The sequence below is a fragment of the Natator depressus genome, chromosome 4 (assembly GCF_965152275.1).
Source record: "Natator depressus isolate rNatDep1 chromosome 4, rNatDep2.hap1, whole genome shotgun sequence".
In the NCBI taxonomy this organism is placed as follows: Eukaryota; Metazoa; Chordata; order Testudines; family Cheloniidae; genus Natator; species Natator depressus.
The window spans coordinates 106,146,220-107,299,652 of record NC_134237.1 but is presented as its reverse complement, the minus strand read 5'-3'; the positions used below and the strand labels follow the sequence as shown (position 1 = coordinate 107,299,652).

The 1,153,433-nt window shown below is 41.0% G+C and overlaps 4 protein-coding genes across 6 annotated transcripts; 1 reads left to right on the top strand and 3 right to left on the bottom strand.

Annotated features, from left to right (window-relative positions):
• Positions 1 to 12,287: 12,287 nt before the first annotated feature.
• Positions 12,288 to 142,495, bottom strand: ADGRA3 (adhesion G protein-coupled receptor A3). The gene is made up of 19 exons (XM_074951601.1): positions 142,246 to 142,495; positions 117,047 to 117,118; positions 90,293 to 90,364; positions 87,141 to 87,212; positions 86,044 to 86,115; positions 82,327 to 82,487; positions 80,367 to 80,580; positions 78,101 to 78,265; positions 61,514 to 61,715; positions 55,910 to 56,059; positions 53,177 to 53,338; positions 52,689 to 52,892; positions 49,267 to 49,480; positions 48,837 to 49,045; positions 32,717 to 32,841; positions 31,549 to 31,672; positions 29,095 to 29,240; positions 15,804 to 15,899; positions 12,288 to 15,624 (listed from the first exon to the last, which is right to left on the bottom strand). The coding sequence occupies exons 1-19, from the start codon at positions 142,452 to 142,454 to the stop codon at positions 14,382 to 14,384; spliced, it is 3,912 nt and encodes a 1,303-aa protein (XP_074807702.1). The 5' UTR covers positions 142,455 to 142,495; the 3' UTR covers positions 12,288 to 14,381.
• LOC141986744 (cytosolic beta-glucosidase-like) lies at positions 141,669 to 225,206 on the top strand. Its single transcript, XM_074951602.1, has 6 exons — positions 141,669 to 141,727; positions 183,270 to 183,469; positions 190,461 to 190,688; positions 196,931 to 197,736; positions 198,414 to 198,537; positions 224,993 to 225,206. The coding sequence occupies exons 2-6, from the start codon at positions 183,352 to 183,354 to the stop codon at positions 225,202 to 225,204; spliced, it is 1,488 nt and encodes a 495-aa protein (XP_074807703.1). The 5' UTR covers positions 141,669 to 141,727; positions 183,270 to 183,351; the 3' UTR covers positions 225,205 to 225,206.
• Positions 225,207 to 575,110: 349,904 nt separating this feature from the next.
• PPARGC1A (PPARG coactivator 1 alpha) lies at positions 575,111 to 1,054,715 on the bottom strand. Of its 3 annotated transcripts, none has more exons than XM_074951595.1 (13): positions 1,054,491 to 1,054,715; positions 647,133 to 647,312; positions 611,356 to 611,550; positions 609,840 to 609,962; positions 608,765 to 608,969; positions 604,516 to 604,561; positions 604,334 to 604,407; positions 594,002 to 594,914; positions 593,364 to 593,468; positions 593,107 to 593,227; positions 584,015 to 584,136; positions 583,505 to 583,656; positions 575,111 to 578,715 (listed from the first exon to the last, which is right to left on the bottom strand). In XM_074951595.1, exons 1-13 carry the CDS (start codon positions 1,054,575 to 1,054,577, stop codon positions 578,612 to 578,614), a joined length of 2,427 nt encoding a protein of 808 aa, XP_074807696.1. In that variant the 5' UTR covers positions 1,054,578 to 1,054,715; the 3' UTR covers positions 575,111 to 578,611. The 3 variants fall into 3 exon arrangements, with proteins under 3 accessions (XP_074807696.1, XP_074807697.1, XP_074807698.1); XM_074951596.1 differs by lacking the exon at positions 1,054,491 to 1,054,715 and adding an exon at positions 653,107 to 653,293; XM_074951597.1 differs by lacking the exon at positions 1,054,491 to 1,054,715 and adding an exon at positions 651,349 to 651,384.
• A 20,264-nt stretch (positions 1,054,716 to 1,074,979) lies between these two features.
• Positions 1,074,980 to 1,143,341, bottom strand: DHX15 (DEAH-box helicase 15). The gene is made up of 14 exons (XM_074951594.1): positions 1,143,102 to 1,143,341; positions 1,137,175 to 1,137,523; positions 1,126,435 to 1,126,628; positions 1,123,426 to 1,123,585; positions 1,122,781 to 1,122,999; positions 1,101,530 to 1,101,697; positions 1,095,352 to 1,095,438; positions 1,093,275 to 1,093,424; positions 1,092,824 to 1,092,932; positions 1,090,487 to 1,090,678; positions 1,086,787 to 1,086,909; positions 1,082,241 to 1,082,431; positions 1,076,706 to 1,076,875; positions 1,074,980 to 1,075,520 (listed from the first exon to the last, which is right to left on the bottom strand). Exons 1-14 carry the CDS (start codon positions 1,143,170 to 1,143,172, stop codon positions 1,075,403 to 1,075,405), a joined length of 2,301 nt encoding a protein of 766 aa, XP_074807695.1. The 5' UTR covers positions 1,143,173 to 1,143,341; the 3' UTR covers positions 1,074,980 to 1,075,402.
• Positions 1,143,342 to 1,153,433: the final 10,092 nt, after the last annotated feature.

Below are 1,153,433 nucleotides of genomic sequence, written 5' to 3'. Positions count from 1 at the left end.
AACAAACAGCCCTTCCATTGGATACATTACTAAATGCTAAAAAACCAAAACCCTGGGGGGGGGGGGGGACACAAAACCCACCATCACAGGTGATTTTCCAAACAGCTTTGTTCCAGAAAGGTAAAAGGACATAGCTCTAAGAACATTTTAGCCTCTGTAGGAGAGTCACAAAGCTTGGGAATAGACACTGGTAAGTGTATAAATTGATTTAAATGAAACAACGTGAAACGATTTTCAGTAAAAGTTTCAGGTGTGGCCTAGGGTAACTGTCCTTATGGAATACTGCATATGGAAAGCCCACTCTCAAAGCCTGCGTTTCACTCATTCTGCAAGCTGAAGTCATAGCCAATTGAAAGTGCTGTCTTTGGAGAGATATAATGAACATGACAACATAGGTTCAAAGGGATGGCCCACGAACAACAGCAGCACCAGGTAGGAAAAGGCTCTTATACTAGTAGAAATATGAGCCACTTTTATAGAAATCTGGATAGTGTGTTTGTGTGGGGTGGTGGTAGAGAACAGAATGGCCCCCACCTTGCAGATGGTATGCAGAAAGTGGCCAAATAAGCTCTAATAGAGACTCCCGAGTGTTTCAGAATTTAAGATAGGTGAGATAAAAGTCTCCAGAGACTGAATGTGCCTTTGAATAGCCTCGAGTGAAAAGTGCTTCCATTTAGCTTTATATATCAGTCTTGCAAAAAGACTTTCAGCTCTGCGTCAAAACCTCTTCAACCACCACCAAACAGCTTCTATGAACCAATCTCCATGACATCAAACCGTATAAGCATTAGGTTCAGATATAACACTAGGCCTTGATTCTGTTAAATGATGTGCAGAAGGTAAGTGGAACAGGTGAGTGGACTGACACATGAGTCAGGTTAGAGAGCTGGAGTTATCACCTGGGCTTTGTCTCCTCATATGTTTCCAAGGACTTTGGGGTGGACAGGGAAGCATATAGCAGCTCCTTGTCACATTGAATCAGATGCACATCTGTCAAAGGTGGCAAGCAGATCTATTGCAGTGACTCCTTCTCTCCCTCCCCACATCTCCTGAACACTTGATCTAGAAGGGAACAGAAGTCAGTCACTTGTGGATCACAGAACTCTACCTGCCAAGCTGATCTGCAAAATTGTCCCTGGGAGGACTATTAGGTTGATTTGATGAAGAATGTACCAGTCCCACAAAAGAACGGCTTCCTAACAAAGGGGGAAGATTTTGCATGCTCACACACATACACTCGTCTCTTTCCATAGTGGATTGTTACTGTTAGAGTCTAGGCAATGATGCCTCAAAGGAGGGGTAGGAAAGTCTTGCAGGATAAACACACTGATCTGAGTTCTATGTTTATGTGCAACTGAGACTCTGAGACCACAGGCCCTGAAATCTGGAGGAAGTCTAACAGCGCCCCAGCCCTTCTTGGATGTGTCTGATACAAAAGACTTTGATGGGGGGTGAATGAAATAAGACATCCTGACAGGTCTGAAGGTGGTCCATCCACCAATGTAGAGATGTCAGCACCCTTAGAGAAACTTCTAGTGGTAAGTTTATGCTGTCTGGTTGGATGCTAAACAGGTCTCAGCTACCCCTGACTGATACCAGAGAAACTCTCATTTTGAAGTCCCTAGATTCCTGGCTTCCATTTTGAATAAGCAAGAGCCACTCTGCCACTGGCTGACAGCTGCAGGTCATGTAGCACTAGGAATTAGTGGGAAAAACAAATGGGGGGCAAAAAGAAGGTGGTAAACAACAATTGACCGATCCTAACACTGAGGTAAATAACAGAAACAACAGTAAAATGGTCAATCGACATGTGACCATTAAAGCAGGGTATAAAAGACAGGAGCAGCTGACAGTTAAGAGATTGAGAAGGCAGCTGAGTAGAGAACTAATAAGGCAGAGGAAGGCGCATAAGAGGCAAGGGTGAGATGAAGGAGAAGCAGCAAGTAAGCAGAGGAAGAAGAGAAGGATGCAGCAGAGGAGTGAGAAAGAAAGGGAGAGAAAACAGAAAAAGATATTGAGCGGTCAGTTGAGTAAATTTGTCAGACAGAGTAAGTTAATTAAGTCATAGGCATAGTTTGACTTCTATATTTGCGGGGTGCGTGGCTCCAGTCGGGCCAACAGGGCCGTGGTGCATGGGGGGTAAGGGGAATGCTGTGCCTGCCCCCAGGGGTGCCATTTCAGATTTGGGGGGGGGACAACTTTAACTATGATGCCAATGGCTACCTAGGCAACTGATTTTTTGGGGGGCAGATAACTTAGAAATTATCTGACAGGGGCATTGTATCTAATTCCTTGATCAAGAAAGAAAATTTAATATTAGACCCACTCAGCTCTAATACTACCATGTTCTGACATCTCATGGCAAGTTACTTAAGGGGCACAGGTTAGGCTTAAAATTGTAATGTATAGTCTTACTGAGATACGCTTACTGAAGTCAGAAGTGACCATCATGATCATCTAGTCTGACCTCCTGCACTTTGAAGGCCACAGAACCTCACCCACTCACTCCTGTAATAGACCCCTACGCTCAGGCTGAATTACTGAAGTCCTCAAATCATGGTTTAAAGACTGCAAGTTACAGAGAATTCATCGTTTACACTAGTTTAAACCTGCAAGTTACCCATGTTCAATGCTGCAGAGGAAGGCAACTCCCCCAACCCCCAAGGTCTCTGTCAATCTGACCTGGGGAAAAATTCCTTCCCGACCCCAAATATGGCGATCAGTTAGACCCTGAGCAAGTGGGCACAATCCACCAGGAAGATACCTGGGAAATAATTCTCTGTAGTAACTCAGAGCCCTCTCCATCTATGTCCTGTCTCTAGCCCCTGCGGATTTTTGCTATAGGCAGTAAATGATGGACCACACTACTTTGTAGGCAGTCCTGTCATACCGTCCCCTCTATAAATTTATCAAGCTCAGTTTTGAAGCCAGTTAGGTTTTTTGCCCCCGCTGCTCTTCTGGGGAAGCTGCTCCAGTTCTTCACTCCTCTGATGGTTAGAAACTGTCGCCTAATTTCAAGCCTAAACTTGTTGATGGCCAGTTTATAGCCATTTGTTCTGGGGTCCATACTGATGTGTAACTTAAATAACTCCTCTCCCTCTCCCTGATATTTATCCCTCTGATGTATGTATAGGAGGTAATCATATCTCCCCTCAGCCTTCTTTTGGTTAGGCTAAACAAGCCAAGCTCTTTGAGTCTCCTCTCATAAGGTAGGTTTTCCGTTCCTCAGATCATCCTAGTAGTCCTTCTCTGCACCTGTTCCAGTTTGAATTAATCTTTCTTAAATATGGGAGACCAAAATTGCACAAAATATTCCAAATATGGGAGGTATCACTAGTGCCTTGTAAAATGGTACTAACACTTCCCTATGTCTACTGGAAATACCTCGCCTGATGCACCCCAGGACCATGTTAGCCTTTTTCACGGCCACATCACATTGATAGTTCATAGACATTCCCGTGATCAACCGATACACCCAGGTTTTTCTCCTGCTCTGTCACTTCCAACTGATACGTCCCAAGCTTATAGTAAAAATTCTTGTTAGTCCCTAAATGCATGACCTTGCACTTTGCACTATTAAATGTCATTCAGTTTCTATTATTCCAGTTTACAAGGTCATCCAGATCTTCTTGTATGATATTGCAGTTCTCCTCCATATTGGTAATACCTCCCAACTTTGTGTCATCTGCAAATTTTATTAGCACACTCCCACTTTTTGTGCCAAGGTCAGTAATAAAAATGTTAAATAAGATTGGTCCCAAGACTGATCCCTGAGGAACTCCACTAGTAACTGTAGTAGAAAGAGAGCCTGAGACATAAGCCCTTGTATCAGAGGCCTGGTCTGAGGCAGGACCTGCTCACAGAACCTGGCAAGAACAGGGCTGATATTGCAGAAATACACATTCCTAAGAAGTGCTAGTTACAGAGTGCTCATGCAAACACATCCCGATATCAAGTGGTACCAGAACATCCAGATATCAAGGATGGCACAAAAATATTCCCCAAGGATAACAGGAACACACTGATCCCTCCTGAAAGATAAAGTCAGGATGACAGTATGTAATAGAGATGTTTTGATCGAACCAACACGTACAAGGAGATGGGTGATAACTAGCCACGTCAGGGGGGCAGTAATGACAGTAACTATGTCAGGGGGCAGTACTAACTTGTTTGTATTGGGGTATAAAGATGTATCTCAGAGGGAGTCTGTCAGGCCTAGGGAGGAACTGAAAGTCCTGCCAGTCACTGAACTGGTCCATTGTTATGGGCATACATGTATTAGTGGTCTGATAGAATCTGTGGGATACTAGTACTGTGCTTCGTTGACAAGAAACCCGGCTGGGTGTCTTCGTCCCTTAACGGATCTTGGGTCATTAGGTAGCGTGCTCGAGGTCTGCCATACCAGCTATCTGCGCTGGGCTGTGGCAGCACACAGAAGTAACACACACACACAGCCAAACATCTATCAAAATCTAACCACAGTAACCTCCCTCCAGCCTGACAGATCATCTTTCAGTATGACCTGTTACAGTCTCCACTTTAATCAGTTCCTTGTCCACCTTTCATTACTCATATTATTCCCCATCTTCTCCAGTTTAACTAGTAATTTCTCATGCGGAACTGTATCAAATGCCTTAATGACATCCAGGTAGATTAGATCTACTGCATTTCTTTTGTCTAAAAAATATCAGTTATCTTCTCAAAGAAAGATGTTAGTAACTTAGTTAGTACCTCTTGAATACAACAATTGAAATATTTATAGAAAAATGTATAATTACTTTCTATCATTTAGGCTGCTTACTTTTTGCAGTTCACCAAGCTCAGAACAGATCATTTAATTTTAGGAAACATCCTAACAGCCTTTTCTTATCTTAATCACCTGTTAATCACTCTGTTTATAAACAAAATTCTGACTCCCTGTCTCAGGGATGCAAGCTGGGAGAAATCTCCTGTCTCCGCTGCAGAACTCCTCATATTGCACACTAAGGCTGCCAAAATCCACCCAGGATTATAGTTATAGATACCATTGTATAGTGTTAGTATATATGTGCATGTGTGGGTTGTTAAAAATTGTGAAAGGGATTTATAAATGTAAAATCTAATGAACATCTAACAATTGCTGTCACCTACCTGTGACAGACTGGCCATCTGAAGCAGGAAGCATCCCTTAGTATAATTTCAAACTATAGGGCAATGTGGCTTGAGGTGCTCTTTAACTTGTTATAAGGGATTTGTGTTCAGATTGTTGTGTCAAGAAATTGTTCAATAAAAGGTACCTTGTTTTGAAACACTGCTTGTGTCAATCATTTATCAGAAGGCTGTATTTGTCCCCTACAAGTATTTCCTTAGCCACCCTGGACACCCACACTTAATGAGAATGGATTGGTTATAACAAGTAAACAGGTTAGATATTCTGGGGGTACCCAAATTATGTTTTTGGGGTAACATGAGGATGAAGATGCAGTCTTGCACGTGGATTCTCATATGTATAACTACCATGTGACCTAGAAAGCTGAGTCAGACTCTCACCTATCTAAATAATGACTGTAGGACAGTCCTGTCAAACTGAATATCTGCCCTCAAGCCTGCCACAATGGAGTAGTGACTGATAAACATATGAACTGAACTCTAAGTAGCTGCCCTACAAATTACAAAAACAAGGAGTCCCTCTAAGTCAAGCTACAGATGTTTCCTGAGCAGTTGTAGAATGCACCCTTATCTGAGACAGAAGGGGTAGTTTGATGCATAAGAGACCCTAATACAGTCTGAAACCCACTTTTAGAATCTTTTTGAAGCCTGTCCCTAAGATTTATCACCAAAAGCCACAAAACCCCCAGAACAATAACATAACCGCAAAACCAAACCAAACCCCTAAACCAACAAAACCTTGGGTGATTTATGAAATGGCTTCATACTAGAAAGGTAAAAGGACATAGCTCTAAGAACAAGTGAATGAAGCTTAGCCTCCCTTGGAGAGTCATGAGGCTTGGGAAAAAATATAAAGTTGATTTATGTCAAAATCCAAAACCACTTTCATTAAAAATTTTACGTGTGGTCCAAGAGTAACTGTCCTTGTGGACTAGTGCATGAGGGCTGCGCTATCAAGGTCTGAATATCACTCGCTCTACAATCCAAGGAAATGCTTTTTTAACAGAGAGGTGATTGAATAAGTATAACTTCATAGATTTAAAAGGAGGATTCACCAAAGAGAGAACTACCACATTCAAGTCCCAGGTAGGAAAGGGCTCCTTAGCCAATGGAAATGCATGAGCCAGTTTTCAGAAATTTAGATACAATGGGATGGGTGAGGGCATGGTCTTCAACTGACAATATGCAGATACTGTCTAGAACTGATTGAAAGTCCTGAGTGTTCAAAGGCAATAAATAGTCCAAGATAATTGGAACAGAAGATTCCAATGCCTGAAGGTGCCTTTGAATGGGTCACAAAAAAATTGCTTCCGCTTGACTTTATGTGTCAGTCTTGTACAAGCTGTTGTAATTTGAATGAAAACCTCTTGTCAACATAACTAGCTAGCCACCTCATCAGTAGATGTAAATACATCAGGCCTGGATGCAATACTAGGCCTTGGTTCTGAGAAATGTCTGGAAGTGGAAGAGATGGTCAGGCTGATGTGTGCATGAGGCTGGAATACAAAAATTGACATGTCCAGGCTGGTACCATCATCATCATCTGGTCCTCGTTCTGACATCTAAGAACTTGGGGAATTAGTGGAATGGGCAGGAGGGAAGCATATAGCAGATCCTTTCCCCACCAGATGAGAAAAACATCCGTAAGACAGTGTGACCTCACTTCTCCTCTGAAGCAAACCATGGGACACAGTGTTCACATTGGCAGCGAACAGGTCCATGGCAGGGACCTCTTATTTTAGAAATATCTTATCTAGCCTGAGTTCTTCATGAGTGAAGCCCTTCCTGATAAGCTGATCTGCCAAGATATTCTAGGAACCCAGCAAGTGAAAGACTAGGAAGTTGATTTGATAAACGAAGCACCTGTCCTATAGATATATTGCTTCCTGACATAAAGGGAAAGATCTCTCTCCCTCGTCTGTGTATACAGTGCATTGTTGTAGTATTGGGAGGAAATGCCCAGGAGAGGGAGTAGAAACAACCTGGAGGTGTGACATGCAGCAGACTCTGCCTAGGACCACAGGCCCTGAATGTGAAGATTGTCTAAATGGACATCCTAGCTTGGTTTGGATTCATCAGCCACAAGACTTTTTAAATCATAGAATCACAGAATATGAGAGTTGGAAGAGACCTTAGGAGGTCATCTAGTCCAATCTCCTGCTCAAAGCAGGACCAACACCCACTAAACCATCCCAGCCAAGGCTCTGCGAAGCCGGGCCTTAAAAACCTCTAAGGATGGAGATTCCACCACCTCCCTAAGTAAGCCATTCCAGTGCTTCAACACCCTCCTAGTGAATAGGGTGGCAAGTGAAACAATACCTTGGCAGATGTTTCAAGGGTGTGTGTACACCAAACCAGGGAAGTCAGTACTTTGAAAGGAACTTCTACAGGTAGGTCCATGCTGTGTAAACTGATCTCAACCATTCCTGAATAGGACAAAAACATGTAAGTACAACCTGTCATGTGACCCAGCAAGCTGAGGCAGATTTTCCACAGAGGTTCTTCTTTCTGAAAGATCTCAAATGTGATGATTCACCATACAAAGCCTTCCTTGAGGAAGATATGCTCTTGTTGACCGAGAGTCCAACATCACTCCTATAAGCTCTATCAGTAAAGTAGAGGTGAGAGTGTATTTGTTGCAACTGATTCTGAGGCTTAGTCAGGAAAACTGCCGGAGAATTATGTGAACGTCTTTGAAGACCTGCTGTGATAAGTGACCTTGAATCAACCAATCATGAATTTAAAGTTAAATATATATGTGTAGTCCTTGTATCCTCAGGTTAGCTGTTACCACAAATAAGCATTTAGTAAATACTTGTGATGCCATGGACGCACCAAATGGTAGGACTGAGTTGGTAATGAAGGCATTGACAATAAAACATAGGTGCTTCCTGTAACCTGGATGGATTGACACATGGTAGTAAGCATCCTGCAAGTAGAGAGCTATGAAACAATCCATGGTATCTAAAGGGACTTTTGCATAAACAACTAATTTCAGTTTCAATGCTCTTTATCTCATTTTGATTCTTTTCCTTTTGTGTGTTTCAATCAATACATTTCTAACCTTTGGCATTAATTTTATAGTGTGTTTGCCATGCTACTACATAGGTTAAGGTCTCTCTATACCAGCCCCAGACCTTGCTTAACACTGCTCAATATTGGACAATGACTAAGTTATGTTAATACTGTGAACCAATACATTCCATCTAAATCCATACAACAGTGGTACTGACAAAGACAATCCAGTGCATGATGATAATGATCCAGATTTCTCAGCAGAAAAAAGCTTCCTATCAAGATGCGGTCTGTGAAGCAGACAGTATCAAGGTCACTGGTAGTGATGTAATCACCAATGGCCAAGGAGTAACCATGCGGTACTGTACCAGGGGAATGTGACTCTGCAGCCTCTGAAGACTCTTCATGCCGGTCAGATTTCAGAGGAACAGGCTTGGACAAGTCAGAAGAGTAGACTTCTTGTCTGGTACTGAGGACGGTGACCAATTCTGAGCCCCATCTGAAGGTCTCTGCTGCTTCCAACCTTGCACAATAAGTGTCAATTACTAACCCAAAGAGATCTGAAGTGAAGGCTTGGAACATTTCTCAGACGCATGTCTTGGTGTCAGAAGACCACAGAGCTCCCAGAGTAGCATCTCCTGTAGCTAGAGTACTGAAAGGAGATAGGCTTTGAGGTGGCAGCGGTAGATTGTTTTGGAAGAGTCAGAGATGCTTTTTCATTGATCTTGCCATTAAAAAAAACATTTTTCCAATGGATGTCACAAAGTTTTACATGTACTTAGAAAAGAATACACACATTGAATATTTGACTGGGATGAGATTTCCCTAGACAAGAGATATTTAGTATGCCCCCTATTTACATGCATAGCTGTCTCACAGGCATGGCAGGTTTTAAAGTCCATCAGACTTGCACCTCAGAACCAAGCGAACCTTTTTTTGTTACTAAGTCTATATTCCTATTTCTATTTCTTCCCCAGTGGGCTTAAAGAGAAACCTAACTAAGAAATAATAAGAAAACTAACTCGAAAAACCCAAACCTCATCTAAGCATCTATGGGGATGCAGAAGTACATTGTGTAACTCCATCTCATTGCCACAGACAGTAAGAAGGAACTGCTTGGCAACTGGGGCTGCTCTGCATTTTATACCCTTGTGGGAGGGAAGGAATGCAAGGTCATTCAGGGGCATGTGCGGGTCCAACAGATACAGAAGGGAGGAAGTTGGGTGTGTGCACAAGGGAATTACTCCTGGGGGAATTCTGCGCCCCCATGGGGGCGCAGAATTCATACCTTCTGCAGACTTCTTGGCTCCCTCACAGAAAAATGGGGGAGCAAAGAAATCTGTGGGGAACACATGCCCCTTCCCCAGCAGCTCAGGCATGTCTGCTGGGAGCAGCGGGCAGCAGAGAGCAGATCACCGAGGGGGGCAGGAAGGACGTTGGGCATACGTGGAGAGATGTTAAGGGGGTGGGGCTGAATGCCTGCCTGTGTGCGAACAAGTGAGAAAGACTCACTTTGTCCCTCTCCCAGCATTGCTGTTGCTGCATCCCAGGCTTGGAGGCATAGGGGTGTGTGAAGCAGGCTCTGTCCCAGAGGCAGAGCAGAAATGTAACAACTGAGGCAGGCTACTAATGCTCTCATTGTTACTTAATTGTTCCCATTCTTAGTCAATTAAGGCTCCTTTACCTTGCCAGAGAGGTGTAAAGGAGCCTTCTTGTAAATGACAGTAATGGAATCCTCAGCTAGGAAGGTCTATGTGCTTTCTCGCTTTTTTTCCTGTGCCAGAGAGGCATAATGGGGTTAGATTATAGCTCAGGATCTATTTTACTTACCCATTAAAAAAATGCAGGACAATGATTAGCAAAACTGTATGACTTTCATGTGTGAAAGTCTGAGCCATTTAAAACATTCTACTTTACAGAACACCAAAATAAAAGTACTGTAATTTAAATGAAAATCCAGGATTATAACTGGAATGCAGGGTATTGGTTACCAAGTATTTGTAACTTAATTTTCATGTGTTTAGGAAATGCTGAACAGTTATTGTAATATTTTTTTCAGTATGGTAGTTTAAATAAATTACCAAAATAAGTGAAACTGGTATGATTATATTGCATTATTTTGACAAATAAAACATGCAGAATTTTGGATTTTTTGGTGCAGAATTCCCCCAGGAGTAGGGAATGTTGTATGCAAAGGAATGTAGGGGGTGCAAAAAGCAGGAGAAAGCTGGAGTTTACACTCTTGCTGCCTTGCATTGCTCTGGTGAAACAAAGCAGCTGTAAATCCCGCTGAATTGACCATTATGCTTTGGATGGTGTGTGCTGCTCAGGAGTCGGGTGGCCATCACAGTATACCAGTGAATCTGGCTATAAAAAGTTAAAATAAAAATAAAACAAGGTTTATATTTCTAATAACTCAAAAATATTAAATATCACATAGTAACATTTTCTTTCCATTTCTTATTTAGTGTTCATGTATCCATTTTGCAATTTAAAAAAAACCCCAAAACCTATAGGAATTCTCAGACAAAAACTACATTAAGAATGAGTTACGGCTGAAGTACACATCATAAAATACATTACAAAGATGTTATAATTATGGCCAAGTCAATTGTTATAACCCACACAATTCAGAGTTTAAGTTACTTAAAAGAAATCCTAACACACTGAAGTTTGAGAATGCAGTTAGGGAGCCCACATAATTTTAATGCTGCCTTGTTGTGAGAGTATAGTGGGGTAAAAAACAAAACAGACCAACCTAATCTGGGACCACAATCACTAAAATCATGGTTCAGAATTATAATAATGGGTTATCATCTGGGGTCACTACAGTGCAAAGTTAATATTGTTTGGAGGCACTAGCCATGAACTTCTATATGTAACAGGTTTAGAGTTCTTTTAAGATTAACTCCAACTCTGAATTTCCTGGGTTGAAAATTCTTGCTTTTGGGATAATTTTAATATTTCCAAAATATATTTTGCACTAAATTACTAACATATATTCTCAACTATAATTCCATCTTAATATTGCTATTGTCTCAGGATATTAATGGAGATGCATACAGGATATTAATGGAGAAACATGTATAATACCTTAGAAATTTCAGACCAATTAATTTGTCACTCCTCCAGATACAACTTTGAAATGTTAAAAATAAATAAATAAATCAAGGGATTCTGACAAGTTATGAATTGCAGTTCACCACTCATGGAGCATATTTACATTGCAACTTGAAAGGAGTAGTTATGACGTTATATGACTGAGGGTTTGTCTACACTATCAAGTTTTGTTGACAAAACTTATGTCGACACCCAAAAGTCGACAAATCAAAAGTTGCCAAAGGGTGTTCACACTTGCTCCCTCTGTCAACAGATCATGTCCATATTGGGGACACCATCATCGACAGGGTGAGCAATGTACCATGGGTATGTATCCCACAGTGCAATGTTGTGGGAAGGAAGAGCTGATCGCTGTGCATCTTGGGATTCTCTCCGAGTTCTCCCACAGCCCTTTCAGCTGCCGAGATCAGCATCATGAGGAGCTTTGGGAGCTCTCGGGGTTGAGGAATGGCAAAACAGCACAGCAGTCTGTCCCCCTCCCCGTGCAGCAGCTGTCTGCCTGCTGCTGTGTTCCTAGTGCCATTGTAGTGTATACGTTCATGCTGTTTTGTGCTGTGTTCCTAGTCCCATTGTAGTGTATACGTTCATGCTGTTTTGTCACCAAAAGGCAGTTTTTGGCGACAAAACTTGCCAGTGTAGACAAGCCCTAAGTGTACCAGGCCCTTTGTGTTTCCCTGCTGGAGGCCCCACGGTCCTACTACACCCTGCCCCCGGAAAGGAGCTGTGAAGGTGGGTCCTCCAGGCCTGCCGAGAAAGGCTGCACTGAAGCAACCAAGCAGGCTTAGATAAAAGTAGATGCAAGGCCTTAGCAGGTCAGTTCCTGGATTGGGCCAGAGGAGCAAGGAAGGGTGCTCCTCTCTGGCCAAAGGAGCTCAAGGGACAACCAGAGTTTAGCTGGGAGAGCAAGAACACGAGATCTTTAACCTTAAGGTAAGGGATTAAGATAAAGGGGGCAGGTGGGAAGAGGCCCAGTAACAAATGAATTCAAGTGAGTGGCTGCTATTTACAGGGTCCTGGGGTTGGAACGCATAGTAGCAAGAGAGCCCGGGCTCCCCCACTGGTCAAAGGTGAAGTAGTGTAAATCCCGAGAGGGGACAGGCTTGTTTGGAAGCCTGAGTGAAGGGTTGAATTTAAATGGCCCACAGCAGGACCAAAGACCCTAGTGAGGGCAGAGAGACTTCATTTATTGGCTTCTTTACTACCTCAGAAGGGGTTCTTTTGGACTTTGCGACTTGGCCGGAGTGCTGAAGACCCGCCAAGAGAGGCTGACAACAGTCAGGTGGCACCAGAAGCAGGAAGAGGCCTGCAGTACCACATGCAGCAGCAGAAGGTGCTCAAGAGGTGAGTGCTTTCCCCAATTATATGCTAGTACTGTACAACATCCAAAAAAATCTGCTAACGTATGAATACAAAAAGCTTTAGATACTAGATCAACAACCAACAAGTAATAAATCACAAATGACACTTTGCATATACAGCTACAAAATCTTCAAAGCAGCAAAGGAATAAGCTTCACAGACTGAAACATTATACTGTCTTCCAGTCCCCACAAACTACCAAAATATAGAATGATTGTTGAGATATACTCCATATAAACAGAGTGAAATACAGGAAACTAAATATATACCTATTAGTTCTAAAACTAACACTAATTAACTAATTAACACTATTTGGCCTCTCTTTCATATTCCACTTTGCACCATATTCTGAAAAATAAGCAGTTTAACTTTTTCAAATTAACTGTGCATCATTGTGGTGATTCAAATATTTTTGAAATTGCTGCCCAGATGAGTATAATTGAATTAAAAATGGCATTTTCATCCAGCTGTCATTTCTCCCCACTTTGTTCTTAGTTCCTGTCAATTTGATGACACTATAAAGGCCACTTCATGGTTTACTAACTTTCATGTAAGTTAGTAATGTCAAATAAAGAAGAAGCAACTATTTTGTTACACAGCTGCTTCTTAATATTAAATTAAAATGCTCTGAAAGGAAACTAGTGACTGGAGATTTCAGTGACATCAACTAAATTGCAGGGGACTACCAGTCAACATTTGAGGGACAGGTGAACTCAAAGGCCCTGATTCTGCTCTCCCACTGGTGTAAAAATCAAAATTGGAGCATCTAAGTGGTAACTGTTTACTGAGATATTGCTATCACTCTTTCACAAGATGGCAATAGAATGTGTTTTCAACAGGAGATGCTGAGCTCTTTTGAAATCTAGCCCTAGTCGTGGGTGATGAGCACTCCTGGTTCAGATTATAGAAATGATAACATCTAGAATTACTACAATTTACAAATGAACATAATAGCTTGAGGAGATGGAAGGCCAATGAATTAGGGACTGTGCTATGTACAGATATCAGCTGGCCAATATCAGCTAGAAACATTAAGGAAACATAATTATACATTTACTACATAATTCATTTTTACTACATGAAAACATGACTAATTTATATATCACTTACAAAAGTGAGCTTGGAATTTCAACAGAATTGTCTTTAAGTCACAAATCTTTTATTTTTAAAAATTTCGTTTCTCTGTTTCATTCAAACTTCAGGATTAATGCAACCAGCTGCATTACATGTGAAATATCGGCACTTTTAGAAACCGTTTTTTTTGTTTTGGTTTTTTTAAGCAACTAAAAGCTGTGGTAAAATTCCCAGACATTGAAATTAAGTAGTAAATCCAAAAAGACACACTATATCTAGTAATCTTGACAAAACAAATTTGCACATTACATAATGCTTGCTGGGAAAATACTCTTTAATACACATTTTAATACACACTTGAAATGTGCTGTGGACACATCTGGGGGGCTATCTGTAAGAATTTCTTAAAAAGTTCTGGTCTGCATCTCAACACTGGACCTGATGCTTAAAAAAAAAAATATATTCACAAAAGAGAAAAAGTTTCTTTGTAAAAAACACCAAAGATACTCCCAAAATGTATAAAAAACTTTGCACGGCAGATTCTCTTTTCTCCTCCTTGCATGAAGTACCAATTGTTTGTAAACAGTTTTTAAAAGCGTTAATAGCTTTAGGGAATGTGTGAATCACAGTTCACATGAATTTCTCTCATGAAGTAGTACAATATTGCTACACAGTAGTTTCATGTTTCCATAACCCAGTCCTAATATTGCCAGTGCTATCTGCAGTGAGCAAGGGTCCATCCTGTCCACTGCCTTTAAGTTGTCCATTCTGAATGGCTAAATTTAAGCCATATGATTTTTGCTGGCTTTCAAGTTCAACTACTATTGGTTTCCTCAGAACATCCTTTTTGTTGTTTGTAGCAATGGGTTTTTCACTATTTTTATTGCTTTTTGGAAGTGTACTGCAAGCATCGCTGCTATCTTGTTGCGACTGGTTATATTGGCGTTCTCTGTATGCTAAATAGGCTCTTCGACTCCTTGAATGTCCTTCACTGTTGCTTTGTCGATTTTTAGATAAGCTATTTTGTACACTTCCTTCCACACTGGTGGGGACATCGTATGCATACTCCCTCAACACTGTAAGCCTACTTGCGCGATGTCCCTTACTTCTGTTTTTATGATGCCGGCTTTGGTGTCCATTTGTTCGAAACTGAATCTCTAATGGAGCCACATGCATTTTGATGTCATTGTCTACTGAATGCTCAGTCAGACTGTTATCAAGCTGAGGACCTGTGTTCAGTGGTAAAGAATTAGGATGGCATTGAGCTGCTGCAGCCTGTATGTTGGTTAGTTTACAACCTTGAGAAGAATTTTTTAGGCTTGATGCACTCTTATTAGTGCACGAAGATTCCGCACTGCTGTTGGTACACTTAGGAGTCTCTCCATTAGTCCCACTGGAATTGGAGGGCTGAACATTAACTTGCACTGAGTATGTGCTCCTTCCAGGACAGCAGGCTGTTATCCAAGCATGCCTGACATCTTCCCTATTAACACAATGATGCATCATAAGAAAGGCACTAAGGCTTAAACATGTGATCCCAAAAAAGCAACTAACAATCAAGTCCATGGGATAATACAGAGAAACTGCCAAGGCCCCGAAAATCCACAAAGCAACATACAAAAACAAAGCGAGGCTTGCTCCCAGAAGCTGAGCTTGAAAACTGTGCTCATTCTCCAAAGCTGATGTGGAAACCAGTGAGACTGACACTGAATCCTGATGATTCAGGTCCCCATGTTCACTGGTTGCTAAACGCTGCTGTTCCTCAGCTGGCTCTTTAAGTTCAAATTTGCGTTCAGGGTGTCGTTTCAATTGTATAAAGATGCTGAGAAAATACATGCAGTTTATGAAAATTATGAAGCTAGCTGGTCCATAAAAGGCTCCTAAGCTAGGTTCCCATGTCATCCAGCAACTGGAAAAAAACACAAAAAAAGATAGCACATCAAGACAGATGACCTCTCAGAAGTCACAATATTTAAGTATCATTTTGAACTGTTGAAATAAGTCTTGGCTATGTGGCATATCTTCCAAAAAATGACAACCAAAAATCATAACAATTTATTACAAAGCTGTCAAATATCCAATACTCACTATGGTGCATTAGGCCTGCTGCCGTAGTTCCTGATGTTAGCTGCTGCTGTTATCCCACAAACTATGATAGGGATTCCTCCGCCAATAAGGTAGAATCTAAAAATAGGGCAAAGTTATTAATGGTTCTTCCAACAGTTTAAAGAGACTTTATTTAGCCACCATGAGCTAAAAAGGCCCTTAAGAAAAGGCTAATCATAGAATCATAGATTTTAAGGTCAGAAGGGACCATTATGACTGTCTAGTCTGACCTCCTGCACAATGCAGGCCACAGAATCTCACCCACCCACTCCTGTAACAAACCTCTAACCTATGTCTGAGCTATTGAAGTCCTCAAATTGTGCTTTAAAGACTTCAAGATCCACAGAATCTTCCAGCAAGTGACCCATGCCCCACGCTGCAGAGAAAGGCAAAAAACCCACAGGGCCTCTGCCAATCTGCCTTGGAGGAAAATTCCTTCCTGACCCCAAATATGGCGATCAGCTAAACCCTGAGCATGTGGGCAAGACTCACCAGCCAGACACCCAGGAAAGAATTCTCTGTAGTAACTCAGATCCCACCCCATCTGACATCCCATCACAGGCCATTGGGCTTATCTACCGCTAATAGTCAAAGATCAATTAATTGCCAAAATTAGGCTATCCCATTATACCACCCCCTCCATAAACTTATCAAGCTTAGTCTTGAAGCTAGATATGTCTTTTATCCCACTGCTCCGCTTGGAAGGCTGTTCCAGAACATCACTCCTCTCATGGTTAGAAACCTTCATCTAATTTCAAGGCTAAACTTCCTGATGGCCAGTTTATATCCATTTGTTCTTGTGTCCACATAGGTACCAAGCTTAAATAATTCTTCTCCCTCCGTGGTATTTATCCATCTGATATTTATAGAGAGCAATCATATCTCCTCTCAGCCTTCTTTTGGTTAGGCTAAACAAGCCAAGCTCCTTGAGTCTCCTTTCATAAGACAGGTTTTCCATTCCTCGGATCATCCTAGTAGCCCCTGTCTGTACCTGTTCCAGTTTGAATTCACCTTTCTTAAACATGGGAGACCAGAACTACACACAATATTCCAGATGAGGTCTCACCAGTGCCGTGTATAACGGTACTAAACACCTCCTTATCTCTACTGGAAATACCTCGCCTGATGCATCCCAAGACTGCATTAGATTTTTTCACAGCCCTATCACATTGGTGGCTCCTGGTCATCCTGTGATCAACCAATATTCCGAGGTCCTTCGCCTCCTCTGTTACTTCCAAGTGATGCGTCCCCAATTTATAACAAAAATTTTTGTTATTAATCCCTAAATACATGACCTTGCACTTTTCACTATTAAATTTTATCCTATTACTCCATTTTACAAGGTTATCCAGATCTTCCTGTATGATATCCCAGTCCTTCTCTGTATTGGCAATACCTCCCAGCTTTGTGTCATCCGCAAACTTTATTAGCATATTCCCGCTTTTTGTGCCAAGGTCAGTAATAAAAAGATTAAATAAGATTGGTCCCAAAACCGATCCCTGAGGAACTCCACTAGTAACCTCCTTCCAGCCTGACAGTTCACCTTTCAGTGTGACCCATTGTAATCTCCCCTTTAACCAGTTCCTTATTCACCTTTCAATTTTCATATTGATCCCCATCTTTTCCAATTTAGCTAATAATTTCCCATGTGGAACTGTATCAAATGCCTTACTGAAATAGAGGTAAATTAGATTAATTGCATTTCCTTTGTCTAAAAAATCTGTTACTTTCTCAAAGAAGGAGACCAGGTTGGTTTGACACGATATACCTTTTGTAAAACCACGTTGTATTTTGTCCCAATTACCATTGGCCTCAATGTCCTTAGCTACTTTCTCCTTCAAGATTTTTTCCAAGACCTTGCATGCTACAGATGTCAAACTAGCAGGCCTGTAGTTACTCGGATCACTCCCCCCCCCCCTTAAAAATAGGAACTATGTTAGCAATCCTCCAGGCATATGGTACAACCCCTGAGGTTACAGATTCATTAAAAATTTTTGCTAATGGGCTTGCAATTTCATGTGCCAGTTCCTTTAATATTCTTGGATGAAGATTATCTGGGCCCCCCCCCCGATTTAGTCCCATTAAACTGTTCAAGTTTGGCTTCTACCTCGGATGTGGTAATATCTACCTCCACATCCTCATTCCCATTTGTTGTCCTACCATTATCCCTAAACTCCTCATTAGCCTCATTAAAGACTGAGGCAAAGTATTTCTTTAGATATTGACCATGCCTAGATTATCCTTAACCTCCACTCCATTCTCAGTGTTTAGTTGTCCCACTTCTTCTTTCTTTGTTTTCTTCTTATTTATATGGCTATAGAACCTTTTACTATTGGTTTTAATTCCCTTCGCAAGGTCCAACTCTACATGGCTTTTGGCGTTTCCCACTTTATCCCTACACGTTCTGACCTCAATAAGGTAGCTTTCCTTGCTAATCCCTCCCATCTTCCACTCCTTGTAGGCTTTCTGCTTTTTCTTAATCACCTCTCTAATATCCAGGTATCATCCACCTGAAAACCAGATACATTCCCGGGTTTTGGAAACTTTAGATGGTGCTTTACTGAGAAAAGTAAGGTCAGTCACAGGTAGCTAGCTGGCAGATTGGGGCTTTGGTGAAATCATTACCCTCAATCTCAAGGTTTCCCTCGTGATATAACCTGCCTTCACCTGCTAACAATTGATGGCTTCTCCCTCAGACTGGGAAGAGAAAGGGTAAGTCATGTCAGTGAGTCAGGCCCAGGAGGAGTTGTCACAGAAGCCAGCAGCAGAGTGCAGAGAGCCAAGGCAGTAAGCTATCAACCTGGGGAAGGTTGTTAATCTTTCATCCTTTTGCTTAGGTGCTGTGTTAAGTTTGTTACTGGCAGATCACCCATATCGGACAAGGAAAGAGATATTATTGTATATGAATTCTCAAGCATTTGCAGTTTTGGAGAAGTCCTGTTCTTCAGAAAAGGAGGAGGATCTCAGACACAGCAGCAGCTTATTTCACAAAACAAAATTTTGGTGAAAGTGTTCAGGGAGCTCTGGGGATAGCACGCATGTATGTGTGTGCAGGGGGGACTTGGAGGAGCTCTCTGGGAAGGAGGAAGGAGTTGGAGGGGCTCAAAGAAGCAGGATGGAACAGAGGATGGGGGGGGGAACTAGGGCAGCTGACAAGAGAACAGGCATAGACAAGGGGCTCATAGCCTGTATTAACACCAACTCTTAAGCAACAAAGGGCAACTCTGTTGCTAAGTGTAATCCACTGGCTCCCTGTTTGAATTTGGCCCAAAGCAAAGTCCTGTTTCTACATTACATGACCGTAAATGGGTTGGTGTTCCTTGTTATTTCAGTGACTGCCTCACCACCTGTAGCCCTCTAAGGCAGATGCATGACAAAAGGGATCTTACTGACTGACTTGCTGGGGACAGAGCGTCCATAACAGTGGGTCATTGACTAGCTTGCCAGAGGACATCAGAACGAACCCAACTCTGAGTATATTCAGCTCAAAAAGTGAGCTGAGTATATTCACCTCTTCCAACACACCCTAAAACACCACCATAGTAAGAATCTCACAGGGACACAGAGTAAAAGGAAGGAGGAGTCATCAGAGGATAATAAAAAAAAAAGATAGAAAGGAGAGGAGGAGGTGATAAAAGGGAAAAAGTGTGAAAATTCCTGAGCCAGGCGACCAATTAGATCAAATGAGGATATTCTGAGTGCTAAGTAAGTTGATAAGCACAGCTTTTAGATATTATGGTGCTAGAGGCTTCACAAACATTAGCTAATTGCTCCTCACAACGTTCCTGGTAGTTCGGTATTATTCCCAATTTATAGACAGGGAAACTGAAAAGACATTATGGCTAAAATTATCAAAATTAGCTCCTTAAGTTTGTTTTTCAGGATGTAAATTAGCAACCTGATTTTCAAAGGTGCTGAATGCCTCCTCTGACTGAAGTCAACAGAAGTTTAGGGTGCTCAGCATTTCTAAAAATCAAGCCACTTATTTAGTTGCCTAAGTATGGATTTAAGTACCTAACTTCAGATATCCAAACACTAGTCTTTAAGTGATGAGGACTCTTGGTGGTATGGACAGAGAGGTTAAGTCACCTCATGTCATACTAAGCCAGCAGCAGCAGAGGAAGGATTATATTTGAGACTGACTCCCAATCCCATGCCACACTAGTTGCACCTTAAATATGTTTAAAAAAAAAAAAAATCAGAAAAGGCAGCATAGTTCCTAACCTGAAGAGCCTGCAATCTAAAACAGAAAGATGGCGTGATATGGAAAAGGAACAAACAAGAAGTAAGGTGGCCAGATGGTTATTGGTACATATAGTATCACATAAATGTAGGGCTGAAAGGAAACTCAAGAGGTCATCTAGTCCAGCCCCCCTGATCTGAGGCAGGACCAAGTAAATCTAGACCATCCCTGACAGGTGTTTGTCTTACCTGTTCTTAAAAACCTCCAGTGATGGGGATTCCACAACCTCCTTTGGAAGCTTATTCCAGTGCTCAGCTATCCTTATAGTTAGAAAGTTTTCCCTAACAGCTAACCTAGAGCTCTCTTGCTGAAGATCAAACCGATTTACTTCTTGTCCTACCTTTGTGGACATGAAGAATAACTGATCACCGTCCTCTTTTTAACAGCTTTTAACATGACCCACCACCCCCTCTTTTCTCAAGACGTAACATGCCCCATTTTTAACCTTTCAACATATATCATATTTTCTAAACCTTTAATCATTTGTGTAGCTTTCCTCTGGACTCTCTCCAATTCGTCCTCATCTTCTTAAAGTGTGGTACCCAGAACTTAACACAGTACTCCAGATGAGGCCTCATTAGGCAATTAGTTCCTGTGTCTTGTATACTGCTCTCGTGTTAATATACCTCAGAATATAAGGTTTTCTTCACAACTTCACCAATTGCTGACTCACATTCAAGCTGTGATCCACTACAACCCCGAGATCCTTTTCAGCAGTACTAATGCCCAGCCAGTTATTCTGCATTTTGTAATGTGCATTTGATTTTTCCTTGTGCTATTCTTTTGCACTCATCTTTAGCAATTTGTTCATGTTTCCACTTTTCATAGCTTTGATTTTCAGGTAATTAAAGAATTCCTGATGGAGCCATATTGGCCTCTTACTATTCTTCCTATCTTTCCCTCACATCAGGATAGTTTCCTGTTGTACCTTTAATAATGTCTCTGAGAAACTACCAGCTCTCCTTTTTCTCTTATATTTTCTTCTCATGGGATTTGACCTACCAGTTCTCTGAATCCATTTAAGTTGGCTTTTTTTCAATACCATTGTCATTTTGCTACTCTCACTCATTTCCTTCCTTTCCTAAGAATCATGAAGTCTATCATGATCAGTCTATCTATTCATGATCACTTTTTTAGAGTCACTACCAATTCCTCTGTTAGTCTTGATAATGCAATTTTAACCATGAGACCTTCTTTGCTTTCCATTGTGATAACCATAAAATATAAGCTCCACTTTCTGTTGGAGGAATAAATTTATTTTTAAACTCTTTTGCCATTCTTGTACTGAAGACTGACAATCTCCATAACAACTGTAATTGCACTTTTTCCGAAAAAAATTAGTAATATAATAATCTGTATGAAATTATTTGGTATTAGGGTGCATAACAGATAGAAATAAATGAAAGGTAAAGTAGTTTTTGAGGTCCTGCAACAGATGAAGAGAGGGATGGAAACAAGCACAAAACGGGAGAAAAAATGGAAGACAGATACAGACAAGATGAAACAACAAATTCCTCCAAGCCTATGCTAGGGCTGTATCATACAGGCCAAGAGAACCTACCTTTCTATCAGCCTCCACAGAAGCTTTCAAATCGCACCCCAAGGAGTAAATTGAATGAATCCTGAAGGTATGTCTAAACTGGAGCTAGGTGAGAATTCCAGTTCAGGTAGACAGACATACCCACACTAGCTCTAATCAAGCTAGCATGCACGTATAGCAGTGGTTGCATGAGCAGTAGGATGGACTGGCCATGCAGCATACAATTCTATGTGAAACCCTAGGTACAACCTTGGACAGCTAGTCCCTCCTATCACTTGTGCCACCAATGTTACACTTTCCATTTTTAACTATAACAGGACCGCTTGGAAATAGTGACCATAATATAACAACATTTAACATTCCTGTGGTGGGAAGAACACCTCAACAGCCCAACACTGTGGCATTTAATTTCAGAAAGGGGAACTATGCAAAAATGAGGAGATTAGTTAAACAGAAATTAAAAGGTACAGTGACTAGAGTGAAATCCCTGCAAGCTGCATGAACAATTTTCAAAGACACCATAATAGAGGCTCAACTTAAATGTATACCCCAAATTAAAAAAACAGTGAAAGAACTAAAGAAGAGCCACCGTGACTTAACAACCATGTAAAAGAAGCAGTGAGAGATTAAAAAGCATCTTTTAAAAAGTGGAAGTCAAATCCTAGTGAGGTAAATAGAAAGGAGCATAAACACTACCAAATTAAATGTAATAAGAAAAGCCAAAAAGGAGTTTGAAGAACAACTAGCCAAAAACTCAAAAGGTAATAACAAAATGTTTTTTAGTACATCAGAAGCAGGAAGTCTGCTAAACAACCAGTGGGGCCCCTGGACGATCGAGATACAAAAGGAGCACTTAAAGACGAGAAATTAAATGAATTCTTTGCTTCAGTCTTCACAGCTAAGGATGTTAGGGAGATTCCCAAACTTTGTCTTTTGTAGGTGACAAATCTAAGGAATTGTCACAGATTGAAGTGTCACAAGAGGTGGTTTAGAATTAATTGAGAAACTTAACAGTAACAAGTCACTGGGACCAGATGGCATTCACCCAAGAGTTCTAAAAGAACTCAAATGTGAAATTGCGGAACTATTAACTATGGTTTGTAACCTGTCCTTTAAATCAGCTACTGTATCCAATGACTGGAAGATAGCTAATGTAACACCAATATTTAAGAAGGGCTCTAGAGGTGATCCTGGCAATTACAGACCGGTAAGTCTAACGTCAGTACCGGGCAAATTAGTTGAAACAATCGTAAAGAATAAAATTGTCAGAAGAACATAAATAGAAGAACATAAATTGTTGCGCAAAAGTCAACATGGTTTCTGTAAAGGGAGATCACGTCTTACTAATCTATTAGAGTTCTTTGAGGGGGTCAAACAAACATGTGGACAAGGGGGATCCAGTGGACATAGTGTACTTAGATTTCCAGAAAGCCTTTGACAAGGTCCCTCACCAAAAGCTCTTACGTAAATTAAGTTGTCATGGGGTAAGAGGGAAGATCCTTTCATGGATTGAGAACTGGTTAAAAGACACAGAACAAAGGGTAGGAATAAATGGCAAATTTTCAGAATGGAGAGGGGTAACTAGTGGTTTTCCCCAAGGGTCAGTTCAAGGATCAATTCTATTCAACTTATTCATAAATGATCTGGAGAAAGGGATAAACAGTGAGGTGGCAAAGTTTGCAGATGATACTAAACTGCTCAAGATAGTTAAGATCAAAGCAGACTGTGAAGAACTTCAAAAAGATCTCACAAAATTAAGTGACCGGGCAACAAAATGACAAATGAAATTTAATGTAGATAAATGTAAAGTGATGCACACTGGAAAAAAATAACCCCTACTATACATACAATATGATGGGGGCTAATTTAGCTACAACTAATCAGGAGAAAGATCTTGGAGTCATCGTGGATAGTTCTCTGAAGACGTCCACGCAATGTGTAGAGACAGTCCAAAAAGCAAACGGGATGTTAGGAATCATTAAAAAAGGGACAGAAAATAAGATGGAGAATATCTTATTGCCCTTATGTAAATCCATGGTATGCCCACATCTCGAATACTGCATACAGATGTGGTCCCCTCATCTCAAAAAAGATATACTGGCATTGGAAAAGGTTCAGAAAAGGGCAACTAAAATGATTAAGGGTTTGGAACAGGTCCATATGAGGAGAGATTAAAGAGGCTAGGACTTTTCAGCTTGGAAAAGAGGAGACTAAGGGAGAATACGATAGAGGTATATAAAATCATGAGTGGTGTGGAGAAAGTGTATAAGGAAAAGTTATTTACTTGTTCCCATAATATAAGAACTAGGGGCCACCAAATTAAATTAATGGGCAGCAGGTTTAAAACAAACAAAAGGAAGTTCTTCTTCACTCAGCACACAGTCAACCTGTGGAACTCCTTGCCTGAGGAGGTTGCGAAGGCTAGAACTACAACAGGGTTTAAAAGAGAACTAGATAAATTCATGGAGGGAAGTCCATTAATGGCTATTAGCCAGGACGGGTAAGGAATGCTGTCCCTAGCTTCTGTTTGTCAGAGGGTGGAGATGGATGGCAGGAGAGAGATCACTTGATCATTATCTGTTAGGTTCACTCACTCTGGGGCACCTGGCATTGGCCACTGTCGGTAGACAGGATACTGGGCTGGATAGAACTTTGGTCTGACTCAGTTTGGCCATTCTTATGTTAACAAGCTGGTTCAATCAGAGCTAGTACAGGTATGTCTATCTGAGCTGGAAATTACACTTTTCAGCTCCTGCATAGACATACGCTGACTCTCTACAGATTGCTTCAGAACCAACGGCTGCGAAAAACTATCATTGTACTCTGCTGATGGGAACACACATTTGGAAAGTCTTCCCAAGCAACCTATATCCAACCTGCCTGCACCCACCAACCAATAGACTGTCTCCCAAAGTTCAGTATATTCACGCATCAAGATGTTCTGGACATCCTAAAGAAATCGTGACCCAAGCCCTGTGAATCCAACTCTTGCTTTTCCTGGCTTCTGAAAGAGTCATGAACTGGTATCACTCCTGACCAAAGTAGCTAACAACTCATTCAGGGAAGGAATCTTTCTTTCCTCCTTCAAATACGCAACAGTCTGACCAACACTGGAAAAAATCTACCCACCCTGGATACATTGACTCTAGCCAACTAGCACCCTGTGTCAAATGACCTATTCCTGAATAGTCTCAGAGAAGCTAGCCCAAGGCCAACCACAAGCTCATCTAACTGAAGTGAATATCCTAGATCTGATGCTATCTGGATTCAGGCCAGCGCATGGGATGGAAACAACTTTAGTGGCACTGATGGATGATCTCCTGTCAGTCCATTGTTTAGACTTGATCCTGAATTCTTCACTAACACTATGCTCTCACCTAGCAGCACCCAAGATTAATGCTTTCTACCAAATCTGGTTGGCGACTGTCTCATCCTCATGGACGGTGACCTGGACTCAGTTATGCATACCTTTGTCACCTCTTGGCTAGATCACAGTAATGCAGTAAACATGGGCATGAGCCTTCAGGCCTTAGGAAACACCAACTGATACAGAACTCTGAAGCACATCTCCCCAGCAAGATAGGCTACCACGACTATATCAAACCTGCCCTCCACTTTCTACACTGGCTTTCCACAGAATGTCAAATCAAGTTCAGGATCTCAGTCCTTGTCTTCAAAGTGTTCAATGGTCTGGGCCAGGATATCTAAAACATCACCTAAAGCTCCAGAATGGAGACCATGATTGACAATTTTGCTCCTCAGGTACAATCTAACTCTCCACAATAAGGGTAAAAGTTCACCTGTGTGGGACACAAAACTTTCTCAGGGGCCAACCCGAGACCGTGGAATGAAATCCCCCAGGAATTAAGGACCACCACAAACCTCCACTTTCTGGTCTACATTCAACATGCATTTCTTTGGTCTTGCCTTCTCAAATACAGAATCATAGAAGATTAGGGTTGGAAGAGACCTCAGGAGGTCATCTAGTACACCCCCTGCTCAAAGCAGGACCAACCCCAACTAAATCATCCCAGCCAGGGCTTTGTCAAGCCAGGCCTTAAAAACCTTTAAGGGTGGAGATTCCACCACCTCCCTAGGTAACCCATTCCTGTGCTTCACCACACTCCTAGTGAAATAGTTTTTCCTAATATCCAACCTAGACCTCACCCACTGCAACTTGAGACCCTTGTTCCTTGTTCTGTCATCTGCCACCACTGAGAACAGCCTAGCTTCATCCTCTTTGGAACCCCTCTTCATGTAGTTGATAGCTGCTATCAAATCCACCCTCAGTCTTCCCTTCTGCAGACTAAATAAGCCCAGTTCCCTCAGCCTCTCCTCATAAATCATGTGTCCCAGCCCCCTAATCATTTTCATTGCCCTCCGCTGGACTCTCTCCAATTGGTCCACATCCTTTCTGTATGGGGGGCCCAAAACTGGATGCAATACTCCAGATGTGGCCTCACCAGTGCCGAATAGAGGGGGATAATCACTTCCCTCAATCTGCTGGCAATGCTCATACTAATGCAGCCCAATATGCTGTTAACCTTCTTGGCAACAAGGGCACACTGCTGACTCATATCCAGCTTCTCGTCCACTGTAATCCCCAGGTCCTTTTCTGCAAGAACTGCTGCTTAGCCAGTTAGTCCCCAGCCTGTGGCAGTACATGGGATTCTTCTGTCCTATGTGCAGGACTCTGCACTTGTCCTTGTTGAACCTCATCAGATTTATTTTGGCCTAATCCTTCAATTTGTCTAGGTCACTCTGGACCCTATCCCTACCCTCCAGCATATTTACCTCTCCCCCCAGCTTAGTGTCATTCACAAACTTGCTGAGGGTGCAATCCATCCCATCATCCAGATCATTAATGAAGAAGATGTTGAACTAAACCCGCCCGAGGACTGACCCCTGGGGCACTCTGCTTGATACCTGCTGCCAACTAGACACTGAGCCATTGATCACTACCTGTTGAACCGGACTATCTAGCCAGCTTTCTATCCATCTTATGGTCCATTCATCCAATCCACACTACTTTAACTTGCTGGCAAGAATACTGTGGGAGACCGTATCAAAAGGTTTGCTAAAGTCAAGGTATATCACATCCACCACTTTCCCCATATCCACAGAGCCAATTATCTCATCATAGAAGGCAATCAGGTTGGTCAGGCATGACTTGCCCTTGGTGAATCCATGTTGACAGTTCCTGATCACCTTCGTCTCCTCCAAGTGCTTCAAAATGGATTCCTTGAGGTCCTGCTCCATGATTTTTTCAGGGACTGAGGTGATGCTGACCAGTCTGTCATTCCCCGGATTCTCCTCTTTCCCTTTTTTAAAGATGGGCACTATTATTTGCCTTTTTCCAATCGTCCGGGACATCCCCCGATCGCCACGAGTTTTCAAAGATAATGGCCAATGGCTCTGCAATCACATCAGCCAACTCCCTCAGCACAGTCGGATGCATTGCATCCAGCCCCATAGACTTGTGCATATCCAGCTTTTCTAAATAGTCCTTAACTTGTTCTTTCACCACTGAGGGCTGCTCACCTGCTCCCCATTCTGTGCTGCTCAGTGCCTCATTCTGGGAGCTGACCTTGTCTGTGAAGACCGAGGCAAAAAAAGCATTGAGTACTTCAGCTTTTTCCACATCATCTGTCACTAGGTTTCCTCCCCAATTCAGTAAGGGTCCCACACTTTCCCTGACCACCTTCTTGTTGCTAATATACCTCTAGAAACCCTTCTTGTTACCCTTCACATTCCTTGCTAGCTGCAACTCCAATTGTGCTTTGGCCTTCCTGATTACACCCCTGCATGCTCAAGCAATATTTTTATACTCCTCCCTAGTTATCTGTCCAAGTTTCCACTTCTTGTAAGCTTCTTTTTTCTGTTTAAGCTCACCGAAGAATTCTCTGATAAGCCAAGCAGGGCACCTGCCATATTTACTATTCTTTCTGCACATCAAGATGGCTTGTTTGTGCTCCCTCAATAAGGTTTCTTTAAAATACAGCCAGCTCTTCTGGACTCCTTTCCCCCTCATATCAGCCTCCCAGGGGATCCTGCCCATCAATTCCCTGAGGGAGTCAAAGTGTGATTTTTTGAAGTCCAGGGGCCATATTCTGCTGCTCTCCTTTCTTCCTTTTGTCAGGATCCTGACCAGAACCATCTCATGGTCACTGCTGCCCAGGTTGCCACCCACTTCTACTTCCCCCACCAATTCCTCCCTGTTTGTGAACAGAAGTGTGTGTGTGTGTGTATTTAAAAAGCTTCCAAAAAGAGATACTCTACTGTACACACTTCTTCCCTTGGTGAGAGGATGAGTGAAGAAACATGACAGATGTTAGTCACATTGCTTAATGATGTACTGGAAGGTGCTCACATACTATAATGATGAGCATGGTATAAAAACCTATTTAGAATAGTTTTATTTATTTATTTAAGGAAAATTTGCTTAAAAGTTACTCAAGGAAAGCAAAACGAACACTTGCTAACTCTTGCATTAGTTATTTAGTAATTACCTCCTACTTTCTCTGATTAAATGGATAAACTAGGTATTTCTGCCCTCAACTGTTAAACATAATATAATTCAATTTTATCCAATGTTCTCAATAAGAAAAGCACTTTCATATTAGCTGCTGATTTATCAAATTTCTGAAATAAGTGTTCCATTTGGCTTTAAATGGAAACGAAGCCAATCAACTTCTGCCACCTTGTGGAGAATTCTGGGTTAGCAAGGTTTAATTAATATTGATATGAGTTCAGCACAGCTCTGGAATAAAACTTTTTAATGCTAGATTAAAATCATAATTTTCAAGTAAAGAAGACACTACAATTTACTTGAAGAAAAAATAATTATATTTCAGTAATTTTAGAAGACATGAAGAAAATCTTAACTGAAATGCATTTTTGTAATTTTCTTATTTACCAAGTACTAGTAGCATGTCTAACACATTTTTCTTCTCTAATCACAGAGAATTTGCTGAACAGTTTCGTCTGGAATTGAAGCAATTTTTTTTTTTTTGAAGTTCCAGTGTTTTTAAAACACAGGACTAGGAGTCAGTAGATGTATGGTGAGATTTTCAAATTAAATGGGAACAGTGTGAGACCAAAGCTGAGCACTTTTGATAATTCCACCCCAAAATCCCAATCCAAAAATTCTGCTACTGCTATCACGTAGGATCTTGGGTAAAAAATTTCATGACTCTGTGCCTCAGTTTCTTAATCTGTGAAACAGGAATACCACCCTCCTCTAATAAGAATGATCCTATTCCTCAACTTCATGATTGTTTTGGGGCCTATATTAATAATTTGGAAACAGCTTTGAAAGCCTTGCAACAAAGCTATTGTAAGAGTGCCAAATATTATAGCACTGTGTTACTGGATGTTTCCCATGATAGTATTTCCCACTTCATTCAAAGCACCCAAAATTATGTTTAGTTCAGAAATTCTAACTGAAAGACATACGATAAAGCAGACATTAAACAAAACGGTGCTCTCACCTGAGCATTGGTCTAGGTGGAGGAGGTGGCTCATCAGGATCTTGACACCTCTTCGCTTTTTTAGTAACTTGTTTGTAGATGTTACGAGATGTCACTCCCAGCCACAGTAGTGTGGCAAGAGTAGAATAATGCAGAATTATCCCAACCTTGAAAATAAAGGTTAAAAACACAAGCTTTACTAGTTCAGACAAAAGAATCTTTTTATAATTATTTATACAACACCTAATGCACCTGAATTTTTTTAAAAGTTCAGCTCTTCTACAGAATATTTTTGTTTTATTTTGGCTTAGTTTTAAATGACAAACCACCTAAAATGATGGTTTCTTACATGAATGGATTAGGCATTTAAAAATAAACTGAAAAACAGGTACAACATTCACAAATGTAATAACATTTGTTATAAACCAAATATATTTATAACTTATGTAACACATACGTTTTAAAAAATGTCAATATAATGTTACGGCTAGACATTTAAATACAAAAAAGTGATGGAACAGCAAAAGTAAGGTTCTTATGGTAACTATCTTGTACACGCTGCATGTAGTGGGCCAGAAAGTGGTTGGCTAACAAGATAACCCACTGACTTTAATGTAAGGCAACCAGGAGCCACAGTACATATATTTGGATACAAATTTAACAGTCTTAGTCATTCAAATTAATAGATTCATGGAATTAGTATGAATTATTATTAGGAAAACAGTAGCTTAATTCAGACTTTTTGTGATTACATATGTAACGTTAAAGGTGCATTGACTGTTTACTTTTCTAAAATTAAATTTTCTTGGGTGGTGTTTAAGAAAAAGAAAAAACTGCCTGTGCCCACTGAAACTTTGAATTTCACACTTTTATTGAAATGAATGAAGGGGAGCAGAGTTCACACATCACTTTAGTGACAGCAACAAAAAAGGTAGAAATGACATGTATTGTTTCCTGGAAGATGAGTGCGAGTGCGTGCATGCACCTACACTGCACCTTTTTTTGTGTACGTGTAGTTCCCCTAGCACAGGTATAAATAGCAGTGCAGACAGTGAGGCATGGCTTAGCTGAGTAAAGACACACATAGGATGTGGGTGTGAACCTGAGTATATACCCTACATGGCTCTCTACTTGTCTAGGATGTGCCTCCTCCTCCTACAGTGCTCTTTTTAAAAAACAAACAAACAAACAAAAAAAACAGGAGTAGCGTCACACTGCCTCCCTACCGCTGGAGCCTTTCCCTATCACAGGAAAAGACTCTGGAAGTAGGGAGGCAGTGGGAAAAGACTTCAGCAGTTCCCTGCTGCTAGAGGCCTTCCCCTTCCAGAGAGAGAGAGAGAAATTCTAGCAGCAGGGCAAAGCTCCAGCAGTGGGACAGCAGCAGGAAAAGGCTGAGGATTTTTGTTATTGAACCTACGCTGCCCTTTTGAATGGTCAGCCTTATATATAGGAAATTAAAAGGAAAATGAATGTGTCGTGAAAAGTAAGTATTTTCTTTAGCCACTCCAGGAGTCACCCTAATATTCAGAGTGAGTTTTAAACTGGATGTAAGAAACAGAAATGATAAAAATTCAAGAAACATTTCACTGACATTGATACAAGATGGCACCTGCTATTACAGCTGAAACCCTGAAACTGGCTTAGACATGACTTTCTGAGCTCAAACATCAGCCTCAGTAGAGCTACAAACACTCAAACCCTATATAAAACGAACACTCTGAAATTACAAAAGATCACAGAACAGATGAAACTGGTGGCTTTTATTTATAAAAACCACTGGTCTTTGAAGTGGAAACAAATCCTAAAAAGGGAAGGAATGAGAAGTCACTTTCTCATTCTGAGTAGAATAATAGAACTGTAGGGCTGGAAGGAACCTGAAGAGATCATGTAGTAGGAAAAAGTAAATAGTCTACTACTTTTTCCCGCATATGGCATACAAAACCATGCACAGTTCTTGAAACAACTGATTTTAGAATTGATAGCCTTTAGAAATAAAACCACTACATAAAGGAACTTGAGATACTACCTCCAAAACTCTAAAAAACCACACATGTATTCTCTTTCCCAACACCCAGTCCTATTAATCTTCCAGTTTTCAGATTGGCTCCAATTCTTTCCCTCATGAGTGGATGAAGATATATGAAACCTCTATCTGAAGCCAAGATTTACTGCTGTTTTGCAAATCATATAGAGGAGTGATGAAGCTGGTAACTTCTTTCCTCAAATGGAATCAGGTATGATTGTTAAAAAATCCATGCTCTGTTTACATAGCAAATTTAAATAATTTCCATATAGTGTTGCTAAGCAAATTTTGGCTTTGCCTTATCTTTCTCTGAAGAAATTAGGGTAAAATAATTGAGAGAATATTTGCTAAAATATGACCATAATTCAATATTTTAAAAATAGCCATGGGTCATGTATGTATATTTGATTACGATTTCTTACATTTCTAATCTTACTTCTGTGTTTACTTACTGCTTGGCAGATGCTGGTGATTTTGGTCTGAGTTATACCTCCAATAAACATCACACATGTCAGGAAAATATGGAAGCTCAGGTTAACTAACATATGCCAGCTTTTAACGCTGATCCTGATCACACTGTTAAATAAAAATATGTTAGTCTATATAACATATAATTACATGCTTCTCTTTCAGAAACACAGTTTTGGCTCCTAAGTACCTAATCCTTTTTGAACATGAGACTTAGGCATTGCTGTGCTCAGCGCTGCAATGCTTAAATACCTTTAAAAACTGGTCCTCAATTCTAAAGAGGGGTTTCTTACTTCATGTACAAGGAGGAAAGAAATGTAGGCATACATAGTATTAAGGCTTAGTTGTCAAATCCAATTCCATTTAATCATGGATATTTGCACCAACAATTTGTTTGCAGAAGCAAAATATTCTGATACAATTCTGTGATACAAAATGTACCAGTCAAAAAGGAGGTCTGACTGAACATTTGGGCTTTAGTATATAAAACACTATTTGTGATATGGTATGTATGAGAGGCATGTATGAGACTTTTCTGTAGGATTTCTAAACCTAAAGGATAATACGTGACAACATTCTGAAGTGTGTACGAGTCTGAAGCTGGCCTTTTAAAACTTAGATTTTGACAGGGCTCTGTACCATATATGCCTAAGCTAGTAATTCATTTATGTACATTTATGCTTCACAGAATTCAATTGTTTTTAATACTGATGTTTATTTTTAAGCATTTTTTCAATTTTCTTCGATTTTCACGTTCACATTGGGGAAATTATGGTGGTTGTCAGACTATTATTCAGTGACAAGAGACGTTGAGATTCAATTAGTTAAAGCTTTATAACCATTAAAACAAATTGTCAACAGCACATGTCAAAATATACAGAGTAAATATTTAAAGACAGCCTTAAATCAAATTCTGAACTTCTCAAGCAGTATTTTTCTTACTTTGCCTATATGTAAATTTGATCATCATTAATGGAAATATTTTTTGTTCATTTGCATGTGTACGATAAAACTGACATTTACTGGGGAAAAAAAACTGAATCCTTCCAAGCCTCTTTATATTAATGTTTGCTTGATTTCATCCAATAAGTCTAAGTGTAAGTGTAACTTGGGATCTGCATTAGCTGAATCTCCATTGTTTTTATTTCTTACCTATGGTGGTATATATAGCTGACTATGATCATCAAGAGGCACATTAGCAGAACTATAGAAGTAGCATAAATAACTGGATGCAAGAGAGCAGCTGGCTGGGTATACAATTCACCTCCTGCCAAATCCTGACAGAAAAAAAAAAAAAAGAAGTGGCATTAGTCAGCTTTTTTCTCCCACTTTGGTGATAGGCAAAATAAGTAACTGGGACTTTCATTTAAAAATCCAAAAGAACATACAGGGAATATATTTCAAGTCATACAGTAAACACATAGTCAAGTTTGCAAGTCACGGCAGTTCAGTGTGAATGAAATCATAAAAGCTTTAACACAACATTTTAACTTCATGTATTCAAGTTTAATTAAGTAAGCAATTTACAATGGAGCTATTAGGAATTTACCTACTTTATTGTTAAAATACATTCAACCAGGGCCGCCTCTAGGATTTTTGCCGCCCCAAGCAAAAAATTTTTTGGCTGCCCCAGCTTTTTTTTCCATGGCTCGCCCCACTCTGCACCAACTCCACCCCTTTCCCAAATCCCCAGCCCTGCCTCCTCCCCTGGGCATGCCACATTTCCCCCCGGCATTGCTTCCTGCAGCTTCCCCCCTGCAACTCCCCGCTCTAGCTCACTTCTGCTCCGCCTGCTCCCCTGAACATGCTGTCGCTCCACTTCTCGCCCTTCCCCCTCAGGCAAGGGAAAGGCAGCGCATTCAGGGGAGCAGGCGGAGCAGAGGTGAGTGGGGGGGGGAGCGCAGGAAGTAACGGGGGGGGGGGAATAGAGGAACTGCTCCCCGCCCCAGCTCGCCTCCGCTCCACCACCGCCGCCTCCCCCGAGTGCGCTGCTGCTCGGCTTCTCCTCCCTCCCAGGCTTGCCTCCCAGCGCCGGAATGCCGCCCCTAGATATGTGCCACCCCAAGCACCTGCTTGTTTTGCTGGTGCCTAGAGCTGGCCCTGCATTCAACACACATAGTACTTATATCTGTTTGGTTAGCACAAGCAGTAAAAAAGTCATTTGAATTACTATTACATTTCTGTAACTGATATTAATACTATACATATATTTTTTGTAAAATGGCGAAGATTACTAAAAACAACTCTTCAGGGTACAGATATGGAGACCTGAAATTTAAGTATGAAAATATTCCAAAAACCCACTAAATTGTTGTATATATGTCCTTTTTTTTAGTACTGATAGTGACAAAACGGCTAGATGAGTTTGTGTATAATAATAAATAATAAAAGTTACATTAAAAGGATGTTGAGATTGCACAGATAAGCATTCAAAACTTTTCAGGAACTGTTAGAATTAAAGTTGCTTATTGTGAGAAATAATGTATATGAGAATACAGATCTAGTATAAACTTAAAGGTAAACTACACTAAAGGGTAGTTGTGCACTTTTACCCAGTTAAGGCTCAATGGTCAGTTCCCCAGTTCTCTTGTTGCTGTCAACAGCTGTCCAGACATATCTAAATTTATAATAAAGAAATGCTCAGGAGTGCATGATGAAATGGTTGTTTCCATTAGACAATTTTTTAATGGACCTTTTGAGGCCTTCTTTGGGATGCTGTTACCACGTGTCACTGAACTAGGGCAACTCCCTCAAAGCTGGCTTCATGTTTTTCATTTTTGATATTTTGGGATTCACACAGAATATGGTTGCAAAATGGCTATTTTAAGGAAACTGCTGTCTTATGTGTGACGTTCCCAAACTCACATTTGACCAAAACTTGCCACTTCGATGTGAAGGGACCATGTTTTAGGGCTTCAAGCGTATTTCACACCTGAGGCCCAGAGACCTTGTGGAAGGTACTATATGGGGCAGCAAGCTAGAACCACAATGATATACAGCAGGGGTCTGCAACCTTTCAGAAGTGGTGTGAAGAGTCTTCATTTATACACTCTAATTTAAGGTTTTGCGTGCCAGTAATACAGTTTAACGTTTTTAGAAGGTCTCTTTCTATAAGTCTATAATATATAACTAAACTATTGTTGTATGTAAAGTAAATAATGTTTTAAAAAGCTTCATTTAAAATTAAATTAAAATCCAGAGCTCCCCGGACCAGTGGCCAGGACCCGGGCAGTGAGAGTGCCACTGAAAATCAGCTCGCGTGCTGCCTTTGGCACGCATGCCATAGGTTGCCTACCCCTGATATACAGCAAGGTAAATGCAAAAGGACTCGTAGTCTTTCAGACCAGTAAGACACCTGATCAGAGACTGACATTCTTAGCTCCCTGGAAGTCAAAACCATGGCTACACCAGCCTGACCAGTCTCCCAGTACCCAAAGACCCTGGAAACATGAAGTACCATGACATCTACTTCATTGCCTGATCCCCTTGACTGCATTTACAACTTCTATGTCATATGACAGGTTTCAGAGTAGCAGCTGTGTTAGTCTGTATCCACAAAAAGAACAGGAGTACTTGTGGCACCTTAGAGGTTAACAAATTTATTTGAGCATAAGCTTTCGTGGACTACAGCCCACTTCATCAGATGCACAGAATGGAACATATAGTACGAAGATATACATACATACATACACAGAACACGAAAAGGTGGAAGTTGCCACACGAACTCTAAGAGGCTAATTAATTAAGATGAGCTATTATCAGCAGGAGAAAAAAAAACTTTTGTAGTGATAATCAAGATGGCCCATTTCAGACAGTCGACAAGAACGTGTGAGGATACTTAACATGGGGAAATGGATTCAATTTGTGTAATGACCCAGCCACTCCCAGTCTCTGTTCAAGCCCAAGTTAATGGTATCTAGTTTGCAAATTAACTCCAGTTCAGCAGTTTCTCGTTGGAGTCTGATTTTGATGCTTTTCTGTTGCAAAACTGCTACCTTTAAGTCTGTTACTGAGTGACCAGAGAAGTTGAAGTGTTCTCCGACTGGTTTTTGAATGTTATGATTCCTGATGTCAAATTTGTGTCCATTTATTCTTTTGTGTAGAGACTGTCCAGTTTGGCCAATGTACATGGCAGAGGGGCACTGTTGGCAAATGATGGCATGTATCACATTGGTAGATGTGCAGGTGAATGAGCCCCTGATGGCATGGCTGATGTGATTAGGTGTTATAATGGTGTCACTTGAATAGATATGTGGACAAAGTTGGCATCGGACTTTGTTGCAAGGATAGGTTCCTGGGTTAGTGTTTTTGGTGTGTGGTTGCTGGTGAGTATTTGCTTCAGGTTGGGGGGCTGTCTGTATGCGAGGACTGGTCTGTCTCCCAAGATCTGTGAGAGTGACGGATCGTCTTTCAGGATAGGTTGTAGATCTTTGATGATGCACTGGAGAGGTTTTAGTTGGGGTTTTAGGTGATGGCTAGTGGTGTTCTGTTACTTTCTTTGCTGGGCCTGTCCTGTAGTAGGTGACTTCTGGGTACTCTTCTGGCTCTGTCAATCTGTTTCTTCACTTCAGCAGGTGGGTACTGTAGTTTTAAGAATGCTTGACAGAGATCTTGATGTCATATGAGTTTCACAGCCATGAGAGCTGAAGGGTTCTAACTCCTTTTTTCTCTTATTTTCCCTCTTTTTATTTTGTCGTTTTGTATTTATTAGTTGGGAGATGGCCCAGCCTTTTTATTATTTTAGGGTGCGAATGTGTGGCTGAGTGCATACATGTATTATTGCATGCAAAGATCTCAAGAGGAAGCACCAGAAAGAACAGTCCCCAAATTTAAATAGCCCTAAAACGCTGTGTTGTAAAATCTGTGAATATAGTGTTGCGTGAAAATGTCCAGAGAAGGCAAGCTGTTCGCTATAATTTGAGTGAGAGCTGCTAAACATCCACTTTTCAGAGTATTTTGTTAAAGTCTGTATTTGTGGGTTTTGTTTTTGTTTTTTGGGGTGGGGAGAATAGATTAGCCATTATAAATGAGAGAAAGCTACTTACCTTATGTAACTGGAGGTTCGAGATGTGTGGTCCCCTATCTGTATTCCAGTGTTGGTATGCATGCATGCCATGTGCCCAGAGCTGGAGAGTTCTGAGAGCAGTATCTGTTGGTCCGCACATGGGCCCTGGCTCACCTCATGCCACTGACTGAGGAGATAAAAGGCTGGGTGGACCAACCTCCTCTCCAGTTCCTTCTTTATCTCAAATAAGAGAAGATCAAAAGCAGAGGGGAAGGAAAGTGGGTAGGGGAATACAGATAAGGACTCCACATCTCAAAGAGCCTCCAGTTACTATAAGGTAAGTAACTTTCTCTTCTTCTTTGAGTGCTGGTTCCTATGCCTACTATACTGTGGGTGACTGACAAGCAGTACTCAAAAAGGAGGAGGGTAAGAGATTGTAGATGGCAGAGCCGAATGAAGGACTGACATTCCAAAATATGCATTAGCCAAGGAGTCCTGTACCAAGGCATAGTGTCTCGCAAATGTGTAGATGGAAATCTCAAGCAGAGGCACCTGTGACTCTGGCAGACCAGGTGTCAGCTCATGTCAAGCCTCTTAGGCCTCAACTGAGCACTGACAAACTCATAGCTGGAAAACAGTCTATCTCAGCTCTGTGTTAGCACTGTTAAAATAGGTGTTAGGTTTATAAGAATATGTTTAAACTTTATGAAATGCTTTAAGTTGCCATGTGCATTAGTCTCACTTATGGTAGTTGCACCCATGTTATAAGGTAATATTTCAGTGTTTGCTCTGTAACTAAAAGTATTTGCTCTGAAACTGTAAATCAGGGGTTCTCAAACTGGATGTCGGGACCCCTCATGGGGTCACGAGGTGATTACATGGGGGGTCGCGAGCTGTCAACCCCCACCCCAAACCCTGCTCTGCCTCCAGCATTTATAATAGTGTTAAATATATTAAAAAGTGTTTTTAATTTTTAAGGGGGGTCGCCTCAGAGGCTTTCTATGTGAAAGGGATCACCAGTAAAAAAGTTTCAGAGCCACTGCTATAAACCATTTGTCAGGAGACAAGCACTACCAAATATGAAATACCAGTTTTACCACAGGTATCTCTTGCCCAACAAAGAAGACCCACAGAGAGACAAACCATTGTGGAATATCAGAGAACAAAAGACAGACTTTCTTGAGTACTTCCTGCCACACCCATGAGGAGATGTGCATATTGACTCACCCATCAGCTTGAACTCTGGTGGAAGGGAATAAAAATCCCTGACAAGAAGAAACTATATCTTTATACTGTTTGGACTCTGAAGGGCAAGGATTACTAAGCCTAAACAAGAGATACCCCATGCTTGGCCTGTGTTAGCCCCGAAGGACATATACAGCTTGCTTATTATAGAAGTTGCTATTACCTTTTGAAATTTAAGACTGTCACTCATTTGTGGGTTTATGTTTATCTGATTTAAACTTGTAAACAACCCATTTCTTCTTCATAGTTAAGAAATCTTTAGTTAATTATAGGATTGTCTACAAGTGTTATCTTTGGTGTAAAATCTACAGTGCAATTGACCTGGGGTAAGTGACTGGTCTTTTGGGACTGGGATTGGGATTAATCTGATTATTATTGTGATTATGGGTGTAAAGGACCATCTATCACAAAGGCAAGCTTGCCTAGGTGACAAACAGACTTGAGTACCCAAGGGGACTGCCTGTGACTCCATGGTTAGCCTGTTATAGTGCCTGAGGAGTTTACACTTGATACTTGGTTGGTGAAATCTAAGTATAGAATTCACAACCCGTTTGGGGTTTGTGCTCTGCTTCTGAACAATCTGGCCCAAGTTGGTACTCATGCTTGAGTCACTCCAGACAGCTTGACAGCACCTCTTGAAGCAATGCCATAGATGTTGCTGGCATTTTTGAGGAATGAGCTCTTACCTCAGGAGGAGGGAGGAAAGATTAGACAGCTGATAGCAAAACAAAAAACAGTCCAAGATCTATTTTGAGATTCTTTGAGAGGATATAGCCTGACCCCAGACCCTTTCCATTAAGGCAACAAATAGTCTAGAAGGCTTCCTAGCTAGTTTTGTTCTCTGCAGGTAAATGGTTCAGGCTCGCTGAACGTTGAGGGAATGGAATGTCCTTTCTTCTGACCACGAGCGTGGTTTTAGTAAGTGGATAGACTGGTTCAGGTGAAATTCAAGACAACTTTGGGGTGAATTTAGGATGTAAACATAATGAAACTTTGTCCTTATGGAATGTAGTGTAAGGAGGATCTGTCATCAGCTCTCCAAGCTGACCAACCCTCCCGGCTGAGATGATGGCTACGAGGAATGCAACCTTCATGGATAGGAGAGACATGGAGTGAGAAGTTAATGGTTCAAAAGGAGGCGTACTGAGTACTTAGATAATAAAGTTCAAGTCCCATTGAGGAGTAAGCTTTAAAAACAAACACGGAAAAGGTTCTGATTAGGCTTTTTCAGAATCTGCTAATCACTGTGTGCATGAAGATCAAGTAGCCCTGTGAAGGGGGATGGTATGCAGTGACTGCTGCCAAATGGACCCGTAAGGAGCTGATGGATGAATCTGCTGTCTTTAAGAATACAGTATGAGAGAAATATCTGCAACTTCTGAAGGTATATGTCTTTGATGCGCTTAGATGGCTAGGAATCATTTTCTAGTAGAATTCTTCCTACTATTAGAAAGGATGTTCTATATAGCTTCAGAACACGGTTGTTCTAAGGAGAATGCCAATCCTAAACCAAGGCTCTGAGATGAAGTGGATGTGGGACGTAGGAATGCTTGACCTTGCTGGTCTCCTGAGTGAAGAGATTAGGAAATGTTTGAATAATGATCAGTGCCTGAGATGACAAGTGTAGGAGATTCGGGAACCAAAACTGTATGGGTCAGTAAGGGGTAATGAGAATGACTTGTGCCCTGTCCTTCTGAATCTTGCACAGGAGTGATCATAGAGGGAAGGCACAGTTTAGATGATCTGCCCTTGGAGGGAGTAAAGCATCACCCTGTGAGTGGTGACTTAGGGCTCCTCTGGAAAAGTATATGTTGCATTTCCTGTTTGTTTGGAAGGCAGACAGATCCCTGGTAGGAGTCCCACATAGAGCAAAAATATTGTTCACCAGAGTCATGTAGCTCCCACTTGTAATTGACAGCAAAGTGTCTCCTGAGAGTCCACTATCACATTCTGGTTTCCTGGGAGGTAGACTGCCAACAGCATAATGGGATTACTAATGCACTAGTTCCACAATCTGCTTCTGCACACAGGGGGATGGATCTCGCTCCTGTTTGTTGATGTAAAAGACGGTTGTGATGTTGTCTAATGTTACGAGGGCATGGTGACTTTGAATCATCAGGAGACAGGCTTTGCAAGCCCTTCAAACTGCTCGCAGCTCTAGAACACTGATGTACTTCCTGGACTCTCGAGAAGTCCAAGTGCATTGTGCTATATGGCTGTCCATGTGGGCTCCCCAACCTAAAATGGATATGTCAGTAATGGTCGGCCTGTCCAGTGCAGAGGCAAGGAAGGGAACACCGACACATACCTGGCAGGGATTTTTCCAACATAACAGGGACAATATTGCTTTTGTGCAAACAGTCACTATGGTGCTCATGAACTGTCAGTCTGCTGAGTACACAGTTTGGTGCCACGCTTGTGGACAATGAAGGTGGAGTCTTACAAATGGCATGACAAGTGCATGAAGCCATATGGCCTAGGAAAGAGAGATAGATATTGACAGGCACTCAGGAGTTACTTATGATGTGGTCTATATTGCTCATAGCTTGAAACCTCTCCCTTGGCAGGTAAGCCCTTGGTGTGATTGAATTTAATGATGCCCCAATGAAGTCTAAAGTCTGCGGCGAGGAAAGATTTTTCAGCGTTTACACTGACCCCCAAAAAAGAGAGGAGTTGCAGCAGTGTTGAAGTCAATGCATGGGCCTCCTGGAGTGACCTGGTGGCAAGCAGCCAAATAGTCAAGGTAGAGGAAGACCATGAAACCACAGCATCTGATATCGGCTGCTACTACAGAGAAAACCTTGGTAAAGACTGTGGGGGCAGTAGCAATGCTGAAAGGGAGTACTCTGTATTGAAAGTGGAGCCCACCATGAACATGAGAAAGCATCTATGAGAGGGGTGGATGTCCATGTGAAAGTAGGCGTCCTTTATGGAGTGAGCTGTAAACCACATGTCCTTTTCCAGGGGATGGAATTATAGATGACAACATGACCACACAAAACTTGAGTTTGCAAATAAAGCAATTGAGATGGCAGAGATCAAAAATGGCTCTCCAAATGCCCTTCTTTTTGGGTACTAGGAAGTATGTTGAGTAAAAAACACTCCCTTGATATTGAAGAGGAACCCACTCTATCACTACTCACTGTAAGAGAGATTCCACTTCTTGTCTGAGAATGTTCTCATGAGAATGGTCCCCAAGAGGAGGTGGGGAAGAGGGTTTTGGAGGGACGCAGGGATGTAAACTATTGTATAGCTAGAATGAATGATGTTCATCACCCATTTTTGTCCATTGTAATTGCACTCCAGATACTGAGAAAGTGTGCTAGACTAGTGATTCTCAATCGGTGGTACATGTACCCTTGGAGGTACATGGAGATCTTCTAGGGAGTATATCAATTCATCTAGATATTTGCTTAGTTTTAGAACAGGTTACATTACAAAAAAAGCATTAGCGAAGTCAGTAAAAACTAAGATTTCACAGACAAAATGAGAAAGCAAGCAATTTTTCAGTAATAGTGTGCTGTGACACACTTGTATTTTTATATCTGATTCTGTAAGCAAGTAGTTTTTAAGTGAGGTGAAACTTGGGGGGGGGTAGTACATAAGACAAATCTGACTTCTGAAAGGGGTACAGTAGTCTGGAAAGGTTGAGAACCCATTGATTCAATCCATTATCACTGTTGACCTGACCTTAATATAATTATATTAACAGTTTAGTGGCATTTGTAGTAGCTTTGTGTTAGCAATATGCTGTCTTGATTTGATCTTTATTAACTTAAATACATTTATAAAACAGATACTGGATCATATAGTTTTCAATAAATAACTTGGGACATGCCCACCAGAGATTCCCAGTGGTTATCAGCTGACCCGCCTAGGAACCTGATCCACTCCCTCTAAATGAACCCTCTGGTTCATGCATTATACAATCTTAATTTGGTCCTTCTGTGCATATGCACTATGACAGTCTTTCCAACCATTAAATACAAAGTTTGGGGCAGAGCCATGAACAGGATTCAGCTTTCCTGGGATTGAATCCAACACCCTATTAACAGGAGATATTCTCTCCCCTCTTGTAATCCTCTGCCTCTTCCACTGTCCACCCGTCCAGTAACTGAGGCAGGGATCCTATAGTATAAATAGTTTATGATCATGTAATTAAAGACTATCATACACACAAAGGGACATAATTAAGGTTGTTTGAGCTATGTTAATTCTGGCATTTTCTAATTTTGAATTGCTTGAATTTGCAACCAAAATGTTATTTTAATATGGCATTACATATAAAGTATTTTTTAAATAAAAAAATATAGTAGAAATTCCATCAGATGGAATGAGACCACTTGGAAAAACTCAAGATAGTATAGCTGAAGAAAATATGACTGAAATGGGAGGTACAAATCTGGGAAGCAACAACACTAAGAGTCTTGCCAGAAAAAAATAAGACAGGAATTTACAGTGCAGTAAGGCACCAAAAAAAAACAAACAAAACCAACCAACCAAGCAAGCAACAAAAAACATCCATTTTTTAATTTAGCATCTGGAATGAACACATTATTAGAAAGACAGTGACATGTTAGGGGAACTCAGAGGAGGAGAACAACATTTATCAGAGGCAGCAAGAATGGTCTTCTGAGGAAATATTCTAAGTATGCATATTGCAACAGGATACAGGCATGATCCAGAACCCACTGAAGTCAATGTAAAGATTCCCATTGACTTCAATGAGGTGTGGATCAGACCTTAAGAAAGAATCTTTGCTGGAATTCCATAGCATCTCAGGATCTTCCAGATGGCTTCTCTGGAAGCTGCTATCAAATGCTTTTGTAAAATCAAGGATGTAAAAACCATCTTCTGCTAGTATTTAAAACCTTTTTCTGTAAGTCTTCTCAAGGTGTAAATCTGGTCTGAACACTACCTACAAGATCAAAATCTAGTCTGTTTTTTCTGGAGTACTTCACTAATAGCTGTTTTCATCCTACTCAAAATAATAATGCAAAACACTTTTCCAGCTACAAATAGAAGTGTCACCCCAATGTACACAAATTAGCACAAATTAGCTGGTCATCCTTTTTAGGGATTTCTACAGATGACACGTTCTCCAGTCTTTAGGAGAGCTCTCTTTTTCCCAAACATTCTGTACAACTTGCACATAATAATTTACCATCACTGCCTCTCCAGCTTTTAACATTTCAGCATCTATCTTATCATACCCTGGTGTCTTACCACTTACCACTCTTCAGTTACTTCCTCAAACGCAATTACTTCTAGTGATATAGGTAAGTCTGCTATTTCTTCGGGTCCCTCAATGTGTTAAAGATTACCAGGCTGTACTCAAGCAGCTAGAATGTTCCATCCAATGGGCTCTCTGTCCTTCCTCTCTGGTTAAAATTGTAACATCTTGGGCCTTCACAATGCCACAACAGTTTAGGAGTTGTGATGACAGTTGTCTGGAGACTAGAAAAAGCTTTTAAGAATCTCTTCTCTTGTATCAGAGTAGCAGCCGTGTTAGTCTGTATTCGCAGAAAGAAAAGGAGTACTAGTGGCACCTTAGAGACTAACCAATTTATTTGAGCATAAGCTTTTGTGAGCTACAGCTCACTTCATCGGATGCATTCAGTGGAAAATACAGTGAGGAGATTTATATACACACAGAACGTGAAAAAATGGGTGTTATCATACACACTGTAAGGAGAGTGATCACTTAAGATGAGCTATTACCAGCAGGAGAGCCGGGGGGAGAAAACCTTTTGTAGTGATAATCAAGGTGGGCCATTTCCAGCAGTTAACAGGAATGTCCGAGGAGCAGTGGGGGGTGGGGGAAATAAACATGGGGAACTACAATACCCATCTGCTGAAGTGAAGAAACAAATTGACAGAGCCAGAAGAGTACCCAGAAGTCACCTACTACAGGACAGGCCCAACAAAGATAATAACAGAACGCCACTAGCCATCACCTTCAGCCCCCAACTAAAACCTCTCCAACGCATCATCAAGGATCTACAACCTATCCTGAAGGACGACCCATCACTCCCACAAATCTTGGGAGACAGGCCAGTCCTTGCCTACAGACAGCCCCCCAACCTGAAGCAAATACTCACCAGCAACCACACAACAGAACCACTAACCCAGGAAACTATCCTTGCAACTAAGCCCGTTGCCAACTGTGCCCACATATCTATTCAGGGGACACCATCACAGGGCCTAATCACATCAGCCACACGATCAGAGGCTCGTTCACCTGCACATCTACCAATGGGATACATGCCATCATGTGCCAGCAATGCCCCTCTGCCATGTACATTGGTCAAACTGGACAGTCTCTACGTAAAAGAATAAATGGACACAAATCAGATGTCAAGAATTATAACATTCATAAACGAGTCGGAGAACACTTCAATCTCTCTGGTCACTTGATTTCAGACCTAAAGGTTGCCATATTAGAACAAAAAGATTTCAAAAACAGACTCCAACGAGAGACTGCTGAATTGGAATTAATTTGCAAACTGGATACAATTAACTTAGGCTTGAACAGAGACTGGGAGTGGATGTGTCATTACACAAAGTAAAACTATTTCCCCATGTTTATTTCCCCCACCCCTCACTGCTCCTCGGACGTTCCTGTTAACTGCTGGAAATGGCCCGCCTTGATTATCACTACAAAAGGTTTTCTCTCCCCCGCTCTCCTGCTGGTAATAGCTCATCTTAAGTGATCACTCTCCTTACAGTGTGTATGAAACACCCATTTTTTCATGTTCTGCATGTATATAAATCTCCTCACTGTATTTTCCACTGAATGCATCCGATGAAGTGACCTGTAGCTCACAAAAGCTTATGCTCAAATAAATTGGTTAGTCTCTAAGGTGCCACTAGTACTCCTTTTCTTTCTTCTCTTGTATGGCTCTTTGGCTTCTATTGCTTTATTTTCCATCCATTCTCTCACTTCTTCTGGCTGATTTTTTAGCTTCCGTCTTTGTCCGCATATACTTGTTGCAGAATAGCTCTTTTGCTGCTGTCTCATTCTTACTGAATTCTCTTAATTCTTTCCTCTCTTCAACAAGCTTCCATGTATTTGGTTGGAGCCATTCTTTTCTTAGATCTTCTTACCTCTACTGTGATCCTGGTAGCATTCACAATTACTTCTTTGAAAAACTGTCACTGTTCTTCTATGACCATCCATGTTTTTAGCTATTCAGATCTATTGCTAAGCTGCAGCTTGAAATGTATCTTCACTTCTGGATCCACTAACTTTCTCGTATCGTACATATCCTCTACCTCACACGGTGTTACCTTCTTTAGTTTTCATTATTCCAATAAAAATAACTCAGCACTCGTGTATACCCTGGCACCCAACATTTATCTCCAGTGCATATTAATGGCAATATGATCAAGCTGTTTCTGGGTGAAGCCATAATTTGATCTCCATGTCAGTTTGTCTCTTTCCTCACATGGAAACAGTGTAACCCCAATACAAAGACCATTTAGGCTGCAGAGCAGAACAAAACATTCTCCATTGTCAATCTGCCCTGGGATGCCATGTCTGCCCATAATGCGCTCATATCCAATATTATTGCCATCAACCTGTGCATTTAGCTCTCCCATGAGGTTAACAACGTCATAAGTATGCATCCGATGAAGTGAGCTGTAGCTCATGAAAGCTCATGCTCAAATAAATTGGTTAGTCTCTAAGGTGCCACAAGTACTCCTTTTCTTTTTGCGAATACAGACTAACACGGCTGTTACTCTGAAACATCATAAGTGTTGATCTTGCCAAGGATGCTCTGCAAGCTTACATAGAAACAGCCTGATCCGTTCATCGGTATAATTTGTTGGTGCATAACACAACCTCTGACTTTTTGCATGGTTCATCAAAGCATGCAGTCAATATTCTAGAGTTACAGATTCCCATTCTTCAGTACTTTAGCAGCTTCCTTGATTTGTAATAAGGCTGTGCCTTCCTGGTGTGTCATCTTCTCTTCCAGATTATAAAACCATCATACCTTCCTCTGATAATTTGCCTCATCTAGTCCATCTCATCTCACTCAGTCCAAGTACACTTAGGCCAAAGATTTACATTTCTGTTATAATCTTTATCAGCCTCCCTGTGCTCCAAAGTATTCTAATATTCCAGAATCCAACTCTTGTCTTAAATTTAGCTGTAAAAATACCTCATTTCAGACTAAGAACTTCATTGCAACTTTGATTCTCCATCATTACAGCATAGGCAGGATTTACTGCTTGGCCAGTACTATCTTGTCTTAAGTCCAACAGACCGTGATTCTCAGCAGTTTTGTTTCTATTGGCAAATCTGTGACAGACTCTTCTTGTTTCTGGACACGTACAACTAGAATTAACTAGATGAAACTGAAGGATACTTGTAACTGGCCAGTGGTTATGGGCTCCTCCCACTGCAAGCACTTCATAGCCCACAGAACTCACCAAGCCACATGAAGCTTCCTGTACTATTAGTTCAGATTAATGAATTGACTGAACATTTGTTCGACACATTACTTCTATAAAAATCATACTTATGCTCCAGCTCATTAAACAGCTAGAATTGGGTATGCACTATGTCTCTCCTCATAATTAGTGTAGATGTAGAGAAGATATAGTGTAATGTTCTGAAATACATACAGAGAGGTAGATTACAGGAGAAAATAGAAATAATATTTCCCTATACATCTCTAGCACAGTGGTCTCACCACATCCCATAATCTTGCACGTAGAAATGCAAAGTACTGGGATTCAGATAACGGCACGAATATTACTTGCGTGCCTTACAGTCTTCACAACTAAAAAGTAGCTAAACAAAAAACATTAATTGAAAAACAGAAAGTAAACTGTCTACAATTTCTAAAGGTTGTAAAATGGAGCAATTGTATCAAAAGGTTAAGCGAGATTCATGTCTGCTTGGGGAAGGTAATTGCTCAAATGGTGTGGCAGTTCTGAAAAACTATCATAAGTTCTGATGCTTATCTAAATCAAATCTTTTGATATTTGTCCAATGTTAAAGCCTTAAATAACGGCACTGTAATAAACAATTAATTTAAGAGAAAAAAACTACACAATCACCCTTCCTATAAGGGAAAGTTAGAGCTGAAGGAGAAGTCTCTGAACAAGCAAGTTCATTAATGAGAAACACCACTTTCTTCCAGCTCTGCTGTCAAAATACAAAATTACAACAAAGCTCACTGTAATTTTTCTTCATTAAGTTGTGTTCAGGCACTGAGGCTCAAATCCTTAAGTGTCATTTTCTAGCTTTGTCACCTTAAACCAAAATATTTTTTTTCCTGTGGAAACTTAAATTTGTGTATGCAACTCATAGCAACAATGTTCCATGTAATCTTTACGTGCAAATACAGAAATCTAGTAAGATTAATGGTCTATGCAAACGTATAGATTGTGCATCTCCTTAATTTTCTTTCCTCCAGGTGGCAGAATTATATTTAACTTCAAGTAAAATCCCTCCTTGAACGTAAGTTGAACAAGCATAGATAACATATTTCAGGTTTTAAAAAGTCTATTACATTTTAGATGATTAAACGTAAAAAAGTAAGATAAAAGAATAGAGTATCCAATTCTAGGATTGTAATGATGAAAGTACCTTCAACTGTTCAAAAATAGCAACTTTTCATTTAAGAGATCTTCCATTTAAAAGGCTTCATACACTATGGCATCATGCCAAATCTTACAAAGTCTCCCCCCTTTAAAAAAACTGCTTTTTGGTATTCTACCATTTAATCTTCTCTTTTATTAATTTTTTTTTTAAGTTTAACAGTTTGTTCTGCTAAATAATAATAAAAAGCCACCACATTTTTCATGCATTACTTATCCTAAATTATTCTTTTTCCTTCAAAACATGATTTGGAGAGAATGTTTGACTTATTTTTAAGACCATATGTAGCTTCTCAAATGTAATAAATACTGATAATATTACCTCTATGAAATTTAATTTTGCACGTGTAACTTATAAATGTTATTTATTATTAGCATTTCACCTGATTTCCTCTTATACTGATGTTCTCAATATTATATCCCAATCTATACTTTCGTTTGTTAGAGGTCTGCTCTTATAACTCTGTGATAGGAACCATCAGAGCAGCACAAGAAAGCAGACAAGCAGAGTCCCTGTCACTTTACCTGTCAGAAACAAAATGTTTCTTTGCCTTTTCCCCAAAAGCCGATATCTTGGGAGACGTTCATTTAGGAAGAATACCAACTGTTTGCTAAGTTAGGGAGAAGGGGTCTTCTGGGAACAAGCAGTGACAAAAAGTTAACCTACGATGAGGAAAGCACTTCCCTCAATTCACTATTTCATTCCTGCCACTGTATTTCAGAACTGGTGTAATTTTACTGAGCTCAATACGTGGGAGACATTCAAATCAAAATACTTGTAGGAATGTCTTTAACAAATACTGTACTTTGACTTGTGTAGTAACTAAACACCATAATCTTTTTTCTTATATTCATATATTCATCCACTTTTCTAGGAAGTATGATCATGAATAGGCATTTTATACCAATATTCATTCAGTGGCTCTAAGCCAGGGTGTGGAAATGGACAAAAACCTCATATCCATAGACACTAAAACTAACCTGACACGTTCTATTGTTGCCTAGAAGTTATTCCTATTATTTTCTCTGCTGCCTACTATTCTTCATTTGAGGCGGTCACTGTTAGACCTGGAATCTAAAGTTCACAAAAGCAGACTGACAATTATTAGGTCATTAGAATAGATTTATATATCATAGTACCATACTGAAAGGTTTCATAAGAAAAACCTATTGTGTCTTTAAAATATTCTGCAGTAAAATTTACAGTGTTGCCATTTTCAACCATATTTTATGCCAACATCTAAACCAATACAAACAAGTGAAAATTGTTCTGAAGTTGGTTTGTGTGAGGATACCCCCCACTCCCACAATATTTTATTATACTAAACGCAAAACATTTACCCTCTATATTTTTCCTGAACATTTTTTATTTCTGATTAAATTAAAAAACCTTAATAAATACCATACCATCAAGACTGCATAGTTACTGAGGGAGTAGCACTGAATGGTGGTAATGTTTTCATCTGAAGAGATAATGTGACATCCATCAGACTTCCATCCTCCCTGTCCATTGAGCAGATTGAAGTCCCATTGTGCCGCAACAGCATCTGCTCCATGAGCAATACGTCGCAGCGTCACGTTAATAGCAATGTGGTGATTGGCTAGGCTTAAACCATCTATTTGGAAAAAAAAATATGGAATTGATTTTATATAAAAATGTTTAAATGTTTAATTTTCAACACACACTGTAAATATTAATGCCGGATAATATCTGATTCTTAGAGGTGTGCTAACTGAAACATTAGTACACCTCTTGAATATAATGTCAAGGATCAGGTTTCTAAAGCTTTGGCATTCTTCTAAGGTCATACAAATGTAATAATAACCAAAAACAAACCTATCTTGGTGAGAATAACTGGTGTTACTACTGTACGTCGTTTCCCATCATCTGCCAGATTTGTTGAATTTCCTGTTGCTGGGAAAAGTTTTCCGTTGCGAAATGCAATAAGTTGAAGCTTGTAGATGGACTCATTTGTTGGCCTAATTTCTCTTTTCTGCTTTTGTGTAAAAAGGGAGGGTGGCAGCTGAATAGAAGCCTCTACAATTGTGTTCTATAAACAAACAGATTTTAAGAAGTATTAATCTCTGAACAAAAAAGGGATTTTTTGGTCTTATTTAGAAGCTCCTCCAGTTCATCAGTGTTGGGCTTTCTTCCTTTCAACAGGTTTCAGAGTAGCAGCCGTGTTAGTCTGTATCCGTAAAAAGAAAAGGAGTACTTGTGGCACCTTAGAGACTAACTGTTAGTCTCTAAGGTGCCACAAGTACTCCTTTTCCTTTCAACAGTGTCTGAAGGAAACAAAGTTTATACAGAGCTCAGGACTGTAGTGCTTCCAATAATCCACCAAAACATGCTTTAACTAAAAACCTTAAAACACCCTTTAACATGGAATTATTTGTTAATCATTGCCAGAAGCTGGGAATGAGCGACAGGGAATGGATCACTTGAGGATTACCTGTTCTGTTCATTCCCTCTGGGGCACCTGGCTTTGGCCTCTGTCGGAAGACAGGATACTGGGCTAGATGGACCTTTGGTCTGACCCAGTATGGCCGTTCTTACGTTCTTAAGATGGTGGGAGATTTAGTATATAGTTACCTTTCTGGTAGCCAGTAAAGCTCAAATTGTTAATAACAAGTTCCTACAGTCATAGTCTCTCTACATGGTGGGGTAGGTCTGTTCGACCCAGGCCCCCGCCCCCACTCCACCCCTTCCCCCAAACCCCTGCCCCTTCCCCACCCAGTTCTGTCCCCTCCCCCAAGTATACCTTGTCCCTTCTCCTCTGCCCCCCCCCCCCCCAGTGCCTCCTGCAAAGCTGAACCACGGCTGGTGGGAGGCACCGGGAGGGAGGTGGAGGAGTTGATCAGCAGGGCCACTGGTGGGCGAGGCACTGAGGGGAGGGGTCGGGAGCTTGGCTGCCGGTGGGTGCTAAGCACTCACTAATTTTTTTTCTTTGGGTGCTCTGCCCTGGAGCACCCACAGAGTCAGTGCCTATGCCTAATGTTTTGGAAGATCTCTTGGGAGCTAGACATGACAGGCAAGGCCAAATGCCAGACATGCACACAGGCAGATGTAAAGGTAAATGCTGTAATTGTTTCATTTGGAGTGGTATTATCAGTGCTTGAATTACAGGAGGGACTTAAGGGGGCCAGGCCCCCCTTACTACTTTTAGGAGCTACCCCACTTCTGACTTATTCAAAGGCACCAGAGGGGCATGTTTTGGCCCCCTTACTTCTTCCCTGTATGGCCAGCAGCAGGGCCAGGAGCTTCAGAGAGAGCAGCATCAACAAGTGCCAAAAACCTATGGTGGGGAGACACAGAGAGGGAAAGGTCTGCAAAGGGAGTAGAAAGCTGCTGAACCAATCAGCAGCCCTGGCACCACCACTGCAGGAGCAAGGGGTCCCATGACCAGAGGAAGCAGGTCCCACTGAGCATGCTTGGCATTTATTGGTGGATACCAGGCTCCAATGCCTGTGTTGGAGAAGCCCCTTCATCCCATCAGCAAGAGAGAGGTGCTGTCCAGTGCCCTAGCCAGCTGCTCAGCAGAGATTGGTTCATGCCTGCCATGCCTGGTCCCGACCACTCCACTTCCAGAGATGGGCGGGGCAGGGGGGAGGACCTGGGGGACCTACAAGAGGGGAATGAGGACAGAGAACTGAACTGTCATGGCAGGAGGACCTGGGGGGATGAGGGGAGCAAAAATCCAGCCTTACCCCTTCCAGGAATTCCACACCGGGGAGAGGGCTCTGTGGGGTGAGGGAGAGTCAGAGTGGATGTAGGGCAAGATGGTGTGCAAGCGCAGGACTAGCGGAGGCAGGATGGTGTCAGGTGCAGCTGGAGGCAGGACTAGAGCAGGGAAGATGGGGTTGTTTGTTGAGTGCAGAAGACTGGGGGGGAGGCAGGGGCAAAAGGCAGACAGCTGTAAGTGGTAGTGGGGCAGAAGAAGTGCTGTGATGGGTGCAACAGGGGGAGCTTGAGAGGGGGAAAAGGCAGGTGCAGAAGATGGTGGGGTAACAGGTAAGGGAAATCAGGGAGTTTGGGGCAGGGCAGGAGGGATAGGTAGGGAGAGTTAGGGGTCGGAGCAGAAGGCAGGATTTAATTGGTAAGGGAGGAGGAGGCAGTTGGGCTAGGGAAAGAGGGAGGGCAGAAGTGGCGGTGGAAGGCTAGGGCAGAGGGGAGAAGACTCAGCTTGGCAGAGAAGAGAATAGAATAGAATAGAAGCACAAGGGCCAGCCAGAGGATTACCTGGCACCGTGCTCCATATTGCCTGCAGGACTGCTCATATTCATTAAGGGGTCCTCCTACTTTTTTCCCCCATAATTCAAGCACTGGGCATTATCTACAATTTTGTACACAAGTTATTGGTACAGTACATATCTGCAGTGAAGCTCCAATATATGAAGCAATAATGGCAAATTGATAAGCTACACTGGCATTTAATCACAAATGGATTTTCCATGGAGTCAGAGTTAAGTACTTCCCCCTATATACAGGCAAATGAATCTGTCAGACTTGTTTTCTAGTTTGTACTCCTTCACACTGTCAGTATTTATCTAGATATCTATATGTCCTCAATCACCATGAGAGACACTTGTTTAGACGTGTGTCAAAGTAAAAAATTTGAGTTAAGTCAACGTATCTTAAAGGTTACTTTTTTTTAACTTGAAAGTTAAGTGTAACATGCAGACAGCATACCAAAATAAATGTACTGAACATTAAAAAGAGGTCAGGAGGTAATTCACTTTCCATGCTGCTGAAATACTGTGTGTGTCTAATGCCTTGTCTACACTTCACAGTTCTGTCGGCAAAAGAGACATGAGGCATTGCAAACCCTTCTCAAAGCACCCTGCGGCCAGCTGCATAGGGGGATAGTTACCCACAGTGCACTGCTCTCTGTGTTGGTACAAGAGCTTTCAGTGTGGATGCACTCTGCCGACACAAAGAACATAGTGTGGACATGCAACAGCATAACTTTTGTCAACAAAACTCTGTAGTGTAGATATAGCCTAAGAGTATGGTGTTGGTGGTGTTTTTTTTAATGTAGACACCGGTCCATTAAGAATTGTTTTGAGTAATTTAGCCAAAAGCAACACAAAACCAACTTCTTTATTCCTCTCATAGCTTCTCTACTCTTGTTCTTAAATAACTGTTCTGTATTACAATGCAGTAAGAATATTTTAACATTGGAAACTTAATTTAAGCCACTTTCCAACCAATTAATCTCTAAGTCTTATAAGCCAATACAGAAACAATGAGCATCAGACCTTTAGTGCCAAACTTGACAGTGTATTTGAAACATTGCACTTAAAGCTTAATTGCTTATCTAGGTTTCCATCTGGATCTCTTCTCCCATAGTCAGAAAGTCCTGTACGGTCTGATGCAGCCACTTTCTGAAATACAGTGCATGTCATCCCAGTGAAGCCAGTTGCCTTTATTACATAAGCCTCCAGAGCAATATTTGGAGAGTACTGTGACAAGAAAAATCATATAGACAATAAATAACTTTATACCACATAAAAACAATCTTCAAAGGATTCTTCACATTAATTTTATACAAAGACCAGAAAAGCATTCTGTATAACTGTCAGATTAATTTGGTCAGAATAATTTTTTTTCCTTTTAGGAATCTCAAATATTCTAGACCTCGAAGCACAAATCAGACAATGTCAAAATCTATTAACTATGAAAAAAAATTCACTTTTCAAAACAAACCAGAAATGTTTACTTTAAATTAATGGAACTTTATGCTTACTGTTGAGTAAACTTGAGCCCCATTTGCTAGTCGATACATAGCAATTCTCTGTAAACATTGTACAATTCTAGTGCAAGCTTTGGCCTCTCTCTGTGACATCCACAAAACACGTTCATCAGCTAGCATAATGTTACTTGCAATGTCCACCATCACATCACCAAGCTAGTATGGGACAGAAATAAGAAAACACCATGTCAGCTTCGGTCATTCATCTTTTGGCACATCAATAAGAAACATAAGATTATTTTCAAGCCAGAATTATTGGAAACCTAATACCACTGTCAGCATCTTAAAAAAAAAAAAAACAAAAACCAAAAAAACAGTTGTTCCCACATCAACCATTATTTGTCAGGTATGTTACTGGAGTGGCTTTTAAGAGTCAGATATTTACCTCACTGTAGTATTACTATTAAGACAATATATTTTGTTTTCCCCTTCTGTCAGTTAAATTTACTATACTCCAAAAGCAAAAGAGCACGAGACATTTAAGAGGGCTACCATCAACTTCAACGTTAATCTATTCAATAATTAAAAGTAATTTTTGGTGGTATTTCTGATAACCAGACACTGTCAATTCTGGAAATTTAAGTTTTTCTTTTTTTCCCTCTTTTGCCACAACCTTCCTCTCGCCTCTACCCCCGGCCCTGGAAATTTCCTAAGTTAGACCCCAAGCCTGCAAACATTTATGCACATTCTTAACTGTGAGCACTGCCAAGTGCTCTATGAAGTGAAGGACATCTGTAAGATTTTACAGGATCAGTGCCTCATACAGAGGAAACAGTGACACAGACTATATACGAATGCTGTCAGATGAACAAAACAAAAAAACCTGACCTCATTCAGTTACTGTAATCTGGGGTGTTACTTTTTAACAATAGCAGGTAAGAAGACAGCAGTGAGATTTTTAAGCTTTTCAAACAAGAAAGTCCATACCTGGAAGTGAAGATTTGACACATCTTTTCCACTGCTCTGCTAGGGACTGATCCTGCAAGGTGCTGAGCACCCTCAACTGTCAGTGAAGTTAACAGAGACAGGGCGGCACTCAATACTTTGCAGGATCAGGCCCTTATTTAATAAATATTTCTGAAATAAATCAAAACTAAGGCAAATGGATAAAATGCTTATTAATTTAATTACAAAACATACAACTTCTTATAAGTCTGTTGGTTAAACTGATAATTTATTGTAAAAGTCAACAAGAAATTCCTAAAATTATAGGAATCAAACGTAATTGATTCTCTCTGCATAAATCATGAACTTATTATCAAGTCACACTCGCCCACTCTTTCGTCAATGTCATCAAGAATTTTCTTAAAATGTTTCTAAGCCGTGATGATACCTTATAGTTTTTTTCATTTTCTAATGTGGAATAGTCTGACATAGACCCCCCCAACCCCCGAATGTTTGTTTTTTTCTAGTGGACACCTGACACTGAGGAAGCTATTAAGGTTACAATTCATGTATTCTACATCTTTCAGACTATTCAAACTGCACAATGAAAAGCCACTTGAAAACATATTTCATATATTTACCAGCTCTAAATTTTAATTAATTCCAGGAAAGCAATGTGTAGTGATTAATTTAAAACTTTATTTTTATTTAGACTAAAGGAAGATTATTAAATGTATTGGCTATTCATGCTAGAGAATGGGCTAACACTTGCAACTTTCTAGCATACCAACAAATCAAACAGGTTTCACTAAATATGGTTAAAAAAACAAAAAGAACAATACATCATCTACAGAGAAACTGAGGAACTTCAGCTACTATTAAAAACACTATGTATGAATTTAACATTGGACAGTTTTATCGCTTTTATTACCTTCAAGTAGTGGCAGAGTGACAACAGATTGACAAATCATTGCTGAGAAAACAATACCCTTATAATATATTAAATCACGCAGCAATCCATATTTTAGGTTAGGTACTAAAAACAATCATTTAATAAATTATTTTTTAAATTATTTCACAAACATATAGAAACATTAAATTTAGGACAAATTAACTGAGCTATGTATTTAAAAGGGAACTGTAATGTGAAAATCCTCCAAAGAGTTTTATTGTGAATTTTTATACTACATTATTTGTTCGTGTTTGCATGGGGTGGGCATGTTTTTTTGGCCAAGTTCCAAATTACTGCACTATGATCTCCAACTTTCCAATATGCACTGAATAGTGAGATCAAAACCACTGTTAAGCAGTGAAAAGGAGTTTCTATCCACTCCCCCTCAACAATAAACACTCTCTAAGATATTATTTTAATGTCTTATATCCCATAAGATATAAGATGACTGAAAAACCTTAGAGATACACCTCAATATTGAATAAAGCCAGGCTATCATGGGGGGAAAAAGATAAGTCTTGTTTTATTCATTACTGAGAGGATCTCTGAGGTTTTCATTATTCAGCTTTTTATATAAAATCATTCTAATGAAAACCTGGGTGACCCACTCTATACTAAATAAAACCAGACGTACTGTACCTATCTCCCTGCTCCATTGCTGACCAGAGACATTACAGGTCCAGTGAATGCTGGAGGATCTCAGCATGAATACAAAGTCTTTGACCATGGGTCAGCAACTTCAGGAACCTACTAAACAAAGAAAAAAATGGAACAGAACCTGAAATTTGAGCTCCTCAACCTAAGGTTTAGAAGGCTTTAAAACAGGTATTTTTAATAAGGCAAATATTTCATCCAGTTATCTTGAAAATGGTATCAAATATTAGAGGTACCTCTTTGTACTTTTCAGCAAATCTTCCAAATTTTTCTATCATTTCAGCCACAAAAATAACATCCATCTTATCAGAAAAATTTGCTGCTTCAACAGTGTAAGCCAAAAGCTGTCTTGCTGTTGCAACTGCATTAGTAAGGTTGAGTGGCATCTATATAAAGAACAAATATGAGCACCAAAAAAAGGAACATTTAAATCTAAATACAATTTAGGAGAATGCCTAAGTATTTCAAATTTGAGACTATTGTAAAACAAAAACAAAACCTTAATTTTTTAAATAAAGTACAATTAATAAATTTCTCTTCCTTTGCACATCTATTTCCTGTGTATATAGACAAAATTGTTTTCCAAAATTCCTAGAGCATGAAAAGTATGTTTCATAGCTAGACAAGCTAAGAGAAAGCTACACACACCACAGCCACAATATCTATTGACATATTTAAAATAGAAAATGTACTTGAAATTAATGAGAGGCTCTCCCTAAAATATAAGAAAAGTTCAGTGTCCCACTCCTGCAACAAAAACCAGGCAGGCAGACTCCTGCATCCTCCCAGAGTCCTATGGACTTCCTGTGGCACTGCACAGGGTCTCACCTGCATGGTTCTCTTTGCAGCATCGGTGCCTGCACCAGTAGATTTGAAAGCATGGTTTTAGAAAACAATGATTGATATCCCTAGCGTATATTAGTTCAGCAGCCATAATGCATCATTAACAAAAATCAAGTTTCAGAGTTCAAATATTGCATATAATCTCTCTGCACTTTTCTTTTTTTAAACCAGTGAATTCATTTTTACATTAAAAGGTCACATTCATGATATGCAAGTCACAGTACAATGTATATCCATCTGTCTGGATTAAGCAATATTTCCGTAATTTTTTCTTAAGGTAATGAAGAATTCCCTTTAACACAAAATTAACCGTAGCAGTCACATCTGAACGTTCCATTTTATTCAGGGTTTCCTTCCATTTCGGATACAGACCAATATTTGATTTAAACTACCAGGTATTAAAAAGATAATATATCTAGTCTCTAAATAAAGACAAAAACAGTCTAGCAAAACAAATCTTTGGGCCTGGATTTACCATGTTAGGGGGGCCCCCCAACCAACTGATTTCTGTGGGTGGTGTTGGGAAAGGCCAAACCTGAGTTCCTGCAATGCCACTCAGATTTGGTTTGGCTGTCCCTCCATCATGATGGCAGGGGGTAAGGGAGGAATGATGACGGGGCCAAATTTGAGCGGTTTTGCAACCTGGCATTTTGGGTGGCCAAAATCAGGAGGAGCTGCCCTACCATGGGGTGGGAGTGGAGTGAAGATGCTGGTGAGTGGCCAGGATGTTGGGAGGCACTCGGGGCTGTGGTGAGTGGGATATATGTCAGGTCTCCTGGGATGTGTCTGGGGAATCTCAGTGTAAGTGGGAGCTGGTGGAGGATTGCTGGGATACATGTGGGATGAGAGGCATTTGTTTCTGAATAGTGAATGTCTGGAGAGAGGGTGCTTTGCTAAGTGGCCCCTCTTAATGCTGTGCAGGGTGGACAGCAGTTGCAGAAGAATTAGACTGGGGTCACAGTGATGCACAGGTGTGCCCCATTCTCCCCTCTGTCATGGTGGGGGCAGCCGGGCCAAATTTGAGTGAAGGTGTGGGGGAGGCCCAATTTCCATAGTGCACAGGGCCCCAGAACTATTTAATCTAGCACTGAAAATTTTTGGGAGATCCAAATGTTTTCTGTGCAAAAAATTACTAAAGTTTTGCTGACCTACCTAAAATTTTGTTACACAGAAAAAGATGATAATTTTCAGATTACTTCTTCTAAAGGAATAATTAAATCACAGAGCTCAATATTAAGGTAACATTTTTGAACATTCCTTACAATTTTGACAGAGCAGAGAAATAATTATACATTTAAATATGGAAAAATCAGACCAGTAATCCTGCTTCTCTTAAAATATTCCTGACTGGATTTTCACCTTGGGTTTCAGTTTTCTAACATGAGACTCACAGAACTCTCCCTAACTATGAAAAAAATATTGCCCCCCAAAGAGCAGTAGGATGGAATATAAGTGAAACTCCCTAATCACAGACATGTTCCACCCACTTAATTTAGTTGCTGTCCTGGGAACTTCTAGTCAATTCCTTCTTGACCTATGTCTGCCAAAAAAATAAAAGGGTCAACTTGTTAGGTCCATTATTTTATTATTTGTTTCTATAATGGTAGCTCCCTAAAGACCCATCTACCAGAACTGGTGCCCCAGTATTCTAGGCATTGTAAAAACATAGTCTGAGACAGTCTAAACCCTTACAGCTTACAATCTAAACAGGTAACACAAAGAGTGAGAGAAAGGAGCATTATCATCCCATGTTACAGATGGGGAATGAAGGCATACAGCTATTAAGTCATTTTTTCCAAAGTTATACACCAAAAGTCTGAGGTAGAACAAGGACTTGAACCCAGATGTTCTGAATTCCAGGTGGTGTTTTGGTGCTAGTTTTCTAATACCATGTCGTATTGGCAACACCACTGAATTATGGTTACTGATTCTGCACGTGTATCACATAGTAATATTTGTAGAAGATTACGGTTAAGGCTCTCTCTCTTTGCTGTTTGCTTTTAATGGTTAATGGAAATTTATTCAGAATTTTCAGGAAAGTGTTTCATTTATAAACACCCACATAAGAGACCCATGTCTGACTGCAACTCCCAGGTCAATTCAGTAATTTATTTGGATGAGGTTTCAATTATGAGTGATTCTGGGTTTGAGAAACATGCAAAGAAATGAACCTTGTAGGTTTATTTACTTGTTAAAAGTAAATGCACATTTAGACTAGAGAGGATCCAGTGCTATGTGCGTGTAATTCTTTCATCCAGCATTAATTTGCAAGTTGTTTCAAAATTAAAGTTTCCTTCTATATTTTTAGGAAGGCTTTTTCTTCTTTTCTTTTTCACTTTTTGTTCATTTTCTTTAATGGAATATTTCTGGGACAAAGAATAAACAGGATTAAGTGAAATAAGATTTAAGGCTGACCACATCCTGGATCATTTTCATATTACTTAACGTTCAATTTCCAGTGGACTACTGAAACTTAAGTCTATACTTATGTCAGATTTCCAGCTTTTCCATCTGTAAATGTTCATAATTCACGAAAAGAAGTATTAGTCCATTTCAATATTCTATGCAGTGATGTTTTGAAATTCTTTTCAAGTATTAGGCATAATCTGTTACAACATTCTTACAAAACATTGGTGAGTGAGAGTGGGCATAAAGAGAACCATATTAGGCCCTGATTAGAGGTTGCAAATTCCTGATTGCTGTAGCTACTCACCACTGTTTTTCAAACCCAGAGCCCCAGTTTTTGGGTGAATGATTGTCATTTAACTAATGTGAGTGACACTTCACAAACATTTATGGTTCATCATGCAGAGCACCTACAATTACATTTACAATGGTGTTAGTTAACTCAAAGTAATTGTCAAATCAACTCAAATAGCAAAGAACAAAGCACTACAATCTAGACAGGGCCTGAAAGGGTCTCAAAACACAAAAACTTTAGGGTAAAAAAATGTATGGTATATTTTTAAGTATGATTAATATCTCTATTTTTAAAGTGTGTATCTGCATTTGTAAATAAATATTAATGATTTACAGAATCAATAAACTGTGTCTATAACAAAGTGATGTTCCAAGAGTCTGTGTGATTAAATTGGAGACAAGAACAGCTCAGAATTCAGTAAGTCTGACCCAGTGCTACACTAGACAGCTAGAGTAACCTTTTACATTTTGGGGAGGGTGTTTGAGGTTGAGACGGGGTGGACTAGGCCCAGAGGCCTCAGGTTCCTTCAACACCCATCCCAGGAAAGGATCAGTAGAGAGGTCCTCCAAGTGGGCTAGAGTGGCTGCAGGGGAGGCAGCCAATGAGAGAGGCTGCAGGGAGCAGCCAATTAGGACTCAGCAGGCCCCTATAAAAGGAGGTGCAGGGCCAGCATAAGTTCAGTCTGCTGGTAGGGACTGGGGGAGCAAGAGATGCTCCTTGGCTGGCTGCAGGGGCTGAAAGGGATGGACAGATCAGTTGCTGGCAGGGACTGGGGGAGCAAGAGATGCTCCTTGGCTGGCTGCAGGGGCTGAAAGGGATGGACAGATCAGTTGCTGGCAGGGACTGGGGGAGCCCAAGAATAGTTCCTGGCTGGCTGTCGGGACTAGTTATTGGCGGGGAGCGAGGAAGGAGCTTCTGGCTTGTTGCTGGGACTCAACTAAAATGGGCTATGGGAAGTGGGCCAGGGAAATGTAAAGTAGCCATTAGTAAAAGGACATAGTGCAAGGCTGCTATACTTAAAGGGTCCCTGGGTTGGGATGCGGCGCAGTGCATGGGACCAGTTCCACCCCACCAGCCACTGGGAGGAAGTGGCTATGCCCCTAAGGAAGAGAATTAGAACTTTGGCACCCCAGAGAAGGGGGCTGCACTGAGACTGACTCAGTGGGGAGCTGTGGTCAGCGAACTGCGGGCTCAGCAAGAAGGCTGGGGTCACTGAGGACTCTAGGAGAGGTAATGAATCCCTAGGTAAGATGCCCTCAGGCTGCTGCTCAAGTCTCGAGTAGGAGCCTTGCAACCTACCCAGACCAAGCCAGGGTACCATGACAGGCACTGTTGGACTAGTTAAAAACTGAACCCAGGGAGGGCTGCAGAGGAGGACACACCAACCAAGGGTACCAGGATAGGCCCTTTCGAACTGGGTAAAGACTGAGCCCAGGGAGGGCTGCAGGACATTGGGGACATTTTGGATTATGTACCCTGGAAGAAGTTTGTTTAATTTGGCATATGGACTGTCCATAACTCAAGACGGAGGACTGAGTCACCGAAGACCCGCCTGAGGAGTGCAGCGGCCGACGGGGCAACTAGTGGAGGAATTTGAGGAAAAAACTGCAGCATGCACACACTTGATGACCGGGGCGCCCGTGAGAGGTGAGTGCACCCCATTACAGAGGTTGTCAGAATTCTCCAATTCACTAAAATATCCGATGGCCTCTGAAAGGAAAGCTAAACCAAATTCTTGTGTAATCCCGCAGGTTCCAGTGTTAGGTTCTGAGCTGTGAAATGCTAATAAAGAGACATGATCAGATAACAAATGGTGTATACATTGATCCAGTGAACACTAGATACTTTGTAACGAAGGCTAAGACTTTGTCATGCATATTTTTAATAAGTCATGGACAGGTCACGGGCAATAAAGAGAAAATTCACGGAAGCTCATGACCTATCCATGACTTTTACTAAAAATACACATGACAAAATGGGGAGCTGCAGGCTCCCCACGCCACCCGGGGTGGCAGGCTCTGAGTTGGAGGGTCCCCCAACCACCGCTGCGGCTGGGACTGCAGGGCGGCCCCGCTGCGGCTGGGCACTCAGGCTCCTGCAGTTCCCAGACACCAAGGGTGGTGGGGCCCTACAACTCCCAGGCGCCGGAGGCTCAAGTCACGGATTCTGTGACTTCCGTGACAGTCGTAGCTCTACTGCAGTGGAGAGGCAAATTTTCGAAATCTTATTTTCATTGAAGATCTTGATTTAAGTTATTTTAAAATAGTTTCACAAAAGATAGAGAAGTACAAATTACCTGATTAAACATATACAGGACTCGAGTAACATCATTTGCATATTGGCACCGCGAATAGTCCTCTTCTGCCCAGAATCCTCCTCTGTCACATCTGCGCCAAGCTCTTCTCTCATCCTGAGAGTTGCCAGGATATATCCCACTGCCAGCAGAGTAACGAGTACACAGTAGGTATGCAGTAATGCCTGCCAATGTTCTAGGCCACCTACAGAGTTGAACCCAAAAGATTAAACAAATTTACATGACAAGTGTAAAAAATTGAGTAAATAAAAAGAATTAAACACTATGGCACCAAATAAAAGACACTTCAGAACAAAATATCTGCCAACTATTTAAAAGGCCACATTGGCAAGCCTTCAGTATTTTCAGGCAATTTGTATCTGGATTTATTAACAAAAATGAGTTCTAATGTCAGTATTCTATTGTTTCTATTCTTTCATCAGTCTGCACACTGGAGAGAAAGAAACGTTGTATAAAAACTCATTAGAAAAGATTGCAATTTTGTTCCAAATGGGAATGTACTCAATTTTTGTGGCAAGATTTCCAGATTAAGTGTTCTATAATTGGATGTTACATTCACTATGAGATGCTCTGCAGCTTTTCTACTTGCTCTGCTCACATGTGTCAGTGTAACTTTCAGATTTACTCCATCTGTCTGCTGATTCTCAGCTGCAGATATCAACAGAAGACAGTTCAAAGTGAGCAGAAAGCAACTGGACCAGCATCATATCTACAACACAATTTTGATATTCTCTTATCACACCAATTTCTGCTGTCATAGTGAATAGAAATTAATTTTCATGTGAGGACAACCTCTCATCTACATTGACAAGGAAAAGGAAGAAAAAAGGTTTCCTTGGAAGGAAACTGATGTTCTACACCCATATTTGGTTTGACCATGCACCCCCCAAACAAAATTCTGTATCTCTAACCTTTACTTTCTTTTTTAAAGCATAAAACCAATCAGATAATACAGAAAAAATGAAATGGCAACATTTTATTGAGCTGATTATTCACTCAGCATGTCAAAAAAGGAGTCCAAATGATGTATTAAAACACACAGTTAAGCTGTCAGGCTAATTAACATATTTCCATCAATACTAACAATGGAAAATTTAAAAACCATGAAAAATATCTGGCATGTCAAATACTTCAAGGCCATTAACCCAACTCATAAACTTAATTAAAACGTGGTCCCCTTCTTGAGAATGAGCAATTTAAGTTTCTCTTGCCACCTACACTTTTCTACCTACTAAGGCCTGGTCTACACTATGAGTTTGTCGGATTTAGCAGCATTAAATCCGAATTAACCCTGCACCCATCCACACAACGAAGCCATTTTTTTTGACATAAAGGGCTCTTAAAACCGATCCCAAAGAGGGGATTAGCACTGAAATTGACATCGCCGTTTCGAATTAGGGTTAGCGTGGATGCAATTTGAAGGTATTGGCCTCCGGGAGCTATCCCACAGTGCACCATTGTGACCGCTCTGAACAGCACTCTGAACTCAGATGCACTGGCCAGGTGTACAGGAAAAGCCCCGGGAACTTTTGAATCTCATTTCCTGTTTGGCCAGGCGAACTCATCAGCACAGGTGATCATGCAGATCTCGTCAGCACAGGTGACCATGCAGTCCCAGAATCGAAAAAGAGCTCCAGCATGGACCGAACGGGAGGTACTGGATCTGATAGCACAGATTCCTCTCCCCATACAGCGATCAGAACCACGTTCCAAAAGACGAAATGCCAAAACATTTCAAAAAAATCTCAGAGGCCATGAGGGACAGAGGCTACATCAGGGACGCAACACAGTGCCGTGTGAAACTTAAGGAGCTCAGACAAGCGTACCAGAAAACCAAAGAATGAAACGGACGCTCTGGGACAGAGCCCCAGACATGGCGCTTCTACGCTGAGCTGCATGCAATTCTAGGGGGGGCCACCACCACTACCCCACCCCTGTCCGTGGACTCAGAGGATGGGATACTCTCCGCCATGGCTGAAGATTTTGCACATTGGGAAGTTGAGGACGACGACGAGCTTAGGGAGAGCACACAGCACACCGTTTTCCCCAACAGTCAGGATCTTTTTATCACCCTTACTGAAATACCCTCCCAACCCAATGAAGCCGGAGAAGGGACCTCTGGTGAGTGTACCCTTTTAAATATAATACATGTTATAAAAGCAAGCGTTTTTTAATGATTAAGTAGCCTTGAGGACTTGGAATGCATTCGTGGCCAGTACTGCTACTGGAAAAGTCTGTTAATGTGTCTGGGGATGGAGCGGAAATCTTCCAGGGACATCTCCATGAAGCTCTCCTGGAGGTACTCTAAAAGCCTTTACAGAAGGTTTCTGGGGAGAGCAGCCTTATTCCGTCCTCCATGGTAGGACACTTTACCACGCCATGCTAGTAGCAAGTAATCTGGTATCATTGCATGACAAAGACTGGCAGCAGATGGTCCCGGTGTTTGTTGGCATTCAAACAACATCTGTTCTTTATCTCTCCGTGTTATCCTTAGGAGAGTGATATTGTTCATGGTAACCTGGTTGAAATAGGGGAATTTCATTAAGGGGACATTCAGAGGTGCCCGTTCCTACTGGGCTGTTTGCCTGTGGCTGAAAAGAAATCCTCCCCACAGTTAGCCACGCGGTGGGGGAGGGAGGGCCACTGGCACTGAGCTGTTTGCGTTTGGCTAGCAGGGATCTTCCCTGATACCAGCCACGCGGTGGGGGGAGAGGAAAAGTGATCATCCCAGAGAATTGGATGGGGGGAGGGGGTTAGTTTGGTTTCTGCTGCTGCACGTTAACAGGAAAACTGCAGCAGTAAATGGGCTCAACAGGCTTTGCTTGGTATGGGAAAGGAGGGGGCTGCTGTTATGAAGGTTGCAGAAGCTGAAAGACTATGGCTTACCATGGCCCCCTGCAAGCCGAATTCTGTTGCCCGGCCCTGCGTGTGTGATCTCTAACACCAAAGCCGCAGGCACTCAATATAAGATGCAAAATGCGACCTTGTACCAAAATCTCATGTGCTATGTAACGTGAATAGTGTTGTTCACCGTGAAAGAGTACAGCCACTGTTCTGTAAAATGTATCTTTTTAAATACTTCATTCCCTTTTTTTCCTCCAGCAGCTGCAAATGTTTCAAGCCTCCCTCCTCCATCCCAGAGGCTATCTAGATAAGGCGGCGAAAAAAACACACGTGCAATTACATGTTCTCTGACCTCATGCAGTCGTCCAGCACTGACAGAGCTGTGTGGAGGGACACAATAGCAGAGTACAGGATGGTGGCCGATGAACGTGAGGAGAGGTGGCGGCAGGAAGATCAGAGGAGGCATGAGGAAATGCTGGGGATATTGTGGGATCAAACGGACATGCTCCGGCATCTGGTGGAGGTTCATGAACGGCAGCAGGATCAGACTGCCGCTGCAGCCCCTGCTTAACCGCCCTCCCTCCTCCCCAAGTTCCAAAGTCTCCCCACCCAGACGCCCAAGAATACGGGGTGGGAGACTCCGGGCACCCAACCACTCCACCCCAGTGGACAGCCCAAGCAACAGAAGGCTGTCATTCAACAAGTTTTCAAGTGGCCTTTTGCTTCCCTCCTACCCTCCTCCCGCACCCCACCTGGGCTACCTTGTGAGTTATCTCCCTATTTTTATAATCAATTAATAAAGAATACATGTTTGTTAAATGATAGTGACTTTATTTCCTTTGCAAGCAAGCTGTGATTGAAGGTGAGAGGGTGGGTGGCTTACAGGGAATTAGAGTCAACCAAGGGGGCGGGTTTTCATCAAGGAGAAACAAAACAGAAGTGTCACACAGTACCCTGGCCAGTCATGAAACTGGTTTTCAAAGCTTCGCTGATGCGCACCGCTTCCTGCTGTGCTCTCTTCAGACGCCCTAGTGTCTGGCTGTGCGTATTCAGTGGCCAGGCAATTTGCATCAACCTCCCACCCCGCCATAAACATCTCCTCCTTACTCTCACAAAGATTGTGGAGCACACAACAAGCAGCAATAAAAATGGGAATGTTGGTTTCGCTGAGGTCTGACATCACAAACCTTTCCCGGCCATCTCATGTTGATGTTGGTGAAACGTCCCTTGTGATCCACCAGTGCTTGCAGAACCATTGAAAAGTACCCCTTGCGGTTTATGTACTGGCTGTCCTGGTGCTCTGGTCCCAAGATAGGGATATGCATTCCGTCTATAGCCCCACCACAGCTAGGGAATCCCATTGCAGCAAAGCCATCTAGTATGACCTGCACATTTCCCAGAGTCACTACCTTTGATAGCAGCAGCTCAGGGATTGTGCTAGCTACTTGCATCACAGCAACCCCCACAGTAGATTTGCCCACTCCAAATTGATTCCCGACTGACCGGTAGCTGTCTGGTGTTGCAAGCTTCCACAGGGCTATTGTCACTCGCTTGTGAACTGTGAGGGCTGCTCTCATCTTGGTATTCTTGCACTTCAGGGCAGGGGAAAGCAAGTCACAAAGTTCCATGAAAGTGCCCTTACGCATACGAAAGTTTTGGAGCCACTGGGAATTCATCCCAGACCTGCAACACTATGCAGTCCCACCAGTCTGTGCTTGTTTCCCGGGCCCAGAATCAGCGTTCCATGGCATGAGCCTGCCCCATTAACACCATGATCTCCAAATTGCGGGGGAAAGCGGTTTTAGAGAAAAGTGTGTTCAGGGCCTCATCACCGCACTGCCGTCGCCTCCTTGCCTGGTTTTTCAGGTGCTGGTTCTGCATACACTGCACGATAATGCGCGAGGTGTTTACAATGGTCATAACTGCTGGGCTGAGCTGAACGGGCTCCATGCTTGCTGTGCTATGGCATCTGCTCCTGCTCGGGCAATCCAGGGAAAAGGGGGCGAAACGATTGTTTGCCGTTGCTCTGGCGGAGGGAGGGGTGACTGACAACATGGCTTACGGGGTTGGCTTACAGGGAATTAAAATCAACAAAAGGGGTAGCTTTGCAAGAAACAAAATGCCCCCCTCAAGGATAGAACTCAAAACTGGGTTTAGCAGGCTGTTGATTTCACGGAGGGAGGGAGGAGAAAATGAATACAAAACAAATCTGGTCTATTTCTTGTTTTGATCCACTTCCTCTATCTTTATACATCTTGCTGGCAGCAGACTGTGCAGTACGACCGCTAGCCATTGTCATCACCTGAGTGCTCGGCAGAAGACGGTGCAGTATGACTGCTGGCCCTCGTCTTCTGCTGGCTGCAGATTAAAAGACAGTGCACTGCCGGTAGGCCTGAATCGCCACGAGACGAAACTTAAAAGGCAAATGACCTGGCTGAGTCACTCCCATGTTTGCCCAGGCGCCCTTGACCTCATCAAGGTCGGTTAAAAGAGCACCCTGGACTACATTGATGACGGCTACCAATCATACTGCACTGTCTGCTGCCAAAAGGCAATAAACTGTTGCTGTGTAGCAATGCAGTACTGCGTCTGCCAGCACCCAGGAGACATACAGTGACGGTGAGCTGAGCGGGCTCCATGCTTGCCGTGGTATGGCGTCTGCACAGGTAAGAAAAAAGGTGCAAAACGATTGTCTGCCCTTGCTTTCACAGAGGGAGGGAGGGAAGGCGGGCCTGATAATATGTACCCAGAACCACCCGTGACAATGTTTTAGCCCCATTAGGCACTGGGATTTCTGCCCAGAATTCAAATGAGTGGCGGAGACTGCAGGAACTCCGGAAGTCAACCGTTGCCTCGGTACTGTGGACACACTCCACCGACTACATACACTTAGAGCATTTGTGTGGACACACACACAATCGACTGTATAAAAACGCTTTCTACAAAACCAACTTCTATAAATTCGACCTAATTTCGTAGTGTAGACAAGGCCTAAGCAATTAGGAATTAGCAGATTGATAAACAGGGAACATTTTGGTTTTCAAACAGTTTGAAACCCAGCCATTTTCCCCTAAAGCAGGTAAAAAAAATTTAGACCTGAACTTAATAGTTCAGTAAATGATTACATATTTAATTACAACTATGTCTAGTTTAAAATCATCTCCAAATGTGTCTAAATTTCAAAGGTACATTTCTGTGTCTGAAGAAGGGATAGAATGAACACACTAGAGGGGGTTCCACAAAAAGAAGAGGAGGTGGAATTTGAGGATCATTACAGCTGTAGTTTTCATTTTCACTGGTAACACAGAGTAACATTAGCTTCTGTTGCACATTGAAGGTCTTCTGTATCATCAAATTCCTACTTCTCTTCAAAGGTCACCTTCCAGGCTCTTCAGTGGTGGGTAAGATGATTTAAGAGCTGAAAAGAAAGTGTCTACCCTCACACATTTTGAAGAAGATATAGCAGGTTTAGGTGGAAACCTCTGACTGGAGCAATCCATAAATGGATGGGGATTTGATAGTTGGTATCTCAGGGCCACATTGGCTATAGTATCATAAAAGAATCCCAAAGCGAGTAAGTCCTCCAAAGGGGAAGACTGTATCAGTTGTCAGAGTACATCAAAATAGGAGAGGGAGCTCTTCAATTTCAGTGGCAGTCAGAGGTCTCAACATTATGTGGTAATGAAGTGTTGTGTCATTTTATGGTGACATGATGCAGTGTGGGAAAGAGAACAAGACGATATTTGTATATTGGGGTCATTGCTACAGTAGCCGAGAGCCAATAGGGAGAAGAAAATAAATTTATCTTAAAGAAATTCATGCCCCTAACAGCAGGCCTGTAACCAGCCACACAAATGTGTGCATCCATCAATATTTACGCAGTGTGTGGAGCTGTTTAGAGTTGTTTATCATTCCCACCTCCATTTCTATAAATGCCACCATTTAGACTTAATCAGGATGGAAAACATGTATTGATGTCAAAACAAATCACTTTAATGGTTCTCCAAGCGCAGGGTGAACTTCCCAACGGGGCAAGGAGGAACATTCAAGGGGGCGGGGAGGAAGCACCACACTTCCAGTCCCGCTCTGCCCCCCACCTAGCTCCGTCTCCAACCCCACTTTAGCCTCATTCCTTCTTTGTCTCCAGCCCAGCTCCACTCTCTCTCCAGCCCCAGCCCCAGCCCAGCTCTGCCTTCATTCCCTCTCCACCCACAGACCAGCTCTACCTCTAGCCCCAGCTCTGACCCCATCCCCAGGTTCCGTCCCCAGCTCTGCCTTCAGCCCAAGCTCTGCTGCTAAGGAAGCCTTAGCTATGCAGTAATGGAGTGGGGATGGGGGTATGGACAGATTCTGCTACTGGTTAGACTGCAAAAAGTTGGAGCAACACTGCTTTAAAGAGATTGAGTAATGGGTAAATGATCTTTCCCAGCACAGTTTTAAAATCCTGATGTACTTGCCCACATTCGGGAAAATGTTATGACATTCCAAAAAAGATATTTTATGCAAGAAGTGCATATTATTTCTCCTTTCCTTCTGTAGACGAGTGGAAGCCAACAAGGAGACAAACATCTTTCTTTAGACAGGGCAGATTCCCATCTGGGACATCTGTACTTCTTCCATCAGGTGGACCTAATGGGCAAGGAGGCTAGGAACTCCAGGAGTTCCTTAGCCAAGCACTAAGATCCTCCTTATGCTCTCTATTTCAGAATCTACTGTCTAGTAAATCTGTATCAAACTAGGTAAGGAGAAGGGGGAACTCCTCTAAAACCTTTTAGCAGAGCAAACCTTTACTTGGAGTGTAACCCCAGAATTTGACAGTATTGCAGTCCAGCCATTTGTGTGCGTCCAGCCATTGCTATCTGAAAATCAAATACCACATAACTAGGAATAATCTTAGGTCCTGAAAGGCAAGGTTAAACAGCTGCATGTTTTCAGTTCTGCTAAACAGAATGGGAGGATGGGACATAGTTAACGGACCATAAGAATGGAAGGAATGTTTGGATAGTCAACCTTGGTTAAGTGCCCCTAACATATACGTTTTATTGTTATGAATAGAAATGCTAGAATGATAAGAGATAATGAGTAGAGTGCTGAAATTAGGAGAATTGGTGACCCACCAGAGGTTACTATGGTGACCCATTAGAAGTCACTATGAGTTGTGTGTTCTGTTAGCTATAAAAGATTAGGCAAAAGGATACGCTTTGGAGCTGTCTGAGGAAGCTTTTCTTTGGGCAAGGATCTGGCACCTAAACTCCCCAGCAGCTGAACGGAAGGAGGGCTCACGGAAGGGTGGTTGCTGATTCCTCGAAGCCATCTCAGACTTTGGGTAAATATAAATGTCTGGAATGCTCTGAACCTACTGTGAAAGCATATATGTATGTGTGTGCTTGAGACTTAATAAAAAAGTAGTTTTAAATAAAAGCACTGGTTTGTACTTCCATTTATCAGATGGAAGAGCTGTGTCCCCATTAATTTATTCCTGACATCGCCTTGAGAGAAACAGTTAAATTACCACTGCTTTGGGTTCTGAGAACCTTGGGTAACAGAAAAGTGGTCCAGTTGTGTGTGTGTGAACTGGAAGCCTCACAAGAGGGAGAATAGGATCTCCCAGCCGTCTTAGATCTACACTTGCAGTTTGAGTTATATGAGAGCCAACAGACTGAGCTTGATTCTCTCGCTGATGAAACCAAGGCAGAACATGCAGGACCTCTGATCTGAACCTCTTTTGTGGAAAATGTGCTACTAGTCATGGAGGACTCGCCTGCAGCAAAGCCAGCAAGGCCATTAAGTGGAAATGAAGGTTTTAGTGCACCTTTAATTTTCTAGTGACCCTGAAGGCGTATCTTTCTCTACTTATCCAATAGCTAATAAGCATATTTGAACAACCACACTGTTTGTTTTTAAAAAGATTCCAAAAAAATCATTTATTGCTAAAAAGAGATGACCGTGTAAAGGTTGAAATTATGATTTTAAAAAAAATGAACTGTCACGAAACAGAATTTAAAATAGGAAAAGCAGATTCTGTTTTATGAGCTTGTGTCTTCTTTCCCCCAAAATGAAATTAAAATATTTACAAATGTAAACTACAATCCTCACACAGAACCCAATGTAAACAACTCAAAATTTGTTTAATAATAATAAATTCTGATTTAATGATCTAACATTTAGGTACTTTTTAAAAAAGTTATATTTAGGTTACCATCTTATAAATCCAGTGGGTCAGTCATTCTTCAGATTTATCATCTTTGGCAGGTAATAATTTTCAAACCAAGTTATCTTTTATATTCAAGATATATGAATGCTGTCAGCTTAAAACTATTTTAAACATAAACAGCTGAAGGATTTATTGAAACAAAAAAGCTAGTATATATTTTGATATACATATGATTTACATTTAATAGTCATGAGTAATAACTTAATTCAAGGTTTCAGAGTAGCAGCTGTGTTAGTCTGTATCCGCAAAAAAACTTCAAAAACAGACTCCAACGAGAGACTGCTGAATTGGAATTAATTTGAAAACTGGATACAATTAACTTAGGTTTGAATAAAGACTGGGAGTGGATGGGTCATTACACAAAGTAAAACTATTTCCCCATGTTTATTCCCCCCCCACACTCTGCTCTTTAGATGTTCTTGTAAACTGCTGGAAATGGACTACCTTGATTATCAGTACAAAAGGTTTCCCCTGCTCTCCTGCTCGTAATAGCTCACCTTACCTGATCACTCTCGTTACAGTGTGTACGGTAACACCCATTGTTTCATGTTCTCTATGTATATAACTCTCCCCACCGTATTTTCCACCGAATGCATCCGATGAAGTGAGCTGCAGCTCACGAAAGTTTATGCTCAAATAAATTTGTTAGTCTCTAAGGTGCCACAAGTACTCCTTAATTTAATTCAAGGTTATTTGAATAAGACATATTAAACAACACCTACTCATGTAAAAGTTGTATTTATGAAAACAATGTTGAACTGGTCTTTATAAATTCACACATCAACCAAACTACCACTAAATGAACCAAATATAAATATTTCTCTACCCTATCCCGCATATGCTACTTTTTTGACTGGGCAAGAGCTGCATTTCAGATCTACTACTTCAGTGTTGAAACAAATTCTAAGCAGAAACAACCAGCCACTTCCAACAGTACCCTATCCATCTAAACTAAAAACTATAAAAGTAAATTCACCTAGGAACATTTACAGCCATCTGCTCACAATAATTTCCTCTTTGAGTCAAAGCCTGATTTCCATATAGTCTCAAAGGTAAAAAATTCCTCTTTATTATTACTGTTTCAGTACTACAAATGGAAGTCTGCTATAGTAAGCCCAGCTATAGTGAACCCCCTGATAGAAAGAGAATTTTCTGAAACCTTATTTCCTTCCAGTGAATTCCAGAGGGGCAAAATCCTATTACAGTGAACAATCACTGAGCAGCACAGGTTAATTTAATGGAGTACACTTTAAAATAAGCCTTTACCATCTGTTTCTACCTCTAATGGCAAATCAGAAAAGAAAAATTCACAATTGTATCATAAAAAAAACATAAGTGATTTAAATGACTGTGTATGTTTTTTAATGAACACAGCTTGCATCTGTTCAATTTTCTTCACCTTTCAGACTCAAGACAGGAAGTAAACTCCTATTCCCCAATACAATACATTTCCTCTAACAAATAGCAATCACTCTAAGAGGAAGATTTTTATTGTGTTCCTTTATTTTCACATTACACCATTATAATTGAATTAATCAGTAATTCCAGTAGGGAGCTTGACCATACAAAGTATCCTTTAGACCAATACTTATGTCTCAAACCGAATTTTAGCTCAGTGAAAGTACTTTTAGACATTAAAAAAATGCATTAGAAGTTTTGGTTTGAGAAATACAAATAAATCCCTTTCCCCTAGTCAAAACATAAGCTAGTTTAAAAAAAAAAATCTTAAAATTGTCTGGTATGTAGTCTTTTATATGTATCTCTACTTTCTAATTTTTTTTAATTGACAAATACAACAAAAGAGTTTCCTATATGCTTGCATGACTGTAGCTATTTTGGGAGTCAGTGTAAACCCTTAACTAGCAAACATTAACAATGAAATAAACAGGCTTATTGACTGAGTCTTGCAGGACTTCAGCACAGAACAGGGAGGCAAAGTAAGATTGAGTGACTCAACTGAAGGGAGTAGTGTGGAAGAAGAGGGGCCAAGGAATATTAAAGTAAAGTAACAGTCCCCTCCCCCAAATATAAAAGTTAAAAAAGCTCCCAGATCTTAAATTTCATTATGTATTTCATCAAGAAGGATGAAGACAAGGGAAAGAGGATGTCAGGCGAAAGTGAGCTAATGGCAGAGCAACATGCAACAAAAAGGGTGTGATGCACCCAAACAATCCTGCAAAAAATGTGAGAAAGGGGAAGTTACTTACTTGTAACTTTGAGATGTGTGGTCCCTATCTGTATTCCAAAGAGGGTTATGAGCATGCACCTGGAGCTTTTCAAAGTAGTAGCGTCCCTCAGTCTGTGCATGCGCTCTTGCATTGCCTCATGGTTTCACCCCAGGCGATAAAGGGTGGGGCAGATTGACATCATCTTCAGTTCCTTCTCCACCACAGATCTACCAGCAGAGGGGAAGGAAAGTGGGATTGGAATACAGATAGGGACCACACATCTTGAAGAACCCCCAGTTACAGGTAAGTAACCTCCCCTTTTCCTTTGAGTGATGGTCCCTCTTGTATTACACCAAGTGTGATTAACAAGCAGTATCCTAGTGGAGTGCAGCAGTAGTTGATGCTCACGCTCTCGTGGAATGGGACCATCTCAATAACTGATAGAGCGTAATGCACCCTAAAACCCGCTTTGAGATTCTCTGTGTGGAGATGGCCTGCCCTTTAATTCTCTCTGTTATGGCAAGAAATATTCTAGGAGACTTCCAGAAAGGCTTTGTCCTTTGTAGGTAAAAGCCCAGAGTCCTACGGACATCAAGGGTATGAAGCCACCATTCCTCATTTGAGGCATGTAGTTTGGGAAAGAAGGTTGGCAAATGTATGGGTTGGTTGAGGTGGAAGTGGGAAACCACTTTTGGCAGAAGTTTGGGATGCAAGCGCAGCGAAACTTTGTCCTTATGAAACATGGTGAAAAGGGGGTTTGCTATCATGGCTCCTAGTTTGCCAATCCTTCTTGCAGAGGTGAAAGCAACCAGGAAAGCAACCTTCATGGGAAAAAAAGAGAGGGGGGGCAGGAGGCCAGGGGTTCAAAGGGAGAGTTCATTAATGATGTAAGCACTAGGATGAGGTCCCACTGAGAAATGATAGGCTGAATGGGTGGGTATTTACGTACAAGGCCCTTCCAGAATCGGGTAGTCAAAAGGTGGGTAAAAACTGAATGTCCCTCCACCAGAGGATGGAAAATGCTAAAAGCCACTGCATGAACCCTGATGGAGCTGACAGCGAGTCCCAAGGCCTTCAGATACAGGAAATAGTTTAAGAGCATCAGGATGCCAACAGCTTTGAGGGCAAGACTGTTCCGTGAAATGCACCCATTTAGCTTGGTAGGATCATCTCGTGGAGTCCTTCCTGCTACTGAAGAGGACATCTTGTACTACCGATGAACATTCTCGTGCTAGCACAAGTGTCCATCCAAAAACCAAGCTGTCAGATAAAGTGTCCATGGAGCTGTGTGTCTGAGTCTACCATTGTGTTGTGTGAGAAGTTCCGGAAATGTCGGGAGTGGAAGTGGAGGATGTTTCGACATGCAGAGGAAACCAGAACTGGTGAGGCCAGAATGGAGTGATCAGGATAACCACTGCCCTCTCCTAGAGTTTGTGAAGGATGCCTGGTAAAAGTGGTAGGGGAGGGAAGGCATAGTTGATCCAGTCCAACCAATCAACAACAAGGGTGTCGCTCTGCAAGTGGACATCGAGTCCTCCCCTTGAGCAGTACTGAATGCACTTGGTGTTGGTGTGAGATGCAAAGAGGTCCCCGACAGGAGCTTCCCACTGACCAAAAATGTCCACCATTACCATGCCGTACAATTCACATTCATGGTCAATTGCAAAGTTCCTGCGGAGATCAGCAGCAATCATGTTCTGGGTCCCTGGTAGGTAGGCCAGCCACCAACAAGAAGCTACTGTGGGCAATGCACCATTTCCAGAGGCACACTGCTTCCAAGCACAGCACAGGAACCTTGTGCCTTCTTACTCATTTACATAGTAAATCGTAGTTGTCAGACATGACGAGAACATGATGAGAATGGATGGATGGTAAAATATATGGCATGCCTTGCATACTGCCCAAAGTTCCAGGATCTTGATATGCATCCTGCCTTCTCCAGTGATCCAAGTTCTTTGTAGCATGTGTGATACAGCATGGCCAGAGGGCAGCAGGAGAGTGTTAGAAGGGACCCTTATTCCCTGTAGAGGGAAGAAAGTTTGCTATAGATTAATTAAAGCACCTGAAGCCAATTAGAGCACCTGATAAAACCCCCCTGCTTCAATCAGACAGGAGAAGGAGTTGAAGCAGAGAGCAGTTTGGAGGGAAGCAGAGGAGAGTTTGGAGAAGTGCTGCGGTGGGCTAAGACCAAGACCGTAGGTAAAGGGACACCTGGTTTATGCAGAGGGAGGGCAGGAAGCCCCACAAGCTGAAGGGCAGGAGAGAGAAGTAGCCCAGGGGAAGGAACCGCGAGTTCAAGCGGTTTACCGCTATCCTTAGGGCCTCTGGGCTGGGACCTGGAGTAGAGGGCGGGCCTGAGTCCCTCCTTCTCCACTCCCCTCCTCTAGGACACTAGTGGGGCAGTTAATACCATAGTTCATGGGCGAGAAACGGTGCCCTGAACCCTCCCCAAGAAGAGAAAGCGCGAAACCCCTCAAAGTAGTGCCGGCAATTTGTCACACATGCAATCTCCCATGTGGGCTCCCCAGCTGTCGAGCAATGCATCTGTTATGATTGTCACACTCAGTGAGGACTGGAGGAAGGGCTGACTGCATCAAACTTGGAGCGGGACTGTCCACCATCAGAGGAAGGAGAGGACTTCTGGTGGGATGGTGAGAACGGTGTCCATGGGTTGGTGCATGGAGGAGTAGACTGTCCTGCACCTCCTCCAATGGGATCTGAAGAGCATTAGTTATTCTCCTGAGCAGCTCCTGAAATTGACGGTAGTCATCTGGGGGAGAGGAGGGCATCGATGACACAGCTGCATCTGGGGACAACAAGGGGACTCTCTCCAGATCCAATGGTACTGTAGGAGCCGGGCTGACTGGTGTATTGTCCAGCCCTGGTTCTGGACGTCTGCTTGATGAAGGACGGGGCAGTGAGACAGTGGATTCCTTCCAGGTTGAGTGAGATGGTTCTGAAGGCGAATATTAGGGCCACAACTCCAATCTGGCCAACCTGGTTGATCCTGCAGTTGTTGCGGCAACACTCCCATCCCCAGACACGGGGGGGAAGGAGAGTTGGCGGGAAACTGCTGAAACAGCATCACAAAGTCCTTAATCCTATAAAAATGACTATGAACACTAAAATTACTACAAAATCAGTAAAATCCTAACTATGTACAAGAATAAAAATAGTTTTCCTAGAAAGTTTCAAAAGTGCGTCACCAACAATGAGAGAAAAGCAGAAACTCCGGCTCCGATCTTGCGGTGGTGAGAAGGAACTCAAGACGTGGTCAGTGTAACCCACCCTTTAGCACCTTGGGCGAAACCATGAGGCAATGCAAGGGTGCATGCGTGGAACATCAGACACTACTACTTTGAAAAGCTCCGGCTCTGGGTGCACGTGCATAAGCCTCAATGGAATATAATAGGGACCATCACTTGAAGGAGAACCTGAGAAGACCCTTTCTACAAGCTTACACAGGGGTAGTTGCAGCATCACCAGAGTGCAAGTGTATTAGAGTAAGCCTTTCAACTACAAAATAATTTAATTTTAAAAAGGGAAGGTTGAGATTTAAAATCCATCCAAAAGATAGAAAGTCACAGATACATTAGACATCATGGGTGAAATCTGGTTCCACTGAAGTCATGGCAAAACTCCCACTGTCTTCAACAGAATCCAAGATTTCATCCCAAAATGGATTAATGAGGCTAACTAAAAGTATTTCCTCATGCTTATGTATTGGCGGTTTGATTTCTATTAGCATTCACATCGCACTCTCTGTCAGTAGCCAGTCCCAAGCCGGGGAAGCTAATGATCCAACCAGCGGATCAAATTTGGTGATGAATCCTGGTGAAAAATGTAAGGTCTTTTAGATCAGAGGTTCTCTAACTGGGAGGTGTGCCCTCAGGGATGCTGAATATATTGGGGGGGGGGGGAGGGGAGGAAAAACAAAAAAACCATACTGTGCACATTTTACTCACAGCAACGAATAACCAGCAAAGCAGATTCCTCCAGGCATATCAGGTCCTGGTGCATTTGACTCTAGATGGCGCCAAGCATTTTGATGGATTTCTGTTAAGCTTGCATAGCATTATACAAAATCATTGCCATCTATACGTTAATCAGTTTGCTACAATGTGGTGTGCACATTTAATACAAGATAGAAGGGGATTGATAGCTGTCTCAAGCATCCAACCCAGGATGGAATTGCTCTCCTCCAAAAAGCACTATTACACTAGTAACAACAGAGTGATGCAAGTAAGCAGTATCTCACTTAAAATTTACAGAACTGTATAACTGAATGGCTCTGTTTGAGTCAATGCTTTACTGTTTTTAATATTTAAGGATTGCACTGGCGGAGTGCAATATTTATTTTCATCTGTATACATACTTGTGTGGTGGGAGCATAAACTAACACAGACACAAAGAAGGGGGACATGATCAAATAAGTTTGAGAACCACAGTTTTTGATTGCCTATAAAGAAGTTAGATACGAGCTACAAAGAGCTCCAACTTAGGGATGGGGGGTGGAATGATAGGAGAGGGGTTTACAAAAGAAAAATACCAGGAAGTACCTTTTAAGCCAGCACAAGTAAATGAATCATAAGAAAAATGGCTATAAATGTAAGAAAACTAGCACCAATAGAAGACACACATGCTAACAACATTTTGTTTCTCACTGGGAACTACTGCAGTAAGGTGCAAAAGAGAAGTTAGAAAAAGAATTACCTTACATATAGGGAATCTAATTGTGATAGCTGGCACCTCCAGAAGTAATGTGTTAGAGTGACCAGCAGCAAAAAGATCAGAAAAGGGAAAACAGGTGAAAAGATAAATAAAGAATAAAAACAAGATAGACTGCGATAACCAACACAATGGAAAACTAGAGCAGCCACGGGCAGTACGAACTATTATAAAAAGGAGATGGCACTCATTACAATTATTGTACTATTTAAAAGGACGAGATATTTCATAGTACTGTTGTAGTGATTTCATATATGGGAGACAATGAAAAACTTGGAAGTAGAATACTAATATTGAAGAAAAACCCTGTATTAGCCTGTGTTCCAACTTTAAGTTACAAGCCACTTCAAAAACTCTGTTCATTAGAACAGCTATATTTCATATTTAGAATATCATACTTTACTGTTAATTTCTTTTCTAAAGGATTCGTGCAATATGGGTTAAAAGGCATTTCTTTCAGCCATATTCTAATTTACTATAATTAGAAATGTGAGAACTCATTACATCTTATGCAAGAGTACACACCAGTAAGGTGCCTTTCAGCATAACCTCCTAATTGAAAAGCAGAATCAAACAGACAACACTTCTTCATGAAACAAATTTGCTGTCACCAACCTGAAATCTCCTTTATTGTTGACAACCCTCTCTGGAAGGCAATACTGTGCAGAGCTCTCTAACACCACAATGTCTACAGTTCTTGTATTATTCCCACGTCTGGTTTGCACATGACAACCCCAGTTGCCGGTGGATCCAGCTTGAATATTTGAGATAGTCAAGATGCTATTAAGACAAAAAAAATTATTGAACTTCAGCAAAATGTATGAAAAGCATTTATTAAAGGATGAATAGTGCTCAGAAAGACCATAGAAGCAGCTCAGTAACATGTCTGTGAATGGCCTTACAAAAACTGGGAACCAACTATCCATGAGCCCAAGAACTAGTAATTAACTGTGGCAGAGATCTAGTAGGTCATGTAATCCATCACCCTACAAAAGCAGATCTGTTTGCTATAGTTACAGACAGGCAAAACTGATTTTTAAGTTAGTTGGAAGACATAAAAAAATTCAAAATGAAAATTTTGGCTTGAGTCAATCTGCATAGAAAAATTGCAAAAACATTTTAGTGAGTTGAAAATATCTGTTTTGGGTCTAACAAATTGACTGAGGAGGCGGGGAGGTGGTAGTCTCACAAAAGACTGTTACTTACCTGTATAACTGTTGTTCCTCAAGATGGGGGTGCAGATGTGTTTTCCACTCAGATATGTGTTCACTCAGTGCACCAAAGCCAGAGAACTTTGCCTAATGTTACTTATGGGGTAGTGCTCACTATTTAAGAGCAGAGCTACCCTGCCCCCACACCCCCACCAGTTCCTTTGTACCGAATGTCAAGAATAGAGACTCTGATGCAGAAGATAGAAGGTGGGTCATGGAATACACATCTGCACTCACATCTTGAAGAAGAACAGTTACAATACAGTACGTAAGCATCTTTTCTTCTTCAAGGGTTTGCAGAAGTATATTCCACACAGGTGACTCACAAGCAGCACTCCTAAGAGCTGGGAATCAAAGTCTACTTAAAAATGACTGCAGGACCGCCTTCTCAAACTTTGCATCTGACCTAGTCACAGCAGAAATTGCATAGTGACTGGTAAAAAGTACATAGAGAGACCAGGTAGCAGCCCTGCAAATGTCCAAAACTGAAATATCACTGAGGAATGCTATCAACGTTGCTCAGGCCCTAATCGAATGTGCCCACAATCTCTGTGGAGGCATGATCTGAGCTACTCCATATGCTGATGTAACACAGGAAGTTTACTAGGAGTCCCTCTGAGACCTTTTCCACTCTGCTTATCCAGAACACTTCATCCAGTTCTCTGGGATCCAAAAAATACAATTCAACTCCAGATTTTGTCACCCGAGTTCCTTTATTTGGCATACAGCAAAGCTATGCTTAGTTGATCAGACTCAAGTATATGGGGTGGGTTGTGGGCATACTAAACACCAAAAGTTACACAAAAAAACCTCTTCCTTTATATACATCTACACATTATATTGCATCAGACATTTTGGGATTGGTTTGGTTACTCTGAAGGAACCAATTCCTGTGTAGCATGCCCTGTTCATACATTGTTCACGGTCAACCTACAATTTACCTCATCTCTACATTCCTAACTTATCTTGTCCATTGTTAATAAATGGTTCCATGGGTGTTCTCTCAGCCCGTAAATAGCTAGGGGAAGGGCTGGAGGCACAGAGCATGAGCACTGCTCTGAGGGATACTCCTAGGTAGAGTTCTCTGGCTTTGATGCCCTAGGTATGCACATATCTGAGTGGAATATACATCAGCAACTCAAAGAAAAAAAATTAAGCCCAGTGGTTAGGGCACTCACCTGAGTTGTTGGAGACCCAGGTTCAATTCCCCCCATCCCATGAGCGTAGAAGGGATTTCAACTTGCATTTTCCTTACTACAGAAGAGAGTGCCATAGGCACTAGTATATGGGATATTCTGGTGTGGGTCTCAATCTCTCCTACTGAAGCTGTTCCAATTTGTATAAATAATTAAATAGTCATTGGAGCAGAGACTTGAACTTCAGTGTCCTACTTCTTACAAGAGTGCCCTAACCACCAGGTTATATAGGATCATTCACATTCTCTCTGGCCCAATGATTATTCACTGTCATAATGACTATGAATTGCCATTATGTAATACTGTCTGACAGGGGTCATTTCTTCCAAACCCTCACTGTTGCAGTTTATATATTCACATCAATAAGAACTGAGAAGAGGCTATTTGCCACCAACCACTTCACTAAGCAATATGAACCGGGGAGAGGGGGTTTCGACCACCACTCTACGCAGATGTTTTTCACAAGGAATTTACCTTGCAATCAACGAGCAATTATGAATTATGTTCTTTTCAACAAAAATACCCTGAGATTCATCAGTTTCAACAATCTTCCCATCCTGATACCACAACACTTGCATGTCTTGATCAATATATGAAGCCATGCATTGGAAGGGCAGACTGTCTCCTTCAAAGACAACCTGACGATGAGATGGAGTCATGTAGAAAGATGGTAATTCAAGAGGAGGTTCTAGAATCCAAGAGACCAAAAAAAAAAAAAAAAAAAAAAAATCAACAAAACTTCAAATTTAAAAATATAGTTAGATACTATGCTTTATAGATCCACTCTGAAAAAAAACCCTTAATTTTAGTATTCATCAAAATAAGAAATTTTTTTCCTTTGGAATATAGTTTGATATAATCAGATCTCTGTCTTAGCTGGCTTTTTTAAAAAAAAGAGCTGGGAAGGATTTAAATAAACTGTATTTCATAACGACTCACATCTTCAATTGACCTCCAATGGGCTAATTGTATCTTTCAAAAACTGTATTCAGTCAGTTTAATGAATTACAGAAGCTGTTTGCCAATCTAGTTCCAGAAAAAAAAAAAAAAAGCAATACAAATAAAACAAATCTGTGCATTTATATATTTTTTACAAATATTAAGCAACCTTCAAAATTTCAAGTGATATATGTTAATATGTTTAAGATTTACAGATAGGTAAATTTAGGCAATTTTATCATGATCTCAGAGTGAACTACTCTTACAGCTACAAACAGAAACCCACACTCCCAGTCCCATGCTGCATGAACTTTACAATCACCAATTGATATGAAAGTAGTATACTTGTTTATACTGAGAGCTTAATATTCTTGATAACTCCCAGTTTTGACAACAGAATGAGAAGTAATCCTCATAATAGGACATTTGTACACAGTTCTCAACGTATCATTCAGAGAAGTTAGTCCTGAATTAGGATAGTGAACTGTACAAAAGTAGGTGGGATTTACCACAATTTTAATACTTAAAGAGAGCATAAAGAACGTGACTTATGTAGCCCTCTAAAGACTCACAGAACCACTGGACCTATCTAGGTTAGGAAAATAGGTAGTGTTGGAAAACATGCCACCTAAACGTGTCTTTTAAACTTGACTTTACAACTAGTGTAGACACAATCCAAAACCTTTAAAGTGTCTTAGCTGGTCAGCTTTGAGTGGGCCTACATAGCTATGTTAGGAGAATGTAAGGGTCTTTTCTGAGCCTGATGGGCAATACTTCTAGAGGTTTCAGTGACCCATCCACTTGATTCTTCTTGTTCTTCCTCTTTAAGGATCATCTTGGGGAAGACCTAGGAATGCTAACAAACTCCTCAGTATTCTTTGAAAAAAACTGCTAAAGAAAGTTTCTCCTGAGTTTCACTCTCTGTGCATCTAGCTTTGAACCGACAACTGGCCCAGCAAAGCAACAGGTTCCTTCTGATTCTCTTCTCTTGGATTTTACCGTTTCATTTGAGGACACCTCAAATTTCTTATTTGGCTCTTTTATGGATTGACTGGTCTCCAAGAAAGATAAGGAGGGAGAGAGGTGAATAGGACAATCTCTTTCTCCTTTTAACTATTAGGGCTTTAGACTTGGAGGGTTTTACATAACTCAGATCTAAGCAGTCTGACAGAAGAACGTGAGAAATGGAGGACAAACCCACCAGTTCTCTATTTTTCATGTAAGAAGTCAAGTTTAACTGCTGTTTTTGAGAGGATTGCTCCTCCAAGGGTAAGATCAGGGGCCTAGACAACAACTCTCCCTCTGATACCAGAAGCAGCAAGGCAGTCTGAAGACTACTGTCAATCTGTGGACCAGCTTAGTAGAAGGAATCACTATAAACACTACATAGAAGTACCAATTTGAAGGAAAGCAGAAAAAATAAAGGATTAGCTACTCACACTAAATAAACCCAGTATGCATTAATTATTAAGTGTCATTTATCTAGAATTCTTACCACACGTTAGAAGCTCCTGCTTAACTGATGTTACTAGTTGTGCTTGCAATGACTTGGGGTAAGCACATTTAGTTTCACGTACTGTTATATTTCTTTCCTTTAACCACTGATGCAGCCACAAAATGTTACAGTCACATAGAAGATAATCAGTCTGAAATTCTCTGTAACATGCAAAAGACAGATAATCACAATAATAAATGTAATATTCAGTTTTTTATGTTTACTCTCCTATTAGTTTTAGAATGCCTATCACAATTTACTACAAATTTCCTATAGAATCACAGAAATGTAGAACTGGAAGGGACCTCACGTAGTCATCTAATCCCCTCCCCTTCATGCTGAAGCAGGATTAAGTATGCCTAAACTACAAAAGTGAAAAAGTGTCAATAATAGCAAAAGTTAAGAATATTGCACTATACTGTACTGTGTGTTTAAAAAACAGTTTCTAGATTATTATTCAGCAGCGATTTAAACTAAAGTCATTTATTTGTGCTGTAGTTCATCAAATGTGAGGACTTCATGCCATGAATTGGATCCATGCCAATACTGCCTGCGCACAAACTCTTAACTAGAAGAGTTTTCCTGCTTTTCTTCCTCCTATGGTTCCTGTTCTGAAACTAAGGAGGACACTGAGCAGGATCTGGGTTTGTATTTCCTTCTCTTAAATCTGCTCCTCCCTAAAGAATTGGCATCAGGAGACTCTGAAGAGACAAGAGGAAGGACTCCTGTGCCTGCACACAAGTTTAGCCTTCTGGCATACCACAGCCTTCTTTAGGGATGCGCTTTTTTTCCCCCCCCTCCTATGAGGACCTGGGAAAAGGAAGGTGTCCAATGACCACGGAGACTAGTCCCTGTATGTCCTTCCCATTTTCCTTTTCTTGTTTGTCTGAATGAATGCCCATCAGATTCTGAGAGTGAATGGGACAATTCTGCTGGGAGAGCTCTAGGGATCTGCTAACTGATGGGCAGCAATCTTTCTTATGCCCAGAATTGAATGCTTTTCCTGCATCTCCTGAGAGGGAAGCTTTACTGAATCTGTAGAGAGGTGGCCAACCCTGGAGAAAAATTACTATGCCAGATCTGGGTCAGCCAAATCCTGAGATTTACCAGATCTCTTCTGACCTCAGTGCTCTATTGAGGCTGGCAGTAACTCAAAACCTGCTGGAGGAATCACACTCCTGCCCTAGAAGGGCAAGGAATACCCTGGAGCTATCCTGGGGTCCTGTGCTTCTACTGGTCTGGGTCTAGATATGCCACTCCTGGCTTGAGAGAGGGACTCCATGAAGGACCCTGCCCGAGCTGGCTTCACTGAGATGTGCATGGCTCCTAACTCACAGAAGACACAGTAATCCCCACACAGGCATTCCACAAGTGGGGTAGAGAAAACAACACGTCTGTGCTTTCCCCTTCTTCTTGCCCTTCTCCGTGCTGCACTCTGTGATGGTGTGTGGGGGGGGGGGGGGGGCACTGATGGTGCCTCAGCAGTAGAAAAGAACTACACACTTACATCCCCAGGACCAGAAACAGCTACAGAATGCAAATTTATGTCCAAAATACTTTTTATTTATATATAGATATAAAAATAATATATATATATATATATAAAATAAATGAATTATTTTGGCCATATATTTACATTCTGTAGCTGTGTTTCTGGTCATGGGGATATAAGTGTGTAACACACACACACACACACACACTCACTCAAAAACAAAAGTTCTCACAGAAGGTCTGAAGCTATGAAAGCAATGAACAACTGTCAGATATAGCTGACCATGCCCACCCCTATCAGGGACTGATGGGTTTGGTTCTGCCTAAGTAGTTGCACACTGCTTGAGCCAAAGCCAGAGCCAGGTTTAACGGATCTATGGACCTTGAAGACAAAAAAGAATTTGTAATAACTTCTTTGGCAGAGGGAGTACAGTAACTTTGGTGCTTACATGAGCAAATTCATGGGCACAATAACAGTTTATTTGAATAATACTCTCCACTTGACTGAGGTTTATTTATTTATTTATTTAGTAGAGAAGCAAGAGTAAAAAAAAAAAAATCTATAATGGTATAAGGTTAAGATACAGATTAAAAACAAGTTCTATGCAGTGGTCACTCAGATGTGTTGCCTGTTTCTCTCATTACAGGCTATACTACACTCACTAATACCGTGTGTGTTTTTTTCCCATTAAATGAAACCCCAGTAACTTCGCTATGATTAAAATAGGCCTTTTCCACATCATTTCTGATTTTCATTGATTCATAAAATCCTCTCATTGTACGTATAATATAACACGTCCTGGTACAAAGACATCCAAATCCCCATTAAAAAGTCTGCTATAGTCAGGAAACAATAATTTATATATCTAAATATTGTCTAAAAAACAAAGGGCCCCTCAGTCTGAACTGATTTGTTTTTCATCTTTGTTAAAAATCTCTACTTCATGTGTATTTTATTATTTCACAGCAACAGCGAACAGTGCCCTAAAGATTTATACAAGCCAAAGCACAAACACTTAACACTGAAACAATATACATTCCTAACTGGGGAGTTCTGATACAAGCCTTTTGGTCTTTATTAACAGGAATTCCTAAAGACACATTTTAAATACTAACATTGATATCCAGGATGTTGTAGCACGCTCATTAAGTTCTTAAACAGACTCATGCTCTTCAGGACAGGGACCATTTTTATTAGTACAGTGCTGAGAGTATTAGAGCTCAAGAAATAAACCACAAATAATAATCAGACTTGAGAGGAGGCATTATCTGCCTTGGAATAAGGAGAGAGTTCACTTTATGACCAGTGCCAGCAGCTAGAGACTCTGTAAGACTCCTGATATGGCAGCCCAACCTACATAGCTGTCACAGAATATACAAACTTTTAACAGTCAGATTGTCATGAAGTAATTCATCCACTTTCTACATACACAGTATCACAATAAAGGAACTAAGGGCTGCTAAAGGAGCAAAGAGAAAAACAGAATGAGATGGAGACACGAATTTTTATATCCAACAGTCACACTTTTTGTTCTTGGAGAACTGTAAACTTTTGGAGAGTACCTTTCTTCATTTGCAAAAAACAGGAGTACCTGTGGCACCTTAAGGACTAACAAATTTAAATAATAAATAATAAATTTGTTAGTCTCTAAGGTGCCACAGGTACTCCTGTTCTTTTTGCGGATACAGACTAACACGGCTGCTACTCTGAAACCTTTCTTCATTTGTAAAATAAGACAAAAAGGCCAAAACTTTATTTAATACAAAATAATAATTGGCATCTGTAGGGTGGGATTTTCAAAAGTTCTCAGTGATGGCCTAACTCTGATCCTACTGACTTCAAAACAGAGATGAGTTAGACAAAGATTGAGTACTTCTGAAAATTACATCCAGAGTACTTTTCATCTTCAAACTATGACTAACCCTTGTACCATTTTCTCGTGCAAAATTCTGCACCCATGTCAATCCAAGCCTACTCAGAAATATATTGTTATAATATGTTTAAAAAACAAAACAAAATCTAAATTGCCAATGTCTAATTGGGATAGCATTGAATGTGTAGATCTGTCAGAATCAAAAATATTGTTTGCTTTAATTTAGTTGCTTTGCACTCAAAAAAATGTCTACTGAAGCTCACCATGTTTACCCTTTTAAACTGGTTTTTAAAATCGCTGAAAAACTTATCTAAGATCATACAAATTAAAACCAAAATTAATATATACTTACAAAGACTTTAGTGAGTTAAGATGATCAAGGGTTCCTTGTGTTAGTGCAGAAAACAAATTCCCTGAAAGATTTCTAGGACATAAAATGGCAATAATTAAATTGTTTTATACTTAAGCAATATATTTGACACTAAGTTATGTAATTAAACATAAATTTCCTCTTTCAAAATGTATTTTTATTTTTTAAAAGTAACTTATGAAATACAGTCATCAAAAGAGGACATGGGAGCAGTCTTTAAAACATTAGACATCACAATGTAAGCCTGATGGCTCAGCTAGAGAACCCTAACACCAAAGATGTTCCCCCATTCTTCTCTTTTATTTGGAAGTATTATGAGTTTGAGAATAAACTATTCAACTCAAATATCTCATTTTTGTTTAAAATGACACTTATGTTGAAATATACACCAGAAAAAAAAGCATATTTAAATTTTATTTCAAAGTTGGAAAATAATCAGTGTTACCAGAAAGGTAGTGCAAGAAAACAACCTGCTTAGATATACCATTTACCAAAAAAAAAAAAAAGAAAAAGAAAAAGAAAAAAAAAGGGGGGGTCACATCATAGATTTTCTCTTATGTGGCTCATCTGGAAGTGCTGCAGAGACATCAAGCAACACATGGGGCAAAGGGAGTGTTCTGTGTCTGTGGAATACAACCTTTTTTGCCAACTAGAAAAACCCCAAACCTTCTGTGTGTCCAAAGGACATCTCATCAAGTTCTCTACAAGGAGGATAGTCACCTTGATGCTCTGGCATAAAGGACAAAAGTTAAAAGATAATGTAATGCTGAAATAGTCTTCTAGGGAAAATATGTATTACAGACAAGTACCCCTTTTTCTTCTTTCCTATATTTTCCAAGAATGCAAAACTAGGGGAGGCAACAGCAGACAGGGCATGGGACTGGTTCTATTCTTTATTCTCCCATTGACGAGCCGACTGTAGGCAACGCAATGTAACCATTATGGCCTTGATCTAGTGAAGCATTTAAGCTTGTGCTCAACTTTAAGCATTAGTAGTCCCACTGAAATAAAAAAGAAAGGTTGAATTAAATGAGAACTATAAATTCTCTCTCAAACATGTACAACAGAATTATACTTACAATCTAACAAGATTTATGAGTCCTCTAAATATATCTGCATTCAGGCAGCCTATTTTGTTGTTACTTAAATCTCTACAAGGAGAAAAAGCAAAACAAATATTAATTGCTTCATTTCATCATTTTATATATATATATATATATATATATATATATATATATATATATATATATATATATATATTACACACACACACCACAAAAAAGGTACTTTAACTGGGTTACCTGAATAATGGGTCATGCTAAACATAGTCTTCATGAACAGAAAACAGAAGATGTTGGCCTATTCGACTACGTGCTGAACTCTTTCAAAATGCTTTTGTTACTTAGGCCAGGTCAGCACAGGAAAGGCTTGCTGTCATAACTATACCAGCATACACTCGTAGCACAGACACAGCTTATACCAATAAGAAGGTGCTTTTGCCAGTATAGTTTATACAAGATCCCAGAGCAAAATATGTGACATTGTGAAAAGCAATTTTATGTGGTAATAAAATTTTGTCCACACTAAGGCTTTTGCCAGTACAGAAATGTCAAAAATATCACACCCGTAACCAACACTATTATACCAGCAAGTTTCTAGTGTAGATTATTCAAATTGCAAAATGGCCCCACTAAAGAAAATTCAGCCCTCTAGGCCCAAATTTCATTGGAATATTTGTACATGTAAATACTACTTAATGTAAGGAACACAGATTTGGTCCCTCAACTGCTTATTTTTTAAGTCTTCAAAAGATGATTACCTAATTTAATTTCCCTTTAGGCATAACAGATTTTTTTTTTTTCAATGACAGATAAACTGCTAGAATCCATGTGAGGACTTTCCACCATCGAAAGTCATGGAAGGCACATGCATTTTACAATCACTATAGTTTTGAGGAGTTCAAAAATTAATTACTACCAACCAGTTTCTTTCAAGATCCTACAAATTTTATGGAGTTGGAAGAGGCCTTTTGGCTCTTAGCACGTTATCTATCTATCGTAAGGTTTTATGGTGGCACCCATCACTGAAGTATCACAACACCTTCCATATAAAATCCCTAATGAACCTCATGGATCCTCTGGCTCTTCCCTGTTTTGGAGTATAAAAGGTTACGTTTTTGATTGGTTGATTGATTTGTTTGCATTTTTACGTAGGAGGCAGGGCAAACAGATGAGCTTTTAGTACTGTGGGCATTCTTTTTTAATTGGTGGAAACACTTTGCCAAAAAAGAAGGTTTTACATCATTTCCTAAAGATGATCTCTAGATTTGCCTGAACTCCTCTGGATATTCATTCCATAGTCAGAGCCCCGCAAACATGCTCTCTCTCTAGTTCTCAGGTGCTTCATTATGGTCTTTGCAATCCACACCTCCCCAGAGCAGCACAACCGTCTCAGTGGTTAATAGATTTAATATAGCTGTGGCTTGGTCCATTTGTTGGTTTGAAGATAGTACCAAGGTCTTAAACTGGCAACAGCTGATGGGCTTGATGAGTTCACAGCAGCCCAAACCATAGAGGTTTTCAATCAGCAGCAGCCCGTGCATTGTTTTCACATTAAGCTTCAAATACAGCATCTCCCACTAATCCAATCTGGAGAAGAACACTGTGGGAAGGTGCTCATTGCACAATGGAGGTAAAAATAGTATTTTTAGATGTTACATGAACATCCAAGCCTTATGAGGACTCAAACAGGACCCAGAGGCTTCACACCACTTCTAACAAGCTCTTCCAAACATTTCTCCCTTCCAGACAGCATTATTTCAGTCTTGCCTGAGCTGAATTTCAGCCAGCTGCTTTTCTTCCAGGACCTGATGTCTTCACAGTATTTGGACAACTCAGGCCTTGTCTACACTGGCACTTTACAGCACTGCAACTTTCTCGCTTAAGGGTGTGAAAAAACACCCCCCTGAGCGCAGCAAGTTTCAGCTCTGTAAAGCACCAGTGTAGACAGTGCACCAGCGCTGGGAGCCATGCTTAACTGGCTCCTTGTGGAGGTGGTTCTTCTGGAGTGCTGGGATACCTCTCTCCCAGTGCTCTGCTGCAACTACACAAGCCACGTTAAGGTACTGCCACAGCAACGCTTTAACATTGTCAGTGTAGACTAGCCCTTAGTGGTGGTGGTTGCATTAATGGAGAACAAGACATACAACTGAATCATCAGCATACTGTTGACAGTTTTATAACTCTTCACAGCACTCCACGGGTGAGGACCTTTAGGGAAGAGGAGCAGTTACCAGTCACCACTCTCAGAGTTCTGTTAGAGATGAATGATTTGGCGCCATTGTAGTATTATGCTGTCTACTCCCACTATTGCACATGAGCAGGTTAGAGGTACCAAAGAAACGAGCTGTGAGATGAGCCAGTTAAGCATTTAATTTTTTTAAAATGCTTAAATTTTAAGCACATGCTTAAGTTCTTTTCTGAGCTGAGATCTGACTGACTGATTTATATAGTGCCTATAACATGAGCTAATTAGGAGCGACTAAGATATTTCTAGAGCATTGGTCACCACAGTATATGAATACTAAACATCGCTAAAAATTCTATAACTTAAAAGCTGCCCCACAGATTTTTGAAAATCTTTCAGAGAAAGGAATAAAAACGGATGGTTCTCATGCTGGGATCTTGTTTTCCAAGTTTCAGCCTGGGGCAAGTTTTTATAGCCCAGACCGAAATCCAAGAAATATGTATAATAGGGAGAGTTGGCACAACCTTAATAAAGTGGCATTAACAGCACTGTAACTTTCACTAAGATATTAATAACTAGGGACTTGGTATTCTTCTATGACCTTTTAAAGGAAGTCACTGTGAAGTAGTTCTCTGTACTTCAGAGGGTTATTCCTGATGACATCAAAGCTTTAGATGAATATGAAGCCACTTGTGGCTCAAGACATAATACACAGGAAGAATGATAGCGCAATTACTGACAGAAAATATCCAATAAATCTGGTTATGAAAGACTGGCAAGCCACACGTAGCTCTCCAAAGCATGGCTCCACTCAGAAAAGCAGCTCTGAAAATGGCAACAAAGTTTCATGTGTGGTCTTTCAATGATTTCTACATTAAATGTGCTCAATTACAGGAGATGGTGATTGTGTTTGCTTTTAAACTGCCAACCCCTCAAACTTAATCTGGAATCTGAAAAAAATCATAAAACTAAATAAGATACTTACAGTCTTTTTAGAGATGGAAGCCCCATAAAAGCACCTGGATCTATAATATTAATAAGATTGTTCTTTAGGTCCCTGTTAAAAAAATGTGTAAAAGAGAAAGGTCAAATATTAAAATTTATGGCAGAGAAACTGACTTTTTATATATAGAACTTAACACCTTTAAATTGCAAATGAGCCTCCTTCTGACTTGTCAGAAAGCACAGAATACATACTTATTTTTCTAACGTTTTTCAAATTTTACTCATTATCTTTGATATTTTCCACAATAAGGGATATAAACATTTCTTATTTTCATTTAAATATGCTATCAACTGTATCTCTTACCATATTGTAAGGGTGGGAATCTGTCAAAGATGTAATATATTGCATCATGCTCATTAGACTACATTGAGCAGTATGTAATGTGATTTTTCTTTTCTGCTGAGTTTTACTGCTCTGTGTTCATGAACCGTTGAGCAAAGAAAGTGAGGCAACATCCTGTGCCCACTGAATTCAATGTTTAAGCTCCCACTGACTTCAATGGTGTAGGATCAGGGACTTGGATCAGCACACCAGCTGGAGTTACGATGGCTGTAGACAATGGATCATGTGATTTGTCCTGATTTGGGGACAACTTATACCTTCAAGTCAGTGGCACTGCTATGAGTACCTGCATGGTCCCACAGTATGCCAACATTTTAATGGCTGACCTAGAACAACGCTTCCTCAGCTCTCATCCCCTAGCTCCCCTGCTCTACTTGCGCTACACTGATGACATCTTCATCATATGGACCCATGGAAAAGAAGGCCTTGAAGAATTCCACCATGATTGCAATTATTTCCATCCCACCATCAACCTCAGCCTGGACCAGTTAACACAAGAGATCCACTTCCTGGACACTACAGTGCAAATAAGTGATGGTCACATGAACACCACCTTATACCGGAAACCTACTGACCGATATACTTACCGACATGCCTCCAGCTTCCATCCAGGACACATCACACGATCCATTGTCTACAGCCAAGCCCTAAGATACAACCAAATTTGCTCCAATCCCTCAGAGACAAACACGTACAAGATCTTTATCAAGCATTTTTAAAACTACAATACACCTGGGGAAGTGAGGAAACAGACTGACAGTGTGAGACAGGCACCCAGAAGTCACCTACTACAGGCCAGGCCCAACAAGGAAAATAACAGAACACCACTGGCTATCACGTACAGCCCCCAGCTGAAACCTCTCCAGCACATCATTGACTATTTACAACATATCCTGGAAAACAATCCCTCACTCTCACAGACCTTGGGAGGCAGGCCAGTCCTCGCTTGTAGACAGCCCCCCAACCTGAAGCAAATACTCAACAGCAACCACACACCACTCCACAGAAACACCAACCCAGGAACCAATCCCTGTAACAAACCCCGTTGCCTACTCTGTCTCCATATCTACTCTAGCGACACCATCAGAGGACCCAACCACATGAGCCACATCATCCGGGACTCATTCACCTGCACATCTACTAATGTGATATATGCCATGTACCAGCAATGCCCCTCTGCCATGTACATTGGCCAAACCAGACAGTCTCTACGTAAAAGAATAAATGGACACAATCAGACATCAGGAATGGTAACATACAAAAGCCAGTAGGAGAACACTTCAATGTCCCTGGACATTCTATAACAGACTTAAAAATAGCTATACTTCAACAAAAAAACTTCAGAAACAGACTTCAAAGAGAAACTTCAGAATTAAAATTCATTCGCAAGTTTAACACCATTAATTTGGGCTTGAATAAGGACTGAGAGTGGCTGGCTCACTACAAAAGCAACTTTCCCTCTCTTGGTATAGACACCTCAGCAGTTATTGGGAGTGGACCACATCCAACCTGATTGAACTGGCCCTGTCAACACGGGTTCTCCACTTGTAAGGTAATTTCCTTTTCTTCATGTGCAGCATATTTATGCCTGCATCTCTAATTTTCACTCCATGTACCTGAAGAAGTGGGTTTTTTACCCACGAAAGCTTATGTCCAAATAAATCTGTTAGTCTTTTAGGTGCCACCGGACTCCTCGTTATTTTATGAACTCTAAGATTGATTTGTACTTTTGGTTCTTACCTTGATACACATCACAGTTTAATTTGAGACAGAGAAATAATCTGTCTGGCCAGTATTTATATAGTTTTAGAACAAACAACCATAGCAGATGAACTCTAAAAACATGTTCCCAACTCCTTACTCGTTCAAACTCTTGGTTGCTTACCAATTTAATCTCAAACGTCTCTTATGTTATTTCTCTGGGGTAAAATTCTGGCAACACTAACATCAATCGGAGTTTTCTCATTGACTCTGGGGGTGTGTGTGTGTGTGTGTGTCAGGATTTCATCCTTGAAGTCTAAATACATATCTGTATTTATTTTGATTAGTCACGGATTTGATGCATTTATTTCTAAATGTTTGCTCATCACACAAGGGCCACCAAACGGCTGCTGCAATCCAAAAAAATTATAAACCTGGGGAGAGGGGGAAATCTAAAATCCCCAGTTAAAGGTAAAGGTGGGGAGGGGGAGAATAGAAATATCTTCTGAATCTACTACATTGGTGAATATTCTGCCACCAGATAAAGGTACACATCACTCAAACAAGGGGATAAAGTCTCTACTGTCACACATGTATGCCTACATCAAGTGTAAATTTCACTCCTAAAGGATTCTCTGGTATTCGGAGGGGACCTTTTTAGGCAAGGAGAGCTTTGGTGCTGTGAATCTAAGGTCTCATGGAAGTGCTCCTTCTCATCTCACTTATTTGGACTATCTTTTCCAGTGCAATGACTTGGAGTCCATCTTCTCTCTGAACAATGGTGGGAAGAGACAATAACCCAGGTGTCTGGAGGACTATACAGCCAGCTTCCCTCAAGGGTGCTGCTGACTTAGCTACTGATGCTATGACAGATAGGAGAAGACTACACACCCTCTTCCCATTACCCATATCTTGAGCATGGAGAACAGGAGACATTTATTTTTTGGATTATTTCTTATTTATTTGAAAACCACCTCTACATTGCTTTAGGTACATTCACAAATGCACAAAATACAAATAACTAAAACTGTAGATATGGACCATATTACCTTTTCTTCACTGTCCTGTATCCACATAAACTGAAACTCTCCCCCATGGAAAAACCTATGAAAACAAATCTTGGCAACATGCTCTGGCAGTCTATTAATCCAGGTTATTACAGACTATCGTGGGGAAAGTGAATTCCAGAATCAAGGACTCCTAAGATACTTCCTGCCACCCTTTCTTGTTTAAGCCCGGGAAGTGAGGGTTACTCACCCTGTGCAGTAACTGAGGTTCTTTGAGATGTGTTCCCCTCTAGGTGCTCCACTTTAGGTGTGCTTGTGTCTGTGTCTAGGATTGAAGCTCTTCGGTAGCAGTGCCTGTTGAACCATACTTGCACTCCTCCCCCTCTCGCCTTGCGAGCAGCGGGCACACAGCGCTTAGCAGTCCAACCGCCCGCACACAGTTCCTTCTCTACCGCAGAGTCCATGTTTGAACTCCTAAACACAGGGGAGGAGGGCTGGTAGTGGAACACCTACAGGGGGACACATCTTGAAGAACTTCAATTACTACACAGGGTGAATAACCTTCCCTTCTTCTAGTAGTCTCCCTATGGGTGCTCCAATTTAGGTGACTGTAGAGCAGTGCCCTTAGTTAGTAGGCTGGGGCTTCGGAGTTGGATTTGTTGAAGAGGATAGGACAGTGTGTCCTAGTACAGTATCTGATGCCAAGTCCTGGGTGATGAGTAATGATGTATGAATGTGTATGTTGACATCCAGGTAGCTGCTTTACAAAATGTCCATAACTGGCACACTTTTCAGGAAGGCTATCTAAGTGGAAAGCAATTGAGTAGAATGAGTTTGAGCTCCTAGCGGTGGTTGTAGGTTATGTTGCCCATAGCAAAGATGAATGCATTCTGAAATCCATACTGAGAGTATTTGCTTAGATATGGCAGATCCTCTTGATCCTTCTGTAAAAGACAGGCATAATCATGGTGATTTTCTGAACAGTTTAGTTCTGTCGCGATAAAAGGCAAGCTCCCTTCTAACACCTAAGATGTGCAATGTGGCTTCTTGCTTTTTTCCCATGTGGTTTAGGGAAGAAGGATTGAAGGTGACTATGTTAGTTCAGATAAAACAATGACGATACTTTGGGTCGCCACTTTGGGTGTGATCATACCGTGACCTTATCCTGGAAGAAAACTGTGTACGGGGGTTCGCCACGAGAGCCGTATTTCCCCCATGGAGCGTATGTGATGGCTATGAGAAAGGGTGTCTTCATGGATACGTGTATGTAGTAACAGGTCGCCATGGATTCAAATGGGGAGCTGGTGAGGCAGTATAAGACTAGGCTGAGATCCCAATGTGGGATGGGATCTCAGACTTCTGGGCATAGGTTTTGAAGGCCCTTGAGGAATCTTTGTATCATCAAATGGGTAAATACCAAATGATCATCAGTCTTATGATTAAATGCTATAATGGTAGCAAGATGTACTCTAATGGAGCTTGTGGATAGTCCTGACTTTTTGAGCTCTAGGATGTAATCCAGTATGAGTGGTAAAAGAGAGCTCAGTGCTGAGGCATGTTTGTTGTCGCACCAAGCCTGGAACCTTTTCCATTTGTGATGGTAAATCTAGCACGTGGTGAAGTATCTGCTATTTAAAAGGATCTCCTTTACCTCTGCACAACAGGTCACCTCATGAGCCTAGAACCATGCCTTCAGACAGACGCTCCAGATTCGGATGGTGAATTCGGTGTGCGTTCTAAGAGAGGAGGCGTGGAGCCAGTTGAAGGGTTATCAGTGGACAAACCACCATGCTCAATAGGTAAGGATACCACATTTTCGGGGCCATGTTGAGGCTATTAGGATTATTCTGGCTCCTTCTACCTTACCTTGACTAGTAAGGGAAAAGGTGGAAAAGCATAGAGGAGAGGTGCATTCCATTTGAAAAGGAAGGCATCTCCCAGAGATTGGTGACCCAGCTCATAGTGGGCATTTGGTGTTTTCTGGTATGGCGAATAGATCTATGTTCAGGAATTCCCACCAGTTGAAGATTGCTAGTAGGGTTGTTGTATCTATCTTCCATTCATTATCTTGTGAGAATTTCCTGCTTAAAAAGAGTCCATTGGGGTGTTTTGGTGACCCGGTATGCATGTGGCCAAGATACTGATGCCATGCTGGATGCACCAGTTCCACAATTTTTAGCACTTCAGTGCACAGGGATTGACACTTCTCTCCCTCGTCTGTTGATATCCTTATGTTTTTGTTCTTGAGTATTGGTAGAAGCATAGGCATGCATTGTGAACTGCATGTTGACTCTGATGGGGACTGCTTGCCCTGTACCGTGTGGTTCTGTAGGTGAGTAGGGAGATGTCGTCTGTCTGTATCAGAGATGGTGATAGCTGCAGGAACGGTACAGACATCGTGGGGTTTTGTCCATCAGTCTAACAAGTCCCTGACTTTCAGTGGTATCGACAGAGATTTGTTGAGGCTGTGTCTGTGCGGCACAAACTGTTTGGAGCCAGTCCTGGAGGCAGCATATATGTAATCTAGCATGTTTTACCATGAATGCAGCCCGCCATATGATGGACCAACTGTAAATAAATTCTGACCAAGACCTGTGGACTGATTCGAACGCGGGTAATTAGACTATCGTGGCAAACCTGTGGGTTGGTAGGAAGCCTTTGGTCTCTAATGCTCCGATAAATTCCAGTTGTTGTACCATTGTCTATGTTGATTTTAGCGTGTTTATTTTGAGGCCTAGTTTTGAAAAGAGGTCCATCATCTTTCATATGGCTATAAGTGCATCGGCTCGAGAAGGAGCTTTGATCAGACTATCGTCTAGCTTTGGGTGCTCTGGAAAGGGTAATAACTTGTAAAGATAATGCTCCAACCCCAAGACAAATCTGAGGCATCTCCCATGAGAAGAGTGTATGGTAATGTGGAAATATGCATCTTGGAGATCGAGGGCAGAGAACCAGCCTCCGCTATTCCAGTGCTGGGATTATTGTTGATAACATGACCATCTTGAACTGTTGTAGTTTCACAAACGTGTTGAGGTTTCTCAAATCTAGGATCAGCCTCTAACCACTGTTTTTCTTGTGGATTATGAAGCAGTTGGAATAAAATCCTTTCCCTCTGTGTTGGAATGGGACTGGTTCTACGGCACCCAATTGTAGGAGGTGATTTATTTCACCTCGCAGAAGGTGCTCATGAGAAGGATCCTTGAAGAGGGACGGGAGAGGGGGTGGGTAGCTGGGAGGGAGAGAAATGGAATCAAGAACCTCATTGCTGGTGATTCCCAGTACCCACCTGTTGGAGGTGATCTTCCATCACACTGGGTGGAACGGGATCAAATGGTTGCCAAACTGAAGAAGTATTTTTGATGGTTGCACCACATGGTCCAGGGGAGGCATCTCGAGGCTTCAACCACATTCTCAAAACATGTTTTGAGGTAGGTGGGCGGGGCACAGACAACTGTGTTGAGGTCTGTCTACGCATGGGAGGAGGCCTCTGTTGTCGGCATTGCATTGCGTTTTGTAGTGTCATTATGGAAGGAAAGATGGAGGTCGAGATCTCAGGGTAGGTTGGTACCTACCCCGTCTTCTCTTCAGTGTTGGTGTATAGAAGTTGAGTGATGTAATGTCCCTCCTGAATCCTTTAATGAATGGAGGGATTCATCAGTTTGCTCAGGAAACAGTTTGGAGCCTTCAAATGGAAGCTCTTCCAGGTGGGCTGGACTTCTTTCAGAAATCCCAAGAGGTGTAGCCAGGAAGCCAGTCTCAAGAACAAATCGTATCAAACCAACCTGATAGCTTTCTTTGACAGGGTAAAAAGCTTTGTGGATGGGGGGAAGCGGTTGACGTAGTATATCTGCACTTTGGTAAAGCTTTTGATACGGTCTCGCATGACCTTCTCATAAACAAACTAGGGAAATGCAACCTAGATGGAGCTACTATAAGGTGGGTGCAAAACTGGTTGGAAAACGGTTCCCAGAGAGTAGTTATCAGTGGTTCACAGTCATGCTGGCAGGGCATGAAGAGTGGAGTCTTGCAGGGATTAGTTCTGGATCCGGTTAGGTTCAATATCTTCATCAATGATTTAGATAATGGCATACAGAGAGAACACTTATAAAGTTTGCGGGTGATACCAAACTGGGAGGGGTTGCAAGTGCTTTGGAGGCTAGGATTAAAATTAAAAATGATCTGGACAAGCTGGAGAAATGGTCTGAAGTAAACAGGATGAAATTCAATAAGGACAAGTGCAAAGTACTCCATTTAGGAAGGAACAATCAGTTGCACACATACAAAATGGGAAATGACTGCCTAGGAAGGAGTACTGCGGAAAAGGATCTGGGGATGATAGTGGACCATAAGCTAAATATGAGTCAACAGTGTAACACTGTTGCAAAAAAAGCAAACATCATCCTGGGATGTATTAGCAGGAGCGTTGTAAGCAAGACAGGAGAAGTAATTCTTCCGCTCTACTCTGCACTATTAGGCCTCAACTGGAGTTCTGGGCGCCACATTTCAGGAACGATGTGGACAAATTGGAGAAAGTCCAGAGAAGAGCAACAAAAATTATTAAAGATCTAGAAAACATGACCTATGAGGGAAGACTGAAAAAATTGTTTAGTCTGGAAAAGAGAAGACTGAGAGGGGACATTATAACAGTTTTCAAGTACATGAAAGGTTGTTACAAGGAGGAGGGAGAAAAATTGCTGTTCTTAACCTCTGAGGATAGGACAAGAAACAATGGTCTTAAATTGCAGCAAGGGAGGTTTAGATTGGACATTAGGAAAAAATTCTTAACTGCCAGGGTAGTTGAGGGAGGTTGAGGAATCTCCATCACTGGAGATTTTTAAGAGCAGGTTAGACAAATACCTGCCAGGAATGGTCTAGATAATTCTTAGTCCTGCCATGAGTGCTTGGGACTGGACTAGATGACCTCTTGAGGTCCCTTCCAGTCCTATGATTCTATGACTATCAATGTTGCTATGGACCAGGCTGCTATGTCAGCAGCATCTATGGAGGCTTGCAACGCTGTTTGTGCCAATAATTGGCCTTCAGCTACAAGTGCCTGGAATTGTTGTTCTTTAGTCTTCCAGGATGTGTTCAATAAATCCATTTAGTTTGGAACAGTTTATGCCGTTGTACTTTGACAAAAGTGCCTCATAGTTGGCAATTCTATAATGGAGGTTAGCTGACAAGTACACCTTATGTCCAAAGAGATCTAGCCTCTTCCAATACTTATATTGTCCTGGAGCGATGCTGTCTTCCCTTCTCATATACTGCATAACCACGAGGGAATTCGGAGTCAGGTGTGAGAATAAAAAGTCCATATCTTTTGCAGTGACATAGTATTTCTTGTCAGCCCACTTACATATAGAAGGTATCGAGGCTGGGGTCTGCCAGACTACCTTGGCGGGGCCCAATAAGTAAGGCTGCAATTTTGTCACGGAAGTTACAGATTCTGTGACTTTCCACAATCTTCGTGACTTCCGCAGCTGCAGCGACCCCAGGTGCCAGCCGCACCAATCACTGCTCGGGCGGCCCAGGCACCTGGCCGCACAAGGAGCGCCCAAGCAGTGGCTGGTACAGCACCAGCCGCTGCTATAGTGGCCCCAGTGACAGCCGCACCAATCACTGCTTGGGCAGCCCAGGCAGCTGGCCCCACAGGGAGCGCCCAAGCAGTAGCCGGTACAGCTGGCCCTGGACAGCTCCAAGCAGTGGCTGGTGCAGCTGGCCCTTGGGGCGGCCCAAACAACAGTGGTCCCAGGGGTGGTCATGGGACCACCCGAGCAGCAGCAGTTCCAGGGGAGGTTGGAGCAGCAACCCTGAGAAGCGCCCAAGCATAGGTCACAGGGGCGGTCGCAGGGATGGCTGGAGCACCAGCCCTGGAGGCTGTCATGAGCACAGTTCCCAGGGGCCTCCAGAGCAGAGGGGCCCCAGGAGCAGAGATTTAGTCATTAGTATTTATAGTAAAAGTCATGGACAGGCCATGGGCCGTTAATTTTTGGTCTTTGCCTATGACCTGTCCGTGACTTTTACTAAAAATAACCCATTACTAAATCTTAGCCTTACTAATAAGGCCTCATTGACTGGGAGTGCGATTTTAGAGGATATGGAGGTCTGCACTATGTCCAGCAGATTGTGTTGTGGTTCCCACACTTCCCTCAACAGGATCTGAAGAAAGACTGCTATCCTTCAAAACGTGTCTCAAAACTGTTTAAAGTCATCAGCAGATGTGGGGAGTTGTGGCATGATCGCCTCATCTGGTAAGGACGAGGAGATGTTGGCTGGTGATGTGACCTGCTTCTCCAGTCCTTCCTCATGCTCCTCGAAAGATTCTACCTGAGTTTTGGGAGGCCTGAATACAGAGAAGATCGCAGAGTGTCTGTGTTGGTTCCTCTGATTAATGGGCAGTTTGGGAAACTATTGCCCGCACACAGCTCAAGGATCCCAATAGCGCTAGTGTGGGGGCAAGACATATGAGGTGGCATCCATGGATGCTTGTATCAAGGTCCTGGGTCAGTTCTGGTCTCCTGGTACCGAGGATGTGTGTATTCGCGTTGTGTAGCCCCCAGATATTAGAGAGTGGTGCACAGTGTAACTGCATAAGGCTCTTCATCCGCCTTTCTAGAAAAGGGGGGCAGTTCTAGATGGTGATGGGGAGTGGTGGGATATCAGTTGCATCTCTAGGGGGAGGTGTGTACCCACTGGGAGGTCGGTACAGAGGAGAGGTGACTCCAGGGCTTCAGAGACAAGCATGTCTTTCTGAACTCCTGTGGTACCGGCATCATCATCATCAGTACTGTGGGCTGTACTTGCATCAGTTCCGTGAAAGGTCTAGCACGGGTGCAGATGTTGTCGGTCTGACGGTGCCAAGCTCAGTCTGCATTCTCCTGAATGGCAGTAGACGGTGCCGAAGGCTTCATCAGTGCTGAAGCACTTGGTGCCATATGGTTAGTTGGAGGCTTTGGGCCTCTTTGCCAGTACTGTGTGACGCTACCGTCTTACGTGGTCCTGCTGTCTTAGGGTCCTTGGAATTATTAGTAGTGCCAGTACTGGAGGTCCCTGGATAAGCTATGGAACTAAGTCTAGTTGCGGAAGATGTCGAGGCTACCAACTTTGTGGGGGACTCTTTTCTCCGGGATGGCTCCTTGATAGGCCAGCTCAGGGTCCGTTTCTTGCCATCTTTATGAGAGTCCAGCTTTTCTCTTTTCAGTGTGTGAGTGCAGTGTGGCAAATGGTGACAAAAGTGACCACTGCCCAGGACAGGCATTCTCCATCATTAAAAGTTTTAACTTCAGGTCATGGTTCTTTGGGGTCCACACTTTTAAGTTGGGCAATCGGTGCATTTCTGAGATATGTGCCCCTCCCCCATGCAATGAATGGGCCATGAGTGCCCATCACTTATGAAGAGGCACCTCTTAAACCCGGGGGATCCAGGCATAACCTCTATAGGTAAGTTCTCCCTGCACGGGAAGAATGTAGAAAAAAATACTATTCTAACCTAAGGAGTAACAGGGAGGAGAGAAAAAAAATTTTTTTTTTACCTCAGGAGGGAAGGGAAGAAAATAAAGAAATAAAAGCGACTATTATCTATACACTCTCAACAGAAACACTGACAGGTTTCAGAGTAACAGCCGTGTTAGTCTGTATTCGCAAAAAGAAAAGGAGTACTTGTGGCACCTTAGAGACTAACCAATTTATTTGAGCATAAACTTTCGTGAGCTACAGCTCACTTCATCGGATGCATACCGTGGAAAGTGTAGAAGATCTTTTTACACACAAAGCATGAAAAAATGGGTGTTTACCACTACAAAAGGTTTTCTCTCCCCCCACTCCACTCTCCTGCTGGTAGTAGCTTATTTAAAGTGATCACTCTCCTTACAATGAGTATGATCACTTTAGATAAGCTATTACCAGCAGGAGAGTGGGGTGGGGGGAGAGAAAACCTTTTGTAGTGGTAAACACCCATTTTTTCATGCTTTGTGTGTATAAAAAGATCTTCTACACTTTCCACGGTATGCATCCGATGAAGTGAGCTGTAGCTCACGAAAGTTTATGCTCAAATAAATTGGTTAGTCTCTAAGGTAACAGAAACACTAACACTACTAAAGGCATTAAAGACTTTTCTATAAAGGGCTGTGCTATAAATTCTGTCCTGGACTAAGGGCTGTTGAGAAGGAACAGAGGGCAGTTGGACTTCACAGAGCTATATAGCTGCCACTCACAGCACAAAATGGGGAAGAGTGCATATGCAGCCCAATAGGCACTACTACTAAAGATCTCCAATCCTAAATGCAGGGACGCAAGCACACCTAAAGTGGAGTGCCCATAGGGATACTACTTGAAAAATAACTGCTAGTTCAAGAACCTCACCAGATCTCAACTGCTACAGAACCATATGAAAAGAGAGAGGTAGATGTTTAGAGTTTTATCACTTAAAACTTATCCATACATGATGGTGGCAAGGAACAAGAATTAAGTTTAAAAATTCTTGAAGCCAGTGGATATGGGACTTGGGGTTGGAAGAGAAAATGAGCTGGTTTTACTTATAAATAACCATAAATAATGTGCCAAACTTAAAACTATCTTCTCAAAGAAAGTGCCAAAAGCTCTTAAAAATAAACATAACACTTGCCAGACCCTTCACAGAAGCTAGACAAAACATTCACGCTTAGACTCGGGAAAGCATTTCCTCAAGTATCCACTTAAGAACAAGCTTAACTTTAAATATTTGCTTAAATGTGATTGACAGACTAAAAATACCTACAATTACTAGAGCTTAAATAATTTAAAAAACTACTTCACTTATTTTTCATATTTATGCTACTTGGTTTTGCATTACACACAGTTTAGGCAACAGACTAGCCTAACTTTAGTTTATACTCAGCTTTACTTTGTGATTCTGATGCAATTACAATGCTAAAATGTTTAGGCTGCAAACACTGCAGAGGAATGCTTAAATCCCCCTGAAAAATCAGAACACCTCCAGATTTTTAAATTCATGCATATTGACTAGAATTCTGTTGATTAGGTATATACTTAAAAAAAGCAAAACCTTAACTTTGGATTTAAACTACCTGAGTGTCTTAAAATAAACAATTTAAAACCTCTTCTGCATCAACATAGCAGTTAATTATGTCTCACTAAAAAAAATTACTCATAAATTAGCTGTCAGTACTAAGTTAATTTTGTGCTCTTGAAAAGTGAGAAATACAGAAGTTATCTTTGGCAGCTCTTCAGCATTCTTGAAAGATACTGAATGTACCCACAGTTGGTGAAACTGTCACTGCCTCCAGGTTCAAGAGCAGGTTCTAAATAAAGATATAACAGTGGCGAGCAAATGGAGAAACCACATTAGAACCATTCTCAGGACAAAGAGTCTTGTCGGAAGGTGTTGCTTTTTTCCCCATTAGCCATTTACAATCTTAGCAACAACAAACAAGGCAACTTATCACCACTTCATAAATATTTCTCTTGAACAAAGTTCAGCCAGCATGATGAAGTTATCTTTATATAAACTGTTTACTAATCTAAGTACATTTTGAAATAAATCCAAACACTCCTGCAGCAATCTATTAAAAACAGTTCATATGATAAAGCAATATTGCCAGTACCTCAGCTTTGGTCCATCAACTTATCTGGTCTCCCTGTCACAACAGGGAGATTGTTTTTGGCTCACAGTCCTTCTCTTAGCAGTCTTGTGGGAGTGGCTCATCTCTCTGGGCTCACCTCCCTAAGACGTAAAAAGTTGCAGTGAGAGTTCTCACCATGATTCTGGGGGTTGAAGGGCCGACTCCATGGGCAGGAGTTTGACCCTTAACTCTCTGTCTTTCCTGGACCTGGGCTTCAATTTTTGGCGTAAGCCACATTTTGTAGAATGTGCTTTTCCCCCAGCACCAAACACACTGCGAGTATCTGTCAGTTGCTGGGTTAGATTCCTTGCAATTGAGGCACTTTTTGAACACTGGGGAGCCAGGCATGCCCTTGAGCAAAGGGGTTGTCGTCCCCCCACCTTCCAAGGTTGGCGGGAGGAAAATACTTTCTTTTTCGGTTTTAGTTGCTTTTCTTTTTTAAGGCACTGCCAAATAAAATGTAAACAAAGTAACAAAAGAAAAAGGCTTAAGTGGAAGCTAAAATTAGCAAATTTAAAGGGAGTTAATGATCTGTGAACGGATATCTTTAGCTCAGTCTCTAGCCATGGGCGGTTAAGAAGGAACTGAGGAGGATTGCCTGCACACGCTGGCTGCTCCTCTTGGCAGGTGAGGAGCAGCGCATGCAAGGGTGGGATGGACTGCTACCAGAGTTCTTACATCTGCAGTGCAGGGGTGCAGACACAACTACAATATAGCATCCATAGGGTCAATACTCAAAGAAGAAACAATGTTATAAAGGAAAAAGCATTTAAAATGTAACCTACAAAGAACTGATAGACATCCATTGGAATTATGTCTGTTGTGAATGGACTTGAGATAGGAAATGACAACCACACTAGAAACTGAATCATACAGTGATGTGAAGTGCTGGTATTAGTCAGGGAACCTGGTGGAGATCAAGTGCTGTGGAAGTTGGTCCACCACCACCTTAAAGCTATGTCTACACTAGAGAGCTTGCAGTGGCACAGCTGTATTGATGCAGCTGCGCTGCTGTGAGACCTTTTATGTAGCCACTCCATGCCGATGGGAGAGAACTCTTCCGTTGACATAGCACTGTGCACACTGCCAGTTATGTGGGCAAAAGTCATGTCACTCAGGGACGTGATTTTTTCACTCCTCCAAGCAATGTAAGTTTTGCTGACATGAGTGGTAGTGTAAACATGGTCAAGGAAACCTTGTCCAGGAATGGAAAATTTAAGGGAGGACTTTACTTAGCAAGACTGGCAGCATCTAACAGCAGTTCCTTGAATACAGACTATTGCATGCTTGAAGGAAATAGAGTGGTTGTCTCGTGAGAGGCTAAAGCTGGGGGTCAATTAAAAAGAAATGACTTTACAGTGGTCAGCCTTCAGTTTTCCCTAAGATACAGATACAGTAACCTCAGTATTTCTAGCATACACTACAATTAGTGGACAAAAAAAATTTAGAATTTTGCAAAACAAAGTCATTTAGCTATTTAAAAACAATGACTGAAGCCATCACTGACTCTAGTGACCTTGTCAGCAGAAAAGAGCAGAACAGGAGGAGAAGTCTTTGAAGCAGACAGCACCTGGGCAAACAGCCAGGTACGATTAGTCAGCTCGCAACCCTGGACAGCTCTGCAGAGAGAGATTTAGCAATGCTAAAGTCAAAATGGCTCTCTTGGCCTTTCACAATACCACTGTATAGTCTTTCTTGAACTCCTTGTACCTGAAGCAATCAAGTGTGACTTAGGTCACTTGCTTTCCGGTCTCCTACTCCTTACCCCTATACTTCATCTGACAAAAATTCATTAGTGATTCAAGTTATTCCATGGGTGAGATTGCAATCAAAGTATCTTGAAAAATCTAATCCAAGAAACAACAAGAATAACTAAAGGTAGGTTCAGACAATCACATAGAACACTTCTGTGGATATGCACTTCAGAGAAACCATGATAAAGGAAGAGAAAAGCCTCTTTGCCTCTTTCAGTCGCAGTATATGATTTCAAGAAGTTATTTTATGGTCAAAACTATTTCAGTTCAGAGCATGTTGTCTGCCAGCACACTCCAGGCTAGTCTCTATTTATGGTTCATCTATTGCAGGTCATCTACATATTAAAGTGACCTATAAGTATATTGGAAACAGAAAGGTTATTTAGGAGTCACCATATCAACAACAGACAAATACAGTAGAACCCCGTTTATTTGACTCTCCATTAACACGGAAAGCCAGATAACCAGACAACCACCGCACACAGGTCCAGAAGTGGGAGATCTCTTTGGTGGCCACAAGATGGTGCTGCAGCATTGTACTTTCCCATTCTCCAGTTTATCCAGATTTTTGATTATCTGATCTGGCCCCAGTCCCAGTTAGAGCAAATAAACAGGGTTCTGGTGTATTAACTATTAACCCATTGATGTACTGCATTCTCCCTGAAAAAGGTCAAACTCAAGAGTCAAATAATTTGAGGGTATGTCTACATTGCACACTCCTTACGACATTGTGTAGAGTACATACATTATGTGCCTCCCTAGCACAGGTATAAACCTTACAGAAACAACTGATACACCAGGAAATGCACACATGACAGAATACTTACAAGAAGTAGCAGTAAAAGCTATAAGAAGATGTGAAAAAAAATTCAAATGTTTAGTACACAGCTTGGTCACAGACAATGCTGCAAATTTATCTAAGATGAGAAGAAATTTAGAAGAGAGTCCCAAGGTAACATACGGTTGCAGTGCTCATTTGATGCACCTCCTAGCCAAAGACTTCAGTGTTCCAGAAATAAAGGCTAATATTGAAATTGCAAAATACTTCCGTAACGACAAGTTTGCAGCAGCTGCTCTGAAGAAAGTGGGAGGAACCAAGCTAACTCTCCCACATGAGTGCGATGGAACTCCGTAGTGGACTGTTTTGAGCACTATATCAAGGACTGGCCTGATCTGATGACAGTTTGTGAACAAAATTGTGAAAAAATAGATGGCACTGTCACAGCCAAAGTTCTCAACATTGGGCTTAAGAGAAATGTTGAACACATGCTGATTAGCCTGAAGCCTATATCTATAGCCTTGAACAAAATGCAGGGAAATAGCTGTTTTATTGCAGATGCTCTCGAAATTTGGAAGGAACTCAGTGAGCTCCTAAAAAGAGAAATATGCAGTGACAGAGTTAAATTACAAGCATTAAAGAAACAAATGGGACAAGCACTAAGCTCATTTTCTTGCAAATATTCTCAATACTCGGTACCAGGGTCAAACCTTAACTGCTGAAGAAGAGGAGTTGGCTATGACATGGACATTCAGCAATCATGCCTCCATAATGCCAACTATAATAAACTTCAGAGCTAAGGGTGAACCATTCAAGAAATATATGTTTACTGATGATGATTTAAAGAAAGTCACACCAGTGAACTTGTGAAAGTCACTTAAGCACTTAAATTTATTTGAGCATTAAGTGCTTAATTGTTATTCTCTAAGGTGCCACAAGTACTCCTTTTCTTTTTGTGAATACAGACTAACACGGCTGCTACTCTGAAACTTAAGCACTTGGATTCAGAGATTGTTGAAGTGATAATCTCACTTTTAACAGCAGTAACTGCTTCCGCCGGTGTAGAAAGAATATTTTCTTCCTTTGGATAAATTCATTCCAAATTGAGAAATCATTTGGGACCTGAAAAAAAAAAAAAAAGCAGAAAAGCTTGCTTTTCTTTTCCAGATTATGAACGAACAGGAAAGTGAAGGTGAAGGTGAAGACGACTGAGTTAGCTGCAGAGGCCAATATTTTAAGTTTCTCATGTTGACCTGCCTGACATAGTCAATTTAATTTTTGTTTTTTTCTTTTAAATATTTCATTTAACTATTTTAGTTAAAAACAATTTTAACAAAAACAAATGATTTTAAAAAATGTGAATGTTTCACTAAATTCAAAAATTCTAATGCTTGTTTTGTTAAAATATTATATATTTGCTGTTGAAGAAAAAAAATCCAGAATACGTAACGTTGTTTTAAATGTCTCTCTGGTTATGTTCTCCTCCTAATACAGCATGGCAAGAAAATTCTCCATATATTAATGATTAATCTGTTGAATTGGAGACAGTTCACCTCCCTACGACTTCATAAATATCTGCTTCAGTTAACTTTGGTAAATGAAATAACCAAACAATCATTCATTTTCTGATATAGCTGTAAAACTAATCTGAAAATTTTAAAAATAAATCACTTTAAAAATGTACGTGTACCTTCTAAAAATGAAACCTAGATCTATCTCTGAGTTGTGAAGAATACATATTAAGGTTATAACAACCAACAAGAATGCACTTTTATGTAGAAATTCACGATTAAATCCAGTCTTCCTGTCTAGTGATTTAAATCACAATTTAAATCAAATCCACCCTGGTCTTTATTTATCCTTAAATGGAGAAGGGGATGTGTGCCTTTAAGCCCCATGGGCTACAGCGGGGTGGGCAAAGTTTTTGGCCCAAGGGCCACATCAGGGTGCGAAACTGTATGGAGGGCTGGATAGGGAATGCTGTGCCCCCCAAACAGCCTGGCTCCCTGTCAAGGTTCCTTCCGCACTCTGAACTCTATGGTACAGATGTGGGGACCTGCATGAAAACCCCCTAAGTTTAGGTTAAAACTTCCTCAAGGTACAAACTATTTTACCTTTTGCCCTTGGACTTTATTGCTGCCACCACCAAGCGTCTAACAAATATATATATCAGGGAAAGAGCCTGCTTGGAAACGTCTTTCCCCATAAAATCCTCCCAAACCCTACACCCCCCTTCCTGGGGAAGGTTTGATAAAAATCCTCACCAATTTGCATAGGTGAACACAGACCCAAACCCTTGGATCTTAAGAACAATGAAAAAGCAATCAGATTCTTAAAAGAAGAATTTTAATAGAAGTAAAAGTAAAAAGAATCACCTCTGTAAAATCAGGATGGTAAATACCTTACAGGGTAATCAGATTCAAAACATAGAGAATCCCTCTAGGCAAAACCTTAAGTTACAAAAAGACACAAAAACAAGAATATACATTCCATTCAGCACAGCTTATTTTATCAACCATTTAAACAAAACAGAATCTAACACATATCTAGCTAGATTACTTACTAAGTTCTAAGACTCCATTCCTTTTCTGTTCCCGGGAAAAGCATCACACAGCCAGAGAGAGCCTTTGTTTCTCCCCCCTCCAGCTTTGAAAGTTTCTTGTCTCCTCATTGGTCATTTTGGTCAGGTGCCAGCGAGGTTATCCTAGCTTCTTAACCCTTTACAGGTGAAAGGGTTTTTCCTCTGGCCAGGAGGGATTTTAAAGGTGTTTACCCTTCCCTTTATATTTGTGACACCCCCGCCCCCCTCAGAATCCCCAACTTGCTCCTTGTCCCCTGACCGCCCCCTCCCAGCACCCCATGCCCCTAACCGCCCCCCCGGGACCCCACCCCCATCTAACTCCTCCCACTCCCTGTCCGCTGACTACCCGACCCCTATCCACACCCCTACCCACTGACAGGCCCCCCGGGTCTCCCACACCTATCCAATGAATCAAATAATCTGCTGGGTTTTTTTGTAATAAAGATGAGGCACTGTCACAGACTGAGGTATCAAGAGATGATTCTGGAACAAACGGATAAATTAATATAAAAATGCAATACAACTTGGTTGATTTCCCTCCCCCCAAGTTTTGTAAGAGTAATTCACCCCCAAACTGGAAACCTGTATTCCACATTTCAACCAAGATAAAATTGTTATAGCCAAATTACAAGCCTCCAAAATGTAGTTTGCGCAGTTTATAGTAGAACTGCTGACCCATCCTTTACTATTGTGGTACTAGTGAGCACAGCAATACAGCGAAATAGCACATACCCTTTCTTACCCAGAAGGTGAAAAAGAGCTAATGTCTTAGGAGTCAATAGAAAAGATAATGGTGAAATGCTACCATTACAGTTTTCCAGATCTATGGCTAAAGGAGGACGGGGTCTCTAATCTGAAATGTGGAAGAAAAATTCACAAGGAAATTGAAGATCAAATCATGAAAATACAGAACTTTACAAAAATGCATCCAATTATTTTAAGTCAGTATTACTTTTACTCTAATGAAGTGCGTGTGTAGCCAATAGAAGGGAAAACATCCACAGCAGCTTATCCTCAAACACATTATTTCTATCAGAATGCATGAACAGACAGTGCTGTACAATATATGAATATGAGCCAGATAAATAACTGCCTTGCCCTAAACTTTAATAGTGGAATAACTACAATCACAGAATGATGTATGGTCACAGCTAGAATGGTCCACAGAAACAGAAATATTCTGTTTCACATAAATATTTTACTGCCAAAACAAACTTTGTTAATGCAGAGTTAAGGTTGCATGGTTACGTTTTACACCATTCCAGAACATGGAAGATGACTAAACTTAAACCTCTAAAAACAAGAAATTCAGAGTTAAGGTGTAACTTCCCACACAAACTTTCTCTGCCCTGTTTCATCCCTGCTCCCTTTCAGGAAGATTGTAGTACTTCACCCTTTTCTCAGCGTCCGTCAACCATGAGCAAGTACTCCCCAGATCAACAATGATGAACAGAAAAACAGAGAGAAAATGTCAGGTTTGGTTAGGCAGGGGTAAGGTACTGTTATAGTGCCAGCTCCTATCACCATCCCCAGAGAGACAGAGAGCAGCTTTAAGTACAAAGGTGCAAATTACAAATTTAAACTTGCTAAACAAAATTGTTTTCATTTCATTTATATGGCTGTAACTTCTGTATTGAGTTCATATCACAGATTGCAGGAATATACAACAGGTTTCTGGTGCGATGATCCAAAAAATAAGCATTTTTAGACAGAAATATTTCTAGAGGTTACTCTGGATTCATATAGCTGGGGGTTAATGAAAAGTGTATAATATATTAATGAGCTTTATTGTAAAGGAAAGATTAAGTCTTGATAAACTAATACGTGAATAAATGATTATCTAACAAACACGTTTCATCTTTTGGGAATGTTGCTAACAAAACAAAAATCAATCACCAAAAAAACTCCTACCAACACAAAAACACTCCACTACACACACAATTACCAGCCCCAGGAAGAGGATAAGAGAAAGAACAAGCCACATATATGTTAATTATGACACTTAATCAATGAGTGGAAGGTACTCAGATACTACGGTGATGAGTGTCGTATGAAAACCTACATACAGAAGAAGTGTGATCTTTTTTCCCCTTTCTACAAACTGACAAGTTGCCATAACATAGCAATTCTGTTTCTGTACTCACCACTTCATCATTATTATAATGTATGTTAGGGTAGCACTCAAAGGCTGCAATCAGGACCCAGAGCTGTACTACCAAGTATTGTACAAATTCCATGGGGAAGACCAACTTGCCTGCAGGCTCTTGAAGGCAGAGACTAAGAAAATATTTAACAAGTGAGCATAACAAATAATAGGAGGGACGTGAGAAGGAGTATGAGCTAACAGTAATATGACTACAAATTTACATAATCTACCAAATTCATACTTGGTTATTTCAAATCTTTTAAAAATATTTAATAACTTACTGCCTATTTCTAGTTTAACTCTTTTCCTGCTTCTGCATTTTTTATAACCACTGCCTATTTCTATTTTGTATACATGTATTTTTTTAATTCATTTTAATACAACACTCTTCATTTAAGCTAACAGGCATCGGCACTAGTGTTCTGGCAGACAAAATATCTGGGGAGAAATCCCAGCCCCATTGAAATCAATGGGAGTTCTGCCACTGACTTCAGTGGAACCAAGCTTTCACCTTGCTTCCGGATCTCTTAGCCAAGTACTCAAGTACTTGTTCTGTTTCATTACAGTTAGGCAGTTACAGATGCTTTGTCCTTTGAAGTAAACCTTCACTTTTCCAGATATTCTTTTGTTCTCTGCTCTCTCCGCCCCAAAGACAACACTATGAGTCTCTATTTGGACATTCTTGTCTACAGCGAAGTTATATGCATCAGCTGCCAATACATTTTCAACTACATTCCTTTTTTTTTTTTTTTTTTTTTTTTTTGGTATTGATAAGCTACCACTTACTGCCCAGTTAATAGAACGGCTTCTCTGGTACATTTCTAAAATTTAATCTAGGGAAATTTTGCAAAAAAGTGTCCACGGTCCTGTGGTATTACAAACGTAGGGAGTCCTAATGTAGATAGTGTTTAAAACCTTGGCAGCTGATGACCTGTTAATCAAACAGTGAGCAGAGTTATAGGATATGATGCTTACAACACTGTCAGCAGCCATTGGCCTGTCTACATCAGAGCTCCTAATATTGCTCTTGCCATTGGAGCTGAACCAGAGTTAGCATGACTGGAATTTTTTTTTCTTTTGAAAGATTTCTCTAGCTTACACAAGGCTCTAGGCAACTCCATAGACTATTTTTGATAAACTACACTTCCCACAATTCTTGGTTTCTGGGCATGTTTACTCATATCTCATCAACTAGCAAGCTATAAAGAATGTTAAACTCATGTGCTTGCTGTCAGTGATACCACAAGTTTAATCTTCCATCTGCTCACTCACTAATATTTTCATTGTCTGTATTTTTAAAGTTTGGAGGATGAACTGGATATTTTAAAGTTGACTTGAAACTAAAATAACTTTGATGCTAGGATAAGGAGGTGGGACCGGCTACTTTCCTAATCAGTCAGCACAGCTTAGAGATCCATACACTTCCAACATTTCTTCCGTTGCTCTTCATCAAAAAATATTCAGCCAACCCGGAACATCCACCAACTACACTTTCTGTGTTGAATTCATCAACATCAGCATCATCCATAAAAGAAAAAGGAAACACTGTCCTGAAACAGGAGCTGAAGTGCTTCCTCTTAACCTGTAGGTGACACAGCAACATCTAGATCAGTGGTGGGCAACCTGTGGCCCGTCAGGGTAATCCACTGGCGGGCCATGAGACAGTTCGTTTACATTGACCATCCACAGGAACGGCTGGCCACAGCTCCCAGCAGCCGCAGTTCGCCGTTCCCAGTCAATGGGAGCTGCGGGAAGTGGTGGCCAGCACGTCCATGTGGCCCGCGCCGCTTCCCACAGCTCCTGTTGGCTGGGAACGGCAAACCGTGGCCACCGGGAGCTGCAGGCAGCCGTGCCTGAGTACGGTCAATCTAAACAAACTGTCTCGTGGCCTGCCAGTGGATTACCCTGGTGGGCTGCAGGTTGCCCACCACTGATCTAGAAGGAAGAAAGGCAATGGGAATCGGAGAAGAGGGGACCCAAAGGAGAGCGGGAGGACAAAGAAAAAGAGGCACAACCACTTTGGGTGCTACATCCTGATTTTCTTTCCATGAAGTTGAATTTGTAAGGCAATGAACCCTCACAAAGTACATGCTGCTACTAAACCTATAGGGGAGAGGGAAATTTCAAGCTGAAGAGAAGTGTACACTCCCCTTCAAAAAGAACTTGATTTCTCCTCCCGTTTTATGTTCTGAAGTGCCCAAAAAAGTACATGCACACATTATTCTTAGCCTGCCCTTAGCCATACTTGCCTTTTTGCCCTTTCAGATGAGTACTGCCAGCAAGAGGAACGGTAAGGCAATCTCAATGTCACATCACTGTAATCTAAGGTTACGTCTACTGTACGAAATTATTTCAAAATTATTCTATTCGAATTTTCGGAAGTGATTTTATACATTCTGTCTTCTGTGTCCCCACTAAAGCATGTGAATTCGGTGGAATGCGTCCACAGTACCGAGGCTAGCATCAAATTTCAGAGCGGTGCACCATAAGTAGCTATCCCACAGTTCCCACAGTCCCCGCTGCCCATTGGAATTCTGGGTTAAGTTCCCAGTGTATGATGGGGCAAAAACATTCTTGGGGGTGTTTCTAGGTGTGTCTCGTCAGTCGCTCCTCCCTTCGTGAAAGCTACGGTAGACAATCATTTCGCGCCTTTTTGGTGTGCAGGTGCCATACTGATTTCAGCAGACTGTGCACCGCTGCTCTCCTGCTACTATGAATCCACCTGGCATTTCCTCTCGTCTTCCTATGTAATCCCTAGTATCTACTCCTTCTCTTCCTCATCGAACGCTTCCGCTGCCAACTCTGCTCAGCCATCGTGAACCGAGCAGCACAGCTTCCACCGCCAACTCTGTCTCCTGCTCTTGCCGCGCTACCGAGCTTCTCCGTGTTGTCCATCCTAGGCCCCTGCCTCCGTGAAAGCTACAGAAGACAACCATTTCCTGCCTTTTTTCGGCTATCGTAAACCGAACAGTACCTCTTCCACTGCCACTCTACTCTCCTACGTTTCACGCCCCTTTTCCAGGATTACCCGTGCAGGCGCCATAGCCATGGAGCCCTCTCAGATCTCCGCTGCAGTTTTGACCGTTGTAAATACCTCGCGCATTATCCAGCCGTATGTGCAGTATCTGTAAAACCGGATGAGGAAGCGACGACAGCGTGATTACTATACGGATGAGGACATTGACACAACGTTCCTAGAAGTACGGCATGTGGTGATTGGGAGATCATGGTGGTGTTGGGCCAGGTTCATGCTGTGGAATGATGATTCTGGGCCCAGGAAACAAGCACAGACTTGGGACCGCATAGTGTTGCGGGTATGGGATGATTCCCAGTGGCTGCGAAACTTTCGTATGCGTAGAGCCACTTTCATGGAACTTTGTGACTTGCTTTCCCCTGCCCTGAAGTGCAAAGACACCAAAATGAGAGCAGCCCTCACAGTTGAGAAGAGAGTGGCCATAGCCCTGTGGAAGCTTGCAACGCCCAACAGCTACCAGTCAGTCGGGAATCAGTTTGGAGTTGGCAAATCTACTATGGGGGCAGCTGTACTGCAAGCAGCCAACACAATCATTGACCAGCTGCTATCAAGGGTAGTGACTTTGAGAAATGTGCAGACCATTGTGGATGCCTTTAATGTGCTGGGGTGTCCTAAACTGCGGCAGGGCGACAGACGAACGCATATCCCGATCTTGGCCCTGGAACACAGGGGCGGCCAGTACATAAACCGCAAGGGGTACTTTTCCATGGTGCTGCAAGCACTGGTGTATCACAAGGGACATTTCACCAACATCAACGTGGGATGGCCGGGAAAGGTGCATGATGCTCGCATCTTCAGGAACTCTGGTCTGTTTGAACAGCTGCAGGAAGGGACTTACTTCCCAGATCAGAAAATTACTGTTGGGGATGTTGAAATGCCTATAGTTATACTCAGGAACCCAGCCTACTCCTTAATGCCCTGGCTCATAAAGCCGTACACAGGCACCCTGGACAGTAGTCAGGAGTTGTTCAACTATAGGCTGAGCAAGTGCAGAATGGTGGAAGAATGTGCATTTTGGACATTTACAAGCACGCTGGCGCAGTTTACTGACTGTTAGGCCTCAGCGAAACTAATATTTGCATTGTTATTACTGCTTGCTGCGTGCTCCACAATATCTGGGAGAGTAAGAGGGAGACGTTTATGGCGGGGTGGGAGGTTGAGGCAACTCGCCTGGTGGCCACTTTCGCACAGCCAGACAACAGGGAGATTAGAAGAGCACAGCAGGGTGCACTGCACATCAGAGAAGCTTTGAAAGCCAGTTTCATGACTGGCCAGGGTACGGTGTGACAGTTGTGTTTGTTTCTCTTAAAGTTACCCACCCCCTATACATATGAAAGGAAATAAAGCACAGTTGTTTAAAATACTTTCTTTGTTTGTTGCACAAAACATTGAGAAAAATCAGAAGCTAGACGGGGGTGGGGGGTATTGGGTTAGAGGAGGAGGTTATTGGGTATTGGGGTGGAGGAGGAGGAGGGAAGGACAAGTCCAGAAACCAAACCAAAATTTCGGATATGCCAGCTTTCTGCTGCTTGTGCAATCCTCTGGGGTTGACTGTGTGGGTTCCCGTAGCCTCCCCACCCCTCCATGTTCTTGGGCATCTGGGTGAGGAGGCTATGGAACTTGCGGAGGAGGGAGGGCAGTTATACAGGGGCTTCAGCGGCAGTCTGTGGTCTTGCTGCCTTTCCCGCATTAGGTCCACCATAGAGCAGAGCATGTGAGTTTGCTCCCCATGAGCTTGACCATAGCATCCTGCCTGCTCTTATCGCGCACACATCCCTCCTCTCTTCGTTTCATGTAACGCTTTATGCGACTCTGCAATTGTTGGCCTCCACGCATTCAGCTGGGCCCTGTCAGTGCGGGAGGACTGCATGAGCTTGACAAACATATCGTCCTGAGTTCGTTTTTTCCGCCTTCTAATCTGGACCAACCTCTGGGATGGAGTAGATAGGGGCTGCGTTGAAACATTTGTACCTGCAGGAGAAGAAAAAGTGAGGGTAGTATATTAAAAGATACATGTTAGAGAACAAAGGGGACACTGTTTCTCAGTGAAACAGGCAATTCATAGTACACAGCCCATGTTCTTTCTGTACAAGGTCACATTTTGCCTCTTTTACTGGAGTGCCTGCCACTTTGGTGTGAGTAAGCGATCACATGCGGCTGGGCAACAGAATTCAGCTTGCAGACAGCCATGGTAAGCCCTATGGGCATGCGGCGTTCTCCTTCTTCCGCATTCATTTCAATGCTTTCCAACTGCTGGGCCTCCTTTCCCATAGCAAGCAATGCCTGGTGGGTTTGCCACATAAAAGGAGGCCCTGTGGGCTCTCTGGGATGATCACTTCACACAACACCCTCCCCCCACCCCGCGTGGCTCCAATGAGGCTCTGAGCAGGGATGAGCCCTTTAAACCAAACGTGAACAGCCCAGCGCAGCTGGATTCCCACCCCCCCCGCACCGCGTGGCTCCCATCAAGCTCTCACTCACCAGAAGTGCCTTCTCCAGGGTCATGGTCCGGGAGCATGCCTTGGGAGTGGGGGGAAGCTTTTGGCTCCAGCGTTAAGAATAGTTCCTGGCTAGGGGGGAAAACGGATTCCCCACTTGCCACCTGTGCACTGTCCTCCTCCTCTTCTTCGTCCTCCAAAAACTCATCCTCCTAGCCCCGTGCTACTCCCCCTTGCAGGTGTCCACGGACAGTGGTGGGGTAAGTGGTGGCGTCACCCCCCATAATTGCATGCAGCTCATGGCAGAAGCGGCATGTATGAGGCTGTGACCCAGAGTGCCCATTCGCCTCCCTGGATTTTTGGTACGCTTGCCTGAGCTGCTTAATTTTTGTACGACACTGCTCTGTGTCCCTGGAGTAGCCTCTTTTCGTCATGGCCCTGGAGACTTTAGTGTACGTATTTGCGTGGTTTTTTTGGAACGTAGTTCTGCCACAACAGATTCGTCTCCCCAACATGCGATGAGATCCAGTACCTCCCATTCGGACCATGCTGAAGCTCGTCTGCGAATCCAGGACTGCGTGGTCGCCTGTGATGGTGGACTGTGCTGATGGTGACCAAACAGGAAATGAAATTCAGAAGTTCCCAGGGCTTTTACTGCCTACCTGGCTAGTGCATTGGGGTTGACAGTGTTGTCCAGAGCGGTCACAAGGGAGCATTCTGGGATAGCTCCCGGAGGCCAATAACGTTGAATTCCGTCCACAGTACTTGTAACCCGGAACTGCGATCTCGATCTTAGCGCTACTCCACTTGCCGAGGTGGAGTACAGAAATCGGATTAAAGAGCCCTTTAAATCGAAAAAACTGGTTTGGTTGTGTGGACAGAATCAGTTTTATTTCGAAGTAACTCGGCTACTTCCGCGTACTGTAGACCAGGCCTAAATAATTTCCCAGAGAGTTTGTCCCAGCACCACTCAGAATGAAATTATAGCTAGTAGTCAGTCTCTATAAAGTACATGCTGTGGTACTGTAGAGATCATTTTTTGCACTTTCTTATTGTTCCCCTTCCCCCAACAAAATCTCAGAAAATGGCTTTTGCAAAACTCCCTCTGTAGTAACTGTTACTGTAGTTTAACCTTCATAAAGACTATTAAGTACATAGATCGCTCAGTTATCAAATAATTCTTATGCTGAAGCAGACATGGCTACATACTTCCCACTACAAAAGATCCTATTTAAAGGAGATATATCGTTTTGTACATTTATTTGATATTTAAAATATGCAAACAAAAGATTTAGTGGTGAATAATAATTATTTTCTTAAATAAGTACTTACAATCTTTCAAGAAAACTTAATCCAGAAAAGGAACCATTCTTCAACTCTGATATTTTATTGTTGCTCAGAATCCTGCATACAGAATCAAAAACAAAAGATGTCAGAAGAACAAACCTAACGACATTTGCTGAATTTTATTCTTTGTTCTAAGTACTATGAAAATAATTATTTCTTTTAAAAAGATTGTCTTTTCATCAAGATACAGAAAGAAACTTATTGTATAATACCTTTACAGCAAGTATGAAATATATTATAATAGTACCCATAAGCCCCAAGAAACAGGGGGCTCCCCCAGTGCTAGGTACTCTGACGTGAAGCACTTACAAGTTGAGAAGAGTGAAATATGAAGTACTGGGGAAGAGCACACTATCAAAGATTGTAAACATGGACATGTTAAGCCCTTCTGATAGTAGGCTGTATGATTAAGAATTTATAAAGTATGTCTTCCTGTGAACGGCTATGAAATAGGGGAGCATTTGCTCAACAAATATATGATTAATAGTAAGACACTTCAGTGTCTGTGGTCTCTGATGAGACTAAAGTGTTTCTTGTGGATGGATAAGGTTGTTACAGAGCTTAGTTTGTCTGGGTATCACTATAGGACAGAGATGCGTCATTTGAGTATTGCTAAAACAGAAAATTCCAATCTTAACGCACACCCACAAACTGGTGTCAGAACTATATAGTAAACTTTACTGGGTTATTTCCATTTTTAAAAGAGAAATGTAATGTATGTTCCTTGGGCTAGTACCTCGCAACCTTAATTGTTAGCTAACTACATTTTTCATGTGGCTATATAAATGCAGTCAGGGCTTAGATATCACATTAATAAGTGTTTATACATATACACACAACCCATACACAACTGACAAAAATAAAGGGGGGGGGAACTGGTCCCACCATTGCCGACTATTACTCGTACACCAAAACAGAGATTTGCTAGATGGTTACATTTCTACTCCACCCCCCCCCCATGTTATAGGACAATAAGATGTTAGACAATGAACTCTTGTGCTTACTTTTCAGAAGGAAATTTAGAATAATATTTTTACATTTGTTCAATATCTGAAATTGGACAAGTGTTTTATTACCCTATGGGGAAAACACATTTTACATATTCCACCTAAAGCATTCCCTTCAATTCAAGAATCTCTTTCCTCAAAAGGAATAATAAACAAGCTCTCTGTCTGAATTATTTTCCGCAGGAGTTTTAGTGTTTAAAGCCAGGGATAGGCAACCTATGGCACGCGTGCCGAATGCGGCACGTGAGCTGATTTTCAGTGGCAATTGATAGCCTGCTGGGTGGCTGCTGCACAGGGAACTTACGGGAGCGGGGAGCTGATAGGGGGGCTGCCGGTCCACCCTGGTTCCAAGCCCCCACCAGCTAGCTGCAACGGGCTGCCCTTCCTGCCAGCAGTGGACAAAGCAGGCGTTATAAGGGAGCATTGCGCAACTTTAAACGAGCATGTTCCTATTGATCAGCAATGTAACCACGAAACAATATTAACCGGGACGACTAAGTGAGGAGTTACCGTACTGCAGCGGAGGAGAAATAGCTCAGTGGTTTGAGCATTGGCCTGCTAAACGCAGGGTTGTAAATTCAATCCTTGAGGGGGCCATTTAGGGATCTGGGGCAAAAATTGGGGATTGTGGTCCTGCTTTGAGCAGGGGCTTGGACTAGATGACCTCCTGAGGTCCCTTCCAACCCTGATATTCTATTCTATGATTACACCCAGTAGGGAAAGCCATTGAAACTAACATTGGGAAGGAGGGTTAAGGAAGTGCCTTTTAAAGTACATTACTGCATGCACCTGCAAAGATTTTACTTTATGAAAGTATTTTAGACTGAGAATAAAAAGGGCACTTTTCTATATCTGTATTAACAATTTTATTTTATATTAAATATATACAGATCTGATATGCTATATAATGTTTTCAATATAGATTTAGAAATATCTTAACAAGTAATAATTTACAGCATGCCTATATGGGTAGAAACACATCTTGCTTGTCAGTGTGAAAGGGCAATCGTAGTATTAGCTATCGAACTACAAGTGTTAGGAAGTCATTTTAACTTAATTTGTAGTTCTGCAACAAAATTCTTGTTTTTCCAAATAAATGGTTTTCAAAACAGTTCTTGCAGTTCTTGAGTATTTGTAATTTATCAGAATCATGATTATGCCTGATATGTATATTTTCTTTTCCTAGTTTAATTTTAAACATGTTTATCTTTAACCTACAATATTTACTTTCAAAAGTTAAGTTATTTCCACAAATTTTGACATAAAGCAAGCTTAAATAATGTTAGTAAATATTTCTGCCAGGTCAAACTGGAAGTCTCATCAATACAGAGATTGGAAAATCCACTCAACCACAGCAAGTGGATGAGTGCCATCTCATCCTTCAAAAGAATCTAAGCTTTAGTTAAATAATTTCTACCTCTTGTGGTTGCAAAGCTAACTTTCCAAAGGTGAACAGAATGTAAAGTAATGCAGGTCTATCTTCCAAAGTCTGCAGAGCTTCAACAGTACTTCTCAGAACTATCCCAACTGAAGCAGAGTGAAAACTGACCAGTCTTGTCCAGTTTCACTGCTGCTCTTTAGAACACTGGGCTTGTAGCAAAACTGGAAAAAAAAAATCAGATCAGTTTCACTTTGATGCTGGTTGGAACAGATCTGACTGACACTGGAGGCAAGATCTGGACCTATTCACTGGGAAGAGAATCCAAAAATGCAGGCTAGGGGAGGAGTAAAGTAGCATAAAACTTCTACTGCAGCAGCTAGAAAGCTGAAACAGAGAGTGACTGAAGCGCCCCCAATCACATTGCAGCAACCAAGATGACTGAAAGGTAGAATAGCAGAAAACCCCATCCCTTGCAATTTGGCAGGGTGAAGCAGAGTGAAGAAATGTTATCAGTCCAATAGCTGGGAAAGAGGATTTGAGGTGCAGAAGCAAAGAGAGATGCACCAAACACCAATTGGCTTTTGCATATCAAACAGCAAATGTGTATATGACTCTAGGGACATGGAAGGGTAAGAAAACTACCACTTGAGCATGTTTTTTAATCCAGATCTTTGAGATTAAATTTTGGTGCTGCCAGAAGCTAGGCTAAAGCCCACTTTGGGATTTTAACTGTACAATGGCACAGAAAGATCCAAGCCTACCTAAACTACAAAAAATAAACAAGAGAATTTGTTTTATGGGAGAACAAAATCTTCTGGCCTCGTTTTTCTGTGACTGAGCAAGTTGGAAATACTAGTACGGATATTTGACCAACATGCTATTATGAACACAGGACACTCAAGCAAAGTGAGCAAGTTATTACAGAGCAGATTAACGTCTTGACGTTTAGTTTTCAAAGTTCCTAGCTGGGAAACCAGCTGAAATGAAGCTGAGGAGGAGAACTTTACATTGGAATTGGCTACCACCCAAGACTGTTAGATGAGAAAAAAGCAAGGAATGTTCTGATGCTCTGTATCAATGTTGCCAAATTATGGGGAAAAAATTAACATGCATGAGTGTGGTTTTATCAAAGTGGAGCATAGAACGCAACTCATGTTTTGAGCTCCCATGTATAAATAGTCTTATCTGAAAACACAATATAAAAATAATTCCCCTTAAGAAATAATTGCCACTTACCTATATGTCAGACTAAAATAATCACACATGCAGAGGTTGTTTTTCCTAAAACCTGTATGCTAAAGCAAGGCTCTGAAACTGATATTTTCAGAAAGTCAGTAGACATATGAAGGACAAAACCAAAGGTAGGTGCTCTACTCTTATTGAAAATCGATACATAATACACTGACTTTCACGGACTGTAGGGCACCTACTTAAAAAACTTCCCCCTTGACCTCATATTCATCTTATATGTTTGAAATAGATAGTAAGCTCCTTAAGGCAGAGACCTTGTCTTTGTTTTCTGTAAGAACTGTCACAGATACTTATGGCATGCTATAACAATGTTATAAAAAAAAAAATCAGTCCATCTAACAAGTACTTACAACAACTTCAGAAAACTATTGAATTTGGACCTTTAATTTAGTAACTCCTCAAAATGCCATGTATGAAGCAGTATTACATTTACAAGAGGTTCCAATGTACATACTGAGAGCCTTTCATTGCATTTACAAAAGTGGTGGCCCAGGGTTTCATCTTGCCTATCCAAAAATATTCAGAGCAAGTACCCTCTGGTACTCTAATTCTGTCTTGACTAGAATGTGCACAAATCAGGACGATGAAGGGTTTGGGAGTGGAAAATTCATCAACTTTAATCAGATGAGTTAATAGCCAACACAGCTGGAAGACAGACAAGCACCAACAAAAAAAGGCCAACCAAACACAGGTTTTTAATCAAAAGTAAACAAACGGAAAAATATTCAAGTCAAGACTAACAAAAACAAAAAAATATTATGATTTGGCTCAGTGGTGAAAAAACCATTTGTACATAATTTGTAACTTTCAGATTATCATCTCAAACCTTAGTGAATTAATTTGTCTCTCTTCCAGAAAGACGAGCCACTCAACATAGAGCAGAAGACACCATGAAACTACTTACTAGAGTTTGAATTAAACTAAATAAAAATTACAAATCCTTTTGTTTGCTGACATTACCTATGAAACAAGAGCCCAAATGTAGAAGCACCTGAATACCTGTTACAGGATAAGCATCTCTCTGGAGTGTGATGAACGAATTACAATCAATCTGATTTAGTATTTTCTCTGCACGGTCTGTTAGTTGCTCAGCCATAAAGGTTTTAGTACAATCAAAAAGCTAAGGCATTTCATCAGACTTAAAAATGTAATCTTAAAAAATGCAGTTTACAACTTGGTATTAATATATTCAGTCCATACATTATTTGAAGCGTTTAGAGATGTGGCATAAGATGACAGAATACCATAAAGACTTCAGCTCAAAGTAAACGGAAGTTATATTTGCTTTTAGAATTCAGAACTATAAATGCACAATGAAATGTATCATTTGGACAACTATTTGTGATCAATAATTCTGCTAAATTATTAACTTCAAATATTAATGCTTTTAGAATAAAAGTAATGTTTAAAATATGCTAACTCACAAAATTATTTTTAGAAATATTATTGGTAAAGTGGGCATCAGCTCTCTTTATGTACCAAATCTCATTTGTCCTTCTTTTAAGCACAGTTCTATTCTAAAAAGTGACTATAAAAATCAACATTTTGTATTGTATGTGGATGTCAAGGATTTCCATAACACATTTACTCAGTTTACAAAAAAAAAAAAAAAAAAAAGCATAAGCACCAGGCTTGCAAACTCAGCCAGGCTTTGTTCTTTCTTTTTAATGTGCCTTGTCACTAATAATAAAGTATCTGCCCACATTTATAACTGGGTAACTCCACTGGGCCTGCAATTACAACTTGGATAACAATAAATTTTCAACAGAATTAGCAAGAACAGAATCCAACTCATTCTCCCATCCTTGTGCTGACTTGGTAGTACTAGCAAGAGTAGAAGAGGCTGTTTCCACAATGCAAGATAAAAGTGGTACAACTATCATTTTTTTCATGACAAAGCAATAAAAATTAAACTATTTTTCGCTTTAGGAAACTACAATAAAATGTCTGGCACCAGAAAAAAAAAGTTATTCATACTGTACAACTAATCTTCGCCATACAAGTATGTTTTAAATAATTAATATAATTAATAATATAATTAAATAATTAAGTAACAAAAATAGGAATTTAAAGTTAAATTTTAACTCTGTTAATATAACTCTTATAGTACAAGTGAGATACACAAGTATCTTAAAAGCCTACATAAAAATAAACACCTCAATACTGCTGCAAAAAGTTTCTGAACACGTTTGTTTAAAAAACATGCAAATAATTGAGGTTATTGAGCTCAATAATGAATGATCCACTAAAACAACTCAAGCCAGGAAGGTATACTCTGGGGGCTAGGAAGTCTGCTACCAGCAAAAAAAAAAAAAATCAGAGTAAAATCACTATTTGATCTGTACAACCAAGAAAAATGTTTTCTGCTGAAAACAGTAAACATGCAAAAAGACAAATACTCTTTCTAAAGCTTATTTTGGAAAAGTTGTGATTTACACAAGGATATAAACCCAATATTTTCAGACTCCTAGCATTTTGTCTTGTAATGAATTACTGTCAAAGGCAAAAAAGAGTAAACTAGTTACTGTGCAGAACATGTATAGTACTTGGTTAACCGTGGACCTTTTTTCATATGAAAGAAAACCACCACAAGAGCTGTTATTACTGAATCTTTGCAACAACTCTCCAAAGGTAGGCGGTATTTTTTTCCTATCTTTTTTACAAATGGGGAAATGAGAAGTGGCCTTTTCTATACTGGAAGTTTGCAGCAGATAAACTGAATTGATTTTGAAATCCATCTAGTCAAAAAAAGTCCAAACTCTTCATGTACACAAATTTAAGCAGCCCAAAACCTTGCTGATACTGATTTAGCTTGAATTAAACAAAATCAATAATACATACAAAAAAACTACCTTAAAAGAACATCATTCATGTTGCAAAGTAAAGTATTCAGAAGTTAAGAAATACCAGAATCATGTACAGAAGGGGACCTAATTTAAAGTTGCACAGAAAACCTTTTCTGTGCAACTTTAAATTAGGTCCCCTTGTGTACATGCATTATGATAATCTTTAATTACATGATCACATATCTTTTTCCACAGGCCGCCTGATTTAGTCAGTGTACAGGATTGACACTTAATGAGCAACTATTCAATATTTTGTTTTCTCCTCGCTGTTCAGTATGTGTCCCCATGCCTTATTTACTACACACTATTCAAACCACTCTCTGAAGAATGAATTAATTTACTATATGATCTCAAAAGCCCACAAGGAAAGTACAGACATACTACAAATGTGTGAAGTAAGAACAGTGGAGATACACAAGCTAATTTATTTTTTTGTTTTTGTTACTCCTTAAAACTAGAGCTTGGAGTTCAGGAGACTATTACATCAAACTATTTAGTCAGACGACCAAAGTACAATATGAAAAAGCCTTTTCTGTGGTTAATATTATTAAATCACCTCATAACAAACTAAGGGTCTGATCCTGTAAATCCTCACTCATCCGGGTAGAACCCTGGACTTCAGTGGAACTAAATTAAATCCTGATTAAGGAATATTAAAGTGTGTAAAGGTTTGCAGGATCTTAATGTTTGCACACCTTAATCAGTAAAACATATTGTTATGCTCATTTTAAGTTTAAAGTTATATATTTATTTCTTCAGTTGTTTGTGAAACAAAATTCCTGTGCCAAAAACAGACCACTGGTCTACCTAGTTCAGTATCTTGTCTTCGGCAATGACCCTATCCCCATTTTTTCAGAAAAATGCAAAAAAGCACCCTGTTTGCTGTTAAATACCATTTTATGGGTAGGGTAGAAAATGCTCCTCTCTGATCCCAGTTGCCCAAAATCCTACTTATGCCTTGAAGTAGTAGTACTGATATGCACTGTAACTTTTTAATCCACACCTAGTTTCGCTGCTTTCTTCATGTAAGTACCTAATACATTAAAAAAACAACAACAGTAAAGTTCTTTTTCATTGTTTGCCATACTCTTTAAATGTTAAACTACTGGAAAAAGATTAACTCGGTCATGTCTTCACAAGCAAAAAAAAAAAAGTGTGTTTTTTTTTTTTTAACACCAGATAACTAACGTGCATTAGCTATCCCCACTGTAAAGTCCTATCAGAGACAAGCACTGTAGTTTTTATGGAAATTAGCTAGGTGAAGTCAACCACAGGTGGGGATATAGCATTAACCTTGCCTAACTAGCTCACAGTAAAATCTACAGGTGGTCTGATACCATTAGGATTTTACAATGGGATAGCTAATATTCTTTAGTCATCCTGTGGTAAAAATAGTGCGCGCACACACACACACACACACACAGCCCCTACCCCTACCTTTTTTGGCACAGTGAAAACAAAACAGCAGATTTGATCTAGCCCATTTGATGCATTTGAGTGGCCCATCTGACAAATTTAGATCTTACAGAATCTAAGCTTTCATTATATTAAAAAAGTCTAGCCCTTGTGACTGCAAAGATAACCTTTCAAATGTGAACAAAGGGCAGACAGCCTGAAAAGAGAGGTATGAACTTCTCTGTCCTTTATTAATGGGGCATGAAATCTAGTTACACTTTTAAAATGTTGGCTTTAACTATTTAATTGCTTATTTTAGTGTATGGAATGGCAGCGTAGTACAAATTGGGAATTACTATAGGGAAGCAATTACACAGGGAGAACAGACAGTACAATGAAAGAGAAGCAAAGCTTTGTTATTTAACAAAGCACAGAAATTCAAGTAGTAACAAGTACAAGTATTTGAAACAATTACATACAAAATAAAATCATAACACGCATTCTAGATCTTATACTTAATTAACAAAATACTCTCATGTCTTCTAGAGTATCGCTCACCCAAAATCCTTGCAGCACTTTACAGCCAGGTTGCCTGTGACCTTCATTCATGAGACAAGCATACTGTCAGTTTGCCTCCTTGGTGAAGGATCCCATGTGTTTCTTTGCACCCCAGCATATACCATAACAATCCTTTGTCTCTATTCATAGAGGAGGACATCTCCCTTCCCCCGTCTGTTTCCTCTCGTGCAGATTTCATTCCGCTCCTACCTCCCTATACAAATACGGAGACATTGGGGGGCATATGATACACAGTACACAAATTACCAGACAGGGAGATAAGCATCTGTTACATCCTGAGTGAAAGAAATATTTCCAAGGTATGTCATCTCCCGGTGACCTGTCTTAACTCCAAGACCTCAAGAACCTAATTTTCAGTATAAAAACATACCGGTAACTCCTTAAATGTAAGAACATAAGAATAGCCATACTGGGTCAGACCAAAGATCCATCCAGCCCAGTATCCTGTCTACCGACAGTGGCCAATGCCAGGTGCCCCAGAGGGAGTCAACCCAACAGGTAATGATCAAAGTGATCTCTCTCCTGCCATCCATCTCCACCCTCTGACAAACAGAGGCTAGGGACACCATTCCTCACCCATCCTGGCTAATAGCCATTAATGGACTTAACCTCAATGAATTTATCCAGTTCTCTTTTAAACCCTGTTATAGTCCTAGCCTTCACAACCTCCTCAGGCAAGGAGTTCCACAGGTTGACTGTGTGCTGAGTGAATAACAACTTCCTTTTATTTGTTTTAAACCTACAGCCCATTAATTTCATTTGGTGGCCCCTAGTTCTTATATTATGGGAACAAGTAAACAACACTTCCTTATTCACTTTCTCCACACCACTCATGATTTTATATACCTCTATCGTATTCCCCTTTAGTCTCCTCTTTTCCAAGCTGAGAAGTCCTAGCCTCTTTAATCTCTCCTCATATGGGACCTGTTCCAAACCCCTAATCATTTTAGTTGCCCTTTCCTGAACCTTTTCTAATGCCAATATATCTTTTTTGAGTTGAGGGGACCACATCTGTCTCCATATTCATCCAAATATAATCCATACCCACATTTTGCAATACTTACAACGTCCAGTGGGCTACTGGTTCTTGGTAAAGACTTCACATGACAGCCTTCAGTGAACACTTAGGCACATATCTGACCCAGGGGATCTCTGTGAAAACCCTATGCACTCACTGTGCCCTCTGCCAGTTGGCACCAAGAGTTCCAACAGGTTCCTTAGTGGAACAAAGGCAGTATATATACACCTAAATTTTACACACTGTTTCAGACAAGTATAAAAGTTTGACATTTTTGTTGTAAGTGAAAATATTTTTCAGCATTGACTCCCCTCCTCAATTTTTAATTAAGCTGAAATCAACATGGCTCATTTGTTTAAAATCCTTGCCCTATATATAATAGAATATGTAGTTGTGTCTATGAAGTACAAACCATATGTTCAAGTAACTTCACTACTGATAACAAAGAAAACTTTAAAGTTCTACTGAAAATAAATTTTAAAAGGTTATAATAACCACAAGAATTCAGCCATCAATTACACAGATAGCTAAGAAGTTGAAGAAAGACAATATTGTATGTACTGATTTAACTACAATTTTTTTTTGAGAGCACGCGCAAACACACAAAAACTAAAAGAATACTAAGTTTGCAAAGTTAAGCATTCCAAGTAAGAAATGCCAGAATTAAGACTGCCTGTGCAAACTTAATTTTGGCCCCTTGTGTATATGCGTTCTGACACAGTGTCTTCAGAACTATGGGTAGTCACATAAATGAGCCCATCTAATCAAAATGCCCAAACTTCATTTTAGAAAGCAATAGTGGTGAATAGTTCTTAGGCCCTTTGAATTTTTATGACGTTTTGGTATATTATTTTCCATAGGAAAGTTCTGAAATTTAATTCTGGTTTAAATTTTTCCTTGGCAGTCATCCACCCATTGTTGATATTCATCTCTTCAACAAAATTGTGCACCTGCACAAAATGTCAAAGAGTATCTCCTGAGTATATCCTGCAAGATACATAGTTTGGTAGGGAAAACATTTATTTCAGGTAACTTTTGCCAGTTAACTATTATAGGTGAAAATTCATGCATAAACAACTGCAAATGGAGGAACTTTGTCGCACCTCCTCTTGCATAAGAGGAAAGGTTTTTGATAAGGGTGAGATTTGTTCCTTTTTCTCATTATCTTATTTTAGTATGGAATTGTCATAAAAATAAAGGGAAGGGTAACAACCTTTAAGTATGCAGTAACATCAAATCCCTCCTGGCCAGAGGTACAGAATCACTTACCTGTAAGGGGTTAATCAGTTCAATTAACCTAGTTGGCACCTGACCAGAAGGACCAATAGGGAAAGAAGATACTTTCAAATCGGGGGGGGGGGGGTAGGCCTCCACGTGGCCCCTCCCTGAATGTTTGTTTAAATTACTTGGTGGTGGCAGCAATACCGTCCAAGGACAAGGGAAGGAATTTGTGCCTTGGGAAAGTTTTTAATCTAAGCTGGTGGAATATAAGATTAGGGGTCTTTCATGCGGGTCCGCACATCTGTACCCCAGATTTCAGAGTGGGGAGGGAACCCTGACAGGAATAGTGTGCCATATGGTAGTACCCACTTCCTATATGTAGTTCGCAATTCCTTACTCACAGGCCAACATTATTTTAAAATATTTCAATGCAAGATTAAATTTGTAGAAATGTCATCACATTTATGTGATAAGTAATTAGAAATCTATATTTTTATTTATTAATTAAATCAAGTAAGGAACTGGGGGTGGACTTCACATGATGAAATAAGCCTCAGGTCACGCAAAGCGACATCTCCACAACGGTTAGCCTGTTTTTAAGGAGCTGGGATATGCCACTCATGACTCAAAGATTTGTTCCTACATAATATGCTGCCACATGCCACTCACACTTTGTATTTAGAGTTTGAATAAGGAGCTGGGTTTTGACTGACTGTGTGATAAAATGAGTCTTGGGTCAACACAACGGTTATGACCCCACGAGCATCAGACTGTTCTGAAGGAAACAGAAAATGCCACTTTGCCACCCGGTTTGCTCTTGACCAAAATGCCACATCCCTACCCCCTTCCATATGGTACACAGAATATGAATAAGGAAATGGGTTTTGACTAGCTATATGTGAAAAAAATAAGTCTTGGTCACCTCAAGTGACAAATCCCTGTGACCATCAGACTGTTCTGAAGGGAGGGGGACATGCTACTTGCTAACCCAAAGTGGGTGGGGATGCACTAGATGGCAGCATATTGCTCAAAAACAAAGCTTCGGGTCTGCAAGTGGCACATCCCAGCTCCTTCAGAACATCAAGCTTAGTAAGCAATCAGATGATGCCCCAAGGGGAGAAGAGTATTAAAAATCAAATCTAAAACATGGAATTATAACCATTTGCTCTATTTATAAAGCTCAAGAGCCCTATCTTATGATAAAAATTACCTTTTACTTTGGAAATAGGAGGAACTCATATTACAGAGATGGGAGGGCCACTCAAATGTTCAGATGGATCGATTAGTTAGGTGTCTGCCAGCTCTTTAATGGATCAGATATAGTTAGCATGATTATATTTAGGAGTTAGACAAAATTACAGTTGTGATATTAAACGCAATGAAGTCTCTATTTGTGCATGTGTAACTTTGTGAAAATTCAAACAAGAGTTCTGTGCTTCAAGCTCTAACATTTGCACATGTACATATCAGTACTCAAAAGTTCACACCCAAATATTTAAATATGCAAAGTTGTGAGCAGACCAGTGAAGAAACTTTCTGAAAATATGGTTCTTTTTTTAAAGGAATTACATGCACATCTCTTTGTTTAGATCCTTTCTGGTAAACTTACTAACGTAAAACCAACGAACTCTAGTCTGCAGGTGGACAAACAATACCATGGGAGTTTCACAGACTCATCTTAATTAGGCTGTGAAATTAACTCCCTGTTAACCAGATATACATTAATATCCCACAAACTAAGCATGCTCATTTGAGTTTTGAATTTAAGGAACTCTAAAACATACAAGCCAAGCCAACCATGGGATCAGTCTTCAGATATATTATTGAGCTCCAGTGTACTGACTACTATTTAAACATAAAAGTAATGGTCCCTGCCCCCCTCATATCTTACAGTCTAAACCCCAACCCTTTTTCTGATTATAATGTGGGACTTCAATGGGGCTTTGGGTCCAAGAAGTCAATTACAGGACCAGGGCTTAACTCAAACACTACTTCTTTATTATAGGTGGAGTAGACTTCCTTAACTATGGGGAAAACCACCATTTTCCATCATAAGACCACGTATTCAGTTACTTAACTTCCAAACTAACTGGTCTGACTGAAGTTTTCTATGCCAGGCTGATTTTTTATGTTTAAGGTAGAATTATGCAGCAGTTTCTGAGAACATTCTGAGGAAAACCCATTATTTTGCCTTTGTTAAAGTCTTATAAATATTTCACTGAAAGGCCCCCATGCTTGAGCTTGACTTGATATCTGACAGAGGTCAGGGGGATGGAGATGCTAATTGCCCTTGTTTCAAGGATGTGCCTTTTACCATCCCAGTTAAAAAAATCATCCAGATTGGACCAACCTATAAGCCTTTGAAAATCAGAAGTCACGCATGTTCAGTGGAGGTTTGTGAGAGGCTAGAAGCATTATCCGAATATTCCATCTACACTGTGCATGTTTCATCCCTGTAACTGTTGCTCTCAACAGCCACTGTGGCATGGGGCACCAGAAATGAGAGCCCAGAGACTGCCTCTCCTGTGCTCCTACTGCATTTTTCGCCTCCCCAAATGCTGGTGCTCAGGCAGCATGGAGGAAGAGGGAGATAAGAGGCAGAAGAGGAGACATGAGCAGGAACTGGTAATAGAAGGGAGGGTCAGGAGCATGAGTTTATAACCACTCAAGCTGAACCCTCTCCAGAACCTGGAATTGAACCCAGTATTCCTGAGCCTCAACATTCCTCTACTGTCATCAGTAGGACCAGCCAGGAAACCCACTGGCAAAGAATGCCTAATCCCTCTCTAGTGGCTAGTCCACACACGGTATGCCTACATAGCAATTTAAGCCTGTCTGAGCCTGGGCTCAAGCCAAACCCCCTTTGCTTCCACACAGAAAATGTGTTGTTTCAGAGTAACAGCCGTGTTAGTCTGTATTCGCAAAAAGAAAAGGAGTGCTTGTGGCACCATAGAGACTAACCAATTTATTTGAGCATGAGCTTTCGTGAGCTACAGCTCACTTCATCGGATGCATACTGTGGAAGCTGCAGAAGACATTATATACACACAGAGACCATGAAACAATACCTCCTCCCACCCCACTCTCCTGCTGGTAATAGCTTATCTAAAGTGATCATCAAGTTGGGCCATTTCCAGCACAAATCCAGGTTTTCTCACCCTCCGCCCCCCCCCACATACAAACTCACTCTCCTGCTGGTAATAGCCCATCCAAAGTGACCACTCTCTTCACAATGTGTATGATAATCAAGGTGGGCCATTTCCAGCACAAATCCAGGTTTTCTCACCCCCCCCCCCAAACACACACAGAAACTCACTCTCCTGCTGGCAATAGCTCATCCAAACTGACCACTCTCCCCACAAAGTGCATGACAATCAAGGTGGACCATTTCCAGCATGAGTCCCAGGACCCTGCAGGGTCCGAGCCCATGTTAATCTGGGACCTAGCGTCTGAGCCCTATTGCTTTCCTGTGTGCATGCAGCCCCAGGTTGACTCAGGTCCCAGAAATCCTCCAGATTTATCCCAGAGTTCCTGCTCCCAGAGGAGCAGCACTGCAGGCAGACAGCACAGTGGACAGAAGTGCCATTACTGCCTGGTCAAGTGGGCTCCCTGTTCCTGTTGCTTTCACGGCTATGGCTCCTCCTCACTGCTGAGTGAAGCTTGCCCAGAGCATAGGGTGGATATAAATCAATGATTTTTTGAAAAAAATCAAAAATCGGATTTTATTTAAATCAGATTTTTTTGATAAAATGCTTTTTGAGGGAAGAAACCTATCTAAGGATAGTTGTAATTAAGATACATTATAGCTCAAAGATATCTCATCATGGAATAGGGATTATAAATTCTATAGTGTGAGAGACTATATATATAGCTGTAAAACTAATCTGAAAAGTTTTCAAAATAAATCACTTTAAAATGTATGTGTACCTTCTAAAAATGAAACCTACATCTATCTCTGAGTTGTGAAGAATATGTATTAAGGTTATAACAATCAACAAGAATGCACATTTATGTAGAAATCTATGATTAACTCAAGTCTTCCTGACTAGAATCAATTTGATTTAAATCAAATCCACCCTGCTAGAGCATGGAGTAAAGTTGCCAAGTGGGAGGTGGCTCCCAGCCACCGGGATGTTGGGGGTCATCCCTCCACCATCTGGGCTGAGCTGGGAGCTCTGCCGCTCCCCCTACCTGCAGGGCAGCTGCTTGGTCCTCGCTCCACTCTCTGGCCCCTGCTACCAGGCACCCTCTGCCATTCCTGGGGCTATGTGTGCAGGGATGCCCAGGCAGAGTGGACTGTCAGGGTGGTGAGCGGGAGCCATCCCCAAAACTTCCCTGCAGCCTCCTGCGGCAGTGCCTCTGGCTCCTCCTTGCTGTGGCGAAGTTTTGGTGCTGGCTCCCATTCGCTACCCTGATGATGCACGGAACCCCTGTGCACACAGCCCCAGGGAGGCCCTGGGAGCAAGGGCCAGAGAGCAGAGCAGGGTGGATTTTATTTAAATCAAATTGATATAAATCACTAGTCAGGAAGACTGGATTTAATCATGGATTTCTACACAAAAGTGCATTCTTGGTGGTTGTTATAACATTAATACATATTCTTCACAACTCAGAGATAGATGTAGGTTTCATTTTTAGAAGATACACATTATACATTTTTAAAGGGATTTATTTTGAAAACTTTTCAGATTAGTTTTACAGCTATATCACAAAATGAATGATTGGTTATTTCATTTACCGAAGGTAAATGAAGCAGATATTTATTAAGTCATTGGGAGGTGAACTATCATTAATATTTGGAGGATTTTCTTGCCGTGCTGTATTAGGAGGACAAAACCACCAGACAAATATTTAAATTGTTTTATTTAACAAAAACAACAATGTTATGTATTCTGGATTTTTTTTTTCCAACAGGAAACATAATATTTTAACAAAACAAGCATCTGAATTTTTGAATTTAGTGAAACATTCACGTTTTTTAAAATCATTTGTTTTTGTTAAAATTGTTTTTAACTAATAGTTGAATTAAATATTTAAAACAAAAAACCAAAAATTAAACTGACAAGGTCAGCCAGGTCAACATGAGAAACTTAAAATATTGGCTTCTGCAGCTAACAAGTCGTCTTCACCTTCATTTTCCAGTTTGTTCATAATCTGGAAAAGAAAAGCAAGCTTTCCTGCTTTTTCGGGTCCCAAACGATTTCTCAATTTGGAATGAACTTATCCAAAGGAAGAAAATATTCTTTCTACACCGGCAGAAGCAGTTACTGCTGTTAAAAGAGAGATTATCATTTCAACAGTCTCTGAATCCAAATGCTTAAGTGACTTCCATGAGTTCACTGGTGTGACTCTCTTTAAAACATCATCAGCAAACATATATTTCTTGAATGATTCACCCTTAGCTCTGAAGTTTATTATAGTTGGCATTATGGAGGCATGATCGCTGGATGTCCATGTCATAGCCAACTCCTCTTCTTCAGCAGTTAAGGTTTGACCCTGGTACCGAGTATTGAGAATATTTGCAAGAAAATGAGCTTAGTGCTTGTCCCATTTGTTTCTTTAATGCTTGTAATTTAACTCTGTCACTGCATATTTCTCTTTTTAGGAGCTCGCTGAGTTCCTTCCAAATTTCAACAGTGTCTGCAATAAAACAGCTATTTCCCTGCATTTTGTTCAAGGCTACAGATATAGGCTTCAGGCTAATCAGCATGTGTTCAACATTTCTCTTAAGCCCAATGTTGAGAACTTTGGCTGTGACAGTGCCATCTATTTTTTCACAATTTTGTTCACAAACTGTCATCAGATCAGGCCAGTCCTTGATACAGTGCTCAAAACAGTCCACTACGGAGTTCCATCGCACTCATGTGGGAGAGTTAGCTTGGTTCCTCACACTTTTTTCAGAGCAGCTGTTGCAAAGTGGCTGCTATGGAAGTCAACTGTGTGTGTTTAGTGGCTGTGTAGACATATCCATAGACACTAAAGCTCAGGGTTCCTTGACACAGGTCAGTTGATGCAAGTCCCACTAACCCTAGGCTTACATTGCTCTGTAATCACAGCGACAGAGAACAAACCAGCCTACTACTGCTACAAGTTATTAGCTCAAGCAGTCAAGCACCATACTGTGGATTTAAAGGTTCCAACTGTGCTAATGATGAGATGGAATTTATTTTTTCAATCTTAATAAAAGTTTAGGAAGTTGCATTAAAAAAATCCTTCACTGAAAGAATGTTAAGGGTGCAAAGTCAAGCATGGGAAACCTTAATTCTGGTATTTCTTAACTTTTGAGTACTAGTGGACTTTGCAAGAGTAATGTTCTTGTTCTTTTAATGTAGCCCTCTGTTTATATTTACATGCAAACAATATAAATAAATTTAATTTCAATTTTCACTAAAAGCAGATTGAAATGGCTGCATTTTACACACATACAAAGACTTCAGTTCTAATTTACGTGCAAATCAACAACATTACCTATAGTGCAACAAGTCTTCATAATACAGAAAACTGAAAAAAAAAATCAAAGACATTTAACTGCCCTTTGGAAATTGACGAGGTAGCATGTATAAATTCATACACAATTTTGGCAACCTGCATCAAATACATCAAGTTTATAAATAAAGGATTGGAGGCAGGTAGGAGAGGGTTGACAAACGTGAACTACAATCATTCAAGCCCCTGGGCATCTCAAAGGAGTTTACCTATTTCAGAAGAGATCTTAATATTCTCCTGAACAATTCATCTGTTCCAAGGAGTAAGTTCAGTCAGGTAATTCAAGTTCCAGTGCTGACGTGAGGTAAAAGAACCCCACAGCTGATAGTCCAACAGCTATGAATTTACTTCAGTGCTGATGAAGAGAAATTCTGTCAGCAGATACATATTTTTACAATATGCATGGGACTTAAAACTGCAAATTTTATTTAAAGACTGTTTTCAATATGACCCTAACATTACTGATTATCATCTTTTGTACCAAAACTAAGGCCCAACCATGAGATCAGCTCACTGAACGATCAGTGCCTCAATTTGTATCATACCTTGACTGTGTAAACAATTCCATTTCAAGTCTATACAATTTGTCTTTTTGTTTTTTTATAGAAGCGGTCTCTCTGGTATATCTAGATCAGTGTTTTTCAAACCATGGGTAGCGGCATGTAAGGCACTGGGTTGCCTTCCTCCGGTCAGCACCGCCAACCGGGACATTAAAAGTCCCGTCGGCAGTGCTGCCCAGCTAAGGCAGGCTAGTGTCTACTTTTTCTGACACTGTGCTGCGTCCTGGAAGCGGCCAGCAGCGGGTCCAGCTTCTAGGCAGGGGGCCAAGTGGCTCCGCGCGCTGCCCCCACCCTGAGCACCAGCTCCACACCCCCATTGGCCAGAAACTATTGAATTGGAGCTGGGGGGGAGGGAAGGGGGACCTGTGGGCAAGAGTCACGCAAAGCCGCTTGCGCGCCTCTGCCTAGGAGCCGGATCTGTTGCTGGCTGCTTCCAGGGTGCAGCGTGATCTGCAGCACCAGGACAGGCGGGAAGCCTGCCTCTGCACCCTGGCTGCACCGCTGACCGGAAGCCGCCGGAGGTAAGTCCGTGCCCCAACCCACATGCCCCAATCCCGTGCGCCAGCCCAGAGCCTCCCCAAACCTGGAACCCCTTCCTGTACCCCAAACCCCTTATCCCTGGCCCCACCCCAGAGCCTGCACCCCCAGCCCAAAGCCCTGACCACCTCCTGCACCCCACCCCTTGCCCCAGCCCTGAGCCCCCTCCCACAACCTGAACCCCTCATTTCCGGCCCCACCCTGCAGCCCTCACCCCTGCACCCCAACCCTCTGCCCCAGCCCTGAGCCCACCCGCCCTCCAAACCCCTCAACCTCAGCTCCGTTGGGTCGCAGGAATCAACAATTTTCTTCAACTGGGTCCCCAGAAAAAAAGTTTGAAAACCACTGATCTAGATTACAATTTGTGTAATCTGAGTTAACTGGTAACCAACTGAAGTTAACCGGTAACCAACTGAAGTTAACCAGCACCTTTGTAAACGCTAATCCAGACACTCAACTCAAGTTACAATAAGGCCATAAACTAGTCTAGACATACCCTTTCTTCTCTCCTGGACTTTTTCTGTTTCAGATTATCTTTTTAAGGGGGAAATGCAAAATTGAAAAAAAGAGAAAACAGGTTTGTTTTACAGGACATCAGTTTAAAACATCTAGCTAGGCAGTTAGAAAGAACAGGAGTACTTGTGGCACCTTAGAGGCTAACAAATTTATTAGAGCATAAGCTTTCATGGGCTACAGCCCACTTCATCGGATGCACAGAATGGAACATATAGTAAGAAGTTACATATATACATACAGAGAAGTTGGAAGTTGCCATACAAACTGTGAGAGGCTAATTAGTTAAGATGAGCTATTATCAGCAGGAGAAAAAAAAACTTAGACAGTTGTCTTTCTAGACTCCAACTAAAAAATTAAACTCAAATTAATATTCCTGAAACATTATGAAGAATGACTGTACAATTGTTTACTACCCTTTGGAATTGTCACAGGAGAAAGAAAGGAGTTCAGTGCACCTGATTAGTTGAATGAATTTGCCAACCCTGCCAACATCTGCAACAGCTACTACCAAACTAAGGAGAAGGAAGAAATATGAAAGAGCCTGATCAATAGCCACAAATGGACTTCATCTAAAGGTTCTTGGATTTTTCCTTCCTTCATTCTCCCCTCCATTTTTTGCCTGCCTTGTACCCAAGTCAACTGTAGTAAATGGTTTCAAGAGAAATGTTTATTAATTGAATTGTGACAAGTTACACACTATGGGCTGCACTGAAGTCAATGGAAGTTTTGCCATTAACTTCAATGAGGTCAGGGTTTCATTCAGTGCTTTTAATCTCCCTTAGTGAGTCCTTCCCCATCCCTGAGAAAAACAAAAAACAAAACAGCAACTTAGCATTACCGTAAAAAGAATTTAGAGTAAAATAAAAGCTACTATGCAGCTTTTTTCATCTAGTTAAAATGAAGCCCATCTACATCAGAGTGACCAATTTTCAATCATTTATCTCTCTGGCAATCCCCTAATCCAGGGGTTTTCAACCTTTTTCTTTTTGAGCCCCCCCACAACATGTTATAAAAATTCTCCGGCCCACCTGTGCCACAACAACTGTTTTTCTCCATATTCAGTAGATTAAAAGCCAGGGTTGGCATTCGGGGATAGCAAGCAGGGCAAGGGCTTGGGGCCTGACACCACAGGTGGCTCTGCTAAGTTAAATTGCTCAGGCTTTGATTTCAACCCTGAGTGGCTGGGCTCGGGCTTCAGCTTTCTTCCCTGGGCCCCAGTGAGTCTAACAGGCACCCCTGCTCTCTGGTTTGTTTTGGCAGACCCCCTGAAACCTGCTTGCGGGTCCCCAGGGGGCTCTACACCTGCCCTTGAGCCCCCAGGCCAGTTTTTGTGGTTTTAAAACCCTTTAACTTTTTTTAAAAAATCCTTCGTCCTCTCTTGTCATGTGAAAGACCAACACAAACAGCAAGGAAAAGCAATTGACTATACAGAGAAAACGGTGAAACTGCTAAAAAAACAAACAGTTCTCAAATGCACAAAGCACAGAAACTGAAAAGAAAGAATGAAATAAAACTTCTCTAATCTGTTAGTGATCTTACTTCTCTTCAAAACAAGTATAAAATTTCAAAGGTAACTATTATTTTTAAATGTACTGTTTCCCCCTTTAAGTTAATCTTGAAAACAGCAAGGAAGAGGTTATTTACTCTAATTTACCATTGCTTTTTATGACAAAAAGTTAAATTATATAACACCTGCAAACACACTTTCACAGGTTTTGCTGAGTTGACATGCTTCTTATTCTAAGCCCATTTGGACGTGATGCCTTAGCCCTGTTGCATGATAACTGAAGATAAGAATTATAAACCCAGTAAATTCTGAACATATGTAAGAGAGCGGGAAACAAATAAAACAAAAACAGCTGATCTTATGGTTCTTACCCAACCCATAACAAAGAAAAATATATGGGGTGCACTCCACCTTTTCTCTTATTTTTGGCCTTTATGTTTCTACAAAGAAAGATTTTTTTTTCTGCTGTATTTTATTTTGAAGATATCAGGAATGTAAAGTTATATTTTCTGGTTCTGCTGTAGAACTTGAAGATTTTTAAGGATGTGGTATATAATGAATTGTATAGAGAAGGTAGAATTACTACAAATATTTGATCTTTCTCATAACAGGAGTAAGGGAAAATTCAGTGAAAATGAAAAGCAGCAAGTGTAGCACACGGTTAGCCTGTGGAATGCCATACATCATGGAGGCAAAGAGCTTAACATGATTCAAAGAAGGATTGGCTATACAGATAAGAACAGAGATAGAATAGCAAAGATTTAAAAAAAACAAGCAAAATTAATAAATCAAGGGTCTGGAAGAGATAAATCCACATGCTTCAAGACATAAACCAGCTCCTAACTAGTGGGGTTGGGAAGAAACTTTCTTTGTGGGTAGGTCACTCCATAACTCTCTACTTGAGTACTTTCCTCTGATAGTGGCTAAAACAGAATACTGAACTAGATGGACCACTGATCGAGACCATTCTGGCAAATTCTATGTTCTTAAAATATTGCTTCCTCTCTCACTGGCTTGGTGCATCTGATGTCATAATCCTACTAGGTTCCCTGTCATAATCCTGCTTTTCCTGGAAGACTTGACAGACTAGACTTCAATTTCTAATAAAAAAATGTACAGGCCTTTTCGGGCCTTATATTAAACATGATTAGGCTTGGAAGTGTTAGATTTTATCAGTAAATGATGGTGAACACCAGTTTCATCATATGCACCCAATCTGATGAAAAAATATTTCCATCAATAATAAAAATTTACAGATAGGCAAAGTAAAAAAAGGTTCCTTGAGAACTTATTTGATGTGGTCATTAACACTCCCATAATTTCCTGCTACTGTGAAAATTTAAATTGATACAAATAAAAGTATATTTTAAACATTTATATTATCCATCAAAATAATAAAAAAATAAAAACTGATTTCTGACAAGCCTATACATAATAAAGAAGTGAAAAAGGACACAAACCTTCCTCCTCCCTTTTTGTAAGTCTCTCATAAGTAGAATTAAAGTTTACAGAATAATACAAAGTTTCTCTTTCATCTAGATTCCTGTTGGATTTTTTCAGTACAAAGAATCAATGAGCAGTTTTGTCCCAAATCACAAGGAGGAACCTTCCATTAAGTTTTCCCCTATCAACCCAGACGATGAACTATTAAGTGATATGTTAGCTTTAAAATATGCTACTTGCCAGCAAAATATGTTCAAATCCTAAGCAATTACTAATCCAACCTGATAACGTTGCAGGTGAGAGTTCTATGGTACAATTTCCAGCATCCATGGTCCTTAACAATGTACTTCAGAAGCCTTCAGTATCTTTATTATCTAAAACATTCTTCATGTATGCCATTGGTAAACTCAATAAAGGAACAGACCTCTCAAAAAATAGGGGGGGTCATAAATGACAACACAAGGTTCTAAATCTTTCAAAAAGTATATTCCATAACAGAATATGGTGTCAACTGTCTTATAGAAAATGTGCTGAATTCAAAAACAAGTCAAAGATTTTTAAATATTTATCTTTTCCAGCTTCAGAGCACTGTTATACATTAGTCCTCACAACATATTTGTGTAGTAGATATTATCTTAATTTTAGAAATAGACAAGCTATGGAAAGCCAAGTTTTTTCCTTACACTGTATCTATTTAAAGACATGTGATAAAAATGCAATCTACAAAGACTAGCGTATACATGAAATAGAGGGAAAATATGATGAGAGAGAAAAAGCAACTTTCAACAGGAATTATAAACCTCAATCCAACTAAAAACAAAAGTAATTTACAATGTTTTCTATTTACATACATTGACTAATGAAGAAATTCTGCACGACAAAATAAATCAAGTAATTCTTCTCAACTGTGTGTGTGTGTATGTAGTGTGTCAGTTCGACGATGACATTATCATGCTCTCTTCTTTTTCTCTCTTCTGAACTACTTAAGGCCCTAAAACTGTGATAGTAGTAAACCGTACCTGAAAATGTACCTGACATCTAGTTGCCAGAGGTAGATATGAAAGAAATAAATATGTCCACCCTCAAGACCTGGAGTAGCACCTTGGCGAGAAGCCCAACCCCTTCTCAATGCAAGCAGATGGATCTGAGGATCTCTGCCATGGTGCTATACCTGGATCCTGCTTCGGAACTATTTTTCACATCTGTCTCTGGTTAGTAGGTGCTAGATGAACGTGTAGCTCCAGTAGCCTCTAGCTGCTGGAAAGGAGAAGGACTGTTTTGTTTCTTCTCTCCCTCCCACCCCAGAGCTTCTTGGTGGTTTCCAATACTTTACACCTCCCCATCCTCCTATTTTGTTTGTTTGTTTCCTTCCTTCCCCCTTTTCCCATAGTTGTACTTCATGCCTCTGCTGCTGATAGCTTTCCAGAAGCAGTAACACTGTGACATTGACAGCATACTTAAAAATATCACTGCTGTCCATGTCCTTCTGAATAACAGAGGTGAAACTGACCAGATTCCTGTTAGTTTCATGCTGCTACTACTGGGCAAAGCTATAAGTGTTGGTACTGAAGTGGTCTATCTGCATTCAGAGGAAAATATATCATTACATTCATTTTTTTAAATTAAAAGTTAAATTCTGCAGAAACTGATGGCTTAGGACTCCATGTTTGCCATGAAAGATTTCCACTTGCTATCGGAGAGTGGATTTTTCAACGTTCTAACAGAAGATGTAACTATATCAATTTCCAACTATATTTTCATGGACTTCTTGATATCACATCCATTTTGAGCTCACTCACATAATGCAACATGATGCTTGCATCCCTTTTGCTACAGTAAATCTGACTTGCCTTGGAATGAGAACATTTCCCTATTCTCCAAGGGCTATACTTCAAACCCAAGAACCATCTACGCCCTAATGCTACAGACACTTATAAATGTGAGTTGTCCACCTGACTTCAGTGGGACTAGTTCACATGCATAGAGCATATGTAAGTATATGCTGAGCCTTACATTCTAATAATTCCAAAACCGTGTTATTCTATCCAAGCTACAACAGCTGCGGATTCATTGCTTCCAGACAACAGTATCTGGTGTAGATGGATTTTATACAAATATCAAACTAAGACCTCAAGAAAATCAGAATGATAAAAATGGCTCTCTCTCTCTTTTTTTTTTTTAAACTGGCTTAATATTAGGCCATCCATTTTCATTTAATTTCTACTATTAAAAAATGTAAGCATGTAGTGCCATCTACTTGTTAAACTTCTAGCAGACTTGTTTATATTTAGGATAAATCTGAAAGTTGTGGGCCTTCAAGTTTTGATTTTGTTTTTTGTTCAAAGTTGAATAAAATACTTAGCACTCAGTGCTTTTTCTCCAACAATCTCAAATATAATAACTGACATTTTTAGGCTATGCTTTTTCTTTGGTTGTAAGTCTCGGTTAAATTAAAAAATCAAGCCAAGTATGAAAAGAAAACACACTAATAGTATTAAACATGTTTTCTTTAGCATGCATACTACAACTTAAAAAAAACATGTTCAATGACTCGATACTAGCAGTAATCTTTAAACTAACACCTAAATCAAATATCAAATTCTTGTTCTAGAAAAAAAGACAAAACAAAGAAATTTTTTTCCGGACATTAAACTCTAGCACTGAAAACATTAGGAAGTCTTTTCCACACATCTTCCACAACAGAAACAAGTTCTCAACTAGAACTACCGGAATGGGGATTAATAAGTACCCAAGTGTGGGTTCACCCTTTTTCCAGGAAGTCTTCCCAGCATATTTGTCTAGTTAGTAGCTAGCCCTTTAAATTTGTGAGGGCGGGATACCCAACTGCAGCCCAGCCCTAAGTGCTAGTTCACATCCAGTTGCTCTAGTCTAGACTGTCTCCACACTCCCTCCTAGCTGGTGAGTAACCTTAGCCTCTGTTTTCTTTTTGATTTATTCCTGAGATGATGATACATCCCGAGAGAGATGCTCTACTCTTGTAAACTGCACAACCTACATTAGCTCTAGGTTTCTCTTTTCCTTAAGAACCACCACCAGCGCCAGGAAACTAAACAAGAGCATAAATATTAGAAATAAAACTAGATAATAAACAGCCTGGAGGGATCCCAAAACAAAAGGTACCCCTCTGCACCACCTCCCAAGTGGGCGTGTTTTCCTGGCCGCAGTCACCATCAGCTACATGCTCGGTGGGGCTGGGGGCAATGGCTGGGCAGGAGTAGACTCGCCTTTGGTCGCTTCTCCCCGCACACGTTGCGCTAAGGCCGGTGGCAGGCGCTTAACGCGGTACTTGGCAGGGCAGCCCCCTGGCCCAGCGCAGCCCTGCAGACGGGGGCGGGCCCGCGTCCCGCAGGCAGGAACTGCCTGGAGCGGGGTGCGCCTACCCGGAGGGGACCCGTCCCGTCCCCCCTCGTACTTACAGGGTGACCGTCCTGTTGGGCAGCGCGTCGGGCGGCAGGACTCGGGCGAGCTCCAGGCTGCTGCAGACCACCTTCCCCTCGGCCGGGGACCTGCCGGGGCTCCTGGGGCGGCCGTCCTGTTTGCATCCCGGGGGCAGCGAGGCGCCGCCGCCGAGCAAGAGCAGCGCGGGCAGCAGCCAGGACGAGGGGCAGCGGCCCGGGCGCGGCATGGCGGGGAGCGCAGCGCCCGTTCGGGGGGACTCCGAAGGCGCCGCGGGAGGAGGAGGAGTCTCCGGGCCGGGAGTCGCTGTTCCCCGCGGCCTAGAGCGGCCGTGAGCGCCCCGGGGGCGGGGCCGGCGGCGGCGTTTGTGTTGCTAGCGCCGCCGCCATGTGGTGCTGGAAGGCGGCGGGCTGGAGCCGCGGCCGCCGCTTCTCCCCTCGCTTTACGGGGCGTCGAGTAGCTCCCACCGCGCCCGCTCCAGGGCCCGAGCCGGGAATGACAGCGCCGCCCTCAGCCGACGCCGCGGCAGCCCAACGGTCCAGCAGCGCTGCTCCTCGGGGGGGGAGGGTCTCGCGCTCGCGGCCAACGCGCAGGCGCCTGGTAGTTGCTGCGCAGGCGCGCTTGCTCGTCGGAAGCCCCGAGCGCTCCCTGTGTTGGGAGCCGGGGCCGTGGCGCTGCGGCGCTGGCGGGGTGGCCGGGGTAGGGGCTGTGGGGACGCTGGCAGCTGGGGGCGCTCGCGTTCCCCCGGCGGATCTGTAGTTCGGAGCGGCACCCAGGGCATCATGCCTACGTCTTCCTGGTATATGCTGCCTCCCTGCCCTTGCTGACCAGCGCAGCTCCTCAGGGCCCTCTGCGGGGGAGCGCTATTGCCCGAGAGCAGAGGGAGGGGGTTCTGCCGGAGCTCAACTGCGCACAGTGTGGGGCAGAGTTAAGGGGGGAGGAAATCGCAACGTTGTGACTCCCAATCCTGTGTTCCAACGCAAAAACTTTCCTTCCTCCCCAGGCCTGGCATCACCCCCTGCACTTGTCAGTTCCTTACTGCTTTAGATTAAGATGAACTGTCTCTGGGGTCCTAAAGTAACCTTGAACAATTAAACCCTTCCACGTGCTCAGGGCAGTGAGAGAGAATCAGCTCACTTCTCTTTTCAGGGGGATTGCAGAGATTGGTTTTCATTCTCAGCCCTATCTGTGCTTCCAGCAGTGTAGCTGCGCCATTGTTTGTACAAGCGCTAACCTTGTCGGCCTAGGTACTCCACCTCCCTGAGAGGTGGTAAGTATGTCAATGGGAGAAACCTTCCTGTCAACATAGCACAGTGTACATGCGCAGTGTACACCTGCATCACTCTGGGCAGGTCTACACTTAAAATGCTACAACGGTGAAGCTCCACCAATTGGACGCTTCAGTGAAGACACTACTACACTGACAGGGAGAGTAGTTAAACCACCTCTGTGAGAAGCCATAGCTTTGTTAGCTGGAGAAGCCCTCTCATCAACATAGCACTGTCTACAACCAGGTTAAGATCAGTATAACTATGTCTCTCAGGTGTGTGGATTTTTCACATCTCTGAACAACGTGGTTATACCCATGTAAGTTTATGGTGTAGACCTGGCTTCAGGGGTCCAAACCCCAGATCAACGCAGTTATACCAACATATTATTTGTAGCGTAGACCAGGGCTGTATGTCATTCTGTTGGTTTCTCTTTGCTCCAGACCTTTCATCTGCTCAGCTTGATTTGTGTCACTGGGCCATTGTCAGCGTTCCCCCCCCCCCACTCTGAACTCTGGGGCACAGATGTGGGGACCCACGTGAAAGACCCCCTAAGCTTATTTCTACCAGTTTAGGTTAAAACTTCCCCAAGGCACAAATCCTTTTCTTCTCCTTGGACGGTATTGCTGCCTCCACCAAGTGATTTAGACCAGAATTCAGGAAAGGGGCCACTTGGAGTCCCTATTTCCCCAAAATATTCCCCCAAGCTCCTTCACCCCCTTTCCTAGGGAGGCTTGAGAATAATATCCTAACCAATTGGTACAACGTGAGCACAGACCAAACCCCTGGGTTTTTAGGACACTGAAAATCAATCAGGTTCTTAAAAGAAGAACTTTATTTTTTAAAAAAAGTAAAAGAATCACACCTGCAAAATCAGGATGGAAGGTAACTTTACAGGGTAAATAAAAAGATTTAAAACACAGAGGATTCCCCTCTAGGCTCAGCTTCAAAGTTAAAAAAACAGGAATAAAACTCCCTCTTAGCATAGAGAAAATTCACAAGCTAAACCAAAAGGTCATCTAACGCATTTCCTTGCCTTTACTTACAATTTCTGTAATTTTAGATGTATCTTTTCAGGAGATCGTTTGCCTGCTTGGTCTCTCTGTCCAGAGAGAGAACAACCAAAGAGAGCACAAACAAAACCTCTCCCCCACAGATTTGAAAGTATCTTCTTTCCTTATTGGTCCTTTTGGTCAGGTGCCAACCAAGTTATCTGAGTTTCTTCACCTCTTGCAGGTAAAGTGATTCTGTACCTCTGGTGAGGAAGGATTTTATGTTACTGCATACATAAAGCTGAAAGAAAAGGAGTACTTGTGGCACCTTAGAGACTAACCAATTTATTTGAGCATGAGCGTTCGTGAGCTACAGCTCACTTCATCGGTGAGCTGTAGCTCACGAAAGCTCATGCTCAAATAAATTGGTTAGTTTCTAAGGTGCCACAAGTACTCCTTTTTGCGAATACAGACTAACACGGCTGTTACTCTGATACACAAAGCTGGTTACCCTTCCCTTTATATTTATGACAGTCATATTGTGCAATCAAATTTTAAGCAGGTCCCCTCACTGAAATCACTAATGAGTCCTACTGATGGTGTGATCAGGACCTGTTCTTCCTCTTACCTACTCTTTCAGCTGCTTCCTTTTTTACCACACTGCCTTTCCACACTTCCATCACTTCCTCTCATGCTGGTACTGATCTTCCATCCTCTCTTGTTGAAGGGGTATCATCCACAACACTGTGCTTGTTGTTTGAATGGCAGGAGAGACAAAGTGTATTATCTATGTTAGATACTTATGTAGTCTCTGTTACCATAGTAACTGATTACCTCAGAAGCCTCAATGTATTTATGCTCACAACATCCTTGTGAAGCACTATTATCCCTAATCTACAGATAGGGGAATTGAGGCACAGAGAGTCAGTATTGCTAACCCCAGGCATTAAAAAAAAACAGGATCCAAAAAATCAGTGGGCTTTCAAAAAATGCATTTTTGTTTCTTGTTATGTCTTCTGGGCCTTTTGGGTGTACTCAGGTTATGTTTTAAAATTTTTCTGTGCAACCATGAGAACTAGAAATGTACTTTCATTCTAAATGAAAATTGAGATTTTCACCTAAGCACTTTCCTTCAGCAGCTGGTACTTTAAGAAAAACATCAACTACCAGGGCACTTTTAAAAAATGATGAGAGTTGGCAACACTTATTTGTGCACCCCCCTACCCCCCAAGTGTGGCAGGTGTTTACATAACAAATACAAAGATATCGTCCATAACCAAGAGGTCTTATGGAGCAGCTGCTATTCTTAAGAGTGCTGGATGCGGCTGGAGAGTTCAAAATCTCCTGTTGCACACAGCAATGCAGAGCTGTGAATGCTGACAAGAACAAAAAGAGCTGCAGGCTCTGATTTGTGTTCTATTGGGGTGATGTAAAGTTAAAGTAAAATAAAACAAAAAGATTCTTTAATAAAAGCTTTCTTTGAATTAATAAAGACACAGAGTTTGCAGACTAATTTTAGATATGACTCAGTGTATGAGAGTAACAAACAGGAGATGTGGATTCGGGCAAGGTAGGATAAATAAGATTATAATTATTCAGTTATGGTATGTACCCAGTGTACACATATATGTAAGCACACTATTACATTCCCCCTCAGTTAACAGTACTGTATCTTACTGTTAAAAGTGGAACCTATCAGATATTTTGTATTACTCTTAACTTCTCTTTCTACTTTTCTTATTTGTTCTATACTCTTTCTTTGAATGCTCTTATTCATGCAAATGGGTTCAACTACTGTCTCTTGCAAATTTACCTTTTCATTCCCCTATGGGATACTAGTTTAGGAAAGCACTTAAGCACATGTTTAAGTCCCATGGAAGTTAATGTTACTTAAGTACTTACTTAAAATTAAGAATATGCTTAAGTGCTTTCCTGAACCATAGTGTGTATAGGTATGTCTGACAGTAAACTTAATATGGCCCAAACTGAACTCCTTATTTTTCCTTCCACATAATCCCCACTTCCCTCATTCTTTGTCACTGTTAGCAAATCACCATTATCCTTGTCACTCAGGCCTCTATCCTAATGAGTCATCTATGACTCCTAGTCTCTCTAGGTTGCAGACCGTTGTATCTAGTTTGTCCTTTTTTCACTCTTATTTTAAATGGCTATTGGCAATTTTTCTTAATTATTTTTGCACCATTCTTTCAACTCTTCTAAATATTAAATTCTTGTCTCCAAGACATCAAGAAGGCAGCAGACCCTATTTGAAATAAATAGTTTCAGTGTTTAAACAAAAGAGAGGTCTGGCAACGCTTCACATCCTTCATATGTCCTCACCATAGAGAGAGATAAACAAATGCTCACTTATCATCACTGGTGATTTCTGTCTGTTTTGCATTCTCACTGATTCTTTACTTTGCTGACTCCTCTCCTTTTCTTTCATCAGCTCAGGGTCTCACATCCCTGCACATTTTTCCTGAGCTTCTATCCCCTTCTCCTTAATGATTGTTCTCTCCTTCTCTCCTCAAGGGAGTCCCTGTGCTGTCACTACCCTCAATTTTTCTCCTTTTTACTCTTGACTGCCATAGAATCTTCCATCTACAGCATTCCACCCCCTCTATTAATGGAACATCACCCACTATGTTTCTGCTTACTACAGCAGTTGCTGTTAAAAAGTAAGCATATAGCAATAGCTAAAACTCAGCAATACTATAGCTATTTGTTATTAGTTCAGGGAAAATAACTGTCAACTGGTGGCACATCCTAACCTTTTAATGGCAATCACTATGTCTGAATAGGAGTGGAGAGGAAAAAGTCACTTAGATATAGCAACCAAAGCCCTGAAGCTTCTTTTTACATTAGTATAGGGTTGCAGGACTCCACCCCCAACTCTGTAGATGGTCCAATCTAAGGAACAGATTCAAACTCTGCAACTGCTTTTTTCCAAATGCAGGTTCCTTTCAGCAGTGGACATCTCAAATCCTCCAGCTGTCCCTTAGACCCAGAGAGACAAGATTGGGCAAGGGATAGCTCAGTGGTTTGAGCGTTGGCCTCCTAAACCCAGGGTTGTGAGTTCAATTCTTGAGGGGGCCATTTGGGGATTGGTCCTGCTTTGAGCAGGGGGTTGGATTAGATGACCTCCTGAGGTCCCTTCCAACCCTGATATTCTATGAGTATCTTTTATTATTGAACCAATTTCTCTTGATGAAAGAGACAAGTTTTTGAGCTGCACAGAGCTCTTCTTCGCGTTCAGCAGAAGTTAGTAGTCCAATAAAAGTTACTACCTCAACCACTTATCTCTATAATATCCTAGAACCAACACAGCTGCCAACCTTAGACCCAGAGCCATTTTCCCTGGTCCCACATCTGTCCCACTCAAGAGGCAAAGAGCTCCTGGAATGCCAACTGCATCACTAGATGAAGTATTGCTTTGACTGTCAGTTGTAAATCCACATTAAATATTGTAGAAAAAATGTTTCAGCTAATTTCTTGTTTATCAACCTGTATCTGTATCTGTGTCAAAATACAGGTAGATAAAACAAGTGTTATGCAGAACAGTTCTGCAGAACTGAGACTATTGTGCATGGACATATCCTTATCCTGCAATCCTTATCCTTGATTCTCAGTGGTTAGTGATTCAGTTTTGTAAAACATTTTGAGTTTTCTTAAGGAAAACATTTTGGAAATCTTTTAAAGGAAAGTGATGATGTCAGTCACACACTTAGAATTCTCAGGTTTTGGTTATTATCAATAAAAACTCACTGAAGCAAGAATTGGAAATAGAAATTTTATAAAATGAAAATTGAAAATCTCCCAAAGCACAATTCTTATGGAAGAGCCAGGTTCTGAAGATTTCCATGTTTGCCAGATGTCCATCAGCATGAGTAAGGGGCTACAGCAGAAAAAGCTGTATACATATACATGCAGAGAGTCCATCCTCCCAGTGGGGATTCTAGATCAAAATTTTAGCTGGGACACTGCAATTTGCCTTAGTTTGCATGTGCTCATTGTTTATGACACTTTTAAAAGTTCCCCTCAGTAAAGAATCCCCTCATCCACTGGCTGCCAAAACTGTGATAGCTTCTTCTAGCATGGGGGACAGGCTGGGATGGACCCATCACCTGAGGGTGAGATGCGCCAGCAGGGAGGGATAAGGTAAGGAGCAGGCTGGCAGTGGCACCTGAGGGGGGGTGATATGGGGGCTCTCTCAAGTATTGAAGCTTCTAGGAGAGGTTGGGAGAAGGGGTTCATGGGCCAAGGGCATCAGGCTACTGGTGGTGGGGGGGCACCTGAGAGAGGAAGAGAAGGATCAGGCCAGTGGGGCAGGTGGTGGCATGGCACTATGTCTCCCCCCTCCTCCCCCACCCACACAATTTAGATATGTTCTGCAGCCCAATAAAAAGTCAGTTCACAAAACTGAAATTTTTTCACCTAAAAGATCACAAAACTCTAATTTACCAAATGCATGTCTACACATTCAGATGGACTCCACCCCAGATCCCTGCCAAATAGATGGGCTTTGGAATATGACCTAAATGTCGTCAAAATCAGGTTATTTCAGACTAATCGCTCCCAATCTGCCAAAGATGTCCTCCTGCTGCTTTTGAAACCTGTCCTTGAATTTGCTTAAAACAGTCTGGGGCAGTGCAGTTGCTGCCCAAATTGACCGTTAATCTTAAAGAATTATTCCATTATCTTAACAGTTGTGAATGGGGTATAGAACTGGGCTGAAGATAAACTTACTTTACTTTAATTATATATTTTCATTTTTCGGAGTGGTGGGTTGAGTACTCAGATGCTCCAATACTAGAATTTAGTGGTTGCTGGGACAAAGGATCTTCCACAAAAGGGGGTCACGTGGACCTTAAAAATACCTATGAATGCCAGGATTGTGCATCCCAAAGATTGCAGGCTGCATACCTCTCATATCCTTCATTTAGAGGGACATCATTTATTTTACTCCCAAAGTTAACTATGTTTGACAATTTTGAAATCCTCCCACTTTTATTATTTAAAATTATTGACCTCAAAAATAAAGAATCATGAAACTGAGGGTTTAGAAAGTCTTATTTACACTAAAGGAATACTTTCACATTCATAATTTTGACTCATTTTGGGTCTTTTCCTCTCATTGCACTCCATATTTGAGAGTTGGCAAGCTGAGAAACATGCAAGGCTATGGAGGAGGGGGCTGGAGAGCTGAGCCTGAAGAAAATGGTTGAATTACATATATAAAAGTTGACTACACTGAGAAAATCCAGTTATTTATCCTAAAAGTCATAATTAGTCTACAACAAACCATACAAATGATAAAAATAAGAGAATCCTACCCTATCTCTGCCTTAGTTTTAAAATAAATTTATTTAGAAAGATAGATACTCAAAAATACTATAATTTGAAATTTTACCAGAATTGCGTAAACTGTTATCTCTACAAAATGCAGAATAATACATCCAACATGAAAAGAGCTAGAGATGTCCTTTATAGAATCTTACATTTACATTCACTCAGCTAAAATATGATGTAATATGCATTATAATAAAGTGTTTTACATATTACAACTGTCATTTTGAGGTGTTTTGGAAACAATTGTTCCATTTAACAGTAAAAGCAGTACATGGTCTGTACGCTTATCACACATCTGCTCAAATAAATTTGTTAGTCTCTAAGGTGCCACAAGTACTCCTTTTCTTTTTGCGGATACAGACTAATACGGCTGTTACTCTGAAACCTATCAAACACTGTTTGTAAACTAATAAACAGTTGATGAAAGTGGAAACAAAGTATTTATTCGTTCTACCCAAAGTTACCTTTAGCTGAATACTTTAGACACTAATGCAAGCAATAGCCACAATATGTACAATTGTTTATAAAAAGAAAAAGTGTAATTGAAGAAAACAAAGGCTAACTACTTTATTATTAACACATCAATGCTTATAATTGAAAAGAAAGGAAGGAAATGGTATTCATAGATGGTGGTGATTAGATTTTGTGGGATGGGAATTTGCATTGTTATGTGAAAAGTTCATTTGAAAGAAAAGGTGTCTAATACTTAACAATTCAAATGGTTCAGAAGTTAACTTTCTCAAAGTTCTTCTTTGAAGAATGCTTCTCATTCCCTAATCCTGTCACCTTAGATTTTACAGGTTTTCAGAGTAGCAGCCATGTTAGTCTGTATCTGCAAAAAGAAAAAGAGGACTTGTGGCATCTTAGAGACTAACAAATTTATTTGAGCATAAGCTTTTGTGAGCTACATCCGAATGCATCCAATGAAGTGAGCTGTAGCTCACGAAAGCTTATGCTCAAATAAATTTGTTAGTCTCTAAGGTGCCACAAGTCCTCCTTTAGATTTTACAGACCATTACCTCTAGAAAAGTCCAAATTTTACTGCTGAATAATGACCCCCAAAACTAGAGATTTCTTTTTTTTTTTTCTTCATTCTCTCTGGCTCAAACAGAAAATTCTGAATGAACAGATTTTTGGTTTAGATTTTTCCTGTATTCGTTAAAGAATGTGAAAATGGAACATTTGACTAGCAATGGCAAGAGGCAACTTACACCCAGAGTGTAGGCGGACAACAGCTATGCCCAGACACATGCTATTGGAGCTCATCCTCAAGAGTAGGCAGAGAGAGAAAGCTGAGAAGAAAAACCCTGTGCTCTGACAGTAGGCAGAGAAAGGCAGGCAGAGTAACTGCCAACAGGCCTTGGGCAGGGGGAAGTAGACAAGTGATGAGGGATTTATGAGGACATCAGATGTGGGGAGAAGAAGAGAAACGCTTGGAGAAAGGGAGGGACAGGGGGAGAGAGACTGAGGGGTAAGAAAAATGGAGTTAAACACAGTAATAGAAATGCACAATGTTTATTTATCAGGTAAATGTTTATTAGGTAAATTTCACTTGCCATAAAGGAGAGTCGAAGAGAGAATTTTGTCGTAAACTAGTGAAAATCAGTTGTCTGTCAACAACTTGGGCAGTTCTTATTTTAGTCCATTTTAAGTGCTTATTTTAGTGTGGATATTTCCTATCTGGATGGGATCTGAACTGTGGCAAAAACTGGTGAATTTCGCAATGTATGTCTGTCATTTCTGGACTCTTGTAGGACAGTGGTTGCCAAACCATGGTCAATCCCCACCACTGTCATCTGTTGACCATTAATAGTCTACCGAGAATTGGCTGGTCACATGGTGCTGGCTCTGTTCCCTTATTATAACTGCTAAACTGCATTAACAGATGCAAAAAATACACTGAATACTTCCCTAATTATTTTCCATGCAGTGTTATTGATTTTCCAATGGGAGGTTGTCTGTTCATGAATATGAGGGGAGGTAGTCCAGGAGACTGGCTCTGTAAGCTATGGTCGACACTATGGCAAAAATGTAAGCTTTGTTCTAAAAACTTCTGGAAAGGAAGAGCTTATGCCAGCTTCATAATAGACAGCATTTAAATTGGCATTACAAGTGTGTCTTTCTCAAAAAAAACAAAAAACCCAACTAAAATAGCACATTTTAAAATCAGAATTATCAACATTGTGTCTTCTGCACTGTGGAAGATTATTCTAACTGATATAAAGTCATTTTTGTTGGAACTTCTGCATGCGTGCTGTGCAGTAGCCAATGAGACCTTTTTGCAATATTGGGCTCCTAGATAATTCACTTTTCCTCTTTTTCCAAGAAAGTAGGATTATAGGACACTGGCATGCATGATAAACACGTGTTCTACTTTTTGTCTTTTGTTCCCAGAAACCCCTTTCAATTAAAAGTCCCAAGTATTTAATTTGGACTTCATAAAACAGTTAATGCATATTAAATAAATAAAAACTACACGTTAAAGGATATTTGCAGAGTATTAAAAACTGTACAATAGGTCCATATCAATTTCACAGTTACAAATCTATTACATAGTTTTTAGTCCTTGGTGAATGTTTAATAATCAGTATTCAAATAACATAGATTAACTGTCCTATTAAATCTAAATTAATTGTGGTTTTGGGAACATTAATTTAAAAGGTTACCTATTTTCCCTGCAGATCTGATCTTTCTGTATCACATTTTTTCATTAAAATTAGTATTAAAGACTTTGTGTAAATTTGTTTCATGTTTCATTTAGAATATAGTTACCAGGCACTCTGAATACCTGTGAAATCACATTCTCCCAAGCTTCACTGCTAATAGAGATATTAAGATTCTCTCCTATTGTCTTCTAGTGTAATTAGCATTACCTGGTGGTAATAAAGACTTCACACATTTGTTTAAAAAAAGGTAATCCCTGTTGATTCAGGAACTGACATTCAGCAGTTCATCAGGACCAGTGAGTGAAGATCTACCTCTGGGGTATGCACATTTTGAATTTACAAAATGGCTAATTTTCAGCAAAAGATCAAAAATTGGTAATGTAGTGAATATATTAATTTTAGTTTTGCTGAAAGAATTAGCATCACCACAAAACAGCTCTACCAAAGTATCCCTTGCAGTTCTTTGCCTAATAAGCAGCATTTGAAACTCTAGGATAATGCTGATTACATTATTTTGACTCAATTACACTTGCTAAAGACTACACATTAATGTCAGTGATGACTGTCACAGCAGTTCTTTTGAACTGTGAAGCGAGTTGTTTCTTTTGCGGCAAGAAGCGAGATTCATAGAGTTTAAGACCTGAGGTGACTGTTACATCTAGTCTGACCTCAAGCATAACACAAGCCATTACAGTTCATCCAGTTACCCTTGTATTGAGTCCAATAACTTGTTGGACTAACTAAAGCATGGATATCTTCCAGAAAGACACCCAGATTTGATTTGAAGACATCAACTCATGGAGAATCCTCCACCTTCTTTGGTAGTTTGTTCTAATAGTCAAGCATCCTTACTATTAAATTGTGTCTACATTGAATTTGTCTGGCTTCAGCTTCCAGCCATTGGTTCTTGCTATGCTTTTCTCCACTAAATTAAAGAGCTCCTCACACCTTCTTGTCTAAATGGGCCATCTTGATTATCACTACAAAAGTTTTTTTCTCCTGCTGATAATAGCTCATCTTAACTAATTAGCCACTCACAGTTTGTATGGCAACTTCCAACTTATCTGTATATATATATATATATATATATCTTCTTACTATATGTTCCATTCTATGCATCCAATGAAGTGGGCTGTAGCCCACGAAAGCTTATGCTCTAATACATTTCAGAGTAGCAGCCGTGTTAGTCTGTATTCACAAAAAGAAAAGGAGTACTTGTGGCACCTTAGAGACTAACAAATTTATACATTTGTTAGTCTCTAAGGTGCCACAAGTACTCCTGTTCTTTTTGCGGATACAGACTAACATGGCTGCTACTCTGAAACCTTACTATCCAGTATTTTCTCTTTGTGAATGTACTTATACACTATAGCAAACTCATCTCTCAATCTTTGGACGTGTCTACACTTGGAGCTGATGGTGTTATTCCCAGCTCAAGGAGACATATTCATGCTAGAGCTTATTGAGCTAGCATGCTAAAAACAGAGTGTAGCCATGGCAGAGTGACCTGCAGGATGGGCTAACTGCTTTGAGTATCCAAGACCCTAGGCATGTACTTGAGGAAGCTAGTTCATCCCACAGTTCCTGCTGCTACAGCTAAACACTCTATTTGTAGCATATTAACTTGATGAGAGCTAGTGCGAGTCCATCTCCTCAAGCTGGAAATCATCCCCTCACCCCACAGCTCCGGGGACAGATATACCCTTTTTAATAAGCTACACAGTTTGAGCTCTTTTGGTCTCTTACTGAAAGGCACTTTCTCCAGCCCTTGAATCATTTTTGTGGCTCTTTTTGTGGTCTCGCCAAGCTTTCAGTATCCTTTAAAAATATGGTAACTAGAAGTGGATGCAGTATTTCAACATCAGTATCACAAATCAGCCACCTACAGAGGTAAAATTATCTCCCTGCTCCTACTTGCTATTTCCCTGCTTATACAACAAAGGATCATATTAGCCCTTTTTGTCACAGCATTGTACTGGGAGTTGATGTTGACTTGCTTGCTCTACTATGACCCGGAATCCTTTTCAGGATCACTGCTTTCCAGGATATAGTTCCCGTCTCAGAGGTGAAAGTAAGCTGGTCCAGTCTGGTCCAGTGTACCGGCAAGAGCCAGTGTGCCGTGCTGGACCAGAGCAGCTTCCCCAGTCTGGTGCTTTAAAGAGCCCTGAGCTCTCCGCAGCGGTTGGAGCCCCAGGCCCTTTAAAGCGCCCCCTGAGCCCCGCTGCCATAGCCCCCGGGTAGCGGCGATAGGGGTCCGGCGGTGATTTAAAGGGTCCGGAGCTCTGCTGAGCCCTGGGGCTCCCAGCTGCCTCTGCAGCTGGTAGCTCTGGGGGTGATTTAAAGGCCCCGGAGCTCCCAGCCACAGCCGGAGCCCCGGATTTAAAAGGCCCAGGTATTTAAAGGCCCCACCTCTTCCGGTTGAGGCCACACCTTTTCCGGTCGAGGCCATGCCCTCCTGCTCAGGACTCCGGAGTACCAGTAAGTCCTTTAAGTTACTTTCACCCCTGCCCATTCTGTAAGTATGGCCAGCATTGATTGTTCCTAAACGTATAACTTTGCATTTGTTTGTAGTAAAAATGCATTTTGTTTGAATGAGTCCAGTATAAAAAGTGCTGGGTAATAACATAAGACTTGCTTTTGCTCTTTATTAAAAGAACAATGTACAGAAATGTCTCAGTTACAGCTAGCATTAAACCATGTGCATACAGACTGCCCTCCTGGTGCCTCATCCAAACTCTTCCCTCCTGTAATTTATGTTCCTCTCTCTAAGTGCCGTGTAGATTGCTACACAAGTGATCCTGATCACTTTGTATGACTGCTTTGTCTTCACCATTTTTTACCATTCCACTAATTTTTGTGTCATCTGCAAATTTTGTCCACAGCAATTTCATATATTCTTCCAGATCATTGATGAAAATGTTGAATTGTGTTGGGCAGGGGCCAAGTGCCAATCCCTGCAAAATCCTACAAGAAACACCCCATACAGTGATAGTTCCCCGTTGATTTCTACTACTTGAGATCTGTCAGTCAGCCAGTTCTTAATCTGTTTAACTTGTACTCTATTGATACTCTATAATGCTAATTTTTTAATCAGAATGTCTTGAGGTTCTAAATTAAATGCCTTGTAAAAGTCTAAGTATATTTCCTTTTCACAATTGCCTTTATCAACCAAAATTGTAATCTCAAACAATGAATTCAGGTTTACTTGACAAGATGTATTTTCCATAAATCCATGTTAATTTGTATTAATTATATTCCTATCCTTTAATTCTTGATAAACTGAATTCTATATCAGATTTTCCATTGTTTTGTCGAGGATTGATGTCAGTCCACCTAGCTTATATTAGTTACTTGAGTCATCCCATTTGCCCTTCCTGATTATTGGCATAACATTGGCGTTCTTCCAGTCTTCTAGAATTTCCTCATTATGCTAAGATTTATTAAAAATTAACATCAGCAGGCCAGATATCCCCTTTTAAGACACTTGGTCCTCCTGATTTAAAAATGTTTATTCCTAGTAGATGATGTCTAACATCCTTCTTATTTACTAATGGTTTGGAAAGTACGCCACATCCTTGTGTGATAGAAGTACATCATCCTGCTTCTTTCCAAGTCCAAAACAGAAATATTTATTGAACACGTCTGCCTTTTCTGCATCATTAGTAATTTTACCATCTCCATCTAGTAATGGACCTGTATTGCTAGAATTTCTTTTGTTGCTAACATACTTTAAAAATCTCCTTCTTATAGTCCTTAGCTCTGCTAGCCATGGATTTTTCCCTGGTGAGTTTAGTTTCCCTTATCAATTTTCTCCACTTCATAAATTTATGTTGGGTGTAAAGCCCCAAATTCTTTTAGAACTTTATACCAATTACTGGAATGGAGAGGACCTGGTATAGTGTTGGAGTCAGTCCTTCTGAAGAACCGTTTGGACCCATTTCTGTGAGGTAGTAAAGTTGGTAAGAGTTGAGAGCACTCTACACCTGGCAGGATCAGCCCTAAAGTACTCTCTAAACTAGAAAAATAGGCAGTGTTCAATGTTAGCTAACATATTTTAATTGCTTAAACCGTCGGGTCAACCTCAGACTTGCAGAAGATGTTAAACCTTATCTGCACTAATGTTTTAAAACCTGTTAGTTAAAATATGCTAGCTAACACTTGTTAAACACTAACTATTTTCCTAGTCTAGACGAATTCTAAGTCATCTTTTCTTCTGTTGCTCATCTGATGCTAGTTACTACATCCTCTCTGGCTCCATTCCTCACTATAGTGTTATATTGCTGCTCTTCATCCCCCCAAGCCACAGTGTGATCTAAGGTGTTTTTAATGCAGCTCTTTCCCTTCCTTCCTCTACTTCCCCACCCCATCTTCACTCCTTTCTCCATTAAAATTAACTGTCGATCAAAATCTGATTTTGCTAGCAAAATACTATTACTAGCATTTACTGCTATTAAAAATCTAACTGCACTGCTTTGCCTTTGACAGCCAAGGGGAAATTGGAATTATGTACCCATTTAAAAGTAGAGGAAAAATGCGGGAGGTAGAGGGAGAGAGACAAATTATAGGCCACTAAATTTAACTTCAATACCTGATAAATTACTAAAACAATTAGTAAAGCAGCTGCAATCAGTGTGTAAACAGCTAGAAGAAAATACAGCAATAAATAAATTGTTAACATGTTTGTAAAAAACACAAATCAAGTGAAACCAAAGTAATTGGTTTCTTTGATGCAATAATGAGCTTAGTGTGTAAAGTAAAAGTAGTAGACGTAGACTATCCTGACATTAGTAAAACACTAATATTGGTTCCACATGACATTCTCAGAAGGAAACTAAATAAATGTGGATTAGATGGAACCATTGTAAAATGAATACACAGGTAAAATAAATCAAACCTTGAGAATGATTATGAATTGTTCAGCTGCTAGTTCAGAGGAGGTCAAAAGCATTTTAGATGATCAAACACCATACAAAACTCAATTTAGTCCAGGAGTAATTTTTACAGCATTTAATATAAGAAACACCTAAATAAAGAAACTCAGCAGACCAGCAAAAATTGACAGCCATTTTGGCTCTAAGCCATCACTAGAGTTTTTGCTACTCTACTGCATTTCTTTATTTAGGTATTTGATTTATTAAATGTTATAAAACATAACCTAAAATAAGCTTTGATTAGTATATGATAATCTAAAATGTCTTTCAACTGCTGACTTTGATTTTTATTTATTTGCATCCACTTATATAAAAAAATAATTTTGCTTGAGTTAAGGTTCGTGACTTTTTGTTGTGACTAGGTAGGGACAAGGTGTCTCGTGGAATCAGATTCATTGGGATCAATTGTTATATTTTCATTAATAGGTTAGCAGAAGGAATATTATTTATTTGTATTACTATAGCACTTAGTCATGAACCAGGACTCCATTGTGCTAGGAGCTATAAAATCACAGAACACGATTACTTTCCCTGCCCCAAAGAGCTTAATAGATAATACAGATAATAGATGAGTACAGACAGATGGGGAAGTACAAGTAAACAATGAGACAATATGGGTCAGCATTCTCGGCAATGATCTCAGTGTACCAGCCGCCTAACTATTGTCAAGTTTTTTTGTAGACATCATGGAAAAGGGCAGTTTTGAGTAGGATAGTGAATTAATTTTGCAAATGTTTACAAGGAGCTCCTCTCATGTGTGAGGGGCAGAATTGGATAAAGCACCAAGGTGGAGAAAAGAACACTAGTCCAATCTGAGGATTATAAGAAAATATTATAAAGATTAGAATTAAATATTGTATGGGGAGCATAAAAATTGGAGAAAAAAGTTTAAATCCATAGGAGAGTGAATGAACAAATATGACTAACAAAGTGGCTTACAGAAGAGTAATCAAATACCTTCCATGCTAAACATTTGCAGGCACAGGAGCTAATAATATAATTAGGCTTGAAAGGATTCGATTTTTTATCAGTCAATGTCAGTAAAAGTGGATTTCATCGTACACACACAAACAGTAGGAAAAAAAATTCCATCAATAATAAAAATGTACCGATAGGCAAAATAGGAAAAATGTTGCTTGAGAAATATTAGGGGTTGATTTAATTATATTTATTGTGTATATTTTGATGTGTGATGTTGACAATTTGTTTCCTGGTTATAAAGCTTTAACTTATTGGGCGTCAGCTCCAAAGTTTGTCTCTCTCACCAACAGAAGTTGGTCCAATAAAATATATTACCTCCCCTACCTTGTCTCTCAGAGGGAAGAATGACACCCACTGTACTGCTAACAGTATTTCCTGCAGTATTCTGGGATTCCCCTACAGATTTCCTGTCCAGTTACTGACCTTGCCTAATTTTTCTTAGCTTGAGGTGATTTGGTTACAGGCAACTTTTTAAGCTTCATGCTTGAAGGCTTAAGCCAATGTCCAACTATTGGCTTTTAGGATGAGACCTAAAGTAGGGGCAGATTATCCAAGATCTGCATACTACAGTGTTCTTATCTTTCCTCTGAGCATCTGCTACTGGCCGCTGTCAGAGACAGAATACTGGATTAGATGGATGTTGAGTCTGATCCAGTCTGGTAATTCCCATATTCGTAACTGATCACAAGTGTTCATTACAATAAAAATTAGTGGGGAAAATCTTAAAGATCTTTAAGGTCTGATTTGCTTGGATGATTTTCTAAAGCGTTATCCTAACTTTGCAAAGCTCTCCACAAAGTTTCCAGCAGCCATCCAAAAATCCACACTATTAAAAAAACAATTGGGAAGCACGACTAAGTGGTGACCATATGCCTGGCATTGTGCAAGGCACAAATGTAAAGAAAGTGCCCACTTCAAGGTGCTCACAATCTTTTTTTTTAAAAAAAAAAAAAGCTCAATTCAACCAAAACTGCCTCCATTTCCCACGTAACCACCCTCGTCTGAGCCAGGATATTTTATTCAAATTTTTTTTGGCTGTCATCACACAGACAGCCGTTTAGTTTTAACATTTGGAGCATCACATTTGTCTGAAAACGTATCTGTGTTTAATCTACCACAGATTGAATTCATGTTGTTCTATACAGTTGAACTACCAAATCCTTTGTGGCATGGGAGCTGCGTAACTGAGATAAAAATCCTTTGTGTTATCCTACCAGTTGATATAACCTGGGACACTTGAGGTGACAGTGCTTAGGCTATGTATACACTACAGCTTAGGTCAGTATGGTCCCTGAGCAACATAAATTACACCGACCTAACCGCAGTGTGGACAGTGCTCTGTCAGCAGGAGAGCTTCTCCAGCCAACATAGCTACCACTGTTCACTGTGGCTGGAGTAATTAAGAGCTCTGTTCTGTTGCCTTAGAGCATCTGCACTAGCAGCAACTGTGCCATTCTAAACTCTGTAGTGTACGCACAGGCCTAGATCTGTTTGGCTAGGGACAGAAGCTTCTCAGTGAAAGGCTCTCATTTCTGGCATTTTCTCCCCCAGTTGTCTGACATAGCCAACATAACTTGATCTTCAGAGCATGCTGTAAGGCCCTTCAGCTTCCCAGGCTTTCTCTGGTGGGGTTGATTAGTATTTCAGGGAATAACTTTGGCATCATAAACCAAGTCCGCTGTTAATGACACTATTGTTACTAACGATACTATTGTTTATTTATTAACCTCACCTACTTTATATAACGTACCTCTTGAACACAAATGTGAAAAATGGAATGCTTATTTTAGTGTCTTGAGAAGATGCAAGGCTGAAGAACGCCTTGCTTCTCTAAATGCAAATGCTATTAAAATCACGTTTTCAGCAATTAAAGAGCATTAGGTAGAGTCTCAGTTAAGATATATTTACCTCTAAAAATGTATTCATCACTCTCTTCAAAAGTAAAGCCCTAGAGCAAAATGCATGTAGTTGCCAGCAGCTTTAGTTAAAGCTAAAATTAGCCATGCTGATTAAATGGATTTTGCATAACCTTAACCATTAATCCTTCACATTGGTCTTTTGCTTTGAAAAATCTTGAAGCACCAATAACCTAAAGGTGGCTTACTGAGTCACTTTTTAATGCTATTTAGTTAAGATTTAAACCTTTATATAGTAGTTAATATTGACACCTTCTTTTAACAACAGCCAACCACTTCTTACATGTGCTTGACTGACAAAACAGACCTATTAATTTCAAGAAAAGACTAGCAGCACATGCAGAGCAGATAACTTTAATTTAAAGAGTAAAAAGCATACTAATGAGAAGAAATTAGAGGCCACAATAATGTATTCTTCCATTTTTGCCATTCTCAATGTACAGCATTCCCTTAAAACTTGCAAATAATATTTCCTTTCATGCTAAGTTTTCATTTGTTTTCATTTGGTGAACATAGTCCTTATTTTCTAATGGCTAGATTGTCTCCTTATCTGTCTTGGCCCAGCAGGGGAGTAAACCCCATCTGCAGACTTTCCTGGAACTGGAACTGGAGGCTAGGTCTGTTGTGGAGCATAGCTTCTGCTATCCAGGTACTTCCCATGAGCAAGCAGGCAGTGGGGAGGATGTTGAGCTTTAGATCTCCCTCCATCTTCCAGCCAGACATCAGAGGGGAATTAAGTCACTCCCATTAAGGCCTGCAGTAACTTTATCTCATCCTAAGCCAGAGCAGGAGAGGAACTGTACCTCTGAAGGACATCAGAGGGGTAGCCGTGTTAGTCTGGATCTGTAAAAGTGGCAAAGAGTCCTGTGGCACCTTATAGACTAACAGACATATTGGAACATAAGCTTTCGTGGTTGAATACCCACTTCGTCGGATGCCTCTTGGGGTGGTGCAACTTGCGCATCTGCTCCTTGCTCAAGCTATGCCTAATAGAACAGTCTAGCTCTATCTGAGCTCCACAGCTCTCTTGGTAAGGGAGCATTATCAGTAATGGCATCACATGTCAAGGAACAGCTGCACATGTCAAGGAACAACTGTCACAGACAGCCTCACTTGGGAGTTTCCATATTCCTGATAGTTATTTTTTCATCCTTGGAATAACTGCAAGTGAGGCTGCGAAACTAACTGATTCTTCTTCTCCTTAGACACCTTTAGAAAATGTCTAAAAGTGAGCTATTGCAGTGCGGTAATGATTATAGATCCCAAGTTGGTTTTGCCAGTCAGGCAACTTGAAGAAGTCAATTAGCAAGCAAATTATTAATTAATTGAGCACTTGATGTTCTTAGTTTTTTATATCAATTAGGTTTTTCTCCTCCATGTTCAAGCATTACTTCATTAATTTTTTAAAATATCACTTAATCAGCAATGAACTCAAATCAGCTGACAGTTGCATTTTGTTTATATATTTAATTAATCAATACAACCAGATGAAAACCTCCAGCATCATTTATCATGTTATGTTTTGCTGAGTAACTGGCCAGTAAAATTGTTTTCTTGGAAACTAATGATTCAGTGGTTCAAGGGTCAATTCAATAAGAAACTGAAGTTAGCTGAAATAGAGGATTTTCTAACTTTTTTCCCTCTTCTTTTCAGTGTGTGGCCTTGTGGATGATTCATGGTCATATCACTGGCCATCATAATACTTTTCCTTTTTCATCAATGTCAGTCCACTCCTTCGTAGATCACCTTTATCCTGGTAATTCTTCTGCTTAGTGGATCTACCAACAATGATAGTACAGCTGGCCTGCACAGTGACCTCTAAAATTAAGGATACCTAAATATTTCCATCCCATCCTTTTTCAATTGCTTATAACTGTATCAGACTTTCAGCTTCTAAGGAGCATGCTCCAATGGATAGGGCACTAGACTTGGACTCGGCAAATCAGGGTTTTGCTCGCAAGGTCAGCTGCTGATCTTCTGTGTGACCTTTGACAAATCACTTCACCTTTGTGTGGGGAATCTGTCCCTCTGTGCTATGCCCATTTGGAGGGTGGGCAGGGCTTCTGCTAGTATAGCTCCAATGAAGGGACTGTGTTGGGCAGTAGCTGATACTGAGGCACAGAGCCTGTGTGTGGATGGTTCAGCTTCCATTGGATACTGGAGATGCAAGCTGATCTTGGGGAATCTGAGGGCAACACTCCCTGCTTGTTGCAGTGTTTTCTTCCCCTCTGGTCCCCTCCTGGGCTTTTCTACAGGACAACTTAATCTGGACCCTCATTCTTATTTAATGCAAAACACATAATAATCTAAGATACCATTAATATGCTGTTACATGTTTTAAAAAATTCTGTATTAAGGGGGAAATAAACAAATGGCTAGAAAATTAATGGCCATAAAGTATTCAATGAAAATATCAAGATCTTGCCAGAAACAAAGGAAGTTGGAATAACATTAACCAGACCTTCTCATGAAATGTATTCCCAACCTGCTTGACTGTACTGATATTCATAACTTTCCTAGGAGAACAATAGTTTTGTTTTATTTAAATTCTCTCCTTATATAGACATTTACGAAGGTATGCCGAATGCAGTAATCCAGCAATATAACAATCACAGGCTTTATAAGCAATATCACATGATGGAGCATGCTGAAAGACACACTATCTTCAGTCTGTTCTAGGCATTACGCCAGGACTGAGTGCTGTAACTACTAGAGAAACATAGATCTCTTAGAGTGTGCACACACATCCTGAAGCCTTCAAAAAAACCTTTTGAAATAATCTGCATTATATGAAGCTGCCTTGAATAGTTAGTAGACTATGTCCTGAGAATGTGTGTTAAAAAAAAAGTTTAGGAAAACTTGTACGCCAGCTATCCTGGCAGTATAACCATGCTAAATCAAACCATTTCAAAAATTATTTTTTAAAACATCAGCTTCAGTTGTGCAGAGGGGAACAAGTTAATAAAATTCAGGTGTTTTAACATGCTCGGACTCTGCTTCACTCAATGCTTCATTTTGCTCTTACATGGGGCCTGAGTCAATTTCCATTTAAAAACCAATGGAAAAGCTACTGTTGACTTCACTGAGGGGGGTTTGGTCAGATTCCTATCCCATCCTTATTCCAGACTAGAACATGGTCTTCTATTTGCATGAAGTTTATTATTAAGGAAGCTGATGCCCTTTCTGGAAATGTGACAGTTATATAGAAGAATAGGAACCATATGTGCTTAAAAAAGAGATTATCAAATACAGGAAGAGGTGGTTTAAAAGAGCAACATGACTGTAGTTTTCTTATATACATGATAGAAAATTTTGATGAGATTCAGTGCAGATAGTAAAGATTCTTCAGGGCCAGACAAAGAAGCATTTACACAAGAGGTCATCACAGATCTGACTGCCCTGATGGTATTCTTCAGTCCACATATTCAAAGAATGAAGTCTTCTTGAACAACTTCTTTAGTGTAATAGACATAAACATGTTTTTCTGTTGCCATGTTGGCAGGGGTGAAAGTGGGCCATTACGGGCCAGTATGGCGTATTGGATAGAAGCCGGTACTGGCCTGTATGCAGCCAACGTTAAAGTGCTTTAACATCGCTGCCCCTTTTGCCCCCCACATCGGCAACCCTGCTACTAGGGACCCTACTGGTAGGTCTGCTGACAGGGTGGGGTGGAGGGGGACTAAAGGGGCAGTGACGTTAAAGCGCTGCTGCGGTAAAGGACCCACCTTAAAGCATTTTTATTTGGGGTGGGGAGGGGGCAAGTTTCAGCTAAAATGTTCAGCCATTTCTGAAAGCAAGGATAGGGAAAAAATACAGTTGTTTTGCCCATGTTAAAATCAAAGTGCTACAAACATTTTGCTGAGGAGCTTTAGTGCCTCCATGATTATGAGCAGAGACTTGAAATTTGGTCCCTGGCCACCCTGATATCAGAAGTATCTTTTGCCATCCCTGTGAAAATTCACCCAAATTTGGTGAAAATATAACCCTTTGAAAAATCGCAGTTGACACATGTTCAGTTAATGCTAGAGTTTAGCAGCTAAATTCTCCAAAGATCCGGTCTGCACTGAGCATGCTCCATCCCTTCACAGCTGCTATGTGTCAACTGGATTGTTCATGAACTATCCCCATAGAGAGATTGCTCCAGCCCCAGATGCAGGGGGTAAGCAGGACTTTTCCTGTGACTACCCCTCTTGCTGGTGCTCAATAAGCATGTAGGAGAAGGAGGAAGCAGCCTGAGTGGAAGTAGGAAGTGTGGGGCTGGGACAGGGAAGAGATGTAAGATAGGGGCACCAGGAGCAGGAGCTTTGGAGAGAGAGAGAGAGCTTAGGGCCTAGAGCTAGGAAGGTGGTGTGAAGGATAGGAGTAGAGGCAGGAAAAAAAGAATGGGAGCCAGGGGGACTGTTTGTCTTTGTTTAGACTGCTCACAGGATTGGGCTCCATACAGCGGTAGTTTTATTGACAAGGTTTTCAAATACACACTCTGCTCTCAACAACCCAACCTAGCTCAACACATACACATGCATGCTTGTGCAAGCAGACCCAGTATACAAGAGTCCCTTCCTGTGCCTCTTGAAGGGACAATTCACCAGTTCGCTAACAGTGCATGAATACATTAATTTCCCGTGTCAACAAAAGAAGTCTGGGGATGCCATTATTAATGCTCCTGCTTAATAATGGTGTTAGGATGGGTCATAGTTCTCCCACTCTTTGGTTTTAAATCTTCTCATATGTCTGGAGTGAGTGTTGCTTCCTGTATTTGTAGGCACAGCCATAGTGCTATCTGGTAATTGTGCTTCCATTGGTTGTAACTACGTCGTCTCTTCTCTGTGCCCGATGGGCAGTTCTAAGGGCTTGTTTGTATTGCAGTTAGTATTCTTTTCACCTGCCATTTCAGCATCAGGGGCTGTGTTTTCTCATCAGGTGTGGTTGCACTAATAGGAACACACCACAGGGTCTGCGATTTCTCCAAAACCGACTGTCCATTCTTGGTTTGTATTACGTATGACCTGGGTTGTTCCACCAATTCAATTACTGTGGCGGTGTCACTGACCCCTTGAACTTTGCACGTTATGCAGTTAGGTTTTTGTCATGCTCCTCTCTGGTACTGCCATAGACCAGAATGTCATCAATGATGATTTCAACCCCTTTCTGACCCTCTAGTGTTTTATGCACCTTTTCCTGGAATATCTTTTATGTAGATGATATACCAAAGGGCATTATTTTGAAGCTCCATCTTCTGAATGGAGTGTTGAAAGTAGGTAACTTGCTACTCTCTTCATCCAGTCTGATCTGCCAGTATCCGGACTGAACATCTAGTACACTTCATACAATGGATGTGGATAGCTTGTGAGTGATGTCACCTAGGGCAGGTAATGCTTTCTTGCGGTCTTAAGGGTCTATGCATAGCTGGATCACACGACTCCAGTGTTTTTCCTTTCTTCTGCAATCATCGAGATAACCCATTCTGATGGTCTGTCCACCTTTTCAGTTATACCTGAGTGTTTCATATGCTGGAGTTCCTTATCCACTTTGGGCCTCATTGTTAATGGCAGTCGTCATGATGTGTATACTACCGGCTCTGCATTTGTTGACAGCTTGATTTTGCGATATCCCAGTAGACATCCCATGCCTTCAAACAAAGCAGGAAATCTTTTCTTAATTTCCTCTGCTGTGAAAGCTCCTTTTATGGATTCTACTACCCTGAGGATTTTTATTGAGTTTATTGATTTTAAAGCTGTCAGTCCCAGCACTGGTTTTGCTGGTGTGTTTATGACACAGAAATTTAGATTTTAGACTATTTTCCTTATACCTGCATTTAACGTCGCCTTTCCCCAGAATATGGAGCGGATGCTCTGTATATCCTGATAGTCTTGATGACACAGGATATTAGTGTCCTGGTATGGGCTAGATTTTTCTGATATTCTATATCAGGGATGCAGTTTACTTGTGCCCCAGTGTCAATTTTCAAATTTAATAGGTATTTTTTCTGGATCCATTAAGATAGTTACACATGCTTCATCAGTGTCCTCTTCCTTATTCTGTATTGGAGCCAAAAATAACGTTGTCTTTGTTATGAAACTCGTCTCCATGGAACTGTTCTTCAATTGCATGAATTGTGTGCCCCATGTTTTTCTGTTGGCCTGACCAGCATGCTCATGCAAAATGATTTGCTTTGTGGCACTTCATGTATGTGTTTTCCTACTTTTGGATATTCCTCTTGCTTTGCATGCTGCAGTCCACATCGCTTGCGAAGCTGCTGTGCTGTGCTTTTGCTACATGCTTCTCTTTTCATGCTGTGTGAGATTGGACTATCATGATCAGTGGAAGTGTTGTCAGAGCATAGGCTCCGACTGTGTGGTGCTCCAGGGCTGGAGCACACCTGGGGAAAAAATAGTGGGTGCTCAGCACCCAGCAGCTATTGATCAACTATTCGGTGGCCCCCTCCGATCAGCTGTTCAGCGGTGGGAGGAGGCGCTCGGGGGAGAGGGTGGAGCGTGGGCAGGAAGAGGCAGAACGAGGGCAGGGCACTGGTGGGAGAGGGCAGAGGAGGGGGCAGAGCATTCACCCAGAAAAATGAAAGTTGGCACCTGTGAGTCAGAGGGCCCATGTTCCCTCGAAGGACTGTTATTGATGAGAACACAGGGAACACGGGGAGTTAGGCTGGAAGCTATGCAGCCACATGGACAGAGCAATGTACAGGGTTTAATAGAGTCCCACCTGTTCAGCTTAACTGCATTCAGCTTCACTCTTTGCTACCAAAACATGGTAGCAGCAGCTGAGCTGTGTATTCTCTGCAGTGCAGTCGCTGGCAGCGTGAGCCATAGAACTCGGTCTGAAGCCCCCCGGAGCTCTGGATTTTGCAGACACAAACCTAGCCTGATGGACCAGGTGAGAGGAGTTTGAGCTGTACATGGACCTGGCTATTCAGGAGGACAATAGCAGGAAAGCAAAACCTTTAACCTTACTGGGGAACAAAGCAGAGAGAGCTGCACCACCGTGAAGCTCACCACTGCCTGAAACCTCACAGCAGTCCTAGGAGTGGGTAAATGAGAAGTAGCCCATGCTTGGACAACGTTGCAGGGAATGTGGCATGTTCAACCATTTTAGTCGTGCGTGCAACAGGAGAAGTAGATCTCAGAATGATTCAGTCAGACTTATACAAGAGGGGAATGGCACATCAGCTAGTGATGACCACATTACGACTCCTCTTGGGTCAGAGAATCTAAGAGATCATTACAGAGCATAGAGACAGAGAACCATCAGGAGGCCAACCCCATAGGGAGAGAGGAGATTCCACAGAGAGATGGTTTCCTGGAGTCAGAGACAGGGGACAGGGAGACAGAGATACGACATTCACAATGTGGTTACCTGTTGAGGAGACCAAACTATCTCAAAGACTACGTAACCTAACCAGCTGAGTTTGTGGTAAAGACGTGATTCCAACGTAGCTGTGTGCTAGCAATAGGGCTATCACCTTTGAAATGCAAAAAACCTGCCCCCCACCCCCGCACAAGGCAAGCCCGTTGCATTCTCACCTCCAACCACAAGGCAACTCCGCAACCCATCACTTATCTAGAGACATAAAACAAACAGACATTTGTTATCAATGATGTTATCAGCACATTTTACCAGCCAATCTTTAGTCTGTTTCGTTTAGCCAATTGTCATTGAATGTGCAGTTTCTGATGCAAGCTTTTTGGGGGGGGGGGGTGTAGTAGGATCACTTGCACCATCGCCCTGATCTTCCATTATTAAATATGCCTCACACGTCTACTCACTCTTGTGTGACTCAGATCCTATCTCTCACATGCACACACTTGGGTATTGATGGGCAGACAGCTCACCAGCCAGGGATCTTAACTCTGGTTTGGGGTGGCAGGGAGGGATCAATAAGGCCTCCCTGCTCCTCCAGGCCTTTAGTAAATTGATGTGCTATGTACATGTCTCGTGGCGCCGGCCTGGTAGCTGGACCTCATAATCGACTGGCCCGATCCGCTGCGTGACTTCAAAGGGGCCCTGCGACTTAGCCAAGGGTTTGGATTCTGTTGAGGGCAGCAGGATTAGGACCCGGTCTACATGTTCAAAGCTCTGTAGCCGGGCTCCCTTGTTATACTGTTGTGCCTGTATCTGCTGCGCCTGCCTCAGGTTTTCTCTGGCGAAGGTCTCTAGCATCTGAAGCCTCTCTCGTAGCTATAGCACATGCTGGATAGCCACCTTCGCCTGTGTCTCTTGCCCTTCCCAGCCTTCCTTCAGAAGTTTCGAGGATGCCATGGGGTTCTCTTCCATGCAGGAATTCGAAGGGGGAGAACCCCATTGACGCTTGGGGTACCTCCCATCTGGCAAACAATGAGGTTGGGAGTAGCATATCCCAATGCACAGGTCCTCTTCCACAAATTTGCGTAGCAGGTTCTTCAAGGTCTTGTTAAAACATTCCACCAATCCATCTGTCTGGGGATGGTATAGGGAAGTTCTGAGGGCTCATATAGCTAAGAGATGGCAGAGGTCAGCCATCAATCGGGAGGTCACATTTGTCCCCTGGTCCATTAAGATTTCACAGGGTCTCCCCACCCGGATGAAGACCTTGATGAATTTGGCGGCTATCTCGGGGCAGTGGCAGTCTGTATTGAGACTGCTTCTGGGTACCTGGTTGCATAATCCACAATCACGAGGATATACTGGTGGCCGGAGGCACTCTTTTTTAGTGGCCCACCAAGTCAGTCCTATTTGCTCAAAGGGGACCCCGACCATGGGGAGGAGGATGAGGGATGCTTTTGGCACTTCTTTCGGGCCCGTGTGTTGGCATTCTGGGCATGAGGCACAAATAATTCTTCACCTCCTGGTGGATACCGAGCCAGAAGAACTGCCGGGCCACCTTTTGGAGGGTCTTTTCTCTTCTGAGGTGCCCTGCCCAGGACACCAAATGAACAAGGTATAAAAGGCCCTGGGGCAACTTCCAAGGAACCAGCAGCTGACAGAGTAATTCTCTAGTCTCTGCCTCTTCCACCAGCCGATAGAGGCAGTCTTGCCATATTTCAAACAGTGGGCCTTGGGGAAATGTCCTCTCCCTCCCCTTGATATCTAGCGGTGGCCTGCTCTCAGGCATGACTAAGCGTAGGGTCCTCTCTTTGTTTCTGGATAAAGTCACCATTGCGTTTGAGCTCCAGCTGCGCATCACTGATGGAGGAATCCATTTGGGTAGGTGAGGGAACCGGAGTCTCAGCAGACTCCGAGGGCCTTCCCCCCGGGTCATCATCCCAGTCCCTCCTGAGTAGCCCCTTTTTTGTTGGCCCTTTTCCCTCTCCTGTCGGAGGGTACTGAGCAGACTCTTGCAGTAGTTCTAGGAACCACTGCCCCCAGTTCCGCCCCAGAATCACTGGATAGGCCAGCCTGGGTGTCACACTGACCGAGAGGTCTGCACTTCAATGGTATATCCAGGCAGTAGGATAAGAATGTAGGTCTCCATGGACCCATTGTACATGGATGGGGGTTGCATCTGGCTCGAGAGCTGGTACCAGGTCGCCTCAGATGAGAGTTTGGCTACAGCCAGAGTCAATCAGCACTGTCGTAGGAATCCCTTCTATGAGCACCAGGACCCTGAGCTTCCCTAGACCCCTCTTCCGAGCCTGGGGACAGGCTACACAGACCTGCCTGTAATTGCAGTCCCTACAGAGGCAACCATGTCAAAAATGCCCCTCTTGAACACATTCATAACAGAGGTCCCTTGCCCCTCCAGGCGGCAAGTCTGTTCTGGTCAGGTCAGCTCTGTTGTAGTTCTTCCAGTGGGGTCTGGTGGGGTTTCCCCCTGTGTTCCTCAGGATTGCAGAGTTGGGGTTCCATCGTTTCAGCCTCCAAGTAATCCTCCATCAGTCCCACCATTTCTGTAAGCATCATGGGGCAGTGTCTATGCACCCACTCCTTACCCCCGGCCAGGAGGAATTGGATGAACTGGTACAGAATTGCCGCTTCCACCACTTGAGTGCCAAACTGCTTGTCGGGCTCCAGCCATTGCCAAGCATAGTCCTGGAGATGCTGAGCCACCGCTTGTGATCTAGCCGCTAAAAGGGACCCTTCATGAAGGAAGTGCTGACAGTACATCTCGGGGCTGATATCGGTCTGGTCTAGTATGGCCACCTTCACTTTCATAGTCCAGGGCATCCTGGTGGTCAAGGTAGTGGTAAGCCATCCGGGCTGGCCTCATTAAGTAAGGGGCTAAGAGGGTGGCCCAGTGTCCTGCGGGCTATCGCGCAGTGGTGGCCACCCTCTCAAAAGTCATGAGAAAGGCCTCGGGATTGTCCCCGGGCCCCATCGCCGAGAGCTGTAGTGGGAGGCCCAGTGGTAGAGATCCTGGGTCAGGGTCTGCTAAAGGGGTGACTAAAGGCCTGCCTGGCCGTAGTAACACCACCATTTGTTGGACCAGCCTTTCCTGTTGGGCTTGATGCTGGATGACCAACTCCCGCATTATCTGCTGTTGTTGGCTAGTAACCTGCTGCAACAGCTACAAGTGTTGCTGTCCTGCTTGTTGCTGGCGTTCCAGAAGCCATTTCAAGACCTTGTCTGATTCCATGCTGGCGTCCACTAATTTCTGGTCGCTAAAGCACTATGGTAGTGGAGTGAGGATGAGACCGAGGATGATCAGGAAATGATCCCGAAGATTTTGGACGTTCACCCAGTAGTAGTGTTCTCACATCTTCATGGCAGTGCCTCTTTCTGGGTGTTTGTCGGTTACTAGTCAAGAGCAAGTCAAAAGGGTGGCTGCAGCATCTATTACTAGGTGTAGTCACCAGCACAAATTGCAAAAATAGCAATTGAGGGAGAGAGAGAGAGAGAAAGAGAAAGAGAGCGAGAGAGAGAAATGGATGCAAAGAAAAGCCCAGTTTAACTATAAACTCCACTTTTCATTCCATTATATGTTTATAAATGTCTTTAGTACTTTATCAGAAGAGGAGAAATGTGTATGATTTCATCTTTACTATGCAACCATTCAATTTTCTCTGAACTGAACTAAAACATGAGGAAAGATCTAAAGAGCTGAAATTGAATGAGATATTGTATTCATCCAAGTGACTTTTTTGTTAAGTAGACAACCTCTGTGATGATAAAAAGGTCAGTGCTACACCATTATACATACCATATCCTTTCATCTTTTTTCATTTATGTGTTTAAATCAAGCAAGAGACAGCCCATGTCAAAGATTGGATGTATTGAATTTTTTTCTTTTGATTCTATTTGTTTAGCTTCAGGGTCAGGTATGTGTTTTGTGATATTTCCAGAACACCGTCATCATCCCCAGACATCACTGCATGTCTGTAGTAGCGCTTGGAACAACAACAAAAATATATAGCATAAGTTATTTGAAAAATAACCTGTATTTACTGGATTCCAAATAGGTATTTAGATTACTTTGTCAAATTAAAGTACTGCTGTGCTACTTATCTCACATTCCAGGTGCTTGCGATAGTGTTTGCTAATATTTTGCAGGATAAAAATGAAGAGTACAATAAACAAGTATTTCTTGCCAAAGCAAAAAAAAAAATATTTACAATATAATGGCATAAAGTAATATCAACTACTCTCTCTCACAGAGTGCTGCTGCTTAATAGTTGGTAGCATCATCTTGCTGATATATGGAAGTGAATTTTATGTAAATACAGTACATAAATCTACTTATATAATGGGATTGCTTAAATCTGACTGGTTTTTCAAGTATGTTCTCTGAAGTGATAGTCAGCGTCATGAGTCATTGTCAGTGTAATTAGAAATAACATTTATATGAGAAAAGAAAACAAAAGATACAGGTTCACTGCTATGAAAGCAAGTGTCACTGTTTATATCTACTTCTGAAAACAAATGTAGTGACTTTGCCATAAATGTAAAAAATGCTGGGCTCATGCTTATTGGTTATAGTCAGAGTTGGCTCATTGCTGAATCAATCTTAGCAGGTTCCTTTGACTAATATAGCTAAATATGTATGACTTGCAATTGAAAAATATATATGTGAAAGCATAGAAATGAAATTATTGAAAATAGAAGGGAAGATCAGTTTTGTCCTAGGCTGCTAAACTTTGGCGAGGGAAGCTAACATTTCAATAGTGCTCATTGCATATCTCTAGTTTGGGGAATAATTTTATATTAATTTAACATTTATTTTGCTTTTATATTGCAGCAGTTCCTAGCTAGCTGAGATTGGGGTGCCATTCTGTTAGGTCAGGAGTCGGCAACCTTCGGCACGCAGCCCATCAGGGTAATCTGCTGACGGGCCACGAGACATTTTGTTTACGTTGACCGTCTGCAGGCACAGCCCCCCACAGCTCCCAGTGGCTGTGGTTTGCCATTCCCAGCCAATGGGAGCTGCAGGAAGTGGCCGCTAGCACATCCCTGCTCTTCCTCACAGCCCATGCCTCTTCCTGCAGCTCCCATTGGCTGGGAACGGTGAACTGTGGCCACTGGGAGCTCCTGGGGACCTTGCCTGCAGATGGTCAACGTAAAACAAAATGTCTTGTGGTCCACCAGTGGATTACGCTGCTGGGCTGTGTGCCGAAGGTTGCCAACCCCTGTGCTAGGTCCTGTAAGACAGTCCCTGGTTTGAAGAGTTTACAATGTAAAAAGATAAGGTGGACAAAGACTGGGAGGAGGAACAGAGGCACAGAGTTCATACAGCAAGTCAGTGGCAGAGCTGGGAAAGGAGCCTAGATTTCCTGAGTCTCAGTCCAGTGTCCCATTCACTAGAGCATATTACCTTCTCATTCAAGTGATCTGCTTAAATCAATGTCTGTATACTCTAAATCTACCAAGGGAATGTGAGGGCACTACATAGAACTAAAACAGAACAAGGTTTCATAGGAGGAAAAAACTTGCCCTAAACACAGGCTACTACTTACCTGTCAACAGAAGGGAAGCTACCCTTCCAAAATGACCAGCATGTTAAATAGTGACAGATACTAACTCACATTCCAACAAGTATGTATGTTGTCAAAGTAAAACACTTCAGCCTTTTTCTCAGTCACCAGACCTAAATATTTTTTAAAATGTTTTTATCATAAAACACAAACAAAGCATCCTACATATCTATACATTTGACATGTAGGATTAAATTTTCAATAAAGCCCAAACCTGGCCTCCAGTTCTGTGCAGATATTTGAGCCTATGCTCAGAAGTGATGGACTCTATCACTTGCATGGATAGGAGACAGCTTTCTGAACTGTAAATGTGATGGTGCTCAAAAATGAGAATGCAAATTACAAATCATAAACAATTTGTATGTGTGGTATGCCTGCATATCAATGGAGGTCAGGTTTTGAAAATATGGACCATATGTCAAATACATAGACATTTTTGATGTTTAATTCCTCATTCTTTCCAAGCAAAGAATTAATATCACAACCTACATGATAAACCAAAATCACTGACCTTGATTTTCAAAAGTGCTAAGCACCCAACAGATCCCAACTGGTGAAAATCCTAGTAGAGGGAAGAATGAGCTACGGGTGCTTTTAGGCACTGTCCAGTGTTAATTGTAAAAACATACTATATTCACATCTTTTTTCCTCTTCCAAAAAGGAAAGAGGATTCAATCAAATCCACTTAAGGCTTTTAGGTTTCCTTGTACACTTACACATGGAAATATGCTGGGTGTAACAGGTTTCTAACAAAAAGAACGAGGAGTACTTGTGGCACCATAGAGACTAACAAATTTATTTGGGCATAAGCTTTCATGGGCTAAAACCCACTTCATCAGATGCATGCAGTGGAAAATACAGTAGGAGGAGATATATATATATATATATATATATATATATATACACACACAGAGAACATGAAAAAATTGGGGTTGCCATACCAACTCTAATGAGACTAATCAACTAAGGTGGGCTATTATCAGCAGGAGAAAAAAAACTTTTGTAATGATAATCAGGATGGCCCATTTCAAACAGTTGACAAGAAGGTGTGAGTAACAGTAGGGGAAAAATTAGCATGGGGAAATAGTTTTTAGTTTGTGTCAATATTCATCCACTCCCAGTCTTTATTCAAGCCTAAGTTAATTGTGTCCAGTTTGCAAATTAATTCCAGTTCTGCAGTTTCTCGTTGGAGTCTGGTTTTGAAGTTTTTTTGTTGAAGAATTGCCACTTTTAGGTCTGTAATCAAGTGTCCAGGGAGGTTGAAGTGTTCTCCGACTGGTTTTTGAATGTTATAATTCTTGACGTCTGATTTGTGTCCATTTATTCTTTTGAGTAGACACTGTCCGGTTTGACCAATGTACATGGCAGAGGGGCATTGGTGGCACATGATGGCATATATCACATTGATAGAAGTGCAGGTGAACGAGCCCCTGGTGGTGTGACTGATTTGATTAGGTCCTATGATGGTGTCCCTTGAATAGATATGTGGACAGAGTTGGCAATGGGCTTTGTTGCAAGGATAGGTTCCTGGGTTAGTGTTTTTGTTGTGCTGTATGGTGTGTGGTTGCTGGTGAGTATTTGCTTCAGGTCGGGGGGCTTTCTGTAAGCGAGGACTGGTCTGTCTCCCAAGATCTGTGAGAGTGAGAGATCATCCTTCAGGATAGGTTGTAGATCCTTGATGATGCGCTGGAGAGGTTTTAGTTGGGGGCTGAAGGTGATGGCTCGTGGTAGTCTGTTACTTTCTTTGTTGGGCCTGTCCTGTAGTAGGTGACTTCTGGGTACTCTTCTGGTTCTGTCGATCCGTTTCTTCACTTCAGCAGGTGGATATTGTAGTTTTAAGAATGCTTGATAGAGATCTTGTAGGTGTTTGTCTCTGTCTGAGGGATTGGAGCAAATGCAGTTGTATCGTAGAGCTTGGCTGTAGACAATGGATCGTGTGATGTGGTCTTGATGAAAGCTGGAGGCATGTAGGTAAGTATAGCAGTCAGTAGGTTTCCGATATAGGGTGGTGTTTATGTGACCATCGCTTATTAGCACTGTAGTGTCCAGGAAGTGGATCTCTTGTGTGGACTGGTCCAGGCTGAGGTTGATGGTGGGATGGAAATTGTTGAAATCATGGTGGAATTCCTCAAGGGCTTCTTTTCCATGGGTCCAGATGATGAAGATGTCATCAGTGTAGCGCAAGTAGAGTAGGGGCATTAGGGGATGAGAGCTGAGGAAGCGTTGTTCTAAGTCAGCCATAAAAATGTTGGCATACTGTGGGGCCATGCGCGTACCCATAGCAGTGCCGCTGACTTGAAGGTATACATTGTCCCCAAATGTGAAATAGTTATGGGTAAGGACAAAGTCACAAAGTTCAGCCACCAGGTTTGTAGCTGGTTACTGCAGCACACATGATTAAACACAGCAAATATTTTCCTTTAAAAGTCATATCAAGCTAGTTTGCCCATGCACTTCTACCAACTGCCTGTGAATGCTTGGAAAATCTAGGCAGCTATCTCATCCAGCCTTAGCAAATAGGTGTTGGCCCAGAGAACAGTGTTTTTGTGTTTTTGTTGTTTTTTTTTTTTCAAAAGAGGACCCTTCCCCTGGCCATTAAGTATTCTGGGTTGTTTTGCATTGATTCTCAAATCCATCAGCTGTGCTGTACATTGTTGACACTTTTAACATGACAATTTATTGTTGGTTTTGTGCTTGATCACTTAGAAGGCGAACAATCCAGAAATGCTAGAAAACAGGACAATCTGAAGCGGTATATAAAAAAAGCATGGGTCTCCACATGCAAGGCTTTGTGTTTGATCTATGCATATGCAAGAGTCTGGACCAAAACCCAGTCCGACCTACTAGTGGAATATTATTGTGGCAGTAGCAACGAGCAGCTTTTGAATGGCCAGTTCCATTTTAAACTTCATACAGAGGAAGGTAGCCCAAACATTAATGGCACAGGACCACTCATTTGGCAGTATCAGTCCAAGAACTACCATGGCTTGTGAAGGCTCACTACTAACATGGAATACCACTTTGTGGCTCCTACATTTAGCATTTGAAAGTCCATGCTAGAACATAAGTACAGTTTGTCTAGTGGTACTGAAAATTGTACTGCACGTTGTGATCATGGGTGCTGACTCTACGAGTGCTCCGGGGCTGGAGCACCCAGGGGGAAAAAAGGGTGGGTGCTGTGCACCCACCGGCAGCCCCTCCTATCAACTCCCCCCAGCCCCCTAGTGCATCCTGCCTGCCTGCGGGCCCAGCTGATCAGCGCCTTCCCCTTCCTCCCAGTGCCTCCCGGCCGCCACAATCAGCTGTTTCGTGGCATGCAGGAGGCTCTGGGGTGTAAGGGGAAAGGAGTGAGGGCATGGCACACTCGGGGAAGGGAGCAGACTGGAGCAGGAAGATGTGGGACAGGAATGGAGTGGGGTCGGGAAGAGGCAGGGTAGGGGGGAAGAGGCGGGTGAGGGTGGGGCTTTGGGGGAAGGGGTGGAATGGGGGCAGGGTCCTGGGGCAGAGCCGGGGACCCCCCAGCACATTGGAAAGTCGGCGCCTGTGGTTGTCATTACCATTAGGATAACCTTCTTCAGCTTTTCCTATCACCCCACCACCTTCATGATCCTCTCCTTCATTGGCAGGTGGTCTTGCAGCTATGTCTCCCAGCTTTCTGAAGTACTTTCTGCCAGCTAAACATGCTTCACTCTTTTAACTTTTCTTCATAAACAGATTCCTCCAGCTGCATAACAATTTGTTGCTGTTCTCTGGATATCCTCCTGGTAGTCTGTTTTTCTGGTTATAAACTGCCCAGAGCTAAATTCAGTATTCCACAGGTGGTGGCACAGAGCTGCATTAAGATGGGCATGTGACATGACTCTGATTAGTCAGCCTAAAGTTTCACTGACCTTTTTGCTGCCATATTGGATTGCAAATTCGTGTCTAATTTCTCAATATTTTTATCTCTACATCTCTTTTGGCATTATTGTTCTCCAGATTTCTACCTCTCTAAATATTTTTCAGTTTTTTTACTCAGATATCATTTTGCCATTTTCCAAGTTGAATCTCATTGTTACATTCCGTCCATGTTTCTAATCTAACTCTGCCCCTTTGTATTTTCTCCATCTTCAGTTGTGTGCTCAGCTCCTCCCATTTTAATATATCTGCAGATTTCATTAATGTACCATTTACTCCCTCTTCTAGCTCATTATTGAAGCTATTAAACAGGATTAGAAGTAATTCCAATCTGCATACTGCACTGAACAACTCCCCTCAAAGTTATTGTTTATCATTACTCTTCACTGCAGTCCACATGACTTATCTTCAAACCAATTTGAATTAAGTTTTGAGAACAGGATTTTCAAACACTATTGTGACACTGATGCCAGCTTTTGCCCAGGCTGCAGACATTAGCTAAGAACTAACAAACTCATAGCTGAAGACCAGACCAGCTCATCTGTATTTTATTTTTGCTTAAAGTAGGTATTAGTCATATAAGAATGTATTTAGTGCTTAGACTCTAGCAAGTGCTTGTAAATTGCTGCATGCATTAAACTCACTTGTAATGTCAGTATTTCATGCAATAAAAAATATATAAGTTTTGCTTTATAACTTTGAAAATGTTTGCTCTGAACTTGTGACCCCAGGCACTGGAATTGTCCCCCTGCCCATTCACAAGGATTATCAAAATCAAAAGGGGCCATCAAGGAACATCGCAATACAAAGGATTGATTAATGGCCCTATCACATGTTGGAAATGTTACATGCAAGGAAGCTCATCCTGTGAATTTAAAAGCTTAATGAAGGAAATAAAACAAAGACACAGGAAAACTTTCTATCTCTCTTTGCTGTTTTGAACTCTGATAGAACTAGAGACTCTAAACTGAGGCAGAGATCCCCAGGAGTTAAGCCTGGGTCTGCCCTGAAAAACAACTTTGAATTGACCAATCATTACAACTCTAAAACAAAACAAAACAAAACAAAACAGGAGTACTTGTGGCACCTTAGAGACTAACAAATTTATTAGAGCATAAGCTTTCGTGGGCTACAGCCCACTTCATCGGATGCATTGAATGGAACATATAGTAAGACGATTATATATATACACATACAGAGAAGGTGGAATTTGCCATACAAACTGTAAAAGGCTAATTAATTAAGATGAGCTATTATCAGCAGGAGAAAAAAAACTTTTGTAGTGATAATCAAGATGGCCCACTTAGACAGTTGACAAGAAAGTGTGAGGATACTTAACATGTGGAAATAGATTCAATATGTGCAATGACCCAGCCACTCTGTCACTCTTAGGATTTAGGTAATAACTTATTTGTGTGTATATGTTTGCTTGCTTTAACCTGTAAATAACTTTCTTTCTTTTTACTAGTTAATACACCTTTCAATAGTTTATTACAGAATTGGCTACAGGTGTTATCTTTGGTGTAAGATCAAGGGTACCAATTTATCTGGGGTAAGTGACTAGTGTCTTGGGACTGGAAACAACCTGAATATTGTGTGATTTTTGGTGTAAGTGACCATTTATCACTAAGTCCAGTTTGTCTGGGTAGCAAGATAGACTGGGGAGCCTAAGGGGACTGTCTGAGACTCCATGGTAAGACAAAAAGAAAAGGAGTACTTGTGGCACCTTAGAGACTAACCAATTTATTTGAGCATAAGCTTTCGTGAGCTACAGCTCACTTCATCGGATGCATACTGTGGAAAGTATAGAAGATCTTTTATACACACAAAGCATGAAAAAAATGGGTGTTTACCATTACAAAAGGTTTTCTCTCCCCCCACCCCACTCTCCTGCTGGTAATAGTTTATCTAAAGTGATCACTGTAAGGAGAGTACTCCTTTTCTTTTTGCGAATACAGACTAACACGGCTGTTACTCTGAAACATGGGAAGACAGGTATAATGATCCAGGAGTGCACATCTGTTACTGGTTTGGTGAAATCTAATTATAGAACACATCACCAGTTTGGGGTGTCTGTCCTGTTTTTGACAGTCTGCCCTGAGGCTGGCACTCACAGTCGTGGGCCTCTACAGACTGCGTGACAACTATATCATAAGATTTACTAAAATTCGGATACATGACAGTTTAGCTCCTGCTTGCCATTCATTAATTTATGCAAAAAACAATTGTTTGTCTGGAAGTCCTGAAGATATTTAGTACCTTTATTTTCTCAATATCTGTTCCATTGTTTTACCCGGGATAGTAATTCAACTTGAATGGCAATTTCCACTTTTCAGACAAGCCTCAGGATCTGTGAATGTCCATATTTAGCAGTTTTAGTAATACAGTCTTGCTTCATAAGCAACTCTGGGTCTGTTCTGTCTTTGGACTGGAGAGTTGAGGAGAAGAAACTTGCATTTCCATACCACCATACTGAAGTGTCTGTCGAATTGTGTCATGATGAGAATTAATTTTTTTAAATAACAATAATCTGGGATTAGAAAAGGCAGATCCAGTCAGGGATAGTTCATTTTAAGGATACATCTTTGTTTATAATAACCGGTTCAGCCCAACCATACAGACAAAATACCAAAGCAAAACTCTGCTGCCTTCATCACAGAGCTTGTGTACATTTACACAGCTTCAGCTGCACCTATGCAGGCGCACCACTGTAGCACTTGAATGAAGACTCGACCTATGCCAAAGGGAGGACTTCTCCCATTGTTGTAGGTACTCCACCTCCCTGACAGGCGGTAGCTATGTTGACAGGAGAAGCCCTCCTGCTGACATAGCACTATCTACACTGGGATTTAGGTCTGTATAACTCAGAGGTGGGGAAACTACGGCCCATGAGCCACTTCCGGCTCACGGGGCCATCCTGCCCAGCTCCTGAGCTCCTGGCCTGGGAGGCTGTCCCCCCTCCCCTGAAACCACACTGCCACGTGGCGCAATATTCTGGACAGCGGGGCTGCAGAGCCCGGCCTGACCCGCTGCTCTGTGCTGCGCTGCGCGGCACGGATGCCTGTCCTGGTGCAGCCACGCCGCCAACCACCAGTGCTCCAGGCAGCGTGGTGAGGGGGCAGGGTGTGGGGGAGGGGGGGTTGGATAGAGGACAGGGGAGTTCAGGGGGTGGTCAGGGGCATGGATAGGGGTCAGGGTGGTCAGAGGGCAGGGAATGGGGGTTGAATGGGGGAAGGGCTTCTGGGGGGGCTGTCACGAAGGAGAGGAGGGGTTGGATGGGGCGGCGGGGGGCGGTCAGGGGACAGGGAGCAGGGAGGGTGGATGGGGTAGGAGTCCCAAAGGGGGCCTCAGAGGGCAAGAAGCGGGGCGGGGGGTCGGATAGGGGGCCAGGGCTGGGCCATGCCTGTCTGTTTGGGGAGGCACAGCCTCCCCTAACCGGCCTTCCATATAATTTCAGAAACCGGATGCGGCCCTCAGGGCAAAAAGTTTGCCTGCCCCTGGTATAACTGCATTGCTGAGGGCTGTATATTTTCCACACCCCTGAGCAAAGTAGTTATACAGACATAAATTGCAAGTGTAGGCCAAGCCCTAGTGAGATACATACTTACTTGATTGGGTTGGTGACTAGCCCTTGAACCAATTGCTTTCAGGCCTAACTGACTCAGTAAAAAAAATCCCTATCTGGGTACATCAAAGTAAGGAGCAGCTCAGTCTTGTTCTGGGAAAGCCTGGTTCAAGTCCATCCAGCTGAGCTGTGGTCTGTGCCACTGCAGGTTTAAAAACAAAAATGAGTCTGGTCTGGAACCAATGTGAATTGGGGTCTGGATTTGAATAATTAAATTCAGCTCTGGATTTGTATGAGGCTGCAGACAAAACACTGGAATACTGGATTTCGCATTGGATTGGGTTTGCTAGAGTGGGGAAAGAAAAAGCTGGGAGTGAGGCTGGAACAGTTTGCTACTAAATAGCACGGGAGCAAGAAGAGACTGTCTCCAAGCCCTGCATCTTTCTGTCTCTGCCTACTTTTCTGACCTAGTCGGTTATCTCATCACCCCACACCCACTCTGATTGAATAATGATGGCAGCTTTAGTCCACTTCTACCACAACTGTGTCCAGGCCCCTTTTCACCTAGGATATTCTCCTTGAACTGGTTCCCCATATCACTGCCCTCTGTGGGTTCAGATCCTTCCTTAAGACCCACCTCTTTCACAACACCTACAAGAGTCAATAATGATTCTTTCTTAAATAACCTATTTTGTATGTTTTACAGAGCTGCACATTCTTACTCCAGTGACAACTGTCTGCCACTCCCATTGTTTAATTCCCCACGTATTATGTCACATATGAAATTGAACTGTGTGTTCTACTGAGCAGGGACTTTGTGCAATTTACAGTCTTTGTGAAGCACCTAGTGTAATGTTGACTGTTGTAAAATTATACATAGTTATTCTGATTCATGCACACCCATTAATCAAGATTTAGTATGTCCCAGGGTGAGTTTCATAGTTAACACATAATGCTCACCTTCTTGGATATTGCAAGGTGCTATTTGGTATTAACTGCTGTGAACTTAAATTAACACTTTAACAATTTTATCGGTACATTTCTGAGAAGGCTGCTTCCATGGGAAGAGTTACTAATACATCGCATCATTTCCCCCACCACCACCATTTATAAAAAATGTGTAAAGGAGAATGGATGTTTGACACTACCATACATCAGCACATGCTTTTGGAACATGTTTGTATGAACTGCCTCATTCCCCTTTAGTTCCTCCATGATTTGAGGACTTCAGTAGCTCAGACATAGGTGAGAGGTTTATTGCAGGAGTGGGTGGGTGAAATTCAGTGGCCTGCATTGTGTAGGAGGTCAGACTAGATGATCATAATGGTCCCTTCTGACCTTAATATCTATGAAGGGATATTACCTCTAAGGAGTGAGCAAACTTTGAGAGATATTTGAGGAAATGCACTCCTGTTGTGAAACGATTTATTTTATATTGCATCAGCACAGTCTGGCTCTATAATGTGCACCTTTGGAATTAATTCAACTGTTCTACAACTTTAAACTGACCTTTTTTCTGATAAAAGTTGCTTGTTTCATTAAGAAAAAACGACAACAAAAAACTAGTTTTGGTAAGAGATTGTACATAACTGCATACACGATTTTCAGGCAATGTCAATTTTTTATCTGACTTACAAGGCCATATAAATTATTATTAATGTGCATGATGCATTGCAGTGGTAGGTGTGTTTGTAACAGATCCCCACCTGGAAAGGTTTATAAATCAAAGGGTACAAGCAAAGGCAAATAATGCAACACAAGACAGAAATACAAAGAGTTGGGTGTCATGGCTAGCATCTGAATTTCTCAGGAGGCTTATGTAGCCCATTGGTCCAATAAACGGGGATACTGACCTTAGCATAAATCAATATGTGTTTACTGTAATCCAGAGAGGGAAAACAGCTCTTGCAGTGTCTGAAAAAGAAGTTGCAATAGTGCCATCTAGCGTCCCATGTTTGAAGTTTCACACATATCAGTTAGCTAGGGCCTTTATAGTTTTGAGTGTCTGTTTACAAAGGGCCTCCTCAGACTCTCCTTGACCAGGTGCAGTGAATACCTAACCATAGATAAGTAGAGGAAACATGCAGCAGTCACAAGCTTGAATGTTACAATCCCACACACTGGGGGCAACGGCCTTTACTATGTGCTGTAATGTGAGAAAACCAGACCAGATCTGGGCCATGTACGGAGTGGGGACGTGGGGGGCGAGGGGGAGACTCAGTGCCAGAAAAAGAGTGGGGTCCAGGTTTGAGTGACTTACAGGAAAGTGGGAGGAGCTTCTGTCTGGGTGGCTCAGCACCTTATTCAGAGTAAGTAGCTCTAGGTATGGGTAGTCTGGCAGCTTACATGAGCAGGGAAGGACAGAGGCCTGATCTGGACAGTCCAGTACCTTGCACAGGAAGGAGCTACTTGTACACAAGGCCCTTGTAGCCTGCTGCACTGCTGTCCCTCCCCTTTTAGTGTGCGTGGGAGGCTGAGCTAAGCCTCTGTGTTCAGATCATGAGACATGTAAGATATGGTTGCAACAATTTGTCCTTCAGAGAGTGAAGCTGCTCAGGGTTTATTTTTCTGTGTTTGATACAGAATCTGCTTATTGCAAGTGGAAGAGCAGTCCACCCAGGAAGCACGGTGTCAGCCCCACAGGAGGCCCAGATCCACCAGCCACATGGCTTCAGCTACTACTGCCTCCTTTGCTCCTGCCCCTCGTGGCTGGCACCCAGAAGACATTTCTTTCCCCAGTGGATTTGCTTGGGGTGCTGCTACAGCAGCTTATCAAGTTGAAGGTATCAGATTTCCACATGCCAAAGGAAGGGAGGAGGGTGTTAAATAGTTTTGAAGCAAAGATGGGACCCAAGTCATGAAGTCTGGATCCAAAAGTCTCCAATATTGAGAGGACAGGTGGAGGGGATGGGATTCCACGTTCCATTTTGGCCCATTGCATAGTTTTTAACTCTTGTGCAGCTCCACGTGACATTTCTCACTTAACTGCTCCTTGCCCTGAACAGTTGGGGTGGGAAAACCTATCCCCAAATCCCAGAAACAAGACCAGATGGCAGGTAGGGAAGGTAAGTATGCATCCCTCCTCCTAGTGATCAAGGTGGGAGAAGGAAGCAGGAGCAGGTTACATTCCCACTAGGCCTTCACTCTCGCCTTTCTGTTGGGGTAGACATGAGCAGATTGCTTGGCTTGCAAGGGCCTCCTCATGCCCAAAGAAGTGAGAACAGGTGTTCATGTAAGTTACAATCATAATTAATTCCCCAGAAGCAGGTGTTGGTGGGAGAGGCACAAGTAAGAACCCATCTCCTGGAAGTATGAAGGACAGCAGACTGGGAGGTCAGTGCTAGGCCTTTGGGATCCCCTTCCACAGTGGGCAGGATTTTCCTGTGCTCAGAAGAAGCCCTGCCTACATTTTCTTGGACTTCCATGATAGGGAAACTCACCCACTGGTGCCAAACTTCTTCTGCGACCTGCCTTTAGAAAGCAGAGCTCAGCCATCTTCCGTTTGTGAGCATGTCCTTCACATAAACATCCACAGTACCTGTTCAGAGGACTGAAGGACAGTGATCCTCTCTGATGAATCCCCATGAACAGATGGACGGTAGCTCACTTACCATTCCAGAGATTGTGAGAGGGGATGGGATAAGGCTCCCAGACCTCCCACATGTGTGTGGGGGTAGCTAGGGCTTGAGAGACCAGAAGGGTAGGGACACCAGACCCAAAGCAGTTGTTGGCTTATGGATGAGGGGGCAATGTAAAGTGGAAGCAAGTATTTGTTGGCTGGCACTATGGGGAAGTTGGGGGCACATGGAATCAGGTGTTAGTGAGAATGATGTGGACAGAGGAGGCTAGGGGAGCAGGTTTGGAATATATGAGGTGGGTGTTGGAGGCTGTGGGGTTTGGAGGGAGACAGGATCCCTGTAGGAGAGGTAGGTGGAAGGAGACAGTAGAAAGCAGGTTGATGAGAAGATGGCAACACTTCAGGGATTTGGAGGAGCCTCAAGCAAGTGGTCTGACTGGGGCAACTGGAAGAAAGGTCGCAGGGGAACCCTTGAAGACCAGAGAGTGATAATCAAAGCTTGGAGTAATGGAGGGAAGGAGATTGGGGCACTACGACCTCTTCACTCTCTAAAACTGAAGAAATACAATATCAGGTTTAAAACGCCATCCTTGGGGCCTAATTCTAAATCCTTTTCATATCCCTCAAGAGGGGCAAGTCTCACTGAGTCTACCTCTTCTGCCAGCATGGGCCCCCTTTAACTTGTCTTGCTGAGCTAGGCTCTTAAAACTCCTCTAACACACACACAGGCAGGGCCACACCCAGCTGAAGATCAGCTCTGGGAAGACTCAGCTTAAGGACTTGCTCCAGCACTCAGATATTCACCTCCCTTGGAGTGCAGACCCAAAGATATAGTATGAAATTCGCCCCCTCCCTCAATGTGGAGGGAGGTGTACACACTTCTTGCCCCCCCAGTTAGAAATTACAGAAACTGGGTTTAATACTAAACAAAACAAATGTTACTAACTATAAAAGGCAGAGTTTAAGTGGTAAAAGGGGTAACAAACAGAACAAAGCAGATTACTAAGCAAATGAAATCAAACATGCAAACTAAGCTAATTTCACTAAAGAAATTGGTTATAAATAGTATTTCTCACCCTAGATATTGTTGCAGGCAGTTTGCAAACTTTCTGTGGTTCAGAGTTCCAGTTATATTCCGTTTCAGACTGGACCCCTGTCTCATCTGGCACCCCTCCTTGCCTTCCCCTTTGCAGTCTTTCTTCTTGGGCAGACAGACCATGGAGAGGAGGAGTCCTGTTTGCCTTCCTCTCCACCCTGAAATAGGATTTACATAAGGCGGGAATCCTTTGTTTCCCAAACTTGACACCCCCCCCCTTCCCCTACAGTGGAAAGTTACAAGAAGTCCCAGATAACCTTTTAGTATCAGGTAACAAGACCACCTGACTCTGTAGGGCCCATGTAGCCATTCTTCACAGGCTGACCCACATGTTCACAGGAAGACTAAGCTCTTTTACAGTCCATTGTCCTTGTTGATGGGCCATCCAGCTTGTCTGGCTTTTCCATTTTTGTACCTGAAGTGTTAGCAGTGGGCATCACCCAGAGTAGCATATTGAAATACAGATACATAGTCTATATTCCTAACTTCAGATACAGAAATAATACAGGCATACAAATTGGATAATCGCATCCAGTAAAATTATAATCTTTCCAATGATCTCTCACAGGAGCCATCTTGCATGAAGTATATCTATCTGTTATGTCATATTCATATCATAGGCATATTTTCATAAAGAATATGGAATGACACGTCACACATGAAATTTAGTCAGTTCACACTCATCAACAACATGCGCCATAGACTAATGAAGGCCACATTGACAAAGTGGGTCATTGCACATACCCCAGGTGTAGATGTTGGCTGCGAATATTCCTTCACCAGTTCAGAACCTGTCCTGTGGCAGGTCAAATCCCAGTTGTCGAATGGTCAGATCAGCAACAAGGAAACCATTCCAAACTTCTTCAGCTGACCACTCACTGCGCCATAGGGTTGCTGTTGACAGATTCTGATCTGGCAGTTGAGACAACAATGGACACCTCAACTTAAGTTGGCCTCTGGGGTGACTAAAAATGTCTGTGTACAGTCGGAGCCCTGGGTTGGCACGTAGCTTCTCCACTAGTCTGGCTATAGACTCTCTGCGATGAATGTGTGGAGGGGCTATATGGCTCAGAACTGGGAGCCATGGAATACGAGTGGGGTGCACGGTGCCTGTGATGGTACGCATGGTCGAGTTCAATTTGACATTAACCAATTTAGTGTGAGGCCAACAACACCACACAGTATTCTGCTGAGAAATAGCACAGTGCCAGAGCCGATGTGTGAAGTGTCTGTGTGCCTGTGTCCCATGTCAAACTGGCTAATTTGCTGATTCGATTATTCTCAGTCCTGATTTTGGCAGCAGTATTTTTTAGATGGTCTTGAAAAGTCAAAATGCAGTCCAATGTGACACCAAGGTAGACAGGTTTTGCCTCATGTTTCAGTTGTTTGCCCTTAAGAAAGATGTCTAACTCACCATTAGTGCTTGCATTGTGGAGTTGGAAGATGCTCAAAACTGTCATGGTCATACTTGGTTGGAGGCACCAACTGCTCCAGTAGGCTGCCATCTTGGCTAGGTCGGTGTTCAAGATGTTCTCCAATTTGGTGAAGGAGAATGACTGGGTCACACAGTAGATGTCATCTGCAAAGATAAACTCGTATGACTGAATCAGTGGCAGGTCATTTGTGTACAGACTGAAAAGGGTGGGTTCAAGCACAAAGCATCGGGGTAAACCACTGGATTATCTTCTCCATGCATTTGTTCTGTCTCCCATATGTCCCGGAAAATGACTGTCATGAAGTAGAAGTTCAACAATGTCCACCACCCATTCTGGAAGAACTCTTAATAGTTTTACCAGAAGTCCAGTGTGACATACTGTATCGTAGACCGCTGTCAGGTCCAAGAAAACAGCTCCTGTCTTCAAGTTCTGTTGAAACCCGTTTTCTGTATATGTAGCGAGGCCCAGGATTTGGTCACATATGCTTTGACTCTTCTGGAAGCCAGCTTGGTTGAAGCTGAGAGTTATCTCCACCTCTGGAGACATACGCTGGAGGACAAGCTGCTCCAGGACTTTAAAGATGACAGATAGCAGAAAGATTGGTTGGTAGCTTGCCGCATTGTGTGGGTCCTTTTCGGGTTTTAGAAAAGTGATCACTTTGGACATCCTCCAGATCCAGGCTGGCTGCCCATGACCCAGCCTTGACAATGAGCAACTTTAATGTTCTCAGGGTTTTATTAAAAAAATATTTTTTAAAACAATCTATAATGTGAAAATATTCAGCTAGACACTATTGGAAATACCCTGTCCCCACAAAACCGAGGAGGTCCATAGAGGTTAACTCACTCTTCAAAGCCTAGGAGCTATACAGCTTTTACCTGACAAGGCAGTGTGACTGAGTCGAGAGTTGTTGTGGAGCCCAACTCAACTGTTGCACATATCACAAGTTGCACAGTGAATGAGGCTAGGTCTCAGAGTGTACTTTATTTTTCACTATCAGCTATGTATTTATGCACAGTTCAGCCTACTTCACTCAATGTATTTCAAAGGGCTAAAAAAATCACACCAATTGTACTCTGCATGCTCAAAGTGCTGCTTTCAAAGCTGCATGACTCAGTCAAATCAAAATCAATTTTCACCAGAACACTCCAAGGCACTTCTCCTTACTGAGGGCCATTTCTATGCTAAATTTCAACTCTGTACTAGAGCTCTTTAAAAAAAGAGAAAAAGAAAAATTGCAAGAATTTTTAGTAATGGTAAAAACATATTTTCTTCACTCACTCTATATGAGCAAGCTGAGCTATACTAAGCAAATATTCACCTTTGGCTGGAGACCAAGTCTAGAAAACTTCAACCCAAAAGGTGAGGGTTTTGGAAAGGTACAACTGAGTGCAAAGAGATTAGTTTGGAAAAGCACATAAAACCTTAAAAATAGTGGGCACTGCTATTCCTGCTGTAACTTAATTTTTAAAGGAGAACTACTCCAATGCATTCCATTTTAATAATTGTAAAGACTGAGGTATGTGCATTGAAATATAAATGGTCTATAATCATTATTTTAAATATCTAAGGGCATATTAATATAGTCTAGAGTGATTTGGCCAATCAACTGTGTGTACAATAGCTGAAATGTATGACTAGATCCTGACCTTTGCTCTTCCTCAGTCCTGAAGCTGGTCTGGAGGCCAGTTTAGCTCCAATGTATCTTATAGTGGCCTCAAACAGCTACTTTGCATCAGCCACTCTGGGGTGCTAACACTGCTGAGAACCACCAAGGTGCTTCTGTCCTATCCCATCCAATCCCTGGCACTCTCCCCACTTGCTGAGTAGACTGGATAAAGAAGGTGGAAGAGTTTGTGCCAGTTGGGGATTCCTACATGCCTGGGGAATTCTTAGCTGCCCAAGAAGAGCACTGCAAGGGGCCATGTTATGACCCAGAACTGGGCATCTTGTATCTAGTTTTGGGCAAACAGAATCTGCCTTTTAAATACTCTAAAACCCTTAGATAATACAAAATAATTACTCTTTACTTTACTTTGAGTGTTCTCCTGAGAGAATAATTTGAATCTTTACTTAAAATGCAACTACTAAAGTCAAATACTACCCGTGGAAAACTTTCAGCGCTGTATATATCTGAGAATACTGCAGCACTGTGTTGTGGGAAAACTTGAACCTTAAGGGACACTCAGAGTTGTTAGATCTAAAAATGGACCTAGTTTGAAGGCCGTCCCAAAGAAGAGCTCAATTTACTGAATAACCTTAGGTAGCTGTATTGGTGCTTGTGTACTGTTACAAAATTCTGTAAAGAATATGAAATATGACAATGATCTTTCAGAAACTAGGCTATCGAAATATTACAGATTCTAGTAACGCTTTAAATTAAGTGTCTGCAATATGCTTAACCTTGCATTAAACTTAAATTTAACAAGACAGATGTGCAGTAAGTACTGAATATACTTTAGGGAGCAATCTCACATTGGCAGGGGATGGACTGGATGACCTCCTAATAGGGCTCTTCCATCTCTAATTTCTATGATACTAATTGATTATTAAAACACTTTTACTGAGGATTGATATGTAGCTATTATATAGGTATTAATCTTACAGCCAACTGATATTTAATTTATACATGATTTTAACCTACAATGTCATTTTAGTTTTTAGACAGTAACCCAGGAAACATGCATTAACTGGAGCTTTGAAAAATTTTGCTTGTAAAGGAAACTGGAGAATTTTGGCATATTCTGAGTTTTGTGATTTAACTTTACTTTGCAGGGATGGGGATTTCTAGGGCTTTTCACATTAAACATTTGCACATATTACAACATGGTTTTGCAAAGACTGCAATGATTGTCATAAAGAAATCTGCATTTACTCAGTTTATACACTGTGGTATCTCAGATCTCAATACTAAATACTGAATACTAAATACTCAGGGCTAAATACTGAATTTTTAATGGTGATTTCTCTACCTCAGTTTTCAAAAACACTACAAAATATTCCAGCATAATCAGAATGCAGAAAATGGTGCAGAGATTGTGACCATGTAGTGTAAAATTTAATTTAGTGGAAATCTTTGCAGTTTTTCCATGAACGTTTGTCTAAGCAAAAGGCAGAAGTTTCACAGAGCTTTGTTATTAATTCATGTTATACATGCCTAGGGCCATGGCTCATAATGGCATTCCTTTCTTCTTAACAGACTGTCAGGACTTTCAAAGGACATCCAGAAAGCCATAAGTGCCTATTTGTTGGATGTATTTTTCATATCCTAAAGGCTTTCTTTGATATGGACAGATCTTTTACGTTCATGGGTGGAAGTTGCATTAGCAAATACTTTTTGTTAATATCTCAGAAGATTCACAAGCATCTGATCTTTGGCTAACAATAATATGCAGTGTGTCAGAACCTCTGTAAGTGCTGTTTGAAACAGATTTTTCAAATAGTGAGCAGTGACAAAACCATGAATAAATGCAGAACTTAATACAAATGTTCTATAGCTTGAAAAAAAAACTATTCATTTTAAGTGAAAGAACTGGAGAAAGCCCTGTTTGATTTGCTTACAAGGTACTGAGATTCTTGTGTCCACTTTATGTGATAAATATTTACATTCAACATATGTCTTTTGATGTCAAAAGTCTAATGATTCAGTTTTGTTTTTTAATCAGGAGGCTGGAATGCAGATGGAAAGGGCCCTAATGTTTGGGACACATTCACCCATCAGGGAGGAGATCGAGTTTTCAAGAACCAGACTGGTGATGTAGCTTGTGGCAGCTACACTCTGTGGGAGGAAGATTTGAAATGTATCAAACAGCTTGGATTGACTCATTATCGCTTTTCTCTTTCCTGGTCACGTCTGTTACCTGATGGGACGACAGGTTTCATCAACCAGAAAGGCAATTGTTTCTTAAAAATAGAAGGTTGCAGCTTTAATTCAAGGTTATTGCTGCAGTCTGGCATAATTAATCCAGTATGCTATTCTGCAGTGTAGCTTTGAAATTGCAAGTTTTTTTCAGAGTAATTATGGGATGATTTTTTATAGGTTTGCAACAACTTCCTAATTAATACTCTAGATCCCCTTGGATATCGTGATCTTTTGGGATGGGATGAGTATTATGTTCCCTACCAGGTATTTTTTGCCTGTTCTAAATTTTTTAAAAAGTGATGATAAATTGTTCTATTTCATGGGATTGTGTAAAGTTACAATGAACCTCTGCAGAACTTGCGAAGCAAATAAGAGGAAAGCATATAAACAAATCAATCAATCAATCCCATATTTGACAGTATTGGCAAATGCATGTGGATAGTGTATCAGCATAATCTACTGGCATACTGAATAGCATACATTGTCTAAGTGGGACAGACTTTTCTGCAGGTACTCAAGCAATATACTCCTTGGCTGGCCAATGAGAGGGGATCTCACAGTTCATTTTTATTATTTGTTTTCCACTAGTGGCTGTAGGTTCATTCCAGACTGGGTAGGCATTGTGCTAGGTGCTGTACAAACACACACAAGAAAAAAAAAGAGACTACAAAGAGCTCCAAGGAGACTACATAGTGTAAGATGGCAAGACAGGAATAGGGTGGGAGAAAAGAGCTGCAATGTATGCAAAGAATTGACGGTTGGCAAATATGTTGGTTCCACATTTGTTCTGCTTTTTCATTTCAGAGAGAATCGGCAAGAGGAAAGGGTCTTGGCTGAGTTAATAAGCAAAGGAAGGGAAAGGCAATATTGAGTGCAGAGGAAAGGGAAACAGGGTGAGGAGGATTGGAGGAGAATGTGAAGACTAGGGGGAGTGAAACTGCATCAGGAACAGAGTAAGAGGAGGGGTCTGAACAAACAGCCATCAGCAGAAGGAAAATGTCCCTAACAAAACAAAAAGGAAATAGAATTGGATGGTAGCTGTGTCTGAAGAGTTCCTCACCCTTTCCTTGTTGCTACCTGGACTACTCCTCCTGGGGAGATGTCAATCTTTGTGCTCTTGGGGCAGTCTTCACCCTGGGTGTTCTTTCCTCCCCCCATTCAAGAAAGGGAAGGGCTGGAAAGAGAATGAGGGGGAAGATTTATTAGCAAATTCCCCACTCCAGGGCTGTGCAGATCCATACACACAGAACCAATAAGGTTGTGCTAAGAGTGTTCAGGTTTCAGAATTTGGGTTGCCCGTGCAGACCTCTATTCACCTCCTGCATTCTGCAAATCACAGCTTCTGCCATAAGGAGATGGTGGATATGTAGGAGCCATGAGAGTGGGTTGATCCATAGACAGCAGACCATCCAGCCATATCCTTCTGAACAGCATGGGTGCAGGAGTGACTCCAGCCTTCCGAGGAGAGACCACATCTTTGAGGTGTTCTAATAAGGACCAATTTGGCAGCAGGAGGTGGGGAGGAAAATGCACTTCATGTCACCAGCTGAATGGAAAAGGGATGGGAAGATTCCATCGCACCACCACCAGAATTTCTAAGCATGAAGGCTAGGCCCTGGGGCAGGATTTGCCCTTTAGTTTGGATGCTTTTTGTGGCATATGGAAATTAAATTTGGCTGAGTATCCTTAGTTTTATTTCTGAGGAACACAATTTCCTTCAGGTAGCACCACAGGTGCTATTCATATGCCACAGAGCTGCCTGTTGAACAGGCTTTGTTATTTAGAAGAGAGGGTGGGAGATAGTGAACAGCCATAGACTTGGTAAGAAAAAAAGCTAACAACATTTTGACCAAACTCAACTAACATTTTTGAAAATGTTCACTTGATCCCTCTTTTAAACAGCTGCCTGATTAATTTTATGAACTTTACATTTAGCGAAAGGGCATTGGAAGGGCGTTTCATTAGGCAGGAGCTCACTTGTCCTGTGCAGTGATCTGTTGAAGCAATTGTAGCTGCATATCATGGAAAGGCCACTATCTTCTGTATAAACATTGCTACAAAGAATTAAGAAGAATTAGAAACCTTAAAGCAATGTCCTTTCAAATAAAAAACATTCACGTGAACTGATTCACTACCAATTTCACACCTAAAACACAGGACATTTGGAAAAAGCTTTAACATTTGTTTTCAGGTGTAAGGGGGTTTTCTTCTAAAGGAGCAATGTTGTAGAGGTTTTACTCCTATAAAATGTCAAGTTTAAACCTACTGTGAGTTTATTTTTTGTTTATTATGTAGTGGCTAGTTTTTGTTTTGTTTTCAATTCTCTATGCCCTGTGTCCCCCAAGGAAGGTTGTGTATTAGCTGCAGAATGGCAGATTGCAGTGAGGAGGGAGCCAGAACTTGCAGACAGTATGTGTGATTTATTGGACCCAGCACATAATTCTCTTCTCTGCCTGACTTCAACATTAGGGTAGGACCAGGAGAGAGGGAGGCAGAAAAGAAGAGAGAAATGGGTCCTGTATCCCTGGCAGAATGAGTACCACCCCCAACCTCAAAATCACATGGCAGTCCACACTGACTCACTCTGACTCTCCTCCGGGCTTTACCCTATCCCTTTCCCATCCAGCTGTGATATGAAGTGCATTTTCCTCTCCACCTCCTACTGCCAATTGGGCCTTACTAGAACACCCCAGCGAGATGGTCTCCCCTCGGAACACAGACACACACATTGCCAGAACTCTATATGCTGCCCTTCTTTGCTCTTTTAACTGATCCATAGGGGAACCAACGTAAAAATGGCGTCATCCCAGTTTTAGCATTATCAGGTCACCAGATGATGCTGATGATTTCCAGTGATATAGCTGCATTTCTCTTTCCAGATCACACAAGATTATAAGCCTTTTTCGATAATTAATTGAAATCTGGAAAATGGATATTTGATCGCTTTTAAATTTCCCAAATTCTACTGAGTAATCTGTAACATTACACAGGCCACCTCTTATCAGCGTTGTCAAGGTTCCTTCTGCACTCTGAACTCTAGGGTACAGATGTGGGGACCTGCATGAAAACCTCCTAAACTTATTTTTACCAGCTTAGGTTAAACTTCCCCAAGGTACAAACTATTTTACCTTTTGCCCTTGGACTTTATCGCTGCCACCACCAAACGTCTAACAGATATATAACAGGGAAAGAGCCCGCTTGGAAACATCTTTCCCCCCAAAAATCCTTCCAAACCCTACACCCCCTTTCCTGGGGAAGGTTGATAAAAATCCTCACCAATTTGCATAGGTGAACACAGACCCAAACCCTTGGATCTTAAGAACAATGAAAAAGCAATCAGATTCTTAAAAGAAGAATTTTAATAGAAGAAAAAGTAAAAGAATCATCTCTGTAAAATCAGGATGGTAAATACCTTACAGGGTAATCAGATTCAAAACATAGAGAATCCCTCTAGGCAAAACCTTAAGTTACAAAAAGACACAAAAACAGGAATCTACATTCCATTCAGCACAGCTATTTTATCAGCCATTTAAAACAGAATCTAACGCATATCTAGCTAGATTACTTACTAAGTTCTAAGACTCCATTCCTTTTCTGTTCCCGGCAAAAGCATCACAAAGACAGAGAGAGAAAGGCTTTGTTTCTCCTTCCCCCCCAGCTTTTGAAAGTATCTTGTCTCCTCATTGATCATTTTGGTCAGGTGCCAGCGAGGTTATCCTAGCTTCTTAACCCTTTACAGGTGAAAGGGTTTTTCCTCTGGCCAGGAGGGATTTTAAAGGTGTTTACCCTTCCCTTTATATTTATGACAAGTGTCTAGGGAGTTTTCCTGCCCGTGTTAAAAAAGAGGATGCTGAACCAGCAAAGGGCCCTTCTGTTTTGCCAGCTAAGAGCTAGATGGAGAAAACTCTTACTGCCACCAGAAAGAGTTACTCACATGAATAGCCACGTTGAAGGCATGGGAGCCCCTGTCCACCAAGGGGAGTAAAGGATTCACAATCTGGCCCTAATTGATTGTAAATTTGAACTTTGAAATTAATTTTTCAAGAATTAAAGGAACATTTTGATGAATTCTGCCCCCAGACATACACATGCATCTCCCCATATTCTTGTGGGGTTGCAGTTAGAGAGGAAAAACAAACTGCCTGCCAGGCTTATTGTAAACAAGCCCATCAAATCTTGCTGTGATAGTGGATGTGTAGGCACTGGTCTGCTTGCAAGAAGATGCACACTAAGTCTGATGTTCTCAGTTTGTTGCTGCATCAGATGTTGGATTAAAAAACAGTATGAGTAGAATCCTTGAGAAAAGACCAACCATATGGTACAACTGTGAAAGCAAGCTAATTTTAAGGCCTAACATTGACAATTACAATGTAGACCAGGGCATCTTTGTCTGCATTTTTTTTTAACGTTAGCACACACTGAATCCAAAAACCAGTGCAAATAATTAGTTAGCATAGGACTAACACATTCACTCACTAATACAGGTGGCTTGTTTATGATTCATTAACATATATTGTTACTATATTAAAAACAAAACAAAAAACTCTATGAAGTCTCCAAATCATATACTCAGCTAATATATGCAACCTTATTGTTGTCCGCTCCTTTCTTCCATTGTGTTCAAGTCTTCAAACTGTCAAGTCTTGTCCCAGGGCCTAAGTCCCATTTTCAAAAGAGATTTAGGAGCTTATGTCTTAATGACTCACAAGTGCATAAATCACTTTTGAAAATGGGGCCTGGGTTCCTAAGTCACTAAGGCTATTTTCAAAAGTGAATCCAAGTCTCTGAGGCAAGCTCTACCTTTTGTCTGTATGGCACCTGCATAAGGCACCCTCTGTCCTGTCTGGACCCTTTGAATTTAACTGTACTATAAATAATAATTCAGAGTTAATATTATTAGTAGGAATGCAATTGGAAAAATCCAAAGTCAGATGGTTTTTGTGAAGGAGCAAGCTAACTGTTAGCCCACGTCTGAAAAAGTAACACCATATTTTACATATGATGCAAGACCCATCATTCTAAGGAGGCTTGAAAAAAATCTATTTACTTTTATTTATATTTAAACAAAACTAAAAAAATGCCCATACAAAAGCACCAAGTGCCCAGGCAGCAACTTTAATTTACAATGACCACCCAGCTGCATAAAAATAATCATACAGGAGACACGTTAACTTAGCTAGCTGATAAAGCCCAGTAACTGAATATCCCCATTGGCCCTCCAGGAATATCCTCTCAAGCTTTGCCCCCCAAAGCCTATCAAATACATGGCTTTTGTTGCTTTCCCAGGTGATCGAGTTCAGGCTATTTCAGACCAAAGTGGTGGGGGAAAGATTCAGAGTGCCAGGATCCTCATGGCGAATGACCAACTGTCTGTCCCCTCTCTTTTATAACCAGAGGGATCTAGCTTGAGTGCCTCTGCTGTCTCCAACTGTGGCAGTGTCACAAGGAGGGAGTTAGTCTCTCGGGTGGGCTTGTCCCAAGACACTTAAGTATTGTAGCTCAAGACCAATACCATCTAGAGACCAATAGCAACCAATGAAGAGCCCCAAATGTCAGATAGACCTGACAAGATGCCCAAGCTAGAGAGGGAACTGCTGCATGCTGCCCCAGCTTCAGCCTCCAGATACTTCTAAATTGTAGAATTCATGGCAATTAGTTAATCTGGAGTTGAGAAAGTCAGGGATAGCAATAGCAAGGCCCACATCCAAAAGGAAATGGCTCACCCTACTGACCAGGTGCAAATCAAAAAAGTCCAAACGGTTACAACGTGCCTTGATCTTGGTGAATATTGCACTCTTTGCTTTTTAGTGTCTGTGTAGTTCTCCAGGAGGAAAATCCCTCCATTAGACCTAGCTTTGGTATTGATCAAACTATACAATGAGGGTACAGTTTTCAAAAGAGCTCAGCTCCTACATTTAGGGCCAGATTCTTGAGAGCTTAGCTCCCATTTGGCCACTACATGAAGAGACCAAATTTTCAAAAGTGTTAAGTATCCAGCAACTCTCACTGTTCTCAGTGGAAGCTCCTGTGCACTGATTACTTCTGAAAATGCGGTCCCTTTTGGTGCCTAAATAGCAGCTGCTGGGTGAAGACAACTTCTGAAAATCTTTCCCTCCTGGTTTAAAATAGATTTAGCATACACCTGTGAGATGACACGCAATACTGAGGAGACAGAGAAAAATAACGCTGTGGTAATATTATTTGTAAGTGAGGTTTCTGCATTTTTAAGGTAATAAAATATGAAGCCAACCTTTTTTCTTTTAACTTTTTCAGGAGTTGATTACTATGACAAGATCATTGATGACCTGTTGGCAAATGGCATTGTGCCCATGGTGACATTATATCACTTTGATTTACCTCAACATTTAGAAGATCAAGGTGGCTGGAGCTCTGATGCAATCACTGAGGTCTTTGACAGCTATGCACAGTTTTGCTTCAGAACATTTGGAGACCGAGTGAAACTGTGGGTCACTATTAATGAGCCTTATGTTGTTGCTAAAGATGGCTATGAAAAAGGCATTGTGGCTCCAGGAATAATGGAACCTGGTATTGGAGCGTATCGGACAGCTCATAACATGATAAAGGCTCATGCTAAAGCCTGGCACAGTTATGATTTGTTATTTAGAAAAAAGCAACATGGGCTTGTGTCTATAGCTCTAAACTCAGATTGGGCAGAACCTTTAGATCCAACTTGTCTTGCAGATCAAGAAGCTACTAAAAGGTATATGGCATTTTGCTTAGACTGGTTTGCTGAACCCATATTTATTAGTGGTGACTATCCGGCCATCATGAAATCCCAGATCTCTGTAATGAGTACAAAGCAAGGCTACCTATCATCAAGGCTTCCAGAATTTACTGAGGAAGAAAAGATGACGATCAAGGGAACTGCTGACTTTTTTGCCCTAAATTATTATACTACTCGCAAAGTAAAGTGCCAAAAAAATACACACAGTGAACCAAGTGTTTCTGGGGACAGAGAAGCTGAACAAATAATGGACCATTCCTGGCCTTTTGCTGCTGGCAGCTCATGGCTGGCTGTAGTTCCCTGGGGTTTACGTAGGCTACTGAAATATATCAAGGTATGGTGTGACACTCACTTGATCATCCAGATTTTTAGTTAGCTAACCACCACTGAGGAAAAGGATTTGTGCAGTGCAATATGGGTGACTCAGTTATTGGGAGGCACCCACATGCTGTAGCAAAGGCACGGTGCAAGAGTGTAAACAAGTTGACTTGGGATTCTTTGTTTCATTTTTGCATCATAACTACTGAGAGAGGTGAAGACTTTGCGGTTTTTTTGTTGCTATTACTTGACAACTCATACTGAGCAGGAGTTACAATTTGAAATGATATGTGAGTGTTCGATCATCTGTTGAACTTCAGAAATGATCTTTTGGATGCTAGCAGTCAGGTTTTCCTGGCATGCAAACCATTGCTGACAGTGGGACATGCTGTGACTGCTAGTATCAAAGGGTTAAGGAGCGGTGACAAGACGCAGATGCTATGCAGGAAAGATATTTTTGTATTCTTATTAAAATAAGTCATTTCACTGTCTTCATGGATGTTTGCACAGTTTTGCTTTTCCACTGTTAGTCATGAAAGGTCAGCACATGGAAAATTACAAGTTAATAGGGTCAGTGCAATTTGATGAAAATGAGTTAGGGGTTGTAGCTTAGAGAAGATAGAAGCGAATGCATGTGATTTTATGGGTTTTCTTACATCTGTTCTGAAAAAAACTTCTGCTCTCTTGTTCTAGGATACATATAATAATCCTATAATTTACATCACTGAGAATGGGTTTTCCCAGAGTGACCCTGCTCCACTTGATGACACTCAGCGCTGGAAGTATTTCAGGCTGACATTACAAGAAATTTTAAAAGGTACATTTTTAAATGATGAAAGATCAATTGTGCAAACTTAATATAATTTTCCTGTGTGCCTATTTGCATTCAGCAATGGCCATTGATTCCTGAAGCTAAAACTTGTGTAAATCAGAGTAAAGTAATGTGATTAGAAAAAAATGTTTGGCAGAAAGGAAGGAAGAATATTTAGCAGAAAGGTAGATTTAATCCTACTTCATAATCTTGGAATGGAATCAAATGGAAATGTTCAGCACTGGGTATTTTGGAATTGTACTCTTTTGCTATCTTCATAAAGCAAAAATGGTAGATTTTCTATTTTTTTATGGCCTGCCTGGTTTAAAAAAAAAGAAAAAAAGCACTTTCAAAACTGCACATTTTAGGGCCAGCTTTGCTCAATATCCATAGCACCCACAACTGGGGGCCAGATCTTTAAAACTGCTCAGCAGCCAGCAGCTCTCATTGCAAAGAACGGGAATTGCTGCACACTGGATACTTTTGAAAATCTGGCCCTTAGATCTAATATATATTCTTTGTTATAGAATGTGAGCCTGTTGCATATAGCTTAAGGAAGACTGCATGCAATTAGCTCCGTGCAGTGTTTGGAATGATCACACAGTGAAATTCACTCCAGTGCAGAACTAATGCATCATATCAGTTCCACTTCAGCCCTTAGGAGGGGATTTTCAAAAGTGCTCAATATTGGCATAGCTCTGCTGGTATAGAAGTCAATGGATGCTTCACCACTGGCTTTGATAGGAGCAGAATTAGGCCTATGGTGAGGTCTTTTGAAAAAATCACACCTCTACCTTCCTTGAGCATGCTCTATACACCAGGGTGACTCATAGGGAGTAGAGCTTCCCAAGACATATCAAGTTAGAATTGCATTTGAAAATGCTAAATTCCTTCACATGACTGCTCTTCTCCCGAGCATGTTTGTCATAAGTGATCACAAGCATGAACAAAATATTATTTAATGTTAGTAATTTTGCAGCAGTTCCTTCTTCTTCATTTTACTTGCCTTTTGTCTTGCCATTTTTACAGTCTCTTCCTTGAACCAGCTCTCAGTGAAACATTAACTTAAGAAATTGTACTATTATTCTCCTCCCCACTCCAAATCCCAATTTGGTGTGACCACTCTGACTCAGCAGGACAGGGCTTGGCTTTTGCTGAGACTTCTGGAGAGGTTGTAAAGAGATACACCTTAATAACACTTAGGTCTCTTACACTGTAAGCTGTTTGGGATAGGGATGGTATTTCACTGTGGGCCCAATCCAGCAAAGCACTTCGGCCCAGATCCCCAGATGTATGTAGGCACCTTACTCCCATTGAGATCAGTGGAAGTTAGACACCTAAATACGTTGAGGATTTGGGTCTAAGCACGTGTGTAGTCCAACTGAAATGAATGGGATTACTCTTAAGAGCATAAGAACAGCCATACTAGGTCAGACCAAAGGTCCATCTAGCCCAGTATCCTGTCTTCCGACAGTGGCCAATGCCAAGGGCCCCAGAGGGAATCAGCAAAACAGGTAATCATCAAGTGATCCATCCCCTGTTGCCCACTCCCAGCTTCTGGCAAACAGAGGCTAGGGACACCATCCCTGCCCATCCTGGTTAATAGCTATTGACGGACCTATCCTGCATGATTTTATCTAGTTCTTTTGTTTGAACCCAGTTGTAGTTTTGGTGTAGTGGGGTGGTTACCTGCTCCGGCCCTGACAGGGCTGAGGCCAGCCCGGGGAGAGGGCTGGGGATGTGGGGAAAAGCCCAGCCGGATTAAGGGAGCTGCCGCAGCTGTGGCCAGCTTAATCAGGTCCAGCTGGCCCCTATAAGAGGCTGTGAGCCAGGAGCCCAGTCACTCCTCCCTCTACCTGTAGAGGGAAAAGGGCACCCCACCCCACCCAGACTGGGGCCGGGGCCGGGGCCGGGGCCGGGGCCGGGGCCGGGGCCGGGGCCAGGGCCAGGGCCAGGGCCAGGGCCAGAGGAGCTGGGAGTTCCTCCCTGGAAAGCCTTAGGCTACAGGCTGAATAGGTGCAGGGTTGCAGAGGGGCAGCCCACGGGTAGGCGGAGGCAGCAGGTCCAAAACCCCCTTGCCGGTGATGAGTGGCGTATACACTGCAGTCTGCCCCTGATATAAGGAGCTAAGTGGGGACTGGCAGTAGCCCAAACTGAGGTGAGGTGGGGTGAGGGTTCCCCTGGGTGGGGAGACCTAGAACCTGAGAGTGTGGGGGTTCTGCCAGGGGGGCAGCACCCCAAAGAAAGGGACACTGGGTCCTGGGAGGGACACAGGAGGGCTGGCAGTAAGGTGGATCACCGGCCTGCAGAGGGTGCTCTGGGGCTGGATGAGCTAATTCCCAATGACTACCAGCAGGAGGTGCCGCAGGGGTGAGTCCAAACCTTTACACTTGGCCTTCACAACATCCTCTGGCAAGGAGTTCCACATGTTGACTGTGTGTTGTGTGGAAAAAATACTTCCTTTTGTTTATTTTAAACTTGCTGCCTATTCATTTCATTTGGTGATCCCTAGTTCTTGTGTTATGAGAAGGAGTAAACAACACTTTATTTACTTTCTCCCACCAGTCATGATTTTATAGACCTCTAGCATATCCCCCCTTAGTTGTCTCTTTTCCAAACTGAAAAGTCCCAGTCTTATTATTCTCTCCTCATATGGCAGCCATTGCATATCCCTAATCATTTTTGTTGCCCTTTTCTGAACCTTTTCCAATTCAAATATATCTCTTTTGAGATGGGGTGACCAAATCTGCATGCAGTATTCAAGATGTGGGCGTACCATGGATTTATATAGCGGCAATATGATATTTATCTTATTACCTATCCCTTTCTTAATGATTCCCAACATTCTGTTCACGTTTTTGACTACCGCTGCACATTGAGTGGATTTTTCCAGAGAACTACTCACAAGGACTCCAAGATCTCTTTCTTGAGTGTAACAGCTAATTTAGATCCCATCATTTTATATGTATAGTTGGGATTATGTTTTCCAGTGTGCATTACTTTGCATTCATCAACATTTAATTTCATCTGCCACTTTGTTGCCCAATCACCCAGTTTTGAGAGATCCTTTTGTAGCTCTTTGCAGTCTGCCTGCAACTTAACTATCTTGAGTAGTTTTGTATCATCTGCAAATTTTGCCACCTCACTGTTTACCCCTTTTTGCAGATCATTTATGAATGTTAAATAGGACTGGTCCCAGAACAGACCCCTGGGGGACACCACTATTTACCTCTCTCCATTCTGAAAACTGACCATTTATTCCTAGCCTTTGTTTCCTATCTTTTAACCAGTTACCAATCCCATGACTGCTTATTTTGCTTAAGAGCTTTTGATGAGGGACCTTGTCAAAGGCTTTCTAAAAATCTACTTACACTAAATCCACTGGATCCCCCTTGGTCCACATGCTTGTTGACCCCCTCAAAGAATTCTAGTAAATTGGTTAGGCATTATTTCCCTTTTAGAAAAACCATGTTGGCTATTCCCCAACAAATTATGTTCATCTATGTGTCTGACAATTTTGTTCTTTACTATAGTTTCAACCAGTTTGGCTGGTACTGAAGTCAGGCTTACCGGTCTGCAAATGCTGGGGTCAACTTTGGAGCCATTTATAAAAATTGGTGTCACATTAGCTATCCTCCAGTCATTTGATACAGAAGCTGATTTAAATGATAGGTTACTGACTATAGTTAGTCCTGCAATTTCACATTGGAGTTCCTTCAGAACTCTTGGGCGAATACCATCGGGTCCTGGTGACTTATTACTGTTTCGTTTATCAATTTGTTCCAAAACCTCCTCTAACGACTCCTCAGATTTGGCTCAGGTTTGGGAACCTCCCTCACATCCTCAGCCATGAAGACTGATGCAAATAATTCATTTAGTTTCTCTGCAATGACCTTATCATCCTTGAGTGCTCCTTTAGCATCTCGATCATCCAGTGGCCCCACTGGTTTAGCAGGCTTCCTGCTTCTGTTGTGTTTTTTTTTTTAAAAAAAATCCTATTACTTTTTGAGTCTTTGGCTAGCTGTATTTCAAAAAAAAATTTTTGCCTCCTGATTATATTTTTTACACTTCATTTGCCAGAGTTTGTTCCTTTCTATTTTCCTCAGTAGGATTTAAATTCCACTTTTTAAAAGATGCCTTTTTGCCTCTCACTGCTTCTTTTACTTTGTTTAGCCACAGTGGCTTTTTTTATTTTCTTACTATATTTTTTTAATTTGGGGTATACATTTAAGTTGAGCCTCTATTTTGGTGTCTTTTAAAAGTTTCTATGCAACTTGCAGGGATTTTACTTTTGGTGCTGTACCTTTTAATTTCTGTTTAACTAACCTCCTCATTTTTGTGTAGTTCCCCTTTCTGAAATTAAATGCTACAGTGCTGGGCTGCTTTGGTGTTTTCCCCACCACAGGGATGTTAAATTTAATTATATTGTGGTGACTATTACCAAGCAGTGCAGCTATATTCACCTCATGAACCTGATCCAGTGATCCACTTAGGACTAAATCAAAAATTGCCTCTCCTCTTGTGGGTTCCAGGACTAGCTGCTCCAAGAAGCAGTCATCTAAGGAGTCAAGAAACTTTATCTCTGTGTCCCGTCCTGAGGTGATATGTATCCAGTCAATATGGGGATAGTTGAAAATCCCTCATTATTATTTGTTGAGTTTTTTATTTTAATAGCCTCTCTAATCTCCCGGAGCATTTCACAGTCACTATCGCCATCCTGGTCAGGTGGCCGGTAATATATCCCCACTGCTATATTATTATTAAATCATGGAATTACTGTCTATAGTACTATCCACAGAGATTCTGTGGTACAATTTGCTTCATTTACGATTTTTACTTCATTTGATTCTATGCTTTCTTTCACATATAGTGCCACTCCCCCACCAGCATGACCTGTTCTGTCCTTCAGATATATTTTGTATCCTGGTGTTACTGTGTCCCATTGATTATTCTCATTCCACCAAGTTTCTGTGATGCCTATTATATCAATATTCTCATTTAATATGAGGCACTGTAGTTCACCCATCTTATTATTTAGACTTCTAGCATTGGTATATAAGCACTTTAAAAACTTTTTAGCTGTCTCCCATTACATGATGTAATTGAATAAGACTTTTTTCATTTGACTGTTTATCATATCCTACCTGTATTTTATCTTCCATACTCTCCTCCTTACTAGGATATAGAGACTTTCCATGAGTAGATCCTTCCCTAAGGGATGTCTCTGTCCAAACCACATGCTCCTCCGCACCTGTCTGCTTTCCCCCAGCCCCTAGTTTAAAAACTGCTCTACAACCCTTTTAATGTTAAGTGCCAGCTATCTGGTTCCATTTTGGTTTAGGTGGAGCCCATCCTTCCTGTATAGGCTCCCCTTTCCCCAAAGAGACCCTGCAGTTCTGCCTGCCTAACTGGCCCTGCGTGTGGAACTGGAAGCATTTCAGAGAATGCCACCATGGAGGTCCTGAACTTCAATCTCTTACCTAGCAGCCTAAATTTGGCCTCCGGGAGCTCTCTCCTATCCTTCCCTATGTCATTGGTACCTGCATGTACCACAACCACTGGCTCCTCCCCAGCACTACACATGAACCTATCTAGATGTCTCAAGAGATCCACAACCTTCACACCAGGCAGGCAAGTCACCATGCGGTTCTCCCAATCATTGCAAACCCAGCTATCTGTTTCTAATCAACTCACCCATTACTAATACCTGTCTCTTCCTAATAACTGGTGTTCCTACCCTGGAGAGGTCTCCTCAGTGTGAGAGGATACCACAACATCATCTGGAAGGAGGGTCCCAACTATGGGATCATTTCCCTTTGCTCCAGTTGGATGTTTTCTTTCTCTGAGGCTTTCATCCTCCTCAACAGCACAGAGGCTGTCAGACTGGGGGTGGAACCATTCTACTATGTCCCAGAAAGTCTCATCTCTGTACCTCTCTGGCTCCCTTAGCTCTTCCAGCTGAGCCAGCCTGGTCTCTAAAGCTTGTATACAGTCTCTGAGGGCCAGGAGCTCCTTGCACCGAATGCACAGATGTTGCTGGACTTCTGCTTGCATTCTCTTTTTACTCCTGCAGCTAATTCCTTTGCTGTTTTGTTTTTAATCAGAGGGTGGTTTTTGGCTTAAGTTTAAAGAAGTTTAAGGAATGTTAAGTGTATCTAGCCTTCAACTCCCTCGCAAAACTCCCCTGCTAGCTGCTACTGTTTGCTAGCTCTTCTGGTCGCTTAGGAGTGGGCTTTTTAAAGCCTTGATCTTCCTGAGTAGCCCCACCTCCTGGTTAAGGGTTGATGGGTGCTTAAGGATTAAAGCCTTATTAAGAAGCTGTCAGCTCTTGGCCTTCCCTAGCAGATGGCTAGGCTCAGCACGCTGTCACCCAAACAGACCAAACGGTATATTTCAGTCCAGCAGTAAGCACACCACAACAAGCGTGTGCACGCGTGTGCACACCCCCCCCCCCCAAACTTACCCGAAGGGTCACATAACCGCTCCTCCTTCACCTGGAGAAGTCCCTCACAAAACTCCACTCTTAGCTGCTCCTGTTCACTAGCTCCTCCTATATGCTTAAAGTTATTGTGGTGGGGTTTTGTAGCCAAGGGCAGCAATACTGCCTAGTGGTGATACTCCAGGCTATGTCACCCAGTAGCGAGAGTCAGTGGCCACCTTGCCTAGTGGCTAGCATCAGCAGCAGTCTTATCCAAAGGTAAGAGTCTGTGGCCATTTTGCCTAGTGTCTAGAATCAGTGGCAAGATCACTCCACAACGAGAGTCTGACCACCTTACCTAGCATCAGGATCAGTGGCAAAGTCACCCAAAGGCAAAAGTCTGTGGGTGCCTCGCCTAGCACCGAGAGTCAGTGGTAATGTCACCCCACAGTGACAGTCTGTGGCTGCGTTGCCACTGATCCTAGCCAGTAGGCAGTCCCCCAATGGTCAGAGTCTGTGACTGGGGTTGAGGAACCCAGGCCCACCCTGCTCCACTGGGTTCCAAACCAGAGCCCTTCAAAATAATGGTTCCAATACATGGCCTAGGGGCAGATGCCCTTACACCGGTTCCCTGGGTCACTTCCTACCCCCTGCTTCTGTTCCTCCATCTGTGCCACGCCTCTGTCTTCGTGTCCCCGTTGGAGTCCTCTTGGGTCATTCTCCAGAGTGTCTTCCCCTTTGGGCAGTGGCTTGTCATCCTTGGCCATTGCAGTTGAAAGGCCTGCGGTGGTTTGACTATGTGGTACAGTCCCAGCCACTTGGAGCCCTGGCAGCTTCTCTACAGGAGACTGCAGCACCCAACTCTTCTCCTGCTTGATCCATCCAGACTGAGCTGAGTTCTCCCTTTTGAATTCTCCGTCCACAGGGAGCATGCCCTGCAGGAACAAGGTGGTGTGGCTTCCTTCATCTAGAGCAACTCCTTAAGCCTCACCTCACCAGTGTGGGGTTGGTATACCCATCACAGTTTATGCATATGTGTAAGGGCTGTGCTAAATCAATGCCTGTTTGTGCAGTGCCAAGCATGATGTATCCCATTTTGTTTGAGGCCTCTGTATAGTACAACAATATAAATGTTAAATTCAATAAAGCCCCTATTTTACAAATTAATTGGATTGAGGAGTTCATAAAATTGAAAAGTTCATACAACTGAACATCTTGGAATTACACTAGTGAGATTGCATTTGCCAAATGGTGCACTGCATTGCTCCTTGTCCTTCAAACCACTGCAAGGTGATGTCCAATACACTGAAGGCATTGGAATGTGAAGGGATGTTGATTTGTTCTCCAACATCACTTTTGTTATGTGATTTTTTTTTTTTTTTTTAAATTCCCATCAGGAAAAAATTGATTTAAATGGGAATTAGGCACCTAAGTACTCTGCAAATCTCACTAGGCACCTATCTGCTTCTCTAGACCCAACATATGTTTTAAAGTCTGTCCCTTAGAAGCCTAAGTCTCATTCAAAGTCAGTGGGATTTAGGGTCATCAGTGTCTAAGTCACTTTTGAAAATGAGACTGAGGCTATTAAGTCAGAGGTATTTTTGAAAACTTTACCCAGATAGACTAAAGAGTAGACAACAAAAGGACTGATATGCTCAAAGTCCAACATTTAGGTGCCATTGAGATCCTTAAAATGTCCACTTAACTGCCACCTAACTCAGACACCTACAAATCCTAAGGTGCCTAAAAGTCAGCTGGTAAAGTCTCTTGGGACTTATGAATCTGCCAGTGAGCATGTGCACAGCTAACTCAGGCACCCCTGCACCTAGACCCATACGCAAGCCTCAATGGGTATGACTGATTAGATCTTCCCCCCCCGCCCCACTTCTGAGGTGCCACCTGATGTACTGGAGTTTCACTGTGTCCCTTCTGCTCCATCAGCCTGGATTCCCTCTCCCTGTTTTGCTGAATTAGGCTCTCCAGCCTCTTGCAGCACACACGCAGGTAGGGCCACACCCAGCTGCAGAGAGACTGAAGTCAGCTCTGTGTGAGAGGATTCACCCAGCACTCATGTGCACAGCCCATTTGGGAAATAAACCCCAAATAATACTATCTTGCACTATATAGAAAGATCTGCACAATGCAAGCTCATAAAAACACCTCGCTGTACTCCTGCAGCACTGACAACGCCTCCCCACTTTTGACTGGTGTTAATTCTCTACAGATTTCAAGGCTTTCCAGAGTCAATCCATCTTGGCATTCAGCCATCAAATCAGTGAGTGAGTGTACCTCAGTTTCCCCTTCCACACAACCGATCATGTTTACTCCGGCCTCCCTACTGTGATAGTCTTTGAGCTGGTTCACGTGTACCAGTTGGGAAACAGTATCATCATGGGGCTTTTTAACCTGATGTGTCCTCATTGGCCACTTCTACCATCTCAAAGGGCCCCTCCCAAGAGTTTTGCATTTTGAACATTTTTGCGGGGCTGAGTACCATCACCAAATCTCCTATGTCAAAAGTGCATTTACAAGATTTTATCATACCATGCCTTTTGTTTGGCCTGACTGTCTTGGAGTTTTGTTTTGGACAATTTCCATCATGTCCTTTAACTCCTTTCTAAACCTCTGAACATACTCAGTTACTTGTTCTTCCCTCACCTCATGGCACCCTTTCCATGAGTCTTTAATGAGATCAAGGGGTCCCCTTACTTTTCTCCCATATAAAAAGTCAAATGGAGAAAACCTTGTGGACTCTTGGGGTACCTCCCTGTAAGCATACAGTAGAAAGGGCAATAACTTGTCCCAACTTTGGCCCCTTTTCTTGGTGTACATTCCCAGCATGGATTTCAGGGTCCCATTAAACTTTCCACCCACCCATTGGCCCAGGGATGATAGGGGGCAGTCTTAAGTTATTTCATGCCACACACCTTCCATAGCTCGTTGAATAACTGTGACATAAAGTTTGTCTCCCAATCGGACAAAATCTTCTTTGGGAAACCCACTCAGCTGGAGATAGTGAGCAGGGCTCTTGCCTCTGTCTCAGTTGCTGTATTGGACAAAGTGGCTGCCTCAGGGTACCACTAAGATATATTTGTTCTCCCTCCGAGTGGGTCATGGCATTGGACCCACAATGTCCATTGCCACCCTCAGGAATGCCTCCTGTATGACATTTAAGTGACACTGTGGAGCTTTCTGGGGTCCTACAGGTTTTTTCCTCTTGACACACCACACAAGACCTGCAATAATCTCTCGCATCATTCTGTATTCCTGGCCAGTAGAAATTCCTCCTTAGCCTGTAATAAGTTCTCTGTACCTCCAAGTGACCAGCAAAGGGACCATTGTGCGTTACCAGCATTAATTCCCCCTGGAGCTGGCTGGATACAACCAATTACTTACAAGGTTGCCTGGGCCCTCTGTTTCTTCCCACAGGAGCCTCTCTATACAGTTTCCCATCCTCTTCAAACAAAAAAACTTCCCCTACTCCCTTCCTAGAGTTCCCTCTGGGATACACTTCCTTATGCCCTGTAGAGAGGGGTCTGCCTTTCGCTTAGCTGCATATTCCTGACATCTAATACTTGGGATAAAATCCTCAGCCACTGACCACATCTCTCCTGCTCCCAGCCTTGGGGACCTGTTGCTTTCAGTTGGGCAGAGGCCTGACTCCACCTCTCCCACACCTGAAAGCACGCTGCCACCTTTCACTGCAGTGCCAATGGAACCCTCACCAACCTCCTCTGTGGATTCTCAGGTTCCAACACGCTTCCCCAGACTCCTCTCTGAGAAACACACCTCCATGCTCTCTAGAGCAGGACCTATCACTGGTTCAGCTGCATCAAACCTGCAGCTACCAACTGGAACAGCCCTCTCACTGGCAGGCAATACACTCTCCTCCCCATTTGGGGACCCTACACAACACTCCTCCATGCTGGAAGTTACCACACCAACTGTCCTGGCCTTGTGGAAAAAATAATTTCCTACCAACACGTCCACCGGGATGTCCTCTAGCATCCCCACAAATAAATTGCCTTCCCACTCCACACAAACCTTTGCTAGTGGTGTGGGGAACCTTTCCTGCCCCACCCCCTTAATGCTGGTCATTTGTCCAGGTAAAATACTAGCCTCTGGACCACACTTGGTCGAACCAGAAAAAGCTATGCCCCAGTATCTCTCCACCCCATGTCCTCAGTCCTGACAACCTTAGTGTGTTCCTTGTCCAGTTCACCAGGCCCTGTGTCCACCAAGCAGGTATGATAAGTTGTGGGGTTACTCTCCGGTGCCTTGGGGCTGAGGACAGCCAAGTCAACAAGGGAGGCTTATTCTCCTTCACTTTGGGGCAGTTATATTTCAGGTGCTCTGTAGAATTACAGTGGAAGCACCTTCTAGAGTCACCTGGTTTTTAAGGGTGGTTTGGGAGGTAGGATTCTGGGAGGGTGAATGCCCTCCTGACCACCCTCCCTCTTCCCAGGGATAAAGCAGTGACCTTGCTTCCCATTAAACTCCTCTGCCTGTGACTTATTACTAATAGGTGCTATTTTACATAATAATTAGACATATTCAGGAACTGTTCCTGAGCAACCAAATCACACATTCCTTCAAAGCTTGAATACCTTTCCCCCTCACCCACTTATCCAGTAAATCTCTCATTTGAATCATAGAATCATAGAATATCAGGGTTGGAAGGGACCCCAGAAGGTCATCTAGTCCAACCCCCTGCTCGAAGCAGGACCAATTCCCAGTTAAATCATCCCAGCCAGGGCTTTGTCAAGCCTGACCTTAAAAACCTCTAAGGAAGGAGATTCTACCACCTCCCTAGGTAACGCATTCCAGTGTTTCACCACCCTCTTAGTGAAAAAGTTTTTCCTAATATCCAATCTAAACCTCCCCCATTGCAACTTGAGACCATTACTCCTCGTTCTGTCATCTGCTACCATTGAGAACAGTCTAGAGCCATCCTCTTTGGTACCCCCTTTCAGGTAGTTGAAAGCAGCTATCAAATCCCCCCTCATTCTTCTCTTCTGCAGACTAAACAATCCCAGCTCCCTCAGCCTCTCCTCATAAGTCATGTGCTCTAGACCCCTAATCATTTTTGTTGCCCTTCGCTGGACTCTCTCCAATTTATCCACATCCTTCTTGTAGTGTGGGGCCCAAAACTGGACACAGTACTCCAGATGAGGCCTCACCAGTGTCGAATAGAGGGGAACGATCACGTCCCTCGATCTGCTCGCTATGCCCCTACTTATACATCCCAAAATGCCATTGGCCTTCTTGGCAACAAGGGCACACTGCTGACTCATATCCAGCTTCTCGTCCACTGTCACCCCTGGGTCCTTTTCCGCAGAACTGCTGCCTAGCCATTCGGTCCCTAGTCTGTAGCTGTGCATTGGATTCTTCCATCCTAAGTGTAGGACCCTGTACTTATCCTTATTGAACCTCATCAGATTTCTTTTGGCCCAATCCTCCAATTTGTCTAGGTCCTTCTGTATCCTATCCCTCCCCTCCAGCGTATCTACCACTCCTCCCAGTTTAGTATCATCCGCAAATTTGCTGAGAGTGCAATCCACACCATCCTCCAGATCATTTATGAAGATATTGAACAAAACCGGCCCCAGGACTGACCCCTGGGGCACTCCACTTGACACCGGCTGTAGGAGTCATGCCTTTACATATTTTGGTTGCTCTGTTCAAATTCTCAACCATAACGTTACTTTAGTTTATTTGCAGTGAAGTTGCTCCTTGTTGAAAGATTTTCCACAATTTTATATAATAATAAATAGCAATCTTAATTTGTAGATTTCAAAGTACTTTACAGAGCCAGGTGAGTATTTCAATCTCAGTTTTGTAACTGAAGAAACACAGGCAGTGAAAGTGCAAAGTAACTTTCCGTAGGTCAAGGAGCAGATCAGTGGTAGAATTGGAAACAAAACTTTGGTTTCCTGATTCTGATCTAGTGCCCTAACCACTGACCTATATGGTGTGTGTGTGTGTGTGTGTGTGTGTGTGTGTGTGTATATGTATATATATATATATATATAAAAACTGAGATATAGATATAGATATTTATACACACAACATGCATTTTAAAATAAACACTTGTTTGTTTCAGAGTGTGGAGGTCCAGATATACACACTGTATAAGAATGTCTTCATCTTACTGTATTAAGAACATTGAGTGGAAAAATCACATACTGCACCTGCATAATAGTTGAAAATTAAATATAATTTTTTTTTATTTAAACATGTCAAAAGCACTTATCCTCTGTGAAGCAAGGTGGATGTTTAAACAGCATATTTTGGGGAGTTATTAGGTCTCTTCGACTAGAATAATTTGCCTATGGAAGGGTAGAAGAATCCCCATTTCTGAGTCTTTGAAAATAAACCTGGCAAAGGTATTAGAATATATATTGTAGGGTGCAATTCATCACAGGTGAGGGGATAAACAAGATATTATAAATCTTATCTTGAAGTTTGTATGATTATATAATTCTGTGCACAGAACAATTTGAAAAATTTGAGTTGGAAAAATACCTTTTTTTACTCCTTCATGCTGGGATAATCAAAAACTAGACAAATGGAGTTTTGCAAAGAATATCTTTGGGAAGAAGAAATAAAAATAAAAGAGTTTCCATCTAAAGGGTAATTAAATTCTTCATATCTATAAATGCTTGAAAAGAAGGCTTACTTCTGCATACAATTTCCCTACAACAGTGTTACAATTAAATATGGGTTTTACTGATTATCCCCTGCTGGGAGGAATTTTTTGTTGTTGCACTACTTTATTTTGTAAAAGTGAAGCCTTTAAAGATCATTTTTACGGTAATTTTATAGTCTACTCACAGTTTATGCATCCCTGGCTGTTAGTCAGCACATACACACAATGTGAAATTGGTTGGGAGCACCACAGAACCACTCAATATTCTTTTTGGGTGGAAAAAAATTGGGTGGAAAAAATTATGGGAGAGAAATAAAATAAAGCTGGGGCAGAAGAGCTTAATAACTGGCATGAGAGGCATTTTTCTGGTGTAGTGCTCAAGGGGTTAATGTGACATGTAAATTATGCCGCTGTATGTTACTCTAGGTCACATCCAGAAAAAAGAAGGAACTGAGATGGCTGTTAAAAGCAAGAATCAGGGTCAAACATTCATCTTACAATCTTTAATGGAAAGAATGCATGGAAATTTCCCCACCCAGTTGGTATTTGTTTCAGTCATTAGAAATAAGCCTCTAACTCTAGCATGTGGTGTAGATGGCACACTTTGGACTGCCTTCCCAATGCCAACAGTTCTGCATAATGAAAAACCTGAAAATTAAATAAGTTTGTAAATCATAAATCTCTCCCTTCAATAAAGCATTATTTGCACTGCTACAGTTCTAGGTCTTGCCAGGTTTATTGGGGTTTGGGTGACATTAGGCACAAAATGATTCAATCAAGGAACAAAGTTTGGAAATTAGTGGTTAGAGGTGTTTTGGGGGTGCTTTGATTAAGCAACAACAAAAAAGTCTTCAATTAAAAAAAGAAGGGGGTCAATTATAGTCCTTATAAGGCTTACTTGTTTGAATTCTTTAAAAATATAATCAAAGGATCAAGATATAGAAGTGTAATAACATACAGTACTTTGTATACTCAATTTATTACTAAGAAACTTCACAAGGGATGTTATGAAAAGCTTAAATATATGCAGAGAGAGTCTACACTTATAGAGATGTAAATTTTACCTATTCTATATGAGGAATCCCAGTAAATAGCAGGGCTGCTTGAAAAAAAGTAGAGCCAGTGCCTTCAATGAAGCTCTAGTCTAGTGTAACATAATACCACCTAAATGGACTAATACAGCCAAATTAATAAGAATCCTTGTGGTACAGCAGCTGATGCTTCCAAGCGGCCTTCAAGGTTATCCCCATGCACAGTGTATTGCAGAAACCAGTCTAAAGATTACCATGGAATGAATAACCATAGCAAAGTCCAGAGCCAGAGATCTATCCCAAGTGTCTTATTTATGTACAGAAAAGGGGGAAAGTGCTTTTGGCTTCTGATGCCACTTGAGACTTTAGTAGCAGGAATTCAGAAGCACTTACACGCTGTAGCCCTCTTCTGATTTCAGTGTTGTACTGTACAGCCCTATGTATCTTGGGTCATGGGTTTCAGAATGACTGCCTTTTTCAGATGTACTGCCCCAGCAGTTTAGCGCTGAAGTAAACTGTCCCCAGATTCTACATTCTGCCTTTGTCTCAACTTCTGTGGGTTTTGGAGGAGGCCCCTTGACTCTGGATTGTTTGCCTCTCTGGTTCACAGAGCCAGAGTTTGGTCTAAGGCAAGGTACAAAGCCAATCTATTTCCTCGGACTTTTGCCAAGGGGTGAGAGGATTGAGTTAAATACTGCATGTGCATCCTGAGGCTTTTAAGATTGGGTTTATTTTATAAAACAATATAAAATAAGCTTATAAAATCCACCCTTCATTTTTATCCCTTTGGCTACAATGGAACCTTTCAGACTTCTTTTTGCTTATATTTTTTCGCCTGCTACTGTCAACCAACCTGGCCAAGACTGGTGATTTGGCAAGTTCCACAAGCCAGGCCACACTTACCAGCAGGCCCATCCTGGTTTCCCTCATCAACTTTAATTGTCCATGTTTTACAGTGTGCTGATATTCAGGAGAGTCCAGATGGGCAAACAGGGGACCCCTTGGACAACCAGGAAGGGTCACAATCTAGATAAACACTAAGGCTGTTTGGGTGCAATATTACAATTATATCCCATCCACTCCACCCTCCCCTTACAATTTTTGCAAATGTCCCCAACCAGGCAGGCTTCCTCATAGGGTCCTGACCTGAGACTGCCTCTGTCTACCCCCATTTACAAGTGTTGGCTACTGTGACCACTCGCACATTATGAAAGCGTAATATTGAGAGATAGCATTGAAGCACCCATTGGAATTCTAGGCCCTGCTTCTCCAGAATAACAGTAGCACATGGTCTCACCTCCCTTCTCCTCTGACACCCATTATAATGTATGCAGTCAGTGACAGGTTTTTAAATGATGTAAACACATATTGCCTTGAGATTATAACAGCTTTAATTTTTAGCACTGACATTTTAAAAGGGATTATCACATTCCACAAACTTTTAAAACTAGAACCCTAATATTGTAAGACCCAAGTTTGAGGCTTTGATCATTTTCCTTGGGAAACTATTCCACACTAATACGTATCACTGCAAGAAAGGGATCCTGTTGTTCAGTGTAATTTTTCCTTTCCTTTATTTCATCCTATTATTCTTATTTCTACTCCAATGTACCACACTAAATAATGTCTTTCCCTCTTTTGTGTTTACACCCTTCAACTATTTGTAGACTGTTTCCTCTCCTTCAGCCTTAGTCATCACTTCGCTAAGCTATACATATTTGTCTCTTTTAAGCTTTCCTCATAAGTCATTCTTACCAGCCCAGATCATTTTTGTTTTTCTCTGAGCTCCATCCAATTTCTCAATGTCTTTCTGGAAATATCATGCCCAGAACAGAAGACAATGTTTGCATCAGAGCTGCATAGAGAGTGACTGTTGCCTCATTGCTCTGACAGGTGATGTATTTGTTTATGCAGTCTGATTTTGCAAGCTCATATCTAATTTATTGTTCACTATTAAATTCAACATTGTAAATTTAAATGCAGAATCTTTAATGCCTACCCAACCCACCCCTCCTCCATATATTGTGCTAAACATCCTCTCATGTCCTCATGCACATAAGGACAAGCCACACTCCTCATTCACACCCATTACCACACCAGCCTTAACGCTGCCCTCCTTCTCTTGTCCACGCTACACATGGGCAGAAGAACCCCACTTGTTCTAAATAACAGCTTGATAAATATATGGCCAGCACCTCCCTCTGTGTGTGGGCAACAGAGCCGCACAACAGCAGTCTTCCAGTGTAAGCAGGAGAACCACCTAGATTTTCCATACAGGCCACAAACCTACTTGCTCTGGCCCGGAGACACTACCCCTGCTCACACTCCTGATAGTGAATCAATCCTGAGCCTCGTAGACTTTAAGGTCAGAAGGGACCATTATGATCATCTAGTCTGACCTCCTGCACAATGCAGGCCACAGAACTCACCCACCCACTCCTGCAATAAACCTCTCACCTATGTCTGAGCTATTGAAGTCCTCAAATCATGGTTTAAAGACTTCAAGGGTACATCGGGGTAGGATGGGAGGAGATTTATATTGTTTTCCAAAATATCTTTGTCATGCCTGTATGCAAGAAGTAGTGAAGTTAGGTATGGCAATGAGGTGGAGGAGTAGAAGCAATGAGTTTCTCTTGAGTGTATATAAAGGGTGAATTGGATTACGTGAAGAAGCATAGAGTTGTCAGTGAAACTTTTAATTGACCATTACATGACTGTGAGAATTGCACCATGTCAACTTAACTTTGTGTTAACACAATTTTTTTCTTTTCTGTGGGAATTTATATGAAGATAAAAAAAATAATCAAACTGTGATCAAAGACAGAAATATGTCTGCAGGTCTTCACAAGCATTCACTTCCCTTCAAACTCTGTGTCTATCACCAGAGCTCACTTGTGCTTTTCATTTATTCTGCATCTTCGCCTTCTCTCAATTCTTATGGGTGTATAATATACATTATATATACTGTACAAGAACTGTAAACTGGAGATGGCAGTCTTCTGCTACATCCATTCCATATTCAGTTTTAGTCATGGAAAGTCCACTTTAATTCTTTCATCCCTAATCTACTGATTTTAAATCAGCTAAGCATGTGCACCTGTGAAGGTTGTAGTTAGAAAGAAAGCTTAAAATGATATGAAAAATGTCTTTACTTAAACAAAAAGCTTTTCCAGAACCTTAGTTTTATTAATAAACATGATGTTTATAAATTACTGTGTATATATATAAAGAACCCATCTAGCATAACATCAGTTCTATATGCAACAAAGGTTTCAGCAACAAAGGCAAGTCTTGTTCTAATGCCAGAGAGACATCCCTCTTAGTCAGGGACAGATAGGAGATATGAATATGCTGCATGGTTGCTGTTTTTTCAGAAGTCTTCAGTGTATCTACAATCTATAGGCTGTGAAAAGAAAGCACTGTGTTTTAGCTGCCCTGCCTGTAATAACCTTAGCCCTACTCCAGAGGTGACCTCTCTTTCCCTCCTGGGGTGAGAAGTAGTTGACTCTGAGTACTGAACAGAGATTGCTAGTCTTGCAGAATTCTACTAATTGTGAGAGATTTTGCAGGAGCAGACTCCAAACACCCCAACTGGGCTGTATGAAGTCTGTTGGAGTAAAAGCCCTATTAACAAGTATAGCTGTTTTGTTCAACTAGTAATTTGTTTAACAGGTTTCCACTGCAACTGCTAAATGATTTCACTTTAAAGGATGCTGTGAAAGTTAATTAAAAACATTCATTAGGGTTTTAATAATTCCTTAGAGGCTTGCAACTCAAATCTGTTTTCATACCAAAAATGATTTTCCTCTTGCCTTCCTGCATTCCCTGGCTTATGGGATGTTATTGTAGGGTAACTAATGAGTGCTTCTGGAGTGCTAGCAAAGTTTTCACCCCTTCCTTTTAGAAATAGAGCTTTAATATATTTGATTGGCAGTGGAGGAAATAATTGTTCTAAAATCAAATTGATGCATGTAAAATAGATCTGTTATAAGGGGACAAAAAGATAATGTCAAGTTCTGAGTGTTATTTGTGACAGTGTCCCGTTTTCATATTACAGTGGGAAAAGATGTATGCCCTTAACCATTCAGTATAACCATTCAGTATAACCATTGAGATGTTATGTTCTCTACTTTTATCTTTTCAGAAATGCAAAGGAGGTATTCCATATTGTGCTTTTGCTAAATTTATCTGAAAATCTAGACACAGGGAATGTAGTAAAATGAGAAACTGAGTGTCACTGAAACCTTTTCCCCAAAAGAACCCAATCATTTATCTACTCAGTTCAGACATATTTTATTAGCATGTTGTTTGCATAATGTTGGTAGCATTGCAGGATTTTTTAAGTAATTGGGGGAGTTCTTTCCTCAGTTACACCAGTACAACTCTCTTGACTCCTCTGGAATTGTAAAGTGTAGTGGGTTGGCAGTTATCCCTCCCGGTCTCACAGGCTCAGACGGATGCCACTCCACCGCATCCGGCACAGTGGTCAAAAGTGAATTAGCAAATCACCAATCTATAGCCCTGGCCCTTTGGGCAAGGTCTAGCAACAATCAGTCTTTAGCCTAGTCTCCTGGCTAGGATGGACAGCACATACAGTTCGTTGCTCTGGCCCTCTGGGCGGGGCGGAGCAAGGAGCAGGATTTAGCCTGGCCTCGAGGCTAGGGCAGATAACAAATGCAGTCAGGCTCAGCCCTCTGGGCAGGGCAGCACAATAGCAGTCTTTAGACCAGCTCCCTGGCTGGACAGACAGCAGACAAACACAGGCTGTTTGGCCTATGGTGGGTAGGCTGCCACCTCAGGGGTGGGGTTGGCAGCAGGGAGTAAAGGGACTTGGGCTCACCCTACTCCACCTTGTCCCAGCCCAGGACTCTAACAGTGCTGGAGGGTTCTGCTACTGAATTAGCAGGGATCCCACTGAAACATGCTGACTCGCGCTCTGCCAGCAAAACTAAAGCCTGGTTTCCCTGGACTACTTCCTACCACAGTCTGCAGATAGGGCTTCGTAGTTCAAGGGTCCTCTGTCTCCTTGGGGTACTCGGCAGCTGGCAGTCCCGGCAGCTTCTCAGGGAACTCACTGGACAGCAGTCATGGCAGCTGCTCCATGGGCGGGGGTTGTTGCAACTCGGTCCCTGCTCCGGGGGCCAGCAGCAAGGCTGGGGGGGGTGTCTGTTTTTTCCCCTGGTTCTCGCCCCACTGAGTTGGAGACGTCACCTCTTTTACTTCCTGTTTCACCTCTCCGCTTCCGGTGCGTGGGGTGGACCCGGCCTGGCTCTGGTGTACCCGAGGTAGGTGGTTTCTTGCCACCCAATCCAGTACTTCTTCAGGTTTGCAATCAGCCTAGCAGCTCGCAGGTCCCAAAGAGCGGCTGCCACTTCTTTCAGATGGTCTTCTCAGTGGTGGCTGTACACCACTACATCATCTAAATAGGCCACAGCTACGGGGGTTCAGAAGGCAGTCCATCAACTGCTGGAACATCATGGGGGGCTCCATGAAGGTTGAAAGGCATCTGGGTGAATTAATATACCACAGTTGGGGTGGCAAACACATTCTTCTCTGTGGAGCAAGGGGAATCTGTCAGTAGCCCTTTGTGAGATCAAGAGTCGCGATGTACCGGGCCTCACCAAGCCAGTTGAGGAGTTCATTGATTAAGGGCATCGGGTAGGCATCGAACTTTGAGATCAAATTCACCCTCTGGAAGTCAATGCAGAATCAGAGGGTCCCACTGGGCTTCGGGACCAGCATGATGGGACTGTGCGACTCGCTCAAACCTCTAAATGACCCCTAGCTATACCATTGCCTAGACCTCCTTCTCCACAACCTCCTGCATCCATCATAGGAGAGGTTGCGTGGTTTCCCGGACCACCTCTCCTGGGGCTTGTCAGGACAGTGTGTTGGATGAGGGTAGCTTGGCCTGGTATGGCAGTAAAGATCTTGGAAAAGGCCTTTCACAGATTCCAGGCTTGTTTTTGCTGTTCCATTGTGAGGGCGTCCCCCTAATTGTGGTTCTTCAGGATCAGTTGTCTCGGGGACCTGCGGACCCAGATCCAGTTTGGGGTCGGGGAGGGAGAAATGAGGCAATCAGCAGCCTTTCTTGCTCGCACCATGGCTTCAGGAGGTTCACCTGATAGATCTGTCTTTTCTTCTGTCAGTCCAGTTATCTAACCTCATATGTAATTTGGCCCACTTGGCGAATTACCTCATAGGGGCCTTGCCATCAGGCCAGGAGTTTTGACTCCTCCCAGGGAAGCAGGAGGAGTACCCGGTTGCCAGGCTCAAAGGTGCAAATCCAGGCTTCCTGGTTGTAGGTCTGCTTTTGTGCTGCCTGGGCAGCTCATAGATTCTCCTGTGCCAGATCCCCAGCTCAGTTCAGGCACCCCTCTAATTGGAGGACATACTGTAAGAGCTCCTGGACCGGTGACAGGGTGTGTTCCCAGGCTTCCCTCATTAGGTCTAACAGCCCTCAGGGTTGGCAACCATACAGCAGATCAAAGGGAGAGAACTTCATGGAGGACTGGGGCACCTCCCTAATGGCCAACAGTATGGGCAGGGATCAGCTGGTCCCACTGGCAGAGCTCCTGTGGGGGAAACATAAGGAGCATCTCCTTTAGCGTCCTGTTGAAGCATTCGACCAGCCCATCTGTCTATGGGGGCCATCGCTCCTCCAGGGCTGTGGCTGGGCAGGGGGCCTGCGACAAGGCAGAGGCATCCAACTCCTTCCCTGGTTCTCTCGCTCAACAGAACTAGAGGCTCCGCCTCTTAGACTTCCTGTTCTGCCTCTCTGCATCCAGCATGAGTGGGTGGGCCCGGCCTGGGTCCGCCCAAAGGGGGCAGAAAGTGATCCCTCCCTCAGGCTCAGAGGCAGGCCACACGGCCTCACTACACACAGGTATAATGGGGGCAGAACTTGGCTCTTTAACTTTTTTCAGACTGGGTTCACTGATTTTGAAGCCACTTGAATGATAATGTTAGGAAAAAGTTGTGGCCTGCGGATCTCTGACATGACACGTGAAAATCTGGCCCTATTGAAGTAATGGGTATTTTGCCATTACCTTCAGTATGACCAGAACTTAACTCCAGGTGAATATAAAATCTATTCAATAGTTATGCTATATTTTCCATCTGTGCCTCACAAATGGAAATAAATATCTTTTGATTCTCAGTAAGTGTCCAGCATTTGAACTTTCCTACATACTTGCCTCTGGCGGTGTTTATTGTTTCCTTCAAGGGGCAGACAAACCTATTTCAAATGTTTAGATGTTCGTTAGCGTTACAATCATCATTCTATTGGGGCTATTTTTGCCTGTGACGCCCTTTTGCTGGCAAGCCAGGTTTAACTTTCAACCAATGTTTCCTGAATGTAAATTTCTTCTTGGATCTTTTCTCTGTACTGTTTAGTTCACTTTATTGAATGCATAAGTGTCAGCCATGATTACTGCTGATCTAACTCTATTGTTCAAGTTAAAAGTTTTCCCAGGCATAGATTGGCTTAATTTTATAACTCTGGCCAGGTATGTTGAGGTATAATCACGTACATGAGCATTAAATTAATGTTTCTCATTCTCTTGCTTAACAAACATCTATTTAAATCAATATATATCATTTGCCTGTACACTTGATTTCTACTTTTCCATTGCTGCATGACTGAATTATTTTTCTGGCCAGTGAGAGAGATTGTGTATACAATAATGTTCTAGTCCCCAAAGTTTTGAAGGAGAAACATATTTCATAGTTTCCACTTTGCATTCTACAAGGAATTTTATTTTCCAAACAAGTTCTGATTGCAGATTAAAGAATACTGCAAACCTGAAAGTATTCTCATTGGTTTATGCATGTGCAACTTCTCCAATTAAATCTTCAATGCAGAATGATCCTGATTAGGCATCATGTAGTGTTGTTCAGGTGTTAGTAATAGCACCTTAAAAAGCTGTGAGTAGCTGTGAAGGCACTCTAAATTAGGGCTACCTTAAGTTGCTGTATATAAAGGCATTAAAAATCCATCAAATGTCACAGGAAGCACACATCCAAACTTGTCCTTTTTGGGAGCGTTTCAGCAGCCAGCCTATTCCCTTTCCTTTGCCCCACCAGTTAACCCTCAGTACTGGAGGTATATTTCTGCTCATCGTCTCTGACATTGAATGTTGCCTAGTTGGAGCTTGAGGTCACAGTCCTTACAGCAAGTGACTGCATGAATTTCTTGCCAGTCATCGGTTCTGGGTCTTTGCTATTCTGGCAGCACATGAGAATGCCTGGAGCACTTTCACTGATTGCCAGTTAAGCCCCTAAACTGATAAAAGCTGGAGAATTCAAATAAACAGGTTTATTGCATTGCATCCAATGTTGTCCCCTGCTCTTTCTCTTATTAATATGCTGAGTAGTTCATTGAAACTGGCTGCTTCCATACTCACAGATCTTTTGCTTGTCTTTCTGTAGACATTAGATGCTATAAAGTTGTCAGTCTCAGAATAACACTTTAAAAATGCTATTCTTCAGGTATTCCCTGGTACTTCTCATTAACCCCATTGATTGACGCTTATGTGTTTAACTTCACTGTACTGCCTGTAACAGGAAACAGGAGGCAGAGGAAAATGTAAAATGTTTGTCCTTAATGGCATTTGAAATCTACTTTGAACAACCAGCCGCAGATTTTAAGTGCTTCAATTCTGTGGGACAGGGAGAGTTGGTGTATCAGGGAACTGGTAAATTGATATGGGCCCAGATCCACAAATATCATGGCTACATCAGTTTATATTAAGAAGTCTTTCTTTGTAATCATAAGGGCCGAAAGCCTTATTTTTTTAAATAATCGGTTTCATTCTGCAGAATCTGAATCTGTTTTGGAGAACTAGCTAAAGACATCAAGTGAACTGGAACTAGCCTGCAGACTGGGAGTTTGACATCCAGGTTAAGATTGTTAGTGATGTCATTCTTACAGGAGAAGAATCAGTGATTGCACAGAATGCAGCATGCAAAAAGAAATCCTATAGCACATTCACGAAGACACAAACTAAGCAAAACCAAAGCCCAATAAATCCTTTACTAGCCTGGTATGAACACACACATTTCTGATATTGTTTTGAAGTATTAATTGTGTCAAATGTATTATCACATTGGCTCAAAGAATAGTTATATGCTGAACAAGTACAACCACATTATTTTTTCAGATATGGTCCCCAAAACACCTTAGCAAAATATATAAACAAAACTCACTGACTTGATGGGAGCCGATGGAGGGATTTGAGGAATGTGGTTTATTATATAGTTGGAGCAGAAACAATGGTTAGATTGAAAAAGGAGTGGAGGATGAAGGAGATTGAAGAGAGGAGTTTACAGTGCGTCAGGTGAGAGGGAGAGAACTAAGAGGTAAAGCAAAGTTTAAGCAGTGCGGAGGGAGAGGAAGGGAAAGAGGCTAGAAGTGTTGTAGAGAAAGAAGTGATAAGATTTGGTGAGACCCTGGAAGTGAAGAGAAAAGCATGAGGAGAAGGCAAATTACCCCAAGGTTGCAAGCTTCAGTTATTTGGAGGGTAGTTGTCAATAATAGGTAAAGCTGGAAGCAGAGACTACATATTCATTTTTAGCCATATAACACTGCAGGAAGTGGTGGGAAGTCCAGGAGAAGATATCACAGAGACATGTGATATAAGCCTGGACAATTGTCAGGGGTGGAGAAGTAGATTTAAGAGTCATTAGCCTGTGGAGATAAGAGAGACTGTGGGAACAGACAAGGGCACCCAAGGGATGACTGTAGAGAGGAATGATGACAGAGCATGGGAAATGCCAGCAGAGACAGGAAGGGAAGGAGAGGATCCATTAATAGTAATATGGAAGGAATTGTCAGCTAGGTAAAGAAGCAAGTAGTCAGTGTCGCAGAAATCCAAAGATGAGAGGCTCTTGTGGAGAGGTAGGTGGCTTATGGTGTCAAAGGTAGCAGAGCTATCAAGAAAAAATGAGTAAAGAGAAGTGACCCTACAAGGAATAGACAGTTAATGTGAAAACGGACAAGACAAATTAGATACTTGGCAGTATACCTAAAGGATCTCCTTCAGCTATTGTGGCCGCCCACATTGGCAGAGTAATTAGCACAACTTCCAGTTATGGTGATTAATGGTATAATGGGGGCAGAGAGATCTATGTCTATTTATATCGTGCCTGACATCATAATATCTAGACAGCACAGCAAAGATTAAAAGACGCAGTTGCTATCCAGTCGTGGTCTGTTCTCTGCTAACGTGCTTAGATGAGTCCAGTGTAAAAAGATATCCAAGGTGAGCAAAAGCTTGTCAGCCCTGTCAAAACTGGAAAAGGCCTTTGTAAAGAGACGTGTCTTGTCCTGTGCTCTAAAGGTGGCGAGAGACGAATTAATCATAATTGTTAGAAGTATGAGGTATTTGTACTTTGAAACTGCAGCGAAAATACCCTTTATTGAACTTTGGGAGGAACTATCATTTACCAAAAAAACCGAAGTCTTTTATGGTCTGTGCAGTATAGAGAGAGTGCACAGTTTAACTAGGAATGTTGGGAAATCGTGCTCAAGGCTTAGAAATAATGAGCTCCTAATGTGTTTTCTAATCAAAGTATCGGCATGAAATTCACTATTTGGAGAATGTCCTATTATCAAGGCAGCAGTGTATCAAAAGTTCACCATGGATATTATTTTTGTCTCTCATCTTTTTATTTGACATGTCTTCTCCTCCCCCTCCCTTTTAATAGTTTTAAGTCAAAAGTACTAGAAACACAAGAAGAGTGGTGCTTATCCCATTTGTTCCAGCTTCCTTGGACCAACAGCCATCCCTGTCAGTCTGAGTTATCTTTGTGTGCAATGCTGTTTTGAGCAGAGATTTCATACACAAGTTCCCCCCAACTCCCCATCCAAGATTTAGGTACCTCATAAATCAAATTGACAAGTCACGTGATGATGTTTCGTTCCCTAATTTGTCTACTGGATGCAGAAAGACATATACAGTAGGTTCCTCAGTGGTTTATTTCCTAACAATAGCACAGCATTGTGTAGTTCAGAGACTATGTCCGACTCCTTTTGGACTGTATGTAAGCAATTCTATGCCTAAATATTTTTCTGTGACAAAAAGCAGAGGCATGTCTCCACCATTGCTTCTGAATATTCATGGCTGCTGTGGAACTACTGGCAATTTAAAAGAGAACTTTTTCCTGTCCTTCCCTTTGCTTTACAGGAGAAACAGCATTTATTGTTGATACGCTGATTTTCTGTTACATTTTGTTCAAAAATTATGCAAATGTATAATTAGTGACACACACAATTATGGTTCCAGGAATACAGAAGAAAGAAGCAGATTAGCTTTGTTTTATCTTCCCAGTTAAACCAATCAAAGGAATCCAGGTTTTTGTATACTTAATTTTTGCTCTTTTTGATTATCCAAGTTATATGTGCATTATCAATTTTCATGCAATTGCACTTCATATTTTATTCAAGGAAACCACCAGCTAGTCAGACAAATTATCACTTGATTATTTTTTCAACCTTTTTCTCTCGTATGTCCCTGCATCATGTACAACTGCAGCAGAGGTCAGTCAAACAATAAATGGTAACATTAGCTTTAGTTCAGGAAATATGTATGTTGCATGTGGAAGAATTTGGGATTTAAAATATTGTTTCAAAAGTAAATTTTGCACATTGTTTTCCTGCTATTGTATGTTATGTGATCACGTCTGTGTGCAAGTGGGCAACTGTACTCGACATGGCACATATACTGTATGGAATTAGAGAACACTTTTAAACCCAGTCTCTAAATCAGTGAGTCATTTCTGAGGGGTTGGAGGTCTTAGCTCTGAAAAGAGGAAAGAGCATGGCGTATGTTCTAGGTTTCAGGATTTTGTTTTATAAGGAATTGTTTCACTTTCTTAGCCTTTCTATTTTAAGAAATTAAGACCTTTTAAATAGTGAAGGTCTACACTAGGTATTGTCTTGTATTCACCTGTGAGCTAGCTTGGTAGAATGCAGCCAAAGAAGCTCCTATTGTCTTGTTATAGAGAGTGCCACGTAAAGTCAACTATCCTTTTTGTAGTTTAGTGAGTTGTAGTGGCTATGAAGGTGTGAGACGGACAGCACTGTATAGGACCAAACACTGAACAGTAAAACACTGTTATATCCAGCTCTGCTAATGCTTCTCTTTACCTTACTGCCTGGATGCTCCAGAAAAGTAAAAGCAGACCAGTTCTCTGAGCTACTACCCTGGCAAAGAATATATCTTTTCATGAGCTGTCAGTATTGATATTTACATTGTTTTTGCCATAGCAGGTACTGTTAAAAGTGGAATATAAAAAAATCAGTTAATCACAAGCTATATATGTGCTACATTTGTAAGGTTACATTTGTTGTGTTAATTTCAGCCATCTCTCTTGATGATGTCCACCTTAAAGGATATTTTGTGTGGTCCCTCCTTGACAACTTTGAATGGACTTGTGGATACAGCTGTCGATTTGGACTTTTCCATGTTGACTTTGAAAACCCAGCTCTCCCTCGTGTTCCTTACCGATCAGCAATAGAATATGCCAAAGTTATCTCCAACAATGGACTAACAAAATCAACTGAAGAGCTGTGATGATCTGCCTTTTGGTTTCTAAGAGCTGTCTCCTTCCTAAGAAGCCATATGTGGTAAAATAAAAAATATATATTTTAGAAAATGATGACTAGTCTGTGTTTTTATATAATAATTAAACTGACCGGTTCAGTTAGGAATACATGATTTTCCTTGTTGTGTAAGGAGGGAGGAAGTAAAATAACTGGCAAGTTACTTTGTAGTGGATTTGGCAACTGTGATTTAAACTGTATGTTTAAAGGAACACTGTCAACTTGAAATCTAATTATTTTAAATGTGAGCTACTACTAGTTTCAACTGCCTGTGACTTTCCTGCCAGCTCTTGTAATTTTACAGCCACCTTCTCCTGTGTTCATATTCTTTTCTTTCTCCTGAGGCTGCATGAAAGCCCCAAACAAGCAGAAGAAAAGGATTATAGTGAAAACGATTATACAGAAAGTGTTGACAAATGAAGAAAGCAAATCAACACAAATATAGGATTTAACACACACACACACACACACACACACACACACATTCCTTCTAATTCTTTCAGTTTGAGTAATGTTATAAATATAATTACTGTCCCCATGCTCTCCAAAGGAGAAGGAGAAGCAGTGTGGGAATTGCACCCCGGAAGGACTTCTCTGAAGCGCAGTGCCTCCAGGGGTGGCACAGGTTCCGGAGCAAGCCGTGTGCAGGGCTGTGCCAAAAGACACAGTTTGGGCCAGTGTAGATAAAAAGTTGTCAGAAATGTGAATCTTGAACTTGATGGGATCTCTTTAAAATGTATTCACATGGCTTTGAAAATTTTGTCAGTATACTCTTGCTGTAACAAAGCTCACATCAGAGCCAAAGAAAAAAGCCCTGTTATAGCAAAGGGTTCAGTGTACAATACCAAACAGCCTTCCGCCTCTAACAACGGGGAGAAAAAAGTTGAAATCACTCTTTATAAAAAGGAACCATTTGCAATAGGAAAAGTAACATGAAAAACTGTAAACCTTTCCTAGAAACGAAACACACAGCTCTGATGCTTAGATTAAAAACAAGTTGTTTTGCTCTTACATGTGATGTGTACAATGTGCAGCTGTTCACAAAAGACCAGAAGACTTAATATATAAACAAATAAGATTGCTGGCTTTGTTCCTTTTTTATTATAAAAGCCACATCTACTTTACCTGCTCCACTGTTATAACAATGTGCTCTGGTAGGATTAAGACTTTATTTTTCTCTCTTTGGCAATTTGTGTTGTGTGTTCAGAGAGGAGAGTGAAAGAGAGAAACTAATAACCCTTTGCTGTTACTCTGTGTAGTGTCTTTCATCCCAGGATCTCTAAGTGCTTTTCAAAGGATGGGTACAGTAGGTATTATTATTGTTATTAAGTTTCCCATTTTTACAGCTGGGGAAATAGATTAATGAAGAATAAGAATTTTATATTCAGCTCTTATGTTGAAGTTAAGTCTTACACATGCTTTCTTTTCGTATAGGTGTCGTATACCTCCTCTGAGGTTGTCCAGCTTATCTGGATCTAACAGGCAAAGCTCATAATAAACTTTAAGTTGCAATAACATTTGAATATGTGCTTAAAATCTATTTCTGTAAAAATTAACCTCCTGGCCCTTGACTTTAGCGATGGAAGACTTGATCTCACCCACTGCAGTGTGAGGTTTGTTGGCGGCAGCAGCAGCTTTCAGAGCAAAGCTGGGATCGCAGTTATGCTCCATTGCTGTGATTTTTCTCTCCTCACCGTGGAGTCAGCTTCTTTTGTTCTTCTTTTTCTCTTCTCTCCTTTTGTGCATGACTGCTTTGTTCTAACTTGCATCAGTTTTAAGGAGCATTTTCTTCACTTGCATGTTTGCATTAGGCATTTTTTTCTTTAATTTTCCAGTACTGCTAACACCAGTGTAACTCCACCAATGGTGGCAATATTGAGAACCTTAGTGTAGACAAGGCAACACTGGCTGTCAGCATTTTTACTGCAACATAGCATAGACTGAGATGAAATCCTTGTCTATACTCCCAGTATTACCATCATTGGCTGCTAGATTGGTCCCATAGGGCCACTAGCATCCAGCACAAGATAGAGATTCTCCCCTGAGTTATCCTGTGTGCACTTCAGATTCAGCCAAGGAGATGGGTCATAAACTTTTGTGGCTAATGTCTGTTGCTTATCAGTGTTATTTACAGCACAGGCATGTTTGAAACAAAGCAGGCCAGGGGAGAGTCCCGAGGAATCCTTTCAACCAGACTTCCTGTAGTTTTTTGTTGAAATAAAAGCCAACTATAGAGAGTAGGATCTAACATCACTCTCAAGCATATTGTGTAAGAAGGACTGTGTGCATCTCTTGATATTCATGCAAGGTGAAGATAGGGCTTTAAGGCACATCATAACAACAACCTAAATAATAGAAAGTGTAATTGAATTAGCATTTTTGTTAGTAACTAATCACTTCTGCACCATGCTTGACAGTTCCACTTTTGCACTGCATAAACAATGAAATGTCAGTGAGATTCTAACCAATCCAGTTTTTATATTTGCACGTAGTGTGCAGGCTGTTTGATTCAGTGGTTTTGGATCTAGAGCCCTGAGCAGATCTATTGAATTCTTCAAGTCTCTCTTAATTTGGGTTTCCTGCTTTTGCGAAATGAGATCATTGGCTTCCCAGAGCAGGAGATTCTACTGCTAATTCATACAGTCAGGGACAGCATTACTTTCTATTGTAAGAGAGCCCTACTTGGATTTCTGATATGTTAGACCTTTACAACTGTGTTCATGGTATACCTGCCTAATGAACATCATAAATAGGAATTCTATAGTGGCATTACACAGTCTTTCTGGGATTGACCAACTCCACCTTACTGAGATAATTTTCCTTCACTTCTTGTTGACTCATACATCTGAAACGATTACTTTCCATCCTCCCATTATTATAGCTGTCTAAGCATGTGCATACGTACACTATAATAGCTGGCACTGTCTAGTGCTCTGTTTGCATAGGAAGCAAAGTATGACACATTTTATTCCCAGTCTTTTTAAAAAGTGAAAAAAATTCCTATCAGTGGTCCTGATCCTGGAATATGCCACACACCTCATAGAATATGATGTATACCCTCAAATCCCGCTGACAGTATGTTGCAAAATTGAGTCCCGTATCATCAGGAAAGTGCTGATGAATTAGGGCTCTCTTGTTTGCATAGATTATAGTGTGATCACTAAGGGAGCTCAGCCCTGCTGTTAAATCAAAGTCTCCTTGAGCCTATGTTACATTTCTGGATGTCTTTCATGTTCACTTGAAGATACCCTAAGTGACTTGGGATAGAGGGTTGAACAGCCCTAATGTTAAACTGGATTTACGTTAAAAAAAAAAAAAGGTAAAATAGGAATGATTTAATTTTTATTTAATATTTTGTACTTTGTCAATTGTTAATATCTAATTGCACAATAAAAGTTCTTAAACTACATTTACTCAAAACTAATGTATATTGTTCATTTTATTTGTGTTTCTTATGCAGTCTTTATCTTATTTGTGTTTCTTACCCATTCTTCCTTGTTACGTTTTATAGTGTATCTTATTTACAATTTACCTTCTCCTCCTATAGTACTATAGAATATAGGGGTATTTTCTTGATTTTAATTAGGACATTAGTGGAATATTATTTTATTCTATAGGGCAGATTTATAAGTTTTACAACAATACAAATGGGCAATGCATTTTTTGTCTGCAAAAGAAATGAATAGTTTTCACTGTAAATAGTATATTCCATCACATTTGGTCTACCAGGTGAAATAAATATTCTGAGTGCTGACATGCAGGCTTACTGAAAGTGCAGTGACCATCTGCATCTCTCTGTTGGGCTTTAAAGGCCAGTTCTCCCTTCCAAAGATTTATAATACAAAGGGCAATTCACTAATTAGTACTGTAAATTAGTGTTGCCATGAGGTTAAAATAAAAAAAAAAACCCAACCCTAACAGCCCCTGCAGTATTTCAATTAATGTTATTTTTAATTGCTTGTATTAGCATTTGAGAACAAGATTGATTAGCTTTTGACCGCCAAAAAAACCAGAACTTGAAGAAGTTAAATACTGAAATGGAAGTTGTTAATTATACTTAAATATCCAGAGATACTGTACATAGAAATCTGGAAGGTCATCAGAATGCTGGAGAGGGTGTGTTTTATTTCTATTTTATTTAAATGAAAACGTACATGTTTGGATAGAGCCACATTTATTTCTCATGTTCTCTTAATTGATCACAGAAATTAACATCCCCCAAATCACTCTAAAAACAAAACAGCTTTACTATTGCATCTGTTTATTGAAAGTTAATTTTAGAAGTTGCTGAACTTTAAAGTGATTAGTTAATTCTCAATTTGTGATTAAAGCTGCCAGCATGACAACTCCTATTAAAGCTGTCATGAGTTATCCTTTTTAAGGCCCCAATTCAGTAAATGGTCCCTATTCAGCAAGACGTTTAAGCACCTGTTTAGTCCCATCAAAGTCAATGGGGCAGATCCTCAACTGGGGTAATTTGTTAGACCTCCATTGACTTCAACTGAGTGATCACCATTTGCACCAGCTGAGGATCTGCCCCATTAATGGGCTTTACCACATGCTTTGCAGAACTGGAGTCTAAATCCTTATACATAAGAGGCCTGGTTGTTTAATGGGAGCTGAAAATGCCTAGCACCCTTACATTACCTTCCCGTAAATGAAGGATATGAACCTTGCCATGGTAACAAAGACTGAAGTGTTAATTGACAATGTTGCTATGTCTTCTCTGTCCCCATCCTGACCTACTTGCTTGTGTCATCCTGTCACATCTTGTCTTTAGACTGTGTCTACACTTCAGGCTGGTATGCAGCTTGAGGAGACATACTTGTGCTGCTCTAATTGAGCTAGTGAGCTAAAAATAGATCTCCAGCAACTCCTGCAGTGGTGCAATATTGTAAGCAGGTGCAAGGCAACCCCTTATGCCCCTGCCCCTTCCCACCATGGTAGCAGTGCGGGAGGAAAGCAGAGCTTTCCACACTTTCTTAGTGGTTTCTTTTTGCAGTTGAAATAAAAGGGAGAGAAAGGGGCGAAAACTCTGAAAATCCAAACACCCAAAATGAAAAACAAGTCTTTCATTTCCCAAAAACTGAAAGGAGGAAACAGCGTTTTAAGTCAAAATGAAAGAAAAATGGTTTTGTTTTGAAATTTCAATTCAGGCTAAAGATTTTGTTGTGTCAAATTTTCCAACTGGAAAAAAAATTACACTAAAATCAACATTTTCTCAAAAATATTTTGATATTGAGAAACTCACATTTTCCAAGAGTAAATATTTTCATGCCAAAAATGTTGACCAGCTCTGTTTAAACTGAAGGGGATTTTTTGTCAATTTAATAGAGGATCAGGGTGTTTTTTGTTTTCTTTTTTAATATTAGAGGCAATATTTTAGATTTAATTTGATTAAGCAATGAGACTATGGTAAGTGAAGTGACTGAGGATCATGTGAGAAACAGTGATCACAAATAGACAAGGTTGCAAGAGTCAGTCATTAACTTTTTATGTATATAAATGAGCAAATCTATATCTTCAGTTAATACACTAAAAAAATCCCCAACATAGTGACCAGCACGGAATTTGTTTGATAATTCTTAAAAGCTGTTGTTGAATTTCTAGATGCAGTGCACAAGCCAAATAGGATGCTCTATGTCATTAGCAGAGAAGCAGATGATAAATCAAGTTAGATAGAATTAATAGTGTCTAATACTGGATTACCATATTTGGTAGTGATCACCATATTTTAGGATATACTTGTCCTTAGTGGATATAATACAGAACATAAAGTATGAAAAAGCTTTAAAAAAGTGGAAAGGAAAGATGATAAATGTGAGACTTAAACACACCCATTCAGTTTTAAAAATAATTATCTTGAAGGATTTTTTAAAAGAAATTGTACATGGACTTGTACAATCATAACACAGTAAGCTGTGCACTGGTGCAAGTAAACTATGCTCACCAATCAAGAAAGGAGAACAATAACCTTACAAATGTTTTGCATTTTTCCACAAGAGACGTGGTATTTACAAGAAAATAGCACTGAAAGTACTTGGGAAAACTGGTTGGTTGGGTTTTTTTTCTTTGTTTTGCTTTTTTAATGCTTTACATTTGGACTTCATTAGTGTGAGTCATTTGCATCTTATCAGGATTGTGGCACACAAAAATTGATACCTTAAACACTTTTTTTTTTTTTTGCTTTTTGTTACGTTTTTATTGTATGTAGAAATGCAATGGGATTTTTTCCCCCTGTCCTGCCCCACTCACCACCAAAGAGACATCTGTGCCACAAAATTGGAATAATTGCTTCTCGGTGAATTCCACGGACTTTTAATTGGACCTCAAGTACCACTTTCTAGAGTCTCTTGCCATAGTTGTATATTTTGCTGTAGTTCCCAAAAAAGGGCAGCATTGGAAGCTTCAGTCAGGCACTGATGAGTGTACACTTATGCTCCATGCAAATTTCATGGTATAGTGCCACAGATACAAAATCTTGAATAGAACTACCCTAAAAAAAACAAGATAATAATCATCTTGCTGCTCGCTACTTTCCCCAGGGTTTAGAGGAGTGAGCACAAAGCTGGCTACAAGGAAGTCCTTGGGTTCTCTTCCATTAGCTGACCATAATACTTTAAAACTATTATTTAGTTAGGCCACAGATAACCACTGTGAACTAAACAGTTATGATTCCCACTTTAAAATGGAATAACCAAGGCAGAGAGAGAGAGAGTTTTAGGTAACTTTTCTCACACAGTAAGTGCTTGTTGGGGATTTGATAGGCAGATACCTAATCTACAGTATCACTGAGGGAAATCCCTTAACATCTGTTTCTCATTTTATCCATTTGTATATTGGGGGGTAATATCTACCTATCTACGTATGTGAACGTTTTATTTCCTGTATATGTTTCGATTTCACCTGCTATATAAGGGTCATTCCTTCCCTCTCTCTCACACTGCTAAGTCATGTACCCTCTCTTCATCCTCATCTGTAAAAATGGGGCTAAAAATACTTACTTCATAAGGACAACCCTGAGGATTAATTAGTAAGGTGCTTTGTAAATGTAACATGCTACATTATGGAAAGAAAATCTTACCACTATGAAAGTTGTAACTAACTTTCCTTTCAGTGCAGTTTTGATATGCCCACACCAGCAAACAGACATCAATTCACCCAGAATGGCGAGTAAGAATGTATCACCCTCTGGTTGCTGACACCCTAAGGGTAATCATCCTATTATGACAAATGACTGTTCTCCTTAACCTCAAGTTCTAGTGGTTTGTAACTGAGAAAGAGCAACAAACACTAGGAGAGGAACAGGCAAATGGGTAGATGAGGATTACACAGCTATCCTTAAAAAGAAAAGGAGGACTTGTGGCACCTTAGAGACTAACAAATTTATTTGAGCATAAGCTTTCATGAGCTACAGCTCACTTCATCGGATGCATTCAGTGGAAAATACAGTGGGGAGATTTATATACACAGAGAACATGAAACAATGGGTGTTACCATACACACTGTAACGAGAGCGATCAGGTAAGGTGAGCTAATACCAGCAGGAGAGCGGGTGGGGGGACCTTTTGTAGCGGTTGACAAGAACGTCTGAGGAACGGGGGGGGGGGAATGGGGGAATAAACATGGGAAAATAGTTTTACTTTGTGTAATGACCCATCCACTCCCAGTCTTTATTCAAGCCTAAGTTAATTGTATCCAGTTTGCAAATTAATTCCAATTCAGCAGTCTCCCATTGGAATCTGTTTTTGAAGTTTTTTTGTTGAAGAATTGCCACTTTTAGGTCTGTAATCGAATGACCAAAGAGATTGAAGTGTTCTCCAACTGGTTTTTGAATGTTATAATTCTTGACGTCTGATTTGTGTCCATTTATTCTTTTACGTAGAGACTGTCCAGTCTGGCCAATGTACATGGCAGAGGGCATTGCTGGCACATGATGGCATGTATCACATTGGTAGATGTGCAGGTGAATAAGCCCCTGATAGTGTGGCTGATGTGATTAGGCCCTATGATGGTGTCCCCTGAATAGATATGTGGACACAGTTGGCAACGGGCTTTGTTGCAAGGATAGGTTCCTGGGTTAGTGGTTCTGTTGTTTGGTGTGTGGTTGCTGGTGAGTATTTGCTTCAGGTTGGGGGGCTGTCTGTAAGCAAGGACTCACCTGCCTCCCAAGATCTGTGAGAGTGATGGGTCGTCCTTCAGGATAGGTTGTAGATCCTTGATGATGCGTTGGAGAGGTTTTAGGTGGGGGCTGAAGGTGATGGCTAGTGGCGTTCTGTTATTTTCTTTGTTGGGCCTGTCCTGTAGTAGGTAACTTCTGGGTACTCTTCTGGCTCTGTCAATCTGTTTCTTCACTTCAGCAGGTGGGTATTGTAGTTGTAAGAATGCTTGATAGAGATCTTGTAGGTGTTTGTCTCTGTCTGAGGGGTTGGAGCAAATGCAGTTGTATCGCAGAGCTTGGCTGTAGACAATGGATCGTGTGGTGTGGTCAGGGTGAAAGCTGGAGGCACATAGGTAGGAATAGCTGTCAGTAGGTTTCCGGTATAGGGTGGTGTTTATATGTCCATCGCTTATTAGCACTGTAGTGTCCAGGAAGTGGATCTCTTGTGTGAACTGGTCCAGGATGAGGTTGATGGTAGGGGTGGAAATCCTCAAGGGCTTCTTTTCCATGGGTCCAGATGATGAAGATGTCATCAGTGTAGCGCAACTTCAAAAACAGACTCCAACGAGAGACTGCTGCATTGGAATTAATTTGCAAACTGGATACAATTAACTTAGGCTTGAACAAAGACTGGGAGTGGATGGGTCATTACACAAAGTAAAACTATTTCCCCATGTTTATTTCCCCCCCCCCCCCCGCTGTTCCTCAGACATTCTTGTCAACTGCTGGAAATGGCCCACCTTGATTGTCACTACAAAAGTCCCCCCCCCACTCTCCTGCTGGTAATAGCTCACCTTGCCTGATCAGTCTCATTACCGTGTGTATGGTAACACCCATTGTTTCATGTTCTCTGTGTATATAAATCTCCCCACTGTATTTTCCACTGAATGCGTCCGATGAAGTGAGCTGTAGCTCACGAAAGCTTATGCTCAAATAAATTTGTTAGTCTCTAAGGTGCCATAAGTCCTCCTTTTCTTTTTGCGGATACAGACTAACACGGCTGCTACTCTGAAACAGCTATCCTTGACTCTTTAAAGCACTGGGAGACCCTTGGGCGGAAGGTGATACAGAAGTACAAATTGTTATTACTTCTGTCAGAGGTGAAATAAGAATCAGACTTTTCCTGTAGCAGAATTTTGCTAATGTCTTTATCCACCATTGTTTAAACAGCACAGCATTTCTCTGCTGAGAAGCCATTCCTTCCTGATTTTGCCTTGCCAATGGGAAGGAAACTTCTGTAAAGAATGACCTTCTCACAACATGTACTGTATACATATAGAGACAGACCTGAGGAACCAATATGCTGAATATTACTGTTAGCAGTGTTATGATTTAGGAGCTGCCACTCTGGGAATCCAACCTCAAGCCTTTTCATGCAGTTGGCTTTACATGCTTTTGTATATTAAGCCAGAGTATCATTCAGAACTGAAAACATTTTATTTACCACTATAGCCTCAATAAACGAGACTGTGATGGGAATTCTACATTATGTTTTCAGTTTTCTTGTAAATGTGCTTTTATTCATAAAATATAATATAAAGTTCTTATTTCTTTAATGGACTGTGAATGGATTTGCTTGCACTGTAGAAGCAGTGAGAGGGTGGCTTTGACTGAGAATGACATCTTTCTTGCAATTTGATTTTTTACAGCAGAATGGGTCATGGAAAACCTTGCAAATCCTATATATTCTGATAAACCGTTCTCCTATAATACTGCCTGATACCAGTCTTCACCTTATTGACTCTAAATTACATTTAATCCTGTTAGGATCACCTTTATTGAAAGACAAAGACCACTTTGTGATGACACTGGAAAAGGGCTCCACAGCTGAGAGAACAGACTGGCAGAATGTGAATCCTTTTGAAACATTCTGACACAGTGCCTTTACACCATTGTCATGCTGTGTGGGGCCTCAGCTGACAGTATTGGGGAGATCAGTACAAGTCATTCTTTTTGCACAGGAAGTACATTCTGTACCACACAGGATAATACATGATGTGCCCAATGAGCTGTAAGCCATAGGCCATTCTGTTGGAGATGGTGCAATTTGATTAACGGGGATACCTTTCAGGGGGGAAAAATGCCGTTGCTGTGCACATATTAAAATAACATGGCTGCAGGGAAAATACCTATATAGGAGACGTTTGGGATAGAATGCATAATAATAGCCTTGTCACATTAGGATCTAGGGTACCAAAGATACAGGAGCCTTTTATTACAGTTTACAGGGCCTTCTTTACTAAACTTTTTTATTAGCAATAAATTCTGGTTTGGATACTAATTTGATGCATTTGAAAACTATGCCAAACCGAACTTTTGTTATTGTCGTGAAAATATGGGGAATAAGGTCTACATATCACTGGCTGTGGCAAGTTGACACCTAACAAGATTTATACTATTTGAAAATCCTATTCAATGGATTGCATAGGTAAGTTCACTACAGTTTACTTGGAACATTGCTGCTACAAATAATGTTAATATCTTTGTTTTGATATGACATACAAAATTTATTTAATCCAGTATCTCATTTTTCAGTATATTCATGAAAAGTGTTGAATGGGGGGGGGGAAGTCTGCCAGTACAAATGGTGTTCATTTTCAATATGACAGCGTTCACAAGTCCCAAGAAACGAAACAGTTGAATAGATAATGTCACATATCATAGCATTATTCGGATGGTGTGATCTTATTGATTGGACAGCAGTTGCAAATTTAAAGCTTATGCTACATTTCACTAATAATTTGACAATGAAGAGCATGAGCAACGGTCTGTCAAATGTGTGAAAATTGTGCCGTGCAAGTAAATAAAGGCCCCGTTCATAATTCTGTGAACGGATGATGGTAACATTTATTCTGGAATTAAGCAATAATGGAATACAGGCTATGCTTTGCGCTCTAACCTAATATTGGGTTACAATACAAGAGCATTACTAGTATTAGGAAAAGGCTAAAATGTTTAGCTTCCCATCCCTCCATTGTAAGGAAATGACTTCTAAGAAAGATAAACAGAGAGATCAGTATTGAAACAGTGGTCTGAAATCTCAGTAGTTACCAACTATTTAGACAGCAGGCGTTTTATGCTGTTACATAACAGTGAGTAATATTCGAAGATTTTCTTAGTAAAGAGATACAATGTAATTTGTTTTGTGCTGTTACACATTATAGGCTTGAGTGAAAGACCAAATAATTCTACTCCGATTTTAAACGGCACCCCTCACTCTGCTATGTGAGTTCCTAGCAATGGTGCATTAAGCAAGATGACTAGAATGTGTTACAGGTGGTTCCTTCTCCATTCCTCTTCCTAAGGGGGAAAAATGAGTATGGGTGGTTAGTTTATGTGCTTGGAACTTTAATTTGTGAGGGCAGGGCCAAGGAGATGCACCTTGGCCTTGGATCAGAAAGCAGTGCTCATCATACGGAAAAACTTATTCTTATTTATTCGAGTAGTGCCTAGAGGTCCCAGATGAAACTGGGGCCCCATTAAGCTAGGTGCTATGCAAACATAGTTATAGACATTCCCTACCTTAAGGAAATTCCAATTTAAATTGACAAGACAAAGCATGGGAGGGGAGAAATAAAGTGACTTTCCTGAGGTCACATCGCAGGTCATGGCAGAGACTATGAACCCAGATCTGCCAAGGCCCAGACTGCTGTCCTACCCACTGGACTGGTAGGTTGTTTATTTTTCTTTTTAAATTACTTGTTTTTCCTAACTTCTGATACATCCTCAGTAGAACAGGTTGAAAAAGGGGGAGTCAGTGGAGGGAGAGGGGAATTCACAAATGTTTATGCATTTTTTCCTTGAGGGTTTGTAACTTTTGATTTTGAAATGCCATTGAATAGCAGCATTCTATTCAGTGCTTAGTTTTCTATCTGTTAGCCTAAAAATGTCCACTTGAGAGTCAAGTTTTCATTTTATTTATACATGATTCTGGACTCTTACCTCTGATTTCCTTATTTTCTATTCACTTTTAAAATATTGGAAAGAAACTACCATCCCTGATTATAAACAGGTTTTTTTTTCAAGGCCAGTTCAGGAAAACATCACGACCCACCTTAGACTTACAGGGCCTGAATCTGTTCTCAGTCAAGCTGATATGAATCAGGAGTAACTCTGCTGAAGTCAGTGGAGTCAAACTAGTGTAAGAACAGTGAGGTTCAAATCCATACAATTGCAGTCAGAATCAGGCATCTGTTTTCCCACAACCCTGAGAAACAGGAATCAACAGTTCTAATTCCAGTCGCCTCCATGACCAGGAATAAAGCTGAAGAAACCTCTGTCTTTCTATTGTATATAATTCAAGGAATTATACTTCCTTCTAGAGCAATGAACTCTTGCATAAGGAAAATAGCTGAGATTAGACAAGTTATATGGCGTAAACTGTGGTTTACTGAAGATCGAAGTAAGCAATTTAAGCCAATTAGATATGTGCTATAAGTAATTCTACTATGTGCTTTATAAATGATATTTGTACACTCCCAACACAGTCTATATATTCTCCTGCTACAGCTATTCAAATGGGTTATGACTTTCTTTTCTAAAAACAGTAAAATAAGATTCCCTCAGCCTCTGGCAGCTACAAATGAGGTCCAATATTTTTACTGCTGTCAGCTACCTGGTGTGATCTATCTTTAGTCAAAGCAGCATACCAACCATGCTGTGCAGTAGCTCCATGAGAAATATAAGATTTCAAGCCTATGCCAAAATTTTAAGTTGTATTCACCCTAGAGGCACATCTGTGGAATGTGCTGGGAGAACAGCAAAACATACTGCCTCCTCTATGGGGTATCAAGGAATCCTTTATCTTGCTATTACCATTCATAGACCCTATCACTTTCAGATGATGTCAGAAAATCATTGAAACTAAAGTCCCCACTGTCCACCAATGACAAAGAAAACATCCCAGCATATCAGTTGTCTTGTAGCGATTGTCATTGGGCATTGACAGCATGCAAAGTGTAATGTCATCCTAATAATTAAAAGATCTTTTAGACAAACTTGTTTTTCCCAGTGGTAATTGGTGTCAATTTATTTATCAAGTTTTCTTTATTAAATTGAGAAGAAATATTGCCACAGTGAGATGCATAGGCATTTCATAGCATTCCCAGGGAAAAGAAAACAACAACAGCAAAAACCCAGAAAAGCAGACAAAATATGTCTCTAGGAGAATAAGATACCTCATTCTCTTTCGATTTAAAAACTTCATATAAGGAAAGTTTTACTCAGAATGTTAACAAAAAAATTGAAAAGTGAATGCGTTGGATTTTTTATCTGTATTATCAAAGACTAGGGTTGGTTTTGATTCAGCCTTTTCTTTTTCCCCGATGAAATGTTTCATGTTGTAATGTAATAGAATTGATAAGATCTGAGACACTGAAATGGAATTTCATTTTTTAAAAATAGGCACATAAAATGTCTCCATAATAAACTTAATTAGAGAAAATAGAAGATTGTATTATTTCATCATTAATACAAAGAGCTGGATAATTAGGATGATGTGATATGCAGATTGATTGAAATTCAACCCTCCCTGCACAAAACGAGAGCTATTGGGCCTTGTGTGGGGAACTCTCCGAGGCTGAAGGACAGACTTCACCTCCCAACCTGTAGACTCCCTACAGAACTGCTCTGTATATCCTCACTCACAATGACCATATTTACAGCTTATGCGGAGCTTCACGTATACTGTATCTATGCAAGGATCTTGTGCCTTTGGATGTGAGGTACTGCAGACCTAATAGGCCTGTCCCTACTAAATTTACTTATAGCCAACATTGATATCTGCCCCTTCATGGCTCTGAGGGCTGCACAGACCCTCTTGCATGGCTGCTCTTGTCCACCCCAAGAAGAGGCACTGTGGACTAAAAGTGGTCCAGCATACTCTATATTTGGCCCTCCTCATTTGGGGGCAATTTCACCTTAATTAAGAAATTACCTATATAAAGGTTGAAGAACATTATGACAAAGCTCTCTTGTTCTGTCTTTTTATCACCTCATGATGCTGGTGAAATCATTTGGGCCAGATCCCAAGATGGTGTAACTTAATGTCGCTCCATTGCTTTCAGTGGTACTCTGGCAATTTCTGCCAGCTGAGGATCTGACCCACTATCTCCCTAGCCTATTATCCTATCTCCTGTCAATGCGTTTCAATAGCATTCTATTTCATTTTCTTTGTAATCTGAACATTTCCTGTTAATTATTTTGTTCTACCTCTTGCTGCAGCATCATGACCTCCTAACTACAATGTACTGTGCTATTAATTCCATCCTTTTATACCATGTTTGCCCCACCATTTTCTCTTCCTTTATGCAGTTCCCCAAGCTACTTCCCAGCCTTTAAGGGCACTTTGCTTTCTTAGCACTAATAATTTTACAAACATTTGTCTTCATTATTTTGTACTAGGCATCTAAATATGTCTCACCAAATGTTATTGTCAAGGTCTTTCTATTTTATAGTTTCCAGTCATGGCAGTTGAAATACTGTACATGTCAATACCTCTACCAACTAACCATTTTTTACTGACAAAAAGAATAAAAACCTTTCAATCAATTTGAAACCAGTTTATTCCTGAATGTACTGTAAACTGTATTGTCCAAAACTGCACTTTTATGAATGAACCAGTTTCTGATTTGAGGAAGCACGGAACAAATTAATTTTCTGATACAATCAGAATGGAAGGTAGCTTTTCAAAACTCAAAGGGTGAAATTCAGCTCTGTGCTCAGCATCTGTACAAGCACTTAAATGGGACTTAACAGATGCATGAGACCTTTATATGTGTGGTCTGCACTGGAGTGAAATTTACAGAGCTTCATTAGCTCACTATGTTACATTAGTAACCATTGGAATAAGCTAGGGTTTTGACTGGTCAGATTTCTACTATCTCATGCTGTTCTCAGTCTTATGGTTGATGAGAATTTAACACTGTCAAGAATGGTATGCTCCTAAATTGTCCCTTATTTATTTAAAAATTTCAGTCAATATGTTTTAAAATAAATGTTTTACATGATTTATGTATTAAGATTCCCAATACCTAGAATTCATGAGAAATTGTATAATGATAAACCAATGGGGCAAGATTTGGAGAAAAAATAGTTAAGGAAACATATTTCCATTTAAAGCTTCCAAATAGTTGTTATATACAATACAAATGTTTTGAGAATGAGGAAATGTGTGTCATTTTTCTTTCAAACTGACGTGCCTGAGATGGCTCTTGAATTCATTTGAAATTAATTTGGCTTCCATGGAATGCTGCATTGTCAGATTTCCCCAAGTCTGCCAAGTAGCTTATTTATTTCATTATTCTTAAGCTTATAACCCTGGGCTGCTATGACACATGGCATGGGACTTACTAAGCATTCCTAAACTAAACATCACAAAACTACCAGACCAGACACCATCTCCCCTTCCAGTTGCAAGAACCCAGAATTCTCACAGGGTTTAGTGGAGTCCATGACATCAGTCAAACCACCTATCTTCCCGTGCTTGCAATCGGCATAGGGCCAGTGTTCCTTTGTGTCCCTGTTTCCCACAAGAAAAATCCACCAGACCTTCCTCTTGTGTATTCTTCCTATACTCTAAGTAAGCACATTTTATTGTCCCCTCCCTCAAAGTCCCCATTCCCTTATTTCCGCCCCGATGGCTTGTTGGCCTGTGTAGCTGTCCTTCAGATTTAGCATACAGCTACACAGTGGTATCTTCAATGACCCTACGAGGTGCTAACACACTCAGCAATCTCCCAGGCACGGCACTACGAATTGCTCCAATATCAAGTCCATTCATTTCCATATCGTTTGGGTCTCAGACTGGAACGAGTCCGTTGCCAAGTCTGTCAGGGCCAGGCAAAGGAGTAGAGCCACATTCCTAGAGAAAGAGGATCACCTTGAAACCACTACTGGGATTCTTCCTCAGAGACGCATCATCAGTTTCATGGCCTCCATCTGTAGCAATGTCCTCATCTCAGGTCGGATAGGCGGCTTGCGCATGCACCATAAGAGGCCAGACAAAGAGATCAGAACTCCCACTGAGCTGTAGCAGCTACATACTTTTAAGTGAATAAGTCCTCCCCTGGGTCCTCTTCCGATCCTAGTGTGGACAGCGAATGGCTGGCTTACTAGCAGCATCAAAGGTTAATAACTTTCTGAAACAGTTGGTGCTGGAACAGTTTCCACTGGTGAACTGCAGGCTTCTTGTGCGTCTGTTGTTGTCAGGGTGGTCTTGCTGCTACTTTGTAAATTGCTTCAAGGCCTGTAGTGCTGCAGAACAACACTGTCAGTTTGTTGTGCCACAGACGTTCCGGGACTGCTTCTATTTCCTTCACTTTGTGCAGGGGGGTTCTAGAAATCCTGTTACTTGTAGTAATGTTAATGGCTCACTCCCCACCCCCATCTTCAGCAGAGCATGCAGACGCGGCGTTAGTGTGCAAACTTTCACTGCTTTCCTGCAGGTTGGCTTTATTGATAACAATAGAACTGCATAAACCAAAGCCTCTAAGCTCCTTCCTGAGTTTAAAGAAAAAGGAGGACTTGTGGCACCTTAGAGACTAACAAATTTATTTGAGCATAAGCTTTCGTGAGCTACGGCTCACTTCATCAGATGCATACAGCAGAAAATACAGTGGGGAGATTTTATATACACAGAGAACATGAAACAATGGGTGTTACCATACACACTGTAATGAGAGTGATCAGGAAAGATGAGCTATTACCAGCAAGGGCGGCGGGGGGAGAGAACCTTTTGTAGTGATAATCAAGGTGGGCCATTTCCAGCTGTGGACAAGTTTAGACTCCCTAGACCAACCCCGAAGGGAAAATCCTGTTGCTTGTCTGCCCAGAGACCCACTCACACCTCCCTTATATCTTAGGTGGAGTTGAAAAGCCACACCAGCCACAAATAGAGCAGCAGAGCATCAGCTGCTTCATGCAGGATTTTAAATCCTGCTAACAGAATGGGGAAAAGGAAGCACCTGTGATAGCCAAGATGCCTTGGCTTTGCCTCAGTATTCATCTTCCAGCAGCAGAACCTACAGCCACAGCCTATAATTCAATTAACATTATCCCTTATATTCTTCTATCTGCAGAATTGCTCAAACTTATTCCCTGTTTACTCCTGTGATCGACTTTTTAGCTTTATTTCCTATTGCCATCAATCTCTCTCTTTTTATTTCTTTGCTGGAAACCATATAATTCTTATCAGCTCCCATAGTACCTCATCTAATCCTCCTTTACTTTATATTGTATGGTGCTATTAATATTCCATTCTTATATATATTTTTAATCCCAGACAATAGTATCGTATCATCTTTACTTTTGCTCTGATAAAAGAAATATAATATTTTGGTATGAAAACTACTTTGTAATCCACATGAATATACAAGAGATTTGATTTCTGTATTGTAAAAGGGTCTGGGTTTTTTTTTTTTTTTTTTTTACAGTATCTTTAAATCTGATGGAACATTACAATTTTTTACATTTTTCTCCTTTAAAAATGAATGTAGTGCTCATGAAAGCTGCCACATTGAAAGCACTGAGGAAAGAAGACTATTTAATAGACCATGGAATAGATAAGTAGTGACAATGTAAATTTCGGAGAGTGCTTAAACATTGACCTGGAGAAGCTACCTGATCCTTCTCCCATTCAAGTCAATGGTAAAACTTTCTCACTCTTAGCCCTTGTTCTTGCTTCTAAGACTGAGACTGTGGTTTATAAGGAATAGTATATAGATACCTTTCCAGTAAGATCTGGTCTGTGCATATGTTAAAGAACAGCTGTCAGATGGTTATATCTCTGTCACTATGGAGCTGGGAAAGATTCAGATCAGTTGGGGATAGGTTTTGTATCCTGTTACCAGTCTTCCAAACCATGCAGTCCACCCAAATTGTATTTAAAATAAGAGTGTGGTACAGTTAACTTTGGCTGATATATGATGGGTTTCCATTAACTGTTCACATTTTGGCTATAAAAGTTGGCTAGATAGAAATCTGAAAATGAAAGATTTTTTTTCAGTATAGGTGATACAGTGACTATCATCATGGTTTTTAAATGTGATGGCCAGAAGAAATCCTTGAAATTTTATAAACAGATGGATCCTTTTTGCTTGATTCACTAATGTTTTACAATTAACTCATTACAAGGTTTATTGCCAAAATTAGCAATAAAAAGTGTTCATGAGCTTCGACCAAAAGCAGTTTTTTGCAATTACAGAGATACAAAACAATCTGTATGATAGTTTGGGGCTAAACATTGCTCAGATCAGAATTTCACCTGCTGTTTTCAAATAAAAGCTGACAAATAGGAAAGTGAACCCTGCAGATTCCCTCAGTCATTTCATGTCTGAGAGCCTCAGCCTTAATTAATATTAATTACAGGTAAGAACAACAGATGAGTTTGAAAGGCTAGTTGTATCTATCCATCTTCTTGAACAAAACTGCTCACTAGACTAGGCGCCTATGACAGACTAACTTCTTCGGGACTCCTTTAGTTATATTTTTCTGTACCTGAGACCACCATGCTTTCCATGTTATAAATAACATTTGGTTTTAAAGTGTATAATATGTAGAAATATTGTACATGGGACATTTCAACCTCAATTCTTTAATATTCACTGATGGTCTGGGAGATTACAGCCAAGATTTTCAAAATGGACCAATTATTTTTGGACACTTCAATTTTTGGGTGCCCGATTTGACACCCCTTAAGGGGGCTTAATTTTTCAGAAAATACAGAGCACCTCCTCTCTCTGAAAATCAGGCTCCTCAACTGAGGCACCCAAAAATTACTCGTCCCTTCTGCAAACCTTGCTCATAAATTCTTATCGTGGATTCAGCTTCAGGATTGATAAGTGGAGACCAATCTTTCTCTTCTGACCAGATAGGCCAAAAGGAGAAACACAAACCAAAAGTACAAAACACAATGATGCACACTAGATAATATATCGGTTCATACAGTATACTGGGTTGGTGTATGTGGAGCGTGAAATCCAAGCAATCCATACTGACCTACTGAAGATGCATTGTACTTACCCAATGTAAAGTGGACTTTCTCTAAAGACCCAATATACCATAAGGCCCACTACACTTTCTCCTTTGCATTGTTGTATCTTGGACACTAGTTAGTTTGTTTGGATATTTTGATGAAGTAAACGTTTCCATTAACATTGCATTACACAGAGCACTCAGTCTTTAGTGCAATGGACAGATAATTAAGTGAACAACTACTATTATTGAGAATAGGAATTTTTAAACACCGTTCTCTTGAATACGGCATTGAAAACATGCACTGTCATTTCATCCCAGTTTCTGCTGGGGGATAGCAAAAACTGCTTAAATAATTATAATTAATAAAGAAATGGCTTATAAATTATCAGAAGAATAAAATAGCTTTCTTTTACAGGAAGGAGATAAATAAAATAGGCCATATTGTGTGGACTTATGAAACTCAGAGGTTTAGTTACATGCAGAAGATCTTGGTAGCACCATTAAACAAGCACAACAACTTTGCTATATATGTAAGAATGGATGTTGGACTTTGGAAATTGAGGTAAGATTTCCACCCTGTCTCCTACTTTCCCCAGTGGCAATTGCTGAGACTTAAGCTGTGGACTAAGATATTCACCTGTTGTCTTAAGTGGGAGTTATGAGCATTTTTATGAAGGTAGAATTTGATCTCATTTTTATTCTAATTCCCATTCACAACAAGGTGAGTTAAGGACTGTTTCCTGTTTTTACTTTCTTGTTTCTATGGGTTTAAAAAAAGTGTGTTTAAAAGTTTAATTGAAGATTATCATGAGAGATCACATACATATCTTGCAATGACTTCTCTGGACCTGATATATCTCTTATGTCTAAACATAATGATGAAAGAGCAATTTGCATGATAAGCCATAAAGTTGTGGCTAGGAGTTTGTATATTAAAAAAAACAAAAAAAAACCCCAAACCCTACATGTCAGATGGACAATACTGCACATTCAGAATGAGCATATGTACAAAAAGCTCCAGTTTCAATTTATAGTGATTTTTTAAATAGAGGATGTTATAAGTCCCTAATAAATAGGTTTATAGCAATAGAAACGTTGAAAGACCCTTAACTATATCAGAACTAGTGGGCACCACTGTAATGTACAATTTATCCTTTTTGATACTTGTCAACAAGGTCAGCGATCCATGAAGAAGAATCTTCTTTGAGTTTTGGTGTCTGAGAGTTTAAATTAATGGTTTGGGAGTAGAGTCTATTACCATGGGCTGTATAGCTAGCAATCATTTAAATTCAACATAAACTACATACAGACTGGGGCATTCAAGGTGCCTAATTGTACCTGTGATTGGCAACCAATCATTTCTTTCTCATTCTCATTACAAGATGTCATCAAAAATACAAGTTTGTAAGATGTTTCCTCTGTTTACCATATGTTTGATATTCATGACCCAGCTGCAACAAAAAAGGAGTAACTTAGTAATATTGCTATCTGTTCCAAATATGAAATAAGTACATACCTCAGTTTTCAATCTAGCTGACCTTTAAAGACTAGAAAAGGAGAAACAGACATCAGCAAACAGCATCTGAACCTTTAGGGACAGTTGATGTTATCCTATGCCTGTGTGCCCTACACAGTAATATGATGTTTCCCAAGAATAATACAGATATTATGTCAGTGAAACAGAAATCATAGAATGATGATCTGAGGATCAGCAAGAAGTAAGGCTTTGACCTTGAAGGGGTTTAAGAATGCCTTAGGACAGCTATCTGGGACATAATTAAAGGCATTTTAACATCATAAGCCCTGAAGAATGCAAGCCATCATCAGTGCACATTGAGGAGTAAAAGATATTGCTTTTATAGCTGTGGAGCTTATGGTCAGAAGTGAAATGAAATATTAGAAATGTGACAGTTTTATAATAATTTTATACTTACTTATTGTAATTTTCATTTGCAGCTTTTTGCCTCTGACTGTCTGCAATAGCATTAAGTATTTCTCACTGCAGCATGTCTTGTAATATCAGAGATTTTCTGAGGTCTTCATTTTTGTCATTACAGTGAGCATAGCAGCAATGAGCAAACAGTTAATGATATTAAAACGATGCAAATTATTCATCCTAACAAAAGAATAGGAGATGAGGGTTCTCAACGACATCAGGTTATCGTTTATTTTAACTTCCTATGTTAACAATACTCTACAGAAGAGGTGGCGCGCGGGACCGTCCAGCCCGGCCCTTGAGCTCCCGGCCAGGGAGGCTAGTCCCCGGCCCCGCTCCTGCTGTCCCACGTCCTGCGCAGCCTCAGCGCGGGAGGGGGCTGCACTGCAGGGGCAGGGGAGAGCAGGAAGGGAGGCTCACCTGCAGCCTCAGGGGAGCAGGTGGATGGCGGGAGCGCGGCAAACGCAGGAGGCCACGCAACCGGCCAGAGGGAAGCAGCGCTTTTCTCTGGCTGCGCGGCTGGCCCTGCTCCTCCGCCCATGTTCGCAGGGCTGCATTCTGAAAGGGGCTTTGGGGGGGGTCCCCAGGGGCCTGTCAGGGGGCGGGGGTGTGGATAGGGGTCGGGGCAGTCAGGGAGCAGGGCGGGTTGGATAGGGGGTGGGGTCGGGGGGGGCGGTTATGGGCAGGGGGTCCTGGGGGGGACAAGGAGTATGGGGGGTTGGATGGGTCGGGGGGTTCTGAGGGGGGCAGTCAGGGGGTGGGAAGTGGGAGGGGGCAGATAGGGTTAGGGTTTGGGGAAGCACAGCCTTCCCTACCCATCCCTCCATACAGTTTTGGAACCCTGATGTGGCCCTCAGGCCAAAAAGTTTGCTCACCCCTGCTCTGCAGGATCTGTGGGACCCCAAACAGAAAAGTCCAAGCGGACTATTTTGAGCTGGATAATACATTAATAATTGTTGACTTTTGCAAACTAATTATTGCAAAAAAAAAAAGAAAAAGAAAAAAGAAAAGAAAAGAAAAAAGAAGATGAAGAGAAAAATAGAGGTATAAGGAAATTAACAGAACATTTGAATGTTACTTGAAACTCTGGGGCTGTGTGATACGATAGCCCTCCTTGGAACATGGAGGACACAGGGCAGCTTAGCTCATCTGGGTACACCATGTGCCTGCGAGATCCACACTGAGTGTATGTCACAAAGAATGTGCAAACCAGTGACACTTTTCCAGTATGAATTTGTCAACTCTTGGCACATGCAGGAGCCAGGAGTGCAGAAAGGCCTTTGTGGTTACAACAGAGGTAAGTGCTTTTATTATTAATAACCTGGATGTGACACAGATCATCAGCACTACTTCTGGGTGTAGCGAGTCCTAAAGCATTAACTCTTAAAGTGCTCCTTTAACATCTCTCTTCTTTCACCTTTTGAAACGCACTAAAAGTTATCTGTTTAATTTCCCTTATTGCGCCACTATCCTATTATAAGACTACATCTTCACAGTCAGAACAATAGACAGTAATGGAATTCTACAATGAAATAAATGCAAAATTCTCACTTATGTAACAAGTATTTATGACTTTTTTTTAGGTTGTTGCATAATTCTGTAGCTAACATTGCAAACCTAAACTCGGAGGAAATTCACTCTGAATAGATACAGATCCAATTCTCTCCTCACCTAGACCTTGATTATTTTTTAATTAGTGCTGTAAAGTGGCCTGGAGGGGCTGGTTACTTGGAAAGCTTTGGTTTGTGTAGATCAGCTGTTTTGTGAGCAATCTTTATGCCAAAAATGTCTTGAAGTCTTAGCACTAAAGAAAAAGTATATTATCCGCAACCTCCCCTAACTCAAAACTGGAAGAACGGATTTTGTTTTAAACCTTCAGAACCATTCACCTTCGGGCTAAGAGCAAGCCTGGAAAATTTAATCTCAAAAGAATTTTTCAGAGAGCTATAAACAAGTGAAAATGAGTTTATAATGGATATATGTTTGTATCCTTAACTGCAACCTTTGCTAAGCAAACCCCATAATAGCATATAATCTTTCATTAGGAATGAAGTCGACTCAGAGAGCAGAAGTGAAGCCAGTCACAATCAGAGCTCTGGAGAGAAGTTTACACAGGGCCTAGTCACAAAGGGGCCCAATTCTGCAAACCAATATGAATGCACATCTCCTAATGGATAGATACGTCACAGGAGTAGCAGTTTGAGCCTACACTAAAACAGTCAGTGGGACTTTTAGACATGACCTCAACCACAGTAGGATCAAATCCTACCTGAGGGCAGGAATGGGCTTCATATACTGACTTCGTGATCATGGAGGCATGTAAATAGCTGCCAGTAAATAGATAATGGCTATCAACCCCTCACTTTCCCAAGTATTACATTCACCTGAAATATGTTAAAAGCTTTTAGCACAAAGTCATCATTTGTTTTTATCAAATTTCAATAAAGGCCTCATAATTGCATGCAGTTAGCCCCACGGTCACAATACCAGCTAACTAAGACCAAAATGAAAGCCACCACATTAGTTTACACTCACTAGGAATCTTTAAATTGAGTCACTTGACCTAAAGCTATAGTTGGTTTCTGAAATGCCAAATTAATCTGAAAGATACTATAAAGTCTTGCATATAGATAAACTGCAACAAGTAGAATGTAACAACTGTAGTAGTCCCTCTGAGATGAGGAAGATTACTTCCCTTGATCAGTTTTTTATTGTTCCTTGCTGATAAGGCCCTTTACTACCCGTAGGGTATTTCTCTTCTGTTTAACCGAGAATAAAGCGAGCTATTTTTATCACTGAACAATATTTAGTTCTGTGTAAAGAATATTTTTATAATATTTGTAATGCTTTGAGCTTAATGCCTGAGAGAAAGCTCAGAAGAAAGACTAGCTATTCTCAATGTATCCATTCATGTGGCTCAACAGAAACTTTTTGATTTCCTTTGTTTATTAATCTTTAAATCTCTGCTCTGTATTTTAGTGAATGTGAATGTCATTCTTATCTTTTATTTATGTCTGTGTTAGCCTCAACACTGATATACATTGCTAATTAAAGATGCATGACATTTATTTTATGCCATGACAAATACACTGCCAGTTTCTTCAGCTTGTAAACAATAAGACTGAAGTATGTTTAATCACATTAAGGGCTAAGGTAACAGTTTGCATGCTGCACATTGGTTTCCAATAGCCATAAAGGTTACTGCACTGAACTGGGGGGAAACTGCAGTATTTTCCTTCCAACATCAATATTGCTTCATAATTTTGACTGTTTGGAGTCTCCAGTTCTTTAAGAAAAATCAGCAGGAGTGCTATTTAATATTTCTAGCTAATTATTATTTCCCCTCCTTTCAAAAATTGTGGCAAGGTTCAGATGGTTTGCTGACACTATTTAATAAAATCAAGTAGTTATTTTTTTAAAGGCTGCCCAAGAATATGACTTATTTTCAAGTTATTTTATATAGTTACAGAAATACAGTTTTTGTCTCCGCATTGCTGCTTTCAAAAGCACAATGCCGACTACCACATAGATATTGATGTGCATCGTGTTTCTCTTAAATGTTCCAGACTGAGACAGATGAATGAGCTCTGCTGCATTTACCCACACTCCCTGTTAATTCTCTGAGGAAAGGAGATGGTATGTTTAGTCTGAACTAAATCTAGGTATTCTCTTGCACTGGTCTCTCAAAATTTTTGCATTGAATGGCCCAGTCTCTGGATCTTGCTTATGTAGGTTCCAAATACTAAACAAAATTTCTTGGGACTAGGGGAAAAAATTGATTTGAATTTTTTTTATTGTGTTCTACTAATTCTGAATACATTACATCTCAATTAAACTTTTAAGTTAGAAACAGTGAACTGTGAGCTTTCTGGCCACATTACTGAGAAATGTCACATTTAGTGCTAACAAGGCATGTAATTGGTATGTAGTTGTCCTAAGTGTTAAAACTAATGTCTTCAACAGTGTTGCCCCTTTCTTCCACGTCTTTAGCCTACATTTGGAACCTTGCAGGTTTGTTTCCAAGAGAATGAGAAATTAATGATATGAGTTAGGTATGTTCTTGGTGTATTCCTGTTTATTTACAAAAAATGCACACTTCATCCAGTTTTGCTGAGCACAGTAGAAACTGTGGTTTCCTTGCTCAGAAATCCCCAAGTATGCCACTCCAATGTTCTCTAAACCCCAAAAGCTCTGTCTCTTTGCTTCCTCTCAGGGTAACGCTCACACACCTTCTAGTTTACTACCTCTAACACACATAGACTCCAACCCAATCTCCAAGCCTCTGGGTTTACAGCCAGGGCAACCCCTTAGCCCACATAAATTAGCTCTGACCTGCCATGCAGCCAGTGGCCTTGGGCAGTCCCTCCATTGGTTGCAGCTGTCTTTACTACTTAAAGGGGTTTGATTGCTTCCCTGTTGACTATGAAAGACAGTGCTTGGCAGACTCACCTGATGGCAGGTGTTAGCACCTTTCAGCATAGCAACATAATTATGAGTCACACAAAGAAGGTAAAAATAGAGACAAGTTACAATTCAAGTCAGTGGGAAAAGATCTTTGGACATACCACACCATTGTTGTTTGAGTAAACTCCCTATTGAACCCCCTCAGAAGACACTAGAGGAAGAAAGTGTACAAGAAAAGTGTACAGGCAGCCTTTTCCCAGGAGAAAACTCAAAGGAAGTGACAGTGGGAACCTACAGCATGTTGAGGAAGGGGAGGAGGTCTCAGGCAATTCTGGGAGCTATATTCAATTCAGTGGTAATCTGATTTGAAGTCTGAAGGTCAAATACAAACAGCATCTGAAGATCAGCTTATTTGCTCATCTCTTTTAAAAGACATTCTATAAATGATAAAGATCTTAGGCCTGGGCTACACTGGGGGTGGGGAGGGGGAGGGTTCGAACTAAGATACACAACTTCCACTACGCTATTTGTGTAGCTGAAGTTGAAGTATCTTAGTTCGAGTTACCTGGCCATCCTCACGGCGGCGAGTCGACCGAGGCGGCTCCCCTGTCGACTCTGCTTACTCCTCCTGCCGAGGTGGAGCACAGGCGTCAATTCTGGGATCGATTTATTGCGTCTAGATGAGACGCGATAAATCGATCCCCGATAGATCGATCACTACCCGCCGAGCCAGTGGGTAGTGAAGACGTACCCTTAGAGAGCAAGCCTGACCCTTGAACATTAAAGAAACAGTTCTATGCAGAACCTGAATAGACATTAAAAATAAAAGCAGAATCAAGAAAATAACAGTCATACTAAAAGACAGCATTTCAGCCCATTATACCAAAGGGCCTGTCAGGGTTCCTTCCCCACTCTGAACTCTAGGGTACAGATGTGGGGACCTGCATGAAAGACCCCCTAAGCTTATTCTTACCAGCTTAGATTAAAAACTTCCCCAAGGTACAAACTTTGCCTTGTCCTTGAACAGTGTGCTGCCACCACCAAGCGTTTTAAACAAAGAACAGGGAAAGAGCCCACTTGGAAACATCGTCCCCCAAAATATCCCCCCAAGCTCCTCCCTTTCCTGGGGAGGATTGAGAATAATAACCAATTTGTTACAAAATCATCAAAGTTCCAAATCTCTGGATCTTGGAACAATGGCAAAAATCAGTCAGGTTCTTAAAAGAAGGATTTTATTAAAAAAAAAAAAGAAAGGTAAAAATCATCTCTGTAAAATCAGGATGGAAAATACTTTACAGGGTATTCAGATTCAAAACACAGAGGATCACCCTCTGGGCAAAACCTTAAAGTTACAGAAAACAGGAATAAACCTCCCTCTTAACACAGGGAAAATTCACATAAAACAAAAGATAAACTAATCTGCCTTGCCCTGGCTTACCTATACTGATTACAATATTGGAGACTTGGATTAGGATGGGTTGGAGAAGGTGGATTTCTGCCTGGCCTCTCTCAGTCCCAAGAGAGAACAACTACGTAAAACAAAGAGCACAAACAAAAGCCTCCCCCCCAAGATTTGAAAGTATCTTGTCCCCTTATTGGTCCTTTGGGTCAGGTGCCAGCCAGGTTAGCTGAGCTTCTTAACCCTTTACAGGTAACAGGATGTTGCCTCTGGCCAGGAGGGATTTTATAGCACTGTATACAGAAAGGTGGTTACCCTTCCCTTTATATTTATGACAGGGCCACACTGTGCTATTGATATTTAACAGACCAGCAGCCAAAGTCCCTTTAAAGAGAAAGCTGCTGTCTTTTGGAACGTAGCTCTTCCACTGCTATAGTTGGATTTTTATCAAGACTGAAATCTTTCATTAAGACCAAATAAATGGAGATGTTCACATAATTGTGTTGTTTCTCAATGGCCTTCTTTAAAATTCTGGAAAGAAATGGAAACTTGGTAGATACCAGACTATACATGGAAAGGCCATATAATATGCTGGAGGGGGTTGGGCTTTGATTTAGTTTAATCAGAGGGCTAATGACACTAGACTGCAGTGGTGTGTGAATGACAAGTCCCTCCCTCCCCCCGTGAGGAATTAATATTATTCATGAAGGTTGAACAGAATATGGAAACCTGTTCATGTAGCAATCAGAAGTTTAGAGGAACAGACTTGGTGGTAGTAAAATTAAAGCATTGCAGTTGTTTTGTTTTGTTCTTTTGTCTGCAATGCTACACTTTAATTTTACTACCACCATGTCTGTGCCTCTGAATTTCTGTTGCTACAGGAGTAAGGTTAAAACTTCCCCAGAGCAGAATCTATAAAAGGATTTGATACAATCAGCAAGATAATTATGTAAGACTAGTTTACAAAGTAGTTGCTCAGAATTAGAAACAAGGCTCAAAGAGGCAACAAAGAGAGAATTCTCACTTCCTCTTTCTTTCAAGATAGCTGCTGCTGCAATGGTGGGGCTGAAGGAGACTTTGTTCCCCCCAGTAAGTTGTTTGGATGTGATGGTGGAAGAGTCTGTTTGTCCTGGAGACTGATGCAGAAGTGTCTGTGCACAGGGTGGTGGATGCTGTGGTGCTATCAGCCAATGTTGTGAGCCTTGTTGCTGGGTTTGTGCCCCTAGGCCAAAGGTACCTGTGGGGTAGCTGACTTGGGAACTGCATGGGAGTGGGGAAGGATTTGGGGTGAAGCCACAGGCAGGAAAAAGAGTTTGCTTTCCAGCCTCATATTGTTGGGGTGCAGCTGCCAGAGGGAGCCCTGAGTATGGAGGTGGTGGAACTATATGTCCCCTTACTTTGAGAAATGGTTGTCAGGGCGTGTCCTCCATTTCACACTCTGCATAGGGTCTTGAGGAGGGGCAGGAATACAGTGGAGCTTTGCCACACATGTGCTGTATCAGTAATGTAGGGAGGGGTAAAGAGCAGTTTAGCAGTGACAACTGTGGCTTCTGCTTCCCCTGTAAGTGGAGAGGGGGCTACTAGTGTGGTCTCTTCAGTTGCAGGGGGTCCATTCATTTTAAGAACTCCACTCTGTTGACTAGAGGAAAAAGTGGCTGAAAAAAACCAATTTTTGGAATAATCTGAAGTGGGATCTTCTGTTCTTCTTGACCTTGGGGTTTTCAGCAGCACAGAGGGAAGCCCCAGTGCTAATGGTGGAGCACAAAGACCTGTCATGAATGAGTAACTGAGGAATAGTGGCAATAAGGAAGGACTTGAGGTACCTGTTTCCAGCTGTGAGTCTCCTGAAGGGCCATCTGGGAAGAAATCCCTTGCAGCAGTCAGAGCCAGTCAGGATTAGGCTTCATCCCAGTGGAAACATCATGCTACAGTGCCCCAGCAGGAATACATAATTTGATTGTGCTACATGGGGGACATGGGCAAATGTCCCGCTAGGGATTTTGTTGTTGGGACTCTTGTTAAAAATCTTTTGGATTCTCTCCTGAACAACAGAAAGCTGTGATACACCTGCCAGGTAGCAGAGGATTAGACATCTGCTTTTACTCTTATGGTGAAGTGGAATTTTTCTGGGAGCTGTTTGAAATTAAGAAGGGGACTAGGGTTTGAGATGATCTAATAGACATTTCCTTATACCAACCTGCTATTAAGACTGTGACAATTTTCTGCCTCAATGAAAATATACATGAAGCAGATGTTCTGCACCGAGTTTCATGTTATGCTAAAGTGTTGCAGCCTTCAGTTAAAGTTTATGATCAGTTTAGGGTTTGGAATAGTGAATTGAAAGGCATCATTTAATTTTTCCAGGTAAGTAATCAGTGCAACATCTTCCCAATGTACTTTACTTAGGTGCTATGTGGGGTTACTGTAGGTGTCCCGGCATGCATCTTGTCTTACCTGTGGCTCTACAGAGCATGTTAGGGTAGGCTGTGGTGTGAGGAAGTGGTTCTAATGCACACTACATTGAGGACTGAAGGGACTTCATTAGATGCAACATGAGTGGAAGGGAAAGTGGATGTGTTTATGGGCAGTACCCAAAGGCATGGCACAATAAAGACATCATCCCCAGACTATTGAGGACCCTTCCTTCTTCCATGATCCATCCTTGTTTAGAGGATTCTAAGCAGCCCTGCAAGGGTTGACGAAGTCCCCATTCTGAGTGTCGGGGCCTTTGGGGGAAGGACTGACCTTGTCCTTGCCTGATAGAAGGTTGGGAAGGGGTCAGGGTGGGGGAGTTGGAATCACTGAATCAGGACAACACAAATGGGGACATGAGCATGGGTAATATGGGGGAGACTATCAGAGATGGGGAGGGTGGCAAAAGGAAAACTGAAGAAGGAACATCCACAAGCTCAGTTGGTTATGCATGAATCCCAGTGACCAGGAATGGACAGGCAGGCTTTGGATATGTTAGACTTGTTAGTTGGGGAGTTGCTCAACTTCAGGAACAGAAGCGTTTCTTGTAATCGGACAGAGGGTCCAAGGAGAATGCTGGGACTATAGTAATTTAGGGTGGTCTAAAGCGGTCCAAACCATACAGAATTTCCAACATTTCCAACACACAGCAAGTTTTCTGTATTAGACACTGTTGCGGATGGGCAAGAGCAGAGAGAAGAACCAGTTAATGTGTTACAAACATATTTGTTGAGGGAAAGGGACATGGGTTACTGGGCTTGAGTAACTTCGGAAAGAACTATCGGAGTTGGGATTGGGATTGGGATCTGGGGTCTCAACTCTCCCCATCCTTCCTCTCCTTCCCCATTGAGATAATGAACCAGTCAGCAAGAAATAAAGGCCAAAGAAAAGGGAAGAGTGAGAGAGAGAGAGAGAGAGAGAGAGAGGAGGAAGTCAGCAGGTTTAGTAGCAGTGACAAGGTGGTCAATTATTTAAAGATTGTGAGTTCTTGTGATGATTCAGACTGGAGCCTTTGTCTATGTAGTACTGAAAACTGCAACTTGGAACATGCACTCCATCCTGAGTATGCATGATGAGCTTTGTTTTTTGTAAAGGCAGGATTTGGATGTAATGGGGATCCAGGATACAAGACTATGTTCTGGGCGTGATGTTATAGTAGCTCAGAGGGATTGAAGGAGAGACCCAGCTTTTTGGTCCAGAGGGCCTTGTACTTATGATGGAGTAGGGGTGTTGGCGCAGAAGGTGGTAGAACTGCAGCCAGGAAAGAGGCTTCAGTTGATATATATTATTTGGGTGTTGGGTATAATTGTGCCTCCATCTGTGGCCCACAGTGTCAGAAGCTGAGGAAAGATCTTTTCGTAGAGGTTGCTCTTTTCTTATTAATTTCTTAACAGGTTTTTTAATGGGGAATTTTAATTGTTTAGCTGCAGTGACTGATAGAGGGAAGCAACCTAAAGGGTTATGAGCTGATGAAATTTATTACAAGCAGTGTGTGATGCCACTGGGTTAAAGGATGTTTTTGCACATCCTCATTTAAGAAAGCAGAGGGCATTTAAATTTTTTAGAGGGGAATCAGGTAGTTGATAGGGCAGGGTGTATGTGCAAGCTATCTCAATGACCGGATGATGTACAGTGCAGTGCAGCCCGCAGACTCTTCTGACTACTGCTTGGTCTGAGTTGACCTCTGGGTGTATAGGACAGTAACTTGGCTGGGGTTATTGGAAACAAAATATGAGTTTACTCAATGTAGTTACAATTAGGTATCTTTATGGAACAAGTTTCAGAGTAGCAGCCGTGTTAGTCTGTATCCACAAAAAGAACAGGAGTACTTATCTGTATGTGTGTATATATATATATATATATATATATCTTACTATATGTTCCATCTATGCATCCGATGAAGTGGGCTGTAGCCCATGAAAGCTTATGCTCTAATAAATTTGTCAGTCTCTAAGGTGCCACAACTCCTCCTGTTCTTTTTATCGAACAAGAAACATTTCAGGAGTTTTATGCATCTCCGATAGAGTGGTGGGAATTGATGAAGTAGATCCTGGTGATCTCTCTACGTTCCTTTTCAGGAAGTCTGTATACAACTGATTGCAAGCATTATTTAGCATTGCAGAACCATTTGTGAGCTCTTCATAGTTGACTGCAAGGTGGAGAATGCATCAAAATAAGGGTGTCAGAGGAAGTTAAGAAGGAAATGGTTCCATGTCAAAGGGGAGCAGGAATCAGCCACATTTGCAAAGGACTTTGGGGAAAAAAGGTTGGGGCAGTCTCCTCTGATATAGTCACAGGATGATAGGAAAAGAGACTACAGCAGGATATGGTGGGGTTATGGGAGTATAGTACTGGGCAGGTCTGCCAGGACCCTGCTGTTAGGTAGAGGCTAGTTCAGGAATATTACAGCGAGCTCTTTTGAAGACAAAGTTCCATTCCTCCTTTCTAACAGACATATTGCAGGCTTTCCAACGTTGGCAGATGAGGAACGGAACTTGCTTGTGAGACCAGTAGAGGAGATGGAGATTCACACAGCTGTCTTGTCACTGATGAAGGGAACTTCCTCAGGTGCGGACAGTTTGACATTGGAATTTTATCAGAGGTTTATGGATTCCCCCTCCCCCCCCATGGTACCCTTGTGTGCTTTCAATTATGCCTTGATTAGAGGCATACTGGGATGTTCCTTTTATGAAGACTTCCCCCTCCCAGCCCCCCACAAAAGGGAGACTTGGAGGAAAATTGGAGTCTTGTTGCCATATTGAACAGTCAGTCTTATGCAGTTAAAGGTCTTACAGTGGCAGATACTTTGTGTAGTTTGAAGGCAGTTTTTGAAATCATGCGACAGGGACAGTGAGTGTTATGTTGTGACCTTGGATCAGGCCACAGCTTTTGACAGAGTGAACCTACCTTACTTATGGTTGGTCCAGTCTCAATATAGTATTCCCCTGTAGTTTATTAACTGGCTACAGATGTTGTATATTTATGTAAATGGGAGGAGGAGAATGGCTATACAGATAGATTCTTCGGTAATGCAAGGTTGTCCCTGGAATCCATTGTTATATTGGTTTTCTTTGGACCCTTTATTGTGGACAGTGTATAACAACAGGGCATTTCAGGGCTCAAATGTGCAGATTAAGGAGAATAGGAATTCAATTGTGTCAATATTTTTTTTTTGCCTGCAGATGATGTCACAGTGCTGGTGGGCAGTACAGAAGATAGGGACATATTTTTGACACCTTACACAATTATTCAGCTAGAGGCTGTGGATTTAGCAGTGATCAATGTGAAGAAGAGTAAGTCTTTGTGGGTGGGGATTTCAGGGTACTCTTTTGCTCTGCCTGAGGTTTGCAGGTTGTGGTAAGCCGTCCTACGGTTATAGATATTTGGGGATTTATTTTCGGTAATGATACGGTAACTGTGTTGAACTGGGAGAAGCAGTGTGCCTCCTGCAGGTTAAGGTGATGTGATGGAAGAGATGGACCTTGGCACTGGAAGAAACATTGGTATTAATGAAAATATTCCTGTTTCCCCTTTGCATTTACATGGCATATGTCTGTCCTCCTCCTGGAAAGTTATTGGTCAAATTGATGGGTAATTTTATTCAGATGGTCTGGGGCAATAAATATAACCTAGTGAAGAGAAGCATAGTTTACCTGCCAGTTAAAGAAAGGGGTGCAGGGATGGTATTCCCTGAAACTTTCTTGATGGTGGTGTTTTTGTTTTTTAATTTTCATATGGTTCATGTGGCTGCGGGTAGAGGATGGACTCTAATTTCCCAATATCCCTGAGAAATGTCACAGGGGAAGAAATGGAGTAATTGGTGGAGAAAAAAAGGGATGCAGCCCCTCAAAAGGTATCACTTGCTGCAATAACCCAGCAGGCTCCCTCTTACATACCAGTTGCTTTAAGATTTATCTCCTATTGGCAAATTCAGGCAACAAAATTCCAGCATGGTAGCTCACAGTTTAGGAAAGTGCTGTCCCAGAGGATGCCTAAGGAATATCTTTCAGAATGTCACTTAACAGTAGCGAATTGTCCAGAAGATTTTCTCAGTGGGCCATTTTTGTACCTTTGAAATAACAGAGTTCCCTTCAAGTACAGGGCTACATGGTAGTGGGTATTTCATAGTAAATTGTATGTCAGAGGTAACCTACGAAGGAAGAACCTAGGAGATAAAGGAAGCCTGCTCTGCTCCTTTAACATCCACATTTTGGGATTTGTTGGACTCAGAACTGAGTCCCACTGTTGCATGGCCAGAATTGGCTTTTCAGACTTTTTTGGACACCAGAGGAGTCAGCGCTTGCAGTAAGGAAGGTCAAACCTTTGCAGTATATATTCTTTGAGATTTTGGCAGTTGTCAATGAGGCAGTTTTACACTACCTATGGCAGAGCCACTGGTTCAGCTTGTTTTCAGGGACATGATGACTCACCTGAAACTCTAGCTCACACTATCTGTGCAGTAAATTGGAGAAAAAAATGAATGAGTTTGGCAGAATGGAGATCAGCATGGGGATCTAGATTGACCTAGTTTTAAGGACAAAGGTCTGGGGTGAGGAGGTGGTTGTGATGGGGAGAGGGGTGAGCATTGGATGGCTTCTTGCTGTTTGGATTGTGACTAACTTTTTGGAGTTAACTTTTGAAGTGTTTGTTTCAATTTACGTGAATGGAGAGAGAAAAGGTTTTCCTGGCATGTTAAAATGAAAGAGAGAAGAATGACCTTATTTTTAAAGGTGGGGGTGTGAGGTGAAATGAGCCAAACTCTCACAGGCATGAAAAGATTTTGAAAGTGCTGCAGAAGAGTACTATATTGCTTTTGGTTAAAATAGATGATCTACCCACAAAATAAAGCTAAAAGGCAGCATTGTTCTCAGCATAATGTTAGAAAAATGGGAAAGTTAGCTGTAATAACTATGTCTGTGTTCCTTCTAGAGTTGGATATCCATCAATGGCTTACAGTCCTCCTTGTGCCTGTATCTGTTTGATCTTCATTTCAGGATCAAATGGTCTAAAATAGGGCTTTTGGAAAAATGGAATGGAACTTGGTGCTCGGCTTAGTATCTTGTGCACAATGAGATTTAAAGGGGCACTCTCAAGAAGTAATTATTTGTCTTAGGAAGCTATTCACCACTCTGTCATGGAGAACTAAAAAACATACTAGGACAATACTGGACAGAAGCCTGGGACACATAGAAGTGTTCACCCAAGTAAGTGAAAGTGTCAGGTTTCCTTCTCACCAGATTAGGACAACAGGGAAGACTGGGGATAGGCTGAATGAGGGCAGGCACAGCACCACTGAGCTGGCAGTCAGGGAGGAAGTGCGGGGTGGGGGTGGCTTGAGCAGAGCAATAGAACTGAGCTGCCAGTGTGAGGAGAAACAAATAGGTCTGGTCACTGTTAGTCATACAAACTGAGAGAAGAGATTACCTAAATCTCAGCCTCAGGGCTGATCTTCACACAAACTTGCATCAAAATAACTCAATCTGTTTTAATTCACACCTCTTATTTTGATGCAAGTCTGCATGAGGACACTTATTTCACAATAATAAAACCCTAAAGATTTCAAGTGTCCTTTTAAATGTGCAATCCTGCTGCCAGGTGTCGATTGGCAGCAAGAAGGACCAGGTTAAAAATGTCTAGTTGTTAGAAAATAACTCAAACCATGGCTCAAGCCCCCACCCTATGCTTTTACCTTATACTATACAAATTTCATGGGGGGAGACGGACCAGCATTTCTCACACTGGGGTCCTGACACAAAAGGAAGTTGCAGGGGAGTCACAAGGTTATTTTAGGGGGTCATGGTCTAGCCACCCTTACTTCTTTGTTGCTGTAACCCACACACCTCTTGGGTGTGGTGTTCAGTCCCATCTAGTGGCACTGAGACCACTTAGAGAGAGAGATGAATGAGTTTGCTCTACAGCTTTAGCTAACAGCCAGTTAAGCTCCAGAGGTCCCCAGTTCGATCCCGCCTGCCAACAACCGGGGACCTCTGGAGCTTAGTGCATGAGCTAAAAGCCACATGGCCTTTAGCTAAGGCTGTCGAACAAACTCATTAATCTCTCTCTCTAAGTGGTCCCAGTGCCACTAGATGGGACAGAGCACCGCACCCAAGAGGTGTGTGGGTTACATTGCCTTCAGAGCCGGAGAGTGGCGGGAAGGGTGGCCGGAGAGTGGCGGCTGCTGACTGAAAGCCCAGCTCTGCAGGCAGAAGGGCAGAAGTAAGGGTGGCAATATCATACCTATGCCTTCCTTACTTCTGTGCTGCTGCTGGCAGGGCTCTGCCTTCAGGGATGGGCTCCTGGCCAGCAGCTGCCACTCTCCAGCTGCCCAGCTCCGAAGGCAGCGGTGCCACCATGCAGCAGCAGCAGTATAGAAGTAAGCGTAGCAGTACCGCAACCCCCCCTACAATGATCTTGCAACCCCCCCTGCAACTCCTTTGAGTCAGGACCCCTACAATTACAACACAGTGAAATTTCAGATTTAAATAGCTGAAATCACGAAATTTATTATTTTTAAAATCCTATGAGCATGAAATTGATCAAAATGGACCTTAAATTTGTAGGGCCCTACTCATATCTATTTTGAGACATGAATGATGGAATCTCTGGGGTGGGAGGTACACAGCCAGAAAGGGGACACTCTTGGGGCACTTTTGTATTTTAAACAATAATAAGAGATTGAAAGCTAGAGGATGAGTTGGACAAATTTGTACGTTTTGCAAAGCATTTGTTCAACAGTTAGCTGAGAAAGAACCTTTGTTGATTCTTCAAACTATTTAGCACTTTCTTTCCAGCATAGGCAGAGATCTATTTAGCTGGCATCTGCCTTGTACTTCATATATCATTGTAACTGTTTTCTTCCCAGACTGACTGCTACTTAAGGGATAATAGGAGGGGTGCTCTGTTTTACTAGAAAATAATCTGGTTCCTGCTTGAATCAATTACAAGGCTGAAGGGAACCTGATTATTGCCAGAGAAAATGGGGCATCCCTCCTATTGTGCTTAATATACTAGAAGTGAAACAATAAAGTTTATTTTCTGATACAAAGTTAATTACATTGAAAAATCAGTTGCAATCCAGCTGATGAACACTGCTCTTAAACACCCAGAAGTATACCCATTTAAGCCTGTTATTTCCTATTTGTAGGAATTAGGGTCTCTATAAAGTTAGCCAATCAATTTAATCTTAATTGTTGCCTTATTATGGAAAGAAGTATAGAATGGGGCTAATACTTATGTACCTACCTCACAGGAGTGTCATGAGGATTAACTAGTTAATGCTCTTACAGCACTTTGAACATGTAAAGTACTATGTAAATTCTATTCATTATTAAGTAATGATTAGAATTAAGCAGAAGTTACCTAAAGAAGTACCACAGATAGATTTCTCATCCATCTCACAATTGTTTCTGCTCCCTTGGGGTGAATCCCAAGGGATGAGGAGACAGGCTGGCACAGGAAGATAGCTTACACATACCTGCACTCGCTTCAGTAATTCTAGCCCTACAGCTATCTCTTTCTCCATCCCATAGGCAAAGAAAAGGCTGAGGAGGATTGATCTAAAGTTTGTCTTCCAGCAATGCAATGTACAAGTGAGGTATGCATACAATCCAGGAGAGGCGGTGGGGTGTGTGTCTCAAAATGGAACAATTCACAGTTGATTGTAATAAAGACTCTCCACCTTGCAGGGCTAGGCCCTAGATGATGTATCAGAATTCACTGTGACATAAACCTACTACTGGAAAAATGGGCTTCATTCTGTCTAGCAGTGCACACACTCACCTGTCAGCAAACCTCTGACAGAGAGCAGGAGGAGCATGTGACAAAACCTGACCTTACTGTCTTCACTGGTCCTCTGTAATTGATTTGATATAGTGGTGCATTGGGAAGTGAGTGCAGTTTGCATGTTGAAACACATACAAATGTAAGCCAACTAGAATAAACGATGGTGGAACTACAGAACCCTGTGCAAATTACTGCTTGTAGTGCCATTCTCGGGTGAAACATGGGGTTATCAATGTTACAGGGTGTGTGTGTGTGTGTGTGTGTGCGTGTGTGCGCGCACAAGTCTGCTTTCATGGGGAGAGGGGGTGAAGGGGAAGAAGGATGGTTATGGCATTTCCATCTCAATACCTAGAATTTAAATTGAAGTATATGTATATTAAAATTATGGCTGTGGTAGGGGGTTGGTGGCTGGGGATACACAGGAAGGAAACTGATGACAATGTCAAAGAATTTATCCGAAAAGCAGTCATTTGATAGAGACACAGTCTAACAGCAGCTCTGGGTTGTTTTCTTTGGCTGAGAGTCTCCACTTGTACCGAAACCTATATAATCTGACCAGAAATTCCTAGGGAAATGAAAGAGACAGTATTATGTGCTCCTGCCACACTTAGTTATATCACAGGACCAGGTCATCAGAGCTTTGAAATCTGAAGTTAATAAATTCTGTACACAGTTATACTGTAGCTAGGACTGGCAGGTGGGACCATTTAGCTTAGAGAAAAGAAAGGAAAAAGGGAGAAAACTCTCCCATCACAGGGGTGAGGGGTAATATTTCAAGGCCTTGTTTAAAGTAGCATGTAGTAGTCAACATACCAAGGGCCAAATTCTCTCCCTGTGCAAAGGCAGAGTACATGGGTTGTAGTCAGGGAACTTCTACAATGCCTGGGAAGGAAGGATCCACCGAAGGCCATGGAACAATCATGCGAAGGCTCCAGAGCACCTGCATTTTCCCCTTACAAAGCCCCACTGGTCATGACAAGAACAAGAAGGGTTTCTTCAGGTATGTTGGCAACAAGAAGAAAGCCAAGGAAAGTGTGGGCCCCTTACTGAATGAGGGAGGCAACCTAGAGACAGAGGATGTGGAAAAAGCTAATGTGCTCAATGCTTTTTTTGCCTCTGGCTTCACTAACAAGGACAGCTCCCAGACTGCTGAGCTGGGCATCACATCATGGGGAGTAGATGGCCAGCCCTCTGTGGAGAAGGAGGTGGTTAGGGACTATTTAGAAAAGCTGGACGTGCACAAGTCCATGGGGCCGGACGAGTTGCATCCGAGAGTGCTAAAGGAATTGGCGGATGTGATTGCAGAGCCATTGGCCATTATCTTTGAAAACTCGTGGCGAACGGGGGAAGTCCCAGATGACTGGAAAAAGGCTAATGTAGTGCCAATCTTTAAAAAAGGGAAGAAGGAGGATCCTGGGAACTACAGGCCAGTCAGCCTCACCTCAGTTCCCGGAAAACTCATGGAGCAGGTCCTCAAGGAATCAATCCTGAAGCACTTACATGAGAGGAAAGTGATCAGGAACAGTCAGCATGGATTCACCAAGGGTAGGTCATGCCTGACTAATCTAATCGCCTTCTATGATGAGATTACTGGTTCTGTGGATGAAGGGAAAGCAGTGGATGTATTGTTTCTTGACTTTAGCAAAGCTTTTGACACGGTCTCCCACAGTATTCTTGTCAGCAAGTTAAAGAAGTATGGGCTGGATGAATGCACTATAAGGTGGGTAGAAAGTTGGCTAGATTGTCGGGCTCAACGGGTAGTGATCAATGGCTCCATGTCTAGTTGGCAGCCGGTGTCAAGTGGAGTGCCCCAGGGGTCGGTCCTGGGGCCGGTTTTGTTCAATATCTTCATAAATGATCTGGAGGATGGTGTGGATTGCACTCTCAGCAAATTTGCGGATGATACTAAACTGGGAGGAGTGGTAGATACGCTGGAGGGCAGGGATAGGATACAGAGGGACCTAGACAAATTGGAGGATTGGGCCAAAAGAAATCTGATGAGATTCAATAAGGATAAGTGCAGGGTCCTGCACTTAGGACGGAAGAACCCAATGCACAGCTACAGACTAGGGACCGAATGGCTAGGCAGCAGTCCTGCGGAAAAGGACCTAGGGGTGACAGTGGACGAGAAGCTGGATATGAGTCAGCAGTGTGCCCTTGTTGCCAAGAAGGCCAATGGCATTTTGGGATGTATAAGTAGGGGCATAGCGAGCAGATCGAGGGACGTGATCATTCCCCTCTATTCGACATTGGTGAGGCCTCATCTGGAGTACTGTGTCCAGTTTTGGGCCCCACACTACAAGAAGGATGTGGATAAATTGGAGAGAGTCCAGCGAAGGGCAACAAAAATGATTAGGGGTCTGGAACACATGACTTATGAGGAGAGGCTGAGGGAACTGGGATTGTTTAGTCTGCAGAAGAGAAGAATGAGGGGGGATTTGATAGCTGCTTTCAACTACCTGAGAGGTGGTTCCAGAGAGGATGGTTCTAGACTATTCTCAGTGGTAGAGGAGGACAGGACAAGGAGTAATGGTCTCAAGTTGCAGTGGGGGAGGTTTAGGTTGGATATTAGGAAAAACTTTTTCACTAGAAGGGTGGTGAAACACTGGAATGCGTTACCTAGGGAGGTGGTGGAATCTCCTTCCTTAGAAGTTTTTAAGGTCAGGCTTGACAAAGCCCTGGCTCGGATGATTTGATTGGGAATAGATCCTGCTTTGAGCAGGGGGTTGGACTAGATGACCTCCTGAGGTCCCTTCCAACCCTGATATTCTATGATTCTATGATTCTATGACCTCTAGCCTGCCATCAAGCCTGCACAGAGTAACAGTTTTATGAAGAACCATAGCCTGCTGCCCTGCATGGCAGAACCCTTACAGTGCAGCTGACTCTGGTGCTATGCATGCTGGGGTTGATGGAGAAAGAGCAGGATGACATTTGGTTATGCAGATTGTTATTTTTTTAACATGATCTGCTTGCCTCGGAAAACAAATATTCCCATACACTTGTCTGAGTTATTTAACTATATCCTCATTTTTTAGCCAGCATTTATCCTTTGGCTGCACTACATTTCTGTAACATATATTCTTTATGTGAATTTTCAGTCCCAACACATCAAGTGCTTTTTAGGAATGCAAGTCTTTTGCTAGTCAGAAATATTAGTAATTAAATTCTCTCAAATACGCCAGTATAAAGCAGAGGGAGAACACCCCAATTCTGTCAGTACTGGTGTTAATTATTTTAGGCAAGCTGTCATTTATGTTTTCTAAAGTGGATTTTGTTCTTGCAGTCAGGAACATTGCTTAGTGCAGAATTAATTAATCATTATAAATATAAAACCTGCAGTATCAGCTTCTGTGTTCAGTAAGGTTTCAAGAGGCAAGGTTGAAGGAGTCAATAGGCTGCTGTGGGGAATCACAGTTTTTTCCATCTGACACAAGGACAATTAAGTTATGCACTTAATCTTTGCAGGGTCACTTATTTCAAGTATCATTGCAAAAAAGATTATTGATACCTTGTGATAACTAAAATTTTCTAGTATGCAATGTTATTAAAAAAATAATGCACATAAACCAAAATTGGCTGTGTCAATAGCTGAAAAATTAGATTTACCAGAAACCTAGACATTATCTTTATAAGCATCTTTATTGTCTTAACTCTTCAGTAGGGGTCATTGATCTAGTCACAAAAATTGTCCAAAGAAATACAAGCCCACAAAAAAAATAAAATAAAAGCCCAACCTTCGCCTATGGTGTGTTGCACAGGAATTAAGAATTGGTGATGATAAACTGTGGAGATGGCAATGCTAGTCCAAGATAGGTTGACAGCTCAGTAAAATTGGAATTGATATGATCTTGGGATTTCATCTCCTTATTTGACAGAAATGGTGCTGGAATTGCCACACTCGCCTGCTGTTTTTCCCTAAAGAAACAATTGAGCCAAATTCTCTGTCAATGGGCACAGTTCCATTGACTGGGTGTGGCACTCATTTACACCAGCATTACTTGGCCCGTTACTTTTCTCCAACCGGAATAAAGAATTGGATAGCTAACTACTAACCATTTCTACTGAAATGAATGCAATAGTCATGGTCCGTGTCTTATTGTTCTGAGATTTAGATTTGCCAGTGCATAATCTCCAAAAGCAATGTTTAGCCATGGAGGGTCAAAGTTCTTCTGTACACATGAACCTCTGAATCCTGCTTTATGTATTTTGACCTCCTCTTCAAATTTTACATGTCAAAGGCATCCTTTCTACATATCTACTGTCCATGATTGAAAGGTGTGGGTCTGCCTGGGCAGTCCACAGCATTAATTATACAAGCTTCCTCATTTTTATAGTTTATTGTAAAATATTATTTTATGATTTGTATCACTACAATTGTATCTAATGGGATTTTAATTGATTTTGAATCCAATTAAAAAATCCCTATTTTTAAAGCACACCTCAGCTGCTGCCACTTTGAATCTGTGCCAAGCTGGCAGACTGTAACTCATCATGTCATCATTTAAATGTCTTGCTGCAGTGCTGGCTTTAGGGATTTGGAAGTGACCCACATTTAATGCATTCTCTTAACTGTTATAATAGTATTTGAACTTACGGATGCTGAAATATTAAATATACCCACTGCAGACCGGGTTAGCAAACATTTTGTATATGATTACATTATTTCACTTTTGTCTCAGTACTTGAGTTGACATATAATCCCAATTTTGAGTGTGTTTTTTATTGAGTAATCATTACTTTTTATTCTATATTCTTGGAGGTTGGCCTAACCCCAAACCCATTTCCTCCAAGCAGTCCCAGATTTTGGAAGGTGTATGAAATCTCATCCCAATCTGGATCAAGGCCACAAATTGGCCTCTTTCTTAATAAATGAGCATAACCAAAACCCTAAAATCCCCAGACTTTGGATTGTTTACAGTATGAACCCAGACTTCTCAATTTGGGCCCCTGTGTAGTTTATGCATATGTCCTTCCCACCACCTATGCCTAAACTGGTTATCATGCAGGGTGATTAAATGTCCATACTTGATAGTAATAAGTCATTAAAACCAGTAGTTGCTTTATATATGTGTTAAACCTTTAAATCCATTGAGGTAAGTTCAAATATGCTTATCTGACCAAAAATAAGTATTACCCCCCCCAAACTGAAACAACAGGCTAACAGCCGCAGTGCAGAAAGTAACAGTTCACCCAGCAAGATCATGCACATTCTGCTGTTTCTGCCATTGCGGAGAATCTCAGCTTGTATTTCAGCCCGTCTGTGTTTCCCAGAACAAACTTTCTTTTAACCCCTCCACCCAATCCAAAAAATGTTAAACAAATGCTGACTGGGTTTCAGGGGAAATTGCAGTAAACTATAGGCCAAGGATATTAAAGCTTCCGGAGACTGGCTTCATGAAGTATTGTATAATCTCAGGAATGGCTTTAACCTACAGGCAATAGTTAACTGTAGCTGGTCTCAAATCCAGTCAATATTTTGTATTTACTATGTCACTCTATGTCTGCTTATTTTACTGTGGGAGAGGAGGGTATATATAGTACTATATATATGCATCCGATGAAGTGAGCTGTAGCTCACGAAAGCTTATGCTCAAATAAATTGGTTAGTCTCTAAGGTGCCACAAGTACTCCTTTTCTTTTTGTGAATACAGACTAACACGGCTTCTACTCTGAAACCTATAGTACTAGTGAAACCCCAAGATGTGCATGTGCCTAAACTGAGTGACCTTATTGCTATAATCTTTGTCCTTCCTCATCCCATCCCCTTCATTCTGTTTTACCTTCCCCTCCCACACTCAATATATTATAGGTACAAGGAGATTTTAAGATGTCTGGAAGCACAATTTTTCTATTTTTACTGTAAAAGCATCAGCACACTTTTGGCATTAGATATTACAGGGAAGGGAGCCACTTAACTAAGTACTTAATGGACAGAATTTCAAACAACCCTTCTATTCTGTGCTCATGGTTCTGAGAGCAGCTCAGCCAGCAAGACCCAAATACCACATTTGCAGGTGCAAAAAGGCATTTGGGAGTATATAATAGGTAACCATGTGCATAAGTGCAGCTATGACTATTTAAGCATGTGCTTTTTAGGATTTTCTTTTGAAGATTTGGCTCACTGATCAAATGGTGGCCCTGCTGTAAACCTATGCAACTCCACTGCCCTATGGCTTCAACCTCTTATACCAAGTCTGAATATAGGCCAGTGCATCTCTTCTTCTCAAAATATACACGTGCAACCCACTGAATGAAGAATAGCTGCCAATGCAATTACTCATATTAGCACAGATTCAGTTATATGGTTAATAATGTGTCTAAATTAAAGAAATCATACTGAGAAGGAAAATTATATATATATTGTTATGATATATTTGGATTTTTTTTAATCAGAAGTTTTATAAGTTGGTTCTATAGAGCCTGCACAAAATAGCATAGAATAAGTTTGTTGAATTATTATACAAGTTAAGCTGGCTGACGGCAAACAATGGTACCCACCAACTTAACAGGTAGCTGAGGTAGCTGAAGCATTTAGACACCTGATGGCAATCTTTCCTTAAATCTGATGATATATGATTTGTGCCTCCTACTATACAGGGATGTCTCAGTATAACATAATACAATTTATTTTTGTATAGCATTCTTCAGACAAAGTATAACAAAATGTCTTATAATGAGAGGCAGAATAGAGAGATAACGTTTCTCAGAGTCAGGTTCAGTGGTTCTCAAACAGGCAGCAGATGAAAAAATGACGTAAGTTGAAAGAATAAAAAAAAAGATGAAATTTTAAAGCAATAAAGATGCAATTAAGCATTTTGCAGCCTAGCTAGAGAGAAAGGAGAATGTGAGACTGTTGCAATGGGAGGGAGGAAAAGGTGAGTGAGGTTTATACTGTGTTAACTAATGCAATCTAAACTAATGCCATGCCTGGACTGTGTTACTTCCAAGACATAAACAGATGCTGTTTAGGCTTGATTTAGGGCTGAATGTCCACTGAGCTAAACCACCGCTATTGCTGTGCTAGGTATTATAATTAAATTTATTTTTGCAAAATGAATGTGACTGTCTATGACACACATCTTACCCTTTCCTCTATATGCAGACTCCTCAAATGCACCAAATTTTGTCGCATGCTCCACCTTGAAGACTGAGAGGAAGGTGCATGGGAAGGGAAGTTGCATTGAGCTGGAAGGCAGAAGATCATGATTTCTGGGCTCAGTGCTACTGACTGTCATTTATATTTCTGTACAGTTTCCAGACTGTATTGCCGAGACTTCATAACCCTACCCTAAAAGGCAGTCAGCATTAGCCTCCCTCGCTTTACAAATAAGAAAATGGAAAGGTTTCACAAGATCCCTTCAGCCAGTTGGAAATAGAAACCACATCTCTAATAGGGCAGACCTATAGTTATTTTTATAAAACTGGATAAGCCAGCTCTACCATATGCAGCTATAAGGTCCCCTGGGGGGTATCTTGAATCATAGACCTTCAGATGCCCAGAACAAGACTTCTATTACTTGAGCTACAGAAGACATTGTTATCCCCTATGTTGACCAGTCACTAGAAGATGACTTGCACAATTTTAATTTTTATAAAAGAGGGAGAAAGCATCCTTTACAACAAGGGTTATAGTTAAAGACATTATGATCTGTCAGTTATGGTGTGATGCACCACAAAATGCAAGCATTCCACATTTCAGTCACTTGTCACCTATGTTGATTGCTGGTATCAAACACAGGGAGACATGAAAGTTGTAAGTCCACAGGGTCTGAAGGCGGTGACCCAGTGGAACTTCTGCAGTCCTGCTGTACAGCAGTCACAGTTTGGCAGAAGTCTGTCCAGAGGGGAGCCACATATCTCAGCCCCAATGGGCTCTTAGTGCAGCAGCATGTAGTAGCTCTTTGGGGTTCTAATGGGGCTTCCCCTATTGGATCCTTAAGCCCTTCCTTTATCTGGAACAGGGACTGAATGTCATCCTGTAGGAGCATTGGCTATGGAGTAACTCATTCCTGTTCCATTGCTTTTGGGTCTGGGAGTGAGTAGCTGAGCATTAATTCATCTTTCTGTGCCCCCTGGAGACATCCAGCTCAGTTGCTCAGGATAGGCACAGTGAAGAGGGCACTTATACTTGCACTGATTTCCATTCTATAGTTAAAATACACATATTGTATGAATCCATTTTCCTATGCTGATGGGCACCCACATTGCCTAGGAATGAACATGAGCATAACTTCAATTCCTAGCCACACTTTCTCACAGTTTGCTTCTGTAATTCTGGTCACTGAGAATTAAATCCTCTTTAGTTTTCAGAAGATGGTAGTAAAGGCCCTTGAACCAGGCCCTGGCACTGTCTTCATCATGAAAATATAGTTCATTCCCCATGACAGTGTGAAGGAGAACTTTATTTCTTATTGTGAATGATTGATTATTGATCACAGATAGGATGTTTGGCACTGTACAGAGCATGGAATCACCTTATACTGGACGAGTTTCTCTGACTAGTGCATCTTACTTGGTGTATGACCTGTGAAGTATTCAGTCAAAAATGCTGGATTCTAAAATGTCTCTTGGTTTTAATAAATGATATTTTCCCTTGGATTGAAAGCAAAAGCTGAAATTTTGAAAACCTTAGAAAAGACAGAGGTAAAGATTAGTATAGAAAAAAGTGGAATATGGTTTTCAGTATTCGACCCTTCCAAGTACTGTAACCCATCTGATCCTGATACTTTGTAACATGTTGAGTCACAAAGTCCACATTTCCACGATAAACAAAGCATCTATTTTATAATCCGAATAAGATAGAATGTTAAAATTATGTTGGAAATCTCTCTGTGAGCAGTTCTCATCTCTTGGACATACATAAAGTATATCTTTTTTTCATTTCAAGAAATTGCTTCTTGCTTCTGTCGTCTTAATGAATAATCAAAATATGTGATAGAAGTTTAATATAAACAAACTCAATATTAACCACTGTTTGTTTATCTGGTCTCCTCCCCATTAACAATGTGGCTTCCTACAGTCGATACGATACCGGTGCTACTATTGTTTTAACTACTCTATGGTCAAATTTGACTTTCTTCTAAAAATTCAGGTTAGACGATATAGAACTTTTAAAATTGGATTCATAATTAAAACTTGACTCTGATCAGTAGCCGCTGAAGTCTTCCACACCCACCCCAGAGTGTCTTGGCAATAGTCTTAAATTCAGTCTTTCACTTACGGTTGTGAGTATCCAGTGAGGCAAGTCGTTCCTGCAATAACGACTTCCCTCTTCCACTGCACCCCCCACTCACTGTTTGTTGTCTGGGGGTAGTGGGGTCCAGAGTTTGGACAGGTCTATCTCCAGCACCTAAGGAAGTACTTGCTGGCCTACTCTAGGGACTTTGTCACCTAACCCAGCTGTAGTGATTAGCACTTTGATTGCTGGATAGTGGGGCCCCTCACTGGAGTTTCTCAGCACCCTCTGTTTCTCAGCAAAAGCCATGTCTGTACCACTTCCTGCCTCAAAGTCATCTCTCATTCTCAGAAGCTGCCTTCTTGCCATCTTCAGAGAGGGTCAGTAGCATGTAGGACTCTGAACAGAGTGCTTGCCACCAGGCAAGGGCTCCTACCAGAAGCTGAGTGCCACCGTTGCCCCTTTCTTCTGTCCCCTATCTCGTTTGTGCCAGTGGTGGAAGACTAAGGCTTTGGACAGGCACTTTTGGTGCAGTTCTCTTGCTGTTTATTTCTGAATCGGGATTATACCATTTGATTACCCCCAGACATAACTGATTTTTTTACCCAAATGCCCCCAAACTGTCCCATAAAAGAAATGCTAATGAGGCCTGGTTCATTCAGTTGTTTCTCCTTACTCACCAACTGATGCTGGCAGACAGCTCCCTCCCCTGTGGAGCTTCTGTCCACCGGGAGTTCTGAAGCAGCTTTGGGCTGTTTTCGCAGTGGTGAGCTCCCTACTCTTTGGGCTTCAGGCCACAGGCCTTACATAGGAAACAAAACATTGCTAAGAGCATTATTTAATTGCAAATATCCATTATGATGGGCCTGTGGATGAATGATCACTATATTAACATCCTCTTGGCAGGCAGGCTGAAGGGACATGTGTAGCTGAGGCTCTCTCAGAGCTTTACTTCAATTTGATTTTTTTAAAAAAAAGTTTGTGTTGTTTTTTCCCCAAATGGCCTAATTTGTGTAAAACTGAAAGGCTGCTGTGAAGATTTTGAATCCAAAACTTCTCTCCTCTAAGGAAAATATCTTTGATCAGATGGTAGCTGCACAGTTTCTGTGGTGTTTGATAGGGCTGGGAATCTGGTCTGTAACTGAAAGACAGAATATGGCAAAAATATGGGATCTCTAGGTAAGAGACTTGAGTGTTCTGGTGCTCTTTAAAGGCAAGACAAAAGCCTTTGACAGAAGTGGAGCTAAGCCCTTTGCTACAGCTATGAGGTCTTTATTTTTTAGCTCATCCAGGATAATATATTTTATTTTATTTAGATGTAAAATAATAGTCTCCTACCCATGGTTTTAATTAGATTAGGGCACCTAATTATACAATAAACCCAATTAAATTTCAGCAGCATTAAAATCTGTTCTGCAGGAACTCAGCCAGCCAGCCACCTACCTGCTTCCACTTTCTAGGAAGCATACTCATAGCCCTGTCCCAAATCCCTCTCAAACCGGTGTCTTTTTCAGCATTGCCTGGAAGATCACCAAATTCAAGCTATTTCAGGCAGGGGAAGTAGGGGTGTGTGGGCGAGCAGGCTCCAGAGGCTCAGAGCCCTCTCAAAGTATGCCCTCCCAGCCACCCCCTCTCTTTTATAAGAAGAAGCTTCCAGCCCGAGTGTACTGCTGCTGACTGCAGCTGGGGCAGCGTGATACTGGGAGATAATCTCTCAGGTCAGCCACTCAGCATAAACCACTAATACAGAGATGTTGAAGGTAAAGGCATGAAATCTATCCTCCAGGCAATATAAACTTTGGAGAAAACTTTGGAAAAACATGATATATCAAAGAGCGAGATTCCTGAGCACTGAAGACGCTTCAAAGCTGAAGTTGGAACCAAAACCCCTTCTAATTTTGGTGCCGGTGAAGACATGGTTCTTGTAAGCTAGAGCTAATTGAAAACTCTGGAAACAGGCACATTTGGAGAAATTAGTTTGTAATTAAGCAAAAGTTGTAATCATGTTTGTTTATAACTGTTACTGTTATAGTCGGGGCCGGTTCAACGGCTCAGGTCTTTTTTAAGTACTATCATTGCAACATGAGAGGTAACTTATCCCTATCAATCGTCCCTATTTATGTACAGTTAATTTGCATATTTCAATTCTAATAGTTGAAACGTGTCAGTGGGGACTGTGTACGTGAGTCAAGTGTTCTGAGGGCTCAATGTCTTCACTGATACACAAACAGAACACTGGTTGGCTCCATCTCCTAAGGTCCTTAGGCGCAAGGCCTCATCTTCCTTCCAGCTGCAGTTTTGTCTCATAGAATCATAGAATCATAGAATATCAGGGTTGGAAGGGACCCCAGAAGGTCATCTAGTCCAACCCCCTGCTCGAAGCAGGACCAATTCCCAGTTAAATCATCCCAGCCAGGGCTTTGTCAAGCCTGACCTTAAAAACCTCTAAGGAAGGAGATTCTACCACCTCCCTAGGTAACGCATTCCAGTGTTTCACCACCCTCTTAGTGAAAAAGTTTTTCCTAATATCCAATCTAAACCTCCCCCATTGCAACTTGAGACCATTACTCCTCGTTCTGTCATCTGCTACCATTGAGAACAGTCTAGAGCCATCCTCTTTGGAACCCCCTTTCAGGTAGTTGAAAGCAGCTATCAAATCCCCCCTCATTCTTCTCTTCTGCAGACTAAACAATCCCAGCTCCCTCAGCCTCTCTTCATAAGTCATGTGCTCTAGACCCCTAATCATTTTTGTTGCCCTTCGCTGGACTCTCTCCAATTTATCCACATCCTTCTTGTAGTGTGGGGCCCAAAACTGGACACAGTACTCCAGATGAGGCCTCACCAGTGTCGAATAGAGGGGAACAATCACGTCCCTCGATCTGCTCGCTATGCCCCTACTTATACATCCCAAAATGCCATTGGCCTTCTTGGCAACAAGGGCACACTGTTGACTCATATCCAGCTTCTCGTCCACTGTCACCCCTAGATCCTTTTCTGCAGAACTGCTGCCTAGCCATTCGGTCCCTAGTCTGTAGCGGTGCATTGGATTCTTCCATCCTAAGTGCAGGACCCTGCACTTATCCTTATTGAACCTCATCAGATTTCTTTTGGCCCAATCTCAGTGCGGAGAGTCCCCTCAAAGGCTGTAGAATGCAAATGCCATAGGTTTCAGCCTCTTGTCCACAGGAGGCATGCAGTACTAGTAGCAGTTCTGAGATTAACACCCTCCAGATACCTCCAGCCACTTCCCCTGTGAACCAGCCTCAACCCTCTATCCAACCTCTGCAGCCACTAGTTCTGCCCCAGCACGCCTCTCTATTTCCAGATGCTCCCCCCTGCGGCAACACCCCTGGCTTGAAGTGATTTCCATCACGTACAGAGTTTATAGTTTGGTTCAATGGCTCTCAGCACCCCCACTATACAAATTGTTCCAGCACCCCCGCCAGCAGCCTCCAGCACCTCCTCTATCTTTTCCTCCACCCCTTCTTGTTATCAAATTCTGCCTGCAACTTAGTCCTTGCTGTCTGCAGCAGCTGCTTTCCTTCCACAGCAGCTGTCCAGCGGATAGGTAGGAAATTTTGATGGGACTCTGCAATAGAGGAACCCAAAGAACTGCCTGAGACCATGCTATCTGTAAGAGCACATTGGCCAACTCCCGCAAGAACTTTATTAATGCTAAATCTGCTGCTTCCAGCTGACTCAAGAAGGCTGTGGTTTCAGGTGAGACTTGTAACACACTGCACACTTTGATTCACAGGGAGAAAATACATTATACATTTTTGCTAATTGCTTTATTAAGCCTGTTTTTATATTTTCATATTCCAATGTTTCTTTCAGACTCACTTGTTTTTGTGTTTGACATATTAGACTCAAGGTTTTGCTTTGCTGTGTCTTCCCCCTCTAGCACTAGCACTAACTCATTTGTGCACAATAAGCTGATCACAAAACAATCTGACTCACATTTGGACTGTTAATGTTGCAGAGCATGGAGATGGAAGTCTATAAACAAAGTTGACCAAGTAGTCTTTATAAGGAAAACTTCATTGTTTGTAGCTCAGGAGTACAGGACATGAGCTCTGCTGGGGTAACACCATGCCATAGGTCACACCCAAGGGCTGACGTTATCTCTCAGCAACACACACTCCCAGAGTGCTTATTAATTATGTTTAATTACATGATGATTTTCCAGCAGATACTGGGCTATTCTACAGCTGCAAGACAAACTATGGTAACTTTCTTGTTTTATGTTTCTTGGTCTCTCAGCAGTCAAATGCTCCCCTTTTATCTCCATTCACACTCCACTTTTCTGGGCATGCCACTTTCTGTCCATTCTGCATTGTTTATCTGTGTCTAGCTGTCTACGTAAGAAATTGTATCTACTATTTCTATATGAAGTTCTCCTCTGTGGGCAGTATAGCAAACTCATCTCAGCTGTGATGTCTACCAAAAACTTGACAGTGGTTAGTTAGCTGGTGTCCTGCTGACAGCTGCATTCACCCAGATGATGTTCATCTCATTGTCCCCTGGTGCTGCCTCTGTCTGTCTGTTATATCCACCTGTTATCACTAGTCTTATACTTAAATTGTAAGTTCTATAGGGCAGGGACCATCTCTTTGTTATATGTTTGCACAGTGACCAGTGCAATGAGGTTGATGTCTCTAGGCGCTGCCACAATATGAATAATTTAAAAAGTAGCAGTATTTTTTTTAAATGTATTCACCCCTTTTCATTTACTTTGATGAAAATAATCGTAGTTCAATATTCTAAAATACACACTCACACTGTCAAGTAGGTTAAGACCAAGATTTAGGTCCTGTTAAAATGCACATGTATGATGGTAGGTGTCTGTTTTCAGGCATTTTTAAAATTTGATTTCAACTAGTATTTAGGACACCCACCCACAAGCCAAAATTGGGATGATGCTTAGGTATTATTTAGGCAAGACTCCTATTGGTTGAAGAGGAATTTGCCAGAGTAAAGACCTCAGGACTTGAGTCACAGTTTTGTTAGTACTTCTCTGTGTGTTAGAATCAGACAGTCAAGATGATATTAGGGACTGAGACCTACATGAAAAAAAATTGGATCCCCCAAAACAGAAGTACCAAAAGTAAAAACCACCCTTTAAAATCTTTTATGCTGTCCTAGCTATGTGAAATGCAAAAATTAAATGGACAGCACAAATTACAATCTGTAATTTTTGTATTGAATTTGCTAATTTGGGGAAAGGGATTGTCTCTTCCCATTTGACTTGGCAGCTCTCAGTGAAATTTGGGCACTTCCATAATATGAATGATAAATACAGGATCTGTTCTTGCACTCCATATTCATATGGCCAGGATCCTTACCTAACATTCAAGATAAAATATTTGATTCTATATTAGATTTTCTTTCTGTTTGAATATCTACACCTACAGGAGACTAGTTTTGTGCAATATACTGTAGACAGTTGGGGGAAATAATGAATTAATTGAGAAGAACCTGCTTAGAAGGAATATGGACTGTGTTGTGTTGTCACTGTGAAGGGCTATTCATTATGTGCTGTAAACACAGCTGCAGAATATTCAGTTAGGAACACTCACTAAGCCCGAAATATTTTATAAACCCCAGAAAAATAAATTCAAATTGTGAGTGTCTTTGATTTGTTTTAAAACATATGTTAGATACCTGTCCACACAAAGTTAGGTTCCTAGAAAGAAGATACTTCTCTTCCTCCACCCATCCCCCACAACCCTTCATAATATTTCCATTAGCACAATGAATGCCAATTTTTAAAATCTTTTTCTCTTCATAACATGCACAATGTTGGGCTTTCATGAACAACTGAAAGATGCTGTGCAACCTATTTACCTGTAAAATCTTTTCCTTGTAATAATAGATCTAAATGTTCTGACTCATAAAATCATTTTATTGAAAATAAGAAATGTTTATAAATCTGTTTAGACAGATAAGAGGAAAATGAGTGAGATATTTAAAAAAAGGTTGAGCTATTAAACAGTTTCTTTTCATATCATATTTTGTGGGTGGGCAGGTTTTTCATTTTTGATGTTTTAAAGTTTCTATGTTTCGGGGAAGTAGAAAAAGAGAATATTAGAAACAATTTCTAGCAAAGTTTAGATGACTATTTAACTAATATTGAAATTACATGTACTGCTGGATTTAACTAGATTTCTTATCCTTCCTGCTCAAAACAACAGAAAAATAAAAAGGGTGCAATATGTCATAGAATTTCCAGTTTATCGTCCATCCATCGCAAAAGAAGCTCAGTCTATTTAGTTCATCCAAGGGAGTCACCTCTTTGCCTATATCACAGACTACAGGTACCTACACAGGGAAGAGATTTCTGATAGGTACTGAAGGGCCAGATTTTTAAAGGTATTTAGCTACCTAACTCCCACAATTAGTGCTTAAATATAGAGGTAGTTTATCTGAATTCAAAAGAGATCATTGGGAACAACTGGTGCTCAAGCACCTCACAGAATAAGCCAGTTAGGGATCTGAGAATCATTTTAATGTTGTCATTGGAAACACAAAAATATTGACCTGCTTGCCCCCAATACAAATCTGAAAACTGAGGTATAAAGTGCTGATTTGGGTCTTCTGGTATATTGTCACTGCCTAGCCACATCTCCCTGCATCAGATTTTTCAGGTGCCCTGCATATGGCTGATGGATTTTTCCTTCCCCATGTGTAATCTCGAGTGTCTAGTTATGTCTGTCAGACCACCCAGTATGTGTTACACCATTACTTTAGTTTGTGGATAAAGACTTGCTATTTTCCACTTGGACATGGGGTAGCTTCTGTGAAAGGATTTCAGTTTAATGGGGTCTCATAGCCTTTTTCAAATGCAGTCTCATCAAGTCTCTGACATTGTGTGGGTTTTCTCCTACAGCCTTGGCTTTCTGAGTGGCTGTTCCTTGGCCTTGGCCCTCAAGTGGGTTCTCTCACACAAGGGTGAATATACCTTCTTATATATTGCACGAGTTATGTGGACTATCAATAAAAATCATAAGCCATGCAGAGAATACTTTGTTTATCCAGTTGGCAGCCCCTAACTACCACTCTGCTGTGCTTGGGCATAACAGAGAGGGGCAGCCACAGGGAGCCAGTTGTACCTCCTTGATTCAGGGATGCTCAGCCCCAGAGCAAGTTAGGGTTCCCTCAGGGGCTTTTTGAGGAGGATTATGTATAACAAAGCTCTGCTGTGCCACAAAAACCACCCCACAGAGCCACCCAGGACCCAGCTGGAACATCTCTGGGATGGCCCTTATACTGGGATGTGCTCTGGCAGAGGGGAAAGCAGAATCATCTCTGGCAGTTGTACGCCAGTGGAGAGTTTCCCTACACATGGTGATGCACCTGATATCCAGAAGCAGGGATCAAAAGGGTCCTCCAAAACCTGAGAATCCCAGAAGCAGGAATCAAAAAGATTCTCTGAAACCCGAGCGCTCCCATAGCAGAGCAATATGTTAACATTCTGATACCAAGCCAACCAAGAAACCTGATCAAAGGATTCCCCCCACATCTACTCCTGTTAAATGACTTGTAAATATGCAAATTGTAAAGGTTATGCTTATTTTACAAATAATGTGCCACATAATATGCCAGAGAGGATCATATGTCCTTTTCTAAATGCAGGAGAGAAGATGTATAGTGGATTAGTGCTAAAGCCAAAAGCACTGCATCCCTCTTTAAGACCAAGTTAATTAGCTTGCTTATTTTTGAAAACTCATCTGTCATGTGAAAATGTACAATGACATGAAAAGAACCTTCTAGAGAAGATTTGTCTTGCTACAGACCTTTTAGACTCAAAGATGTAACTGAAAAATATATTTCAGGTTAGATAAAAGATAAATCCTGAACACCATTCTTCATAAATTATTTTCATGTGTTACTCGCTCGGTTGGTACATACAGAAATATCCCTTTATGAAGAGGCAACTCTTATCAGCTATAGTATTTATAACTGCCTATTGATGACATACGGTGTTCTATAATGACAGTGCTAAAATTGGCTTTTACTTCCTTAAACCATCATTGTATTGAACCATGTAACCAGAAAATCACAATACAGCGATCTTTCTATGCTAATGCTTCTATGAGAGCTTAATGACTTGTCTGTTCATCTTGGAGATAATAAACTTCACAATGAAAGCAATAGCTGTCTGGGTGACTTTGCATAAATCATTATTTGTACAAGTGAAGGAAAACCTATACATAGAAGCTAAAGTGATGTGATTGCTCACCTCTTAAGGCATTAACTCTGATAATTGCTTTTAAAGCATTAGTAAAGTAGTGAATAAACAGAAACAAAGCAAAAAATAAATATTATCTCCAAGTGTAATCAACATGATCTCCTACATGGGCAGTAAAATTATTAAATCGTATACCTCAGAATGATTGACCTTTCCTATGAAGAACCATGCTGTGCACTTGAAAATACTGCAGCTATTTAGAGGATTTGAAAATATAAAACATATGGAAGAAGCAAATGGAGTTTAGCAATTCAATAGCTGAAAACCAAGGTACTTGTTAAAGTTTATTGTTCTATTAAAATGTGAAAGATCTGGGACATTTTAAATTGAGGAGCACTGAACGTGGTAGGATACATGTTTTGTGATTTACAAACTGTCTGTGGAAAATAATGCTTAGGATGTCTCCCAGAGAAAACATATCTGTAATAAATTGAACAAATAATATAGAAAGAGCAGCTACTCTGGCCGTAAGAAAACATGACCCTTAAGGAAAATAGTTCTGGTGTGTATGAGTTGTGAGTGCTTGGACACCCATTCAGCCTACATTTTGAACAGCAGAATAGATAAAATTAGTTAGCAACTTTATAGCCAAACCTAGGAATATAGAGTAAAGGGCTCAACACATCTTCTTGTGCTGTTGGTTGGTTTAGTTTATCATTCCTTTAGCTGAGAAATGAGACCCCTGTGCTTGCCCCTGATTAGTTTTACTCTTTAAAAGGGCGGGGGGGGGCTGGAGGGTGGAGAGCTGATGGATTCATCTAATTGTGCTCATGGAGAGCCCGTGTAACTGCATGTGCTTATTACTGTTGCTCTAGTTCTTCTTTCTTTCCTGTTGTCTGTTATTCTTTTTGTTGCATCTTATCTTTAATTAGACTGTAAGTTCTTTAGGTCAAGGGCCGTATCTGTATAGATAAAAATAATATAGACTGAGTCTGCAGCCCAGACTACAGAAGAAGAAGAAGAAGAAGAAGCAGCATAGGATAGGAAGAAGAGAGAAAAAAGTGAAAAAACATAGGAAGGGAAATGGACACACTCAGTTTGCAACCTTTAAAGGTTGTTCACTTGTTAGATCATTACGGGAGAGAAACCTTAAATATAGAACCTGAGAAATATTATATATGATTAGAGCTGGTCAGAATATTTTTCTTGACATGAATAATTTCAAGAAAACAAAACAAAATTGTTTTCAATGAAATTTTGGGTACGAAATTGAAAGTTGAAAAATTTCAGCTGAAAACTTTTGATTGAAAACTAAATATTTAAATTCAGGAATGTAAACCAAGGTGCCTTCAGAGAGCTGTATTTCACTTGCTGCATGCCTCCATTCTTCCCTGTGGGCTGGAATACATGTCCCAGGGTTTCCTCTCTTGCCACTATGGTTCCTCTCTTGCAGAACCACCAGGATGCATTAGGGAGGATAGAGTTGGGTGTTTTCTGATGAAAAGTAAAATTTTTCTACATTTTCTGTGGAAACCAGAACCTTTTGGATCAGCTGATGCTGGGGAGTAACTGGCCTGCCAGCGGGGAGATCCAGCCCACCTTAGGCATTTGCAATACTAACTAGCAGAGCATCTTATCTGCTCTTTAACTTCTCCTCTGCACTGGACCTCTTGTGGATTTTAAATAGTCTAACTTCCTCACCCCAACTTTCCATACAAAGTCTCTCCAAAGTACCTAGGGCCATTATTCTCCATAAATAATTTAGAATTTAGTATGCTGTACACAGCATATTAAATATGCCCCTAATTCCAGGAAGGCTTAAAAAACCTCCAAGAAACAAAAAATAATATATCACCACATTCATAATGTATGTCCTGACAAGAATAGTTAAAACCTTGTTCTTTCTTAGCAGTTTAAATACATTTTTCACCACAGGTCTAGAAGCAGATGGGTAAACTATGACTAGGTGCATATTAGTGAAAGAGAGTAGAGTTCATTTGTATTTTGAAATAATGAATAATCACTCAGTGTACGTTTTCCCCTTGATACATCTGTGTAGCTCTTATTTATATTAATGGACTTTCACATAAACTGAATAGACCCCTTAGTGTAAAAAGCTCTTAAGCCTCTATTTGGTAATGAGTTCTACTTAGTTCTTTGAGTATTGCTGAAGAACATGCTCATGAAAGGTGCATAACATACTAGGCATTCCATGTTTCAGAGTAGCAGCCGTGTTAGTTTGTATTCTCAAAAAGAACAGGAGTACCTGTGGCACCTTAGAGGCTAACAAATTTATTTGAGCATAAGCTTTCGTGAGCTACAGCTTACTTCATCCATGTTTCCTTAATTGTATTAAAGGGGACACTGCCCCACTGGTTGAACCTAGCCACTTTATCTCTCTATGAATAATGGCTAAAAGATAGCATTGAACAGGACATTTCTTGTTTCACTCATTTATGTGTACAGTGAACAATTTAAGGGTCAAATTTTCCCCATTGTTCTCAAAGAAGTCTGTCAAGGTTCCTTCCCCACTCTGAACTCTAGGGTACAGATGTGGGGACCTGCATGAAAACCCCCCAAGCTTATTTTTACCAGCTTAGGTTAAAACTTCCCCAAGGTACAAACTATTTTACCTTTTGCCCTTGGACTTTATTGCTGCCACCACCAAGCGTCTAACAGATATATAACAGGGAAAGAGCCCGCTTGGAAACGTCTTTCCCCCCAAAATCCTCCCCAAACCCTACGCCCCCTTTCCTGGGGAAGGCTTGATAAAAATCCTCACCAATTTGCAAAGGTGAACACAGACCAAAACCCTTGGGTCTTAAGAACAATGAAAAAGCAATCAGGTTCTTAAAAGAAGAATTTTAATTGAAGAAAAAAGTAAAAGAACCACCTCTGTAAAATCAGGATGGTAAATACCTTACAGGGTAATCAGATTCAAAACATAGAGAATCCCTCTAGGCAAAACCTTAAGTTACAAAAAGACACAAAAACAGGAATCTACATTCCATTCAGCACAGCTATTTTATCAGCCATTTAAACAAAACAGAATCTAACGCATATCTAGCTAGATTACTTACTAAGTTCTAAGACTCCATTCTGTTTCTGTTCCCGACAAAAGCATCACACAGACAGAGAGAGCCTTTGTTTATTCCCCCTCCAGCTTTGAAAATATCTTGTCTCCTCATTGGTCATTTTGGTCAGGTGCCAGCGAGGTTATCCTAGCTTCTTAACCCTTTACAGGTGAAAGGGTTTTTCCTCTGGCCAGGAGGGATTTTAAAGGTGTTTACCCTTCCCTTTATATTTATGACATGCCCCCCAAATCACAGATAGGGTGAAATGCTGGCTGTGATTTCTTACTGGAGCTCTAGGAGAAAACAGAGTTAATAAGACACATGCACCTCTAAATATACTACCAAGTATATAAAGACTAACAATATTTTCCACATCTCCAGAACGATTTTAACCAGTTGATTCTGGGAAACTTTCACGGGAGAGTGCATCAGCCACTTTGTTAGAAGCTCCTGAGATGTGTTGGATGTCGAAATCAAAATCTTGGAAAGCTAAACTCCACCGAATAAGTTTTTTGTCATTTCCTATGGCGGTATGAAGCCACTGTAGTGCAGCCTGGTCGGTTTGCAGGTGCAAACGCCATCCCCAAACATATGGGTGTATCTTTTCCAGAGTGTAGACAATGGTGTAACATTCTTTTTCACTGACTGACCAGTTGCTTTCCCTCTCAGACAGCTTCTCGCTGAGAAACACTACAGGATGGAATTCTTGATCTGGTCCTTCCTGCATTAAAACTGCTCCCACATCACGCTTGGACGCATCCATGGTTACTAGGAACGGTTTGTCAAAGTCTGGGGCCCTTACTACAGGGTCAGACATGAGTGTCGCTTTAAGCTGGTTAAAGGCTTTCTGACAGTCTTCGGTCCACAGAACGGCATTTGGCTGTTTCTTTTTGGTTAGGTCTGTCAGTGGGGCGGCGATTTGGCTGTATTGCGGTACAAATCACCTGTAATAACCGGCCAAGCTTAAGAAGGATTGGACCTGTTTCTTTGACTTTGGGACAGGCCACTTTTGGATAGCATCCACTTTGGCTTGTAGGGGGTTGATAGTTCCTTGACCCACCTGATGTCCAAGGTAAGTCACTCTGTTTAGGCCTATTTGACACTTCTTAGCCTTAAGCGTTAGTCCTGCCTCCCTTATGCGCTCGAAGACTTTTTGTAGATGTTCCAGGTGTTCTGCTCAGGAATCCGAAAATATGGCCACATCGTCAAGGGTTTGGGGAGGATTTTGGGGGGAAAGACATTTCCAAGCGGGCTCTTTCCCTGTTATTTATCTGTTAGATACTTGGTGGTGGCAGCAATAAAGTCCAAGGGCAAAAGGTAAAATAGTTTGTACCTTGGGGAAGTTTTAACCTAAGCTGGTAAAAATAAGCTTAGCGGGTTTTCATGCAGGTCCCCACAGCTGTACCCTAGAGTTCAGAGTGGGGAAGGAACCTTGACATGGTAGCAGAGGTGGGATTTTAAAGGTGTTTACCCTTCCCTTTATATTTATGACAAAGTCCATTATAGTTTTATGTATTTATAGTATCCAAGGACAGAGACTATTTCTCAAAATGTCTATATTTGTATTATTTATATTGCAACAAACAACATTCTTTTAACATAGTTTTTGGTCTGTAATTTCCTAGCATTAAAAAGAAGTAAAAAACAGTTGTATTATATGCCACTGTTATAATCCTCCCCCCACCCCCATCATCCTCAACAGGTTTAAACCTTGAATCTTCAGCACTGCAGCACAGATTTCTATGACTAGAACTCTAGGGATAATTTCATTACCTGGCAGGAGAAGATTTATTGCAGAGAAGGGATATGGGCTGCTGGCACCCTGTACTGGCTGCAGAATGGGGTTGGGGGAGGGAGCCCAGCCCAATCCAACTCTCTCCCCAACCCTACAGCTCCCATCATTCCCAGTTAAGCATCTACTGCCCCTGCTGCTGCTTTGGGAGCAGGATGGGCCAGCTCTTTAGAATGTTCACGTTGTGTTATTATTTCAGCATGTTGCCAAAATTTTCCTGAACAATGCTAATGAGAGAAGGGAAATGGAGATTTCAAAGATTTTAATCTCAGCAAAACCTGAATGGAATTTTAAGGAACAAAGAGAAGGCACTTCTGTAGCCTGAGGGCTTTTTTCCTGCCAGATTTCAAATGCCTGCTGCAAACAATTCTAGCGATGCTAGAGCTTCTCAAAAGAAGGCTGCAAAAATCTTTTATAATAAAATGTGTTAAGCAACCCAAATATAGGGGTCACTATCAGATAATAATAAGAGAAGACAATGGGGTTCTATTTCCAGTTCCAACACTGCCCCACTGGTTAGCCTAGTAACTTTACCTCTCTATGCCTCACTTTTTCCACCTGTAAAGTGCCGTAATACTTACTTTCCTCAGTAAAGTGCTTTGAGAGCTATCATGAAAATACATTATAAAACAGCTGTTTTTCAAAATACAGTTTTCAGGTTACTATCTTTTCTTGCTCACTACTGCCCTCTCTGGCCCTTGTGTGGCACTGCTCTGCACAGGGGACTTACGCCTTTGCCTTGGCTTCCTTCACCATTTTTGTTTTAGGAGCAGTATAAGATGCTAAATATTTCTTTAAGAAAGTCCCTTGCCCTTTCAAACAGCCTTTTGTGTTCACACAGCAACTTTCAATTCTTATTTTATATTATAGGCCATCAACAGGGAGCTCTTTAACACTCTCAAGTTAGTATTTGCGGCAGAAAGTGAAGTTAAATTGGTTATTGGACTACAAACTGCTGTTCCAGCAAGGCACTGCAAATAAGTCATCAATGCCTCATAGTCAATAGTATGCAAGGCAGGTGACAGATTTAATAAAAACTGCATAGACACAATTTCAGCATCCCTCGCTAGGAGCAGACTATCAACCAAAATTATTAATGCCATTTCTACGTCAAACAATGCTCCAAAAACTGACTGCTGAGGATCAAGAAAATATATGTAAATAGAATGTTTGATATGTGTGTATATATATACATATATATTGGGTAGGCTTTAGTTACTGGGCCAAGTTCAGCAGCAGTTGCAACGTGGATGTTAGTTATGGCCTGATCTGCAGTATAAAGTTAGGTTTATGTAAGTCACCTTGCATCAATCTATTTGTGTATGTGTCTACACTTAAATTTGTCTCCGGCTGACATAAGCACCCAGTTACAGTGGTAAAACCACTTCCCCAAATGGCAGAGTGCTGTGGATGACCTACTGAGGGTGATGCAGTGCAAATAAAGACACTGCATGACCTATGTCGACCCTAATCATCCTCTAGCAGCTATCCCAAAATTTCCTCTTTCCTTGCGATAATGATCTCTGTGGGCAGGGGAGTTTAAAATTGTAACTGGGGTCACAGAGACTAAAAGCCCCTATCCCGCCCTTTAAAGTCTCCTGCATGTTTTCAAATGCTTTTTCCTAGCAGCTCACATTTGTTGTGTGAATCTGCCCAACTGACCGGGTCAGCTCTACGCACTCCTGCCTGCAGAACACAGAAAGCATTGGATCTCTTGGGCGAGTGGGGAGAAGAGTCTGTGCAAGCACAGCAATGGACCAGCTGTAGAAATGTGGACATTTATGAGCAGCTTGCACTGGCAATGCAGGCAAAAGGGTTTGACAGCGATCAGCAGCAGTGCTGTGTGAAAGTGAAGGAACTTTGCCAGGGATACCACAAGGCCAGAGAGCGCAATAGTAAATCTGATGCTGTGCCACACACCTGCTGCTTCTACAACAAACTGCATGGCATATGTGGTGGAGACCTCACCAGGACCATGGTGGGGACTGTGGATATCTCAAAGGAGCCCAAGACAGAGACCCCAGCTGTGAACAGTGAGGAGGATGAGGAGGGAGACACAGTGTGGGACTCCAGCCCTGCCATGAGCCAGGACCTCTTTGAGACTCTGCCACAGTCTAGACTGTCCCTTCAGTTGAGGGTGGATGAGCCTGATGAAGAGAAAGGGAACTCAGGTAAGTGTGTGAATGCATTTTTCCCGACAATGTTTACATTTAAAGATGGTACCTGTCCTGTCCCCGAGTTAACAAGGTACAGGTATCGACTTTTAATTGTTTTATTTGTACTAGAAGAGGTAGTGGCATGAAAAAAAGAGGTAAAGTCGGCATCCGTTTTGCATTTTCCTGTTGGGTTAGGTGCGGGTGAGGGGGTAGGAGCAGCGCATGCAGAGCACTTTATGTGAATTGGGATATCCCTTTTATCCTCCTGAGAGATCTCAATGAAACTTTTGTGGATGTTCTCTGTAATCCTCTCCCAAAGGTTTCTAGGGATGGCTGCTTTCTTCCTTTGCAGTAGGACACTGTCCCACACCCCTCTGAGATGAGTTCACCATTACAGTAAACAGGCTAGCAGCATATGGCCTCAGGTGGTTTTGGGACAACATGTAGCAATTGTGTTTTCTATGCCTTTGTGACCCTCAGGAGTGAGATATCAGCTAAAATCATCACTGTCTGTGGAAAATAGAACCAATATTCAGTGCCATTGTTCTATACTTGTACCCATGAAATAGGGACTAAAATTTTATACCTTCATGCAACAAAAAATCCTTCACTCTCCTCATCCCTTCCAGCCCATACTTACCAGGGCTGGGGAGTGGTGCTTTGTTGAGGTGCCCTAAAGCTGAAGTGTCAATAAGTATTTCATATTAAAAATGTTTATGGGAATAAGGAAAGGGAGTTTGGAAACTTATCTTTCTCTTTCCACTGTTACTGTAATTCTAATGGTACGTCTGTCTATTTTTGTCACCATTTCTGGTGTGGCAGCCTGGAGGGGTGCCCCTTTCTTGCCAACAGAACACCGACCCTAACAAGGAGGAGAAAGAAAAGAATTAGAGAAGACATTCTTCAAGATCCTGAAAGATAGTGCTGCATCGAACAAAGGGCTTGGCAGGTCAATAAGGCCAATAGCATAGACAGAGACAGAAAGGACAGGAAAAAGGCCCAGGGGTCCCAGCAGGACAATTACCAGGAAATGCACTAGGACTTAATGGGTCTTCCAGCCAGCAAATCTAAATGCTACAGACCCTGGTTAGCCTACAGATCCAAAAATCCTAGACTCTCCACACTTTGCAGTCCTTGGAGAACTCCATGGTTGCTGCTTCCTACACCCTCTCAACTGGCACCTGGCATCATGGGCCACATCCTTACCCCTACCACTTCACGCTGGGGGACAGCAAGGAAAACCACAGCTTCACATATGCCGATTGTGGTTTTCACAGACCGGTGTATGTGTAGTGGCAACGGACAACATTTGTTTACTCAAATGGACATATATGTTTACTTCCTTTATATTTCTAAATTTTCACCCCACAGTTATGTAAAAAATTGTTTGATGTTCTTGTGGAGTTTTTTTCCACTTTGATTTTCTGCACGGTTGTTTCCACTCAGTAAAGTTCTATTTTTGGATAATCAAATTATCTTTATTAGTTCACAGCAAATATTTCAGAATGCATAGCAGTAGTCAAAGCAAACAGTACTTCTAAATGCACAGCAAACACCACAGAATTCATAACTTCACAAAAACACCTAGTCACATTTATAAATGTGCAGCAAGCACTATACAATTCTTAGCAGCCCACAAAGCTCCAGGCCCAGAGAACAGTCCAGCAGCTAACTGTGCTGTGGCTGGTGGTTAAAGTCGTCTTCAACAGCTCCCTCAACTGCATAACTCCACACTGGGCTCTTGCAATGACTGTTCAAGTTCAGCAGACAGCTGCTCACCCTCCAATCTGGCAGCAGCTTTTCCCCCTTTGCCTCACAGATATTATGCAGGACACAACGGGCAGCTATAACCACTGGGATATTTTTCTCACTGAGATCCAATCTTGTGAGTAAATACCACCAGTTTCCTTCAATCTACCAAAATCATAGCAGCTGTCAAAGTGGCTAGGGTACAGCTTCATGAACCAGGGGAGCAATGGGTAGGCTGGGTCTCTATTGCCATTTCAACATTGCCAATGGTAATCTGCCATCTGGGAAAGAATATCCCCTCTTGCAACTTTCTGAACAGTCCTGTGTTCTTAGAGATGCTAGTGGCATGCCCTTTCCCTGGCCAGCCCATATTGATAGCAGTGAAGCATCCCAGGTGATCCTCCAGTGCTTGCATAACCCCAGAAACATGCATCTGTTGATGTACTCTGTGGCAAGGTGGGCTGATGCCAAAATAGGGATATGCATGCCGTCTGTCGCCCAACCACCATTAGGGAGCCCAGTTGCTGTAAATCCATCCATTATTTCCTGCAAGAGTCTTAGTCCTGCATAGCAGGAGATGATTAATGGCCCTACACACTTGCATGACAATAGCCCCCTACTGTGGATCTTCCAACTCCAAAATGATTTCCTATTGACTGATAGCAATCTGGCATTGCAAACCTCCAGAATGCAATTGCCACTTACTTCTCCATTGTCAAGGCAGCTCTTATTCTGGTGTCCCTGCTCTGGAAGGCTTGGACAAGCTTGGCAGACAGATCCAGGAATGTGGGACTTTCACATCCGAAAGTTCTGCAGCCCCTGCTCATCGTCCCAAACTTGCGTTACCATGCAATCCCACCAGTCAGTGCTCACTTTTTAAGCCCAGAAGTGGTACACCACCGTCTTCATCTGCTCCATGAATTGTTTTTCACTGTGTCCTTCAGCAAACTTTCCTAGAAGAACTCCTCATGTCCTCAGTTGCTGTGGCACTTCCTGAGGGTCTGCAGATATAGGAGAATCCTGTGTTAGCAGTGTCCATGAGAACAGTGCAGAGCTCTGCAGGCTCCATGCTTCAATCAGAGATGCCAGGCACCGAACCGTGCCACACGGGTTTGTGAGATTTTTTTTTTCAAAAAGGCATGTAAATTATGGTATATGGATGGCATTGTGGGACAGAGAAAACTGCATGCGAAGAACTGGACCCCTAGCTCATAGAGATATGTGGCATGTCATTACTATAGCACAAAACATTGCAAAAATTCCTAAAAGGCATTGTAGTGGACAGCAGGACAGGGAATACACTGGGATTCATCATTCACCTCTTGATGCACTGCACTTTACATCGACATAAGCACTTCTGGTAAGTACATGCAGTGTTAATGCAAGAAGCCAAGTATGCAGGCATCCAAACAATGCATACAAACTTGGGCAGCTGTACGTTGATGCAACTTGCCTTAACCAAAGTTTGTAGTGTAGCAATGGCCTATGTTTTCAAGCTAGAACCCAGCTGTTCAGCATATGCAATGTAAGACATGTAAAACCCCATTGGTCAGCTCTGAACAATGTGATTTACAAACTAAGGTCTGAATCCTCACATGCGGCATAAGTGTTTGGTGAACCCTGGGATGTGAAGGGGAAGGTGGCTTTCCACCATGGTCCTGCACCTCCAATTGCGGGAAGAGCTGAGGATAGGTTCAGCCCCAGTGAAAATAATCATATCTTCAGGGGCTCTAGATTGCACTGGCTTGTAATGGCCTGCTAACTCTGCTGTAGTGATGGTGGTTGCTGGATCTCCTCCACGCCCTGAAACTCACCCCCAAAATAGGACTAAAAATATGCTTTACAGAAATGTGCCCCATCTCTATTCTCCCCCTTTAAAAAATGTTCACACCAAGGGAAGCCCCAAGTTTTTATTCCGTACCTTAGAATAGAAGACATTCTGCAGTTTCCACAGTATGCATCCGATGAAGTGAGCTGTAGCTCACGAAAGCTCATGCTCAAATAAATTGGTTAGTCTCTAAGGTGCCACAAGTACTCCTTTTCTTTTTGCGAATACAGACTAACACGGCTCTTACTCTGAAATATTCTGGTCTTGACCCTGACTTGAACCAATTCTTTTCAGTATTTTGATCATTCTGTTTAATTTTTTCTCATCACAAAAAATAGCCAAATGTGATTATTCAAAATCCAGAAAGAAAATGTAAGTTACAGCAAGCATGAATTAGGTCCACGTTTTCTGGGATGAGCTTAAAACATAAGATTAATGCCTGTACAAATTTGTTAAATTGGCCTTTGCATTTCCATGTAGATCTCATTATTCCTAGAAAAAAATGAGTACATTTCACTCTTTGTCGCAAATAACAACCTCTCTTATCTATGAAGCTGGGGTTCCCAGCTGTTTGATGGAGGAAGCTCTTTTCTTATTACTCTCATCTGGTACTAAATGATAAGAATGACAACACACTATTTTAAAACTAGCTGTACCAATGAAAAGCCTTTATTGTTATATGGAGCAATGTCAGTTGTTAATATTAATCTCATAGAATCTAATAATTTAATGAAATCATTTGCATCATGGCTTATTTTATATGCTGTGGTTTACAGTACATTGCCAGTAAGATGAAGAAAGAGCTTATTTTTTACAATTTAAGCATCTTGTAGCTTGGGAGTACTCAACACGATGCAAATGAATTGATTTAAACAATGAGAAATACTGCAGCTTCTGTATGAATCCAACTGTGGAGTATCTCTAAAGACTCAAGCTTTAGTGTTCTTAAAGGACTTAACATTGTTTATCGGAAAATAAAGAAAATGAAGACTAAATTAATCATCAGGGTTTTGTTTTTTCTTGCTCTTTAACAAATACTTTGCACTATGGCTATATATGGTCAGATCCTCAGCTAGTGTCAATCAGCATAGCTCCATCAGCTTCAATGACTTCAAATGGAGCTGAACCAATAGCATATTGCAAGAATCTCAAAATACTTTACAGTTATTAATGAATTTCACCTCAAAAAACCCTAACTCTACAAGGGTAGTCCAATGCCAGCCATTTTCACATTCTCTTTTGAGGCAAATGTAGTTCTTCTCCTAAGCACCAATGCGTGAGACACACTTCTCTCTTCACTCATGAAGATGTGTCATATTCAGTGCTTAATTTGTGCCAGGGCTTGCCAGGGCTGAGCTCCGGCACCTGTAGGCCTGGCCGTTTATAACCCTGGCACCTCTGGGCTTGCTGTATCAGTTATGAATGTAAAAAAAAAAAATTGCTTGAACCCTGGCACCTGTTTTATTATAAATTAAGCACTGGTCATATTTCCCCAGGTAGTATAAGTTCTAAAATAGGAATTTGTATTTCATGTAGTCCTGCCAAAACAATGCTTGGTTTTGAAGAGTTTTTGTTGTTGATGATTATTTTAGGGTTGGGGGTTTTTTTGTTTTGTTTTGTTTTTTTGGTAGGGATTTCTATAGCATTCATCACCATAGTACCTGCAGGAAGGGAAATTCTTTTTCATATGAACTCACTATTATTCAACAGAAACCATCTTGCAGGGTGGAAGGAATTTTAAGGCTTTTGGACTGTTCCATAAACTCAGGATTAGAATGGATTGGAAATATTTTGTCAAAATGGTTTTGCAATGAAATAACGTGTCTCATTCAGCAAAACCATTTGTTTAGAAAAAAACAAAACCAAGCGTTTTAGTAATGTTGAAATGTTCCATTTTGACCTTTTCAGAATGAAAACTTTTGAATTTGTGTTTCAAAATGACTTTTTGAAATGGAATTCATTTTTTAATATAAAAACATTAAAAAAGTAAAGGTCAAAATCAAAACAAAATGTAACACTGAGTGACCTGCAACATTTTTTTTTATGTTGCAGAATTTCCCACAAAATGGAAAATCCTCTTTCCACCCTGCTCTACTCAGGACACTAATCCACTCATTAGTTAGCAAAGCTTTACTAGTCACTCACAGGACAGGTTGTAATAATGTATCTTAGTCAAATTTGTGAAAAATTGTGCCTCATAATCTTATTCCTTTGATAGAACAAAATTGTACATATAAACACATCTGCAAACGTGTATTTCCATCTGAAGGTTTCTATTTCTTAACTAGACATGGCTACATTCTACAATTACACTGTTGCAAAAACAAAAACAAAAACAAAAACAAAACAACCCTGGAGCAACTCCACTTAAATCAATGGAGGTATTCTATATTTACAGCAGTGTAACTGAAAACAGAACATGGGCCACCCTGGACCCAATTTTTAGAGCCCTGCATGGATACAAAGTTTGTATCTACATCTGATCTGCGATCCATAAACATGGTCCACAGATTTGCAGGGCTCTACCAATTTTACAATGTGCTGAGTAACTTCAACTCAGCATCTTCAAGGATAGGGACTATAATTTGGACATAGCGAATGGTGGGCATTAAAATACCTGAACTGCAAAGGTATCTAGGTAATTTCATCCACCTACTACTCACAGAAATGTCAATATTTGCTATCTGAATAGAATACTATTCTTATCTATAATACAGGATCATAGGATTTGCTGAATGAGATCTGACTGTGTGCATCATGAAATCAATAAACTGACTATAATATAAACCTTCCCCAAATGTCACAATAGTATCTAGAGGTCCTAATCATGGATCAAGGCCCTAACGGCACCGGTCCTTTCTCTGAAGTGCTTATGAGCTTTTGCATATGATGAGCGATGGCAGGCTGAGACACCAAACAAGTGAGGGAGGAGACTGTGAAGTTGGGAGGAAGACCAGATAAGAGTTGAATGATCTTGTTTAGTATAATAAGCAACAATCAAAGCCCACACAGGAGTGAATGCTTCTTATTTTTAGCAATAGACTTGTATTATAGGAGAAATCTAGATACAAGAGGGGTTTTCCAAACAGTTTTGCATTCAGTTAACATGCGGGGGAAAGCAGGCACACACGGAGAAGTAAAGAGAAAGAAAGAAAGAAATATGAATGTACGTGTGGGTCTTTAGAAGAGCTGGTTGGGAATTTTTTTGGCAAAACAGTTTTTCATTGGAAAATGCCAAAACTGAGAACTTTTGTGGAAATGTATCAGTTTCAACCAAACTTTCTCAGATCCAGGATGAAATTTCTTCTCAAAACGGACCCTGGAATAGCCAACATCCCAGTAATTGGGCACTCATCTGGGAAACTGTGACCTTAGGTACCCCTGTATTCACTCCCTACACACTACTGTGATAATATTTGTACAAAATATGCCTTGTGAGGTATCGTATGAAAGCTAATAACATTCTGGTTATTAAAATCATTGTAAAAAGCATGTGTTAAGGTTATATGTGGTCATGGATTCCTTCTGTATGATGTTACTAGAACATGTTTTAGACTAGATAGCCTACAATGTGGGTTTACCTCATTTCACAAATGAGCAGTAAACAAAGCCTTTGAGCTAAACCAGTGGGAGTTATCCTGAGCCTGCACTCAAGATACAGAGAATTATAATGGCTCCTGCACTCTAGGGAGACACAAGAAACTGAATCCCCAGGAGGCCTTCCTGACTTGTGAGACAGCATTATCCCTTTAGGGCAGTGGTTCACAAACTTGTTTCGCCGCTTAAGCAGGGAAAGCCCCTGGCGGGCCGGGCCAGTTTGTTTACCTGCCGCATCCGCAGGTTTGGCCAGTCGCGGCTCCCAGTGGCCGCGGTTCGCTGCTACCGGCCAATGGGAGCTGCTGGAAGCAGCGCAAGCCGAGGGACGTACTGGCCGCCACTTTCCCTGCACAATTGGCGGAACAAGTTTGGAAACCACTGTTTTAGGGACATAAGGAACAGAGAGAGACTCCATCTTTATCTTTCACCTGAGAAGACCAAAAAACCAAGCAATTTGATCTCCGTGATGGGTCCTGGCCTACAAAAAGCTGGAAAGGAGACTGTGGGTAAAATAAACTGTCTTGCTAAATTTAGACTTTTAGATTCATATTTTCACTATTATTTGCTTGTAACCATCTGTACCTTAATCTCTTTTACTTGGTATCACTTAATCCATTCTCTTTTGTCAATAACCTTTTTACTTTTACTATAAACTAATTCAGTGCTATGTCTGAAGGGAAGGGTGTATTTACCCCAGTTGAATTAATAAGCTGTGATGTACTGACTCTTTAACAGAGCAGCGAATTTAATGTCTTCTGTGCATGCAAAGTGGTGGTGTCTGTGCATTGCTGAGAAACATCTCTGATGAGCTCAGGAGCTGGAGTTCATTGATTGCTACTTGTCAGGCAAGGTTTGGGCTGAGAGAGCCTTAAGGAGTTTGCTGGTGAGGAAGACAGGCTGGTGTGACAGGGAGTTGACGTATTGTCTAATCACCAGCACAACTCATTCTTACTTAGGCAGAGAGGTAGCATAGTGATTCACAGCTCTGGGTATCCCCAGCAATGTCTTACAGAGACCCAGAGTCAAGTCCTTGCTATGCCTGAGTCAGAAAAGGAACTTGGACCTGCACATTCCAGGTGAGTACCCTAACCACCAGGGTATTTGCTATTCTGGGATGTGGGGGGTGGGGGTGGTCTCTCTCTGAGAAAATTTTCAGAGGGCTGGGTTTCATCCCAGTGCACAGCAGGGAGGCTTTTTTTAAAATCTCAAAAATTTACAAGGGACGAAAAAGCCACTTCCTGCTCATCTCTAGTCTTTAGCCAAACAGTCTCAGAGGATGATAGTCTATCCTTTTTCTACATGAGGAACTCTTTGATCTCAGAGGAACTGTGGGCCCCTGAGCACGTTATTTTCTCCTGTGTATTGCAGTTAGGGAAATCCTATGCTACTGACCACTGATTCACTGTGAAAATTCGTTGTTGATTAGCTCTAAAAATGAGCATTTCTTGGCTGTGGTGAAGTGGTCTGGTAATTGACATAGGCTCCAGGATAAACACATAAGGACTTAATTTCAAGGACTAAATTTGGGAAAATAATCTAGGTGATAACTTCGGGTCTGGAGGTAGCCAAACTGGCTTAGCTCACCTTTCCGGCGCCTGCTTCTACTGAAATCAGGATGAGGAGCTATGTTTCTGTTGATAGATAATTTGCAAAGTGTATTGTCAATACAACATTTAATCTGCTTCAAACAGCTCATAAGCAAATTTTTGATTAATTCTTCCAGTCTGTGTCTGCTGGATGGGATTTACAGTGCTCTACTTGTTTGGATGAAAAATAGAGAGACAAGTTGTCACCACTGAGAAAAGAGGAGTATTTGTTTCCTTCACTTTGTAGCTTACAAAGTGTTTTATCATGACTTTACTTTGTGAAAATGGCAGAAGCTTTGAATTCATGACTGATGGCATAAAGTTGACAAACTTGATGGTCTCAGGCTTGCACACACTGAACTGCTCCAGACTGTACACCTTTTAGACCTGGAACATTCAGTCCACCATATAAGAGTGACTTGGAAGAGGATATTCCATTAGTGTGTGATCTATTCATGGGATGAAGTTAGCCAATGACTTCTGAAAGAGTTGCTCATTTGTAGTGAGTCACTCTTCAGCATGTACTGTAAGAATGTCGCAAGATGGCTCGAAGGGAAAACGAGTAATTTCAAAGACACACAATTCAGAAGGGGCTCTGTTACATGGGGGGAAAGAGTTTATTACGTCTTGATACTGAATAGTATTATAACAAAGACCTAATGAAGTACGGCTTACTTTGCTGACCTTGTCTTTTGTTAACACGTTCCTATGTATTCACAGCTCACAAGACCTGTTTGGCAGAGTAGTTCATGTTAGTTTTGGCTTTGAAACATTTTTCCATTGAAGTGTGTCTTTGAATGAGCACACCACTACTTTTGCTGATTTAGTGCAGCCAAGATATATGTACAGTTCTAAAGCATTGTTTACATAAGATTCTTATATCACCCTCAAACATAGTTATCATCCAAAAATTTGGGCATAAAAATTTGAAGTTGAATGCCATTTGGATAAAGTTCCTATCGCAGTGATTATGACACAATGTGTACAAGCAGTTTGTGGCTGATATGGAAAGATTAAAGCAAATAGCTATCTAATAATTGCAGGAGTATCAGAAATGTAAATGGAAACCTGACACAACAATTCCTTTTTGAATTCTAGCTTGTGTCTGCTATTCTCCTCTCTCTTGGATAAAATACCATTTTACAATCTGCATTTCTGAGTATGCACATTTGTAGCTTTAAAGCCAAATTTGCTTTGGTTTATTTCTCTTTATTTTTCATGCCTGCACCTTTTGGTTTTAGAAAGCCAAATCAAGTAGAAGAAGATGGATTTTTAAAGCAGAAATGAAATTCCCATTTGGAACTGACATAAATGTTCACAATGTAAAACTGCAAAGTCCATTTTCAAGGAATGACAGTAATAAAATAAGAGTTGTACATGGTTTGTCTATGAGACCCAGGGTAATACTTACCCAAATATGGAAAGCTGATAATTACACTGACCTTAATATCTGTCATCATTACCTTGCTTACAGCTCACAAAACCTGTTTAGTTGAGAAAGTCATCAAACCTTGGTTTTAGATCTATTTCCAGTAAGAAACTCCTTCTAATCATTACTTCAAGAATATTGCAATAGTAAGAATACAAAGGTATTGGTATATCTAATGGCAGTAATTGTTCTGAGGGAGAATTCAGATAAATCTCCTTCATAGACTTCATTCAGATTACTCTCTTGTGCTTCTTGCAATACAGAACGATTTCAAAGCACAGTTTTATAACAGATTATGCAAGATTAACATTCCTGAAAGGGAAAGAGAAGAAAAAGTGATTTAGAGACTTGAAACACCTGAAGTGAACTTCATTATTTCATAGTGAAGATGGCATGAGTTGAAAAAACTCCCTGATGTTTCTTCACTTGTAGAAAACATTACGGTTGTACAAGATACATGCTGACAGCATAGCTAAATGTAACACTAGCCCCTGAAAAATGAGACACCCACACACCCATACAAAGAGCATAATACTCAGTGATGTTCAATCTTCTGAAAACTGCAGTGGGCTATGGGGCTTATTTCATGATTATAAAAGCCTCATACTCCATGACTACTGCAGGAAAACTGATTTATTGGAGTACTCTCACATGTATGAGATAAACCCATAACTTGCTGGCAGCCATTTTTTAAAAAAATGTGTATTGGGGAAAAACTCAACAGCTTGCTTACTTTGTAGCCTCAAAAAGTGGTGGTTTGCGTCTGGCTCTGAAATATCAGTTCTGATGAATAGTTGTGGTGAAATTATAACTGTTGTTCTACGATGAGATAAACTTTCAGCTCCGTGAAGAAAATACAGATTACAAAAACTGATTGTAAACAATCAACCTTGTATATTCTTCTTCCCTAACTGAGCAATGTTTGAGTTTGCGCCTTTCCGACAAATGCATTAGTAACATTTAGCCACTAGGTATTTGTGAAAGAAATTGGAAGTTGTTTTTAATTTGTTAGCTTGGTGAAGCGATAACACATGGAGTCAAGAGGGATGAAAAACTGTTAGTATGTGATTATTTGCATATGTAAATATATGAATATATGTATAAATATGTACACACACACACACACACACAGAGGAAGATAAAGTATAGTAAATAGAGAACAAAAATATATAATCAGTTTGTGAAAGATGTGGAAAGAACACATAACTCATGATAGCAGAGCCTCTAGTGAGTTATGAAGCTTATTTCCTGAATATTACAGACAGTTTCCATATTCCTTTTATACATGTTATGTAGTTTAGATTAATTTTATTTTATGTTCTTATGGAGTTTTGTGCAATACAGTATAAAATATACCATATATATATATATATGCATTTCTAAACCATAGTATGATGTTTGGAAGGGATATTTTTAAAAAAAACAACATAGTGAAATTATGTTTAAAACACTTCTCATTTCACTGAGTGATCACTTTGAATTCAAAATCATACTGTTACTTTAGTAGAGGAGGTACATGCTGTAGGCATAGGTCTAAGTATTAAAGGGAAGACAGGGAGATGTACCTACATACCTTGAACATAGCTGTCAATCTTACCAGGCCCAGATGGAAGAAGCAATGTGTTACAATAGTCAAATGAGGGACACAAAAATTATGCATGCAGAAAACTTAAAATACTCTGTTTTGTTGGTTAGTGTAAATAAGTCTATTGCCTCACTTTCATGAATCTGTATTACTAATCTACATCATTTCAGCAGTAAAAGTGAGGAGGATATCATATATGTATAGCTTGTGGGTAATTTTGGAACTAAAATAAGAGATGTCCTTTGAAATTAGGGACATCTGAGAGGTAACTGCCTGAAGAAAGTTTTTTTGGTCTCCTGTTTGATGAAAGAAACAGTGATAGGTAGCAAAACAGAAAAGCTAAGAGTTAGATCCTGAAAAACGCTTATAACTGGGTATAGTGCTTACTAAGGGACGTCAATGGGATTAAGCAATGTTATGCCCAATAGTAAGTACTTGCAAAATCAGGCACTAAGATTATCTCCCCCCACTTGAGGCTCCCCAAAAAGAAACTTTTTTGCCATTATCTATAGAGCAATCAAGCTAGATTTTTGAGATACATCACACAAAAATGGCTTTAGGCCTTTCCAAAAGAAAGAACGTGTCAGTTTCTTGATGGGAGAAATAAGAATACAACAAAAATGCCCTGCCCATCTTAGGAGGGGTCTGGGAAAGGAGGTACCACCTGCATATATATCCATCGCCCCTCCTATCCTGTCTTTGTGGGAATGAGCAATGCATGTGGAGGAGAAGGAGCTAGGAGGGGCTATTAGCTAAACTGAGGCAGTGGGGTCATAGAAGGTCCCTCTCAAGAGTGGACCACTATTTGCCCCCGCCCCCATCCACCCCACCCCACCTCACCTCACCTTTGCTGTGTAGTTGCCTGGTTGGACCTCCAGGTATGCTGTGAGCCGAGCCAAGCCAAAATGTTTTTTTGGCAAGGGATTTTCCCACTGGAGAAGATTGGTTTGTATCAAGTTGGATTTTTTTTTTACCTTCCTTTCTTTTTTTACCTTACTTTCAACCACACAGAGGTCTGGCTGGTTAGTTAGGATATTTAAAATGAAAAGGAAAAATTGTTTGAAATAAAAATACCCCCTTCCAACCCTCCTCCACCCCCATCTAACCCCCTTTGAAACAACTTGCTGCCGGACTCCAGGGTATCTAGATGGAGTAGGTGGGTGACCAGATCCTGGGGCAATCCCAAGTACAGGGCTCCGAAGGCTACTGGGACAAAACTGGTTTTAAGTCTGATGTCGACTGAGTCACTCTGGGCACCCTTGTTCCCCACATGAGGGGTGGGAACAAAGGAGCCCAGCACAGGCTGAATCCCTGACTGGGGGCTGTTGGGTAGGGCTCAGTGCCTTCCCCCCCTTGGTTAAATTGGATAGTCTCACCACACTGGATCCAAATACTGAAGGGGGATTAGTTTAATAGAATCATAGAAACACAGAACCACAGATTTAGAAGGGACCACAAGGGTCATCTAGTCTAACCCCCTGCCAACATGCAGCATTTGTTGTGTCTAAACCATCCAAGACAGATGAATATCCAGCCTCCTTTTGAAAACCACCAGTGACTGAGCTTCCACAACATACCTAGGCAGTCTGTTCCATTGTCCTACTGTTCGTACAGTTAGGAAGTTTTTCCTGGGATTTAGTCTAAATCTGCTATGCTGCAGTTTGCACCCATTGCCTCTGTCCTGCCTCTGTGGAAAAAGAGAACAACTTTTCACCATCTTTTCTATGGCAGTCTTTCAAGTATCTTTAGACCCCATAAAATGATGGGGTCTAAAATAGCTGTTACCACTCAAGAAAGAGATCATGGAGTCATCATGGCTAGTTCTCTGAAGACAGCCACTCAATGTGCAGCAGCAGTGAAAAAAGCTAACAGAATGTTGGGCTTCATTAAGAAAGGGATAGATAATAAAACAGAAAATATCATATTGCCTCTATAAATCCATGGTACGCTCACACCTTGAATACTACCTGCAGATGTGGTCGTCCCACCTCAGAGAAGATATATTGGAATTGGAAAAGGCTCAGAAAAGGGCAAAAAAATGATTAGGGGTATGGAACAGCTTCCATATAAGGAGAGATTAATAAGACTGAGGCTTTTCGGCTTGGAAAAGAGTTGACTAAGGTTTAGAGGTTTATAAAATCATGACGGGTATGGAGAAAGTAAATAAGGAACTGTTATTTACTCCTTTCTCATAACACAAGAACTAGGGGTCACCAAATGAAATTAATAAGCAGCAGGTTGAAACAAACAAAAGGAAGTATTTCTTTGCACAATGGACGGTCAACCTGTGGAACTCTTTGCCAGAGGATGTTGTGAAGGCCAAGACTTTAACAAGGTTCAAAAAAGAACTAGATAAATTCATGGAGTATAGGTCCATCAATGGCTATTAGCCAGGATGGGCAGGGATGGTGTCTCTAGCCTCTGTTTGCCAGAAGCTGAGAATGGGCAACAGGGGATGGAACACTTGAGGATTACCTGTTCTGTTCATTCCCTCTGGGGCACCTGGCATTGGCCACTCTCAGAAGACAGGATGCTGGGCTAGATGGACCTTTGGTCTGACCCAGTATGGCTGTTCTTTTGTCCTTATCTGAAGACCTCTATCATATTCAGTGTTCCCTCTAATTTTTTACATCCATGTGCAGAATGAATTTTGTTGTATGCACCAATATGGAGGTGATTTGTGGCAGGGGTGGGGCCGAGGGGTTCAGAGTGTGGCAGGGGGCTCAGGGCTGGGGCAGAGGGTTGGGGTGAATGGGGGTGAGGGCTCTGGCTGGGAATGCAGGCTCTGGGGTGGCACCAGGGATGAGGGGTTTGGGGTGCAGGTTCTCCTTGGGCTGCGGCAGGGAGAGAACACTCCCCCCAGTCCTCTCTTACCACAGTAGCCCCTCGGGGGAGAGGCGCCTCTTCCTGCCGGCAGCAGCTCCAGGGCCGGGGGAAGAGGCACCTCTCCCTGCTGGCAGGAGCTCTGGAGCCGGGGTTGGGGGAGAGGCGCCTCTCGCTGTGGGAGCCCTGCATGCCCCAGTTTGCTCCTCTCCCCATCCACCTCCCATCCTTCTCTCCGCTCCAGGCCCCGGTGGCTGCGCACCTGCACAGCCCTTTATAGCCTGCTGTGCGGCCGTGCGGCTACACAGCTTAGAGGGAATTGAGATCATATTCGCCCTTAATCTCCTCTTTTCCAAACTAAACATACCCAGTTCCTTCAGCCTTTGCTCGTATGGCTTGCATGCCATCCCTTTGATCATCTTTGTCGCTTGCCTCTGGATCCTATCCAGTTTCTCTACATCCTTTCTATACATTGGTGACCAAATTTACTGCCTGCTGCATAAAATCCATTTCTTTTATGTCTTATTTCCTTCATGACAGGATCAATTCTCTTATGTAAGTTAGAACTGATCTGGTTCAGCTTTATCTTGGGCCTGATTCTAATTTTACTTTCTCAGGTTCAGATACGGAGTAATAGCATTGAAGTCACATCAGTATAAAATGGTGGGTAAGTGAGATCATGGTCAGGCCAAATCTCTAGATCTTCACTATACCTCAGGTCTAAGGCTTTTTTTTCTCTCTCTCTCTCATACACACACAAACCTTGTAGATGGGCCTCCTGACTTGTCTAGGCACAGACTTGTCCCAGTTTAGACAACTGGATACACATTTCAATGGTGGTGTTATTAGTATGTGAAACTTAGTCTTTTACATATGTACAATCTTGGGCCTATACCACAGACTATTCTATGGATTACTCAACTGTAGAAGATTCGTAGGGAAAAGAGAAGATTGGAGCCTCACATAAATTAAGTATAAAGGTGAGTGTGAGTAACTTTAAGCCCATTCATGTACATTAGCATGTAAGCCAAAAGGAAATAGTGCACTTTACTAACAATTCTATTCTGGCAAGGGGGTCAATAGAAAAGAGGGGAAGGTAAAGCATGAATGAAAAATTAAGAGTGACTGGGTGGTTTAAAACTTTTTGAAAGATGTCATCACTTTTTATCAGCAATTTAACTTGCTATTTGATGTAAATTAAAATGGTCCATAACTTTGTTACTTATTGCAAATTGTACTCTTCTGTCATTTTTTTCAAGGCTTTTAAGGCTTCCAAATAAACTATTTTGGAATCACAGATGAGCTAAATAATACATTCATTTTATTCTTTCTTGTTTTGTTCTCAAACACTTTGGTTAGATTTTTATCGAAGTGTAGACACATGTTCAGGGAAAGGACAATTCAGCATTAGCCGTCAAGTGCCCTGTCTTTGGTCAGGAGCCAAAAATAAGGTTAATTATGTAATCTTCCAAAGAGAGATTTCCAGTTGCACTTTAAATGAAATATCCCCCAAAAGTATTTAACTTAGATTTAATGAGAGAGTTATTATATGTTAATTAAATACACACTGGTTACTATGAATATTTATTGAAGTGCAACAATTTTTATGAAGATATATGTCAAACAATTGAATTTCAGTAAATATGCTCCTAATAATTATTTAATATGTACTAAATTATGCAACTTAATTAATTGGTTTAGCAAAGATATAAAGAATTTATTGTATATTGTGGGCCCAATTCTGTCATCAGCTACACAGGTATAACTTCCAGTTACATCAGTTGGAGGCTGCACTTACGGATACCAGTTAATTGTTAAGCATATTTAATGAGATTGAACAATAGTTGTCACACCTAAATAAACCACCATATTCAGTTGTTTCAAAGGCCCAAGGAATTAGAGATGAAAAAGACCTATTGAATTATCCAGTCTCTCCTTTCCAATGCACTGTTTATACACCTGTGTACCATATTAAAAAATTCTAATCCTTAAGGTCAAATTCATTTCCTGTGCTATTCCATTGTTATGAGTGGAGTTATGACAGAGATAAATTTGGCTGTTGTTTCTTACATCTTTCAGATACTTGCAGACTGTCATCAGATCCCCTAGCTGTCTCTTAAACAAGATATGCATATTTAGCTTTTTAAAAATTGTGTTCTCATAAATCATCTCTTCCAGGTCCTTGATCATTTTTTGTTGCTCTTTAATCACTCTCCAATTGTTTTCAAAATCTTTCTGTTATGGGGGTTTGTAAAGCAGAGTAGGTCAGTTAGGTCAATTAACCTTATATGCAGCACCTGGAGGAGAGCCAGGGCTTAGTGAAGCCTAACAGAATATGAAGTTCAGCTGGGAAGAAGCAGGTGGGACCTATATAAAGGGATGAAGTCAAGAAGGAGGCTTTAGGGAAGAGGTCTGTAGTTATTCCTAGAGGGAAAGGGAGCTGGCTAGGAACAAAGGTGAGAGTAAGCACTGTGGTCCTGTCTCTGGACTATGGAGTCTAGCAAGAGACTGAGAAGGGTGAAATAGCCATAGAGAAAGCTCTGATGGTAAACTAGAAACAGGCAAGGAGATAGAGAGGTGAGGTAGGAAAGAGCCCAAGGAACCAGCAACATGGTCTGAGATTGAGCAGATCTAGGTTGTTAGTCATAGGGTCCCTGGGCTGGAATCCAGAGGAGCAAGAGATCCCTAATTCTCCTACTAGCTACTGAGAAAGTAGTATAGGACCTGGAGATGTGGAACAGAAGACTCTGAGACAGCATCTAGATAGCTTGTTTGGTGGGATTTTCTTACCCTGGAAAGGGAGAACTACCTAGTGACCTGGCTAAAGGGACAAGTCCTAGAAAGCAAGGGGTGATGCAGTGCAAATAAGTGTTGGCAGGGGCGCCATCAGACCTGAATGAAGTTAATCCTCAAATATGCCCATAATTTAATTAATAATAAAAGTGCTAGCAAGCCAGCTGTTTCCAAAATAGCTATTAAAAAGTTACAGAAGTGACACCACAACTTTGATAGGTATTTGTTTTGACAGATGCAAACCCTTCTGCAAAAAGTCATGAATACTCATTCATTATAAATGACTACTAGATACAATATGAAATAGCCATTGATGCTGGTTACAGCCTTTTTGTACAAAATCTCTTAGATTGCCTTTGATTAATTGGAATAGTATTCTAAGGCAGCTAGAATAAACTGGTGAACACAGCATTGTTGTTCATATACATTGCAAAATTACATTGTATTTTGTTAGTACTGTTTTGAAAGAGATCTCTCTTTTCTCTCACTTCTATGATATGGTTTGGGTGGAGTGTAACTTTGTGCATACATTAAAACAAACAATAATTATTGAATCTGCACACAGAAATAGTCATTCTCTAGTCACTTTCTGTTCCATGAGTACTGAGTAAAATACTCCAGTAAAAAGCCTCATACTTTGACTTATGCATAAAAGAGCTTTAGTGCTCATAATACTCTACTTTTATTGGGTCATATTTCTACCTAAGATATATTACTGGGTTGTGCCGAGATTTAGGGTGTGCAGCTGCAGAAATGTAAAGAGTTGCATCCAGTGTATTAGAAACAAAACATGCTACCTTATATTTTGTAAACTACAAAAACGATGAGGAGTCCGGTGGCACCTTAAAGACTAACAGATTTTATTTGGGTGTAAGCTTTTGTCGGTAAAAAACCCACTTCTTCAGATGCATGAAGAAGAGGGTGTTTTACCCACAAAAGCTTAGGCCCAAATAAATCTGTTAGTCTTTAAGGTGCCACCGGACTCCTCATTGTTTTTGTGGATACAGACTAACACTGTTACCCCTCTGATATTTTGTAAACTGTAACAATTAGCTAAGTGTGTGATGTCTCTTTAAGAAAGGAGTTCAAATGGGATTCCAGCTAGGGCCCAATGAAGTTAGTGTAGGATTTGCCCACAAAAGTACTGCAGCTTCAGGTACCTACTGGATACTGAAAAACAATTCTGTCACCTGGCAACAGTTCCTGGCTATCCTGAGAAGAAAAAGGATGCCACAGAAAAGCTGTCTTCTATACATTGAGGGACATGGGAACTAAGGCCCAGATCCTTAAATGGATTTAAGTGCCTTAATGGACAATACCAGTTGCATTCAGATCAAAGGGCCCTTTACACTTAAAGATGTATCTTTTTTGCAGCTGATTGACCTTTAAGAGTATGTCTACACAGCAGCGGAGAGATGTGTTTCCCAGCTCAGGTAAACATGAACACACTGGCTCTCTTCAAGCTAGCATGGTAAAAATACCAGCCTGGCCCCAGCTGCATGTGTGGTAGCTTAGGCTAGCCACCTGAGTGCAATCCTGTGCAGCTCCTTGGGTATATTCTCCCGTGGCTAGCCTGAAAAGCCTTCCACACCTCTGCGCTCATACTGCTGTTTTGAGGGCTCGAGCTTGAACAGAGCTAATGGACTATAAGTCTACCTGAGCTGGGGATCACACATACTTTTAAAAAATGTGTGTCGATCTTCTGTTTTTCCTTCCTTTTCAAGTGCCCAGCTGGCGAATGGGAATAAGGCACCTAAATACCTTTGAGAACCTGGGCCTAAGTAAATAGAAACCTAATATGGTTCTAACTATAAGCTATTAATATCAATTCTAGGCCATATAGTTGAAGGGGCTACTGAAAAAGTGGGGTCTTATTGGGCAATATAACAAAAGCTGCATTGGATCAACTTAACACCTTGAAATTTTGTTTCCACATCATTATATTGCATTCCTGGCTACCAGTGGAAGCTAATGTAAGATTACAATAAAAGAATGTGCTATGACACTGAATGTAAAGTGCTTGTGTAGCTGGTGTGGCTATCAATTCTCAAACTGAAAAAAGAGAGTTTAGCAATGACCTGGGCCTGTTGCAAACAATGGTTTTATTTAGATCAAAAATTAGTTAATTCAATGCATTATTATTTTTCACAATAATTCTAGTTGGATGTTTGGCTCATACTAATTAAGGCTGGGGTTTTCATTTTCAAAGGAGCCTAAAGAAGTTAATGGGATTTGGCATCAAATTCCCTTAGGCTCCTTTGAAAATAACAGCCTAGATTTTTATAGAAAAATACTGTATCATTTATTTGCAGTTTATTATTATATGTTCTGCAAAAAAAAAAAGGTATTGGTACAACACACCTCTAATATTCTGGGGAGAAAGTGTTCTAATGAATGAGCCAAATTTTGTTTGCTTTACTCTATGCAAATTATCCAATGGAGCCAATGTGATTTTTGCCTAAAATTCCAGATCTTGAGTCTCCCTGTAACTCTTGTAGTTTGTATATCAATGTGGTTTAAGCCTGTACTGTTTAAGCACTTGCTTTTCACAGTTTTGCTAAATGTGATCTGTATAAATCCCTTTCAGGAAGCTGTGTGCTTGAAAAGAGAGGAAAAAAATAAGACATGGAAAACAGGATACGCATTTTCTTAAAGGTCAATCAGCTTCAAAAAAGATACATTTTTAAGTGTAAAGGTCCCTTTGATTGGAACACAACCTGTATTGCTCATGCTCTGGAAAGTTTGTATTAAATTACTCGATCAAATAGCATGTCTGGAAAGGAAGATAAAGCTCTCTTTAAATGGTCAAGGAGATGAGTCTCCTTTTAAAAATGTTATTAAAAAACTGACATACTGTATAGTCCCAGCATGTTCCCAAGAGCAAGTTATCCTCAAATGTAGCCAAACACAGCAGCAGGACTGAAGTTACAACGAAGAGGAAAACATTTCAAATTTTCCAAGTCGGTTAAAGAACAAAGCACTCTTATTCCAGAATAAGAATAACTCCATGTGTGGACAATCAGGAACAAGTCCATGCGTAGACAAGCCCTTAGGCTGGGATTTTCAAAGAAAGCTAAGGGAATTAAGATCCCAAAATCTGAATGAAATTCAATGGGAGTGGGGATCCCTGACTCCTTTTAGTCCCTTTGAAAATGCCGGGCTTAATTTTTGATTAAAGGTAGAACACACACACAGTAAAGTACATCTTTGACATGGTCTTGTACAAAGGAGTCTTCAATCTGTTTCCGAACATTTTGAATCCCCAGGGGCTTGATTTTCAGAGGGGTAACTGAAATCACCAGGTCAGTGCTCAGCACCATGAAAATCAGGCTCAAAGTGGGTGGTTACTATCTGCTTTTACCTATCTATTGGATAGCCACAAGGTTTTCCACAGACAACTATATAACCTTACCACTGTATTTACAGTATTCCCTACACATGCACTTTAATTACTAGATAACAAATTCCTGCTTAGGCATGGAATTGCTTGCCTGAAATGGTTACAGTGTTTCTCAGGGTATGTCTACACTACAGCAACGCTGCTGTAGCACTGAAATGTAGACACTACAGCAGTGTAAGGGGCTTTTCCATCACTGTAGTAAATCCACCTCTCTGAGGGGGATAGCGAGGTTGACAGAAGAAACCTAGTGGTGTTCACACCAGGGCTTAGGTCATCTTAACTTTGCACAGCCCTGACAGATGTATGTAGGTTCATCTACGTCTTAGGTGTAGATCAGGCTTCAGTTTGTTCCAACTTTACTTTCTTTTAGTCCCTCCTTTAGGGTGGTTTTTCTGTCTGAAAAACTGTTTTCTGAGTGTTCCCTAGCCTCAGGAGCAATTCCAAGTGTGCTGTTTATTTTTTATGTGCATTGCTGGAACTTTGTGGTTTGCACACTTCCTCTGTTTCACATTTCACCATATTTTCCTTTCTGCCTTCTTCACTTCTCTCATTTATCAGATATATGCTTTCCTATTCATAGTTAGCTATGGGACTTAAGAAATCTCAATACTATATATGGTTTTGGGGTTGAGTTTTCATTTCCCACTTCCTGACAAACTGTCTTCATTTCAAACATCCTGATTACTGGGCCTCGTTCTCCACTGCTTTGCACTTTGTATACCAAATCAGAAATGTTTACTCCCACTTGCCATGGTGTATATGAATACACAGTGTATCAGGGCCTCTGGCTCTTAGCCTCTCTGTGTGTGCTTTTGCATACCACTGCAAGGAAAAAAACAGTTGTATTAAACAACACTCTTGGGGATGCAGCTGTATACTAATTACCTCTCCAGACTGCTAGCAAAAAAATTAAAGGAATATAGTGTAGTCCATTCATTTTACAAACCTTGGGTGAGATCCCCAGCTGATGAAAATGGAAACTCCTTCAGTGACTTCATTTGACCCAATTTTTCCAGCTGAGGATTTGGCCTCTTTTACATAGACTTGTAAAGGCATTTCCATATTTTAGACCAGGCTTTACAGTACCCTTTGATTAACTGCTCATGTGGATCTTGTCTCTGTTGTTTGCCTTGCAGATTATGTTCCTCATACATCTGAAGTTTCAGGTTACTATTTTACTTTACTCTTCTGTGTTATATAAAGCTACTCATTGATTTTTAATCCATGGATCATTCTTATGCAGTGTTACAAGTAGATTTACAGGATCTTAATGCAATAACTCAGAAAACTGAACTGCTGTCAGCAGCATGATTTTCAGACTAGCAGTGAAATAATTCTGCATTATTTTTGTATTTCAGCCAATACCTTAGGCTTTATCATGACAGAAAACACATTGTTGTTTTTAATATTAGTCTCAGTGCTACTTTTGGTAAAGTGGGAGAACATTCAACTATCATTGGCTAGATTCACACAATTGCTCTTCTGTTCCTCTTAACTGTAATGAGAATCTACCTACTCTCACAAGTGGGTGCTAAGTATGATGGTGTAGGGCCATGGAGGAATAAGGCCATATATTTCAGTATTGGGGTTTGTTTATGTGGCAGATGGTGATATCCACATCCTAGATGCATGTTTAAAATAATATTAAGCTGAGTGTTTTGTTCAAAAGGAAACTTAAAATGGAAGGTGTATTTCTAAACTGGACTATTAAGGAGAGCGATTTATTCTAGCTCTGTGATGGGGTGTTCACCCCACACTTGCCCTGAAGGAGTTAATGTATCTAAAAAGGAGGCCAATTAACCAGATGGGCCACAGCTGAGGGGAATCAGGTGGTTTAAGTAATCCTCTGATTGAAAACTGAGGGAGTCCAGTTGAGGAGGAATAAGCTGGGCTGGGTATATAAAGACAGGAAGTTAGCAGCAGAGAAGTATTCTGTAGTCACTCTCTGGGAGAAGGGAAGCGTATCTGGGGGTTACAGAGCCAAATAAATATATTTTTCCTCTCTAGAAGAAGGGAGTTTTGGGACTAGTAAACCTAAAGAAGGGGAGCCAGAAGGTTAGCAAAGGCTCAGGGAAAAGGCAGTAAGGTCTGAAATGGAACAGAGTTTGGCTGCTGATTCAAGGGTCCCTGAGCTGGAACCCGGAGTAGGGGGTGAATCTAGATTTTCCTACCAGCCCCTGGGGAAGAGGTACTGGGTGGGCAGTGAATGGGAAGACTGCCTGTTCCAGTGTGTAAGAATAGACTTTGATACCCAGAGGGGAGGATGCATGTGATTTGTCTGGAGGTCTAATTCACAAACGGAGCACCTTGCACCACTGAGGGCCAGGAAGAGAAGGCAGGGCACGTGGCAAGAGGCAGGAAGGAGGCATTGGTCCTGGAATCTGCTAATCCCCAGAGTGAATTGGAGGAGGTGCACTAGCAGAGAGCAGACCCTGTGACAGGGTCTCATCTAACAGACCAGCGACACCACAATGGGAAGTAAGACCGTATGTAGGAACAGATAATGCTGACCTGGGAAACAAAGAGAAGGAGTGAAGCACAAAAGTTAAGTGAGGGAGATGACTTGAGCTTTCAACATGACTAGGGGACTCTTCCCCTTTGTTTGGATAGCTGTTTGACAGTAAGGGAAGCCCAATCTAAAGAGAGTTCAGGGTAAATGAAGATGTGTAAGAGATCTGTACAGAAGAGAGAGCTCTGCCAAGGGAAGGTAGGAAGCACCAGGAGAAGCTATAGTAAAGTGACTGTTTTAGTCTTAGTGCGATAACGTTCTGTTCAGCGTCTCATCCGATGTCAGTAGCAAGGGAGAACGTGTACATTTACTGTTTATCAATCAAAAGAGGGTTTGGATTTTTGCCTGGCTGGGGGGAATACTGGCTACCCCTTTGCAAAGGGCACTCCACCGGTACTGAGGAAGCCTTGTGCATAATGGGTACTGGTGTAAAGACTTCTGGTACCACTACTCCTGTGGTATCGCTCCTCTCCTCACTGAATGTGGTTAAGCTCCAGGGAGTGCCATAGTAACTATAGTACTATGTATTAGTATATAGTCATGACAGACAAAAGGGGGAATTATTCATTTTTAAACAGATAACATTAATTAGATGTCCATGAAAATACAAAACAAATACATTGTCTAATAAAGATGAAAGCACCAGAATCCTTATGAAGTTTTAATCTGAAAAATAAACAGTTCAGTATGTTGATGGGGCTTAATTATGTCCTTAATTATTTAAATAACTTTCTGTATTAAAATGTTAGTAAATTATGCTAAAATACACTTCATTGTTTAAGATTTCTTTTATAGTTGCAAAACTTTTGTGAGGTTAGAACATAAAGCAACATCAAGTGTTTAAATACAAAGGACTTTGAGCAATCATCTTGATCAAAAATTTTAGTTCATTTATCTTTTAAAAAAAACATCAAGAACCTTTACACTTTATTATAATTTATGCTTTCTTCAGTCAGAGAAATAAGTAATAACTTATAGTATTAGAAATGTACCATATCCAAAATATTTACTAGGAAAACAACCCATTTTTTCACATTTCATTTCAGTACTGTTTAACTGTACACAAGTGTTACAGGTGTGAAAGAAAACAATGGCTGTTTATTACTGTTCATGCCTAGTCACTTTAATTTCGTAACAAGCCTTGGGCCCAACGCTGCTGCACACTAGTTCATTCTGACCAGTGTTCTCTGATCTACTTAAAATATAAAAAATGCCACATGACACTGTTATGTTTGTTCATTTTTCCTAGTTTTGTCCTCTTCAACATCTTGTTGGGGGACAATGACACTCATAGGGTATGTCTAGACTGGGATAAAAAGGTGCTCTTTAGCTAGCAGAGAGTTCCCTCTGTAGCCTCCCTTCCTTCCCTCCAATAGGGGCATACAAGTCATGGAGGTGGGGGGCACGTTGCCTTCCCCAAACTGAAATTTTCAGTGGGTATATACCTGTCCCTATCCCTGCTAACTTATGCCCAGAGTTGTGCCTACAGATCTATTAGCTGATTGCCACAGCTAAAAGTATTCCCTTGGCCCTGGTATATCCCATACCCACAGCGGCAAGCATCCTTTCCTTCCAGAAAAGCTTTCCCAGATTCTTCCATGAATCCTTGAATTTAGGCCCAGATTTTTAAAGGTATTTAGGCCTTGCTGAGCTCAGTGTTGAACACCTAATTGATTTAGGTCTAAACTGAACATAGCAACACCTAAACACCTTTAAAAATCTAGGCCTTGGTGACTATGCAGCGGCAACCCTTGAAGTATTTCAAGACATTTCAGACAGATGAACTGCAGAGTAAGCTCCAAGCAGAGATTAGCATGTTTGGTGGAACATATCTTAGGACATGTGTTGAACTTTGAAAATTAGGCCTATCCTGCTGGTGTGCTCTTATGCATTAAAGAATTGTTAAGCACACATTTGTATTTTCTTAACATAACCTTTCTATTATGAAACAACCCTGAAAGCTTTGAGAAGAAAACTGTGACCAGCATTCAGATAGCTCTTGCTCTGCTTGCTCAAAAGCAATCTTCAGACGTAGACATCTGTGCAGCCCAGCACGCTAGTTGTGACAGTGTCGTCAGTGGACTGTTTGCAGACACTTAGTGTCACAGTCTCCAGGTTAACTGCACCTGTATTCTCCCTCTGCTGTCCCTTGATGACACCCACTTAAGGTTTCCAGTTCCCAGACATCACGTATTTTAGGTTGAGACACACACATCTGTCCTTCCTGACTGGGGTTTCAAGGCTGCATAGCTCCCTTCCTTACACTCTGATATTCCCAGCAAGCCAATTTTGCCTAAAGGCCAGTGCATTGCTTTCTCTCCAAGGGCTACAAACAGTATAGTGGTAGCAGTTCCAAGTTACTACACAGTTCTTTCTAAGTAAAAGCATTAGTGAGAAAAACACATAAAAACAATAAATGTTCCTATGTGCATGCAAAAGCTGACCAGAGGTCATCCATATATAGGTGGGGGAAGGGATAGCTCAGTGGTTTGAGCATTGGCCTGCTAAACCCAGGGTTGTGAGTACAATCCTTGAGGGGGCCATTTAGGGATCTGGGGCAAAAATTGGGGATTGGTCCTGCTTTGAGCAGGGGGTTGGACTAGATGATCTCCTAAGGTCCCTTCCAACCCTGATATTCTATGATTCTAGTAGGCAAAGCCTTTCTAACCCTTCCACAAGTGTTGAGGCTTATCTTGGAGCAAAGGTCCTGTCTGCCTGTTTTCTGGATCTGAAAGAAGGCCATGAGTCAGTTTAAATGCGGTCTTTTTATGCCCAAATCCATTTCTTTGTCTATTGGTTTCTGGAAAACCTAGTTTGAGCCTTCTCTAGGAGTGGGATGGTACCTCTCTGCAGGTTTTTACAATTTATGGGATTCACCTTAATCTTTGCTCACTCTTTTTTTGTTCCTGCAGAAGCTATGGTAACCCTCCCCCTGGAGTTGCATGCAATCTGTGGCCCACAATGATACATAAACGGAATACAATATGGTGTCCTGTCCCCCCCTCCCCCCCCTGGCCAAAAGATACTGCATGGGGTTCGTGATATCTGTCATACTTACAAACAGGAACACTGCAACATGTTAGTTTATGTTCTTAGTTGCTAACCCAATTTTAACACATTAGCTGCTGGGTTAAAATATCGCATAACACACACATTTTGAATACATGGTGACAGCACCACCCTTGCCTTCTATCATATATCAGCCCGGGGCATTCTGTTAGGAGTAAATCCACAATGTACAGGTTGCAGTTGGGTTCTCACAGCCCTTGAGATGCTTTAAAAGCCAGTGCTGTACCTCAAATAAAGCTTTTAAAAACATGGTCCCCAAACTTCTGTGCCCCCCCCCAGGAGCTGTGGTGGGGAGCCAGGGATTGGAGGGGGCCAAAGCTGCAGGTCAGGAGTAGAACTGGGGGTGGGAGCAGGGCCAAAGTCAGGGCTAGGGCCAGCACTGCAGCTGGGCTCATGGTCGGGGCCAGGGCCTGTGGCCAGAAGCAGGCCTGTGATCGGAGCTGGGGCCAGAAGCTGAGCCGGGGGCAAAGTGGGGCTGGGTAGCACTCCCTCCCGACCCCACAGGGGCTGGCCTGGGCCCCACTGTGACCCCCAAACATTCCTCTAAGACCCCTAGGGGGTGCACCCCACAGTTTGGGTACCACTGTTTTAAAACATATAAACTGCCAGCCTCCTCAGAGCAATCCATGATGGTGAAGGCAACATGAAAATAAAACAGTATGGAATCCTGCACACTTGGATTGTAATGCATGGACAGTGTATTTAGACAAATATGTGAAAAATGTTTGTGTTTTTTCCATATTGACTATCATGCTCTCACCAATGCTTCAGTGGCCAGTCGTTTTCTAGAATTCTTGACAGCCCTTTTTAGATGCAGAAGCAGTCTAGATACAAAACACTGCCTTGCTTTTATCTGCTTAGTCATTTCCTTTGCATTGCATTTTACCTCACTGTATTTGTATTTTACTCGTCAGTTTCCATGATGAAGCGAAGGGACTGGGAGTGACTTTTTACAAAGAAAAAAAAATCTTGTCTAGGTTACCGAACAAGTCCACACATTCAGAGGGGGATTAGACTAAAGAGCATAGAAACTGGCATACCAAATCTTCTTAGCAGGAAGAAAGGTTAAGGTAAGACTTTATGTGCTGGACTCCGAAGAGAGTAGGTTAACAGCCTACTTACATCACATCTGGCTCTCATATAAACTTTAAGTAAGATCAACTACCAGATGAAACAATATAGCATAGTTACAACAGTCTCAGCTGGAAGAAGGCTTTCCATTAGTTCTCTAGGTAAAACTGCTGTCTAGAGACCATAAAGGTACCAGTTTCTCAGCCAGGGTGATATGCAGGTCAGTCAAACACACGCAGGGAGTCCAGACACAAAACGGAAAACACTAACTGGGGACTGTGAGTGTCCGGCCAGCCTCTCCACAGAGACTTTTTTTGAGAGAGCCAAATGAAGACTTCAGCCAACTATTGGCGGAGTAATTCAATCTGTCTGTGTGCAAGGATAGGAGAACAAACAAATTCTAAGGCTAGTTAATCCTAGGGGAAGCAGACTACACAGAACAATTAGGCAGAGATTTCTAATATTGACAAAGGAATGTAGCTGCCCAATTCCTTTACGATTAACAGTAATTGAGCATCCAAATCCTTTTGGTGGCATTGAAAACCCCAGCCTCTAGTTTCTGAGCCAGGAACATGAAACACAAATCAGAACTTGCCTTTCGTACTGGCCTGGAATGCACTGTCTCTTGAAATGTACAATAAGAACATAAGAATGGACATACTGGTTCAGACCAATGCTCCATCTAGCTCAGTATCCTGTCTTCCAACAGTGGCCAATGCCAGGTGCTTCAGAGGAATTAACAGAACAGGGCAGTTATTGAGTGATCCATTCCCTATAGTCTACTCCCAGCTTCTGTCAGTTAGAGGCTTAGGGATACCCAGAGCGTGGGGTTGCGTCCCTGACCATCTTGGCTAATACCCATTGATGATTCTTTTTTGAAACCATTTACACTTTTGGCCTACACACTTTCTGGCAACAAGATCCACTGACTGTGTGTCATGTGAACAAGTACTTCCTTTTTGTTTGTTTTAAACCAGCCCCCTATTCATTTCATTTCTGGTTCTTGTGTAATGTGAAGGGGTAAATAACACTTTTTCTCCATACCATTCGTGATTTTTATAGACCTCTATCATAACCCCGCTTAGTTGTCCCTTTTTCTAAACTGAATAGTCTCAGTCTTTTTAAATAAATAATAAATAATAATAATAATAATAATAAATTGGTTAGTCTCTAAGGTGCCACAAGTACTCCTTTTCTTTTTGCGAATACAGACTAACACGGCTGCTACTCTGAAACCAGTCTTTTTAGTCTCTCCTCATATGGAGACTGTTCCATACCCCTAATGATTTCTGTTGCCCTTCTCTGTAATGTTCCAATTCTAATATACAATATGTAATAGTGGTATAATGTTGTTTGAAAGTATTTGTTTTCTTTCACAGTATCTTTTTATTGTGAGGGTAGTGAACTCCACTGATTTGAGTGGATTACTACCTTTTTTGAGCTTATCCCCCCAAGAATAAAGTGAGGTCTTGCTTTTGTGTGTTGTACTTGATGAGTGATGTGTTTTTCTCCATGTTGTTATCTTTTTGCATTGAAAACATTTCCAGTAAAAAATCTTGTTTAGGAACCACATGAAACTGACACAAAGCATATGCATTCCCAGATTTATTTGTCTTACTACAAAGTGAGTCTCTAATACCATGTGTACCCTTTTTAAAGCTGCTGAAGTATAAAAGCTTTTACCATTTGGCAGTTAGCTATTTTACGTTACTACTTTATGGAGTCACATCATAATCTGTCAAACTCCCCTTTATAATTATTAGTGAATCCTAAATGATAGTTCATTCCTTGACACCTTGTATGATGGTGAAAAATAAGACTTTTCGTGTAAGTTGCTTGCAATATAAACTAATTGGCATACTAATTGACTTTTACTATAATTTAAGTTTATTGTTTATTGCTTTTAGATTGCTGGTTGGCATTCATTTCTCTACTCGAACACAGTAGGTATTATGTTTTTGTAAAGACAAATTTGCTTTAATTGTATTATATCAATAATATGCCTGTGAGTTTGTATGAACAACCTGCATGTCTAAGGTGTAAGACTGTTTTTCTGACTTTAGGTTCCAGGAAAGATCGAGGTACATCTTATATTGGTTAGTGTGGGCAAATAGGCATACCGTACTATTAATAGTAATGGAATATGTACAGTCCAGTATACTGGGCTGAAATTTTACTCCTGAAAGTTCAGCCTAACACAGAGTGCATTATTCAAGTGTTAGTAATCAGAACCTTTAGCCTCCTATCACTGCAGGTCAGTCAGTGACATGTGTGCTTATGAGTTTTATTGACCGTCAGATTGCGCTTATCAGGTTGCTCAAATCCATTAAATACAAAAAGTGAGTTTAAATAACATTAAGGTTGTGCCACAGAGCAATAAAAGACAGGAAATTCCAAACCAAGGCTGATGCTGTCCTTTACACAGTGGTATATGAAGTAATACATTCTTAGCTTTAAATCTAAATTGTCTTGGTTTTGTAACAATCTGCGTTGCTATCTGAACGTATTTATTAAATCTGATTTCTGCATGTAGTATGTAGTAGGTAAATAGTCAATGTGCATGTTTTAAAAAAAGAATTCATGGAGTTTTGATTTGACATATTAAATTTCAGGATACAATGTTGGCAAATGGCTGGGGACCCAGTCAGATGTCTCACGAAGAGAGTGATACTATTCCTTCATACCTCCAAGAAAATTAGTCTAGTTCATTTAAAACATGTTTTTATTTTAAATGTCATCATTAATTTCTTAAATGTGCGTTTGAATATGATGTTGGTGCCCATGGAAAGTTCTATGCTGACAGCCCTGGAAAATCAATTATGTTCACATGCATGGCAAATGGCAGTGCAGATTTCTTCATGCTGCAATGCAAACATATAGATAGCCACTAAAGTCTGTAGCATATTTATCTGTATGTTAATTTTGTTTGAGTAGATATTTGACATGAATCATGATGATTCTCATTATCTGTTGCAACAAGCTCTCATTAGAAATCACTGTTTCCACCCCTCTTATAACTTTGGCTTAGAAACCTGATTTGGGCTGAAAATTGCTTAGAAATATGAGCACAGGATCATTTTCCATATTTGGTAACGGTGTGGAATTTAAGTGACTTGCCAAAACTTGCCCACCAAGTTTGGCAGAGCTGGGAACAGAACTTTAATCTCTGAGGTGACAAGAACCATCTCTTAACAAATAGATCACAATGCCTCTCATAACTAGCTTTACATCTGTATATTACAGGTTTCAGAGTAGCAGCCATGGTAGTCTGGATTCGCAAAAAGAAAAGGAGGACTTGTGGCACCTTAGAGACTAACAATTTATTTGAGAATAAGCTTTCATGAGCTACAGCTCACTTCATCGGATGCATTCAGTGGAAAATACAGTGGGGAGATTTATATACACAGAGAACATGAAACAATGGGTGTTACCATACACACTGTAACGAGAGTGATCACTTAAGGTGAGCTATTACCAGCAGGAGAGCGGGGGGGGGGGGAGAACTTTTGTAGTGATAATCTGTATATTACTTAGGTCAACTGTAAAGCTGGGCTAATAATTCTTACCCACCTTGTAAAGTACTTTGAGAACTACAACTGAAAATCCACTATGTAAGTGCAAAGAAGCATTACTAGACACATCTTTTTCAGAGGGGATTCCTGAAGCTTAGAGAAATTCAGCACTGTGGCCTACTAGTTTAGGTGTTAGATGTGGACCCAAGAGATTTCTGTTACAGGTTTGGGTGACACTTTGCTCTGATTTTTTGGGCATTTCTCTTATCAACACTCAACATTTCTTCATGACAGAAATAGAACAAAGAGCAAAGGAGCACTTTCAAGAGTTGCCATGTAGACCAATACCACAAGGAACTATTGACTCGACAAAGAAATTCAACATCAAGAATGAGACATCGTAATATCTCACATCACGAAGAAGCAAAAAGACTCAATAAAAAAAAAACCTGGGAAAGCTGCAGGTGAGGAATAAGTTAGCTAGGAAATGTTGAAAGCTTGTGCTGATGAGACCATCGATTAAAATGAACACACTTTTCAACAAAATATTTGAAGCTGAATCCTTCCTGTGCCATCCGACATCACTTAGTACAGAAACCACACTTTGTCTTCCCAGCCTATCCTGGGCCTCTCTTTGCGTGTCCTCTGTGTTGTTACGTTCCATAAGATTTTTCTCTCTATGAGTAGCATTTGACAGAAGAATTCTTTTGGCTGGCCCCTTTCGCATGTTCCTCTAGATCAGTGGTCTCCAAAGTGGGGTGCGTGCAAGGCGGCAGCAGTGCTGATTCTTCGGTGGCACACCAGCTCTCCCCGCTCCGTCTTTTTTTTTTTTTTTGCTTCCCTAGAGCTGGGCCTGGGGGTGCGTGATTCAAAAAGTTTGGAGACCCTGCTCTAGATCCCCAGTGGCACATCAGCCAAAGCAGATGCTCTCAATCTTAACATGTCTTAAATATTTCCATCTTTTTTTCTGGATAACTTTGTAGACAAGGAGTTGTTGAGCATCTGCCATGGCATGTGTTCCATAGGGCAGCCTGAGGAACATGCAAAAGGGGATGACCAAAAAAAATCCTTCTGTTGAAGGCTGCTCAGAGACATATGGGACTTAACAACATAGAGGATATGCAAAGAGTGGCCCAGGATAGACTGGTGTGGCAGAGCCTTGTTTGTGCCCTAATCAACATCTGACAGTGCTGGAAGGATTCAGATCACTACTCAGAGTTAAGGTAAGCTGTGCTGTGTATGTGAGCAGGGACAAAGCCCTGATCCTATAAAGGTTTATCTATGTATGTAACATTAGGCACTATGAGTAATCCCATTGCAAGCAGATTTGGGGCTGTGATGGGGTCTGTACGCACCCTAGCTCTAGTTAACACTTTTAGTGCCAGAGTTCAATTAAGGCCCCTGGAAATGTGGGGTAGATCCAAATGAAAATGAAGCCCAGTTGGGGGAGGAGCTTCATGGTGAGTCTAAAGAGAGGAAGCGCAGATAAAAGTGAGGCTGCAGGGAGAGAGGTGAAGATCTCTGTGGTTGTTAGAGAGTAGAAGGCCTGGAGCCCAGGGTCGATGTGGGCAACTCCTCTGGGTGATATTGGGTGTCCCATATCCAAAAGGGGCTCTCCGATGCCAGGAGCTCTCACTGGGCAATTCCTGGTGTCTGTAACAGGTGCTGGGATGGCCAATGAGTGGTGTATGTCCCCGATAAAGGTCAGTGCAGGCCACAAGTGAGTCTTTTCTTGCCTTGCCTTGTGCCATCTCAAAATGAAAAAACCCGTACCTTCATTTAATTACACCCATGCAAAGATACATATTTTTAAAAAATGGAAAATTCCCAAAACAAAAAAGTTGCAAAGTGAACCAAGATAGTTACCTATTGCAACATTTATCAAAACAAAGCACTTAACAGTAAGGAAATGAATAGTCAAGTACAACATATAATCTTACGCTGTCCACATCATAAATGAACTATTATTTTTAACCAGTATAAGCAAAGCATATTTCATCATAAGCACTTTAATTCTGATCCACAATGAATCTTTTCATCACTGATATTAAAAGATGAACACAACAGAAAACCCTTTGAAAAAGAAACAAATATTATGTTTAACTCTAACTGATCGAATGAAAATTCGTGTACATATATAATTTTATCATAAAATGATTGTTATACTGTTTTCTATTAAACCACAAAGTTGTTCTCAAAATACAAAAATTAAGTACTTTACAAAATTCTACTTTCAGTTGATTAAATATTCTGATTCCCCCCTCCCATTTTACAGTAACCCTTAAGAAAACATCTAGACGCCAAGCTCACAATAACAAAAATACATCAAAATAAGATCCAACAATCCATGGATCATGGGAGATTGTTGGGAGTAGACACAGGTGTTGCACAGAAGCAACATTCCTAATGCACTTCCTAATGTAGACACAGGTGTTGCACAGAAGCACTTCCTAATTTCCCACCTTAGATGACAATTACAAGTGGACAGGTACTGGTGTGGGACATGTGGAGAGCTGACTGTGGATGAAAGAGGCTTGGTCAGGGGGCCTGCTGAGGCAGACTGATGGGAGGAGAGCTAGTTGGATGGTACATCCAGGGTGGGGGTGAGACTCTGGTTGTGAACAGAGTCGATGCTTGGGACACCTTTGAGTAGGGGAGCTGCAAGTGGGGCAGTCTCATTGGAGAGACTTGGAAGAGGTGGTCTGGCATGGGGAGGCAGAGAGCAGAGGTGGGGAGAAGGGATGTAGAGGTCCTTGGGGAGGGGAGCTGGAGAGGAAGAGATGAGGGAGGTATGGCATGTGTTTCAGTGCAGAGGGGGGATTGTCACAGAGATTAAGAGAGAAGATTGGGGACCTTAAGATGCAGAAGGTATAAGCTTAAGAAAGAGGTTGAGTGCAGTATAGGGAGTGAGGAAGACTCGTGCAGGATCAAATAGAAGGAGGATTTGCGGGGAGGTAGAAAAGACTAGGAATTTTGTGAGATGGAGGAGAGAAGAGGCTTGGGGAAGAGTAGGGGACACAGATGAAGAAAGAGAGCGAGGCTATTTGTGGAGCGAGGGAGTGGTGAATGACAGTTGTCTGGAAGAGGGAGAGAGAAGAAAGAGCCGATAAAGAGCCTGGAGGAGAATGAAAAGTGTTTGGGGGATAGGAGAATGAGGCTTTGGTGTTATTTCTTTAGAGTGAGGGCTGGAGGGGGGCGGGGGAGGGCAAAGGTATAAGAAGAAGGAGGATGTTTGACAATAGTGGGGTTTTCTCTCCCCAGGTGTTATGGACAACATTACTCCATTGAGGACCAGGGGTGCTGGAGCAATATGTATAGTGGGGGTGCTGAGCACCATTGAAGCAAACTGCAAACCCTGTATATGATGGAAACCACTTCAAGCAGGGGGTGAGGCAGCACCCCCAGCACCGCTAGTTCCAGCACCTATGTTGAGGATATAAGAGGTGCATTTAAATAAATGGAAAAATTCCCATTGACTCCCATGGGAGCAGGATCAGTCCAGCTATATAGGGAGGTACATTTTCAGTAAGTTGTCAAAATTGGTCTTAGTATTTTTTTTCAAGTCTCTGCAACAATTTTTGTGTCTTTCTCCACCAATGATTGTCCCCTCATTGATCTCACCACTACACAGACCTGACCTTACAATTTTTCTGGTGAAAAGAAAATATATTTTGGAAAACCCACAAATTTAATGGACGTATTTTACATTAGGTATGTCTTTCTCTTTGAACCATCCCTGCTTCCTGCTGCAGAGTTGGAACCCAGCGGCTACTTCCTTCTAATCCTGGTAACCATTTTACATCACTTGCTTATTTTACATGAAAGCTGAGATTGTTTTTTACATTTCTAGTTTCCCCAAGTCTGCAGCCCTGGGACTGTACATGGATTTAACAACATGACTCTTGTTCATATTAATACGAGTCGTGTATCTGCATCCCAGAAAATGACTTAAGGTGAGGGGTATGTTTACAAGTCTGCATCCTGATATATCTTGAAACTTGCAGTGAAAGTAGTAAGGCATGTTGTCCACCCAATAATGTTTCTAAATAATATTCTTCTAAAAAATTCAGTTTCCTTAAATAAGCAAAGGCCCAGATTAGTGTAATATCCCAGCCATCTTTCTACATAGGGATATACAAATCATTGAGACTGAGGTTCAGAATAACTCCACACAGAGGTGGCATTCATGAGCAATCAGTGTGTCAACTAACTTTTTATTATTCTTTCATTAACCTATTAACCCTCAGTTTCCTATTTCCTGTGTGTCTACTCAGAATCATGCAGCAGATGTCAGCTCTGTGGAGTAGATGGTAGTGCTTTCTGCCATGTGATGTTAATCTAAAACAAGAGGATATTATATCCTTTCTTCCTTTTCAATCACACACTGTCTCACTGTAAACAATTGAAATTCTTTGAGAACTGCTACATATTTCAACATTTCCCCCCCCCCAAATATTATATATGAATACTTCATAAAACAATATATCTGCTAATGTCATTTTCCTTAGGCAGGAGAGATCTGCATATAGTCTTCCAGCATCTGTCTAATCAGTCGTTGTGGCTTGCAACATTTCAAAATCCTCATGGCTTTTTTTTTAATTGTTTGGTCTAGCTGAAACAATTTTCTTCTCATTACTCTGACTAGTAAAGCCACCAGTCTCATCTTTGTTACCTCCTATTTCAGATTTATTATAGTCCCCTTCACTCTTACTTTGTACTGGGTGAATTTCTCATACACATGGCTATCCTTCAGAGGACAGTATTCTCAGTTAGAGACTTTTCTGAATCACTTGATATGGATCATTCTCAAAAATAGTTTTAATCTTATCTTTGCATTTCTGCTGCAATAGTATTTGGTCTCCCGGGTTGTAGCTCAGAATTTTCAAGTCCTCGCCTTTGATCTGCATATCTCTTTTCCTTCTTCTGTTCTCCGTCTCTGACTTCTAAATCATTGCTGTTGATCTCAATTATTTCTGGCAATTTTGTCCTAATCATTCGTCTCAAGAGTTATTTAGTTGGGCTAAACTCCTGTTTTAGACTGTAATATGCTTCTATAATGTATTAGAAATAGTCTCAAATCACCTTTCCAACAGAGTATTTTATTGCTTGTGCTGTTCTGATAGTGTTTAATAACCCTGTAGATGCTGAAGGCACATATGCATGTCCTAAGCTTTCATTTGGCAGACAGTCTGGAAGATGCAAGCATTCTTTAATGTTCTATTTTGGTGCGAGCCACAATGGGGTCAGGGTTTTATATTGTGTCCCATTTTGCTCAAGATGCTCATTGAGTTGAACTGATGTAAATGTAACTAGCAGTAAATGTGGTAATCCATGAGTTATAAATTCTTAATCCAAGCAGTCAGTGATCTTATCAGATGATGTAGTTTGTAAAACAAGAATTTCATATACCTGCTATATGGAGTCTAAAAATATGAGGACACTGGCTAATGAAGGTAATTTTCCTAAGACATCAGTTGTAAAATTCCTTTCCCAGGTTATGCTATCAGTCTTACCAGTCGATACTCATGGCAATATTTTGCCATTTATTTTTTCTTCTTTATTGCTGCCAGACCACCACACTTTTGATTCACCACTGTCCTTAGTATACCAGATTCAAAATTTCAGTTGCTGTCATGGGGCTGCTATTCCCTATACAAGGAAGTAATCTGTACACTCAGTTCGCCCTACTGATCTGTATGTTTCCAGTTTCATTTGCAGTCACTCTTCTGTCTGAATGCATCTCAGTTCCACCAGCTCTTCATTTTTCTTATTCTCTTCCCACTTCATTTGTGTTCATTTTATGAGGCAAAGAATATTCTGTAACACACTATCGTATTCTTCTGCCATAGTCTGCCTTGTTTCATGGATAACCATGTCAATGTACTGTTCCCAATTTTTGTGCCTAGTTGGCACCTTTTCTGAAGTTTGATTGTAGTCATAACTCCAATTGTCCTGTTCTCATAAAAACTTTAAATGTTAAAGAATACACAGTTTAGAGTCATTTTGTGATCAACTCAGAGTCAATGTATGTGAACATGAAATTGCTTCACACCCACACTAGAGAAAAACTTCCTATCCAGTCTTCAAGCAGTTCCATTTTGTGTCCATTACATTTCTGCTAGTAAACACTTTGCTATATATTGGCATAACCATTCTGTACATGTACAAGGACAGCTCCTAAAACTACCAGGTTAGTGTTTGTAATTACCCTGGTTTTAACATTGGTCAAAATACATTAAAGTTTTATTTTGGCAACTTGTGATTTAAATTTCCCCATGCTTTCTGTTCTGTTCTCCATGTAAGGTCTCTTCTGCCACAGCTATGATCAACAGAGACCCTTGAGTCTGATATTCCTCATTATAAAAGGGCGAGGACTGCTGGCAGAATGTGATTCCTTGCCTTTGGAATGTCTTCCCCACAAAGGTCCAAAATAGCCCAAATTTGTTGACCATGCTGCAAAGCCTGTCTGGTTGAGTAGGCATTGGTGATGGTTGTGGCTGTTGAGGGAGGATTTCTCTCTCTTGTCGGAGTGGGCAATGGGGATTTTAAACTGTGTTGATCACATGACTGGTGATCAACTGGTGTGGCAGGGTGGGGAGAAGAAGTAGTGTGACTGCTTTGGATGATTTAAAGCTTTGAATAGGCTTCCTTTGGAATGGAGTTCCTTGTAGTACATTGGGCTAAAATTCTCATTATTTGTGTATGGTGTGTGAATTTTGTCAGTCTTAAGACTCCAAGTCCTTCAGAGTCCTGCTGGTGTGATTTAGGCTTACACAGGCTCAGATATTAGATATCCGATTAAGTCAGTATGTTTGACTAGGGTAGAATATGTGTACTACGCAGTGCACAAACTTTGGTCATATAGTATCTCCTCCATCCCATAGCTTCCGTCTATTTTTTTAAAAAGCTTGTATATGTTTATAGTGCCAATTATAGTACACCAAAGTGTACTGCACTTTCTCACTGTCACCCCATATTCTTGCTTGATTTTCTTGACCTCTTCTGTAAACCTGTTGCCAATTTTCCCACATCTGGAGGTTTACCTGTCCCATGGGAAAATAGCTTTCACTTTGTTTTATCTGATAAACATTTAACACCTTGTTGCTTCAGTTCCATCCATAATGTCAGGTCAGTTATACTGTAGTCATTCATGAGTAAATTGACATCCTTACTAAGAGCCCTTAGCATTGTGAGTCACAGTGTTCCTTCCCCGTGTAACCCTTGAATTTTAAAAGCCTATACTTGCTATTCTTTCCTCTCTTTCCATGTTGTTGTTGTTTTTTACATATCCTTGACAAGTGAGCCTTATATGATGCAACTTCATTGTTTTCATTTTTTTGGAAACCATTTTGTGAGTAGGCTGGTATATCATTTACTTTAACATTATTAAAAAAACGAGGAGTACTTGTGGCACCTTAGAGACTAACAAATTTATTTGGGCATAAGCTTTCATGGGCTAAAACCCACTTCATCGGATGCATGCAGTGGAAAATAGAGTAGGAAGATATATATATACACAGAGAACATGAAAAAATGGATGTTCCCATACCAACTGTAACGAGATCTACTTCCTGGACACTACAGTGCTAATAAGCGATGGTCACATAAACTCCACCCTATACCAGAAACCTTCTGACCGCTATACTTACCTACATGCCTCCAGCTTTCATCCAGACCACATCACATGATCCATTGTCTACAGCAAAGCTCTAGGATACAACTGCATTTGCTCCAATCCCTCAGACAGAGACAAACACCTACAAGATCTCTATCAAGCGTTCTTAAAACTACAATATCCACCTGCTGAAGTGAAGAAACAGATTGACAGAGCCAGAAGAATACCCAGAAGTCATCTACTCCAGGACAGGCCCAACAAAGAAAGTAACAAAATGCCACTAGCCATCACCTACAGCCCCCAACTAAAACCTCTCCAGCACATCACCAAGGATATACAACCTATCCTGAAGGACGATCCCTCACTCTCACAGATCTTGGGAGACAGGCCAGTCCTCGCTTACAGACAGCCCCCCAACCTGAAGCAAATACTCACCAGCAGCTACACACCACACAACAAAAACACTAACGCAGGAACCTATCCTTGCAACAAAGCCCGTTGCCAACTCTGTCCACATATCGATTCAAGGGACACCATCATAGAACCTAATCATAGCAGTCACACCATCAGGGGCTTGTTCACCTGCACATCTACCAATGTGATATATGCCATCATGTGCCAGCGATGCCCCTCTGCCATGTACATTGGCCAAACTGGACAAGCTCTACGCAAAAGAATAAATGGACACAAATGAGATGTCAATAATTATAACATTCAAAAACGAGTCGGAGAACACTTCAACCTCCCTGGTCTCTCAATTTCAGACCTAAAAGTCACAATTCTCCAACAAAAAAACTTCAGAAGCAGACTCCAATGAGAAACTGCAGAATTGGAATTAATTTGCAAACTGGACACCATTAAATTAGACTTGAATAAAGACTGGGAGTGGATGGGTCATTATACAAAGTAAAAACTATTTCCCATGCTAATTTCCCCCCTACCATTACTCACACCTTCTTGTCAACTGTTTGAAATGGGCCATCCTGATTATCACTACAAAAGTTTTTTTTCTCCTGCTGATAATAGCCCACCTTTATTGATTAGTCTCATTACAGTTGGTTTGGCAACACGCATTTTTTCATGTTCTCTGTGTATATATATCTTCCTACTCTATTTTCCACTGCATACATCTGATGAAGTGGGTTTTAGCCCACGAAAGCTTATGCCCAGATAAATGGGTTAGTCTCTAAAGTGCCACAAGTATTCCTAGGTTTTTTTGCTGATACAGACTAACACGGCTACCACTCTGAAACCTTAACAATATTATTAATCATTATTTGTACTATAGTAATGCCCAGAGGCCCTAATTAGGGTAAGTCCCTGCTAAATTATGCTGAGTGCTGTACAAACACCCCAATCCTGACCAGAGGTTCAATAGGCTTAAAGTTAAGCACATCTGTAAGTGTATACAGGAACAGGGCCTAAATTCAGACAAGATGTAACAAGTGGGTGTAACATGGAGATGAAGAGGAGGGAGGATATAATGGTGATGGGAACACTTAGTTACGGCATATCAACTACATGGCGTGTAGTACAGTTTAACTGAAGATTTTTTTTTTTATATTTTTAACATAAACAAACCAGTAATCCCTGCTGGTTAACGGAGTATGCTGCTTCTCATCATCCACCAATCTTTGCACTCATTGAAATAGCTGGAATTCATGTGTCTGTCTTTTATATCCAGATGTGAGACATCTTGGTTTCTCAGTACAATCTAATATTGGTGCTGCACCGACATCTGTATTTGCTTGCAACGTCTAGACCTCAGCACCATTTGTGATATTTATCTTTCTTGGTAAGGATATATTAATGTTTGGCTTGAGCATAACGCAAACCCACACACACAGCACTTGCATGCTTAGAATTAGGAGCTAGGAAAGATCTTAGGTCATCCATTGCATCTCCCTTCTAATTCAGGATTGTACCTTATGACCCATTTATATTATTTTTTTCCAGTTTAGTTTTGAATGCCCCAAATAATGGGTCTTCTACCATTTCCCTTGGGGGACTAGGGCCTATGCTATTAGACGTTGTTGAAAAGAAGATTTGCATGATATTCAGATGAAATTTTGCTTTTTATACATTCCTCTGTTCTCCAGAGACAACTTTAAACAAATCCTCACCCCGTAGCATTTACGGCCTTCAAATATTTGCACACTGTCATCATAATCCATCTTCTCTTTGCCAAACTATACTGCAGCCTCAAAGGTATATGAAGGAATGATATGAGACCACAGTGTCAGAACATCTAGCAAACTTTAATAGAGCCACAGCCCTCACACACAGTAGCTGCTTCTGTTACAATGGGCAAGAGGCTGCCTCACTTCCTTGTAAAAGAACACTGTGGGCCTGTCTACAGTACAAAATTAGGTTGATTTAAGTTTGGTCAACCTATAGTCACCCCAGCAATTAAATCGGCTGTTGGTGTCCACACTGCCCTCCTTCTGCCAGTGGCTCACGTCCTCACCAGGAGTGCTTGCACCAACTGAAGTGTGATACTGTGGGGCACTGACTGTCTCGCAGGGCTCACACATTTTGTCTCCCCTGTCATCCCCATGTGGGGCTCACAGCTGGAGCCCCTCACCCCAGGTCTGACAGTTGGAGCTGGAAAGGAAATGTGAAATAGCAGCCCTGAAAACAACAAGAATGTCAATTTCACCACTGGTAGGCTATCTACTGTGAAATTGAGCCCTGTGCCAGGCTGACAGCTTGAGCTCTCAGCCCTGAGGTGGGGAGAGGGACTCCCACTGTCAGCCAACTGGCAATGTAATTAACACAGCGTCTAAACGGACACTGTGTCGCCCTAACTACATTGACATAAATGCTATGCCTCTCACGGAGGTGGCATTATTAAGTTGACGTAGTAGGCAACTTACGTCAGTGGGAGCACCATTGTAACTCTGTAGTGTAGACCAGGCCTCAGTTTCAATTCCCATTTCCCCAGCATCTCACAAGCTACACCAACTCCCCCTAATGGGTAAAGCACTGGCCTAGGACTCAGGAAAACTGGGTTCTAGTCCCAGGTCTGCCCCTGGCCTATCTGGAGACTTTGGGCAACTCACCTTTCTCTCTGTGCTGCAGTTTCCCCATCTGTAACATGCAAGTAGTAATACTGAACCTCCGTTGCAGAATGCTTTGAGATCTGTGGATGAAAAGCACTATCTAAGATGTGTATGGTGGTGGTTATACTGGTATAGCTTATTCCCCTTCCAGTATGGGAATAGCTACCGGTATGAAGTACTTTTTGGTATTAATATTAACTGTCCACTCACTGGGAGGGCTGTGCAGCTTTAACTATACCCATATGGTTAAAGCGGAAGAACATTCTAGTGTAGACAAGCCCTTTCTGCTCTCCTCATTGGTAGGACTCTTTCAACCTTCACAGTTTCCAAGTTTTCCCCTCTAGTTTAACTATTTGAGCTTCAGATCTTTTTTTGTAAGATATGCTAGCTTGAATATTTCCATATTAAATCTCATGGGTTGGTAGCCAGCTTCTTTATTACTCTCTCAATCTTTTAACCTTCTAATTTCTGTGCATTTACCCCAGAATCATAGAAATGATCTCTATGGAGAGTTCTCTATAAAATTGCTAGCACTCTGTCCTGTATTTTTTGAAAACAGCTAAACTTTCAGTCTCTGGATGCTGTGGGCTGATTCTGTGTTCATTCCACATTTACATGGGTGTGATTACATTGACTTCAGTAGAATTATTTCTGAAGTGGGTTAGTATGAATGAGAGAGGATTAAGGCACTATAAGTCAGATGCAAAGACCAATGAATTAATTGCTCATTGACCCAATACATTTTAGATTATTTGGTATAAAGTTAAATATTAGAAACAATGGGCTAGTGGCCTACACATTTTCATTTTAAAGATGAATGCAAAAAGTTGAGCCAAAAAAATTTCCCCTTAAATTTGTTTTAAAGGTTGGTTAAATTAATAGAGATACAACATAGGAAAGGATAGACCCTTTAAAATCAGTGCTAAAACTGCACAGCTGAAGACTATATCTTTTAAACCCTTTAAAGATATGATTAATGTCTGAAATAGTAATTTTTTTTGTGTAGCATAAACATAGAATTCTGAGGTTTTTTCTTTTATCTTAAATTGGTTTAAAAAAAAACACATCACCACAGTTGCAAAACCACTCTGTGGATGAGACTCTCATGAAAAACTTTAACCCTGTGTGATTATAATATTAAAAATATCAGCATTATAGATCTCTGAAACGCAGGTTTTATAATGGTCCTGCTGACAGTGTTAACAGGGCTACGGTAATGCAGAGCCTGCAGAGGGCATATGGGCTTTCTTCAAAAGGATAAGGCTAGACATTGATGTATCCCACAAAGCTGACAGGTCGTCACTATCCATTGTCTCATAGAACAGATTAATAGATTCATTGGTTCTTACGAGACAAAACTGTTCACAGCAGATAGAATTTATCCTGAAAAGTTGCTGCATTCTGCTTGCTGGTACAAAATGCTCTCCAGCTTTCCGTCTTTCAATTGTTGGCAGGTACTTAAATAAGGAACACAGAGAACCAGTTTACAGTTATGGGTCCCCATCCTCACTCATAATTATAGTTCTTAGATATATTTTAAAAGATCTTTTTGTCCAAAATAGAATATTACATAGACCCCCCAAAGGCACAATTAATCACTCTCCAGATAGGTCACCAGCATGATACAAGACTTCGGAAATTTAATACTATTTTTTTTTCTTGGATGAAAACCAAATAGGAACTATTTGACCGTGTGCCTCGGATGATTACAGAGTTGTCTAGTGTGGCACTCCAACCCCAACAATCACAGATCAGCTCCAGAGGAAGCTTGAGAAGTCAAAGGGCACCTGTGAAACCCATCTGATCACCACTTCTTTAGAACTGTATCGTTCCAGATATTCCCACCCAGAAGAAAATGAACATTCATTTATAACACATAGCCAAAAAGGAGGACATTTATCTAGTCTGTTATTTCAAGATAACCAGACCCTGTTACCCTGCCCCCAGCACACACCTTACTCATATTGGAGAACAGTTGAGTAGTCCCACTAAAATCAGTGGGATTCATCATTTGAGTAGCTGCTCATCAATATGAGTAAAGGGTACATAACCTGGCCCTGTGTGAACACAGGGACAAGCTACCAACTATGCACCATATGCATTATGCCCAACCTGTGCCAATGCCTTCGGAATGACGTACAAAAATTAAAAGATCTAAAGAGATAATGGCGAAGATTTCTAGTTTATAGTCCACCATTATAGGACAAATGTAAGTTAGATATATGTGGGTTCACAATGTGGTGCTCTTACAACTGCAATTTTATACAGCATCACTCATTCCAGGGCATTTTGCAACAATTCTCATATGGTGGTAGCAGTTTTATAGTGTTTGAGATAATGGCACTGGTAGGCCTGTGATTGCTACTTGTTTTGCTCTACATACTATCTCTGTCTTTATTATTTTATTTGCAAACAATGGGTTTACAAGATAAAGCCTTAAACTGCTTCATCATGAGAATTTTCTAATCCTTAACTGGTAGGGTACTAGCATAGCATGCATCTCCTCCTTCCCTTGGCATAAAGCATTTCTAATGTGTCCCATGGATAACTTCCTTATCTGGACAGAACTAAAAAAATATGTCAGGGTGGACTTTGTTTTTCTTTCCCAGACTAAACGGGCAAACACACCAAAATATGTGCAAAAGGAATGGTCAAACCTGTTACTGGATCTTGTTACCTACAGTGCCCAGAATAGTCTGGGAGGTTTTGTATGGTTTGCAAGGTTCTGTATGGATTATATCAAATGGAATGACATTGTGACGAAAGAGTCCTATTTCTTCAAAAACTGAGGATGCTGTAGACATTTGAAAAGAAGGGTATTCATCTTAAATTCTCCTGTGGCTTTTGGCAAGTGGCTAGCTACAGTTTCAAAGCATGGTGAAAATTTTTTTCTCTGCAGGTAGAACCTCCTTTTATTATATTTTGTCTCTCCTATATGGTTCCATCTTGATGCTGAGAAATGACCCAGCAATTTTAAAATGGTCTTTCTACATGTCGTTGAAAGATCAAGGTCAAAGCAAGACCATGCATTGATAAATTGGTCTCTAGTTTCCTGAATGTATGTTAGTAAGGTGGGACATTTTTAGAGTCTGACTCTTAGTTTTATTCTTCTTGGTAATAAGTAAGAAAAAGGTGAAATGTTTGTGTGATTATGGTACTAGGCTATATTCAGTGTGAGTCTTGATTTGGGAGATTGATTTGTGTCCTTGTGCCCTAATTTCCATCTATACAATGGGGATAATACTTCTCCCACCTCACAGGAGTACTGTGAGCATAAAGTAATGTTTGTGAAGCACTCTATGGTTATGCGGGGGGGTCACATAAGAACCCAGATTTCCCCCTGGGGAGGGAGTGGAGGGAGAGTTTTAATGCTCAATTAAAGTCTAAGTTCAGAAAATTCCCAATAAACAGGCTCTTCCAAAGAAACACCAGTTTAGGGCTGATTGTTTGCATTTTTCTCTTCAAGACAGGTAGCAACCCCAATAGCAGAGTTTTGGGTGCCTTCTTTATGCTGCAACCCCGTTTCTTCCTCTCAGCACCTCAATTTTCACACTGCCTTTAGGAAGTGAATATGGTATGATGCACTTTCTCAGGATTATGGTAAAAATGAAAAGAGGGACAATACCTCGGGGCTGCTTTTACTACTTCTGCTCATCTACAGAATTACCTCATCTTTTAAAGAAATACAATTTTACAACTACATCAGTAGCTGCTCTCAAAAGTTCTTATCTACACCAAACAGCCATGCATTTGTTCTCCCATGAGTGATTGTAAAATGCCTGACCTCCAAGCACAAAAGCATTCAGGATACTTTACAGGGGCCTAAATATGGTTTGGAGAAGACAGTGCACCAGCAGGGCTAAGCACCATTTCAGCCTCAATCACTCCAGCTACCCAGAAGGTATGATGCAAAGTGATTCAGAGCAGTGTCTGTTTGGATTCAGGGTAAATCTGCAAGGGCTCTTTAACATGGTTCAGCCTGGCTAGTGCGGTAGCACTGACCCATTTATTCCTAAATTGGTTCACTGCAACTGACTCAGGTATAAATAGTTCAGTTCTTTGGTATGGACAAAACCAAACTAATCTTCAGCATTCTTTCTTATGCACTTCAAAATAAAATATGTTGATAACAAGCAGAAGGGACGCCGGACAGGACAGTTATCCATCCTTGTGAGAACTGCTCTCTTCCAGAGGGCACTGTAAAATGAAAGCTACTGTGTGAGGAACTTTCATCCTCAGTCTTTGTTTGCCCCAGTGACAGAAGGTCTATAGACCGACAGTAAGCCCTTGTATGGCTCAAGTCCTGGGGAATCTCTAGTCAATAAGGGAGCTCTCAGCTTTATTCTCAATGTTCTTCAGTCACAAAAAGCCTGTTAGTGACTTTGCTCTTCTGCCTATCTTGTGAAATTGGCCACTGAGGCTATTGTTAGAGAATTCCATCCTTTCTTCCTCTATTCAGTTGAAATGTAATCTGTTTCACTCTCAGGATTTTAAAGAACCTAAAGAGATTGCAGGGGAAAGTATCAGGTGACAACATTAATATTTTTACTCTTTTACTCTTTCTTCTTTCATTTTTCTCTCTGACTAATGCCCCCTTTTCTTCATATTTTAGATTTTAAAGAACCTAACTTTCTTAATCTCCCTCCGTTGCTCTTTTCTGAGAGACACTTATGGCTCTTCCTCCCCCTTTGTAAAATTATTTCTCATTTTACAGGGACAGTATCTAAATGCAAATACCCAAAGAAAATCACATAGAGGTAAAGTAAAATACTTCAGCGTTAAGAACAATGTGTATTCAATTGGCTTACATATAAAATCAGTGGTCTCTAAACAAACACCTAATAATAATCCTTGGTAAAAAGAGATTAGTATATTTTTAATCCAAAGGCAAGCCTTCCCTTCATATATCTTTTCCTGACCTTCTGATTCTTCTTTTCCTGACCTTCTAATTACAAGTAATAGTATATGTATTTTTAAGAGTCCAGTGAGACAACAGTAACATGCAAACAACGTATTGGCAAAGGTCTCAAATGATCAATACATTTAAGGTACCAAAACTCTCTCATCTAGCGTCTCATTTAGCAATATATTCATATAATCTGTTTTAGAGAATGTCAAAACAAGAAATTCATAACTGAATCTCTCCCATGCCTGAATTGGAGGGGAATTCTGATTCAGATCCTCAGACCCAGATGCACTCTTATAATTTTGGTTCTGACTTGGGAGAGTTTTTTTTCTGAATCCAATTTGGATGAGCCCCATAATAGCAGGTATCATGTGAGAACAGGTGGTAGAAGGAGACTTCCACCACATAGAGCTGCTGCTGATGGGCACTTGGAATTGACTATGAAAGATGGACTGACAGGTAGGATAAGCAGTTTTAAATGAATTTTCTTAGTTTACCTTAAGAAGCAATCTCCTACTCTTAACATCTCCAGAATACTTTACAATAGTTTCCACTGGGCAACTCATCTGTAACACCATTCTTTATTCACGCAACTTATGCAGCCAGCACTTCATAGGCAAGGAGACTCCCTCACAATTTGTGTTTGCAAGACCCTGACATCCCATTTGGCTGTGCCTCTCTTTGCTCCCATCCTGTTCTGTCTCTTGTGGTCATGACTTTTGCAGCAACCCTACCCAGCAGCCCAAGAATAATGCTGACACTGTGAGCCACAGCTTGTCCCCCGTGTTGCTGCTACATCAGATCACAAACTGTAAGACTTCTCTTCAGGAAGCAGTCATTCCTTAAAACTATTGGCAGGTGCTGATGAACAGATTCTATGTGTAGTGGGACAAGAAGAGCACATGTGTAAGTACAAGTGTCATACTCTGTCTTAGAACTATACCAAGATTTGTCTGCTATTTAAAAACACTATCTGGGTTTTGAAACATGCACAAGTAAATTGGAAGTGGGCTCTAAGATCAGAGTGGACAAATCCCACATGTTTCCTGGGGAATCTATCTAATGTACTTATATGGCTCATGTCACTCTAGTATCTGAGCACCTCATAACATTTAATATCCTATTCTCATTACACACCCCTGGGAGGTAGGGAAGTGCTATTGTCCCTATTTTACAGATAGGAAGCTGAGGCACAGAGACTATGGGCCATATTTTAAAGGTATTTAGTTGCCTGGCTCCCATTGATTTTAATGGGAGTTGGGCATCTAGATAACAAATCTGGCCATAAGTGACTTACTTGTCCAAGATCACACAGGAAGTCTGTGGTGGAGCAGGGAATTAGAGTCAGGTCTTCCTTGTACCAGACTAGTGCCCTAACCAGTGGAAATTCCTTCATTTCAGCTGAAGGGGTGTTGGAGAGAAAAATTGAAATTTTCTGTGTGGAATGACACCAGGTGAACTTGAGGCGATCCTTGCTTTGCAAGATTTTGAAAAGCCATTATAGGGATACATTTTAAAAATATGTGCTTGAATTCTAGTAGTAAAACTTTCAGTTATTGGCATGTAACAAGGCTCCTGCTTACTGAGTAATACCTTGTGGCCAGTTCCTTTGCAGCATCCTCTCTTTGTTCTCCCCCTTCAAGGTCCCTTACAGACCCCACTCCCCCACCCACAGCCTCTACCACCTTCCTCTTGGGGCTAGTTTAATGATCACAAACAGTCCCACCAATAAAGTCCATCACTGCAATCCAAACACTCACACTTATCTCTGTCTCTTCAGCCATTCACACACAAACTGCTCTCCACAGAGTCACCTCTCATAGCTCTCTCTCCCTGGAGTTTAAGACTCTGGCTTCCTTCTTTTGCCAGTGTCTCCCCTGTTTGAGGGAGAAGGCAGTCTATATACTACCCTGATCCAGAGAGTTCTCCTAATTGGCTGAAAGAAAGGAGCACTCTGCCCCACCCTACAGCCTCTCTTCCAGCCCTTAAAGGAACAGTTCTCCAGGGATCCCCTCATCCAACCCCTGATTCCCCAGGACTGCTTCCTCTCCTATGGACCTGGCCATTTCCTGGGACTTTGTTCATTCCAGCTCCCTGGAACAGGGGTCTTTTGCTCCCCTGTACTCTTAAAGTACCAGTATACTTCCTTACAGAGCACAAAACAAGAAACTACAAGAAAATCTGTATTTTCAGCACATTCCACAGCAATACAAAACACCAAAATCCATGCTTAAATGAGAAAGTGAAGGTAAGGGGCTGCCTAAAGATATGACCATCTATTGAAGCTATTTTTTCTTATTTCTTCTAGAAACAAAAGTTGCAAACAGTCAGTTTGCTCAAGTTACTGAAAATACACAATGAGCAGGACTATTGCAAACCACACGATTGACTCCTACTGGGTGAATAACTGATAATTTCAAATAAATAAATTTGAGATTCATGATCTGGTCACAGAAAGCTCATGTGCAGAAAAGTTATTTATTGAGTAAATTATTAGTTATTCGTTGTCTCTAGCTCCTATCAGTTTGTTTCAAGAACTTGGTATCTATAGAGGCTGCATCACTGGTTGCCCTTGCCACATGCTATGTTTTTCTTCTCCCGTAGAATGAATGTAACGCGAAGAATTAGGTTTCCAATACTCACTTAAAATTAGCTGTTTCTGAAATCATTCCTGCCAATAAACTTGTTTGCTGGAATGTTGAAGTAAATGTTTTATAGAATCATAGATTTTAAGCACTGAAGGGAACATTGTGATCATCTAGTCACATTTTGTGCATAACACAGACCATAAATCCCCACATAGTAACTTCTGCATGAAGCTTGTAACTTCTGTTTGAGCTACAGTATATCTTTTAGAAAGAGATTCAGTCTTTAAAGACTTCAAGTGTAGGGAATCCACCACATCCCTAGATAAATTGTTCCAATGGCTAATTATCCTCTCTGTTAAAAGCTTGCTTCTTATTTCTAGTCTGAATTTGTCTAACTTCAACTTCCAACCACTGGATCTCATTGTATTTTTCTGATAAATTAAAGACCCATCTGCTATTATAAATTTCTTTCGCATGTAGGTATTTGTGGATCGTGATGAAATGGTGGTGTCCCTGTAACTTGAAGTCTTTAAATCTTGATTTAAGGACTTCTATAATAGATCCATAACCACTGACTGATTTACTGGAATGGGTAGGTGAGGTTCTGTGGCCTGCAATATGCAGGAGGCCAGACTAGATGATCACAATGGTCCCTTCTGTTCAGTTGTGGTGTCCACACTTTAAAAAAGACGGACCATTTGGAAGAGCTATAGGAATGATTTTAGACCTGGAAAACATACTTAATATGAGAGACTGAAGAAGCTCGCTTTAGTTTATCGAAGAGACAATGGCCAATGCCAGGTGTATCAGAGGGAATGAACAGAATAGGCAATCAGCAAGTGATCCATCCATAACTCTTCACATATTTTCCAGACATACATCTCTCAGTGATTGATTACCAGTGTGACACAGGTTTCATTAGAGATCTATGACATTCTTTTGGTGGACCCAGGAGATCTGTGTACTCCTGTGAACTCTGCGAGTTGGCATCAAGAGGTCCTTGGGTCACAATGTGTCACTAAAGTAGTGGATAAAGGAGAACTGACTGACATAATTTATTCAGGTTTCCAAAAGGCCTTTGAGGAGGGTCTGCACAAGAAGCTAATAAAGAAGCTAAGTAGACACAGATCATAAACTGGCTATGAGACAAAGTAAAGAGTAGGATTAAGTGGTCAATTTGCTTCATAACTGAAGGTTAACAGCAGAGTGCTTTAAAGTTCTATGCTAAGTTCTGCGTAGTTTAATACATTAATGATATGGGAAGGGCCGGTGAGCAATGAGGTAGCAAAATTTGCAAATGTCACAAAGTTATTTAGGTTAGTCAAGACCAGAGAGGTCTGTGCAGAACTTTATAGAGTCCTAAACAACTTAGGTGCCATGATATGGCAAATGATATTAACTGTTGATAAAAACAAAAGTAATGCACATTGGAGGGAAAACTACTCATTCACCTTACAGGTCTCTAAATTAGCAGTATCAATTTAATAAAGGGGCCTCAGCATCATTGTTGATGGCTCTAATGAAGTCCTCTGCTCATCCTGCAGATGGGGTAAAAAAAACCCAAGGTGTCGGGATGCATAAGGAATAGGATGATGAATAATACAGAGAATATTATAATGCTGTAATACAAATCAAAGGTGCAACCTCATGTAGAATACAGTGTGCAGTTCTAGTCACCCTGATCTCAAAAGAATATTGAAAAACTAGAGGGGTTTCCAAGAAAGGCAATGAGAATGAGGAAGGGAGTGAAAACTCTCATAACCAGAGATTGAAAAGACTGGAGTCCCTGACATTAGAATAATGTAGAATAAGATGGATAAAAGAGGACATGACAGAAGTATATAAAATTAATGGCATGGCACTTAATTAAATCCATTTTTTCAGAAAGTGCTTTAGTTGACAATAAGAGGTAACTAGAAATATGAAAGTATGAGTATTTTTCTTTTTTGGTATGAAGGGGATCAAAATCAGACTAGCAGGGTACTAGCGCTCCATAATAATCCATACACACTTGCAGAACTGGAACTAGATCAGATAGTGTAGTCAGATCATTTGATGATAACACAAATGGAAAGAGTATCAGAGGGGTAGCCGTATAAGGGTAGCCGGGTAGCAGTGCTGCTGACTTGAAGGTATAAGTTATCCCCAAATCTGAAATGGTTGTGGATGAGGACAAAGTCACAAAGCTCAGCGGCATTGCTATGGGTACCTGCATGGCCCCACAGTATGCCAACATTTTTATGGCTGACTTAGAACAACGCTTCCTCAGCTCTCGTCCATAGCACCCCTGCTCTACTTGCGCTACATTGATGACATCTTCATCGTATGGACCCACAGGAAGGAGGCCCTTGAAAAATTCCACCTGGATTTCAACAATTTCCACCCCACCATCAACCTCAGCCTGGACCAGTCCACACAAGAGATCCACTTCCTGGACACTACAGTGCAAATAAGTGATGGTCACATAAACACCACCCTATACCGGAAACCTACTGACCATTATACTTACCTACATGCCTCCAGCTTCCATCCAGGACACATCACACGATCCATTGTCTAAAGCCAAGCCCTAAGATACAACCAAATTTGCTCCTAACTCTCAGACAGAGACAAACACCTACACAATCTTTATCAAGCATTCTTAAAACTACAATACCCACCTGGGGAAGCAAGGAAACAGATTGACAGAGCGAGACAGGTACCTAGAATTCAGAAGCCTACTACAGGACAGGCCCAACAAGGAAAATAACAGAACACCACTGGCCATCATGTACAGCCCCCAGCTAAAACCTCTCCAGCACATCATCAACGATCTACAACCTATCCTGGAAAATGATCCCTCACTCTCACAGATCTTGGGAGGCAGGCAGCCCTCATTTACAGACAGCCTCCCAACCTGAAGCAAATACTCACCAGCAACTACACACCACACCACAGAAACACCAACCCAGGATAATAAATTGGTTAGTCTCTAAGGTGCCACAAGTACTCCTTTTCTTTTTGCAACCCAGGATCCAATCTCTGTAACAATCCCTGTTGCCTACTCTGTCCCCATATCTACTCTAGCGACACCATCAGAGGACCCAACCACATGAGCCACACCATCAGGGACTCATTCACCTGCACTAATGTGATATATGCCATGTGCCAGAAATGCCCCTCTGCCACGTACATTGGCCAAACCGAACAGTCTCTACGTAAAAGAATAAATGGACACAAATCAGACATCAGGAATGGTAACATACAAAAGTCAGTAGGAGAATACGTCAATCTCCCTGGACATTCTATAACAGACTTAAAAGTAGCCATACTTCAACAAAAAAAACTTCAAAAACAGACTTCAAAGAGAAACTGCAGAACTAAAATTCATTTGCAAATTTAACACCATTAATTTGGGCTTGAATAGGGACTCAGAGTGGCTGGCTCACTATGAAAGCAACTTTCCCTCTCTTGGCATTGACACCTCCTCAGCAGTTATTGGGAGTGGACCACATCCAACCTGATTGTATTGGCCCTGTCAACACTGGTTCTCCACTTGTAAGGTAATTCCCGTCTCTTCATGTGTCAGTATAATAATGCCTGCACCTGTAATTTTCACTCCATGCATCTGAAGAAGTGGGTTTTTTACCCACAAAAGCTTATGCCCAAACAAATGGAAAGAGTATCTCAGGAGAATTTTAAATAACAGCTACTAAAGTTAGACATGTTTAAAACCAGCAGATCTAAGTAACTTGCATCCAAAAGTTTTAAAAGAGCTGGCTGAGGAGCTCTCTGGACTAATAGTGATTTTTAATAAGATTTGGAACACTGGAAAAATTCCAAAAGAGTGGAAGAAAGCTAATGCTCTGCCAATATTTAAAAGGAATAAACAGGATGACCTGTGTAAGTAAAGACCTGTCATAATGACATCAATCCCGGGCAAGATAATGGAGTGGCTGATACAGGACTCAATTACTAAAGAATTAAAGGAAGATAATATAATTAATTCCAATTAACATGGGTTTATGGAAAATAAATCCTGTCAAACTAACTTGATCTCTTTTTGGATGAGATTACAAGTTTGATTGATAAGAGTAATAGTGTTCATGTAATAGACTTAGACTTCTGTAAGGCATTTGACTTGGTACCGCATGACATTTTGATTAAAAAAACTAGAAAGATTATGAAATTAACATAGCACACATTAAATGGATTAGAACTGGGTTAACTGATAGGTCTCAAAATGTAACTGTAAATAGGGAATCATTATTGAGCAGTTGTGTTCCTAGTGGGGTCCCACAGGGATCAGTTCCTGGCTCTGTGATATTTAATATTTTTATGAATGACCTGAGAGAAAACATAAAATCCTCACTGATAGTTTGCAAATGACACAAAAATTGGGGGATTGTTAAATGAGGAAAAGGACAGGTAATTGATTCAGAATGATCTGGATAGTTTGGTAAACCGATTGCAAGCAAACAATAAGTGTTTAATACGGCTAAATGTAAATGTGTACATCTGGGAACATAGAAGGTTGGCCATGCTTACAGGATGGGGGCACTCTATCCTGGGGAGCAGTGACTCTGAAAAAGATTTGGTGGTTGTGGTGGATAATCAGCTGAACATGAGATCCCAGTGTGACACTGTGGCCAAATGGGCTGATGCAGTCCTTCGATGCATAAATTTGAATCTTGAGTCTGAGTAGAGTGGTTATTTTACCTCTGTATTTGGCACTGCTGTGACTGCTGCTGGAATATTGTGTCCAGTTCTGGTGTCAATTCAAGAAGGATGTTGGTAAGTTGGAGAAGGTTCAGAGAAGATCCATGAGAATGATTAGAGGATTAGAAAACATGCCTTATAGTGACTGAGCTCTTTGAGTCTATCTATTTAGTTTAAGAAAGAGATGATTAATAAGTGATTTGATTACAGTCTGTAAGTACCTACTGTGACAGGGTCGGGCCAGATGGCTACAGGAGAGTAACAGAAGGCAGATACATTAGCCCCAGGTAAAGTAGGTCCCTTTTCCCTGGGTAAGGTAACAGGGAAGGTTCCAGAACAATCAGGAACTTTCTGGAGACAAGACAGACAGGCTGATTAGAACACCTGCAGCCAATCAAGAAGCTACTAGAATCAATTAAGGCAGGCTAATCAGGGCACCTGGGTTTAAAAAGGAGCTCATTTCAGTTTGTGGTGCGCGTGTAAGGAGCTGGGAGCAAGAGGCGCTAGGAGCTGAGAGTGAGAACGCATACTGTTGGAGGACTGAAGAGTACAACCATTATCAGACACCAGGAGGAAGGTCCTATGGTGAGGATAAAGAAGGTGTTGGGAGGAGTCCATGGGGAAGTAGCCCAGGAAGTTGTAGCTGTCGCGCAGCTGTTCCAGGAGCCACTCTAGACAGCTGCATTCCACAGGGCCCTGGGCTGGAACCTGGAGTAGAGGGCGGGCCCGGGTTCCCCCCAAACTTCCCAACTCCTGGTCAGAGACAGGAGGAGTTGACCTGGACTGTGGGTTCACGAAAATGGCCAAACTGAGGGCTACCGTGAAGCTCCAAGGCAAGCAAATCCACCAATAAGCGCAAGATCCACCAAGGGAGAGAAGGAACTTTGTCACACTACACAGGGAACAAATGTTTGATAATGCACTCCTCAATCTAGCAGAGAAAGGTATAGCATGATCCAACGGCTGGTAATTGAAGCTAGACAAATTCAGATTGAAAATAAGGCATAAAATTTTAAGTGAGGATAATTAACCATTGGAGCAATTTACTCAGGGCTGTGTTGGATTCTCAATTGCTGGAGATTTTTAAATCAAGACTGAATGTTTTTCTAAAAAATATGCTCTGGAATTATTTTGGGGAAGTTCTTGCCTGTGTTATGGAGGAGAAGTAGATGATGAGAATGGTATCTTCTTGTCTTGGAATCTAGGAATTTATGAATTTGTATAGCTCCAAAGACACAGGCCTCAATGTCTTGAGCTAAAGGAAGATCTCAGTTACCTGTTAAGCTATGGAAAAACCTATATGTTGTTTTACAGTAGCAAACTGTTAATAAAGAGCAACATGCCCACAAACATATTGTATTTTATCCTGTTTCCACTCAATTAAATGAGGAAAGGATGGGGCTCAAAACTATCCACAACAAAAATCACTATTTTTTCTTAATAGTTATGTATTTTTTCTATAATATAGCTGGTGCATGAGGTTTCAAGTAAATATAACTTTATGGAAAGTTGAAAGAGATATTAACAAGCTGGTTTTGAGATAAAGGGAGACAGAGATACATTAGAGAAGTAAATTTCCAGTCAGGGTAATTTTTAAATGACCTCTAAATTAAAAACAGTTTGATTATGCAGTGTTTGAAGAAAATTAATCATTCTTCGTTTCTTTCAAAGTATGGAAATTTTCAGGTAAAACCAATTTTCCAAGCCAAAGTTAAAGAAGGACAAAAATTGGACTTCAGAAGGTGGCTGCAGCTGCAACAATAGAGGGGATATTGCTTCCCCATAATAAAGACAAGGTGGGCATGACAAAACTATTAGAGAGGATTAGAGGCTGCATAATAAGAGGGTTTGAACCAAAACTAAGCAAAATCCAGCATTAATTTCTTTCGCAAATGATGGTTATTGATGTTCAGAATGGCTTTCCAAAGATAACTGCCAATCTGCATCAGTCAGTTACTTAAAAGATGGAAACCTTGAAATATGCAAGCCCTGGCTAGGAAGGTGGACAGTTCTGGCTTTCCACCTCTCAGAAATGTTATGCACTAAACTTCATCAAAAAATATTTGTTCTAAAATTCAGCAATGGAAATGTTGTCCTAAAACATGTTTCAGACAGGCAGCCACTACCTGTTATTCTTGGGCCTTAACTTCTTCTGTCAGTTGTTGGTGGTCCTGTAGGATAAAAATAAGACGAAGATTTAGCCAAGGTGAAATGGTGTGTTGCATGTTAACTCAAACTCCTATGATATCGTCAGAATTGCTGCCCTTTGCTTTCTGGATCTAGTGATGAAATCCAGCCACTGAATTACCTTGAGTCATCCATTTGCTGGGCGGTTGAGATTTTTTTAAAAAAGCTTGATTTAATAACTGAGATATTGGGTCAAGGTGGGTGAGGTACCATTTTTTCTTGGACCAACTTCTGTCGGCGAGGCAGACAAGCTTTTGCGCTTACACAGAGCTCTTCTTCAGCTCTGGGAAACTTACTCAGTGTCACAGATAAATACAAGATGGAACAAATGGTTTAGCATAAGTAGTTAATACATATTTCAAGGGATCATTCAAGGTGAAGTGGCCTGTTAATACCCCATCCAATCATAGGGAGGAAAAGAAGGGGGAGAGGAAATCAAATGAAAGGAGGGGTTGTTAGTGGGTTATATAGATTGTTGTAATAAGCCATAAATCTAGTGTCTCTCTTAATTTCCTCACCCAACTTATCTCTCTCATATCCTGGGACCAATACAGCTACACACCACTGCATATTGGAGCAAGTCATATATCAGGAATAGAACTGGATAAATGATTCATAATTCATTTGTAAAGAGTTTTTTGCCTCATTTTCTGTTTGTGAATCTCTAATTTAATTATCTGAATTAATTTAATTTCTACAAATATTCTTGGTATACAATTTATTTACAAGCACTTCAATCCACATATTTGATATTGGAAATTCAAAACTGGCTGTCTTGATTGGACACGTCACATGTGTTTTTCCTGATTGGATGAGCATAGTTCTTAGAATCTGTTTTCTAGTAAAAATAATAATTATAAATGGAAAGTCACTGCTGAAGTGAATATTCCTGCCAATAAACTGATATACTGGAATATTTGTGGAAAATGAACACAATAAGGGTGTGAATAGTTAATTGCAGCTCATTCATCTGAGTGAATATTTGCAGAAAATGTTTGAGAAGATTCACCCAACGCAACTCACTAATATCACACTCTCTTTCCTGAACTTGAGCCTAACTCTTTGTTAAAAGACAGGCTATAAACCAGTTGCTTTTCAGGACTTTTAATAAATTGTGACATAGAATTTAAATCCTGAATTTTAAATTCTATTAATAGGCAGCAGTTACCTTCAAATCAAATAGAGAGTACTGTTTCATTGTTTAGAATGCACAAATATATAGTTATTATTTACAAACAAGCATTTTAAACATTATCTAAAATATTAACTAAAAAAGAAATCTATGAATAGTTAAGCTCCGGGAAGCCTTTCTCTACATACTTTCCCAGTGACTTTTCCTGGTGATTTATGACAACTGCATCCCAACTTGGAGTCCTCAGCATAATACTTATCCTCCTTTATGTGTGTGTATGCACACACACACACATCCCTCTGATGTTCTACAGAGATGACGTCCAGTCTAATGCAAGGCCTAAAATGTAGAGTTATTCACTTTCCTTCAGTTGTTGAAGTAGAACTGGAATGAACACAAGTATGTCTCAGTCCATACCGGAAAGCTTCTGCCGTTCTAACAAGTCATTATTGAATCTTTCTGAATAGCTGCATTTCAGACCTGACTACATTGGGCCATCGAAAAACTGGAGATAAAAATCTGCATATGGTTTGCCTACACTTGCCTGCTCACAGCTTTCCAGAAAAGACAGCAATTTACACTTTTACATCTTCAAGTGACAAATGGTATCTTCAAGGGCCATTCCTTCTGCTCTTCTGAGGAGAACTTTTTCTGAGGCTCTTGGCCTATATATGCACCTCCCAATTGCTGAATAATTCCATGTCTGCCTCTCCCCCACTATCTCTATTTTTTCTCCCTTCCCAAGGTCTGAGCCACCCTCCAGCTTGTCCTTGCTTCAGCTCTCCCCACTAGGCAGCTTTCTCTTCCAGTCTGTGTTCCCTCAATCAAGTCTCTCTCCTCCTACCTGGATCACCTCCTCCAGCTCTGCAACATCCCCATCATCAACTTGGACTCTCTTCAGCCTGAATATTCTGCCACCCACCTCTGCCTCCTCAGTATCTTACTTTCATGATGGAGAGAAGAGGATGGGGGCTGAGCAGGCTAGTGCTGCAGCTCTCCATGCTGGATGCTCAGCAATCTGCCCCTTTGCTACACTCCAGTGCTCAGTGCGCTGTTTCTTATTCAAGGAAAGTAGGGCAGGAGCAGAAGATTGGGAGTGTGCTGATAGCACAGAATTTCAGCTGCTAGCCCCGGCCAACCTGGGAGCCAGCTGGACCAGAGGCAGAAAGCCAGCAGGGAGGCTGAGGCGTGGAGGTGGAGCCAACTTCCTGACTCCTATTTCCAAAAGATGGAGGTTAGGCAGGTTTGCTGCAGTCCTCCACTAGGTTGCTAATCTTAGTTACAGTCCACTCAGGTCAGGAAGTCAAGAGTTGCAGGCACTGCAACCCAGCACATAAAACAATCAATGCCCTGGGTTTCTGACTTGGAAAAGCCACTATCCTTCCACAGAAAGACCCAGCTAAATCAGCTGAGGAATGTAAACACCCTTTTCCTGTTGAGGTCTGCCTCTGTTCTGTTCCTCATTGGCTAAGACAAAATCCAAATGTAATTTAACTAGTTAATAGCTAACAGACTTTCTAGAGTCTACAACCTCTCTGTGGCAAAAGTATCCCTATGGGTACTATGTGATAGATCTGCAAAACAGGGGACTACAGTACCCATTGGTCTGCTTTCCACTGCACATCCCCTTCCTCTGGCCAGGTAGGAAGGTCTTGAGCCAGTAAGTGGTTAGGCCCTGTTTGGGGGCGATGGCCAAATGGAAACCAGGAGCCGCAGCAAAGCTGAAGCAGTGGCCACATGACAAAAAGCAGCAGAAAGGCTGGAGGCAGGAATGGATCCAGAACTGCACGTGGAACAGCTTGTAAGTGCCAGACATCACAGCTGGGTACAGGTCTCTGTGGAACTTATGGGGAGCAGCAGCAGCTTGGCTGGGAGCCAGTGCACAGGGGCCCAAATTAAAGACACTAACTGAACCTGTCCTGAAAACCTGCAAGCTCCTCTTTGCTTCAGATAGAGATTGGCCTGGAGAGGGCACCTCAGGCATTAGGCCTGAAGAGTTCTGATTCTCAATTGGACTGTCCAGGCACCCAAACAGGAATGGCTATTGCTCACTTTGAAGTGTAACTGTTTCAGCCTCTGTACCTAGGGTATGTGCAACCATTCCTTTTCCCACCATCCCTCGTAAGATAACATTTCCCTGAGCCATGTATCTGAGTAGTTATTGGGAGCCACCAGGGCTAGCCCCTACAAGGCCTAGCTGCTGAAGCACCTGCAGTGCTTGCCTGTCAGTCACTGTACACATGCTTTGCTACTGGGATGCTCAGGACGTGGGGTACAGAGTTGCCCCAATAATTCCAACTACCTCTAGGTCTCCAAAGCATAATGGAAAAAGATCAGATTGTTTTTGTTTCTACAAGGACGTCCATCCTCTTGTTGGAGTGATGCTGTGGCTCAGATCAACAGCAGCAATGTCCTGTCAGGTCCTCTTCCTTTCAGAACACCAGTTCTCTTATTAAGGCTTTCAGCTGAGCCTGGCTGGCAAGTCTGGTCATCTTTGACTGTCCCCTTGAGCTCTGATTTGGTGAGTTCCAGAAATTCTGGGATGTATAGAATTGTTCATCCTAATGGAGGCTTCTACACACTGGCTCCAAGTGTGGCTACTGAGCATGTTGAGGAATTACAAACATTTCCTCTCCTGGATGTTTTGGATTCTTTGTAGCTCTGCCCCCTGCTTTCTGAGCATGTATAGAACCACTAAGATATATTACAAACCCATTCCTGATCTCCACTGCTACTCTCCCTTTATTTGGACTTCAGGTATGAAGATAAAAAACAGTAGTATAAAAGGGGTTGATCGGAACTGTTTTTGGCATTAAGCTGATTGGTCTGGAATGGGGGATTTGTGCATTTGAAGCAGGTTTCTACCGCTCTTATCACACTGCTTGCACTTACAAACAAGCCGATGAGGGGGTTGAGTGCCTTGTGGCAACTTTACTACTCAAGGTAATATGACTGAATGCGACCCTGTATTACACACCATTGTAATAATCTTTGTACAAAATATGCCTTGTGAGGTATCAATGGAAAATTAATAACTCACAGGTCAATAATATGATGGTGAAATGTATATAGCAACATTATATGTGAAGTTATAAACGTAAGCTGAAATTATGACTGAAATGTGTTGACCAGACAAGTCTAGAGAGGGGGTAAACCTGTTCCTCAAAGAGAAAAGACAAGCTGATGCCTCTAGTCAAGTGTCATCAAAGTTGAATGACAATCACTGGTCAAGTGGCCATTCTTTAGCAACAAAGGGGAGCAGGAGCAGATTGATTTGTATTTTAACAAGCAACAGCTTGGAACCTCTTTCACCACATGACTCCATACCTCCATCCTCACAGCCAGAAGGAACTTTATTTAGGGGTAACCTTCAGGTAAATGCATTTCAAATGGGTAACTGGACTATAAAAGTACCGGGGCAAAACACCCCCCAAGTTCACACACTTTCTTTCTCCCTCTCTTTCACCCAAGAAGACAAAGGAACCAGCCTTTGGATTCTGTGAGAGATCCTGACTTGAAAATTTGATCAGCAGTGTTGCTAGGTACCTGTCACAAAGATTTTACCTCAAACTAAGTCTAGTTTAATTCTTAGCTGCTAGGAAGTGTCTTATCTTTATTTCTCTTTGTAACCATTTCTGACTTTAATAACTTGTACTCACTTAAGATAAGTTTATTTAACTACAAAGAGATAGGTTTTATTCTTTAATCAAAACTAATCCAGTGTTTGTGTTTAAACTGAATTGTTTGGTAACTCCATTTAAAGTAGCAAACTGTTGTTACCTGGGCAATGAACCTCTAATATCTGGACTTATCCAGGAGAGGGCTGGGCAGAGCAGAACACACATTTTTTTGTGGGGCTGGGGGGGGGAGGAATTCAGGACTGCGAGTGTGTTGGGGTCACACAGCAAGTAGTAACCAAGGCTGCTGGGAGCCAGAATCCAGCTGATGTGTACCTGGCAGGCTGCACCTATACACAAACACTCAGGGTGTGACCTGCATGCGGTCAGGCTATTTGAGAGCTACAGCAGCAAAGCATTGTGAGGCACCCAAGGTTGTAGGGCAGGTGGTGACACAACCCCTCGCTGGTCTAGATTGCACCCTGGAAGGTGACAGGGAGGTTTATGCATTCGGTTTCTCTTGCTGTCAACATACATTATTACATTAACCTCTTTTAAGGTGGATTGAAATTGTTCTGTAACAGAGTCAAGGTTCCTTCCCCACTCTGAACTCTAGGGTATAGATGTGGGGACCTGCATGAAAAACCCCCGAAGCTTATTTTTACCAGCTTAGGTTAAAACTTCCCCAAGGTACAAACTATTTTACCTTTTGCCCTTGGACTTTATTGCTGCCACCACCAAGCGTCTAACAAATATATAACAGGGAAAGAGCCTGCTTGGAAATGTCTTTCCCCCCCAAAAGTCCTCCCAAACCCTACACCCCCTTTCCTGGGGAAGGCTTGATAAAAATCCTCACCAATTTGCATAGGTGAACACAGACCCAAACCCTTGGATCTTAAGAACAATGAAAAAGCAATCAGGTTCTTAAAAGAAGAATTTTAATAGAAGAAAAAGTAAAAGAATCACCTCTGTAAAATCAGGATGGTAAATACCTTACAGGGTAATCAGATTCAAAGCATAGAGAATCCCTCTAGGCAAAATCTTAAGTTACAAAAAGACACAAAAACAGGAATCTACATTCCATTCAGCACAACTTATTTTATCAGCCATTTAAACAAAACAGAGTCTAATGCATATCTAACTAGATTGCTTATTAACCCTTTACAGGAGTTCTAACCTGCATTCCTGCTCTGGTTCGGAAAAAAAAAACCACCCAGACAGACAGAACCCTTTGTTCCCCCCCACCCAGCTTTGAAAGTATCTTGTCTCCTCATTGGTCATTTTGGTCACGTGCCAGCGAGGTTATCTTTAGCTTCTTAACCCTTTACAGGTGAAAGGGTTTTTTCCTCTGGCCAGGAGGGATTTAAAGGTGGTTAGCCTTCCCTTTATATTTATGACAGAAGCTGTTACCAAAGTTACAGATGAATAGTTCTGTGTGTCTAGATATGGCACCCAGCTATCTCAGGTCAAGCTATAGTGTTTATAGCTTTTTGTTACAAAATATCTATTAGTAAATTAAGAATATGTTCAAGACTGATCTGAGGAAATCTAACAAAGGGAATGTAAAATCCTGCACAGAGACTACATATACTAAAAAGGAGTTAGAGCATTTAAAATCCAACCTTAATGTATTGGAACAGAATCTCTGGAAAAAAATTATTAAACTGTGTAGCGTGTGAAGGGTTTACCAGATCAGTAGAAGCAGAGAATGAGTATATGAGGTGTGATGGGGTGTACCAGCCCCACACTGGGCCCCCGGGGTGGACCAATCATTGTGGGCCCAGGAGGCCATGCTCTCTCTTCCCTGCTGCACATGCTCCAGATGGAGAACTCAGATAAAAGGAGGCGGCCCAGGCCAGTTGGCAGGTGGGGGTGGGGAGGGTATGGAGGAGGAAGGGAGTATGTTGCTGGCTCCTGCAGAGGTACCTGCAGCGCCCCTGGCGGTAAAGCCCGGGGACCTAGACTACCTGCCAGGTGATCCACTGGCTATTGAGACCACCATGGAAGCCGGGCTCTCACCCGTTAAGGAAGCTGCCTAAACTATGCCCCAGCCCAGAGAGACGTGAGGCCTGTAGACTGATCATTTGCTTGCCTTGCCTGGCCCAGGGGCTGCAGCCTGCTTGCTGCTTCGCCCTGACCAGGGGGCTAATTCCACAGACTGTTTGATTGTTTTGCCACTCAGAATCCACGGATTACCCATTTAGGTGACCCGTCTGGGGGCCGGGCCACACTTGGCAGAAATCACCTGCTTAACGGAGAAACCTACGACCAAGTGGTGGAACAGGCCACCCCCATACTAGACTGACGGGGGCGCCCCAACTTGACCGGCAAGGCTCCACCCATCACATGGGGTCTATATAATGTGGTGTTCTTCTAGAGGGCCTATCACTATAATATGTAAGTACCTAGAACAAGATTAAAAGATGTATCATAACTATCCAAATATAGACCATCCTTTCTGCTCCTCCTTCAGCAGGATTGACTTTCCAAGGATCATGGTATGGTATGTGAAGAAAGTCTGTAGTATGATCCTTCCCACAGGTTCAGGCTTTTTCCTTTGCCTGGGGGTGCTCAACCGCTGCTCAGCCTTAGACCTGCCACCACTCCACCTCTTCCCACAGGGCCCCACACCTGCCCCGCGTCTTCCCGCTCCATCCCCACTGTGACCTCTCCCTCCCAGCGCCGCCTGCACACCGCAGAACAGCTGATTGCAGCAGCCGGGAGGCTCTGGGAAGGAGAGGGAGGAGTTGATTGGCAGGGCTGCCAGCAGGCAGGAGGCACTGGGAGGCGGGAGGGAGCTGGCTGCCAGTGGGTGCTAAGCATCAGCTAATATTTTGCAAAAGATGTGTCTTGCATTGAGCAGCTAACAAGGTGAAACATGCTGAGTGTGATCTAGACCATTGTTTCTCAATCTTTTTGATCCAGGGACTGTCTTCCTGCCTTCCTAAACTGTGTCAGGGAGATCTTGGGGACCAGCTTCGGTCCACAGACCAGTCATTGAGAAACACTGATCTAGACAAGCAGCAAGTACAGCTATTATCAAAACACACACTGGGATCTAGCTAACAGGAATAAGCAGAGAGATAAGATGTGTGAGGTAATATCTTTTCCTGCAGGGAGTCCCAAACTGTAGGCTGTGGCCTAAAGGTGGGCTACGGCACAGTCCCAGGTGGTCCACCAACACAACTGCATTCTCCAGTCAAGCTCTTAGTAAATCGTTAACTCCACATGACTTGTGTAATCTAAGTAAAAGCTATATAAATGTACTGTTTTGAGCTGTATATGTTGGACAGAGTATAGAAAGAAAATTATTTATTTATTTATTAAAAAAATGAGCTGCACTATATCAAGTTTAATTCTTGTGAGTACAACGATGCAGCTCACTGCAAGATAACCTAGCAATGTGCACACAGTCCACCATTTACAACCGCAAAAAATGGCAAGGAGTATTTCAATCTGACATGGATCCATTCATTTTTTTAAAACAAGAAGGGTGCACCGGTGAAGAAGATAATGAAAGTCCTGGACCATCTACACCTACATGAAATGAGTCAGTCAAAAAAATTAAGAGAATGGTAACAAAATAGATGACACATACTTGAAGTTTGGATTCTCCTTTACCAAATAGGATGAATACCTGTTGCCTCCGTGTGTTATAATACAGGTTCTCCATGCCCCTCCGCCCCCGAGAGGTGGTAGCTATGTCAATGGGACCCCTCCCGTTGACATAGTGGTGTCTACACTGGGAGTTAGGTTTTGTCTACACTGGGTGTGGGTTTTCCATACCTATGAGTGACGTAGTTATATAGACATAAGTTGGTAATGTAGACCAAACTTAAGGGTTTGATGCAGACCTTAGATCTAAGAGCATATATTGCTATATTTCTTGCACAATCAGCTATTATGTGTACACAGTATATGCATAAACTTTAGATCTATTAAAAAGAAATAGATAGTATGCTTAAGTGTGCCCGCATTCCTCGGGCTATGTCTGAAGTACTGATTTAACTTCTGTAACTCTTCAATGAGAAGAGCAACTCTCCTTTCTCTTTGTGCTTATGTTTCTATTTTTCCCCTCTGCCTCAGCAGATGTAAATTGAAATAGCTTCATTGACTTCGTGGATCTATTCAGAGTTACACCAGCTAAGGTTCTGTCCACCAGTCTCCAAATTCTAACCTCTTCCTTAAGGGGGTATCATTTCATGCACAACATTACATAATGGGCTACATTAACCTATGGTGTAATTCCATGGATTGCAGTGGCGTTACTGCAGGGATGAATTTAGTCCACACCATTTGCTGAACAGCAATCATATAAGGAACTTTCACTCCAACAGTTATACTACTACATTTAAGCCACAAAAGTTTTTGAAGTTACTTTTGGCTAGTTAAGAGCTGAAGGCCTGCAAATATCAGGGCTTTAATATATCATTAGTAATATCCTTGGCTTTTAATAAATGACAGATTTTTAGAATTTAGACTCCCTTTACTCATTCATCAGAATTACAAGCTTAATGGGTATAAGGTGACCTATACCATGCTTATGCTGGAAAACTAACAGTTTTTCAAGCAAAACTGGGCTAGGACATTATCAGATGATATTTATAATAAAAGGCTAACAGTTACATATAGTGCCTTCCTAGCATTAGTCAGAAATAACCCCTTTCCCCCCTGAATGAACAGTGCCTAGGTAGTAGGGTGAGTGCTTCTCTATAAACACTTTAGACAGACAGGAAAAGATTCCTTTATTATACTAAAGTGTGACGAATCATTCCTATTTTACAGGGGGGAAATGATTATTTTTCCATAATGGATCCCCGGATAGGAGTGCTGAGTTCCAGGGACTCGGTATGTAGCATTCCACTCTTTGTGTCACCTCGTCCTTCCAGGCTTTGCAGAGTTCTTCTAAACTGAAAAAGCAGCTTTATTTTTTCCAACATCGGTCCTTCAGGCACAAATGGTTCATTAGGATATCAGCGTTTACCTTCGTCACATATCTATGGTGCCTGCCTCACTCTCACAGCAGGACCCTTGCATTTCTCCCACCCTGCCAGGATTTCAATCTGTTAGAGGCTAACAAAACTGATTTATTTTTGTTCAGCGTTGCAGACTTCTGTCTTATTGGCTTCTCTAACACACTGGTCCCATACATAGATGAATTTGCTGCTTCTAAACATACAAGTGACACTGTTGCAGACACATGTCGAGAATTTACAGCTACATGTAATGTTTAACATTGACTTTGATGGGTCCACTAACAGATGGATTTCCAGATTCACTTTCGCAAACATGATTTACGATAACACCTTTCCTTTCTACTTCACCTTTTTATATTTTTACTATTGTGAGTCTGATTTAGTATTATGCTTGAATTTCCTCTTGTTTTTCTTTTTTTTAATACTCAGCTCTTTGAATTGAGTCAAATTACACATTGAGTCAAATATTTTTGCTTTAATGTTTCACATGCAGGTTATGATATATATAATACTTTCCTGGTATACAAAGCCTTAAATTTTAGCTCTTGCTCTTGAATGCCTTCTTTCATTCTCTAAGTCTTACAGGGTTTTGGCTTATCCAATTTACACCTGCCCTTCAAGGATTTGTATTTCTTTTATTTCCTGGTACAGATTATCTCTCATTTGATCTTGGACTGATGTCAGATCTTTTCTCAACAGCTGGAAGATATATATATATGTGGTCGTTACAGCTCAGAGCTCTCTCTCTTTAAGATAACACTTTGAATTCTTGAGCTATGTGTTTTGACTGGACTCAGGAGTATTTCAAGAACTGCTAATATTGAGCTCTGCTGTGATTTCTTGAAACAAAAACTTTCCTCAGAGTCTATCTCCTTTATGTGTATAAATCCAGAATGCAGTGTGTTCATATATTTGGTACACTAGTTCTGGGAATTACAGAATCAAAAAATGGAGATAATGAATCATCTGGCTGAAGTCCACAGTGCAGCCAATATGGCTCAAACACATATTCTCAAATCCTGTTTTTGTTTAACTAACACTAATCCAAAGTGTGTATTAAAAACAATTACAAGGACTCTCTACTAACGTACCATATTACACTAAATGTTAACATCTTGTTGAAGTTACTGCTCATTCAGATCTTCTGCACACCCAATGCAGTATGGCTTTTTTCAAAAGTGGGAATAAGTAATTATCATATTGCTCAATGCAAATGCAAGCGTAATTATTAAAGGCCAAATAATACTTACTAAGCAGAACTTGGCTATAACAAATGCCTCTAAAGTACATGTTAGCACATAAGGTCTCTGCTAGGGAGAAAATTTTTATTTTTCATATTTTGAAAATAAAATGAGTTACCCTCCATTTATATATGGATCTTTGTTTTAAGGTTTCCTTCACTATGATCTTGATCCTACAATTGGATTCACCTGTGGGGACTCCGTCAGGGTATAAGGCTCTACCTGTTCAGATCCCACTGTAAGGTCGAGGTCTATATTAGAAAACCCCTCACCCATAGCCTTAATGACTGGGCAGTTGAAATCCTCCATAAGAACAAATTGAAATGATGCTTGCTAATAGTTTTAGAAGGTGCTATTCTGATATGAAGTATCTCACCAATGATCCTATGATTTAGGCTTCCCTAAATATTCATTAACATAACAGACCATGACATTTTAAAAGGGGTCACTATAGTCCTCATATCATGATTCATAGATAGTAAGAATGTAACATACATTTCTGTTGAGATTGTTATGATCTCAATGTCAATGGGATAAATTATAGACTTTTCTAGTATGTTTTCATGTTTAACACTACTGTTGACTTAGACAAAACAAGATACATAAAATATAAATTAGTTGGCTGATTTTAAACTCACAAAATTCATTGCATTCAGCACTAAGGAGTTTTCATAAATATCTTTAACTCTTACTGTTCTGAGTGGGGCCATATAAGTACGTAGGGAGGGAAGAGAGGGCATTTCAGCACATGTGCTAAGTATAATTTCAGACTTCCACAGTAGGCACAATTAAATGGATTATAGAAGTCTGAGAAGGACAAGACCTATTGGATCATTGAGCCTATTCCCTTGCAAAGATAGATTTACCCAAGGGAGGATGTACTGGATATTATATCACCAGTTCTCCAAGCTACTATCCTCTCTGCGTTCAAGTTCTTTGTAAATTCCATTGTATTCAGGTTCTTATATCACACTCATCATGGTGTCTGTGTGCCTTTAAAGGAGAAATTAAACAAGTGACTGTCTATCATGGGTGGAAGGAAATATGCACAAGTGGGGTGTTTTTTGTTGTTCTGAAAGCTGGAGTGTTATGTACCGGTATTTGTGATGATATGGTCCAATAAGTATGGTTTTTATTTGGACTGGACCATTTTGTAGGTATTTCCCTCCCAAAAGGAAGCCAAGAAGAAATAAATACCAGAAAAAAAAGTTTATAAAACCTGCCTGGTTAATTCTTCTTATGGGCTTCCCAGTGTCACCTATCTTATCTGTGTTGCTCTTTAATGTTTACTTCAGGGGGGCTCAGTGTGGGCAGACCAGTCTAGCCAGCTGCTACATATTTGCAGGATTGGAGCTTTAGATTGCAAACACTTTGAGGATCATTGATGGCCTTGCTTTGTGTGTGCTAGAGCATTGAATAATGTTTTGGTTCTACTACTAATAAATAGCTGATACTGTACTTTATCTTAGCCAAAAGGCCAAGCCCTAAATTCTCAGCCTTTTCTGAGTGTATGTCAGACCCATAAAGTAATTTCACATACGGTGAAACTTGTCTTAAGCAAGCACCTGAAGGACCAGCAAAAATTGGTTGCCTAAACAAGAGGTGGCCTTTAACCATCAAGCAAAGTGGCAGTGGAAATCCTGAACACTTTAAGTGATCCTTTAAGACAGGACATTGCCTTTCGGATGTGGTCTTTATTGCAGGTTTCTCTAATAGCAATATTACCTCCTTCCTTTTACTATTAAATAGTCAGATAGTAAATTTACATAGTGCTTTACAAAACAGAGCATAAGACACAGTCTCAGGTCCAAAGATACTGCAATGTAACACAGGCAAGATGAAAAAAAAAAAGGAAAAACAAATCAAATGCAGAAGCATGTAACAACACTAGTGATAGGAAATAAGCAAGAGAATGGTTTGTGGAAGAAATGGAATTTAAGGGGCTTACGTGAAGCAGAAAAGTGTGTGTGGTGTGTGCACGCTATGCCAGGGGTCGGCAACCTTTCAGAAGTGGTGTGCCGAGTCTTCATTTATTCACTCTAATTTAAGGTTTTGCATCCCAGTAATACATTTTAACATGTTTAGAAGGTCTCTTTCTATAAGTCTATAATATATAACTAAACTATTGTTGTATGTAAAGTAAATAAGGTTTTTAAAATGTTTAAGAAACTTCATTTAAAATTAAATTAAAATGCAGAGCCCCCCAGACCGGTGGCCAGGACCCGGGCAGTGTGAGTGCCACTGAAAATCAGCTCACGTGCTGCCTTTGGCCCGCGTGCCATAGGTTGCCTACCCCTGCACTATGCTTATAATCTATGGTTTCTTTATTTTATTCTATTCAGCTGTACATTTTCCATGGCTATGTTTTACAGAAAACTCCTCTGAAATTCTGAATCATTGTTTCAGAAATAAGTATTTCTAAAAACCTTGATGCAAACTTATTCTTACATTGTTATTTAATTCTCTAATATACTTTGAGAATCACTTCCCACTCAACTATCATATGAATCCAAAGAAGCTACAAACTAAGATTAATGTGAACACCAGTAGATGGGAACCAGCCCCTTTTGCATGGGAATGGGCATTATCATATTTATTATTACAGGTTATTTGTTAAGTGCCAATAATGAACTTGGTATTGTACAACATACGAACAATCTCAGGACAAAAAAGCATACGTTTTGAAAAAGACAGTTGCAGAATAAACACAGTAAAGCACAAAGAAAAGAATAAGTAGGAGTTTTAAGGGTTTAGGTTTGTTTTGGGTTTTGTGGGCATTATGAAAGAAGTGAGTCTTCATTTTAAGGATTGCTACTAACATTTATAGAAGAGATTACTATACTGTGGATCTATTTGAATTGCTAATCCTAAGTAGCCATAAACATACAATTGCAATACATTGTTGATTCCACTAGAGGGGTCAATTGTTCCTGTATGATAAATGCTTTGCTATAACAGTGTCAAGTGGGTAGCCTCCTAAGAATACCCGTTAGTTATCACTATGTTGTAGCTACAAAACAAAAACAATATTAGTGTAAAAATTATTTGCCCTGGTAATAAATGAACAGACGGCTACTGGACTTTTACATGATGTTCATTTTACAAAAACCTATAGGAACATACATATGGTTCACAAATTAGGTTTAAATATTATGGCTTATATTATGTCTGTAAGTGCCATTTGCAGCTTGACTTCAGGCTATATTATGTACTTATAGCCTCATTCTATTTTGAAACAGAATTATTTATTATATGGGTAAATTTGAGGCTATATTGGAAGAACTACGATAGTAAGGGCCATATTCTAATACTCCTACTCATATAGAGAATTAATCTGACCCCACAAGCAGCTCTGTTGAAATCAGTGGAATTGTTCATAGAGTCAGGTACTACTCAACATGAGTAAAGGAGGCATAATTTGTAAGTAAAAGTGGATGGGGGGGTTAATTCAATATATTATAATCTGAGGTCAGTTTAGCCTTTCTAAAACAGTGTTATGCTAAGCCACATTGTTTTAACTGTTAAATAGCAATTTATTTATAATTACATTTTTGTAAAGCATGGGTAGATATAGAAATTACTAAAATCCCCTTATTTGTTTTTGATGAGTTGAAATATTGATGAGTCTCTCTATTTATTCCCTCTACTTTTGCTAATCTGCTCTCCAACTGGGTAGTGATGAGAAAGCATTGGGATAGAGGAAATGGAAATGCTGTAGTACAAAGTATGGTTAATAATATTTATTAATGCATGCAGAGAACTATTAAATTAAAAAAATTAATAGAGGTCAAAAGCCAGCCTCTAATTCTCTTCAGGCAAAAGAAAGAATTTATTAAAAAGCCAAAAAGGTATCCACAGAGAAACTTTCCACATTTGCTTTATGTGCATGAAATATAGACATCGTCTTGACATTCAGTTGATGAAAAAGATGAAATGAAATCAAAATTAACGCGAAAGCAGTTCAAATAAGGAACATTGCCGGGGAAGGACAGCATACTGTTTTTGACATAGGCTATTCTACAGATGCTGCTGAAGTTCTGCAGAGTGCCATTTTCTAAGGAATCTCTTTGTAGAACCAGCCTTCAACATACACTTTTTTCAGTGCAGATAATCTTAGCATGGCATTATTCCACACAACATAGCAAAGCTGAAAAGCTAAAGGAAGGATAGCCAGCACTTTAGACTGAGTGATCTGTCACAGAAAAATGGTGCACAGAGGAAAGAAGTCACAAACATGCATCAAACATGCCTTTTATTACTGCAGGTATTCATCTTGCTAACAAAAACATTTGTTTTAATTTTAATATCAAGACAAGATTCAAATGAAGTGGATCAAATAATCCATGACTGCATAACAAAAAACTATTAGAAAGTGACGCAAGTGTGGATTTTTTTGTTTGTTTATGGTACATACTGTAGGCATAATTCTCAGTACAATTCTCCTAAAAATCTGTGAGTGGAGGAAAGAAAAAAGATGGTTCTCCATAACAATTTTAAACAGTTTTTTACAGACAAATGAAAAGTGTTACTCTGTCCTGCTTCTATTGAAGCCAATGGCCAAACTCCATCTTTACCTCACAGGGGCGAAATTCGCCTGTGTGTGTGGGCCCAGCATAAGGGCTTTGTGCCACTAGAATCCCACGTAAGCCCTCAAAATAAGACTTACATGGGATTTGTATAGACCCTATGCTAGGCTCTCTGCAGAGGGGTGAATTTCATCCTGGCAGCGGACCAGGTCCATTGTATCATATAAATTAGGCTTTTTCTTTACACTTAGTCCTCCTGGGTTACAATTTAACTGTTTGTGCTGCTTTAACATTGCTAATATCTGTCACTATTTTCCATGTTAACCCTGAATTTCATATTTGCTCTGGACTGTAGGGAAAGCAAGGTTTGAACCTGGGAGTAAAAGAAAAAATCCATTTCCCAAAGAGCGCATTATCATTTTGTATTAATTTGCTAGTATTTTACATATTTGTGGTGTCTCACAAATACACAGGAAGATGAAGAGCTCACAATCTATTTATAATTAAGAATCAGGAATGAGGTTGGGAGCAGAATCAGAAGGCTAAGCAAAGATTATTTTAGGTGCAGCCATATATAAAAGATATAAATATAAATGAAAAGCAAGTTTACCACTGTAAGGGCTTGTATAAATAAAAAAATAAAATTTTAAATTCAAACAGGAAGGAGGGTCCTATTCTGCACTCACTCACTTGGGTTCAGAGCCCCAAAATCAAGTGATTATATTACTCGATCTGGCAAATACTGGTATTTGAATTCACACACACACACACACACACACAAAAACCCAGCCAAGATACTGTATTGAAGATCATATTAGTTGATTCATAGAGTTTAAAGCCAAAAGAGACTATTAGATCATCTAGTCTGACCTTCTGAATTTCACAGGCCATTACATTTCCCCTGTATTAAGCAGTAACTTGTTTTTGACTAAAGCATAACTTGTGTTTGACTAACATATCTTCCAGAAAGGCATCCTCTCTGGATATGAAAAGATGGAGAATCTCCCACTTCCCTTGGTAGTTTGTTCCAATGGTTAATCACCCTCAATGTTAAAAATGTGTGCCTTATTTCTATTTTGAATTTGTCTTGCTTCAGGTTCCAGAGATTGGTTCTTGTTTGCTTTTCTCCACTAGATTAGAGTCCCTTTAGTACCTGGAATTTGCTCCCCTTGAAGGTGCTTAGACACTGTAATCAAATCACCTCTCAATCTTCCTTTTGATAAGCAAAATGGATTGAGCTCTTTAAATCATTGTGATGCATTTTCTCCAGTCCTTGAATAATTTTTTGTGGCTCTTTTCTGCACCATCTCCAATTATTCAACATCCGTTTTAAAATGCAGACATCAAAACTGTATGCAATATTCCAGTATTCGTCTCATCAAGTCCATATACGGAGGTAAAAATCACCTCTCTACCCTTACCCACCACACCCCTGTTTATATATTCAAGGTTCATATTAGCCCTTCTGGCCACAGCAGCACCCTGAACACATGTTGAGTTGCTTGTCCATTTTCTCCCCATCTCACTGCTTTGCAGGATACAGTGCCCCATTCTGTAGGTATGGCCTGCATTGCTTGTTCCTAAATGTATGATCTTGCTTTATTAAAATACATTTTGTTACTAAGTGATACAGATCTCTCTGTATGACTGCACTGTCCTCCGCATTATTTTCCGTCCACCAATGTTTGTGTCATCTGAAAATTTTATCAGCAGTAAATTTAAATTTACTTCCAGATCATTGATAAAAATGTTGAAGAGCATCAGCATCAGGCCTAGTACCAATCCCCGAGAAATCCACTAGAACAGGGGTGGGCAAACTAAGGCCTGGGGGCCACATCTGGACCTTCAGACATTTTAGTCCATCCCTCGAGCTCCCGCTGGGGAGAGGGGTCCAGGGCTTGCCCCACTCCACATGTGCCATGGCTCCACACAGCTGCCAGAAGCAGAGGCATGTCCCCGCTCTGGCTCCTATGCGTACGGACAGCCAGGGGGCTCTGCACATTGCCCCCACTCCAAGTGCCGCCCCCGCAGCTCCCATTGGCCAGGAACCACAGCCAATGGGAGCTGCAGGGGCAGCACCTGTGGACGGGTCATGATGCAGAGCTGCCTGGCCGTGCCTCTGCTTCTGGGAGCTGCTTGAGGTAAGCACCACCCGGAGCCTGCACCCCTGACCCTCTCCCACACCCCATCCCCCAGCCCTGATCCCCCTTCCAACCTCTGAACCCCTCAGTCCCAGCCCAGACCACCTTTCTGCACTCCCAACCCCTCATCCCCAGTCCCACCCCAGAGCCCACACCCCCAGCTGGACCCCCCACCCTCCCCACACACCCCAACCTACTGCCCCAGCCCAGAGCCCCCTCCTGCACTCTGAACTCCTCATTTCTGGACACACCCCCAGATGGAGCCCTCACACCAACCTCCAATTTCGTGAGCATTCATGACCCACCATACAATTTCCATACCCAGATGTGGCCATCATGCAAAAAAGTTTGCCCGCCCCTGCACTAGAAATACTCCCATCTGATGATTTCCCATTGACACCTACTTTTTGAGATCTGTCAGTTAGCCAGTTCTTAATCCATTTAACTTGTCCATTATGGATATTGTATAGTGCTAATTTTAAAAATCAGAATGTCATGTGGTACTAAGTCAAACACCTTACAAAATTCAATTACATGTATGCAGTTACCTTTATCAACCAAACTTGTAATCTCAAAAAGAGAACAAAACCAGGTTTGTGTGACAAATTTTCCATAAAACCAGGTTGACTGGCAGTAATTGTATTCTTATCCTTTAATTCTTTCATTGAATCCCATATCGGCTTTTCCATTATTTTGCCTGAGATTGATGCCAGGCTAACTGGCCTAGGGTTACCCAGGTCATCTTACTTGCTCTTTTTTAATATTGACATTCTTCCAGTCTTCTGGAATTTCATGGGTATTACAAAATGTATTAAAGATGAACATCTATGAGCCAGATCTCCTCTGCCAGGTCTTTAAGGACTTTTGAGTGCAAGTTATCTGGATTATATAGCTACTCTCCATGCAAAAAAGATTTTCCATAGCTGAGTGAGCCATCCCTGATCTTATTCTGATTTCTTTGGAACAGCCTCTTTGGTTGGATTTATATGGTCCCATATAATTAAGTTTATCTACTGCCTCTACAGTTTGTACGTTAATCATGATATCCTCTTGCATCCTGTGCTTTTTTTAAAGTCATGTCAACGTACATGCATTTTGTTTTCATCTCATTCAGGAATAGTTCATATTCCTCACTGTTTCTCCAGACTCCAACATTTATTGCATTGCATTGGTGGCTGTGGCAGAGAGCATCATGTCATCAGCATATCTGAGGCCAGTTAAGAAGTGTCCACAAATGGAAATCCCAATTCCTTCCATTATGTCAAAACCCTCCAAGGCTTGTCTGATAATAAACTCCGCATCTATGTGAGAGGCTTGGGGACAAAATATATCTTTGTCTCACATCCTGCTCAGTGGAAAGCCACTCACTATTGCTTACTGCTGTTGGCACCATGCTCTGTTTTTGGAGGTAGACACTTGTGATGAGTTCAATGAAGTGCTTGGAATCCCCATATCTGACAGTATCCTCCAAAGAGGATCGTGTTGGATGGTATCAAATGTTTTGGAGTAGTCAGTGAAACACATGCACACTGGGTGATTGTACTCTCTGCATTTTTCAGTGATGTGATGGATAGTTGCAATTTGGTTACATGTCAGCTAGGTTCTGAAAGTAGCTTGTGTGACGGTAGTTTTGCTTCTACCCTTTGTTTTATGCAATCCTAGATTATGTAGAGCAGAATTTTGCTCATGTGCAATATCAGGGAGATGGTACAATGGCATACTTTACGTTTCCCGTCTTTGTTTTATATATCCAAACTAGAGCTAACAAAATGTTATCATGGTGATTTTTTTATTCTACAGTGTGTAAAATCATAGAATCATAGAATATCAGGGTTGGAAGGGACCTCAGGAGGTCATCTAGTCCAACCCCCTGCTCAAAGCAGGACCAACACCAACTAAATCATCCCAGCCAGGGCTTTATCAAGCCTGACCTTAAAAACCTCAAAGGAAGGAGATTCCACCACCTCCCTAGGTAACACATTCCAGTGCTTCGCCACCTTCCTAGTGAAAAAGATTTTCCTAATATCCAACCTAAACCTCCCGCACTGCAACTTGAGACCATTACTCCTCGTTCTGTCATCTGCTACCACTGAGAACAGTCTAGATCCATCTTCTCTGGAACCCCCTTTCAGGTAGTTGAAAGCAGCTATCAAATCCACCCTCACTCTTCTCTTCTGCACACTAAACAACCCCAGTTCCCTCAGCCTCTCCTCATAAGTCATGTGTTCCAGTCCCCTAATCATTTTTGTTGCCCTCCGCTGGACGCTTTCCAGTTTTTCCACATCCTTCTTGGAGTGTGGGGCCCAAAACTGGACACAGTACTCCAGATGAGGCCTCACCAATGTCAAATAGAGGGGAACAATCACATCCCTCGATCAGCTGGCAATGCTCCTACTTATACAGCCCAAAATGCCGTTAGCCTTCCTGGCACTGTTGACTCATATCCAGCTTCTTGTCCACCGTAACCCCTAGGTCCTTTTCTGCAGAATTGCTGCTTAGCCAGTCAGTCCCTAGTCTGTAGCAATGCATGGGATTCTTCCGTCCTAAGTACAGGACTCTGCACTTGTCTTTGTTGAACCTCATCAGATTTCTTTTGGCCCAATCCTCTAATTTGTCTAGGTCCTGCTGTATCCTATCCCTTCCCTCCAGCGTATCTACCACTCCTCCCAGTTTAGTGTCATCTGCAAACTTGCTGAGGGTGCAGTCCACGCCATCCTCCAGATCATTAATGAAGATATTGAACAAAACCGGCCCTAGGACCAACCCTTGGAACACTCTGCTTGATACCGGCTGCCAACTAGACTTACAAAATCTTGTATTTCAATCACACACAGAGATATAAATGGAAAAAAATAATTAATTGAGCCACCAGGATGTGCTCGAACTGTGTAAACTAAGTGAATGGATAGCTGGAACCCTTGTCGTTCTTTACTCTATCTCCTCCCTACTATTTGTTATCCCAACTCAGTGCATCATGTTTATGAAATAAGATTTCAATTAGTTTCATTCATATAGATATATACACACACACAAATACACTGTAATATATTTATATTCATTTTCAATTAATTTTGTTAAATATTTAATTATTATATTTAATGGATATCTTTTTCATTATTTGTTCAACTCTCCCTCTAGCTTTTTTGAAATGCCCCCATCTGTCATTATCAATACAACTCACCTTATTCATCATGGCAAAATAGGCAAGTGAATAAATACATCTACTATACATCTACTATATAATACATACTGCTATATAAATAATAATGAGAAAATCAATGCTAGGATTTTTTTAGTGTATCTTATGAAGGACAGATATTTTAAATGAGGTTTATTTATCCTATTTGCTTTATTTATAAATGTTTTTGATACAAAATGGCTAAAATTCAAGTAGGAAAACTGTGATCTTAATAAATTGCATTGTTCAGCTGTGCTGGTACAGACAGAGTCCTCCAAGGTATTTAATAAAGTAGGCCAGAGAACTCTCCTTTGTGGATAAAACTCTGTTGCAACTTTGGAGTTGTTGGTGAGATAGATCTGTTACATTATTAGCTCTGCGGTGAGGTCTCCCAATGCTGCTGAAATATGCTCAATTTAGATTCTATTTTATATCACTGCATCTGGATAATTATATATCTATATTTTACTTTTTTAATGCTTAACTGACTCACTTGTCATTTTTAAAAGATTGCAAACCTCTTTTAAAAAGAAAGGAACATGAATCTTCATATTATATTTTGATTATATTTAATTAGAATAATAGAAGGGTCAGAGATAAGGTTAACCCAGGAGCTTCTGGTATATTTATGCTTTTTTTTTCAATTCTAGCACTTAATAGAGAGGACTAGCATTTAAAGTAGACTGGAGAAGGTTAAAGAATGTAGGAGGAATGTCTGAGTATCTTAGAAGCTACCTGTTGAGTCAATATGGGGGAAATTTAGCCCCTGTCTCTGCCATTGCAATGGGCCCTTGGCAGTGGAACTGATACAGTTCAGCTCCACAAGAAGGAGCTGCAGGAGGTAAAGTGAACTCACACACCTCCATTGTGTTCTGGAACCCTGCTCTCTGTGAGCTACCTCTACAATACCATGCAGGGAATGGGCATACTAGGATTCTAGCTAGGTACCTGTATGGCTTCTTGGCCATAGTCTCTAAGGGTGAAATTCACCATGATGCAGAAGGTCAACAGTAGATTTATATACTGCTAAAGCTTTTAAAATTGGATTTAAGCAGTGCATAGTCCTGGTGATGTAGATTAAGGGGGGCTGTGTAACAGCCACAACTTCTACCACGTTTCCTCTCCTTCCTTCCTACCCATCTACTCTGTGCCAAGATGGACTCTGAACACCATATCCATATTTGTCCTATATGAGCATTTTGCCATACTCATGCTGCATACATACTAATGGATTGAGTACTAAGAAGATGAATAGAATGGAATAAATTATTTATCACAATTGTCCTTAGAAAGGAAACATTGAAAGAAAGTTACATAAAGGCTTTTCTTACTCTAGACTCCAAGCTTTTGTCACATGATCATTCTTCACTTCATGATACCACCAATGGCCATTTCCACTTTTTCCCCCTCTTCACACTGTCCTCCTTTTATCTTTCTTTCCTTTATTTAAGAGGGGCTTGTTCCCTCCAGACAATGCTGGTACTAATTCAAATCTTGATTGAAACCCATGCTGTCATACTTTCTCAGGTAGAAGGTGTGTCAAATTATCTAATTACCTACTGACATTTTCATGGCATCTTTGGCACCCAGGCGCAATAAGGTGGGTATTTCAATATCTGCTGATCCTCAATTTAGACCTGGTTTGAACACACAAAAGAGCCTTAAGTGATCTGTCCACAGCATTGAAATACCAACCTTAGTTGGTACTTTGAAAACTCAAAGGCTTCACAAGATGAATAGCAAACTGTGGATGACAGCTCCTGTGGAGCCATTATTAAATTGCAGCAGTGAAGACTGCATTGCTTTGGATTTAGATAAAAGACTCCATACAAGACAAATGGTAGGAGGACATCAAACAAGACTGTGTCCATGCAATGACAGCAGCAATCCAATTGAAGAAGCTGTTGATTTCCCTAAGGCAACATACTATTTCTTCTTGAGTAATTTATATTAAGGAACTAAAGATTGTATATTCATCTTCTATTTACACCTTTTCCTAAAAATACTGCTTCTAGTTGTCAAATGTAAGTCTTGCTTACACTATTTGCTAGGAGGAAAATATCAATATGGAAACATGTTAATTATTTTGCATCTGGTTTTATTTAACCACAAGAGCAGTATGTGTGAAGGTTATAGATGCAGAGTTACAATCTATAATGATCAGATAAAAAGATTAGTCAGCAAATCGATAACATGCATACCACCAGGAAGCACTATGCACTCAAGGCAACAATGAATACAAAGGGTACAGATAAACATCATCACCTTTATTTAGATGAAAGCTGATTGTAGAGTACTTCCACTGTCTCATTAATAATGTACAAACCTCTTGGAGGCTTTGTTTGCTATACAAGCCTAATCTAGTCTCTTGAATAAATTTGAAAATGTGTACATTTTTATGTAAAACCACTGTATATAAAACTAACATCTTCCTCTTTTATTGACTGTCACATAGATCCAAACTGTCCCCAAGGGAAAGGCCCGGTGTATTTGTGTAACTTCTTAAACTCTCAAGGCACATGCACAATTAAAGACCAGCATTTAATCTAAACAATGCTGTATGAAGCTGGGATTTACAAAGAAACCAAAGGGATTAAAATTCAGTAGAGTTGGGAGCCTACATCTCTTAGGCTCCTTTGACAATCAAAGCCCGAATTGCTTATTAAAGGTGTATAACTGTATCCATCTACATAAGAACAGCCAAACTGGGTCAGACCAATGGTCCATCTAGTCTAGTATCCTAACAATGACCAGTGCCAGTGGCCAGTGTCAGATTCAGAGGGAATGAACAGAGCAGGGCAATTTCAAGTGATACATCCCCAGTCGTCCAGTCCCATCTTTTGGCCCTGGGAGGTTCAGGGACTCCCAGAGCATGGGCTTGTGGCGCTGGCCATCTTGGCTAATAGCAATTGGTGGACCTGCCCTCCATGAATTTATCTATATCTTTTTTGAACCCAGTTATACTTCTGGCTTCACAACATCCCATGATAACAAGTTCCACAGGTTGACTGTGCATTGTGTGAAGAAGTAATTCCTTATCTTTGTTATAAACCTGTTGTATATTAATTTCATTGGGTGATCCTTAGTTCTTGTGTTTGTGAAGGGGTAAATAACACTTCCCTATTTGCTTTCTCCACACCATTTATGATTTTATAGACCTCTACCATATCCCCCTTAGTCATCTCTTTTCTAAAATGAACAGTCCCAGTCTTTTAATCTCTCCTCATATAGAAACTGTGCTAACCTTACTAATTTTTGTTTTTGTTGCCCTTCTCTGAACTTAAATTCTAATATTTCTTTTTTGAGATGGGGCAACCAAAACCGCAATCAGGTGTGGGCATACCATGGATTTATATGTTGTCATTATATTTCCTGTTTTATTATCTATCTTTTTCCTAATGGTTCTTAACATTCTGTTAGCATTTTTTGACTACTGCTGCACCTAGAGCAGAGGTTTTCAGAGATATATCCACAATGACTTGCTTTCTTGAGTGGTAACAACTAATTTAAATCCCATCATTTGGAAAAAATAATCCCAGCTATACGTACAAATGTGCATTAGTTTGCATATATCAACATTGAATTTCATCTGCCATTTTGGTGCCCAGTCATCCAGTTCAGTGAGATCCTTTGTCACTCTTCACAGTCAGCTTTGAACTTAACTATCTTGAGTAATTTTTAATCATCTGCGAATTTTTCCACCCCACTTTTCCAGATCATTTATGAATATGTTGAACAGCACAGATCCCAGGGGGACCCCATTATTTACTTGTCTCCATTGTGAAAACTGTCCATTTATTCCTACCCTTTGTTTCCTGTCTTTTAACCAGTTACTGATTCATGAGAGGACCTTCCCTCTTATCCCCTTACAGCTAACTTTGCTTAAGTGCTTTTGGTGAGGAATCTTGTCAAAGGCTTTTTGAAGGTCCAGGTATACTATATCAACTGGATCACTCTTGTCCACATAGTTGTTGACACCCACAAAGAATTCTAATAGATTGGTGAGGCATGATTTCCCTTTAGAAAAGCCATTTTGACTTTTCCCCAACGTTAATCTATGTGCCTGATAATTTTGTTCTTTTCTATAGTTTCAACCAATTTGCCTGGTGCTGAAGTTAGGCTTACTGACCTGTAATTGCCAGGATCATCTCTGGAGCCTTTTTAAAATATTGTCATCTGTTACAGAGGCTGATTTCTGTGATAGGCTACGTACAACAGTTAGCAGCTCTGCAATTTAATATTTGAGTTCCTTCATTACTCTTGAGTGAATACCATATGGTCCTGGTAACGTCTTACTGTTTAATTTATCAATTTGTTCCAAAACCTTGTGTACCGACTCTTCAGTTCGGGACAGTTCCTAGGATTTGTCACCTAAAGAGAATTACTCAGGAGTGGGGACAGGGTTGCCAGGTGTCTGGTTTTTGACCAGAACGCCCAGTTGAAAGGGACCCTGGCAGTTCTGGTCAGCACTGCTGACCTGAAAGTTAAAAGTCTGGTTGGCGGGGCTGACAGGCTACCTACCTGGCTCTGTGCGGCTCCCGGAAGCGGTGACACCTCCTTCTGGCTCCTAAGGGGAAGAATGGCCAAGGGGGCTCTGTGTGCCAGCCCCACAGCTCCCATTGGCCAGGAATCACAGCCAATGGGAGCTGCGGGGGACAGCACCTGCACATGGAGGCAGTGCACACCATGCAGAGCCTAGGGACATGTCACTGATCCAGGGATGCCCCCCGACATAAGTGCTGCCTGGAGCCCACACCCCCTCCTACACCCCAACCCCCTAACCCAGCCTGGAGCACCCTCCCACACCCAACTCCCTCCCGGAACCCACCCCCTGCACCTCCTCCAGCACCCTGAACCCCTTATTTCTGACCCTTCCCCAAAACCTGCAACCCCAGCCCAGAACCCGTACCCCACTCCCACACCCCATCCCCTGTCTCAGCCAGGAGCCCCCTCCCACACTCTGAACCCCTCGGCTCCACCCCCAGCCCAGAGCCCCCTCCAGCACCCCAAACCCCTAATCCCTGGCCCCACCCCAGAGCCTAGACCCCAACCCTGTGCCCCAGCCTGGAGCCCCCTCCTGCACTGTGAACCCCTCATTTCTGGCCCCACCCCAGAGCTCACACCCCCAGATGGAGCCCTCACCTCCTCCTGCACCCCAACTCCCTGCCCCAGCCCAATAAAAATGAGTGAGTGAGTGAAGGTGGGGGAGAGTGAGCGACAGAGGGAGGTGGGATGGAGTGAGTGGGGGTTGGGGCCTCAGAAGGGATGGGGCCTCAGAGAAAGGGTGGGGCAGGGTTGGGTCAAGAGTGTTCAGTTTTGTGCAATTAGAAAGTTGGCAACCCTATGTGGGGATCTCCCCCATATCCTCAGTAGTCAAGACTGTTGCAAAGAATTTATTTAGCTTCCATGCAATGGTCTTGTCTTCCTTGAGTGCTCCTTTAGCATCTTGATGGTCCTGTGGCCCTCACTGACTGTTTGGCGGGCTACTTTAAAAAATTGTTAGTTTTTATGTCCTTAGCTAGTTGCTTTTTAGATTCTTTCTTGGCCTGCCCTATTATTATACTTTTACACTTGACTTATGCTCCTTTCTGTTTTCCTCACTATGATTTGCTGTCCGATTTTTAAAGGATGCCTTTTTGCCTGTAACCGTATCTCACTATATGTATGTATTTGTGTATGTACATGTGTAATATTTACACATACACTTATATGGGTGTCTGTGAACAAGTACATGCACACATACTGGAATGGTTTAGTAGTAGGATTTGAGCCATGAAGAGCAGTGTTAGGATTTTATGGATATTTGTCCGTCTTGGTTGTCCCAGTTCTTCCATTACCCTTCCTTTCATCCTCTTTTACTGGATTCCACAACTGCCAATTTCTAGTTTCCTGTCTTTGTACAGTACCCCTTCTATAACAGTCATCTTCACACTCTCTTCTATCTCTCAACTTTTCTCAGCATTCTCATTCTCTTTCCCCCTTTTACTCTGTGATTCTTTTTCTAGACCCCTTTTGTTAAATATAGATTTGACTGGATTTTAAAAAAACAAAAGTGCCCATCTCCTCTTTTTTCCTCCCCTTACTCCCCCAGACTAGCACTCCTTTCTACATCAAGTTTCTATAGCAGCCTGGTTTACCTAGCACACCTTCCCACCAAAATTTACCGCCACAACTCAAAATGATAGCTTCCTCTGATGCACCATGTCCGTCTTTAGTCTTTTCGCTCAATCTCTGCCCTATGTTTCAGTATTATAGTTCCCTAAAATCAGGGGCCATTTTCAAATGGTATTAGAGAAGGGCCAAAACTGGAATCTTTTCTCTGTCATCCCTCTCATAAACTCTGGTGGTTCAGATGACATGGAACCCAGATCAAAATAGAGTTTTGCAAAATAAAACCCAAACAGCAAAAGTTTTGTAAAACTAACCTATAGGCCTCCTTAGCCCATCTCCAAATGATATGATGCTTGGCAAATATAATGTATATGTGCATGTGTACCTCTGGGCTCTTGGCAGTGGTCTTTTCATTTTCAGTATTCAATTTCAGGGATACTCTGAGCAGTATATTGCACAATCTAAAAGCTGAGTTTGTTCTGAACAGATTAATTAAAAAGAACAGGTTTCAATATGCTAAACTTAAAAATAGCTTCAATAGTGTCTAATCTGTGATTCCTGCATGGTACTGATAATTAGAACTAAAAAAAAATACCCCAAAACCCCACAGAAAACTAACATGATTGATCTCAGTGAAAACAGTTTTGTTTTGTTCTCTTGAAGCTATTCTCAGAATACTACTTTGCATGATTTACTTGCAGTATTTTTCCATCTTCTGTGTTACTTTTCAAAACTGGTGTGTAATGATTTTCTTGGTTTGTCTGTAACTGAAATAACTGTGAACAGTCAGGGTGGGAGAAATGGGTAACCCCTTGAAAAGTTATTTTCACTTTCCCTTTTTTTTTTGTTAATGGCCAAAGCCCTACGTTTTACATGCATAGACAAAGCTTTCTTCTTCGTTACAGAGCTTTTTCTTTTAATTAGCTCCCAGTTCCTGCTGCATCACTTTCCTCTCGTTGAGAGGGTGGAATTTACCGTCTCTGCTGAGCCAGCAGGAGAATGAAGAGCTGGACCAGCTTCCTCTCTCATCCAAATACCTAGCAGCTGATTTTCAGAAGTGCTGAGCACCCACAGCTCCCATTGCCTTCAACTGTGCTTATGGGTCCTCGGCATTTGTGACGATCAAGCCCCAAGGGCATCCCACAAGGTGAGGGTCTTGAAGCTGCTTCCACACTTGCATTACATGCATAACAGCACCACTGCGGGAGCCCCACTGTTTTTTCTCTTATATTACTATTGTTTTCCTTGGGCATGAAGGATCACAAGAACAAAATGAATACCCCCATGAATCCTCTTCCAAACTGGGGATTGTTTGCATAGCAATAGTATACTTTCTGTTCCTTGTAAAAGAGTCTCTGGCCCCTCTCCACCTTTGTTGTTGTTGTATCGCTGATAAAATTACTTTCTATTCTGAGGTGAATTTGTTATGTGACTTTCATCTATTAGGTCTTTTTACTTTTCTCGACATCCCAGTCCCTTCCTGCATACCCTTACCTATTTAGATTCTTCTGGTCCGAAGGTTTAAAAAGAAATTCACTGGTCATGACAGGCTGCAATGCTTCTTCAGGTTTCTCTCTCTCAGAAAAAAAAATCCACAAAGCTGGTGTCAACTGCAGGTCTCAATAGCATATGTTGATTCCACAGTACAAAGTCACTTTAAATCCCCTAGTCCCTCATTTCCCCTCCCCAGGAGGAATCAAACCAAACAGCAAACAGCTTACATTGTCAAGATCTGGAAGCTTGTTGTAAGAATAACTAGTTCTTGACATTTGAAATTACTCTGGTTTAAACATTTTTTGATCTTTCATATTAGCCCTGTGTCTTGAGGAATAAAAATATGATAATCAGAAAGTACATAATTGGGTTCAGGGTATTCTGTGGTCACCCTCACTGGCTCTAGAGATAAAGGTACTTTGAAAGATTACGCACAGATATCTGGAATTTATTCTGCACTGACTGTGAAATGACAGATCTTTTTTCTTAATTATACCGGCTATCAGTCTAACACCTGTAGTTAACCATTCTGTCTTGAAGAATCTTTTCTGATATGTTTTATTGTTCTACCAGACACTTGGCAGCAAAATGGCACGTGGATGTTAAGACATTTATTACTGCAGACCTAGAGTCTGATTTTAATCTCACTGATGCTTATTTTACATAATTGACTTAAGGCGTTGTGGGACTGGCCTCCCAAGGGACAACCACACTTTTGCAAGCATTAGGGACTGGAAGCTACTTGTTTTCAAGGTGTTTGGCCAGAAATGCATATTTCTGTTAGCCAACCAATGCAACTTCCAATTAGATGTTTTAGGAGTAATGTATATTATTATGTAGCCTGGCCAACCCCCTGTGAATTCATATAGTGGTGCTGGCAGCAGGCCCCAGTGTGGTCTTTTGACAGCAATTCCAGTTCCCTGCTGCCAAGCCCAAGACCATCTCCTGTTAAACCTCCATGAGTACCCTTGCTGCGGCAATGAATCATACACAGAGGACTTCACACAAGCTGGGTTTACTGAGCTGTATTATAGGAAAATATATCTCAGATGGCAACACTGCAGCCAAAACAATCTGTCATTTTTAATTCTTTCTGTCACCTCATTAGGTATACAGCAACAGTGACAGTAAAAAAACCAAAAATACAAACAAAAACCTGCAACATTTCCACCACTCTTATTGAGACTTTAGCATAAATACAAAGTCATGAAACGATTCATTGACCAAACATACATGCCTTGGTACTGTATATTACAAAATGAGACACAGAATGGTCTCGGAAGGCATATAAAGCAATTAAAAATAACCGTGCTTCAAAGTATCATTCTATAACATAAAAGGTCATCCCTATAAACATGGAAAAGCTGACTGTAATTTTTTTTCTATAAACAGACACACACCCATACACTTAGAGGTTCCCACCTCACAAGGTAATCTTTACAAATCTCTGAAGATATGCCATATCCCTGTCTCCTCCTAAGTCTGACTATGTCTTTTCATCAACAGTTAATATTTTATGTGAATACAGTGGAAAATTTTTATCAAGGCCAAGTATGTGTCATAAGACAATATTGTACTCAGTACAAAATATTTATCCTGTATGTATATATGATAGTGAGGGAAACCTTGGCTAATCTTTTGTGAAAATGAAAAGCCTATTTTTTCCTCCTAAAGCTTGCTTGTTTTCACATTAATGCATTAAAGTTGTATTCCACTGGAAGCTGCAGAGAGTACATTTTGAGGACTCTGATCATTTTTGCCGTAACACACTGCGTTTGTGATAATAACGTTTATGCACAGATGTAAAGAATATGCTGACAGATTAAAAAGGAGTCAGCCTGTGTTTGCATAGTGTTCATTTTTATTTAAAAAAAAAACCCTCACCCTACACCTGACTATGAACAAACAGCGTTTTCAGGAATGGAACTAGCTCACGGTATATTGCAATTCCCCAACCCCTCCTGCCCCCCCTCCCCCCCCGGACTAATTCAAAAATTCAGGTGATGGGCACGTCAGAGAATTGCAAGCTTTTATTTTTATTGCAATTAGAGATTTATCTTTAAATGATTGTCCATCTAATACTAAAAAAAGAATCTCAACCCAGTCAGCAGTATAAAATTGAGAATGTACGCAGGCTTATAGAAGGCAATGTAAAATTATTGCAAACCCTCTGATGAACACAGCGATAGAGACCTTCTTTATACATATTCAGTGAAATTCCAACTGCACTAGGGAATTCAGTACTGTTCCCAGGGGTGTGCTTAATGGCAGTCTTGGTATTAATGTGGCATATGGCAATTGGTATCAGCTGTTTCTCAATATGATCTTATGGTATTTTAAAGCTAATTGGTGTGCTGGAACCTCATATTGCATTGCATCATGCCCTAGCATGGGAAGAGACTACAGGGAATGCCACTTGCTCTTATTTATCAAAGAAACTATCCTGACCACAGCATCCCTAATATCCAAGGAACTATACTGATTTGAATGGAAAAGCAAAAATGAAGAGCAGTGAGGAGAAAAGCAGGAAGGGGATTTGGGAGGGCATCATTTGGAAAGTCGAAGCACAGAAAAATATACTGTTCAGACTCCACCTTTGGAAAATGGAGGGTAACAGAAAGCAACCATTATCTGACCTGCGGGATCCTACTTCAGCAGTAGTAGATATTGTACATTTGTTGCTTCTTTTTTGGGAAGTGACCAGAAAACTCCAAATAATTGGGAGGTATTTATGACTTTCTTTTTTTTAAATCATCTGTTCCCTTTCAGAATACTTGACGCTAGATTGATCTGAAAAGTGCGTTTCATTTTGTCTAATCGTGGGTCTCTTTGTTACACGCAGTAGGATGATGTTGATGTCATTTGATTTTCCTTGTGGAAATATAGATTTTCTTAGTTTCAAAAGTGGCCTCTGAATTTTTACCAGTGTTTTGAGCATGTGTGTTAGATTTCCACACGCAAACCAAGTCATGAGACGTCTAACCTAATAATTTAGACATTATAAATCTGAGATTTAGGTGTATAATTTGCCAGCGTAACAGTTCACACAGATGTCTCACCACAAGTATTTGCAAAAGCCCTTTTTGAGTTTAAAAATGGAGTTTTTGCGCATATGATCATTTACATGGGCAAAACTGCATTCCCAAGAAATTGCATCCATAAACATAGAGGCCAGGCTAAAACCATTTTAAGAATCTGTCCCTAACTGCTGGAAGAGCTGGGGAGGGAAGGAATAGGAAGGAAGTACAGGGAAACCAAGAACATTACTGTCCTGCCACAATAGTTTCATAAATCCAAATGAGAAACTAAAATCAGGTGTGCTTTGTCAGAAGGTGGGAGCAAAGGAAACTGAACATTTATCTTAAAAACATGCAAAACAGAATTAGCAGTGATATTTTGACAATGAAACCTTCATGAATGCACTGTCAAGGAAAATATAGTCATCCCTTACAGACATCTGTCCAATTTCCAAAGGTGCTCTGAATCCACAATATGTATTAAAGAGAATGGGAATTGTGGGTGCTGAGCACCTTTGAAAATCAGGCCAGGAAACAACTGGACAGTCTATCTGAACTGCAACCCATATGTTGTGTAACATGATCACAAAAACTGCTGCAGTAGCTGGTAATTGACAGAGTTAATGAATTATGTTAAGCAGGTATAATACAGAAGAAGCTGTCCCCTGCAGAGTGATTGGCCACTTGGGAAATACTGTGACAATTGTCTTTGTGGAAAAATAATGTGGTACTCTTTCTTTGCCAACTCCTATCAATGATGAGATACTCCCCACTAGCACACACACATAGACTTTCACATGGACAAATATGTGCTTGCAGCTGGTGTTTGAGCATAGAGGATGAGATAAGGAAAGGGAAAGAGGTGTAGTGGCTAAATATACAGCAGCTAAGCTTTTTCCCATGATCCATATGTACATTATTGATTACCAAAAACTAATATGTTGGCCAAATTCTGCTCTCACACACTGAAGTCAGTGGGGTTGCAAGCGAATAAATGAACTCAGAATTTGGCCTGCTGATTTTTTTTTGTAAGTTGCACAATTTACCTCAGTTATTTTTAGAAATTTTTAATAATCAACTGTCTAGCCAGCCCCTCCTCAGACTGAACAATGAATTTAAACTGCAAAGGGTATTTTAGAGTAATACTGTTTTCATATTATCTTAGTATATGGAATGTGAACATTAACTTTGAAATGACAAGGTTGAGGCTTTGAAATATATAGACCAAGCTAACTGGTCACTGCTGGTCCAGAAAGATGCCTACATAATATTGAGTAATGAAAAAATATTGGTTGTGTCAGTTTGGTTTGGTTTTGAAATATTCCATAATTTGATTAGACTATCTCAGTGCCTTATTAAAAACATCTCCATGGAATAATTGGATTTTCTTGACTATCTGGCTCAAAATGTAGAGAATCTCGGATTGTCTCCTGAATCTTTTACGAGTTGACCATGTCTTACTTGGATATAATATCACTGGCAAAAAACCAGATGAGACTGAAGCCTTTTTAAAGTTTTGGAGCTTATGGATCTTGAATTGTTCTTAGTTATTTAGACTAAGTTGAGAGAGTTTACCAAGGAAATAACTTATTGGACCTTTGAGTTTTTAGATGTAGATTTATCACCATCAGCTGAGTATAAACTCAGGATAAACACATAGGTAGTACCAAAAAGTACTGTTTCAAAAAGGTATTCTGCAAACAAAACCACCAAAAGAAGCTAATTGAGAGGATCATACTATTGTTTCAGAAAGTAACAATATTTTGAGAGAGACTCAATACTTAGTAAAGATCTCAGGATGTAAACAAAGCAAATAATAATAAGCATTGCACTACAAGCAATCTATTAATAACCAAAAGACAGTAAGTGGAAAAGAGAATGAATGGAAACACTTGTTGATTGTACTAAAGATTTAGGCTTACAGAGATTGTGATCTTTTGACCCAATCTTCCTCACGGATGTAAGTTTTGTATCGCCATTTGTTATGATGTTATCAAAAACAGCAGTCTGGACATTAAAATATTTTCAGCATAGCTAGTTACTATTGGGATTTGAAAATCGCTTCCTTACAATTTATTAGGGACCGCAGTTTAAAACGTTTTTGTACCCAGAGAATCTCAGATGATGCCATTAAGACTGCATACAATACCACAAAATACCAAGAGATCAAGCCAAGTAGCAATTATCTAAAGCATTTTTCTGGTATCTACCCAGATTTTTCTTTGGGGAGTGCTAACTCAGTAAATAATCACAATACATAAACAAAGCACTGGCCATAACTCTGGAAAGAACCTAAAATCTTCTCTAAAGTGTTTTGCTCTCTTTGATAAAATAGTCTTTGGGGATGTACTAATGGACAAAAGCTAAAGATCCAAAGAAAGGGAACTTGATCCATTTGAAAGAGGAGAAAAGGCTGAAGAAAGCAAGTGCAAAAATGTGCTGGTGCTCACTCAAAAAATGCTGACTTCCTCTTGTAGGTCATCTCGCAGGTCCACCTTATACGATATAATAGTGTAATTAAAAAGTGCTGATGTTTTATGCTAGCAGGTATTTTGCCTCTTCAACCCACCAATGAGCCAAAGATAAATAATACTCAGAGTCTGAATCTTGTGTATTGCTTCAAAAATACAAGGTGCTGTACTGTCACACAAAACCAGCCCCAGAATAGGGCTTCTAAGCTATTAGCAATTGTGATAAGAATTCATTAACAGTGAAATGGTATATTATATTTTCAAGGCACTGTACAAACATACTTATGGTAAAGCTGGGATGTAGGTATAATAATGCTGCATTTAATATGTAGCTGCAAATTGTGTGTGTCTGAGAGAGAGAAAATATATGGTATAGTATAATTATTATCAACACTGGGTATTTTTAACCAATCCTCTTGGTTACAAATTGGTCAGTATGATGGGTATATCACAGAGGCTGTCAGGGAAGAAGTTAATGTATTTTTTTGATTTCAAGGACCACAGTTTCCTGCCCTATGTGCAGGTATTTGAAGGGCAGCAAGGCTGGGCCAGTTTTGAATAATTAATTAATTAATTAATTCTTCCCAGTGTGCATTCTCTGTGCTTGCTTTGTTATATGGGGAATGATACTTAATTGCCTTCTAAGGTAGGGTATGATGTCTTGCTCAATAATAAGGGCTTTGAAGTGCACAGAAATATAACAGCAGGTCAGTGAAGGTTAGACCTTAACTCATGGTCTTCTTGTTCCCAGATGAGTGCACTTCCCCAAGGCTATAGGGTGATTGGATGGCAAGAGTCTCGCTTTCTCATTGCCTGACTTGGCAGTACAATGGAACAGGCGGGCCAATGCAAATACAGTTCTGCAAAACCTGGTTCACTTTCAAATTTTAGTAGTGGTTTCTTCTTCTTCTTCTCTGGAACTTGGCTGAAGTGTATTTTAGACATTTTCTCTGCCTTGGTGGAAGCAAGCTGGGCCCTATAGCTGTGCTTCAGATTTTGGCTGAGAAAAGCTGCAATGGGCAACTATGCCTGAACATATAAGTTAGAATTTTCTCTCTCTATTCATCCTCAAGAAATGTGCTAGAATGCTGCACTAGAGAGATGCTACAGGCATTTTATACAGGAATATTATTTCTTGGCGGTCTGGAGTTGGGTAAAGAAATGTATAGTGGATACAGTACGCTGAGAGACACCAACACATCAGGATGCCTGCAGAAAAGACAAAATTACTAATGAAACAACATTAATTAGTATAATATTATTGGACATCCCCATATAATTCTGCCCTGAAAACAATGACACAGACTTTTACAGAAGAAATAGAAAACATATGTCCCCTGGTCAATCTGTTGTGGACTTTGAAGGAGTTAGAAAGAAGATGATAAAAGGCACTAATAAAAATTATTACTGCTTACAACGTTTAACCTTTCTAACAAGGATGTCTAACTCATCCTAATGAGGCTCAAGACAAGAACAGAACTGATGCTTTAAATTTATTTCTCAAAACAGTCAAAAACAGGCAACAATTGGAAAGCAGTTCCCAAGTAAGGGAGTGTTTCTTTTGTCCTTCCCTTCCAATAGAGTTCCCTCTCATCATGAGACCAGCTTCCTTAACTCAAGGATTGAGGCAGCCTCTTTTGATGTACGCCTGCTCTATGTCCCTGTATGTTGTCTCCATCTCCATCTGCTCCCCATTTCAGCAATCTGGTCTCAAGATGCAGTTCTTGGTCTCTGAGGATCATAAGCTCTTTGCACCATGCACATGCATATGAAAATCTAGCCTTCCAAAGGTTATATGTTTCATAAAACAATTACAATGCATATGGCAAGATTGTATGGTATGTTTGCCTAGATTTCATTATACTTTAGATATAAACCATCTCACAATCTATTTTTCAGGAGGGACTGGACTCAGCTGAGCTTCACCACATTTTCATGTTTTCAGATAATCATGGACTGAACCAAAACTTGTAAGAAAAAGGCCCAGCCAAAATTTTTACCTTCTGATTTCCCCCCAGAGTTTTGTAAAGAGAGTTGTTTGGATTTGCAGTTTTATCCTGGAACATCTCAAATTTTAATTCTGTTAAGCCTTCACAGAACCGCACATTTTGATATAAATTCTCCCTTAATGCAGGCCATCTTATAAATACAGCAGCATCTCTTTGAAAGTTTGATGGACTCTCGAGCTATGTGAGATTTCTCTTCACAGGATTCATAAAACCCTGCACATATGTCATGTGGCTGCCACCTGGGCTTCAAATGGGCTTCTCATAGCGGTTGTAAGGACTTCCTTTTTGAAGGTTTTTTCAAATACAAACAAAGCTTCAATATCATCTAAAGCTTCCTCCAAGATTTGTATTTCATATTAAAGGACTAATCCTCTCCTCCATGCCCAGCCCAAGTTACTCAACTGGGTGCTGGGGAACTTAGTGGAGACAAAGGGAGAGGAAATGTTCCCAATAGGCTGCAGATAAGGGTGCTACTCCAGTTGAAGAGTTGATATAGGCTCCATGGCTCTTGTGCACCTGTTTTCTTGTGGATGAAGGACCAAAGAATCAGCATATAAAGTATTGGGGTTGGTTTCAGACAATTCTCTCTTTTCTTTTCCTTTCTAATAATGGATGGATGCAGTCTCAAAAACCCATCTTGCCATTTTCAGCAGCTGACACTTGGGCAAAAAAGCCTCAATCCTGCATGTATTTCCACTGAAGTCAATGCAGCCCCACAATAGAACAGGAATTTTTCTGCACAGATCAGACTGCAAGATCAGGGCCCTATACAAGAGCACAGAAACAAGTGGCTGGGCATGGGGCTGTGCCCTTTTGTACAGCAGGACAGGGGTATATCTGGCAGAGTTGTGTGTGTTTTGTGGCCATCTTTTAAATTTGTTTTATGTGGCTTAAATGCAAAGGAGATGAAAAATAAAGTCTGTCCCTCAGCTTGCAGTGCTTGGCTTTCCATTTCCTTCTAACACAGTGTGTTTCAATAAATCATAATTACACTTACAAATTCATCAACTAAATTTGGGCATGCAATTAGTGATCTAATTATACTTTGATTGTAATTGAGTACTTAAACAGATGACCATGTGTCAGCCCCAATCCCACCCAGTTGTTTTTGTGTTCTCTTTCTAATGTATGCAATTGTTTCTTCACTCTTGAGTACCTCCTGTTGAAATATTTACATACTATACTTGCAAATGCCAGCAAATGCAGACTGAAGCATCCAGTTCTACCCATGCAGCACAAGTGCATCTTTGTGAACACTTACTATTATTATTAGTTTTATGGTAGTGCCAAGAAGCCCCATCTGAGTTTGGGCCCCATTGTCCTGGGTGCTGTACAAACACATAGTAAGAGACAGTCCCTACCCCAAAGAGCTTAGGTAACACACGTGCCTATTAGGAAGATATCTTTTTTAGAGCTCGAGAGAGAAGGGGGAGAGAGAAGTGAGTTGACTGGGTCACTGCAACTAGGCAGATGCACAATTAGCACGCCATGCCCAGAAGTTTCTGGAACTGAGATGTGGTAGTTTTGGGTATATGCAATAGGTTCCATGTAGGTGGACTCAGACTTCATTAAGGGCAATTAGTCAGGGCAGCTGCTGTACAAAATGGACATGTGACCTTCCTGGGTTGGGAGACACTTAGCTACAGGATCAGAAAGCATGTGGTTTTCCCCTAACTCTGAAGTGCTTTTCAGCAGGTTGGTCCTATTGTTAACTTTCCAATACAGGGAAACATAGCACTGTTAGTTATAGAAAGAGGAAATTGGGAGGGAAAACTAATTTCTTTCATTTTAGTTGTACATCTTGAATGTTATTTGGTTTTAATCAGCATGGTTCACCAACTCCTTTCTTAGTTAAATGTGATTATGGGAAAAGAGCCACTTATAGTTTGCTTTTCCTAGTTTTGTATATTTTTTGTAACAGGGTTTTTCATTTATATACTTAGTACTGGTTAGGTGGTTAATTTGTTAACTGACTGGCTAACAGTGATTCCACAGTCTTGCAGAGGAGGAGAGTCTGCCTGGGTTCCAACTGGACAGTTCTGCAAGCAAAAGGAGGGAAGATACTACTGCTTTTGACTCAGCAGACTGTGCAGAGTTGATGAACCATGACTCTAACTGAGACTCAGTGAACTCAGCGTAAGCTTTTGAAACTTTGACTTACTTCTCACTGTGTGTTTGTAGGGACTAATCTGTTTAGATTTAATTTATTTCTTTGGTTTATATTTATGTAAAACTGTGAAGATAATGTATATGGATAATGCAGTAGCTTTGTTATGTAGTAGAAATTAATCTATTATTCTGTTTCTTTATCATTATAAGATTTTATAAAGAGAGTACTTAATTCTTAAGTTCGTTCTTTTTGGACTTGATTGAGGAATATTGACGCTGTGCAATCCTTGCTGAAAATCCTCAGTGACTGAATTCTGGATCTCCATGTGCTCTGCTATAGGAGTTGTGTTTAAGTACCAGGTGAGGGGTGGTGAAGTAAACTCTAGCCCGCTCAACAGTTATACTTACACTTTAAAATAAGTGTACTATAATCCCCCCTTTACAAATGAGGGATTGAGACATAGGGTACGTCTACACTGCGGCTGGCAGTGTGCTTCTCAGCTTGCGTAGACACACAGATGCTCATTCTGCTCAAGCTAGCATGCTAAAAACAGCAGTGTAGATGGGGTAGCACAGGCTAACAGCCTGAATACAAAACTGCCTAGACCCTCTGGGTATGTACTCAGGCTGGTAGCCTGGGCCAGCACCCCCAGGTACACTGCTATTTTGAGCAGAGCTAATGATTACACAAGGAGTCTGTGGCAGAGACAAGAACCAACCCCAGGTCTCCTTGGTCCCAGTCCAGTGTCTTAACCTTCCTCTCTACAAATTAACCTCTTTTATATTATTTTGAGATACATATACAAATAAGCTCTGCCTATCCTTTTCTAAATGTATTGATATCACCAATACTGGGTCTCAGAGTCAGTACTTTGATTACTGTTAGTATTCACATGTTTCAATAGAAATGAGTTTAGCTAAGAATAAAAATACTTTTTACACAAAATATAGCAAAATTTAGATATGTATTGATTTAATGTACTTAGCTTAAACCAACAGATTTTTTCACTGAACTAACTGCCATTAATTTCAATTAAAATGTATTGATCTGGGTAAATGTTGGTTGGATTAAATGTTGCCTGACTTTGAAAAAATTTTTTGCTTAAGCAAAAATTGTATGACTATTTAGATATGTGCGTATTTTTGATTGCGGGGGGACTCTACTAGCATCAGCAAAAACATTTTGGGCATTAATAAAAATCATTAGATATAAATGAAATAATTTGCTTCAGTGAAATGTGTTGGTTCCAGTAATACTGATTATTCTGTATATTAATTTTCATTTACTATTTTGTTTGACAATATTAAACACTCTTCAGTGTTTTTGATTTCAGAATATCAGAAAATTAAATCCACTGAGGAGGAACTCGGGTTTCAGTATAAAGGCATTTCTTAACCACAAAACTCAGATTCCTTGGTGCCCTCTGAAATGAAATTACTCTATTTTGGATTGCAGAACTACATGGATACAGTGTATAGCACGTGGCCTATATTAAAGTACAATGTGCATATTAGGTATGGAATTAGTCTTAATTCATATAATCAAAAGATATAAATGGAAATAAAAGATATGCAAAGAATAAGGCTGATCTATCAGTTCTTTATTAGCCTGGAGACCTGAAGACTGGAAGCCCTTGGGACTTTAAATCCAATCCTGCAAGGTTCTGAGCATCCTCATTTTTCAATGAAGACATGCAGCTGCCTGTGTGATTCTGCCTTCAGTTACATTCCCTCAGCTTCTCTGAGTGTAAATGTCCTCATCTTTAAAATATGGATAACAACTCAATTGGCATTGCAGGAGAGAGTGAGGATAAAATTTATCCCACAGTGATTTGCCTACAATCACACAGCAAATCCACTGTAGGGTTCAGGTTAGCACACTCGGGAGATTGCGACAGTCCTACATTCCTTCTTCGGAAATGCACTTCCTGTACATTTGTGTCATTTAAATTGGGAAACTAAGAAGTAGCTGAGATGCTGAAGAAAAGGAGAGTGCACATTGCCTGTATACAAAATAGAAGGGGTTGAAGTCCATGAACATCTGGAAGGGCTACAAGATAATGTGTCATGGCTTGGTAGCAAAGAGGCATGGAGTAGGAATAATCATTGCAGAAACTTAGGTAAGGTAAGGTAGGAGACATCCAAAGGAAGAGTGACAGGCTGATGAAAGTTAGAACAGTACTGAGCAGAGACCAAATACTTAATGTAATATGCAGATATACACCCCAAGCTGGCTATATGACAGAACAGGAGGAATTCCAGATAAATGAAGTACCACAAGCTGTGAGTGCCTGATTATCAAAGCAGATCTCAGTGGTCATGTAAGAGAACACAGTGAGGGCTAGAAGGACTGTCATGGAGGAGAAGGCTTTGGAAGCAGACATGAAGCTGGTGAGAAAAATCTTACAGATAGCCAACCCCACCGGCACAGTAACCAGGGGGGCCAGTGAGCCATAGCCCCCCCCCCTCACTTTTTAACAAAATCATATGCACTCTCCAAAATATTTAAGTATTAATTCCTCCTTCTACAAAGGTTCTGGTGCCTGAAGAGCCATTGTCCTGTTCCCCCACACCACCTTTAAAACAGGCTGTGAGGAAGCGCATTGTGGCCTAGCCCAGTAGGCTGGCACCCAGGTCCCACCATGCATTAAGCCACATGCCAGCAGCTGGGCTCTCACCAGTTAGCTACCAAAACGGCAGCAGAGTCTTCTCTTGCTGTTGGGAACCTGCCAGATCTGGGAAGCAGGAAGCACCTGTCACCCGAATGCGTTGGTCTGGTCAGCAGGTAAGAAGGGAAGGGCAGGGGCTCCAGGAATGGTGGGGCTGGAGGGGTGGGCTTGGGCCCCCCCACTCTTGCAGTCCTTCCAGTGCGCATGGCCATCACCCTTGCCTGCTTGTTGCCAATATATACCTGGCAAAGATGGAGGAACATTTAATTACATACAACAAAGGAGCCAACAGGTCCCAGGTTCTTGATAAGAAGAAGAGATCTGAAAACTGAGAGAGACTGCAGAGTGATTCCAGGAAAGCAGAGTGCAGAGCAACATAGATTGCTTGTAATGGATTTCTGGGTGAAAAGGCTAGCTGGGGACAAAAGATAAAGTGGTGAAGGCTTGTGAATAGGGAATGTAGTCTGAGATTTAAGGATGAGGTTCTACAGAGGTTGGACAATGATCAAACTGACCATGATTATACCAGTGAGGCTTGGGGAGAAATATCCAGATATATCACAGAAAGTGCAAAAGCTACCTGTGATTAAACAAAAGGAGAGCGATTTCAAGGCAAGGAAACATGGTGATGGTCCATCGATGTGCAAGAGACAGTAAAGAAGAAGGAAAAGTTTACATGATGGCAGAAAGTAAGAAAGGTGAAAGAGTTATGAGGAATACAAGCTAGTAAAGAAAAAGGCCAAAAGATTGTTTGCAGACGCTAAAGGCCAGGCACTTAAGGTCTTATGTGCGGGACTACTGACTAAGGAATGGTGGAAAGAATATACAGATTAACCAAGACTAGGCAAAGAAGAACTGAGGACATGAAAGTCATGAAGTGTGTTAAAGATGCCAGGGAAACAATAGTGGTGGAAGACAGAGAAATCATTAGTGGTTTTAAAGAAACAGCTCAATGAAGAAAACCAGAGGGAAACCATGGAGGAAAGTATGCAGAACCAACAACCTCACAAGACCAATCACTGTGACAGAGACTCAGAGAGCGCTAAGATGATAAAATATGGAAAGGCAGTGGGACTGGATGGTGTTCTAATCGAGGCATTTAAAGCATTAGGTCATGAGGGAGTGATGACAAACTTCTTCCACTTAATCATCTGAACTGGAAAAATGCCTGACATGTGGAGGAAGAGCACACTGGTCTCCATTTTCAAGCATAAAGCAGATGTACAAGAATATAGCAAGTACAGACCCATCAAGGTAGTGGGTCACACTGTGAAATGATTGAAAAGAATTATTGAGAAAAGACTTCAACAGGAACTAGAACACAAAGTAAGTGGCAACAGATTTGAGTTTATGCCAGGAAGGTCAACAATGGATGCAGTGCTTGCAGCCCAAATATTGCAGGAGAGGTACAGGAAGAAAAGCAAGGAATTGCATTTAGTGTTTGTGGATTTATTACAGTTTTTAGAAAATTGATATAGTGGCGCCTGTGGTAGCGGAATCTGCAGGAGATGTATTTTCTAACCTACCATGGACATGGACAAAGGTAGCACAATGGTAGTGAGATGCAGCTGTGGCTACAGCATGTCATTGGCTGTGAAGGTGGGTCTACATCAAGGATCAGTCTTAAGTTCATTCCTATTTGTGATTGTAATGGACATATTGATGAAGGCAGTTAGAGGAGAGGCTCCACAAAGCATGCTTTTCACCAATAAATACAAACTGGAAAGGGATCTAAAATGGGGAGTGCTGCATTAAAAGAAAATGGTTTATGAATCAGCTGACAAAAGACGGAATACTTGCGATGCTTCATTGAGAGGGACAAGAAACCAGTAAAGCTAGCTGGTATAGAGTTAAAGTGTGTGCGACAATTCAAATATTGGTTCAGTGTTGAGTTATGATGGAAAGGTGGATGCCAACGTTTAAAAACCACATGAAGAGCAGTTGGTGCAAATGGACGCAGTTGATGGAAATTCTCTGCAATAACATGCTACGTAAGCTAAAGATCAAAGCATTTAAGACCATAATTAGGCTAGCTATGATGTACAGTTTAGAATGCTGCTTGATGAGGAAGAGAAAACAACTACTTCTCATTGCCAAAATGAAAATGCTCAAGTGGATGCTGGTAAGATGAGCACTGATAGGCTACACAATGAGATGGTACGAGCCATGCTGCAGATGGAAAAGCTTAGGGAGTATTGACCGAGACAGCTAAATCATGTGAGGCAACAAGATGTACTATGCCCAACATATGCCACACTATTTAATAGTCATGGCACAAAGATCATGAGGAAGATCCAGTAAAAGATGGTTCAAGATGTTGAAGGATGACATGAAGGTCAGTGTCAGCTTGCAAGACACACTTGACAGGAACACAAGGAGATAAAGAACAACAGCTGCCGATCCTGATTAAAGGGATAAGGTGAAAGTGAAGAAAAAATGGGACAGTTGGTTTTTTTAATCAGACATAGTGTGTTTTCCTTTGGTGTGCATTATATTTAGTTAAAATATTAAACCTGGATGGGAACTATTTTTTATTTTTATGTTCACATGGTTGTTTAGAAAAAATGTGCTCTCCGGTCTCTGTCTCACCTATATAGGTCAATAGGACATTATTTGTTAGATCTGCACTAACTATGACACTGTACCTGTATCTACGGTATGGACAGGCAGCAGGAGAGTGACAATTAAAACACCAGCACAGCAGTAAAGCAGGATGCAGCGAGCAAGGGGAAGAGTCAGTGGCATCATGCAAGGTGTAGTAGGACACAACTGCTGCACACGATTCAGCAGGATAACAGAAATCCGGGAACATGCTCCACATGATGATGATAAGAACACGTACACTAAGGACGTTTGGGGGTAAATTTTCAGCATGATGCATTGAGATGTAACTGCATGACCTTCATTAACTTTAATAGGATTCGCAAAGCTAAATCCCTGTGTGCTGCATTGGAACTGTCCCCCAAAGTATTAAGAACACACAACAATTAAAGTAACTATAAATAGACAGATATTGAATTCTGAATTAAAGGAGCAACAAGTAATAACTGAAAATACAATGTAGTGGCTGGTGTATACATTATCGCCAAACCCAAGAATTCAGAAATCATGAGTCAGGCCCAAAACTCATGAGACGTTTTTTAAAATAATAAATGTTGTGCTTAGTTTTCTTTGATTTCTGGTTACCTGAGCTTTTAGGCTAGCTTTTCTCTGTTTTATAGTTCTTCTCTGCAACCATGAAGGCTAGAAACTTCCTTTTTAAAAAATGAAAGCTGAGTTCTTCATGATTCCAAAAGGTGGGGCTTTAAGAAGAATATCAAATATCAGTGTCCTGTGATACATTTCCTGAGGATTAACAGTTCTGCATATAGGTATTTATGTTCCCTTGGTGCCCTCATATTCATGTGAAGCAAGAATATAAGGTCATAGAATCATAGAATATCAGGGTTGGAATGATATTCCTCAGGAGGTCATCTAGTCCAACCCCCTGCTCTAAGCAGGACCAATCCCCAACTAAATCATCCCAGCCAGGGCTTTGTCAAGCCTGACCTTAAAAACTTCTAAGGAAGGAGATTCCACCACCTCCCTAGGTAAAGCATTCCAGTGTTTCACCACCCTCCTAGTGAAAAGATTTTCCTAATATCCAACCTAAACTCCCCCCACTGCAACTTGAGACCATTACTCCTCGTTCTGTCTTCTGCTACCACTGAGAACAGTCTAGATCCATCCTCTTTGGAACCCCCTTCAAGGTCACAGACTTGGAAATGTTATGTGTATAAACTGTAGCATCAGGAAGATTGGGATCTGTATGTCACATCTATAATAACAGCTATTGCCACCCAGCAGAGAAAACTACACAAGTGTAAAAACACAAGAGTGAATCCAGGTATATTGACCCACAGGACACCATGGGAGAGTCCATGGGACTTGGCAGGAAAAGTGTTCATAGCAGAGAAGTGGCAACATTACACTTAGTATTTTATTATTAGCTATTTATAATTTTTTACTACCCAGCAGTGTGTTATAAAAAGCACATAGAAGATGGGTCTGTTTCCCAAAATTCTTATAATCTAACTAATAAGCAAGGGGGGACTTTTCAAGAGCACTCAGCGTTATTAAACTAACCTGATCCAACGTTAAACTAACAAAATCCACAGAAATCAACAAGACGTCTCCCATTGAGGGGATTTTGAATCGGGCCCCTAATTTGGAGAAATCAGAACTGAGTGGAGGAGAGAAGGGAGAATCAATTCTTTGCTCCTTGACTTTCATTTCATATTTACATTATTTATTTATTTACATATTGCCAGACTTGCAAAACTGGGTTGGCAATTTACAACCTAAGCAAAAAAATCTCTCTGCCTGCACGTTAGCATGACAACGATAGTAATGAACAAATTTAAAAGATTTTACTTACCCCTCCAATACAATTACTCAGCCAGGGTGAATAGAATTTTGCAAATCTGGAAAAGTACTTAGGAGACGGAAAATAATAATTAAAAAAAATTTTAAAAGCCTGATTTTTCCCTTACCTCAATGGGAGTTCCTTACTGGATTATGGAAGGCAGAATAGGCCTTAGAGAGCACAGACTCACTCATATGTAGCCCTGCCCTTCATAAAATTCACTTGGCCTAAGACATCCAACTACCTATAGCCAAAAACAAAATAGAATCAACCAAATTATGTGCAACCTGAAGAGTGATTCAAAAGAAACCTTTGCAACATGATGGGGCCCAAGTCTCAAAGGTAATGGCTTGGCACTGAGAATGCCCTGTCACCACCCCTACAAAACCTAATTTCAACCATCAACAGCCAAGGCCCTCAGCTGACCTCAGTTATCATGGCAGAACATACTGAAGGTAGTGGTACTTACATTACTGGGTCCTAGAAGCAGTGGCATAAAACCAGCTCAGGTGATTGTCCAAGCAGGTAGGAGTTAAATGAAGAAGAGGATGGTGGACAGTCAATAAAGAGGGATGAAACCCATACAGGACAAAGAAGGTAGAGTAAGGCAAACACAAAATATCAGTATGAGGCACAAGTAATAAAGCATATACACAAAGTTGCCCCGATGTTAATTTGTGCCAGAAGATTAAACAACAGAAGCTCTTCTACTGTCAGGTGAGAGTTGGTTTTTGGTGGGATTGTTGTTTAGTTATAAATAAAAATGATGCCATCTTCTCCTTGCGTAGGTAGAATATTAGTGCAAGTCCCGGTCAACTAAACCCTTTTCAAATCACAATTTTCTATTCATCTCTCAGACACAAAAGCCATCACAAAAATTTTGCAGAAGTCTTAGGACAGGACAAAAAAATAATAGAAGAGAATGGGAATATGGTATCTTCTGATATTTCAAGTGTTCTCTTCTGGCCAGTCAACTATGACGATGTAAAATACTCCATTGTTACATTCTCTAAACTAAAGTAAGGTGGATGAAGTTATATGAAGTTAGACAAGGTGAAGCTACATTGATAGCATTCTCTCTTTGTGCAATTATACATAGTCTAAAATACTGGGAAATCAGAGTTTCCTCACTTGGACTCCTTCCCATTTTCTGCTTCTGAAGCTCCTTATTCCAAGAGAGATTTTTCCAAAGGTAAGGAGACTGGAAAGGGGGAAGGCTTTACAGAGAGGCTGGAATTAGTCAGATAAGTGACTACTTTAATAAATGTTTGACTTTTCTCCTTCACTTTCTAGAGAGATTCAAGGCTTAAGAAATAAAATGACTACATTAAGAAGCTTAATAATTTCTGCATTTAAGCTGACTTGGTTGCTTGTGGGAGTGCTTAAGGTTTATGCTAGCAATTCCCTTGCATCCTAGGGATCAGGAGTGAAAGCTGATAAGATAACTTGAGGAGCAGGAGAGGCATGTCTCACTCCAGTAGCTCTGTCTTCAGAGAATATTAGTATCTGGCATGAGGATGAGTCTAGGTCTGTTTCAGATACACAAAGTAAGCGAAGGAAGATAGCTACAGTATACTGACTTCAGTTGCTTCTGAACACTCCCCTGAGAGTGAGAGCTAATTTCCATTGCTCTAGTGGGTTTTGCACATTTTCCCCCTCATAGTAGAAGTGATACCAGGAACAAGAGGGGGAAAAATAACAAAGTGCTATCAGAGTCATATTTAAACATATGTCCAGAAATCTGAGAAATTGTGCTGTGGTCAGAGAAATCAGTGAGAAAAAATGTTTCCAGCTGATCTGCAAGGGGAGCCAAAAGAGAGAGAAACTGTAGAGATGTAATTCAGGGCAAACCCAGACTACTCAGGTGTCTAAAATGGTAGTTATTACAGGCAGTCTGAAAGCTTGGGAACTAAGGAGTTGCTGAACACTAATATAGTTCTCTTCGGAGAGGCTACAGAGTATCACTGCTCTGGATTCTCCTGAAGAGAATTATACCTGGAATCGTGATCAGAGGATGAAGAAGTGCATTTTCTTCGGTGCAAACTAAAGAAGCAATTGAACAGATTTCATAAAGTTGTTTCCGCCTGCTGAACAGGAAACAACTGATTTATCCAGGGCACCATTCTTTCTATACATCTGCGGAAACTATCACCTAACAATCAGCAGGGAGGACATGTAACTCATGCTGCTGGACTTGTATAAGGGAACAAGAGATTAAAAGCCTACACACTGTCAAATAGTGCAGCCTAGTAATTATGCCTTCCCATTCCAAAATTTCTGCTGCTCGTTGTTGTTGTTTTGGGGGTTTTGGGGGTTTGTTGTTTTTTTTTTTTGCACAGTGGTTTTCAGAAGGTCATGACAACCAATGAACCACAGTATATTGCTCCATTGAAACACCTTTTCACCCAAAGACCCATTTCACATATATGACAGCACATGGTAAGTACAAAGCTGTATTCTGTATTGGGAACTCACTTTACAAGACGGTGCTTTTAGCTACAGAGGTTGAGTTCATTAATTAAATTAAAAATAAATTAAATTATGTGGGAGTTTCACCTAGAACTGGCTGAATACTGCAAAATATTTCTGTGAATATTCATTTCAATCTATAATCAAATTGGGTTTGCCTGCATTCACACTCCTTCTACCTTCACTTTCCACAAATATTCTAGCTAATTAGGTTAATGTCAGGAATGTTTGCTGAAACTAGAGCAGTCAGAAAAGTCCTATTTCATCAAAAATGGAGAGTGGAGGTGGAAATTGTGAACATTTATAGCCACAGGTGTTTTTTTTAAATTAAGCGAATGTTCCAAAAAATTAATGGAGAGTGAATTCTGAATTTGTAACCCTGAGTATTTGCACCTGTGACACATTTTTAAGAGTTATGTGCATCCAATCAGGGAACAGGAATATATTATGTGTCCTATTGGAGTAACACAATTATTGAATGTTTTCAACAAATTGCTCACTAACAAATTGCTGACCAGTAATTGGGTCCACTCTACATATCCAATTGCAGGATCAGAGCCTAAATGAAGGCAGGACACGACAAGGTGAACTGGAATATATGCAGTTAAGTGAAACGTAAATAAACTTTAACAAAAGGGAAAGGAAAGTGAAAGAAGGAAAAACACTGTCATGTTCTATCCCTTTCACCATCATTCATCAGGGCCCTATCTTCAGTGCATATCTGTGAGACACTCCACATTCACTTTGGCGCTAGATAAACAATAAAAGCAAGGGAAGACGAAAGCAGAAGGCACATGAGAAACCCCTGCAGATCCAGAACGACTGCCTCTCCCAGCTGGGCTTCCGGGACCTATGGAGGGTGCAGGAGGAGGGCATGGACTCCAAGACTGGCTGCCTCATCCGCTTCTATGCATGAGGATGAGAGAACTCAGCAAAGAGGTTACATACACAAGATTCTGGGTTTACTTGAAGGTTCATATTTTGTCTTAAAATGGCTGAGGGAGGGCTCCATGTGTTTAAAAAATGTATTTGAATATTTTGACAGTGTGTCTCTGGGAGGGAATGAAACTATAGGAGGGAAAGAGAGGGAGGGAAGGAAGGGGAGATGAATATTGAAGGAAAAGGGAGGGAAATATTTTGGGGGGGGGAGGGGAGGAAGGGGCATGGTGGGCAGGGAGAGTGAGGCCAGTAGCAGAGCAAGTCTGGCAGTTGGAGAAAAGCAACCAGCAGGAGGAGGATAGTACAGCGAACACATTGTAGTGGACAAACACAAAGAGCCTTGTGTTAAACACCAACTAGAGAACTTCCTACATTTAGTAAGCTCCCTTTTGTAACAAATTCTGGTCTTCTCTAGCAACTGTGGAGGACCCAGAACTCTATAACCCCACCACACATGAAGTTTCAAACTCCAACATTCAAGCTGAGGAACATAGTTGGAGATGTCACTAAGGTCAAGAGCCTGCAAAGTCTCTGATATTGCCTACATCTCTGTGTCTCCTCTTCCCTGGGCTTTGAGCCCACCTCTGAGATGTACTTTCTCCTGCCCAAATGGCTGGAGGTTCAGCTGCTGCGGGGGTTGTTCCCACTCTTCTGTGGGTCTGGTGAAGGTGGAGTAGGCATCGGCTGCTCGACCCATACACTGCTTGCACAGCTTCTGCTGCCTGTGTCAGCAAATAACTCTGAATAACAAATATATTCAGGAAAATCATGGTCTGTTCATGGACAATTTTGCAAACACAAGGAGAGGCAAAATTCAATGAATAAATGACTTGTTATGAATTATTTGCCCTGCCTGCTCTATTTGCAACTCAACAACCATGCTTGGCTAGTGGAGCTAGCAGCCCCCCTCCCCTCAGTGCACAAGCCAAATCACTTGTGACCTTATTATTCTTGTGACCTTATAGCACTGGCTTGCAAAAGAAGCACACATATACAGATATCTTGGCATAACTTCAAGAGCACTTCAGTGAGCAGTTCACAGCTGCTGACCATCTGGCTGTAAGATCTAAGAAAGATCTGTTAATGCTAGAGCTCGAATGTGTCCAAACTGCAGCAGAGACTTTGAGAGAAGAGTATACGTATTCTCTTTTAAAAACCCAAGTGGAAATTATTACAGTTGTTTGATTCATTTACTCAAGTAACAACTTATTATTAATTATTTTTTAATTATTAATTATTCTGTTAACATAGTGTCCAGAGCCATCAATCAAGATGGGAATCTCATTGTTCTAGGTGCTGTACAAACAAAGGAAGATGTGGTCTTTGCCCTGAAGAGCTTCAAATCTAAGACAAGCAATATATGAAGGGTGTAAGAGAGGGGTGCATTCAAGATATGTACAATTTTAATATGAAGTGGACACACATATATGTACCACTTCTATAACCTAATGCCCCTCAACCTATCCTTTCTTGTCAGTGTCACAGGAGAAGTACTCTTCAGGAGGAATTTGGAGGAAAAGGTAGTTGACTTGTAACTGAATTTGGGGAATTTCATGCAAGGGGGCAACAAGGAAGAAGGCGAAAAATGGCTGTTGATGAAGCAGACACAGGTTACGGGTTGACATTAGCCTTCGTTGCTTTACCAAATGTTGTTTTGGAAGCCATAAGAGATGGTAAACCAGGATGTGTTTGTAGTTGTCCCAGAGTTCAGATTTTTGAAAAAAAATCTGAATACTGTCACTTAACTGTGTAACTTTGTTGCATTTATTTGGTATCTGTACTGACTCCCAGCAACGTTACCCAGGCCTGGATTCTCATCTTTTTCTGAAATAGATGCTCAAAGGAAAAGCAGATATGGAAAGAACAAAACTTGTGGTATTCCACCCCTAATGCTTGAACCTCCAGAGTTCAGACAGGCCTTGTCTTTCACTACAGAAGAATTAGAATTTATTTACAGGCCCCTTTCTCACTGGGCTAATGGTTTCCTAATATAAAATATTAGCTCAAAATTGCTTTGTTCTCCTCTAAAAGCCCTAAAGATCAGCTAAGAATCTGAACATTAGGGAGCTTATCTGAACTGAATCCAGTCCCTAACCCTTTTGAGGTTTGTCCATCACTGCTTACATTGCCGTTTTGAAAAATATCCTCAAGGCTATTTAATTAGTTGTTCTTGTTTTCAGTTTTCCAACCAACATAGATTAATACCTATGCTGGCCACAGATCAATGAGTTCTGGAGTCTCCTACAGATTAGCACATCTGCAGTTTAAAGCCATTTTGCATTAGAAATGTGTGTGTGCACATGTGTGCATATATGTGTGTGTATAAATTCCCATGTGAAATACTCCAGGGATCAGTTCATAGGCAAAAGAAAACATGCTATTCTCAGCAAGGAGACAATGTATTTTATAATCGTTACAGTGATTACTAATATGCGACAACTGGAGCATATTTAAAGGGTCAGAATCAATCTATTTAGGCAAAAAATGACCCCCTTAAAATATGATGGGAAATACCTTTATAATTCTGTGACTTTTTGAAAAGAATAATCTAAAGTATTACTTATAGCATGAAACAAATAGGGCTCCATAAAATTTCTTAGGTTTCTAGAAAAACTATTCTAAAAACCTACAGAGTTCAGTAGAGAAGGGGGAGGGTCAAGGGGTCCTGCTGATGATTCTGATGAGGTTCAACAAGGATAAGTGCAGAGTCCTGCACTTAGGAAGGAAGAATCCCATGCATCGCTACAGGCTGGGGACCGATTGGCTAAGCAGCAGTTCTGCAGAAAAAGTCCTGGGGATTACAGTGGACGAGAAGCTGAATATGAGTTAGCAGTGTGCCCTCGTAGCCAAGAAGGCCAATGGCATATTGGGCTGTATTAGTAGGAGCATTGCCAGCAGATCAAGGGAAGTGATTATTCCCCTCTATTGGGCACTGGTGAGGCCACACCTGGAGTACTGTGTCCAGTTTTGGTCCCCCCACTACAGAAGGGATGTGGACAAATTGGAGAGAGCCCAGCGGAGGGCAATGAAAATGATTAGGGGGCTGGGGCACATGACTTACGAGGAGAGGCTGAGGGAACTGGGGTTATTTAGTTTGCAGAGGAGAATAGTGAGGGGGGATTTGATAGCAGCCTTCAACTACCTGAAGTGGGGCTCCAAAGAGGTTGGAGCTCAGCTGTTCTCAGTGGTGGCAGATGACAGAACAAGAAGCAATGGTCTCAAGTTGCAGTGGGGGTGGTCTAGATTGGATATCAGGAAACACTATTTCACTAGGAAGGTAGTGAAGCCCTGGAATAGGTTGCCTAGGGAGGTGGTGGAATCTCCATCTTTAGAGTTTTTAAGGCTCGATTTGACAAAGCCTTAGCTGGGATGTTTTAGTTGGGGTTGGTCCTGCTTTGAGCAGGGGGTTGGACTAGATGACCTCCTGAGGTCTCTTCCAACCCCAATATTCTATGATTATTTGTCAGTGCAACAATTCAGAAGTAGAGCAGGATGTGGGATTATTTTCCCCAACCCAAATCAGGATTCTTGAAAAGGGACTTGTCTTTCTCCTCCGATCCTTCTGAACCTTGTTAGCCTGAGCCACTAACATGGCAGCACAAAAAGGGTGCATATAATGAAATGGGTGTTTCTGTCTCATAGTGTTGGTCTTAAATATCATTGGAACCTGTTAGTTGCTAAGCATTTCTTGAGATCTGGTGAGGTGAAGTCAGTACAAATTGAAGGCACTCATAGTATTCAGGCAGAGTCTTAGCCTTGAAGGCCAGAAGGGACCATCATGATCATCTAGTTGGACCTCCTTCACATTGCAACCCACAGAACCTTACCCACCCACTCCTGTAATAGACCCCTAATTTCTGGCTGAGTTACTGAAGTCCTCACATCATGATTTAAAGACTTCAGGTTACAGAGACTCCACCACTTACACTGGGTTAAACCTGCAAGTGACTCATGCCCCATGCTGCAGAGGAAGGGAAACCCTCCCCCCCCACCCCCACAACTACCATTGGCTTCACTGAGAGTCAGGTGATTAAGTAACTTTGGAGGATTTGGGATTAGGGACCTTGTAAACCTGAGTTCATGAACCAACCATCGGAGAAAACCAACCCCCAAGATTGCCCCCGACCTCTCCAAAATGAGCCAGAGATCAGCGCTTTGTTGATATTATGAGGATCTGATCCAAGAGGTGCTGAACGCTGGAGTCAGGGGAAGTTGCAGATGTCCAGCATTTCTCAGGATCAGACCCTTGGGCCCCAACCCAGAAAAGCATTTAAGCCCAGATCCACAAAGGTATTTATACCCCTAAACTACAAACTTAGGTGCCTAGGGCAGTTTTAGGTTCCACTGCTATCCACAAAACTCCTGTTGCCTAAGCCTTTAGGCACCTAAATGCAGCTAAATTTTTGCTGTAAATCCCTAAATGCCTATGTTTCTTCCTCTCTGCATGTGCAGTACTGCCACCTCACACTGGGCACCCAGACACCATCTCCCACCTAAGCCCAAATGCAATCCGTGAACTAAGGGAAGATAGGCAAAGGAGCCGCCTATCTCACCTGTGGAGTTCAATCTGGCAGGTAAACTGAGCATGCCAACCAGAGTGGGGCCCATTCAAAATCAGACCAGATTAGCAAGAGGTGTTGCTGCCACCCACTTTATATCTTTTAGCCCAGGGATTAAAGCATTCACCTGGGATGTGGGTTCAATTCCCCTGCCTGCTTCATGGGGAGAAAGGATTTGAACGGGGGTCTCCTACCTCTCAGGAGAGTGATCTAACCACTGTTTGCAGTGTAGTTGTAGATGTGCTGGTCCCGGGATATTAGAGAGACCAGGTTGTTAATATCGAATAAAAGATATTACTCTACCCACCTGATCTCTCTAATTGCTAGGCATCGTCAGTGGAGAGAGGCTGTTGCCTAACTCATTCTTTCCAGAAACAACTTAAGCACCACAGCTCCCTGAATCCATGAGAGGGGTTCCCGGTTGTGGATCTCAAGCAGACACAGGCACCTCCCTCCAGCCCAGATTTAAGCACCTAAGTCTGTGAGAGGGGCAGGCACAACTCTCTTGTCAGCATTTCCCACTGGCCAATTTAGGCTTGAGAGCTGCCTAGCGTACTGAGTTTTTATGGATCACATCCGGAGGCATCTCTTTCTCTCCAGGTTTGTATAAGGAGCCTAAATGCCTAATTCAGACTTTATGGGTTGCACTGTTGTTCCTGTGAATTTCTAGGTGCATAAGTCCATTTGTGGATCTGGGCGTTCAGCACAGGCATAACTCTTATGCAGGGGAGTAGTCCCTGTGACTACTCATGTGGGTATGAAACCCCAAACCATAAAAAGTGAGCGCAAAGAAATTAGAAAAAAAATGGTCAAAATGTTTATTAAAATGAACAACACTTATTTTTTCTTACCAAGTGGAAAAATACTTTAAAGGGAAGGACTCTAATCCTAATGAAGACAAAATCCAAATTATTAACATAAAACCAATAATCAAAATGGAGGATAAAGCATAAGCTAATCAAAGTGCTTAAAAAGGGATTTGAGATTCTAATTTAGCCTCCCATTTAAAAAAAATCTTGGCTAAAGTGTTCAAAAATCACATCAGATCCAGTGAGAGTGAAGCATGAGAGGCATAGTGGCTTGAATATCAAACAGCCAGGCAGAAAAAGAGATGGTAGCTGCTGAGTTTGAGCAATATCTTTATCTGTATCAATAAACCGATAACTACAGTAAGGCAGGTACAGCCAGCTGCCAGCATCCATCGCTGATACAATCCAGAATATGCCAGCCCTTCCAGTTAACTGGGCTGATAGAGCAAATGTACTCACCAGGGAACATTACAAATAATGAGGACATACAAGATGCCATGGGCCAAATCTTGGAAATGGAACAAAAAGGCTTTGCTCCACAAGAAAAGGTAATGGGTCTGATAAACAGACATTTATAGCCCTAATAGATCAAGGTGACTGTGCAGCTGGGCTGAAACCACAACTGCGAGGCTCAGAGGTGGGGAGAATAGTGGCCAAAGCCTGTTGATACCTGCCCCACCTGCATGCAGTGTTTTGCTCTATTGGATTCATGAAGTCCACAGATCCACATCCCGCCGCGCATAGGGATGCCACTGCTTTGCCCCCTTCCTCCTGTGAGGTTAATACATGGGGGCAGATCCTCAGCTGACTTCAGTGGAGCTATGACAGTTTTACAGCAGCTGAGGATCTGCCCCACATCCTTGAACCCACTTTGAGGCGATAAGTGTGCATCTGGTGCTCCCCAGGATTTGGTCCTGCTTTAGCAAAATGTCATGAGGTAGCATTATCTGGAAGTAGTACATAATGAAATTCCTACTAGACTGCCAAGTGCTTTTCTGTAGTATATAACCAATGTATTTTCTGACCCTGCTTATTACTTATTTCTAAAACCTTCATTACAGAAGTAGTTAAAAAATAACTTTCTCCTTTTAAAATGTTGATTTTGGTTTTTTTACAGAAAATGGGCTCTGAAATGTTGAGGTAAGCACTAGGTAAAGGGCTACTACAACATGCCAGCAGGAGAAATTTACTGCTTCTGCATATATTCCTAAACATCATTTTTGTTTGTTTGCGAATGGCCCCCACTTGGCTACAGAAGTTGGAATGACTTTTTTTTTTTTTCACAGCTACAGCCCCTTCTTGATCTGCAGGAGCATGGTTGAGGGCATGCACAGTAAAGGTACACATAGCAGATCTGAGGATTAATAAATACAATTGCCCCAAATGCATGCTGTTTAGACACATCAGCTCAAGCTGAAAATTCTACATTTTCTGCATGTTAAAATTGTGTTAAGCTGTTTAATTGTTTTGTGATTACCAGAGCACTTACCTTGTAAAGATATTAATTATCCAGACATAAAAAGACTTTAAGTTTCTCTGTGAAGAGAGAGCCATTCTGAATATTTTTTTCTTTTCTTTTTAGTTATTCAAGTTTCTTTTAGTTATTCCGGTTAAATAGATCTTGCCTGGGAAAAAAAAACAGGTCTAAATGCAAATTAACATTACTGTTTAAATATCACAGACCATTTTCTATGAGCCCAGTTACAATAACTAGTAATTATAAAAATTGCTTGCCTTGGGCTTCTGGCTAAGCCAATGCTAAACTTGTCCTTTTATTAGATCTGTCAGACTGAGTTAATTATCTTTATGATAATAGATGTGCCTTACCTCAAACAAAACAAATACCCTTATAATTAGCTTTTTAGTTAGAATTTTAATTTATTTATAAAGACTGTTTGTTTTGTTTTTTCATTTTACAAAGCAGTTCAATTTTTAACAGGTTACTAGTCAGTTTAGTACTTTTTAGGGAAAACAGATTAATTAAGTTGACCAATAAGTTCTGTGGTTAATGATGTATCTCTTCTAGCTAGTGTGAAATCAATTCAGCTGCATGTGTGTGAGCAGGGGAAGCAGGCTTTTGATTTTACTCCAGAAAATGCTCTTTGAGCTGTTTTTTTAAAACATTATATTAACAGAATCTAGTAGAGAAGTGGACTAGCAAGCACTAAGCCTAGACGGATGGTTTCTTTGGAATCCTTGTTTTGAAGTCTGAGCTGAACTTTCCTGAAACCACTGAAGATATATTAAACTGGAGCCACATTTTCCATCTGTATCTGCCTCCACAAAATCCCTTGCGATCTCTCTCTCTGTCTTCTTCTCCTCTTTATAGTCCATTGACCCAATCCTGCAACCCTCCCCCCACCCCTGAACTCCCAATAAGAGTTGAAGCTTGCAGAATTGGGACCCCCATTTAATTTCAGGTCATCACACAACTCTTTCCTCCTTTAAGGAAAAGAGTGCCTGGTGCCTTGGAACCATCAAACAGCTACTATAGTGTATGAGTATACTAAACTATATGCGTAGCACTGGCTATCCCAAAATTTGGTTAGGGAGCAAGTATTGTCTAGTAGTTAAAGCATATGATTGGGAAGCAGGATTCTATTCTAGCTCAGCCGCAGAGTTAGGGCCGAATCCTAAAAATGGAACAGCCCTGGGAAGACCCCTGTGCCCACATGTAGTCCTGCTAGAGTCGTAAAACATGATGTTGGGCAGATCACTTACGCTCTTTCTTCCTAAATTACCCCATCTGCTCAATGCTTACCTGCCCCAAAAGGGGATGTTGTAGGTTCTATTCATGATTCTATCCCAATATGATGAAATTCAGACATAAATATTACTAAGATTATTGTATAATGTCTAGCTCCTTCTCATTGCAGTAACAAAACAGGATTTATAGTCAGCAAATGTGGAGGGAAATGTGCAGCAAGAATGTGATAGCAATTATTGTAAGTGGGGACATTAGCAATATTTACAAGTTTTTCAATTAATAATGTAATTTCCAAAGTAAATAGCTTTTCAACCAAATGAAAGCAAAAGCAGGTGTTTGGTAATGAAAAAGAATACCTATGCCATCCACATCATGAGAAAGAAAATGGGACTTAAGTGAGAACAATTGAGCTATAACTCTATACTGTACAGATACATACTATCAACAAAATTACTGAGTGCCACAGGAGTCAGGAATTAATATATAAAGTGAAATAGGTAAGACTGAATAAAAAAACAATAGGGATGTTATTCTCAAAAGCAGTCCATTGTAGTCACACTTTCATATGAAATTAAAAATGTCTTCCTTTATTTTTCATGAATTAAAGATTTTGGTGAACTTTTTTTCCTGTGGATGTTAATAGAGATTAATATGACATTCTGTTATATTTTCATAACCAGGTGCAATCTATTCAACAGGAGTCTGATCTGAGTAACAACTGAGGACTGGATGATCCCCTAAATTTACACGGAAATGCTGTAAGTGTGAGGGGAGAAGGAAAGGAGAAATACGGTGACCTCACTTAATACATTGCTGGGGGTGGGAGGAGAGGAAATTGTTCTTCTGTGTTCCATATAGAGGTTCTTGAAGTGCTATGAGCAGTAATATTAAAACCTCACTGTTATGATTGTAAGATCATTGTTTTCCTTAGGTTTCCAGTTTAGATTGTAAAATCCTTGTGTGCTTAGATCAAGAGATCTTGTCTTTTTATTGATTATTATTTTATTTATTTATTTGTAATACTGTAATGCCAAGAAGCCAAGTCTAGCTGTGGACTGTACTATGCTTGATGCTATATGCACATACAGTAAAAGACAGTTCCTGTCCCAAAGGGCTTACATTCTAAATAGTGACAAGATATAGCTACAGGCGTAGAGCATACCTAGCACACCTGCATTATAGGAATCATACTACATATTATTAATAATCATAACTATCTGATGTAAGGTTTATAAACAGCCCTTATGGAAACCAGCAAAATAAAAAGTTATATAAGGAACTCTATCTTGTGAGTAATTGTGAGAATTTTCCGACACGTGATTCCTGGTTTCATATGAAATCCATACAGTGCGATGGCTGAAGTTCTATTCCTTTCTTACGGAACCTTAAACAGTTGTACACAAAAAGCCCTTAAACATGGCTATGTCAACAGCCATTCGATTGGTTATATAACATGTGATGGAAACTAAAACGGTTCTTTGTAAAACTGTCTCTCCTAAGAGTGAGTTTTCTTCCCTGGCAGCTGGGAGAAACCCCTACATAAAACCAGTGTAGGATGGGGCACTGTGGGTGTGTTGCTGGGAGGCTATGGTACTGGAAGACAGCCATGCTGGTCAGCAAGCTCCTGTCCTAACTTGGGGGTTTCCCAAGTGGAAGTCTATATGTGAGTTAGCAGGATTGATTCTCTTCCACAACACCAACCTTCCTTCAGAGAAGGAGGCAGACAGACTACAACCACAGCCAATGGCAGTATGGCTCCTAATGGAGACAGCAGCATCGAGAGGACAGAATCTCCAGGAATAAGACAGTGTGTGGGACTATGCTGTGCTTTCCCATGGATCCTTTTGCTCCATGGCACATGTAACCTGTGCACTTTCATAGAATCATAGAATATCAGGGTTGGAAGGGACCTCAGGAGGTCATCTAGTCCAACCCCCTGCTCAAAGCAGGACCAATCCCCAATTTTTGCCCCAGATCCCTAAATGGCCCCCTCAAGGATTGAACTCACAACCCTGGGTTTAGCAGGCCAATGCTCAAACCACTGAGCTATCCCTCCCCCCTCTCTGCAAGGGCAAAAATTCCTCCACTTGGAAGAGAGACTGTGGTGGCAGCTCCTCACCATTTCTGGAGTAGCATGTTTCCCTTCACACAGGTTTTTCTGGGAGTGGGGGACTTCACTGCCTGATTAAGGACAGCAGAGATAGATCTTATAAGTGTCATTGCTTGCATCTCTCTTCTGTGCATATAGATAAGAACATAAGAATGGCCATAGTGGGTCAGACCAAATGTCCATCAAGCCCAGTATCCTGTCCTCTGACTGTGGCCAATAGCTGGTGCCCCAAAGGGAATGAACAGACAGGTTATCATCAAGTGATCCATGCCCTGTTACCCAATCCCAGCTTCTGGCAAACAGAGGCTAGGGACACCATTCCTGACCTAATAGCCATTGATGGACCTATCTTCCATGAATCTATCTAGCTCCCTTTTGAACCCCGTTATAGTATTGGCCTTCACAACACCCTCTGGCAAGGAGTTCCAGAGGTTGACAGTGCTTTGCATGAAAAAATACTTTCTTGTGTTTGTTTTAAACCTGCTACCTATGAATTTCATTTGGTGGCCCCTTGTTCTTGTATTATGAGAAGGAGTAAATAACCCTTCCTTATTTACTTTCTCTATACCACTCATGATTTTATAGGCCTCTATCATATCCCCCCTTAGTCGCCTCTTTTCCAAGCTGAAAAGTCCCAGTCTTATTAATTACTCCTCATATGGAAGCCGTTCTATAACCCTAATAACTTTTGTTGTTCTTTTCTGAACCTTTTCCAATTCCAATATGTCTTTTTTGGGATGTGGCGGCCACATCTGCACGCAGTATTCAAGGTGTGGGCATACCATGGATTTATATACAGGCAATATGATATTTTTTGTCTTATTATCTATCCCTCTCTTGATGATTCCCAACATTATGTTTGATTTTTTGACTGCCGCTGCACACTGAGTGGATGATTTCAGAGAACCATCCACAATGACTCCAAGATCTCTTTCTTGAGTGGTAACAGCTAATTTAGATCCCATCATTGTATATGGATAGTTAGGATTGTTTTCCAACGTGCATTACTTTGCATTTATCAACATTAAATTTCATCTGCTATTTTGTTGCCCAGTCACCCAGTTTTGTGAGATCCTTTTGTGGTTCTTCACAGTCTGCCTGGGACTTAACTATCTTGTATCATCTGCAAATTTTGCCACCTCACTGTTTACCCCTTTTTCCAGATCGTTTATGAATATGTTAAATAGGACTGGGCCCCGTACAGATCCCTGGGGGACACCACTATTTACCTCCCTCCATTCTGAAAACTGACCATTTATTCCTACCCTTTGTTTCCTATCTTTTAACCAGTTACCAATTTATGAGAGGGCCTTCCCCCTTATCCCATGACTGCTTATTTTGCTTAAGAGCCTTTGGTGAGGGACCTTGTCAATGGCTTTCTGAAAATCTAAATACACTATATCCACTGGATCTCCTTTGTCTGCATGCTTGTTGACCCCCTCAAAGAATTCTAGTAGATTGGTGAGCCATGATTTCCCTTTACAAAAACCACGTTGACTATTTCCCAACAAATTATGTTCATCTATGTGTTTGACAATTTTGTTCGTTACAATAGTTTCAACCAGTTTGCCTGGTACTGAAGTGAGGCTTACTGGCTTGTAATTGCCAGGGTAACCTCTGGAGCCCTTTTTAAAAATTGGCGTCACATTAACTATCCTCCAGTCATCTGGTACAGAAGCTGATTTAAATGATAGGTTACAGACTACAGTTAGTAGTCCTGCAATTTCACATTTTAGTTCCTTCAGAACTCTTGGGTAAATACCATCAGGTCCTGGTACTGTTTAGTTTATCAATTTGTTCCAAAACCACCTCTAATGACACCTCAGATTTGGGACAGTTCCTTAGATCTGTCTCCCAGAAAGAATGGCTCAGGTTTGGGAATCTCCCTCACATCCTTAACAGTGAAGACTGATGCAAAGAATTCATTTAGTTTCTCTGCAATGGCCTTATCGTCTTTGAGTGCTCCTTTAGCATCTCGATCGCCCAGTGGCCCCACTGGTTGTTTAGCAGTATTTCTGCTTCTGATGTATGTGGTGTTTGGATGTTGCTTGTAATTATTAGAATTGGGAGCACTGGCTGTTGGGAGTCTGAAAGGACAGGAAACAGGAAGGAGCGGAGAGGAGTTGAGAGGCTGTGAGAAAGCTACAGAGGGTGCAGCAGCAGGTTGGTAAAGGGGCTTGTTAGTACCTTGCCTGGTTGATACAACATTTTGGTGATGAGGATGGATCTTTTGCCTCTGAACTCACCTGCACCCTGTCTGTAAACCCCAGGTGAGCCTCCAATTGCTTTTACTACCTGGATCCATATGTTTGAGACTTACCTGCTCGCAATCAGTGCTACAGAGATTTCTGAAGTAAGAAAGCATGCTCTGCTAATCCACTGCCTTGGAGCAGAAGGGCAGCGTATAGTTTACACTTTTCCCCTTGCAGATGATAAATATGAGACTGCACTCACTGCATTAAAGAATTTTTTTTGTTCCAAAAGTGAATGTACTAGCTAATTGCTACAGATTTCACCAGCATGAGCAGAAACCAGGGGAAACTATAATGCAGTAGTATATTGCTCCCCTGAGGAGTCTGATTGTAATTTGTGACTTTGGGAATATGGCAGATGAGATTATTAGAGACCAGCTCATTGAGAAAACAACCATGCTTCATGTAAGAGAACACTTACTTCTGGAACCACAACTTACACTAGAAAAAGCAATAACCATTGCTACTCAGATTGAGTCAGCTACAACTGAAGCCAAAATAATGAGCATGGATACAGGAGGCACAGTCCAGGCTGTGACTCCTTTGCAGAAAAGTTCACTACCACTGCAGACACACAATTGCAAGAGAAAACTAATGAAAAACCACTGAATCAGCAAATTCAAAATACAGTAAAAGTATGTTTTCACTGTGGATCCCCACAACACCTTGCAAGCTACACAGGATGTCCAGCAAAAGTAGCTCAGTGCAATCATTGCAAAAAGATTGGACATTTTGCTAAAGTATATCACAGTAGCCAGTTCAATCAACAGGTGCATACAGTTACAATACCAGATGTTACTGTCACTACTGCACATATTCCAGAATCACTACTGCATATATTCCAGAACAGATAAAGTGCACTGTAAACGTTTCTGCCATACCCTCAGGCAAACCACACTCTATTCAGCTAATGTTGGACACTGGCTCAGCAGTATCTATACTACCTGATTCCATCTATCTGCATTACTTTAAAGAAGTGCCTCTTACTGAACCCAAACTTCATTTGGTATGCTATTTGAAAAACCATATTCCAGTACATGGCTGCCTGCCAATAATAGTTACTTTTGGTGATTGCTGTGTAACTGCAGAGTTCTACATTGTTCACAAAGGCACTCCTATCCTTGGCAGAGATTTATTGGCTGCTTTAAATCTCAGGGTAGTTAATGGATGAATTGATCTTCTTCAGCAAAGCACTCTTGCAGTACAGACACCAGTTTCAGCTCGGACCCAACACCAGGTGGAGGAGAAACTCTGCTGTGCTTATGGGTTTCTGCATAAAGTTAAAATCTGGAATAATGTGATCCCTGTACGACAGAAGTTACGGCGCTTACCATTTTCAGTCAGGGAAGCTGTTTCAAACGAACTTAGAAAACTTGTTCAAAAGGACATTATTGAAGAGATCAACTCCTCGGAATGGGTTTTCATCTATAGTAGTGATGCAGAAGAAGGGTGGAGGTATTCGCCTTTGTGTGGACTTAAGGGAGCCAAATAAACCTATTGTGATTGACAGCCATCCTCTTCCTCACATAGAAGAAGTATTTGCAGAACTCTGTGGAGCAAAGATGTTTTCTACTCTTGATTTGCAGAGCGCATACCACTAGGTTATGTTGCATGAAGATAGCAGAGACCTCACAGAATTTATTACACGAGGGACTATTTCGTTTTAAACGTGTTCCATACAGTCTCGCATCTGCCCCAAGTGCCTTTCAAAAAATGATGTCATTGATTCTGAAGAATCAACATGGAGTTCAGTGCTATCTGGATGATATTATACTGTTTGGAAATGCTTCTGAGGAGTATGACAATAACCTGCAGTCTGTACTAAACTGCATCAGCACAGCAGGCCTCCAGCTCAATAGGTCCAAATACAAATTTAGACAAACTGAACTCTCCTTTCTGGGACATACAATTTCACAAGCTGGACTAAAACCTGATCCAGATCATATCCTGGCAATTTCAAATGCTCCTCCTCCAACAGATTTGCAAACCTTACGTTCCTTCTTGGGTCTTACCTCCTGGTATGCAAAATTCATTCCCAATTATGCTTCTGTCATTGAACCATTACGGGAATTACTACAGAGAAGGTCAACCTTAGTGTGGACAATGGATGCACAAGTTAGTTTCAAAACAGTGAAAGACTTGATTGTACATAGTCCGGTACTTGCACTATTCAGTCCTGCATTGCCCACAATTGTAACTACTGATGCTTCTGATTATGGACTTGGGGCTGTTCTCACACAACTGCATGAGGACAACAAAGAGAGGACTGTTACATTTGCTTCAAAGACACTAAGTAATGCTGAAAGAAAATATTCTACAGTCGAAAAAGAAGAACTTGCTTGTGTCTGGGCTACTGAAAAATGGAGAACTTACCCATGGGGCCACACGTTCAAGTTGTGCACAGACAACGGCCCTTTGACAATGTTGCTCACCACAAGAGGACTGGGAAGAGCAGGATACCGTATTGCTTGATGGTCTGCAAGATTACTTTCTTTCAATTATGAACTGGAATATAAGCCTGGAAACCAAAATGTGGTCGCTGATTGCCTTTCTCGCCTGCCTTTGCCTTCACCAGATGGTCCACCGGAGGATGAGGATGTAGTGGTTGCGCTTTTTCAAGCACTCTCACTTCAGTTACAAGAGAACAATTTCAAGCTGCTTTTTCAGCGTGTCCAATTCAACAAAAACTATGGGAATTTCTGACCAAGAGATGGCCCAGTCACCCAAAAAACCTTGACCCAGTTTTCCTGTCTTATTTTAGAGTTCGGGATGAACTTTCTTTGTTTGATGGCTGTGTGCTATGAGGTACACATTGGCTCCTTGTGCCAGAATAATTACAGTCAAAACTCATACACCTGACACATGATACTCATCAAGGAATTGTCCAAACCAAACAACGACTTCGGGATCTGTATTGGTGGCCAGGGTTGGACTCTCAAACTGAAGCACTCATAAAATGCTGGTCACTTGCCAAATGCATGATAAAACAGCAGTGACACGTACCGTTCCATCACAGACTGTTCCTCTTCCTGAATCTGCATGGGAAAAAGTGGCGATTGACATTGCAGGACCCTTTGATACTGCTCCAATTGATTGCCGTTATGCCATCACTTTAATAGACTATTTCAGTAAATGGCCTGAGGTAGCGTTTACATCGCAAATCTCTTCTGCTACAGTAATTAAGTTCCTCTCTTCAGTTTTTAGCAGGGAAGGTAACCCCAAAGAACTGGTTTCAGATAATGGTAGTCAATTTACTTCCCTGGAGTTTGAAACTTTTCTAGCAGAGAGGAACATTTTACACAGAAGGTCACTCCTATATTACCCTCAAGCCAATGGGGAAATAAAACAGTTTAACAGAAGTTTGAAAGAGAGTTTGCAAACGGCTAAACTGGAAGGGCGATTGTGGATACCCTTCACTACTGATTTCTTGCAAGCATACCGGGCTACACGACATGCCACAATGCAAAGATCACCCGCAGAGTTTCTCCATGGGAAACAGATGAATACTAAACTGAACATTGCTGGATTGTTAAAGGCATGACCTGATGCCCCAAACGAGGATGACGTGAGAAAAACGGTTGAACAGAACCAAGCAAAGTCTAAGGCTTTCACAGACAAGTGGCGGGGTGCTAAGGAACCAAAGTTTGAGTGTGGTTCCTTCGTTAGAGTATGAAAACCTGGAATTTTATGCAAAGGGGACCATAAATTCACAGCTTCTCTTAAAATCATAGAGAAGAAGGGACCTTACACCTATCAACTTTCTGATGGGTGGGTATGGAATGCTTCTTATCTTGCACCTGCCTATGCACAAAGAGGAGATTATGCCAACACCCAGTCTGCATTGGATGACTTCACCGTAGTACCAACACAACAAGACATTGCACTGGAACTGGGGCTTGAGAGACGGCCTGTCAGACCCAGACAACTACCTGTCTGGACTAGAGATTATGTTATGTAGTATCTACAGTGTTTTCAGTGTAATATTTCTGCCAACAGTATAGTGTCTTGTTTCATATTTGTTCCTGTGGTTAGAACAATAATGTTTATTTTAATTGGGAGAGTTTCCTAAGAGAGGAGGGAATGTGGTGTTTAGATGTTGCTTGTAATTATTTAGAATTAGGAGCACTGGCTGTTGGGAGTCTGAAAGGACAGGAAATAGGAAGGAGGGGGAGGAGTAGAGAGGCTGGGAGAAAGCTACAGAGGGTGCAGCAGCTTGGTAAAGGGGTTTCCACTTTGAAAATAAGGTCCTGTTGAAGCTTGTTAGTACCTTGCCTGGTTGATACAACAATGTATTTTTTTTTTAATTGCTATTACTTTCAGAGTCTGTGGCTAGCTGTTCTTCAAATTCATTTTTGGTCTTTCTAATTACATTTTTATACTTCATTTGCCAGACTTTATGCTCTTTTCTATTTCCCTCATTAGGATTTATCTTCCACTTTTTAAAGGATGCCTTTTTGCCTTTCACTGCTTCTTTTACTTTGTTTAACCACGGTGGCTCTTTTTTGGTTCTCTTACTACGTTTTTTAAATTGGGGTATACATTTAAGTTGAGCCTCTATTATTGTGTCTTTAAAAAGTTTCCATGCAGCTTGCAGGGATTTTACTTTTGGTGCTGTACCTTTTAATTTCTGTTTCACTAACCTCCTCATTTTTGTGTAGTTCCCCTTTCTGAAATTAAATACTACAGTGTTAGGCTGCTGTGGAGTTTTCCCCACCACAGGAATGTTAAATTTAATTATATTATGGTCACTATTACCAAGCAGTCCAGCTATATTCACCTCTTGGATCTGATCCTGTTCTCCACTTAGGACTAAATCAAAAATTGCCTCTCCTTTTGTGGGTTCCAGGACTAGCTGCTCCAAGAAGCAGTCATTTAAGGTGTCAAGAAACTTTATCTCAGCATCCCTTCCTGAGGTGATATGTACCCAGTCAATTTGGGGATAGTTGAAATCCCCCATTATTATTGAGTTTTTTATTTTAATAGCCTCTCTAATCTCCCTGAGCATTTCAGGGTCACTAACACCATCCTGGTCAGGTGGTCTGTAATATAGCCCTACTGCTATATTCTTATTTTTCAAGCATGGAATTACTATACATAGAGATTCTATAGTTCAATTTAGTTCATTTAAGATTTTTACTTCATTTGATTCTATGCTTTCTTTCACATATAGTGCCACTCCCCCACCAGCATGACCTGTTCTGTCCTTCCGATATATTTTTTACCCTGGTAATACTGTGTCCCATTGATTATCCTCTTTCAGATCATCATCATCATGGCCAATCCCAAAGGCATGTGGTTTCCTTGCAGATGGAGCATCACCTGAATCAGTCTCTGGCTAGGTGCTGCAGGTGGTCTGGCTGGATATTCAGTTTATGTTCATCACTGGCAATCTTACTGCACCACTACACAATGTTTTTGGTGCCCACGTGATCGCCAGCTCCATAGTGACATTCTTAGACACACATGCTTTGTACACATACTTTGGAATTCATTGGTCTGTGTGTATATAAATAAAACCTATGTTAAAAGAACATTAAGGTTGCAAAGTCAAGCACTAAAAGGTAGGAGCAGCCTGAATTAAGGCTGCTCATGCACCCCTTTGTGCATATTCATTTTGACACGGTCTTTAATTATATGATCGATTTTTTTTCCACAGGAACCCTGCGTCATTCAGCACACAGGATGGATGCACAGTGCTGCTGCCTCTGCACATAATTTATGAATATGAAGCAGTTATTATACAAGGCTAAACACTATTTCTGAAATATGTAGGTGAAAGGTAGACTGCGGTATATAAATTCTTTGCATCTGTACTTGCTGTACATTATTGTGAGAGTTGTTCTCCCTGTGAGATTAATAGTGACAATTAGGCTGTCAGAGATGAGCGAGCCTGTCATGTGAGCTTTGACAGAATGCTTGGGCTGATTAGCTTCATGCAGCTATCATGGTTTAATATTTACATTTGAGTAACTAACATTTTACAAATGCTCTTAGCATTTTTCATGCTCAGAGAACTGCATCCATATATATAATTTATGCCTTACAAATAACAGCATCACGTACTGTACATCACTTAAATATGTTAGTTTACATAGGTTGTAGCCATAATTATCAAATGAAGATTAAAATGCCATTTCCCATTACCATATCCCTTCCCATATCCAGACAGAATAAGAGTGAGCTGCATTTTGCCTAAATACAAATTAGGGCTGTTGAAGGCGAAGACATGCTTCTTGTTCTTCTTGGTACGTTCTAGGGCCCAAGTGCGGGTTATGCAGTGATTAAAATAAGTGGGAGGGAAAGATCTTTTTCATGTGGAAGAGAAGAGGCAGAAAGGGGACTCCTGTTTAGAACACCTGTCCTCCAGTCAGGTGGTGGTGGTTCTGCTCCCCCTATTGACAGGAAGGCTAGGAGCCATAAACGCCCTAGTCAGGCACCAACTCTTCCTGCTGCTCCCTGGTCATATTTCGCTTCCCGGAGAGTCCTTGTTTCAGGACAGACGCTGCACTCCCCCAAGTTTGGGAGAGTGGAGGAAGAGGAATGGGAAAGGGAGCTGTGTTTGCCTTTAACCCCTGGTGATATGTGTCCTGAATGACGTATGGTAATGCATGTTGTTGTGAGTTAACCACGTGGCTCATGAATTACACTGAAGTGCCTTCCACCCCTGCAAATGCTGTTATCTCTTTAATACCAGCAGGACCCCAGAGTATGTTTTCCTACTCATAAAAGACATCTTAAATTTTTAAAATTCTAATACAGTATATCAAAAGGCAGATTTCCTTCAAAATGTCACATATCCCTCTCAGCAGGGCTTTTACTTTTCAGTGATCTTGGTTATATACACCATCTGCTTTCACTGGTGTCCTGACCAAATCTCCTCCTTGATGCTGAATGTCTTAGACATTACAAGGTCAGAATACCTGAGAAGATAGCCTCATTTTTATTGTGCCAAAAGAAAAACACCTTCCTCAGTTTTTACTCAGGGAAAACTCCAATTAACATCAAATAAGGACTTCAGAATTTGGCCCATAATAATAGTGCTGCTAATTATAATAATACTGTTTAGAATGAAAAAAAATTGCTATAGTAAAATGCACTTATAATTGTACACAGTGCTTTAAAACATGAATTAGGATGTGTTTGTCCTAAATATGCCTCCCAGGGGAGGAAGGATTGGCTGGTGTCTAAGACACAGCCCAGTGCTATAGCCCTAGTTCCAGCTCCACCAGGGATCCTGTATAGCCTTGAGTAAGACACCTGAGATTTCCAAAGGAGCCTTCGAAAAAGTTAGGAGCCCTACTCCCCTTGGTTTAGATTAAGAGCTATGCACCTAATTTTCAGAGCCTCTGTGGAAACCCTAGCCTTAATCTTTCTCTGTTTCAGTTTCCTCTTCTGTGGCATGAGAAGGATGTGTCCCCCCATCTCAGTGGGGTGTTATGATACTAAAATTAAAGGACTGGATCAGTGGGTCTAGCTGAGCTATACTCAGTGCAAAATCAGAGGAGCAAGGGAGAGGTAATCTCTTAGCCACAATTCTGCTCCTCTAATCCTGGGGCTGGCCAGGAGTTAGTTCTGCCTCCAGCATAAATTAAACCAGCCAACAGACTACTCTAAATTACACCTGCAACGATAGTCCTTTCCACCCGCATCATGCTCCTACTGTGGGGAAGGCCAGAGGAGGCATAGTGCCAGTCGTCCTGCCCATATTCCACAGAATCCCCCTGTGTGAGGGGCTATTAGACAATTCTTATGGAGATTATTGACTCTGAGAAGAAGGTAGGAAGAATTGCTTGGAGAAGTGAGTTTTCAAGAGGGATTTAAAGGAACAGAAGACGGGTAGATGGGTACAATGTGACACAGGTGATAAAAGCGGAAGAGACAAAGGGTGTATTAAGCAGATGAGAGGGAGAAGGAGGAAGAGAGGAAATGAGAATGGGGACATAGATGGGAGCAAGATTATATAGAACCTTAAGGATGAGGATGAATGTGAATCTCATTGTTATTATTATTATTATTTATTTTATTTGCAGTGCAGTAGCATCCAGATCATGGATGCTGTGTGTAGGGGCTGCATGGGAGAAGACATAACAATTAAAAATGGAGAAGCAAAGGGAGAAGTGGGGCTAGCATCACTGAAAGAACAGACAAGGATCCTATCACACCAACATCCCTTCCTGAATGTTCCACCACCAATTTAAATGTATCATGGCCTCAAATGAATTCACTTTTCATACAAAAGCCTCTTTACTCTCCAGGTCCTCTCTCACCAGAGCGGTGTTTCAGTTATGGAGTAAAAATGAAGAGCTCGATTTTTGCCATGTTAAGCTTCAGTTGGTGCTGGGAATGCCACAAGATGCGTAAGAACAAGACGCAGTGCTAAAGACTGAAAGGAAGGGGACAAGTAGAATGGTAGGTTTGTGCATTGAAATGGCAGTTGAAAATGCTGAGAAAGGGTATTACAACTGTCATGACCAACATTCCTTCCCTTGCAAAGGATCAGTGACCATGGTAGGGCTGCGATGAACACCACCTGTACTTGTGGCTAGGGGATAGGATTATTTTTTCCCTCATTCCTGCATGTTCCTCCCACCCAGTACCCTTTGTCTTGAGTTCCAGGATTTTGACCCTGGATGAAGGAAAGCAGAAGAGAACTAGAAGAAAAGGATTGTTTGAAAGAATCCCTCTCATGCTAAACTCCTCCATACCTTGTTAAAATTTACAATCCAATCTACATGGCCGATAGACAAAGGCAAGGGTGTATCAAGGCATTAAAATACAAGATCTACCTTGCTAACATCCAGTAATACCCTAGGAGCAGAATTACCTGTAATTTGCAAATTAGTTCAGCCCATCTTTACAACCCAAAACATCAGGGGAAAATGGGAAGTCACTGGATTACAGTTATTACCAAGACAGAGGGAAAAATTGCACAGTAAAACAGCATATTTATATCTACAAAAACCGGGAGAGCAAACAAACAGTAAAACAAAACAAAAAACACTAAAAAAACCCTGTGTTGGTTAGCACCAAAAAGACTGCAGATTGCTTCACAAATAAAGCTTTATATTAAGGGAAACATTTGCATACAAGAGAAATTAGATGTAACTCATGCTAACCATGGACCAAATCCTGAACAGCAAAATCTGACTGAGTGATGACTGAGAAAAAAGTTAGTAACAACTTCCAGCTTTGGCCTAATAATAGGATTTGAATATACAGGTTAAAAATTAAGTCCCATGGGGATTGATTTTCTTCTTGATGCACACACATGCCTCTCACTAATAGTAATGAGAGATGTGAACACATTACAGGTAGAATATACTACTAGCACTTAACTGAGTTTAATTTAGATTAATGAGATATTAAATAGACACCTCTGGCTTATTAAGCTTTTATATGAAGATTTGACTACTGTACAGTACTTTTCTAGCATTCACATTTTTAAAAAGTGACCACCCCTGAATATCTACACTGTAGTTTAAAACTCCACAGCTTGAGCCCCGTGAGCCCTCGTCAGCTGACACAGGCCAGCTGCAGGTGTTTTATATACCCTATATACCCTAAGTCACCTAGGTGCTTTTGAAAATTTTACTCAAAGTGTTTTCTAACAGGATTAACTGACCGTGAGAACTGTGTCATGTCCTGGGAAGAATGACAGGCACAGTAATCGTACTGCTCTGTCTTAATCAAAACATCTGGAATTAAATACATAAATTGTTTTTATTATTTTAATCAACTGTATTGACCCCAATGTGGGAAATGGTGCATCACAAAACCAGCAAGACATCATCCCTGACCCAAGGACATTACAGTCTAGGAACCAATCCCAATACACAGTCATAAGTGATTAGTGATGGAAGGCCAGGCAAAATAAATGTTTTTACTGAGGAGAGAAAATATGGAGAATGCTTAGCACGGGGAAAGAGGGAAAAAAAAGAAAGTGAAAAGTTTCGTAACTTTGCTGTTTTTACAAAAACAAGATAAGGGTCAGAAAATGCATTGTTTTACTGTGATTGTGATTATGTCTGTGGGATTGTGTCTCAATCAAATCCCATGGAAGTCACTGGAAAGACTCCCATTGACTTCAGTGGGATCTGAGTCTAGACTAAAATGAGGCAAGGGAGTAACTCTAAATTAGAGAATATAGACAACATATCTTTCTGTCTGGGTACTTATATGGCTCCAATCTCTATATTGTCTGAGCACCTCACAACCATAATTTGTCTATCCTCACTGTGCAGTCATGCAGTTGGGAGGTATTATTATCAATTTACAAGCAGGAAACTGAGGTCCAGAGAGATTAAGGACAGATTCAGTAAAGCACTTAAGTATGTGCTAAACTTCAAAGTCAATGGGATTTAAGCATGTACTAAAAGATTAGCATATGTGTGATGATGTGTATAAATCCCACGCTGGAAAGGAAGGTGCCAGCAATGTCCTGGGGGGGGCCTCATGTGTGGTCGGAAGGAGGTCTTTAAAAGGGGCAGTCAGCTGGAGGAGGGGGAGGGCAAGCCAACCCAAGCCAGGCCAGGACTGCCCTAAGCAAGAGACTCTTGGAATCTCCAAAGGAGCTCCCAGCCAGGAGATCTTCACCCTGACCCTATGGAAAGTGCAGCAAACTCCCAGTGAAAGCTGGAGGGACTTAAAAGGGTCTGCAAAGAGTAGGTCTTCTTGCAAGTTGCAACCTGTGCTGGAGACACCCAGTGTAAAGTCAGATTTTCCCATAATCAGGGAGAGAAAATGCAGGGGACTTTTTTACATCATGGTTCAGAGCTTTGCTGAAGAAGGGCCATAATTCTATTAGAGACTATAAGTTGGTTTTAAAATGTTCTAGGATGGATATAATTCTCTATTTAATTCATACATTTTATAGTATTTCTGTGGGACCATATAAATATGTGTGCGTGTAAATGTATATATACACATCTCCCTACTGATCACATCCTTAATAAATCTATAAGAGTGCACAGTTTTGAATGAAATAAGCACCAAATCAATTCTAAGCCTGAAATTCAAACCAAACCAAACTTGAACATTTTTTGAGGCTCATGAAATATTTGATAAACTTTTTTAAAAACACATTTTCTCAGTGATTTTCAGTTGCCTGTTTTCATTCTGGACAGGAAGTGTAAATAGAAAAAACAGCATAAGAAAGACTATTATCATGATAGGTTTCAGAGTAGCAGCCATGTTAGTCTGTATTTGCAAAAAGAAGAGGAGTACTTGTGGCATCTTAGAGACTAACCAATTTATTTGAGCATAAGATTTCGTGAGCGATAGCACACTTCATCGGATGCATCCGATGAAGTGAGCTGTAGCTCACGAAAGCTTATGCTCAAATAAATTGGTTAGTCTCTAAGGTGCCACAAGTACTCCTTTTCTTATTATCATGATATCTCTGATCTAGCCAAAACCAGGAAGCCAAGCAAATCTCATAGGAGAGTCTCTTCTTGTGAGCTTTCCAGTCCCTAGGCACACCACGGCTGAAACTTACTAATATCAACTATGTTTGTGAATGTTTGCTGGCAAGGTTCTAGCATGGTTTCCTGGACCAGTGGAACAGACATTTTCTTTTAACCGTGTTATAAAACCATAATATATGGTACCTGTATCTGTATTAGTCTATAGACATGGTTTATAGCAATTGTTTCTTTGTTTGTTTGTTTTTTAAAAACCCATCTTCTCTCTAGTCAGAGAAATATACTAGGGCCTTGATAGCCACAACTGTGTTTAAACACGAAACTAGAAATCCTAGTATGGATAGGACCAAGAATTTCAGAAAAGTATCCATATTTCTGGCTGTCTAACTTAATTGAACTTCAACCCTTTTGAGGTTCCCCTGTCGTTATTTTCCTCACAAGTGAAATATTTAAAACATGGTAATATGTTTGAGGAAGTAGTATTTACGAATAATGCAGTCTCTCTAGATGGAAGGGGATCTTTCTACATGCTAGACTAGGAGTAAACATTTCAGTTTCATGAGAAATGACATCGTTCTCTGACATATGAAATATAGGGCCAAATTCTGCTCTCAGTCACTGGAATTGTTTCACAGAAGTCAATAGTTACTCCTGTGTAAATGAGACCAGTATTTGATCCTTAATGTATTATACCATGTGACTTTCTCTGTTTACATATATCCAGCTATGTTTAGACATACCCCACTGTTTACTATTAAGAGCTGCTTTTATCTGATGAGTATTGGTGATCTCCTCCCACTTCTAAAGTAGCACTGTTTACAGTAAATAGAAGATGATGAAAGTCCTCTGAATCATTTGCAATCTTCAGTATCAAAATATTGCAGTCACCATTTTTCCTAAGGCTCACTCTCCCGCACAATACACTAATGGTGTGTGCTTTAATCTTACCATTTTCAGCTTGTGACAGAGTTCAGCTAACCACAATATCCTCGATTCAACACCACCCACCGTTTCTATCCATTTTGTACTGTCAGAAGCACATCAAGCGGCCTCTGAGTGTAATCACATCAAAATCGATTTTCATGGATGAGAGAAAAATAATGGAAATTTCTCTAATGTAGAAAATGTATGTGTTCCTTTTGGTTAACCAAAATAGACTATATATCAGGCCTGTCAAAATTAAGTTTTCTTGATTCAATGCTCTTACCCAGACTTGTATACAAATTACAAGGACTCACTGCAGAAGTGCTTAAAGTAATTTTCAGAAGGGCTGCCTCAATGTGCCTCTCACAAAATGAACAATCTTCCCAAGTTATAGACTCCAGAGTCACACCCCTCCCCCATGTTGGATCCACAAGTAAATTATTAGTGGTTATAAATGTATGCCTTGATCCTGCATTTGGTTCAGGATGGCTGGACCTTTATCCCTGCATGGAGTCCCATTGACATGAGTGAGGCTCTGTGTAGGCCATGGGCGGGCTCACATGGGTCCAATTGCATGAAAGGAAGCATAGTTTAAATAAAAGATCTTCTTTATGCCAGTGTATCTTCCTGTAAAAGTTAGAATCTAAATGTAATATGAGTAATGCTCAGCAAATAATTCAGAAAGAATCATGTATTCAGACACAAGAATGTCTACCAATAAGATTAAGATTTCTCAGATTTATTTACTGTTTGAAATTATTTGATGATATTCTTTGTAAATTTGTTTAGTTGTTGGTTTGCCCTTTGAAATTTGTAATTTGAACTCCATTATCTTAGTTGCAATTGTTCATATTAGTCACATATTATCATGTCTGTTCATTGATTGGATTTGCTTAGGCAAGTGACTTTACTTCCAGTTACTCAAGTTGTAATCAATGACAGCTAGAGAGTGAGGGCCAAGAGCAGAAGCATAGCCAGTGCTGGGAAAACTGAACCTCCTATGCTGCTTATTCCACTGATGACATTTCCTTGGGGCCATCTTGCAACCATAGGCAAAGAGAGGGAGAATGGTAGCAGCAATAGCCAACTACTGGCTACTGTGATGGAGGAAAAACATTCATGAAGGAAACAGATTTCATCTGTAAACTTCAAAAGGTTGTTTTAAATGATAGTAAGTAAAATATTTTTAAATTATGAAAATGAACTAAATAGATTCTCCATAAGAATTAGATTGTTTCATTTATCCAAAAAATATGCTGTTTTCTAGTATTTGTTTAGAAATAAATAGGCTAATTTGCATGGATGAAATTAGAGACTGATATTCCTGAACTTCCTTGCTAGCCTCAGTATTACACAGAAGGCAATACTGCTTGAAAAACAGCTTTAATTTAGGAGATTAAAACATCCTCATATCCTTTTAGAGAGCTCGACCATTTCTACATCTGTCAGTGTTACACCGGGAATGCTATAGATAGTATTTTACATGGTACAGAAAGTTCACTCACAAGGGGATTGTGGCAGCACAATGTGGCTGAAGTGATCTCTTTGCTGGAGGTCCTCTGGCTGGAAGCAGACATAGCTGGGGTACAAAGGATGCCCTGATTCTGCATAATCCCTGGCAGCTTCTATTAGTTGCCCTCTGGCCACAAATTAAATTTTCTTTTCCACAGCAAAATCCTCAAAGGAGGATATAGGTGCAAGCTACGTCTCACCTCCCTTGGTTGAATCCTTCTGGGGCACACCAGACCTCACAGGCCCCAAATATAGAATTGTAGGACCGGAAGGGACCTTGAGAGGTCATCTAGTCCAGTCCCCTGCATTCATGGCAGGATTAAGGACTAACATGCATGTATCCCCATCACACTCAGATGTTAAAACATATAGATGCATGCCAACAAGCAGAATAGTTTTTTTAAAAAATAAGATTCTGCCCTCTCCTACCGAAAACCAGGACTCTATACCCTTCCTTTCTACATATTCATGTCCACTATGATTCACTTTTCTTTCACCCTTCCCCATCTAAATCATTCTTTCACCTCTCTACTACTCCATTCTGCTCCTCTTATCTTGTCCCCCAACTCTTCTTATATATAAGTCTCATTATTTCTCTCTCCTCACAGAGAAGTGGGGAAATGGGTGCTGGGGACAGATCTTTGCCTGGTGGAGAAAAGTAAACAGGATCTTAGATTCATAGATTCTAAGGGAATCATTGTGATCATCTAATCTGATCTCCTACATAATATAGGCCATAGGATTTTAGTCAGTGATTCCTGTATCAAGTCCAATAACCTGTGTTTGAGATACAGCATCTATTTCAGAAAGACATCCAATCTTGTTTTAAAAACTTCAATTCATCACAACCCTTCATAAATTATTTACCCTCACTGTTAAAAAATGCACCTTATTTCTAGTTTAAATAGCTCTACCTTCAATTTCCAGGCATAGGCTCTTTGTCTTCCAGATTAAACAAAACCTCTAGTGTCGTAGATTGCAAGGACAGAAGGGACAATTGTGATCATCTAGTCTGAACTCAGGCCACAGAACTTCCCCAAAATGATTTCTGGAACATATCTTTTAGGAAAACATCCAATCTTGATTTAAAAATTGTCAGTGATGGAGAATGCACAACAACCCTTGGTAAGTTGTTCCAGTGGATAATTATCCTAACTGTGAAAAATGTACACCTTATTTCCAGTCTGAATTTGTCTAGCTTCAACTTCAAGACATTGAATCATGTTATACTTTTATCTGCTAGATTGAAGAGCCCATTATTAAATATTTGTTCCCTATATAGATACTTATAATTACATCACCCCTTAACCTTCTCTTTATTAAAATAAATAGATTGAGCTCTTTGAGTCTATCACTATGTGACATAAGCAGACTGACTGGGTCACTCCTGCCCTGTGACCCTGGGTGCCTTACAATGCCTTGCTGAAGGAGTTCTCACCTGGGCTACTCACCAAGAGCCTTCAAGCATGCAAGCCACACCCTGAGTGTCCGTATGCAACTGCAGCCTGTTACCCACACCTTGGGTTACACTCTGGCTCTCACCAGCCTTGGCTATATTGCAGGGTGAGCCCAGCACACACATCCCCCAAGTCCTAGATCTTCTCCCAGAAATGTCTGTGCTGTAGTGCCCAGTTCTCTCCTAGACAATACAAGCTTATATGAAGTCCATCATTTTATTAATAGAAATTATATGAACACACCTTGTTACCCCAAATGGAGTTTCTCAAACATGTCAATTGAAACACACTGGATTCGATAAAACAAAAAAAATGAGTTTATTAACTAGAAAGAGAGGGATTTTAAGTGAATACAAGTAATGAGGCATAAAAGTCAAAAATGGTTACAAGAAAAATAAAGATAAAACACAGCTAGTGCCAGCTTAACAAACCATGTTAAATTCAAATTAAAGTTTTTCTCACTGGATGCTCTCAGCACTCTTATTGGCCAAACTTCTTAGGCCTTTTTCTGTATAATAACTGCTTCTTCTGTTCCTTCTGGTGCAGTGAATAGATGGGCAGAAAGAAAGGAAGAGGGGGTGCCTTTTTATAATGTCAGTCCTCCCCTTGGAAAACATTCCCAGATGAGGTTCCCAGAAAGTCTATAGGAAAGTATGTTTCCTGCTGCTTTTTGTCACCTGTTTGAGGTTTCTTTGTCTACCTGTCTGGCTCGATGACTCTGTTTACTGCTTAAATGCAAATTAAGCAGAGCACACATTCCTTTGTTTGAGAAAGACCTGTTTGCCAACCTTGTTTTGGAACATGTTCTAAAGATCACCATACAGTGGAATCTTATACCTTCCCATACAGTTTTGCAACACATATTTTATCAGGACAATACTGAATAGCAAATTACGAGTTTTCACATGATACCATACAAGGCATACTTTGTACAAAGATTATTACAAAAGTATGTAGCATGTAGACACAGGGGTACATTCTGTCACACACTATAAGGCATGGTTTCTAATCCTTTAATCATTCTTGTGGCTCTTCTCTGAACCCTCTCCAATTTATCAACATCCTTCTTGAATTGTGGGCACCAGAATTGGACACGATATTCCAGCAGCGGTTTCACCAGAGCCAAATACAGAGGTAAAATATCCTCTTTACTCCTACTTGAGATTCCTTTCTTTATGTATCCACCAGCTCACACTGAGCACTCATGTTCAGATGATTATCCACCATGAGCCCTGTCATAAAAATAAAGGGAAGGTAAACCACTTTAAAATCCCTCCTGGCCAGAGGAAAACTCCTCTCACCTGTAAAGAGTTAAGAAGCTAAAGGTAACCTCGCTGGCACCTGACCAAAATGACCAATGAGGAGACAAGATACTTTCAAAAGCTGGGAGGAGGGAGAGAAACAAAGGGTCTCTGTCTATATGCTGCTTTTGCCGGGGATAGACCGGAGTCTTAGAACTTTTAGTAAGTAATCTAGCTAGGTATGTGTTAGATTATGATTTCTTTAAATGGCTGAGAAAAGAATTGTGCTGAATAGAATAACTATTTCTGTCTGTGTATCTTTTTTTGTAACTTAAGGTTTTGCCTAGAGGGATTCTCTATGTTTTGAATCTAATTACCCTGTAAGGTATCTACCATCCTGATTTTACAGAGGGGATTTCTTTACTTCTATTTACTCCTATTTCTATTAAAAGTCTTCTTGTAAGAAAACTGAATGCTTTTTCATTGTTCTCAGATCCAAGGGTTTGGGTCTGTGGTCACCTATGCAAATTGGTGAGGCTTTTTATCCAACATTTCCCAGGAAAGGGGGGGTGCAAGTTTTGGGAGGATTGTTCATTGTTCTTAAGATCCAAGAGTCTGGGTCTGTAGTCACCTAGGCAAATTGGTGAGGCTTTTTACCAAACTTTGTCCAGGAAGTGGGGTGCAAGGTTTTGGGAAGTATTTGGGGGGGAAAGATGTTTCCAAACAGCTCTTCCCCAGTAACCAGTATTTGTTTGGTGGTGGTAGTGGCCAATCCAAGGACAAAGGGTGGAATATTTTGTACCTTGGGGAAGTTTTTGACCTAAGATGGTAAAGATAAGCTTAGGAGGTTTTCATGCAGGTCCCCACATCTGTACCCTAGCGTTCAGAGTGGGGGAGGAACCTTGACAAGCCCCAAATCTTTTTTCAGAGTCATTACTTCCCAGTATAGAGTCCCCAGTCATGGAAGTATGGCTTACTTTCTTTGTCCCTGAATGTATTTAGCCATATTATAACCTATATCATTTGCTTGAGTCTTTTTACCAAGAGAGACAGATTGCTCTGAATCAGTGACCTCTCTTTCGTTATTTACCACTCCCCAACTATTGTGTCATTTGCAGTCTTTATCGGTGATGATTTTGTGTTTTCCTCAAGATCATTGATAAAAAATTGAAATAGCTTAGCTCCAAGAACTGATCTCTGTTGGACTGCACTGGAAACGCACCCACTTGATGATGATTCCCCATTTACAAGTACATTTTGAGATTTATTGGTTAGCCAGTTTGTAATCCATTTAATATGTTAATATACCCTGTTAATTTTACATTGATTTAGTTTTTTAATCAAAATGTTGTGCAGTACCAAGTCAAACACCTTACAGAAATTTAAATATATATCAACCAAACTTGTAATTTCAGAAAAAAAAAAAGATATCAAGATATCAGACTTGAATAGGTGAGCAATAAATTGAGCTCCTTAGTTCTCTCACTGTACGATATGTTTTTCAGACTATGAAACATTTCTGTAGCTCTCTTATGAATCCTCTCCAATTTCTCAACATTATTTTTGAAGTATGCGCACATAAAGGCCAGCAGCCATAGAAACTCCTCAGTCAAAGGGCCTCCAATGGGAGTTAGGTGCCTAAATACCTTTGAAGATCTGGGCCTAATTCCTCTTGCTGCTCCCATTTCATATTCTCCTGCCTAGTGAGTCCTTAACTCATCAGGCAAAAGAAGGGCGAGCTCCAGAGGAGCAGGGATGCCAAAGGAAGGGAGGGGAAGGGAAGCTGTTCCTTTATCTTTAGCAGTGGAGAGTGAGCTGTGCTCCCCCACACTTTCCCTTAACTTAGTATCTGACTGGAGGCTACTCTTACCCAAACCCAAGCATACAAGAGAGAGGGTGCAGAGAAATTGTGGGTGGCTTTGGCTGCACAGTTGGAGGGGAGAGGAGTTCTTCCATGCAATCTTCAGTGCACAGTGCTGTGCTAACAGATTAAGATTTGGCCCAAAATGTGTAAAAAACCACTGTTGTTAGTTTTGGAAAGGAGAGATTTTCTGTCCCCGCAAGTCTTAAACATGTTTATGATGGTCCATAAGCAAAGATCAGAGACCACAGAAAGAATCTATTATTGTCACTGAAAAGCCATGGTAGCTCGTGAGATTTTTCTTTTATTATTTGTTTTGCTATTGGGAATCACATTATTACAAGATCCTGGCTGGCACAGATGGCTGTTGTGCTTTGAGGTCTGCTTTAGTCATGTTTTCGCTGCTTTCACTCTCCAGATTTTATAGGGTTTGGGCTGATTTTAGCTTCCTTTATTTGCTTGATAATTGTTTTGGTTTTTGTTTTAGTTTTTACTTAATTAGTAGGAATGTTTATAGTGTGCTTCATTCACTCTTTTTGAACTTGTGGTAACCAGAATCAGTGATGCAGTTTTACCTTCTGTTGTTTGTTTCAAACTGGCTCAGGGCAGCTGTTTTGATTACAGTAGCAGCTTTCCTGGAAGGTCAGTGTTAATTTGCTGGGGCTGCTTGACTGGTATTTTTCAACTGTTGATTACTTTCCCCCCTGCACTGCTTTTGTCTCAGGATCACTCTTGTTGTCAGAGTGAAGTAGAACTGTTCATACACTGGATCTATCCGCCCCTCCTCGGGTTTACTACCCAATTTCTACTGCTCCTTCCCCCATTCCCACCTCTCTTGTCTAATTAATTCATCTGCACTGCTGCTATTTTCTGCTTGCCTGGTGGATTATCTGCATTTAATGCTTCTTGGTCCTAGTGCCTTTCACTTATATTGCCTGAATAATAACAACAATCATAAAAGATTGTTTGGACCACTATATCTAAAACATAGGCCCTAGTTAAATCATAAGGCACGAACTTCACGTAGGACTCACTGGATGAATTTCTATGGCTTGTTATGCAGGAGGTCAGAGTACATTATCATAATGGTCTTTTCTGGCCTTAAAAATCTATGAATTAATTACTGTAGCTCAAGGCTTCAGCATACTAGTTTGATCTTTAGTAACCTTCTGAAGACTTGTCACCTGACTACGTCTGTGTGGAAAACTATTTGGGGGCAGGGGTTTGCCATAAAGCTCTTGGTGCTCATTGGCTTAGATCAACTTTCTCTTCTCTCCCTCCCTATTCATCCCCCACTCTTCCTGCAAGAGGTAAACAGCAGAAATATGTTTTTAGATTTCAGGGATATTTTTTCTTTCATTTAATTGAAACACTAGTACCTTGTAACAGTCTGTTCGAAAACATGTGGGGCTTAATGTTCCCCTTGCAGGATGTGAGTAATTAATTGTGATGGTCTCAGTATTATAGTATTGGGTTTCAGTGTTGTGCCCAAAGGGAAAATATCTTGAGCTGAACTCCACTAACTTACAATACATGGTTCGTATTCTTCTGCCATGTGATTTGAGTAACTGTCATTATAGTCAATGGCAGTTGCTTATATCCTGTGGCAGGGGAATAGGCCCCTGGAGTTTTAACTTTTATCTGCTCTCCATGTTAGCCTGATTATAAAGAAATTACCCCAGCCCAAAACCCCAAATCCAAATACCCCTGAATTTTGGGGACATTTGGATCTAGCTGTGAACTTCACAGCTCAGGCCCATCTCTAATTACAACAGACAAATTATTGGGATAATTTCTTCTGCTTTATCTTTGCAATTCACTGGAGCAGTTAATTTCCCAAAAAGCAGGCGCATCCTTTCTCATTAGAAATTCCTTTTTGGTCTTTTTAATACATGTTCCTTATTATAAAAAAAAAGTTTTGCTGATAAGGGATTATATGACTGGTACCTAAGATAACATGAGATGTTTAACAGAAACTTGGCTTTAGCCACTAGATTATATGCCATTTCTTGAAAGGAGCCTCAACTGATTTCTTTTCTTTTTCCATTACTACTGCCAAAATTCAGGGGTAGCAGAATAAGAATAGCCACATATGTTCATATGCTTCCATAAGACGATGTATGTGTTTTTGTTGGCAATTTGTTGTTATTTTTAATACTTACTCCATAGCATTACGGAACACAAATTTCACAATTTCCATAGTGCAAACTGTGAAGTACTTTCCCATCTAACTACCGTGGAAATGGTGTATTTTCCATTCATATATTCAAATATTTTCTGACTTGCTTGTCTTCTCTTTACAGACATATCTTATTGTCCGGTAGTGCTACGTCGTTATTATTATTATTTATATTACATGCACGCCCCATGGCTTTGAATAGGGAGCCTGATATTGACATCTGTTGGTGAATGGGGAGAAATTGTCCCAGATTGGCTTGAGAACTCCAAATGGACAGGGGCTCAATAGGGCACAGAGCTTTCTACCAGCACCATTGACGAGCAAATGACTGAATGCGACGGGCCTCATTTGCATTTCTGTTATGTGAAAATCTGTGGCATTTTGGTCAAAATGCCATCAAGTTTTGAGTTTGCGGGTAACATTACTAGCTCTGTTGGGAACAAAAGGACAAGACAGCCGCATCAAATGTGGCTGGGGTGAGGGGTCACCCTGAACAAAGACTCAGTGTTCCACCACTGGATTGTAGAGCTGGCCCACAAACCAGAGTGTGAAAGAGGGGGAAAGCAGCTCTTACCTTCTGATAGTAGTGCAGTCTAGAGTATAAGGACGCTGCTCAGTGTCGTATGCGCCACTGATCCCTTAGTGAAGATTCTATGCAGAAGTAGTGCCAAGGTGGTTTTGAGGCAGGCAATGCCATAGAAGTGGCGGTGTGACTTGAGGGAATGCTGAAGCAGTAATTGCTGAAGCTACAGAGAGTAGCAGCATAAAGTAGGGATTGTGGAGAGGGCTCCCTATCCAGCAATTAATATAGCTATAATTAATACCCCTGGGGTTAGATGTTACAGGCCCTCGAGCGGACCAGGCATTACTTCCCTTAGGGGCTAGCAATGGACTTGCTTGAACTGTGGATGTTGCCACCCCTAGACAACAAACAGTGAGTAGTGGTGCAGTGAAGGAGAGGGAGGAGGGAAGTAGCTATTGTGGGAATGCATACTGTTGACACTCACACCAGGATAGGACGACTGAGATTAAGACTATTGCCAAAACACCCTCGTGGAGCTTCATGTATTTATATACAGTTATTGTTGACTAATTATTACTGGCTTTCCCAAGTTTATTTTATGACCCTTTTCTTCCCACACACCCTCTCGTATAGTTTTCTTTATGTAACACAACAGTCTCTGTGCTTGCCTGTCAAGGATGCCCAGGAGGTATTTAGTTTTCCCAGGTTTCTGGATAGTGTTTAAGTTTTCAGAGGGAAACCCTAGATGTTTGAACCTGGCCCTTGCTGCTGCTGACAATACATGGGAGAAGGGTTACATCACTAGACCCCAGTTGAGATCAGGGCCCTGTTTTGCTAGTACAGAGACATGAGAGACAGTCTTGTCCCCAAAGAGCCCACAGTCTAAATATATGAGGCAAACAAAGGTGAGAGGAAGATGAAGCGACTTGTCCATGGTCACATAGCAGGTCAGTGGCAAAGCCAGGAATAAAACTATACATTGGACTCCCTCCCTCTGCTGTTGCACTTACTCAAAAGATAAAGAGAGAGAACTGATAACCTAACAAAATGCACTGGAAAAAGAAACTTTAGAGAATGATGCTGCCTTGCCTCATGTTGACTGAGCATTATATTTTTTAGTTTGATGTTACTGCATAAGGAAACCGAAGCTGTTCGGGAGATTAGACCTGGGCCCTATATTTTTGAAACTGTTAGTCCGGATACTTTCTAGGTTTCTGCTGCTAAATCACTATTCATACTCCTGAAGTCTTAGTCTCCTGACTTAGTTACAAAACTGAATGATTCTCAATTGCATAATATTTTGAGATGCATGCTTCATTGAAGTGTCATTGATTTTCAACTAAAGTGAAAATGCCCTCCTTTAGTGCTTTCTTAACAGAATTACAGAGAAGGCTGGGGAAAGATTGGAGAAAGTCATTATTAATTGTACAACACAAAATTGGGATTTATATAAATAATGCAAAGATTCTTTACAGCTTCTAAATCAAAATGTTGTTATAAAATTATGTGTCTAATTTTATAAATGGAAAGACCCTATTTTGTTCAAGACTTTTAAATCCCTTTGCTTTGTTCAACAAACCCCACGTACTTGCTGAGGGGATTGCTGATTGCTTTGTCAGCAAGACTGATGATATTCAATCTTTGATTTCTGATTCATTTGCTTCTTCCTTCCCTTTGATGAATAGAATAAACATCTAGCTTTCCTCTCCTTTCAAAAAAATTTCTCTAGCCTCTCATATTCTTAGTAGTGAGACTGTTTTATGTTTCAGAGTAGCAGCCGTGTTAGTCTGTATTCGCAAAAAGAAAAGGAGTACTTGTGGCACCTTAGAGACTAACAAATTTATTATGCTCAAATAAATTTGTTAGTCTCTAAGATGCCACAAGTACTCCTTTTCTTTTTACTGTTTTATGTGTGAAACATTCAGCCTGTCTGTTGGACTCTCTTCCTCTTCAGTGAGCTCTGAGCTATATAAATACTTTAGAATCTTATATTACAAACATAAAAATCTCTGTTTCCTTTTATTGTTGTTCCTGATGTAGGATGTCAAGTTTGTCTTTGTGTCTCATATTGCCTGCTTCCCCCTGTGTCATAACCCCAAGCACCACTCTGGCAATGTCATATCAGGTGGCCAAATTGCTTCTGTGTTCCAGGAGTGGCTAGACAAGAAGGCCAGATTCTGTTCTCAGTTACACTGGTGTAAATCAATTACTCCACTGAAGTTGATGGAATTAGTTTGGGTTTACACCACGGAAACATAAGAACATAAGAACGGCCATACTGGGTCAGACCAATGGTCCATCCAGCCCAGTATCCTGTCTTCCGACAGTGGCCAATGCCAGGTGCTTCAGAGGGAGTGAACAGATCATGTAATCATCAAGTGATCCATCCCCTGTTGCCCATTACCAGTTTCTGGCAGATAGAGGCTAGGGACACTTCACAGCATTGTTTTGCATTCCTACCCCCTGGCTATTAGCCACTGATGGACCAATCCTCTATGAATTTATCTAGTTCTTTTTTGAACCCTGTTATAGTCTTGGCCTTTACAACATTCTCTGGCAAAGAGTTCCACAGGCTGACCGTGCGCTGTGTGAAGAAATACTTCCTTTTGTTTGTTTTCAACCTGCTGCTTATTAATTTCATTTGGTGATCCCTAGTTCCTGTGTTATGAGAAAGGAGTAAATAACACTTCCTTATTTACTTTCTCCATTCCAGTCATAATTTTATAGACCTCTATCATATCCCCCCTTAGTCATCTCATTTCCAAGCTGAAAAGGCCCAATATTATTAATCTCTCCTTATATGGAAGCTGTTCCATACCCCTAAACATTTTTATTGCCCTTTCTGTACCTTTTCCAATTCCAATATGTCTTTTTTGAGATGGGGAGAACAGATCTGCATGCAGTATTCAAGATGTGGGGATAAATGGATTTATATGGAGGCAATATGATATTTTCTTTCTTATTATCTATCCCTTTCTTAATGATTCCCAACATTCTGTTTGCTTTTTTGACTGCCGCTGCACATTAAGTGGATGTTTTCAGAGAACTATCCACAATGACTCCAAGATCTCTTTCTTGAGTGGTAACAGCTAATTTAGACCCCATCATTTTATATGTATAGTTGGGATTATGTTTTCCAATGTGCATTACTTTGCATTTATCAACATTGAATTTCACCTGCCATTTTGTTCCCCAGTCATCCAGTTTTGAGAGATCTTTTTGTAGCTCTTTGCAGTCTGCCTGCAACTTAATTATCTTGAGTAGTTTTTTATCATCTACAAATTTTGCCACTTCACTGTTTACCCCTTTTTCCAGATCATTTATGAATATTTTGAATAGGACTGGTCCCAGTATAGACCCCTGGGGGACACCACTATTTACCTCTCTCCATTCTGAAAACTGACGATTTACTCCTACCCTTTGTTTCCTATCTTTTAACCAATTACTGATCCGTGAGAGGACCTTCCCTCTTATTCCATGACAGCTTACTTTGTTTAAGAACCTTTGGTGAGGGACCTTGCCAAAGGCTTTCTAAAAATCTAAGAACACTATATCAACTGGATCACCTTTGTCACATGTTTGTTTACTCCCTCAGAGAATTGTGGTAGATTGAGGCATGATTTCCCTTTACAAAAAACATGTTGACTCTTCCCCAGCAATCATGTTTATCTATGTGTCTGATAATTCTCTTCTTTACTATAGTTTCAACCAATTTGCTTGGTACTGAAGTTAGGCTTACTAGCCTGTAATTGCAAGGATCACCTCTGAAGCCCTTTAAAAAAATGGCATCACATTAGCTATCCTCTAGTCATCTGGTACAGAAGCTGATTTAAATGAGAGTTAGCAGTTCTGCTATTTCACATTTGAGTTCCTTCAGAATTCTTGGGTGAATACCATCTGGTCCTGGTGACTTATTACTGTTGAATTTCTCAATTTGTTCTACAACCTCCTCTAATGACACCTCAATCTGGGACAGTTCCTCAGATTTGTCACCTAAAAAGAATGGATCAAATTTGGGAATTTCCCTCACATCCTCATCTGTGAAGACAGATGCAAAGAATTCATTTAGTTTCTCTGCAATAGCCTTATCTTCCTTGAGTGCTCCTTTAGCCTCTCAATCGTCCAGTGGCCCCACCAGTTATTGAGCAGGCTTCCTGCTTCTGAGGTATTTAAAAATATTTTTGCTGTTATTTTTTGAGTCTACGGCTAGCTGTTCTTAAAATTCTTCTTTGGCCTTCCTAATTATATTTTATGCATCTTTCTATTTTCCACAATAGGATTTAATGTCCGCTTTTTAAAGGATGCCTTTTTCCCTCTAACTGCTTCTTTTACTTTGTTGTTTAGCCATGGTGGCACGTTTTTGGTCCTCTTACTATGTTTTTTAATTTGGAATATATACATTTAAATTGAGCTTCTATTATGGTGTCTTTTAAAAAGTTTCCATGCAGCGTGCAGGGATTTCACTTTTGGGACTGTACTTTTAATTTCTGTTTAACTAACATCCTCATTTTTGTGTAGTTCCCGTTTTTGAAATTAAATGCTATCATGATGGGTTATTTTGGTGTCCGCCCCCCGCACCCTCTCCTCCACACACAGGTATGTTAAATTTTATTATGTACTGGTCACTATAACCAAGCAGTTCAGCTATATTCACCTCTTGGACCAGATCCTGTGCTCCACTTAGGAGTAAATAAATGGATTAATGTGCAGCTGGAGAGTACAGTCAATGCCAACTTATTGCATTGCTTAATTCACTACATACTCTTACCATTTATTTTATGGATATCACTACAAAACATGTGGTGTGTGTCCATTACATGTATACATATGTAGCATAACATCTAATAACATTTCTAGGTAATGCAGTTATATTTAATATATCTTAGCTGGTTTCGTATATGTATTCTTTCCCTCTGCTCCACCAAGTAAAGCAAAGACATCAGTACAACTTACAACTCGCTATGCCCATTCTCCTCTCTCAGCAGAGGAAGTTAAACATGAACAGAGGGCATAATGAAAGGAGGTGACTTTCACTCCATGCCAGATTCTAGGAGTGTTCCTAGATTCTTCTTCTTTCTTCAGATAGAGTGTACCGATGCTCTCATGCTCTCTGATTTTTATGCTAATAAGTATGGACCCAAAACCCATTGAAGTCAGCGGAGCTTTGGCTCAAGTCCTCTGATTGAGTACTGCTGATCACTGGGGTGAAGTTTCTGTTATGAAAATATGCTACAGCTAGCTGAACTTCACTTTTGACCTCTACCTGCTTCCCTCCCCTGCCACTCTCTGTGATATATAAATTCATTTTTCACTTTGGGCAAAAATGAGCAAATCCAAACCATGAAAAGAAAACTTGTCTTTTCACAACACAGAGTAGTATCCAGGGTTTGCTGCTTTCACTTAATATGCAAATCTGTTTGCAAAGCTTTAAGTGAGGTTTTTTTAATTTGTCTCAAAATACAGAAAAGTGTAAACAAAATGAAATGTGCAGTTTCTTCTCAGGCTGCCAATCTGTGTGCCTATCATATAGTACTGGAGAGAGCTCTTAAACAATTTATTTTCCATGGTTCCTGTAAGAAGAACATCACATGCATGAGTAGATTCCTCAGTTATGAAAATTATTATGTGTGCTACATTTTTTGGAATTTCCCAGACCATAAAATAGGGGAGTGTAGTTTTAAAGTCTCTAGGGACACGCAGGGAGGAGACCTACTCCATAAAAATACTTAGGCGTTCATATACAGTACATGATCACTGTTTCATTGCTGAATATGGTATAAATTTCGGACCTTTCTTATGCAGCAATACATAACCCCTGAGCAAATTTGCCACCTAGCTAGTACACACAAAATAGGGATCAGATTCTGCAGTCTTGGCTCACCTGAGTAGTGTCAGTATAAAACAAACATTCACTTAGCTTGGTAGTAGTTAATGGATCGATCCAATGTATTTAATGGTGTAATAGAATGCTCAGTTTCTCAAGAAAGAGAGAGAGCTTTCAAGCTATTGTAAGGGAAATAATAATCTTTTTACAAATATCCAAAATGTCTATATTTTACAATTTCTAAATATTTTAGACAATTTTCTTATCACTACTATTACATTTTCAAACTTTAATACAAAGGTTTTCTGGACCTGGGATTAATAAATATGGCTTCTGGAATATTCTTACAATTATGAGACTCCTAATTCTTACAATTTTTCTTTCTAGGACTAAGATGATAGAATATTATGACAGCATCACTCACTTTGTTAAGGATTTGCCATTGCTTATATCATAAAAATATGGGGTTTGAAGAGGTTATTGTCACAGTCTAGGTCCAGATACCGAGGGGGAGCACAGGGGGTCTGAACCCCAAAAAATAAGCTATTGAATGAACTGATTATGTACAATATTACTGTACTATAAAAGAGTATCAACTAAGCTCTTTTATCAACACTTGTGACAAACTGGTGATTAATATCATTGTGAAATATATGTGTTAATGGTATCTGAGAAATTATTGATAACTCATTGATATTATGCTTTAAAATCTATGACCAAAGAAAGGGAGAAACAGGTTTTCTCCCAGACAGGAGGGAGGATAGCTATCTACTTGTCTCCAGTGTATCTAAAGCATTATGGAATGAAAACAGTGGAAGCCTCGTTTATATACAAATCAGCTGCGGGGTGGAAAGTCAACAGGAAGTGAAGAACAGCCACAGTCATCCTGACTCTGGGGACAAAACAATGAGTTTTGGAAAATATAAGCAGAAGCAAAAAGCTAACAACTTGGTGTGGATAAGAAACTATGTTAGACAAAGCTATATCTTGCTGGAATTAAGTTTTAGACACTAGAAAGCATGTTGTTTTTGTTTTGTTTGTAACCCTTTCACATCTCTTTCACTCTTGCTTAAAATCACTTAAATCTATGTTCTTTGGCAGAAAAACTAAGAATAAGTTTATTAACAATCATTTCAGTGCTCTGGATTAAGGTAGAGCACATAACCTGAGCTGAGCTAACAAGCTGTTGTGTGTACAGGCTCTTCGGAAGGAGGAAACTTGGTGTTACCTCTGTGAGTGTCCAGTAAGAGGGATTGAACTCTGTAGAGAAGATGGTTTAAGGGAGACTCAGGACCAGAGGAGTTGTTGGAGTGTCCCTTGTCTAGCTATGAAAATTTTAGCCCATTTCAGAATATTTTATAAAAAGGACTATCTCTAGGTTTTTAACTTTCTGTATATAAGTGCCTCATTCATCCAACAAAAGGGAAATTTAAGTGATAAGTATTATCACTTAATATTAGAAAGATTAGGTGGGTGACATAGGGTGGCCAGATGTTCTGATTTTATAGGGACAGTCCCAACATTTGGGGCTTTGTCTTATATAGGTACCTATTACCCCCAACCTCCTGTCCCAATTTTTCACACTTGCTGTCTGGTCACTCTAGGGTGACACAATATATTTTACTGGACCAATTTCTTCAGGTGTGGGCACTGTGTAAGCTTGAAAGCTTGTCTCTCTCACCAACAGAAGTTGGTCCAATAAAAGAAATTACCTCACCACCTTGTTTTTCTAATATCCTAGGACCCACATGGCTACAACAACACTACATACAAGTATTATTATTAGATTGTGAAGTATTAGTTTTTGAAAGAAAAAACATATATCTTTGGAACATCAGAATTTCCCTTCCAGATCAGATCAAGATGTTCTGTCCAGGTCAATACCCTGTCTCAGACAGAAATGCAATAGCAGAGGCTTCAGAGTAAAAATGTAGGAAACCCTGTAGTGGACAACTCCTGAATAATGTGCCGATAACAGAAGATTTTCCTAAAGTCCATCAGTCAGTGTTTGGTTCATACATTAAGCATGAGGATTTCTATCCCCTCTAATTTAAAAAAATCCTATCTAATGTAACTATATTTTGCAAAACATTTTTCCAAAGTTGTGATGCTTCTGAGTCAGGTTAAATACAGTATTAGATTATGTCGTAGAGATTCTTGTGAGATATCTGCTCAAGTGTAAGTGATAACAACATTAAACGAGTTACAGAAAATTGTAAACCTGTAGAAATTAAAGAAAAATGTGGCACAGTGAATTACCCCCTACAAGATCCTAAAGTATTGTTATAAGCGAAATCTTTCTCCCTTAAAGATTTAGCTGAAGTATAATATTCAACCTACACTTAACAGTAACAAATAGTAAAAAGAGGGCTAGATGATCAAAGGAAGGGACTGACCGTTGTATTAACCTGGTGTCCACATTTTAAGTCCTGCTTACAAGTTCTGCTTCATTTTGCAATTCATTAAAGGAGAAGAGAAGAGATTCCCATCAAACAAGAGAGACATCATCTTCTTCCCCCTAATAAAGCATGTTATGTTGAAAAGCTGCAGGGAGTGAGCTCCTGCCAAAAAAGGAGTAAAGGGAGATCAGAATATCTTCTGAAATATTAATGATATCCTTCTGCCAAAACTTGTAAAAATGTGCTAAGACTTTGAGATTTATGAATCTTGCAACTTGGCATTTAATTCATCTCATCAGCTCCTTCATTTGAGTTTTCACCTACCCCATACTTACCCCAGATGGGATCTCTGTAGGGTTACATGGAAACCATACTTCCTTCAGCCAAGTTATAATTGCACAGACCCATCAAGCCAGACCTCTGACTGGGGCATGAAGTCTACTGCACAGGGTTCCAGACACTTCTGTCTAGATTGTAATATCTGAGTACCTCACAAATATTTATGAGTGTACTCTCTGGGGCAAGAACTGCATTCTTTTTGCATGTAATCAAGCACCAAGCACAGTGCTCATGCCTAACAAATAACAGTAATAAAGTAGGTGATTAGAAATTGTGAATTTCTTAAACTCAAGGGGTTGCCTTCTAACTCTTCCACCACGCAGTGACTATCCCATCCACCCTAAGAAAGAGACCATAAACCCCCAGAACCCTGATGATTCATTGACGGCAAGAGGCTTCCACATAGACTCTCCTTTGCCTCAGCAGACTGCCTGGCTCTTCTCTTAAGCCAAGGTCAAGCAACCAGTTAGGAGAGGGAAGGGGAAATGGGGTGGTGGTGAGGCATAAGAAACACTAAAAGTCAAAGAAAAGCCTGGCCTTGGCCAGAACACAACCTCACTCCTTACCCTTCCCATGGGATACAAAAGAGGTGGGATGAAAACCCCAGACTCACGACCCTTCAAAATGGAACATGACCATACGTTGTAAGGGGTGTGACTAGGGGTGTGCACTGAAGGTATATTTGGGCCTGCTAAGAAGAAGGAGGTGGGAATGGGGACACAGGCAAGGCTCTGCGGCTTCAGAGCTGGGAAGTGGGACACAGGATAAACGGTCTGTAGAGTCAGTGCTGGGAACAGAACACTGGGAAACAGACTTTGCTGGCGTGTAGAGCTATGGACATGTTTGCTTGTAACTAATCCCAATAAACATTGCATTGCCTGCACTTCAGACTTCTGGTCTTCTGCTCTCTGTCTGCGTAACAAGAACCGGGGGCAGGGGGGAGGGGAAAGCCCCAACAGCAACTAACAACCTGGCACCAGAAGAAGCCATGCTGCCATGAACTCCTATTGTTGCCAACTTCCATGAATCTCATGATAGCTGGTGTATTTCTTAAAGCTCCAGCTCCTGGAGTCAAGAGATTGCATGAGAATTTCAGCTTTCACTTTTTTAAAGTAAGTTTTCAGCCTTGATAGTTGTGAAGAAAAGTTTGAATACATGAAGCAAGTGCACCCTAAAGGCTCAGAAAGCAGATGGGAAATAAAAAGAACCCCAAACTCGTTATTTAAAAATATCTCATGATTTTTCAGCCAATCACATGATTTTGGGGGGCCTGGATTATGATTTTTGAGCACCTGGGTAATGTTGAACTTCATCTAATGCAGCTGCATCGGGAACCTCTCCACCCCCCACACACACTGGAAGGTAGAGAAGGAAGCACCTTAAGTTACAGTGGACTCTGCATTATTATGGTTACCTCCAGAATTCATGTTAATGAGACAGACAAAACCAAGCACAAATGGTGTATGGTAGAGCTATTGAGTAGGGATGCGTGGCATGGTTGCAGAGACCAAAGGACATCCTCCATTTTGGAAGGTGAGGCTCGGGGTTGTGGGGCAGAGCTCAGACAGGCCTCACCTGTTGATAGAATATTGGCGAAAACCTCATATGCATGTGAAATAGCAAGACAGCATTTTTCAATGGTTGCCCAGGTTACTTCTGTATAAAACATATATAAGGGGTGCACATGATCATTATGCGTATATGTGTAGCTGTCATGCTGGAGTAATAAAATATTTCAGTTTATGTTATATTTCTATAAATTGATAAGCACAATCATGAAAATGTAAAAGGTGGTTCCACTATGAAAAGTGATTCTGTAAAACCTGCAGTGTGAGGTTTCATGATATTGTCAGTTTATGACTTCCAGATCAGGTTATCACACTTACTGAATGTAAGTTGGGGGTATAAGAAACTCCACTTTGTATCAGTCATACATTAACTGACAAATAATTTAAAATGGTATGGGCCCTAAAAAGACTCCATTGACTTCAATGGTCTTTGGTTCAGGCTCATAAAGACAGACCATAATTTAAAATATAAACAGAAGAAGCCTAAACTCATGTTGAATATCTGACCTTAACTCTACTTTTCTGATATTTGAATGTTTGATTTCTCAAACTTAGTGTTGCATATAAAAGAAAATTGTTTTAAATGAAATTATAGGAAAAGAGGTAGCAACCACTATGGAAAGCTTCACTAACATTTCTTATTCTAAAAAGGATGAACTATGGAAATGAATTTATATACACTGTGCTATCTATTGGTGTCTATCTGCATGGTTCCACTGTGGGCGGTGAAGCTCTGTCAGTACACCAGCTGAGGATCTAGCCCAGTGTATATAAATCCATTACATAGTTCTTTACGTATATCTTGCCAAATTATACCATTGGCCAAATACATGTATCTGCCTCTAATTTCAGTGGGAGTTGTTCATATGCAAGTGAAGGCAGAATTTACATATGTAATTATGTAACTCTGAACATACCCCTTTTAACTATATTACTAAGTCTGCATAGTGTTTTGCAATACATTTCTATTGTATAAAGGACTCTAGATAAATTAAGCTTTATTATTAATTTTTATTTATTAGTAACATATTGGATTGGTTATTTATATCGCTTTGAGAGCTCTGAATTTTGCCACTTTATTCTTGTTTGTATAATAATCCATTTGCTCTCTTGATTCTGTCTAGGGTTTGGTTAGACCCTGTTGTAACTTGAGAGATTTTCCAAATAGCTTTTCAGATTTGAGCAGACATTTTACACATTATACTTTTAGATTTTAAATGTATTTTTTAATTCACTTTGAAAAGATGAATTAGCCACTGCTGAGGAAATTTCTCGACAGCTGTCAACCAGTTCCATGACAAGTGAAAAAAATTGGTTTTGGTCCATTTAGCTGTCAGTAAATTTTGATGCTGTCATTGGGATAATATTGATATACTTATGATATTGATATAGAATAGAAGTACATGTTCTTTGGGCTTTGTGGCTTTCTTAAACACCTTTCCCAAGATTAGTTAAGTGTTCTCAGTTATGATATATAATACAATCAGACGCTGTGATGTATTTTACCAACCTCCTAGGGCACAGAAACATGTATGTGCTGCATCCTTTTGCCTTCTAAAGCTGTTAGCACCAGTGTGGTGAGATTGCACTGCCAGTAGATTTTCCTCCTCCACTCTTCAAAACAGAGGGTCGGGGGGAAGAGCCCATTCAGAGCTGCATATGATGAGGATTCTACTATCACCAGTTCTATTATACCCTTGGTAGGAGGCTGACTTTTGTTGGCTGTTGTGGAGTTAGTTGCCAATTATTTATTTTGGTCCTGTAATTTATGTAAGGGGTACATAGAGCTTTGGATAGGCAACTCTTGTTTTTTATTCATCTCATCAAAGTAGATACATATAATTAAATAAATAAAGGTCCAATCCAATTCCCACTGAAATCACTGGGTGATTGGCTTCAGTAGGAGTTGAATGTGGCCCTGTTAATTTTGCTCATGTCCAATCTTAACAAAACCCCAGACAATACCAAAGACCCAGAGGAAAGATTTGCAAATGCAAATACAGGGCCCAAACCTGTCTTGTTGAAGTCAATGCCAAATCCTCCACTGGTTTTAACAGGAGCACATGTGAAATGCAGGTATATATGTTATGCTTTGTTGAGGATTCCAAGGCCAGGAGGGCCCGCTGTGATCCTCCTCATAGACTTTAAGGCCAGAAGGGACCACTGTGAGCATGTAGTCTAACCTGCACATCACAGGCCACAGAGCCTCACCCACCCACTCTGGCAACAGACTCATGCATTACACAGCCCATAGGACTTCTCTCAAAATTTTGAATTTTGAATGTTTGAATTAGAGCATATCTTTTCAAAAAACATGACTAGAGTTCCAAACTTATTAAGCATCTAATAGTACAGTATTTAGGCCCCCCTGTTCTCAGATATTTCAAACACTGAGGGCCCAATCTTCAATCCTCCTCCAGCATCTGTGGACTGTTCCAGTAAAGTGACAGTCCTAAAACCACCCTAACTGGCTCCTTGAGGTTTTCCTCTTCGTTATATGGCATAGAGCTGCTATAGTATGTCCTACCTCCTTCCACCAGCCCCTGGACCATGCTTGCAGCTGGGATGGCTCTATGCCTTCATTGATCCCCTGTTGGTGAACAACCCATTGGGAGGTGAGGGCGGCTAGTGTAAAACAGACAATTGTAAGGGTTGCTCTAATTTGTGCTGGAGGGGCCAGTCAGAGCAGATTACTCTCAAAATCCACAATCCACATAGGTAGCTAAACTCCACTTTCATCCATCCCCATCTACAGTCTTGTGCTGTGTACAGCTCCGACGAACAGAGAATTTGCCCTTTATTTTTCTTAATTCAAAGACCCATACAAAATAGGAATAGAAAAAATCTAGTAGATTATCTAGTCCATCCCTTATCAGGGCCAGAATGTTGCACGCAGTGCACTCTTCTATCCAGTCTGAATTGACTCAAAAATGAGACTTTCGTTAGTTCCCTTGGGAAATCATTTGACAGTTTAATTGATTGCATCATTAGCACATTCTTCATGATGTTCAGGTTACACTTTTCTTTGCTCGGTTTCATTCTATTACGCTTAGTTACACCCTCTTGCATTTCACTGAACAATTTATTTCCGTCTTTGATGGATACTTGTAGATGATTCTCACACTCTCGATGCTGTCACATAATTTGGCCAGATATAGTTTTCTCAACTTTTTCTTCAAATCCCCTAGTCCCTTAATAATTGTTCTTGCTCTTTTTAAAATTGCTTCTAGTCTGTTGATAGAAGTGTCACACTGAGAGTAAATACACAGTACAGAATCATTATTGATAAAATAGTCACTGCACTTTTGTAGCCCATTTTATCCAGGTACACTAAAGTGTTTTACAAATGTTAAATAATCAATCCCTTCAACACCTCACTGACAAAGGTGTGTAATGACGCTTTGGCTTCACCTAGGGTTATAGGACCGGCACTCAATTTCTCAAGATGGGCATCAAAAGTTGAGGGAACCAAAATTTAGAAGCTAGGTTGAAAATTTCGATCTAAATGGCTTGCCCCAAAGGCTACACAATGATTCAGTGGCAGATGTGAGAAAGGAACTCAGGAGTCCAGACTCCCACTCACCTGCTTTAGTCCCTGATTCAGCAAAGTGTATGCTTAACTTTACACTTGTTTAAACCCCACTGACTTCAATGGGACGTAAGCACAAATTTAACCTAACAAATTTAAGCTTAAGTATTTTGCTGAATCAGAGCCTTAGTTCCCAGACCATGCTGCTGAGACTGTATAAATAAAGTAATATCACACAGAGCCTGCTCTTTGAAATGACTGAAACCTAGTTATACTACCCTTTGCTGTGCTAGGGAGGTTATGGAGTGCTCTGCTGGCTGGATGTTGAACTGAAAATTAACACCCTGCCCAGTAATGAGCCAGCAGGATCATTACAAATATTTTCTTCTCTCCTCACAGATGTAGATCAGGAATGCAAAAGCAGGAATTCAAATGACAGTGGTCAAGAGCTCAAGACTGATAATATTCAGTCCTGCATCAGTGCTGGGTTTTAGAACTCATCTCATGAACAACCAGAACGAGAAATGTCTGCTGTATACCAATGCAGGCCTGGAATTTCAGCCTTTCTAGTGATACACAGTCAAATTGTGGCCAAACTTGTGCAGGGAAGTGCGGCAACATAATGGTCGCCCTTAATCTCTTGTGCAGGATATCCATACTGTATGGGAGGAGAATGCTCTAGATGATCCTCCCCCTCTGCATATGTGCAGGAGTAGCTGGGATGGTGTAGGGAGCCTTCAATCCACCAGTCAGTTTAGAAGCTAAGACATGCTGGGAGATATATATTGGACCATGTATGGACCTAATGCATATTGGACTCAAGGTCCACCTCCCTTAGAGCAAAGAGAAAACTGGGTCCTATTGGTCTGCCCCTGGGCCATCACAACAATGCACTGCCTTTTGCTTGGGGCTGGTGACAAAGCCATGATTTAAACCATATGTAGCATTGATTTTCAGCCCTAGCATGTCAAGAGATACTGGACCGTAAAACTGTGAAACCCTTATTTATAGCAAAGATAGACTGTAGAGGTCTGTAACAAATGACAGCCTTATGCAAGGTAATTAAAGCAACCTGACTGCAGAGGTAGAAATATATGAAAAATAATATCAGTAACAATACTAAACATCTTAACTACTTTGTAAATTAGACTATGGCTCAAAGAAAACACATGGCGATGAGGTGTAGTATAAAGGTTTTATTGGCATTGTCTTGGGAAGCCCATGGAGAGATGGATCAGTGAGCAGAATACATGTGAGGATTGTCAAAGTTGCATAATGAATGCAATTTATCACGTGATTACATGTTTCTCATATGGATATATGGAGTATATACAAACAGTCTAAAAAAATTACCCCAAAATATAGTCACTGGAGCTGGTCAGAAAATAAAAAGATGTTGTGGCAAATTTCAAAGTTGTTTCCTTTTTACAGGGTTTGCAGTGAACTTATTTTTCATTAGCATTTTTCTGAATGTATCTAAATGATTACGTTTTTCATTGAATTGGAAAAAAATTATAACCATTTTGACAACACTCATGAAAAACCTCGTTTATTTTATTGAAAAACATGCTTTTGGCTAAACATATTTTGATAACTAAAAATTAACTAAAATATTGCAAAAATATCACAACAAACTCTTTTTTTCATAATGGCAGATGATTTTTCATAATAGTTTTTCACACACATACCCCCCAAAAAGTTTAAAAAAGGAGAGACAATTTAAAAATGAACAAGACATTTTCATTCAAAAATGTTGAACATGCTATAATACTCACTGTTGCAAAGTTCTTTGTGTTCTGGTCAAACCAGGACTATAATGCTACAATTAGTGTGAAGTTCATCTTCACATATAAATGTACTCTCTTGAAGTCTGTCATCTCTTCTGGGGCCTGATCCTGTACCTTTGATGTCAATGCAAGTTTGGCCAATGGGCACAGGATCAGACTTCTGGCACTTAAAAGCAGAGATCTTTATTTTTATTCAGGTAAATATCCTAGGTACCATAAGCTCCTAACTGCCCTGACATGGTCAAGGAGAGCCTGGTCTGCCAGCCTTCTCAGCTCTCTGAGTAGCAGCTCCCTCCCATTCCCAGAGAGCCCAATTGCTCATGTCAGGGCCTGGCTCATGACCCTGCTATTATTATTACTTATAACTTTTATTCCAGTAGTGTCAGGGGACCCCAATCATGGACTAGGACTAGGCACTGTACAAACACAACAAAGAGGCAGTCGTCCCCGTCCCCCCCCCGAAGCAGTTATAAGTAAAAATGAACCTTTATTTTCTTAGTTTCTTTACAAAGCTAGTTATTAGTGACAACCCACCACACTTTTCTACACTTTTTTATTAAATCCAGCATCAACCTAACTCAGTACGGAACCTGTTCTGTCTTCATTTCAGGAAAGATGTGGACAAATTGGAGAAAGTCCAGAGAAGAGCAACAAAAATGATTAAAGGTCTAGAAAACATGACCTATGAGGGAAGATTGAAAAATTGGGTTTATTTAGTCTGGAGAAGAGAAAACTGAGAGGGGACATGATAACAGTTTTCAAGTACGTAAAAGGTTGTTACAAGGAGGAGGGAGAAAAATTGTTCTTCCTAACCTCTGATGATAGGACAAGAAGCAATGGGATTAAATCGCAGCAAGGGTGGTTTAGGTTGGACATTAGGAAAAACTTCCTGTCAGGGTGATTAAGCACTGGAATAAATTGCCTTGGGAGGTGGTAGAATCTCCATCATTGGGGATTTTTAAGAGCAGGTTGAACAAGCACCTCTCAGGGATGGTCTAGATAATACTTGGTCCTGCCTTGAGTGCAGGGGACTGGACTTGATGACCTCTCGGGGTCCCTTCCAGTTCTATGATTCTAGGATTCTCAGGGCTCAATAGGAGCACCTGTGAGACTGTCATAGGGATACAGTTAATCAGCATATCCCCAGAATGCTCAACCCATAGTCCCTTCTTGACCAACAAGGCCCACTTTTGGGGCTGTCCTTGCCAGGTAAGTGCTCTCTGTCAGAGGTGAGGTTTAGCCACTCTCTCAAGTGGGTTTTGCACCACTGGAAGCTCTCCACAGGGAACATGATGTAATATTGGTGCCAGTATATTGTAACTATTGGTGCCAGTATGTTGTCAGGTACTCAGCTGTTATGGTGATGGACACCTGGAAATACCCAAGATCGACAGACAGCACTCTCTGCATCTGTAGACATGAGGTTTTTTGATCACCTAAGCATTTGCATTTTCCTGTTGGGCACTGTACAGAACACTGGACTTGCATTCTTTTATGGACAATCAGTTTATCTTCATGACTAGACATGCTGTTGTTTAAAATCAGGAGCTTTACAAGTGACCATCTCAATATGTTGTGTTCTGTGGAGTCACCCTTGTGATTTATCAGAGGAGTGTATTCAGTAGTACAAGCATACTCGTCTCATACCTATTTGCCAGACTACATTTAAAGGTCGATGTGTGCTTCTTGGGCTGCAATATACCTTCATAACTGATATGTATGTATTCATCCAAAACTATGTGTCTCTTTGGTCAGCCTTTTGCTACAGGAGCATCACTGTTGACAATCAAATATATCTGTCAAATTTTGGTTTTCCGTGGCTTTGATAATTTCCTGTTAGGCAAACTGTGCCAGACGCTTTTCCCCCAGGTTGTTCTCCATGATACTTCTGACATTAATGGAAGGGATTACAACATAGACTCTGAAGTGCCATATACCCTTTCTATGGAAATTGTATTATCTTCTCACACTGAATGCTTAAGCAGGCTCAAATATTCAGTATCTTCAGCAATCTTACAATTTGTGTCTTCAGTTCAGACTTTTTATGTTAACATTCTAGTTCACCGTAATGTAAGTGCCTGACTTAACAGGGAGAGTAATAATTTAGATTACCTGACTTTTGATTATAGTGGCTACAGCTTCTTTCCCCACATTCCTTTGCTGCTTCTCTTCTAATAATACTTAATGAAAAGACATTGACCTTACAAATGGTAGAGATCTGTATTGTACAACTGCCAGTGACCTGATTAGCCTTACACTGTTTGTTCATATATTTACTTATCTGAGTGACAGCAGTAGATATTATCTTGTTTTTGTCTGTTGCTAGGATAAACACACCACCACCTATTCCTCGTTCTTGCTTTGCTTCACTTTACTTCTTTGTGAGTTATGTCTGGGAGGGATTTCCTGTGTTATGCAGAATCTGATTGCTCAAGATCAGTGACTGTAACATTTGTCTGTCAGTAACAGATGGTTGGTGTAATCCCATATTCCATACTCAGAATGCTGGGCATTACAACACAGACATTTGGCCTAAGATTGAGGATTTCCCCAGGGAACTTACACTTGATAGACAGGCCACATAATCCATGCTTGGATATTTTTCTTAGTGAATTGATCTCCATTTTGTCAGGTGAAAAGACACAAATGTAGGCGATCACCATCTGTTCCACACCCACACTATATTTTAATAAAATGCAATATATATCTCAGTGTAAATTTATGTAGCATATAAGCCTGAAATGTGCATTTTGAAATTTGCTTACAAAACACTGTAGCTGCCTTCCACATTTCCCTGGGGTTTATTTACTTATTCAGTAAGCCTTGAGAAAGATTTTGATGTATTGCATACCAGGATTTTTAATATTAATCAAAATGTTTCAAAAGATTGTTAGTGAAAGTTAACCCACATCAGTCATGACCTTGACATGAAAAATTGCCATGCGCCTTTAAAAGAGAGAGGGAAAGAGAACTCCAATACTACTAGCTGGTGCCAAAGTGTTCACAGCAGCACACATGCACCCCTACCAAGATGGAACTGGTATAAAAGCAAGCCAATCACTGATTGTAATGGTAGAAGTAATTAAATATCTTGTATCAAGTCCTGGTACTCTTGAATGTAAATGCTATAGAGTGAAGAACTCAGACTCCATTTAATGCCTACTTGTTACTTTAAGTTAAAACTGCCATTGATTTCCATGAGGCTTCAGCTCATCAACTTTGGGTGTAACAGAGCAGCTCTTTCTCAGAGACAACAGTGTATATCCATCTTCCTCCCAACTGTATTTCCCAACACTTAGGGTGTAACTGTTGCCCAAACAAAAGACCATGTTACTGGACTTTAAGCAGGATAGCCTCCTTTGATGTTCTCTAGCATGCTCCATGTGTAAGTAGTTATTAGGGCTCAACAAAGAACAGTAGGTCAAACCTCTCATTGTTTCACAAGATATGAACTCTGGAAATCTTTCTGTTTGGTAAATACTAATAGTACTGGTTATCACTCCTTGCCCAAAATAGACTAATAGGCCTTAATAAAGATGACACGCATCCTACAATTTCTCCCTTTCAATTACAAGTAAAGAGAAAAGGAGACTTATTTACTCAAAGTCCCAGCTGTATGCAGAGAAGTAAATCAGTTTCAGAAACCACGGTGAGAACAGTCAGGTCCAGTTGTCATAGCCAGAAGCAGGAGTCCAGAGTGGGGTTGAAGCAAAGTCAGAGTGAGAGCCAGGCTAGAGCAGGTTTAGGAACAGGGCTAGAATGAGAGCAAAGCTGGAGCAGACTAAGCCTTTAGGACTAGAAGTCTGTTGCTACTATCAGACAGGGGAGAGTTTCAAGCCCTGGAGTAACCTTGAGCAGACTGAGTCTCTGGTCATCCTGTGGGGATTATACACCTGCCCTGAGAGTCACCAGACCAGTTCCAGGCTTGTGGATTGGCTGGAGCCTAGTATAGGAATGACTCATCAGTGCATGTGGCTTAATCAGGCTCTAGTTCAGGGATGACTCATCACCTTACAATCACCATCTCAGACTTTCTGTATTTGTGGTGAGTTTGGGTTATTGTGATACTCTTTTGCATAGAATTAAACAGGATTCAAATGAGGAAATTCTTCACTTCCTGTGGTTATGGAAAACTTTACCTCTGTAATAATTTAGCTGTTCTCCCACACCCTACTAGACAGGATGCTTTATAAAACCTTGTTAGTGCAAATCCAGCTTATTTCAAAGTCTTGATCTCCAAAGCTTCTTTATATTCAGATTTCTGATGGTTTTTCTACAATACAAGCATGTCATCTAATTTTATTCAAAGTTCTGAAAGGGCTCCTCAAATCTCTTTCAGCATTTCATCAAGTTGTGTAAGCAGTAATGTTTTCTGAAAATACTGTATCTACCTTAGGAACACAGGGATTGCTATATCAGAAAAAAAATCACTGGTCCATGTAGTTTGGTATCTGTCTCTGACAGGATACTCATATAAACCACCTGTAATGCACTTAAATGCTGCAATCCTATATGCTATAGGGAATTGGAGGAAGGTAGTTTACCGTGCTGATGATATAATATGGTAAATCTAAACTCTTACTGGCAATTTACTTGGAATTCTGTTAGCTGAGCTAGTATAGGGTCCATGAATGATCAACATTCTTAAATAACTCATACTGGGCAGGAGTCTAATGTATAGCATACATAGAAATACTAATTTAAGAGACACCATTCAGACTAAATAAATAGTGATCAGAATTTTGTCTAACTCTGTGGGCATAACAGTGCTTTCTCGCTGTGTCTTCCAACATTGAACACTGACTACACTCAGTAAATAATACATAATAATGGTCATTATCATAAATAATACATTTCACGAGATAGCCCCATGAGATTTTCAGTCCAGAGTAGTTCAGATAACTTTGAATAGGCAAAATATTTAGAGGCTTATTTGAACTGAGCTACAGAACCATTTACATTGCACCCAGGAACACACCGAAAGAGCTGAGAGGCTACCGCTTGTTTTAATATTCCCGAAATGGAGAGAAATAAATTGGTAATATCATCCTCTTAGAAACTCACAGCAAATTTTGATTTGTATATCCTGTGCTCCACGCACAGACCTCCCATTAATGTCAGAAGAATATCAGAGTAAAGACCCGCTGTGCAGATTTGAAAGGAGAACTTTGCTGTTGGAGAGGCTCTTGTAAAGTTTGAGAGATAAGGAATTATTTTTCATGGGATTTGGTCATTGTTCCTGGAGCAATATGATTAGGGTTATATGTGTTGGGCACAATCCTCCCCTCCAATGTGCATGCAGAACTCTCAGCGATTTCAGTGGGAGTCACAAAGGGGTATATGAAGAGCACAACTAGTCCTCTGCTCTTGAAATCCGGTGCAAACTGAAATCATTGGGAGTTTTGCCCTTGACTTCAATAGGGCCAGGATTTTGCCCTGTATTTGGCTGAGTATGCAGTGGAAATGTATGCACATTGCCTCAATTTCCTGCACCCTATCTTCTTGTTAGGAAGAAATAAGCTATTGTTGTACACTGGATTAAAACATTTTAAACTGATAAATTTAAAAGCTGCCCTTCATTCAAGCTAAATGCAAGAAGCAATTGTGGTCTTCAAGACAAAGGCACACTCAAGGCCACTCAGGACTGGAATTCTAATGACTCAGATGGAGAGGTTTTCGCTGAGTATTGTTTTTCGAGTAAGGACATGTGTGTGGAGGGGTTGGGGGATCACAGACACAGCACAAGGAAAGAGAGACACAGGGACAAATAAAAAAATAAAGGCAGGAGAGAGAGAAAGCCAAGCAGACACAGCCTGGAAGCATAGTAATGTGGCCCTGAGATAAAGCTAAAGCTAAAAGAAAAAGATTCTTGGGTACAGAATGTTGGCTGGAAAGGCAGGTTAGGAACAGTGATTTCTACTATGTTCAAAGAAACAGGACTTTGTGTATTCCTTGTAAATAAACAAGATTGCATCAAAAAAAATAGCAGATCCCATTCTTGATTTCCATTTCTCACTGGGACACCAGCAGGACTCTGAACTTTGAGTAGCCACTTGGGTTAAAAAAAAACCCCAATATTTTAAAGAACAAATAAAAAGTAACAAACTAACCCAAGAACGTGTATAACTTAGCTATCCAATTCTACCTGGCACAAAAAAGGGGAAAAATGCTTCTACCGTTCTTTACTATTTCAAAGTGGCGTATAGATTGACAATTGAATGTAAGACCCAGTGGCCTCCATTTTGTTCTGTAAAATATTGGGAAAATGGTTTACACTGGATGGAGCAATGTGCTGAAAAGAGCTTTCATTAAAAAATCCACCACCAGCTGAAGAGGGGTTGAGGTGATTTCCTTGAATCTGGTAGAATTCACCCCCTCTCTAGATACTGCTAAACTCTTTGGGTGAAATCCTGGAATAGTGGGCATAGTAACATAGATATTTTTTTTCTCTGCTGTGTATGATTCTATGACATACTGCATATAGATTTGTTACTCCATAATGGGCTTACATTTTGATTGAGATCTCCCCTCAGTATGTCTTAAGTATTTTTCACTTTTCTAATGCCAAAAGTTCTTCAGTTGAGAAGCTCCAACAAGAAAGGGATGCAGGGAGTATGACTTTTGATGAGATCCTTTAATCCACCCCTAATCCCACTCAATTAAAGCTCCGCTGATGACAGAAAAACCTTTAAGTGGTGAAGAATAGGAAAATGAGGGAAAACAACCCTACATGAGAAACTAGATACAAGGCTTTTAACTGGGGTGGTCTGTTCCCTCTCCTCACACCATGTTTCATTCTCTTTCTGCCATTCTGAGTTAGGCAATTTTTTATTTCTTTTAGATGGCCTGGTAAAAGCTTAACTAATGCAGCTACCGAAATTAACAAGAATAGGGATGTGCCAAGCAAATAACACAATTCCCAAATCCCAGCGCTGCTGAGAGGAAAAGGGGAAGTTGAGACTTACCTGAGGCTTCCATTGGATAATTATTCTTCTCTTACTCTCTGCTTATAAACTGCTACATAGTAGTGCTACTAAACTGTGCATTGGATTCCAGCCCATAGGTTGCTTTTGTCTGAGTAATTATTAGGGCTGTCAAGAGATTCAAAAAATTAATTGATTGATCACGTGATTAATTGATTGATCACGTGATTGATTGCACTGTTAAACAATAATAGAATGTCATTTATTTAAATATCTTTGCATGTTTTCTACATTTTCAAATATATTTATTTCAATTACAACACAGAATACAAAGTGTACACTTCTCAATTTATATTTATTTTTATTACAAGTATTTACATTGTAAAAAAAACAAAATATATAGTATTTTTCAGTTCACCTCATACAATTATAGCAGTGCAATCTCTTAATCATGAAAGTTGAACTTACAAATATAGAATTATGTACAAAAATACTGCATTCAAAAATAAAACAATGTAAAATTTTAGTGCTTGCAAGTCCTCTCAGTCCTACTTCTTGTTCGACCAATTGCTCAGACAAACAAGTTTGTTTACATATGCAGGAGATAATGCTGCCTGCTTCTTGTTTACAATGTCACCTGAAAGTAAATTGCCCTTTCACAATAAAGAGATTGCACTACAGTACTTGTATGAAATGAATTGAAAAATACTATTTCTTTTGTTTACAAATATTTGCACTGTAAACATGATAATCAAAATATAACACTTTAATTTCAGTTACAATACAGAATACAAGAGATATATATATATATATGAAAATGTAAAAAAAAATCCACAATATTTAATAAATTTCAATTGATATTCTATTGTTTTACAGTGCAATTAAAACTGTGATTAATGACAATTAATTTTTTTAGTAGTTATTAAATTTTGAGTTAATTGCGTGAGTTAACTGCGAATAATCAACAGCCCAAGTAATTTTCTTGGGTAAATTATCTTGCGTAATTGTTGATGGTGCTATATGTAAGACAATTATTATCACTTGTACTGTAAACAAGATACAGTAGTGATTTCCTTTACCCTTTTCCAAAATGTCAACTAACATAAGTATTACCTGCTACCTTGAAATGCAGTTTGTCCCTCTGCCTGTTTCTCTGGTTTCCCTGTTTGTGTGGGTATGGTGGGGGAAAATAGTATAAAAAGCCCCTAAGCGGCAATGCATGCTGGTTTTCCGACTCCAGTACATTCCCTGCCACAAATCATCCAAATGACTGAACGGTCATGGGGATATATGGGCATAGCAGGGGAGATGTGAAAGGAGCTAGGAAGCAGTTGGTGTATATGACATTTTCTACTGAGAAGGCTGGGTACCATATGCTGTAAATGTTGAGTAAAATAAATATGGCTTGAAGCAGCGTTAAGTCCTTCATACCCCTTCCTTACAGAGTGCATACATGGGTCAGGTAGCCAAAAATAGCATAGCTACCATCTGGGGCATGCTGTCATTACTAGCAGGGTGGTCTAAAGAAATCTCCAAGGCAGAGACCCTTCACGCATCTGCCTGAGAATTCACAGACTTGTGGTCTTGGTTTCTCATAGATCTCCAGTCTCCATTTCTTCTCCTTTTTGTCCTGGTCTAGCTCAGCCGAGTCTGCTCCCCAGCCAGTCCCACAAACCAAGGGAGTTAGGGGAGGAAATTCACCGACACTGAGACTTTTATGCAGTCTTAATTTCTTGCACTCATTTGTTTCCCTCCATGCGATTTTCAAACAGGAGTAGAATACACAGATCTGTATTCTTGTCTTCCTTCATCACTAACCTACAAGAAAAAAATGGTCTGGTACTTTTCCAGGCAATCTGTATGCACCTATAAACTGAAATGCATCTCATAAACATTAACCACGTTGAAACACTTGCTATTTGCAATCACATTATAATCAACTTGGAGTGGAGGCTGTTACTCTGAAACCTGAGATATAAGATGTTTCATTTGTGGATATCTGTATCGGCATGGCATGGCATGGCATGGGAAACCCAACCTTGGCACCCAAAATATATTATTAGATTGTCAGATAACAATGGATATACATTTACCATGCACATAAGCTCTTGAATGACAAATATTCTATATGACTTTTATTTAATAAAAAAGGATACTCACTCAAATTTGCTCATGCAAATATTGCTGGCAGTCATCTGTGACCATTTTAATAACTGGCTTATACATTCAACCTGTCTCTACTCTAGCCTTGTCCTTCCACACCTCTTCCCCTTATTTCTCTACTTATTCACCTGTTGACTAAACCCTAGATTGTGAGCGCTCTGGGGCAAGCACTGCTTTTATGTTGTTTGTTTGTTCAGTGCCTAGTACACTGGTACCCTAATCCCTGTTTGTGGTTCCTAGGCATTGCTATAAGAGAAATAATAATCCACTGGTCCTAATCCTGCAAACACAAACTAGCACAAGTAATAATCGCTATGTCGGCTAAGCATTTCCAAGATAAGGTCTATGATTTGTACAACTGGAAAACAGTCTTAACAGAGTTTGCTGAGGATTCACTTGATTGACCAGCAAATGTTGCCATGGTTGTATTCATTGACATTTATTTTGAGGTAACAAAAAGCTTTTGAGAGAGATGTAATTTTCAAGTATTGAAGTACCTTGCAATGTGCTTGTAGATTTCACTTGGACAGCTCTAAAGTCCTGTCGCTATTCAGCCTCTAGAACCATAAATGGCTGCCAGCCATCAACTTCAGCTGCAAAATTCCATGATCTGCAAATCTTCCAGAGCTACTCTAGCTTCTATTCATAGAGCAGTACTGTGATGTACGGTAGTTGTTTCTGATGCCAGTGATAATTTTAGAGGATACTTGGCTGGTTTATTCTGTCTCCTTATTTGCATTACTTTGATACAGGTACTCTGAGGCCACAGTCAAGACCTGGCTAAACAATTCCTCTGTCATATCACTTTACAGACTTGTGCTTATTATTACTTACTAACTTCAGGCTGCAGCAGAGAATCAACTGGCAGGCTCTCTCTGGCAGTTTGTGCTTTTCTATTGCAAGATATACAAAGCTGACTGCTCTTCAATTCTGGTATGTGTGTAATAAATACATATGTAAACTTTTTGGAGTTGGTTTTAAGAGGCACATTCTAGGCTATGACCAAGATTTTCAAAGCACTGCCACTGAGTTATTATTAACACCAATTAGGAGTACTGTAGCTAAATCCCCGGTCGGCTCTGAAATCTAAATCTGTTTGTATGTAGTTATGATTCCTGATAAAATTTCTGCCCAGTAATGACAACCTTGAAGCAGCTGATGAAGTTTGGAAATATTAATGTGTTGAGGGCAGTGTTGCCTACTGGATAGACTGAACTATGACTTAAGAGACATGGGTTCTAATCCCAGCTCTGCCATTGGCCTGCTGTGTCAACGTAGGAAGTCACATCACATGGTTGCTTCTCAGTGTCCCCATCTGTAAAATGGGACTGGTGTTACCAGCCTCCTTTGTAAAGTGCTTTGAGAAGTATGGATGAAAAGTGCTTAATGAGAGCTAGTTATTATTGTGAGGTAAGCTATTGGTCAGAGCTCTGTCAACTTTATAAAAATAATGGGAATCTACACAAAGAACTATTGCCTAAGTGATCTGATACTGTGCCTTTCAGAAAGCCTTTGACAAGGTCCCTCAACTAAGGCTTTAGAGGAAACTAAGCAGGCCTAGGATAAAAGGGTCAGTCATGTCATGGGTCAGTAACTGGTTAAAAGACAGGAAACAAAGGGTAGGATAAATGGTCAGTATTCAGAAGGAGAAAGGTAAATAGTGGTGTCCCCCAGGATTTATACTGGGACCTGTCCTGTTCAACATATTCATAAATGATCTGGAAAACAGGGAGGTGACAAAGTTTGCAGACAAAATTATTCAAGATAGTTAAGTCTAAAGCAGACTGCAAAGAGCTACAAAAGGATCTCTCAAAACTGGGTGACTGGGCAACAAAATGGCAGATGAAATTCACTGTTGACAAATACAAAGTAATGCACATGGGAAAATATAATCTCAATTATACATATAAAATGACGGGGTCTAAATGAGCTGGACCACTCAAGGACTAGATCATGGAGTCATTGTGGATAGTTCTCTGAAAATATCCGCTCAGTGTGCAGCTGCAGCCAAAAGAGCTAACAGAATGTAAGGAACCATTAGAACAGGGACGGATAATAAGACAGTAAATATCACAATCTCACTATATCAATCTGTGGTACAGCCACGCCTGGAATAATTCATGCAGTTCTGGTCGACTTATCTCAAAAAACAACATTTGAAATGGAAAAGGTACAGAGAAGGCAACAAAATGATTAAGGTAATGGGGGGATTTGACAGAGGTCTATGTAATCATGAATGATGTGGAGAAAGTGAATAAGGAAGTGTTGTTTATCCCTTCATATAACACAAGAACCAGGGGTCACCCAATGAAATTAATAGACAGCAGGTTTAAATCTAACATAAGGAAGTACTTCTTCACACAACACAGAGTCAACCTGTGGAGCTTGTTGCCAGGGGATGTTGTGAAAGCCAAAACTATAACTGGATTTTAAAAAATAGATAAATTCATGAAGGATACATCCATCAATGCCTATTAGCCAAGATGGCTAGGGATGCAATCACATGCTCTGGGTGTCCCTAAGCCTCTGACTGTCAAAGCTGGTACTGGACGACAGGGGATGGATCACCTGATGATTATTTGTTCTGTTCATTCCCTCTGAAGAATCTGGCATTGGCCACGGTCAGAAGACAGGATACTGGTCTAGATGGACATTGGTTTCAAACCCAGTATGGCCAGTCTTATGTTCTTATGTTTACCTACTCAACAAAGCAAAAATAGCATATACAACATTCTGATCACAGAAAATATCCATCTGGAGAGAACTCTATCTCATTCCAACATATGCTGCTGCTTGTGTACACCTTTTGCCACTTCCTTCATTCCTGAGAATTACAAACTAGAGCGGGTCAGAAATTCTCCAATAAAACTAAGTTTAATCAGAAAATGCCAGTTTGTTTAACTTAAAATGTCTCACAAAAATGGATCAGGCTCGATTAACTCCCTTCAAATCATAGGCAGGTTTCTGATGGTTCCCTGCCAGCTCACCTGCTGGACTACTGGAAGCCCAGGCTTTCACGGTCCAGGGCTCTGGGGCAGCCACACTGTGTGGTCTGCCCTTGGGCTGGGCAACCTGACTGTCAGCATCTGTGTCTCCAGGGCAGCCCCACCATGTGGACTGCCCTGGGCGAGGGACGCCAGCCAGGGCTTCCAGACTCTGAGGCCAGCTGGCTCCTTGGGCTGCCCTGAGACGCAGACCTGGGAGCCGCCACAGCTGTGACTGCAATAGACTTTTTTGACACGAATGTCAATTTCACTCAGCAGCTGCAGGTCTGGAAAGCTTATTTCATTTCAGAACAAAACACATATCGGCGTTTGTGAAATGACATTTGGAGGAGATTTCCAGTTCGGGAGCAATCTTGAAAAGTTTGGTTTCGTTCCAATTTAAAGCAAAACCAAATGTCATTATATCAGAATGTCTCACAAACCATTAACCTCACGTTTCAGTTACAAACTGCTGAGCCATGTGCACTGTTTGTCTATTCTGTATCTGTGGATCAGCATTTTTTAAATCCACACAGCTCAGGGGCAAAGGTACAAATTGAGGCTATTCTGTGGCTGGGCCACAAGTTTCGTGTCTGAGACAACAAGCTGTTGCACTTCCCCAGAGCAGCCCAGAACCCAGACTGTAGCTCAGAGACCCACTTCCTGCTTCCTGCACCAGCCCCACACCTAGGCCTCCCGGTACAGCTGCTCTGTCCAGTGGGTTGGAGGAGAAAAGCCAAGGCTCTGCTACTCTATGCTCTCTTCTGCCCACTCCTCTTCCACCTTCACAGGAAAAGGGAGTAGTGGCTCTGCAGAGGGTGCTTTCCCTACCGTCAACTGCTACTACCCACCTTAGGGGTAGCTGCCACTTGAGGAGTCAGTCATGTCCCTTTACTTCCCTGGGTTGGCGTGCAGGGCAAGCTACTATCTGGCCCCTATAGTATAGGAATAATGAGTTGACATTTCTTTCATGAATGAATTAGTCTTTCCAGAATCAGCATTTCTTTTATGAGACAGGTGTATTTGGGTCTCATAGTCAAAGCAGGAAAAGCATCTATAAAATTGCTTATCTAAAGTGAACATGGGGATTATGCACACATATATTGGGGAACAATGTGGGGAGAAACAGAGATGGCAGCAAAATAGGATAATATGTAGAAAGCTGAGGTTCAGGAGCCCTTTTGAGTCTTCAGTGGAAAAATAGCACCTATTCCAGACCCAAAGGGCCAGATCTTCATGGAGCTACACCAAATTACACCAGCAAAGGATCTGGCACAAAATGGACCCTGATGTCTGATCAGCAGAAGCATATTAGTATCATGGTAGCAAATTCCACGTGCCCTACTAGTTAGTTAAGAAACAATACTTAACAGGAATGGGCGTGGGGAAACAACCTAACAAAAACACATGAAAACCACTAAAATTCACACAGGGTAAATTTGAAAAGGTCCAAACCATTTTCAAAAACTTAAGCTATTGGATGACTGAAAAGAGAGGGAGAGGGAGAGATTTGATTCACTACTGTTTTACTCCAGTTTTATGCCAGTGTAACACTATTGATTTCAATTGCTTTTCAGATACTGGATTAATGCAGCGGGGAAGCCCATAGTCTTGATCTAGTACTTACACCATGCACAAATAATTATCATTTAGCATGCCCCTAAATTTCAGTACTTAATTAAATTAATATAAAATTGAGACCAAGGTATAGGTAAAGAATCATGAAAAGATTAAGTGTATACGTATAAAAAAGACATTTTAAAATATAAAATGGCTGTGTGTTTGTTCTTAGAGTTAGCAATGGTTCACCTCTTTTATGAGTTTGTGAATGACAGCTTAATTTGCAACTAGAAGAGCAAAGAGTTTGGTGTGATAATTTTACCCTGAAATAGCGTACACAGACTTAGCGAACCAATATATATACTGATTAGGAAACAGTATATGAACTAATTTTTTTTAGCCAATTGAAAATCACTTCTCTTGTCTTCTCAATGGCTGTTACGTTGGCAGTAGATATATTATTTGCCACTTGAAGCAGCAGTTTATCTGTGAATGTGTGTATATATGTTTTAATATGCAAGTGTAATGGTGCTATTTGATTTTCAAAAATCAAAATGAAGTATATTGTGTCCTAGATTGAGCCTACATATTGTGGCATTCAGAGCGAATTTTCTTCTTGTTAATTAAATTAGTAGTAATAGTATTTATTTATTTTTTATTATTATTATTTTGGTAACATAAAACAGGAAGACAATAGGATCAGTCAATCAAACCAAAATGAATGCTTAAGTACCTGGGTATTAATATTAATACTGTCCATTAATTTCAGTTCAAACTATTCTTGCTCTGTTGTATAATACAGTTCTACGCAAGACTATGTAATTTGCATGCTACAGCAAGGTGCACTATAAAAAGTTATCTTAAATTATCAAGAGCTTCCAGGGAACTGGTAGCTAGCATATAGTGTGTGTGTGTGTATGTATGTATATATATATATATATCAAAGATAAGCCTCTAGTGAGGGTGCTCCTTGATTTCTCATTTAGGAGAGTGTACTTTGTTGCCTTTAGCAATTCTTTCCTTTCCTAAAATCCAATCATACTGGCATCCCTTCAGGTTTCTAGAGGCTTAGCCATCACTGCTCCTCCTGCAAACTGTCAGTAACCTCTTACTTAGCAACTTTTAAAATTTCCTGCATCTATCTCAAAACTACAGGTGCACGGTATCACATCCTTCCAGAGGATTCGTGGCTAAAAGGAGACTTTAATTCTAAATTGCTGCTTTAAATCATCACAGATCTATCATCTCCGCTGGGTCATGCTATCTCAGTTTGAGTGAGTTTTCTTCTTCGCATGAGTTTTGGTTTTGACTGTTTGTCACTCGGCGCACTCTCTGAAATCAGCAACGGACTTTTGGACCTGTGGTTTACAGTTCACCAGTGAATACATGGTTTATTATCTACATTAGGTATTACTGAAATAGTGCTATCAGACAGATTACGAACCTGCTTTTTTCTAAGGCGGCCCCTCATGGTCTATCTGTTGAGGGGTAGACTATGTAGCAGTTAGTGAATGTAAATGAGTCGGATTTGCCAAACTAGCTGAAATGTTTTGTCCATAAATGGCTGCTTTTGCTGCTTCAGGAATTTCTGCATACATGTTAAGTATCAGAGCGGTAGCCGTGTTAGTCTGGCTCTGTAAAAGTGGCAAAGATATGCATCTGACGAAGTGGCTATTCACCCATGAAAGCTTATGCTCCAATACTTTTGTTAGTCTATAAAGGTGCCACAGGACTCTTTGCTGCATATATGTTGTGGTCACCTCACAAATGCAGTCAATATCAATTCCTATTCTTACATACATGGGTGGAGCTCTGATGCTATGGTGGTGGGGGCCACACAAGTCGCAGGAAGAGGCAGCCATGTCTGTAAAGTGAAAACATTGAATCCAATAGACTGTGTACCACAGAGACAAAATAGCATGCTTTCTTTTGTATTGGCCACTGCAGGCTAGGGGTATGTGAGACCAGCCAGGGCAGTTGTCCCAGACTGTGCCGTTGTCAGGCCTGTGATGCTGCCACCAAGCACTGCTGAGATGAACAGATGCACAACACCGTTCCTCCTGGCCACCAGAAAGTAATTGAGTGTTGCTGCATGGAGCCTGAAGTTCTCCTTCCCTCACCATCAGCTGATCCCCTTAGGGCCTCTTCTGAGCCCCATCTCCCCTGTGATAATGCCTGGAGAGGCCCCTATTTCACCCCGTCCCCATTCAGTGGAAAGGCTTCTCCTGAAGCCTAAGGGGAAACAGGAGGAGAAGACACTCTTCAGGCACAGGCTTAGCAGCACCCCGAGGAATAAGAAAGTGATTGTGTCTTGGTGCCTGGCTGAGAGTATGGGTGGCCTAGTGGATGTTAGGTGGCGGGGGGGGGGGCGGTTAATGTGGGTGAGTATACGTGTGCTTGTGCCTAGCTGAGTAAGCAGAGCATGGAGGGCTGGATGTGTGTGGGTAGGCAGCAGTGGTGTGTGGGCAAGCCAGTTTTCTGACCAGATTAGAGTTAAATAGAAACATAAAGGTATAAGTGAGGGGGCACAAATGCAATAAGGGCAAGCCCTTTGGGGAGGGCTGGGGTATTGCAAGGAAGGACACTGTGGCAGCCACATGGGGCACTGCTTTGGCATCTTCTCCTGGCCCTGTGAATCTTAGCTTTGGCCCTGTGGGCACCACAGCTAGTTCACTTGATTGTAGACAGAGCTTTAAGAGTTTTGATATCCCTTGTGTGGGAGGAAGCTTCTCCTGCTTCATGTGTCCATTGAATTGATCTTGCTCAGTAACAAAGAATGTATTATTCACAGTAGGGCATACCAAGCAAACAGGACAAGAGCAAATTCATCATCATGGGCATTGTCGCAAATTTTCTTCCTCTCCACACAACTAACTCACAGGCTGTTCCCTCGGAAAAGATCTATTCCAAAAGTATCACAGCTAGAACAAATTTGCAGTCACAGAAATATAGGCTTTGCCATACTAGGAGACATCATTAGTTCATCTATCCAGTATCATGCCTCTTACAATGCCCCTAAACCCCATAGTCAGAAAAGAACAATAATGCCCCTGGACAGTTGTTGAATGTGGAGGCAACAATTCCTTACTCACCCCATGGGTTGTCAGTTTAAACTCTGAAGCTTGAGGCTTCATCACCTGTGTAACTTTTCAGCCTTGGTAGCATAGCTACAAAACTGCAAATGTTGTTCCTGTTCATATAGACACCTAATCCTTTTTTAATCCTCCCAAATAGCTTACCTTGGCGATTTCTGTGGCAGTGATTCCACCACTGATTGACTATACACTGCAGAAAAAGTACTTCCTCTGACTCTGTTTTAAATTCGCTGATGTTCAGATTCACTGGATGCCCTGTGATTCACAACTGATGGGACTAAGGGCCAGATTTTAGAGATGTTGACTCTTCCCCAGTCCCAAAGGCTTTGACTGGAGTGATGGGTGTTCAGTATCTCTGGAAATCAGCCCCTAAGTGAAATGCCCATTGCTTGATAAAATATTTAAAAGCCTGATATTAGTGTATCATTTGTAGAAAATGCCAGAGTTTTTGTACTCACCATTTTATTATATATATGCACATGCACACATGCACATCTACATCTATATCCAGTTATAGATAGATAGACATATAGATAAACACATACAGAAAATGTAATAAATGTTTATAGATATCTATCTATATCTATATAAGCAATAATTATTAAAGAAATACCCTGGAAATGTAAAGCTTTCTGATAGTGGATACCTGTATGATTACTTCCTGGAAGTAGCTATGTCCCTGTTAAAAGGCAGCAAATCTGGATAGCAGCGAACTCTTTCCTATTAGCTTGTTTTCAGTTCTCATCCCCGCTTTAAAAACTTTCCTTGTTCTTGTCAATGTGATTTTGGAATAAGAATAAAGAGAGGGAAGTTGGCTGGCATGGAAACCTCCCCTGTGCACCCCTCTGAGCCATGATGGGGGAAAGAGAGAATACAGAGGAATGTCCAAAGGGCTCACAGGAGCACTGGGGAGTCAAATTATATAGTTTCCTCTAGAAATCCCAAGCCCCAGTGCTTGCAAAGTAAATAAAATCAATTTAAAAACCACACCCTAAAACCATTTAAACCTTAAAAAAAACATTTAAAATACATGTTGAAATGTATGGACTTACTTCAGAATTAACTGCTTTTCCCATTGGAATAAATGATAGAAATGTTCTTCTCCTCAGGGAATCAAACTTCCTTCCCTTTTGTTAATACATGGTAGCCTCCATTAATATTACCTCTTCTTTTGTTGTTGTTGTTTTGGTGTTGTCAAACACTCCAATTCAGTCAATTTTGATGGAAGACTGTATGATGCTGCAGTTGTGGGACATACTGTAGCCATAGTTTTCCCTTTAGGCTGTCCAAGCCAAATCTCACATAGCCATAAGTAAGGGGGATGTGTTCTACATCCACTAGTCTGGCTAGGCTATTATTTCCAGCTGACTTTTTTGCAAGCTGAATCTCATTTTTGCTACTTTCCATATTTCTGACTTCTAAAGATTCTATTGCGTAATTTGCCCTCATTAGTATTTGCCTTCAATTTAATATCACCTGTACATTTAATCAACATTCCCCACTCCCACAACATGAATAAAGATATTGAATAAGTCCACATCTAACATAGAGCCTTGTTTCAGAGTAGCAGCCGTGTTAGTCTGTATTCGCAAAAAGAAAAGGAGAACTTTTGGCACCTTAGAGACTAACAAATTTATTTGAGCATAAGCTTTCGTGAGCTACAGCTCACTGTACTCGAAACCTCCTTGCAATATTACTATTTGTGTGGCATCAACAGTATGTTAGGTACTTTCTTTGAAGTCAATTTAAAACTGAACTGGACAAAATATTATTATTTATTATTAGTTAGTAGTATTTGTACTGTTGTAATGCCTAGGAGTCCTAGTTATGGATCACGATCTCATTGTGCTAGGCACTGTACAAACACAAACAAAAAACCCTAGTCATTGCCCCAAGGAGCTCTCAATCTAAGTATAAGACAAGAGACAACAAATAGATAGAGACAGATGGGGGGATACAAGGAAACAATAAGACAATATGGGTCAGCACGATAGGCAGTGATATCAGAATACATTGTAGAGCTCGGTTGGTCTTGCCTTAGAACAAGAATGGACAAATGGCCTAACAAGTTATTTCTCCTATTAAGTTTCTGTATCTACCACACATGCTTTCCCACTTCTTGGTTCCCATCCAAGCTACTAAAGTTTCTTAGACTCCATTTTGATTTCCTAATATTTATATGTGCAATGAATTATCTGTTACTTGAGAGCACAGCAATTGTTAAGTAGTCTCATTATTATACAGCAGTATCATTAAACACAAGGAGCCAAATGCAACTCTGGAGGAAGGGAGTGCAGCTCCCAGTGAAGTCAATGAGATCTGGATCTCCTTCCACCAGAACTGAGTTTGGCTTGATATATCAGACAGTGACTTTAACAAGAAAGTAGACAACTGGGCCAGACTTATTCCTGGTTTGTGTGAACTTCTGTTAGTTTAAGTCAAGCTGTGGGGCTTCTAGTAATAGAAAGACCACTGGGGATAATTTGACACTGCACAATATGGAACTCAAAAAATTGCGTGTCCCCATCTGAGAAGTGGCACGACCATGGCAGCCAGGGAATATATTGATGTAGTGTGTCCCCTGCTGTCAGAATTCCTATGGAGCCCATAGCACAAGCTACAGCTGCTGTCTCCACTGGCAGAACTCCAATGGGAAATTGGGGGTGATGACATCACCTACTTTCTCTTAGGTGAATCCCACTGGAAAACAGTGGGGCTTTCTGGTGGAGAGAAGTGAAATTCACCTCTCTGTGCCCCATGGGAGAAAAAGGGGATAAATATGTTTCCTTTTCATAAATCATAGGCTAAAATCCATCGTTATTTTAAATATGTTATTACACATTGTTAGCCTACAGCATGATACTGGGTTGGTCTGATATTATTTAATGCACTGAATATTAATTCTCTTGTGTGCTCAGACATGACAGTAATGGGCTCTGTGTAGTAACCTAAACAGAATAGACTTGGTGTTATAGCAATATTGCAGTCCAATATTATAAGACAAAACCACAACTTTGTGGGCAAAATGTTAGGAAAATATTCATTGTTACCAGCTGTGGTTGCCCCCTGTCGAAAAGCAATAGAAAAAAGTTGCATATCATCTTTTGGCATTTTTAAGTGATAGCCGTGTGTTTACACTATTAGCTCAACCAACATTACTCTGCTCCGTGCTAAAATAATAACAAGGACAGAACCGTTTGTTCAGACTGACTGTTAGGAAAGGAAAATGATGTTGTGTGGAGAACGGCAGGAAATTATGTTGACTGATAACAAATATAATTATTTCAGAATTATTATGATTGTGTCACAGTCATTCCAGGAATACAAAATATTTTCCCACCTCTCTCTCTCTCCTCTCTTCTACACCACGACTCCTTATCTTCACTCTTTGTTCTTGTCTTCTGCCGCAGTTGCAACACTGGCGCTGTGCCCCAGAACATGAAAGATGTAGCACTGTGGATTAATCTAAATTTTGCCCGGAATAGGATGGATGCAGAAATATTCTATTTAACAAAGGTCTGCTTTATCATTACACAGTCTTTTTGCTCTTCCACTGCATGGTGAAGCTCGAGTTAGGCAGAATGTGTCATAGGGCTGAGTAGAGGGTAGTTGATTTCTAAGGGACTGTAATGTGCCAGCAGGACAGATTTTTAGAAACAATAGGGACCACACAAGAGATAAACCAGATGTAACTGTGTGGAAGGATAATGGTTGGGGGTTGAGATCTTGTTGGTTAGATGTAGTGAAAAATAAGAAATGGTAGGTTGGTGGTAGGAACCGAGTAGAATGGGAAGCAAGGGTAGGAGAAGGAATGGTGAAGGAGGGTTAGTTAAAGATATTGAGGAGGGCTGTTGTACATGGCACAGAGCAGATGTAGGAGGAAGAACTGGCTTGGGAAATCTACATCTAAATGAGAAGAAAGAAATGGAAAAATATGGGGAAGGGCAACGCTCATGGTCAGTAGGCAATAAGTTTTGATGGAGCTGAGGAAGAGAGAAAGCAGGGAGACAGAACAGGGAAGATAAATCAGGATAGCTAGGTGAGGGAGGCAAAAACAAGATGAAAGAATCAGAGAATCACTAAAATAGATGAGAAAGAGAGCCAGGGGCACTGAAGGGGTGAGTCTCTCTCAAAGTGCTTCATAATCTAAACTGAGTGGTCTAATGGATTAGCAAGTTCCAGGGAACTTTGTAAGAGAGTCCAAAGCAGGAGACCTTAATGGGAGCATTGTGGACAGAAAAGCATAATCTGTAAGCAATTAACACTACCCTGTTAAATAATATTGAGAAAAGAGTAGCCTGTGATGGGAGAAATGGTCCATAACTAATTGAAGGGTGCATTACTCTGAGTAGAGTGAGTGTGACAGAAAAGGACCATTCAGACCGAGCACTAGCACCAGGTTAGATTACCCCAATTAGTAGTTAACAGAGGGAAAAAAAGGCATGAGTTTCTGTTCCTAATGCCTACTGGAATCAGTATGAAGAGACTCCATCCCCAACTCCACTCAGACAACCTGCAGCTTCAATGGAAACCGCATTCAAACAGCCAGCTGGCCCCGGGAACGGTCCAGGGTGCAAACGTGTAAGACAAGCATTACTGTACTACCAGTGCATACATTCACAATGGCTAGATGGCAAGAGATAGGACAGGTTTAAAGAGAATAATTAGAGAATATGCCAACACAAGACTCCAACTACAGCACATAAAAGCTCATTAGTGAGCTACAGTAGCCAACGTCCCTGCCCTGGCAGTACTAACTGTCCCCAGCCACCTTTCTTTGGGCTAGGAGCCATCGGAGCTGGAGGGTGGAAGGCAGATTTGTTTATCTGATTGCGTTTGCTGGCAGCAAGTTGTTGGCACTTCAGGTCAGTCATTCAGAACTGTGAAAAATCCATTGCAAAAAAGCCTATATGTGACTGGCTGCCTTGCTGTAGCCAGTCACTACTCATCAGAGAGGTCTAATGTCCAAATGATGTCAGCAAGCTTTATTGATTGCTCACAGCTGAAGGGACAGGGTCTGGTAAGGACAGAGTCCATCCCAGGGACTTGCTGTACTTGTAAACTAGTTAAGTAGGATTAAAATTTGGATGGTGATCAATTGTTCTCCATGTCCACGAAAGTAGGACAGGAAGTAATCGACTTGCTCTCTGCAGCAAGGGCGATATAGGTTACATATTAGGAAAAACGTATAAGGATAGTTAAATACTGGAATTAGTTACTAAGAGAGGTTGTGGAATCCCCTCACTGGAGGTTTCGAAGAACAGGTTGGACAAACACCTGTTAGGGATTATATATATTTAGTCCTGTCTTAGTACAGGGGGCAGAACTAGATGGCATCTTGAGGTGACCTTCCAGACAATGTAGTCAAGCTAACTGTAGCAAAACATCCTCTTTTAAAGCCCCTAGTCTTTGTGTGTGTGTGTGTGTGTGTGTGTGTAAACTTGAAAGTGAACACATAGTGGCAGATCTTAAAATCTTACCAATTGGATATAGATAATTGGATATTACCTCTATTTTCCCAGTATTTTCCATTATTCCTTTTACCTAGGCAGTGCTAGAAATAGGGAGGGAGCATTAATTAGATATCTATCTATTACATGTAGTAAGGCAGTTGCAGTATTGACAACCTCAAGAGTTCAAAAATCATGAGATTGGCCCCAAAACTCCGAGATTATATTGTGTTCTTTGGCCTGTCTTCTGATTTTTGAACTCCCCCTGCCCATCCTCAGTGTGTCTGAGAGAAAATTTGTGTTGCCAACTCTTCTGAATGTATTGGGTAAAGTGACTTTGCCTCCTGCTGCAGGATCTCTGACCCCCTGACAGCCGACCATCCCCTACCTAGCAATAAATTTTGCTCTACCCCTTCAGTTCAGCCCCCCTCAGCTCAGCCTCACCTCTACTCCTCCTGGAGCTCTTATCCGTCCTCTCCCAGGCCTGGAGACTACAGAGGGGTTCCCTCTGCCCTTTCCAGGCTGGGAGAGGTAGTTTCAGTAGCTCTTCTCCACGCTCTGCCCGCTCCCAGGCCAGATGCTGCAGGGAGGCGGGAGGAGTAAAGGTACCATCCTGCACCCCTTGCTCCTGGAGGGGATGAAGGAGCCTCAGAGGTGCCCAGAGCTCATGGAATCTTTCGCTCCCTCTTTCCTCCTCTCCTCCTTTGAGAACAGCTTTGGGTTGCTGAGGAGAAGGGTGGAGGAGAGAGACCTTTTCCTATAGCAGTTCTGATTGGTTGTTCTGCCCTGAGGGTGGGTAAGTGGAGCAGGCAACCAGCCAGATGGCTTATATTTGCTAAAGGGCTGGGGCATCTCATGTCATCATGAGACTGGCTCCAGCCCCAGACAAAATCTCCTCACTCATTAAAAATGTCAAGAGTTGGCAACACTGCAAGGGCTGGCTTGTTTTTAAGGGTGACTGTTGTATCATTTACGAAACAGAAGGGCAAAGAGCAATGGCAATAGCCTAGTTTAGTGCAGGTATCACCATTCCAACTTATACACACAGGGCTTGCCAATGCCCCCCGCAACCATGAGCTCCATTATTAAGCTCCATAATGAAGTGAAAACTCATACTGAGCAAACTGAAAAAGGATTATTGTTCCATCTTAGACCTTAAATGCAAAGAAAATGGCCATGTGAGGCCTCTCTTTGTAAGCCACGCATCCTATCCAAGTTCTGGAATTTATGGTCCATCCCTGTCTTGCATTCGAGCAGCTGCAGTCTTGTGGAGCTGTGGGATCTGCAGTAGTTCCTCTGTTCAGTCCTGCTGCTCTGATTCGTAGAGTACATTCTGGAGTCTATACCTCACAGTGTACCAGGGGATTATGAAATCTCCAGATACAAAATGGCAGCAGTCACCAGTCAAAGCAAGAATATTAAACACTCCACAAGAGCCATATCCAAATCAAGATGATGCACTAAAACTAACTGCTGCTACCGCATGTTTTTAGAACAGAGAAGTGTTTATCACAAAGTATTATAAAGGCAAACTTCTCCTAAGGAATATTCAAGAAAATGGGTCACCTGTTCCTCAAAAACAGCCCCTTGAAACAATGAAGGTGGAAAAGAAGAAAACTCCAACATCCAGTGTCTGGATGTTTATCTTAGTAGCAAGCAAGAGAAGTTATCCAGCTACCTATTGAGCTAGCTAATGTTTAATTTGACTAACCTTGTGTAAAGGCCTGTGTAAGTGGCACAATCAAACAATGAAGGCAAAGAAAGAGATAAGGGGGGAAAAATGAAAGGATTATCAAGAAGAAAGGCTGGGGGGATTTTATCTGTTAAAAAAAATCTGAATGGGGAGTGCCAGACATAAAAGGAAGGATACTGGAACGTACTAAAGACAGAGATCTGAGCTACACAAACTGTATTGCGCAAGAGAATATATATATGAATTTTGCTGAGATGTGAAAAGCTTTATATCTTGAATCACATCCTAATCATGTTTCTCTTTCTGAAATCTGCATGCTTTGATGTTGGTGATGGGATTACACATTTGTGTTCTTTCTATTTATCTTTACTGCATAAAATGTGTTAGATATATATTATGTTACATCCATAGCTTTGATGCACAGGAATGCTTTCGCTTTTTAAATTATTACCAGTCCTTTTTACTCAACAGGAGCTGCATCACAGCTACCTGCCTCCAAGAGTCTAGTCTTATGCAAAACTCTGTCTGTTGCCAGTATTGGTATATTGGTTCCCCAACTCTAAAATAGAGCCATTCCCCATCCATTGTGAGCACGTTATAATAGCATGCAGGTGTGCATGCGCGCGTGCACACACACACACACACACACACACACACACACGCGCTCCTCAACCTCAGAGCCTGATGAAATTTGCTAGCTGGACACACATTAGGAGCCACTGTTCCAGGTCCTAGTATCAGAGTGCAATAGAGAAGAGAGTTCTAGCTCTCCAGCCCGAGGGACAAGAAGACTTTTGCTTACGCTTCCCTTCACCGCTGCAGAACACCGAGAACAGCAACAAAGAGCCCATGGTCGAACCCTAGACAACTGTCTGTCTGTCTATGCCTAAAACTGGCCCTGAACACAGTCAATCTCTGTAAATCAGCCACAAGTGCAGAATGAGTGGGGAGGTGAAGGGACACAGTGATTATTCAGTGTTCAGGACACAACAACGGCACATCCTCTGTTTAAGTTCCAGCAGCTCAGGCCCAGGCTTAGAAGGTGGGAGGGGAGTCCACATTCAGGACAAAGTTTTCAGAGAGGCCTCAAGCTGGCTTCCATTTATACCTGCTGAGCTTTGCCTGAGCACAAAAACCTGCACATGAATTTATGACCTGTGTGTGTGTGTGTGTCTTTGTGTGTGTGTAAATACACACACACACAAATAGTGTTGGTGCATAGGGGTCAGGAGAGTTAGGAGAAGGGTGACAATGCTGAGAGCAGATGGTTGCTCACACGGTTAGTAAGGCACTTTTCAGAGGCTTTGCCGCAGAAATTAGTTTGGAAGAGGGATTTGAATGAAGGTGGCTCAGTGAAACGGTTTGGAGGCAGAGTTCCAAGCACAAGGGACGACATGGAAGAAAGTGTGAAGATGTTTGTGAAAATAGGAGACAAAATTTAAAGGAGTTACTGGAGTGAGGACAGAGTTTCAGTCTTAATGGCTTTTCTCTTTTTAGATTAATGGAATCTACAAAGAAAGGATGGATATAAAGTCTCAAAGTGCGTATACAGTGTGTGATGCTCAATAACAGCAGATGGCCAGAATGAACTCGCAGGGAGTGATCTATAGACAGGTTAGGGTGCCCACTTAATTTTAAAGGTACAGTACATAGGAAACGTTATATAGCTACGTACATGAGGGCTAGTTCTACCACCTGTGCATGCAAGTCACAGTGATAATAATAAGAAAAGGAGAACTTGTGGCACCTTAGAGACTAACAAATTTGTTAGTCTCTGAGGTGCCACAAGTTCTCCTTTTCTTTTTGCAAATACAGACTAACACGGCTGCTACTCTGAAACCAGTGATAATAATGAACATGAACAAATGGAGGCCAGGTACTTCTAATTCTTTTACCAAACCCAACTTTTAATTCTGTTACCACAGCAACTCTGACACAGCACTGTACCAAAGTGAGATCTTCAAGTATATTTACTCATCACCTTCATTCCTATTTAGAAATATTCTTCATATCTTAAAGCTGAAACCACTTCAGCCATGTAAAAGAAAAGGGAAAAGATCTGAAACAACTTGTTTATGACAAAAACATTCTAAGAACTGTAGGATATAACATGCTTATCTTTTTAAATACTTGCTTAATATACTTAGCTATTGAAATCTTTTCCCCTTTCCTGCACTTCAGTCTGCTTTAGTATTACTTCACTGGCTAATAATAACCTCTTTTGTAATTATTGGAAGATAGATGTATTTTTATTTGCCTTTTTAAATCCCATTAAATCTTCAGCCGTATATGAAGATAAAATATATTGGTTGGTGAAGTATGAATAGGTTGCAATAAGGGCACTGACTGTTGGGATGAGACATTTATTCCTCGCATAAGGAGATACATCCAGTACCTTCCAAGCTTCCACAGGTGCTTGTGTCATAATGAAGACAAATATTTTAATTTCCCCAGGTTTTAAGCAGGGGGGAAATAGAACCATTATGATTAAAGGCCCTTTCTGACATTTGTATATTAGCTGTGGACCAAATCCTGAAGACTTTGTTTGGGAACAAATCATTACAAAGGGATGTCCTCCTTGGGAAAAGAGGGCACTAATTTAAACGAAGTATTGGCCAACATGATGGGGACACACAGAAAGCGGGAAATTGTGTGCAAGCGAATCATCCTCCTGAGAACCCAGAAACCTCTGAAAGACCATGTAGTTTCAAGCATGGTGCCATGGGAATGGCCACCCAAGATTATGCTGATTGTGTCCCCCTCCTCGCTGTGAGGGAACTGTGTGCTCATCAAAGACAAGGAGTCGCCTTCCTCTTTTTTCTCTTTCCTCCTTCCCTTCAACAGATGTATAGGATTTCACCCACGTGCAAAAGCATATCCCCCAGCCACATCACTCAGCTCAGAAAGGCCCCAAAGTAGGACACAATGCGTGACAAAGACCCCAAATGAAGGAAACAAATGAAATAGACATACAGTAAAATTAACATTCTATGGGATTCATTCAACATCCCTCTAAGGTAGAGAAGTACTTATTTCCTCATTTTTCAGGTGGTGAACATAGGCACAGAGGGAAATAGGTGACTTGGCCAAGGCCACAAAGGAAGTCTGTGGAAAAGCAGGGAATTGACCCAGGTTTCCCAAGTCCTTTGCTACTGTCCTAACCACTGGGCAACACCGTCATGGACCAGGACCCCACTATGCTACATATAATCACCTCCCAAAAGAGGGGCATTGCCCCAAGAATCTAGTTTTGTGGTCCTTTTATTTCTGCTCAATTTTCAACAATAAGAGTGAGAGGGTAACTTTGGGGTTAAAATTAGTGATGTTTCTCAACATTTGAGAGATATGATCCCCACTATATCAGAAATGCCTTTTGGAAGTTATGCCTCCTGTACGCAAACTGGTGGATAGGCAATCCATAGCTGAACAATGGAATTTTCCTGCTCTGAGAAGGGAATTTCTGATTAGGATACACTTTGGTTCTCAGTCCTAGGAATTTTTCCTGGGTGAAGATTGCAGGATTTGGTCCTATAACTGCTTCTGATGTATTAATTAGATGTGAAAAGCTAAGGTATTTATCTTTTGAAAAGCAATTTTGAATGCTGAGTAACCAACTGCTTTTCATAAAGAGTTTTACTATGCACAGCCTAAAATAGTAATGCAGATTTACACAATAGACAGCAATTGCTCCAAAAGAGATCAGATTTATCTTAACAACTGAGAAAATCTCTCTAGAATTCATTCATAGTCTCAACACATCAGTCAGCATGTCTTTTCTTCTGTGGCATAAATGCAATAAGGCACACTTTTAAAATAAATTATAAAAGTTATGTTTTGTTTGAGGCGTGAGACATTCTTACTGGTGAGGGTGTGTTTATCTCCTGATGGATCATATTATTATTTATTTATTTTATTTCATATTATATCTCAATCAGGGATGCACCCAACTTATTTAGGCATGTCCTTGAGCACGAATGAGCAAGGAGGGGATAAATAAAGAGAGAGGTTCAGCACAACCACTATAACAAAAATAAAACCCTCAAAAAAATCTCACCAAGTAACACACCAGAATCTTAACAATTGCAGAGCCAGCAGGATGGTTGGATTCTTCATGAGTTCACCCTTTACGGCCCAGGGAAAAATACATTGTTAAGCAATTTTGCCGTTCCTACCAGCAGACCTTGAAGTGGAAATTAACGAATGGTGGTTTTCTCTCACACCCAATCCCCTGTACATTTGCATTCATTTGCATTTGAATGCCCAGCTAATTGTTTTGAAGTAACAATTAAGAGAACAATAGAGAAAAGAAAAGGAACTCCAGGCAGCAACTGACACCTGGGAGTCTGTATTAAAAAAGCTTTCACATATTTGAATTAAAAATAGACAAAGGAACAGAAACGTGCAGGCATAAAATTCATTACTTTTTAAAAAAATGTAGCACACCATACCTGTGCATTCTATCATACTTCAAAATATGATTCTTACTTCTATAGCCAAGAGATTTACAATATACTGTATGGTAGGGTAGGTTTTTCTTCTGTAATACGTTGCAGAGAAAAGGTCTTATCTTACATTTCTTGTGCAGCTAAATTGGGGGAGCTTGCATGCACAAAGAATTCAGCATTCTGTCAAATTAGCAGTCGCTGGATCAGCCTTTCCAGAAAAGTTCCAGTCGTTCCAAATGTGGCTGTATACTCTACTCTTCTAACCATTTGTTTCCTGCCAGAACTGGATCCTCTGCAATTGGGATGAGAGAGGAAGCAGGAGGGGTTCTCCTGACAGTTTAAACACCATCAGTGCGCATGGAAACTGAGGCTGCACTGCACTTGCAGCCACCAGTCCATTTGCCTGACCGCTGATGCAACATGTGCAAGCGTGCTCTGTTAGACTCATTCCTTAGATGATAGCTCACTAGTGCTTACTTGAGTGTCTTTTGCAAGCACTAAGGGCTGTACTGTCCCCTTGTGCAAACAAAAGTCTAATGGTTAAAAAATAAATCAAAAACTAGAAAAGGAACAATGCAAAGGCTATCAAATGATTCCCCGTTATCAATTTCTCTATGTTTATAAAGAGATCAGCACGAAAAGAAATAGCAGACAACTGATTAACAAACAGCTGCCATTTTTGATCACTGCTGCTCATGTTTTCCATTGTCAACTGGGTTCCATCACCTTCACTCTGGTTCCCTTTTGGGCTTCTCATACTTTGTGATTGTGGATCCTGATGCACTGGATTGATTCAATGTGGTACATCTCTCTATATGCCATGCCAATGGATCTGTCGGTACATGCAGGACGAATGGATACCGAATGCACAGGTTGTACAATTGTTGCAAAGAACGGTGTCGTACAAGCTGGGATCCCACTTCTGGAATCAAAATTATTAGCACTAGAATGAGCTACTTTAGAATCTGCAGATATTAGTGCTTTGTTGCTGTCCATTACCCTAAACTCACCATTAACAAAATTCGCCAACACCTAGCATGCCAATATTTAGAGAGAGGTCTTATTTTCCGGGGTAATCAAAATTCACTCTGCTGTAATTAACTAAATTTATTATCAATAGGAAAAACAAAGTCATGTTAGTACTAGGGTACCTTACTTATTATCCTGCCTTTGCTATCTCTAACCTGTTTTCTTTTGATAAAAATGACTGTGATGTAAATAAATCATATAATTGTATATTACAGCATAGTTATGGTATGTGAAGGTATAGCATTAAATATGAAGTTGATCCCAATCATGAGATAAAATAGTCATAACATACTCTTCAGTGTTGTCATGTTTGAGTTATCCGAACTGCTGGAAGAATATATGTCATATCTATATATGATTATAATGGCTTTTCTCTTACTTTGTCACAAAGATAAGTAAGATAGTTCCACAGAAAGACCTATAGCGCTTGGCCTGTAAAGGATTAGAAAACATGGAAAATATCCATCTTTATATTATTTGTTGAAGCTCTGTACAGTAAGGCATTTCTTCTTCTTCCTGTTTTATTTTTCCCGTTTTTCTATTCTTTTCATGTAGCTCTAATACATTAGATAGAATGTTACGGATAGAAAAAATAAAGGTCTCTGTTATGGATGAATTATTTTTTTCCATCAAGTTGTCTGAAGGTTAGACAGTCAACACCTACAAATTACACAGATGTGTCATATTCCTAAATGAATTGTATTATGTTGGAATCCCTATGCATACTAAAAGAGATCTGCCACAAATCTCAGTATAAAATGCACTCTCTCTCTAATTTATCCAGGAACGCCCTGTGTATAAGAAAATTCTGTACTTCTAAAAAGCAACAAAATATTTTAAAGCAGTGTTCTTTACTAATTAGTTGTATTTGGCCTCCCTTACTTGTCTTTCTGCATAATCAGTTTCTAAATACACAAATGAATTAGTGACAAAATGGTTATATTGTTATACTGTTTTCTAATCAAAACACACAACTTTAAAAACATTCTATGTTCATGCTGAGAGGGGAGAGGGATACAGTAACAGAAAAATATAGGATCCTGCATTCTGCTGCATAGATACTGTCCAGGGTGAAGGAAATTAAAGTGACCCCCAAAATCTACTCCTTGAAGTAGGTTATACAAATGGAATGTTCCAAGGTAGCAGAAATTCATGGAGTAGATTGGGCCTTTAGTCACAGCCCTGAGCAAGGAGTGATATTTAAGCTTCACTACCCCAGGAGTAACCTTGAGGGGCATTGTACCTCACAGATACCACTTTGAGGCACAATTCCCTCCCAATTTACCTCTTGCTCTGAGGAAGGGCAATTAGTTATTGACCTATACCATCAGCAAATTATGACACCTCCACCCCAGCTCAGGCATGCTGGCCAGGGCATTGTGAGGGGGACCAAGTCTAGAACTTTAGATGGGGAGCCAAGAAGGGAGTGATAAGCAATGTTGTTTATCAGGAAATATGATGGAGCCAAAAAAGGAAAGCATGGAATAGCAGTGGCCATAGGACTTTCCCCAGAGGCAGCTGGTGTTGTGGGAGCAGCAGTGGAAGAGGCAGACATTCGGAGTAAACCAGGATTGCTGGCTAGTGGAATTGACTTTGCAGTGGAAAAGAGGAGTAAAGAAGTCTGGAGGGTGGACTGGAGGTCACAGAATGGTATGTAGTTGGGGCAATGGGTGATGTGGTAGTGATTGTGGTCAGAGAGAGGGAACTTGTACATTTCCCAGAGCAGAGAAGGAGTAGTGCTTAGAGAAAACAGGGTCAAGCATAAATAAATGGGGCCTCAGTCTCTAGGAGCTACAGTAATGCTAATAATAATAATAATAGTAATAATAATAATTAATAGCTTAGCATAGTAAATATTAGAGAACATTATAGAACTTAACATCTTACTTTTCAACTGATGCCACTATAAATATGGTTCATAATAATATATAGATATTTTGAAACAGTATACATTTCTTTGCTTGCATGTGATTTTAACTTGGCAATTTAGGATGCATCGTATTACAAAGAGCTATATTATTTCATATTTATTAGTGGAAGCTTAACCTAAGTGTCACAAATTGTAATTTCGTTGGTGGACCTTATGAAAAGTAAAATCTATTTCCAACATTAAGTTCAAATGGTGGTACAGTAGTAGAATAATTAGAATGTATATTTGAAGCCTGGAATAAAAATGATACCCAGTGGGCCAGTGCTAATGCATAGAGTATTATAGCAGAGATACATAAAGAAAGATTATACACAAGATAGTCGAAAGAGATTCTAGTCAATCTAGCATGAACAAGAGGTGCAATTGCCATAAACTGTAGGAAAATGTGCACCTTCTCAGAGGTCACTTCATAACATAAAAAGGACAAACATAATGATGTGTGGTCAAATCATGGAGCACATCCTGAAGAGCCTTGATTAGAGCACCTGCTAATTCTTTTAATATTTAATTGTGCATATGTAAGGCGAGTTCTCTGCGAAGACAATTCAAAGTTGCATCTTCTTATGTGTGAATCAATATTACTGATTGAGTAAGATGCACTCATTTGTTCACTCTATCTTGAAACATGACGTATATGTTAAGACTATATTTAGTGGGAGTACAGCTGAGATACTGATAGCCAAATGATTGAGAGCTTGCCAGATAAGTTTTAAGATCTGTAGGAAAGGCATCTGGACAGGTGTTAGCCCTAGAACTGTCATTTAATGTGGGATCAAAGCGGACTGAATTTACAGTAGCTTCTGCTGTTTTGCTTCTCTCAACTGACTTGTTCAGTTAAAATTGGCTGCATCCACGTCTCCTTCTTGTGAAGCCGTGGGAGCAACAGTTACATGTTTTAAGAGAAACATCTCCAGACAATCCTACATGTTGTTGTTGTGCACTCATTTTGGTGAGAGAGGACCATTCTTCTTATCTATTTAGGTTTGTGGTGCACACTATTGACTCTTCCTTATTTAACTGTAGTTCCATTTGACATCCTTTAGTCCTTATCCATTACTGCCTCTTCAGTGCACAAATATGTGGAGCATGTAGAGCTTGACTTTTCTCAACCAGCCATTTGAGTAATCTTGTAACTGCTTAAGATTACGTTTTAGATTTCTAAGAATGGGAATAGATATTTCACCTCATTAAATGGATGTTAAGTCACATATTCCTTCAGAGTTATACTGGGGTAAATAGAGAGTAATTCCATTGAGATCAAAGAGGCAGAGGAATCAGGCTCAGCAGTATTAAGGGAGCGTGTGCAAAAGAGAATTGACAAAGCTTCATTTGCTATTATAAAGTAGCATGTAAGCAAAGGTGTATGAAACTCTTGCCCACTTAAAATTTACTGACATTTATTGTACCCATTATGTTAACATCTGTAAGGTCGTCTTCTTGAATCACTGGATATGAAAGAATCTGTCCACCACTGGCATTGTTTCTACTGATGCTGTTGTAGTTTCTTTCTGTGCTTAGAGAAGAAGAAGACATGACTGATGATTCTGAATTAAATGTAACCCAGTGAGTTGTCAGTGACAGATATGCAGTACGTGCACTAGTACTAGTCCAGATGTCATTGTTACAGTGTAGTATTCTCTCTCTAGCATCTCACAGACCATAATTAAAGTTTAACTTTCTTTTTAACACTTTCAAATCCCGAGGAGCCACTTTATTACTGTCAGTTGTTCGAAAAGAAAAAAGTTACTGGAATTTGCCTGCAAGTACTTCAATATTCTGAAAAATAATATTTCTGAAGCTAATGAAAAACGGATGATGATTTTGTTGAGCACAAAAAACAAAAAGAATTATGCCTTTGGATAAATTATATATTGCTATTAGTTTTCCTTTAAAACTGTTTATTTGTGATCATCTACATGAAGAGTAATGTACACCCCTGAGCACTAAACTCTGATTTTATCTGCTTCTGCTCTGATCTCACCTTTTGTCTCTTCCACTTTTTTTCTTGCCCCATTCAGCAATATTAAGCTCCACATTTTCTAAGTAGCACACTGGCTTTTAACAACATGACTCCCACTGACTCGAATGAATCTTGATAAAGATTTTGTAGTTGACTGATGGCTGTAGCCTACATGTACGGTATGCACACACAGATCATTACACTATCTTGTCTCTCTTGCGAGCTATAGTCTCTAGGCAATCAACTTAATTTGCAATGGGTTTAACACAAAATACAGTATCACTGAAATTGAAAGGAAGCATTATGTTTCTCCACACTATTCTGCAAGAAGTAGCCGATGATCTACTGGCCTGGTATTGTCTGATCAAACCAATGCTCCCCTTCTTCAAATAAATGATACATCTCATTTGTTTGCTAGTTGAAGAAGAGAGCTGATCCTTTTGACTGTCCACATCTCTGAATCACCAGTAAATCCTCTTTCTGTGAATGCAGATTGTTAATTCGCAAGTAAAAGGCTGTGCAATTACAGGGCCATCCATTACAAAACTGTAAGGACTTGAGGAGAAATGTATTTGAGTTTTATGGGTCCTGTGACTTTCCTGTCGAAAATGGATAGGAGACTACTGTCAAATGCTTTTTCTGCCACTGTTGTCTTCGAGAAGAACAGAGAAGCAACAGGTATATCTGCAAAACAGCATAGGATTTTTGGCACGTGAGGCTCTCGTAAGACTTTGGGAGAGACCTGTGCAAAAATGATGTTCCTTCTTTTTCTTTTTCTTTCATGTGGTCTCCTTTTTATACTTTCTGCCCCAGCATTGGAAGGAGAGTCTGGCAGGTAGCAATACTATTTTCATGTCTGTTTTGTTCTCGGAAGAAACTGGTTATGATCAGAGAGGCAAAGTTGCAGTTGTGGATGAGGACCGCAGTCCTTTTGGCTTGGTGCATTAAATGCAGAAGATGATGCCAGCACTAGATTTGTATCCAGCTTTGCCATGGCTTTGTAACTTTAATAAAAGGGCTGAAAAGATTTGTCTGTAGCTGTACAACCGGAACTAGTAAACCGAGTTTTTAAGCCTGCAGTTCCATTTGTCTCAATTCCTTATCCTTGTGAAGATTATTATTGTAATCGCCACTTGTGAATGACCTGCTCTGTTTCCCACTTGGTCTAGTCTCAGATAAGTTCCACTAACTGAAGTGAAACCTCTGTAAAAGTGTGTAATGTACAGTTTGAATTACTAACCGGACACTATTAAAATTTTCACCCCAGAACCATGAAATGGTTAGCACACAAGTAATTACTGGTAATGGAGGAGACATGAGAAAGGACACTATACATTTGCCATTGCTTGAAACATGAATAGATAGATACACAACAAATAGGAAATTTTAGCTAGGAGCCAGCAAACAGGAGCAGTAAACAGGGGATTTTTGTGAGGGAATTCACCAAGTGAAGGAGGAAAGACTACGTGACTCTTGGGGTGTGTTTGTTGTCTGTTAGTTCATTTGCTGCGTGCGTGCGTGCTTGCTTGCTTGCTTGCTTGCTTGAAATTTACAGTGCAGTCGGTTGGTGAGGCTGAATGCTGAGCTAAGCACCCGGCTAGGCTAGGTTGAGAGCTTCCTAACAAGGCTCTAGCCTGCTATCATTTGATCACTAATCCCTTTAGGATCCCTTGATGTGAGGGTGGGGCTAACTAAGGGAGAACAGGGGTTAAAAAGCTCGCTCCTAAGTGACCAGAAGAGCTTTTGTAACGGGAAATCATGCCTCCTCAATCTATGTGAATTCTCTGAGAGGGCCAATAAATATGTGGACAAGAGTGATCCAGTGGATATAGTGTACCTGGATTTTCAGAAAGCCTTTGACAATGTCCCACACCAGCGGCTCCTAAGGAAAGTAAGCTGTCATGGCACGAGAGGGAGGGTCTTCTCATAGCTCAGAAACTGGTTAAAAGATAGGAAACAAAGGGTAGGAATAAATGGTCAGTTTTCACAAATGGAAAGAGATAAACAGCAAGGTCTCCCAAAGATCTGTATGGAACCTGTGCTGTTCAACATATTCATAAATTATCTGGAAAACTGGTAAACAATGAGTTGGCAAAGTTTGCAGACATTCACAGATTACGCAAGATACTTATGTCCAAAGCTGACTGTGAAGAGTAACTAAGGGATCTCACAAAACTAGGTGACTGGGCAACACAATAGCAGAAGAAAATCAGTGTTGATCAGCGCAAAGTAAATCACATTGGAAAACATAATCCCTACTAGATGTATAAAATTAGCTATTACCACTTCAGAAAGAGATCTTGGAGTCATCCTGGATAATTTTCTGTAAACATCTGCGCAATGTGCATCGGCAGTCAAAAAAGCTAACAGAATGTTAGGAACTATTCGGAAAGGGATAGAAAATAAGACGGAAACTATCCTAATGCCACAAAATAAATCCACGGTACGCCCACACCTTGAATACTGCATGCAGTTGTGGTCACCCCATCTTAAAAACTATATATTAGAATTGGAAAAGGTATGAGAAGGACAACAAAAATGATTAGACATTCCCTCTGAAGCATTTGGCATTGGCCGCTGTCAGAAGACAGCATACTGGGCTACATGAACTATTAGTCTGACCCAGTATGGCTGTTCTTATGTCCTTACAAGAAGCATGTAACTTGGAGGCAGTCAATGGAATACTAATAAAAGCCATCCTAAGAAGTTTGTAATACACCTGCCATTATTTGCCACAATAGAAAACATCACATGGATTAGTGTATGCTGTAATTAATGGAGAAATAAAAAAAGATTACTTCTTAGACATATGTAATATAGATGGACATGCAGATAATGGACACTTAACAGAAAAGAATGGGTGTGCAAAGCCAATTCACATCTGCTAACATCTGGCCCAATGTTACAAAAGCGATGTAATGATAATAAACTGTTAATTGAAAAGTGGTTAAATATGGTTAGTTTAAGTAATCTATACATATTATGTAGTTAATTGGATGCTATTTTGTCATGAGCAAGCCTCAAAATATTTAGTGCATCCACCTATATAGTTTTTTATATGGTCTCCTTTACCATGGCTTCTGAATACCCAACCATCTTTAATGCATTTCTCCTCACACACCCTTGTGAGGTAAGGAAGTGCTATTCTCCCCATTACACAAAGGGGGATCTGATGTACAGATAGATTAAGGCCCAGATCCACAAAGGACATAGTGGATCACAAGCCAAAATATAAGTCAACGGTGTAACACAGTTGCAAAAAAAGCAAACATCATTCTGGAGACGTGTTAGCAGGAGCATTGTAAGCAAGGCACAAGTACTAATTCTTCCAATCTACTCCTCTCTGATTAGGTCTCAACTGAAGTATTGTGTCCAGTTCTGGGCACCACATTTAAGGAAAGATGTGGACAAACTGGAGAAAGTCCAGAGAAGAGCAACAAAAATGATTAAAGGTCTAGAAAACTTGACCTATGAGAAAAGATTGGGGAAAAAATGGTTTTGTTTAGTCTGGAGAAGAGAAGACTGAGAGGGGACAGGTTGTTAGAAGGAGGAGAGAGAAATATTATTCTGGTTAATCTCTGTGGATAGGACAAGAAGCAATGGAAATTGCAGTACGGGCAGTTTAGGTTGGACATTTGGAAAAACTTCCTGTTAGTGTCGTTAAGCACTGGAATATATTGCCTAGGGAGGTTGTCGAATCTCCATCATTGGTGGTTTTTAAGAGCAGGTTACACAAACACCTCTCAGGGATGGTCTAGATAATACTTATGATGATTCTATGACTGTATCCTGTTCTGTGCTTTGCTGGGTTGTGGGGAGCCTCCCATTGGAATATGAAGATATTGTAGCATGTTGATAAAATATCTGTCCCACAGAGCCATCTGTGTTGTACTCTGGAAAATGTGTCACCAGGAGCAAATTTCCTAGGCAAAAAATCCTCACATCATAGCACTGCAGCCTCAGTAATGTGTTGTTGCATGGGTACACTCTGCAATGACTTCATGATGCTTTCTAATGGCTTGTGATCAGACTGCATGTCTCCCTGATGGAATCATTCCATTTTAAAGGCTACAGCCAGTAGCTCCTTTTCTGTCTGAGCATATCCCCTTTCTGTGTATCTCCGGACTCTACTAGCCAGTGCTAGAGGCTGCTGATTTTACATCAGTGCTGCTCCTAGGCCTCCTTCTGAGTCATCACACTGTGGCTGTAGCTGCTCTGCAGAGATTGGATGGGTACCTCACTTATGATTTTATTTATTCTTTCAAATGCCTGTTCTTGAATCCCTGACTATTCCAGCTCTATATCATAGAATCATAGAATATCAGGGTTGGAAGGGACCTCAAGAGGTCATCTAATCCAACCCCCTGCTCAAAGCAGGACCAATCCCCAACTAAATCATCCCAGCCAGGGCTTTGTCAAGCCTGACCTTAAAAACTTCTAAGGAAGGAGATTCCCCCACCTTCCGAGGTAACACATTCCAGTGTTTCACCACCCTGCTAGTGAAAAGTTTTTCCTAAACCTCTCCCACTGCAACTTGAGACCATTACTCCTCATTCTGTCATCTGCTACCACTGAGAACAGTCTAGATCCATCCTCTTTGGAACCCCCTTTCAGGTAGTTGAAGGCAGCTATCAAATCCCCCCTCATTCTTCTCTTCTGCAGATTAAACACTCCCTCAGCCTCTCCTCATAAGTCATGTGTTCCAGTCCCCTAATCATTTTTGTTGCCCTCTGCTGGACTCTTTCCAATTTTTCCACATCCTTCTTGTAGCGTGGGGCCCAAAACTGGACACAGTTCTCCAGATGAGGCCTCACCAATGTCGAATAGAGGGGAACGATCACGTCCCTCGATCTGCTGGCAGTGTCCCTACTTATACAGTCCAAAATGCCATTGGCCTTCTTGGCAACAACGGCACACTGTTGACTCATATCCAGCTTCTTGTCCACTGTAACCTCTAGGTCCTTTTCCGCAGAACTGCTGCCTAGCCATTCGGTCCCTAGTCTGTAGAGGTGCATGGGATTGTGCAGGACTCTGCACTTGTCCTTGTTGAACCTCATCAGATTTCTTTTGGCCCAATCCTCTAATTCGTCTAGGGCCCTCTGTATCCTATCTCTACCCTCCAGCATATCTACCTCTCCTCCCAGTTTAGTGTCATCTACAAACTTGCTGAGGGTGCAATCCACTCCATCCTCCATATCATTAATGAAGATATTGAACAAAACTGGCCCCAGGACCGACCCTTAGGGCACTCCACTTGATACCGGCTGCCAACTAGACATGGAGCCATTGATCACTATCCGTTGAGCCCGACATTCTAGCCAGCTTTCTATCCACCTTATAGTCCATTCATCCAGCCCATCGGTCTTTAACTTACTGGCACGAATACTGTGGGATACAGTGTCAAAAGCTTTGCTAAAGTCAAGGAACAACACATCCACTGCTGTCCCCTCATCCACAGAGCCAGTTATCTCGTCAGAGAAGGCAATTAGATTAGTCAGGCATGACTTGCCTTTGGTGAATCCATGCTGACTGTTCCTGATCACTTTCCTCTCCTCTAAGTGCTTCAGAATTGATTCCTTGAGGACCTGCTCCATGATTTTTCCAGCGACTGAGCTGAGGCTGACTGGCCTGTAGTTCCCAGGATCCTCCTTCTTCCCTTTTTTAAAGATGGGCACTACATTAGCCTTTTTCCAGTCGTCCGGGTCCTCCCCCGATCGCCATGAGTTTTCAAAGATAATGGCCAATGGTTCCGCAATCACATCCGCCAACTCCTTTAGCACTCTCGGATGCAGCGCATCCGGCCCCATGGACTTGTGCTCGTCCAGCTTTTCTAAATAGTCCCGAACCACTTCTTTCTTCACAGAGGGCTGGTCGCCTCCTCCCAATGCTGTGCTGCCCAGTGCAGCAGTCTGGGAGCTGACCTTGTTCGTGAAGACAGAGGCAAAAAAAGCATTGAGTACATTAGTTTTTTCCACATCCTCTGTAACTAGGTTTCCTCCCTCATTCAGTAAGTGGCCCACACTTTCCTTGACTTTTTTCTTGTTGCTAACATACCTGAAGAAACCCTTCTTGTTACTCTTAACATCTTTTGCTAGCTGCAACTCCAGGTGTGATTTGGCCTTCCTGATTTCGCTCCTGCATGCCTGAGCAATATTTTTATACTCGTCCCTGGTCATTTGTCCAATCTTCCACTTCTTGTAAGCTTCTTTTTTGTGTTTAAGATCAGCAAGGATTTCACTGTTAAGCCAAGCTGGTGGCCTGCCATATTTACTATTCTTTCTACACATCAGAATGGTTTGTTCCTGCATCCTCAATAAGGATTCTTTAAAATACAGCCAGCTCTCCTGGATTCCTTTCCCCCTCATGTTATTCTCCCACGGGATCCTGCCCATCAGTTCCCTGAGGTTGTCAAAGTCTGTTTTTCTGAAGTCCAGGGTCGATGTTGTGCTGATATTGTTACCTTTCTTCCCTGTGTCAGGATCCTGAACTCGACCATCTCATGGTCACTGCCTCCCAGGTTCCCATCCACTCTTGCTTCCCCTACTAATTCTTCTCGGTTTGTGAGCAGCAGGTCAAAAGGAGCTCAGCCCCTAGTTGGTTCCTCCAGCACTTGCACCAGGAAATTGTCCCCTACACTTTCCAAAAACTTCCTGGATTGTCTGTGCTGTATTGCTCTCCCAGCAGATATCAAAGTGATTGAAGTCTCCCATAAGAACCAGGGCCTGCGATCTAGTAACTTCCATTAGTTGCTGGAAGAAAGCCTCGTCCACCTCATCCCCCTGGTCCGGTGGTCTATAGCAGACTCCCACCATGACATCACCCTGGTTGCTCACGCTTCTAAACTTAATCCAGAGACACTCAGGTTTTTCTGCAGTTTCATACTTGAGCTCTGAGCAGTCATATTGCTCTCTTACATACAATGCAACTCCCCCACCTTTTCTGCCCTGCCTGTCCTTCCTGAAAAGTTTATATCCATCCAGGACAGTACTCCAGTCATGTGAGTTATCCCACCATGTCTCTGTTATTCCAATCACATCATAATTCCTTGACTGTGCCAGGACTTCCAGTTCTCCCTGCTTATTTCCCAGGCTTCTTGCATTTTTGTATAGGCACTTGAGATAACTTGCTGTTTGTCCTGCTTTCTTAGTATGAGGCAGGAGCCCTCCCCTTTCACATTCTCCTGCTCCTGCTTCCTCCCGGTATCGCACTTCCCCACTTACCTCAGGGCTTTGGTTTCCTTCCCCCGGTGAACCTAGTTTAAAGCCCTCCTTACTAGGTTAGCCAGCCAGCTCGCAAAGATGCTCTTCCCTCTCTTCGTTAGGTGGAGCCCGTCTCTGCCTAGCACTCCTCCTTCTTGGAACACCATCCCATGGTCAAAGAATCCAAAGCCTTCTCTCCAACACCACCTGCGTAGCCACTCGTTGACTTCCATGATTCGACGGTCTCTACCCAGGCCTTTTCCTTCCACGGGAGGATGGGCGAGAACACCACTTGCACCTCAAACTCCTTTATCCTTCTTCCCAGAGCCACGTAGTCCGCAGTGATCCGCTCCAGGTCATTCTTGGCAGTATCATTGGTGCCCATGTGGAGAAGCAGGAAGGGGTAACAATCCGAGGGCTTCATGAGTCCCGGCAGTCTCTCCGTCACATCGTGAATCCTAGCTCCTGGCAAGCAGCAGACTTCTCGGTTTTCCCGGGCGGGGCGGCAGAGAGATGACTCAGTCCCCCTGAGGAGAGAGTCCCCGACTACCACCACCTGCCTCCTCCTCTTGGGAGAGTGGTCGTGGAACCCCCATCCCTAGGACAGTGCATTTCATGCCTTCCAATCTGAGGAGTCTCCTTCTGTTCCCTTCCCTCAGATGTATCATCTAGTCCACTCTCCGCATTAGTACCTGTGGAGAGAACATGGAAACGGTTGCTTACCTGTATCTGCGCTGCTGGTACATGGACGCTCCCCTTTCTTCTTCTGGAGGTCACATGCTGCCAAATTTCTTCACCGTCCTCCTGTCCCCACTGCGCAGCCTGCTCTGAATTTTCAGAACATTGTGCCCGTATCCTGACGTCTGTCCAGGAAATCTTCAGTTTCTCTTATGCAACGCAGGGTCGATACTTGTTTCTCGAGACCTTGAACCTTCTCTTCCAATATGGAGACCAGCTTGCACTTTGTCCAGACAAAGTCGCTTCTGTCCTGTGGAAGAAAGACAAACATGGCACATCCAGTGCAGGTCACAACAGCTAAATGCTCCCCATCCATATTACCTTCCTTCTATGAGCTTCCTCAGGAGTTGTAGTAACTACTCAGAGAAGCTGGCAAGATGTAAGCCTCAGTGGGCTCTCCCCGGGCAAACTCCCAGGCAAACTCCCTCTTTTAGCCTCTCTGCTGTTAGCCGCTCAGCTGGTTCACAGCTGACTGGCTTTTTATAACAGTCAGGCCCACTCAAGGCTCACCTGGAACAAAGCACTCCCAGTTCACACTTTTCAAACAACCAATCAAGCACACGGTCAAACTGTCAAATTGTCCCCACAACAGACACTCAGATACTCACCAACACAGCCTCCCTAATGCAGCTCTTAGCGTACCTCCTCTCAGACAGATCCCAGGCAAACTCCCTCTGTTAGCCTCTCTGCTGTTTGCTGCTCAGCTGGTTCGCACGTATCATTGCGTGTTAACCGTTTCAAAGGCTCATAGGCTTCTGATAGGCGTGAGCAGAATCTGAACAGATATCTGGTCATCCCTATGCACTGCTGGACTCCCTTCATTTATTTGGTATGGGCATTTCCTTAATGGTTGTCTGTTTCTCACGGCCTGGCTGGAGTCCCTCAGGAGTCAACACATGTCCTATGTAGGGGACGTCAGTTCTCCTGAGCTTCAGCTTGTCAGCTATCAACCTAATACTTTGCTCCCAGCACCTGTTTAGTAGTTGTTGCAGCTTGGTATCATGGTCCTGGATTGTCTCTTCCTTGATATCTCTCTCCTACAACTAGAATGTCATTAGATACAGGCTTGAAGCCTGCAAGTCCTTCTGAAGCCTGGGAGTCCTCCTAGTGCCTTGTTCAGGTTACGCTGGATCACCTCTGGGGTTGGCTGATACCATAGATGTTCATACCCAGTGCTACCTGATAAAAAGTGTGGAGAAGGTTGTCAGGTGACTGGATGGCTCCTCTAACTCTATATTCCAGAACCCGTTCTTGACAACACAAACAGTGAACCCTTTGCCCTGGGTAAATCAAATAGTATGTCCTCAATCACAGGCAATGGGCAGTGACTTCTTTTCACTCTCTGTTCAGTAGTTTTGGATCAATGAACATACTCAATTTACCTGAAAGTTTTCTCACCACTATTAGGCTGCTGATCCATCTGTTCTAGTTTCAATGATGTAATGATGCCTCTTCTTTGCAGACTTGCCAAATCCTTGCTTCATGTCTCCACCAGGGCTAATGGAATTCTGCATTTCAGAAGTCTCATGGGCTATACATGAGGGTCTAGTTCCAACTTCAACTTGCTATCTAGGTGTCCATCTCCTTGAAATATATTCTTGTAATGTGTTAGAATGCTGGATGGTGAATGGATGGGAAGTTCTCCCTCCTGTCTCACGTAGAGGATATTCTGGTTTTGGCATGGGTGGCGTGTGAGCTGCCCATTTGGGAAAGGCTAGCTCTCAGCCCCACCTCTTCTGTCTGAGGCCCTGCTCCTCCTACCCTCCATTCCCTACTGGAGCCCCAAGCCCCCCACCACAGCCACAACCACTCCCAGCCCTGGGCCACCCCAGCCAGCCCGCCCAAGCGCCCCCAGCCCCAGAGCACCGGGCTGCCGAATTGCCGCTGAAGAGGAAGAGAGGGAATGAAGGACATGCCACCAAATTGCCACCGAAGACCCAGACATGCCACCCCAATAACGCATGGAATGCCGCCCCTTTCTATTGGCCGCCCCAGGCACCTTCTTCCTTCACTGGTGCCTGGAGCTGGCCCTGTCTACACTGTAGCTGGGAACATGCCTCCCAGCCCGTGTAAAAAGACTCATGCTAGTGTGCTAAAAATAGCAGTGTGGCTGTTACAGCATTAGCTAGCCATCCAAGTTCAGACCCAGGGAGCTGGCAGGCTTGAACTCATGCAACAACATTTTTTTAGTGCACCAGCTTGAGTAAAACTAGTGCTAATCTGTCTACCCAGATTGGGAGGCACGGGCCCAGCTGCAGTGCAGAGAAACCCTCAGTAATGTTTTTTGTTTCATGGGTTTCTTCTTGACACTTGCATTTGTCCACTGGCCTCAGAATGATTTTATTGCACATCGCCAGCACTTGGTCACACTTGTCCAGTCTAATATTGCTGTTTATCACTGCATTTCGCTCTGCAATCCAGATGGAATTTAATTGGTTGTTTTAATTGTATAGTTGCAAGTAAGGCTGTTGAATGGCTGGCAGCCCTCTTCTGCGGCATGTATGCATTCAGTGTCTTTGAGTCTGTTAAAGTCACACTGCAGATAACCTCTCTTTTCATGGGAAGTCTCTACATTTCCAATTACTGCATGTATTACTGCTTTTTTCTTCCTGGGATTGCTGCATCATTGGGACATAGAGCAATTCTGTTCCACGCTTCCTTTATACAGTTGCCTATAGGTGGGACATTTTTTTCCTTGTGTCTTTCATGATGTTTTCACAGGATATACACTCGATGACAATGTCTGTATTCTCTGTTGGTCTATCTCTGTCCTCAGGGCTGGCCCACAACATTTTGGCTCCTGAGGCGGGGAGCTCAAATGATGCCCCCATGCCTCCTCGCTTGGGCCAAAACTTTGAAAGGTCTCAATTCTGCCTTCTGGTCTACTCCTCTCATGGTACTGCTCTGCTACCTACCCCAATAAAGGAGAATTAACAACTTAAAATGCCTTGTTCAAAAATTTTAAGTAACACTTAACTTTCAAACGCCTGAATAGCAAATGTAACTTTTCTTGTCTGCATAGTAAACACTGGCATTTTTATCTGTTTGAATAATCAAAATGGTGCTTTCCGTGCCTTCTTGGTTGCAAAGGTTTGAACTGCTTCCTGAAGGTCCATAGTCTGGGCCAGCTCATTCTCTGTTGAGATGGTTGCAAGGCCAACCAGCCTCTCCTGTGTCATTGTGGAGCGTAGATGTGCTTTTATTAACTTCAGCTTGGAGAAGCTGCATTCTCCACTGGCAACTGTTACAGGAAGTGTTAGAAATATGCGCAGAGCAACAAAAACATTTGGAAAGAGGGTGGCCATCTTATTTGTGCACATATATTCCAGAACAGCCTTTCTGTTCCTGCTGAAATGTATCTTGAAAGGGCTTTCAGTTCATCACCTAAATCACTCGCATCAATATCGCACACGTCATCATCTGTCAACACTGTCTCTAGTGCCCTGCATTGCTGATGTAGGTCTCTTTCAAGTACAGTAAGGAGTTTTGGAATATCATACAACATCCTAAATATACTGCTGTGTTCCTTGAGCTGCATGAAACTTTCTTCAGCTGACTGTATTGAACAATCTAGCACCTGGTTAAAGAATTCAACTTTGAATTGTTGATTGGGGTCTCTTGTGGGATTATCCTGTGCCTCATAATCAAAATGTCGTCTTCTTCTTCGGTGACTCTTGTATTCTTGAATGGGTGGGAAAATAGCTTCAGTGTGAAGTTCCTCTGCCAACGTCTGTGCACTCTTCAGAACATTTTGAAATCCCTCATCTGACCGGTAAGACTGTAGGTATGACTTTGCTTTGTCCAGTTGTTCCATTGCTCCAGACATATCAAGGGCAACACTTTGGAGTCCCTTGCTTACAACATTTATTTCAAACAGTATGTCATGCCACAACACTAAGCCACACAGAAATTTGAAGTTATGTATTGTGACAGGGTCGGGTCGGATGGCTACAGGAGAGTAATAGAAGGCAGATATATTAGCCCCAGGTTAAGTAGGTCCCTTTTTCCTGGGTAAGATAACAGGGAAGGTTCCAGAACAATCAGAAACCTTCTGGAGATAATTAAGACAGACAGGCTGATTAGAACACCTGCAGCCAATCAAGAAGCTGCTAGAATCAATTAAGGCAGGCTAATCAGGGCCCCTGGGTTTAAAAAGGAGCTCAGTTCAGTTTGTGGTGCACATATAAGGAGCTGGGAGCAAGAGGCGCTAGGAGCTGAGATTACAAACACATACTGTTGGAGGACTGAGGAGTACAAGCATTATCAGACACCAGGAGGAAGGTCTATGGTGAGGATAAAGAAGGTGTTGGGAGGAGGCCATGGGGAAGTAGCCCAGGGGGCTGTCGCTGTCGCACAGCTGTTCCAGGAGGCACTCTAGACAGCTGCATTCCACAGGGCCCTGGGCTGGAACCTGGAGCAAAGGGCGGGCCCAGGTTCCCCCCCAAACCACCACTCCTCCTGGTCAGACACAGGAGGAGTTGACCTGGACTGTGGGTTCACAAAAACGGCCAAACTGAGCACTGCTGTGAAGCTCCAAGGCGAGCAAACCTGCCAATAAGCGCAAGACCCACAAAGGTAGAGGAGGAACCTTGTCACAGTATGTTTCTGGTGATTCCATTTCCCTCTGTCACTGTTCTCCCACGAACAGTTCCTGTCATAGCATTATCCTCCATAATGGCAACTATGGCATCATCTATCTTCCCAATTTGGTGTTTGATAGGCTTTATCGCCTCCACTCAACTTTCCCATTGTGTGGCACTCAGTGGTTTCAGTGTCAGAGAGGATGTTCCCAGATGTTGCTTCAAAATTTGCCATTGATGAGCAGATGCAGAGAAAAATATATAGGTGCTTTGAATTACACTAAAAAATTCAGCAGCCTCACTAGAGGCTGATGCTGCATCTCTGACCACCAAGTTCAATGAATGAGAACTGCATGGGACAAAAAAAGCTCGAGGGTTTAACTCATGGATCCGTGTCTGCACTCCTCTGTTCTTTCCTCTCATGTTGGCACCATTATCGTAGCCCTGACCTCTCATGTCAGCTATTGCAATTCCCATATCTTCCAGCTTTTTCAGAAACACATTTGTCATACCAGCTCCTGTGGTATCATCAATGTCAATACATTCTAGAAAATGCTCTCTGACAGTCACCATTGCAGGGACATTTTCACTAGGTTCTGTTGTTGTTACAAAATGCATCATTAAAGTCATTTGTTCCGTATGGCTGATGTCAGGTGTGCAGTCCAGACTAACAGAGTAATATCTTGCTGACTTCAGATCTGCCACAATCTTCTGTTTGACTTTTGTTGCCAGTAACTATATGATCTCATTTTGAATTGTTTTTCCAAGGTTGCGGTGTGTGTACATTTCTTGGGTGGTGACTCTTCTTAGATGCTCCTCAAGTACAGCATCACACTCAGCAATCAGCTCCACAATTTTAAGGAAGTTTCCATTGTTTGGCACATACAGCTGATCTGAAGTGCCACACAGTGCTAGGTTTTGGTTAGCAAGTATTCTCACAATGGTAATGAGCCTTTTCAGAACATTTTGCCAGTAGAGACACTGATGCAGTCTTCTCTTGATGCTGATCATCTATGGTGGCCTTTAACCTTAGTCTCATCTCAAGCTCTTTCCACCTATGGAATGCTCTCTGGTGGTTTGCTGCCTTATCATGGCATGCCAGATTTCTAGCCAGATTTTTCCAGTCCTTTGTTCCTGTAGAACCCAATTTGGCTGGAACATTAGACTGGAAGAGTTTGCAACAAAAACAGTATGCAGCATTCTGGGTTTTTGAGTACATAAGCCATGGCCTCTCCACTTTGTCACCATTGGGGATTTCACGCCAGTAATGTGTTAGATGGAAACTTCTATTTTCATTGTCTTTGGGGAACATGAAGTTTTTCACTTGCAGTACAAGGAAGTCCCTCAGGCTACTGCTCAAGTGGGTCCACACTTCTGGATCATTTAGAATTAAGGAACTAAACTCAGCAGCAGCTGTTTCTTGCACCTGCACCACACTCTTCTCTGATCTACACTTTTCTTCAGGAATGTGCATGGTTATATCCATTTGAGATGGAGATATGGATGCTGCAGTAGATGCCAGGTCACCTGCACTCTGACTAACTGGAAGATCAGGCATCTCCTCACCACTCACATCCTCACTGGGGCCGGAAGGCTCACTGTGAACATTTGTGCCTATGTATCTCAGGAGCGCTCCTTCCTACTTAGATAAAAAAGCTTCCTTTGCTTTCTCTCTTTTTTCTGAATGCTGCCCCAGAGGGAGTTTTCTTCTTTCACCCACGACTGCTGTTCTGTGCCAGCTACAGTGGCTCTCAACACTCAATTGAAGGGGACAAATAAGCAGGCTGGTAGCAGGGCCTGAGTGAGGGAAGATATCAGTGTCTTGAGGGCCTAACTGGCTCCTACTACTTCAGTTGACTGCCTGTTCTCCTCAAGTGGGTTCAGAGAAGCAGCAGGACACAGGAAGCTCCCTGAGAAGTTGGTGTTAATCAGTCCAGGCTCTCGGGGTGCTAGAGAGATACATAAGAGGCTCCTCCTCCTCCTCTCTCTCCCTGCAGCTCCTGCTGCTTTCTGTTATTCCTTCTCACTTTTCTCCTGCCTGCCTGTTATGTCTCTTGTGCCCTCCTTCCTCCAGCACAGCACTCCACCATCTCTGTGAATCTAGAGCAGAGAATACATATGCACCAGCAGCAGACACAATTTGCTACGCTCTGGGTCCTACTGGCGCTCCCCTCCTCCCCCCACCACAGTCTGGCACCTGAGGCAGCTGCCTCAGTTCACTTCATAGTAAGGCTAGCCCTGTCTGTCCTGCTCCCTTGATTCCTTTAGTTTGAGCATGTGTATTTGTTCTGCACTAATGGCTATCATTGATATGATCTTTTCCCTTGTTATTTTAAGGTTTTCCTCTAGGGTTAGATCTGTTCTCTCAACAATCTCTCATGTAGGTGGAATCAAGTGGCCCACAAATGAGTCTCTCTAATTACTGAATGTTTTATATCTCCAACATTACATGTGCATGCCAGAGTTCTCAGCTGTGTAATGTAAATATCTATTCCCACTTCCATTTCTTGGTCTTGGGTAAAAAAACGTACCCATGTACTCTCTCTAGAGTCTCATTCTGTCCAGGGTTACAGTACTCAGCAAACACCTTCATCAGCTGTGTTGGGGTTTATTCCCAGCAACAATGTCCAACTAATTCTCATCTTTTTCTCCCAGTGAGATAGTAAAAAAGTGTTACCTTCATTTTCTCATCTTTATCCCCCATGGTTGGCTCTATACAGACTCAATTCTTGCTTCCACTACTTCCATGCTTGTGCATGTTTTTGTCTGGAAATCCAACATTCCCAGTTGTCTGAGTCCTTTCAGATTGCCTAATTGCTCTGTCTCTAGGTGCTGCTTTGTTTGCCTGTTAATCACCCTCTCTCCCTTGTGGTGGGCCTTGCTAGACTGACTGCTGCCACCATGTTTCATATACTGCATCCTGGGTAAGAACTTGAGAGGATACCAAGTTCCTAAAACTAAACTGGCTCTTTGTAAAAAGAACTATTTGCAAAGATGCTGCAGCTGCAGCCAACATTCTAGCCACATGCATGTACTCTGGCTTCCTGGTGCCTCCTCCAAATTCTTCCCTCCTGCAACCTGTGCTCCTCCCTCCAATTTCCATACATGTTGCTACAAGTAATGATGCAGAGATTGGCCAGTAAACTGGCCAATCCTGCTACTTCAAATATGGTCATTTACCTTGATCTAGAGAGGTGTAGAGGGGCCTTCATGTAAATAAAAATGCAGTCCACAGTCTAGACAAGAACTGTTATGTATAATATTGTCAGCAGGTCTTGGTGCCACCTTGAGGTTAACTACAACCAGCTGAAACAATGTCAAAGAATCCTTGTCTGCCCTAACTGTTGTCATGTTTAACATCATGCTAAGAAACTTATGCTTTCAAATGATGTAACTTTTCAGTGTAGTTTTCCTAGCTCTATTTGCAATGCACAATAGCCTCCAAACCATCACACATCTCACATACATTTTAAACCCTAATGTGAATGGAAAATGTTACATTACTATAAAAAGGTTGCTGTACACTTCAAAGAGCATTATCTGCCTGGATTCACGCTGTCCTGCTTTGGAGGGCAGGATTGGTCACAATGACCCTTTTATTTCATAATTCCATAGCTGTTGAATTTGCTTCAGCCTCCATCCCTTGCCACTGAACTGTACTGTAGAATCTGACCTTTCATTACAGCTCTCAAGTATACTTTTCATCTCTAGCTTTCATGGCAGTGAAGAGAACCTTGAAAACATGAACCAGATATAAATCAGTGTCATCTCCTTTGATCTGTATTCAGCCTGAAGCAATAGCTCTGAGAGGTGTTAACTGCCTAATTCCTCCCAATGGGTATTAACTCTGAAACCTTAACGGTGACAGTTTAAATGTCAATATTTTTAACTATTTCACTATTGACTATTTCAGCGGAAAGGTACAGTTTGTGACTAAGCCCCAAACCCAAACTACCCAAAACCCAAACTTCCAAAATACCAAACCATCCCTCCCACTCATAAATCCTACAATGAAATTATGTGTTGTCTCTACAAGAATCTTCATAGGGTTGCCAATTTTGGTTGAACATATTTCTGGAGGTTTCATCACATCACATAATCCTTAATGAAAGATTAATCTTTAATTCCTGGAGACTCCAGGACAATCCTGGAGAGTTAGCAATCCTAAATCTGCAGCATATAAGAAAATGTGGGAACAGCATAATATAATTAAATGTAATAACACAATAAATAAAACAGGCCAAGGTATTGACTGTATTATTCATTCTTATATTTAATTCAGTAAATTCCTCTTCTTAATTTAAAGGAAGCAGTTGCAGAATTTCCAGTCTCACCCCATCAAAGTGGCACAGAATCCAGGGACTTTGTGGCAGAATGTGGGTCCAGCTGACCACGGAGTACGCTGTGTCTTGATAATAAGCAAACAGATTGGTGCCCAGATAAGTTATTTATCATCCTACCCTTTAACGTGCAATGCAATTATTCATATGAGTAAGATGCTGACCTAGGACACAATCCATTAAGGTGCTTAACAGCCTTAGCTCTTGAAGCAGTTAGCATCTTTCAGGATCAGGCCCTCTCTTACTTCTTTTTCCTCGTGGATTAGGGTTTGTTCACATTTGAAAATTATTTCGGACTAAAGTAGGTGGCAAATTCAAAGCACGACTGTTATTTTGATATACTCCCCATGTGGACACTCAAATGCATGCCTTTTTTCCAGATTGGCTTAGTCCACTTCCAAAGCTAGTCCAGTTAAATCCTAGACAAGCCCTTAATCCTTTGGGGCCTAATCCTTGAAGGTGCTGAGCACCCCCCTGGGAAATGCTGAGCACCTCAACCTCCCATTGAATACTGTGGGAGCTGAGGAACTCAATTGTTTTCAAGAGGTGCTCAGGCAGGCACGGCACAAGACTAAGCTCCTGTGATTATTTGCGGAGAGAGGGTTTAGCACTAAACTCTCAGAAACACTTTTTAGGGTTAGAAAGACATAATGCTAATGGCACTGATAAGTCTGGGTTTAGTTAGTTTTCAGAGGGAAACAGTGGAAGGGGAAGAGCTTGTTGAAATCTAAGTGTCTGGTTTACGAAATTTTTGCTGTCGCTGCTGGAACTGGTCAGCATTATATAGTTCCTTGATCACCAGGGACTTTACATTCTGTCTTAGGCTATTTGTGCTCCAACAATAACTCTTACTGCTAGTTCGATGATATCTACTATTTGTAAGAAACGGTAAACTGTGCCTGAAAATCAGTATATAAAAGATTTTAAAGCAAGGAGACAGAAGGGGGAGAGGGGGTGGCAAAAAGGCATTAGGAGATTAAATAAATCCAAACAGGGAGAAAACCATATAGTTCAAATAAAGCCGAACTGAAAGATACAAATACATATATTTTTATTTTGGATGTGTTTGAAGGTTGTATTTGTTGGCATCCCCATTGCTTATTATTTTCATGCTTTAGGTTTCTATCTCCTTTTGTCAAAGCTTGTTAAAACCTTATTTGCCTTTCAGTATCTCGTTCTGCCTAAACCTTTAATGGTAAATCACATGGAAGTAAGGTAAATGGGTTACAAAAAACCCACATAAAAAGCCACTGTAGTGCCCCAGTTACAGAGATCGATATTGATTGGCTTGTTTTTATTCAGACTTGATAAGGGATGATGTGAAATAAGATGGAATCTCTTTCTTGAATAACAAACTGCAGTGAAGCTGCTGGGTAAATTCTAAAGATTCGCTAGCAGAAAGAAGACAACTAGACTGGAAAGAAACATTTGGCATGAAAGATTTTTTTTCTTTCAAAGCCTTTTCTCTTTAAGGCCTCAGTCGAAAGGGAGGCCTTCTACTGACTCCAGTAGGAATCTTTCCATCTGCTCTGCTTTTCTGGCCCAAAGGAAAAGGAAGGAGAATTTGGTCTTGGACCACCTTGATGGCTGCAGAGTAGGTGATATAATCAAGCACACAACAGTTTGATCCACAGGATTTTACTTTATGCTTATTAAAGCAACAGGTTGGTGCGGAAATGTTTCTAATATTCCCATTGTTCAAGCATAAAAAGAGAGAGAGAGAGAGGCAGGGCAACATTCAGGTTTTACTCCTTCCTCTACATAAACAGTCCTGTCTGATCGAGCACTTCCTGAAAGCAGAGTTCTCAAAATTCCTGGACACTACCCTATACCTAATCAGACAATACCACCCCCCCAACCCCTATTGGGAAGCAATCTGTTGTAACATCCCTTTTGAAATAGAAAAATTAAACATGAATACCATGAACTGCAGACATATGTAACATTCTACTGCATTCTCTTAAAAAGTCTATCACATCATATATATAACTTAACACCAGCTTTTCTTCTTCTTTTTTTTTTAAATTAACTCTCAGCTTGCTTCAGAACTAAGATATTTTCCTCTGGGTTTGGGAGGGTTATTCTTTCATGTCTGAGTGTTGTACAAAGTCTTGTGTATATCTTGATGTTGGAGCAAATGCAAGTCTTTCTTATGCTGACAGGAAACTGTTATGCACTTTTATTTCTTGTGATGGTCTCATGTTTTGAGAGTCCGTTCCAATATCCATTAGTTGCTTGTTGGCCTGTGCTCCTTACATGTCCTGCTGATCAAGTTCCGGTGGTGTGCATATTTCACCTGCCTCCAAATCCGTGTTTTGTGTTCATAGGGTGTGAATGTATTTGCAGTTTGGTGAAATATAGACCCAATCACTGCTATGTTACATGAACTAGGATTTATCTGTTCAACACATGTAACTTGCTTCTAAGTGTATGATTTATCCTCAGGAAATAATTAGATCCTTACACAGACTCCAGCTGTAGTTCTGGAAGGACTTTTGCTAGTCTGTCACAGTAGGCTTTGGCCTCTGCATGTCTTTTTCTTTTTGTCTGGTATTCCTTCCACCACCACTTGCTGTGACTATACACACATCTTGAAATTAAGCATTGCACCAGGCTGCTATTAAGGCCTTCTTTGAGAGTGTTATTCTATTTAAGAATGGTTTGTCATATATTTCTTTGCTTTTTGCAGATTTCTTTAATAGAGTCTTAGCAATTTCAACTGCCGATTTGGCTTTGCCGTTTGACTGCATGTGGTATGGTGATGATGTATTGTGACTGAAGATTCCCATTCCTTGGTAAATAGCACAACTCACTGCAAGTAAACTGGGGTTTGTTGTCTGATTCTACAGCGTGGGATACCATGCATGCTGAACTCTTTCATTGCATTGACTGCCATGCTCACTGTGATAGTGTCTGAGAGTTCCTCTGACTCAGAGGTCTGAGTGTTTGACTACAGTAAGGAGGCAGTTTGTGTTTTGCAGTGAAAAGGTCCATTCCTAGTTTGCTCCAAAGTCTTCAGAGATGCCAGGTGTTTTCATTGTCTCTATTTTGTTGCTTGGCCTGCATTTCTCTGAAGGTACCACAATGGCTCACTGTGTCATGATCAGTGGAAACAGAGTCGGAGGGCCCCTGTTCCCTGAAGGGACTGTTATTGGCGGAGCACCAGGAAAATAGGAAATGTGAGGAGCTGGGCTGGAAGCAATTCAGCGACAAGGACGGAGCAGTGCACAAAGTTTAATAAAGTTCTGCTTGTTTAGCTTAACCTGCTTTCAGCTTCACTCGTTGCTAATGAAACATGATGGCAGCATCTGAGCTGTGAGTTCTCTACAGTGCAGCAGCTGGTAGCGTGAGCCATGGAGTGTGGTCTGAAGCCCCCATCCAAAGCCCTGGATTTTTCAGACACGAACCTAGCCCAGCATGGGACCCAGTGGAAGGAGGCGTTCCAGCTGAACACAGACCTGGCCATGCAGGAGGACAACAGCAGGAAAGTACAACTGTTATTTTACCTTACAGCAGAGAGAAGTCTGCACTACTCTGAAGCTCTCCACTGCCTCAAGGCTCACAATGCTAGGAACCCTGGAGACCTATTGCACCCCAAAGCTGAATGAAACTGTGGAGCAAGATGTGGAGGAGAGGAGATAGAGTCCTATGTTACCACCTTATGCACATTTTGCGGACCTGACTAATTTGCCCTAATTCAGGACAGAATAGACATGCCACTCCAGTGGATGTGAAAGGGGTACAGCATGATACATTTTCTGTGCAAGTTCTGTCCACACCCGTTTGTAGTAGCAGAGTTCATACATCAGCTCACAAAAGCAGGATGTTGTATAGGACTGGGCAGGTTCCCAACACGAAGAGTTTGACACAGTGAGACAAATGATAACAGATGCCCCTGTCCTGAATATTACCAGCCAGGAGAACCACTGACACTGCCATGTGATGCATCAGAGAAAGGATTGGGTACAGCTGTTTACAGGAGCAGCTGGTCACTATGCCAGCAAAATCCTGTCAGAGATCTGAGCGGAAGTACACCAAATAGAAAGAGCTGAGATTTGGAGTGAAGTGATACCATCAGTGCACCTATGGCTACCCAGTAATAGTTCAATGAGACCAAAAACCCCTAGAGAAAATCATGCTCCAAAGAGATTGCAGTGCATGTTGATGTGACACCAGCGTTACCAGGTAGAAATAAGATATTACCCAGGATGACTACCAATGTTAGCTGATATCCAGGGCAGAGCATATATACCCGCTATCAGTGAGGTAGGGGAAGGAAATCAGGACACTGAATCTATTAATATGCTGCACTATCTCCCAGTTTCAACAGCGAAGCTGGTGGTAATCAAAGAGGCTACAGAAAAGGACATCAAACTATAGGCAGTCAAGACAGCAATACTAGCAGGGTGACCAGAAGACAAAAGCCAAGTACTGGTAGAAGCAGAACCATATTTTCAAATTAAGGATGAGCTGATTGTACAGGATGGAATCCTATTTTGAAGACAGAGAGCAGTTGTCCCCACCTCCTTATGTATGGATGTAATCCAAGGCACACACGCCGCACACCCAGGTATGGGTGGGCTCAAGTGTGTGTTTACTGGCTGGGAATGAATAAACAACTCCACTACTTGATAGAAAGGTGTGACACCTGCTGGTCACATGATAACTGCCAGCAGCAAAAGACTCTTACGATATGAACTGCTCACCCAACCATGGGAAGAGTGGGAGCGGACGTATTTATCTTTAATGAAAAGCAAAACTTGATTACAGCGAACTACTAATCAAATTTTTGGTAGGGCATTGCCCTACTTGATACAAGAAGCAAGTCAGTGATTAGCAAACTAAAGGCCCACTTTGTGAGATATGGCTGACAAATGTGGCCCATTTCTAGTTGTAACACCCATAATTTTGAGAGATTCTTATCCTAAATAGAACAAACTTTTCTATTTTAATTTTCAAAGTATCATGCAGCCACTAAATTACAGACTTCCAATTTTGTTCAAAACTTCTTGATTGTTTCTAAAAATGAAACACTTGCAACCAGATTTTCAATAGCTTCTATTTAGGTGCCTAAATGAAGGGGACACATTTTTTTCAAAAAGGCTGACAAAAATTATACATCAAAACTGTTTTTCAGTGGAAAATGTGTGTGGGGGGGGTGTCAAATTTGCATGGATAATTTAGATTTTTTGTTGAAAAATGGAATCCCCCAAAACAAAAACTAATAAAATCATTTTTTGTCTGAAAACCAAAATATTTTTATGAGAGTCGATATGCTGCTGTAGTGCCTCATGGAAGTTACAGTTCATTTGCCACATGTCCCCATTCTACTTTTATGGGGCAGGCAGGCTCCCTAACTGTACTTAAGTTCCCAGGATGAAACCTGGTCATTGGGTTCCCATGATGCACCTCCTCCCCTCATGAAGTGGGGAATCCATCATGCATCCTGGGAGCTGCCGTTTGACCAGGGAGCTCAGCCTATACAGGAGTATAGGAATATGAGGCAGTCAACAATAATTCCCATGAGATACCAAGGCGGCATCTCCAAATAAAACTTTTTGGCTTTTCACCAGTCAAAATTTTCCCTGGGGAAAAAATATTCTGACCAGCTCTGCTCAGTACCCAACAGTTCCCAGTAAGACCAATGAGACCTTCTAGGTCCTGAGTTCTCACAAAAAATCTACCCACCTGATTAAGGGCCCTAAATGGCAGCTGAGCTCTTGAAAATCTAGGCCCAGTTGTGGGTGCTGGGCACTTCTAGAAATCTGGCCGTGGAGAGAGAAGTTTACCTGCCAACTTCAAAAGACTGGCATCATTGTAAAGACTTAGACAGACTGCACTATTGGAGGATGTAAAGAGAGCCTCCCATAGCATTTTACCAGTGAGCTCACTTGTTCCTTTCATCTAATAGTACCACCCTCTGCAGGCATGGATGGTGCTGTGTTACAAAATAGCTCTGTGTTGGGCTGACTGTAAATCACGTTTTGGAATTTGGGCGGTTATCCAATACGTGATGAAATGAAACCATTCTTCACATAAACAGCTCAGTAATTTTTCCTGCCTGTTACATTGGTGCTAAATATAACACCTGCTTGTGAGCTCTGCAGATCTGAAGTGGAGATGCTCTTGAGGTCTCATATTTATTTATTTAAATGAAAGAATTTATTTTTTATTTGTGCCCTCTGTTATTCCCAGAAGCACAACACATATACTCTCGCCTATGCTCACACTTACACAAATTTAAAAAAAAAATTGAAAACCATGATTTATCTTCTATTTGAAAAAAACATCTGCAGAATAAAATGATCCTCTTGATGCCGGAATTGTCATCAATGATGACTTTGACAAAATGAGCAATACATAATTTGCTAGCTCCCTTGCGAAGCTGAAACAGATTGTCGAATAAAACACTGGAGGAGATGCATATGGGGTGAGTAGACCAGCTTTGAATATGAACACATGCAGGTGGTGGTTTAGTAGTGGTTCTAAGAAGCAGGACATCCCTAATTTGGAGGGTCATTTGCATTTGAAAATGTTCAGTGCTAAATAGTGATGTATTCCCTACAGCATAGCAGGGCTGATATTGCCAAAACCACAGCTATTTCTGTTCCACAGTAACTTGAACAAACCAGACAGCCCAAGGCAAAGCAGAGAGTGGTTTACACTCCAACAAACCTGCCATTAATGGTGGGTTTGCAGAATACAGATGAGTAATATATGAAAAAAGTGCTCTTTTAAAAAAAAAAAACAAAAAAAAACTTCTCCACTCCCTTATAGTTAGTGATGGATTTCTAGCAATGAAAGCTCAAGAGGTGCTCTGACTGGCAGATAGTATATAACAGGCATTCTACAATCATCCTTCAAAAAATATTATTATGGCTTTCAAATCTTCAGTATAGCAACTGGAGGCAGTTCCAAAAGTGATCAGTACAGAACCAATCATCTGACAGAAAAGGTACCACTACATACATACATACCCTTCTCTCGCTCATAATTCTGGGGTTGTGTGTGTCTGTGTACATACATATATATATATATTCTGAGATTGTTTCAGTGATTTACCCATGTCTACATTGTTTGTTTGTTTGTTTTTTGTTTAAGATTTCTAAGTGGCATTTAAAGAAATTCTGACTTTCTTTTCCCTATGAAGATACACTATTTTAAGCAAGACAGGTGTGCGGTCCATTTGACTGAATTTCATTCCATAGCATATGTGCTCTGTATATGTGATTTATGAAATTAGTTTAAATATTCCTCCTATTGGTATACATATTAAGCAATGTTTCTCTAAGGCTCTCATCCTGCAATGAGGTCTGCTCAAGCAAACCTGGATTCATGGCCGGATTCTCAATTCTGTAAGGTGTGGAGCACCTCATTAGAAGAGCTGACTGCCATCAACTCCCATTTAATTAAATTAGATTGTGAGCTCTTTTGGGTGAGGACTGTTCTTCTAGTCTGTATTTTGACAGAGCACAGTATAATGGGGCCTTTAGGCACTGCTGCAATACAAATAAATAATGATAATGTAGTCAGTGGAAACTGAAAGCATTCAGCATCTAAGGGCCCTCACCACCTTTAGGATCAGGGTCTATAACCTCAGACTTTTAAAATATTACTTTTAAAACAACAGTTTCCGATGGAAGACGTATTTCAGGATAATTCACAAAAATCTTGCCAGTTCAGTTGCCCAGACTTCTCCCTTGCTCGGATGTACTCTCCTTGACACGTGAAAAGGAAATGTGATCCAATACCCCAATGAAATCTCATTCCAATTTGTTAATTACCTTTGATCAGACTTCTTCCATTCCATCCTGGTTAATAGTACAGACTGGGGGAAATAATAGTCAGATCTGTTATCCCAGCAATTATTGCGAAATGAAAGCGACAATTTGCTTACTTGCCTGAAAGATCCAATAGTAAAACCCTAATTTCAGCCACTTGGCACTGGATTATATATATTGAATCTGGCAGGCACACTCTATGCAATGTCCAACCTAAAATGACCCCAGGCTTTCATGGACTAAAGCACAGTATCCTCAAAATTGCAATGCATACTGACTGGATGGTTTTTTTCATTACAGCCTATAAGTAGCTTGCTGAAAGCCATATAGATATAATCAGAAATTCAAAGCGTGTGGGCTAATGAGTGTGTCAGTACGTAGTACAAAGTACAACGTAGTGTGTCTTGACACTGAGCGTTTAATAGTCCATCCTAAGAGACAATGGAAAACTACAGTAATTGAGGAAGGAAGAATATTTGACTCTTGAGTATGACTTTTTATGAGTATAGTATAGTTCATAGTACACTGGGGATCTTTTAAATGCACAGACTTAGTGTACAGTAAGTTGACTCCTTTGACAAATGATTATTTTACCACATAGTCAGTTAGGAAACTTCTACTACACAGATGAACAAAGACAATAAAATCAGAGAGAAATTTCATTTGCTCATTTTTGTGTGTGTTCTGTTTCTCCCTTTCTCTGTACCTGTTCCCCATTTTGCATTTAAAGAGCCTTAGTCAATTCTGCTGGGAGGATCAGCTTGCCAAGATCACCATAATCAGATTTCCACCTGAATAATGAGATCATCACTCTGCAATCATCTACCTACTCTATGCTGATCTATGCCCTGGAACCAAAGTACATGTAAGTGTGCTACTGAAAGAGTGTTACTTCTTTAGGGCTTGATCCTATACTCCCCCCCCCCCCCACACACACACACACCTTATTCATGGAAAAAGTCCTTATTTCCATTATCAGCAATGCAATTGTAATTCTAAGCCCCTTGGGACAGGGAGAATATTTACTTAAGAAGGACCATGAAAACATATAGTGCTATATAAATGACAAACAATACAAACCTTTACCTCTACAATAAATTTAACTCTAAATCCATTAAAGCAGGTTCTCCATAGAATTATGGTTTATCTGTGCTATTTTAAGCTTTTAACAATGTATTCCCTTTTTAAACCAAAGGATTCACAAGGCTGTACATACACAGCTAAAAAAAGTTCTCTGAAGATTATCTTATATGGAAATCATGGTACACTCCATTAATTACACTCTCCGAGGAAAAGAAGGGTGAAATTTGTTATAGAATCAGTCCACAAGACAGAAAGTCCCAAGCATCCATTATATAATTTACTCCTGACATAGCACATTAAAATCTAAGAAAGGAAGACCATTTTACTGTTAAGTCAGCAAAATGCCACAGAACTAAAAACTCCTGCATGCATCCCACTAGCCATTTGTACAGTGAATAACTACTCTAAGAATCACATTGGTATTAAAGATACCAGAATTTTATAGCGTAGTGTACTTTCATTTCATCCTGTCATATATACATTTTAGTTGTTCTAGAAGAATTTTTTAGGTCTGAGTCTTTAGTGAAATATAAAAATTCCCATTATATACCTTCATGTCTTTACCGTCTGACATGACAAAGATACATTGATACAATCAATTTTCTCATCTGGTACCTGTTTCTACATTCATTTGCCAGTCAGGCCTGTGAACATAATGAGCCCAAGAACTTAATGGTATTAATCGTGAGCTAGTTTGTGACTTTAGGCACAGCCGTGAGTACTGTCCCAGGAGTAGCTTTGAGCAATGTTCCTCCTTTACTTCCTCCTTGTTCGTGGCAGATAGTAATTTTCACCCCTCAACCCCCACCCTCACTGGCTAAGCTACTCCAGACAGTGAGTAGAGGGTGGAATCAAGACTCTGCCAATTCACCATCCAGTCCCAGTCCCTCCCCACTCTCCTGTTCCAGAGAAGGAGGGAGTGAGCTTGTAGCATCAATTTCTCCTAAGCACTTGGACTCAAGGTCCAGGTAAATGCTTAAAGGGGAGGTTGTTGTTCTCTATTACTCTCTTGCATGGCTGCATAGTCCAAGTCGTAGTCTAGCACTACATGAGTAAGAAGAAAAGGATTTGGCCCCCCAATGTAGTATTGATTTCATATCTGAAATGTACTTCAATGGGTGACTATAGCCTGCAGCAGCAAGGGAATGATGTAATAGGACTTGGGCATTTTTATCCACTACCCAAAAACATGCTAGGGCTGGCCAGAAAACTAGATTTTCATTTGGTGAAAAAGAAACTGTGAAGCACTTCAATCCTTTCATTCTGTTCAGCTTAGAAAAGAGACAACTAAGGCGGGATTTGACAGAGGCCTATAAAATCATGAATGGTGTGGAGAAAGTGACTGAGGAAATGTTATTTACCCCTTCACATAATACAAGAATCAGGAGTCACCCATGAAATTAATTGGCAGGTTTAAAACAAACATAAGGAAGTATTTCTTCACACAATGAACCGTCAACCTATGGAACTCGTTGCTAGGGATGCTGTGAAGGCCGAAAGTATAACTGTTCAGAAAAGAATTAGAAAAGTTCACGGAGGATAGGTCCATCAATGGCTATTAGCAAAGATGGTCAGGGACACAAGCCGATGCTCTGGGTATCCCTAAACCTCCAGGTGTCAGAAGCTGGTTGAAGCATCAGGTACTGGCCACCATATGCCCATTAGAAGCTCTAGGATGTTCCAAACTTTCACCCAACACAAAGCCTGGTTCTTCCTGAAATTTTCAGGACATGATTGTTAAAGTCGTTCAGGTTCAGGATACATGTGAAAAAGCTTGGTTGGAGACTGGGAGTATATAAAAGGCATTTTGGACTAGCGAACTGTGGGAACTGTGCATCAGCAAGACTTCTACTCTGTAGCATAGAATGGCCACTGGTCTCCTGTACCCACCTACATACCTTCAGTCTGATGTCTTCAAAAAAATTCGTGGTATGAATCAGGAATAAAGGTATCACCTTGACATCTGTGATTTATACTCAAAATAAATGGGAGTCTTTCCCCTGGGAGTAATCAAGGCCAGTCAGCAAAAGATGTCCTGGAGACCTTTTGACTTATGGAACCTGTCCAAGAAAATGACCACAGATAACTGTTCACAATTTGTGATACAGTAGGATACAATAGATTCATGGTAAAATAAGTCATATGGAAGGCAGTGGAGTACGTTCCATTGAGGCTAATATCAGAGTTCTAGTCTACTTCACTCAAGATCTTTATGCTGAGTTGACACTGCAGGAAATTGCCCTGTGCAACTGGGCATCTGCCATGACTCAGCAAAGATGACTAGAATAATATAAACTGTCCTTGTAAATCTTCAAAAATCACAATATGATTTGTGTACTCCCTGAACATGACATGTTGTATTGATTGAGTTACTTCATTACCCAATTAGAGCTGGGCAAGATTTTGTGGACGAATAGTTTATTTGACAAAAAATTCAGTCGATCCAAAACTATTCTCAAATTTGACACAAATTGTTGCGGACAGTCACAAACAGCCAGAAGAAAAGGAGAATGTGGTGCTGCTGAAGCTCCCCATGCTCCAATTTAACTTTTAGCTGAGTGGTTAGAGCACCCATGAGGGATCTGGGAAAACCAGGTGTGAATCTCTGCTCTGGAACAGAATCTAAATGCACTTCTTCGATTCATTGACAATTCCAAAAAATTTCAGATTTGGCTGGATCCAAACCCAAACTGTTTAAAAAATTTTTAAGCTGCCATTGAACCAAAAAGTGATTTATTAACTCATCTTTATTCCCAGTCCTTAAAATGCTGCCAAGCATAGCTGCATTGGGCACACTCCTTCCATTCTAGACCAGGACAGCTTCCAGAAACTCATGGCTTTTTGTGTGCAGATCCTCCACCTCCCCAGATGTCATCTCAGCCTTGCTCCTTGCCATTATATTTTATAAATAATTATCCAATAAATAATCTTTAATAAACAACATTTGTATTGGAGGAGAGACGAAGGAGAGGAATATTATATTGGCCATGTTATTTGCCTAAAAGCAAGTACTACATAATAAGTGAATATTAGTATGTTATAGTGCCACTATACAAAAACAGTGTCCTGCTACTCTGAAACCTATACAAAAACAGTGTCCTTATAAGCATGTTAAAATTGGCAAATGTTTTATGTTTGTCATTCAGTGTTGCCATCTAAAATCATCCCATAGTGGGGAGATATTATGCTGTAGAAACTTTGCTGAGAGCCATTTCCAAGCGAAAACAAAAAAAAGTGTTGTGTAATACAATTGTGCAGTTACAACAGTACAGAACAAACAGAGACTTCAACATTCTCCAACGTATCGTAGGTTCTGTGCTCTGTGTCATAGTTAGTTACTCGTCACTGGCTTTCCTTGACCTCTCCCAGCTTTTGAGAGAAAAATACTTGCAAAACCAACGAACAACCTAACCAGGATAACCCCAAAGTAAGTGTACACATCCACAGCTGACACACTGTCTCTTGTGAGCTGCCCAACAGGCTGTGTCTCAGCTTCATGTTCGAAAATCCAACTTTGTCCTTGGCCCAGAAAGAATTTTTCAGAAACCACTGTCCTTATCAATTACATTGGAAAGCTGTCATGTCCAGGTTATAAATGAAGGGTGGGGGGTAGGCGGGAGGGAGGCTTATTTTTTGTCATGTCAGCTTTACTGTTCTGAATACTTTAAAAACTCTTTATAGTTCTTGCCTTTTTTCCAAGCTTCATTTTAGGTTGTTGTCTGCTGAAAATATAAAAATTAAAAATATATATTTTTAGTTTTAAAAAGGGCCTAATTGGCTGGCTTAATGCAAAATCAAACACCTTTTATAATTGCTTTACATATGCATAAAAGTTCCCCACTAGCTGTGCCAGTGAAGCCTGCACCTTCTCTGCATAATCTGCTGCTTTTGAGATCAGAAGGTTTCCGACTCAAACCACGTACTGTCTTTCTCAGCATCGCTCGCTATGTATATTACTATCTTCTCTTTCATATAATCTAACAATCTTCTAAAGATGTTATAGTTGTTCCTTAAGCATCTACATTATCTGGAAAAACCCTGTGAGAAGATGGGGGAGGAAGGAAACATCTTCCCTGTTTTGAAACCATGTTTCATAGCATTCTGTGGGTTTATATTTCTCATGGTTTCTGGTTCTCTGTCTCCAGCTATCCTGTATGGCCCCCATGACTGTAGTATCTGAGCACCTGATAGTCTTTAATGCATTTATGCTCAAAACATCCCATTGAGGTAGGGAAATTCTATTATGCATTATATATTACTCTGATGGATGTTCAAAGGGCATGTGCTGTGATAATATTACTCTATAGTTCCAGGTGTAAACATTTAGGAACTTTCTATATATTTGGCTCTTTCTTTAGTAGACAAAATTACTTATGAACATCTTAGGCCTATGTGACCTATGCAGCTGCAGAGAGCAGTGTTCATGTAGGTGGCCCACAACACACACATACACACCCAACTCGGCATCCTGAATTCCCTCTCCCGAGCTTTTTTATGTGACTGCAGTGCCAGGGGGTCTGAGTCGAGACTGGATTCCCTAACTCTCTCTCTCTCTCTCTCTCCATATGGAAAACAAGGTTTTGGCTCCACCTGTTGTCTTCTAGGTTGATATAGGGGCTGAGGTCACAGAGACCATGAAGGGGTCACCACAGCCAGAGAGGTCACAAGTGGGCAGTAGATAGCCTGAAGATTTTCCAGATACCCAGATATGGCTGACCTTGAGACCAGATTATGGCCTTGTGGTAAATGGTGTAAAGAGCTACCAGAAAAAGCCATTTGCAGTGCACAACAAGAAGTTTTATTGATCCTACAAAACCCAGGAACTATGCTACATATTTTTGAGCACCTTCCCCACTACCTTATGTGTTAACTGATTATGTACATACAGACGTAGAGCACTCCTGCAAAAATGACATCAGTTGATTTTCACTACAGTGAAGGATAGGCTGCAATAGCGGTTGTGGAAGTACAATTCCCCACACAGCCCCTTTTAATCCTCTCAGTTTTTGCAGTAACTTTTCTGGCAACTGTTGCAAACCACGGTATGGTAAGTGAAGTGTGTGATGTGTCATTCCATATTCTTTATGAAAATATGCTTATGATATGAATATAACATAACTAAGATATAGTTCATGCAAGATGGCTCCTGTGAGATATTATTGGAAAAGTTATGATTTACTGAATGTGATTATCCAAGTTGTATGCCTGAATCATTTCTGTATCTGAGGTTAGGAATATTGACTATGTATCTGTATTTCAACTATGCTACTTTGGGTGATGCCCACTGCTAACACTTCAGGTACAACAATGGAAAACGAGACAGGGCGGATGGCCCATCAGTGAGGACTGTGAAAAGATTGGCCTTCCTGTGGACGCTCCATACTGCCACTGATTCATGGATGCTGTGATCCTACAGAGTCAGGTGGTCTTGTCACCTGATACTAAAACATTACCTGGGACTTCTTGTAACTTTCCACTGTAAGGGAAGGGGGATGGTGGTCCAAGTTTGGGAAAAAAAGGATTCCCGCCTTATGTAAATCCTATTTAAGGGTGGGGAGGAATGCAAACAGGACTCCTCCTCTCCATGGCCTGTCTGCCCAAGAAGAAAGACTTCAAAAGGGAAGGGAAAGGGGAGTCCAGACTGAGACGGGGTCTAGTATGAAAAGGAATATAAATGGAACTCTGAACCACAGAAGCTTTGCAAACTGCCTGCAACAATATCTAGGGTGAGAAATACTACTTGTAACCAGTTTCTTTAGTGAAACTAGCTTAGTTTGCATGTTTGATTTCATTTGCTTAGTAATCTGCTTCGTTCTGTTTGTTACCCCTTTTATCACTTAAAATCTACCTTTTATAGTTAATAACATTTGTTTTGTTTATTATTAAACCCAGTTTCTGTAATGTCTAACTGGGGGGGGGGAAGTGTGCCCACCTCTCTCCACATTGAGGGAGGGTGTGAATTGCATAGTATATCTTTGGGTCTGCACTTCAAAGGAGGTGGATATCTGAGTTCTGGAACAAGTCCCTTAAGCTGAGTCTTCCCAGAGCTGATCCACAGCTGGGTGTGGCCCTGTCTGTGTGTGTGTTAGAGGAGGTTTTAAGAGCCTGGCTCAGCAGGACAGGTTAAATGGGCCCATGCTGGCAGAACAGATAGATTCAATAGTATCTGAGCACATCAGGTGGCTTCCCAAGGGGTCCAACCCATCACAGTGGTGGGGAATAGTATTCAGACATGCCTATTTTCTGGCCTTGCTCAAACAATTGTTCTGATTATGCTTCCCTCTGACAAGGGGCTGCAGCGGTGGCTCTAGAACCTTGAGGTGAATATGGAGTTGCAGTTACTCCACTTCCTGTCAGGAAATGTGCCCAGAAACACAGTAGATCTGTAGGCACTTAGTACATCTCTGTATTGAATTGTCGCCTATATTGTTCGTTGGTTATATTTAGCATGTGGAATAGGGCTAGGAAATTATTGCCATAAATCATTTTTAGTTGTAAGTCCTGAATATTTTCTAAGTGCGTAAAACAGGCTTCACGCCTGTATGTGAATGAATTGTTCTTTGGATAAAGTAAAAGGGGATTGCTGTAATCTAATGGTTCTCAACATGTTTGGCCTAGAACAGTGCCCAGGAGTCCAGGGCCCCCTGCGGGACGCAATCGGGTTTCAGGGGTAATCCACCAAAATAGACCAGAGAACAGGGCTAGCGTTAGACTTGCTGGCGCCCAGGGCAAAAATCCGAAGTCTGAGCCCCACTGCCCAGGGCTGAAAGCCGAAGCCTGAGCAACTTAACTTTGCAGGGCCCCTGGTGGTGTGGGGCCCTGGGCAATTGCCCTGCTTACTACCCCCTAATGCTGGCCTTGGTTTTTAATCTACTGCATATGCATAAAAACAGTTGTTGTGGCACAGCTGGGCCATGGGATTTTTATAGCATGTTGGGGGGAGGGGACTCAGAAGGAAAAAGGTTGAGAACCCCTGGCCTAGAACCCATAAAATGGTGTCTCCCCTCTTTCTCCCCACTCTCCCAAAAAAAGAAAGAGGAGAGGGGGAGCTGCTTTGAAGGGTGCCCTTTGGGTCTTATAGACCTGGATATTTTGGTGCTCTCAGCTGATGAGTTCATTCACCAGGCTCTGCCCTCACTTCTGGGTCATGCCCTACTGGTGCATCAATGTTGTTCAAGCCTGCTGTTGTGATTTAAGCACTCTGTTTGAAGACAGAAGTGCACAGAAGTGTAGTTTGAAGGTTCTGGAGCACCTCCTGGAAACACTTACATGACTGGTTTGATTTCTAACACTGCTTGGAAACTTTTCCATTGTTTAATAAAAGTTAAACGCTTTGGAGAGAAAATCCAAGTGGGTGCATTGTAACTCTTCAGCTCACATCAGTACTCATTTCTAAAAGCTATAATTGTAAGTTTGCAGCCACTCACTAATCTAATCTTAAAATCTTAAAGCTAGAAATAAGTTTAATGTGTACAGAGCTTTAACAATTCCCAATTTAGGAAGCAAATGTAACTATATTACAATGTTCAAAATCTAACACCTCTCTCCCAACGTGAAGAACCAGGGTGCTATTGTTAATATTTCCATTTGGCTTGCAAACTGTGTCCAAAATATTCCTGTGGCAAATAGGAAATGATTTACAATACTATCAATATTGTAAATGCAATAATATATTATAATCTTCCATTCTAGAGCTTCGTCCATGCACAACGTCCCAGGGCAAATTACAATCAATACAAAGCTAAACTTAGCACTGTTGTTCTGAGTCTTGATGTCCAGACGCTGAGCAGACCTGCCCAATTTAGAAAGCCCCTGAACTGTAGGCTGAACTCAGTGTACATTCATCCTGCACAATCCTTCAGGAGGGTCTCAAAAAAGCACCACCATAAGGTCTGCTCCTGTTTTGATGTCAGTGCAAGTTTTATCACTGATTTCAGTGGAGACAGGTTTGGGCTTATAACATATAGGCAATAACAGTACAAGGTGAGCCCACAGATACTCTGCTGTCACTAGAGTCTGGTCCTGCAACTCTTACACACCTAAGCAATTCCAGCTAGTCACACAAGTAAGGGCTGCAGGATCAGGTTCTAAACGAGTAGTGGCTGTGATGTTTTTCTCCCTGTTGATAGTCACTGTTTGCACAGCTTACAAGCACTGAGGCTGAAACAGTAAAACATGGTGCCAGATCCTCAGCTGATACAAATCAGCATATCCCCACGGAAGTCAATGGAGCTATGCTGATTCACACCAGCTGAGGATCTAGCTTATGACTAGTTGTACCTAAAAAGACACTCATTTGAAAAATGCCGAATAAAGATGTAGGCACCTTCTGTGAGAGGGGCCTCTGAACTTAACTGGGAGTGTTCCAGTTGGGAAGATCCTGAGCGCTGCAATCCAGCCTTGGAGACTACAACTCCCAAGATGCCTTGGGGAAGAGAGAGAGACTTCCACTTCTAGGGGATGCAGGGAGAGCATGAGGTGGGCTCCATCTTGGAGAGGAGCTGAGATTGCTTTGTGGAGCTCTGTCCAAGCCAGGAGCTGCTCCTCAGATGCTGCTAGGAAGCCAGAAGCTGCTGTTGAGAGTCTGCAGGGGCTTTGACTGAGCAGGCTGCTATGGAGGCTACTGCTGGGCTTCATTGGCGCCGGGGCAGAGAATATTGCTGTGCCCAGAGCTGACTGAGGTGGGCCTGCAGTGAAGGCAGTGAGAGTGACCACCATCTTTGTTGTTTGGGAGAGTGCTTGCAAGGGAAAGGAGACTGTAAGGGGTTGCCTGAGTCTGAGAAGAGACTGGAGTGTTGTTGTCATCTAACCAGAATCTAGGGTTACTGACCTCTGGTTAAAACAACTCCAGTCTTCGAAGGAGTTGTGCAGCTTGGAATGATCCCAAGTTAGAATTGCTGCCCCTTTTTGCCTTGGCTGGACTGATTTACTGGACCAACAGAGTCCTGTCCTCAGCTTCAAGATCTTCAGGTGAACCCATGCAAGCAAGGTCTAGAACTCTGAAATTCAGAGGAGTGCGCACTCAGGTGGGATAAATGGTGATAGTGTAAATGCAAGTTAGATAAGTTTCATTTACTACTGTAAACTGTATTTGTTAATTGATTTAATGAACTGCCCCCTGCTGATTTAAATTTGTTGTGACATTTAAAGTAATCTGTCTGTCTGTTTATATCATGGGTTTTTTTTAAATTGTTACGTAAAAGGTGTGTTAACTCTCATCTAAATGCATATTGGGTGTATATTGTTTATAATTGGTACTTTGAGTTAGACCCATTGCACAGATTAGCTCAGGTTTATTCCTAGAGGTTCCCAAGACATGTCATTGAGTGCTTACAGGGCCCACCCAGGTGGAGGCACTGCCAATTTTAATTTCCTTTACAAGTAAAAAGACTGAGCAGAGGGCTGGAGAGAGGATTCCCACCTATCCAACATCACCACTGGGATACTCAGGATCTCCTGTACTGTCAACAACATCAGGCACCCGGGCACACAGGTGAGTGTAGCCTGCTCCTGAGTAACCAGGGAAGGAAAGGGGGTTACAAAGGTTTAATAGTTCTAGCAGCTACAGTGGTTATTCCATTGCTGTGCAAGGAATGCTAATGTGGGAAGACAGTAACATGACTGAAATCTCCATGACCATATCACTGCATATAATAGCAAAGTGGCCAACTTCTATCATTGACACCTCTGAAAAAATCTAGTGTCCACTCTCACCTGCAGAGAGAGACTGTTGCCTACCAATCTGCATGCACTGGATTAAACTGTGTGTTTTGGTAACTGATTTACTGTATTCAGGAAGCCAATACAATTATTGTGAAAAGGGGATCTTTATATACTGAGAGAAGACGACAATGCAGGAAAGACGCGTGACAGCAGCATTCTTACATGTCTAAGGGCCCTGAAGAACTTTACCATTGAATCCAACTAACAAAAGATGCAGTAAACAATTCCCGAAGATATAGAGCATGCAGCCTTGTTTTCTAGCCAAGCTCACAAAACACTGAACAACTAAGTTATATTTCTTTGTTGATAAACGGACAAAAACACTGGGCCCACTGCTCCCATCTAGCTCTTCTGGGAGAAGGAATTAAAAAATGGACAGAAGTGGGTGTCGGGAAAGAAGGAAAGAAGCTGCTCTTCTGCATTGCTCTGAGTCTGCAAAAGTCCCTCCACAGGACCACCATTCAGCTGGAACAGCACAAGTAGAAGGGACATATGAAGGACAGGAAGGGGGTTTCGTATTTGTGTTGTCTCCAGGGATAAGATGCAAACTCCAGGGGAAAAAATATGTCTGGGCCTAATTCAGTATTGCTTTGCCCCTCTTATAGCATGTATACCTATGGCGAAACGTGTAAAAATGCAACCAAATTCAGATTTAGTAGTATTTTACGGCCACTTTGCTCAGGTGTAATTAACTTCACAAGGTGCAAAGTAATGGAGCATCAGGCTAACAGAGTTTAATGCTGGTGAGCCTGATCTTGCAAAGCGCTGGATGCCTCCAGTAAGGTGTTGAGCATCTTTAACTTGTTTTAAATTCAATATGGGGTGAGACTTCCTTTCAAGAGACTCAGCACCTTGTAATGTCAAGTCTGCTGTTAACATGAGGCTTGAATGATAAAATTGACTTAGTTCCAAAATGCTGCTGGTTTGTACTGGAAAAGAAAATACGATGGCCGCCAACAAAAACTCAGGGGAGCCGGGAAACACTTTTGATAAATTAGCAAAGTCAACTCTCAGCATTTATGTTTTAACTTAAAAAACATTCTGTGCCATCCACATTTGTACTTTGGTAAAGCTTGATGACAGAACAGAGGCTGTCTTGGCGTATCACTTGAAAGAGCAAAATAGATTTGGCTGTTTCCGTAACAGTAATATTTCATATTCTAGCGTCTAAAAATACATTTAAAGGGAGGATGTAGATATGTAACAGCACTGGCCCCAAAAAATTAATGGGTACATGATTAATGGGTACAAAGTCAGAAGAAGTTAGATTAAGAATAACAACCACACCCTCTACAGTAGCCCTACTAAGGTTGTGCTCTGATAATTTACAGTTACTAAATGAACGAATGCACGGATATCGTTTTGAACATGTAGGGATTTATTAGCCACTCCCACCAGTTTTACTTTATTTCAGTTAGTTTAATTCAGTGTAACTTCACTGATAGTGCTGATTTACACCAATATAAATGATAGACCCATAAAGCACTATAGAAATGCAAAAGTTATATATTAATATCTAATCTATATGAGTATAGATAAGATCTAAGACTTGTTTACAGTAAGGCCCCTTTATAGCCACAAGGCCCCCCTAAACAAGCCTTGTGGATGGGGGGAAACAATAGATGTGGTATATCTTGACTTTTGTAAGGTTTTTGATACTGCCTTGCATGATCTTCTCATAAACAAATGAGGGAAATACAGCCTAGTTGAGCTACTTTAAGGTGAGTGCATAACTGGTTGGAAAACTGTTCCCCGAGAGTAGTTATCAGAGGTTCACAGTCAAGCTGGAAAGGCATATCAAGTGGGGTCCTGCGGGGATCAGTTCTGGGTCCAGTTATTTTCAATATCTTCATCAATGAATGGCATAGAATGTACACTTACAAAGTTTGCGAATGATACCAAACTGGGAGGGGTTGCGAGTATTTTGGAGGCTAGGATTAAAATTCAAAGTGATCTGGACAAACTGGAGAAATGGTCTGAAGTAAAAAGGATTAAATTCACTAAGGACAAATGCAAAGTACTAGATTTAGGAAGGAACAATCAATTGCACACATACAAAATAGGAAATGACTGCCTAGGAAGGAGTACTGCAGAAAAGGGGGGTCATAGTGGATCACCAGCTAAACATGAGTCAACAATATAACATTGTTGAAAAAAAGCAAACATCATTCTAGGATGTATTAGCAGGAGTGTTGTTAGCAAGACATGAGTAGTAATTCATCCACTCTACTCCTCTCTGATTAGGCCTCAGTTGGAGTATTGTGTCCAGTTCTGAGTGCCACATTTCTGGAAAGATGTGGACAAACTGGAGAAAGTCAAGAGAAGAGCAACAAAAATGATTAAAGGTCTAGAAAACATGAGAAAAGATTGAAAAAAAATTGGGTTTGTTTAGTCTGGAAAAGAGAAGACAGAAGGAGGACATGATAACAGTTTTCAAGTACATAAAAGGTTGTTACAAGGAGGAGGAAGAAAATTTGTTCTCTTCAGTCTCTGAGGATAGGACAAGAAGACACAAAGCATAGGCTTAAATTGCAAGGGTGGTGTAGGTTGGACATTAGCAAAAACTTCCTAGCTGTCAGGATGGTTAAGCACTGGAATAAATTGCTGCCTAGGGAAGATGTGGAATCTCCATCATTGGAGATTTAAGAGCAGGTTGGACAAACACCTGTCAGGGATGGTCTAGATCAGCAGTTCTCAGACTATGGAATGGGCCTCCCAAGGGAGGCCCAAGAATGTGTCAAGGGAGGTGCGAGCTGTGTGGCCTTCTCTTTTTTTTTTCTTTTTTTTTTCTTTTTTTTAAAAAAACTCTGTCAGCCCTGGGCAGCTGGGGCTCATGCAGAAGGGCCATGCAAACCCAGGAGTGGGTGAATTGGATAAAGGAGACAGCTGGAGCCCTGCCACCCCAGACTCAGGCTCTCCTCCCCCTCACCTCCTGCAGTCCCTCATCAGGAGGCAGCCCAGGTTCGGGATCTCCTTCCCTTCTCTCCCCCCAATCCCTCATTGGGATGCAGCACAGGTTCGGCCGCTCACTGGGAGGTGGCGGCAGGGCTCCCAGCTGTCAGCCCTGGGGTGGGAGCAGCAGTGCAGAAGTAAGGGTGGCAATGGGGCACTAAATCTGCTGTGAAAAGTGATATTGACAAATATAACTTTTCACATTGCTACCCTTACTTCTGCATTGCCGCTGATGCGGCGCTGCCTTCAAAGCTGGGTAACGATATATGTACTTGGGGATGGGGGGATGTAAGCAGTGGTGAGCTGGAGCCGGTTCGCTGGAACCGGTTGTTAAATTTAGAAGCCCTTTTAGAACCGGTTGTTCCGCGAGGGACAACCGGTTCTAAAACGGCTTCTCAATTTAACAACCGGCCAAAAGTGGTGCCTTAGGCGCTGACTCCATGGGTGCTCCAGGGCTGGAGCACCCAAGGGGAAAATTTGGTGGGTGCAGAGCACCCACCGGCAGCTCCCCACCCCGCCCCTGGCCCCAGCTCACCTCCGCTCCGCCTCCTCCCCTGAACGCACCACCCCTCTCTGCTTCTCCGCCCCCCCCTCCCCCCGCCCAGGCTTCCCATGAATCAGCTGTTCGTGCGGGAAGCTGGGGCAGGCTGAGAAGCAAGCGGCAGCTTCGCATTCAGGCCCAGGGAGGCAGAGGTGAGTTGGGGGAAGGGGGGCGTGAGGAGGGCTGCCCGCGCTGCAGCAGGTAACCCGGGGGGCGCGCAGGGGAACCGCTCCCTGCCCCAGCTCACCTCTGCCTCCCTGGGCCTGAGCACGAAGCCGCCGCCTGCTTCTCAGCCCTCCCAGGCTTCCTGCCGAACAGCTGTATCGCAGGAAGCCGGGGGTGAGGGGGAGAAGCACAGTGGGGCGGTGCGTTCAGGGGAGCAGGCGGAGCAGAGGTGAGCTGGGGCCGGGCGTGGGGCGGGGAGCTGCCGGTGGGTGCTCTGCACCCACCATATTTTCTCCAGGGGTGCACCAGCCCCAGAGCACCCAGGGAGTCGGTGTCTAAGGCATCACTTTTGATGTGATCAGTGGGGGGAGCGGCTGCTCCCCCTGCTACCCCCGCTTCCCCCCAGCTATGCTCCCCTGCCCCTAGGAGCCAGAGGGACCTGCCAGATGCTTCCTGGGAGCTGCCCCAGGTAAGCACCGCCGGGACTTCCCACCTCACCCCCCGGCAGGTGCCTCTGGCTCTTAGGGGTGGGGTGGGCACCCACTACGGTGGCCCACGAGACCCTCCTGCCTGGTTCTGGGGGCAGTCAGGGGACAGGGGAGCGGGGTGGATGGGTCAGGGGTCCCGGGGGGGGCGTGAAGGAACGCAGGGGGTTGGATGGGGCAGGAGTCCTGGGGGGCGGGGGTGGGCAACGACCCCCTCATGGGGTGAGGAGGGAACCGGTTGTTAAGATTTTGGCAGCTCATCACTGGATATAAGTGACTACAGACACAAAGAATGGGGATGCAATCAAATAACATTGAGAACCACCGGTCTAGATTATACTTAGTCCTGCCTTGAATGCAGGGGACTGGACTAGATGACCTCTCAAGATCCCTTCCAGCCCTACAATTCTATGGTTCTATGATTGGTCTGGCAGCTTTGGGGCCTTAGAGTGGACATGAATTATATTTTCACCCATTTGAAGGCTGTTTCACACTGCCAGTGATGTAAAGGGGCCTCACTGTAAATGAGAATCAGGCCCACAGATTGCTTTTTACTTACTCCCTTTTAACAGTTTACTACTCCATACTCTAACTTTTTTTGCAATGTGCAGCCAGGGGTTATGTTACAAGGACGTAGTCACAGGTGACATTACATAGCACTGATGTCTGGCATCCTGAGATTACGTATTTCAGTACAAATAACAGCTGGTGTTCAAAAAGTGCAGGTAGGTTTATATATTCCTTTAAAATATGATCACCATATCCTGACTTCAAAATGTTGGAATTGCTTTGCTATTATAGTGTCTGGAACTCAAGCAATTTAAACATGCTGTCCTAAATTCTTTCTTTTTAAATTTGTATGTCAAAAATACAAAGGAAAGGTTAAAAGAAAGAATAAGGATTAAATTTTCACAACCCCCTCAGTCCCATTTTCAAAAGTTTATTATTTTGTTTAAAGATGTTTAAACTTTAAATAAGATGTTTAAAGATGATTAGATGTCTAAAGATGAAGATAGTCAACTAGCCAGGTTTTCAAAAGTGCCTAGATGCATAACTCCCATTGAAATGAATCACTAAATGACTAGGTGCTTTTGAAAATCCCACTGGCTGCCTAGCTGCATCTTTAGGCATCTAAATACCTTTTCAAAGCTGGCCCGTTAGTGCTTTTACCCAAGATAATGAAAAAAATAATTTATACAAAATATTAAATAATAGGGTAGATGAAATGTCTGACAAAAGTTCCTTTATAATGTAGGTAATGTTTCCATAACCATCTTAATGTAGGAAATTATATAAAATATCGCCATCTGCTAAGGAATTGTTCCAGTTTGTACTAACACTCTTTGAAATGTGAAAATTACAAGATGTAATGTACCCCCATTGGTCAACATTGCAAATGGCCCGTTGAAATGTAAATTTCACAATTCAACTTTGCAGTTTTCAGTTTTAAATTTGTCTTACATGGATAGTTGGCTAGTTAATCTTGTTCATAAGAATGTTCCTAGAGCAGGGGTTGGCAAACTACGGCCTATGGGCAACATCCGGCCCTCCAGCTGGTTTAATATGGCCCTCAAACTCCTGCTGGGGAGCAGGGTCTGGGGATTGCCCTGCTCCCGCACTCTAGCCAGGGAGTGGGGTCGGAGGCCACTCCGCACGCGCGTGCCAAGGCTCCTGGAAGCAGCAGCATGTCCCTGCTCCAGCTCCTACATTTAGGGGAAGCCAGGGGGCTCCGTGCACTGCCCCCACCGCAAGCACCAGGCCCGCAACTCCCACTGGCTGGGAACTGCACCTAATGGGAGCTGCAGGGGCAGTGCCTGTGGACAAGGGCAGTGCACAGAGCCACCTGGCCGCACCGCCACATAAGAGCCGGAGCGGGGACATACGGCTGCTTCCAGGAGCTGCTTGAGGTAAGCGCCAGCCGTAGCCTGCACCCCTGACCCCCTCCCGGGCCCCTACCCCAGCCCTGATCCCTCTCCCGCACCAGCCCCCTGCTCCACCCCAGAGCCCCCTCCCACATCCTGAATGCCTACATTCTGGCCCCACTCCAAAGCCCGCACCGCCAGCCAGAGCCCTCACCTTCCCCCCTTCACCCTAGCCCCAATTTCATGGCCTACCATACAATTTCCATACCCAGATGAGGCCCTCGGGCCAAAAAGTTTGCCCACCCCTGTCCAGGAAAGAGAGAACTCAAAAGGACCATGAATATACTGAAAGTGAATTAATTTAAAAAAATGAATATCAATGGAATTTTTTTGCAGTATTCACCCAGGTTTAAATCCAAACTTATTCCCAAAATTAGGCCCCAGTTCAGCAAAACACTTAAGCATGCATTTAATTTTAAGCATGTGTTTAAGTCCCTTGTAAGTCATTATGAGAGATACAGCAGCTGCTTTTTACATTTACAAAGCAATACTACACAACAGATACAAACAGAATGTGATGAAAAACTAAAACTACAGGGAAATCTAGCTAGGCAGAATAATGCAGTAATACACTGAGGACTAGAATCCTGCAGCCACATTTGATCAAATTAGGAAAATCACTTTTCATTAATATATAGTCCGTCCATCTTAATATTAAATTTTGCACCATTCAACATAAGAGATTTCCTATCAATAGGTCTTGAATTTAATAACAGTGAAAAGAAGAAATAACAAAAATCGACTGCCATAATAGCTCCAAGTGGAAGCTGTGGTTTTGGGGCTGTATCTTTATAGGCTGAGCTTCCCAGGTAGAAAGCCTGGGCGGGGTGCTGGGAAGCTCTCGTTGTTACACACACCCAGTTGAAATTGGACACAGAATAAATCAGAGCTCTTGCAAATACCATAAATGCTGGGTGATCACTGAACACTGCATAGAACCCGGCATAGAATGGAACTAAAGCTGTGTCTACACTACCACCTTTGTCAGCAAAACTTACAGCGCTCAGGGGAGTGAATATTCCACCCCCGTGAGCAACATCAATTACACCAACATAAGTGCTAGTGTGCACAGCGCTATGTTGGCAGGGGAGCGTCTCCCGCTGACACAGCTTCTGCTGCTCGTATAGGTGGTTTTATTATGCCAACGGGAGAGCGCTCTCCCGTCAGTATACAACATCTTCATCCCATGCACTGCAGTAGCACAGCTGCACCGGTGCACAGTTGTAGGTGTAGACATGGCCTAAGAAAAATACCCTTTGTGCAAGAATGGAGCAGGTAAAGCCCCACTAGAATTGAAACTCTCTAGAAATATAGAAGAGAACTGGCAAAGGTCAAACAGGACTTTGTATCGGCAAGCAGTGGGTGCTGGCAAAAAAGAAAACATACGGTAGCCGTATTTCTCACAATAGCTGTTCTGGAAGCACCTGATATGTTTAACTGTTTTCAGTTAACTCAGGCAACGGAGGCTAACTGTGAAACCATACAATAGAAATATGAGGAGTACAGCATCTCACAATTTCCGAGTCACTGCGCCTTCATGGTCTGCTCAAGGGATGCCCCTGAGGTCTCAGGCCTCTAGCCATCACTCCTCTGTGGGCTAGGATCTTCTCCCTCCAGACCTGGAATTTAGGATGCAGTTGCCCTCCAATTCACTGTGATTATCCCAGCAAGTTTGACCTAGTCAGCACCTGTAGTTTCACTCTGTTTCTCCAGGGACAATGAGAGTGGTTTACCAGAGATCAGACATCCTCCACAAAGCACAGCACATTTATTCAAGGACAAAAGCCTTACAGAAAAAACATAAAATACATAAGCGTATAGAGAGTTTATTGTTTAAGCTTACCAAGTTTCCTCCATCTTCCACAGGGAGACCCTGGCAGGTTCCAGTCCTTCAAACCCTTCTGTATGGTTTGCCCTCTTGATTAAAGGTTCCTGTCAGTTTGTTGAATCGAAAGGAGGGACCCTCAGTGAGTTTAAACTGACTCATTATATCAAAAGCCTTTCTTTGTTCCCTGGGCCTCTGGAAACTGAGCTGATCCAGTATATGCAAACATCCCTAGGAGGTGGTGCCTCTTTGGAGTTGTTTACCTGTCCCAGGAAGCACAGTAATCACCTCACACTGAGAGTAGTTCCTGCTGGGGAAGCTCAGTAACCCTCCCCCATGGATTTAGAATACAATATCTGGCAGACACAGATGCATATAACAAAGTTAGAGTCATAGGCTCCAGCTTCCTCCGGACCCAGGTTGTGCTCAACCCCTCACTCCATCCCAAGCCCCGCCCCCACCCGACCCCTTCCCCCAAACCCTCCATCCTCTTCCTGCCCCTGCTCCACCTCTTCCCACCCATTTCCACCCCCTCCCCTGAGTGTGCCCTGTTCCCACTCCTCCCACTTCCTCCCAGAGCCTCTGGCACACCACGAAAGAGCTGATTGCGGTGGGCAGGAGGCACTGGGAGGGAGCGGGGGAGCTGGCTGCCAGTGGGTGCTAAGCACACACTAATTTTTTCTGTGTGTGCTCCAGCTCTGGAGCACCTATGGATAGAGTTGATTCTGAAGTCCCAAAGATATGTTCTCCATACCAAGTGCAAGGGGCATTTCTTTGACTTTGCCTTCTCTAACACAAACACATAGCAACAGGTATATTTATACGGAAACACGTGCACACACACAAGCACACACACACACTGCCAGAACAAGACATTTTTCTGCACCCACTTCTCCCTCTGTGGAGAGAATGAGAGAACAAACAACAATTGACAGATGTGTAGGCACATTGCTTAATACACTATTATTAAGGCACTCAGATATGACAGTGACAAGTAAAGTATAAGAGCCAAAATAGAATAGAATGCCTGTGTTCGTAATATCCATCATACTGCCCGCCATGTAAAAATGAAATGTATGAGAGAGATGTTTTTAAACTGAGAGTACAAAAAGAAAGTGAAACTATAAAAGTGTAACTGCTGTGAAGTTGAAGAACAAATCTTACAGCTTCATTCTGTAGTTACCATACATTTGAAAGACTAATGCCTTGGCCAGGAGAACTTTCATATTGCCTAGAATCAAGCACTAAAGAAAGGAGAATTGATATTTTGTCTACAATTCTCCATTCCTTTATATAGATTCATAGATATTAAGGTCAGAAGGGACCATTATGATCATCTAGTCTGACCGCCTGCACAATGCAGGCCACAGAGTCTCACCCACCCACTCCTGCAATAAATATAATTGTTATGCCTGTGTAACTCCACGGACATTTACACCAGGGTGAGAGAAGTATGTCTTTCGTGAGTAGGTTAATATTACAGTCAGTAAGAAGGAAGAAATGAACTGGTTACAAAATGTTAAAGGCTAACAAAAAAAGCAACTCTAATATGGTTGACAGTGAAATTAAAACACATTTCCAAGTAAAGGTACCAAACCTTGGCATTTAAGGTTAACATTTATCAATACTGATAAGCACAAAATAATGCCAATTTGAAAACATAATCGCAGCTCAGCATACAAAATGATGGGGTTTAAATCAGCTGTTACCACTCAAAAAAGAGATCTTGGAGTCATCATCATCTCTGAAAACATCTGCTCAATCTTCAGGGAAGTCAAAAAAATTAACAGAATGTTAGAAACCCTTAGGAAAGGGATAGATAATAAGACAAAATATCATTATGCCACTATATAAATCCATGGTAGGCCACACCTTAAATACTACTGCATTCAGTTCTAGTCACCCCATCTCAAAAATATATATATTAGAACTGAAAAAAGTACAGAGAAGGCAACAAAAAATGATTAGGGGTATGGAACAATTTCCATATGAGAAGAGATTAAAAAGAGTGGGACTGTTCATCTTGGAAAAAGAGATGACTAAGGGGGGATATGATAGAGGTCTATAAAATCATGAATGGTGTGGAGAAAGTGAATAAGGAAGTGTTATTTACCCCTTCACATAACTCAAGAACCATGGGTTTCCCAATGAAATTACTAGGCACCAGGTTCAACAAAACTGTAAGTACTTCTTCACACAACACACAGTCAACCTAGGAAACTCAATGCCAAGTGATCCTGTCAGTGTCAAAAGTATAACTGGGCTAAAAAAGAACTAGATAAGTTAATGCAGGATAGGTCCATCAGTGGCTGTTAGCCAAGATGGTTAGGGGTGCAACCCCACGCTCTGGGTGTCCCTAAACCTCTGATTGCTAGAAGCACTGGACTGGATGACAGGGGATGGATCACTCAATAATTGCCCTGTTCTGTTCATTCCTTCGGAAATATCTAGCACTGGCCAGTGTTGGAAGACAGGGTACTGGGTAGATTGACCATTTCTAACCCAGTGTGGCTGTGTTTATGTTCAGAAGGAGTTGAAATTAACTGAGCGTAGAACAGAGAGGTCAACAAAGGGGTAGAATCTTTAGATATTGGTAAGTTCTGGTTAAAGGGTCTTACTCTAAGATGTCCTAACTGACATGTTAGAAAGCCACCAGTAAGTGAAGTTCACTAGTCGTCAGCAGTTCAGCTTCAGGAAATTTTGAAAAGGGCCTTTTAAGGCCTGGATCCACAAATGGAGTTAAATGTCGCAACCTCTACTTTTTAGGTGCCTAGAAAATCACCTGGAAACTCTGTGATCCATAAAGCTGAGTGAGGCACCTAGGCTCCCTCTACAATGAAGAGAGCTAGGAACATAAGAATGGTCATACTGGGTCAGACCAAAGGTCCATCCAGCCCAGTATCCTGTCTGCTGACAGTGGCCAATGTCAGGTGCCCCAGAGGGAGTGAACCTAATGGGTAATGATCAGGTGATCTCACTCCTGCCATCCATCTCCACCCTCTGACAAACAGAGGCTAGGGACACCATTCCTTGCCCATCCCAGCTAATAGCCATTAATAGATTTAACCTCCATGAATTTATCGAGGAGCATTAGCATGTGATCTGCAAAACCCAGCACACTAGGTGGGGAGCCACCTAAGCTAACTAATGGGAGATACCAACAAGAGAGATGTGGCCTGGCCCTCTCTCAGAAATAGGCACCTAAGCCTGGGCTACAGGGAAGGCATCTATCTTTTCTAGCAATCTGTGAAATTGGGGAGGATAGGCACTCCTCTGCCTAAGTGGCATGCAGAGCTTAATCTGGTAGGCCGCTCAGAGACTGCCTTCCTCCACACAAAACAGCTGGGGGTGGGGGTGGGGGGAAGGTCCTCCCTTGTAACCTCTAGCCCAGTGGTTAGGTAAGTCCCACAGGCACTGACTTTTGTTTTTGCCAGCGGGTGCTTTTGAAGAGGTGTATGTGTTTGGAGGGGACGCATTGCCAGTTTTGGAGGGAAGCAATTTTCAGCATATTTATACATTTCTTTCATATTCTAGTTATTGAATGTGTGTCTATCGTTGGTATCTTAACAATTTAATCATTAGTAAAACAGTAATGAACTACATAATTACATTATCATGACTTACAGTATATAAAAATCATTGCACTCACCTACAAGCTGTCTGCACTAACATCCCAATTTAATGATATAACATCTCAGTATAGCTTTCAGCTTCACTAGGAGAGACTGAGGGAGACCCTCATCAGGCTGGAACATAGATGCTTAGGGAACTTTTTCTTCAAAAACTTCGGTTCCGAGCAAGTTTAGGTGCGTACAGGATTAGTCAGCAGCCAATTGGGAGCTATGTGGATCACAGTGGTGCCTAAAAATGGGACTTAGGGACCTAAATCTAGGGGTTAGGCACCTAAATACCCTTGTGTATCCCAGCCTAAGGAATTAGGTGCTCAAATCCCAGTGGAACTCAATGGAAGGTCTAAGAAAATATGACAAAAGATGCTCATTCTGCAAATTTTGCAAGATGTCATTGTGATGATTGTCATGTAAAAACATAAACCTAGATTAGATTAGATTGATTGATAGCAACAGTAATTTCTTGAGTTTACTTTGTTCAGAAAGCACTGAGAATTTTGGTTAAATTACAGTAGAACCCTATGAACCAATCTTATTGATGATCAGTTAGCTGAACCATTTTATCTGTCAGTCTACAACGTACATATGTATGTACTTGAGCAGTGAGCAGAGATCACGCGCGCTCAGAACATGGTGAAAGCACGCTGGTGAAAGCGCGTTAGCATTAGATAAGTCATGCCTTGGACAGTGTATGTGAGCATCCCTATGTTCTTCAGTGTTTTTTCACAATGACTGAGAAATGTAAGTAAACTATACTCATTTTTCAATATAAAGTAGAGAGTGCTGAACGGCTAGACAGAGGGAAATGGCAACTAACTTTTCAGAGGAGGTTGGTGCAGTGAAATGCATGAATTTGCAAGTGAAGAAAAATCAGCAATTTTATTTCACCAGTGACATCAGGGACACGACAGCATAGTATGTATGATACAGTGTGCTTTGTTTGCATGTTTCTAATAAGCTCACTGTATACATATGTTACCATTTGTTATGTACTCCATCATTGACTGATGAATAAATTAACTTATGCACGCACCATGCCTACTGTAATTTGAGATGTTTAATGTTAGGAACTCCTCAGTCCCTAACTAGTTCATAAAATAGGGCTGTACTATCTATAGCATTCAAAAACTCCCATGAATTCAATAGGGGCTTCCCCAAAATTCTTCGTGATAAATAAAAATATCTGAATATGCAGATTTCCATAGAAATTGCCCTTGACTGAATAGGCTCATAGCTGTGTTCCCTTTGTGCTCCAGCTAGAGTTCTCTAAACCACCAGTTCTCAAACTATGGGATGGGCCACCCAAGGGAGGGGCGGGAATGTGTCAACGGAGATGCAAGCTGTGTGCTATTTTTTTTTTTCTTTTTTTTGGTCAGTCCTGGATGGCTGCGGCTCATGCAGAAGGGCCATGCACACCCAGGAGGCTGGGATAAAGGGGACAGCTGGAACCCTGCTGCCCCGAGGCTGAAAGCCAGAGCCCCGCCACCTGGACTCAGGCTTTCCTTCCCCACCCCTTCAATCCTCACCGGGAGGCCACGGGGCTTTGGCTGTCAGCCCGAGGGTGGAAGCAGCAGTGCAGAAGTAAGGGTGGCAATGGGGCACTAAGTCTGCTGTGAAAAGCGATGACAAATGTCACTTTTCACATTGCCTCCCTCACTTCTGAGCTGCTGCATTCTAACTTCTAAGTCTGCTGTGGAAAGTGATATTGACAAATATCACTTTTCACATTGCCATACGTATTTTTGTGCTGCTCCTGGCACAGTGCTGCCTTCCAGGGCAGCTGGGCACCCAGCCAGCAGCCGCTGCTCTCCACTCTGCCTTCAGAGCTGGGTGGTGGTGTGGCATAAACGACTACAGACACAAAGAAAGGGGGCCCAATCAAATCAATGTGAGGACAACTGCTCTAAACCAATCTGACAAATGTTCTGATTTCAGTTTCCACTCTAATCACCCTGAAACGAAACCTCTGCGTTCTTAACAAATGTGAGGGACAGATGTTCTAGCTAATAATTAGGAGCTTCCCAGCTCACTGCAACGAACCCTTGTTGTAATCAGGAGCTACATTTCTGACATAAGGTTGTTTTTTTCTTTTAAATACCTTCACTTACACCAGCAGGATTTATTCTGACTCCCCATTGTTAAGAAAGCTAGTGTGAAGAAGGTCCTTATCACTGTCAATGATGGTTCCTCCCCCTCCTTGCTCTCCAATTCATAGGCAAGTCAGCTCTTCATTTTGAGGGGGAGGGGTTGAGTAATGTTGCTTGACTGCCATGGCCAACACTAATGCTGAGAAAATATGTTTGATGGGAGGCAAGTCAATTACAGAGGAGCAAATTTTAATAATGCCAGTCACAGCAGCCTTCTGGGGTTTTTGCCTTAGTAAATTAAAAGGCTTTCCTTTTCATCTAGAAGCATCTTATCACTCATTTCACTATCGCAAAAACTCATTGAAGATAATAATAGCAGATTCTTTTAAAGGAAAATGTGACCAATTTTATTTCTTCTGTGTGTATAGGTTGTGTTTTTGGAGGTTGGGGGCAGGGGAAGAGGTGGGTTTTGTTTGTTCTGGGTTTTTTCTTGTCTACTATTGAGGAAGAAAAGAAATAGGAAGCTGAATGTCAGTCATAATAGCAACATCTAGGTGAGCCATGTTGATGAGGATTGCGGTAGTGCTTACTAAACCTAACTAAAACCTATGGGGTGTGACAAAATATAACTTTGTAACCAAATCTTCTATGCAGGTTTTGGTTCTGGTGAAGCTTATCTGGAAATTGACAATCACTCTTGCCTAGTCTTCCAAATTCTTACCTTCAGGTACCACAGTCTATTCAGGATTCAGCATACTTACTACTTTGTCACCCATTTATTCAGTGAGCAATTTACTGATTTCCTTTAAGTATCAGGCTACTATTTAAGGTTTAACTTTTAACATTTAAGGCACTTAAGGTGTCAGATCCAGTTTACTTATGGCTGCTGATTTATGTCTACTTTCTCTTTGGAGTTAAACTCAGTTTTGGATAATCTCTTGCCAATTCCCAGGATATCCTGTGTGCAACTAAAATGTGAGCATTTCTCCAGCTGCTGTCAGTCTGGTAGAATTCACCACCACGTCTTCAGCTTTTGCCTTTGTGTAATTTCAGCAGAGCAATTGAAAATATTCATGGAAGGTTTGACAGTATGAAATTATACACCAGAATTTCTGGGTTTTATTTTTAAATTATAGTCAATCTGCAAAAGTTAACTAGGTATTGGTTTTGCAAAACTACTTCCCGCTTCAGGTGAAAACCCAAGACACTGCAGTCAGTTCTTTTTCTTTTTGGGGTGAAGCAGGCAAAATACCAACATTTACCAGATTTTCCTTCTCATGTGAAATTTTTTGCACATGTATCTTCTTTATTGTAATAATTTTATATATCTATAATGGTATTACACATTTATATATCATTTTAAAAATGTATGACAGATCTCAGAATACTTTACAAGTTATATATAATTACACACTCAAATACATTAAAAGTACATGATTAGGGCTGCACAGTCAAGCAATCTAAAGTTAGGAAAAGACAGAACTAAGGTTGCCTGTGCACTAACACAGTGGTATAGATATCCTTTAAATAATACTAATACTGTTTCCTAGACCACCACCTTGATTCAGAGCCTCATGAAACAATAACTGTCTTAGGGCCAAATTCCTGATCATCTTATGCACAAGAAGAAAGGAAGGATGTTCCAGTGGCTAGGGTGCTAGACTGGGCTTGGGAGAGCTAGTTTCAATTCCCTGCTCTTCTACAGACAACCTAAACAACCAAGTCACTTAGGCCCAGATCCTTCAGGGTACTTACGCACCTATTGGCATCTTTAGGCACCTAAATCCTCCACTGAAATTTTCAAAGTTGGGGGTGCTTAAGTCCCCTAAGCACCTAAGTTTCTACTGGTCAGCATTCAGAAAACCTAAAGCCTGATGGCCCTGCCTCACAGCTACCACACTGCCTGGAGCCTAGTTCAAGCCCCATAGGCCCCAGCCCTTGAGGAATTCCACCATGATTTCAACAATTTCCATCCCACCATCAACCTCAGCCTGGTCCAGTCCACACAAGAGGTCCACTTCCTGGACACTACAGTGCTAATAAACGATGGTCACATAAACACCACCCTATACCGGAAACCTACTGACCGCTATTCCTACCTGTGTGCCTCCAGCTTTCACCCTGACCACACCACACGATCCATTGTCTACAGCCAAGCTCTGCGATACAACCGCATTTGCTCCAACCCCTCAGACAGAGACAAACACCTACAAGATCTCTATCAAGCATTCTTACAACTACAATACCCACCTGCGGAAGTGAAGAAACTGATAGAGCCAGAAGAGTTCCCAGAAGTCACCTACTACAGGACAGGCCTAACAAAGAAAATAACAGAACGCCACTAGCTGTCACCTTCAGCCCCCAACTAAAACCCCTCCAACGCATTATTAAGGATCTACAACCTATCCTGAAGGATGACCCAACACTCTCACAAATCCTGGGAGACAGGCCAGTCCTTGCCTACAGACAGCCCCCCAACCTGAAGCAAATACTCACCAGCAACCACATACCACACAACGGAACCACTAACCCAGGAACCTATCCTTGCAACAAAGCCCGTTGCCAACTGTGCCCACATATCTATTCAGGGGACACCATCACAGGGCCTAATAACATCAGCCACACTATCAGAGGCTCGTTCACCTGCACATCCACCAATGTGATATATGCCATCATGTGCCAGCAATGCCCCTCTGCCATGTACATTGGTCAAACTGGACAGTCCATTAAGAATAAATGGACACAAATCAGATGTCAAGAATTATAACATTCATAAACCAGTCGGAGAACACTTCAATCTCTCTGGTCACGCGATTACAGACATGAAAGTTGCAATATTACAACAAAAAAACTTCAAAACCAAACTCTAGCGAGAGACTGTTGAATTGGAATTCATTTGCAAATTTGGATACAATTAACTTAGGCTTGAATAGAGACTGGGAGTGGCTAAGTCATTATGCAAGGTAACCTATTTCCCCTTGTTTTTTCCTACCCCCCCCCCCGACGTTCTTGTTAAACCCTGGATTTGTGCTGGAAATGGCCCACCTTGATTATCATACACATTGTAAGGAGAGTGATCACTTTAGATAAGCTATTACCAACAGGAGAGTGGGTTTGTGTGTGGGGTGCGGGGGCGGGGGGAGAAAACCTGGATTTGTGCTAGAAATGGCCCAACTTGATTATCATACTCATTGTAAGGAGAGTGATCACTTTAGATAAGCTATTACCAGCAGGAGAGTGGGGTGGGGGGAGAGAAAACCTTTTGTAGTGGTAAACACCCATTTTTTCATGCTTTGTGTGTATAAAAAGATTTTCTATACTTTCCACAGTATGCATCCGATGAAGTGAGCTGTAGCTCATGAAAGCTTATGCTCAAATAAATTGGTTAGTCTCTAAGGTGCCACAAGTACTCCTTTTCTTTCAAACTAGGCATGGGACGCAAATGAGGGATTCTCAAACTAGGTCCTCTTGTCAGCAGGACCCATTCCTATAGGTGTGTTCTGAGTACACCTAAAACTTGATACTTGTCAGACCTTGCATCAGGAAGGCTGGATGCAGGCCATGGATGGGGAGGAGGGGTAGCACTAACTCATGTTGGTTGGTACAAACATTTCCATTGGAGGCAATGACACTAGTCACAGAACAGTAGTATGAATAGGGGGATCAGACTCTTCGATTAATAAATAGAAGAGGGAACATTCAGAAGCACCTCAGTTAAATTTATTCTTTAATCTCAGGTCTATATTTTAATTTTCTTATTTAATCTGGACAATGGAGAAAATCCTTACTGTTACACAAGAGTTGCTCTTGATCTTTAGTGTGCATACAGTGCAGGACTTCAATTTGTAAGGTCTTACATGAAAGATCCACATTTGGGTTCAATCCTGGCTCCACTGAAGTTCATGCAAGGATCCTACTGACTTCAGTGGGGTCAGGATTTTATCCATGATATGCAGCTTACTTTACCTTGAAAAGATAAAGATCTCAAATGACCCTGCCAGGAGTTGATCCTGGTGTTCTAGTGAGAGTAGATATTTTAAGCCTGTGGCATCCACTTAAACACTCTCCTCTGGAGATCTGAGTGACGGAGCCTATTTCTAACAAACTGATTTGAAATGGTTATATTAATTTTGTATTTGTCAGAATTATATTGCATTGTCCACGTGATTTGATCAAATCTATTTATCATGTTGTTAGGGTATTTAATGTTTAAGACATTAAACTTAGGACAAACAAACAAATAGATAACAGTAATAACAATAGCTCTAGTTCAGGTATCCATCCCATATTGTTTTCTATAGGGTTGGGATTTGTTCTACTATTGTGTACAGATATTTGTTTTTTATGGAAGAACCCAATTTGGAATTCATTGACACTGGCAATCAGATTTTAAGTGCAATTAAGTACACCATCTGGCTTTTCTTTCCTGTCTACATCTCTGCAACCGTGCACAGATATCTGCTATTCAAGGAGTGTCTGGAGCCTATTATAGCTGCACCAGTTGCACTAGAATCAGCTGAGTAGGCATTTCCCTTATGGATCCTGATTTTCAGTGTTTAACAACTTATTCAAAATTTCATCAAGCTGAAACATGGCACACACATTTTCAGGCCAGATGTGTTTTTGAAATACCAGAAATGTCAGGGTTTTAACAGCTATGGTCAGTAGAGGCCTTGTGTTTAATCAGAACAAGTCTGGATGCAGGTCTTTCTCAATCCCTTGGTCATCAGTTGTAGTATTGCCTTTTAGTCGCCTTTATAGGGCATTTAATTCTGTTGGTCTGAGGCCGTGTCTACACTTACGAGCTTACAGCGGCTCAGCTGTACCAATTCAGCTGTGCCACTGTAAGAGCGCTCAATGGGCGAGAGCTCTCCTGTCAACATAATAACATTGTGAAACCAGCTCAACTAGCAGCAGTAGCTATGTCGGCAGGATAGCGTCTCCCACAGACATAGCGCTGTGCACATGAGTTTTTATGTCAGCAAAACTTATGTCGCTCGGGGGGTGGGGTTTTTCACATTCCTAAGCGACAAAAGTTTTGCAGACATAAGTGCTAGTGTAGACATAGCCAAGGAGTTAGGATTCTGCATCGAAAGAAAGAACTATTTTGTTGACTCATCCTGATAGCTAGACTAGGACACCCCCTAATACTTCCAATTTAGGAGGTAGAAAAAGCCTTTGTGTATCTCTTTGAGGCAGAGGGACTTACAGTCTGATAGGGAGAAATCTTAAGGAAGTCCAAACTCCTGAACTGTAGAGTAGAAGGAGGTGTGGGAATTGTGAAAATTTTCATTTCTGTTTCTGAAATTTCATTTTCTTGGAATTATCCAACCAACTATAAGCTATCAGGGGCCTGGGCAGCCTACCTAGTGGGTGGAGGAGGACCTGGGCTGGTGGTTGTAGTGGCAGTGCAGAGCATCGATCCAGGAGCCAGGTACCAGGCTGAGGGTGAAGCCAGAGTCAGAGTTGAGGAGCCATGTCAAAGGTGAGAACTGGGGTCAGGATCGGGACACCAAGCCGAAGGCTAAGCCAAAGTCAGGGTTGAGAAGCCAAGCCAAAGGCTGGAACCAGACTCAGGATGGGAAGTAGAGCAGGGAGGCAAAGACTAGACTGGAGCAGACAGGAGGAAAGGCTGGAACGGTGCTGGAGCAAGGACTGGAGGCAGGCCTGGGAACCAGGAGCAGGGCAAGCACAGGTGAAGGCATGGTGCACATTGAGAAGCCACTATGCTGCTGCCACTGACTGGCTCAAGTAGCAGGTTGCAAACGTCCTGCCCAATCAGGAAGAACAGCTGCTTGGAGAAGACACATTGGGCCCAGCTGAACTTGCTACTAGGCTGGGAGCCAGCTGTGCTCCTGCCACCAACTGTTATTTCAGTCAAAAATGCAGGCAAACCCCAGGAATCTGTTAAGTTTGGACCAGATTCAGGATGCATACAGTGCATTTGGAGCACGATGGAATTATTATGATTTATTATTTATGTTATCATAGCACCTAGAAGCCATTATTACGGTCCATGATTCCATTGTGATAGGCACTGTGAAAACACGAAACAAAAAGATGGCCACACCCCCCCCCCGCCCCAAAGAGCTTACAATCTAAGTAATTCCACATGCTTACATTGTCTTGACTGTCTTTTGACTTATTCTTTTGATCTTTATCAGCTGTTCTTTTGTTTGATCCCTGGTCTTCAAGCTAGTCACGATTTGATCCCTTCAAGGAGGGTGGTTGGATGGTTGGTTTTGGTGATCTGACTATGTATTGTGTTTGGATGGTTGTTTATTTTTTGTTTGTTTTTAGATATATTGTATTGTCCCTCCTCTGTTGAGAGGTATCCAATGTCAGGGCCTTGCAGGTCAGCTTTCTGTTGTAGAAGAAATCAGTGAAGTAGAGTGTGACTGGCTATATTCTTAGTGCAACTTTTTTATTTTGCACTATATACACCAGACCTTGAGCAGGGGTATCACAAGCACCACGCAGGCAATACCCTCTTTCAGAAAACCTAGTTCAAACACCAATCCCTGGTCCCAACATAATCAGCACTACACTACCCCCATTGAAAACCCCAACGTTTGGGCATGCAAGGGCAGGGCTGGCAGAGAAGGGGATGTCTCCATAGCACTCAGCATTGTGGAGCTTCTGGGCTGTGACACAGACCATAGATGACCAGGGGAGGCTGTTGTAAATTACAGGAGCCACTAGGGCTGGCCTAACCTGCCTAGGTGGCAACACTGGCTCCAAGTCAGTGCAAGATCAGGGTGGCTAAAATGTGGCTTAAAGCCACTTTTGTCTCTCCTTCCCCCTGCAAGAAGCATGTTACAGAATCAGAACCTAGATCTTTAATTAATGTGGTTGTATAGACCTCATCTTGGAATGCAGTCTCACTTTTCTAGGGGATGCTTTGGCAGAACTTACCGAGAGTAACACTTCAGCTCTCAAATGGTGAACTGCACTGAGTTTCTAGAGCTTCTTTACAAATTCCCCACTGATTAAACTAGTCTGGGGAGTGTTAGCCAATACCTATTAGGGTCATTTAAGGCAAGAAAAGAGTCATTTTAAAGTAGCCAAAAGCTTCGTCTGTGCCTTTTCCATGAAGTGCAACATTTGTCTCTTGTGTTTGCAAGTTAGTGGTGATATGAGAGCACAATGACATTCTCTCTTCCAGCTCACACATAACTTACAAGGCCAGAATGTATGGCCCAGATCAAAGGTCTCCATTGCAATCAATTGGAGTTAGATTCCTAAATACCATTGAGAATCTGGGCCTATGTGTATATTTAGCCTCTACTGGATGGAATGCTGGACCTACTCAGGTCTACTTAGGGGCAGGGACCTGTATTTTCTGTGCCTGTAAAATGCCATGCATTGGATGGTGATGTAGAAAGAGAGGGTTACTTACCGTAACTGGAGGTCCTTGGAGATGTGTGGTGCCTATTTGGATTCCAAATGTGGGTGCGCATGCACACCAGGTGCCAGAGCTGGAACAGTTTTGTAGTAGTAGTGTTCGTTCACCTGCGCGTGTGTCATGCATCATCCACATGCTCGCATCCGAGGTTATAAGAGGCCGTGTGGGTTGATGCTGCTCCAGTTTCCCTCTTACCAGCAAGAATGGAGTCAGTAACAGAGGGGATGGAGGGTGGGTATTGGAATCCAAATAGGAACCACACATCTCGAAGAACCTCCAGTTACAGTAAATAACCTCCTCTTCTTCGTTGAGTGATGGTCCATATATGGCATCCAAACATGGGAGGTTAGCGAGCAGTGCTCAGCATAGAGGTGATTGCGAGAACTTACGAGAAGCTACAGTCTATAACACAGCATGGCCAACTGCCACATCAACCACCACGGCTGGGGCAATGGCATAGTGAGCGGTAAAGCCCTGCAAATGTCCAGCCAAGGTACATCTGCAAGGCAGGCTAATATGGTAGCATGCACCCGCGTGGAGTGAGCTGTGACTCCAGGAGGTCAGAAGTATATGAGAAAGAGTGTAGCATTCTGCAGTGCAATGGGAGATCCACTTGGAGAGGCATTGTGTGGAGTGAGCTAGGCCCTTGCAACGTTCAGATATGGTGATGAAGAGCCTTGGTGAACCATGGAAGGCACGGGTGCATTGGAAGTAAAAGGCAAGTGCCAGGTTGAGGTGGAACGTGGAGACCACCTTGGAGATGAATTTGGGGTGTAGGCACAAGGAACTTTGTCTTAATGGAAGATGGTGTAGGGTGAGTCAGCCATCATGGATGCCAGTTCACTGATGCATCTTGCTGAGGTGATGGACATCAAGAAGATCACCTTCATAGAGAGGAGAACAAGAGAGCAGGTTGTGAGGGTTCAAAGCGTGGTTTAGTGAGAGCTGAGAGAGTGATATTCAGATCCCAAGAGGGGACAGGTTTTTGTACTGGTGAGCAAACCTTTGAGGAAATGAATGGTGGCGGGGTGAGTGAAGATGGAGGACCCGTCTACCAGTGGGAGGAGGGCACTGAGCATCGCTAGGTGGACTCTGACAGAGGAGTAGACAGTGTAAGTTGGAGGAGGTATTCCAGGAGGATAGGAATGAGTATGGAGTCTAGTTGGTAATGGTGGTGGTGTGTCCAGGTGGTGAAACACTTCCATTTTGCCTGATAGCAAGCTCTGGTAGATGGCCTCCTGCTGTGCATGAGGACGGGCTGCACTGGCTAATGGAGAGGTGGAGGAGGTCTGTGAACGAATACTGGTGAGGCCAAAAGGGGGCTATCAGTATGGCCATCACTTGATCCCGTCAAGTCTTACACAGGACTTGTGGGAGCAGGGGAATGGGTGGAAAGGCATAGCGAACTTCGTTGGTCCAGGGCAGGAGGAGGGCATTGCCCTGTGAGTCTGTCTCCAATGCCTCTCTGGAGGAAAAGGTGAGTTTGCAGTTTTTGCTGGTCACGAAGAAGTCCCAGTGCAGAGTGCCCCACCAGCAGAAGATGGAGCGTAGTGTGGGATAGTGTAGTTTCCACTCGTGGTTTGCATAGAAGGACCTGCTAAGCATGTCCGCTAGGGAATTGCTGGTGCCCAGAAGATACACTGCCTGTAGCGTGACATCGTGCTCGATGCACCGGTTCCAGAGTTGGATGGCCTCTGCACATAGAGAGGGCGACCTGGTGCCGCCTTGTCTGTCGATATATACAACTGCCACCATGTAGTCAGATAGCAGTTAAACGTGATGTGATCTTATCGGGGGAGACTAAGAAATCTTATGAGGGGGAGTCTCACCACCTCCTCTGACTGTTTTGTGCAATGCCTGATCCGGTCAGCAGAGCAACACAAATTTTGATGATCTTGCTCGGGCTTAGATGTGATCTAGGCACCGGAATTTAGGTGGCTGCCAGATTTTTACATACCATGGGGACTTCAGTGGAGACCTAGATGACTGGGAACTTTAGGTGCCTACAGGGTAGGTGTTAGCTAACAGGATTTTGAGGATCTAAATGTTAGATTTAGGTAGCAGATAACTGCCTAAAGTGGCAGTTAGGCACCTAAATTCCTTTGTGGATCTAGCCCTTGGTGTTTAGTTAGAGGCATGTGACTTGGGTCCCCTCACCCTACAAAGGATAATTATAGAAATTGGTAGTCCACATCAGACAAGTATTTTAAAAAATGGTTTGTTAATACAGAAAATTTGTTAGAAATGGTAAAACATTTTTCTGCAATTTATAGATATATAATCCACAATGCTTAGAATGCAGAGGGTGATTTCTGCCATTTTTCAATGGCCCTGCTAAAAAGATAATTTTAAATCTGAGCTATAGTATTAAGGTGCTCATAGGCACATTAATAAATATTGGGGCTATTGCATCTACTTCTTAGACACAATTTGTAACGTTTACTTCAGAAAAGCACTATCTGAACTGAACAGCAATGTGAAATCTAGGTCTGAAAAAGGTATGGGTATTTCTTTTTCACAAATCAGTAAATGCCCCAAGATCAATGTCGATTGCATCTCTATAAAACATCATTTTAGCTAATTTTCAGTGCTCCTTGCAATGCATAAAACTGTATGACGAAGTTCACATTTCTGGACTACAGAAAAATCTTTTCCTGAAAATTACATTACTGATTCATGTCTTTTACAATAGATTAAAAAAAGAAGAAAAGTATTTGGCTGCTGAAATATATTTAAGGGAATGGGGTTATTCACTTTATATGTGAAACATTGTTTTCTTTTCCATTAGTCCATTAATATAGTAGCAAATTACTTCCTGTAGTAAAAATATAAAATAAACTCATCTATGTTTATTTTCTCTTGACAACGTTTTTTCCCAAGGATATGAACAGTTTAAAACTATTACCGAGTTACAGGTTTATGACTTAGGCAAATCAAAGATTACCAAGAAGTATTCACATAAGAATCTCTCTTTATTTGCTTCTGCAGTGCACCATTTCAGAACCATTTCTTCACAGGATCAGATTGCAAAATGGGTATTGTTCCAATATATGCTCTTCATAAAAGCATGATTCTTACTCTGATAAAGGTTGCAACCCTCATGCACTCCCTATAATAGTTCATTAATAAGAGCTATTGGATCCAGTTCACTTTCTCCCTTCTAGTGTATTTTCCATTTCACAATTATTGGAACAGTGTAGGAGACTAGAAACTAATAGTATTAAAGCAAATAACATGGAAAAAGTACTAAAGAATCTGGATTGAAATTAACTATTAGAAACAATGCCCCACCCCATCCCCCATAAAATGGTATCTAAATAATGTCTTTGAAGTTTTGAGAGGTGAATGAGATATCAAGAATTACTTGGATCCTTTACATTTGTCAGCTAGAAACCTGCACTTCTACCTAGACTTATGGGGCTAGAACCAAAAAGGGAATTTAGACTCAGCTTTGCGATGCCTAAAGTTTAGGTGTCCTGCTACCGAGTGGAACCGCAGCACTGAGTTAGGCGCCCAGGCTCCCTATATAATGCCTGGGGAGAGAGAGGTGCCTAAGAATGGGATGCACAGAAACCAGCAAGCTGAGCAGGGAGCCACCTAAGAAATAGGTGAGGAAATGCTGAGAAAAGGGCATAAGCCTTGCCCTTCACAACACCTAGATGCCTAACTCCAGGCCGCAGAGAGGCGCCTTCCTTTGCTTGGGATTCACAGCTGTAAACCTTCTCCTGAAATTGCTCACCTATGCTTTTTCTCACAAAAAAGGGGGTGGGGGAGAGAGGGTGCCTACTTGTAATCTTTAGTCAAATGGTTAGAGCATTCACACAGGACGTTGGGGACCCAGGTTTGAATTCCCCTATAACAGGGATTTGAATTCAGGTCTCTTGTCTCTCGGGGGGTGCTCTAACCATCTATGGGGTAGGACTTGCTTAACTCCTGCTTTTGAAGCTGTTACACTTTGTATAAAATATGTAAATATGCTTTAGAACGGGGACTTGAAACTCCTACATCCCAGCTGAGTGCCCTACCCAGTCGGCTATAGAGACACTCTATAATTCTGTGCCCCAATGTATATTTAATTATTTAAATGTGTAACAGCTTCAACAGCAGAGATGCCTACTCAGGACCCATGTTCAAGTCCCTGCTCCACTTCAGGCAGAGAGGGACTTGAACCTAGGGCTTCTACCTGTAGGTAGAGTGCTCTAACCACTGAGTTAAATGTTATAAGCAGAGCCCACCACCGCTGCTTCATCATCTTCTGCTTGCTGCAGTTTTTTTGTGAGATGGTTCTAGAAAGCAGCCTCTGAAAATGCCTACTGGATTGAGCCCTTCAGACAAGATAGTGAGGCAACATGACTCCTAGTTTGCAGATTCTGCCAGGGCTTAGACAAAAGGTAGGTTTCCATTATCTTATTATTCATAAGAATGTAAGAATGGCCATAATCAGTCAGACCAGTGGTCCATCTAGCCCGGTATCCTGGGTTGTGACAGTGCTGGTGACAGATGCTTCAGAGGGAATGAACAGAACAGGGCAGTTATTGAGTGATCCATTCCCCATCCAGTACCCACTCCTGGCAATCAGAGGCTTAGGGACACCCAGAGCATGGGGTTGCACCCCTGACCATCTTGGCTAACAGCCATTGATGGATCTATCCTCCATTAATTTATCTAATTCTTTTTTGAACCCAGTTGTACTTTTGGCCTTCACAACATGCCATGGCAGTGAGTTCCACAGGCTGACTATGCACTGTGTGAAGAAGTACTTCCTTATGTTTTTTTAAAACAAGGTGCCTACTAATTTCATTGGGTGACCCCCTAGTTCTTGTGTTATATGACGGGGTAATTACTATGATAATGATTATTTATGATATGTGTTGCAGTAGTGACTAAAAGCTTCAATCAGGGATCAGGGCCCAATTTTATACACATATAATAAAAATACTGTCCCAGCCCCAAACAGATTATGACTTAAACTTGAATCAGGCCCCTAGTTCCAAATCAAGGACAAAATTCTGTTCCTCTTTCACAGATGAGTACTCCCACTGAAGTCAATGGGACTACTCACCTGAGGTGGGGAGAAGGGGAAAGGGTTGTTACTGGCCCCTGCTCTAAAGCTGAGCAAATACGCCAACCTATTTTCTGCAAATATTAGCACCAGTATTAAATGCTTGCTCTAACTATGTCCACACCTTTTGCATTCAATTGTCACGTATATTATAGCAAATGGGCTTATTATTGGGAACAGCAACAGCAAATTTTAAGTGACTATTGCAGGATAGCCTCAGAATGCAACTTTCAGATTCATAAAGATGGGCATTCACACAATAAACTTGATTCTAAGAGTTATGCTCCTCCAATCAGGGATCAGGAACATGCATTATGCCTTGTGTGTCCAATTAAAGTAGTTCAGATGTCACATGAACTGTTTTCACACAATGTACAGATGAGGTCTGTTTCTGAAGAGATGACACTTTTGCAGAAATGCAAATCACTCATGTAAACTCATCTTTTCTAGCGTCTCCAGGTAAAAGAAACCTGGGAAAGAACACCATGCTGCTGTGTGACTCGTGTGCAAATAAGCTAAATGGGAATGCTAAATAGGACAGATTTATACAAAAGACAGACTGAGCAAGATTACTTGCAAACAACAAAGCTAGAAAATGTTCACTGCTGTAACTAAATCAATTGGTTACACCAGTGCATACCCCTGATATTGACGCACTGCACCAGCATGAATTGGGGCTTAAAGGTTAATTCAGTAAATCCCTGTCAGCAATTTTGTTGTAGCAAGAGATGTCATTGAAGAAGATCATTTGGGGAAAAGGAACAATCTGACTACTACACAGTTAGGTACCTTCTCGTGTACTTCTCTATCTGGCTTCAAGTATATGCAGCCAACAGACTAGACAGGGTAGGGTCTGCTCATGATCTCATCTCACAGCAGAGTAAATAAGTAGTAATTTCATGGAAACTGTGTCAAACTCATGTATGTGAGATCAGAATCAGACCCTCTCAGAAGTGTGTGTTGAAGGCATGATTCTCAGGTAGAAATGTTTATGGTTGTGTTTCATTAAGAAGATGCTCTGAACAGGATTATGAATGAAAATTTTAAATATATTCCAAAGTAATGAAAGGTGCATTTTAGGCCTTGTTGAACCAGTCAATGTGCAGGGTAAAATGTTCTGTTCTTTTTAGCCTGCACTAATTTGCCCATTGCATAATTCGGATAGTAACCATAGTCGTTCCACCATGTTCTTCTGGAATAGCACCAGCACAGATATAGAGGTTAATGCGTATTTGTGGTGTTTTCCCACTGTTAGGGTATCATGTACCTCTGTTGTGTATTTTATCCTGTGAAGCCTTCTACATCTTTGAAAAGTCTTTATTTTGTACTTAGGTGTCTTAGACTCTTTCTTTTTGCCTCAAGCATTTATCTTTCCCTCCTCCCCAAACCACACTCTTTTTTCTTAAGTATGTGTTATTGTATAGTTTATTATTATCCATATTATTTATACCAGAATGTGCTAGGTGCTTTTTCTTTGGGGTAGCACACTTAACCTGACTACAGCTGCTCCTTCCTGGCATGCCTTCTAACAAAGCTCTTTCTTCAGCACTCTTCCTTTGGTGAGCGCAGACTGTCCTTTCCTTCACAGCCTCCTACTCATTATGTGATCCTAAACTAATTTTCATTCTCACAAATCTTGTAATATAAGGCAACTATAGGTGCTGTAGCTTAATAGCCAGCACCTCCTGGAATAACACCAGCATTGGGGGGTTCCTCCCCCCCCCCTTTTCTATACTGCAGTATGGCTGAATCTATTTGTTTCCTTCTAGTTAGAAGAGGCACTGGTATCTGAGGGAATGAACATAATGTGTTTCACGCTATTGTTATAGGAGGTGGGTGCTTCCACACTAACCGCTTGCTTATTCAGAGATGTGCTCTGGGGAGGTCATCTGAGGTGGTACATGAAGCAGCTACAACAAAAGTACCTTGCCACCTCCTCCTCATTAGCGCTGATGCTGGTCACTAATTTGGGCTCAGTGGTACACTTAGTGGGAAATGTCAACATCTGTGCAATAGGTCTCATTTTCTCTGTGTAAGCTCTTTTATGCTGTCTGCCCTGTTGTATGGGAAGTTAATTTAACTGCTCCTCTTCTAGTTTCTCTGAACACCTTACTGTTTCAGGACAAAATATAAATTAATGTAATGTACAATATACACAACTATTGGATAATTTTTACTAATGTTACCTATAATCAGCCTTATATTAAACAGTTCACCTGGCAGCACAAGTTGATCAGACCCCATATGATATATTGCCCTCAGAAGAATTGCAGTATCTGAAAATGAGGGCTTCGGGTGGACATGAGACTTTAAAACGTAGAAAGTTCTTACACAGAAGTTTGACCAGGGATCTCTTTAAAAGAGACACAGATCCCTCTGCATATTGCAGCTTTTGAGGGGGTTAGCATAACTTCATACCAGTTTAAAATAACTACAAACACTAAGAGTGACTGTATGGTTGAGTGCTGCCATTCACCTCAGCTTTAAATTACTTTAAGCATTAGTTAACTTGCTGCCTTGAATCCCATGATGGATCACTTAAGTCAGAGTTAAGTAATGGTTCACCATCGGCTGGTTAATGGTTATACAAGCTGTTCATGTTTGATTAGGTTTTTCTTTTCCATTACTGTAATTGTAGTATAATTATCTTAACGCCACTGCATCTCATTTTGGGGAAAATGTGTGTTTCGGTGATTTTAGGATTAACAAATTTTGCTGGAAAAACTTAGTTTACACAGCATGCCGTCACATCTGTCAATTAGCTTGGATTGCAGAGTTTACACTCAATTTTTTCATTCTGAAAGAGCCGGGGTGAATCACACATTGTTAAAGTTTTCCACTGGCACCAAGTACAGACAACTCTTGATTGATTAGAATCACTAAATGGCAAGTAGCATAAACATTTAATGCAACCCACTAGTGGATATTAACTTAAAACAGAAAATGTAGCTCTTTGAAAGGAACAGCATTCATTCACAATATTTGATAGTTTGGTAAACTGAGTCACAGGCCACAGACTCCTTGTTTACACTGAGTAGTACCTTCCTCTGCAGTTTCAATGGGACTGCTTATGGAGGGCCAGAATGTGATACCCTCACCAAACCTATGATAATATTCAGAGGCAGAGTAGAATTCCAGGAACAGTCCCATTTGAAATCACAGTCTGGCCTAGAGCAAAGTACTACTCAACGTGAGTAAAGGTAGCAGAATCTGGCTCTCATGGCCTCATATGAGGATTCACATACTCATAACTACTCACAGATTGGAGTGAGGGGTTCACAACCTCTCCCTCAGAGTTCAGGTTCAGAGAAACATCCAAAATATGGATACTGAACTAAGGCGTATCCAAACCACTTGCACCTTTAAAACCTGATGGAAAATTTGCAAGAGTTGGCTTCCTCATGAGGCTCCAACAGTGCAAATGGCTTGGTAAAATGACCTAATAGGGGCATATCAGAAGGGGGATGGGGCATGATCAGTATGTATGGCGTTCTGGTAATCTCTGGCAGGCTCAACAGCCCCTTGGGAGCTATTACAAACTAGACCAGTGGTTCTCAAACTTTTTTTTTCGCAGACCACTTGAAAATTGCTGAGGGTCTCGGTGGACCACTTAATGATCTTGCCAAATGTTGTTTGTACCATTAGTTAAGTATTGTAACGCGCTTTGGATAAAAGCGCTATATAAAAAAAACTTCATCATAATAAACGTTTTTGTTTTACAAATAAAAGCACACAAGTCACATTTTAATATCAGTAGTCTGACCTTTCTAACACGGTAGATGTGCCCTCTTTTTCCCACCGCAGCAGCCCCCGAGCTGAGGCTAGGAAGGAGGTGGGGCTCTCCCTCTCCCCCCACCGCAGCAGCCCCCAAGCTGAGGCTGGGAAGGAGGTGGGTCTCTCCCTCTCTCCCCCACCGCAGCAGCCCCCGAGCTGAGGCTGGGAAGGAGGGCCATCTCTCCCCGGCAGCTGCAGCCCTGGAGCTCGGGAAAGTCGCCTCTTTTTCTGGCCGCTGCAGCCCTGCACATCCCAAATTCCCCCCACCTCCTCTTCTCACCCCACTGCCCCCTCCCATCTTACCCCTAATCCCCCAAGGCCACACCTCACCTTACAAGTGCGTCTTCTCCAGGGTCCAGGCACCTAATTAGTGGAGCCACGTCTACGCAGCTCCACTAATTAGATGGGTGGCTCTTCATTCTCTCGTGTGTGGCCGCCCAAGCACGCACCCTAGAGGGAACTATCCGCAGACCACCTGAATGGAGCTCACGGACCACAGTTTGAGAACCTCTGAACTAGAGGTATTAACAATAGATTTGAGGCTGCTCTAAGTTGCCTTTGGGGCTGAACAAACCCTAGTAATGTTAGGGATCAAGGGAGAGCAAAGATGATTTAAGACCACCTTTGCCTTCCTGCACCTCAGATTTGCCAAGTGGAGCTCTGGTTCCAGTGAGGGTCTGGGCCGTCTGATTAAGCACATCCAGAGTTGGCTCAGTGACTGGCTGCAGTGGCAGCTGAGACTGTGGAATATTAGAATGTATAGAACTACAGAGGGGAATTATTTTGACCTCTGTTGCCCTCAGGATTGTGGGGATGTATTTAATTCAGTCTGAGGTATTTTTCTCCTGATCTGCTTGTCCATGCCCAGATTAGATTACCCACTGGAGGAAATCTCATGGCCCTCCTGCTTGGTCAAAGTAGTCTTATGAGAATAGAGGTACATGCCAGAGCCATCTCTCCTCTCTTATAGATGAGGGCAGCCTTTGAGCAAAAGGTAAATATTTAGTGGAGGGGAGAGACTACTGGGCCTGCTTTTGAGGAAGAAGGAGGCAGCTGTGCTTGTTTCTTACCTATCGTCCAGCTCATCCCACTCCAGTAACTGGCTCCACTCCCAGTGGGGAAATGTTAGCTGACTTTGCAGCCATCATCAGGCTCTGTTCACATAGAGGGATGTATGTGGAAGCTGTTTGGATGACAACTTTCCCTGCTACCAGCACTGACTGACTTTAGCTGCCCAGGTCAGATGTCACCAATGACAGTATTGACTGATGTCTGCTTTCATGGACAATGGTGCATCTTTGGAAATGTGATCAAATTTCAAACAATTGGATATAAAGAAAAATCCCAAGGATTGATTAATTGAAATTTTAAATAAATTATTAAATGTATGCCTTCACCAACAATTACACCGAGCCAACAAGAAAGGAGTTCAAAAATTTTAAATAGTTTTTTATTCTGTGCACAGCAGTTTCACCTGCTGTTAGTAGGAGTCAAATTTACTACCAAGGGAAAGCATAAAGAGCAAGGCTGTGAACAGAGGCTGATATTCATTTGGGAATTTTTAGTGCAAAATTCGGATAAAAATATGAATAAATGCAGATTTTTCCTGGTATGCCTTTATCCATGGGTGAAATTTAATGCGTAAGGCCCCTCCCCTTCTGCCCACTGAAAAAAATATGTGAAGCTTTAGTCTGGTAGCTCTGATGTGCTCCTTTCACTCATTGATCTGAACAGCCTTTCAGGAACCGGGGGGGGGGGCCTTATACCAAGATGTCTATAGGTGATCTTAGCACCATGGTAATGATCAGCATGAGAATCCAGTTAGGGTGGCATTTGACAAATCCTTACCTTACCACTGTCACTTCGCATATCACCCAAGATTCATCATGTGGTATTTGTGACAGGCATGGCAATTTCCTGCAGTATCATGGACAAACCTTATTGAATTAAGTTCATGTATCATTGTGGGCCAGGGATTGGATGTAATTCCATGGGGTTGGAGGATAACCACAGCCTTCTAGGAACTAAGAACAGTGAAGAGTGGTTTAGCAAATTCACTGGGATTGTAACACCTCCAGAGAGCTCCACCACCTGGAGAGAGGTTTTCATATAATGGTTCAAACTGGATTCTTCAGGGACCAATAGACAAAGAACCTGAGTTTAAACTAACTCAGGGCATGCTCTCTGATCCGGAAAACTGACACGACCTCTGCTCCAAGGAGTGGTCCAATCCTTAGGTAAGGGTTGGAAGGACTTTGGCCCACTGAGACCCCATAAACTGAGTGTGCTTGTTCTCAACTGATGCTGTGATGAACTTGTATCAGGGTAGCAGGGTGTTGAAAAACTAACTGCTAACCAGAGCCCTTTCAGAGTAAGGGGATGACCTCTGGCAAGCTTATTAGCATGCACATAGGTTCTTTTATTGTTTAATATGTTTTCTCTGTAATAGTTTTACTTTAAAAATGTGTTCACTTAGAAAGAGCCGTGTGGTAGCTTAACTCTGGGCAATTACACTGTTTACCATCTTTGCGGAGTGCAGTGAAGCAGCCCTGCTTAAGCAGTCTGCTTTTTGCAGGGGATATCATAGTATAATCAGGGAGCTGTGCAGTCTGGAAATACCCCAGTGAGGAGGGGGAAAGATGCTGGTCTCCGCCCAAGAGTGGTGACGGCTGAGGAGCCAGGAGCTAGAGTGGGTGCCCTTGCTGGACCATATCGGGGGAATACAGTTGTGTTGAACTATGACAGTATTCATGTGGTTGGCCCAATGGTTCTCTAAGAGGGACTCGCTATATCATTCTGACAAGCCAGAAGGACAGGCTTCAACCTTCAACAAATTTAACAAGCAGCTACAAACACTTGTTTAAATAAAGATTATTGATCTTGACTTCTGCCTTTGTGACTAGTGGGAATAGCAGTGATTACTCTCCAGGGCAACTGCCAGACTGATCAAATGCAGACCCAGTGCAGGTCCCTTTCAGCGGGGAGGGGAAAGATTACTCTGAGGGTAGCTGGTGCTAGGCCCAAAGAGACTTAATGTATTAATGTTTGTAAAGTGTTATGAGATCCTGAATAGAAGACAGAGGTGCTGTAGAAATATACAATATGTCTAAATTCTGCCTCAGTCTTGAGGTTCCTGTCATGATTACTAGGTGAGTCACATCTGAGACCCCTTTTTGTCCTTCTGCAGTGGACCCCTCAGGTGACAGGCCTTGTTTGCGGCACCTCACACTGGGTGGAACAGAACCACCTGGTCCAACTACTCCTACGCTAGATCTCTGGGCTTCAGTCCCCTGTTTACCAACATGTTAACACAACAGGCCCAACTGTGTTTCTCTAGGGGCCTGTGACTGTACCTGATTAAAGTGACTCAAAACACACATCTTCTAAAGGAAGTAACAATTAATTCATACCCCCATAAAGTACAAAGCCTTTAGAGCAAAGAATAAAAAGACAAGGCCTATATGCATGGATCTTACTTACACTTTAGCCTTTCCTTGCCAGCTTTTGCAAGTTCTCCTTAGCCCAGCTAACTTCCATCTCTGGCTGGGAGAAACTGCCTCTCCTGCTCACAGCAGGCTCTCTCTGTCTCTGTATGTCCCCCTGCCAGGTTGTCAGCTTTCACTGTCATTCCCAGGGCAGTCTCTGGCCACTTGCACAACACCACTCCCCATAACCTTTTCTAGTCCCTGGGCTCATCGAAGGGTTAAGTGTTCCCTTTGAGCTCACTCTTCTCAGCCTTGGCAAAACAGTAACATCACCAGGTTGGGTCCAAGGAGTCACCTTTTCATAGCTGTAAACCTTGATATTGTATTTGTTGGGATGCTCTTTATCTAGGCCATTATGTTACCTTTTCTGCTTGTTTCTCCCATAACAGCCTCCTTTGATTTAATACCTAGCAGCTTAATATCAAACAGAGAACTTGAGGGGCATGTGATGTTAGATATAAAAAAAAAGTACTGCGCATAATTCCCTCATCCCATTCACCCAATTGCCTTTTTAAACGTTTAATGGGTTACTTTAAAGGGGGGTTGGGCCTGCAAGGTCTGCAAAGGTCACCAGCTTTGGGCTTCATGTAAAACTCAGGCACAAAAAGCACCTTTGAGGGGTGGTCATGGGGATGAATATTAAACTGCCATGTGGCTCATTTCCATGGACTTGCATAAGAAGCACAGCCATAATGAAGATGATAGATTTGTCTTCCTACTAAAAATAGCATGTAAATGAGGCAGCACCTTCTAGGAGCTTATCTTCTCCCATCATACACATTGCCAGTGCTCAATACCAAGCACAGTCCCCAGCAGTAGAAGGGAAATATCATTTATGTTCTCTTATGGAACAACTGCATGTGTGAAGTAGACCTTTTCCTATAGAATTATAACAATAATAATGCAGGGAATAATGCAAAAAATGTCTCCACCACAAATAGTAACATACCATGTACTAGACCAACACAACTTGAAATACTTACGTTCTGAGGGAAAAACCCTTTCCTTTCAGGCATTTTCCTTATCAACAAAGCTTTTATATTAAAACTTATAAGTTAAATGTTGATCCAATAAAAAAAGACCTCCCACAGACCTTCTTAGCCAGTGGTTTTTAAAACTAGCAGAACAGCCAGTGACAAACTTTGTTTGAACCCTCAACACTTCTCTGGATTTTTGACCTTCTTGATTTTAAAAAACGGCCAAAAATGTAAAGTATATTTCTGGAGGAAAATTGGTATCAGGATTCAGAATAAATGTATTTCACTTCATCTTGATTAAACAAATTAGAATGGTCTGGTTATAAACATCTAACAATAAAACGGAGTTTAGCATGGAAATATTGACACACTGTTGTCTTTAGCTGTGCTAGCAGCACCACTATAATGAACAACTGAGATACAATGCAAAAATGAAGAAGAATGTTCAGCATACAGAAATTCTGTTGTGTTGATAGACTACTGAATAGCTGCTCAGGAGACTGACAGAATAAAATGAATCTTTTAAATTGGACACAGATTTAATTCAATAGAGAAGCAATACAATACAAAAAAATTGACTTCTATTCATTTACACGCCAGTTATTAAGTGGATGAAAAATTATTCTTCTTTTCCTTTAAATTGCAGTTTTCTATAGAAATTTCGATTTTGCTGTATTTATGCGAGTTGCTGCCATAATCTAGTTTTTTCTCAGAGAGTCTCAATTTTGCTCATATAATATCCACTTTGTTTAGAGACCAAACAATCTCCGACTGAAATGGTGATCTACTTTGTGTGCTAGTGTTATCTATTCTGCTCTGCTATTCTTTCTGAACTCTAGTTGAGTTGAGAAATGGGTCATAACTGGGTCATACAGCTCAGCTATTTCTGAGGCCATCTCAGTTCCAGTAAAACCAAAATGGTTCTCAAACTGACTTGACATTCACAAATTAGAAAGAATAGTTATATACATAATATAGTCAAAGTCTTAAGCTAATCTGTTTTTCATTGAAAAAAAATGGTAAATTCAGTAAATTGTTGGCATTCAAGAAATTCAGATTGCTCGGTGGTTTTCTATTACTGTACTCTGGAACTTGCTTTTAGAATTTCTATTAAGATGTTTTGGATGTTTGGACTGCCTCTCTTTATAACCTGGCTACTCCCATTCTCTGAAGGCTGAATCCAGACATATATAGTGAGATCTGGCTCCTAATGAAATCTGTGGGAATTTGATTTCAGTGGGAGCAGGATCAGCCCCTCAGTGCTGATCCAGTGTTAATCCAGGTGCGGATTCAGTGTCATGTAGAGTGGTAGCGTGGCACCAGTATTATTATGCATATAGCTGGGGTAGCTTGGAAAAAGAGAATGAAAGGAATAGGAAGAAGAAAGGTACAAAAAACATCCATGTATTTCGCAGAGTGATGAACCTGTGATTTTCATTTCAACTCAGAGAATGTGAGACAGCAAAAGTGCTCTGTCGCTGAAATAAATGCTATAGTCCTTGCAAGGTTTCAGGTCTGTGTGAGATCAGAGATCTGCATGATCAAATAGAGGACCTGAGTGATTTACCTGGTATATACTCATGCCCTTCACACTTACATACAAGCTCACATCATTATCAAAAGAGAGAAATCTGCTACAAAAGAAACAGGATTAACCATGAAAGTCATTAGATTTTTAAATAGCAAACTTCCTGAGCAGCCACCTGACTTTTCTTGAAAACCTGTTAACACAGAAAAATATTTCAGCAATTGCTGATACATGCGCCACCAAGGCCAGATTAAATACTAGGCTGATACCTAAGGCTCTGGTTCAGGGAATCATAATTACAAAATGGCATTGCCATGCTGTCATTGCACACAGGCTGCAGGAGAATACTGCTGGTATGAAGCATCCTGAAGGAGGAGCAGCAGCTTCGGCCATGGTGGGAACCCAGGCTGCTACCATAGCACCTCACAGTAACCCTGAGCTAGGTGGGAAGGACAAGAGTAGAGGGTTCCAAGGCTGCTGCCACACCAGCTTTGGTCAGGAAGCTACTACACAGCCTATGGCTCCCACTCTGTAGGTGGGCTAGGGAGAGCTCTGAACTGAGACAAGTGGAATCTGGGTCAGAGGGAATGAGTTCAGAGATGCCAAAGCCTCGGACACTACAGGTGGGGTGGGAAGTGGCCTCAGCCAGGTGGGCAAAGATAGATTCTTAGCTATCCTGGAGGCTAATGTAGCCAGTACACACACCTGTGCACTTTGTGGTTTGCAAGCAGCTGTGCCTTTCAGAGGAATAATTCCTTTTCTGACCTCCGCATAGGTTTTCCCTATACGATGTTGCATTCAAACACAGCCTACTCAGTTCTGTCTCAAGACAGACACAAACCAGTCAGAGTGTGGGATTAATAAGTAAAGCAGAAAAAAGGTACAGAAGTGTTACCAACTCACAAATAATATCATTTTGGCTCCTGCTGTAAGCAGTTACACAAAGACAAGACAGGGAAAGCTCTAGTCCTCATATGATTTGGGAGAAACACAATCAGAAAGAGAGAGACCCACAAGATGCCTTGTAGTCTAGGGGAAGGGGCTCTAAACTGCCAGCCTAGACAGCACAAGCCCTTGTCTCCGGCTCTTCCACTGACCCCTGAGAGTGTTTCTTTGCCCTTCACAGCCCTTATTAAAAATCAAGGCCTACTATTGCAATTTAGGGTGTAACAGTCATTCGCCTTCATGGGTAAGATAACTGAGCACACATAGAAGGACACTTTGAGCAGAGCTAGGGAAAAAAAACATGTTTCTAATAGAATAAAGCTACTTTGCCACCCTTCTCTTCAGAAGGACCATGCTGAGTTCGGTACTTTTTTAACCATGCTACCACACAGTTTGTCACCCGCTACAGGCTCCCATATATAGAAGTTTGATGCTAGTACTCCTATGTCAAGTGGCAGAAGCTCATTCTGTAACACACAAAGTGCTGTGTTCAAGCCCCAGAGAGAACCCAAACATTTAGCTATGATATATGTAATCAGTAGGCAAACACTCTGCTCCCTGAGCCACAAATAGAAAGCCAGTGCCCCTATGCCCTAAATACCTGTGTTTCTTTTTTCTCTGCCTCCATACTGGCATACCCTCTTCACCAGCATTGCCCCTGTGTTGTTCAGCAAGATTGCTGGTGAGAAAGCACAGCATTTCTTCGTACAAACAGCCAGCTCAAATTGGCTGCTGTAGTTTCCGGAGACTTCAGACCGCAAGTGAGCTACTCCTGCTTTATACTGGTTCTCACTGAGTATGCTCAAAAGCTTAACAGAGGTTTTACTATAGTCATTCTCATATGAGTAAGATGATACCCATACTTACGCCTCAGCCTGTGTACCCTGCTTACTTTTAGCTCCCTCTAAGTCGATGAAAGTATTATTAATAATGCTACTTAGATCAAGATTCATCAAAATATACAAGAAGTCCCAGTTTTAGGCAATGAGCTCCACAAAACCATCACTCAGCTGCCACCTCACCCTGAAGGTTCCTAAATTTCCACTGGAAAAGTTCCCCAGGTGCCTAAAATTCTATCCTGGGCATGCCCACTGCTGCCTCCCTCTGAGCATCCAGATGCCTATGTCCCTGCACAATCCACAAACTGAGGAAAGGTAGGCAGGGGAGCATCCATCACAACCATGGGGGCCCAGTTTGATAGGTGTGCTCAGAGGCTGCCTATCCAAACAGGTCCCATTCAAAATTTTGCAGCAGGCAGCAAAACAGGTGATGGTGCTGCCCATCCTAAAACTTTAGTTAGTTCATTTACCTAAGATGTGGGAGACCCAAGTTCCATCCTCTTCTCTGCCTGAGGGAAACAAGTTGAACAGAGATCTCTCATCTGTCACTGTTGCGCTATGGGGTATTCTGATGTGGGGTTCACTCAGTCTTCGCTGAGGAAGCTGTTCCACTGTGGATTAAATACTGAATGAGTCGTTGGGACAGTGTGAAATTGACTCTATAGCTTGATGATTAGGGCACCCATCCCTATCTCTCCCTCAGGCAAAATGTGGACTTGAACTTGGGCCTCCCACAGGCCAGGCAAGTGCTCTAACCACTAGCCTCAAAATTATAAGATGAGGGGGGATTACAACCACCTTTGCTCCCCCACCCCGCAGCCTGTTGTGTGGAGCGATGTACGCTCCTCGCTCATTCTCACAATAAATGATTGAGGTGCCTAAGCTGCCTGATGCCAGGAGATGGGTTCTGGGCTATGGCTCGCTAGCAGAGATAGGCGTCTAAACCCAACCTGCAGGAAGATGCTTATCTCCATGAGAGGGGCGGGACTTAGGACACATAACTCTTGTCAGCATCTCCACTTGGCTAGTTTAGGTGGCTCCCTCACTAACATGCTGGCTTTTATGGATCATATTCTTAGGCACCTTTCTCTCCCTATTCTCACCTATCGGCAACATAGGTACCTAACTCAGGCTTTGTGAATCGCCATATTGTTCCTGAGATTTTCTAAGTGCCTAAAAGTTAGGCATGGCTATGCTCAGTGTCGGAACACCTTAAGTTGCTTTATGGATCTGGGCCTTAAATCTTACAGATCACTTCCATGTCTAACTGTTGAAAACTAATGATACTCTATCCATGCAGCAACACCACTTGGGAACTTCATAGGGTATTAATGAGGGAGCACCTTATTTGAGAACCCAGAAGTTATGAAATAGTTTAGGGTCTGTATGGTTAAATAACTTCTAGAACCCAAACATCTTTGGGAGAACCCAGCTCTAGTATGATGTGGAGGATGGAGTCCACTAAGAAATCGATCCATTCGATATTTGTAGCAGTGTTCCAGTAGGGTTTTAGCCACCAGTTAGAATATAGTTAGACAGCATTACCATAAAGAATTGATACATTCATATTATAAACTCTGTTACCAAAGAAGCCCAAAATATTATTATTCAAAAACCTTAATTAGTCGCTGTCCTCGGTGTCCATCTTTTTTGCCTCACTGAATGTTTGATTATTGATAACATGGATGATTATTAACAAGACTGGTCAATAGTGGATTTATAGCATGTTCAAACTCTACAATAGAAAGTGCTACAATATTTAACAAAATAGCTAAAACAAAAATCCATGGACATACGGGTTATTAAAAATTTGTATTTTCTCCAACAAGTCTGAAACTTTAACAAGATGTACATCCTGTGATTGTAATGGATAGTCAGATGGTTACGACAATTAATCTGGGTTTCCTGTATAAAACTGAAAGCTTGCTGCAGCAGGAATCATTAGGATGTAAAATGAGTAGAAAGTTCTCTCTCCCAGAATTCAAAGGAAGGAGGTGTTTTTTCAAGCTGATAAAAAAGCATGGGTTGCTAATACCTCTAGAGACGATCATCAGCCTTCCCAGTGCCGTCTAAGCTGAAACACGCACTAACCATCTACTTTGAGACAAAGTTTCATGAGCTCCTTTTGCTGGGGAATTTGAGATAACTCTTCTGGAACTCAATTTAATTCTGACATCCTATTCATCTTCCTGCTTATTTCCCATCACTGACCCTGATCTTATTAAAAAAACCTCTGAGAATGTCAGCAACTGCAGGGTTTTTTTTGACAGGTTACTCTGGACTGTATTTAATGTCTCAAAATTGTCATTGATTGAAACTAGCAATTCTAAATGAGCAATTTAAAACTAATTTCTCTCTTTTTTAAAAAAATTATGTTTCTCCCCTGCCACATAGTTGGTATTATCTGGAGTAATTTCAAAAAGGACAGCATGGATGACCATTAAGAACATGCCTTTCCTTTGCCTGGTGCCTCATTTTCCCCCTGCAGGACACAAAGTCCATGGGGCTTACTTGTACCTTGTACTGGTAAAACTGGAGATCCAGAAACACGGAGTGGCGTCTCCATTTCATCAAATCTTAGATGTTATTCATTGGGTGTGCTCAGAATGGCAGTTTTATCCACTAAAGATGATCTCGTATGTTTATGTGAAGCTAAATGAGGGAGGGACCAAGCAGCAGATCTGTTACTGGCTAGTCTTGTGCTTTCCCTCACGCAAAATGTTAAGTGTTGCAAGAAGGAAAAAAAAAGGCTTAGTTGTATTTCCATGAAAGAGGCAAAACCTCAACAAATGCAGTAATCAGATTTGGTTCAGGTAAGTCTGATGTTTATCTAGAGGTTTATATGAGCTAGCCATATTTTTTGAATAGGCAAAGCTGGGTTGGAAATCTCTTGAATAGGTTTTTTTTCCATGGAATTTGTTGGACTTCCATTTTTAGTCTCACTTGGAAGTGCCATGAGAAGTACAAACAAATTTTCTCATATTACTTCAGTACTTTTGGTACTGTCTTAAAACCAGAGTGAAAAAAAAAAGCTAGTCAAATAATTCCTGACCTTCAGTAAAAGTTTGGTTTAAATTCACCTTCTGCAACTAGCTAATGTGTGGGAAGTCATTTTATCTGGAGAGGTTTGTCTATCCCTTATATCCACATTTGAATGGAATATGCCAGATCTGGAGGAATTCCTCTAAACAACACACAATTTGTATAGACTCTTCTCATAACATTCAGTAAAAATATAAAAGTATGAGAGAGAGGATGTTATTAGAAGTTAATCTTTAATCATTTGTAAGTAGTTAACTGTAGAGAACTGTGTATTATTTTGTCAAACACACATATTATGCTTCAAAGCCAGTTACTTGCAAAAAATATATAAATTGCATCTGGCTATGCACATCTCATTATTTACAGCTTAATATTTTAGAATTATAGGACCAACATAAATTCAGTAAGAGATAGGGAGATTAACCTGAGACTCACTTACAAGGTCTGCGTCTGACCCTAGGTCTGTAACCGACCCTAGGTCTGTAACCTCATCTGTACCCAGCATATATTTTTCTTAATACTTTTGAACTCCTCTTTAATATTAGTGAAAGCAGTTTCTTGAATTGTTGTATTTCGTATGTATTAGTTACTAGTCTTTCTGGCATTCTGTTAGGAGATTGGGAAGGTAACCAGTACACAAAGCTGGGGGTGGGGGTAAGGGAATGCGCTAAACTTGGATTTGGGTTGGTGGCACTTCTGTGGCACATGAATATTTATCCCAAACCTAGATTGTAAGGTCTTTTAGAAAAGAGACCATTTCTTTTTCTGTGAAGTACGTAACACATGATGTGCACTATTTTATTATTGGACTTCTGACTATACATTCTTTTAATTGCAACAGAATCTACAATTCATCTCTGATTTACACCACTGTAAATCTTTTGGCTGCAATGGAGTTAGTGATTTATTTACACCAGCGTAAATGAGAACACAATTAGGCCTGCGTTCTCTAATAACAATCTCAATAACTAGAGTGTGTCTTTTCTGGTACTTCCACAATAAAGCAAATTGGTATGTCCTTTTGCGTACGTATCATGGGTGATCTGAAATGAAAGCACATTTCCTTCCGATTTCTGTTTTCCATGTGATTGATATTAATTAGGTTTTCTGCAAAGCATGGCTTATCTTGAACTGAACCCAAAGCAGATGAATATGTTGCCGTGCAGTAAGATTTTCTTTTTTTGAAATGAAGAATGAGATGAAGATACTTATCTGAGATCAAACAGGCTTCAGGTAGAGTTTACATCAGCAGCACTTTGAAATTCATTGTTAGAGTATGGTTGATATCAGTAAGGAATGAGAATGGTACCCACTATTGTGACTGCATTTATTAACTCATTTCCAGTAGTTAAAAAAAGTAGAGCTGCAGTCTACATCCAAGTGCAGCCTTTTCTTCCTAAGATGAAAGGGACAAATACAGCTAGTCATGAAAATAAATGGATTCCCTGAGAAGGGCCAAAAATCTGCAAAAAAGTCTGGGAACTCCCTTCAGGGAGTTGGTAAATACGACAGAACAGTAGTTTGCAATTTAAGGTATAATATGTTACTCACTTTCTTTCGCAATTTGCTATGTTTCTTTTGTAACAACAACATATGTTTGAAGGTATGGATGGCTAAATATCACTAATTATTTTTTCCTAAATCTTGGGCCATATCCTCAAGTGGGGTATAATGAAATAGCTCCAACTGACTTAAATTGACTCCAGCTTTATACCACATTAGGATTCCCTCTAGCCTCAGTTGCTCCTGTGATTGGCAATTCAGCTTCATTGCTCTTTTCAGCCCACTCTGCCTCCTAATGCTTTTCAGTTCTCTTTGCTGCTCTTTCACTCAGCCCATCCAGCCATTCTCTTCACCTTTCCTCGTTGTACAACCCCTACTTATAGAACTGGTTTACACCACTGTAATGTCCTTGTATCACTGCTACTTAGCCCAGAGCGGAAGCATGCTGAAACCCCAGTGTAGACAAGTCCTTAGATACGGTGGTCATGGAAGACAAATAGCTAGGTAGATATCTTGCCCAGGCTTCCAAGCAACAGGATTTCCAGCTTCTTTTTTTGCATTTGTTCTCTGTACCAGTATGTTCACCAACACTCTGCCGGTTATAGTAGTCGCTAGCTTCTTAATAAAAAAGAATAGCTGCAAATTAGCGCTGCCATCTGGCTTTCATTATAAGAGAATGAGCCTTTCCCATCTTTTATTTTCCTTGTTCCAGAGAAATGCTGAAATAAAGAAACAATATGTTTTATTATTTGTCACACAGTCCCAGAAAGGGCCATCCTACTTTATGGTTGAGAGACGTGATTTAGTCTCCATGCTAAATCAGTCTTCAACTTCTACAATACAGAGATAGCCAATTGTACCTAATTGTGTGTGGTAGTTCAACGATATGGACTACTAGTCATTGGGGAATGAGCTGCTCATTACAGTTAGGACCACAAATTGAACTCAGACCAGAGTCCCATAGGTTAAAGCATGGTATTTTATACATTAAGTCATTCCTCCTTTCAACAATCTCTTTCTTACTTGGCGCATGAAATGAATCAGGGAAAGATTATTTTCTGGGTAAATTGGTAGTAAAACTCTGATGCAGACAGTTCCACAATTCGATTGCAGTCTGCCTTCCACTTATTGAATATCACATCAAGCAGTGGTTCAAAGGTTTTGTATGACAGCTTTAAAATGTGCAAAGTTCTTAAAGGTACTTACTACATTGTGATCAGGTCACAGATCTAAATGTCAGTATTGTATGCCTGATTTGCACATTTCAAAACGATTTAGTAATTTTTTCATTTTATCTGCATGCATGAAGAGGTTTGAAATACAGAAACAATTTAGAATCATATTTAGTTTGTAACAGTTCAATTAACTTAAGTGCTGAAACATGCTTCTTTCTTACTAATTCGTTTAATCTGTTACTATTGCAATAACATATTTTAAAAGAATGCCCAAAAGGCCAGGGGCTAACTAAAGCCCACTTTAAGAATGCATGTCCCTGAACAAGCATGTGTGGAAAAAAAGGCAAACAAACAGTTTAGCCTTCATATTACTGGCATGCTCTCTGATGAAAAGAGTACACGTATCCTAAATAAGAAATGGACTATCCAACAACTGCTTTCATAAAACGTTGTTATTTTTACAACCTCCAGTTTCCTCAGAGCAATTTTATTACCACTTGAAGAGCAGAAGACTTTAATAGTTGTATTATATAATACACAAACTTGAGTCTCTGATAAATATGAGGAAAAAGTAAATAATAGGAGCATTGTAAAATGACTTATTGTAGAATGGTAATACATCTATACACGGCAGGAAGTGCTTGTGTGGTTTATTATTTCAAGAAAACATCTGCTTTTCTTCTGAAAGCCTGACTCCTATTTTGCTATCACCAGCAGTGACTCTCCTTTTTTGGACATACCCTTTAAAAGCCTTTTGTACTAAACACACCCCTGCCCTCCACCCCGTGTCTATTAAAAGGTAGCAGTGCATAGTGTAGGATATTTCTGTGCATTGTTGCCACTAGTATGGACTAATACAGGGAAATGATCTGCATGAACTGAAGTGTCAAACACACTGGCTCTATTATCTGTGAGTTTCCTGGACCTCTGTGTGACCATGAAGGAAGGTATGGATCTTCAGTGAGTTATTGTTCTTAGTTCTATTTCTCAGATTTGCATAACAAAACATTGCAATGTCAAAGTCAAATGTGCAAGCACCAAAGGCAAGAATCCACAGGGAAACAAATTGTTAACCATCAATAATATCAGCTCACTTAATAACATACAGAGCAAATCAAGAAGGTCTGATCACATTGAGGTTGTTCTGCTGTGTAAACTTGCTGTTTAGGGTAATTGGCCTGTTCCCCAACAAAAATTATTGCATATAGAATAAGAAGCAGCTTTGCAATGAAGGTTTAGAAGTAAATCAAGCTGTAAAATGCCCAGTAAAGATCAGCAGCTGGGTGCCTATAGCTAAATCTAGATTGATATTAAGGGTGAATAAGAGAGCGTCCTGGGAAACCATGCCAAAGATAAAGTTATGACAGAAACAGGAGAGCTAAGGGGGAAATGAGAGAAAAAGCAGATAAGGGAACAAAGGACATGTGACATGCTGCAATCTCTAAACCAAGTACTCTATTGGATGGCCTTGTCCTTTGCGCACTAATGAGACCCAAATTTACGCTGTGTTCATAGGCCTAACATATTGGGCCTGATTCTTCTCTAATGCATGCTGGTGTAAATCAGGAATAACTCCACTGAAGTCAATGGTACAAAATTAATATAAGCAAAGGGAGAATCAGGCCCAATGTCACATGCTACGATGGCTACTCGTATATGTTTGAAAGTATATTATCTCCTAACCCACAATTACCTCTATTCTTAGAGTGGGATGGATTTTAGTCTTCCACTTGCCAGTACGCAGAACAAGATGTATAGTACATAGCAACATTATTGCAGTTGTCCACAGAAATAGTTCTGCTAAGTTCTGCTTCTCATTTAAAGTCACATACCAAACCAGCTGGTCTTTCTAGCTAATGCCAGTGCTGTACCAACTTAGCGATATGACTGACTACATGAATTTTTGGCAAAGTAGTCCAGTTTCCCCAACAGCATAGTGCCAGTAGCAATCCATTTACATCACACCCTTCTCAAAGAGGCAACATGGGCTCTGCTTTTGCAAGATATTACATAGTGCATACTTTACCACTCATTACACCAGTGAGAAAAGAGTCCAGAAGGGGTCAAGTTACAGCAAAGGCAAAAGGAACCAAAGGGCTTTGAGTTGCAGTGGAGAATGTGTTTTCAGTGAGCACAGAAGGTCTAATATACTTGGACATAAGTAAAGCATGTGACATGATACTGTGACAGTCTGTACCATTATGTTCACCCTTTTTACGAGACTATGATAAATTTTGTACAGAGTATGCCTTGTGAGGTATCATTTGAAAGCTTATAATCTGCTGAACATTATTGTCCTGGTAAAATGTGTGGCAACATCGTATGTAAAGCTATAAAATTTTACAGAGGCACCATTTCAGATTTTTTGGCGGGGGAAACTTTAACTGTGATTCCAAGGGCTACTTAGGTACCTGAAATCGCTAGGGTTTTGGGGGGTTTTTTTTATTTTGCAGATTACTTAGAAATTAGCTAATAGGAGCACTGTATCTAATTCCTATATAAAAGAGAGCATTTAATAAATATTAGACCCACTCAGCTCTAATCCTAACATGTTCTCACATCTTGTGCCAAGTCACTTAAGGAACACTGTTTAAGTTTAAAATTTTAATGTATATTATTTGTTACTAACTCTTGAATACAACAGTTGAAACAGTTGTAGAAAAATCTAAATTACTTTCTATCACATTTTTGTAGTTCATCAAGCTTGAAATAGATCATTTAACTTTGGTTCTTTTTATTTGCCTTCTGCTTTTTGAGCCGTTAGGGTGCACTGGGGTCACATTTTGAAGCTTTCTCCACAGCCATGAGGACTAGAAACTTCATTTTTCTTTAAGAATGAAGGCTGAAATCATCACATAGCCAGTTGATTCCAGGAACTGGGGCTTTAAGGAAAACAATTATCATGAGACATGACACAGTCATGAGAGTTGGCAACACTGCGTTTACTTCTGTTTAAAGGCTAGTTACTTTCCAGAAGGCTCTGAAACACAACACTACAGCGACTGAGTTGCAGTTCTCACAGGAGAATATTTAAAACCAAACACCAAAAAAATTCTGTATTTTAAAGCTGAGAAAAAAACTGGTCAGGGCCACTGCGGGCAGGAAAGGAAAATAAACAGGTACAGGAGCTGTGGGCAGCTCTTCCTTTAGAAAGAAAGTTGGAGGGTCAAATCTTCTAAACCTTAATCAACTAAAACTTCTATTGCCATCAGTGCCTCCACTCTCAGATATAAACATGACAGTGAACATGTGATAACATGTGTGGTCAATAACTATACACTCATACTTAAATATCTGAGCCATCTTATCCAGAGTCACACATCTTATATGCATTGGCTCAGGGACTGGATTTTCTGGCATATTCTGAACAGTGCTGAACACACAGATGGTTCTCAGTGAATAATGTAAATCATGACAATAATCACTGACCTTACGGACTCTATGGATGCAGTTTCTGTTCTTTATTCTGGAATTTGGCCTGAATACAGCTGAAACCCTAAGAATTGGAGGCATAACACATCTGATATTCATATGACATTTTCTTATTCCTTCCTTTTCCTCAAACTCAGAACAAAAAATGACTGAACAAAATGGTTTTCAGTTAAAATGTAAAATTGCACAGCAGCCATTGCTGTACAACCCAGCATGGGGCAGACCCTGCCACCCCTTGCGAGTTAAGTGATCTCCTCTCATCTGATGATAGGTTTCAGAGTAGCAGCCGTGTTAGTCTGTATTCGCAAAAAGAAAAGGAGTACTTGTGGCACCTTAGAGACTAACAAATTTATTTGAGCATAAGCTTTCATGAGGCTACAGCTCACTTCATCGGATGCATCGGATGCTCATTCTCCATCCTTCCTGACCTCTGTGTTGCTTTTCATGCTGTCAACCATGACATCCATCCTGGCACCATTTGCTGGAGACTCAGAGAACTGGCCGCCTTGGTTTTGCTCCGATCTATCAGTTCTCTTTTTTGCAGCATGCTAGCCCTGAAAGACCTGGGTTCTATTCCCCACATGGACTTCCTGTCTGACCCCAGGCCCGTGCTTTAAGGGCAAAATGTCAAAGGTTTGTAGGCACCCAAAGATGCAGCTAGATATCTAGTGGGATTTACAAAGCACCAAACCTTCCAAGTGATTTGAAAATCTCACTAGGTGCTTAAAAACAATGAGGAGTCCAGTGGCGTAAAGACGAACAGATTTATTTGGGCATAAGCTTTCGTGGGTTAAAAAACTCATTTCTTCAGTTGCATCTGAAGAAGTGGGGTTTTTACCCACAAAAGCTTATGCCCAAATAAATCTGTTCGTCTTTAAGGTGCCACTGGACTCCTCATTGTTTTTGTGGATACAGACTCACACGGCTACCCCTCTGATACTAGGTGCTTAAATGCTTTTGAAAATCTGGCCTTTCGTCTGTGTGTGCCTCAGTGCCCTATTTGTACAATAAGGATAACAGCATTGCTCTACCTCACCAAGGGGCTGGGAGGAGAAATCGTAGAATCATAGAATATCAGGGTTGGAAGGGACCTCAGGAGGTCATCTAGTCCAACCCCCTGCTCAAAGCAGGAACAATCCCCAACTAAATCATCCCAGCCAGAGCTTTGTCAAGCCTGACCTTGAAAACCTCTAAGGAAGGAGATTCCACCACCTCCCTAAGTAACGCATTCCAGTGTTTCACCACCCTCCTAGTGAAAAAGTTTTTCCTAATATCCAACCTAAACCTCCCCCACTGCAACTTGAGACCATTACTCCTTGTCCTGTCATCTGGTACCACTCAGAACAGTCTAGATCCATCCTCTGTGGAACCCCCCTTCAGATAGTGGAAAGCAGCTATCAAATCCCCCCTCATTCTTCTCTTCTGCAGACTAAACAACCCCAGTTCCCTCAGGCTCTCCTCATAAGTCATGTGCTCCAGCCCCCTAATCATTTTCATTGCCCTCCGCTGGACTCTTTCCAATTTTTCCACATACTTCTTGTAGCGTGGGGCCCAAAACTGGACACAGTACTCCAGATGAGGCCTCACCAATGTCAAATAGAGGGGAACGATCGCATCCCTCAATCTGCTGGCAATGCCCCTACTTATTCAGCCCAAAATGCCGTTAGCCTTCTTGGCAACAGGGGCACACTGTTGACTCATATCCAGCTTCTCGTCCACTGTAACCCCAGGTCCTTTTCTGCAGAACTGCTGCCTAGCCATTCGGTCCCTAGTCTATAGCAGTGCATGGGATTCTTCCTTCCTAAGTGCAGGACTCTGCACTTGTCCTTGTTGAACCTCATCAGATTTCTTTTGGCCCAATCCTCTAATTTGTCTAGGTTCCTTTGTATCCTATCCCTACCCTCCAGCGTATCTACCACTCCTCCCAGTTTAGTGTCATCTACAAACTTGCTGAGGGTGCAGTCCACACCATTCTCCAGATCATTAATGAAGCTATTGAAAAAAACCGGCTCCAGAACCGACCATTGGGGCAGTCCGCTTGATACCGGCTGCCAACTAGACATGGAGCCATTGATCACTATCCGTTGAGCCCGACAATCTAGCCCTCTTTCTATCCACCTTATAGTCCATTCATCCAGTCCATACTTCTTTAACTTGCTGGCAAGAATACTGTGGGAGACCACGTCAAAAGCTTTGCTAAAGTCAACGAACAACACATCCACTGCTTTCCCCTCATCCACAGAGCCAGTTATCTCGTCACAGAAGGCAATTAGATTAGTCAGGCATGACTTGCCCTTGGTGAATCCATGCTGACTGTTCCTGATCACTTTCCTCTCCTTTGAGTGCTTCAGAATTGATTCCTTGAGGACCTGCTCCATGATTTTTCCAGGGACTGAGCTGAGGCTGACTGGCCTGTAGTTCCCCGGATCCTCCTCCTTCCCTTTTTTAAAGATGGGCACTACATTAGCCTTTTTCCAGTCTTCTGGGACCTCCCCCGATTGCCATGAGTTTTCAAAGATAATGGCCAATGGTTCTGCAATCACATCCGCCAACTCCTTTAGCACCCTCGGATGCAGCACATCCGGCCCCATGGACTTGTGCTCATCCAGCTTTTCTAAATAGTCCCGAACCACTTCTTTCTCCACAGAGGGCTGGTCGCCTCCTCCCCATGCTGTGCTGCCCAGTGCAGCAGTCTGGGAGCTGACCTTGTTCATGAAGACAGAGGCAAAAAAAGCATTGAATACATTAGCTTTTTCCAGATCCTCTGTCACTAGGTTGCCTCCCTCATTCAGTAAGGGGCCCACACCTTCCTTGGCTTTCTTCTTATTGCTAACATACCTGTAGAAACCCTTCTTGTTACTCTTAACCTCTCTTGCTAACTGCAACTCCAAGTGTGATTTGGCCTTCCTGATTTCACTCCTGCACACCTGAGCAATATTTTTATACTCGTCCCTGGTCATTTGTCTAATCGTCCACTTCTTGTAAGCTTCTTTTTTGTGTTTAAGATCAGCAAGGATTTCACTGTTAAGCCAAGCTGGTGGCCTGCCATATTTACTATTCTTTCTACACATCAGAATGGTTTGTTCCTGCAACCTCAATAAGGATTCTTTAAAATACAGCCAGCTCTCCTGGACTCCTTTCCCCCTCATGTTACTCTCCCACGGGATCCTGCCCATCAGTTCCCTGAGGTTGTCAAAGTCTGCTTTTCTGAAGTCCAGGGTTGATATTGTGCTGCTCTCCTTTCTTCCCTGTGTCAGAATCCTGAACTCGACCATCTCATGGTCACTGCCTCCCAGGTTCCCATCCACTTTTGCTTCCCCTACTAATTCTTCTCGGTTTGTGATCAGCAGGTCAAGAAGAGCTCTGCCCCTAGTTGGTTCTTCCAGCACTTGCACCAGGAAATTGTCCCCTACACTTTCCAAAAACTTCCTGGGTTGTCTGTGCACCACTGTATTGCTCTCCCAGCAGATATCAGGGTGATTGAAGTCTCCCATGAGAACCAGGGCCTGTGATCTAGTAACTTCTGTTAGTTGCCAGAAGAAATCCTCATCCACCTCATCCCCCCGGTCTGGTGGTCTATAGCAGACTCCCAACACAACATCACCCTTGTTGCTCACACATCTAAACTGAATCCAGAGCCTCTCAGGTTTTTCTCTAGTTTCATACTGGAGCTCTGAGCTGTCATACTGCCCTCTTACATACAAAGCAACTCCCCCACCTTTTCTGCCCTGCCTGTCCTTCCTGAACAGTTTATATCCATCCATGACAGTACTCCAGTCATGTGAGTTATCCCACCAAGTCTCTGTTACTCCAATCACATCTTAATTCCTTGACTGTGCCAGGACTTCGAGTTCTCCCTGCTTGTTTCCCAGGCTTCTTGCATTTGTGTATGGGCACTTTAATAACTCACTGATTGTCCTGCTTTCTCCATATGAGGCCGGAGTCCCTCTTGTGCTCTCTTGCTTGTGCTTCCTCCCAGTATCCCACTTCCCCACTTACCTCAGGGCTTTGATTTCCTTCCCCCGGTGAACCTAGTTTAAAGCTCTCCTTGCTAGGTTAGCCAGGCTGCTTGCGAAGATGCTCTTCCCTCTCTTCGTTAGGTGGAGCCTGTCTAGGTTAAGTTAGACCATGTGAGGCACAGCCTCAGATACTATTGTGAGGGGGCCACAAAAGTGTCACAGGTAGAGTGGAAACTTCTCTGTATATTGCTTGCCCTTCCCTGGGTTTGACCCCTTCTTTTCACCTATGCCCCCAAATCTCCCCCTTTTCTGAATGTAACCTACGTTCAGTGCTTTGCTGTATTTTTTCTGAGTCCCCTGTGTTCTCTCTAAAACAACCCCTCCTCCCTCTCCCACCTCCACAGAGGGATTCCTCTTTTACAGGCTAAACTTCCATAATTTAATCACCAGCCATTTCTTAGCTTAATCACCCTACCTCTGTAAACAAAATATTGACTCCCTGCCCCAAGGGCCCCTGTCCTCTGCAGCAGAACTTACATTTCACACTAATGCTGTGCTGTAACAGCTGCACCTGGGAGCTTCCACACCTCCTGTATGAATCTGGGGGGCTCCCCCCCTCCTCTGCCTCCCCCCTCCAATTGGCACCCTTGTGTATAGGTACATTCTAAATCTAGGGAAACAGCTTCTGACCTGTTTCCCAAAGACAAAAGGCTAGCCAGGACATCAGCCAGGTGTCAGAATAATCAAATGAACCTGATCTGATTAAGTGGCTATTCTTTGGCAGGAAGATGGGTGTGAGCGAGAAATTTGCATCTTGGCAATGGAACAGTTTGGGGTTCCTGTGTAAATAGACTGGCTGTCGCCTGAACCCCAACTGGAGAGAATTCTCAAAGAGGAGAAAAAAAGATATAAAAATGAGGAACAGAGGCCCCAAATCACCTCTCTCCCCTCATCTCTACTCATGGCATCAACAACATTGAAAGACAAAGAAAACATCATTGAACTGAGGGAGGGGTCCTGCCCGAAGGGATACAACCAGACTGCTGTAAACATATGCTGACAGAAACCTTTTCACTTTGAATTCACTTAGCTTGTTAAGCTGGGTATTAGTTTGTGTTTTACCTTTTATTTCTTTGTAACCAATTCTGACTTCTATGCCTCATTACTTGTAATCACTTAAAATTTTATGTTTCTGTCATTAATAAACTTGTTTTATTGTTTTGTCTAAACCAGTGCGTATTTGGATTGAAGTGTTTAGGCAGCTCCATTTGAGAGAACAAAGTTTGCACATATCATTTTCTATTAATGAAATCATAGACTCTCCAGCTGGGCCACTAAGTAGTTCAGATCTCCTCTGGGAGTTTATCACTGTCCAATTGTAGGCTAGTTCCCCAGTGGCCTGTGGGTGGAACCCAGGCCCATCCACTACTCTGGGTCCAAGCCTCGGTACCCTAAAATAGCAGTCACACACCACTGTGCCCCTTTAATGAAAAAGCTTTCAGTTCCCTGGACCACTTCCCAGCAAACCAGAGTTTGCTACCGGATACTTCCAGGTATCAAGCAGAGTATCCCAGGGGTCGGTCCTGGGGCTGGTTTTGTTCAACATCTTAATTAATGATCTGGATGATGGGATGGATTGCACCGTCAGCAAGTTCACAGATGATACTAAACTGGAGGGAGAGGTAGATATGCTGGAGGGTAGGGATAGGGGCCAGAGTGACCTAGACAAATTGGAGGATTGGGCCAAAATAAATCTGATGAGGTTCAGCAAGGACAAGTGCAGAGTCCTGCACTTAGGGTGGAAGAATCCCATGCACCACTATAGGCTAGAGACTGACTGGCTAAGCAGTAGTTTTGCAGAAAAGGACCTGGGGATTACAGTGGATGAGAAGTTGGATATGAGTCAGCAGTGTGCCCTTGTTGCCAAGAAGGCCAAAGGCATATTGGGCTGCATTAGTAGGAGCACTGCCAGCAGATCAAGGGAAGTGATTATTCCTCTCTATTCGACACTGGTGAGGCCACATCTGCAGTATTAGGTCCAGTTTTGGGCCCTCCACTACACAAAGGATGTGGACAAATTGGAGACAGTCCAGCGGAGGGCAACGAAAATCATCAGGGGGCTGGAGCACATGCCTTATGAGGAGAGGCTGAGGGAACTGGGGTTATTTAGTCTGCAGAAGAGAAGAGTGAGGGGGTATTTGATAGCAGCCTTCAACTACCTGAAGGGGGGTTCCAAAGAGGATAGAGCTCAGCTGTTCTCAGTGGTGGCAGATGACAGGACAAGGAGCGATGGTCTCAAGTTGATGTGGGGGGAGGTCTAGGTTGGATATTAGGAAATACTGTTTTCTAGGAGGGTGGTGAAGCACTAGGGAGGTTGTGGAATCTCCATCCTTAGAGATTTTTAAGGCCCAGCTTGACAAAGCCCTGGGTGGGATGATATAGTTGGTGTTGGTCCTGCTTTGAGCAGGGGGGTTGGTCTAGATGACCTCCTGAGGTCTCTTCCAACCCTAATCTTCTATGAAACCCTGCCTTCACCAAAGTTTCACCCTTACCTCAGGGCTCTTTTATGCTCAGGCCTACCAGTCAGCTGGGAGCTCTTTCTCACTCCCCCCCTTCTCCCATCATCCCTGCCAGACTCTATGCTATGCTGCAGTTCCTTTTATACTAGCCTACAGCCCTCTGATTGGCTAACCCCTTGCAGCCTCCCCCAACTGGATGCTTCTTGTGCAGTCTCTTTCAGCGACTTGAGTTAGCTCCATTGCTTCTTTCCTGGGACAAGTGTGGCAAGATCCTGAGGCCTCCAGGAGGGGGCCTCTGGGTCCAGTCCACTCCATCACACTCTGCAATATAATTCAGGAGTGGCTGGCTAAGAGCGCTCATATTAATCAACTGGGAGTAGTTTACATGCTAGAGGCTGTTTGTGAGCGGAACAGGAATGGTTGCTGTCACAGCAAAGCAGTGTAAAAGGCACTTGAGGTTGGAGAATTGAGGGGACACAGCTGTCCACCTGTCCAGATTGTACCCTGGGTAGTTTCACGGCTATTACATGGGAAGTTGTTAGAGAAGATGGAGATTAGTACAAGAATTGTTAGGTGAATAAGGAAGTTGCTAAAGGGGAGAAGGCAACAGGTTGTGCTGAAAGGGAACTATAGAACTGGAAGAAGGTCACCAGTGGAATTCCTCAAGGATTGATCTTGGGGACAATCTTATGCAATATGTTTATTAATGACCTTGGCACAAAAAGTAAGCATGTGCTAGTTAAATTTCCTGATGTGACAAAATTGGGAGGCATCATTACTACAAAGGAAGATCAGAATGTTATACAGGAATGAAGTTCAATAGTACAAAGGGTAAGGTCATGTATTTAGAGTCTAATAACAAGAACTTGTGCTACAAGCTGGGGACTTATCATTTGGAAGCAATAGAGGATCTGAAAGACTTGGGTATATGGGCTGATCACAGAAGGAGCCACCAATGTAATGCATCCGTGAAAAAGGCAAATGCACTCCTATCAGGCTCAGCATTTCCAATAGAGCTAGAAAAGCATTAATGCCCGTGTACAAAGTGCTGGTAAGACCTCATCTTGAATATTGCCTATAGTTCCGGTCACCCATGTTGAAGAAAGATTAATTCAGACTGGAACAGGTGCAGAGAAGAGCTACTAGGATGAGCAGGGGAATGGAAGGTCTGTCTTATGAGAGGAGCCTGAAAAAGGTTGGCTTGTTTAGCCTAATAAAAAGAAGGCTGTGAGATGGTATACTTGCTGTCTATAAATACATCAGAGGGATGTAACCACAAGGTAGGGTGAAGAGCTATTTAAGCTAAAGGACAATGTTGGCACAAGAACAAATGATTATAAACTGGCCATGAACAAAGTCAGGCTGGCACTAGAAGAAGGTTTCTTACCATCAGAGGGGTGAGGTTCTGGAACAGTCTCCCACTAGGAGTTGTAGGGGCAAACAACTTAAGAGAGCTGGACAAATGTATGCATGCAGTCGTGGTGGGCGGGGCAGGGCTCGGCATCCCTGGGGCTCATTTCCAGTTTATGTTTCTAAAATCTCATGCTTCATGGCTTCAGCTGCCCACCTGCAGGGGTCAGGAAGATTCCGCTTCCCTGTATTCTGGGTGTGCAAGGGAGGTTGCTCTCCTGCCTCTGAAACATCAGAAATGGCCATGGCTGGAGAGGGCCAGAGTGGATGGAGTGGGCCAGAGAGAGAGAATGATTCTGTGGAGTCTAGTGGCAACCCCCACCCCCCCAAGAGATGGCATACTCTGGGTCCAGTCCCCCTACTCTAATCATTCTTTCATTATTTATCCACAGCTTCAATGGAGAAACTGAAGGAACCCACATCAGACTACTCCATAGCTCAGTTGTTAGGGCATTTACCTGAGGAAATGGGAGACCCCTGTTCAGAACCTTTCTTCCCCCTCTGACAGAGATGGGGAGCAAATGAACCTGGGTCTCCCACATCCTAGGCAAGTGTTCTAAGCACCACCTTCTCCTTCTTCAGCCATTATGTGTAGATGGAGGCAGGCACCTAATTCATTCCCTCAAGACCCAACTTAGGTCTGACTCCAGGAAGCGGGTTCCCATGCAGGGATCACTTGCAGAGCTAGGTGCCTCCCTGCAGCTCAGACTTAGGCACCTGTAGCCGAGAGAACGGCAGAGCTTAGAACACACCCCTGTCATCAGCATCTCCCATTGGGTAGCTTTTACTGTTCCCTGCTGGCGTTTGTGGATCCCATTCATTGTACAGAAAGCCTAGGCACCTAACTGGGTTTTTGTGGATTGTGCAGTGTTGTTCCTGTGATTTTTCTAGGCATTTAAAAGTTAGCTGCTGTGACACTTGGCATTGCAATGCCTGATTCTCTTTGTAAATCCCACCATTCGAACATCCAGATTTTATCTATACATTGACAGAAGTGAGCACCGCAGAATAAGGAGAAGTAAAACTAATGGTTGGTACTGGTTTCCCCTAGAACTCAGCCTGCTGGCAGAGTTTTCCCAGCACTGTCAGGTAAAGTTGCAGGCATATGAGAAGTCCTGGGAGTTTGGCACCTATACAGTGCTGGCTAAATGTTGCTGTGTATCATCTAAACCATTTGTGCCCAGATAAGATCGTGATGGAGGCCAAAAAAGTGTCTGTGATATATAAATAAATTCATTACATAAATCTAAAAGCTGGAGTAAATCCTGATTGTGTCAACACTGTGAGGGGAATGTGCTGAATGAGCCAAGATGTCTGTTTTATGACCAGGGATTGGGAATGGCATTCAAATGACTAGTCAAGTATGAGCTTTGTCAAGCAACCAAGCACATCCAGCTTAAGAAATCATTAACAATTACTCACTTGCCAGACAAGACCTTGTAGAAGAGAAGGGCTAGACACTTGTGAGCTAGGTTGATAGAAGAACTTGATGGCTGTTGACTACTTCTCTCAGATATTAGGAAATTGCATATTTTTCCTGATCTTCCCAGGGTAACTTTGAGAAGTTCCCTGAATAATGTTTGCACAGGGGGAAAGACTAGGGGGGAGATGCTCACACCCACATTGCCCCTTGTATGCTGGATAAAAAGGCCAAGACATCATAAAGGAGGTTCAAAAATCCCTGTATTCCCCCAGTGCAGGAACTCCAGGCCCTTCTGCAGCCACTCATTATAAATTGAATAAAATGTAGCTCAACACAGGTGAAGAATAGCCTACCACCAAGACCATTAATTCCTACTTATACATGAGTGATTTAAGAATTCAGTACTCCTCTGTTGAGCAACCCTACTTCCAGCTGCTAGAACCTTGCATAAAGATGCAATTCATGCTGGTAGGTGGATCTTGTTAGCACCAATCAAAAATGTAAGTGGGGTTGGGGTATCTCTTTGGGCTGAAGGAACTAGTTCTTGAGACTTAAGAAGTCTTGCAAGAAAATCCTACAAACAACCACGCTTGGGAAGAAAAGGTAGATTGAAGTTGATATTTCGTTATTGTCATCTGAGTTACTAGTAAAGCCAACCCCGAGGAAAGGGGTATATGTGAAATAGATGTAAAATGTGCATATACTGTGACTGGAGGAGAGGGGAAATTCCGCCTGCTTGCACTGTTGTAGAAGACTAAAGGCACCCGAAGAGATCAAATCTAAAGTAAGGTCAGACAGCCTGAGAAAAGTGAAAAAGATCCATACACATTTCCCTTTGACAAATGGAATGCTTCCCGGGCAGCACCTAGCTGGTGCTTGGTTGAGTGTAAAATTGGATGGTGTGAGAGAGAGAGAGACTGAGCAACACTTGCTTTTGTACAAAACAAATGAACATTTCAAAGGGCCCTACACAGCCAATATCAAGACACACAATCAAGAGGAACAGGAGAAATTTGCCACTCAGAGTCACTGTAAGGAGACTCAGCAATCCACCATCCCAGATTCAGAGATGCCTGGACACATGATGGACCGTTACCATTTCTACTGCACAGGAAACTAGGGGCAGAGCTAGCCATGCAGAGCATTTTGCCAGACTTTCACTATCACCAAAAGGCAACAATGACTGGTTCTTACTCTGCTAAGTTAAAAATAATCAAAATCATTTTATATATTGGGAAAAAAAAACAAAACCCAAAAACCCATAGCCTCCCGGCTATTCCTTCTTCTGGGTCTTGCAGAAATCTCCAAGCTAGTACCTCCTCTGGCTAAGTCTTACTTTCTTTCTACCTGTCTTTAAGATTTTGGGGCAGGAACTATATTTTGTACAGCACCAAGCACATTTGTATTTATTAGTTAGGTGCCAACAAATAGTAGTCCTGAGATCAATGTTTCTAGAGGGACAGTGATAAGGAACTCCAAGTGTTCCAGAGCCCAGAAGCCAGATAGATGTGGCAAACACAGATGGGCCAGGACAATCTCCAGTCTGTCCTTGTGATGCATTTAGTACCTCACATGAGATAGTTTACTGTGTTACTATCTTCGTCTAATGTTGCATTATGTTATTTGTACTGTGTCTAAGAGTAGTTTTCAGAAAATACATTGTCTTCCTAATAATGAAGGCCCTTCATTTTTGGTTTTTATCTTGTTTAAAATTTCTCATGAATTTACCAGTGCCTATTTCTTACCAAAAAAATTCCCAGTAAGAATTGTATTGGTAAGAAATCAATATACCCCCCAGAGCAAATGGCCTTACTAAAAGTCAGAGAATGGGAAATGTGGGGCAGGGGGAAAAGTAGGAGGCGCCTAGAGTTCTTATGAGCTCTTCGATGAGGTGCATTTGCTGTGAACATGCCGGCATACATGATAATGCCTGAAGCTGTTGTTCTCTTGTAAGCAATGTGTTACCCGACTACTTTGTAACTCCAGTCAGCTATCCTGGTTGTATTCTATCCCTGCCAGACATCGGGGATGAAGGCAGATTTCCCTCCACTGTGCCTCTGTAAACGTAGCAGCAAAATACAGAACAACCTACTTGCTCACTGCTTCTTGTCCAGTCCCTTTCCTCATTCATTACAGGTTGCACACAGATCTCAATGCAGCTGCCGAGGCTCTCAGTATGCAAAGATCCACATTAGTCAGTGAAACCACATATGTTAGGCCACATACAATAAACCACATACAATGTTCAGCCACCAAAATGCAGGTGTCTACTGTTTCTGCTAAAAGAGAATATCTTTTAGCTGTCTCTAGGATTAGGCTAGCTATTCAGCCAGCCAGTATACCACAATATCATAGCAGCCAGCCAATATCATACATGCCTCTGTAATGTTCCCCTTCTGGGGTCCAGTGCACACAGATGGATTTCCTCCAGTGTTCTGCTAAGCTTCTGGTATCACATGAAGGAATCTCATGGCTGCCTTCCACTCAGTGAAAAGGCACATAGCAATCTGTCATGGTTTGCATGACTGCCATGCACAGGAGGGCGAGGTGCAGGCTGAGGTTATGACATTGCTAGAGGACGAGTGAGGCTTGGAGGAATGTCAGGATAAATACCTATGTAACCCTTCTGCCCGTCAGAGTTGGCAGCAACAAGGGCCGGGTTCAATATCTAGGGGATCCATTCCAATAACACAATGCAAACCGGCTCGAGCCCCCACCCAGTGACCTGGGACAAATATATACCACCCCCGCTGGGCGCCTCCAAGAGGCAATACTTCCCCTCTCTCAAGCACGTAGTCTGAGTGTAGCAAAAAGCCTTTTAATAACAGAGAGAAACAATGTGGCATTATGTTGGGGAAACACCACCAACAGGATTCATAACACAACCCATGAGCAAAAAAAACCCACCCCAAGCAAATTGGGGCATGCCCCTTTCCCTTTGGTTCTTGAGTCCAGCAACCCCAAATCACCCAAAGTCCCAAAAGTCCAATGACCCAAAAGTCTCTGTCCCTGGTCAGGGCAGCCCCAGAGTTCGAAAGTTTATCTGCGGAGCTTTACCTCCCACCCTGGGTGGAGATGGGACGGGGGTAAGAGGCACCTTACATGATCTGAAGCTGACCACCCCACAGCTCCATAGGCCTTTGCTCCGCTCCGCCAGCCGCCCCACAAACTCCTTCGCTGAGCTCCGCTCTGCTCCGCTCCGCGGCCCACAAGCAGCTCCCGTCGTCCCACGAACTGCTCCACCAGCCGATCCACAAACTGCTCCGCGTCCCACCAACAGCTCCCGCTGTCCTATGAACTGCTCCGCCAGCCTGTCCACAAGGCACTCCAGCCATCTCGCAAACTGCTCCACGATATATCTTCAGGCTCCCCCACTACTTAATACAATGCTCAGTGATTTCAGCTCTTAGTCAGTTCAGCTCTTTGGTGAATTCAGCTTGTAGTAGGGGAGCCTCAGTGCTGGTGCACCATTAGCCCAAAGTGAGCTCAGCAGCCTGTAACTAGACTTCTAATGAAATCAAAATTAGCTCTGATAGTCCACAGTGGAGAGAGGAGGAAGTGCAATTAGCATGTAAGGCCCTCACCCAGGGGCCCATGCCACCAAGCATTAATACTTGTCCCCAGCCTCTCTCAAGTCACACTGTTTTGGAACCCATGACCCTTGCCTAGCGAGTGCTACTTAGTTGATGGTGAGTCCCTCCATCATAACAAAAGGCCAAGCACAGTTCCAAGCACAGTTCCCATAATCAGGGTAATAACAATTTATTCTTCCTGCCCCAATAACAGAGACACTGGGGATCCCACAGCAGCCAAAGTGACCATTTGGGCAGCTATGGCCTCAGTCTAGGCGGGGTGGGTGTGTCTATGCAAATGAGATCAGCCCCTGAAGTTTTTTTTCCACAACTTGCCACACCTCACCACCAGATGTCAGGGTGGAGCTCATCCTGACACTGCTTACACCTACTATATGGGAATGGAAGCACTTTAACAGTCCAATTAGCTACGCTTACCTCAGTAGCCTTTCATTGATCCCATATGATAAAGAAAATAAATAATTGGCCATTGATGGTCTCTGGAAGGAACAGGGAGTAATTAATTCATTGTGCCTTGCATAGAAATATAGCAGCACTGATCCAGTTATCAATGCAAGATGTGATTCATCATAAGCATTGTGTGCAAGGGAGGGCCCAGACTGTAAATATGTCCAGTAGAATGATACACAACTCTGAACTAACCGTACTTAGTAATTCATTCAGAATTTATAAAATCCAGTTCACTTAGAGGAAAACAGTTTTACATGACACCTGAAGGGCTAATGTAGGCATTATAATGCATTATTACGGTTGGGATGATGGCCTCATGTGCTAAGACACTACTGAGACTTGGCAAACTGGTTTGGATAAACTAGAATGTGACCTTAACTTTCACGAAATGCATGAACCAAAAACAAATCAACCCTTTTTCAAGGTTCAGAAAGAGCTGTGATAATTGTTTTTCATGCCTGTATTACTAAATAGCCTCATTTTGGCCAGAAGTGGAAGCACAGAATGTCACACTCAAAAAGCCTGTTTGTATCGTCATCCCAGACAAGCCAATACCTGGCTAGACTGAAAATCCTGTGTGCAAGTCTGCTCTCAGAAGATGTCCAGTAGATTTCCAAATCAAAGAGGGTTTGGAGACATGTCACATAAGTATCTAATCCACACAGCCATCACCCCCCCCCCTTAGGGGTTTGCCCCCACTGCTGCTTGCTAGCTCACTCTGTCTAAAGAAAATACACTGAAGATGATGATCTAGGAGTGTAAACAAGCTGTTATGTGGTCTTATGGAAAATATCAGCATTGCAGCAGTACCACCCGCACCACTGCAGCACTGCGCTAAACTTTTGTACCCACTGGCAAATGAGAGAAGTAAATAAATGGATTTCCAGCTATACTCCCATTGCGCAAAGACATGCAACAAAGCATCGTTGCGATGTGCATCATTATGTCTCATTAAGTGATTGCAAGAAACCTCATGTGAAGCTGACACAGTCCACGTAACATGCTGTGTGACCAGTTTATGAAATGAGGCTCCTTCAGAAGGGTGAGCAATTAATCATTATTCAGTGATAGCACTTGCTATCCACTACTTGCTGGCAGGAGTTTGTAACCGAGAGCATGTCTAGCTAATATGATACATTATTCATACAGTAGAAAACTATAGTTACAATGCCATGGGCCTAGTAAATGGTTAAAAGAGAGCAAGCACTGCATCGTTTTTCATGTGTGTGGTAGGTTTTCTTTTTTTAAAAAAAAAGGTTACTGCCAATACACTGTATGTATAAGACTGAGTCAGGAAAACTTTCCTGTGAGGTACATGTTTTTCATGATGCCAAAGTCAATATTATGAAGACACAGAGGAGATGTGATTAAATGCCTTGCCTGGGGGGCATAGGGCTGTAACTTTATGGCTGTAACAATTTTATTACTTTATCAAGTATTAATTTAATTGAGATTGGAGTGTACAGTGTCAAGAGTAAATTGCAGCGAACATTTTATTCACTTAACAGGCCTCATAATCATTTAGGTATTTCACCATTTAGACCGTGGTTTTCTGTGCGCTTAATGTTGGCTTTCATTTGGCCCGAATGTGGTTGACACTCCATCATGAAGCAGATAAGGCACATGGCTCATTTATGGTTGATAAGTGTCCACTATTTTCCAAACTGGTATAAATACAAAGGGTGAAGTCCTGCTCATCACTGAAGTAAATTGGCATTTTTTGGTCACTGACTTCAAAGGGATGAATATGTTATCCAAGATTTTTGTCCAGTTACCGCTACCATGGGTAGTTGAATTTCTATTAGCAAATACCACAAGAAACCATTCAGTGAGGAAGCTGAAGCACTGGTTTCATACTGCATTTACAAGGGTATGTGGTCACAAAAGGTACATTGCATTTCAGAGTTCACCACGCCAATTTTTTCTGTGTGTACAGTTACTCTAAACTACTACATAATGCAATTATTGAAAACTATTTCAATAGGTTTCTTTACCAAGGATTCAGTCCTATTTATTACTTCTATTTACATTTGGATGGAGAGGTTGCCTCACCTAGTCCAGTTGCGGTGACTAGTTTATAGATTTTTATTTTTAACTAATGTGAAAGGAGGCACATGTCTTTAAAATCTGTTGGTTCACAAAAAAGTTTGAGGGGAAGATACATGTCTATGGGTTTGGCAAAATAGGCATGTGTATATGTTTGGAACAATATTTGTAGTGTTCCAAAGCCTTGACATTTGAACCTACACATGAAGGCCAACTCTTCCCTCTGCTTTTAGTTCCTCTGCTGCTAAGGTTTAGAAGGGAAATTATCTGAATTCAATCACATCCATTTAGTGCACATGACACATGGAAGGTTTACAATGGTTTATGAGCGTATAGATTGTTTTTAAAAAATGTCCTCAGAACAAATAAGCAAAGGACATGTACTACACATATTCAGAAAAATGGGTTGGCCTCTAGGAAAGTGATTTGTTTGGTGCTTTTCCAGCTGAAAGGAAGAAAAGCAGATCAACATGAAGTGGTGGGATTGTCCAGAATGTTTTCACTTCCTCCCCTTGAAGATTTAATTCTCTTCTCTCTTGCTGAGATTATTTTCCTTTGTCCCAGCATATTAACAACTATACTACATGCCAGTGAAGATGGGCTGCTCTGTGTCTAGCAATAGAATCTTTATAGAATCTTTTCCCTTAGGGATTAATTCAACTTTTGATTCAATCTTTTTAAGCTTTAAATCATGATGTTCCAAACCTCCGAGGAACTACTGTTCTGTTTGTGACCTTATTTATTACTTTATTATAAAGTAGAGAAAAATGATTTATAGTTTATTTTTCTTGTGAACCTGGAATATCAATGTTGAACTGCAAAATATCAGGAAAAAGTTACATTGCTTAAACTTTTATAGAGTGGTTTATTAATTAATCCTGAATAACAGGACATGATGTTCAATGAGTTATACCTAGGAGTGTAATGATATTAATAAAGCAAACAATCTTGCAAAAGCCATATATAAAACTTTTTAAACATTTTATTTAGGAACAACTGTGACTATGTGTAACATTTTCTGTCATTTCTCTATCATTGCTTTATTACTGACAAATTTGCATTAAAAATACGACTTGTTCAAGAGACACTGTCACATTAAAGGTTACAGCTAAGGCCTAACGTTTCAAGAATAGATGCTTAAAATTAGGTTTCTGAATCCAAATTTAGGCATGTAGACTCCAATTTAGCACTCCATCCCTATCTAGTAAAGCATTTAAGCACTTGCCTTCAATGGAACTTAAATACGTGCTTAAGTAATTTGCTGATTTAGGACTTAAGTACGTGTTTAAATGGTTTATTAAATTGTAGCTTTAAAGATATAGTCTGATCTTAATGTACTGAGCACCAGCCACTGTAAGTGAAGTCAGTGGGAACTGCTGGGTGTTAAGCAGTTTTGAAAATGTGGACACTTATTTAAGTGCCTAAATATGACCACAGAAGCTTAACGTTCAGTACTTAGCCTAGGACTCTGGGTGGAGCCTAGGCAATAGACGAGACGTGTTCTTAATAAATGAGATCCTGATTTTATGCAATAAACCTTAAATGATGGAATGGGAAAAAAGAAATACTTTAGTTTATTGCAAATTTAATAGAGTGCTTTTTGCAAGCATTAAAGTGCTTTGCAAAAGTCATGACATGAATAAACAAATTAAATTAAATAGCACAGTAACTAGAGAAATATTGGGCTAAATTCATTCTTGGTACAACTCCACTGACATTGATTAATTACATCAAGGATGGATTTGGCCTGCTAAGTTTTAGGCATTAACATGAACTGGAACAATGCGTCACTGTCAATCCCACACAGTGAAAAATTTTATTCCAAGAGCAATGTGAGCAAAAAGCTCAATATTTTGGATCTGTAAATGGTTAAAAACATGCTACTAAATAGAAACCCCAGCATTATGGTTTATTATGTTTTTCAGCAATGGCCAACTGCTAGGGTCTGTACAAATGTAGAGTAGAAGACAGTCCCTGTGCCAAAGAACTGTAAGTTCAAATAGACAAGACAGGCAAAAGGTAGAGGGAAAGGACTATCATATATAAGCAGAGTGCAGGTTTTTCAACCTTCATGTCTATGCCATGGTTTTTGGTTTGGCTAGTGTTTGCTTTTAAACCCTTTGGGTGGGGTTTTGTGAGGAGGGACTTACATAGCCAGCCAGCCAATGGAAGGGACGACAGAGCAGTTTGGGATGAGCAGCCAGTCAGCACAGGGACGAGACTGTCCAGAGTGACAAAAGCAAAGAGCAGTCTAATGACATCATCAGGTGGCCAACAGACCCTGCTTGAACTGCTTCTGCAGCTGTTGTGCTGGCATGCTAGATGCCAGTGTGATGCTGGCGTGCCAGATGCCAGCTTCTGACAGGCTGCAGGCATTAGCTAAGAACGGAGAACCTCGTAGCTGGAGACCAGACTAGGTCACTTGTTATAAGACTAATACCTATTTTGAGCAAAACTATGTATTTAGTGCTTAGACTCTATGAAATGCCTGTATATTGCTGCATGTATTAATCTCACTTATAATATCAATATCCCATGTTATATAATATCTATAGCCCTTCCCTGCAAAGTTCTGGGTCCAGGGGACACTGTGGGGTTGGCATAGCCCCAGCAGAGATCCATTCTTCCTCCCTCTTAGTGCAGCAGTACGTACTTAGAATCTCCTTTCATTTCAACAGACAAAGCAGTTGCAGAAGCAGTTTAAGTCGGTTCACTACTGAAACCGTGTTATTTAGTTAAGATGGCACCTTAAACTGGGTGCGTTGGAAGCACTTACGTCAGTCACACTCACATGCAGACAGAAGATCAAATGAATGGCAGGATTTGGAACTAGTTGTAATTTGGACAGGGTAGGAGCTGACAGACCTGAAATATGCTCTGTGAGCAGAATTGTTTTTAAAGTGAATTTAGTGCTTCTGAAACCTCTCAGGCAGACAGTCCTCTCTTTATCTACAGACTGTCTCTAGCATTGTATTGGCAACCGTCCTCGTGCTGCCTTGCCAATGTGCCTCAGCTCATTCTGGAGGAGAGGGTGACTAAAATCTCAAGCTAGCATCATGCAGAGGTGGCTCACTAGATGAGCCACTGAGAAGGCCATTCTGCCTGGTGCTTTATTACTAATCATCCTTGAAGATTGCTGGCAGAGCAGCATAGCACGGGGTTTTCCTGGTCACCGGCTACTCACTAATATACCATGCATGAGGGCTCAGTGTAACTGCAGTCGATAATCTCATTTCTCTCCCCTTCCACCTGCACCCCTTTTCCGTGCATTCACGCTGAAAATGTAGTTTGCCAGATCACCACGCGGGGCATGCACTTTGCATTGCAGTAGGCTTTGTACTGAACTTTGCGGTTGTTACCTGTGTGTTACCTGAGCCAATGTGAATGGCTCAGCAGGTGTACATCTTCCATTTGCAAAGGGGGCTTGAGCCCCAAATCTCCATGCTTGTTGACACTTTGGCCTCTCCACTGATATAACAATGCTAATGAGTGCCAGTTGTAACGGAATGGTGTTCCATGATACAGAAGCTTGTTATTCATTAGACAGTAGACGGAGGCCATCAGCCAATATTAACGTCAACCCCTTTTACCAAATTGAGCTAGATTCAAATGTGTGACCTAGAAGTGAAAGGCTGTATCCCATTACAACTGCTCAACAGCCAGTAACTCTTCCTTAAGTGATTTCTAAACTGAAAGTTTTCCAGCATTTCCCATGAGTCATCTGCTGATCTTTCAAAGTGACTCTTAGTTACATTAGGTGAAAAAATCTAAGAGCAATTTTTCACCTAGCGGATTTCTTTTGTAAACCCACTGTTTTGGCCCGCTGCTCAAAACAAGGAACAATAGCCCAGATGCAAGTTGTACTACTGTTTGAAATCAGCTACGAACGTACATAGAGGTTAAAAGGAAACCCAATGCGTGTCCTGCTAGAAAATAGGCCACTAATTCACTTGTGATAAATAAGAGAAACAGAAATGGATTTGAAACATTCGTTTCCCTTTATTTGCTCAGTGAGGCTGATGTGTACAGCACATTTTAAAAAAAATCACAGGAATTTTCATACAATGAATTAAACCACAACAGTACATGTAGAATTGGCAGGTGGAAAATAGCCCAGCAAGGGCTAAACTAATAGTTCATTTTCCCTATTCAGCATAGTCCAACCAATAGCTTTACACTTTCACCTACTGTACAAATTTTACAGTAGCTCCATCAGATTAGTGGTTCACATTATTGAAAATGTCTGTCATATAGGTACAAATTTAGAATCATCACATTATATTACATGGCTATTCTAGGTCATTTATAGATCAGATCTTAAACTACAGCGATTGAAGTTCTCATTACAGCCATCAAAAAGGACACATAATCATTACCTACTGTAAGCTTACATCTAACGAGATGAAAAGAAGGCTTTTTTCAGCTGACCCAACTATTATACCCTAGTAGCACAAACTTTTCTCTCCGTGCTGTTATCGGCAATGGCAACCCAACTGTTGTTCAGAGTTGTTTAACACAGATTGAGATTCCCCCCGCCCCTCAATTTTAGACTCCTTCTGTTTGGATTCAGAACAATTTGTGTTATGTAGGAATTACTTTGTTACATCTCTAGAAAAGACCATAGTTCCTAAGTACCAGTTCTGTTACCAGTATTGCAGATGTGGTACTTACCACAGCATGGAAGCAACGGTACAATCTTCATCTAAAAGACATACAGTTCTATACTGCAGTTTGCCTCTAGTGATGATGTGATACATGTGCTAATTTGAAATGTTCTCTTAAAAAAAATCCCTAACTTTACATTTTGATGGGCTAACCACAGTGTCTACAAAAGATACAAATAGCTTTATTCAGAGATCCTACTTCTACGTAAATTTCATATGTAATCTGTAAATCCACGGAGGAAAGCCATCTTCAAGAGAAGAATATTTGTCAGGCCAGTGAAAAAAAATTGAGCTGTGGCATAATGTCTGTTTGGGGGGAAAAAAGAAGAAGAAGAAGAAAAAAAAAAGCACACAATTTGTTCATCTCAGCAATCCAGGGCAAAAGAGAACATATTTAAAATTTAATCACAGAAATTTAAAGGCAAAATAGGTAATGCATCTGGTCCTTGAACACATAATATGATATACTAAATATTGATTTCTAAAAAATAATTTATTGCTTTTAATATTCTTTTCTTTACAACAGAAGATACTCAAAATCCAGAAAGGAAAACTGTAAACTTTAGTTTGGCATTCACACAATCAAAGTTAAAATACCTGCATTTTAACCTACAGAGCAACGACAAGAATTATGCAGATTAACACTGAACCTGTGAAAAAGTTCTTTTTTTATTGCTGTCTATCTACTTAGAAATAAGAAGCCAAAAAATCAAGCAAGCATCCAACAAGACAGACGTGGAATCTCTCAGAACACAATATGCTGGTGATAAAATGAATGCAGCTATCAAAATCAGCTGCATTGGCTTGGGGGTGAAATCGGTTTTCTAAGAGTCGGGGTGAGAAGGGAGATTAAATAGGTAGGTGTGCCATATCTGTAAAAGAAGTCATGAATGCCAAACAATAATAGAATACCAATCTATAAACTTACAAGCGGACTCCAAAACTTTACTGATTCAGTCTAGAAGCTCCAAGTTCAGATGAAATCCTGATATTCAGAATGGTAGTTTTTTTCCTGAAGTTTCTATTTAAGTTAGCAGAAGCAATTTCATCAACAATGTCATGGGCACATCTGAGGCCATGCTAGAGCACAGTAAAAAAAACACTGCTCCTGCAAAAGCTGAATTTTCCAAATGAAGCACTTATTCCAACCTGACAAGTGTCATGCATCCTAGGTACAAAATTTCCACTGGCCTTTTCATTATTTTAGTCGTCTCATAATTTATAATAAATATGTTAATTGCAACTGATAAATAGGTCTCTTTAGTAAACAAAGGAACGAAGGATTGGTATTTATACAGGATGCATAACTGTAAAAAATATAGATAAATATCATCAAGCTCTGCCAATGAAAAGATTACTGGCTTCAAGAACAGTGCTTAGACACACATAATTATTGTAAAAATCATACCGTGCGTAGTACCTCAGCATTTTTTAAAATCACAAAAATTAAAACAAAACAGCATTTTAAAAAGATTTTTGACTTCTAGTTCCAAAACTACTGTTGATACATAAAATAAAAACATTTCTTAATGATTACTCATTTAAGAGATTTTACATAAAATTATATCTCCTAGAAAATTTTAGATGAGAAAATTTCATTCTGCTAACAAATTCAGTGTATAAAACTGCAAAAGAAAAACAAACAATGAGAAAAATGTGGAAAATATTGCAGAAGTGGTTAATACCTTTTGGGTTTGGATAGTTCTTGACAAAATTCTTAGATAAGGTCACCAAAGAAGGGACGAATGTGTGTGAAGCATTGATATTTTTGCACTCAACACACACACACTCACTCACACACACACACACACACTCACACTTTTCTCTTTTTTGTTACAATCAAATATATATAAGCATAAGTTCAGCTTTCTAAATATGTTAGTGTACAATAATTGTTTCACCTCATATAATTACATTTGAATATTCTTGATTAAGAAAAATTTAGCAGTTTTTGAAAAGAAGGCTGCATTTACAGTGCATAGCTGTAACCAAAAAAGAACATTGTCATACAGTATGTACACAAAATAAAAATACTCCCATTTCATATCTGTAAATATTCAGCTACATTAGAGAATGTAGCAAATAAGCTATCTGTACACATCGCCCCCCCACCAGACAGTTATACCCAACTCTCGTTAGTAATACAACACCATGTCCGCTCATCAGAATAAAATTGCTGAACAAGCTGCACATTTGACCATTAACAAGGCTTTGAAAATTTCATTGTGGAAGATCAACAGTTTGGAAATTTACATGGGTGTCAGAATTAAAAGATGAAACTTCAAAATGTTAGGGAAGGTTTAGCCTTTCGATTTCTCCTCCATCAGAAAAACAAAATAAAAGGACAATCAGCTTCTAGGACCTGTGGTTTCTTCTGGACTGCCATATTATCGTGTTGTGGGAAAAAGCGCCTTTTTAAAGAAATGCAGTGTCTGATTCCCAGACATCAGCAGCTGTAGTTATCAATCTGATTTTTGTTTTGTTAAAATGTGATATGTACACATTTTGAAGTTCTACATTTTAAGTGTAACTCTGTGGAACTGCTGCCATTTCAAGGGGTTTGCACTTGCACTCTCTATGAACATCAGAACCCCCCCCCACCACCAATCACCCCAGGAAAGTAAAGCTGACACCCATAGATATACATGTGCTTCCTGGATATCCATTTTGCCTCTTCACTCTTCAAGCAGCTGTGTTCATGTAAACCATGTTTTTGTACAGAGAGTGTAAAGTAGGAGAAATTCCTAAGTATGACTTCTAAATTGTCCATTATTGAAGGACATGATGTCCGTGAGGTATTCGCCATCCCTCCATTATCCTCAGCTGTGATGCATGTTACCTACGCAGGCTTCGCTGTGCCTCTTTAAGTAAACTATCAAAATCCATGGAGTCATATTTGCTCTTAGTGGAAGCAGGATCAAAATCATCTGAGTTTGAGTCTGAAACCAAGAGATGCAGAGATGAGCTAAGAGGTCTCGCAAATTTCATCCCCTCCCCTCCCACACATACAATAATACCCCCTAAGGCTTGCAGTTTGTTCTTCAAACCAGTTTGAATCACTAACATTATGGAAACAACAAGGCATCAATGAGCAAATTCACATGCCCCGGAAATATGACAGGGTGCTAGAACCAAGACTTTGGGTAGTGGAGAAGCTTTGTGTAAGAAAGGGGCTTTCTAATAAAATCATAGCTTGAAGAAAGGCAGGTTAAAATCATGGATTAAAGGGCTCTGCAGAGAGGCAGTGGATAGAAAAATGAACTAGGACCCAGGAGCTCCGGGTTCTATTTCTGACTTGGCAACTGTCCTACTGGGTGACAAGTCACTTCACCTTCCTGTATTTTTTTCTCTCCCACCCTTTGTTTATTTTGTGTATTTAGACTGTCAGCGCTTTAGGGCAGGGACTATAGCTTTGTACAGAACATAAGAACAGCCATACCAGGTCAGACCAAAGGTCCATCTAGCCCAGTGTCCTGTCTCCCGACAGTAGCCAATGACAGGTGTTACAGAGGGAATTAACATTACGGGGAAATCATTGAGTGATCCATCCCCTGTCATGCAGTCCCAGCATCTGGCTGCTAGAGACCCTCAGTTGGGGTCTCTAGATGCTACTGTAATACAAATGATAAATAATAATGTGGTTCTCAAACTGATTTGATCAGTTTGATTCTTTGGGTCTGTAGATGTTTATGGTCTTCCCCCCAAGTACCCAGCTCTGAAGGCAGAGTGGAGAGCAGCGGCTGCTGGCCAGGCACCCAGCTCTGAAGGCAGCGTTGTGCCAGCAGCAGCGCAGAAGTAAGAGTAGCAATGTGAAAAGTGATATTTGTCCATATCACTTTCTACAGCAGTCTTAGAAGTAAGGGTGCAGCAGTGCAGAGGTAAGGGAGGCAATGTGAAAAGTGATATTTGTCAATCATTTTTCACAGCAAACTTAGTGTGGAAGGAAAGCCTGAGGCCCGCAGCCCCCAGGTGAGGGATTGAGTGGGGAAGGAAGGAGAGCCTGAGCCCAGGTGACAGGACTCTGCTGTCAGCCCCAGGTTGGCGGGACCCCTGCTGTCCCTTTTAACTCTGCCTCCTGGGTATGCCCAGCCCTTCTGCATGAGCCACCCAGGGCTGACAGCCAGAAGTCCAAAAAAAAAAAAAAGTACACAGCTCACACATATCTTGACACATTCCCACACTTCCCTTCGGAGGCCTGCCCCATAGTTTGAGAACTGCTAGTCTATACTATTATGTTCACCACTTTTCTAAGACTCTGATACATTTTAGCCAACATTGAGGTATCGTCTGAAATGTCATAAACTTCTGAACATTATTGTCCTGGTAAAATATGTGTATCAACATTATATGTGAAGTTATAAGTTTCTACTATATATCCTTGCTGTAACATGCTCCAAGTTTTAAAAAAAAGCAGGCCCAAACCAGTTTTTCAGAGACAAAGAGACACTGACACCACAGTCAGGTGTTAAAAAACTATCACCTGCTCAAGCAGCCATTCTCCAGCAACAGGAAGGTGTAAACAAGAAATTTATAATTCATCATAGGGACAGTTCAGGCTTCTCTCCTTCATCTCTGCTCACGACATCAACGGCTTGCAAAGAACTGAACTAAGGGGGAAGGGTGCCAGGCTGAAAGGAGACCCACCCAGCGTAGGGTGAGGCAAAACCTTTTGCTTTTAAGTTCTTTTAGCTTAAGTTAAGTAGTAGCTTGCGATTTACACTTTTATTTTATTTTGTAACCAATCCTGACTTTTATGTATCATCCCTTGTAATCACTTAAAATCTATTTTTATGTAGTTAATAAATGTATTTTATTGTTTTATCTTAACGAGTGTGTTTGGATTAAAATGTATGGAAACCTCCATTTGGGATAACAAGGCTGGTGCATTATCATTTTCCTTTGATGAAATGACAGACTTCCTAAGAGCTTGTACTATTCAGAAGAGAACTGAACAGTACAAGAAGCACATTTCTGGGGGAACAAGGCTGGGACTAAGAATTTGCGGGTGTTACCCTGTATGTAATTCATGAATGACTGCTCAGAGTGCTCATGTATTTAGCTGTGAGTGTATTTGCATGCTGAAGGCTGTGTGAGCAGGCCAGGAGTGGATGTTCTGACAACAAAACAGTGTAAAAGGCACCCTAGGCTAGAGAGTTAAGGGGACACAACTGTTCAACGGTCCAGATTACAGTGATTAAAAAAATATTAAGTTTGTGTTTTGGAAGTAACCAACCCCCTGTGCTCAAGACTGTGTAATCACTCAAACGTGTGACTCTAGTCATGTGAATTCAGTGAGGCCACTCTCTTGTAGGAAAAGTTGTTCATGTAATAATATGTTTGCAGAAGTGCGAACATAGTACATTGATGAGGTTGCAGGCATTTCATTTCAGACACATCACTAATCCTGGTTCTTGTGTTTGTGCTACACTACATATATGATAGTCATTCTTAACACCTGAGGTTGAATCATGAGATGTGTTTGCGTTGAATACACAATGCACAATACACGTTCTTTTGACTTTGAGATTAGGCCTCATCGTAGCAATACTAAAGTTCTGACCACTTCAAAGGGAGCGCGTAGTATTTTTTTGCTGCTGTTGTTCTTTAGATCAGATGTTCAACACACTGCTGATTAATTGCATCTGCCCTTGTATGGACTCATGAAGTTAAAAGTTCACTCCATCATTTCCCTATGTCTGACACACAGCCTGTGAAATTCAGAGAGGGCAATCTGAAATGGAGAGAGGCACAGGCTGTCAGTAGTACAAAGCAAAGGTGTTCAGCTCAGAAATACTTTGAGGATCCCACTCAGTATAGAAAGATCTTGAAGGGCCCACAAGCCAGTGATGAATAATGTTCAAGAGGGTGCCCGTCAAGAAGCTTATTTTAAGCCCAGATGTATTGAGATACTAGATACACCCCTGGCTTCATCACTGCAGAAGATATGTCAAACCAAGTCAAGACTTCAATCTGTCTTTGCTGTTTTTATCAGCCAACATTTGAACAAATGACTTGCCACCTTTTATATTTTCATCATCAGTCCCATATCTCTTCAGCAGTCAGCTGCCTTTTCCCAGCTTTACGCTATCTATTTAGCAAGTGAAGTGAATTATAGCATATTCATTGTGAACAATGCATATCACTTTTATCATTTACTCTGAGAAGACATCAACTGGTTAGAAAAAAATATATTTGTATTCACTTCTTGCTTCACACAAAGCCAAGGGCAGTGCATACAAGATTTCATTAGCCCCATGTTACAGGGTTATGCAGAGATTTTAATGATTGTGGTCATTAATTCATAAAAACACAATAACCAATTAATGAAGGTACTGTAATAACATTTCCCTTGGTATTTTATTCAGAAAAGAATATCTGCTATACCCGCATTCTATTTAGACAGGTACTAGCTAAGGTTTAATATTTAGTGAATAATCTGCATTTTAAAAGGTCATTAAAATAGGACGTATGTATGATGTATGTATGCATGATAACATATTTAGAAGAGCCAGTTTTCAGGTGGATCTATATGGCCTCTGCATGTGCACACACAAACACCTGCACGCATACTGTAAAAATTCTAACACCTGCACACACACTTCAAACAGTCTCGCCTGCAAGAAGCAGCACTGGATGAGCACCTCCTGCTCTCCTGGCCAAGGCCTGAGTCACAGTCTGAACAGGGGAGTAAGCTGAGGTCTTACACCCAGCATGCTCCAATATCAGGAAGGGCTGTGACAATTTAGCCTTAAGTGCTTGCAATTAGGAGACAATCACTGGAACAGTGAACGCCAAGGGAGGGGGTAAATTCTCCATCAATTGGAGTCCTTAAATCAAGATTGGATGTCTTTGTAAAAGAGATGTTCTAGTTCCGTTACAAACTTGGGCTCAATGCAGGAATCATCGGGTGAAATCTATGGCCTGTGTTATGGAAGGGGTCAGAGTGGATGATCATAATGATCCTTTCCGGCTTTAAAATCTATGGGCATGTCTATGCCGCAATACAACACCCATAGCTGGCCTGGGTCAGCTGAGTTGGGCTCGTGGGGCTTAGGCTGAGGGGCTATAATACTGCAGTATAGATGTTTGGGCTTGGGCTGCAGTCTGGGATTCCCTGGCTCCAGCACAAGCCCAAATGTCCACACTGCAATTTTGTAGCCCCATGAGCCCAAGTTAGCTGACATGGGCCAGCCATGGGTGTTTTATTACAGTGTAAACATAGCCTATGAGACTGTAGTCCTTGTCTCCAGCTGGTTCTACCAAACTAGCACCTAAACATATGAAAGGGCAAAAATCATGATGAAGTTTATTTTGGTGGGGACTCTACCATTACCTCTATTTATGGATCATATAAACACATCCGGTATCAGCACCAAGAAGTTATTACATTACAGAGAATAATAATGCATGCAGAAAGTTTCCAGAGTACTGTCATTTTGCAAGGCAATATTTTCACCAGAGGGTCCATTGATTTCCATACCGATATAGATAAATTGCAAATGAATGGTACATAAACTCTATGAAAGCCTGCCACTCAGCCATTAGACAAAGTTGTAGTTTTTAAACTTGTTTTCGCCAAATAAGCAGAAACCATTTGCCTTTTAAAAAAACAGTAACTTCAATACAATAGCTATGAACAAAAACCAAACTCTGGATAGCCCTGGATTATGTGTTTCATTTTGATCTCTATATCAAGTACTCACATTTCATGTACAGCAAAATACTTACCTAGGTCTGCATAGTTAGACTTGCAAAATTGCTTGCGTCCACAAAAGTACAACTCAAAGTCAGGTTCATTTGACCTCCGTAAAGTGTATCCATTTTCGAGAGCAGCAAACGCATCACAAGTGTAGCGGTAGGTGATGAAACCATAGCTGTCTCTGTAATTGAAAAATACAATTGGGAAGAAAAGTTAAAAAGCGTTAATGCACATCAATGTAACCCTTTCCTGAAAGCAGGAACATACTGGTGCTACTGTAGTGCAAATGCCAAAGCTACTGCATCCATTTATCAGCATGATTGTCCTGTCATGCAGCTAAATACTTATTTCTGGGACAGGAAATCTCAACTAGCAACATTAATAAATAAGGCTGAAAGAAAATAAATAAGGTTTTGAACTCAGCATGTCATCTGTCACAGCACTTACACTGGTAACGCCCCTACCAGTGATCTTAGTGTCATACTTTTTTTTTTATATAGGGCAGCTTCTAAACAAGAAATAGCCTTGAAAGTTCTTACCCATCATCCCGCAGATGTACTGTACACTCCTCAATTTCACCAAAAACTTCAAACCGGTCCCTCAATTCTGTTCGGGTCGTATCAGCTCTGATTTTACCCACATACATCACACGACGTTCTTCCTGTGAAGAAGGGGAAAGGAAGAAGAGGGACTTTTTATGATAGGTGCAGTACAGATTACATATATTTACATATATAGGGGTGTGTTGGGGCTGCATAATGATGGTAGTATAGTTAGAAGTGGAAAAGACCTACTAGATCCATCTCCCTGCTAACAATAATATTGTTCTCTGAGGAAGGACATAGTAGATATTTAAATGGTATTATTACACGTGACGGATAGTGTGGTCCAGGGATAGTGCCCCAAATTAGGAGTCAGGAGACCGGGGTGCTTCTGTTACTGTCTAGGCCACTCTCCTGTTATGTGACATTGAACATCTCGCTATGCCTCTGGCTCCACTCCAGTCCTCTGTCTGTTTGTCCATTTAGACTGTAAGCTCTTTAGGGCAGGGACTGTCTCTTAGTATGTGTCTATACAACACCAAGCACAGTGGGGACCCAATCTCAGTTGGGGGCAAATGTAATAAAAATAATAAATAACAAACGTAGCAATAATAAAAATACATTCTAGACACGTACACAGCAGACCTAACTAAGGGATAGTCAACATTGCCACCATAATCTAGTTTTTAGTGATTTATAACCTCAAAATGAAGGAAGATCTGTTCTCAGCCTGAGACTAGAGACAGTTTCTAATAATTACATGAGTGGTTTCTTTGAGGAAGCAAAATAACACATTTCTTGTAGCTACAGTTACATTTTTGGTTTATTAGCAAAAATGTTGAAACATTCTTATTCAATTGTGCAATTTTGCAGGCACTAATGCTGACTGGTATGTTGTGCTTTGGTACTTGGAACAAAGGTACTTTTCAAATAGTCCAAACTCCAGACATAGGTCCCTCTCATACCCCCCAGAGCTAAAATCCATGACAGAGTGACCGAACCTAGGAAACTCTGGGAGTTTCACTTGATGGATTTTCTGACTAATGCTTCACTCAGGACAGAGGGAATCAGTGAGTTGCAGATGATGACTGGTAGAAAGAGACTGCCAAGGTCCCCAGATCCCCAGGGCAAAGACGCACTAGGCCCACAGCTTCTCCCAGGCAGCACAGTTCTTTGAAGACCTCCCCTAGTGTCTAGGAGCCCTACTCATGGACCAGGACCCCACTGTGCCAGGTGCTGTCCAAACACAGAAAAGATGGTCCCTGCTCCACAAAGCTTACCAGCTAAGTATAAGACAAGATATAACAGATGGTTATCGATAGGCAGATGGGAGACAGTATTAGTCAGCAAGATAGGTCATGGTCTCTCCACATCAGTAGCCTCACCATTGTCAAGTTTTGGCTCTTCCCACCCACATGTATGTCCAATATCCTGTGTCAGAGCCAACTCTCTGCTACAGATTGGCACAGCTCTACTGGTCAATGGAACACCACCAATTTACACGAGTAGAGAATTTGACAGCAATGCAGCACAAAGAAATTAAGAGAAGCATTAACTTGCCCATAGATAACCAGGGGATTACGAGGGGGACGCTCTATGAACAGCAGCTGCTTCTTGGTCCTATCCTCAACCTCTAACTCCAGGATGTCCAACCCAGATCCATGATCATGCAGAAGGTGAACAGAGGGTTTTCTGTTAGCTACGAGGGATTTGAGGAGCGTGGAGCAGAGGTCAGCTCCTCAACCTCCTTCTGCTCCTCCCTGCTTGCTTTCAGTATGGTTGGGCATGAGGAAGCACAGACCCCCGCCCACCCCAGACTTTAAAAACAGTAAAGACTGCATATGCACAATCATTACTTTCCAGACTGTCTTACCAAATCGAGGATGTAAACACACTGAAACACTTGATAAGAAACAATTCCACTGACACTAGGTATTGAACCTAAATGACTGGCCAGATGGCATATAACATAACATAGCAAACCGACTAATGCACGTCATCTGAGATACTACATTTCGACTGAAAAAACATAACGTATCACACACGGATGCTGAGATTGTTATATAACAGTGTGATGGAAAGAACTGTTGCACACACTTCCGTGTGACTGAGTGAGGCCCTGTGTGCAGTGGTTTTGTTTTTGGGGTGGGTTTTTTTTCCCCTTTTATCTTTAAGATAATTGTAAAAAACCAAAACTGAACAATTAAAAAAAATCTTGCTAATGTATCAGTAAGGGAATAAGTTCAACCTACAAAATTAAGGAAATTCAAATGTAAAGCTGAAATGTACCATATGCCCTTCAATATGTAGGCACAACAAGATGTTCTCATTAACTGTTTGTTTAAAGGGGGTGCCATGGTGTCTAAGTATTAGAGAGAATAGGGCTCATTTCAGCACTGACATTGGCTTGGCTGGCTTTTGTTGATATAATTGTGATTGTAAAGAGATTATTTGTAATCTCCTCTCATAACAACACACACCTTTAATAACAAGAGCTACACAAGCGTAACAAGATTACAACATACTCCTTTTGTTTTATAAAAAGTAACACGTACAAGTCCGTATGTACACATTAAATATGCCCTTTATTGCACTTGATGATGTATGAACAGGGACACTGGAAAATTACAGAGGAAAGTTTTTTGTCTCAAATTTAATGTGGGCAGAGAGAAATGTGCAGAAAACTCTGGAAAGCACTGTTGAGCTTTTCACCGCAGTCTGCAGATCATTTACCTTGCATCACAAATTCTGAGTATGGTTCAGTGATTTGCCAAGTAAATGAAGAAATGCCCTGCCAACCCCCTCTGGCCCAACATGCTGGTCCTCCTTTGGGCTTAATTTAAGATCGTCTTCCTGCTTTTTATCCTGTCCTCAGAAGCAGTAGCCTACTGACAGTGAGGGTAGAAAAACTTGTAGATCTATAAATAAAATTTATGGTTTCAAATTTTAAAAGCTAGCGAGGCCAGCATTCCTAGTGTGACCAGGGTTTCCTTACTGCAGTCAGAGTGAGACCCAGGTTTGCCTTCTGCATGTCCAGTTTGGCCAGGCCTGCTATCCTATGCTAAGCTTCTTCTTGCCTCCTAAACACTCTCCCCCACAAACTTTCTTCCTTCCGCGTGAACTCTCTTCCTCATTCCCAACTGTCAGCTTTGCAAGGAACAATGCTTTTTCCATGCCAGGCTCTTCCACCCACTGTCTCCTGGGCTGCTGATGAGTGACTTCTGGGCGCTGCGTTTACCAAAGGCAGTAGTGCTAGAGGAAGCCATGCTCAGCCATGTCTCTCCCCGCTGCTTCTCCTTCCCCTTTGTGCACTGCTGGCATGCTTGCAGCAGTGTACTGGGAAAGGTTCATACAATGCTGCTCACCACATCCTTCCAAGATGGTCCATCTTTGCCCTGGATTAACAAAACACTGGTCCACCCTTTTTGAGGGTGTGGCCTGCATGCAGTTCTCTGACACCCACATAATGCTACATTAGCCAGTGTATGTAAAGCTGTTACACAAACTCAGGCAGGACCATGGGAGACCAAAGGGTAAATCTGAACTCTTTTCACCATTTCCTGGGAACTTTCCGAAGGATTTGCTGTTTCCCCAAGAATGGGTGGAAAGTAGCTTACAACCCTATCACTACCCTGCCTCCCATGGTAAGTGATCTGCAAGTCAGTTTTAGCACAAGATAATAAAGGAGCTCATTCTTATATGTGCAGGCAAAGCCCCCATTTGAAAGTGCAATGGGAATGGTTAGATTGAGAAATTAAAAAGAAAAAAAAAGTTAGGAAAAGCTCAACCTTCTTCCAACCCAAGCAGGGTCATGAGGGAGACCTGCTTTGGAAAGTGAATCAGCAAATAAATGCTGCTGTAGGGAAACAAGTGTGGCAAAAAGGAGAGCACGAAGACTTGAAAAGAAAGAGTGTCCCGAGTGGTTTTTGATTTCCATGTTTGCAACGGTCCAACAATGCACTTAGGTGAACGGTAGGAGAGTGGCCAAAAAAGGGTGATTGTTGATAGCATGTGGACCCAGTAAAACTCATGACATATGTACCTTGATCTGGGTTTGTACAATGAGATAGAGCCACTTGGTGCTACTGCAATAATAATAAATAGTCATTATCAGGAGGGGCAATGGAAAATCATGGAGACAAAGAAACCGTGAACTTTTTTGTCACTGGGGATTTACTCAGTTTTAGGCAGTGTTTGGTGTGTTTTAAAGAAGTCAGATATTCATTTATAAAAAGCTCTGTCTCTTGCCTTCATGTTGCAAAGCAACGTATTTGATCTAAAATGATGCTTTCCTTTGTACTCTCTCTGTGTATAAGTTCTCTGGGACAGGGGCTCTCCTGAGATTTGTGTCCTGTCCATTGTCAGCACTTAAGAAATGAAAAGTAAAGATGTTAAGAGTAATTTTCTTGTTTCGTCTTTCAAAGGGGCATTGTGTTATCCCAATTCCTTGCCTGCAGATTGCGCAGGTTGCAAACGAGGGGAGACTGAGAAGTCTACAGAAAATCAGCATAGCAGTGCCAACACAGATTTATAAATGCTAAGTTGCTAATCACATGGTTTAACCTTTCGGTTCTAAGGCAGTGCTTTAGTGGTGTGTCAAGAGCTGCTGAAATATCAAAGGGTTTCAATGCTTCTGGAGTGGTAATGCTCTGAAGGCTGGCTCTGTGTTCCATCACACCTGTAGCTCTATAGCCTTTTCAAGCTTCTGCTGCAGTACAACTAGGCCTCCGGGCCACCACTTCTCCCAAGCCTTTGCCTTTCTGCTATTTCTTCCCCTCTGACATGACATAAAACTTCTTCCCACCGCATGCTGGGCAGCACACTACGGAGTTGCCACTCTGTTCTTTGGCCAGTACGTCTTTTCTGTGATGTTCACCCATCTGCTAATTCCTCTCACTACTTAAGCATTGCTACCCCGGCCACAGATTCCAGGAATGTAAAGCGTTAATTAATTATCATTCTGAAACCACAGCTTGAGAATTATTAGACACGTAGGAATATAGACTGTGGTGGCAAAAGTCTCTGCAGCAGCTCAGAAATTACCTGCAGCAGCTCAGAGGAATTGGGCGCTTCTGAATCTTCATGGCACGTCACTTGTTTTGGTTTGGATTCTTAGTTCCTACAAAGCCCTGTATCGACTGTTCCAGGGCACCTCTACATTGCAGCCAGAGTTGTGATTTGCAGTTCGAGTAGACATACTGGTGCTAGTTGTAGCAGTGAGGACATGGCAGTGCAGCCTTCAATACAGGCTGCACAAGCCTGCCTGACCCCCCCCCCCAACCCTCCTAGATTAGGTACTTCCATTGGTAGCCTGCACTGAAGCCCACACCGCAGCATCCCTAGCCAGTGCATAATTGGTAATGAAAGAGGTGCTGGACTCAAGTAATCAGGTGCCGGGGCTCAAGCAATTTTTTTACTTTCATAACTGATGCAGCAAGCCCAGAGGTGCAGTGGCTATGAACTGCCAAGACTGGCAAGCCCTGGCACAAATTAAGCACTGGATCTAGCTAGAGGACAGCTAGCACAGGTATGTCTATGTGAGCTGCAAATTGCACCCCTGGCTGCAGTGTACATGTACCCTTAGAGTTGTGCCTCGAATGTCAAGATGAAGGTGTCTTTATTGCGATAATTTAGAAAGCTGCCACTTAGCATTATTAAGTGATTTGGATATATCTTGTTGGCTAAAGAGAGCTTCAACTATTGTTCTATGAACACACACACACAGAGTAAAATTCTGACCCCACTGAGTTTTACTATTGATTTCAGTAGGGCTAGGATCTCACCCCAGGTATATAAAACTTGTTCACCAAGCATATCATTATGCCACTCCCTAGAATACCTCCTTTTACAATAGCATTAATAAAACGATTAAACTCCATTTTAAAAAAAATACTTATTGTCTGAGGCCACCATTTTCACACTTGGTTGCCTAAAATTAAGACCTAAATCCATATTGAGGCACCCAAATAAGTGGCCTGATTTTCAGGGGGCTGAACTCCCATTAACTTCAATGGGAGCTGAGGAGGCCCCTCATTTTGAAAGTTAAGCCACTTTCATTTAAATAGTCAGATATGAATTTAGGAACCTAATTTTAGGCATCCATGTTTTAAAATGTTGGCTCACAGTTTTAGTCAGCCTCAACCTGGCCTCAGTTACTACAGTCATCACACAGGAATACGAACAGGCATCTAGATTTTGGAAACAAGTATCTTCAGTATTTTGTGGCTAAAATATATATTTGCATCTGCCAAGATGCTAATGGCATATACAGACTGTTGGCCATGTGCAATCAAAAGGCATTTTTGCACATTTGGTTTTGACAGATTAAATTACCCAATTCTTATGTCTTTTTTTCGCCTTCTGTGTGCATTTATGCTGCTGTACCATTTAAGCTGACTCTGTATATTAATCCATTAATACCTGCCTGGATTTAGCTCAGTCATACCTGCTGCTACCCAGTCTTATGCAACCTCCTCCTTAGCACGTCTCCTGCAGTCAGCTCCTGAGATCCTGGCTCTGTGTCTCTTGTGGAGAAGAGACATCTGCCCAGTCCAACCTCAGTAGCATGATACAGTGGGCTGGAGCCTAATATTTCAGGAATTTATGTTTATATGGAAAACATGGATCAGTCCTTGCAGAGTTAAAAGAGACTCAACAGGAAGTAGGGGAAACTCCCCAAGGTGGACGACAAAGCAACCTTAATTTGGGGATAGGTGGGAAGAGAGTCCCAAGGAAAAGAATATGAAGGAAAGATTGTAGTTGTTGAAGAGGGAATGAGGAGAGTCTCTCAAGAGAGAAGCTGGGGAGAAAAGTGCTTTCTAAGGAGAGGAGCATTAGAGAGGGAGACAGAGAGACCCATGGTAAAACCCTGGGCCCACTGAAGTCAATGGGCATTGTGCCATTGACTTCAATGGGCAAGGATTTCACCCACAGTGCTTATTCACACAGGGGAGGAAATAACTTGCTTTCATTTTATACCATTTTTTTCATTTTATAAAGCTTATGATGGTGACAAAAAACTGATAGGATTCCATCATCTGCTGATGCAACATACACAAGGGCTCTATGTTTTTATTATGCTGCATTTATTGGTATTTTAACAGTCTATAATTTGCCACACTGCTAGATTATTTTAGTACTGATTTATGGATAAGTACACACCAGGTACTTGCTTTTTTAATGGAGTTTTGATTTTGAAATATCTAAAACTCCTCTAACATACAGGAAATACAGCTGCGGATACCTAGACTTCATTTTCATTTTCGCTCCCTCCCCCCCTCAATGTAACCTTTCACAGCCTCCCTACTTTTACTTGACTGGCTGCTGGCCTGTGAGAGAACAAAGGTGTTTGCTGTTTTAAGTTTCATACATTGTTCTATGTACTCAGTTGCATGATTGAGTACTTCTGATGGAGGTATATTTGGGTTTCAGATGAGCACTGTTCCTAACAAAGAAGTTCAGGTGAGAGTTACAGCTACTGAAAGTTAGTGTTCTTCTCTGAGTAGCTACAAGCTTGATATTTTACAAATGAATAACAGCTAACTCTTATGGGGACTGATCCAGGGTAAAGTCAATGGGCTTTGGATCAGACCTTCAGAGCACATTTCCTCTATAGATCTCAAAGCGCTTTACAAAAGACATCATATCTACATTTTATTAGCTGGGGAACCTGAAGCACAGAAAAGTAAAGTGATTTCCCGTTCGTCACCCAGCAGGGCAGTAGTAGAACTGGGAATAGAATCCAGGCCCCCTGAGTCCTCATCCAGTGCTCTAGCCACTAACCCACACTGCTTCCCTTCATTGCAGTTTCTGTGACCTGATCTCAATATTTAAGGCCCCCAGAAGTGTGAGGAGAAACGTGTCAGTGCTGCAATCAGTTAAATGCGTAAGTGTCTGACACAAAGCCACAGAAAACAATGGAAAGACTCTCATTGACTTCAGTGGGCTTTGGGTCAGGCCCTAGATGAGTGCTGTGGAAACCTAAAGGAGCCCAAATTGTGCAGGTAGAATAGGGCAGAGTAATCGGAGGGGCAGAATATGGAGGAGCAGTAGGAAGAATGGAAAGAACAGGAGAACAAGTAGAAAAGTAGGGGACACTAGGACAGACCACCAAAAGGAGAGGAGAGGGGAGCCAGGCTGAAAGTATCCCCCACATTTAGTTTTATAAAGACCATCATACAATGACAGCATGGAACCAGAGAAGACAGACACTGTTCTTCCCTACTGGATCCATCCTACTACCCTACTGCTACAACACTGCTACCGATCCCAGCAACAACTCCCTTTGCCCTTGCCCCATGTGCCCGGGGCACCTAGGATAGGAAAAAATCCACTGCACCAGGTATTTTGAAGACTCTGAAAAAATATTTAATTAAATAGCACTTGTTCATTAGAAAAGGGCCAGTTTCAACAGTTGCTATAAAATCTCTTAAAATTAATAATGTCATAGACAGAACACAGACTGAGCTGGTGTGTTTGTCATTAAGGGCCCAATTTGCCCTCCCCCCACAGAACTATACTTCAGGCCTTCTGGGTACAGTTTTTGAGTACGGTGAAGACACGAGTTTTACGATGTGCACTTATTGACACGTATTGTTACTTCTTGTGTAACAAATCGAAATGCTGGAGTACATACTTGTGTCACATTGTTGCCAATTATTGGTAGATGATGTACTGTAACAGATGCTGCTTCTCTAAAAGATTAATATATTTATATGCTTCTTTATGATGAAGAGATGGGACCAGTGCTTAATAATGCTACTTATTATCTGTGACAAAGCTTTGTCTAGTAAAGCCTCACTGTTTGTTGACCGTGACTAAATTTGAAAGTCACAATTTTCAGTGTCTTTAAAAAAATTAAATTGTACAGTCAAATGAAAATTGAAATGAAAACACATATTAGCCTAAGAGATCAGAATTAGTAAGGAATGTGTGTGAAGAGATTTTTGTGTGGATTTTGTTTGTTCTATTATAAGGAAAAGAGAGAAGGAAGCCGCAGTTTTAGCTTTAGTAATCTATCAAAAAAACAACCAACCAACCACCCACCCCAAAACCGCTTTCAAAATGAAAATTATCTTCACAGTGCTTACAATTGCTTTCTGTCTCTGCCTCTCCCTTTGTTTGGCCCTTTCAGATTCCCGTTTTTCATACTCTTTGCGGTATTCTTCCCTCTTCAGTCTTTCATGCTGATATTCCTCATAGCTGTCATATCTAGGAAACATAACTTAATCATTAAATCAAGTACCTGAATTTGTCAAAGTAAAATGAATAATACAATTTCTGGAGCATCTCATTATCTCAGAAGAACAGAATAAAAAGTGAGCCAAATACAAACAAAACATGCTACCTGGGTCTACAACTATATGGTGATCTGGATCGTGATCTTGCATATAAAGGAGAACTTCTGTATGCTCGATGTCTACAGTGGCTGGACTCATAATAGTAACACGATCTGTAAGAAAAAACACAAAGGACATTTGCTTCTGTCATTTAGTATAAGTCTACTGACACCATGTTCTTGCGAGCTACATATTACCTGAACCTACAATTTCTTTCAAGCAACCAGTGAGATTTTCTAGTGACAGTTTGTGATCTCATAGTTAACTTAGGGGCCTTGGAGTGATGTGTTTTGTTTTGTACTATCCTTTATTCATGCTAACACAGAGCACCAAGTCAGCCAGTGTGAACTTTATCTTATATGGATTGCAACTAGATTGGCACACGGTAGATTTGCAGAAAATGGAATCAGTTAACTAAGTAAATTTCTCACTGACTGCTCTGTTTATGATCTGACTGTCTTCACTAGGAGTATTCAACACTGGCAAGTTTAAAGGACAATGGCAACAAGTGTTTTGTGTAACAATCCCATTATCTTCAAGATTAATAATCTGAAAGGCAATAAAAGGAGCTGCTCTAGATTCAACTGCTTCTGGATTATTTTCCTTCATGTCCATTATAAATACATTTGCATTTCTCAGACAGTACCTGGAAGAGGATCTGCTACATGGCGACCTTGATCTCGATCGGGAATATGGAGAACGGGAACAAGACCTGTGTTGAGGAAAGGACCTTGATCTAGAGCGTATCCTTTGGGATCTTTGAGAAAATAAGGATTTGGGTGGAGACACTGAATCTCTGCTTGGGGAGTTAAAAGAAGAGCAAGAAGGCGATACATCAAACAATGAATAGGCTTCTGTCCCATCCCAAGGGTAGCATAGTTTATCACTTTCATCTTCACTGTCATCAAAGAGGCCATCCATAGCTAGTCCTGAAGTTATAAACATAGGTAGTTTGGAGAATTGTTCATTACTATAATCACTTTCCCTCAGTTCACTGGCCTTATCTGCCTCTTCATCAAAAACAGCTTGGCTGGGGTGACCAAAGTGCTTATTCAGTTCGGCCCGGATATCCTGGTCTTGGAGCTGTTTTCGGCTGCTAGAGTGGGAACCCTGCTTACTTGCCTGTAAAGTCTCTCTCTTGTAATACTGGTCTTGTTCTAAAGAAGAACAAATCTGACACTGCCACCCAGGTACAGAATCTTTAAATTCTTGTTGTCTGGAGTCCTGAAGTTCCTGGGATATTTTAATGTGTATTTCGGTTTTTGAATTCACAGATTGACAGTAGTCATGGTCACCAAACAGCCGCAAACTAGGCCGTTTTGTCTTTCTCTCCTCATGTCCACTGGACAGTATCGTTGTCTTGCTAAGCTGTGCATACAGCTCAGACTGTTCTGGACTCTTCTTGATTGTGTTATGTCCTTGAGAACTGGAAGACTCACTGTAGCGGGGCTTTTTTGAGGGTGGTACAATAGTCTTGCATGATGACTTCAGCTTGGGTGAAGTCCTGAAAGGATTATCTTGGTTGGCTTTGTGAGGAGGGGTTGTAGGTGGAGTTAGGCCTAAAAAAATGAGAGAGTTTTAACAGAGAAAAATGCTTTTCCAGAAAGCACAGATTCTTCTTTGAAAAAGAAATTAAACCAAGAGTCCCTTCCCATGGCCTGAAAAAAACAACTTGCTTTCTCTAAGTACTTCTGTCACCATAAATTGACTTTACTAGGATGTTATGCACCAGCAATAGTATTTAGTGTTTTGGACAGAAATGCTAACAACATCAAACACACGAGCAAATATTAACACATTGCCCCAAGGTCTTCAACATTATTTTTGTCACTTTTTTACAAGTACATCGACTACTCACTTTAATGTTGTGTGTGTATGTGCTGTGTGTATATATGTATACAGAGAGAGATAGAGTCCGGCACTAGCTTCAACTGTATTTATTACATAAGAGGTATACTGAGGATGTTACTTTTAGCTTTCACACAGTTTCTTTTTTCCCCCAAACCAAAGAAGTCTGTCCTGAGGCCAAAGAAATTAACAGAGGAAAACCTGGATGAAAGCAAATCTGGAAAAATGAAATGAATACTACTAAAGTAAATTCTGTAATGCACAGTGCACTAATGCAAGGAACTACAGCAACTATCCAACTTGACTGCAATGACTCTTTGCCTCCACAGTTCATTAACTTAGTAAACCATTGCTAATGCATGTATAATACATTCCGATAAGCATAACTAATACACTTTGCCTAAAATGTGGTTCTGCAGCAAAAACTTAAGTGAACTGTAACAATATTGCAGCCACAATGAGCCATTCTATTTAGAACTAAATATTCGTGGCGTGTCATGAGGTGGAGAGACTGACACTTACCTGAGTTTTATCAACTAAACACATACGTAAATAAAGACTAGATAAATGTCATGTCAATAACTACCAGGTTTTTCCACAGCAGAATGATAATTTATTAAATTACATTTCTAGATAGAGATGAAAATTTAAACATAACTAATGTAATCCTTAAAAAAGCAGGGAGCCAAAGCTACATCCTACAGCTAATTTTACAATATTTCTGTGTGGAGAAAGTGTATTGCTCTCAAAGTTTCCTTCAGACTTCATACAAGGAGACATTCACATTGCATAAAAGGACAACTGTGTTCACAAATCTAGAACAATAGTAAATCGGGGCTCTTGTTCAAGAAAACATTACTATTCAGGAAAGCACTTCAGCACATGCTTAACTTAGCATTCATTTACATTTCATTGACTTCCTTGTGACTTAAACATATGCTTAAAGATAAGCATGTGCTTAAGTGCTTTCCTGAATCTGAGCCAGAGATAGGAAAATATCACAAAGAGAGACAGAAAAAACATACTAGATTACCTAGTCCACCCCTTACACTAACTCTGAGCCCAATGCAGTGTACTTCTAATGCTGTCCAGCCCAGTTTTAAAATACCCAAGCAATGGGCCTTCCATCACTTCCCTAGGGAGAATGGACAGGGAATGTGAATACAGTTTGAGAAAATGCCTATTTCAAATATGGGCAGAGAGTTTCCTCTTGTTTTGTATTTTTAACCATACAATGGAGCTCAGCAGATCAATGCAAATGGAACATGTTTTATAGCAGTTTGCAGCAAAGAAGGAAAAGCCTCCATCAACGCATAGTGCTCTCTAAGGGACATAAATGGAGACTGGGAGTCCCACTGCATTAGCGGCAATGAATTTGTTCCAGAAAACAAAAAACAAAAAAACCAGATAGGAACAGCAAGACATGAATACCTGATGCAAAAGAAAAGCCTGATTTTGTCTGAACATTTGAAAATAATGTTTATGAACTTTTCATGTGTACTAAGGCCTTCCTCCAGTGCCATCAAGGACAATGAGTCCTAATACACAAACACTGGCCCTCAAGTTAAAGCTGCCTCAGAAAACTGCCCAAGTTTTAAATTCATGATCGGTACAACTATCCCCTTCAGTTCACGTCTTCCATTTTCTCCTCCTCTTTGCCTACCCCCTAACAAACTAGCCAAATGCCAATTACATGTGCACGCTGACTATTCCAGATCAGCTAATGTCAGCTGGGTAAATTGAAGAGAACAATTCCCTTTGATATTCTACAACAGCATTTCTGGATTAAAAATAATGGCTCAGAATCAACAAATAATTAATGAGTAAATACCATTACTTTTGTCAAATAAAATTCACAAGGAGCATTTTGATTTGTAAAATTAGATACCCCATGAGTGACCCCAGGGTTAATTACTGAATTTTTATATTTATTAAAAAAAAAAAAGCAACCCAAAATGGCCCCTTCAGGAAGAATGACCTGGGAGAATATTTATCCCCATCACTAGGTGCTGCTTTTCTATAAAAACAAGCATTCCACCCTCAGCATTTGAAATATTTATTTACCTTTGATTTTTAACCAAAACAAAAACTATTTATACTGTAACATGCCAAATAAAATCATCTCTGCATTCTTCCTTTGTTAAACTGGCCCTATCTGAGCATTGGCTTTACGCACAGCGTAACTGCTTTCAGGAGTAGTGATGCTAAGTCAACCACAAAGGAGACCAAGGCTCGATGTAGAGAGGAACCTAAAAGTCCAGGTGCTGAGCCTGGCTACTGGAGTTTCTTTCACCTGCAAAACCACACTGGCAATGTCCTGAGGAATGGTTTCCTCACAGCATTTTGGCACTTGTCCTTCTGCTCTTGGACAGAAGCAGGAAGTGCACAAGTGAGCATAAATGAAAAATAAATTGTTCAAAAAGTTCAATGGACATTTGAAACTTGAATAAAAGGTTTGTGTTTTAGTTTGCAGCAAAGCTTGGAGTTGGCTTTTGTTTTGTCTGTGTCACTGCTGAATTCTCCACTCCAAGCCCCTCCCATGCTCAGCATCCAAACAGCTAAACTTTGAGAAAATTAATTCCGTACTTATTCATCATCAGTATCTTCTTTGCTCATCTTTACACAGTAATCTTAATTTCACACCATGATCCTAAATCAGTAGTGCTAAAATATTCTCCGACCTTAGAATTATTTCATGCACGCTGATTTCTCTGGGAATGTGTACATTTGAGTGTTGACAGTACAAGGTATATTCCGGGCTCTCTCTCGAACTTAGCAGGTTTTGACAGATTTATGTAAGGACAGATGGCCATTACAGGCTGAAGGCTGACAAGAGGCAGTTCAGAGCATTGTTAACACACTTGCACAAACTCTCAGCAGTGCAGCACTGTGCAGAATGTAATTCAGACTATAGCTTTTTTATTGCTGCCTATTTTCTTTTGTCAAAAGAGCCTGCTGTGCACAGCAACAAATGGCTGCCATTACCCAGAATGTAATGGGTGTCAGACAAATCACGTAACACAAACAATCAAGAGTATGTAGGTCATATTTCAACAGAGCACAACCTTAGCAATATTTATGATTACTGCATTGAAATGTGCTCTATAATAAACAAGTACCTCTACATCACTCACACTTATGTACTTCTGCACAGCAAATCTGTTAGAAGTGGTACATACGCTACAATCATCCCCCTTAAACAGTCTCTTTTTTTTTTAAAGTAAAAGGCAAGTATTTTTTCATGACATGCTATAAAACCATTTTCTTTGTAGGGACTTTTCTTTAATTGAATGGCTTTGGAAAATGGTAACTTTGTACTTTGCCTCGCTCCATCTATATACTATGAACTCACTCAATGATCTCTGCTTTAAAATAGTGTATATGCCAAATCAGCACCACTTCTTATATCCATGTGACAACAGACTTTCATATGTACGCCAGCTCCGCCACCTCAGCTCAGTGACCTGTTTTAGAGAAAAGTCTGTGAGGACAGGCAGAAGTTTTCATATCACCTAGACGCATTCCTTGAGCTGCAGTAAAGAAAACTTAGTAACTCATTTAGCTCAGCTAGGTTGATCAGAATAAATTAGGAGAATACATTTACAGTAAATGTCACATCTTGACTTTTTAAGACTCATTTACAATGCTGTTTCATATAGGCAGCAAAATCTAATGTTACTGTTAGCATTTAAATGTTTGATGATGCTTCTGCTTGTTGGTATATTTTTGGAGCCTTCACATTCTTCAGGAAATGCATCTCGATGAACCTTTGTACAAGCACACTGAGATTCTGAGGGTTATTAAAAATGGATTCCTTTATTCCGTATGAGTTTAAAAATGGGATTATCAAGAGAAACATTATTTAAGGCCACTTAAATAACTGAATGCAAGATAATAGCCTGATTCAGTAAAATAATCGGTAGAGCTTTTGTACAGCACAAGACTGCAGAAGCCAGGAAAATATAATAAAATTAAATAGCCATCATATAATAAAAAACTACATGCTTGTTGAGCAGTCAGTTTAATCTTGTTGTCAGTACCGCAGAGGACAAATATAGACCCTGAAAATATCTAATAATTTACTAGATTTTATTCCCTCTGGACTAATATCTCTCTTTCTCTGTCTCAAGTACCAGAAATCATTTTGAGGCCAAACAAGTTTTTGCCTGGTAGAATTTAAGTATTTATTCAGACAACCAAGGGACTGCTCAAGTCTAGTGATGGGTGAATACTGGGGTTTGCAAAAATGCATGTGAATTCCAAATCACTATTCAATCTCTGTTCATTGTCAGATTTTCTGAGTGACCAAATTTTGACTGCATGAAAATTTGGGGAGGAGTTTTTACTCACATAAATACAGGGATTTTTGTGTGAAGGAGTGTCACCATTCTGCAAGTGTGCACTAAGCCACCCCTTGATACACCTTATACAATGTCTTTGTGCTTTTGGGACAGAGCGTGTTAGGAGGCAGGGAGAGTATGTGGGGATGAGAAAGCCATTGATTTTCAAAAAACCATGAGCAGCAGTGGCCAGATACTGAGGCATGGGGATCAGCACCTGGGAACGACTGCCCTCTGCAATCACTTCTACACATAGCACAGGTCCCCAAGCATACCCCAACAGTCACTTGATCCCCACATCTGTTGTTAACAAAGGGCTGACAGGGAGGAATTCCTCAACCATGATAACATCAGAGGAAATTGGGGATAGGGGAGGAAGCACCAGAGCTTGTCAAGAAGGACCAGGCCACAGGCCCTTTGACCAGTGAGCAGCATAAAGCAGAGATGTGGCTTATCACTGGGTGTACCGTGTTGCTTTTGCTTGGCAGGAATGAGTCATGGATAGGAGAGAGCAAGAGCTTGCAGTGGTTGAGTGGGTCCTGAAGACAGACAGGGGTGATGCAGAACCAGCAACAGCCAATGAGGAGGGAACAGAACCTGCTTACGCGGGGCTTTTGGCCGCTAGAGGGCTACAAGTGCAACTGCTTGACAAGCAAGAGGAGGCCAATCACTACTGGAGTCCTGCAGTGTCAGGCTTATTTCTGGCCTATCCGAATGATACTGCAGAAGCAGACACTGCTTGGCATGATGCCCTATGCCCCACTCCTGTTTGAGACCTAGCGAGAGGGGCTCTGCTGCTCCTTGCTGCTGCTGATGCTGGGGTGGTGACTCCTGCCACTGGTTCTGCTGCCAGTCAGGAGGACTGTGCTGATTATGGGGCTGTCAAGCTGGATACTGTTGCTCCTTCTGATGACAACCAGCAACAAGCTTCTCCATGTGCTGCTACAGCTGGGGCTACTGCTACTCCTGCTGCTAGCCAAGCAGGATTCTCCTTCTGCTCCTAGGATTGCTAGAGGGGATGCTGCTAGTACACCCGCATGATCCTACTCCTGCGAAATGACTTCTGGGACATTTATACCCCATTGCTGGCTGACTGTACAGCTTTCTCCAGACTCCATAAGCAGCTCTGAATCAACAACTCAGTTTAGCCTTAGCATGAGCCAGTTGAACTCCACTGGAGTTGTTGCTGATGACACAACGTGGGACATTTGATCCCCTGTATTTACTCTATACATTCCAGCAGTCCACAGTACATTGTGACATACACACATGTTCCTTTAAGAAACTATTTTATGCCTTGCAATGTAGAATTTGTGTAATATGGTTAAGGACAGGGAAGTTTTACTGTTTTAACCAGCAGTAAGCCCAGGGAGCGGTGATTTTATGTAGCAACGGGACTTGATGTTTAATTGTAGACAATTTGGAGTATGTTCCAGGCTAAGAACCTCTTACACATGTGCTGTCCCCTCTAAAAGCTATTTTCTTTTTCTTAACTTCCTGGAGTTATATGAAGTTTGTAGGCAATACTGGAATTATAAAATGGAAATTATTTTTTCAGTTTTAGAAAGGGGAAAAAAAGTACACATATGTATAATATGCAACCCCTTCTAAAGAAAAAGTTCATGTAGGTAAGAGAACGGGTTTTAATTCAATTTTACGTACGTTTGATGAACACTGATGGCTGGAGTGGGGAATGCTTTCAGTTATTTAATTTATTTATTTCTTTTTCTAATGTACAGTTAATTCATTGGTGAGGGAACCGTAGCTGCTTTCAACAGAGAGATCAAGGCAGCTGCAATTTATACTAACATACTTTGTGCTTTGATAGTGCAAGCAACACCACTAATGGTCTTTTCAGTTCAGCAGTGAGATCAAGGCAACTGCCATTTAAATTATAATAGACGGTGCGAGTGCTGTATAAGCTGACTGAGCAATGCAGTCATCTGGGTAGAATTTGGAGTTGCGAGGGGCTTTCTTTATACTACTGTTAAGTATTATTAATCATTACTGCTACTGTTATTTTTATTATTGATTAGGCCCTGACCCTGCAAAGACTGCCCACTTAGATTGCTATCTCTTTTTGTTTTATGTGCTTGTACAGTACCTAGCACAGCAGGGCTGGGGTTTCCAGGCGCTACCATAATACAAACAATAAATAAATAATAATACACTGGAAAATGGGTCACTTCCACTCACCTGTTTGCACATTGCATATGTACAAAAAGGCACAGATTAATACAACAAAACACAAAAAAAGGCGAATATTTGGATGTACGAGAGAAATAGCTATGATGTGGCACCTGGCAGCAATGCTGCTAGGTAGTCTTCTATGCGTGTGTAAACCAAGTGTCAGCTCCCAAGGCCAGTATTCCGCCTCTCTTTTTTGACCCCCTCCCCAGCCCACTTATTAACTAACTGAAGTGACATGGTCTACAGAAAAAAGGCAAGGTATATCCATGGTATAATGCTCTTGTTCACATAGCTAATCCAATGGTGGCACTTACCCATCAGCACATTGCACTATTTTTACCTGCTAGTGCTACACGTGGTTGGATTGCATGACTATAGACTTTACTTTTTTCCGCTACACACAGAGGAGAATCTATGGAATGAACCTGATAATACCAGAGCAATTCCAACTGTCATGACTTGTGGCACCACTACAAAGCCTCAAGTCATATTGACTTCTTATTTCTGGCCAGTCTGCCGATGGGAAGTGCAGGCTCCTGATTTTCTAGGCTGGAATGGATGACAGCTTGCTCTTCGTAGAGCCGTTCCAACAATTATCATGTGGAACGTCATCATGTCACCACCTCCTCCTTCAGATGGTGGCAGGAGAATCCAAGCCTTAACATAATGCTGCTGCTGTGCCTCACAAAAGACTGGTCTTGTCCTGACGTGCTTTGCAGTGACGACGAAGGTGGTTCCACTGGGTCTGAGCCATTCTGGTGCTCACCTGGTTTCCATGAGTACACACGGTAGTTTGCCATGATTATTCTGGTTTTGCAAAGACATCTGATCTGGTTTTATAAAGATGAGGTCCATTGGGAGGAAGGAAGGTGTCTTTTACATCATATAGCATCTTTGTTCAATGACTGGGTTCAATGGCAACAGACTCCCACACACATGATTGTGCTGTTATGTGGATTACCAAGTGCTATACCCTGTGCTGTCTGGGTGCTATACTGCAGAAGTCAGATACCAGCAGCACACTATGGGGAGCTCTTCCTCCCTACCCACTAGTACCACCTGCCCTGGGATGCTCCACCGAAAGAACCTTATGTTCCTTCTCTTCCCAAGAGATCAAATGTCACCATTCTAGAGATAAGGTGGGTGAGGTAATATCTTTTATTGGACCAAGCGTGTCTTGAAAGCTCGTCTCTCTCACCAACAGAGGTTGGTCCAATAAAAGATATTACCTCACCCGCCTTATGTCTCTAATATCCTGAGACCAACACAGCTAGAGCAACCCTGCATACCATTCTGGTTTGACACGATAATTAATTATTATTATTATTTGTATTGCATTAGCACCGAGGAGCCCCAGTTATGGCCCACGACCACACTGCACTAGGTGCTGTATAAACACAGAATTGAAAGATGGTCTCCTGCCCAAAGACCTTTTTTCCCTCACTTGAATAAGGAGCAACTAAGGCTGCAGATTATCAGGATGCCTCGTTTATGTTTAAATGCTGAATTAATGAAGCAGCTTCTGAAGAAGTGAAAGGATGATTTTGTGTGCATGAAATCAATAGTCCAAAGTGCCTTTACAAACTTAGAGCCAGATCCTCAACTTGTAGAAATCAGCCTTTGACTTCAATGGAGCTAGGCTGATTTACACCAGCTGTAGATCTGACCTTCATAGAACATTGCTACAGTTTAAGTAATTTATATCTCAGCATCCGCCCTTGTACATGTTCATGAATGAAACACATCTCTACTACACTGTCTTTTAGTATTGTGCTGTGCAGGGAGGCAATAGTCTCTCTAAACAATGCTGGTGCAACTACACCCATGATCTCGTGCTCAGTTCTGGGCACCTCATTCCCATGATAATACAGACAAACTGGAGGGCATTCAGAGGAAAGCAACAGAAATAATCTGAGATCTGGAGTAACTGACTTTTGTGGGCAAAAGCAAATGAGTTAAACATGTATAGCCTGGTGAAATGTCAACTAAAAGGGAACAAGATGAAAGTCTACAAATATCTGAAGGATGAAAACACCAGAGAGCAAGGAGAGGAATGATTGAGATCGCTCAAAGGAGGTATCAAGAGGGTTAATGGGATGAAATTAAGAAAAGGAAAGATTAAGATGAATATCAGAAAACCATTCTGTTTAGGCTGTGGCATAGTCTCCCAATGAAAGAGGAAGAAACTCTGTCTTTTGTAGCATTTAAATCTAGAACTGACCAAAATGTGCTGTGAGGAACAGGCTTACATTAGCATCAGACTGACTCAATGATACAACTTTTCCATCTGCAACCTCTGTATTCTGTGCTGGGGGATCTGTATTTGAAAAACAATGCTCGGCACTATACAAATCTCTGAGGGAATGGGGAAATATTCCAGACAAATGCTTTCATTCACATTTTTCCAGAAACCATGCTCCGCTTGTAGGTTTGAAGTCAGTTTTAAACCTACCTCATGTGAGGCAACTAGGTAAAGAGTCAACCCTAAACCATTAAAATTAATCCCTTGAAGACCTCCTTAGCATCCCACGATACATTTCTTACCAAAGAAAAAAAGTCAGGCTTACAGAAAAAAAATGTTCACATTCCACATCTCTCACCTGCAGTTCCAGAGAGTTCCACACTTAAGGTTTGTTCAATAGTCTTGTTCTCAAATGGGGAACCCTTGGGATCACTGGAAGACAGGGCACATTTATAAAAACAAGCTGAAATTGAGTTGCTGTAGCCAAAATGTATTAAAGCCCCCTCCCTTTTGTAAACTTTTACATTTCTTAATACTTACTTTGGTGACTCAGGTGTCAAAGGAAGTGATAAACTTGTTGGTTTGGCTGAAGAAGGAAAAAAAGAAACTGATTATGAAATATTGTGAAGACTCAGAAGTTTATATTTATATATTGTTTATATCAGTGCAGGAATTCTACCTGAGTCCATTAGGGCTAAACTCCAGTAGTTCAAGAAGGCACCTCAGTTTATCTGATGGCTAAATAAAAACGAGATCCAGTCTGACCCCTTATTACTGGCACCTAAATTCCAACACTGATTTACATCAATTACTGAGCCTTTGAAGTATGGTATAAAGCCCAAATGCAAATAACTTTTCAGAAAATAGAGTGGTACATGTTAACAGTCAAGGGAGAAATTTACAGAAATGCTGTGAAAATGTTATCTCTCTTAGATTTAATTTAAGCTACAGTTCACCTTTTATTTGGAAATGAGAGCAGCAGAATAACTATAAAGCACCAGGACGGTTATGAATATTCAGTTGATTTTACTTCTATAGCATACAGTTCTGTATACAAGGTTGAGAATAGGTTGTTTCTGTGAGGCCAACACTGAATCAGCTATAATCCAAATTTTTGTAAGTTATTCTGCAAACTATGGCATGCCACAGATATAGTCACAGATGGTTTAAACTAACATAAGTGTACAGAAAGTTTTAGTTACAAAATACAACTCTTTTGTAGTTTCCATTTGTTCAGATCTGCCTTTTTTACAAAGCAAACCAAGGACTAAGATATTTTCAGCCAATTAAGCTTTCTTTAATTGCTAATAAAGTGATTAAAAATTAAAAACAGTACTACTTGCAAATTTTAGTTTGCAGGAGTTGGATTTAATTTTAAAGGCAGTGTGTGTTGTATCAAGAACAGCTACTGGGGGGGGGGTCTCTTCTGCAAATTAATTATTTAAGACAACGTTTTCTTCTCTAGCACTCCTGTACTGCAGATCTCTTGTCCAGAGTGTGACTCTTGCATAATCTGCATTCATTCCTGGTGTGGAATTCCTACTGACATCAAAGGATTTTACATGCAAATTAATTATTTTTGTAAACTCTAGAGTATTCCCAATGAGATCATTCATTTTTTAAAAAGTCTACACCAATCCTCATGAGCCAGGCATTCTTTTCCTTCTATGAAAATTCAAGAAGGAAAATTAGGCATGTCTGTTCACCTTCCTCAGAAGCATCAGAACTGGCCACAGCCTGAGATAGGAAATTGACCTAAACAGCTCCCTTGTCTGATCCAGTATGGCTGCTGCCATATACTAACTAGTGAGTTACCATGAGATGAATATGTGTTTTCTAGACATGTTAGCTAGGCACATACCTATTTTACTAGACAAATGTTTGTGTTCATTAAGACTTGCCAAAGTCCCCAACGGCTATCTACAGGTTTAAGGGGCTAAAAAGCATCAAGATATTTTCAACCATAGTGGCAATGAGCAGAAACAAAGTTTGTGGAAGCATATCCACCCTAATGGAGTAAAATCTATGTGGCACTCTACAGATGACTGATACTTTCAATGGAGAGTAAGTGCTTAATCACCCTTTGTGCTTTTGAAAAATCTCCCCCAGGGTTTCACAACAGCAAAGAGAAGTATAAAATAACACATTTTTTACACACTGGAAAACTGAGGCACAGTGACATGGAAATCTGGGACACAGCTGGGAACTGAACTCAGATGATAGCTCTCTGACCTGTGATTTGACCCCAGATTTAAGCAGATAGTGGCTAATTCTCAAACAGCCCTAAACTCACCTAGCAAGCTATAAACCACTACACCAATTAGTGGTTTTGTGTGCTACTGAACTTGAATCTGAGTACAACAGCTATGAAGAAACATCCTCACACACAATTTTGAGGAAATATTTACTCAATACAATGCCAATTTTCTTACTGGCTGTTTATTAGAACTTCCAATTTCTATTCTATTTTAATGCAAATAAAAATTCACATGGGCATGCTTCCTCCTGTAGATTAAAAATGTTCAGTTTCAAAAGAACCCAGTTTCCTCATGGGCAAATCTCATTGCAAGACCACAGACAAGCTCAGCCTCAATGGATTTGTGGACATTCATGTGAATTTGGGATAGTGACCCTAAAGGAAAATGCCATTTGACTCACCCTGAGTGAGCTTTCCCAGTCAACAGAATAGCAAGCTCATATTTACGGATGGAGCAAAAAAGGCATTATCCAGCTTTGATTAAATGTTTAAGCAAACTACTGCTGATTGGGAATGTGGGTTGAATTTGGAAGGCTGATTTCAAGTGCATTTGTTGTTCAAATTGAAAGTTTCACATATCTCTTGTATTTATAATATATATGTTCTTGGTTTTGAAAGATAAGGGATGAGACTTCCAAAAACAAGTGCCTAAAATTACATTTCCAAGTTCACATTTAGGCACCTGAATAAAGATTTAGGAGCGTATCTTTGCCCAGTTTTGACCATTTTTGTTTCAGGGCCTAATTTTGCTCTCAGCTACACCTATGCACTGATATCAGTTGCGATGCTTCGGTGTGCTAGAGCAGTATTTGATGAAAAAATACATTTTTGGGGGGGCTGGAGACTGAACGGCAGGAACTCAAGAAAATACTATTGACAATATTGTAATATTACTAAAGCCACAGTCAACAATCAAATTCTGTTTAAACTCCCATAAGTACAGTTCTTTGTGGGGACTTTTCTATTATTTATGTATTATTTGTATTACTGTAGTGCCTAGGAGCCCCACACATGGACCAGGACCCCACTGTGTTAGGTGCTGTACAAATGCAGTTCCTGCTCCAAAGAGCTTGCAATGTAAGTAAAAGACAAGAGACAGATACAGACATACTGGGGCGTATTCATCCTCCTGTTCACCATTAGCCCAAACCCAACCTGTCTTGCATCTTTACACTGAATGCATCAAGTTGTTTCAGCACAATTTCAGTACAGAGACCCATATCATCCCTGAACAATCCAGTCTGGTTTTGCTCTGAAGCAGTCTGCTAAAACCAGCAGAAAGGAGTGTCACTTGGCATTAAGCAGCCTCTTGTTTACATGAATTTGATCCAAAATGGGTAATACCACACTACGAAGGTCAGAATCTACAGCTGGGAGAAGATTAAAATGGATGGGGGAGGGAAGATTTAAACCTAGCTGTATTAATCAGGGGTCAAAATGCAGTTTGAGAGGAAGGATGGGGTAACAGGCAGGGAAATGGGGGCAAACAAAACAAAAATAAGATGCATATGTTTAGAACTGACACTTTAAAATGTTTCTATTCCTGCTCTAACAAATCAGAGTAGCAACTTTTGGGTCAAATTCCGATCTCAGATACACCAGGGTAAATGCCACTCGCTTCAGTGAAATTATTCTGGATTTGCACAGATGTAACTGAGATCAGAACCTTGCTCTCTTGGAAGCACCGCCAGTACATAAGTATGTGTATTTTAAAATAACAGTGACTTTAAATAAGCTCCCTTTGGGCCCATAAGCTTATAGAGTTTTTCTTTATCCTAGCTGAGGGGAGGAGGGAGAGAGAAAAGAGTAGAAAATGTCTGCCAGGGGAGCTTCTTTAAGTTCTTGCATCTCTGCCACAGAAGCTACTTACAACACCAGCCAAGCTCTTTGTACATGGGAGGATGCTAAAAGTCAACACAGATGTTTAGTTTTGGCCATAAACAAATTTAAGAAAAAAGAGAGAGAGAGAGAGAAGGGTCAGGCTGGTTTCTAAACCTTCAACTATTTACAAAATAAAAATACAAACTGGCATTCTCACTGTAACAGGAATGACACATTTACTGCCTCTTCAGTAGCTGCAAGAGCACTATTTATTGTCTCTTAAGGCACATGTGGCAAGTTAACAATGCCTTCATTTTCACACTGGCAAAAAGAAAGAAGCGCATTAATGAACTGGCTTGCCCAGCTTCTTCAGATGTATAAGTACTTCTTAGTGATACAGAACTCTATGGTTAAACCTCTGCGGACAGTTCAGTGTCTGTTAATTGTTTGTAAATTGGTTAAAATTTTCAGGTTCCTTTTCTAAGGGGATTGTGATTTAAATTGTCTAGATTAAAAAGGCTACATTTAACTAACTTCATTGTACTGACTGTTAATTCCCTCTATGCTGAGCAGCTTCTGAATTTACAGCACACAGATACCAATACAAAGAACAGAGGAAGTACTGGGTGTTAGTGTTTTCACTGTCATTGCATTTCAGCTTCCTGCAATTAACACTGTTGCCAAAATTGCGTTCTTGGGTCCCAAGCCTACCTTGCAAATGATGTGCCTGAGACTGAAGATGGGGCTTCTTTTTGGAGATGCATTTGTCTTTGCTGCTGTTTCTGTTCTCTGTTGGCTTGGTCTGAGGAGGGTCATCATTTGTAGTCAGATACTTGAGAAGCTCAGAGCAGGGACGTCTTTGTGGCTTTTGCTGTTGACAAATGCTCTTCGGTTTATTGCTCCATGAATTCTCGGTCTTAAAAACAAGACATAATAAAAAAAAAAAGCTAAAATTAGTGAACTGAACCTTATCAGAATGGATATAGGTTTTCTGAAGAGATGAGATTTTCAATGAAGTGTTCAGTCTAAGTGTACTAGATCTATGAGCTGTGAATAATTGTTTGCAGAACAAGGAAAGAAAATTACATTTAAAATTCCTAAATGACATTTATGCTGCTTTTTATTTCATTTCTCCTACGTTTCAATGTTCCTACTCAGCAACATGTAACTAACAAGACCCTACAGCACCTTTACTGTGAACAAAAAAATAAACTGGTTTAAACCTTAATTTGCTCCTGATTTGCTTAAGCCCAGTATTCACAACTCTCTTAAGTACCCCTAAATGCTCTGTTTTCAGTTACAGTGAATGGCAAGACAAACATTGTTTAATACAGCCTGCTAACAGAATTATGTCATTGCCAGCATTCTACCCAGTTAATGGCTGAGACAGACCTTTTGCCGAGATTCCAGTGCAATCTTTCTTAGGTTAGACAGCTGGTAAAATGGCAGTACTGCATCTTGGAGTCATTCATAAACAACATCAGCCCATCAGCAAATTTTATTGCACCCCCTACTATTCTGTATATCAATAAAGTGGGCAAAGAGTGACAGACGGTGGGACTACCTCTTAATGCCAAGAAAGAAGGCATAAATAAACTATTCACAGCATAAAGGAGCTCAGGTGATTTTTTGGAACACAATCTATAATCTGTTCACATTTTCTGAAGCAGCTGCAGGATGCTGGGCAGATTAATACCGTACATATAGATCTACTGCTTACTCAGTTACTGAAAGCATAAAAGTCTTTGTTACTTTTTTTGCCTTATTATAAAGATTAAGTTTGTACCTTAACAACCACAGGGCTTGTTCTGATCCTGTGATTAGTGTTTGCATGGTTTTGTGTGCTGAGACCACTGCATTCATTGTAATTTAGCTGAATGTTGGCTGGAGCCAGCAAGAGCTTCTTAAGCTACAAACACATCAGGGAAAAAGAAGGGGGGTGGGTTGGGGAGAGAAAAGTTATGCATCTCTAAGGATTAAAATAATTTATCTTATTTTGCACAGTTACTTAAAATTAGTTACATCAATATCTTCAAGCAGAGTATACTAACACAGAACAAAGTCCTCTGTAATCCCCAGGGCAAAAAAGGGTTGATTTTTCTCTGATGCTTGCTGTCGTATTTCCTTTTCCTGTACTACAGTATACTGCAGTGCAGGAAGAAATTATGACTGCCTTGGTTTTCTGCAAAGCAAGGCAAAAGAGAATCTCCTCAGTGATCAGTGCCAACAATAGAACATTTCCGTTCTATCCAGAAGAAAAGTCACCTTAACAGACATGTGAATTATTACAATTAAGGTCCCGATCCTGCTCCTATAGCAATCAATAATAAAATGACATCAACAAAAGCCAGATCAGGAGTCAGGACCCAAAAGCAAAAGTAATGGGTTTGCACTACAAGTCCATTGACTTTGGGTTCAGAAGGATATGTCCACACTGAACTGGAGGTGTGACTGCAGCATGGGCTGGCATACCCACGATTGCTTTAATCTAGTTAGTCTGGCTAAAAATAGCAATGAAGTCATGGCAGCATGGGCTTCATCTCAGGTTGTACAAGGGCACTGGGGGTCCTAGAAACATACTCGCATTGCACGCTCACACTGAAGCCCAAGCTGATGCAACTTCACTGCTATTATTAGCCACGCTAGATAAATAGCTAGCATGGCGATTGCAACCTGTGCTGCAGTCACACCTCCAAATGCAGCATACCCTTCGAGTGAGAGATATTAAAAATTGGCTATCCGTGAGGTTACGCAACTTGCACAACAGCAGGATGCTTGGGAAGCGAGTGTGATGCTACCGTTTGCAGAAGGGAAGAAAGCTAAAGGCAGACAATCTGCCTTTGACACCCCACCCCTATTAGCACTATGCTAGTGCTTACTGGTCAAGTCATTGTTAAAGGCATGTCAGCTAGTGTCAAATCCAGCCTGCATTAACGGGGATCTCTTTACCCATTATCAGAAGTGAAGTCTCTACATACAAACAGAGCCCAAAGAAAGGAAATGGGAATTAAAAACATTACTGTTACTGATGTGAATGCAATGATAACCAAAAGTGTCAGTCTCTAGAACAAGAATCTCAAATTAAAACTTCTCTCTTCAACACATTTTTTCAATAGAAGTTCTTAACATTTATCCTGGGGTTTGCCCCCCTCTCCTCTAGGCAAGTTTTAGTATTTGACTTGACTTTCCTTTGGTTTCAGTCTAAATGAAAAGTCCAGACCTTACTGTGACTACATCATACCCATGCAGCGGGTAGCCAGAGGCACATCCAATTCCTGTTAAACAGTAGGAAGGGTTCTTACTAGAGACGGCTCTTCTGCCTCCTGAGTCGGAGGGGTGCCGTCTGGCATTGGTGAAGGGCTAGCATCATTTTCGTTCGTCACATCTCCATCTGTCAGTGCATCAAATGAAGGCAATCCATCCTCATCCACAGGGATACTGTCCAGTGTCTCAGTGAGAACTGCTAGCAAGTTTGCTTCATTCTCTTCATCTATCTTCTATATGACAAAAAAAAAAGAGAAACAGAGAGAGACAGATGTAAGAGAGATGGGAGAAATAAAATGGTGAATCTCTACAGGAAAAGTAAAAACTTTGTCTAAAACTTGTCTTTGCAATAGCAACCTGCAATCGAGTCTCATAAAATATAATTTTTGGCAATGAAATTATCCATTTCCACATTTGGTGGGAGAAATCTGTTTGCAATTGCAGTGTATTGTTCCAATTTACTTTCTTCCTTAGATTTTTTTTTAATCCAATGTAAACAGCTATGGTTAAATGATCATGCACAGATTGTATTACAGAATGCACCTAAGCAACTGACATCTAATGAAGCTAGCACTGCCCCGGCTGTCTCTTTCTTTCTCTCTCTCTAGCACTGAACTCCAGTTAATTGACCTGACAAAATTAAAAGAATCACAGAATAAGACAGCTAATCAGAACACCAAAATGTATTCGTTGAGAAATTAGGCAAGTCTTGATCATGTATGCAATCTTGTGTCACCTCCTAAAAAATTCTTGGTCCAAAAACAAATACACAAGTTTCTGTTCTCAATCAGCGCTCACATTATTGATAGATTCTTTGGGTTCTTTTAAAATAACTGTATTATGCACGTTGCCTTTGAAGTTGTCCTTTCCAGTTATGTAGTTTGAGTGCTCAATGAGACTATTGTATACGTTTATCTAATTCAGTCTGCAATTATAAAAAGTAGATTAATTCCTCATCAGATGTGGCGGTAATGTGAATTTATATTAGATATCTTATTTCAGTAACAGGACTTGTTTGTGTCAAATCAAATACATTTAAATTCCTTATAGTTTAATGCACTACATTCTCAATTATCTATCTATCTATAGAATAGTATATTTGGAAAACAAGGTTTCCCAGCAAATAAAAACTTTATATATTAATTTTAGGGAGATTTGTCATATCAATCATTTATTATTTGGACTCTGATCTCACTCCCATTAAAGTCAATGAAAAGACTCCCATTTACTTCAGGGGCCTGATCCAAATCTCATTAAAGTCATCGGTAGTCCATCCATTGACATTAATGGAAGTTGGGCCGGCCCCCAACATACACCTTGTCAGAGAAATTTGACTAAACATTTTTTAAAGTTCTCACAGTTTAGAAGATCAAGGAATGGACAAAGATTGCAAGATAAAATACCAATGAGACCTTAAAAATAAGTTTCTCTATACAGAGTGTAAATTGAATAATCTAACAACAAAATATTGTCATCCCTCAGCCAACTACTAGCAAACACTGGGGTCTTGCCAGTTAAGTGTTGGAGGAGAAATCAGTGATGTGGAGTTTGGGTATTTTCTTAATGTAACTTTTTTATTCACACTAAATGCACCAGGCCTTGAACAGAGGTGGTCAAACAGCACTGAGGCAATTCCCTCCTTCAGGAAGCTCAGCCAAAATACCAATGCCCAGTTTTCAGAGAGCAGATCTGACCTAAGACTCTACTCTAGTTAGAAAGATTAAGGCAGTGAGAAAACTATCTTATTGCTTGCAGCTGCTCCTCAGAAAGAAACAATATCACGAAATTAACAAGACAAGTGTTTATTCAAAGACTGAACAATGTTCTCACTCTGACAAAAAGAACTTGCAAATCTGTGTTTAACAGTGCCATCTAATGGTTCCCAGCATAACAACATAGATGACCACATCTTAAGCAAAACAGCAGAATCATGGGAAGAACTATAAGCATGATTCACCAGTTTATCAGAGTTGTGTTTTGAGGTGAAGGTGGTGGGAGAAGAGATGGAAGCCAATTTTTTAAAGAGAATCTTGCTCTAACTTGGGGTGTCTTAGTTGCATTGTTTATATCAACAAGCAAAATTTAAGTCCAAATTCTGGTATATAAGGCAGCCTTTTTCCATAACAACTCTATGCAACCTAATAGAATAATATCCTTTTCACTGAACATTTAAATCTACCAATAGAAATTTATAGCAGACATATATGTTACATTCTGTAGGAGATAGACTACACGTTTGAAGTCCAAAAAGAAGGTGTAAAAGCCACTCCTAAGCACATTGCCCCAAGTGACCCCAGAGGCATTCTGCCCGGTTGACCACTAGCTCTGCAAGGAGAATGCCTCTGGAAATTTTGCTGGTATGGTGCACCTCCACCCCTTCCCACCTCCTCTCTGTGCACACTGCCTACCAAACCCACAGCAGAGCCCTAAGTGTTACTATTGCTGACCTGGAATGCCTCCTTCAATAATATAATGCCAGGAGAAACCCTGATATTTGCTGTTAGCTGCTTTGCCTTTGTGCTTTAAACAGACATTCAAGTGCACTGACATTCAAGAACAGAAAGTTGAGTGGACACTGCTCCTCATCATAGCAATTTCAATTAGTTTTGTACAAGTTTCAACAATCGAACACCCTAGAGAAAGCAAAGGATGTGACAAAGAGGACTCTGTTAAACAATTAATGTCACTTTCCATTATTGCTTCAGTCCCAATTTACAGAGCAAATAAATCAAAGTCACCACAGATGAAGCACACTAGCTGGCTAACACATGTCTGTTCACAAACGACATGGCAGCAGGAACACATTAGTCAGTAAAATGACATTGCAAGATAACCTTTAAAAGCTTTAACTATGCTATTGTTCCTAATGGTCCTAAATTACTGTTTATATAGAAATATATTTATTAGATACAGCAGGAACTGTGCTGGGGGGGGGGAGTTGGGGAGAGTAAGATGGTATAGCAGATGAACGTCTGAGTAATAATCACGAAAGTGGCAACTCTGGTTCACTATCACAGTCTGAGTCTTAGTGTTGACAGCACTAGGGAGAAGCTATGCAACAGCTAAATGCAGTAAATTCCACCATTTTAGTCTTCCCACTTATGAGGGTCATTTTCTGTACTGGCATCCAGCCTTCTAATCTCACAGAGCCTGAACCTGTGAGTTGCTGAGTACCGTCTGCAAGGCACTGAGCACCCCTAACTCCCATTGAGGTCAGTGGGAACTGAGGATTTTCAGCACGTCACAAGAGGCACTCAGCAGCTCAGTGAATTGAGCCCATAAATTCCAAATACAGTGACACTAAATTTGTACTGGCTTCCATCTAAATAAGAAGCTGATAACTGCCAAGAATTACCTGAATGGATGTCTGTATGGAAGATGAAGTGGGAGGATACCTTGTATGTGATTACAAATATATGTAAATAGGGACTTTGTGAAAACGCATTGCAATGACTAGATCCTGCTGATTACTGTGACTTTTTAAACGCATTTGCTACCAGGACAGTTATGTGCTGCTTTCCCACTTTGTCACACATGCTTGATGTTTTGCTAAAAGATCATTTGCTAAAAACAGATTAGGACCAGAACATGTCTGGCCCCTACAGGTGTGCAACACGATGCGGGAGCCAAGAAGCATGGAGTCTTCTCCACCTTACACCGCCTGTGTAACAGCGACTCACAGCGGCAGTCCTTGAACACCTCTGAGATTAAGGACTGTCCTTGGTCAATGCTTCCAATGGCAAGAGGCACCTTGGGAGCAGAGGTTTTTAGCCACAAAGATATGTGCATGCTGCACCCAATAGCTACATTACAACAATTTACACCAGTTGACTCCGGGACTTTCTGCTGGGGCACAGCAACTCCTCACTGCTCCCAACTCATGGCTGTGGATTAATGTCAAATTAAGCCCTTAATCTTTCAATATGACTCTAGGTAGGCAAAAAACAAGCCCCTTCTCATCATCCAAATGATCAGTCTGGAGAAAACTTTGGGGCACCGTAATCATTCACTAGCTGATTTTAGTATCTGAGGTCAGAGCACTTTGATGTGTATGAATGAGAAGTGCTATGGAAGAGGTAGGTATGATTATTATTGACTACAGTAAGATCAAGCTTCATATACCATGATAGAAAAAGAACCAAAGGACAATGTGGTGGAGTTACTACTAGCACTGGAAAAAATTTCTTTAAAATAATGGGATAGATCCACATGTGGTGTAAATCTGCATAGCGTTACCAACTACAATAGAGTGATACCGATTTACACTAGCTGGGACTCTGGCCCCCTGTATGTATAGGGACTTGTGATGTGGGGTTGATGGCGATGGCAGCCGTTTTTAAATGCAGTCTGATGATATCACTGCTGATGAAATCCGTGGAGACTGGGATCCTCTTTTCAGGAAGAAGAAAGTGCAACCGCACCACACCACCTAGGTATCTCTCCTGGAGGAGCCATCTCCAGGAATAAAGGGGGAGCTCAGGTGCCTGTCTCACTGAGTCTGTGGCCTCTATAATGAGACTGCCAACAAGTAACAAATGTGTTGTAGAATAAACTCCTAATCACCCGGAGAGCCAGCTCCACCAGCCAGGCAGAATAAAGTAGGGGGAAACCTGGGGCAGGGAAATGTAAGATAACTATTTGTGTGGGTAAAGGAGGCTGGTAAGAATAGTTTGCATCAGGTAGCAGCAAACCTAGAGCCGCTGGGAACGGTCATTTCAACACATCAACTCATTTCTTACAGTTGTTTAGTGGCCTGAGAGATTAGGAGTCCAGTAGCACAATTACTAAATAATAATCTAATAATTAAATGTTTTTTTCTATAGCACCTGCCCGCTGAGAATCTCACAGTGCTCTACACATATTAAGGTATGAGGGCAAAATTTTCCAAAACACACATTAATGACTTTCAATGGGATTTAGGCGCCTAAGAGGCGTTTTTGGAAAATTTACCCTTAATCTTCACAACTGCCTTGTGAGGAGGGTATTATTGCCCTCACTTGCATATAGGAAAACTGAGGCCCAAACAGGTTTTCTGATTTGTCTCTGGACACCACAGGAGTCAACTGAAAGGGATGGAGCAGAACCCAGATTTCTCATCCCCAAGAATCCTTATGCCCTAGGCCAGAATAGAATCAGTAACTAGAGGTAAACGACACTGTCTTCATTTATCAATCCCTGATAGCATCTGTTCAGAAAAGGGTTTATTTTTATTTTACATTTGGATTGTTTTATTTTATGAATCCATAAACTTTTTTCAGTGATTTACAGTAAAAAATCCACATGATGCCCTAGCATTAGCAAGTTTCCAACGCGTCTGTTACTCTAGTCCCCAAAAGACATTCTTATAATTGAAATGCATAAGTTCAGAGCTATCAATTATCTTTAAAAACAAAATGGAGTCCCACTAGGAGAAGATTTCAGCCAGGTTCCTTTGTATGTAGAAGAAATTTAGGGCTTAATTATCCTTGTCCTTGTGCAGGTGTGCTTTCGTATGGCAGGGAAGCAAGAGGCCTTCCCCTCTTTATGAAGGAGACAGGCACAATCCGACTCCTTGCATTCACCAAAGAAAAAGTACTGTCTGAATCTAGTGCTGACAGTGGCACTAGACACTACCTGGTCAGGCAGCTTGAAACAGCCCATACAGCCTCTCTTATATACAGGATGGGGAGTATCTGCCACGCCTATTCTAGTATTCGTTCAACAGCCTTACTCCCACTGGCTTTCTGGAGGCATTGGGCCTGCCTGTAGTAAGATGCCTTTGGAGCTTTCTCACACACCACCAAGGGCCACAAAGGGGAGTTACACTCAGCATTACAGCGTCTAACACTTAGGTGCCCTACCACCTACGGGGAATCACAGCCCTCAGCTAGGCAACCAAGCTCTTCATCCAACACATGAGAAGAGTTAGGCACCTAAGGGTTGGATTCCCCAAAGCCAGCAAATTGAGAGGGGGCTCGGGGAGCTGCCTCAAGTAGCCATTAGCAAATACCGAGGATTGGGGTGTGGCCTATGTCCTGCCCTTTCAAGAGAGTCAGGTGCCTAACTGGAGGGAGGCACCTCCCTTACTTAGGATTCACAGCTGTCACCCATCTCCTGACGTTTGTCACCTAAACCAAGTCAGCACTTCCTTGCAACAAACACACACCAAGGGAAGATGGTGATGTGCTCACCCAAGATGCAGGAGACCTGGGTTCAAATCCCCAATCCGCCTGAGAATAGCAGTAACCTGAACCCAGGTCTCCCACCTCTCAGCTGGGCACCTGAATCACCAGCTAGTAAAATCACTCTCACACTGTCTGGTCCAATGAAGATTGACGTATGTCATACAAAGTGGGATGGCTTTAACAGAAGAGATTGAGAGAAATGCACCCCAGGATACCCTATAGCCTGGTAGTTAGGGCACTCACTGGGGAGATGAAAGAGCTGGGTTCAAGTCCTTGCTCTGAATCAGGCAAAGTGAGGATTTGAACTCATGTCTCTCACCCCCAAGGTGAGTGCTCTAACCACTGGACCATAGAGTATAAAAGGGCTTTGTTTTGTGCAAGGTTTGATCTGGGAGGTGGCTTCTGAGATGCCAGATGGGGCCCCACAGGTGAGATAGATGGGGGAATGTCTAGCTTGAAGATCCTGCCAGGCCTTAGGTACCAAGCTGCTTGGCAGTGTCAGGATTTAGGGGGTGGTGTACATGCCCACCAACAGAAATTTAGGAGCCTAGGAAATTCAGGCACTTGCAGGATTTAGGCAGCAGCTCAACAGGAGTTTAGAGGAACTACATTTTGACAAAGGGGCAATTAGGCACCTAAACCCAAGACCTTAGCATCAGTATAGTTATTTTAAATACAAAGGGCCAGACTGTGCCATGTAGCTGCAGCTCCCCATTAGGAGTGAGCAGCCTGGTCTCCCCAATGCAACGAGCAAGCTCTACACGTTGCTGTTCAGTGGGGATGAAGGCATAGTTCTGCCTTCTCCCTACCTCTCTGTGATGGATTGCACTCCATCCCTGGGGCTAAATGGAGAGAGCAGTCCCTTTGTTCCAGTCTAGCTCAGAGCCAGGACGACCCGTGCCTGCCAATAGTGGGAGGGCAGAGTGTGGGCACCCGGCTTCAGCAATGTTACTGAGCATGCTTAGTCTGTGTGAGTATGCTCAGTCCAAGCCAAGCAGCAAATCTGGGGTGGGTATACACGTGACCCCGCACGCCCTCTCCACGCATCACCTCTGCTCAGAGCCATGTAGGGGGTGTCTAGTACTCATTTAGAGTACTTCTGCTTTGCCAACAGAAAGTGAGTAAGTCAGCTATTCAGTGCATCATGTTCTCCACCTTTGTCTTTTAAATTGTACGCTCCTCAGGACAAGGACCATTTTCATTTCTTCTCTAATAGCGCCGAACAGAGTGGCAGTACTTAGCAAATCAACAGTAATAGTAATAAATAAATAAATAAATATTCATACAGCCAGCATGTCATCTGCAACCTCCCAAATAATCCCTGCATCCATTTTTAGTATCTTCTCCCAACCTATCTTCTTTCTGATACGAAGATATAGCGCATTATAGGACATTATAGCACTTTACTGCTGCCCACAAGAAATAGTAATGCACTATGCACAATTGAAGAGAAAGTGACATATTTTCAAAGGGATCTTCACTCAGGCTCTTAGATTGTGCCTGTAATTTTTCACAGCAAAGTTGTATGCAAAAAACCTGTGATTTGTGCACATGCCAATCAGGTAGTCAAGTATTAGCTGTACATACATATATTCATTCTGTACTGGCTGGAGTTCACCAGAGAAACGCTTAAACTTGTAATTAACCTAACTTCGTAAAAGCATTACCAAATCTCTCCTATATAGGCAAAAGATGTCAGCTGAAAACCACAGGTACAGGCTATATTCAGATAGGATCTTTCCTCACTTCCCCTTAATATGAAACTTCTTTCCAGGTGTAAAGTTTAGCTTCTATACTATACACAAATATGGCATTTTAAACAAGTCCTCTAAATATTCTTCTATAAAAAGACACATTTTATTGCTTCTAATGAGTTGTTGCAGTTCAGAAGTTTCCATTACAGACTGACAATTAAGTTTCTAACAAACTGAGGAGCTACTAATTGACTTATCCATCTCACAAACTCAGGATCCCAGTTAGCACCCTGTGACACATTTTACATCTTTTGACCAAAAATCATTCACATTTTGCAAGCCACTTAATAATTAGATTTCATTTGCATAACCTGAATATCTTTCCTCTCCTTGACAGTAAGCTTCGATTCTGAGCAACAAAAAACCAAACAAAACAGAAGACACAACAAACCTACAACAAAAACACAGAGAACAAGCTATAATTCTGCTGACTGTGTTAAGAGGACCAATGATAAGATATTGTTATGCTGGAGCCAATGCAGTGGCTGTGGACCCAATATCAAAAATTTATGGTAATTGAAACCACAGAATCTTTGGAAATGCAGTCAATTTAACTCACTATCAAAAGGTCACTCTATTCAATTTATACTCGATGCTCAGCACAATATTGAGAAAACATCTGAAAGCAAATGATATTAGTAGCAGTTCAGGCTTCAACATTTACTGACTACATAAGGTAATTTGCTGATTACTAAATAAATGCATTACGTATGTTTTGTACTGATCTGGGCTCACCAGAGGGATGTTTAAACATGTAAAGAACTTGACACTATAAAAGCATTACCAGATATCTTATCATTAACATATTAACTGCATTTTTACAGTGCCGAGACACCTAGTGGAACTATCTCCTGCTCTGCAGAGACAAGAAATACGACATGCTACATTATGACCTCTCATGGCAAAAGCTCTGTCAAGTCCACGGCCAGAAATGTGGAACCGCAATACAAGTGGAAACTAGGAATGTTCTCAGCATCTCCCGTTGTGGTGCACGAGAGCCCTGCCATTCAAATGCAAGGCTCTGCCCACCTCTCCTTGGCAGAGAGAGAATAGAGGACAATGGCAGGGGCTGATGGAGGGAGATAAATCTAATCAGGAGTGGTAGAGGAAAGGTGAGAGGGAGAGGATGGGAGTTTTCCTTTTTTCAGAGGAGGGACTGGCCGCCTGTATTAATGTGAGTGAGTGTAGTATGCAGCATGGTGAATGTGTGAGTGAAGGCAGGGCCAGCCCACAACATCGCTTGGGCCAAAACTTTGAAAGGTCTCAATTCTGCCTTCTTCCTGTTCTACTCTTCTCATGGTACTGCTCTGCTACCTACCCCAATTAAGAACTTACAACTTAAAATGCCTTGTTCAAAAATTTTAAGTAACACTTAACTTTCAAATGCCTGAACAGCAAATGTAACTTTTCTTGTCTGCATAGTAAACACTGGCATTTTTATCTGTTTGAATAATCAAAGTGGTGCTTTCCATGCCTTCTTGGTTGCAAAGATTTGAACTGCTTCCTGAGGGTCCACATTCTGGGCCAGCTCATGTTCTATTGAGATGGTTACAAGGCTGACCATCCTCTCCTGCGTCATTGTGGAGCGTAGATGTGTTTTTATTAACTTCAGCTTGGAGAAGCTGTATTCTCCACTGGCAACTGTTACAGGAAGTGTTACAAGTATCCACAGAGCAACAAAAGCATTTGGAAAGACGGTGGTCATCTTATTTGTGCACATATATTCCACAACAGCCTTTGGAGTTGATCCTGCTGAAATGTATCTTGAAAGGGCTTTCAGTTCATCACCTAAATCACTCGCATCAGGATTGCACATGTCATCATGTGTTAACACTGTCTCTAGTGCCCTGCATTGCTGGTGAAGGTCTTCTTCAGGTGTAGTGAGGAGTTCTGGAATATCATACAACATCCCAAATATATTGCTGGGTTCCTTGAGCTGAGTGAAACGTTCAACTGACTGCATTGCACAATCTAGCACCTGGTTAAAGAATTCAACTTTGAATTGTTGTTTGGGGTCTCTTATGGGATTATCCCGTGCCTCATAATCAAAATGTCTTCTTCTTCGGTGCCTCTTGTATTCTTGAATGAGTGGGAAAACATCTTCAGTATGAAGTTCCTCTGCCAACTTCTGTGTACTCTTCAGAACGTTTTGAAATCCCTCATCTGACCGGTGAGATGGTAAGACTTTGCTTTGTCCAGTTGTTCCATTGCTCCAGATATATCAAGGTCAACACCTTGGAGTGTCCTGCTTACAACATTTATTTCAAACAGTATGTCATATTGCCACAACACTAAGCCACACAGATATTTGACGTTATGTATGTTTCTGGTGATTCCATTTCCCTCTGCCACTGTTCTCCCATGAACAGTTCCTGTCATAACATTATCCTCCATAATGGCAACTATGGCATCATCTATCTTCCCAATTTGGTGTTTGATAGGCTTTATCGCCTCCACTCGACTTTCCCATCGTGTGGCACTCAGTGGTTTCAGTGTCAGAGAGGATGTTCCCAGATGTTGCTTCAAAATTTGCCATCGATGAGCAGATGCAGAGAAAAATATATAGGTGCTTTGAATTACACTAAAAAATTCAGCAGCCTCACTAGAAGCTGATGCTGCATCTCTGACCACCAAGTTCAATGAATGAGAACTGCATGGGACAAAAAAAGCTCGAGGGTTTAACTCTCGGATCCGTGTCTGCACTCCTCCGTTCTTTCCTCTCATGTTGGCACCATTATCGTAGCCCTGACCTCTCATGTCAGCTATTGCAATTCCCATATCTTACAGCTTTTTCAGAAGCACATTTGTCATACCAGCTTCTGTGGTATCATCAATGTCAATACATTCTAGAAAATTCTCTCTGACAGTCACCATTGCAGGGACATTTTCACTAGGTTCTGTTGTTGTTACAAAATGCATCATTAAAGTCATTTGTTCCGTATGGCTGATGTCAGGTGTGCAGTCCAGACTAACAGAGTAATATCTTGCTGACTTCAGATCTGCCACAATCTTCTGTTTGACTTTTGTTGCCAATAACTGTATGATCTAATTTTGAATTGTTTTTCCAAGGTAGTGGTGTGTGTACATTTCTTGGGTGGTGACTCTTCTTAGATGCTCCTCAAGTACAGCATCAAACTCAGCCATCAGCTCCACAATTTTAAGGAAGTTTCCATTGTTTGGCACATACAGCTGATCTGAAGTGCCACACAGTGCTAGGTTTTGGGTAGCAAGCATTCTCACAATGGCAATGAGCCTTTTCAGAACATTTTGCCAGTAAAGAGACTCTAATGCAGTCTTCTCTTGATGCTGATCATCTATGGTGGCCTTTAACCTTAGTCTCATCTCAAGCTCTTTCCACCTATGGAATGCTCTCTGGTGATTTGCTGCCTTCTCATGGCATGCCAGATTTCTAGCCAGATTTTTCCAGTCCTTTGTTCCTGTAGAACCCAATGTGGCTGGAACATTAGACTGGAAGAGTTTACAACAAAAACAGTATGCAGCATTCTGGGTTTTTGAGTTCATAAGCCATGGCCTCTCCACTTTGTCAGCATTGAGGATTTCACGCCAGTAATATGTTGGATGGAAACTTCTATTTTCATTGTCTTTGGGAAACATGAAGTTTTTCTCTTGCTGTGGCCCATGCAGTACAAGGAAATCCCTCAGGCTACTGCTCAAGTGGGTCCACAGTCCTGGATCATCTAGACTTAAGGAACTAAACTCAGCAGCTGTTTCTTGTTCCTGTACCACACTCTTCTCCGATCTACACTTTTCTTCAGGAATGTGCATGGTTACATCCATTTGAGATGGAGATATGGATGCTGCACGAGCTGCCAGATCACCTGCACTCTGAATAACTGGAAGATCAGGCATCTTCTCACCACTCACCACTGGGGCCGGAAGGCTCACGGTGAACATTTGTGTCTATGTATCTCAGGAGAGCACCTTCCTGCTTAGATAGAAAAGCTTCCTTTGCTTTCTTTCTTTTTCTGAATGCTGCCCCAGAGGGGAGTTTTCTTCTTTCACTCATGACTGCTGTTCTGTGCCATCTATAGTGGCTCTCAACACTCAATTGAAGGGGACAAATAAGCAAGCTGGTAGCAGGGCCTGAGCGAGGAAAGATATCAGTGTCTTAAGGGCCTAACTGGCTCCTACTACTTCAGTTGACTGCCTGTTCTCCTCAAGTGGGTTCGGGGAAGCAGCAGGAAACAGGAAGCTCCCTGAGAAGCTGGTGTTAATCAGTCCAGGTTTCTGGGGGTGCTAGAGAGGTACATTAGAGGCTCCTCCTCCTCTCTCCCTGCAGCTCCTGCTCCTTTCTGTTATTCCCTCTCACCTTTTCTCCTCCCTGCCTGTTATGTCTCTTGTGCCCTCCTTCCTCCAGCAGAGCACTCCACCATCTCTGTGCATCTAGAGCAGAGAGAATACATATGCTCCAGCAGCAAACACAATTTTCTACACTCTCGGTCCTTGTGGGGCCCCCCCACACCCCAGTCTGGCACCTGAGGCATATGCCTCAGTTCGCCTCATGGTAAGGCCAGCCCTGAGTGAAGGAAGTGGGGTCTGGGTAAGCATGGGGTGTTGATGAGGGAGGGAGCTGAGCAAGGGAGTACCACAGCTGAGAGAGAATTTGGGAACGCCGATGAAGGTGGTGAAACTGGGAGAATAGCCAGGCCTGTGCGAAGTATCTGAAACTGCAAGAGGCAAAAGGGTAGTTCACACTAATGGGGAGTATCTGAAGTTACCCAGGCCAATGTCCATGCTCACAACTTAGCAACTTCCTCTGTGTAGGCATGTGGTGCCTACCATGAATGCTTCCTTCCTCACAGTATCATGGCTCCCCCCATCCACAGTTGTAATTCATAAGAGTGATGTGGTCCTGAGTGCCTAACAATGTTCCAGGTGCTTCACAGTCATAGGCCCTGACCCAAGGATCTTAAACAAAAAAAAAGGGGGAAGCGGACAGGAAGGATAGACAATAATAAGATCGAAGAGGTGTGTAGGACTCTTCCCCCTTACTCGTTTTCTGCTGAAAGTGCCAATAACATTTCAGCCCAAATACTCCAACACTGTCTGTTTGCTCACATTTCTTTATTTATTTGAAGTGTGGTGCATACCTATCCTAAACTCTGTGTGCAGTTGCAAGGAATTTTTAAATGCTCACCCACAACACATGCTTTGCTCCAGATATCTGCCTGTTAAGCAGTATGTTAAGGGGGAAAGAACACCACTTCACTCTAATTTACATTGATGATTTCACACATTTAATCTATGCCAGTCCTTCTTCTTGTTGGTAATGCCTGACGTCTCCATAAAAATGTGCTATTGTGGCATTATATACCCTTCTTCTGCAACATAATCATCTCATTATTGTTGTGTCACATTTGCTATATTCACAATAATTAAGGCTATGTCAGGACTTCCATCATAACCCTCACCTCTTCCTGGAAATTTATGACTCTATATAAAAATAAATTCCTTTCGGGGTGAAATTACACACAGTACTCAGGTTCCCAGACGAGGAGGAAGTTTTATTTTTTTAAAACTTTGGTTCAAATATGTGGAGCCCTTTTTTGTTGTCAGAGGCATTTAAAAAATGTTTTCTAATGCTTTTTAGCTTCTTTTTAAAGATCAAAATGTGAGAGGCACTTTGAATTGATGCCTTCTATTTAAAAAAACTGAATTTAATTTGACCAAGAAATTAGTATTTGTAAAGTGTCTTATTCATTAACTAATTTTTAGAATGCTTAACTGGTCAATGCGTTCAGCTTCATCAAATTTATACAAGCGGGCCTATTGAACAGGTATTTCAAACAGACAGATTTTAGTCCTGCTCACACAGGACTAGCCAGCATATCTAGGTTTCTCTTAAACCTGTAGCATGAATGGATTAGCATATTGTTAACACAACTGAGCTTCCCATAAACTTTTTATTGTGATCCAGTTGGATGGCTGACAACACACTGCACATATTCTATATTCGTGGGCTGGCTGTAAGTGACTTGATGCAGACACAACACAAAATGCTTTCATAAGACTAAACCCAAGAATGACCAAGGGAAACACATTATAGGCAGGGGGACAAATTCTGTCCTTAGATATGTGTGCACAATTCTTGTGAAGTTAAACAGGCTTGTAATTAATGGGAGCTGCATTCAGGTATATGAGGAGGGAATATGGCCCACCAAGTCCTTTGACACCTATGCACAATGGTGCATTTCCTTTACAAATCTCTTTAGGGGCTTTGGTTGGGCCTACAGTTTCCTCTATTTGTGCCGGCATTATGGCATCATCACTTAAATGAAACCAAAAAAGATCATACAACGAAGCTCTAATTCAGAATGTAAAGACACTACTAGTAAAAGTAATGCTGTCAGGTGCAGGTACTCATGTAGCATGAAGCACAAATGTGTTTTACCATTTTCAGCTCATTTTATAAAGTTGTATTAAATCAAAATATAAACATTACACAATATTTAAACGACGCCTTCACTGCAAAAAGCAGTAACAGAATGGTGCAGTCAGCCACCATCTCCTCTCTAAAGAGAGGTGTCAGAATGTTCAACCAGTCAAGCAATCTGATTGGCTTAGCTGTCTCAGCCACCTCATAATACCCTTAACTATATATTTCCTCGATTTGTGACCATGTGCCATGACTTTAATGTTCTTTTAATACAGTTGTGTGTGTGAATAGAATCACAAACTGGAGGTAGAGATTTTAAATAGCAAACTACACAGAACAATCACAGCAAGGGGTCTCTGTTACAGGGGTTTCTCTGGAGTAAGTCTGCTGGTTTCTGATTTTGAGTTATACTGAAGCTCATTAGTCATTATAGACACTGTTGATTAAATGTGGTTCAGCATAACAGGTAAAATGCCTTGCTAGTTTGCTCCCACCAGTCTAGCAGAGACAGAGCTATTTAGTGTTAACGCTGCCGTGCATGTTGTGAATCACACAGGGGCTGCATGCCTTGCATTCAGTGTTTACATTTCTTTGTCAGAATTAAATATACTGCTCATTCTCTGACAGCCTTTTAAAGCTATGCTCCTGACCACCACCACTCACTGTGAAAGACATAACGGAGATTGAATTTGCCTATTTCTTAGATCTGAGAGATGCTGATGTTTTATCAAGTCACTATATCATGAGAGATGGTGAAAGAGAAGTGGGAAATTCTTCTATTTGCCTCTTTAAAAACAAAGATTGCGACCTCTAAGGGCTTGCATTAAAATACTGTACTGTATAACTTTAGATTTTAAGTTCCTCAAGGAAGGAGCTGTCTTTTTGTTACGTATTTGTGTGGTACCGAACACAATGGAATATTGATTTATGATTGGGGTCCACAGGTGCAACCATAATACAAAAAATATATAAATAAATAAATAAATAGTACCAAAGGCTTTTATTTAATTTTTACTACACAAAACCAAAAGAAATAGAATTAGGGATCAGATCCTCAGTTGGTGTAAATCAGTTCCTTTCCATTGGCTTTAATGGAGCTTCACCAATTTACACCAGTTGGGGAATCTGACCCTATATTCTTAATGAGTTCATATTCATTCTAATACACTTACTCATGCTGAGTAGCATTTTTCTCTAGGAGTAATCTCACCGAAGTCAACATGAGTAAGTAACAGAGTAGAGAGCCTGAAGGATGAGCCTAATTTACAAGAAATGGAGCAAATTGCATCCTCCTTCATATTTAGTACTGAGATGTGATCTTTACAAACCACTGATCACGACACACACAACATCTTGTTGATAACAGGTGGCCTCCATTTGTATCAAGATGGAGCATTATACACTGAGACTTGTGCCTTCTTCTAACTGTATCACTGTTTCAAAGTGGGGGTAACGTCTGGCTTCAAGAGCTTACAAGCCACACTTTTGACACCCATGCAGCCCCTCATAATCCAGCACAACATCTTCAGTTAGGGCCCTTACTCACATGAACAGCTCCACTGAAGTGAAACCTGGGAGACAGAAGGCTGAAGCTCCTACATTAACCAGAAGCTCTTACATTAACCAAAGCAGCGTGACCTCTAATACTATACATTTCAAACAAAGGGCAAGATACTCATAACAACTCTTGCACATTCAGCTGCTGAGGGAGTGGCTGGGACTCACTCATGTTTAGGCAGCAACAAAATAATGTTTTGTAAACTCAGTGAGGACGACAAAGGAAGGTACTATTTTATCTTACAAATCAATGCCAAAAAAAATGCATACCGTTTCAGGTGAAGAAAGAAATATTTGTAACTGAATATATTGCAGCGATGTTTTGCACCACAACCCCCCACTCCACCCTACCGCAAGTTAATGTAGAACGATCAGCTGAGTGTTTTAAAGCTGCATTGTCTTTACTTTCTGCTCGGACAGGAAGGAGCGCATAGGTCCTGAAGTCAATGTCCTACAACTACCATGATCTTAGGCTGGAGTCTCCTCCCACTTACAAGAGTATAAACCAAAAGTAACTCCATTGAAGTCAGAGGATTTAAACCAGTTCAGGTCTGGTATAAGTGAGAAGAGGCTCAAGCCCCTTATGTTTGCCTTTCTTTCCCTAAAGAAAAACTGAACACATTCCCTTTTCTTTCAGATACATTGATAATGATATCTCGAACTGCAAAGATTCAGTGTCACCAGTGGTAACGTAGAAATGTTCATTTCCATTAGGGTGGGTCTATAAAATCCTTCCTCTGCATCTGTGCTTCTACAATTTCCAAACAGCAAAGCTTGACATTTTGGTCTCTGACAAGCAACACTTAATATTGGGATGTTTGAAAAAATCTATATGAAAAAAGCTCTTAATACAAGATAGGCTGAACATTTTCACCACAAATGGTTTGTTTTAGCTATTTCTCTTCCTCATGTAAGATGGAAATCAGACAGCTTATTGGCTTTGCTTGTTAGGCCAGGTTAAAGGGATGCAACGCTGAAAGGCTCTTACAGAAGCTTACCCTTGGACTAAAAATAGCAGGCACTAGAGAATTATCTTAAATACTACCAAACTTGTTCTGCACTGTGAATGCAGATAACTGGAATAGGTTTCCATTTTTGGTAGTTTTAGAGCTTTTTAAAGTTATGCTTGCTTTAGCTGTCTGTTTAATTAGTTTCTGATTCTATTTGCCACATTTTCTCTCAGACATATAGCCTGGGGGGTACTTTGCCTATGAATCCTTCCTATTGAGCAGTGGTGCTACTGTGAACATCTAATGAGCTGCTGGACCTCCCAAACACTCAGGGTAGGTAGAAATACCTCTTTGGAATATAAATGTTCAACACACAGCAGCAAAGAGCAAACCAAAAGATACCATTCCCCTGCCACTCCCTCACCCTCCCTTGCATCCCTCAGGAAAAAAAAATTGGTTTATTACATTTTGTTAAGAAATTAAAATGTACTTTTGTTTACTGTTTTTAAACTCACTGGCCAAAGTTTTCAAAAGGGATTTCTGCTTTTGGGTGCCTCAATTTTGCGGGGGCTCAAACTCAGATACCTTAAAGGGGGTGAGTTTCGTAAAGCACGAAGCGCCTGCTCTCTGAAAATCAGGCCCCCTGAAGGTGGCTCAAGCTGGGCACCCAAAAGCACTAATCGCTTTTGAAAATCTTGGCCACTTTTCTGCACTGACCGCTAAGCACCTCCATCATGCATAATCCAAACACCATAGCAAAGACCACCTCCAAAGCACAGCACAGATATTCTCAGCCCTTATGTTCATTTGACCCCTACTAGCAACAGACTGAGAAGTATGATTACAAATGCAGCCATGCAACATTAAGAAGAGAATAGGAAGAATACCATGACTAGTATTCCCTGTTGCTGCTTCACCTCTCAGCACCTCTGGACACAGTCTGCTCTATTGTTGTTGGTAGTCACTGCATGAGGAACCTCCCCAAGATTCAGAACAGCACAAATGCCTCTAAACAATTTCCTATTCCCTCCCTTTCGCCTGGAGCTTTATGCTGGAAAACAATGGCAGCACTACAGAGATTGCCAAAAACTGCAGTGTCAAATGGAACCTTATTCAGGCATGTATTTTAGCATGTTTTCCAGTAAGGCTGGTTTTCCAGTAAGGCTGGTTTTACTACAATTTTCAAAGTACGCCACACATACGTAACTGAAAGATGTAAAACACTTGAGTGAGTTCAGCATATGGAGCAAAACTAAACCAGGACCCAGAGCTATGAAGCTGAGGAACAGATTCTTCCCATACTGGTATCAATATCTGGCTCTTTGGCCAGATGACTTGTTCAACTGCTGTGGAGCTGGTTGAGGCCATCCTTAGATATATTTTTTCTTTAAGGGTGAGAAAGGTGTTTGCTCTTAAGCAGTGGTGGAAATCGCAGGTTCCTCACAAGATATATATGCGGTGCCTTTACATGCTAAAGCAGAGCGGCGTAACATAGCCATATGTCTTGCAATTGTCATTAAAACCAACCATACATCTTCATTTGGGAAGCAAGTTTTTCTCTGTGAGTCAGGAGTTAAGTTCACTGCCTCTCTGTCAAATAAACAACATGTTCATTGTCACTAGGCTGCTGAGCAAGCCCTGCTTTTGACAATATGCATTCAATTTTATTCATCTATTTCTCAAGCCTTTCCTTCATAATCACATAGGGAAACATTAATCCATCTACATTATTATATATTATTATTACTATTATTAACATTTTTATCTAAAACAAACTTAAAAAAGACATAAAGGGTAATAAGAAAACATTCTACAAATACATTAGAAGCAAGAGGAAGACCAAGGATAGGGCCTACTCATTGAGTAAATGAGTGGGGGAAAACAATAACAGAAAACGTGGAAATGGCAAAAGTGTTAAATGACTTTTTTGTTTCAGTTTTCACCAAAAAGGTTAGTAGCGACTGGACGTCTAATATGGTGAATGCCACTGAACATGAGGTAGGATCAGAGGCTAAAATAGGGAAAGAACAAGTTAAAAATTACTTAGACAAGTTAGATGTCTTCAGGTTGGCAGGGCCTGATGAAATGCACCCTAGAATACTCAAGGAGCTGATTGGGGAGCTATCTGAGTCATTAGCCATTATCTTTGAGAAGTCATGGAAGATGGGAGAGATTCCAGAGGACAGGAAGAGGGAAAATATAGTGCCCATTTATAAAAAGAGAAATAAGAACAACCTGGGGAATTACAGACCAGTCAGCTTAACTTCAGTACCCAGAAAAATAATGGAGCAACTAATTAAGCAATCAATTTGCAAACACCTAGAAGATAATAAGGTGATAAGTAACAGTCAGCATGGATTTGTCAAGAACAAATCGTGTTGTCATGGTAACAAGCCTTGTGGAAAAGGGGGAAGTGGTAAATGTGGTATATCTTGACTTTAGTATGGCTTTTGATACTGTCTTGCATGACCTTCTCATAAACAAACTAGGGAAATACAACCTAGCTGGACCTACTATAAGGTGGCTGCATGGAGCTACTATAAGGGGTGCATCACTGGTTGGAAAACCATTCCCAGAGAGTAGTTATCAGTGGTTCACAGTCAAGCTGGAAGGGCATATCGAGAGGGGTCCAGCAGGGATCAGTTCTGCATCTGGTTCTGTTAAATATTGTCATCAATTATTTAGATAATGACATAGAGAGTACACTTACAAAGTTTGCAGATGATACCAAGCTGGGAGGGGTTGCAAGTGCTTTGGAGGCTAGGATTAAAATTCAAAATGATCTGCACAAACTGGAGAAATGGTTTGAAGTAACTAGGATGAAATTCAATAAGGACAAATGCAAAATATTCGACTTGGGAATAAACAAATCAGTTGCACACATACAAAATGGGAAACGATTGCCTAAGAAGGGATCTGGGGGTCATAGTGGATCACAAGCTAAATATGAGTCAAAAAAGCAAACATCGTTCTGGGATGTGTTAGCAGGAGTGTTGTAAGCAAGGCACTAGAAGTAATTCTTCTGCTCTACTTCACCCTAATTAGGTGTCAACTAGAGTATTGTGTCCAATTCTGGGCACCACATTTCAGGAAAGATGAGGACAAATTGGAGAAAGTCCAGAGAAGAGCAACACAAATGATTAAAGGTCTAGAAAATATACCCTATGAGGAAAGATTGAATAAATTAGGTTTGTTTAGTCTGGAGAAGAGAAGACTGAGAGGTCAGGGTGCTTAAGCACTGAAATAAATTGCCCAGGGAAATTGTAGAATATATATAGTATTGATTCCATTGCTGGCTTTGCAGAAGTGAGTTTGCCAGCGGGACTTAAATTAGGAGAGGATAGTGGGTTGACCCGCAACTCCACAGTTGAGAGAGCAATTCATGCATCGTGGGTAGCATGAACAAGTCACTGAGATATTTGTATGAGAGATGAACATTGGGGATGGCATTACTGGCAGAGAAGAAGAAAGGGAGAAGGGTAGGCATGTAGGGAGGGGCCGAGTACCGTATGGTCTTAAAAGTGAGCAAAGACATTACTATAAGACTATAGAAATTAACATATTAAAAACGCACAGGGGAATAGGCTATAGTAAAAAGACAAATTGGTGAGCATCCTCACACAATGACATTTTCTGGAGGGATAGGGAAGAACAAGGTGTTTAAATGGGGCCTCCCATTTTATGTAATTTACTTTGGGAAGACTAGTAAGCATTCCCACACATAAGCAAATGTTTGAGGTAGAGAAAGGTAGGTGTCGGGTAAACTTACGGACGGTGGAAACTTCATACAGCAGAGCTTCACCTAGAGGTTCCCATGTTACAGTAAACTGAGTAGGGAAAGCTTTTATTTTGGGATTAGGATAATCTTTAAAATACAGAATGCTAAAAAGAAATACAACAATGGTAGCCTCTGTGCATCCTCATCTTCTGCCACTACTTCAGGTTTGGGCTCTGTTTCTTGAGAGTCTCATGTGGAGCAACTGCAAGACCAGCCACTTCCAGAGACAGAAAATAATGCTTGCATTACTGCCAACTCCTCCTTTCATTCCTCTTGATACCTTCATATTGAATTTTTCTTTTTGCTAATTAGCAGCAAAGCAACTAGCTTTTTGTTCATTCTGGGATAGTTTTAACACTTCTAGATGAAAGATTAGCTAGTTAGTAACCCTAAGCCCCAGCAGCTTGGTTAACAAATTGACTCTTGATAGTCCTGCATTTGAAGAACAACTGAGGGATGAATGGTGGCCTACCATGCATAACTCCTTATAAGGTGGTACACTCAGCAAAAGTCACCCTGGAAGTTATGAGAGGACAGACAAATTAGTGACAAAGAAAACTTCCTTGGGACATGGAAAGGAGCGGAAGACTTCCACAAAGGTATTTGTGAGATATCAGTTACAGTGAATAGGAATCAGTGTGAAGAATCATGCCACTAATGCTGGCAGCCGATTGAGTCCTGTTGTTTTTCCTTATTTGAAAGGTGCATCAGAAGATAGACTAGATAGTGTGCGTTTATGGATGCAAGAAGGTTAAAGATAAGATATAATCTAACCAAACCACAGAATGCAATTTGGGAAGATGCTCAAAGTTATGGACTCTGGTTGAAGGATTAATAGGCTTGTCAGATATCAGTCAGGCTAGCTGCATGTTGATGGTAAGACTACAGTTACTGGGCTCCAGAAGGAAGAAAATCTGGTGAAGTGGCTGCAATCCTTCATTATTTGCTGATATTCTGGTTACAAGACCAGCAAGGCTACCTACACATATCAGAGGTTGCACCAAGTGTTCAGAAAGTAGCAGGTGGATGTATTTCCAGAATTCTTGGTGTGTAGAAGCTTGGCACTGGAAGATGTGTTTGTTTTTGCTTGTTTTTACATCCAACAATCTGAGAGGATTCAAGCATTTAATTAGCAGTCAGCAAGGTTTAGTACCTTTTCTTTCCATTCCCATTAACACTATGAATCCTCTGCTAATGCAGACAAGTATACTATTATGACGGACTGTTGCCCCACCATGGGGTATTTTGCCAAGATCTCATTTATGAGGAAGGTCTGGCTTATCATTTAGCAGTTACAAAGTTAAAAGCGGTATCATTTTAGGGCTGTGTGAGGTGCTTGCAGTAAAAACTGAAACCATGCAAAACTTCCCTGATTTCTAGTCTGATTATAAACACAAAACTCATTCCTTGAAAAGTTTGCAAACCTTTCAAGCAGAGCTGGGCTGATTTGTGCATGGCTTCTCTGTGAAATACAGTGGCTTCTGATGAATTTTGCTTTTGATTTTTGAGGTCAGTCACACTCAAAATTGAGGCTGACACTGGAGGGTGGCAGTCCATCAGGGTTGAAACTGAATGTCTGGACAAATGCCTGCAGTGTGAAACTGGTCAGTTTCAACAAAGTTCTAGTAGCATTACCCTTTCTGAAGATGGAATGTATCAGGATGCAATGGGGCTATTCTGGTTCTAAAGAAACAATAGATGATCCTGTCACACACTGAGAACTTGGGGGTGCTCTGGACAGAGATGGAAGGGGCTGAGATTTTTTTTTCTTGTTTGTTTACATTAGCTTTTAAATTTCTTCTTTTTGGTGCGGAGGAGGGGAGATGGGGAAAACTCAGGGCAAACCAATTGGTTGTCCCCATTACAAAAGCAATAGATGGGCCAGGAGTGCTATTGCAGGATATCATCCCTTTTGCTGACTCAGTGAAGATACGCATTTGTCATTCAAAGACAAATTAAAAAGGGCATGGATGACGCTATATAGATGTACAGACTCAGTTATCAGTCAGGTACAGGCAGCATCCAGTTACCTCCAAGCACATTTAAAAATCTCTTTTGGTGTATGTGGACAGAATGTCTTTGTCAAAATTTCAGTCTGAGCAAATATTGCAAAGCGATTTAATGCAGGGAGGATTTGTCCCTGTAGAAATTGACACAAATTCCTTTTGGGACGGGGCAGCCACCCCAACTGTATAACCGAGGGACTGCCAGGAGACAGAATTAGGAAAAGTGGAAGATAGCACTGTGGCCTAATGTAAACTCTTAAATCTGCTGTACACATAGCAGCAGCGCTGATACACAATAAATTGCTATCTATCACTGCACTCCCAAAAGCAAGTACTGGAAGGGACAAAAAGCGTGGATGGATGATTGTACATCCTTATGCATTCTGGTCAGAAAAGTGGCTGATACACAGGAGTTCTGGTACACAGTTAAGTATCCTATCGATAGACAACAAATTACAATAATTAGTGGAAATAATTTTTTAGTGGAAATATGGTAAAATCAGGTGAAGGCCACATCAGTATACACAAGTGGGTCTCCCAGTGCCTGATATGTTAGCGGTACCACTTATGATCTTGAGATGGCAACGTTTCGGAATGCTACCATTCGGACTGATAGAAGAACGCATTATTCACAAAAAATGTCAAGGATGGGGCAGGGACCATCTATTTTATGCTTTTGTACACTTTCCAACACAGTGGGCCCCTGATCCCTGATGGTGGCCCTTAGGCACTACCGCTACAAAATAAACAATAATGTCTTCAAGAAAAAAAAAGAGTATGCTCTGACATCTTAATCGAGCAAGTGTGGTGGCAGACCAGTGACAAGAGTGCCTTAACAAAGAACCAAAAGTAACCTTAAGTAACTATATGAATTTTTTAGGGAGCTGAGTCACTGCTGATGATTTTAAGGGCTAAATACACAAGAGAGTAATGTGCTGCCAATATTCTAACAGAGAGATCCCACCCTAAATGAAGTATTACATAAGATTTAGCAATATCAAAGATACTATGAACTCCATCCAAGGCAGAGAAATCATCCCTATCTTCCCATCATCCATCTGTTGGCAGAATTTTAACAAGAGGCTCTTGGGGGCTCCTCCATGGCTCAACACACAAATTAAGTAATCAAAGGCAAGGCAGGGATGATTAACTAACAAGAGCCCCTCCAGGCCATCACTGGCATAGGTTTATTTCACCCAGATGTTGTTCACCTATCTGAGACTGATAATGACAGTCTCAGATTGGATTTACAGAAAAACATAGATAATAAGGTGCTGGTCTGTGAAGCTCTACACTGCGCCAGAGGAAGCAGAGCTGTTTTGTAATGTTACCCTCTATTTTGAAATGTTATCCTCTCCACCTGAGAGACTTCTTCCTGCAAATGGGAGGTCTGGTCTCCAGCGACATTGAACTGACCTTTTATATGCAAGACCGGGATCAACAGCAAAGAAATTACAAGGGATGGCAATACTAAAATCATGTGCAAGCAAAAGCAGATTGACACCCTTTAGTTAGAAAGGGATGTGATTTGCAAATGGAAAGCTCTATGGTGTTAGAACTGAACATTTTCACACCTATCAGAAAACCAATGAATTTTGGCTTTTCTCCAGATATAATGGGGGTGAAAAACTGGCAGCATTTTCCCCAAATCATCCTGCTAATGAAAGCAGTGCATTTTGTTCATCTACACTTCCTCCACCTCCACCTATTCCTGAGAGAGAGGAGTAAGGGGGAGAGAGGGAATTAAGCAAAGTCTAAAGAAGAAAAAGAGAAAACCTCTGAAGGATTGTAGATCCTCTTCCACACAGCGTTCCAGTTCTTACCAGTCACATGCCACTTTGCTCCTTTTGTAAGTCCCCAATTCCCTGTGGACTAGTGGAATGCCCTGCAAGGCAGTTCCAGTCAAAGGTCTGCTATGCTCTACAGCCATGCACTTAGCTTTCTGTTTACTAAAGCTGCTGGAAGTTACACTATCTGCACAATTCTCTATACAGTAAATGACCAAGTCAAAGATTGTGTGAGATATCCCACTAGTTCACCTTTCAAAGAATAGACAGCCTACCAGAATGGGCAAAATAGGACCCATGGAAATTGAGGGTATCCCAGTGAAATGTGTCTTTGCTTAATATAAAAGCCAAGTGCATATGAAGGATAAACAATGGAGAAAACTGGCAGCATAGCAGAACTGGAACCTGGAGACTTCCTAGAAGCAAAATATTTATTAACGCATCACCCCATTATATCAGAAATACCTGTGTTTCACTCTGGGTCAAGAGAACTTTCAGTCATCGCTTGATTGTTCAGCCTTGCATCATCTCCCAGTGTTTTCTCCAAGGTCAACATTATGGTGGTAAGTACCACTTCACCAAAGTAAGTTATCTTGTCTCAGTGACTGGCTTGTGAAAGGTCTGTCAGTTTTTGAGGCTCAGAAGGCAGTTTGGAAGGAGAGTGAATTATTTCCTTCTCAGAGATCAGCCCACTTGGGGGTAGTTTTTAGCACACCCCAGAGTCCTGTCAGGGATGTCCTCTTAACAGCTCACTGGGGAAGTTGGATGCCATCAGCCAAATAGCTCTTTCAGATGCTGGTAAGCACTATTTTTCTTAGAAATCATTCCATGAGTCAGGAGACATTCTCTCCACTTTCAGATTAAGTAGACCCCACACAAGGGAGACCTACAAGCCACGTATCACTCCCTATATTGGTTTAAGGACATGATGAATGTCTGCAGAGAACCCTCAAGGAGCAGCTGTTACTGCAGACAAAAGTCATCAGGTGTGGGAAGTTCTCTGTGTCCCCTTTCAGCACACAGATCTAGGTCTGTCAGGGATTCAGCCCTCCGCATCAAATTCCATGAGATATGAGTGGTAAATTTGGCCTTTTAGTCTTCATGGGCTGGTGATAATCCATTCAGACAGCTCAATGGTGGTTTCATAAATCAGTAAGCAGAGCAATACCAGGAAAATGAGGCTAGCATGTGGGTTCCTCACAGAAAAAACTCTATTCAGATAGGCCAATCCAAAACAAAATCCAAAATCTGGGGGACTTTTTGGTGCCTTAAAAACCAAAACATGACTGAGGTGTGGCAAAACCCCAAACCAACAGCCACACAGGCTCATCCCTATCACAAACTGCAAATTAATATCCCCATTATGAAATAAGGCTGCTCTTGTCTGAGTTTCAGCAGACAAAATGTATTCAAAGCCATTTCCTATACACTCTATAGGGCTTGATTTCCAGAGGGGCCTACACCTGCCCTCCACTGATGCATACACACATGTTCCCAGTGGGGTTCTGTACATGAAAATTCTAACTCCTGCAAGTTCCATTGTTATATGTCACTTACAAACCACAGGCATTAGTACACAGAAAATATATACATGCATTTGTGCACGCACAAAACTGCATATGCACAACTGGAAGCTAGAGGCTGAAAATCAGGCCCAGAGCACTCAAACCCCAACACTGACTTCAACTGGAGTTGTAGGTGTTCAGAATGTTTTAAAATAAGCCCCTTCATATTCTGTACAGCTAAGGTTTTAGTCAAGGATTTTTAATGTGTAATTATTAGAGTCATTAGGAAAAGCTGTTGCTTGCATGAATTATTTATTTAAAGGATTCACTGTATGAAGTCAACGCCAAATCACTCTTCCTATACAACTTTGCTCTCAGCAAACCCTTACACACTTATAATAGGTTAGTGGTATTGTGGAAAACAAAATATCCTACATTAAGCCTAGCCATGATTTTCATCCTCCTTTAATAGCATGGGCCTGAGTTAATGTTACATGAGATGGGGCAGGAGGAAGAGAGCATATCAGGGTTAAGTTGTAGCATTTAGTAGCAATTAGCATTGATGTGCGGTAGGAAAATAGCAACAAAATAATAATAAAAGGATACCCTAGAAATACAAACCATTTGGGGGGGGAAAAGATGAACAGTTTAGCCAATTAGCATTTGTCTAAGTAAATCAAACTTTTTTTTTAAACGGGGAGAAAAAGAGAAAAGCCACACAGCAATATTTATTTCTGAACATCAATGACTGTGTATCCTACAAAAGGAAATGCTACCTTCCCACTTTTTGTGACCCTCTCTGCAATTCTAGGAAAAATGTTTAGTTCAACATTATCGTAAGCCAGAATATGGCTCTATTTATGTGACAAGTTGACAACATACAATTTCATGCTTGTTGAACTGATCTGTGTTATATATTCAGTGTGAATATTATGAAGTCTCACCATTATAAATATGAAACAGTATACGCTTATTCAAAATAACTCCAGCAGTGGCAATTTATGGCTTGGCTGTTTGTGTGCTGATGAAGTCCAAAAGCCACCTTAAGAAGCTGCATCTCACTAAAACAGATGTGCAGTGTGACTGTGACCAAAACGGATTTACAATGACCTATGTGAAAGGAGGCTAATATATTTTTGTCTGTATGGCAACTGACACCAGTTTGTATTTAGGTATGTGACTGGTAGGAACACAGTGGAACACTGTGTTCTTAAGAGCCTCTTAACACAGGCCAAGCCATTTGTCTGCCAGTATTTTACCACTGTTCTGGGTGAACATTATTTTCCCCTGTTGCAAAAGGGGCATGCTTAGGCTGAGTAAAGATACAGTGAGTTCACGAAACCTTGGCCACTCCAACTGAAATGTTGGGCAGTGCAACGGAATGTACGCATAACAGGATTGTGCGGCTGATCACGTGCCCTTTCTTGATCACATGCCTCGGAATGGTGCAAGGCCACTAAGCCATCAAACAATAAGCTCTCAAAGGAATTGTTTTTTTTTCATTTTGCGGGTTCTTTTTGCCTGAAGGTTTCAACTAATTTACAAGGACTTACTTCAACAGAGGCAAATTTGGACTAGTACAGAACAGCACAGTTTGTTCAGTTGGGAAAGAGAACGAAGAAATAATGCACCTTGCTAAAGCAAGATATAGCAAATTTGCATAAACACTTCCCAATAACATAGGAGCTGCTTGGAACAAAATAAATTGTACTTACGCTTGAGAGTTTTTAAACCCAAGCAAACTTTGTGGTGGATTATAGCTTACACACACCTGCCATACAGATGTAATGTTGTTTCTGAGACGCACTTATTTAGTAGACTCAGAACGCCAATGGTATGCAGTATTACCCATTAATCTCATTCTTAACTCTCTTATTAATGTGTTATATAACTCAAGCCAAAGATATTTGTAAAGGTAAACATATTTGCATAACGTATTTGACATTGCTACATTACCTGCTATTTTTCCCTATATCCTCTCTTCTGTTCCATTGGAACTGAGGGTCTTTCTCCTAGTTTAAATTTTTTTTATTATAGCATTGTTATCTTTTATTATTATTATAAAGTTCCTATCCCAAATCTGCATCTTCTACCTTTTATGTTTATTGTTGTACTAAATCTACAATGTTGTCTGTTTCTCTACTAAATCTATCCTGTAACCACATACTGTACATTCATTTCTCTAGGACCTTGGTGGCTCTTATCTGCTTGCTTTTATGAGCTCTTATGAACTGCTAGGAATAGCAATTTGCAGCGCTGTTTGTAAAGCCATCTCAGTCTGAACTCAACCTTCCCCTTCTTTGTCATACAGTGATACTCTGTGCAGAGAAATCCCATTTGCCATAGCAAAAATTCATTACAAGATGCATTTTAGACGGACACAAGTTGCCAAGTATGCTAGACATGTTTATAATATATAAAATATTTAACATACAGTAATTAGAATTTTAATAAACTACATATTAGTGCACTAATGTATGTATTCATATAAGATGGTCTTTGTGTTACCCTTAGATTTACTGATATGTTGCCCAGTATACATTATTGCCCAGAGCTACTTAGTTTATGTTTGCTAAGGTCTAAGACATACTGCTATGCTGTTCACACAATCTCTATTCTTTTAAGTACTTTGATAAGCTTTATTCTGCCATTATACCATCTAGAACATTAAACACAATGTTTAAGTTCTATGTTAAATCACAATCAGTTCCTATTAACTGTTCCAAGCTCCCCATTTTTATCAACAGTTACTTTATTAAATCCTTAATAATATAGATGGAATAGTTAGTTAATTTGTGTGTTGAGCCATGGATGTTAATTTGTAAACATAATAACATACTGCAATCATTTGCATAATAGCATTTTAATCTTTTTAGTAAAAGCTGTAATTCCCTACAAAGTACACTGCAGTAGAAACTAAGTGACTATTGGTAATAATAAAAAAGGCCTTAAAATTCTGATCCTATTATAGTGTTGGAACATACCCAAAATGCTTCCATAATCTCTGAAATGTTACTGTTCTCTGATTTAGGTGTCTGTGTCAAGAATAAAAATGAAGTATAACTGGTAGCAGTAGACTATTTCCTAAATGTAATTTAGTATTCACTAAGCACCAGCACTTTGCAAATAGCTCTGAGGCTTTCCTTCAAAGTTCAGAGCTCTAGTTATGCATATTGTGTGAGGTACACCATGCAGCTCACCTCTAGACTCTGTTGTGCTGAATAGATGGCTATGATAAATCATTCTGAATTGGCACTGAAGGGCATCAGCCATCAAGGATTTGACTACTATGTCTTTTTCCCCAAGATTATATCTCCTTGAACTGCCTGCCTTGGGCTACTAGTTTTGGAGAAAATTAAAAAGTGGAAAAAATTCTGGAAGAGGCCAGTTCAAAAAAATCTATAGAGGTTCAGTCTCTGGAAACCCATTAACACCAGTCACAAGACTGGCAAAGAAAACACTGGTGGTTGTTTAAAAGTCAGGCCAAGTCATTTTACGTAAGATCTGGTAATTCATTAATCAATCTGGCTACAAACCTTGAATGAATAACTTGCAGTAGTAACAAAGACTGGCAGCACCACCGAAGATTAGAGTATATAACCTGAACCAATGCAAATTACCCTCCTGGTGTTAAAAGCCCCCCATCATCTTCTTCATGGAAACCATTCCAAATGGATAAGCAGTCATTTATCTTCATAAATTTCTCCTTTGCCAAGAACAACAGAGTATGCAATTCATTGTGAATCTCTTTCTCACTCCCTCATTCTCACTGCTTGTAATACAGCATTTTTGGCAGCCCACAGTGAAACACTGTCGCCTATTCAGCTCTCCAAATATATAACACAGAGCACACTCCTGAAAGTAACTTTGACTACGCTGAACAATTAAAAAGAAACAAACAACTCTTTAAAAATAGAGAATTGCATTTAAAAACAAAACAAAACAAAACCCAGCAATTAAATTCAGGGCAGGCCAAGAAACTCAGGTCTTATTAAATCTGTTTAAAAGTGAAAAATATTTTGTCAGAACGCCATACTTGAAAATTCTTTTTGACACTACGCTGCTAAATTAGACTTCAATTGGCTGTTGTCTAGCTATATTTTCTCTTTTCAGATGACTTCCACTGATCTATTTGTGAATGGTGCAGACAGTGTATACTTATCTTTGCGCATCTCTATCCTCTGTATAATGCTGTCCACTCTTCATAAATAATTTAAAATATGACTAGCCTTATATAGGGTTAGTATACAGGGTACAGCATATTTGAAATACACCTCAGGAGGTAACAATTTTCATCTCCCGAGGAAGAACACAAAAAAGCCTTCTAATTCACATTACTCAAAGATCTACAGATCTCCACATTTCACATAGTAATGACTTTAAGAATTGAAACCAGTTTATTTTTTTGTAAAAGGGCAGCAGAATCGGTTTTGTACAAATATAATTTTTGAAGGTCTGATCCTTTCCAAAAGCAAATCACAAAAGTGAATGAGAACGAAAGCCATCTACCTAACCAGTACACACAACCAGTTAACTATTTACTTGCATGAGCTTATGTCAACAGACAGTGCCCTTAGGGGTAAAAACTCCCTTAACATACATCTCCAATGATCAGAATCTCAGACAATGAAAATCAGGGAAGAAAATAGAGGTAGCCAGGCTAAGAACAGAAAAAAAAATTAATAAATGTACAACACTGATAAAGAACATGCAACATCAGTGTAACAGTAAGGCCTTAATTCATCACTTTGTTCCTCCAATTTCATGCCAGTGTAAAACCAGTTGCACTGGGATACAAATGGAGTACTGTAGTGATGAATCAGAAATATCTATTCTATAGCAGTGCTGTCAATTTTCGCATCACATTTAGATTGTTATCTCTCATTAGATTTAGACTGTAAATTCATCATATTTAAACTGAAAACTCTTCAGGGCAAAGACTGTCTCTTAATCTATGTTTGCACACTGTCTAGTACATGTGGATCATGTTTTCAGTTGGTCCCTAACCACTACCATAATACATTCATAAACTGATAATAATTATTCCTACAACACTCAATTTTCAAAGAGGCAATTCACTAATTTTTAGAAGGAAAATGCCTTTAATAGGCTTCAGTTTTCAGTTTGAGACAGAAGTGCAGAGTATTCACCCTCTGAAACACAAGCCCCATTAAAGATGCCTCAGGCTGGGCACCCAAAATTTCGTAAGTCCCTTTTGCAAATATAGGCCCTCACCTAGACAGTGCCATAAGCACTGCATTGGTAACTCAAAGGAGAGAGTGGTTCACTTAAGGTTAGGTTTTCAATTATTGTTGTGCTGCTTGTACTTTCGATCTTTTGTTTGCAATTCCATTTTGAACAAATTTGGAATATATTTCATGTTTTCATAGCAGTCAGCTCTCAGATAGAGGCTTTAAGGCTTCTAAAACATATTGCCCCAGGATGATTAAGATACAATTATATTTTCTTTAAAAAGAAAGAGCTGAAATGCCAAAGCTAATCAATATAGAAAAATCCAGAAATTAACAAACAAGAGACTAGGTAGAGCTTCCATTCTCTCCGCTAACACAAATAGTTTGTCTCAGAGCATCACCAAGATAATCCCCAGAGAAAGGACACAGCTTTTATTGTTCTTGAGCACCCTCAGTTGTCTCATTAAGGAGCAGCAGAGACAAGAAATAGTGCTACATATATATATACACACAAAGCTACATAATGGAGAACAGGGGTAGGGGTTAAAGTTTGGAAAAAGCTGGCCCAAAAAGAAGGCGAGTTTTCTATTATTCAGTTTGGATAGCCTGATCACGACTGCCTTCCCTGTAAGAAAACAACTCCTTTATTCCCCTCTTTCCTAGAACTAACTAATGACAAAGAACGGTAGTGGTGGAAATTATTAATGTGATACCAAGATATGGAATATTAGTAACCTTCGATCAGGTTCCCAGAAGCTATATAGAGACCCTCCCCTTCTCCATAGCCTTTGTTGCATGTAGTTTAGCACAGGCTTATACACACAATGGGTAATATTGTGACTAGTCATGAATGGTTGTGTGATAACAGTGAAACTGCAGATGAACTCTTGGGCCCAGAATTTTAAAGGTATTTAGGTGGTGTTGTGCTCAGCCTTGGTATGTCTAACTGATTTAGGAGCCCAAGTCTCATTTCCAAAAGTGATTTAGGAACTTAGGAGCCTAAATATCATAGACTGTCAATGGGATTTTGTGCCTACATCCCTTTTGAAAATGAGATGTAGGTTCCGAAATCCATAAGGCACAGCAATGCTGAACGCAGCAATACCTAAATAACGTTGAAAATCTGGGTCTTAGCCTACTCTGCATACTTGCAAGAATGCAGGAAGAATTCTGGCACTGGCCATTCCAGGCCTAAAGGCTAGGTGTCAGAGGTGTGTTAGTGCTGCCAACAATATCTCACGGCCCAAGGGGGGGCCTAGCAGCGTGTGTCAGGACCCTGCCTACATTTGAGAACAGGAAGCAGCTAGACCCAGCATAGGAAGAGCGTCCACTGCACTTTTCAAGTCTCTTGTAATTGCTGCCCTTTAGATGTAATCCTCCCACCTCTGTCTACACTCAGGTATGACATATGCAGACTAATGAGACTGTGACTTTAAACCCCAATGCCACATGATAGACCAATGGTTGTCCCTATTGTTGTGCACCAACTAAGGCAGTTTAAATATAATAAATGACAGACTGAATATAGTGTTGCCCTTATGCGACAATATGGTAAAGTAGTATTGGACAACAATCTGCCCCTCCAGAGGAAGTAGTCTCTGTGCCAAAGTGTGCCCTCATTGACTTCAGTGCAATCTGTAATTCAAGTCAGTGAAGTCCTTGAAGTCTGAGGGGTGGCATTTGAGTAAATGATGGCAGAATTTGTCTGCTAGGGAAGATGGAAAACACTTCTCGTCCAAATCTCGGTTTCTCACAATGTTAGTTGCTGCCTCGCAATGCACTTCCCTAGATGTATTCCATCTATCTCCTTCTACTGAACCCTGGTGGGCTGCACTTCCAAATACACCTTAATATGACTGACTTTAAATGCCACGTGATGGACCAATGTCTTGATATTGCTGTGCACCAACCACGACAGTTTAAACATCATGTATTTATCCCCGTGTTTGTATAACATTTTGATCTTCAGGAATGGAATCAGCATGCACAATAAATGACAATTTTATCCTTTATAAGTTTGGCCATTGATTCAGCAAGATACTTAAGAACATGCCTGACTTTAAGGCATGAGCAGTCTCATTGGGAGTTAATTCCCATTGGAATTAAATGTATTAAAGTTACTCACACACTTAAGTAATTGCAGAATCAGGATCTTAATTTTTAGAAGACTAAATCATAAGAACATAAGAACGGCCATACTGGGTCAGACCAAAGGTCCATCTAGCCCGGTATCCTGTACTCCAACAGTGGCCAATGCCAGGTGCCCCAGAGGGAATAAGCAGAACAGGTAGTCATCAAGTGATCCATCCCGTGTTGCCCAATCCCAGCTTCTGGCAAACAGAGGAGAGGGACACCAACCCTGTCCATCCTGGCTAATAGCCATTGATGGACCTATCTTCCATGAATTTATCTAGTTCTTTTTTGAGCCCTGTATAGTCCTGGCCTTCACAACATCCTCTGGCAAGGAGTTCCACAGATTGACCATGTGTTGTGTGAAAAAATACTTCCTTTTGTTTGTTTTAAACCTGCTGCCTATTAATTTCAGTTAGTGACCTCAAGTTCTTGTGTTATGAGAAGGAGTAAATAACACTTCCTTATTTACTTTCTCCACACCAGTCATAATTTTATAGACCTCTATCATATCCCCCCTTAGTCGTCTCTTTTCCAAGCTGAAAAGTCCCAGTCTTATTAATCTCTCCTCATATGGCAGATGCTCCATACCCCAATCATTTTTGTTGCCCTTTTCTGAAACTTTTCCAATTCCAATATATCTTTTTTGAGATGTGACGAGCACATCTCCACACAGTATTCAAGATGTGGGCATACCATGGATTTACATACAGGCAATATGATATTTTCTGTCTTATTATCTATCCCTTTCTTAGTGATTCCTAACATTATGTTCATTTTTTGACTGCACATTGAGTGGATGTTTTCAGAGAACTATCCACAATGAGTCCAAGATCTCTTTCTTGAGTGGCAACAGCTAATTTCGACCCCATCATTTTATATATATAGTGGAGATTATGTTTTCTAATGTGCATTACTTTGCATTTATCAACACTGAATATAATCCTTTGCTGATTTTACTTCAGCCAATGAAAGAGGTCTATACATTTGGTTTTTAGTGATTTATTTGGAAGCAGAAGTTCTCACTCATTAATTCTCTCTGATATAACCCAATTTAACCTTGCTTACAAATGTTATTAACTCCTTCCCATACTGACCCTGTAAGAATACTACAATAGAGCAGCCCAATTACTTGATTATAACATGTGTCACTTACTTACTATGACTGAAACCTAAGCACAAGACACAACATTTTGAAGTTTCACAAAACTTCAGAATACAGAATGTTTCAAAAAATTTTCCCTTGGAGACAGAGAACTGGCTTCTGCTCCACTTACACTGGTTTTATACTAGTATAATCCTATAGACTTGAAGTAAATTACTCCTGAATTACACCAGTGTGAATGATAGGAAGACCAGACTCAGAGGGCCAGTTTCTGCTCTCAGTGACATCAGTGTTCATCCAGAGTAACTTAATTTGCTGCAGTTGAGTTATGCCAGCATAAGTAATAGCTGATTTTGGCTCAGAGTATTTCATAAAGGCTGTATTTCACCTCCAAATGCATTTTACCTTATTGAAGCATTTAGTATTTGATAGGTATTAAATTTAACAGTCTTTATTCTGGGGATTCCCCCAAGTAAGTGGACCAGGAATGCTTCTGGTCTGTGATCACCTGTGATCTGCCAGGCAGAGGTGAAGCAGGGGTGATAGCTTATTGTTGCCCAAGGTCTTCCCGCCAGCTATCAAATGTACTATTGCCCAATTTCCAAGCCAGAGGATGATCTACTGCATTTACTACCGTCTAGGAGGAAAGAAGATTAGGGTTCAAGAGGGGCATGGTTGTCTGAGAATTAAATAGTGGAGAATCTTGAGGTCTTACACAGGAAAGGAGAATTAGTGGTTGAGGCAAAGAGGACATAGCCCATCTCTTATATACCTTGACCCCCACAGCAGTATTTTAAAGAGGGCATTTAAATCTCTCCTGAAATCCCTCAGTTCTCTCCTTAAGACTGCCCTCTGCCATTACGTCTATAAAACACACATCAGTGACTAGTCAGTTGGCATGCTATGACCACTGCTTATTATGCTAATCAGAATAATCTGACTCTGATGCTGTGCTCCCCCCAGTCTGTTTGTTGTATTCACCTATGGTCTCATCTTGTACTTAGAGTGGAAGGACTTTTTGATATGTGCATGTACAACACATAGCACAATTGGGGCCTGTTTGGGGCCTGTAGGTGTAATAATAATTACTAACCTATAAAATATTAAAGAGCCATCCACAGATGCTGTATTCCACTGCGTTTGTTTCTGCGAAATGAACGTGGAAGACGACAAACAGGTTTCAACTTTTGTTTTTCTTTGCAACAGACTATTTTGCAATATCTCAGTGTTATGCCATAGTGTAACCTGGTATCTCTTCAGCACTTTCATTCCAGAAATCAGAATTCCACTTAATTCTTTCCAGGCATTTCTTCTCTCCAGATAACAGGTCTGGGTTTGATCATGAGGATTAAGGGTGTCAGAGGGAGGCTATAACAGACGTCACAGCTGTACTTCAGCATCTATTGGCTCTTTTTTATTAGAAGATTGTCATTCCACCTGGTAAAAACATGAAGCAATCTGAAATATACTTTTGCATCCACTTCCCTTACCTCGAATATATTTGATGATTCATTGCTGTACTGATTGGTAATGATTTCTGATTGGTCGCTGTACCACTTGAGTCCACCCAGAAAACCGTCTGCATCCAAGTCATTCACATCTAGTTCAGAGAGGTCAAGTTCTGGGAGATCTGGGCAAAGAGGCTGGTCTTCACCAACCAGAGCAGCACACTGCAGGGAGAAGTACAGAAACACACACTTTCATTAAGCACCGGAATGTGTTAACCATAACTGCATGGATGAGAATTGATCCTTGATTAAGTCACTCACTTCCACAAAGCAGGTCACTAGAGTTAATCTCGTTTTTAGAAAGACACACTGAGTGTTAGATTGTGACTAGCCTGCACAGGTGAGCAAAGTGGTCACTACTATCCTTTTTCTTATGTGCCCTGGAGTGTCTAGCATCTGCAGCATTAGAAATCCAAACAAGGACTGCCAAGGCATGGCTCTATCTCTTTTCTGTCCCGGCCAGCAGAAAGGAATCAGCGCGGGTGGGAGTGCATGGGTAACCAACTGGTCAGTGTGTTTTATGCATCCTCCTCTATGCCCAAACCACAGAAGATGTGAGTCTGTTACAGCTGCCAGCTATACAGGCTAGATCTGTAGAGGTTCATGCTTTCAGCTCTATATGGCCTTGGTTTAATCCCTTGGGTCAGTCAAGATGTTGACTGCCACATGTACTGCACCCTGTTGAAGGATACAGCAGTAGGTGCTACACTGCTCAATTCCCAAAGCTCCCGGAGACACTGTGCCTGCCTGCCACAGGCCATGCACGTCTATACCCATGTACCAAAGGCTCTGGCTTATCAGCACCCTCAGGAACTGCACAGATTTTAACAACCTGGTTCTAAAATACTGTCCTCATAGTAAGCAAATCATGAAGTGTACCTCATGCCCCTGCCAAGTGCTACAGCAGTCACGGTTAGTTTATGGGGTCTTCCAACCTGTGGCTGTGCTGGTTGTACGTGCATACACTGCTGTGTCTAAGAGACTTACGGTCTGTAAGCAGCAGCTATCTCAGAAGCACCAAGAGGGAGCTTTCCTCTGGCCTGCCCAGTCAGCACAATGCTACACTTGTCTCAGCCTCCTGTCATTGCTGGGGAAATTCATCGTAGAGCAGATGCAACATTTAAGCCCAGTATTAAGGGACTAAGGGGAGGGAACTAAAGTGTGTGGCCCTTCTTCGCTAGTGTGAATGTCGTCCTTTGCATACCTTAGAAATAGAGTACAGACCAGTAGAATATCAATTTCATTAATATAAACCCAGAATATTTTCTTTAGTATGTCAGGATCAGTCATTTTAGGTATCAACGGAGGGAAAAAAAATACACACTTTCATACTATGTTTCTACCCTAGAACAGAAACTTTAATTCAAAAATACCACCTGAACCATTTTTTCATTATTAACAGAAACCAGGAGATACACAATTGAAGTCCACACCTTCAGCGATAACCAATGGTGTAGCTCCTTTCACTGCTGCCCCATATACATCATTGGAAAGAAAGGTGGAGAGTTCTTCTGTACAGAGGCTACTGGCAGTTCCAGCAATTAAGTGGTTAAAAGCCATAACAAAGCCAGTTGAGAATGGGTTTTCACCATTGATTGTTTCTAGCTTTATCAGTTTGTGTTAATGGTAAGGATGGACCAAACAGAAAATCCAGACCTCAGAAACTCTTGGACTCCAGTTAGCTGATTGGGCAATTTGAATGATCTACTAGGTTCAACTTTGAATGAAGTCAAGCCCAGAAGTACCACCATCTGAAAAGGTAGGTTTGTAGGGCAATAACTTTACCATGCCCACTGACATGGATGACTCACTATTTGTTATGCTGCTCTTGAAAATGCTGCCTTTTGCAGTGATATGAGAGAGCTGAAGTTACGTTTAAATAAAATAAATTTCATACAGATTTTTGTAGCTAGGAATCTTTGCAAGTCTACACTGCATGGGCTATATGCAGCAGCATAATGGTGAGCAACACTCTGGGAACCAGGAACAGAGTCAGCAGACTCAGTCCAGCTGCTAAAGGCTATAATTTACCATGCAACTTCCCAGAGCCGGCTCTAGGATTTTTGCCATCCCAAGCAAAAAAATTTTTGGCCACCCCCGCTTTTTTTTCATGCCCTCCCCTGCCCCCGGCTCCGCCCCCTCCCAATCCCTTCCCCAAATTCCAGGCCCCGCCTCCTCCCCCAGGCGTGCTGCATTTCCCCCCCCTTTGCTTCCTACGGCTCCTTCCCCCGCCCCGCAACCCTCCACCCTAGCTCACCTTCGCTCCGCCTGTTCCCCTGAACAAGCCGCCGCTCCACTTCTCCCCCCTCCGTCTCAGGCAAGGGAGAGGTAGCGCATTCAGGGGAGCAGGCAGAGTGGATGTGAGCGAGGGTGGGGGAGGGAGCGCAGGAAGTAACGGGGGCACAGGGGTAGAGGAACGGCTCCCCACCCCAGCTCACCTCCGCTCCACCACCGCCGCCTCCCCCGAGCGCGCCGCCGCTCGGCTTCTCCTCCCTCCCAGGCTTGCTGCTTCGCGCAGCAAGCCTGGGAGGAAGGGAGGGGGCTGAAGCAGTGCGGCGCGCTCAGGGGAGCGGGCGGAAGTGGAGCAGAGGCAAGCAGGGGCGGCAGGGGTTCATTTCTAGGGGCAGCATGGCCGGCGCCGGAATGCCCCCCTAGAAATGTGCCGCCCCAAGCACCTGCTTGTTTTGCTGGTGCCTAGAGCCGGCCCTGCAACTTCCACTAGTCTACCAGGATACTACAAGACAATTATACAATAGGCCAAGGGGCAAAGGAACCTAGGGATTGCAAGGGGAGCCTTTGAAATATCAATTGCTTTTCTTCCTGTTATTTAAGAGGGCTTGGAGCTTCAACAGGCCAAGGCCTTGCTTAGGTGAAATTTTGTACAATGAAATTTACTTCTTTTTATTTTGGCCACAGAAAAACTGCAAAGAAAAAGAAATTAAAAAGCTTCCCCATTTTCTAGCGCTGACATAACCTTCCAGCAGCAATCTTATAATGCCAAGATGACCTTTTTTTTGATGCACAGATGAAATCTGTGATCTCATTAAAGGATAATCTAGTTTTTGACTGAAAAGGTAGATTCTCAGCATCATTCCCAGGTTTGTGTTGTGGAGGTCACTGGCTTAAAACTGATGCCGTAGACTTCTAAAGTATCCTGCTGATCTGTTACTACTTTCGTTTGTAAAAATAGCTTCACTCTGTACATCACCTACTTAAACATCTTAGGGCTGTAGTAATATGCATTGTGAAAGTCCTGCAATGGGCATTCTAAGCAATATAAACAGCTGTGTAAAAAATGTCCATTGCAGCTTTCATTTGTCTATAATGACGGCAATGTCACTTAAAAAATGTAACAGCTGAAATGAAGTACACATGCTCTTGCCAATGTTGACATGATAATAAAATCAATGTTTCTGAATATGGCATTATGCTTCTAATCTGAGACACATTAGTAGCAAGTGTTCCTGTTATTAATTTATATTTGGCTTTTGGATGATGTCAGGTTTAACACTCCAAGTCCTATAATTGTCCTCATCTGACATGTTGATATTTACTCTTTGCCTTTACATCTGTAACAGGTGTGCCTGCATTGCCATAACACATTTCACTGTCTTTTCACAGGTATGACAGTTATTTCACAACTATATCCTTAATTTTATAATAAGATTTAAGAGGATAGAGTAGTTGCTAAACACAAAAGGTTAATTATTGTGCATTATTTCACTTCAACAGACTTTTTTTTCTTTGTTAGGGAGCAAACAATAAATTACCTTAACTGCACTGATGATAATGAATCATTATAATTAAGTATAATTCTTCATTAACCTTTTAGACGTCTTTGTGCCTTTGAAGGTAAATTAAAAAAAAAAAGACTGGACTTGTGCCACATTAATTATATTAATGTAAAAATAATCTTTTTATTTTTAATAAGTTTGTTGAAACAGCAAGGGGATGAACCCTGTAAAGAATGACAGACTTAATAGAATGTGTGCCATGCAGATTCTCTCTATCAATCTTTGCAACCTGACTGTACATCACCTTCATGAAACAGTGAAACACTGGGGATTCTGATCAGCTATAGTGACGCAGGCCTTTATTAAGCAACATGCTAGCCTGTCATTACGTGCAAGAGGGTATAATGCATTTTAAATTGACAACAAACATTAACAATTCAAAATATGAAAGCTGCCTACAGTACCTGCTGCTTGTAATACTGTAGATCATAAAGGTGATCCCCAGAGCCAAAGCAGCATGCAGCCACTACTATGTCGCTATACAAAGTAAAATGAAAGAGCCAGTTGGTAAAAATCTACCAACAGCTAATCCATCCACCACACAATTAATATTAAGATCAACCCTTTTTTTCTCTGTGAAAAAAATGATTGCTATAAATGATCTATTCCGTTACTAGCTTGAAATTACTGCAGGAACTCTGATGATTAAAATAAATCTTCAATATTTCTATATAAGCTGGTTCCTCAATCAAATCCTAGCAGCATTAAGAATAATACATGGATGGAAAAATGAAGCTACAGCAGCTGAGACCCACGCTATAAGCCAGACAACAACCCACAGGATACTCCAGCTACTCAGAAACAATTAGAACTTTGGAGCCAGAAAGTCATCCACTTACAGCCTTGACTCATAATAGCTACAGGACATATGAATTATCCATATCTATTCTGTTTTACCAAGAAATCAAAACAAGATAAGAGCAATTACAATATGCAAACAGAAATCAGTGGATACAATGGCATGCTGCAAATATTGAAAACACGACAAAAAGAGTTAAGAATCCGATGCATGCCTTAATAGATAGGAAAAATGTAATTATACAAACAGAGAACACCAGCACATTTTCACTTTAGATGTGTATCTCTGCACCATACATGCATCTTATTTAAGAGATGTCTAAGGGGAGGATTTTAAGTACTTATTCCAAACTTGTCGTCAGGGGGTCAGTTCCTTTGAGCAGGTTTGTCTTTTGGATTCCTCTCAACTGGGTCCAAAGAAAGTTTCCTTTGCTTCACAAGTTGCCAGAACTTTCAGATAAGGCTCCATTTTGCAGAATGCAAATATGCAGAAATCCTCAAACCTCACATTATACTCCAGAGATTACCAGGGAATTGCTTGCTTTTTTCCTTTATGAACTGTAGCCAGCAGAAGCTGTGGATTTGATGTATTGCCATCTATTTTTATAGAAGCAGCAGCAGCGGCAGCAGCAGCAGCTCACATAGTCCCGCATAAACTCTATTCTCATGGTTCATCCTGTTGTCTCTGCTGTACAGTAGGATTTAACTATTTGCTGGACTACTTGGATTAACTGAGAACCTCATCCTATAGAACATTTTAACTGCAATACTATAATCCAGTTCAATAATCAGAAGTAAAGTAACATCTATTTCCAGTACCCTGTTTTAAAGGAATTTAAAACAATAAGGCAACAACATCATATTCATCTTTCTCAGTTTGTGTGTGTCAATTCTGCAAGTGATAAATGAGAAAAATCCTGAACAGAGCATAGCAAAAAACAAAACCAAACAAAAATCAAAATATGAAACCACTGATTAATTTTAACTTTTTTTAAAAAGTCTTAATCTAATTATAAATAGACATGGCATTTTTCCAACCAGGCCACTAAATGCCACTGGAAAGACTTCAGACACTGATTCATATCACTATCTTAGAGCATAAATATTGCATATGACTGGAAAGCGAGCCAAAGGCACATGAAAATAGTTTCCAACTGCAGGAGATACTGATGACAGCAGCTAAGCTGTGATTTGCTCAAGGCATTATAAAGTAACCTTAAATTAGCAAAGTTCACATACGATTCAGACTTCTTTCCAACACATGATCTCTAGTATACTTTTATAATTATTCCATTTAAATGAATTACCTCCAGAAGGGGTTGCACACAAGACAATTCTCACTCTGTTCATAATGCAAAGCTCACCTCTATATCACTCCATACAGAGTCCTGGTTGCACATGTCCCACGCCATCCAGCTCCTGAATGACAGCAGTGTAGCTTTTAAACTGCAATCCACAGCCTCACACAGAGCACACACTCCTGCACAGGCAACTAGACCCTTACTGAGGGTGAACTGAAGGCACCTGTCTTACTACTGTTCCCAGTCACGTGACAAAGCTATTTAAAAAGTAGGCTGGGCTGTCACTCACCCAGCCTTCTGGTGCGGCTGCTGAAACTAGTGACGTCACGAGCCAGAGGCAGACCCGAGGCTTCAGTGGAGTCAGTCTTTCTAAAAACCCCACTCAGGCCCTCGAGTCTGCAGCACCACACTGGGATTAAAATCAGACTTTGATGCCACACCCCCTAACTTGTGCTGCTGCCATATAACTCAAATCCCCTACAATCTTTTTTTAATTTCTTTTTTTTTTTCCAAAACAAGCAACAGACAAAGCTGTAGTTGTTACAAAGACAACCGTGAAGGAACTCTCATATGCGGTAAAGCATGTATTTTTTGAATACCTTGATTCTAAGTGGGCTACTTCGGGTTGGCTAACTAGTGCTGTTTAGTTTGGAAATGTTATTAGAGAGGTGTGTAAAAAGTTACTGCACGATTAATTTTTACTAGTCATTTTATACCTTGTGGAGTATTTTTTTTTAAATTGTGATATATTAGAAACTTCTGATCAATAACTACTGGAGCCAATTTTTTTTTTTAACAAGCAAAGACCTCTACACAGACTGTATCTCACAGTGATGCTGCAAACATCAGTGCAAACACAGTCCTTTACTTATTTAGCATCTGCTACAAACAAGGGGCCTGATCCTACTCCCACTGAAATATGAATTTCTTTTTTCAGCTCTTCTCTATAATCATTTCCATTTCTCACGCAGCCCTCCTGGAAAACAATGTTATTAAATACAACTGTTGTAGTCCTGTCCATAACTGCTCAGATTCCTGTCTCCATTTTCATATAAGTAGTATTTCCTCAGTGCTGCCTTAGGGTGCATTTTTGTATAAACACTGTATTCCAACCTCGCTGACCTGGGCTGTGCATTTTCTGTTTAAAAACAAGAATGCTCTCGTTGTCATGTGAAAACACGACACGCTATTAACAGAAGTGTTTCTTCTTTAAGCCTTTTACAGCTCTCTCCCTGAGACAATGGGAGCTGCTGCAGGTGCAACTGGTTTATGATGACACTACACACTGAATACATAACAAACTGAAGGTACCAAACATAACTGCAGAACATTTCCCACAACAGAAAAAAATAAAGGTCTTGTTTAACCATCTCCACCTGCCTTTTCATTTTTAAAAAAGTTGTGTCTTTGTCTCTTTTTAATTAGCTGTATTCAAAAGCCTAGTTTGCAAAATATAAGTGCTAGATATGAGTCATGCTGTCCTGCTAGTTATAGTCACAAAACCATAATTGGTCATTCTCCTTGCTTTGAAATATTCATTTTCATTGTTAAGTTATTTGCAAACTTGATTATTCTAAATGCTAAATGAATGTAGTTATTATCAAGCTACAGAGATTTTGCTGAGAGAAAAGACAAAAAGAGGCTGCAAGAGGTTATTTTTCAGATACTAAATGCATTCCAAAAATTGTAACAAGTCACAGGAAAACACTTGGCTTATTTGACAATTTATCATTGCTGGATTTGAAAAAAAGTACAGATTTCCCTGCTTGTGTTTAAGTTGCAAATCACATCACACTGTCATATTTTCATCAAACATGAATGACAAAAAGTGACATTGTTTCTACTTTACTTAATTAAAAAAACCCACAACAAAATACCCTATGACTATAGAAAGCCTTTTCCTACAAATGATTAAATTAACGGTATTACTTGGCTCTCACCATGAAAAAAACCTAATTTCCTTCCCAATTATATGCTGATTTAATGATAAAACTGCAGTAAATTATTAAGATCTGGGGCAAAGGTCATTACCTCTACCCTCAGAACAGTCAACTGTGAAATAATGTTGGGCACCCGACTGACTGAAGTGGAGTAGATTCTTATTAATTATTATCAGTGGATCCATGCTTGGTGGAATATTCTCCTTCAATACCTACTTATAATTGTGTTCATTGACTGTACAGAATCCATCATTTTTTTTTAAGTTCCATTCACACCTTTTATAGAAATGTATTTACACTGGAACATTTGTATATTGCTGTTTTGGATATTTTGACCTGCTCGTGTTGTTTCTATTTTCTACAATTCCACCTCACTACGTTTGCTTCAAATTAGCAAGTTAACTGATAAATACAAACTGTAACCTTTGTGGTGATTTCATACTAGCTTTAGAGATGGGAGAACTTTCCTAGCACATAATGTACCAGCAACAACTAATAATAGTATAGCGCTTTACTAAAGGCTTGTCCACACACTGGCTTGATCTACTCTTGCAGCAACAATTTTCCAGAATGGATGTCAAGGAATGTTCTGACCAAACTGTACTTGAAAACCATTTTTCCAGCACGATTCTAGATCACATGGTTTAAACAAGGGTTCTCAGTCTGTTATGGAGAGGCTTACCTTTTAAAGACCTGTCTAGCTCAAATTTTACCATGAACTTGCCCATTAGATATCTTTTATCAATGTCCTTAAACGCGGTTTGCAACCAACCATATATGTAATGCAAAACAAAGTTCCAATAGTATATCATGATAGAAAATAGTTTTGAAGTGAGCAAATTGTGTAAACAGAGGGTTTTAAATTATGGGATTAGATTCTCCTATTGTTCATGCAGAGCAAAGAGCGCTGGCAGACCCACATCTATCAAGGAAGCAGGCAATGGCCATAAACTGCCTTCCAACAGGTGGGTAGCTTACGGAGGCTACGCCAAAGTAAAAGATGGGTTCATATAATTGTGCAGTCTTTACACATGAATACGCAGCCTCTAATGGATGCTGACAGTAGAAATTAAAGCTACTCTCCCCCTGAGGAAACCTGGATTCTTACACCTCTCTGTGCTAGTTTCAGTGACTTTCACCTCTAATGCTTTGTAAATGCTAAAAGCTGAACAAATGTGTTTCCTAGGCAGTTACTGAGGACACACTCATTACAAGTAGACTTTTCAAACTAATTAGATTGCCCTACAGCATCATGTGAAACAAAAGATCTCCTCAGTCAGAGAGATCTTATGGTAAAGACTTCCGGCCTCCTTGGCACTGTTTTCTACCCCCCCTCAGGAGGCCAGCACTCTGTTGATTGCCATTTCTCTTCCTCTGCTTCCCGAGCATGCCGTCTGTGCTTCGCTGTGCTTCCAAAATTCTGCCTTTTCTTCTTCCAGGACCCTATCTCTAGTCCCGCAATCTTTTTCTGCACACATCATTCACTCAGTCTCTTTCTTCTAATATCCTTTTCTCTCACCCATACCATTTGTCCTTTTGGTCCCTTTAGCCCTCACCTCCTCTCTATGGTTCAAACTTTCCAAAGTGGCCACTGCTTTTCGTTTCCTTCATTTCTGGGTGCCCCTCTTCAAACATCATAAGTTGTCTCCAGTTGCACATTCAAAAACTGAGGCATCCAAAATCTGAGTTGACTTTTGAGAAATTTGGCCCAACTTCCTTCACCTATACCACTGATCAACAGGGAACTGTACTTACCCCCCCACACACACACACACAAGTACTGTATGTTGCTGATACTCAACAGATTTAGCTACTTTATCAGAGGAGATGCTACAGTCTAATGATGAGCAAACCATTAGGTTTTACAAATCACAAACAACATGTTAGATTCTCAGCAAGTTACAGTTTACAAACCAGTTTTCATGGAATTTAAACTCATTTCCACTACCTGCCCCAGGAGTCATACAACTTTTTTTTAATGTAAGATAAGCCTGTGCTTTGTATAAAGGACAGAAGAACACTGCTCAGAAGCTAAGTTAGCACAAATGGGTGTCCTCTATAAAGTATACATACTGTATTAATTTTTTATTAGAAATGTTCTCTCTACCCCTCTTCACTTTGCATTTGTTTACCACTCTTCCAGCCATGTGCTGCATTTTTGCCCTGTTCGATTTTTTTCTTCTCTGCTCCTTTTTCCTATCAGCCGGCTCTAAGCAGAACCAGAACCCAATAACATCCTGAACCTGTGACGTTCCAGAGAGTCAAAAATGGGTAAAAGATCTTTGTCTATCTCCAATACTGGTACAATGGCCTCAGTCCTCCACCACTGAAGATAATGGGAGTTTGATCAAGATCGGGTCTAAAAACAGATACTTTCACATACTTTGAGCCCAACTATACAGCCCTTACTCACACTGATAAATACTTACAGACATGAGTAACCCCACTGCCCTGAAGATGAACAGTTACCAGATTAAGTGCTCATCAGTGGGAGTATGGGTTTCACAGTCATGGCCCTTTATGACTGAAAGTTTTGGGGAAGATTTTCAAAAGTGCCTAAATCCTATTGAAAGTTAGACTCCTAACTATCTTTGGCATTTCTGAAATCTCCCCTTAATAAACATTATGAAATTATTTATTAGTGAATATTATTAAAACAAGACAGGAGTAAGGGATTTGTCACCACCAAAAAATTGACTGTATAGAAATATGCTTGTTATAAGAGGTTTTTCCCAACTTTTGGAACACGTTTTTCCAGAACCTATATTCACTATAAACAGCAAAAAAAAAACACCCCAGTTTGTCAGCCTCGTTAAAAGTAGTACGACCAATGTCTTTCATTACAGTATCACTGTTTTAAAGAAAAACTAATCTCTAAAGAAATGTACCCATTTTCTTATATCACACCTGCGAGCTTGGAATTTTTCAGTTTGGGGAGGCTGAACCACATAAAGGAGTCAGTTTCGTATAGAAACCTTTATAAGGGGTTGAGAGCAGATTTTGGGGGGGGGAGGACAGGGAAATTCCTGCTAGTAAGGAAGACGGACCCCAGTTTCACAACTTGCTGCACATATGCAGACTCTTATACCTGAGCAGAGCTCCATTATGGTCAGTGGTGCTCTATACCAGCACAGGAAACTGCCTGCATAGAGTCTGTTGCAGGACTGGGACCACAGATCACTGTTGATACCTCTTTGTTACAGCAATGGGATGGGAATCACTGAGTTATTTTTCTCTTTTAAAAATCCATTTTTCTTAAGTCCCTAGGAAGCATGAGAGACTGACTGTGAGTACTAGGGGCAGGTGTCTTGCAAGCTCTTCAATTGCATTCCCACTCAGTCTGGCCCCAAGTGTTCAAAAGCACCGTTTCCATACAGCAGGCTGAACACTTTACTGTTATTGCACTTTTCCGTGTGTGCAATTGCTCTTTCAATACAAGAAACAGCCAGGCAACAGTTCCAGAGGTGGGATTTCCAAAAGCACCTAAGGGATAAGACTGGTGCTCCTAACTCTCGTAAGTGCTTTGGAAAATCCCATCCAGATTCTCCTGGTTACATTTATTAGCATTAGTCGTAACTTAATTTCCCTTAAGCTCTCATAGTAACTTCTAGAAACTTCTGTTCAATGAGCAATATTTTTCTGACTCGTTCTGAGCAGGGCCTAAGTAGGATAAGCCCAGTATCTGGTATCATATGGGGCATACTAGGTACCTTGCTGTAACCCTGGGGTAATTTTTTTAGGAGCTAAGACTGTTCTAACATTCTCATCTAAAGTACTCTTAAGGTGTAAGGTGTATTAAGAGTTAAGCTGTTTTTGGCAGGGACTCTGACTCCCTCTGTATCTGTACAATGCTGGGTACACTATTGGTGCTCGGTACTGTAAATACTAACATATATGACTATTAACAATATTAAATCTATGTTTAGATGGGTTGCTCTCTAAGGCAAATTAATTCTGTACATTTCTAAAGGGGAGCATAACACCATTTTCATAGATATCACCTAAAGAGCCCCATATCCACCCACTCAGCCAAAAAATGGGCATCATTTAAAGTTTTGCCTTATTGCACATTAAAGAGTCCCTGGTGTGCTCAGGGTGCATTTGTACTAATCTATGAGGACTTGGCTAAACCTCTCTAACAAACCATTACAGGGTTATGCATTTTCTTCTCTCCTGAGATGACACATATTTGAACTGGACATGCTGCCATTTTCACTGATTCGACGTGACATATGTTCATATACAGCTGACATAACAGTTGAGAAATGCTGCCTTCTACAGGTAGTACTTATAGCAGAAGTGGGCAAACTACGGCCTGCAGGACCATCCTGCCTGGCCCTTCAGCTCCCCGCCAGGGAGGTTAGCCCGCATCCCCTCCCCTGCTGTCCTCCCTCCCCGCAGACATGCCGCCTTGAGGGCAGCGCTCTGGGCAGCAGGGCTGCACGCTCCTACAGGGCAGTGCAGCAGCGTGTCTGGCTCTGGCCGGGGGCTGCGGTGGCCAGACATGCTGCTCTGAGTAGCATGATAAGGGGGCTTGGGCCTGGGTAAGGGGCAGGAGGTTCTGGGGGGGGCGGTCGGGGACGGGGAATGGGGGGGAGTTGGATAAGCATGGCAGTCCTGGGGGGGGGGCTGTCAGGGGGCGGGGGTGTGGATAGGGAGTCAGGGGATGGGGAATGGGGGGGTTGGATAGCGTGGGAGTTCCGGAGGGCCTGTCAGGGGGCGGGGGTATGGATAGGGGACAGGGAGTAGGGGATGGGGTCCTGGGGGGGCACTTAGAGGCGGGAGTCCTGGGAGGGGGCAGTTAGGGGACAAGGAGCAGGGGGGGTTGGATGGGTCGGAGGTTCTGAGGGGGGCAGTCAGGGGGCGGGAAGTGGGAGGAGGCGGATAGGGAGCAGAGGCCAGGCTGTTTGGGGAGGCACAGCCTTCCCTACCCGGCCCTCCATATAGTTTTGCAACCCCAATGAGGCCTTCGGGCCAAAAAGTTTGCCCACCACTGACTTATAGGGAAGGGTTATTGTATAGGAAGCATACAGTTATGCACATTTTTGTTTCCTTAAAAAAAATGTGTGTATGCAAAGGTAGTGCTTGCAAAGGATGAGTTTAAAAACCATGGAAATTGAGTCCTTGGTATATCTACAGGATGGGTGATAGCAGAGGAAGCGTCCAGACCTCAACTCTGGACTGTAAAGGACAGCTCAGGCTCAGTAGCCATTCAATCCTTGACCATTCTGCTGATAGGAGTGCCAATTCGACTCAGTTTTGGAGATGGTTTTGCAACGTGGTCACTTGTTCATGGGGCTGGGATCTCCAAGCACAAACCAAAATGTTGGAAAGTTCCCATTGCTACAGGCGAGCACGACACCCTTCCCTACCAGCTCCACTTCAAAGCATTACTGTACCTAATGGGGGGGGGAACATCACATAGCTTTCTAACTTTGTCTGTTCTGTAAAATGGCTAGGAAAATGGTTTCACTGGAGTGTACACAGCCCAGTACTGAAAAGAACAGTAACCTTTAAATGCTCTAAAATCATGTCTTGTTTTACACAAAACAGCTATAGTAAAGTCAACGTGAATGAAGCACCTTTGAGTGAAGGAACAGAGGGAAAGGCAGTGGCAGCTTTAGTGCCTCCTAGCAATTTTTGTTAATAAACTAGAGATGACAGACAGCCTTACCGACACATCTCTCATGTTCAAATAAAAACTTCCTCAGACAGAGCTCCGTGGAACTGAGTCAGCCTTTTTTCTTGGGCCTCGCTCTTGGCATTTTTTATATTAAAATAAAGTATAAGGTGGAAATAATTCTACATGGTAGTCATTTGACCTAATTGTTGTAATATGAGGCATAGATATGGTTTTTTATGAGCACAAAGGAAAATACAATATACAAAAACAATGGGAATTAAAAATCTGATTTTGCACCATATAAAGGGCCAGGTTGTGCCTGACTTCTGAGTAAGCAAGTATGGGGAAGGAAAGAGTGTGGAAAGGGTAGAAGACGTTTATCCCATTCAGCAGCTGGCACCAGCTTAGGCCACGTCTACACTACCCGCCAGATCGATCCCCGATCACTCTGCTGTCGACTCCGGAACTTCACCAGGGCGAGAGGCAGAAGCGGAGTCGACGGGGGAGCGGTGGCCGTCGATCTGGCGCTGCAAGGATGCGAAGTAAGTGATTCTAAGTCTATCTAAGATACGTCAATTTCAGCTACGCTATTCTCGTAGCTGAAGTTACGTATCTTAGATCGACTATGTCCATAATAGGTTAATGTTTGCTACTTGTTTCATAAATATGTACCAGCCCTATCCTGAAAGCTCTTCTGTATGTCTGCTCTTTCATCATTTCAATGTCAAAATCATGAGCCATAAGGGAGACCCAGTTAAAGTTCAAATCTATGTCAGGCAACAAGTAAAATGAATTTGCTGGTCTCATGTTTGTTCCTAGTGAATATCTTCCCCACTGTAAAGCTCCCAGGCAAGCTGACACAATTGAGCAATATTTGCATTCTCTGCTTAATAGAACTGCACACCTGGAACAGCAGATCTGGACTGAGATGCATGAGCAGAAGCAATGCCTATACCAAACCCTTGACATGGCTGTAGCAGCAGTCTTTCACTCATATTCACAGATTTACCCTTCGTCTCCCACCAAAAAAGAACCAACCACCCAGCCAAAAATAGGAAGCTGCTTAATTTGAAGTTTATTTTAATTTATGAATTTCAAGTAGAACTTGCAAGTAAAAAAAAAAGGTAAGCAAACCAAAACCAGAGAGCACTTCATCATAATATTATTACCAATTTATTAAACCAAAACTGCATACAATGGAGAAATGACTAAGAAGCGTCCCCAAGGGTTTTGTGAAGGTATATCTCCAGCTGTTTCATTCTCATATGCAACCCTGTTTACAAAGAAATGGAAAAATGTTTGTGCTCCAGCTCAAGATAATATTACATTGTTTGCAGATTTTCTTTTAAAGCTGAATGGGAGTGTACAAAACCAACCATAGACATATACTTTAGGGATAGAGTGCTGACAGTTTTAGGATAGGGTGGGGGAAACACATGGTAAAGGTTAATCCGAGCCCCGGACAGTGCTATAAATCGTAGCATAGCTGGCAATTCCTGCCCAATATACATGTTCAATTTTGTCTCCCATGAAAGGGATGCAGGTACTAAATAACAACATGTTTGATTTTCATTTAGCCGTTTTAATGATAGGGGATATTAACCAGTACAGATAATTTATCTTCAGATATATTTTATACCAGAGAAAATGCCTTACCAATTTTTTTTAAAAAGTCATTTACACAGGGGAATAAATCTTTCCAAACAATAAGTGGGAAAGTCATATTTCTTTAATTTTGCTAAAGTCTAAAAATGCTCATCTAACAGTGAAATAGACAGTAAAGGTATTTTAATCAAGGATATAAAAGGTTCTCTTCTAAATAAAAGGCACAGCTTTATTTCAAAAAATCTCATCTGATTTAGAGAGCAGTATCTTTTATACATTTTGTTCAAAATCTCTGATAAACCAGGAGAGAGACATGTAATTTTTACATCACCCTCATTTTTAGATCAGTCCCAATGCTAAAAATAGACAGAACCTAACCTTTCAAATATCTGTACTGCTGCATACCAGAAACGTAAGCTTTCTATGCTTCTTATGGCTTTCAGTGCCTTGTGCTGTGCTTGTCTTCTCTATTACATTATTCCAAGTTGCATATTGCGCCAAAGCACGACAGGAGTTGCTAGCTGCGATGTGCAGTGCATTGCAATATGTGGACTAAGGACGAGCAGCAAGATCATTTAAAGCAGTATTTCCTCTTTGTTGTGCTGTTTGAGTTCACAGCATAAAGGACACTGTGGCAAAACTGAACATGAGAACTTAAGATATGAAAATGAAGCTGTGCTGGCTGATCCCAGAGTTCTGCTTAGGAAAGCCCTGCTCTGTGTTTTGCAAGACACCAACTTTTTTAAAGTATAAAAAGGAGAGAGGAAAGAAGAAAGGATGTATTCAAATCATTACTGTTTTATTGTTTACTTTGCTTCAGATCCATTTCTAAATATTTAATAATGGGACTTCTCAAACAGCACATTCAACATTGACTTACTATTTGGTGAGGAATTATTACATGGCAGAGCACACGACTATTTCCTGACATTTTGTTTTGTGTATAATAACTGTGCTTGGCTTTAGCAAAAAGGATCAAATTTATCCCTGGTGTAATTCCAATGACTGGAGTGCTAAAGGAATTGAAAAGTCAATGGAATTTAAGGTGATGGAGTTACACTAGGGATAAATCTGGCCCAGTTTTTGTAGACTCTTACTTCCATTTTACATTCTTCACTGTCTCTTACACTACAAGAAGTATAGTTTCATCTTCATTACTGCTCTCTGTTTATCAGGTTTTCATGCCAGACCATTACTTATTATGGGGTAAGTCAGTGAAGTAATATTTCAGGTTGTACCTGGTGCCTTTTAGTTTTTCTGTGAATTTTGCTTACAGGAAATCAAAATAAACTTTGTGCTGGTAGTTACCTGCATATTCCTTTGGAGGAACTAGCAAAAACAAGATCTGAAGGCCTTGTTTTTCTTTGTTTACTGTCATATTCTTCTGCACTGATTCTCTGAGTCAAAAGTTTATCAAGCTTTTTAACAGATCAAAAATGAACAAAATAACTTAGATGGGTCATAAATATGCAAACAAAGAAGCAATGGACTCCAATTAGCTTTCAAAGAGTTTGGATGGAGAATGTCTTAACTGTTGACAAAGAGGCAAGAACAGAAAACAAAGCCATAGAAATAAAAACTATTCAATAAAAAATCGATTTCATTATCACCACCTATACAACTTAATTTTCTTGGCATCCATATCCCTAATGCAGGTTTGTGATAGATTGTACAATCACTTTTTAATTAAGCCTTACTGCGCTTTGTATTAAGAACAACGCAGTAGACATTATGGCATAATATATCTACCAAAATATTTAGTGCTTATCCTTTGCATTTTGGAATTTAAAAGTTGTTCTCTTAGGAGGTGGTATCAGTATTTAACAACATATTTGACAGCAAGTGTATGAAACAAAAGCTTCATGCTTAATCTAAGCATGTCAAAACTGAAACCCTTTAAAATAATTGCTTTCTGAATATATGGTACTTTCATTGCCTTATTTTATTATTACCCAGCTTTCAACATCTTAAGATGCAAAACTTGTTCCATCTCTTTCATACTGATGAGATACGAAGAAACATGATGTTAGAAAGTGACATTTGACCAATACACTTGAATGGCATATAAAAATGGAGGTCATCATGTTACAAAAGAGACTTAACAAGAAGCTGTAGAAGACTGGAAACTTCCTGGGATGATGATTTTTTTTCTCAGTTCTCATTTGGTATATCATATTCTGCTACATGTGGTGGGGCAGATCCTGAAGGAGAATAACAGCTTTTCTTCCAGTAGAGCATTCGCACTTTTCAGAGGGCAACATTCACTTTAATTACTAAAATGTACCCGCCTTCTTCTTCCAAGAAAGAAAAGACTGTTGTTGCATATATAATGTGGCTTTAGTTTTTAATGCCAGAAATGAATCAGTAAACATAGTTACATTATGGTATACTATTTCTTATGCTGTACCATAGTAACCAAATTAATCTCAAGGCACTGCTGGCATTAATTCAATCTGAAGCTTGTACTGTGGGTTTCACATAGGTGCCTTCATCCTATTCTTCTTCTCAACGAATAAAATGGTAATGTATAGCAATATATTTATTTCTGGTTCAGTTCAAGTTGAGGAGTGCAGTACTTTGCACAAACCTAATTAATATCAATCATATATTACGGCACTGAGGGCTTTAATATACAAGAGAATTCTGCGATAACATATGGGAATGGAATAGATGATCCAGGAGCTCCTTTCCAGCCCTAACTTCTGTGCTCTAGGAGATGACAAAGAGAACCACAGGCTAATCATCCTTCTATCAGGGTTGAATTAGGGCAATTTGGGGCTATAAATTCATATTTTCAAGCATTTCTTGATAGCCATGACGACTAGATACATACTTCTAAAAATGAAAGTGGAGATTTTTGTCTCATCATGTGATCCCAAGAGCCCATCCCTAGGCATTGGCCCATAGCAAGGGATTTTCAAAGTGCTTAAGTCACTTAGGATAATAAGTCCCATTGATTTTAAAGAGCATTTTTGCTTCTTAGTGATTTGGGTGTTTTTGAAATTTCCACCTATAGGCCTCATTCCAGTCCTTCCTTCTACTAATGCACATGACCCTTCTGCCAAAGCAATAGGACCAGATTGTGTCACATTTACTCACATTGAGTAGTATCCGATGCAGCAAGCAGTCCCAACAAAATCACTGAGGCAACCCCATCATAAGTAAGGGTAGGAGAATGTAGCCCATAAGGATGAAATTGCTGACTTCTATAAAAAATCTGACAATTAGGCCATATGTAGCTGTTCAGAGTGAAAAGAAGGTCACTCCCCAATTGTGGGATGGGCCACTTGGCTGCAATAGACTACAGCTGAATATTGTCTGGAGTTCTTCTGTGTTCGCTGTGTGAGGGTTCATGTATCCACAGGTCCACTGGCCTTTCACCCAGCCCACCTCAAGTTTGCCCTGAGTCAGCACAGGGTCCACTTCTCTAGTGCACAATAGGTTCAAAAGTTCTCCACGTGAAACTGCTTCACCCAACTTGTTGTGTAGAAGTGCACCAGTGATTCTCTGGCACAGAGAGCCTTAGATGACCCTCTGCCAGTGTCTCCCCAAGGGCCAGATTTTGCAGTCACTGTGCATACAAAACTCCCATTGATTACAGGTTATGTCTTTATAAGAAAACATTACAACTCTTAGGGCCAAATTTTGCAGTCACATGTTCCCATTTGACTCCCACTGCCTTGAGTGAGAGCCGAACGGTGAATCCAAGGGCATAATATAGTCCTTCATTTTCACCAATTGCTACTGAATAAGAACTGCTCAAAAACTTGCTAGTTCAAGCTTGAGTCCCTGTTACTATTTCAGACTCTTCTCTTCTTCCACAAATTAGATACTTTGCTGGCTTCAAAAAGCGAGACGGAAAATACATCCCCAAATATGCACACTTCTGATCATTCCAAAGGGGAAACAACACCAAGTAGCTTAAAATGCTTGTTAGTAAAAGTCTTTTCCATATCATGCAAATAGCAGACAAAAATATCTTCTAGGCAATTGATATACATACAAATATTGGTTATTTTAAACAGTAATTTCTTATTGAGGACATTTCACTGCATAAGATAATATTCAAATTCCTCAAGATTTGCATGGAAAAGGAGTTGGAGGGCACATGATCAGTCATTTAACTATTACGTAAATGAATCTATCATAAGATCACACGGCTTTCAAGTGAGTTCAAACACATATTTAATGCATAAAGGTATGATGAAGAAACTAGTCAACTCACAGGTCTCAAAGCCCAATCTCAATCAGATACGGGCTTGGTGTAAATATGTATAGTATCATGTGCTTTCCAACAGCCTTATGTCTCCACGGAGCAGTCTGACATAAGCAACAGAGACAGGTGGTTCCCTTTCCAATTGACGGGAGAAAAAGGAGTTAAAGGCACTGTATAAATATAGAAGTAATTTTCCTTCACATTCTGTCTATGGTTTTTGTCCTTTAATGACACTTTATTGCATGACCAATTCTCATAACATCCTTGCTACAAATCACTGAGTGTATGTAAACTGGCTTCATGTCCCCAGATATTTATAACCGTAATGTAGTGGAAATTGATAGTGTTTGGCAGCATTGGTTTTGGAGTGCTGACAATTTTTTCCTTTTGGTTTGCTAAGAAAGGATTCCCAAGTAGCCATGAAACCCCAGTTTCCTTGCCTTAAATATATCCCTTTTATATGGTAGCTCGCTGTTACTAATAACTCCCAAAGGAATGACAAACAACAGTCAAGTCATGGTGCGATCACATGCATAGAGCAGGTCACAACTGATTTTATCCAGTTTGACTTTGAAAGCTATAATGGTATGAGATGTGCTAAACCCCACACACTTACAGTTGTTTGCTTTTGAACTTTGCATTATCGGAATAAGAGCATACTGCAACCTGTGTATAAAATTACCTATTTCAGCTTTTTTTTTCCCTATCTGAACATAGATACTTTTACACTGTGACAGCTACTGGCTCTTAAACCATTTTCTTTTGTTGCATTTCCTTAGAAACACAAATCTTTTTCCTTGGCAGCAGTTGCTGTAAGTGCTGTACCACATGCCCAAACTAGTTCTCACTCACAGCTTTAATTCACAGTAAGTGGCACGAAAGGAGGTCAACACTTCTCAAAAACCACTTTCAGTTCTTTGCTGCTTCAGTATCTATTCTAGAAAGCCTTCCTCCCTAACAGAAAGTTGTTTCTCATATTGAGACCCTTGCTTTCATTACTGGCATATTTATGAAAGGACTGCAGAATATACAATGCAGTAACTGGTGATTATGCATGAAATCACATGCATCGCCTTCTCTTTCGCAGAATCCTGAAAATATTAACGAGACAATACGCTTCCCCAATAAAAAAGAAAATGTTCTTAAGATGCCGTTCTTCTTTGAAAAGTGACTACGTGCAGATGGCATCTTGGGGTTCCATGTTTATTGTTATGTCTCACTCCCAATCCAATTTTCTCACTTAACAAAATGATTATTTTCAAACTGTCAACCTGTGAACACATCCTGAGATATGAATATCAATCAGAATTCTTTCTGGCTCATGCAGCATCAGGAAACAGAAAGGTCCTGCGGATCATATTCTGCTCTCATTTACATCTATGCAACTCTGCTGCCTTCAGTGAGGGCAGATTTTGGTCCTGCAAATTCGGCCTTGAGATACACAGGTTCAACATTAATTGGTTTTAGTGGAAGTTCTGTTCATACATCAAAGAGCAGACCTTGGCTCTTAACTAACAATTTGATAGATGATGCATGAGCCAGAATTGAATCTAGCTCCTTTTCCTTTAACTTCATTGGCTCTGCAATACTACCACAAGTAAAAAAGTAGTAAAAGTATATTTATATCCCTAATAGCAACAGAGCTAATGAAATAGACAAGGAGCAGATCTGCTGAGTAAGACGTTGCCATTTTTAGTTACTTTTCAGAGCAGACTGATAGTTATTGTATGTTATTTAGACAGCTTCTACTTAGTCTGTTTTCTTTCTTCACTTATAACCTCTTTTGTTTAACTAATGGGATCATAATACTGGAAAAGTACTTCCTAGTCTTGGATATTTTTAATTGGATTAATAAAGTAAACAGAGAAAAGATAATCCTCTCCACAACCATTACCTTTAAAAACACAAACACATAACATTGTATGCAGGGGCATTCACAGGGCGTATGGTTTCAGACAATAACTGGATGATCAAGTTCTCCATTAATCCTGAAGACATTTTGAAAACACTGTCTCCACTTGTGTGTGTACAACTCTCCATGGGCACACACAATTTTTAACACAGTAACGTGCAGAGATGATAAAATATACATATGCAAAACCCATTTAGACAATAGGGAATTGTGCATGTGTAATCTACTATTTAGTGTGTTACAGGTCCCCATCTGTGCTCATTTTACAGAGGTCTGTTATATGGGTCAATGTCAACCCCAACTAGAGAGGCTTGGCTCATGCTTTTTAACTTTGGAAGTGTTTGGTTCAATCCCCAGTATGTCAGCCAAGATGGGGCCATCTCATGTGTAAATCCTCTCACCCATGTGTGCAAGTCTACTCAAGAAACACACACAAGCAGAGATGCCTAAGTCGAGGTTAGGTTGAGGCCCCTTTGAAAATCTTGCCCCGTACATCTAATAAACTGCATACAAGTAGACTAATCTGCAAGAGACCTGGCCTATAGTAAAATAAACACCTTCTTAATATAACAAAAACACTAATCAACATGTTACATATTAGACATACAAAGCACAAATTATCTGGTAAAGATAGCAAAACTCATATTGATTCTCAACTGTTGAGAACAGGCCACTTCCACCTTAATTGAATTGGCCTCATTAGCACTGACCCCCCACTTGGTAAGGCAACTCCCATCTTTTCATGTACTGTAATATTAATACTCATATAGTTCAGGTTACTATAGATATTTAACTATTTAAGTCAATTGAAGTTAAAGGAATTATCAGAATCAGGCCCTACAGAGCTCATTTTTTGTTCATCATAATAGATTATATGTATACATAAAATTACAAACACAAAGCTCTGGATACAAGTTAAAAACACTCAGCAACACAAAAACAAATAAGGACCTGAGGATCCAGCCCTGGTCATTTCGAAATTCCACTCATATAGATGAACATGATGGGGAGAGTGAGGAAGGTGATTATTCTTTCAGAGGATTCCATTGTATTATATGGAGAATGTAGGTACAAGGACAAATAGAATATATACACACATAGGATCTGATCCTACCCTTTTCCAGCTGAAGTCAATGGGAGTCTCACTGATGCCAGTGGGAGCAGGAGTCACCCCTTACTGTGGGCCAAACTCTGAGACTGCCTCACACTGAATAGTGCTTTATTCCACAAATAGCCCACAGACTTCAATAGGACTTGTGTCTGAAGATGCTATTCATTGTGAGTAAAGGACTCGGCATCTTGTCCGTATAGCTACACTTGAAGACAAAATGCATAAGTAGGAGGAGATTTTCAAAGGCTTGCAGGGGAGTTAGGCACGAAACTTTTCAATTGATTTTTAACTTCAAAAAGTTTCCCATACATCTGTGGTTTTCTCCAAATCTTTAATGACCCTGTGAATCTACTAAGGTCCATCAATCCCGACCATGACCTACCTGAGTCTAACTTCTTTTTTTTATTTATTAATGGAGATAATGCACCTAGTACAAAATATCTGGGTGCCAGACAGGCAGATAGCCAGTTGATCAATTTCAACAAAAAAACTCCTGTATAAAATGAACTAAAAGTGAGCCCTATTTCTAGAGACACCACTTCTTATTCTAAAACTGTCCAAAAACACAGTTTAAGGGCTGAGTCCTACTCATGCTGAAATCAATGGGAGGCCCTCTCCGGTGCTCCAGCATCATTTATGGAAGCATAACATACCAGGGTATGATCATTCAAGAAGTGTTGATTCAGTATAGAGCGAAAAAAGGTTGCTTGGTACATAAGGGAGGAGGCAAGTACAGTAGATTCAGTGGGTGCACTGAGAGGTGTATATTATAAATCTAAATAAATATGACAATATGACGGAATCTTTACAAGTGTTTAATTCTTTATATCACTGTTTAAAACATGTACATTGGTTCATCTATTGAAAAAAAACCTGTTAATATATCTCTAGCCATAGGGGGAAAAATATTTGCAAATGCACAGAAGACTAGTAAATCAGAACTGCTGCTCTATTTTACAATACATTTTTTTCAATTAATTAATTTCATGACTCAGAGCAAATGTGCATGGTTGGAAACAGAGGACCCTGCTGATACCAATCTTACAGAATAGAATAGTTTGTTCATTGAGATATATAGCAGATGTACTCCTTGGCGCAGTTCCAGGTGTGGACTAGGTGGTTTAGTGGATAAAACACAGGCCTATAACCTCTTTAAGTCTGCTATTAACTCCTCAGTGAAAATTTTTGGGAGTCTCAATATATGGTATAATGAAAAAGCAGTTTAAAATCCAAATTCATAGAACTGGCGTGTTTATAATTAGAACAATTCGTATGACTGGTATTAGCATGAGGTAGGAAGATATCATGTAGGGCCAAGCAGACACAGTTTTTTCATAATTTTCCAAGTATGAGCTGAATTTTTGAAAGAGGCAGATTATACTGCAGTTACCTATTGCACACAAATCCTATAAATAAATGGAGCATCTCTGTTTTTACTACATCTAGTAATAAAAACAGATATTCTCGCATATAAAAAATGAGGTTTGACTGATACACTACTAATCTGTCAGGACCCTCTTGATTAAGAGCTGCTATTGACAACAAGTTCTACCATTTCATATGCTGATAAAGCTGTTTTTCAGACTGTTTGCACCCTAAGAAAGAAAAAAGGTTATGTTGTAGCTACTGACTCAGAACAGTAAAAACAGCAGCAGACAAAATGAGAGACCTTGCTATAGCGAAACTAGCAGTAGCCTACATGTTAAGTTAAACAATGGAGTAAAGTACGGAAGACAACAGAAACCCATAATTATTTTTGAATCCTGACTTACCATGCTAGATATTGTTTGACTGTCAGTGCCCACACCTGACTAAATACAAATGAAATTAATTTTACAGCTGCAATCGTTACACGTTTTAAACACGATTTGCTTTAAGAAATTCCATCACAATTTGTCAAAAATGAGCATAAAAAATGCCTACAATTTTCAAAGAAATATCATAAATATAATAATACAAAACTAAAAACATTACAAAGAAAGAAGGACTGGATGGCAAAACAGAGAAAGCAAAATTAGTATGCACAAGTCTAAATTGCATGCCCTTGAAAGCAGCACTGGTTTGTCCCTACATATGTACAGAACCTTACACAGTGTTGAGAGGAGGGCAGGTCACTTTTGACAAATAATAACAGTAATACACATTTTGCTCTGTTATCCAGCTATTGAAATCAGTGTGCAAACTGGGTGTGGATAGGAACGCAGTGTGCATGGGTTAAACTGGTGCCTTTCAACACTAAATAGTTTGGAATTACAAACCTTCCCCCCTTCCATCCCATTCCCACTACATTTTCCCCCAAACCCAAATCAATAATTTTTTAAAATTTTCATTGGGTGTCCTCCATCCAATCCTGATCCTAAATTATTTATTTTATATCCTTTAAAGTCACTCTGAGAACCTGGAGAGGGAGAGAGATCCTGCTCCAATATAATGGGAATTTCTTTATGAAATCATTTCTGTTAAGACCAGACTTCTGTTTGTTGAACAGACACAAGAATGGATTTAACTAGTTATCAAAGTTCCTCACCCAGTGGCTGGACATGTACCGAGTTTCATTATTGTGGTGTATATAGTTTTGTGACTGAAAGATACTGCTATTCTCTATTCTGTGTACTACACCTTTAAATGTAGAGGACTCCTTCTACTTGCTGCAGGAGGAACTGGGTCAGAGGACTATCATTTTCAGCTCACCTGACTGGAGCTGGTGATGTAGAGGAGAGCTCCCCTTCAGACCAGTTGGAGCGATGCTAAACTAGACTCAGTCAAAGGTCAGTTTTTTGCATAGCACACTTACTGAATCCACATTGGGGGCATTTCATAAAACATGTCAGTGAAGACTAAATGTGGATAGAAGAAAATCACTCACTTTCCTCAGAGCTAGTCACTAAAACTGCATATTGCTTTGTGATGTTTCCCATCTCCCCAAATTACCACAATTACAGCAGCATTGACAGCATTGGTGTAACTTCACAGCTCTTCTCCCAGAGTTTGCCCCATCTGCGTGAATGAGGATCCTACTTTTGATCCTTTGGTCTGTACATTAACAATTGAACTTTGAAAGACTTTGACCCTTTGAAAAACTGTAAACAGCAGACCTGTTGTCTGTAGATAACCATGTGGTACAGTGTATGGGGTTGGGAAAAAAGAGACCAAAATCATTCAGCATGACAAGCTGTATTTACATACAAGTTGGGGGTGGAGCGGAAGGGGAAGCTTTTTTGTTTTGGTCTTCAGTATTAAAGTTTGGGGTTAGTACAGAATATTAATCCCTTCCCAAATGCTGTATAAAACACAGCATAGTCCTGCTTCTGGGGCATTTCTAAAGCCTTAATTACACATTGTACACTGTATTGTTTGACATTTGACTGACAACAATGGCCCTTGGCATGGGAGTGTGGGAAGAGAGGGGTTAACAAGATAAACTCCATTTGTGTGGGTTTTTCATGGAATTTACTTGTAAACAACAGTGCAGAATGCACAGGATTTTCTGTTTCTTGAAGCCTACTTGTCTGGGGCATAAATGGTTATGCTGGTGCTGGGCTATGAGGAATGCTCAATCCTAAAAGAAGAAAAGGATTCTCTAAAAGAAGGAACATGTCCCTACTTTGACAGGCAGTATAACCATTGAGAATTAGAAATAAAAGGTATTAACACTATTACAGTGCAAGGCCTGCCACCATATACACTTGCCACTGGTGTGGAATTCGAGCTAACGCTTTGCATGAACAAAAAGATTACTTCCCATCTTATCACACAGCTAAAATAATAGCACTAAGAAGACAACACACTTCCTTACAGAAACAGACACCTCTTCACATACACCAACTAAGTGATGCTCAGCAGTTTCAGTTCCAACAACACAAAACAAAGCCCACCAAGTTTTGCCTGATTTGCGCAACCTCCTCCACCCAACCGAATGAAGCCACCAAATTTCACACCGTTTCCAGCCCGAACGGTCAAACCATAAACTAGATGACTACACTCAATGCGGTTTTGTTAGAAACTCAGCCTAGGTTTGCAAAAGTGTTCTGAATACAGGAAGATGAATAGCGCAGCAAGCAGGAATGAGCCATGTTTAACATAGCTGCTCATTTGCAATGATTTTCCTCCCTCAGAAATGCAAGAAAATGCTTTAATGAAAAGAGTGCTCAAGATAGTTTCCATCTATGAGTGAGAATGGTACCAAAACAGTTAGGCTGGACTGAACAGCCAAGTCCATAACACACACAGGACCTGCTTATTTAAGTTAACTCTATCTACATACTAATAACGGCCACTTGTAATTGACCAGATACAAATGCATTTATTCCCTAGAGCTGGGTTATTTGCTGCCACCTTAGCTGACCTCTGCAACAATAGGGCAAGATCCAAAGAAGCTGCTAAAAACTGAAATAGAAGTTTGCAAGTTAACTTGCGTGTTTTACAGTTCTCAGCTTTGCCTGAGGGCTTTTGCTTCCATATTATCTGGTTTGCTTTGGCCTGTCCCCTATTCTGAAGTACTACATATTAGCGCCCTTTAATACAGCCTTTTAAAATCACATGACAATTTACCAGCCAGTGTGCAAAAAACAAACCAACCAACAACAAAATATCTACTCAACTTCACCAGGATGATGATAAAAATTAATGATAATGTACTCGTCCATCAAACAATTACTCAACCCCAACAAATGAATTTTCTAAGGGGTGCCTTACTACCACTTTAAAGAAGAAACAATCGAAATTGGCAAACTTTAGTGGCCACCTAGCCTTAGTTGGCAACTGAACTGTTGGCAATAAACAGACGTTCTATCCCTAGCCACTTAGTAACAGAGGCCTGAATCTGTAATGTGCTGAGCACTTCCTATATTGTGTTGAGTGTCCTTAATAACTATTGAAGGTGAGGGTTGCACCTTGCTGGAAGTCTTTGGTACCTTGCAGAGTCAGGTCCCAATTTTGCAAGAAAACACAAAACACTTTTAGAACTGAAATACAAATATGTTTATAACCCTGTTCAAACGCTTCCTCTATGAAGGCAAGTGCTCTACACAGCAAAAGAAGGCTGTGGTTACTTTCTTACAATGGTTGTCTGTGACCTCAACCCTTAGTTATATAAGAGTAGGAAGCATGATTCATTCTTAATGCTAGCTCAGTCCTGGCCTCTCCTGGGCACTAACTGAAAATAATACTAAATCATGCTGAATCATTTACTGAAGTTTTATAATCTGGATTATCATTCACAGGGGATTGACTTGACACCATCAAACTAATTTCATGCAGTAACACAGATTGGACTCCAACCAGATTCTAAAGAAGGCCACCCATATTGGCAACAGTATGTGGATCACACATTCATGATGAAAGGATCACATATTGAATAAAATGGCTTAAAAATCTTTCCTTGCATTTAAACCTTGAATAATTGATCCTTGCATGCCTTGCATTTCCAGGCATGATCCCTGCGTTTTTGTCTGCATAGGCAGTGCTTTAAACTGTAAACCACTCAGCCTTATTTGCAGTTTTTATTTCAAACAGCTTCCCCACTCTATTTTCAAAAGGACATTAGGGCCATTATGAGAAAATATTTTGTTAATTAATGCTTCCAGCAGTTGTACAGATTTTTAATGCCTATGCTAAAATAATGGCCCTTTATTCTGTTTTTTCCCCCCTCAGACACAGTTTCTAGTCACAAAGCAGTGGAACAATTTACCTCCTCCTGGATACACAAGTTTCTGTGCTACAGCACAATGCAAAAATGTAAGCTTCTCAGTCATGCAGGACTTGGTCATATGGCTGCCCACTGAATTCCTTCACTTTCCACCATCATAAAAGGGAGTACTGGACGCTGTTGCCATTTATATTCTACTGATTACATACGCTATTTTCATTTCAGGGCCCTGCTGCTGCATTCCATCTTATATATCCAATGGATTGAACTTTTTACTGGATTCTGTTAAAATGGATGTTTGGTTCTCATACTACAAATTCATCAGGTAGGGAGCTTTACTATGGTCATTTTAAGTAAATTCTACACATATCCTTTTAAAACAGTTTGAACTGGTGGAATGATAAAACTATGCAATAACACCTGTGCACTGAGAAGAGACTTTTAAAAGCATTTTTGTTAAATGGGAACTCAGAAAATTAAACTCCGACCTCAAAGATTCTTAATTTTAATTGGCTTTTCTAAGTGTTCTCATATCACTAATGATCTCTTACAGACACATTTGAGTCTGGAGAAAACACAGATTTCAACTGTAGGACAGTTTCAGTTTTACCAATGAACTGTTGTTATCAATCATCTTTGTTTTCAGTGAACTCCTGCACTAAATAAAAAAATGAATATAAGAATAAATCTGTTAAAAGAATAAATTTACTGCACATCAATCCCTGCAGGCCATGTGCTCATAAGTCAACAGTTTAAAATGAAAACATCTGATCAAGGTAATACACCTGTTAAAAGAACATAAAATTCCAAACCCAATGGAAAAATATAAAGATTATAAAACCTCTTAAAGGAGCCATCAAAGTAAACTATTAAATGGATACATCTGCTTCAAACCAGAATACATTTTATCAGTGCCTCTCCCAATAAAATAGCATTAGGATAAACATTTTGTAAAGGAAAAAGCTTGTAAATAGATTTTTGTGGACATGAGGAATGTGTGAATCAATTCTGGTAAAATAAATTAATAATTCTTTTACCTTCTATAACATGTTTTAGCCAAGGATCTCAAAAAATTTAAAAATTTAATGATTTAAACTCGTAAAGCACCTGTGAAGTAGCAATTTATTATTCCAATCTTACAGATGGAGAAACTGAGGCACAAAGAAACCTGGTGACTTGGCCAAATTCTCACAGTGAGTCAGAATAACCAAGCTGAACCGCTGCCCAAAGTGCAAACTGAATCCTTTTTATTTTTAATTCAGTTAACTTTCCATTTGTCTCATTTTTCCCCTGCCTTTGCACTTCATAGTTTTGCATCATAGCAATTCTGGTGGTATTGCCACAGGGGGAGGGATAGCTCAATGGTTTGAGCATTGGCCTGCTAAACCCAGGGTTGCGAGTTCAGCCCTTGAGGGGGCCATTTAGGGATCTGGGGCAGAAATTGGGGGATTGGTCCTGCTTTGAGCAGGGGGTTGGACTAGATGACCTCCTGAGGTCCCTTCCAACCCTGATATTCTATGATTCTATGATCTCCCACAAACAGGAAGTGATACAAATTTCACAAGGGAAGCCTCTTTCTGTGGCGTTCCTAGTATGAGGGGGTTTTACAAAATGGTTCAGAGAAGTATTTGAATTTTAGTCACTTATCCAAACCCAATGTCTAAGCCTTTGGAGGCTCACCCATCATTAGTCCACACAAAGCACTGGACCATGTCCTGCAGTCCTTACTGCCTCAGATCCAGTGGTAGATAAATGATTTAGCCCCCTCTTGGCCCTGAAATAATTGCCGCCCCCATATGAACTTGTGAACGGCACTAACTGATACAACAAAGGAATCTATTTTGCGCATTTTTGCTATCATATCATTTTCCCTTTCTTTCTTTTGTATAGCATTTTTTTTTAACTGAGAACCACTTAATTTCTTCCTTCGGTCATATTATTAACGTTTAGGATTGTCGCGAGTATGTTTACTAAATGGCAACGCGCCATCATTGGTGGTTTCAATATGCGCTATGATTGGTAGAATCACAGTGTCACTGATGCTTCAGTTTGGTGGGCAGTTACAATATGAACAAACGACGATACAGGCATCCGACAGGCCGTGGGCTTGTGCAAAAATGCCACGATTACAAAAATGCTGCTATTATAAATTTGCCGCCCCTGCAAATTTGCCGCCCTAGGCCGAGGCCTTGTCGGCCTAGGCAATAATACGCCATTGCTCAGATCACTCTGCCTGGAGAAAGTCCAAAAGTGACTGGCACATGCAGAATGGAGGGGAGGGTTTTTGTTCACTGCATCATTCCTGCCCCAGGCCGGCACAAGCCCCCGCTTCGGGGGGTCAAGGCTTTGCAGATCCAAAGGGAAGGGGAAATGTGGTGGAGCAGAAGGGGACAGTCACTCTTCATGGCATCATCTCCCTTTATGGCCTGATCCTGTTCCCATTGAAGTCAGTGATGACACTTCCAGTGACTTAGAAAGAACCAGGATAAAGGTCTTAATGTGCATGATAATGCTGATTCACACTCCAGTATTTGCCAACTTTATAAAAGAAGAATGACCCCACGCACAAACTTTCCCTAGCCATCCACTTCCCCTTATTAGGTCCAGCCCCCCTATTACCACCCCAATATGCAGCATCCAGAGCCTCAGACTCTGAGCCTTTCTGCTCAGTGCAGGCCAGATAGCACACTCAGATAGCACACACAGACCCAGGGCTGGGAATGTCTCACACTGCTTCTGTAGCAGCCCTCAAACCTCACAGCACACAGAAGATCAAAGGTATCCGCAGTTCAGTGACCTATTTCTGGCACACACATACACCCCAGCCCCTTTTAGGGAAAAAAAATTAGGCCCTGATCCCACAAACACAACAGCACATGAGTAACTTTACTCCCAAAAACAGTGACAACAGGGTTACTCACATGAGTAATGTTACCTGTTTCCAGGATTGGGACCTAAATCATTTACACCTTAAAAGTTATCTGATGGGAGAGGCAAATAATGGGACAAATCCCAGATAACAGGACTATCTGCACGAACCAGCACGCAGGATTTGACTCATTATGTTGAGTTATGATTAATATCTCCATTGATTTGAAGCACTAACTTTGCTTGATATCATCATGTGCTACATTTAACACATTTGTCAAAACAATTTAAGTCAGACTTCTCTGCTACTACTGCACTTTATGTAACACTGCATTCTGACACTGTTTTTTAAACACTCCGTGCAGTTGTCAGACTGTTTAAAGGGTACAATATGTGTGTTCGCCTCACACTCCCCAGTCAATGTGCAAATTATTACCTCTCGGAAATCCTCACCTTCTCACTGCTGACATTTATGTATAACACTGAAAGTCTATTTCGCCAGCTAGGACTTCAGTGCATTTCTCAATAACTTTAAAGATCAGCCATGACAAAACAAAAAGGCATCTGAATTCTATTGCCACATACTGTTCAAAGAAATTCTGAAATCTCTGCACCTGCCACAGCTGATATTATTTAAAAAGAAAAAAGAAGAAAGCAAGCTTCACAATTCTGTTCCACAAATCTGCACTCCAATCTGCAAGCCACAGGATATCAAATGGTCAAATGATCCAAAAAAAAAAAAAAGTTCTCCTCTACAACATGGAAATAAATATAATCATAGTTACCAAATGTTCTCCGACTAAGCTCCCCTCCATAGAGGTAATTTACAAGGAAAGCTATTCTGGAAAGAATGGGTTAATATTAGCTGCATGGTATACTCAGTGATGCCTTAAATAATCATCACATGGCTTCTGTAATCTGTTCCATGCTGTCAGCACTAGGTTAGTCATAATAATATCAGATAAGAGCTGTTCAAAGTGACATACTAACCAACATGAGAGCCACATGACTTTCTGGCTATACTGCTGCCCTTCATCTGAACTTTGGCTTAGATAGCCATAGCTGATCTGAGAGCAGTGCAACATGTGCTGTTGGAAGGGGGTGCCTTCTTGCATCTGCACTGGCAGACTTCCATTTGCCACTGCTGAAGAGGGAGTCCAGTGTGCTGCATGGGGCCCCTGGAAATGAAACACTGCAGCCTCCTCCCCAACCCTCAGTTTCTTCTCCCACAATGCCAGGGAAAGGGGAGAAGGAAAGCGACCACAGGACCATGGGAGGAGAAACGGAGACAGGATGTACAACCAAAAGAAATAGGGGGTCAAGGTGGGAAGATTGTGGGACAGAGAAGGGAACTAATGGAGAGGAGAGACAGGAATAAGGGAGCAAAGGAGGCACTGAATAACAGACGGTGCTGTGGCCAAAAGGGGGTGCGGGATAAGGGATTGAAAGAACAGTATAAAGGGAAGCAAGGGGGAGGGATAAAATTAAACCAGGTGGAAAGTAAGGGGTAGAGAGAATTGGAGTAGTAGAGGAGAGACACCATAAAATATGGAAGGGAAAAGGTAGAATCAAGGCTTGTATCAACAAATCTGGGGACCCCAGATTCAAGGCCCAGTTAGAGTGGAATCTTCTCCTCACACCTACCTGACACTCATATGCCAGGCCAGCTGATGGTGTTAATTTCCAAGGCAGGGAGTGGACAAAAATGAGCTGTATATTATGGTCCCACTGTCTCCTTGTATTCCCCTATCTGTCTGTCTCCGTCAGTCATCTCGTGTCTCAGATTGTAAGCTCATTGGGACAGGCACTGTCTTTTGTTCTTGCTTGCACAGCACCTAGCACAATGAAATCCTGCTCTCTGAATAAGGCTTCCCAGTGCTATTGTAATACAGATAATAAATAATAATATCCAGAATGGGCATGTGAGTCTGGAGAATTAAAATATCCTGTTAAACAAGAGGAGAAGGGGGAATCTGTGCCAAGGCCACAAAAATGTGAAGACTTCCTGATTCACCAGGGAGCACAAGATATCCCCAAAGAACTACAAAAGCATTAATAATCTCATATTCTATACCCTGTGGCTCTGGACTAGGAACAATAAACATCAAGCATTTCAAGTGCCCTTCAGGGGGTAGGTCTCCCACACATCAGGGGCTCTATGCAACTGCAGGTTTAGCAGCATTGTTTGAACCAGCTATAGAGAATGAACCCCTCTAGTGGCTGGACTATATAGAGCCTTATGAGTCTTCAAATGGTTTTATGCTAAGAGCTGGATCTTTTAGCTCAGGTGGCAGAGGTTCATGCTTTTAGATCCCAAAGTCACTGGTTTGATCCCCACTACCCATGACCCATCCAGAGGCACTGGTTTTTTTTTTTCAGAACGTTATTATTTAACAGGGTCAAAAAGTGTGCTAGGTATATCAGGGCTCAGATAAGGTCTTCTCACAGTCCCCAAAGGGTTTACCCTCTCTCCAAAATAAATGTTTCTTGGAGAGACACCTATTAGTGAAGGTTTCAGAGTAGCAGCCGTGTTAGTCTGTATCCGCAAAAAGAAAAGGAGGACTTGTGGCACCTTAGAGACTAACAAATTTATTTGAGCATAAGCTTTCGTGAGCTACAGCTTACTTCATCAGATGCATGCAGTGGAAAATACAGTTGGAAGATTTATGTACACAGAGAACATGAAACAATGGGTGTTACCATACACACTGTAACAAGAGTGATCAGGTAAGGTGAGCTATTACCAGCAGGAGAGCGGGGGGGGGGAAACCTTTTGTAGTGATAATCAAGGTGGGCCATTTCCAGCAGTTGACAAGAACGTCTGAGGAACAGTAATTGGGGGGGGGGGGTATAAACATGGGGAAATAGTTTTACTTTATATAATGACACAGCCACTCCCAGTCTTTATTCAAGCCTCAGTTAATTGTATCCAGTTTGCAAATTAATTCCAATTCAGCAGTCTCCCATTGGAGTCTGGTTTTGAAGTTTTTTTGTTGAAGAATTGCCACTTTTAGGTTTGTAATCGAGTGACCAAAGAGATTGAAGTGTTCTCCAACTGGTTTTTGAATGTTATAATTCTTGACGTCTGATTTGTGTCCATTTATTCTTTTACGTAGAGACTGTCCAGTTTGGCCAATGTACATGGCAGAGGGGCATTGCTGGCACATGATGGCATGTATCGCATTAGTAGATGTGCAGGTGAACGAGCCTCTGATAGTGTGGCTGATGTGATTAGGCCCTATGATGGTGTCCCCTGAATAGATATGTGGACACAGTTGGCAACGGGCTTTGTTGCAAGGATAGGTTCCTGGGTTAGTGGTTTTGTTGTGTGGTGTGTGGTTCCTGGTGAGTATTTGCTTCAGGTTGGGGGGCTGTCCATAAGCAAGGACTGGCCTGTCTCCCAAGATCTGCGAGAGTGATGGGCCGCCCTTCATGATAGGTTGTAGATCCCTGATGATGCGTTGGAGAGGTTTTAGTTGGGGCCTGAAGGTGATGGCTAATGGCGTTCTGTCATTTTCTTTGTTGGGCCTGTCCTGTAGTAGGTAACTTCTGGGTACTCTTCTGGCTCTTCACTTCAGCAGGTGGGTATTGTTGTTGTAAGAACGCTTGATAACCCACCCAGCAATATTATTAATCTGTCCTACTATACTCTTAGCCCAGCAGAAGAATCTGTCCTATCTCGGGGCCTCTCCTTCTGCCCCTCCACCCCCACAAACATGATACAGTTCTGTGGTGACCTAGAATCCTATTTTCGACGTCTCCGACTCAAGGAATATTTCCAGCACACCTCTGAAGAACATACTAACCCACAGAGACTTTCCTACCAAGACTACAAAAAGAAGGATTCTGGGTGGACTCCTCCTGAAGGTCGAAACAACAGACTGGACTTCGACATAGAGTGCTTCCGCCGATGTGCACGGGCTGAAATTGTGGAAAAGCAGCATCACTTGCCCCATAACCTCAGCCGTGCAGAACACAATGCCATCCACAGCCTCAGAAACAACTCTGTCATCATAATCAAAAAGGCTGAGAAAGGAGGTGCTGTCATCATCATGAATAGGTCAGAATATGAACAAGAGGCTGCTAGGCAGCTCTCCAACACCACTTTCTACAAGCCATTACCCTCTGATCCCACTGAGGGTTACCAAAAGAAACTACACCATCTGCTCAGGAAACTCCCTGAAAAAGCACAAGAACAAATCTGCACAGACACACCCCTAGAAACCCGACCTGGGGTATTCTATCTGCTACCCAAGATCCATAAACCTGGAAATCCTGGACGCCCCATCATCTCAGGCATTGGCACCCTGACAGCAGGATTGTCTGGCTATGTAGACTCCCTCCTCAGGCCCTACACTACCAGCACTCCCAGCTATCTTCAAGACACCACTGACTTCCTGAGGAAACTACAATCCATCGGTAATCTTCCTGAAAACACCATCCTAGCCACTATGGATGTAGAAGCCCTCTACACCAACATTTCACATAAAGATGGACTACAAGCCGTCAGGAACAGTATCCCCCATCATGTCACGGCAAACCTGGTGGCTGAACTTTGTGACTTTGTCCTCACCTATAACTATTTCGCATTTGGGGACAATGTATACCTTCAAATCAGTGGCACTGCTATGGGTACCTGCATGGCCTCACAGTATGCCAACATTTTTATGGCGGACTTAGAACAACGCTTCCTCAGTTCTCGTCCCCTAATGCCCCTACTCTACTTGTACTACATTGATGACATCTTCATCATGTGGACCCATGGAAAAGAAGCCCTTGAGGAATTCCACCATGATTTCAACAATTTCCATCCCACCATCAACCTCAGCCTGGACCAGTCCACACAAGAGATCCACTTCCTGGACACTACGGTGCTAATAAGCGATGGTCACATAAACACCACCCTATACCGGAAACCTACTGACCGCTATGCCTACCTACATGCCTCCAGCTTTCATCCAGACCACACCACACGATCCATTGTCTACAGCCAAGCTCTACGATACAACCTCTTTTTCTCCAACCCCTCAGACAGAGGCAAACACCTACAATGCTCTATCAAGCATTCTTGCAACTAGAGTACCCACCTGCTGAAGTGAAGAAACAGACTGACAGAGCCAGAAGAGTACCCAGAAGTTACCTACTACAGGACAGGCCCAACAAAGAAAATAACAGAACGTCACTAGCCATCACCTTCAGCCCCCAACTAAAACCTCTCCAACGCATCATCAAGGATCTACAACCTATCCTGAAGGACGACCCATCACTCTCGCAGATCTTGGGAGACAGGCCAGTCCTTGCTTATGGACAGCCCCCCAACCTGAAGCAAATACTCACCAGCAACCACACACCACACATCAAAACCACTAACCCAGGAACCTATCCTTGCAACAAAGCCCGTTGCCAACTGTGTCCACATATCTATTCAGGGGACACCATCATAGGGCCTAATCACATCAGCCACACTATCAGAGGCTCGTACACCTGCACATCTACTAATGCGATACATGCCATCATGTGCCAGCAATGCCCCTCTGCCATGTACATTGGCCAAACTGGACAGTCTCTACGTAAAAGAATAAATGGACACAAATCAGACGTTAAGAATTATAACATTCAAAAACCAGTTGGAGAACACTTCAATCTCTTTGGTCAATCTATTACAGACCTAAAAGTGGCAATTCTTCAACAAAAAAACTTCAGAACCAGACTCCAACGAGAGACTGCTGAATTGGAATTAATTTGCAAACTGGATACAATTAACTGAGGCTTGAATAAAGACTGGGAGTGAATGTGTCATTACACAAAGTAAAACTATTTCCCCATGTTTATACCCCCCCACAATTACTGTTCCTCAGACGTTCTTGTCAACTGCTGGAAATGGCCCACCTTGATTATCACTACAAAAGGTTTTTTTCCCCCTGCTCTCCTGCTGGTAATAGCTCACCTTACCTGATCACTCTTGTTACAGTGTGTATGGTAACACCCATTGTTTCATGTTCTCTGTGTATATAAATCTCCCCACTGTATTTTCCACTGCATGCATCTGATGAAGTGAGCTGTAGCTCACGAAAGCTTATGCTCAAATAAATTTGTTAGTCTCTAGGGTGCCACAAGTACTCCTTTTCTATTAGTGAAGGCTGAACATAAGATAATGGAGCATTCAAATGCAAACTTTTCTTGGAGTATCCCTTTCCTTCTCCTTGGAGATAATTTCTTAAGTGAGGGGATGCTGGGGAACTGGGACCGGAGGTAAGTAGGGCTTTTTCTCAATACACCCCCTATTTTCTTGATCACTGACTGCTTTACCAACAAGTTGGCACACCCTAGTGAGATTCTTAAATGTCTCCAGAAAGTTGTAAGACTAACTCTAACAGGATACAAATTCACACTAATGCTGAAGACTCTCAACTGTGATAATTTAGCAGATCATTAATCCCACTCTCTAAAGAAGGCTGTAAAGCAGAACTAAATATGCAAATCCTCTTGTGCTTTAAACTTGCATCTGTCTGTCCATCCATGCAACCACCTACCTATTGTAGTGGAATTCTCATAAGATCCTACTCCATTTGAATCCATTAATGTAGCTCAACTGGAGCATACAAGATTAAATAAAAATAAAGAAAAAAAGACATAAAAATAACATTAGGGCTCAGGCTATCAGAGACCCTACAAACAGCAGGTAATCTTACGTACTTTATGATCTCCAGTACATCTGCAGAAAGGGAGTGAGGTGGAACTAGGGGTTAGTAAATTGGCCTTTTATCGCAGAAAACTGACATTCAAACCCTGATTATTCTAAATCACAAATGCACATGAGGTTGGTGGCCTCTTTCTAGCCTACTTCACTAAATTGCCATATGAACTGCCTTGACCTGCAATGCCTATTCAAGAGAGTCAAGGCTTTAATACAGGTTAGGACTGAGATACACTGTCAGTGTTGTGAGGTAAATTTGCATAACACCTATCTACACAATGGGTCTAGGAAAGAGCTTTTAACCCTTCACTTTCACGAGACCTGGAATCCATCCCCAAAATTTAACTAAAAACGAGATTTACTCTTGGCAGCCCCTCTGATATAGGATCACTCTTGCCAGGAGCAACGGAAGCTCTCTAAAAGTGGGCGGGACACGGATGCCCAAACCATGGTCCCACCTCCCACACCACCCCTTCTCCCCAAGCCCCTGCCCTTATGTTGCCTCTTCCCCCCAGAACCCCTCTGCTCACTCCTCTCCACCCACTTCCGCCCATCACTCGCCCTTATGGCCAGTAAAAAGTGGGAGGACACAGCTCTCCCGCTTTTATAAGTGATGGGGCCATGGTCCCCGTCCTCCCCATGCCCCTGTTCTGGCACCCGTGACTCCTGCCTTAACTTAAATTCTCTTGTTTTTCTGGACTTAAATCAGAATCTGAATGTTAAATTATTGTTTAAAAATATAATTATCTTTGCTTTTTAAAAAATTGCAGTATAAACTTCTTTGGGCCAAATTCATAGCAAACACTTCAGTGACTTTTAAGTTGCAGTACAAAGGATATAGTTCTTACATTGTGTTGTAACACTCTGGGGGCTATTTTGGTACACAATACTATGTAATATTTTGTTTTACGATGTCCATTGGAAGCAATGTTACAAACATTCCAGTCAATTCCATAGCACTGTGTGTGTGTGTGTGTGTGTGCGCGCGTGCATTTGCAGGCATTCATGAAGTTGTGAGCATGTGAGTGTCCAAGCAGCTCAGAGGCTACTACAGCCTTGAGGCTGAACTATAAGCCACGGAGCAGCTCCATTACTGCTTTATGATCTGGTGAAGGAAACTTCCTCCCACATCTGTCCCTGCAAAGATCCTTAGCACCCAGATCAGCTTCTTGAGTTAGGAAAAGGATTTGGAAACTAGTACCACATTTGCCTACAGAGGAAGAACAATGATTTTATCACAACCACATATCACATACAAGACAAGACAAGCAACTGCTTTATACTGGCATGTAATGTTAAGTCACACACTAAAACAAAATATGATGGCCTATTATTTTTACTTCTGAAATCAGCAGTGACAACAACCCATGAATTTCAATGGAACTTTGCATATCAAAATATTCAGAATAAAATGCAGTGAACATAATGCGCAGGGAAACTTTTGCTAGTTTGTTTGTCTATATGTGTATCTAAAGGGGTCATACACACACACACACAAACACACGCACACTTATATATACATATATGTATGTATGAGGAGAGAGAGAGAGAGAGAGATTTTTTTTTTTGAAGTACCTTGAACCTCAAAAAACTGAGCCTCATTCAGAACACTCTCCCTGACAACAGGAAGGAAAGAAAGAAAAGTAAAAAGAATCTGAGACCCATAGAAATGTATGTTTTTCTGCCCGATTGAGCAATAATCATAGAATCATAGAAATGTAGGGCTGGAAGGAACCTTGAGAGGTCATCTAGTCCACCCTTCCCACCATGCCCTGAGACTGGACCAAGTATACTTAGACAATCCCTGACTGGTGTTTTTCTACCTGTTCTTTAAACCTCCAATGATGTGGATTCCACAAACTCCCTCAGCAACCATTTCAGTACAGAACATGGAAGACAACTGATCACTGTCCTCTTTATAACAAACAGTCCCGAATATATTTGAAGACATTTATCAGGTTCCCCCTTCGGTCTTCTTTTCTCAAGAGTAAACATGCCAAAAAAAATTTAAGCTTTCCTCGTTGGTCAGGTTTTCTAAACCTTGAAACATTTTTGTTGCTCTGGACTCTCTCTGGTTTGTACACATTTTTCTTAATGTGTAACACTCAAAAATGAACACAGTACTCCAGCTGAGGCCTCACCAATGCCAAGCAGAGTGGGACAATTACCATCTCTTTCTTACATAAGACACTCCTGTTAATACATCTCAGAATGATATTAGCCTTTTTTCACAACTGCATCATATTCTTGGCTTATGTTCAATTTGTGATTCACTACAAACTCCCAATCTTTCTCTGCAGTATTACTGCCTAGTCAGTTGTACTGTCAATAGAAATTAAACCTGATCTACAAATATTCAGATCTACCAATTTGTATGCCATGGTTTAACCCAATCTGAAATGGCTGAGCTATTAAGCACTAGATGCCAAAATGAATAGCCCACACTAAATACTAATTGTAGATAAAATGTCTCTTAAAATAATAGCCTGTTAAGGATGGAGCTTGGCAAAAAGAACAAACATCTAAAAACATTAAAAATCTATTCTCTTTAATGCTTTAGAACTAAAATAGCCTAACCAGTTTATGTTGCTCCATATAAGAACATCTGGAATGACCAGTTGTATATACACATTTGAGCCCACTGGGCCACATGATAACCTCCTGAGAACTGAGGCTGCATTGTGGAAATATACCAGATCCTTAACCCCCACTTACCTAAAAAAGGGCCAAATTAGGGGAATCAAGAGTCCTAGACATATCCCATCTGGCTCTTCACCCTTGCTCTGAGGCCATTGCCTGTGGCCCTGCCCCTCCATAGGATGGCACCAGGTTCAGAGTTAAGATGAGTAAGCGTTGCTAACGCTTCTTGGAACTATTGTTTCAGGCAGTCTGCAGGCAGGCGCCAGTTATGCTTGGGTCATGTTTTCAAACTTTTCTCTGCATGCATGAGGCCTAGAAATGTAATTTAAAAGAAAGATGAAATTCTGACCTCATGTGCCTCCAGCAACTGATGTCTCTGCCTTTTTCTTTGGCTCAGCCAGGAAGTGCTTACAAACTTTCCAAGAACAGAGAAAAATGTTATTTCATGCCTCTGTAGATTGCCAGCCAGCAATACAATATATGCACGTGAGCCTGTGTGCCCATGAAGAAACCTAAGCAGGCTCCAATCCCATCCAATTACAGGTCTGGGACCTTATTTTGTAACCCATAAGATAACCTGTTATTCTGCCAAGTACCCAACAGCATAGCAAAGGGCACCAGTTACACCAGTTTTGAATATCAAAAATCATTAACAGGGCATGTGGTCTTATAAAAGTCATTTATTTCCATACAGCATGTCAGCTTTACATCCACAGAACTTTACAAATGCCACATCCGTGGATGTGTGTTGTAAATTGTCCATAGTATATGCAAGAGAATTAGAACTGCCTGACTGGACAGCATTATAATTACAAGGAATAACAGCTATTTTTGTACTACTACGGCTTAGAATGATTTTAGTGATATTTGATTTAAAAATAAAATAATCAGATTTATACAACGCTACCATTTCTTTCATTGAATGTCTAGCTCTTGTTTAGTGAATGAATAGGTTTGGGATCACATGCATCCAAAATTCAGGCTAAAACAATGAGCTATTCAAGAACACAATACAATCTATTCAAAAAACATTTTCTCATTGCCAAAGACAATGGATTTTTCAAAGAGAATAGCAAAAATAGCCAAGCACAGTCTTACTCTGTCTAGTCTCTGAAGAATTATCCCATAATTCTGATTCTCACCATTTCTGAACCACAAGAATTCTTTTGAGGGGGCATTTTACTGATTACTGTAATATACTGCAGTACTCGCGCAAGCAGCATGATTGAAAGTAAAGTAGAGTAGCTAGTGCTTGTGCTAATGGAAAACCAGCATAAAATGTGCCCCTGTGGAGGAAGGATTAGCATTAATTGCCTGTTGTCAAATTCATCAAAGTTATTCCCAATTTATTAGAAGTTTTGTGCAATGCAGTACCACCAGAATGAGTCTGTGAGTACTGCAATACACCATGCTTTAGTCTGCCTTTGGCAAATTAATGCAGATATTTTGCCTTATGATAATTCCTAATTAACAAGAGGTTTAGGAAAAAGTCCCACTCCTTTGGAACTCCAGCGCTACCATTAGTCATTTGAAATTCAGCTCTAAACTTTTTTTTTTAAATGTGCAGCTCTCTCTTCACTGCCTCCCATTTAGTGTGAGAACACCTAATATTGGTAAATTGGTCCCTTTGGGAATCTAAACTTAGGCACATATAATAGTACACGTTGAAAACCACGTCCTGTCACAATCACCTCTCATTTGGGGTTTGTTTGTTTTTTGGGAGGTGCGGGGGTGTTAACTGAAAAAGGAGGTTTCCTCAGAAAAGATTTATGGTGTGACTGCAGTATTTACATAAACAATTTATGTTTGGAGTGCAAGTTCGTTCATGCACAGATAACCTTTTCATATATGAAGTCCTTCAGCGTGAGGATATACAATTAAATAAACTTGTGCAATACAGATTAGCTTCAGGTAACCTGTACAATTTTCTGCATATGAGATCAGCAGGTCAGCCTGCAAACTGCTTATGATTGATTTAAAATATAGGAAAAATAATACAACACTGTGCATCAAAGCCTAGGGCTATATTTTTAAATGGTACTTTGCGTGGGTGACTCATGTGTACAATGTACAGTATTCTTATTTCTTGAAGGCTTTCTAAACAGTGGAAGGGAGAGGCAATTAACTCTTCCTGAGTCTGTAACTTTAGTAAATGAAAAAAATTACCAGACTAACTCCACAGTCAGCAAAAATTTCCTCTATAGCTCACTTCAGTGAACAAAACACAAACAAACAAACAAGGGGGGAACCTAAAAAAGAGGCTCAACCTGATTTCCTGTTTTGCATTTCCAGTTCCACTGATGCATTTATCAAAAAGCTTACTCTCATGCAATCTGCAGAGGTGTCTGACTGCAGGAGACTCAGAACAGGCAGATCTGTGTCTATATGGGGCCTGATGCTACTACCCTTCCTCACATCGCATAATATCTCACTCCATATGTAGTCCCTCTGTCATCAATGGACCTACATGCAGAGCAAAGTGATACTGAACTACAATAATGTGGCAGAATGGAGTCCATTGTGACTAGAATTTTTTTAAGATATGCAGGTTTTCCCTGAGAGAGAGAGAGAGAGAGAGAGAGAGAGATGACGGGGGAGAGGAAGGTATTGTCTTTCTTTAAAAGATAATACATTAGTGACTATATTTTTTGTTAGATCCCAGTTTGTCTAGTAGTGGAATTTATGGACTTTTAAAAATAGATTTTGCCAAACAATTGTGTGGGCAAGTGCTGACTTGCAGTCTGCAAGATACCTTTCCGTCAGCCCCAGGAAGATTAAAGCAGGCTCTGTTTTCATCAGGAGGGAGCTAAGGATGCAGGCACAAAGGTGAAATTCACTTTTTGTCTCCAACAAGATGAGCCCCTTGCCAGCCAATGCAGTGTTCACAGCAACAAATGCCAAAATAATGTGGTGCTTTCTATAGTCCCTTCATGTTGAAGAATTGCTTTGTACTGCTACGCGTAAAGAGCAGGAGTATTTCCCAGCTCCTGGATCTCTAATTTAATACTAGGACAAATTCTTTCCTAATTTTGTGTGCCAAAAACCTGACAGAAAAATAACATTAGCGTACAAAGGAGGAAAATCTCACTGCATCATACAAATGTGGGGAAGGAAATATAGGTGAAAATAAAATGTCCTCCAAAAGTTCAGAGCATTATTTACATCTTGATCTTTTCAAGCCAGATTCTAACCTCAGCAACATGGCTCAAATCACTGCATATCATGAGTAAACAAGCAGACAGAGTAGTGAGTCACAGAGTGAAATCTCCCCCTTTTTGTGGAGAAGGAGAAAAATTAGCTCTGCCAATGAATCAAACTAAGTGAACCTTGCACTAAGCAGTATCTTAAGTACTCAATTCTCATCTCATTTACACCAGTGTAAATCCACAATAAATCCACTGGCTTTGGTAGACTTTCTCCAGGTTTGCATTGGTATTAGTAAGCCACAAATAAGCAACCCCAAGTCCTGCTGCTTGTCCGAACCCTTGTGGCTTGCCGCTTCATTTTACATAGAACCAAGATCATACATGGACATCTTGATCGCATGGAGCCAAAGCTTGCTGTTATTGAAGTCAATGGTCTTGATGCACTCCTAGGTACTCCAGTTTGATGATGGTTTCACTCCATTGAAGCCAGTGGACTTTAGCTACTGCGAGACGGAAAACCCACTGAGGATCCTTGTGGAGTTCTCCCTGAAGCATTCTATAGAGGTGGGATAGGAGTGAGAGAGTGCTGTTTCCCCAGAATGGGGACTATGAGGGTTTATCCCAGACATTGCTGGCACCCTAAGACCCTCGCTGAGTAAAAGGGCTTTCTTCAACATAAGCCAGGCCATAGACAAGTTAATGGAACACTAGGCTGCTGTCTTTTATACAGCTACTGAGAGCATAAACTGGGCCTGCCACCTGCCCTTGTCTCTCCTCTCCTCAGCCATGGATTCCCCAACCCAACGCTAGGGGCGCTGCAGTGTTCCAATGGTGTGAATGGCGAGTGATATGTCCGAACAGTGATACATGTGAAGAAGTAGAAAATCACTCCAAGAAACTCCTAATGAGCCTAAGATTAACCAAACAACCTTACCCCAAGTACCTACATTATATTAATATATACATGTATCTCAGTAACTGTGCATTTACAGTACTGCAGCCCTTCTGCACTGAGAATGCTTCACCAGTGGGAATAATATGAGCAGTAGAAACATAGAACATGGCCCGAGATTTTATTTATATAAATGCACCTGGCACTTTACAAATCATGTAACAAGACAGATCTTCAGTCTTAGAGAGCTCATAATCTCACCAGAACAAACATGAGACAAGGAACACAAGTTATGGGGAGAGAAGGTGAGCTACCATGGTCAGTGAGGAGATAGGCACAAAAAAGCTTTGTGACAGACGTGTGTTTTATGAATGGATCTGAAGCAGAAGAGAGATAAAGTTCAACATACAGCAAGTAAGGAGCCAGAAGAAAAGGGGGAAGTGAAAAGGAATATTTAAGAGAGAGGACACAGATTAGTATAGGAGAGTAAAATTTGTATATCAAGGAATAATTATTATAGTATCCTCCCTTTGGTGAGAAACCAGAAAAACCCATCTATTTACCGTATAATGAAACATATCTTCAGAGTAAAACACTTACTATGTAACTTAATTGAATCAAACCACAGCTGCATAACTAAAGAGTACTTCTAAGATTTTTAGTGCTGTGAGCACATTTCCCATGAAATATTACCTTTTATCATATAAAAATGTTCCTTCACTACAGTTTCTCTTTCTAGTCACAAAGGTCCTGCATGGAGTATAAAATGTAGAGGCATGTTTGGGCAGAGAGAAGCATCTCCATGGTAGCTGCCATTACCTATTAGGGTATCAAAGTCAGTTTGAGCTGATGGTCTCCGTGTCTGCCTGACAAGTAGACAGAAAGACCAAGAGCAAATCAGCTCACTAACCTTTTGAAGAGTCAGTGGAATCTTATTATAAGCAGTAACAGATATATAGAAAATGAGTTAAATACTATAACACTTTAGCAACAGGAGAAGCAATGCAGCTTGCTGAAAGTCCCACAGCACTAAACAAACAAAACAAAACACTGCATTACATGCAGGTAGTGACTGCACATAGGTATGCCAGCAACCAGCAGGCTTTCATCAACATCCCACGTAAGGCTAGAAACGATTGTGCCAGTTAATTAGCACAGGCATTAAAAGAAAGAAGGGACACTGACCAGGACATTGGGGTTAACCTTAATCTATTTAAACAGCGCCATGTGATTTTTCATTCCATCTGTTATTAACATACTTCAAGATTAATCCAGTAATGTCACTACCCACCATTTTGAATAAGTGGATACCATTTTGTTATTCCATAGCATACTTCACAAGTCTTAAATGTTCAGTGGGTGATTGACAGTTTGAGATGGTGTCACAGGATTATATTACAGCCTATCACTTTTTCAAGGGTAAGGAATACTTAATCGGACATCCAGAGGAGATTTTTTCTGATAACATAGTTCCACTGTTTCCCTCACCTAAATCTCAAGCATACACCAGTTCTTAAGGATGTGCTCCTATAACAGAAACTCACAACCAGTGATGGGACAATATCCTTAGGGAGACAGCCGATAAACACTGTCCCCTCTGTCATAGAACGCAAGACTTCTCCCGACCCCAGGGCCATGGAGAAAAGATACAGGTCATCACAATGTCTTAAGGGCAAACTACCATATTTCAACAATTACACTGAAAACAACAGGACTACTCATGTGAATAACATTACTCATACAGGAAAAGGCAGGGTTGGGATCTAAGACCTGTTGGCAGGGTGGCAGTGGACGTTTGCATTGCTGCTAGTTATATTGCACCCCTAGACGACCTCAAGCTCTAGTCAGGTCCCACGAGTACTAAATTTACTTTAAAAGGCATCACCAACATAAAAGACACAAAATTTCAATAACCTGATCTAAAGTTTATACCAGATTTAGTACAAAGGGAGAAATCCCATCACATACTGGTTACAGCGACATAAGTGGGAGAATGGAATAGTACAGCCATCTATAGGGTGCAGAAGCCATTTTATTGGTGCATGGAAAGATGGCCGACGGCAGGCAGGAGGATAGGTGTAGTGGGGGATATGCACGGCTACCTCTTTAAATAAAAAGGGAACAGAGTAAGCCCCTAGCATATGTGCAACTGCCCGGGAGAGTACAGGTATGAACATATGAACAGTGCCTTATGGTTGGCAAACTATGCCACTATGGGAGCCATAAGCCCAGATCCTCAAAAATATTTAGGGTGCCTAACTCCCATTGATTTTAATGGGACTTTGGCACCTAAATACTTTTGAAGATCATCCTAGTCTCTCCTCCCTGCCCCATGAGAGTGCCAGGAATCTTGCACTGCTGCAAGATTCTTGGCACTGTATTACAAGCAAGCTAGGTGTCACCCTTCGCTCTCTTCCCCATAGTGCACCCACACAAGATAGGCAAGATTTTGACAGTTATTTACAGGAGCGCTTTATTAATTATGGAAAAGAAAGACAGTTAGCAATAGCTAGTCATTAATCTAATATTATGCTGTAAGTCAAAATGCCCTTCTCTTTATACCCCATTGTCGATTTCTTAAGGTTTCTCAGTATCATGAAATTCTGTTTGAAGCAATGTAACCTCATGCCACCATCAGTGTGTGTGTTCTACTGCTTGGCCGTGAGACATCCTGACACCTTGATATACAAACCAGAGACTAAAGTATGGCTGTAACTACTGCACCAAGATCTATTTCTACAAAGATCAAAAGAATCCAACATAGCCATTTGTGTGCATATGCGTGTGTGCAAGAAAGAGACAGACCAACAGATGTGACAAGTGACATCAATAAAGAATAAAGAAAAAAATAATGCGGGAATTACAGGGTTCTAAAGTGACAGAGTTAAAACCTATATGCAGCAATATTTATCAAATGTTATAATATGTGAATGATTGTTATAGTTATTGTAGCCACCGCTGTCATTTAGCATACGATTCTCTGTGCTAGTGATGTCCTTTCACACCTCTGCTGCAACCCTATTACAGTCCCAAGTGTAACTGTTGCTGAATTTAACCGGGAGTACCTGGCTAAATGACTATATTTTACTTGTTTATGCATCTGGTGCTTAATTGAGTCTCAAACGAAATATGCTGCATATATACTTAATTAAATGTGCTGAAGAAATAAAGCAGGTGCATTTAGAAAAGATTTGTTTGGTCAACTAAGATGTTTTGCAACTGTAATTGCATTATTGTTATTGGCATTTCTAAATCACTCTCTGCATTTCCTTTGGAATAAATGTCTCAGTAGCTCACCAGCATAATGTACTACTACATTACAAAACTGAAGGAACACATTATGTATTCATGGACACTTGGCTTTAACCACTTACAGTATAACAATGAAGTAAGGATTAGTATGCAGCAAGTTTGCTGAATCATCATTCTTTTAAACCATAAATATACTGTGCCTATCTCACAACATCCAACCAATAAGAAATTCAGCATACAAGATCTCCAGTACTCACTTCTACCCTGAAGCTGTATAGGATAGTTAAAACTAAATTAAATCAGTCAAATAATAGCGTTTGTTTTAAATTCAAACTGTAGTTCATATACTCTGGTACAAGCACAATATGCTGGTATAATAAGCACTTATTTTGCAGTACTATAAATATATTATAATGCATACTTCTAGGAGATACGTGCATGTAAAATACTACATTTAAAAGACATTTAAGAATTAGATTTTGATTATGGTCTTAGGTATCTAAAATTCAAACGTGATGAAAATTGCCTTAATATTTTTTCTATAGCATCACCAATACTGCAGTAGAAGAAGAGACATCCCTATCACCATCATCAGCCTGTGACTAAGAGTGATATGTTTTTACCATGCTAATACTCTTTTTCTAACAGTATCCCGGATATTTGCTTTCTCAAAAGAAATCCAACAACACATTGACGCTATAATAATATAATGAAAAAAAGGAGCAAAAAATAAAATAAAAATCATGGTCTTTATAACAAGCTGACTATATTCTATGTGTCCAGAGAAATAAGAATTTTTCCACTCTAGCAGTTTAGTAATGTGTGGGGATTTTCAGTTTCCACGTATTGCACTTTTGCTAATAGGCTGGTCCCAGACATAGGCTGGTATAACATAATGCATGTTTGTTTTTAGCATTAGTAATTTCTTTAATTACTTTTTTAGTAATTGCATCGTATTTGCAATTTTCATTTAATAGATCTTCCATGTTTTACATTTTTAAAACTCTTGAGATTTTTTCCCACTATTTTGGGCATCTAATGTAGCAGGAAATACTGTAGCTACAGTACAGAATTATGCTGAGCAAACTCAATTTTTAAAGTCTATTCTGTAATTATATAGAAGCAATCCTCTCTAGGTGTGGAGGGTCTCTTGACAATGGAATTGATTCAGTTCTGTTCTGGAAGGGTAGGGAAAGGCCATGCAGAGATATACATTCTTGCCCCAATCCAGTAAAGCCCTTAAGCACACACTTAACATGCAGCACAATTAGTTTCAATGGCTTCAATGGAACTACTCATGAGGTTAAGCACATGCATAAGTGCTTTGCTGGATTTGAGCCCCTACATGTGCTGTAGAGACTAGCTCTGCAGGGGTTGCCATGAGGATGTGCAAGATAGAGCTTGGAGCAGGGCAGTGGAGGACTGTCATTCATTCAAAGAAGGGTCATCCTCTACTGTGTGCTCTCAGGGCTTGAACCAACAACCGCTGATGTCAATGGAAAAAGTCCTATTGATTTCAATGGGCCCTAGAGCAGGCCCCTAATGTTTTCCACATTGAAAAGGCACGTGGGTGCTAGAGACACAGAGGTTGCCGTTAAAGCCAACCAACATTTTTCTGTTGAAAAGTTTCATTGACAGAAAATGGTTATTTTGTCAAAATGGGACATTTCCACAGGAAATACCTGTTTTCAACATTTTTAAGGTTTCCATTAAGAAACTTTAAACTTCCAAACCCAAAATTTTTTGGCAACTAACATTTTTCAAAAATGTTTGGGTTTTTGATAATCAAAAACTGAAAACTTTAGCCAAGCAATGAAAATTTTTTAGTAATTCCAAAAATGCGTGCCTGACCAGCTGAAATGTTCTGATTTTCAGGTTTGGCGATTTTCAACAAAAACCTGAAACATGTTGATAAAAACAGAAAAACAACCTCCCGAACCATTTCTTCATCAGCTCTAGTTTCATCAGCCCACAGAGCAGTTTCCCTGTGTAGCTTAATGGGTTGGGGATGTAAGGGTGTGAAGATTCTTTCCCTTACTCCTACAGCTCTCCATAGCTCCAGGCCCAACTAGTCAGGCTGAGTCAAACTGGGGAAAGGATTTTCCCTTTAAAGAACCAGCACAGTTCATTGTGATTTAAGTGTCAAGCTTGCTAACTATTTAAATGTAAAGAAACTAAAGGGTATTGAGGTAGAAATTCTAGATTTGGTGCTTATTCAGTGGCAGAATCACATTAAAATTATTTGATTTACATAATAGTTTTCTTAGATAAAATGCAATATAAAAGGCTGGTTTTTATTATCGTTATTGTTTTCAGAAATGGGAATTAGGGGACTGGTGCTGAAAAATCTTGAAGTCTTGAATGAGTAAGAGATTTCTGGATCAGGCCTTGCTTGTCTATGTTAATATTTTAAAGCTGAGTTAATCACAGTTTTTTATAATAATGAAGATCTCAGTAGTCTGTGTGGATCTTTAAGCTGCTTCAATATTTAGGTAACATGCCAAAAAGACGATGAGTTGTATTCCCAACAATGAGATATCACCATCACAGAAGCGCATAGTTTTGCTGCAGTCTTGCTACTTTCACTATGTGTCACTGTGTATCTGTGTTAGCTGGAGGAGAAATAAGAGCATGGCTAACAAGAGAAAAAAGGGAGATAAAGATGGTGTCATACGATTTTTCTTGAAACATCACATTTCTTTTTTCCATATTTTGAGAAAAGGTTACACTCCCTTTGCTTGCAATTATAAAACAAAAATGTTAACACCACCAAGATTCATCATAAATTAAAATCTAAGCGTTAAACAGAAAAAGGAGTCCTTGTAATATATTATTCAAAATGGGGAACAAATTCCAGGCTGGGGTTTCTATTACTGATGCTTTCTAATTGTATCAAAAACACTGGATAACATTTATGTTTCTATTAATAAATATAATTTTTTTACACTGGAAAACCTCTGGAAATAGATGTGTTATCTGCACTGAATACTAAGCAAAACTGATTTATGCACCGAGAATGGTGTTTACAATGAATAACAAACAAATTCATTATGGTGGCATAAAAATATCAAACTAAATTACACCCAGTGTTTTATTAAAGTTCATGGAGCTATTGAAAATATAGTGCCGTTTAATAGTTATTATTATTATTACTACACATAAATTCTGCTGTAAAGGAAAAATCATTATTTAAATTTCCACACTTTGGGCCGGATCCAAAGTCTACTAAAGTAAATGGAGATTCTTCTATTGACTCCAAAAGGCTTTGGATCAGGCTTTTAAAATACAAGCCAAACAATTCAAATACAATCAGTAAGAATGAAGAATGTAAGTAAGAAGAATGAAAGAAAACTCAAGGAGACTTAGGCCAGGTCTACACTGCCGCACAGTTCAGGCTAACAGGGTGGTAATAACAATGCGCACAAATGCTGCACTATAACTCTCCTGTATGGATATTATGGGCGCAAATTTAAAGGTCACACAAACTCGGAACCTTTGAATTCATGACCGCAGTGTCCACTGGGGGGTGGGGGAGGGGTTACAATGTAGCACTTTGGGACACACTGCTATTCACTCCCCCTTAGTCAGATCTGTGAGTCAGTGTAGACATGCCCTTCATTTGAAACCTATCACAATATTTTTAAAGGATTAATGATATACTTTTAAAGTATGAAAAAATAAGACCTATATTTCTAATTCAAAGCTAAATCCCAAATGCAGCAGTCTAAACATAATCCCTGTAATTAATAGAACAGTCCAGCATGCTGGGGTTTCCCCTTTGACGCAGCGGAAAAGAGAGAGAGAAAGAAAGAGAGAAAATATGTTTTTCTATCAGATATAAAGTATTTATATGAAAAACCTTAATTCATATTTGGATATTTTAAAATATGTTTTAAGAGATAGCTGGCATGTGCAAACCTAGTGCTATTCTTATCTTAATGCATGGGGAGATATGCAGAAATCTCAGCAAACTTAGATGAGAATATACCCAACCAGTCAGTTCCAGAGATATGTCCAAAACACAAAATTGTCTCACCACATGGCACAATACTGGCAGTATCTGTTCGGCAGGGTTACCAGAGGGAAAACAGAATTCCTCATATTGAAAAGAATCCTTTCTTCAATGTCTGATCAGAGAATTAATGCAAATGCTACTGCATTGATTGAAGGGGAGGTATTGCTCACCATATGGTCTTTCAGAATGAACTCTGATATGAGTGAGGAGTTCCTTTTTTGACATAGAACAAGGCAGGCAAGTGAGTGGACACCTGGTCAGATAAATTGCACCAGAATTTGAATGGGATGCCCATTTGCCAAATTGCTAGTGGGTATCGGAGCCAAGAATAAATAAAATGTGTTTCCCTTGCACATTTCAGCTGTTGTGCTGTATCAGAATGTGTTCCATGGTGGAATGTGAAAGCAAGTCCAAATTGACTTTCTGGATTTGTTAAAAAAAATCCTATTCGCTTTCACTGTGCAAGCCGCATTTAACAAATGTTACTGTTACTGTATTACTTTCAAATTAAGACTAATAAAGTTCAGTCACTGGACTGATGTAAAACAAAACATATTTTTATTGAGTAAGGCCCAATCTGAATTCCAGCTATTGTATAGGCACATGCTCATATTTAAAGAACAAAGAGGGAATCTAAAAATCAGCAAGCATCTACAGTGGAGGAAAGCCTGTAGTTTTTGTTTGTTTGCTAAACCCATAGCAAGAATACCTGTAACCTCTCTAAGTCACTTTATGGATTTTCTTAAGGAGTTCTCTAACTCACTCATAATGGGGACCACATCTTAATATTTTCTGTTGGATACACACACACCCATTCAGTATTACTCATACCATCTTCCTTCGCATTCACTTTTGCTTAACGTCCCTATATTGCTTACGTGAAAAAATTTGGAAACCAATGACCTAAACCTTTCATTTCTCTCCCTAGACACTGCTGCATTATTGTATGGTAAATCTTCGTATTATTTAGTTTCATGTCATATCAGTTAAATACCAAAATTCTGTTATGTTCATTAGAAACTAACTGTGAATATTTACATTAATTAAGCTTCTGTCTACACTGGCTACTAATCTGACATTACAGCTGATCTACCAGAAGAATTTCTATAATGACAGATTTTTTTTTCTAGTTAGTGGTTTCTATCAGGCAGATAAATAAAAAAAACTTAAAAGAACAGGGAGAGCTACAATTATATCATCTTACCATTTCAGCACAATACACACAATGATATTCAGCTCACTCCCAAGGGTGTTGTGAGGCATAATTCATTAATGTTTGTAAAGTGCTTGGATGGAAGACCCTATAGAAATGAAGATTATTAGTAGTAATTATTAAACTGAACAACTAGATTCTATTTACCAGAATATACAGGTTAAATTCAGCTCAGCTGGGCACACATGGGAGATCACCAGAATTATATAAAGATCTGACATCTATTAACCTACAAAAGATCTGTTTATGAAAAAGTAGTTCTGATTCAAATTTACAACAGCTGGAATTCATCACCCCCTTTCTCCCCCCTCCCCAAAAACCCCCAGAGACTGTGACTTCTGTACATGCCCTGCATGGAGGATTGTGGCCAGTGGGACCTCTTCTCCAAGCATTTCCAACCCTTCTCCTCCAGAGCTATTGAGGAACACAGCCCCACCATGCATAGAAGGCAGAGTCCCCCAGTCACCTGTTCTATGTGTGTCCTTTTCCTTTCACTGTAGTACCACGATGCTGTTAGAGTCCTTCTTTGCCCCCTACCATGATGGATGAATTTCACCCAACAAACATAATTTCACCAAAGATAAAAGAAACAGACAACTTGAGCATCTGTATAACACATTGCACTGATCAGTCAGAACTAGAGCTAAAGCTGTCCTTAATAACATGTGTAAACAAAGGTCTAAAGTACTCTTGCATTGTTCATTTATGACTGAAAATAATGTCATCCAGTATCTTTGGTATTTTCTAACTTCACTGGTTACATATTAAGTCAATTTTGTCCATGTTAGGCACAGCCATCTGGGGCTTTACATCTTTCTGTGCAGTCTGATGCATCTACCGGGGAAAAAGCCATAGACAGAAAATTCAAAAGGGACAGCAGTAAGGTTACTATTATTTAGAAGAGGGCTGTGGAGCCTTGTAGTGGGGTGGCTGCCCCACTCCTATCCTAGATGGAGCTTCAGCAGGCTAGGGAGGCAGTGCAGGTGGGCGGCCAATCAGAGAAGGCCTGCTAGGGAGCCAATCAAAGGCTGCGTTAGAGACGCCAATCAGAGGCTGAGTTAGAGACAGCCAATCAGAGCCAGACTCAGCCATACATAAAGGCTGCCCAGGAAGGGCACAGGTAGTCTCTCTCTGGTGGTCAAGGGAGGAGGGCTGGCTCCTTGGCTGGAAGGTAGCACCTTGGATAGAGCAGTGCTGGGGAAGGCCAGAAGGAGCTGGGAAGCTCCGGCCAAGGAAAACCCCAGGCTTCTGGCTTAGGCCAGGCAGGTGCATAGGGCCAAAGGGGAAGTGGCCCAGGGACAATAGCAGGGCAAGGGGAGAGAAGGAGGGTGGAGAGGCTGCCGCTAGAGGGTCCCTGGGTCGGGACCCAGAGTAGCGGGTGGGCCTGGGTCCCCCCTCTTCCCCTTGTGCTACACCAGGCTGAAGAGGAGCATGGCCCAGTCCAGACTGTGGCTGGGCCCTGCGATAAGGGGCTAGACTTAGAGGCTGCAGCCAGCCACTACAACAGGTACAGATCGTGGTCTGCTGTTAACATCAAACCCCCGGAAGGGGGTGAGACCAGAGCAGTGGGCACTGCCGGAGGGCAGTGTCCTGAAGAGGACGCTGCCGAGCGGGGAGCAACGAGGGTTCCCAAAGCAGCAGAGTAGATGAGGCGCAAGGCACCATGCGAAAAAGGTGCTCCATGATTAGACAGAGCTAATTCAGGGACCAACCAGCGGGAGGCACCAGCGGTGGTGAGTCCGAACCCCATCACAAGCCTCAAGAGGTGGATGAGGTTATGGAGTCTCCCTCTCCTGCACAATAACATTCCTGTTGGTTAAGAATAGGGGACACGGTATGAATAAAAGAAAATCTGGGATAGGGCACAAATCATGATTCCAAGAAAATACCAGTCTGAAAACAGAAGTCATGCAGCTTTTGCCCATCTCAAGGAAAGTATTATGGCTGGTATGAGGGTCTTCTCCTCGTGAAAGTGATGGGTGAAAAATTCATCCCAGATGACTCAAGTTGGAGAGTGGCTAAGCTAAAATCACTCCCTCCAAGAGCCTATGAAGAGGGATAACACTCCAGCAAGAAACTAAGTAGGCAGGAAGGATGATCAGAATGACTCTCAAAATACATTGGTTCATATAAACATCCACCTTTTTTATTTTATTTTCAAAAGCTTATCCAAACTGCACCATGCTTCCAAACCTTCTGAGTGCTGCCCATGACTGATAATCACAAGAATCTACAGTTTCCATACAGGCACATATTGCTACCTACCCTATTGGAAATCTCAGCAAAGATGAGCCACAGAAAATGAAGTAGCCTCTCACTTGAGGTCAGGCACTGCACTTTGATTGGAAGAGTGCACTACACCGCCATGTTTGTTTATCCCCATTCAGTCACCAGTGCTGCTTTTGCCAGCTCTACATTTCCTTTAAAAAGGTCTGGAAATTCCTGGATAAGAAACAGTCTTCCAAACAGTGAGGAACCTCAAGAGTTTTGCTAAGGGGAATCATCCAGTTCTTGGTTATGTATTTTCTTTTGTTTAAAAGAAAAACTCCACTCACTTTGCTCAACATAACAACCTGAAAGTTCAAGCGGTAACAAGCTTTTCTCACCAGGAGCAGGCAATGAGATGTATTTGAAAAAGAAGCTTTAAATTACAGTGGCCTCATGATGGTGGCAGCTACATCCTGAAAAGTAACATTTGTAATGTTGTCTCCAAAGAAGAAGAGCTCTGTAGAGCTTGAAAGCTTGTCTCTTTCACCAACAGAAGTTGGTCCAATTGTAAGGGGACTGTCACTAGGGGTGTTTTAGTTGCTAGCTCCCAGTACTAAAAAGGGGGAAGGGTCAATGGGGAATCAGGACCCTGAGACTGACAGCCCACAGGAACAATGGGGAGAGGCCAATGCTCCAGGTCAGCCTGAAATGACAGGGTGGGCAGGCTAATCAGGGAGTCAGGAGGCCTGGGAGGTCCTGTCCTCCAGGTGAACTGGAATTGCCTGGGTCAGACAGAGTGGGGGCCAAGCTAAGGAGAAAGCAGGGGCCCAAGCTAAGCTGGGGAGCAGAGCTGTGCCAGATCCAGAGGGATCAGAAAAGCAGCCCAGAGAGAGCAGACCCTGTCCTGGGAGCAGAGCTGCAGCCCCAAAGCCAGAGGCACAGCCCAGAGAGAGCAGACTTGCCCTGGGAGCAGAGCTGCAGCAACCAGAGCCAGAGGGGCCAGAAAAGCAGCCCAGGAAGCAGGTCAGTGCTGGGAGCAGAGTCACAGAAGCAGCCTGCAGAGCAGACCTGTCCTGCGAGCAGAGCTGCAGCAACCAGAGGCAGAGAGGCCAAAGAAGCAGCCCTGGGAGCTGGAGGCAGAGCAGCAGCAGTGCTGAGACAGAGCGGTGGAACTGGGGCTGGAGCAGTCCGGAGCTGGGTGTGGTGAGCAGCTGGGGAGAGCGAGGGGGACCCTGGGCAGCGGGCCCAGCACAGGGAGACACCTCAGCCAAGAGGCTCTGCAGGCCAGGCTTGGATTGTAACCCTGACAGGGCAGGGACAACACTGCGAAGAAGGGCCCTACCACTTAGAGCCTGAGAGCATGTGGCCGCCACCAGAGCAAGTGTCCAACCCACAGCATCCCTGCAGCACAGCCAGGGCCTGAGAAGAAGGCCTGGGACTTACAAGGAACAGACTGTGAACTGCCCTGACATTCCAGAGACACTGTTTGTGATGTTCCCTGCCACAGAGCAGGTTGATGTGTTTCCTTTAACCTTTCCCATTTTTCCTTATTCTTTTTAAAATTAATTGTTGATTAAATAACTTGCATTTGCTTTAACTTGTATGTAATGGTCAGTAGGTCAGAGAAGTGCCCAGTGCAGAGAGAGTACCCCGGAGTGGGGACACCCTAGCCCCTGTCCTAGGTGACCACAGCAGGGTTGGGGGTTGAGCCCCTTAGGAATCTTGGGCCCAGCCTTGTTGGGGTTACGAGGACTCTGCCAGACAGGAGAGTGGAAGGGGAGTCCACTGGGTAAAGGAAGTGGGAGCGAGGACTCAGATCCTTTCGCTAGCCCACTTCACTGGGGTAGTACAGAAGCCAGGAAAGTTCCCCACAATAGCGGGACTATTCCTCCGCTTCACAATAAAAGATATTACCTCACCCACGTTGTCTCTCTCATATCCTGGGATTATTACCTCACCCACCCACCTTGTCTACCTCATGTCCAACACAGCTACAACAACACTGCAAACAATTTGTGAGCTAGAGGTTCTACAAATCCTATGTAAAACACTGGAAGACAGGAAATAATATACTGGGTATGACAATCAGAAGAAAGATGTTAAACACTTTAGTTCTTTTTAAATTATTGTTGAAAAACAAAAATGACTCGATGGAGACTTAATTTCAGTTTCCTGCATTGGACTCCCATACAGTAATTGTCCCAATACCGCCTCAATATGTTCTCCTGACTGAACTCACAAGATTGGGCTGGGTAGTACTTAGAGGGGAAAAACATCTAGCGATATATCTACACTGCAATCAAAGATGTGACTGCCACATGGGTTGGCATATCATGCTAGCTTTAATCTAGCTGGCACTGCTAAAAATGGCAGTGAAGACTCATTGGCAGGGGTTTCAGTGTGAGTTGTACAAACACACCAGAGAACCTGAAACCTACTCGCATTGTTCGCCTGCACTGAAGCCCATACTGCCACATCTTCACTGCTATTTTTAGCAGTGCGAGCTACATTGAAGCTAGCAGGGGTATGCCAGCCCAGGCTGCAATCATATCTCCGATTGCAGTGTAGACATACCCTTACAGACACACAGATCTTGCACAAAGTGGTGCTGATGTTACATTCAGTAATTGGTGCTCTTCTCTCTAAACTGATGCTGAACCAGTGCTGTAGCATTATAAGGATACCATGCTTCTTGGAGATGCTAATTTTATGGGTGAGATGCAACACCCCAGTCCATTTCAGGGATATATGTTCCATTTGCAGAAAGAAAGTAACCAACTTATTTGGTTTGTGGCATGTTAGCGTTACAATGCTTTTTCATGTGTCTTTCATTTTTATCTACAGAATTAAATCCAGGCTGCAAGCAAACTCTAGTACTGCAAATATAATGTGACTAGGGATGTTTTGAGATATACTGAAAATGTGTCACAATCCCCCAGGGGCCAGCACCTCTCAATATGTCCTTCCAGCACCAAATAGACTGAATTGGGAGTATGGACTGAATTGGAGACGTACAATTTTTAATGCATCTACTATTGAATTTTTAATTTGCAGATTATTGACTGTATGGACTGTAATGGCTTTGAACAACAGGGTAAGTGTGTATGCCAGACATCTGAAGTAATTCCATGTGAAAAAAAGAGATGGCAAATTGCTGGAGCCCTTAATTACACTGCTATTTAATAGTATTATGGAAGGGCCTCAGCAATGTAATATTCCCCTCTGCACACTCAGATCGCTCCATCTATATTTCCATAAAATGAAATACCACACTCATTTCTGCAGGGAAAAATGGTATTTTTGGTTAGTTTTTTGTTTTTGTTTTTGATTTTGTTTTGTTTTTTCATTTAAAAACTAATGGCAATAACTCTAAAAGGCAGGTTGAAAAGAGGTCATCACTTGATTAGGTGGAATTTTATCCCTTTCTGCTTCTAGGATCCTAAAAGAAGCAAATGCTGAGAGGCCACTATATAAAATGCTGCTAGCCTTCTGCCATGCCCTGTCCTACGTCTGTGCATACCCAAACAGATGCTGTCACCAACCATCTTGCTGACACCTCACAGCAGCCTGCCCACTGCATGCTTTACAGCTACTGGGCCTGCTCCTGCTCCCAATAAAGTCAATGGCAAAGCAATCATTGCCTTCAGTGGGAGCAGGAATGGGCTTTTAGGTAAAACTCTTGATGGTACTATACCACACAACCATACTTTCAATAGGAAGCAGGCACAATGGGCACACGATCCAAATAATATATATGCCACCTGTAGGCTTCTTTGCCATAGGTAGGCCAAGGCCATCCCAGACACGCTTTTCTCTTGGGAAGTGGGGATCTCTGCTTCTCCTTTACCTCACCATTTTATTTAGAAACAAAATCCTGTCAGCAAACATTTGTAAAATATTATTACTATGACTAAATTTTACCTGCCACAGCGAACATTATTACTATGAGAAGATTAGGAATATTAACACCCCCATCAATGCCAAAAGAGGCTGTTTGAATTACTAGGATGCCACAACAAAGCTTACTTGTGAAACAAATCTTTGTGAGAACCACTTCACAAAAAGCATTCTACATCTATTTTAGATTAAGATTTGTAAAATCAAGGCAAGTTCGCAACTCCAGTATGCAGTAAGAAAACAACCTCAGTATAGAAAGGCAATCTGGGTTCTTCTTTTACCACCATTTCCCCTAGCTTGATATTGGTGGTGAAAGTCCTGAACAAGTACAGGATCAGACCACAGTCTAACTAAAACTTGCTGCTGCTCATGATATATCTTTATCAGAAAGCAGGCTAACATGTCCAAGTCCAGTCTCTTCTGTGCGTCATGTCATGAACTACTACTATTATCAATGTTGCCAGTCATTTATGTGCACTATTACTATTATCTGCCCAACATCGATAAGCACTGTGCCTTGGGCTAAAGCAATAGGTGTCATCCATGCTACTTTTCTAACATTCAAAAATACCATTTACTGCAAAAATCATTTAAGATCAATATAGGTTAGTGGCTTTGCTTTGCTGTAAAAGTTGACATATATTTACCCACTACAGTATTTACCCGCCCACTCACTCTGTGCATTGAATATTTACTATCTGTAAACCTCACCAGATCTGTTGTTGTTGAAGAAGGGATATTTAAACAAATATTTCATTTCAAGCTGACCTGGCAGGTCGTGGGACAGAGTTTGCAAGTTGAGTGAGGGGATGGGGAAGGGTACATTACAAACTCTCCTCAATGTCAGTCCTTAACTTTGAAAGTCTGTGTTCTAAAATTTTGTTTTATGCCCTATATTTTTCACTTTTATACAGAATGCCTTCCAACTGTGCTGACTATTCTTAGAGCGCTGTGGTGGAAGGATGGAATGCTAAGAGACATGCGTCTTAAAACTTGCATTCACAATGTCTTATCAGTATTGGACATACATAATTTTTTTCTTGCAAAGTTTTTGCTATGAAATTGGTTGTCACACAAATTCACGTTCTTCTTCTTGCTGAATTTTTTTTAAACTCATTGCATTACATTATTTGATGTCCATTTTAATGTTCCTTAAAGATAAAGCAAAAATTCTATACTAGAATTTCATTAACCCTTTTCTTTGGTTTAACAGAAGTGAATTCTCACTACACAATCGAATTTCACATAGAATTTAATAACTCAGTAAACTCCACCCAGATGAAAATTAGGAATATTAACACCCCCATCAATGCCAAAAGAGGCTGTTTGAATTACTAGGATGCCACAACAAAGCTTACTTGTGAAACAAATCCACCCAGATGAAAATAACTACCTCTAAATATAAAACCTTTTTTCTTAACTGAATTTAAATACAACTTCCCTCCCTCGTCACACACTGAAAATGAAAATTGCATGATCAATCTATGCAAGTCACTATGGTTTAATGTGGGATTGCTTATTGACTATGGATTTGTTGGGTGACAAGTGAAGGATGAATTAGTGGCAATAAACATAAACTGGACCTAATTTTGGCCCACCTCTTGAGAATTGAAATCAAACTCTTATTTAAGTTTGAAGAGAGTCTCTCTTAGCCTCTCTGCCTGAGTTTCCCCTTCTATAAAATGAAGATAATATTACTTAACAATAGTGATAATGTGGGGATTAATTTGCTAGTTTGTTCAGCACTTTGAAGATGCAAATCGTCATATAAGTGCTAAGCGTTCATAAATAATACTGCTTTATGTTACTGGAACTAATAGAAGCAGGCAATTTGCACCACTGGAATTCATAGCACATCAAGCAAACAGTTATTTTATTAAACTATAATATTTCTCACTTTGAGTGTAACCCACATAAGAACTTTCCAAAGACATTTATAAAAACGGATAATGACAGGACTACATTTATAATTTAGTCTGAAAGCTAGCAGATTTTATCACATACTGTTGAACAGATGTGAAAATACTAACCATTGAAAGAATAATTGCCATTGGTACAGTTATTGAACATAACCTATTGAGTAACCTATTCAGCCAAACTCTCAGATTGGTTTTTGAAAAGCTTAGTTGAAGTATTTGCGGGCAAAGCACAGAGAGGAGTACTGATAGCTACAGAGATGGAGTGATTTAAACAGAGTTATAGAAGCAACAATAATTTCTGGATTTCTACTGCTGTCAGGAAATAAGGACTGTTCCAAGGATTTCATGTTGAAAGCTCTGTGTGGAAGCTAGTTAAAATTAAGCCAATTTTGATAATGATGGAGTGGAGCTGAGATAGGTATACCTGCCTAAGACTCAGAGAACAGAATCATAGAAAAGTAGGGCTGGAAGTGACCTCAGGAAGTCAAGCCCAGCCCCTGCGCTGAGGCAGGACCAAGTAAATTTAGACCTTCCCTGACAGGTGTTTGTCTAACCCAGGGGTCGGCAACCTTTGGCATGCAGCCCATCAGGGTAATCCACCGGCGGAGCCATGAGCTCCCGCAACTCCTATTGGCTGGGAACAGCGAACTGCAGCCACTGGGAGCTGAGGGCCGTGCCTGCAGACGGTCAACGTAAACAAAATGTCGTACCGAAGGTTGCCGACCCCTGGTCTAACCTGTTTTTAAAAACCTTCAATGACGGGGATTCCATCATCTCCCTTGGTAGCCTATTCGAATACTTAAATATCCTTATAGTTAGGAAGCTGTTCCTAATATCTAACCAAAGTATCCCTTGATCCAGATTAAGTCCATTATTTCTTATCCTACCTTCAGTGAATGTGGAAAACAATTGATCACTGTTCTCTTTATAACAATATGAAGACTGTTATCAGATCCCCCCTCGGTCTTCTTTTCTCAAGAGTAAACATGTCACTTTTTTTAAACCTTGGCTCATTGGTCAGGTTTTCTAACCTTTAATCACTTTTGTTGCTCTCCTCTGGACTCTATCCAGTTGGTCCACATCTTTCCCAAAGTGTGTTGGTTCGACAGAAAGGTGGACATGAATGGAACCCTGCAGAACAAAAGCCCTAAATAACAAACCCCTGTTTCTTGTATATTTTCTACCCTCTATTAGACTTTTATTAATGAAGTATAAATACAACTAAGAAATGAATGATTCTCACAATCAGTAACTACAGGAGAAAATTTGTTTTTTTGCAGTAATCAAACTTCCAGGAACAAGAATCTAAGTTTTCACTTTCAAAATGTAAAGTAGAGACAATGACGCTGATATTAAATTATTATTGCTATTTTTATATTCTTTCACCTACCTTGTAATACATGAAAAGTGAAAATCTACAGCTCCTAAACCAACACTAAAAAGACACTAAAACATTTTACAGCTGTCCACTGAACAGCAGCAGTTACTGCTTTTCAGCAAATATTTGTAGAAGGAATCCTCTCAGATACAACTGTGTGCCTGTATCTATCAAATTTCTACCATTTTGAAAATCAATCGAGTTCATCTCCAAACAAAGCAATAGACTTGTTCGGAGGACAAAGTTTTCCCTGTAGCTAACAAGCAAAGTATAATTCAGGATAGCCACTTCCAAAGATTTAACTTATTGAGAAGTTAACTTCCGGTACTGAGGTCATGTCACCATAACACTATAGTTTTTCTGTGTTCAATTGTTGACTGTTACTTCAATTCATTTAACATTGGGACCCTTATAGTCCATTTATTATAAACATTTATTTGCATACAAGATTTACAGTGTTTTATTAATCCATCACCAGTACTTTTAAAAATATGATTAATGATGCTGCATAAAATGTCATTCTTTATATAGTTTAGCTGGTTGGGCAATTAACACTTCAAACCATCACTGCTATATTGAATCAAATGCTTCTTTTTCTTTTTTAATAGAGATCCATATCCATAAAAAAATCTACTGAATTATAAAACATGATAAAAATGATATATCTAAACATGTGACAGTGTTACTTCTGTCAAGTTATTCCAAAATCTACCTTATTTCCAAAACTAAAAACAACACACAAAAAATAGTACTGAAACCAATATTTCATTAATAAAAAACCACCTGAAACTACTCCATGCTATTTCATCCTTATACAATCATGGAGTGGGCTTTTTTAAAAAAAAATGTTTTATTAAAAGAAAACAAACCGACAACAGTTCCTGTTCAGTACACCATGGCTGTGAACTAGAAGCAGCTCTGAAACACATCATAGTTTGCTTTTCTTGGCTGAACAGAGGTTTCTTCAATTATAAAAGTGTAAATTGGTGAAGACTGAATCTCAGCAATGAAAGTAATATAAATACATGTTTCATCGCACACAGCACATAGAGTACAGTTACAGCAGCAAGCAACACCTTGTCGCAAGTCGGCAGAGACAGAAAGAGAAAGAGACAGAGTTAATGTTATTCACCATAAAACATTACATTGAAAGGATATTAAAGTTTCCAAACTTGTGTCAATAATAGCGTTCTACCATAGCAGTGTCCCAAATATTTGGTTGATATTTAAATAATTCAAGATTGCTAACAACACCACTTTTCTAACAGAAGAATAAAACCATCATGTTCAGATGCTGATCTTTTTACTCTGCTATATAATCCCATTAACAATACCAAATAACAAACCCCAAACTTTAAAAGCTTTAAAATGTCAATTTTAAAGCATACTTTCTGCTATATCCTTTATTATAAATGTTACCAAGACAAAGGCAGAAACCAAATATCAGTTTTAATATAGTTCTTTCTACCACAGAGCATCAGAAACATTAATGGCTTTTGCATCTACTTGTCTACAATTATAAGCTTTGCTCTTCCAATCTGCATTGGTAAAAAACATGATTAATGTATAATTATATATACATTTTAAGCACTTCTGAATGGAAATTTATTAACAATAATGCAAAAGACACAAACAACTATTCTACTCTTTGTTTACCCAGAACAGCATTTTGATATTTGCATAGCTGCTTAAACTTGGGCAGGTGCACATTTCAAAACATTGTATGTTTTATATTAACCTACTTACTGGATCCCCAGTAAAGAGAGAATCCAAGCAGGAATGAAATAAGTCTTTACATATATTTTGAAACCACTTCAACTCTGGTGTTCAATGTACTCTCTAAAGCAAATATTAGGAATGTTTTATGCTCCATAAAGAAGGGCCCTTCAAACTTTTTATGGCACTGATTAAACCTTACCAGTGACATTGAAAATAGTCATCAGAATAAAACTCCACCTAGGCGACTGATAGGTCAGTGGGAGTTACAGAACAGTCTGTGCATTCTAGGTGTATTCTGTGATTGGTTGAATAATGCCCTATGTCCCATTTCTCTCTCTCTCTTTTTTTTTCTGGCTTCTAGGAGCCTTGCTTCTCACTCACACACATAAGCTTCCCCCTATGCCTGTCTGTTGCATTTTTCAAATCCCTTCTCATTCCACCAAGCCCATTCTGCCCTCAATCCCACCATCATCTCTACTCTTCCAACTAATCTATCACATTTATGGAGTCCCAATCATCCATGTGCTAAAAATAATCATTCGATTCACAGAGCATTGTCTATAAAAGATAGCATGGCAGATTCTGCTTCTCTCCTCTCCCAGATCCCACTAGAGATCATATGTATATAAATATATTATATATATATTTATATGGTGTGTACTTACATATATGTGTGTCTGTGTGTGTGTATAAACCTGCATACCCACACTATATATTATATATAAATTGAAATCAGTGGAAGTTGTTTTATCCTAGAATTCAGAGAGTAAGAGAGAAATATCCAAGGCTCTGGGAGCAGAGAGCAATAATGTCACATGAATGCCACACACCAGGATGCAGAGAGAAGACCCTAAAGAGAAAACCAAGGGCCCCTGAAAGCATTTGTAGGAAATCTATAGACCACCGTTGGCCAAACTTACTGACCTGCCGAGCCGCCTACAACAGAAGTTCAAGAGCTGGGGCGTGCCTGCCGGGGCTTAAGGTTTCAGCCCCACTCCTGCTGAAGCCCCGAGCCTCAGCAGGAGTGCCCTGCTGGGCAGAAGCCCCTATCCCACCACCCTGCTGCAAGACAGAGATCCCAAGCTCCCTCCCCCAGTCTGGTAGGTGGAGAATGGGGAGGGTGTGGGGGGCTCCGTGAGCCACACTTTAACCTTAAAAGAGTTGCATACAGCTTGCAAGCCACGGTTTGGCCACCCCTGCTATAGACTATGTTGGCTGTGAGTTTGAGATTTCTTTGGATCTCTTTTTATCTTCTTTAAATACCTCAATTTTTTAAGATTGTCCCATATTTAGGAACAAATTAGTTGTTTTCATGGACTGTGGAGGGGGAAGAGAGAACATCTTATTAGCAGAACCATGTGTTGGGAGGAACATTATGTCTGTGTTAGGCATCAGAGGAACTCTCATTGCACCTATACAGAGGCATAGTCTACATTCCCCACCAGTAATAACAAATAACATGGATAGCAAGCTCACTAGCAGCACTAGTCAACCCTCTCTTGCATTCCTCAGCAACTGTGCTCTCATAGTCTGGGTTATCTCTGTTGCAGACATCTACAAATGTTACTATGGAGTCTGCAAACTGATGGCCAGTCACTAACACAGACAAACAACCAATTGATGGATCTCACTCTGTGTGCACTTCGTACATTTCTGCGACTGAGATTCATATAGGGACCCTTGCTGCACAAATAGAGCCTTTTCCCCAGGTGAGCTAAAATGATGCTTACCTTTTTCCTAGCCAGGACGAGCTCTGCTCAACATAATTCAGCTGGAAGTCACTCGTCACAGTTACAACCTGGGTCTTCTAGTACCACAGCTAAGACATTGGTGCCTGCCAACATTTCAACTTTTTTTTTTAAAAAAGTCACCTTTTAACTGCTAGATCAAAAAAATCAGCAGAAACTTATACCACCTGTGAGGGTTTGCTGTCTTTGAAGCACAGCAAAAAATTGTCCACAATATTTTCAAGTAATTTTACAGTTTCAGCCTGGAACAATTAAAATAAAAAGTCAACATCTGTTTAACTTATATGGACCCTGAGGATTAAGGTCTGTTGGATCAATATTGTCAGTTGCAAATTCCACCATTAGGTGGGCCGTAACAGAAAAACTATCACTGGTGGAGATTTATACAATGTCCTGACCTCTGCTGGCTCCTCTGGAAATGATGAGCACTTTTAAAATGCTTGTGCATACCATGAATAATTCTGACTCCCTGCACCATCTTAGCACAACAGGGAACATTAAGACTACTTTTGTCCTTAGCTTTGCTGATAACCATAATGTCATTAAAATGTAGATTTCAGACTGGGAACAACCATAGTCAGACTACAGACACCATAATACCATTGTGGTAAAACCTGTTAAGCTCTAGCAACAGAGACTTATCTCAGTCAGTAATACATTTCCTGGAAGGAGTATAGCCTTCTTAAAACAAAGTGTGAAATGTGAAGTCTCTCACGAGAAAAAGATTTTGTTCATTTTTTCATGTTCGTCTTTGCTATCTATTGATATCCTCCTCGGCATGTTGCTGAATACTACAGAATACCAACTAAACAACCATAAGGTAAAGCTTTTACTAGCATGTATCTGAGCATTAAATGAAATGCCTTAAGGCAGAGTAAAAATGCTTCTAAAACATTTACATGAGATAAACAGAGCTTGGATTTTTTTTAAAAAAGGCTACTCACAATGGTTTGCTTTACAACTATCAATTAGTCTTTAAAGGAAATGACTTTTGACTTCTCAAAATTAAAATGCTTTGTAAAGAACCCTGGGGACTGATGCCACACTCAGCTCAAAGAAATATTACTAGAACTATTTTTATAAAAATAATGCTTTATAAGGTTTTGTTCTTTTTAATAGAGTGAGGATTAGAAGACATTGGATATTTTTTCTTCTCTAAGTCTACTGTGGTATATTTGTCAGGGAAAGTTTATTTATATTTCATACTCAAGCACATCATCCTTGCATGCACAGTAAGTCACTGCAGACAATATTACTGAATCTTAATCTTCCATAGCACAGTATCTACTGCATTTCTATAAGGAGGCTCAGTGTAACTTATAGCTCTAAGAAAATCATTCAATTTTCTTTCAAATTACACCAGGCACCATGGTCATTTATTGTTCCCCTGATTCTTGTTACTGTGGGCTAGACTGTTGCTTGGGCTTTGCTCCCACATTATGCCTGCATGGGCTATCCGGACCTTAGGTCGAGACGTGAAAGCCTGCATATAGTTTCCAAGAGCAGCTGGTGAGGAATGGGTGGAGTCCTGGCTCTACCGTACAATGCACCAATCAGTGGAGATGAGCTGGCAGAGAGGTGGGTAACAATTTTTTGATGGTATAGGCCAGCAACAAGTTGCCACTGCTTGGGAGTAAGGAAGATGCATCCTGAGAATTCCCTGGTATGCTGAATGAAACTCAGGTGCAGGACAGGGTCTGGGCCATAGTATTTATACAAAATGCATGATGTGACTAATTGCCCCTTTTGCTGATCTATTGTCGGTTGGTGTAATGTACATGCCAAGTGTTTTGCTAAATGTTCATATTTAAACAAAATGTTAATTTTTAAACACTGAAGTTGTTTTGTAGTATCCTTATCCTGTTTCTTTTTTTCCAGTAAACAGAACACTTCATGCAAAAGAAGAAGACAAAGACAAAGATGGAGAAATGGTTAGCATGGATAACAAAATGTATAAACATCTAAATCCTTAAATTCAGTTATTTACCGAACGTTATAGTGGTAACTGTGGATTGCCTGGCAAAAGCTAGATAGTAAATCATGTAAAATTATACTCTTGTGCAACCTTCAATTTTGCATTTTAATTGTTTTTAAACTGATCTCATCAGACTTATAGCCTAAAATAAGCATTATAATTCCAGATAAGAGAAAAATAAAATGAGAGATCAGAAAAGAGTAATAAGAATAATGGATGGATGTGTTTCCTCTGAATGCAGTTCTTTTTATGACTAGTAAATTGCTAGTAAACAAGATGGAGTCTTTTCTTTTCTGCAGGCTGGTACATTGGGCTTTCATACTGCTTGTGTCAAGAATAGCTACTGCCAAACAGAAGCTCAGAAGAGTTTGTGTGATGGCTGCTATTTTGGCTGAAACATCAGGCATTGAACCAATGACCACCAGAGCTAAAATCATGCTACTGCTTGAGCCAGAATTCTCTATATGGGCCTGTAACAGGCTCTCATATGCTGCAGGATTATTGGGGATATGTAATACACAGTAACCAGTGGGTTATACTTGCAGTATTTTTTTAAATAAAATTTATTCACAGTAAAAAGTGTTTTTAAACATTCAATAAATAAGTGGAGTTTTCTTTTACGAATGCTCAGTTCAAATTTTTCTGGTAATATGGCAACATTTTAATCATTCATGGGTCCTTGTGCAAGTTTGACTTTATATAGTGTTTTCCCGCCTTTGGTTTCTCAGTCAGGCTTCACTTGGTATTGACAGAAGTTGATACCTGTGAACAAGTAAGTGGTCAAAAGCTCAATACAAATGCAATAATATATATCCTAATAGACGCACTGTTTAGAGACTACTGTTTGTTTTTATTGTTCATAAAACCTGTATTGATAACCATTTGTTTAAACTATATAAATAATTTCCATGTACAACTTTTCTATTAATCTGTGACAAGCCATGAAATCTATTTGCCCTATGACCAACCTGTGAAATCAAGCCACTTTGTCCATAATTTACTCTGGGTTTTGAAAGTAATAATATTGTACACATTGTAATAAATTATGTGATATAAATACAACAGTGCACTATAATATGCACAGTGTATGCATTAATGCAGCCATTAAACAGCATCGCATTGCCACAGTATAATACATATTAGATTATAGTAAGCAAAACTAATACACCTTAAGTTAGATCATTTTCCTACAGTAATTATTAAAATACTACATTATCCATAAGAAACTGTCATCCACCTTCAAGAAAAATAAGTAACACCATCTATCTACCATTTCAGAACAGTAAGAACACAGCTGGCCTCTCTGAAGACTAAGCTCCCGCTGAGCAGCACTACACATTTCATGAACACTGGAGATTTAAGTTACTATGCTTTGGTCTTTTTGACTACTTGGAGAAGGAAACATTAGTGACATGAGAAACTGTTACAGAAATGCTTGGCACTTAGGTTGATCAAGACAAGGATTTTACCTAGGTATTGCAGAGCACTGTATGTCTATGACTCCATAATTTCTTTGCTCAAAAAAAAAAAACATGAGAGAGAGGAAGAAGAAAGCTGTTCTATATGATGCTGGAAGGCAGAGGTTTTTTCAGAGCTTATTAGTGTTGCTCCTGATCAGTGGAGCTAATGAAATGAATACAAAAAAATAAAATAAGAGGTTTTTTAGCCTAAACCAACAGATACTCATAAATGTGCACATGTACTTTAGCTGTTTTTAGCATGAAATGGTGGTTTAAAATATAAATTGACCAAGATCGGGATAGGCCCATTACTCAGTGAGGAGGGAAAGACAGTAACAGTAAATACAGCAATCGCCAAAGTGTTAAATGCCTTGTTTGTTTCAGTTTTCACCAAAAAAGTTAGCAGTGTTTGGACGACTAACATAGTGAACATCAGTGTAAATGGGCAGAATCTGAGACTAAAATAGGAAAAGAAGAAGTTAAAAATTACTTAGACAAGTTAGATGTCTTCAAGTCAGTAGGGCCTGATGAAATACTGTACATCCTAGATACTTAAGGAACTGGCTGAAGAGATCTCTGAGCCATTAGCAATTATCTATGAGAACTGTGGAGGACTGGAGAGATACCAGAAGACTGAAAAAATAAAGAAAAGGAGTACTTGTGGCACCTTAGAGACTAACAGATTTATTTGAGCATAAGCTTTCGTGATGCATCCGATGAAGTGAGCTGTAGCTCACGAAAGCTTATGCTCAAATAAATTTGTTAGTCTCTAAGGTGTCACAAGTACTCCTTTTCTTTTTGCGAATACAAACTAACACGGCTGCTACTCTGAAACCTGTCATTACAGAAGACTGGAGAAGGACAAATATTAAAAGGACAACAAAGAGAATTATAGACCAGTCAGCTTAACTTAGGTACCCAGAAAGATAATGGAGCAAATAATCAAACACGTGGAAGGAAATAAGGTGGTAAATAACAGTCAACAATGACTTGTCAAGAACCAACCTAATCCTTCTTTGACAAGGTAACAAGCCTTATGGATGGGGGGAAGCAGTAGATGTGATATATCTCAACTTTAGTAAAGCGTTTGCAACTGGGTCACATGACCTCATACACAAACTAGAGAAACTAGCGACGAACCTATTATAAGGTGGATGCCCAACTGACTGAAAAACCATACTCACAGAGTAGTTTTATATGGTTCATAATTGAGCTGGAAGGGCATATCAGGTGGGGTCCTGCAGGGATCTATCCTGGATCAGGTTCTATTCAACATCTTCATAAGTGATTTGGATAATGGCATAGACAGTACACTTATAAAGTTTGCAGACAATACCAAGCTGGTGGGGGTTGCAAATGCACTAGGACAGCACTAGAATTAAAAAAAGATATTGCCATACTGGAGAAATGGTCTGAATTAAACAGCATGAAGTTCAATAGGACCAATGAAAAGTACTAGACTTGGGAAGGATTAACCACTTGCACAAATACAAAATGGGAAATGACTGCCTATAAAGGAATACTGCAGAAAAGTATCTGGAGGTTACTGAGTAGCAGCCGTGTTAGTCTGTATTCGCAAAAAGAAAAGGAGGACTTGTGGCACCTTAGAGACTAACAAATTTATTTGAGCATAAGCTTTCGTGAGCTACATCCGATGAAGTGAGCTGGAGGTGACTGTGCATCACAAACTAAATATGAGTCAACAATGTAATATTATTGCAAAAGAACCCCACATATTTCTGGGATGTATTAGTAGGAGTATTGTAAGCAAGACACAAGAAGTTAATTCTTCCACTTTACTCAATGCCGATAAGGCCTCAACTGGAGTATTGTGTCAATTTCTGGCCATCACATTGCAGGAAAGATGTGGACAAATTGGAGAAAGTCCAGGGTAGAGCAACAAAAATTATTAGAAGTCTAGAAAACATGACCTACAAGAAAAGATTGAAAAAACTGGGTTTGTTTAGTCTGGAGAAAAGAAGTATGTAACTGCATTTTATAAACAGAAGGGTGATAAATTGTTCTCTTTAACCACTGAGGACAGGACAGGAAGTAATGGGCTTAAAATTGCAGCAGGGGAGATTTAGATTAGACATTACGAAAAATTTCCTAACTGTAAGGGTAGTTAAGCACTGGAAAAAAATTACCTAGGGAGGTTGTAGAATTTCTGTCACTGGAGGTTTGTTAAGACCATGTTAGACAAGCACCTATCAGGGATGGTGTAGATAATATTTACTCCTGCCTCAGCACAGGGGACTAGACTAGATGATCTCTCAAGGTCCCTTCCAGTCCTACATTGCTGTGTTTCTATGAAAGCCTTCCTTTGATCACTTGGGAGACTTGACCTTCACCTATCTACCCAGCAGAAACTACCTTCTCAGTCCATTCAATACCCAGCCACCAGGAAAAGCGTAGGCCCAAAAGATTGGGTAGAGAATGAGTTCCCAGAGCTAACTGTGAAAGCTCTAAAGCTTTTTCTTTGAAAAGGAATTTTTGGAGTGGGGAGTGCTCAGAGGAGCAAAACTATAAGGGGGGGGCAATGAATCACAAGTATTCTGTATGTCTCAGAAGGTTCCATGATGTAGAAATGTGAGGAAGTGACAAACACCTTTCAGAAAATTTTACACTAAAAATTGCTCCATTTGGTTTAGATGAGCTTGTGCCCCCCAAAAGTCACATTTTCACCAAATCTGGTGAAATGGATACCTTAGGAAAGGCCATGGGAAAGTGCTTCTTACATTTTCTAGAGCTGAAGGACCAGGGTTCTAATCCCTGCTCCCGGTTTATATGTGCTTCATATAGTTCTTGGGCCTTTTATTTGCAGACATGATACTTTACACCAGTCTTTTCTTCGAGGCTACCCACACTATGTGGACTGACTTCCCAATGCGCCAGGCCCCCATCTTCTCTTCTTTCAAATCCCTCCTGCAGACGCACTTCTGTGAGCACCATCATTGTGAACAAAAATACTACATTACAACATTATCTAACGTGAGTCCTTTCTCTCGGTCTCCCAATGCATCTTGTCTTTCTACTTCTGTCTTCTAGATTGTAAACTCTCTAAGGCCAGGTCTGCACTGAAAAATTTTGCTGGCATAGGTACATTGATTGGATATGTTATTTTTTATGACAAAGCTACGCTGACAAAAACCATAGTGTAGTCACAATTATACCAGCATAAAAGTGCTTTTGCCTCAATAGTTTATTCTGCTCACTAAATCAGAATAAGCTACACCAGCAAAAGTGCTTTTGCCAGTATAATGGCCTCTACACTAGCAGGGTTTTGCTGTACAGCTATACCAGTGAACCTTTTAAGTACAGACTAGGCCCAAGTCAGCAATTATCTTGATATCTGTGCCTTGTACACCATAATAATTTGTTGGTGCTTAACAGATAACACATTCCATTGTTCAGTGTCAGCTGGTGCCCAAGATAAGGAGAGGCGTTGGGCGGGGCTGATTCCCTGCTAAGCAGCAGACCACCTCGACCAGCTAAAAGTCACCAGATACCCAGGCCCCATTGCAGGCAAGAGATCACTAAAGAGCCCCCGTCCCTACTGGGTAACAGAGACCCCTCATCTTACCAAGCCCACTTGCCACCTCTGCTCTTCAAACTCAAAGCATGGTGCAAGCAAGCTCCTCAGGTTTGCTGCCTCCCATGCAGACTACTTGTACAGTTCCAGGAGGAAGAGGGTGGAGCTCTGCACTGAGACCACTTAGGCTATGTGTGAAGAGCTAGGTATTATTATTATTGCCTAATTTAGTTCTTATTGGAAAATTGTCCACATCACAAAAGCCACCCGCAGCTGGCATAAATGGCAACTCTTAATGTTAGTCTCAGTGAAGAAGCTGAATCTTGAAAAAGTATGTGAACTGAACCACCCTCACATACAGCAGTAGCCACTACAGTCCAAGATGGAAGGAGGCATATTGGATAGGAAGGTGTAAGGACTGGTATACTCTTATCAATGCCTGTTCTGTGGATAAAGAGAGGGAATTCAGCCTCCGCTACTGTCAGCCTGGCACCTATCATAAGCAGTACATTCATTTACTAGAGGGAGAAAGAGAGGAGTGATTGAGAACCTTGAGATAGTCCATTAATTTTATACCCACTTGTAGCAAATCATTCCATTTTATTTTGCAGACACTTACTCCAATTTTTAACCATTTCACTTCTCCATCGTGCTGTTCCCACACAAAACATAGCACATCAAGCGAAAAAAAAAATACCTTCCTCCAACAACTTACCTCGAGATTTTAAAATGATACAAAACTGTTGCTGTAGCCAAAAGGATGGAAGGCAAGTAGGGGCCTGATCTAGCTCTGTTGAAGTCAATGGGAGTCTTTCTACTGAATTCACTCAGGTTTGTATTGGCTTTCAGCAGTAAGAATGGTGGCAGGACAATTAAGGAGCAGGTGAGGTATTCAGAAAGATAAATTACAGAGGTTAAAATCTGGCTCCACTGAAGTCAACAGTAGAACTCCCCTTAACTTCAGTGGGGCCAGGATTTCACCCAGACTGTACATGCGCACACACACGCATGCATGCACACATGTACACAGACACTCATGGGGTTCTTTTATTGTGTCGGGTTTTTTTAAGAATGAGTATGTATGGATGTGATTGGTTGATCCTTACAAAGGTTTTAATACTAAGGTTTATGGAATGAGCAATGGTGGAGAAAAAATGGTCAAACACAAGTGCTTTGGGATGTACCCTGTCTGAAATCCTTGAAAACAGATGTTGGAATTTCTTGATGCTTAGTACTACTGCAATACAGAGCAACACTTAGCAGTGTGAGCTCTACACCCACTAGTGCCTCCTGGTTAATAAGAAGACTACACAACTCTCCAGTCTGAGTGGGCTCACAAGTAATTCCCCTGACTAGAGGATACACACCAAAAGCTTTGCCGCTTTAATTTTCTCTTTTCTAAATTAGAAATACCCTTTCTTTTGAAAATGAGAACAATCAGTGCCTCTTTTTTAACAGTTAGCTTCTCAGAAGAACAAAGTAAAGAGAGATATTTATAGTCCAAATCTAAAAGTAAACCATACCTGAGAAACCGGATTAGACAAAAGTCCTTTTTTATCTGTGGTTTTTGCTGCAGATTAGGCAGGATTAAGAAAACATTCTGCTCTCAGTGTACTGTGCACAACTGCAGCAAAGGAGACATTTTAGCAGGATCTCTATTCACATTAAATGCCAACAATGTGCAAAAATAGATATAAAGAAATTTTTCTTATAGCCAGTGCTGATTCCCTTCAGTTGACAACTGTTATAGTTCAAAACAAGTAGTTTGGGTTAATAGTGCATTTTCATGTAAATACATAAAGCTTCAGTGCCATAAAGCTAATTTTAAAAGGGACATATATCTTCATAGTTCCCATGAGTATTATAAACTCTGTGATATTCTTCCTGCCATAATGTAAGTTTTATTAAAGAGCTGAAGCTATAATTGTCTACATCAGTATGTACCAGCAGACTGGATAAACTATCTATATAAACTGGTTGATACAACTCCAAGCCCTTGTTCCAGAGTACAATAACCTGACCCTAGGAATGGTATCAGTGAGTCCCAACTAGGATTACTCCACTTAACTGACACTTGGGAAGAGTCAAAAGGAAATGATATGACCCAACAAGCCATCAAACAACAAAGTTCTGAACTCCACAAACATTTATGCATTAAAAATGAAAATGTTTCACTACATCCTACAATGGGCAAAACTAATGTCAGTAATATTAAAGATTTATATGACAATTATGTATATGAAGTGATATGTAGACTATTATCATTCTTAATAAGTCAATAAAGTTGTATTAAAAATTAAACTGAACAAGTATGGACCATTTGACAGCAAATATATTTCAACCTCTTAAGCTTTGTCGTTTTCATTGCAATTTACCATCTTCACCACAACAGGGTTAAATCAGAGGCATGAATAAAGAAAAAGTGAAAGTACAAGAATAAGAACTATAGTATGTTAAATTGCAACTTCACAGCAAAACAAGTAGGAGGGAGGACATTTTTGTGATAACACAGCCATAATTTTGTTTAAGTCAATTTTGTCTTCAACTTGAAACCAACCATTTGTAAGGACAATTTTAGAGCTGTACTAAAATATACAGTATACTGCAAATATAGAGCTGTAATTTCATTGGTTTAAGGTTTCTGTGCATTATTACTCATAAAATATGAATGCTTTTATTGACCCGATAGGTAGGATGCAAAGCATCTCCTGTTTAGAACAGATGGTGGAGGGAAAGCTTTGAGATAACAGCCATCTTACTATAGGGATGCATAGGCTCACTATTTTATAGACTAATTTTTTTTTATCTTAATTACATGTTTACTATATTCAAAATATATTTGCATGAAATATTTACAGTGGCCAGTTTAGTCTCCTGAAACAAAATATACAGTTGTTTAATTCATTATGAATTGTGCACACTGACATCCATACATGAATGTAATAATACATGGTCTATACACATACATTTATTGTATTTTTATAAATCTATGGGCATCTGAGGGAGAGTTTGAAATTTTTAGATCACATTTTGGTAGGCTTGATAAAAATAACAGAGTACGCAACATATGCAATACATCCCGCACTTCCATGTGTACAAGAATATCAAACGCCTCTTCTTGAGTGCCTTTATGAGTCACTGTATTCCCTGCCTTCTTTTGTGGAAGTTATCTCTGCATTAGATGTTGTTGAACATATTTGATATGAAAGCATTGTCTGTTTGCTACCAGTATCTAACGAGTATCTCCCCGAGAGTTGCCAGCAAGGTGCTGATTAATTAACTGAAGTAGTGAAGCTGAATCGTACAACAGCTGTTTAGAGAATTGTCATTAACTTGGTCTCCTTTCCTGTCTATTAGCTTTCTTCTAGCGATACCACTAAAATGCAAATTTGGGAAACTTTACATCAAACCTACCTTCATTTGTCCACACTCCATACTGAAGAAAGAGTAGCTAGTCAAGGTTTATTTTTAAAGGAGGAAAGGTAGGGAGGAGGGAGATAAAGAAAATAAACTTCCTGGAAGTCACTGTTCTGTTGTCACTTGTCAACGGCAGCTGACAATAGATGGTCCTCCAGGCAGAATGTCAAAATGGGAATTGCATATATCCTGATCTGACTGAAAAGTTTAGCAATCTGACAGTCTTTCACTGGGACCTCTTTGTGTCTAAGGGAAATAGTTCTGCTTTTTCAGAGTGGCTGTGGAGATGCAATGTGTGTAAGCAGATGCAGCCAGCTCCTGCTGTATAATGACAGTTGGCGGAGGATCCCAACCTGTGGACCTCGGCTGCCCCGCAGAATAAAGATGATTTTTCAGAAGAGTATTATCTGTATTTAGTGGCAGACTGGAGGGAGGGAAGTGTTGATAGGACAGTAGCTTGTCATTAAAGCACTCTGTGGTTAGACTTTTTGCATTTTAGACAGAATACATAGAATCTCCTTGGCAGATTTCAAACACACAGTGCAGCAACAATTTATTTCATAATAATGTCAATGAAATTAATTCAAGATAAAGTCTGGCACATTCTCACCAGGAGGATCACCTGATAACCTGAGTAAACTCTACTTATTCCATCTGACATGTTCTGCCACGACATGTACTAGAGATCGAAAATGTTAACACCAGCTGCATTTGTAACTGCTACTCTGTGCCATTCAATTTAATATTATGCTTCTTTGCATAGGACTTGCTTTGTGATGCTTGAGAATTACAAAAACTGGAAATTGTACATGTGATTAAGCACCATCTAATCATTCCATGTACTAAAGAAGCCAAAATGCAACTGAAAATACATCAGGTACAATTTTTGTATGAAACAAATGAATGCAGGAATGTACTGCATTGATATAGATGGAGCATCTGCCTTATGATAAAATTAAGCCTTGTGACAGAAATAAATCACTGGTAGGGAAGAATGTGAACCATTATCCAATTGGATTTTCTCTTTTCTTCTTATGTGACAGGACTTATTGGATTCCCTGATGCTAGACAGCTAAGTGCATCCATGATATGATGATAAATCAGGAAGACTACATGATTTGAAATTTAACAGCTACTTATTTTTGAGATGTTGAGATAAAGGAAAAAATACTTTGATTTCTGTGAGTAACTATTAAATTGGGAATCTCCTTTTCTGATAATCTGATACTCTGTTACTGTGTCACATCATCAAACAATGCCAACAACCAGCAGTGGGTAAAATAGATTTTGGACTAAGATGAATAAGGGAACCTCTTATCTTTCTTTTTTCTCTTCCAATATTCACAGTTTTATCTAAAGAGCACCATATAAAGGTTACTGTTGACATAAAAACGTACTGTTCTTATTACATTTTCCTTTTTGTTTCAATATATTTTAAATGGAGATAAAAATTTGTTTTTGCTACTACTTTTTACATTTGAATGAAAAAGTCCATATATTACGTTAAAATACAAAATAAATAATAGAACTTCAGCATATACAGTGGTTGATAAATGTGATTCACAAAACACACCTTCAGATTTTAATGGCTTTCCATTGTTAGAAGTATGTTATTAATTAGTGGAAAAATGGATTCATCTATCCAGGACATACTTGTATCTCTTGTTTTTAACCCTTTTCTCTGTATCAAGATTTCTTGGCCACTGCCTGAAAACACAACATGATGGGTAACGTAAGTATATATAAATTATATTCATGAAGGTAAATTCTTAAATCATAAAAGGGCACACCACTGACACTTAAAATATGAATAAAACAAATTAATCAAAATTAAAATGATAATAAAATAAGAACTAAAATAATGAAAATAAATAATAGAAGTTGTAGCTATTAGCAATTCCATGAGCAGCAGCCTAAAACTGACAATCTAGCAAATATCCAGAGATCTTGTATTTACGGGGTACAGTGTATTTCCAGAATCATTCCTAAATGTTTGCATTCTCAACTAACTAACTAGTGTTCACTGTAAAGCCACTTTCACTGAATTTCCTTTCTACAGCCTGCCTTGAAATAAGCTGTGCAAAAGGGGAGAGGGACATGGGGGGAGAAAGCGCTGTATGTTGATCACTTGTAATTATGGTAATCTCTTTCAAAAGCTTTAACTGCTCTAAACTCTGGCTGTCTTCAGACAGAGCTAACTCCATGTGACAACACCATAAAAGCTGTTGAAGAAACGTAAACTACTACAGCTGGATATCAGCCTTTAATTAGAGTGTAGTGCACAAACACGGGGTTCTTTGTGTAACAGAAAGCGATATAATAACTCTGTCAGACTAAGAAGGAAGAGATCTAATCTGTAAAGTTGGACTCTGACACAAAGCAAAACCAGTTTGATGCCACAAAGTAGAAGCAGAATGCTTTCTCCCAGCCACGGGAAGGGCGGGAGAGTTCATTCAGTATTGTTTACCTAGCACTGCTTTTTTCACAGAAATTGGCTGACAAAGGCAAGCTATAACCAGCAGTTGCCCATGTACCTTTATGAAATGTAACTCTTTAATTCTCACACTGTAATGAGCCAAGATGTTCTGGGGCACCGACCTTACTATGAATGGGGAGCTGGCTGCTACAAGGAGGTGGTGCTGTGAATGGGGAACATATATGCACAAAGAATAGAAGGCGTCGGTCCAGCTATCATCCTCAGAAGACTTCCCCACAGTCTGGATTTGGAATGCTGATGGCCTCAGCTGGAAGCCCCCAAAGAAGGAATTGGGTGGAATGAACAGATAATGTCCCTCTATCTGAAGCCTAGCAAGGGTCAGAGGTATGTGGACCCTACCAGGAGAAGTTAAAATGATAAGTAAGGGAGGAATGGCTCTACTAGAGAACCCGGCCAGGTTTAGCTACCAGGCACACAGAGGAGGATGTGACTCAATTTCCACTTCTGGGGCATGGAAGGAGAAATTGGCTTTTCCTTTCCAGATTATCTAATATTCAGAAAAGGGAATCTAGCATTTGCCTTCCAGATTTGAACATCCTTAAAGTTCAGGAGCACTCAAGGTCAATTTGGGCTGCTCTCTGTTACTTCATTTGTCCCAAGTCAAATACTAATTCACTGTAATTCGCTGTAGAAAAAGTAGGATAAAATTGAGCAACAATTGCTGGCATCTTCCCAATGCTAATTAAGACCGGAATTGCTATTTTCAACAACCATTACCATTTTTTTTTTTTAGTTTTGTTTCCCATAAAAACATAGAAAGATGACAGTAATATTGCATTGGCAAGTTGGCAACAGAAACTAAGAGTGGAACAACAAAAGAACAGCAAAGGCATCTCAACTTTTCCTCATTATGTGGGACAGTCTTACGATATGGATCCAGATAGCCTCCAATCACACAAATGGAAAATTGTTCCACTTTGCTGCACTTCTGTAACCATGCAGGAACCAGTCCCGCATTCTGTGCACATCCAAAATTCCTACTGAATTCAGAAGTGCCTTGCTTTTGTAACCGTACCACTTTATATTTTCAGACCTTGTAAGCTGAGCAGGTTCACATTTAGTAATTGGGTCGGAGACCTCTCAAAAAAAGTTAAGTGCTGCAGGAGGTGTTGATTATTCATTAGGTAACGTGAGGTCCTCCTGTTTATAACAGTAAACCAGTGCAGCATAGTTTTAGAATGTACTGTGCTTCTAGAAGCAAAGGACCTCATTTTAGACTCTATACACAGCCCAAGAGAGACAATGAAAAGACTCCCACTGACTTCAACAGGATTTGGATGGAAGTGGTTATACACTGGGGTAACTCCACTATCTTCATTTACACCAATGTGAGATCAAAACCAGGCCTGAAGTTTTTCAGATCAGACACAAAATGGAGTATAGTGAGTGCCATTAAAAACTCAACATTCAGTACCTAGGAACTCACAACTACCATGCTGTCCTCCTGTACTTAGCATAGGAAATACCAAAATGTAATGGCAAACCATGTTCTGGCTGTTCTATGCAGGCGTACCAGTCATTGGAGCAATAGCCAGCTGAGTCCACAGCTGCTCTAAGCTATGCTTGAGACCAGGCTGACACAGAACCAACTCCAGAACAAGGACTGGTTCCTTGACGCTCCTCTCACTCAGACGGTCCAGCAGATGTAGGCACAGCTGAGAATCTGGACCAGCATCTTCAAACTGATCATGGCCTAGAGCAGGTGCATAAAAATACTTTTTAAAAAAAATCCAATTCAGTCACTAGGCCAGTGAATGGAAAAAAAATATGAGGCAAGAGGGATATAACATACTAACATGTGGCATGGAAGTGAATGTATGCAAAGCATGTCTCATTTCTAATTGTACCCTCTGAAGCACCTGGCATTGGCCACTGTTGGAAGACAGGATACTGGGCTAGGTGGACCATTGGTCTGACCCAGTATGGCCGTTCTTATGTTCTTACCCACAAATATTTTATGGCTAAATTTATTTTAAAACCCATCTACACATTTTACAATTGAATTGCTGTTACAAATGAAGTATCAACATTCTGGAAGTCAAGTCCTAAAGCAACCAATATCTTGTCACTGATGGCATTCAAGTTTTGTTTCCCTTAAGGACTACAGAAGATCATGTTCCTAATAGCTTTATATATGAATACAGTATTTTGACTGAGAGAATCTAATCATTGGAAGGGCAGCAAACAAAAGCTAGAAAAGATGAATTTTCTGTTAAAATTTTTGTTTAAAACATCTGTTGGCATTTGATCATTCAGTTGTGCAATTATCTGCTAAGTGGAGATATTATTATTCTGTTACTGTAGTAAAAAAAATAGTGACCTTTCTTAGCAATGATAAAAATATGTGGGTTCTTTTCCTGCAGTTTATATATCTTACAACTTAGGTCATTTATAGAGCAGCTTGCTTCTCTACTCTCCCACCATTTATCTTTTCATTCTGAGAAAAAGCTAGTTTATTTAACACAAAAAGACCTTCACATAACTTTCTAGTATCAATTATTACAGTGACGCACTAGCTCCCATGTGAAATGCTTCCTGCAATGTGTCTTGCAGACCAACAACAAAGAAGACAAAGTACACATAACCTTTTTGGTGTCCATTTTACAAGAATGTCTCTAAGCAAATGGAATTAATTAAGATTTTGACTGTAAAACACGAGGCTTTTGACAGTCTGGCTTGCATTAGCAAGCCAATATTAACATTTTAAAACTGCCACTATAAGAAAATGAAGCAAGGAAGAAAAAACAAAACAAAACAAGCAATTCAGAGAGTATTACTCTGTTTGAAAAGATTTTTTTTTTGTGCTATATGATATGAGCAAGAAGAGTCTTCTGTTATATATGGGTTATGAAAACATATGCAGGACACTAAAATAATACAATTCTAACTGAAAATTAATGAGTAGTTCTGCATAGCTAATCAGCCCATTACCAGGACAAACACTGGAACTCCTCATGTTATGGTACTCTCAGTTTATTATTTGGTTACCTGAATATATATATACATCCATGTATATTTTTATACACCATTACAGTAGTAATATCTGAAATTTGTACAATAATTTTCACTTTAGAACATTTAACACTATGTACAAATAGAGATCATTTTGTCCGTTACTAAAACACAGCCACATCTGGGTTAGAGGACAGCAATTAGCCAAACAAGAATATTGGGCCAAACCCTTACTCTTTAGGGTAAGTGTAGTCAGATCTTTAATGAGTAGGCAGAGCGAACCGGACAGGTTTTTTTTTTTCTTCTTGTCCAATCCTAAATTAGACTGCATGGAACACAATTTATCTATCTTGGAAGAATAAAAGACCAAGTTGACTCTGAATGGGATTTGAAAGCGTGCTCTCAAGGAGTTTAGATATGTCAGATCTGCTACTTACCTCACAAAGCCATTCCCTCTAGGAAAAAACAAACCAAATAAGTCAAGGTACTCCAAGATTAGGGCACAGATAAGCCAACCAATGGTCCCACTATAGTCCTCCAAACCTGGTGAAATGTGGACAACTATAAAATGCAGTGCACATATTATAATTTGGTATTACTTCAGATGGGTAATGGCTTTGGTGGAAAGACTGCATGGAGCAATAAATGAAAACAGGGTGAAATACCACCACTTAATGCTTTGTGGGAGATCCTGAGGTAACATATAACAACTCATGAGCGTGAACAGAAATATTAGTGATCATTACTCAGTTTTTTCCCACTTTAACTGTTGTTGAGGACCTATCCCCATGCCACAACTAAAAATCAGACCAACCTAAACAACCCCCCTTTCATAGCGTATCATCATGAGTCTTGGACAGGAACCTGAATTGCAGCCTCAGAAAGCAGGCAGGTTACTCAGGCAGAGTGCCTAGAAGCTGAACCACCAGGCCAGCTTTGTTGCACATATTTCATGTGAAATATACTACAAATTGTACCTTTTAGAACAATGATCACCTTTTTAAGAACAGTTATGGATTATGTATGATATATAATTTATTCTGGAAGTCACTGGTTTATAAAAGAGTTGTGGGCACATTGCCAAGTTATCATCTAAACTGTAGTTATGAGTAATAATTTAGAGACAAAGTAGGCGAGATAATATTGTATCGGAATAACTTTTACCTCACCTACCTTATCTCTCTCATATCCTGGGAACAACATAGCTACAACAGAACTGCAAACAAAGGGTTATGATTCACATTTATATTCAGTTTTTAAGTTAATGTGGTATCCAATAGGAAATCCAGAACGTGGATTTTCGTTTTTATGCTTCCTTAGATACTAGAATAGAATTTGGTTTTATAACTTGCCTTTCATACTGAAGGCATTCTAAAAATACTTTACAGTACTAAGTGAGTTAACTGTTAGGGCAGTGACTGTTTAGATAAACAGAGCAGCCATTGCATGCTCAGCAACAGCTCACATACACAGCCTTGGACATTAGTACCTCTGTACCTTCTCTGCTGAGAGAAGAAATGCTAGCTAGGACAACAGGGTTATCCCCTAATTTTTTAAAAAAAACAGCATTCTCTGGGTTATTTCCATTTCCACCTGGACACCAATCACCAGCAAAAGGCAGAAGGCGCTTCAATGTAACATCTCATGCAAAGGACAACTCACAAAGGTTAGCACAACACCCAGTAGTGGCACTGTGGATGAGCCCAAGCCCTGGCATGGGACTAATGAACATGCGACCTTCTGGCCCAGAGGTGAGAGCCCTAGTAAATGAACTACACTGTCACTTGTGGTCTTGTTTCATCCATTCAACCTATAGCTCATTTATATTAAAAACCGGGATAAAATTTAGAGCTGTGAGAGATTGGGATAACCCACCTGGGGAGCAGAGTCACAGTTTTTAAACAGAGCAAAAACAAATGCAGAACGAGTTTGATCAAAGGGGGGTGGGAGATAGAAACAGGGTAGAACACCAAGAAGTAGATTTAAAATAGGGAAGTAATAGAGCTGATCAGACCAACGCAGGAGGAGCTACCAGGACTTCCTGGCACAAAAGTTCATTGAATGGAAAGACAGATTATGTCAGTGACAGACATGGTCATGTAGAATCTATAAAAAGGCTTGGGCCCACTACACTTTATCATCAGAGCACAATATTTATATGTACTGAATCCGATTTTCATGGATATTATGCCGGCAGGATTACCAGACATAATCTATCCCTCCTCAAAGGGATACTTATGGTAGCCCACTGGTATCTTATCCCAAGTCATAATCATCATTCCCACTCCCACTAGAAAAATAAAAGTAACAAATGATTAAGTCCTTGGCACATTGACAAAAAAGTAATAAATAGATGATGCCATGCCTGGACTTTTTGCCAGTCATCTCCCAGTCATGGTTGTTAAGTGCTACCCTGGTGCCAAGTATTAATTATCTAAAAATAAGGGCTTGGTGATTGACCAAGTCTTTTCTCATCATCATTCAGTACCACCAGTATTAAATGACAGAAGAAAAATGTCCAGATACTAATAAAGGAAAGAATATGGGAAGACTGAAAAGAAGGCATGGTAGATTGGAGTAGCTTCATTTACTTCAGTGCAGAACCTAGAGAGAAAGAGAGATCAGTCCAGATAGTGCTCGATCTGCAATGAGGTTACATCCCTTTGGAATTTGCCATGATGAAGACAATGATAGTACTGATTGACTTCAATGCTGATTTATGGAAAATGAGAAGCTCTTGGCCTCATATTTATATCCCATAGTGAACTGCCACGGAACTAGGTTGGTTCCTCTCCCAAACCAGGCTAAATAATGTGATAAACATGTGGCAAATTCTGTAGCTGTGCCAGCTAGTGGCTCACACACAGTGCTGCATAACTGGTAACAGATATTTAATTTAGTACCATTTAGCAGCTAACAAGCAATAGGAAAAAAATTTAGGTGGATGGAGAGGGAGAGTTTGTGGGGAAGGGCAGTACTGCAGGATCACCTACAGGCAGAAGCCAATCGGCAGCAACAATCAGACTCCTTACTGCAGTCAGAGCACCAACTCTGCTCCTTTCATCCCCCCAACTCTGAGTCACTAATGTTCTACGTACGGAAGGAGACTGTTTTTACTTCAATTTCATAGGAACAGGGGCACCATAATTCTTTAGGCCGACATGTGAAAAACCTGATGAAAGTTCTTTAGATCAGTATATTTGTCTGACACCTTGATATTGAAGTACCATCAAAACAGCTACTTACCTTTTAACAAATATCTTCAGTGGAAGAGGGAGACGGACTCTTGGGGCTTGACCCACCACTGCTGCATTGCTCTAGTGTATCGCCAAATCTATTAAATCAACACTGGCATAAACACTGCAATTCTGCAGTGGTGAATCAGACTCCTGATGTTGTTCTAAGACTGGCATTCCTGGATATAGCATACTGCAGTGGGTACAATGGGGCAAATTTTGCCCTAAGGAACACATGCACAACTCTGATTGATGTTAGGGGAAGTCAAATGTTTACTTCTGAGGCCAGAATTTGGCCCATTGATGATTTGTTGTACATGGATTCCAGAGTACCCGTGGCTCCATATTTCATTACAATTTTAGCAAAAATCCTTAGACATTACCCGTTTTTCATGGTGACAACATTTCTGTATGGCAAATTTTTGCCTTTTTTACCAGGTAGTCTTCCACGTGCAGAACAACTAGCATCTGTTTTACTTTTCTGCAGCAGAAGTCTCAGTAAGAGCTCAGTAACAAACCCATGAAGAGAAGAGGAGCTGTCCAGTCCCAATACAAAGAGTGAAAACAGTTTGAAAATTGAAAACTATAAAGGCTGAATTACCCATTGACCTGGTCAAGACGGGTATTTAAAAAGCCTGTCTCTAGTCTCCCTGCCTAGTATTAAACTAGAAAATAAAATATAATTTCCAAGAAAATAAAACAATAATTAAAAATACTCTTATTTATGATCATCCTAGTCTCATATTTGGAGCCCTTCTGTTCTTCTACTTTCCTGACTGGTCGTAGATCTGTTATCTAGGGGATGGTATGATGGCACTGCCTTCAATTGCATATGGCCCAGCAGCAACTGCCAGTAGCAAAAATCCCCAGCTCCTAGAGACAGGACACCAGATGGGAAGGGCTCTGAGTTACTACAGAGAATTCTTTCCCAGGTATCTGCCTAGTGGGTCTTATCCATATGCTCAGAGTCTAACTAATCACCATATTTGGGGTCAGGAAGGAATTTTCCCCCTGGTCAGATTGGCTGAGACCCTGGGGAAGAGGGGGTAAGGGATTTGCCTTCCTCTGCATCATGGGGCCTGGATCACTTGCAGGTTTAAACCAGTGTAAATGATGGATTCTCTGTAACTTGAAGTCTTTAAATCATGATCTGAGGACTTCGGTAACTCAGCCAGAGGTTAGGGGTCTATTTCAGGAGTGGATGGGTGAGGTTCTGTGGCCTGCAATGTGCAGGAGGTCAGACTAGATTATCATAATGGTCCCTTCTGACCTTAAAGTCTATGAGTATATATACAGACTGAATCTCCATGAAAAGAGAGTATTTGCACCTCTCTTCAGGCTTGTGCCTCTACACTCTCAGACCATCTGGTGTCTCTCTCATTCATACTTCAGACTGGCTTTATTATTATTAATTATTATTAATCATGCCAACAATGTTCTAAGTACTTCACAATGATAGAACACAACATAGAATCATAGAATATCAGGGTTGGAAGGGACTTCAGGAGGTCATCTAGTCCAACCCCCTGCTCAAAGCAGGACCAATCCCCAATTTTTCCCCCCGATCCCTAAATGGCCCCCTCAAGGATTGAACTCACAACCCTCGGTTTAGCAGGCCAATTCTCAAACCACTGAGCTATCCCTCCCCTACTTCCAAACATGCCCCTACTTTAAGGACACTACAGTCATTTCCATCAAAGACTACACTATAGTTACTTCAAAAAAAAAAAAGTCACATCCCAAACTTAGTGGTGTCCAATGCTCGAGTTCTTTGGCTTTTAATAGAAATGTAGGATTGGGAAGGACCTTGATAGGTCATCGAGGCCCATCCCCTGCACTGAGACAGGACTAAGTATTATCTACTCCACTCCTGACAGATGCTTGTCTAACATGGTCTTAAAAACCTCCATTGATGGAGATTTTACAACTTGCCTATGTAATTTGTTCCAGTGCTTAACCATCCTTACAGTTAGGAAGTTTTTCCTAATGTCTAACTTAAATCTCCCTTGCTGCATTACTTCTTGTCCTGTCCTCAGTGGTTAAGGAGAACAATTTATCACTCTTCTCTTTATAACATCTTTTAACATCCCTAACGACTGTTATCCTTAGTCTTCTCTTCTTCAGACTACACAAACCTATTTTTTTTCAATCTTTCTTTGTAGGTCATGTTTTCTAGACCTTTAATCATTTTTGTTGCTCTCCTCTGGACTTTCTCCAATTTGTCCAGCTCTTTCCTGAAATGTGGCACCTGGAACTGGACACAATATCCCAGTTCAGGCCTTATCAGTGCTGAGACACTTCTTGTGTCTTGCTTGTAACACACCTGCTAAATACATCCCAGAGTGATATTCACTTTTTTGCAACAGTATTACGATTGTTGACTCATATTTAGTTTGTGATCCACTATAACCCTCTGACCCTTTTTTGCAGTATTCCTTCCTAGGCAGCCATTTCCCATTTTGTATTTGTGTAATTGATTATTCCTTCTTAAGTGTTATACTTTGCATTTGTCCTTACTGAATTTCATCCTATTTATTTCAGACTATTTCTCCAGCTTGTCAAGATCGTTTTGAATTCTATCTTCTCCTCCTAAATGCTTGCAACACCTCCCAGCTTGGTATCATCTGAAAACTTCCGAAGTGTACTTTCTATGCCATTATCCAAGTAATTTAAAAAGACATTGAATAGAACCAGACCTAGGACAGACCCCTGAACGACCACGCTCAATATGCCCTTCCAGCTTGACCATGAACCACTGATAACTACTCTCTGATTATGTTGGGTTTTTTTTGCTAGCGCTAACTCAGTGGTCCTATTTCAGGTTCATGCTCACGTTGGCAAAAATCTTACAATTACTTCATTACCAATAGACATTGTTCTCATTGTGTTTATGTTATAAATGGGTCTCAGTTTCTATCTGGAAAGTGGTGGAGAGTCCAGAAAGTAGCAAAGGAGAAGCATCATACTGTTATTCTTCATAAGCACAAACCAGAACCTAACTTCTTTGATAGCTGAATGAAGCTGATGCCAAGCCACCCAGAGGCCCAGATCATGTCAATGTTTACTACCAGGCAAAGTGCCTACTACTCTGAGCATTCTCATTGGATTCAGTGGATCTACTCATGGTAGCACACAATATGCCCAGTAAAAAGTATGCCCAGATATAGCCCACAGAGCCAATGTTAGGCTAAACTGTATCTCAAATGTAAAGGGGCAGATTTTCTTTCCTTTTCTAGCTCCTACCCCCATATGAGTGGAACAAGGAGCTGGAATCTGGCCATAGCTACTCAACTGAGACTGGATTCTCAGATGGCGTAAAGCTTCTGGAGGCAACTCCTACATCAACTGCGTAGGGGGTATGTGAGGGGAGGGGAAATGACAGGGATGAGGATGGGTATGGCTCCACTGTGTGGTCACCTATGGACCATAGCTACCTGTTGTTAAGTTGGAGCAGCCTCTAAGCTGCTGTCATTTATCCCAGGCCCAGAGTAAGTGCTATTTAAGAATCAGGAAGTCATAACCATCTCTCTCACGGTCCTCCTAGTATCTCTAGTGCTGAAAGATATTGGTGCAGTAGAGAATCTGGCCCTAAATATCTAATGGTTATTTTTAAAAGTTACATGCAATAGAAATCACAAAATATTTACAATGATTCAAACTATGGCTGCCAACCCACCAGGATTGTCCTGGAGTCTCTCGGAATTAAAGATTAATCTTTAACTAAAGATTATGTCATGTGATGAAACCTCCATGAATACATCCAACCAAAATTGGCTACTCTAGTTCACATACATTTGCTAAACTGTCCAACATGTGCTTTCCTATATAAGTTTGCAATGGTTTAAAGCTCCGAAAGAGATAAATGCACTGTTATCTATTAAAACAAACTGCATTGCTTAATTTTTGTTCCTCAGCTCACAGAAAGCCATTATATAGACACACAATGTATGATGCCTCACATAAAATACAAAAAGATTGCCTAATTCCCCACAATGCAGTTGTATAGTGGGGATATAGCAAAAGCAGCCTTATTTTCACTCTGTTTAGCTATAAAAGCAATGCAGTTTATTAGTCATTCTTTTGTGCTTCTCAAATTCTAAAGGGGAATTTTATGTCACTTTATATCACTCCTCTTCAGATAGTTTTAGCATGAAAACACCTAAATATTAATGTCCTCAATTCATGTTGTTTATCACCCTTTATAAAACAATTGTTACATTGGCTTCAGTGCCTGACTTCAACATCTGGCACTAATCACTCGCAAAAGTAAAGCTAGCTAAGCAGTATTAGCACTGTCACAGGAACCCAGTTTTAAAAACCCACAAGACATTTTGGGCCAATCCTCCAGTCCTGCATAAGCCAAAGTCCCAGGAGATTCAACGGAAATAAGCTATCTCAGATTGTGGTTTAAAAAACACAAGCATGCAGTTCTTGTTGCCATGGTCAAGAGGAGGTATAACCACCCAATGGAGTTACATGGAGAAAATATCTGACATCTTTATTTGTTTAGTAAGGTTGATGTTTTCCCATTTTATTCTATTACGCACTTGGAGCTTGTCTTAAATACTGAAATAGGAATTTACTGTGATGTCAACAGCAGCATGGTTTGAACTGCCTCTTAGCTTTTGCTGGGAGAGGAGAACACAGCTAAGTGGCAACGTTAACTTTGAGGGAAACTATTGCTTTAAATTTTGTGAAGTTTCCTATAATTGCAATTCTATTTCCCAAAAAATATTGGTGCAAAGAATATAATTGAATAAATTAGGTAGCACTGACACTTTACGGTCAAATGTTTCATGACTTGCTAGAGCAGAGAAACACTCTACTAGGAATATTATGGATGCTTCCAGGAGTAGGAAAGTTTTCTAAGCCCTGGTACCGGATCAGTGATCAAAAAGAAATGTTTGCTCCTTGATTCTCAACACTGCCCACCCACCTAAACTCATCAGCCACAACACACAGCACTGTTACCTTCTGCTTTTACCTACCTCAACTCAGAAGCACACACCAGCACTGAAGATGGGTGTCTGAATCTGCCTGTAGTGTTCAGGCAGGCCGGTTGCCTGCTTGAACTAGGATGATGCATGTGTGCTGTAGCGTTGTAACGTGTTATCTTAGCCAGCAATGCATCCTGTCTGCCCACAATTATTTCAATTTTTATAAAATTTCTTAGAACTGTGTCCATGCTATTGGGATAAAGGCCTGAAACGAAATAATTTTCAATTCTTCTCTCTCCCTGCAAGGTTCTCTCTCTATATATATATATATACACACACACACACACGAGTCAGCAAAGTGTTTAAAATGTCATCGGTTACTTTTTCATATTTCTATCCACATCTTCGCACTTCGCAAGATGTAACCAGGTTTCTCCACTCACACTGATTTATGAAAACTTCAATTTAAAAAGAAGAGGAGGAAATCATGCCTTACGCTGCCCTTAAATGTCAGTCAACCTTAAGATTAAGGAACAGGTCCCTACTTTTCAAATGTCAGTCAGACTTCTCATAAAAAAAACATGGGCGAGATGTCTGTATAGTTCACACGCCGTATGATCTCATTTTCAAATGTTTCTGATCTTTCCTTTCTTTCTTGGTCTGGCTGGAGGAGTAAACCCATTCACAGTGCACTCCCGTCTGCATCTCTATCATAAAAACAGTTGTGTGCCACCCTGATATCTCGATCTCTTAACACTGGCCTTTCCTCCCCCCCTTCATTTTTAATAATACCTTCAAGTTAGCTTTAACACCTCAGAAAATAGTGCTATAAAAATAAACAAAGGACCCAGGACTAAAATTGAACATAAAAGTTGTTGCAGATATTGTTTCTTGACAAACAGCTTCTCCAAACATCATAAATTGTCCAAAACCTCTTAAACCTTTGGTCTACATCACCCACATAGGACTGAAAAGGGAATACAGCCAAGGAAGTGCAGGCTAATTGAAAAATCATTCACTTGAGATACAGTAAGTATCATGCTCCAGTTCTATGAAAGTATACAGAAACTTGACACAAGTGGCATCCTCCATGAACTAAGCAATTGACTAATCAGCAAACTCAAAAGGAAAATAATCTGTTTTTTCCTCCCTTGCATTGCTGAATTTGCATTTAATAATTCATCTGAGATGCAAAAAAATTCTATAAGAAAGATTGGGTAGCACATATTCCTTCCCCATCTCCAAGTACTGCTTCCTCTTTGAAGGAAAGCTTCAGTATTGACTGGTAAAGCAAGTATAAGGACCCAATAGCTGATATTTCTAAAACCTATTATTCAAAGACTGTTATTGCAGTTTTCCATTAGCAGAAGTAAGTACATGTGTTTCTATATAACTGACAATGTTATTTTGGGAGAGAAAAAGGCTCAATCTTATATTGCAAAAGGAATCATATTAGCCCTCATTTTATAAGAATTTTTGCCCCTTTTCTTAGGGCTATTTAACATTGTCTTCACCTATTAATTTTACAGGTAGTAGGAGTTGCTTGATTTTATAGGTACAATGCTAATTGAACCCTTCTTAGAAGCTTTTATTTACTCAATTCCATGCTCTCTGCCCCCCAGATTCCCGTTTAACATGTCCCTCTTTTGTAAGAAGGCGTTTTAGACACTTACAAGATTTCTAGCTTTGTCCTTCTAGCAGGTTCATGATGCAGTGAAAAAGGCCATGATGTCACTATTCCCAAAAGCCTGCTCAATGGGCTAACAGCATTTACCTTCATCCTCTCATTTCACACCTCAGTAGCTAAATTTTTCACTGTCACCAGTTTCCTCACACTTCTATTCCCTTTGAAGCAGCAGGAGAGCACATATGAGTTAGGACATGTATGCCTCTCCCCTGCGTATGACAGAGTAATTTTATTCAATGAAATACATCACTCTGTCCATTTCAGAATCCCTATGAAAATACCATCAAAGATGTTGACAACATCTTCAAAAGATCTTTCCGTTATCTTCCTTAGAAGATCATGGTGTGGGTTATCATTCCTATCTACAGTAGCTAGCTACTAAAGTGATGAGACAGAATAGCACATTTCTGAAGCCATAGAAACAACTATCGAACAGGTAATCCCATTTAAAGCTCCACATGTTTTGTGCACTATGGTGCTTTTTAAAATATATATTGCAAAACTCTGTAACAAATGTAGAGGAAAAAAATAGTTTGGACAATATTCAAAGAAAGAGAATTCACTTAATATAGACATACTGTTCGTGAAAAAGCAAGACAATAACATTTAAAAGCACAAATTTACACCAAAGAATGTCACATCATTTCTTATTGGCTTGTTAATACCATAATTTTTTCTTATTGGGTGTTAACACCTCCTATAATTGTGTGAATTGAGGTTTAGGAAAGAGGAAAAAGAAGAGCTGAAGACAGAATAATAGGGGAAGGAAGTAGCTAGAGGATATTTAATTCATAATCTTGTAATGTGAGCAGCTAGTCAGACTTTGGGTGTCTGCATGGAGTGCCAATGATAGTAATGAGAAACCATGAGGTCACAGAGCTCCTCACAACCACAATGATCTGTGCAAGTAGGTTTAGGGCACAAGTGGCTTGTGAAATATGATACTGTTGAGTTTATTAAAATAAATAAATAACCCCTTTTTTTTTAATTTCTGAAATTTTCTCCTCAGTCCGAGTCACTGCCAAAGGTGCTACAAAGGTAATTCAAATCAAATATCAATTAGTGCACACTGTAAAAAAGCCAATGAAACTTTTGCATATTGTACCCACAAAGATAATCTCACAGCTCCAGCCAGGAAAATCCTCAATCCAGATAATATTTAGTTCTGGTTTATTTAGATGATAATTTGACAGTGCTTTAGGTAAGTATTTCCTGCATTACAGTGTTCCCCTTCTCAATGCTAGCCTTTGATTGGCTATTATAAATCCTTCTATTTTGATCTCACCTTACCCGCACATATTTATTCATTTATTTTGATTTATAAAACTACAAACAGATGTATGTCCGTCCAAAGTTCCCACAGCAAACATGGCTCCTCACTATCCCGGAACCTCATTCTTCTTAATTTTCCTTGTTCCCCTTTGTCCCACGAGGGAAACTTCCCCTCCCTCCTTTCTAAAGTCACAGCTATGTGCAACAGACTCATGAGACCCCTGCTCCTACATGCAGAACTCTGGAAGTCAGTGGGGTTCTGCGTGAGCACCGGGGTCTGACAGTACAGAGTTAGTTGCAGAGTCAGGGCGTAAGAATGGTGTATGTGTTTTAGTTACATTGCATTTAATATAAAAATGGCAGCTGGGGTGGTCAGCACCCCTGAAAAATATACCAGAGATGTCTAAAATTGGGCATTCAAAATTAGAGACCACTTTTGAAATGTTCAATCTTAACTTCTATACACCTCAGCTTCCCTAGCTGTTAAATTAATAATACATACCCACTTTTGTAAAGTGCTTTGAGAGTTGTGGATGTAAAGCACTATGCAATTGTTAAGCATTATATCTTATTAGTAGTAACAGTATTAATAATCAAAATCTAAAAAAGAAAAAAACTTGAAAAGCGAAGGATGGAAGTAGATGATTTGTTAAATTTATTCAGGTTCAGGACTTGATTCTGCCACCCTTGCTCATGTTGAGCAAAAGTGGCATAATTTGACCCACAGAATTTCAAACACATTTAAATGGATTCTGCTCTCCTTAGCTCAAGATTGCCTCATGTACATTCCAAAACTATGTTCAAAGATTTTTTTTTCATGTTTGCAATTTTTTATTGATGTTAGTAAAAGAAAAGGAAAAAAAGCAAATACAAAAATGTTATATAAGGCATTAACAGAAATGGAGATGGAATGCAATGCTGTGTCTACAGATACAGTCCTCATCACTAAAAATCTTTACAGTTTTATCTAACTCATACTGCAGTAAGATTAATTACTTTCAAATGAGAATGGTAACAGCGTTAACAGCGACCACTGCAAGCAGATAAATACAAATGCATAAAAATATGTACACATTGTAACATAAGCTTACTAAACGCTCCTCCTGATTTGTCAGCTTCTTGTATAAAGTTGTTTCTAATAAAAATAGTCAGTTAAAAATAATAGTCGCACATTAAAAATTATGTGTTATTGAATTACTTGCATGGGTGTGATCCTGCAGTGAGGGAGCTGAAGGTGGTAAACACGTCACGGTGTGCTACTTGCTTCACAAGTACAGTAATAAACTACAGTACAATGCAAGGACAGAGAACCACTGCCAAATATTTGTTATGCCTAACGTCCATGTACATTTATCTAATCTCTAATATAATACAGATTGACAGTTTAAACAGACCCATTGTATCTAATCTGTACATATCCTTAGTATATGTAAACAAGCTTTTCTTCCAGATTGTTTCCTTAAAGTATGTAGCATGCAATTATCGCTTACTGTTACAAAGGTAATGACAGGTTACTCGGTACTTTTAATAATGAGAAATTCAGTCATTGTGACAAGGGAGTTTAAAACTGTCAGACTATGAAGATGCAGTGAAAATTTTTCCTATACATCACAATGGAGACCTTTCTTTCCAAAGGCTAAGTGATTTTTAGCCTTTACAGTTGTTCAGTCCTGGACTCTCAAATAAGGACACCTACTGTGGTGATCCTTCAGGTGCTAAATGAGATAAATTAATTCAACTGTAAGAAAGACCAAATGTGAAAACTGTGTCTTGGGGGAAAAAAACACACAAGGCACATCTATGCATTTCATTAACATTAAACTTCAAGTAAACATCTGTGAAACTGCTGATACAGTCTATTGCACATCATCATCTTTATGTCACGGTTAGATCATTGTATTGCAGGAGTACTATAGAAATCTAACTACAGTTAGAGCCCCCAGATTAAAAGCCCTCTCTCGCTACCCACATAATCCTTATGTTTTGATGGATAAAATGTTTTTTCTTTCTTTCTTTCTTTCATCATCCAGATCTTCTTGGGACATTTTTGCCTAATCTTTGGTGTTTGACATGTCCTAATAATTCCTATTTAGAACTGTGTGTCACCTCTGACTAGTACCTCACCCTTTAGCAGATGGGTATTTTTCACTGTACATAGTTATAGGCAAGGCAGCTAAGAAAATCAAGTGCAGATGGCACGGAATAAGGTAACAGTTGAAGCAATGGTTCAGCTATACCGGTGGGGAGGGTAAAACTATCTAATCACAAATCTCTTTAAAAAAATGGGATCAGGGTGCTTACAGTGACACACACAGAATATACACAGTCCCTTATATTAGCAATATTGTGGCTGTTCAAAGTGCAAATGCTGCATGTGTTATAGCACCATTTTGAGTGAAGTACTGAGGTGCTGAGCAACCGTCCCCACACAGCCCTAATAACACAAACCACCGGCAGAGCAGACTACCAGATCAGTGGTGAATCGGGCCAAAATGGGTGAGAATGTTGTGATGTGTGCAAATATCCACTAGGCTATCACCCTTCCAAAAGCTTCTTGAGTGTGGAGAGTTGTCTAAAGGCCTGAAGAAAATGGAGACTGCAGTGTAACGTTCTCCTGGGGTACTGACCTTCTAGTATTCTAATGGCAGCAAACTGAAATGGCAATGAAAATGTGAATGGGCAATCTGCTGTTTTCACTCATTAAATATCCCACTAGACACTGAAAATTTGGTAGTATCTTTCCCTGCAACCTGCAATCACCCTCAGTGGGCTTTTGTTGTTTTAAACTGAACTTTTAGCATTCAGGATAGCGGTTGGAAAGACAAGCCTAAAGACTGCACTCTGTATTTATCCACAGAACGTACACAACCCAGGCAACAGAAGTTCAAGACTTTCTTCCCCGTACTGTCTCCACCCTGACCTGGATTGACTTCCCATAGGACCAAGAAATGAGGTTCAACCTCCATGTCCATTTAATCCTAAATCTCTCTGCTGAGAATTCCCCAAAGAGTACCTATTATTAGGTGATGCAAATATAAGAGGAACCGAACTGAGACCATCAGCTCATTTTAACAGGCTACTGAACAGCCATCAGATGGTAATAACTGATTTAGCCTCGATTCATACTAGTCACCTAGAGCTGGAAGGTTCCACAGTATATTACTAATCCCCTAACCTTATCTCCAGCATTGGCTTTAAAGACTAACACTTCTGGTACAGCCACAGAGCATGTTATGTGCATTTGCTCCTTGTTAAATCAGTCTCTCTGTGTGTTTAGATAGTCACAACAGGAGCACTATTGCTATCAAACCTGAACCTCAAGTGGCAGGCAGTTACTTTACTGCTGTTTTAATATACATTATGCCAGTTGGAACTTCTGTAAAGTAAACTATTTTTCAAGTTAAATATCCCTTTTAAAAACGCAACAAACTGGATGGCTCAGGATGTGCATGATCAAAAATGGAGTCATCCAACTCTATGTTAGTGATCTGAACTCAGCCCAGGTCAGTGATAAACAAGCCAGGTCAGTGGTTACCTTATGATGATCACTTGGTGGTCTATGGGAAGTAAGTAGTCCCAGTAGAGAAGTGAGCTGTAGCTCACGAAAGCTTATGCTCAAATAAATTGGTTAGTCTCTAAGGTGCCACAAGTACTCCTTTTCTCTTTGTCTCACAGAGTGACTCCTTTGCTGGACATATCAGCCGTGAGAAGGAGGAGTAAATTCTCAGCATCACTCCTCTGAGGCACAACTTCCAGATCACAGTTCATGCACTCTTATAAGAAGTTCACACTACTCCACCTATTCTATGGCTAAATGTATTCTTAATGTTTTATAGCTATGTCAGATAAAAGGCACACAAACGAAAGAGTGCAATATTTATCTACCTTAGAGTTTTCTATAGCCTCCATCGCCATGGTACTTCATTGCTTTGTTACCACATGTAAAGTCTGCCTGATTTTCCTGAAGATCAATGCCATAAACAATCCTGAAATGTGGTATTTGAATGCTATTTATAGATAAACACAAAATACTTCAATTTTTCAAAAATTCACAATACTCTTCGCTATTCCAGAACTTGAAGTGATACCTCCAAATGGAGTGGCTTCACCCTGATTTCCTAGTTCAGTCTGCATGTGTCAGTCCAAGTTTTACAACAAAAGCCAGAAAAAAGGATGGGGAAATACAGCCCTTTTTGATATAATTAGGTGTGTGTGTAAACAGAAAAAAAGAAAGAGAATGGTTTTCCTCTGCTGTTGCTACTGAAATCTCAGTCAACAAATGCATTAAATGTTAGTACTAGAACTGTTTTTCCTAAGGAATAATTATTGGAAACAAAGTTGCCAACTATAGAATTTATAATTCAGACACATTTACATGTAAATGGGAGCCACCTGAAAAAGCTAGGTTCTGATTGTCTTCCCAGAGTATACAAAAAGAACAGGAGGACTTGTGGCACCTTAGAGACTAACAAATTTATTAGAGCATAAGCTTTCGTGGGCTGTAGCTGTAGCCCACGAAAGCTTATGCCCTAATAAATTTGTTAGTCTCTAAGGTGCCACAAGTCCTCCTGTTCTTTTTGCGGATACAGACTAACATGTCTGCTACTCTGAAACCTATAGTATACAAGTGATTCCTACTTACTTCAATGGAAACTGAAATTGAAATCAGTGAGATTCACTCATATCATACTAGGAGAAAATCAGTCCCCTGGAGTAGATTTATGGTTTGGTATTGAAAGGGAATTTTGTAAATTAAGGCCAATATTGCACAGCGATATAGTTAGATTTCAGCTTCTATTATTAGATGATCAGATCACAGCAATGACCCAGACAGGTTTTTTTTTCCCATTTGCTTTGATCCAAGAGATTTTTATTTCAAATGTGGTCCTTGCTACCATCATCCCCATGAAGAATGTAGGAATTTCTGCTCACTTGAAGAATTGTTATATGCTAATTGTTCAAAGGAAAGATGTAGCAACCTGCCTGGAACTTGGAGGAATGATCACAGGCTGCAGGAAAGAAGAACTTGGAGGAGGCACCAGGAAGCCAGACTGTAAACACATGGTTTGAATGCTAGTTTCACTTGTAGCACCTTTGTAAAAAGTTCTCTTAATCAAGAGCCAGGTTAGTTTTGTAAGCATGGAGTCCTCTCATGTTACTACCCAGCATGTGGTATATGAAACAAAAATCAGAGTTCACTACCATGCATAGTATTGGTTGGCTGGAAAACCATGCAGACCAGTTATCCTATTTTTAATAGGATTCAACTATGACTGGTGCTATAGCCTTTGTCACTTTGAGATTAGATGACTGCAGCATGCTTTCTACAGGGTAATATCTCAAAACCATTCAAAAACTGATACAGATGCAGAACACAGTGATACACTGGAGCTCCCAACTCTTGGAGCCTCTGTCTATATACCAAGTGCTCATATGGTCCACAATACAAGAGTATTTTAGTGTCTTATCAGAAGATCATGTCAGAAGAACATGACCCTAGTTCATTGACATCTACACTGGTTCTGATAGTACTGGTCAAAACTATTTCACCGAAATGTTTGTATTTATTTATTTATACAAAAAAGGCTTTTTGTCTCAATGAAAGTACTCAGTAGAAAATTTTCATGTATGTTGTATTTTTCAGTTTTCCCCTGAAAAACCCAAAACTGATTATTATGAATTTTTATTTGGTTTTGGCCCCCTACCCCATTTTCTTGTCTTCTTCATTTCCCCCCCCCCTTTCTCTTCTTCTATTTTGCTACTGGCAATGAAAAAAGGGAAAGAGGAAAAAAGGAAAGATGTTTTAGAGACAAAAATCAAAGATGTGGATGTTTCAAAAAAACTCCTAAAATTTCTATGGAAATTTTTTAACAAAACCATTTTTTCATTTGTTTGGAAATTTTTGGCAGAAAATACTTACCATTTTCAACTAGCTCTAGTTTCTGGGTAGAATGTATTGGTTTGGATCTATATAGGACTGGTCCATTAATGTCAGTGGAAAGGGTCCCTTTAACTTCAATAGTCTTTGGATCTGCCATTACCCCTAATTGGCCTGAATGTATCTGAAAGAATCTGTGAGATGCTATCATCACTGTTGCAGTCAGTGGAGGTCCTGCAGTTTACCACAGTCAGGGGCTGCTGGCTGGGCTTTCTTTGTGAGGATCCCTCAACTCTAAAATTCATTCCTCACCTTAGTCTGGAATAGGCCAGATCTGTTGATCTTCAGGTCACTGTGCAAAGCCCACCTGTCCTCCAAGCTTTTGGGAAAGATGATGGAAGGGAGAGAATCAAACCTGTGTTTTAAACAGTATTCTTTTGGGGGCCAAATTCTCAATACTGCTCTGCACCCAGGAGCACCTATTGTCACACTTAGGGTCAAATTTTCAAAAATAAAAGATGAGCTCCCAATACATGCTCTTTGGAAAATCCGGCCATTTATTTTGGTGCCTGAATTCCACTTGGAAACTCAAAAGTAGGCAGTGCAACTCTTTGAGCCTGTGTGCTTTGTGGTCAGGGGAAAAGCTCTCTTCTGAAGAGAGACAGAAAAGATTGGGATTGTTTACTTTAAAGTGAAGATGAATTAGAGGGGGACATGATGAAAAGAAAACAATTATTATGGGCCCATAAGAAAATCAGGGTTCACGCAGTGCTGTTGTGACCATGTTGGTCCCAAGATATTAAAGAGACAAGGGGTGAGGGTGGGATGAGGTAATATCTTTTGTTGGACCAACTTCTGTTGGTGAGAGAGACAAGCTTTCGAGCTTATACAGAGCTCTTCTTCAGCTCTGGGCCCAGCTCTGTGTCAGCTCAAAAGCTTGGCTCTCTCACCAGCAGAAGTTGGTCCAATAAAAAGCTATTATCTCACCAACCTTGTCTCTCTAATCAAAGACCACACACAAAAGGTTTAAACCCCAAAATGAGCAGTTGAACCAACTGATTGCATACTGTATTATTATACTATAAAACTGTATTGAGTAAGGTCTTCTATGAAAGCTTGTGATGTTGTAAACTTGGTCATTATGAATATGCATAGAATTGGTTATGATTCTATGTATACATGTACATAGAAAACTGTACTCATAATTTGTAATACACTTTCAACTACATGTCACAGTAGCAAGGGGCACCTCCCAAAACAGGTGTTTACATGAAACCGGCTACAAGTATGGACCCATTGTCTAGCCGGTAAGAGACAATGGTGGACCAGTAAAGTTAATGAAAAGATATTGAAACATCCCTGCTCTCAAATCAAGAGCTGGTTTCCACACTGAGTAAACATGAGTCACCATGGACTAAGAGAAATAAAAGAAGAAAGCCTTTTTAAAGCAGGCTTGTGTCTGACATTTGGCATCCAGAAACTGAGGGGCAGTCATAGAATCATAGAATATCAGCATTGGAAGGGACCTCAGGAGGTCATCTAGTCCAACCCCCTGCTCAAAGCAGGACCGATCCCCAACTAAATCATCCCAGCCAGGGCTTTGTCAAGCCTAATCTTAAAAACCTCTAAGGAAGGAGATTCCACCACCTCTGTAGGTAACCCATCCCAGTGCTTCACCACCCTCCTAGTGAAAAAGTTTTTCCTAATATCCAACCTAAACCTCCCCCACTGCAACTTAAGACCGTTACTCCTTGTTCTGTCATCAGCTACCACTGAGAACAGTCTAGATCCATCCTCTTTGGAACCCCCCTTCAGGTAGTTGAAAGCAGCTATCAAATCCCCCCTCATTCTTCTCTTCTGCAGACTAAACAATCCCAGTTCCCTCAGCCTCTCCTCATAAGTCAGGTGCTCCAGCCCCCTAATCATTTTTGTTGCCCTCCGCTGGACTCTTTCCAATTTTTCCACATCCTTCTTCTAGCGTGGGGCCCAAAACTGGACACAGTACTCCAGATGAGGCCTCACCAATGTCAAATAGAGGGGAATGATGACATCCCTCGATCTGCTGGCAATGCTCTTACTTATACAGCTCAAAATGCCATTGGCCTTCTTGGCAACAAGGGCACACTGTTGACTCATATCCAGCTTCTCATCCACCCTAACCCCTAGGTCCTTTTCTGCAGAACTGTTGCCTAGCCACTCAGTCCCTAGTCTGTAACAGTGCATGGGATTCTTCCATCCTAAGTGCAGGACTCTGCACTTGTCCTTGTTGAACCTCATCAGATTTCTTTTGGCCCAATCCTCTAATTTGTCTAGGTCCCTCTGTATCCTGTCCCTACCCTCCAGCATATATACCACTCTTCCCAGTTTAGTGTCATCTGCAAACTTGGTGAGGGTGGAATCCACACCATCCTCCAGATCATTAATGAAGATATTGAACAAAACCGGCCCCAAGACCGACCCTTGGGGCAGTCCACTTGATACCGGCTGCCAACTAGACATGGAGCCACTGATCACTACCCATTGAGCCCAACGATCTAGCCAACTTTCTATCCACCTTATCACCCATTCATCCAGCCCATACTTCTTTAACTTACTGGCAAGAATACTGTGGGAGACCGTAACAAAAGCTTTGCTGAAGTCAAGGAATAACACATCCACTGCTTTCCCCTCATCCACAGAGCCAGTTATCTCATCATAGAAGGCAATTAGATTAGTCAGGCATGACTTGCCCTTGGTGAATCCATGCTGACTGTTCCTGATCACTTTTCTCTCTTCTAAGTGCTTCAAAACTGATTCCTTGAGGACCTGCTCCATGATTTTTCCAGGGACTGAGGTGAAGCTGCCTGGCCTGTAGTTCCCCGGATCCTCCTCCTTCCCTTTTTTAAAGATAGGCACTACATTAGCCTTTTTCTAGTCATCCGGGACCCTACCCAATCGCCATGGATTTTCAAAGATAATGGCCAGTGGCTCTGCAATCACATCCGCCAACTCCTTTAGCACCCTCAGCCACAGCGCATCTGGCTCCATGGACTCGTGCTTGTCCAACTTTTCTAAATAGTCCTGAACCACTTCTTTCTCCACAGAGGGCTGGTCACCTCCTCCCCATACTGTGCTGCCCAGTGCAGTAGTCTGGGAGCTGACCTTGTTCGTGAAGACAGAGGCGAAAAAAGCATTGAGTACATTAGCTTTTTCCACATCCTCTGTCACTAGGTTGCCTCCCCCATTCACTAAGGGGCCCACACTTTCCCTGACCTTCTTCTTGTTGCTAACATGCCTGTAGAAACCCTTCTCATTACTCTTAACATCCCTTGCTAGCTGCAACTCCAAGTGTGATTTGGCCTTCGTGAGTGCTGTCCATGCGAGTCCTTAGCGACTGCTGTACATGAAACGGTAGGTCCCCCCCTACGACTAAGGGGTATGCTGGGAAACTGTTCAAATGCAATGGGTAACTTGTATTAGAAAGGGGATTTCATCTAATATAGAAGTGTAAAGCCTGAGATTTCATGTTTGTTTATTTTCTGTGCTTTCCCTTAATATTTCATCTTTGAATCTGTGGTTTTTTTATTAAATAATCTTTTTGTTTATTTTTACCCCAAGCAGGTCTCTGTTGTGCAAACTGTATGGCGCATCAGTGCCAAAGCAAGCTGGTGTGTGGGGCACTCATTTCACACGGTCAGGGATGACAAACCAGAGGGAAAAAGAACTCAAGGAGGATGGATTTGGGGAGAGTAAAGACTAGAACGGCTGTTGGTGTAACTTTGCAAGGAGTAACTATGCTGGTGGAAGCCAGGGTGAGACTTTGTGCTTGCAGGCAGGCTACTGGTGTCATGGGTATGAATCAAAACTGCACAACGTAAAGGCACTCCAGATTACCAGGCAGGTTGTGACAGAACCTCTTACAGGTCTGGGTGATCCCCAAAAGGTCAGAGCCTAATTCTTCACTGCCTTGCAAGAACCTGTGATTTAATTATCTGAAGATTTTATTTTCTCCATTATTTTTATTTCCTTTGCTTTTTCTGATTTCTGTTGTTCCTTTAAAATCACTAGGAAATGAAATGTTAAATTTGCTGTTAATGTATATTACATAACTCTAAACAGAGGGGTGTAGGAGTTACTTGTTTCCTCATAGTTCCATGTCTTGGTTTAGTACTGGTGAGAGAGCCTCTTACTAAATTAATAACACCACTTCCTGAAGCACCATGTACTGACCAAGCCCATGCCTGCTTAGCTTGTGAAACCTGAGGAGATCACAGCTAAAGGTAATAACTGCATATAAAAACACACTGAAAAACTGCATTTCACTTGCTGAAAACAACATTGACAGCCTCTGACGAGGCCTATGTTGCTCTTAAGAAAACACAGACACTTTGGAAATCAAAATAATCATTTGTGATCAAATACTAATTTAGCAACCATCAGAAAATTGACTTCAAATCATCTGTCACTGTAATCGATTAAAAATCACATGAAAATTGATAACGTGATTTTTGTATGTGTGAATGTGTGTGGCACAAACTCTCAGGAGCTCTATTGGCTTCCTATATTGACTTTCTTCCAAATAAAGCTATTTAAGAGTACATTAATCAGTCCACTAATAAACTTAAAATGCAGTCTAATTACTTCAGTACAATGTATTAATGCATGTTGTGACTGTAGAATTTCATCCCAATAATACATAAAACTCAAACCTAGATAAAACCATAACACAGGACAATTATTTTGTTGTTGCTGTTCATGTAAACTAGTGATTTTTTTCTCTTGCTTTATTTTTCACTTACCATTTTCTCTACATTTCTTTTATTTATTCCACTTCCGTTTTAGGGTCCCCACTAACTTATGCACACATTCTTCACTAGTCTGAAGTTCTATTTGAAGTGTGGGTACAGAAGTATGTACCTTTTTTCCCCCTCAGTGGATCATTTTCTGCATGAAAGAAATGCCATGGTGTACCCACCTCTGAGGATCGGGGGTAAGGCCAAGGGATTCTGAGTGTGGGAGGGAGCTCTGGGCTGGGGCAGAGGGCTGGAGTATGGGAGGAGGTGAGGGATCCACCTGGGATGGTAGACTTTGAGGTAAGGCCAGAAATGAGGGATTCATGGTGTGGGAAGGGTCGCCAGGCTGGGGCAAGGGGTTGGGATAGGGGGCTCCATCTGGGGGTGCAGGTTCTGGGGATGAGGGGTTTGGGTGTGCGAGGGGGCTCAAGGCTTGGAGTTGGAGTGTGGGGGGTGAGGGCTGCGGCTGGGGGTGCACAGTGTGGGGTAGGGCCAGGGATGAGGGGTTTGGAGTGCAGGAGGGGGCTCCGGACTGGGGCTAAGGGGTTTGGAGTGTGGGAAGGGGTGCGAGCTCTGGGAGGCAGTTTGGGTGTGGGAGGGGGCTCAGGGCTGAGGCAGAGGGTTGGGAGGGTATGGGGGTGAGGGCTCTGGCTGGGGGTGTGGACTCTGGGGTAGGGCCGGGGATAAGGGGTTTGGGGTGCAGGAGGGGGCTCAGGGCTGGGGCAAGGGAGTGGGGTGCGGGAGGAGCAGTGTGGGGTCCAGGCAGCGCTTACCTCAGTCAGCTCCCAGAAGAGGCCGGCATGTCCCTCCAGCTCCTAGGCATGTAGGGGCAGTCAGGGGGCCTCTGTGTGCTGCCCCCCCCCCGCAAGCACTGCCCCTGCAGCATCCACTGGCTGCAGTTCCTGGCCAATGGGAGCTGCAGAGCCGGCACTTGGGGCAAGGGCAGCGTGTGGAGCCCCCATGGCTGCTGTGCGCCTAGGGGCTGCAGGGATATGCCAGCCACTTCCAGGAGCTGTGCGGAGCTAGGGAAGGCAGGGAGCCTGTCGTAGCCTTGTTGCACCACCAGCTGGACTTTTAATGGCCCGGTCAGTGGTACTGACTGGAGCCACCAGGGTCCCTTTTTGACCAGGCGTTCCAGTTGAAAACTTGATGCGTGGCAACCTGCAGATGAAAGGGGCTGCAGAGACATATAGTGGAAGTGAGGAAATGAAGAGCTGGGAAGTATTGGAACTGGAGTGTGAGAAGGAGGCTCATGCAGCTCTCAAGGGAAGCTGATTTGCACTGCTTAAGTTCTGGGAACAGACAGTGAGGTTGCGGGGGATGTGAGACAAGAGCTGGTTTGGTGCGGCTGATGGAGGTGATGGTATGCAAAGGTCTGTTCAAGTTCTACAGAAAATATGACTGTTACAGTAAACAAGACTATCCTGTCTCCAGAAATGTATTTATCCCAAAGAATTACACAGAAAGAAAGAACATGTCCATCTGACATTAGAAAAAAATCTTGTTTACAAGTAATACTTATCATTCTTAGGTTTCAGAGTAACAGCCGTGTTAGTCTGTATTCTCAAAAAGAAAAGGAGTACTTGTGGCACCTTAGAGACTAACCAATTTATTTGAGCATAAGCTTTCGTGAGCTACAGCTCACTTCATCGGATGCATACTGTGGAAAGTATAGAAGATATTTTACACACACAAAGCATGAAAAAATGGGTGTTTACCACTACAAAAGGTTTTCTTTCCCCCCATCCCACTCTCCTGCTGGTAATAGCTTATCTAAAGTGATCACTCTCCTTACAATGTGTATGATAATCAAGTTGGGCCATTCTTGTGAAAATAAGATCCTGGAAAAGCTGCCAAGATTGGTAAGACCTATGGCAATAGGTACAATGGGTGTATTCACTCTACTGAAGAGTGCAAGCACTATGCCTGCACAGCTCCTTCAAGTCCCTCCTGAAAACTCTCCTTTGCCATCATGCCTACAAAATACTTGACAATGGCTAGGCCACTGGTGTGCTGATAATACTGTCTGATACATTGATTAATATTGTCTCATTGTTTCCCCGTAACCCCCATCTGTTGTTCTGTGTCCCTCTGTTGTCTCTTGTCTTATACTTAGGCTTGGTCTGCATTAAAGCGTTAGGTCAACGTAAGGCAGCTTATGTCAACCTAACTCTGTAAAATGTAGCTCCAACCAATATAACTTGCCCACAACACCGACTTAATAACTCCACCTCCCTTAGGTCATTGTAGTTAGGTTGATGCAGTATCAGTGTAGACACTGTATTATTTGACTGTTGCTGCCTTTAAGAAGCTGTCCCACAATGCCCCACACTGACAGTTAAATCTATGACAGGCTTCAGGGTAACAGCCGTGTTAGTCTGTATTCGCAAAAAGAAAAGGAGTACTTGTGGCACCTTAGAGACTAACCAATTTATCTGAGCATAAGCTTTCGTGAGCTACAGCTCACTTCATCGGATGCATACTGTGGAAACTGCAGAAGACATTATATACACAGAGACCATGAAACAATACCTCCTCCCACCCCACTCTCCTGCTGGTAATAGCTCATCCAAAGTGACCACTCTCCTTACAATGTGTATGAAAATCAAGGTGGGCCATTTCCAGCACAAATCCAGGTTTTCTCACCCCCCCCCCACTATTACCAACAGGAGAGTGAGTTTGTGTGTGTGGGGGTGGGGGGTGAGAAAACCTGGATTTGTGCTGGAAATGGCCCACCTTGATTTTCATACACATTGTAAGGAGAGTGATCACTTTGGATAAGCTATTACCAGCAGGAGAGTGAGTTTGTGTGTGTGGTTTTGGGGGGGGGGGCGAGAAAACCTGGATTTGTGCTGAAAATGGCCCACCTTGATTATCATGCACATTGTAGGGAGAGTGGTCACTTTGGATGAGCTATTACCAGCAGGAGAGTGAGTTTGTGTGTGTATGGGCGTGGGGGGGTGAGAAAACCTGGATTTGTGCTGGAAATGGCCCAACTTGATTATCATACACATTGTAAGGAGAGTGATCACTTTAGATAAGCTATTACCAGCAGGAGAGTGGGGTGGGAGGAGGTATTGTTTCATGGCCTCTGTGTATATAATGTCTTCTGCAGTTTCCACAGTATGCATCCGATGAAGTGAGCTGTAGCTCACGAAAGCTTATGCTCAAATAAATTGGTTAGTCTCTAAGGTGCCACAAGTACTCCTTTTCTTTTTAGTTAAATCTATGCAAACGCTTTTCATGAGGATGTGCGCCGCAGACACCCAGGAGTGTAATGTGTACATGCAAACGTGATTTAATTATCGTGGTGGCTGTACATCAACATAACTTAGGTTGACTTAATTTTATAGTGTAGACTTGTAAGCTCTTTGGGGCAGGGACCATCTTTTTGTTCTGGGATTATACAGCATTTAGTACAGTTGGGTCGTGGTCCATCACTAGGGCTCCTATGTGCTATGGTAATACAAATAATAAATAATAACACTACTTTAGTTTCACTTAAGCCCTCAAAATAGTGCTTAAGTGAGACTGACATGGTGCACAGGCCACCTGCTGGCCCTCTCTGCACCAGGTTGCACTTTCACCCAATAGACAGAACTCTGTGTACACAGCAGCCCACTGGAGCAGCTGTGTTGAACTCACTGACATTTCTTCAGCAGCTCTGAGGAAATTCAGAAGCAGAAGTTTTATTGAATTAGATGTAAAAACAAACAATGCTCTCAGTAGAGCATTATTGTGCTATTTCATTAGATACTGAATTCAGTGCAGGCTGGGAATATTTTTCTGTTTATATTTTGCTGCCCCCAAAATTTCCAGTTACCACAAGAACTTGTATTTATTGACAATTTATGATTGCCTGGTAGAAGCTGTTGTGGGAAAGATGGAGATTTTCCACTGGGTAGAGGGCAGTTAAGGCTTTAGGCAACCAGGAAGTGGTTTGGGTTTTAGCATCCAAAAGACCATTGGGGCATCTTGAGTTGTGGCTGGGAAGCACCTCATCTTTCGTTTCCACTTACAGGCAGGGGCACAAGCACCTCGAGATTTTTGGTAGATCTTGAACACCTAGGTCTCACCTCTATTCCCTTGACAGCAACCAGGTCCCCCAGCTGGCTATCCCCAATGATGAATAAGCACATTAGCTGGTCTTTTCAGCAGCGAAATGGGCTTTGCCCATACAAGTGATGCAACCTGGACAGAATATAATTCCTGTGTCCATGTTTAAATTTGCAGTGTCATTTATCTTGGCTCTTAACAATTATTATTCAGCATTTCAAGTACCATCTGTGCTGATAAGTAAATGCCTTCAAGTATATTGGAACCAGATTTTCTGAAGTTTTACCTTCTACCAGGCACAGCCAACATCAGAAATACATTCTCTGTGGATGTTAATAGGTATTCAGCTGGGTTTTTTCATAGACATTGGTGTATTCAAAATATTTAAAATGTGTATAGCTAAGTTACACAATAGAAAATACACACAAACTAAAAGGAAAAAATAATTTCAATTCAAATAATACATCCTCTTTCTGGATCAAATTCAGATCTAGCATATGTGGGTGCAACTCCGTTACACCAGGAATGAATATGGTCCTATACCTCTAACTACGATGTGAGATAAACCTTGACAATGAGAAAAAATACCCAGAAGCTCAATGCCTAAATGGTTCAGCATCTCCTGACATACACATCACTGGGTATTAAAATTAAATTGTGAAGTATAATGACTGATAGCTACAAGACACATGATGTTGACTGTTCTGAGGTTCTCACAGAGAGTTTAAACTAGTCCAAGTGACACATGGGAACAGATCCAGTGCAACACAAACAAGGTCTTCCCTGCCCACTGTTATAGTGTAAATGTCAGCATGGAACTACAGTGTGTGAAAAATATTTTAACAGAAGTTTTCTTCTTCTTTTTTAAATCAATCATTAACAACTGTTTGTTAATATGTCATGCTTTCTTCTCAAATAATGTCATGGGTGTTGAAAGACCGGAGTCGGTGATTTATTTATTCCTAGAGGGAGTAAACCAGGCACAAATCTCAATACATAAATACTGTGAAATGATATATTTTAGGCAAAAAAAAATGCAATCCACAGGAATGATATTTAGAGAAGCAGCAGACAGCAACCAATATTTTCTGGGAGACAAGTTACTGAGTATTTCAAATGAGGAAACAGACAGAGGTAGGGGAAAGAGAGAGTGGGAATTTCCTTTAGTTTCCCATCCCCCAAAATGCATTACTGACTGTAATATTAATGTTATTTATATTGCAATGGGGCCCAAAATATACTAGGCACCAACAGACATATACAAGGCAAAAAAATAATATATATAGAAGGAGAATGGGCATGTGAAAGGTTTAGGATGTATGGGAGCAGTGAGACAATGTGGACCAACAACCAGTGCCAAGAAAATAAATGAGAAATTAGACTATAATTAGATCAAGTTTAAGGGTTGCGTGGATATGATGATGTCAGAGGCTGTGAAAGGCATGGTGTGGGGAGTAAAGTGAGGCTGGAAGGCCCTGACTTTCCCCTGAGCTCTCAGCTTTCCCTCAAAGAGAAAATAGTACAATGATCAAGATCCAGAATCTCACTGTTTAAACAAGTCCCAGAAGTTGCCAATGTTCACAGGTAGACCAGAGAGAGAGAGAGCATAACAAAGAGCCCACTGAGCAGCCATGATGTTGTCTCCATTGTCCTTTTTCTCCCCACTCATCTTGAGTTAGAGATCTACAAAGTTTAATTACAAACCACAGATGTGTGCAATTCTATTAGCAAGCCTAAAGCACTGGCATTATATAAGCTTGTGCTCTGAATCCAGTTACTAAGACACTACCAACAGACTCAGATTCTGAGCCTCTCTTCCATGCAGGTCCGTTTGGCCTGAAAATAGCATAGATATACACTGGCTTGAGTTTAACAAAGAGCGTTAATTTGGGTCAGTGAACTACCACTAATTGAATTTTAATAGATGTCACCATAACTCAAGTGCTCTAGCTCTTTCAAGCAAAATGGCAGCAGACTACAGCAAGCACTCCTACTTCAACTACGGAGGGAAATACAGTTTGTCCTTCAACAGTGTTGGTTTCTATCTTTTCCAGTTCCAACTACCATTCAGTCTGATTAAAAAGCAAATAAGATGCTGGCTTGGTGAGACCCTCAAAAGAGCGTTTAGGGCAGCTTTTATACTTAAAACTGCAGCACTTTGCATCTTAAAGAAAAAAAATCCACGGCAGCATAGCAGCAAGGATTTTGAAATACAATACTGTCCCTTTAAAAGCATATCAGACTTCTGGGTCCCACACACATTATGCCCACCATTTTGAATTCTCTCTGCTGTAGAGCGACTTCGCTGTGATTATCTGGAGCATTAAAAGCTTCAGTTTACTTTTTAAATTACCTTTTGAGCATAGGTTCTAGGACACTAATATTCCGTGGTGCTCATCACAATCAAATATCCAACCCCATAAAAGAAATCAAAGAACTTCTCTGTTCAAAAGTAAAAGTGTAGTTTATTCTATCTGAAACAAGCCTAGCACAGCTCACACTAGCTTAGCCAGAGGAAGGCTGCCTTTTAGCTCATCTACTGCTGCTAAATTTGCTATCAATGGACCATGAGGGTACCGGTTTGCGCTTAGGCTGAGCTGAAGTGCAGAGCACAGACATAATGGGCCTGCTTTTCCACTGCTTTGCACCCAGTGTACTGCTTCAGACCTGTGCCAAATGGATGTGAAATGCTGCCAAATCAGAATGATGGCCTTTTACACAGTTATACCAGTAACTACACAAAAATGCAAAATCTGGCCCAGTGAATCCTACCCCTGCCTAGATAATTCTTCAGTAACAGACCACACAGGTGAGGCTCATAAAAGTATTTTAAAGTGACTTCTGAAATTTGAATCTAAGGCTACATCTGCAACTGGAATGCGGGTGTGACTCCCAGCTCGAGTAGACATATTTCTAGCTCTCAGCGAGCTAGTGTACTAACAATAGTAGTGTAGTCATGGTAGCACAGGCAGGGGCGGCATGGGCTAGCCACCCCAGGTACGTACCCACATACATGCACCACTCATGCTACCACGGCCGCAGGACTGGTCTTAGCTCTCTGACTTGATGAGAGTTAGTGTGAGTATGTCTGCTCAAGCTGAGAATCACACCCCCATCTCCAAGTGTAGACAGAGCCTATGTGAACTCTGAAACTGAAATGGCAATTATAAGCCACTACTCAGTAGCAGGAGTCAGAATATTGGAAAAATCAAACCACTTATACACCAAAATGACAAAATGGATACAGGAGCCCAATTTCCACTTCTGAAAAGCTTCACCATTCTTTTTAACTTGAGCATAGGTAACGTTCAAAGAAGACTATTTGGGGGGAGAGTGTGTGTGAGTGTGTGTGGGGGCCGGAGGGGGAACCTTCAAAATACGATAATGGTGAGGAGAAAATCTAGAACAGCAGCCTCAGTAGGATGGGTTCAAAAGGACACTGCAAAATCCAGCCAGAAAACCACACTTACAACCAGACATGCCAAACCTGCGGAAAAAATGCAGAAACTGGACTTGGTTTTGGCTTAATTGGCTTGTGAGTTGCTTGTTGGCTAGTTTTTGGCTTGTTGCTTGTTTGGCTTGTAGCTTGTTGCTTCTTTTTTTGAGCAGTTTCTGGCAAGCAGGGGCAAGTAGGGGCAAAGGGCAAGCAGGGGCAAGGGGGGGGGAGAGAGTCAGGGGTGCACAGTGGGCCCACCACAGTCCCAGACTGCATGCCGAGGGGATCTAGTCACATAGAGTGTTGGGGTTCCTAGGGATTGGCTTGTTTTGACCCTGTTTTGAAATGGGATTAGCTTGATTTTTGGCTTATTGTGAAAGTTGGGGTGAAAGTTGGCGACTGTGCTTACAACTGTTCTAGATCTTAAGTATTGTACATACCACATAGTGGCTTAGCAGAGGATTACAACTTATTAGACAAATCTAACCAAATATCTGATTTTAGAATTTAGCCCTCCGTTTGGTCTAATATGCAGACCCCTGTGTACACTGCAGTATACTGAACCTACATTCAGACACACATACACAAATGTTACTAGTAGAAAAGCCTTCCTGGTAACATGCTTTAAAGTGATCCCTGAAATGGCACTCTGAGTCATTCTCAATGTGAAACATTTCAGTTCAACATGCCCTGTCTTACTTGTTTATGCTTTGATACTGGCCTCAGGACTATGTTAATACTATATTGGACCTGAATTCAAACACAATTTTTGGGCCCCCTGGACAGCAGGCAGCTTGTGCTGCACATACCAGGCATGTCAAAGTCATACGATTCTTAGCATCTGCTTCTCTAAGGGTCATGTTGTCACATATCCTTAGGACTGGAAGGGGATATTCTGGACTCACCGTGGGTCCCTTCCATGCAAGAAGCACTTGGCCAACTGGCTACAATCAGTTGTGTGCTGTGATACATGCTGCTCACTGGCTCATTGCTACATAGAGGCCTCTTTGAAGCTTAAGGAATCATAGAATCATAGAATATCAGGGTTGGAAGGGACCTCAGGAGGTCATCTAGTCCAACCCCCTGCTCAAAGCAGGACCAATCCCCAATTAAATCATCCCAGCCAGGGCTTTGTCAAGCCTGACCTTAAAAACTTCTAAGGAAGGAGATTCTACCACCTCCCTAGGTAACGCATTCCAGTGTTTCACCACCCTTCTAGTGAAAAAGTTTTTCCTAATATCCAACCTAAACCTCCCCCACTGCAACTTGAGACCATTACTCCTTGTCCTGTCCTCTTCTACCACTGAGAATAGTCTAGAACCATCCTCTCTGGAACCACCTCTCAGGTAGTTGAAAGTAGCTATCAAATCCCCCCTCATTCTTCTCTTCTGCAGACTAAACAATCCCAGTTCCCTCAGCTTCTCCTCATAAGTCATGTGTTCCAGACCCCTAATCATTTTTGTTGCCCTTCGCTGGACTCTCTCCAATTTTTCCACATCCTTCTTGTAGTGTGGGGCCCAAAACTGGACACAGTACTCCAGATGATGAGTACTCCAGTACTCCAAGGAGCTAACCTTGATCCCCACTTTCCCAATAATTATTCTATTGCAAGGACTGGTGTGAGGAAATTGGAAACTTAGGAAGTCAGCTATTGCTTTGCTCTCAGTTTTTACTAGGAAATTTGTCTGAGCCACTTCAGTCAACATTTTATGGTCTAGGGCTAAGTGCTTTAACCACACAGTGCCAAAGAATCATAGAAATGTAGGCCTAGAAGGGATCTCAAGAAGTCATCAAGTCCAGCCGCCTGTGCTGAGGCAGGACCGAGTAAACCTAAACCATCCCTGACAGGTGTTTGTCCAACTTGCTCTTAAAAACCTCCAATGATGGGGATTCCTCAATCTCCCCTGGAAACCTATTCCAGTGCTTAGTTACCCTCATAGTTAGAAAGTTTTTCCCTAATATCTAACCTAACCTCCCTTGCTTCAGATTAAGCCACTTACATCTTGTCCTACCTTCAATGGACTTGGAGAACAATTGATTGGTTTCCTCTTTCTAAAAAATCTTCAGGCCCCCATCTCAGTCTTCTTTTCTCAAGACTAAACAGGCCCAATTTTTTTAACCTTTCCCCATAGGTCAGGTTTTCTAAACCTTTATCATTTTTGTTGCTCTCCTCCAGACTCTGTCCAATTTAGCCACCTCTTTCCTAAAGTGTGGTACCCAGACTTGGGCACAGTATTCCAACTGAGGCCTCACTAATGTTGAGTGAAGTAGAACAACTACCTCCCGTGTCTTACATATGACATATTCGTATTAGTCCACCCCAGAATATTAGCCTTTTTCGCAGCTACACCACATTGCTGACTCATATTCAATTTGTGATCCACTATAACACCCAGATCCAATACTACTGCTTAGCCAGTTATTTCCCATTTTGTAGCTGTCTGTTGATTTTTTCCTTCCTAAGTGTAGGAAAGAACTTTATACTTGTCTTTCTTGAATTACATCTTAATGAGTTCAGACCAAGTCTCTAATTTGCCACAGTCATTTTGAATTCTAATCCTATTGTCCATAGTGCTTTCAAACCCTCCCAGCTTGGTATCAGCTGCAAATTTTATAAGCATATTCTCCATTCCATCCCACCCATTAATGAAAATACTGAATAGTACTGGACCCGGGACTGACTCCTGCAGGGCCCCACTAGATATGGCTCCCCAGTTTGACAGTGAACCATTGAAAACTACTCTTTGAATATGGTCTTTCAATCAGTTGTGCACACACCTTATAGTAATTTCATCTAGACCATATTTTCCTAGTTTTCTTATGAGAATGTCTTGTGGGACTGCATCAAAAGCCATACTAAAATCAAGATATATCACATCTACAGCTTCCCCTCTATCCACTAGGCCAGTAACTCTGTCAAAGAAAGAAATCAGGTTGGTTTGGCATGGTTTGTTCTTGTCAAATCTATGCTAGCTGTTACTTATAACCCTATTATCCTCTAGGTGCCTATAAATTGATTGTTTAATAATTTGTTTCAGTATTTTTCCAGGTATTGAAATTAGTCTGACTGGTCTATAATTCCTCTTTGTTCCCCTTTTCAAAGATGGATACTATGTTTACCCTTCTCCAGTCCTCTGGACCTTACCCATCCTCCATGAGTTCTCAAAGACAACTGCTAACAGTTCCATTCACTGCGTATTTCCACTTGTACATAATCACATAATGACAGATAATAGAGATTAAAAGAACCTTGTGGGTCATCTAATCTAAACTCTTCTCCACCTGCACTAACATATTCTACCGTAATCTCATAAGTGTTTTGTCTATTTTTCACCACCACTAGCACTGTTGCCACAAACACTTCCATTGGAACATTATTCCACTGCCTAAGCGACCTACAGTAACTGGAAATATGGTGCACTTCCTTTCATATCTACTTAACGTAGCAAGTATTTTGGGAAAAACAAACCTGCCAGTGCTGCCCCATGTATCTTTTATGTCCTCTTTGAAATGCCAACATTCCAGCAGAAAAAAAATGTCACCACATTCTGCAGCAGCAGAGGTGTTAAATAAATTACTCACACCCCTTCCTTGGTCATTGCTGCTCTTGTGTTAATAGTGTTATCTATTCTTTCTCTAAATCCTGTAGTCTCTTCACTTGACTATGCATTCCATTCTCTTAATCTCTCTTCATATGTCACACCCTATAATCGATTCAGAATTGTATTCCCTTCCTCCCCATCATCACTCTTTGTATTCCCTCTACTTCCTTGTCCATTTTATAATGAATAGCTCTCAAACAACTGCATGTTTGGCCTTACCATTGATACACACAGAAGAATTTATGTTCCTCTTTTTCACATATGCGCGATATGTTTGCATCTCTCAGTAGAACATTCACTTATTGGAACTGCATCATACCCTGAGTGGACATAAAATTACTGTCCATTGTCATCCACTGGGGTCATCTCTGAATTGCTGCAGTAAATGTAGAATGAGATGTAAAATCAAGGTCTTGACCATTTGTGTCCATTAAAGATCCCCTGGCACTTTTCAGAAGAACAGGAATATTAAATAGTATCCTGGACACATTCTAACTGTCCTAAATCTCACTGCAATTTGTTTCTTTTGCCCTAATTTGTATAGTTGCTGTGTGCTGTTGAATAGCTGCCATGTTCTGCACCAGAGATAGCTGCATTATAATGGAGGATAAACTAATCTCTGCGTGCAGTTTGCAAATTAGTTTATTAAATTTGTAAGGCATTTTGGGATCCCTTGTAATGAAGGTGCTATATGTATGTAAAATATATCACTGTTATTGTTGTTTTCTAACCAGCATTCTTCCATTTTGTAGTTGGTATTTTTCTCCCTTCCTGTATGACATTGTATTTTATCTAAATTAAATCTCATCTTGTTAATTTTTTCCACAGTTCTTTAAACTTTCAAGCTCCATGTGTTATTTCTCTCGGTCTTCTACTGTGTTTATGATCCCTCTTAATTTTGTATCATCTGCAAATTGTGTTACTGTGTGTACATTGTTTCAAAAAGTATTAAATAATAATAGGACCAGTACTGACCCACGTGAAACACCTCTTGGTATTTTTCCTAAATTGATGTTTTAACATTTATAATCATGGTACAAGAGGACATCAGTAGACATAACAGTCTGCAATTAAGCGAAGGAAAATATAAGCTATCAATAAAAAAAACTTTCTGACTATAAGACTGTGGAATAGTCTCCACAGGAAGAGGTTGAAGTACCGTTGCTTAATAATAAAATACATTAGCAGTAAGTAAAATACTAAATAAGAATTCAAAGCTATTCAAAAAATATATCTAATCTTAGAGATATTTAAAACTTTGCTAGACAAAGCATTCAAGATTTTATTTTATCTTTAGATTTATGAAATGATCCCTTCAACATGGCTCAGGGTGCACATATTCCTGGAATAACCCCACACTGGCAGGGGGATGCACGCGATGATTTATTATTAGGAAAAGAGGGCATGATGACCTAACATTCTCCAGTTTCTGTGTTTCTATGCCCCACACATACGCTTCATAAACACCATGCAAAGCAGGTGTTTAAAGTGGGAAATATAATGTTCCCACTGACCAAAACTGGTCTTCGTGATCCCCAAAGCTCCTGGATACAACTCCCACTGATTTTTGGACTCTATAAAAATCTCAGGGTTAATTTTGGCTTGCAAGCAAAACGAGGTAAGTTCCTAGCCCTTTTTCCTTGTGAAGACAGCCTTGAGAAGCCGTGTTGCAATTCACCAGGATTTTTCTCAAAAGCCTTGGTTATTCCTTGTCTCCTCTATAGTACCATGGGGGGTGGGCAAAACATATAGCCTCAATTTTGAGCCAATCCCAGAACAATACAAATATGTAGCAGGGTCCTCCCAAGTTGCTGCTGATATTAGGGCCAATTCAAGGGCCTTCCCAGCCCTTGGCTGACTGCCACCAGCTGAGACAGCATCTCTGCTGAGCAGTCAGATGGTAGGTCTACACTGCAATAAAACCCCCATGGTTGGTCCAGGTCAGCTGACTAGGCTCATGGGGAGGGTCCCAGAACCTGGGCTCCAGCCAAGCCTAAACATCTGCACTTCAATTTTATAGCCCCACAGCCCAAGCCTGAGTCAGCTGACCCTGACCAGCCAGGGTGTTTTATTGCAGCATGAACATGCCCAGTGTGGCCCCTGGCTACAGGGAACAGCAGCTCATTAGCATGAGGCTCAGTATGGTCCTCTGAACTAAGAGTGGCTCTTGAGCACTCTGGCCCTGATCCAGCAAAGTACATAAGCACATGCTGAACTTTAAACATGTGGGTATCCCACTGACTTCAACGCTTAAATGCTTTGCTGGATCAGGGCCAATGTGCTCAGCACCTTGCAGGATCAAGCCTGGACAGTGACTCTGCCTGAACCTTTGGTCAAGTCATTTGGGACCTGATTTTCAGAGGCTCCTAGCACAAGAGGACAATTACATTTCACCACTACTCCTTACAACTTTGCTCTCCTTGAAAACATACCCTTCCACTCTCTCCAAAGTATGGAATGGATATGTGCCTCCAGTTTCTGTGGCTAGTATGTATCAGATACTGAAGCAGCAGGTTGAAGGGGTGGGTGCAGAGCCTCTGGGCACCTTCAGTGCTGTTATCTGGAATTCCCTTGAATATCACAGAATTTAAATAATAGTGATTTCCTGCCCCTCAACAAACTGTGCTCTTTTTAATTCTGAATGTCTCTCGAATCAGATCACAGTATAGGGGTTGCTGATATTTTAAAAGTCACCCACTGCGTGTGGCCTTTTACAAAGAAGACATTCAAGTGCTTCTATTTATTAGAGGAAGTTCCCTAGAAGTGTGATAAATGCACCAAATTTAAGAATTAAAGCCACATTAGAAGGCATTGATTTTCTTACAATAAGATGAGCCTCTGAGGGAGCTGGAGAGAGGTAGTGAACTGAGCAGACACAGCATGGTTCTGGCGAGGTGGAGCATTTGGGGAATTACTCCTTCAATAGGAAGAAAATTGTTTTAATTAGGTTGGTTGGTGGTTCTGAAAGCAATGTGCTATGCATCTGGGGGAGGAGGGGATTGTCAACAGCTTGTGCTCTGAGCTTGTGAGTCACAGCACAGAGAGAGAACTTGCACTCCTGGCTCAAATGCCGGAAGAGTCTTCACAGAATTCAATCTGGGGAGGGGAAATGGGAGGTGGCAATTATGCAATGATCCTCTGACTATTCTGAACTGCTTGTAAAAATCAGATGAGCTTTTGTTCTCCTGGACTAGGGAAAAGATGCTAGGAAGAGGATAACAAGCAAGTATGGAAGGAAAAACATCCAACAAGAAAACTGACTGAAAATAATAAAATTAAAAAGTGAGTTAGAGACGTTTTGTCATTTCTGTCTGAGATTATGTTGGGGAGGCTGAACTCAATTTTATTGAGAAATCAATTCTAATTTGGCACTCCATGCAGTATCTGGCAGAGGACACTGGTAACAGTCTCCATTGAAATCTGCCAGCTAATTTACTTCTGCTGACTTTACACTAACAAACAGAAGCAGGGAAAAGTCTTGTAGTAGAGATGACATTTCCCACTGAATATCTCATATTAATGTGGGTTCTGAATCCTCCTACTCTTGCTTTATAGATAAACACTCAGTTTGCAGGGGAAAAGATTGCCTAGGATAAACTGGGATGGGCTAAAGGTCAGACGTGCAATATGTGTCCTAAGGACTGGGCCTGTGTGTTACAAGTTTAGCTAGAGGGAAAAGCTTGGAAGCAGATTCCTCTGTCAGCTTTTATAAAAGTTTAACACCATCTGTTCTCCAATTAAACTGATCATTGAAGTCCAGCACCAGCAAGTTTTACAGACACCAAGTCCTGCTATTGATTGTCAAAAGAAAAAAAAAGCTTTTAAAGGCTTGTGAATTATTGAAGAAAATGTGTCTGTAGATGTTTCAGAAATGTACTGCATAAAATGTATCATGAGTTACGTGTCTGGGAGCACAAAATATGCCATTTAATGCTATGCTTTACTGACCTTTAAGCAATGGCAGCTGTCCTAACTGTATTCTCAGCTGATGTGTATTCACTCAGAATTCATACAAAGTATCGTTTATTTTTGTGAGGTTTGTGCCACTAAAGATTTTACATGCACTGAAAAGCTATTGCTGGCTGCATTGTTCGTAACAAAAGGAAGGAACTATTTCCAAATGTCAATATAAACAAGTGAACAGGTTTCAGACTTTACATTTACCAATACGTTTAACGGTCAAGGAGCCTGATTTTTCATGAAATAGTTCTATTTTGTACACAGCAGAGAAAAATATGTCTTTATTTCTTTGACTTACCCATTGTCTTTTTCTTAGCTCCTATAAAACCACCAGGCCCCTATCTCCTTGGCACAGAGAAATGTTCTTTTTCAGGAAAGGTTTCCCTCTACAGCCAAGTAATAGCCATACAAAAGGCCCAAGTTTGTAAGTGCACAATGACTTACATTTCCACACTCCATTTATAAACCAGGTTCAATGCTCCATAAGGACCCAGTTTCTCCCTCTCAGCAGTATTCTTCAAGTCTTCACAAGGATCCATTTTCCCACCCTTATTCCCAGAAGTCAGTTAAATCTAGGGCAACGTGGCCTAAAATTACTATTTTCCTCAAAATCCCAGAAAACCTACAGCCAACTGCACTTCTGCCTTATAGCACAGCTATCACTTGAACAATACTGTGAGTATGCCTATAAGCACTCGGCTAATACTGTACACTCTTGCACCTTCTGGTTCCCTGTACTGTGTGCATCCAAAAATATGCTTTTACTTAATCTTATGAATAGGTCCATCATAAAGCTATGGACTCCTGACCTAAGAAGGCATCTTGTGGCTTTAAACTCCAAGAACTTGAATTTGAAAAGACTGATCTTTATCTCTTAGCAAAGCAGTAGGGTAAAAAATGGATGTAACATTGTTTTAAATAATTGATGTTACACTCTAATACTGTTTTTCTTTGTATTACTGCAGATAGGCTTCTTAAAAAGATTTTCAAAAGCTGTTTATTATAGGAATAACTACATTTTTCTTTCTATTTTAGCAATAGTGTTTTACCCATAATGTTGTCTGCATATAATGTATTAGGGATACAGACAAAATAACTGTATGGATTGTATAGCAATGTATAGGTTGTTAAATAGAAAACCTATGATTTAGACTTGAATTCACTAGTGCTGATTATTTTGTTTGCTGCCTTTTGATTTTTGTTGTTGTCTGCTTTCTGTCTTGCTGCTGCCTGCATTCATTCTGACATTTGTACAATGCTGCAAATAAAACCTAAACACTTTCACATTCATCTTTAATTCAACTCGCTGTGGAAGAAGCAGACTTGCATGAATAAAGCATAGAAATCCAGCCTTAAAACTTAAGCTTCCTATTGATTGTGATTTTGTGTCGCAACTCCCAAGTTTTTCCAGCAGGCAATGATTTTTGTAATGGAATTTCTTTTTTTTTTTCTTGGACTAATATAATTGAAGGGCAGGAGTTCTGCCTTTTTTACTTCTAGATAGGGCCCAACCGAATATGATTTACACAGGAAAATCTTCAACTGAAAGTAGCACTTTAGAGGCCCATGCCAAGATTGGGCCCCATTCTGTTACTTGTACGTATATGTAGAAGAGACAGTCCCTGGCCCAAAGAGCTTGCCATCTAAATAAAGAAGACAGACAAAAGAAGCAGGTGGCAGAAAAATGATAATCCCCATTTTACAGATGGGAAACTGAGATAATGAGCTACATTGAGCAACTCTTATGGTGGTGAGCATTTACTGATCAATGGAACTACTTGGGTGAGTCAGCTCGCCAGTGTGAGTAAGTGTTACACAATTCACTCCTAAATTATTTATTTGCTCAAGTTCAGACAGGAAATCTGGGACAGGGTCAGATCTTCTAAATCCCAGTTCAGTGTTTTAAACACAAGTTTATCCTTCTTCTCTCAGTGGGAGATTTTTTGGCATGGAATGTACAAAATTAGGCTCGATATAAGTGTAATTGGCTACTATGGTTCATTTACCTTTGCCCTCCCAATACCACTTTACCTTTTTTTAAAAATCTGTCCCAACCATGGATATTTTGTATCCTATCAATCTGCAGTAACACTATCATGATGCTAATACCTAAGATGTGTATTAGAAATATTGTGGGGCTGTCCTGCTGGTTTAGAGATATCTCAACACACAACCAAGCAAGTTAATGTAGGATTTACAAAAAAATGCTAAGCACTGGCCTAATTCAGTTCTCACTAAAGCTAATGACTCCAATGAGAACGGAGATAGGCCAAGGCTGGCCATTTTGGAAAATCCCACTCTAGTTGTATCTGAGGCTCTACCTTGGTCCCTCTCTTCTGGAATAGCCAGTAGGAGACAAGAATGATGCAAAACTAGCATGCTCAGCAGGGGTCAATTGAAGCAAATCTAGCAAAGCTATTCAAATGAACTTTGAGCCCCAGCTGCCAGGGTCAAACTTCAGCATGTAACTACCCCCTTCTGCCTGCCCCAAACTCCTATGCCAGTGTCATGAGCTCTGTTTCATAAAGAAGGGTCACAGAACGGGTGTGTAACCAGAACTGCAGTGCGCATCGATGGGAGGCTTTAGGAAAACAGTGGATGGAGGCTATCTGTTAAACAGGATGAGCCTGTGACGGCCCATCCTGGGCTCTGATACTCGGGGAGATATCCTGTCAGGAGCAGATGGTAGGTCTCCCTGAAGCCTCTAGGGGAATGAGAGTAAATAATACATACATCTGGCATACATCTGGCTTGAAATACTCTAAAACTGCGCTATGTATTTCAAAGAAAAGCACTCCCTCTGCCCCCAAGAAACCCTTTTTTGTTTAGTTTTTACATCAGTATAGAGTCCCATCCTGGCTAAAACTGGGATGGGGGGAGCACCAGTATTGTGCTCTGACTCAGCACTGCCAGTTGTATGTGCACGCATGCATGCACCCACAGAGTAAATTGCCTGGATATGGCTCTGCTTCGGGCATGAACTCCTCCATATCCCATTTCATCTGTTGCCCCCACTGTCCTCTCCTTGCTGCATTCCATCCCCACAAAATGAGGAGATGCCATGTCACTATGTAACACTGACACCAGGGTTGACAATCATCAATTTGACAAGACCTTCCTCCTATCTCACTGTATTTTAATGGGTGCCAAGAAGTAATCCAGGAGGTCCTTCCTCAGTTGCACTGTACTTCTTCCAGATGAAGGCTCCAATCCAGCAAATATTTATGCATATGCTTAAGTTTAAGCATGTGAGTAGTTTCACTGACTAGAATCGGACTTACTTGCATGCCTCAAGTTAAGCATGTGCATAAGTGTTTACAGGATCAGAGCCTTAATTTGCAGCACCACCTGACATGCTAGAAACTGAGCTGGTCTTTCCAATAAAGTAACATGTTTGGCTTACCTATGTTTTTTGCCTGAAGACACTATACCCAATGAATTCTGAATCTGCAATACTGCAGCATATTCTAAGACAAATGCTATTTTAATTTGCTTTAGGCACTGAAGACCTACACACATTTCAGTGAAGGGAGTTGTGTGTTTTAATTGGTTTATGAAGACAAAGCATATGCCACGACACAGTTAAATGATTAACAGATTCCTACGAATGCCTTTGGCATAGAATATCTATACATTCATTAGCTGGAACAATTCATCTTCTTGATAAAACTAAAATTAGTTATATAGCAGGTTTACTTTTTATGATTAATAAATGATAAAAATCTAAATTATCCATCTGAAATGACTGCTTTCTTAGCCATTAATCTCACATTTATCAGCTCCTATAAAATTCCTGTTATTAGTTTAAAAATCAATTTTACCAAATATTATTTTTAATTTGCTATCAAAAACAAGCAAAATACATGGACTGTGAAGTAGCATCTCAGTTACAGTGATATTCTGGAGTGATTTCTAAATCAAGATATAAAAAGTTGTAGCATTTGAAGTATTTTGCCATTATAAAATAAACAGACACAGCACATGACTGAGCCTATATTGTAAATGCTAAAATTAATAAAGCTGCTTAGTAATAAGATATCTGTAAAAAAAGCCATTTCAACTCATTTGGATTTTTCAGCCTTCTATATTCGTTTTGCAGAGAAGCAAAATCCAGCTCATGTTGCAGAAAAATACCCTGGGACAAAGTGGAGTGGAGAATATGCCAAGAGTCAAAAGTACGGTACAGTCCGTGTCCTAGAGATTCAGCCTACAAAACAGGCTTAGCTAGAGGGAAAGGCTCGGGAATAGATCCTTCTGACAGCTGTTTTAAATGTTGAAGACCTTCTGTTCTCTCGTTAAACTAATCAAGGAAGTTCAGAATGGTAAGCTGGTGACTTTGCCCTACAGCATTCTTATTAATGGCCAAAGGCTTATTAAGGAATCTAGTTTAGTCAGTTCATTCCTGTTGTCAAACACTGGTTATTCTGAACTCCTAGTGGTCCCGGAAAAAGTACTCTTTGGAGAATTGGAGAAACTACATTTGTAACATTTCTTGTTGTCTTGTCTCTGCCTTTTTTTTTTTTTTTAATTCTAGCAACATCTGCTGGAGACCTAAGCAACTTGTTACTTAACAACTGGCTCAGCTGCAACATGCTGCGCTGCCTTCCAGGAGTCCCAGCATTGGGAACGGACTAAAGGCTCTAACTCCCTGAATAGATGAGGGCTGGGGGGCATATCAGAAGGTGACACACAGAGCTGCTGAAGGAAGGAGTAGGCAGCAACAGTTACTTGCTAACTAACAGCTCTTCTTCCCAGCCTGAGATAAGTATTAGAGTTGGTTCAAGTCTCTTATCAGGGGTGCCAGAAGGCCGTGTCCCCATCACTTTCTACCAGTTGTACAGGCGAGCAATGAGGGGGTGGAAGGGGTCAGCGAGGAGCGAGTGGGGGGCAGGGCCTTGGACGGAAGAGGTGACATGAGGGTGGGGGCTCAGGGGAAGGGGTGGTGTGGGGGCAGGGACTGGGAGAAGGGTGGTGTGGAGGCAGGGGCTCAGGGGAAGGGGTTGTGTGGGGGCGGGGACTGGGAGAAGGGGTGGTGGTGTGGGGGTAGGGACTCAGGGGAAGGGGTGGCACAGGGGCAGGGCCTCAGGGGGAAGGAGCAGCATGAGAGCGGGGACTTGGAGAGAACGGGGGAAAGGGTGGTGAGGGGGCAGGGCCGCGGTTGAAGCACCGGTGGCTCCCCCACTTTTAGGGAGCTTCTGTCACCCCTGGTTCTTATACCGTACTCATCATAGTAGTATCTGAATTTATTCTTGTCGTGCATTAAGCAACATAACTACATACCAGTCCTGTGTTATTTGTTCTTATCATCTCCCGGGGAAGGCAGTGGGGAATCATGCACACTGGAGTGTCTTGTTTTGGTAGTTTTACAGTTTGTTTTTTTAAATATACACATTGCTATGCTGCATTTACAGGCTACGAATAGCAAAAGAATGATTAAAAATATTTGTGTGAATAGAAGTGCTGAATGTGGCTCACTGCAGTTCCTGGGGTGACACTATTAATTAATCGGGGGTATTCAGAAATCCTCTGGGTATTCATGAAAATCTCAGCAAATCCCAAAAGGTTCATGAACTTCTAGATGACTGGTTTATGGCTGAACAGGCACCCTGAAAGTGCGCTGTTACTCATTACTCACGTTTTTCAAAAAATGAGGGACCAACTATGCACCACAAAAAATAGTTGAAGCAAACAGTTCCTGAAAACCCCAGGCCAGAAAAGGTATTTGTCCAAACTACTACAAATGGGAAACACATTCATGAGCAATTCATTACCCAAAAAACAAGGGGTTAAATTCATAAACAAACAAGGGCTAAGTTTTCTTGGATGGACTGCGCTTTGCTTGGCAGAATCTGGAGTGGTAGCTTTAAACAACCTCAGCAGCTATCAGATCCTCACGCTGGAGGATGCAGACCCTGACTCTGGAGAAAAATAGAGTAGTCTAATGGTTGCGCTCTCTTACTCCAGTTGCCAAAAGCCCCATTGGGCATCCCCGTAACCATGTACTACTGGGGTGCAGGGATGCCTGGACATACCTTTTTTCCCTAGCCACCCCCCGTTCACCAAGAGCCAGGAGGAGAAGTCGTGCAGGGGTGGTTTATGACAGCTCTACATCACTGGAATATTTTCCAAACTAGGATGAATCCTTCCCGGGCCATTTAACTGGGATTATTTCTGCTCTGGTGTGGCCCAAAGCAGTCGGAGAACACTGGAGAATTGGGCCCATTATCGGTAATTAGTGCTTCAACCTTTTCCCTCCTCAGGAAACTTTCTGAGGAACTGAAAGGAAGTGCGGGAGGAGGGGAATCTAATAAGACAAACAATTTATTTTTATGTGGCATCTCCCTGTTGTGACGCCAAGGCCCAGCATCTGCACAAACATTAGATGTAGAGCTTGTCCAATAATAGTCAAACAGTTTATTAGATGAATTCTGACAGCCTTCACCCCTTCAATTACTCAACAAATAATTTTTTCCATTATTCAGGCAGCTCGGTTAGAGACTCAAATGGCATATGTTAAATCAATGATTTGGTTATTTTTGTCAGTTGTCAAATCATTTGCAATTTTTTTTATATTAGTTGAGCAGGTATAGGGTCAGATCTCGACTCACTTACTACTGGATATAATAGTGCTTACCAGTGTGCTTACATCCCAAGTCAGTATCCAGCAAGATACTTAAAATATGTGCTTAGCTTTAGGCACGTGCTTAAGTCCCATTGAATTAAGTGCTTTATTGAACAGAGATGGACTTCAGCATGTCCTTAAATGCTTTGCGGAAATGGGGCCTTAGTTCTCTTGATTTCATTGGAACAATGCGCGTGTTAAGCATTACTTCAGGTAAACAACGAGGGTCCGGTGGCACCTTAAAGACTAACAGAAGTGGGGTTTTTACCCACGAAAGCTTATGCCCAAATAAATCTGTTAGTCTTTAAGGTGCCACCAGACTCCTCGTTGTTTTTGTGGATACAGACTAATATGGCTACCCCCTGATACTTCAGGTAGTGCTTTTGGGTTGGGCCCCCAGCATTTAGCCTCCACTCACACTAGTAGCAAGGTGGAAAAATGGAGGACTTATTCAGAGTCACCTTAACAGCTAAATGAAGTTCCAAATGAGACAAGATGCTAGTTAAATAATAACCATGCTCAAAAACAGACATATGTATATCGGTACCCTCCAAATAAATACCTAAAGAGAGCCTGAGAATAATTTAAGTTAAAAAGAAGTTAACAGGCTACCTTGGGAAAACAAAAAGATAGGGTTTATTTACTTTATAAACATACACACATGCTTTATATATAAATATGTCACAGAGAAAGTTATCTTAAAATAAAACACCCATTTCACCATCAAATTTCTTTAATACAAAATAGCTCATAAATAAATTACATAAACAGTTCTGTACTAGCAATAAATTGAGAATAATTGACCTTGTCCTATCAAAGGATGAGTGTATCTTTAGATCCTAAGTGCTGTGAATGGCTATGAACAGACGAAGTATTGAGCAGAAACTAAGCACAAACAAACTAAGTACAGCAAGCACTGTGCATTTCACAGAGTATTAAATAACTGAGGTTCAAGCAGATCTCTTGATCTTTCTTATGGTGGTCTTAAGTTGTTTAATTGCTAAAAGCATCATCTTTATAATATCGGACTTTGCTCCTAATATCTTTACTTTCTCTTTTCCCTATTTATATATCTTATGATCCAAAACCCACCACATGTTATCCTGGAGGCATCTCTGATAAACCTCTTGGGACTACGAATGAATCTGATTTTTTGAAGGACTGATGGAGTCTTGTTCTTTGGGGATGTTTCCCTTTCAGTGCAAGTAAAAAATGGTTACCTACCTTTCCATCACTGTTGTTCTTCAAGATGTGTTGCACACATCCATTCTACTGTACATGTGTGCACGCATTGTGCACAGTTGTTGGAGATTTTTCCTTCCATCGGGGCAGCGTGAGCACCCTTTGGTGCCTTGTGCCACTTCACGCAGGTATAATAGGTCCTGCTGCCCCAGACCCACCTCAGTTCCTTCCTACCGGAGAGAGCAGGGAAGGAGGGAGGGTCATGGAATGGACATGCAAAACACATCTTGAATAACTGTTACAGAAAGATAGGTAACCATTTTTTCTTCTTTGAGTGATTGCACACGTCTGTTCCACTGTAGGTGACTCATAAGCAATTCAAGCTGGAGGCTGGTTCAGAATCTGCTTGAACAGGGATTGTAGGACCACCTGTCCGAACGTGGCATCACCTCTAGACAGATGAGCAATAGCATAGTGGGAGGTAAATGTGTGTATCGAAGAGCAGGATGATGCCTTACACATGTTCAAAATGGGCACCCAGGCCAGAAAGGCCTTGAAAGCTGCCTGTGATCCAGCTGCACGAGCCACCACTTTTGATGCAGGTTCCGCATTCACACTATAGACTGAAATCCAGGAGGAGATTCTCTGAGCGGACACTGGATGGCCCTTTACACTGTCTGAAATTGCCATGAATAGCTGCAGTGATGACCTAATAAAAGGCCAAAGACCTTCTAATTTCTAGAGAATGTAGTTTCTCTTCAGATCTACTTGAATGAGGCTTTGGAAACTCCATTGTGGAACTGGGTGGTGAACATGTAGATATAATCTGTCTAAACCTGTTAGAAATCTAATGGATGTAGGGTTAGAAAAAACTAATCTGTTATCCACTGGAGGGTGGAAAGCGGAGTTAGCCACCAGGTGAATGTTGATGGAACTACCAGCAAGCCCTCATTGTTTCAGGAACAGGAAATAATCTAGGATACGAGGATTCGAAGCTTGGGCTGGGAGGATGCCTCTTTGTACATACCATATGGAGAATCTCTTCTGTTTTGCAAGGTAAGTAGACCTGGCTGAAGGCTTTCTGCTGTTAAGGAGACTTTATTGTACTCCTTTAGAGCAAAGACTTTCCAAAGAAGTTAGCCATGTAGCATCCCGCTGTCAAGTAGAGGGCCTGCAGATTGTGATGGAGGAGGTGGCCATTGTCCTGGGAGATCACATCTGCATCTCTTGGGAACAGTGCAGGGATTCTGACAGATAGGGCTAGTAGAAGAAAAACCAATGTTGGAGAGGCCCTGCTGGGGTTATTAGTACGATGTGAGCACCACTTTGTTTGATTTTGGACAAGACCTTGGGCAGGAGCAGAACTGGAGGGAAGGCATGCAAGCTGGCCTTTTGGCCAAATCAGGAGGAAAGCATCTGACTGTAACCCCAGTCTGTGACCCTCCAGGGAACAAAAAAGCTGACCTTTCTTGTTTTCTTTAGTTGCAAATAGGTCCACCAGTGAGTACCCCACCGATAGAAAAGGGCATTGGACACATCCAGACGAAGGAACCACTCGGGATGGCCTGCAAACTATCTGCTCAGGCATTCTGCCAGGGTGTACTGAACCCCTGAAAGGTAGGCTGCTTTGAGGCTGATGGACCTGGCTATGCATAAGTTCCAAAGGTAGACTGTCTCTTGGCATAACTTCATTGACTGGACTCCCCCCGTCTGTTTACATAAAACATGGCTGTTGTGTTGTCTCTGAGTACTAACAATGTCTGCCCCCGATATGCAGGAGGAATGCCATATGAGCCAAATAGCCCAGAGCTCTTCGATATTTATATGAAGAGTGAGGTCTACAATGATCAATGCCCATGAGCTTCATGGGGGCCTACGTGAGCTCCCCAACCTAGATTTGATGCATCCGTGCCTAAAGAGATTGTCTGTCAAGGAGAAACAAAGCGAACTTCTGTGCAAACATTCAATGGGGCTGTCCTCCCTGGACTGGTGGACAAGACTTGAGCTGGTACCTGAACTACCCCATCCACTTAGTGGCAGCATATACTGAGGCAAGCCAATCCTGCAGCTCCCTGAATTTCATTTTGGCATGCTGGCCCTTGTAGGTGCATGCTGCCATGTACTCTAAAAGTTTGAGGCATGTTTGAACTGTAGAGAGAGCATGTGCTTTTAGATCTAGAGTAACAAGCTGGAGTGCCTCTAACCTTTTTTGTGACAGGAATACCCTAGCTTGTGTGGAGTCAGGATAGATTTTTCTGTATTAATTTGGAGCCCGAGAGTCTAAAAGGATGACTGGATAGTGGTTATGCTGGAGAGACCTTGAAATCTGGATCGGCCCCTCACTAGCCAGTCATCCAGATAAGGGAACACATGGATTCCCAACCAGTGCAGGAAAGTCACCATTACCACGGTACACTTTGTAAACACGCAAGGGGCTGCTGCCAGGCCAAAGGGGAGAACTGTGAATTGGTAGTGTGAGTTGTTGACCATGAATCTGAGGCACTTTCTGTGGCTGAGATAAATTGCCACATGAAAGTAAGCATCTTTTAAGTTGAGAGCAGTGTACCTGTCTCCGTGTCTAAGGAAGGGATAATAGAAGCAAGAATAACCATCTGGAATTTTGCTTTCTTCAGAAACTTGTTCAGTTAGCTTAGATCTAAAATAGGTCTGAGGCCCCCCTTTGCCTTTCGGATTAGGAAGTATCAGTAATAGAAACCCTTTCCTCTGAAAGGCATGGGAACTTCCTTTATGGCCACTCAGGAAGATGAGAGACTGGACCTCCTGAAGCATCACATTCTCATAAGAGTAGTCCCTGAAGAGGGATAGGGATGGAGGAGGGAGATAGAGGCAAACTGGAGGGTATAATCCAGTTCCACCATGCTTGGACCCACTTGTCCATGGTGATGGAGGCCCAAGCACTGAGGATAGGCAGTTGCAAAAATAGGGGAAGGGAATGATGGTTACCCTGGGAAGTGGTAAGCTGCTCTCAACCAAATTAATGCTTTGAGGAACCAGTCTGGATGAAGTGGGCATCGTGGAGGTGGAGGCCATCTCTTAAAACCTTTGCCCTTCTTTCTCAATAGGTCCTGGGTATGAAGCATCACTCTTGAGTCCTTGAGGCTATGAAGCCTTGTGTCCGTCTACTCAGAGAAGAGTAAAGAGTCTTCGAATGGGATGTCTTGTATGTTTTGTTGCAGTTCTGGGGGCAAACCTTACAATTGCAGCCAAGATGAATGATGCATGAAAATGATGGAAGCCATAACACAAGCTGGTGAATCCACCACATCCAGACTCACCTGCAGGGCTGATGTGGCCACTAATCTACCCTCATCAACCAGGGTGGCAAACTCCTGCTTTACCTCTTCAAGAAGCTTGTCCTTAAACTTTAGGATGCTTTCCCACAGGTTAGAATTGTACCAACCACACACAGCCTACTAGTTTGTGATTCTCAGTTGTAACCCTCCTGTGGAAAAAATTTTCCTGCTGAAGAGTTTAAGCTTCTTTGCATCCTTACACTTCGGGAATGAGGCCTGACATCTCTGGTGTCTCCTTTTCATTTGTAGCAAGTATGCCTCATCTGGCATCATAGAAGAAGAGGCCAGTGGTTGTTGATGGGAGGCCTTGTCCAACTCTTGTACAGGAGAGTCCCAAGATTCCTCTTTCATGGTACCAGTCCCAGTACCTGCAGAAGGGAAATGGCGACTGTGGTGTTCATGCCTCTCACCCCAGTGTCTACTGGGTGTTGATGAGTATGAGGGAATGTCCCGAGAGCTCAAGAAAGGCCACTGGTATAATCGTGGGATCCAGATGTGTGCTGGCCATTGGTCATTAAGTTGAGATCTGTACCAACCTGTCACTAGGGTAACTAGGGTTGCTTTGGCCTGGATGCATAAGATCTGACCTCAGAATCTGAGGAGGAGGAGGATGAGTACACTACCTCTGGACACAGGGGAATTGACCCCGATAGTACTGGGGAGACTAGTTGCAAATCCGGCAAGGGAGGCAACACCACAATCATTGCAGGCTTTCCCCTTGATGGAATCTGCCAAAATACTGCAACTGTAGCAGTCACTAGTATCGACTGGTGCCAGAGCAGGCACTGGCAGATCCAACATGCCCACTCCCAGTGCCAGATGGGAATCTTGTCCCACTGGTGAAACCGGTACCGACAAGTTCAGTAGTTCCCAAGCTGCCTTGAACACTTTGGGAGTAGACAGGACTGCCAAAGGCTCGTGACCCTGCAGTACTAGGAGTTGTGTCAGTCCTGAGAGCGGTCTCAAAAGGCCCTTCCTAGGTTCTGGAGTCAGCAATCCTTCTTTGCAGGGCAGTTGCGCCTGGGGGTGCCTCATTTTTGAGTGCTCCATAGTGTCCTTTGCTGCACCAAGTGCCTTGCCTGCAGATCTCGAAGCCCCTAGTACCAAGTCCTTTGAAGACTTACACAGTCTTTTCTTCAGTACCAGTGAGGCTGGTATGCCTGAAGACTCGGATAAAGTGGGCGGAGCACTCCTGACTGACTCGGATGTGCTTGGTAGCCATTCAGAGCAGGAAGGTTCCGACGCAGGGTGAAATGCAGACTCCATGAGCAATATTTTAAGCCTGGGACCCTGTTCTTTTTTTAACGGAACTTGAACCCTCTACAAATGAGACATTTGTCACCTACATGGGTTTCCCCCAGTCATTTCAAGCAACTGGGGTAGGAGGTTGCTGACGGGCATTGGCTTGCCACAGATGTGACAGGCCTTAAAGCAAGGAGAGCATAACATGAGTGCAGTACTGGACCCAGTACTCAAACAGTCACTGAAGAGTGGTCAACACTAAGAACTAGACTACAATTATTCTAATTGGTAACTATATACAAGAAATAGTATTCTATCGGACGGGAACTATACACACAAGAAGGTGAGGGATGATTTTTTTAAACGCAAAGATCACAGCTCCAACAACTGTCACTGGTGGTAGGAAAAAACTCAGGGGGAGGTAGGGGCAGGAGTGCCCTTTATACCTGCATGGGAAGAATAGCCGACAACTGTGCACAAGATGCACATACAGCTACAGTGGAATGGACATGTGCAATCACTCAAAGAAGAACTCCCATTTAATGCTCATGAGGCGCATCAAAGAGAGAACATACTTCTATGAATAATGGAAATAAGGGGAATCATTTTGTATCTCTGGGGATGGGGTTTCATCCTCAAACATGCCCTGGTAGCCAGTAATGAACTATATATTGACAGCACTGTGAAGTGGGCATAACATGTTCTTCCCTTTAAAATATAATGTACCTAAATATGTGCTGTCTAATGTGATGGGTTGAGTAAAGGTCAAAAAGTACATGCTTAATCTCAGGTGACAGAACACCAGCTCTGAAGTCGAATAACCCTAAAATATAACTTCATTGACATTCATTAGCTGCCTTTTCTCTATAATAGGCCATCTTTTTCTCATGATATTTCATATTTATGTATAATGGAATTTCCTGTGTTAATATTATAGGAGTCAGTAAAGAAATAAAATATGGTAAGATCAGCAGCCATCGCTAAAATTAAGCATTTCCATTCTGACTACCTGTTTTCAGTTGCTTGTAATTCTCACCTTTCAGGCTGTGTCTGCACAGCCTCATGTGTTTGTGATACAGGATCCAGCGCAAGGCAGGGAACTAAGGCCCAATCCTACAAACTGGTCCATATGGACAGACCCATGTGCTCTCATGGAGCACCACTGATTTTAGTGGGGTTCAATTAGGGTATAAGAATCTGACCATGTGAAGCAGCTTGCATAACTGGGACCTAAAAAAGTAATAAAGTGCGGTAAATTTTCAAGGAGCTTGTGGATGGTTCAGCAAGGTACTCAAACATGAAACATGAAAACTCTCTCATACTTGAAGTTAGGTGTGTGTAATTTAGTATCTTGTTGATTCAGGGTCTAGGTCTCCAAATGACTAAATAAATAAATAAATAAATAAAATAAAGCACCAAAACACATGTTTAGGTACATCCTGAGCAAAATACTTATGCATGTGCTTAACATTAAACCTCTGCTTAAGTGCCATTGTGTTCCATTGGATTTAAGCACACGTTTAAGTACTTTGCTGAATCAGGGCCTAAATGAGGGCAACTAATATGCTATCTCATAAATGTTACTTTCCCCTCAGAGTTGTCAACATGACTATTACAAAATATATTTTGCAACTGAAGATATTTGTATGACAAAAAATATACCAACAGCGACCCCTTTAAAAATATTTATCCAAAGAAATGTTCTGTAAAAAAAAAATCAGATATGAAAAATTATTAGCTTGGAGCCAAACTGTGAACCCTTTATGCACAGTTACGCAGACAAGTAGCTCTATTGACGTCACTATTTGAAGGGGTTTGCAATATTGGTCAGTCAGAGCAAATGTCACATGATGGTGCACTCGTTATATAAATTAGGTCTCAGTTTTAGATGGTTTGGGTAATATAATCAGTTTTACTTGAAGGGGTTGGGAAATCCAGTGCTGGGGGGCAAAGAAGTTTCTTTTAGATTGTTGCACGCTTGTCTGTAGTGCATTGGTAGATCACTGGCTAGGTAATAGTCTTGCTGGACTATCACCAATGCAGAAAACTGTGCCTACAGCACAGTGATCAGTACTACCAAATATATATTAAATTATATTAAATATATATATTTAAGTGTGAGGTTTTTTCACTCAGTGCTTTCAGAAAAATGGCATTCATTTCCTTAAGGAAAAAAAAAAGTCAGTCGCTTAAAATTTCTGTTTCTTTTACTACACGTGACAGAAGGATTTCTTCAGGCTAAATGCTTATTAATTTAAGAATGGAAAATTTTACAAGCTTTAGGATAGATTACTCCAGACCACAGAACAGGAATTAACATGAGAATTTACACATTATTTCAGCCAAGTGATTTCTATACCTCCTTTTCCAGAACCACCCCCCTCCTTTTTTTCTTTGCATTGTAAGACACACACACACACAATGATAGACTGCTAACTGTTTTTTCAAATAATATTTACTTAATGTCATGACATTGGGGAGGAACAGGAGTCTTTCACTCTTTGTATTTTATATTACGGTGTTTCCTTCTTTTCTGAACCTACACAAGATCTCATTTCAGCCAAACTCTTCCCATTCCCCACAAATATAGAATAGAATAAAAATGTAAATGGAAGTGGCAGGGAATGTCTGTTCATATTATCCTGTCAGAAAGCGATCATCAAACTGTTCAAGGCTCTGACAAAATGACTATTTTTAATCAACCGAGTGCCGATCTTGGTGAAGGATCTTAAATGATTCCAGAATGACTTCAATGGTTTTTTTCACTGTATCCCTCCTTGCCCAATAAAGACATTACTTTCAGGCTATATAATAAGTCAGCATGCCAAAGGCAAAGCTTAAAGTAGGCTTGAGACAGAGGACATAGTCTGATTGAGCCATGAATTAGGTAGAAAACTGTGGCTTTTGAGATCTCAAATGTCAGCAAAGGGATTCACTGCTCTGACAAGTAGCTGTCACTGGAGTATTTCTCATTTCTCAGGACATTTTGGACTAAATTTTCCTCTTATTTATGCAGGCAAAACTCCCATTTAAATCAGTTGGAGTTATGCCAGCAGCCCTGAGGGCATAAATTGGCCCTGGATGTATAAATGTGAAGTAAAATCCATTTGTCTCTTTAAATATTCAGGGTCTAGCTTCTTTTTTTAGGTTTTTAAAAAAATGTTAGCACCCATACCCTTTTGTATTCTTTTTACCTTCAGTCTCCCTGCATAGTAATGGTCACTCCAATGAGTGACTGGCATATGGTAAAATTGTGCCAGTTTCATGACAACTATCATCTGTAGGAAAGTTGTATCCCAAGGAACATCAGGAAAAGGGATTAGACACGGTTTTGGAAACCTGCTCTGAAGAACTGCTTAACATCAGCAAGAAGGCCCATCTTTCTTTATGGAATATCAACAAATAAACGGTGTCGCAAACACTATTACAGAGGACTCTACTGTGTATGGGAACAATGTGGGACAAACAGTTAAAAAGTTAAGTGATAGGGAATTATAATTTTATCGCATTTTACAGAAAAATGTGTCCATTTAGGAGCCTACACTGCAATGTAAGTCCAGGGTTAGTGGGATTTGAGTCAGATAACCCTGGGTTAGCAAGCCCAGTGCTTGAGCATCTACACTGATTGTCAACCCTAGGTTAAGAATTTTCTCACCCGGGCTTGAACCTGAGGCTCTGGTATCCACACCACAGCACACAGACCTGAGTCAAACCAATCATATTCCAGACTCCCTAGTACCCTCCCAAAATGTGGCTGCTCTAGCCCTTTGACCATGATGCACTGTGGGAAAATCTGACTGTCCCTCCTGCACATTACAGGGAGTTTGAACAGCCTGCCAACACATCCCACCGAGCAGTCATTTTGGTCTGTGCACTCCCAGCAACTGGAGCCAGCAGTATGAAGGAGGCATCTTTTGAAGGACTTCTCTTGCTGGAGCTTTCACTTCTGTGTCAGGAAACAGACAAAGCTTCCATGAGACATTGGTGGACACTTCGGTGGCATTTTCTGACCCACTGAAGGCACCTGACAAGAGCTTATGATGGTGTAGAAAGAGGAGGACACAGACACAGTAGACTCAAACTGGCTGATGCTGCTCATGACACTCGGTATAGCCACTGATGCCCGCTACATAGACTGGCACTTCTGATGCAGTGCCACAAACAAAAAGTCATAGGATCATATTATCCAGACCTGGGATGACCAGCAGTGGGTCCAGAACTTCCCAGACTGCTACAGGTTCATTGCCAACCAGTTTGGTGTTGGAAAGTTGACGGGGGTAAAGTGGTGGCAGAGGTTTCTGAGGCAATCAGGTGTAATTACTGAAGTAAATGCTGGCTTTGACACACTGGGGTTTCAAACTGTGCCTGGGACACTATGGGACTCATGCCCACACTGTCCCCTCCTCAAGGAGTACATGAGTGTGTAAACTGCAAAGGGTACGACTCTGTTGTTCTGCAGGCCCTCGTGGACCACAGAGGCCAATTTATGAATGTCAGCATGGGTTGCACTTGAAAAGTTCATGATGCCAAGGTTTTTCATTGATCAGGCGTCTACAGGAGTTACTGTCCCCATTGTTATTCTGTGCAACCCTTTTGCCGTGACTGATGAAACCAAACCCTGATTTCAGAGGCCCTGGCGAAAGATGATTTCATTATGCTATCAGCAGGTTTAGAATGGTTGTTGAATGTGCTTTTGGCAGACTGAATTCCCATGGGAGATATTTGCAGACTCATTTGGATTTCAGTGTTATCAATGCAGTCCGCATCGCTGTGGATTGCTGTGCGCTTCACAATCTTTGTGAAGCCAGAGGTAAGCCATTTTCTCCTGAATGGGCATATGACACTGTTGAAAAGCTGAACCAGTTCACTCAGCCAAAAGATGCACCTATTACAGCTAGAGCTGGATATACCTGGGCGACAAAGTCAGGGCTGCCTTCTGCTCCCACTTTATGGACTGAGATGGTCCAGTGGAAGAGGGGAAATAGTACGATTCTATGATTCTATATAGTATGATTCCATGATTCTACCTTTAAATATGTCCTTGGTGGGGGAGGAAGGAGCTGATTGCTTGTGGGGAGATTCAGTGCAGGGGTTGATTGCCATACAATGGACTTATGATTGATCAGACACCTTAACAAATGAGGGGAGGGGAGCTGATTCCCAGTAAGTTTGATGTAAGGAAGTGATTGATGTATGGATTGATGAAGCTATCTATATTGAGCAACAATGTCCACTTACTAATTCCCAATTTTCCCTGATCATGTGTTTGCCTTTATTATTTTAAATACACATGGTATGATGTGATGCAGTAATAGCAATAAACTTTCTTGATAAAATAAATATCTTTATTTATAAACATGTATTAGAAAAGTACATTCACCTATTGCCAGGCAGACCAGCTGCCATTACAACACCAAAACACCAGTAACAACAAAACCTTTAAAAAAAAACCAACAAAGTGTATGAACAAGTTCAAACAATGAAACAATGTACAAGATAGAAAGCACCTACTGATGCATGTCCCCTGACCCTATGTTCTTCTTTCCCTTCTTTGCACATTGGCCACACATTTAGTGCCAGGGTATGGGGGTGGAGGCATTGCAGGGGGAGAGGATCAATATGGAGGACTGCATGGGGCAAAGTTTTCTTGCTCAGCCACTCATGGGATCCGATTGCATGGGACACCCAGCCATGGAGTTTCCCAAGCTGTTGCTGGAATACATCGCAGGGTACCGTATAGAGGACTCAGTCTGTGGTGTAGGCGATGCAGCAGGAGCTGGTACTCTGGTGGCCATTAGTGATAGCAGCTGCTCAAAGAGTTTGTTCTGCTGAGCTCTGTCCTCCTTCCTTAGCTGCCACGAACTGCAAAGCAAATGCCTGCTCCCATGCTGAAACCCCATCCTCATGCTGTATAGCCAGCCTGAGCCTTGCCTCTGTCCTCTCGCCATGCCTTTCCTCTTTGGCACTGGACCTTCTTGTTGGCACTCTCCAGAACTTCAACCATAAGTTGGTCATGGAAAGGCCTCCTCTTGGAATGGTACGTGAACATTCATTGGCCCAGGCTTCTGCTGCAGTGTGGGTGAGCTGTGGAGGTGCTGCAGCCAGCAGAGGTTGAGGGGCTGGAATAAGACAAGACACAGCGGGTTATTGTCTGAACTAGCTCAGTGCAGGAGCACAAAAAACTCCTTGGGGAATTCCAATGACATAAAATGATACTTTTCCAAACTGAACTACAACATATTGTAAGAGGGATCTTCAGACCACAGAGGCTCCCTGGACACAGCCACATTAATTGCAGCACAAGAACTTGTGGGCAGGGGACAGTTGGTGTCCATGCTTCAAAAAGGTGTTTCTCATTTTAAGACTTCCACATTTTGGAGGACATAACAATTCTTGTGGTGCTCATTTGGCCAAGGGAGATGTTATTCCAAGCCACTGGTGGGAAACCAGCAGTGTATGCAACCGATGTATTCAAATGTATAAAGAAAAGGAGTACTTGTGGCACCTTAGAGACTAACCAATTTATTTGAGCATAAGCTTTCGTGAGCTACAGCTCACTTCATCGGATGCATACTGTGGAAACTGCAGAAGACATTATATACCCAGAGACCATGGAACAATACCTCCTCCCATCCCACTCTCCTGCTGGTAATAGCTTATCTAAAGTGATCACTCTCCTTACAATGTGTATGATAATCAAGTTGGGCCATTTCCAGCACAAATCCAGGTTATCATACACATTGTAAGGAGAGTGATCACTTTAGATAAGCTATTGCCAGCAGGAGAGTGGGGTGGGGGGAGGTATTTTTTCATGCTTTGTGTGTATAAAAGATCTTCTACACTTTCCACAGTATGCATCCGATGAAGTGAGCTGTAGCTCACGAAAGCTTATGCTCAAATAAATTGGTTAGTCTCTAAGGTGCCACAAGTACTCCTTTTCTTTTTGCGAATCCAGACTAACACGGCAGCTACTCTGAAACCTGTTCAAATGTATAGTGACTGAATAGCATATTTACGAGGGGCATGGACTGGTCAGCTACCAAGGTGTCCCTAGAAAATACATCCTTCCCAGAACTGGACTATCTATCTGGATTTCCTGCTACAGGAAGAGGTTGCAGCTATCAGCACCCAGGACTGGGTCAGAATTCAGGAGGAAATCAAGAGGATGTTATATTAGTTTCCACATAGCTTAGCCTGTTTTGACTGCATACCAACACACAGAACTCCACAGCCATCCTAATCCCTCTCACCCCACATTCTGGCACTTTTCTGGACAAAATTTCAAACCCCAATCATATTTGGGACAAATGATTTTGTCACGTATGAACTACATTTAACTGAACGGGACTAGATTTGTAAATGGAGCATGTTTCCCCTTCCCCCCAGACAGTTTGCTGTTTCCATGAGGTTCATTGCACCACTGAGCAGTTACAGAGTGGCATATTGACAGACACAGTTATTATATTTAATACACAGGAATGCCCTAGCAAAAATCTGCACCTTTCCAGTAAAAATCCACTTTCAAGGCACTTTTATGGTTTGCATTCCCCAGTCGCCATTTTGAAATCCACATGATGGGAGTGGGTGGGGGTGGGGAGACACCACGGTGCTGACATACAGTCTACCATTAGCGGATACAAGCTGCTGGTTAGGGCTTCTAATAACTTTTACATTAGCCTGTAAGAGTGGAAATCCCACTCATTCCTATATTATTAAATATTAAAATGAAGCCAGAAACTTACCAGGCTCCGAAGTGGCTTCTGTCCCTTCCTGTCTCCTGCAGTCTCCACGACAGGCTGTTCCTTGGGCAGGCGGGGCGGGGGGGGGAGAGGGAGAATCTGACTTGGAAAAGCTTCTCCAAGTACAGTCCCAGGGTGTGCTGCTGCGGCAAAGCCTCCTCTGGGACCAGTTTCAGCAACAGTGTCACTTGGTTGGCATCACTCACTGCATCAGTCCCCATGCTGGATTCTAGGGCCAGCAAGTTGCCATCCCAGCTGACCAAGTCATCATGCACCACTCCATGCTTGACACAGTACCTAGCAGCCGGTCAAATTCCTCATAAAATGGGAATGTTTTCGGCGAGTTGCCCGAGCTGCAGTTCTGGTCCCCGGCTTTCCTGTACTCTGTCTTGAGCACTTAATCTGCTCCCTGCACTGGTCACCAGTCTGGTAAATTTCCAAAGCTGCCAGCTTCTTCGCTATTTGCTGGTGTGCATGGTCATTCCTAGTGCTCTCACTAAAGTCCAGGTTTTGCACCACAGATTCACCACAATCCGGCTGTGCTCCTGCAACCATGAAGCAGTGCGCTTTGCAAAGGACTTCTGTCAGTCTGCATTGCAAAGACAGAAGGTTCTCTGAAGGTGTGTCAGCAGCTCACAGTCAGAAAACAATGGAAGGATGAAACGCTGACTAGCCAAGCTGCAGCACTGCAAGAGGGGCTGCTTCCATTTCCCTGGATTTGACTGGCGATTCTTGGGATAGAGAGGAAAAAGGAAGTTGGCCCATGGGATTGTGGGATACTTTTGGCAGACTCCTAAAACCCAGGTTGGAGGGGCTGAGACTGCACTGCAAAACAATAAGGCTTGGACCCTGGGTCCCGGCTTGACTTGGGTTTGAATCCTCTACCCCACAGGGTCCTATGACCCTGGATCCAAGCCCAAGTCTCAGAGATTTTTATGTAGCTGGAAGAGGGTGGGGGGGAAGGAGGGGGTTGAGTTCAAGCCTGAGTCTGACCCTCGGCTTATATTGCAATGTAGAATATCCACAATATATATGCAATTTTCCAAACTATATTCCCTGGAAAGCAAGACTGTAAACCTCTGTTTCTTATATTTGATGTTTGTTAATGTGTATTTGATTATTGCACAGATCTTTCACAGTAGGATGTGTCCTAAAGAAATAGCCTGATTCTGAGAAGTGCTTAGTTCTAGAGCATGTAGCAAAACAGGATTGCGGCCTCTGCGTGCTACTGAAATAAAAATAAATAAATGAGGACCACATAGATGTCGTTTGCCGCCTTCTGCAAATTCTGGGCCTCGATCACACAATTTAGTGCACGTTTTCTTCCCTTGGTGGTACAGATGGGAGGGGAACATTTGGCCTTTACGACAGAAGATCCTGATTTTGTATTAGACAGGAGAGTTGCATTTCACCACTTATGCAGCTAGTTCACGTAAAAATCAGTATCAGGACTCCTCAGAAGAGAGAGTTCTACGCCCTTCTCTAAAGTGAAGTTATAGGGAAGGTGTCAAATTAAACAGAATTTTCTTCTTACAGCGGAAAAAATGCTTTTTGGCATGAGGGCTACAGTAGACTGCACCAACCCTGGACTCTTGCACAACTTCACCTGATAGAAATAGATCAAATCAGCAACTTGTCCGAATTTCTCTTTATAATGCCATTGCAGAACAAACAAACCGCACCCACACATCCCTTGTAGGGAGCAGCAGAAGAAAGAAGAATCAACTTCAGGACACATCTCTTGATTATTGTTGATTAACTAATTAAAATGCAATAGAGCAGAAAAAGTGCATAGATGATGTGTAGAATGTAATGTAAAGAGCAATCAAAGCCACTCAGTGGGGCTGAGCAGGTATGAAATGGCAGTATCTAATTCTGCAAATTTGGAAGAGGTACGGCATAATGTCAACATTATTGCTTTGCTCACTTTAATGAAAACTGGCTGCCTTTTGGCTGAATAGCATGCACACCTATTGTGAGTACAACATAATAAGGAAAAATGCACTGTGCATTAAAAAAAGTGGTCACCTCGTTAACAGAGGCTAAAACAAGCCCCCTCTTACAAGTTACTATGACATCATGAAGTAATAGGATGACAGGTGTTGTATTACAATTTTATAATGGAATGAACTTGCATTTACACAGACAAAACCCACATATTTCCTTTGATATTACAGCAGACACCTGCAACGTGTTAATGTAAGGACCTTTATTAAGCAAGTGTAAATTTAGTAATGTCTTTAGATTTATAAAACCCTACTTACTTGTTCTGTAATTTGGAATAAATGGATTTGGAATCCTATAACTATTCTTTCCAAGCAAATGAAAACATAATGATCACATATCTCATATGAATATGCCTTCAGATACTGCTGTGATACAAATCAACGTGCATGCTTCCCCTCTACTTAGGGCTAAAAAAGTTTAGAGATTTTTAGTACTTAGATTTAATGCACTTCCAAAGCATATGTCTTTGTATCACTAACCTGCCAGCTAGCTTCCCATCGCAGCCCTTTTATCCAGTCTTTCTCCAAGTCCTTATTCTGTCTCGTGGATGTTTCATCCATAGCTGCTGTAGCGTGCACAAACTCGATTGGCCACTGGCTGTTACACTATCTTTGTATGCCTTTACCAAGGCAGCAGCAAGTGCAGTTCAGAGGCAGACTGTCCTGAAGAAAATGTCACACCACGGATGGGGGGTTTGGACATGAAGAGCCCACGTGTGAAAAGATTTGAAAAAGTGTGACTATGCTCTGACATGTGCCACCTGCTCCAATGAATGCATAGCTACAGCCAGGGAGTTCACAATACAATATAATGAAAAAGCTTTGGTAAAATAGCCGTAATTAGATGTCAAGTATATTAGGATTGGTGACGATCATGAAAATATTTTCACACACACACACACACACAATATTATTTCATAGACTGTACTACTGCTTGTTTGTGTCATTGTAATTAAGATTGTATCAGTGGAGTGGATTCACGCACAGACTACGCAACGAGCTTCACAGTCTGGTTTTAGAAATACATATATATTTCAATGTATCTTCATGAATTACTCAGTAGCCAATAAACATGAATAATAATATGGGCCATTTTGATAGAAATGGGCTCATTACCATAGTGGCTGCTGAGCCGTTTCAGACACCAGATTCAGCAGTGCAGAAATAGGTACTGTCAGACGCATGCATTTCTACCCAACAGCAGAAAAAATTAGTCCCTATCTAAAACATATCAATAAAAGTCACTTGAGCCTTCTCTTTCCACATTGTGCCTGAAGATGCCCGGCACAAAGAGTCTACGTGGCAGATGTGTTCTCAAGACTTTCTTTATAATATTTTTCATCACTCCTTAACCTAGCAGGAGTATCCCTCAGCCTACATACTAACTCCCCAGAGCAGAGACTGACATTTGTGCCACACTGCAAAATATTAGGAGCACTGGTTTCCCACTGTATTGTTTTGTTCTATAGAGACTAGCAGAGATCACCAAACTCATTGCAATTAGAAAATCAAAGCAGATTTCAACTGACTGTAGGTGAAAATTAAACGACGGGTCCTCTGAACTATTCAACCTAAAACAAACCAAAGACCAACACACCAGCTTGTTATAATTAAAGGGACACAGTCATGTTTAAAATTATATATACGTAAAGAAACAAACATCCAAGTGTTAACAAAATTTGAGATTATTAAAACTGAAAGAATTTTTAAAATCCTATTTACTTTTACCATTCATAGCATTTGTTTGCTCTTTTTATTGCACTCTGTAGGGACAACGAAAATAGACAAGTTGGTTTCATTTTGTTTATCATCATTTTCACTTTGGGACTTTTAGACACTCCTGCAGTGCTGTAAAGTGTGGAGTGTTAACTCTGCATAAAGGTGTTTAAATACAAACAAAAAACATTTCCCTTTATTTTTTTGTATTTTGTGGAAATATTTCTATTACTCTTAGGTTGTACAAATATTTGTTTTCACAAATCCTTACCTTTGGACCTTACACAACCTGACAATGGCCCTAATATAAATCTGAATCTGACAGATTTACATTCCGGGCAGACCTACACATACATCATGCATCTAAAGTACAATTCTACTCTTCAGCTCAGAATTTTTTTTAATGTTGCTAAACTAATCAAAAGATTTTTGTGTGGACTATAAAGCAATATTCTTTGGAGAATTCAGTTTGACTTTAGAACTCGTGTTACATAACAAGAGCAAACGTGAACACCAGATTCTATTACACACACGGATATTTTATTTTTAGATCAAGAGCGCATGAGGTAAACCAATACGAACACAGGAAGTATTCAGATACTTTCACAGACAGAAAGAGACATATCAGGCAAGCAACAAAAGAGATGGGAAGGAACTTTTGTTTAAGAGAGTATTGGAATTCCTTCTTTTTGGGGATGAATAAATTTGCCATTAATAAAAACTGGAGGCACCAACTAATGGTGGTTTCAACACACTTGCAAGAATGCTGACCTCTCCTGCCTTCTCCCCATATTCAGTGTTATGAGCCCAGCAATGTCCAGTGCAATATAGTATAGTAACCAATAACATATGAATGCTTTGAACTATATTTGTGTGGTTACAATAGGCCACTTGCCAATGCAACTGACAAATCATATGATTCAGTGTCTGGTGAGAACAAAACATACCAAAAAAAAAATAAACACAAAACAAGCTCTGTTTTAAGAGTGCTGTAGTTTGCAAAGGACAGCAGATGGTCTGATTTTGGAGGGATAAGAAAAATAGAAGGAATCACTCTTAATATGGCAAAGACAGATGCAAACCAGCACGCTGACATATCTTTATTGGGCAAAGAGGGTAATTCTACATCAGACAGGATACCTGATAGAAAAGGCTTAGTTGTAATTGTAAATATTTGCAGTGCTTCAAACCAAAGCTACGCTGGACTTCAATTAATTATTTCATGACTTTAGCTTGTCTTTTTTATAATCATGAAACAGCACAAATTGTGTATGAACTGTAGGAATATGAAGACATTTTTGATGGAAATCAAGCAACTTTTTTCATCCATGATGTCTGAATAACTTTGATATGTTAGAGCCTGAGTCAAAGAAAACATAATAAAAAACAATATAGAGATGAAAACTTCAATTTTTCCCTACATAAGAATCTGTCACTTATTTGCTAAGAATCACATCTAACTCTACACAGTTAAAGAAGTGCCATATACTGTATCATTCTCTGTAAACCAGTATTCTACTCAGATATATCTTGCTAGCAGTTCATACAATATACTTGATTTTACACTGCTCTAGACAAAACATCTGTAGATATTACAGCTCAGAGTCTAAAAGGCTTTAGTAGCAATTCAACCGCCACCAGGGAGAAAAATACCTGTGTGAAAACAGATTTATCAATACACAGTAAATGGGATGCTTCCAAGGTCCATTCCAAAAACTGACTTAGGCCATAAACATGCAGTAAAAGTTTCGATTTTTTAAATATCTCCACAGTTTGTTATTGTGATACCACATACTGGCAGCAGTACAAAGAAAGGTTTCAGAGTAACAGCCGTGTTAGTCTGTATTCGCAAAAAGAAAAGGAGTACTTGTGGCACCTTAGAGACTAACCAATTTATTTGAGCATAAGCTTTCGTGAGCTACAGCTCACTTCATCGGATGCATACTGTGGAAAATATAAAAGATGTTTTTATACACACAAACCATGAAAAAATGGGTGTTTATCACTACAAAAGGTTTTCTCTCCCCCCACCCCACTCTCCTGCTGGTAATAGCTTAGCTCCCCACCCTCCCCAACAAACCCACTCTCCTGTTGGTAATAGCTTATCTAAAGTGATCACTCTCCTTACAATGTGTGTGATAATCAAGAGTGATCACTTTAGATAAGCTATTACCAGCAGGAGAGTGGGGTGAGGGGAGAGAAAACCTTTTGTAGTGATAAACACCCATTTTTTCATGGTTTGTGTGTATAAAAACGTCTTCTGTATTTTCCACAGTACGCATCCGATGAAGTGAGCTGTAGCTCACGAAAGCTTATGCTCAAATAAATTGGTTAGTCTCTAAGGTGCCACAAGTACTCCTTTTCTTTTTTAGTATAAAGAAACAAAGTGAGAAATACACACGTTTAAGCATGGAATGTAATTTTAGCAGCTAAACACTGAATTCCCACAGTCAGATTTTCAAAACATTATAGAAACAGTGAAAGATACTGTTGCTGAATTCTCTGACTCTGCAACTTGTATATGCCTTTCCAGCTATGCATAGTGGCATTAAACATGTCAAATATGGCCAGTGGAGGACTCACCTCGTCTAGGGGAACCCTCTAATAGTTTAGAGCCACTGTATCAGCTACTATGCCATCCCCTCTCACCGCTCCCAATGTAGGGTTAGTGGTTAGGTGGGAGAGGGGATATTCCTGCATCCCAATGACATCAGCTGCTAAAAAGGCCCTTTGGGGATATTAGCAGCTGGTATAGAGTACAGAAGCTCTGAAGCTACTCTACTCTATGCTGGGTATCATAGTAGACAAACTGTTCTTGGTATGGGACGTTGGGGGAATGCAAGGCTGGGTTAAAAAAAAACAAAATATGTGTCCCTCGCCCTTCACCCGCACACAAGTTGTGACGAGGACATGTTGGACACGGCCCAGGATACAGCCCATAATCTCTTTACATGAGCCTTCCAACCCCCTTTGCTCTGCCAATAGTGTCAGTCACAACACCCCTTCATTTCCTTCTCCCATTGCCCAACTTTGTATCTTGTTCCATGTTACCGCATTAGACATGGAATAACTGCTCAAGGCCAGCATGTCAAGCCAGCACCTGCTGCTCATTTAAATACCTCCTAAAGATTCCATTTTTCTGCCATGCCCACAAGCCACATCATACGCCTTCTGAACCTCAGCATCAGAAAAGAAGAGCATGAGATCCTGGAAAGCAAAGCTCTAAGCTTACATTTTCCCTGAGGTGTCTTCCCAATGCACCTTTTCTTGTGTATTTTGGTTTCCTAGATGGCAAGCTCCACAGGGCATGGCATAATTTCTATCTGTGTCCTGAACAATCCCAGACTAATTGTTGGTGCTTAATATAACAACAACAACAATAATAATCCTCCCTTCTTTTGTTCTTCACAAGGCACAGGATCACTACTCAAAAGTTCCCTGTAATATAATGAACTTATACAGGGATGGAGAAATACAACTGACAGAGATCTACAATACGGAGCCAGATCAAGATGGTGAAACATGTAGGCTAAAATTTTCAAAAAGCATCTAAGTGACTTAGGAGCCTAAATGCCATTGACTTTCCAAAATCCGAAATCACTCTTAAATTGTGTCTTAGGCTCCTCAACCACGTAGGTACTTTCGAAAATTTTTACCCAAAGACTTTACAGGCCACTTCCTCACATTAGAGATGAGAATCAGTTGCAATCCTGAAGAAGTAACTGCAACCCTGGGTAAGTGGACAGTATGGCAGCTCAACGTTGTTTAGACATACTTGCCATCTTATTAGTATTGCTGCGTGTGTAATACATATTGATTATATGTGGACAATCTGTAAATAAAGTTGCCATCAGAGTATCATGGTGTCTGAAATTCAAAGGGTTGAATCAGAGTTCCATTTCTTCGTTCCTTAAGTGTTCTTTGACTACATGATAGGCTTTTTCTTTCCTGCTAGTAAATAATCGGGCTGGAGTTTCTTTCTCTGTCTTGCCTCTTATGAACTTCTGACTGAGAGAATTCCTCATTTGTTAGTGCCAGATTGTCATTTCTTTGAGAGCAGCCACAAGATCTTAACAGATTGATATACATGGCTGTTACATTTATTAGTTCTAAAAAACCCAGCAAATGACAAGTGAATAAAGCACTCCTTTGGACATTCGACTACAGATTTTGTATAAATCAATACTGAGTGCTATAAAATGTCAAAATACCAAATGAGGAGAAAAGAATCAACAGATATCCTGTGAATTATATGAGTGATGAATATTGGTCACCAACCAAAATAAATTAAGCCACAGAAAAACTATGTTAAAGTAACATCCACCATCTGACTTAAAACCATGAAAGAAGGTGATTTAGAATTAAGGCTGAGACTCCTGTATAGCTTATATCACCGAGGGGGGGGGGTGAGGGGGGGGAGGGGTGTGAGGCGGGGGAGGGAGAGGAGCAGGAGAACCATTAAAACACCCCAAAATGGGTTAAGAATGAATGCTGACCAAGTAATTTTAAATTTCACTCCAAATTCCCTTGATTTTCTTGACTGGAATCAAAAAGGTAGGGTTCATTTTTTTGTTGTGTTCGGACAGAGCCTATTGCAATGGGACCCTGATTTGTGCCTCTAAATATTACCACAATACAAACAGTAACACCATCATACATAATTCCCTGTTAGTTTAACTGAGGATTCATTAACATGAAGATTGTATATTCAAAAGTTCTTATGACCTCGTTAGGAACCAGTATGAGGGAATGCATCAAGAGGTCAGATAAATATGCTAATATTTTGCCTTTAGCTACCAGGTAGTTTTGGATCTCTACCAACCACGGCCTGTAAAATCAGCTAACTAAGTTCTACCTCAACCACTTAGCCACCTGACCAGAAATTCTCAGTACAATCAGAATTCTCAGAGCTAAAAAAACAAGCAAACAAACAAAAAGCTTGTTTTGGGGGGCTAGATTTGCAGCAGGTGTAAATCAGCAGAGCAGAGAAGCACATAGGTATTTTATTGTCTCAAAATGGTGCCAATATGGAAAGCACTTTTATGGATAACATACATACTCACACATAAAAAACGTTCACTTACCATCATGCTTCCTTTATCTGTTTTCCATTGAGTAACACGCACTCATAGCATGGTAAAAGCATTACACTATTAAGTTTATTTTATTTCTCCCAGTCTTTAGGACCAACATAGGACTTAGAGATAAGCCAAGGAGTTGATAATTGAGGCCAATGATTTAACCAAACATTATCTGTTCAGAAAAGACACATGGGCATCACTGTGGACAGGTCAATGAAGCCCTCTGCTTAATGTTCAGCTGTGATCAGACAAGATGTTAGGATGTATAAAGAATGGGATGGAGAATAATACAAAAAATACGATAATGCCACCTTGTAAATCAATGATGTGGCCTGATCTAAATTCCATGTGCAGTACTGGTCTCCCCATTTCTAAAAGGACATTGCAAAACTAAAAGAGGTTCAGAAAAGGGTGATGAGGATGACTAAGGATGATCTCCCCAATAGCTGGAATAAGCGATCTATTTTGCTCATACGGGTGCCTGTTTGGTTTTAAGAAACTTTTGATCCTTTATTGTAAGAAGCCTTCACAAAGTAAATTGAACTGAAAAATTGTGCCCGCTCACTGTTGTCGTCTGCTATTTCAGACAATATCCTGAATAGGTGGTCTGTGATGTGCTTGTGCTCCAGTTTCATTGTATGACTTCTATCCTCCAGGACTTTCATGAAAATAATAAATTCCTACATAACTTGCAAATTAATTAGTTAAAAAATAAGGATAGTGCCCCCAGATGATCATTAATTGGGTTTTTCCCCCAGAAATATCAGAGGCAGAGTGGATCAGTACAAAGTTCATAATTATGTTAAAATTCAGCCCTCCCACACAAAGCTTGAGTAACCGGACTTTGCACAGAGCACTACATTTCTACACAACATGGGCCAATGCATCTCTTTTGCAGCTACTGCTAGTCTGCACCTCATTATGCAGATTTTGGGCTGCTACATTCACACTGAAATGGAGCTAGTGGCCCCTATCCTTAATGTCCTTGAAGCCTCCCTTCTGCATTAGCCAATTCAGAGCCAGCACAAATATGTGCTGTGATGCACAGGGACTGCAGACACACTTTGCACAGCTCTCTCCATGAGGTTTAAGAGGGCCAGGTACAAGCGACCTTTGTCATCCTGGTGAATTTCACTCTTTGATCCTGATCCTACAAACGCATACTTGCTTAACTCTAGGCATGTAAGTAGTTCCACTTCAGGACTGGGGCCTACTATATGACTGTTAATATTCTGGCTATTTTCTTATCACTTGAGCCATTTAAAACTAAACTATGAGCAAGCCTGCACTGGTGCATGGTGTTTCTAGATGGGCCACCACAACCAGGCCTAAGAGGTCTTTTCCACCTTTAATCAGTACAGAAAGTAGAAAAAATGTGCTGAAAGTCCAATGAAAAACCACCAGTTATGAAGTGACTTTCCCAATACAACTTTAAATAGCCATTGCTGTTCTATGGAGAGTTAACAAGTGTGGTGTCTGGAATAACAAGGAAATAACCAGTAGCTTTACTTAACCATGGGACAGGTTCGATACACAGGGCCCAATCCCAAGTTTGGCACGCAGTGGGTACAAGGCCCAGCCACAGCCTGGCAGGTTGTCCAGGCTCTCCACCCACAGAATGCTAGTTTCCAAATGAGAAAGGTAGGACCCTACAACAGTAGCCACTAAGGCCCAGCCCTTCCACTGAAGGAGGAGTTTCCCACACATGCTGGCAATAGCCATAAGGCTTGGTAGACTTGGCCAGGAAATTTCCATCAAATGCTTTTCCAACAGAAAATGTGGTTTCCATAAAAGTGAACTTTTCTATAGGAACATGTGCCTGTGTTAAGTATTAATCATTATAAGAACTTTCTGGTGGGAAAATGGAAACAAAATATTTCATTTTGGGCTGGGTCGACACAAATCAAAATGTTTCAGTCCATCATTTCCGAGCACCTCGTGAGTCTCTGTCTCCCGGAGCTGCCACAATGGCTCACAGGAATTGTATTTAGGTGCCTCATGCCCCCATTTTCCTCTCTGGGCCAGGCTCCCAGGCTGAATTGTAAATTATTGTTACTGATAAGACTCTTGCTACTCTTTGAAATAAAAAGAAAGAAGGAGAATAAATGTTGTTTGACCCCATCTCAGCTATCTTTTGTTTGACAAACAAGCCAATTCACACAGTTTAAGCAGCTGAACTTTGTAAGGTCTTGAATTGTTATTTCTAATTTCCCACTTATAAATGGAAGGTATCTCTTGCAGCATTTTAATGGGAACACTCTCTCTAACTCTCACACTTATTACCGGCTTTTATTTAGGCATATGGTAAAAAGCAGGCATTCTTGCAAACTAATAATCATTAGTTTAGCCACATGATCAGTGCTGAAGTGGAGGAGAGATTCCAAATGTCTTTAGTTTAAATTCTCACAAATCATCACGGACACTTGAGCAACAAATCGTCCGCTCCATCTCCCATGTTAGAGGATTACTAACACTAACAATGCACAGTAGAGAAGATGGGGAAATGGTATAAATCTTTAAAGTAATATATTGCATAAAATCCTTAGACGAGTTTGCTAGTGACAGATGGAAGCTCTATTTGCTCCTTTTATATTGTGCTAGAAGTGAGCATCATTTAGGGAAAAAGAAGGAATGAAATAATCAAATTCGTTGTCATTTTTCTCTCAATTTCCCGCTTTGAGACAAACTGGAATTAAATCTGCCTGCCTTTGAGAAGTAGATCTCCTCACAAGCACTGCCAGTCAATCTGCGTTTGATACCAGCACTCAATACGACTATTCTGGTGGAAATGTCAAGGTGTGCCAGCAGATTGTCTACACTTGATTGTGGCTGTTTTTTTAAGTTGGGTTATAAATGCCCTGAAAATGCATAGAAAAGAAATTATGATTTGCCCATCTTGACCAACAAAATTAGGACATACAAGCCAACACTGACTTCAGACAATCACTGCTCTGGTGTGTGGTTACATCACTCACCCTTATACAGCTATGCTCCCTGTGGCACACAGAAACTCTTTGCCGTCACAGAGGTATTTGTCTTGATGGTTGAAAGCTCTCCTAAGTCTAGTGCTGTTATGGGCCAGGCTCATTTTTAATGAAAGATTTATAAAAAGAGGTAAATCTTCATTATTACCTTTGACATTCACTCCAGTTACATGAACACCCTATTGTTACAACTATTATTATTTAAACGCCTTGAAACTGTATGTTGACAATTCTAGCATGTTACAAACATTAAACAATGTAGCCTAACATTCTCCTAACATGTGAGGCAAGTAAGTAGCATTATTCCCAACTGACGGATTGTGAAAGTGAGGCTCAGATATTTAGGGGAGGGGGTGATTCAACACCCATGACAGTCAATGGAAAAACTCCCACTGGCTTCAGTGAGATTGGAATGAGCCCTAAGTGATTTGTCCACAGTCAGAGAGGAGTTCTAGGCAGAACCGGAGATAAAACTCAAATCTTGCCACAGAATCCAGTGCTTTAACCACAAGACCTTCTTTCTCCATCTGTATGTTACAATGTTACATATATACAAATCCTGTTCCTGCTCCAAAGTCACCGAAGGCCCTGAACACGGAGCTGATATGTGGCAAGAGGTCTGCACAGAGGAGTTGCACCTTTGCACAACATGAAGCTCTGTTCCACACAGGCTTTGGAGGACTAGTGTGTAGTGTGGTTTTAAGACTAGTGCTAGTTGCAGTGTATAGGAATAGGGCAGTATCCCTTCAAATAATTTGCAAGCCCTCTAATCACACTCACCATGTTCTATGTTTTAGAAGCTACCAGAAACCAGCAGAGTCTGTTTAACTAGGCTTTGCATGTTGTGTGTATGTTTAGTTGACAGGGTTATTAAGGACTCAGCCATGTCCATGTGGTTTTGTTGCATTGTTCTGTCGTGTAAAGAACTTCTCCTGGGGGAATTCTGCGCCATTGCACAATGCAGAATTTTGCAGAAATTAATGTTGTGCATGCAGAATTTCCTTTTTCCCTCCACAGAAATGGGCTGCAGAGCTGCTGGCCATCACTAGGGGCCGCTGGACCTGGCAGAGTCCAGCTCACAGATATAAGACAACCCCGGGGAGGGGGAGGGAACTGCAGGGTTCCCAGCAGCTGCAGTTCCCAGCGTACCCTGAAGGAAGGAGGCAGCATTGCAGAGGCAACTCTTTGCAAGCCTGGGACCCACCATTAGGCGGTTTCTCCCTCTGGATCCCTGTGCTCTGGTGGGTAGTGGGTGTGAATGTCTTGGTTGGGGGGAGGCGTGGCTGGGCTCCGGGGGATAGAGGGTGTGAGGGTCTGGGTCGGGGGGCATGGCTGGGCTCTGGGGGGTAGAGGGTGTGAGTGTCTGGGCTGGGGGGGCAGCGGCTGGGCTATTGTGGGGAGGGGATGTGAGTATCTGGGCTGGGGGGGGCACGGCTGGGCTCTGAGGGGATGGGGTTGTGAGTGTCTGGGCCAGAAAGGGCCCCACACCTGGGCTCTGGGGGGGGGACAGGGTCGTGAGTGTCTGGGCTGGAGGGGCCATGGCTGGTCTCTGGGGGGGGAGGAGGTGTGACTGTCTGATCCCCTGGCTGGGCTCTGGGGGGGAGAGGGCAGAGAAACAGGAACTGGGTTGTTGTAGGGGTTTCTTTAACTCTCTGCTCCTGGGGGAATTATTGTGTGTGTCTGTATCGTTACAGATGCTGACAGGTATTTTGAAATAAGTGAAAGTGGCCTGGTTATTTTGACAAAGTTTGCAGAATTTTAAAATATTGTGTGTAGAATTTCTAACTTTTTGGCGCAGAATTCCCCAGAAGTAAAAGAGGGAAAGGCATAACACTGGTGAATCTTCATGATGAGTTAAGGGCAGAAAAAACCTCCTGGCCCAGGCCAGCAGAAGCAGAGGCAAGTAGCTGCAGCAATTACAGCTACAACATAGGGAGGGAGCAGTGTGTGTGGAGGGGGAGAAGGGATGACGAGTCCCAGTCCCTCCCAGGTACAGCCACAGCACAAGGGGAAAAGGGGAAAGATGAGGCCCAGATGGGCTTCACCTCTCCTGTCCAAGCAACCTAGACCTTTGAAAAGGGAAATCTCCATAGGGCACATGGGGCCACCTAGCCTTCCTCCTTCCCCACAGCAATGTGACTCTGGGGAAGAAAGAAACTGCTAGGAGCAGAGAGGAGCAGCTGCAGAGAAGGGCCCTTTGAACACTAGTAACATCACCAGTGTCATGTCCGACTGCTTTCTACAGCAATGCCATGTGCTGACTGGCTGTTTGCACCAAACCCTTCCCTCCCTTACTAACCTCTTCTGCCCCCTCCTGTTCCCCCCAACCCCAAAGTGCAATATCCTCTCCCCGTTCTTTTGTCTTTGTCTGCAAACAAACATAACCCTACCCAAAAAATTATAAAACAAAAATAAACAAAGGGCGGCACTATAATGCTGTTTGCAGAACATCAGACTGTGCGCTGGGCTTGCATGATGTCTCCCCTTCCTCCATCAATTAGCTCTCGGGACAAGGACTGTCCCTTACTCTACATTCGTAGAGTGCCTGGCACAAAGGGGCCCTGACTTCAGGTGGGGCCGCTAAGTGCTACTCTAATACAAATAAATAATAGTAATAATAATAATTTTTTTATCCACTGGGAAATAAACTTGGGCCCCCGAGGACCAAGGGAAGTACAGCAGCAGACACTACCATAGGCACTGACTCCGGCAGCCCTCCTATCAGCTCCCTGCTAGCGCCTCCCGCCCACTGGTGGGCCCTGTGGATCAGCACTTCCCCCTCCCTCCTTGCACCTCCTGCCTGCCACAATCAGTTGTTTCGCAGCTTGCAGGAGGCTGGGGGAGGAGGGGGAAGGAATGAGGACGCAGTGCGCTTGGGGGAGGGGGCAGAACTGGGTGGGAAGAAGTGGGGCGGGGGTGGAGCAGGGGCGGGAAGAGGCATGGCTGGGTGGGGCCCTGGGGGAAGGGGTGGAGAGGGGTGAGGCCTGGGGTAGAGCTGGGGGTCGAGCACCCCCTGGCACTTTGGAAAGTTGGTGCCTGTGGACAGTACTACTGCAGCCCTGAGACCTTCCTGGGTGAGATTCCTTTCTCATCCATCTGGTCTTTACACCTCTGCAGTGCAGAACCACTTATTTTCAAACTGCACTGGAGAAAGGATTTGGCCCATAGAAGGGTCACTGTCACTAGGCATTCATTAAGTCATAAATCTGGGGTTTTTATAACTATGACTACAGTAAAATACATTGCATTTTTATTGCACCTTTGATCTGAGAATCTCTAAGCACTTTAAAATAATTAAACAATCACCGTTTGGGAATAATGGATTAAGTATGTAAACAGAGAAGAGATGTACAACATTTTAGGGTTTGCTGAGGTGACCTAGCCTCGACCAGATGTTACCATACATTCTGAATCCCAGCATCCCATTACAAACCAAAGAGCACTCCATCTATAAACGTAACAGCTGCAGCCACAGAAGTCACATCTGGAGCAGCTTTAAAAAAAGAACTATTGCTTTTAGAATAAATTTTTTTTTATTAAAGGGCCTTGCAGGTACTCAAATTTTAATGCAAGGTTTCATGTAGAAGTCTAATACTGTATATACATACACCATCAAAGTGGTTGTGTGTATGTTAGCATAAAGTGGGTATGACATAATAAGTCAAAACAATGTGCTTGGCTACGAGGTAATATTGCTGTCAAGAGGCAGCCTTGTGAAGCACCAGCGTAAAAGAGTTTGTCAGCTAAGGAACAGGGCTGACAGTGACCAACTGCAGCTGGGAACAAAATGAAGAGGAGAACTAACTATTTGCACCAATGGCATCAGGGATCAAGGTCTGGAAGAAAACAGGGATTTCATTTCTAACATAAGGAGTGGTTGCTCAAGTCAGTGGTAAGTAATAGCAGTAATACACACCTGCTGAAGAATATTACCTGCACAAAATGACTTTCCTGTCTGAGATTGACAATTCAGGGACTCTCCTTTTGTTCTCATTTACCTGCAAATAATGGTTCCCTTGCATGCCTACCAAACAATATTTATGGTGGACTGGATATATAGCTCTCATTAGGAAGTAGTATTTGCTCTAAATTGGGCTATTTGTGACTCTACACCTCAAATTTCACTCATCCCAGATCGGAAATGCACTAAAAGCACATTATTACTGCTTAAGATGTAAACTACTATGCTGAAAAATATCGTTTTTTACTTCCGGCGAAAGAAGTTAAAAATTAATGGTTTGTTGAGACTAAGGTGAATAGTAAACAGAAATTCCTTGTGACCATGTGTGGGCTATTCTCAATCGATAATGAGGTTATACTTGCTAATAGATTAATTACTCTTTTTCCTCTATCTTAATTTATTTTACGCTTTAAGATACCAACATGTCCAGTGACCACTATGGATGTGATAAACAAGAAACACAATAAAAGCTATTTCTTTCTGACAAAAAAAAAAGCATTCCCTGTAATGCATTTTTGAATCCAGCATACCTTCTCCTAATGAGGTTTCAGCATGCTATAAATAACACTAATGAGACTTTGTCTTGCCCATGTAATATATTTCCTTAATATAGCTTTACATTTTCTCTTGTTACGTGGAAAACTAACAGTCAAAGAAAGAAATGTCCTCCATAGGACATTAAAAGCAAAAGTACAATTAAATACAAATGAGTTCAGTAATTTAATTGCACCATTGTCATTTTAAGAAAATCAGAAGAAAAGTAATGATGTCTTTTTTTCTATCAGTAAATAATAAAAGCGCTGAGGAAACTAGTTAATATTTAAATAAACATTATTGTGGTTATGGGTGATGGCAAAGATACCTTTTATTGCTATGTAAATCCTGTGTTTGTTAATGAATAGATAGTTTGCTGCTTCAGAATGTATATTGCTTTAAATACCAGTAGCATCATGTAGTCATTTAAATATAACTTTATAATGAAACTGTAGCTCAAGCTAACAACTAAGTAAACACTTACAGGAATCTTCATGTCCTAACATCCTATGAGCTAAACGCAATTTTTCATGAAGAAATTAATTTTTCTGCTGAAAAATATAGTTTTATCAAAAATGATGTTTGTTTGTATGGAAAAATGACAATTCTGAACAAAAAATTGATTTTCGTACAGGAAAAATTGAAATGAAAAATTTTGTTTTGAATTGAAGTGTGATTGAAATTGTCATTTTTTCTTTTGTTTTGTTTTTAACTTAAAATCTGAAATGAAACATTTGAAATCAAAATTAATTTACTGTGAATTCAAAATTTTCATTTCAAATTAGTTCAAAACTTCCTGTGGGAAACAATTTTTTCTATCAAAACATTTAAACAAAAATTTTTAATTCAAAGTTTCTGGTGAGAAAATTCTTGGTTTTTTTTATAAACTGCATTCTATGTCCTTGTAGAATATCAGGGTTAGAAGGGACCTCAGGAGGTCATCTAGTCCAACCCCCTGCTCAAAGCAGGGCCAATCCCCAATTTTTGCCCTGGATCCCAAATGGCCCCTCAAGGATTGAACTCACAACCCTGGGTTTAGCAGGCCAATGCTCAAACCACTGAGCTATGCCTCCCCCCTGCAAATATAGGTCCTGCTACATCTCTCGTCATTAAAGAATTAACACACACACACACAAATATATATATTTATTTTCACTATGTATGTTTACACAATGCTGATCCATTTTATCTCAGGGCAGTTGCATGAATTTACCATCAAAATGCTGAAGATCCTGTGTGACATCAATGCTATTCTAAAATGATTGTTTCCCCAAGAATGACTTTACTTTAAACAGTTTGTTAAACAGTGTTATTACATGGGGAGTTTTACCACTACATTAATGGGAGCAGAATTGGCCATCATTTAGCACTTTTGAAAATCTCACCTCTAATGGCTAAGTTTAATAAACATTTTAAGCTACATTGTGCCCTGATACTACTTAAAAACTGCACTTCTATGTCAGCCCAATGGTCCATCTAGACCCACATCCTGACTTCCCGCAGTGGCTGGTGCCAGATGCTTCACGGGGAATGAACAATACAGGGCAATTATCGAGTGATCCATCCCAAAATCCAGTCTCAGCTTCTGACAGAGGGTTTAGGGACACCCACAGCATCGGGTTGCATCCCCTGGTCATCTTGGTTTATAGCCACTTATGGACCTATCCTCCATGAACTTATCTAATTCTTTTTTGATCACAGTTATACTTTTAGCCTTCACAACATCGCACGGCAGTGAGTTCCATAGGTTGATTGTGTGTTGTGTGAAGAAATACTTCCTTTTGTTTGTTTTAAACTTGCTGCCTATTAATTTCATTCAGTGACCCCTGTTTCTTGTGTTATGTGAAGGGGTAAACAACACTTCCTTATTCACTTTCTTCACACCATTCATGATTTTATAGACCTCTATCATATCCCCCCTTAATCGTGTCTTTTTTAAGATGAACAGTCCCAGTCTTCTTAATCTCTCCTCAGATGGAAGCTGTCCAATATCCCACAGCATCGGGTTGCATCCCCTGGTCTTCACACCATTCATGATTTTATAGACCTCTATCATATCCCCCCTTAGTCGTGTCTTTTTTAAGATGAACAGTCCCAGTCTTCTTAATCTCTCCTCATATGGAAGCTGTCCAGTATCCCTAATCTTTTTTATTGCCCTTCTCTGAACTTTTTCCAATTCTAATTTTGAGATGGAGCGACCTAAACTGCACGCAGCATTCAAGATGTGGGCATACCATAGATTTATATAATGGCATCATGATATTTTCTGTCTTATTATCTCTCTCTTTTCTAATGGTTCCTAACATTGTTACCTTTTTTGACTGCTACTGCACGTTGAACAAATGTTTTCAGAGAACTTTCCACAATGACTTTAAAGTCTTTCTTGAATTGTAACAGCTAATTTTGTACATCTAGTCAGGATTATGCTTTCCAATGTGCCTTACTTTGCTTTTATCAACACTAAATTTCATCTGCCATTTTGTCGCCCAGCCACGCACTTTTGTGAGATCTTTGTAACACTTTGCCGTCAGCTTTTGACTTAACTATCTTGAGTAAATGTGTATTGTCTGCAAACTTTGCTACCTCACTGTTTACACCTTTTTCCATATCATTTATGAATATATTGAACAGCACAGGTCCCTGTGCAGATCTTTCAGAGACCCTACTGTTTACCTCTCTCCCACCATTTATTCCTATCTTTTAATCAGTTACTGGTCCATGAGAGGACCTTCCCTCTTATCCCATGAGCCTCCAACATGGGACATTGTCAAAGGCTTTCTAAAAGCCCAAGGACAAGATAGCCACTAGATCACCCTTGTGCACATATTTGTTAACCCCCCTCAAAGAATTCAAATAGATTGATGAGGCAAAAGCTATGTTGACTTTTTCACAACATGTTGTGTTCATCTATGGGTCTGATAATTCTGTTCTTTACTACAGTTTCAACCAAATTCCCTGGTACTGAAGTTAGGGTTACTGGCCTGTAACTGCCAGGATCAACTCAGGAGCCTTTTTTTTTTTTTAATTTCTATTAGCTATCCTTCAGTCAAACTGGTAGAAAGGCTGATTTTAAATGATAGGTTACATACCACAGTTAGTAGTTCTGCAATTTCATATTTGAGTTCCTTCATCACTCTTGGGTGAATACCATCCAGTCCTGGTGATTTATTACTGTTTAAATTATCAATGCATGAAAATGCAGAGGAGAAATAGAAATAAGGGCCCTCCCATATGGCTGTGTAGGACCTGCCTGATTAAGGCTGCATAGGACCTGCCTGATTATGGCTGCAGGTGTGGATGGGGAAGTAGGGACTGTGCATCCAAAACTCCCCTTCTTGAAGAAGCGGATGGAGCCATAGCTCTCCACTTCCACACACTGGCTAGAGGAACTGGATGGTCCCACTGGGATGAGAGGGACTATATTATACCTCCCAAAAAGGTTTATAACTTACTGCCACCGTGCATGCATGAATACCAGTCAAAGGGACATGGCACATCCCTGATGCCATCCAAATTCTGTAAGGTGCCCCAGATCCTCTCACACACCCCATCCCTCACCCCAATTAAACAGGGCCCCAAGTTTCCAACTCCATGAAAAACAAGCCTGAGCAGGATTTATCAAGCTCCAGTGCTACAGTGCTGCCTGAAATTCTATGGAGTGAGGGAATGGAAAGTTAGTAACACAAATCAACTTGAAAGCGGCAGGAGCTGAGAGAGCATGCCTGGAAATGCTATGCTAGCAGCAAGCAAAGGTGATAGCATGGAACTATTGTGATATTAGTCCACTTCCATTCCAGACTTTCAAAAATTGTAGGTTTTCATTTGAAAATTGGCTATTTGTTCCAAAGCAGTTTGACCTTTTTTAAGCAAAAAGAAAAAGAAAAGAAGAACTTTGCACGTTTTTCTCAAAACACACCCCTGTAAAAAAAAAAATTGGAAAAAATATCAGATCGTGAGTTTTTTATGCAGCCACCATAGTGATTATCATCACAGCTCATATAGATGTAAATGGACAGTTTTGCCAGATGTTTGTGCAGTTCCCAAGGGTTGTTTTGGAAGTGGGAGTGAAAGCTGGAAATGGTGCATCAAACAAAGCCCTGTTCTGCTTAATTTCATTGACTTTTTATTTAACTCCAACCAATGAGGGATCACCGTACAGGAATCTAACTATTAGCAGACAGAATTATAGAGATGTTGATTTTCTGCGATTCCATGGTAACCTGCTTATGTGGGTGTTTCCTGAATGCTGTCGGTGACTCTGATAGTGAAAAGCACATCATAATTTAATATACAAGATCAAACAAGGACCAGTGTAAACAATTATGCAGGAAGGAAAATCTATCGAGGTACATGAAGGGAATGGAGAACAGTCCAAGGTCTTCTGTCTCTGTGAGAGCAAGCATGATGGATATTAATGGTGTCAAACATCATTTCATATCCACTCAATCGGCATTTCTATAGGACTGCCAGAAGGATCATTTTGGAAAGCCTTGTTTAGACACACATTGGTCAATGATCTGGAGGTAGTACTGTACTACAATCTCATGAGGCCGCTTAATACTTGTTTGGAGCAGCAACCACACTTTGTCAAACTACTTTGGCTCACCCCTAGTCTCACACTGACTCAGGAAAAAAATCCTGAAATTTCACTGACACTGTTTATTACACATCCTCTTTATTTCCACAAGACATGGCTACAGATGTCTTTATGGGAGCTACAGATGTCTTTATTTTTTATTCTGGCATAAACTGCTGTCCTTTAAAGAATGTGTGATCACTAGGAAAAAAGTAAGGATGAAATCCTGGCCCCACCGTAGTCAAGAGGAGTTTTGCCATCAACTTCAGTGGAGACAGAATTTCACACTGCATCTATTCTGGTTATCTGTAGAACATCCAATAGTGTTAGCATCCTGGCTGTAATAAACAGGCCATGAGCTATAGATGCATTAAAAACTAGCACTTTACTCCTATAATTGACAATGCCAGATGGTTTGTTTCTCCTTTCTCTTATACTCACAGAAATCAGGAGTAACTCCACTGAAGTCAATGGAGTTACACTGGTGTAAAATGTGATGTAAGTGACATCAAAATCAGGCTGAAACTTTAGCACTTCGATTTGCCTGCACACTAAAGTCTGAAGATCAGAATACAAGAAACAGCTACAGGTCACACAAAAAATAGGACTGCAGCATAGTTTCGTCAATTTTAATGCTTGAACTGGTTAAAAGATTGCAAAACGGTAAACAGGCATAGTTCATCTTCAAGTATATAGGCTGTAGTGTTCTTTGCTTGTGCTGACATCCCTGCCTCTTTTTAATTTCAGATTGAGACAACACAAATATATCATTCTATTCCAATTGTTTTAGTCAAAGCCTGACAAAAGGCAAAAACATACTAGTGGAACTTTTTTGTATATAACACCATAGAATTTTACCTTTTCTAGGCCATGGAATTTTGATAAACTTAATACCTTTCAGATGAAGTGCCTTATTTTCTGTTTTGACGTATATAATGATCCCTATATATATATATATATATATATATATATATATATATATATATATATATATATATATATACACACTATATAAAAACCAATAAAAATCGCTTTTCAGTTCAGAGATTGATGCCACATCAGTATCCATCTATAAACATGACATACTGGTGTGATATTAAAAATTGAACACGGTGTAATCAGTAATACTCCCCCCCCATATATGTAGAAAATTAAATAGAGGTAAATGCAATGTAATATTTTACAGTCAATTCTGCTTATTAACATGTTAGGAATAATGGACCATAATCTGAAAAATGTCCATACAATCTAAAAATATCCAGGATGGACAAGAAATTTGTCCTTATTCTGCTCTTAATAGAAGGTGTTTCTTGTGTAGCACCAGTGATGATCTATCAAGAGGATAATCTTGTATAGTCAATTAATTCCTTTATCAGGTATTTATTTGTGAAGAATTTCAGTGTATCCTGTTTTAGCATAAATAGATGTAGAACATATGTTTTCATTTAATACATTAATTCATACCGTTTTTAGTTTAATAACAGGATAATTAGTCACTAGCATGCAGGAAATACAGTAAGTTTATCCCTGTACCAATATTTGTTAACATGCCCTCTCTGTTTCTGGGCATCAGATAGGACTTTTCTTTCAGGAAAGGGAATATGTAATTAAGTGTTTTTGGAAAATTTGAAGTTTGTTGCATTCCTTAGCTAGCTGACACAGTTTTTCATATTTTCATTACAAATAAGACTTGATGACATTGTCTATGGCACTAAAATCAATGCACAGTCAATTTCATCTGACAAATGTGATAGCATACAAAGTTCATTGTATTGCAGTTTTGTAAACTTAAGGGGAGTTCTGCAGATTCATTGAAAGGAGAACATACCTTACAGTGGATTCTAGCTTTTAACACTGAATTTCAGTCTAGTGCTTTTTCATTAAAGCTGCTGATAATTTAGAATATTTCAGATCTAAAATTAGTTCTATCCTTAAAACAAAAGGGTTTACAAGTTGGAGGAAAAACAAACATATTAAGGAAAATAAGATTTAGGAATAGAAGAATATCAAGGAGAGTTCAGCTTTGGTTTGATAATTGATCAACATGGAGCATGGATACTCATCTGAACAAAACGAACCCTTTGAGTTGGTAGGAATGTTCTGGAAAACCCAAGAGAAAAGACTCTGATATTTCTTATACTTTCTGCTTCCAATTTGGCTCTTTCAGGATATTTCATTACTCCCAGTTTTACATTATCCCTAAAAAGGAGCAAGCTGTGTGAGAGGATTCTTACCAGCCCCCTATACACATGCACACATACAGTTTTGTTAAGAAGGAAAAAAGATTCCACATACAGTATAGCACAAATAAAGGTGGCAAGAAACAGCTTTCATCTGTTTGTCAGGAGTTTCGTGGCATCATCATTCTAAAGGGGATGAAAGTTTAGAGAGAGAGCTGCTTTTACAAGGCTCGTAAATTGTGAGCATGATTTTCAAGTCAGCATTCCAGATTTTTGACCAATGTATACTCTGAGGAACACTAATCCATTATATTTATGAAAATAAACCAATACATCCATATTAATTCTTTTATATGTGTCTGTATTTAATTGAGAACCCCATTTTGTTTCAGGCGCTGTACCTCGGATTGTAATCTTCATTTTGGAGTGGGACTGTCATGTTGTATTGCAGCCTCCTTTATGGATCAGAGCATCCATTTTGGAACAGGAAATTGATACCTTGTGGAAAGACTATTCTTGAGAAGCTATAACAGAGCAATCAAGGGCCATCAACAGTGAACGACTCTTCCCTACTGGAAAAATGGATTTTCTACCAGTAGGGCCATTGACTTTGACTCTACACAGAAGTCCAGAAGGCCCCTTACTGGTGCACATAGGCAGTTTTAAAGAGTGGTTCTTCTCTAAACAAGGAGTCAAACCAATGCCACTTACTAGAAGACTAGGCAAAGGAGGCAGGAAAGGCTTCCTAGCCTGAGCATGCTGATCAAACCGAGGACTCACAGGAGGAGCAAGATCAGACTTTGCGGGATGTGTTCAACACTGTTGTTTTTCAAAGATGTGTCACGCTTGCATGTGCTGTGTTTGTAAAGTGTGTGTGGTTAAGGAATTCCTTTGCTATGCTTGAGTTCCTTGGTTTCCTTCCGCATTCTTCCTGAAAGGTTTAATCAAGGAAACAGAACTCCACATCCAAATGGACTCTGGGGGAACATATCTAAGCAATTGGGGACATAGAAAGGCTGTGGCACTGGTTCCATGGTCTAAGGCAGCCAGACTGTGAGGTCCCACTGCCGCTGAGAGGTGATTGACTTGGGGTCTGTGCAGGGAGTGTGCCAGAATTAGGAACAGTGACAAGTTACTACTCAGACCCAGGGGGCTTAGAAGCACATAGGATTCAGCAACCACTAAGCTCTACTCACAACACACTGGTGTCTGTCCAGAAATGGGGACTGGGCCAGGTTCTGATAGTGTCATCAATATGTAATTTCAAGATCACATTTCATCCACAGAAAGGTTGTTCTTGTTTTGGTTTATTTTTAATCAAAGGCTAACCCAGCAAATATTATGTTGAAAACTGTGGCTGCTACTGAATTCTAGAGAAACAGACTTCACCTACACGAGAAGTGACTTGCTCTCAAGAAAGGGGGGGGAAGCAGGAACAGTACTCACTGCATGTATTCCCCAGCGACATTGAGAACTTAGCACAAGGTGAGAAAAATATGAAAAGGGACATGCAGATGCTTAGTAGAGAGAATGACAACGTCTTACTGCAAAATAAATTACTAATCAATATCTGATACCATGCTGACTGTCCACTGTGACTGTAAGAGTTGTATTAAATCTGTGATTTTAGACATTTGAAAGGAAAACTACATCTTTTACATTTTACTCATGCTTTGTATTCGGGAGTAAATAAGCTTGCTGATCGGCTCACAGCCTCAGATTTATGGTGAACACAAAAGAGCTGAGGAATTTTAGAAAACCCTCTTAGCTACTGCAATTACTCAAAATAAATAGTTTATGTCCCTATCTCGAAGGTAAGAAATCTATACTCTGACTTTACTGAATCATTAAGTTCTGGTTTGTACTCAATAACACCAACTTGCCTGGCTCTTCCTTAAAGTCAGTGGATGCTATCCTAAAGAGGAAAATTACAGATCTTCCAATACCTGCATTTTCAGTGCAAAAAGAATCATTTAGCAGTCAGGAAGCTTTGGAACTAATTTTCCAAATTCAGTTATAGCATTTTACAAGTACTAAATCATTAATTCTTGCAATAATTTTGGGAGTTAAGCATGTATTACTGTTATCCTCATTTTGCAGCATAGGAAACTGAGGCAAATAGATTAACTGATTTGCCAGTGGCCACAGAGGAAGTCAATGTAAATGCTGGGGATGAAACTCAAGAGTTTCCATTTACCAGTCAGACTACTAGCCCAGTGCTCTCTAGTTTTAATGACAGAGTGTCTGATTCTCCACTGCCTTGCACCTTATGTCTTACATCCACCTTGTAAATCAACATCTAAGGTACAAGGTAGCCAAGAATCGGCCCCGCAACATGTAACTTCCGGGATTTGGGGACTGATTCTACTATCAGTGACGCTGGTGTAAATCGGATGCACCTCCATTGTTTTCACTGGTGTCAAAATCAGCATAAGTAAGATCAGAACAGGATACTCAGGTTCAAAGCAGAAGAAACACTAATATTTCAGCATTGGGCCAAGACTGCCCATACACATCTCTAGATGTCATCCGACTGATTGGAATGTTTCCTAGAATTTTTTTTTTAATGGAGAAATTTGATCTTCATCTACCACTGCCAGAGTCAGCCCTTTACTTAATAAAAGATCTCAGGGTGTAGAAACATAATCAATTCAAATTAAGTATTGATTTCTAAACAATGTAGAATTAAGTTAGACATTTACAAACTGTAAATCACTGTTGTTCAGTATGATTCATCATCAACTACAAGGCAATAGATGAGACCATTGATAGCCTGAGAATGAGGTAATAGATTCCCAGCAAGCTGGGTAGGGCACTCCCAAAAAAGCTTAAATATCTGAGGCAACCTGGTATGTGAAGAAAGCAAGCACTGAAACAAAACGGACGAAAACCTGCTTCTTACATTTTCTCCAAACTAAGATAGCCATCTATTTGCGGCCCAAATTCCGTAGTAAGTCTAGAGTAACTCTTCTGGAGTCAGTGAACTAATTTACACTATAAATAAGACTAGAATTTGGCCCTCTCTTTCTAGCATGTCACTTATATAGTGCTTTGCGCATACAGAATGCTTTACAAAGAGAACTAATCTTCATAACCGTCCTACAAATCAGGTATGTAAGTACTGTATTATCTCAGTTAAACAGAGGCACAGAGAAGACCACACAGCTTGCCTGTGGCAAGGTCAGTAGTAGAATCCATGTCTCCCGACACACAGACAGTCATTTTAATCTCTAGATGATGATACCTCATCTATCTGAGATATTTCTAAGGTGCCCATCACCATGTTCATTTTATCTTCCCCCATGCTTGATGCAGTGGGATTTCTGATATTGTCACTGTTAAATTTTTCATGTGCCTCGCTCTGTGAATGTTTAGCTTCAAGGTTGGTGTTCATTTCATATTTTAAAATAGTTTACTTGGTGAGATGCTGTCCATAGCCAGGGTCACTGTGAATGAAACTCAAGCCATGGGGGTGAGTCAAGAGCTCTTCTTGAAACCATCCCAGCAAAGTAACAAAGGACTGCAGGGGGAATCAGGGCTGCGTTCAAGATCATGCCTCTTCAGCAAAGCAAGGAGAAAAAGTGTAATCTTGTAGTTAAAACAGATTACTGGGAATCAGGAAACCTGGGCTGTGTTAGTATCTATGCAACAGACTGAGTTCTGCAGAAATAATCTTAGATATACAGACTGACCTTGAGTAAGTCACTTAGGAGCCTAAATCCCACTGACTTTCAATCAGACTTAGGTTCCTAAGTGCATAAATCACTTTTGAAAACTGGGACTTTGGTTATAGGTAAAATGTTCAAAAGCACTGCTTTCTTCCTCAGTTTCCCCACTTACAGAGAGGGATAATATTACCTGCCTGGCATGGGTATTGAGACACTTAGTTCATTAATGCCTGAAGCACTTTCAAGATCCTTGGATGGAAAGTATAAAAATACAAAGTAGCATCATAAAGCAAATGGAGAGGTAAAGAACACAGCTGTTTTTGCATTTGCTTCACTGCCTGATAACTGAATATTGAGGGATCCCGATCATATCAGAGATACATTGAGGTGGTGATGAGATGTCAAGAGACATTCACTATTGCAACCACATTTAAAACAGTAAAGATTTGGGGTTCTTAACATATACCTCCTTCCCCTCTCCCTCCCCCCCCCCCCAATTCTAGCCTGATGACTGTATTTTTAACAGCAGGATGGGTTAATGATTCTTTTCTCGCTCATATATAAAATATATAAACATTAGCGTCTCATCTTTTTTTGGAAACAGAGCGATGACCATCCCAAATTTCCAGATGAGACACCCAGGAAAATGTTTTTAAGAAACACAAACAGTTATCAGTACTTAAACATTCCAGACTTCCATTAATCTGCAAATACATTAATGCAAGAAAGAAAGAAGAGTGTGATGTTGGGAAGAAGGCTGCCTTCGATTTATCGCTGCTGTACAGACGTGTGCTGAAAAGAGAACTACACAGAAAACCCAAATTTAGGAACAGCCTCATTACATGTATATCAGTGGAAGTTATTTACTGATTTGGCCATGGGACTTTCCAGAATTTTCCGTGGTATAAGGATTGGCCAGCCAATCAAGAGGCAGCAGTGAAGTTGAAAGGACACATCAATTGTGATGATGTTGCAAATGGACTTTTGCTGCTTCATGGATGCGTTCCTTCAGAAGCAAGAAAAAGCCCTATTTTCCACTCTGCTGATTGCTGAGCACGTTCCTATATACATTGTACCATGGCAATAAGGGCTATTGTGTACCATACAGAGATACCTTCTCCATTTCAGAACGACAGACTGTTGTGAGTAACAAAAATAGGAAGGGTTTGACAAATTGCTTTCAAATAATCTGCCCAGTGTCAATAAAAAGCTACAGACATCATTTGCTTTTAAAAAATATATATATACAGAGCCAGCTTCTCAGCTGGTGCAAATCAGTGCAGCTCCTTAAGAATGGAAACAAGGAAGGCTAGCTAGCTTATTTTACTGCAAGAAAAAAGGGAGTAGTTGTGTTTTGGTTTTTTATAGGGATACATCAAAGTTACACAGTTCCCAAAAGGGTAAACAAAGTCCTCTCCTTTCCCAGCTGTACACTCTGAGGTGTGCTCGAAAAGGTGATATAATTTTGGTAGATAATACAACCAGTATTTTACAACGGACTATTTGATTTAACTTGTTTTATGCCTAAAAGATTATGTCCTGGAACTGACTACATAATGGAAATTTAAGAAGGAACGAGGAAGCCTGTTAATAGTACTACTTGCCAAGTAAGGTACAACTCAGCATGAGTAAGAGTGGCAGAATCTAGCCCTATGGAACTCTCACTTATATGCATGCTGTGAGACTTTTGCTGTAGGCTGTTGTTATATTTGGGTTTTCCCATACAGTTCTCTTCCCAAGACATGCCTGTAGACCAGTAATAAATCTAAGGTAGCTTTCCCCCACTCCCCCCAATATTCTAACTTGTACAGTCCTGCTTCTTAAATTTCTTATCAGTGGAGCAACTTAATGCCTTATAGTTATGCAGGGAAGGAAATCCCTTCTTCTCCAGATGTGTACTTAGCTCATCTCTCAAGGTAAGAGTGTTCCTCAAGATATGGCATTCAAAGATATCATTTTCTCCTGCCTGGTCAGCTTTGGTCCCTCCTTCTGTTCTGTTTTACAGAACTTTTTTCTATCTTTAGGAGTGTTTTCATTTTCTCCGGTCTGCTTTCAAAGTTTTTATTTTCCTGACCACAAAACTTCTCTCATCAATTGCTTCTGCCTGGATTCAGAAAGTGCTAGCCTAACGATCCTAAAGACAAATTATTCTAGTAGAAACATTTAAAGACACCCATTCAACTCCAGTCTCAATACCTTTACTTGTTTCCTATTCTGCAGTTTAATTTACTGTTAGTTCAGCAAGGTGTTCCATGATGACTGTAATAATTATTTTCACAGGGCTCTAAATCAACTGCAGTTACCCACTCCGGAAGTTATAGAATTGGATCGCAGCTCTGCTATGATCCAACCAAACTACGCAACTGAAAAGCTGGCCAGAAGCCATTTTCTTTCATTATCTGGATCAGGGCTTCTCAGACCCACAGGAGGACACTCTACTTATGCACTCTCCTGCCTCTGCACCTGAAATAATTTTCCAGTGAATCTGGATGGCCATTTTGCAATGAAGAATAAAATCTACTTATCTATATATTTTTAACATAACCTAAAGAGTTACATAAACAAAGAAACCTGTTTCAAACCCACAGCTAACCAGCTGAGTTCCGGGCTCACAGTTGGCCAAACAATCTAGATAAATAAAGAATAAAAAAACCTCTTTGTTGTTCAGGGATTTTAGTCTGATTAATCAAGAACATTATGTCCTTGATCTATCTTTATTCTTTTTGGCTTTTTAAAAACACTACTTGCTTTAAAGGCCACTATGGATGTATGGAAGCTGCCCATCAGCCATCACAGGCCTGACCTACATAAAAGAAATGTCAGGACAGCAGACTCTCTAAGAATGCTTAGTAGAGTCTCCTTGACTCACTAAAGGCCAGATGCCATATACTGTATGTGGCATGTGTTTACAGGCCGTTCCAAAATGTTCACCAGGAGAGGGAGTGAGCAGCAAAGCAGAACGTGTACAACGTATTCTGATACACCAGGCATTCTGGCCCTGATCCAGGACAGCTCCTAAGGCACTTTGAAATCAACAGGGCAAGTCACACGTGTAAAGTTAAACATGTACTTTAGTCCTTTGCTGAATCAGGTCTGCAGCCCATGACATAGTGTCCCACTGCACTCATGCTTTAACGCTATGGACCCGGTCCTGCAATTAGATCAAATTAGGAAGATCCTGCTTGGAGGGAGTCCCCTGGAAGTCAGTGGGGCACTTGTGTGGGCACAGGGATCTGCCTATACAGAGCAGCTCGCAAGATAGGGTCTGTAGTGACCAGTAATGAACAAGACAATGGAATAAATGTAGGGACTCTTTTTAATGCATTTGGATTGTCATTTCTCTCTCATTTATCAGCCAACTCTCCCTTAAAGCTCAACACACTTTAACTAACTAATTAAATTTTACACAACTTCACATTGAAGTGGACAAAAAAGGGGCAGAAGCCAAGGTTACAAAAACGTTTGGAAATGTTTTTAAAATATTCTTTGCAGAACTAGCAGTCAACAGTTTATCCCCTTAGAAGCAAACAAGAAACAAAATGCACACTTTTTTAAAAAAAAGATGTTTCTATTGCCTAGTAGAAGGGGAAAAATGATTTACGAATTTCAGCTCAAAAAGTGGCTTGTAGTACAATGACTTTGCCAGGACAACATACCCTGTTCCATACCTAAGTAGTAAAATAGTGCAGAATTGTCAAGTAATATAGCAGCTGCTAACAATGCTGTCACACAAACATTGTTTAGTCAGCAATTGCACCTATGACTCTCTATACTTGATGAATGCTCAGGGTGCCAAATGAAATCTGATACCTTGCTAATGCAAAATGTAGCCTAAATCATGTTGCTTTCTTTCCCCCCACACTGACCTTACCTTTAGTGTCTTTCACAGTTAACCTTCTTGCAATTGCAATATTTACCATAATCCTACTTAGCTATTTTAAAGGTATTCAAACTTCATTCCTAGCACTACTGTTAACTGCAGTACACTGCACAATGTATTCTGGTTTTCACAAGACATACAATATGATTTAAAAAGTACTCTGCTTGTATCTCTGTCACTTGACCTCCCTAATTTATACCAGCAGCCTCCAGTGTGGCATGGATGCTGTCTTTGTTGAGCAGTTGATCTGTGATAGCTAATACATGCATACATTACTGCTGACATTTAAAAACATTCCTAACAGTTTGTGTGAGAACATAGTAAACAGATGCTATGGGATTTTTTTACCCATTATCAGTCATCTCTGAAGACTGCAGTAAAGTGACAAGGTTGTTTGAGACTCTTCGGTCTAACAGTGAGAGATTTATTTTTAATAGAATATTGATATTATGGCACAAAATGCCATTTGGTGTTTACTTTTTTTTCCTAGAGAGGCAGTTTAGCTTTTTTAAGCTTTAGATACCCTCTGTTATATCTACTACTCTATTTTTTATGAAAAAAGTTAGAGACTTTTATGAACTCTCTGATTAAAGTACCTCCATCTGAATGCAGATTAAAAAGTTGCAACACCTGAGAGCACTAACCCAATGAATATTTATATAGAAAAACAGCAGATGAATGCACTTTAAATCTTCAATGCAAGTCTAGTCATGGGGTTTATCTTATTTTAGGGCTTACTTTTTATTAAAATGAATTCTTGCATATTTACACTACAGAAATAAATGTTATTTGCAAGCACAATACAGTAGAAATCTTACAAATGCATAGCCTTGGTGAAAAGTAAATTCACTCTTCAGACAGATTTATTTCTTTATCAGATACCCGTTTAAGAAGGTTTTTATTGTATTCTATTGGCATAATTTGGTGAACAGCAGATGTATTCATTTTTATGGGCCTGATTCTGATTTCACCCTGAAGCAACTCCACTGACTTAAATGAGATTACTTGTGATTTATATGGATGTAATGGAGGGAGAACCAGACCCTACAAGATTATACATTTCACAGGCAGGACAATTGTGTCCATCTCCTGGGATACACGGTCGCACTGATTTAATAATTTTATTTCTTTATCAGAGATTTGTTTTTAGTGTGCTTTGCCACACAGACAGGATTTGTGAAGATTGATGTGCACTAAAATCATTCTTGCAACAAGTTTATTATTGCAATATATGTGGAGGTTTCAGTGTTTGTATTATAGACTAGTTAACAGTCACTTGGTGCACCTGACTGCTAAAACTACAAGGGAATTCAAACTGTACCTTTAAATTATAATCTGTCCTTTCAGAACACAATCAAACTGAACAAACACTATCCCCTGAACCAATTAGTTCTAAGAATTGTACAGGACTGCCAGGTCACTCTAAATCCTGATACAACCCAGAACAGAGACTCCAAACTTACCTTGGTCAATAGCTGTAGTAAAAGTAAATATTGTCATTGACCCTGATCACATGGCAAGTAAACCACATCAATAGAAAGGGCATATTATTGCAAATGAAAGTAAATGCTAATTTATGTTCTCATAATGAAAGATCCCTGGGTCTTTATGTATATTTTCCTTTATTACTAGAGGTTATGCCTCTATGTTCACAACAAAGATTTACTAGTTGTTTGAATCAGAAAAAAATACTGGTTAAAGTAGTTCCATCAAACTTTGAACGAATCCTTGATGCATCTTAAGTGTTTTTTATAGTCAATGTGATCCTCTGCTCTCTCCAGCTCCTGTGTTATATAGAAAGATGTGTTATAATGTCTCAAAAGCTGTTCCTTTCTTCTTCTATTGTTTTTTAAAAAAGAGGGTAACCTTAGAAATAAAATGTTTACAAATCAGCTCATTGTTTTTTTGTTTTGAAGCTTAAAAACTCCCTTTGACTGCTGCCTTTTTGACATTTTGCACAGGAAATATGTTTGTATGTTCACAGTGTTATTGAAACAGCAATTAGATCACCATATTCCAGCTGTTACAAGGTTTTGTAATGTATTTTCCAATAAACATTTTCAAGAACACAGAACTATTTTACTATAAGTCAAGCAGATACTTTGGAATTTGTTTGTTAAAGCTTTTTTTCCCTTAAGAACCATATTTTCTTGTGTGACATCGTATGAGAATTTTTTTTAACATTGCTTCAGTTTGCAGTATTTATATTTCATATAAATGACCAAAAAAGGCAAAATTCTCAGAAGAGGCAAGTGATTTTGGGAGCCATCAATTTTTGAGTGGTCATCCTGAGACATCTTGGGGCCTGATTTTCAAAGAAAGACTCAGACTGAACAACAAAAATTGAGACACTCAAAATCACTAGTCACTTTTGAAAATATTGGTGGTATCTTTTTAAGTAAGTTTTTAACACTTTCAGGAACTCTTCTTGGATTTTTTTTAGCTCTGCTGTTTTTCTATATTTCCTGTACACATTGTAACATCAATTCTTCTACCTCTAACAACTGTTGTTAAAATCTATCCATCTTCCCTATATTGCCCACCAAAGCATCTACAATCAGGTTGGAACACAAAAATTGTAACTTCCACTGATGCAGTAGAACAAGGGCATTACATGCAAAAAGAAAAGGAGTACTTGTAGCACCTTAGAGACTAACCAATTTATTTGAGCATAAGCTTTTGTGAGCTACAGCTCACTTCATCGGATGCATACTGTGGAAAGTGTAGAAGATCTTTTTCTACACCAACATTCCACACAAAGATGGACTACAAGCCGTCAAGAACACTATCCCCGATAATATCACGGCTAACCTGGTGGCTGAACTTTGTGACTTTGTCCTTACCCATAACTATTTTACATTTGGGGACAATGTATACCTTCAGATCAGTGGCACTGCTATGGGTACCCGCATGGCCCCACAGTATGCCAACATTTTTACGGCTGACTTAGAACAACGCTTCCTCAGCTCTCGTCCCCTAACGCCTCTACTCTACTTGCGCTATATTGATGACATCTTCATCATCTGGACCCATGGAAAAGAAGCCCTTGAGGAATTCCACCATGATTTCAACAATTTCCATCCCACCATCAACCTCAGCCTGGTCTAGTCCACACAAGAGATCCACTTCCTGGACACTACAGTGCTAATAAACGATGGTCACATAAACACCACCCTATACCAGAAACCTACTAACCGCTATTCCTACCTACATGCCTCCAGCTTTCACCCTGACCACACCACACGATCCATTGTCTACAGACGAGCTCTGCGATACAACCGCATTTGCTCCAACCCCTCAGACAGAGACAAACACCTACAAGATCTCTATCAAGCATTCTTACAACTACAATACCCACCTGCGGAAGTGAAGAAACAGACTGATAGAGCCAGAAGAGTTCCCAGAAGTCACCTACTACAGGACAGGCCTAACAAAGAAAATAACAGAACGCCACTAGCCGTCACCATCAGCCCCCAACTAAAACCCCTCCAACGCATTATTAAGGATCTACAACCTATCCTGAAGGATGACCCAACACTCTCACAAATCTTGGGAGACAGGCCAGTCCTTGCCTACAGACGGCCCCCCAACCTGAAGCAAATACTCACCAGCAACAACATACCACACAACAGAACCACTAACCCAGGAACCTATCCTTGCAACAAAGCCCGTTGCCATCTGTGCCCACATATCTATTCAGGGGACACCATCACAGGACCTAATAACATCAGCCACACTATCAGAGGCTCGTTCACCTGCACATCCACCAATGTGATATATGCCATCATGTGCCAGCAATGCCCCTCTGCCATGTACATTGGTCAAACTGGACAGTCTCTACGTAAAAGAATAAATGGACACAAATCAGATGTCAAGAATTATAACATTCATAAACCAGTGGAGAACACTTCAATCTCTCTGGTCACGCGATTACAGACATGAAAGTTGCTATATTACAACAAAAAAATTCAAATCCAGACTCCAGCGAGAAACTGTTGAATTGGAATTCATTTGCGAATTGGATACAATTCACTTAGGCTTGAATAGAGACTGGGAGTGGCTAAGTCATTATGCAAGGTAACCTATTTCCCCTTGTTTTTTCCTACCCCCCCCCCCAAGACGTTCTTGTTAAACCCTGGATTTGTGCTGGAAATGGCCCACCTTGATTATCATACACATTGTAAGGAGAGTGGTCACTTTAGATAAGCTATTACCAGCAGAAGAGTGGGTTTGTGGGGGGGGGGGGGGGTGAGAAAACCTGGATTTGTGCTGGAAATGGCCCAACTTGATTATCATACACATTGTAAGGAGAGTGATCACTTTAGATAAGCTATTACCAGCAGGAGAGTGGGGTGGGAGGAGGTATTTTTTCATGCTTTGTGTGTATATAAAAAGATCTTCTACACTTTCCACAGTATGCATCCGATGAAGTGAGCTGTAGCTCACGAAAGCTTATGCTCAAATAAGTTGGTTAGTCTCTAAGGTGCCACAAGTACTCCTTTTCTTTTTGCGAATACAGACTAACACGGCTGTTACTCTGAAACATTCCATGCAAAGTTTATCAGATAAATGCTCAGATACAATGGAAGGCTCTCCACTTCCCTGATCATCCTAGTAGACCTTCTCTGCACCTTTTTCAGTTTGAATTCATCTTTCTTGAACATATGTGACCAGACTTGTACAAAGTATTCCAGATAAGGTCTCAGCAGTGCCTTGTACAACGGCACTAACACTTCCCCATGTATATGAACCTGGATACAATGGAGAAAACTGTTAATATATGAACCTGGATGAACGGATGGATGGATAATTAGATCCTCAGATGGTGTCAACTAGAGTATCTCCCTGGAAGTCAATGTACTTATGTCAATTTACACCAGTTGAGTATCTTACCCACAGCATGTACCAGACAGCTGAATTTTGTCCTAACTGAGGAACACGTAAGAGGGTTGGAATCACTCTCTTACTTTATCTAAACTACTGTTTGTTCTGTCTTTTTGTCTTGGTTTAGGTAATTAAAAAAGCAATATGTTCTTATTTGTACAAGACTTCATTGTGTGCTTACAGATTCATGCATCTGAACATTAAAATGCATCACAACATTAAAATGTTGTGTATGTTTTCTCACTACCTCAGTACTGTGTTATAAGATGCTGTGAAGATTTTTGCTACTCCTGCTTCATGCAAATGATAGAAAACCTACGACCCATCTTTTCGTAAAAGATTGCAAAATGTCTAGTTCTGTATAGAGCCCGTGAATTGCTACTGATCTAATAGATTTATCTTCTATGTTCTGATTGATCATTTTGAATTTAATATACACTGAGGGGATCAGAATATTGATTTTTTTATCATTATTGGGAGTAACTGGATTCTTTCTCCAGATGGCAAGAAAAGCCACTTTTTATCTGGGACTATCACAGGTAAAAAGGGTTAGATAATGAATTGTTCCAAGACACGAGAATATTGTAACAGGCACTAAACATCCTTCTCACTTTCTTACACTATTTCAAGCTTGGTTATCAACCATTTTTCTCTAGTGACAGTTCTAGACTGAAGGATTTTTAATTTGTTTAATATGTTTCCCCTAATCATTCTAATAAGAAAATTATATTTAAAAATCAGCATTTAATTTGTAAATATCTCTCTTTAGATGTACACAAAGTCAATGTACGTAACTATTTTAAAGTCAGGTAAATTAATTTAAATGCTCTTTAGAAACAATAAGTTGTTCTGATATTTGGTGAGGCCTGGAAAATGTGTTGAACAAAATGACTTTGATGGAGTTATACCAAGGATGGATTTCTCCCAATGTGTCTTCTGCCCTAGGCCCAAGTTTCAAACATCGGGTCAAGATTTCTGAAAGTGACTGGTAATTTTCAGAAAGTGCTGAGCACCTGCCCTCTGGAAAACAAGGCCCTTCAAAGTGTCTTATACTGGGCACACACAAAAATTGATGTACCAAAAATCACTGGTCACTTTTGAAAATCTTGGCCTGGGTACTTAAAGTTAGGCACCAGATTTGAAAATTGTGACCATTTAAGTTTCAAGTGGTTCATATAAACATAACCACACAGTCATTGTGTTCAATGTTGTAAAATGTTACAAAAAATGAACGCAGGTGGGGACAGCAGACAGAGAGATATGAAGGGGAAATTCAGGCATGTGGAACTGGCAAAGCTAGCAGATGGCGATTTGGAATTGCATTCTAAAAAGGACTGGTTAGTCACTGAGGTGAGAGGGAGATGACTTCTCTTCCAGATAGCTGGTGCAGATACAGAAGAAAGAGGAAGCTGGGGATTAACCAGAGGCCAAAATTAGCAATGCAGAGGGAGCAAGTTCAGGTATAGGGAAATAGTGTCTGAGATCACTGGGGTAAAGCGAGAATTAAATATTAAATACTTAATAAATACACACTAATGCCAATATTGAATCTAAGTCAAAGACATAGTTAAACAGGTTTATGACATTTAATTTAAAGAGCCACCAGCAAATAATAGTCCGAAAAGGAATACTATATTGGTGGGCTTGAAAAGTAGCTGGCAAACAAACAATATGAAGTTCCTGGTTTGCTTTCCATGTTCCAACTCCAGTCCACTGAAAGTCAGAGTTGTCACAAACAAAGGGTGAGACCAGATGTGGGATCACACAGCTGTTTGGAGAAACTTTCATCAAAAAGCAATAGCCCCTTCTTTGGTTGCACCTCCAACTGAAAGTATTTAATAAAACAAATGTTAACACAAGATTAAATAACTGGCACATATAAATCATAGGTGAGAATTTACTTTCTTAGTTTAGAACAGACCTATGTCTAACATGGAGACTAGCGAAAGGGAGCGCAGCAAACACCACCTGAGGCGTAGGCATTCTAAACACAACGAGCTGGAGCTGGCAAGTCATTTGTGCCCTTCTTATTCTCACTGAATATCAGCATAGATTACCCACAGGATGAAAATGTTACAAGAAATGTTATAGTTTTCTGCCTGTTCTTGGAGGGAGCACCCACTCCAGCCTTTGAAGGAATAGAAAGAAACACTTCTCACTGTGCTTTCTCCCCAGTGCCCCTAGCACCACTTCTCTGTTGGTGCTCCTCCTCCCCCTCACAGCTGGGTTATGCCTCTTAAGATGCATAAGTTATCCCACAGTCTGTAGATATTGTTAAACTGTTGGCATTTGGGGGAGGACCCAGCAGCAGTATGGGAAAATGTCCAACTGCAGTGAACACAGAGCTTGATTTTGTATTAACGGTGAATACAACTTACACACTCTTATCCAACAGCAAAGTTAAGATCTCTTACAAAAGCAGAGATTTCACATTACTAATTATGATTTCTATTAAAGTAACACCCACAAGCCTCAACATTTGTGCCTTGTATTGTAAACACACACAATGAGAAGCAGTCCCTCCCTACCCTGGAAGAGTTAAGACAGACAAAGGGTGGGAAGGGAAACAGATGCAGATAGAGGGGGAGTAACTTGCACAAGCTGATAGAGCTGGTTACTGGAAGAACCAGGATTAGGACGCTCATGTCCTGACTTCCAGTCCTTTGTCGTATCTACAGGACCACACTAATGACTGGGACCAAATTTACTGTTACTAGGAAGATAACTTTAAGGGATAATTCAACTGTTTCTTTTTATGGATAGCCTAATACAAGCAGAGATCATAAAAGGGTCTGTAGGTGGTTATATAGCCCTGTGTGAACTGACAAGCTGCAGAGGACAAAAGGCAATGTTTAAAATCTACATGTAGAGATCAAATCTGGGTGTGCTTGAGCATGTGTCTTGTGATATGAACTACTGCGTTTCCACGCATGTTCACAATAGGTGGTTTTACAAAACATGAGGTGATGTGCTACGACGCAACTCAGGCCAAGATTGAACCCATAACATGTAAAAGACAGACAGGGTGACTGCCTGGTTGCACTTCAGAAGTGATTTATTATAATTCAAAAGCCCTCAACCAGAAGTGCAAGCATATGAAATTTACAGTAGGCTAAGAGGTTATTTTAAGTCGTCTTCTCATCTTTTGGAAAAGATCTATTGTAAATTCTGTGGCTGACTTCCTTACAATTATGGGACATCACCAAGTTATGGCCATTTCTATCTCCATTAGGTTTTTCAATGATTATTCAGGCTTTTGTCACATCAAGGTTAGATTATTTGCAACTCCCTAGTGATTTACATGTCTAACATTGCATAGTACTTTAGCACAGATAACAAGACAATGTTCTTTGTGAAAAAGGGGTTGTTCTTAACACATTTCACCCACTCTGAAACTACTACTGTCGTTCTGAGTTAAACAAAAGTGTTGATTTTAAAATTACTCTTTTAACCTACAAGGTACTACCTGGCCTCAGTCCAGCATTTCTTAACTTTTTTTGTTCTTGGGTGTACACTCAGGGAAATCTCTCACTTGTCCTATGATTCACTTGCAAGCCTTATGGAGTAACAGCTTTTACACAATGGCATTCTCTTCCTTTAAAAATGAAGACTGAGATGATAGTACATCTTTTGTTAAATATAGGTTAAAAGGCTTTATTTTTATTGCTCTATCCTACTGTTTAAAGAACTCTGTGACAATGTTCTACATTCCAGTATTGTTTTATTATCAAATAGTTATATTGTATAAAATACCAAATTACATACTGTATGAATGATAATATAACATAGCTGTGTATGGTGGTAAGGACATTTAAAAACGCCAAGTTTTGCATTATAATTCACTGTATGAAAAAAGGACTTCTGGCTGTCCTTTCAATACCTACATGCTCAGATGGAACCTGCAAAGAGCTACACGCAAAACTCAAAGCCAAAAGAAACCTTATGCAGCTTTAACCTCTCAAATGCTGATTTTTCCAGACTACCAACAAAATTAATGTTTAGAAGGACATTAATTACAAGGAGCCAAATTCTGATTTCATTTTCTCTGGACTTACACTAGTGTAACTTACTTTGGATTTACATCAGTGAAACGGAATTCAGAGTTTGGCCCAGTATTCTCCAGTCTCGAGGCCAGGCAGCTTCCTTCGCAGTATTAGATATGGATACCAATAGACGCCATTTCAGATAACCTGGCCTTCTCTGTTTTAACTTCTGCATTACACTCATGAACACATTCGTCTTCGCACTCAGTCACCTGAACAAAAAGTCCAATGCTCTGAATGCCTGGAGCAAAACACAGAGCTCGCTTGTTTTAAAAAAAAGGTAAAGCCCTGGACTTGGTAACGAATCCCAACTACAGGGGATCCATTGGAAATTAATGGGTCAATATAATTCCACTCCTCCCCTCTCCCACCCACCCTGGAACCTCTATTAGTCTAGATAAAGGAACATGGGAAATTAGGCAGAAGAATCTGACAGCCTAGTAGAAGGATATCCTTAGATCCTTAATCACTGATCACATTTATTGCAGTGGTGCCTAAGGGCCGCCCAAGAATGGGGCCCCATTATGCTAGGCACCATATAACAAGGTATCAGACAGTCCGTGCCACAGAGAGCTTGCAATCTAAATAGAGAAGACACACACAGGGTTGGGAAAGGGGTATAACATGCAAGCAGAGCGATTGGTGTGATGGTGGCAAATGTCATGTTAGTTCCACAATTTTTGGGTGGGGCAGGTTTAGTGGGAGGGGATCAGCTAAATGGAAAGAAAAGTGAAGGGAGGGGGGATGTTGGAAGTAAGAGGATTAGGGAGACAGAAGAGAAGATGAGGGGCAGGTATGGAGTGAAGGCAAGATGAAGAAATTGTGAGGGAGAGGATTGGAGCTGTAGTAGAAAGAGAGCCTGAAACATGAAGCCTGGTATAAGGGGCCTGGTCTGAAGCCTAAGACCTGAACTAAGGTAGTCAGGTCCTGCTAGTTAGCAAGAGTCAAGCTACGAGCAAAAGTCAGGCCCTGTTACAAAACATGCCTACTTCCAAGTTCAAAGAAGCTGGCAAGAATAGGGATGATATTGCAAAAACCCTGCACAATTCTGAATTTGAGGGTGGGGGAGTGCTAAGGGAGGGGTAGTCCCAACAGGGCTTCATTTTACTTCCTCCCCGAATGTGGCAGTCCCTGCTTAAAGAACCTTAATAATTCTAATAGGGGTCATTTGGCTGTTGAAGAGATCTCAGGGGCCATGTTCTAGCAGAAAGTGGCATTATATGCCAATAAACTAAAAACAGGTGTGCTCAATAATGGGGAAGTTCTAACGAAGGAAAACAGAAACTCTCTTCATATGCAAGTGCCAATGATGAAAATGTGACCCTTGGAACTTGTACATTCCCGTTCGCTGTCACACTTCTTGTTGGAACACCTGGGATAAGAGAGAATTGTCTGGTGACTAGCAGAATCTTTCTGAAGGAAAGAAAGCTTCTGCTGCTTAACGTGATTTTCTATAATCTGTCCCAAGCAAGATAGGCTGTTTTTTTGCAAGCCATATTGAATAAAATTTCAGATAACGGAAAGTCTGAAAGGAGTCTGGAGAGCTCATAGGCAAGCTAATCGTTAAGCACAGATTCTGGACAACCATTACAGGCAATAGAAGATGCTGAGCTAGGATGCTTTTATGAGCTACAGAGAGAAGGGAAGTTAGAGAGCCAGAGAAAAGGAAGAAAGAAAAATCCCTTATTCCTGTGGGCTGCTATATCAACGATAATGTTGACAAAGTAGCTCTAACAAGTGAAAGTCTGAAAGGAAACTTTTTAAATGAATGTAAATGTCTTATAGAGGGAAGAGAAGTATGAATCAAGTCCAGAAAGCACAGGGAAATCCCAGGATGGAATGTTGGATCTAAATGATGAGCTTCCATTTCAAAAAAGCTAGTTACATAGAATCATAGAAGTACAGGTTTGGAAGGGTCATCTAGTCCAGTCCCCTGCACTCAAGGAAGAATTACATAATCACTAGACCATCCCTGACAAGCGTTTGTCTAACCTGTTCTTAAAAACCTCCAATGACGGAGATTCCACAGCCTCCCCATGGCAATTAATTCCAGTGTTTTAACTATCCAGACAGTTAGGAAGTTTTTCCTAATGTCCAACCTAAACCTCACATGCTTCAATTTAAGCCCATTACTTCTTGTCCTATCCTCAGAGGTTAACAAGAACAGTTTTTCACCCTCATCCCTGTAACAATCTCTTATGTACTTGAAAACTATCATCATGTCCCCCCTAAGTCTTCTCTTCTCCTGACTAAATAAACCTAATTTTTTCAATCTTTCCTCATACATCATGTTTTCTAGACCTTTAATCATTTTTATTGCTCTTCTCTGGACCCTCTCCAATTTGTCCACATCTTTCCTGAAATGTGACGCCCAGAACTGGACACAATACTCCAGTTGAGGACTAATCATCACAGAGTAGAGTGGAAAAAATACTAGAGATCATACAGAAACCTAAAGTATATGAACTTTTTGACTACCTTAAACTAGATGTAGTAAATGCCTTGGGTCTTTGACTTGCAGTAAGCAAGTTTCGTTGTCCCAAATCTAGGACACTATTTAGAACTCAAATACTCAAAATAATGAAAAGGGGGTAAGAGTAAAAGCCAATCTTAATATCAACACTCTGCTCCCTTACTGAGATCTCTTCACTTGTGACTTTTTCTTTCATGCTGTCCCTTATGACCAGAACTGCCTCCCTCATGTTGTGTGCCAAACAACAAACTCTTCTCCTTCAAATCCTTCCTTAAAAATTCTGCAAAGTCTTTCCATAATAAACCATCAAAGAAATGGAAAAAGCCAAAAACACACCTGAACCTTTATCTGATCTCACACTCTCTTTTGGGGCTGTAGCATATTTGGGGGCCTGACCTCCGGAGAGGTGTTCAGCTCAATGACTGTCAAGATCATATCCCTATGCTGAAAGCCCTTGGAGTTTGAAACATGTCTTCTTATGTCAAATACACAGCCTCAAAAACACTTGGGCTCAAAATTAACAAATAAATACACAATCCTCTAGAACAATATGCAAAACACAAAAGGACTGGCTGAGACTGAGCCATTCCAAAAAGAAAATGAATGGTCTGTCTCACTATTGGAAACTTTCTTCAAATGATCATTGTACAACAGCTAAAATTTAGAAAAGTGCCAGTGGAGAAAAGAGGGATTTTGATTGCATTTCTTACTCAGTTGGAAGGAATATCTGCTGTTGCATTTGAGCACCAAAGAGACATTTGGAACCTAAAGACACAACCATCCAGAGAATGTAAACTGGCAATAATTTTTGTTTGCTTGAGCAAAAATAAAGCACTTCAGGACTACGGGATCTTTCAAGCACCTACACGAATGCTCCACTTTTCCTATGAAAGGAAAGTTACTTTAGCTTTTCAAGAAGATTTCCGAATAGCTTTTACTTTTACTCCCCCCCATTCACAGCCATAGGAGACTTCTCTGACTAAATTAAAAACTGTAGTCCTGTCAGATCACAAAAATCATTAACATGTTACAGATCCCCAACAAATAAACAATGGCATCTTTGCTGCAAATATAGTATCATCTGAAGATAAACTGAACTAGATGATCTCTGTTAAATACTTAACTGAACCCTGAACAGCATCACTAGCAAAGCAGACAACATTAGATTTTGCAAAGGCTTTGACTGTGACTGCTGATATTTCATAGCGTAGTTCTTCTAGAGACTGGACAAATTCTCCATTGTCCTAAAGGCACACTTTTTGCAGCTACTGGGCCATACAGGAGCTTAAAAGTAGTAGACTTCAATCTCAGGGATAGTCCCTATATAAATGAGTTTCTTAAAAAGTGAAGAGCTGCCACAACAGTCATCTCCTGGCTCTCCTCACAGCATGGGAGGATGGGGAGTATACTCTTTTCTAGATACTACCTGCCCACTGTTCCTGGGGCCCATAAGCTGCTCAAGAAGATGTCCGAATAGCTGTAAGCATGCGCTGGCTTATGCTAGGGGTTGGGCAGCCCACCACCTACCTCTGGAATATGGGAAACAAAAAATGGCTTAAAGTCACTTTTGCCTCATTTCTTTCCATTCTCATGCTAAGCACGGGAATGGAAGAACTGAGACTCAAGGCTACAGTCTCAAACCTACAGCCTTTTCCCTTTTCTATGGGAGGAATATGACTGTTGGATATTACTTTGATCTTAGACAATTTTGTCTTAATAAGGAACAGGAGCCAAGTAGGACCACCCAGACCACAGCAAACCTGTGACAGAGGATGAAAAGGTGCCCTCAAGGAAGTTACTTAAATCCTGCCCTCATCAGCTGAAGTGGGAAAAGACAATGCTATAAATACTACATTTTCCCCCAGGGTCAGATACTATGCTTTTCCATAAAACAGTTAAGTCACAAACCAGAAATAAAACATTGTTACGTACTCAACAGATTTTATCTGCATCTAAATCTAATTTTTTTTCAATGACTTACAGAAAATCTAATGGTACGGTACTAGTGCTTAGCTGTAATTCATTGATTCCTAGCAGAATGAATGAATATCCTTCAAAAAAAATCCTTCAGAAATGTTGAGGGCCAGTGACTATTGGTATCAAACAGTTTTACAGATCATAGTAAATCAATAACTCACAGAAGGCATGACAGATACAGAATATCCTTACTTTAGATGGAAAACAAATTGTGCATTATGATCCTTAAATCAATAAATATCTAACAAATCAGCAACACAAACAAGATGAGAGAACTTTATTTCATCTTCAATCAGAGAGTAAGCAAATATACAGAGCTGGGTTGTTTTAAAGGTAAAATAGCTCCAATGCTAATTTTCTATCCATACAATAACAGCAACTCTTTGCATTTCAGCATACCCTTCCTCTCTCACTCTTATCATACTGATATCCACAAAGCTCTCAAGCCTAGGTTACAAGCTGTTAAATTTGTTAAGCTATTGCTATTTTTCTTTTTTATTAAAAGTGAAAAATGACAATAAAACACAAAAATCAATACACTCTACAGTGACATATCCTTTTATTTTGTATTTATAATAACATAAAAATATGTAAAAAATGTCAGCAAAAATGGATGGGATTCAAGTGTTAGACAGAAAATGTAAAGGGCATGTAAAGATTTTTGCATTGCACATACAAGGGAAAAATCTCCCCACTTCCAAAGTGGAAGGAAGATGGACCTTGACATATATTATTATACAGGCATTTGTATGGAATTTATCATGGGAGTATCCGTGGGCACCACATTTTACATTAAAGCAGCAAACAATCAGGAAGAAACCAGATTCTCTTGTCTATATACATGAGTATAGGTTGAATGGATGCATTTTATTTCCAAGCACAAAGAATGTTTTTGTTGCTAATTTTTGTGTGTCAGATCTCTGTGCATTTTGGTTGCCTTTGACATTGCCTGATGTTAGAAGTCATTATAATAATACCCTGCATTCGTATATCATAATTCAAGAAAGGATCTCAAAGATCTTATCAAGTAAGCCTCACAAACCTCCATGAAGGACAGCAGGTGCAAGCTGTGTTCCATCTACAGTAACAGTATTCTGTGTCTGTCAATCCTGTTTGACATGTGGAGAAATGGAGGCAGAGAAACTAAACAATATGTCCATTTTCAGAATTTGCTTGATTTCCTGGCTCCCAGTACCATGCTGTAATAATTAGAGCATCCCTCCCTTTAAAAAAAATGTAATGTTCAAAAACTGAAAACGTATGTAAATATGTAATGCCATGGTCTGTCTATGCAAGAAATTCCCACTGACATCGTGGTAGTTGTATGAACAGATCAAGGACAGTGTATAGTTTCTGCTTTGGAGTATGGTCTCTTTGTGTCTTGGTGCCTTTGAAAACTATCATTTGTGAGCATAGGGTGCAGAATGACAGGTGAGATTCCTAAGAAAAAAAGAGAAATAACCTCAAGAAAAGCAGATGGTCTGATTTTTATGCCATGATTTAGGAACATGCATTATTACTGATTTATATTGCACTTTTGCAAGCATCAAGGTGCTTTACAGAATCACACATTGCAGCCTCTATTTCCTCTATACCATGAAAAAAATATGCAAAAGGGAAGAATTTATGTGAACAGATCAGCAGTAGTAAAGTCAGAGAAGTTGTATCAGATCATCCTCCTCGCCATTGTATCCACATAAAAGAATGTCAGAGGCAAAAGCCAGAAATTCACAAATACATTGCAGGTATATGCGTATAGGAAGTCAGACATATTCATTTTCTGGGCCTCTACACAGCATTCTTTTATTACACATGAGGATCCAAATTTCTTTCTGTTGTAAACTTAAAACCATCTTTCTGAAGTGTGCAACAAAATTAACATCATATGGCCTCATATACTAATAAGGGTCATTCCAACAAGCACAAAACAGCAGCCAAAATTGGGATGGAACAGTGCAGCCATCCCAACGCCAGCAGCAGCAATCTCATTAGTTTTTGTGGAAAATTTAGTAAAAAAATCTGATGGTACATATGGCCCACAGTTTTGTAATTCTCTAAAGCATCTTGATGTTTGTGAGGTGCCAAATTATTTTAAAATCTGCGGGAATAGAAAATGATTGACATGCTTATATGAAACAAGTGAATTGAGATTTTATATTTTCTTTCCAGTTACCCAAATATTTTCTACTGGAAACTAGTTATGAACCAACACATGCGTTGAGAAAGAGTGGTTTTGAGTTGTTCAGGATTTTTTTCCCCCCTTCATGTTTGCTTGCTGCAATGTGTACTATGGTTTGTACTTCATTTAAAAAATCTGGGAGAAAGCGGAAATATTATTGTACTCTACATTACCCAATTACCCTTTTTCAACCAGACACATTTGTCATTGTTGGAAAAATAAGTGTCTGATACTTATCATATTCTCACATATTTCACCCGCTATTATTTCTTTTAAAATGTGTGGTGTTTAAAGGGTCCTTTTTATTATTTATTTGGTTTCTCTGCAAGTGTCTGTGCATGTGCTGTATGTCTTGCTGGGGGAATAAGATCATCGGCAATAAGGGCCAAATTCCAATATAAAATATTTAGTGTTTGCTGTTGTGCAAGGCTGCACAAACCCAGCAGTAGTGGATTGTGGTTTTGGAGCTGCACAGACAGGAACAAAATTCTGCTCTCTGATTCACTTGCCAGACCTCACCTCCAATATTCTAATTTCTCTGTATTTACAGATCTTCCATCCTATACTGACACAGATGGCAATAGGTGTTATCTGGTCATGTAAGGAGAGCCTGATACTGGGACTGTAATCTGCCAAGGGCATCTCAGGGCAGGGTTCTACCCTACATACTGTATATTCAAGCAACATAAACAAACAATAGCTAATATGGGGCTGATTTAGAATATTTTTACACAGATTCTGATTCCGTTACAATTAGTAGTACCTTATTCTGCCAGTAGCCCCATTGAGGATGTAAGTAATGGTATCAGAAACTTTTATCATTAGTTGCATACATAGTATCATACACAAATAGAAGGCGTGAACTCTGCCCCAAGCATCTTACAGTCTATGTTATATAAAATTAAGCATGACATGGTGGGATATGAGAATGGGAGGAACGTTTTTGTATCTTATGCATCATGTTGGTTTGTTTTGACTGTGAATCTGATGGGAGAGATCATCATAAACTCTAGGTTACAAGGAGAGATCTGAAAGAGGTTGTATAGCCTGTGGGATAGAATGACTAAATCCAGATATAGTGGGAAGCAGGGGAGAAAGTCCAGAGATACTCATGAGAGTATTTGTATACCTGTGCTACTAGACATGGGGAAGAATTCTTCTCATACCATATGGCAGCTCTTGACCTTGGGATCCGACAAAGCTTTGGACTCTGCCTGTCTGGCCTGAGTGCTGCTCTGATCTCTAACTCCACACAATATGAAAGCTGACAAGCCAGCCCAGCATTCCCCTGACCTGAATCAGGAAGGGAATGCAGTGGCTCAGAATTACAAATTACATCTAAAAATCGCCATATTTAATTTAAAAAAAACAAAACCAATAAGGTATCTTGCTCTTATCTGAAATGTGTAGCTTGGGAACCATGCTTTAAAAAATGAAAACATTTTCTCCTTTGTTTAGTTTCCCGGGTCCCAACATTCCAGCCTGGCAGAAGTAAAGTATCCTTGATTTGTTTGTTCCCAGGTCTTTCAAATGAGCATTTTTCATGAAGTTTTGCAAAAATCACAGACGAAGTGAGTATTCACCCACGATAGCTTATGCTCCAATATGTCTGTTAGTCTATAAGGTGCCACAGGACTCTTTGCCGCTTGTGCAGCTAGTCTAAGCCAAAAGTCTGTATTCCTTGTCCTCCAAAACTCCTTTCCATTTCCCATTCTTAGAATAGTCCTTATAGTGGTTACATAGTAAACATTTCCAGGTACAAAATTACAAATATCCGGAGGGCAAGATATCAGCAGCCCTAGTGGAACCCATTTTAACCACAGGAACATTATACACAATGTTTCCGTTAGGTCCAGCACAAAAAATGCTGTCAAGCCTTCAGATAATGGAGACCCAACTGATATGTGATGTTGTCTGATCAAGCTCCCCTGCCTTATCAGATAGAGAATGAGGTGTTTCATGGAGACAGAGATCTGTGCAGACAGTAACTTGAGCTCCCTAGGGATCTGGGTTGTCTTCCCCCATATCATAGGTTTCCCCCCATGCTTATGTTTTTAATAGCTAACCTCCCTCTATTACTTCCGTCACATATATCCCAGTTATGGATACATTACTTCTTCCTCTGTTCTTTTTCCATAGGCGTACCAAACCCACCCCCAGCTGGCATACCACAGGAGTTTCAGGAAAGGTAGGGTCACAGACTGAATACTGAATGCTTCAGTCTGAGTTCCTAACTGAATGGCTTTGCAGGGGACATTACTAATTGCTATCACCATTTTTATTGTTGCTGGCATTGAATCAGCTCAGCAGAAAGGACTAATGAAAAACAGCATCAATCACTTCTCCAAATGGGCTGATGCATTATTATAGTATGATAACTTCAACTGCAGATTACATGCATTTTCTGTCTTTGACCAACTGGCACGAGTCAGTTCTCTATAAATTCACAATATATATTAGAACACAGAATTATATTTTAAGTGGATTTCACATACTGCTTCTCTTCATTCTAAATACTGACAATAAAGTTTACCACTTTGCTATTGCAGTCTTTTCCCCATATAATGAGATATGAATAGTCTTCACTGCCCTTTATTGCCCCTTAAGCAACCTGGATGGAAAAGCTAAAGACCAACTGTGCCTGAGCACTGAATTTGAGGGGAAAAGTATATCGGTGAGCATATTTTTAATTACAGTGGTTTCAGCTAACAATTTCCTAAAAATCCTTCAGTAGAGAAAATGACTGACAGGGATAGCAGGGTGCTTGTTGCAACCTACTCAGGGAGTAGATAAGAAGCATCTTTTGTACTGCATGTGGCTTAAACAAATAAATTACAGTCTTGATAACCTTTTCTTTCAGTTTTGTGCCATTTGCACTGCTTTAGTTAGGTTGTGTCACTCCCAGTATAAATCTTCACTTGCAAGGCTTTATAACTAAACTATAAAAATGTGCTCTGGGCAGAAACTTAGAAAAATTTAACAAAATAAGAGCAAGGGAAAGCAGCCTAAAAATAGACCTCAGAGGTAATATAATTTTTAAGCCCCTGTCCAACTTTTTGTCACATCCACTCTGGTAAGAAAACGGGAGAAGTGGGAGGTTGATTTTTTTTGACAGATAATGATGATGGCTACTATGTAAAAGTGAAGACCTAATCTTATTGTCAAAGCTCGTAAAAATGGTTCATGGAAATGGGATGGTCACCAGATCTTCCATACGGGTGAAGGAGGTTTCAGATAAGAAAGGATGAGGTATACTGAAAGATGTGGAGTGAACTTCAACCTTTAGGTGATTATTTTTAGTTTTAGAAGGCCATCCCAGCAGTTGAGTCATCCCTTACTATGTAAAGGTAAGATGGCATTATTATTATGATTATTAATCATTCACATTGAAATAGCTCCTGCTTAAAGTCTTATCAGAATTTCTTGAGTCTTGCAATCAGAACATTGCAAGCTGGGACTGGGAAGACAAGACGGGTAGTCATTCCAAAGTCATCATTTACCATGTTGTGGTACCTATGATAATATCCTATTTACCTATGCTTACAAAATGAAATCATGTAAGTAAGTACTGGCAAATGTTGGCTTTTTAATGGTAACCACTGTGGCATTGAGCTGTGATCAGGATTACTTTATAACACGAGTCAAAAGAACCTGCATATCCATTACAGGAGCCTATTCCCATTGCACTGGTGATAGGACAGTCTCCTAAGTGTGAATACTCCTTGAATAACACAACACACCAATATCATAACATTTGCATCAAAACACAGTCATGACACAGTTAAGATTGATTTTACCCAACTTTCTGGCTTACAACCTGTTAAACACCCATTGAACATGCTGAGCGAAATTCTGCTCTCACCTACACCAGAGTAAATGAGAGCAGAATCCAGTTTACGGTGTGTATTGACTTTCTTTAGAAATATGTATAAAATATGAAATAAACCTACAGCTTTTGTTTAAAATTATAAAACTAAAATGTACATGAAATTGAAGTATTTTAATGTGTCATTCCTTTGCGGTGCTGGAAACTCAGGTACAGGTACACTGCAGTAAAACACAGACAGCTGGTCCATGTCATCTGGCTCAGGCTAGTGGGGCTATAAAATTGCTGTGCAGACATTCAGGCTTGGGCTGCAGCCCGGGCTCTGGGACCCTGTGAGGGGGGATGGTCCCAGTGCCCAGCTCTAGTCTGAGCCCACATGTCCACACTGCAATTTTATAGCCCCGGAGCCCAAGCCCTAATACAGGCCAGCCATAGGCGTTTTACTGCAGTGTAGACATACCCTCAGGATCATTCAATTGCTATATGTGGGGGAAAGTAAAATTTATTTCAGTTCTGCTAATGTAAGTTGTCTTTATTTATTTAATGTGGTTTTTTGTACATGGGAGGAGCAGGAATTTTAGGTGGTGGCTGCCAAATGTAATGATGATAGGTGCTGATGAAATGTCTCAGCATACCCCAAAGTTATGCAAAATAAAGAACTACTTATTTGAATTGCATCCAACTCTCTATCTTCAGGGCAATCCAAGAGAAGATTTGTTTGAATGTTTTTCATTAAATGCCGTCGTGCATTTCTAGATAAGAGATTCTATTTGAAATAGCAGCCACTTCCAATTTTCCCCCCCAAAATAAAGGAGGGTTTATCAATTCCAATCATTCTTATCCAGAATTAGTTGTCAAGTTTCAATAGCTGGCATGGATCTGACAACATAAATTTAGCACCGGTGTTGAATGACTAATACAACCTTGTGGAACAGGCCTGAATATATAGGCCTGCTGGGGTTGACCAACTACATTTATAATATCAGCACTTTTGTGTTACAGTTCCTATTAACAACAGCTGTCTGACATTAGATGTATTCAGATTAAGCATCAATTTAAAAAAGTATTATCTGTTTGAAAAATCTGAAAAGTAGGTACTAGTTCTCTCTCTCTCTCACCCCCCACCCCGCCATCACAGGGGTAAGAGAGAGAGAGAGAGAACATCACATCACTGCATTACTTTGACTAACAGAGGGTGCTATTTATTCTTTATTGTGTAAAACAAGAATTACATATATCTGTCTGTGTTCATACCCTGCTGTACTGTGTTTCTTTATTATTTTTCAGTAGTGAAATGGTATCACCTTCAGGCCCTAACCAAAATCAGGTGTTCCTCGTGCTGGACACAGATCAAACCCAGAATAACTAGCTCTACCAGCATTAGTAGACAAGATAGACAAAGAAAGTGTTAATTTCATAATTTTACAAATGGAAAACTGAGGCCCAGAGTTATAAAGGCAGTTACTGGCAGTGCTGTGAATTAAACCCAGATCTCCTGAGTCCCAGTCCAGTGCCTTAACCAAAAAATCAACCTAATAGTAGTGCTGATATCTAAAAAGGACTCTCAGAACCAGTTTAAGTAAGTGCGAACTAGTTAAAATGCTGAACAGCTCACAGTTAACACTGAAAAAAGTTAAAACCATGTTTCAGCCAGTTAAAAAACAGCATGGAAACAAAACCATCCGGTACTAAACTGTGCTTCAGTGAGCCAGTCAACTTAGAAAAAGAGGGTCTCTGAGCCAATAAGAATAAGGTTACCCCAAAATAGTAGTCAAGCACTAGCCTCAGTTGCACCAATGCCTCTGTGAATTTCTGGTTGTCTGGTCAGATCTTCCATTGTTCACTTCATTGTACGTATTTTTTCATTCATCAATATAACAAACTCCTGGTAATAGGATGTTGTTACTAGAAGCTGATTTCTCGCTTTCAAAATAAACATAACTTCACCTTCACTTTGTTTTTATAGTACAGTAGGAGATCTTCATCCTGTCAGGTTTTATTTTCCTCCCACTGACATTATCTCTTAATTAAAAGAAAAAATAAATAGACAGATTCAACCAGGTGCTATGGCTGATATGAAGCACAGTTCCATGAAAAAAATGTCAAGTCAGACAACAACTGAGTTTGCATGGCAGTTGATGTTTGCAGCAAACCACAGTCAGCAGTAAGTGGGGTTGGCTGGCTTTTTCTTTTTCTTTTGTTTCTTGTTGTTTTTTTTTAAATGAACCTGAGTTTTAAAATTCCAGTTAACAGTGCATCACAGTAATGGCTGCAAAGAACCATCTCTATTCTCCTTGCCCAGTGGGTGAGTAGAGATTTTGCATTTCATACATCATTTGCACCATTCACATCATTTATGCAGATCTAGTATTTCCATCGAGTCCTCCCAACCTGCAGCAACATCCCCCCGCCCCCCCCAGCCACCTGCAGCACACTGCGCAGAGTTGGAAGTTTTACTTTACAACTTTATTGAAGAACTTGGAGAAGGGGTATGTAAAAAAAAAAAAGCCACCACTTTGAAAGATCTTTGCTTTTAACTAAAACACTGCAAATTTCAAATCAGCTGCAAACAAAACTCTCTTAAATCTACTAAGTTCATTATCTACTAAGTTCATTATGAGTATTAAATATCCAGACATTTCAGAACCAAACTGTAAAATGCGCGGTGCTAAATCTTTTTGGACACAGCACATAATTTTTGCTACATTGTTTGAGTTGTTCCTGAACCACTATTTTACAAAACTCAACATGCAATTAAAATAAATACACCTATTGATAGCCTGGAAAAAAAATACTGTATTCGTTCACGAATACACCAATACCAGAAAAATGATGACAAGTTGGAGGAACAAAGAACAGCAACATGAACAATTAAGAGCTGGACATATGAGAAAAGATTTAAAAACATCTAAATCTGTATGGTTTGGCCAAACAGTGACTAAAAGGTAGGATATGAAAGCTACTTACAAATATTTAGAGTATAAATAATTACAAGAAGGGAGAGAAATCATGTACACATTTGTACAAACAGAAACAGATCATGTCAGGATACGTGGATCTCGGGAATCCAAGCCCTGTGCTTAGTGGGAACTTGAATGCAGTAGTGAGTCAGAAACATTGCTGGCGGCAGCAAAGCAGCTAATGGCGGTTGCAAGCTGTTTGTTGGGGTGAACTTGGCTGCTTCACTTGGGAAACAGATCAAGGACTCAGACATATGAGAAAGGCAATCGTCCAACATGGAAGGGCTGAGAGGAAAAATCTGTTCAGGGATAGGTGGCTAAGAAAGAGTCTGTCCAGAACTGTGGACATATTATTATTTTTAAAGTAACCAAGTACATTACATGCAAAAGGTGATGTTTAAGCAAAAATACAATGTATACTTTGGATTTTCAATGCAAGAAAGAAAGCAACTCAAAAAGTATGCTCCTACAACAATCATAAATTGATTACATTGCATGGCGTAAGAGTTAACAGACTTAGGTATGTGGCACTATGTACAAATCCAGGGGAGCAAGGGGTGGCAAGCTGTGTCTGAGTGAGAAGCAGAAAGTCAAGAAAGAAAGTAGACATCAAGAGAACCTGTGGTGAGCATGGCCCATGAGAAGGAACAGAGACACAGAGCTCCTGGGAACACAGTACTGACTGGATGGGCAGACTTTGAAATTGTGAGCAAGGAAACTGCCAACTGTTTCTGCACAGACAATCCAAGAAGTTTTTGGAAAGTGTAGGGGACAATTTCCTGGAGCAAGTGCTGGAGGAACCAACTGGGGCAGAGCTCTTCTTGACCTGCTGCTCACAAACAGGGAAGAATTAATAGGGAAGCAAAAGTGGATGGGAACCTGGGAGGCAGTGACCATGAGATGGTCGAGTTCAGGATCCTGACATAAGGAAGAAAGGAGAGCAGCAGAATACAGACCCTGGACTTCAGAAAAGCAGACTTTGACTCCCTCAGGGAACTAATGGGCAGGATCCCCTGGGAGAATAACATGAGGGGGGAAGGAGTCCAGGAGAGCTGGCTGTATTTTAAAGAATCCTTATTGAGGTTGCAGGAACAAACCATCCCGATGTGTAGAAAGAATAGTAATAGTAAGTAGGCGACCAGCTTGGCTTAACAGTGAAATCCTTGCTGATCTTAAACACAAAAAAGAAGCTTACAAGAAGTGGAAGATTGGATAAATGACCAGGGAGGAGTTTAAAAATATTGCTCAGGCATGAAGGAGTGAAATCAGGAAGGCCAAATCACATTTGGAGTTGCACCTAGCAAGAGATGCTAAGAGTAACAAGAAGGCTTTCTTCAGGTATGTTAGTAACAAGAAGAAAGTCAAGGAAAGTGTGGGCCCTTTACTGAATGAGGGAGGCAACCTAGTGACAAAAAGAAAAGGAGTACTTGTGGCACCTTAGAGACTAACCAATTTATTTGAGCATAAGCTTTCGTGAGCTACAGCTCACTTCATCGGATGCGTACTGTGGAAAGTATCGAAGATCTTTTTATACACACAAAGCATGAAAAAATGGGTGTTTACCACTGCAAAAGGTTTTCTCTCCCTCCACCGCACTCTCCTGCTGGTAATAGCTTATCTAAAGTGATCACTCTCCTTACAATGTGTATGATAATCAAGTTGGGCCATTTCCAGCACAAATCCAGGGTTTAACAAGAGCAAATACTCACCAGCAGCCACATACCACACAACAGAACCACTAACCCAGGAACCTATCCTTGCAACAAAGCCCGTTGACAACTGTGCCCACATATTTATTCAGGGGACACCATCACAGGGCCTAATAACATCAGCCACACTATCAGAGGCTCGTTCACCTGCACATCCACCAATGTGATATATACCATCATGTGCCAGCAATGCCCCTCTGCCATGTACATTGGTCAAACTGGACAGTCTCTACGTAAAAGAATAAATGGACACAAATCAGATGTCAAGAATTATAACATTCATAAACCAGTCGGAGAACACTTCAATCTCTCTGGTCACGCGATTACAGACATGAAAGTTGCGAAATTACAACAAAAAAACTTCAAAACCAGACTCCAGCGAGAGACTGTTGAATTGGAATTCATTTGCAAATTGGATACAATTAACTTAGGCTTGAATAGAGACTGGGAGTGGCTAAGTCATTATGCAAGGTAACCTATTTCCCCTTGTTTTTTCCTACCTCCCCCCCCCCCCAGACGTTCTTGTTAAACCCTGGATTTGTGCTGGAAATGGCCCACCTTGATTATCATATACATTGTAAGGAGAGTGATCACTTTAGATAAGCTATTACCAGCAGGAGAGTGGGGTGGGGGGAGAGAAAACTTTTTGTAGTAGTAAACACCCATTTTTTCATGCTTTGTGTGTATAAAAAGATCTTCTATACTTTCCACAGTACGCATCTGATGAAGTGAGCTGTAGCTCACGAAAGCCTATGCTCAAATAAATTGGTTAGTCTCTAAGGTGCCACAAGTACTCCTTTTCTTTTTGCGAATACAGACTAACACGGCTGTTACTCTGAAACCTAGTGACAGAGGATGTGGAAAAACTTAACATATTCAATGTTTTTTTGCCTCTGTCTTCATGAACAAGGTCAGCTCTCAGACTACTGCACTGGGCAGCACAGCATGGGAAGGAGGTAACCAGCCCTCTGTGGAGAAAGAAGTGGTTCGGGACTATTTAGAAAAGCTGGACGAGCACAAGTCCACAGGGCTGGATGCGCTGCATCCGAGAGTGCTAAAGGAGTTGGCGGATGTGATTGCAGAGCCATTAGCCATTGTCTTTGAAAACTCATGGTGATCGGGGGAGGTCCCGGACAACTGGAAAAAGGCTAACGTGGTGCCCATCTTTTAAAAAGGGAAGGAAGAGGATCCGGGGAACTCCAGGCCAGTCAGCCTCAGCTCAGTTCCTGGAAAAAATCAGGGAGCAGGTCCTCAAAGAATCAATTCTGAAGCACTTAGAGGAGAGGAAAGTGATCAGGAACAGTCAGCATGGATTCACCAAGGGCAAGTCATGCCTGACTAATCTAATTGCCTTCCATGACGAGATAACTGGCTCTGTGGATGAGGGGACAGCAGTGGACGTGTTATTCCTTGACTTTAGCAAAGCTTTTGATACAGTCTCTCACAGTATTCTTGCCATCAAGTTAAAGAAGTATAGGCTGGATGAATGGACTATAAGGTGGATAGAAAGCTGGCTAGATCGTCGGGCTCAACGGGTAGTGATCAGTGGCTCCATGTCTAGTTGGCAGCTGGTAGCAAGCGGAGTGCCCCAAGGGTCGGTTTTGGGGCCAGTTGTGTTCAATATCTTCATTAATGATCTGGAGGATAGCGTGGACTGCACCCTCAGCAAGTCTGCAGATGACACTAAACTGGGAGGAGAGGTCGACACATTGGAGGGTAGGGACAGGATACAGAGGGACCTGGACAAATTAGAGGATTGGGCCAAAAGAAATCTGATGAGGTTCAACAAGGACAAGTGCAGAGTCCTGCACTGAGGACGGAAGAATCCCATGCACCGCTACAGACTAGGGACCGAATGGCTAGGCAGCAGTTCTGCAGAAAAGAACCTAAGGGTTACAGTGGACGAGAAGCTGGATATGAGTCAACAGTGTGCCCTTGTTGCCAAGAAGGCCAATGGCATTTTGGGCTGTATAAGTATGGGCATTGCCAGCAGATCGAGGGACGTGATTGTTCCCCTCTATTCGACATTGATGAGGCCTCATCTGGAGTACTGTGTCCAGTTTTGGGCCCCACACTACAAGAAGGATGCGGAAAATTGGAAAGCTTCCAGCAGAGGGCAACAAGAATGATTACGGGACTGGACCAATGACTTATGAGGAGAGGCTGAGGGAACTGGGCAACAAAAATGTTCTTATGCAGTCAATATGAGCTCAGTCCACTCTGTACCTGGCAGGATCAGGCCCATATAGTGCTATCAGAAACTATGTTTGTGCAATAGGGATGAGTTAGGACTGTCCACAGGGGGAAGATAAGTTTGAATTTCCTGAATCCAGTGCATTGAAAATGTCACCTATAATGTATTAGCATGGAGCCCAACCCTGCAGTCCTGACTCCGGCAAAACTCCCACTGAAGCTAACAGGAGTTTTGCTAAAGCCAGGGCCATATGACAGGACCCACAGAGTTTTATAACATTAAATGCAAAAACTTAGATCCATGGTCTGTCTTCTCTCGCCATTAAACAAACTCTTAAAAGACACAAACCAACAGCTGCTAAAGAACAAAACACAACTAAAAAACAATGCAGCAGGTGGCACCACCTGCGTCTGTCTAATTCTAACCCAGACAATCTGCTATTCAGAGGGGCACGGAGATGGGTGGAAAATCAGTGAGTGACTCAGAGTTGGGAAGTGGAGAAAAGTAATTTTGGCTTTATAATTACAGCTGGATATTGACAGAGGATTGCAGCTGATTGTTAAGTGGACATTGATACTACACTATACTGCACCAGTTCGGCCAAGCTGGCTAAATTATTCTCTCTTCTCACAACAAAGGCAAAAGTAAAGGGAGAAAAATCACTGAATTATTTCTTTGTTTTTATGTCACAAATAGAAGCATAGCAACTGATTAAATTTTTTACATAACTTTCCCTTCCAGTACATGAACCAATAAGTGCGTGAAATACATTATCATATACAGAAAATGAAGGGGAACTGCATCCTCAGATGGGTTAGTGGGTTAATTAATTTTATTTGGGAGACTGAGAATTATTTGGAGGGAGGTAAATTGGGGAAGAAAAGAAATGATTTTCAAAGTCACAGAACTAGACCCACTGAGGGTGCAAGGAGATGCAATTGATGGGATTGACTTTATACACATTTTGCCATCCTCCAGTATTACAGAAGATGGCACTATGCATATAGATGGCAGAACGTAGTATGTAGAGAAATGCATACATATTTGTGTTGCTCTACCTTACCTGTAAAAAATGGTCAAATGCAACCTAAGCTTTATTTAGTAATTTCCATGCAGATCAGATCATCCTGAGATACACAATGCTCTTTCTTTTATTTTGGTGTGATTCAAGCTAGGAAATATCTGGGGTATTTGTTTATATAATTTGTTCTGGTCATGAAGGACCTGGCCTGTCTCTCATGCCTAAGTTCTTGTCTTGCTGTCAGTCTCCTTTCTGTTATCCTGGCAGTTCATCCCATTGGAATCAATAGGTAGGAATCAATAAAATGCAAACACTGCACTTTACCCTGGCTCAGTTAAACTATGTACCTTTGGCACTGGAAATGTTGCAGTTCTCCTTTTAAAGCTTGGTCTGTGATGAGCTGGTAGCAACTTCTTTTTAGGCTAACATTGTCCTCCTTTGCTTCCAGGGACCCACAAACCATTATTAGTGGAGCTGAGGGTCATTTAAGAGGTGCACATATAGCATCCTTTTACCAAAATGTAAACTATATACATTATGTTTAAGTGCTTTAAATCCACAAAAGAAATGTCATTTTGTTAGAAGTCCACCTCCAGTCTACTGTGTGAAGGCAAATATGGAAACAAGAACTGCAGCTGGTAGCTGCCCACAACAGGACTGTATTAAAGGTACACTACCTGCACTATCACAAAGTCAATAGAATAACATCAAGGTTCAAATTTAACACTTTTTTAATGCTTCACTTATTTTATGTTTCACTAGCAATAATATCATTTGTATGGACAACAATGCATCACATTTCACTACAGAGTTAGGGCCTCCAGAGGGTCTCACTAAAATCATCTTGACATAGTCAGTAACATAATTGCCATATGGTCTCTATGGACTTCTATTGAAATTGCTTTCCTATGATAATATCAAATAGTACCAGCATCCCAACAGGGTCTCGGAAGACTTGCAATGGAATCATGTTCCCATCATAAATGGTCTCGTAATGATCCTCCATTGACATTGTCAAGGGATTGCTGCAACACAGTGTTTATTTTCTGTGATGTCCTGAGAAGGACATAAATGTTCTCTCCCTTGAATCCTGGAGCTCAGATCCTATTAAAAAAACTTTATGAAAAGTAACTACTGCTTCACCGCAGTACCCCACAGAGCCTGCAGTATATATGTTATTATTTCACAAGCTTCACTGTTGGGTAAAGATGCAATTAGAAAACATATTATTTACCCAATAGACTGGAATGGATCCCAAGGAGTTATTCTACTCTATCAGGTAATTACAGGGGGAAAAAAAAACCCCATGTATTATTTACCCGAGAAAATGGAGCGTCTCCTTGGGAGCCATGTGGGTCCATCCATGCTGTCCATAATAAAGAGATTATCACACTTAGTGATAAAAGCCACTGCCTTTGCACAGCAGAGGGTTTCTAAAGATGATTTTCTTTGCTGTTTTCACTGGTTTTATATATATAGAAAGTGGGTTAAGTCCACATTAAGCAGTAACACCCTGTGAAAAGTAATTTAAATCCAATTTGTTTTTTAAGTTGTAGGATGGAAGCAAGAATCTAAAACCAGTACATTCTTTTATATCTTTGACATTTCTTAGACTCAGAAAATGCGCAATCTGAGTTTTCTGAATTTCTGGAGAAAGTTAGTCCCTAATAGGCCAGCAGAACATATGTTCCAAGTTTCTACACAAAGCAAATTTTGCAAGCCAGCTTTAGAAATCCTTTGAACAACAGATTCTATTGTGGGAGTCTTCTGCCTGTCGATTTTGTCTTTAATTTATAGAGCTTCACATTACACCGAGAAAGAAACATTCGCTACTGGTCTAAGCAAAGGACTCAGAGCCAGGAATTGTACTCCTAACTGGGATACTAACTCCGTCTGTTGCCTGGGGAAAGTCACTTGACTGTTGTGTACCTCAGTTTTCCCCACCTGTAAAATGGAGGTAATAATTACTCACAGGTTATTTGGGACATACCTGTACTCAATGAGGGAACTTCAAATATAAAAAGAGAAAATTAAGAAAATAAAAATGTAACTTATTCCATCTTTTATGAAGTTCCACTATTACTATGGTAGTACTCAATAGCAATGAGAGACCATTAATTGATTTATACTTATTCAAACTACTTTACTTGGGCAATCATGTTGAAACAGATTCCCAGTAGCTCCTGCTTTTGGCTGTCGCTCTCACAGTATCTGTGTACTTCTAAACCCACCCAAAAGCAGGAAGTGCAGAAGCATACCAAATTGAACAAAAATTAACAATGCTTTTTTTAATTAAAAAACTAAACCAAACCCTAGTGGATTGGCTCAACTTTTTCACCCATGAAACCTTATACTGTGATTTCATAAGACCTTGCAATTTATAAAGGGTCAGGACTGGTCTGAACCTCCTACGACAAGCTAGCGTACTGCGTCATGGCTCTCAAAAACCGTGGTCCCTGTACTACTAGTAAGGCACCAAGTGAAACAGTATAAGAAACAAGCTACAGAAGTGACTGATAAGAAGATTTTTCTCTGACAAAACAGCCTGCAAACCAAAAAAGATTAGCATACCTGGCACTCATCCCTCAGAATCATTACTGAACCCCCACAGGGATAGGGGTCACTGTGCTTTTGGAGGTGTCATGTTTCAGAGGCAAAGTAAAAATCAAGTACCAGATTTTCCAAAATGGGTGCCTAAAGTCAGATTCTTAAGTCCTAAAGTGCAGAGCACTCAACATTTTCCTCTGAAGTCAACTGGGGTAAAGGATGCGAAGCACAAAGAGGTGTTCACCCCACAAGCGCTGTAAGATCAATCCTGGGTATGTTACTGAAATAAACAGTTCCACTGGAGTCAATGGAACTACTTAAAAGGGAAAGGTGAGCAGAATTTAGCCTTTTGTTTGTAATGTTCTCTGGGATACTTCGGAACATGTAGCTGTGTGTGAATGTAAGATATTACTATTATTTATTACTAATGCACTGGTAATGTTTCAGTGGGCCAACCTTGAAGTCGGTATTCATTGAGAGTTGTGCCTAAATAAAGCATATTGGTATTTGGTCTTATATGTTTGCATCATATTTAACATAACAGCCTACAATATGTTGAATTAGTTCTGTAAGCACTACATGTTACTGCTATTATTTTTATGTTAAAAAAATTGCAAGTCTAATAGGTTAAGTACAAGCATACTTAAAATGTGAAAGTACCTTTACCGATGGGAAGGAGTCACTTGATTTTATAATTAAGTGGTAGCAGTGGTAGCAGTATGTCAGAATTGTCGTTTTCCTATCCTGTAATGAACACTTACTGAAACAGACATTAACATGCAGATCATTTATCTGATGCTTAATGCTTTATATAAAAATTGTCTCTAAATGGTACTGCTAGCATTTTATTACAGATTTTTGGTGCAAGTAATCAAATCATCCTACAGTTAATGAACCACCCAACAAAGCAAGCGCGATAGTTAATAAAAATATATTATTTTTAAAACAGTCAGGAGATTAGAAAAATATGGCTTTCGGTAAAGAACTGAGTGTACATTTTAAATTAATGGGCATATTTTATTACTTGGGTTTTGTGTTTGTTTTTGTGATTCTAATAAAATTGTAATAAAAGTGTTCAAAAATATTGGATATCTAATTTTTTATTGAGGGAAAACATTTTGTCTTATCATAGAAAGATAAATATATGAAAAATGGACAACAAAATAATTATTTCATGTAGAGGGACCTAGAGAATAGGTGGCTGGCTACTCAAATGATGGATAAACACCTAGTGACATTCATTTGTAGTAAACATTCTCCTATCAGTCTTTAATATTCAACCTTTAGTCTTTAACCTTTGAATAACAACATTAAAAAGATACTGGGACAGATCAAAACAAGGCAATGTTTGTCCTCATACAGTGGGAGTTTAAGCTGATCATTTATATATGTAAACACACCCCACCTAAAACACTGCAGATGTGTTTACAGTTGTACAGCCACACTCTGTCCTTCTCCCACACTTTTCAGCTCTTTCAATATTGAAAGGCAATCCATAGATTTTTTTTTTTTTAAACATGAGGATCTTTGGGAGAATGACCTGTCTTACAAGTAACTCATTTGTGCTTCAAGGCCTTTGCGGTTGTGCACATATTTGATGATGGATAGATATATATAGAATTAGCTGGAGGTTTTTTGTATGGGAGCTGGTGGAAATCTTTTCATCAAAACATTTTTGACAAATAATGGCTTTTCAACTGAAACAATAAATTTAAGGGGAAATTTTAATTTTGGTCAGAAATTCCAATTTTTTTGACCAAAAAGGAAACTGAAAAATCACATTTTGGGTTGTTGTTTTTTTCAGGTTTTGGTAACATTTTTCATTTTTGGTCCATTTTCATAAAAATTATCAGGTTTTGGTTTTCAAAACCCAAAAAATGGTACCAACAGTTTTTTAAACAAAAAAAAAACAGTTTTCAAAACAAAACCAAAAAGTATTTATTTAATAAAAAATGGGTTTCATAAAACAAAATTATTTCAATTTTTCATTTTTTGTTGAAAAACCCAAAACATTCTGAGGGATTTTGAAACAGGTTTTTTCAAAATTTCTCTTGGAAAAAAGCTCTACTTTCCAGATTATGTTTAGCCTTTTATCCTGCTGTAAGCATACTTGTTCTTCAGCTCTATTTGGAGAGCAACTGAACTTACAGGTCTTGTACTTATACAAATACCCTTTGAAGCTAATGGCAGTTTTGCATGGTCAAGGATTGCAGGATCAGACTTGCTTTAATTGAGATGGAAGTTGGCTAGTGGGCAGGGACTGTCAACTACTCTGTTTATCCAGTGCCTAGCACAATAGGGACCCATTCTTGGTTGGAACCTAAGATTTTCTGTAATCAACATTCTTAATAATAATAATACTGATTAGGTGAAACCCAGGACCTACAGAAGTCAATGGTGTAACTCCCAGATCAAGGGCCACACTCATTAGCTATCACAAGAAACTTTCAAGAGCAGGAATTTTAACCCGTGTCTTGGCCAAATTTCAACTCAGATAATTATATTCTGCCTTCTTAAAATTCCTTTGACATTTCAGCTGGTGAAGTTATTCTTTACTTCCCTCCTAAAAAATTTCCAAGTAGAGTGGCTGGCACAGCATACCCCAGAAGTAGCTACACTTCAGTGGTGAGCAAATGATTTCCACCTATGCAGCTTATAAAGCATTCTAGATTATAAGGAAGAAAGGGTTATGTACCAGATGGGGGAACCTGCAGTGCTGCCTTCAGGATATATTCCTATTCTATATTTCAAAACATTCATTCTCTGCTTTATCACAAAATATTCCTGTCTTTGACATTTATTCTGTACTTATCTTCCTGTCTCTTCCTCATCTTCTAATGACTGTTTCTTATATCAGTGAAACTTCCTGAAACTTTAATAAAACATCACACTAAAATATATAAAAGCAAAACATACGTCAGTCCTTGGAAATATATGATTATTAACAGGTTTTCTGTCCTAAAACAAAAGCCCACCCTCATTAATATTTACACAGTAACCTTCAGAATCTTCCAAAATAATGCAAGATTAGCACCAGCCATATATGCATTGCTGAATCGTAACTCAGCAGCACCTGATGTATTCCTCTCAGAAATTACAGTGTTCTGTATGTACACAATCAATACATAACTGCAGCTTTTTCAAGGGCAGTAAGATCTGATAGTTGCGTTTCTCACCTCACCAATCTTAAGACTAAACAAAACAGCCAGAAGCTTCCAGTTAAAAACATTACTTTTTTAAAACTTCTGATTTAATGTAGGCTTATTGCTACATAGAACTGTTTTTAAGAGACAAAATATTTTTTCAGTTCTGTGTGCTTTTTTTAAAACACTTTTCTCAAGACAATCAAAATTAAAAGTACCGTGTATAGAAAGATGCTTTTCTATGCAAAATCCAATCACCTGATTTAATAAACGTCAAGGAACGTCTTTGTAAACAGTTATTAATTATAGAGAGTAGATTATATTTATTTAAATATTCTTAAATTGTTACTGTTCTACACTTTTTTCCAGACTGATGGTCAAATATTTAATGGGAAAAAGATTATTATTAAGAAAAGAAAAGAAAAGAAAAGAAAAGAAAAGAAAAGAAAAGAAAAGAAAATGTTGGCATATTTTCTTTGTTTTATTCTTACAGAATCCGGGACACATTCACCTAAAAGTTCAGTGCTACCTGCTGTCTGAATTTGATACCTGAAGACTGCCCCGAAGCTGCATATTATAAGGTAGCTGGAGCTAACATCATAAATCTCAAAAAATCTTTTCACTGCCTTTGCGATATGTATGTTTTGTGAGGGAAGCTGAGTATGGCAAGAGGTATCAGAAATGAAAACATAAGGAATATTCATTAAAGGGAATACTTTGTCCCAAGCACAAAGCCAAACTGCAGAACCTGTGAAGAAAGAGGACATGAGCTAAAGCCCACTGAAGTCAATGAGAGTCTTTACCTTGACTTCCTTCAGTTTTGAATCAGGGACAGAAAGCAGGAGAAATCCTTCTGCACAGGCCAGGGAGTTGTGGCAACACCTGCAACTGCGGTAGCCCATGTGTTTGTTGTGCCCCATCCCAACTCCCAGCTCCTCCCATACACTCTGGTTTAACACTGCCATCAAACCTTGCCTCTGTGACAGCACAAAAGATGACCTCACAGAGCTAGACTCCAAGGTGTGCAGTGAACACATTCCCTCTACTGCAGGCTCTCAGCCTCCTGTCACCATCCCCCCTCCCACACAGAGGAACATCACTGGTTTTTAGGTGGATGAGAACATCTGTGGCCATGGACAAGTTGGTAGGATTTAACATGTAAATGACTTGACATTGTTGATGTGCAGCCATTCGGCAGGTATGAGGGGAGCATTATATGAAGAAATCCACCATGGCGTTGCTCTAAAAATATAAACAAAAAAAATCACTCATATTTTCAGAGCCGTATGTTCCCAATGGGCCACGTAGGTGTTGTTACATGAACTAGTAGCATGTGCACACTTGTCAGGAGAATGGTCCATTTTCTATTTTGATCCGTGGCCTTCTTCAGCCAGATATTTGGGCTATGGCTTGCTGCCAGCAAACTCAGTTCTAAATCAAACTATGCCCCTGGCTCATTCCACCCATGTATGACGCTGGGCTGCTGTTGTATCACCATTTTCACCCTATCTAGTCACATGAGGTTATCATTCTGAGAGGATGGGAAGCCTGGATTTTAATTTCAGAGTGAGTGAGAAAGAGAAAAAATGTACTTGTAAAGAATGAATCTTTGTTCTTAATTCACTCTTTTAGTCAAACACAAAATGCAGATTTATATGAAAGATATATTTCACTTTGGCATTATATAAACAATAATAATCATTAATAATAAATAATAATAAATAATAAATAATAATAATAATAATAATAGCAACAACAGACTGATCAGATACTGTACACATCCTGCAGCCACTTAGAATAATGCAGTTGACAGCATCACAGTCAATGAGCCACACATCTAACCAGGACCCTGAAAAGGAGGAATAAAATCCCTTCAGTCCTTTTCACGTGACAGAGCCACTTTCTTAGCTTAGCAAAAAAGCAAAGGCTTCAATTCTGCTGGGTGGAATACAGCTGAAAAAATAAACATATTGCCATGAGAGAAAATTACTGCCCATCATCAAAATAATGGAGCGTTAGCCACATTACTATCCTCTGTGATAGAGATAGTACTCCTAAATTTAAGAGAGCCCTTATTAAAATATTCATAGACACTCTGAACATTTAACAAGTTTATACCGAGCAGTGTAAAAGAAAACAGAACAATTTGGTTTTCAAACCCACAGCACTGATACTATTGACATTTTAGCTTTTTTTCCCCCCTTACTCTTAACCTTATCTTCTTTGTCCTTGTCTCTCCCATTTTTCTTCCTTTCTTTGTTTACTTGCTTTTATTTTTCCTGTCCCGTCATTTACACAGCAACATTATTTTAATGAGTACATTTGAACAGGAACTATACCAATTACTACATCATCCATTTTTCCTTTGCTTTTAGAAAAGAGAGGTGAGAAAAAGCATAGGAAAGAAGAGCTACACGCAATAGTTTGGAATTCTTTGCAAAATGTTACAGAATCTTAAGTTAAGCCTGTTCTGCAGAGAATGTGTGAAATATATTCAGCACCATATAAGTAATGACATATCAATTAACTGTGTCACAAGGTCTAAAAATATGCAAATTACTATACTTCAATTAGAAAAATCTACATCCTTAGAGAATATTGTAAATCAGGAAATTTGGGAGACATTAAGAGTAATCAGTGAGGGAAAGCATGCACTTTTTCCCGTATCCTATTTTTATACATACATAATGAAATAATTATAGCTACACTGTATTTATGCCTCTGCAAAAATATTAAAATCTTAAGATCTTTACAATGATAAACTTAATCCACATTACGTTTGCAGACAACATTAATTATACGAAAAAATCTATTATCATTCAATATAAGTATGTTGAAACTAATTTGGACACGTAAATTAGAAATATAACTTTCCATAGTATCAGTCTATTATAAATCAGAAAACTAGGAGAGATATTAGATTAATTACAGAGATTTTAAATGTGAAAACTAATGTGCATTTATGTATGAAAATTCAAATACATTTAGTTAGTTTCTATAACTAAAACCATGTTTTAAAAATAAAAAGCAGTTTTGTTTATATCTCAATAGAAAAGTCCATATGATTATCGTTATGCTAGGAATCCTGTACTGTATCCAAAAACTATTAGTGCAGGATGCATATCTGCACATTTGTATGGTAGTGTCAGTTTTCAAAGAGTAGGTCTTTCACTACTGTCGCAGCAGAAGTGGGCACCTTTTGTTTGAAATTCAATTTGCATCTGTTTTAGAGATGCCATAAGAATGCATATAAGGAGCAGGCACATGACTCAGATCTGCAGTGGCTCCACTCTTCATAAGCTACTATAGCCTTCAAAGGCCTGTACAGTCTGCTAAGAAAGGTGCCACAAGGATGCCCCTAATAGAGGAGGAAAGGACTGCTTTTTCCTATTCTAAGCTTCTACATACTGGAGAATTTATTCAAAAAGTTCTGTTTCTTTTTCTCAGGAAGTTTTCTAACAAAACTCCATTCACTGAAAATTGTGTTACTGGTCACTGAGAGCCTTATCCTGTGAGGTGTCAAGTGTTTCTTGTGCTGAACACCAGCAAGTCCCAGTGACCCTCAAAAGGATCTGAGAGTGCTCAGTATCTTAAAGGTTTGGGTCCTTTCAGAATGTATGTTAAGTCAGAAATGTGGAACCTGCAATTGTTATAGCCCATAGTTCCCTTACGTATATGCATACACACACACCCCCCCACACACACCAAACAAATATGCAGTCAATTCATGTACACACAGAGGAGGCAGTCCAAAATGTCACCAGTGGAATACAACATTTTCAGTACCAAAATGAATGGGCTTGTAGCTGCATTTATGTGGGACATCAGGGGCATCCAGTGGCCAGTCAGATCAACCACAGGTGACTTATCTCTACTCAGTTATGAAGAAGTCATGTTCAGTGGTGTAAAAGTCACAAATCAGGGGCACAATCTTCTAAAAGGCTGAACACCCAGAACTTCCTTATGGAAGTAGAGGGTAGTCAGCACCTGCACGAGGTGCTTAGCATCTCACAGGAGCTAACTTTGGTGCCATCTGCTAAGTTGAAGGGCACGTCTCAACTTCTACTAAAGTTAATGGCCTGTGAGGGTACTCGAAATCCATAAGGCGAAGATCAGTATGTTGTAGGATCAACCATGTAGTTCCTTACATGTAATTCAGGATCCAATCCTGCTCTCAATGAAATCAACATATGTTTTACCATTGGCTTCATGGGAGCAGGAGCAGGCCCTGAATGAAAAAATATTTTCATAAGAACTTTCTAAGATGTACACTGTCCCACTTTTAAATTTCTATAATATACATGTATCAGTCTAACTGGATCTGACTTCTATGTTTAACAAAATCTGTGCTAAACACACATTAAAAAAACAGTATATAGGCCAGTTTTACTTAAGCAGATGAGATTTCCGATAAACATGCAAATAGGAATTTAAACAGCAATTTAAAAAACCAGGAATTCAATTCTCATTACTTATGCAAACGATCATGGTCTTGTCATGCTTTATTTCTCTGCCTTATCATTTTATCTATGGTATTTCCCCTCTGTCGCCGTATTTTCTTTTTTTCCTGTCATCTACATTTTCTGGATGCCTTTTTAATATCCTACTCTCCATATTTTAACCTTTCAGGTAATACAGGATTTACAGCAGCATCCAGAAAAAAGGCACTCACATTTAACTAAGGGCACACACTGTAATTCCTGGTATATAATTGCTGGAAACAGAAAACTTCAAGATACTATCAAAATGTAGCATGAACCTGAGGGCATTTAGATGCTACAAAGTGATAAGTTAGATAGTTTTTTTAAAAATTAGTTAAAACATTTTAAAACTCTTTTGAGTAGCTAGTACTGATTATTTTCAAGGGATTTCTTAATCTGTCTTTTTCTAATTTTCCATTATTCAGCCAAATTCTACCTTAGGAACTATATTAACATTTATTCATCATTATTTTTGATTAACACAATAGCTTTGGAGAATGCCAGAATATTCATCCTGCCTCCTCTATAGGATAGGCATCAGATTAGGATCAGGTCAAATTCTAAAAACCATGAGTTCATCATAACTCTGTGTAAAAAGGGGACAAACAAGAAAAATCAATCATGATCTACCATTCCCGAGGACGAGTGGGAGGGAAGATACACTGTTAATATAGGCTTCATTTTATTAAAGCTTATATTCTGCTGTATCCTAAGACTTTGCAATTTAGTTGCCTATTATTTGCCTTTAAACATTAGCAAAAAGAGATCTACCATTTTTGAAAGGTAATTATACTGTAATGCAGATAGCAGTAATAACAATTACACAAGATAAGCCCTTGCAATGATCTTTACAAAAGCAAACCAAAAGTAGTACTGAATCATAAAATGTGGAGAAGGCTGCAATGCAGCAATGTCACTCTGCTACCACTTCCCTCTGCAAAAGTGGCAGAGCAGTATTGCAAACAGTGTCGGAAGCAGACATACTGAAGGTTAAGCACTTCATAAGTTTAAAGGATTCTTAATCCTAGTCTAATCCTTTACCGCCTTCATTTGGTAAAGATTCCAAAATACTGTAAGTGCGAAAGAAACATCTGTTTGGGGGTTTTCCCTCCCTTACACAATCTAACTTTTACACTGTATTTCTAAACCACAAACTGAGCTGGTGCACTCTATTTAGTGACAGGATTTTTCCTACCTCATGCAAGCTGTTGAGACATGGTGAATGTAACTTCTTAGGAATCATTAATTACTATTAATAGAAAGCTTTCTAGATTAAATGAACTATAAGTAAAAGAAAGGGTGTACTGGATTGTCACATGCGTGCACTTGATATTTTTATGACTTGTTAGTTATTCAGTGGGGATCTCAAATGGCAAAAGGTGCTTAGTCAACCCATACTGATTGAGACTGCCAGTTTGAAATAGATTGCTTTTGTTTTAAACTCTGACCACCCTTCCAACAAATCAGGACGCACACTTGTGATACATTACAGAATGAAGCTAGTAGCAGACATGCAAGAGAAAGAGGACACACAGGAGATAGTATCTGATCTTTGCTATTTTCCAGTGCATAAAACAGCAGCCTGTCATCTACCTTTTGCAGGTCATTTTTATCAAGTTGCAGGCCAAAATGAAATTTGACCTCCATTTTCTAGCTGCTCTGGTGATGATAAATTTAATGCAGACAGGGTAAACTAATGGACTTGCAGAAAGTCAGATTGGTGCAGGATTGTTAGTGGTGGCGTTTTTGCTTATACGTTTTTTATTACGTCTTCTGTCATCCTCTTCCCATTTTTCCCCTCTCAAGTCCTTAAACCATGATCTGACATCTTTTCCACTTGGCAAGGATAACAGTGCATTTACACACACCCTGACAAGCATCCGCACATTCTTTGTGTAATGAAGGATATTAGTGCATCAGACCTTATGTCAACATAAATTATGGGGCTCAGGGGTGTGAATTAGCCACCCCTTTGAGCAACATAACTTATGCAGACTTAAACGATAGTGTGGACAACACTAGGTCGGTGGGAGAGTTTCTCCCGCTGACATAGCTACTGCCGCTGGTGAGGGCTGGAGTAATTAAGTTGACGGGAGAGCTCTCCTGTCGGCTTAGAGCAACTACACTAGAGAGTTTACAATGGCGCAGCTGCATTGGTGCAGCTGTAAGCTCTCTAGTGTAGCCATAGCTTCAGTATTTGCCAACTGAGAACACAGGCACCAGATTTATAGAACATTAGACCCCAATCCTGCGAACACCGTCGCAAGTGCTTACTCAGAGGAGTAAAGTGAAGTACATAGTTAAATGTTTGCAGGGTAAGGCTTGAGATTTTGGGGGCTAAGAATCATCTTTCCATTAAAAACAAACACACACACAAACAGCAATGGGCTTCAGCCCCTGACTGGAGCGCTACCACAGTACAAATAACAGAAAGGAAAAAAAATCAGTAAAGTGGCATCTTTCTTTGACTGTAGAAAATGATCCTTTATATTGAAAATATTCTTCCATTAACACAAATGCTTCGATGGAGAATGAAAATGAAGACTAATGGTGGATTGTTCCACCTGGCTACAGTTTACATGCACAGTCAGCCATCCTAGAGAGCATTCTGGATATCCCTCCTGATGGTATTTGAAAACGGTGACTTACTGCTAATGTAAAATACGGTTTAAGAAAAAGTGATTTTATTATTAAAGCAAGATGCCTCACTTGAAAATTTAGTATCACAGAAAACAACTGGATATATTTCTTAATTGTTATTGTATAAGTGGGCACACAGGTTGTAGGGAGGCAAGGAACATGTACTGTGTGTGTCTTAAAGGGGGACATGAATGTATACCTGAAAAATATCTCAACTTATAAAGGAGATGCTGTTGAAATTTTAGACAATTCAGATTACTACTCTGCATCCCACCATGGCAGCTACATTCAACAGGGACATATCAGCTGACGGAGACTATATTTGAACTCACAGGGCTAGGGGCATAATATTCTCAGTGGCCTTCCCTGTGGAATTCACTGTCAATGGAGATCATGTTGAACCCAAATCTCAAAACCTTCAGACTGCAATTTAAAACTGGCATTGGATCTGTATTCCATAACAACATAAGAATGGCCATACTGGGTCAGACCAATGGTCTATCTAGCCCAATATCCTGTCTTCCAACAGTGGCCCATGCCAGGTGCTTCAGACGGAAAGTATAGAACAGGCAATCATCGAGTGATCCATCCCATCATCCACCCTCAGCTTCTGGCAAGCAGAGGCTAGGGACACTCAAAGCTTCGTTTTGTATCCCTGCCCATCCTGGCTAATAGCCATTGATGGACCTATCCTCCATGAACTCATCTAGGTTTTTTTTTTTTAAACCCTGTTATAGTTTTGGCCTTCACAACATCCTCTAACAAAGAGTTCCCCAGGTTGACTGTGCATTGTGTGAAGAAATACTTCCTTTTGTTTGTTTTAAACCTGCTGCCTATTAATTTCTTTGGGTGACCCCTGGTTCTTGTGTTATGAGAAGAGGTAAAGAACACTTCCTTATTCACTTTCTCCACACCAGTCATTATTTTATAGATCTCTATCATATCGCCTCTTAGTCATCCCTTTTCCAAGCTGAAAAGTCTCAGTTTTTTTAATCACTCATCATATGGAAGCTGTTCCATACTCCAATCATTTTTGTTGCTCTTCTCTGTATCTTTTCTAACTGTAGTATACCTTTTTTGAGAATGGGTGACCAGATCTGCACACAGCATTCAAGATGTAGGACTACTATGGATTTATATAGAGGGAATATGGTATTTTCTGTCTTATTATCTATCCCTTCCTAATAGTTCCTAACATTCTGTTAGCTTTTTTGACTGTTGCTACACATTGTAGATAATTCTCTGAAGACATCCACTCAATGACTCCAAGATCTCTTTTGGTGACTGGTAACAGCTAATTTAGACCCCATCATTTTGTATCTGTAGTTCGGATTATGTTTTCCAATGTCCATTACTTTGCATTTATCAACATTGAATTTCATCTGCCATTTTCAGAGTAACAGCCGTGTTAGTCTGTATTTGCAAAAAGAAAAGGAGTACTTGTGGCACCTTAGAGACTAACCAATTTATTTGTAGCTCACGAAAGCTCATGCTCAAATAAATTGGTTAGTCTCTAAGGTGCCACAAGTACTCCTTTTCTATCTGCCATTTTGTTGTCTAATCACCTGTTTTGTGAGATCCCTTTGTAACTCTTCGCAGACTGCTTTGGTCTTAACTATCCTGAGTAGTTTTCTTTCGTCTGCAAATTTTACGACCTCACTGTTTACCCCTTTTCCAGATCATTTATAAATATGTTGTACAGCACTGGTCCCAGTACAGACCCATGGGGGACACCACTATTTACCTCTCTCCATTTATTTCTACCCTTTGTTTCCTATTTTTTAACCAGTTACTGATTCCTGAAAGGATCTTCCCTCTTATCCCATGAATGCTTACTTTGCTTAAGAGCCTTTGGGGAGGGACCTTGTCAAAAGCTTTCTGAAAGTCTAAGTACACAATATCCACTCGATCCCCCATGTCCACATGCTTGTTGACCCCCCTCAAAGCATTCTAACAGATTGGTGAGGCATGATTTCCCTTTACAAAAGCCATATTGACTCTTTCCCAACAAATCATGTTCATCTATGTGTCCGATAATTCTGTTCTTTATGATAGTTTCAACCAATTTGCCTGGTACTGAAGTTAGGCTTACCAGCCTGTAATTGTCAGGATAACCCTTGAAGCCTTTTTTTAAAATGGGCAACACATTAGCTATCTTCCAGTCATCTGGTAACTTAAATGATAAGTTACATACCTCAGTTAGCAGGTCTGCAATTTCATATTTGAATTCCTTCAGAACTCTTGGGTGAATACCATCTGCTGTTGGTGACCTATTACTGTTTAATTTATCAATTTGCTCCCAAACCTCCTCTAATGACACCTAAATCTGGAATAGTTCCTCTCAGATTTGTCACCTAAAAAGAATGGCTCATGTGTGGGAATCTCCCTCACATCATCTGCAGTGAGGACAGATGCAAAGAATTTAATTAGTTGCTCTGCAATGGCCTTCAGTGCTCCTTTATCATCTTGATCGTTCATTGTCCCCACTGATTGTTCAGCAGGCTTCCTGCTTTTGCTGTACTTAAACATTTTGCTGTTAGTTTTTGCGTCTTTGGATAGTTGCTCTTCAAATTCTTTTTTGGCCTGCCTAATTATACTTTTACACTGGACTTACCGCCAGAGTTTATGCTCCTTTCTATTTTCCTCAGTAGGATTTAACTTCCAATTTTTAAAGGGATGCCTTTTAACCATTTTCACTAAGAGCTGAACCATGGAATGACCTCAGCAATGTGATCTTGAATTAAACTGCCCAATTTCAAGTATCCATAAGCAAGGTAAAGCTAAAGGAATTGGCGGCTGTGATTGCAGAGCCATTGGCCATTATCTTTGAAAACTCGTGGCGAACGGGGGAAGTCCCGGATGACTGGAAAAAGGCTAATGTAGTGCCAATCTTTAAAAAAGGGAAGAAGGAGGATCCTGGGAACTACAGGCCAGTCAGCCTCACCTCAGTCCCCGGAAAAATCATGGAGCAGGTCCTCAAAGAATCAATCCTGAAGCACTTACATGAGAAGAAAGTGATCAGGAACAGTCAGCATGGATTCACCAAGGGAAGGTCATGCCTGACTAATCTAATTGCCTTCTATGATGAGATTACTGGTTCTGTGGATGAAGGGAAAGCAGTGGATATATTGTTTCTTGACTTTAGCAAAGCTTTTGACACGGTCTCCCACAGTATTCTTGTCAGCAAGTTAAAGAAGTATGGGCTGGATGAATGCACTATAAGGTGGGTAGAAAGTTGGCTAGATTGTCAGGCTCAACGGGTAGTGATCAATGGCTCCATGTCTAGTTGGCAGTTGGTGTCAAGTGGAGTGCCCCAGAGGTCGGTCCTGGGGCCGGTTTTGTTCAATATCTTCATAAATGATCTGGAGGATGGTGTGGATTGCACCCTCAGCAAATTTGCGGATGATACTAAACTAGGAGGAGTGGTAGATACGCTGGAGGGCAGGGATAGGATACAGAGGGACCTAGACAAATTGGAGGATTGGGCCAAAAGAAATCTGATGAGGTTCAATAAGGATAAGTGCAGGGTCCTGCACTTAGGACGGAAGAACCCAATGCACCGCTACAGACTAGGGACCAAATGGCTAGGCAGCAGTTCTGCGGAAAAGGACCTAGGGGTGACAGTGGACGAGAAGCTGGATATGAGTCAGCAGTGTGCCCTTGTTGCCAAGAAGGCCAATGGCATTTTGGGATGTATAAGTAGGGGCACAGCGAGCAGATTGAGGGACGTGATCGTTCCCCTCTATTCAACATTGGTGAGGCCTCATCTGGAGTACTGTGTCCAGTTTTGGGCCCCACACTACAAGAAGGATGTGGATAAATTGGAGAGAGTCCAGCGAAGGGCAACAAAAATGATTAGGGGTCTGGAACACATGACTTATGAGGAGAGGCTGAGGGAACTGGGATTGTTTAGTCTGCAGAAGAGAAGAACGAGGGGGGATTTGATAGCTACTTTCAACTACCTGAGAGGTGGTTCCAGAGAGGATGGTTCTAGACTATTCTCAGTAGTAGAAGAGGACAGGACAAGGAGTAATGGTCTCAAGTTGCAGTGGGGGAGGTTTAGGTTAGATATTAGGAAAAACTTTTTCACCAAGAGGGTGGTGAAACACTGGAATGTGTTACCTAGGGAGGTGGTAGAATCTCCTTCCTTAGAAGTTTTTAAGGTCAGGCTTGACAAAGCCCTGGCTGGGATGATTTAATTGGGGATTGGTCCTGCTTTGAGCAGGGGGGTTGGACTAGATGACCTCCTGAGGTCCCTTCCAACCCTGATATTCTATGATTCTAAGAGATTTATAACTGAAGTGGAGGGAACTAGAACTGGGCCCTTCTCTTGAAGGAACTGAATGCTTTAAATGTATGTATTGGCACCTCAATAGCACAGTGATGGACTCCTTAGTGATGCATTGAACAGATGATGATAATGATAAAGTCATGCTATTTTTATCACAAGGAACTGATCTAGCAAATATTATCTTTTGTCCTCAGGTCAGATAAACCAGAGAAGACTGTGGATGCCAATTCTGTGACAAACTAACATATCAAGGGAAATAGTTGTGTTGACGTTCATGGAAAAACAAAAAAAATTCCCTTCCTGTTATGGCAGAGAGATGAGGAGATATTCGGAGATGGCATTTCAAAATGGTACCATCAGTCAAAGAGATCTGACATTGGGCTGTGGTCCCAATATCATTCACTTAGCAGCAAGTGTCAGCTGAAGAGAATACGCAGCCAAGTGAAAGTGTAAACAGATGCACTAAACAGGTCATTACCATAAACTAACATCACCTAGAGAAAGGCAACAAAATTACTAGAGAGAAAGGGGTTTCTGTGAACCAAGAGGTGAGGGTCCAAATGCCATTGTCTATTACATTAGCGCATCTCTAATAATGAATGCTGTGTCAACTCCATTAAAATGAGAATTTGGTGCTAGGTGTAATTTGTTTGGAAAGAAAAGTAAGAGGAGACAGATACCGGCAAAAGAAAGGAGAAAGTCATGAAATTAAGAGGCCACACATTTAAAATGGAAAGTGAATCTGTAACACAGTGGGGCAGATCAGCCCCTTTTCTGGAGAAACCCGCAACAGGGGAACAGCAGGCACCAAAACACCACAAGGTGAACCATGCAGGATTTAAAAACATTGTTCCACCCATTGGGATAAAGTGGGGACCATGATCTGGGCAGGAGGAATCCAGGAGAAAGAGCAATATCAGATCCACTGAGTTAGGAGCCTTGGACCATGGCTGTCTTTCTGTGCTGTTTTGCTTGTCCATCTCCCCTTGGCATGCTGTGAAGCAACTATGAAGGACTTTAACCCTGTCCACACTACTACTTCTCCTGGCATAGCTTTGGTGGTGTGAAGAGCGTGATCCTGCAGTTTTGCTGCCATAAGCTGTGTCCACACTAGAAGCGCTTTGCTGGTACAGTATACCAGTATACCCATACCGGCATAGTCCTCCTGGTGTGGACATGGCCATAATGCTGGTTTCCACATAGAAACAGGATGAACAGGGTTGTCACTACAAAGACCAGCTGGTTTCCTGCTCTACCTTCTCTTGCTCAGACCCAACCTGGCTCAAAAACCCAGTGGAGCCAATTTCCAAAAGAATTTCCATGAAGTCCCTGGCAGGGAGGGATGGTGCCACAGAACCTTGGTTCTTCACAGACCACTGGATTTCAGGCCCCTCTGGTCACAGAATTAGGGAAGATAATCAGAATAAGAATAGTTAAACTGTGGATATTGCAGGATATTATTAAGGCAAAATATTCAGTAAGATTCAGGAAAGGATTTGTTTATGTGACTAAGAACTGCCTCTGCAATTACTTTTTAGGGGATTCACTCATGGCTTAGAATGTCAATTTCTGAGAATTATTTTGGGATCAAGGGGTGCAGGGGAAGAATTCCTCCTTGCTGCAAAGCAGCTGCTTTTGGCCACTGTTAGAGAGCTTATTCCTTCACTCTCCCACCTCCCTGGTCCTTCTTGCATGAACAGAGAGCAACAATACCCAAAGTCCGAAGGTGCAAACAATTTGATGTTTATTGGGGTGAACTTCCAGCAAGCTTAAATCCAATTTCCTTATTTTCGAATCCCAACTTACTTCCTGTTTGCCCCTAATTTATATAGTCTATACCTTAACCAGTCATTCTACTGAAATTTACCAAAAAATTTACCAAACCAATCCTAACACATGATTAGCTAACCAATTATATCCCACCACCTTATTTAGTTTACACACAGCAAAATTAATTATACAACAGACAGAAACCATCAGAGAACCAGACAGTAAAGTAAACAATAGTAAAGGGGGAACTATAATGATAAAACAATACAGAAGTGAGGATTTCACAACTACATTTATAAAGACATAAGGGTTTATAGCTGTGTCTATTGATAAGTGAGTTCTTACTAAACATAAAACTATCAAACTAAATTTCCTTCTAGGCTCTTCGCTGGCTCTGGAGGTGACAGATTGGATCACTTTTCTAACAGCCCCAGATTGCCTTATTTCAATTTTCAGAGTAACAGCCGTGTTAGTCTGTATTCGCAAAAAGAAAAGGAGGACTTGTGGCACCTTAGAAACTAACCAATTTATTTGAGCATGAGCTTTCGTGAGCTACAGCTCACTTCATCGGATGCATACTGTGGAAATTGCAGAAGACATTATTATATACACAGACACCATGAAACAATACCTCCTCCCACCCCACTCTCCTGCTGGTAATAGCTTATCTAAAGTGATCATCAAGATGGGCCATTTCCACCACAAATCCAGGTTTTCTCACCCTCCGCCCGCCCCCCCCCAGACAAACTCACTCTCTTGCTGGTAATAGCCCATCCAAAGTGACCACTCTCTTCACAATGTGTATGATAATCAAGGTGGGCCATTTCCTGCAGAAATCCAGGTTCTCTCACCCCCTCACCCCCCTCCAAAAGCCACACACACAAAATCACTCTCCTGCTGGTAATAACCTATCCAAAGTGACCACTCTCTCCTTACAACGTGCATGAAAATCAAGGTGGGCCATTTCCAGCACAAATCCAGGTTCTCACCCCCCACCCCCTACAGACAAACTCACTCTCCTGCTGGCAATAGCTCATGGGGAGAGTGGTCAGTTTGGATGAGCTATTGCCAGCAGGAGAGTGAGTTTGTGTGTGTGGCGGGGGGGGGGGTGAGAAAACCTGGATTTGTGCTGGAAATGGCCCACCTTGATTTTCATGCACGTTGTAAGGAGAGAGTGGTCACTTTGGATAGGCTATTACCAGCAGGAGAGTGAGTTTGTGTGTGTGTGTTTGGGGGTGGGGGGGGCCAAAAAACCTGGATTTGTGCTGGAAATGGCCCACCTTGATGATCACTTTAGATAAGCTATTACCAGCAGGAGAGTGGGGTGGGAGGAGGTATTTTTTCATGGTGTCTGTGTATATAATAATGTCTTCTGCAATTTCCACAGTATGCATCCGATGAAATGAGCTGTAGCTCACGAAAGCTCATGCTCAAATAAATTGGTTAGTCTCTAAGGTGCCACAAGTACTCCTTATTTCAATGTGACTAGTTTGGAATGTGAGGATGTGACCGTACGCTTCCCATCTTATGGCTGCCTCTGCTGCTTGGCCAAAGACATTAGCCTAAGAACAGGGCCTCAGACTGTCACAGTGAGAGAAGGCCCTTACACAAATTCTCTCTTTTATACTTCTATAACTAGCTAAATGATAAACATATACCTACATTCTTAAAGTATAGGCCTTTACAGACAGGCCTGAATATCTATATCCTAACAGCCACCATTGGTGAAAGTATACTGGACTAGATGAACCAATTTTCTGTTCCAGTACAGCAGTTCCTATGTGTAAATATACTTTGAGATCATTTTTAAAAAGGTGTTCTATGTACTTGGTGGTTTACCAACATCAACACCACCAACGTAAACAACTGGATTCAGAAGGTGATATTACAATAGCTACAACATACTCTTTCATGCAGATCTACCTTTGTAATCTATATTGTACATCACAAGAGTCCAACTGCAACAAACCACATGAAGATAAAATTAGCAGTGAGCTACATACTTGTATGATACAACAGAAGTCTGCTGTCATCACAAAAAAAGCTGGAACAATTCGTGGCTAAGCACTTCAGCAGCAGCTACAGCCTTGCTTATATGAGGATTTTCCAAATACAGAAAGGATGAAAAACTCATGATCTGGGTATTTAAAAAGTTACTTCTGAACACAGAGGTTGCAAATTTTAGCTTCTTATGGCCATGAAAAAAGTCAATAAATACTTTTGTTCAATATCCTGTAACTTCTGTAGTTCCCATGAAGAAATTTTCTGACCAAGCAAAACACGTTCATCAAAAGGGAAAATGAATAGATGTATTTGGGGTTTGTATTTTAATGAATGACAGTGCTACAACTATTTTTGAATTTTTATTAACTGTTCTAATGATAATTAAGGTTAAGATTTTGTCACAGATATTTTTAGTAAAAGTCACGGACAGGTCACAGGCAATAATGAAAAATTCATGGAAGCCTCTGACCTGTCCCTGACTTTTACTAAAAATATCCATGACAAAATGGGGAACCTGGGCAGCTGCAGGTGGGCTGGGAGCTCCAGGGGTCCCCTCCACTGATGGGTCCCCCCTGCCTCCCACGGTGGCCAGGATCTGCAGGGGTCTCCCCTGCCACCCATGAAGGTGAAGAGCTGTGGGGGGTCCCCCCTGCTGCCCAGGAGGGCTGAGGGTCCCCCCACCACTTGCAGAGACGGAGAGCTCTGGGGGTCCCCCTTGCTACCTGCTGGCGGCTCGGAGCTGCGGGGAGCTCCCGCAAGCCTGGGGTGGCAGGGGTACCCCAAAACTCCCTGCCTCTGCAGGGGACACTGCAACTTCCAGCTGGCGCTGGTTGAAGTCACGGAGGTCTTTGGAAGTCACAGATTCCATGACTTCCGTGACCTAGGTGACTAAATCACAACCTAAATGATAATTACTGAATTTCCACAGGAAAAAAACAGAACATACGCAGATATTAATACTACAAATCTGAATTTATGAAGTAAAGACTTTTTGAGAAGCACAGACAAAAATAAGTATTCTTTTCCCACTATTTTGCATCACAAAAAAGGAAAAACCTAAAACATTGCAAAATAAGGCATAGACAATGAGCTTTTCTACTTAGTTTTATTTGCACTACAGTGGACCTATTGCAGCTGCAATATTTTCTCAAGCAATAGATACCACATTTCATCAGAGACAGAATGCACAGACATAATTCACTTTCTGGAGTCTGCTGACATCAAACCACAAGAATGGTACTCAACAGGTTCAAAACTCAGTAATTCCTTGGATTCATTCCTGTGATTCTATTAGTCCATATGTTTTTAAACTTGTAAAATTAAATGAGATGAAGGTTTAACTGGGCAAGGCAGGAAACTAAGAGAGCGATCCTGCAAGGTACTGAATACCTTCAACTCCTATCAACTTCAGTGGAGTCAGCAGCTTGCAAACAGGGCATCACGTTGGAAGATTAAGCTCTTAGAATTTGTGGGTGTTGTTATTCTTGGCTCTATCTCATACGTAATTTTCTGTAAGTATGTTTACTTTGTTGTGTCTCAGTTTGCCATCTGTAATATTAGTCTGTTTTTAAGGGCTATCAGCTCTTTGGATGAAAAGTCAATAAAGGTTGTGAGGTTTCTCTCTATAATATGTTCAAAATTGAGGGCATGATTTTGAAATTCTTACTCATGCCAGTAGTCCCAGAAGCTTCAATGTCATGAGTAAATGCTACTCAGCATGAGAAGCGGGTCCTCAGTGGAAAAAGAGGACAATAAAAGTCAATGCTTAAAATTCCGTGTCTTAAAATAAAACAAAAACTCTCTGTAAAATCAGACATAATGAAATAAAACAACTTACCAATAAAAAAAAAATCTAAGAGCCACTCTCAAAGCCCCACATCCTTATTAATATATTATACGTATTTTCCACACACAAAAACAAAATTAAAAGAATATTATTCGGGTTGCATTCAAAAGGAATGCCAGAATTAAGGTAGGCCGTACAACACTATAATATCCAAGTGCTTCAAAAACATTCATTAACTTACCTTCACAACACCCAAAAGATGAGGGGCTATGATAATCTCCATTTTACACAGATGAAGCACAGAAAGATTAAGATCAAAAGTATCCACTAATTTTGGGTGCCCAATCTGAATAGTCTAGAACCTGATTTTTCAGATAATTTAGCATTATATAAGACTTTGAGCTCATCTCCCACTGACTTCATAGTTGCAGCTGTGAGTGGTCAGCACTTGTGCAAATCAGGCCCCAGCATCCGAAACTGGGCACCCACAAAATGAAGAACCCACAATTAGTGACCACCTGTGAAAAGTTTACTTTAAGTGACTTCCCGAGAATCACATAGGAACTCTGTTGCAAAGCAGGCATAGAATCCAATTCTCCAGGGTAGCATTGAACTGCCTTAACCATGCTCCTTTGTCTTCCCACAATCCCCTGCCACACTCACAACACACTTTTCAACATCTGTAACAAATGAGGCACACAATCCTGATTCATCCCCAGAGAAGGTCCATCCTGTCCATACTGAATGAGGCAGAGGTCCTGTGGAAAAAACAATATGTGGTCTCATGTAATTAAAGACCATCATAATGTATGCACACAAGGAGGCCGAATTAAGGTTGCACAAGCAACTTTAATTCTGGAATTTCCTAACTTTGGAATGCCTGTTTTTGCAACCTTAATAATGTTCTTTTAATGTAACTCTGTGTGTGTGTGTGTGTGACTGTGTGTGAGAGAGAGAGAGAGAGAGAGAGAGAGCGCGAGCATGTAATTTCCTAAATTTTTAAAAAAGCAAACTGAAAAAACAGAAATCCTGTCAGGTGTTATCCTATTGACACCCACAAGGAAAGTCAGAAAGGTTGAAACTTTTAGATCTACACTTTTAGATCTACACAGACAAGAGAAGTAATTGTTCCTCTCTATTCAGTGCTAATAAGGCCTCAACTGGTGTATCATGTCACGTTCTGGCTAGCACACATCAGAAAAGATAGGTTTCAGAGTAGCAGCCGTGTTAGTCTGTATTTGCAAAAAGAAAAGGAGTACTAGTGGCACCTTAGTGCGACTAGTACTCCTTATCAGGAAAGATGTGGACAAATTGAAGAAAGTCCAGAGAAGGGCAACAAAAATGATTAAAGGTTTAGATAACATGACCTATGAGGAAAGACTGAAAAACTTGGGTATGTTCAATCTGGAAGACTGAAGGGGGACATGATAACAGTCTTCAATTATGTAAAAGGTTGTTATAAAAAAGGAGAATGATAAATTGTTCTCCTTATCCACTGAGGACAGGACAAGAAGTAATGGGCTTAAATTGCAGCAAGGGAAATATAAGTTAGATATTAGGAAAAACTTCCTGTCAGGATAGGTAAGCAGTGGAACAAATTATCTAGGGAGGTTGTAAAATCTCTGACATTTGAGGTTTTTAAGAACAGGTTATACAAACACCTGTCAAGGATGGTCCGGATAATACTTAGTCCTGCCTCAGTGCAAGGGAGTGAACAAGGTGACCTCTCAAGGACCCCTCCAGTCCTACACACATTTATGTTGGAAAAGACAATGTCAAAAATGCACCTTGCACTTGGAGCAGAAGGCAGTGAGGCCTGTGGTGGTCCTTAGTTCCTTTGGAAGTTTATTCCATAGTCCCTTTTGGTAGGCCAGGCCCCGTATTATTCCAGACTTTAAATCATCAGGAAAAAAAATTAAAATAAATTCTTAAGTGATTTTCAAATGCTGTTTTTAAGCTCTCCTTTTTTAATCTGACTACCTTGTTATTTAAAAGTGTAAAGCAAAACATGTGTTCAACACTCACTCCAGGCCATTTGGCAGTAGTGAACTCTTCTTGGTTGCTAGAGGCACTCAGCCAGCCCGGGGCATGAATATAAACTTTGCTATGACCTCACGCCCTATTGTGTATTATTGCTTACATAACTCCAGCCTACTTAAAATAAAAACTATTGATGGAAAGATGCACAGACGGAATCGCACTGACATTATGGCCTTTTACTAGATAGCTGGAAGCATAAAAATGATCCCACTTTATCAGACAGCACAATAAAATATGGATGTTAACTAAACAAGGATGTGTGCGTATGCATGTGTGAGAGACAGAAATAGGGCTGTTTTGTTTCAGAGAATTTTTAACTTACTAGCTTGCATAGAATTTGGGTTTGAGTAATTTGGTAAATTAAAAGTATATGCGTGTACAGAGGTAATCTGTGCTTTAGAATATCTGATAGTATCATGGAGAAAACACAGATTGACGCTTAAAAATGTGTTTCTAGCAGGTTTAATAATGAGATAATACAAAAATATAGACTTGGAGAGTTATGTGACTGAACATAGAAAAGTACCAGCTCACTGAGCACTGTCGCTATCTAGAAAACACACATAAAAATTCAGATAAGAACTGAATGTGAAGCAATAGCACAATTTACTTACAATCTGGAATATCAGCAGGATTTTAGTTTGTTGTTTGTGGATTGCTGGGGTATATGGTACATTACAGTAAAGCATCAGCACTAATTCTACATGGCAGCTCCTCAGAATACCATCTGCTTCCCCGGTAACTCTTAATATAGTTGTAATTATCTACTTCTGAGCACTTTATTGGGAATATGATTTGCAAATTAATCAACTACAGACCGGTAAAACAAATGACATGCTTGTCTGAAAACAACAGCATTATTTCAAATTATTTTCCTAAGGATTAAGAAATATCAGCTACAGCTGAAGGAGGGAGGAGGCCACGGGAAGGGTTATATTCAACTTTAAAAATACACTAGATTTACAGGAATAACCACAAATCATTAGTGATGCCTTGTTCCCACAAAGCTCTGTCATGTACTATGGAATACCTGAATTTCTCCCCCTCTGCGAGCTCCTCTCTTATTTCCCCATTCAGCTCTATCTTCTCCCAGAATTCTCAACATGCCTATCATCTCCTGATCTTCTTTCTTTAATTCAGGTTCCTCAATCTCTCTCTGCCGCCATGCCTCTCTCCTTTCAAAACCTCTCTCCTTTCCCTGTACCAACTATACCCCTTGCCACCAACCTCACTGCTTGCTGCTCTGCACCAGAGAGACGTGGCCATGATCTCTTCACTAGTTACTGAAGTTTGCCATTAGCATGGAAGTTTGCCATTAGCAGGCCTTCTTAAATCTCACCCCAGCAAGGTTCCTAAACCTTCACAAATCCTATTTACTACCAGTTTTAATCCTACATCAGGATCTGCTACACTGAAAGTGCCAAAGCACGGTTCTTTTGGATCTCTTGTAGGACCGAGATCTTGGTTTGTTGGTTACACATGTTAAAAATCTTGTAAAAATTCTGAAGACTGCATCGTGCCCATGCAAAATATTGTTGCGTTGAGTGGCACCTTCTGTTCAAATGGAGTGGCTTTAATTATTCAAAAGCCAGTTGTATCAGGAGCTACAAGAAACCATATTAAATGTACTGTCCACATTGAAGTTTCCCATAAGCGATTAGGGAAATGATTTTGGAGGACCAAAATAAGCAACCAGGCTGCTATCTGTTTACCCATGTAGACATCATAAACAGCCCTTGCATGATAATACCATTGAACCAGAGATTTTTAAAATCACTCTACTTGTAATTCTTGAAATATCAGAACCTCACAAACTATATATACTAATCTACCTCATGGAACATGCATGATGTGAGCCATGTTTTCATGACGTCCTTTATCCAGCAGTAGTTGTAACTGAAGCACTGTGTAATGGCAGGCAGTGGGGTAAGCTGATCAATGATCACAGAGTGGTATTTCTACATTCATGGTTGGGAGCTCACAAATAGAAGCTAGTCCAATAAAAGATATTACCTCAACCATCTTGTCTCTCTCACTTCCAAGTCAGTCATTTTAATTTATACTGAGCTAGCACTGGGTCACACAGTGTGCTAACTCCACCTGTAATTATTAGAAGATTTTATTTAAATTAATATTAATCAAAAACATCAAAACTAACACAAAACTCAAGTTGTCAGATCATTTTAGATCCATGCGTCCAAAAAAAAAAAAAAAGGCATTACAAACAAAACAAAAAACACTTTATAAGAACATTTTTTAATGGGCAGAACAAATAGCTTTCAGACAATTCTGCTCTCTGTTAACAAACATGCATCCCTACTACAGCAATGGAGTTCCATGAGTGTTGGCTGAAAGCAAAACGTTACCCATAGAATTTTGAGCAAAACCTGTTCAAAAATGGCCAAAACATTTCTGTCTGAAAATTAGCTACAAAGCACATGCAGCAGCTATTTTTCTTCTTTAACAACACACCCTGTCTTAGAAATACTGAACGAGGTGCTTGATAACTGTATCATACAAAATTCCGTTGAGTCTCTTGGGAGCATATTACAATACAGTGTGACCACTGACAAAATATATGGTCCAGAGGAATAAAGGGGCCAGATCCTCAGCTGGTGTAAAGTGCCATATCGCCATTGAAATCAGTAGAGCTATGACAATTTACACCAGTTAAGGATCTGGCCTTTTAATGTGCCTCTGAAAACACACATATATGCATGAACTAGTTGGTATGCACAAAATCCACATTTGTGGGTGAAATTCACCCCTGTGTGGAGGTCCAACACGAGGCCTATGCTCCTCTTAAGTCCCATTAAACATTATGGGTGAAATGCAGGCCATTGACTTCAGCGGGGTCAGAATTTCGCCGTATGGGTTTAAGTTGTGGTGAGTCCTAGTGCAGGTCCCTTGCATATTGAGTAAATTTAATCCTTGTGCGTGTTTGTTCACAGAAACCAGGTCCTTTTACATCCTAAACATGATTGGTCTCATGCTTCCAAAATTTATTGGCAGAATTTACAAAACCTGTTTAAAAATCCAGCCCTAAATGACAACAAGTGAAGCAGTGGGTGGTTTGTTTTCCTTAATTAAAAAAAAAATGGTTAGGAGAACATTAAGGATATCACTTAAATTGACAAAAGCAAAGAGAGGACAGAGCATTTGTCTGAATTAACTCACCTGTTCCACGCCTAAGTATCTCAGGGATCTCTGAACAGGGAGTATTCGTTCATGTCCTAGGAGCTAAAATACCTTGAATAGGTGCAACCATGCAAGAGGGCAAGCTGAAGTTGAAATGGCAGCCTTTGCTTTGAAAGTTCTTGGTTTGTCCACTGAATTTTGCCCTTGAGATCACTTGTTCGCCTGTATTTAATTCTGTACGGGAATGCACACTATTGTGAACCAACTGTAATATAATATTTTCTGCATTAACTAAGGAATATCACATAGTACAGAGAAAGTCACCTTTAAAAAGAACTGTGAATTCTCACTGGTAAAGCATAACTAATGCATAGCTTATGAATACAAAGATCTTATCTGCCTTGGTTAACACATTGGAAGGCTGTATCTACAAGTCTTATTTACGCTGAGTAGTGCTTACTCATGTGAGTTGCTGCATTGAGCTTGCATGAATAAAATTTGCAGAATCAGGCACTCAGATTTCAGTAGGCTTGCATTACTTCTAAAAAAAAATTCCCCATACCATTTTCCTCCAATACTTCTGTTAGGCAGCAGAGCTTTTCTGCTGCTTAGAAAGACATCTCCTCTGTTCTCTGGAGTTTTGCTCACCTTGTAGCAATTCCTTGATGGCCCCCTAAGGTTGCTTTTAGCAAAGCAAGACATATCCTGAGTAGGCACGGACATCTTAGCTAGTTTCAGTGCTACAGCTTACTCATTTCCTTGTTCCATTGCGGTTCTAACCTTCTTTCAGATTAAGAGCAATTTACATCTCTTTAACTAGACATATTGGTGTTATTACCATTGCAGGCCTATTGATTGCAATGCTGCACTTAGAATCACTGTTCCAATTTTATCATCCTTAGTCATTCTTGCGTGACTACATATTTATGTATGGTCCTGTAATTTAAATTAGTATATAAAACATTAGAAAGGAAGCATGATACAATTAAAACAAATATAAAAGCATAAAAGACTGATGTCAAGCTGTTGAATAAATGCCTCCCTTTTTACCATGTATTAATGCCCAGTGGTTTGTTTCTTTAAATGGGGAATTTTGTTAGCTTTCTGAAACCACCTAGCCATAAAACAACTTATTAAACCTTGAAAACAAGTGAAGTGATTGTTTAAAGGTTTCAGACACTGCTCTATGGTATAAAGTGCCCCAATACCTAAGAAGGTGTAAACTCATATATGTATACCACTACAAAGAGACACAACACTGTATAAATGTTTAAAAGGAATAATAAAATGACAAAAGCACAATTAAAAATCAAAAGACAGGTGATTATACTATAGTAATGATATTTAAAAATCAGGAAGGTCCAGAACCTTTGCGGTCATTATATTATTATTTCTACTGCGGTAGTGCCTGCACCACAATCAGGTTTCATAGTTCTGTTGTGCTAAGCTCAGTACAAATGGGTAGAAAAAAGAATCCTTTGCAGAACAAAGCTCACAGAATGTTTGCCATCATCTGGACCAAACCAAAATCTTCTTTCTAGGTTTACAAAGGTACAGATAAAAGCCACCTTCGAAATTACTATAGCCCATTCCCACTTCATTCTCTGACTCTCATTTTTATAATGAAATTAACAGCAAATGCAACATATACAATACACACAAAAAAACAGACTCGTGCTTTCCAGTGATTCCCAGTTCTCACATTATTACTGTCGTCTTTTAATTGATTGGAAAGAGTCAAGGGGGAAAAAACAGAGAGAAACTTGGTATGTGGACAAGTTTTTAATGACCAAGTAGAGTTATACTGTTTCTCCATAAACAAAGGTGATTTCAGCTCAGCTCGTGATGGGAAGAACAGAGATTCCTGTCATTCCTCTGCCATAACTTTGCATACTTGCAATCTGATGATCCCCAATAAAGATACAAACTTATCATCCCCCTCAGGCCCACAGAGAACATCTTAGAATGGTTTCAGTCTAAAGAGATATAGAACTACTTTATCTTTTTAAAATATTGATAAACTTTTCCTTGAATTTTTTATTACGTAAGTGTGAACATGCATGCATTGCATATAAAACTTCAGCAGCTGCAGTAATCAATAAACAGGTCATTCATACTTTGATGAATTCACATAAAAAACCCTACTTGCTTCAGAAACACACTGTTTCATTTGCAAAGATTGATGCTGAATGCAGATTAAATTGAACAAGTGGAACTTTATTAAACCCTGTGCACTGCTCTGTCCATGCGGTTGAGTTGCTTCCAGCCTAACTCCATGTGTTTCCTGTTCCACTGTCCCATCAACAACAGACCCGCAAGGGAACATGGGGCCTTGGAGACCAGGTCCACTGATCATGATAGATCTTCCCTATTTTACAAACACTTTAATATATAAGCTTTAAAAACAAGTAATTGACACCTAGACCCCCACCCATGACTCTTCAGCTAGAGGATGCTAGCAGAGAGCTGAGTTGGACTCTTGTCTTTCCCCAGACTGAGCTGGTTACAGTTTTTGAGATTTTTTGGTCTCCCAACAGGCAACCACATTGGAAGTGACCTTTCTCCGTTTCCCTGTCATGTCTCCGACTCCAGAAAACTCTCTCTGTGGAGTCTCCTCCCTCCCTGTGGGGTTGGCTTCATGATAGTTCTCTGTCTCTCCATTCCATGATGATCTTTGTACCTTTGTAGGATCTCTCTGGGTGTTATGTCTGCTGGCTCTGCTCCTTCAGATCACTTGTCCCTCCTGTCTAGTCACCTCATATGTCCTGGGTGCCACTGCACCCCGCACAACTCGTTTAGTCCATTCTTTCTGGTGTCTCTCTAATGGCTGGATCCTCACAGGAGTGCCTGTCTTCCAGGCTGATAGGTCCTTTGCTGACCTGTCTTTCTCTAGTGCCAGCTTTAGCTGATTGTCGGCCATCTTCTCTCATCTTTATGGCTGCAACAGGTCTCCACCCATTGGTGGCAGGGTTTTGGTACTTCACCCCTTTAATGCGTGCACTGGATTGTTTCGGCACCCCTGTGATGGGTATTCCTCTGTGCCAGTCCAGAACACCATATATCTTACAAACTGGGCCTTCACGGTTTGCCACTGACTGACTTGCTTCTTGTATCAGGCAGCGCATCAAGCTCACCAAAATTTGAATAGCTCACCATAATCAAATACTGCTTTTCACTGAAGGTAAATAGGTCCATTCCCACCTTTTTCCATGGTTGGGTGGGCAGCTCACGTGGTAACAAGGTCTCTTTCTGCTGGCAGTTTTCACAGAACCTGCAGGTGTCACATCCTTTTATCAAGGAATGAAGGTGTTTAGTCATTCCTGGCCAGTAAACACACTCTCAAGCCCACCTAAAACAGCTGTTGATACCTCGGTGTAAGGCATGTATTTTCTGCCTGACATCCCTACGTAATGAGGCAGGACAACAGCTCTCTGTCCTCAAAATATGATTCCATCCTGCACACACAGCTCATCTTTAAATTGAAAATATGGTTCTGCTCCTACCACTACTTGGCTTTCACCTTCTGACCACCTTCCTAATATCACTGTCTTGGCCGCCCATAGTTGGATGCCACTTTTCATGTTGATTTCCACTGTTGAAACTGGGAAATTGAATCCATTTACATGCTACACTATGTCTCGATCTGCATCCCCAATCTCACCAATACTAGGTATATATGCCCTTCTCAGGGTGTCAGCTAACACCAGTAATCATCCTGGACAATACCTGATCTCTACCTGGTAGCTCTGGTGTCACAGCAACATATACTGCAATCTCTTTGGAGCACAACTGTCTCTAGGGGTTTGTGACCATCTTTTTGCTCCGAGTAGCCATAGATGCACTGATGGAATCGCTTCACTTCAAATACCACAACCAGAAGCTCTTCCTATTTGGGTGTTCTCCTGTTCAGTCTCTGATGGGGCTCTGCTGCCATAAGCGAATGACTGCTCCTGCAAAAGAGCTACACCCAATCTTTTCTCCAAGGCATCTCACCAGAGGGTCAGAGGTTCTCCTGGCTGGTGGTACTTCAGGACAGGGACATCCATTATTATTTGTTTCAGCGTGTCAAATACTTGCTGTTTGGGACCTGCCAGTCACACTCAACATCCTGCTTGTGAGCAGATTTACGGGTTCCATGACTGCAGCCAGGTGTGTACAGAACTTGGGCAGAAAATTTATCATTCCTATGAAGCGCAGTACCCCTTTTACACACACTGGAGCTGGCATTTCTCTGTTGAGATCTGCTTTCAATCTTTCTGCTGTGAGCAGATGTCCAATGTATGTCACCTCATGCTGTCTAAGTCACATTTTTGTTTATTTGAGTTTTATGTTCTTGTTCCTGTACTGCTGTAGAAAAGCTTGCAATTTTTTGCCATGATCTTGTTCAGCTTCTGTATCATTGCTTTCACCACCTACATTGAAATATCATCTGCACTTATTTTTACCCCATGAAGTCCTTTCAGAGCTTGGGTGAACCTTCTCTAGAACACCTCTGCTGCTGGGCTTATGCCCATTGGCATGCAGAGCCATCTGTAACAACCAAATGCTGTTGCAAAGGTTGTCAGCATGCTGGACTCTTTACCCAGGCTTATGTGCCAAAACCCATTTGTCACATCACAGATTGTAAAGATTCTGGCTTTGTGAAGTTCTGGCAAGATGTCATCAATTGTGGGGAATGGATAGCGGCACCTTTTCAATGCCTAGTTCAGTGACTTTGGGTCTATGCAGATGCGCAATTTGACGGATGGCTTCTTTACCACCACTATGGCCTCTATGATATCCCTGCTCTGCAGACTTTCAAGTTCCTTGAGGACTGGATTCTGCAGTGTCACTGAAATTTTCCTTCGTGGTAAGCACACAGATTCCACTTTAGGGTCTACTTCCAGTCACCGTTTTCTTTTGAAGCATCCGTTAACCTTTGAAAACAGATATCTCCACATGCTTTTAAAACTGGCTCCATTGTCCATGGGACTCCCACTCTTAATTTTTATACTGCATGTATAAAATTCTGACACTGCACCCTGAGCAGATCCATGGTGTGGATGGCTCTGTTCCCCAGGAGGGGTCTGTAGTGCTCACCATCCACACTCTTCAGTTGGTAAGTTACTATGAAGTCACATTTTCCTTACAGCTGCATTATGCCCTCATTGTCCATGATTAAAAGGCACCTGCTTTTTGTATTGAGTGTGTTAGAGTCCAAATTACCGCAAGGAATCACACTGCAAGAGGCTCCACTACCCAGCTGAAATTACAAAGGGTGTTTCCGCATTACCATAGTTGCCTACATGGAGGTTGGTATTGTGCCTTGTTGCTTTTCTGCCCCGACAGCCTGAATCTGATATGCTCTCGGACTCAAGGAGAGTCTCAAGATGTCATCACTGTTGTCTAATGTACAAGAGGGGGAGGGCACAAGTTTGACTGAATCTTTCTGGGACCTTCTTTTATTCTTGCACACACTGCTAAAATGGTTCAGCTTGCCATATTCCTTGCATGTTGTCCTGGTTGCCGTTACTTCTCCTTTAACCTCCCATGCTGTTTCCCACAGCAAATTCATCTCACTACGGGTATCCAACAGTGGCCACCTGCTCTCCTTTGCTGTTGTCTCACTGAATGTTTTTCTGAAGGTGTTGTGCCATCTAGGGTTTTCATCCTCTCTCTTGAGGCTCCTGCTGGACACCCTATGTCTAAGCATCTGTCTAATGTGAGATCTCCTTGAAGCAACCACTCCCTCAGGTGGTGACCCCAAGTGCCACAGACTATCCTATCCCAAATCAGGGAGACTGCCAAGTCCCCAGAATTACACGTGCAGCTATTTTTACTTTCCTGCTGCTGTCATCCTCCTGCTTGTGCACAGCTGGAATGTCTCCTTCCACCATATCCCTTGCTGGATTAGGTTTGTGTTTGCAAAATCCAGGGCTCCGGGGGTTTAAGACCAAGTTACGTGGCTCATACTGCCAGCTGCTGCACTTCAGAGAACCCACCACTCAGAGGCTGCCACCTTGTTTCATTCACAAAGAATGAAGCTGAATGCAGGTTAAGCTGAACAAATGGAACTTTATTAAACCCTGTGCACTTCTCCGTCCACGTGGCTGCACAGCTTTCAGCCCAACTCCTCAATTTCCCTGTTCCCTTGATATCCCATCAATATCAGCTACTCCAGGAAACGTGGGCCCTCTGACTCCAGCTCCACTGATCATGATACACACTGCAGTACAGATATCCACATATCATTACTTCATGTTAACACCTTGCAGTCATCTGCCAAAACAGTGTAACATGATAGAAAAACTTAAATGGAGATTTTGGGGTCAAATGTGTCCCAAACTGGACTTTCAATGAAAAATCTGCTTTTATAAAACCTAAGAAATCTCAAGTGAATGTTTACATATGTGTCTGCAGAACAGGCCAGAGAACGCTAGATCTCGTTCCTCACTGAACCCACCATTCCTTCCTCTCTTCTACGTCTCTCCTTAAAACGCATTTCTTCAGAGAACCGTAAAGAACCGCAGTCTAAAAACATCACCACACTATTTAACTGTTAATAAGAAATGCTGATCCCTCACTTAGCAGAGGGTTATATGGCCATCACCTTGTCCCTCCCTTCCTCAATCTCCTGTGTTTGTCACCTCTTCCAAATGTTCTTGCCTTAAATTAGGGCCTAAACCTGTAAATACTTGTGTTAAAAAATAGAGTTGCTCATGCGCATGCTTGCAAAATCAAGCCCTTGTATTGTAAACGCTTCTGAGCAGGGACTGTGGTCCAGATTCACAGCCACACTGCAGCTGCTCTACACCCATCTACTGGTATGAAACAACTATATACCTGGCAGATCCAAACACTGCAGGATTCCCCATGTGGTGGTGGTGTAGTACCCCTGTTTACTTGCCTCCAGGCCCTTAGTGCAGGGGCATGTCTGAAGAAAAGGGTGCCAGACAGAACACAGAAAAAGACCATACTCAGTCCCATTTTAACAATATCAATTTCAAAGTCATAGTGGCCTGCTTTGGAAATACAACAAAACGTTATGAAAAAAAAAATGACCATCTGGAAGCTTTCCCCTTCCTCCACAAATCACAACTCCAAAATTTTATTTTATTTTTTAATTTCAAAAGTGAGAAAGGATACAGTCAGGAGTGGATTTAAAATTGGTCTAGCCTATAAACTCATAATAGACTAGAATCTGGCCTGAGATAGAGATGATGGAGGTGAAGAGTTTAATGGATAAGTATTGAAAAGAGCTGATCCATATAATCCAATGAATGTCAGGATCACAATTTAAAACTCAGTCCGGCACAGATTTCAAAACCAATGTAATGGCAGCAAAAGCTGGGAAGTATATGCTGCACAAATCTAGTGCCAGTTAGAACCTTAACTGCATAATTCTCCTCTATGCCCTTTGAACTCTAGAAGACCTATTAAAAATAAAGGACAGCAGAGTAAGAGGGAACATTCGTAAGTTATGACACAAACATAATAATCATCCGGAGCCAAAACTTAGGAAGAGCCTTCCAGAATGTTTGCTTGCAGTGGGTTGGTTTTAAATGAACATTCACGTCTGCACAATGAACAGCAGAGTACTTTCCTGTATGAGTTTATAAACAAGCATCTCAACGTACAGTAGATCAAAAATGAGTGATGTATGACAAAACAGATTTGATGAAGTGACTTAGTAATCTTCACACAGTTATTTGGCATTCATAATAACTCAATTTCTTTTCACGCTATCTGATGGGGGGCAGCTCAGTTTATTATTAACAAAATGCCAGCCACAGAGGCAGCCTCGCAATCAACTCCATTATTTACAGATATTCACTCCATGATAACAAACCAGCACTGGGGAAGACAAAAGAGAAAGAATTTTCCTCTATAAAAATTCTGGTTTTGTGTGTGCATAAACACACTCTCACCCTCTCAGCAAGACAAGATGGTGTTACAAATTAAAGAAAGCCTAGGAACCCCAAATGGAAAATTGTGTGATTTTACATTAATTCAAACTGGTCATCAAAGCATACATTGTGGAAATAAACTGAGGATTCTAAAGCAAACAGGATCATATCTATGCCTTTGCATTCTCTTGTATACCAATAAGGGGTCCCTAGAATGTCATTATCTATGGCAGGGGTCAGCAACCTTTCAGAAGTGGTGTGCTGAGTCTTCATTTATTCACTCTAATTTAAGGTATCAAGTGCCTGTAATACATTTTAAAGTTTTTAGAAGGTCTCTCTCTATAAGTCTATATTATATAACTAAACTATTGTTGTACGTAAAGTAAACAAGGTTTTTAAAATGTTTAAGAAGCTTCATTTAAAATTAAATTAAAATGCAGATCTTATCACTTTAGTGCAGTGGTTCGTAACCTGGGGTGCACGCACCCCCTTTGGGTGCGAGATGCCCTCTCTGGGGGTGCGAGACATGCGAGATTTTTTTAGAAGGTAAATCATCAGAAACATAAATTAAGCACAGGCACATAAGTACAACTACTTTGTTTCATCAAACCTATGTATTTATTATTATACTTTTTTTAAACGATTACTGTAATTACTGTAATATACAAAGTTTTTAAGTTTTCAAGATTTTAAGCTAATTGTAGTGTAATTTTTGATAAGGGCTGCAGAGCAGTGGTCCCAGGCCAGGAACAGAGCCCTGGGCTGGCTGCCAGTACCCCAAGCTGGCAGGAGGGATGAGCATGGCCGGAGGCCTGGACCCCAGCTTGCAGGGGGCGGGGCGGCTGGAACCCCAGAGCAGCAGCAAGTCAGCGGGGCCGGCGGCTGGCATCCCAGGCCGGCAGCAAGCCGAGCGAGGCCGATGGCCGGGACCCTGGCTGGCAAGGAGCCAGCGGCCGGAACTCCAGACCGTCAGCGGGCTGGCAAGGAGCCGGCGGCCGGGACCCAGGCTGGCAGCAGCATGCCAGTAAAAATCGGCTCACATGCCGCCTTTGGCATGCATGCTGCAGGTTTCCGACCCCTGGTCTACGGCATCAAATACGACTGCACAGAAATCAAACAGGAGAGTAAGAAATAAAAGTATGTGTTTGCAAAGATGAGTCATCAGTTTTCCCATCACAAGCTTTTAACATTTTAATAAGAAAACGAATGTTGAAGTGGAACAACATACAGCGGAGCCAATTCTGTAAATTCTTATTATCTAGGCATAGTACTTAGTATCATAAGCTTTGTCAGAAGTAAGATTACTTCCTGTTAGGCTAACACACTATGAAGAATCATATTAGTTGAGGAAATATGTTTCAAGTTGACAGCTGCTGTTGACATACATCTCACCTCACTATCCAAGGCAGTGACCACAATGAAGTTGAAAGTGGTGATAATAAAAAATTCTGAAGACACTGTAGACTGATTTTTTACAAGAATCAAGAAAGGAAATGCTGTAATAAAAGTGAGGGGGAAAGGAGCACTTAAACCTGTGTGCGAGAAAACACACCCTTCCTTCTCACCCCCCAACAATGGACACAGGTGCTGGTAGATGTCCTGAAGTAGTGAGCCTACACCTATTCCTCTACAGGTCAGGAATTTGTCCCCTTTGCTTACACTGGTCCAGAAAATCATGGCACAAAACCGAATTACACACAGAGGAGTTTTATAACCATTTTTATAAAAGAATATTAGGCAAGGGATTGGGTACAGACCAACAGGCCAGAATGGGAATGGGAAACTTAAGGGAATTCAACAACAGCAAAACAATAGCACAGTCCCTTCCCCTCCAACTCCAGTGGTGCCCAAAACCTCTACCCCTCTCCCACCTGAGATCTCTGATCCCACTGGTAGTGCACATGAAGGTAAGATGCACTAGCCTAGTGATGTACGCTGCTAAGTGGCTGGTCAGTCTGGACCTCTAGCCTGGTTGGCTAGGTTACTCCTTGGCTAGTTGGCCTTCGCCTTCACCTTCCCTTGAGACACACGAAAGTTCAAAGTGCTCACAAGTCCCAGTCTAGCAGTGTCCATCACAGTCCTTTCCCTAGGCTCATACACAGCCACATCCAGGGCAACACAGTTCTTCCTTCCACAGAGCCCCCCACCATCCGCCCACACAATACACTACAGCCAAGGTGATGCCCGCCTCCCCGTTCATCCAAAATGTCACAGAATCCTCTGGCTTCTTGCCCTTTTCAGCTATTGATCCTCCAGGACATGGTAGCTCACACTTAGGTGCCATCTACCGTCTTATTACATTACCCCCTGCTTTTAAGGGGATGCACCTCTACATCCTTCTGGAAGCTACTTCAGATTGTCCTTAAGCCGCATGGGCAGCCTGGGCACTTCCTGTGCTCCGCCCTGGGGTTCTCAGACTGGAGTTGGGGTGGCAGTCTCAAGAATGTTCTCCTCCTGTGCCCTGCCCTGACACCAACTCAAACATTTGCTCATCCTGACTATCTTCATCAGGGCAGGGTACCCACTCTGCACTTTCTGACTCAGGAACATTTTTCTTTGGGGATTGTGTGTTAGAACGTGGGTGGGGGCTATAATATGGGACCGCTGAGAGTATCTCATTTTAAGTTGGGTGGTCACCCAGGGCTACTGTGTAGGATTAGTGTCCCCACACTATGATTTCACATACGGCTGCAGATGATTGGAGTGCACCACAAAAGATTGTCCATCTGGCTCAGCGGACAGCATCCTGGACATCCTAACTGTATAGGGACCATTAAACTTTCTGCATAATTTTTGACACAGCTCCTCCTTATAGTCTGGTCCCATATCTACATCAGTTCTCCTGGTTTGTACATCTTTCTAGTGACACTGAAGTCTTAGTATTCATTCTGTCTTTGTGTGGCCCTAACAGCCTGGCTCACAGTATTCAGGTAGTTCACTATGAATGTGACATACTCAGATGGATTGCTGAACTCTTCCAATACATCTGCCCCAGATATAAACTCAAAAAGTAGGCATATCCCATCCAAATAACATCACATATGGTGTATATCCTGTAGAAGACTGGACACTGCTCCAACAGGCCATCATAACATAGTGGAGTAACACATCCCACACACTTCGATTGCCTTTAATCAAAGAGGATAGCCTACCAACAAGCATGCGGTTGAATTTCTTGACTAGTTCATCAGATAGGGGGTGAGAAGATGTAGAGCAGATTTTGTGGCTCTCCAAAGGTCACAAACCTTTTGTAACAATCGGAATTCAAAATTTCCTCCCAGAGCAGCAAGCAGTTGACAACATCCTCAAGAATGGCAAAGATGCCGGCCTAGACAACAGTTGTACTCAACAATTCAAACACTTTGGACCAGCAATAAAGAACTCATTACTCAAGTTGTTGAGCACATGCTCAGCCATATACGAAGCACCCAAGATCCAGTGACAAGCTCACCTTGTGGCACTCTTGAAGCAAGGGAAGGATGCAATGGAAATGAAGAACTTCAGACCTATACCACTACTATGTCACCTCTACAAACCATAGCAGCATATCATCCTAATCTGCCTATTACCACTCAGTGAAAAGCACGTAAACCCAGAGCATGCTGGATTCTACCCAGGCAAGTCATGCACTAGTCATGTACTGAACATGATACAGTATATCAAAGATGGTTTTGAAAAGGGTATTGTAACAGGAGCCGTGTTTGTCGACCTTTCAGCAGCATGCAAGACAGTCAATCTCCAAAGGCTCCTTGCTGAAATATAAATGATGAAAAATCATCAGCTCATACAATTAATGTTATCTCAACTAGAGAATCGACATTTTTACGTGAAACTATGCAGGAAGGGAAGCCGATGGCAGCAACAGAAACCAGCCTACCACAATGGAGGGTAACCCCTCCAATATCATTCAACATATATACAAATGATCAACTGATCCATCACAGCACAAAAAGTTTGATCTATACCAACAAACTACATGTCACTGCCCAAGGCAAGGATTTTACCCAGATCAAAGCTATGCTAACATTGGCACTATCTGGGCTCTTAGTCTATTACACCAAGAATCAATTGAGCACCATCGCAGCTGAAACACAAGTGAGTCTTATTTAATCATTTTATTACTGACCTCAGCACAAAAAGTGGGAGTCTGCTAATAAAGTTTACGGATGATACAAAGCTGGGAGGTATTGCCAATTTAGAGAAGGACCAGGATATCATACAGGAGGATCTGGAAGACCTTGTAAACTGGAGTAATAGTAATACGATGAAATTTAATAGTGAAAAGTGTAGGGATTAATAACAAGAATTTTAGTTATAAACTGGGGATGCATCACTTGGAAGTAACAGAGGAGGAGAAGGACCTCGGAGCATTGGTTGATCACAGGATGACTATGAGCCGCCAATGTGATATGGCCGAGAAAAAAGCTAATGCGGTCTTGGGATGCATCAGGCGAGGTATTTCCAGTAGAGATAAGGTGGTGTTAGTACCACTATACAAGGCACTGGTGAGACTTCATCTGGAATACTGTGTGCAGTTCTGGTCTCCCATGTTTAAGAAGGATGAATTCAAACTGGAACAGGTACAGAGAAGGGCTACTAGGATGATCCGAGGAATGGAAAACCTGTCTTATGAAAAAAAGAAAAGGAGTACTTGTGGCACCTTAGAGACTAACAAATTTATTTGAGCATAAGCAATGAAGTGAGCTGTAGCTCACGAAAGCTTATGCTCAAATAAATTTGTTAGTCTCTAAGGTGCCACAAGTACTCCTTTTCTTTTTGCGGATACAGACTAACACGGCTGCTACTCTGAAACCTGTCTTATGAAAGGAGACTCAAGCAGCTTGGCTTGTTTAGCCTAAGCAAAAGAAGGCTGAAGGGAGATATGATTGCTCTCTATAAATATATCAGAGGGATAAATACCAGGGAGGGAGAGGAATTATTTAAGCTCAGTACCAATGTGGACACAAGAATAAATGGATATAAACTGGCCATCGGGAAGTTTAGACTTGAAATTAGATGAAGGTTTCTAACCATCAGAGGAGTGAAGTTCTGGAACAGCCTTCCAAGGGAAGCAGTGGGGGCAAAAGACCTATCTGTCTTCAAGATTAAACTCGACAAGTTTATGGAGGAGATGGTATGATGGGATAACATGATTTTGGCAATTAATTGATCTTTAACTATTCATGGTAAACAGGCCCAATGGCCTGTGATGGGATGTTAGATGGGGTGGGATCTGAGTTACTACAGAGAATTCTTTCCTGGGTATCTGGCTGGTGAATCTTGCCCACATGCTCAGAGTTCAGCTGATCACCATATTTGGGGTCGGGAAGGAATTTTCCTCCAGGGCAGATTGGAAGAGGCCCTGGGGGGGGGGTTTGCCTTCCTCTGTAGCATGGGGCACAGGTCACTTACTGGAGGATTCTCTGCACCTTGAAGTCTTTAAACCATGATTTGAGGACTTCAGTAGCTCAGACATAGGTGAGAGGTTTATTGCAGGAGTGGGTGGGTGAGATTCTGTGGCCTGCATTGTGCAGGAGGTCAGACTAGATGATCATAATGGTCCCTTCTGACCTTAATATCTATGAGTCTATGAATCTCTTCTATCTTCAAAATCATGAGGCCAATAGACAACTCAACATCATCTGGAATGGGGTATTGCTTGCCCACTGCTGGAATCCTGACTACGCTGGAGTGATGCTAGACCAAACACTATCTCCTTCAAGGTACACGTGGAGAAGAAAAAGGGAAAGTTAGGGCCCAAAATAACATACTCAGGAAACTTGCAAATTCAAAATGGTGAACCAACCCACCAGCACTGAGAGCCACTGTACTTGCAGACGTTCAGTGCAGGAAAGACTGGCTCACGCAAAGAAGCTGGACCCTGTGCTGAAGGATAGCTCCTGTTACATCACAAAATGTCTAAAACCAACAAACATGAACAGCCTTTATGTGCTTGGTGGAATCACTCCACCAGATATCAGGAGCGTGGAGGCAAACCTGAACAGTTACAATGGGTTGAATATACTAGACATCTGCTACACGGCCACACCACAGCAGTTAGCCGCCTGAAATCACAGAAAAGCACCTTAGCAGCAACAGAACCACTTTAAAAAAAATCAATAGTGGCTACGTGACTGGAAATGCGGCTTCCTTGGCTCAAAATACTTGACAAGGATGTCAAAATGCACAGACATTGCCGAACGCATTCTTGCAGGTGCAGAGAAGGATTGTTTGACCTAGAGATGTTTAAATCACCTCCAAACAAGAGTTGGCAGGTCAAAAGTCAACGTATAGATGTGGGGCTATTCCAAAGACCCAGTGGTGAAGCAAATCCTATGGAACATCTGTTGGTCTGTGCCTCCTGGAGAAACCGTACACCGTAGAAGATCTCATCAGGGCTACCAACCAGGATACATGTTCCCAACAGAAGAAAAACCTATGAGTGTGGTGGACAGACATGAGAAGCACTAGCAGTATGCAAGGACTGAGACACTCCATGGTAGTACACAAACCTCTTAACAAAAGCCCTTTCTACAGTCAGGAAGGGGGGTAATAAATAGTCAGCCATTATCAGCACATATTTGTTCCCTTTGGGCTTAATGGGCAGAGGTCTCCAAGATATCCAATGCCACCCTTTCAAGGGACCCCCAACCTGCGTGGAGACCTTTGGAGCCCTAGGTTTACTTCCTATTTCTTTCTGAACCCCACACATTTTGCATGACCTACACCAATCCCTCGCAGACTTTCTCCATCCCAGTCAGAAATACTGGGACTGGACCTTATGAGCGACTTTTTCTATACTCAAACCTCCTTCTTTATTTACATCATGAAGGGCCATTAAAATCAAAAGAAGCATTTCCTTCTTTAGCACTACTACTGAACAAGTTCCAACCTTTCCCCAGATACTGGCAGTCTCTACACCAGTATCCGCTGTCTAACACTCAACTTGGGTCACAGAGGCAAGGATGATGCTGAGCTTCCTCTGGGAACTCCCCACGATCAGTTCTGTCCCATCTTATCAATTTCTCTATATCAGTATCTTCCTATGGGCTCCCATGCCAACCTACTGACTCACTGACAGAAAATGACATTTCTGCATCTCTGAGTATTATGATCCTTGACCCTCAGCCCCAGCCCCAGCCCCTAGAGAATGGCAGTACCTCCACGACCTTGGTCTCTGCTTCAGCTTCTCCCAAATCAGGAGAAGGCATTGCCATTCTGGTGTTTCTTCCCCAGGCGGTACACAATCTGGTAGTCAACCTGAGCCTACAATTCCAACCATCTAGCTAATTCCCCTTCAGGTTGATGGAAATTGTGCAGCCACTGGACAGAACTGTGATCTGTCCTCAACATGAATTTCCTCCCTAGAAGAAAATGACAAAAATATTTGGTAAAGGTCACCACAGAGAGCAGCTCCTTCTTTGTCATCACATACTTGCACTCTGCTCTACTTAAAGCTCAGCTAGCATAAGCTATCACTTTCTCCTAGCCATCTTCCACTTCTGATAAAACTGCTCCAATGCCTACCTCATTTGCATCAGTGTCCAACAAGAAGGCAGTTGAGTGTCTGGATAAGATAAGATGGGAGCTGACATCAATCTCCACTTCAGGTCCATGAAGGCATCCTGTCACTCCTCAATCCCAAGGAACTTTGCCTTGTCCAAAATCCTATGAAAGGGGCTAACAACAATAGCAAAGATGCTCCAAATCATCTGTGGTAGGAGCCCCAACCCAAGAAACTGTGCAGCTCAGTTATATCCCAAGGTAACGTCCATGCTCTGATGGCCTCCGCATTAGGGTGGATGTGGGCCTACTCCTTCTGTAGAAATCACACATTCCAAATATTTTCTGTCCCGGCAGGAAAGTTCACTCTTTGCTGGTTTAACTTTCAAATTGGCACCCTCTCACCTCTTGAGTATCAATTTCAGTTTCTGCAGGTGTTCTTCAAAGAGTTCACAGTTTCATAAATTCTAAGGCCAGAAGAGACTACTTTGATCTTCTAATCTGACCTATATAGCATAGGCCATGGAACTGTCAAAATAATTCCTAGAGTATATCTTTTAGTACAACATCCAATCTTGATTTAAACATTGTCAGTGATATAGAACTAACCACAACCCTTGGTAAGTTGTTCCAATGGTTAATTACTCTCCCTTTTAAAAAATAAATGCCTTATTTCTGGTCTGAACTGTCTAGTTTCAACTCCCAGCCATTGGATCATGTTATACCTTTCTCTGATAAATTGAAGAGCCCATTATTAAATATTTGTTCCCCATGTAGGCATTTATATGCTGCAATCAAGTCACCCACTAACCTTCTCTTTCTTAACCTAAATAGATTGCACTTCTTGAATCTATCCACTGGAAGGCATATTTTCTAATCCTTTAATTATTCTCATGGTTTTTTTCTGAACCCTCTCCAATTTATTAATATCTTCTTCAATTGTAGGTACTAGAACTGGACACAGTATTCCAGCAATAGTCACAGCAGTCTCAAATATAGTGGTAAAATAACCTCTCTTCTCCTACTCAAGATACCCCTGTTTATTCATCCCAAGATTGCATTAGCTCTTTTGGCCACACTAGGAGATTGTGTTCACCTGGTTATTCACCATGATCCCCATATCTTTTTCAGAGTAAACTGTTCCCCAGGATAGAGTCCCCCGACCTGTATGTAATGGCCTACATTATGTGTACATTCACATTTAGCGGTCTTAAAATGCATATTGTTTACACCCAGTTTACCAAGCAACTTCGACTGCTCTGAATCAGTGACCTGTCCTTTTCATTATTTACCACTCATCCAATTTTTGGGTCATCTGCAAACTTTATGAGCAATGATTTTATATTTTCTTCCAGGTCATTGATAAAGATGTTAAATGGCATAGGGCCAAGAACTGATCCCTGCAGGAACCCACTGGAAACAGACCCACTCAAAGACTACTCCAAATTTACAGTTACATTTTGAGACCTATCAGTTTTAATCCATTTAATGTGTGCTATATTAATTTTATATCATTCTAATTTTTACCCAAAATGTCATATGGTACCAACTCAAATGCCTTCCAAAACTACTACCTTTATCAACCAAACTTGTAATCTCATCAAAAAAATCAAGTTAGTTTGACAAGACCTATTTTCCATAAAACTATGTTGATTTGCATTAACTACATTACCTTCCTTTAGTTCTTTATTAATTGAATCCTATATTAGCCACCCCATTATCTTTGCTTGGGATCAATGTCAGCCTGACAGGCCTATAATTACCTGGGTCATCTCATTTACCTTTTTGAAACATTGTCACACTAGCTTTCTTCCAGTTTTCCGGAACTTCCCTAGTGCTCCAAGAGTTAGTGAAAGTCAACATAAATGGTCCAGCAAGCTCCTCAGCCAGCTCTTTTAAAATTCTCACACAAGTTATTTGGACATGCTGATTTTAAAACGTTTAGTTTTGGTAGCTACAGTTTAACATCCTTCTGAGATACTAGTGGAATGGAAAGAATGTTATCACTCTATGATGAGACTTCATCTTCTGTTTTTCCCCAGATACAGAACAGAAATATTTATTGAAAATTTCTGCGTTTTCTGCAATATTATTGATAATTCTACCATTTTCATCTAGTAATCGAACAATACCATTGTCAGGATTCTTTTTGTTCTTAATATATTTAAAAACGCCTTCTTATTGTCCTTAACTCTGCTCGCCATAGATTTCCTCTTTGTGTCCCTTGGCTTCCCTTAGGAATTCTACAATTCCTAACTGATTTATATTCATTACTATCAACTTCCCCTCTCTTCCATTTGTTGTTGGGTTTGTTTGGTTTTTTTAACTTTTTATAGCAACCTTCATTTCCCCTCTAAACCAGCTTAGGTTTCTTAACCAGCACAGCCTTCTTCCTCAATTGTGGGATGGGGCTTTCTGGATATCTAGTAAGGTATTCTTAAATGATTGCCAATTATTATTCACATTTTTCTGATTAAAATTCTTCCTCACAGCTCATTTGGCTCATAATTGTTTTCAACTTTGTGAAACAGGTCCTATTAAAATACCATATTTTTATATATATTACAAGTTTGGACTTTATTCTTCTTGGACGTTATAAATATTATCAAGTCATGATCACTTATTCCTAAATTACCATTAACTATTAATTCTGTGATTAGTTCCTCTTTATCTGTTAGGACAAGGTGTAATATAGAATTACCCTGTGCTGGCTGGAACACTTTTTGAGTTAGGAAATTGTCATGTATAATGTTTAGAAATTCCAAGGATGTTTTAGTACTGGCAGCATAAGACCTCCAGCATATGTCACTCAAGTTGAAGTCCTCGGTGATCACACAGGTTTTTTTCCCTACATATTATAGATAGCTCCATAAGGAGCTAGTTTTCTCATGCAATTTGGTGATCTGTAGCAGACATCAACTAGTACCCCATCTTGCGCTTTATCTATTAGGACACTGATCCACAACCAGTCAAGATCATTTTCTTTTGAGTTATCAGTGACTCAAACAGGTAATACCATTTTTGACATAGAGTGCCACTCCCACACTTGATTCTTCCTAAATAGGTTATAATAATTGATTTTAACATTCCACTTGTGCAAATCATCCCACCAGGTTTCAGTAATACCAACTAGATTGAATTTATGCTCATTGATGAGCAATTCCCATTCCTCATTTGTTACCCTGGCATCTAGCATTAGTCTATAGGCAATTCAAGAATTTCTTTTCTTTGTGTCCTTTGGTTCCTTGATTTTGCTCTCAACATCTTGATTTTATGCGAAGTGCTCATATCATCCCTCTTTTTACCCTTCCTATATGCTATTAGTTCAGCCTATCATGATGATATCATCCAGGTACACCAGGCAGGATATTCCCTGCAAGACTGCTAACATGATGTCCATGAGCGTTAGGAATGTACCAGGTGCATTACATGTACCACGTGGCATTACACAGAACTTAAAAAGTCCCTGCTTGGGGCTGAATGCTATTTGAATTTTATCTTCTGGATGGACATCCCCTGGCCAATACCTACTAGCCAGGTGAAGGGTGGATACTCATTGGGCTTAAACCAGGAAATCCAATGCATCATCAGTATGCGACAAGGGATAAGCATCTTTAACAGTATCATTACTCAGTCTACAATAATCCACACAGCCACACACCTCCACATTTGTTCTTCCCCAACACCACTGAAACAGCCCATAGGCTCACAAGGGGCTTAATGATCCCTCTTTCCTCCATCTCTCTCAGTTGTTGCTGAAACTGCTGAAAATTTATGGGGACTCTTCAAGGTCATTGTTCAATAGGTCTGGCATTCCCAGTATTACTCTGGTGTTTCATTACCCCAGTGTCTCCTAGATCATGGTCACTATAACAAGTATGTTTGTGTGCTCTAAAAAAACCTCCTGCACTGCTCATACCTGTTCAGGATCCAGACAGTATTGGTTTAACTTACTCTCAAGGCCCAACTTCTCTACATCTCCATTGGGCCTTTCCTTCCTTTCCAATGTGCCCATCTTGAATATGTCAATCACAATCCCCTGGTAAACAGCCAAAGGCTCTGTTTACATGGCTTCTCGCACAAGGACTTTGCCCCATCAGCTCCTCCCAACTGAGTTTCCACCAGGAGCTCTAGCCTGCTTGAAGGCTTGGGCTCAAACAGGTCCACCTCACCTTCCCAACACCAGCCCTTCAATATGTCTCAGATAATCATCTCTCTTCCACTGAATGCATCCGATGAAGTGAGCTGTAGCTCACGGAAGTTTATGCTCAAATAAATTTGTTAGTCTCTAAGGCGCCACAAGTACTCCTTTTCTTTTTGCGGATACAGACTAACACGGCTGCTACTCTGAAACCTCTCTTCTAGGGAGCACCATTAGATTCTTTTCCACCACTTCATGCACTTCCACATGGCTATCCAGAGCAGACAGTGGGAAATGCCTTCCCAGCAGAGAACAGGAAGAGTCAGTGAAACTCACAGTGGCTTGGTATTTCTTCAAGAAGTTGGTCCCAATCAGGGCGTCGAGTGGCATCTTTTGCAACAAGAAATTCCCAGGTCAATCTTAAACCCTGGAGGTTGATGACTGTGTACCACATTCCCAGAGTTTTAAGCACACTCTGTTAGCCACCCCGACAGCCAACTTATAGGGTTGAAGACTCCTCTCAGTTTCAGATGCTGTTTGCTCCCACAAATGGCTATACTCAATAGACACTAGGGCACTCAAGTCTTGGAGAAACCGGCAGTGGACTTCTCCAATCTTGCCTCTAGCTAGTATCCCAACCTTACTGCATAAGCAATCACCATCTCCTTCTTTGAGCGCCACAATACTGCGGCAGTGTATGGGCTCTTATCCACTCCGCTCTTCAATTTCCCTGCCCCGAGAACCCCTTCCTCTTTAGGCATTTCCTCCGAAAGTGGTCAGTGCTATCACATCAGCATCAGTCATCTTCCTCTCTTCAATGTCATCTCCACTGTGACCCGACTTGATCTTTCCATGGGAGCTTGCCCTGGGCCTAGATCTTCACAGCCTCCTTAAGATGATCCAGTTCACCCCCATTGTTCTTCTAACACTCCCAGCTCTGTCTGCATAGCTGGTGACTCATCGGATGGTGTCTTTACCCTTCTTTTCTTCTGTAGAATGGGCATGTACCCTTGAGCATCTGAAGCTTCCAATCTCCTTGCCAGTTCCATCTCTGTAGTTAGCTGACGGCTTCATCTAATCCTTGGGGCTTCCCCATCCTGAATTGTCTTCTTGTCTCCTCACTAGAAGTGTGATTGATGAACTGATCTCATGCTAGCACATCTTGTGTCCTAGAGACTGCTTGTGGGAAAGCCTTCAAGACCAATCTCCTCAGGGTGTTACTAAATTCCAAAACTGATTCCTCTGGCTTCTTCCTATAGTTGGAAAAAACCACCCAATCCCAGTCAGTGCATGCTGCAGGCTCCAAAGAATGTTTGAGGGCATCTGTTAGGCACTTATGGTCCTGCCAAACCTCACTGCTAAATCTTTGACAGGCTCCCTGGCTTTCCCTATGAGCAACAGACTCCCTATGAGTCTGTTGCTCATAGGGAAAGCCAGAGAGCCTGTCAAAGATTTAGCAGTGAGGTACACTTAGTGTACTCAGCCTACCCATTCAATTCTGCTGCCATTTTGAACTGCTCTACTCCTTTTGCTTCCCACTATAAGGTGCTGGATTAAACATGGGCCATGGTACCCTTCTCGGAGGTGGCATATTTGAAAGGGGTCCCCCTCCTCCCTGTCACTCGTTTTCCTCCCTTCAAATGTCTAATAACTAGCAACAACCAAAAAAACTCTACAACTGACACAGTAGTTTCATCTTATGACCTGGACCACAGACTTTCACTTGCCTCAGTTGTGGGATAATCCCCACAATTACATCCTTAACAACAATTTGTGCCTACCTCACTCCACCATCATGCTGGACACATGCGCTGGTAGATATCCCAAGACAGTGAGCATCTATTCCTCTCTGGGTTGGGCATGTGCCCCCTTTGCTTATGTGGATCTAGAGACTGCTGACATAAAACCGAATTATACACAGAGGAGTTCTGAGACCATTTATATAAAAGAATATTAAGCAAAGGAATGGGTACAAACACAAGGGCTGGAATGGGGATGGGAAACTTAAGGGAATTCAACAATAAAAACACTGAAACAATAGCACAGTCTGTTCCCCCACCTCTGGAGGTGCCCAGCCCCCTCCCTACTCCTTCCGCCTCCACCCCTTCCCCTCTGACCTCTAACCTCACCAGTGAGGCACACAAAGCTGAGATGTGCTAGTCTGGTGAGGAGCCCTGCTCCTCTGGTAGATGCATAGTCTGGACCTCCAGCCTGGTGGGATACATTGCTCCTCGGCCACCCTGCCTCCACCTTCCCTCAGGACATGCACGACCCTAAGTTCAAAGTGCTCACCACCAGCCCCTGTCTACCAGTGTCCATCACATCCTTTCCCTGGCCTCACACACACCCATGTCCAGAGCAACACAGTCCTCCTTCCTTCCACCGATGCCCCCTCACAAACTCCCAACATACTACAGCCAAGATGGTGCCCACCCCCAGTTCCTACCAACTGTCATGGAAATCTCCACCTTCTTTCCCCTATAAGTCATTGATCCTCCAGGACTTGGCTACTTGCACTCAGGTACCATCTACTAGGTTATTACTATGGTAATATCATTAATCTTCCGCATAATCCTACCTTGAAATCTCTGCATCTCTCCTTTATGAGGGAATAATTTTTTTGAACGTGTGATGTGACAGAAAGAGCCCATAGAAGAATATCCTCAGACACCATCAGAAGAGCATGATGCCCTTGGAAATCTCTGCAATTAACAATAAACTGCTCTCGCTATTGAAAATTGACCTTCAAACCTTGGTGACACTACTGATACTTCAATTTCTGATCCTCACTCTTTATTTTACACAATGTCTTTGTAAGCCAAGGGCAACAACAACCTGGAAAATATTTTTCAACATTTGGACTGTTGCCATCAAATCAATAATGGTGGAACAAAATGAATTACAAGACTCAACAGCTTCAATCTCAGGAGAAGTAGAGAGTTAGCCAAAAGAGAAACCACAACTTGTCTTGAAAAACCAGCTGGACTGAACTGTACATGGACTTATAGCTAATTAAATGACACTGGGGCAAAGGCAAGGTACAACCATCTCAAAGCTTGCAAGGAACTGGTCAATATTGTGAAACTCAGCTGCATGAAATACATAAATAGTCTCTCATAATTGGTCCCAGGGAATACCGATATTTTATTTTCAGGCCAGAAAGAAAAGGGTAAGGTTTCATTCTTATTATTACAAGTTGTCTCTTGTCACCAGTAGTCCGGATTTTTCAACACTTCAACAGGTCCATAAGGTTTTAAATAATTCATTGCATTTTAATCAGATGAGGCTGAGAACTATAGGTATTTGAGATACAAGTGGCTTGTACTGAAAACGGATGTGTGCATTGTTTTTGTACATCTGCACCAACACTCCCACCTCTCAAGGACTAAATTCAGTCAACAGCCACTACCACTGATCGAAGACCCACTAGCTTCCCTTTAGCAATAAGCAGAAGTGGACCAAGAGGCAGCATTACTCTGACAAAGAGAATGAACTGCTCAGGTCAGAGGGGCAGCAGGTATGTTCTGAGAGATCCTCTGGGGAACTGGCTGCTTGTTCTCTTGCAGATGGCACTGGCATATATATGAGAAGCGGATGCTACCTAACACCATGACCTTAGGCTTATCAGAGCAACAACACAGAGGCATGAATTTCAACAATGCCAACACTTACTCCCTTGCATATCCTAGTGCTGTTCCCAGAACCACTTACACTGGTTTTCACTGTAAATTTAGCTTTACCGCCACACAGTGAAATACTGCATTTTCAGTGATCTATAAAATTCTTTGGTGGGGGGGGGGGGAAATGTTGCCTATTTTACCAACTACGCTGCTTCTGAAAACCAAACCTGAGAGTAGAATAATATGGACCTGCACCGATGTCGCACAGGTCACTGTGAGAATACTGTCTTGTGCTTACACCTGTATGACTGCTGGGTGCACTAGAGAAGATTACATTAAACTTTCATGGCTGATGCTTAGGTCAAAGAAACTGCAGTGAGCTACAATATAATCTACAGCTTTCCTCACAGATGCACAGCGAGCCATGCAAGCATTTACATTAACACTTACAAATACAGGCTTCTCTAAATGCATATAAGTAATACATTGTACATTTAAAATACACTTAAATAACAGGCTGACTTACTGGTTTTAACCTTGCATTCTGAAATGCCAAATATAAGCTAACTACCCCGCTGAATAAGTAAATAAATACAAATCCCAAAATAAGTTTGATGGCTTTAGAAACAAATGCAATAAGTAAAATGGTATACCTGGCAGACCAAAGACTAAATTACATGAATCCTGAGACACCATTTCACCCCTCTTTTAAACTGCATTCATTAAAGGATAAGCTATCTCTTGCACAGGAAATTACAGACCTTCTTTGGGAAATGTGTGTCAGATGCCAAAAGCATTTAAATTCTATCTTTTTCCAATTCACGAAGCTCATTGTAGCATTGTATTGTAGCATTGTTAGATTTATGCATTTAGCAACCAAGTGTATTGTAACAGTAGCTGTAAGTAATTATTCCTTTCTAACAGCAGAAATCATAGTATTGTCCATGGTACGTTGTTTTCCTTAAGAAAAACAGGCATTTTTTTTAAAAAAGACTTAAATGTTTGAATAAAGATCCAAGTATCTTATTTAATAATAATCCATAGTCCTATCTTGTAAAAAGAGTAAAGTTGTTAAAAATATAAAGTGACAAATTTTATTCATTATGGTTTATTTGTATCCTGTTCAAAAAAACGTATTTATACATTTAGAGCACATTCATGCCAGGACTGGTTTTGTAATGCACTTTTTTCAGGTGAGATTTTGGAAAGTATGAAATCAAATAGGCAACCTCCTGAATCACACATACCACAGCTAGACTGATCAAATGTTCAGACAACTCTAATTTACATTAAAGAATGTTCATTAACTGTAGCGATCATTTTAATTTCTTGATGCAAAGAATTGGGGCAAAATTATCCTCTCAGAACCTCACAGTAAACATTCTGAAATCCAAGATCTTGTTCTCCAGATAGGTATAGAGCAGCCCCTGATGGGAATATAACTTCTTCACAAACAGAATACCAAGATTTGCTATGCAGATCTGAACTAAGAATTTTGTATACAGGCCCAAATCGTGAAGTCTTTGCTCATATTTTACCCAATTCTCACTCAGGCAAAAGTTTCGGTGAGGTTAGTGGGCATTTTGGTTGAGCCAGATCTTCAAGATTTGACACTTAATTTGCTATATAACACCAGAAACGGCTTCATCTGTCTCTAGCACCCACAATCTGTCACAAAACCTTGAATTCTCTCAGAATATGCTATTAATACACCTTTTTTAAAAAAAAATGCTGTTCATTGGTACTGTGAATAAAAGGAAACCAAATACAATTTATAAAAAATATGTTTACAGAATTTAAGTTTTCCAGGAGTCAACCTGCAATGCTTTCCTTGCCCAAGTAGCCACACTGATTTCCAGGAAGCGACTCATGTGAGTAAGGATTATTTGTATAAATCAGGCTTGCAGGATCAACACCTCAGGTACTAATGCTTCCACCCAATAAGGCAGTTTAGGGCATCAAGCAAATCTTGTACTAGCACAGGACCTATGTTATAAATGAGTTTATTCTGGATCTCAATGGAGTTTTATGCCAAAATGCCACAAGTGAAGAACAAATTTGGCTTGATGCTGAGGTATTGATAATGGAATCTCACAAATGTAGGACTGGAAGGGACCTCAAGAAATGTATAAGGATACAAGGATATTAAAACAGTTGCAGCATTTCAGTGGTATACAATCTCTATATAGTTGCATGACAATCTACATAGCCTGCAAACCTATGCCCACGTAGTTAATCACTGAAATCTAATGGGACTGCTCTTGTGAATAAGGGTTTGAAGTACTCAACTTATTTTGGACTTGATACTGAAAAATATCAAGCACCATCAGGTCCTACGGAATGTTCAGCATCATGCAAAAGGCACTCACTATCTTGCTGTCTCAGGTTCTGCTGCACTCAATCCTACACCTAGAGAAGCAAGGAGGAGATTTGCCATTACTTCAACGAGTGCAGGATTGGACCTTAAGTTTGTAAAGTTCCATGTGATCCTTCAGAATGAAAGTCACCATAAAAGTATACGGCATTATTATTACTATATTATATGGAAGGAATATCTCAGGGGAGGAGATTAATTAAATGTTTATTTTCTCATTTAATTATCTGATCTTCACATTGTTCTTCTTTTGCTGCCTTCGGCTAAAAGCAATAAGGAAAAAAGAGACCCCAGTAAATATCATGTTGGTCTGGATAAAGAAGAGTGAAAAGCAATGTTTCACAGGACACCCTGCTTTTACAGCTGCTGTTGAAATATTATTGTTAATTACCTGGGCAGTTTATAAATAAACCCTTCCAAAGGAGTATTTTTATACAATCATAAAACAAATTAAACTATCCAAAACTCATACTGCTAATTAAAATAGTCGTGTAGGAGGGCAAAATACTTACAAGGCTGAGGTAAACATGATGCTTTTTTATTGAACAGCAGCTGATTGATTTTATTTTCTATTTACATGTATTTGCTAATATCATTAAAACTGGCAAATAAAGCAATTTTGTATTGATCGATTAAAGACTATAAATTGACAGTGGTTCAATTGTTTTATGCTGCCAGCAAAGAGTTCTTTAGTGCTTTATATATATATATATATATATATATAAAAATAAAAAAATCAACGTGACCGCTACACCCTAAAAAACTGCCAGCATAGAAAACTGGGGGTAAGAAATATGCTGTATTTGAGTATGTAGATCTGGGCATTTTACACACAAGTGATAATACTGCAAATGTGTTTTAAAATGTGATGTCTTGTGAAACACCTGTATGGAGTTAATATATATTACAGCTCACAGTTTTCAAATAAAAAGCAGTATTTATTAGGGAATAAAATTGATCACAGAGGATTGTGCAGGAGCAAAATTAAAAGAGTCACTTTTATTTAGCAATTATCTTTATAATTCTAATGGACAATACAGTCTCATTTCACCCAGCAGGTTCAAGCTAAACTTTTATAAAAAATAAAAATAAAAAAGCTGAATACTTAATAGAGTCACTTAAAAAATTAACATGAACATACCTCTAGTGAAGTGATGATCTGGTCATAGATTATTACAGTTTACACCACAATTTTGTAATTTTATGGAAACCTATAGCCAATGTGATGCAGCTCAATCTACCAGAAAAAGCCACTTTTAAGAGTGTATAGCCCACCCTTTTAGTATACCTTCATAACAATAGAGGAAGTTAGAGGAATTATCAAAGGGGGAATGAAACCTCACATACATATGATATAACATGGAAAATGTTGCCCTCTGTGAATTGTACTGGCAGCCAGTGAGCCAACCACCAGTGCATTTCAAGGTCTCATTGTTGAAATACAATGCCCTTAATAACCTAGGACTGATCTACTCACATGATTGTCTTTCACCTTATATCCTGCCAAGGCAACTGAGATTGGTTAAACTGTCATTGGCTTGCCACCAGAGATTCAAACTGGATTAGAGTTAGGGCAAGGTTTCTGAGAGCAGGGGCCTCCTCTGTGAGTCTCTGAGACCGTTCTTAGGGCTCCCAGGACATGAGCCACCTTGCTAACCCCCTGCTTCCAGCATGATTCAGTCTTCTCTGTGCATGGCTGGATGTCCTCGCCCTATCATCACCAGCCTTCACTCAAGTACTCTCCTCTGGGCTATGCCAGCCCTAACTTCACCTTGCACGTTAACAATAGGTGCACCCCAGTCATCGAGTCCTTTTGAAGCATTCCTGTGTGATATCCATGCCGTTGGCTACTCGCAGAAATTCCAGATCCTCTGCACCCTCAAAGGAGCTGTGTACCCCTGTTTACCAGTGTTTACCTTAAACCAAGTAAACAGTTTCTCTTCCCCTCAAAGTAAGTTTTCCCCTCAAAATTTAGTCTGTTGCAGAGGTGGCTAGTTTCACAAGAACCAGGATCCAAACATTTATGAAAATGCCGTTCCACAAGGGGTTTCCCCAGTGAATGGATCCAGAGGACCTCTCCCTCCGTGTGCTATTGAAACAGTCTTCTGTTTCTTTTCATAGGCGGGGGGCCCCAGTCTTGTTTTAATGTTGGGGAGCTATTTACCTTCAAGTGGTTTTGAGTGTTCGCAGTTGCCTCTGATTGCTGTCCACTGAAAGTCTTAGCATTGTACAAGGATTGAACTTTGCATTGCATCACACGCTAAACAGGATGGGGTGACAACTCCCTCCTGCTTGAATGGGCCATCACTGAGATACATTATCCCTTGCCGACCAATTTCTACTCCAAGTCCATAAAGTAGACTTTCAAAATATATACATTATTCCTTAAATATTACCCGTACGCACATCTCACAATGATTATGAATCTTGACAAGTTCTGAGCTTTCTGTAGATACCTTACTTGTTGCCCTTTATGGATAAATATCCTGCAAAACATGTGTTTGGTGTAGTGAGTTTGTCAGGTCTCATGTGAGAGTTGTTTGTAAAGAACAGGGGAGCCTTTGCTAAGGAGCCTCTGTTTCCAAGATTCCTTCTCTGAAGATGTCCATTGGAGTCTCTCTGTGGCTATGTAACTTTTCCATAATTACTTCTCATTTTCAGTTCCTTTTCTGCTCTGCATGGAAGTGGGGGTCTCACTGTTGAACTGAGACTCAGTGGCAAGGACAGGTTGCCATCTGTCCACTGTACCCAATATCTCTTTAACAGACTACATGCAGTGCCCCAACGCTTTTACTGGTTATGGATGTTTAATGAGCTACAGAAATACTGTGCAGCAGAAACTCCATAATCACCACACTTTATATCCACACCACAAACTGACAGGCTCATCCCAGCTCCCAGAAAAGATTTAATAGCAGAATGTTGTAGTAATATCTCATGTTATTGAGAAGCCATTACTTTTACAAGATCTACTACAGTATGTTTATTAATAACTATAAGTAGTATATAAATAATTAAAAATAAACTAATTGTCAAAATAAATGAAAAAAGGCCTTCCTGTAATGCATTGTCTTTAGTCTTTATTGTTTGCTTACTGACTAATTTTCAAAAGTCACGAATGTGCAATTGTGCTCTCAGGGACTAGCTGTTCCCCCAGATCCATTGGCAGAAGGAACCCCACACATTTCCCTAGCCAACACAGCAGGAGTCAACTTTTCCTCTCCTTTTATTACTAATGATTTATTATTTATGTTACTGTTGCACCTAGGAGTCCTAGTCATGGACAAGGACCCCTTTCTGCTAGGCACTGTAAAAACACAGAACAAAAAGACAGTCCCTCCCCCAAGGAGATTATAACCTAAGTAGAAGACAAAAGACAGATGCAGACAGACAGGGGAGTACCAGGAATCAGCATGATATGTAATGGTCTCAGCAGACCATCAGTTGCCAAGTTTTTTGTAGCCAGTGGCAAAAGAGAATTTTGAGGAGGGATTTGAAGGTAGATAATGAGGTAGCTTTGCAGATGCATCCAAGGAGCGCCTCCTACATGAGAGGGGCAGTATGGGAGAAAGCATGAAAGTATTTGTCTGAAAACAAGTGGGTGATGGAGGTTGGCATTATGGGCCAATCAGAGGTGAGCATTCGTAACTTGACAATGAATGGTTTCAGAGTAACAGCCATGTTAGTCTGTATTCGCAAAAAGAAAAGGAGTACTTGTGGCACCTTAGAGACTAACGAATTTATTTGAGCATAAGCTTTCGTGAGCTACAGCTCACTTCATCGGATGCATACTGTGGAAAATATAGAAGATGTTTTTATACACACAAACCATGAAAAAAATGGGTGTTTATCACTACAAAAGGTTTTCTCCCCCCCCCCCCCCCCAACCCTACTTTCCTGCTGGTAATAGCTTATCTAAAGTGATCACTCTCCTTACAGTGTGCATGATAATTAAGGTGGGGGGGGAGAAAACCTGGATTTGTGCTGGAAATGGCCCACCTTGATTATCATACACATTGTAAGGAGAGTGATCACTTTAGATAAGCTATTACCAGCAGGAGAGTAGGGTGGGGGGGGGGAGAGAATACCTTTTGTAGTGATAAACACCCATTTTTTTCATGGTTTGTGTGTATAAAAACATCTTCTGTATTTTCCACAGTATGCATCCGATGAAGTGAGCTTATGCTCAAATAAATTGGTTAATCTCTAAGGTGCCACAAGTACTCCTTTTCTTTTTGACAATGAATGAGAGATGATAGGTGAAGTGGGAATTGATCATGAGGGGCTTTAAAAATGAAGACAAGCAGCTTATGTTTGATGCAGTAGAGAAGGGAGGGCAAGCAGAGTTATACTAAGAGAGAGGTCAAAGTGACAGGAAAGGAAAATGATCTTTGCAGCACCTGAGTGGGTATGAGTATGGGTATGAGTGAGACAAGAGTCCATTTGTCAAGGCCAGAAAGAAGGATGTTGCAGTAACTGATATATGAAATGATGAGCTGTATGGATGGATAGAAAATGTCTTATCTTAGAGGTGTTATGCAGAAAGAATCAGCAAGACTTAGACATAGCCAGTATGTTAGTATCTAGAGAGAGATCCGAGTCAAAGATGACGCTCAGATTACGGGACAGAATAATAGGAAGGATTGTTTTCCACGTTGATCGAGAAACAAGGTATCAGGGAGGGATTGGGGTTGGGGAGAGATTTAGAACTCTTTTTTTAGCCATCTTGTGCTTGAGCAGATTGCCGGACATTCACAAGGAGATGTCAGAGAGGCGAGATGGAATCTTAGTTTGGACAAATGAAGACAGATTTGGAGCAGAGAGGTAGTTTTGTCAGTCATCACCATAGACATGGAATTTGTGTTTATTGATGAGATGACCCAGAGATAAGATATGGGGAGAGAGAGAGAGAGAGAGAAAAGGAGACCAGGGACAGAGCTTTATGGAACAACCATAGAAAGATGGAGGGTGGATGAGGAGGATACACTGAAGGAGTAACTGGAGAGGTAGGAGGAGAACCAGGCCCCAAGGACAGAACCATGGAAGCCAAGAGAGGACAAGATTTCAAGAAGAACAGCATGGTTCAACAATGTCATAGGCAGCTGACAGGTCAAGGAGAATGAGGATGGAGTACTGATTCTGGGCTTGGAACTTGGAATCCACATACGCAGGGGAGGATGAACATGGCGTCATCATTCCCTCCCAAATGCCTCAGTGCAAAGTTCCAGAAGCAGTCACTTAGATGGGATTTGCTGGCTGCAAGACCCCATTTGGAGCTGTGCCACAAGGAAACTGGAAAGTCCCAGAGCAGGTTTAGCGGTTCCATGGAATTTGGGAGCAAGCTCCTCTGCTTCCATGGGGTGCTAGCGCACAATTAAAATCAGGAGGCTATTGTGTTACTCTCCCTACCTAATCCATTTCCTCTGTGGGTCTATTGGAAACTCAGATCATTGTTTGTTGTCTTTCCTCATCAATTATACCTGCCTCTTCCCCTGTAATATCAACAGGCAGGTATTTGGATAACAATGTTTCTGAACCTATAACAAAAATAAATTAGGCTACATCAAATATTTATGTCAAAGATGAGGCTATTTTTGAGTGCACCAACTAGGATAATTTCACGGAGGGGTAACCACTTAATGCCCATTCCTGACAATTAAAGGTGGGCCCAAGCCACAAGCACTGCATCTAGAGCTAAACTTTCTTCAAATTCAAGGATATTTATATCTCAGATGTTGGTTCGGGTCCATTTCTACCCACAATTTTGGTGAGGGTGCAGAGTAAGAAAAAATTAGGAGTCTTATAAGCCAGATTTCACATCTACTTCAAGGAAAGAAGGACTGGGCTCACTGTGAAGAGGAGACAGAATTTTAAGAGGCTCCTAGAATCCTGTGGTGTTTAGCTCATTTGAATTCTTTGCGTACTCTTGGCTGAATTCCTGTAACATGCAGAAATTCCTGTGGCTATATCGTGAACATGAAAGGGCTGCCTGGTGACAAGTCAGGTGATGGGATTCATACATTAAGATACAGTACACTGGAATGCTAAATGCTCTTGTAATGCAAAATGACATCTCAGCTAGCCAACACCACGTCTCTAACTTTCCATGGTAAAACACAGGACTGTGTCTCACTTCCTGATATAACGTTACTTTTCACTGTGCTGGAATGATGCCAAAGTTCTTTTTAAGAAACAAAAACAGCTAATGTTAGAAATAGAAAACCTACAAAGCTCAACAACTGGATAGCATTACATGTTAAGCAGCCCCAATGACAGTACAACAGGCAGCTTTGTGTCTTCTCATGAATAACACAATATGCCAGTTAATTTTTTCTCCATTTAGAAACAGGTAGTTAATGTGAATTGAAGTGATCAAATGATATGTGCCCCAAGGTTACGTTCATCATGGTGATGGCAGCACAGTGCTCATAAATAAAGCATAAGGCCTTCTTATTTTAGGTCAGGTCAAATAAACAGGACTTGCATCATGTGAACTGAGCCTGTAGTGTGATGTGACACTGCAACTATTAATTCCGGGACCTTTTGGAATGTGACATTTCACTCACAGTACACTGAGTTCATACCCAGTGGAAGCCTCATGATCCAACATCTTTTAGTTTTCCATCTCCTTGACTCAGCTGTTGAAATGGAAGCATGTAGCAGTATTGGATTTCAAATTATGCAAAGCAGACTCCCATCCACGTAAAAGTTTTAGGGTTTATTGCAAAGTCTCTTTTATAGCTAAGCTTTTAACTGTGATCTTACTATTGTAACAGTGTTACAAGTGACAGGTAACTCAAGGAGGATGCATTGCTGACCACACTGTTTATACAGCATCCCTGCTGACCAATGCAATTGTACTAATAAGATATACGGAGAAAACTGTTTAGCAACATAACTGACTAAATAATAAGTGAAAAGGAATTTATCACAGAAAAATTCTGGAGAAGAATAAAAATGTATATATTTTTGCAAAAATCATCATATCAAGTCCCTAATTCAGATATGTAGATATACATTGTATTCAGTGGTTTAGCTTTGACAGTTATTAGTTCAATATTTGCTAAATAAGGACTATATATATATGGCAAAATGGCAGATATGCACCTGAAAGTAATGTCCTCTTATGAACATGTAGCATGTTTAAAATGTATATGTCACAGTTCTTCACTGATTTGATCAGATAGGTAAACATATTACACTTTAAATATTTTCAATATTTCACAGTATTTATTGGCCACATTTCTTGCTAAAAATTGTATCCATAATACCACATGAAACTATGCTATGAAACTATGAAACTAAGAAATTGAACTTTTAAGAAGTCATTCGGCAGCACATCTTTCAGCTTAAATTTTCATTTTAAACAGGTAGGTATCCAGATATAAAATCTACTGGACGATGGGTGACTAGAGGCCCAATGAATCTCCCTGATTCCATGATCTATGTAAGTGTAAGCTGTTTTCAATATCTGCAATTATATCTAGCCAATTAGACACCAGCCCAACAATGCATTTCTGGGCAATTTAATTATAGCACAAGGCCAAATCCTTAAGACAAGAACAATAATCCCTTTCCTGCTATATCTTATTGCTACTATAAAACAGAATTTACAAAGATGAATAAGATGGTCAATCAAGCCCATACACTGACCAGACTTTGGGTCTCATCTTGAACTTCTTACTCAGGCAAAACTCCCACCGTATTGGCGTGCATATGAATATTATTGTTAATGCTAATATTGCTCCATGACAGTTTTGCCTGAAAAAGGACCACAACATCAGGACTATTATTGGCAGGCATATGAGATCATTGACAGCCAAAAGAAAAGCTGCAAAAATGCTGTAAATCCATTTACTAAGAAGATCAAAAATGCCTATCACAGAACAACCTGTTTCCATATATCTAAAATCCATATAGCTTTACCTATAGCCTGTCAGAGCAGCACAGCTGTATTTCTAAACCCTGCTGCAGAGTCTGCTTCCCAAAATAAATCCCAGCAGTGACCTGTGGGATTAAAATAACCTTTTGGGAATATACAGGAGAGAATAATAGCAGATTTTCACTCTTCACTTTTGACAAGCAGTAATCATACAATCACTCACTCACCAGCCTCGAAGAAAACATACTAAGAGAAGCAAACCAAGGTACCACAGATTTTATAATCAATCTTTAGAGTCTGGCAGCTTTGAGACTAGACTTTGGAAAGCTATAGCTAGGAAAACATTTTTGGAATTTGGGGTAATTTTAATTAGAATGTGCAAAGAAACAAAAGATATAGTGATGACAGCTTGATTATCCTCTGTGGATCTTTTTGCAACTGGCATGAGAAACTGAACAGGGCCCTCCAGCAGTCTGATTATCATTCCACAAAATCCACAGCTCCTCTTCCCTTAATATTACATATTCATATACAAAATAATGTTCTGCGTTTAGCCTTGTATATTTTTAGTGGATGAGAAATACATGATCTGTGAACAATGCATATATTCAACAGCATGGTCAAATAAATTATTATTAGGGGATGTGTACTTTGTTTTTCTTTTACTGATTTATAATGGGTTTTTACACTGTTAGAACTGCAGTTAGTTTGCTCTACAATCGCATACATCTTCTTCCAGCCAAATGAAATTACAGTCTTGCAATTTTTCAACCAAATTACTGCTAAAATGTATAAAAACTAGAATTTTTATCAGAGTATCACAAACATCTTCCCTTGGAAATATTTGAAGCCAGTCTTGCAAATGGTCAGCTTTTCCATTTTTCTTTTAATTTTACATATAAATGGCATATAGAATCTGTAGTTACAATAAATCTTTAACTACATAAAACTGAGTCTATGAGAGAGTGAAGGGTATCACACACACACACACACACACACACACACACACACAGAGTAAAATGTATTATTTACTGATGTTGGTCAGTGAGTTGGGCTTTGCACACTACATACAGGATGTGCCTGCCCCGAAGAATTTACAATCTAAGGATGCAATCCTTTAATCTCTTAATCATGTAAGAAGTCCTTATTCACAGAGTTGTTCCACTGAAGCCAGTGGGATTACCTCTGGCAGCAATGACTTCTCCCATGACATATGAAGGATAAAATAGCTAGATGGTCACATCTCGAAGTTACTCTTTTTACTCTAAGTGAGTTACATGTCTTTAAAGAACATTTTTATTTTAAATTACATTAAATTAACACAAGATGGTCATCTGGCTGAAGTATTTAAGCAGAATTTTCCTAAGGAGGGGGCCCAGACCTTCCTCCTGCTGCCCTACACCCAGCCCCACATACTCATGCCTCCACCCCCAGCCTTGCTGCTCCTCTCCCCCCACCTCATAACCAGTTCTAAGCTGTTTCACATTGCCTCTGCACCTGGATCCATGCTCTGCCTCCTGCACCCAGCTCCACAAATACTCCCCTCCTTCTGCCCCACATCCAGCCCTGAGCTCTTCCTCCCACACTGCCCCGCACCCAGCTCTGAGCTGTTACCCTATAAACATATGTTAGGTGTAGTCTACACACCACATTGACAGGTATTATGTGCATGGTATTAATGTAACACACATTACATATAAAGTGTTAGGAAGTTATGGTAACTGAACAACTTATGCTCTCTCCACAATTCTGTTTATGTATGTCAAGTATCCCATAACACCTTGCAAAGCTGACCTCAGATTTGGCATTAGAAAACAGGAAACTTGTCAAAGGCAAAATACATTAATGTTCTGTCCCGGTACAAGCTGGGGAAGTACCCGCGCAGACCAGAACCTGGAATGGTAGTATCCCAAACAAAGATAAGGGAGGTATAGAACAACAAGTTAAGAAACTGGTACTAACTGGTCGGTTCGATTTTAGTGACATGTAAAGAGTTTTGTAACTTGTAAAATCTTCCTATAAATACAACTAGCTGAAATGCATATCTTTGAAGCACCCCTTCTGTGTAAGGAGAACATGCTGTAAGAATCTGTTTCCCAGAAGGAAGGTATGTATGTCTCCTTTTCGTATTGTACTGTTTTGTCTTCAGACAATACATTTGGCTCAGTTCAATTATTTGGTCTCTTGAACATTTTCAAGAACGAACCACAAGTGTAGTCAAACTACTGTCTATACCTCTGAGTCAATAAATCTCTCCTCCCTACACCCAGCGCTGTGCTGTTACCCAGAGCTGTCGTCAGGTTGAAGTGCACTGTCCCCACCAGGAGCCAGTCAGTTCTGGGAGCCCCAAATCCCATCCTCCTCCTACATCTCCACTTCCCCAGGAAGCACCAAAAGCCTGAATCCAAACCTCTGGCTGACTGGGGTTTCCCAGTGCCCAGGGGTGCCAAAGGACTGCAAAGATTTGGGGGGGGGAAGCAGGCACACTGGGTCACAATAACACTCGAATTTGGACAACTTACCCCTCCATCATGCCAGCAGGGAAAGGGCTTTGCCATTACACCACCCACCTCTAGCCAGGGGGCAAGGTATCATTTCCTTTCCTGATACCCAACTCCCTGTCCCTGACTTTCTTCCTATGTACACACCCCAACTCCTCCAAAAGACACCCCATGGCTTGTTATCTCCCTCCCCCATGACTTAAAATATTTCTACAAAAAGAACCAAAATGTTTCACTCCTCAAATTCCAATAGACCTCTGCCTCCAGGACCACTTTCCCATTAACCAACAGTAACCAGTGGTGGATCCAGCTAGTCTGCCAGTGTTTCTGCTGGGCTCCAAGCTGACCCCTCATCTTAAATCTCATGCACTCTGGAATGTCACCAGACAAAGGAATCTCAGAACACAGTTATAGCAGTAAAAAACTAGGGCTAATGTTTAAGTACATCAGTGAACAACATACACAGGCAAAGAGAAACACTATGGGAAAAACATCTTCCATAGCTAAAGAGTCCCTTTCTGCATTCCCGATTACTCCGAACTCCCCGGAAGTCAGCAATGAAGGCTCAGAAAACTGTATACCGCCAGCCTACCTGTTCACCCTTCAGAACTTCACTTTCAAGCCCTAAATTCGGTATCACATTGATTCCATGCACTGGAACTACAGCATCAACTAGACAATTTCAAGTAACGATCAGGAAAGAACAGAACAAAATGTTTTTAACAAAATACTTCCCTAACCCAAAGTCAGATTTCGGGCAACTTCCATAAAAAACTTTCACTTGTCTATTTAACCATTTTTCCCCCAAATGGGAAAGTGTCATTGTAGCCTCATTATATATAGTATGTAAGTATCTGGTATTAGTTAAAATACTTAAGCATGGTTTTCAACATCAGCAACTCACATCTTGTGATCAGAAAATAAACTTTCCTATTATTGAAATTCTATATCGTATTTAATTAGGTCATTATACTTTATTGTGTTAGCAAGTGCTTGGGTACAGTAGCGGTTTCTAGGATTTCTGCATATTAGAAGGGCAATATTCATTCTTTTCAACAGCTGATTACTTTTGGTGATTCAATACTGTATACCTTTTTCTGGAGTTATGGTGATTATTTTATTTTGGTTCATTTCTTCTAGTAACCCTGCAGCAAAAGTGAAACTCCTTCTTGAAACCCTAATCCATGAACAGACAAAGAATGCGATCCATGTGTAGTCAGTGGGCCAAATTAATCCCCAATGTAAATCCATGTAATTTATGCAAACCCATAATTAAATTTACATAAGAGACAGATTTGGCCCAATGACAGCTGTTGTACTAATCCAGATCCCGTTTTGTTTCTAATGCCCAGTTGATTATTCATAGCCTCTGCAGAGAACATTTAAGTAATAATCAACGGCTAGAGTCTATTCGTACCAAATGGAAAGGCTGTGACTCACATTACAGGCTCACGTAAAAGGCATCCCATTATTATTCCCTGGCAAGCATGGTGGAGCCTCTTCCCACTCCTTGCCGAAACTCCACCCACCTTTGCTAAGTCCCACTAAGCAGGTAGGAAAAGAATGGACAGTCACAGTTTGAAATGGGAGAAACCAGCCCCCCACCACAACATGTGAGCAAACACAGCAACATCAGCATGGAAAAGGAAGTAGTCTGAAGCAGTAACCTTGCAGTAAGGGCTGGCTCATACTACTTGAAGCAAAGAAGGAAATCAGAAACCGAATTGTGACTCTGAATCATACAGTAAATCTACAGAGCCCAATCCTGATCTACCTACACACATAAAACTCCTATTAACTTCAATGGGACATAAGGGCTGCAGGATTAGGGCCCACAATCAGAAATATTATACAATAATAAATCATGAATAAATTTAACGTACATGTAGTGCAAAACACAAACACAATAAAACTAAATAAACAAAATCCAATATTTTATTAATTCTTTTTCTTTTCCTTTGCATTTGATTTATGTTATAATGAACTCTAAAATGAAAAAGGAAACTTAAAACTGTTTATAAAACATAACATGCACCGGTTTTTCTTATTCTGGAAATTTCTCGTAAACGTGAATAGAAATATAGAAAAGGAGTTGAACAGGCTTGACAGGACCAGGGTGTGACATATTCTTCATAGCTGAATGATTATGATGTAATTATGACATAATTATGATACATTTTGTACAAGATGGGTCAAGTGAGGTGTCATTGGAAAAGTTATGATTTGCTGAATATGATTATCCTATTTGTATGCATGTATCATTATTGTATATGAAGTTATAAATATTGACTATGTATCTGTATTTCAAATGTGCTTCCTCTGGAAAACACCCACAGCTAGCCTTTGAGGTACAACAATGAAGAAGCTACACAGTGTTGATGGCTCATCAACAAAGACAATGGGCTATGAAAGTGTTTAGCCTTCCTGTAAATGTTTCAGTTGGCCTGCAAGTAATGGCTGCTATGACTCACCAAGCGCATGTGACCAGATCACATGATACTGGACTCCATTTTGGGTACCTGTATTTTTCCACAAACTGGGCTGGGAATTGTTTTTGGAACAAAGGGTTCCCACTATATGTTAAAGCTATACAAGGTAAGGTGTGACATCATCAAATGGCCTCACTCCCCACACAAGATAACTCCGGGAAACACTTGAGGAACAAAGACTGAAGTGGGGAAAGTGCTAGTCCCAGGCTAAAGGAATTTCTAACCTGTGTATGGAAACTTGGTGAACTGCTTGTATCATCAGCCAGGGTGAGAAATTGCTAATTCATATGCAATTTATCTAGAATGTTAGACTTAATTTGCGTTTTTGTTTATATTCTAGGTAATCTGCTTTAATATGTTTGTCACTTATAATCACTTAAAATCTATCTTTTGTAGTTAATAAACTTGTTATTTTGCTTTATCTAAACCAGTGTGCCTTTGAGTGAAGTGTCTGGGGGAAAATCTCAGCTTGGTTAACACAGGCTTGTTGCATATTCTTCTCCACATCGAGGGAGGGGAAAACTGAGTAATAAATTCATACTGGTTGGGGTTTTGACCAAGGCAGGATGGTACAGATCTGGGGTCTTAGGCTGGGGAGCTGGAGGTTATCTTGGCTGTAGCCTCTCTATTCTTGGACCAGCAGAGGCTGGTCAGAACCTGCATGTAACTGCAGCTGGGTGTTACCCTGCCCGTGTGAATGCTGGTGGGAGTGTAGGACTGGGAGCAGTCTGTAACTTGTCACAGCAGCATAGTGTGTGAGGGAGCCCAGGCTGGTGAGTCAGAGGGCTCAGTGGTAGCTCAGTTCCAAGTGGCACCCCAGGGGGGAACCCATCACACAGGGTATCTTCACAGCAAGGACCACTCACTAACTAAAGATGACACCGGCCATGATTTTCAAAATGGAAATTAATGGAAGCTTCAGGGTGCTCACCAACTGTGAAATTCAGGCCACTTATTTAGGTACTTCAGTATGATTTAAGAAGCCTAATTTAAGACACCCATTTAAAAACATCTTGGCCACTGTCTTTATTTTAGAGATGTCAGAAATATTGACTGGTTGGCAGTGTGAAGTCATTCCCATAAATACCATTTCTTAGAAGCAGGCGTTTAAGGGCTAACAATATTGGATCATGACTGCTCAAAGTACTTACTGGTATATCAGTGGTTTAAGAAATGCCACTGATCAATGGCCATTTAACTCTGGTTCATGTCTAGTAAATGGGAAACTATTGTTAATTATTCTCTCTCCTCCCCACATTTTTTTGTCAATCCCACAAAAGAATACTTCAGCTCTGTTCACATTTTCTCCCCCACTATAGTAACTGAATGATAGACACTATCATGCTCCACTGCTTAAAAGCATCCATGTTAGTTTGTAGTTCCTATGCCTTTCAGACTAGTGTAAGAAGCTCAAAAGAGGTGAGAGTTCTGTGTGGTTTTTATTACATTTTATCAGCCTCACAACCACTTGAAATAAAACAACAAAAATAGCAACTTTATTTCATTTCATCTAAAGTAAAACTATATGGACATAATATATGTTCAGCTCACACTCAACTTCAGACCATATAACTTGGTAACAAACGCTTTTGCCAGACAATTTAGTAGGTGATGTCTAGAGTTATTTTTCTTTATCTATAATGCATTACAGTACATAGACATTACTGTACTTGAAAATATTTAATTCCTGAAATGAAATTAGAGGATCAGTGTCTAAGGTGGGTTATTACACATCTCCAATAGATCAAATACCATCCAGTGACTAATATGAATTTATCCTGTTCTACATAGTTACAGTACACTTTTCACATGGCTTATTTCAACTTTATAAATGTAATTAACTTTTTCATAAAGTTTAATTTTTCTTTGTTTTACTTTACCAAATAAACACTAGAAAATGAACTTCTGGAAATAATCCTGCAATGGGAGTATTCTGTGATTTCCCATGTATAATTTTTGATAGATTGTGCAATTAAGCAAAAAGAAACATTAATACGATTTTTTTTCTCTTTTAAAGCAAAGCACAGGAAAACATCAACTTCTCTGAAGACAATGCATTAAATATGCATTACCAGGAAGGGAAAAATACTAAATAACAGGTGACAAACCAAATCATAGCTGTATTTTTACATCATCATTTTAATTATACAGACTCACTAAATATAAACTCATCTTAAAAAGATAATAAGGGACATCATTTAATATCAAGCAGATGAGAATTCCACAGGAAAGGATATGGACTCTCACTGCCTCCTAAAGCACACTGATTTGGATAGACACTGTTGATATTTAACTTTTGAAAGTCAATATGGCTTACTCTGCTATCTCATTACTAACATATGACAGACATGCAAAAAAAGATGTGAGATCCGCTGTTTATATCTCAAGTCTCAGGCACTTCACTCAAATCTCTAAACAGATTTATTATTTACTTACCTGTTAATAAAACTAGCAGCTTTGCCACTCAGTATTTTTTCCCCAAGCATTTGAACTCCAAAGAGATTTGGAGGCAATTAACATTCACCAGTAACAGAGCAATCAACATGGGGATATCTAATGGGACTGGACAGAATCCAAAAACAGATATTAGGATAATAGTGAGTCAATGACATAAGGTTATGATGTTAATTCTGGAGGATAGAGTGATGGTGTATTTTTGGTAACATTGACTGTGATTGCCGTCACATTAATATAACTCTTCCTCTGTATATGGCTCATCTGCGTCTCCAATAAGTTGTACAATCATCAATTTGAAAAGCAGGTACTTTTGCCTAGGTGAATCAGACAACCATCATCATAAATGTTAAATTGGATTCAAGCTTATTTCTAAACAGTCTACCTAACAAAACCTTATGTGTGTCGGTTTTCAGGCTCACTTTCTAAACTCTGTTCTTCAATTAGGTCTTCAAAAGAAGAAGAAGTTACTCACCTTGTTAGGCAACAATGGTTCTTTAAGATGTGTGTTCCCATAGGTACTCCACTATAGGTGTCTGCCAATCTGGGAATTTCAATAGCCGTCTGTGCCACCCCCAGCCACACAGCTCCCCACCTGCCACAAGGCTAGCCAGCGTGCGCAGGCATTTCTTCCTCAGTTCTTTCTCTGTTGCACAGCAGCCCGTGGAACTCCGAAGTAGAGGGGAGGCAGGTGGGTTGTGGAGCACCCATAGGGACACACATCTCAAAGAACCATCGTTACTGCACAAGGTGAGTAACTTCTTCAAGTAGTGTCCCTATGGGTGCTCCACTACAGGTGACTCCCAAGCAGTACCCACCACTGGAGGCTGGAACTTCGGAGTCAAGTCCAATATAGATGCCAGTACTATGGCATCAAATTGGGCATCTGTAGCCAAATTCCCCATGATGGCATAGTGTTCTGCAAAGGCATGCGCAGATGCCCAGGTAACTGTTCTGCAGATCTCTGATATAGGGATACCCTTATAGAAGGCGATCAGCAAGGAGACTGACCTCATGGAATGTGTGCATATTGAATATGGGGGTGTTACTCCACGCAATTGGTAGCAGAGTTTAATACAGTCAGAGACCCAGTTGGAGAACTGCTTAGCTGAGATCGTTGTACATTTCAATTTATCCATAACGGAGAGGAAGAGTCTCAGAGATTTTCTGAAGGTCTTTGTTCTGTCCAAATAGAAGGCCAAGGCTCTTCTTACATCGAGCGTATGGAAGATGGCTTCCCTGATGTCCTCATAAAGTTTGGGATAAAATGTTGAAAGCTGAATAAATTGATTCATGCGAAACAGAGAAGTGACTTTAAGGTTGAACTTCGGATGTGGTCTGAATGTGATCTTGTCAGGGAAGAACATGGTAAAAGGGGGACCAAAGCTGTTATCTCCTCTATCCTTCTAGCCAAAGTGATGGCGATAAGGAATACTGTCTTCGTGGAAAAGTTAGCTAGTGAACAAGAGGCTATGGGTTCAAATGGTGGTCTAGTCAGTCCTTCTAACACTAGACTGAGGTCTCATTGGGGAGTGGGAGACCTGGTTGGGGGAAGAGGTTTGCTATGTCTTTAAGAAACCTCTGCATAGTTGGGTGGGAGAAGACTGAGTAGCCTTCTACCCACTTGTGGAAGGTTGTGATTGCTGTGAAATGAACCTTCAGTGAGCTAACAGAGAGGCCTGATTTCTTTAAGGTTAAAGGTAGTCTAGGACCACCGGTAGGGTGGCTAATTCGGAGTGACACCCTGGGGTTGGCACCAGATCTGGAACCTCTTCCATTTCTTAAGGTAGGTACAATGAGTAATACCCTTTCTACTGTGTAATAGCACTTCCTATACCTCCTCAGAGCAAGATTATTACGATGGAATTTGGAGGTGGGTGGGAAAATAAAAAATTTGTGCCCTTTTTGTCTGCCCACTTGCATGTCGGTGGGATGGATAAAGGCATCTGCCATATAACTCTGGAAGGATCCAGGAGTGCCTCACTAACTGGGGGGGGGGGCCACTCAGAGTTGGAAGAATGTAGAATGTCTATCAGTTGTATTTGCAGGGCTTCTGCCACCCTCTGAGCTAAGTCTTGGAATGATTCAAAATCATCCGCGATGGGTGGCGAAGGGGGCATCGCTGCCTCATCAGGTGAGGATGACGAGAGACGAGCTTGAGGGGTGCCTTCCCTTTCTGCCTCAGCTTCAACTTCCTCCAGCAGTTGCTCAGGAGGTTCCGAACCCTTTGACTCTGCAGCTGAAGGAGGGTGCCTCCTTACCTGTTGGTATGCCACACTAGAGGCCTGGGAGGCTTGTTGCCTCTGGGCCTGCCAGGGGTCCCAGCATGGTCATTGAGGGTAGGGGGCTGGTACTATGGCTGTCCAAACCATGGAGGATGAAGGTTGGGCAGGTGGTATGCCTAGAGTCCATGATGACATTGGGTCCCATATGGCAAGTAGGACAAGCGGTGGGAACCGAAGTCCTCTCACTCACTATCTGAGAAGAAAGGTGGTGCCCTGTATGGAGATGTCATTGGGTTCAATGTTCTGGGAGAACTCAGCACCAGAGTCCCGGTACTGAGTAGGGGCGAGTCCAGTGCATTTGACCCCGAGAGATCCGTTGCGCACCAGAAATCCACCGGAGAATTTCAGCAGCAATCACATGCTGCCTCCTTAAGATTCTTTATTAGCTGATCAAAACCCAGACTTGTTTAAGATTTTGAAGGACATGCTGACCTCAGCACATCCCTCAACATAATTCTCCTGAGCCTGCTGGCAGTCAGGTTTTGTAAAGCCACAGAATCCACTCAGAGAAAGGTGGTCATTTTAGCCAGCTGTATAAGATGCAAGTCAGGTTTGGGTGCCACATGCAGGGAAGAAGTGTGTTCTTCCCAACAGAGAGCAGCCTCCATCGATGAACAGCTTGGAGGTTCATGAAGCCTGAGTCCTAGGCAGGCACAGAGACTCTATTCAACCCTCCCTGACTATTTTTACTGCCTCTTCCAGTGACACTCTTTTCTGTTTATAAACTCTCTCTTTTTCTTTCCCCTTTTATTGAGGTTTCGTTGTTCAGTTCTGTGTCTGGGCTTTTTCTCTTGTGCATTCCTGCTTCACTTTTTTATATTATCAAAGTCTGCCCCTTTCCATCCCCCACATCCCTGTTTTGTTTCGATTAAGGCCTTGTCTGCACATGGCATCATTCCGGAATAGCTAGAATAGCTACAACTCTCAAAGTGGACAAGGCTAAACAGGGACAAGGTACTCTTCTTCAGGAATAAAAGTGTCCATACATGGAATCATTTAACAATAACTACTGTGCTTTGAATTCACACCCTACTTTAATCCAAATTAATTTTGGAGAGTAGACAAGCCCATAGTCAGGCTATGCTGCTCGGGGGGGGGGGGGGGGGGAGAGGGAGGGAGGGAGTTCCTACATAGTAGAGATAAAAACCTACTTACAATCTGTTTCTCTATCTCTGCTGCAATGGTTAAACATTTCTCCACTACAACCACAGGACTAGAAGATTAAAGAGCTAAGTACAGTCATCCGCTTCTACAGCATGGTCCCACCACACACGTCTCAATCACTGGATTCCCTCAAAGCAGCAGTGGTAGAGATTAAAGTGCTTCTGGACCGTGGTAATCCAATCAGAGCCAGAAGTGCTTTAATCTCTGCCATTCTATGGACGAACATTTTGGCAAAGTGCCTTTTTTCAGTATTCTGAATTCCATCTGGTTTGTGTTCTCCTTTTGCAAGGGACTGGGGGGAAAGGGATGGATTACCTCACCTCACCCAGCAAGGTGACAACAGCTCTCTTCCCAGGGAACTGGCTAGCACTGCCTTAAATAAACAATACATGGTTGTGAGTTTTGCCAGATCAACAGCATATTATTCCCAAAGTTTTGCAGGTGTTTCATGGAAAACAGTGCAAATTCTCTGGGGGAAAAAAAAGAGAGCGAGTGCGCCATTTTCTCATATAATTCAGAGATAAAGGTGTTTTCATTTTTTGTAGTCCCACTGGATTCAGTGTTTAGGTCAGTTGTCACCAACTAAGACAGGAAGGGAAAGAGCTACCACCTTGCTGTGCAGAGTAAATCCCTTTATAAAATGAGAAGACAATCAATTGAAATTCAGGAGCAAGAGTCACTCTAGCCAGGCAACTTGCATTATGCCCCAGGCTAGTGAAAGAATATTAAAATTCTGCCGTCAGATATTTATAGGATATGGCATGAACTTTCTTGAAATGTTAGATTCATGTACATTTGTTTGTGTCAGCCACATTACTATGAGTAGCAAAAGAAAGTTCACCCAAAATGGGTAAAACAGTCATCTTGAACAACTGTTTAAAAAGTCTATTATTTCAGGTAGGAGTCATGCTATGTTGATTGTACTGTGCTTGCTTTTGGGAAACGTTGGCAAGGTAAGGGATTTCCCTTATTAATCATTATTGCGTTAACTATCGTAAGTGTGCCCTTGGCATAGGCTTGTCCACAGGGTGGTAGGCCAGGGAGAGATTACTCATGGATGTCTGCCTTTCACTACTGAAAAGAAAAGCATTAAATTAGTCTACATTTTCATTAAAGAACAAAGGAGGGGAGATGGGGAAAAAAATCAATACGAAGGCTAAACAAAAAATAATAGATGAAGGAATATTATTCTTAAGTCAATGTAAGGCTTTAGTTGTACAACTCCCACTAGCATTGAAGGGATTCGCACAGCTAAAAACTCATGCATCAAGTTGACAATATGTCCGTAAAGATCTGAAATTTAAGGGTCATTTTGTTTTAGTTTGGATTTTGTTTTTTAAAATAGGTTATCAAAAGTTAAAAACCTACTGGTGAAAACAGAAAAGTCAAAGGATTTCATTAATCCATATAGCTGTGAAAAAGAACTTCGCTGGTTTCCACCTGGTAACTAGACTTATACTCACTGGTTTAAATGGGTCAAGGTAACCAGGGATTAGGCTCTCTCACTGGCCTAAATCACCCCACCCTATGGAAAAATCCACCATGAGGAGCCCCAAGGGAGGCAATTTCTCTGAAGATATTTTCAGGAAGATTCTCCCAGCTCCGACATTGCCCAACTCAGGGGGTGCTCACAAGTTTGGCAGACCCCTGGGTATGTGCAGGAGGCCAAGGTCTTCCTTAGGTAGGCTCTGTGCCTCCACACCAGCTCCAGGATAGTAATAGTAGGGAGCCACACTGTCCAGGCCTCTCTCTGACCCTGGTATATTCCAGGACCTCCAAGTGGCTGTATGAAAACGATATCATAGCTGAGGTTTGTGTTGTCTTTTAAGCCTAATTTCAACAGCGTGAGAGTGGGGATGATGTATGGTAACCTTGGCTCCAGCCATTCCACTCCCCTGCCCACCCACTCTTCACCTCTTCAGCATAGACCCCCCGTTCACAGAGACACCACTGGTCCAGGTGAGTAGCCAACAGTGCCACAGAAGCCCTCCTCCATGTGTGAACCTAGGCAGAATGATTAGGCCGGTGACATTATCCTGAGCATTGGTACATTTGAGATTCTAGCTAGAAACCTTGTACTTCATATACATAAACTCTGTAAAATGACCAAAACTGATTTTTCCCCATGATTGAGAGAATAGGGATGCATTAAGCTTGTTTCAGCCAACTGTCTCTTTGCAAATTTTACACTCCTACACTATAGTATTTAGAAATGTGATAATTTTACACAATGGTTTGCTTTAAGGTTTGTAAATGAATCTTCCTTATATATCACTAAATTTAAAATAGCTCTTCAGCTACACACCAAGTACTTATGTTATTCCACCACATTACAGGTGCAGATCTTACCCAATAGCTGAACCAGTTTGATTATTTCTGCACGATAATAATCAATTATTGCATCAATTATTTGATTATTCTGATATTTCTGAAAGGTCAGTCTCTATTTCCCACATGGCTGCTACCAGCAAATTTACAAAGGGATGCTTGATCTATATTGGGCCAGATCTCCAGTCCCACTGAAGCCAGTGAAGTGACTCTGATTTAAAACAGCTGAGGATCTAGCCCTTAGGGTTTATAGATTAATTTCTCAGTATAATTCCCTCCCCACAGTATAATCATCCTCCTGTATAATTTTCCTCTCTTCATTCTATCCACTGGTATAAGAAAAATATGTTCAGCATCTTTCATGGTATAAAGAGGTCTCATCAGTTGCTTGCCAAATCCCTGGCAATTATTTGCTTAAATCAATAGTTTCCACCTAACATATTAATTGGCACACTTCAGTCCCTTTCTTTCTGGGCTTTTGGCATGCAATTTGGCTTATCAATTTACCTTAAAAAAGAACATCAAAGGTTAACTGTCATGATGCAGAGTTTAATCAACAATGAGGATATTGTATTTTAGAGAATAAAACACAGATTATTTTTTAAATTAAAAGTTCAAAAGAACAGCTTAAGCAAAAACTGATAGAAATTTATCGAATCTGAATAAACAATAAATAAGACAGTATGAAAACTGTCAAAGAAACTTAGCGTCCCTATTCCATTTGTGCTCCATTTTATTAGCTAATCAAAGTGTCATATTATTTCTGCTCACATCTATTTACTGCTATGCAATTTTGATAAGGGCACCATCTGTATTTACAAAAAAGAATCATCTTAATAGCTGCCTAGCAATCTACAAACATAGGTGATATTTAACTTTTCTAAGGGGATCAATTTTAAACCAGGCTAAAGGACTGATATGAGTCAATATGCTGTGCTGGGCATATTCACTGAGGGCCCTATTCAGATCTCCCTGTGCTGTGTGTGCACTTATCTCAGCTTTGCACATAGACGAGAAGGTGCATTTATTTAGCATAGCATACTCAACTTTGTTTTATTAAGATGTACATCCATTGATTTTGGTTGATAGGGCTTAGAACCACACAAATTTTAAATCCACAGCAAAATGGGATTGTTATAGGCAAGAACTATCTTGCTGCAAACTAACAGAGTTTATTTAACAATGGTGCTTACTCAACCATTTTGTGAATTACGCTATAGGACTTGGAATTTTTTTCTTTAATGATTCCCCTGATCACTTAAGGCCAGATTCTGATAGTCTTGTTCACAAGTACAGCCTTACTCCACAAGTAGCCCTTTTTCGCCACAATTGGACTACTTGTGGAGTAAAGAGCTGCTAAGCCTAAAGAAGAGTGTTGGAATCACATACTTAATAATATATAAATTATATATATTAGTCCTAGCCCTATGGGTCTGATCTGATCCTGCAATGGGAGTGTTGGCAGGACTGGGTCCTTTGGGATTTTCTAAAAGTATGGCGTGGAGGAGGAATAGTAGAAAATACAATCCGTCTTCTACTATATGACAATTATGTGTCAAATATTCTTAGAGTAATTTTAGTACAATCATTTCTAATACATTTCAGTGCTAATTGCTGTCTCCTATTTGAGATAATAATTATACGTAACTGAATAACTATAAAATTGCTGCCTTATATTGCAAATTAGTAATTACAGTAGTAAACATTAACAACATGACATATACAATAGTGATTTGTATACTGAAATGAATTAGAAATAATTACAATGTGTGATAATTTAAGTTATAATTGTTAGGTGGGGATAGTTTTTTAATCTTATACTTATTTGGGTGCTAGCTGAAGGAGTTAAGAGTTCATTGCTTGGGAGTCTTTTTAAATATACATGTTTAGGCCAATATGGTCAAACTTGGGGTGCCTGCAGTCAGGAGGAGTTGTGGGTCCCTTTTCTGTACTTGTCTAAACGTGGGACTGAGGCCTGGCCCAACTCCTCCCACATAGAAAACAATGAAAGGCGGCTGTGGAGAGAAACCGCCACAAGGATTCTCTCACAGTATTCCTCCTTGATGGTTCAGCCGGCGGGAGGAGGAGCAGCTATGTGACTCACCTGCAAAGAGTGTATTCTCTGGGATGCATGGAAGGCCAGGATCACCTGTGCAGCGGTATTGGTGGCCACTGCAGCTGCAATACTAGGTACTCCTGCACCATCAAGGCCCCCAGGACTTCTGGGAGAAGGCTCAATGGAAAAAGCACTACAGCCTGAGCCTGTACTCTCTTTCCCATATTTCATGCAATGTGAGGCCTGGATGTAGGGTTGCAAGGCATCCAGTGTTCAACCAGTATGCCCGGTTGAAAAGAGATCCTGGCGGCTGCGGTCAGCACTGCCGACCGGGCCGTTAAAAGCCCGGTTGGCGGTGCTGCGGGTCTAAGGCAGACTAGTCCTTACCTGTCCTGGCACTGCGCTGCGCCCCGGGAAGCAGCCAGCAGGTCCGGTTCCTAGGTTGGGGGGGGGGTCGCCACGGGGCTCTGCCCGCTGCCCCTGCCCCAAGCACCGGCTCTGCACTTCCATTGGCCGGGAATGGCGACCAATGGGGGGGGTGTGCCTGTGGGCAACTTCCGGGGCAAAGCATGGAGTCAGGACCGGCAGGGAGCCTGCCTTAGCCCTGCTACGTTGCTGACTGGGAGCCGCCTGAGGTAAGCCTGTGCCCCAACCCTGAGACCCCCCCCCCAGACCCGGAGCTCCCTCCTGCACACCAAATCCCTCATCCCCAGTCCCACCCCAGAGCCTCCACCCCTAGCCAGGGCCCTCACCCCCCTACACTCCAACCCCCTGCCCCAGTCCAAAGCCCCCTCCCACACCCTGAACCCCTCATCCTCAGCCCCACTCCAGAGCTCGCACCCCCAGCCCAGATCCTGTACCCCCTTGCGCTCCCCACCCCCTGCCTCAACCCACAGACCCCTCCCACATTCCAAATCCCTCAGCCCCCCCCCTTGCACCCCAAACCCCTCATCCCCAGGCCCACCCCAGAGCCCACACTCCCAGCCAGAGCCCTCACCCCAACTCCCTGCCCCAACCCAGAGCTGCCTCCTGCACCATGAACCCCTCATTTCTGGCCCCATCTCAGAGCCCACACCTCCAGTTAAAGCCCTCACCCCCTCCTGCACCCCAACTCCCTGCCCTAGCCCAGTGAAAGTGAGTGAGTGGGGGAGAGAGCAAGCCACTGATGGAGGGGGAATGTAGTGCTTGGGGAAAGGGCGGGGTTAGGTTGTTTGGTTTTGTGCGATTACAGAGTTGGCAACCCTACCTGGATGAGGAGTGATGTGTGCCCCCTACAGTCCTTCCTACTCCTTCTGCATCTACTCCAGACCCGTCTACCCCTTATCATGAAAGGATCTTCTCTGCACTGAACAGGGGAAAGCCTAGGTGCCTAACTCTGGGCACCAGCATTTGAAAATACTGATCTTAGATTTTATTTTTGCTCTGGGATTTTGGGGAGATCTAATTAGTGGGATCTGGACACATGCGTATAAAAGTTAGGTCAAAGTTTAAAGCACCACATAAAGCTGCCATTGAAAGGTAAGATTCATTTTATGCTAAACATTTTTACCCAAATTATTTGCTCTTTTAGGATCCAGTCCCAAAAGGTCAGGAGCACCCATATTTCCCATTGGTTGTAATGGCAATCATGGATGCTCAGCATAAGTCAGAATCAGGCCTCCAGAGAGGTAAAATCGGAGGAACTTTCGCATTGGAACAAGTTCCTCTCATTTTAGTCCACAACTTCTAACCCTTTATTTCTTACTTATTTTCTGCTTCTCCCCATTCCCCCTACCTCCATTTGTGAAACATGCACAGAACTCCTGATGCACAGGAGAGGTTTAATACACGAAATGAGTAAATTGCCATGACACATAAGCAAGAAGCAGATTAGAATGCTAAAACGATGTTATGAACCTGTATTTATCTGCTAGGGAACATCTTCAGTATTAGTATTACACTGCAGCACTAATCAGAAAACAGTCTGGACACATTATCAGCAGCAGTGCAGCCCCTTCATGAAATTGTTTTCCTTTGATAAAGGGAGTTTCTTAGTGCTGTAGATCTAACTCACATGAGTGATCACATAGACACAGGTACAATATTCTTTATTAACTAACTAAAGAGTATGCCAAATCAATTAAAAACAAGTTTAAAAGGAAGGTACATAATTTAGATCTACCTCAGTGCAGCTCTGCTCTAATTTATCTTCTTACCGCTTTCAAGGGATTTTACTTAGGTGTTTAATCTAACGTTCATTGCAAAGGGTAATTCTCATGAAATTGCTATGGCATCTCCTGCGTCACTTAATGCAAATGCTCCACTGCCTCAGCAATGGAGAGGAGCTTTTTCAATAAAGACACACATCAAAGTGTAACGTGAAGTGCTCTCTTTGTTCAAGTTGTTTTAAAAGGAGCAAAATGTTTCACAGCAAAGAAACATTGAGTCTATAGCAGTGGCTACATTTAGATGACAAATTGCGTTCAAAATAGTGGATGTTCATAGCATGTTCATGAGGAGGTAAGGAATATGAACCCCAGACATATTTTGCATATAAAATCATGCCACCGCTCATGAATTTTTACTGACAAGCTGGACATGAACATGCCACTTGTATGGTAGTATGGAGTTGAAATCCCTCATGTTTCTATAGTGTTATAATTGATGGTAATTGAGTTTTTATTTCTACCATGGCTAAGAGATTGTATTTTTTAGGGAGCCTAAAGTGAGGCTCCTAAAACGATATTTAAGCACCTAAATTAGTGGCCAGACTATCAAAGATTCTGGACATCTGGCAGCACCTATTAACCTCACTGTCTACTGTACCTAGCGCCACGTACTGCCTGCACTGTGTGATGAGGGAGAGAAGCAAATGTGCAGAACTCAGGAGGGTGCCTATGTGACAGGAGGCGACAGCTATACTAATGTTAGCGGCAGCCTGAACACTGCGGTGTTCTGCTATAAAATCACAGGTGTAGCTAGCTAGTGAAAGGGACTGTCGCAGCCATTCTACATGCTTCCCTGGGAAGTTGGATGTAAGATTCATAAAACACCACAGCTGTAAGAGCGTCCACCCACAGTGAGAGATCAACAACAGCCCATCAGGTGAGACACCCATGCTGCTGCAGGAAGGCCATTGGGGAGAGGGGGCGTTTGAGAGGTGAGGGAGTTGTGTGGAAGGATTTGGGCCTGATTCAGCTCTCATTGGCATTTTAAACTGGCATCATTCCATTAACTTGAGTAGAGTTACTCCTGATCTTTTGACTCCATATGCTTGGCGGGAGATCCAGAAAGTTGGGATTAGCGTTTCCAGGAGATCGCAATGTGTGCATGGAAGGTCCTGTCCCTTCTGTGAAGCTGCCATCCCTACCTCAACAAAGTGACATGCAGCCAGATGGGTCAGAGACAACCTTGCAGCTTTCTATACATACATTTTACCCATCTGCTTGTTTTCCTTGGAGAACAGAACAATTCAACTGTTTATTTTTTAATTAAGGCCCCACCATTGTTCCTGCCCCACCTTTCAGGGGAATGGCTCTGGTGGACACCCACTGCTTTTGATAGTCATTTCTCCCCTTTCACTCCTGCACTGAACACACAAAAACATCACAAAGGTTCCAATAATAGCTTCCAATAATTAGAGGCACCAATATAGCCACTATAACTCTTTTTACTCCTGAGTAGTGCTCTTTAAGAGTCACCATTATCATTCATCTGGTTAGTAAATATATTTATTCAATGTGCATGTTTTCACATCTCTCTTCAGTAGTTGATCAGTAAAGTGTCATTCTGTCTGCTAATCAATGAGACAGTTATTCAAATCCAGTATTGCAAGTTTGCTCTCACAGAGCCCTGGGCACCAGTTAGACTGCAATCAAGCAGTAAGCCTACAAATATATAAGCTCTGATTGGTTAAATTTGTAAACTAGGATTCTGCTGACAGGAGGTGACACTTTTACATTATTGGAAGGTTGTGGGGTGTGTTTTTTTTTTTACACTCTACATATAAATAATGCTCTACTCGAGAAAAGACATTTATTGTCATGTATGCTAAGTCAAAATGCCAACAAATCAGTCATTTAAAATCATTACTAATCTTTAGTCCGTACGACAGAGTAAGTAGAAACGTTAATTTAAATATCTTTCCACACAGCAAAACTCTACTGACATCAGCATATTACAAAAACCAATTTTCTTACATCAACTCACATCTTCCTCTAATTCTGTAGCATAGCTCTGGGGAGTTGCTACAAGGTCTGTGTAAACCGAAAATCTAAATAACATTATGACGCCTGTTACAGAACTAATTTATAATCTAATATATTTATTTATTCAAGCAAAATATCTGGAAAAGATGTCACATCATAGTGCAGTTGTTATGAAAATGGGAAAAATAAAGAAGAATTTTAAGTACGCATAACAATAATTACGAGGGACAGGTACAAGAAAGAATTGTTGGGTGCCCATCAGATGAGCAAAAAAAGTTACAGTACCTTAACAATTGGAAAGTTTGTTTTACAATTCAAGTATTGACAAACTAAATATCTTCCATCAAATTTACAATTTAACATGCTGCTCCTATTAATGTTATCAGCTGGAAGCTACAGCAGCATAAAGCTATTGGCCAAACAGATGCTGACCGATCAACTGTCCTTAATAAGTCCATTCCCTTCCTACAGATCTTTACAGCAGTATTTATGAGTGAGTGCTTCCAATACAAATGCAGTACTCACACACAACTATATACACACACACATATACATACATACATACACACACACACACACACACACACACAAAAGTTAAGATATATTTATGTATGAATTTCCCTTTTCTAAATCTTTCTGAGGGAAATAATCTCAAAAGCATGGTATTGTGAAAATACTTAAGACCACAGCACTAGAGGAAAACAAATACGCTAAAATCATTAACAAAATATTTTTTACAACTGTAGTGCCACTGTTGGATAAGCACAGTGAGCCAGGTTGGCAGAGGAAGCATTTTATAAAAATTTAGCAGACTTTAATAGCGTACTTATACAGCAGAACTCGGAGCCTAGGGAAAGGACAGCCAACTAAATACACACCATGGAGGCCCTGAGTAAATCACGTTACAGTAAATGCATAACCTTATTGCTTGACTTGACTTGGGTTGGAATCCAAGCTTTCAGTCTGCACCTGGGGTACAGAAGACCAAGGATAGCCCTTGACCATAATGCTTTGGCTATCACCAGGAGTCACATGGATAGCATCAATTCACTGCACACACACAAAAATGTACTGTTTTAACCACCTGAGTGCTGGAATTTAGTTTGCGATAAGGGGCTACAACATGTACTGCAGAAACGGGCAGGGGGAGGGTTGGAATGGAATGCGAAGATATAAGACATGCATTTTCAGGTTCACAGAGTGCTGCTTTGTAAGATTTACATTGTCACACAGCCAGAAGACAATGAATTATTTTAAAAAGTTTACTCTTTAAGCAGATATTTATTTAAGGGCCAAATTCAGGCCTCAGATGTACACAGGAAGCTTCCATTCATTTTAATAGAAGATGTAAACCTGCATCTGAGGGCAAAATTTAGGGCTTAGGAGGACTCCATTGTTTTACAAGAGACAATCTGTTTTGGCATGCCAAACAAAAATGTTTTTTTGTTTAATGGTTCCTTTATTTTGACAGGTTATCTTTCTCCTATATTTCAGTTTTTGCTATGGCAGAAATGTGGACTGTGAATGGGGCCATTCTTTAAACAAACACTCCTTCATAGGAGGCTCATTTTCCTTGGATACTCTAAACATTCCAAGGACCAAATTTCCAAAAACAGCCTTCAAATTTCTTTGCACAAATAGGACTTGTGCAAGGCAGATGTGTGCTTGCCCGTAAAAGTCCTGTTTGCACATTCTGCTGCTTGTGCACACAATTCACTTATAACTAATACATAATTAACAATTGCACATCAGATTTACCAGGTTGAGGCCATCTTAAAAACTTAGCCCTATAATCCATTCCTTTAACCATTTTAGTGTAATATTTATGTACAGAAAAGCAGCACCTGTATGTGCGTTTGACCGTAAGACCTCTCTGTGGCTACAACATTAATTTACAATGGACAGCTGCATACAGGAGATTAGCAGCTGTTGCCCAAGATAAGTGACAGGGCTCAGGCTAGCAACTAGATATTCCCCACTAAGACCCCTCAAAAAAAATTATGGCTCCCCACACAGAATCATTTCTAATTTGCCAAATAAAAATCAACCAACTAGACAACTGGGGCACTCTATGCTTCAATAAATTCCTCCTCCCCCACCAGCAGCTCCTTTGCTGTAACTCTCACTGCTGCTCCCCTGCTCCTCCTGAAAATGAGCAGGTAGCACCCTACTCCCTGTCTTCTGTCACCTTCAGCCAGGTCGCAGACTTTCTTTTCTTGCCCTAAGTCACATTCTGCCCCTGCACCTAGTTCCCTACCTACTGCCTTCTTGAAATCACAGACTGACCAGCTCCTCACACCTTCTGCCTCAGCCTCCCTCCTAAGGTGCCAGTGGGAGCTCTGCACTTATGCTGGCCCTGTGCTTACACTCCTTGGAGCAACTTTTCTGCCGCCAGAAAGAACACTGAGAAGGCAGCCACTGAGCATGCTCTGATCTCAACCCTGCTCTATGCAACGTAGCTCATTAGAGGCCAGGAGCTCCACCTGCCCCTTCCTCCATCCTGCACTCTGTGATGCTACAATGACAGAGCTAGAACATGCCAGCCCCTTTCTCCTGCTGCTGCTCTCTCTATTGTGCTACTGGAGATAAATGGGGGAAATGAAAGGCATCTTCCACATGGGGAGTTTGTTTGTATACAGATATAAAGGAGAGAGGATTTAACTGGTAGGACTGAGCCCATTACTAGCCGCCACTCTGAACAGAATAACCCTGAGGTGCATGTAAGATGGAGCCATCTTTCAAGTGGACTCTACCAAAAACATTTCTAAAGCATTAGTTTCACCGTTTTAGCTATTTTCCTCATTTTAAAATATACATTTTACGTACAATCCACAATTTGAGTTTAACTTCAATTATATATTTAATGAACAACATTATGCTGAGGGAAACAAAGTTAACAGAGTCAAGTAACCCAGGAGGGCGTGTGAGACTGCATTAAAGCCCTCTTCCACAAGCATTATCTGAGGAACCTCCCCGCCAGTTCTCTAGCTGCACTACAGGAGTGCTGAGCACACCTAGGAAAATCTGGGCATAGGTGGCTTTCCATCTTTCTGCTGTCTCCAGTTCTGAGAACCGCCAAGGGCAAAACCAGCCTCCAGCTCAGAGGAATCCTCATTGGCTGCCTTAAGGCAGTTTTAACTTCCCTTTGTACTGCAGGAGCAGCACCAAGGGGGCTTACAATGGGACAAGTATCTGGCTCTTAGTTCCCGGAGCAGGCATGAAACCTTACCTCTCTCTCAACCAGCCAGTAAAACATTACTGTATTTTTCTTCTCATCCCTTTCTCCAGGGGAAATTATTTTAGGCAGCAGCATGGCCAGATGCTTCTAATTATAAATCAGGGCTGAGGCATATGTACACAGGATATAGGGCCACTCTAGCAGTAGGAAAGATAAAAACAATGTATGTGATCAAGACTCTGTAGGAGGAAATGATTACAAATTATTTGAATGTGGGCGATTGTAGGCCCCCAGAAGGGACTGTTTTTATACAGGCTGAACCACCCACCGCTAATACTGTGAGCAATGCACAAATCACTTACCTTACCTCCTCCTCATCTTTTTTTGTTTTCTTTGAAGATGGCCATTAATAAATATTGATGAACATTAACTAGGATTAAAAAAAATAAACAACCAAATGGGCAAGCATGCCCTAAGGGCCAAATGTGGCCCATGAAGTCCTATAATGTGGCTTGAGGCCACCATTTCATTCACTATATCATCTCTCAAATATTTATAGGGCACAACTCATCATATTATTTATACAGAGATACACCCACTAAAGAGTGAGGCCAAGGTTTTCAATCATGGGTGCCTAAAGTTAGGCTTCTATTTCCATATTTAGGAATCTAAAAAAGTGGGCTGATTTTCAAAAGTGCTGAGCACAAAGCAGCTCCCACCGAAGTCAAGGTGAGGTGCTCAAAATCAGGTCATTTATTTAGATTTTTAAGTATAGATTTAAAAGAAAACAAAAAACTTTGGCTCAACAAACCTAGCAGTTCAGAGCCCAAATCTGTGATTCCTTTTTAATGGATCTGTAAATTCTTTCATTTTTCTCAACATTCACCTCCCCCAATTGCTGGAAAATTCAACTTCAGACATTTTATGAAGGAAAAATGTAACTATATATCCAGCCTTTGTATTACAAGGTGACTCACCATATTATTTAAGTACTGTGTATAAGCAAATATGTGTGTATATATTTTTTTATTTATTTGCATTTATTTATTTTTATCTTAGAAAGGAGATGAACATTAAGCGCAGCCCGCAGGTTCTCAGAAAGTTGGCCACCACTCTGGGTAAGAGAGACAGGGAGATACAAGATATGAGGAAAGTAATGTGAGAGGAGGAAAAAGACAGGAAAGAGAAGCAAAGGAAATGGGGAAAAGGAGAGTAAGGAGGAGGGGAAATGAAGAAAGAACATGATATTCTTTTTAAAAAATATTTAGTGTTTTCACAGTTGAATGGCAAGTAGGGTGACGAGACAGCAAGTGTGAAAAATCGGGACGGGGTGGGGGGGGGTAATTGGCCTCTATATAAGAAAAAGACCCAAATATTGGAACTGTCCCTATAAAATCAGGACATCTGGTCACCCTAATGGGAAGCAGGAAGCACAGCTGAGGTTTTAGTCTGGTAACTAGTACAGTCACCCAAAAAGGGCAAGCAGCACTGATCTATGCCATTTGTTTCCTGCATCTGTGGTGAGGGAAGAATCACCCCAAATCACCAGGTACAGTTGGTCCCATGTTCAAAAATAAAGCACCATTCTTACTGTTTATTTTTTTTCCTTGAGTTTCAGAACCTACTGAGAAAATCTGTCATCTTCTGATGACAACAACAGGGAAGATTTTCAAAGGCATGCATGTGGAATTAGGAATGCCTACCTTATGCATGCAAATAGCAGATGTGCACGCACAGAGACCTGATTTGCGCACAAACACACAATTACACAATTCTCATATGCACATGCAACTTAGGCGAGCACAACTGTGGCATACAATTGCACTGCCTAGCTTTGAAAACCAAGTTGTAAGTGTCATTTAGAGTTTTGCATGCATATCAAAAGCAATAATAGATGGCCTTTTGTGTGTACCTCAGCTACGTACCAATATTCAACTAACGTTGAAAACATGTTCCCAATAGAAAAAGTGACTTGATCTTAAAAGAGAAGCAAGAGAGACATATTTTCATCAACAATGTAGGAGCCTATAATATTTTACTGTATTTACCATTGTACTGTGTATATTACTGTCCTACCCAAAAATAATTTCAAGAATGATCATTTTTAGTATTAGACCTTGGGAGAAAAAATTAAAGCAGTGCATTGTGTGTTCCACAATCAGACTATGGCAAGTAAATATGCATAAATATGAATGGCAACCATCCATCTCAAAAGACAATGATATAAGCACCCAGGCAGTTCAGTTATTATCTATGATAAGCAAAATAAAAGAGCAATTAATTATGTACAGGGCACAATCCTGCAAGGTGCCAAGTGCCTCGTGCAAAATATTATATCCCCTATGAAATCAATGGGATTTGACAGTGCTCAGTATATTGCAGGATCAAGCCCATGAATTGTACTCGGAAATTCACCAACAGGACACAATATTTATATACTCCCCCCTCAGCAGTAAATTCAAAATAAAAGCTAAATTATAAATTCCATTCAATGAGTGGCTACTGACTCATGATGCCTTAATGACCACTAATCTATGAGTAATCAGTCAGTTTACACGCATAAATGTGTCCTTTAGACTTTCCACAGCAGACTTAATTTATGTGCTCTCACTGTTTGAACATTTTCCAAGGTTTTGCTTCATGAATACTGTAGGTTTAACCTACTTTAGTTAGAAACACTTCTTATTCAAGCAAATCTCAGAACAGTATAGCTGAGGTCAAGAATTTTGGAATAGAAATAAGAATCAGCAAACCAGTTTGGTTAAAATAAGACACAGCAAGAATCACTGCCTTTTTTTCAAACTGAAACAAACCCTAGCCTTTTCTGCTACTCGGGAAAATTTGTTTAAGGATCCCAATCCTCTTCTTCCCAGCTCTTGGATGTCTCCACAATGTGACTCAAACATCCCCATATATTCATGTTCACCCAGGAGTGATCTTCTCAGGAAAAAAAAAAATCCCCTTTCCATTGCCAATGCTTATGTAATAGTCCTATTCATACATACACACATTGGGTTGCAACCTTTCTAATTGCTGGTAACCGGACCCACAAAGCCCTGCCCCCTTCTCCACCTCTTCCCCAAGGCCCTGCCCCTCTTACTCGCTGGATCGTCTCAAGGAGCCTGCCTGAAAGTAGGAGGTGGCCCCAGTTGAATAGGGGATAGAGTGGGTTAATGTCCTGATGTCTCCCCCTACCCCACAGGAACTGGACTTTTGGTTTGGATGACATGTAGGGTTGCCAGGTACCCTTTTCGACTAGACTTTCCAGTTGAAAACCAGGCACCTGGCAACCCTAAATGGCATCCAGACAAAGAAGCCAAAAATCAAAATGTGCATGTAAAAACTGGACGGGTAGCAACACTACAAACACATGAAATATTTCTATCTAAAACTGTAATTCAGCTTTGAAAGATTTAAATGACCTGACTTAAGATCACCAGAAGATCAACTTTTTGAATTAGCTGCATACCCAAACTGTGTTGCAACATACATTTACAGGAATTCTTCCTCCTGATATGGCTTTAACATATGCCATAGAAAAGACTTTTGTTCCTCTTTGCCTGATGAATATATTGTGGCAGAGAGTTGCAAATCAACAGTTTTAAGCAACCACCACTGGTTTTACATGTTGTATTTGCTCAATAGTTTCAGCAAAAACAGAAGATAGTTGACATTGTATTGTAGTCTGGGGCTTTTCTCCAGGCAATTATATCTTCAGGACTATTCTTACACTATACGTATACTACACATTTCTATACAAAGTATACATGTTTATATACACACTTGTAGCCAGTCAAAAAGATTTTGTTGAAAAGTAATTTTGACCAAAATATGGCCTTTTTGTCCATATGAAAACTTTTGTGGAAAACAAAAATAATTTTTGGCAGTTTTTTCATTTTTTGTGACAAAAACAGAGCCAAAATCTAGAATAATTTTACTGAGAACCAAAATTTTGTGCTGAAAATAATTTTTGAGAATAGAAAGTATTTCAGTTTTAGGTTTCAGGGTTTTTTTTTGTTGAAAAACAAAACCCAAAAAATTAAAATTTCACACAAAAAATAATTGTCATTTTCTGCCAGCTCTGATACTTATACCCTAGCCCAGCAACAGGGAGCACAAAGGAGCTGCAAAAGAGACAGGTTTACAGAAAAGAGGTGTTTTAGATCTGCTATGGTGTCAGTTTCTGCAGTTGGCCAGCTAGCCACCCGAGTCCCACACACCTTACCAGCTTATTCACAAAGGAGTTCCCTCTAGTTAGGTCCATGGCTGTGTGAGGGAAGCAGAGAGGGAGCTAAGGTGAAGTCTGACTGGGGCTCCAGTCAGAGAAAGCAACCTGCTTCCCTGGCCCCTGTACACCCTAGTTCCACATCCCCACTGGCCTCCATTCCCAGTGCGTAGACCAACTACTTAGCTCATTAGTAGGCCTACCAGATGCTGAGGGATGAAGTGAAGAGGCACGAGAGGAAAACCTGGCTGGATGCTATCTAATGAGTGGAGATTTGAAGGCAGAGAGACCGGGAGGGGGGTGAGGGGGGGAAGCAAACAGTAATGTAACAGAATTGTTTATCAAAGGCATTCTTTATCCACCTACATAGATATAAATAAAAGTAGTTAGGACAAAGGATGCTAAGAAGTGTTATAATGTTAATGGACCTAAAGTTGGAAGTGTTATAACCCAGCCATTTGTTAGCTAGCAGGAGCCAAAGAAAAGGGTGAAAAGCAAATCTAAGTCTCAGAAAGGAGTTAAACAAATTATAAATCCTAAACTATTGGACAGATCTACTTCTAACTTTCCTGAAAATTTAGACTTTGCCCTCTGAGAAAGTGCTGCAAGTTTGATGCTGATATACATTATTTTACATACATAATGAAACAAAGGGATTTAATCCACAACAAACCTCAATACAATCACAATGATAGAGATGCTGCCTGTGCCTCCTTAATATATGAAAGGCACCATCTGGACTGGTGAGAAAAGTCAATGGAAAAAGTCCCACTAATGGTCTTTGGATCCAGCCGTAACTGAGGCCATAATCCTATTAAAAACATTTCCTATTAAAAACATTTTCAGTTCCTTTGTACTATTTTCAGTTCCCATCTTCTCAGCAAGGTTTATTTCTGATCGTACACAAGGCCTACACATTTACTGGGACTCTGCAGGCATATCTTCCAAAATGGTTTTTGTGTCACACAGGCATTTCTGATGGACCTACGCTCCAAGGTAATGAAAATGGAGCATTGTCTAACCAAACGTTAAAGGAATTAATATCGATCACCAGTTATTTTCATGGTCTTGTCTTAAGCTACCCTGTCAGGAACATGTTTCCTGAGTGCAAACATATTCCATACACCTGCTGGAATAAGTAATGCAACAAGTGCCATCAAATGCTTAGTCAAAGGGAAACAGTCTTCCCGGCTGTGATTTTACAGATTTTTCAGCTTACTCAGAGATCCAAATGCAAAATCCAGCGTGTGTATTTGTAACAGTCCCTGCGGGACTACATGTTCATCAACCAATGAACAGATTACACTCATCCATATGTAGGGTTTTTTTTAAATCGGTGACAGATGCATTTCGGATAATATTCTTCATATAATAAGTAATCCAAACATCATTTAATACAAGTTATTAAGGTAATTCAGCCCAAGTTACTGATATGAGTTTAAAGCTACTGTCACTTCATTTAACTGTTTGAAAACTCAATGCGTGAGAAAATATAAATGAATCAAAACGGCAAAGCAAAAGGTGAGGGGAGCGCAGCACCTTGCGGAAAACTTTTCAGCGATGTCAATAGCATGTTACAATCTGTTTATTCAGCTCCAGCATGCCACAGCCAATGCAGCACATCACAAGCAAAAAGCTGACTTATATGTGTTTCATGTCGGTCAAAGACATGCCATGTCTAAGTACTGCAAATTTAACAGCAATACGTTAAACCCATGAAAACAGGAACTGCAGTATCAAATCGGGCCACTGGTCTATCCACTTCAGCATTCTGCCACTGGCTACTACCAGATGCTTCAGAGGAAACTGTAAAACACCCATAATGAACCACTGTGTAATAACATGGTGTCATGGGGTGAACAGAGTCCAGGCTGTCACAGCTGCTAATGGAGAAACTGACTGCTTAGCTGGGGCTTATTGGTGGACTCTCAAAAGGACTGCAGAGATAAAAGGACTGCAGAGCAGACAGATGGAGTGGCTGCCAGAGAAGCTAAGGAGACATGGAGAGAAGGAGCCTTCAGCAACAGACTGGTGAGAAGACTGGGCCCTCTGGGGGAGGAGAGCAAAGGGGTTAACTCTGAGGATCAGCCTGTAGGACAGGCACAGTAGGAAGCAGGTCAAGGAAAGAGCAAGAGGATGAGAGAGACCTTGGTGTCAACCACTTTGTACAAGGTCCCTGACTTGGAATCCAGGAGAGTGGATGGGCCTGGGGTCCCCTACCAAGCCCAGCAAGGGATCTTATTAAGGCCTTAAACAAGTGAGCCATACCCAAATGGACCAGGGACTATTTGTGTGCCCCTCTAGTGGGGCCACTGGCCGTGACAATCAGGGTCCAGAGACCACAAGGAGAGAACAATGGGACTGAACCCCAAAGAATAAACAACTGAATCAACTGGCTACGTACAATGTAATTGTGTATAAATGTATGTCAAGTAACGTCTTTTATGAAAGCCTGCAATGTTTTGAACCTGATGATCCTAAGGGGATATGTATACAGCTGTGGTTATGAATGCATGTATCTACATGTAGAACATTGTCATTGTAACCAGAGTACAACTACAGCATCATCTCACAGCAGTGTTGGGGGAGCAATCAGGCAGGGAGGAGCACCTCCCAGGCTAGTTGTTTATGCAAAGCTAACCCCCAGCACTTAGCTTTGTACAACCCTGGGAAAGACAATGGTGGACCACTAAAGTTAATGGAAAGACATTGAAACTGAAAAGAAAATCTCAGTCTCAGAAAACAGCCCTGAAAACCCTGTTCAAAGGGAAGTAGTTTGAAGTGAAGACTTTCCAGACACGGAGGCCCAGCATCTAAGCCGGGTGCTGTCTGTGGACGCTCGGTCCCCTCTAGGACAGAAGGCATGCTGGGAAACTGTTCAGCAGCAAAAGGTAACTTGTATTAGAGAAGGGAAATTAGCTAATATAGAAGCATAAAGCCTGAAGTTGTGTCTTTATGGTTATTTTCTGTGTAACTTGTATGCGTTTGCTTTTCCTTACTGTTTCATCTTTGAATCTGTGATTTTTCTATTAAATAAACTTTTTGTTTATTTTTTACTGTGCAGCCCCCAGTGAACTGATAACTGGGGGCAGGTGTCAATTCTTTCGGGGGTGATGAACCAGAAGGGAAAAGTCCAAGTGTCTGGCAGTTAAGAACTTGGGTGGATGGATTTAGGGAGACGTGGGACCAGAAGGACCGCTGGGGTCACTCTGCACTGAGTAACTAGTCAGTTGAAAGGCAGGGTGAGACCTTTATGCTTGTGTTAGAGCTCCAAGCCTTAGCAGTACAGCATTAAGGCACCCACAGTTACAAGGTAGGTGGTGACAGAACCTCTTCCTGGTCTGGGTGAGCCCCAAAACATTGCACTGGCCTATGGACTTACTGACTCTTAACACACCAAGGGTATGTCTACACTATGAAATTAGGTCGAATTTATAGAAGTCGGTTTTTTAGAAATCGGTTTTATATGTTCGAGTGTGTGTGTTCCCACAGAAAATGCTCTAAGTGCATTAAGTGCATTAACTCAGCGGAGTGTTTCCACAGTACCGAGGCTAGAGTTGACTTCCGGAGCATTGCACTGTGGGTAGCTATCCCACAGTTCCCGCAGTCTCCGCTGCCCATTGGAATTCTGGGTTGAGATCCCAATGCCTGATGGGGCTAAAACATTGTTGCGGGTGGTTCTGGGTACATATCGTCAGGCCCCCGTTCCCTCCCTCCCTCCGTGAAAGCAAGGGCAGACAATCATTTCACGCCTTTTTTCCTGAGTTACCTGTGCAGACGCCATACCACGGCAAGCATGGAGCCCGCTCAGCTCACTCTCACCGTATGTCTCCTGGGTGCTGGCAGACGCGGCACTGCATTGCTACACAGCAGCAGCAACCCATTGCCTTGTGGCAGCAGACGGTGCAATAGGACTGGTAGCCGTCATCGTCATGTCCGAGGTGCTCCTGGTTGCCTGTGTGAGGTCGATCAGGAGCGCCTGGGCAGACATGGGCACAGGGACTAAATCTGGAGTGACTTGATCAAGTCATTCTCTTTAGTCCTGCAGTCAGTCCTATTGAACCATCTTATGGTGAGCAGACAGGTGATACGGATTGTTAGCAGTCCTATTGCATCATCTTCTGCAGGGCAGGCAAGAGATGAGGATGGCTAGCAGTCCTATTGTACCATCTTCCGCCGAGCAGCCATGAGATGTGGATGGCATGCAGTCCTTCTGCACCGTCTGCTGCCAGCCAAAGATGTAAAAGATAGATGGAGTGTATCAAAATAAGAAATAGACCAGATTTGTTTTGTACTCATTTGCAAACCCTCTCCCCTCCCCCCATCTAGGGGACTCATTCCTCTAGGTCACACTGCAGTCACTCACAGAGAAGGTGCAGCGAGGTAAATCTAGCCATGTATCAATCAGAGGCCAGACTAACCTCCTTGTTCCAACAAGAACAATTACTTAGGTGCACCATTTCTTATTGGAACCCTCCGTGAAGTCCTGCCTGAAATACTCCTTGATGTAAAGCCAACCCCTTTGTTGATTTTAGCTCCCTGTAAGCCAACCCTGTAAGCCGTGTCGTCAGTCGCCCCTCCCTGCGTCAGAGCAATGGCAAACAATCGTGCATCTGAGTTGAGAGTGCTGTCCAGAGCAGTCACAACGGAGCACTCTGGGATAGCTCCCAGAGGCCAATACCGTCGAATTGTGTCCACAGTACCCCAAATTCGACCTGGCAAGGCCGATTTAAGCGCTAATCCACTTGTCAGGGGTGGAGTAAGGAAATCGATTTTAAGAGCCCTTTAAGTCGAAATAAAGGGCTTCATTGTGTGGACAGGTGCAGGTTTACATTGATTTAACGCTGCTAAATTCGACCTAAAGTCCTAGTGTAGACCAGGGCCAAGAGGGGAAAGGACTCCAGTGACCTGGCCAGAGGGCAAAGGTCATAACAGGGAATCAACAGGTGGGCTAGCAGGCAATCCAACAAAGAAGGAGAAAAAACAAGGCAGAGTTGGTGTGCCACTGGGTCTTGCCAATGAGGGCGTACCGAAGATAGAAGATCAACACATTGGTCTGGAGGAAATGTCTTCCTATGCCAGACAGTTGGCTTATGTCCTGAAGCTTCAAGATGGATTATTCCTATCATTTTTATCCAATCCAGTGTAACTATTAATAATATTCTTATTATTCATGTAAAAGCCTCATTCTCCTCTGACCTACACTGGTGTAAAAACCAGTGTAACTCCATTGTTTTCAACTGAGTTATTCCTGATTTATATAGGTATAAGTCAGAACAGAATCAGACACATCAATATCTAGTCCTTATTTGATACAAAGCTCTCTACTTCAATAATGTTTGTGGGTACCTATGCATTCTGTCTGCCTCACCAGACAGAAGTGGCACTAATCAGCATAGTTATTTGAGTTTTACAGATTCATTACAGGTGGGTGGGTGGGTGAGTTTATAAAAAAAAATTAAACAGTTTTAAATTTGTTACCTTTTTAATTGCATTTGTTACTTTTCAACAAATAAGGATGACAGGTGAGGTCCTGGAAGACTGGAGAAGGGCTAACAGTGTCCATCTTTAAAAAGGGGGGAAAGGAGGAGCCTGGGAACTATAGACCAGTCAGCTTGACTTCGATACTTGGGAAGCTACTAAAGAAATGCATAATACATTCCATTTGCAAGCACCTGGTGGATGAAGGATGAAGGCCAAACCTGCTTGATTTCCTTCTTTGACTATGTAACTGGTTTGGTGGAGAGGGGGAATGCAATGGACAGAATCTACCTGGACTTTAGCAAGGCTTTTGACACAGTCTCACCTGACGTTCTGATAAGTAAACTAGAGAAATGCGGGCTCAGTAGAACTACAATTAAGTGGATACATAATTAGTAAAACAACCGCAAACAAAGAGTAACTATTAATGGAATTATGTCAGATTGGAAGAAGGTCTCAAGTGGGATTCCATAGGATCTGTTCTGGGTTTGATGTTATTTAACATCTTTATTAATGACCTGGATGGAGGTATAGAGAGCATACCTGATCAAATTTGAAGATAACACAAAACTGGGGGACAGGGGAGGGAGGAAGAGGAGTTACAAACACTTTGGAGAATAGAACTAAAATTCAGAGGAATTTGATAAACTGGAGAACTGGGCTACAGATGACAAAAAGCAATTCAACAAAGACAAATGTAAGGTGCTATATTTCTGGAAGAAAAATCTAATGCACAAATACAGAATGGGGGATAACGCTTGGCAGCAGCACTGGTGAGAAGGTTATGGGAGTTGGTGGATCACAACCTCAACATGAGTCAACAATGCAATGCTGTTGCAAAAAAAGCAAATGCAGTTTTGAGTGCCATTAACAAAGGCATAGTATGCAACTCATGGGAGGTGATAGTACTGCTCTACTCAACACTGGTTAGGCCTCAGCTGGAGTACTATATCCAATTTTGATCACAGCTGTGTAGAAAGGATGTAGAGAAACTGGAAAGGATCCACAGGCAAGCGACAAAGATGATCAAAGGGATGGAATGCAAGCCACATGAGCAAAGGCTGAAGGAACTGGTTAGGTTTAGCCCTGGTCTACACTGGTGGGAGAGGGGGTGTCGACCTAAGATACGCAACTTTCATCGGCGTATCTTAGGTCGACTTACCTGGCCGTGAGGACGGCAGCGAGTCAACCGCTGCCGCTCCCCCGTCAACTCCACTTCCGCCTCTCATGAGCTGGAGTTCCAGAGTTGACGGGAAGCGCACTCGGGGATCAATTTATTGTGTCTAGACGAGACACGATAATCAATCCCCGATAGATCGATCACTACCCGCCGATCCAGTGGGTAGTGAAGACCTGCCCTTAGTCTGAAAAAGAGGAGATTAAGGTGGGGACATGATAGCAGTCTTCAAATACTTGAAAGGCTGCCATAATGATAATTACCTGTTCTGTTCATTCCCTCTGGGGCACATGGCATTGGCCACTGTCAGAAGACAGGATACAGGGCTGGATGGACCTTTGGTCTGACCCAGTGTGGCGGTTCTTATGTTCAAAGAAATGGAGAAAAAATTCTTTTCTTGCCATAGAGAGCAGGACAAAAGGCAATGGGTTCAAACTACAGCATAGCAGATTTAGATTAAATCACAGGAAAAACTTCCTAACTGTAAGAACAGTAGGACAATGGAACAAACTGCCTAAGGAAGTCGTGGAATCTCCTTCACTGGAGATTTTCAAAAAGAATTGGATAGCCATCTGTCCTGGATGTTTAGAGGCAGCAAATCCTGCATCTTGGCAACAGGTTAGACTTGATCACCATTGCGGTCCCTTCTAGCCCTATGATTCTATGAAAGAGGTTTTGTGCCTAAGCACTGGACTGGGTTTCAAGAGAAATAGGTTCGATTCACAACTCTGCAACAGACTTCTTGTGTGCATGTCATTTAATCTCTCTGCCTCAGTTCCAATCTGTAAAATTAGGATGATACTTCCTTGCCTGACAGCGGTATTGTAAAGACAAATTCAGAAATACTTTGGAATTGCGCAAACACTACAGTAATGGAGCCCACCCCACTACCTAGATAAATAGATTAATTCTCACACTCTATACCATTCACTATTTCATATACTTCTAATATGTTCCCTTTTATTAATCTCCTCTCTAAAACAAATAGTCCTAATCTGTTCAATCCCTCCTCATATGGAAGTCTTTCCACAGTTCTGATCACTTTCATTGCACCATTTTATTTCTGCTATACATTTCTTAAGGTGTGGGCATGTGACCAAAACTGATGTTTCACATGCATATGAATACACATACAGATCAATACACATTAATCAGGTATATAGTGCTGTAAGGCTAATCGCAATTTATTACTGCAATAATCACAAACAAAATAGGAAAAATATGATATACTGGATGAAAAGGAAATACAATGTATAAGTTGCTTAGATCTTGCCGTTTCAGCCAATGATTGCTTATTTCTGATAAAATCTAAGCTGTTTCTCTGGTTTATGTTTAAACTACTAAAGAAATTACTAGGAAACCCATCCTGGATTGTGCAAGCATAAAGAGGCACATGGGAAACTACAGCAACACATGGGCTCAGGCAAGGGTTAAACTCCAGCCAGAAGAACAGACAGGGATACATGGCCACAGCCAGATCTGCATACACAAATCTGAAAGAACAAAGAAAGCAATAGTAGTAGTTCTCTAGTCCTTACAAGTGCACAGAGATACTTAGTTCTTTTGGATCAACCGTCTTTTTCAGCACAGAGCAGCACTAGGTAGTAAAGTTTTCCACGTTGATCAGAACATTTTCTCTCACATGGTGAAGTCAGTATATAATAGAGTTGTTCAGCTGTGGACATCATTAGAGTTGGTCACCTTCTGTACCTGATGAACAACCCCATTACATACTTTCCACAATAAAAAAAAATTAATTGCATTGAAAGCGCCACTCCAGGTCTGCTTGAAATACACTGAGATATCTACTCATTACAGGCTTCGATGTCCATCGCTTGAAACTGTGTATTTATAAATTCAGAAGTGTGATTAAATATTTCATGAAATAATGGTTCACTAGTAGCTCCCAAACTTGTAAGTGGAAGTATTAAGTTCTGACTATTTAGGGCCATCACAGGGAGATGATGAGGCCTGTTGATTCTGAATATGCACAGAAGTTCTGTAAAAAGAATCTATATGGGGCATCGCCCTAGCTGGGCTGGGGCTCCCTCACCACACCCAGTTACCCCTGGGTTGCCCTAGTCCAGGCCACAGCCTCTTAGTACCAGTAGGCCTTGTGGGCCTGCTTACTTTGTTTCTGGGTGGGAAAAGCAAAAGTTCAGGTCATAGAATCATAGAATATCAGGGTTGGAAGGGACCCCAGAAGGTCATCTAGTCCAACCCCCTGCTCGAAGCAGGACCAATTCCCAGTTAAATCATCCCAGCCAGGGCTTTGTCAAGCCTGACCTTAAAAACCTCTAAGGAAGGAGATTCTACCACCTCCCTAGGTAACGCATTCCAGTGTTTCACCACCCTCTTAGTGAAAAAGTTTTTCCTAATATCCAATCTAAACCTCCCCCATTGCAACTTGAGACCATTACTCCTCGTTCTGTCATCTGCTACCATTGAGAACAGTCTAGAGCCATCCTCTTTGGAACCCCCTTTCAGGTAGTTGAAAGCAGCTATCAAATCCCCCCTCATTCTTCTCTTCTGCAGACTAAACAATCCCAGCTCCCTCAGCCTCTCCTCATAAGTCATGTGCTCTAGACCCCTAATCATTTTTGTTGCCCTTCGCTGGACTCTCTCCAATTTATCCACATCCTTCTTGTAGTGTGGGGCCCAAAACTGGACACAGTACTCCAGATGAGGCCTCACCAGTGTCGAATAGAGGGGAACGATCACGTCCCTCGATCTGCTCGCTATGCCCCTACTTATACATCCCAAAATGCCATTGGCCTTCTTGGCAACAAGGGCACACTGTTGACTCATATCCAGCTTCTCGTCCACTGTCACCCCTAGGTCCTTTTCCGCAGAACTGCTGCCTAGCCATTCGGTCCCTAGTCTGTAGCGGTGCATTGGATTCTTCCATCCTAAGTGCAGGACCCTGCACTTATCCTTATTGAACCTCATCAGATTTCTTTTGGCCCAATCCTCCAATTTGTCTAGGTCCTTCTGTATCCTATCCCTCCCCTCCAGCATATCTACCACTCCTCCCAGTTTAGTATCATCTGCAAATTTGCTGAGAGTGCAATCCACACCATCCTCCAGATCATTTATGAAGATATTGAACAAAACCGGCCCCAGGACCGACCCCTGGGGCACTCCACTTGACACCGGCTGCCAACTAGACATGGAGCCATTTATCACTACCCGTTGAGCCCGACAATCTAGCCAGCTTTCTACCCACCTTATAGTGCATTCATCTAGCCCATACTTCCTTAACTTGCTGACAAGAATACTGTGGGAGACAGTGTCAAAAGCTTTGCTAAAGTCAAGAAACAATACATCCACTGCTTTCCCTTCATCCACAGAACCAGTAATCTCATCATAAAAGGCGATTAGATTAGTCAGGCATGACCTTCCCTTGGTGAATCCATGCTGACTGTTCCTGATCACTTTCCTCTCATGTAAGTGCTTCAGGATTGATTCTTTGAGGACCTGCTCCATGATTTTTCCAGGGACTGAGGTGAGGCTGACTGGCCTGTAGTTCCCAGGATCCTCCTCCTTCCCTTTTTTAAAGATTGGCACTACATTAGCCTTTTTCCAGTCATCTGGGACTTCCCCCGTTCGCCACGAGTTTTCAAAGATAATGGCCAAGGGCTCTGCAATCACAGCCGCCAATTCCTTCAGCACTCTCGGATGTAACTCGTCCGGCCCCATGGACTTGTGCACGTCCAGCTTTTCTAAATAGTCCCTAACCACCTCTATCTCCACAGAGGGCTGGCCATCTCTTCCCCATTCTGTGATGCCCAGCGCAGCAGTCTGGGAGCTGACCTTGTTAGTGAAAACAGAGGCAAAAAAAGCATTGAGTACATTAGCTTTTTCCACATCCTCTGTCACTAGGTTGCCTCCCTCATTCAGTAAGGGGCCCACACTTTCCTTGGCTTTCTTCTTGTTGCCAACATACCTGAAGAAACCCTTCTTGTTACTCTTGACATCTCTTGCTAGCTGCAGCTCCAGGTGCGATTTGGCCCTCCTGATATCTTTCCTACATGCCCGAGCAATATTTTTATACTCTTCCCTGGTCATATGTCCAACCTTCCACTTCTTGTAAGCTTCTTTTTTATGTTTAAGATCCGCTAGGATTTCACCATTAAGCCAAGCTGGTCGCTTGCCATGTTTACTATTCTTTCGACTCATCGGGATGGTTTGTCCCTGTAACCTCAACAGGGATTCCTTGAAATACGGCCAGCTCTCCTGGACTCCCTTCCCCTTCATGATAGTCCCCCAGGGGATCCTACCCATCCGTTCCCTGAGGGAGTCGAAGTCTGCTTTCCTGAAGTCCAGGGTCAACACAAACCAAGCCCCTTCTGGGGTCAACGAAAAGGCAAAAAAAGCCTGAGGCATGGACTTACTTCCGGGGTGCCTTGGGAGCAGCTTTGTTGGAGTCCTTACGGCTTGTACCTGAGTAGCCCCTCCCTATCGGGCTTGTCCCTGGGGTCACTGGACTCCTTGCAAAGCTGAAGGGGTTCCTGGCATGACGGTTCCCAGTCGTTTCAGGAGCCAAGCCACTCACTCCCTTCTCAGGGCTTCCCCCACTGGTACTGCAGCTTCCTCCTTTTTAGCTGTTCTCCCTACCATGCATGATTTACAGGGCCAGAAAGGCCGAGCTATTTTAGTGCACACAGCCTCCCAAGCGCCTTCCCTGTCAGTGCAGGGTTTATACACCCCATCACAAGCTCTGTTAACTGCAGGGACATGTCCTGCCATTTACCTTCAAGAACATATAACTTGTCATGCTTTTCAGGGGTAATACTTTACAAGCACATTAAATGCAGCAAATCTACTGTTGAGATTAGTTTGTTTGTAAATTTAAATTTGCCTTCTGAACTTTTATTATTTATACTTTCATCTTTGTATTGAACTGATAGAGTCAGCTTTTATGAAGTTAATATTGAAAATGACTGATTTTTATAATGTGAAAATAAGGGATTTTTTGGGGAGGATTAAAAATGTATTTGAAAATGCCATTTTTTTTTAAAAGGCAGAGACTATAAACTTACTGCTTATCTGTGTTTCAGTAATTAACTAACTCCGAGTTTTCAGAAATCTGTATCTATGCTCTTTGTTTTGCAAATGCACAAGATCTCTATAAACAGTGGCTCCAATGAAACAATCATTTTGCAAAACATGTCATCCTTGTATTAGATACAAACTCTCTCTGACTTCCATTTTAGATTTGTTCAAACTGTTGTACTCACTACAAGGTCTCTGTACTCCTGCATCACTCTAGATTCAAGCCAGCTCATAAAAATCTCACTTCCTTCTGATTCATTCATCAGCATGAAGAAAAGGCTCTGATGCTAAAATAATTAATAGTTATATGTGGTGCACTACAAAAAGCTTGTTTTTATGAGCTCATAATGGTTTACAGTACTAAAAATGAATTCTGAATAATGTCCCTTCCTCAGTCTCATACTATGGAAGGAAGTCTGCAACCTCACAATGATTGGTAGGCAAATTTAAAAAGTAGCAGTTAAGAGTGCCTATACAAGCCGATGAACCAGCAGCAATGGTCTTGTCCAGTTGATCCCATTCCAGACTCGGCAATTTGGGACATGGATTTGATCAATGGAGCTGTAGTGTGAACGGCAGAATAATTCATGCTGTGTAGTAACGTGATCTCTAAATAGTTGTCTCATGGATGAATTAGTTATGGTTCATTGACCTCAGGCATCACCATGAGAATATTTAAAGGAAAAGAATAGGTGGTTGTCATTCTCATGGTGCTTCACTTTCCATACCATCATGCTTGATACGAGTAGGGATGGATGGGGAGTGGGACTGAAAGGAAGAGAACTTTCCATAAGTGACAAGACTGCTTGGAGATTAGTAGATTCCAAGGCCAGAAGAGACGGGATAATCTAGTCTGATTTCCTGTATAACACAGGATATAGAACTGCCCCAAAATAATTCCTAGAGTATTTATTTTAGAGACATCCAATCTAGATTTAAAAATTGTCAATGATGGAGAATTCACCAGGACCCTTGGTAAGTTGTTCCTGTGGTTAATTAATCTCTGTTAAAAATTTATACCTTATTTCCAGTCTGAATTTGTCTAGCTTCAGCTTCCAGTCATTGGATTGTGTTATACTTTTCTCTGGAAGATACTTATTCTAGAATAAGTAAAACTCTCCCTGGAGGTCTAAACACTGGTTATAGCCTCTTGAGTGGCTAGTGATGTGTAATGATCTAAGACGGGGGAAGGATATTGTCAGGGATATAACGACCATGTATAAATGTCATTATTGTGAATTCTTCATTATTGTAAATTGTGCCTTTAATAAAGCTGCAGCTTTTCCCCACAGACTCATTTTGATGCATTTTGTGGCATCTAAGAAACAATTACAAGAAAAACAGTTGAAATTCTATTGCAAAGAAATTCATTCTACCTGAAAGGTAAAAAGCTATTTCTGAGTGCGGAGGAGAAAGGAAGTATTCTCCATAGAAATTAGTTGGCAAAAACAGAGTCTAAATGGAAGGATTATCAACCCAAGACACCATGTGTCAGAGTCTAATAAGACAGGCATGATGCAAAAATAACATCTCAGTATAACCATTAAACTAAAATAGATGCTGTTTACTGTATTAATGCAGCCTTTATTGGTGTAAAAAACAAAAAGGGATTGTATTAGGCCATCACACTCCCATCTTTTCAATTACAGAGATAGAACAATCTCAGATTCCAAAGCTAACTACAAATCAAAATTGTGTTATGTTATCTGCTGAGACACAAATGGAAAATAAATACTGTTAACTGTCACTTTCCATTAGGTAACAGAAATTCAATTACCTTTCAAACAAGCCTCCATGTCAACAGAATAAATCTGTTTCATAAATGAGTAGGTAATCATTTTTTATTCCAACTTCCCAAAGGGAAAAAAATCAATTTTAATCACAATTCTTCAAATTTTTTTCCATATGAGTGTTTTGGAGCAGAGGACATCATCTGACCTAATAAATATTTTTGCATACGAGTGCGGGAGGGAGGGGAAATTGTTATATTGGTGGTTGTTATTTTATGGTGCTTTTTAAACTAGAGTTGCAGGATGCCCAGCTAAATTGTGAACCATCTGCTTTTCCCGCTGTCCTTATTTTAACCAAATATTAGAAAATCAAGGAAACAGCAGAAACTGCTTCTAGAAACAATCAAGATGATCATCACAGAGTAACAGCCACTGTAAAAACAGTGATGTGTTTAATCAGAGTGATTACACTTGGACAAAATAATGCAAGCAGCCAAGAAAGTTGCTCCAAAAAGAAGAGGACCTAGTTGTCATGAACAGACATGGACATATAGCCATATGTGGGATGCTCACTGTATTATAATTTGCTGTGTGCATGCAAAGATACCTGATTTAGTAATGGATACTGAGGGCAGAGGACTGGGGACAGAGAAATCTGAGGAGGAATCTATGGTGTGATATCTTTTGTAACAACTGATATAGGAATTTGCAAAGAGTACTGGAAAGCTACATTAATATGTTGTACCTTCTCAAAAGCATTTTCATCTAGTCCTCATAGCATTTTCATCTGGTCCACGGCACAAGACTAGCAGCATTTGAGCTGTCCAGCCCTCTCCCTCCTCCCAGCCATTACAGGGGAAAAGAAAATCTGCCAATCACTTTTACGACCATTCAGAGGGGAAGAAATGAAGCCACTGCCCCCTATCTTTTCTGTAAGGGTAAGACAATAAGAATCTGCTGGTGCTACTGTCCCACCACTATATGTGCGGTGAAAAAAAGGACACCACCTTCTCTGTTCTAAGTAGGTGGGCAGGAGGAAGAAAAGGATACAGCAGCAGTACTCAAAAGTTGGGTGACTCCTGCTCCTAACTCATGAGTACGGTTGATATCTAGAATTAAAATTCTCCCAAATTTAGATTTGTTTGGCAGCGGTGCACATCTGTAAGCGATACGTATTTGAACAGGAAGAATGGACGACTTCAGCTACCCAGACAAAGTGGTTGAATGTCACATCAGGATAGAGTTGAAGAGCTCTGTGTAAGCTCAAAAGCTTGTCTTTTTCACAATGGAAGCTGGTCCAATAAAAGTTATTATCTCACCCACCTTTCTTTCTAATTTGCTGGGACCAGCATGGCTACAACAACATCAGGATAAAGACTGAAGAAACAATTTCTCAATACCATAAATGTTTTACCTCCGAAAACAGCTTGTTGTGGAGCACACACAAGTCTTATTCAAATAAGAACAGCTTATTGTAACACACAGGAATTGGTACAAGTAGTAAGTATAGTTGAGCCTTTAAGTAACAGTGGTCACAGTATAATTAAGTTTCACATCCTCTCAGGGGCATTATACCAAGAGGTAGTGCTGTGGCACTTAACTTAAAGGAGGGGATTTTTCTAAAACGAGTAAGTAAGTTATAAAGCCTGAAGCGGAAAGTTAAGAAATTAAAATCCATACGAACAGCATGGAGGCTGCTAAAAAATACCTTATTAGAGTCACAGCAGGTTTGCATACCGCAGAACAAAAAAAAATAAGTAAAAAGTCAAGAACAGAACAGTACAGTTAAACAACAAACCACAAGAGTTTATTCAGGCCAGAGAGGTAACCTTTAAAAAATGGAAACCTAGCCTATGTGAAACTAATAGACAAAAACAAACTTCAGCAGGTAAAAATATAAAAAGGAGATTAAAAGGGCTACGAAGGAAGCCTAAAAAAAAGCCAAATATACCGTGACAAATAAAAGATTATTTCAGTACATCTGAAATAAACAGTTCACAGGAAAGTCAGTAGGTCCATTAGACCACCTGGGTATCAATATGTCAGTTAAAGAAAATAAGTACACTGCAAAGAACCTAAAAGGTTTCTTGGAATCATTATTCACCACAAAGAATAATGAGAAAATAACTATGAGGAGTTATTCTTTGTACGCAGTGAAGTTCTGGAGTTGTCAGAGATATCAAAAACACAAAACAGAGAGTGAAACTTGATTAATTCAATTTGATCTATGATCAGCAGCCCTCATCCAGGAGTTCTGAAAGAACCAAGGACCAAAGGAGCTGACCACTAAGAAATTATTCAGAACAGTTACTGTACCTGAGGACTGAAAGTGAGGAATGTGGAATCCATCTTTTAAAAATATATGATGTGTGAGCTGAGGAATGAAAGACATGCAAACTCTTAAACCAGGCAAATAGCTGTGAAATATCATTAAAGCCAGAATCATAACACACATACTAGATTATAAACAGAATACAGACATATCAGAAAGGTGATTGTTGTGGCAAGTTATGCTTTAATAACCTGCCCAGAATTATGTGAATTATAAAAATGATGGCTAAAAAAGAACTAATGATATACATTATATAGACTTTCTAAAGGCTTTGTTACAGTCATTCATATGAGACTATAATGTAAAATTGATAACCACACATTAAGAGGTAAATTCATGTTGTGGACTAAAATCTGACTCAAAGACTGGGAGTGGGGGAACAGTAGGAATAAATAGCTAATCCTCACTGTAGGAGGAAGTTAGTATTAGGGAGATCTGGGGATCAATACTGTGATCACTGTTGTTATCCATATTTACTAATAACAATAGGGTGACAGACTATGTGAAACATGATGGTGAGATTTGCTGACTACACAAAACTACTTGGGTTAGTGAACCTACAAAGGATTGTGAAAAATTCCAGAAGGACTTTAAAAAATGAAGTAATTGAGGAACCTAATAGCAGATGAAATTCATTGTATAAATAAGTGCATCATAGGATACCCTGGAAGGAACAAATTTAAAGCTACTTGTACATACTGATGGATTCTGAATTAGTTATATCATCTTAGGGAAAAAAAGATACAAGATTCATCATGGACAGTTCAGTGAAGATGTGTACTCAGCACACACACAGCATCAACAAAGCGACTAGGATGTTGGGCTGTACTGAGACAGAAATACAGAATATTATGGAAAATATGATTATGCTGCTACTGTATTTATATTGCCATTGATATAAATTAATGGGTTATCCTCACTACATGTTCAGTTTTTGTCACCTTATCTCAAAAAGGACATCAAAGGAATACAAACATTCCAAAGAAGCACATCAAAAGATAAAAACCCTCATGCTCCAGCGCATAAGCCAATCTTAACTAATGGGGGTTAGGAAGAAACTTTCCTTGAAGGCAAGCTATTGCAGAGCTGCCTTGTGCAGAGCTTCTTGTACCTTCTTCTGAAGAACAAGTATTAGTGGCTGTCTTGCTGAGTAGATGGACCTCTGATCCAGAATGCAAATTCTATAATCCAACCTAGACTGATAAAAGACATGGAATGCTTAAATATGAAACTTTGTTTTTAAAAGTAGTTATTTAACTTGGAAAAAAGGAGGGTAAGTGATGAAATATAATAGAGGTATACCAATTAAAAAGGGGTGTAGAAATGGGGTGTAAGTATCCAACCAGTATCCTTTAACTTGCCCTTACTACAAGAAGACGACTACATTTCATAAAATTAAAAGTGAACAAAATTCTGACACACTTATTGTAGGTTTTTGGCTGTCAAATGTGGAACATCACACTGATTTGTTCTAGCAAGGCAGTTCCAAAAAAAAATAAAATTGTTCATTATTCTGTTTGTAATTATAGCATCATGACAGCCATTTCCATTTCACAATCCTAACTATTGGAGACATGAGAAAAGGCCATTTATGCACAACACTAGATCCTTCTGTTTTGCTAAAACTTCTTTCGAGATAACTGAATTGTCAGGCAGCAAAGAATGCAGGATTCTGGACTAGCCATTTGCCTTTCTCAGGCTTCCATATGTCCTTTTCTATGATCTTATATGCCCGCTACCATAGTGTTGAAGTAACATCCGCCTGCTTAACAGCACATAAGTGTCATCTTCAGGATGAGGAAGTAAATTGCTAGATATGAGGAGATGTGCTTCTGCTGTGTTAGTGTTTGCTTTGCCTAACTCTTCTCAGTCTGGACCATTAAGTTCAGCAGCATCAAATATAGATGTCATCTATATTTTCAGAATATTGTGCAGCATTCCAGGATTGATCCATAAAATAAACAAAGATAAATATATTTACATCCTGTTATAGTCAGGATAGAATAATTCAAATTCAGAATTACGATTCTCACATTTCCCCCATTGTGCCACATTATTCACCACATTAGGAAACGTTAAAATGGATTGTCGTCTTTAATTTTGAATAGCTTTAGAGCTTCGTCTGGTTGCTGTGACAAACATATGACCACAGTTTAATTTATTTCCTAATGATTTTCTCTTTTTAAAAATTACTTATTACAAAAACTAAACAATTGGATGTCAATTCTACGACCAGAAAATTTTCTCCCCTTCATTCTTATTAAGTACATTCAAGACTGTCAGATTTCAGCCTATGGTAAATATATGCAGCTTAGTTATAACCCCTTGATTATCAGACTTATAAATGCTGATCACTCACTGAACTTCAGCAGTAGTGACACAGTAATGATGAAGTCATGAAGGCACTCTGCTCCCCAGGTAACAACTTGCTATGGTCACACGGTTGCCAGTGCTCATCTACTGTCATGTATCCCCCTCTTCCCTTGGGGGGGAAATCCACACATCAAAGGCAGGCTTTCAATGCACAAAATCATCACAGCTCTACTGTGCATGAGGAGTGGGCACATGGGAGGGCTTCACACCCCTGGAGCATAGCACAGCTGGGCTCTGTGCCAGTTCTGCATAACACAGTTCTGCATAGTGATGGGGCTGAGGCAAGCTGGGGAAAGGACAAGCACGGCTGCCAAGTCCGTGTTCATGTCACTGCAGAGAAGAGCATGGAGGTCATGCCACATCCAGCCCCAAGGCTGAACTAGCAGCTGTGGAGGGCTACAGCAGTGGTTCTCAACCTTTCCAGACTACTGTACCCCTTTCAGATGCCTGGTTTGTCTTACGTACCCCAAGTTTCACCTCACTTAAAAACTACTTGCTTACAAAATCAGACATAAAAATACAAAAGTGTCACAGCACACTATTAATGAAAAATTGCTGACTTTCCCATTTTTACTGCATAATTATAAAATAAATCAATTGGAATATAAATGCAGTACTTACATTTCAGTGTATAATACATAGAGCAATACAAACAAGTCATTTTCTGCATGAAATTTTAGTTCATACTGACTTCACTAGTGTAGCCTGTTGTAAAACTAGACAAATATCTAGATGAGTTTATGTACCCCATGAAAGACCTCTGAGTACCCCCAGGGGTACACGTACCCCTGATTGAGAACCACTGGGTTATAGGATTGCCCTTCAGCCTTTACACAAGAAGGGGTGACAGTTAGTGGTTTCCACTCCATAGACCCAACACAGAAAGCCTATTTCTGTGCAGGGGAAGAAGGCATAAAATTTACCCTCAAAGAATGACAGCAGAGTGTGGAGTTGTCTTCCTGATAGGATTGATACCAATGACCAGAAATGAACCAGCTGCTAGAATGAATTACTGGGTAACCTTCAGGAAAAGTAGGGGTACCAGTTTCATTCTATTTTATTTTTAATTTTGCTCCATGATCCAGGGTATAAGGTCCAGTCTACTGCAGACTTCAGTATGATGTCAATGAGAGGTTTGCAGATGGATAGAATATAGTGACTATTACCATTACTTATTAATGACATAATTATTTAGTGGCCAGATTTTCAAGAAAGCCCAGAACCCAACAGTTCCCACAGAACATTCCCATTGAGAATACATTTGCTGTATTTTGTTGTTAGAGAGCAATGGTAGTTGCTGGGTGCTGAGGTCTTTCAAAATCTGGCCCAAAGCATGTTACTATCATACCACTCAGTGCAAAAATATGCAACCTTCAGTCACACCACATTTTCTGCCCTTTAAGTTTCTCTTCCTTCCTCTTTTTTCTGTTTCTCTCTCTCTTTCCCATCTTGTGTCACTCATCTTTTCCCCCTTCTGTATTTCTCTGCCTGTAACAGCTCCCAATTCCTACCTCTTTTCCCATCTCCATCTGCTAAAATGACCAGCAATGAAGTAATTAATATTGACATTCAGAGTATCATCATCATCAGGCTTTTGAATTAACATCTCAATTAGATAAATGGGAACAAACAAGTTCACACCTCTCACAGCCATTGTTCTGAGCTGTCCACTTGCAGGCTTTGGCAGACAACACTGCATTGGTTTGAACTCATTTCACATTAGGAAAGTTTTCTTGACAATTATGATGGCTAAAACTTAGCAGAAGGGTCAGGGGAAAGAGTAGATACATTCAGATTCATCAGTATCAAATAGGCCACAAAAATCCATCCTGTGGGCAGGATACAGCTTGTGAGTTGTTATTTGACACCAATGATGTAAAGCTGCTAAATATAAAATATATATTGGGAGGGGGACATTTTCACCATGATTGCAACAAAAGTCACCATGATGGCAAGAAAGACCAACAAATAAGGGGGTGAGGGACCAGAAAAGAATAACCCAAAAGCCAAAAAACACAAAGTATGTGTCTTTGGAACTAATAGCATTAAGAAATAGTTAATCTGAATTTGATTTGTTGATCCACTTCTTCTTGGAACCTGTGCCCCAACATAATGAGTAATCCTATGATGATGAATATAGCGAATCCTACATTAACTCATTTCTCTGCCAAGCATTACCAGAGGCAAACTTTCTAATAGGAGGTGCTCTTCTCTCCAACCTTTGAAATCTAAAACTAATTTCAGCCTAAAAAGAATTTATGGTAAAATGACTGTACCAAAATATGTTGTATGCAGTGTTGTTTTAGCTGTGTCAGTCCCAGGACATTAGAGAGGCAAGGTGAGTCAGGTAATATCTTTTATTGGACCAACTTATGTTGGTGACAGAGATAAGCTTTTGAGTTTACACAGAGCTCTTCTTCAAGTCTGTGGGTAAAACTATTTCTGAAGAAATGATAAATGCATGAAAACATACAGATATATATGTTCATTATATGCACATGCATATAAGTTCATGAGAACTACGCTGCCAAAATCTTGATTTACCTGTAGCCTGATTTAGTAGCAGGATGGACACTGGTTTCAACTGTTTAGTTCTGCAGAGGCCATTGCAAAATTGACCAGAGATCAAACATATATCAATTTCTTTCCTATGCACATTAAAAGAAAAAAAAGCTTGCAGATCTGAAGCAGTCAATAATCCAACAGAATGACTATCAGAACTCTTTGTAACTGGTACACAACCTCTATACTGCTATGACACCAGTTTATGTTTGGGTAGTTGAAGTCACTCATTCCTGTTCAAATTAATATCATTTATGCATGTGCATAGCTGCCAAACAACTCTGCACATCAGATAATTCTAGCCCCCAGTCACACTGATGGGGTGCAGTAGCAGGATTCACTTCTGTCAGTTAAGAGGGGGAAAAACAAAACAAAAAACAAATTACAACCACAATCTCTGTCCAAGGTGCTCAACTCAAATCTTGTTTGCTGCACTGGCTAGTTTTCTTTCTAAAATTGATATTAAATTAATGGACATTGATCTGATGGAACTGTCGACAACTTTTTTCACATTGCTGCACTGGACAGGTTTGCTTGGAATTGTACAATTCAGTTATCTGCAGAGTTGGAATCATTTCAGTTCTGTCTATCTGGGGAGACAGTTTACACCCCCCCCCACACACACACAAATATAGAGAGATGTGTGTTGATAGGATCCATCTAAACTGCTTGCTCGCTATACTTAGAGATGTTTTGAAATTGATAGATATACAGTTAGTTTTACCTACTGGAAATGCTACAAATTAATATATTTTCCTCCAGTTTAATGTGAGGGGGGAAATTAATTAAGAAACACTGGTAGAGACTAGAGCCTGACTGACATCTTAGTTATGACAAGTGAACCTGGAATACTCAAAGTCTTCCATCTTGAGGAAGCTGTTGATTGATTTGGTAGGATGAAGATTCATTCATACACATCTCCTCCAAGTGATTTTTGCCATGTTCATTAGTTATTCTTTATTGTATCTTAAAGAAAAACATTCTGTGCATTTCTCTCCCAACAGCTAAAGTGATTCTGCATGTTACATTTCCTTTGATTCAGTAATTGGCAATCATGAAAAATGGAACAGAAAATATTATTCATAGAGGCTGTGGGTGTGCTATACAATTTATCACATCTTCAAAGCACTTCACAAACATTAATTCATCCCCACACTATTGGTGTCAGGTGGATAAGCATTGGTTACCCCATTTTGCAGACAAGGAAACTGAGATACAAAGAGGTTAAGGCTAAACTTATCAAAAGAATCCACTAGTTTTTGGTACCTAATTTGAACATGAGGACTAGGATTTTCAGAGGATTTGAGCAACCCCACAGCACCCATTAACTAACTGGAGTTGTGGATGTTCAGCATCTCTAAATAATGGACTCAAGTGGGCTACAGGAGTGCAAAGTTGAGCACCCAAATCAGCAGATGCTTTTGATAATCTTAGCCTAAATTACCTAAGGCCATAGTGGAAGTCCATGTCAAGATTAAAACACAAGACAATTTGACTCCTAGTCCAGCGTTGTGACCATTAGACCAGTCCTATGATAGAACAAATTTGTTCTGTGCAACCAAAGATTCAAATGTCCATACAAACACACCAGTTAGTTGTCAATGCACAAGACACAGTGTCATAACTGAAAAATACACAGAAGAGATTAAATTGACCACATTTTATTACAGAATAAAAATACTGACGAGATTTTCAAAACACAGGCATCTAAAATTAGTCTCCTTATTTAGGCACCAGAATTTCAAAACTGCTAAGTATCCAGGACCTCTCAAAATCAGCCCAGTTATTAGGCATGTAACTATGAATTTAGTAGCTTAACTTTATGCAACCATTTTTCAAAATCTTGGATTATGTATTATCATTTGTGTAACCTTTTTGAGATACATGTGTACATGGCACCAATGTTCAAATAACTGGCTACTGATATAGAATACAGACCCCTCCAACAAAATATATGTGAATTGACCAAAGACTGGATGTTTTTGCAAATTTAGACTGCAAAGATTTTGCATATAAAATAGTTTAGGATATTGGAAAGCACAGATTCTGTGTTGAGGCCATGTGTTTACCACATACCTTAACGTCTTCTGTCACAAAGAATGTGACTTAGTTGAATTACAGTTGATTGTTGGAGATGTCAGTTTCCATTAACTAAAGAAAGAATTCACTAGAAGATACTACCTTATGCTCACATATTTCTGTAGGAGAGCGCTTAACCCCTTGATGATAGGAGTCAGGACTTATCAACCCAAAGCGCTGATGCAAAATACATTAGTGCCTAATGGCAGGAGATCTGGATCAGTCAGCAGCAAGGGAGTTAATTTATAAAACATCTTCTCATCTGTCCTTGTTTCTTCTTTCAGAGGTAAATGGCCCAAGATAGACAGCACAGTGAGGGCCATGTTTCCCCTTTTTAAAACAGGTTCTCTTTTACCATTTTCATCCCCATTCCCTCTTGTGCCTTCTTTTACCCTGCAAGACCACTCCCTGTGCCACTCTATACATATGGGTATTCAAAGAGCCATCCCATGGATCCAACAGCTTCTCAAACAGGTACAATGATCTGACGATGCCATTTTGGAAAGGCAGCCAGTCAAGCAGGTGGGTGGCAAAACAGCAGCAGTGAAGAGAGGTGGTGCAGAAAGAAAAGCTGGAAGATCACCAATGGCCAGCATTCTTAGTAGCCACGATGCCAGTCAGCCTTGGGGAAGAGCCTGCCAAATGATGGGATACAGGGGGAGTGAAGAGGCAGGCTTGTAAGGTCAAGAGAGGTGGCTGGGAGCAGGAGGACAGCTAGGTGTGGGGGATGGGGAAGGGAGGGGGATGGCAGAGGAAAGCTGGTTCAATTAAAAGAAAGCAGCGCTGTGCAGTGAATCCTTTGATCACTGCTTTGAAACATTTAATTAGTTCTTGTTGGTTTAATCTGCCCCTGCCTGGGAAGGCAGGGGAGTTGCTGCTGAAGAAGCAGGGAGTGTTAGGAGGCTGAGAATGGGGAATAGGATTATGGTTGGTTACTACAAAGCATGGAGAAAATTCAGGAAGGTAAGTCATGGGGGGGGGCGGGCAGGGTAAGAGACAAAGTTGAGTTGGTAGGGTTTGGGAGGAGAGCTGGTGCTGCAAATTGTGCCCGCCATTTTCCCCAATATGTCTCCTCTCCAGACTGTTGCAGGCAGAGGAAGCAGAGAATTGAGCCTGCAGCTGCAGAGGAGAACATCAGCAGCACAAGTGATATGCACACCATCCACTTTCCACAGGTTTTCCAGTTCTTGCACCCTGCACACACTGGAAGCTGAATTATACTAGTTACCCATGCATTTAAAAATAATGGCTGTTGCCAGTAGGGTCTTCCACAAAAGTTTCCCTGGCCTACAGGGACAGACACTTCCCTTTTTGGAGAATGTCAGAGAAACCAGGCAAGGGTGGTGTTTGAGCACTCAACTCTGAATGAAAGAATAACCACCACAGTTAGAGGGTGGCCATGGAGGCTTCAGAGCTAAACGTAGTTCTTGCTAGCATGGTTCCGATCCAGCATGGAAAGACCCCTGTTAATTGAGAATGACAGTCCTGCTGACATGCAGCGTTGGGAAGGGGAACTCCCGCATTTCATGGATTCATTTTTTTCCTCTCCTTTAAATGGACTCTACCGTTCAACTGAACAATGCAATGCCCAAATTGCAAAACCCTATTCATTAATTGCTTTATTTTCCCAAACACTCCCCCCTCCCCTACACAATAAAAACAAAACAAGAAACCCAAACATACCTAGAATCAGTCATAAAAATGGATCACTTAAGGAAAGCCTCCCCTTATGGAAAATGAAAGCAGGGGAGTGTTTCTCTGGAAAACCAAAGGTGAACGTTGGAAATCTGTTTAGCACAGGTTTGTACTACTTATCAATCATTATGTTCGCGTTTAAAAATTATTCTTTCTTGCCATAACGCTTGCCAGAGTAATAATAACTCAGTCATCCAAGAATTACCCTATATGTATTTTTAAATCACTTGTTCCATTAAACCTGTTTTGTTTTTTTATAAAAGCATTCCCTTGTGTGCTGTAAAAGAACCTTTTTTAGCAAAAGAATCTTTTAATTTCTAAGGAACCAGTTACCTGGATAGCAAAAAATAAATAAATAAAAGCCTCTCTCTCTGAATCCGTTATGTAGCTGAAAATAGAGCTCACTCCATGAATTTATTTGCTAAACGTGAAATGTGGTTCCTGACATGTTTTCGACTCATTAAAGTTCCTTTTAATTCCACACATAGATACCCAAATCTTTATGAGCCCACCAACGAAACATGCATTGACAGGGCCTTTCTAAGCAGCACATTAAGTCATAAATAAACATTTTATTTCAAGAATAGTAATCTCTGAGCGGCTACTATCTTGCATTTCACTGAAATATGAGGAGAAGCAGCAATACTTGAGTTACATGTGCACTACAATATTAATCACAAACATACATTGACAATATCAGCACATTGTCATGACTGATTTTTAAAGGGTTGCGTGGGATTTTAGCCAAAAAAAAAAAAAAAAAAAAAAACTCATTCACTTTAATAGGAACTCTGTGTATAAATTCCCAAGCAGTGCTTTGAAAATGTATCTACTCAATGGTCTGACTTAAACCCAAAAATATACAGATAATGGGTGAAATTGATCCTTGTGCAGGTGGCCAGCACAAGACCTAGCCCCACATAAGTCTCACTTAAACCCTCAAAATAGGGCTTACGCAGAACTCAAGTGGTGTACAGAACTTGTGCCGGTCCTCTGCACAGGGTGAATTTTAGCCATCAAGAGAAATTCAGTCTTTAACTCCTTTCATTGTGCCTTAGGCATATGAAACAGAAAACAGGTTCAACTGTAAGATTAATTCATGATTCATGACACCTGAAAGTGTGCAAGTACAGGGTGGAGGTTTAGGATTCACTCCTGCAATTCTGATGGCATGAAGCCGCCATCAAGTCAATGGGAGTTGTACTTGCAGAGTTTATGCAGGACTAGGCCCTTAATCTTAACCCTGAAACCCCTTACTTGGGAGTCTGGTTATGGTAAATTCATTAACGTTATCTGAATGTGGCACCAAATCCTCAGTTGGTGAAAATCCACATAGCTCGAGTTCAATGGTGAAGAACTGGCCCACAGATTTTTCTCATGTGTATTCGGTCTACACCACTCAATGGTACGAAAACAAAGCAGTGTGCAGACTAATTCATTTTTAGATTATTGATGACCTTGTATCTTTTTGTTTGTTTGTTTTGGAGCTATTACAAAGGTGTTTTGTCATAAAAAAACGCTACCTCATTTTTAGAAAAAGCAATTCTGGTTGCACAGCGGATAGTTTTTAATACAGCAGAACCTCAGAGTTACAAAAACCTCAGGAATGAAAGTTGTTCATAATTCTGAACAAAACGTTATGGTAGTTCTTTCAAAAATTTATAACTGAACATTGACTTAATACAGCTTTGAAACTTTACTATGTAGAAGAAAACCATCTTAATTTAACCATCTCAATTTAAATGAAACAAGAACAGAAATAGTTTCCTTATCTTGTCAAATCCTTTTTTAAACTTTCCCTTTATTTGTCTAGTAGTTTACATTTAACACAGTACTGCATTGACTTTTTATTGTCTCTGCTGCTGCCTGATTGCATACTTCCAGTTCCACATGAGGTGTGTGGTTGACTGGTCAGTTCGTAACTCTGAGGTTCTACTGTAGTTAATAGACTGGCCATTTGAATTGCAAAAAGGTACATGCTAAAAAGAAATTAAGTGCTGCGTCCATTGTCAGTATTTGTGTTATTAGAACACCTAAAATCCTCAATCAGCAATTTTGAACCCCTTGTGCTAGACAAAGTAACACATAAAACAAGAACACCATCTGAGCCCAAAAGAACGTACAATCTAAGGCTCTGAATGTTCAAAAATTCATGCATGACCTAAACTTTATGCACAGGAGTAGTACCGTTTACTTCAATGGGACTACTCATGTGCATAAAGTTAAATCTTTGTAGGATTGGGGACCTAGCAATATCTCATTGGAACTAATGGTCTACAAAATTATATTTTTTTTCTAAATTTCTTGCAAATGTAGTGCTTGTGGAAGGTGTTTGGAGACTGAAGGACATGTAAAGATTGATATTCAACTGGACAGGTACAGAATAGCAATGGCACATGCTTCCCTGCTCAACCCTGCCAACCTGCCTCAAGACTGAGCTGGAAAGGGTAAAAGAATAGTTCACACCCCAACCACATTCATGTATTGGCCTCGCTCCTAAGAATGTCAATAGGGTTGCCAAAAAGTACAAATTCAACAGTGGATTTTTTGTCTTGGTATCAAACAGAATTTACTCTTGATGCTTATGGGACATTTGAAATATCTTAATACCAGCTCCCATCTATTATAAACTTTCCTAATCCTACAGCTTTCATGTGTTAAATCTCTACTAGGCTCCTCTACCCATTAATCGTAAGTTACATTAATTAAATTAAAAAATTGGTGAGCTCGTCACACATAATCTAGCCCATCCAAGATGGTGCACAAAATAAGTAGAAGAAAGAGACAATTGCACAGCTTTTGCTGCATTATTACTGGAACAGAGACAGCAGACGACAAGTTGGAAGGGTTTTCTATATATGTAAAAATGTTGTAAAGACAAGCAGTAATGATTACAAGTAACTAGTAATGCAATGTACCATCATCCACTCTTAGGGTACATCTACACTTTGAGCAGTAGGTGAAATTACCATCTTCCGGAGACATACCCATGCTAGCTCTGAATGAGCTAGTGCACTAAAAATAGATGTGTAGCCACAGCGGCATGAGAAATAGGAGGGACTAGGTGCCCTGAATACAATCCTAGCATCTTGGACAGGTATGTACTCAGGGCAGCTAAACTCTCCAGCTGGGCAGCGCTTACCTCGGGTGGCTCCCAGGCGGCGGCGCAGTGGGGCTATGGCAGGCTCCCTGCCTTCCCTGGCCCTGCGCTGCTCCCGGAAGCGGACGGTATATCCCTGCAGCCCCTGAAGGGGGGGCCAAGGGGCTCCATGCCCTGACCCTGACTGCAGGTACCACCCTGGTGGCTCCCATTGGCCACAGTTCCTGGCCAATGGGAGCTGAGGATTTGGCACCCGGGGTGGGGAAAGCACATGGAGACCCCCTGCCCCCTCCCAGGGGCTGGAGAGACATGCCGGCCGCTTCCAGGAGCAGCATGGGGCCAGAGCAAGTAGGGAGCCTACCTTAGCCCCGCTGCACCACCGGACTTTTAGCAGCCTAAAATCTCCCGGTTTGGCTTCAGTAGCCTCCGGGGGAGAGTCTGATTCTGGGAGACTCCCGGCGAAACCACAAGGGTTGGCAACCCTACCAGCCAGTCGCACTGGTAAATATATACTCTATATTTAGCTTGCTAGTTCAATCAGAGTTGGCGCGGGTATGTCTCCTCAAGCTGGAAATTACAGCTCCAGCTTGAAGTGTAGACATATGCTTAGAAAATGGGGGTGAAATACATGAAAATCCTAGAGTGAGAAGCAGGATGTCATCAGCATCTAAGGGCAATTCCTAGTCAATGGAGGAAATTGTCATGACGGCTACTCCAGAGTGATATTTGACTTCTGGCTAGGAGTTCTAGTTCCAGAAAGAAAAGTAAGGGAGAGCTGGAGGCAGCTTTGTTCAAAGCCCTTTCACACAGTAAAGGCAGAGGCATTTAGGCTACTGGAAGTATATCTAGACATTGATTTATTCATCCTTTGGTCCTGCTATGATAACTCCAGCATGGGCAGCCATCTGCACTCCTGTGTCAGCAGTACTCGGAACCCCTTTCCTTCCTCTTTCAATTCTGCCTCCTCGGCTGACCTCATTCCAGTCTTAACTTAACCAGTGTTCTCAAAGCTCCCACTTTATACAACAGAACATCACTGAGACACAGGAAAGATCCATAACATCCTCTTCCAAACTGCAGCATGGAGATCCGATTTACCTCTTTCAGTAATGACAAATACAAAATCACCCTCATTAGGAGAGCCAAACTGGACTGGTTTTCACAGATGTGAGAGATGCTACAAGATATTTTCAGGCCATAAAATAATACATTTTATCACAGGAGATAACTGCAGAAGGTAATGTGTCCTTTGAATTCAGTGGGCTTAGATTTCCATAACACAGATCTACAGTTACACCAGAAAAAAGGACACACAAAATAGACCTGGCAGGTATTTAGGCCAGGATTCAGCAAAGTACTTAAACATTTTCTTGAAGTTTTAAGAATGGAGTTAAGGGCTTTGCTGAGTAGAGACAGACTTAAGCACATGCCTAAGTAATTTGCTGAATTGGGACCTCAACTGTTTCTATGACACCTCAGATATCCTGAACAAAAACAGCTTCTCATTGCTTGGCTTTATCACTGCTAAGCAATCTCTTCTCAGTTGCAAATAAGCTAATAAATGCAGAAGCATGCTGCTGTACCAACAAAAAGGCACCATTGCTTCTTTTAGTTAACTGCATACCAAAAATGCTGCATCAATATTTTGCTCTGTGTAAGATCTGTATGGCACCAGGATTTAAACAGGTTTTCCTTTTTCTAAGCTACATTAATAGTAATAATGCTAAAATCTTAAGAACTAGTAGTATTACATTTAATTATCCCTCTATAATTACACTGATTAAACACAGCATAAGAGACCATAAAGATAGATAAAACATTATGGCTCCAAAACTTTTTTAAAATGACCATAAAATGACTATAAAGCCCAAGGTGACAAAATTAATATCACAAGCTTGATTTTATGGGGTTCTCTGATGCCTCTTCCACTTCTAACAATATCATGTGCAATGGCAACAGAATTTCTTCAAAGCAGCAGAGAAAATGAGAACTAAGTATAAAAACGTTGCAACCCAAGAGGGAGGTCAGCTTAGTCCACTGTTCCAGCTGAGAATATTTCTGTGTTCAGTGCTTCAGGCACGTGCCAATACAATCTATTAGAATGTCTGAGCTCTGAACACACAACTCACAATGGGTAATATTTGTTTCCTCTCGTTTCCCTTTCCTTTTATAAGTACACTGTATGACTTTGCAGTGGTTAAGCAAGAAATCAGCACTCAAAAGCAGTCACATCTATTTTCTGAGTAATAATCTAACAAGAGATCCAAGGATTTTCAAACTGGGTGACCAGTGCTACTATAAAAATTAAAAAAAATGACAAAGTCCCAAGAAAAATTCTTACTAAGAACTGATATTATGCCCCCCAAAAATCTAATATTGGAAATCTACAAGGTCTTCAAAAATATACAGGATTGGATTAAAGGGGTTTTGATTTAACAAAAAAATATTAGGTTTCAGAGTAGCAGCCGTGTTAGTCTGTATCCACAAAAAGAAAATGAGAACTTGTGGCACCTTAGAGACTAACACATTTATTTGAGCATAAGCTTTCGTTGCATCCGATGAAGTGAGCTGTAGCTCACGAAAGCTTATGCTCAAATAAACATGTTAGTCTCTAAGGTGCCACAAGTCCTCCTTTTCTTTTTGCAAAAAAAATTAGAGATTTTTCTGACCTAAGGACAGGATACATTCATTTTGAGAAATATTTTCTTGATTCTTTGAATTATATGTTTAATTAGTTTTATTATACATAATTACTGAAATGTATCATAATTATTTGACACATTTCAAGAAATATAGTCTCACTTCATTTAATTACATGATTAATTAACTATGGTACATAATTGCTAAACTTCAACAAGATTACTTTTTTTCTTTTTAGCCAAAACTTAATAGACAGGGACCCATCCTGAAAACACTCAGGCACATGACTATCTTTACGCAAGCAAGTAGTCCTGGAAAAACCACATATATAAGTCTGGCAGGGCTGAGCTCACAATATGTACGATGCTTGTGTATATTCTTTTTAGGTGCTTGTGTGTGTTATATTTGCTATGTTACTCCTGGGTTAGGAGAAAGAAAAACAGAAATGAATGTGGATTTTTTGTAAAGCTGATGTTGCTTTGTTACATACATTTTTGATTGCCAAAATGGTCAACATGTAGGTGGAAAAAGTTTGCCGCCTGATATGTCATTTATTGAGCCACTTCCTTCGTCCAGGAGCCAGCAACACAAAAGAAACTTAAAGCTGCCCTAAAAAGGCAGCTAGGGATTCCCCTATTGATGTAAGCCTGGGGCAGCCACATCACATGTGATAGGAGTCGAAGGCAGCATAACCAGAGCACAACATATACCAATGATCCTAGACTGTCAGAATGGCTCGCAGGAGGCCTCTCCAGCAGGCATAAATTAAAGTAGCCCCTATGTCTTCTCTAACTTATGCCAGGGATCAAACCAGCCCCCAGCTTCCCCCAGGAGGGTGGACAGAAAAGTGACATAAGAGCTTCTCTGATAACCCCTCTGGTGCACCAAGCAGTTCCCTGTTACACACAAGGATGCAACTCACAACATACTGGGCACGTATGTAGTTTATGCACACGAATACAACTGTCAAAAAAAATCACAGTAGGTTAGCAAAAGTACTGGTTTGTTTGTTTTCCACCTTTTATTATATTAATTTCCCCCATAACGAAGGGAGTGTAAATGAATAATGGTATATACTGCATTACATTCCTCAGCAGATACCAAAATATATGTTATGGAGGTTTTACATGCATACCAAATAATCAAGTCTGCCCACAAGGAGATTTTTGTAACACAAGGATTCATTTAAAAAAATTCTAAGTGTTGGTAATTTAGGAAATTAGGGTGTCTTTATTTGTGATACTTTTAATATGAATTGATTGTCTACATTTGTAACGTGTTCAAGAATTATTTTGCAAAATTGTATCATCTTAACTGAAAATGCATAAACACAGCCAGCCCTCAATCAACAAAATGTATTCCTGCATTTCAGAGAAAACAGCAGTCATTTATTAGAAATATCCTTCCCACTTTTCACTAGGTTTATGGAACTATTTAATACCTGGCACACAATCTCAGGATTTCAGTTGCATGCTAGACACTCCTAATCCAACTAGCACTGCCAAGAATCGAACCAAAGTCTGTCTAATGCAGTAGGATCTATAAGCCAGTCCCAAATGACACTTTAAAATAAAATCAATCTTTTTTTTAATCCCCATTTTCCCCCTAAATAACAAACTACTGATTTCTTTACAAACTCATTAGGTGCCTATTCTGCAGGCCATCCTGTCTAGCTGATTAGTGAGCAAGATAAGCAACCAGGTATGGGGAGCTGTATAGCTGGATCAGTGTCTGGCTGTCTGTGAGGCAAAATTGAGACCAGGGGCTATATTCATCAGTGCTTTATCAAGTGAATCAACACACTGATATATTTTTACTGCCCCTGTGCACCTACACAGCAAAGCATCATTCAGAGAGAAGCGCAAATCTCTACTTGGGATTCATGCTGTGAACGAGTGGAGTTGGAACAATTTTTATACTGGGTGTACTGAGAGCCATTGAACCAAATTGTAAACCCTGTATATGATGGAAACCACTTCAAGCCAGGGGGTGCACAGCACCCCCAGAGCCCCTAGTTCCAGCACCTATGCTGTGAATTTTCTCCTGGACTTAGGCACCTAAGCCCTTTCTTGTTAAAAAAACAACCACACATAATGTGGAGGAGGAGGAGGAGGAGGTGGTACTGCCTCCTCTTTTTCCTCTCCCCCCAGAAATGTTTACCCCAGTGTTTAGGGCACTCACCTGGGATGTGGGAGGTCAAGGTTCAAATTCCTGTTTCAGTGACTATTAAATTATTTATACAAAGTGAAACAGCTTCAACAGATGAGACTGAGAAAGACCCTCCATAGAATACCCCCTAGCCGCCTGGGAGCACTATCCTAAGAAGTCAGAAACATGGGTTCAAATATCTGCTCCTCATTATACAGAGGGGGATTTCAACCTGCGTCTCCCACAACCTGTTTGAGTGCTCTAAGCACTGGGCTAAAGGTTATAAGTGACCTGGGACCACCATCACTTTCTCCTCCAACTGTGTTTTGTGTGGAGCGCAATCTGTTAGGTAGCCTCTGACAACACCTACTGGATCGGCTGAGAATTGGGAGAATGGCTAGTTTGGGGATCCCACTCGGGTGCCAGATGTCAGGATTCAGGTGGCTGTGCAAATGGTCACTGGCAGACCTTTAGGCACACAAGGGACTTTATCAATGGAAACATAGGCACAGAGGGACTTTAGGGGCCTACAGGGTTAGGTGACACACTGAATAGTGGTTCTGAGAATCTGAATTTTGGATTTAGCAAACAGTGATAGTGAACTAAAATGATAGTTCAGCTCCTAAATCCCTATGTGGATCTAGACCTATGTCTTTGCAGACTGGGTTACAGCCCCTGAGTTTAAAGTGGCTCAGGAGAAGAGCACTAAATTCCTATTGTGACAGGGCAAGGCAAGATGGCTATAGTAAAGTAGTGAGGAACAGGCATGTTCGCCCCAGGCTAAACAAATCCCTGGTACCATGGTAACCAAATGGCAGTTGCTCCAGGTTAATCAAGACACCTGGGACCAATTAAGATCCTTCAAGAAAGCAGTGGAGATAGCTAGGTTGATTGGGACACCTGAAGCCAATCCAGGGCTGGCTGGAACTAGTTAAAAGCCTCTCAGTTAGTCAGTGAGGTGTGCGTCAGGAGTTGTAGGAGGAAGCTGCACTGTTGGAGGAACTAAGCAGTACAAATCCATATCAGGTGCAAGGAAGAAGGCCCTGAGATAACGGTGAAAGAGATATTGAGTGGGCGCTGCTGTGGGGAAGTGGACCAAAGAATTATACATGTCCTATTTCCAAAAAGTCAGCTACCATAGCTGCTAATATTAGGGTCCCTGGGCTGGAGCCTGGAGTAGAGGTCAGGCCCGGGCTCCCCGCTCCCTTACCCGATTAATCACAGAGACTGGGAGATAACAGAGACTGTGCGAGGGAGGGTTGCTTCTCCTCACCTCCCTTGCTGGCTTATGATGAAAATGGCTCAGTAAGTTGTGACCCTTGCCTCCAGAGAGAGAAGGGCTATGTGGAGGGTCACAGAGAGACCCTGAGGCTAGCGAAATCTTCCAGGAAACACCGGACCCACGGAGACAAGGACAGAGCTTTGTCACATATGCAGTACCCTAGAGGCTGGCACCATATTACAGTCTTCCTTCCTTCTACATGCTGAAGAAGTTTAGGGCACCTGAACATAAGTGCTTCTTCCTACAAAAAACAAAAACAACCTCCCCCCACCCAACACTTCATATAAATATTTGGAAACACTTTAAAATAAATGCATATTTTATTACTACTGAATTACAATGGCAATCCTATGGAAGTACTCCTGACACAAAACAAGCTCTCATGATTAACATTAACAAAACATTCCGTACAATAATAATGTGCCATAATGATTTTGGCCATTATTTTAAAGTGTTACTGAACAATCAATCGCTCTGAAAACAGAGCTAGGCCTTATTGTAGGATTTAGATTTAAAAGAGCACATAACACTTAAGATATTGCACTATATGAATCATAGCAAACAAGCCCAACAGAAACGTTTACAGAGGCACAAACAAAGAAGATCTGCAAAAGGAATCAGTTTATCATAAACAATACAAATATTTACTCTATTATTTAATATGTGCCCAGCACGTCTGTCCTTAATGTAGCATTAGCTGACACCAGGCACATGCCATATGTGCAAATAATTAATTCAAATTATGTTTTCTTCCAGCGTGTTGTCTCAGAAATGAGCTGAATTAATGTAAAGATATATTCAGCCACAAATACTGAGATGATCTCTCTATGTAACAATCTAGCCATGTTTGCCTTTATGACTACATAGTTTTTAGTATTTCATCCTCATTGTTATTCCAGCGCCAAGGGCTGATGGTATTTGAAATGCTCCTACAGTGTCCCTTATGTAATCACTGGGATGAATAACACAGCGATTAAAAACCTGACTTGGCTAAAGATTTTCTTCAAATAGCAAAATCTTAAGAGCAAGTCCACCCTTTTTAAACCAAAAAACTAGCATTAAATGTGCTTCCAATATATACAGTAGGGCTATCATTATAGGTTCCCAGAATGGAGAGAGAGAGATCAATTATCCCTATATCCTTCGGTGTTTTTCAGTTAAGAGGCTGGTAGATTATTTATAATAAAGATACACATAGTCTATGAAGGAATTCCTGTCAGCAATTACACTGTACCTTACCTCAGTGAGTTACTGCATTGTAAAGTTCTGTTTGTATGGCATTTCAAACGGCAATTCGCCTAACAAAAAAGTTATGCTCCGACCCAAAGTGCTCCATAAAAAAGTTATAAGCACTTAACAAATCTTGAAGGCAGTACTTTCCTTTTACTCCGTTCTATAAACCTCTATTCAGATATCTACTGTAATATCAGCAAGATACTATTTTACTTCTGTGCTCTCCTCTGCATAAATTTTCTATGGTTTACTCTTCATACCTAGGGACACACCGTTCTTCCCTTCAGCTACACAACTCCTGGGTGGGGGAGGACAGCTTTTGAAAAAACAAATCCTACATCCCAACATTAGCCTTAAGAATCCCAATTTACAACTGCTGCAACAGCTAGGTCTTAATTACACTAGCAATCTAAATAATACTTCAAAGCATTTTTGACTGCAGGGGAGGCCCAGCAGAAGGTAATAGTAAGAGACAGGGAAAGAAATTAGGGCTATGGGGCCTTATCAGCATTTATGACAACTTTGTATAGTGCCCAGCACAATGGGGTCCAATCTGGTTGTGGCTTTAAAATGCCACCTGATTATAAATATTCAATAATAATAATAAATAGTGGGACAAAGAAACCCCACTCCTGGTCAGACATTTCCAAGCTCCCTCATTTTAGTCTCAAAGTTACTTCCATTCCATGCAAATTTTGTGTTGCCTCACTGAGGTTACAGAACAAGTTATTTCCACTAAAGGAATAAATCCCACAGAATTTTAAGTTTTCTGCACTCATTGTATTTAATCCCTCATTTTGGGTCTTTGTCACATATCAGGCCCGAAATTCGGGCCTTGATAGGTTAAACAGATATGAAGCTGGTGCCTTAGGTCAAGGTATTTAGGTGCCTAAAGATGCAGATAGGCATCTTAAAACCAAAGAAGGAAAAGAATTATTTAGAGCAGTGAAAGGCAGTATGCCTAAAGAGAACAGGATGAAATTTAGGTAAAAGCACCATTGCTTGGGATGCTTAGAGAGCGTCTGGCCAAAGCAATAAAGAATATACTGTAGGGAAATATCCTGGACCTGATTACATAACATCTTGAACAACCAAAATAGGGTAACAGACAAGTTGTAATCCTGTCTACACTTACAAGCTTACAGCAGCACAGCTGTACCGATACAGCTGTGCCACTGTAAGAGCGCTCGTGTAGCCGCGTTATGCCAACGGGAGAGAGCTCGCCCATCGACATAATAAAACCAGCTCAACAAGCGGTGGTAGCTATGTCAGCGGGATAGCGTTTCCCGACAACATAGCACACAAGCAGTTATGCCGGCAAAACTTATGTTACTCAAAGGGGTGGTTTTTTTCACACTCCTGAGTGACAAAAGTTTTGCTGACATTAGTGTTAGTGTAAATATGGCCCAACACAAGCCCAGTACTTGTAAACTACTTCACTGAAACCTTTTATTTGACTATGTTTTCTCCATACTCAGTACATACAGACAGTAGATTATACAAGCTATAAATCATCTTACAAAGAATAAATAACAATCTGAAGGAATAATGCCAAAGATATAACTAACTCCACTTTTATCATGCAGCACCAGTATTTAAATACGGTGTCAGCTTTGTAGTGTTTGGATAATTCTGCCAAGACTAATCCAACACAACCCTTTTATATAAAAAAGAACATAAAACATAAAACTGTGGCCTTTTACATATATGAAATCCCAGTGACTGGAGGCATTTTCTGATGCATGTCAGTTCATGGAATTCATACTGTTTCTTCATATTCTTTTTCTTCATTACTTTCATCCCTAACAGTGTTATTAACTATTCTTTAACCATCAAACATAAACTATGAGATAAGGAGCCACAGCCACAGTAATCTACTCCTCAGCAAAGCATCTCAGATTGTGAAATAGATTTTGACAGACCAAATGCAATGCAGCTATGCTCTGTGATTGCAGCAGAAAGGCATTTTGAGATAACTGACTGGGATATGCTGAGCTTTGCACCATAGCAATGAAAAGCTATGTATGTAGGGTCACTCCCAAGGTTGGTATTTCCTAAAAGTAACCTTTATTTTGGGGCTAGTATCTGTTTTCAAATGCCCATTAATTCTAACATATGTCCTTCTAAAACAAATACCTCAATGCTATTTCATCTAAAATAAAGAAAGACAAGAATTTAAAAATACACAGGATGAGAAACCCTACCATGCCCAAACCACTGTGCACATATTATGGGGTAGAGGGAAGAGGAGAAGATAAGGAATCTGTAAGGTGGCTTTCACCTTCCAACATCTATGGGGTTATTACAGACAACAGTGAGAAAAAAAATCATTCTAAAAAATGATGAAAATACCTTGATGGTGTTCTTTTAAAGTCATAACTTATTACGTGAAATCAGCATTCACAAGCATAAATTTGTTCCTGTAGAATTCACTGCCCAGTGACATTTGATTCCTTCCTAACGAATCTGTGTTTAAGAGGAAAGTCATAAAATTGAAACAATGGCAATGACTGAGTAATTCATGGCTCAGTGCTATATTAGCAATTAATAAATCCACCCAGCAATATCCAGAAACCAGTCATCTGCCACTTTTTATTTATTTTATTTCATTTCATTTTCTGTATCTTGCATATCCTCCAGGGCACTCATACATGGTACCTTTACCTTCACTGCAGAAAACTAATAATTCCTCATTGTACTTCAGCATTTCAGGCATCATCTTTACTGCATTATTAAATGCACAAGAAATAAATACTTCCCATAATGTAGTGGAGAGCACAGTACTTATGAACACTCCTCAACTGCTTCACAAATAGCTATCAGGTTTCTGGAGCTCAAAGTGTTCATTTATATTTCATCATTCATGACAGAATTTTATTTATTTATTTGACTTTTGGTCACCTAGAAGCTCTATACCAAAGGGTATTTATTATCTTCCAGAGCCATGGGAGCCCTGGATATAGATTTGTAAACCCAAAACCCAAGGACATATAAGGGGAAAACTGATCAAAGCAGCATATTCTTTCCATCCCAGCCAGTGGTGCAAGTAGGGTGGTACAGTCAGCTATGCCGCACCATTAAGATATTTATTGCCAGTACGCCACACTGGAAAGACACAGGACCAGAACATGGGGCCGCTGGGTCGCCCCACGCTAGCAGCTCCTCCAGCATGGCTGTACTGCTCCCTGCCCCACCCCCAGCCCTTCCACACAGTTGCATCTCCTGTCTAGGGTCTGTGCAGCCCTGCTGGAGGACAGAGCTGGGGGCACTACAGCCATGCCAGAGGAGCTGCCAGCGTGGGGCTGCCAGGCTTTCTGCTTCTTTAACCACTGCAGTTCTGAAGAGCCCTGTGGTTCAGAAGTCTGTATCCAGCACAACGGGAGGACAGAGCCCCTCCCCGCGTCCCCCTCAGGTAACATGGGATGGGGAGGGGACAGGGAGAGCGCGGGGTCCCCGGGCTGGAGATGGGGTCACGTGCCCTCCCCTTTAGCTGGTGTCCCGCCCCCGTGTGTCCCTCACATGAGTCACCTATGTGCGGCATATCGGTAAGAAATAAATTCTGCTTGCATCACTGATCCTAGCATACCACATATGATCACCAGTCATGACCAATAAAGCTTACAAACCTCACTGGGCAAATCCTACTTGTAACTGCTTCAGCCCTCCAGAAGTGCTTACTCAACCAGACGGGCCTTGCAATGCGCCCAGAAGGTCAACAAATCTGGGGCTTTAGGACCTTGGGTGGGGGGAATATTCCAAAGGAAAGGGGACCTTGCAGAGACCACTTTGCCAGCAGCCCTCTTCCTCTGAAAACAACAACAGCCCAGCTGATAAACTGTAGCAGTGTGGCCAGGGAAGAGAAGCAGTCTCTCAAGTAGGCCAAAGCCAACACCTTAAATTCCTTCAATTGCTTTTCCTTTTAGACTAGATTGTGAGTTAAGACTCAGCCCTGAGAAAGAGATTATGAGAAATCTGCACTGATCCCAGAGTAGCTTCAGAGATACCCTGAGTCACAATCCCTTCCCCTCTTTCTCCTGGTTTCTCCCAGGGGAAGTAATTTACTGCTGGCTTATAGCAATAGTAAGTTACCAGCCTCCCTGCCATGGGTCAGTGACTGTATGCCAACGAGGGTGGAGGGGAGCCAAGGCTCTGCCCACTCCCCATCCCTTCCTGCCCACCTTCTCCAGAAGAGAATGACCTAGACACCCCAGATTGAGGTAGTGCTCACACAGTTCTTATTAACCCTTATTCCCTTATGCAAAGCGAGTCATTCAAGCCCAGTGTTGGATTTTTTTACAATTTAAGATTTCTCTCTCTTCCATGCACCCTGGTAACTCCTATTAATAATTATTAATTATTATTACTATTATTATTATTAACAGGAATGATAAAATAATATGGAAAGGAAAGTGAAATAGATCCCTAATGGGTAGGTCCTGAAAAAAGTCAATATTCAAAAATACTTGTAAACTAGCTGCTCTAGAGAATGGCTCTGCTTCATACTTTGGCCTGCACTAGCACTGACTGGGATGAGGGAAAGGATTCTCATAAAAGGGATTCACAGCCCAGTTCTCCGTTCACTGGTTACATACCAATGTAACTTCACTGACATATATGGACTGACTCCCAATTTCCATTGCTGTAGGAAAACAGTGGTTTTGTTTTAATCAGACATAGAGCATAACGTCTAATGAACTTTCATTAGTAACAGTGTCAACAGCAACCAAAATACCAAACTCCAATAATGTCCTTTTTCACACTGAGTAGCGACATTTGATGCTCACAGCCACTGAGGCTGTCAGATCTGACCCTAAGATTTAGCAATGTTTAGCTACAATTCACAAAAGCACAGTATAAAGGCATGATTCCATGTGTACAAACAGATCTTTGACATTTGATTTAAAAATCAATATACTTCCTACATCAATCTGCTAGCCTTTCCCCATATTTTTCCCAAGACAGTCTGAATTCACTGGAGCCACCTAACTGACATAAACAGGTACTAATATGTTTGTGTAAAGTTAGGCAGGAACCATTTTATATTTACAGAACTGATTATCCTGATTCTTATTGATTGTCCAGCATTTCTTGAGCAACCTTCAAAAGCTGCGAAACGGTTCCCTGAAATTTTCTTTTGTTAAAAAAAAAAAAAAAAATCAATAATTTGCTGTGTTATAAAATTTGATTCAACTTCTGCTGATACTAATAAGGTAGGAAAAATTAATTTGGTTTTGTTTACCCTACATTCTATTTTGAATTTTTTCCTGCCAGCTTCATCTCATTTTCCTTTCTTTCTATGGCCTCAGCTGCATCAAAGCTCCTAATGGCAGTAAACACCTGGCAGTACTAAAAGGTCATCCAGAGAAAAGCTCTGTCAATACCATTCATAGGTCAGCGTTATGTGCTAATTCCACTGTATTATCTTTCTTTATTTCCTAACCTCTCTCTCTATTTCCTGACGGGTGTGGGGGGAGGGAGAGGTTCCTAACAAAATTTGCATGTGTGTTACTTTCCAAAAAATCGTCTTGAACCCTGGCTGGAATTGTTGAAATAAAGCACTACCACCTCACATATTTCTAATTTATTTTTAGGTGGTGATAGATAGAAATAGAAAGTGTGAATACATATAAAGGGTAAAATAAGACAAGATAGAATCTGCAAAAGGGAACATCATTTTAAATGTCTTCAGCCAACTGATCCTTGGTGTAAATCCATTGAAATCACCTGAGTTACCCAAAGGTGAATTTGGCCCCATGTAACCAAAAGTGAACTCTCTCAAACTGAAAGGGCTCAGTAATCTGCTAAAAGTACGGCACTGACGATAACAACTTTCTGGCTTGTGCTTTAGAATTCTGAAATGTTGCCATTTAGGGGGCATCTGGAGAAGGTTAACAGAAGCTTTGGATCAGTGATAAAGATACTTAGTAACCTTGGTAACTCGAACTCAATTTAGAACATTAATTCATTACACAAATTTAAAATTCTTTTCCCTTCTCCATTACTCTTTTCTATGCTCATATCAGATTCCATGTCAGTCTTCAAGTTTTAAAATTCCAAGTCCTGTTCACCTGGTTTTCTGCTAAGACAATTACCTCATAACTGGTCCCTCTCAATAATTTTTAGTGATACTCCTCTGAGGGAGGAGGAGAACTTTTAATGTCAGTATGAATATGATTCTGTACCTCTGTAGCATATAATTTATAGCACACATAATGTGCAAAAATCTTGTAAACTGGCCTGCTCTTGAGAGACTGTGCAGTAAACTGTATACTATTTTAATTAATTTCTTAATTACAAACCTAAAGTGTGGTAGCTGAAATCTAACATGCACGCACAGCAAATACTGTGGCTTTAGCTTGACAACTAGAAAGAGGCAGATCACGACAAGGGTACTCAAAATAAGCAGAACCAGCTGGAAAGAAGGAATGTGTTCTCTGTTGCTCTGATTTACTCACCTCCTATCTTCCAGCTCTTTAATGATTAAACCATTGATAAACTGATTATTTTTCTAGGTATTTTATCCCAAGATGTTTTACAAATCTCAGAAGCATGGATGACTGTAATAGAGGTCTTAGCTCTGAAACACTGATGAGTTCAAAACACTCTTGGGATGACCTAAATGGCCAGGAGCTTGTGCTCTGCCATGAGAATGCAAGTGGCCTTTTGTTTCTCTTCACAACTTATCCAAGTAAGTTATAGCAGGGGAAAGAAGTGTGTAAAGCTGAAATTCCAGGGCACACCTTAGCACTCAGTCATGTTCAGCTCCCATTTGCATGACTTGATCATATAACAAATACATTTTTCTCTAAGGACTACATTTGTGTAGGTGAGTCTTCTTGCTGATGACCCACTTCTGCATTATTCTCGTCTTTTAAGGCCTCAGTTCAACATGACAATGCCTAATTTTAAGCAATGGGACTACTCATATGTTTCAAGTTAGCCACATTCATTAGTAGCTGTCTGCATCTGGGCCCAAGTCTGAAAAGTGGTTGACCTGGGACCTACAAATTGAAAAGTTTAATTTGGAATTTCAATTCTTTTTGAGATATCGGTGGCACATGGTTTATACTCTCTCACCTAGGGTGTATTTATCTAGGTTCATGGCCCCCTTCCCTGTAGTCTCCATGTCCATGTCCCTAACCTAAAGCAGAGTATGGTGAAGGCCTGAAAGATGCTCAGCCAGAAAAGCCTCCATTACTGTCACTCCAAGAAATCCTTCAGCTGAGGTTTGCCCAGGGCATGGCTGCCAGGACTTGAGGGATCAGAATTCTGTGCTTAGAACTTTGAGGGAGCACCCTTGAGGTCACAGCTGTTCCCTTAGTTTCTAGCAGGGCTTGAAATGGTCTCAAAGAAGCACTGGGCCTCTTTCTGCCAGGAGACAGGATTTCATTAGTTCATAAAATATATTTTAGGGCTCAGACAGCATGTTCAAATATATGTACAATACTACTGAGATCTTTCATACAGTTGAAGTGAAGCAGATACTAAGGTGAAATGGTCTGAATTTGATGATAGCTCTGTGACTACATCAACCACTTCAGAGGTCAGCTGCAGATAGTCCTGCAGTGCCCTTATTAAAAAAAATAGTACTATAATATTGGACCATAACACTATAACTTCCAATACGGAGAGCGCAGTGTTTGCTCAGTCAATTCCCAACTCTGACATAAGACTTACTGTGTGATCTTGGGTAACTCACCTAGTCTCTGTCTCAGTATCCCATTTTACAAATGAGCAAATAACACTTTCCTACCTCACAAATATGGTGAGGATAAAACCTAATTATTGTGAGGCATTCAGATACTGTAATAATGGGGTCATTAAGCACCCAGACAGGAAGGAATCACCTGAAAACAGTAACAGGAAATTTGTACATTTAGTTGCAGCTGTTTTGCTTTTTTACCTTTTGTGGAAAAGATGAGAATTTAGCACAGTAACTGCTAAACAAGTTGGCACTTACTGTAACTCGTGGATTCATAGATTCCAAAGCCAGAAGGGACCACTGTTGCCTATCTCAAACATATGTTCCAGTGTGACATGAAAAACAGTTTAAGGGGAAATCATTAAGTAAAAAAAATTCTCCAGATTTACATTTAGATTAATGTAAATTATTGGGGAGAGGGGAGGAACATGACTGTAGAGGAGTTTGGGTGATGGAAAGGAGTTTGATGCAGCAATGCCTCTTCTGTGACACCATTTTGTACCTTCAAATGAAATAAAAAAATTGACATCCCTAAGGAAAGACACAGTCTTGCTGTCCTTCATTCTACACAGAGAGTCTCCACCAAAGCCAGTGGGAGGCCTATGTGGTACAGACTCCCTTCCCCTAGCCATGTCAGGGGCTCTAGCAGAGCCTTGCGGGGGTTTTGGCTTATGGATCTGTAACTGAACGGACCAATCAGCTATGTCTTTAACCTCCTCCAAACTCCCCTTCCACAAGCCTGCTGCTGAGGCAGACAAGGAGGATGCAGATGCATCTTACAGAGAAGGACCACACCTATTTCACTGCATTCTGGGCTTCATGGTCTTTACTTTGGGCAGACTGGGACCTCTATGCCAGTGGTCTCCAAACTGGGGTGCGCGGGATGATCCCAGGGGGTGCGTGGCAGCAGGAGTGCCGCCGGACGGCACTCTGCCATTTTTTTTTCTTCAGCGGCATCTTTGCACGTCCACGGCTGGTGTTCCCCTCTGGTGGCATGTCTGTGGCAGGTCTTCCGGTCTTCACCCTGAGGGTGTGCGAGCCAAAAAGTTTGGAGACCACTGCTCTATGTAGCTAAACCAACTATTATTGCCCATAGTAAACAGAGTTTTTAAATGTACTTAATAACCAAATTGACTTCCAAACTCAAATGAAGCCTTGTATTTGATGCTAAGTGTACCATTACTGGTTGGTACTCTAGTTGTATATGGCAGATATGCTGAATTTAAAAAAACATAACAATGGTGCAGTCTCCTGAGAATACATTTATTTCTGCAGTATAAAATTAAATTAAATTCTTCAATCTCAAAAACTATTAAAAGGTTGTATTTAAAATGCATGAAGCATTAAAAAGACATCAAAATTAAAATAATCTCATAAATCTCTTCTTTAAAAGACTTATTAGAATACAGATAGAGGCAGAAAACAGCTGCCCTGCAGGCTGAAGCAGTAAATTATGACTATTTAATTTTTTTCATTTTCATCAATGAAATGTCCTTTGCAGAATTATTGTAGTAGTATAGAAGGACCAACTGCCCCTATGTTTAGCATGTGAATAGTAAATTATTTTTCAGTGGACTTCACAACGGATAAGCTGTATATTATTTCAAATGTCAGCAAACTATCGGATGGTTTCTAGTCAAAAGAGGTTTGCAGAAAATAGTTGTGCATGCAAAACTGATCTAATTAATCAGCAATTATTTCTCTTCAATACAGAAGCACAAGGAACACTCCTGAATTTGGTGGCTATAGGACTCTGAAACAGCTCATCTGTACTTGGGCCACTATATTCATGAATAGAAGCGTAAATTGAGACTCCTAAATAAGGACCTGATTGTGAAAAGGTCTGAGAAGCCAGCATTTCCCATTGGGCACTCAGCACTTTTGAAAATCAGACCACTTATTCAGGAGTCTAAACAAGGATTTAGGAGCCTAACTAAGTTTTTACAAAATCTTGTTTCTGATTTTACCATGTGAAACACTAAAAGGTGTTTGGGAAGGAGGAAAGAGAGGGAAATCAGCAATATGAGGAGGAAATGTATCTGTTTCATGATCAATCAATAAAATTCACCACTCATTTTTTCATAATGACTGACAAGTAATGCTTTTAAATAAATGCTCTCACTTCTCAGATCATCATTTGTCAGTCCTGATTGTATCAGAGCATTCCTTGGAGTACAATTAAACTATCACGCTGATTGCTCCTCAAAGTAACTGAATCCTGGGAGAAGGAAAAGAAAAACCTGAGGAAAGGAGATTTCACACCATTTATCCATCGTCTCCTCCAGCAGCATGCTCTCTGCCACAGCCAGACTGTAGGTATTCTAGTAGAATACAGCCAGAAATGCCTTGAATATATGGAAGTAGGAAGCTTTGAAATACACATACACACCCCTAGTGGGTGTGGGGAGGTTAAATCAAGAGGATAAAGAGTGCTCCCACATAGCCATTTACTGTTTTTGCTTCACTGCAAATTATACCATATGATATTATAAACCACTTTTCCTGACAGCAATGTGCATTAGTGTGCACTTTAACTTCCTTCCTGCTTACAAGAGATAAGATTAGTAAATGTTTGCTTTATTAATAACAAGTTGAAATGCTATTAAACCAACTTAATTGATGGTACAGTTGCATGGTGTCTGCTTCTGTTTATATTTTTCAGAATTTACCCCTGCAACAGAAGTTGACTCCTTTCCAAAAAACTGCATCTGCCGTTCTAATTCCGCCCACTTCCCCCAATACGGATGTCTGCTCAGACTGTGCAAGCCTCCTTATCTAGGACTCCAATAAGGATAACTGGAGTGCTCAAATATAAAAACTTTAAGTATCTTCTTTACCTTTCTCACTGTTAGATTACCATTATGTCTGGTCAGTGAGTTTTGTCTTTTGGGCTTCAAATGAATCAAGTAGTCAACCAGAAGGTACAGTTCTAAACCCCTTGGATTAGTGCAGGGGTTCTCAGAGTTTTGTACTGGTAACCCCTTTTACACAGCAAGCCTCTGAGCACAACCCCCTTTATACATTAAAAACACTTTTTTATATATTTAACACCATTATAAATGCTGGAGGCAAAGCGCAGTTTGGGGTGGAGGCTGACAGCTTGCAACCCCCCATGTAGTAACCTTATGACCCCCTGAGGGGTCCCAACCCCCAGTTTGAGAACCCCTGGATTAGTGCATCATCAATAAAAAAACCCAACCACTTCTGTCCTTTCTATTGCTTTAGCCTAAGGTTAGCTTCCTCATGAGTGGCTTTGGATGATTCTATAACCTTCCTTGCAAAATGCTTAAGCAGAACATTGTAAACTGCTGATAAGGGCAAGCTTAAACGTAAACCACTAAGAACATACCAACTCTCTATTTAAAAACTGGAGAAGAGTGTCCTATTGGGAAAAAACTTTTCATTTAACTGCCAACGTAAACTGCAAAGGACAATGGTGCTATTATTCTGACGTGATTCTTGTTCCAGTCTGTGGGTTCCCTCATCCTACGCCTGAACCAAACTAATCATTGTTATTTAAAGCAAATAGAACATAATTTAAAAGCTAATTTGTTATTAAAAACACCTGCAAAGCAAATCAATTACATAAATCTCTAAGCGTAATTCTCCATTTAATATAAATATATCAGATAAATTGCAAGCCAGATCTTATTTAGTTTGCACAACTTTGACAAGCAACATTATTATACCCTTAATTTATTATGTCTTCAGTTGATCAGTCTCTGCTGATCTGATTGTTACAAGAATGTAATGACTGCTACACATTTATCAAGATAGTCATATAAACAAGTTAGTAAAACCACAATGAAGTTTTTTTTTTAAAAACAAAATCCATCAAAAGCTATTTTTTAATGAGAACTAATGATGATTTGCAAGCTAATGTTGTCTGCAGAAAGGCAGCTAGTAATTATGCTTCCTTACAGCATTTTCTTCTTTTAAACCACTTTGACATAATAAATGTTGATGTCTGTTGGAATGCTCTCAAAATTGTAGCCATACAGTCATAGGGTTCATTGGGATAATACGGAAAGAGTCTGACTGGTCAGTAACAAATTTAGTGTGAGGATATGATACTACTTTACATTTCAATCACATTTTTAGTTTCTGAATGGCAGAGGTGTTTATAGTTGGTCCTTCAAACATTAAGTGCAAACAAGAATCATAGTAATATTTCTGATGACTCCTGATGTAAATTGGCATAGCGCCATTAACTCATCAAGAATTTACATCAGTCAAGGATCTGCCCCATAATCTTCCTATATGTTCTCCAAGATTCCTCACAATCTAATCTTCTGTGGAGATAACCAGCATAATGTAAGCAGTGGTTCTCAACCCCCAGGGGTCCGCAGACAATGTCCACAAATGAGTGTCATTCCCATAGAGCAAAAAGAAGAAGAGGAGTACTTGTGGCACCTTAGAGACTAACCAATTTATTTGAGCATAAGCTTTCGTGAGCTACAGCTCACCATAGAGCAGTGGTTTTCAACCTGTGGTCCGCAGACCCCCAGGGGGTCCGCAGACCTTGTCTAAGATTTCTAAAGCAATCCGCACCTCCATTAGAGGTTTTTTTAGGAGTCCGCAAATGAAAAAAGGCTGAGAACCACTAAGCTACTGCACAGTCATAATTCAGGCCCTGTATACACTCGAGCCTATACAAGAATTGGCCTTGCATTTTTAGGTGGGCGCGGGAAACAAATGTTTACTACACAAAAAACATAACCACCTCCAGCACCCACTGCCAACAATCCCTTATTACAAGGGATGTCCCTTGTTTCTATATCTCTGTACAACAAGATCTGGAATTGCTGAGTGCTACAAAAAACAGCAAGAAATACCCTGGTGAATGTATTGCTTATTATTAAAAATAATGATAATAAATAATCATATTGGGAGGAGGAGTGGGCTGGTGGTGCTAAAAAACCAGTCCCTTATTTTTGAAATACTATGTTGGCAACCCTAGTGCACTCTGATCACACCATTATGGCTATGTCTGTACCTGAAGCTTAGGGATTGGGGTGATTCCCAGCTCCAGCGGACCCATTCATGCTGCCTCTCATCAAGTTAGCTGTAGCCACAGTAGCATGGGCAGCGGGAGAAGCTACCTGCCCTGAGTACAAACTGGACTGGACCGGGGTGCTGGAACAATTTGTATAGTGGGGGTGCTGAGAGCCATTGGAGCAAACTGTAAACCCTGTATATGATGGAAACCACTTCAAGCCGGGAGTGCAGCAGCAGCCCCAGCACCCATAGTTCCAGCACCTATGAAATGGACCCCATGGTACGTACTTGGATGGCTAGCCTGAGCTGTTGCTCATGCTATCGCGGGTACACTATTATTTTAAGCATGTTAACTCAAGCAGAGCTAGCACGAGCATGTCTCTTCAAGCTGGGAATCACACCCCCAGCTCCAAGTGTAGACAAACCCTACAGTTATGGCTGGCATAAGGATCTGAAAGAGAGTTATCACGAGGATCCTTAGCAGGGAGAGGAGAGAGATAGCATTCTTTGCTAATTATTTTTTAAACTAAAGATATAAAGGGGGGAGGGAGAGAACTTTGGGTCCCCCATCGCCAACCACCGCAACACTCTAAGGTGTTTTAGCTCCCCATTTTACAGATGAGGAAAAGTTAGGGCATGGACTTCAATGTAAGCTGCAAATGGGTGCTTCATGCCTTTGGAAATTGAGCCACTTTTATTTAGATTCTGAACGATGACTTTTAGGTGCCTGACTTTAGGCGCCCAAGTTTGATTATTTTGGTCTACATATTTCACCCAAGCCCAGAGAGGGAGCGTCAGTATCAGAGGAAGGTTTGGAATACTGGAGACTTTGCTCTCAGTCACATGCTTAGTCCACTAGATTATACTGACTCTCACATGACTGAGCTGCTCTTCCCTGTGACCAAGAGTTGCCACGGCTGCTCACAGGAGGGCTGAGTCAGCTGCTGGCAGCCAGAGGGAGTTTGCAGCAGCCTTAGTGCCCTCTGCTCCTGTGAACTGATCAGAGGACCTTGCAAATCACGAGGTGCTTGTGACCACACTTTTAATAGACATCATACAACAATCTGGGGCAGCTGGAGGGAAAGACCACATATAACCTGTGATCTGCAGGGCAAGTTAATGACAATCTTTCAGCTCTAGTGATCGGTTTGCATTGGTTTATATTCTCACCAGGAGAAGGGCTAAAATCTTATTGCTGAAATCAGGCATGCAATCATCACATTTCAATAGCACTGTTGGACACACGTTTCAGCAGGGTGCTGCTAGCCAGCTTTTAGCTCATTATTCCAGGCCAATGAGACCACTTTTGTTGGCTTGTTTTTTCCCTGCTAATTTTTCTCTCTGTGAACAGAACTGCGCTAGGAAGCCACGTTTTAAGAGCCAGCTACGCAGAGAGGAAGATCCTCAGCAGGTGTCAACTGCCATAACAGCCACAGAACTACGACATCTGACACCAGCTCGGAATCGGCCCCATTCAATTTGACAATGTTGAGGATTGCATCGCAGGTGAACCCTGGTTAACTGGACTCAGGGATGTCCCCCAGGTTTGCAAGAGTGACAGCTCAATGGAGCTTTGTAGGGCTGAAAACTTCTGTTTATCCAAACTGCTGGTTCGCCAAAGGTTTTGGACATTCTCTGGAGGCCGTCAGACAACCAGATTTTACCTGTAGAAAACACACTAGTTCTATGACCATACCGTAATAGGGTTTTGCTTCACTGGTTGAAGTCAGGGCTGCAATACAATTTAATAGCAAAGGTAAATTGCTTTCATCCACATAGACAATCCAAATCATGTTATAACACTCAGGGCAGGAAAAAAAATAACTATAGCTCAATCCCCCAGCGTCATTTTGCCTGTAACTACAATAAACTCTCTAGGTTAGCATTGGATAGCACCCAGAGCACAGTTCTCAAGTAGGCTAGCACAGTTCTTGGGAAAATATAAAACTTTCCACACCATGCAGGGAAACCATGAGAGAATTGTAGTTGTACTCTACTGTTGCTAACGTTCTTTCAACAGGAATGTGGGCAGCGCTACCATGTCTGCAGCCAGACGGCCTTAAATCAACAAAACCAAAAAAAGGTGTAAATGCCCCCAGTTAATCTTTTCTCATGATCACTTCACTGCCAACATTATTAACCACTTCCACTGCTGACCACCATACCAAAACCATCCTGGCTCCAACGCAGAGTCCATGCCGGGGTGGGAGAAGGTGACGGGGAGTGCTGCTACACTCCAGCTGCTGTTAGTTGGTAGATGATCCCTTTGAGGCTACTGCCAGCTGGCATAGGCTCCAGCAGCCTTCAGCCTATGCCAGGGCCAAGCAAGAAGAGAATAAGGAGTCGTAAACAGTTCCCTCACAGCCTTTCCTCTCTATTGTGTCAAGCAGCTCTCAGCTTTAGTTTTGTTTGAGTTTTTGTTTTGTTTTTTAAGTATTTGGCTCCTGCGATCTAGTTTACAGGAATTGTCAGAACACTTCAGAATTTGTGAAGCTTCTACAGAACTTAATCAAGAATGAGATAAATTCACAATGTATATGAATGGCAAATATAACTTCTGGCATAAGCATGTAAGAGTACAACTAAGGAGAACAGCAAATAATTATACCACTCACTCCCATAAAATGCCATCAATTTTGGGAGGAATTGGGGTTCTTGAGAACACTCTGTCTTTTCTTGTAAGATTTTGCTACAAGCTTCCCTTTGAGTTTCTACGGTTCTCATGTATAATCTAACGTAGATTAAAACTGCTCCAGGCAGGGACCGGACATGCTTTATTTGTCTATAAAGCATCATGTGGCGCCTATGCTAATGTATAAAACTGTAACAAAAATGTCAGCCCCAAAAAAGTAATCAAATGTCATTGAATCTTAGGCTATGCCTACACAGCCTGCAGTTCAGACTACAGAGGTGTGAACTAAAGCATGCAACATGAAATAAAAAGTACCTAGTGCGTGTTAACATAGTCCTGTAAGGTAACACGAACGAGGTATCTTTTAGTTCACACCGCTAGCATCCACATGGGGGAATTACAGCCCAGCACACTAGTGCGCACTACAGTTCACACCCCCATAGTCCAAACTGCGGGGCAGTGTAAACAAGCCCTTACAATCTATTTAAATAAATGTCTTAAGACTTACAATGGCACGAAATCCCCTCGCATTTGAATAGCATTAAGTTGGCAGGGTAGCCCAGCAAATGGGGCAACTAAATGTGATTCAGGAGACCTGAGTTCTTTTCCCAACTCTGCTATTTGCTCACTGTATGACTTTAAGTCACTTAAATGCTCTGTGGCTCAGTTTCCTCACCAGTAAAATGGGCATAATAATGCTTACCCATCTTTACCCTTGCGAAGGACTTGGATATCAATGTATGAATACTCAATGCTCACATATTACTATTATTCATATTACTGGAGTGCAAAGGAGCCCTTGTCAGGACCAAGACCCCATTGTGTTAGGTGTACTTTCTTGCTTTTAGGCAACAAGACTCAATCCTTAAAACTTTAGTTACATCATTAGTCCTTACTCATCCAAGTAGTGCCACTGACTCCCCTGAAATGAAAGGTTTGCAGGACTAGGCCCTCAGAGTGTATTTATTTTTTCTTTACCTTGCACACATTCTCAACGGTGATTATTTATTCTCATTTAGTATTTATTCCAAAATACATAAAACAACAAAGAGCAGGACAGATCTTTAAAAAACAGTTACTTAAGAAGGAGTTGCAACAAAGTTCTCCCTACAAAAAAGTAACTGACAGCAAATGTTTGGTAACTCTGACAAGAAAAAAAAAAGGAGAGATAAAATGCTTTTATGCAAATTTGATTTCCCTATAATAATCTAGAGCTATTCTGCTAGAAGGAATTATCTCCACAGGCTGGCAGCTGCAGTAGGCAGTGAATTAAAAATGGCTCTATATGGGAAAATCTGTTCTATAATCAGTGCTATTCTTAGAGAGGACATCAATCTCACCCGGCTCCCACGATGCTCTCCTCGTGTGAATGACATACAAGTGTGATGTAGAAACTCCCATTACATCACTGGCATTGATTTCCTCAACACAAGGAACATACAGCTAAGACACATGGAAAATTTGGTTCAGGACTGACTTCAGAGATTCTGTATTTTCTCCTTTTAAAAACCTTCAACAATAAATGACCTTAAGCAATAATCTTTCAACTATGATTTATCCAAGAAGACTTTAAATGAACTGCATGCACTTAGAGCTCATTGCAAGCCTCCACAGTATTTGCTTGCTGTTTTTATACACTAGGCTGGGTTCCCAGGTCACAAGACACTGGGATAGGAAATGTTATACGAGCTTTCTTTGTACATTAAAATGGCACATGGTGCAGAAAAGTATTTTAAGAAGCAAGCAACCACTGCAGTTCTACAAATAAATGTCATCAGGTTTTTAATGATGCAGCTGTGTGGGAAGGAAACATGCATTTATACCAAGTAGATTATATTTCTGACTTAACTTGCATGCTCAGTGTAGCATACAGTGTCATTGTCATAGCAAAGAAAGTTATATTGTTAAGAAATAATACCTTCCCTATACAACATGATGATTCCCTAGTACATTTGACCATGGTATTTCCCAGGTAATCTGTGTCCTCATGTTTCACATACACAGTAATCCTTCTTCTGGGTCACATGCATTGTAAACGGTCTCTGCTTGAGTGATGGATATGAAAATTAAACAACCTAGGGAGCTCGCTGTTTTTAAAAATCATTTTCTTTATCATCTTAAAATAACTTGAAGTACCTCATCACTGAATACTAAGACATCAGAACTCTTAATTCAGGATTTACTCTCCTCGGTTACAAGTTCCTCTATGAAATTGATTTGCAGAAAGTATAAAATGCACAGAAAAACAAACACAAAATAAACGGAGTAAACGCCAAATCTGTGTGTTTCATGAAAGCTCTTTAAATATTTACACCTCTAACAGTTGTGCAAGGCAGGCAATCACCTAAACAGGAGATGTGCTTAATTCAAAGGCAGAAACTCCAGCAATGACTATGGTAAAGTTAGGACCTGATTAAAGTTCATGCCCTAACTAGAGTGGTAAAGATAGTTATTGTCTGGAGGCGCTAGAAGCTTTAAAAATAAAGCACTTCCTTTTAATAAAAGCTCCCAGAACAGTAGGCCTTTTGCATTATCAAGCAGCTTCCTGTAGCACCAAAACAAGTGGCTCTTTTGTTGAATTGATGCCCTGGGAGCTATTCCATTGTTTTCTTTTGGGGGTTTGTCTCCATGGCAATCTGTGCTCTCTGATGACACACACACACACACTTTCACCCCCTAACTCTCAAATGCCAGGAAGAGTTGGGATTTCCCAATGTGAAGAGAGAATTGAATTAGCACTTCTCTGGGAACTCCAAGCTTGCTGGCTTTACGGGGTTAATTTAAGACAGCTGCATCCATTTGGCTCATTTCTCTCCATGGATAAATTGGAAATTTCATTTGCAAATAAAATAAGTTATTTCTAACCTTTCAGCTGGCAGCCAATATCTTGCCAAAAAAGGACATAATTTATGACGCTGATGATGTGTGGCCCCTTTCCGGAGACAGTAAACCAGTTTCCCGCATGCCTTAATACTAGCTTAAGGATCAGAGGCAGAGTTTTGCTGTTAAATACATGTAAAATAAAATGCTGGTATTTGGGTAAAGGTTGTTACCTCATCACTTGGTGTCTCCCAAACACTAATACAACATGTAACCGCAGTGACATTTCAACCCCTGGAACTTTATGTTCCCCTCCTTTTCCTACCTCTGGTCTTTGTATGGGAATAACCCTTGTCAGAGAGGAAATGCCTCAAGTGCCAGCTCACAGAGTTTCCTAGAAATGCTATCCGCGGATAGGGAGCAGGGCTCACCTGCTATGATAGAAGCCAGGGGTTCTACTCCCAAAATCTAGAGCCTAAAGGATCCACAAGAGGCATCTACACAGATGCCCCTGGCCTCTTTTTTAGTGCCCAGCCCCTCTACTTCTCATTGTCACTGGGATAAGAAAGCTCCTGCAGAACCCCTACTTCCACAGGCTCCTACAGTTGCATACACCCTTAACGCACACCAAAGAGGCTTCCTCTAGGCAGAGAGGCCATATGAACTCTCAGTCTGTTTCCCCACAAGCTTAGAGGGTAAGGCAGAATACCGAGGAGCCACGCCTGTGCTCCTACTCACCTACTCCTTTGACCCGACATAGCTTGAAACCTGCAGTTCCTCAAGGAGGGGCTTGCATAGCATGTGAGAGGGGAGAGGGGAAGAGCAAGCAGACTGCAGAGGTGTAACTCCCTCATTCCAAAGACGCAGGCTTGTGGAAGGGAGCATTGTGCCCTCAGTGCTAAGCTTCTGGGCCACTGCTGCCTTCCTTCCGGGTGCTCTCTCTAACCCCAGATGTAATGTCTACTGCCCCAGTGCCTAGCTTCACAAGCACATTGGAATGAAGTTAATTACAGCCAATGACAGCCAATTGCAGCGCTCTGTATTTGCATAATTATACCTCTCAAACAACTTTTTGTTGTGTACACAGTACCTTAAATCACCAGCAATCACCCAAGCTAGAAGTTACACAGACACACCTGGCCACTCAGAAAACTGTCTCACAGGGATGGACAGGTACTAAATACTCCTCTCCACTTACTAACCATAGAGTCTCAGAGGCAGTGAGTCTAATGGTTAAAGGAGACTTGGAATCCAGTTCTGCCATTAACTCATTGAGTGACTGAGCAAGTCACTTGAAACACTCTTGTGCTTCAGTTTCCCCATTTATAAAACAGGGATAACACAACTCCTTATTAGGGTGTCATTATTTAGCACTTGGACTGAATACTCAGAATGATCTTTAAATCCACACAATATGAGGCATTATACAAAAGTTGCCTATTCAGATAGGGTTCCATTATTTGGGTGACTCCTGATAATCCTTGGAAAGGAATAGCAATTGATGCTATGGTGAGAGGGCTTCATCCAGTGGCCACTGAAGTCAATAGAAAAACTACCATTAACTTCGACCGGCTTTGGATCAGGCCCACACAACCTAACAACGTGACTTTACCAGATCCCATAAGCAGGACTGGACCTTGATGTGAAAATCCCAAACAAGAAACAGAGGTGTGGCAAGAATGGAAGTGGCACTATTCCCTTTGAGCTAGGACTGAATCAGTGCACTTGCATGGTGTTAACAAGCTCTTATCTTTTAACAGTCATCTTCTAAAAGTCCTATGGCACTTTTCACAAGAGATAGGGAATTAGCCCTGGAGTCCTGTACATAGTCCAACCTGTGTGATTTCAGTGTTTATCTAGAACTTTTCATTTGCTCCTCTCCTCTACAAACTGTTGAGTCGTGTTGCTGCCACACCACAGAACAGCTGTGTTCCATCCCAGAATTGGCCACATTTCAGTGATCAGTGTATGATCTCCTGCTATATGGTTTGTAAAGTCCATCTGGATGGAAAGCATTTCATGGATTAGGCCTGATGCTTCTAAGGTAAAACTATCACTCGGATCAAGTGGGAGTTTTCCCCTGTGCAAGACTGGATCCATTCTGCATTCTCATTCACTCAGAGCCAAACCCCACCACCCAATCTTGGCACACAGGCCCACATAATGAGACCTTAGATCAAATGTTCCACTAAGTATACTGAGGGTGATCTGGCCTGATTTAATTAAGTACAGTGTCGTACTTTTTTTTTTCCCCAGGTTTAAGAATTTTATTAAGATCATGTTAAAATAAAAAGAAAACGGTACAGAGTTTAAGCACAGAAGTTTCTGGTTATCAGGGAATAACGTACAGATTATCAAGGGGTGCAAAATTCGGTTTAGGATCGGATGGCATTAGGAGTACATAATCTGCAATACCCCTACTACTAAAAATATCTATTAGGCAAGGTAGCCCCTTTCTAGTTCACAGGTTCCCTGTAGCAATCCAGTATCAGTCCAACAGAGACCAGCCAAGTTGCATTACCTTTGCCATTGCTTAACTACAGTTTGTCACATTGGTCCTTACTACTTTAAGGTTCATTTGTACTCTGAAAGGTGACTACTTACAAATGATGTTTACTTGAAGCTGTGTCGGTCCCAGACTATTACAGAGACAAGGCGGGTGACGTAATAATGTTGGACCAACTTCTGTTGGTGAGAGACAAGCTTTCGAGCCACAAAGAACTCTTCTTCTGGTCCAGCTAGAAGAACGCAGAGTGAGCTGAATTCAGTCCCTTCTTGCACATCATCAGCTGAATTGCTTACCAAGCTAAAGTCAGTTACACCTCCACAAACCCACTATGCCAATGGGACTGCATAGGTCTCCCCTATTATTATTAATGAGGAGGCATGTTAGAAGGAAAGAACCCAGATTTAATTCACCAGACTCACAGTTAAGAAAAAAAATATTTTTCTTGTAAACTGCACAACTTTTATATGCCAATTACTGGAACAATAAACCAGGAACTACATTTTTAGAGAGTCACTTTTCAGAATAGAACTGCACTCTAAAAATAGAAATGTGCACTGAGATTTTATGTTCTTTAGGTCAGAGGTTTTCAGACTTTCCCATCTAGCCAGCATATAGACTTGGCCTTCCCATTTAGCAATCTGGGAAAGGCAGGGTACCTGCAATCTCCTGAAGCCTACCTGAGACACCCGGGGGAGGGAGAGGGTCACAACATAGATTCATAAATCTTAAGGTAGGACTATTATGATCTAGTCTGACCTGAATAGCACAGGGCACAGAATTTCACCCATTCATCCCTTCGTGATGCCCATAACTTCTGGCTGAGCTACAGCATATCTTTTAGAAAGACATCCAGTCTTGATTTTAAAACTTCAAATGATGGAGAATTCACCACATCCCAAGGTAGGTTGTTCCAATGGACAATTACCCCTACTTAAAAATTTGCAGCTTATTTCTAGTTTGATTTTGTCTGGCTTCAGGTCCCAGCCACTGGATCTTTTTATGCCTTTGTATCCCAAAGTAAAGAACTTTCTACTAACATAAATCTTCTCCTCATGTAGGTGAGAATAGACCATAATCATGTTACCTCTTGGATAAACTAAATAGAGTGGACTTCTTCAGTCTCTCACTGGAAGGCAGGTTACCTTCTTGTAGCTCTTTTCTGAGCCATTTCCCCTGCTTGAACACCATCACTGGATAACTTCTGTATTCACAGTCACATTCCCCCTCACTATTACCTCTTCAAATAAAGTACTCTTTATATAAGGGCATAAAAGTAGACTGGCAATTATTACGGACATGAGTATTTTCCCCTCCTCAGTCTTTCCTTTTGTCCCCTCTGATGAAGCCTAGGATTTCTGGGATGTTTGGATTTAACAGAAAAATGTTGCACTTGAGGAAAAACATTTTTAAGGCTTCAGAGGGTATGAATGAAAAAGAAGATTATGACATTTTCCATCTGTAAAGACCTCAATGCAATACAGTTCTTATCCATTTCCTCCAGCTGGTGACCACCAATAAAGGTGGCCTCTTCCTGACACTAAAGATGAAGACTGGAAATCTGTTTTCATTTCCTTGTGATAGAATATCACTGAGTCAGCAATAACAGACCATGTTCCTTTCCCACTGATATGGCTGGAAATGGGATGATCGGATTCCCAGTCAACATGGATGCCTAAGATACATAGGATAATGTTTTGCCATCTAACTGCTTTCTGTGTTCCCAAGTGTACTGTCTAATGATGTGCCATACAAGCAAAACTGATCTTTACAAACTTCTGCCTTCCAGGGCCACCTTACATCACAGCCAAAAAAATGCAGGTGCAGCCATTTTACTATGGAGCAACAGTGACATCTAGTGGCCAGGAAGGGTAACCTAAAGTTTTTATTTCCTTTGGATGCTCCATATATCAGCTATTTTACTTCTACAGTTTCACAGAGGCAGTCAAAATAAACTTGGGCACAAATTGCCCATCTTTTTCAGCAATATCACTATTACTCTAAGTAACTATTGTTCATCACATTTTGAATGGTTCTCTATTAAGGAAAAAAATATATTAACTCCTCACAGGGATGTACAGAAAACCATGGAACGGGAAAATAAAAAAAAAGACTGCTTGCGGGCTTACAAAAATTAGTGATGATCAAGATAAAATATTTTTAAAAGCAGAAGGCTTGTAATGGTATCTTTGTATTTTATATGTACATAAAGTGCTCAGTCTGCACTTGATGTTGGAAATGTCACCAGATCTTTGTGATTGAATCACACTCTTGCATTCCATAGAAGACTGCAGTTTGTACCATTGTGCATGTGTGTGAATCCCACAAATAAGTGGATGACAACTGTTTGGTTTGAAATTATGAAACACACAGATCACTTATGTTTAAAGCAGAATTCTTTTGATTAAATAATATACCTTTGAATAGGATCTACACGCCATAGATAATTATTCCACATTAAAAATAGGTTAAGATATGACACGCTTTCTTTTTAATTAAAGTTTAACATACATTAACATTTTTAGATGAAAAACTGGCATTCTGAGAACAGTTTTAAATTCTCCTTTGATTATTTGTTTCCGGAGCACTGAATCCATCATATAACTGCATAAAAAGGACTAACAATGTCAGATTCTTTAGTAATTAATTTTGTGTCCTACTGCAGATGTATGAAATTCTATCAGCATTGCCTTGACAGGCACATCAGCTCATTTTGAAAATGTATTAGACCCCTTCCCCTTTTAATATTTATTGCAATTTTGTATTTTATTTCTTGAAAACATATACAAGCATTTGGACTTCATCACATTAAATAAATAGCCTGGAAAATTAAAAGACAGTAGTTAACAGTAGTCAGAAATAATAATAGCCACAGCCAGAACAAAAGAAACATAAGAGGCAAGATATCTGGGGTCAGATTTTATATGGTTTTTTTTTTATCTGCTAGAATAGATCTACAATGATCTACTGCACAATCTATCATCTTTATAGCGTACCGTTTCATATTAAATTTTAGCAAATGTATCAAAGAGGTATAATGATAACTTTTATAACATCATACAAATTTCTTCTGGAAACTACAGGGGGTTGGAAAAGGAAAAGAATACAAGCTTTTATCAACTGTAAATGTTTGAGTAAGCATTCTTACCCTCATATATGGTACTTGTAGGTATATTATTATGACAATCTAATCAAAATTGGTCAGTGAGACTGAAGTATATCCTCAGCATGATCATTATAGTTAGGAAAAATATAATAGCTACTGTACACCTTAACCTGTTTCTGCGTACTGGGTTCTTCCTTAAAATTGAACTCACATCCCCTTTTCATTTACCGTCCCAGTATTAATAATAGAAATGCAATTTTTTTAAAGATTACCCTCTACCCCCAACAAAGAAATTTAAGAATTAGCGGAGAAATATAGTTGGATACTTTAAGACCAACAAGGCTATGGATACGGCAACCAATGGGTTTCTAACAGAATACAGACATCCAGTATGGAAGAAAAACAGCATTTCTCCTACTAAATTCATAATTTCTGAATATACTCATGTCTGACAGATGAGCCAAACAATGGGCTGATTTCTGCTCTCAGTTACCACAGTTGCACCAATGTGACTGAATGGAAAATTTGACCCAATATCTTGCACTAATTTCCCTAACGCTGACACTGGGCAAAATCCTACATGGTGTTGAGCATTCTGGCTCCAATCCAGCCCAGCGCTTCAGCACATGCTTATCTTAAGGACACAAGTTGTCCCACTGATTTTCATAGGATCATTCAAGACCTTTCACTTAAGCACTCAACTGCTTTGCTGGATTGGGGCCACAGAATTTGCAGGGTCAGGCCCATGGAAAACTAAAATAAGGTGTATTTAATTCCTCAGGACTATCTGAGCTTGCGGTATCGTCACCATTTTCTCCCAAATGAGCAAAAAGGAAGGGGGTAGTGTTTGAGAAATCCAATGCCGAAGATGCAGATGGTTTGGATTTACAGCTAACTAGACAGTACTTCACCCACCAGTGTAGTTTTCATGCCAGAAAAATACGTATGGACCAAAAGAAAAAAAAAAATCAAGACACTCTCCGGTGTCGGTTTTTGTACCTATCCCCATTTGAATGTGTGTTAAACCCAAGGGAGATGTGTCATAAAAACATAATTTGAGTATCATCTCTCATCATTCAATACAGTTTTTCAACCCTTTCAAAATTACATTGAAAAAATCTATATAATGTGTGCTTAGATTAATGAACTGTTTGAATCTGGATCAATAAGCACTCAAAGATTTGAACTGTTGACACCTGCTGGATATAGCTATAAGAATACTTCATTCAGCTTATAGCCAATCAGTACTTTGTAACTACAGGGGTTCCACTTAATAAACAAGCAATCTAATATATGACCTCTGTAGATTAATTTCCTGAGAGCAAGTAAATAATCTGGATTCGAAATTTCCATGATTATACATATAATTACAGTATCACTTACCAATTAACACATTGATTTAAACCTTCTTGGGACTATGTACTTAAATATAAAAGAGATCATTCAACCATCACTCAAATACTCAACATCTATTTAAGATGGCAAAATCGTGCACCACATAGCATTACACCTCTAATTTCTCTTGTAGAAGAAAAATGTATTATGATAACAGAGATTATGCGAGTGGTATCATAATTATATGTGCTATAGCTATCATATTATACAATAGCTGGACCACACTGATAAACCCCATGAAAATGCTCTTCCTTTGCACTGGGAACAAGCCTTTTAGAAAGTTCAATCCATCTTAAAATCTTTCCCAGTCTTTTACTTAGTGATTTACAAAAGCGCATATGTGTTTGGGGTTGTTTTTTATTTTATTTTTTTAATGTGAGCACAGCAACCTAGCTATAGTTATCAGTCATCTGATAGATACATAGACAGAGATATATCACGGTTTACTATTTCATTTTTGACAAGAGAAATAATTAATGCAAGTCTATATTATTTAGTAGTCATTTGTAAAAATGCCTGTTATAAATGTAAATACAGCCTTCCATCCAGCAGCAATGCAGTGACAGAAGACAAATGAAATCACTACACACCTCCCATACAGATATGAAAGAAGTTAAAATATTAATTCAGGGCAGCAAATGAAACTGTTGATGATTGTCCAACAATCAAGGTATATTTCCTGTCACAATCTGTTTTTAATATTAAGACCTTTTTATCCTGCCATTCACCCAAATATCTTTCATTTCAATTCTACACCTTTAGGGGAAAAAGAATTCACATCTGGAAGCAAATCATTATGTTGTATCATTTCTCATCTTTTCCCCTACCTGTATTATTTTGTGACAATCCTTCCATATCTTTATAGAAAATAAAATTAGAATAAAGTAACAATGAATCACAACAGAATTTCATACATTACATTGCTTACGGTTTTATAACTGTATGCCAAAGATTAATACCTTCTCTAACATTAAAAAAACTAAACTAACTAAATCAGAATATTCCAGCTCTCCTAATTATAAGAAAATATAACAAAAAACTTTATATTATAATGTAATATAACACTCTTGCTACTAATAACAAATTTGTTGCCAAAAATCTTACTTTTGAATGCCTTGACACAGCCCACCTCCCCCAAAAACCCACAATTTTTTTTGTTATAGGCTGCAAATCGATTATCAATTTTATATTCATTAATGATCAGTTACTTTGAACAGTGTAGGAAAAAGAATGCTGAACAATTCTGCCTCCTCTCCTACCATGAACACTTAAATAATAAATTTAAAAACAGAGCAAGAGGGGAGAAAACAGTATTGTTTGCTCAAAAATGCCCTGGCAGGTTTCACATTCAACTTTTTGGTAGTATATAAATAAAAACAATGGATACATTGTTTTTTATTTAAAAAACAAAATAAATAAATAATAAATAAAATAATAATAATAATAAAAAAAAAAGACATCAAACCAAACCAGCAAATTTCTGCAATGTCAACCACTGTAATCCAGCTCAGAGATACTCTAAGGAAGCCGGAAGCTATTCAGTAAAATGGGAAACTGAAAATAGTACAAAAACAGTTCATAATAGCAGTAATGTATAGTTTCTCAGTCATTACCGATCTGATAATGACCGGTAGCGACCTTAAAACCATACATTATAGTTTAAGTATGGTCTGATGCTCACAGCAGATGCATAGCTAGGAAGTAATGCAATCTCACTATAAATGCTCATACTGTTACAAGGCTGTCTTTCATACATGGATTTCTCCCTCTCCAATGTTATCCCACCAGGTATCTTTATAATGATCTGAAAAATACATGCCTTCAGTAATAGTGCTACACTGAAAGGAAAAATAGCAAGGCCAATATGCTCAAATAACTCAGAAAACACATCCCCAGAACACAGGTATTTTTGTAGCACTTGCACCTAGATGTGCCCTCGAGTTAGACAGTAGCCATTCACATTGTGTGTCTATTTACTGGGTACTTCAATGGGCATCCACATGTGCAGAAAACAGAGCATCCTTCTACTGCTTTCCTATTGTTAATGTGTTGACTATCCTAAATTATATGCTCGGCAGGACAGGCACTTTTTCTCAGGATGAGCCTGATCCATCTCTAGCAGTGTCAATGGAAGCTTTTCATAGACTTCAAATTGTGTTACATTGACCTTGGCATGCCTGGAGAGTGCTTAGTATGATCGGGCTCTGATCACGATGGGAGCTTTTTTCTTTCTTTCTTTCTTTCTTTCTTTTTTTTTTTTTAAAAACACTCCTGCAATACACATAATATAGCATACAAATAAACGGAAGGCTGTGTTGTGGGACCCAACAGAATGGAGTTCAATTGACAGCTCTGCCACAGATTGACTGTGTGACATTTCACCTCCCTGGGCAACAGCTCCCCACTGGTAGAACAGAATGGTCATAATGACAAATTCATTAATATTTAGGAAGTGCCCAGATATTGTGATGATGGGGGTCATGTAAGAACGAGCGGCGCAGCTGTGCCGCTGTAGCAGTTTAAGTATAGACAGGTCCTAACTTCATGGAATAACTTCCAAGGTAAAGATGGGCTCTAGAAACTCATTGGGGCCCAGCAATAGATTTGTATCGGCAAAAATGAGATTTGCTTTGGTCTATTCTGCTTGTGTGTGAACTAAACCGAAAAGGGGCCTTATCTCCATCATTGTTAGTTCTTCAGTGCCCTTAAAAAAAAATCAAGTCCTCTCAGAAGGGGTGGATTGATAGTTTCTAGGGCTGGGGGTTGTTAACTCATCAGAATCCCTTTTAAAAATCTGGTTCCTTTTTTCACTTTGAAACCCAGGACAGCAGGCAGGGGTGCTGGGGGGAGGGAAGGGGGCATTGGGGCAGTGTACATATGGAAAGGTGTAGGCAGCAAGGAAGGTATCTTGAGGAATTTGGAGACACACCCTTCCCAATCAGAGAGCCTCTTCTTTAGGGGCCAGGTAGCACTGCCCCTTCACCACTTGTGGCCAGTGGTTCTTGTGGCCCACTGTCCTTTTTAAGCATGGCAGCAGAAGATCTGGCTTTGAACATGGCCACGACCTTCTCACCGCTGAATCCCACAAGGAAGTTCAACATGCCCACTGAAGTTTCTGGCAGTATTGCTATGGGGGTGAGGAATGTACCATGTGAACAGGCTGCATAGATAAGTGGATATGCTTTGACATTACAGCTACCCCAGCCAGCTATGCTGAGGTACAGTTCATTTGTCTGGATGTTTAGGGGCTCGGGGACAGGTCAGCGGGGTTAAATGACTTGCCCACGTTCCCAAAAATGGAGGGCAACCCTGGGAGGGCAGGTTCGAGAAGCCAGAAGACTGCCTGTTTTCAAGGGCATTTGGTCACTCTACTTACTTGAAACAGGAACTGAGTGCTCAGCACCTCCAGTGATTTTCTTCATTTCCCCTCTAAACTCATATTCCATGTTCTATTTAAGTACATCCAAGTACAGAACTCCACCCAGTTCTACGACTTGTAGGGCTTTTTCTTCTTCTCCGGTTGTGAAGAAGAATAGAAAGACAGCTGCCTCATCTGTATGCTGTTCAGCTGTGCATGTTTTCAGCATGTTAGCTCTCACTGTTCTGCTCACTGTTCGTGTACATCAGACTAAGTGTTGTGCAACCATCACTGATCTGTTCTCAAGAAAGTCTGCAGCCTGTGTACCATTAATTCGATACCTTCTTTGCTTAGTGAGTACATCTTCTTGAGTTTCACCTGGTTTGCAACTGAATTCTTGAGACAGAAGGAAACAACGACCAACAATTTTTGGTCTATTTTTATTTCCTGGATGTGGTTGTACAACGCTAGAATGTTTTATATTAAACCTAGCAGCATGGTTTCATAAATGGCCCTGTAAGGCATCCCATCCAGGAGAATTGTAATAGAATACTCCCGGAATACTCAGGGCCTTAATCGCAACCACAACAAAACATAATGGGCCACGTTGTCAAAAGAGCTCAACTCCAATTTAGGCACCTAAGTGGGAACAGAAAGGGAGCTGGTGGGTGCAGAGGGCTTTTGAAAATCGGGCTATTCAACTCAGGTGCCCAAACCGGGAGCAGAGCGGTGTTTAAAATCTAGACCAATATTTTTCTTAAAAGAAAAAATGCAGTTAGGGTGTGTAGAGTTCATCCTTAACCCTAGAAAGAGGAGTCTGCATCCACAAGCCCACACATTTTCTAGGAAAGACTCTTCCCCCCTGTCAAGGTTCCTCCCCCACTCTGAACTCTAGGGTTCAGATGTGGGGACCTGCATGAAAAACCTCCTAAGCTTATCTTTACCGGCTTAGGTCAAAACTTCCCCAAGGTACAAAATATTCCACCCTTTGTCCTTGGATTGGCCGCTACCACCACCAAACAAATACTGGTTACTGGGGAAGAGCTGTTTGGACACGTCTTTCCCCCCAAAATACTTCCCAAAACCTTGCACCCCACTTTCTGGACAAGGTTTGGTAAAAAGCCTCACCAATTTGCCTAGGTGACTACAGACCCAGACCCTTGGATCCTAAGAACAATGAACAATCCTCCCAACACTTGCACCCCCCCTTTCCTGGGAAATGTTGGATAAAAAGCCTCACCAATTTGCATAGGTGACCACAGACCCAAACCCTTGGATCTGAGAACAATGAAAAAGCATTCAGTTTTCTTACAAGAAGACTTTTAATAAAAATAGAAGTAATTAGAAATAAGAAATCCCCCCTGTAAAATCAGGATGGTAGATACCTTACAGGATAATTAGATTCAAAACATAGAGAACCCCTCTAGGCAAAACCTTAAGTTACAAAAAAGATAGACAGAAATAGTTATTCTATTCAGCACAATTCTTTTCTCAGCCATTTAAAGAAATCATAATCTAACACGTACCTAGCTAGATTACTTACTAAAAGTTCTAAGACTCCATTCCTGGTCTATCCCCGGCAAAGACAGAATATAGACAGACACACAGACCCTTTGTTTATCTCCCTCCTCCCAGCTTTTGAAAGTATCTTGTCTCCTCATTGGTCATTTTGGTCAGGTGCCAGCGAGATTACCTTTAGCTTCTTAACCCTTTACAGGTGAGAGGAGATTTCCTCTGGCCAGGAGGGATTTTAAAGGGGTTTACCCTTCCCTTTATATTTATGACACCCCCGCACATAAATGCTCTTTCCCTGTAATCATTGTAGTAACTTATGCTGATTCCAGTGACAGCCTCTTTGCAAGAATTACCCATGCTAGCTATTCAAACGTAACCTGGGGAGGAGAGGGGGGGAAAATACAAATAAAAGTGCAATCTACATTTGGCACCAGAACTTTAAGGTGTTGCCTTTATATGTCTTCTGGGGCTTTGGTTCTGTTGATGCATCTTAAAAATACAATAATATTTGGCACTCAGTAATTATTTTCATATAAGTAAATTCACAATGGTAGGTGCTATTATACCTACTTTATAATCAGGGAAACTACAGCACACGTAAGTTAAATGACCTTCCCCGAGTCACAGTCTGGATCATTGGTGATCATAACCAAGCATTTCTGAAACCCACTGGATCATGCAAGTGTCCCATCCATCTCAGTAGTGCGTCCAGAAACAAGGGCTTTTGACTGCTAACTATTGAGCTGATGGAACTCTACAGGCCCATATAATGTGTGCTTCTTTTCTTAGAGTTTCACCCGAGTGTAGAAGTTCAGTAGCTTTCTATATTAAGATCCTAGGTTTAAAACTCAACTCAACTAGAAAGCTGACCATTGTGTTCTTTTACTACTGTGGAAAAAATTTCTTCTTCTTCTTCTGGAGGGTTCTCATGAGATGACTCTCTGGAGGATAATCAATTCTTTTCCTGTTTAATTTCATGAAACAAGTTTCAGTATGGTTTATAACATAATAGAACAGAGGTGGGCAAACTATGGCCCGCGGGACCGTCCTATCCGGCCCCTGAGCTCCGGGCTGGGGAGGCTAGACCCCGGCGCCTCCCCTGCTGTCCCACCACCCCTGCAGCTATGCCGCCACACTGGCAGCGTGGCTTGTGCCCGCCCACCTCCCAGGCTTTCCAATAAGCCTGTCCTGCCGCTCTGAGCAGCATGGTAAGGGGGTGGGGGAAAGGGGGGTTAGATAAGGGGCAGGAGGTCCCGGGGGGGGCAGTAAGGGGACAGTTGTATGGGGTGGAGGTTTGGGGGGCGGGGGTCAGGAAATAGGGAGCAGGGAGGGTTGGATAGGGGGTTGGGACCCTCCTTCCAGAGGATGTCATGGTATCCTCTTGCACTGAGGATACCTCTCGGGGGGAGGGAACTCCAGTTATTAGGAAGAGACAAGTATTAGTAATGTTGGTGATTCGATCATTAGAAACATAGATAGCTGCCTGGTGCGAAGATTGCAAATTTCTCGAGGCATCTAGATAGACTTATGTGTAGTGCTGGGGAGGAGCTGGTGGTTGTGGTACAGGTAGGTACCAATGACATAGGGAAGGATAGGAGAGAGGTCCTGGAGGCCAAATTTAGGCTGCTAGGTAAGAGATTGAAGTCCAGGACCCCCATGGTAGCATTCTCTGAGATGCTCCCAGTTCCACGCGCAGGGCCAGTTACAGAGGCAGAACTGCAGGGTCTCAATGCGTGGATGAGACAATGTGGTAGGGAGAAGGGGGTTAGATTTATTAGGAACTGGGGAAACTTTGGGGAAAGGGGGATCCTATACAGGAAGGATGGGCTACACCTAAACCAAAATGGAACCAGATTGCTGGCACTTAACATTAAAAAGGTTGTAGAGCAGTTTTTAAACTAAGGGCTGGGGGAAAGCCGAGAGGTGCGGAGGAGCATGTGGTTTGGACAGAGACATCCCTTAGGGGAGGATCTATTAATGGAGATTCTCTGTGTCATAGTAAGAAGGAGAGGATGGAAGATGATAAAATATGGTAGGATCTAATGAGAAACAGTCAAATGAAAAGAAAGTCCTGTTCAATTACATCATGTAATGGGAGGCAGCTAAAAAGTGACAAGTTTAAGTGCTTATATACCAATGCTAAAAGTCTAAATAATAAGATGGGTGAACTAGAGTGCCTTGTATTAAATGAGAATCTTGATATAATAGGCATCACAGAAACTTGGTGGAATGAGGATAATCAATGGGACACAGTAATACCAGGGTACAAAATATATCGGAAGGACAGAACAGGTCGTGCTGGTGGGGGAGTGGCACTATATGGGAAAGAAAGCGTAGAATCAAATGAAGTAGAAATCTTAAATGAACCAAACTGTACCATAGAATCTCTGTGGATAGTACTATAGGTAGCAATTCCATGATTTCATAATAAGAATATAGCAATAGTGATATATTACAGACCACCTGACCAGGATGTTGATAGTGACTGTCAGGGAGATTAGAGGGGGCTATTAAAATAAAAAACCTCAATAACTTTTTAAAGACACCATAATAGAGGTTCAACTTAAATGTATACCCCAAATTAAAAACATAGTAAGAGAAGCAAAAATATGCCACCATGGATAAACAAAGTAAAGAAGCAGCAAGAGGCAAAAAGGCATCCTTTAAAAAGTAGAAGTTAAATCATAGTGAGGAAAATAGAAAGGAGCATAAACTCTGGCAAATGAAGTGTAAAAATACAATTAGGAAGGCCTAAAAAGAATTTGAACAACAGCTAGCCAAAGACTCAAAAAGTAATAGCAAAAAAAAAAATTAAGTACATCAGAAGCAGAAAGCCTGCTAAACAACCAGTGGCACCACTGGACAATTGAGATAATAAAGGAGCACTCAAGGATAATAAGGCCACTGTGGAGAAATTAAATGAATTATTGCATCAGTCTTCACGGCTGAGGATGTGAGAGAGATTCCCAAACTGAGCCATTTTTTTTAGCTGACAAATCTGAGGAACTGTCACAGATTGAGGTGTCATTAGAGGAGATTTTGGAACAAATTGATAAACTAAACAGTACTAAGTCACCAGGCCCAGATGGTATTCTCCCTAGTGTTCTCAAGGAACTCAAATGTGAAATTGCAGAACTACTAACTGTAGTCTGTAACCTATCATTTAAATCAGCTTCTGTACCAAATGACTTGGGGAAAGTGGCTAATGTGACACCAATTTTTTAAAAGGGCTCCAGATGTGATCCTGGCAATTACAGGCCAGGAAGCCTAACTTCAATACCGGGCAAACTGGTTGAAACTACAGTGAAGAACAAAATTGTCAGACACATAGATTAACATAATTTGTTGGGGAATAGTCAACATGGTTTTTGTAAAGGGAAATCATGCCTCACCAATCTACTAGAATTCTTTGAGGGGGATGCCCATGTGGAAATAGTGTATTTAGATTTCCAGAAAGCCTTTGACAAAGTCCCTCACCAAAGGCTCTTAAACAAAGTAAGCTGTCATAGGATAAGAGGGACGGTCCTCTCATGGACTGGTAACTGGTTAAAAGATAGGAAACAAAGGGTATGAATAAATGGTCAGTTTTCAGAATGGAGAGGTAAATAGTGGTGTCCCCTAGGGGTCTGTACTGGGACAAGTCCTATTCAACATATTCATAAATGATCTGGAAAAAGTGGGTAAACAATGAGGTGGCAAAATTTGCAGATGATACAAAACTACTCAAGATAGTTAAGTCTCAGGCAGACTGCAAAGAGCTACAGAAGGATCTCTCAAAACTAGATGACTAGACAACAAAATGGCAGATGAAATTCAATGTTGATAAATGCAAAGTAATGCACATTGAAAAACATAATCTCAACTATACATATAAAAGGATGGGGTCTAAACTAGCTGCTACCACTCAAGAAAGAGATCTTGGAGTCATTGTGGATAGTTCTCTGAAAACATCCACTCAATATGCAGCGGCAATCAAAAAAGCGAACAGAACAGAGGAGGATTTACAGTAAAACACAGGGTGCCCTGGCATGGAGTCCCCCAACAACAGGGGAAGCTGCGGGGGCAGAAACTTGGTCCTGGGGCTCCTGCTGCAGACTCCGCACCCACCAGCAGCCAAGCTCCCCCCCCCCCCGCCTCTTCCCCTCTTCCTCCCCAAAGCGTGCCACTTTCACGCCCCTCCCAGTGCCTCCCCTGCCGCGAAACAGCGGTCTGCCGGTGCTCAGGTCGCTCCGGGAGGGAGGAGGAGGAGCAGGGCCACAGCGCGCTCAGGGGAGGAGGCGGAGGCAGAGCAAAGGTGGAGCCCCCGCACTCATCCTACACATACCCTCCCCCAGCCCCCTGCCATGATCCGCTCAGGGATGGGGTGGGGTGGGGTCAGGCAGGGAGCACCCCATGACCCCCCCCAGCCCCTTGCCCTGACTCCTGCACCCCCTCACACACCCCCAGCCCTCTCCCCTCCCTGACTCCCCACACATACCCAGCCCCCCACACTCCATGTCCTGTCTCCTACACCCCCCCCCATTCCCATCTGCACCCCTCACACCAAATGGGAGCTGCCCCAGGTACATGCTCCACACCCCAACCTCCTGCCCCAAACCTGTGTCCCCTTCCGCCTCCTAACTCCTGGACAGACCCTGAACCCCATGCCCTGACTCCTGCACCCCCCTCCTCACACACCCTCAGTCCTCCCTGACTCCTGCACCCCCCTCACACACACCCAGCCTTGTCTCCCGCACCCCCTCAGCCACGTGCCCTCCCTGACTCCTGCACCGCCCTGACAAACTCCCAGCCCTAACTCTGCACCCCTCTCACACCCCGAGTCCCCTGCCCTGACCGCTGAAACCCCCCACACCTCCTGCCCTCCCACATACCTCCAGCCCCCTGCCCTCCCTGACTCCTTCACCACCACCATCCCCCCACATCCCCACCTGCACCCCTCGCACCAAACGGGAGCTGCCCTAGGTAAGCGCTCCACATCCCAATCCCTTGTCCCAGCCCTGAGCCCCTTCCCTCACCCCAACCCCCAGCCTGATCCTTCACCCCAACCCCCAGCCTGATCCTTCACCCTAACTTCCTCCCAGACCCTGCACCCCCAGCCCTGAGCCCCCTCCCGCACCCTAAGTCCTGGCCAGACCCCACACCCCAACATTTTTTACTTTTTTTTTTTTTAAATAAAGTGTTCTTATCCAAAATGTTTTACAATAGTTAGTTAACGGTACAAACCATATTTGGAAAGATCAAGTGGTCCGCTGAGACCCTCCGCGATTTTCAAGTGGTCTGTGGAAAAATAAGTTAGACTACAAAAAACAATCAAGGTACCTCACTTTATTTTCATTTACTTCCTATTACTTATAGGAGGCGGATGAAGAAAAAAAAGAATGAAAAACGGGGGTTGGGGGAGATGAGAGAATGTTCTTTTTCTTGGCTGGGTCCCAAGGAGGGGCCCCACTAACTCTAAATCCACCACTGGAACAGAATGTTGAGAATAATTAAGAAAGGGATAGCTAATAAGACAGAAAATATCATATTGCTTCTATATAAATCCATGGTATGCCCACATCTTGAATACTGTATGCAGATGTGGTCGTCCCATATCAAAAAAGATATATTGGAATTGGAAAAGGTTCAGAAAAGGTCAACAAAAATTATTGGGGTATGGAACGGCTTCCGTATGAGAAGAGATTAATAAGACTGGGACTTTTCAGCTTGAAAAAGAGACAGCTAAGGGGGGATATGATTGAGGTCTATAAAATTATGACTGGTGTGGAGAAAGTAAATAAGGAAGGGTTGGACAAACTGGAGAGAGTCCAGCGGAGGGCAACGAAAATGATCAGGGGGCTGGGGCACATAACTTACGAGGAGAGGCTGAGGGAACTTGGCTTGTTTAGTCTGCAGAAGAGAAGAGTGAGGGGGGATTTGATAGCAGCCTTCAACTACCTGAAAGGGGGGTTCCAAAGAGGATGGAGCTTGGCTGTTCTCAGTGGTGGCAGATGACAGAACAAGGAGCAATGGTCTCAAGTTGCAGTGGGGGAGGTCTAGGTTGGATATTAGGAAACACTGTTTCACTAGGAGGGTGGTAAAGCACTGGAATGGGTTACCTAGGGAGGTGGTGGAATCTTCATCCTTAGAGGGTTTTTAAGGCCTGGCTTGACAAAGCCCTGGCTGGGATGATTTAGTTGGTGTTGGTCCTGCTTTGAGCAGGGGGTTGGACGAGATGACCTGCTGAGGTCTCTTCCAACCCTAATCTTCTATGATACTATGATTCTAAGTGTTATTTACTCCTTCTCATAACATAAGAACTAGGGGTCACCAAATGGAATTAATAGGCAGCAGGTTTAAAACAAACAAAAGTATTTCTTCACATAACGCACAGTGAACCTGTGGAACTCTTTGCCAGAGGATGTTGTGAAGGCCAAGATCATAACAGGGTTCAAAAGAAAACTAGATACATTCATGGAGGATAGGTCCATCAATGGCTATTAGCCAGGGTGGGCAGGGATGGTGTCCCTAACCTCTGTTTGCCAGGAGCTGGGAATGGGCAACAGGTAACGGATCACCTGATGATTACCTGTTCTGTTCATTCCCTCTGGGGCACCTTTTGGCCACTGTCAGAGGACAAGATACTGGGCTAGATGGACCTTCGGTCTGATGCATTATGGCTGTTCTTATGTTCTTACTGTATGAATGGGGAAGCTAGAAAGGAGGAGGATTTAACAGTACTTATGTAGCAAATTCTTATGCTTATTGTCAATGATGAGACTGGCAAACTTAGTTTAAATAAACAAATTATTTCTTTTTGCATATTTACCAGCAGCTATGTTCACTCAACAGAGCTCTGTTCCCCTCCCTACCAATCCCAAGAGTTATCTTAAGCCCTCTCACTTATTAAATAAAACTACAGCTCCCCGCCATTCCTGAGCACATGGCTGACTCCCTCCATGACCCAGTTTCTACTGCTGAAATTCAAGAAGCTATTAAGTCTCTTCTGTCTGGCAAAGCCCCAGTTCCAGATGGCTTCTTTCTGATTTTTATAAAGCCTTTATTGACAAAATGACACACAGTCTAGCTGGTCTGCGTAATGACTCCTTTACCCACCCACTCAACCACCCAGTTTTCTGCATAGCCTTGACGCAGAGCGTGGCCAATCACATGCCCGTAGCTACAACTGCCAGAAATTCTAAGCATATTTCCACCTCCAAATGTTATGGTAACCTCACGGCACTGCCTTTGGTTCCCAGTACAAAAATGATTAAAATTGCATTCCTATACCAACAAATCTGCTTCATTTAACAAGGATAATCTGAAGCTACGTATAGGTCATTTGGAATGGGTTAGGGTTTTTTATTTTTGTTTGGGGGGAGGGGTTTAAATGTTTGGCAGTAATCTAAATGTTAATCGTCTCCCAGTGAGGAAAGACCAGACTGTTAATTGCTACTCCAGTGTCATGGGATTTATGTCCAGAGGATTATTTTTCACTCTGCTGTAGTCTCTCATCTTGAAATGACACTGCATGCCACTCACTGATATCAGCATCAACAGCTATATTGGGGGAATGAATGGCTCAGGGGACAAGTAATGTAATATGAAGTCCTTCTCCTCCACATCCCTAGCTCAAGTCGAGGGCCAGGCAGCTAAAAGTCATTTTCATCTGATTGCCACTTGATGGCTTATGAGAAATAAGTGGGTGAGTTGTGTCTTTCAGCCCAGTTCCTAATAAAAAGGTGTCCACATTTGCTTGGAGGGGTGGAGGGAAAGGGTAAGGAAATGGCAATTGCCATATTCTTTATTGTCTCAACAGAAAGGCCAGAGCTTGAATGAACAATGAGAGCAAAGTACCCTCTTATTCCTCATAACAGTTCCCATTCCACTAGTATCTCAGAGGGATGTTAAACAACAACTAAAGTTAGACATTTTTTAAATCAACAGATAACTTACATCCAAGAGTTTTATAAGAGCTGGCTGAAGAGCTCACTGGACCATTAATGTTGATTTTCAATAACTCTTGGAACACCAAGGAAGTTTCAGAAGACTGGAAGAAAGTGAATGTTGTCCCAGTATTTAAAAAGGGTAAATGGGATGATCTGAGTAATCATAGCCTGTCAGTCTGATATCAGTCCCAGGGAAGAAAATAGAATGGCAGATATGGGAACTAATGTGGGAGAAAGAATTGGAGAAACAATTTGCTAAAGATGCAAAAAGTAAACAGTAAGAATTTTCTTAGTGAATCAGAAAGAAGAAGCGTGCCAAGCAAGCAGTGGGGCCACTTTTATAACCAAACTGCTAAAGGAGAACTCAAGGAAGACAAGGCCACTGCTGAGAAGCTAAATAATTTTTTTTTGCATCGGTCTTCACTACAGACCATGTGGGGGAAATCCCCACATCAGAGCTATCCTTTTAGGGCAAAAAATCTGAAGTACTATCCCACACTGATGTATCAATAGAGGAGGTTTCATAACAAATTGATAAATTAAACAGCAATAATTTTGATATTCACCCAAGAGTTCTCAAGGAATTCAAATATGAAACTGCAGAACTACTAACTGTAGTATGTAGCCCATCACTGGAACAAGCCTCTGTAACAGATGATTGGAAAATAGCTAATGTAACACCAATTTTTAAAAATGGCTCCAGAAGTGATCCTGGCAATTACAGGCCAGTGAGCCTAACTTCAGTATCAGGCAAATTGGTAGAAACTAAAGAACAGAATTATCAGACATATAGATAAACACTATTTGTTGGGGAGGAGTCAACACAGGTTTGGTAATGAATTCATGCCCCACCAATCTATTAGAATTCTTTGAGGATGTAAACAACCACTTGGAAAGGGTGATCCAGTCAATACAGTATACTTGGACTTTCAGAAAGCCTTTGAAAAGGTCCCTCACCAAAAGGCTCTTAAAGAAACTAATAATGGGATAAGAGGGAAGGTACTCTCATGCATCAGTAAAAGCGGCATCCGACGAAATGGGTATTCACCCACGAAAGCTTATGCTCCAATACGTCTGTTAGTCTATAAAGGTGCCACAGGACTCTGCCGCTTTTACAGATCCAGACTAACACGGCTACCCCTCTGATACTTGTCTCATGGATCAGTAACTGGTTAAAAGATAGGACACATAGGGTAGGAATAAATGGTCAGTTTTCACATAGAGAGGTAAACTGCAGAGTCCCCCAAGGATCTCTACTGGGACCAGTGTTGTTCATCATAATCATAGATGACATGGAAAAGGGAGAGAACAGTAGAGTGATAAAGTTCGCAGATGACACAAAATTACTCAAGATAGTTAAGTCCAAAAGCACAGTGAAAGGGGTTACAAAACTGGGTGACTGTGCAACAAAATGGCAGATGAAATTCAACATTGGTAAGTGCAAAATAATGCACATTTGAAAAAATAATCACAACTACACTTATATGATGATGGGTTCTAAATAAGCTGTTACCACTCAAGAAAGATCTTGGAATCACTGTGGATAGTTCTCTGAAAACTTAAGCTCAGTGCACAGCAGTGATCAAAAAGGCTAACAAAATGTTAGGAAACTATTAAGAAAAGGATAGAAAGTAAGACTGAAAATATAATGCCATTAAATACATCCATGGGGAGGCCACACTTTGAATAGTGTATCTAGTTCTGGTCACCCCACCTCAAAAAGTATATAATGGAACTAGAAAAGGCTCAGAGAAGGGCAAAAAAGATAATAAAGGGTATGGAATGGCTTCCATACTAGAAAAGTCTAAAAAGATTAGGACTGTTCAGTTTAGAAAAGAGACGACTAAGGTGGGATAGGATAGGGGTCTGTAAAATCAGTCATGTTGTGGAAAAAGTTACTACCCTTTCCCACTTCCAAAACCTAGGGTCACCTGATGAATTTAATAGGCAGCAGGCTTAACACAAAGAAGAGAAAGTACTCTTTCACACAACACACAGTTAAACCTGTGGAACTCATTGCCATGAGATGTGATGGCCAAAAGTATAACTGGGTTCAAAAAAGAATGAGATAAGTTCATGAAGGATAAGTCCACTAATGGCCATTAGCCAAGATGGTCTGGGATGCAACCCTAAACCTCAGACTGCCAGAGGGGGAAAGATTGGGAAGACACTCCAACTGCTTTGTTCTGTACACTCGCCCTGAAGCTCTGGTATGGGAGACAAGATACTGGGCGAGATGGATCATTGGTATGGCAATTCTTAGGTCTTGCCTAAAAGAGAATTAAAGTAGACTAATATAATTAACACAAAATAACATGGGTTTATGGAAAATAGATCCTATCATACTAACTTGATATTTTTTTTGATGAGATGAGGAGTTTGGTTCATAAAGGCAATAGTGCTGGTGTAATATACTTAAACTTCTGTAAGGCATTGACTAGGCAAGGCACAACATTGTCATTAAAACACTGGAATGATATAAAATTAACATGGCACACGTTAAATAGATTGAAAAGTGGCTGATTGAGAGGTCTTAAATTGTAATTGTAAACAGAGGATCATCATTGATTCAGCATGTTTCTAGGGGAGCCCACAGGGACTGGTCCTTGGCCATATGCTATTTTGCCATTTTTATCAATGATCTGGAAAAAAAACTCACTGTAAAGTTGGCAGATGACACAAAGTTTGGGGAAAGTGGTAAATAACCAAGAGGACAGGTCACACGTACATGGAGATCTGGTTCACTCAGTAAGCTGGGTACAATCAAACAATACGTGTTTTAATATGGCCAAAAGTAAATGCAAACAACTAGGTACAAAGAATATAGGCCATACTTACATGATGGGGAATTCTATCCTGGGAAGCAGTGCAATTTAGCAAAACAATTGTTTTTAAAATAATAGCAGTACAAATGTCTAAATGTGTCAATTTCACGTTGCCAACTCCTATGATTTTAATCACTGACATCACAAAATTTCATGCGTTTCTTAAAGCCACAGCTTCTGGAATCGTATAACTATAGGAGAATCTCCACTTTTAAAAAAGCATCTAGCCCTTGTGGTTCCAGAGAAAAGCTTGAAAATGTGACTATGCTGAAAATGCAGAAGGCAAATAAAGAGACCCAACATTTATTATTTTTAAAATACCATTATTTTTAAGCCAATCTCATGATCCTACTAAAATCAATTGGAACCTTCCTATAGATGCCAGAAGAACAAGGATTTGGTCCTTAGAGATGGAAAGATATGAATTGTGCAATAAAGACCTCCTAAAGTCAACGGACAGACTCCCACTGATTTCAATGGCTGCAGGATCGGGCCTGTATTTGGCTACAGGAATCTACAAGCTCAGCTCCTGAAACAAGAGGTTACTGTCAGATCAAAAGCCAAAGCTTTGGCTAACAGGGGTGGAGGAGTTTAAAATGCAACAAGCCACCTAGACACAGACAGAGGAGCTTCCGGTACCTTTGCTATTGCATATTATTATTATTTGCATAGATTAATAAATGTGGTTCAAAGAACTTACAAGCTCCATTGGCAAAGAGTTAGTGTTGCAGCAGAAACCTTTACTTTTGGAATTTCCTACTCACAGTGTTTTATTTTTAAACCATAACATTGCACTTTTGCATCCAACAGCTCAGGAAGACATCTGTCAGGGAAAAGGTAGAGTGTTTCAGGAATGGGTCTTCTCCTCGAAGTTCTTGTGATTAGAGAAGCTTCTTATCTTCAACCTAGTTTTCTATTTTTAGTGCACCCGTCACCATGCTATCTAGGTCTTGGTTTAAAAGGAGCAGCTGCTGGAACAGAACACCCAGAAGATATAGGATAATGTTGGTTGGAACCTCTTTCTCATTATCCAGACTATGCCTAAGGGGGTGGGGGGGCTTCAGACTAGACTTTTTCCATTGCTCTTCCCCATGCCCTTTCCTTTTCCAAGCAATACATTGCAAATGAGATTCAAATATTCATCTTCCATCTAGAGTAGGGTAAAGTAGCTAGGATATAATGTGTGAGGTTCTAGGGGAAAATTTTAAGTCATTGTCAGATTTGGTGCATATGCATCAGTCATACCTACCCACCATAGGGCACAAGTACTATAGCACTCTCCTTTTCAAAATTTTGCCTTAGGACTTCAATGACATCATGCAAAAATTTAAACAAGTATTCCATAAACTACTGCCGAGGCATTAAAGAAGGGTGTTCTTTGCCTGCCTACCCTTTTTCTTTACCTGTGTAGTGCAGAATCCTCATCAGCCTTTGCAACATGTAGCACATTAACGTCCAGTGAACTGGCTCTTCCACTCTGCAGTTGTACATAGACACACTGTTTTTCCCTTGCAGCTCTCTGAAGAAGTGCACTTACATTTTAAACTGAATTACGAAAATAAGTGGAGATTTAATGAAATTCTGCCAGAAGATGTGCAGTAATAGTGTCACATTAAAGAATGTTATTTAATCAGCAAATGCTGATACAGTGTAGAGTGGGGTGCGTGGGAATTTGCCGTACAATAACTCCTTGGCTAGAGACACCCTAGCTGAGGCTGAATTTGGGGGTTTTCCAGGCACATGGAATTGCTATCTAAGGGAAGCACAGCACCTCGTACTGTGGTACCTAAGCACTAATTAGTGTTGCTAGCAGAACTCAGGCCCAGAAATGATCTCCCTAGAGTTCCTGGTGGCAGAAGAGCTCTGGTGCCAAAGTGTTTGCCCCATGCTGAACAGTGCATGAAGGCTGAAATTTGAATTGGGGGGGGAAAAAACCCCACCCACCATACAACCTTATCTGTTTAGGAATTAGTTGGTTTTGATGCTCTATGGAGTCCAGCTGCACAGTCCTGGCAGAGATCTGAACTACCAATGTAACTGATTCATAGCAAAATCATTCCAAGAGCCCTTCCTCCCTCATCTGGAAGCCATTAAAGGACATTCTTTCATCTCAGCTCCCATTAGTTTCCTATGCATTAACTTTTTCTTCTCTCACAGCTTTGGTTAGATGCTCTGCTCCATTGCGTCTTGCATTTCCTGATGTCTGAACAGGCTTGACTGACAAAAGCAGCTTTTTTTTGGTAAGATGGATTTTGGGTAAAATTTTCAAAAGCACTTAAGTGACTTAGGAACCTTAGTTCCATTTTCAAAAGTGGCTAAGGCACTTCAGAGACTTATTCTCACTGAAAGTCAATGGGACATAGGTTCTTAAGTAACTCTTAAGTAAGGTGCTTTTGCAAATGTTACCCTTTATCTCGCCTCGCACTCTAGCCTGCCTCTTCACTTCCCACCTATATTTCTCATCTTTTTCTTCTGCTTCTGTTTTTCTCTTGTTTACTCAACACTTATCTCATTTCCGTTGCCCCTTCTTCACCCCTGGATTGAAAAAGCGATATTACATCTTGCCTCGGGCCTCTCTGATGCCCTCATGCTGCTCCACTGGAAGCCACTCTACCTATAGAAGAGAATAAAATGCTGCATTTGAACTCAAACATTTCCTCCTCCACTGTAGGTAGGGTTACGTAAATACTGCCACACTGCTTCAGTGCCATGACAGTATGCTTCAACAGGAATAGCAGAACAACTAGAGTTCAGAAGGAGGAAATGGTGCCCCTCAGTGAGGCACCCTGGAGTGGTCATCTTCCACAAGTCTTGCCACATATCTCTGATTCTGTTTACAGTATAGCCTACTTTTTATAGGTAATAAAATCTCTGGAGGAATATTAAAAGACAAGCAGATCTTAAGACAGAAGCAAATATAATTGTTTTTTATATTTCAATTTATGCAGTATGCTGGCTGCGGTGTCGTCTTAAAGCTAGAAATGCAGACTCCAACTTGCCTTCACAATTCAGTGGTAGTGGCTATGAGTACTTTCCAAAATGACCCCCAGGGAGCTGAGACACTCAAATGATCATGAACCTTTTGCTCTTCTCACTTTCATTGGCTTTATACAGGTGAGGCACCACTGATTTCAATGGCATTACTCCTGAGTTTCAGTGAGAGGAGAATCAGGTCCATGGCATGTTGTCTGCCGATGTACCAGTTATGTGAAGATGTGTAGGTCTACTCTGTTTTCAAGCATTTTAAATACAAATGTTGATCCAGCAAGAAGCCTCCAAAGAAACATTTACATTTTATAAAGTGAGAAGAAACGGTCAAAGAAAATTAAGCAAAGTATAAACCATGGGGAAAAGACTCCTACATTGATCATTCATATTTCCATCTTACCCTGAGTTACACAGTATCTCAATTACATTGCACTGATGGCGCATGGCAGCGTATGCTACCTCCTCCGGAGAACAGTGTTATGGGGAGGATTTGCCCCATCAATGGAGCACTGGGAATATTTCCACAACTACCCTGCCCTGGATGGAAGATTTGGGTGATTCCAGGCACTCCACAGAAACAGAAGCTATAGCAGGGGACATGTTGGATCAACAGAACCTTGTCTGCCCTGGTCACCCCCATGCCGTCTGGGGGGCTGCAGAGCAGAAGCTGTATTCTCCGTACTTACGTCCATCTTCCTCTTCCACTTCCTCCTTTTTACCCCTCTGGAGGAGGATTAGCGTCGCTGCTGCACTTGAGGGACAATTGGAGGGCAGGGGGTGCCAAGGCAGGTGGCCCTGTTTCCTGCCTGTTAAAGCCAATGGGGCAGCTATGAAAAGCTGCCTGAGAGAAAAGGGGAAGCCTTCAACAGTAGTGGGAACAGCCACCTCTGGCAGCTGGGAGCAAAAACTGCTGGAGAGAAAAGCTCAGAGAAAAAAGGCTTAGTTCTGAGTGTCTTGCCCCTCCCCCTCATATCTGGGAGATAGCTCACAGGTCACTTGGGCCTCAAGAAAATCAAGACAAACCAGGGCTGTAAATACACCACCTCCAGCCTCCATTTCAAGTGCTGTTAGACTCTTCTCTCTAATAATATTACAGCAGTTCAGAATGAAAGGGCAGCAGAACACTATGTGGTAGAAGCAACTTTGTCTGTACAATGTGCAAGCTGGTCTCCATATTGGAAGAGAAGATTCAAGGTCTCGAGAAACAAGTACCGACCCTGCGTTGCATAAGAGAAACTGAAGATTTCCTGGACAGATGTCAGGATATGCTTCTACGGACACAACATTCTGAAAATTCAGAGCAGGCTGCACTGCGGGGACAGGAAGACGGTGAAGAAATTTGGCAGCATGTGACCTCCAGAAGAAGAAAGGGGAGCATCCATGTACCAGCAATGCAGATACAGGTAAGTAACCGTTTTCATGTTCTCTCCACAGGTACTAATGTGGAGAGTGGACTAGATGATACATCTGAGGGAAGGGAACAGAAAGAGACGCCGCAGATTGGAAGGCATGAGATGCACTGTCCTAAGGTTGGGGGTTCCACGACCACCGCTCCCAAGAGAAGGAGGCGGGGTGGTGGTGGTCGGGGACTCTCTCCTCAGGGGGACTGAGTCATCTATCTGCCGCCCCGACCGGGAAAACCGAGAAGTCTGCTGCTTGCCAGGAGCTAGGATTCACGATGTGATGGAGAGACTGCCGAGACTCATCAAACCCTCGGATCACTACCCCTTCCTGCTTCTCCACGTGGGCACCAATGATACTGCCAAGAATGACCTTGAGCGGATCACTGCAGACTACATGGCTCTGGGAAGAAGGATAAAGGAGTTTGAGGTGCAAGTGGTCTTCTCGTCCATCCTCCCCATGGAAGGAAAAGGCCTGGGTAGAGACCGTCGAATCGCGGAAGTCAACAAATGGCTACGCAGGTGGTGTTGGAGAGAAGGCTTTGGATTCTTTGACCATGGGATGGTGTTCCAAGAAGGAGGAGTGCTAGGCAGAGACGGGCTCCACTTAACGAAGAGAGGGAAGAGCATCTTCGCGAGCAGGCTGGCTAACCTAGTGAGGAGGGCTTTAAACTCGGTTCACCAGGGAAAGGAGACCAAAGCCCTGAAGTAAGTGGGGAAATGGGATACCGGGAGGAAGCACAAGCAGGAGCGCACGAGAGGGGAGGGCTCCTGCCTCATACTGAGAAAGAGGGACTATCAGCGAGTTATCTCAAGTGCCTATACACAAATGCAAGAAGCCTGGGAAACAAGCAGGGAGAACTGGAAGTCCTGGCACAGTCAAGGAATTATGATGTGACTGGAATAACAGAGACTTGGTGGGATAACTCACATGACTGGAGTACTGTCATGGATGGATATAAACTGTTCAGGAAGGACAGGCAGGGCAGAAAAGGTGGGGGAGTTGCATTGTCTGTAAGGGAGCAGTATGACTGCTCAGAGCTCAAGTATGAAACTGCAGAAAAACCTGAGAGTCTCTGCATTAAGTTTAGAAGTGTGAGCAACAAGGGTGATGTCGTGGTGGGAGTCTGCTATAGACCACCAGACCAGGGGGACGAGGTGGACAAGGCTTTCTTCCGGCAACTCACAGAAGTTACTAGATCGCAGGCCCTGGTTCTCATGGGTGACTTTAATTTTCCTGATATTTGCTGGGAGAGCAATACAGCGGTGCACAGGCAATCCAGGAAGTTTTTGGAAAGTGTAGGGGACAATTTCCTGGTGCAAGTGCTGGAGGAACCAACTAGGGGCAGAGCTCTTCTTGACCTGCTGCTCACAAACTGGGAAGAATTAGTAGGGGAAGCAAAAGTGGATGGGAACCTGGGAGGCAGTGACCATGAGATGGTCGAGTTCAGGATCCTGACACAAGGAAGAAAGGAGAGCAGCAGAATACAGACCCTGGACTTCAGAAAAGCAGACTTTGACTCCCTCAGGGAACTGATGGGTAGGATCCCGTGGGAGAATAACATGAGGGGGAAAGGAGTCCAGGAGAGCTGGCTGTATTTTAAAGAATCCTTATTGAGGTTACAGGGACAAGCCATCCCGATGTGTAGAAAGAATAGTAAATATGGCAGATGACCAGCTTGGCTTAAGAGTGAAATCCTTGCTGATCTTAAATACAAAAAAGAAGCTTGCAAGAAGTGGAAGATTGGACAAATGACCAGGGAAGAGTATAAAAATATTGCTCGGGCACGCACGAGTGAAATCAGGAAGACCAAATCACACCTGGAGTTGCAGCTAGCAAGAACAACAAGAAGGGTTTCTTCAGGTATGTTAGCAACAAGAAGAAAGTCAAGGAAAGTGTGGGTCCCTTACTGAATGAGGGAGGCAACCTAGTGACAGAGGATGTGGAAAAAGCTAATGTACTCAATGCTTTTTTTGCCTCTGTCTTCACAAACAAGGTCAGCTCCCAGACTGCTTCACTGGGCAGCACAGCATGGGGAGGAGGTGACCAGCCCTCTGTGGAGAAAGAAGTGGTTCGGGACTATTTAGAAAAGCTGGACGAGCACAAATCCATGGGGCCGGATGCGCTGCATCCAAGAGTGCTAAAGAAGTTGGCGGATGTGATTGCAGAGCCATTGGCCATTATCTTTGAAAACTCATGGTGAGCGGGGGAAGTCCCGGACGACTGGAAAAAGGCTGATGTAGTGCCCATCTTTAAAAAAGAGAAGAAGGAGAATCCTGGGAACTACAGGTCAGTCAGCCTCACCTCAGTACCTGGAAAAATCATGGAGCAGGTCCTCAAGGAATCAATTCTGAAGCACTTAGAGGAGAGGAAAGTGATCAGGAACAGTCAGCATGGATTCACCAAGGGCAAGTCATGCCTGACTAATCTAATTGCCTTCTGTGACGAGATAACTGGCTCTGTGGATGAGGGGAAAGCAGTGGACGTGTTGTTCCTTGACTTTAGCAAAGCTTTTGACGTGGTCTCCCACAGTATTCTTGCCAGCAAGTTAAAGTAGTATGGGCTGGATGAATGGACTATAAGGTGGATAGAAAGCTGGCTAGATTGTCGGGCTCAACGGGTAGTGATCAATGGCTCCATGTCTAGTTGACAGCCGGTATCAAGTGGAGTGCCCCAAGGGTCGGTCTCGGGCCGGTTTTGTTCAATATCTTCATAAATGATCGGAGGATGGTGTGGATTGCACCCTCAGCAAGTTTGCAGATGACACTAAACTGGGAGGAGAGGTAGATACACTGGAGGGTAGGGATAGGATACAGAGGGCCCTAGACAAATTAGAGGAATGGGCCAAAAGAAATTTGATGAGGTTCAACAAGGACAAGTGCAGAGTCCTCCACTTAGGACAGAAGAATCCCATGCACCGCTACAGACTAGGGACCGAATGGCTCGGCAGCAGTTCTGCAGAAAAGGACCTAGGGGTTACAGTGGACAAAAAGCTGGATATGAGTCAACAGTGTGCCGTTGTTGCCAAGAAGGCCAATGGCATTTTGGGATGTATAAGTAGGGGCATTGCCAGCAGATCAAGGGACGTGATCATTCCCCTCTATTCGACATTGGTGAGGCCTCATCTGGAGTACTGTGTCCAGTTTTGAGTCCCACACTACAAGAAGGATGTGGAAAAATTGGAAAACGTCCAGCGGAGGGCAACAAAAATGATTTGGGGACTGGAACACATGACTTATGAGGAGAGACTGAGGGAACTGGGATTGTTTCGTCTGCAGAAGAGAAGAATGAGGGGGGATTTGATAGCTGCTTTCAACTGCCTGAAAGGGTGTTCCAAAGAGGATGGATCTAGACCGTTCTCAGTGGTAGCAGATGACAGAACGAGGAGTAATGGTCTCAAGTTGCAGTGCAGGAGGTTTAGGTTGGATATTAGGAAAAACTTTTTCACTAGGAGGGTGGTGAAACACTGGAATGCGTTACCTCGGGAGGTTGTGGAATCTCCTTCCTTAGAAGTTTTTAAGGTCAGGCTTGACAAAGCCCTGTCTGGGATGATTTAGTTGGGGATTGGTCCTGCTTTGAGCAGGGGGCTGGACTAGATGACCTCCTGAGGTCCCTTCCAACCCTGATATTCTATGATTCTATGATTGTTATCCACAGGTCTTGGGGGACACATGAAATCTCCAAACAATCGTGGGTCTGAATAACTGGGGGACCCTGCTCTACAGACTGTGAAGGCCTGGAGTTAGGGTCCCTGGAGGCAGCACACAATTTAAAGCCTGTTGGAGGGTTTCCTCAGTCACTGACAGACAGCTTCCTTCCCCCGGGCCAGTTGGCTCAGAAGGAGCCAGAGGTAGCCGAGTTCCAGGGTTTCCAGACATAGAATCCTAGAAGTTAAAGAAGGAAAAAGCCTAATAGGTCATCTAGTCTATTTACCTGCCAGTGCAGGGAAAGATTTATGTGCTGACATGTAACCAGTGCACCAAACACATGGAGACTTATGCAATGAAATCAAACCTCGGTGACCTTGGATAACTGAGGGTTTTGGTTAAACAGGGTTCAGGTTACTGAGGTCTGACTGTATTGACATATGAAAATGATGCTAAAAAAATTAGTGCATTCATCAGACATTGCCAAGACACTTCATAGCCCAGCAGGAAATCGTTTCACAAAGCAGAAGCTGCTTTGGAGACTGGAGTAGGTGGGATGTTCCTTTCCTATAAAACAAAGTAAAGCAAACGTACATTAGATTTAGAAAGGATGAAGCAGAGAGTGGAGAAAAAAGCCATTCCCATAATGGTGTACTACCATCACTGCAAGTATTTGAGGTGCATGCTCCCCTATAATGCTGTTGCCAAGTGATTCATTTGCTCAGATGATAAGGGCCCTCACTATTTGTGCCCTCATTGCTTGGCAGTAGGTACACTGTTCCTCTTTTACACAAATAAGACACATGCTTTGACCTTGGTTCTTTTTGTCCTGCCAGCTGCTGCTCTGCTGATTCAGTCTCCTGTGTCAAGTAATACTCAGCATAAGATGACAACTGGTAAGAGCTACTGTCAGACACTGAAATTTTTGTTTGAGCCAAAGCATCTTTCTGCTACATTCATAAGACCCAACTGGGCCACCGCAATTGGGACAGTATGCAATGCTCTGCATCAGGCAAACAGCAAAGCTACTCTGACAAATGGTAGATCGGATCCCTTAAGAAAGGGCAACCACTGCTCTTTCCAGGTTCGGGGATTGATGTTCTTTCTCCCTAAGAGAGGTGCTTTGTCATCTGTTGTTCTATCCTGAGAGTTAATGCTCTGCTGCTCTTAACAAGAAATACCAATTGATCCATTTGCACTACTGACAAATTAAGAGGGGTTCTTTTGTGTCTCCACTGCTAGGGGGAGAGCGTCTTCTGTCATATACACTTGTACCTATGGGTGTCATTTGCACCACACATAGCACAAGTAAGTAGCAACCCTGAAAAGAGCAGGGACAAGTTGGCTAAGAAAACAGCTTCTGGTAGTAGTGGTGATGGAAGCAAAGATAATGGCCCCACTGTCTCAGCGAGCAAACAAGTATCAAACACCAACACTTTGTCTGACAAAGAAGAAACATCTGTTGGCTGGGAAGGAACCTTACTACAGCTCTCACTTGAAAAATACCAAACGGTAGCTAGAGATATGCCATTTTCCATGCTAAATTCCTATTTCCAGACATTCCTTCAGTGCTCAGAGCTACAAGTTCTCCTTTAAGATTTATTTTCTGTTCTATAGAAATTCCCAATATGTACACCTGGCCATATCAAGTCTCTGTTGTGTGAGCTAAGAGCTGGAGGGGGTGGAAGGTGAGTCTCACTTCTCATTGGCATCGTTTGCTGGAGAGTCACTTGCACCAAGGCTCTAACAGTTGTGCCTGAAATATAACTAAAGCTCTGGACCTGAGGTACAAATAAGGGGCTGGCTTTTGTCACAAGGACTGAGAACACCATGCTTGCCAGTGGTGATGGCTGAACACGCTTTAGAGGCAGTGCATTTACAAACATTGCATGTTGCATAAATTTTTTCAGTCTAAATAAATTTTTCCATTTCTTCCAATAATCCATGAACATGAGGAATTTGATTTCAACAGAAAAAAAAAGTGTGTCATTTCAGTCTCCCTTCTAAGGCTGTGAAAATCCTGTTTATTATACAGGGTGAAAAGGATCAAAAAGCTGCACCTTGCACACCTTCATGTATGGAAACATGTATACTTCTTGTATACTTCTTAGATTACACTATTTCCAAACTACCCTCACGCTCAATGAAATCTGACACAGCAAATATGCACAGAACTTGCCCCATTTGAGACTGTCACAAGAGATACATCTGCTGAGTCAAACCAGACCACGTCTAAGACTTGGGCAGCATGAGACGTTTCTCACAAAAACATTTTCCTGACGAATTAAGTGTGCGCAAAGAAGTCTGGTTCACTAATGGATCCAAGGTTCAAGCCTTCACAGCTTCACCAGAAGACAGCCCAAATTAGGATGGTCACAGAACTGTGTCTGTGCAGGAATGGCAAATCAACTGGCATGACAAAATATACTTCTCAGTTGGGCACAGTGTAGGAAGCAGCTGCTCCAGCAATTACCTCACAGAACTCATTTCCCAGCAGTGGCTAGAGAAGCAGTTCTAGGACACAACATTTTATAGACTGGAGCATTAGAAGAAACCTGGTACAAGTTGCTTCTTTGCCAACCAGGCAACCGGCAGAATAATAACAGTGTGCTGCTACATCAATGAACCACTTAAGGATTTTAAAAGGTGTCCAATTATACACTGGAAAGGAAGATACTACACTGCCCTTGCCAAATTAGGACGTAAATTTAGTAAGCTGTCCACCAGTAACTGCATGTTCCAGAAAGATGTTTAGTATGGGAGGAAGCATTAGGAGGCCAGAGATCCAGATTGCTCCATAAACGCACAGCCTCTGTAAGTTCCGACAGTGGTCCTGCCAATATTTAGCTCCTGCTGGAGACATTGCTTGACTTGATCACAAATCAGACAACGACAGTTACACTTTCTTAGTGGAAAATTATTCATGCCTGTCTTTGCCCATGTAGTACCCAACCCAGCTATCCACCCTGACAGGATATTTGGGGGTGAGGGCTCAAACAGCTCTAACTCTCCTCCACCTCACCATTACGCTGGGCTATATCAAAATCTATCACAGAGAACCACAACTATTTGATTTAATAATTAGACATTGTGCTGCTTTGCTTGTTCACCCTACAATGCATGTTTAACTGTGAGCCAGGAGTTACCTGTGCATCCTACATGGTGCACACCTTAACTTTCCATTGCACCTGTGCAATATTTTGGGGAGAGTGTGACAAAACTGATCTGCTCCCAACTCTGCAGCTGCTTATTAAATGATACATCAGGCAGTAGCAAAAGCTGGCAGAAAGATCCATGGATTCAGATTACTTGGCTCAAAATAGACTAAAAAATGTCTAGATATGCAAAAGATAAAAACATTCTTTGATACAGATTAATCAAACTAGAATTTTCTGTGACAAAGACTTAGTTCCTTGCCCATACAGAACAATGGAGCCAAAAATTCATAAAAGGTGATCTGCAAAGGAAAAAAAAGGGGGGGGGGTTCTTTATGATACATGAAGGTGGTTGACATGGTTTTCTTCTGAAAAAAAAATAGATTTTTCTATTAGTATTGTTATTATTCCCAACTTATTTATTACAGAAATATCAGGAATGCCAATAATAAATCAGGCATTCCCTGGTTTTGCTGGAGCTCTCTTTGGAAGATCCAGAGATATTTTATTTCTTCAGTTTAGAAGGAATTTTTTTTGTTTTTACCTGTTTAACTAAAAAAGTTTTAAAAAATCAGAATAAAGATAATTTTCACCCTTAGCCAGGTTATACCTGCTTGGGACCTGTGATATCATAATCCTACCAGTTCTCCATCATCCTCAGAGATTGTTCTTGGAAAAGAGTGAAGGGTAACACTTGGAAACCTTTTGGGACGTCTTCATACAAAACAAAGGAAAATAAAAACAGGAACAATGGTTTTCCCTTTGTAAATCACTTTTCAAGTAGGATAACATCATGCCTCAGCATGGCTGTCTCCAACAACAGAGACACAACCTTCATGGCCAGTCATATAGAGCTCTGTTATGGCTCTGCCCCAAGTAGTGGGCAGCATGTAACTGCACTGTTTCAGAAGCAGACTGTTTCTGGTTCCTGGCTTCCCCCTTGCTCCAAGGGAAAGTAATCTGTACCAGCTCCTATACTTGACACAGATTACTATTTCCACTGCACCAGCTCAACTATACTGCTCAGGACGGGAAGCCCCAGAAGAAAGGCTCCACCCAATTCTCACCTTTGTGCGCCGTGTGCTGGACAAGGAGTAGCAGCCCTGCAGAGAACTCTTTCCCCAAGAGCTCTACCAAACAAGGAGAGTAAAGGGACACCTTATGTCTTCTTACTCCCTTTGCATAGAGCAAGTCACCATCTCTCTCGCTCCCTCCCCCCTCCCCCCCCCCACACACAAAATGAGAGACAGACAGAAACAAGATGGCTTCCATCAAGACCCTGCATATTTATTCTAGTGCCTTATTCAACTTATTCTGTGAGGCAAATTAATTTCTACAGCAATTCAGCTGCTACTTCATCCACCTGTGGAGTGGATATTTGATGGGCTAGATTAACACTGCCATATCAAGTCATCTTTCGTTTTCTTCAGTTGCATAGAGCTTTTCAAGATGTGAGGCAGATGCCTATTCTATTTGTGTGTGTGCATGCCCAACACACCAGAGCCAGAGAATTCTGCCTAGCAGTACCGTAGAGGGGCAGTGCTCACGGCTTGCAGCAACAGTCCCTCCACTGGCTATATGAGGTGGCACTCGCCCAAACCCCCAACGTTCCTTCACACCGAACGGCCAGAGACTAGACTCTGATGCAGAAGGAACCAAGGGTGGGTCGTGGAATACTCGTTTGCAACACATCTTGAAGAACCACACTTACAATAAGTAACCATTTCTTCTTCTTCGAGTAGATGCAGCCAGGGCCGGCTCTAGGCACCAGCAAAACAAGCAGGTGCTTGGGGCGGCACATTTCTAGGGGGGGGCATTCCGGCGCCGGCCATGCTGCCCCTAGAAATGAACCCCCGCCGCCCCAGCTCGCCTCCACTCCGCCTCCGCCAGCTCCCCTGAGCACGCCGCCACCACTCCGCTTCTCCCCCCTCCCTCCCAGGCTTGCCGCATGCGAAACAATTGTTTCGTGCATGGGGACAGAGGGAGGGAGGGAGGGAGGGAGAAGTCAAGCAGCAGCATGCTCAGGGGAGGCGGCAGTGGTGGAGCAGAGGCGAGCTGGGGCGGGGAGCGGTTCCTCTACCCCCCCGTTACTTCCTGCGCTCCCCCCCCCACTCACCTCCGCTCCGCCTGCTCCCCTGAACGCGCTGCCTCTCCCTCGCCTGAGAGGGAAGGGGGAGAAGAGGAGCAGCGGCATGTTCAGGGGAGGAGGCAGAGTGGAGATGAGCCAGGGCAGGGGGGCAGCCGCAGGAAGCAATGGGGGGGAAGGGGGAAATGCGGCACGCCCAGGGGAGGAGGCGGGGCGGGGGGTGGGAGACACGAAAAAAAGCGGGGGTGGCCGAAAAATTTTTTGCTTGGGGCAGCAAAAATCCTAGAGCCAGCCCTGGATGCAGCCATATATTCCATTTCGGTGACTCACAAGTAGTACCAGAAGGCGGGGCTCAGTCTATCTAAACAAGGATATTGCAGGACAACCCTACCAAAAATTGCATCTGCCCTGGAAGATGGGGAAATGGCATAATCCATGTATGGATGACCATGTAGCAAGTGTCCAATATTGAGACGTCACTTAGGAGCGCTATTGATTTTGCTTGCGCTCTCGGAGAATGAGTTTCTACCCGCTGAGGGGGCACAGCTGAAGCTATTTCATATGTCCTCTTAATACAGGCTATTATCCATTTAGAAATCATTTGTGAGGAGACCGCTTACGTCTTCATACGATCTGCATATGACACAAACAGGCAAGGCAAAGCACAGAACGGTTCAGTCCTGTCCATATAGAAAGCTAGACATCGTGTGTATGGAGGCACTGCTCCTCCAGAGATGTATGTGGCTTATGAAAAAAAAAACCACAGGTAAATATACCACCAAATGAAACTGAAAGACCACATTAGACAAAAGTTGTGGGTGCGGTCATAAAGTCACTTTGTCCTTAGAGAACTGCATATAAGGAGGCTCTGCTATCAGAGCTGGCAGCTCACAGACTCTCCTTCTGGATGCTACCAAGAATATGGTTTTCTGACACAAAAAGTGGAAAGGGACAAGATGCCAGGGGCCAATAGTGGTGCTGGAACAAATTTTTATAGTTAACCAAACTGTAAACCTGTATGTAATGGAAACCACTTCATGCTAGGGGTGCAACAGCACCCCCAGCACTCCTAGTTTCAGCACATATGGGCTTGAACAGAGGTCCCATTAAAGCTGGTAGGACTGTGTTAAGGTCCACAGAGGAACTGGCTCTCGGAGTAGAGGATGGAGACGAAGAAGCCCTTTTAAGAATCTTGCTACCATGGTACTGGAGAAGACTGATCTTCCCTGAATGGGAGAATGAAATACTAAAATTGTTGCCAGATACACTCTCAGTGAGCTACGCTCAAGGCCCAACAACTGAAGATGCAGCCATTACACCAAGATGTCTTGGACAGAAACCAGAGTCTGTCGAGCTCCGTGGGCCAATGACCACACTAAAAATGGCTTCCATTTTTGCTGAATACGCCATTCTGGTAGAGGGTTTTCAACTGTTGAATCGCACCTGTTCAACAGCCACCCAACAACATTCTTTCCCCCCGCCCCCCATTCAGCCACATAGCAACCACGCCACGAGATATAGGGAGCTGAGCATGGGACGCAATGTGTGACCGTGATTCTGTGCGAGTAGGTCGGGATGAAGAGGAAGGGGTATGGGAGGCTGAAATGACAGTGTGAAGATCGGAGAACCAGCACTGCCTCAGCCATACTGGGGCAACAAGAATGACCTTTGCGTGATCCGTTTTCAGCTTGAGGATGACCTGTGGGATGATCTGGGACCCAAGGAAAGCATACAGGAGAGCCGACTGCCAGCTGAGATGGAAAGTGTTGGATATGGACACCAGAATTAGGCCCCTTGAGAGCAGATTAGATGACATTTCCTGTTGTCCCTCAGAGCAAAGGAGGTCGATTGTCAGAATGCCCCAAGCTGTGAAGATGACCTGGAGGACACTTGTCTTGAGAAACCACTCATAACTAAGGGAAAAATTCCTGCTAAGATGGTCCATGAGATAATTCTGGACCCCGGGCAAGTGGCTGGCTATTGGAATAATGCTCTCCTCGATGCAGAACTACCACAACTGGCTTGCCTCTTGGCAGAGCATCTTAGAGAGTGTGTTCCCCCTTGCCTGTTCACATAATGCATCGCTGTGGTATTGTCGGTAAGCCCCTGATACAGTCCAGAAAAGCATGACGTGCACTGTAGATGGCCCAAAGCTCCAGCACGTTTATATTCAGTGAGGACTCCTGCACTGACCACAGGCCTTGAACTTTCCATGAACCCAAAGTGTGCTCTCCAACCCATCCGGGAGGAGTTGGTGACAACAGATCTGGCTGGCAAGGGCCGGATGAAGGGAATGCCATGGCAAATGTTCTCTGGATATGTCCACCACTGCAAGGAATCCAGGACCAGAGGAGGTAGACAGAGCAATCTGTCCAGGGGGTGAAGAGTGAGATGGTAAACTGTCCTGCACCACATTTGGAGAGGGCAAAGGCACAACCTTGCAAACTGGACCACCTGCAAGCAAGTGGACATGTAGCCCAAGAATCTCAGGCGCATCCACACTATTGTGGAAGGCTGAGACTTTAGGCGATTTGTTACCTGTGCTTCAGCCTGCAAATCGTCAGTCGGCAGAAACACTTTCAAACTTGTAGAGTCTATTACAAAATCTAGTTCATTAGGGACTTAAGTGGGAACCAAAGTTGACTTCCTGGATGAGACTCAGGCAGTTGAGCAAGCATAGTCTAGCATCGTTGTCAGTAAGAACTTCCTCTCTGGACCTACTTCTCAGTGTCATCCAGATACGAGAAGATGTGGATTTCTTTCTTCCCAAGATACACTGTCATGACCACCATACATTTGGTAAAACCCCAAGGGGCAGAAGAGAGGCTGAATGGAAGCACTGTGTACTGAAAATGGCACTCCACTATGATGAATCAAAAGCATTTTCAGTGGCCTGGCAAAATTGCCACTTGAAAGTAGGCGTCCTGAAGATCCAGAGCAGCAAACAAGTCACTCTGAGACAATGCAGGGAGGATAGTCGATAGAGTGACCATTCAGAACCTCATGTATCTGATATATTTGTTGGGGCTGCAAAGGTCGAGAATGGGTCAAGAATTTGGGCACCAGAAGATACTGGGAACAGAAGCCGTGACCCCAATGTTCTGGCGGAAACTCCTCCACCAGTGCCAAAGCCAGTAGAGAGTGAACCTGCTTGAGGAGTAGTATCTCGTGAGAAGGGTCCATGAAGAGGGACAGGGAGAGGTGGAGAGGAACTGGATGGTACAGTCCGATTTGATGGTGCTAAGAACCTAGTTGGTGGTGATGTTCAAACCCCAAGCACTGTAAAAGCAGGCCATTCTGTTGTAAAAGCTTCCCTTTATAACTCTTCAGATTGGGGTTGGGGTTTGTTTAAACCAGTCTGAAGTGGAGTCAAATACATTTGACTTCTTCACTTTCACGCCTGTTTGTATATATTAATGTTTTCAAGAGACAGTCATGCTACATGTTGCTTGGTGACCTAAGAGGGTATTTTGGTCTTCTGTTGAGTAGTGATCAGTCTTTTCGTGACCAGCAGGGCTCTTTTCCATACACATTTGTTCTTATTATAAAGCATCTTTTGTAAAGTTAGATACAGTGTTTTAGAAGGGCGTGGAAGCAATTGTCAAAGTTGCAAAGGCATATATTAAACTAAAACCACACAAGCAACAGAATGATTGAGCTCCCTGTTCCGCAGCAAAGAAAGCGGCAAGTAACCACAAGCCACAGTCATTATTTTAGTCACTGAAGTAATAATCTGGCTAACTGGCAGTTATTTTGCTTTCTATGCCATGACCTCCTTCCAAGTTTGCTTGGCTTTGCTGATGTGGGTGTTAAACTGGTGCAAGCAGACTCTTGTGGGCGATGCAGCCGTCTCTTGAATCTCTCCCTCCCCACAATTCCAGTTATAAAGGAACTGCACAGGCAAGCCTCTGTATGCACAAGGAGCCCCACTGAGGACAAAGGGAAAGTGTCTGCTAGCCAAGCACTGAAGTCAATAGGGCCCGGGGGTGGGGGGTCTTCACTCACTGTTCTCTTTGCATGATAAGGGCTGTAGAGACTACATAATATTAGCTCACCATTTCCTTGTTACCCCATCTGTCTATCTCCACCTGCTCTCTCTTGTATATTTAGACTATAAGCTCATTGTGAGACAGACTCTTTTCATTCTGTGCTTATACAGCACCTAGCACAATGGGGTCCTGATCCGTGATGGTGACTCCTACGCACTACCGCAACACCACCACCACATTGCTTGGAAATGATGGCCAAGCGTAGCTGTGCTTAGACGGGTTCTAGCCTTGCCATGACTCCTGCAGATGTTTATATTCTCATGATTCTTTAGAGCAACCAAAGGTTGTTTTCCCAGTCAGGCAGGAGTAGCAGCACTGCCACACTTGCACTTTCAGTTCCACCGATCCTTTTTCCTCTAACTCCCTTCTGTTCTAGGATAGAGAGTTTTCTGGGGGAACTTTCCTGATCATGTCACTTACTCCTTCCGCTCCATCAGGACACTTCCCCTTTGTTTTAGCCTCTCCCTTCCTCCCCCAGCTCTCCCCCTGCAGCGCCTCCGATTTTTCAAAGCCCCGAATATTTCCTCTTTCAACTCCTCAGCCTCAGGTGCAATGTTTGAAAGAGACTTTTTCTGAATGTAATGCATTCAGAAAGCTGCCATCTGATAACAGCTAGGCAGGTGGCGAGTTGTGATTACAGTGATTGCTGCTACTGATTGGCTACAAATTGCATACACAGCTAGTGTGTGCTAAAACATCCCATTATTTTGTTAATTCATCCACCCTCCGTTCCACCTGCTTGTTTTTCTCATCTACATGTTACATCTCATCTTTCGGTCTGTAAGCTCTTTAGAGAGCAGGGACTGGGCTACTAGATGTTTGTACAGCACCTAGCACAATGGGGCCCTGGCCTGGTTGAAGCTTCTAGGCACTACTGGAATCGCTACTGTGATCAATAATGATTATATTTTGGCAACTCAGAATCGAAGCTGCTGCTATTACATTTGAGTGGTTCTAATAGGTGCATTGTGTATAAGAACTTTAAATGGATTGTTCTGCTGTGTGCAACACCAGCCACCAAGTCACTCAGTTGTTCTTCCATTCCTGATATTATCATGCATTTGGAGGAGAAGGCACACTTTGTAATCCCTTGCTTCAAGGACGACATCTCTGCTGAAGAGCCAGGCCTCATTTTTCACTTACATATTTCCTTCTTTGTTGTCTGTCTTTCCCCTTTCTCCTGAAGATGTCCTTTTACACATTACCACTACATCTAATGAAAACTACGCCCGTGTGCTCTCTTCTATTTCTTTCGGTTACAGAAAAGAACCTACTTAGAATGCAAGAATGCAGACTTTGGATAAGATATATTTCAGCATTTTCTTTAATAAAAAAAACAAAAACAAAAACAAAAAAACCACAGCATAATTCACTAGCTTCCATGTTTTCAATACATTTCTCTCCACAGAGACAGCATGACTCATGGTCCCAGTAGAGAAATCACTTCTTGTGGTAGACACTAGCAACAGTTATAACACTAATAGCGTTATCAGTTTATGACACGAGAAGAACTACCACCATCTAGTAGTAGCACCTCTGACATTACAGATGGCCTGTTTCTCCCACAAGTCTCTCCATCTCTTTTCCTGCACCCCTTCCCAAACTAGTCCTTAGGGCCACTTACCTTCTCATTTAAATCCCCCCTCAAGTTCTACTTCTATTGCAATTCCCACAAAAAGTGGGGTAAAGTAATTTAGTCTGTTTTATGTGCAGGAAAAAACCCCACCCCACCATGATGCACACACACCTTTGCTGAGTGAGGTGCTTGGACAGCACTTGTTGCTGTAACCCATTTTCTTCCCCATCCCTTTTATTCTGCTTCCTACATTCAGTTCTACCAAATTCACAGTCTAGTTTGGTCAATTTCATGGTAATGGGATTTTTAAAATCATAAATGTCACTGTTTGATATTTAAATCTGAAATTTCACGGTATTGTAACGGGGGGAGGGGGGAGAAGGCGGGTCTTGACCCAAAACAGGGTGGTGGGGGGAGTTGCCAGGCTATTGCCACCCTTACTTCTGTGCTGGGCAGCTGCTGTCCGGGAGCCCAGTTCTGAAGGCAGCGCCATCACCAGCAGCAGCAGAGACGTAAGAGTGGCAATACCACACCATGTCACCCTCGCTTCTGTGCTGCAGCTGGTGGCATGGCTGCCTTCAGAGCTGGACTCCCAGTCCGCAGCCGCAGAGCTTCCTGCGGCCAGGGCAGGTTCCCGGAGATGGGTCTGACCTGGCCTCAGGAGCGGCCCGTGCAGAGGAAAAGGAAGTCCTGTCCCTCCCCAGCCCATCCAGGACTAGCAGCTAGAGCCCAGTGCACAGTAAGAGCCCCCGGCTGGGGTGCTCTCAGCCCTGCCCCTCCCCAGCTCCAGGCCCAGCGCTTGGGAGTTGAAGTGGCCTTGGGCTGGCTATGTATGTGGGTGGGGGGGTGACCATAGCACCCACTCGCCCATCTGTGAGGCCGGCCTCCCCCCAGTACCACCCTACCTTCATTTCTGCACCGCTGCTGGTGGCGGTGCTGCCTGCAGAGCTGGGTTCCCGGCCAGCAGCTGTCACGCTCCAGGGGCCCAGCTCTGTGAAGTCTTGTCTCCCCTACAATAGGCAGATTCCACGGGGGAGATGTGTTGGTCTGAGATGCATTTTTCACAACCATGAATTTCGTATGACCCTACACCTGACATATGAGTTAACGTGAAAGCTTCTCAGGGCATGGACTTTTCTTATCTATATTGAGAGGTGCCTAGCATTCTTCTGGGTGCTGCAGAACAATAAACAAACCAGAAGAGGCTATTAGTGCTATCAGTAATAGACACTAGAACAATTGTACAAGCACTCAGCAGTTTCCTCTGCAAGTTAGGGCAGTGACAGGTCAGTGCTGCTCAAAACAGGACCCTCGCACCCTGCCTCAATAGCCTACAGGCTGAGCTGCCAGAATTCTCTCACCTCATTACTTTGAATAGTCAAATCTCGCCACCATGTGGTGGAGGGAAAGAAGGAGCTGCAGACGGAAGTTCACAGCTCTCGGGTGAAGGGAAAAAGGTCATTTTCAAAATAGTTACATGCAGCCAAAGGAAGTGTCTCACACCTGAATAAGTTTTGTTAAATAGCTTTACACATGCTATGTTGTTGTAAGTCTCTCTCTCTCTCTGGTCATTGCACAAGAACCCGCAGGCAGTGGGCCTAGCCAGATGGTCTTCCATCCCCATGATAAGGAATCTCCAATGAACAAAAAGACACCATTTTAATAAAATCCCCAAAACTAAATATTTCATTTAAAACAGTTAATGTTACTAGGCAATAACAATGATGTGATGGAGAAGTTCATTTTCACAACTTCAGTACTCACAAACATGGGAATGAATAGTTAGGACTGGATATCTCTTACCCAAACTACGTAACACACGCATACTGGGCCAAAACTTCAGTTGGAGTATATCAGCTACCCTGATTTACACCAGCTAAGATTTGGACCAATTTATTAATTATTATAAGTGTATAGTTCATCCATACCACAACTACCTCAACCTTGACTCCAAGTTTGCTGACTTTTTTTTTTTTTAAAGCACTGTGTTTTTGATATCTAAATATTTTGTAAGGTATTCTGATATATTGGGATTATCATCAGTTAATATTTATTGATAGAATGTTTTATACATTACTTATTACTGTTTTTGAGACTATTTCTTTTGTAGTTTAATAGGAAATGTGCATAACCTATTTATGAAAAATGTATGCATGCATATTGGCTTAAATTAGAGATTGATCTCTCTCTCCACATATAAAATAATTGGTGTGTACATATATAATTTTTATGATTCTTTTACTGGGGAGATTTGTGTTGTTTATATTTGGAGATTACTGACGAAACAGGATTTATTTGGTCAAATGCACTGTGGAAAAATATACATTTCTTCGTAACTGAGAAGACTAAAATATTTGATTATGTGGGTAGTGTTAGATTTATTTTCTTAATTATTCAATTGCTTCTTTTTTTTTTTAATACAAGTGCTTGAGTTTTGTAAAGTGTGATATAGGCAAGTACACTGTTCTCTTAACTAGACTTTGAAACGAAGTTGTGCATTTCTGGAATGTCCCAGATGATGAGGAATTTTTTGTCTTAAATTATTTTCTAATTTTCATTTATGTAGGTAAGCAGGGGGGGGACAAACTTGAGACACCAAAAACAGCAGCCATTTTGAAAATCTTGGCCACAATTTTTTAATACATGGATGGAAAGATCACCACATTATCAATATTAAGGTCAGTGAGACACTGGTCAGTCTACTAGGCCACGGGGCATCCTAGTCAAGTCATTGACAGTCTCTGTATTTTCTGTAATTACCTTATCTGAAGAACATGGCTAATAATAATGCTTTACACTTGTGGTACTTTTCCCATCTGTGAATCTCAAAGCCGTTTACAAAAGGAAGAAAGAATGCTTCAAATTAGGCTAAGAAATTTGCATGAGAATTGATATGGCTGGTGGAGGAAACATAAGTTTTCATAGAATCAAAGAAGAATCATAGGAGTAGTGGTTCTCAAACTAGAGCCGCTGCTTGTTCAGGGAAAGCCCCTGGCGGGCTGGGCTGGTTTGTTTACCTGCCGCGTCCGCAGGTTCAGCCGATCGTGGCTCCCACTGGCCGCAGTTCGCCACTCCAGGCCAAGGGGGGCTACGGAAAGGGGCGCGGGCCAAGTGAGGTGCTGGCCGCCCTTCCTGCAGCCCCCATTAGCCTGGAGCGGCGAACCGCGACAAGTGGGAGCTGCGATCGGCCGAACCTGCGGACGTGGCAGGTAAACAAACCGGCCCGGCCTGCCAGGGGCTTTCCCTGAACAAGTGGCGGCCCTAGTTTGAGAACCACTGTCATAGAAGATTAGGGTTGGAGGAGACCTCAGGAGGTCATCTAGTCCAACCCCCTGCTCAAAGCAGGGCTAATCCCAATTAAATCATGCCAGCCAGGGCTTTGTCAAGTCGGGCCTTAAAAACGTCTAAGGATGGCAATTCCACCACCTCCGGAGTTCAGCCATTCCAGTGCTTCACCACCCTCCTAATGAAATAGTTTTTCCTAATATCCAACCTAGACCTTCCCCACTGCAGCTTGAGACCTTTGCTCCTTGTTCTATCATCTGCCACCACTGAGAACAGCCTTTTCCACCTTAGAGGTGTGTGTTCCTGGCTCTGCCAAGGGGAAAAAAAAGGGGAGGATTGTTGGAGGAGGAGTAATTATACCAGACCTGAAGTGTCTTTTCACTTCAGAAAGAAGGGTAGCCTAGGCTGGTTCTGAGCTTGATGACAAAAGTATTTTCCATTATCGTGCAGGTTTTTTTTTTTAAATCTCCACAGGTTTTGTTGACATAGACTCTTGTCTAGTTTTCAGATAATGGCAATATCTTAAACATTTTATTGTTGCTATCACTGAAAATTGCTTCTTGCAGGAGTCAATGTCAAAACCTACCTATGTTTCAAGTTTTGTAGCATAACATACGCGAGGACATAGAAACATCAGATACGCTATAAACATTCTAAAAGGGCCCTTGTAAGTCTTCTTCAAAAAGCTAAGGAGATAAATTGATGTGAAAAGTTAACAGAGCAGATAGGAAGAGCCAGGCTAAACTGTGAAGGAGCCAACAAGTTTTTCCAGACCAAAGTTATAAGGAATAAGGGGAAAATGGAGGGGAATAAAATAAGGCTCTGTAAGTGGAAGCTGCTTATAACTTTAGCTATGGAGAGGCTTCAGATTGCAGGGAGCTGAAGAACCTAAGAACCTGTATGGGTCAGGCCCACACAGAAGGAAAGAGGCCATCCCAGTGAAGGTATTAAGACAGAACCAAACCCGAGTTCTGCCCTTGGCCACACAACATGGTTGCTCTGCATGTGTAGCTAACATAGTACTGTCAACCCTTGTGATTTTATCATGAGTCTCCTATTTTATGTTTTACATAAAGCCCCGCCTCCTGGAGACAAGTGATTACAAGAAAATCTCAGCTTTCATTTACATTTCTAGCCCTCATAGTTTCAGAGAAAAAGCTTGAAAATTTTCACCCAACAACACCTTAAAGGATCAAAAACCAGAAGACAAATCAAAAGAACCCAAAATCCATTATTATAAACCTCAGGATTTTGTGGGGGAGTGGGGCTGGCTCATGACTTTTAAACATTTTGGGTTGACAATGTCGCTAAGGTGAAAGGACCAGACTAACAGCCAGCAACAGGCAACACTTCATACTCATGCTGAATGTATCATGGTTCTATATTGAAGGTCTGGAAGCTGTTTGTAGAAGAGCAAACAGAGCCACGCATGAGGGAGACACAAGATGGAGCACCAATAAATCATTTGAAGGTGTCCCCATTGCATGTAATTACCATCCCCATTAAGCAGCAGTCATTGCAATTAAGTATTGTTGGGCTTAAATCAGTTACCTGGAATGTCTTCTGATCAAGTGTGTAGCAATTAAGCAGCATTTACTATATTACCTTAATCATGCAGTATCTTTTCAAAGCAGCCCAAAACAGCTTCACCTTGAAAGTAATCACCCTAACATTTGGCTAATAAATGTTTGTAAAATGCTTTGAGATCCTCAAACAAAAAGGTACTAGAGGTATAAAAGTGCAAAGCATTATAACATGATTTTCTTTAGTTTCCTGTCAATTCTACAACACTACTCACGGATTTTTTAAACCTGCTGCCAGTTGAAGCATATCTGGTAAAGATTAGATGGTTACTAAATGCCATACATTATCTTACTCCATAAAAGGGTGTGAGTGGGAGGGCAAAACATTTTGCTCAGACTCACTAAACCACTATTTTAAAGGCTTTTAGTAGGGATTTATCTGAAAAATAAAAACAGACATCTGCCCCTCTGCTATATAGTTAGTGGAGTTTTTTAATTTGCCTGCATTTTTAAATGACTACTGCCATATTTTAAGTCAATTCTTAAGTTAGATGTTTGAAATCACTACATTCAGCTTTGTTTGTTTTATATTATCCATGTTGTATTAATAAAGAATCACTGCTCTTATCTTTAAACAATCACTTAAAAATAGAGGCATATACAACACTGCTTTTTTAGCAAATGTTATGCAGACAGCATTTTTATTGCCCAGTGGGAAAATACTGAGGGGTCTTCGACATTTTCTAATAAATCTATAAAAAGAAAAGGAGTACTTGTGGCACCTTAAAGACTAACCAATTTATTTGAGCATGAGCTTTCGTGAGCTACAGCTCACTTCATCGGATGCTGAAGTAGCTCACGAAAGCTCATGCTCAAATAAATTGGTTAGTCTCTAAGGTGCCACAAGTACTCCTTTTCTTTTTGCAAATACAGACTAACAAGGCTGTTACTCTGAAACCTAATAAATCTATGTTCACATTAAAACAGGTGCTTTTATGTGTACTTATATTTTTATTAGGTGAGCTGAAAAACTCAACTGTCACCAACTTTCCCTCTCTTCAAGCAGTTTTAGCTCTGAACCTTTCAACCTGACCTCAAAATAATTAAATATCAATTTCTGATCTTAGCTTGGAAGGATTTGGCAGAGATTTTCTGATTTATTTTAAGGGTAAAATTTTCAATGAGACTTAGGCCTGGTCTACACTACAAAGTTTTGCTGGCATAGCTACATTGGCTAGAAGGCGGGGGGGGCCTGAGGGGGGGGGAAAATCACACCCAACCAAACTAGCTATGCTGGCAGAAGGCCTAGCATAGATGTAGTTTTACCAGCAAGAGAGTCCTTCTGCCAACATAGTTTATGTTGTGCGGGGAGGAGATTTAGCCAAGGGCTGATCTACACTGGGAATTTATATCAGCATAGCTACATCTCTCAGGGGTGAGAAATATCCACACCGCTGAGAGACACAGACAACCTAACCTCCAGCGGAGACCGTGCTAGGTCATCGGAAGAGTTCTTCCATCAACCTAGCTACCACCTCTTGGGGAGGTAGATTACCTATGCTGACAGGAGAACCTCTCCCATTGGCATAGCAAGTGTCCACACGGACATGCTGCAGCTGTGCCACAGTAGCAGTTTAAGTGTAGACATATCCCAAGCCAGAAAAAAATCACTCCTTTTGTCTTTATAAGCTATGTCTCCATGGGATGCGGGGTTATCAGCAAAGCATTTGTAGTGTAGACTAGCCCTTAGGGTTCAAACTGCTTAAATCACTTCTGAAAATGGAACTGACGTGCTTTTGGCAATTTTACCCTAAGTCTGTAGAAACCAGCTCGCTCCAGCTCTAATCACTATTACAAAATCCTTAGTGGTCACTCACTGTTTGTAGTGATACTATTTTAGGCCATTTTAATTTTTGAAGCACATTGGAGCATTTGTCAAGCACTGCCCCTTTCCTCCCCTATTATTCAACCTATGCTTGAAAGGGTTGCAAATGTAACCAATTGTCTTGGCCACTGAAACATCAAACAGCTTTGGCTACCAAGATAACTATCTGTATAAACCAGAAGAGAGATTTTTCCACATGGTCACTGTATCTCTAACAGCAAAATAACCATACCACAATCAAAATATCTCTTCTAGAAAAGACATGGGCACAAAGTACATGATGTACATAGCCTATCACAGAAGGGTCTTGATCCAAGATTGGCAGTCCTAGGCACTACTGCCAAACAAATCATAAATACATTTTAAACACAAAGTCTTCTAAGTTCGATCCCTGATTACTGAAAGTTGTGAAAATACTGCATTAAGAGTACATCTTGGCTTATAGCAATGAGCTTCTCCATGACCACAATCAATTCTCTAGATAACTAGTACTGACAAGGTCTGCCTCCAGTCTTCCCCACAGTCTATTAGAAATCTCTTGACATTCATTAGGAGATGTTATAGACATCCATGCCAAGATTTTCAAAGCAGACAAGTAAGTGATTCTGGGTGCCTTATTTTTTGATTGCTCAAACTAAAAATATCTTCAGGGGGTTGATTTTCAGAAAGCACTGAGCATTCACTCTCTGAAAGTCAGCCCCTTTAAGGTGTCTCAAACTGAGCCCCCCCCCCCAAGATGGAGGCACCCAGAATCATTAGTCATTTGAAAACCTCAACCTTAAATACCTAAAGAGAACTGGATTAATTTACCTATGTCTCATAGTTAATGCCAATCAACTTGGGTTTATGGAAGACAGATCCTATCAAACTAACTTGAAAGAATTATAGGAATGTGGGGCTGGAAGGTACTTCAGGAGGTGATCTCCTCTATCCTCCCAAAGTGAGGCCAGATTAAGTACACCTGTCACAGACTGTCTAGGTATTCATCTACTCGGTTCTTAAAAGCCTCCATTTACAAGGATTCCAAGGCTCCTTAGGTAACTTGTTCCAGAGATTAATCATCATCATAGTGAAAAAGATTTTCCTAATATCTAACCTAAATTTCCCTTGCTTCAAACTGAGCCAATTATACCTTGTCCTATCCTTGGTGGACATGGAGAACAATCGATCACCATCTTCTTTATAATGAGCTTCTACATATTTGAAGATAGTTGTCGTCCCCCACACCCCCCCCGAGCTCTCTCTGTAGACTAAATATGCCCAGTTCTTTCAACCTTTCCTCATAGGTCATGTTTTCTAAACCTCTGATCATTTTCATTACTCTCCTCTAGACTCTCTCCAGTTTACTTGTATCTTTCTTAAAGTAAGTGCCAAAACTGGATATAGTACTCCAGCTGTACCTCCCCCATCTTACATACAACACTCCTTTTTGCCTTTTTCGCCCCAGGATGACACTGTGATTCATATTCAATTTGTAATCCACTGTAACCCCCACTCTTGATCCTCTTCAGCAGTATTGTTCATCCAGCTATTCCCCAATTTGTTTTTGGCATTTGAATTTTCCTTCCTACATGTAGTATTTTGCATTTGTCTTTACTGAATTTCATCTGCCTGATATCTCTTTTTTTTTAAAATGAGATTACAAATTTGGCTGATAAAGATAATCGTGTTGATGTAATATACTTAGACTTATGTAAGGCATTTGACGTGGCACAGCACAAAAACTAGAATGCTATAAAATTAACATGCTACACATTAAATGGATTAAAACTGGCTGACAGATCTCAAAACATAATTGTAAATCACTACTGAGCAGGTGTGTTTCTAGTGGGGATTGGCTCTTGGCCCTATGCTATTTTACCATTTTTATCAATGACCTAGAAGAAAACAAACTCATAATTGATAAAGTTTGCACATAACATAACAGAAAGAATGGAACAGTAGCAAACAAAGAAGAGGATAGGTCATGGATCTGAATCACTTGGTAAGCTGGGCACAAGCAAACAGTGTTGTTTTTAAATATGGCCAAATGTATACATTTAGAATCAAAGAATACAGGCCATATGTATAGGATGGGGGACACTATCCTGGGAAGCAGTGACTCTGAAAAAGGACTGAGCGGTCACGGTGGATAATCAGCTGATAAAGAGGTCCCAGTGCAGCACTGTGGCCAAAAAGGCTAATGAGATCCCTGGATGTATAAACACAGTAATATCAAGTCCGAACTGAGAGGTTATTTGGCACTGGTATCCAGTTCTGGACACCAAACTTTAGGCAAGATGTGGACGAATTAGAGACAGTCCAGTGGAAAGTGTATATTAGAGAGAGTCCAGTGAAAGGTTGTGGAATCCCTGTCATTGGAGGTTTTTAAAAAACAGGTTGGACAAACACCTCTCAAGGATGGTCTAGGCTTCCTTGCTCCTAGTCAGGTCCCCTGTGCTGAGGCAGATGACTAGCCCAAAGTTTCTACGATTGGATGTTTTTCCTGACAGATATGCTCTAGCTCAAACAGGAATTAAACCTGGGAAGTTCTATAGCCTGTGTTATGCAGGAAGACAGACTAGATGATCAGGGAGTAGTGGTCCTTTCTCATCTTGAAATCGATGAGTCTAAACAAAAGGTGAAATCCTGTCCACACTGAAGTCAATGGCAAAACTCCCATTGACATTGGTCAGAATTTCTGAAAAAGGAAATTTTATTCAGACTTTTCTGTGGCTTTCATAACTAAGTTACAGAAGCATATTCCCCAAGTCAAAGAACACCTTCATTTAAACATATGAGCCTAAATCCAGCCTTTGTATAAGCCAATTGACTTCAGTGGAGTTACACTAAGAGTAAATTTATTTCTGGGTTGCTCAAATTTTGAACAACTTTCTAATTAGAACTCTACTTGAAAAGTGACAGAAGGGTTTTTAAGCACATCAAGTCAAATGTCCGCATGTGGTAGTGTATTTTCCCACTGCCTACTTAGATTCTACCACAATAGCTGGACTATTTTCTTCCTCTTAGGCACAGCAAGTGGAAATTCAGTAATGGATTTAGCCCCTGGTTATGCAGGTGAGTAGTCCCATTGAACTTCATGGGACTAGTATTGTATGTAAAGTTAAGCACACATGTGAACTGTGTGCAGGATTGGGGTCTTAATCTTAGAAGGGAAGAATGGTCCAAAGGTTAAGGCACTGTCTTAGGCTGTGGGAGACCTCAGTTTAATTTCTTGCTCTGCCACAGACTTCCTGTGTGAGCTTGGTCACATCACTTAGGCCCAGTTTTCTAAAGATATTTAGGTGTTGCAGTGCCAAAATCCCAGATTTTGGCTCCTAAAGTGCCTAAATCCCCTTTGAACATTAGAATTAGGCTCCTAAATCAGTTAGGCATTGCAACGCTGAGCACTAACACCTAAATACCTTTAAAGATCTGGGACTCTGCCTCTCTGTGCATCAGTTCCCCATCTGTAAAATATGGAAAATAATGCTTCCTTACCTCCCACCGTTGATAAGATAAATACAATAAAGGATTGTGAAGCACTTGAGAGTTACTGATAAAAAAACACTACATAAAAAATAGATATTACTTACTAGTAATCTAAACATTTTGGCTAACACTGTAAAATCATTAATTTAATTTTTTGATGAAACTACAAATTTAGTTGATAAAAGGTAACTGCGTAGATGTAATGTACTTAGACTTTTGTAAGATATTTGATTAGTACCACACAACATACGGACTAAAAATTTAACATTACACAATAATCAATAAAGCACAAGTTACATGGATTTAAAACTGGCTAACTGACAGATCTCAAAAACAGTTATCAATGGGGAATCATCACTGAATGGGAGTGTTTCTAGTGGGCTTCTGCTGGAATCAGTACCAGCCCTCACACTATTCAACATTTCCTTCAATGATCTGGAATTAAATATAAAAATCATTGCTGATAAAATCTGTGGATGACCCAAAATTGGCAGAGAGGTAAATAATGAGGAAAGGGCAGCCAAACAGAGATACCTGGATCTCTTCCAAAGATGGGCCCAGTCAAATAAAATGTGTTGTAATATAGCCAAATACAAAGTTATACATCTAGGAATAAGGAATACAAAATATGGCATTGTATCATGAAAAGCAGCGAGTCTGAAAAAGATTTAGGTGTCACAGTGGAAAAACTACTTTACATGACCTCCGGGTATGATGCTGTGGCAAAAAGGGTTAATGCCATCTTTCTAGAAATAGGAAAGTAGAATTAGGGAGGTGATTTTACCTCTATATATGGCAATGGTGAGACAGATACTGGAACACTGCATGTGGTTCTCGTGTCTACATTTTAAACAGGATGTCTAAGAACTGGACAGGGCACAGAAAAGAGCTACAAAAATTAGGTGTGCTGGAGAAAATAGATGCTGTGAAAGGTTTAAAGATCTCCATCTGTTTAGCTTATCAAAAAGAACATTGAGAAGTGACTTGATTACAATGTATAAGTGCATTCACAGGGAGAAAATACCAGCTACTAACGAGCTCTTTAATTTAGTCAAGAAAGGCATAACCAGAACCAATGGCTGGATAATGAAGCTAGACAAATTAAATTAAAAATAAGGCACATTTTAAAAAAAAATACTGGAACAAGCTACCATGGGAAGTGGTGGATTGTCCATCTCTTGATGTCTTCAGAGCAAGACTGGATGCCATTCTGGAAGATATGCTTTAGTGAAATACAAATTACTGGGCTCAATAAAGTAGTATCTGGGTGAAATTAAATGGCCTGCAGTGTACAGGAGGTTAGACTAGATGATCCAATCGTCCCTTCTAATCTTAAACGCTATGAACAAATGGTACAGTTTTGCAAATCAAACCTATTTTAAACACCCATACTTTCTATCCTTCCATAAATATGCTAATTTCAAATATTATGGGTGTTCAACAAGTTCTTAAAAGGGCATATGGAGTTCTTTGAAGATGCTATTTCATTTACGATATATTTGACCAACTGAAGACAAAACAACTCTTACAGAGGTTATCACTTTTGGTACCTTTGGTATATCACTTCACTCGGGATGGATGCTCGCTCCTCGTTTCTCAAATTGGAATCATTCTGTTATCAAAGTCTGTCTCAAAAAACAATTATTTTTTTCTTCTGGTTGGTCAAAGATAAGGGCTTACAGGGAGCTTGATTAGTTTCACAAACAGATATAAGAGTAGCATCAGTGGAAAGATGACGAAGCTAAGCTAATCAGCACTATTAATAACTTTTTGATTCCTAATCAAATACAGCTGATTTTGCCTGCTGCTTATACACTAGTTCTCTTATCATTATGCATCTTCCAGATTCTACAAGAGGATTCATTCTGATGCTTGTAAAACACCACCACAATACCCCCATAAATTTTATTATATTTGCATCTGGCTTCATCCTGAAAACCGCCTTTGGGGGGAGGGGAGGAAAGAAAGAGGTATGTTATCCTGTAATTAAAAATCATGGGGGAAATCCTGGCTCCAACGAAGTGTTTTACCATTGTCTTTAGTAGGCCCAGGATTTCACCCCATATCATAATGCATACATACGCACATGTTTCCCTAATTTCATTCTCAGAAAAAGCTAAATCATTTTTGTTGAAACCTTCTCACACACACACACAAAATTCAGCCCAAGGCAGATACCTGACATGGAAAATTTCAACCCTTATAGTTAAAGTTCAGCAAAGTTATGAGCAACTGAAAACATGATCTTATCATGGATAGTGCTAGACAACTTTAACTGCAGACATCACTACCAGAGCAACCTATAATAGATTGCCTTATTTATGGGATTTATGTGCCTGGCTGGCACAACAAACAGGTGTTAGATTGTGGTAATCTCTCTGCCCTTCTGAGACTGCTGACAGTCAGGTGTATTCCGTTATGGGAAAACATGAAAACCACTGCCTTCTTTGTTGCTTATTTCGGAAGTGAAATGAATCATCTCGCCTCTTTTCCAAAACTCTAGTTATGCTGCACACTCTTTGAAAAGATGCACCGTTTTTCATACAAACTCTACCAGTGGGAGCCAATCCAAGACTCTGAACGCACTCTGCCGCATGCAGGACAGTTTACATACCTCTGAGGAGAAAGCATCGACCATGGTATCTCAGACACATGGATTTGGTTGGCTCCACAGCAATTGTTATGCAACACTCCCTTAAAAGTCTTTTTCCAAATAAAAAATGTGACTATTTTACAAGACAACTATGTACAGTAAATAATATGATCAATCTTTTTGGTATTGTTGGTTTACACATAAACTTACAGCAGTCTTAGTCATATGGCATGGTGGCTGCTGGATGAGACTATGGTTTTGTTTCAGCATGAAGGTTTAGTGATTATTCTAAAGACACTTGTACATCTGGGGTTTTACTATGTACCACATTGTGCAGCTTTAGTGTATGCACATTGTTCTCTTGTTCCAGGATGCTCTGATTAATCGCTTTCCCTTTCATAACACACTTATTTGCAACAAGAGTAACAAAAATTTAATGAGTTGCTGCCAACTTTATTTGCATCCTTCATCATTTGTGACATTAAAAAGAAAAAGAAACACCACTGACACAGTTTTCATATAAAAGGCATCTCTTCTCCAGAATACTTGTATTGTGCTTGCTAGCAAATTTTAAAATAGATTTAAAAAGCATAAATTTCAGCCAAGATAGAAATATGCATGTTAAAAATAGAATGGAGGAAAGTATATGAAACATGACAAATAATTTTCCAGAGAAGTTTTCATCAAGACATTTCTTTGAATGAGGAAACACACAACAGAAATGAAATATTAAAAGAGCAAAATGTGACAGGTGTAAAGTATACGTACACCTAGTTTTTGAAAAGGGAATATTGTCTGCTGATCAGAATGGCCAAATAATAAATTTTAAAATGTAATTTGCTGAAAAAATGAACCACTCATTTGTTAGTTTTGTCACCATTTTTAATAGTAAATTATCACTTTAAACACTTTGTTTTAATATTCTCTTCTTTTTATTTCCCAGTTCCCTTAAAAATAAGGGTGCATATTCTTTTTGTCATGGACAGGCACACCCACAAATTTCCCAATAATAATGCAGGTATTCCCTATCTGTCCAATTTCTTGCCCATGCAGATATCCTCCCTTTCTAATATATCCTCTCAGTCCCAAATTAAACAAAAAAAATAAAGGTCTATTGCATAAACCTCCCTTGGTAACACTACTTCCCAAAACATGCACACATCTGTGTTCACAGCTGGAAATAGTTCAACCATTGGTAGCCAAAGTAAGGCTCCAGTATGTTAAGGCAAGCTAGCCAAAAACTGGCTTCCCAACAATTTGAACAGCTGTTAGCCAGAGCATTTATTTATAGTAAAAAAAATGATGAGTGATAATAGCACCATGATATCTTGCAAGAACGGTTAGGAGTACATCTTGTTTGAAAGATACCATTGGTTGGGGACAGGCAATGTAAACACACAAACATGTACTTTACCTATCAAGCAGGTTATAATTCTGTCAGAACACTGATATTCAATTAATCTACCCAGTTTTTCACAATAGATTCTGCAGGGCTCTGCTTCTGGAAAAAAGTTCCTATGTAAATTATTTTTAAATTTAAGTGTTATTAGGAGTGTCAGAAAAAAAATCAATTAACAGTGGTGGCCTAACTCTCTAGGGAAAAAAAGGTCTTTCATAAATAGAAATAAGATTATGCCATTTCTTCTACTGCGTTTATTCTAAAAATGACATCAAAGAGACATGACCTCTTTTTTTTTTTTTTTTGGTTGTGACATCACACAAAGAGAAAAGTATTATTTTCACAGCTTCTTGTGTAGCTGGAGCCTCCATGCTTCTGCACATTATATGCTGTTATCGCTTTCTATCCTTGCATATGAATAATTTTAATCCTTTAGCAATTAACAGCCTTTTGGACTAAAATAAAAAAAAAACCTTAAGCGCAACCTTACTTTTGTTTTGTTAATTAATTTGGTCAGCAGTTCATTTACTCATTGTTTTAAGAGGCTTAAATATTTAATTTTGTGTTTGTCCCATTTAAGATCCTTTTTACTTTGGCTGTGATTGTTTCCTGTCATCTTTTTTTTTTTTTCAAATCTGTTTATGATCCAGGTGAAGTTTCCTATCCTCTAGTATCTTTCTTGCATGGCTTTTATCATTACACATAACTTTGCATTTTTAATGTGCCACCTATTCATTCTGGTACAAGTCTCAGTTTACACATTTTTTTAAAAAGGTTCTTATTTGCATATCCATCTAATAAAGAAATAGATTAAAATTTTAAACCATTAGCAATAATCAATACTGTAAGCCAGGCTACGATTTCTTGATCTCCTCACTGTTTTCTCCACACTATTTTGGGCTTATTGCCATAGGTTCTAAGGCCAGAAGGGACCATTGTGATCATCTCGTCTGACCTCCTGTATAGCACAGGCCATGGAACATCCCGCAGGTAATTCCTAGTGTCTTCTTTTAGAGAAACATCCCATCTTGATTTTAAAATGGTCAGAGATGGAGAATCTACCACAACCCTTGGTAAATTGTTCCAATGGTTAATTGCTATCACATTTAAAAATCTATGTCTTATTTCCAGTCTGAACTTGTCTAGCTTTGACTTCTCGCCGCTGGATCATGTTATGCTTTTTTCTGTAAGACTGAAGAGCCCATTATCAACTATTTGTTTAGCATGTAGGTAATTATAGACCGCAATCAAGTCACCCCTTAATCTTCTCTTTGCTAAAATATTACAATTATTTATACAATACTGGTGGTGTGCTAGGCAGAACTCCTCAAAGGTGTTTAGGCACTTAACTCCCTAGCCTAGCACTCCCATAGTAGTTAGGTGCCTTAATTCCTTTGAGGAACTCAGCCTTAAGAAACAGGTGGGAGACAAGATCCCCGTCCTGAAGATCCAATCATCTAAACCCCTCATCCAGCACATCACTTCAACACCTGCTCAATTTTAAACATGTGTGCAATTCTACTGACTTCATTGTCAGTACTCAAGTGTTTACTCTAAAGCACATGGCTAAGTGGTTTACTGGATCAGGGCCTAAGTAAACAAAGTGCAAAGAGAGGTAAGGGTGAGATATAATGAGAGTATGAATGTACCGTCAACATTTAGCATACATCACTTAATGCCATAACTTCTTGTTTGAAGCTTTTTTAAAAATATACAGTATTTATTTCTGTCTTTGGGGTGAGTTTTACAGGTCTCTTATTTTTCTGAGTTTTCAAATTCTTTAGAGCAGGGACCCATGTGTATCTATGAAGCAATGTATGTGTTTATGTAATATTAGCTAACTATCCCTTCAGCAATTATTTATTTCAATAAACAGAAAATGCAATAATAATTCAACAGGTGTCCAGCCTGAACTCTGGGTGTCCTAATAACAATTAAGATTACAACCCCATTCGTATCATTTATATAAACTTTCACCCCCAAAACAAGGAAGAAATATGGGCCTTGCAGTGTGTCCAGAAGATTTAAAAATCCAGACTTTACAGACAAAGGAGAAAAGCAAATTCCATCTGAGAGACCTTCACACCCAACACATCCATTTACATAGCTCAAGATGCCCCATCCTGGTAATCCGCCTTTCTCAGAATGCCATGCAGCCACCTACTGGGTAACCAGGCCCCAAACCCTTTATGGCTTTAAGTTTAAACACAGCACCTTGGATTGTATGTTGCACTATTCCCATTTTGTCAGTTTTTTTAATCCTAATTTTTTTTTTAAAAATGGAGCAGCTCAGATTTAGGGAATATACGGGGGGGAAGGTGAGGGAAAGGAAGGTAGCTTTAGTCTTTTTAAGGAAAGGATTATTTTGTTTATTTGTAATACAGTAGCAAGCTCAGTGTGCTAGAGGCTGTACTTTAACATACAGCATATTCCTGAGGGAATTCTGTACCAAAAAACTAAAAATTCTACACCAAAAAAAATAAATTCTGCATATTTTATTTGTCAATAAGTAAATGTGGAGGCTCCAGCATGGCAGTGGGGAGCACAGGCCACTGGCTGCACGGAGGTGAGAGATCACCCTGCAGGCCTCCAATCCCGGACACGGACTTGGTGATGAGGCTGCACCTGACCCTCACAAAGCACATGGGCCAGGCCTGCCCCAGAAACACCCCGGGGCCCTGCTCCTCCATGCCAGGCGCACCAAAATAGCAAGCAAGAGGGACAGAGTCTCGTACACACACACCTAGCCCTGGCCTCCAATCTAGGTGTGGAGTAAGCAGGCTCAGCCTGGCAGGATCCAAGTGTGGAGAGGCTTAGTGTGGGGGGATCCAGGTGTGGGGCAAGAGAATTCTATGTGGGGCAATCTGGGTCCAGGTGGCTTGGTAGAAGGTACTGGTATGGGTATGGGTGGAGGGGAGGATCGGATGCACAGAGGTTTGTTGAGGGGTTCTGGGTGTGGAGGATAAGGTTCAGCGGGGGGGGTCTGGGTGCTGGGGGAATGGGGGGTCCACGTGCAGGGGGCTCATTGGGGTGTTTCAGGTGCAGGGAATGGGGCTCGTCAGGGTGGGAGTTAGACTGCAGGAGGCTTAGCAGGGATGGTCTGGATGCACAGATGGGGGGTTTAAAATGTAGGGGGAGGGGCTTGGTGGGGGTCCAGATATAGTAGGGGTGGGGTGAGGTGAGGGCTCAGTGGGAGGGTTCCGAATGCACAGGTTTTGGGCACACAAGGGAGAAACTCCCCATATAGTGACCCCTCCTCCCACAGCTGAGGACCGATGGGGGAAGGAAGCGAGTGAGCGATGCACTGCGGGGGGAGGTTTCTGGAGGTGGGTCTGTCCCAGCCCTGCCCACTTCTTGCAGGGGAAGAAGTCCCATCCTCCCCCAACCACAGCCCAGCCGGGACTAGCAGCTGAGCCCACGCAGGATAGGAGCCACCAGCAGGAGTGTCCCCAACCTCGCGGTGATTTACCTCTCCGCCGGCTGCTCCAGACACCCAAAATGACATGCCCACACTGCTGGGGAGAGTGGTGTGACTGTTCTTGTGGCTTCCCTTTGCTTTCCCATCAGAAAGTCATTTTTCTGCAGGCAAGCAAATAAATCTGCAGGGGACGTGAATTCTGTTTGCATGCAGCAGCACAGAATTCCCCCAGGAGTAACAGTAAAAAAGGAAGAGTGCCACCCTTGAATAATTTACAATCTAAAAGGGCAAACGACAGATGATGGGTTTGGTACTGAGATGCAACATAAGTTTTAGTTAAGGTGATAGCTGATACATGTCTAGTTTGCGCCATAGTTTCTTAAATGTAAAAAAATAAGCAAAAACTTACTGACTCATTTGTTTTAATCACCATGTAGAAAAAAGTCTTGAAAAAGAGGTTATTAGCCATGTGGACCAACTCAGGAAGAGTATCTAAGCATAGGGTAAAGTGCGGAAAGAGCATCCAGATGGCTCTGAGGCCTTATCTACACTACAGGGGAAATTCGATCTAAGCTATGCAATTTGAGTTACTATAAATAGTGTAACTCAAATGGACGTAGCTTAGATCTACATACCACAGAGTCCACACTACGTGATGTTGACGGGAAACGCTCTCCTGTTGACTCCCCCTACTCTTCTCGATCCGGTGGTGTACAGGAGTCGACGGGAGAGCGATCTGTGGTCAATTTAGCAGATCTTCACTAGACCCGCTAAATCTACCATCATTGCTTGTCAATTCCCCGGTAAGTGTAGACAAGCTCTGAGAAAAGCAATCAAAAAGGACACCAAGTCTGGCATCACTAGCAGAATGGAAGGTGTGGTGGCAAGAAACAAGGTTACAGAAACAGAGAGGCCAAATTATACAAGGGCTCAAATAGAAAGATAAGTTTAAACTTGATGCACTAGAGAAGGACTCAGAGGATGGATTTAAAAGGGAGGGAGGGGCGGACAAATCAGTAAGACAGGAAAGTTATCTTAGCAGCTATATTTATATCAGCTAGATGAATGTGAGGTGGATGTCAGGGAAACCAGAGAGGAGGAAGATGGAGAAATCAAGATGAGAAATGTTGAAGGCCTGGCAAGAGTTTTATTTAGTCAGAAAGAAATTCCAGATATTAGAATTCTGAGGAGAAAGAAGTGCCAAGAGATGTGGCAAGGAAGGAGTTGAAGATGAAAGATGAAAATGAGACAGATGAAGTAAAGTATTGGTCTCTATTTAGTGGAGAAGGAAAGCTATCAACAGATGACATCAAGAAGGCTGAGGTATTTAATGCCTATTTTGCTTCAGTCTTCACTAAAAAGTTTAAATTAATATTAACAAGGAACACAATCCAGAATAGGGAAAGAAAAGTTGGAGGTATTCAAGTCAGCAGAGCCTGACAAAATTCACCCTAGGATATTTAAGGAACTAGCTGAATCGATCTTGGAAACATTAGCGATTATCTTCAAAAACTAATGGAGGAAGGGTGAGATCCCAGAGGACTGGAGAAGAGCAAACCATCTTAAAAAGAGCAACAAAGAGGGCCCGGAGAATTGTAGACCAGTCAGCCTAACTTTGATACCTGTAAAAATACCGGAACAAATTGTTAAACAATCAGTTTGTAAGCACCCAGACAATAATGGGGTAATCAGTAATAGCCAACATGGATTTGTCAAGAACAAATCATGCCATACCAACCTAATTTCCTTCTTTGACAGAGTTACTGGCCTAGAGGATGGCGGGGGGGACGCTGTAGACATGATATATCTTGATTTTAGTAAGGCTTTTGATGTCCCATATTAAATTCTCATAAGCAAACTATGGAAACATGGTCTAGATGATACTACTGTAAGGTGAATGCATAATTGGTTGAAAGGCTGTACTCATACAGTAGTTATTAATGGTTCACTGTCAAAATGGAAAGACATTATCTGGTGCGGCCCCAAAGGGGTCTCTACTGGGTCTGGTAGTGTAACAAGAGAACTGAATTTTACTGAACTGCAGCCATTTTGTATATCCAGCCACTATTCACTGAAAACCAAACACCACACAGTTAGGAAAAATTGTTAGGCCTTTCATAGGCAAGACCAAACAGCTGCATGATTGCAGTTTTGCTAATCAGAATGGGAGGAGGGGACAGAGAGTTAACGTACCATGAGAATGGAAGGGAGTGTGTGACCTTGGCTGACCTTGAACCTAAGCGCCCCTGATATACAAGTTTTATTGTTGTTATGACTAGAAATGCTTTGCTGATAAAGGATAATGAGCAATTCGCTGAAGCTAGGTGACCCACTAGGGGTTACTATGAGTTATGTGCTTTGTCTGAGCTAGCTATATAAGATTAAGTAAAAGAGTACACCTTGGAGCAGTTTGGGGCAGCTTTTCTTTGAGCAGAGACTGACATCCTCCCCCCAGCAGCTGGACGGAAGGAGTGCTCCCTGGAAGCCCAGTAGTTGCCCACTCAAAACTATGTTAGACTTTGGGTAACTATGCTTGGGGTGCTCTAGAACTACTGCGTGTGTGTGTGCGCGCGCGCACGCTTGAGACTCAATAAAGAAGGAGCTTTGGGTTAAAGCATTCTTGTTTGTACTAATCATTTATCAGATGGAGGAGCTGTGTCCCCACTGATTTATTCCTGACACCTCCTGAAGAAAACAAAGTTAAGTTACCACAGTTTTGGGTTCTGAAAACCCTGAACAACAATACTATTGAACATTTTCATTGTTGACTTGGATAATGGAGTGGAGAGTATGATTATAAAATCTGCAGATGACACCAACATGGGAGGGATTGCTAGCACTCTGGATGACAGGGTTAGGATTCAATATGACCTTGACAATTTCTGAAATCAACAAGATGAAATTCAATAAAGACAAGTGTCTAGTACTACACTTAGGAAGGAAAAATCAAATGCATGAATACAAAAAGAGAAATAACTGGCTAGGCAGTAGTACTGCAGAAAAGGAACTGGGGGTTACAGTGGATCACAAATTATATATAAGCCAACAACATGATGCAGTTGTGAGAAAGGCTAATACCATTCTGCGGTACATTAACAGAAACGTTGCATGTAAGACACAGTAAGTAATTGTCCTGCTCTACTCTGCATTGGTCAGGCCTCAGCTGGAGTAATGCGTTTTAGGCACAATGCTTTAGGAAAGATGTGGACAAATTGGAAAGAGTCCATAGGAGAACAAAAAAAAATGATAAAGGGTATAGAAAACCTGACCTATAAGGAAAGGTTAAAACCACTGGTAATATGTTTAGTCTTGAGAAAAGAAGACTAAGGGGGGGTGGGATACCTGTTGTAGTCTTCTAATATGTTACAGGCTCTTATAAGAAGGATGGTAATCAATTGTTCTCCACGTCCACTGAAGGTAGTACAAGAATTAATTGGCTTAAATTGCAGTAAGGGAGATTTAGGTTAAATATTAGGAAAAACTACCAAGGGAGGTTGTGGAATCTCCATCACTGGAAGTTTTTAAGAACAGGTTAGACAAACACCTTCAGGGATGATCTAGCTATACTTGGTCCTGCCTCAGCATTAGGGGCTGGACTAGATGACCTCTCATGGTCCCTTCCAGCCAGCTATGATCCTCAGGTTATGGTTCTACATGACATGGAAGGGGTGTTTTTGTCACAAGTGACACAGAATGGGTGGGAATGGTGAGGGTTTCTGAGGAAAAGTAAGTTTATTTTGGCCAATGAATTGATCTTTTGCCAAGAATTAACCACTCAAATGTATAAACAAACAAGAATAGGATTTAGCAATTGACAAAGGAAATGGCACTTCATCATGAGACCCAAATGAAAATAAGCACAAATACAGTGACTAAGGACTGTTCCACAAAAGGAATATTGTTATTACGAGGCATATAGTACATATTGCCATGACAGCATCCACCAGTTCAATGGTGTATTCTCTTGTGTGGATCTTCTCTCCTCCTCTTCCCCATCCCTGCTGCATATAGAGCCTGATATAAAGCCCACTGAAGCCAATGAAGAATCTCCGATCAGCTTCACTGGAGTTTGGATCAGGCCCATAGTACACACACTTCATTTCTCCCTCCTGAAGAGTATGAATCCTTGTCTACCAACTTTAACGCATCACAAAGCTTGCTGATAATTAGGATCTGTGCAAAGTGCAGCTCAGGATTTCCCTATTTTGAAATGGATATATGGGTAAATAACTATGCAATCAGCTTGTAACACTGAGGCAAACTGCAGTTTTCAAAATGCAGATATTATGTATAGGTGTGTATTTTGTGAGGGGGAGGGTCACAGCCTCCTGTGAACAATTACTAAATTGTCAATGGAATTAATTAGTTTTTTTTATTTTAAAAAGTTATTGATTTGTTACAATAACCAGCTACTACTATCACTTTGTATGTGGAGATTTGTAAACTACTTCCATTTGAGAAGCAATTGATTCCATTTTTATCATTTGCACAAGTTTATGTGGTTGTTGTCATCCAAAGAGCTTATAACATCTATTTGCTGCAAATTATAGTTCTTCATTCAAAAGCTGTATTGGAAAACAAAATGCTAGTTTATGCTGTAAATGGAAGTACAGAACCTTAATCACTCATTGTTAACATTAGGAACTCATTTTATTCTTTGCAAGAACAATTTAATTAAAACTGTGGAGAATTTGTGTGTGTGTGTAAAAGTACCAAAGTTTCAAACATATTCACACTATATGACAGGTGATGAAATGAACTTCTTCTCTTCATGCTGACATGAACCAGACTGTTTTGGGAGCGAATGGAGGTCTTATGATTAAAGCACAGGACTGCGAGTCAGGAGACTTTGTTTCTATTCTTGGTTCTCCAACAGATTTCCCATATATGCACTTGCACAAGACACTTAGGCTCAAGTTTTCAAGTGTCTACAGGTGCCTAAACTGCAGCATATGGAGTGTGATTTTCAGACATGCCGATCACCTGCAGCTCCCAGTGACTTCAAATGGAGCCACAAATACACAGCATCTCCTCCAAAAATAAGACCCACAGAGTCTCAAGTTAGGCACCCAAAACCAGTGACCACTTTTGAAAATATTGCCCTTAATAGGCCTGCACTTCAGTTTCATCTACAAAATGGAGATAATACTACTTACTTACCCCAACAATGTGCCCCTGAAACTTAATCAATGTTTATAAATAGCACTGGGATTCTTAGGTACAGAGCACTTTAGAAGTATGATTTTCCCTTCCTTTTCAGCAATTTTATAGCACTAAAATTTCAAATCTATGAAGAGATTTGCTCACAAAGCAAAGAGAATCATAAGATGGAACCAAAAAAAAAAAGATATTAGAAATGTGCACCTGCTTTTCCACATTTCATTTAGCCTCTACACTTAAATTTAGGTCAGGTTTTCTGCTATGTATGTCCGTTGTGCTGGTACCCCTCAGTGATACCTTCTGGTCATGGCGAGACTCACCCTATCTCAGGCATCCACACTGCCTCAGGAAAAAAAATATTACAAAACCCATTAGCTTTTGGTAAGTCAGGTCAGATGATTATAATCTAAATGATAAAGATCAGGTAATATTTTCAGAAAATGTGTACACATTTCTCAGTAAGACTCCATCTATAAATGAGGATCTCAAAGCTTAAGGTATATAAATAAACCCTTCTGCAGGGGTTAGAACTATCAGCTCATTTTTGGACATCTGTATAAAAAGAAATATTAAGATATAGTTATGGTCTCAAAAAAATGAAAATCCTCTCGGGTGACCCAAAAAAAACCACGTCACACTGCCTCATATAGTAAATCATTTTACTGTTGCCCTTTTATATTTAATACCCTTCTGCAGTACACATTTATCTCTACACTAGCAAAGTGTACTCATTGATTTCCTATGGACTCTCTGGAAGAAGGTTCTGCTTCCCTGATGATGAGTACAAAGGGTGGATGACCCCATTCTCATTCCAATGCAAACCTTGCACTTTTACACAGGACAATCTTTAAATCCAAGATTAACACTTTTTAAATTTTAAACATCACAAAGCCCATCTTTGTTAGTAACAGATTAGGCTATGTACAACTTTTTTTATTAAGCAAAAAACCTAAACTTTGGATCTAATCTATCAGACATTGTCTTTTTAATCTCCAGAAACCTTGGGACAAATTTTGCTTAGATTACAACTGAAAATAAATGATAGTATCAATCCAGTGTTTTACAGACTTCTGAAAAAACAACACAAAACGTATCACAATTCACAGTCTTTTTTTCATAATAAAAAGTCCCAGTCCACAAAAACCTAAGACACCTTGTTGGCAGGGCAATCTGAGAAAATCTGTACAGCATCTCACTCAACACTTGGTTACCTCATATACACATATAGTACATATTGGCAGTATGCACAAATACTTACACAGAAATGTCTAAAACTCTAAAGCCTGGGGATCAGACCAAAAAGGCCAGAAATACTGAAAGCAGCGCTGACTCAAAGGTATGACTTGACTGAGGGGGGTCAAACGCAAGCTGAGCCATTGGAGTTACTCTTAACATAGGAAGGAGAAAATGCATAGAGCAAAGTATTAAATTCAGTCCAACACACAGGAAGTATTGACTGGATTGTTTTTCCTTGGCTATTCCATATTCAGAAACACACAAAGCCAAGCCACAAAACCAGCTCTCAGCTCAAGCTTTCAACTACTTACCTATATCCACTGACTGCTTTCAGTGGAAGGGTTTATATAAAATATTACCAGGTTTAAAAATAGTACAAAGAGGAAGGGGGGCCTAGCTAACAAGCATACAGCTTAGAGTTCCAACGGGAATCAGTGCCTGCTGCATGATGAGATAGTATATAAGGGAGAGTACTCCCTCAAGACATCACAGTTTTGTATTTCCACTACAGGAATTTTCTTGAAGATGAAAGACCAGGTTTAAGCACGCAATTATAGTTTTAAGTTTTTACAGTTCCTTTCCTTTCAAAGGATCCTAAAGCACCTCACATCACTACATAGATTCAACACCACTGCAATGCAGCCACTTCTGGGGTGGACAGCAGCAGCTAACCAGTACACAGAACATTAATCAACAGCGAGGGGAAGGAGAAATTATGGACACCACCACTATGTTAGACCTTTGCTCTGAGAAAACCCATAGCTTTTTTGGTAGGGGTGAGGTAAGCAGAGGTAATGGTTAATTTTTCATGACTATTAAATAAGATGAAAAAGAGAATTCCAGTTCGCCAGTTAGTCTCACTTGGTTTCTGTTGGACAAATGTCCATAAAAATCACCACCAGAACTGCCAGTTTTGTTGACAGTCTCAGAGAAGTCAAAGAATTAATCAGCCTAAAGACAATTGGTTCCTTCACTTCACAGGGGGAAGCATGTGCCATCCTGTAAGTAGAGAATTTCAGTCTCCAAGGTTGGCAATCCGAACTCTGAATCCTACTAAATTCTCTTTAAAAAATTAAGAGAAAAAAAAACTTTAGCACATAGGTGTTATTTTTAGAGTTCTCTTTAATAATGCAAAAATATGGCAAGCATCACTACAACAGACCTTCATTTTCATGCAGAGTGCCTTGGAACTGGATTCAAAATAGATTTCTTGGTACAGTCTCCAAATTTAAATTTTCCAGGTATGGCTTCCCTGCTGTTTTTCAGTTTTATATAAAAAACAAAAAGTTATTTCTAGGAACATTACCAACAAATCACCCCTCCACAGCCAATGCTGAAAGACGAACTGCAATGATATGTCGAAAATGCAAAAATTAAAACTCATAAACCTAAGGTTTAAGTCATAGAGTAACTGTCCTACTTCTGATTTTAAAATTGCTAGTTTTTATATGGTGTTTACAGGAGAATTCACTTTATTCTCCTTCATTTGGTTGTTTATATTGAGAAGTGTTATTCTGATTACATTTAATTTTATTAAGAACATGGCTTGTGATGCCAGGAAGAAATCTCCTTAGTGAGGTATGGTTGAATTGCTATTGATATTGTACAAAGGATCCTTTTACATGGTACTAGATGCTGGGAGTGCATCATATTGATTTAGGAATAAAAAGCTATTTTTTCAAGTAGAGTCAACCCTTCCTTTCATAAGCACTTTGTAATGCTTTAAAGTTTGAGGGCTTGTTGTTTTAAAGAATTGAAGTGGAGTAAACAAAACAAATTAGATTTGAGCAATGTTGCTATATTTAGTGAGAAGAAATGGTTTATAAGCTTTTTTGGCTGCAGTTCAGATTAAAAAAACCATTAATATGTCTGGCTCTCAAATTTAGACCAAGGCTACTTTTTAAGTGTTAAAAAACATATACAAATGGATTCTCAGCAATACTGTATTAATTTTCTGATTATGTATCAGCAGTGAGCATCCTATTGCTAATTTTCATTTGGGTGAATCTGATTGTTGTAAATGCTAACATGAGACGTATAAGATAACAGAAGGGACTCATGAACACCAAAACCGGTATGTATCTTAAATTCTTCATGAATTAGCCCTTGGAAAATCTTGGTGTGCCCATCTATTCTTGTTGCACTGCTGTATAGTGATTATATCGTCTACTTCTAAACTCCCTCCCTAATCATGCATATTTAATTCAAGTTTGTGTACTATAACTTAGAGTTTATATAGTCCTACTAAAAATAGATCAGCAGCATCCCACATTTTCTTCTGTTTTCCCCTTAGATACAACACAACACTGGTCTCCAAAAGAAAGCAACTATAGATTTGTCAGTAATTCACCCTAGTTTTCATTGCAGTTTGGTCATACTTGAAAAAAAATGCATAAAAGAATCTAGCATTTAACACTGCTGTCCTTTTATGGAAATACATTTCACTATAGAGTGGAACTAACTTTATCTAAATGAACTGGTTTAGACCTGATTTTATTGTCTGCGTCCTTCTTAGCAATTTCCCCCCTCCTTTGGTTTCCAAGGAGCTTTCCTTTGACTGCTTGCTTTCAACCAGGCATAAACCCTTGTTAGATTACACTAAATGGTGTGGATTCATATAATGGGAGAAAATAATACATTGTGCATTATATAAACACACTCGCAGCGGCGGTCCTGCCTTTTAGGGCTAGTGCAAGGCGCAGCTGGTTGGTGGGGATCACACAGCAACTTATCATGCTTTAGCTGCCCTTGCCTAGTTGGCCGCGCTGCGCCGTCGGAGACCCAAGCTTTGGCATGCGGACAGTCCTCGGTTCGATGCTTCCAACAAGGGGCTGGCCTGGAAAACGGGGCTCGCTCAGTCTGACTCACGCGGCCGATGCCCCGCGGGTCTGGTGGTTCCGCGCACACACAGACACGAAACGCCGCCAGGCTTCGCCTGTCCCTGAGCACAGCACAGGGTGAGGGGGCTCCTGCCGATTACTCCAACAAGCCTCCCACCCCCACGGGTCAACAGAGGCAAGGCTCCCTTGGTCCCTGGTCGCCCCAATGCAGCCCCGCGTGCCCATGCCCGGAGCAGGCTGGCCAAGCGTTCGCTCCCGTCTAGCCCCAACCAGGTGCCTTCCAAGTTGGGGCTGAGAAATATCTGCTCCCACCCTGAGACCCGGGCAGTTCGCTGTGCACTCAGCGGCTCAAGCGCAGCGGGCAGGGCTCCCGGGCGCCCGCCGGCTCCGGGCGCTCGGGCTGGCTGCGGTGGCGGCCGCAGGAGGAGCCCGGCCGCCGGCTCTCCGGGCTGTGACCTCCCGCAGGCAGCGAGCCGCGTGCGGCGCCTGGAGCCCTGGCTGCGAGGGGGGTAACCTTAAACCGGCAACGGCTCGTTCCGGGAGCTCAGTTTCCTGGAAACCGGCCCTGTGGGCCGCACGTTTTTCCATGAGCTCAGCACAGCTCTGCCCCCAGCAGGGCGGGAGCCACGCAGGCGAGCCTCCCCCGAGCCCCTCCGCCACCTGACACACACACACACACTCCCCGCCGCGCAGCTCCCCTCCTCCCCGCCCCCCGCGGCCGGGCTGGGAGAGCGAGCTCCCTCCCTCCTTCCCCGGGCGCTGCTGCCTCGCCCGCTCCGTGGTGCGCTTCACCTGCCCGGGGAGCCTGGACATCCACGGCTCAACTTTTCCCACCGCCGCCCAGGAGAAACCCGTTCCCTTCCCCACCGCACGCGCGTCGCCTGTGGACTTCCGCCAGGCCGGCAGCGGGGGCAGCAGACGACAACCGTTATTTAATTGAAGACCTTCGGGAGGCTCCCAGAATAGCTCTTGACAACCTCAGACTGGGATTTATTTATTTATTTATTTTTTTACCCTTCCTCCTCCTCGCTGCTTTTCAGCTGGCCGCGCACCCTCCCAGCCTACACCTCCTTGCAAAGCCACTGGCTGGGAGACTGAGGGGTTCCTTGGGATGCACGGGGTGCATTGCACAGTCATCAAAGTTAAGTGGTGGTGGGGAGCTCTGAAGCAGGGAGGAACGATCGGGACTATTCCCATCCAGACAGGGTCAGTAATTAGGGCATGTGATGCCTATTCAGCCATTTTGGGGGGGCTTCCAAGCACCTTAGCAACTAGCACGGTTATCCCCCCAAATACTCACACACACACACACCCGCACCCCTCAGTGCAAGGCGAAAGGAAGAGCGCAGCCAAGGTGGGACTTGGGAAGGCTTCGCTTGAGTTGTCTTGTTGTGAGTTGTTTCTGGGTAACGCACCGCTCTCCACACAGTGCCAGCACCCGCTCCTAATTCTCCTCCTCCTGCTGCTGCTCCTCGGTCCTCCCAAGAGGGGCTTGGGGGAAGCGGAGATGAGGCATATTCCACGTCTCAAAAGCTCCTTCTCTGTCATTTTTGCACCATCCTCCCCTTTTGAATACAAACCCACACCCCGGGCAAAACCACTTCGCCCCCCTCCCCACCTCGGCGTCCCCTGGGGCGCTAAGGGGGTGCAGAGGAGCGCGCGTGGCCGCTCAGCCACCTCTTACCTGGTTGTAGGAGCTTTCCCAGGAGGAGGTGTAGTTGTAGAAGAAGGAAGAGAAGAAGGCATCTTCTGACAGCCCGCAGCCAGCCATCCCCGGGGTGCAAAGCCTCTTCGGCCAGGCACAGCAGCCTTTGCAAACTCTTGCTTCTTGGTTGATCGCTGCTGCTCCTGGCGCTGCCACCCCGGCGTGTGCCTAGAGCTTTGCCCTGGCGGCGGCTCACAAGGCGTGTGCGTGGGAGGGGGGGGGGAGAAAGAGACTGGATGGAGAAGAGAGGGGATGTGTGTGTGCGCGCGTCTGGTTGTAGAAGCACTGAGGAGCCGGAGTCACGTGTACGCGCTCACTCCGCCGCCGCCGCCGCCGCTGCTGCTGGGGACGGGCTGTGGCTACAGCCCCTGGTACTAAATCACCAGCGCCAGGTGACCTTTCCGTCCCCACCCACCCCAATTTCCTCCCCGGCACCGCGGGCTGCGCAAGGAAACAAGAGGGCGCTCGCTTGCAGAACCTGCTGCTGCACCAAAGCAAAAAAAAAAAAAAAAGAACGGGCAAGTGAAGTGGGGATGAGGCTCCTGCGTCCCCCCCACCCCAAGATCTGAGGTGCAGACTCCTACCACAGGCGTCGTCTTCCCCAAGTGCGTTTAAACGCGCCCTTTGGCTGCAATTGATTGAGTCAGTTAGCAGCGTGAAACAATTACACGCCGCCAATTTTACTCCCCGCCTTCGGGATTTATGCAAATCAATACAAAAAAGTTCATTTGTAGTTTCCAGACTATAATCAAGCAAAATCTACATTCTTTAAAAAGATAATCTATGCGTGCATGTGCACATAGGCCATTTCTCCTCTCCCTCACACTAAATAAATAAATCAGGTCTCAGTTTAGCTCTCCAGCAGCATGAGCCTCCACAGTAAATGGGATGATATTTGAAGTAGTCCTGTGCATAAAGTCTATTGCAGCATGTTATAAGGAAGCTTTTCCCAGCCCCTGAAGCCTCATGGGAATCTTGGAAAAACATTTAAGAAGTGTGTTATATCATTTTTCTCTTTCTTCTCCCACACTAATCTTTCAAAGGGATGTGTATAAAATTTGTTTCTCAAAAGGGGTCAAGAACTTAATTATTTGTTTTTTTTTTAAAGTTTAAGTAGCTGCAGAAGTTACTTTTCATATGACTTCATTTTGTGCTTTTCCTATTTTTTTAAATGTTTCTCACTCTGGGTTATGTGAAAGCCCCCTAAAGTCAACAATGAACATTTTCTAATTACAGGTTTCAGAGTAGCAGCCATGTTAGTCTGTATCCCGAAAACGAAAAGAACTTGTGGCACCTTAGAGACTAACAAATTTATTTGAGCCTAAGCTTTCGTGGGCTACTTCATATCCAATAAAGTGGGCTGTAGCCCACAAAAGCTTATACTCAAATAAATTTGTTAGTCTCTAAGGTGCCACAAGTACTCCTGTTCATTTTCTGATCAGAAAGAGGAAATAATAGAATTGACTATACACAAACTGCTGTCAAATGAACAAAGTAAAGATGAATAAAAAAAATCTCTAATCTTTGTTACAGTCACTTAGGTGTTTTTCACAATAGTAAAGACAATATCAGACAACTAAGATGATCCTTTAGTACAGGGGTTCTCAAACTGGGGGTTAGGACCCCTCAGTGCGGTCACGAGAAGTCAGCCTCCACCCCAAACCCCGCTTTGCCTCCAGCATTTATAATGGTGTTATAAATAAAAAAACACTTTTTTATATATTTAAGAGAGGTCGCACTCAGAGGCTTGCTGTATGAAAGGGGTCACCAGTACAAAAGTTCGAGAATCACCACTTTAGTAGTTCACCAGCACCATTTGTATACTCCACACCTGAGAACACAATGCTCTGACAATATGAACATCTTCCACATCAACCAAATTTAATGTCACAAACAGCCACTGATGAATTCAGATGGGCAGCACACAGCAGAGGTAGATATATTCTTGAGAAACAAAGATTCCCTTTCATAAAAAAGCCTTAAGCAACAACAAACAGGAAGAAAAATACAGAAAAGTTGGTTTCTAAATGTTTTCCATGAAAAGTTAACTTTTTTTAAAAATGTGTACTTGAACCACTCCAAATCTGCTGAAGAACTTTTGCTCTCTGAATAATGAATTATACAGAATGGGACATAAATAGAATAAGAAATTCAAATGTATTGAAGAGATTCCAGGATGTGGACAGTGTCTTGGACTTTTGAATCAACCACTTAATACAAAAAGTGTGCAAGGCCAGGCTCTCTGTTTGATGGCCCTCAAGCTCCTCATGCCTACTGGTTCTCCAGATTCCAAGGAAGCAGCAGTCCCTTGGTAGTATCATAGAATATTAGGGTTGGAAGGGACCTCTGGAGGTCATCTAGTCCAACCCCCTGCTCAAAGCAGGACCAATCCCCAACTAAATCATCCCAGCCAGGGCTTTGTCAAGCCTGACCTTAAAAATTTCTAAGGAAGGAGATTCCACAACCTCCGTAGGTAACGCATTCCAGTGTTTAACCACTCTCCTAGTGAAAAAGTTTTTCCTAATATCCAACCTAAACCTCCTGCACTGCAACTTGAGACCATTACTCCTCGTTCTGTCATCTGCTACCACTGAGAACAGTCTAGATCCATCCTCTTTGGAACCCCCTTTCAGGTAGTTGAAAGCAGCTCATTCTTCTCTTCCACAGGTGAAACAATCCCAGTTCCCTCAGCCTCTCCTCATAAGTCAGGTGTTCCAGTCCCCTAATCATTTTTGTTGGCCTCTGCTGGACATTTTCCAATTTTTCCACATCCTTCTTGTAGTGTGGGGCCCAAAACTGGACACAGTACTCCAGATGAGGCCTTACCAGTGTCGAATAGAGGGGAATGATCATGTCTCTCAATCTGCTGGCAATGCCCCTACTTATACATCCCAAAATGCCATTGGCCTTCTTGGCAACAACGGCACACTGTTGACTCATATCCAGCTTCTTGTCCACTGTCACCCCTAGGTCCTTTTCTGCAGAACTGCTGCCTAGCAATTCAGTCCCTAGTTTGTAGTGGTGCACGGAATTCTTCCATCCTAAGTGCAGGACTCTGCACTTGTCCTTGTTGAACCTCATCAGATTTCTTTTGGCCCAATCCTCTAATTGGTCTAGGTCCCTCTGTATCAGACCCCTAACCCTCCAGCGTATCTACCTCTCCTCCCAGTTTAGTGTCATCTGCAAACTTGCTGAGGGTGCAATCCATACCATCCTCCAGATCATTTATGAAGATATTGAACAAAACCGGCCCGAGGACTGACCCTTGGGGCACTCCACTTGATACTGGCTGTCAACTAGACATGGAGCCATTGATCACTACCCGTTGAACCCGACATTCTAGCCAGCTTTCTATCCACCTTATAGTCCACTTATCCAGCCCATACTTATTTAACTTGCTGGCAAGAATACTGTGGGAGACCGTGTCAAAAGCTTTGCTAAAGTCAAGGAACAACAGGTCCACTGCTTTCCCCTCATCCACAGAGCCAGTTACCTCGTCATAGAAGGCAATTAGATTAGTCAGGCATGACTTGCCCTTGGTGAATCCATACTGACTGTTCCTGATCACTTTCGTCTCCTCTAAGTGCTTCAGAATTGATTCCTTGAGGACCTGCTCCATGATTTTTCCAGGGACAGAGGTGAGGCTGACTGGCCTGTAGTTCCCAGGATTCTCCTTCTTCTCTTTTTTAAAGATGGGCACTACATTAGCCTTTTTCCAGTCATCCAGGACCTCCCCCGCTCACCATGAGTTTTCAAAGATAATGGCCAATGGCTTTGCAATCTGTAGCCATGGAATCCTTAAGGCCACCCTCTTCCTAGTGATGGAGGTTCAGGCCTTGTCTACACAACAAATGCTTTTTCCAGTGTAACCATACTGATATTCCTGTATCGGCAGAGCCCCTGTAGACACTGCACAGATGCAGCTTATCCCAACAGGAGTTTTTATTTTGGCATAGTAATGCCACCACCCCAAATGACATTAGTTCTGTCATGAGAGTTTTGCCAGCATAGCTATGGCAGCTAGGGGTTGTTTTTTTCACACCCCTGGACCCACATATCTATGTCAAGCAAACAGGTTGATGTAAAGGCTTCCTGGGTCAAAGAATGCCTCTTCCTCCCTCAGCTCAGGTGAAAAATACAGCAGAGAAATCTCCAGGAACTGAATATGGGAGAGACTTAGGGCAGGTCTACACTAAAAAGTTAGGTCGACCCAGCTACATCACTCAGGGGTGTGAAAAATCTATATCCCTGAGCAATGTAATTAACCCAACCTAACCCCTACTGTAGACAACACTATGTCAAAAGAAGAATTCTGTCAGCCTAGCTACCGTCTCTCAGGAAGATGGATTAACTACAGCAACAGGAGAAATCCTCCCATCCCTGCAGTGAAGTGTTACAGTGGCACTGCTGATGTAGTGATTTAAGTGTAGACATAGCCTTACCCACCAAATTGCTGATTACCCCAATTATTTGTTTTATGTGTTGCCCCATCATTTTCTTGAGAGAGACTTCAATTTTAATTAACATCAGCTGCCCATGAAAACTGCATTTGGTATAGAAATTTTTCCATCATCGGAGACCACAAAGACTAATGCAGAAAATTCATTTAATTTCCTTACTGCTTCATCATCCTTTTAAAAATTGTTTTCCCCTCCTCTTTGGTGGGCTACAGGGTCAACTTTCCAACCTTTTGTTTCAAACATTTAAAACTACATAATGTGATAGTGTTGGATAATTACTGGGTCTTTGTGCACTCTGTTTTGAATTTGTATCCTTGCATAGTGTGTGTTCTAATCTACCTACCTACATTGTTAAATGCAAATTTTGCATGAAGGTGCTGGAGCTTTTTTTCCCAGTCCCTAATGAACTTGTGTATTTCTGGGCTTATCCATGCCGGTTTTACTCCACCGTGTACTTTGCCTTTGTTTTTGCTCATAGGTATACATACCATCAGTGCCTCTAATGCAATATGTTCTTAATTAGCTTCTAGGCCAGTGGTTCCCAAACTTGTTCCACCGCGTGTGCAGGGAAAGCCCCTGGCGGGCCGGGGCAGTTTGTTTACCTGCTGCGCCCACAGGTTCAGCCGATCGCAACTCCCAGTGGCCGCGGTTCACTGCTCCCGGCCAATGGGAGCTGCTGGAAGCAGCGCGGGCTGAGGGACGTACTGGCCGCCGCTTCCAGTGGCTCCCATTGGCCTGGAGCAGCAAACCACTGGACCTGCGAACGCAGCAGGTAAAGAAACCGGCCTGCCAAGGGCTTTCCCTGCACCACTGCTCTAGGTAGATTCTATGTTCTGAATTTTTTTCTAACTTTGCCCTCTGCCTGCTGTTGGCTGTTTCCTCCATTTTAAAATCTGTTAGTTTAAAGTTCATCGACCAAATTAGTCCTAGGGGAGTCCCTGTTTAGCATGAGGTGAAACTTAATTGTGCAGCAAACTCTTACTTAATGGAGCTCCTACACTCTCCTCCTGTATATTACCTGAGTCTAATTCATAGATTTAAGGAGAGTATTCCAACAATTCTGTTGGCACCAAAACAAGATTTAAAAATAAGTTATTTACAGTATTATATGCTGCTTCTCCAGGTCATATGGTGGTTTGCCACTCAACCAGACATTATGGAGATAGTTACAATAAACCATTTTTTTTAACCACCAGATTTAGCAATTTCTTCAACATGCTAAATTATTATTCTGATTTTGGAGGGAAGAAGAGGAGAGAACACTATTACGCTCTCAATGTTATTTCTGGTAGCCGGAATTTGAAATCAGATAAGATTCCACCCCAGTGATCATCTCCATTCTGGACTGAAGGTCAAAGATGTACTGAGGTTAGATGTACTGAAGTCCAAAACCTCGGTTTAGTGGAAAGGCTTTTACAAATCAACATATGTATTTCATTTTTTTTATTCCAGTGCAAAGTTTGGAATTCTAATATAAACATTCCCATAGAGCATTTGCAACCCACGAAGTAATTTCTCTTACTCTTATTTCTAAGAGACAAGGTAGGTATCAAAATAGATGTTTTTCTCACATAGATAACTCTTGAACAGAGATAAGGAGGTAAAATAAGAATACTTTTAGCCTAGGGTCACTGACTATTCAAAGTACCCTCAATTTGGCATAAGATTAACTTTCCATCCCACCCAGGCCAGAGCCTAAACATCTATGTAAAGCACTAGTCCACCAAGACAAAAGGCTGGGAAGCTGGAGCAGTAAAACCATTCTTTCTATGGAGAATGAGACCAGGTCAATGAAGTAGGGCTCTGCCTGGCCATTCAAGACCTATGACAACAGTGTTTGCTTTTAACTTTGTTTTTAAAATCACTGTCAAGGGGAAAGAATGGAAGACAGTAACAAAAGGACCTGGGACCATGGGATGAAGGCAACACCTTCATAAGCTAGATGATGGGGTATTAGAACAAAACTTGGAAGAATTGGAAATTCACTGGAAAATTCAGAGATCCATGATCACAAGACAGGACTTGTGCAGCACTAGGGATTAAAATATTACAATGGGGAAAACCAGTTCCCCATATTTCTGCTCAGCTCCAGTAGTTGGGTTAACTTTTCCCACTAAACGGGCAGCCCTTCAAACAATGTGATTTCTGTCTGCTCAGGAGGAATATGATGCTTGACTCAAATAAGGCTGAAGTTCTTGGTTCGCCCTTGATGGCTGAGAGCTACTGCCATGGACCATATTATTTTTCCAGATGCTCACTGGTTTCCTTGACAGAATTCTCTGAAAGGTAAATAAGGTCTCTCTTATGGGTCTTAGCTGTAGGATGTGTATATATAGAACCTTAAGACTTCAAGTGTGCCCTTCAAGCAGACATTCATATTAGTTAGAACAGTTCAATGAAGATCAGAGTTCCCCTTTAATAAATTAAGTTCCAGAATCGTCATCTGAAGCTTAGATTCTGGAGTACAATTTTGAGGCATATTCTACAGCTGTTGATTTTATCTAGGTACTTATATGCCCTACCCCCCAAGTAATTAAACAGAGTACCCAAGATCCTGGATAAAAGCAGCTCCTCTCTCTTTATGTAAAGCTTGTAGCCAAGAATTAACATCTCATAATGATTTTGGTCATGCATCACATTTCTAAGAAACCAATTTTGTCAAATCCACTTCTCCCAAGTCAATTAGGCCAGATTTGCAATTTTTGCATTTTCTTAAACGCTTCCAGCATTAGTATTGCATATTTTTATTCCTAACATTACTAGGCCTCAACAGTTGAAAATCCGCTTTTGCTTGGACCAATGTCTATAATCTCAAACATTCTAAAACACAAAGTGAGCATCTTGTGGTCCATGTATCCTATATGCAGGAAAAAAAAAGAATGTCTCCACTTCACCAACGTGTACATGCATAACAAGCCTTTTAAACATATTTAAGAGTGTTCATAAAAATGGAAGAGGAAAGGCTTTAAAAGTCCTCCTATATCTTAATGAAAATGTAATATTTTAAAGCTTCCATAGTACTTTCTATTAGAAGATCTCATTTTGCTTTATGAACACTTTATGGGATAAGTATTATGCCCTTGTAACATGTAAGGAAATTAAACCTGAGAACTAACAAACATACTAAACCCTGGTCCCCTTAAGCTGATGTCCATAATACAATGTAAAGGTGGTATATCCAAGAATGAAACCACTAACCATACATGGGCTCCAAATGGATCAGATATATGCTATGCCACTTATAGCATATCACCCCAATCTGTTTTTTTGTTTGTTTGTTTTTAACTGGCTTCCTGTCATATCCCAGATCAAATCCAAGATTAGTATTCTCATCTTCAAAGCCTCTCAAAGGATTGTTCCAAGTTATCGAAGGAATCACCTCATTCAAGTGATCATGAGCCCCCACAACAGGGATGTCACACTGGAACAGCCAACCTCAAGCATGAAAGTTGCGCTTACAGGAGACAGAAGTCTCTGAGGTCAGGATGACCTGCAGCACCTTTGGAGAAAAATGCAAAATTTACTTCAACCTATCCTCACCTGAATAATGTCCCCATCCTCCACAAAATAAACAAAACTACACAAAATACAGATCCTGCAGAATGCAGGGAAAAGACAAATATATCCGGACAAATACACATTTTAAATCTGTAGGGCACTCAGATACCATGAAAAAACTTAGTTCTTGTGGGAGTTCATGTTGAAGTAAAAAGAAAACAGTACAGAGTTTAGGCACAGCAGTTTCTAGTTATCAGGGAAAGTACAGACTTTGAGCTATGGGGGTATGTTGTCCATATAATGGACATATTCAGGTGTGGAGTATAATGAGCGGATACGATGATAAGGATGGATCTACCCTCATATGGTGGGATTTAATGGTCAGTGAGTTTATGGTTCCAGTTCATATGGTCCAATGGAAAAAGTCTCTCAGTCCCTTTACCATAGTTGATGCACGATGTCGTTCCGGCTCACACCTCCTGGTACTGTCGGTGGCCGGTGATGTGTTTGATGTAGACACCACATCGGATGGTGTCCGAGACCATGAGGCGCCGCATGAGCCGTGCATAGCGATCGATCGATCCCACAGGTCCACAGCACACGCTCGTTGCAGGGCTCCCAAGCGCCCAGGGCTCCGACGATCAGGGCATCCATCTACAGTCTTTGACTGGCCCCACTGAGAAAATTGTCTCCTGCACAGATGAACTTCACCCTTATTGTTGAGCATTCCATTGAACCAGAGGAGCAAAGCTGTCAACTATAGTCTTCATCCCAAAGAGGAGGTTTAGGTGATCGTTTAGATACACTAGTCCCAGGCCACTGACTGCCTTGAAGAAGGACCAAGTCTTTGAACTTCATTCAATATTCTATGGGAAGCCAGTGCAGGGCTCAAAAGACAGGTATGATGTGCTCTCAGTAGCCAGTTTCGATGAGGTGTGCTGCGGGGTTCTGTACCAGTGAAGCTTCCTAAATGCTGAAAGGCTTCAATGCAAAGGTATATTACATGCTGTAATCCAGCCAAAAAGTAATGAATGCACAAATGACTGACCTCAGGTCATTGTTCAACAGGATTCGGACAGTCTTCTAGCCCACTGGAGGTGGAAGAACATATTACTATTGGTTGCTACTAGACAAGAGTTTAGCATCTCTGAGGAATCCAGGACACTCCAAAGCTATAGTATTAATTGACCAATTGTGGGTTTGTATCTTCAACCAAAGGAGACTGCAATGTGGCTGAACTCTTCAAAATGCTCTCTTTCTTCTGCCTACCAGCATCACCGCTGTCTTGCTCAGGTTCAGCTTCAGCCAGGTGTTCTTCAACCATGAGCTGATCTCATCCAAGCACATAGGCAATATCACTTATTTGTATTACTGTAGTGTCTATGGGCCGTAGGCATAGACCAGGACTCCATTATGTAAGCAACTGAATGGACTGAAGTAAAACCTGAATCTTCAAAAGTAAAATGAAAACTCAAGAATTCAACAGCAAGATAAAATGGGTATGTCTCATCTAAGAAGTCCAAGAAATCATTTTCTTTGGAATCTGTAAGATCATATGTGCCATTGAATGGAACTTTGTCTACTGAAAAGCAGAACATTGATGATTTTTGTGATCCAGCAAGCAAGATATTTTCAGTGCCATTTTTGTCACTGAAATAAAGCCACAATAATTTAATTCCCAATTCAAGCCTTCCAACAGTGGTTCAATATCATTGTAATCCAGGGGCAGTCTCCATTAGAGTTCCACACCTACAAAATGGCAAAGTTCAGTCCATGAATACATGCCATTAAAACTCAGGCAAAGACTTGAACTTGGTGTGATGGCTCCAATCTTCACCAACTAGCAATATGAAGTGATTAAAGCACTTCATCCAGAATTTAATCCTCCACAGAGGAAGTTTTAAACTCAAGTCCACTACTAGCTACTGTAAGATAAAGCAGAGAAGACAAAGGAAAAGAATCAAAATTGACAGTAATACAGGATGGCTAGTCGAACAGGAGACATGATGTGATAACTGACAAGCATCCACACATGGAATAAATGCAATCCCATTGAATGCTATTGATTCTACATGTCTGAAAAGAAACTACAGAATATTCTGCCTTATCCTGAGCACATTGAAGTCAGTGGCGAAGTTTCTACTGACTTCAATACAACAGGATCATGCCTATTATGTCCAAACTCCTGAATATGCCATCCAAGAATGAACTGAAAGGTGTGACAAGGAAGTCAGTCATTGTTTACAAGAACTTCTGAAGCACAAACATCCTAAACATCTGAATGGGTGGTCAGTACATTATTTAAATCTTAGAACACCTAATCGTCCTAAAGCATACTGCGAAAGTTAAAAAATTCTTCCGCAACCACTATCGTGATTGGAAAAAAAGGTCTTCCAATGACACACAGTGGAAATCAGGAAGATTGTTTCTGTATTTGCACTTAACTACCGTAAGTACATTGAAATTTGCACTATCCACAAGAAGAACTTTTGATCATAGTTTACATTTTACACAAGGGACTCTACAGAGAAGCACCAAAGCTAAAAAAGTAATTGACGAATATTTCAGAGGGACTTAGACTGTAGGCTGAAGACACTGTCACAGCTGAAATTTGTTTTGATCTAATTAACAAGAATCTGAACCTCACAAGGACAAAATTTAAGAACTATTCAGGAGCACTATGGAAACTATTCTGCTTCTGTTCTTTTTAGGTTTTTACACCTCAAAGAAGGAGATCAGGTTGGTTTGACACGATCTACCTTTTGTAAAGCCATTTTGTATTTTGTCCCAATTACCATTGACCTCAATGTCCTTAACTACCTTCTCCTGTTTGAGTTTGGCTTCTACCTCGGATGTAGTAATATCTACTTCCATATCCTCATTCCCATTTGTCGTCTTACCATTATCTCTACGCTCCTCATTAAAGATTGAGGCAAAGTATTTGTTTAGATATTGGGCCATGCCTAGATTATCCTTCACCTCCACTCCATCCTCAGTGTTTAGCGGTCCCACTTCTTTCTTTGTTTTCTTCTTATTTATATGGCTATAGAACCTTTTACTATTGCTTTTAATTCCCTTTGCAAGGTCCAACTCTACATGGCTTTTGGACTTTCTCACTTTATCCCTACATGTTCTGACTTCAGTAAGGTAGCTTCCCTTGATAATCCCTCCCATCTTCCACTCCTTGTAAGTTTTCTGCTTTTTCGTAATCACCTCTCTGAGATGCTTGCTCATCCAGCTTGGTCTACAACTCCTGACTATGAATTTTTTCCCCTTTCTTGGGATGCATGCTTCTGATAGTTTCTACAACTTTGACTTGAAGTAATCCCAGGCCTCCTCCGCCATTAGATCCACAAATTTTTCAGTCCAATCCATTTCCCTAATTTCCTTAATATTTTAAAGTTAACCTTTTTGAAATCAAAAACGCTAGTCACAGATCTATTTTTGTTTATCCCTCCATTTAGTTTAAACTGAATTAGCTCATGATCACTCAAACCAAGGTTGTCCCCTACAACCATTTCTTCTATAAGGTCCTCACTGCTCACCAAAACCAAATCTAAAATGGCATCCCCTCTTGTCGGTTCAGCAACTACTTGGTGAAGTAATCCATCAGATATCATATCCAGGAAAATCTAAGCCCTATTATTATTACTAGCACTTGTCCTCCAGTCTATATCTGAGAAGTTAAAGTCTCCCGTGACCACACAATTCCCATTAGTATTTACTTCTTTAAAAACATTAAAGAGGTCTCTATCCATATCCAAATCGGATTCCAGCAGTCTATAGCACACCCCAAGCACTATCCCAGGGGAGGCTCTAGTAGCTTTCTTCTCCAATGTGATGTTTGCCCAGACAGACTCTGTCTTATCCATTCCATCACTTCTTAATTCTTTACAGCGTACCTCATCATTGATATACAATGCTACTCCACCACTTTTGCCTTTATTTCTGTTTTTCCTGAACAGCACATAACCTTCAATACCCATACTCCAGTCATGACTACTATTCCACCATGTTTCTGTTATCCCTATAATTTCTGGTTTCACTTCCTGCACCAGTAGCTCTAATTCCTCCATTTTGTTACCTAGGCTTCTCACATTAGTGTACAAACATCTTAATTTTTGCTGTTTGGCTTTACTCACATTCTTTACCCGATTGGGCACAGACATTCTACCGCCAATATTACTTATTAGATTGGTATGTACATTGCCCTTCCGCCTTATGTCCATTCTCCTACCCACGGCTGTATCTTTTCTTACTTCATTTTCTTCCCTCTCAAAGAGAAAATCTGGTGTGGAGATTACCTAGACATCTCCCCCGAATTCCTAGTTTAAAGCTCTCTTGATCAGTTGTGCCATCCTCCATCCTAGATGTCTATTTCCCTCCTTACTCAGGTGAAGTCCATCCCTAGAAAACAGTCCTCCGTCCATGAATGCTTCCCATTGGCCCTTCTTATAGCACTACTGCCTGAGCTATCTGTTGAGCATCATAATCTTGTCACACCTTTGTTGCCCTTCTTTAGGAACAGGCAGAATCCCACTGAAGATCACCTGAGCCTCGATTTCCTTAAGTGTCCTCCCCAGCTTGGCATAGTCTCCCTTGATACGTTCCAGTGAGAATCTAGCCATATCATTTGTTCCCACATGAAGGATAATCAATGGATACTTTCCCGCTCCTGTTAGGATCCTCTTCAGCCTCAGGTCCACATCCCATATCTTAGCACCCGGCAGACAGCACACTCTTCTGTTCTCTGGATCAGCTCTTGTTATAGGCCTGTCTTTTCTTCTCAGTAATGAGTCCCCAATCACGTAGACCTGCCTTTTCCTGGCGATGGTGCGATTCTCCAGTATATCCCGTTCCATCTGGCTGCAAGTCCTCTCGATTCCTGTTGTCTCTTGCAATCCTCTGCAACCCATCCCGTATCCTCCTGGGGCTCATATTTGGTGTTATCTCCATTGACTTTTGCCCTCTTCCTATAGGACTATCTGCTCTTCTCTTCTTCCTTGTGCTCTCACCTTCAGCGACCACCTGCTGTGCCCCTTGTTCATTTTCCAACTCCACAAACCTGTTCCTGAGCGCTATTTCTCCTTCACTGGCCCGTCTTTTCCTCTGCCTGGTTCTCCTAGTCACATGCTTCCACTGTCCAGCTTTCTCACCCAGAAGTATCCCCTCAGAGTTCTTTGGTCCTGCTTCCATCTGCAAGTCTGAGCTTTTCCCTTCAGCCTCCTCATGTCTTTGCTCAATGATCCACTCGAACCCCCTTCTAAACTCAACCAGAGTCTCCACTTGCATCTCCAATCCTCGGATCTTCTCTTCCATCAGATCTATCAGGCGACACTTCATGCAGAAAAAATTATTTTGAGGTACCCCCTCCAGGATCATGTACCTGCTGCAGCTTCCACATCCCGCCATCTTCATTGTGTCTTTCACTGCTTGGGTCACTACCACTGCTGCCTCTGTGTCTGTCATCGCCTTCTTACTTAAGTCCTTTTAGTCTTCTCCTCCAACAGAACTCCCACTCAAACTCCCCCGTTTACAGGCTCCTGTGCCCCTGCAGCTGTCTGTGTGGCTGCCTGACTGGCTGGCTACCTTTATAGGACCCCTAGTCAGAGAAGCCCCGCCCCCTAATCAGGGCTCAGCTTCTCTCCTAGCACACTGCCCCTACAAGCCTCTACAAAATGCCAATACAAATACCTTCTCCTCCAACAGAACTCCCACTCAAACTCCCCTGTTTAGAGCTCTGTTTGCTGGCTCCTGTGCCGCTGCAGTATTTTAATTTTCTTGTTTCTATTCACTTTATGGATTTTTCTTTAACACTTATTTGACTATGGGGCAAAGCTGTTTATTGTCCATAAATTTTCTGAAAAGAAAACTAGTCTCAGCTGTTAACAAAGGGTGCTCATTATTTTTGAGCATTAAGGCCCTGAATGCTAAATTCTTGTTAATCTTTGGTCTTTAGTTTCTGTTCCTAATCCAATGACATTTTACAGAGAATCACTCTGTAAAAGTAGCAGTAATTTAAGATTACTTCCATATTACTGCACAATCCAGTAACTCATTAAAACAATGTTTTTGATGTCCTCTTTGACAGCTACTATCATCCATATTTTTTGTGAATTCCACTGCTTTTAACCTTCTGCCCCTGTACAAACTGTAGGCCTTTTAGGAAAGGTTCATAGTAAATTAAGCTTTTTAAAAGAACGATACCATTCCCGTTCACAATAAAAAGCTTATAAATGACCTGTTATTCAACATGGAAGATGAAATAACCTCAACTATCTCATTCTAAGGTCTAAAGAGCCAAGTCTCTATGCTTTAGTTTGCAGTGCTTGAAAGTGGCACATGAATTCTGATAGAGAAAACTAGCATTGTTGTAGAGCTGAAAAACCTTGATATTTTAGAAGAGAAAACCCATCACTAATATAAGCAGAAGTGGTTTTACTATGTGGTTGAAAACTTGAATGGACAAAGCATTCAGGTCTACCTGCAATCCTCCGCTGCATGAAGCCCAGTAAGTGCTTGATGGTTTAAGTGTTTATTGTTTATGCTACTGGAAGCAATGAGGCTAGAAGCATTACTGCAATAAGCCTACAAAACAGACACTGAATTCAAATGGAAGGCAAGGGCATGTTTTACATAAAAAAATAAAATCCATCCAAAAATTAAGAAACCATTGCAGCCACAAGAAATATTTATCAGCAGCATTCATTTTTGAGGATTTTTTTCTATACAATGATAGTTACTGAATAGCTGCCATTTGCAAAGTGGGATATGTTTACAGAATCACTTAAAACCATATGTATACATATGAAAATTGTAGTGCCCCTCCAACATTCAGTGTACCTGACAGGCTCTATAGTATCTTAATTGAGACTACAAAATTAAACAACCTCAAAATTGTCAGAACAAAACTACAGACCACTGCAGTTGTGACGTTATTCACTGGCTGTCAGCATTTTTCTTTTAACCTCTTGATAGTGGAAGTCAGGATGTCCTCAATGATAACTACTTATCTCAAATGCAATACTGCATAATCAGAACACAGTCATCCCTCTTCCATGTAAAATACTTGCAAAAGGCAAAGGAAGAAAAAACTTATGTACTGCTTTAAAGCTACCAATTTCAACTTCAAAAATACTTACATTTTTTATCACTTGGGACATTTTAAAATTTGATTGGACAAACGCAAGAAAGAATACTGAAATGAGCTAGTAGTAGTAGAGACAAGGAATATAGATGACTACATAAACCTTTTCTATCTCTAATTTCTATTCTCTTATGGGATACTGTACTCCTTTTAAAGTAGATTTAAAAAGCCTACAAAGCTGTGGTATAAGATTAGGACTAAAAAGGTTTAAAAGTATTGTCTTTCACTGCTCAAACAGTAGGATAAAAATTAAATTATTTACTCATCACACAAACAAGATTTTTAAATGGCCAACTGCATTTATGTGGGTTCTCACTATCTGGTAATTCCATGATGTCATGATACATGACCAGTTTTCTGTTTTAGTAACTGAAAAAAGAAAGAAATCGTAGCAATCTGTGACTATAAGTTAGTCATGAATTTGTATCTAACAGAAGAGAAACATTACCTTTAGTAGTGACTGCCATCTAAGTTTTCCTGTGACTTTTTAAAAATCCCTTTTTGAAATTTTACACTCCAACAGAAGACAAATTCAGTTTACACTATTCAGTTATACAGTACTTCTGAGTATTTTTCTTGATGCATATACAAAACGAAGTCCAAGTTTCAAACTTATGCTGTGTTAGTTTCACATTAGACTTGATCCAAAGAGTGGGGGAAAAACACATAGAAGTTGATACTATACTAATTAGATGTGAAGATGTAAAAATGATCAATAATAAATAACCAGATCTACAGCAAACAACTGCCCCACGCCAAAAGAATTTGAACTTAAAGAAAATTATTCACCATCATGCTACCAGAAACACATTCAGATCAATTTCTGCAGATCATTGTTCTTTATATGTGCAGACAATTTTAATAAGTAAAAACTCAGACTTTTACATTCAGGATTACAAGTGCGAACTGGCTTTAATTTATTCTATTACACTGAAAAATTAACAAATGCTATAAGGGTACAGAGAAATCGGAAAAGCAAGTATGACTAGTCACTTCTGTATGACAAATCACTAACATTAGCAGATATCTCTCTAAATGTTTTATGCATCCAATCACAAGTTAGTTTAGTCATCCACACACGGTTAAACACACTTATTACAGATCCACATTAGCTCTAGCTGCTTTGAGGAATTAAGTAGAAGCACTCTTATAAAGTGGAGGGCTCTCCTTCTCATCCAAAAAAATGCATTATTTTGATTTACTCTCTAGTACTTGGTTTCAGAGTAGCAGCCGTGTTAGTCTGTATCCGCAAAAAGAAAAGGAGCACTTGTGGCACCTTAGAGACTAACAAATTTGTTTGTCTCTAAGGTGCCACAAGTACTCCTTTTTCTTTTTTCTCTAGTACGACTATTTCCTTATCTAATCCATACTATAAAACAAAAATCTTACAATCCAAATTGAAGTTAATTTTACACCACTCTGATATTTTCAGACAAAGCAACTGAACTCCCCTCCCACAACCAACCACTCTACAAGTAAATAGAGCACTTCTTTCCCTTCAGTTGTTCCAAGGGAACTGGTTAAGTCTCACATTAAGAACTCAGCTGCTGTAATTTTTCAAAAGCTAAACCAATTAATCCTAACTGATACAACTCTTCTGTATTCTGAGTATTCTAAAAACACACTCGCTGCGGTTTAGAACATATCCACTAATTTACAAGAAATTATGAAGGTTGAGAACACAGCAGAAGGAAAACAACCCGACAACAAGCAGCTGAGTCTGGCCAGGTGCAAACTAGTGCTCAGTAGCATTACTTTATTCAGAATCTCTTGTTCCATGCACCAGCAGAAATCTGCAGAGCATTTCATTTTCTCAGAAGTGATATTTTCAGCTCATCAAGGAGCAGAACCGACTGACTAAAAAAGGAGATCTGTCTAGCCTCCTAAGAAGAATAGTGGTGTTATTTAATGTGAATAGAATGTTACACAGCATAAAAACCTTTGAATTATTTTAGTCAGTTATGGCCTCTGGCATCCCAAAATGCATAAAGTATTTTGTTCAATTTTAAGTTACTAATTTTCCATTGTTTGGCCATATATTAATACCTGATTTAATATTTTCTTTCAGTTTGCTGTCTTCTCTGTTATAAATCACTAAAAGTAAAGTTATAGTGATGAACAGGGTAACGCTATTTTAACAACATTCCCTGAGTGACGGACAATGAGCCTTGCATGCTCAGTTAAAATATAAGTACTACCAAACAAACATGATTCCCTAGCTCTGTCACTGACTTGCTGTGTGACCTGAGGAAGAAGTCTCTTATCCTTATTACCCTTCAGTTTTTCTACTAGCAAAATGGTGAAGATTTTGAAATATATATATACAAAAAGCATTAAGCAACATTATGCATTTATCTCAGTTGTGTCCTTAAGAAAAGCACTTCATTCAAAAAAAGATTGTTTCATTATTGCTGTTGCAGTGGCCTGTCAGAAACTGAAAATTCTCTTTCCCTAACCATTACATCCAGTAAGTATGCCTCATTCACTCCTTCCCAATTCTCTCTTATGGAGCCAAGGACTAGTTACTTCCTGTATTGGCACAAGTGCTGACAGCATGTGTTAGTTAACTTGCTCTCCCTTTTATTGTATGTCTCTTACACAACAAATATACTTCTGTATTTTAAATAATTATGTATGAATTATGCAATAATTTAAGAATTGTGCATAGTGGCTTCAACAGTTTCATGTCAGAATGTTGAAATAAGGAGTTTAGGCCAAAAAAGGTAGCCTTCAGTTCTACTCTTATTTATAGCTAAGATAAATATTGTTCAATTGTAGAAGTAACACCTAGTACACTGGAACTGTACTAAAATGTTTTATTTGCACAGTTGGTAGCTGTCACCCATGTGAGCTTTTTTAAATGTAGAGCATAAATTAGCTGAACATAAAATTCAGCATTACTGAATGTTTCTGTTGACAATGTACAAATACGTGTAAAACCTTTGATAACAAGTTGGTTTTGAATTGAAAAATTCCATTTGAGTTTTTAAAAACGTTCCCAAGTTCAGTTCTAACCTAAAAAAGTGCGTAAGTGGCATTGTGCATCAGGTATAGCACTGATTTCCATAACAAGACTATTAAATTTCCAAGTTAGCAAATGGGCTGCTTTTTTTTTTTTTAAACCAGCTGCTAGCCCCTGATTGTCTTTCCGTCTTGTACATCATCACTACGAGTAGTGGAGATACTACAGGCCAAATTATGTACTCAGTGACAGCTGTGCAACCCTGTTGTCTTCCAGGTAAGTCAATGACACCTCAAGAAGATAGGGTCGCACAAGTGTCACTATTTTCTTGAGGTGGTTTTCACAGGTGTCACTGGCTTAAGTGGAAGACTACAGAGTTGCACAGCTGTCACTGAATACATAATTTGGCCTGTAGTATTTTCATCCCTAGTAGTCATGATGCATGTGACTGAAAGATTCCATCTTGACTGTCATGGCCAAAGATGAGTTTGTGGGGCTGGCTGTTAGAAACAACAGGCCACATTCTCTCATATCAATAACTATTTGAAGCTATAACCAGCTGCTCTCCCAATTCCCAAGCTGTCCCAGCCCTAAAGTTAGAGGAGCACCTAAGCTTCCATAGCCTATGCCAGCTGACTATGGGACCATATGCTAACTGAAAATTGGCAGAATACTGAGAGACATTGCCACATCAAGGGAGAGCTAGCTAGTATAGGAGCTGCCTTTATAGCAGCTATTCGAGTGCTTTCCCACCCACGCTAGGGGAATTCTCAGCTGGCCAGTTAGAGCCAGACTCCAGCCACTTTACACTGAATTGTACACAGTAGTTGGAACAGTGGAAGAGAATGTGACCCCAGTATCTTTTTCCTTGCAAACTGAGCACTGAGCAAGTGTGATACGGAAATTAGCAAGACAAAACGGAACCCCATAGTAGATTTTTAAAGTTATTTTAGAGCAGAATGTGTTTTCTGGAGGGTAGAACTCCAATTAGTGAAGTAGTGGAGAAAATAAATTAAGCATTTTGTTTTATAATGTCTACATTTTAAGTACATATTTAATCTTCCAATTTGCAATCTTAGTTTTATTCTAAGGAATTTCAATTTATCTTACATTTACTTTTTAAACAGTCTGCCTCTGCCCCCTCCCTACAACCTGAATTTTCTATGCTCTTACCAGAAATCCTGACAGGGGGCAGTAAAGTCCACTGAAGGGAATGGGAAGATTTCACAGAATACCTCGTACTTTATCTTGCTTCTTGTGCTGAATCCACACACAAGAATTATTTAACTTTTAGACAATGTTATAGCATCATTCTCCATCACAATGCTAAGAGTTTTCATTAAGCAACAGTTAGATATTTTCCCACCATCTCACATTCTCCCCCCCCCCCCCCCCCAATAACATTTTAGAAAAGGATTCAAGATTTGTAATTGGAAAGAGGGAGAGAAACCTGATAAACTTCATTCCATGTATTTTTACAGCCACATGCTATAACTTAAACAAAGCACCCTAAATGTTAGCACTCAAGATCCATTGTCCTTGGGTCAGACAGTCTGAGCAGTATCACCAGCAAGGGACACTAGCTTAGTTCTCCACTCTCAAGGCCAGAAGGACTTAAAACTTCACCCTAGGTTGTGAAAAAAATGAAAAGCATTGAGCATAATATTAATGTCTATTATAAGCAATTCAGCTATAGCATGGAGACTGGTGAGAGTTGCTCCTACCTTCCTTTGCCAGAAGGACTGTTAATTTAATACGTGTTTCAGGGTAGGGAAAATCTTAAATCATACCAAACATTTGAATTCCATCTAGGATCAACAAGTTCCAACTTTCCTCTTTTGAAAAAGCTGTCAAGTCTTATTTCATTAATATCACTATAAGACTACTATGTCTGGAGTGTTTGTCAGTCATATAGCTCTGAATCCAACCTCATAAGAATTATTGCATTTTAACAATGTAGTATAAACCTTATCTGACCACCACCTAAAAGGGTAACTTCCAGCTGGCCATAAAGACTCAAACAAGATGCATTCTTATTATTACAATTCTGACCAAGAAAGTCTGTACGAACGTGTTCAGAGGAAGAGCTCTGTCAAAACTGCAACAAGATTACATGGGATTTCCATTTACAACAAATCACTAAACCATTTAAAGAATTAGGCATGGGAATTCATGTTACACACTATATATTAATATCTCACTTATCACTATTTGTACTAAGTGCGATACACCAATAATTGCAACACTCTGAAAACTCTGAAAACTGTGGACTAAAGTGATGTCAACAAAATAAGCAGTTTAATTGAAGACTGAATGATTCTTCAAATTTTTTGATCAAAAATAATAAAAATACTGACGTACTGTGGCACAAAATTAGTATAAATAGACTTTATTGAAGTCAGTACCTCTGTACTGAAGCTGAAGATTGTGTCTACATAAGCACAAGTTGTAACATTTCACAACTTCTAAAAGGAATGTCAACAATTACAACGATCATGCATACCATGGTCGATAATCACATTTTAGAAGCATTTTCAACCATTTCTAAAGAAATGCTTATAACATTGTTATATATAGAACTACTTTCAATAAACTGCAAAACATTGATCAGCTTTTCCAGTATGAGCTACAGTGTCAACACAAAAGGGAGGCATAAATGTTTAATTTATGAAATCAGAATGGAATATTTACTGTAAAGAAAAAAAAATTTAAAAGCTTTCAAATAAAGGCCATTACTGAACCGAAGTGAAGAGCACAACTTGAACTCTGAGTTCATTCATCTTTTAAAGTCGTCCTCTGAATAACTTCAGTTCAAAGCATAAATTCAGTACTGTGAGTATTCCTTCGACTGAAGTTTGGCAATGATGCGGTCCAACTGTCTCTTTGCTTCACACTGTGGGAAATTGCTCATGTCATAATATTGAGGGGCAATTTTCACCAACCTGCCAAAAAGAGAAAAAACTGGTCACTAATATACAAGTTTGAATTTTATACAGCTTGTAGCCATTTTGCCTAATTAGCAGCTATGTAAAATAATTAAACATTATCCATCTCTTTAGTACTGTCTAGAAATGTGCAGATCCATCTTATGACTCCTAGGTCCAGCATTACAAAGGCAGTTTTAAATTTTCAAAAATAGAAGTGGCTTTACATATAAAAATATCCAGAGTTTTAATGCTTACTTAAGCAGTACAAAAGTTATGAAACATGTTCACACTAGCCTCAAGGCTGTGGCCATTTCAAAGATCAAAATTTCCCAGTAATTCTTATTAAGAAGGAATAAGATACCTAATTTTTAGTGTGACAAGGCGGGTGAGGTAATATCTTTTATTGAACCAACTTCTGTTGGTGAGAGACACAAGCTTTTGAGCCTTTAAATAGAAAAATCAAGTTCTGATTGACCCAAGTGTCAAATACTAATATTCAAATGATCCAAAAAAGCATTCTGAATTGAATCATAATACTGAAGTTGTAAACATTTTAGGATATACTGCAAAGTTTTTGATTACTTCATAACCAGATAACAATTCCAAAAAAGTACTGTATTCTACAACTTAAGATTCCAAGAACCATGAATTCATATGTACAACACACAGAGAAACAAGTGACAACCTATAACGAGACACAAAGTATGTAGCACTGCCTGCCTGACTGTGCAATCATGCATCTACCACCAGGAAGTTAGCGCCTAGAAACTATAGTTCTTGCACCAAGGGAAAAATCCTAGCCTCAATGATGACAATTGGAGTTTTGCCATTGACTTGAATGAGGCCAGGATTTCACCCCAAGTCTGTGACACAATGTTAAATCCTTCCTGCTCAGTCCTCAAAACAAATCCCAGGACTCCTCATTACTAACAAATATAAACATCTAAAACAGAAACCAAACCCCCTTGTTCACACATATAGCCCCCACTAATGTATGGGAGCTATATGTACAGATCAAGGGAGCTCAAGTCAAGTGCACAAATCCAGCTACTCCATCAAAACATTTTATAGGAAAACACGTTTTATAGAGACAGTTGTGAAAAAAAGTACTAACTTTAGGGAATTTTGAGAAAACAAACACTTTCAGATTTAAAAAAAGATTCTTAGAACAAGAGAAAATGTTCAAGTGTTTTTGCTCACCATTCTGGCTTGATATCTGTACATGTGCGGATGTAATTCTTTGTTGTAAGGACAAATTCATTATAAAGCACCCATTCAGGTTTGTGATCAAGAACTGTGGAAGGATGTAACTGCACCACCTGGTTGTCCTTCACTGTTAAGTAATGCCCTGTTCGCTCCAAGTGTGCCACCTAAATTAAAAACAAAACAAAAAACAGAGGTTTTCTTTACATGTAAGAAACTAAATCTCTTCTTTGTGAACTGTTTGAAATTGTTTAAAACTACTCACCTGTTTATTGTCTGCACAACTCTATAGCAGACGTCTTACCTTGAAAATACTTGTTTCTTTTTCTAAAATATATAAGCTTAACTTTCTAAACCTCATATGGACTTTGCATACTTGCCAGCCAAGAGTAACTATTTATATTGCCTGTCAAGATTTCTGGTGTTTTTGGCAATTCCTAAGATATACTTAAATATTCATAAGCAATTTAAGCAAGAGAAAGTGATACAAAACTGGCTCATAGTTCTTACTTTAGGAAGAGGATCTCTAGCACAAAAGCATACCAAATACAGTTCTTTAAAATTAAAACTTTGGAAGAAGTTTTTAATAGCAATATCTTACAAAGCCAGTATCAGTCCAACAAGGACATCTAACTCAAGCACTTTAGTCATTCTACTGCCTCTTGGACTGACAAAGGAACAATATGTTGATTCTTAAATTCTCATCTGACACCAACTACAATAGTACTTTGGATTATAATAATGAACCTATAATAACATAGTTTCTACTAACACTTTGGATCTGAAAAATGCACATGCCCAATAAAAGAGCTGGAGATCCAGTATGACAGGAGGAAGAATGGTCCTGTGGTTATGGCACAAGACTCAGAGCTGAGAGGTGCAGGTTTAGCAACACACTTTTGCTGTGACCTTGGTACAGTCAATTAACCTCTCCATGTCCAAGTTCCCTGTCTGTGAAGAGATAATGCCTACATCACAGAGATGTTGCAATACTTAATTTATTAGTATTTGGTAAAGTATTCAGAGATCTTTATATCACTAGTTTTATTTACAGAGTTAATCTAAAGCTAATTCATCATCCCTTTATTGAAGATATTTTGTACTGTCAACAATTCTGTTTGTTTTGTCACAAATATTAAAAGGGTGATAGAAAAATAATGAAAGGAAATAACAGAGTTGAAACAGTCTAGATTATGGAGTTACAGCTAGTTATATCAATGATTTGTTTTAATCAGTTCATCTTAGGCCATCTTTCCTGAATTGTGAATCTAGCACAGGCAGTAAATTTCATTTATCTTCATTCTTTTGTTCTTACCAACCACATTTCTACAGTTTTTCATTTTTGCTACCATAGTAATTAAAAATATTTATCTGCTTAAGTCACAAGTATTCGAAAGAAATAACTACCTGTCCTTACTTATAGCAAATCAGGATATTTCCCCAATGTCACATTAAGAGAAATTCTTATATATTTTTAAAGTTTTTGTGCTTATGTTTCTTACACCTTTTGTGGCATTATCTACAATCTCTGGGATATTATTTGCAGTGGTGTGTTTTGAAATATCCCTTTTAAAATATTCCTAAAGAATTGGTAATTTTTACTTAACTTCCCATTTTCAACACAAAGGAAATTCACAGATTATACCATTACTTTATTTCAGGTTTGGATGACCACCCAATAATGATTCACTCTTGGATAATTCCCACTATTTTAATAAAATATTGTAATCAATTTTGTTTCCTGGATTGGGAATGGAATATATTGGTTAAAAATATTCCTGGGAGAAAAATTGTTTAACTGGTTCTATCATATGTAGAAAAGGTAAGGGAAGAACTCCTCATTTATTTAAATATTTTATTTTAGGGAATATTTGCTGTAAATTTTCTTATTAATAACATGTACATTTAGTATCTGAATCTCTCTTGGCTCTATTTAAATTTATAGAAAAATCTCAACTTCTGTTTTCCTCATGCTTAGCATCATAGCTTCCATTTTCCTGTCATTTATCTTATAGCCAGAAACAGTAACACTCGATCATTTTGAGAAGTTCTGGATTGATTTTGACGGTTTTGAAACATACAATAAAACATATGCATAAAACCAATTTTATATGCTATGTTACCTATTTTTATTCCCCAATATTGATTGCCAGTGGTTCCACTGAAGCGACAGTGGAAGTGGAATGGGAAAAGACGACAACTGGCACATACCACTTTTTAACAAAAGGTTTTGAGTTACAGCCATTAACTATAACTTGAGCATCGAGAGAATCATAGTTTGAATGCACTATATATAAAATAAATAACAAGGGGATCAGGGCATCAATGCATTAAGCACTGTAAAGGCATATACATTTACCAGGACAAAAACATTTGCAGCAGCAAGGTTTCCCCCCCCTTCATTTTTGTAACAATATTCAAAAGCCTACTATCTGCAATAAAACCTGTCAATATTTATTGACTACTCCACTGATGCTAGTAATCTTTTTGAAATTATTTTTGATAAAATGTTTAGATTTATATAGAAGATTCCGTTTGTTTTGCCTTTGCCTCCTCAGGCATCGCTGAGATGCAGGTATCCTCCAAATTTTGGGACGGTGCAATTAGACCTGCAATTACTTCCTTTGCTTGCACTTTTCCAATTCAGTTATTTTCCCATTTTGTTTCCTTAACTTTCTTTTTGGAGGCTAATTATCCCACCTTTTAACACAGTTTAGTACTTCCCATGAAGTTATTCTGGCTCCATCCTTAAGATTTCTAAAGCCACACAATTTCAGTTTTTACACTTAACTCTTTATTAGAGCAGAAATATATTATTTTTTAAAGCATGAAAATTTAGTTCTTCGTGATCTGTTTTTATCAGATCAGACAGGATTATGACCAGGTAACAATGAAAAGGGAAATAAATAAATGTGCTGCCATTTTTCTAATAGCTACATAAAATTTAAGGCCAGACAAGATCATTAGATCGAGTCCGATCTCCTATATATCAAAGGCCATTCATTTTTCTATTTTCCCCTTTCATTTTTATGTATTCTAATCTGAATACTATAGGCTAATGCAAAGCATACAAAATATATAGTCTCATCTCTTAGGGCTTCTTATGTCTCAGCTATCTGTTAGACCTAGGGTGTGAAATGAAAGAATATTTATGTACGTGTCTGTCCAATCACGCCCTTACTGAGGACCATCTCCTAAGGCACACTTACAAAGAGTTACATGAAGTACTATTTTTGACGTATTTCACGAGCCAATACTTCACATTTGCAGTAGCATCTTTCACGTATGTTCAGAACATATCTATTTATTTTAATATTTATGTAATATTTTCTCACAGCTTTCCAAAAATAGATTTGAAAGTAGAAATTAAAAGATGCAAGTGCAAAAGAAGTGCTGAAGTTTCTATATAGCTATTTGCGCCCTGAAGGCCAAGGAATTTAAATACTTTAGGGCCTGAAATTTGTATGAGGAAACAAAGCTTAGACTGAGAAGAGTATGTGCGCTGCAGGTGTTTTAACAATTATGAACTACAGTTATAAAACCATTTTTTCTCCAGCACTCAAATTTGACTAATGTAGAATTTAACATTTTCCCCTCTTAAAAATGAAAAAAATTAACGAAGTATGTTCACATAAAAAGTCAGAACATTCTCAAGAGTAACATTAAATCTGTCAGTGTATTTTCCATTTATTTCTTAGTTAAAACTCTGCACTTCTCTAGTAACTTATACCAGCGCACTTCCAAGCAGTATCAATAATCAGGTCTCAATGCCCTTGTCAGGTATTAGTACAGATAGGAAACTTACTACAGCAAGCTTGTGGCAGATCTTTTGGCGATTGTTTTTGGTTTAAACCACAGACTAAACAGGTTTGTTCTCTAAATTTCTGTCTCAATACATTACTGTTTATGAGAAATGTTTACTATAATTAAAATATACAGCCCATTGTTCAGATAACATTAGTATGAAAACCATGATTTCCATTTTTGGTTTATATGTAATTTTAATGGTACATAAGTGTAATCTTTTGTATTTTAATATAAAATAAAACAAAAGATCATAATACTACTGTTAAAGAGTTACCCACTAAAAGGTGAATTCAGACAAACATAAAACATCAAAGTCACATGAGCTTTTCTCCCATCAAAATACACAAAATCGATGGACATGTTAGTAACTTTTTAAAAGAAAGAACCTGGCACAAAATAAGTCTATGTAAACTACGCTTTCACTAAAAGGCAGACTGGCTTACTGCGTAGCCATTTAGCAGTCCTCTCATAAGAATTCAGCTCTCCCGCATTTTCTGATCAGCTAAAATTTTCTTTTAGAAAGTAAACAGTGAATATGGCTTGATTTCCTTGCAAGTACCAACTATACAAATTTTATGTCTGCTGGTATTCTGGAGTAATTCTTTCCTTACTATGCATCAGAGCGCACAATTATAGAAACGTGGACAATTAAAAAGCAGAAAGGGGCCAGTGCTATAACTCTCCCAAGAGAGCTAACTGTTGTGGGATATATCACCATTCTGCATAGGGAAAAAATGTTTGAGAAAAAGGTTGACAGTCTTGCAATATTTTTCTATCTCCTTCCCTGGGATTCTGATAGATCAATTATGGAGTCTGTGCTCCACCCATGGTTTATCATTGACAGTGTCAAGGCTGAAATGATCAATCACCAGTTCAGCTTAAATATTTATCAGTATTTATAAGTCAGTTGTTGACAATTGTTGAGCACAAGTTTGCAGTCCATATATATTATGATTAGATAATTAGAATAACCTCAATGTTTAACACAATATCCTGTCCAACAATGAAGCTCTAAATAGAGCATTAGTCATGACAAGCGTAACAATTCCTACATATTTAAAAATAATGAGTCAATACTTTAATCAAAATGCTCAGAGCATTTGCTTTTAGAAGCAGTTGACCATTATCCAAATGGAAGCTTATTGCCACTGTAAAACTTAATTTTTATTTTAAACTTGCTAAAGCAAGCAGCTACCTGATCCTCCCTCTTTCATATTGGAAAACCAATATGGCAGTTGTAATGCAGTTTCCTTCTCATGCTTCAAATATCAGAAACAGTTATACAAATACATTTTCTGTAGTTCTGTCAGATTAGACACTGTCTATTTTGCATTTTAAAATCATTGTATTTGAAAGACAATTGTATTAGGACTGTGCTTTGGTTTGTTTCTTTTACAATATTTACCAGGGATTAATCACCAGCTATTCAGCAAAGTAACTAGTAAAGACTAAAGAAATAGCATTTGAAAAAATTAGATTAGTTTAACTGCAATTTCTCTTCCAAGTGTGTGGTTTTCTTGAGATGACTATCATTTGTCAGGTTGATTGCACACTCCTACTCAATAAATCTTCTACTAAATAGATTTGAATAAATTATGGTTAAACATTTTTATAAGTAATATTCATATAAGTTGTATAACTGGTGATAGTTAATTAAGGTAAAGTTAAAATCTACACAGCAAAAACTGAGGAGTCTATACATTTCATATACAGATACACACATACCTGCATAAAATACCCAGTAACCAAAGCCTTTCTTATATTGATATAATAGTCTCTGCTTGTAAAGTCTGTGCTTCTACGAGGCAAATTAAATCTATCCATGATTCGTGACAGCTGTTGGCGTACATTGTCTGCAGACATCAGGGACCTGTAGTTAATGAAGTTGTCATAACACCACTGAACCGACTCATGATCTGCAACATGAAAAAAAATCATCAATCATCCAAAACTGAACGTTTTATCCCATTAAAACAAATAAATAAAACAGTGACCAACTGAATGTCAATCAGATGAACCAGAAACAAAATCCATATTTTGTAAGTGGTAACAGTTCTTAGGCTCTTCAATGGATTTTATACATTAGATAACTTGGCTAAATTGTCTTCTACTCAGGAAATGTGTGGCCAGGACCACAGAATATACCTAGCATTTTTTGTGTGCGGTAATACACATACATGTCTAAACACTATTGTCTTGCTCACAAGCTATGCCAATAAATGTCTTTCTTCCTAAGATGAGAGGCACTATGCCACACAAGTGCAAATAAGCTTGGCCCACACTGCTAGGAAAAATGAACAGGCTGCAAGTTGCATGTGGAAATCTTTACTAACTTCTGTTATATGGGTAATGAATGCATGAGAGAGACTAGTACAACTATATTGCATTGATGCATCAACTAAATCAAATGAATAATAAAACCTCCTTAAATATTAAGCCCTTTTATAGAGCTTTTTCATCTTTAAAGAGCAGTAGAAGCATGCTTTAGCTATCTTAGAGGAGTGGTAGGTTAAGTGTTTTCTGCCTTTTGAAGGGAAAATTAAAGCAGACATAAGCGGCTGGTCACAGCCTGTCACAGTAACATCTCCAGAATTCCATACTTCTAGTGCTCTAGATTATCCAGACTAGTTGCCTACCACGGGTACGCTCACACTTTACTCCTTTTACTGTTCAGAAATGGTGGTTCTATCGAGACATTGTAACATTAGCTCATTTCAGTGTATTTAAAGAAGGGTGATAACATTAAACACAGCATCAGTTCCCTTCAATAACAAAAATCAGAAACATTTAGACAATACCAAAAAGTACTTAAGAAATGTGTTTCATTCTTAAGTAGCTCTGCAATGCCAGTTTCTCTTCAAAAGATGCACTTGAAATTACCTTTGCGGCTTTACTAATCTGACAAAAGCAGAATTACTTAATCATAGATATGAAGAGCTGAAAGAAGCTCAAGTCCATGGACCATGTATATCTAAGACCATCCCTGACAGGTGTTTGTCTAATCTGTTCTTAAAAGCCTTCAAGCATGGAAATTCCACAATCTCCCTTGGAAGCCTGTTCCACTACTGAAACAATCCTTAAATCAGAAAGTTTTCCTAACACCTAACCAACATCTCCCTTGCTGCAGATTACTTCTTATCGTACATTCAGTGGCCAGGGACATCATCTTTATAAACAGCCCTTATCATATTTGAAGACTTGGTTTGAGCATTGGCCTGCTAAACCTAGGGTTGTGAGTTCAATCCTTGAGGGGGCCATTTAGGGATCTGGGGCAAAAATTGGGGGACTGGTCCTGCTTTGAGCAGGGGGTTGGACTAGATGACCTCCTGAGGTCCCTTCCAACCCTGATATTCTATGATTCTATGACTTGTCAGGTCCCTACCTATCTTCTTTTCTCAAGACTAAACATGCCCAGTTGTTTTGTTTTAAAATCTTTCCTCATAGGTGATATTCTCTCAACATACCATTTTTGTTGTTCTCATCTGGACTCTCTCCAATTTGTCCACACATCAAAAAAGATGTGGTGACCACACAGCTGAGGCCTCACCAGTGCCAAGTAGAGCAGAACTGCCTCTTTTGTCTTAATGTATTATTACTATGTATTATTTGTTAAAAAGAAGTCTTCCATGTTCATGAATACTTTATATATGCTGTGCGAAATTAGACTGTAGGATCACTTCATTCTTAAAGGACACTGGCCTGAACATTTAGAGAAGTGATCCTTCACTTAAGTATAAGTGAACAGGTGAAACGTACAAAGTTGTGCAAACTTTAAGGTACTTGTTTTCCGAGTAAGTTTTCTGTATTTTCAGACTAGCAAAAAAAGATAAATTTCGTATTGAGGAAGCTGTCAAGTTATTTTGTGGAAGCCAAGATGTTATAACTATTAAAAATAGATTATATTTTCCTCTCATAAGACACCTTACAAACAAAGGATTAATGTAGAGGCTTTTTGGTAGAATGAACAGTACAAACTAGCCCTAGAGTAATTTAAAGTTATTAAGCCAAACACTGGAGAGAAAATCTCAACTGCATGCCATTTAATCCTTATCCCCTTCACTGAACTTAACCGGAGTTGTATAATGTCCTGTAGAAAAGAATATCCACTTGCAGTCCCCAGCTCAAAATAAGGTACCATAGGAACACTGTGAAATTAAGAAATAATTGGTTCCCCAGGTATTTCCACATGCAGAGAGTGGCATCTTACTCAAACTGAACACATCACCACAGCCCCGTTGTAAATGTACTGTCACGTCAGTTTTCCTTTAATCATTACTGAACGTATGCTTCACCAGAGTACTTGTACTTTTAAAGAGACAGTGGTTTAGGAGGAAAAACTGTATTCATAACAGCACATGACTCTCTTTTGGGGGTAAAAACAGTTGTACTAACACTAAGGTATTTGCCACAACTGCTGGATCCCAAACAAGATAGACCTAGGACCCAACACAACACCACCAATAAATATTATTTTGATGCTAAGTGAAGACTGAAAGCTGCTATCACTTTTGGCAGAGTATTCTAAAACTAATTTTCATAAGCAGCATTGTTTTCACCCTCCAAGTCAAGCACTTCCTTCACTTGCAGGCTTCCAAAAAATGTTCAAATTAAGTGTCCATAAAAGGTACATGGAGAATCCTGGAGCCTCAAGTCCTCAATCTAAAGAGCAGATAGCAAAGGTGGCAGCAGTGCAAGCTTCTCCAAAACGAATAGTGAGTTTTCACAGAAGCCTCTTAACTACTGCTCAAAGTGAAGATCTGAAGACATCTGTAGGCTCTTTTATCAAAAAACATGGACACTCTCTTGCTACTGGAGCGCTACATGTGGTTATAGTCAAAAAGCAACTAGGTAATAATGGCATTTTAATTCTACATACAAATTTAACTTTAAAAACCTACAGTTTTTACTCCTGTTAGCGCTGCAATAAGGTTATGGAAGAGTAAACTGGATTCAATTTTGCATCATACACCAAAGCTGCCAGCCAAGTCTTGAGTTCAAATTTTTTTAAAATCTACCTTTTCTTCTACTGATTAATTAAAAATACAGCTGGATTGTTAAACTCCATGTGAAGCTTTCTTGGCGGTTCATGTGATCTTTTGACTTACAAACAAAGCAAATTTGACATGGAAATGGTTGATGGAAAATACTGAAACCCAGGATGCCACTTTTATAGTTATTTTTCAAAAAGAGATAGAACTGCGTATCTTTACCTCTCCGTCATTTGATCTTGCTCAAACTGCCGAAATATTTTTGAACAAAAAGAGTGATGGGTTTGGAGGAGAGAATACTGTGTTTGTATATACACATACAAGCCATATATGTACAAGTGATATCCATGTGATAAATTACAGAGCCAAGTGATAAACTTACCATTCACTATTGACATGTCACCTATGCTCTTCTACAAATTAATCTCCTTGAGACTTATTCCAACATTCCGGCCCCCTAACCAGCCTTTTTCCCAAATCAACCTGGTTCCAGAAATGCTCCTCTCCTCCCAACTCTGAAATATCCCCTCCTCAAAACTCCCCAGAGACATTACCCTCTGCCCAAGACAAGCAAAATTCAGGTTTTCTACGCCTAATATTTCATATGCCTGGGAAAGGTAGATTCCTTGCTGTCCAAGGCTACCCAGCACTCACTTCACTTCACTGGGCCAGACCAAGATACCCAATTTGAAAACAAAAATTTTGTTTGAGGGATACAGATGTGCTATTTCAAGTGTCTCTTAAAGGGATTTTACATTTGTAGGTTTTATTCTCTCTCCCTCTCAGCTCAACAGGTGGACTTGTGATAACTTTGGCATGTAATTTTACAGGAAAAGAAACATCAGAAACAACCCCAACATTTTATAAAACTCTACAATATTCTTAAAATAGTTTCTTAAACTATCTGCATCTGCCACCTGAAAAACTCAGTGCCTAAGTCCAATTCAGAAAGGCACAGAGGCAACCCATGGCGCAGATCTAGCAAAAGCTGCAGGGGAACTGGTAGTCAAAAAAATACAACTGGGCAGCAGCCAGAGTTCAGGTGTTAATAAGTCAATCTTCCAGATAAATGAGATTACTTCCTAGTTCTAAGGTAAGAGAGATAGCATTGTTAAAAAGATGCCAATCTTTCCTCACATGATAAATTTATTTAAAAATACTCTGTTATATAAAAAGCTGGTACTTTGAAACAGGCTCGCTTAATTCACACTTGACACCAGGCATAGAGGATGGTAATATTAAGAGTTAATGCATATTATATAAATGCTTAGGTTTACACTTACTTTGTTTGAAAGCATGGTAGACATTCAGCAAGGTCAAATGATCTCCATCTATGTGGGCAAACCTCATCTTGGCTTCATCTGCTGCTTTCTTGGCTTCCGTGGGGCGAACAAAACACTGTGGGACTAAACAAGGTTGGTATGGGCCCAACACAAACGCCCATATCGATGAGTCACGCATTCACAGATAGAGGAACAAGGCCTAGCTAGGTCAGTTCACAGAGCATAGGGCAGGGCAGGATGGCCTCCAACTGCATCTTGGACTGTTTACTACCTTGATTTGGTACATCAACACCTAACCACATCTGTAAGACAAGAGGGTTTCAAAGCTACAGAGTACCTGATTATTTTGACTAGAACTATATGTAGGCATCAAAATCTCTATTCTGAAGGCCATCAAGATTGCCTAAATATACTAGAAGGCTCAACAGATCTTAGTTCAAGACCCAGTGCTGATAGCTGCACCACACAGCAGTATCAAAGTGACAATGATTGTCTAATTAAGAGGAAGTCTTTTTCAGAGAGGCTCTCTGTGGACAAAAGTACAGAAGAGAGTTTTCAAACTATATTGCACTAGTGCAGCTGGTGAAATTTTACTACTAGTCTGCTGCTAGGTAATTTCAACCTTACATGTATTCTGTCACCTCCAGTAGGTATTGCTATCAGCACTGGTGCACAGAAACTTATGTGAATGAGAAAGTATAAAGAAGTCCAAGGTCATGATGGTAGCGGTAGTGGTGGAAGGTTAAACCGCCCTTTGGCACTATTTGAAATAAAACTCCCACTCTGAAGTTGATGAATTCTGCCTATCCTCAGTTTCTCTTATACACGTGATTTTATCCATGAGCATGCTTTGACTTTTAATTCAAAACCAGAAATTAAGTGCCAAAAATCTAACAGACGAATAGACAATTTAAGTGCACAAATATTTACTGCAGCATCACTTAGTTCTATGGTCTGTCAACATTTTATAAGCAGCCACCCCAATTTGATAGGTTTGCAACACTAATCTTAATTCATGAGGTTGAAAGTTGTTATACAAGGTCTTCACCTCATTTAAAAAAAAAAACAAAACACAGTTTGATTTTTCTTTAAGTAGACAGCAACATAAGGTTTTGTATGTGTTTTAAGTTAATTTAATGCTATGAAACATGCTGAAAGAAGAGCCCTGAAGGCCTATGTTCTTTATTTTTTCCAGTCACTTGGGTCTTTTTGCACTTTCTCACTACTAAAGCCCACAAACCTAATTAGAAACACTATTCTAGATATCATCTGCCTGTAACACAGACAAGTACCTTTTGATTTTTCTCTCTCATAAAAGCTAGTAAATGCTACATTTAAAGACCGGCTATACTGCATGAGTTGAATACTGCATGAAATTCCAATAAAAGGTGGACATTGTAACAGCAATGTTAGTGGAAGAACCCTACTCTTCAATTCACATGGTAACAAATCTGAAAGACCAATGGATCAAATACAATGTAAATGAAGATGTTTCTTCCACAACCCAACATCTTTGAAGTCCCATATTTGAAAACAAAGGAAATAAAAAAATATTAAAAAGCTAAGTCTAACTTGAGCAAATAAAAAAAAACAAATTCTTAATTATGCTGTCACTCCACTGACTCACTGTGTTTCCTCAATGTGGAAGAGATCTCCATAAGCCTGCAATTTAGCAAGTGCTACAAAGTATTCAAAACAGTGAGTTAAGGAATGAATAATATCGAATGTCCTGGCTTTACCTAGTTTAAATAAGCCTTCACACTCCTCAAAACAGCTTTTTGTAAAAGGAACTTATTGTATGAAGGTTTAACTAACTTATTTGCTGTTGTGGTCAATAATGCTATTCCTTCCTCCTTTTTGGTATTTAGCTCTTCCATTTAATCCGAAAAGCTAATCTCTGAATTGATACTGGATAGCTCCTACATGTGCTTTCTGCAACATGTTGTGACCAGCCCAGCTGTTTGCCTTGTAGAACATTTTTTGGATTTTTGGTTTTAACAAACAGTAGTTTAACTACATCCAAGAAAGACACAATCCTAAGCGGCCAACTTTCTATATATTATTATTAATCCTAATAGATGGTGGTGATTTTTTTAAACATAGGCTTCGAGGGGAGAAAGCTAAATAGAAAAAAAAAGTCTTGTCTAGACAAACAGATAGTGCACAACAAGCTGGGGTATAAAGCTACAGCGCACTACATGCCACACACTGTTTGTGTGGACCCCAATCTCCCACTAGAAGCTTTCTAAGGTGCCCTCAGTTTTGAAATAACAGCAGGTCAATGTCCCCTAAGAAACTTCTATTGTATGGTAGCAGGGACCACACAGATAGTTAAGTGTGTGACATGCTGGTGCCCTGTAGAATTACACCTCAGATTTCTGTGCGCTATTCATCTAGATGACCCCTAACATACTCAGTAGAAAATAAAAGGCAAGATATTAAATTCAAAAGTTTATTTGCCTTATACTTTCTCTTTAATATAAACTTTTGGGGTGGGTAGGAAGGGGAAAGGAAAAAGTGACAGAAAAGGCAGGCACCAACCTACCACCACCTCCGCAAATAAGGCTACAATTTAGTTAAAAATGATTAGATTCTGCCCTGCCCATCTGCTCTGAGTCTGAACAGTCAAAAACTCTGCAAACATTTTAGCTTGTTCTTACAAAACTTTCACATCATTAATATGCTGAGACTAAACTAAAGCAAGATTTTACACTTAGCTAAAACATTTTTCTAATCATCTACATTAAGCTTGAACCATTTCAAGAAGGATCAGAAGTATAACTGTATTGTAAACAAGTCTGTAAATGGTAAGAACCAATATTAATATCCTCATCACCACAATGGACTAAAACTTGCTGCCATCTTGTTAAGACTGAGCATAAAGTCAATCGTTCTATAGAACTGGAGATTTAAACATGGAACCCGCTTGACTTCTTGTTTTTTTCCTCAGACGACATTTCTTGACAATCAGCTCTGCTACAGCATACTAACATTCATGTTTTGCAACAGCAAAATATAGCTGCACACACATATCCATTAAATGAAATGAAATTTCCTTTTCCATTTTTGGAATAAATATGCTACTACCCTTTTTGGCTTTCCTTTTTACTTTGAAAACTTGGGAAATTTATGTAGTATTTAATTTATCTGAGTTTAAGGTTAGTAATTTTTTTTTTTTTTTAAATAAGATCACTCTGGGAAGAGTTGAGTTTACAAATTATGTAAAGGAATACCACAAATTAGATGGGGGATGTTAAAAATAAAGTGGCTGAACTGATACTCCTAGTCCTCAACAGAAATGGACAACAATCCTCATAGACATTTCTGTTCCAATGGCCTGGAATTCTTCCATACTAAGCAAAGCAATATACATTTCTGTTTCAATGGCCTAGAATTCTTCCATATTAAAAAAAAAATACAAAACAAAAAACCCAAGATATTTTAGCTACAATCTAGGAAGTCAAATTCTTGTTTCACCATTTCATGCATATTGCATGCTTTAGTAAGTGTTAATTTCATTTCTAAACTTTAACCCACTATGAATAATTCTATAAAATAAGCTCTGAAAGGCACAATTCTAGCTTTATTAAAAGGTGTGTTTGTAGTAATTTATATGTACAGATGTTGGAAAACTAAAATGTTTTCTCAAACTGGAGATCTGGACTTTGTTTGGCATCTCTTTCCCTCCCCCTGCTATTACCTGACAACATGGCAGTAATAGATAGGATCTCATTAGAACAGTTGTAGTCACAACTTGCAATAACCATTTTAGCCAGCTGTGGATCCAGTGGAAATTCAGCCATCATGGATCCCAATTCAGTCAGGTCTCCATCATCATTTAAAGCAGCTAGATAATTCAAAAGCTCTAGGGCTCTCATCAAAGTTTCAGGAGCTGAAAGAAAAACACTCTATTAGTCCAGCTGCCTTTAGTAAGCAACAATCTGACCAAGTACAAACTATTATACACTATCATTTTTCTTTCTGTAGCGGACCAAATTCAGAACACAAGCTGTCATCAAATTCAATTATAGAGATCTAGCAACCAATGAATCACATAATATCATACACATTGTAAGGAGAGTGATCACTTTAGATAAGCTATTACCAACAGGAGAGTGGGTTTGTTTGGGGGGGGGGGGGAGACGACCTGGATTTGTGCTGGAAATGGCCCACCTTGATTATCATACACATTGTAAGGAGAGTGATCACTTTACATAAGCTATTCCCAGCAGGAGAGTGGGGTGGGGGGAGAGAAAACCTTTTGTAGTGATAAACACCCATTTTTTCATGATTTGTGTGTATAAAAACAAACATCTTCTGTATTTTCCACAGTATGCATCCGATGAGGTGAGCTGTAGCTCACGAAAGCTTATGCTCAAATAAATTGGTTAGTCTCTAAGGTGCCACAAGTACTCCTTTTCTTTTTGCGAATACAGACTAACAAGGCTGTTACTCTGAAACCTATCATAATACTCAAAGTTTGATATAGGCGACTTCTACACAAGATTCAAAGCCTTTTTCTAAGTCAGCTAATTTACCCTATTAAAGATGGTTACAAGTTTATCATGACATCTGGGTTTCAACTGTAATGAACTTCAAAAATATTTACTATTATTCTTTCTTTAACTTGGGGCATTTTAAATTTTTTTTTTTTTACTGTAAGTTTTTCTGGGTCTACAGAGAGAAAGTGCATGCAAACAGGTCCATACATATGAGAGACAGGGCAAGAAGCTCTCTATTTGCGGTCACTTGCAAAAAGGCTGTGTCAGAGGGCACAGTTTAATTATTGCTTAACTAATTAAGAATGCATTAAATTTATCTTGCTCAAAATACATATTACACCTCTACCCTATTTCTTGACAGTTGTGTCATTCTTTCACAAAAATTGTGTTAGTAAAAGTTTACCATCTTCAACAAGAAACTCAATTTTTATTGCTAAGGATACTTAATCTGCAGGCTGAGTTTTGTTTTTAAAAGCACTTTTCAGAATCCAGACACAAGTGTTATGAAGAGTGTCAAATATTTAGTGACATCGACATCTATTATTATACCAAGTATGCTGATATGTCTTCCCCTTCCTTTAGTTTCATACAAAGTAAGTCCAAAGTCACTTTTTGAATACCAATATTTTAAGACAGGACTTTTAAAAGAAAAAGAAAAGAAGAACTTTAGATGCCTGCAGTCTCAACAAACATCCTCTGGTCTTACAAAAATGCTGTCCTTGTCCTCTATTTCTCCAGATGTATGTATACACAGATAAAGTATAAAGTAATACTATTTACCATTATACAGATCTCCTGCATGGAAACAAGGATTCTGACATATTTGTATGTCTGTATTCCAATGCTTAACAAGGATTTAAAAATACTGCCATATATAATTTTAAAAATCAGAGCCCAGACTGATATTTAAGTAGCAACATGAACTGGCTTCTTTTACATTTTTAAAGGTTTACAAAAATTAAATTCACAATTGAGATGGTACTTTCATTTTATGCTTCAATATGCCAAAGTGTGCATTAAACTTTAAAAGTACTGGCCAATCTTATTTACATGGGATTGTTAATTGATGTGCAATCAGATTGTGTAATCAAGGTGTTAAGTAAAAAAACCTCATTAACTAAACTAATAGGTTTTCTACCACAGATGACTTGATTTTGCCTTATCCTCTCCGAACAGGGGGCATACTGTGGAACTCCTTGCTTAAATAAAAAAGAAAGCACTCATGCAAGCAATGACAGAAAGATGAGTTGTGTTTTGTTTGTTTTGTTATTGGGGGTTTTTAGTGGGAGGAAGGAAGAGAGGAGGTAACAAAAGGGTGTGAGCACTAAAAATCAGAATAACCTGAGAAAGCTGATTATGGATGATCACAAAATAGTTAAAATACAACTGGCAGATCGAATTCTGGTTCATTTTATTAGTCTCTACTTACACAATATCCACTGCAATTAAAATTTTCTAGAGTAACAAAAAGTAAACTCTTACAAAAGCAAATCCACAAGATATAATTCTAAACAAACTTGATAACAAGTTCATACCTGGTGGGTCCATAAAATCAAAGTGCACCAAGTCATCTATACCAAGTTTCTTCAGTTGTAACACCACAGATCCCAAGTTGGATCTCAGAATTTCAGGATAGGTGTTGTCCTGGCCAAAAAAAAAAAAAGTTTGTTTTCCACTTTGCTTTTAATTCTCCTGCCTTTTCATCAACCTTAAAATACGGTGGCAATATCTGGTAAAAGTGAGACAGGTGGGTGAGGCAATCTCTTTTCTTTGAGTACTTTCTTTTCAAATTCTGTGGGTTGTGGAGTTGTTGTACTTTGTTCCACTTTTTGTTTTTGTGATGAGTGGTTACTAGGTTGTTGTTGTTGGTTTTTTGTTTTTTGTTTTTTTTTTGGGGGGGGGGGGGGGCAGTGTTTGACAGTTGTTTTGGGTTTCTTGCATGGTAAAGCAATTTTTGAGATTCTACATTCAACTAAGCAATCTTACCTGCATTTCAGTTTTGTACGCTTTCTCCGTATAAAGCCTGAAGCACTTGCCTGGCCTAGTACGACCAGCACGGCCAGCTCTCTGCTGAGCAGATGCTTTGCTGATCGCTGTCACCAATAGAGATTCAACTCTAATACGAGGATTGTATACCTATATGATAGTGGAGTCCGAAGCAGGGAAAAGAAAAGTGAGTAACACTCACATGTAGGTAAAAATGCTATGCAGAAAATAAAAAGGTTTTAGTCTAAATTTTCAAATACTGCTTCTAACTGGAAGATTATGTGCATTCATTTATGTCAGAGAAATTTTCTGGCTACAGAAAACAACTGGATTTGTAATGGAAAGCTTCAAATACATTTGCCCCTCTAAACTAAGAAATGTTTACTTTTCAACTCATTTGTTAACATCTTTTCCAGTTAGGCTCCCTATCCACTTTTAATGTGTGTATGTTTAGATTATAAGATTCTCATGGCAGGACTCATGTCTCCCGTTTGTTCTATACAGTGCTAAACACACTGCTGGTGCTCAAATAATTCCATGTAAAAATAGATAGCCTCAATGTAATTATAAGGTTGAATAATCAAGTACCGAGGGGTCAGGAAATCAAAAACTTGTAAAACTGTGCTGATGACATAAAGCAAGACTATATTTTAAAACCTAAGGAATCTGTCACGTAGTACAAAATACAAAGTGGAAATTAAAGAACTTTCCTTACACTAGATACAATACATGTCTGCAGACTTGCTTGAATTTTTGTTTAAAATCTATGTTTGGGTGCTACAAAAAAAATTAGTTCAGTAGATTACGTGCATTCATTAATGTCAAAAGAAACTTTCTGACAAACTCTGGGCCACATTGTAAGGCACCCTCATGATTTAGATTGATTTAAAAAAACTGAAGCATTTCAAAACATTCCAATGTTTTCGACTGCTATAACTTTAGATTAATAAACCACAAGCAGAGTCCTACTGTATATAAGTGAAAATATTTGAACACGCAACTTAAAACTTGCCCTATTTTTTCAAACACAGCTTTTTGCTTAAATCTCAGTCTGCAAAACAGGCAGAAATCAAATAAGCAGCCCAGCCATTTTTGAGTTATGCATGTATAACATTTTACTGCACTGATGGGATTTATTTTAAAAAGTGCAGAAATCTCAATAATGGATGAACTGAGTTTGCTCAAACTTTCAAAAAAATCATTTCTGGACTTCAGACCAAGAAGACCATTCTAGCCCAAAAATTGCAGAAAAACTACAAATAATTAAAAGGAGATGGTTGGAGCAAGTCATTAATGCAAGTGAGATCTCTTTTGTTGCCCCTGATCTCTGAAGTCAACACACAACAGTAATTCTCCTTTTGATTGAGTAGGACAGGACACTAATTTTCAGTCCAGTGACAGTTCCTTCTAATAGCCTGAGTTTCCTATAGTAAGCAACAAGGCAAAGCTTTCCTTCGGTAGGTGAATGTGCTACCACCACTGCACTTTCAGCCCCTACAAACATGGGTCCTGAACTCTGTTACAGTGCTATTTGTCCACTTGGTCAGCCCACATCTTTCACCCCTCCTTTCTACAGAGACTGAACCTGTGCTGCTGCTCCTTCACCCCATACCTGTCCTGGGCACCTGTGCAAAAAAACCCCAAACCTCTCACCAACACCCCACCTCCCTCGCAAAAAAAAAAAAAAAAAAAAAAATTAGAAGCAGAGTGAAACACTAAATCAGTTTCATTTGGCTGCTCCTGAGCCATATGGTAAAAGAAAAACATTTTATGTAAGAGCAGCACAAACAAAATCCTGCATTGCTATTGGTGACATTACGTAACAAGGGAAGGAGGGTCAGGGAAAAGAAAACATGGAAGTCTCTGTTCCTGTTCTCAGTTGGTCAGGCAAAAGTAGAGACATTCACAGCTAAAACACCAAAGGCCTAATCTTCCCCTCACACGATGAGATTTCTCTTTTACAAAAAAGACATTAAACAATATTTGTAGAAATAAAAGTTATGTGCAAGCCAGGTTCCCAACATTTTCTACCCTAATTAAGCAAGAAGCAATCTAGGTTAAGACATCACATATTTACCTTTTGCTTAGCAAATCCAGGATCAATCACAAACACAACACCATCTATTGTTAATGATGTTTCAGCAATATTAGTGGATACAACAACCTGTTGGGGGAAGGGGAGAACATGAAAATTTGTACATCAAGATACATATAGTATAGTAAATATAAACAACTTAAACATGCAATAATACATGCAGCTATGATGAGAGGAGTAATTCAGTACCCACACTAACTTTTTGAAGTCTTGTGAGCAAATTCTCAGTTACAGTACGTTAAACATCATTTACAGCTGTGACACAGTCACAAACAAGAGTAAATCTCACTGGAAACTATTAACTGGCATTCTGCTGATGAGAAAGTCCCGATTTTGTCCACTAAGAACTCCCCTCTCTCCCTTGTTTTCTCCATTGAAAACTCAATATAATTACAAAACATGCTAGTTTAAAATTAAAGTTCCAAGAGCTAATACTTCATACTGATGTTAATCATGGCTTTACACATCTGTTTCACGCATGCAGGTACAAATCTATTAAAATGAATGTTACCTAAAAGATTCAAAAAATCAGTGAAAACTAGTTAACTAGAATTGCAATCATGTGTTACACAATGCACTACAGAGGGTACTGATACAAAGCTTTTTCCCCAGCCAAGACCTGAATTCAGGGTTCTCAATATTTTCTGCATTTCTTTTCCTCCTAAGGGTGTTAATGAAATCCTCTAACAATCACAGAACCCTGAATTAAGATCTTGGGAAGTAAAATCCAGAAATGTCCATGTTTAATTACTCTATTTTAAAAATAAAAAAATTATCACGTGTCCAAATACCACCTTTGTGGTCATATTTTTAAAATTACTGGAATAAAACAACTGGACATTTAAAGTCCAACTTGTGTTAAAGTCAAACTGATTTTCATGCCAAGATTCCATTCAGTTCAATTATACCTGTGTGTATAAGAATTAAGTGGAACACACTCCACCACAAAACATTAAGTTGTCATCCAACTACAGTGACTGGAAAAAATTAAGTTAAAAGTTGCTTTTTTACATGAGTTTTGTTACTTGTTTAACTACAAAAGGAACATCTCTAGAACTTCTCCAGCATAACACCAAGGGAATTTAAACATGCCTTTCACCTGTGAATTGCAAAGTGTTTTACAATGGTAAATACCTACATTTGATGGATTAGGAATTTGAGGAAAACAATGATTTGTCCCAGATAAGAACAAAGCCAGTGACAGGGTATAGCAGCCCCTTCCCCTAACCACTTTGCTACTCATTACCCCAGCTACCTCTTCCCAACAAGCCCACACTCTAAATGCTAAATACTAGACAGTTAAAATAATACAGAAGTTGAAAAATATTTCTGTAGTGAACTGGAGTTGTATCAAACTTAAGTAAGAAACAGTATGTTATATGGAACAGTTCAAACAAAAATGAATACATTCATCCAGATGTCATCGGTACAAACTCGCCACATAAATAAAAAAGTCAAATACTTGAATTAAAATAAATGACAGAACAGCTTGATGCATTTTCACATTAATTTACATTTTAAATGATTTACAGAATTAAACTAGTGTTGTGTTAAAGGGTTAAACTAATCCACCTCCATAAACTACATACACAGCCCGATCCAGCTTGCTATGAGATAATTATTTATTACAAATATTTTTATATGAGCCTAACACGCATAACATTTTTTAGCTCTGCAGATGTGCTGGGCATCCATGCCCACATTCTGAAAGTCCCAATTGGAAGTGGAAGCCGTTGGCAATAGGCTCTTCAGGGGAATATTAAATGTTATGGGTGGAGCCAATTAAGGCACTTCTACTGCTGAAAATTCTATGGGCTCACCTTGCTGCTATGTGCTCGGTCCATATAGACACAGTAACAGTTATTGCACTTCAATCTTCAAAGATGCCACTCAGCATATCAGGTGAAAAAAAATATGCACTGCCCAAACATTCCATAGTCCAAACCCATCGTAAGTTTTCTATTGTGAATGTCACATGAAACTAAATGGTAAGCAGACGTGCTTAACTGCTATTTTAAGTATGTAAAAGCCTTTGAAAAAATCCTGCCCTTAAAACCAAAATGGAAGTTAAAGCATGAAAAGTTGTTTTGAAATTAAAAGATTAAATCTGCTAAATTACACAAAATATAAATTGACTATTTAACAATTTACCTGATTTTATAATTGCAAAGTGGTTCTATTATCTTGATATTTGAGTACCTATTTAACAATTTGCTTCACTGAATTTTCTTTTTAGAGACTTGCTTAATTTAGTTATTTATTTGACTACTGAATTAAAAATTGTATTTCTATATACAGTGGCTTTACCCAGTGCCTCCAATGAATCTGAAACTTTTCATGACAATACAACAAACTTGGGATTTCAATTCTGGTGTGTTCTATTTATACAGGTTAATTGACAAGAGTAGAATTTCATGATATGACCAGAGTTCTCTTCTCATTTATGCCAAATGTTTTATAAAAACACTCCGTTTTTAATATATGTTTAAGATGAAGAATTTAATCTGTGAAAAGCAATCAACCAATAGGAAATGCAAAGTATCCTTCCATAAAAGCTGCTGGAACTAGGGGTGCTGGAGGTGCGGCAGGCTTGAAGTGGATTCCATTATCTACAGGGTTTACAATTTGGTTCAGTGGCTCTCAGCACCACCACTACAAAAATTGTTCCAGCACCCCTCCCTTCCATGAGAGAGAATGAATAGCACCTATGGCAGCAGATCTCTGGCATACTGACCTGAAGGAAAACATACTCATCCTTGCCCATACGCCAGGTAACAATTAATTCAGTAATTGCAGGGGAATAGTGATTAGATCTATTCCCTTGCAATTACTGAATTAACTGTTACCTTTATTAAAAAATATAAAAACAAATAATAGGACAGTACTTTGTATTTATGTCAGCACTGGGGGCCTACAACAAAGATATTTACTGATCTTCTCTAGGGTTACACCAAAGGATAAAACAGTTTAGTCTCTCTCCAGTTTGACTATAGCTTTGTTAAATGTTAGGCTCGTTACAGTAGTAAGCCCTACAACTTTCAGACCTGAATTTAAAATTATATATCTTTTATAATGAAATGCTTAATTAATAACACCGAACCTTTTTAAATGCGTCTACAAAATCTAATAATTTTAGAGGAACTGAGATATGACAATTAAATTGTGTTTATTTGCTTTGCAACCACTAGAAATTGTTGGCAATTTTTGAGGGGGGGAACTATATAAGTGACTTAGGAGCCCAAATTCAGTTTGAAAAGTGATGTGGACTCCTAAATCAACTGTAGTTTTTAAAGAATTTTACAGTCTTAAATTTGATTCTAATTTGAAGGATTTTAACGGAGTAATTAGACACATCAATACAACACGTGGAAAAGTATAACATGATGGCATCGAAGCAGCATTGCTTCTTTAAGGGGGGATCATTTTCAGTTACCTCAAGATTAGATAAACAAGTTAATAGTAGAAAATTTGGCATATATGGTTTAGATTTTGAAAAAATATCTTAATAAAAAGTATGATGATCTAAAAAAAGCTATATGAAGGGTAAGTAAGCTGGAGGACAAGTCTATGAGTGATTTAAAAGCCAGAGTAAGCAAGCAGAGTCAAATACCATCCATAACAGATTCAGATGCCGCAAATCTAGGTTTTCCTTTAAAGAAGTTTATAGCCCTTATGGTTGCAAAGAAAATCTTCAAAATGTGAACCAAGTGTAAAATGTTGGAAAGATAGATTAAAAAGCCTTGCACGTAGCCTGCAAGAGATGAAAGATAACCTGATTAATTCATTCGTAGGCAATGTGTGAACACCTTCAAGGAGCTTAATGATCTAATCCAGGCTTTCTAACCACATTTTCATACATGGCTGTACAAATCTGTGTCTAAGTTTGCACAATTACAACTGTATGTACAAATAGGATATTTTTTTTCCCTGCACCAGTAGTACCCTATGTAACAGTCACATTACCAACTTAAAAAGTTATGGCCCGGAAAGAGGGCAATGTTCTCAATTCCTTTAGAATCTAGAGCAGTTGTACATGGGGGTCTTAACACACTTTTACCAGCTGGTCAAAAAGTAAGGTGCAAAGATACAACAAGCCTATTAGATGAGTGTTCCTGGCCCAGGTACAGCAATTGTGGCCTTTGTAGATTCCTGGCCTAAGTCAAAAAAATCAGCTGTCTCAAAGAAATCTTTCCTTGTTGCATCCTTATCCTGACGTTCCTCCGTATGGGCGACGGAGTCCTCTGGATCACCTAAATCTAAATAAGCAGACATCTTCATCCTAAATCTGAAGCTGCCTTGCACAATTGGCTTGTCTTGTCCAAAAGATTTGGGGAGTAAAGAAGGCCTTGAGCTTCAATAACGCATCAGGAAACACCAATACCGGCTGTACCAATAGCTTTCATGCAAGCTATGCTATAATCCAAGTTCTGGCCTTTGTTCCAGCCACACAGCTAAAATTCAAAATGTCCACGTGAAAGGTGATTTTTTAACTGCCAACAACCTGAGATCTGAAAATCAAGCTGCATTCTGGGTTGAGTATCTTGGCCATTAATAAAGATCCAGAAATCAGAATTTATTTAACAAGTCTATTAATAACACATAAGCCAGAAGAGAATAAAGCTTACTTTTTCATTACTATATTGGCTCTGCAGAAGAAAAATATTAAACATTTCGGTCACTAAAGCAACCAAACACAAATCAGAAATCAGAGAGAACAGGCACCATTTTTACATAGACACTTTAGATTAGAAGCCATTGCATGCATGTTTTTATGACTGCTTTTGCTCACAACTTATACTTTTCCAGTCTAGCAACCCTTGTAACACAATACTTGCTAAGGTTAGAGTGCATTGTTGAATACTAGCACTGGTTTGTCAGCAAGGCATGCTGAAAGCTGTGCATCTGCATCTGTTATCCACTTATCAAGAAAACCAGACACTGCCTATTTTGAAGCAAGTTATATTTTAAACATAAAGGAAAATTTAATGAAATACAATGCTATCACTTGTTCATCACTGAGAAGCAATTTCATTCATTTAAGTCATTTACTAATACAATCTTGTTGCAGCATTAGTTTCGTGATTTCAGATTGTATGCTTTCTGCAATCAACGTCAATAGGAAAAAAGGATCATTTCACTAGATTTAATAAGTGATTTATTCATCCAGAGAACAAGAAGTTGTCACTAGTATTCTACATGCACTGTACTGCACTGAAAAGGCAATAATCAAGGAACAAACCCTGCCTAGAGCACATACAATGATTCAGCTTTGACCTTCAAAAATCTTCTGTTCAACTTTATGAATGTTATAATTTAACATAGCCAGTGTAGAGTCCAATATTTAGGTGACCTTAATTTTCCAAATAGATTAAAAAAAACTAAGTGACTTCTATTGTTATTTATACCCAGATGCACCAAAACTACCGATCTCAGGTCATAACATGTAATTTTTCAGCATTATGGTAACCCCAATAGGCCAAAGGGGTTGGTATAATAGAGGAAAGGGGACCTAAATTCAGGGTATTTCCCAGAGAAGAAAAAAAAAGGGCTTCTGACTTATTATTTGATTATTTATCTTAACCCATCGAATTCTTAAAAGACGGTCGGGGCGGAGGGAGAGAATCAAGAGACCGTACACCTTAGGGCATCCCTTGAAGATCAACAGATAAGGATTCTGCTGAGACCAAATTCCACATTCAAGATCCCTTAACTGGCTACCCACAGTATTTAAAATAAGGATTTGGTCAGACCCTGTTTCAGCTGATTTGAATTATCATGGTATTACGTGAGCAAAGCATTTTCTGATAGCCAGGTCCCATTTGATCCAGAGCTTTAATATTCAACAATTTAGGGCTTTGAAGGTGGAAGTCTGTGCCTTGAACTGCACCCGGAAATAAACAGAAAGCCAGTGCATATCAAAGCAGATGTAATATTTAATTTGACAGCATCCCTGTAAGTCCTTAACCTAAGAAACATTTGATCACATTGCTCAAGTCCGCTTCAAAGTAAGAGTTGAGACCTATCTTTCTATTTGTTGCTGTCCAAATACATTTAAGATTAACAGCAGAAACCTCACTATATTTAACCCTCCCCCCCACTACTATAAGCAGTTTGATAGTAAAAAGCACACTAAGGTACAAACATTTTCTGATACTATTACCTTTCTTCCTATTGCTCCACTTGGTTTTTTAGGAGGAGGAGGTTCAAAAATCCTCTGTTGTTGCTGCGGGGGAAGCGTGGAATATAATGGAATGATTTTGATGTCACCCACTTCAGGACCCAAATCATCAATTTCACGCTTTATCCTCTTACAGGCTTCATCAATCTCCTACAAAGCAAAAGTTGGCAAAAATAAAAACTCATGAAAAGACTAATTTTATTTTAAAAACTTTGCATGGCAACTAAATTATTTCCAGCTATAAAACAGCAGGTATCATTTTTACTTTTAAAACCAATCTGGGTGCTTGCAGAACTTCCAAAGGGATTTCCACAACAGTCCATGATACATGTTCATTAGCATACAGAAGTTGAGGTAACAACCTTATTTGCATTCAACACCCTTTTTCTTTTAGTCATGTTTCCTAATTAATTCTCTACAATTTGTACTAAAATTGAAATCTCTCACCCAGGAATATTAAACTGTACTCATGACCTTTTCAATTTTCACAATCTAAAAGAAATTGATGTGCGAGATATTTTAAATAAGCCAATTAAGCTTTAATGTCACGTATCACTAATGCAATTATATGGAAGATTTGCTTCATTGTACCTAATGAGAACAAACACCTTTACAGTATAAACACGGATTTTCAAGAACCAGATAGAACTCAGTCCAATATTTTAGAGTTTATTTTAAAATTTGTTAAAATTCCATCTAAACTCAAAATCACTGAACTATTCTCAATCAATCAATCTGAATGAACGCTGGAAGAATATATTTTGTGCATTTCTATAGTACCACAGCATCTAGCTTCTGGATTACAGAAAATATTTAATGCTGCCCATTCATTTAGAATTCAATTTCACTTTACCATAAATTTCATTTAAAATATGTGAAATGACCCCTAATTATGGGAAGGTTTGATTAAAATAGGAAATTATAACAGCAGAATTTTAGGCCGGTTGCTACTGATCCAATGAAATATTCTCAGAATAGGAAACTATAGCAACCCCTGCTGGTATAATTGAAAGATGTCAGTATTAGCTATTGAGAGATCCTCCAAATAGCCCTCATACTAAAGAGTGAATTTAAAAGTTTTGTTTAAAAGAGGGAAACAATGTTTTACAAAAGTCAGAAATTACTATAATGTATGTCTAAACAATAAGGCTAGATATCTCTCACCTTATATAACTAGACGCCCTTTGTGGATTATGCTGTTAAATTGTCTGATTAGCCAAGAAGAATCTTTTTAAAAAAGCTTTTTTAAAAAGTTAATCTAAGTCTCAGGAATTCTCTCTCTGAACCAAATGTAAGAAGGTCAAAGTTACTTCTCATGTTAAAGAAAGCAGCAACATATTGCTGAAACATCTATTAGATGGAACTTACAAAAAAACCACGGGAAATAAACATTTTACTAGTGTTTCACTTTTCTGCATAATATTATTCAATATCAATTCAGTATTTACAATTTGCAACATTACACACATCGTTTTACTATGTTGACAGATGAACACCCTATGTAGGCCCAACGAAGCAGAAACTACACATGGTTTGCCAGCTTTCTTCTGACATTAGTTGAAGTGATATTTGGTTACACAGACTTAAGTTTCAGATCTTCTTGTAAGTTTAAATATAGTAGGTACTTAAGATAAACCTCTTCTAGACAAAGTTAAGCCTTGCAAATTCCAGGTTTACTTTCATTAAAAGTCTTCAAGAATCTGGGCTAAAATGTCCCCTACTGGTCTGTTAAACAAAGGAGGAACTTCAAGTCTTAAGTGAAACTGCTTCAATAGACTCAAAGCACCTATACTGTAGCTTATGAAATGGGTGAATATTCAGAAAGAAGTAGCTAGCTCGATGCAGAAATCTGAAGCTGTTAGGCACATTGCACTCCCTGGAGTTGGAATCATACTTACCAATTTCTAGGGTACTTATGTTATCTAGGCACTTCCATTACAAATATTAACACAAATCAGATATGTCACTAGCAAAATCAACAGTCAAATGATAAACAAAATAAATGCACCTTGCATTCCACCCTGAAAGTCAAAAGACTAGCTCTCATGGGATGCCACTAACAAATGCCAAAGACTGGCCCCCTCAAATGATGAAGCCCTGCTGCTGGTCATAAAGTGCTCAAATTTAAATACTAACTGCAGAATCTCACAACTAATTTTATGTTTAAACTGGGCTTAAGACAAGCAAGCAGTCTGTCAATGAGCAGCGAACAAAAAAGCCAGGTGTCTTGTTCAAAGCCACACATTTCTCTTCAAAAAGTACAAGCTGTATACTGTACCAGCTGGCGCTTCCGAATATAAATTTCAAGAGTCAGACTATTTTAATGAGTTCTGATTAGGATAACATGGAAATGACAAATGCATAGATGACCATTACTATAGTCACCTTATGGACCTTATAATCATCTTCTCAGCTGCACATGGTGAAGGGCAACAATGGCTACTTCTGCTAGTCTGAGAGCAATAATAAACTCAGGAGGATCCTGTGGTTATGAACCATTTTGATGGAAAGACAGAGTGTCTTCACCCTCAATAGATGGCATATTATTTCTCTAAATGCTTCCCCCCTGCCAACAAGCACTACTTTAGCCTTATCTATAACCAGCTCGCTTTCTTCCAAATCATTGCCTTTCACATACTAGGGGTCTGCAGCATACAAAAGCATTTAAAATACTCACTTCCAACTCTGAGCAGAACTGAGACTTCTTTCAGAGAAAAGAGAGCTTGTTTCTAAAAAGTTGTCCTGAGATATGCTAATTTATAAATGTATACTAACAAAAATGTGCTATGAGAGCATTAAGGATTCACAGCTAAGCATTCAAGAATCAAGAAATGCCAGAGTTAAGGCTGCAGGCGTAACTTTAACCCTCTCTGTGGACACATTACAATGTCTTGAATTACACAACCATGCTGTATTTTTCAAGTACCAAAGACAACTTTTTTTTTTTTTTTTTTTGGTGCAATCCACAGAGTAGTACAAGATGCTACAATGGTTGTAAAGTGATTACATAAACACAAGAGACATTAGATGAAGCGAGGCTTCTCTGGAGCCCTTGCTTCATTCACTATTCATTCTTCACAGAAAAATTTTTTACAAGGCTGTAGATAAAAAGTCACAGGTATGATGTATGATCTGAAAAACAGTATATGATCAATGAACCTTCACCATAATGTATTCACATAAGAGACATCTCCTAAAGGTGCACATTAAATTAAGCTTTGAAGGAGGCTGGGCCCCATGTATATATCATACAACATGCTCATTCATCTCAAGCTTCCAGTAAACACTGTGTACATGTATTGTTGTTACCATCCATAAATACACAATGCACACCAGTTACACTTATCCCTGGTGCAGATGAGTTTACTGTAGAGGAGTGGAGAGCAGTTTTTAAAGACTTATAGCTTGGCAAAATCAAAACCAATTTTCACCAAAACATTCAAGAAAGAGCAAGAGCTACAGTGCAGGTTACATACTGTAATACTTTACTGAAAGAGCATTTAAGCAAACTAGGGAAATGTGGGCCAGATGAAATTACGATTAAATGGGTGCACAACTGGTTGAAAAACCCTACTCAAAGAGCAGTTATCAATGGTGTGCTGTCAAACTGGAAGGATGTATCTACTGAGGTCCCGCGGAGGTCTGCCCTGGATCAGATGCTAAATATTTTCATTAATTATTTGAATAATGGAATGGAGAGTATGCTTATAAAAATCTGGAGAGGACACCAAGCTAGAATGGGTTGCACACACTTTGGAAGACAGGATTAGAATTCAAAAAGACCTTGACAAACTGCAGAATTGGTCTGAAATCAACAAGATAAATTCAATAAAGACAAGTGAAAAGTACTACACTTAGGGGAAAAAAATCGTATGCACAAATACAACGTCGGGAATAACTGGCAAGACAGTTGTACTGCTGAAAAAGATCTGGGAGCTAAAGGGAATACAAACTGAATATGGTCCAATAATGTGATGCAGTGGTGAAAAAAGCTAATACTACAGGGTGTATTTAATAGGATTGTCATATTAAGACACTGAAGAGACCTCGGGTAAAGCAATTTGTCCAGTTTTGGGTGCCACATATTAAGAAAGATGTTGACAAATTGGAGAGAGTCCAGAGGAGAGCAACAAAAATGACAAAAGGTTTAGAAAACATATTCTATGAGAAAAAGGTTAAAAAACTGGGCCTGCTTAGTCCTGAGGAAAGACAATGGGGGGACCTGATAGTCTTCAAATATGTACAAAGACGACAGTAATCAAGAGTTCTCTATGCACTGAAGGTAGGATAAGAAGTAATCGGCTTATTCTGCAGCAAGGGAGATTTAGAAAGTCTTTCTAACAATAAGAATACTTAACTACTGGAAGAGGTTAGCAAGCAAGATTGTGGAATCCCCGTCATAGATTTTTAAATATAGGTTAGATAAACACCTGTCAAGGATGGTCTAGGTATACTTAGTCCTGCCTCAGCACAGGGGAATGGATTAGATCAGTGTTTCGCAAGAACCTGTCAGTGGACTGGCACTGGTCTCTGAGATCTCCCTGATACAGTTTAGGAAAGCAGCAAGCTGGTCCCTGGTATCAAAAAGGTTGAGAAACACTGGATTAGATGACCTCTCAAGGTCTCTTCCAGCCCTACGTTTCTATGATTCTACATATTACTGTAATGCTTAAAGACTACTAATCTGAACTTCTCAAAGTTCCTTAATATACCTACTAGCAGGTGGTGTTTAAATTTAAATGGAGCTTGAGTACTCAGTTCAAACTTTCACATGCACTAAATGATATAGAACTAAAAAAATATGGCATTCTATGGTTATGCTAACAAATGTGGGGTATCTGGGCTATCATATACAGGGACTTCAAGAAAATAGGTTGGCCATTGCATCCTTTGCCTCTTAAACTCTTCAGGAACACGCCGTAACAAGGAAGAGATATTGACCTAGACACACAAGTCATATTAAACTACCACAGCTTGATAGTTTGTAAAATGGAAGGTGAGCAAGAATTCCAGCCTGAAAGATCAATTTTCCAGGCATCTTGGTAATTTATGGTAGTTTTGTGAGGTCGTCCAAAGCCCATATTTTATTTTCTAGAAATATAACTAAAGAAGTTGGGTTTAGCTGCTGGGAAAAAAAAAATTCAAATTCTTAAACTTAAGCAAGCTGCCTTCCAAGAACTGGCAGGCAGAGACTGGTGTTATCCATAAATCCTTGGCCGGAAACATAAAACCTTCAAATTCAACCAGACCGAGTACCTACCAACATTCCAGGTTAGACTACAACCTATAAATCTTGGAAAGCTCTGTATCTAATAAGTTTTCAGTCTTCATGAGGCCTTGAAAGGATTTAAACATTTTCCAGACCTGTCAAGCAAGTATCCCAATCATAATATCCTCTGGAGACAAAATAATGTTGTTGGAATTACAGCCTGAAGTGTTTTCCTCATCTGTGGACTCCCAGTAGACCCTCTGTGGAGGCTAATCAGCAGGTTAGAGGCTGATCTCTCAGATGTAGTTGTATGGCGGGGGGGGGTGCGGGGGGAAGAATGGGGAGAAACAGGACTAAGCAGTGATTTCTACTCCTATTCTACCTCTGACTGGTGACCCCAAAAGTGGCTGCCCATGAGACTCAAGTGCCCCAAGAAATACAGCTGGAATAAGAATAGGGCAGTGAGCAGATGGTCCACATGAAAAAAAAAGCCTAGAAACCCTGAAGAAAGTTGGACTGTGCTACTTTGTGCCAAAAATGGAATCGAGAAAGGAAGAATCTGAAGCAAAGGGCACACAGAGCAATCGAACGGCTCCATCCCAGATGACATCAAAGCAGATTCTGGTAGCCCTCTAATTCATTCTTTGTTTTATTTTAAGTACCATGTCTATCACCCTACACTTGGTAGAATCGAGGTAGACATCTACTTGGCTGCATGAAAGACAGAGCTTGAGATGGGGATAGAGTGGAAGTTCTCTACTTCTATCCCCTCTTAATGAGGGTGTGGAACTGGAACCACTCCAACTTTGGATATGATCTAATTCTCAGCACCGAGGATGAAGACTTCTCCTTTGGAACTAGGAACTTCCTACCTTTGCTTTGTTTAGTTCCACTACAGCCTACGATGCCGCCTTGCAGAAAGCACTGCCCTGAGACTCTTAGAAGAGGAGTAAAAGTATCATCCTTTTCCCGTTCATTAAGACCAGATCTACACTAAAAAGTTACATCAATCCAGCTACATCAGCCAGGGTTGTGAAAAATCCACAATCCCTGAGCAACAGACAAGTCAACCTAACCCTTGGTGTTGACAGCAGTAGGTCAATGGAAGAATTCTGCTATCACCTAGCTTCCACCTTTTGAGGAGGTGGCTTAACTAGAGCGACAGGAGAACCATACAGTGGCTGTAGTGAGTGGCTACACTGAAGCACTCCTGCGATGTGTCTGCAGAGCTCCAGCTATGCTGCTGTAGCAGTTTAAGTGTAGAGACAGAATCACAGAAATGGAGAGCTGGAAGGGACTACAAGAAGTCATCGAGTCCAGCCCCCTGCACGATGGCAGGACAAAGTAAACCTAGACCTCCCTGACAGGTGTTTGTCCAACTCGTTTTTAAACGCTTCCAATGACGAAGACTTCACAACCTCCCTTGGAAGCCTATTCCAGAGCTTAATTACCCTTAAAGTTGGAAAGTTTTTCCTAATATCTAACCCTATATATCCCTTGCTGCAGATTAAACCCATTATTTCTTGTCCTACCTTTAGTGGACATGGAGACCATTCTCTTTATAACAATCCTTAACAGACTGGAAGACTTATCAGGTTGCCCCTCAGTCTTTCCTCAAGACTAAACATGTCCAGTTTTTTCAACCTTTCCTCAGAGGTCAGATTTTCTAAACCCATAATAATTTTTGTTGCTCTCCTCTGGCCTCTCTCCAATTTGTTCACATCATTTCTTAATTGTGTTGTCCAGAACAGCGCACAGTACTCCAGCTGGGGCGTCACCAGTGCCGAGTAGCCAAAGTCTCAATACTGAAAAGGAAGGTTTCAGTGTAGAACAGTGGTTTTCAACCTGTTGTTTGCGGACCCCTGGGAATCCGCCGACTATGTCTAATAATTCCAAAGGGATCCGCACCTTCATTCAAAATTTTTTAGGTGTCTGCAAATGAAAAAAGTTTGAAAACCACTGGTGTAGAACACAAAGCTATGCTCTTGGTTTCCCACGCCTGGCAGGCAGCATTTATGATCTTTCTGAAATAGACTTAAGCATGCTCTGGGATCCAGACTTCCAAAAAGGGCCTGGAATCTGTTCCAACTTTGAATCTACCCTGGAAGCTCATACGACTTTTCATCAGCCTGGAGCTAGACCAGATACACATGGTCCTTGCAGGCATGAGTGGTGAACTTCAAGCAGGCAGAAAACCTGTTGGAAAAATTTCCTTGATCTACGCACCACGATTATCTGGTCTAGTCTGGACATCTCCCTCCCTCCCTCCCTCCGAAAGGTAGGCATTAAATCTAGTAATTTCCCCCACAACCTGTCATTATAGTGCAAAAACTAATCCAATTAGGGATACAGGGAATAGGTTTCTACAGAACCAAAAATGTAAGTGCCTAACACTTAAGACCAATCTTAACTATTTACATTAAAACTAGATTTTAACTAGGGGGGGAAAACAAAAACAAAATACAAGTAATCTCCAATGAGTTGAAAGTTCAAAGACTGGTTCAGCTACTTTAAGAAACTGAGCATGCATGAGGGCTATGCCTCCTTATATAGCATTACCTATAGTATTCCAGAATGAAGTCTGCACATCTACTGATAATTTAAGCTTTCCTAAGGGCCCTGGGCTTATGCAGTATGCTTCTCACAAGTAAGCACTGACAATACTCCAAGAAGCATAACTGAACAATGCAAACATATAATTCTCAACTTTACTGGTAATACAATAAGTGAGTCTGTAATCTGCACTTCATATAAACAGTTAAAGGCAATTTCTTTTTCTATAGCTACAATCCATGCCAATATCACGAAAGCCTGATCACAGAGCTTGCTACAAAATCTAAGAAACTTACAGGTGAAAGGTTAAGTTTTGAGTATTCACCCCAAAAACTGATTTGTGACCACACGTGAATTCATACTGAAAGGCTGACAGTAGAGTTATGCTTCACAGAAACACATGTAAGAATCTTCATGTAACCCTAAACAGCACAACTGAATATGCAAGTAGACAAAAAAGGAAAAACAGCAGCAGTCCTGAATCATTATTTCTCCCCAATGAGTGAGGAATGCTACAGTAACTTTATCTAAGAGTTTAGTTACTGTATAAAGGCCATTGTCTACCTTAGACATTTGTACCAAACGCTCAGTTTTATGGAAGATCTGCATAGACTGAGGGTAATATTAGACAGTGGCAGCATGCAAAAAAAAAAAAAGCAATGGACATTTTCTACACTGTGACAGGGTCGGGCCGGATGGCTACAGGAAAAGTAATAGAAGGCAGATATATTAGCCACAGGTTAAGTAGGTCCCTTTTCCCTGGGTAAGGTAACAGGGAAGGATCCAGAACAATCAGGAACCTTCTGGAGACAATTAAGGCAGACAGGCTGATTAGAACACCTGCAGCCAACCAAGAAGCTGCTAGAATCAATTAAGGCAAGCTAATCAGGGCACCTGGGTTTAAAAAGAGACCTCACACCAGTTTGTGGTGCGCATGTAAGGAGCTGGGAGCGAGAGGCACTAGGAGCTGAGAGTGAGAACGCATACTGTTGGAGGACTGATGAGTACAAGCATTATCAGACACAAGGAGGAAGGTCCTATGGTGAGGAGGCCATGGGGAAGTAGCCCAGGGAGTTGTAGCTGTCCCACAGCTGTTCCAGGAGGCACTCTAGACAGCTGCATTCCACAGGGCCCTGGGCTGGAACCCAGAGTGGAGGGCAGGCCCAGGTTCCCCCCAAACCTCCCAACTCCTGGTCAGACACAGGAGGAGTTGACCTGGACTGTGGGTTCACTAAAACAGCCAAACTGAAGGCTGTCGTGAAGCTACAAGGCAAGCACATCCGCCAATAAGCGCAAGACCTACCAAGGTAGAGAAGGAACTTTGTCACAACACACAAATGAATACATAATCTTTGTTCAAAGATTGTAGTGTTATCTGCCCAAAAGCGCAGATAACAGAGTTAAGATAGCCCAGTGGTGCCTCATGCCCTTCCAGATTGTCTAGTTCAACTATGCTCAAACCTTAAAGTTAAGGCACTCACCAAACCCACAATGCAACCTTAATTCTGCCTTCTGGAGTTGAAGAAAGCTGTTTGGAATGGCTCAGTAAGGTAATGCCATGATAAGCTGACACGAAGGACTAAGAGAAGGCACCACTGCTTCTGTTATGTTTCACAAATTTGAATTCCAGCATTTATTTGCATGCACTCCTGTTGAGTTCAGCGTTGGTGCAGTAGCTATACTGAATGGTGGAAGGATTAGTTGGAGCACATTGACAAAGTTGTCACTACGATATAAGGAAAGGTGCCCAAGTAATCTGATAGATCAAATATGCTTCATTTCAGCACTAAGATCTGTAGGTTGTGTCAGAGGCACACAAGGGTGTCTTTTTGCCATAGGATTATAAACACTGTGGTAGCATCCATGAGGGGTCTCCACAGCTTAATGAGGGTTAAGTGAAAGCAATAGCTCTGAAGAAATTGTCAGAGTAAGGGTAAAGGGTGATAAAATCCGCAAGCCAGCGGCCAGTTTGCATGGGGCAAGCTCAGTGACTGTAGGCAGCTCCTGTCTGCTACACATGAGCTAAACCCAAGTTTTGCCTTAGCATAGAGAAGGTGTTACTTTGCCCTACATACTCAGGTGCTCTGTTCCCAGAGGGTTCCATAGAAGTTGCAAGGGTAGAGTGGTGTTATTGGGATGTTGAGGCATCACTGAAAGGGCAGAATTAAGGATGTGTAGCAGGGGTTGCATGTACTTCTAGTCTTTTTATCTCTGTTTTTTGGACAGTAGAGGAACTTCAAGTCCTAGAAAGGCAAAGAAGCAGTACTGGGCATCCTTAATTCTACATTAAAGTTTTTAGGCAGCTAATTTTCTTGTAATTTTTTTTTTAAAAAAGTAACTTCTCAGTACTCCCATGTTCCACAGCCCAACTCCCCCATTCCACTGTCTCTGGCTCCTTACCAATGACGTAACCAACTACAAAGGGCACTAGCTGCATGGTAGTCCTTTCACTGCCCCCGAATCTCATCTCTCTGCCTGTCCAGCACAGTCCAGTCCTCACTTCCCAGCGCACTTCCCCACAGAGGAACAAGCATCAGCCAGGGCCCCAAGAATGGAGGAGCTGAGCAGAAAATATAGGACTAGTGCAGGGACTGGCATGGAGTCAGTGGGAATGTGTGGTGAAGAGGAAAGAGAAATGGAGGGTTTGAGCAGCCCAGCTGTAGCCCCCCAGGACATTCCTCCTTGCACAGCTCTAATCACATCCTTTCCTCACCACACACTTCCACTGCTCGACCTCCTCTTTTCCAGTAGAAGCAACAGAGTGAAGGATGAGGTTGGTGTTCCTTTGATGCTGCTCAAGACAGCATGCAGAAAGGAGGGAGTTCTGGGTTCTTTCCCCTGATCAGGGAGCACTGGAAGAATAAGGAGCCCTTGAGTTCCTTCCCTTGGTAAAGAAGCTGTGGAGAGAAATTGTGGTGGATGAGGAGGGCATAGATGGCTCCACTTTCCCCCAAGAATATCTGACTTTCCCTGTTATGATTCTGCTATGTCAGTATATCTGAGCTCTCAAAGAGCAACGGTCCTTTTGAGGACAATTCCTTATTCCACTGAGGACTCTCAAAAAAAAAGTTACTTTTTTGGAAACCCTGTTCTTTGTCAAAGCTCTAATCACTGAACTGGGTTTTCAAGAACAATGTTTGCATGATTCCTTATGCTAATAAGGGACAGAGGTGGAGACTCCCTGCCTTGCATCCTCCTAAGCCCCGACAACTCCTGCACTGCTTCAATATTCCCCTCACCCCCATATTCCTCCTCACTGCTCCAACCCCAATATTCCTTAGCAGCACCAAAAAAGTTAAGAATCTGATAATGTTATGATCAGCTCACGTAAGGGGCACAGTTAATCCCTTACCAAAATCCCAAGCAACTTACTTTCTTTTGATCATACTCAGTCCCATTGTTCAGGAAACAGCTGAGGATCACAAGTCATGATTACATTCACCTAACTGCTTATTAGAATCTTTTATTTTCTCTCTAATGTTAAATTCCTTGACAAGTAAAATCAGAGCCTATGATTTTAGAGCACTTTAAAATATCAACTCAAATGAGGGCAAAACTTCCCGAAGAAAGCAGACAATGAACAGCCAGTGTCCCGTTTTCTGCCCGTTGCCATACGTAGGACTTGAACTCAGAGTACAAAGGTGTTGCTCAGGTTCAACGGCCACAGTATATCACCTGGAGTCACTTAGCTATTTCACAGCACACTGCTGACAAATGTTCTAGCTCAAAATGAGCCCTAGTTTTGCAGCATATGCACATTTCGTTCTGGCTCATGACTGAGACTTAACCTAACCTAGAGTTCTAAACTTTACCCAGAATAGCTTTGAAAATATTGCTTCCCCAAAGGGGCAGTGAGTGCCAGGCACTAGATGAGAAATTCTGAACATGTGAGATTAGTTTGGGTAGGATTACAGCCATAGCCTGATTCCCAATGTATGCAAAACAACATTAAAAGTAATCAGTTGATTTTTAGGGGGACTAAATCAGGAACCCCTTGCTCAAATGACCCCATATTTGGAGCACTAATCCTACCCACATCCCCAGGATGTACAGCAAATTTCAAGAAAATCTAAGCATGTTTAAGTAAGCATGTGTATTTTAGAACACTCAGAATTATCATCTTTTAAATGGTTAGTGAGGTTCAACTACAGAGCTGAATTACTGCTCTGCTAGAATATGGGTTTACCTTAATGCAAACCTTAAAAATGTCATTTGGTTATTCTCCATAGAATGGACTGTTACCTTTTATGCAAAAGAGTTCTTTGATGGAAGGAGGGAGCCAGAGATAGAGAAGAGAGACAAAACTTACAATAGAGTAACTGTCTCCTTGGCAACATGTCATGAAGCAGATAGAGAAAGGAAAAGGCAAAAAGGAACAGAAGTGGATTGATGAGCAATAGACTCGCTACATCAACTAACTTTTGTCCTTCATAACCAAGACATCTAGCATGTTCTAGTAAGATGGTATGTCTTTGCCTAGACAGGAATGATTAGCTTTTCTTCCCTTTGTAACAGAAGAGCTGTATTTATCCAATATAAAGTGAACACTATTGATACATATTGAAGGAAACGAGAGCCAACTGATCAGCCCAAGGCACAAGGAAGGTTTACATCCTGTGGGGAAAGAGGAGAATACTTGAGGACTGACTAACTAAGAGGTCCTCCATATTGGAGAGGGTTGGAAGGGACAGGTGTTTATACGTTGAAGTGTAACAGTCATGGCTTGTCTTCATGTACAGCGCTACAACTGTCTGTAGAGAGCAGGAGAAGCTCTCTCACCAACGTAGTGCTGTCTACATGGGAAGTTAGGTCGGTATAACTACATAGATCAGGGGCGTGGATTTTTTTACACCCCTGAGCGACACAGTTATACCGATACAGGTATGTAGTGCAGACCTGGCCTCAGTGAATGGGTGACAGAAGGGGATTTGTATTAGCATCAAAAACAACCCTTTTAACTATAAGGCTGAAAGGCACAGTTATCCCCTGCTAGACAACTCACACCACCGGGCCTCATAGGTACTTCAGCACTGCCAATTCTGTCCTCAAAATTGTGTGTGTGCGCGTGTGTGTGTGTGTCACTGTTTCCCTCACCCCACCTAACAGGCTACTGAGCTATATTAATGCAGGAGATAGCTTGAATACTGGCTCAGAAAAAAAAAACTCTCCTCTGTGGGAAGATGCATGTGGGAGGGGAAGACTATCATGGCAACCACAGAAACAAGGCTCAGCACTTGTATGTAATAAAGGATTGCTGTGTCAACAATGGGGGTGAACATATCCCAATATGTTTAGGCATTCAGGAATTTTTCCTTAGCATAAACCCAAGTGATTTATGTCAGAACACTCATGCGTGAACAGAGAAGACTCTTGTCCTGACAACATTTCCTTTTCACACTTGAACACACTGACTAATGCTGTCTCCATCTCAACTTATGCCTTTTTGTCCCTACTATCTTTCACCAAGCCCAGAAAGGGAATACTCTTGCTGAGTTGGTATGCAAGGCCACTTCCTTAACTTAGTTCAATTCCTTCCTGACTATCCATTCATACAGAAACTACAACAGATCTATAGATTTTAAGGCCAGAAGGAACAAATCAAATAATGTAGACTGACCTCTTCCATACCAGACTATTTTACCCAGTTACCCCTTTATTGAACCCAAAAACTTGCACACTAAGCACGCTTAACTTGACTAAGCACACCTTCCAGAAAGACAGCCAATTTCGAACACATCAAGAGATGGAGAAACCACTACTTCCCTCCGTAGTCTGTTCTAACAGTTAATCACCTCACTCAAACTGAAAGTGATTTCTAATTTGAATTTGTCTGCCTTCAAGTTTTTAGTCACTGGTTTTTATTGTCTTTCTCTGCTAAACTAAAGAGCTCATCAGCACTCAGTATTTTCCTATATCCATGAAGGTTCCTATACACTAATCAAGTCATTTCTCAATCCTTTTTTGATAAAATAAAAAGATGTTCTTTTAGTCTCTCACTGGAAGGCATTTTCTCTAACCTTTGAAGCATTTTTGTGGCTCTTTTCTGCACTCTATGCAGTTTTTCCACAATCTGTTTTAAAATGTTGACACTAAAACTGTGTGCAGTATTCTAATATCTGTCTCACCAATACTATATACAAGGTAAAAATCACATCCTCATCCCTAGTCACTACTTCCATTTATACAAGGAAGGATTGCATTAGCTCTTGCATCACACTGGGAGCTCATGTTCAGTTGCTTGTCCACTATGACCTGTAAATCCTTTTCAGAGTCACTGTTTTTCGGGATACAGTGCCCCGTTCTGTATATGGGGTGTACATTCCTTGTTCCTAGAAATATAATTTTGCATCTGGCTGTACTAAAACACACTTTATGTGACTGGGCTCAGATTACCAACTGATCCAGACTGCTCTGTCTGAACTGGACTGGCCTCATTATTATTTATCACTCTGCCAATCTTTGGGTCATCCATGAATTTTATCAACTGTGATTTTATATTTACTTCCAGATCATTCATGAAAGCACTTAATAGGAGTTGGCCTAGTAATGATTCCCGTGAAACTAAAAGCATTTCCATTCCATTTCACCTCCATATTGGTGCACATAACAAAATTCATGCTGCACGTGGACATAAAAAAAATAGAGGGAACATTATCTGAGGGCAGCACTTTTGCTACGGCTCCTGTGTTTATCAAGTGATCTACAGCAGTGGTTTTCAATCTTTTTTCATTTGCAGACCCCTTTGGAAATTTCAAACGGAGGTGCAGACCCCCTTTGTAAATCTACTGTCTGTATATAGTTGAATTCTGTTCAGTAAGTTTTCAGTCTAAGTTTTTTTGCGGACCACCGGCTGAGAATCGCTGATCTACAACATCCTCAGACTCCAGCTTCTGTAGCCACTGCACCCACGCACTGGCTACATAGGCTGATTTGACAGCTGTCTAAACCGAGGCCCTGGAACATTCAGAACACCGCCTTAGTGGCAACCTACCTTTCAATTTCTAAAGCTGAGCTTTAGCCCTTTTTTGGTTTCTTTATGAAGTATAAATCAACCTTCAATTTTTGTATCTTTACTTTTTTCTGCTTGGTTTTACCTCAGATATCAGAAATGTCAAGTTTACTCTTCCCCTGATCTTGCTGAAGGACTCTCGGAGGTTTCAGGGGTACTTTTTGTGAGCTCTAACACATTAATGGGGCAAATGTACTGAATCTATAATAAAGGCTTCCTTTATCAAAGATATTAAATCAGTTAAGTTAAAGACGTTAAAAAAGTGTTAATCTAAGAATTCCTTTACCTCTCAATTGGCTTTCACTCTCTTCACTCTTGTGATGTCACCATTTCACTAGTTCTCCACTAGTCTTTCAGATCAGCCATAACGCAAATTTCTAATGAAAAAAACCCCAAACATTTGGAGTTCACCTTTTTGGAGATGCTTCTGTCTTTCAGTTCATCAGGTACTTAAGGGTCAAAAGTCGATGCACAGGAGAAGGGCTGTTTTCCTGGCTAAATCAGACACTGGAATCTGAGTGGGGATAAGGACCTGAACCCACTAATTTAGCAATGAAAGAGCCTTGAGGAAGTGAGAGGCTTTTTTTAGCAGTGAAGTCCACTCTGCTTCTAACGTACCGAATTACAGTATGGACTTCTTCTGCAAAGATGTGTCAGATAAAAGGTTCAAGCGGCTCACTTAATCAAGATGTGAAAATCATTCCTCACAGTGACCTGCTCAGAATAAATCTCCCCTCTCAAGGTCACTCTGTACATCATCCACAGCCTTGTGAGATTGAGGAACAGATTATCCGAGTCAGGGACAAACCATCCCGATGAGTCGAAAGAATAGTAAACATGGCAGGCGACCAGCTTGGCTTAATGGTGAAATCCTAGCAGATCTTAAACATAAAAAAGAAGCTCACAAGAAGTGGAAGGTTGGACATATGACCAGGGAAGAGTATAAAAATATTGCTCGGGCATGTAGGAAAGATATCAGGAGGGCCAAATCGCACCTGGAGCTGCAGCTAGCAAGAGATGTCAAGAGTAACAAAAAGGGTTTCTTCAGGTATGTTGGCAACAAGAAGAAAGCCAAGGAAAGTGTGGGCCCCTTACTGAATGAGGGAGGCAACCTAGTGACAGAGGATGTGGAAAAAGCTAATGTACTCAATGCTTTTTTTGCCTCTGTCTTCACTAACAAGGTCAGCTCCCAGACTGCTGCGCTGGGCATCACAAAATGGGGAAGAGATGGCCAGCCCTCTGTGGAGACAGAGGTGATTAGGGACTATTTAGAAAAGCTGGACGTGCACAAGTCCATGGGGCCGGACGAGTTGCATCCGAGAGTGCTGAAGGAATTGGCGGGTGTGATTGCAGAGCCCTTGGCCATTATCTTTGAAAACTCGTGGCGAACGGGGGAAGTCCCGGATGACTGGAAAAAGGCTAATGTAGTGCCAATCTTTAAAAAAGGGAAGAAGGAGGATCCTGGGAACTACAGGCCAGTCAGCCTCACCTCAGTCCCCGGAAAAATCATGGAGCAGGTCCTCAAAGAATCAATCCTGAAGCACTTACATGAGAGGAAAGTGATCAGGAACAGTCAGCATGGATTCACCAAGGGAAGGTCATGCCTGACTAATCTAATCGCCTTTTATGATGAGATTACTGGTTCTGTGGATGAAGGGAAAGCAGTGGATGTATTGTTTCTTGACTTTAGCAAAGCTTTTGACACGGTCTCCCACAGTATTCTTGTCAGCAAGTTAAGGAAGTATGGGCTGGATGAATGCACTATAAGGTGGGTAGAAAGCTGGCTACATTGTCGGGCTCAACGGGTAGTGAACAATGGCTCCATGTCTAGTTGGCAGCCGGTGTCAAGTGGAGTGCCCCAGGGGTCGGTCCTGGGGCCGGTTTTGTTCAATATCTTCATAAATGATCTGGAGGATGGTGTGGATTGCACTCTCAGCAAATTTGCGGATGATACTAAACTGGGAGGAGTGGTAGATACGCTGGAGGGCAGGGATAGGATACAGAGGGACCTAGACAAATTGGAGGATTGGGCCAAAAGAAACCTGATGAGGTTCAATAAGGATAAGTGCAGGGTCCTACACTTAGGACAGAAGAATCCAATGCACCGCTACAGAGTAGGGACCGAATGACTAGGCAGAAGTTCTGCGGAAAAAGACCTAGGGGTGACAGTGGACGAGAAGCTGGATATGAGTCAGCAGTGTGCCCTTGTTGCCAAGAAGGCCAATGGCATTTTGGGATGTATAAGTAGGGGCATAGCGAGCAGATCGAGGGACGTGATCGTTCCCCTCTATTCAACATTGGTGAGGCCTCATCTGGAGTACTGTGTCCAGTTTTGGGGCCCCACACTACAAGAAGGATGTGGATAAATTGGAGAGAGTCCAGCGAAGGGCAACAAAAATGATTAGGGGTCTGGAACACATGACTTATGAGGAGAGGCTGAGGGAGCTGGGATTGTTTAGTCTGCAGAAGAGAAGAATGAGGGGGGATTTGATAGCTGCTTTCAACTACCTGAAAGGGGGTTCCAAAGAGGATGGCTCTAGACTGTTCTCAATGGTAGCAGATGACAGAACGAGGAGTAATGGTCTCAAGTTGCAATGGGGGAGGTTTAGATTGGATATTAGGAAAAACTTTTTCACTAAGAGGGTGGTGAAACACTGGAATGCGTTACCTAGGGAGGTGGTAGAATCTCCTTCCTTAGAGGTTTTTAAGGTCAGGCTTGACAAAGCCCTGGCTGGGATGATTTAACTGGGAATTGGTCCTGCTTCGGGCAGGGGGTTGGACTAGATGACCTTCTGGGGTCCCTTCCAACCCTGATATTCTATGATTCTATGAGTCAGAAAAATTGACAGATTATGTCTTGAACTGCTCTATTCACCTCCACTGATCTAGGAGCAGGATCTCAGAGGGAGAATCTAGGCAGAGAAGGGCACCAGAAGATCTGCTTCTGCACTGGCAGTCACTATCTTGGTCCCTTCAGAGCTGCCAGAAGCCATTATATCATCTAAGTCTTTCGAATCTTCTGGAGAAAAGCACAACTAAATCTGTATGACTGGCAAGACTATCCAAGGAGAGGCCTGTGAATGTTGAGCATCCAAGTAAATTATCTGTACCAGGTTTCTCAATAGTCATATTGTGAGCAACATATTAGACTACTTCAAGAAACTGAATTATTTTGTGCTCCTTAAAAGCACTTTCTTCAAAGGGCCTACCTGCAGGACAAACCAAACAGACAAGCAGTAGGATTTTGGGGAAGAAACAGGACCAAGGAAATCAGGTGTTGGTAAAAGGATGCTGAGCAAGATAAGGAGCCACCTGTGTGAAAGCCAGCCATTACCTTCAGTGGTATGTCCCTGACACTAAACTAAGCTCATCAGAGAAGGTTGTGGAACTTTGCAAAGAAGATGTGTGTGACTGTCTGTATCTTTATGTTCACCCCTTCTACAAGACTATGATAAATTTGGTACAATGTATGCCTTGTGAGGTATCATCTGAAAACTCGTAATCTGCTTATTTTTATCCTGGTAAAATCTGAATGGCAACACTGAATGTAAAATTATAAGATTCTGCTGTAGGATATTACTGAGACATATTCCAAGGCTGCAAAAAAAAAAAAAAAAGCAACAAACCGCTCTCTCAGAAACAGAAGGTGAGAGGTCAACAAGCTCAAATGGACTATCATTTGGTCAAGTGGCCATTCTTTGGCAGGAAAAAGTGTGTGAGCGAGAAATTTACATCTTGGCAAAGAAACTGCTGGAAGTTCCCATCTCCACAGACTGTCTCCTGAACGTCAGCTGGAGATGATTTTCAAAGAAAAAGAACTATAAGGCAGGGAAACAGACACCCCAAAAATACCTGTCCCATTCTTTCTGCCCACAGCATCGCTACCACCTGAAGGACAATGAACTGGGGGAGGGGGTCCTAGCTGAAAGGAATTCAACTCATAAGACTGCTGAAAAGTGGTGAGAGAAACCTTTTGAATTCGTTTAGCTTATTAAATTAGGTATTAGCCATGTTTTACCTTTTATTTCTTTGTAACCAATTCTGACTTTTATGCCTCATTACTCGTAATCACTTAAAATCTATCTTTCTGTAGTTAATAAACTTATTTTATCTAAACCAGTGTGCATTTAGATTGAAGTGGTGGGGAAGCTTCATTTGGGATAACAGAATTTGTGTATATCATTTTCTACTAAAGAAATGACAACCTTTATATGAGCTTGTATTGTTCAGGAAGGTGCTGGGCAGTACAAGATGCACATTTCTGGGGGAAAGTCTGGGGCTGGGAATTTGCAGGTGTTGCTCTGCAGTGTAATTCAAGAGAGTGTCTGGCTGTAGCACTGATACTGTATAGCTGGGAGTAATTTACATGGTGGGGGCTGTGTGACAGCAGACCAGAAGTGGTTGCTCTCACAGCAAAGCAGTGTAAAAGGCACCCCAGGTTGGAGAATTGAGGGGACACAGATGTTTAGCTGTCAAGACTGTACCCTAGGTAATCTCACAATATGTACCAAAAAACCCAGTTCAACCAGCAAGAACACTATCTCACCCTCTGCAGAACACAAGATTTTGAGGACATTAATCCAGCCAGCCACTTTCATAACACAACTTTCATCTCCTCACCTCCTCCCCCACCCCCATTTCTTAATTACAGGGAGGGACACTTACACCCACCGTCCTGGCTGGCACAAAAGGATGTCGGAAAAACAGTTAAGTTTAAACAAGAGAAGACAGAATTTTAAAACTTTGAAAAACCTAAATCCTCACTTTATATACACCGGACGCTCGCTAGAACGCGCGTCTATATAGAGCAAATTCACATATAACGCGGTCACAGCCATGGATCCCAAATTTAATTACAGGAACTCCTCACTTAACATTGTAGTTATGTTCCTGAAAAATGCGACTTTAAGTAAAACGATGTTAAGCGAACCCAATTTCCCCATACGAATTCATGCAAATGGGAGGGTTAGGTTTCAGGGAAAAGTTTTTCACCATACAAAAGCCGGTATTATATTATAATACACACACACACAAAACAATTTAATACTGGTACACAGCAATGATGATTGTGAAGCTTGGTTGAAGTGGTGAAGTCAGAGGATGGGATATTTCCCAAGGAATGCCTTACTGCTAAATGATGAACTAGCAGTTGGCTGAGCCCTCAAGGGTTAACTCTCACACTCTACAAGGCAGCAGGAAAGGAGGGACAGCAGACAGAGACAGACAGAGTGTGTGTGTGTGTGTGCGCGCGCGAGATTATGCGCATTTTCCCTTTAAGTATGCTGCCTTGTTAAGTAGATCAGCAAGCCGAGACCAGGAAGCTCCCTCCAGGACTGTCATGTGTCCCCCCTGCTCTATGGAAGATGGGGTAAGGGGTGCAGGGGGACACCCTGACATTAGCCCCCTTCTTCCCCCTGCACTCTCCCTCCCCCCCGCACAGCAAGCAGGAGGCTCGGGGAGCAGCACATGGCAATGGGCGAGGGACAGCTGAACTGCCGGCAATTGATAGCCTGCTAGGCAGCTGCTGCACAGGGAACTTAGGGGAGCAGGGAGCTGCTAGGGGGGCTGCTGGTCCACCCTGGTTCCAAGCCCCCAGCAGCTAGCTGCAACGGACTGCTCTTCCTGCAAGCAGTGGACAAAGCAGGCGGCTGCTAAACCAAGTTAGAAGGGAGCATTGCACAACTTTAAACTAGCATGTTCCCTAATTAATCAGCAACGTAACAATGTTAACCGGAATGACTAAGTGAGGAGTTCCTGTAATTTAATTGTGCCTGGATCCGCGCATGGATCCCAAATCCCGCATTCTAGCAAGGATCTGGTGTATAGTGAAATAGTTTGTATTTTCAGTTCTACTCTACTGTCTGAAAGCTCCTGCTCCAAAGTATCAGTACAGTCACAATCTCCTCAGAAATACCACTCTGGCTATTTATAGTTATAAAGATATCCCCACCTGTTTCTCAAAGCTACTTCAAAAATTAAGTCTCACAAATACACACACATTTCTGTAACTATCAGAGCCAATTTTTTTTTTTTTAAACAAGAATATAAAGTTTAAGTTCCAAAAAAATGGATCTAGGAACATAAATAAATAGTCAATCTGATTTTCAAAAGTGCAGAATACCCAGAGGCTCCCATTCAAGTCAATAGGAGCTACTGGGTGCTCAGCACTTTTCAATTTCAAGTTATTTAGTCCTAAATATGAGCCTAGGAACCTAATTTTAGGTTTCTACATAGAAAAGCTTGGCCCTTAAATAATCTTAGTAATTTTGTTTTAACAAACATCTTTCATATCATATAGAGTCAGCCCAACATTTATCTCCTGCCTCACTCCCCAAAATCTGTTTTCTTAATCAATCAATTCCACATTTGAAAGTCAGGGAATAAAACATGAATGTACAACTAAACCCTTCACATGTATAAGCTTCTGAATCTAGCTCCTACAACGAAGAATACAACAGATACCTCTTGTCCAGTAAGAAAGAGTAGAAGATCTCCCTCCTCTTCTTCACACATGTGAATCTGGATTACTGTTCGAATAGCCGCCTCAAGGTAATCCCTCTCTGGCTCTGGAGTATAGAAAATCTCCACAGGATGGGTACGACCAGGGATAGTTAGGAGAGGACAATTATCAAAATAAATCTGGAATTTGCCAGCATCTAGAGTAGCACTCATAACTATAACCTGTAAGTTAAAGGGAAAACAGCATTACTCCAAAGTTAACATCAAGAATCTACAGAACTTTATACTTAATACACAGACAGTGAGAAACTTAAGTTAAAATGTATGATTTAAGGATCAAATTGAAGATTTCATTCCAACTTTCCTTGCTTTAGTGTTCCACTCAACCAATAAGCATTTGTGGGAAAAGTTCTCTTCTGTTTAATATGTTGAAAGAAACATTAGGAAAACAGTTTTATAACAAACTACTTTTATATTTACTTGGCTTCCACTAAAGAGAATAGAAGCCATATATTTATCAGAAGATAAATATGACCCTTATTAGCAAATCTATTAGTAAGCATAGTGAAATCCATACTCAGAATTTCTTTTATACTTCCGTGCTTCCTGAGTATATACTGGCTTCTACAAAGCATAATTGCTACTGACCTTCAAGTCAGATCTTTGCCTTACAACTTCTTTCAGAACTCCCATCAAAATATCAGTAGCCAATGTTCTTTCGTGGGCCTCGTCAAGAATTATAACACCATAGCGCTCCAGCAAAGGGTCATTCATAGCTTCACGAAGTAACATACCATCAGTCATATACCTGAGGACAAACAATATTTTAAATATTCCAAATTAATATTGAAGTATCAGCTGTGTAGAAACTTTTCACAGTACAATTCCTTCTCACTCACTACAGTTTTATCTTCCCCATCCCTCCCCCAAACAGCACCACCCAGGCTAAATGTTTACAGGAAGGTGCAATTTAAAAAAAAAAAAAGGCTGTGAGGCCCAGAGTCACATTTTTAATCAAGAGAATTGGGTACAACAAGAGCTAAAGCTCAACGAGTTGTAGTTTGATAAGGATTTCTATTTTTTAAAAAGCACAATTTTGCATAGTATTATCCTATGCGTCCACTTAATTTTATTACTTTTACCCTCATCTTCCACACCCCATTCCCTCCTATTGTTTGCTACAACTCACTTGTATGTAATTTTAGATTAAAAATTCTTTGGGGCAACGACTATCTTCCTAAAGCAAACAGTTCAAGAGAAATCTTCATGTTTAGGACTGTAAGTGTTACCCCAATATGAATAAAAACCAACGAGGAGTCTTTGTGGCACCTTAGAGACTCATAAATTTTGGGGGGCATAAGCTTTTGTGGGCTAAAACCCACTTCATCAGATGCCTGGAGAGAAAAAATAAAGTAGGCAGGTATATATATTACAGCACATGAAAAGATGGGAGTTGCTTCACCAAGTGGGGGATACGGGCTAACTAGGCTAATTCAAAACAGGGTGTATCTAGAATATTCCCAACAGTTGACAAGAAAGGGTGAATATCAACAAAGTGAAAATTACTTTTTGTAGTGACCCAGCCACTCCCAGTTTTTATTCAGGCCTAATTTGATGGTGTTAAAGACTTCAACGAGAAACTGCAGAACTGGAATTAATTTGCAAACTTGACGCCATCAAATTAGGCTTGAATAAAAACTGGTAGTGGCTGGGTCACTGCAAAAAGTAATTTTCCCTTTGTTGATATTCACCCCTTCTTGTCAACTGTTGGGAATAGGCTACATCCACCCTGTTTGAATTACCCTCGTTAGCACTGCCCCCCCACCTGGTGAGGCAACTCCCATCTTTTCACATGCTGTAATATATATACCTGCCTACTGTATTTTTCACTCCACGCATCTGATGAAGTGGGTTTTAGCCCACAAAAGCTTATGCCCAAATACATTTGTTAGTCTCTAAGGTGCCGCAAAGACTCCCCGTTTTTGCTGACACAGACTAACATGGCTACCCCTCTGAAAGCCAATATGAATGTTAACAGCATAATGACCAGAGTCTAAAAACAAATTTATGCTTCATTCTGCCATCACAGGTTTTTTAGCATATGCACCAGTAGTGTAAATAGATAATTCAGCTAAAAAAACACAAAACCCCTAAGTATTTTTCTCTTCAAACTCAACACAGAAATCATCTTTAGGCCCTGTCCACACTACAGCTTTTAATGAAGTTTGTAACAGTGACTTATCCTGCACTTCACACATCGTAAATGAGGGCACTAACCACCAGGCTATCATCTCTCTATCTGGCTCAATGAATTTTTATACAAAATGGAACAGCTCCAACAGGAGAGAGAGAGAAAATGACTGGGTCAATAGCCTGATGATTAAGGAACACCCCTGTAATGTGGAAGACCCAGGTTCAAGTCCCCCCTGCCTGGTCTTCCACATTCTAGGTGAGCTATTGGCTATTCTTTGGTGGGAAGGTGTATTTTTGTGAAAGTTTTTGACATTTGCTTTGATACACATTGGAATCACACTATTCATATCTGGAAATACTCTGGGTTGTTTTGGTAATGAACTACCTGAACGTGGCTTGCAACTCATGCAAAGATAATAAGTGGGCCTCGTCCAGTGTTTTACACACTTGCTCAAGCTAACAACCTTAGCCCCCATAACTCTGGATTTCATATAATTTTCTCTGGATTTCATATAATTTCATAGCTACAGGTGAATTTTGAAATATATAGATCGGTGCCTCCTTATTCAAGTAAGCTGAATCTTACCACAATTAATGGACAGAACTGCTCAGATGGTCAGCTTTTATTTCCTTACACTACTAGTCTACTTGCTTGACTGACCAATTGACCATTGCACATGCCCATGGTGAGCCAGGGAGCATAACTGATGAGGGACTTGTAGGAGATGGGACGTTAGCAAGCATATCCATGAGTCTAGGGGGAGGGACTCCAAATCTGCGCAGGACTAGGTGAGGGAAAACCCAGCGTGTGTCTAAGTACACCAGCACTTTTGGGGCTCCACTACTACAACCTCAGTGCACCATGGAGCAGTGTAAAAGGAGCCCTCGATGCACAAATGTCTCAGTACAGGCATCCCACTTTATCACTCTGCTCCACTTTATATGATTGCTCATTCCCCTCAACTCCAAAGTTGCTGCTCTACAAGATGTGCATACTGAAACCAAGGAGATGAGAGGAGTTACTGGGGATGTAGAAGAGAGTTTTAGGGGCATAATGTCTTGACTGGAAAACCGAGGAGAGACTGGGACTGTTCCTGTGACCCACAGTGGTAGAACAACCCAGAGTTTGTACTGGGAGAGTAGCTCCAGACAGCACCTGTTCTAATGAACTTCATGCAATTCATTAGTATACAATTCATCTCCAGTATATGATAGGATTTTTGAAAGACAAGTTACTTTCACCTTTTACTTCTCCTCCACCAGATCTGCAGGTCCCCCAGAGCTTAAGCTCCACTTTTCCCCTACTCTTTCTGGGCATAGCCCTCTGTCCCCACAGATTTTCCCCATTCTCCTCTCTCACAACCTTGCTACCTCCAGACTCCCAATCAAAACCTTTGGCCCTGCACAAGCCTGCTACCCAAGATAGGCAATTGTCCACTTTTTGTTGACTGTTACAATACTTACTTCAGAATTGTTTTTGCACTACTGCAATCTTCAAATCGAATCGAGTAACCAACTTCCTGGCCCAACATCACATCCATTTCATCAGCAACTCGTTGTGCCACACTCATTGCAGCTACTCTCCTAGGCTGGGTACAAGCTACACCTCTCTTAGGTCCAGGTAAAGACCGCATGTAGTCAACACACCACTGAGGGATCTGTCAAGAACAAATTTGTAATTTAAATACACTTTAAATGCCCACTCAGATGCAACATAAATTTATTCAGTAGTTGTTGCAGCAGGTGGTATCTAAAGATAAAAGTTCTGTTTTACAGCCTAAAACTTCAATTAGAAACTGAAGGCAAGATTTTTTTTTTTTTTATTTTGGAGAAAGCAAGGAGTCAGCTGGCTTATTGGTATTTTAAAAAAAGCAAATTATGAGAAGGATAAGTTACATTTATATTTCCTGAATCCATTTACCAATAACTTGGATCAAATATAGATGTGAGGCTGTGGAATGAATGAGAAGTACACTTGTATTAATTCAAAATGAAGATAAAATACTTCACAATTAAATAGTACTAGTTTTCACAAAACCTGCCATTTTTCAAATTAGTGAGAAAGAGTATTGGTTGGCTGTACATTTAAGCAACTGTCAGATGACCTCAGTTTAGCAGAAGTGCTGACACTCCAATGGCATCTAAGAAAAGTAAACTCATATGAAGTTTCATGAAGCCTTAATGTATACATTTTAGGGTGTGTCTATACTGCAGTTAGCTGGGTCGAGCATTCGGGTAGTCTACCTTGGCTAGAGAATTACAGCTCCAAGAGTAAAGCTCTACCCGTGTTACTGTGTCCTTCCTATTCCTGCCCAAACTCACCGAGATGTCTTTGGGGGCATATCCCATGATTTTGTGTGCTGAGACACTAACATTCCTCTTCAGTCAATTATGAGAAAACTTGTCAGACCCTGTAGAGTAACTTTAGAAAGGGACTGGAGGACTGAGTATTGCCTGGGTCCTCACTGAAAAGAGGGTGGGTTCAGCAAGAGATAAAGCACAGCTCAGGCCTTAAAACAAACTCCCACCCTGCAAGCAAGCATGGATTCAAAATATAAATAAGCACCTGTTTGAGTGCTGTGTATGTGAATGGCAAAGTGGTCTGGGCAAACACACATGTAGAAGCATGGGCTAAGGCCACACGGCAGACATACCCTTGAAGATTGCTATAAAATTGTTTAAATACGTTATAAAGCGCACTTTAAAATTAAACAGTATTTATTACAGGTGCAGATCCTTGAAAAAAATACTCAAGTATTAAAAATTTGGCTGAACCAGAAAATACCTTAAAATATCATAGTGAGAAGTAAAAAGAACAAAAAGTCTGGCATCTCCATTTAGTTAGAGTTCCTAAAGAAACAGGAAGAGAACCTAACTTTTACCAAACAGATATGAATTCCTGGTATTACCAATGGAATCAGAACGTGTTTATTTTGTTTGCCTAATAAGCAATTTACTGATCCAATGACAGGAGATTTAGTCCCCCACCCCCATCATTTACAGTCTGTATTAAACTTTATTCTTAATACAGAAAGAATAATCTGCACCTCTGATAACAATCTGACATGCAGAAGATAGTAAATGAAATATACTTAGATTACACTCTTAATTTGATGAGAGGTTCAGTAAATCACATTCTCTGAAGACATCTCCAGGGATAACCAGTCATGGGTCTAGAGGTCAAGCAGAACTCTCATAGCATTAATGTCAATGTAACCAGGCCCCTAGTAATTTCCTTTCAGAATACTCCTAGATTAAGAGCTAAAACGAAGTGCAAAAGGAGAAAGATACAAACAAAACTACAGAATCCAACTAAACATGGAGGATGAATGACTTAATCCAGGTAAGTTTCTCTTAATAGAAGAAAGTACTTTTTTCTTCAAAAATGTTTGTCTATAGATTGCTACTCGAAGAAACTGACAAGGCCAGAGATCCTAAATGCAACAGAAAAATCCACAAGCTGCAACAGGAAGCAAACACAGATATACTGAAAAAGCAACGTTTTTAGGATTAAACATGAAAAATACAAGAGGTCTAGATCTTCTCAAAGTGGTGGTCTGTGGACTGGTGCCGGTCCGCAAGCCATTGGCTGCCAGTCCATGGCGAGTTTCCAGGAAAGACAGACAGAAAGACAGAAATAATAGTATAAATTTTAAAATGGCACCGGAATGCCACCAAGAATAATCATTAGTTGATAAAAGTCAACAATATTAAATATGTTTTCAGAAGCACATATTATAATATTGATAATTATACCATAGTGCTACAGCACGTTTTGCATGAGACGTGCGAGCGCATGCTTACCCCACTCCTTCGCATATAAAGACCCCGCCCCACCGGCAGTTACCATCAAGAAGTTGAATAAAGAGTGTCATGCAGATCTCCGCGCGTTTGTCATTTGGAACCCCGTCCAAACCCACTGATCGTTGAATTAAGTACTAATAATATTATAAATTTTAATAATTATTTTCTATCCTATCATGCCATAGCCCTTACGAAGTAGATGGAGACAACTGAGCACCACACACCTAAAGCCAAATAGACAGTCTTTGTAGGTACAGGATTTTATAATTGTACTATAAGAATTGATGTAAACTTTGATTTCATTCTGCCAGCCACCCTTTTTGAGTAACAGAAAGGAATGACCATCTGAGACTGGGATCCTGTTTCCAATATGCATTACCATTAGGACCTGTTATAAAGTTTAGTTAGTAAGAGACAGGATTTTGTATTGTGTCTATGATAAATAGATTAATGTTGAGGGCATGAAGCCCCAATGTGAATTGTTTTAGTTATAAGATTTAGCAAGGCTTGATTTACAATGTATTCTGCTGAATACTGCTGTCTGTATACCTTTGAAGGTTTCTGTGAGACTGTGTGAATGAAAATGAATACATTAGGAAAAGATAAGCTGGGAAAGCCATCACAAACGTCCAGATGGTCAAGAAAAAGTGAAAAAAAGAAAAAGGAGTACTTGTGGCACCTTAGAGATGAACAAATTTATTTGAGCTTAAGTTTTCGTGAGCTATAGCTCACTTCATCAGATGCATGCAGTGGAAAATACAGTAGGGGGATTTTATATACACAGAGACCATGAAACAATGGGTGTTACCATACACGCTGTAACGAAAGCTATCAAGTAAGGTGAGCTATTACCAGCAGGAGAGAAAAAAACCTTTTGCAGTGATAATCAAGGTGGGCCATTTCCAGCAGTTGACAAGAACGTGAGAGGAACAGTTGGGGGTGGGGGAGAATAAACATGGGGAAATAGTTTTACTTTGTGAAATGACACATCCACTCCCAGTCTTTATTCAAGCCTAATTTAATGGTGTACAGTTTGCAAATTAATTCCAATTCAGAATTGGATATGGAAGAGCAGCTCATAGGACAGATTAAATTAGCAAAGTACTTTTCTTTGCAGCTTGATGAATATACAGCTGTTGTTAATAGGGCAATTCTGATGGTGTATGTGCGCTTTGAACATGAGGGTGATTTGAAGAGTTTTTGTTTTCTGCTTCACTACCAACAAAAACAAACTAGTTCTGAAGTGTTCAAGACTGTGAGCGACTACATCATTAACAAATATGGGTTGGACTCAAGTTTTGTGTAGGCATATGTTCTGATGGTGCTGCCACAATGACAGGATGGCATTCTGGAGTGGTTACCCAGATTAAGGTGTTTGCACCCGAATGCAAGTTGACGCACTGCTTCCTTCATTCACCAAGAAAGTCTTGCAACAAAAAAAACTACAAACAGAAGTAAACAGTGTGTTCAGCGAGGTCATAAAAACTGTGAACCATGTAAAAGCAAATGCTTTAAATTCAAGACTATTTGCTGCATTATGCGATGATATGGGAGCTCCTATTGCATGCCGATGTACGTTGGTTATCAAGGGGAAAAGTCCTGTCAAGAGTATTTGAGCTCCGAAACGAGCCTGCCGAGTTTCTTCAGGACAAAAAAAAACAAATTGGTCACAATTGTTCCAAGATATGGATTGGATAGCCAAGCTGGCTTATTTGGCTGGTACCTTTGCCATCTTTAATGATCTCAACACCTCCATGCAGGGAAAGATGGCTTCGTGTCTTACAATGGCAGACAAGATCGACGGACAGAAACGAAAGCTAAAAGTATGGAAGAGTCGAGTGTCAAGAGATTGTTATGACATGTTTCACAACTTAGCGACAATCACCACCAATGCAGGTGAAGACCTTGATGTTACATCTCTACGAAATGTAATCAGTGAACATTTGACGAATTTGGCAGAACGTTTTGAGTTTTACTTTCCAGCAGAAAAAGATCCACGGAAAGGGACTGGATGGATCCGAAATCCATTTGTTCCACTGAAGATGACGTAACTGTCACTATGGAGGATAAACGGTTGGAGCTGGCTGCTGACGAAAGATTGAAGATGAGTTTCGAAACTACAACATCACTTGCTTCCTTTTGGATAAAAGTGAAAGTAGAATATCCTGAGCTTACTGAAATTGCTCTGAAAACTCTTCTCCCATTTCCTTCAACATACCTCTGCAAGACTGGCTTTTCAACCATAGATGTCATTAAGACAAAGTACAGGAATAGTATGGATAGTCATTCTCCATTGAGTGTGGCACTGTCCTCAATTGAACCACGACTGGATACACTGACAAAGAAGAAGCAAGCTCACCTTTCACACTAGTAAAGGTTAAGGTTTTAACATGCCTATTATTGTGTTAATAAATTTTTTTATAATATCTTTGTTAGAAGACTTTGCTGGTTTGATTTTAATATTTTTTTATTTGTATTGTAATATTGTATTGTTTACAAAAACAAAATAAATGTCTGCCAACTTTTATTTTATTATATTGTTTTTATTATATTATAATTTATTTTTATATGTATATAAATATATAACTTTATATTATATATAATATTATATTTATATAAATATATATTTATATATTATAATTTATTTTTATTATATTTATTATTTTATTATATTATATTGTTTCCGATATAAATTAATATTACTATGAATGTTCAAATATGTTCTTGGATCGTAAACGAATAATAGTCATTTTATACTATCCGCACAGACACACAGCCTTTCAGTCTTCAATGTATTTAAATGGGAACATCTCCGCATGTACACCACACTCCCTTTCCAATTAATACAGTGAAGAATGTTAGTTTTTCTGATCTGATGTGCTACGTGCCCATGTGAAAACTATAATAATATGGCACAAATATGGAACCAGTCCCTGGCAAATATGGTACCGGTCCCTGGCACACTGGGGGAAAAAAATTGCCGGTCCGCCACATCAGATAGTTTGAGAAGCACCGGCCTAGAGTACCTACTAAAATTTGTCAAAAGAAGGATAACAGAGACATCTGAACAGAAAAGAACCCTAAGGAGCAGAAAAGTTTGGACAAGATAGGCAAAAGAATAGGTTCTCTAACATAGATAATCGGCACTTGGATTCCTGAGTAGAAACATGCACACAAGAGCTTCACACATGTGAAGAGAAGAAATGAGGCCACTTTGCAAGACACCAGTAAAAATGCAAGTCTGAGGCTAGTTGCTGAAGCATCACCTCTACAAACAGAGTAAGTCTCAACATGACCTTAAAACAGCAGGCTTGCCAGGCTACAACAGTGAGAAATATAATTAGACAGCCATTTAGAAGTGGTTTTCTTGGTAACAGCAGAATCTACTATAATGGTGTTAAATGAAAAAAGCTGGGTGGACTTTAAGGGCTTTAATCTGATTCAAATAAAAACCAAAGATCTCTTTACATCAAGTTTACAAAGAAAGGCCTCTCCAGGACCAGCATGCAAGCACAAAGAAAGATGACTGTTTCACAATAAAGTGGAACTCAGTCATCATCCCTGGTAGGAATTTAGAATAAATCTATAGCATCACACGGTCCTTATAAAACTTATCATGTGGATCGATAAGAATCTGAAGCCACTGCAGGAGCCAAAATTACTGCCACCAGGAAAATGGACTTTTCCTGAAGCTATTTCACAGATATCAAAGGGATCAGGAAGAGCTTTCATTAGCTTTGTCAGCCCCTTGACACAGACGGGCTTTCTAAGGGAGGCGAGAGATTTTCAAACACCACATGAACCTGGTGACAAGGGGCTGCAGAGGTAACAGTCTACACTGGATACATTTGTGACAGGCCAAAATAATAACCAAACGAACATTCAGTAGAGTTCTTTAAAAAAACAACAACTAAAAACAGATCAAGTCAAATGAATAACGTAATCAAGCCAAGAGTTCCTTTTCTGTTAGTTTTGTTGGTGCAGGGGTAAGGAAAAGGACACAGGTACTGTTTAAAGGATTTAAATGAGATTCTTCAACTACTAAAAAACCTTCACTGCTTAAAAGTTTACAGGGTGAAATCCTGGCCCCATGGAAGTCAGTGGTAAAACTACGATTAATGTCAATAGAACCAGGTTTTCACCTGTAATTCTTTCCTTGTGCATTGTTGCCCCACGTGCTCAGAAACCCCATGTATTCGGCCTCCGTTCTCATAAACCATACACAGGGCAGAGGCATCACTGGGGGTATGTTGAACAGTGCTCTGTTCTGTGTGGTGAGATTCCTAGTGGGAGCAGCTACTATCTCTATGGGTCAGTCTACACTAGGAAAATTTAAGAGCATTATGGAAGTGCAAATTACAGTTCCACAGTTAAGATGGACTTGAGTTTTGCATTTTCAGCAAGGATGCAATCACTTATTGGCAGAGGTGTCAATAAACATATCTTGTTTAATAAACTTTAAGAGAGCAAGGCAAGGGAGCTCTGAATCTTAACATGCACCTTCCATTGTGACTATACCAACAACAGTACCTCTGTGTGCTTTAATCGTAGTTGCTGCCATTGCAGCCTTAAGGGGTTCTCTCCCCAAACCAGTGGAATGCCTGAGCCAGATAAGGAGGAGAAAGAAGAGAACTTGGGATGACATTTTCAGTGAGATCCTGCAAGCCAATGGGAGCAAAGGACCTGGAAGGTGAATACTGCAGATAACCTGGAGAAGGAAAAGAGTGCAGAGGAGAACAATCCATGAGTCCCAGCAGAAAAAAGGAGTTCCAGAACATAATGGGGCTTCTCCACCAGCAAACACAGACGCTGCAAACTCTTGTGGACCTACAGGTTCAATGATCCTGGGCTCGCCTCCCACTGCAATCCATGGAGAACTCCATTACAGCACCTCCCTACATCTCCCCCTCAACATTCCACATGGCATCAAGAGCCGCATTCCTAACCCTACCACTCCTCTCTGGGATCATTAAAGACAATCACGCCTCACATACACCTCTGAATGCCACAGCTGCTCTTTGTGTAGGTAAAATGGACATATATGTTCTTTCCACTTGTTAAGTTCTGTTCCGTTAAATGTATTTGCTTTTAAATTGCACAGATTTTTTCTTTGCATTGGTTTTGTTATTGAATAAATTCTATTGTTTGGAAAGTAATTAACCTTTATTAGTTCACAACATATGCTGCAGAGTGCCTAGCAGTTCTGAAAGTACCCACTTGTTACTGTACAGTGACCCAAAACTCATAGGGTCAGTGAAAAATAATCAAATGTACACCAAGCACTGAAAAATTAAGGAGCACTGACAGTGTTGTATTCATCGGTGTACACCAAGCACCAAAACAGCAGGGCCAGGTAAAGCATAGTTCACCACAATGCATTACTGTGGCTCACTGTTAAAGTGCTCTTTTCAAAGCCTCTGAGCCACACAGCTCGACACTGAGGTCTTCTTATAATCCTTGTACCTGGCTGTACAAATTCAGCAGACAGGCGCTCCACTTCCACCATGATAGCAACTTTTCCCTCTTTGCTTCACAGATACTATCTAAGAGCAAGCAGGCAGCTATAACCACTGAGACGTTGTTTCACTGAGATCCAATCTTGTGAGTAAACAACGCCAGCATCCCTTCAGTCTACTAAAAGCATATTCAACTGTAATTCTGCACCTACTGAGCTGGTAGATGAATCTTTCCTTGGTGCAGTTGCGGTGGCTGGTACATAGTTTCATGAACCGGAGAGCAAGGGGTAGGCTAGAAACCCCAGGATCACTATTGGGATTTCAAATTTTTCAGTCAGAATCCGCTAGTCAGGAAAGGAAGCCCCTGCCTGTAGCTTTCTGAACAGTCCCGTTTTTAAAGATACGAGCATCATGCACCTTGCCTGACCAGCCAACACCAAGGTCGGTGAAGTGGCCCCACTGATACATCAATGCTTGCATAACCATAGCCCTTTCTAATGGTGTAGTCTGTGGCAAGGTGGTCTGGTACCAAAATAGGGATGCGTGTACTGTCTGTTACTCCACTGCAGTTCAGGAATCCAATTGATACAAATCCATCCACTGTGTCATGCACACTGCCAGGAATCACAGTCCAGCGTAGCAGGAGACAATTAACAGCTGTACACGCTTGCATGACAAAAGCCCCTACAGTGGATTTTCCAACTCCAAAATGATTTACCACTGACCAATAATGACCCAGCGTTGCAAGTTTCCACAGTGCGACTGCCACTCCATTATCCACTGTCAGTGCAGCTCTCACTTTGTTGTCCTGGCACTGCAAGGCTAGGGTGAGCTCAGCGCATATATTCAGGAATGTGGCCTTACACATCCAAAAGTTTTACAACCACTGCTCTTCATCCCAAACCTGCATTACCATGCAATCCCATCATTCAGTGTTCATTTCTTGGGCCCAGAAGCAGCACATCACCTGAAGCTGTTCTGTGAACACCACTGCCAACCTTGAATTGGTTCTTGCTATGTACAAAACCAATCTGTCTTCCAAGAAATCATCATGTTCCCTGTTGATTCAGTTCTTCTGTGGCCCAGCAAATATCGGAAGATTAGCTGTTCTGTGCTTGCAATGCTTATGACAACAGAGCAGAGCTGTACAGGATCCATGCTTCCAGATGGCAGAGAGCAAGGATGGCCGAGCAGGTTCATGGGATTTTTTTAAAAGGCACAATATTATGGGACAGATGACATTATGGGTTGGAAACAATTTCATGCTGGGAAGTTGACCCTTTGCACCCATTCATGCCTGCGTGACTAATTTCTGCACCATTATGCATTGTCAAAACTTACCAAAATACAACATGCTGGACAGTGGCAGGTTGCACAGTGAGATACCTACCTATGGTGCTCTGCACTGTCCATCGACATAAGCACTCCTAGCAAGTACACACAGTGCCGATGCAAGACGACAAGCATGCATGCGCACAAGTGATGTACTACCCATGGCGGCTTTATGCCAATTTAACTTGTGTTGACCAAAGTTTATAGTTCAGACATGGCCTAAGACTTAGGCTACTAAGTCCCTCAGTCAATTCTGAAAATTTTAACCCAAGTGACCTACATTGTAACCAAGAATACTGGAGGTTTAAGCCATTCATATGAAGGATACAAGCCACCTTATACCACTGCAGATGAATTCTCAGAGGCTGCAGTTAGTATACTTGATGGACTTTTATATATTAAAGTGACTGATTTCTTTAATGGACTTCTGAGAACATTTCTTTTCCAAAGGATCTGTATATTCAGAGTTGCCTCAAATTTTATTTTTGTCTAAAATCTATCTCCATAATACCTGCTACAAATTCATTACAATCTGTTTAAAAACTTAAATTTTTTTTAGTCTTTATGAATCAATTCTTCTGCCTATGCAGGGAGATTTATGCATGTAATTCAATAAAGGACTTTTCCACATCAGCCCCCCTGAGGAGAAACCAGGAGCTATATAGTGTTTGTACCTGTATTCAAACTAGCAATTTTCTGACGCCTTAACAGATCCACTTCTGTGTGCCACTCCCAATGTCTTGCTTATTTTGTAAGTCCCCAAATCTCTGGTGGGTTAGCAGGAGGCCTTTAGATCTAAATATCACATTGTTCAATGCACCAGTAGCTTTGGAAACCTATGTATTCTGTACAAATCTAACCCAGGGAGATTTCTACCTAGGATATAGAAAGGCATCCCACTGTCCTCTGAAGGAGCCAGCAACATATAGAAGTAGTATAACAACTAGAAGCACCACTAGTTAAAGAGAAAATATATAATGTTCTCTTTCGACCGGAGTATGGAAGATTTGAGCTTCCGTTTCTTTGATGAGCATAGCCCAGGGCAGTAGTCAGGAAATAAGTTCTAATTCTGGTTCTAACACAGACTAGCTGTGAAGTCATGGATAAATCACCTAACCTCTGTAGCACTGTTTCACTATCATTAAAGCGTGAATTTCTCTCCTTCATAAGTGTTGACATTAAATGTATCTTTTAGAGTACAAAGTGATATTCAAGTACTATTGAGACATTAGATTTTTGTATGTCAATTTTCTGATTAAATTCAACTTAAGATCACTCAGTGCCATAAAAACAGCAGTACACACATTTTTGAGAAATGCTTTTCCTTTAGTTTTCACCCATTAGCTGGACTAGCATCTTAAAATTAAAATTATGTGCAAAATAGAGATCAATGTTTTAGGTATTACGCAACTGAAAAGTTCATTAAACAAGTATTGCTCAAGAGGGTAAGACTTGTGATGTGTCACTAAGATACTGAAATAAAATTGTTAACACAATACTAAACAATTTATCATAGTAATCCCAAAAAAAAAAAAAACATGGATATAAACACTCCACCCTGTGACAAAATCTTAAACTTTAAGCAGGAAGCATCAAGTGAATAAGAACTCACCTGTGTCGTTTTACCAGACCCGGTCTCTCCAACCAGTACAAAAGATTGGTTCCTGATCAGGATATCTGTAAATCTTTCCTTATACTCCCAGACAGGGAGCTGAAGCCGCTTCTTTAGGATTTCATAGTATCGAGGTGTATGTGGTAGGTTTGTGAATGGATTAATACCCTGTGGAAGTATTGCTGGTTTTAAAGGTGGTAATCCACCACCAACAAGCAGCATAGAATTAGATGAAGGACGCAAATCTTTTTCCTTGTCTCTCTCTCTGTCACGATCTCTCTCTCTGTCACGATCCCTGTCACGGTCTTTAGAACGATCTTCTCGATCCCGGTCACGATCCCGGTCCTTCCTAAAAGGATTTCCAGACACAGAAAAATACAGAATGTTGAAGTTAATACTTAAAGACGGGATATAGCCAATGTATGCAGGAAGTGTCAAGAAAACTAGATAAAAATGAAGAGTTTAGATTCTTTTCCTTACATTCAGTAGTTTTAAAACTAAGAAATAGGAGCTAATCTAGAACAAAAGAACCAAAGAAAGTATTAAACTAATGTTTCACCATGGAATACATTATGCAGCTCATGCAAACTGAATGCACAGTAAATATTTTAAACAGTTTTGCAAGCAGCTTCACTTAAGCGTACGGCAGAGAAGGAAAAACATCACTGTTCACTTGCTTGCGTCATTACAAAGACCAAATTTCATGTCTGAGGCATATGCCATATTAGTTATGCAAAAATTACAAAAACACTCACTGCTTATCAGTGCTGTCATGTGCCTTTACGTACAGGTAAGGTCAGAAAAGTGACTACAAGAGTAGCATCTTCTTAACCTAATACATGTAATAAATATCAAGATCCAGGCTCTCTTTATATATCTCCTTACTTTTCTGACAGCTTTTTCTCAGTCCTTTACTTGCTACCACTACAGAGCCACTTATAGTTATGGGAGGAAGCCGGATTCTATTCTTGCTCATGTGCAGTAGCAGAACTGTACCAACTGCCGAATCTTTTGTTATTGATGATGATGCATGAACTAGAAAGAACACAGCTTGATTCTCACATACCATGAAGAGTTTTTAGCCCTAGCAGATAGAAAGTCCCCTTTATACTTAAGCTGAGCAAATTCGATATATAAGTCACTGAGACTCAAAAATGAATCCCATGACTTTTAAGACTATAACTGCATTTAAAAGTAGTTTCCCTCTCCACTCTACCCTAAATCTAGATCTAAAGGAACCTGAAATGTATAATGCATCGTTAAGTGCTCTCGGTTATAGAATAGTGGACTAGTAGCATCAGCCCAATTGTAGTAATGGGTGGGGGGGGGGGGGGAGAGAGAATACACACACAGAGATACATTCACCTACCCACACACAAAAAACAAACTTTATAAATAGACATAATTAAGCTTCCTAGTAATAATGCTAGAGAAATCAGGGTAAAAGCATTTGTTTTTTAAAGGCAGAGAAACTGGGGTACAAAATGCACTATGGCATATCAAATGTGTGGCCTAAACTGTATGATAAATTCCCTTTAAATTAAGAGGGAACTGCAAATTAAAATTAATCCCAATCAGGCTGGAGGGAATATTCAGATCAGGTATCTGGAGTAAACTCAATCTGCCTTTTAGTTTTACAAGTTGCCTTCAAACGGGTATCAAATTTAATTTGGCCTCGGATTTAGATTTCAAAAGAACAAGGACCATAGACCAATAAAACTGTTTCTCCTAATTCCCCTACCCAATTCACCAGAACCAGGTTTTTTGTGCAAGGAACATGGTCAATTTACAATCTAGTCCTTTTTTTTTTTTTTTGGGGGGGGGGGGGGGGTATGAAAAGTAGTTTCATATTCTACACCTGGCTTTGAATCGCACTGGTAATTTTTGTCATTTTACAATCCCATTTTCTTTTTAAGTGTTTTTTCTCCCGCTATTACTCCGTGAGAAACCCACACAAACAAAAGGGGAAATGGAGAAACTGACCATCCACAAAGAGCTGACAAACAAAACAAAAAAATTGGAAAAATGCTCATCTTTCAGTGACAACCACCACTTAGAATCACTGTAACAGGTGAAAATTTTCAGCCAGAAGTGTGATTTAATTTGACAGTATCCCTTTAAATTACAAAAATTTCCTGGGATGATTGCAACCAAACCCTTTGCAGGATTGTGTTAGTGGCACCCAAATGCTGAAATAGATGAGAAACTAACTAAACACAAGTAAAACAAAGGCCCCAAACTTGGGGCGGGGGGGGGGGAGGGGGAATGTATACTCATGCTTAACTTTATGCACTGAGAATCACCACACTGAAGTCAATGGGGCTACTCACAGTGCATAAAGTTAAGCACACGTGATAGTATTTGAAGGAATGGAACCCAAGCACATTTCCACTATCCAAGATGAGAACAAAAGCAAACTTGGAAAAGCAAGATTATTGAAAGACATAATTCTGAAATACCAAGAGGGCATTTGTAATATAGGTTAAGAAATTTAGTGATTGTCCACATACATACCCCTTCCCTTCAAAAATTTCTGACCCATATTTTCAATAACCACCACTAGTTTTGGGTGCCAATCTTTCAAATATCTAATGTCTGATTTTCAGGCCTAGAATACACAAGGTTATGTTGGCACAGCTATGGTGGTTAGGAGTGGGGAGAGGGAAATCACACCCCCTAGCCAACATAGCTATGCCAACAAAACCCTCAGTGTAGATGCAACTATGCCAACAAGAGTGCTTCTGTTGCTTTAGCTAACATCTGTTTGGTGAGGTGGTGTTACTATGCCAGCAAGAGAATTCCGTCTGCCTGCATACACTGCATCTACACTAGGTGCCTATGCTGCCATGGGTCCTGTGGCGTAGACATGAACTCAAAGTTACACAGTGCTTATTTGATTAATTTCAGTTGAAGATGCAGGTGTTCAACGCTTTTTAAAATTAAGCCTTCAACAGAAAGCTGATCACCTAAATCCAGAGGATACTTTTGAAAATCTGGCCCTTTGAAACAAGACAACTGTACTTGGATATAGTATACTTGATAGTTTTGTTCCTGGAAAAGATTTACCAGTAAACTGAAGTTTAGTACCTCAAGGTAGCAGCATTGTCTCTTGCTGCAAGAGAGATAATTTAGCCTATATGTTTGGTCATAATTTTATAAATACCTTATTTACAACTCTTAACACATTTTAAATAGGAATTGTGTCTTTTACAAATCATTTTTTTAAAAACTTACAAGTACCCCAATTTTTTCTACAGAATTTCTAGTATGCTGTTGATACAAATCAGACTGCCTCAAAACAGTTCAGTGGTCAGGTACAGCAACTACACAAACAATTCAGAGTAGCAGCCATGTTGGTCTGTATTCGCAAAAAGAAAAGGAGTACTTGTGGCACCTTAGAGACTAACCAATTTATTTGAGCATGAGCTTTCGTGAGCTACAGCTCACTTCATCGGATGCACTGTGGTTAGTCTCTAAGGTGCCACAAGTACTCCTTTTCTTTTTACATAAACAATTGTTATACTTACATATTTAAAAATCAAAGAATAATTAGTGACGAGAGCTCATGGCCAATTACTTCCCCCCACAGCATCTCATATTCATCCTAGGCTGCTGCTGGCCATTCCTCTTTTTAACATACAAAGTAGATGAATAGGCATGGGAGCTTCCACATACAAAAAAAAAAAAAAAATGAAACTGCAGCCAGCTACAGTTAGCACATAGTAGTTTTTGTATTTTGCAAATTCTAAGACCAAGACTGTTTTAAAAAGTGGCTGAGTGACCGAGCAAAGGCCAATACTCCCTGCTCTTATTAGAAAAGGCCCATAAGAGCTCTAATTTACCATCTCTAGATCCTCAATTGATTGTATGGCTCTAGAGGTGACCAGTAAGAATTACTGACACCATTAATATGTTGTTTATTTACTTTAAAACAGACCTAAATTTTACAATATTTTGTGTCACTTTTACCCTCACTCTCCCTCTGCAGTGCCTCTGGTTTCAAAAATTTGTTCCATTTTATCCTAATTCATGTACTAATCCTGCAATGAGCTTTAAGATGATGCATCAGGGCCTTGGACTGTAAACTGTCTGAGCCAGCACCTCTCTCATGCTATCTGTTTGAACAACACCATTACAATGAGGGTCTGATGTGACTGAAGCCCCTGTGCACTAACGTAATACCAATAATAAATATAGCAAAAGCGTAAAACTTAACTTTTAAATTAAAGCTTACATTTTGCTAAAATTAATGTCTTCTTATGCCCCCACACTAGCCAGGAAAAGTATCCTTAGTTACAACTAGAAAAATGTCAATCTGGAAAAATGCAAACTACACTTGGCAAAAAATAGATATTTGATTGAAGGGAGAGTCTGGAAGCAGAAGGAGACCCCATGACAATGAGAAGCTTTTCACACCTTTTCTTTGAAAATATAAGCCTACCACTAGGATCAGACTTTTATGAAGGAGACCACCCAGACCAGCATTACACAGGGTAACAATTTGTTTCTAAATAAGGACTATGAATCCTCTTGCTTCAGGGCATATACCCGTTACCAACCGACATTGATTAGGACAAAATTCTCCCAAAAGGGAAAACTATTCCATGTGTGTCTACTTTGGCATTTCTTGCATCTTTCTCTGAAGCTTCCGTTACTAACCACTTTCACAGAGGAGATACTGGATTAGATGGTCCGGTGATTTGATCCAGTGTGGCAATTCCTATTAGTCCTCCATCATTTTTAATGATTCCATTAAAAACTTTTTCTGTTGTCCACACACTAACAAGAAAAATCTACAGAACACTATTCTAAATTTCAGAATTCAAATGCTTCAACCAAAAGGTAAACTAATTTAAGGACACTCCCTAAACTTTTGTTGTTGTTGAACGTGCATCCACCCCATCAATTTTCAGTGTAAGCTAAAAACAAAAATAAATTATGTCATTAAATTCACTCCTGTGTCTCCTACCATCTCTTCCAGTGTTTGTGATTTTACAATTACTTTTCTTTTTGGTAATGCTTTCCCCTCTTTTGTTCACCTGCGGATAATCTCACACAAAGAGGAATAATTGATCACACAGGGGCAACAGTGAAACTGACTAGACACAAAATGCTGAAAGATGCAGAGAACACAAACAAAAGAATCTCTTTGTCGTACCCTTCCCCCGCCAACTTCAGTTTCGATAATCATAGCAGTTACTCGTAAACAGCAGTTTGCAAAACTGCAGACAGAAGTTGCCGAGATCACTCTAAATTACTGAGGGAAGATGATCAGCCTTGGGCCGAAAACTATGATCTGGTTCAGGCCATGTCGGAGTGTTAAGGACACGAGTTTAGAAATACTGATCCCCGATCAGCGCTACGCGGGGACCTGGGCTCACGGGACTCTCTCACCCGGCCGCGACCAGAGTGACCCGAGGAGCCGAGTAACGGCAGAACGGATGGGGTCACCGTTTGCACGGATGCAGGAACATTTCTGCTAGAAATCGGAGCCCGCCCCGGCCAGGATTTCGGATTCCTGCAGGGAAAGGCGCAGGGGCCGGCTCCCTGCCGCTCCCACCCAGCTCGCCCGGCGCCCCCGCCGTGCCCCCTGCCCCGCACCGGGGCTCCCGGCTCTTGGAGAGAATGGACGGAGCCATCTCTAGGCTCTGGAAAGCCGCCGGGCTCTTGGGCCCGCCGCCCCTCCCCCCCCAACGGGACGAGGAGACGCGCCTACCCCCAGGGACTTGCCATGCGGCTTGTGTGCCGCGCCCCGCCGGCCCCTCGCCCCGCCGATCCCTGCCCTCCCGCTCCTCGGCCAGACCCAAGACAGCAGGGAGCGAGTCTGGTGCCGAGGGTACAAAGCGGATTAGGCGGGAGCCGCTCCAAGAGCGAGAGGGACCGACCCCGACCCACAGGCCGCGCGGCCAGGCCCCGGCGTCCCTCACCCGTCAGCCGTGGCGCGCTTCTTGTTGGAGCTGTAATCGTCCCCCAGGTCTAGGCGATGGCGCTTGGACATAGTACCAGCGGCAACAGGGGGCTTCGGGCGGAGATGGGTGCGGCGGCTCCGCGCTCTCTGCTCCTCGGGCAGCAGCGGCAGCGCCCCGAGGCCAGGAACAGCAACTAAAATGGCGGCCGGAAGGAAGCCCGGCTCCGCGCGAGACACTGAACGAGCGGCTTCGAAAGGGGGAAGCGGTGCAACCACTCCTGGTCCGGCTGGGAACCTTACCCCCACGCGTCCGGGTCCGGCCGCCGGATCGCTCCTCGGGAACCCCATTGCCACCCGCGGAGTGGAGAGGGGCCCACAGCGTGAGGCGGTGCGAGTGGGGAAAGGGGTGGGGCTCTGACATGGCGCTCACAGGCGGAAAGAGCCGGTGCTGGGCAAGCGGGCCTGCCAGGAGTGGTGTGCACGGCACAGCCTGGCCCTCTGGGCACTGCCCCATGGCCCAAAGCAGGACCAGCTCCCCACGTGCCAGGGACACAGTGCCCTGCCTAGAGACCAGACTGAGACTTTGGCTTCAGCTGGTAGTGTCCTCCTGCAGCGTGTCCAGGAGTAGCCTGCTTATAACAGCCCATAGCCCAGACCCACAACTGGGCCTGGGAACCATCCCCACCCCTTCAGCACCAGTGGGCAGCGCTTCCCCACAATGACTGTGTTGTACCATTGTCATCGCTTTTCTGACATGACCTTGTGACTTGCTGCGATGGCTCACTTAGCCTTGCTCCACAAACAAAGACCCAATCCTACAGACTTGTTACATGTGTCCATCATAACTTTACACATCATGGGACCGGTCACCTGCACTGTTCCCTCTAAGTTGTGCGCATGTGCACACGCAGACAGATCCTAAACCCCGCGCACACGGCGAAACACCGCACACACAAAAAATGAAATATTACATCGGAGCCAGGCCGAAATATCATTTACGGGCGATTTTTGACATTGTTCGCACACCATCTATCAATACAGCCAGATTCTACTAGCTGGAAAGGGGGGGAAAGGGAAAGGAGGGCAATGAATCATACCCTCCCCGCCAGCATTTCGAACGTGGAATGTTGATCACGTCGGGACAGTCAGGACCCTCACATCTCCATTTTCCTGCGGTTTTTTGCTGCAGATTCATGGATGTGATCGGCGCTATGCACAAACTTCCAGTATCCTGATCTGAATGAGCTCCTGTTTGCCCTTTTGTTGAGTCACGCTGTTAAGCGCATTGAAATAGTAGCCATATAATAAAAGTATTAATTTTAAATAAACCAATCTGGTAAAAAATCAATCCCAAAATGTCACTGTCTAGAGGTCTAAAGTGTAAAAGAACAGCGACTTCATTTAAATCTGGATGAGACTATACAGACGGTTACACCAAAGTCACATAGTGTAATGCTTGTTAAACTTCAGGAAATATTCACATATGATGAAGACAATGGAGTGGTTTGTGTATATTGTTGAGATGCCAGAGCTTCGGGAGAATTTTCAACAGGAGGAAAGTGGAACAATGTATGGAAGTTGGATTTCTTAAAAGCGTCATCTGTCAAATCCCTATGTTCAAAATACAAAGACTTTCTTGCTGAAGAGACTGTAATAGTCAGTCAGTACAATGACTTCAAGTTTGCAGTAGCCAAAAGAATGAAAAGCCAATTGGTTTTAAGTTTCCCAGATGTGGTGACATTTGCTCACTAGAACGAACAGTTTCAGGATCTTGCAAACTTGATGGATATTGGAGGAACATTCCTAGCATCAAGTGCAGGCTGTGAGCGTGGCTTTAGCTTAATGAACACTCTAAAAAACAAACTACAGAATCGTTTACAAGTAAATCATTTGGACATGCTGATGTGTATTAAGAGTTACCAGCTGGATGGAGGACTGATAGAGACTTAAGGAGCTTGGCTTGTTTAGCCTAACTAAAAGAAGGTTGAGGGGAGATATGATTGCTCTCTATAAATATATCAGAGGGATAAATACCGGAGAGGGAGAGGAATTATTTAAGCTCAGTACCAATGTGGACACAAGAACAAATGGATATAAACTGGCCACCAGGAAGTTTAGACTTGAAATTAGACAAAGGTTTCTAACCATCAGAGGAGTGAAGTTTTGGAATAGCCTTCCAAGGGAAGCAGTGGGGGCAAAAGATCTATCTGGCTTTAAGATTAAACTCGATAAGTTTATGGAGGAGAGGGTATGATGGGATAACATGGTTTTGGTAATTAAATATTCATGGTAAATAGGCCCAATGGCCTGTGATGGGATATTAGATGCGGTGGGATCCGAGTTACCCAGGAAAGAATTTTCTGTAGTATCTGGCTGGTGAATCTTGCCCATATGCTCAGGGTTTAGCTGATCGCCATATTTGGGGTCAGGAAGGAATTTTCCTCCAGGGCAGATTGGAAGAGGCCCTGGAGATTTTTCGCCTTCCTCTGTAGCATGGGGCACGGGTCACTTGCTGGAGGATTCTCTGCTCCTTGAAGTCTTTAAACCACGATTTGAGGACTTCAATAGCTCAGACATAGGTGAGAGGTTTTTTGCAGGAGTGGTGGGTGAAATTCTGTGGCCTGCGTTGTGCAGGAGGTCAGACTAGATGATCATAATGTCCCTTCTGACCTAAATATCTATGAATCTATGAATCTGGACAGAGTTTATATTGAATGGACAAATGAAAAAGATCGCAGGGAAAAACAGTAAGGTTAGTTTAGCAGTCTTTGACATTTCAACCAATTAGGAAATTAAAATGCATTTGTAATTACATATCTTATTTTTGGCTGATAATCATTTATTGATATTTTTAGGAAAATTTTAAATTTAAAACACAAACTCTTGTTTTTCTTTTTTTACTTACGATGTGTCTATCTGAAAACCCATATAAATTGACATAATGGCATACTTATTAAATTGTCTTTATTATATGTTTATCAGAATCTTTTTGGACATGTTTATAGAATGAAAGGTGAAAGTGGACACCAACAGGCAAAAGCCTATGGACTGATAATGATCATGATTAATATGTGCTTGATATATGCTCGTGATTGTCTATAAAAAAGATCATAAAGTGTAACGCTTAAAACTAACTTCTGCTTCATGAAGAATGGTTAAATTTCCTTTTTCTAAGTATTTAAAAATGACATTTATAAAATAACATGGTGTAAAACTATTATTATCACAAATTGCAAATTAAAACTTTTAAAATGTATAAGCATTTTACTCGCTTGGGTTCATTTGCCTCATGGTGCACAAATTTGAATTCTGCTTCAAAAATTTGCACAGAAGAAATTTTTTGCACACACGGCCTGTCAAAAATTAGAGGGAACATTGCTCACCTGTTTAAATCTTTGTAAGATTGGGGTCATAGCTGCCCATTCATCAGCAACACCAGCTCAGAGCAACTCAAGCCCCACTGTAGGTCTGGGCACACAGCTCTATCATGCTAGTCGTTTCAGCTGATGTCAATGAGAGCAGGAAAGACTTGAGAACCCATCACAGTAGAAAGTATCACTACTGAGACACATCCCAGAAGTTAAGAACACACATATATCTTAAAAGGATCATAAAATAAAGAGAACCCCTTCAGGAAAGATGGTGGTGTGCGAAAGGAACTAACTGGTACTCATGAGATGTGAATTTAATTCCTGCTTCTGCCACTTTCTCCTATTTGTTGTCTTGTCTCATCTATATAGGGCTTGTCTACATAAGTAAGTAATATCTATATAAGCTAAGGTTTTAATTTAAACCTTTATAGTTATACAGGTGTAACTCCCCAGTGGACACTCATAACATAAGTCTATTTGTTTGTTTTGTTTAAGCTAAACAACAACATAAAAAGCCATCTTATTTCCAGAATAAGAATGTCCAAAGAGGGAGTTATACCAGTATCATTTTTATTTGGAGCTATCAACTGTCTGCTTTAAATTTGGGGACTCTGGATTTTGAGCTTTGTAGTGGCCAATCAGGAGTCAGCATCCAAGCAATACTTCAAATTTATACACAACTTTGGGGTATCTATTTCAGGAGGGGTCATGGCAGAATAGTCTTATATGGGCGTGGCTCTATTTCAAATTTTGACCCACTAAAGGTGATTTTGGCATTATCATTATTTGTTTATATTCTGGTAGCACTTTGATACCCCAACCCCATTGTGCTATGCACTATATAAACAAATATAGTTAACAAAATAACTAAATAACACTAAACTAAATAACACTAAATAACAAAGATACAGTCCCAGCCCAAAGAGTTTCCCATCTAAGGTCTTGATTCTGCAAACATGTATTCATCTGCAAGTAATCCCCTTGATTTCAAATGGACTATTCAGGGTGGTAAAGCTGAGCACGTGCATTAGAGTTTCCAGGATCAATGCCTAAATACAAGGTGAAAGATAACAGATAGCTAGAGCAAACAGATGGCTAGAGCACAAAGATAACAATGAGACAAAAATGACCAATGAGATAAGTATCTTGCCAGAAGTTTGAGGGATGCAATAAAGTAGAATCTCAGAGTTATGAACACCAGAGTTACGAACTGACTACTCAACCACACACCTCATTTGGAACTGGAACTTAAGTATGCAATCAGCCAACAGCAGAGATACACACACACAGAAAGCAAATACAGTACTGTATTAAACGTAAACTACTAAAAATAAAAGGGAAAGCAGTATTTTTCTTCTGCATAGTAAAGTTCGTATTAAGTCAATGTTCAGTTGTAAACTCCTGAAAGAACCAAAACATTTTGTTCAGAGTAGGGCCCTACCAAATTCACGGTCCATTTTGGTCAATTTCACAGTCATAGGATTTTTTAAATTGTAAATTTCATGATTTCAGCTATTTCAGGTGTTGGAACTGTAGAGGTCCTGACCCAAAAAGGAATTGTGGGGGGGAGGGGTTCACAAGTTTATTTTTGGGGGGGTTGCGGTACTGCTACCCTTACTTCTGTGCTGCTGCTGGCCACGGCACTGACTTCAGAGCTGGGCAGCTAGAGAGTGGCAGCTGCTGGCCAAGAGCCCAGCTCTGAAGGCAGATCCACCGCCAGCAGGACCAGCGCAGAAGAAAAGTGGCATGGCATGATATTGCCACCCTTTCTTCTGTGCTGCTGCCTGAAGAGCTGGGCACTCAGTCAGTAGCCGCCACTATCCAGCTGCCCAGCTCTGAAGGCAGCATAGAAGTAAGGGTGGCAATACCTGTGCCCCCCTAAAATAACCTTGCAAGCCCCCTGCAACTCCTTTTTGGGTCAGAATCCCCCAATTTGAGAACTGCTGGTCTCCCCCATGAAATCTAGTCTTCTGTGCACTTTTACCCTTACTATATAGATTTCATGGGGGATGAGGAGACCAGATTTCACAGTCCCTGACGTGTTTTTCATGGCTGTGAATTTGGTAGGGCCTAGTTCAGAGTTACGAACATTTCAGAGTTACGAACAACCTCCATGCCTGAGGTGTTCATAACTCTGAGGTCCTACTGTACACATGCACAAAATGGAACAGAGAAGTCACTTGTCTTTCAAAAGTTGTTTGTTGAGAAAGTATTTTTTAAATTTCTTCCATGTGCATCTGTATCAATAAAAACCCTGATTAAAGAAACTGAAGGAATATTTAGGATTTGTTTCCCTATTTATTCTTTATACTTTCCATTTCTTATTCTAGCTAACAAAGATTTAGTTATCAGTTTCATATTCCTTTTAAAACATTTTTAGCCAGTTTCATTTTCACTTTTTTCACTTCTAATATATTAATGTAATACTATTTTGTTTGGGTTGCAAACATTGCAAAGGAGTGTTTAAATGCAAACCAAAAACTGATTTGATTAACATTTTTTCTCTTTAAATTTACTAAATGTTTATAATTTTATTAGGTTTATGCAAAAAAAAATCCCTAAACATTGGGCCTAAACTATCTATTACTTTAATTCAGCGGTGCAGCCCACAGAGACTTACAACTCCTGCAATACAAAGGTATGTTGTGGCTGGTTGAACCAAGATAGAACAGAGCTCCCCTCTCCATTGTAGAACCCCCTTGTCACCCCTACTCTGCTCATATTGGATACAAATGTATTTTTATTTTCAATTTGCTTATTAAAAAACAATAAAAAGCCTAAGTGTACATTTGTATTAATAAAGCCCACAGGATTTTTTTTAAAATTGGGCCATCTAAAATTGGCTGCAACAAGAATACTGCCTGTGTTTATCACTATCATTTGCTGTGATAAAAACATAGACACATGAACAGTCCTAAACACAACATCCATCACAGCTAATCTGTCTCAGAGAACAGCCTAAGTGAATTGGTGGACTTCATGCCACACCCAAAAAGGTAAACTTAGGGTATGTCTACACTACGAAATTAGGTCGAATTTATAGAAGTCAGTTTTTTAGAAATCGTTTTTATATATTCGAGTGTGTGTGTCCCCACAGAAAATGCTCTAAATGCATTAAGTGCATTAACTCGGCGGAGTGCTTCCACAGTACCGAGGCAAGCGTCGACTTCCGGAGTGTTGCACTGTGAGTAGCTATCCCACAGTTCCCGCAGTCTCCGGAAATGAGATTCAAAAGTTCGCGGTTCTTTTCCTGTCTACCTGGCCAGTGCATCTGAGTTAAGAGTGCTGTCCAGAGCAGTCACAATGGAGCACTCTGGGATAGCTCCCGGAGGCCAATACCGCCGAATTGTGTCCACAGTACCCCAAATTCGACCCGGCAAGGCCGATTTAAGCGCTAATCCACTTGTCAGGGGTGGAGTAAGGAAATCGATTTTAAGAGCCCTTTAAGTCGAAAAAAAGGGCTTCATCGTGTGGACGGGTGCAGGTTTACATCGATTTAATGCTGCTAAATTCTACCTAAAGTCCTAGTGTAGACCAGGGCTAAGGCTACGTCTGCACTGGCAATTGAAAGACAAAACTTTTGTCTTTCAGTGGTGTTAGCCCACCCCCCAAGACAAAAGTTTTGCCACAACAAGTGCCAATATGAGCAGCACGTTGTTGGCAGGAGCGCTCTCCTGCCAACAATGCAAATGCCCCTTGTTGTGGGTAGAAGTTTCTTGTTGGCAGGAGAGCAGGCAAACAGCAGCCATACTGCGTGACTTTTAGTATCATGGCTGCGGCAACACAGCCATGTCGCTAAAAGATGTAGTGCAGACATAGCCTTAGATACAGTCAGCTCAACAGAGGAAGCAAATTTCAGAGACAAGAACCCACCGTCAAGAACTTATTGACAAGGCTGATCAAATCTAGATATATTAGCATAAGAGCATCAGTTGATCTCAACTACTGCAGTGAGGGAGAGGAAGAAAGGCACCTTCATGTAATTATAGGAACTAGATCATGTAAGGCTTTACAAATCAAAATCAACACTCTGAATTGCACCAGGAAGCAAATAGAAAGCTAGTGTGGTTTTTAAATTAGTGATGTAATGTGCTCCATACATACAGCTTTACCAACTGTTCAGGCACCATCTGAAACTTGTGAGCAGTCTTCAAACGTAGCCCCACACAGAGCACATCACTGTAATCCAGTCTGGAGGTCAGAAAGTCCTGGATGATTCTGGCAACATTTGAATCAGAGAAACAGATTGCAGTCACATCAAGCACAGATAGGAAAATGCACTTTTAGCTATCAAAACCACTTGGAACTCTTAGCAAATACAGGTCAAGGAGGACTCCTAAATAGCATACCTCATTGACAAAGCATAGGAACACACCCCTCAATACTGGGGACAGATGCCACCCACCAGCCAACCAACATCACCTCTATCTCAACTGGGTTAAGTTTTAAACAGCAGATACTCATCCAAGTAACCAGCCTCTTGGGAATACTAGGACTCTGCATGAGGTGGGTCTTATAGAAAGAAGCAGCAGACTCCAGAGTAAGCTCTGTTCTAACCCTATACCTTGCCATAGTCTGAATTAATTTTAACAAAGGAGTGACTCAAAAAGCAGAAAGGTTTTAGAAAGGTAAAATTAGAGGGGACATTTTAAAATAAAGTATTTTTTCTTTTTAAAAAACCCCCCAGGTATTCTCCACATAGCCATAATGGAACAAACATTATTATAAACAGTATTCCACTACACTGGAGACTGGGAGTTGAAGCAGTATTCCTTATCAGTTACTTGCTCAATGCCTTAAAACCTATCTGTACCTGAAAACCTACCTCACAGAGATCTTGTGAAGATAAATATTTATCAAATGCTTTGAGACACTTGAATGGGAGTCACCAAACAAGTTCAATGTATTATTGCAGTGAAACTGAACCATTGCATTTACATACTGTTACGGGTAATTTTTATAGCAGTCTAGGGTAGATTGAGGCTAGCTGAATGCTCTCTACATCTTGGGATGGTGGGGACTTCTGAGACCAAAAGTTAATATATTCTATGTGAAGGGAGCCTATCCTTTAAGGTCCTTACCCCCTTGCTGATTTCTAGGCCAAGTCTGGAATCTTGCAAGTAGCATCCTATACGTGGAGGTTGTTAGAGGATGGTAAATATTCCATGGGGAATTGTTGAATCCAGGGGGAGACCTGGATTGGAAGTTTTATGCTGTAGACCTTGTGAGCCCAGAAACTCCTCAGTGCCAACTGACTCCCATACTGAAACTCACAACAGGCCTGCCATATTCATTGCCCTAAACCACTGTTGTCACAATGTATATTTCAAAGGCGTTGTGTGAGGTATCCTATGTAAACTGGTGACACACTGGTCCCCAAAATCATTGTGTGATGTATGTAGGGTTGTATGCAAAAAGTTACAGATGTGTGTTGGAAATATATTCTTAAAAAGTGTCTGGGAGACAAAGCATAAGCTTGCACTAGACAAAGGAATGTGTATTTACCTCTCTGACTGGCTTGGTTACAGACAGAGGACAATGGAAATACATTTATATATAAGGTAAACAACACAATCAGGCTAAATGAGCAGGGGAGACAATCATGCCAGGGGACAGAATCTGCACTCCAGGAAGCTTTCTGCCTCCTGAAACAGAGACAATACACTTTGGGTAATGTAAGGGTGGAAAAAAAGACATTTTAGTTACCCATCACTGATGGGACAATACAGTCCAGCATCCTATGAGCCTCTGAAAGCTTCACCCTCTTGCTCTGAAAACCAAGAGCTACTGGAAACTTGATGTAAGTGAAAAACATGCTTAGACAAAGATTGTAACTAGCTGAAACTAAGTTTTACTCACTAGAAAGCGTGTTTGGTTTGGTTTTGTAACCATATCCATCTCTTATCTCTCGCACAGAGACCTGCTGCTCCCCTCCCCCCAAAGGGCCAGCAGCAGCGCAGGAGGGCTAAGGCAGCTCCCTGCCTGCTCTTCATCCCTCCCTCCGTGCTGTGCCACTCCCGGTAGCGGCCGGCATGTCTGGGGGTGTCTCCGCATGTGGCCTCAGCCCCGAGTGTCAACTCCGCAGCTCCTATTGGCCGGGAACTGCGACCAATAGGAGCTGCGGGGGTGGTGCTCATGGGCAGCGGTGTGTGGAGACCCCGTGCCCACCTAGGAGCCGCGGCCAGATTGGGGGGGTGTGCTGGTCGCTTTGGGAGTCACACCACCTGAGGTGAGCGCTACCCCCTGACCTCCTCCCGCACCCCAACCCCCTGCCCCAGCCCAGAGCCCACACCCAGCACCCAAACTTCCTCCCAGAGACCGCACCCCTCACTCCCTCCTGTACCCCAACCCCCTGTCCCAATCAAGGTACCTCACTTTATTTTCAATTACTTCCTATTACTTATAATATAGTAGGAGGATGAAGAAAAAAAGAATGAAAAATGAGGGTGGGGAGATAAGAGAGAATGTTCTTTTTCTTGGCTGGGTCCCCAAAAATGAGCCTGCACACCGGGCCCCACTAACTCTAAATCTGCCACTGTTTTCAGAGGTCTAATTCTTTCTTGCTCTTTCTTAACAAGTTTGTTAAGGTGGTACAGGAGAAACTGTTTGCATTTTATTGTTATGTATTTTTCCTTTTCATATTTAATACAAATCTTTTTAATGGCTATTGTTTATTTAGTTCTTTAATACTTGATTACAGGTCCTTTCTTTCAACACAGTTCTGCAAACAACATGTGCTTAACTTTCAACACACTATTAAAGTCAGTGGGACTGCTCATGTGCTTAAAGTTAAGCATGTGCATACATGTTTGTGGGACTAGGACCAGGGCCGTTCCTAGCTATTCTGGGGCCCTATGTAGCCCCCCTGTTGGGGTGGGTGGCAGGCTTCGGGTGGGGGCTGACTTGAGGGAACCATCCCCCAGCACTCACCAGTGGTGCGGCTGGGGCCGGGCCACTGCGCTTCCGGCCGCCGGTGAGTG

Bases quoted from the DNA above. Each gene is read 5' to 3' on its own strand.
- ADGRA3 (XM_074951601.1), bottom strand. From the start codon at position 142,454: ATGCCGCGCCCGGGCCGCTGCCCCTCGTCCTGGCTGCTGCCCGCGCTG. The intron at 90,365-117,046 runs GTAAGTACTTAT...TTTTTTTAACAG, and splicing joins TTAAGTTTTCTTGAAAGATT to GGACCTAAAGAACAATCTTA. The intron at 61,716-78,100 runs GTTGGTGACAGC...TCAACTCTGTAG, and splicing joins AACAATAAAGGAGATTTCAG to GTGGCCTAGAACATTGGCAG.
- LOC141986744 (XM_074951602.1), top strand. From the start codon at position 183,352: ATGGCTTCAGCTACTACTGCCTCCTTTGCTCCTGCCCCTCGTGGCTGG. The intron at 190,689-196,930 runs GCAATTGTTTCT...TAACTTTTTCAG, and splicing joins AGGTTTCATCAACCAGAAAG to GAGTTGATTACTATGACAAG. The intron at 198,538-224,992 runs GTACATTTTTAA...TGTTAATTTCAG, and splicing joins ATTACAAGAAATTTTAAAAG to CCATCTCTCTTGATGATGTC.
- PPARGC1A (XM_074951595.1), bottom strand. From the start codon at position 1,054,577: ATGGCTGGCTGCGGGCTGTCAGAAGATGCCTTCTTCTCTTCCTTCTTC. The intron at 604,562-608,764 runs GTAGGCTTGGGA...TTCCTTCTTCAG, and splicing joins TCAGGCACATCATTTGCAAG to CCAAACCAACAAGTTTATCA. The intron at 593,469-594,001 runs GTACTGTCTGAG...TTTTTCTTACAG, and splicing joins TGTAGCAGATCCTCTTCCAG to ATCGTGTTACTATTATGAGT.
- DHX15 (XM_074951594.1), bottom strand. From the start codon at position 1,143,172: ATGTCCAAGCGCCATCGCCTAGACCTGGGGGACGATTACAGCTCCAAC. The intron at 1,123,000-1,123,425 runs GTCAGTAGCAAT...TTTAACTTACAG, and splicing joins GGCAAAGATCTGACTTGAAG to GTTATAGTTATGAGTGCTAC. The intron at 1,076,876-1,082,240 runs GTATGTGTGTAT...TTTTTAATTTAG, and splicing joins TTACTGGGTATTTTATGCAG to GTGGCACACTTGGAGCGAAC.